The 1,121,807-nt window shown below is 42.6% G+C and overlaps 1 protein-coding gene across 1 annotated transcript; it reads right to left on the bottom strand.

Annotated features, from left to right (window-relative positions):
• Positions 1 to 93,541: 93,541 nt before the first annotated feature.
• On the bottom strand, positions 93,542 to 849,719 carry DSCAM (DS cell adhesion molecule). Its single transcript, XM_033942926.1, has 34 exons — positions 849,716 to 849,719; positions 849,296 to 849,613; positions 812,215 to 812,361; positions 528,051 to 528,197; positions 522,705 to 522,983; positions 519,001 to 519,276; positions 502,531 to 502,827; positions 458,117 to 458,392; positions 450,583 to 450,861; positions 437,756 to 437,875; positions 428,274 to 428,447; positions 415,287 to 415,486; positions 413,561 to 413,657; positions 409,584 to 409,712; positions 403,931 to 404,098; positions 387,974 to 388,044; positions 358,152 to 358,392; positions 343,821 to 343,967; positions 342,157 to 342,312; positions 284,804 to 284,937; positions 267,071 to 267,224; positions 264,451 to 264,568; positions 254,622 to 254,785; positions 206,581 to 206,679; positions 206,007 to 206,195; positions 200,228 to 200,518; positions 174,004 to 174,180; positions 164,522 to 164,552; positions 150,305 to 150,417; positions 150,193 to 150,195; positions 135,765 to 135,914; positions 125,669 to 125,866; positions 117,859 to 118,164; positions 93,542 to 94,238 (listed from the first exon to the last, which is right to left on the bottom strand). Exons 1-34 carry the CDS (start codon positions 849,717 to 849,719, stop codon positions 93,898 to 93,900), a joined length of 5,994 nt encoding a protein of 1,997 aa, XP_033798817.1. The 3' UTR covers positions 93,542 to 93,897.
• Between the last annotated feature and the right edge of the window lie 272,088 nt (positions 849,720 to 1,121,807).

Genomic DNA, 1,121,807 nt, shown 5'->3' on the forward strand with positions numbered 1-1,121,807 from the left:
CCCAATGCACACAGCTGGCCATAGATGTCCATTTCACCATATATTTTAGAAGGCTCTATGTCAGCAGATTTTGTTCTAACATACTAGCAGAACTTGGATGTCAGCTTTCTGATTTAAATGCAGTTTCCAAAATGCTGCTCCACATTGTCTGTGGACAATACTCCTATGCTAAAATGGGAAGGATGATTGAGACATTATAACATGTAAACTTAGGTGTAAACAACTGCATTTAATTTATAACTGAGCATTTATGTTGGAATCAGATTTTAGTTGGAGATTGTCACTTGATAGTTATCTTCGTCCTTGACTGGAACATCTTTTCAGCTAGTCTTTCAAAGTCTTGGATCAATATTCTCTTCTCCAGGAATCACTTACGAACATAGGAACATAAGAATAGCCTTACTGGGTCAGACCAATGTTTCCATCAAGTCCAGTAGCCCGTTCTCATGGTGGCCAATCCAGGTCACCAGTACCTGGCCAAAACCCACGGTGTAACAATATTCCATGCTACCAATACAGGGCAAGCAGTGGCTTACCCCCATGTCTTTCTCATTAACAGACTATGGGCTTTTCCTCCAGGAACTTGTCCAAACCTTTCTTAAAACCAGCTACACTATCCGCTCTTACCACATCCTCTGGCAATGTGTTCCAGAGCTTAACTATTCTCTGGAAAGGCTCAGATATAGTCCAGGAGTGGATTTACCAGAGGTTAGACAACACATCAGCATTCACTCCTCCAAGATTACCCATCTAGACGTTTTAAAGTTTTGATTATGAGTCCCATAGTATACAGTAATTTGCTATTGTTCTAGTGCAAGGTTCTTCAATACAAGTTTTATCTTACTTGACACATACTTGACCGAGATAGATTTGCATACTGTAGAGGCAGCACATGCAAAACTGTCTCATGTACGTTTATTATGCACATTCTGAAAAATCAAACTGGGTTTGTCCTGAGGACTATATTGAGAGCCACCAATGTAAGATTCTCTTCTCACCCCAGGTTCACTGAACAGATTGTCCTATTGCATGCATGAATTGGTAACTCTGGTCTTATCATTAACTTCCCCTAAAAATAAACAAACAAAAAATCTGAACTATAAATCCATGCATGCTATTAGGCAAAACTGGAGGCTCTTCAGTAAAACTGGGCTGAGGTAACAGGTCTATGTTCAGTCACCAACGGATTTTCCAAAATTGCCAAGGAGAGGCTGAGATAACTCCATTTTTTAAACTCTCCATCATGGGCTGGCCTGGTTGCTGCATGGCATGGGGAGGGAACTGGGTTCCAGTCATGGCCAGGTTTTCTGCCACCTAAATTCATTGATACTGGGATCTATTTTAAGATGACCTGGCATGGTCCAGGGCCACCAAAAATGACTGTGGATAATGCAGAGGTTGAATTCACAGCTACCCTGGAGAAAGGGAGTCCTGGGCATTGTGACATCTAGTGGTCGAATTTAGGACATATGATTGCAAGGACCAGGAAGAAGTCAGTGCATATGGCATCAAGACATGGTTCTCCTAGATCAGGGGTGTCCAATGTCGGTCCTCGAGGGCCGCAATCCAGTCGGGTTTTCAGGATTTCCCCAATGAATATGCATGAGATCTATTAGCATACAATGAAAGCAGTGCATGCAAATAGACCTCATGTATATTCATTGGGAAAATCCTGAAAATCCGACTGGACTGCGGCCCTCGAGGACCGACATTGGACACCCCTGTCCTAGTTGAATGACTGGGAGGGGAATGCAAAGAATATAAAATAAGAAAAACACTCCCAAGTAATTTGGGATGAAGTCTCATGGCTTTATAGTCCCATAAAGACCATCTTGACTGAGCTGAAAACCCAAAGAGGGGCATAATAAAAAAAAAGTCTAATTCCCCTTTTGGCATAGGCCCTAAATGCTGAAAATAGAAGCAGAGGAGAACATAGGAGCATTTCACTATAAGTTAAGTGAGGTTCCTTGTATTTTATATTAATAAGTAAAAGAAATAAGAAATAGTTACTCACAATGATTAAAATATGAATAAAGGTTGGACTGATACAGAGTTTAAGCAACTGGCTTGGTTTGCCTGATTGCTACTTGAAGGTCCATACAAAAATATTTGAAAAAAAGAAAAAAATGAAAAAGTTTCTGTAAATGCAAAACATCAATGATGAAGACACAGTAAGAAGTAGAAGAGACTTTATTGGTCAGCTCTTGACATGGTAGCATATATATCTAAACAACTGATTTATGATACATTCTCAAAAAAAACATCCAAAATGAGGTTTTTTTTGAGAATGGCCTACCTTTACATTCAGCAGTTTAAATGGCCATACCACCACTATGTCCACACTTACAACACATTATCGACCCCAAAACAGTCTAAGCCCCAAATGCCAAAAACCAGACCTTTTAGGCGAAGGAAGGGCCAGTCCTTCACCTAAAAGCTGGATTCTGTAACCAGTATCTGTCAAAAACAAGACCGGTTACAGAATCCCCACCTCCACCCCGTAAAGATCGACGCAGGAGAGAACATAAGAACATAAGAAATGCCGCTGCTAGGTCAGCCCAGTGGTCCATCCTGCCCAGCAGCCCTCTCACGCGGCGGCCCTCAGGTCAAAGACCAGTGCTCTAAATGAGTCCAGCCTCACCTGCATATGTTCCAGTTTAGCAGGAACTTGTCCAACTTTGTCTTGAAACCCTGGAGGGTGTTTTCCCCTATAACAGACTCCAGAAGAGCGTTCTAGCTTTCCACTACTTTCTGGGTGAAGAAGAATTTCCTTACGTTTGTACGGAATCTATCCCCTTTCAACTTTAGAGAGTGCCCTACCTCATCTCCCCTGCAGCAATCGCGATGGCAATTGGCCCACCTCTGAACTGTCCAATCTCTCCTGCCACGGTTCGTGGCAGTTCAGGTAGAGGGGTGATTACAATCGCTGCAGGAGAGATGCCCAATCTCTCCTGCCATGATCTGCTCCCCCCCACCAAACCAATATGGGCAGAAGGGAGCCTAACTCCCCCTGCCCTGCAACCCCCCACCCCCCCGATCTGATACTGGACCAACCCCTCCTGCCCCTGCGACCTCCCCATCCCCCGATCCGATATTGGCAGAAGAGAGCCCAAACCCTCCTGCCCCGGTGACCCCCCATCCACCTGATCCGATACAGGCAGGAAGGATCTCAGGCCCTCATGCCCATTACACATCCCACACGACTGCCCCTGAACCTTTGATTGGCCCCCCAAACCACAAATTGCCCCCTGTGACCCCATGACACCCCACCCCAAACACCCCCCTCTTACCTAAAATCAGTTGGCTGGACGGATGGGTCCCAAGCTGGACGGATGGGTCCCATCCACCGAATAGCGGGCCTTAGGGCCAGATTGGGCCAGGCACCTAAGGCCCCACCCATAGGAGGAGCCTTAGGTGCCTGGGGTAGCCGGAATTGGCCCAGTTGCCTTAAGCCCCCTCCTGTGGGCGGGGCCTTAGGAACATGGACTGGGGGGGCCCTGGGGCAGGAGGGGTTGTGCTCCCTCCTGCCCGTATCAGATCGGGGGGGGGGTGCGGGGTCACCGGGGCAGGAGGGGTTGGGTTTCCTCCTGCCCATATTGAATCGGTTGTGGGGGCAGGATTTACCACTTTTTAGACTTTTTTTTTTTATTATGAGCCCCAAAGGAAGAGGAGAAAACTGCCTAGCTAAAGAACAAAAAATAAAAATAGTCCTCATCCTGCTAATCTTAAGGAGATCAAAACAATAAGTTCCAGCATGCAATTGCGGAGGTCAGTGATTCCCAAATATGTGGTATTTAGCTAGCAGTGAAACAGAGCTACACAGGAATAGGGATTGCCATGGGATTCCAGCAAGGATGGAAGAAGTTGCCATAGGATTCTTGTGGGAGTGTAAGAATCTCTGGTGACTCCTAAATGAGGTTTGGAATACACTGAGGGGATGATTCTCAAATGTTTGAAGTACAATCTGATGGGCAGCTGTTCCAGATGCTACTGTAATGATTTTTAAAACCACACATGCAAGTGAGGTTCACAGAGGGTCACTAAATTTGCATGTACTGATTGCTGGTGATAGCAATTGGCACATGCGCAGAATAAACATGCAAAAAAAAAAAAAGACCTCCAAATTGAAGATCTGTAGGAGGGATGAATGCCCACTCCCTTCCACTGCTGATGTCAGGCAACTCCCCCCCCCCCCCGGCAGTGGGAGAGATGCCCCCCTCTCTCCCTCCACCATGCAGCAATCCCCAACACTCCCTCCAGCAGCAGGAGAAAAGGCCCACTCCCTTCTGCCACCATGGAACCCCCTCAGGCAGCAGGAGATATGTCCACTCCGTCCCGCTGCCATGCAACTCCCCCACTACCAGAATGAGGCTTGGAACTTAGGGAGAGAAGAAGATGGAGTGCCAGAATGAGACTTGGAATGCCTGGAGAAGCAGCCAGAACACCAGACTGAGGGTTGGAACTCCCATTGGTTGAATAATAAATACTATCCAAAAGACCGCAGGCCTTGGGTTGGGTTGGGAAGAAACAAGAGCTGCCAGCAAATAAATAATAGTTTTGACTCTTGCAACCGCAACAATCATAGTCTATTACTGATTATTTTATTATTGAATTTATGCCAGAAAGAAGGGAAGGTTTTCTGTGCTTGGCAAAGATGTCTCGAGATTAAAGTTCCTTTTCTTGACTTAAAGCTCTTCCTCTGCAGGCAGCAGGTTTCTGTGTATGTGTACTTTTCAGACCTGCATACAGTGCAGCCCAAAATAGTCACCAGTCTTAAAGGAGGAAAGCTTTGATGTAATAGTACAGTTTTGTTTTATATTGCAATCTTTTTCTTTAATATATATATATGTTCTAAATCAGACATGTGCAAACTACAGCCCATAGGCCATATCCGGCCCGTTAAGATTTTTAATCAGGCCCGCCGAATTTGGTGGCCAGGTTGAAGATCTCGATGGAACCGTCCAGGCGGGCCACGCCCAAGTGTTCTGAGCGGCCACAGCAATGCAGATAGTGGACCTCCAAGGGCACAAAGCGGAAGAAGCATACCTGGTGCATCTGGAACTCCCCCATGTTCAGCAACAACTCTGTGAGACATGCACATGCACATGTATGTGTCAGGCTGCTGGCCAGAAGTGGAAGTGATGCCCGGGAAGCGGAAGTGGCTCTTGGTCTGGCCCCATCAAATTTAAGAACTCATTGTGGCCCACGAGTCAAAAAGTTTGCCCACCCCTGTTCTAAATGGTTATTACCTTCTCTTTTATTTCTTGAATTCATTTTCTTTTGTGTCTTCTGTTATGTATCCTCCAAACCTCCTATACTTTGCTAGATTCTCTGACATTATTAGCATCCTCAGCGCTCCCTGTCCTATCTCTTCTCCCCTCCGTATCCATCTTTTCTCTTTCCTTGGCAGCCTGCCTGAGGATAATAAAGACATTTTTCTTGCTGCTTACAATTTTCATAAATACAGTACAGTAGAAAGTAGGATTGCAACCTCACTTAGATCAAGCCAAAAGAGGCTGCTCCAGTCCTGATTTTGCTCTATTGCATACGTGGAGATGTAGCCTTACTTTTTCTAGGAAAACCAGGATTACAGCTACATGCTCAACATTGGACAAAACCAGGACTAGTTTGACCTGTTTGAAATGATCTGGATAAATTAGGAACCCTAACTGAAAGGAGGTTCTAAGACCCTCCTTGAGGGCCGAATACAGTCAGGTTTTCAGGATTTCCCCAATGAATATGCATTGAAAGCAGTGCATGCACATAGATCTCATGCATATTCATTGGGGAAATCCTGAAAACCCGACTGGATTTGTCCCTCAAGGAGGGACTTTGGGAACCCCTGATTCTAGATCAACCATTATTCTCTGCTAAATGACTATAAGCAGGTGATGAGAGAAACTCCACATTCAATTGCATTCAGTACGTCCATTAGTGTGGACACTCCTTGCTTCAGCTTGAACATTTCCAGCTAACCTTGCTTCTGGCACCTTGCCCAAATCTCTGTGCACTAAATATGTGTGATCGTTGAGGATCGGGTCTCTGTGCAGCATCCTGTTCAAAAGATTTTTGTTAGAGATGCAGAACTGGAAAAAACAATGTGACAATGAATCCCTAATAAACTTTATTGCACTTCTGTAGAACTGAGATAACACATCTCAGTCAAAGAGCTGCTGCAAAATGTGAACGGAAATGATATGAACTTTCTTATTTCTGTCCCTAAAAACTATCACAACTGTTTGTTCATTAAGACAATTCCTGACAGTCTAAGGCAGGGTTGTCCTACGTCAGTCTTTGAGGGCCACAATCCAGTTGGGTTTCAGGATGTCCTCCATGAATTTATATGAGAACTATTTGCATACACTCAGTAGTGTAGTAAGGGGAGGTGGGGGGGAGGGCGCCTGCTCCTGTCCTCCTCTCCACCCCACCCCCACTACTTCACACACGCGTTCCTTCACTTCCTTCATACCTCTTTAGTTCACAGTGTGAGCAGCAACCCCAACCTGCTGCTCCCACCAGTGTTGGCTCTTCCTCTGATGTCACTTCCTGGACATCCGTTCTTTCGCTTGAGCTTTTGCCAGACGTATCTCTCTCTTGACTTCTTTCAGTTTCATCCAATATTCCTTTTTGTACTCCTCTTTCTGAGTTTTTAAATATTTCACGAATGGCAATTCTTTTGCCTTTATTTTTTCTGCCACTAGTTTGGAGAACCATATCGGTTTCCTTTTTCACTTATTTTTATTTATTTTCTTTATATAAAGATCAGTAGTTCTTTTCATTGTACCTTTCATCTTGGACCACTGTTTTTCCACTTCTCTTATGTCTTCCCATCCAATTAGCTCTTTCTTCATGTACTTTCCCATGCTACTAAAGTCCGTACGTTTGAAATCCAGGACATTGAGTTTTGTGTGGCCATCCTCTACATTGGCTGCTATATCGAACCAAATCATATGATGATCGCTACTTCCCAGGTGGGCCCCCACTCGGACATTAGAGACACTTTCTCCATTTTTGAACACCAGATCCAGTATTGCTTTTTCACTCGTGGGTCCGCCACCATTTGTCTGAGCAGAGCCCCTTGAAAGGCATCCACGATCTCCCTACTTCTTTCCGATTCCACAGACAGAACTTTCCAGTCCACATCCAGCATGTTGAAATCGACCAGGAACAGCACCTTCCCTTTCTTTCCCAACTTTTGTATATCCATAATCAGATCTTTGTCAATTTGCTGCAATTGAGTTGGGGGTCTGTAGACAAGACCCAAGTGGATAGAAGTTCCATCTTCTCTTTTCAAAACAATCCAAATTGCTTCTTCCTTTCCCCAGGCCCTCTGCATTTCATTCGCTTCCCAAAGAGAGCTACTCCTCCATTTTTTCGACCATCTCTGTCCTTCCTAAAAAGATTATAGCCCAGTATGTTGATGTCTCATCCATGGGAATCACTGACCATGTCTCTGTGATAGCAACAATATCCAAGTCTGTCTCTAACATCAAGGCTTGCAGATCCTGATTTTTGTTGCTTAGACTGTGGGTGTTTGTGGTCATTGCTTTCCTCAACAATCTCATTTTTTATATAGTTTTTAATTTCAGCTCATTTCTTATTGCATTGCTAGGAAATGAATTGCTAATATTGTTGTTTCCATACATACACCACCCCTACCTTCTAGTTTAAATGCCTAGAACCATATTGCCTGAATTTCCTGAATTTGTAAGGTGCAGCCCATCATTACAATACAATCTCTTGTTTTTTCATTTATTGCACCATCCTCCTATGTGCCTAAAGCCTTCTTGATGACACCAGACTTTGAGCCACCTATTGAAGTTTTCAGTATTTCCATAAGTAGACAGTACTTCTGAAAAGGCTACAGACTTTACAAAATGTTTTATCTCCTTCCCCAACTCCCCAAAAGCTTTTTGCACTGCAAGTCAATTATTGAAGGCTAGGTCCCAAGGTGGATAATAATATTAGGGTTTAAATTCTTTGCTTCTTCCCTAATTACAGTCAGCATTTGTCTGGCATTCATGGTAGCTGAGGATCCTAGAAGGCATTTCACTATTTTGAGTTCCTTGTCCTGTGTTCCAAGGTTAATCCCTCTGATGATGGAATCCCCAAGCAGCAATACTTTCCTGGTTTGAGCTTTTTTATAGGTGTTTTGGGGATGCTTTGGGGATAACTTCACAAGCTATCTTCACTGGTTCTAGTTTCTTCTCAGTTCTTTTATGCATCTCAAGGAGGCAGTGCATGCAAATCCATCTCATACATATTCATTGTGGATATCCTGAAAATCTGACCTGGCTCCAGCTCTCGAGGACTGGAATTGCCTACCCCTGTCCTAGTCCATTTATTAGTATTAAGTATTCTAGATTACTGTAACATCATTTATTTGGCAGGATTCCATAAACACCTCCAGAAACTGAGCATTGTCCAAAACACTGCTGTCTGGCTAATATTCAACTTGAAGAAATTTGAACACATAACACCCTATGCTTCACTGGCTGAAAATGGAGAATCGAGTTCTATTCAAACAGAACTCAGTCCTTTTTCACCTTCCCCTCAGCTAAGGGCTGCACCCACAAGATATTCAGCTCTAGGCTCTTCGCCTACCAGACAGGTTCTAAGGATCCAGAGAGGAGTCTTTTAATCTGGACTTCATCTTCTTATATGCACTTTAGAAAGCTCTTTAAAACACTCCTCAAATATGATGAATTAATTCAAATAACTCACACTCTCATCACTGAGATATCCCTTTTTCACTATTTCACCCTCATTCTTCCTCTGTCTTTATTCTTTAAATCCTTATTACCATAAGTTAATATGTTGTATTTGTTCTTTGTTTACTCTGTACACCTCTTAGAACTGTAAGGCTTGTGTGATATAAAAATAAAGATTTATGTTATTTTATATTATGCTATATTGGCTTTTCTGCATAATAGTGGGAGAAGATAGGAGACCCAATTATTAGTCTGTAAGGAAAATATACCGGTATGTTTGCTTTCCTAATAATCCTGAGCAATATTGGGTAATTTCATTCTTTATGCATTTTAGCCTATCTTACTAGACTGTCACATGCCTCATTATTATTTGCCACTTGCAATAAATTCTCTATTTTGCTAACACTGAGCCTGGTCTATTTGCTTGCCAGTAATCCAATTGGCACAGAGAGTTTGGACTTGGATTTCTTTGGGATTACATATAGACAGATATAGAGATATCACAGATCAGAGTGCTACCATAATATAAAGTCTGTATTTCAGTACTCTGGCTATAGCCATGCTATGTGACTGGACCAGTATGCTTATAGTCCTATTGGGTGCTGTACACCCTAGTTGATATCCGCTGATAGAGATGGAGGATGTGGGAAGGATTTATTTAGTTATTTGATTTATAATCTGCCCTACTAATAAAGATCAGGGCAGCTATGTGTAGCTAAAAGTCATTCCAAGTAGGCAAATGCACACAGTTCTAGTATTCAACAGTAAATGTCTTTATTGGGAAGATTTTCCTCAAAGCAAACCAGCTGAAAATTGTAGCAATCTCATTACAGTTTCAAAATGTGTGGGAGGTCCTTGTGTATGACCAAATACTATAAGGGGGACTGCTCACATAACAAAATGTGTTGGTTTGGGATGAGGGGCGGTGTGCAGGGTGGATGGTATACTAGGAGAGGAAGAGAGAAGGTCTAAGCTGAATGAGGAAAGATATAGACACAGAGAAGAAATGCTAGGTACTGAGGAAGAATAGAAACAAGAACACAGAGGTGTGATGCTGAACAGGAGAGGATAGGGACACAGAAGAGAAATGCTGAAAAAGGGAGGAGAGGGGGGGATGGAGATAAGCAATGCAGGACATGGAGGAAGATAGAAGGTTGATGCTGGACAAAGGGGGTAGGAGGATAGGGGCACAGAGGGGTTATGCTAGACAGGGAAGGAAAGGGACACAGATGAACAATGCTCAATATGGGGAGAGGAAAAGGGCAGGGATACAAAGAAAAGATGCTAGACAGGATGGATAAGGAGGCAAATGGAAGAAAGAAGAAATGACAAATGGACAGAAGACCCGAGAGAGAGAGAGAGTTAGGAAACATCAGAGAAAAGCAGAAAAGAAACACTAGGACCAAAGCAAAATGGAAAATAAAATCTGTAGACAACAAAGGTAGAAACAGTATTTTAATTAGAATTTATTAATTGAATGAAATATGTTAGATTTGGGAAAGGTGCATCTTTAATAGCTTGTGGGGAGTGTGTGGCACAGTGGTTAGAACCACAGCCTCAGCACCCTGAAGTTGTGGGTTCAAACCCCATGCTACTCCTTATGACTCTGGGCAAGTTACTCAATCCCCCATTGTTCCAGGTACATTAGATAGATTGTGAGCCCACCAGGACAGATAGGAAAAAATGCTTGAGTACCTGAATGTAAACCACTAAAAGTGGTATATAAATATTAAAAATAAATAAAAAATAAATTTTCATTTCTACTTCTCTAATTCTGCTGGACAGGTAGAGTCTGACATCTTGAGGTTTCCAGTTCAGTTTTGGTTAGTGTTAGTAAGTGCTTGAAATAATTGAGTTTAAAATATGTAGAGTGTTACTCATGATGCAGAAATCCATTTTTAGGTGCACATTTTAAGGTATTACTTGTCAATATGAGTAGCTAACAGTCCTTCTTTAGACCTCAGTTTCTCCGCCACCACACGAAATTTAAATCCCCAGTGCCCCACAAGAAAAAGTTCTTTGGGTCTTTGGGTCAAGCCACCCTTGGAACCTCTGCCTTGGTGAGTAGGTCAGGCTGATCCTATTCTTGTAGGCTCTGGAACTGAGGGATATGTAAGGGGAGGATTGCATATGTTGGGGTTCTGGGACTGGGGATTTGTATGAGAGGGGATCATGTTCATGATTGGGAGGCTCTTGGGCAAAAAAAGCAGGTGAATATAGGAGGGGACATTTATTTTGGAAGAAGGAAGGCAGTACTCAGGATTCTCTATATGGTGCAATCCTGAAATGCTCCTGCAACATAATTGGCTAATGAGCCATTAATGAGCAATATTCAGCCACTAACAACCAATTATTGATGTTACATAGCATGAATTAAGATTTGCTCATGTTTCTGGCTACATGTTATTCTGTAACACACAGTGCCCAAATCTGATCTCGAGCTATGGTAGGGGCATGGGCATGTCAGAGGCATTCCAAAAAGGTTGTGTGCACTGGTTTTTTGTTTTAAATGAAATGGATATGAAGCAGCTTCTCAAAGTAAACAATTTAGTCTCAATCAAAAGAGAAAGAAGAGGCATTAAACATATATATAAGAACATAAGAAATCAAAACCTAACAGCCTGGTTACATATAAAGCAATCTAATACAAATCCCTCCTAATATAACATTTCTTTTCGTATCTAAGAACAGATTTTTCAGCTGGTCCTGTTCAAAGAAAACATAACTTAACATTAGCACACGGAAAAGATGCTTTTGTTCCAGAGCTAATGTTAATTATACTATATATTTTTTGAACCAGACCAGCTGGAAAGACTGTTATTAGTTGCGTGCATTGTTACAGAATACCAAGGGCTAGATTCACTAAGCCCACTGATCAACTTCCAACCCCTTTACGACCCGATTTCCCTCTGACCTGATTCACTAACCTCTGTCCCGATTATCCTCCAATCCATGCATGCAAATGAGGGGGAACGACATTCAAATGTAGGCAGGAAGCAATTCACTAAAATAACAAAGCAACACCAACTGGGCTGGCCGATCCAAAAATAAGCAACTGCTGAGGACCAGTCACTGAGGTCCTTTCTGGCTGCCCTGCCTTCTGCCACCCTGCTCTCTGCCCTGCTTCTCTGCTCTCAGCCCCAATCTACTGCCTGCTCCGATCTCCTGCTTGTGCCCCGAATATCTCCTGCCGCCCCGACTCACCGCCCTGCTCTCGTCCTGAATCTCTTCTGCCGCCTCAATTGTCCTGCCCTTCCCCCGCAGTGCAAGCCTGTGGTTTTAACTCACGGGCTTAAAGCGGGTTAAAATCACGGGCTCGCAAAAAAGTATAAACCAGTTAAAAAAAGTAAAATTTAGCTCTGCTGGGCACGGAGGGCCAGCACATGCACAAACCATCTACAGATGGTCTGCGCATACATTGGGATCACTATAGAGCGATCAGGGCAGGCGGTTAAGGGCGTGATTCCGATTGCCCTCATTTGCATGAGAGCGATTCATGTATCAGCCCCCCGGATATGGATCGGATCGGATCCCTCACGGATCAGATCTGATCTGCACCCTTAGTGAATCTAGCCCCAAGTCTCCACACCCTGCTTGAGTGTCACCATTTACACCAGGTTTTCAGCAGGCATAAATCGGGCGCCCAAAGTTAAGGCACGGGAATTGGCACTAAGCATGATTCTATAAAGGCATGTGACCTTTAGAGAATTGCAATCAGCATCAATCTTTTCCAGTGCCTATTTCTGAGTGTTATTTATATAGTATATTTGTCCCATAGCAATTCTACCAGGGGTGTATGGAGAGGGGAGGGAGAAAATGTGGTTATGACTGTGATGTGTAGAAGGAACTTCTCTCGTATGAGGAACTCTTCTTGTATGAGAAAACTTTAGGGCTCTTCGTCTTGGAAAAGAGATGACTGAGGGGAGATATGATTGAAGTCTACAAAATCCTGAGTGGAATAGAACTGGTACAAATGGATCGATTTTTCACTCCGTCAAAAATTACAAAGACTAGGGGACACTCAATGAAGTTACAGGGAAATACTTTTAAAACCAATAGGAGGAAATATTTTTTCACTGTTTACCCTGGATCGGTAGCATGGAATGTTGCTACTGTTTGGGTTTTGACCAGGTACTAGTGACCTGGATTGGCCTCCATGAGAATGGACTACTGGGCTTGATAGACCATTGGTCTGACCCAGTAAGGCTATTATTATGTGCTTAAGGAAAAAAAGATGAGTATACCAAGTATAGAGAGACCATTGAGGAGAAAAAAACATCCACAATAAGAATGTAAGAAATATGGGAATAGCTTGCCAAAGGAAGAGGATGAGAAATTGAGATGGAGGTCCAGCTTTACCTATGGATCAAGTGAGGCTCTGGCCCAGGCCACCTGTGCTAAAGGGTGCTAAAAGCCCAGGGCCATGATATCACCGGCCCATAAGTTAAGCTTTAAGATGGCTTGAACATTCTCCAATTCCTCCCTCCTCCAATGTTGCTATCTAGCTCCAACAAGATGTGGCTTCAAAGGCCAGGTGCCACAAAGGGGGGAAGGGTCAGCAACAGCATCAGAGGAGGGAGGTCCTCCTCCCTTCTGATGCTTGATACTGGCACTGGCACTGACCCTCCCTCCTCTTGGCAGCTGGCCTAAGAAGTTACATCCCGTGGGACCAGGCAGTAGCATCAGAGGAGGGAGGGAAGAACTGGGCTGGGGGAGGGGCATGGGGTGCCATAAAAAAGGTGGGTCCAGGTCTGGGGCATGGTTCACCAAAACAGAAGTAGGTCTGGGGTGCCATATCCTTTTGAGCTGGCCGTGTTGAGCTGGGATGGGGGCAGAGCACACAGGATATACAGGAAAAAGAAAAAGAAGTAGAGATAATTAGGAGATTTAGAAGGAATAAAATGAAAGTACTGAAATATTTATTGGTATAAAAAAATAGAAAAGAAGGAAGAGACAGAGGTAAAGTAGAAAAGCGATAAAAAGGATGACATCAGAAATAGAGGACCAGAGAAAGAATAGAGGAAAGAGTGATGCTGCGATATTAAATTCAGCCATAGGCGACAAAGACTGAAAATCTGTATTGTCTGATAGAGTATGGTATAACTCATTAGAGTAAAATGACCATGACCCGAGTTCAAAGTCTTGGGATCTGAACTACATTCCACACAGTATTTACATGCTTGGGTAAGTTACATTTTGTTAGGTGATTTGTTTTTCACTGGTGCATAATTTACTTGTCTTTTATGTACTGGATCTTTAAATATTTTGTTTTAAGAAACTTAGGAGCCCTTTTATTAAGCTGCTTGCTTAACACAGCAAAAAAAATAAAAAAAAATAAGGACTTATCATCGGGCACACTCAGGTGTCCTGCGGTAAATTTAGCATGTGTGCATAGTAAAACTTTAAATTTATTTTTTAGCACTGGGGTGAGCCAGTGAGCAGAGTAGGCATGTTTTGTGCTAATTGGTTAGCGCAGCTATATTGCTGCATGCTACTAACTGATTAGCACGAGGTTAGCACGTGAGTCCTTATGGGGATATTCTAGAAATAGCGCCAAGTTTATTAACAAATGCTATTTAAAATGGCAAAAAAAGCCCACACTATTAAAGTGCTTACCGGCGTCTGATTAATATGTACCGAAATCACACCTATGTAGGTGCTTTAGGCTTCCTAACGCCACTATGGGTGTGGCTCATACCGGAAGTGGCATTAGGCAGCCTAAAACGCCTACATAGGTGTGATGCATGACAAAGATAGGGGCGCCTATCTTTCGCAAATGTGTGATTCTCTATAGCATGGGTGTCCAACCTTTTGGCTTCCCTGGGCCGCATTGGCCAAAAAAAATGTTTCTGGGGCAGCACAAACACGCAAATGCTGCAGCAAGACAGAGGAGGGAGCCGGCAAGATGGTAAACACCCAGGGGCAGCAGAGGAAAACACTGCATCACCCTCGACCAGGGCCGCACAAAATACTTCACGGGGCCGCAGGTTGGACACCCCTGCTCTATAGGGTGCCACATGTTATTGACACACAATCAGAGGCCACTTTTTAGGCTGCCACTGTTATTGGCATCCTATAGAGAATACAGGCTTTACTGCCTACAAAACTCGTAGGTATCAGTAAGTGTTCACACACTAAAAGGAAACTTAGCTTGTGGCCATTAATGCTCAAAAATAGAAAAATCAGCTATTTTAACCACATGGTAAAAAATGGCCTTAGAATACAGGAATGATGCACATAAGAATGTGCCAAAGCCACTTTTTACCGCAGCTTAGTAAAAGGGTTCCTTAAATAGTGTGCTATAAGATATGAGGAAATTTAGTATTTTGAGAATGTTACAGTTTTTATGGGAAAGTTCACTCAGAGAAAGGACCCTTGCCTGCTCCTTCTGCCCTGTCCTGGTTTTTCAATTTGCACAAGAAAAATCTGCAAACCTTTCAAAAACTGTATCTGCTCTGTGATGAGTCAGTATTTGGAAGCGGAGGGGGGAGAGACTTTGAACTTCTGCGGCTCCAGAGACTGTAATATACCTGATCTGCATAGCACAGTAAATTTGAGAACTTTGAAAGGATATAACAAAATCTTCAGAAAAGATAAAAAGTTCTATTATTTATTAATTGCTAGAAAAAAAATCAATAAATTGTTTTTCCTCCTTGCTAAATAGGATTTGTATATATGGCTTTTCTGATGGGACACAACAGAGTGCAAAGGGAGATGATACATGATACTAGAAACTAAGGTCTGCTCAGCTGTGATTTTCTACCTGAGGCCTGCTACTACATGTCAGCCTTCTCAAAAATTTAAGATTCTACCTAACTTCTGAAGCTGTTTTGGCTAGCACTTAACTCCATAATAATAGATTTTAAAAAGGTTTCATGGCACTTCCATGTTTGAAAAGATACTTTGTAAATTAGGTTTTGTGATTTCATCTCTTTACTGTTTGGCTCAGTTCTCTTCTAGTATTCATGAACTGTTCCTTTGCCTCCATTTATCATCTGTCAGGTACTACTACATTGCTGCTCCCTCATATTATTACTGCCGAAGAAATAAAATGGATGGATCTGTTCCTTTAAAAACCTTAGGCCATTGTAACATTTTAAAACCTATTAAAAACCAGTTTTCAGTTTTTCCCTATACATTAATTTTTCCCTTTTGAAATAAGAGCACTGCAGCCAAAGTATAGGCCTGTCTGCCTCAAAAGTTATTTGTGAGCGAAATAATAATACAGAAATAGAGAAATTTTTTTTTAGAAACTACACATTGGAATTTATAAGGGTTTCTGACAGGTGCTTATGACTTGGAATGACCATCGTTGGAAATAGGATACTGGGCTATAGCTAGGGTTACCAGACGCCCGGATTTACCCGGACACGTCCTCTTTTTAGAGGACATGTCCAGGAGTCCAGAAGGATTTTCAAAACCCAGCACTTTGTCCAGGTTTTGAAAAGTTTCCATCTCGGGACTGCATCGACAGGGCATCTTTGCATGCGTGGATACAACATGGTGCTGTCCCACGCATGCATGTGATGTCATTGGGTCACACTGGCGCATTTGCATAAGCCCTCCCGACATTTATCCGAACACAAGAACAGGTAGAGGAGGGCAGGGCTAGGGGAGTGAGGTTGGGGTGGAACGGGGCAGGGCTGGGTAGAACTTGGCAGGCTTGGGGGGCGGGGCCATCGGTATGGATTTTACAATAGTAAAATCTGGTAACCCTAAGAATAGCTATTCTCATGATCTTAATCACGTTAATTTTGGATAATCGTGCTTTGGAATTTGCGGTCTCATGTAGTAATTTTCTGCTGTATTACGACATGGCTGTCTACATTAGAAAGCAGAGAATTCAAGACTAACAAGTGCATATTTTTCATGTATGTTCTATTTTTAGCTAATTTTATAAAACCTTTCTCTGCCACTCAGAAAATTAAATCTCATCTAAAACTGTGCACAGTAGAAACCAGTGACTACTCATATGTTCTATTAGCTTTAAGATCATTACAAGATCACTGAATGGTCATGTTGACAGTTTCTAGTGCCCGGTGGGATTCAACTTGGGCAAATTTATTTGCCTGAATTGCTCCTACTCTGTGGAATTCACTGCCCAAGATAATCTGGGCTAAAATCATATTAAAAAAATGTAAGACATTGTTGAAAATGTACTATTTTGAGTCAGCCTTCAATATTTAGTCCAGTGTAGAGTGGAAGATTTATGAGTGCATTGTGAAACACATAGATGTTAATATAGTTTCTTTCTTTCTTTGGTTTGAGTGATTTAGGTCTATGCTGTTTCTTTTAATGACATTTTTTTCTGTTTTGGAATTATTTTTTTTATTATGTAAACCACATGTATCCTGGTGGGCTAGATGGTATTTCAATTTTTACACAAAATGTAAACTTGTATAGTAGGAGGGGCATAATCAAAAGATAAGTCTAAGTCCATTTTGGGCCTAAATCGCTAGTTGCCTAAATTCAGCAGTGTCTAAAGTCCATTACTGAAAAATATGTCCAAAATATTTCTTTTTTTGAAAATCGCCTAATTATACATCCAGCTGTTTGGTCATCCAGACCGCTAAGTTGTCTATCTTTATACCCCATTCTCGTCCAAAAATTCATCCAAGTCAAAAATGCCTAGAACAAGACCTTTTGGACATGGGAGGGGCCAGCAAAGTGATGGACTGGACGCCCAGACAAGGCAACATAGTAGTGAGGCACCTTGCAGGGCACTGCTGCGAACTTCACAAAAAGAGTGCCATATAAACATCTCACCAGAACTCCCTTATAGGTTTTGGTGAGCCCCCCAAAACCTACTAGAACAGGGATCTCAAAGTCCCTCCTTGAGGGCCGCAATCCAGTCGTGTTTTCAGGATTTCCCCAATGAATATGCATTGAAATCAGTGCGTGCACATAGATCTCATGCATATTCATTAGGGAAATCCTGAAAACCTGACTGGATTGCGGCCCTCAAGGAGGGACTTTGAGACCCCTGTACTAGACCTACCTGTGTACAACGCCAATAGCCCCAGACTACTTAAACCACCTCTTTGCTGCTCTACTAGGCTTTACTATGCCAGGTGCTGATGTTCTGGAGGCAGGCATGTACGTTTCTATAATGATTTTTATGGTGTTGTGGGGGGGGGGGTCGGTGATCACTGGGGGGAGTGTGTGAGGGTCTGTACTTTATGTCTGCAGTGGTTATCTGATCACTTTGGATACCTTCTGGGCACATAGACCTGCTTTTACATCACCTAAGCCACAACGTACAAGTTCTGTCCAGGCAGCCTCGTTACACTTTCAGTTATACTTGCAGTACGACTAAGGGCCTGTTTTACAAAGCCGCACGGCAACAGCCCCGAAGCCCTTTAAATCTCTATGGGCTTCGGAGCCGTTACCACGCAGCAGCTGTTAGCGCGGCTCTGTTAAACAGGCCCTAAATCTAGGTCAGCCCAAGTCCTACCCTGACCACTCCTCCTAAAACGCCCCTTTCAGCTCTGGGCGTACAGCAGCACTGAAGAGGCCTAAGCTGTTTTTAAATACGTCTAAAATCTGTTTTGGTTATTGGCACTTGGACGACTTGTTTTATTAGTCGTCCAAGAGCTGATTTAGACGGGATTTTAGATGTATTTCCGCTTCGATTATGAGTTCCTAGGTGTTCTTAGGGGAGAATTTTGGACAGAGCAGAGTCATAATTTATACATGTACTTTATGAATCAAGTTCAGGTTCAGTTTATTTAATATATCACAAATATAAAACCAAAGTAAATCTAAGTGGTTTACAATAAAATGTAAAATGAATAAAAATAAAATAGAGTAGGAGACAAAAATTAGACAAAACACGAAGTTCATAGAAACAGTCAAGCAACCATAGAAATATGAGGAGAGGAATGAATCGGTAGGTTACAATCAGGGCCAGATTAACGGTTAGGCCCACTAGGCACGTGTCTAGGGCCTGAACTTGTCAGGGGGGGCCCGCTGAAGAAACAAGTAACAGATGACTCCGAATTTTTTTGTTTTCAAATGGTGACAGGACCCCGGGAAAATCAGCAATGCAGGGCCCCCTGGCATCACCCCCCCCTGTCATCGGCAGCAACCATTCTGTTGCAAGTGGTGCTCAGCCAAAAGCTTCCCCTCTGATGCAGCTTCCTGTTTCTGCCTGGGCGGTTCACATCAGAGGGCAGCTTTGGCCGAGCAGCAGCACTACTTGGAACAGAACTGTTGCCGCCGAATCAGCAATCCCAGCAACGCTGTTCTCTCCTGACAGACACCCCCCCCAAAGAGCTCTTCACCAGCAGGAGGAATGCCCAGATCCTCCTGCTGGACACCCCCTACCCCCCCTGCTGGACAGCCCATCCCACCCTTCCCCCATACCCTCCCTCCACCACCACTCAGCCCCCTCCACCACCACCAGGATACCCCCTAACCCCACCCGAACCCCCTGGATCCCCCTCTAACCTTTTTTTGATTGCCAGCCAGCTGGGTCCTCCGTCCATCCGTCTGGCAGGCCTGCCTTCATCTGAATGGCAGGTCTGCCTCTTCCCGGTGCATTGTGAGATGCATTGGAGAGGGGCCTATGGCCTAAGGGTCCTCCTATGGGCGGCCCCTGACCTTTTTTCCATAGCCTCACAGTACTAGTGGAGCAGATCAGCATTATTCATGCCCTAATGAACCCAACTAGGTAGTTACAAGGGCAGTGGTGGTGTATGGGGAGGCACTTGGAGGTAGAGCCAAAAAACTATGGGTCATCTCCTTTAATAACACAAAGGAACAAAACAAAATTTTCCTAAATAACACAAGAAAAATGACATTTTTCTGGCTGCCTGTCCTGAATATATATATTTTTAAATATAAATAAGAGCCTGAGAGCTTGTCTCGACAGGTGACGATAATATGGGGCTTTAAGGCTCGCATTGTTGCATGTTGAGGCCTTCCAGGGAAAGATTGGTCACTTTGCGGAGGGGGGGGAAGGATGCCGATTGGCAGCAAGGTTTCCCATGGTGGGAATTTAAATTGATTAGCTGGGGGTGCAGGCGCTAAGGGTACCAGGAGGAGTATAAGAGCTAGGACCTCCGAGGATCAGGATCTTTTCCTGCTCTTCAGAGGCAACTTTTCCCTCCCACTTGTTCCTTCTTGAAGGGTTGTGGTTGTACTGGTGGGGGCTTGGGATGTCGTGGTGGCACTGATCTTGAGCTACCAAATACTGGGCTCATCCTGTAATAAGCAGCTGACTGGCAGGAAGCTCTGCGAGTGGATGTCATTGGGTAAGTACATGCCACCCCCCCCCCCCAGATCACAGCTGACATGGCGGGGTCAGGTGGGCTAGAAGGGTTACATGGCACATTTTTTGTAGCTCAGGAATTGTTATTTACTGTTATAGTTAGCATATGTTTGTGGTTGCCAATAAACAGAGCTGCACCAGAAAATCATGTGCCATTATCTTATGACACAGTTTTATTTGGTGTAGAAATGAGAGCGAAGAAACAAATATCATCTAATAATAACAAATTATTGTTAATTTTAACTGGGATTGCCATTCAACAGATTACTTATAATTGGAAAAATTGGAGTGGTCTTAATTATTGTTTCTGGTGGAATTCTGTTTGTCATATATATAAAATGGAAAGGGCGTTAGCTGTCCAAAAAGGGAATTATAACAAATTTAAGGATGTGTGGAGGCCATTGATGGATTTTTGTAAAGATTAAAAAATATTCTTCCCTGAATTAAAAGTTTAAGAAAATAGGGGACGGGGGGGGGGTATTTTTTGATTATAATGGAATGAATATATTTTTCATAATTATATAAGGAAGGGAGATATTATTATATTTTATAAGAGTTGTCTATAAGATGTCAAGTGTATTTGAAAGTGAAATTGATATTTGCATTGATTGTACTTGATTTAAGATATGAAATGAATAAAGTATTTAAAAAATAAATAAATAAATAAACAGAGCTGTAGCTATTTTTTCCCAAAGAGAGTGTTTACATTTGATTATGTTATGCTCATTGCATGGGGTGAGAATGTTAGGGTAGGGCAGGGGGGAGTTGGGAGGCTAATGGGCGGAGGCTAAAAGCATGGAGAAGGGGAGGGGGCAGTGGTGTAGCGAGGGTGACAGGCGCCCGGGGCGATGGCAACCCTCCTCTGCCCCCTTCTCCATTCCCCATCCCCATCTTCTTCTGGCTTCTCCTGCTGCACCATCAGCTCTTCCTCTGGCACAGGTCCAGGAAGTGGCTTTAGAGGAAGAGCTGATGCTGACACCAGCAGCAGATTGAGGTTGCTGCTTGCACCAGGAATGTTATAGAGGTTTGGGGGAAGGGAAGGAGTGCGCTCACGGTAGTAGAGTGGGTGGGAAATCAGCAGGGGGTGGGGCGGAGAGGAGGATGGGTGCTGGCACCCTGACCAAGATGGCACCCATGGCAGACTGCCCCAATCTGCCCCCCGCCTTTACTATGCCACTGGGTAGGGGTCAACCAGGCCTTTCCAGATCCCGCTATGGAAAGGCTCAATTAATCTGTAGGAGCTCTCTGAGGACATCAAAAAGAAAAAGTACAAAGGCGGTACAACTAATACAGCATAATCTCGTTATAACAGACTTCAAGGGACCTGGAAAAATGATCTGTTATATTCAGTATTGCGTTTTTTACAAACTTTATTTAGGTCAACTTGAAACAATGTACAATCAATGAACAACAGTCACTGCACAAGCATATCAGCAGCATCAATAACAAAACTCAGCAAAACATTGGAACGGCACAAAATGATTGCAAAACCAGAACTGTACTGTTCTGGAAAGAAAAATAATCTGTCATTTTCTTCTGGGCTGGATTTTGATACTATATTACTGGCACGCCACGCGCCTTGTAGGCGGAGCCTGCATGTCCGTTATAGCTGAACATAACTACAGCTAAAAGCAGCTCTGGGGACCAAATTGATTATCCATTATATCCGAAAGTCCGTTCTATGTGAGTACGCTATATGCGATGATTTTCTGCATGTTTATAAAGGCGCTCAGCCGGGACCAGCAGACCTCATCTGCTATAGACGAGGTTCCATTATAAGCGAGTCCATTATAATGAGGTTATACTGTATAATAAACCTGGCTTTTCCAAAAGCTTTTGACAAGACCTCTCATCAAAAGTTTTTAATGGAACTAACTTGCCGTGAGATAAGAGGAAAGCCTATTTATCAATCGAAAACTGGCTGAAGAACAGGAAATAAAGGAGAAAGTGGTTATTTGTCATAGTGAAGAAAGGTAGGCAGTAGATCTTTTGGGACCAGTGTTGTTCTGTACATTAATAAATGCCCTAGAAAACGAGGAGAAATGGCTGTGAAAAAAAGGCTGATGATAAAGACTAAGAAGAAATCTCAGAAAAATGACCGAGTGCACAATAAAGTGTCAAATATGTTTCCACCTTGACAAGGAGAAAAGATCTGAATTTCTTGAGGCTGATGTTTAAAAACACTTTTGAGATCAGTGGCAGCATCAACCCATTAAATGCTATTTGAAAACAATCTATGACACTAATAAGGATAAATTGCTAAAAAGCCAAACTTCTCTGTTTTAGAAAGGATCATTCCCGGGCTGGCCTACAGGATGAGCATTTAAGGGTGTAACTCAGGGGTCTCAAAATCCCTCCTTGTGGGCCACAATCCAGTCGGATTTTCAGGATTTCCCCAATGAATATACATGAGATCTATGTGCACGCACTGCTTTCAATGCATATTCATTGGGGAAATCCTGAAAACCCGACTGGATTGCGGCCCTCAAGGAGGGACTTTGAGATCCCTGGTTGTAACTGCTTTCATGTGTTTTTGGAAATACAGACTATTCGCCAATTAACTCACATTACGACTAAATGGCAAAATTGTAACCGTAATGCGTACTGGTTTACCACAATACATGCAAGTAAATAATGAGATGAAAATACATGTAAAGTTAGGGCTACCAGATTTTCCTTTGGAAAAATCCGGATCCATGGCCACGCCTCCTGGACCTCCCAGTGCCATCTCTGTCACGCCCTGTTCCGCCCCACCCCCAGATGGCATCTGTGAATGCGAGGACATGCCGCGATGATGTCGCCGCATTGCGTCCGCGCATGCGCGGATGCTCCTTCCCAACGTGATTTTGTCGGGAGGCTTTTCAAAACCCAGACAAAGTGCCGGGTTTTGAAAAGCTGTCCATACCCCTGGACATGTCCGGGAAAATCCGGACATCTGGTAACCCTATGTAAATTGCCTTGTTGTTATTCAAATTGAATAACAGTTTACCGTGAACTTCAGCTGCTCCAGCTTTGAGCTGCTATTTGCTTTCTACTGAGAAGACTGGGCTACTAATTTATGGCCCAGTAACTCCAGGGCACTATCGTAAAGGGGCCAGAGTTAAAACATCATGTGGATCACCTCCTGAAGACACCCCCAGAACCGAAGGCACTCCCCCTCATCACCCCCCAAGACATTAGGACCTATCGGTGGGGGGAGGAAGGGGAGTGTCCCTGACATCATTAGTTTGAGCAGGTTTTGGGTACAAAATGGTGTGTTGTTACATTACATTAGTATTAAAGGATCGTTAATATGCCCAGAAGAAGTTCAATGCGATTTACAATTTAAAAGAGCCTGGTCATATCCAGGGCATATAGGGCGCATGATGATGTTATGGTGCATGAAATGAGGAGGATATGCAGGGCAGGATTAATTTGTCGAGGGCCCTTAGGCATACAAGTACACTGGGCCCCCTGCCCTGCCCCACCCCACCATGTGCCCAGGCGGAAACAGGAAGTTGTGTCAGAGGGAAGCTTTGAGCAAGCAGCACCGCTTGCACAATTACAGTTCCCGTTGCCTTTCTTACCCGCGTTGCTTACTTTCCGTCGATAGGGGTGTGGGGCCTGCATTGCCGATGGATGCTGGAAGGGTCCATCGCCGTTTGGAGAAAACAATGTTGATGCCTTCCTTCATCGGGCCCTCCTTACCATTTCGGGCCCTAGGCACATGCCTACTTGGCCTATTGGTTAATCCTGCCCTGAGGATATGAGTGGGGAGTGGGCATGGTCCATCTAGCTTGCCCAGTATGGTAACTAGATTTGTACTTGCTGCTCTATGCAATCTGAACCCCTCTATGCCTGTTTTGAAGTGTGAAAGTCATTCGTGTTTCGCTATGACCCCCATTCTCTTGCTTGAATTGAGCTCCAGGCTGACAACTAGGGAAACCCTTTCAAATACTGCTGCTGTTCCTTATGATCTTGGCCAAGACACTTAACCCTCCCTTGCCTCAGTTTTGCACTTAGATTATAAGCCTTTGGAGACAGGGAAATACTTGTGTACTTGAATATTACTTCCCTATGAAAAAGGTGCGAGCTAAATCCAAATAAATAAATGTAGGCATTCACCCTAATCAATAATAAGCTGGCAACAGTCAGCATTAGGCCCTAATATTCAATGCCAGGCTATGCAGGCATGTACTGGCTGCCAGATCTTATGCGGGTCCCGGCCAATATTCAGCTGAGACCCACATAAGACACCTTTAAGGGAGAGCAGGTGCCCTTACCCCTTCTGAATCCTCTCTCACTCCCACCGATCCCTATCCCCCTCCCTCCCACATATGATGACTACAACCAGGGTGTTCTTCTTGTCTTGGGAGGGGGCATTGTCCAGATTTCCCTGGACATATCCTCCTTTTGAGGACATGTCCGGGAGTACAGATGACTTTTCAAAACCAGGCACTTTATTCAGATTTTGAAAAGCCTTTCTTCTTGAAGAAGGGCATCCGCGCATGCATGGATACGACGCAATGACATCATGCGCGCACACGGATGTCCTGCCCGATGAGATATGGCAGTGGGGGCTGCCGCGTGAGTGGACTGCTAGACATGATGGACCACTGGTCTGACCCAGCAGCGGCAATTCTTATGCTCTTATGTTCTTACTAGTCTAAGCCCGTTACATTAACGGGTGCTAGAATATATGTCTGTCTTTTTTTTTTTTTTCTTTCTGTCTCTCTCCCCCTCCATTTCCCTGTGTAGCGCTGTCTCTGCTTTCTTCCTCACTTTGCACTCTCCAGCTGTAACATTACTGCCTCGCTTTTTCTCCTGCAAGCATGTCTGCTCTCTTTCTCATCCCCAGTCTGTTTGCCTCTTCTTGCAGGGGTCTCTGCTCTACTTTCTCTATGTGTTCCTTATTCCTGCAAATCTCTATGCTGTATTTTTTTCTCTGTATGCTCCTGATCTTTGGTTTCCCTGTAGGTATTTATTCCTATTTTTTTTTCCTTCTTCAGTCTCAACTCTTCTTTCTCTGAACATTTCCTACCTCAGTCTCTCCATTTTTTTTTTCCTTCTTCAGTTTCAGCTCTTCTTTATCTGAACATTTCCTTCCTCAGTCTGTCCAATTGCAGCTCTCTTGCCCTCTAAGCCCCTGCCGCAAGTGGCTGTGCATGTCTTCTCTCCTGCTCTCTTTCCCGACAAACCTGCGACTCCAGCAGCGTGAGCAGCACTCTACACACGCTGCTTCGGGGCCTTCTACTGCCCTGATTTAGTTTGGCACGTCCATGATGACATCATCAGAGATGTGGCAGAGCAAATCAGGGCAGTAGAAGGCCCGAAGCAGCATGTGTAGAGTGCTGCACATGCTGCTTGAATCGGCGTTTGGAGTCGGGACCACGAAGAAAGTAGCGGCTGGATTCTTTTTTCGGCACTTCCCTTCCCGCCCCTTGAGGTGTCGCCATGGCTCCTCTTGGTCCCCGCCAGTGTCGGAAGCCTTCTCCGACACTGGTGCGGCTCGTGAGAGGAGCCGACAGGAGAGCAGGATGTCCAGCGCTGGGGTCCAGTCCTTCCGGCGAGTGTAGGTAGGTGCTGGGGATTCGCGCATGCGCACTCCTGCAGCCACAGACCTACTGATCACGGAACACGCAGATAGGAGTGCGCATGCGCAGCTAGCGTTTTATTATATAGGATGTTCTAGGATTGTAGGCGGGCTTGGGGGCATGACAGGGTGGAACCGGGGCATGATGGGGCAGGGATGGGTGGGACTGGGCAGGCCTGGGGGTGGGTCTAGGGCAGACATGGGCAACTCTAGTCCTTGAGGGATGGAATCCATTCAGGTTTTCAGGATTTCCCCAATGAATATGCATGAGATCTATTTGCATGCACTGCTTTCAATGCATATTTATTGGGGAAATCCTGAAAACCCGATTGGATTTCGGCCCTCGAGGACCAGAGTTGCCCACCCCTGGTCTAGGGGGTCTGGATTTTTCAGATGGAAAATCTGGTAACCCTAGGCATTGGGATTGCAGAGGGAGGAGGCCTGATATCTGGACATGGGCCGATATCCAGTACTGTGCCAAGATAGCTATCCTGGCCCAGATGGGAATGCTCTTTATGCAGTCATATCTAAGGGTTAGCTATAGAGGGACTGGCAGCAAACATCACCAACATTTACATAACTGCCAGTTCACCCTACTGGACTGAGAGAGACGGCAGAGATTGCTACTGCTGCCAGAATTGATGCAGGACTCATCACTCACTAGGACACCGCTTTGGTGGTTGATCACAACAAGGTGAAGAGGGCTGAAGTGAGAATCATGCAAAAATTGGATGTACAGTTTGAGGAGGAACTGTGGCAGAATGGCATGAATTGCATTTTCTCTGATGGCCATCGTGAAGATACCAGGGTCATGTTAAAGGCAGAAAAGAATAGCAAAATGTATCCATGTACAGTGAAAGTAGAACATTACATAGTTTATATGGAAAACTGTCTTCACTCTAAAGGTGGAAAAAGGCCTTATAATTGGAATGATCCCCCCCCCCCAAGCATCCCAGAGTTAAAACATCATATGGATCCTCTCTTGGGATCTTTCCAATTATAATCGAGCAGTGCCAATAAGAAATAAAAGAAAAAAGGAAAATATATAAAAATAGTTTATGCAGATAGAATATACAGTTAGGTAGGATGGTGGTTTTGACCAATGATTGAAAATATGGGTGACTGAAAAGCTGGATATTAACACCAGATAATATATATGCTCTATTTCTGAGGCCTTTTTACACCTTTAGAGTGAAGACAGTGTTTGAATCAGGGATTTATGGTACTTTATTCAATGGATTAAAATACTGATCAAGTTATATTGTTAGTTCCATTGCTTTGTGCATAGTTTGTATGGAGCTAAGAGGCATTTTGTTCCTGCAAAAGCAACTCAAGAGAAGACTCATGTAGAAATAAGTGCTGATAATTTGGTTGCATGACTAAGAGAAAAGAGGAGCAGACATAGTAACATAGTAAATGACGGCAGATAAAGACCTGAATGGTCCATCCAGTCTGCCCAAACATACACTCTCATGTGTGTGACATCATCGCGCCCATGCTCAGAAGCCCTCCAGATGTGGTCCAGACTCAGGGAAGAAAGAGATGAGGTTTGTGTGGGGTGGGGCTGGAGGCAGAATGGGGTGGGGGCCACATATCCTCTTTTTTTTTTGCATGTGCAAATCTGGTAACCCTATTCTCCAGTGTAGAGTTCAAATTCCCCCCCAGACCCTGCAGCTCAACCTTCTCTTCCTCTGTCTACAGGATGTTAGCATGTGTGTGGGTGTGGGTTCAGGTGTGGCAGCGGGAGGGAGTGTCTAAAGTCCATTCCTGAAAAATACATCCAAAATATTACTTTTTTTTTTTTCTGAAAATCGTCTAATTTTATGTCCAGCCGTTTGATTGGCCAGACCACTAAGTCGTCTATCTTATTCCCCATTCTCATCCAAAAATTCATCCAAGTCAAAAACGCCCAGAACAAGACCTTTTGGACATTGGAGGGGTCAGCAAAGTGATGGACTGGACACCCAGCCATGGCAACACAGTAGTGGGGCACCTTACAGGGCACTGCTGTGAACTTCACACAGAGGGTGCCATATAAACATCTCCACAGAGCTCCCAAAACCAACTAGACCCACCTGTCTACAACCCCCAATAGCCCCAGACTACTTAAGTCACCTCTGTGCTGCTCTACTAGGCTTTCCTATGCCAAGTGCTGATGTTCTGAAGGCAGGCATGTACATTTTTATTCTGAATTTTATGCTGTTGTGGGGGGGGGGGGGGTCAGTGATCACTGGGGGAGCGTGTGGGGGTCTGTACTTTATGTCTGCAGTGGTTATCTGGTCACTTTTGATACCTTCTGGGCACTTAGACCTGCTTTTACATCACCTAAGTCACAACGTACAAGTTCCGTCCAGGCAGCCTCGATACACTTTCAGTTGTACTTGCAGTACGACTAAGTCTAGGTCAGTCCACGTCCTGCCCAGATCCCGCCCTGACCGCTCCTCCTAAAATGCCCCTTTCAGCTCTGGGCATACAGCAGCACTGAAGAGGCCTAAGCTGTTTTCAAATACGTCTAAAACCCATTTCGGTTATTGGCACTTGGACTACTTGTTTTATTAATCATCTAAGTGCTGATTTAGACAGAATTTTGATGTATTTACATTTTGATTATGAGCCCTATGGTCTTTATCTGCCATTATGTTCTCTCTTTCTATGTTTCTGTAGGTTTTGTGGTGTCTATACAGCTGTATACTCACCATTAGACACACATGGATTCTGGGTTATTTAAATTTTCTTTTTGTTTTAAGGAGAAAGATTGCACTTTGTCGCCAAACACTTTTGTTTCCATTCACATCCCCCTTACGAAAAAATTCCTGTTACAAAACCAAGTTATTAAAAGAGGCTGGCAGAATGGAAAAGCCAGCTACATTAAAATAGTCCCCGAGGGCAGTGAACGTTATAGTGGTATATACCTTCAGACAGAGAAAATCTCTCTTAATAATAAAAAAAAGATTTTCTCTGTAATTCAAGGTTTGGTATGCATCGGGAACTGTGTTCTCACGCTGTGGTGGAAAAAAGTCATTGCTCATCTCATCATGGTGCTGAAAGCTTCCAGCTATGTTTAATTGGAGGGAGAGAGAGAGAGAGAGAGAGAAGGGGATGAATTTTAGAAGTTTGCAGAGTACATGGGGAAAAATTCTCACCAATACCTTCTGTATATTTTAAGAGAAATTATTTTAATAATAAAGCAGTAATCGGTCAATAGGTCATCACAGGTAGCATAGGCAGCGGAACACTTTTTTGTTTATGCGGGCCCACAAGCTTCACCCCAGACCCCGCTGAATCTCTGCCCTAGATCCCACCCCCATAATAGTACTAATTGTAATACAAATTTTCCATTAATTTTTCATATACAATATACACACAATATAATCTTATTAACAATACATAATGGTTAACCACAAAATTAAACTACACAAAGCACACTGTATGCTTCTCAACATTTATTCCTACCAGAACACAAATAACCCCTATGCAAATATGGGATCACAAACTAAAAGTACTAATATATATAAACTAAACCCCAAGATTCAAGACTCTGCATGCAGTACAACCCCAGAGAAAGCAAAACAAATGTGTTTCTTCATTAACAGTGCAAAATATAGACAGCAGATGTAATTTCTCAAAACTGACACAATTCAATCATTAAATTAAAATAAAATAATTTCCCCTACCTTTGTTGTCTGGTGATTTTGGTTTTCAAACCATCTTTCCCAATCTCTGGCTGCACTTCCTTCTGTCTGTGCTCTTATCCATTTACTGGTTTTCTCTCCTTCACTTTCTGCCATACATCCATGCTTTTACTGAATTACGTTCAGGGATATTGTTCGACAAACACTAGGTCAGAAAGAATCAAAATCCAAAAAAAATAACTGACCATATAAATATAAACAAGCCTTTGAAGGGTGATCAAGAAAAATGTTTGTAAAATTACTCAGAGACAGTGGCGTACCAAGGGGGGGGGGGGGCGGGGGGGGAGGTCCGCCCCGGGTACCAAGCCCTGAGGGGGTGCTCCCGGTCCGGTCCAGTTACCCCCCCCTGCGCCGGGTGTCGCGTCTGGAAACAGCCTGCAGCAAGATCGCGATGCCAGAGATCTTTGCCTGCTTCGACTGTTTCCTCCGCCACGGTCCTGCCCCTCCTCTGATGTCAGAGGAGGGGCGGGACCGCGGCGGAGGAAACAGCCGAAGCAGGCAAAGATCTCTGGCATCGCGCGATCTTGTTGCAGGCTGTTTCCCCAGGGCAGTAGCGTGCCAAGGGGGGCGAGGGGGAGGTCAATCCCGGGTGCCGCCTTAGGGGGGGGGGTGCACAGCTGGCCCGGTCCCTATCGCGCTCCTACCCTCCCAGCGAAAGCAGCATCGGCGCCATTATCGAAAAAGGTAATGGCGCCAGGCCTTGGAGCACCAAGGCAGACCGCTTCTCCCCCCTCCCAGCCGAAACCCCGCTGACCATCCTATCTCTCTCCCCCCCAAGTGAACCTTTCTGACCCTCCCAGCGAAAGCAGCAAACCTCCCTCCAGTAGCGTCGGCTTTATCCTCCCTCTGCCGCATCACTGATGACGTCATCAGTAACGCGGCAGAGGGAGGAGAAAGCCGCGAAGGAGGTTTGCTGCTCTCGCTGGGAAGGTCGGAAAGGTTCACGGGGGGGGGGGGGGAGATAGGAGGGTCAGCGGGGGTTCGGCTGGGAGGGGGGAGAAGCGGACTGCCTCGGTGCTCCATTACCTTCTTCGGGCAGCAGCAGCGTTTACAATTCGCTGCTGTTGCCGGCTTCAGGCCTTGTTCTCTGCCGGGTCCTGCCTACTTCCAGTTTTCATGAAGACAGGACCCGACAGAGAGGAAGGCCTGAAGCGGGCAACATCAGTGAATTGTGAATGCTGCTGCTGCCCGATGAAGTTCAGGACATCAGGACATCGGGGAAGGAGCAGGGAGAAATCGGCTGCTGGCTTGGGGGTGAGGGTAGGGAAAGAATCGTGGAAGTGGAGAAATCGGCACGATGGCTTTGTGCAGGCTAGGGGGAGAGAGAAAGAAAGGAAAAAATAAAGAGGGGGGGCCAGGGGGAGAGAGAAAGAAAGGCAGAAAGAAAGAGGGGGACCAAGGGGAGAGAAAGAAAGGCAGAAATAAAGAGGGGGACCAAGGGGAGAGAAAGAAAGGCAGAAATAAAGAGGGGGTCAAGGGGGAGAGAAAGAAAGGCAGAAAGAAAGAGGAGGGCCAGGGGGAGAGAGAAAGAAAGGCAGAAAGAAAGAGGGGGACCAAGGGGAGAGAAAGAAAGGCAGAAATAAAGAGGGGGGTCAAGGGGGAGAGAAAGAAAGGCAGAAAGAAAGAGGGGGGCCAGGAGGAGAGAGAAAGAAAGGCAGAAATAAAGAGGGGAGCCAGGGGGAGAGAGAAAGAAGAAGGATCAGAAGAAGGACCAGAGACTCATGAAATCACCAGACAAAAAAGTAGGAAAAATGATTTTATTTTCAACTTAGTGATCAAAATGTGCCCGTTTTGAAAATTTATATCTGCTGTCTATATTTTGCACTATGGCCCCCTTTTACTAAACCGCAATAGAGTTTTTTAGCGCAGGGAGCCTATGAGCGTCGAGAGCAGCGTGGGGCATTCAGCGCAGCTCCCTACGCTAAAAACCGCTATCGCAGTTTAGTAAAAAGGGAGGGGGAATATTTGTCTATTTTTGTATAGTTGTTACTGAGGTGACATTGCATAAAGTCATCTGCCTTGACCTCTTTGAAAACCCGCGGAATATAAATGATAATTAACATTTTCTCTGCGTACAGCGTGCTTTGTGTTTTTAAAATTTTATTGTTGGTAGATCATTTTGACTTGGCCACAAAGGTAAGGGGGAGGGAGGGAGGGGAACTGCTGAAAGACATCTAATAATCCTTGCAGGCTTGACTGCAGGGAATTATTTTTGTAAAATCATGTTTTGTTATGTGACTGGCATTATCTAGACTTTAATTTCTATGAATGAATAGAATGAAAATGATATAAAATTACTTGCTTGTTTTTATGTGCGTGCGCTGAAGGAAAGTGGAGAGAGAGTGGGCTGAGGATGCTGAAGGGAAATGGGGAAGAGAGTGGGGAGAAGACGCTGATTTATAAATTGACAATTGTACAGAATATTGTTTCTTTTTATACTTTAATATAAACAATTCAAGGCTTGTGTGGATGGAATCAGGTGGTTTGCGGGGATGGGGACCGAGCTTACGGGGATTAGTCCAATAAAATTGTATTTTTTTATATCTCATTATTTGTTTAATTTTTATTTGTTAATTTATAAAGTGGTGATTGTTATGTATCAGTTTTTTCAAATTTACATCTACTGTCTTTATATTTTGCACTGTATTAGAGGACATGTGTTACTGTTTTTTGTGGTGTTGCATTGTATCCAGGGTCTGGTTTCTTGGCGGATCAGTTTAACTTTTGTCTACATATTTCTATTTTTAGTTTGTGATTATTCCATTTTGGGCGAGGGTGTATCTCTGTTCTGTGTGTATGAAAAAGACATAGTTTTCAGTTGGCATTGACTACAGGACCAATTGACTGTGCGGGATCTGGCTTGTTTAGTTTTACAATGTATGTGTTGGTGCTCACTGCAGTGTTTAAGATGCAGCCTTTTCCTAGGTACACTCTTGTGGTGCGATATGTAGATTGGTACTAAAAATCATATTTTTCATATAGATGGGGGGAGTGTCAAAAAATGATGGGCCCTGGGTGCCACATACCCTAAGTACGCCACTGCCTGCAACTACTCCATATGTACTTCTAATGTCATGACAATTTAGACATAATTTATGTTTTGTTATGTTTGGAATAATGGTTACATATATGAGGTTCAATAAAAGAAAATTTTCACTGCCTGTTTCTATTCTGACCATTTATTCCATTTCATGGTTATTGCAAAAAAAAAAAAAAAAAAAAAAATTTTTACATGGGGGGGGGGGGGGGGTGTCAAAAAATGATGGGCCCCGGGTGCCACATACCCTAGGTACGCCACTGCTCAGAGATATGAAACTCTGAACGGAAGGCTACAAGACCTCCCTTGGGTAAAGAGTTTACCTTCCAGTCATTGTTATTCTATGAAAATGTTTTTTGATTACAACCTGGAAAGGCTAAAAGGTTCAACTATTTCAAAAGTTCAAAATAACTGGTTTGTTCTTGTTGTTAGTATCATGCAAACGTCACTGCATACTTGATGAAAAAGTCCACTTAGCTGTTAAACAGGAATGAGGGGGTCCCAACGTGGCCCCGTTTTGTTCCCTGCTTCAGGGGACCCGATGTAAGCTAGTTCAAATTGAATCCAAGTTAATACTAATGCTGAAATAGCATAACTGCGTGACTTGCAAACAAACACATCTGTTTAAAAAACACAGATAAAATTGTGTCAAGTGTGAGTAAATACCCTTAACATACCCACACAGACACATATGACTTAAAGTACTGCATAACGCCAAACCTACAGGCTGACTGCACACTAGTCACAAAATTCAAAGAAGGGCTTCAAACTTTTATATACCATAGCTGGGGAGTCAAAAAGATAACTTCTTGCGATTCGGACCGCCAGGCTGAAATGAATCACTGGCGTGCTTTTATGCAAAAACTTTCAAAAGAACGTCAAAAGACGTCGAAAGCGTCAAGACGTCAAATCGCTGTTATAACAAAATCCAGACAAAAGAGGTAGAGTACAGATTCTAGGATGACAGGGATTCAAAAAGCATGCAATCAGGAACTGAAAAAATCGCTGTTGTAATCAAACTCAGACAAGAGGGATGGAGTGCAGATAAAGATTCAGAGAGCATGGTTACAAAGGACACCTGTAACCTTAAATTGAAGTGTAGATACTCAAATGCATAAGAAGCTAAATCAAAGAAACGCCAGCCACTCTATCTCATTGTTAAGACCATGGGGATATAATGTGTGAAGGGTGTAAATCCATTTCTGTTCCTTCCTCCATAGGACCCGAGCAATATCTCCACCTCTAGTGACCCTGACGGTGTTTAAAACTGAAAATTTCAGATCTGACAGCTCATGTTGTAACTCTAACCAATGGGACACCAGGGGGGGCTTCTTTTACTTTAGATCTGATCCTACTTAAGTGTTCCCCTATTCTAACCCTAATACTGCGGCTGGTGCAGCCTACATAATGGAGATGACATGGGCATTGGATGATATACATGACCTGCTCGGTACTGCAATCAGTAGCTACACAGCGAAATTGAAACTGAGCCCTAAATGTCATATCTGTCAGGCTCACACAATGCTTGCACATCCTACAGTGTCCACACGGGCCATGAGTTCCCGGTGTGTTTCTGTGTGAATGTATAATGAACTGAGAATGTACTAAACATTGTTTAAGATTTTTAATTTTAAAATCTGGAGTGACTCAAATAGGGGGTAGTTTTTTCTTGAGATATCCATGTAAATGTGTAGTTAGATATTTATCATTGAAATATATATTTACAGAGCCATCTCAATTGATTAGTTTTCTCTCAATGAAACGTCTTGAAAAAGGAATAACAACGTAATAACGCCTATGAGAAATTAGTTCCCTGCACTTTAGTTAGACAAGGATTTTTCTTGCTTAATTAATTTGAAGTATATAAGTTCTGCTCTTAATAATGGATCCAATAATATTGAGGACTAGTGTGAGAACAGCTAGATTGGTATTTCCTTGTAGCAAATATTAATTTTGGAATTATAGTTTAATATGTAGTTTGATCTCACTTTTCTGTACAAGATGTATATGCTTGGTAATATTGTAAAATGTTATAAATAAAAAAATAAAAAAAAGATTCTGCTGTTTTGTGAATGCAAACCTGGGAAATTCTTGGAACTCTGGATGGTATTGCATCACATCCCAATGCTGCTTGATAATTCATTTTATATGAAATGCGTGGATAGAATGAGGGAGAACACATACCAAAGATGGAGAATCTCGAGTGCCTGAAGGGTGTAACAGCAGGGATCTATTAGCAAAAAGTGCTCGCTTGTAGGCTTTCTGAATAACTGTTGTTGGATATCCCTTTTCTAAAAACTGAGCTTTCATATTGCTGGCTGCATTAATATACTCCTGAGTGGTAGAACATAACCTCGGTTTTTAGAAAAGGGATATCCAACAACAGTTATTCAGTAAAGACCTTCCTCTTCTGCCAATCGGGCCATTAATGACTGCTTCCTCAATATACCTCTCCAAGTACTCTTCGCTATGACCAGTCTGGTCTCTAGAATAAGCTCTGTGATTGTCTACTGTAACCTATTTGTTGTCATGACTAGTCCATTTTCAAACAAACATGAATGTCAATTTGTAACCCATTCTGAGCTTCTGGAAGAACGGGATAAAAATCGAAATAAATAATAAAATAAATAAATACATCATAATGTCTCTTGAGATTTAATGCAAACCAAATATCAAAATCCCAGTGAATGTATTCAAATATATGTTAGGTGCTCCTTTAGAAATAGGTCCACTCAATAATAGGCAAACAGTCCATGTACCAACCCTGCTTGAAAAATGATGTTTGAAAGAAGTCAATTAAAAGTCAATTGGAATATATTTTTTAAAATTTTAGGTGGTATTAGACACCACTGCAGTCAGCACAATTACCCCACAGTCAATGTTGGAGAACAAGGTTCCAAGCAGGGGTAGTTGACACTTATGTTTGCCTCAGAGCAAAAATAAATGCTGCCGGGGAATTTGTTTTCTAAAATGAGAAACACAGACGAATGGGTTAATATTTAGCCCATGGCAGTCAGTACTATTTATCTGTATAGTATCACATGCTTCCTGGATAAATCGCTTTAAATATCAGGCCCATAATTTTTTTAACTACCTAAACTATGCTCAGGACATACATCCTTAAAATCTATGCATCCCAAACCTACACATGTAAACAGTAGCTCTATAAATCCCATTTGTAAATGCTTCTTTACAGTTCTGTACAATTGTTCTAAAATGACCTCCTATACCTATAGGGAAAAGTTTTACCTTAGTGACTTTTAAATTAGTCAAGTTTGAACCAGTTTGGATTCCATTTCCCTAAAAAATGTAAACAATCATATCCAGTGCTGCCTACTTTTCTGGCAAGCAGTTACTAATTTACTACCTCTCAGCATTAACAGAAAACGGTATTCATTGTGTATACCATGCAGTATTCCAAGTGGCAAGCAATTCAAAATGGTACTACTAAGTTAAAACAATAAGAATTGCCATACTGGAACAGACCGAATGTCTATCAATCCCAGAATCCTGTTTCCAACAGTGGTCCCAAGTACCTAGCAAGATCCCAAGTAGTAAGACAGATTTTATGCTGTTTATCCTAGGAATAAGCTGTGGATTTTCTCCATGCCATCTCAATAATGGCCTATATCCATTGTTTAAATCCTTTCTACTGATTCCTTGAGCTCCTATGATGTCACTGACATCATGGTCAATGGAAACCAATCAGATTTAGTGGGCGGGAGGTAATTTATAATAATCTGGCTGAGGTACAGGAGAATTAAGGGGGGGGGGGAGGAGGGAATGCTGGAAACAAAAACAGTAACACTGAATCATTATATGAGTAGATAAAGGTCATCAGGGTCACAGTTTTGTGCTATATTAAGTCTCTGGGGGAACATTCATGGAAGAAAGTTTATTTTGAGGCATTTGAACATAGAGATGATGCGGTATACAAACCTAAGGATTAGATTAGATTAGATTAGATTAGATTTTGTATTTTTGAACTGCTGAACTCAGCATGGGTTATGGTAGTTGTAAGGATGTGGATACAAGGCTGCTGGAAACTGAATGAAATCATCAACATAGGCAGCAGAATGGATTTTGACCAACCTGAGTTCAGTTTGAATTGGAAACCAAGAAATTAAAGTTTCTTTATAGTGTTCATACAGAATCCTTCTAAACCTTAACAACTTTACAAACTCTTCTTACATTGTCTTTTATTCTCCTCTTCATTTCTTTACATGCATCTGATGATCTGCTTCTCTCTATTGCAACAGATGACCGGAAGAAAGTTCCAGAAGATTTTGATATAGACATGGACGCACCAGAGACAGAGAAGGCAGCAGTGGCAATACAGTCCCAGTTTAGAAAGTTCCAGAAGAAAAAACAAGAGCACGAATAGTAATACATGTCTTATTTCATGATTTTACCATCCTGGAAAAAATTCTTGAGTGATTTTGACAAGAAACAAAGAGAAATTATGTTGCATGTACAGGAATTCTCACTATTTATGACTTGTGTCAGAGGAAAAACAAACTGTAACTATTTTCTTTGATGCTCTAATAAAAACATGGCTAATATGAGTAACTGTCTTTCTAAAGTATTTGATGTTTTCCCAGTAATACATCATGAATTGTTCATGCACACCTCATTTTTTTCTGTCCTGTAGCTGGGAGACAAGGTCTCATGATTATGGTGTTTTGCTCATGTAATTTGTGTTTGCAGCCAGAAAAAATCTCAGCCTGATTTCCAAAGCTGAAATTCATAATGTCTTCTGGAACATCACTAAAATTATTTGGGACCAATATTTAGCTGAAAGATAGCCATATATTTTTAATGGGTTAGTTCAAAAGATACCCGAGTAAGTCAGTGCCATTGAATATAGCTAGTAAATATATCCAGATATCTTAGGCCCTGTGGTCAATATGCCTCCATAACATTAAACAGATAGTAGCTGAATATTGCTGCCATTCAGCTAAAGTTTAAGGCCAACCCCACCAAACTTCTGACAGCTCCTCTCAATAAACAGATAACCTTTGAGCAAATATTAAATGTCCAGCCAAATGCTATGCATTTAGCGGTTTAGGAAATATAAAAATGAACCTTTATCTAGTTAACTCCTGAAGTTAACTGAATAAATGTTTATGAAGATCAACTCCTTTATTAATAGTGATGTCAAGATAAGGAGAGACCATCTGTGGACCCAAATGATAGGAAAAATAAGAAAACAAAACATTTAGGTTTATGCCCATGCCTTTTGCGCTAGGAATGATTTTTACTAAAGAAAAAGTTCCTTTACTAGGAAGCTACATAGCACCAGAGAAGATTACAGGTGACGATGGTGCCATTAAAATTCTCAAAAGGCTTTTGGTAATGCTTGGTTTTCTCTAGACATTTCAACTGATATACTCCCTTTCTTTCCAATAGATAAGGAAAAATCTCAGCTGCACGGTTTAATCGCTTTAGTTTATATTCATAAATCTTTGTATCAAAATAAGATGGGACATCAGACCCCTTGCATCCAAGTTAATAGCTACAAAATATCTACACCTATGCAAGGAACTAAGCAACGCTTCAGTACCTCACAGCTAATGCCCTTCTCTCATAGTTAATGAAAATAGACTCATAAGAACATAAGCGTTGCCTCTGCCGGGTCAGACCAGGGGTCCATCGTGCCCGGCAATCCGCTCCCGCGGCGGCCCCCCCAGGTCCATGACCTGAAAGTGTTCCCTACCTAACCTAAAATATCCATACCCTATTCGCTCAATGTCCTGTAAGGTAAACCTCTCTCTGTACCCTGTTATCCCCTTCGCTTCCAGGAAGTCATCCAGTCCCCTTTTGAACCCCAGAATTGTACTCTGTCTTATCACCTCTCCGGGAAGCGCGTTCCAGGTGTCCACCACCCTCTGAGTGAAGAAGAACCTCCTTGCATTCGTTATGAATCTGTTTCCTCTCGGTTTTTCTGAATGACCTCTTGTTTTAGTTGTCCCTGCTAGTCTAAAGAATCTGTCCCTCTCCACCTTCTCTATGCCTTTCATGGACAACTATTGTTCAGAATCACATAATTCTCAAATTTTCTTGACTATTTCCAATATTTAGATATTTGAAAAATAAAAGATGATGACATAGAAAGAAATTTTATATAGTATTCCTGCATGTAAAATAGTCTTTTGCATGTAAAAATGGCAACAACAACAACAAAAAACAAACCACTACCCTAGAGGTCCTCAAGAAGGAATATAAGAGATAAATATTTAGGGGCCCATCTTCTTTTTTTTTTTTAATCTTTATTGATTTTTAATCTAAAACAGTGTCATACAAATGAAAGAACAGAAGGTATTACATACATTACACTAATATCTGTACAGGTATCATATATATCATTCAAGATTTTCAGTTTTCCTACATATAATAGTAACATAATATATAGTATAAATGAAGAATAAAGTTACCCAAATGTCATCATCAATATTTATTCCCCTCACTCCCACCCACTCCCCCACCCCCATGGATGTGTAAAGCCCAAAAGCTCAAAATCTCACTACCGCTTGGCTGACAACTTTCAAGCTTCATACATTATTATATCGGAGCTTTTCAGTGGGCACATATACATTTTAAATTCTGCTCACCTCCAAGGGGTATTTTTTAATTTTAATTTTGTATCAAACTAGTTTTGTGTCCTTTTAATCTCGTTTTTTTAAGCATTTGTAACAATTGTATGCATGGAGCGTTGTGCACACGTTTTTATTAACCTTTTTTTTTTTTTAGAAAAGTTTTTATTAGAGCTCTCTGTAAGGTGTCATATTTGCCATTAATTTACATTTAGGGCTCCTTTTACAAAGGTGCAGGTGCAGAATCACGCGCGTTAAATTGCTGTGCACGCTAGACCTTAACGCCAACATTGAGCTGGCGTTAGTTCTAGAGGCGTAGCATGAGTTTAGCGCATGCTAAAATCCCGCATGCGCTAAAAACGCTAGCGTACTTTAGTAAAAGGAGCCCTTAATCTTTCCTTTTATGTTCAAGCATATTAATTTCCCATATGTTTCTAGTTTTCAGTTTGTAATCCACATGTCTTTATATTAGGATTCTTAGGGTATGTACATGTTAGTTTATCAAGCCTTACCTGTCACTGATCACCTATTAGTCTTCTTTTTTCTGATGGCCTCACTATAAAGTAGAGTTCTTCATTTGGAGATATATACATTTATATTGTTTTCATGGCACCTTGGTCGGTTCACTGTTCCTCTACATCCACTTAGTATTTCATCAAGGAGAGTCTTTTCTGCCTTTTGATTTTCACCTTAGGGCTCCTTTTACTAAGGTGTGCTAGCGGTTTTAGTGCATGCTCAGTGCACACTACAATGCCGCACACGCTAGACGCTAACGCATCCATTGAGCTGGTGTTAGTTTTTCCACGTAGCGCAGGGGTTAGCACGAGCTAAAAACGCTACCGCAGCTTAGTAAAAGGAGCCCTTGGAGTCCTTCAATTGGATATATTTTTTTTGGGGGGGAGAGGGCACTTTAGTCGGCTCACTATGTCTCCACATCTATTTGCTACATAGCACTTGTCAACACTAATATTTATTCATGTCTTGTCACTATCATACTTCTTTGCACCACATCCACTGTACTCGCAAATATAGGAATGCGCTTTTTAAATACTGTAAGATTACATTCATTAAATTGTCATTTATAGGATCCCTGAGGAAGACAGCATTGTCAAAACACGGACCATGTTGGGTCCACAGTTCCCAACGGTTTGGGTCCTAGATATATTTTATGTGGATTATCAAATTGTATAATTTTTAAATAAAGCCTGCATCTTGAACATCACCATCTCCACAGAGTTTTCGTTTTCGCTGGATTTGCATTTTCTGTGGGATTAAGGGTCAATCTTTTGCTTGTGTGTTAAGGACCAAAAATTGCACAGGGTTTATACATGTCATATTGATGCATACACACTGTATGTTCATGAGCCTATCTTTCATGATAGAAGTTCCTGAGTGCAAGATATACACCTATAAGTGTATTTTATTAAATAGGCACATAAACATTTAAAATAAAATAGAAAATGGTATAACCATGTATAGGAGTTTCAAGGGGGGGATAAGGATTATTTTTAAAGGTAGACATGTACATGAATTACTTTTATAAAATAGGTGTAACTTTTGTGCATATCTGTAATTTAAGTCAATAATCAGCCTTTTTTATAATTACCCACACAAAGGCAACCAAGGCATTCAGTCTACCCTCTTTCCATACTTTAGTCTCTGTTTGCTATTTTACCTTCACTCTGCAGAGATCACTATCTTGGATACAGCCACAATTCTGAATGGGAATATCTCAAAGATGGAGGGCAGCCCAAATCTGTAAGGGAATATGATTATCCTCAGGATAAGTCTACAACAAATCTCTACAGAGGTGTATAGTATCTAGTGAATTATCTGCATTGGTTCCTGGTCATGGATTCACTCTGTTCACTGGCAATAAGTAGGCTAGAAGCATTCCCATGTAAGTAAATATTTAATATATAAATGGCAAACATCAAATAAGCAGGGCAGGATTAATTTGTCGAGGGCCCCTAGGCACACAAATACACTGGGTCCCCTGTCTCGCCCCACCCCACCATGCATCCAGGCGGAAACAGGAAATTGCGCCAGAGGGAAGCTTTGGGCAAGCAGCACCGCTTGCACAATTACAGTTTCCGTTGCCTTTCTTACCCGCGTTGCTTGCTTGTCTTACTTTCCGTTGGGGGGGGGGGGGCCCGCATTGCCAATCAATGCTGGAGGGGCCCATCGCCGTTTGGAAAAAACAATGTTGATTCCTTCCTTCATCGGGCCCCCCTGACCATTAGGGCCCTAGGCACATGCCTACTTGGCCTATTGGTTAATCCTGCCCTGCAAATAAGCAAAGCTAGTAAGCTAGTAATATTTTTTTAGCAGTAATTTCATTCTTCTTAACAAACGCCCTATCTATAACAACTAATACGAGGGGCCGCTGAAAAGTTTTCAGTCAGACCATAAAGAGAATGAGGTGGAGCCATGAAACAAGTTATTCCACACTTTTCTTGACACTTTTCATTTCAATGATATGAAATGAAATAAAAAGTGCCAATAAAAGTGTGGAATAACTTGTAGGTTTCACATCATTCAATTTTCTTTTCAGCGGCCCCTCATAAATAAATTCCTAAAGAAGCAAAAACTAAAATATCAAAAGGTCAGGCTCGTACAAATCACAGGGAAATATTTCTAGGCGACCCCCTTGCCCTAGATAGAATAACAAAATAACAGCCATACATTTTTTTTTCAAAGATAGACAATGTATGGTCCATTTTTGGCAAGCAAGAGAGATCCTCCAAAAGGTTCCACAGTAGAAGGGAGCCAGCCAAGAAACAAAAGTAAAACTGTGGAAATTGTGAAAAGTCATCGCCACTATTTGCTGGACTCAGACCACGTTGGCAGCGCTCCAATTTTCATCACACAGTATTTTGGATGCGTTTCAAAGCATTTTCTTTTTTTGTAGTCACATCTGAATGGACCCCAGAAGAAGGTTGATTAATACTGAAACACGGACTGTGTCGGGTTCACATCACAGAATTGATACTGTGTACTATTCAGATTCATCAAGTAAATGCATTGCTTTTATGTGTGAAGACTTTTCATAATAAATTCCTCATCAAGATCATCGTTTCCACAGTTTTGCTTTTTTTTCTTGGTCTATTTCTGGAACATCTCTGCAACAAAGTAAATTAATCAATTCTTACAATGCAGGCTGCAGCCACCCATTCCTTCAGGGAGTGAACTGTGAACCTGACAAACAGAACAATAAATAACAAAGTCCCATTTCCAGTAAAGTCTGTGAATCTTGACTGCATTGCATCTTCCTCCCCTTGATGACTTGGCAAACCTGTGAGACACAGGTTTCAAGAAAGAATGCTGCAAAAGGCCAGTGGCAAATATATAAAAAAAGAAATATAGCCAAAATGCAAAGTGGTATGGAAGTAAAGCACAATATAACACAAAACAGCAAAATGGCAAAAAGCCCTGTCTATATCTCTGCTTGCAAATTAGTAGTTGATCTATTACTATATTATACTTTACTATGGGGCTCATAATAATAATTAAAAAAAAAAAAACAGTCTAAAAAGTGGCCTAAATGGGTACTTGGACGATCAAAAAGCATGATCGTCTAAGTACCCATAACTAAAGCTGGTTTTAGATGTATCTAAAACCAGCTTAGGTCTTTCCCCTGCCTCTAAACACATAGAGCGAAAAGAGGCATTTTTAGAGGAGGGGAAAGGGCGGGAGGTGGGCTGACTTAGACTTAGGCATACAGCAGATATAACCAAAGATTTTGACAGGTTGCCTAGTCGGCACTTATATGTTTTGACTTAAACCAAGTCAAAACAGGTATAAGTGCCGAAAAAGGGCCTGCTAAGCTGATGGCGGCTGCCGTGATCAGCTCAGCGGCCCTTCAACCTACCCCCCCCCACACAGCAACCATCACGGCAGGAGAGATGGCTCATCTCCCCTGCCGCGATGGCGATCACCCTTCCATCTGAACTGCTGCGACCTGCGGCAGGAGAGATGCCCAATCTCTCCTGCCACAGTTTGTGGCAGTTTGAGTAGAGGGGTGATCACATCGTGGCAGGAGAGATAGCCAATCTCTCCTGCCATGATGCATCACCCTCCCTCGACAAGATTGGGCAGGAGGGAGCCCAAGCTCTCCTGCCCAGGTGACCCCCACCCCGCCGAAAACGATCAGGCCAGGAGGGAGCCCAAGTTCTCCTGGCCCGGTGACCCCCACCTCGCTGAGAATGATTGGGCCAGGAGGGAGCCCAAGACCTCCACTAAGATATGGGCAGGAGAGATCCCAGGTTCTCCTGCACTTGCCACACCCCCCTCCCATGATCACCCCCCATGAACCCCCAATCAGCCCCCACCCACTGACCTGTGAGACAACCCCTAGACCCCCCCACCCCCAATACCCCTCCCTGTACCTGTAAAAATAGTTGGCCGGACAGACGGGTCCTAAGCCTGTCCATCCGGCAGGCCCGCCATCCCTCGAATGGCGGGCCTTAGGGCCTGATTGGCCCAAGCAGCTCAAACCCCGCCCACAGATGGGGCCTGAGGCACCTGGGCCAACTGGAATCAGCCCAGTAGCCTTAGGCCCCCTCCTGTGGGCGAGGCCTTAGGCACATGGGCCAAACCCGGCACCTGGCACCTGGGGTGGTCTGTGCCCAACTTTCTTACTATGCCACTGAGTCATTGGTAGATAGCCATCTATATCTCGCTGAATATCAGTATATAGCTTGCTTAGTGGTATTTAGTCAGCTGGGAGCCGATCCTGGCCAGCTAAATACTTATAAATATCGGGCAGATAGTATCTATGTTCTGTCAACCAGGGGCATAGTCAGTAGCCCATTTTTTTTGGGGGGGGAGGGGCATCCATTCCTTCCTCTTTACTATCTTCTTCCCCCTAACCACTGTTAACAATTTTACCTCTGGTGGCGGGGATGCCCAAACCTCACCAGCTGAAGAGCTTCACAGCTTATACTTCCCCAGTAAGAGGAAATTGGCAACATGTTTTCTAGCATGTGCAGAGTGCCAGCATCGGCGGCTAGAATGAAGGCCGCCAGCTTCCTCATACCATAAGAGATTTGTGCCATGGAGCTCTTCAGCTGGTGGGACTTGGGCATCCCCATCAATCATTCTGGGTAGTGCAATTTGGTAGGGGACCTGACATCTCCTTATGGTTACTCCACTGCTTTCGACAAATGGAAGGATCATATTTCTCCTTAAGACATTTTTCACAATTAACTTGTCCATTAAAAAAAATTAAATAATGTGATCATTGCTTTTAAAGCATGAGAATTATTTCTAAGTTAGATGTAATGACCATCAAGAAATTTCTATTCACAAAATTGTTGGCTCTGTGACAACAGTGAATTACTTTGTCCAGATTAAGTGGAAGCAAATGCTTGTTCATAAATCAGACATGCTGAGGTTGGATGTGTAGGAAAAATGATGGAGTGGAAATCCTAGAGGGGCTTTTCGTAATGTGGAGAAGATGGAACATTTCACTGCACTGTAAGAACAAGCTACAAAAATCCTCAGATTTTATGACTACTTAACTAACACAATTCAAATATAGGCAGGCAGTAAAGCATCACTGTTGTTCCTTCTTCATATGGGATGTGAATGTCAATTTGCATAAGAACATGCGACGTGCGAGGACAGGAGAAGTATTGCCTTCTGAATCTGAACAAGATCAGCTAAAGGGATTTTGGTGTCCTGAGCCAACTTTTGCATTAGCACCCCCATCTGGGGGCTAATTTCATGGTATGAGCCACGCAGATATCAGCAATTGGTGACAGCTTAGGGTGAGGGATGAGCTCACATGTTCTCCTGCCCCACCAAAGCATCCATAATTGGTAGTTTTCTTAGAGCTCGAGTTAAAGAACAGGGGGTCCCTCACTCAGCATGCCAGTCAGATGTTGTCCAAGGAAACAGAAAGCAACATATTCATTATATGTACAGGCTATACGTACAGAGGTCAATTTTCAAAAGGCACTTGGATGTTCGACATAGCACCAACCCCCAAATGGTGATAAAAATTGTGTGTGCATATTTGGGCATGCACCCAATTTACACACACAATTTAATTAAATAATAAACCAATTAGCACTAATAATAATGTTCCAAAAAGGGGGCATAGCCATGGGAAGGTCATGGGTGAATTAGGGGCATTCCTGTAATTGATGTGCGCTGTTATAAAATAAGAAACATCCTCACCTAGTTTAGGTGTGAGGATATACACCAGGGTTTAGTTGGTGTAAATGGTCATGCCTAAAGTTAGGTACGGTTCCCAGCACCAAGCACTATTCTGTAAATGGTGCCTAACTTTGAGCATCATTTATAGCGGGTATTTTTAGTACAGAAACAATCCTCTGTCGATTTATCAATGATATGTTAGAAATTTTGGATGATGGTAATTTTATCTTTGCAGTTTCCTTGGATCTTACATCAGCATTCGATCTAGTAAATCGTTGTCTGTTATTGAATAGGTTGATTCAACTGGATATAGGTTCTACAGCTTTAGCATTGTTTAAGTAATTTCTTTTTTTTTTTAAATAAAATCTTTATTCATTTTCAAACTTACAATAGGTGTGACAACAAGTTAAAACATTTTAACACTAAATATATCACTTAATATTCAGCAATAATACAGATCATATAACCTTATCTCCCTCCCTTCCCACCCTTTCATAACTATTCTGTTGTCAATGCTCATTTTTCAGTCTTCTGCCTTGTCATCTGTCTTATTCAATATTTTTCTTTCTCCATTGTTAACATTAGTAGAATTTGGTTTAATGAACTACAGTTATGCGGATGATATTTTTCTTGAATCAAGAATCGATCCTATCAACCAATCTCTTGATAAGTTTCAACGCTGTTTTTCAGTAATAGTTTGTTGGCTAAATAAGAAAAGCCATTTTTTGTTGGTTTACTGGGCATGCTCCTGCACCTGATTTAAAGTTAACCTTCAACAACTCCAAAATTTCTCTGGTTAAGTACTTTAAATATCTCAGAGTTGTTGATTCTCAATTAACTTTTTCAGACTAACAGGCTCATTTTCAAAAAAAGATAGATGCCCAAAAGACAGCATAAACCAGCACTTGGACATCTTACTAGTCAAAACGGCCAAGTGGGCATTCTCAAAACAGACTTTCTAGATGTCTTTCTGGTTGTTTTGTCTCCAGTGCATTCAAATCTTAAGGGAGTGTGTTAGAGGTTTGTTTTGGGTGAGCTTAGGGCTTAGGGTTTAGGCATTTGTCAGGCACAATCAAACGTTTAACAAAAGATTCTGGGCTTTTTCTAGACATTTGGAGCTGGACCTGTTTTAACAGCATCTAAATGTTAAAAAGTGCCCAAACTGACCAGATAACCACTGGAGGGACTTAGACATAACCTCCCCTTACTCTCCCAGTGGTCACCTATCCCGTTAAACCACCCAAAGATATTATAAAAAAAAAACAGTACATTTTAGCCTGTATTATTAAGGGGTGCAGAAAAGTTCTCAGGCCAAGCAGCTTCCGATGTTAAGCCATTTGAGCCAAGAACGAGCAGAGGTTACTGCAGTGAATTTCACATTAAAAGTTCCAGGTACAGATGTCACTTTAACTTGCTTCTATTGTATGGAGAGCCCTCCAAAACCTACTGTATCTACATTAAAATGACACCTGCAGGTATAAGGGCTATTGCTGTGATGTAGAGGTGGGTACCGTAAGTTTTGGGTGGTTCACCATACAATAGAATCGAGTCAAAGTGACATCTGTACCTGGGACTTTTAATAGGACATTCTCTGCAGTAATCCTTCTGCTGTGCTGAGGAATGCTCAGCTGTCTGTGACAGTTTGCTAAGAATGTTAGCTGCTGAAAAACTTGGAAGTCTTTATATTTGAGAATGGCCAAAAAAGACAGACGTACTAAGGACCAAAATGTCTACATATGTCATTCTAAAAAAAAAAAAGATAGACGTCTTGCTGTTTTGAGAATGGACATTTTCTCTATTGGATTTCTGGATGTCTTTCCCAAAACGTTCAAACTCAGACTTAGACATCCTATCTCCAAGTGCCCCTCCAAGTCTCAAAAGTCGTAAAGGAAGGATTTTTTACTCTCTCAGATTTTTTAAGAGCGGTAAGACATTTTTGGATAATTAAGAATTTCATACTTTGATTCATACTTTTTTAACTTCAGAAATTGATTATTGGAATATTGTCTAAGCTGGAATTTCATCTATGAGTTTTCAATGTCTACAAATATTACAAAATACTGCTATCAAATTGTTAGTTCACAAGAGCAAATTTGATCATGTAACACCACTTTTTCTATAATATCATTGCCAGTCTCATATGGTATTCAGTTTAAAATTTTGATATTAACTCATAAAGCATTTCACACTTTAGATCCTGGTTATTTGAATTCATTAGCTATCCCCTATACATCATCTTGAGTGCTTAGATCTCTTCAAGTCAATAGATTAGTTTTGCCGACAGTCAATAAAACACATTGGGAATCCAGTTGACGGAAATCTTTCTTTTATTTAGCATCTAGCCTTTGGAATGAACCTCCAAATTATAAACATCTTGAACTGAATTTTAAAACTTTTAAGACTCTTTTATAAACCTTCTTTTTTCAGCAAGCTTTCGGCTCTGACATTCCTCAAAATGATATTTACTAATAAGGTCTATAAATATCTTTGCATATATTTGGTCTGAATAGAGACATATGGATACATTTTTTTTTCTTTAGTAAGATTGCATAGGTCTTTCCTGTATATTATGGAGTTCCTTTCCTTTTTATGTATGTGATTTTAATTGTTAGCCACTGAGAACTTTTGTAAGCTTCAGCGGGTATCAAATTTTAATAAACATAAACATTCTTTTTAAATGGGAACTTCCCATACAGTATCCTTTTTCCTTTAGTTAAGCTCTGATTTGAGGCTGTCATTTTTCTTGTGCAATTGTTACAGCATAATACTGTAGTTATCACTCTATTTATCTCTTAAATAACAATATCTATCAGCTACCACATTAATGAACCGCCAAACCTGAAGAATAGCCAAGGTTGTTTACTTGCTTCCTGTTATTAGATGCCTGTTTGAAACTATTCACAGAAATATAACCTCTGCACAACCAACACAGGATGTAAAAATCAGCAAAGGTGGTCCAAGGAGTGAGGAACAACCAAAAATGCAAATGTATTATTTTATTGAAGCAGGACCCGTCTTGGCTAAGTTTTGGAATATGCCTTCATCAAGGGTTATCAAACTCTTCAATAGAAACAATATAAGCTCAAGTTTGTAACCGCAACTAGCACACCATGTCCAGAATGGTTAATCGTTGCAGTCGGCAGACTATTTAAGTGCAAACTTGAGCTTATATTGTCTCTATTGGAGAACTCGATGACCCTTGATGAAGGCTTATGCCAACACTTGGTCAAGTTGGGTCCTGCTTCAATAAAATACAGTATTATGTTTGCATTTTTGGATGTTTCCCACTCCTTGGACCGCCTTTGTTGTTTTTATATCCTGAAACAATTATACAACAGAGAATATACAGTACATCAGAAAATTTACTTTTCCATTTCAATAGGTAAATCTGTAGAATACACCTAAGGTCAGTACCTAAAGTTATATCTTTCCAATAGTGTTATTGTCATTGTCAGCTACTACTACAATACTATCATTTCTATAGCGCTGAAAAGCATGCACAGTGCTGTACAATCAACATGAAGAAGGAACAGAAGAACAAAACCTCTCTGTCAATGAGACACCTGCAACAGAAGCAATGGAGTGGACAGCTGAACAACAAAAACTTGGAAACAATCACCAGTCAGACTTTATTGGACAATGCTGTGATAAAAGCATAAATGACTCATTAATAAGCACATATAAAAACTACTAATAAATGCAGCCATAATATGTACATATATGATATTTTACTTTACCTATGCATTTTATTCGTTAAATATTGTTTTGAAGCATAAATGTTTATCTTACGTTGTTTATTAACAGTTTCTATATGTACATATTATGGATGTATTTATTAGTAGTTTTTATATGTGTTTATTCTGTTATTTTTATTTAGTTTGACTCCTGATGCAGGCCTGTTGGCCGAAACACGACTCATGTCGAGTCATTTATGCTTTTATCACAGTGTTGTCCAATAAAGTTTGACTGATGATTGTTTCCAAGTTTTGTGGGTCAGCTGTCCACTCTGTTTCTGATGTACATTCAACATGCAACAGACAGTCCCTGCTTAGAAGAACTTATAATCTCATTTGGATAGACATACAGGACATATTTGGGGAAGGGGGGTTGGGGAGTTTCTTGCAGAAAATGATAGGATGGGTATAGATAATTTATGGTGAGTGGGAGTTAGGAGTTGAAAGCAGTATCAAAAGAGTGGGCATTTAGCTTGGATTTGAATACTGCTAGAGATGGTACCTGACCTAAAGACTCAGGCAGTAGACTCAGGCAGACTGCTCCATGTGTACAGTGCAGCAAGATAGAAGGGATGAAGTCTGGAGCTGGGAGTGGAGGAGAAGGGTATGGATAGGAGGGGCTTACCTGATGAACAGAGTTTATCGGTAGGAGAGATATTGAGGGGCTACAGGGTGAGTGCACTTGTAGGTGTGTAAGAGGAGTTTGAATTGTATTCAGAAATGGATGGGGAGTCAGTGAAGTGACTTGAGGAGAGGGGGCAATGTGAGTGTGGTGGCTCTCACAAAATGTAAGTCATGCAGCAGAATTTTGCATGGATTGAAGGGGAGAAAGATAATTTAGCAGAAGACCTAAGAGAAGCAAGTTGCAATAATCAAGGGAGGGAAGTTTCGTGGAGACGCCAGGAAGTACTTCTTCACGGAGAGAGTGATTGAGCATTGGAACAAGCTTCCAGTGCAGGTGGTCGAGGCACGCAGCATCCCAGACTTCAAGAACAAATGGGATACCTATGTGGGATCCCTACGAGGTCATGCCAAGGGATAGGGTCACTAGGACTTGAATTGGCGGGTCAGTAGAATGACAGTACAATTATTGTACTTTAGGGGTCAGTAGACTTAAGAGGGTGGGTAAATGGTGTGGGCAGACTTGATGGGCTATGGCCCTTATCTGCCGTCATCTTTCTATGTTTCTATGTTCTATGAGAATGTGGATAAGTCTTTTGGTAGAGTGTTCAGAAAATAGAGGTCAGATTTTGCTAATATTATAGAGGAAGATGCAATAGGCTTTAGCAGTTTGTTGGATCTGAGCAAAGAAGAAAAGAAAGGAGTCAAAGATAACCCTAAGGTTACAAGTCTCAATTAAAGCCTACTATTTCAAAATGGCATTTGAAATGACCTCCTCATAGGATTATTTTTATTCCGGTTCATGGGGTTTTTTTAAATTATGTTATTATTATTATTAATATTCAATTTTATCTTAACCTTTACCATTTGTTGCTTTCCTTTATGTTCTTTCCTAAAACATTGTAAACCTTTCCTTCTCCTGTCAGCTTACTTGTGCTCAGTTTGTTCCCTTGTCTTGGTCTCCTTACCCTGTCTGTTTTATTGAATTTTAACTTTCACCCTTGATTTTTACTCCTGTAAACCGCTTTGGTTTAACTCTTTTTTGTTAGAAATTGCGGTATATCAAATCAAATAACTGTAACTGTAATAAGCTGATGAGACACGGAGATGGAGAGTGTTGTCCACAGAGATGGCGAATGGGGGAAAGGGGAACCGGGTTTAGGCGGGAAGATAAGGAACTCAGTCTTAGCCATATTCAAGGGTCCCGTGGCAACAAGGGGGCATCCGTGGAAAATCAGGGGCGGGAAACTGCACGGGGACACCAGGAAATTCTTTTTCACTGAAAGGGTGGTTGATCGCTGGAATAGTCTTCCACTTCAGGTTATTGAGGCCAGCAGCGTGCCTGATTTTAAGGCCAAATGGGATAGACACATGGGATCTATTCACAGAGAAAGGTAGGGGAGGGTCATTGGGGTGGGCAGACTAGATGGGCCGTGGTCCTTATCTGCCGTCTATTTCTATGTTTCTATATTCAGTTTTAGATGGCGGTGATACATGCGATACTTGCAGGTGGCAATGTCAGTCAGTCAGGCTGAGAATCGGGCCTAGATTCTTGTAGAGATATCTGGTGTGGAGAAGTAGATCTGGGCATCATCAGCATAAAGGTGATACTAAAAGCCACGGGAGAAGACCAGTGCTCCAAGGGGATGGGTATATATAGAGAAAAGGAGAGGTTCTAAGACAGAGCCTTGAGGTACACCGATTGAAAGCAGGATAGCAATGAAGGAGGATCCCCCATTACATACACTGAAAGTTCAATAGGAGATATAGAATGAAAACCAGGAGAGAACAGAACCTTGGAATCCCAGTGAGGATAGCGTTTTGAGGAGTGTGTGTTGATCAACACTATCGAAGGCAGCAAGATAGATCGAAAAGGATGAGGACAGAGATTGGGGCCATTGGATCTGGCCAGGAACAGCTCATTAGAGACTTTAGCAAGGGCAGTTTCCATGGAATTGAAGTGGGTCAAGAATAGCTTGAGATGAAAGGAAGTCTATTCAATGGCAGTGAACAGCCTTACTTTTCTTTTTGATGTAAAGAGTACAATTTAATTGCAAATTTAAAAAATATGACAACATTTAGGACTACTGAATGGTAGCATATATATTTGTGGGGTTAGATGCAGAAAATCCAGTTCCCCAGGTTCTCAGTCCACTGCACTAACCATTAAGCTACTCCCCCAAGGATAAAGGGGCAGAACTGATTATGTAAGAGCCCTTATTTATCTTTGGGGAAGAATCAGTTTTAAGAACATGGCACAGTGTAGCCCTTTGATTTTGCAGCTGAAGAATCATCCAGTAAATGACAAGAACATTCCAGAGATGGAACCCTCTTGTCAGCTTCTGTAGCTTCATCTCCGTTTTCCTTCTTCACTATTATGTCCATCCCGTATCTCTATCTAACAATGGAGGAAGAGCGAAATCAGTGAGGTCTTAAGCAGACTATCCCATCCAACAATCAGCTCAGGCAGCTGGGATCCCAGTGAGATCCATGGTCATGAATAATTTAAGCCTCTGAATTACTTGGTGTACAGTAAGTTATATCATTAGTGATAACCCAATGCAAACACAAATTAATCTACTTAGGTTTCAACAGTCAGAATAAAACATTTCTTTTCCAAACATACTCCAATTTCTTCTGAATTTTCCTCTCTGTGTCCTCTCGGATCCTTCAACTCACACTTTCCAGCAATGGGATGTTTTTTTAAAGGAAACATAGGGTCATTTACATTTTAAGGAAGGAAGAAAATAGGAAAACTTTAATCATCCACACACAGATCATTAAGACTAAACCAGCTAACAAGGGCAGTGCAATAGTTACCATGGATAAAGCATCCTACATAAAATGAGATAGAAAGACAGCCAAGTGACATTACATGCTATTTTCTCCAAAATCAGATCCCACACACAGGCTATAACTTAGGAATGCAACAAATCTTGGCATTCACAGAACAGACAGGGCTTTCTTACTCATCAAGAAGGTTTTGCTTGGGTTTTATTTAGATATTGTGCACACTGTGATTCCAACATTCAGGGCTGATTCAAGCTATGGACTAGGTGAGGCCCTGGCCCAGCGTGATAAAGGTCACTAAAATCCTGGTCTGGCATCTCTCCCTTTCTCTTCCCTCCCCTCTGCAGCTGGGGAGAGAGAGTGCTGGATTGGGATTCAGGATGTTGGTGCCCTTTATCACCGGCATTGTGGGGGAGACGTTATGGATGGATTGGGGGACACCAATGCAAACGCTGACACAGGGTGCCACAGTCCCTTCAGCCAGCCCTGCAACAATATATGCCCCTCAAAATGCACAAATCCTCGATTTTTATTCCAGGTAGATTCATAGAATGCAAATTTCAAAGATGCTTTCCTGCTTACATTGGGGATGAGGAAGAACTATATGGCAGATAAATGGACTACATGAGAATCATGTGGGGAAGGTGCTGGGGTGAAATGAATGATAAGACAGTCAGGTAGAGGTAAAGAGGTAGGAGAACAAAAGAAAGAAAATGCAAGAGAGCCATAGAAGGAATTGTGGTTTTTGAGATAAGATCAGAGAGAAAATGAAGAAAAAAGCCAATGCTGGTGATCTTACATGTATGTATGTGTAAGTTTGTGTTAGAGAGAAAGAGAGAGAGAATGTGTAAAGTGGGAGTGGGGCTAAGATAGTGATGGAAGGTATGTGTGACAGAAATCCAGAGGTAATAAGGGGGTGGTTGGAAGAGAACCAGAAATTACATTACATTTGTGATTTCTATTCCGCCTGTGCCTTGCGGTTCTAAGCGGATTACAGTTAAAAGAGATCAGGACATTCCCGAGAGAATTACATTACAACGATTTAAGTAAATTACATGTTGTGGTATAGAGATACAAATATAAGATATCTGGATTTATCGATAGAATAACTTGACAGGGTTCAAGTAGTTACAAGGTTTAGTGGGGAAAACAATATAGGCAACTGAAGAAAGATACCTAACTTTGAAGGAATCAGTTAAGTGGATACTAAGGGAGGTGCTTATTTAGGAGAAGGTTAAATGGATACCTAAGGGAGATGCTTATTTAGGAGTTTGGATATTTTTCGTAAATGAGGTTCAAGGGGATGACTAGTGTGTTATTTGCTGGGGAGAGTGCATGTGCGATTGGGGAGGGGAATATTAAGTAAGGACGTGTTTTTTGAAAAGAAATGTTTTGATTTCTTTCCGAAACACTTTGATGTCTGTTGTTTTGATCATCAGTTTGGTGATGGTGGGGTCAATTTTCGCTGCCTGAATTGCTAGAAGGCTGTCGTAAAGTTTCTTACGTCGGGTACCATTATGAGGGGGGAAGGTGAAAAGATTCTGAGTTCTTCTTGATCTGGGTAGTCGGTAGCGGCAAAGATGGTTGTTCAGGTAATTGGGGGCCATACCATGGGTTGCTTTGAAAAGTAAGCAGTAGAGTTTGAATTGAGTTCTTGCTTTTATCGTAAGCCAGTGAGAGTCTACATAGGCGGGTGTGACGTGGTCGAATTTGCTGAGCGAGTAGATGAGTCTGATAGCTGTGTTCTGAACGGTCTGTAGTTGTTTTATCATAGTATTTGGGCAAGGTAGGTAGAGGCTGTTGCAGTAATCTAAGGAGCTGAGTATGAGGGATTGTACAATGATCTTGAAGTGTTCTTTGGAAAATAATTTTCTTATTTTTCTTAGGTTTCGCATAGTGAAGAATGCTTTTTTTATGGTTTTGTGTATTTGTGTTTGCATTGTGCAGCCTCTGTCTAGGTGTGTTCCCAGAATTTTGAGAGTATTCTGTATTGGATATTTGATTGTGTTTACATCTAGTTCTGTTAGGAATGGTTTTTGTTCCTTCTCTAGTAGTAGGAATTTGGTTTTCTCTGCATTCAGTTTTAACTTGTGGTTCGTCATCCATTTTTCTACAGTTTCCAATGTTGTTTTCAGGCGTCCGTTGGAGGTGGGGTCTTGGATGTCGAAGGGGAAGAGGATGGTTATATCATCCGCGTAGCTGAAGGATGTAATGTTTAGGGCGTCTAGGGCCGTACCTAGGGATGCTATGAAGAGGTTGAAAAGTATGGGCGATAGAGGGGATCCTTGTGGAACTCCGCAGGGGTTTGACCATGAGTTGGATAGAAGATCATTTGACTTGACTCTGTATGATCTTGTTTTGAGGAATCCTTGGAACCAGTTGAGAACATTACCTGATATTCCTATGGCATCTAGTATCTGGAGTAGTATGGAATGGTCAACTAAGTCGAATGCTGCTGAAAGATCGAGTTGGATGATTAGTAACTTAATTCCTTTGCTGAGGTGCTGACGGGCTATGTCTAGTAGGGAAACCAGAAGTGTTTCAGTACTGTGATTGGTTCTGAATCCGGATTGAGTAGGGTGTAGGATGTGGTGGTCTTCTAGGTAATTGGTGAGATATTGTGCTACTAGACCATCTATGAGTTTGACGTATAGAGGTATAGAAGCTATTGGTCTATAATTTGTTGGGCTGTCTATTGGGCCTTTGGGGTCTTTTAGTATGGGAGTAATTATGATTTCGCCAAGTTCCGGGGGGAACTGACCTTCCCTTAGGGTGGTTTGCAGCCATAGCGTGAGACCAGCTGTGAATTTAGTGGACGCTGTAGCTAGTAGATAAGGAGGACAATTGTTCAAATCACATGAAGATTTGCTGTATTTTTTATACAGCCGGTCTAGGTCTGACCATTGTGTCGTTGGGAAGTCGGTCCAGATCCTATCTGCTGAGGTGGCTTCGTCTTTTGTGGGTTTTGTTAGTATCTCTTCTAAGATGTTTCGAGAGTTGTTGAATGTGGATCTGATTGTGATGATTTTGTGTTTGAAATGGTCCGCTAGTTGGGAGGCTGTTGGAGTTTGGTTTCCTAGGGTGGCGAGGTGGGGTTTGGTATCAGTGAGATTTCTGACAAGGTTGAAAAGTTTTTTTGTGTCCGGTTTATCAGTGCCAATGAGTTTGGAGTAGTAGTCTGTTCTTTTTTCCTTCAGTTTGATTTTGTATTGTTTGATTTGGTGTCTCCATTCTGTTTTGGTGTGGTCTTGTTTCTGTTTTTTCCATATCCTTTCTAATTGTCTGCATTGTCTTTTTAGGTGTAGGAGTTCGGCGTCAAACCATTTGTCTGATGGTCTGCATGTTTTATTTTTTTGTTTTTAGTGGTGCTAGTTTGTTTAAATCGGATTCACTTGTGGAGCGCCAGGTGTTTATGAATCCTTTGGGATTGTTTAGGTCTATTTCTGGGTCTACTGTGTCCCAGAATGTGGTAGGATCGATTTTCTTTCTGGACTTGAAGCTTGTTGTGTGTGGCGTGGGTTTGTTGTTATTCTGCACCCGTTAATTGTGAAGGTGTACTTGTAATGGTCAGACCATAAGGTGGGATGCCATGAGCCGTTGGTGATGTGGATGTTTTGTGTGTTAAGGTTGGGGGAAGTGTAAGCGGCTATATCAAGTTGATGGCCCTTTTCATGCGTGGGTTCGGAATTGAGTATCTGGTAAGATGGGGTGTTGAGGTATGAAAGAATGTCCGCTACTTGTTTGGAGGTGTGGTCTTCTAAGTGGAGATTGATGTCTCCTAGGATCAGGTTATGTGTGGAGGAGAGGGAATGCTGGAGGATAAATTCTTCGAGTTCTTGTTTAGAGGTGTTCCATTTTCCTGGTTTGACATAGCAGAGAAGGCAGTTCAGAGTTCCTGTGAGAGTGTTGCAGGAAAGTTGGCAGGCTAGAAGGTCTAGGTGGGGGGTGGAGTGCATGGCTAGGACTTTAATGTTGAAGTTGTTTTTTGCAATGATTGCTAGACCTCCTCCTCTTCGCTTTTCTCTACTTACTAGCTTTAGTTTGTATCCGTTTGGGCAGAATTCAGAAATGCTAGGGTCTGAGTCAGAAGTGAGCCAGGTTTCGGCTAGGAAGAGGCAACCTAGATTATCTTTGATCAGCCAGTCTTTGATTAGTTCTGTCTTTGGGTTGATAGATCGTATATTCATATATGCGCATGCTATTGATGTGAATTTTATGAGAGGGTGAGTAGTTAGTGTATTGATTAGTGTTCTGGAAGGTGTTTGAAGTTTTTGTGGTCTTGTCTTAGGTTTTGTTGGGGGTCTTTTTCCCCAGATTGTGAGAATGTTTTCGTGGTTGGATGATGGACAAGGTGTCAGGGTTCTGGGGGTTTGGACTTTCCTGTTGGGTTGAACCAGTCTGTGTGTTGTTGTGAGGATGGGTATAGAATGTGTGTGGTATCCTGCAGTTTTCCATTTCTCTATGAGTAGGGAGAGCAGTAGTAGGACTAGGATGAGTTTAAATGTGCGTGTTGCCATTTTTGTGTGTAAAAAGGGGTGTTGGTTATGGAGTTCTTTGCTCTATTGGTGTTATCTGTCTCTTTGGATTGCCTATGCCTGAGTGGTGAGAGTTGTTCTTAGTGCTCTTAGATGTTTAGACAGGATAGTGTGAAATGAATACAACAATTACAATATTACAAGGTACGACCAACAAAATTAAGTATAGCAATATTACAAGGTAATATTACAAGGTAATATACAATATTACAAGGTAAAACCAACCGATTAAGTATAGCAAGGTATACCAACTGTTAAATATAACTAGGTACAGCAGGTTAGTTGAGAATGAAGCTAACTGATAACCTGATCCTGGCGGGGGACAGGTATTACAAATTAAGTATAACAAGGTTTACCCACAAATTAAATTTAACAAGGTATTCCAACCTTTGCGTATGGTAAGGTATAGCAACAAGTTAGTTGTGCTTAAATCTAAGTGATTACCTGATTGGAGCCTTGTTATTTTGTTAGCTTCAGAATCCAACTGTCGTCACTGCAGGCGCTTCACAAAGGCGCGCACTACTAAGGCGCATGCGCCTTTGTCGGCGAGCCGAACGGCTGAGCGCCGTTGGTGCTATGCTCTTTTAAATGTTCCCTTTCGGTCAGGGAGAGGGGCGGAGCAGGGCTCCCACGCTGCCTCTCTTCGGGAACAATCTGGATACGCTGTCTCCCGCTGGTGGCCTGAAAGGGGGCCCGGCTGGCTGCTGTGCTCTTTTAAATGTTCCCTTTCGGTCAGGGAGAGGGGCGGAGCAGGGCTCCCACGCTGCCTCTCTTCGGGAACAATCTGGATACGCTGTCTCCCGCTGGTGGCCTGAAAGGGGGCCCGGCTGGCTGCTGTGCTCTTTTAAATGTTCCCTTTCGGTCAGGGAGAGGGGCGGAGCAGGGCTCCCACACTGCCTCTCTTCGGGAACAATCTGGATACGCTGTCTCCCGCTGGTGGCCTGAAAGGGGGCCCGGCTGGCTGCTGTGCTCTTTTAAATGTTCCCTTTCGGTCAGGGAGAGGGGCGGAGCAGGGCTCCCACGCTGCCTCTATTCGGGAACAATCTGGATACGCTGTCTCCCGCTGGTGATGAAGAGTGATGGGGATGAAATAAGAGCCAAAGAAGATGATCAGAAAAGGCTTAAGATGAGATACAGATGGTGATAGAGGGGGAAGGACATGAATGCAGGATGAGACAAAAAGGGGGGGAGGGGGGTAATGGGGCTTGATGTGAAAGAAAGCCAGAACAGGCATGGGGTGTGAAGGGAAGAATATGAATGAAGATTGAGGGTGAGAGAGAATCAGAGTGAGGAGGATGAATTGCACATGAGAGAAGATGAATGGATACTTGGAATGGGCAAGAAACAATCATTAAATGAGTAGTAGTAAGCAACCATGAGAAGTGATAACTGGGGATGAGAATGTCAGAGGAAATAACTGAGGGTCAGATGGACCAGATAATAAAGACAAATATCAACCCACACAGGCACCACACCAGATACCACAAAGCAAATTAAGGTGAGACCTCTCTGGTGAGCAATTTCCAGGAACAGAGTACTGCATCAATGACAAAAGTTAGAACGGGAAAATACTTTGGCAGGAAAAATCTGCCATGTACTTCTGACCTGGTTTGGCTACTATTAGAATCAGGATACCGGACTAGATGGATCATTGGTCTGACCCAGTTTGGGAATTCTTAAGTTTTTATGTAAGAAAGAACCTAACAATGATCTGGCTTTCCTATCACAGTATTAACCATGGGCCTGATATTCAAAAGGGTTTAACCAGCAGAACCAGTGCTTCTACAGTTAACAGTGATATTCAATCCACTTTCTAGGTAAGTAAGCAGATAAAGCTATGAGAGCAATAAGGATCACCTAACTTCAGTGGTGTAGTAAGGGTGTGAGGTGTCCAGGGCGGTGGCACCTTCCCTCATCCTCTTCTCTGACGCCCGCCCGCTCTGCACACACCTCTTCCCTTCTTCGGTACCCGTTTAGCTTCCCCGGCATGAGCAGCATCTCTAACTTGCTGCCCACACAATCGGCAGCTCTCCCTGTGATGTCACTTCCTAGTTGCAGGACCCTGAAGTAACATCAGAGGGGAGTGCCAAGGCCGATGCAATCAGCAGGTTGGAGGTGCTGTATATGCTGGCAAAGAGCTCGAAGGGGTGTGGAAATTGAAGGTGCTTGCGCAGCAGGGGAGGAGTGGGAAAGAGCAGGGATGGAGAGGAGGTGAGGTGCTGGTGCCCCCACCAAGATAGCTTCTGGGATATTCTTCCCCCCTACCCTTGCTCTCCCTTACTACTCCATTGCCTAACTTTATCTACTGAGCTACCTGGGCATTGGTCTGAATATTGGCTGGGACCCAAATAACTTCTGGCTTTGGCACTGACCTGGATATTCAATACCAGTGTGAGAACATGGTCTAGTATTGAATATCTGGGCTTAATTGTCAGCTTCGGAACTGTTGACCACAGCAAAATGAATATCCGCTGGCATAAAATTATATGGCTTTGTCACCTTCTGGTCACCCATCCAATTATCCCCGTTTCTCAATCCCCACCTCTGATCTTACCCTTGAGACTGTCTTTGTAAGGCTTTAATGTTTCGCATATATTCTGGGTAATATATAGAAATAAAACAAAAAAATTAAGGAAATAGGGTGATTCCTTTTTTATTGGACTAGCAATGCATTTTATAGTTAGCTTTCAAAGGTAACCCCTTCTTTCTTAGATGGTTTATAGTTCATGATTTATTAATCTTGTTATACCGCTCGTTCATTTTACTGGTCCAAGTGGTTTACATGATACTGTCCTAACCTGGGAAAGAAGGTTCTGGACTTTGAAAGCAAGTCAAAAATATATTAAGTTGGGGCAGTTCCAATGCTCCTCCCCCCTTGGTGAAGATTTGATGAGATGGATGGGTGATGAGGAGGAGAAGTGCTGGTCCCGCCAAGAGATATGTGTGTGGGGGGGAGGGAGGAGGGAGGGGAGTATGAGCAGGGCACACAGTGGGGAAGAGTGCAAAGGAGCACATGGTGCTGCAGTACCAGGTGCCACCACCCTGGGTGTCTCTGTCTCCTTCCATCGCTACGCTGACCACAGGATACTGACAGAGCTCCAAAATGAAATTGCAGGTCTCCTATTGCTAATCTCTAAGCTGTCATTAAAGTGGTCTACGGTACCTGAAGATTGGAAAGTAATTCTCACAATACCAATTTTTAAAAATAATTTCAGGGATGATCAGGACTGGAGTACTACAAACTAATAAATTTGATATTGATGCCAGGCAAAATGGTGGAAAATATAAAGAACAAAATTACCAAACACACAGACAAATTTGGTTTAATAGGATTGAGTCAAAGGTTTAATAGGATTGAGTCAAAATGGAGTCAGCCAAGGGAAGTCTTGTCTCACTGATTTGTTACATTTTTTTGAAGGCATGAATAAACATGTGGATAAAGGGGAGTCAGTTGATGTGCTATATCTAGATCTTCAGAAAGCTTTTGACAAAGCTCCTCCTGAGAGATTCCTCAGAAAATTAAAGCTATGGGATAGGAGTTAATGTTCTGGTGTGAATCAGGAACTGATTAAAAGATAGAAAACAGAGAGTAGAGTCAAATGGACAATTTTCTTAATGGAGGAAGGTGAATAGTGGAGTGCTGCAAAAATCTGTATTAGGACCGGTGCTTTTTAACATGCTTATAAATGATCTGGAAATAAGAACAATGAGTGAGATGATCAACATGGCAGATGACACAAAACTATTCAAAGTTGTGAAATCACATGCAGAGTATATGAAATTGCAGGAGGGCATAAATGGCAGCCAGGGGTGGTTCAAGGCAATCTGCTTCCTAAGGCGAGGGATGAGCTGGCACCCCCCCCTTCTCCCCCACCCCAAGCATCCAAAATGGGGGTGGGGTAAGGGTTGCCCCAACTATTAGGAAAGACTGGCCAGCTGCCTATGGCAGCATCTTCTTAGAGGGTAGTAGATTCAGTAGCACAGTAAAATGACAGCAAAGCCTCGCACACTGTTCCTTTTAGGCCCAAGTCACCCATGTTTAAAACAAAATAATAGATCCTGCCAGACAAACTCAAAGAACCAGTTTCTTGTCACACATACTTTAACCTGCTTTTCTGCGAAAACACAAAGGAGATATATGATGCTCAAACATCAAGGAGTAAAATGAGAAAGAAAGCAAAATAAAAGCTCAGTTTAACACACCATAATAAAATTAGATATATGGGAGCTGAAATTCTACCTCCCTACAATGTGCAGATCAGAACTAGAACATTTCTCAGTGGAAGTCACCATACAATAACAACAACAAAAATCCTAATTTTCATATTATCTGAGCAATAGCAATACAAAGCTCTCCACTACCAGGCACATTTTTTAACACAAAACCTGAAAAGGGGCTTCATATTTTATAGTAAATACAGTACAAAAACATCTGCAATTTATATTTCCCAAAGCGAACATATTTCAAATAATAAATTCCAAATAAAGCACTTTATTCTACCTTTGTTTTCTTGATGGTTTCATGTTCTATAATGCGGACAAATTCCTGAAAAAAAAAGCGCTTACACTGTTAATAGAGCAGACCTAGACAAAAGCCATTGTTTGACTAAGAAGCATAGAATCTTGCCACTTCTTGGGACTCTGCCAGGTATTTGTAATCTGGACTGGCCACTGCTGGAATCTGGATACTGGGCTAGATGGACCCTTAGTCTGACCCAGTGGGGTAACTCATGCTTTCATGTTCTTGTCATTCTTTGAGAGTGCTTTTGACTGCTAACTCCTCTCACCATAGGTTCTACATCCCCTACCCTCTATATCATATCTGTTTGTTCAAGTTAGATTGTAAGCTCTTCCAAGCAGGGACCGTCTCTAAATGTCAAAATGTACAGTGCTGTGTACGCCTTTCAGCTCTATATAAGTGAATAGTAGTAGTAGTTGTTCAAGTAGGCTGGAGACTCGATCATCGAGGCCAAAAGAATTGCCAGAATGGATTCTCTTTCCCACATCATTGGGCTAGAGACTCTGTTCTGTGAATTCAAATAACAGATGAGGAAAAGCCATGTATAAACAAATGGTTTATTGACAAAGCTCCCTTAGCCTGGGAAGAGCAGGCCCTTAGAATTTCAGTGCTCTTCAAAGAGAGAAAACAAGGCAAACAGATTTATACCCTAAGTGACATCATTTGTAATAATTATCATGCTTTAGAATACAATGGCACAGTTGATCACATGACTTCCTTTCCAAAAATGCCTTACGTCAATGTTAACATTAAAAGTCCATTCTGTTAAGTTTTTAAACCCAGCAGGTTTCACTTTTCTTCCTAAATCAGTTTTGATCTTTGACCTTTCCAAGTATCAATCATGTCAGTACAAAACCCTACTTCCTGCAGACACATCTTAACTTCTGTATGACCTTCAAAGTGTAGTATTGTATTTTCTAATCTATAAGAAACAGATTCTCTGTAAAATACCCAAATTTCCTGTTCCTCTGAGAACCTTATCCCCATGGATGTATGTGAAGAATAGTACATAAATCTGTCTCTTAAGAGTCACAAAATCAACCTTCTGAACTTCCTAGCATTAGCTGAAATGTAGAATCAGCAATTTAAACCTTTCAATCCTTAATTACAATTGCCTCAGACTGTATCACTATAGATCCATCTGAGTCCCAAATCTTTAATAGACACCTTATTTTAATTCATTCTCAACCTCAATTTTCTGTGACACCTTATCCATCGTATCTGTAAATTTCAGAAATTCCTCAACATAGTTATGACGTACATAATTCCTTGATATTTTAGAAAAGGATCCACTGACCCAGAGCTTTTTCTATCATACAAGCAGAATGCATTTCCAACCATGTGTAGCAGGAATAGCTATTTTTACTGTACAAAGATACACTTGTACTGAAAAAATGAACATCATGGACCTGGCAACTTCCATGTAGAGGTGTCGGCATTTTGCAACTTCCAAGGGCAGGTGCCAATATGTCCACATTTAGTTGCTTTAGTCTACATGCGAGGCTGCAATTTTAATATGGTGTAATGTTGGAGGGGAATAAAACTACATGGGATTAAAGAGAATGATTTTCTTAATCCCTATCTTAAGACCTTGGCTGTAATGAGCACTTTTTAAAAACCTACAGGTGCGATTGGACTTGTGTCTGCCTGGCCATACTATTGCAATTAATGTAAGTTAAAATGCATTTTACCTGGTGCTATTATCAACCTATTAGTTGCCCATTTTTGAGGGTTTCCAAGAGTAAAGGAGTGCCTCTGCCACCCTCTGAGCCAGCAAGTAGAGAATGACACGGTGACAAAATTCATCACCGTTCCCGTCCCTGCGGATAACCGTGGGAAATAATCCCATGTCATTTTTTAGTGTCTATTTCAACCTCAGTCCTTCTACACCAGCATTCTTTAAAGCAAAACTTACGGGACAGTGGTTGTGGCCATTTATACTGTGATTCTTCCCTCTCTCCTTAAAGAATGACATGAAGATGGTTCCCCGCGGTTATCCGCGGGGACGGGAACGGTGATGAATTTTGTCACCGTGTCATTCTCTACCAGCAAGTACTTCCATACCATAGATAAAATGCTCCACTTGCCTGTCTTCATAGGCTATCACTATGTAGAAGATTTATCTTCGTATATTTCCTTGCTGTCCTCAATATTTGGGTGAAGAGACAAAATGGCTATATTTCCTTGATTTATTATCTCCCCCTCATTTTACTAAACAGCGATAGCAGTTATTAGCGCAGGGAGCTGTGCTGAATGTTCCGTGCTGCTCCCGATGTTTATAGGAACTCTATGAGCGTCTGGAGCAGCACGGAGCATTCAGCGCAGCTCCCTGTGCTAATAATCACTATCGTGGTTTGGTTAAAAGTGGAGAGGGTATATTTCCTTCTATTCTTTTTTCTATGAACCTCTTATTTCTATATCAACATGTATTATCATAGGCTGTAATTGTACATAAAATCATTTAAAAAATGCTTTTACCTGCAAAAATCAATTCAAACATTATCCTCTATAATTATTACCTAAAGTATAATTAGGGCGACCAACTCTCCCTTATTTCCCAGGAATTCACTTACTAGAGCTAATGAGCTAAATTTGGGGGGATCCTCCTGGCTTACCCCTCCCCTATTGAAAAGCCGCATTAAGCTTTTTTATCACCAGCTACAGTGGTATTAGCTCCAACATTCATAGAATTGCTATGAGCATCAGAGCTAATACTGCCACGATTGGTGATAAAAATGCCTAAAGCAACTTTGTAAAAAAGGCAGGAGGAGGGGGTAGTCCTGCAGCATCAATGGACAAAAACATATAGGTTAGGACTAAGAAACAAGCAAATTTGTAAATTTATATTCTATATTATGACCTGTATATTATATACAATGTAAATGAAGTGTTTTGTTTAATATTATCCATTCCATGAACATTTGCTGGAGTGACGAGACTAAATCTTTCTTAAATTCAAAGCCAACAGTTGGTCACCCTAGGTATAATGGAGCCGTTTCCAGTGATAATTTGAAAATAATTCCTAATTTTATGCAGCAGTGGAACCAGAAAGTGAAACTTGGTCTAAATGGTAGCTCTGGTTCTTGAGTAAATAAGTTAGACACTGGTTCACAGAGACCAGTGGAATCTAGTAAGAACGAGACTGAGCTTCTGGTCAGTTTCACAGCACTTTAGGACAATAAGTCAAGGCATTTAAAAATAACAACTTGGCAATATTTCTGTTATGGTTGCATATAAATAATTGTCCTCATAGGAGTTCTCTTTTCTTGGGCTTCTCCTTTCAGCAGGAATGCTTAAGAACTTTAAGGGTTGCATTTTCCTTTGTGCACCGATTTAAGAGATGGTACAAAGGCAGACTAGTCAATAGTTTTGCACTTCTTTAATGAGCTTATCAGTCTAAATGTAAATGGAGGTTTGCAAAGAGATTTTGGAGCTATCGATCACGATGAAGCTGTCAGAGCAGCCAATAGGTTCATTAATTCAGCAGTCTGCCGACCTTGCTGTTTTCTAGGTAAAAGTTGACGCATAAAAATTGGACAGTTGGTTAAAAGTTGTACAGTTGTAGGTGACATTTTCAAATGAAAAGGATGTTGTTGGATCTTCTCCACTTTCTACAAAGAGTCACCATGGTGTTTTGGCAGTAAGAAGAAATTTCTTCACTTAAACTCTGCCCTCCCTCCTCATGACTTCCTCAAAAATATATCAGTCAAGTCTACAGAGATGTAAAGGAGAGCAGTACTACAAGAGACATATGAAATCCTCACAAAAACATATGAATAGTCCCCTACTAAGCATTGTACTAAATATAGAGGGAAAAGACCTCCTAACTCTCCATGCTCTCATCCTTCAGACCTTCTTACAGTAAGGCTCTATTTTATCATTCTTGCTCTTTAATCTGTACTTAAAACCAAGTTCAAGTTTCAAGTTGAAGTTTATTACAACTTGATGGAACGCTAATCATAAATTCTAACGCATTTAACTATTAAAAATTAAAATGGGGAACAATTAACATACTTGTTAATGACAAGAAGTAACATATATGAAAACAAGAGGAGAGTGGGGGAAATACAATTTAAAAGAAAAGAAATTTGACCATGTGTTTCCCTTCCTTAAGAAAGCATATTGGCTTCCAGTTGCTCATCGCATAACATATAAAATATGTTTGCTAACTCTCAAGTCCCTACTTTATAAAACCCTCACTTTCATTCATAGACTCTTGATTCCTTACACCCCAGCAAGAATACTTAGATCAAACAACTAACATTTATTAATTGTTCCCTCTCTCAAAAACATTAATACATGTCATTAATTGATCTTATCCGTCACAGCACTCCAAACATGGAATTCCCTCCCCATTTATTTAAGGGAAGAGTGCCTTCTTGACAGATTCAAGAGCAAGTTAAAATGCTTTCTTTTTAAAGCTAGATTAGGAGCCTTTAATTAATTTTATTTTCTGACTTATTTCAAGTCTTCCACTTTTACCCTCCCTGTTGTTTTTTTCCTTATTTGTCTTATTTACTATCAACAATTGTATTTCTTTCCCCATTTTTTCCCTTTTGTTATGTTCTGTCTGGTTAGTCTAAATTGTTTGTTCTGTCCCCCATGAAATTTCTAATTTTACTTTTTGTACATTGCTTAGAATTTTGAATAAGTGATTAATCACATTTTTAATAAACTGGAAACTTGAGTGAGAGAAATCACATATGATATAGCAGTTTGAAATTTTTTTCCATATATTAGCTGATGATATAAAGTTCTTTATTTTGATAAGAAAGATTGGTGGGGCTAAACTATCTGAAGTTAATTCCTGTTTTGGGCTATGGAAAATTGGCTGGTGGAAAACAAACTAATGTTAAATCTGCTCTAGAAAGCATAAATCTAGTTCTGTGGGTGCTATGGATACTTGAACACCCCTGCTACTGACCAAATTCATTTACTGGTTTATTTCTGTTGGGGTTTGCATCCCCAATCATTTATAAAAGTTGGTCCTATGCTAGGAAGAATCCACTCTGGTTAGGAAAAGATGCTGCATACAATTCAAGAATACTGATGTCACTTGAAAATGTTGTGCTAATAGGGGACAAAACCCTAGGAACATAAAAATAGCCATACTGGGTCATCTAGACCAGTATCCTGTTTCTAACAGTGGCCAATTCAGGTTACAAGTACCTGACAGAAACCAATCCTCCCTTTTACTAAGCTCCAGTAGAGGTTTCTACCATGGCCCAGAGCGCTAAATACTCTGACACTCATATAATTCCCATGAGTGTCAGGGCAGTGTTGGAGCATTTAGTGCTCTGGGCTGTAGTAGAAAGTTCTACCGTGTCTTAGTAAAAAAGGGGAGGGGCTAAATAGCAACATTCCATGATACCAATCTCAGGGCAAGCAGTGGCTTCCCTTATATCTATCTCCAGGGCAGGATTAACCAATAGGCCAAGTAGGCACGTACCTATGGCCCGATATGGTCAGGGGGGCCCGATGAAGGAGGTCATCAACATTGTTTTTTCCAAAAGGCGATGGGCCCCTCCAGCATCGATCGGCAACATGGGGCCCTCCCGATCAGCAACACAGGCCACATCCCGACTGGCAACGCAGCCCCCCCTCATCGACGGAAAGTAAGCAACGCGAGTAAGAAAGGCAACGGGAACTGTAATTGTGCAAGCGGTGCTGCTTGCCCAAAGCTTCACTCTGATGCAGCTTCATGTTTCTGCCTAGGCGCATGGTGGGGTGGGGCGGGGCAGGGGGCCCAGTGTACTTGTGTGCCTAGGGGCCCTTGATGAATTAATCCTGCCCTATCTATCTCAACTTCCTTCAGAAATCTCAGGGGTATTACTAGTTAGAAAACTAGTGGAAGTCAGAAAAATGTTTAGATCCAAAAATATATATAGACTGACCTCTCATTCTATCTATCTATCTTTCTATCTATCTCAACAGCAGACAGTGGACATTTCCTCCAGGAATTTCCAAACCTTTTTTAAACTCAGATATGCTAAACTGCTGTTACCACACCCTACTGCGATGAGTTCCAGAGCTTAATTATTCATTGAGTGGAAAAAAATATTTCCTCCTATTTTTTTAAAGGCATTTCCATGTAACTTTGAGTGTCTCCTAATCTATGTACTTTTTGAGAGAGTAGAATATTGTTTCTCATTTATCCATTCAACACCACTTAGGATTTTGTCGAACTCAATCAAATTCATTTTTCAAATTCCCCACCTTTGTTTCTTTCTTCCAACTGAGTCAATTGGGGTTTAACTGATTTTGCCAAATCTGCCACGAGATCCCATAAATAATCCAAAGTTACCTCTCTGGGTTTTTCAATATAAGAAACATTAGTAAGATTAGAAGCCTCACCAGCTGATGACCCTTCTTAAACAGGGCTACTCTGGTTCCGAATTACCCCTGCAGGTGTTGAACTCTCAGTTTCTTCCAAACTCTCCTGCAAACGGGAGTTTGTCTCCAATCTCCCCTCTCTGTTCTCTATGGCCTCCGAGGGAGAGCACTGCCCATGCTCCGACAGACCTCCTCTTGTGGGGAGCTGGTAATCTGAGGAGGAGGGGGAGGTGCTCTGGCGTCGGGGCTTAACGTTGTTTCTAAGCCCAAGGAGACTGTATCCGTTCCGCCTCTCCGGAGCATCTCCAGCGGGTCACCCGACGCCCGGGGTGTCTCCTGCATGCGCCGGTGAATCTCCTCTATGTTGCCGAAGCCGCTGGCCCGGACTGCCGCGAGGCTCCAGCAGCACTGCGTCCTCTTCTTTTAGGCATGAAGAGAAAACAAGTATCTCGGGCAGCGATTCAATAGTTGTTAGAGGTAAGACTCTGCGGCGTGTTACTCAGGCAGAAGGGTCAGCGGCCATCTTGGATCCCTGAAATCTTAATAATACATTTACATGGGAACTGAAGGAAAAAAGTTCCTTTGAGAGCCAACACTTGGGATTTAAAAGCTAAAAAGCCTTTCTCCTGAATTGTGTGGCTCTACAAAGGTCAGGAAAAATCCATTCTTCTTTTTCTTATATGTATATATTTTCCTTTCTATGCATATGAAACTCTTTCTCCCTTACATGATTTAATAAATTTGGATAGGTTGTATTATTATTTTTTGTTTTCTTTTCTTTATCGTGTATTTATTCTGTACAAGTGAATTACCTGATAGATTATACTTTATATAAATTTCAAAATAATAATTTTTTTAAAACCTAGATAAAAGCCTGCAGGTAATTTTGAACATCAAACTGTCTATGTACAAGAAGATATCAAACACTACAAAAATATTTAGAGGGGCATTTTCGATATGACATCTAAATCTGAGTTTAGACGTTTTGCGGAACATGCACAAAAATGCTGCACCAAACCAGCCCATTTTCAAAACATCTATCTTGGTGTTTGTTTGTTTTTTAATGGATGTGTTTGTGCGCTGTGTGTCTATCCTTTTGAGCCACAACCCCCCCCAAAAAAAAAAAAAAAAAAAAAAAATTGGCCAAAGCTGTAACATCAAAACAAAAATTGGCAAAACACTTCAAATCCCCTCACAGAACAAACACTGGTAGCTGACTGTCATAAATAATTGGACATATCAGTATGGGCCAAAAATTTAATTAATAAATAAATACTTTTAAGGCCCCAGGCAGGAAATTTTTGGGTGACCAGCACCAAATTAGTAAACTTAGGGCTCCTTTTATCAAGCCGCGCTAGCGGTTTAACGCGTTTAATAGCGCGCGTTAAACCACTGGCCGTGCTAGCCGCTAACACCTGCCTTGAGCAGGCGGTAGATTTTGGCCAGGTGGGGGATAGCGCGTGATTAAAAATCACGCAAGCTAACCCCGCTAGTGCGGCTTGATAAAAGGAGCCCTTAAATAAGTCCTGCCCTGTACATCATGTGGTCCATAAGAAAAATTAAATAATGAAATACCAATGAAACAAACATTCAATGTGTGTGCTGGGAGGGGAAAGAAGGGGGAAAAAGTATCAAAAAACCATCCCCTAAATGTTAAATTCACAAATTCAAATACTGAAAAATATATATGTAAATCTAAAAACTAAACGATAATGTCCAAAAAATAACTTATCTGAGTCAGAAAGGGTTCCTGTCACGGCTCAACAGAGCTCCGTTTCGATACTTCCTCAGGAGCTGAGACATTCAAATTAGATCCCATCTTTTGAACCATTTTTGAAAATAATACGTCTGAAAGAAAACCTCACAGAATAAGTCATTGGGATGTAGGAAGGGCCAGCATTCTTAGTAGACTGGCCACACAGACATCCCAGCAGAGCAGAGAGGCATCCTACGATGCACTGCACTGAACTTTACATAAAAAGTCCCAGCACACATCTCACCATAGCACCCTTAAATTGTATAGTGAGCCTTCCAAAACTGACCCCCAGAACCAACTGTACACCACACCAATAACCCTTATGCCTGAAGATGACACCTATATGCAGGTACAGTGGGAATAGAAGGGGTTTGGAAGGCTCACAAATTCCAGCATAAGTGTAGTAATTAGAGGTCAGTAAGGGCCTGAGTTCCCAAACTTCCCATCTCTATGGTTCACTATACCGCCCACGAGGCTACTCCAGAAACCTGCTTGCTGTTCTTCTAGGACTGGCCATAATATCTGAAGCTGTGATACAGGCAGGTATGTACTGTTTCATTTACATCTTTGGGGGGATAGGAGGGGGTCAGTTACCACTGGGGGACTTTGAGGGGGGCTTCATGCTTACATCCCTCCTGTGGTCATCTGGTCAGTTTGGATACCTTTTTGGCACTTATTCATTGTTAAAAAAAGTCTAGCCCCAGACATCTAAATTGTGCCCTGGGTGTATTCTTAAATGTTTGATTATGGCAGAAAAATGTCCCAGTCATAAGCCCACCCTAGTCCCGCCACACCATGTCTCTAACACCCCCCCCACCCCCACCCCCTTGAGATTTAGATGTTCTCCAGAGGAACAGCATAGATATCCATCTAGAAAATAGGTTTCAAAAATAGTGAACTGGAAAGTTTTGGACTCAGTATTTCCACTTTTCATAAGGTTGTTGCGTGCTTCAAGGATTTTAAGAAACAGCTACTGGCTCTACATTGCTGCTTTGTGGCTGTGGCATGTTTAGTTTGAAGCATCTGTACATCCGGTCTACTTATGATTTGCACAAATGTCACTTTGTGCTCCCATTACTAGTTTATCACCCCCCCCCCTTGTTGCCACCTACAATTTCTAATGAAAGCAATGACAATACTTAACTTAAAATATAGGTTCTTGATCTACCTAGGAAATTCAGTTGATCTATCGGCAAACATGTCTGTGTACTAATGATAATGTTTAGACTGCTGAGTATGTTTTGTTCCAAGAGAGTATCTCAAACAAGAATACACAAAAAAAGCACTCTGTTTTTTTATTAATGAGGTGAGAGGTACACTGTCTACCTTTTATGACATTACTGTTTGGAAGAATTGTTCATTGGGATACACGCCAGTATAAAATGCTGAAATAAGAAAATAATTGTTCAGTATGGTCGATGACTCAGTAGTGCTAATTTGCAGGCACTCGTGGTTTGATTTCTGAGCTCAGATTTAACTTCATGGACAGACTGGGGCTGGCTGCACAGGCTATGCTCACAACTCCGGGGAAAGGAGTACCACTCATACAGCTATAAGTTCTAGTTCAAGTTTGATGCATTCTGAAGGAAGCAGCTCATTTCTCTCAGGCAAAGGACTATCGCTGTGGAGGCTGGTTGGGAGAGGACAAAGTGAGAGAAAAAGCCCAAGACCACTACAGTTCTATAAGTGGGTTCCTCCTTTTAGGTATCCCAGTGCCATACGGTAAGAGCCTATTCTAGACTTTGGCACACCTTCTATTTACACACCTGCAGTTACACCAGCTGTACACCAGGCATGATTGCAGATGCCTAAATGCAGCAATGGCACTTATAAATGCACGATGAAAAAATCTTTCAAAATGAGAGGCTACAGAGAACTACGTAAATATAGTTCAAAATAATGTAACAACCCATCTTAAATGTGTATAGAAGGGTCCTCAGTCTTAACAACTCTGCCTGGAAGCCCCTGTTTAGGCAAGTTGTTGACTTTCATTTACCCAAATGAGTAATAAGTTGTAAATCATCCCAGGACCCTTCAGTGTATAATAAGGCCCTGATTCTATAAAGGGCGCCTAAGCCATGTCTAAAGTTAAGCGTGCTTTATGCGTTTCCATCCAAGTAGTTAATCAGCCAATTAAGAGTTAACAAGCGACAACTGGTACTTTGGCATCCAAAGGATATAGATGCCACTTTGTAGATGCACCCACAATTTCATGGACACCCATTTTAAAACTCGCACCTAACTCAATAGCCATGGGCGTGGTTTGGGCAATGACTCAATTTGGGCGTCCTTTGATTCATTTACATAACACTGAGTGACATAGGGCATCCATATGATGCCTATATTGTAGGCGAATGAAAACATGAGTTTTCAACATGGGCATCCATGAAATTGTGGCTGCGCCTACAAAGTGGTATCTAAGTCCTTTGGACGCCTAAGTACCAATTACCGCTTAAGACCCTTAATTGGCTCATTAACTACTTAGATTGGATGCCTAAAACACGGCTAACTTTAGGCATGACTTAGGCGCCCTTTATAGAATCAAGGCCAAAGCGTCTTTCACATATAAGAGCCCTGAAGAAATTATCCTTTGATCATTAATCATTGTCCACCGTCAGCAATAAATTAAGTGAACTGAAAAGTTTTACTCCGTTAAGGAAAAGATAAGTGCTGCTTGTTTTTGTTTATTTTTTGATTTGAATCACTCATTAAGTTGTACAGTGGGGTTGCTTTTGCCTATGATAGAAGTATGGAGAGGAGACAGTGAGCAGCCTAAGCTCCCCTTCATAGCTCCAGAGCAAAGTTTGCCCTGCAGCTTCTGAGGCATTTTCCCCATCATCTATGACTATGAGGAGTTCATTCAATGTATGTCTGTTGATATTAGGGGGTCACTCATTTGAGAGCAGAAGCTCCCAGCACAAATATTTAACTGGAATATTTGGAAAGTTGATGCATATATTTTTTCTCCAGTTCCTCTTTTGATTGTTTTGTCATACAATATATTAGTTCTTATGCACTCTCATTATCCTCATTCATACAGACCCTCAACGACACCACTTAAAGCTCAGGATCTTCATCACTTTAAGCTTTGTGGGGCTCATAATAAAAAAAAAATGTCCATAAAGTGGCCTAAAGGTACTTGGACGATCAAAAAGCCAGATCGTCCAAGTACCAATAACCAAACATGGTTTTAGAAGTATCTAAAACCAGCTTAGACCTTTCCCCTGCCTCTAAACGCATAGAGCGAAAAGAGGCATTTTTAGATGAGGGGAAATAGCGGGAGGTGGGTGGGAGTTGGGCCAACCTTGACTTAGTCGTGCAGCAAGTATAACCAAAACCTTTAACAGGTTGGAACTTGTATGTTTTGACTTAAACCAAGTAAAAACAGGTATAAGTGCTGAAAAGTTGCCACAATCAGCTCAGCGGCCCCGGAAACTTGCCCACCCCCCACTGCAACGATCACGGCAGGAGAGATGCCTCATCTCCCCTGCTGCGATTGCTATCCTCCCCCCGAACTGCCACAGTATGCGGCAATTTGGGGGATCGCGATTGCGGCAGGAGAGATAGCCAATCTCTCCTGTCGCGATCCACCTCCCCCACACAATACTGGGAGGAGGGAGCCCAACCCCTCCTGCCGAGATGCAACCCCCCACCCCCAAACCAATACCGGTAGGAGGGAGCCCAAACCCTCCTGCCAGGATGCGTCCCCCCTTCCCCCGAATCAATTCCAGCAGGAAGGAGCCCAACTCCTTCTGCTGAGGTGCGACACCCCCACCACCTAAAATACAGGCAGGAGGGATCCCAGGCCCTCCTGCCCATGGCACCCCCCCGTGAACGCCCCCCAAACCCACGATCGGCCCTCCAACCCACGATCACACCTCCCCAAACCCCACACCCCCCTCACCCCCGACAACCCCATCCTCTTCCGGTTAGTTGGCCGGGCAGACAGGTCCCAAGCCCATCTACCCGGCAAGCTCACCATCCTTCGAATGGCAGGGCATAGGGCCTGATTGGGCCAGGCGCCTAAGGTCCCACCCACAGGAGGGGCCTTAGGCACCTGGGCCAACTGGAATTGGCCCAGTTGCCTTAGGCCCCTTTTGTGGGTGGGACCAACCTAGCCCATGTGCCTAAGACCCCACCCACAGGAGAGGCCTAAGTCAACTGGGCCAATTTTGGTTGGCCCATGGGCCTAAGGTCCCTCCTGTGGGCGTGACCTTAGGTGCCTGGCCCAATCAGGCCCTAAGGCCTGCCATTTGGAGGATGACGGGCCTGCTGGGTGGAAGGGCTTGGGACCCATCCATCTGGCCAACTAACCATAAGTGGAGGAGGGTGAGGGGTGAGAGGAGTGTCGGGGTGGGGGATGGTCAGGAGGTCGAGGGGTGAGGGGAGGTGCGATTGGGGGTTGAGGGACCAATCGGGGGTTCAGGGAAGGTGTTCGCAAGGGGTGCGCCGTGGGTATGAGGGTCTGGGATTCTCTCCTGCCCATATTTTAGGGGGGTAATGCCACAGCAGGAGGGGTTGGGCTCCCTCCTGCTGATATTGGTTCGGGGTGGAGGGTTGCATCTCAGCAGGAGGGGTTGGGCTCCCTCTTGCCGGTATTGTTTGGGGGGGGGGGTCATAAAACTAAACTAAAACTTAACCTTATATACCACGTCTTCAACCAAAGGAAGCTCGACGCGGTTAACAATAAATTTTAAAAATAAAGTAAACTGAATTACAAGAGAGTTAGTTTTCAAAATGTTTAGTGAATAAAAAAGTTTTTAGAAGTTTACGGAAGAGTTGGAAGGAACTGGGACACCTCAAAATTAGAGGAAGTTCATTTCAGAATTGGGGACATTTAAATGCCAGAGAGCTGCTAAAATTCTTAACTCCTTGAATTCCTTTCCTAGAAGGAAGAAAAAGTTTAAATCGATGAATGCCTCTCGCATATGAAAATCTATAAACATTCCAAAGCAGAGGAAGAAGAGGAGCAAAGATACCGTGTAAAATCTTAAAAACAATACATAAACACTTAAACTGAATTCTAAAATAAACTGGGAGCCAATGGAGGGAGAAAAGCAAAGGAGTCAGATGGTCGAATTTGCTCTTTCCACTTCGCTGCGGTATTCTGAATCAATTGTAGTCTCTGAAGGCAGTTCTTATTGATGCCAAGATAAATGGCGCTTCAATAATCTAACCAGGATAATATAATAGATTGGACCAAAACAGAAAAATGACGTTGATGGAAAAGAGATCTGACCTTCTTCAACATTCGTAAGCTGAAAAAACATTTCATAACCAGAGAGTTTATTTGATCCTTAAAAGTAAGAGAAGAATCAAAAAATATTCCCAAAATCTTAGAAAAGAACTCAATTTGTAGGGAGGCTCCAGAATCCAAAAGTACAGTGGAAGGAAGATGATCTAATTTTGGGCCTTACCACAGAAGTTTAGTTTGAGCTGCATTTAGCTTCATCTGGACAGACATAGCCCAAGTTTGAAGTTTAGAGATACAGTGATTTATTTTAAAAGTTAAATTGGTAATATTTGGATCAATCTCAATCAGTATAAAAATGTCATTCGCATAAGTAAAAAGCATTTCCCATGCTGACAGCATATAAATATTCAAAATTGTCATATAAAGATTGAACAAAATTGGGGAAAGTGCTGAGCCCTGGGGAACTCTGCAAAGAGGTTGCCAGGAATTAGAAATATTACCGTCAATATTAATCGAATAAGATCGGGACAATAAAAATTTAGAAAACCAAACAAGAACAACCTGATTAGGATCGATATCCGAAAGTAATTGGAGCAAAATGTCATGATGTACTACATCAAACACCGCGGACAAATCAAACTGAAGCAAAATTGAACATTTATTTTGAAGTCGTAGTTGTTGGATTTTAGAAAGAAGAAAGATCAATAAAGATTTGGTACTAAAATTAGAACGATACCCATATTGAAAAGGTTGAAGTAATGAAAATTTCTCCAGATAACAACTTTGTCAGCAATGGTATATTAGCAATTGGTCGATAATGTGAGGGGATAATGGGGTCTAGATCTGATTTTTTCAGAAGGGGAAGGAGAGTTATTTGCCCCATAGATTGCGTAAAGTATCCATTTTCCAGTGAATAATTTAATAAAATGGTCAACCAAGTTATGACCTGAAAAGGAATATTGAAAAAAAGATATGATGGAAAAGGGTCCAATGAACATTTACACTTTCTCAACTTTTCACATAATTTGGATACTTGGTATTCAGAAACTGGGTCCAAAGAACACCAGTAATGATCTCTCCTGCCTTGATCGCAATCACCCCTCCCCTGAACTGCCACGATCCATGGCAGAAGAGATTGGGCATCTCTACTGCCATGGGTCGTAGCAGTTCGGGGGTGGGGCAATCGCAATTGTTGCGTGGGGGGGGGTGGATTCTGTAACCAGTGTTGTTTTTGACAGATGCCAGTTACAGAATCCAGCTTTTAGGCGAAGGACTGGCCCCCTCCTTCACCTAAAAGGTCTTGTTTTGGGCGTTTGGCACAGGCTATTTTTGGGTTGATAATGTATTGTAAGTTTAGACGTAGTGGTGAGCTGGGCTTTTAAACTGCTGAACGCAGAGGTAGGCCATTCTCAAAAAGAAATCTCATTTTGGACGTTTTTTTTGAGAATGGACATTTTCCCTGCTGCTACTTTCAGCGTTTAGGGCCTTAGGCCAAAAGGGGACTTAAACATTTTTTTTTTATTATGTCCTTCCACATGTCCACTCTTCATTGACTCTCAATTTATTTGCTTTTATTTATAACTTTAGTTTAAATTTTATTAGTAATTAAAATTTGCTTAGCTTGTGGTTTTATACGTGGGGGATTAATGCAGCCAAAATAGTTGTCAGTAGAAGCTTACATGCGCTAATGGGAAAATTTGTGTGCCACCATTAATAGAAAAAATTGGAAAATTGACCATTTTCCTCCAGCGGTAATAATGGCTTTTAGCAGGTGGGAATGATGCGTTCAAGGCTGCACTATGGCAACTTTTTACTGCTTTTTGGTAAAAGGGTCCATTCATTATTTTCTCATTTCATCACAATCTTCCTTGTTTTTTTAAGTTCAAGAATGTTTTATTGAAATTTATTAAGATGGTTACCATACTTGGCATGCATTGTTATGCATCTTATGTTTACAATCTTCCTTTTTAAATCAAGCATTATAGCAGTTGTGTGTGTGTGTGTGTGTGTCTTTTTTCCAGTGATGACAAATTTGTTTACACTGTAATCACTATTGCCTACTGGCCTCACCACCAAACTTTGTATCAAGTTCTCTACCAAGAAGAACTAGACCTAAAGTATTTTCTCCTCTGGTTGGTTTCTGGACCAACTTCTTCATGAAGCAATCATTTATGATATCTTTAAGCATTACTTCCTGATGAGGCATTTACTCAATCGATGCTGGGTTAACTGAAATTGCCTGTTATTATTGTGTCTTAATTTCTGTCAGCATTTCTTGGTTTGTCTTTATATCTTCTCCGGTTGAATTGTAGTATAACCCTACCAGTGCGAGGGGCCACTGAAAAATTCTCAGCCCAAACAACAAAGTTGGGGCAGTCTCCATCGAGGGCTATACACTCAGTCGAGTGATTTTCCACTTTTTTCGTTCTGTATTTTTCCGATGGAACGATAAAAGTGGAAAATCACTAGATTAAGGGGCTCATAATCGAAAGAGAAATACGTCCAAAAACTGGTCTAAGTCGGCACTTGGACAAACATTTCTCAAATACATCCAAGTGCCGATACTAAAAACGGATTTTGGACATATTTCTGAATGACCTAGGCCTTTATAGTGCTACTGAATGACCAAAGCTAAATGGGGCATTTTGGGAGGAGTGTCGAGGGTGAAAGTTGGGTGGATTGTGGGCCGGCTTAGACTTAGTCTATATCTCATGATCGACGGAACTTGGACGTTGTGACTTAGACCATGTAAAACATGATCTAAGTCAAAAAAATCCACCTAAACTCACCAGATAAGCACTGAAAACACATAACACAGACCCACACACACTACCCCAGTGATCACTGACCATCCCCCACCCCCATAAAAATATTAATCACATCTTTAAAATTCAGCCTTCAGACCATCATCACCTGGTCGCCTGGCATAGGAAAGTCTAGTCATCCAGCACAGAAGCAGCTTAAGTCATCTTGGGGGTGGCTTAGGGACTCATGGAGAGGAGGACCCATGCCCATAAGCCCCTGTAATCACTGCATTGATACTTAAACATGTGCAATCCCCTATATACCCCCAAAATCCTTTTGTACTGGCATATAAGTGGCTCCTGCAGCCATAAGGGCTATTAGGGTGGTAGATAAGTAGGTCTAGGGGATTCTGGAGGTGGTTTGGGGGGCTCACCATGACCTATAAGGGAGCTGTAGTGAGGAGAAGACATGGCACCCCTTTTGTGAAGTTCACAGCAGTGCCCTGTAAGGTACCCCACTATTTAGGTGCCATGTCTGGGTGTGCAGTCCATCACTTTGCAGACCCCTCCCACGTCCAACAGGGCTTGTTCTAGGCGTTTTGGACTTGGACGGAAAGTAGAATGAAAATGTGGTATAAAGATGGACGATTTAGCAGCTTGGATGATCAGATCGACAGGACGTATAATTAGATGATTTTTGAAACGAAAAAAAGTTGGACGTATTTTTCGAAAATGTGTCTTAAGCTGTTTTTTACTTTGGACGACTTGCGAGATGGGCGTAAACGGACTTAGACATCCCTTTCGATTATGCCCCTCCACGTGTATAGCCCTTGATGGACACAACCCCAGCTTTGTTGGTTGAGCTGAGAACTTTTCAGTGACCCCCTCATATGCTCCGCCTAAAGATTTCACCTTGCATTTAGTTTCCTGCTGAACTTTTATTCTGTTTGATTGTGCATCATCCTTAACATATGGCATAACCCCTCTCCCAGTTTCGTCCATCATGTCATTTTGATATAATTTGTACCCTGGTATCATAGTTCTTCTGGGGTTTTCCTCCTTCAACCAGATCTGTGACTGAATTCAAGAGGGCCTGGGATAGGCATGTGGGATTTCTCAGAGAGAGAAAGAGATTATGGTTACTGTGGATGGGCAGACTAGATGGGCCATTTGGCCTTTATCTGCATCTTATTTTCTAGGCTTCTGGCATTCACATACAGATAATTTAAAATATGTGTTCTATTTGTATTTTTAATCAGTATAGTAGTTGATGGATGTCATTTAGAATTATTTATCTCTTTCTGTTCTTCTTCTGTCCCCACAGTGTGTGAGAAGTGCATTGTGCATATTGTAGTTCAGCCTAAATTATAATTTGAATCCCATTGGTCATTCCCTTGTTCTTTCAAGCTATGCTCTGATGGGCCAGCCTACATTTGAGTCTCTATCCAGTCACTGAAGTCCTAGAAGATTCATGTGCTGCGTTCAGGGACCTTCACTGTGACATAGTCTTAGGCATTGATTCCTATTGGTCCTGCTATCTTTGTGTCCCTTACTTATTTAAGGCAAATCCTCTATCTAAATCCAGAGCATGTGGTTGCTCTTCCTTTTTCACTTTACATGCACTTCCTTTAAGCCCAAATAGCTTATGCACTTTCTTTTGCCCTACTTTTTAAAGCATCTTCCTTTCAAGCTTCATCTTCTGCAATAAATCAGCTCATTCTTTAGACTCTCCATGCCCGTCAATAGTAACAGTGAATATCCAATTCAAAGACTCTTGCCCTGGGGACACTAAAGACTTTTTATATCAGCTTTTATGTATTGTTAAGTTGCTTATATTTATCTTGCAATAAACAGCAGAAATTCAGAAAACAATCTTCTTTGGATGTTGGGCTAGTGTTGGTTTACCTGCCTGGAAATTAAAGCAGGTTTGCTCTTTAAGAGGTCAGACAGTTCTTTATTGAAATGCATGTGGTCTACTTCAGCCCCTGTATGGCTGGTTGCAAGTGTACTTTACTCCCTCTCTCCTCCCTATTTGCAGTCAGCCAAAGGAAGAGAGTGTTCACTTGCAGCTGTTCCCAGATCTACTGAAGTACACTCTTGCTCTATGGATTATTTCTAAAATTGCTGCTTGGGGGCACCTAATTTTCATAGTTTTGCCACTATGCACTAGAGCAGTGGTTCTCAACCCTGTCCTGGGGGTTTTCAGGATATTACTAATGAATATGCATGAGAGAGATTTGCATATAATGGAGGAGGCAGACATGCAAATATGTCTCATGCATATTCATTATATTCTATATCATCAATTCCAAAAAGCTAATTAATATATAGATAAAGAATATAATTGATTAAAGCTATTGAAAGATTAATGATAAGCCCTGAAAGGTTTGTTAATTGATTGTCAAGAATGCATATTCATTAGGGATATCCTGAAAACCTAACTGTCTGGGGGACCCCCAGGAGACGGGTTGAGAACCATTGCACTAGAGAATGATAGGAAACAAAAACAAAAAAAAATCATTCTTGTCTATTCTACTGGTAAGGTGAAGTTGAATCAATAAGAAATAAGATTGTAATTTCATTGCAAAGAAAAGATATTACTTTAAATGATATACATGATTAGAGCTTGAATAGAAGAAGGTGGTTCTGAACAATTGCAAGCATATTTCATAGTAACATTTAGTATTCATTTGTTCTTTTTACCAAATGTAGTCGTGAGAAGATGTTTTATGTTATTTCTTCGCTGTTTTGTATGGCACAATAAAGGGAAAGGGATTTGTATATCACCTTTTTGTAGTTATACAACCACACTCAAAGTGGTTTATATACAGATACTTTAAGCATTTTCACTATCTGTTCCAGTGGGCTCACAATCTATGTAATGCACCTGGGGCAGTGGAGGATTAAGTGACTTACCCAGGGTCAAAGGGAACAGCGCGGGATTTGAACCCATAACAGGGTGCTGAGGCTATAGCTCTAAACACTGTACCATTAGCTGGAAACATATTTCTTATGGCTCCATGTACGACAGCTAAGGACTACATAAACTCTGCCAACTGTCAACCAGCAGTACAATATTTGGCTTAAAGTATTAGAAGATCCTAGTATAATGGAGATAAAACTGACATATGTTGGATTAAGCAGAGTAAAACAAAAGAAAAAACTGCAGATACGATGCACAAGGTGACTGATCTTTATTAAAGAAGATTCAATGTAGCATTCAAAAATGAGTAAAAGTAAATAAAAATTATGGCTCTCAGGTGTGAGTCCACAGGACCCGACACGGTCCGTGTTCGGAAACACTCCTTCCTCAGGGGTCCCACAATTGCATGTGCCAAAACACATAGAACCTGACAATGCAAGTGAAGCCTTAAGAGTGTTTGGAATCTCCTATCCAGCAGCAGTGCAAAGTGCTGAACTGGGAACCCCAAGAAATTAAAATTGAAATGTCATGGTCTTATTCTTTATACTATTCCCTATGGCATAACCCTCAATTTCATATTGGCAATAAAGCAATTTCTTGGTCTAGCTGGCAGAAAAAAATTATAGGAATTCAAACTGTTTTAGCTTCTTGAAAAATTTGCATTTGGTATCTTATGCTAAGAGATGGAATGCTGTATGATTTTACATATAGAACAGAATTATATTTAGTGACGAGGAAAAAGTTATCATCTTTTTATGTTGTAAAATGGTCAGTATCTTAATATTTAGTGGGAGGTTTTAAATATCATTTTAAAATTATTTATTATTGTTAATATTTGTTATCTTATTCACCTTGATGACTTACTATTATATTTTATTACATCTTTGCTGATGGTTTTGTAAAGTTTATGTAACATTAAATTCTTAAAAAAAAATCAAGAAAAGGATGCCCAAAATAAATCACAAAAAATTGCACCCTCCAAAATACAGGACAGAAAAGTCACCTTTCTTTACAAAAAGGGAGAAAAGATCTCCTGAGGTCTTTTCTCCCTTTTTGTAAAGAAAGGTGACTTTTCTGTCCTGTATTTTGGAGGGTGCAATTTTTTGTGACGTTAAATTCTTTGACATATTAATAAAAAAACATTGACTCAAATAAGCCCCCCCAAACAAAAACTCAGCAAGAGAAATAAAAACAGATATGCACTTTTTGTACTGAACAAACAGGGGTCCTGGGCCCAGGATCTCCTAAAATTAGCCATCTCCCTTGCAGGTAGGAATCCTAAAGCCCTGCCAGTTGAAGGCCACCTCCTCTGCTCTGGCAGCCAGAAATCTCCAAGCTCTGCAGCTAGCAGAAATGTCCCTGAGTTGCCACCAGCTGCAGAGCTTGGAGAGTTCTAGCTAATGAACTTGAGGAAGAGGTCTTCAACTGACAGTGCTTTGGGATTATGCATCAGCTTAGGTATTTATATTTTGCATTTGGGCAGGGGGCATGGGGAAAATTTGGTACTTACCCATTTTGGACTCAGGCTAACTGCCCACCTTCCCTCCCTCCTCCTCCTACCCCCCCCCACCCCACACACACCTATACTTTGGCTGTCTGCTAAACCACTGAACACAATACAAAGATCGATGATAAACATATCACAAAGCTAACATATTCCAGTTAATAAATTTAAAACACTTTTTATACCTTTGTTGTCTGGACATTTTATTTTTCCATCATGTTGGTCCCATTTTGTCACTTTTGCTTTCTTGGGGCTTCTGATAATTCTCCTTCTAGTAGTTGCTGTCCATGTCTTTTCTCTTCTCTTCTGTCTTGTTTCATTCCCTCTCTACACCTGTCTTTGATATACTGATCTTTCCTTTTCAGCTGTTCCCATCCTTATTTTTTCTGCCTCTCCATTCACCAAATTTCACTCTTTTTACTTTTCAGCTACTTACCAACTTTTCATCTCACTCTCTCATGCTCTAGCTCTGGCACTTCTGTAAACCCCACCTCCATTCTACTTTAAAAAAAGTTAGCTGGTCAAGAGGACTGTAATATTTGTGTTTCTGTATAGTCTTGTCTATTTTTGAGTTCAGGTCTAAGAGAGACAGTGGGGTGTGGAATTATGAAACAACAGCCAGGAGGTGCATAAAAGGTATATTTTGTATAAAAATAAGCTTAATATTACAAAGACAAGTGTTTAAGCCTGTTACATTAACGGGTGTTAGAGTAGATGTGTCTGCCTGTCTTTCTTTCTCTCTCTCTTCTTTTCCACTCTCTGTCTGTCTTTCTTTCTTTCTGTCTCTCTCTCTCCTTGGCCACTTTCTACACTCAAGCCCAACAATTGTCCCTTTCTATTCCCTCCCTCCTTCCTTCCTTCCTATGTCCTTAGTGCCCCCAGTGCCTCCTTCCTATGTCCTTAGTACCCCTTCCCATTTACTTAGTGCCCCCAGTGCCTCCTTCCTATGTCCTTAGTGCCCCTTCCTATGTCCTTAGTGCCCACAGTACCTCTTTCCCATGTCCTTAGTGCCCCTTCTCATGTCCTTAGTGCCCCCAGTGCTCTTTCCTATGTCCCCCCTCACTGCCTTCCAGCCTTTGTCCCACCCCCCTCCCCCAAAGCTAGCCAGCCTACCTCCCTCTCTATCTGCCGCACTAAAGCCAGTCAGTCTGCCTCCCTCCAGTGCCGAAGCCGAAGTCTGCCCCACTCCCCATACCGGCCCCCGCTGCTGCTATCTACCGTCTGGCCTACCGCCGCTTCAAACATCCCCCTGGTCCGCCAACACTGCTGCCCGACGAAACTAAAACAAAAGGAAAAGGGTCCACCACACACAAACCGCAGAATGCTTCGAACACTTCAGAGCTACGGATCACAGAGGCAGGGATCACGGAGGTAGAAATGCTCATGCGCGCTTAGGGTTTTATTATTGATACAATGCTTAGAGCAATGTGCAATAGAACTGCTTCTTTGCTTTTGGAAAATGAGAGAGAAAAGACAGTTTATATGAATGGATGTCCTAGGTATCTGAATAGTACAAGAATGCGCGATTTGCATGTACACCCCACCCTGCCTCCTCCCCTTGTGTAGGCGCAAGCCAGACTTAAACCCAAACCCCATATCCCACCAAACCCCCTCTCCAAAGAAGAAACAAACAGACCTGAAGGACTGCTGAGCAAGCTGTGTTCTTATGCCGCTCAGCAAGCACCAAACAGAAAAGTCCCCAACCCCCAATCAGCCTCCCACAGAAACCACCCCCACCCTACTCAACTTAGGAACAGCATACAGCACAACATCCAAACCAGCCATCCACATACAACCAAACACCTTACCAAGCACCCCGGGGAAGCATCCAAGGACCTAGAATGAGTTTAAGACCAAACTTCTGAGCCTAGGGGAGAGTGATTGAATGTAGGATTCCCAGATCTGCAAAAAAACTTTTTTCCACTTCAAAGACATGCGGGCATGGTGTTGCGGGTCAGATTTGTTTAATATAATATCCCAGAATCCTTTGCTTGCACTCTGGATACAGTCAGCACACAATAATATAATGCTGACAAGGACTTCCTCGGGCCGACATGCCTTTCCCCTTCTTTCAGCATCAGTCCGATGTTGCCCTCACCTTCTCCATCCCACTGACAAACTGACCATGGCAGTGATTCTGAAGCGCTGCATGTAGCCTCCTCCACCTTCTACTGTGGTCTGCTCAAGAGAAAACAGGAAATTGTGTCACTGGGGGTGGAACGCAACAGAAGGAAAGCAGGAAGGAGGCCACAGGCAGTGCTTCAAAATTACTGACATGGTCAGTTTGTCAATGGGATGGTGAAGGTGAGGGTGATGTCAGACCAGCCCTGAAAGAAGGGGGAAGACATGCTCACCCACAGGGGCCCCCCCTAGTGAGTTGCCCTGTTTGCCCTCCCCTAATGCCAGCTCTGAACTAGATGTAATCCATATACTGTATATGATATATACAGTATACTGTATATGATATACATCATATACAGATGTAATCCATATACTGTATTTGATATACATTTCAGTAACTAGAAATAATAAGGAATTGAATTTGTGACCAGTCAGCCCATGAAGGGATACAGTCCCTTTAAGGCTCTGAAAGTTGTTTCTACCAGAGTATATAGAAACCATATTGTCAAGAGGTATCACACCCCCAACATGAGATGGATTTGCCATTAGAGCACACAAGAAAGGGCATATGAGAAATAAAAATTCCCTAAATCTCACTATGGCCATCAACTGGTCTGCATACACACCCTGCGGAGCGTTCTTCCTGTGTATGAATTCTTTTTTCTTAGCCCTGTTAGCCACTGTCTATTTATTATTGGGTAATTCAGCCTGGGACAACACTGTAGTTCTACATTAGCATTATGGGGTAAAGAAAAGTTCTCAGCCCAACCAACCAACTTCCTAAAGTCTAAACATTATTTTGCCACTGTAGCTAAAAAGAGTGCTATCTTATTTCCTTAAGTGCCAATTTGCAGAAATGAAATTCTATGTTTTGATATTGTTTTAGATCATTGATTAAACCATATCCACATCATTCTCTTCTTGATTGGGCTAAGAACTTTTCAGCACGCCCTAGTACAAGGCTCATATTTTCTCATATTGGAAATACATTGAATGCTTTATGTTAAGGTGTGCTTAATGTTTAATGTGATTATTTATTTTCCTGTAAATACTATAAACCCACTATAGTTTAACATCAGTGGGGTAGCTGGGACTGAATGGAATTGAAAAATTGAGAAGGGCCCCCTATAATATAAGGTAGTGGGGATAAGGGGATGGATGCAAGTTTCCGAAATCTGACATATTACAATAAATTCAGAACAAAATTACTTTTCTTCTATCTTTGTTGCCTGAGCTTTGCTTTGGTTCTAATGTCTCTCTTCTGCTTTTCTTTATTTTCTCCAGAGTCTCCTGTCCTTTTGATATTCTTCTCTATGTACAGCATTAATCTTTTTTGTGCGTCTCTAGCCATCCTGTCCAAGTATCCCCTCTGTGTTCCTTTCACTATTTTCCTCTGTGTCCTATCTCCCTATATCCAGTATTGCCTGTGTGTCTCTGCCCTGTGTCCCTGCTGGGCTAGCACCTCTTCCCTGTCCCTGTCCCTCCTCATATCCAGCTTCTCTCTTCCTTTATCCTGCACCCCCCCCCCTCTGTACTCTGGCATCTCTCCCTCCCTCTGTTGGTCCAGCAGGTGTCCCCCCTCTCTCCCTCCCTCTGTTGGTCCAGTATGTATTCCCCTCTCTCTTCTGCTCCAGTCTCTTTGTGAGCACCCCCCACCCAGCATCTACCCTACTTCCCTTTGCTTCAATTCTCTCTATCTCCTCTTCTGTCTACCATCTCTCTCCTCAATTTCCCCTCCCCTTTGATTCAGGAATTTCACTTTCCCTCTGCTCCCCTCCAAGTCCAGAATCTCTTCCCCTTTCCCCCCAAACCCACCAGTTCAGCATCTCCCCATCCCCTGCCGCAAATCCAGCATATCTCTCTTCCTGTCATCCTCCCTACTCCCCCATGACTATGTGGATCTGGCATCATTCCAGTTCCTCCACCCTTAGCTCTGGTATGGTTCCAGCCACAAGGGGCACAGAGAGCACTGAAGGCTGCCTACTCTGCCAGCAGAGCCTTTCCTGTGAGGAACTTCCTGTGGTTGGGATGCAGTAGAGGAAAGGCTCTACAGCTAGAGAGACAGATTTCAGTACTTTCTATGCCATTTTTGGATAACAGTTAGGAGAGGGGAGCCTAAGAAATGCCAGACCAGAGTTGTGTGGAAGAGAAAGAGCGGGAGGGAAGGTGCAACTTCATGTGGCCCTGGGTATTCTCCCGAGCTCACTCAATGGTAGCAACACTCCTGGATTACAACACAGTACAGTGTACAAGTTTATGCAAATAAAGTTGATTGTTGTTGACTACTCTCTGTTCTTTGGGAAGTTCTAGGTGTAAGGGGATTTATCATAGGGCACCTGTAGTATCTTTTTCTTTTGATATCAGCCAGCCACATTTTATCAGATACAAGCCTTAATTTCAGGTACAAATTCAAGAAACCTAAAGTTGTATGGGCAGTGGCATAACGAGGGTGAGAGGTGCCCGGGGCAGTGACGCCCCTTCCCACCCTCTTCTCTGCCCCAATCCACTTCTTATCCACCCCCTCATGCCGCGTGCGCATGTGCCCTTCCCTTCCCCCATACCTCATTAACATTCGTGGCATGAGCAGTAACCCTAACCTGCTGCTTGTGCGTTGGCTCTTCCTCTGACATCACTTCATTAGTCCAGGTCCAGGAAGTGACATCAGAGGAAGAGCTGACGCTGGTGCGAGCAGCAGTTTGGGGGTTGCTGCTCGATCCGTGAACGTTAACAAGGTATAGGGAAGGGAAGCAGTGTGCACATGCGGGGGGAGCAGGGAAGAAGCTGGTGGCAGAGAGGAGGACGGTGCTGGCACCCCCACGAAAATGGCACCTGGGGCGGACCACACTCCCACTCCCTTACACTGTGTATGGGATCTATCTTTTGAAGCAGATGCTGGGTGAATAGGGAGTGTCTGAGGTTACAGGAGAATATGGGATGAAACAGGAAGAAAAATCCTGGGATTGGGGAACTCTTTAGAGGGGATTAGGTGGATTTCCTACCCCAGCTCTGGCTTCACTCCACTCCTGCTTTGGAAGCAAAACCCAGATGTCTCAATCCATCCTCCTTTTTCTGGCGTCATATGGTAACCCTACCTGAAACTCACTGCTTAAGCATTCTGTAGCAAGTCAATAGGGTGCAAGAGGAAGCCTATATACAGGAGACAGAAATGTTTCCTTCCTGCATTCCCATGAGTCTCTGCAGCATAAAGCTCTCAGCTCCTGAGCGGAGGGAATGAAGAAAAGGAACATCCATTGCGTACTCAGAGTTATGTCTTTGGCAATCAATAAAAACCTTCTGAAATTGGAGTCAGTGGCCCAGTTTAAAGGAACCAAGGGAATTGGTTGGCTAAGTAAAGAAAGACAGAAGCCAAGATGCAGAAATGTTTTTACAGAAGGGAGGGGGGAATTCCTTCCAAAGAAATGAAAGGAAACAGGTTACTGAAAACCAGAAACTTGATCTTTTAAGTTGTTGTTGACTTAGCTTTGTGGAGTGGTTTACTGTCACACACACAATTTCATCTGATTTTATATGTTATTGTACAGCTTCTAGTGGCACAGGAATCTATATATATAAAATCGGAGGTATGTATGTGTGTATGTGCCGCGATCATGCAAAAACGGCTTGACCGATTTGAACGAAACTTGGTATGCAGCTCCCTCACTACCTGGGATGATATGTTCTGGGGGTCTCGCGGCCCACCTGCACACGTGGGCGGAGCTACAAACAGAAAATCAGATTTCACCCATTCATGTCAATGGAAAAAATGTAAAAAGCTGCCATTCTCACAGTAATTCAAAAACGGCTTGACCAATTTGAACGAAACTTGGTATGCAGATCCCTCACTACCTGGGGTGATATGTTCTGGGGGTCTCGCGGCCCACCTGCACACATGGGTGGAGCTACAAACAGAAAATCATATTTCACCCATTTATGTCAATGGAAAAAATGTAAAAAGCTGCCATTCTCACAGTAATTCAAAAACGGCTTGACCGATTTGAACGAAACTTGGTATGCAGATCCCTCACTACCTGGGGTGATATGTTCTGGGGGTCTCGCGGCCCACCTGCACACATGGGCGGAGCTACAAACAGAAAATCAGATTTCACCCATTCATGTTAATGGAAAAAATGTAAAACAGCTGCCAACGCAAAAACGGCTTGCCCGATTTGAACGAAACTTGGTATGCAGATCCCTCACTACCTGGGTGATATGTTCTGGGGGTCTCGTGGCCCACCTGCACACGTGGGTGGAGCTACAAACAGAAAATCAGATTTCACCCATTCAAGTCAATGGAAAAAATGTAAAAAGCTGTGTGTGAATAGGATACCAGCATGCAGATAACAAAAAACTGAAAAACATACCATGGTGGTTAAGGTATAAAGCAAACTGCATAAAAGATAACAAACTGATAAAAATAAAAATGAAAATGATAAAACATGGAGTCAATAAAAACATTGATCCTAAAACATTAAGAACAGAACTGAACATCTGAATATCTGATATATGCAATAACTGTCTTATACTAGAATTTGTGGAACATGGGATACAGAAGACAATATAGTATACATTTGCATAATGTGCACTTCTTAAAATGTTCTAATCAATGTTATGATTACAACTTTAAATAACATATAATCCAAATATAAAAAGTGAACTGATGAAAATGCATTTTACGCCTAACAGTTAATAAAACCCTAAGTTAGGTTCTGTTCTTAATGTTTTAGGATCAATGTTTTTATTGACTCCATGTTTTATCATTTTCATTTTTATTTTTATCAGTTTGTTATCTTTTATGCAGTTTGCTTTATACCTTAACCACCATGGTATGTTTTTCAGTTTTTTGTTATCTACATGCTGGTCTCCTATTCACACACTGACTGTCCCTTTCCCATTATGCAGTATCACTTCTGGCTATTAAGATTTGGACTATTATTGCTGTTGGTCTGCTCTATTTCTCATTTCATCACTACTTCTGGTTCCCTTTTTTTTCCTTTCCTTTTCTTATTTTTTTCTTCCGTCTGTCACGTATCCCAATTGTTTTTTGTTTGACACGTGTCACTTTATTTCTAGTTTTCATTCAGTGATATTTTAGTCATTACAAATTTTTGCATCCTTTTGCACTATATCACCTATATATTGTAATCACACTTAGAGACACCGGATATCATTTGCCCATTTTGCATCCTTTTGCACTATATAATTCAATCACATTTAGAGACACTGGATATTATTTGCACATTTTCACTATAATTCTCTTCAATATGTTTTGGTTTTGACACTATCACCTTTGTCATATCACCATTTGCTTGCTTCACCTTTTTATGTTTACACATTATCTTAGTATTCATGCTTAAATCCATTAGGACCCCTGAAGAAGGCGTGTTATCCGAAACACGGACCGTGTCGGGTCCCTTGGTTGGCTATAAGGTTGTATATGTTACTGCATTTATTAATAAACAATGCCTGCATCTTGTACATTATCTGCAGTCTGTTCGTTGTTTTCTGCCTTATAAGTATTAGAAATGTGAATAAGATCTGCAATTTACTATGATAACGAGCTGGAATGGGTTAAAGTAGATTCTATGGGCTAGATTCACTAAAGTCCACAAATCGATCCCATTCATGTCCTATCCATTTCTGATGAAAACAATACCAAAAACTGTGGATACAGATGTTCTGGAGATAATTTATTAAACACTGACATATAAAACCATGAAAATTCAATTAAAAAAGTACAATGGTAAAAAATACTGTGATGAAAATCCAACTAGACCCATTTCTGAGTCATTCCGGCCGATCGATTCAATAAAGCGTGTCCATGCAAATGATCAAATCGTAAACATGCCCCATTCGCGCACACGTCTCGCTGTAACATCGATCGACACGCATGCGCACTGTATCCTTGTTGGTTTTGAAGCACATAACACATGCACTAGATCTTTAGGACTTCACTGCGTAGAAATGGGGCGGGGTTTAATCACGGACGTCATTGGTGGGCTCCGAATGCACCTACCGCAAAGCATTGTTGTCGTAAAAAATGCAATATAAGAACTGTAGTTTTTACCAACCTCTCTTTTTTTTCTTAAGTGCTGTTGCAAGCTGTATAAGCTATGACTGTAGCTTTTTGAAAAATTTGTTGAAGAGGTTTAAGGAGAAATAGCATCAGAGGTTTGTGAGCGAGCTGTGTAATTCTTTGAGTTTGTTCTTTTTTTACAGATCAATCTCGAAGTTTATTGCGCGCTTCCAAATAGCTTAACATAACATAACATTATACTTATAGACCATGTTACCAAAAAGTTCTTCGTGGTTTACAAAAGATTATAAACATTAAACATATATAAATATTAAACGTATATTTGAATGAATCAGCTAGTCAGGTATTTGAAGAAAAAATAGGTTTTTAGCTGTTTTCTAAAATGTCTGTAAGAAATGTCTTTCTCTCAGGAAAAGAACTGTTAAGTTGCTAGAAGGCACTACAGTTAACAGCAGTTGAATGTGCTGGGATCATGCGCTGTTATATACAGCCTACAAATCCCAGGAGGCTGTGCGGCTCTTTCTGTCGTGAAGGACGAAGCAACCAAAGACGACCCCGTGACATCAGATGCACGCGACAATCTAGCTGGAAGGAAGGGGAGAAGGATAGCTGGCCCTTAAAAGTTATTTTTGATTTTTTAAAATTTGGCATTGATATATGAAATGTACAATGCAAGGAGAGCATGGGGTTAATCCATGATTTTCTCGCCATTCGCATTACAAATCCAAGATTCAGTCCCGCGCTCGCTATGCGCATTCAAAAAAAAAAAATCAAAAAATATTTCTAATGCTTATATACATGAAAGTTTGCATATATTTAAAGTTTAGATATATTTTGGATTTTTTGCGGGGTAGATATATATTTTTAATGGGGTTTTTAACATGCATGCAGCAGTTGCTAGGCAGGAATAGTCATCGAGGATGTAAAGCGGCTGGTCCTCAGCAGTCCAGATTTTTTGGATCGGTAAGGCCAGTCGGTTTGGACGAAATAGTTTCATGAATCGATGCCTTAAGAAATTTATATGCCTTTTTACTCATTTGCATGTGCAGATCGGATTGGGTACCGATGGGGTCTGGTGGAAGGTTATTGAATCGAGCCGTAGTCGGAACGTGAGCGCAAACTGATCAGTTTGCTTAGTGAATCTAGCCCTATATGACTCAAGAGACAGTTTGGTAAGCAAAATCTGATGCAACCTGTGAGAATTGAAGAATATTCCAGTCTTCTCATGCCTCTCTTCACTTTGCCTCCAACTCAATCTAACTAGACTAACAAATAGGTATCTATTTACTGTACAATTATAATAATAAAATTATAACGTACTTTATGGGATCTTTGCTACAAATTGTAAGGTGCTTTAGGCTATCCAGTCTTCAATTTTTATGAAGAACATCATAATAATGCTGAATTTCACCCAGAAATCCTCTAGAAATGAATTCCATTATTCAAGATAACATCCAAAAGGCAATTCTCATATTACTTGCATAGCTGCAAAATTCTCAGGTATTTTGTAGCCTTGGTTTTTAAATCTCCTAAGGAAAAAGCATCCACAGTTACTTGCACCTCCTTTTTCTGACTAAAACACATATTTTTTAAAGTTTATTTCTTTGAATTCACTCATAGAAACTTGGATCATTTGAGGACTTGAGAATGTGTGAATAGAGCGAAAATTATTGATAATGTATTTTTCTTATTTGTCCTTTAAAGGCGTTGTATTCATATAATCTTTCTGTACAAAATGTTTGATTTTGTTAAAATGTAAAATTGATAAATTTAAAAAACCACATATTTTTGAAAATACCGGAGTATATGCATTGTTTCAGTCCCTGCCCTAGAACCTCTGCTAAATGTGGCTACAAGTAACTTGTTGTGGAACAGAGTGAGAAACTTTCAAACTGTCCATTTCAGTGGAAAAAACAGTTTACCTGCAGGAATTGCTTTGAAAATATCAAATCTTCTGGACTTAAAAGAAGAAATTTGCAGGAAGAGCAAATGAACTTATTTGGCATTAGAAAAAGTTGGTTTTCCCCAATGTTCGAACATAGATTTCATTATAAATTCCAATGGATGAATATATATTGACCAACAGAGTGTGTGTACAGAGAGTCATTCAAAATGCCTAACATCTTTTGCTCTGGGCTCCCTTTGAGTGGTTTGCAGCTGCTGAGAGAGATTTTATTTTGCAGAGCTCCCAAGAACACTCCCAAGAACACAGGACATCACTGCTGATAAGCTGCTGATCTGATGGATTTCAAGTCTTGATTGTTTGCAATAGTGCCTAACAGTTCTGACCACTGACAACACGTCATAATGTGTGATATTATTGAGGATACATAGAGGATAATTTTAGAACAGAGCACCTAGATTCAGTGGCATAGTAAAGGTGGGGGGGGTGGGGTGAAGGTGCAGACTGCCCCCTTCATGAGGGGGCAGGTGCCATCTTCATAAGGGGAGCCAGCACCTCTCCTCACCTGCATACCTCTTTAAATGTTTGTTCCATTTGCTGCTTGCTCTGGCCTCGGCTTCCTTCTGACATCACTTCATGGTCACGGGACCAGAATATAACATCAGAAGGGAGCCAAGACCAATGCAAGCAGCAGGCGGAAGATGATGCTTGTGCCAGCAAACATTTCAAGAGGTATGCGGGGAGGGGGGAATGGATGCCCAAGAAGTGGAGAGGAGCTGGGGGAGGGGGGGCACATGGTGTGGCAATACTGGGCACCAATGCACTGGGGCCAACCTCCCTCGCTACACCACTGCCTAGGTTTAAGCACTTGGAGAGCGCCTATTTGAAGCTTAGTTTATAAATTAACATGAGTGCCTTCTTTTCTTTATTGAATACTAGTGCAAGTGGCCTGCCCGCTTTTAAAGTGCAATCAATTACACCACCCATAGAGCTTGTGTAAATGCTCACACCTAGATTGCAAAAGAACATGCAAAAATGTATAGTATTCTATAATCTATGTGTGTGTATGCTCCAACCAAGCTTGATTTAAACTCTCCATTTGAACACCTAACTGCAAAGTAAAGGCATGTACTTGCAGTTCCTTACAAAATTACACCCATTGCGCCACATGAAAATTGCAGTGCATCAAAGTACCATTAGACTTTTCATTCTTCCTAAAATATCAGAATTTAAAGTAAGCATGGGAGAAGATCTGTAGCAGTGAGTTTGAAGTTTGGTCTACCATATTGTTCCAGAAAGAAAGAACAGACAAGACAGACCGAGTGATAATTTGTTCTTTTGATAGTGCAAACTGAATTTTTACTTACCATGAATTTTCTTTAGGTAGTTCTGTTTTGCAAATAAAAATATAGCAAATACCTATTTCCCTGTAAAATTAGCTTTAAGAGTGAAAATGAATTCTTCTGCCCACTTTATGAAAGGATCAAAACCAACTCCAGTCAGCAAAGTTAAAGCGAGTGTCTCAGGGGGGACACAGGGTCCTTTTATTTCTTATAGACAAATTGTAAAGAGTGTTTTATCAAATTAAATAGAGTCTTGTTCCCCTGTATGGACAACACTCATTCTAAATAACAAAATAATTCATGAATATATTGAGAGTGTCATTTTCCAATTAAAATGTGCAAACTTCATTACAGAATTTTTTCTAAATCAATGTCCCTGATAAATCCACAGATAAGGTGACTTTCAACTTATTTTATACCCTTCCACCCCACCCCATACAGTGTGCTGAAGCTTTTCTTTGAGAATGCTTGGATTGGGTCTTTGCTTCCCCACCTACCCTTCCATGCACTTTGTAGAAAAGATATTTAAAATTGCCAGCAGGATCAGGAGGTCAAAGAAAAACAAAGGACTTCCTTCTACCCGTTTCTGCTTGCAAGAAACTCTTGGATCCCTGTCAGATGAAGCTGGGAACTCTTCGGAAAAATAAATAACCAGAAAAGTCTTTTCACTGTCTGTAAATTTAAATATTTTGGCAAGCTTCTTTTATTTTAATTATAAATAATGGAATTCAGTAAAAAAAGGTAGCTTTACTTTGAAGTTTTTTTTATCTGTTCTGTACAGTCAATGCCACGATTTTCGTTTTGTTATACCAGGGTGTATGACTTTGCGTAGGGGTTATTTCCTTTTAAATGGGCCCGGGAGTCCAGCAGGGATTCTTGGGAACTGCTTATTTTCACTGCCTGTCCTAGCTCCGTCCCTTCACGCTGAGGTAATGTTGCACCAGCTCCTGGCTGCCATGACTGGACTTCTCTGCTGGTGGGATTCTCCATAGGGATTGGCTCCATGACTGTGGGGCGCTTCAAGGTCCGACTTTTCTGAGGCTCCAAGCAGGCCTGTCCTAAACCCAGGTCTCTACTGGTACTTGCAGCACCTCGGTTTAATAAAAAGTCCATCCGAAGATAAGGTGGCAAATGCATAAGATCACCTGTGGAACAGAAACAAAGTTTTTATTTTGGGATAATTTTTGATTTTTGTAAACAGCATCAATAATGTGTTCTTGAGTATTAGATTTTAATATGATTAGAGATGGTAAAATACAATACAAAGGCTATTACTACTACAAAGAAAAAAACAAAACCATATGAAAGAAGCATCTCTACTCCTACATCCCAGTATACAAGATTCCCATCAGCTTGCCTTCAAACCTGTAAGTATCCCTAACGTTTTTTTTTTTTTAAATCAATAGGTCTTACACTTATTAAAAAAAAAAAAAAAAAGATAAGATCTTTACAATCCTGCACTTCTTCCAATAACTGATTCTACAGATCTGGGTCCACAGATGAGAAGGCCCACTTTTGAGTCTCATTTATCAAAATACTTCTTTCCCGGAACTCAGGCATCACTATGGTTTATATTCCTTAACACAATTCATAGATGCCAGTTCTGTGAGTGCTTGAGCACCCCCAATATTAATCAGATTTCTTAATTGTGGAAAGGGAGCATTCGCTTGTGTTAAGTTTAGCACCCCCAATCATTTTGAAACGTTGGCTCCTATGACACAATTCACTTTGGCCCTTATTTTAGCAGCTCTATTTGTCTTTTGGACATCTTAAAACCAAAATGTAGACATCATATTGCATGGTTATCCTAATCCCGAATTTATAAAGCCAGGATATGGACATCTAAAACTGCCCTATGTCTTTATGGTAAGGGTGAATGTTCTGGGTTTGTTTTGGGTGGGGTGAGGGAAGGACCAGGATACGGATATCCAATTTTAGAAGCCTCCAGTGCCACTGCAAATGTGGTGGCTGATGTCATCGTGATTCCAGCTTCTCCCGGAAGCTGACTGAACCTGCTGCTTCCCTCCTGTTAAGGTGCCAGTGCCACCACAACTGCGCGGCTAATGTCATTGCAACTCCACCCTCTCCCAGAAGTGACTGCGGCACACATATTGTTTAAAACCTCCTTGTGTAAGTAAGTGCTCCTCTAACTTACTCTGCTCCTCTTTCAGAGACCTGCTGTTTCTCTTGTTAAGATTCCAGTTCCACCGCAACTGTGACAACTGACATTATCACGCCTCTACCCTCTCCCGGAAGCTGACTGGTCAGCCCCTTTAAAACTCCTGCCTCTTAGTGGTGTAAGCTGCTTGCATACATAGGAAGCAAGTTGTGATCCTTTGTGCACACCCCTTTTTTCCTTTTCACCATGCCCTCTCAGTTCCTCCACTTTGTTTAGCTACTCTTTTTTTTCCTATTTATCTCTGAAATGTACCAGCCCATCCCAGTCATTTGGAACTATCATCCACCACCCAAACCTCATCTTCCATCACTGGTAAGATCACTACTTTCTATTTTCCCTTGCTTCCTTACTTCTGAGGTCTATCACCCTGTCACTTATGTTCCCTCTAAGCTGAGCATATGGGCAATTGCTCATACTTTTTAGGAGTGTCACTCACAGATTTTGCATGATCACTCACAAAATACTTGCAAATCTGGAAAATTGTTTTTTATAACTTGTTAACACGAAAATTTTTTTTTAGAACTTGTTGCATCTTATGAGAAAAATTTGCAAGCACCTGGCCAATCCTTAAGAGGAAATAGGGCCTGTCACCCCTGTTTGGGTTGTGCTTCTCAACTGCCACTCTCTTAAAACTAAGTATTATCTTTTTGCTGATATCATCGCTACTCACAAACTTGATCTACTGAAAATAGCTTACTCCCACTGACACAGCTTATCTTCACCAAGCCACATCTACTGGATTTCTCAATTACTGTTGCAATAGACCTGGATGTTGTGGTGGAGGCCTTACCATAATCTGCTCCTCTAGCCTTGTTCTCTCAGGTCTTTGCCCTTATTCTATCATACAGGGCCGCCATCAGAAATTTCTGGGCCCCTTACTGAGCAATCCTATTGGGCCCCCCACGTACCCCTTCCCCCCCCGACCCCCCCTTCTTCCATGGGCCGAATACACACATACTTTTCTGCTAATGTTCCACCTAAGCCAGTCCCTTAAAATCTTCTCACGTCCATTGGGTGATTTGGCATAGAGGAGATATTCATAAAAAGAACGTCCGTCAAGATCTTTACTCATAGACTGTACTATTTGCTTTAAATCATCTTCCATCATTAATCCAAATTGCACAATTCTTTCTCTGTCTTTGTCCTGAATGACATCTGGCCACATTGCTGGATCCTTCCAGTCAACAAATTTATGAGCAGGCGTGGAGAACGCATTTTTAAATAAATGTACTTTATCCTTGTACTCCTTATGTAATTTTAATCATCTATGGATATGTTTGTATGTTTATTGTTCAAATGGTTTTATTTATTTCCCCAAATTTATTTTTGTTATACGCATTGAAAATATTTGATATTGCGTTTAAATCAAAATCTCAATAAACTTGAAACTTGAAACGAGTGCCCGTGAGATTGCGGGAGGGTTAAATACTCAAAACTTAGAAGAATAACAATTTACTTAAAGTTTTTGCTACGCCAGCATTCTGGTATCTTTACATACAGTGGCGTACGTAGCATATGTAACACCCGGGACCCATCATTTTTTGGCACTCCCCCCATCTGTAAGAAAAACATGATTTTTAGTAACAAACCACACGTCACACATGAGTACCTAGGAAAAGGCAGCATCTTACATATTGCAGTGAGCAGTACATCAATACACCCATTGTAAAACTAAACAAGCCAGACCAGCACAGATCAATCCTACACCGTCAATCCTAACAGAAAACCATGTCTTTCGAACACACAGAACTCAGAAAACACCTTCGCCTAGTATGGAATATGTCATCACAAACTAACCCCTCACTCTTTTACAAAACTGTAGTGTGGATTTTAGCCACAGTGGTAACAGCCCTGATGCTCATAGAATTCTGAGCATCAGATTATCAAAACAGCTTACTGAGGTCTTTTCCACATTTTCTAGCAGTCTCTGATATTGCCATGCACATGTAGTACAACAAGGTCATTAATATTAAAATGAGCACTCCGAGTGATTCTCTATAATTGCTGAGTGATTCTGTAACCTTTTGTGCCACATTTGCAGCCAAAAGTTACCAACAAGTCTGAACTATATTTGCCTTACTTTCTGATCAGTTACTGAGCACTGATTGGCTCAGGCACTGACAGGAAAGTGAGGTTTAAGGAAAAAACTGCGGAGCGGAATGTACAAGGTGCAGGAATCTTTATTGAAAGTCTATACAAACGGCAGGGAGCGGCAAGGGACCAGGCAGGAAGCGAAAAACTCATGCTCCTGCCTTATGCGCTACTCTGCAGTATGAAAGGAGGCAGCCGTCCAGCAAAGGAGGGGAGACCACGCTTGACCACCGGCATTACAAAAAGGTACTGGGGGGCTGCAGGCTGCCTACCACCAGCCACCGGCATTTAAAAAAAGCTACTAGGGGGCTGCGGGCTGCCTACCACCAGACGCACCAGACGCACCTACGTGTAAAGGAGGAAAAACCAAGAAAAAAAAAATTCTGAACCAATTTTTTTTTCTTGGTTTTTCCTTCTCTAAATGTAGGTGCGTTTTACAGACTGAAAAATACGGTAATAATAATTTTTTTAAATGAAGTTCGTCAGGAGAGATGCCCACTCTCTCCTGCCACGTCGCACAATCATCTGACATTAATAACCTTCCTCCCTGCTCCCCTGCCTCCCACAGTGGGAGAGATGTCCACGCCCTCCCGCCACCAAGCAACGCTCCCCTGCCTCCCCCAACCACAGTGGGAGAGATGCCCACTCCCTCCTGCCACTGCAAACAAGTGACCCCCCCAGCTGACACCCCCAGCAGTAGGAGAGATACCCACTCCCTCCTGCCACCAAGCGACGCACCCCCAGCATCTCCCAGCAGCGGGAGAGATGCCCACTCACTCTCATTACCATGCAACCCACCCACACCCTGACACCACCAATGCCTCTGATGACCCCATCCCCCTTACCTTAATTATAATAGCTGGCCAGAGGGATGCTTACTCCTTCTGGCCAGCTGGCATGCCTTTTCAAAATGGGGGGCCCTCCCCTCCCTGGTGCATCTTGGGATACACCTAGGAGAGGCCTGAGGCTTTGATTGGTCCAGGTAGTTTAAGGCTTCTCCAATGGGAAGAGCCTTAGGTGTCTGGGCCAATCAGAGCCTCAGGCTCCTCCCAGGTGCATCCCAGCACGAGTTGGATGCCTTTTCTAAAATACCATTCCATTCAATATTTTAAAAATCAACATCAGTATTTTGAACTCTCATCTCTGTTCAAGATCAATGAAAATCACACAATAATGGACATATGTGATCTCTTAATTTAGGGCTCCTTTTAAGAAGGTGTGCTAGCATTTTTAGTGCACACACATGATTAGCGCATGCTATAGTGTGCGCTAGCCGAAAAACTACCGCCTGCTTACAAGGAAGCAGGAGCGGCTAGCGCGCATGCGCTAAAACCGCTAGCAACCTTTGTAAAAGGAGCCCTTAGTATCGGTACCCTTTGCTGCCATATTCTGTAAAAGCTGGAATTTCTTCAACTGATAGCAAACCCATACAAAACATTACAATCCAACCTAGAAATAGCCCATGCATGCACTAAAGTAATCATGCTTAGAAACATGCTAGAATATTTGTGTTTGGGTTTGATGAAGATGTTGTCAAGAACACATTTTTTGATGTTTGGATTTCTGTTGGTATGGCAATTCTAGGGTCTAATGTAATATACTGATTTGAATAAATAAAGCACTGTATATACTGTAAATAAAGCACTGTATGTACTACAAATTTATCTGTCATGGGCCCACAATGGTGGAATTCTCTCCCTCAATACATTACCATCGAAAGAGATTTACATTCTTTTAAAAAATCCTTGAAAATCATACCTTTTTAAAGATGCTTTTAATTCTTAATATTATTTAATCTATTCTTAGCATTTTAAATTTTAATCTAACCCTTTCCTTATGTTTTTCCCCCTATATGTTTTCTTAACTAAGACAGATGTAATCTTTTCCCTCTCTCTCCCTCCACCTCAAGTTTGTCCTGTCTCAAATTATGTTATTGAATTTTAATTTTACTCTTAATATTTTATGTTTTATTTTTGTACATCGCTTTGTAAACAGATTTAGTGATATATCAAATGTTAATAAACCTTGAACCTTGATCAGGGATTTGTGATTTTAGTTTGATTTCCCCAACAAATATTTTATGCAGGAGGCATAAAACAAAGGGTAAGCATTCTTCTGTGCCATAATTCTAGCAAATAGGCAAGCAGAAGAACACCTCACCTTGAGATATAAGCAGACAAACAAAAAGGCAAGGGCGATGTCTTTTCAACCAATGATTGAGTCTTTATTCAGAAACAAATAGTTCCAACAAGGATCCCTGTTTCGGCATGTGGATAACGCCTTCTTCAGGGGACACTTGGCTAATGGCAGAGTATAAAACACACTTAGTGGGAGAACAGGCTATTCTTATGTTCTAAATAAGTGCATCTCTTACAAAAAATAAGTTGAAATTCTAGCATGCCATTTTCAACTTATTTTTTTGTAAGAGAAGTACTTATTTAAGACATAAGAACAGCCTTACTGGGTCAGACTAATGGTCCATCTAGCCCAGTAGCCCATCCTCACAGCTGGCAAAAATAAACATTTCTGAGGGAGGCTTTTCCAGACAAATCAAATATCTTAAGTATCTGGACAATAATAGTGTATACAACGATTTGATGGATAAATAGTTCAAACCTTCCAAGACAACTTGTTGTCTTCCATGCACTAATTACTTATTTTCAGCGGGGTGCATGCACCTGAATAGCAGTGAAAGATCTTTTTAGTGGCATGAGCCCTACAAAAGGGCAATGCTCAATAATTTATGTGCTTAAATCTAATTAGTTTTTTAAGGCAGTTGCTATGCTCTTTTCTGATAGCACTGAACTGACAGGAGAAAAGGATGAGAAGGCAGCTATAGATGGGAAAATGAATTAATTAGACATGAATTAATTAGTCATAAATACCTCCCCTCAATGTTTTTCGATTTCCTATGTCAAAGAGTCTCAGATTAGAATTAGACCCAAATGCTTATTAAAGTAATAATTAGTCACCCCCCCATTTTTACAAAACCACGATAGAGGTTTTTAGCGCAGACTGGTGCACTGAATGTTCTGCGCTGCTCTCGACACTCTTAGAATTCCTATGAGCGTCGGGAGCAGCGCAGAGCATCCAGCATGCCGGCCTGCACTAAAAATTGTTATCGTGGTTTTGTATAAGTGTGTGTGTGTGGGGGGGGGGGGGCGGGAGGGGGAGGTAATATAGAGAGGCATTTTCAATATGATGTCTAAATCTGATTTTGGATGTTTTGGGAAACAGGTCTAGCCTCAAATATTCAAGTTGTGCTCTGAACATTCTCTGCAATGTTCCATTATTGCAGAAAAATGTCCAAATCATGTCTGACCTAATCCTCCCCAAAACATGCCCCCAATATAGCATAGAAAACCATCTAAAAATGTGATTTGGACAATGGCAATTTGGACATTTAAGCAAACAAAACATCCAAATGCCTCTTTATGCCATTTTTTCGGACAATTTTCTCTTTTGAAAATAAGCCCCATAGATCAAGTAAAAGAAGATGCGGATTCACAAAAAGCAACTTTCCTTGAATTACCCATGTTCACGTCATTATTGGAGATCTAAAGGTAGAAATCAAATTTTTGCAAGTGTGTGGGTAAAAAAAAAAGATATTTCCCAAACCCAAGTAGTTGATTAAATCAAACTGTGTAGTCTCTTCTTTTGGGATTTACCGTATTTTCGCGGATATAACGTGCACCCGTGTAAAACGCGCACACGGGTATAGCGCGCAGAAATCACGATGATATGTACAAAAACTTTTGTATACCGCGCTCACGGGTATACCGCGCATGATGCCCGACGCTCCTTTCGCCTGCCCTGACTTTCCGTGCGCTGTCCCGACTCTCCGTTCACCACCCCTGACTTCTGTGCACTGCCCTGACTTTCCGTGCGCTGTCCCGACTCTCCGTTCACCCCCCCTGACTTCTGTGCACTGCCCTGACTTTCTGTGCGCTGTCCCGACTCTCCGTTCACCCCCCCTGACTTTCCGTGCACTGTCCCCCCTTGAAGGTCTGTCCCCATCCTGAAAGCCTGATGCCCCCCCCCGACGTCCGATACATCCCCCCCCCGGCAGGACCACTCGCACCCTCACCCCGAAGGACCGCCGACTCCCCAACAATATCGGGCCAGGAGGGAGCCCAAACCCTCCTGGCCACGGCAACCCCCTAACCCCACCCCGCACTACATTACGGGCAGGAGGGATCCCAGGCCCTCCTGCCCTCGACGCAAACCCCCTCCCCCCAATGACCGCCCCCCCCCCCAAGAACCTCCGCCCGTCCCCCAGCCGACCCGCGACCCCCCTGGCCGACCCCCACGACACCCCCACCCGCCTTCCCCGTACCTTTGTGTAGTTGGGCCAGAAGGGAGCCCAAACCCTCCTGGCCACGGCGACCCCCTAACCCCACCCCGCACTACATTACGGGCAGGAGGGATCCCAGGCCCTCCTGCCCTCGACGCAAACCCCCCTCCCCCCCCAACGACCGCCCCCCCCAAGAACCTCCGACCGCCCCCCCAGCCGACCCGCGACCCCCCTGGCCGACCCCCACGACCCTCCCACCCCCCTTCCCCGTACCTTTGGTAGTTGGCCGGACAGACGGGAGCCAAACCCGCCTGTCCGGCAGGCAGCCAACGAAGGAATGAGGCCGGATTGGCCCATCCGTCCTAAAGCTCCGCCTACTGGTGGGGCCTAAGGCGCGTGGGCCAATCAGAATAGGCCCTGGAGCCTTAGGTCCCACCTGGGGGCGCGGCCTGAGGCACATGGGCCCAACCCGACCATGTGTCTCAGGCCGCGCCCCCAGGTGGGACCTAAGGCTCCAGGGCCTATTCTGATTGGCCCACGCGCCTTAGGCCCCACCAGTAGGCGGAGCTTTAGGACGGATGGGCCAATCCGGCCTCATTCCTTCGTTGGCTGCCTGCCGGACAGGCGGGTTTGGCTCCCGTCTGTCCGGCCAACTACCAAAGGTACGGGGAAGGGGGGTGGGGGGGTCGTGGGGGTCGGCCAGGGGGGTCGTGGGGGTCGGCCAGGGGGGTCGCGGGTCGGCTGGGGGGGCGGGCGGAGGTTCTTGGGGGGGGCGGTCGTTGGGGGGGGAGGGGGGTTTGCGTCGAGGGCAGGAGGGCCTGGGATCCCTCCTGCCCGTAATGTAGTGCGGTGTGGGGTTAGGGGGTCGCCGTGGCCAGGAGGGTTTGGGCTCCCTTCTGGCCCGATATTGTCGGGAAGTCGGCGGTCCTTCGGGGTGGGGGTGCGAGTGGTCCTGCCGGGGGGGGATGTATTGGACGTCGGGGAGTCGGCCGGGCAAGAGGGCTTGGGCTCCCTCTTGCTCCGATCGTGGATGCGGGTGCGGGTGGGAGCGCGTGCGAGCGGTCGTTCGGGGTGAGGGTGCGAGCGGTCCTGCTGGGGGGGGTGAATCGGGCGTCGGGCGGGGTGGGAACTATGTTTAAAAACTTTTGTATACCGCGCTCAGGCATATAACGCGCGAGGGGTATGCGCGGTAGGTAAAAACGCGTATAACGCGCGCGTTATATCCGCGAAAATACGGTAATGAGATTCCTCAATACTTATTCATACCATTAACCTAATTACAGTATCTGTGTTTACTGAAACAACTTGAACTGTGTGGGTCAGCAACACATTCAATAATTTGGCCACTCTCCAAACCAAGACTCATTTCTTTTCAATAAAACTGAAAATCTTTCCTCTTGACCTTAATAGATAATTCAAGATGGTATCAGAAAAGTGAAAACAAGCAAAGAATGTGAACACATTGGTGGCAATTCTATAAATCGGTGTCAAGATTTAAGCACTCCAATGTCATGGGCTTAACTCTATATCTGTGAGAGCTTCTCTGTTATAAAATACTGGCATAAGTCAGCATTGGTAAAGATAGGGTCCAAGGATTATGCCAAGAAAATGGCAGCCATAACTGCCAAAAAGAGGTCAGAAGTAGAGAATGACCCAGAGACAATTTTTTCCCCCGTCCCCGCAGGAACTTATTTTCCCGCCCCACCGAGTTCTTTTCATATCCCTGGCCCATTCCTGCAAACTCCGTCCTCATCTGCACAAGCGTCAAACACTTTAAAATCATAAGTGTTCGAGGCTTGTACAGTTAAGGCAGATCTTACAGGAATTGGGCAGGGACATGGACAACAACAAAACTTTGCGGGGATGGAGAAACTGAGTTCCTGCGGGGTTAGGGAAAAAATTGTCCCCTTGTCATTCTCTAGTCAGACGCTTGCAAATTATACAAAATATTGCAATAAAACTCATAGAAAATGCAAAAAAAATTTGATCGTGTCACACCTCTCCTAATAAAAGCACGCCGGCTTCCAATACTTCACAGAATAGCTTACAAAATCTTGCTCTTAACATTCAAAATACTCAACAACAAACTACTAGAATTCTTGAATAGCATCTTAATTCGCTATACCCCTACTAGAATACTGAGATCAAAGTCACAAAATCTTTTAACCATTAGTATTACATGAACAGCAAATTTTTCTGTCACAGCCCCTACCTCTCTGGAATGTAATTCCCCCAGGTCTATGGGACAAAACTGTATTAGAACGTTTCAAAGGAAAACTAAAAATGTTTCTATTTAAAGATGCCTTTAGCCTCTAATATACAGTGGTGCCTCACACAACGAACTTAATTTGTTCCAGGAGCAAGTTTGTTATGCGAAAAGTTCGTTATGTGAAACGCGTTTTCCCATAACAATACATGTTAAAAAAAATAATTCGTTCTGTAGCATAAAATATGCTAAGATGACATAAAAAAAGATAAATTTTTTGTTATTATTTTTATTTAGATACATCTAAAAACATAATTGTTTTTTAAAACAACACACATTTTTTAAATTTAAAGACAGACTAAGTAGAGTCTAATTTTACAGTGAGAGAGGGCAGAGTCTCAGCGGCAAAAACTGGGACTTAACTGTTCATTTTTTTTTTTTTTTTCCTAGCATCGGGGAAGCGGCGAGAGTAGCTCCGCCCCCCCAACGCATCAGCAGTAGGCGCCGGGCCCCTGCGAGCCGACGGTCCGCCACTGCACAGGGAGCCAGGCGGAGAGAGGGCAGTTAAGCGCAGTGCCTGCGCGGAAGGATGCAGCTCGGGCGACTTCGTTGTGTGAAACGAAGTTCGTTGTAGGAAGCAAGACATGAAGTTCGTTGTGCGCAGCGTTCGCTGTGCGAGGCGTTCGTTATGCGAGGCACCACTGTACTTTCCTTTCTAGAGCCTTGCTCTCGCTCTAGCTTCAGTTTACAGATGAGATCCCCTTCCTTTTTGTACTTCTCTTAAATGGCTCTTTCCTATTTTGAAATGTACTTCTTACCTCCATTCCCATCGTCACAGTATGTCTTTTTTGTCACAATATTCATTACCCAAATTTTACAGTTTTAAATATGTATAACCGCTTAGAAATTTGAATAGGCAGTATATCAAATTTTATTAAAACTTGGAACTTGAAACTTGTTGTCACTAAGTGCGTAGCTTTTAGTATTACATATATTATGGGGCTGATTCTATAAGCGGCACCTAAATTGGCTGATACCTGAAAAAAAAAAAAAAAAAGGCGCCGGTCACATACTAATCACACTTAGGCGCTGTTTACAGAATCGCAGCTAGCAGCGCCTATGTAAAAACTTAGGCGCCTGAAATGTAGGTGAGGGTTTTAAAGGCCTACATTTCAGGCACCTAACTCATGCTCCACCCATAGAAAATCCCACTTAGGCATTAGGCGCTGCTAAGCACTTTGGGATAGGGGCCTATCTTTTATAGAATCAGATAAGTGCCTATTGCCCAATTAAATTTTTTAAAACCTATTGTTGAGGCTGTTAAGGGTATTTTGCCAATTAACCTCCCCTTTTACAAAATCTCAATAGCGGTTTTTAGCACAGGCCAGTGCACTGAATGCTCTGCGCTGCTCCCAACACTCATAGAGCTCCTATGAGCATCGAGAGCAGCACAAAGCATTCAGCACAGCAGCGCAGCAGGGGGGGGGGGGGGGTAAGTTAGGCACCTAAGAGGCACCCTTTATAGCAGGGGTGCCCACACTTTTTGGGCTTGCGAGCTACTTTTAAAATGACCAAGTCAAAATGATCTACCAACAATAAAATTTTAAAAAAACACAACGCACACTGTACACATAGAAAATGTTAATTATCATTCCTATTCCAGGGTTTTTCAAAGAGGTCAAAGCAGACTATGCACTATCACCTCAGTAACAACCATACAAAAATAGACAAATATACCCCCTCCCTTTTTACTAAACCACGATAGCAGTTTTTAGAGCGCAGGGAGCTGCGCTGAATGCCCAGCGCTGCTCTCGACGCTCATAGGCTCCCTGCGCTAAAAAACTCTATTGCGGTTTAGTAAAAGGGGACCATATTGTAAAATATAGACAGCAGATATAAATTGAGACACATTTCGATCACTAAATTTAAAATAAAATCATTTTTCCTACCTTGTCTGGTGATTTCATGAGTCTCTGGTTGCACTTTCATCTTCTGACTGTGCATCCAGTCTTTCTTCCCTTCTTTCAGCCTGTATGCTTCCTCTCCTCCACACCTCATTCCCTCCCCCAACTTTTCCTTCCTCTCCCCTGCCCTTTCTTTCTCTCTGCCTTCCTTTCCTTTTTTTCTGTTTCTCTTCTTTCCTTCTGTCTCCTTGCCTGCCCTTTTTCTTTCTTTCTTTCTCCCTGCCCTCCCCCAAGACACTGCCACTGCCATCGGGGACCCAAACTGCCATCGGGGACCAGGACCCAAACCGCCACCAATAACAGGCCCGAAAGCCGACGCCAATAACACGCCCAAAAGCCGACGCCGCCCCAACCTCTCCCTGGTTCGGCCGACCAGCATCGCGAGGAACTGTTGGGGGAAATGCTGCCGGGTCCTGCCTTCGCGGAAACAGAAAGTAGGCAGGACCCGGCAGCAAGAAGAGGAAATGCTTCACTAACATGTCTCCCGCCTTAGCCCGTAGCGAACGCTTGCTTCAGGGCTCTCAACATGTGCGTGCAGGCTTCCTTTCTCCCCCCCCTCCCCCTCCCCGGGCATAACTTCCGGTTTCGAAGAGAAGAGAAGCCTGCACGCACACGTTAGAGCCCGGAGCATAAGTTCGCTAGGGGCTGAAATCTCCAAGCCGGTTTTTTTTTTAATGTTCAGCAGCGACAGATGACAGCTGGGCGGACCGCCCAGCTAAAAGGCCCTAGGGAGAACACTGGAGAAGAAGGCTGATCGGCCCGTAGATCAGGAAGGCAACACGAGTGCGATCGACTCGAGTTGCCTTCCTGAGCTACTGGTCGATCGCGATCGACGCGTTGGGCACCCCTGCTTTATAGAATCAGTTCCCATTTGCCTATCTCAGAGACTACTCATGACATGACCATATTCCGCCCACATTCATGCCCCCTTGCATTTACCCACTAACCAATGTCAGTGCTTATGTTCAGCACTTAGGCGCATAAATGCCAATTAGTGGCACCAATCTTGCACAAAAGTGCTATTATTCTGTAGATTACCCACAAAATTAGAACCTATTTTTAGGCGTCAATTTATAGAATTGCCCTTATAGCTTTTTCTTCCTTTCTTGCATCCTAACAGTTATGGTAGGTCATCCAGTGACCAGCATCCTCCTTTTCAGAATAGGCCCTTTGATGACATACTGTGACCAGTATAAGTTAGGAAATGTCATGCGGAAAAATTTGTCCCTGCCCCCACAGGAACTCAATTTCTCCATCCCGTCCCCATTAGTTTTGTTGCTATCCCTGCCCCCATTCCCGTAAGCTCTGCTTTAACCACACAAACCTCAAACACTTATGATTTTAAAGTGTTTGAGGCTTGTGCAGATGAGAATGGAGCTTGCAGGAATGGGGCAGGGACAGGAAAATAACTCACTAGAACAGTACGTGAAAATAAGTTCCCGTGGGGACGGGGAAAAATTTGCCCCTGTGTCATTCTCTAGTATAAGTACACAAATTGCTCAGAATTACTGGTCACTCTATAGCCAGTTATATATACTTTTATGGTGCTACATAGAATTATAGAAAAATGAAGGCAGATAAAGACCATATGGTCTATCCAGTCTGCCCTTTCATAACATCTATTATCCCTTCAGTATCTGAGAATCTCAGGCAATTAAACAATGTGACAAAACAGTGGCAAAAGCCAGAAGGATGCCAGGCTGTATAGAGAGGAGCATAATGGACAGGAGGAGGAAGTGATTATTCCTCTGTACAGGTCATTGATCAGGTCTCATTTGAAGCATGTGTTTCAGTTGACTTTCGCTCCTGCCAAGCAGCTGCTGAATGTTACGCTTTCAGAATCATTTGGAAAAGTATTTTTGGAGACATTTTTCTCATCCGTACTAGTGCTTACAATCTCCACACATGCAACGTCTAGAACCCCTGAGGAAGGCTATTACAGCCAAAACACAGACCGTGTTGGGTCTGCACTATTGCTTCCTCAAGTGGATGAGCTTGTATTCTACAAATATCCAATAAACGGTTTTGACATTACTTCTCCATGTGGTTGAGTGTGCATTTTATTTTATTTTTTTTATTATTTTACACAAAATTATCAAGTATAGTATCTTGTACATGTAATTAGGAACGAAAAAAAGAAAATAAAATAATTTTATAAAAGGGAGAAGTATAACATACTCCCCTTACAATATTAAGCAATCAATAGTCCACAATTATCTATCTGTGATCCAAGACTTTCAGAGAGTGATATTAATAATTAAGAAAGAAATCATTTAAGAAGTAAATAAAAAGTGACTGAAGTTACAGGGAGTATTAATCATGAGTCAGTTGCTACTTCAGTTGTTCCACCTTTCTCAAGATGTTTCAAAGCTACAAAATTTGTTAGGTGTATCGGATCAAAGAAAACATATTTATCTGAGCCATAAAGAACAATACATTTACAGGGAAACCTAAGAAAAAAACTCCCCCCCACACTGAAATTACACCTGGTTTCAATAACAAAAACTGCCTTCTCCGTTTTTGAGTCTCTTGGGTGACATCTAGAAAGATCTGTCCCAGAAACTCTTTGGTTCTATTTTTAAAGAACATCATCATAATCCAGTTCTTATCTGGTGCCAGTGCAACAGTCGCCAATAATGTTGCTGGTGTGGCCAGGTCTTTTGTAGAAGTTTCCAATAAAATGGAAATATCTAATTGTGGTTCCTGCTGTCCTTGGTTAACCAGTTGTTGCTCCGTATTTCTAATAGGCAAATAGTATGCTTGTGTGAAGGGTGGAATTAGTTCCTTGGAAACTGAGAAAACTTCTAGGAAATATTTCTTTGACATTTCCCTAGGGACATAGAAAAAACCCTTGGGAAGTTTAGGAACCTCAAATTATTGGCTCAGTGGCCATTTTCACTCATTTCCAGTTTCTGCCTAATATTAACACAGTCTTTAAACACAACTTCCTAAACCTGTTTGACCTCAATTATTTCAGCTTCATTTTTCCCCAACTTAGATTTGATTGAGGTCATTTCCAATTGTATTGCATTTAGTTCTTGTTCTTGTTTATGTATTTTCTTTTCCACCTCTCTAATTTGTGGATTCAAAGTGTTTCCTAATTTAATGACTAAGTCAGAGAGACTCCATAGTAATTTCAGTGAGTTTTTCAACCACAAAAGAACTAGTCTCACCTCCCAAAATTGTAGTTTGTTGGTCCTGTTTTTTGAGTGTGCATTTTATAAGAATTCAACTTCACATTTGCATCAAGAACATCAATTCCACAGTCTTTTTGTTCAGTTTTTGAGGCCATATTTCGCTAATCATATAAAAAGACTAGAAGCAGTTCAGAGGAAAGTGACTAAAATGGAATGTGGTCTGCTCCAGAAGACATATGAAAAGAGACTTGAAGATCTAAATATAATTTTAAGGGAAAGAGGGACAGGGGCGATATGATACAAACATTTAAAATGCTTGAAAAGCATTCTTGAAGAAACCAATAGAACCAGGGAACATGAAATAAAACTGAAAGGAGGACAATTTAAAAAGCAACATCAGGAAACATTTTTTTCACAGAAATGTTGCTGGATGCTTGGAATGCCTTCCTGGTGTAAGTGGTTGGGACATAAATAGAGATGGAATTCAAAAAAGCCTGGGATGAACATAACAGATATCTATATAACAAGCAGATGGAATCAAAGTATAAAGCATTTCAACTCAAAGCAAAACATAAATGACTTTCAGGCTACAGAAAAAAGCTGCAGTTACAACCCTAGTCAAATGAGGGGGCATGCTGTATGAAACAATAGTTATGAGGGGATGCTGAAAAGTTCTCAGTCCAACCAATCAACTTTCTAAAGTCTGAGCATTATTTTGCCACTGTATCTGGAAAGAGTGTTATCTTATTTCATTAAGTGCCAATTTGCTGAAACAAAATTCTATGTTTTGACATTGTTTCAGATCACTGATTGACACAATAATATCTCTGTCTACCGTGTGAACAAATGGAGGAAAAAAGCCTCAGAAGTCCAGAGGTGCACTGAGCCAAATGGCTGTTCCTTAGTAGTGGATCAATAATTTCTTGTTCCACTTTCTGTTCTCATTCAAATATTTTAAGTTTAATAGCATGGTTCTAATGACCCTCAGAAGCATCCCCTGAAACTCATAACATTCATTGTCTTAGGCTTTAAGTGCTGCCTCCTCATCGGGGTATATTATTAAAGCTTAGCCCTCTCCACAAGTGGTTTATAATATAACTTATTAAATAAATAGTTCAGTTTAAGGTTATATTAAAGTGACAAGTGACTTATCTTTTATGTGGTCATCATTTCAGGGATAGCTTGGCCAACATGTTTCACCAAACGGTCTTCTCAAGGCTATAACTCCCTTTATTAGGCTCCACGCTATTCTATTCGACCACGGGTTCTAATAATGGCAGCATATATAGTCACCTCTAATCGAACTGAATGTCTGTCATCAGCAAAAAAAAAAAAAAAATCTACATCATATTAAAATCTTATGAGAAATATACTTTCTGATAACTGAAATACAGTAAGCGTGTGAATTAATCATGTACAAAGGAGAGAAGGGGCATGGGATAGATAGTTTATGGAAGGAGCATAGAAAGAGGGAAGATGCCATATGGAAGAGAGAGAGAGAGAGAGAGAGAGAGGGTGCACACTGGATAGAAAGAGCACAGAGGGCAGTGAATGGAAGGTGCGAGATAGAGGGTGAACAGTAGATGGAAGGGGTAGAGAGAGGGAAACAGACACTGAATGGAAGTGTGGGGGAGAGGAAGGACAGCTGCTGAATAGAAGTGTGATGGGAAGGGGGAGCAGATGCTGGAAGGAAGTGGGGAGGAGAAAGAAAAAAAGGGCACGTGCAGGGTTGAGGGAAGATGATAGAGTTAGTTACTGGAAGGGGTGAGGGAAAGAGATGGCAAGCTATAGGTAGACACAGTGAAAGAGGGAAATTGAGGACTGAATAGTAAAAAAGAATTTAGACAGAGACAGAAAATAAATTGAGAAGGAAGACCAGGGAAGAATAGGAGGAAGGGAGCTGAGAGAGAGATGCCAGAGCAGGGGGGAAGGAGAGGAGACAGATACCAGACCAATCGGGGTGAAAGGAGAGATGGAAGGGGGAGGCATACAGTTTCTGGAAGGGGCATAGAAGGAGAGAAGATGCCATATAGGGGCAGAGAGATGGCAGACAGTGGATGGAAGGAAGAGAGTAACAAGAAGATGAGGAAAGCAGAAACCATAGAAGACAAAGGTAGAACAAACATTTTCTATTTATTTATTGCTTTAGGAGACATGTGTCACTGTTTCTGTGGTATTGCATTGTATGCAGAGTCCAGCTTCTTGCTGGTTCAATTTAACCTTTGTCTATGTATTTCTATTTTATCCCCCCTTTTACAAAACTGTGGAGCATTTTTTAGCGCCAGCCATGGTGGTAGCAGCTCTGATGCTCAGAATTCTATGAGCGTCAGAGCTGTTACCACCGTGGCTAAAATCCACACTACAGTTTTGTAAAAGGGGGAGGGGTAAGTTTGTGATGACATTCCATACTAGGCGAAGGTGTTTTCTGTGTTCTGTGTGTTTGAAAGACATGGTTTTCTGTTAGGATTGAAGGTGTAGGATTGATCTGTACTAGTCTGGCTTGTTTAGTTTTACAATGGGTGTATTGCTGTTGTACTTCTCACTGCTGCCTTTTCCTAGGTACTCATGTGTGACGTGTGGCTTGTTACTAAAAATCATGTTTTTCATACAGATGGGGGGGAGGAGGGGGGTGTGCCAAAAAATGATGGGCCCCGGATGTCACACATGCTAGGTACGCCACTGAGTCCTAGCGACTTAATGAAAATCATCAAGTTTTTGTGGCAGAATACAGAAGTAGATTGCTGGGCCTTTCTTCGGTACAGTATAAATTAAATATTGTTGCCCTTGTCACATCAATTGGAATCCTCCGCCTCCAATACTGCCCATCTGATGCTGCCCAGCATCGTTAGTCTGATATCTCCACTGAACCCTGTCCACCTTGGGAGGCCCTGCTGGAATTAAAGCTACAAACGGCATAGCTTTCAGTTTCACAGATGCGTGCAAGTCCCATTGGCACAAGCAGCCCATGTACAATGACTGGAGACAGAGGTACTAGTCTATTAAATTCTCACAGAGAGGAATTTACCAGGCTAGACAGTTTACTCCAGAGCAAGAGATAAAATATCACGAAAGCAAATGAAAGCCTGTTCAAATATTTGAAAACCAATCAACAGCAACAAATTACAATCTGCCTCTCTGACACTTCAAGCATCACAAGTATATAATAAAAAAAAACCAAAAACAATGCCTGCTCTGTTTAATTTTTCTCCAGTTTTTGGAGAACTATATGCAAATCTCTTCTAGGATTTAATTTACTTTTCTTTAAACAGAGAAAGACAAGATTCTGCTATCCTGACCCCTAGAAAAATGTACGCTTTCCTCATGCAAAAGGAGTGCATGTGCAGCCTAATAAGGCAACATTGGCAAGTCCTAAAAATCAAGCTCCTCTACCAGAGCTAAACATATGAGATACCAGAGAATTCAAAGGAAGCCACTGAGGTTTCACTTATAACACTGTTTGGAGTACTATACTAATATCAAAATGAGAAAATATCAAAGCCCTTTCTGTAGATAAAATGCTGATTTGCCCACAGAATTAGCTTTTTTAAAAAATTATTATTATTGTATTTTTGCCCATCTGCTCTAAGGATAAATGTACCCACATATAGGAGGCAAGATTAGGCTGGAGGAGAAAATTATGTGTGTAGTTTGTGCTTTAAAAACTACTCACACACAGGTATTTTCTCATGGGCAATTAACAAAGACAAATTACACATTCTCTTTTCCTTTTCTATCATTCAGTAAATTCCATAGGTAAAAGTACTGATGGGGTTTTCTGAAATGTTGATTATCTATTCCTTGAAATCCTTTAAGTTTTATTTTCAATGTGGGTAAAGTGAGTCTGACATATTCTAAAGTCAGGTCAAATGAGTCCTTTGAAGGGAGCTAAAGTAGGTAAAGAAGAGTTTATTGTCAGAGGGAATGAGATACTAAAAACAGCAGAATGTTCTGCCAGGCCCTGAGAAGTGCAAGGGGTAGAGGTGGGGATTCAGGCCAATCCAATTTCCTTTCCTTCCATTCCATCTTGAAACAACTCTTTGGTGGTGATGAGGCCTCCCTAACATTTACCAAACTTCAGTCTGAAAAGTTCTAGAAACATTAATAGTGCAATTCTGTAACTGGGTGCTGAATGTTAGGCACTAACCCCAAGTTTCTACATTTGGGGGCAAATTCTATAAACGATGTCCTGATTGTAGGTGGCCTACTGCTGCCTAACCAGCCAATTGGGACGCACATTTCTAAAAAACAAAGCCTGAGGCAGGCCGCCTACATTACATGCGCCTATGAGAGCCTAGAGAGGCGCGTAGGCCTACCTAAGCTCGTCTAAGGCAAGGTGTTTGCGTGGCTTTGCCTGGAAGTGGCCTTAGGCAACGTTAGGTGGGCCTAGGTGGCCCTATGTGCCTCCCTAGGCCCGCGGTATGCGATGCTGAGCTTATTGTGGCAAGGGATCTTCCTGCCGCGAAGGGTTTAGCAGTCACAGCAACCTGTCCTCTTCCTCCATGATGCCCAGTCCCTCGGAACCCAGGAACCCTCTCAACATCGCTGGCAGGAGGGATGATCAGTCCTGTCAGAACCTGGGAATCCTCCCCCCCCGAACATCGCCAGCAGGAGGGATGCCCAGTCCCTCCTGCCAGAAACCTTCCCATTCCATAAGGCAGCACCCATCCTCTACCCCCCCAGACTCCACCTCACCCACCTCCTTTGTACCCCCAGCCCACCCGGAACCCCCCTACTTTATGTTGATGGCTGGTCAGAGTCATGCTTCCTGCCTACAGCTAGCTGGCCCACTTTCACTCGAATGGCAGGCCTGCCCCTTCCCTGTGACCGGAGAGGGGCCTTAGGCACCTGGGCCAACTGGAATCTTAGACCCCTCTCACAGTGCATTCTGGGATGCACTGGGAGTGGCCTAAGATTCCAATTGTACAAATCAACTAAATGAGGAAACTAAGAGATGTCCAATAAATATGAATACCAAATGATGAGAACAAAACTATAAAAAGTGGATTTCTTGCTAGACCTCAAATACCCAAGGCACTTCTTTTGATTTTATTCGTGCCCTTACTAGGGTGGTATTTTCATCATTGGTCTTAGCAAATAGCATGTGCAATAAATATTTTTACTAATTTTCAACAGGCTCTGCATAAATTATAAAGTGCATAGAGTGCCATAAAAGTGGTATATAGTGCTCTAAAGGAAAGGCACCTAACTTTGCGCCCGACGGCTGCCCAACCGTTGGGCAATAGAGGCTGAGTGCAGTGCCACGAGTAGAGGTGGTTTCAGCTCAAAGAATGGGCTTTTCTAACTAAAAATGTTGGTGCTTGTAACCAAGGAGGCATAGCCCCTGATGGAACATAAAGTGAAACGGTTGGGTAGCCGTTGGGCGCAAAGATAAGTGCCTTTCCTTTAGAGCACTATATAGCACTTTTATGGCACTCTATGCACTTTATAATTTATGCAGAGTCTGTTGAAAATTAATAAAAATATTTATTGCACATGCTATTTGCTAAGACCAATGATGAAAATACCACCCCAGTAAGGGCACAAATAAAATCAAAAGTAGTGCCTTGGGTATTTGAGGTCTAGCAAGAAATCCACTTTTTATAGTTTTGTCCTAAGATTCCGATTGGCCAGATCCCTTAGACCCCTCTTACGGGAGGGGCCTTAAGTGCTTGGGCCATAATTCTGCACATCTTTAACTCAAAGCTGATGATCTTGTTTCCTATGGTCTGGCAGTCTTTAATGAGGTGCCAGGCAATTTCATTTGTTGCTCGGTTTGCAGATTAATGCACAAACGTTTGAATGTTCATTTCATGGCTTTGTAACTTCAGTTGTCTTGTAACAAAATATTTTGCCTGTGTTCAGAAAACATCATCAATAAGGCAAGACCTGTAACCCAGCAATGTTGGCAACCAGCTTAGAAAGCACCTGAAAGCAGGCCAGTGCATCAGAAAGCTAGTCATATGAAACTCAGCTGCCAGAAAGGAAAAAGGAATTTAAGATCTCCTTTGTTTCCCAGAAGATTAGATAGATTGAAATAGCTGAAACCTTTTCTGTATCAGATAACTAATCCTGTAATGAGTGTTCACTTAAAGTGTTGGTTACATAGCATTAACCATGTAGACTGAGGTTAGTGTTGCTTAGTGATTGTGGAGAAACTGGCACAAAGTGACCATGGTTACAAACTTGAGCGGTAAGGGCGTTTTAGCTTCTAAAGGGGCCGATGCTCAAGAGCTAACACCAGTACTAAAGGCAGGTAGCGCTAGACTAGGGCATGCATAATGTTCAATTTGTTAATGTCAATGAAGGCAGGCCCTGGATAAATTGGAGCCACGCAGCAGTCAAGGTCTGCAAAATAAAAATTCTTTATTAAAGGTGCTAGCTTCACAGCACGGGGAAAAATAAAACAAACTAGCCTGTAGGTGTAAGCAAAAATCCTCCCGTGGTCCTGCTTCTGTAGGACATGGCATGCACTGGTCTCCAGTCAATAACATTCATCAGCCGACCCCCGGCCCCGTGTCACTTCCTCCTTAGGTGGGACTATGGATCTTAAGATGCTTTTAACACTTTGACCCTTAGTCTATGGACGCGTTAGCGGTTAGCGTTTGCGTATATTTAGCGTGTGCTAAACGTGCACTAAAACGCTTAGCGCACCTTAGTAAAACAAGGCACCATGTACATATTTGGGGCTAGACCTGTTTTAAAAACAAATAAGGGACAAAAAGGTGCCCAAACTGACCAGATGGCCACTGGATGGATTAAGGCATGTCTCCCTTACTCCCCCAGTAATCACTGAAATCCTGCCACCACCCAAAGATGTGAAAGAAACAGTACATTCCAGCATGTATGATAGATGAGCACATAGATACATCTGAGCAGAGCATCCACTTCACCGCCCCCATCCGCACCGTCCCCAAAAAAGCTTCAAAAAAGACTGAGACTTATACAGAATATGGCAGTCCGTTTAATTTTTGGGCTGAAAAAACATGATCATGTTACTTCATCCTACAAACAGTTGCATTGGTTGCCTTTTGAGATTAGAGTACTGTTTAAGTTTGGTTGCACCAGTTTTAAAGTACTGTTTGGTATGGTTCCTAATTACTTGTCTTTGTGTTTCGAAAGATACAAACTTAAAAGAACTCGAGGGCAATACTTGTTTGTTTTTCCGAATATTAAGCCTTGTCACTACAAGAGATTCTTTGATAAATTACTTGGTTTTCAGGCAGGTAAAATAGATTCATGGCTAAGTTCTATTACTTCTCAGGCCCATTCATACATGTCCTATAGGAAACTATTGAAAACTGATTTATTCGAGAAGTTTGTATATTGATGTTTCAGAATATTGATTGGAAATTTGCACACTGATTTTATAGTTGTATTTTTTAAGGAATGTCTATCTATTTTTGCTAATGCATTTTATTCAATTATTGTATAATTTTAGTCATTTTTAGATTTCGTACTTTTATTTACTGTTTGTATATTTTTAGTACTGTATATGAACCGCCTAGAACTATATGGTATGGCGGTATATAAAAATAAAATTATTATTATTATCCTCCCAAGAAATGTAGTTTAAGATCACGAAAGTGTGGCAGAAAGATACAGAAATATTTCCCATTATATTGGGTGGCACAGACTGATAAAAAGCAACTTCCAAGCACACCTTGATAGGTTTTTATTGATACCTATAAAATCTAGAGGGAAGCTTTTTTTAGGCATGAAGCAAGTAATATGTTAAGCATTAGCAGTACGTTTGACAATGAGATCATATATTACATATTCTGTGCAAACCTAACTTAAATGAAGACATTCTTCCTAGAGATAAAGATATATCCTTTAATCTCTGTATGGAAAAAAAGGACTTAAGTACCCTGTACAACATCGCAAAGCAGGAACCACCAAATATATGCAATTCACTTTTCTGGAGCACTCAAACCTTAAGAGATACTTACCTCAAGTTTTTCCATCTGGACTTAAGCAGATAAAGTCAATAATGTTCTAGGACTGTATAACCTGCTTATCCTAGGAGAAACCTACTTTATCATTCATTAAATACTCCACCAACCTTACCAACTTCCACCACCCATCTAAAAAATCCCCCATCCTCCTAACTCTGCAATCTAGTCACCAACCAATGGCTCCTTGTACAAAACCATGGTAACGGCTACTGCTGCTGCGGTTACCGCTCTGACACATATAGGGATTTAATTGGCGACAGAGCATTTGCCTCATGGCAGCCTCTACTGTGGCTTTGTAAAAGGGGAGGGGAAAGTAAGCTAAGGAGCTGAGAAGGCATAGTGTTTGATGGGTTTAGAGTAGGATAGTGAATGTATAGGGGTAAATATGTGATGGGGTAGATAGTGGGAGGACTGGGTTAGTAGATGAATGAATGATTAGTAACTGGATCCTGGGCCAAAAAGCCTCTAACTTGAATGTCTTGGGCTCATCCAGAGAGACTCCAATTTCTTCAATTCAGTTATATCAGCCATGTATGGGTGCTCCTTCTGAATGGTGCTACTGCACCATGATTGAGGCTCTCTTCACTCAGGGTTGTGATTGTTTCATGCCACCATCAGATCTAGGGAGCAGACATTTAATGATTGAACACAGGTCCTTCTCCACAGCAGTGTACAGTATTGCCACTGAGCCATGAAGCCAGCCCACCTCTAAAACATTTTGTGCAGTCTCCAAAATTCTCAGAGGCTGATTTGATCACTTTCAGAAATTCCAGAGAACCACATGTGGCTCCCAAGTTTCACTGTGGCATTGCTGTACAAGCTACTTGGGATACTGTTTGCAAAATGAATACAGATTGGGATCAATCCTGGTGGAGGAAGGAGGATGCTCCATCTAAAAAAACATTTAATGAATTGCTTTGATTAAGCCCTTTCACTCACCTGCCCGGTGTGCCTTTGGAACTGCCATGTTCACAACTTTCCCACCTCCATCCTGAGGTTTTGGGGGGGAAGCAGTGAATCTGCAGATGCCAGACTCTGAGGGAGTGCTGGAGGTCAGGCTATCTGTGTATTCATTAGTCCCTGCTGTTAGTTGCTCTGAGGAAGTGTCGGATATGAAGCATTCTGTAATGGTGAACTTGGCATGCCGCAACTGCTCTTCCATCTTGGCATGCTCGTAAGCCCTTGCAAGCTCTTCATATGTGGACGAGGCACTTTCTGTGGAGACCATGCTGCTTCTTGCTCTGTCTGTTCAGGGAAAGAAACAAATGATACATTCACAAGCTGAGAATATACTATTAGTCACCCTTTGAGAATAGAGTTAAATGAGTTGCCTGACAGGACCATTAAGGAGTTAGAAGGCAGCTGGCTGTTTGGATAATATGCAGAAGGATATCACACATTTGTATACATATATGGCAATTCTTTTATGTGTTCCAATGTCACATAGTGAGAGCCTGAACATCTAGATTCTGTAACAGAATACTAGTGTAAACCGTTAGCGACATATCTTATTTTTAGGTGACTGCACGTACATTACTGCAGGTGCCCAAATGTGGCAAGGCTGTGCATAAGTTACTGTATTCTGTAAATTATGCATTTAAGTGGCAGCCCTGCCATGCTCTGCACATGTGAATGTCCCCTTGCATTTACATGCTATGCCATGTATGTATGTGCTCAGGGAAAGGAGTAGGGAAGGACCAATTAAATTCCAATGAACTAGAGAGGTACATAAACATAAAATAGTCAAGCACACAGCCTGGCTCTTAACTCTTGAAGCGATTGTAGATTGTTCTATTTTTTGCTCAACACATGCTGATTCCTTGACAATATTTGCCTATATACAAGGCAGTCACAGCATTGTCTAGATCAGGGCTGCCCAAGTCCGGTCCTCGAGATCTACTGGCAGGCCAGGTTTTCAGGAATTCCACAATGAATATGCATGAGAGAGATTTGCCTGCACTGCCTTCACTGCAAATCTTTCTCATTCATATTCATTGTGGATTTCTTCACAACCTGGCCTGCCAGTAGATCTCGAGGACTGGTCTTGGGCAGCCCTGATCTAGATCTTGTGACTCCTGAGGCAGGTATTTATCGCTGAAACACAAATCTGTCAAGTCTGGCAACATTTTGATGTGTATTGCACATTTTTTTCTATCATTTTATTGATTTTAGAACACTTTTTGACATTATTATTTTTGGTCTGTTAATAAATACTCTTTTATGTATGTTTATTCACCTCTATAGTTTGTTGGAATCCAATTGGTCCTCCCCTGCTCTTTTCCCTGAGACATGCCTTTACAGAGTAATGCTTAGATGTTTTGCTGCCACTTACACCTGCAGGAGTACTCTTACCCATGAAAGTGGTCCAATTCCCACAAGATCTCAATGAAATTATTATCACTCCTATTCTGAAAGACCCAAAGGGTGCGACAGATCAGCCATCCAACTACAGACCTATAGCCTCAATACCGCTATGTCAAGGTAATGGAAGGCCTTGTGGCAAAACTTCTCACCGACTACCTAGAAAACCATAACATACTCCATCCCTCACAATGAGGCTTGAGCACGGAGACACTACTAGGCTCTCTACTCGACACAGCCAGACAACATCTAAGTAAAGGCAAAAAAATGCTAGTCAAACAACTTGATCTCACTACAGCATTTGACCTGATAGAGCATGACATCCTACTACAAACAATGGAAGCAATAGGAATCACAGGTAGAGTTTACACATGGTTTCAAGGATTCCTTCAATCCAGGAAATATAGAGTTAAAACAAACAAAGAAAAAATGGATTCCTGAACCAACCCCTGTGGAGTCCCCCAAGGCTCTCCACTATCTCCAACACTCTTCAATCTTTACATAGCCACACTCAGTACTTACCTGTACAAACTAGGAATAACTTCATACAGCTATGCAGATGACATCACCATCCTCCTTCTTTTCGACCAATGTACCTCCAACACAACAAACATACTACACATAACACTAGAAATGGTGACAAAATGGATGAAAGACCACAAACTAAAGCTGAACCAAGACAAAACTAAATTCCTATTTCTCGAAAAAACCAAAACCCCAACCATAACAAACTTTGAAATAAACTCCATCACATACCCCTTGCAACCCAATTTAAAAATGAAGGGAATAGTGATATACAAAGGCTGCACCATGCAACTCCAAATCAACAAAACAGTCCAGAAAGCCTTCGCAGTCATGTGCAACTTAAAACAAATCCAAAAATACTTCAACAAAAAACAATTCAGACTCCTTGTCCTATCCCTAGTTCTAGGACTCCTAGACTACTGTAACATCCTATACCTGTCATGCCCTGCCAACATGATAAAACAATTTCAAACAGTGCAAAATACAGCCCTCAAACTGACATAGTCATTGAAAAAATACGACCACATTACCACTGCCTTCCAAGACTCACACTAGCTCCCTGTACAAGCAAGCATACTCTACAAACTCTACTGCTCGCTATTCAAAGCCCTGAATGGTAATGGGGAGCATCTGGTGACAGGAGTGAGTGAGCATCCCTTCTTCCTTTTTTGGGGGGGAAAGAAGGAGGATGGGGGGATGGTAGGGGTGGTTGAAGGGGTCAGTGGCATGGGGGTTCAGGACCAGGTGGGGACACGGCATGGGGGTATTTGGTCAGGCAGGAGGGAACAGGCATTTCTCCTGCCATTTACACTGCCATGGGGGTGAAGGGTTGTGATGTCAGTTCAAGGGGTGGTCGTTGAGGAGGACCATCAGTGTGGGGGGGGAGGGGATTTTTTTCTTTTTTTTATGAGGCAGATTGTGCGTGTGCAATACACGCACGTCTGTGCCATTATAAAAAAGAAGCCCTAACAGCAGTGACAGGAGGCTGCTTCCCCTGTCACTGCTGTTAGGGTTCTATGCATGTGGCAATCGCTCACTGAGTGACTGATCTGTCAGGTTTGCATGCAAATAATTTTCACCTCTATGCAAATAATTTCCATGTAAAATTGGTAGCACATTGATCGCTTTTCCACAATCGGTCAACAGCAATCCAGTCGGTATTACCGACTAACTTTAATGCATCTAGCCCTTAATTCTATAGTATGTACCTGTCAGAGGGGTGTGAATATGGGAGGGGTAAGGGCAGGGAAAGATGTTACATGCTAAGCTTTTAGAATACTGTCAGTTATATGTGCAACTGACACATTTAGGTGTGTGCATTTATTCCTAGTATAAAGCTAGCGTAAGTAATTGTGCCTAAAGTTACATGCAGAACTTCACTTGCACTAGTATTTTAAAGAGGCAAGTAAACCTTAATTGTCTTTACAGAATTTACAATAGCACGCATACTTTAGGCAACCTGTCAGGGGTGGACTGATAGTGATCTGGGCCCCTGGATAATAAGGGTCAGAGGTCCCTAACCACCTATCAAACATGATTAAATTTGATGTAGGTTAGAGGAGAGTGGCACCTTACTAGTGTGAGCATTGCCCTATTGTGTAGGCACTGCCCTATTGTCCCAATGATCAGTCCATAGACAGAGGAATGCTTTTTTGTTTGGAGGGGCCCAAAAGCTCTGCCCCAGACCTGCTCAAGCTCTGCCCCAAAATTGCCCAAGCTCTGCCCCGACTCCGCCCTAATAATAATAGTACTTGTAAATGACATTTCTTCCATTCATTTTTCATATACTATAATCTTATTAACAATGCATAATGGTAAACACATAATTAAACTACACAAAGCACACTCATTTTCCCCTTCCCACCCATGCCCAGCATTTCTTCCTCACTCCTCCAACCCCATATATATCTCCCTCTCTTTCGCTGTCAGCCATCTTTCTCTCTCTCATTCTCTCCTTTGCTACAAAGGGAGTAGGGAGAGAGAGGAAGGGATCCAGGGTGCATTTCTCCATCTCCCTTTACTGCAACATCCAACATTTCTCCTTCTCTTATCCCCCAAACTGTGTGCAACATCTTTTACCCCTGCCCACCAGCCCCATGCCCAACATTTCTCCTTCTATTACCCCTTTCCAGCACCAATCCACTTCTTTTCCTACATTCCCTCCACTACCATGTCCAACATTCCTCCCTTTTGCATCCCTTTCCTTCTGTCCCACTGTTCCCTCTCCACCACCACATCCAACATTTCTCTCCCTCCCTATGCCCAACATTTTTCTTCTTTCTTCCTTTCCTCATGTACACCATCTCTTTCCCTCTCACACCCATGTTCAACAATTCTCCCTTTCTATTCCCTCCCCCAGCTCAGAATCTCTTTCCCTCCCTCCCTCCTTCCATCCTATGTTTCAAGATCATGCCCCCTCCCTCCCTCATGTGTCCCAAGTTCTTGCTCCCTCTCTCCCTTCTGTGTCCCAACATGTTCCCTCTCTTCATTCTGTGTTCCAAGTTCATGCCCCCTCCCTCCTTCCTTTGTCCCAAGTTCACACTCCCCTCCTTGTCTCAATGCGCTGCTCCCCTCCCTTCTGTATCCCAATACACCCCTCTCCCTCCATTCCTCCCTTCTGTGACCCAACACACCTTTCTCCCTCCCTCCCTTGTCCCCAGTTCATGCCCCCTCCCAAGGATGTGTAGCTGTGCTCTGGCCAGCTCTAAGACATCCAAGTAGGCCTCCTCCTCCTCCCTTCCAGCCGCACTTCTTTCTTCAAAAAGCCACAGCAGCAGCAGAGTATGGCCAAAGGTCCTGGTGTGCTGGCTGCGTGGCCTACTACCAAAAGGTGTGTGACCACACAGCTTAGAGGAAACATTGCTTTATTCCTTCTCACTTTTTATCTAATCAAGTTTCTATCTCTTTCTCCCACCCCCTAGCTTTCACATTTCTCATCCTCCTATTCCCTTTTATCTGCTTCCCCGTACCACATTTCTATCCTTGTTCTATCCACATTTCTATCCTCATTCATCTCCTTGACAACTCTCTCATATGTATCCACCATTTCTAGCATCTCCTCTCCTTGTTGCTTACTCCACTCTTGTATCCCAGCATTTCCTTCCTTTCTTTCTCTCTCTCTCCCTCCCACAAGTCCAAAATCTCTCCTTTCTGCCCTTCCACTCCCTCCTCCCAAGTCTGACATCTCTCCTCCCAACCCCCTTCCAGTCCCTAGTCCATATCCCCTCCACCTTTCCCTGTCCATCTATCCTCTTTCTTCTCTGCTCTCCCTGAGTCCATCTTTCCTCCCCCTTCTGCTCCCTCCCTTGAATCTCCTTCCCTTTCCATATTGTACCCTCTCCACCAAATCCATCTCTCCCTCTCTCCATTTTGCCCCTCCATATCCATCTCTCCCTCCCTTTCACCCCTTCTACCATCTCTCCCTGAACCCCTCTGCCTTCCCCATGTCTTTCTCTCCCTCCCTTTGTCATCCTATAAATCCATATTGTATCCCTTCTAACCCCCTCTGCCACCTCTCCCTGTGATCCTTCTACCCCCTCTGTCATCCCTGTCCATCTCTCACTGTCCCTCACACATCTGACATCTTTCCCGCCTCCCCTTACCCTATTCCTGAGTGTCACATCTCTCCTTCCTTCCCTCATTTGAATCCAACATATCTCCCTCCCCACTCCTTCTCCCAAGTCCTTTGAATCCAACATTTCTCCCTCCGCCACTCCCTCTCCCAAGTCCTACATTGCTTCCTCTTTATCTTCTACCCCTCCACCAAATCTGGCAGCACCAGGCAGCATTCAGGTGGAAGTGGCATCTTGCTGCCAGCCAGCATACCTGCTGGTCAGCTCTCTCTGCCCAACATCTCTCTCTCCCCAACATCTTTTCCTTCTCCCTGTATGTATACTTTACATTTCTTGCAAATGTTGCTGGCAGAAGAAATGATTTTCAATGCCGCCCAGTGACTTTTCTCCACTATCCGCCCCAGCGGAAACATAAAGTTGTCAGAGAGGGCGGGGCGGGCAGTAGAGAGAAGATGCTGGTGGCAGGGTGGCGTTCAGAATTGGTTCCTCCTCCTGTAAAGAAATGCAAGAAATGTAAAATAGATATGGGGGGGGGGGAAAGAAGAGGAATAGGTGTTGAGGAATGGTTCACAGCAGAGACAGCCGACCAGAAGGTACACAGGCCAGCAGTAAGATGCCGCTCCCAGGAGAGTGCCACCTGTGTAGATAAACCATCGGCCCCATTGCCACTGGGGATTTTGGGGGAGGCCATGGCCCCTGTGGCACCCTCTTCTCCTGTTCCAACGCCTATAGATTAATCTGGCCATACATCCTGTACAGAACCACCCCATAATGTTTTCTTTTCTTCCATGAGTTCAGTGTTGTATTTTCCTCCTTTATTTGGCATTTGTTGCTCAGAAGCAACATATGTTTTCTGTGGCTCTTATGGGAGATCTGTGTCTCCAAATGCCTGTTACTTGGCACTGTTGCAATCATTCAACATCAAGTTACTTAAAGCAGTTATTTAACCATCTGACAGTTAAAGGGTTAAAAATGATTTTGCAACTTTTAGTTGCAGCTGGAAACCATAACCTCATTTTATTGACTCCTTTTCTTGATTGCTTACTGCATACCTAGTTCTGTTGCTAGCATCACACTGAGACCATCAAAGCAGTTTGTCAAAACTGAGCACAATAGAAAAAGATTAAGGGCTCCTTTTATCAAACTGCAGTAGAGCTTTTTACTAAGGGCTGGAGAGGTAAATGCTCCAATGCTCATGGGAATTGAATGAGCATTGGAGCATTTAGCTCACTGGCCTGTGGTAAAAAGCTCTACCGCGGTTTGATAAAAGGAGCCCATAATATGGAGAGGATAATTTTACAACAGTAAGTCTGGAAAAGGAAGGCACATTAAGTGCATATGTTGTACCTAATTTATAAAGACATAAAAAAAACAACCACCACCTAAGTGTCTTACATAATTATTATGCTATATAAAAAGAAATTAGGTTCTTACCTTGCTAATATATTTTCTAGTAGATAGGTGTGTTATTCTGGTCAAATGGGTAATATCCCCATGCCCGCGAGCCATATAGAAGGAATCCACTCCAACTATTGAATTCCTCCTTCTTCACTAGAGGAATCTGCTGCCCCCTTCAGTTTGTACCAAAGCAGGTGATAGCCCTATATAGAAACACACATGAAATAAGGGTATGGGGAAACTCGCCAAACTACATCTCTGTTCTGCTCTGAAATTATAACAACCAATATTTTTTTGTTATATTAAAAAGAGGCTATGGTAACTTTATTGTGCAATATTTATACCTTGCCAAAGGAAGATTAAAGAAATCAATCAGAACAAAAACAAAACCCCAAATATTGTGAAGTGTGAGTGAGAGCCTTCAATTCACAAAACTGGTTTCAACAACCTACCTGCTCAATGGGGGGAGGGAGGTTCTTTTATAGACCTCAACCCAATCAGGTAAGGTCTCTAGGAACAAAGACAATCATTTGGTAGATATCATCCTTTTACAAAATACTGTTTTTGGCTCTTCAGTAATGGCATAGGCCTTCTCATTGGCAAAGGGCAAAAGCAGACACTTCTAAGTCCCATCCTACCAATCAGTCAGCAATAGGGCTGAACTTTTTAATTTCATTATATCATTTCAGGACTCTGAAGGTCACATATATTGGCAACATTGGAGACATTGCACTCAATCGAGAATGAAGCAGAATGTAAACCAGAAAGTCTGTGGAATTCTGATGCCAGCGGAACCTATGGGGAGAGTACTGAATTTACAGGATTTTGGATTGGCTTATTCCTCTTTAGTTATAAAGGGCAGCACCACAGTCTTCAAAAAGAGCCCACTTTACCTGTATCTTGGGAAGGACTGACACTGTAGCTGTCGCTTTCCTTGTCCACCGAACCTGTGGCTCTGGGGGTAGGTAGCCTCCAGTCTGTTGTCAGAGTGTGAGTTGATATGGTGGGGTGGGGTCTGTTTAAAGTCCACTGACTAGCGTACCTGTTGCGAGCTGGTGGCCCAGTCTTTGCATTCTTCCTTGTGGTAGGGTCTATAATTAACAAAACACAGAGAAGTTTATCTTGGGGTTGCTTACAAGATGCTTAAAAATTTTAACAACCCCTCCCCCCAATGGCAATGAAATGCAATTACAATTTAATTATTACAATTAAATGTATGAGATATTATAATCACGGTCAAATGTTTCAAGAGGTTTCCCCTTCAATTCATACCAACACAAGAGGTTAAATATTTGTATTTATTTGTCATAACTAAAAAAAAAAAACCCCAGTAACAATTGAGGGTGAAATGAAACTAAATAGGTATGTCCAACAATTGTTATCAGATGTTATTTAAACAAGGTAAATCAAATATTAATATAAATGAATAGCAAAGCTAATGTACCATTCATGTGTAATCAAGTTTACATTGATGACACTAGTATAGTTAGTGATAATATTCAAATCTCAAACATGTCATGTCTTAATATCTAGAACCACAAGTAAGTATTTGACTAGGTGACTCTTTTTAAACCAAAGTGTTTCTGAGTCCCAAAGTTCAATAAAATATATAAAAAAATGTATATATGTGTGCACACTAAAATATATTTTTTTTAAACTTGTTTTTCACTGGTATCACCGCTTTATTTTTAGTACCATTTATAAAATTTGGGGCGTACTGGTGCTGAATATTATCACTCACTACCACTGTACCATCTGTTTAGTTCAGGGGCAGTCTGGGGGAGATTTGGGGCAACCCTGGATGTTGTCCAGGTATTGCAAATATTCATTGTGCGTGGCCTGTAGCAAACTGGACATTTTGGACTGCAAATAATGCTGTCCTAGCTAAGCCCAGTTAACTATCTGGGTATGGCACTGAATAATTTCCAGGTGCCACTAAAGATCCAGATATTCAGTACTAGAACTCAAATAGGTGCTGGCATTGGATATCCAGGCCTGTTTCTGCCCCTACTACAGGCTGAATATTGTCTCCTCAATGTTTAGTTAATGTTTTATGTACCGTATTTTCACGCATATAACGCGCGCGTTATACGCGTTTTTACCTACCGCGCATACCCCTCGCGCGTTATATGCGTGAGCGCGGTATACGAAAGTTTTCAAACATAGTTCCCACCCCGCCCGACGCCCGATTCACCCCCCCAGCAGGACCACTCGCACCCCCACCCCGAACGACCACTCGCACGCGCTCCCACCCGCACCCGCATCCACGATCGGAGCAAGAGGGAGCCCAAGCCCTCTTGCCCGGCCGACTCCCCGACGTCCGATACATCCCCCCCCCCCCCGGCAGGACCACTCGCACCCCCACCCCGAAGGACCGCCGACTTCCCGACAATATCGGGCCAGAAGGGAGCCCAAACCCTCCTGGCCACGGCGACCCCCTAACCCCACCCCGCACTACATTACGGGCAGGAGGGATCCCAGGCCCTCCTGCCCTCGACGCAAACCCCCCTCCCCCCCAACGACCGTCCCCCCCCAAGAACCTCCGACCGCCCCCCCAGCCGACCCGCGACCCCCCTGGCCGACCCCCACGACCCCCCCACCCCCCTTCCCCGTACCTTTGGAAGTTGGCCGGACAGACGGGAGCCAAACCCGCCTGTCCGGCAGGCAGCCAACGAAGGAATGAGGCCGGATTGGCCCATCCGTCCTAAAGCTCCGCCTACTGGTGGGGCCTAAGGCGCGTGGGCCAATCAGAATAGGCCCTGGAGCCTTAGGTCCCACCTGGGGGCGCGGCCTGAGGCACATGGTCGGGTTGGGCCCATGTGCCTCAGGCCGCGCCCCCAGGTGGGACCTAAGGCTCCAGGGCCTATTCTGATTGGCCCACGCGCCTTAGGCCCCACCAGTAGGCGGAGCTTTAGGACGGATGGGCCAATCCGGCCTCATTCCTTCGTTGGCTGCCTGCCGGACAGGCGGGTTTGGCTCCCGTCTGTCCGGCCAACTTCCAAAGGTACGGGGAAGGGGGGTGGGGGGGTCGTGGGGGTCGCCAGGGGGGTCGCGGGTCGGCTGGGGGAGCGGTCGGAGGTTCTTGGGGGGGGCGGTCGTTGGGGGGGAGGGGGGTTTGCGTCGAGGGCAGGAGGGCCTGGGATCCCTCCTGCCCTTAATGTAGTGCGGGGTGGGGTTAGGGGGTCGCCGTGGCCAGGAGGGTTTGGGCTCCCTTCTGGCCCAACTACCAAAGGTACGGGGAAGGGGGGTGGGGGGTCGTGGGGGTCGCCAGGGGGGGTCGCGGGTCGGCTGGGGGAGCGGTCGGAGGTTCTTGGGGGGGGCGGTCGTTGGGGGGGAGGGGGGTTTGCGTCGAGGGCAGGAGGGCCTGGGATCCCTCCTGCCCGTAATGTAGTGCGGGGTGGGGGTAGGGGGTCGCCGTGGCCAGGAGGGTTTGGGCTCCCTCCTGGCCCGATATTGTCGGGGAGTCGGCGGGCCTTCGGGGTGGGGGTGCGAATGGTCCTGCCGGGGGGGGGGGGGGTGAATCGGACGTCGGGGGGGGGGGGAACGGAGAGTCGGGACAGCGCACGGAGAGGCGGGGCAGTGCACGGAAGTCAGGGGGGTGAACGGAGAGTCGGGACAGCGCACGGAAAGTCAGGGCAGTGCACGGAAGTCAGGGGGGGTGAACGGAGAGTCGGGACAGCGCACGGAAAGTCAGGGCAGTGCATGGAAGTCAGGGGGGGGTGAACGGAGAGTCGGGACAGCGCACGGAGAGGCGGGGCAGTGCACGGAAGTCAGGGGGGGTGAACGGAGAGTCGGGACAGCGCACGGAGAGGCGGGGCAGTGCACGGAAGTCAGGGGGGTGAACGGAGAGTCGGGCAGCATGCGCGGTATAATCGTGAGCGCGTTATACCAAAGTTTTTGTGCTTATCATCGTGATTTCTGCGCGCTATACACGTGTGCGCGTTTTATACGGGTGCGTGTTATTTGCGTGAAAATACGGTAATGCTTTATGAATCATTTAAGTGTGGAGCTGTGAGCTGCTCTGGGCTTATATTATATAGGTTTAAATAAACACATAAACAAGTCTTGCTGACAGCAGTACCAGATTTTGTAATATTAGAGAGAAGTAGAAGTGTAAGCCAGTACTTCTAAACCCAGAGACATTCTGTCTAATTAAAGCCTAGCTGAAAGTGGAAATTATTTAGAAATTCCTAGGGAAAATTAATACATCAAACTGATCAGATTCAGAATATGCAGTAACTGATTGCTTAGGTACTATTCAAACTTCTAATACAACAATGTTCTTACAGTGACTGCTTCCAACTTACAGTAGAAGCTTGGGGTATTAATTTAATTTATTTATTTATTTAAAACTTTTTTATACCGTTTAAAAAAAAAAACCCTAAACGGTTTACATCAATAAAAACATACATAAAATAAAAACATACTGTGTCATAAAATCTACATAATTAAACAATTTCTTTTGTTCAAATGTCAATTAATAAATCACAAGATTACAATAGCTAACATGGTTAAGCAGATTGTTTTATTCAAATGCCGACTAATAAATCACAAAAATGCAGTAACAAACAGCTGAGTTTTTAACTGTTTCTTAAACTGAAGCCGGTTTACACACAGTCACAATTGGCCCACCAGAGCATTCCACATTTTAACACCAGCAATACAGAAAATCATCGCTATAGTGGCTGCATTATTTCCCTGTTCTATTGGAATTAATAGCTTGGGATTGTAAAGATTAGGCTTATAGAGTGCCACAACTTGCCGAAAGTATCATGGTGTTTGATGGTAAATAGTCTGGTGGGCCACAGAAACAACTTTGTTGCACCCAAAATACAACTGGTAGCCAATGTAATTGCTTCAAAATTGGTGTAATATGCCATTCTGTCAACTTCCTCTTGTTTTCGAAATTCCAAATAATCTAACCAAAACAGAGTCATCCCCTGCACAACAGTCTGAAAATCAGAAGGCAAAATCAACAATTTCAAATGATAGAGCATATTAAGTTGGTTAAAACATCCCTTAAGTCTTTACTGAAGATTCTGAAGTAACACATTTTATAGCAAAATTTCTCTGTTTTTTTTGTTTTTTGTTAGAAATCTTAGAGGTCGGTGCAAAGAAGGGAGGTAATCTTAGGGGAGAAGGAAATTGAAGTTCAGAATATGAGTGGAGAAGAAAAACTGAGCTCACTGAGCAAGTGATAAGTGGGAAAAGGTTGGTGGGGGTAGTCGCAGGCTTCCTGTAAATATGGCACATACTTTATTCACATTGTGATTTCAGTTTATATTTAGCTAAGACATAGTTGAATATTAAATAAGTTGAATACTGCCAGAAATACACCACATATCATCCCCATCATTGGCATGGTGGTAATTTCATACCAGCATTTCAACATGGGTAACCCAAATTTATATAAAGTGGTAGGCAAGGCTCTGGTTACCTTGGGCAGACTGGATCTAATCTAATCTAATCTAATCTAATTTCCATTTTATATACCGTATCATTCCAGCAAGGACTCGAGTTGGTTAACAAAGTTTAAAAGAATATAATATAAAACAATAATGAAGGTAATAGAAAAATTTTCAGTGAATTAGATCAGTCCTCAGTTAAGAATCTCTGAAAGAAATAAGTTTTCAGATTTTTCCTAAAAAGTGATAGAGATAATGACATTCTGATAATCGAGGGAAGATTGTTCCAAACTTTTACCAAGGAATAGGCTAAGGAATGTGAGAATTTACCTAGAGTTTTAATCCCTTTAACAGAAGGATGGACTATGAGGGTCTTTTTCTACTGTCATTTACTGTGCTACTGTGTGTTAGTGGTATTTTACAGACACACAAGATGTTTATTTTGGATTGTGCTTGGAACTGGATGCATCCTTGAAGATATAGTTAATGGAGTATCATGCCAGAGCTGTTAATTCAGCTTTTTAATTGATGACATATCTTGAAGACTGTGTATAATATTTTTAGCTCAACCACAATCTGAACAGCAAAGCCTTTTCTAATCATTTTATTACATTGATTTATTGTATGATTAAACTGTGAGAGGGTCTCATTATAAGGTCTATATACCATACAAATTTGTAGAAGTTTCATTTTGTTTTCTGGTTTAGTAAATTTCTTTTTCACTGGGTCAATCTGATTTACAGAGCATTTTATTAATGGCATAGTTATACTGATAAAGTTTTTTTAAAATTTTAAATGTGTTTATTAGCAAACAGGATGAGTTTTTTTCATTTGTTCATCTATCAGTTTGCATTTCCAATCTTTTTTGAACTGGTTAAATGGTCGATTCCTACTTAATATTTAAAGAGGGTTGCAAACAAATTTTGTTTTTAGATGTTTTAATTAATAACACCAATACCTTTATTAGGGTTGTCCAGAAAAACCTAAAGTCAGAGAAACTTTATCAATTGAATTTTTTTCTTATGAATGATCATAAAATATTTTTTGTAGTTTTTTAGGCTCATCCTGGGGTTGCTCAAAGCCAATGAATATAAGCACCACCAAAATCTGTTTTTCCCTTAAAATTGACTGATAATTTTGCACTAAACAGGTGATAATGTTATAATTATGCTATGGACATAGATTAAGGGGTCCTTATATCAAGCCGCGGTAGGGGCTTAACGCACGTAATACTGCGCATTAAACTGCCTGCCACACTAGCTGCTAATGCCTGCATTGAGCAGGCGTTAATTTTTTAGCCGGCTGCGGGGTTTAGCGTGTGATGAAATGTCTGACGCGCTAACCCTGCTAGCGCAGCTTGATATAAGGACCTCTAAATGTGTAAATATAAGTAAATCTAAGATTAGACATAGGTGAAAGAATTTCTGGGTTAAATATCATACAGAAATCAAACAGAAATTCATATTACTGTTAATGAACACAAATCCTATGTAACATGGGATTTCCTGGACATTAACAAGGTTGCATGAGTGGAAAAAGGAGTTCTGTGCCACGGAGAGAGGTTTCCCACAAAAGGAGAGAACAATGAGGACTCTCCCTGGGCCATGGAAAGAGAATCAAAGATAGAGCTAACATCAAAAATTCTGCAATAGTGAAACCTTTTTTAATTGGACCCTTTGTATAATTCTGGTTTGACAGCTAGCAAAGTCTAAGACAAAGAAAGGACTGCAGAGTAAACATTGGGTTAGTTAAGTAAATATATTTTATTGATTCTGTGTAGAAGCATTTTTAAGATAATATCTTACTGGGACACAGAAATTATAATTTTACATGTTTTTTTAATTAGGAACATAAGCTGTTACTTCACTGTATAATTCTAATTTGTAAGAAATAAAGAAAGATTTACAAACTCATTTTTGGTGTTTATGAGGTACCACATTTTGTCGACTTTATATTGCTCAATATTTCTATCCATGTGGTATTCATGATCCACATTAGAGAATGACACGGTGAAAAAATTGGTCCCCGTCACCGCCCCGTCCCCGTCTCACCATCCCCGTCACCGCCCCGTCCCCGTCTCACCATCCCCGTCACCGCCCCGTCCCCGTCTCACCATCCTCTTCACCGCCCCGTCACCGCCACTGCCACCCCATTCACCGCCCCGTCACCGCCACTGCAATCCCATTCACTTTTCTTTATTTACGTATAAAGGAAACATTCTTTAAAACTTTAAAACTTAGTTAAATATTAGTTAATAACTATACAAAAACAAAACACGCAGAGAAAAAATTAATTAATTAAAATTCTCAAAACTGACACATTTTGATCACTAAATTTAAAATAGTTATTTTTCACATAGTTTTTCAATCACTAATCTTCCACCACCCCTGGGGCTAGCAATGCAAAAACAAACACGACATGTACTTTAAATGCTGCCGTGATTAGCATAGTGACCGCGGCTACGGCTGCAAGTCTCCCCTCCCCCCAGCGATCACGGCAGGAGGGCACCCAACCCCTCCTGTAGACCCCCCCAATGGCCCTCCCGACAATCGCAGCAGAAGGGTACCCAACCCCTCCTGCCGGTCCTCCCAATGGCCTCCCCTAAGATCACCGGCAGGAGGGTACCCAACCCCTCCTGCTGGACCCCCCCCAACGAACCCTCCCACCCCGGAACCCCCTTAGTCTTACTTTCCAAGTTGGACCGGACGGCTCCTCACACGTATGGCCAGCAGGCTTGCCTCCGTCCAAATGAGGCGGGCCCGCCCCTACCCTGCCCAACCCACAGGATCCTAGGGCCTGATTGGTCTAGGCACCTAAAGCCACTCCCGCTATAGGAGGGGCCTTAGGTGCTTGGGCCAATCAGGCCCTAGGATCCTGTGGGTTAGGCAGGGGAGGGGAGGGGCGGGCCCGCCTCATTTGGACGGAGGCAGGCCTGCTGGCCAGACGAGCGAGGAGCTGTCCGGTCCAACTTGGAAAGTAAGACTAAGGGGGTTCCGGGGTGGGAGGGTTCGTTGGGGGGGGTCCAGCAGGAGGGGTTGGGTACCCTCCTGCCGGCGATCTTAGAGGAGGCCATTGGGAGGCAGGGGAGGGGAGGGGCGGGCCCGCCTCATTTGGACGGAGGCAGGCCTGCTGGCCAGACGAGCAAGGAGCTGTCCGGTCCAACTTGGAAAGTAAGACTAAGGGGGTTCCGGGGTGGGAGGGTTCGTTGGGGGGGGTCCAGCAGGAGGGGTTGGGTACCCTCCTGCCGGCGATCTTAGGGGAGGCCATTGGGAGGACCGGCAGGAGGGGTTGGGTACCCTTCTGCTGCGATTGGCAGGAAGGGTTGATCTGACAAATGAGGAGCACGGTGAAACACAGGTAAATAGCGGTTCCTAGAAGGGGGTACATTGGCCCACGGGGACAAACCTGTTCACCGTTTCCGCGGTCGGTGAATGGCCTTGTCCCCGTCACCGCAGCGACTGCTAGTTTTCTTCCCCGTTTTCGGCGGTGACCCGCGGCTTAAATGCGGTGGCCGCGGGTAAACCGTCACCGTGTCATTCTCTAATCCACATAGTGCTTTAGTAAAGTACAGTAATATGTTTAACAATTTCACACCAAGAGTTTTCATGTGTAATTTTGGTAAAGACGGGTTTTCCCCTCTGGAACTATAAAAATATGCTTCTGAAGTGTCTTTTAGTTGTGCACTATAATCAGGAATACTGCAGCAAAGCACTGGGTTTACAGACATGCCCTGTTGGTTCCCAAACTTGGGGGTTGGAAGCCCAAATGGATGTACAGCACTCCCCCAAAATTTGCAGGGGTTCCATTCCAGGAACCCCCTGTGAATTTCAAAAAAACATGAATGCGGTTTTTCGCCTATCAAAAGACAGGGGGGGCAGGAGAGGGCAGCTGGAGTGCCGGCGGGTGAAGAAAATCACTCATGATCTGCTCCGACCGCCTCTTCCTGTAGTAATGTTGGGCTACACCAACCAGGAGTTGCTTTGACATACAGCTCCTGATTGGTGTAACCCGACTTTACTACAGGAAGAGGCGGTCGGAGAAGACCGTGAATGAGCGAGTCTGTGATTCGCGAACCGCGAATTTGCAGGGGTACACTGTGCATCATTAGTGGATGTGTCACAGAAACAGATCTGCTCCTCCCCCCTCTGGACCACCATTGTTTCCTATGCAGAACAGCATGAGACTATAAATCAGTGAGCATTTACAAAACCTGGCCCCTTCTCCTGTGTGGGCTTCTTGTTAGACTGTAAATCCATGCAGAGTACTGAGTTCTTCGAGGAAATGTAATGCAGAAAAAACAAGGAAAAGAGCCCCATAGGAGAACAATCTAGAACAAATAAGTGGGCATAGGAAATGTACACATCAACCCGAGATAGGTCAAATGAGATAATATTTATTGAAATAACAATGTAATAGTGTTTATCATATATTCATTGTGTGTCATGGAACCGATATGGTTTGTGTTTTGGTGTGGAAGCCTGCCTTAGGGATACAATCAACATCCAACAGATGGCGTTCTCATATCGTCAAGGATAACTGTGACAATGAATTGGGATAAATTTGGTAGCTCAAAAGTAATTCCCTACATTGCGTCAGAAAGAAGGCTTCTGGTTTAGGTGCAGGACGCACGAGGAGCCGCTGCACATCACTGAATTGGCCATGATAAATCATCCCTGGCAGATCTTGACCTCTTGTGGAGGGGCTATGCCCCCCCCCACACCCCCCCTAAAGTAGGAGCACTCCCCACACCTCCCAAAATAAGAGTGCCCTCACATCCCCTCATCTTCCAAAGAAGAAACACGATCCCATCCCCGCCCCACATACCTCTTGAAAGGTTCACTTGTGTGAGCAGCATCTTCCATCTCCTGCTCATACTAGCCTCGGCTCCTCTCTGATATCATGTCCTGGTCTTGTGACTAGGAAGTGATGTCAGAAGGGAACGAAGGCCGACCGAGCAGGGGGTGAAAGAGGTATGTGGGTAGGGGGGAGCAGAGAGGGGGAGAAGCACCAGTGTGGGGGGGAGGAGGTGACGCACTGGTGAATAGGGCTGAGAGGCGGAGAGGCACCGGTGGGGGTGGGGGGATGGTGAGGAGGAGAGGCAAGGTGGATGGGTCAGAGAGGAGAAGCACTGGCGGGGGGAGGGGGAGGGGGAGGAGGAGAGGCACTGGTGGATGGGGCAGAGAAGAGGAGAGGCATCAGCATGGAGGAGGGGGAGAGGGGGGAGGAGTAGGAGATGCACCGGGGGGAAGGCAAAGAAGAGGAGATGTACCGGCACGAGGAGGAGAGGCACTGGTGAAGGGGGGGGGGGGAGAAGGAGAGGCACATTTCATTCCAGTTCATTATGGCCATCGTGGAAAGGATGATTCGTTGTGGCTGTTTCATTGCAGATGCGAAAATGGCTCGCGATGATACAGCCGCGATAAATTGTCCCATTCCACACCTATCAGATTGGCCTTTGTTAATTCTTCAGAAATTTTGTAAACACTCCCATTCTTCTGTCTACTTCTACCTTAGGGCACTTCTTATTGCAACGTTTACTGTACAAACATCAATGTCTAAGTCTCCTTCTGTACTTTTGACTTACTTGTCCCTGGGCGAGCATCAGAAACATCTACCAAAGGACCAGTAGCTTGTGAAACAGACTGGTAATGCACTGTGTGTGTGACAGTCAATGACTTTTGCTTTGAAGACTCTCCAAAATCAGCATCTGTCAACAGCACTGTGGATCTGTCATCTAGAAGAAACAGGAAAGCAAAGAAATGTGTGAACATTTCATGATGAATGGCTTCCTCCTTTGGGACAGAAATCTGCACATGGTTCTGGTAACATTTATTATATGAATTTCTGTGTAACTGTACTTCATGAAACACAAGAATCCATTTTTCCCTTTAGGAATGCAGACAAGAAATGGAGTCAGCTGATGACCACAGCACCTAATAGCAAGGAAGTTTTAGAGACACTCAATGATATCAAAGTGTTCTCCAAGTCTGGACATCCTGAAATGTCAACTGAATTGAACTGTCTTTCCTCATAGATAAAACAAGTTATTTTGTAGTCCACTTTTGTTTGTAGGCAGAATAAAATTTATTGTTTTGTTCATATTTTTATGTACTTTTGTTATTAACTTTTTAAATACAATACAATTTATTGAAAAAAAAATAATAAAATTTTTAAAATAAATAAATACAGTAAAACCTTGAATTGCAAGTAACTTGGTTTGCAAGTGTTTTGCAAGACAAGCAAAACATTTTGTTAAATTTTAACTTGATATTCAAGCAATGTCTTACAATACAAGTACATACAATATACACACATCACAACTGAGCCGATAGTTCTTCTCTCTCTGACGCTGCAAGAGTGTAGTGTATGTTCTAAATGAGTGAGGTCTTGCAATACAAGTACGTATAGTATTTTGTATTAAAGTTTTTGGGTTGTGGAACGAATCGCCGGGTTTCCATTATTTTCTATGGGGAAATTCGCTTTGATATACGAATGCTTTGGATTACGAGCATGCTTCTGGAAAGAATTATGCTCATAAACCAAGGTTCCACTGTATTTATATATTTAGGTTTACCTGATTTTTTTTCATTTTTGTTTTATTATTACTGGTTCACCTTATGATTGTTAACCGAGTCGAGCTTCATTTTTTTTGAAGATGACCCAGTCTATAAATTTAAGGTATAGTTTAGTTTAGTGCACAGTAATTTATTGATGGTGATTTGGCTATATAGCACTAGAACAACACTAGACTGCTATTGCAAGCAGCTAGTAAAGACTAAAAGGAGTTTATCCTATCCTGATGTAGCAGAACATCAAAAAACACCTGCGTTGGATATACAGGAGGAATATTCTGGGTCCCTCCTCCAGAACAGTGCATTCAAATGTAATAAGAGATGGACTTGTCTGTCAGATCTTACCAATAACAAATCTTTAGATTTTGAGGGAAATATAAAAAATAGGAGGGGCCTCTATCATTCACCATAAAAGACTGAGAGAAAGCAAGGGTACCTTGCAGTGATGTTTTCCCCTCTACTAGGAGGATTAAGGAATTAAAGTAACTAAATCATCAACAGCTTAACTAAACCCCAAGGGTCTCATAATAAAAAAAAAAAACATCTAAAAAGTGTCCTAAATTGGTACTTGGACGATCAAAAAAGCCAGATCGTCCAAGTACCAATAATCAAACCTGGTTTTAGATATATCTAAAACCAGCTTAGGCTTTTCCCCTGCCTCTAAGCGCCTAGAGCGAAAAGAAGCATTTTTACAAAAGGGGAAAGGGCGGGAGGTAGGCCGACCTAGACTTAGTCGTACAGCAGGTATAACCAAAAGTTTTAACAGGTTGCCTAGTCGGCAATTGTCATTTTTGACTTAGACCAAGTCAAAACAGGTATAAGTGCCGAAAAGGGGCTGCTGAGCTGATCGTGGCTGCTGCGATCAGCTAAGCGGCCCAGGCAATCTGCCCACCCTCATCACAACGATCGCAGCAGGAGAGATGCCTCATCTCTCCTGCTGCAATCCTCTCCCTGAAGTGCCGCAATTTGGAGGTGAGGGGGTGGGGGATCGCCATCGCAGCAGGAGAGATAGCCAATCTCTTCTGCCGAGACACGATCCCTCACCCCCCCCAATCCAATATGGGCAGGAGGGAGCCCAACTCCTCCTGCCCCTGCGACCCCCCCCAACCCCCCCATCCAATATGGGCAGGAGGGAGCCTATCCCCTCCTGCCCCTGCGACCCCCCAACCCCCCGATCTGATATGGGCAGGAGGGAGCCCAACCTCTCCTGCCTCTGCGACCCCCATCCCTCCGATCCAATCCGGACAGGAGGGAGCCCAGACCCTCCTGCCCATGACGCACCCCACCATGACGACCCCCGAACCCCCGATCGCTCTCCCCAACCAGCGACCCCACAACACCCCCACCCCCCTTACTTAAAATCAGTTGGCGGACAGACGGGTCCAAGCTCAAATGCCCGACAGGCCTGCCATCTGCCGAATGGCGGGCCTGATTGGGCCAGGTGCCTAAGGCCCCGTCCACAGGAGGGGCCTTAGGCGCCTGGGTCAACTGGAATTGGCCAACCCAGCCCATGTGCCTAAGGCCTTCCATTCGTTGGATGGCGGGCCTGCTGGGCGGATGGGCTTGGGACCCGTCCATCCATGCAACTGATTTTAAATAAGGGGGGTGTCGGGGGTGGGGGTGGGTATTGCGGGAATGCAGGTTGTGGGGGGTGCATCGTGGGCAGGAAGGCCTGGGCTCCCTCATGCCTGTATCGGATTGGGGTGGGGGGTCGCAGGGGCAGGAGGGGTTGGGCTCCCTCCTGCCCGTATCGGATGGGGGGTAGGGGGGTTGCTGGAGCAGGAGGAGTTGGGATCCCTCTTGCCCATATCTGTTCAGTGGGGGGGGGGAATCACGGCAGGAGAGATTGGACATCTCTCCTGCAGCGATTGCGATCACCCCTCTACCCGAACTGCCATGAACCATGGCAGGAGAGATTGGTCATCTCTCCTGCCGCGGGTTGCAGTAGTTCTGAGGTGGGCCGATTGCCATTGCGATCACGGCAGGGGAGATAAGCCATTTCTCCTGCTGCAATCGTTACAGGGGGAGGGGGGGTGAATTCTGTAACCAGTGTTGTTTTTGACAGACATCGGTTACAGAATCCAGCTTTTAGGCGAAGGACTGGCCCCTCCTTTGCCTAAAAGGTCTGGTTTTGGGCTTTGTGGCTTAGGCTGTTTTGGGGTTGATAATGTGTTGTAAGTGTAGATGTAGTGGTGGTATGGCCGTTTAAACTGCTGAACGTAGAGGTAGGCCATTCTCAAAATAAACCTCATTTTGGACTTTTTTTTTTGAGAATGGACATTTTCCCTGCTTCTACTTTCAGTGTATAGGGTCTAGGCCAGGGGTAGGGAACTCTGGTCCTCGAGAGCCGTAGTCCAGTCGGGTTTTCAGGATTTCCCCCATGAACATGCATTGAAAGCAGTGCCTGCAAATAGATCTCATGCACATTCATGGGGGAAATCCTGAAAACCCAACTGGACTATGGCGCTCGAGGACTGGAGCTCCCTACCCCTGGTCTAGGCCAAAAAGTGGCTTAGACTTTTTTTGCTTGGTTTTTTTTTTTTTTATTATTATGCCCCTCCAAGTATGTTGCTGAAATCTTTAAGAAAGATATTGGAAAAGGAAAGGAGCAAGTTGCAGAGTTCCAGTTCTACAAGGGAGGGGAGATGCAACTGAAGAGAGTCGGAGGCCAGGTATATGACCTAGTGGGGCTGTATTTTAAATTATCTTAATTTATGGGTTGAGATGATATAATCTTTTGTTGTGCAAGTCTTGAAATATGTATGTAATATTGTTAGCCGTCTTGGATAAAGGCAGATTAAAAATGTTTTTAAATAAAAATAAATAAATAAAAAGACATATGGTCAATATGAATCTCCACTACTAAACTGTACTGAGGAAGAGGTTCTGAGAGGTATCAGCAACTGTCCAAGGAGCTATAAATAGAGAAGGGGGAGAAGAGGGCTTTATTCCCTAAGAAAGTGCTGGAGGAGACATGTTGGGAAGTCTGAGTGAAAACATTTGAACAGTAAGCAATCTGGACACTTTTTGTCACTACCTTTTTGTCACTTTTTTCCTTGTGGACTATACAGTGACTGTTTTCATTTGCCACCTCTTATACATTTTTGTACTTCTGGGGAGTGCACAATAAATGGCCATTTTCATAAAAATTGTTCATGGACTCCAGAGTTTGTCATCATGAGAGGCCTGGCTAGGGTTACCAGATATCCAGGAAAACCAGAACATGTCCTCTTTTTTAGAGGAGTGTGTGGGTGCCCGGACGGACTTTCCAAAACCTAGTAGTTTGTCCAGGTTTGGGAAAGCCCCAACCTCCTGGCTGTGTCTGGAGGACCTCTGAGCATGTGCAGATGACATCACATGCATCCGTGCATGCTCAGAGGCCCTCCAGACACGGTCCAGAGGTCAGAAAAGAAAGATGTGGCTTTATGGGGGCAGGGCTGGGCTAGGGGCAGAACAAAGCAGGGCTGGGGGCAGAATGGGGTGGGGCCATGTGTCCAGGTTTCTACATGAAAAAAATCTAAGAACCCTAGGCTGGGCTAGGCCTAGGTGTGAGAGCATTGTTTGCATTCCTTTCACAGGCTCTTTACCTGTGTGCTATATGTAGTAGTAAACAAAGAATGGATCAGGGAAAACAAATCCAAAGACTCATAAAGTAAAGAGTGGAATTGTCCTAAATAAACTGGTGGATATAATCTATTGCATAAAATGTCCTTTTATTCATCCAATGACTTTTATTCAGTCAGTAACTCAATGGCTCGACATGTACATCTTCGAGCCAAAAAGGCCTGCTTCAGGAGTCTTGAAAGTCTTCTGGGCAATGTCAGATAATGTTTTGAGTGAACTTTCAAGTCGTTAATACGGTACCTGGCATCACATTTCTTGTGGCAGGACAATCGTCAAACTCTAAGAGGGGCATAATCGAAAGGGACGTCTAAGTCCGTTTACATTCATCTCGCAAGTGGTCCAAAGTAAAAAACAGCTTAAGATACATTTTCGAAAGATACCTCCAACTTTTTTTTCGTTTTGAAAATCATCAAATTATACGACCTGCCGATCTGATCGTCCAAGCCACTAAATCGTCTATCTTTATACTACATTTTCGTCCAACTTTCCGTCCAAGTCCAAACGCCTAGATCAAGCCCTATTGGATGTTGGAGGGGTCTGCAAAGTGATGGACTGCACACCCAGACATGCCACCTAAATAGTGGGCACTGCTGTGAACTTCAGAAAAAGGATGCCATGTCTTCTCCTCCCTACAAGCTTCCTTATAGGTCATGATAACCCCCCAAACCACCTCCAGAATCCCCTAGACCCACTTATCTACCACCCCAATAGCCCTTATGGCTGCAGGAGTCACTTATATGCCAGTACAAAAGGATTTTGGGGGTATATAGGGGAGTGCACATGTTTAAGGATCAATGCAGTGATTACAGGGGCTTATGGGCATGGGTCCTCCTCTTCATGAGTCCCTAACCCACCCCCAAGGTGACTTAAGCTGCCTCTGGGCTGGACGACTAGGCCTTCCTATGCCAGGCGGCCAGGTGATGATGGTCTGGAGGCTGAATTTTAAAGTTATGATTAAAATTTTTATGGGGTGGAGGGGGTTGATGATCACTGGGGTAGTGTGTGGGGGTCTGTTTTATGTGTTTGCAGTGCTTATCTGGTGACTTTAGGCGGGTTTTTGTGACTTAGACCATGTTTTACATGGTCTAAGTCACAACGTCCAAGTTCCGTCAAGGCTCTGTTGTAAAACTTTTGGTTATAAATGCTGTACGACTAAGTCTAAGCCGGCCCACATCCTGCCCTCGACATGCCTCCCGAAACGCCCCGTTTAGTTTTGGTGATTCAGCGGCACTATGAAGGCCTTGGTCGTTTAGAAATACGTCCTAAACCCGTTTTTATTATCGGTACTTGGACGTTTTTGAGAAATGTTCGTCCAAGTGCCGACTTAGGCCGGTTTTTGGACGTTTTTCTCTTTCAATTATGAGCCCCTATGTCTATAGATTTGGAGCATCAACTATTCTGCAGTTTGCCGATTGTCCTGCCACAAGAAATATGAAGCTAGAAGACTGTCAATACTCCCGAAGCAGGTCTTTTTGGCCGAAACATGTATATGTCGAGTCATTGAGTTACTGAATGAATAAAAGGCTCACCTGCAAAGTTAAGGCAAACAAGATAGGTGCCAAAGTTCAGTTGTGGATTAGGAATTGGTTATCGGATAGAAAACAGAGGGTAGGGTTAAATGGTCATTTTTCTCAGTGGAGGAGAGTAAACAGTGGAGTGCCACAGGGATCTGTATTGGGATCGGTGCTATTTAACTTATTTATAAATGATCTGGAAATTGGAACGACAAGTGAGGTGATTAAATTTGCAGTTGACACTAAACTGTTCAAAGTTGTTAAAACACATGCAGGCAGACCTTAGGAAATTGGAAGACTGGGCATCCAAGTGGCAGATGAAATACAATGTGGACAAATGCAAAGCGATGCACATTGGGAAGAATAACCCAAATCACAGTTACTGGATGCTATGGTCCACCTTGTGGGTTAGCACCCAAGAAAAGGATCTGGGTGTCATTATAGACAAAAAAAAGAAACCTTATGCACAATGTGTGGCGGGAGCCAAAAAAGCAAACAGGATGCTAGTAATTATTAAAAAAGGGATGGTTAATAAGACTAAGAATGCTATAATGCCCCTGTATTACTCCATGGTGCGACCTCCTCTGGAGTATTGTGTTCAGTTCTGGTTTATTTATCTCAAGAAAGATATAGCAGCGCTAGAAAAGGTTCAAAGAAGAGTGACTAAGATGATAAAGGGGATGGAACTACTCTTTTATGAGGAAAGACTAAAAAAGTTAGGGATCTTCAGCTTGGAAAAGAGACAGCTGAGGGGAGATTGATTGAAGTCTACAAAATCCTGAGTGGAGGAGAACGGGTACAAGTGGATCAATTTTTCACTCTATCAAAAATTGCTAGGACTAGACACTCGATGAAGTTACAGGGAAATATTTTTAACACCAATAGGAAGAAATTTTTTTCACTCAGAGAATAGTTAAGCTCTGGAATGCATTAAGAACATAAGAAGTTGCCTCTGCTGGGTCTGACCAGGGGTCCATTGCACCCAGCAGTCCGCTCACGCGGTGGCCCATCAGGTCCATGACCTGTAAGTGATCCTTTGTCTAAAAGCTTTCAGTACCCTTTCATCATCCTATCTCTGTCTCTGTCTATATCCCTCAATCCCCGTATCCTTCAGGAACTTGTCCAATCCCTCTTTGAATCCTCTTAATGTATTCTGTCCTATTACATCCTCCGGAAGCACATTACAGGTGTCCACCACCCTCTGAGTGAAGAAGAATTTGCTAGCATTGGTTCTAAACCTGTCCCCTTTCAATTTTTCCGAGTGCCCCCTTGTTCTTGTAGTTCCCAATAGGCTGAAGAATCTGTCCCTTTCCACCTTCTCTATGCCTTTCATGATCTTGTAAGTCTCTATCATGTCTCCTCTGAGTCTCCGCTTCTCTAGGGTGAAGAGCCCCAACCTTTCCAGATTGTCTGCATATGAAAGGTTTTCCAGACCTTTTATCATTCTTGTCGCTCTTCTCTGAACCCTCTCAATCATTTCCATGTCCTTCTTTAGGTACGGCGACCAATATTGGACACAGTATTCCAGATGCGGGCACACCATCGCGCGATACAGCAGCATGATGACTTCCTTCGTTCTGGTTGTAATACCCTTCTTAATAATACTCAACATTCTGTTTGCTCTCTTTGAGGCTGCCGTGCATTGTGCCGTTGACTTCATTGTGGTAAGAGCGGATAAAGTAGCTGGATTTAAGAAAGGTTTGGACAAGTTCCTGGAGGAAAGGTCCATAGTCTGTTATTGAGAAAGACATGGGGGAAGCCACTGCTTGTAATGTTGCTACTCCTTGGGTTTTGGCCAGGTACTAGGGACCTGGATTGGCCAGAGTGAGAACAGGCTACTTGGCTAGATGGACCATTGGTCTGACCCAGTAAGGCTATTCTTATGTTCTTTTCAAAGTGCATGAGAGAAACCCCCAGTTAGTGCTCAGACCCAGATTACCCAGTACCCACTATGTATCACAGAACAAATCACCGAACTGTCATGTATCCTACTGGAGCCAAACTAGAGAGAAATAACAGTAAAGCAGCATAAGTACTGCAAGGCTAGCATAGGATCTGAATAACATCACTGAATTTTTATTCTCAGACTTTCTTGTATTATTAATGAATTCTGCTGTGGGAAATTCTTACTGTGGCACACGACTTCTTAATGCATTGTTGAACAGATTCCAGCAGGAAAGCTTGATCTGCTCTCTTCTGAAACAATACATCTTCTTGTTGACAAAAATCTTTGCAATGACAGATCCTGTCCATTGCCATTCTTGGCATTTTTTAACCCAAAAAGGCTCTGTGCAGACACAATATGGATGCCAGATTGCTCAATTTGAGGTTGTGGCTCTAATCACCATGCCAAGACATCTTCCAAGTTAGGCATCAGGCACACTCCTGGCCGAGACCCACGGCTGCACAAGGTGCTATCACAAATCTTCAGTTTGACAGTCAGAAACACATTGCCAAAGTGATAACAGCCTAAAATTATGGCTTTAATATCCAGTATTCCCTTCTCTTACTATTATGCATTAATTCTCCTCTCTAATTTTTATTCAGTATTTCACTTCAGAACTATATATTTAATACACAATAATAGGAATATGTAGCCAGTATTTTATTCTTTCACTGACTGAGAATAAAGCAGATGTCTAGGAAAAGACCTGGAAGAGTTTAATAGTCTATTCTGCCCAGTACACTGTGCAGTAGCCCACTCTGGCAGCTTTTCATGGAGAACTGGTACAAGTAGGGAAAAAATAGGCATTTAGTATCAAACTCAACTAAATTATCTCACCAACTTTCTAAGATGACATTTCTACATTTACACTGATGATATGCCAAATCTAGCTTGGATATGTTTGGAAATTTGGATTTGAAACTAACTCAGTTATACACTTGAATGCCTCTGGGCTGTTTATCACACCATTAACAAAAAATTGAACGTTCAAGATATCAGGGCAGAGATTCTCACTAAACAACTGAATTGGTTCATGGTAGTATATCCCAGATTTCTCTGCATGTTTTGAGGGTGAAAGGACAGGATGCCATTGATAGACAACATCTGGCAGAACTAGAGCCCTGTTATGTACTTAGCTTAACTTAAAGGAAAAATATATTCATTAAAGCATCTATTATCTTGAAAATGAAGTTATGGTGCAGACAAAAACATCAATAGAGGTTTTCAAGAATAAGTGAAATACTTTGCTGCAAGGGGGTTAATAAGTGATGCCCTAATGAAGATCTAAAGGAGTGTTTTTCAAACTGGCCCTGGCATACACTTAGGCAGTCTAGTTATCAGAATATACACATAGCCTATCAATGTAATGGGTTTTCTGAGAAGTTGAGGGTGACAGATAAGGTTCTAGTAAACAAATAATTTTTTATATATGTTGTGACAGAAGAGAGCGAGTCAAGTTTTCCCCTTGGAGTCTGTTCGGCAATGCATCAAGAAATAGTGTGCCATAGTAAAGAGGTGATAAGCACTGGCTTAGCTACCCTTGAATGAGTCCAGGAAAAAGCCCAGGGCTGCCCAATGGTAAAGCGCCCTCTATCTGTTATCTCTCTCTTCCTTCTCCTGCCTGCCACCCCCAACAGACCTAGAAACTCATGATGGGTGGCTGGCAGAAGCAACACTGAAAACCAGGTATCTCTGATTGTCTAGTACCCACTATGTATCACAGAACAAATCACCGAACTGTCATGTATCCTACTGGAGCCAAACTATCACATCACACCACCTCCGAGGTAACTTCCTATGGTTGGGATAGAGCAGAGGAAGAGCCCTGGCAGGGCAGCCGGAGGTAGACATTTTTTGGCACTACCTCTGCTGGCACCCAGTTGCTTTTTTAGAGGGCCATGGGGGAAATATATATAGAGAGAGATTCTTACCAAAAAGGGTGAGAAGAGAGGGGAACAAGAGCTGGGGGGAACAGAGGGAAGACAGTGAGAGAGAGACTAGACTGGAAAGAAAGGGGGAGAGAGATACTGGACGAATACAGAGAGAGAGAGTCAGGATGAGAGAGAAAGAGAGAGAGAGAGAGAGAGAGAGATACTGGCCCTGGGGTGGGGGATGCATAAGGAATTGAAAAGAGTGTGGAGAAGTTTGACATGGGGAGGGACAGACACACAAAAGAGATGCTGGACATGAAGAAAACATAGGGATAAGGGCACAGAGGGGAGATACTGGACAGGATAGATAAAGGACGCAGAAGGAAGATGGACAGTGGACACAGAAAGAGAAGAAAATTTGAAAAGGACAGGAGATCCTGGAAAGAGAGTTAAGAAACAACAGAAAACGCAGAAAAGAGATACTGAAACCACAGCAATGCTCAGAAAACAAAAGTAGAATTTTTTTTTTTCTGAATTTATTAATTATGTTAGTTTTAGGAAATGTGCATCTCTGATATCTTCAGTTTCAGTTTCTATTATTATGACAAGCCGTTTATAAGGTCTCAAATGTGTTTGTTTTTTGCAGTTTGTTTACTGAATAGTAAACAGAGGGTAGGGTTAAATGGCCATTTTTCTCAATGAAGGAGGGCAAATAGTGGAGTGCCGCAGGTATCTGCACTGGAACTGGTGCCATTTAACTTATTAAGAAATGATCTGGAAATTGGAATGACAAGTGAGGTGATTAACTCCCTCTTTAACAAAACCTGGAAGTGGTTTTTATCACAGGCTGGCGCGCTGAATGCTCTTTGCTGCTCCCAACACTCAGAGTTTCAATGAGCATCAGGGGCAACACAGAGCATTCAGCACGCTGGCCTGTGTTAAAAACTGCTTTCACAGATTTGTAAAAGGGGGCAAGTTTGTAAATGGCACTAAACTGTTCAAAGTTGTTAAAACGCATGCAGATTGTGAAAAATTGCAGGAAGACCTTAGGAAATTGGAAGACTAACCCCCTCCTCTTTTACAAAACTGCGCTAGCAGTTTCTAGCACAGAGAGCTGCTCTTGACGCTCATAGGAATTCTATGAGCATCGAGAGCAGCGCAGCTCCCCGCGCTAGAAACTGCTAGCACAGTTTTGTAGAAGAGGGGGTAAGCATCCAAATGACAGATGAAATTTAATGTGGACAAATGCAAAGTGATGCACATAGGGAAGAATAACCTAAACTATAGTTACCAGATACTAGGGTCCACCTTGGGGGGTTAGCGTCCAAGAAAAAGGTCTGGGTGTCATTGTGGACAATATGATGAAACCTTCTGCCCAATATGTGACGGCGGCCAAAAAAGCAAATAAGATGCTAGGAATTATTACAAAAGAGATGGTTAACAAAACTAAGAAATTTATAATGCCTCTGTATCACTCCATGGTGTGATCTTATCTTGAGTATTGCATTCAATTCTGGTCACCTTATCTTAAGAAAGATATAACAAAACTAGAAAAGGTTTAAAGAAGAGCGACCAAGATGATAAAGGAAATGGAACTTCTTTCACATGAGGAAAGACTAAAGAAGTTAGGGCTCTTCAGCATGAAAAAGAGAAGGCTGAGGGGAGAAATGACTGAAGTCTAAAAAATCTGTCAAAAATTACAAACACTAGGGGATATCCAATGAAGTTACAGGGAAATAATTTTAAAACTACTAGGAGGAAATATTTTTTCACTTAGAGAATAATTAAGCTCTGGAACATGTTTCAAAAGGTAGTAAGAGCGGTTATGTAGCTGGCTTTAAGAAAGTTTTGGACAATTTCCTGGAGGAAAAGTCCACAGTCTGACATTGAGACAGACATGGGGGAAGCCACTGCTTGCCCTGGATCAGTAGCATGGAATGTTGCTACCATTTGGGCTTTTGTCTAGATTGGCCACCATGATGACGCCACTGGGCTTGATGGCCATTGGCCTGACCTAGTAAGGGCTATTCTTATGTTTTTGTGGAGTTCTGAAGGGTTTTTCCCTCCCCCCCCCACCCCGCAGGTCAGACAGATGTTGGATCACACGGTGGAGGGCAATCGAAGAGAGGCCAGGCCCGTGCAGGGGAAGGGGATTGTCAGGTCAGGAGCAGGAACAGAATGGAAGTTCTACAAAGTGTGTACTGAATTATGTGCGAATGAGGACTTCTGCGCAAATTCTGCACTGTGAAGATGTGCAGAATTCTGTCAGGAGTAAAGAATGTAACCTTTATGGAATTGTGGCTGCAGTCCTTACCACCTTGTTGGGCAGACTGGTCTATGAAAATCTTTATCTCTTGTCATTTGCTATGATACTATGTTACGATCAGTATGCATGCAGTAGCTTTGTTTGCAACAAATATCTCAGGAGTTCAGGCCTCAAGTGATATAAATATATGCATGAGATAAATCTGCATGATTCTACCTCCATTGTATGCAAATCTATCTCATGCATATTTATTAGGGATATCTTGAAAACCTAGCCTGTTTGTGGCACTATGAGTAAAGACCTAAACTCCTACAACCCTGAATTACAAAGTACCCTAAGAATGACTTAAGAAACATTGGCCTAGTGTACTCAGAATAAAGCTGAACACAACTAACAATTTTATTTATATAATTAGAGGGGCATAATCAAAAAAAGCGTCTAAGTCCCCTTTTGGCCTAAGTCCCTAAACGTTCAACCCAGAAGCAGGGAAAGTGTCCATAACCAAAACAAACGTCAATGTTTTAATTATGGCCTTTCTCTACCTAAACGTCCAATCACCATTACATCTAAAAGTACACCCACACCACGTCTACACTTTTCAACCATAATGAAACAAAAAAACGCCTAAGCCCCAAACGTCCATCAGAAGGGCTTTTAGGCGAAGGAGGAGCCAATCCTTTGCCTAAAAGCTGGATTCTGTAACCGGTGTCTGTCAAAAACAACACCGGTTACAGAATTCCCCCTCCACACACACACACACACAACCATCCAGGCAGGAGGGTGCCCAAGCCCTCCTGCCATGTCAAACCGCGACCCTCCCCCCCTCCCAACAACATCGGGGCAAGAGGGAGCTCAAGCCCTCTTGCCCCAGCCAACCGCGGCATATCGGGGCAAGAGGGAACTCAAGCCCTCTTGCCCCAGCCAACCGTGGCACCCCTGACATATTGAGGCAAGAGGGAGCTCAAGCCCTCTTGCCCCGGCTAACCGTGGCACTCCCGACTCATTCGGGCAAGGAGGGAGCCCTCCTGGCCCAGGCTACCCCCGAATCGAGTGGGCCAGGAGAGAGCCCAGGCTCTCCTGGCCCGCGGTGAACCCCCCCCCCCCGCCGCTACTTGAATGGGCCAGGAGGGAGCCTAAACCCTCCTGGCCACGGCGACCCCCCTACTCCCACCCCGCACCACATTACAGGCAGGAGGGATCCCAGGCCCTCCTGTCCTAGATGCAACCCCCCCTCCCCCCAATGACCGCCCCCCCAGAACCACCGACCACCCCCCCAGCCAACCCGCGACCCCCTGGCCGACCTCCACGACCCCCCCATCCCCACCCCCCTTCCCCGTACCTTCGTTTCAGTTGGCCGGACAGACGGGAGCCAAACCTTCCTGTCCAGCAGGCAGCCACCGGCAGAATGAGGCCGGATTGGCCCAGCCATCCCAAAGCCCCGCCCACAGGTAGGGCCTAAGGCGCCTGGGCCAATCAGAATATGCCCGGGAGCCTTAGGCCCCTCCTGGGTGCGGGGCCTGAGGCACATGGGCCGGGTTGGGGCCGATATGGGCACATGGGCTGATATGTTGGGGGTGCTACGGTTGGCTGGGGCAAGAGGGCTTGAGCTCCCTCTTGCCCCGATATGTCAGGGGTGCCGTGGTTGGCTGCGGCAAGAGGGCTTGAGCTCCCTCTTGCCCTGTTGTTAATTGCGAGGGGAGGTGTGATGGATCGCAGCAGGAGAGATGTCTCATCTCCCCTACCGCAAAGCCATCACTCTTCTACCGGAACTGCCGAGGGTCGCGGCAGTTTGGGTAGAAGAGTGATGGCATCGCGGTAGGGGAGATGAGGCATCTCTCCTGCCACGATGGTTAGGTTGCCGGGCCGCTGAACTGATGGCGCCAGCAGCCATCAGCTCAGCGGCCCCTTTTTCGGCACTTAGACCTGGTTTTATTTTGTCTAAGTCAAAAAGGTCTAAGTGCAGATTAAACTGTTTTGGTTATACCTGTTGTAGGTGACCTAGGTGTAGGTCAGCCCACCTTCCACCCACCGCCCGCCCTTTCCCCTCCTCTAAACACGCCTCTTTTCTCTCTGTGTGTTTAGAGGCAGGGGAAAGGCCTAAGCTGTTTTTAGATACGTCTAAAAACCAGCTTTGGTTATGGGTACTTAGACGATCAGGCTTTTTGATCATCCAAGTAGCCATTTAGGACACTTTTTAGACTTTTTTTTTTTTATTATTACCCCCTTAATATGCAGTTAAGATACTATTGACTACATGTAAGAATGACTTTCTCTCATTCTGTTTTTCAAGAAAACCTTGATAAAGCAGACCCTATATGCATTGCTTGCATACCTATAGTGTCCATTGTGTCCCTCTCTTCAATGAGAAGTTGCGCTCGAGGAATATCAATATGCATCCTTAGTGTCTGCTGTTTGTTCAGAGTGTCTGAAGTTCGGGTGTTCTTGCTGTAGATAGAACAAGGATAAAAATACATTCATTATCATCATTAATTTCTTCCATGTTTTTCCAACTAATGGAGCTCAGAACATGATAAAACAGTTTTGAATCTGAATTGAAATATACACATTAAGATACAAGGCTCTAAATCAAAGTATATAGAATATAATTCTATAAAAGGATGTTTATTTATAAAGAAAAGTTGGCACCTGCTTTCCTTTATAGAATATTAACATAGCAGGGCAAATACAGCTGGCATAAATGCTTGCACCTAGATAGCTAGAAAACACAGTAAAAAAATGCTTTTTTGTGTTATGGAAGCTTTGCACCATCAAAAAATATTTTGATTCAACATCCTTTAGATTATTGGTGCAGTCTCTGATATTAAGCATCCTTGATTACTGTATTATAATATACATGGGATCAAGAGAATCTTCAAAAGATTATTATTCAGAATTCAGCGGTCCGTTTCATTTTTGGCCTGATGAAAAATGACCATGTCAGCCCTTATTATAAACAATTACATCGGCTGCCAGTGGAGGCAAGAATTTTGTTCAAATTTGCCTGTATTTGTTTCAAAACCCTGACTGGCTTGGCTCCAATTTACCTTTCCTCTCACTTTGAGCTGTCTTATACCATCATGTCTATCCGCTGTTCTTGCTTATTTGTCTACCCAACATTAAAATCTTGCTGTTATAAGAGATTCTTGGATAGAACACTTTCATTTCTAGTAGGCAAAATGATTGCCTGGTTAAGTGATATATATGGGGAAAGGAAGAATTGTTGGACATGATAGTGGTGGAGAGGAGGAAGGGAGAAATGTTACACTGGGAGGGAGGAGAGATGACCTAAAGAAGGGAGAGATGTCAGACCACTGGAATGGGAAGGAGAGAGAGAGATGCCAGATCACAGAATGGAAGGGAAGGAGGGGAGAGAGAGATGCCAGATGACAGAAAGGAAAGGAGAGAGATGTTAGACCTCAGGAAGAGGGAGGGAAGGAGAGAGAGATGCCAGACCATGGGAGAGGAGAGAGATTCCAGGCTATGGGAAGGAGAGGAGAAAGATGCCAGACCATATGAGGGGGGAAGAGGGAAGACAGAGATGTCTGACCATGGGAGAAAGATGAGATGGTGCATAGGGATGGAGGGGAGACAGAGGGAGGAGATGGTGCACAGCAATGGGTGCGACAGGGAAGAGATAAGAAGAAATGCTTCTTATGAATAAATGGGAGTAGGGGAGTAGAAAGAGGAAAGAGATGGTACACATGGATAGATGGGAAGGAAAGTCATGAAAAATTTGACTTTGAGAAGAAAGCATGGAAAAGTAGATTTTGAGCAGAAAGCAGAAAAATGGAAGAACGTTGAATGTTAAAAGTTAATGCTAAAGATGGATGTATGGCAGAAAGTGAAGGAGAGAAAACCAGCAAATGGATAAGGTGGCCCTGGTTACACAATTAGACAGGCAGAAGGAAGTGCAGCCAGTGATTGGGAAAGATGGTTTGAAAACCAAAACCACCAGACAACAAAGGTAGGGGAAATGATTTTATATTCAATTTAGTGATAAGGTCTCTGCAAAGCATTTTGGAAGCCACGTCACTGAATATACTGATTCATTCCCTCGTGATCACAAAGATAGATTATTGTAACTCCCTTTATAAGGGTATCTTATTGAAAGAAATCAGATTTCTTCAGCTCATACAGAATACCACTATCAAGAAACACGACCATGTTACCCCGTTATTAAAGAATGCACATTGGCTACCCATTCAACATAGATTAACATATAAACATATATAAAGATGATGGTTTAAAATACTTAGGAATTATTATCAAAAATACTATTGAAGATATAGTCAAAGAAAATGAAAAACTTTTATTAAGAAAAATAACAGAAATGTGTGAGCAATGGAATCCTTTACATCTTTCTTGGTGGGGAAGAGTTCAAACAATTAAAATGATGATATTGCCTGTGGTTTGCTACCAAATGAGTATGATACCAATATTTTTTCAGGGGTCATTTTATAAAAAATTAAACAATCTTCTTACAAAATTTGTTTGGTTTGGGAAAAGACCCAGAATTGCTTTAGTATCATTACAAAGACCAATTGTGGAGGGAGGGGTAAATTTTCCAAATTTTTATAGGTACCATCAAGCCTATATTCTAAGACAGGGTATGTATTGGATCCTCCCAGATCTCATGGAGAATGTACCAGATTGGTTATATTTAGAATGGCGGCTCCTGTTCCCATTACATTTAGAACATTTAATTAGTATAACAATGCCTAGAAGATACAAAGATAACAGAATTTTATTAGATACTTGGAAAACATTAAGATATATCAGTAATCTATCACCAGAACCAATAGCTAAATCACTAAATCAATCTATTTGGGTAAACTCCAGGATCAAGATTGACGGATTTAAGATCGTCTGGAAACAATGGATAATTGCAGGTATACGGACATTGAATGATGTCATTTCAGAAGGATCAATGCTTAGTTTTTCACAATTGCAAAATAAATTCGGTTTAAATAAAACACAATATTTTAAATGGATGCAATTGAAGCAGGCCATTCAGGCAGGGTTCCCTGATTGGAAAGATCTTAATACTCAATATAGTCTGCAGGTTTTATGTTTCCAGGCGGACTACTTGGGTCACCAAGCCGCAAAATGGTATAAATTGTTATATGGATTTTTAAATAAAAAAAAGAAAACTGGACTTAGGGATATTTGGAGTATTGAAATTGGACAGACAATTTCTGCTTCTTAATGGCCACGATTTTGGTCCTGGAGATTAAGGTCTACAAGGTCAGCATCTATGAATCAAACATGGATGTTCTTGTTACATAGAGTATTATGGACCCCTACGCGCCTGCAAAAGATAGATAGTACTAGATCCAATAGATGCTGGCATTGTAGAATAGAAGTAGGGACGTTAGATCATTTAATTTTTTTCTGTCCCTGTGTAAATGCCTTTTGGAATTTAATTTGGCCCCAAATTAATAAGTTATTAGAAAATCATGTAGGACTCTCATATGACACCATACTATTTGGCACTGCAATGAGAACTCAGAGTCCGATCTCAGCAAATAATAATAAGCTGTTATTAATATTGACAGAAGTCGCCATGCAACAAATAACTCAAAATTGGAAGGACTATACCAAATTAAATTATACATTCTGGTGGAACTCTGTATGTCATATATACAAAATAGAAAAAGTAATAGCGTTACAACAAGGGAATCTTCATAATTTTAAGAAAATATGGCAACCATTGACTAATTATTCTACTGATCAGATTTCTTAGCACATTGGTAGTAGATATATAGGATTGGGGAGGGATTTGTATAATTTTTGGAAATAAGAATTGAAAAAAGGGGAGGGATTTATTATTTATGATATGATGTATTGATTGTAATTACAAATGTTATGTAATAATTAATTATATTATATGTGAATTAATTGCTGTAAGAATGGAAAATTAATTAAAAACAAAAAACAAAAAACATATAAACAAGCCATGATAATTTTCAAAATGCTGAAAAACAAGGAATCGGCATTTATCGATAAGTTAATAATTCCACATGACCCTCCAAGAGTATTAAGATCAAGAAATCAACATCTATTCTTTGTTCCCTCGCTGAAAATTATAGGGTCTTGACCCACAACATCATTTTCGGTGACTGGTCCCACAATCTGGAATTCTTTGCCACTCCACATAAGGTCTGAATCAAACTTAGAGAAATTCAAAGGTGCATTAAAGTGTTTCCTCTATAAAGATACCTTTGATCTTTAAGCTCCTTTTTCATTAATACTATTGCTTATCTGTCCCTTACTCTTCCGATTCTCTTCTCTAATTAACTAATGCAGCACAATATACGTACGTACCGTTCCCATTAATTCATTCCATTAATGTTTTCCTTTCTTGACTATATTGTAGTTCTTCCTTCTTCTCTCTTGTGGTCTTGTATAGTTAGTTCTGTTTTATGTAGTTAGTTGTATATGTATTTTGTGTCAATTTATGTATTTCCCCATTTTCTTTTATTACATTCTCACCTAGAATTTATGATAGGCGTGTAATCAAAATTTTTAATAAACTATGAAACTATAAACTATGATTGAATTGTGTCAGTTTTGAGAAATTACATCTGCTGTCTATATTTTGCACTGTTAAGGAAGAAATGCACTCGTTTCTTTTTCTTTGGGGTTGTACTGCATGCAGAGTCTTGAATCTTACTGCCTCTTTTACAAAGCCATGCGGCAACAGCCCCAAAGCCCTTTAAATCTCTATGGGCTTTGGGGCCGTTAGCGCAGGGCAGCCGCTAGCGCGGCTTTGTAAAAAAGGCCCTTAGGGTTTTGTTTATATATATTAGTATTTTCAGTTTGTGGTCCCGTATCTGTGTTCTGTTAGGAATGAAAGTTGAGAAGCATACGTACAGTGTGCTTTGTGTAGTTTAATTTTGTGGTTAACCATTATGTATTATTAATAAGATTATATTGTGTGTATATATGAAAAATGAATGGAAAAAATGGTATTACAATTAGTACTATTATGGGGGTGGGGTCTGGGGCAGAGCTTGTGGGCCCCACAAATAAAAAAGCGTTCTGCTGCCTATGAATCATAGCATGATGAATGTAAAATGCTGGTTCTCATGATTTATTGAGATTTCTAAAGTTTGGAATTATATTTCAAAGGAAAAACAAATGAGAAGAACTTTTAAAGTGCGTTTCAGAATTTAAACTGAATTTTGTGACTCCTGTTGCTAAAAAAAAAAAATTAAGTACTGGGAAATAGAGAATTTTAATCCCTTCACTGATTGCCTTATATTATTGGGGTTTAAAGGAAATGTTTTATATTAATTTAGTATTCAGCTGTTGTTTTCTGCAGCAGTGTTGCAGTGTATTCTTGCAGTCTATTCTGATACTAATCTGCTGAGACCTTAACCAATATACACAGTTGTGTGACACCTGGAGAACCTGAAACTATTTTTTGAAAGCTAAATGTTCTTTTGAGGACTACAGCAGGGGGTCTACAGCGGGGGTGTCAAATTCAGTCACATTAAGGGGCTGAAATCTAAAACACAAGCTAAGTCACAGGCCAGACCCCGCACCCAGAATAATTCTAATTGTACCACCATTTTTTCCATTCATTTTTCATATAAACACACACAATATACCGTATTTTCATGCATATAACGCGCGTGTTATACACGATTTTACAAACCATGCATAACCATGCGCGTTATATGCGTGAATGCGTTGTACAAGTTTTTTTTTACATAGTTCCCCCCCGATGTCCGATTCATCCCCCTGCCCCACCCCGAAGGACCGCTCACACCCCCACCCCGAAGGACCGCTTGCATCCTCCCGACGTCCGATTCATCCCCCAGCGCCCCCCCCCGCACGGAGAAGCTGCCTACCGTTGGTTCCCGATGCCAATGAGCCCTGCTGCTTCCTCTGCCGGTGGTCCCGCCCCTTCTCTGAGCCCTGCGCTGCTTCCTCTGCCGCGGTCCCGCCCCTTCAGGACCGCCGGCAGAGGAAGCAGCGCAGGGCTCAGAGAAGGGGCGCGACCGCCGGCAGAGGAAGCAGCAGGGCTCACTGGCATCATGAATCAATGGTAGGCAGCTTCTCCATGCGGGGTGGGGGGCGCTGGGGGTGCGAGCGGTCCTTCGGTGTGGGGGTGCGAGCGGTCCTTCGGTGTGAGGGTGCGAGCGGTCCTTCGGGGTGGGGGGGCCAGCGGTCCTTCGGGGTGGGGCATCAGGCTTTCAGGGTGGGGACAGGACTTCAAGGGGGGACAGGACTTCAAGCGGTGGGGGGGCCAGTGTGGTTAGAAAACTGAGCGGCAAGCATGCTCAGACCATCTTCTTTGTCTGTAGATGGTCTGCGCATGCTTACAGAGCTGGGAGCAGGTCAGGGCAGCAAAAGGAGAGTTGGGACGAGAGGAGACTCGGGGCAGGGCGGCGAAAGGAGAGTCGGGACGAGAGGAGACTCGGGGCAGAGGGCAGGGCGGCGAGAGGAGAGTCGGGACGGCAGAAGGAGATTTAAATTCATGGAGCAGCATGCGCAGTATATGCGTGTGCGCGGTATATAATAATTTATTTACATAAATTTAGGTTTCCCGCGCGCTATACCCTTGTGCGCGTTTTACACGGGTGCGCGGTATATGTGTGAAAATACGGTAATCTTATTAATAACACATAATGGTTAACCACAAAATTAAACTACACAAAGCACACTGTATGCTTCTCAACATTCATTCCTACCAGAACACAGATAACCCCTATGCAAATACAGGACCAAAAACTAAAAGTACTAATATATACAAAGGAAACCCTAAGATTCAAGACTCTCCATGCAGTACAACCCCAGAGAAAAAGAAACAAATGCATTTCTTCCTGAACAGTGCAAAATATAGACAGCAGATGTAAATTCCCAAAATTAGCACAATTCAATCACTAAATTGAAAATAAAATAATTCCCCCCTACCGGTGGGTGTCTTACCTGCTGGTCGGCTCCCACCTGGCCGTTTTATGTGGCCCGCGGTGCGATGCAGCGTTTTCATTGCCGCCCCTGGTGTTATCTTCTGGCCGGCTCCCTCCTCACAAAGCCACGGATGGTGGCTCCTTATGCGTCTCGTACCACATCTGGAAGCATTCCCTTTGACGTTGCGACATCAGAGAGAAGGCTTCCGGTTCAGGAGCAGGATGCACGTAGGAGATGTAGCCACCGCCCGAGGCTTTGTGCACACTGCGGCAGTGAGGAGGAGGGAGCCGGCGAGAAAATAAAACTGGGGGTGGCAATGAAAGCGCTGGAGTGCACCGTGGGCCGTATAAAACAGCCAGGTGGCCCGAATTTGTCCCACGAGCCTTGATTTTGACACCTATGGTCTACAGCCTTAAGAGGTTCTGTGGTGCAGAACCTATACTAACAGGCTCTATAGCTAAATGCTAACGCCCATTATATTCTATGGATGCATTAGCATTTAGCACGCCCTAAATCAGAGCCTTGATTGAGCTCACTATCAGCCATCCATGCTCTTGTGGTTCTAGACACTTCCTCTGAGATTCTCCTTTTTATTGCAAGTTGACAGGAGTTAAAACATTCTTGAGGTTACTATATCTTTTGAAAGCAACTGTTATAGGGGAAAATTCCCTCCAAGGATTCAAGACAAAGTTAGACAAATTCCTGCTGAACCAGATCGTACGCAGATAGGGCTGGTCTCAGTTAGGGCACTGGCATTTGACCTAGGGGCCGCCATGGGAGCGGACTGCTGGGCACGATGGACCACTGGTCTGACCCAGCAGTGACAATTCTTATGTTCTTATTACATGCTATTTGTCCATATTATAAATCTTTTAGATTTCTTTTATATTTTAAATAATATTTTTAACAATTTGCATGGAGAATAATTAAGAGATGGCTTTTGTTGTATTTTTTTTATTAGTTTTTTAAAAAATGTTTGACCTTTCACCTGTATAGATTAGCTACCGCTATATCTTGACTGCTATCAAGCTTGGTTTCTTCCATTATACTAAGGCCCTCTTTTACAAAGGTGTGCTAAGCGTTTTAGCGCACGCTAAATCAACACGTGCACTAATCACTAATGTGTCCATAGGATAACATATACGCATTAGCATTTAGCGTGTGATTAGCACACGCTAATATTTACCGCACGCTAAAAAGCATAGCGCACCTTAGTAAAAAAGGGGGTAAATGTACTACTGCTGAGACTGCTGTGCTTTAAGTACTTTGGGGGTTTTTTTTTTTTACTACATTTTTTGTCCTTTTTTCATAAATATGTACTGTTTCGATGGTGAATCCTTATGTTGCATGATTGAATTTTGCTGCTTTGTGTTTTTAGACTTGTTCAAGTGCTGATTAGGGGAAAGTGGTTTTAATTGTTCCCCTTTGGGTAAGTAGTATTCGTTTTTGAGACTAAACAGAATTCATTCATTCTTTTAATGGTGATTGAGATATCTCCCTCTCCCTCTCCCTTTTTATGGGGTTTTTATTGCAGGCCGTGGCAGTAGAAGCTCTGACGTTCATAGGAATTTTAGAAGCTTTGGAGCTTTTACCGCCGCAACCAGTGATAAAAGATCTTAACACAGTTTTATAAAAGGAGGGGCGATTGTGTTTATAGTCTTATCAAATTTTTAATAGTTATATTGTAAAAAATATTTAGTACTTGTTTAACAATGGTTTACTGCAACTGTTAAATTAAGATTTTAAGACGTATTTATGTTCTTTCACAGTTGTTAGCCCCTAATGCAACCTAATTTTAGGTGAAATATGGCCACGTCAGGAAGGTTTATTCCTCAATAAATCAATTTGGTACTTGTATCGCTTAGTTTCAAGTTTCAAGTTTATTGTATATTTGATTAATCGCTTACTCAAATTTCTAAGCGATGAACATATCATTAAAATTACATAAAATTAAGGGAACAACAAAACAGCAAAAACTAAACATACGTAACATGTTAAAGACTAACATTACAAACATGTAAAAATGAGAGGAAAGGATGGGTAGAGAAATACAAATTGCTGATAGAAAAGAAGACAATTATGGTAAAAACAATAGGAAGGGGATAAACAATGAACCTTAAAGAGCTTATGGAAATGAAATGAAAAACTCCTAGTCAAGCTTTTTAAATATCAAACGCATCCTTGAAAAGAAAGCTTTTTAGTTTGCTCTTAAATTTATCTAAATTGTTTTCTTCTCTTAAGTAAATGGGGAGGGAGTTCCATGTTTGAGACGCTATAACATCAAAGAAATGCATCAACAAATAATTGCATTTTCAGCAGTTTCCTAAATGAACTCCTAGCCCCACATTTCCAAATTCGACATTCTATTAATTGTTTATTCTTAGATGATCATCCCTAAAGGTAAATCAGTGTTTGTAATTATAGAATTCAGGTCTGTTTTTTATACTCCTAGTTCACATGCAAAGTGACATCAGATCTTGCTGCCTATTCTCTTAAATAAGAGTTGCCATACTGGGACAGACTGAAGGTCTATCAAGCCCAGTATCCTGTTTCCAGCAGTGGCCAATCCAGGTCATAATTATCTGGAAAGATCCCCCCCCCAAAAAAAAAAAACAACCACCAGATTTTATGCTGTTTAGCCTAGAAAAAGCAGTGGATATTCCCAAGTTTTAGTAGACTGGCTTACCAGGCTTACCTAAATTTCTAATCTTAGGGCTCCTTTTATCAAGGCACGCTACGGGGGTTAGCATATCGGACATTTCATCACGCGCTAACCCCCGCGGCAGCCTAAAATCCTAACACCTCATCAATGGAGGTGCTAGGTACTAGCGCGGCAGGCGGTTTAACGCACGGTATTCCGCGCGTTAAACCACTACCACGCCTTTGTAAAAGGACCCCTTAGTGTGTATTACAGAATGACACGGGGACACATTTTTCCCCGTCCCCGCGGGAACTCATTTTCCCGTCCCCGCAAGTTCTTTTCCTGTCCGTGCTCCATTCCTGCAAGCTCTGTCCTCATCTTCACAAACTTCAAACACTTTAAAATCATATGTGTTCGAGGCTGGTGCAGTTAAGGCAGAGATTACAGGAATGGGGCAGGGACAAAAATCATGGAGAAGGGATGGGGAAATTGAGTTCCTGTAGGGACAGGGAAAAATTTGTCCCCCTGTTATTTTCTAGTGGACATGGTCTGCTCCTTGTCTGGTTCAAATCTAACTGGATAGTTAGCTAGGATAAAATGTGTGTGCTATAAGCGTCCATGTACTTTGTACCTGTTATATGTTTAAGTAGCTGAGAAGGGATAAAATAGCTCACATGTTTTGAAAACAGCAAGTGTGTTTGCAGTTTGTTTTCCCCAATGATCCCATCACAAACGCTTCCTTTTAAACAAGCTAAACGTATGTGAAAGGGTGTACTTTTAAGCCTGACTGAACAAGGACAAATTTCATGCAGATCCATTTACCTTAATAAATTGCTGCTAATCCAAATAAGTGACTTTGAAAATTGTCCTCCCAATGTACTAAGAATAGAGGCTTTTAATAATAGCATGTGGAAAATACATCCAAAATTAATTTCCCTCCTTCTGAATGACGCAGAGAAGGCCTCAGTTACCAGTTTCCCTGCATTTACAGACTGAAGCTATTCCAGTATGCCACAAGGAATAAAGAAATAAATATATTAAATTGACTTTGTAATTTCCACAATAGAGAGGTCTCAGATTGGTGCTAGATTTGTAATTTTTTAACAGATTTCTCACAAATAGGCCATTCCGTATGGACAAAGGGGGAGACAATTGCCGCATCTGTCTGGGGAGAGGGAGGGAGAAGGAAGACCAGTGAAGGGAGAAAAGAGGAGAGGAAGGAAATGAGAAGAGAGAGATGCCAGAGCATAGGGGACGGGGTGGAGACAGAGAAAGCAAAATGGAGAAGGAGTGAAACTAAAATGAATCATGTATAAAAGAGAGAAGGGAGACAGGATAGACAGTTTATGGAAGGACCATTGAAAGAAGGAAGATGTCATATGGAAGGGGGAGAGGGTGGACAATGGATAGAAGGGGCAGAGAAAGAAGGCGAACAGTGGATAGAAAGGGCAGAGAAAGAGGCCAGAGAATGGATGAAAGGGGCAGATGCTGCATGGAAGGGAAAGAGAGGACAGATGTTGGATAGAAAGAAGGGAGTGAAGATAAGTTGATTAAAGCAGAAATGAGAAAAGGTAGAAAAAAAGATTTTTTGTTGCTTTCGAATAAAAAATAGCATTGTAGTTGTTTTGATAAATGTTTATAAACAGAAAATGGAAATAAGGCAATCTTTTTATTGGACTAATTTTAATATATTCTTTACTAGCTTTTGGAGCCCAAATCCCCTTCTTCAGGTCAGGACAGGATACCATAACAGCAGTATACTGTAGTGACCTGAAGAAAAAGGTTTTGGCCTCTGAAAGCTAATTGAAAAATGGATCAGTCCAATAAAATGGTATTTTCTTAATTTCCATTTTTGTTTTATTTCTATTTGTTAATTTTTAAAGTAATGATTGTTTATGTTTTGTCAAATTTACATCTACTATCTTTATATTTTGCAGAGTATTAGGGGCAATCTGTCACTGTGTTTCACTGTATGCAGAGTCTGGCTTCTTGGCAGTTCAGTTTAACTTTTGTCTACATATTTATATTTTTAGTTTCTGATTACTTATTCCATACTGGGCAAGGGTGTGTATCTGTGTTTGTGAATATATGAAAAGGACATTGTTTTCTGTTAGCATTGAGTGTCAGGATTGATCTGTATTAATCTGGCTTGTTTAGTTTTAAAGTGGGTATATTGATATTCTAGTGCTCACTGGTGTTTAAGATGCTGCCTTTTCCTAGGTGCACCCTTGTTGTGTGACTCAAGGATTATTACTAAAAAAAATATATAAATATATATCTATATATCTATCTATATCTATCTATCTATATCTATCTATATATTTATATTTATATAGAAGAGAGGAGTGCTAAAAAAATTATTGGCACTGTGTGCCAAATATACTAGGTACACCACTGCCTTCCGGTCTTCTTTCAAAATCAAAATTTTCTTTTCCAGAGGGCCCCAGCATGACAGCCATTCTCACAGTCTACCGGTGCTGCCGCAAAGCTTTCCATCTGCTGCAATCCACCTCTCTCTGCTGCAACTTCCTGTTTCCACCTGGGTGGATCGCAGCAGAGGGAAAGCTTTGGGGCAGTGCCAGCAGCCTGTGAGAATGGCTGCTGCACCAGGGCCCCTTTGACAGAAGATTTTGATTTGAAAGGAGACAGGAAAGGTGAAGGGAATGGAGAGAGAGAGATGGACAGAAGAGGAAGAGATGCCTGGACTGCGGTTAACCCTGGGGTGGGGAGCGATGAAAGCAGGGGAAAACGCAGACTGGGGGGTAGTGAAGATGTTGCACTGCAAGGTGCAGAAAGGAGGAAGGGAGACATGTTATACTGGAAGGGAGAAGAGATAACTCAAGGAAGGGAGAGATGTTGGATTCCAGAGAAGGGTGATGGAAGAAGGGAGAGAAATGCCAGACCAGGGAATGGAAGGGAAGGAGGGGAGAGAGATATGCCAGACTGCAGGGAGGAGAGGAGAGAGATGCCAGACTGTGGGAAGGGAAGGAGAGAAATTTTGGACCATGGGAAGGGGGAGGGAAGGAGAGAGAGATACCAGGCTGTGGTAAGAAGAGAAGAAAAATGCAAAACCATAGGAGGAGGGAAGATAGAAGACAGATGTCAGACCACAGGAAAAGGAGAGACAAGATGGTGCACAGAGATGGAGGGGAAGGGGAGAGAGAGGGAGGAGAGGCTTCTTATAGATGGGAATTAGTGAGAAGAAAGAGGGAGGAGATGGTACACATGAATAGATAGGAAGGAAAGGTAATACATGGAAAAGTAGATAGATTTTGAGAAGTAGAAAAATGTAAGAAAGTTGAATGTTAAAAGTTAATGCCAAAGATGGATGTAGTATTCACTGTAAAAGATCCCATCAAAAAATAATTCTGCAAGTTTTAAATATTATACTTCGTAAAGCTTGTAAATGGATGATGGGCAGAAAGTGAAGGAGAGAAAAACAGCAAATGGATAAGAAGGCCCTGGAAACACAGTTAAGGACACAGACAGAAGGAAGTGCAACCAGAGTCCGGGAAAAGATGATTAGAAAAATAAAATCACCAGACAACAAAGGTAAGGAAAATGGTTTTATTTCCAATTTATTGATTGAAATGTGTCAATTTTGAGAATTTAGATCTGTTGTCTTTAGTTTGCACTGTTTAGAAAGAAATTATTTTCTTTCTAGTTCTCTGGTGTTTTACTGCATCTTAGAGTTTTATTTGAGTATATTAGTACTTTTAATTTGTGGTCCTGTTTCTGCATAAGTATTCTGTGTGACCAAGGCCAGGTGTTCTGGTAGGAATGAATGTTGAGAAGCCTACAGTGTAGATTAATTTTGTGGTTAACCATTATGAATTGTTAATAAGATTATATTGTGTGTATATATGAAAAATGAATGGAAAAATGGCATTACAATTAGTACTATTATTATGGGGACGGGATCTGGGGGCAGAGCCTGGGGCAGAGCTTTTGAGCACCCTCAATAATTTTGAAAAGTTGACTCCTATGGCTGACATCAATAGTTCCATATTGGCTCTATTTTGAACACCCACACTTGAGAGATCCAAGGATCAAATTCTCAGTACAGAAAAGATTAGTTGTTAATTTGTCTGGTCAATATGCTTATAGCATATGATTCTAAGACAACCAAAGTTCATAATAAACAAATTATGAGGCATTTCATATAGAATGCTAGATATTTGGAAAACAATTCTTATTTCTGGAAATTGGGTCTACAGAGCAAGTGGCTCATTAGAAGAGAAGTGTTATGTTACCACAAACACTGATGATTTTTGGATATGAAACAAGGCTCTGAATCTGTCGCAATACAGCCATCTTGCTGTTTTGTAATGGGTATTGCTATTTTGTTTAGCCTCTTACATGATCTAATAAACACTGAAAGTCTCAAAAGGTCCTGCTGAACATGGAGTCTTCTGAAAGGCAAGCCAAAATGCGCAATGCAAATGCTGCCATTTCACTAAGAAACATTGAAAAAATTAGCAGCAGCATTCATGAAATTGCCAATTTTGCAACCTATGTGTGCAAATGTTGGCAAGTCACATGTAAGTTCCTTATTTTACAAAACTGAACTTCCAGGATCAGCCAATCAAAAGTGGAGAAAATGTTATAGGAGGAGGTGAGTCTAGTTGCCATTTCAGTCATTGGTGTAAACCCCAGGTCCAATCAAACAGATAACTGACAATCACTTGCCTGGTATTCATTTTTTTTGAAGTATATATGTATTGCTGTTTTAAATTGGAAACATACTTTTTTGGCTTGCCCAACACATGCTTACAACATGCCTCCTTCCAAATCATGTGTGCTATGGTTATTACAGATGTAAGTGCAACATTCTACAATTGCTGTTTAAATGTGTAAGGCTTATACATATGTAAACCCATTTATATGTGTATAAGGCTGCATAAGCCTTCTAAAATGTCTTCCTTAATGAACTGTAGAAGCTTATGTGAGCCCACTATTAGGTTCAGAAATAATAAAAATGTGTCTTACCTCATAAGCATTTCTGCTAAACTCTTTGCATCTGAAAGAAACAAAGAAAAAATAACTTTATCTAGCAGCCCAGATAAAGTAAATTGTAATCTTCAAAGTACGTATAATACACACCTCAATAGGGCCAACTTAATACCAGTGAAGCATTAGCTTGGGGTGCACTGCACAAAGGATGCCAAAATGACTTTCCACTGGAAACAACACTTCAGGAGCCCCTGTGTTCTCACCCCTGCAGCCCAGTGCTTCCCCCTGTCTATCCGCTCCATCCCCTGTAACCCAGTACACCCCCAAACACACACGTCCAGCAACTCTCTTCCACCTGGGTTTGGCATCCCTCCCTCTCTCCTCCGCCTATTAGTATTCTTTAAGGCAGGGGTGTCCAATGTCGGTCCTCGAGGGCTGCAGTCCAGTCGGGTTTTCAGGATTTCCCCAATGAATATGCATGAGATCTATTTGCATGCACTGCTTTCAATGCATATTCATTGGGGAAATCCTGAAAACCCGACTGGACTGCGGCCCTCGAGGACCGACATTGGACACCCCTGCCTTAAGGTATCTTTCCCTTTAAAGGGTGCTACCAACAACAGTGATTTAATATGCAGCCTGCAGCTAACTCTGACCTCTTTCCTCTGACACATCCAAATCCCATCTGATGTAACTTTCTGTTATATCTAGGAGAGAAAAGGCAGAGAAAAGAGACTGGAGTTAGCCATAGGTTGTATATGTAAATCATTGCTGCTGCCAGCAGGGAATGAGACAGATGAAGGAGAAGCCAAACTCAGGGAGGAAAAGGGTTTTTTTTTTTTTTTTTGGGGGGGGGGGAGTGGAAATGCTGGATAATAGAAGGGAGGGATATAGAGCTGATGCTGGTGAGGGTGGGGGGACAGATGTGGAGATGGGGGACCTAGAATAACAGTTGGCTCAAGGCGCTAGGAACACTTGCGCCAGTTATGAATCCCAATAGAAGCATGTAGCAATGTCAAAATAATCAATATGATATTTTTTATGTGATGACTCTCACAAATTTATAGTTCTCCTTGTTTCCAAGCTCACCTGAGTTTATTACAAGGACCTGAAAATTTACAGCAGGAAGGATGGAGGTTTCACCCACTGAAAATTCAGTGCCTCAGCTTCAGACAGAGAGAGGAGATTGGTCAGAGAGTAGCAGCCAGGACAGAGGCCTCACCAACTTGCCTCTTCAAAATGGCGGACCCTCCCTCCTAAAGGAGGGGCCTTAGGCTTCTGAAACAATCAGAAACAGGCCCCTCCTCCTAGGGAGGGGCCTTATACTACCTGGGCCAATAAGAGCCTCAAGCCCCTCTCCTGTGCATCTCAGGATGCACCTGGGAAGGTAAGGCCCGCCATTTTGAGGAAACAGGCCTGCTGGCTGGAGGGAGTAGGTATCTCTCCCACTGCCTGGTGGGATGTTAGGGGGGGCGTTTTTGGGGGCAGGAGGGAGTGCTACCGGGGGGGGGGGATCGAGTAGATGGTTGCTTGATGCAGCAGTGGTGGGAGGGAGTGGGCATCTCTCCTGCTGAGGGGAGGGGTAGCAGTATTGGGTGATTGTGCGATAGGGCATCTCTCCTGATGATCTTCGCTATGGGTTTTAAAAAATAATTATTTTAATTTGCATGGGAGGGTTAGCAATGTCTAGTGTTTGTGCGACCCGACAGGAGAGAGAGTGGGCATCTCTCCTGCCGATCTTCAATTTGGTGGGATTTTCGTTTTTATTTTAATTGGCGTTGGGGGGAGGGGGGATGTCTGAGCTGTCAAACCTTACTTTCTTGCCAGTGCCTGAGCCAATCAGTGTTCAGGCACTAATCAGAAAGTATGGTAAAGTATAGTAAAGCCTTAGATTTCAGCAAAGCCTTTGATATGGTTCCTCATAAGAGGCTCTTGAACAAACTTGAAGGGCTGAAGTTAGGACCCAAAGTGGTGAACTGGGTTAGAAACTGGCTGTCGGACAGACACCAGAGGGTGGTGGTTAAGGGAAGTCGCTCGGAGGAAGGAAAGGTAAGTAGTGGAGTCCCTCAGGGTTCGGTGCTGGGGCCGATCCTGTTCAATATGTTTGTGAGTGACATTGCTGAAGTGTTAGAAGAAAAAGTGTGCCTTTTTGCAGATGATACCAAGATTTGACAGAGTAACAGAGTAGACATTGAAGAGGGAGTGGAAAATATGAAAAAGGATCTGCAAAAGTTAGAGAAATGGTCTAATGCCTAGCAACTAAAATTCAATGAAAAGAAATGCATTTGGGGATTAATAATCGGTAGGAACCGTATATACTGGGAGGTGAGAAGCTGATATGCACGGACGGGGAGAGGGACCTTGGGGTAATAGTGTCTGAAGATCTAAAGGCGAAAAAACAGTGTGACAAGGCGGTGGCTGCTGCCAGAAGGATGCTGGGCTGTATAAAGAGAGGAGTAGCCAGTAGAAGGAAGAAGGTGTTGATGCCCCTGTACAGGTCATTGGTGAGGCCCTACTTGGAGTATTGTGTTCAGTTTTGGAGACCATATCTGGTGAAGAATGTAAGAAGACTTGAAGCGGTCCAGAGGAGGGCGACAAAAATGATAGGAGGCTTGCACCAGAAGACGTATGAGGAGAGACTGGGTGTATACCCTAGAGGAAAGGAGGGACAGGGGAGATATGATCCAGACATTCAAATACTTGAAGGGTATTAACGTAGAACAAAATCTTTTCCAGAGAAAGGAAAATGGTAAACCAGAGGACATAATTTGAGGTTGAGGGGTGGTAGATTCAAAAGCAATGTTAGGAAATTCTACTTTACAGAGAGGGTGGTGGATGCCTGGAATGTGCTCCCGAGAGAGGTAGTGGAGAAGAAAACGGTGACGGAGTTCAAAGGAGCGTGGGATGAACACAGAGGATCTAGAATCAGAAAATAATATTAAATATTGAACTAAGGCCAGTACTGGGCAGACTTGCATAGTCTGTGTCTGTATATGGCCGTTTGGGGGAGGATGGGCTGGAGAGGGCTTCAATTGTTGGGAGGGTGTAGATGGGCTGGGATAGGTTTTGACGGAGATTTCGGCAGTTGAAACCCAAGCACAGTACCGGGTAGAGCTTTGGATTCTTGCCCAGAAATAACTAAGAAGAAAAAATTTTAATTGAATCAAGTTGGGCAGACTGCATGGATCATTCGGGTCTTTATCTGCCGTCATCTACTATATTACTATGTTACTATGTAATGACAGTTCAGACCTGTCGGCGAATGTGACACAATGAGGCTAGAGAATTACTCATATATAACATAACATCGTATTTCTATAACCGCATAACCATAAATTCAATGCGGTTTACAAAAGTTACATAATTAACAAAAAAAAGGGCCTTAGAAGACTAGTCGGACAAATACTTTGGAAAAAGATAAGACTTCAACTGTTTTCTAAAATGTTCATAAGAATAAGATGTAAGTAATAATGAATGAAAGTCCTTATCATGAAAGCTGCTTGAAATGAAAGCAAACGATCATGGTATTTTTTTGCCTTTACAACCTTTAACAGAGGGAAATACAAAGAGAGCTTGTGATTTTCTGATATTATTGTGAAATGCAATTGAAAATCTGTCAGCTAAGTGAAGTGGGGCTTGGCCGTAAATAACTTTGTGACATATGCAGCCTAGTTTAACGCGCCTCCACGGGGAGCCAGTGTAACTCACGATAGAAAGAGGTCACACGATCATATTTCTTCAGACTGTAGATCAGTCTTACCCAGTATTCTGGTTCAATTGCAATCAAATGATATTTCGCTTAACCAAATAACCAATATTACAATAATCCAGAAGACTCAGTACTAATGATTGAACTAGGAGTCTGAATGCAGAAGATTCAAAGTATGGTTTAATAGTACAGAGCTTCCATAATGTGTAATATCCCTAGGAGTAGGTCAGTTCTATAATTGGTCACCCAAGTTATAATGCTATAATACAGGGGTAGGGAACTCCGGTCCTCGAGAGCCATATTCCAGTCGGGTTTTCAGGATTTCCCCAATGAATATGCATGAGATCTATTTGCATGCACTGCTTTCAATACATATTCATTGGGGATATTCTGAAAACCTGACTGGAATATGGCTCTCGAGGACCGGAGTTCCCTACCCCTGCTATAATAGCATCTGGGCACCCGGATTCTGTTATAGAATAGTACTGCAAATTATCCATCTATGTGCCTCCATTTAGTCACACCTATTTACACCATGTCAATAGCAAGTGTAAGCGCACATACCTAAATGCAGCACTTCAGTGTGTCACGTAGAGTACTCTATATGTTATATATATTGGTGGAAGCCCTGTCTGCATCACCCACATGTACACCCTCCTTGCATGTTTGCATGAGTTGTGCATGTCAGTCACACATGAGTGGCGTAGCCGTGGGTGAGTCCTGGCATATCCATGTCCAGGCCCACTCACTGAGGCCTCAGGCCCACCCAGTAGCAACACATCTACGATATAGCTGGTGGGGATCCTCAAGCGCCACCAGCTAAAAACTCCTGAAATCTCTCCTGCTGCATACTTTTAAAGAGCACCGAACATCATGACTGATGTACACTGCTTACATTGGCCCCACAGCTTTCCTTCGGATGTACTCCGCCTATGCAGAAACAGGAAGCTGCATCAGAGGAAAGGCTGTGGGGCTTGCGCAAGCAGAGTAAATCAGTCACACTGCTCGCTGCCGGCAAAGATCAGCTTTCTAAAAGGTATGCAGCAGAGGCAGACTTGAGACATGGATTGCCGGGGAAGAGGGACCAGATCGACTAGGCGAGAAAGAGACGGCTTGAAACACTGGAGTGCCGGGAGGGGGCTGAATTGCCTAGGTAGGAGAAGGAGAGATCTGCCCACCCAACTTGGGTCCAGACCCACCCAAAATTGTATGTCTGGCTATGCCCCTTACATATGCATAAATATGCATTCATGTGGGTGAAAATATTCTATAATTTTGGCATGCAAATGCAACATATATTTAGGCACTAAAGTTATACAGTACAACGAGAAGGAAAGAGACTTAAGAAAGCAACTAACTGTGGCCCCTGCCATTTTGGGATATTTGTTTTTTAGTATTTTACTCAAACTGCTTGTTTTGCTTCTTGCAAATCCTAGACATGGCCAGGGAACTCATTTTCCTTCTCACAGGTTGTCCTTCACTAGGTAGAGCAGTGGGTAGGCCCAGGGGAATCTTATGGTTTGTTAAATGGTACACTGCCATGTTACTTGTGAAATCTGTGTTTGATTTATTGTTCTCATATTCTGTGTGGAAAATAACCTATATAGCCCTGTGTATATTTTGCTTTTCCCATTTATTTATTTTCAGTTTACAAGTCTATACATCATGAAATTGTTTTTTCTATTGCTTTATACTTGGTGGTGAAGTAAAGGTAGAGGTTTACCGAATATTGTACTGTTTGTTTTGTTTACTTATATTGGGTAAAGAACTGCCACTATCCAGAGAAATAGCATTATTCCAGATTCATACACCCAAAGTTTACCAACCTCCTAAATTCCACCTGTCAGTTAGTCCCCAAATTCTAAATTTTTATTTTATTTATTTATTTGATTTTCTAGACTGTCCTTCTAGAAGAGTCCAGAATGGGTTACAAGTTTACATGCATAATAACAGCTAGCGATAAGAAAATTCAGGGAGTGATTACTAGTAGTGTTCAGTGAAAGAAAGTTAGTGTTGGGACATATAATAGCAAGAATAGAGTGAGTACAGAATTCTTGTAGTAGCAGGACAGATGAAGTTCAATGTAGAGAAATATAAAGTCTTGCACGTAGGAAACAGAAACCCGAGATACAGCTACTAGATGGGAGGGTTGTTATTGAGTGAGAGTACCCAAGAAAGGGACTTGGGGGTAATAGTCGACAAGACAATGAAGCTGTCGGCGCAGTGCACAGTGGCCACTAAGAAAGCGAACAGAATGCTAGGCATAATCAAGAACAAAAGAAGTTATCCTGACATTGTATCGGGTGATGGTGCGTCTGCATCTGGAGTACTGCATCCAATATTGGTCGCCATACCTAAAGAAGGATATGGCGATACTCGAGAGGGTTCAGAAGAGAGCGACACGTTTGATAAAAGGTATGGAAAACCTTTCATATGCCAAAAGATTGGAGAAACTGGGGCTCTTTTCCCTGGAGAAGCGGAGACTTAGAGGGGACATGATAGAGACTTACAAGATCTTGAAGGGCATAGAGAAAGTGGAGAGGGACAGATTCTTCAAACTTTCGAAAACTACAAAAATGAGAGGCCATTCGGAAAAATTAAGAGGGGACAGATTCAGAACCAATGCTAGGAAGTTCTTCTTCACCAAACGGGTGGTGGATACCTGGAATACGCTTCCAGAGGGTGTGATAGGACAAGGTACGGTATTGGAGTTCAAGAAGGGTTTGGACAATTTTCTGAAGGAAGAGGGGATAGAAAGGTATAGATGGAGGGTTACTAAACAGATCCTAGACCTGGTGGGCCCCCGCGTGAGCGGACTGCTGGGCATGATGGACCTCTGGTCTGACCCAGCAGAGGCACTTCTTATGTTCTTATGTTAGAAGGACAAATCTCACATAAGTGTTTGGATTATTTACAGTAGTATGACATCTTTAACAATTATTCACAAAACTAACATAGATATTGGGACAATTTTCAGTAGAGGACAGTTTTGACAATTTCTCACAATCCATAGGAAATAGTCCACAGGTTTGGATGTATGGAGTGTCTGGATTAACATTGGTTTAGGGATAGGCGTAGTCATGTGGATGGTTTTAGATAAAAAGATGGGTTATTGTCACCTTCCTGAAGTTGAGTATTCCTGCTAGTGATCTGATAGCAGGTGGGATTCCATTCCATAGTCTGGGCAAGAAATGAGAGTAAATGCGCTTGTGGGCATTTTCTAGTTAGAGAGTTCGTACTGGTGGAATAGAAAGTCTTCTTTCAGCTTGTGATCTTAGAGGCCTGTTAGGGGTATATGATGATAGCTTTCCTGACATGTAAGCTGGCACCATATTATCAAATAATTTGAAGGCCAGTGTCAAGGCCTTAAAGATACAGTGGTTTTGAATGGGTAGCCAGTGTATAGTGGTCAGTGCAGGAGTGATGGGTCATAGACTGCTATATTTTGAAAACATTGTAATCGTAGTAGATTATTTGAAGACAGCCCCACAAATAATGAGTTATAGTAGTCCATAGGATAGGACAAAAGTGTAAGCCAGGCGCCAGAAGATGTACCAAAATCCAGTTACTGGTAGTAGGTTAATGTTGTCAGGCAGACTGGGACTCTGGCAGTTACATTTAAAAAAAGAAAGCGTCCTTGCCTGTTGGCTTGATGATGTGCGCTGGGCATCGCCATGCAGATAATCCCAGTTTAATCCCAAATTCAGGTCTCTATTGGCTGTGAATGCCACAGAAAGAGCCTTATGGTTACTGTTTAAGAATGACACCTATTGGCTAGATTTAGACCCCTTGAGTGAATGTGAAAATCCCCAGGTAGTTGTGTATGAAGATTCATGTTGCCAGAAACCAGCCATGGTTCCAGTTGAGCTGGTAGTACATAGGAATATGATGAGACTGTCAGGTTATTAAAAAAAAAAAAAAAAAAAGGGGGGGGGGCGGGATTCACTACAGTGTCAACAGCCACTCTTAAATGGAGAATGTAAGAAATTAAAGGGGCATTAGTCTAAATGCCATACTGCTGCACACCCCATGGGTTTGCACTATACTAAGAGTAATTCTGCTTTAATTACTGCTCCTAAAATGTGCCAGTAGAGATTTTCTGCAGGTAACTGAAAAATAAAAAAACTACACATGTGGTTGCCTCTTGCAGCCGAACTCTGCCTAGGGAATCCTTCAGCAGTGTGAAGGTAAAATTATGTACATTGTTGAGCATGATTTAGCCCACATAGAGAGCACTTTTCAAAAAGCCAGTTTCCATCAGTAAAAACACTGAAAGAGCTTTGAAAACTACCCTCTGAATATAGCTTTTCATCAAATAAATGAGGAAATAGCTGCGGCAGCAATGTCAGGGTCCATCTTTTGATTATCCTTAGTCCTTAAAGTCACCTACTGGTTGGAAAGAGGATGCAGGTGTACTGGGTTCCAGCAGAAGATGCAGTCTGTAGTCTCTGGCCAGGGATTGTTACTGAAGTGATGGAGTGAAGGAAGGTTATACAAATACGGGAAATGCCTCAGGTGGTTACAAATTAAAGCTCAATAGAGACCAGTTCTGACTGAGCGATAAGAGCAAAGGAGGAAACTGCTAGGCCAGAAACAAAATTGAAATAAAGGATAGTGGATGTGTATAGTCTCCACTGAGGAGGAGGACAGTTTTAAACCAGCGATTTTACTCATGACTGTGCAGGTACTTTTTTACTCATGCCACAAAGGGTGAGGTCAGGGAAAAATGGACCTGGCACTGGCAGACAAGTTTGCATGGGTACAGAAGTTGCTGCAATGGCGAATGGCCCCAAATTTCTAAAGGAAAACTCCATGGGGAATTTCCATTTGAAGATTTTCTTGAAGGGCTTTAAGCAACATTCAGCTTTTTAAAACCTGCACCCTATAAGGCCAGCAGGATCTTAGTTACACAAGTGACCTGTATTCTTATAGGATCATTTTTGGTGGGGACAAAACTACATGTGACTGTCAAATTTAATCATCAAGTTCAGAAAGAGCAAACTATGGGCTGAAGTGCCATATCTCTTAGTAACTTTACAATGCCCTGACTGGAAGTCACCAGGTTACCTTCAGGGAAGCTTTATATTGTACCAGAACTGTTTCTCTAAATACCCCCCAAAAAACAAAAAATGGAAAAGTATATTTTATGTAGTTATGAAAGCTGTAGTTCCCTTTGAAACAGAGATTATGGTATCTAAACATACAGGGATATCAAAATTAAATTAATCTTAGTCAATTTCTAAGTTTTTTTCTATTCTTTTCTTCTTCTCAGGAATGTATAACCTTGTTAGATCACTGTGTACCATGAACAGACTTTTGGGGGTACAAGTCTGAATGCATTTAACAATTCATAACCATGCAGTTTTATTTTCTGTTTATTCAAACAAACAAGTGAGACTGGGAGAATTTTTTTTTTTATTATTCCAGGGGATCTTGACCGCTAGCTGTTTAGTATGAAAGAATATACAAACCTAATTTTCTGGTTCAAATGCAAAGCTTCAAACCTCCTTTAGCAGTATTAGTTTGTGAGTATTTTGAGGGCTGAATTTTCATGTGATGAAAGGGTTTATCAAAATTCAGTTAAATACAAGAAGCCACCTGTGCAAGTATATAAAATCCAGTGCCAGATCCAAAGGGTTCTGGACTATTTTGTAAAAACCAAATAACAAATACCTGGGCAACATCATGCAAAATCTATTTGCCTTTTTTGTTTTAAAAGATAAACTTCAGAAGAAATATGGGTAATGCCGAGATGCAGTTCAATTAATTTTTATGCATAGGAAAATAACCACCAGGCAGAGTCTCTTACCTCGGAGTCGCTTCAATCTCTGTTCTCGTCGTCGCCTCCGTACAATCAATAGAAGCACAAATAATAGCAGGACTCCAACCAGGATGCAGGAGATGGTCACCAACATCTTGAGCCCCTCATTGGTGGCCAACCCTTTCTCACTCTGGACCACTGACTTGATGAGTGGAGGGATTGTACCTGAAAAGAGGACCATGGAATTAGACTGCTATTAATGAAAACAAAAGTTGGGTTTTCAAGGACTATCACAACCACTCAATTGGAGAGATATCTAATAGTCCTCTGTGATAATTAAACACCAGTAATTTAACTTCTTTAATCATCGCTTTCACTGTCCCCTTCACCATCCGAAAATAGTTTCAAAATCAAAAAAATTAAATGAAGTAAAGAATAAAAAAATGTATAACTTATCTGAACAGGATGGTTTGATAGCTGTTACTCAACCTCAGCGGTGTTAAAGTGACTAGTGCCTGTGCGTTTCCAAACAAACATATTCTTTATTGCACCATTGCCGTTATCCCTTGGGGGGACAGGGATAACGGCAATGGTGCAATAAAGAATATGTTTGTTTGAAAACGCACAGGCACTAGTCACTTTAAACTAAACTAAAACTAAACCTTTGGTTTGTATACCGCGCCATCTCCACAAGCGTAGAGCTCGGCATGGTTTACAGGGTTAGATTGAAAAGGAGCTACAATGAAGGGTTATAGGAAAGGAGCTAGGAAGATAAAGAGGGACAGGGTACCAAAGAGCAGGAGGTATTAGATTTTTGAAAAGAGCCAAGTTTTCAGGTGTTTGCGGAAGGATTGAAGGGAGGTTGAGTAACAGCTATCAAACCATCCTGTTCAGATAAGTTATACATTTTTTTATTCTTTATTTCATTTAGTTTTTTTGATTTTGAAACTATTTTCGGATGGTGAAGGGGACAGTGAAAGCGATGATGGTCCCTTGATTAACCTCGGTTTGGTGTCAACACTAATTCATGGGTTAAAGGGTCTGAGCTATTCACAATTAATATTTATAATATTTTAACAAATTTTAGAGCTGTGATTATAGAAGTTAAATTTTCAAGGACTATGACATCTGAACACCAAGGGTATGCAACAGTTATAAGAGGGTTTTATCACCTCCAATTTTACACACAGGAAAAACATAATGCTTACACACCGATTGAAAGGCATAAATCTACTACTTTGAAAGGAATAAATCTACTACTATAAGATAAGATGAAGTCATTGATCTGTTTAATGATTTGCCAGCTTGGGCATGAGACCTTGAGATTTATGTAACAGAGACATATACTGCAACCAAAATTACTTGGCAATAGAATGTAAAATAGAGCAATTTCTTATTTTCAGAATTTATCAATGTTTTCTACTATTACAAAGTAAAAGGTGCAAATTAGATGGACAGTTGGCAAGGAGCTAAGGGCACTTGCTTTTTACTGTTACTAGTACACTACTTCAACAACTGCACAACCTGATATAACAGATGCACTACCTGGAAGAAGTCTACCCTTTAAAAAGCCTAAGTCCATTCACATCACTGCTGCCCAGATCGACAGTTGGTAAGGCTAACTTCCCTTCTGAGATGGGTGGAGCTAAAGGCTGTTGACATCAGCAGCATCTCCTCCTTGCTGCCATGAGTGGGGGACACTGGGGACTTTATATTCTCAGGACCGGTGAGTCTTCATGCTGTCACTTATTCCTTGTCTTTCTAGACAGGGCACAGTCGTACTTTGAAACAGCACACTAGATGTTTCCCAACTGCTCTTAAGTTTTACCGCTTGTATCAAAAATATCCTTGGGTGATAACTCACCACCCTCAGACTTCTGGTGAATATTCACCCTATGATGTAATATGATGTAACTGTAAAGTAATATGTTATTTGTATTCTGCCAATTCCCCGGAAAGATGAAAAGCGAATCACAAAAACCCCCAGTAACAATGATAAATCATAACAAATGAAGATAAGTATTATAAAAAAAGATGAGTCTTCAAAAATTTCCATAAGGAATAATATGAAGGTATGAATCTCAGTTCCTTTGGTAATGAGTTCTACTCTTGGCAGCTTTATAACAAACAGAATTCTCCAGAACCCTTTTATAACATATGCCTAACATTGAAGGAAAAAAGATAAGACATGAATCACATGCTCTAGAAAATCTAAGATTACTAGAAAAAGAAACGGCCTAATCATATACTCTGGTCTAGTGACATCAGAGCCTTTAAAAAAAAAAAAAAAATCAGACATGCCAACTTAAAACTAATTTGGGCCTATAAGGGCAACCAATGCAGATGAGATAAAATTGGTGTCTTATTGTACTGTATATTTTGTCAAATATTGTTTTGAAGTAGATGAACTTGGAATGGAGTTTGATAGAAATAGCAGAGTAAAAGATGTTATAGTAATCAAAATGGAACAGGATAAATGCTTGCACCAGAAGAGAATATTATGAAAACAATGCTGGCAATATGATTATCTTGCAGTTCAGAAGACAAAGTAATGTTTACCAGGAAACCCAAGTTCTTGGAAGTTTGTTTCACCAAGAGAAAGGTAGAGTGGGTATTGAGAGGTTGGCTGGGTGCCTGGATGGTGGGAAAAGGATTGCTTGCTTACTATAGGGAAATGTACATCGTCAATGTCTTTGTATTGTGTTCATTACAAGAGAAAATGCATTTCTGATTTTATTTCATCAGAGTTATGGTACATGCAAAGTTTGACTTCTCAAGGTTCTCAATTCAATTTTTGTTTTCATATTTTATTTTATATTTGTATGAGGGTCTATCTCTGCATAGGCACCAGCATTTCAAAATAATTGAGGGTGCCGCTTACAATACACTTTATTCTTCCCTGGACAATATGAAGGAGTTTGCTCAATATTGGGGGTAATCAGCCTTCAATGGATCCACAAAGCTGCCAACTATGTGACTGTGCATTGCCTATGGCTGAGGTACGGTATTCTGTACGCATATACGTTTGTGTAGGGATCTGTAACAGTCCTACCTGTTCAGTTTTATCTGTAGCAGGTATCTTGGTGTCCTTGGACCCAGTGTAATATTTAAAGTGCTGTCTATTCATAGGTAAGGGTTTTGCTGTTTGACTGATAGGAATTATTGCTACTGATGTAAGGCAGGTTTACTTACATGTACGCCGAGTTGTGATTTTTTTTCAGGTTTTGCATTTCACAGTATGCCTGGTAGTGGAGAGATTTATGCTACTGTTGCTCAAATGCCTTGAGAATCAGAATATTTTTGTATGAAGCCTTACAAAGAGATAAGAAAAGACCTGCTCTCTGTTCTTAAGAACATAAGAACTGCCATCTCCGGATCAGACTTTCGGTCCATCAAGTCCAGAGATCCGCGTACGCGGAGACCCAGCCAGGTGTACATCTGGTGTAATTTTAGTCACCCATATCCCTCTATGCCTCTCATAAGGAGCTGTGCATCTAGCTTGCTTTTAAATCCTAGAATGGTGGATTCTGCAATAACCTCCTCTGGGAGAGCATTCCAGGTGTCCACCACTCATTGCGTGAAGCAGAACTTCCTGATATTTGTCCTGGACTTGTCCCCCTTCAGCTTCAGTCCATGTCTTCTTGTCCGTGTCACATCCTGCTCTATTTTGTCGATTCCTTTCACTATTTTGAAAGTCTCGATCATATCCCCTCACAGTCTCCTCTTCCCAAGGGAGAACAATCCAAGTCTCCTAAGTCGTTCCTCATATTCCAAGTTCTCCATACCTTTTACTAGCTTCGTTGCTCATCTCTGCACCCTCTCCAGCAGTTTTATATCCTTCTTTAGGTTGGGAGACCAATGTTGGATACAGTATTCCAAGTGTGGTCTGACCATTGCTCTATAAAGCGGCATTATAACCCTCTCCGATCTACTCGTGATTCCCTTCTTTATCATGGCTTTCTTTGCCACCACCGCACATTGTGCTGAGAGTTTCAGGGTCCTATCTATCAGTACACCTAGGCCCTTTTCTTATTCGCTCTTACCCAGAGTTGCACCTGACATTCTATACTCGTGTTCCTTGTTCTTTCTGCCTAAATGCATTACTTTGCACTTTTCCACATTAAACTTCATCTGCCATTTCTCTGCCCATTTCTCTAACTGACACAAGTCACTCTGAAGTTCCTCGCTATCCTTCTGCGATCTGATTGCCCGGCATAGCTTTGTTTCGTCAACTCTGTAGGGATTGAGGGATTTTTGGGTTTTTTTTTGTTGATATCTTTTTCATTATTGTATACATTTATTTGCTTATTTGTTATGTAAATTCTCCCTTTTAAAAAAAAAAAAATTGTATTTATTGTATAAATTGTTAGTTTTTTTAATATCTTATACGTCATTTCCTATTTTAGTATTATGTTTAATTTATATGTTACTTTTATATATTGTAATTTGCTTAGAAACAATTTAATTAAGCGATTAATCAAATATAAATAAAACTTGAAACTAGGGCTCTTTGAACTGGTTTAAATAGTTATAATTCTAAAAGTCAATAAATAAAGGGTGTTAAGTCAGTTCATGGGAACTTTGTGTAAAGATTTATCAAAAGTTCACCAGGGTTTATCACCGCATTTAGAACCCAAGAGTGCCAAGCAGGAATCACCCACAAACATCATGTAAAATACCCTGTGACTAATGAAATTTATATTTTTAAAATTTTAAGTTATTGATTTAGGGCTCCTTTTACTAAGCTGGTTTTAGCACACGCTACAATGCCGCGTGCGCTAGACGCTAACGCCTCCATAAAGCTGGCGTTAGTTTTTCCATGTAGCATGGGGGTTAGCGCGCGCTAATCTTAAGCGCACACTAAAAATGCTACCGCAGCTTAGTAAAAGGAGCCCTTAATGTTTAAAACATGCAAAATAGCCCAAAATACCCAGTGCCACAATAATCTGGTTCAAGAAATCAAAAACACAAAAAAGTGTCGAATCATTTGAAGATCATTCCTACAGTGCCAGATAACAGTATATCAATCGTCCAACAATCAAAAATGGCTACTTAAAACAGGAACTTATCTCAATCAGAAAACCGCTGACGTCCATCAATCAAAAAGTCTATTTTCAAGGAGCGCCAGCTGATCACCCTACAGAGCCCCGTTTCGTGTCCTTTATCAGGGGCAAACTCAGGGGCATTTCCTGCTGCAAGTTGAATTGACTTTTAGAATTATAACTATTTAAACCAGTTCAAAGAGCCCTCAATCCCTACAGTGTTTCAAGAACAGAGAGCAGGTCTTTTCTTATCAACTTGAATATTGTGACCCCTCTCAATTACAGTAGGCTTGGTAATACTTTTGCCTTACAAAGAGAAACATCCTACCTGTTATTGTGGGAGTTTGGATTTCTCTAGATGCAGAGCTTGTTTACATTTAACTCATAAGAACTGCTATACAGTACTTCCCCCGATATTCGCTGGGGTTCCGTTCCAGGAACCCCTGCAAATTTTGAAAAACCACGAATTCGGTTTTTCATGGGGGAGTCTGAAGAGGGCAGCAGGAGAGCAGCCGGAGCGCTGCGAGTGCAGGAAATCACTCGCGGTATGCTCCAACCACCTCTTCCTGCACTAAGTCAGGCCTTATCCAATCAGGAGCTGCGTGTCAAAGCAGCTCCTGATTAGATAAGGCCCGACTTAGTGCAGCAAGAGGCGGTTGGAGCATACTGCGAGTGATTTTCTGCACTCGCGGCACTCCGGCTACTCTCTCCTGCCTCTCCTGCTGCCCTCTCCTTGTCGGCAGTTCGCTGACTGAAAATACCGTGAGTGACCGGGACCGAGAACTGCCGACCGTGAACGACTGGAGAAACACTGTACTATGTCAGCACAAAGATCCTTGAAACATATAAGTTATGTTTACAGAATTAACAGTATTATGCAGTGGTGTGCAGTGACATTTATAGCAGGGGATTCAGTAGATGAGCTAAACTAGGGGTAACCAACCTCAGCCAGCACCAAGTCAGGTTTTCAGGATTTCCATATTGAATATGCATGAGATCTATTTGCATACAATGCAAATAATCTCATGCATATTCATTGGAGGATTCTAAAAACCCCGACTGGATTGAGAAGCTCGAGTACTAAGGTTAGACACTCGTATGCCAAACATTAGTGCAATACGTACTCTTAACCAAGGTTAATGTGCTCACGTTCGTTTTGAATAATATCACAAAAAGAGACCAAGATGTTACCTATAACATTACTATGTCTCTTTTTGACTTCTGTTTTGATGTGAAGAAACTTAAGTTCTGTATCACTACTACTTTCCAAAATCTATCCTTCTATCAGAGTTACACACAGACTGACTTCATGTGGTATAGAACTGCAAATTCCATATAAAATACTTTGAGCAATACAGACTTTGGGATATTTTGAGACTGAAGCAGCAAGTTATTGTGGAGCCACAAACAACAGGCAAAAGCATGCAACAAAATAAAATAAGCTTTGCCTTGTCACTCATTCCTTCTTCAAGTCATTCTCAAATAGGAGAGACAGTAGACAATGCAAAGTCATTGTTACTATGAGCCAAACTAATGGTACAGTTGCCTGAAACAACCACAAAAATGTCAACACAGGAAAAAGAACAAGTTAATAAGATCACAAACCCTGTGGCTTTGGCCTGAACTGGTGGTATAGTTGTCGTCGACATCCATGAAAACTTTCTCAAAAAAATATGAAATGGAACCAGTTAACAAAATCTCAACATATAACACACCCAGAGAAGCAAAAAGAGGAGTTAAGTGGTCCCGGCATATCACCTCTCATCTCCAGAAAAAAAATAGCAAGAGAGGCCTAAATAAAAATATACCCCTCCCCCTTTTACTAAGCCGCAGTAGAGGTTTCTACTTTAGCCTGGAGTGCTAAATGCTCCAATGCTCATAGAATTCCTATGAGTGTCAGAACATTTAGCACTCCAGGTCATGGTAGAAACCTCTTCCGTGGTTTAGTAAAAGGGGGCCATAATGAAAAATTAAAGGTGAACGCTACAGGGCTTCAAAGAAGGTTTGGATAGGTACCTAGAGGACAAAGGGATTGAGGGGTACAGATAGGAGTAGAGGTAGGTTATAAGGATAGGATTAGAGGATTAGAGGTACGTTACAAAATTAGTCTGGGACCACTGTTCAGGCGATAGGCCTGGTGGGCCGCCGCGTGAGCAGATCGCTGGGCAGGATGGACCTCTGGTCTGTCCCAGCGGAGGCACCTTCTTATGTTCTTAAGGATGTGGGGAGAAATATAATATTTAAAAATGTTAAACTGAATAGCTTTTCGTTAAGCTGAAAATACATTACTGTTTAAAAGCCCACCTCTTTGAAAGTGCTTTCGACTCCTAACTCCTCTCAGCTTGGGTTCTGCATTCCCTACCCTATATGTCAGGTCTGTCTGTCCAAGTTAGATTGTAAGCTCTTCTGAGCAGGGACCATCTATAAATGTCAAAATGTACAGCGCTGCATATGCTTTCAGCGCTATATAAGTGATAAGTAATAGTAGCAATTATCAATTTTCCTAACTAATGTTATCTACCTTTCTTTGAATAAAAATATTGAAACAAAAATATAGTGAAAGATAAATAAAGGGGGAACCATGTGAAGACTGAGAGAAGCATGTAGGAGAGGAGAGAGGGGTGAGTATGGAATAGGATATGGAGTGGGTGAGTATAGGGCATGGAGAACAGAGGGGACTATTTGTGGGCAAAGGGATAAGTGTAGAATTAAGTGGGAGCATGTGGGTTGTAGAGTGAGTGTGAGCGGTGGGACGTGTGAAATAGGGTGCAACTGAAAGTGGAACTGAGAGGGTGGATGTAGGTTTGAGTGTGGGTGATGAGTTAAGTGTAAAGTGGAATGGGAATTAGGGTGAGTGTGGGGAATGGAGGTGAGTGTGGAACTGAATGGGTTGGGGTGGGATGAGTGTAGAAATGATTGTGGGGAATGGGGCTGAGGGTAGGCAATGGGAAGCGTATAAACGTTGGGAAGTACTATGAGAGGGAACTAAACTTTTTCCCTCTTCCTGGTAAATTACAGCTCATAGACTTTGGTACAATAAAGAAGACAGATCTTATGTTAGTTTCCTGGGCTTTCAGCATTTCATAACTCAGTAGAAGCTGATTAAACCATTGACAGCAGCTCTGAAAAGTCATTTTGACAATACTTAACTGTCACCTCTGAATCATACCTCCAGACTGCAACCCATTGTAACTATATGAGCTAACTTTTCAAAATGATCGAGGGTAGTAAATGCAACACAAACTACCCTACTCTGGACAAAGTGATGGAGCCACAATGCTACCCACAATGAATATGCACGAGTTAGATTTGCCTACAATAACGGTGGTACATGTAAATTTATTTAATGCACATACATTGTGGATATCCTGAAAACCTGACTGCCAGGGTGTGTCCTGATGAATGGATTGAGAGCTCCTAATCTTAAGCGTGCTCATCACCCACTACACCCAGAGAGCTGGCTCCTAATACTGTAATACCATGAGTTACTGAACTGACTGGGCTGGGGTAGTTTTAGTCTCATGCCAGGAATATCTTTTCTCCTGGCTATCTTGTTTCAATATGTAAGAGGAACCCGAAATAACATTTCAGCCTGTACTGACACCATATCATTCCAGTGCTGAGATTGTGATGTGAATCTAGGTCTGGTTTTAACCACTTCACAACAAGAAAAAATGAAGATCAGGTACATGATTAGGTTTCATTCATTGATGCTATGAAATGTGGGTCATTTATAAGTTGTCTGATCTGTGGACCATTGAAAATTCCTGCCTTCAGTTTTTCCATGGTAGGTCCAGGTAACATATGCGCTATGGGGCTCATAATCAAAACTTGAAACACATCTAAAAACCCACCTAAGTCGGCATTTGGATGACCTAAAGGACAGGTCGTCCAAGTGCCAATAATTAATTGATTTTCTGGACGTGTCAAGGGACTTTTTAGGCCTCTGAATCCCACTGTGCGCCGAGCTAAAAGGGTCATATCTGGAGGAGTGGTTAGGGCGGGATGTGGGTTGAGCTAGACTTAGTTGTCCTGCAGGGGTAATTGAATGTTTTGCTAAACATCCTGGATGGAACTTAAACATTGTGAGTTAGACGATATAAAAACAGGTATAAGTGCCAAAAAAGGTATCCAAAGTGACCAGAGACTACTGCAGAGACAAAGTAAAGATCCCCACACATTCCCCCCAGTATTCACTGACCCTCTCATACACCCACAAAGATTGGAATAAAAACGTGCATACCTGTCTCCAGAACATCAGCAACTGGTATAGGGAACTCTAGTAGAGCTGCATAGAGGTGTCTTAAATAGCCGTGGGGGGGAGGGGGGCTAGTGAACTATAGAGAGGAGGACCCAACCAAAACTCCCCCAAACCCTACTCTACTGCCATATAGGTGTCACCTGCAGCTTTTGGGGTTGTAGACAGGTGGGTATAGTGGGATTGGGGAGGCTCCCCATAATATATAAGGGAGTTCTGGTGAGATGTTTATGTGGCACCCTTTTTGGGAAGTTCACACCAGCACCTCACTGCTCTGTTGCCATGTCTGGGTGGCCAGTTCATTACAAGATTGGCCCTTCCCACACCCAAATGGTCTTGTTCTGGGCATTTGGGATTTGGACAAAATTTTGGTCGAAAATGTGATATAAAAATAGACGTACTGGCGGTCTGGACGAACAATAGCCTGGATGTACAGATAGACAATTTTCGAGAAAAAAATATTCTAGATGTATTTTTTGAGAATGGGCATTTTCCCACTGCCAACTTTGGACGTCTAGTGCCATGCGACCAAATTCAACTTACACATTTGTTTTGATTATGCCCCTCACGTATTCAATGCATGAATCATCTTTATTCAAAGCCTTTACATATTGTTTCATCATGCCTAGTTTTATGTGTAGTGGTGGCAGTATGATTATATCACATGCTACCAAAGGTTCATTGATTACATTTTGTCCTCCAACCACAATATATTCCCTCAGAAGCCAATCTTTTTTTCCCAATATTCATGTTTGGCTCTACTATCCGAAAGGCATAAAAAGGAAGGATACTTTGTGTAGCCACTTTATTGGCTAAGAAGAAAATTAATCATCTTCATATCTACACAAATCACCCATTGATGTTCTTGGTAATTTATCTTTTCCAAAATTAAAGAGATGGCTTGGTACTCTTCTTTCATCCTGGTGGAGTGACTGTTTGTAATAGACAAATATACATCAATGGGAAGATTTTATAAACACTTATAGCAATAGTTTCTCACATTATACTCGCAGACCTCAGTGATACCGTCTGTATGCCACTAAGCTTTAGATCATACAGACATAGTTGGTATCCCTAATCGCGATGAGCGGGACTATCAATATGATAGGGTATACTCATGGATGAAAAAGCCCATGACTACTAAGAATAGAAATATTTCAAGAACAGCTGGTAGTGTTAAAAAAGTTGCTTTTGAGGGGTCCTCTGCTACGACGGAAGGTAGCAGTGGTGATTTAACTGACTGCTCTAGTGTGCAATCGAGCACCGAAGAAAGCTCAACGGCATCTCTAAAGCAATATGGGACTCTCAAAGGAAGGGGGAAGCCTCCCCAAAAAACTCGAGACCAAATAGGTCCAAGCCTGCGATCGAAACAACAACAAAAGAACTGATTATAAATATTTCCTCCAGGTCTATCTCGGACATTCAGACTCAAGTACTTAAACTCGGTTTAGGTTTCGTCCCTACTGTCTCTTATGACCCGTTTAAAATGAGAGTAGCGTTCTTTCGCTTCTTTAGGAAACTTCAACTTAAAGTATTTTTTGCAGAAAATCCTCCTAATGTAGATATTTCCATTATGAAGAGGCCTTCGAGATGGTGTCCCTCTGGACCTTTAAAACCTTTTTTGTCTACTTTTAGAGACCTGGTGCTTACGGGCCTTATGGGTCTAGAAGAACAACATTGCACTCAAGAGAAGAGATATAATATGACTAAGAATGCTGCTCTAGCTCTTAAGGATCTTCAAGACAATACTGAGATCATGATTATGAGAGCGGACAAAGGGGGTGCTATTACCATCCAAGACAGAGAGGCCTATCATACTGAGGTCTGCCGTCAATTATCAGATTCAAAAGCATATGTGAAGCTTTCTAAAGATCCAACGGAAGAACTTAAAACAACTATTAAACAATTGATAGATGATGGTCGAAAAAGAAAATTTCTTACTGAGAAAGAAGCTTATTTTTTGCTGGAGACTTGCCTGGTCACCCCTAGAATTTACATGCTACCTAAAGTACATAAGAGACTTCAAGCCCCTCCAGGGCGCCCTATTGTTTCTACCAGACGCTCTGTGCTTGAACCTCTTTCTAAGTTTGTCGACTACTTTCTGAAAAAGGAAGTTCTGAAGAGTGTATCTTATATCAAAGACTCTGCTCACATATTAAGAACTTTGGATGATCAGAAGAATATTAAGAAAGTGACGTTTCTCGTAACTCTTGATAGTGTGTCTCTGTACACATGTATCCCTCAAGAGGCAGCAGTAAAAGTAGTTGAAGAGGTCCTTACGCGGAGTGAACTGGGAAGATTTAATGGAGAGTGGCTATTAGATCTTGCTCGCCTGGTTATCAATAAAAATTTCTTTTTGTATGACGGGGAGTTTTACAATCAAATTCAGGGGGTGGCAATGGGGGCGACTCTTGCTCCCTCTGTGGCAAGTCTCTATGTAACGAGTTTTGAAAAATCTTTGGTGTACCCACTTTTGGAGTTTCAGCATGCTTTGCTCTGGAAGAGGTATTTTGATGATATTCTACTGTTCTGGGACGGGACTGAAACTGAATTGGAAGCTTTTTTGATCCTGCTTAACTCTTTAAACCCTCATTTATCTTTTACAATGACATACCAAAGGAATTCCATATCATTTTTGGATGTTTTAATAGAACGAGATGAAAATCAACGACTAAGAACTACTCTTTATAGAAAAGAGGTGGATAGGAACCATTTTCTCCATTTTTTGAGTTTTCACCCCTATTTTCTGAAATTTAATATCCCAGTAAGCCAATTCTTGCGGCTTAGGAAATTATGTTCTTCCCAAGAAGACTTTGAATTGCAGGCTTAAATATTAAGCAGCCGCTTTTATGAGAGAGGTTATCCTATTAAATCGGTCCGAAGGGCATATATTCGAGCTAAATATGCTCAACGGGCCCTTTTGATAAAAGAAAAGAACAAAAAGAGCGAGGAAACTGAAGATGAATCTTTGATTTTAGTTCTCCCTTTTACCTCTCTAAGTGCTGCTTTTTTTGATATTATTAAACGCTACTGGCCAATATTGCAGTTAGATTCACAATTTAAAAATCTGCCAATTGCCTCCTATAGGAGAGGAAGAACTCAAGGTGAAATATTGGCATACCATCGGTTTGAGATTAAAAATAAAAATAAAAATAATGAACGAGAAGACTCTACTTCCTATGAGCATGTAGCCTGCAATCAATGTCAATGGTGCGAACATACAATGTTAGGTCCGACTTGGAAACATCTTCGGACTAATAAGATATATAGGACTAGATCTAATACTTCATGCCAAAGTTCTTTAGTGATCTATATGATCCGATGTCCCTGTCAGTTGTTATATATAGGCAGGACTAGTCGGAAGATTTATGTTCGTTTAACTGAACATAAATCTAGAATTAATACTGGGAATATGGAAGCCCCCCTTGTCCAACATTGGAGGGAGAAGAAGCATAAGATCACGGACCTTAAATGGCGTGTCATTGATCAGGTTCATGTAGGGTGGGAGGGCGGTGATCTTAAAGAAAAATTAAATTATATGGAACAAAAGTGGATTTTTCACTTGAACACAGTGAGTCCTATGGGCCTGAATGCCGATATAGAATGGATGACGATTATATAGGCCGGTAATATCTTAGGGGATTTTCTCACGTTTTTTGTGAGGTCATTACTTCTTAGTTAAATCAATGCCCCGGATGAAAGGGGTTGGGCTATTTAAATGCCAAAACGCCGCGGCCATGTTTCCCGATTTAAATTTCTAAACGCGGGGAGCATGAACTGCTAATTCTGAGGTATCTTTCTACTGTTTTTTGGAGTGAGTATTTAACTTAAACCTTAAATTTTAAATAGAATCTTATTAATCTTTTTGATATCTATTATATGTTGCAGGGGGATTTCCTTGATAAAGCCCGAACGGGCGAAACGTAGACTATGTCGGAGTGCGTACCCCCACCCGCGTAGCAGGAGATAAGATGAGTAATTTATTACTAAAATATATCTATTGAAAATAAATTAGAAAATACTATAAATTAATAATATGACCAATGACAATTAGGGATACCAACTATGTCTGTATGATCTAAAGCTTAGTGGCATACAGACGGTATCACTGAGGTCTGCGAGTATAATGTGAGAAACTATTGCTATAAGTGTTTATAAAATCTTCCCATTGATGCATATTTGTTGATTGAATTGAAGGAAGATTAGAAGATCTATAGGGTCAGTGGTTTAGTTGTTTGTAATAGAACCATAAATTCATCCATATCTAAGAAACTAGAACTGATGCGGTCTATCCAATGCAATTTTCTGAATCAACACCCCAAATAACCCCAGAAACATGTAAAGAAAAACCAAGGCACCAATAAATTTTATTTTTTGTTGTTGTCCTGTGTAATGCTTTCTGCATGGGACCCTGAGAACATCTTTAGCTAGAATTTCAACCATGATCAGCCCAAGGAGTACAAGGCTGAACAAGGACTAAGAACATGCAACCCCTAAATATAATATGTTTCAATTAGCTTCTCATGCCATTTATAGGAATTTTCATTTCCTTTCAGGGTATTTAATTTTTTTTTTTTGTTTGTTTCAAGAGCAATGTTGGAAAGACTGCACACGTATAACTTTTTCCTGATAGCACATGCATTTCCCATGTCATAAAACAAATGAATATTCCTAGCTAGGCATGGAAATGAGGTTTTCTTTCTATAGCGCACGATCGCTTGCAATCCATCTGGCCTTAGAGCTTCCACAATTGTAGGACGTATTTTCTTGAGTCTTTCATTTATACTGTAATCACATATTCATAAAGTCTGAATCAAAGAAAGAAATTTAAAACCCTAAATCCCAGAGTCCTATTTAAGAGGCATATAGATTACTTTATTTGGTAGAACATAAAGCACAATTTCAATTACCAGAGTGTTATGAGTGTCTTGGTAGGGAGAAATATAATTCTGTATATATACAGTATATCAGGAGAAGGCAATTAGTAAGGTCAGAAAGATAAAACAAATACTAAAGAGATGCACAGCCTTAAACCATGCTTGTTTTTACTCCAATTAGCGTGGACCAGTTCAGCCAGAACAGCAGGATTTATGACATAGATTAATCTGTTCCCTTCTCTTCTCCTGTTGATAGGGAGCTTTAGATAGAACACTTTGGGTAAAGGCAGTTGAAAGTTTTAGGCAGAATTAACACATACCTTTGGTCCTAAAGAAGTCAAAGGCCAAAAGCACTGCAATAACTTTTTCTACTTGAAAAATAGTGCCTGGGTGGTACATCCAAAGAAAGGAGGCTCCTAGACATGTCTCTCTCTCTACAACCCACATAGAAAGCTACTATAGGCTACATCATGTGGTTAACAAGCAGGATATATCATGAGTAGACATCAGCACACAGCATATTTAAATGTATGGTAAACAGGTTATTAGCTAATCCGCATCAGTACAGAAAAACTAATAGCCTATGTGCTGATGTCTGCAGTGCAAGTAGTTTATCCAGGGGTGGCTGAAAGTAATCTGATGGCTGAGGCGAGGGATGAGCTGGTGCCTCCCCCCCCCCAACTGCAGCCCACAATGGAGAAAAGCACTGGGGTCAGCAGGGCTGCTCTGTGAAATTACTGTTGCCACCGATAAATCCAAAGGTAGATGCGGGGGGGGGGGGGGGGATGGAAAATATGCCAATCGGGGGAAAGTTGGTGGAAGGATTAGATGTTGGGAAGGGAAGCGGCAGAGACAGCCAACCAGCAGGTAGGCTGGCTGGCATCAGAATACCACTTCCTCATGGGTGCCGCCTGAGGCCGCTGCCTCAGTTGGCCTCATTATAGGCCTGCCCCTGAGTTTACTACCAGGATGCGGCAAAGGAATGGGGATCTCCCAACCCAAACTTCCTTTTCCCAATATCTTTCTATTTTGTTCTCTGGCAGTCTAGTGCCCCTCTTCCAACCCCCAAACCAATCTGACCCCTCCTCCCCCCAATAATAACAAAAAAGCCCTGGTAGTCTAATATCCCTTCCACCCTTCATTCACCTCCCCCCCCCCACATTACATATCCTTGTTAGTATAGTGGCCCCCTTCCCTCCACCCAACCTGAACCCTGTCCCTGATTTAAGGAAAAGAAATCCCTGGTGTCTAGTGGTACCCAACCCTGCCAAGCCTCCCTTAAGGCCTCTTAGCCATCCATACAAAAGAGGCAGGGGTGATGCCCTCTTCAAAATAGCAGTGCAATGCACCAGTCGGGACCAGTGTACTATAAAAGTGAGTGGCCCTTGGTGATGGGTCAAAGAGTGGGGGGGACCCCACTAGATGAAGGAGCCGTGAGGGCAGGATGCCAAGAGATCAGCCAAGGGTGTATTGTTTTAAAAATTCACGTTATTAATGGATATGCCGCATATCCATTAATAATGTGATTTTTTTTTTAACAATACACCCTTGGCTGATCTCTTGACATCCTGCCCTCATGACTCTCTTGTTGTGTGCTCTCATTTCGACATTGAGGTCTATCCTTGGCTTTCGATTCAAAGACCCCACTAGACACCGGGGACTATTTTATTTATTTCAGGTCATATGGGGGTGGATGGGAAGGGTGCCACTAGAAAAGGGATACTTTTTTTAAGGGAGAGTGTACTAGCTTGAGTCATGCGAGGAAGGGGCTCATGTTGGGCTGGTTTATTGCTGATGGTTTGCTTTTTTTCAATTCTCACCCTATCTGTGAAGGGTTGATCCTGCCTGCAGCTAAGGAGATTTGCCGTGAACTTTTAGGAGAGGCTGCAGCTCAAAAGGTGGCCGGTGTTCCTCTTTCAGCTAGCACCATAACCAGACGGATTGATGAAATAGCAGAGAATATTGAGGCACAATTGTTAGAGAGGATTAATGAGACACCGTGATATGCAATCCAGGTTGATGAGTCTACTGATAACAAGACAACAATGCATGTTTTTGTGTGATATATTTTTCAGGAGGATGTGCATGAAGAAATGCTATGTGCACTTTTGTTGCCAACCAACACCACATTTGCAGAGCTATTCAAGTCTTTGAATGATTACATGTCAGGAAAACTGAATGAGTCACTTTGTGTTGGTATATAGTGCTGACCGATTAAGTGAAAAATATTTAGATTTGATTTGATTCACCCTGTTGAATCGATTTTTCGATTTGATTCGATTCATTTTCAATGACACAGCTTTTTAAGTTTAAATATTTTATTTAAATAAGGTAATATCAAGGAAATCGGGCGGCACTACCATATTCCCCCTTCCCAGCCCCCCTCCCCAATTCTCAGCTTCCCCAGGCCCAGAGCATCCCCAAAGAAATAGGCAACATATTCCTCCCCAGCCACCCTCCCCAATTCTCAGCTTCCCTAAAGAAAGGTCCTCAGCTTTCCCCTCCCCCCCAATTCCATGGCCTCAAGAAAAGAAGAGAGTACTGCAGCAGAGAGATCCTTTACTTACGCTGAAAGTTAGATGCAGGGACTTGAGAGGAGAAATGCTTTTGGGAATGAGGCAGCCAAGAGTCAACAACTAAAAAAAAATCAAACGTGCTTGAAAGTTGCCGTCGCTGCCACCGCCACTAATTGCACACTCGCTTTTCTTTCTCCTGCGCTCAATGGCTGGGAGCGCCTCCACCTCCCCCATCTATTTCCCCAGCCCGCCGCCTGGGGAGATGTGCTGCGGCTACTCCATGGCCGCCACCGGTGCCTACAGGGGAGTTAAGTCAAGGGATCACTCACTTCCTGAAGAGAACCCACTCCTTGCTTCTCCATCCCAGCCCTGATTGGCAGCTCCCGGGTTTGCCTTTCCTGTTGCCTCCGGCTCTGTCTGCATTAGATGAAGGACTCCGGCGGCCGTGGCACAGGGAAAGCCTGAATGTGAGCGGGTCTCAAGGGGGCCGACCTTTGAATTGGTGAGTTCGATTTTTTGTGCAAATGAATCGATTCGAACCGATTTACCCATAGTGAATCAGTGAATCGATTCGAATCACGAATCGGGCAGCACTAATATGCACAGATTGAGCGGCTGCCATGACTGGATGGCTTTCTGGTTTCACTACTATGAGTTAAGGAGGTTGCTTCTGATTGTGAGTCTACACATTGTGTCATTCATAGAGAAATGCTGGCTAGCCGAAAAATGTTACCTGAACATAACAATGTTTTGCAGGATGTGATTAAAATGATCAACCACATTAAAATATATGCTCTAAACTCACATCTGTTCATGAGATGGATGCACATGTCTTCTCTTATACACAGAAGTGAGATGACTTTCTAAAGGTAGATCACTGACCAGAGTTTTGAGTTACGAGAACCGCTCCAGAGATTTTTTTTCAGAAAAACACTCACCACTGGTAGCACATTTTAGTGATACAAAATGGGTCACAAAACTTGCTTACTTATGTGACATACTCAGCCTGCTCAACGAACTTAATCTGTCACTTCAGGGAAGAATGACTACTGTGTTCAAGTTGACAGATAAAGTGGCTGCATTCAAAGCCAAACTTGATTTATGGAGCCAATGAGTGGACATTGGGATTTTTGACATGTTTCAACAAATGTTAGGAGAAGTTGTTATAGATACCAAGCCAGGGACTTCTTTCTCCCAGCTGGTGTATGATCACCTATCAACGCTTTCAATAGAGTTTGAGCATTATTTCCCAACCACAAAAGACCCCCGAAATGGGAAGGAATGGATCTGTGACCCATTTGTGAATAAGCCAGGTGAATCAATTTTGTGCTTGAAGAGGATCAACTGCTTGAGGTTACAAATGATGGTGGCCTTAAAAGTATGTTTGAGACAACTTGAAATCTCCATACGTTTTGGATTAAAGTCAAGGCAGAATATCCTGAGGTTGCCACAAAAGCACTGAAAAGTCTGCTTCCATTTCCAACATCCTATCTTTGTGAGGCAGCGTTTTCTACAATGACAGCAACCAAAACGAGATTATGGAGTAGAATGAACATAAGCAACACACTTTGCGTGTCACTGTTTTCCATCGTACCCAGATGGGATCGTCTGGTTGCAGGAAAACAAGCTCAGGGCTCCTACTGATTCTGCATTATGTATAATTATGCATTATGCAATTGTGTAATTTCTATTACAATATTATAACTTAATAATAATAGAAATGTATTATATATTGTGTATAAAAATGCCGCAGAATCTCTCCCCCTCCCCCACCAGTCCCTGTAAAAATTTCCTTTTATAATAGCGGTCCTTGGTGTCAAAAAGGTTGGGGACCACTGCTCTATACCACAGGGAAGCCTCAAACCCAAAAATAAGAAAATTAAAAGCAGAGCAGATGAAGACACCTTCTCAACTCTCTTACAGAAGGAAAAAACTGAGGAGAGTGGGCAGTACCCGGTGATACAGGGAGAAAGAGCTGAAAAAGCAGATGATGCCTTCAGCATTCCTTGCGGGTGAAGATACATAAAACCACAGGTCAGGAATTATGTGCTGTTTGTACTGGAAAACTGTGTAACCCCTATTTACGCTACAGCTGCTTGTAGCCTGGAGGAGACTAGCCCATACACTTTCAGGTTTCTGGATTTTATTTTGGGACTAAGCAGTCCAGTACCTGATGACTTAATTCACAAATCTGCAATACATAAGAGAGACTTCCTAGGACTGAACTGTCATCTTGAAAACATGAAGTATGCTGACCATAGCCTAAATGAATAATTACAATTCATTACTCAGCCTTCTGTGCTTGAAATGCAAGTACAACAGCTGATTATTAGTATATTCAAGCTTAAAAACAGAGTTTGCTTTTTTTCTCACTTGTCCAATTCATCATTCTTACTTTGATGAGTTGTACATCACATTTGTTCATCTTGAGTCTGCTAAATTCAGGATCAATGAATTGATATCTGCTTGAAAGGGAATTTGGCTCTTTCAAAAAAATCATTTCTGTTTCAGTGGTAGATGTATTACTACAATACTTTCTCTTTTGCTACAGTGCTCTGCAGGAGCAAATAAACCTTGTGATGAAATCATTGTCATGGCAGATATTATGAACAAATATCTGGTCTCTGGGCACTTTTCTCAAGCAAACAATTGGTTCTCTAACTGGATCTTAGACAGCAAAACACTTTTTTGTTTGGGGGGGGGCCCAGAAGCTCCACCCCAGACCCCGCCCCATAATAATAGTACTAATTGTAAATGCCATTTCTTACATTCATTTTTCATATACATACAATATAATCTTATTAATAATTCACAACGGTAACCACAAAATTAAACTACATAAAGCACACTCTTTTTCCTCTCTGCACCACTACAAGCATTTCTTCCTCTCGCCTCCACTTAAGAGACTGGGATTGTTCTCTCTTGAGAAAAGGAGACTGCGAGGGGATATAATCGAGACTTTCAAAATACTGAAAGGAATCGACAAAATAGAGCAGGAAAAAAAATTATTTACAATGTCCAATGTGACACGGACATGAGGACATGGACTGAAGCTAAGGGGGGACAAGTCCAGGACAAATATCAGGAAGTTCTGCTTCATGCAACAAGTGATGGACACCTGGAATGCTCTCCCAGAAGAGGTTATTGCAGAATCCACAGTTCTAGGATTTAAAAGCAAACTAGATGCACATCTCCTTACGAGAGGCATAGAGGGATATTGATGACTAAAATTATGCCAGATGTACACCTGGCTGGGCCTCCGCGTGTGTGGATCGCCGGATTTGATGGACTGAAGGTCTGATCTGGAGATGGCAGTTCTTATGTTCATGTCCAACATCTCTCTCTTTCTCTCTCATTCCCTCCCTTGCAGTAAAGGGAATGGGAAAAGAGAGAGAGAAAGAGAGAGATCCAAGGTGCATCTCTCCCAGCCCCTCTACTGTCACATCCAATATTTTTCCCTCTCTTATCCCCCTTAATGTGTGCAGCATCTTTCGCCCCTGCCCACCAGCCCCATATCCAACATTTCTCCTTCTATCAACTCTCTCTAGCTTATGCCACATCTCTTCCTGCATTCCCTTCAGCACCATGTCAAACATTCCTCCCTTTTGCATTCATTTCCATCTGTACCACTGTTTCCTCTACACCACCACATCCACCATTTCTCCCTCTCATTTCTCTCTACCTCCCTCCTCTCCCATCACCATGTCCAAAAATTCTCTCCCTCCCTATGCCCAACAATTCTCCTCTTTCTTCCTATCCCCATGTATACTATCTTTTTCCCTCTCACTCATACCCATGCTTAATGATTCTCCCTTTCTTTTCCCTCCCCCACCTCAGCATCTCTTTCCCCATCCTTCCATCCTGGGTCCCCTCCCTCCTTCTTTCCAGCCTTTGTCCCAAGTTTGTGCCCCCTCTCTCGTTTTGTGTCCCAACAAATCCCCTCTCTCCATTCTATGTCCCAAATCATGCCCCTCCCTCATTTGTCCCAAGTTCACATTCCCTTCCTTCCTTCCATGACTCAATGTGCCCCTCTCCTTCCCTCCTGTAACCCAATATGCCTCTATCCCTCCCTTCTTTGTCCCAAGTTCATGCCCCCTCCCAAAAGTGTGTACCTGTATTCTGGCTGGCTCTAAAACATCCAAGTAGATCTCCTCGTCCTTCTTTCCAGCTGCACTTCTTTCTTCACAAAGCCACAGGCAGCAGCAGCAGAGTATGGCCAGAGATCCTGTGCTGGCTGTGCAGCCTGCTACCAAAAGGTGTGCAGCCAAGTAGTTTAGAGGGAACATTGCTTTATACCTTTTCACTTTTTATCTAAACAACTTTCTATCTCTACTACGAGTATTACAATTACTATTAATTATTTCTATAGCACTACCAGACATATGCAGTGCTGTACAAAAAAGAAAGTCCCTGCTCGAAAGAGCTTACACTCTAAACAGTCAAACAGGATCTCCTTCTCTCAATTTCCTAGCTTTCACATTTCTCATCCCCCTATTCTCTTTTATCTGCTTCCCATTACTACATTTCTACCTTTGTAGACTCATTATTCTGCTCACTCATCTCCTTGCTAACTCTCTCAGATGGATCCACCACGTCTAGCATCTCCCCTTTTTCTTGCTTACTCCACCCTTACTAACCCAGCATTTCCTTCTTCTCTTTCTTTCTTCCTCCAACAAGTCCAACATCTCTCCTTTCTGCCCTTCTCCTCCCTCCTCCCAAGTATGACCTCTCCCAGCCCCCAGTCCATATCCCCTCTGCCTTTCCCTAGCCATGTCTTCTCTTCCTTCTCTACTTTCCCTGAGTTGTCCATCTGTTCTTTCCCCATCTTGCTCTCTCCATCAAATCTATATCTCCCTCTCTCCAGTTTGCCCCCTCACATCCATTTCTCTCTTTACCCCCCTCTGCCTTCCCCCATGTCCATCTCTTGCTCCCTCTGTTCTTCTCCAAATCCATTTCTCATTGTCCCCCTTCTGCTCCCCTCTGCCACCTCTCTCTCTCCTCCTTCTACCGTCTGTCTCTCCCTGTCCCTTACACATCTGACATCTTTCCCTCCCTCCCTCACTCCATTTCTCCCTTACTCCCTCCTTCCCTCATCTGAATCCAACATCTCTCCCTTCCCCAAGTCCTATATGCTCCCTCTCTACCGATATTCTACTTCTCCCCAAATTTGAAATGTCTCGGGTGAGGCCTTATTTCTAGGGCACTTCGGTGGAAGAGGCACCTTGCTACCAGCCAGTATGCCTGGGGGTCAGCACTCTCTGCTGCATTCCTTCACCGGCATCTACTCTTCCCCCCTCCTCCCTGCCCGCCGAGTGTCTACCTTTAATTTCTTATAAAAGCGCTGCGCCACCCTACCATAAACCCCAACGTCTTCTCTCCACTGTGGCCAGCCCTAACAGAAACAGGAAGTTGTCAGAGAGGGCGAGCCTCAGTGTAGAGAAGACACCGGGGCTGGTGGCAGGGCGGAACAGCACTTTTATAAGAAATTAAAGGTAGACAGGTGGTGGGTGGGAGGGAGGAGGAGTAGATGACAGTGAAGGGACGTGGCAGAGAGTGCCAACCAGTGGGCACACTAGCTGGTAGCAAGATGCCACTCCCAGCCTCACAAGAAGTGGTTTTCCCCCCTACAGGATCCCCTGTTACAGAACCAAAACAATGGCCAATCATGGACTCCCCTAGACTCCTCCCTAAGGAAGTCCCTGATTGGCTGAGGTGTCCAGGCTTCTCGAAAGGGAGAAGCCTGAGGCGCCTCAGCCAATCAGTGCCTTAGGCCTCTCCCCATGCATCAGTTGATGTGCCGGGGTGGGGCCTAAGGCCATTATTGGGCAGCAGCGGAGCAGGAGAGTAGGAGCAGGAGGAGTTTGCTCCTGTTCCTGAAGATAATTGCCGATACGTAGCAGGAGGAGGGTCCAGGCACCCCTCCTGCTCCCGAAGATGTTGGGGGAGCCTTGCCCAAGGAGCAGGAGGGAACAGGCACTCCTCCTGCTCCCAACAATTTTACAGGTACCGGGGTGGGTGGGCCGGGCCCAACCAGGATCAGGCTGGGGATGGGAGGCCTAGGAGCAGGAGGGACCGAGCACCCCTTCTGCTCCCAACTTTGAGTTGGAGGGGCTGTGCCGGGTCGGGAGGGGGGGGGGGGGAGTGCCACGCTGCTTTTTAAAAAAAAATTTTAAATTCTGTTTTAACATGATGGCAGGAGGGAGTTGGTATCCTTCCTGCTTTTTTCTCCGGGGGGGGGGGAGCACAGCAGAGCAGTACAGGCAGGAGAGGTCATGCCCTTGCGGGGTGTCGGGCAGCTCTCTCCTGCTCTCTGCCGCTGTTTCCCACAGTGCAGCCCCACTTTAAACCCACGGGCTCACACTGCAGGGAAGGCGGCAGAGAGTAGGAGCTCAGGGCAGAAAGCAGGGCTGGAAGATCGGGGCGAGCAGGAAAGAGACAGGGCTTCTATGGAGCTGGAGAGTCGAAAAGACGTTTTCGACTGGTCTCCAGCAGTCGCTTCTTGGGTTGAGCAGCCAGTCCAGTCAGATCTGAAATTTTGGGTAGTGAATTGGGTCGCTGTCTAATTTGCATGCATTTCAGCTCATTTGCATGCATGGATTCCAAGTGGATCGCAGGGGAGGTAAGTGAACTAGGCCAGATGGAAATTTGATAGTAAAGTAGTTGCAAACCGATCGGTACACGATAGGTTTCCATAATGAATATAGCCCCAAGAGTCTCCATCGGTGCTGCCACTTCTTGTTAGACAACACCGAAGACTCGTCGACACCGATCGTCTTCCACAAAAATGTCACCTGAGACGATGTTGGTGTGGTCTGGGAAAGCACTGCGGAAGTCAAAGCATCTGGAGCCTTCAGTACTGTCTGTTCGACACCGAACTACTAGAGATTCAGATCTCTGGGGGGATTCTGATCAGGAACTTCTACTCTCTGAAGATGAGGGTTCTTTGATTCTACTCACCATTCCTTTACCATCTGAAAAATCTTCTTTTGCCAAGTTTCTCAGGGAGATGTCTTATACATTATCCATCCCCTTGGAGGCTGATTCTAAAAAAATCTAAACAATTCCTGGATGCCTTGGACTATGATCAGCCACCCAAGGAGTTCCTCAAACTTCTCCTCCATGATATCCTAAGGGAAACTTTATATAAAAACTTGGAAACCCCACTGACCATTCCGGTGGTTCCTCACAAGTTAGACTCACTTTATAGAGTGTTCCTATTCCCGGTTTTGATAAACCACAGCTCCCACATGAGTCTCTTCTGGTGGAGTCTACATTAAAGAAATCTTCATGGGTGAGTGTTTATGCCTCTGTACCCCCTGGCAGAGAGGGCAAGGCTATGGACCAGTTTGGCAAACATCTATATGAAAATGCCATGTTAGCCAACCGGTCTGGTAACTACACTTTCCATTTCTTCTTCTATATGAAGCATCTTGTGAAACAAGTGGCCACGTTCCAAAAATACCTTCCGGATCGTACCTTACCTGCTTTCCAACATTTCATTTCAGACTTGCGTAAGTATAGGGTTAGATCCACCTACGACACCTTCGAACTTACCTCTCATGCGGCAGCAATGTCAGTTGCTATGAGGCAGCTAGCCTGGCTTCAGGTGTCTGAGCTCGACATTAACTATCAGAACAGGCTAGCGAATGCACCTTGTTTAGGGGATGAACTTTTTGGTGCTTCCATGGACATGACTACCCAGAAGTTGTCTGCCCACAAGACCAGGTGGGACCCTCTGGTCAAGCCCAAAAAGAAACTTCCACCTTCTCGTCCTTTCAGACAATAATCTTCATATCAACTAAGATTTGCTGCAAAACTTATGGCTCCAACTCAGTCTTAACTCAGGAGACAGAGACAACAGCAACAACCACATCAGCAACAACAAAAACAATAGGCTGCTCCTCAGAAATCAACACAACCTTTTTGACATGTTCATTCAAAGCATAGCCAACGTCAACATTCTACAGCCTATGCCTCAACCCATCGGAGGCCGTCCTCAGTTATTCATAGCTCGCTGGGAGCTCATAACATCAGACCTCTGGGTCTTCAACATCATTTGTCAGGGTTACACTCTCAACTTTCACACCCTGCTACCAGACCATCCTCCAAAAGAGTCTGTTTTGGACTCTGCATAGTCCTCCATTTTTCTGCAGGAGGTTCAATCCCTTCTCCTGCTGAATGCCATCGAGGAAGTTCCCCTCAATCAGCAGAAGCAGGGATTCTACTCCTGTTACTTCTTAGTCCCCATGAAGACCGGAGGATTGAGACCCATCCTGGATCTCAGAGTTCTCAACAAATTTCTAATCAAGAGGTGATCCAGATGGCCGTGATCTTGTTTGGCTGAGCAAGACGCCCTGGGAATTTGTCCGGTTAGTCATCGGAATTTCTACCGGTAGTTTTGAATTCAGCATCTCCAATTATTTTCAAAAGTTGCCTTTTATGAATCTTGCTATGAGCACCTTATGAATTACCAAGTTTCCGAGAGCCAGAAAAAAGCACACGAGGGCTGGTTTTGACCCCAGGGCCATAGGTTAGACAAGCCTGCAGTACAAAAACTGAGATCTATGCTACCAGTGGCATACTAAGGGGGGGGGGGGAAGCTGTCTTGGTGAGGGCACAGGCACCCTTCCTCCTCTATACCTGCACTACTCCTACTCATTCCTCCCTCTGCCACACGCCTTCACTTCCCCTCCCCACCATACCCGGCGCAAGCAGCAACTCCAATCTGCTGTTCATGCCAGTGTCAGCTCTCCCTCTGTTTTCACTTCCGGGTCCTGCGCCTAGGAAGTGACCTCAGAGGGAGAGCCAATGCTGATAGTGATTTGGTGATGCTGCTCGTGCCAGAGAAGTAAAAGAGGTATGGGGTAGGGAAGGGGTGCGTGCACATGCAGCAAGGCAGGGGGGGAGGGGGCAGGGAAGGAGCAGAGGTGGAGAAGAGTGTGGGGGAGGAGTGCCACCGCCCCGGGCACCTCTCACCCTCGCTATGCCACTGTATGCCACAGAGGGTGCCCAAACTTGCCTGAAGCTAATGAAGGCTTAGCCTACAGTATATGTGGGCTTTGAGGTCTTCACCATTTTTCTGCCCTGGGCTCTAGCATATACCGTGCAGTATAACATTGGTTCTAGGATCCAGGAGGGATCAGAAAGGCCTGTACCAACAACTGAGATCTCTGGTGTGAAAATGAGATACTTCCTATTCCTAATTGTGCTTACCTGACTGGCCAAACAACTGGACAACTCAAAAGAATAGTCGGGAACTAACTTATTCTACTGCAACAAATACTGCGGCAAAGTTACTTAACACACACTCACAGCACATAATCAAAAAAGGTTTGGAAAAGCATGCAGCAGAGCTGTCACCAGCTGTAACCAGCCAGAGGCACTGTGCTACCCTTTTGAATAATTTTCTATGAGTTTGCAAGCAGACTAAGCCCTAAAGAGAAGGGGAATGCTGAAGGCCGTCTTTGCCTGGAAGATTTGCTGCTACTTACCTGTTTTAGGAGATAAATTAATCTTTAAATTAAAAAAAAGAAAATATTAGGTTATTCCTTACTCATAATTTTATATCCTGGAACTTACTTCCATCATAGTTGAGGGTTGCAAATTTGGCCTGCTTTTCAGCACAGCCTGCACTGTTGCATACTCTCATCTGCAGCTCATACCATAAGGCTTCCTGGAGGTCATACAAGATGTAGGACTTGGACAGGGATGTGCGCTGGGCAGTGGTCCACAAGTTGGTCCCAAAGGGCCTGTACTCCAGAGTAAACGAAGTGATTGGGCAGCCACCATCATTCCAGCCAATCAGGTTTAACCTCACTCGAGTGGTGTTAATACTGGCAAAGAGTTCATGTTCCTTTGAAAACTGGGGCTCTAAGAACAAAAGAAAAAAACATTATACCCCATGTGAAATATCAGTGATAGCTTTTGAATACAGAGACTGATTGATCTAGTAGACTTTTATAGATTTGTGTTTTTTTGTTTTAAATATGATTTGATTATTTTTATTTTTCCTGTTGCTTTTCTGTATTGTTTTTTCTAACCTTGCTGCTGTGGAAGGCTTGGGACAACCCACTTTGAAACAACTAACATCATCATTTTCCCCTTGCTCACCCACCCAACATCATCATGTTCCTCTCCCGCAATCATCTTCCCTTCCTTTTGCCTTTAACTTCCTGGCACTACCTTCTTTTCTTTCTTAAGAATAATAATAATTGCCATACTGGGACAGATTGAATGTCTATTTAGTCCTGTATCCTGTATCCAACAGTGGCCATCCTAGGTCACAAGTACCTGGCAAGATCCCCAAGAGTAAAACAAATTTTACACTCCTTATCCTAGGAATAGTTAGCAGTAGATTTTCCCAAGACCATCCTAATAATGACTTATGGACTTTTCTTTTAGGAAGTTATCCAAACCTTGCTAAGCTAACTGCTTTCACCACGTTCTCTGGCAATAAATTCCAGAGTTTAATTACACGTTGAGTGAAGAAAAATTTTCTCCAGTTTGTTTTAAATCTACTACGTGGTAGCTTCATTGCATGCCCCTAGTCCTAGTATTTTTGTTAAAAGTAAACAAGCGATTCACATCTACCCGTTCCACTCTACTCAGTATTTTATAGACCTCTCCTCCCCTAAACGATCATCATTTTGTCCTCAGGAGCAACTGATGAGCAGGAAAAATCAGCAAGCAGCACATTTTGCACTTGCTGATGCTGCTTCCTTCTCTGGTGGCTTCATTGTAAAGTCAGAACCATAAGGCTCTGTATTCTTGTGAGACCTGCTGACCCTACATGTTTCTGATCTCAGAGGGAAGCAAGGCAAAGGCAGTAAGAAGTGCTGCTCAATATCTCCTCTTTTAGCAGGAGGGGCTCATGCAGGAGGCAGAGAATAGAAAGAGAAGAGGGCTTTGTTATAAGCCATTTCAGCTATGCCCTTCCACATATACACACTTACACTTTCTTCGAGTGATTGACAAATTACCTAGCATTGGCAACACACAAGTTGAGAATCTCTGAGTTGGTGATTCACTGAATACTTAGAAGGCATTGACTGCATGTCATTGTAGCCAGGAAGGCAGTAAATACAGTACATTCTTCACATAATTCTTTCACAAAAAAAAAAAAAAAAAAAACATTCAAAGTTTTTACCCTTCCCATACCCTCTTGGATAAAACATACTGGTCTTCTTATAGTAGCCCCTACTACAACAGGTACTCTGTACTTGATTGTAGAGAGCTTAGGAATGAACAAAAAGCTTTTGTAACCTTATTTATTAGCAAAATAAGAAAGAAAAAAAGCTACAGAGGTTTCACAGCTTCTTCAAGCTGTTCTGTGACCTACAAGAGCAAGCTGAGTCAGCATGAGGAGTGGCGGCATTGCAAACTTTAACACATGACAGAAAAACCCTGGAATATGTGTACTAGGGGAATTCTGTTGTACTGCATAATGCAGAATTGATGCTTCCCGCAGAATTTTATGTGTCCATATAGAAGCTAACCCTTAGTAATAATCCAGTGCATAGAATAGTTCAAAACATCAATAAACAACCATCTGTAATATGGTGCCATACTATAAATGGTTGTTTATTGCTGTCTTGAGAACTGTGTTACTTGCTAAAGTGCTGCATTTAGTCATATACATTTACAGGGCACTCCAGATGACATTATAAAATTAGAGCTTAGTGTGCTGGATAAGGTTATAAGACATCCAGGGAAACCCAGACATGTCCTCTTTTTGGAGGACTGTTCCAGTGCCCAGATGTTTTTTTAAAGGGGGGTCTTTCCAGATTTTGCTGGCTCTCCTGACTCCCCCATCTACCTCCTCCCCAGCCGTTGCACTGAATCTTCATCCCAGAAAGGGAAGCCTGATGCCGTCGGCCTGCCCCGGAAGCCACTTCTCTGCAGTGACTTCCTGTTCCCAAATAGATGGGACTTGAAGAGAGGTGGCTTCTGGGGCAAGCTGATAGCAGCAGGCTTCCCTCTTTGCTGCTGCTGACCTGCCCAAAGAATCAATGCAGTAGCTGGGGAGGAGGTAGGTGGGAGAGTCGGGAGAGGTCTGCAGATCAATCTGGGGGGTGGTGTTTCAATTGGTGCAGGCTCTGGTGTTGAAGTGCGGGTGGGTGAAGAGGGAGAGAATGACAGATGCTGGAATGGAGAGGGGGAGATTTGTGGTACCACTGGGAGAGGTAGGGGAAAGAAGAGAGAAATATTGGTCCCAGGGTGGGGTACAGGAGAAAGTGTGAAGTAGGAAGAGCTGGGTGGGAGTGTAATATGGGGACAGGGATAGAAGAATGGACTTGGAAACAAGGGAAGGAAGGATAGATAGGGATGAAGCTGAGACTGAAAGGGAGAATGAGGGTGAAGAATGTCATCATATCTCCAGTAGATTTTAAATATCGCTGTCTTAGAGAATAAAGATTAGGTTCTTACCTTGCTATCTTTTCTAGTATAGAGGTGTGTCATTCTGGACAGTAGGGTATTCTCCCTATGCTTGTGAGCCATGCAGAAAGAATCCATTCCAGGTTTTCAACTCTCCTTCTCCAGAGGGCTCTGCTGCCCCCTTCAATCTGTACCAAAGCAGACGATAGTCCTATATAGGAACACATAAAAAGGAGGAGTATGGGGAGACTCCCCGAACTACAAATCTGTTCTGCTCTGAAAGTATAGCAAATATGTTAAACATTATAATTGAACAATCAAAACATTGAAATAACCATACCAATTAGAAACATTTATGGAGCTCAAATATTTCCCCAATGTGTTATAAAAATATATTATTCTCAGTTTTGAGTCAAACTTCCTCATTGAGACAATATGCAGGTGGAATAAATACAGGCAGGTAAGGGTTTCAGAATGACACACCTATCTACTAGAAAGGTATTAGCAAGGTAAGAACCTAATCTCTTTTTCTAGTGCAATAGGTTTCTGTTTTATTAATACTTGTTATACCGCTTGATCATACCGCTTGGTCTAAGCGGTTTACAGTAAAAATTTGATATGAAAAGAACTCCACCAATAGGAAAGATCTCAAAAATATAAACAACTAAGAGTTTCATCACATTTGTCTTAAAAAAGTCACCTCTATCCTATAAAAAAAAGAAAAAAGATCCAACAGAAAATGCTTTGAAACAGAGGCTTTCTGAATCTTAGTGCAATCCCAAATCCTATCTCAACTAGACTACTAGTTCTTTGTGCTAAAACATTGCTATCACATTTACAACTAGTTCAAAATGCAACAGTAAGACTCATATATGGACTATGGAAATCAGAACACCTATAGCCCTACTATATGAAACTACATTGGTTGCCCATAACTGCAAGGATTAAGTTTAAATTAGGCCTCACTGCCTTTAAGATCCCTTTAAGACAGGGAATGTCTGCAACTACCTATCAGAGTTTGCCACCCTGCTTCAGGATGCCTCCAACAGATATTCCACCAGAACTCTTTTCCACGTAAAATCTTATAATATAATTTTACTCACAGTGCTCTTTTTAGTGAAAGAAATTACAAATTGCTTACGGCAAGACCAAAATTGCTCTATGGAGAAATTAATATCTTGCAGTCATAAAAATAGAACAATTGAAAACATTATAGAAAACTTATCTGAATCCCCAAGAAATACTGTCACTGCAATTTTTAATTTCTTTCCATGAAAAAGAGCACTTTGAGTAAAATTATATTATAAGATTTTTCACAAGACGCTCAAAAAAAGCAAGTAAAATTCCTAGCAAGACTTAGTGATGTATGGGACAGACTCATTTAGGTATTCACCTGGTGCTTGTCATCTATGAGTTGTCAGCTCGGGAAAAAACTGTAAAGTACTTTCCAGTCTTCCCAGTACTGAGGTCTTGTTTAATCAATTAACTAATTTATATATTTTGATACACACAGATGATTGTTTTTCAGGGCAGAAATTGAAATTGTTGTTTTGCCAATTGTTTTGCTATATAAAATGTTCATTCTCCCGGGTCCAAGGTCTCTGCCTGATGAGGTAATCGGCCTAGATATTGTCCATTCCTGATACATGTGCCACACAGATCGCCTGTAGGTGTAGCTCTACCCACCAGATCAATAAGTGGGCTTCCAGACTCAGCTGCACACTCTTGGTACCTCTTTGGCAATTAACATAAGCCACCGCTGTAGCATTGTCCAAGAAGACTCATACCACTTGTCGTTCCAGACTCTTCTCCAGCTTCTATAATGCTAAACCAATGGACCAAAGCTCCAGTCGGTTGATGGATCATTTTCTCTGGGAGGTCTACCACCGCCCCTGGACTGGGTATTTGTTGCAATGGCCTCCCCAGCCAAACAGGTTGGCATCCATTGTGAGAATCACCCACGAAGTTATTCAGAGGGAATTGCCCTGTAGTAATTACAGTGGATGGAGCCACAGTGGGATTCTGGAGTCCCCTGGGGAGTCATTTCAAGGGAGTACTTTTGTGGTTACCATCAAGACAGTAGTACATTCTGGAGAAGACACATGTGAGTCTTCATCCAAGGGATCAGATCTATAATGGCAGCCACGGAGCCGAGTATTTAAAGATAATGCCATACAGACAGAGCTGGCTTAGCCATCATGTCCATTATCTGAGTGCAGAGCTTGTGTCTGCATGGCTCTGGAAGATAAGACCTGGCCTTCTGCTATATTGAATAGTATACTCTGGTATTCCAGGGATTGGGACAGAATCAGTTGGCTCTTTCAGAAATTCACTATCCAGCCCAGGCTCTGCAAGACCTGGACCACATAAGCCACTGCTTGTTCTCCTTCCAATAATGACAATTCTGATCAGCCAGTCATTCGGATATGGATGCACTCGATATCCTGCCCTACTACCACCACCATCACCTTGATCCTTTACAATTTCAAGATTCTGTAGAAAATAAGAAGAGATCTCCCTGTGTTAGAAAGACCAATATGGGTCAGGTGGAAAGTACTGTGGAGGAATTCTGGTTGTTAAGGTATAGCTCCGAATAGGTGTAATAGAGAACCAGACTTTTTCTATAGGTTTAGAGGTTTCCTCATTTTCTTTGTTTGTATCTCCTCATTTCTTTTTCTTGGATCCCCCTCTTTTTTCTTTCAGTACGGAAGGGAATTGTTTATCGTATGTTGTGTTATTATTTTTCCTTTTTAGTTCTTACTTGTTTCCTTTGCTATTCAAATTGTTTGTGATTTGATGTAATTTTGAAAATTAATTAAATAAATAAAAAGAGGTTTGCCCAAAGTCACAAGAAGCCTCCCAACTCACTGCTCTAATCACAAGGTTACGCCTCTGATCTGGATAATATAGATGGCAGCTGGATACATCTAGTTTCACTTTAGAAACATTAAGTAGTAGAAGCAGTAGAATAGTGCTATAATACCTTTGCCAAGGGTTTTGGCTTCTATGATCTCACTGATACGTCCTGGTCCCACTCCATTCTGAGCTGTCAATGTGAACTTATACCAAGTTCCACATTTCAAGCTTTCCAGGCGGTAGGAACGTTCACTGGGGCTGATGGAAAAGCTACCCCACTGCTCGCTATTATCCTCAGAGTACTGAAGGATGTATCCTGCAAGGAAAGCACAGATGGTTACCAGAAAGGAGTCCCTGACTCAAGTGGAGTAAGTTTTGCCTCCATTAAAGATCAACATTCTACAAGAATTAGCACATGCTCCATACATCAGATGAATACAATATGATTAATATGAAAACACAGCTGCTGTACAGTCTATATAAATATTGAAATCACCTTGGCTCAAATGTCAGCCAAGCAAGGATACATGTTTTGACATATGATATTGTTTCTATTACATTTTTTTTCTCTCAGGATCCCTGAAATCTTTCTCTAAAATCAAAGATAACTACTAAGTACCTTCAACATCCCTTGGTTGCCACAAGTGCACAACAGCACTCTAACCCCACAAGCACAAGCACAGTGTGGATCTTTTGGTTACCTCGAATTGAGCTTCCACCATTGTCTCCCGGTATCCAGGACAAAGTGATGGAGGATGATGTCGTTTTTGAGACAGTCAGTCGAGGCTGGTCTGGTGGAACTGAATTGAAAGAAATTAAAGCTATTAGATTGAAGGTCCAGCTAAAATCATATCTGAATTATACAGCAGCCTTTTCTTGTACAATCCTGCTGTATTCCTGAACAAGTGGGTCATGCATTTCACATCACAAGACTACTTGTAGGAAGCCTCATTTACATTATTTTTTTTCCAGACTCTCCCCTCTTACCTCAGGACTACCCTCAGGTTTCCATTTGCTTTCCTACAAGTGAGATGGTAGGAGCTTGTGTTTAGTTTTTCTTCTACTCGGTATTTTTATGTACTTTGCATCTTCATGCTGCAGAGGTTCCCAGCGGGGACAGCTCTGGCTGTGGGAGATCACAGATTTTGTGGATAAAGTTTGTTTCCAGGGGATTGGCTGCCTTGCAGTGCACCTCCTGGACAGTTTGCACCTTCAGGGAATGTTCCCTTGGGAGCTGGCTCACCCCAGGTTTGACCGCTAGTGGGTTTGAATATAGGCTCCATGGAGTAGAGCTGCCTGATTCTCGATTCAAATCAATTCAACAATTCACTCTGGCTGAATCAATTCAAATCGATTTGTTTAGAAAAAAAAAAATTGGCCTTACCAATTCAGTGGTCAGATCTCAGCTCCTTCTCTCCCATAGCAGCAACAGGACCGTGATCAGAGTGAGGGGGCAGAGGAGGCAGCAGTAAGAGCAGAGCTTCCTCCAGCTACAGATCCATGAGAGCAGGCTCCTGTAGCTAATCCCCCACCAATCTGAGGTGGGCGGCTATGAGCTGTACCACAAAGCACGGCTCTCTGGGCCAGGCAGAGCCACACACGCACAGCACCAGGGTCTGGCAGCAGTAGGCACAGTCATTGGAACAAGGGGACATGGGGACCATGGCTCCCCCCAAATTGTATCCTTTGGTTTCTCCTTATTCCCTCCCCTGTGGCCCCACAGCAAAAGAAGTCAACTCTGGCAGCTATATGAAGGCTTGGAGATGTTATCTAGTGTAGTGCATAGAGAATAACACGATGTCTCTGTCTCACAGGTAACTGCAGTAAATGGGTAAAGTCGATATTTGTTCAACGCCAGCATAGGAACAAAGCTTTTCATCGCTCCCCGGAGTGATAAAAAGCTTTGTTCCTGCGGAGATCCTGTCCCCCATCGTGTGTTCGGCGGGTCTGGCAGCTCCATGTCCTACCCCCCCCCCCCCCACCTTGCTCGTGGGTCTGGCAGCTGTAGCCTACCCCTCTCGCTCACAGGTCTGGTGGCTCCAGTTGGCTTCCCTCACTTCCTGCCGCTGGCACACACCTTGCATTGTGAGCCAAACTCTATACAAGGCTTGTTCGAAGTTGCTCGTGACCTTCCCTCTGCTGGGCTCCTCCTTATGACACAGAGTCCATGTAGACAGGGACAAATTTTTCCCCCACATCATTCTCTTTGCTGTCAGTTGCTCTGATTATCGCGTTCCTTTAGGACAGACTGAAAAAGGGCCTGGCCATCAGCTCTCTGAGGGTTTATATCACCAGTCTCTCTTGTTTGGGTCCTAAGCCTCTGAGAGACTTTTTGGCTGCTCATCCAGATGATGTCTGATTTCTTAGGGGTGCTTTAAGACTTTGGCCTCTACTGCAGTTTTCCATTCGCTGAATTGTCTGTCCTAAGAGCTTCTGGAGAAGGCATCCTTAATTTATCTGTCAAGACAGTTTTCCTGGTAGCCATAACTTCAACCCGCAGGGTTTCCAAGCTACAGGCTGTATCCTGCAGAGATCCTTTTCTTAGGATTACGGATTCCAGTATGTTTCGGCGCACTGTTCCCTCTTTTCTCCTGAAAGTAGTCTCTAGTTTCCACAACAGCCAGAAGGTCTGACTACCTACTTTTATTCTCTCCAGTTTGAGAGAGCGACTGAATATTGTGGTTGCTGGAAGTACACAGGCTCTTGTTGCAGTATTTGCAACTTGGAGGTCACAAACAAGTTTCGGGTTTCCGACCACCTTTTGGTGTGTGCTGTCAATAAGGGCAGGATGGCTTTGAAAGCTCCCATTTTAAGATGGATCCATATGGCTATTTCATCTGCCTACATCGCAGCCAGAAAGAATCCCCCTATTTTGGTGAGGGCTCATTCTACACAAAGCTCGATTTGCACAAAATGCATTGTTACCTATACGGACTATGAGTATCATACAGATGTTTTGATATTTATGTCTGAATTCCTATGTTAATAAATTTTCATCATTAAACAACTCCTGAGACATCCAGAGACTTGGTTCCATCTGTTTGTTAACATTTTTGAACATAGGTTCTCCTTGCTTCTGATCTAGTTGCTCATTCTACTAGAGCCATTTCCTATTCTTGGGCAGAGTCATCGGTGATCTCTTTGGAGGAGATTTGCAGGGCTGCTACCTGGTCCTCCTTGCATACTTTTACCATGTTTTACAGGATTGACGTAACAGTCAAGAAGGATGCTACTTTTGGTTCCTCCATTTTGGCAGCAGGCTCATCAGTCCAACCCTGACTCTACGGGATTGCTCTATTATGTCCTACTTGTCCAGGAGTAGAGCAGGATTGTACAAGAACAAAAGATTAGGTTCTTATTTTTGCTAATCTTCTTTCTTATAAATCCATGCTCTATTCCTAGAACCCGCCCTGGGATTCGTCGATTGCCTTAATAAATACTGGTAAGCTGAACTTATGGTTTCTTGACCAGCCTTTCTAAGAGTACCATCTGAATATGTTAAGCACTTTGCTTTGGGGGTCCCTAGTTGGGATGCCCTCCTCTGTTAGTGCCGGCTGGGTCTCCTTATAGTGCAGTTTCTTTCAGGTTTATATTGTTTAATAACCTGTTTCAATTGTTTGTGGTTGTTATGACTTTTCATGTTATGAGCAGATTAGCCTTATTTTCAGGGAGTGTCCCTGTACCCCTGTAGGTCCCCTACAGGTATCACTGTCTACTTTTGTACAAACTGGAAACCTGAAGACAGTCCTGAGATAAGATGGGAGGATCTGGAAAAAAATTATGTAAATGAAGCTTCCTACAAGCAGTCTCATGCCATGAGATGCATGACCCACTTGTCCAGGGATAGAGTGTGGATTTACAAGAAAGAAGATTAGCAAAGGTAAGACCCTAATCTTTCATTGTGCCTTTAAACAGCAGGGGGGGGAGGGGTTCACATTATTACTCCCACCTCCCTCCCTTGTAAAAATCCCCAACCCACAGTCTCTATAATTCCAATATTTATTTATAAATTCATTCAATTTTCTATACCGTTCTCTCAGGTCAGGTGAGCTCAAAAATGTTTACATGAATTTATTCAGGTACTCAAGCATTTATCCCTGTCTGTCCCAGCGGGCTCACAATCTACCTAAAGTATCTGAGGCACTGGGGGGATTAAGTGACTTGCCTAGCGTCACAAGGAACAGCGTGGGTTTGAACCCACAACCTCAGGATGCTGAGACTGTAGCTTTAACCACGGCTTCTGATAACCGAGTTTCCTATAAACAGGCAATATCTACTACTATTCATTATTTCTTAATATTATTAATTAATATCTACCTTGTATCTCTTTAAGAACTGCTAAGATTTTACTCCATTTTATCGGGGAGGTAAAATCCATCTTAAAGAACAAAATACCTCCCAAATATTTACCCCCAGGTTCCCATCCAAGGGCAATACCACTTTGGCCCAAACCTGCTTACCTCAAACTGCATAGCATCAATACAAGCAATAATATCAGTATGAGTAAAACAGTCCCATAAAAAAACAAGACCCCTCAGTAAATCAGTGAACACCATCCCCATACAGCAGCTCAACCCCCTCTACCGCCCTTTCTATCTAAATTTATTGAGTGGCGCTTATTCTCTGCAATAGTAACGCTGAACAATGAATCATCAATAGTTTGCATACCAAGTAAAGAATTTTTCAAGCTATTTATTCAGGTAAGCAGGCCTGCTTTGCTCAGCAAAAAGTACATGCAAACTTCAATAGTGCTCATACTTCCACAGAGGTTAGAAAAAACCACTCCCATTAAAATACACTGGTAAGTATGGGGCTCATAATCGAAAGAGAAAAACGTCCAAAAACCGACCTAAGTTGGCACTTGGACGAACATTTCCCAAATACGTCCAAGTGCCGATAATAAAAACAGGTTTTAGACATATTTCTAAATGACCTAGGCCTTCATAGTGCCGCTGAACGACCAAAGCTAAACAGGACGTTTCAGGAGGAGTGTCGAGGGTGGAAGTTGGGCAGGATGTGGGCCAGCTTAGACTTAGTCGTACAGCATGTATAACCGAAAGTTATACAGCCCAGGATTGACGGAACTTGGACGTTATGACTTAGACCATGTAAAACATGGTCTAAGTCACAAAACCCCACCTAAAGTCACCAGATAAGCACTGCGAACACATAAAACAGACCTCCACACACTACCCCAGTGATCACCGACCTCCCCCTATAAAAATATTAATCACACCTTTAAAATTCATCCTCCAGACCATCATCACCTGGCTGCCTGGCATAGGAAAGCCTAGTTGTCCAGCACAGAGGCGGCTTAAGCCATCTTGGGGGTGGGTTAAGGACCCATGGAGAGGAGGACCCATGCCCATAAGCCCCTGTAATCACTGCATTGATACTTAAACATGTGCACTCCCCTATACACCCCCAAACCCTTTTGTACTGGCATATAAGTGACTCCTGCAGCCATAAGGGCTATTGGGGTGGTAGATAAGTGGGTCTAGGGGATTCTGGAGGGGGGCTCACAATGACCTATAAGGGAGCTGTAGTGAGATGATGACATGGCACCCTTTTTGTGAAGTTGACAGCAGTTCCCTGTAAGGTACCCCACTATTTAGGTGGCATGTCTGGGTGTTCATTCGATCACTTTGCAGACCCCTCCCACGTCCAACAGGGCTTGTTCTAGGCGTTTTTGACTTGGACTAAAAGTTGGACAAAAATGTGGTATAAAGATGGATGATTTAGTGACTTGGATGATCAGATCGGCAGGATGTATAGTTAGACGATTTTCGAAACAAAAAAAAAATTTGGACGTATTTTTTGAAAATGTGTCCTAGGCTGTTTTTTACTTTGGACGACTTGCAACTTAGACGAAAACGGACTTAGACGTCCCTTTCGATTATACCCCTCCACGTGTCTTATTATTTTATTGTTAATTTAGTAGTTATTGCATTAAAAATATAAATAAAATATATATTTAAAAAGTGTTAGGGGGCATGTGTAATGTTCGGGAAGGAATAGCATGTCTATGCAGAACTGTATGAAATGTACCAGTGCTGTTTTGCATATGCTTGGGTCTTAAAGAAACATAGAAACATGATGGCAGATAAAGGCCAAATGGCCCATCTAGTCAGCCCATCCTCAGTAACCATTATATCTTTCTCTCTCAGGCATCCCAGGCATATTCTTGAAGCCTCTTCAGAGCCATTGGAGCACCAGTGTTGAGCACTATGTCTCTGATAGGTGCATCAATCTCCTCTTCCTACTTTGCCCTGGGCACAGGGCATTTCTGTGCTGCTGTCAGTACAGTCCTTCATACTGGCTGCTGTAAGGGGGAGGGAGGATCATGCCTAAGTAATTGGATCATGCCTATTTTCAGGCAGGTTTACATTTCAGTCATATTCGTGTCTCTGATTCCAGTCCTTATGCATTCAGCAGGCGTTTTGTAAACTACATAGGAAATTTTGAACATCTCAACTTGGATGCCACTTTAACTTATTTTTATTTATTTTAAAAATTTCTATACTGCCTAAGACCTATGCGGTTTACATAGTAAACATACATAATCACGTATACAAACATAATCAGTAAAACATTATCTACTCACTCCTCCAATGCTGTCTAACTTACTTAAACTAGCTAATAAGGCTTCAGATTATCAAAATCTGAAACATCACTACCTAGTAAAAGGCTTTCGCAAACAACTATGTTTTTAGTTGCTTCTTATAGCCTCAAATATCCTGGTAAAGCATTCCATTTTAGAGGACCCAGCACAGAAATGGCTGTTGCTTGCGTCTTTTGTAATGAGTTTCACCAAGCACCTCTATTGAACACCTTGTATGCAATAAGGAGCTTTAAATGTGTTAATTTATAACATGATGTCTTCAACTGTATTGTTAATTTGACCTTTATTTCATCATTTTAAAACTGGTGTTTTATGTTTATGAATGACAAATTTATAAATTACTTTGCTCATATTTTAGGAACTACTGTATTAGAATTGTTCTGTATATCTGCTCATTGTGAAACAGCAGATTTTGGCCAGTTCTCCACAGGTTCTAACAATGAAGCACATGATATAGGTCCCAGGGCCAGTGGCATTCCTAGCATATGTGACACCTGGGGCCCATCATTTTTTTACCCCCCCCCCCAAAAAAAAATATGATTTTTAGTAACAATCCACATATCGCACAACAAGAGTGTACCTAGGAAAAGGCAGCATCTTAAACACTGCAGTGAGCACTAGAACAGTGTTTTTCAACCTTTTTACACCCATGGACTGGCAGAAATAAAAGAATTATTTTGTGGACTGGCAAACTATTAGGACTAAAATTTAAAACCCCCGTTTACGCCCCATCTCCGCAAGCTGGGTCCCCGCAAACCATCTGATTCCATCTGCACAAGCCGCAGTTATGATTTTATATTGAACATATTTTGCTAAAGTATAAAAAGAAACAATATTCTGAACAATTGTGATTTTATAAATACAAATATACAGAGCACGGACCAACAAAACCCCTGTGTCCCCTCCCCTTCACATATATCCCCTCTACTATCAAGAAAACTGATCAAGCCAAGTTATTATAGAATGCTACATAGAAATATCATGCTAACAGAATACTGCAGTCCCCAGTTATGTCTCTAGCAGGATATATATTTCAAATCTGATATATTCTAATGACAAAATAGAAATAAAATTATTTTTTTCTACCTTTTGTTGTCTCTGGTTTCTGCTTTCATCTTCTTTTCACTCTTTTCCTTCCAGCGTCTGCCCTGTCTCTTCAATCCAGCATCTGCGCGTTCCATTCAATGTCTGCCCTCTCCCCCTTCCATATGTATCTGACTTCCTTCTATGCCCCTCTCCCCTGTCCATCCAACCTGTGCCTCCTTTCTTCTTTTGACATCAGTCATTCCAGCTTCACTGCCTTCTTCATTTTTATATCTCCTACACCAGATCTAGCATCTTTATCCCTCTCTCATTTCTCTGCTGACCCCCTTTCCAGCATCAATGTCTTTCTACTTTCTCATTCCTCTCTCTCCCTTTTCCCTCATCTGATCTCTCCATTCCACCCTGACCCCCTTCCCCTCCTGTAATCTCCCTGCCAGCTGTTTCCTTCCTTTTTTCTTTCTCCCTTCCCTCCTTCCTTTTTTTCTTTCCCCCTTTCCTCCTTCCTTTTTACCTTCTCCCTTCCCTCCTCCCTCTATCCAACATTAACTCTCTTCCCATCCCTTTCCCTCCTCCCCTCCCAGCAGCATCTATCCTTCTTCTCCCTTCCCTCCTCACTCTATCCAACATTAACTCTCTTCCCATCCCTTTCCCTCCTCCCCTCCCAGCAGCATCTCTCCTTCTTCTCCCTTCCCACCTCCCTCTATCCAACATTAACTCTCTTCCTATCCCTTTCCATCCTCCCCTCCCATCAGCATCTCTCCTTCTTCTCCCTTCCCTCCTCCCTCTATCCAACATTAACTCTCTTACCATCCCTTTCCCTCCTCCCCTCCAAGCAGCATCTCTCCTTCTAACTCCCTCCAAGTCCAGTAACAGCTTTCCCTTTATCCAGCAGCTTCCCAGCCTCCTACAGTGGCTTCCTCCTCTTCCAACAGCTCTCAGTACTTGCCTGCAGGAAGTTTCCCGTAAATCACTGCCCTGGCAAGTAGGAGAGCTGGTGGGAGAGGAGACAGCCACTGTGAAGGCTCCCCAGAATCTTGCTCGCACAGGCTGACCATCTCCCTCCCTCCACCTGCACCTGTATCTACAGCTCTCTCCGTTCCAGTTGCAACTTCCCCGTGGCCCTCTTCAGTAACTCGGCAGGGGCGGCGATCAAGACAGGCTGCCGATGTCGGGACCTTCACTCTCTGAGTCCCGCCTATTTTGTTTCAACTTCCTGTTTCCTAACAGGCGAGACTCACAGAGGGAAGGCGTCGGCAGCCTGTCTTGATCACCTGAGGCTGGGAGGAACTGCAGTCGGGAGGAACCGCAGTCAGCAGGAAATTTAACATAAGCACATAAGCATTGCCTCTGCCGAGTCAGACCATAGGTCCATCATGCCCAGCAGTCCGCTCTCGCGGCGGCCCCCCCAGGTCAATGACCTGTAGTGATCTATTACTCAAGAGCATTTTGTCTTGTATAGTAACCCTCTAATTGTACCCCTGGATTCCCTTACCCTTCAGGAATTTGTCCAATCCCTTTTTGAAACCCAAAATCGTACTCTGCTCAACCACCCCCTCTGGAAGCGCATTCCAGGTGTCCACCACCCTCTGGGTGAAGAAGAACTTCCTAGCACTTGTTCTGAACCTATCTCCCTTCAATTTTTTTGAGTGCCCTCTAGTTTTTGTTGTCCCCGCCATTCTGAAGAATCTGTCTCTCTCTACCTTCATTATACCCTTCATGATCTTATAAGTTTCTATCATATCCCCTCTAAGTCTCCGCTTTTCCAGGGAAAAGAGCCCCAGCTTCTCCAGCCTCTCAGCATACGAGAGGTTTTCCATGCCCTTTATCATTTTTGTTGCTCTTCTCTGGACCCTCTCGAGTATCGCCATATCTTTCTTTAGGTACGGCGACCAGTACTGGACGCAGTACTCCAGATGCGGTTGCACCATTGCCCTGTACAGCGGGAGGATAACTTCCTTGGTTCTGGTAGTGATACCTTTTTTGATAATGCCCAACATTCTGTTCGCCTTTTTTGAGGCCGCTGCACATTGTGCTGCCGGTTTCATTGTTTTATCCACCAAAACCCCCAAGTCCTTTTCTAGGTTGCCTTTTCCCAATGTCATCCCCCCCATCGTGTAGTTGAACATCAGGTTCCCTTTCCCTACGTGCATAACTTTACATTTCTCCACATTAAAGCTCATCTGCCATTTATCTGCCCACTCACTCAGTTTGTCCAGGTCCCTTTGGAGTTCTTTACATTCCTCTACAGATCTAACCTTACCGGAGAGTTTGGTGTCATCCGCAAATTTTATAACTTCACACTTTGTCCCTGTTTCCAAGTCATTAATAAATATATTGAATAGCAGTGGTCCCTCCCTCCCCCTTACCTTCGTGGTCAAGTCAAAATGATCTACCAACAATAAAATTTTACAAAGCACACTGTACGCAGAGAAAATGTTAATTATCATTTATATTCCGTGGGTTTTCAAAGAGGTCTTTATGCAATGTCACCTCAGTAACAACTATACAAAAATAGACAAATATACCCCCTCCCTTTTTACTAAACCGCAATAGCGTTTTTTAGCGCAACGAGCAGCGTTGAATGACCCACGCTGCTCTCGACGCTCATAGGCTCCCTGCGCTAAAAAACGCTATTGCGGTTTAGTAAAAGTGGACCATAGTGCAAAATATAGACAGCATATATATATTATCAAAACGGAAGGGGCCTTAGGAGCTTGGGCCAATCAGGCCCTAGGGTCCTGTGGGTTGTGCAGGGGAGGAGCGGGCCCGCCTTATTTGGACAGAGGTAGGCCTGCTGGCTGGACGGTGTGAAGACCCATCCTGCCAACTTGGCGGTAAGCTTGAGGGGGGTTCCGGGGTGGGGGATCCTTGGATGGGGGGGTCCGGCAGGAGGGGTTGGGCACCCTCCTGCTGGCGATCTTTGGGGGGCATTGAGGGGTCAAGCAGGAGGGGTTGGGCACCCTCCTGCTGGTGATCTTTGAAGTGGCCGTTGAGGGGGGGTCTGGGGAGGGCAGTTAGGGCATTTTGTTTGGGGGGTCGTTGGGGGGGACCGGTGGAAGGGGTTGGGCACGCTCCTGCCAGCGATCTTTGGGGGGGCGGGTTCTTTCGGCAGGAGAGGTTGGGCACCCTCCTGCCGTGAACGTCGGGGGGGGGGGGGTTGGGGAGACTGGCGGCTGTAGCTGCGGCTGCTATACTTACCATGTAGGCCAGCATTTTGCTAGCCTACATAGTAAGCGTCTCCTGCTCTGCTAGGGAGACGCGCAGGGCCGCCTAGGTTCGCCTTAGGCGAGCTTAGATGGGCTTGTGGGCCTCCCTAGGCTCCCGGAGGTGCCTTCAATATAGGTGGCCTGCCTGAGGAGCATTGTTTTTAGAAAATGTGCCTCCCGATTGGCTGATTAGACAGCTGTAGGACACCTACAGCTGCCTACAATCAGGACGCACTTTGCAGAATCAGGGCCTAAGAGTCCTGTATTCTGTGAAAGTGGCACCAGGCAAAGAAAAAGGCATCATATTCCCATGTAGATTAGCAGAAACAGTATTTCCTCCAAACTGCTTGGGATAGCCCTAGTTGAAACCCTCCACTTCCTGTAACCCAAGCTTGTACCCAATGGTGTAGTGAGGATGAGAGGCACCCGGGCAGTGGCGTACCTAGGGTATGTAGCACCTGGGGCCCATCATTTTTTGACACCCCCCCATCTATATGAAAAATATGATTTTTAGTAACAATCCACATATCGCACAACAAGAGTGTACCTAGGAAAAAGCAGCATCTTAAACACTGCAGTGAGCACTAGAACACCAACACATACATTGTAAAACTAAACAAGCCAGATCCCGCACAGTCAATTGATCTTGTAGTCAATGCCAACTGAAAACTATGTTCTTTTCATACACACAGAACAGAGATACACCCTCGCCCAAAATGGAATAATCACAAACTAAAAATAGAAATATGTAGACAAAAGTTAAACTGAACTGCCAAGAAACCTATGGGGCCGCCCAACTCTCGCCGCCTGACGTCAATTCTAACGTCGGGAAGGATGTTCTGGGCCAGCCAGGCAGCGATTGGCTGGCCCAGAATGTCCTCTCTGACGTCAGAATTGACGCGGGCGGCGAGAGTTGGTCGGCCCCCATAGGGAAAAGCAGGGAGAACTCAGCCCCGGCCTGTTCCCAATGGTGGTGGTGGCACTCAAGTGGCTAAAGAGGCGCAGTTTGCCGGCCTATGTAGAACACTGGAAGGTGGCCAGCTGTGCACCCCCTTGGGGTGTAAACCAGGGGTGGACCGCCCCCCCCCACCTTGGTATGCCACTGTCTGTACCTCACTCCCTCCCTATGACCAAAAATTTTCCTTTCTTCCATTCCTGTGTACACAACCTTCTCTTTCCCTCCCTTCCTCTCTCCCAAGTCCATGCCTTCTGTGTCCAAAAATGCATTCCCTCCTCCACCTCAGCATCTCTTTCCTTCCCTTCCTCTCTCCCAAGTTCATGCCTTGTGTCCAAAAATGCACTACCTTCACCTTTTTGTGTTCCGCGTTTGCCTCCTAGCCCTGTTCTTAGCAACTTCCTCAGCCAAATACAACTCGAACCGCGAGGCTCGTCTTCTGCTCCTACCTGCCCTGCCGCGCACACATAGCAGACCGGAAGTCTTCCCCGATGTCAGCACTGACGTCAGAGGGAGGGCTTAAGCAAAGCCTGCCCTCTGACATCAGTGCTGACATCGGGGAAGACTTCCGGTCAGCTATGTGTACACGGCAGGGCAGGTAGGAGCAGAAGATGAGCCTCGCGGCTCGAGTTATATTTAACCCCGCGGGTCCCCCGTCGTCCCCGTTCAGCTCTCTCCTGTGCACCCCCTTGGGGCGTGCACCCGGGGCAGAACACCCCCCTCCCCCTCCTAGGTACGCCACTGCACACGGGGCATTGGCACCTCACCCCTGCCCTCTTCTCTGCTCCCCCGCTCCTTTCCCGCATAGAATTTTACTTTTATTTTTAAAAATTTCCTTAAGTATACACTAGAATAGATGACAAGTATGTCGCATATGCAAGAGTCTGTCAATGTTATGAATGTCTGTGTGTGTAAGGATACAATTGCCCAGACAAGCATCATTCTTTGACGTGATTGGTCCTTGAAAACTTACGGCAAGTAATTTAAGTTTTATTTTTGTGTGCAGTAGTTGAGCAACAAAGCAATCAGAAGCTTTGTTACCGTTTGGATCTTCTTATCTCAGAACATGGATTTTCAGCTCTGACAGAAATTAAATTGGAAAAAAGAGAACGACTGCAGAAGGTGAATGATGCAATACATGTTTGCTTGTCAACTATCAAGCCGCATTTTGAGTTAATTTGCACTCAAAAACAAGCACATCTATTGCAATACGATTCTATCTACTTTAGTTTCACCATTGTTACAATTACCCACATATAGCTTAACTCTCAAATTACCCACCTCCCCTCCCTTTTATGAAGCCCCCTTAGGGTTTTTTTTATTGCCGGCCATGGCAATAAAAGTTCTGATACTCATAGGATGAGTGTTGGAACTTTTACCCCATGGCCGGCAATAAAAATCCCTAATGCGGCTTCATAAAATGGAGGGGTGGGTAATTTTTTATTGGTTTTACAATTTTATAATTTCAATGAAAATATGCTGCAAAAAACATTTGTTCCGCTTAGTGTGCCGGAGCTAAAAAAAGATTGAGAGATGCTGCTCTATGGTAAAATGAGCGCGGGCCGACCTGAAGGCCCAGGAACAATGATGTATGCAGAAGATACAGATTCATTTCTTGAGCCTGACCCCTACTGGTAGAAATCAGGGAGGCATTATTCAGACTCTAGGGAAAGGCAAGTCTTAGTCATTGTTCACTTATTGGATTTCAGAGAGAGCAATGGTCTGCAGCCTTTGCAAAGGCATGTCACTGTGACAGCTGGGCTAAATGGAAGAAGAAGAAGACTAAACATGGAGACTTGAATGAAGGCTCATGAAAATTATCCCTGCAGAGACTGAAACCCAATGAAGCAGGAATAAGAGAAAGCAGCCAGGACAAAACAAAAGTGGAACAACAGAAGAAACTGACTGGTGCTATTCAGGTATTGAAATTCACAACACACCATCAGTTCCCAGATGTATTGATCTTCTTGCACTTAGAGAGTTAAGTAATTACAGTGTAAGAGGAAAAATTGTAAGAAAACACTTTCTACATCTCTGGGGAAATAAGGTCCACATGCTTGTGGTAATAGTAATTTCTGTTTGCAGAGTGGGATTACCTTCCCTCCTTCTCCTGACGAGAAGGATGGAACAAATGAAGGTCAATATTTAGAAATACTTATGTGGTCAGCAGTGATGCTGGCTACATAAGTGCTTTTTTTCCTGTTTAAATTTATACCACTTTGGGGGAGGGTGTTATTTTATCATAGGTTGGGCTATTTTAGCACAGGATTCCATTGTATGCAATGAGACCCACTGTGGTAAAATAACACAATGTGGTAAAATAACCCGATTTAACAATAGCTCAAAAGGATAACAGCCCCCTCCCCCCATGGATAACCCTAATTCTTTACATTACTAAACAGCCAAAATTATCCATTCTAAAATTAATGTGGTTTGGAGCATGCTAGGGGTGTTATTCCAAGCTGTTTGTTTAGGGGAAAAATTATCTTGCTGAATAGATAAGTTATCCGTTTAAGTGCAAACATACAATTAGCAGGTATAACTTTGACTAGATAGGATTTTGAGTGGAATAACTTAGATAGAAGAAAAACACTACAAATATTCCTAATTTTTGAACTTACATTGAAGGAGCCATGTGGTGTGGACTGTGGACTTGCTTAATTGTGCTCCTCTACCCTAGGGTTACCAGATGTAAGTTCTTGTAAACCGTGCCGAGCGCCACGCGCCACATCCGTGGAGATGATGCAGTATATAAACTTAAGGTTTAGTTTAGTTTTCAAAACCCAGCACTTTGTCTGGGTTTTGAAAAGCTTCTATCAAATCTCAGTTGGGCACAAGGGCAATCCGTGCATGCCCTCCCGCCCAACAAGAGCAGGAAGCGGAGGGCAGGGCTAGAGCGGGTTTGGGGGCAGGGCTGGGGCATGACAGGGCAGGGAAGGGTGTAACCGGGCGGGACTGGGGGGGGGGCGGGTCTAGGGGTCCGGATTGTCCAAACGGAAAATCTGGTAACCCTACTTTAACCAGACCTATTTATCCTTAACTTGGAGCTAAAGAGTTGCATAGGGACAGTAATTTAACCCATCCCAGCCCATCCCCAGTGGAATCTAACCCATACACATCCGTACCCACTAAGATCCATTCAATCCCCCCAATTAATCTCTTCCATCCCTACCCATAGACGCAGGAGTTGACACTATATTATTTATTTGCTTGCAGCCCCTGTGTTTCCTCCCAAACAGCCTCCTGTGGTTTTTGGGTGGTAGTTAGTATTCAACCAATAAGTGTTCCAAGCCTCAATCTGGTGTTCCAGATGCCTCTCTGGGTATTCCAAGCCTCATTCTGATGCTTCAAGTCTCTCTCACAGTGCATAAGAACATAATAACCATATTGTCAGACCAATGGACTATCTAGCCCAGTATTCTATTTCTAAAGTAGCCAATCCAGGTCACAAATACCTGGCAGAAACCCAAATAGTAGCAATATTCCTTGCTAGCAATCCCAGGGCAAGCAGTGGCTTCCCCCATGTTTGTCTCAATAGTAGACTATAAACATTTCCTCCAGGAATTTGTCCAAACCTTTTTTAAACCCAGATAAGCTTGTCTAGTGTGGCATCATGGAGCTGAATTTAAAGGGAAATATGATGCCCTGTATACTACTGAAATGGTAGAGGAACAAAAACCCTGAAGGATGGAGAAGAATGGCACAACTCAGAGAAAGATAAAACCATGAATCAAAGCAGGACAGTAATTGGCCATCTCCAGAAATCATCTTGCCCACAATAGAGCTTTTAAGAGATTGTATAGGACAAAGCAGCTAGCTGTGACAGGAGTGGGTGGTCAGATATGTTCATGAGGATGAAAGTACAGGGAGGGAAAGGGTGTCAAAGTGAGATGGAGTATTTTGAATGGATTTTGGGGTTGTGGGCATAAGGGGTGAATGAAGTAGGAGTGAATATGAGTTGTTTTTAGAGGAACAGAAGGGGCGGAAGACTGCATGGGAGACACAATTGGGCTGAAGTGTGATGGGAAAGATTATGGAGAAGGATGGAGGGGAACAGTATGAGGAAGAACCAGAGACAGCTGGGAGATTATGGAGGAAAGCTATAGATGTGTGAGACAAACATCTGGGAAACATGATGCTTATGTAATGTTATGGCAAAAATAATACATAAAATAGTGACTTAGCATGTTTGGGGGCTGAATTAAATGTTAAAAAATAAAAATAAAAATCTCCTACATTTGAAAAAGGCAAAGATAGATATTGCCTTGTTACAAGAAACTAAACTATCCATTAGTAGATGTTCTGGTACTACAGAAGGGATGTTGGGAAAATTTGCCTAATTTTAAACAGTGCTGAAAATAATCTCATAGAGGGGGCAATTCTACAAAAGACATCTAGACTTAAAGCTCAAAATGGGTGTCTATGTGAAGGCCTATTTTAGGAAGGAAAGTAGAGGCCTATTTTATTTTATAGAATACTATCACAACTGGGAATATACAGTACATGCATATATACTGTGATGCAGCGCCTTCCACGGGGCAACTGTAATAGGCTCAGGAGGTTTAATTTATCTTTCCAGCAGTCCTTCTATTGCACCTGGGACCACAATCACTTAATAAAACTCACTCAGAAAGTCTTTAATTAGCAATATTGCAAGAACAAAACAAAACACATAAGTTAGTTTCGGCCTCTTATCATGTAGCATATATTTTTCCATCTGTACAACAACTTTATGTATAATTAACGTGACCATTTATTTTTTTCCTCAAAACGGGACAGGACCCCCGGATCCCGGATCCTTACCGGATCCCATTAAATGTAGTGCAAAATATAGACATCAGATATAAATTCTCAAAAGTGACACATTTTGATCACTAAATTTAAAGTAAAATCATTTTTCCTACCTTTATCTGGTGATTTCATGAATCTCTGGTTGCACTTCCTTCTGATTGTGCATCCTCTCTTTCATTTCTTTCTGTCTCCCTGCCCCTCCAAGCCACTCTGCTTCCCCTGCCCCCCACAAGCCAAGCCGCCCTGTTTCCCCTGCCCCCCGACAAGCCAAGCCAGCCTGCTTCCCCGATGCACCCTAGCCAAGCCACTCTGCTTCCCTTGCCCCCATGCCTACACTACTGGTTAAGAGGTGGATATCCAGTAGGAAAAAAGGACAGGAACTAGAAAGGATAAGAGTTATAGCCACCATTCATATCACACATAAGAACTGTCTGAAATACAAACAACAGTAGTTCTGATTCAGTCAATAAAATTATTTTAAATATTAAAAAAACAAAACACTAGTTCAGAAAACTGGTGAGTGTATTTGGGTCTCTCTGCAGTCCTTGCTGTGATCTTGACAGCCTTTCTTCATGTTCTTCTATTTGAACTCTTGATGTGCTGACCTCTCTTGGCTATTTATATGATATATCAATTGAGGTAACCAAATTCCCTACCTCCCTTACCTCCAAAACTAGTCAGGGAGACTCGGTAATAAATCTAAGGAGCCCTAAGTGTAGGTTACAGGCCTTTCTCAGCAGAGATCATTGAAGCTCCTTTTGATGGAGAATTAACTTGTCCAAAATCACTAGATGTCACATTCAGAGTAACATGTCAATCCATAGAGCCTTTCACAGATTATGCTGTCATTGAACCCTATCTGGGCTTAACATTCCTCTTATCCATACCTGTACTTTGCAATCCACAAGTGACGTCAGCGCTCGCGCCCCATGATGCTGCTGTTGCCACCAGCCACCGTGCAGGTCCGGGGCCTTGCCTCGCCCCCTAGTGTGGAAGGGGGCGATGTTTTAGCCAGTAGCTGATGTGCACCTGCTTTTCGTGTTGTGTCTCAGGTGCTTGTGCTTCCGGGTTGCGAGTGTGGGCGCTGGAGGGAGGGAGGCTGACCGGGGCTGAATCGGCGCTGGAGGGAGAGAAGAAGACTGGCTTTGGCGCAGGAGGTAGGGACAGGAAGCAATCACCTGTCCCGTTGTCCCTGCGCACAGCTTCAGGATGCTGTCCCTGAAAACGGGACATTTCGGTGTCCCAAAGCTGTGTGTGGGGACAACGGGACAGGGGATCCAAAAACGGGACTGTCCCATTCAAAATGGGACATATGGTCACCTTATGTATAATTCAGTCAGGCAGGTTTTCAATTCTCAGTTTATGCTTAAGAGTGGAGGAGTAGCTTGATGGCTAGTGCAGCGGGAAGAGGGTTTAAATCCTACAGTAGCTCCTTGTGACTCTGGGCAAGTCACTTAACCCTCCATTGTATATAATATGTATACTACTTCCTAACTGGAAGCCTATCTAAACTAAACTAAACTAAACTAAACTAAACTAAGCCTTAAGTTTATATACCGCATCATCTCCACGGAAGTGGAGCTCGACATGGTTTACAAAGCTTAAAAATATAAGAAGAGAGAGGAGAAAGATTTACAAGAGCATATGGACAGAGGGGATGTAAACAGGAGAAGAAATGTTATATGTTAGAAAAAAGCCAGGTTTTCAGTTGTTTTCGGAATAGTTGGGGGGGGTCCAGGTTACGCAGCGGGATAGTGAGATCGTTCCAAAGGCCCGTGATTTTGGAGAGGAGGGATTTTCCCAGTTTGCCTGCGTGGAGGATGCCGTGTAGAGAGGGGAAGGATAGTTTATGTCTGTGGGCGGATCTGGTGGTAGCAGGCATCGAGGCGATGAAGGATAGAGGGATTAGGGGCGGAAGGATGCCATGAATGATCTTGAAAGCCAGGCAGGAGCATTTGAAGTGAATTCTGGAAAGTACTGGGAGCCAGTGAAGATTGGTAAGTAGTGGGGAGACGTGATCAAATTTGCGTTTTGCAAAAATCAGCTTGGCAGCAGTATTTTGGATAAGCTGGAGTCTGCGAAGACTTTTTTTTGTTAGGCATAGATAAATGGCATTACAATAATCGAGTTTGGATAGGATGATGGATTGTACAAGGACGGTGAAATGTTTTTGGTGAAAGTAGGATCTTACTTTCCTCAGCATGTGGAGGCTGAAAAAACATGATTTTGCCAAGGAATTCCGGTGATCGTTGAGGGAGAGGGAAGAATCGATGATGATGCCGAGGACCTTGCTTGAGAACTCAAGGTGCAGAACAGGGCCTGTGGGTAGTGAGTACTATCTACCATGGACCGTTTCTGTCTGCTAAGCAGTAGCATTTATTTTCGCCTGATCTTCAAACTACACACCTCTCTTTTTGGTTGCTGGGGAACTCCAGGTTATCCCAATTGGAGAGAGAAAGTTATTCTCAGCCCTCCCCTGCCCCCAGAGGTACTAATTCTGGTGTGTTTTCTCATTTTGCAGTGTTTTACTACCCTAGCTTTTGCCTTCTTTTCTTGAAAGTGACACAGGGAACTTTTCCTTCTAGGCTTGTTTTACTCACTTGCTCACTGTCTTTTAAAAGGGTATGACCTCCTAAAAGGGTTTCCTGGCTCTTTGCCTCTTTGTCTCTGTTTCAGGGAGCTGACAGCTTCTGTGTCACAGTGCTTAGGCGTAAGCACTTACTCCAGCTCTAGAGATGTAAATGCTTGCGCCTAGATTCAGAAGACACACAGATAATTCTATAAATTATGGGGGGGGGGCATAATCAAAACTTTAAAACGTTCAAAAACCTGCCTAAGAGAGTCACGTGATGATATGAGCGAGTGAGGACGTCTCCTCGTTCACTCCGGGGCAGCCCTGTACAATCGTGCCTGACTTAATGCTCACCCGAATTTAAACGCAGCCTGTGCAGTATCCGACGCGAATCGCCGTTGCATGGACCGATATCTCGCCAGGTCGCCCGACTCTATGCCGCCGAAAATAGCGAAAAAGGATAAAGAACGTGCCAGACCTGTGGACCCTAAAATGGCGGCGAGCCCCGCGACGGCGGTCTCTGGCCTGACTGAATCGGCCCTGAGAGACATAAAAACTGCTTTGGAACAGGTCCTGGGGCCCCAAATGGAGACGCTTGCTGCCCAGATCACCAACATTGAAACCTTGCTTGCCACAGCTGCAGCCCGCACGACGGAGCTTGAAAAGAGGGTGTCAGACCTCGAAGACTCCACTACAGCACGGGACACTGATATTGGCACGCTGCAGGCGCAGGTTAGAGCTCAGGCAGACAAACTCGATGACCTGGAAAACAGGTCCCGTCGCTCTAACCTGCGTCTGATGGGCATCCCCGAGACGCTGCCGGACCGCTCACTGCCGGAACAATTGGAGAGCTGGTTTAAGGCGGAATTTGATCTGTGCCCTTCGATGGGTCCCCTGCACATTGAGCGGGCCCATCGTCTAGGCCTTAGACCTGGCCAGGAGGCGCGCCCGCGTGTGGTGATCTTAAAACTCCTGAATTACCAGCACAAGATTGAATTGCTGCGACAATACAGACTGATGAAAGATACTCTGAAATTTGATGGAAATCCGGTCCGCATTAGCCAGGATTTTTCTGTGGCCCTGCAGGAACGGCGGAGACCATATTATCCTCTGTGCTCCCGCCTGGTGGATTTGAAGCAGCGTTTCCAATTTACTTACCCGGCTCATCTGAAGATTCAATGTAATGGACTTTGGAAATCATTCCAGACCCCGGAGGCCGCAGACGACTACATTAAGCAGCTAGCGGTCCCGAACGAGTGACCTGCATGATGGATTTGGCTGCGAGTTGTGGCTGACATGGATACTTGGGCTACATTATATTTGAAGACTGCTCGCTTCAGGATGGTTATCTTTGGGGCTGACAATTTTTTGTCGGGGCTGTCCCGGGGAGGTCATTTTCTGTGACTCTAGATCTCCTAAATGGGAGATATTGGGTGTGTTAACAGGGATGTGGGGGTTGGGAATTGTTCTGGGGCAGCAGCGGTGTGGTATATTTTTACTTATAGTTCTATTTTTTCTGTTTGCAAGGTACAAATACTGATCAATAGAGGGACTGATTGGGGGTTGAGTGATGGTCCTCGGGGTGAGGCTGGGCGCCCTGGGACATATAGTTATAGTGGGCATAGATGTCTTTCCAGGCACCCTATCATATATTATGGGTGATCGGAAATTACGAATACTTTCTTGGAATGTGTCAGGGATATCTTCACCTGTTAAGCGTACTAAAATATTGAATCAACTGAAACATCACTCTGCAGATATAGCTTGCTTACAGGAGACCAGGCTGACTGATAGTGAACACTTGAAACTTCGGAGAGGCTGGGTTGGAGAGATATTCTTTGCCTCCTCCCCGGGGAAAAAAGCTGGGGTGGCAATATTATTTCGTAAGGGCTTTTTAGGGGTCATACGGGTCCTACGACGCGACCCCCTGGGCAGGTATTTGCTAGTGAAAGTGGAGGGGCCTAGTGGGACATTTCGAATATTGGTGGGCTATGGTCCGAATAACTATCAGCATGCATTTTTCCAGAATTTGGTGAATATTTGTGTGCAGGATCAGGATGGCCCTTTAATATTGGTGGGAGATATGAATCAAGTACATAATTCGGCTATGGATCGCTCAGGGTTAGCCGGTGGGAAGGGGGGGAGCCAGGCCAGGGGCATTCCATACCTGTGTCGAACTCTGGGGTTGGTGGATCCCTGGAGATTGCTCCATCCGACAGAACGGGATTATACACACCAATCCAGAGCACATGGCTCCTTTTCCAGAATTGACTACATATTACTTTCAGAGGCGTTGTTTCCTAAAGTCACTGAGGCCACAATAGGTCCCCTAGAAATATCTGATCATAATATGATTTGGCTTGACGTGACATTGGGGGGTCCTCCAGGTCCTGGGCCGGGTTGGCGTTTTCCCTCTTACTTACATACTGATACACACTTCACCTCATATTTGCTGGAAAAGTGGGAGACCTACTGCACACATAATGCCCAACACATAAACCAGCCAACCTTGTTTTGGGATGCGGCTAAGGCGGTATTGCGTGGCGATATTATTGCATATGTTGCGACTAGAACCCGTCGAATAGCATGTCGCATAGTACACCTAGAAAGACAGCTAACAGCGCTGAAACAAGCCTTATTGCAGGACCCCTCTGACGCCAATCATGAAGAATATAGGGCGGTGCTCACGACCTTAAATGCGTTAATTCATGAACGTACTAAAAAACTCTTGTTCTACCGTAAATTTCACTTTTACAAACATGGTAATAAAGCCGGGAGGTTATTGGCTTCCATAACTAAGAGTTGGAAGGGATCTCGTTATGTTCCCACAATACGAGATGGATCTGGAAAATTTTTAACTGCTCCAGGTGATATCTCGGAGGGTTTCCAGAAATATTTTGAACAATTCTATGCGTCCCCTGGCCCCTACGCAGGTCCTGATGTATATGACTATCTTGCGGATGCGGGGTTACCTCGCCTGACAGCAGCTCAGATATCTAGGTTAGATCGTCCGCTACATGCCCTTGAAGTGACCCAGGCCATAAACAATTTAAAATCTTGTACTGCACCAGGTCCAGATGGATACTCCCCTGAATTTTACAAAATTTTGTCCCCGGTTATAAGCACCTCTCTTTTAAATTATTATGTTTCTATTCAGGACAGTGGGGCTTTCCCTAGACACTGTAATGTAGCTCTGATTACATTAATCCCAAAGCCCTCTAAACCACCGGACAGTATGGATTCATATCGCCCCATCTCACTACTGAATGTGGATGTCAAAATACTGGCTCGAATATTGGCGGACCGACTAGCCCATATTTTGCCCTCCATTATTGTACCTGAACAAGTGGGTTTTGTTAGAGGCCGACAATCTACGGTTAATGTTCGCCGTATACTTTTAGCTTATTCTCGTGCGCAGCTGGAACAACGCCCGGGTTTGTTAGCTGGCCTTGATGCAGCTAAGGCCTTTGATAAAGTTCATTGGCATTATCTGTTCCAGGTCCTTCACTATGTAGGGCTCCCTCCTGGATTTATGTCCTGCCTCCAAGCTCTCTATACTAGTCCGACGGCCTCGGTGTTGGTTAACGGGATACGTTCCTCACCGTTTGAGATAGGTAGGGGGACCCGACAGGGATGCCCATTATCTCCCTTATTATTTTTGTTATACTTAGACCCATTGTTGCGTACCATTCTCAGAGATGATGTCCTCACAGGTCTTTCGGAAGGTGAGTCCCAATTGCGAGTGCTGGCCTTCGCGGATGACCTCTTACTTGCACTGGGGGACCCGCATACTTCCTTACCACGAGCGTTGGAACTCTTAGATGAATTTCACCTCTATTCGGGCCTGGAATTAAATAGGCAGAAATCTCTAGCTCTCCCTACACTATTGGAGGTACAACAGACTTGGCCGGGTGAATTTCCTTTGCAGTGGGCCTCCTCTTCCCTGACATACTTAGGTGTGATTATTCCCAGGAATCTAAATAAATTATACATTGCTAATGTCTTACCCTTACTTCGTAAATCCTCTCACACCTTGCTGGGTTGGCGGCAACTCCCCCTTTCACTGTCCGGCCGTATAGCCCTTTATAATATGATGGTGCTACCTCAATGGACATATATACTACAAATGTTACCAGTCATGCTGTCTACAAAACACTTAGCGCTCCATAGGTCTCATTTATCACAATTCTTGTGGCAGGGTAAACGAGCGAGGATAGCCTTGACCAAACTAACGCTGCCGCTCACTAAAGGGGGGTTAGGACTGTTATGTATAGCTAGACTAAATCTGGCTTGTCAGCTACGTCACATACATGATTGGTTTTGTAATACTACTGATTTCTCATTGCCTGTGATTGAATGTTTCTTTTTTCAGCCCTTCCATTTTAGCTATCTTCTCCATACATCTAGGTTGCCAGATATACCCCAGTTGCTGTCTCACCCACTTCTACCTGCAATGCGTAAAGCCTGGAAATTGTTCTGCAAGACACTTGGGACTACCTCGCACATTACACCTTACCTGCCCATAGTGGGTAATGGGGACTTTCTACCTGGTTTGGACTCTACAGTGATTCGACGTTGGTCCCGTGCCGGCCTTACCTATGTGTTTCAGACCATACAGTCTACTGGTTCTCCTTTATCCTTTGGCGACCTACAAGAGAAATATCACCTCTTATCCACGGATTGGTTGGCCTACCGGCAGCTTCAACATTACTTGCACGCTTTGACCCCAATGGGGCTCTGTGAGGAGATTCAGGACAACTTTCAAGAAGCACTTTCTCTTACAGCACAAGAGTCTGTGCCACTTCGTTTCTATCATAAGTGGTTACAGGGGCGTGCTGGTGAATTGGACTTTTCTTCTTTGGCACGGAAATGGACTGTGGATCTTCAACTACCTATATCGGCTGATGTACTCAGAAAGGGCTTGCGTGCTGGTAAGATTACTACCATCTCTGCTGTTGAGAGAGATCGGAATTATAAGTTCCTCCTACGAGCCTTCTATACACCGAAAAGGACACATACCATGGGACTTAGTGTGGGACATTGTTGTGGTAAATGCGCCTGTCCTATGGCCTCGTTTGGACACATGTTCTGGTCCTGCCCCATGATATCTTCTTTTTGGATACAAGTGGTGACTTGGGTGGCGCGGCTCTGGAATTGCTCTTGGAGACTACACCCCAGTTTTCTTTTTACTCTGCAGATTAGATTTCATCCGCCTATACCAGGCTGTGCAGCCTTTATCCGAAAAACGGTGCTTCTGGGACGGAAATGTATATTATTACAATGGCTCTCGCCTCAACCTCCTACTATCTCACAATGGAGAGCCTTAATGCTACAACAAATGCTGTTGGAACGCCGCGAGATACTGGACTTGTCGTCCAAGCCTGGACGTCTCTATTATCAATGCTGGTACCTATTTAGTTTGACTTTTACTGCTTATGTTCAATCCCAACTTTGGACTGTTTGACTTCCTTAGTTCCTTTTGATTTTGATTCCGCCGCTGCTGCCGGGGTGGGGGGGGGGGGGGGGGGGGGGGGGGGGGGGGGGTTTGGTTGGGTGGGTGGGGATTGGATTTCTGGTATGTTTTGAAAACCATTTTGCTGTGCCTGTTGTTCTGCAAATTCTGTTTAATAAAAATGATTCAAACACAAAAACCTGCCTAAGTCGGCATTTAGATGTCCTTATAGCAGGGTTGTCGAAGTGCCAAAAATCAAAACCAACTTTCTGGATGTTCAGCAGCACTTCTAAGGTACATCTACAAAACTTGCTTTTGTGCGTTTTTCATGTGGATGTTTATATTTTTGAAAATGGCAAAAAAAGGTAATCGTCCTAGGACCAAAACTTATACCTAGGTCATTTTCAAAAATAAAAGATAGATGTCTGGCAGTTTTGAAAATGGATATTTTTTTCTCCTGGGTTTGTGGACGACTTGCCCCAAAAGTCCAACCTTAGACTTATACATCCTATCAAAAATGCCCCCTCCGTGTGCATAAGTGTGTGTCCCATCCATGCTCCACCCAGACTACTAATATGAAGAATCACCTGTAAAATACATACTATGGAAAATATGAGCACATTTACAGGTAGTGCATACTGGATTTTTGGCATGTGTGTATGTGTGCACATATTCAGATATACAGTATATGCACACATACAGTATATGCCAACATTTACTATTTATGTGCATATTTACTGTGTAAACATTACAGCCTTTTTTAAAAAATTATTCCCTCCCTCCCCTCAAAAAGTTTAACCGATAACGCATTTTATTCTCAGTGGTCAAGAAACATGAAAAAGAGCTAGAATCTGCAAAATAATAGAAATACTGCCCCTTAAGCAACTGCAACAACTCATATTTGTGTTTCATATTGGGTTGTATTTATTCTGCTATGTCCACCCAGTGGTCTAATAAATTCTGTTTAACCAATAAATAATACACATAAGACTGACCAGACAACTTCCAGAATACCAGTGTGCATTATTCTAGCTCTGTTTTTATAATCTCCTTCCCAAAGCATGCTGTGATTTTTCGTTCTTCTGTCTTGTCTTTTTAATTAATTTTTAATAATAATTTTTTTTTTTTTTTAATTCTTATATACCGCCATACCCGGAGAGTTCTAGGTGGTTTACATCAGTTACAGAAGTATCTGCGTTGACACGCAGATTTACAAACAGTTTGAACAATTTTAAACAATTCATCAGCAAGAGGACTACAAGTGTCTAAAATGTTTTGCAATAACAGGAAAACCAGAACTGACCAGGAGGGGAAAGAACGTCCTTGGACACCGTCTAGCCCGCCTACTACACAGGGCTTTAAACTAGGTAAGTTGGGGGAGGGTACGGGCACAAACAACCCACCTGACGAACTAAGCTACCAATACTCTTTTGAGACTGAGCTAAGTAAACACTATATTTCTGGGACACACTACAATTCTGGGTCTAAGGGGAGTAAACATAGCAATTCTGGGTCTAGAGGGAGTACACACTGTAATTCTGGGTCCAGCGAGACCCACGTTGCAAATTGCACTAAAGGAGCTCAAGTAGCCCAAACGGGAATACCCCCAAAGGGTACACACATTACCGAGTCTGGGATAGGAGCACACTGTAGTCATGGGGAGTCAGGGACAGGTACACGCTGTAGCGCTCGGTCTAGGTAGTGTAAGAGACATGCGAATAATGCTAATGGTGTCCTAGCTGATAAAGAGGGATTGTCCCCACTGATACACAACAAAAACACAACATGGAGGGCTATGTACCTCAACGCCCACAGTCTGGGAAACAAGATCCTAGACTTGGAAACAGAAATGAGGAATGCTGACCTGGATGTGGTGGCGATATCTGAGACCTGGCTCACAGACTCACACTGACCATGGTTCTCAAATTCAAGGACACAAACTTCCAAGACATGGGAGACTTCGTTCACCAGGCACTACAAAGCCAAGCAGACACCGACAGCGTGGAAGAAATGTGGTCAACTTTGAAAGCCACCATACAGGAAGTAACAAACTGCTATGTTAAATCAGTAAGCAAACGGAGTAGGAACAACAAGCCACAGTGGTTCTCTACGGAGATCTCGGACCTCATCAAAGAGAAGAAAAAAGCATTCATCTCTTACAAACAATCAGGGACACAGGACTCTAGAGTAGAATATCTGGCCAAGTCAAGAGCCGTCAAAGCAGCAGTTAGGGAGGCCAAATTCCGCATGGAGGAGTCTCTAGCAAAGAACATCCAGAAAGGAGATAAATCTTTCTTCAGGTATATTAGTGACAGAAATAAGAACTCGGGCGGGATAGTATGTCTCATAAAACCAGACGGAGACTATGTGGAGACGGACTCGGATAAAGCCCAACTGTTAAATAAATACTTCTGCTCAGTCTTCACCCGCGAGGCGCTGGGAATCGGCCCTCAGCCACAGACAAGGGTTAAATTAGTTGACCCGTTTAGTAATTTCAAGTTTACACCCAGCAGCGTCTATTGCGAGCTGTCAAAAATCAAGGTCAACAAGGCAATGGGGCCTGACAACCTACACCCTAGGGTGCTCAGGGAGTTGGGTGATGTCTTGGCGGAACCGCTATCCGCGCTCTTCAATCTCTCCCTTAGTACAGGTAACGTCCTGATGGACTGGAAGACGGCTAACGTCATTCCACTCCACAAGAAAGGCTCCATGATTGAGATGGCAAATTACAGACCAGTGAGTCTCACATCAATAGTGAGCAAACTAATGGAAACCCTAATCAAACGCCAATTGGATAGGATCATGGATGAGGAGAATCTACAGGATCCCCGCCAACATGGATTTACTAAAGGGAGATCCTGCCAATCCAACCTGATCAGCTTCTTTGACTGGTGACGAGGAAGCTGGATGCTGGTGAGTCTCTGGACATCGTCTACCTGGATTTCAGCAAAGCATTTGATAGCGTACCACACCGCAGGTTGCTGAGCAAGATGAGTTCTTTAGGATTGGGCGACACATTGACCAAATGGGTTGGGAACTGGCTTGGAGGTAGGCTTCAGAGGGTAGTGGTGAATGGCACCCCCTCCGAAATGTCAGAGGTGATAAGTGGAGTGCCACAGGGCTCCGTCCTGGGCCCGATCTTGTTCAACATCTATATAAGAGACTTGACAGAAGGGCTCCAAGGTAGAATAACATTATTCGCCGATGATGCCAAACTAAGCAATGTAGTGAGCAAAAGCACAACAAACAAAAATTCAATGGCAGACAATATGATGCATGACCTACTTCTACTGGAGCACTGGTCTAGTTCCTGGCAACTCAGTTTCAATGCCAAAAAATGCTGCTTTGTCAATTCTTGCTGTGTCGGATGATTTGGATGGTCACAGCGCAGCCCAGCCGTTCCTGAAGAAGGGGGTGTGCACCCCCGAAACGGAGTCCCATTGGACGAAAAATATATTCGCTGGCTGTTTGTCTTCACGGAGAAGCTAAGTACTTCCTGTTGCTTTTTTGCTTGGCTGGACTTGGACGTTTTTGGCCCCCCTGGACAAGGGGCAGAGACAATTGTAGTGGATGGTATAGTGTGTTTTTTTGATTTATGTATATCTTTTTTCACACTGAGCACTGTTGGGTGCACTTTATAGTTAAAAACAAGGAGTAGAGCCTGGGGATGTTTCACAGTTAACACTCGTTTGGGTGTAAGCCAAGTGACAGCCTATTCCACTGGATTTCCAGTGGGTGGCTGTGTGACTGAGGGCTCTCCCGTTTAATATATTCTCACCTCAAGTATTGTTGAAAGGTTGGTGAATGTAGTTGAGCCATTCCTGCTTTTGTCTCTCTCCCTTGCCCAGTTACTATTCTTGGGGTTTGGGAGGTTTTTTGCTTTTGGACTTGTTTGTTTACCTTCCATTATTTTCGGGGTATTTTTGAGTGCTCTGGATCAGGAGCATAGACTGTTACTACTCTGGGTTTTTGCCAGGTAGTGGTGACCTGGATTGGCCACTATGAGGACGGGCTACTGGGCTATAAGGACCATTGTTCTGACCCAGTAAGGCTACTCTCTAAAGTTAAAAGGGGATAGATTCCATACAAATGTAAGGAAGTTCTTATTCACCCAGAGAGTGGTGGAAAACTGGAACACTCTTCTGGAGGCTGTCGTAGGGGAAAATACCTTCCAGGGATTCAAGACAAAGTTAGATGAGTTCCTGCTGAACTGGAACATACGCAGGTAGGGCTGGTCTCAGTTAGGACCTAGGGGCCACAGCGGGAGCAGACTGCTGGCCATGATGGACCACTGGTCTGACCCAGCAGCGGCAATTCTTATGTTCTTATAGGGAATTAATGGACGTTGGAGTGTTTGCCATGCGGCTTTATAAAAGAAGTCCTTAGTGATCTTCCTCATGAGTCCCTTCTTTTCTTGCACCCTTCACTTTAATTATTATTTCCTTTAATTGGGGTTTTAGATAGTACAGTAAAATCTTGGATTGCAAGTAACTTGGTTTGCAAGTGTTTTGCAAGACAAGCAAAGCATTTTATTAAATTTTTAATTTGATAAACAAGCAATGTCTTGCAATACAAGTACATGTAGTATACACACATCACATCATCACAATTGAGCTAATGGTTTTTCTCTCTCTGACACTGTGCGAGTATAGTGACTGTTCTAAACGAGTGAGATCTTGCAATACAGTATTTTGTATTAAAGATTTTGGGTTGTGAAACAAATCGTCTGAGTTTCCATTATTTTTTATGGGGAAATTTGCTTTGATATACTAAACTAAACTAAACCTTAGGTTTATATACCGCATCATCTCCACAATCGTAGAGCTCGGCACGGTTTACAAGAGTTGAGAGAGAAAGGAAACTCCAAAGAGGTTAAAGGGAATAGTGAGAGGGATATTTGGGGGGCTTAGGAGGCCAAAGAAGGGGTAAGTGTTACATTTTTGAAAAAAGCCAGATTTTCAGATGTTTGCGGAAGAGTTGGAGGGAGCTCAGGATCCGGAGGGGGGAGGTAAGGTTGTTCCAGAGCTCAGTGAATCTGAAGGGGAGGGAGGTCCCTAGTTTTCCTGCACGGGAAATGCCTTTTAATTTAAGTTTGTGAGTGGGTCTGGTGGTATTAAGATTTAAGGAGTTCCAGGAGAATGGGATGAAGGGAGGGAGGATGCCGTGAAGGATTTTGAAAGTTAGACAGGCGCATTTAAAGTGGACCCTGGCAATAATTGGGAGCCAGTGAAGCTTGGACAGGAGCGGTAATACATGGTTGAATTTACTTCTTGCGAAGATGAGCTTGGCCGCGGCATTCTGGATCCGCTGGAGTCTATGAAGGTTTTTCTTGGTAAGGCTTAGATAGATTGAGTTGCAGTTGTCCAGTTTGGACAGGATGATAGATTGGACAAGAACGGTAAAATGATTTTGATGGAAGTAGGATCTTACTTTCCTCAGCATGTGAAGGCTGAAAAAACATTTTTTTTGCCAAGGAATTGAGGTGATCGTTGAAGGACAAAGTGGAGTCGATGATGATGCCCAGAACACTGCTTGAGGACTCCAGCTGCAGAGTGGAGCCAGATGAAAGGAGGATGGAGGTGGGAAGTTGGTCTAGTTTAGGGCCGAGCCAGAGTAGTTTAGTTTTGGACTCGTTCAGTTTCATTTTGACAGTATGGGCCCAGGACTGGAGGTTCGATATACAGGAGGATATGTTCTCCGAGAGGTTAGTAAGGCTAGGGTCAGTCTCGAGGAGGACTAGGATGTCGTCAGCATAAGTGTAAATTGTTTCTAGGGGGGATAGATGGAGGAGTTTAAGGGAGAACATATAGATGTTAAACAGAATAGGAGAAAGAGGAAAGCCTTGTGGGACTCCACACGTTGGGTGCCAGGGGGGAGATGAGGTGCCATTCATGTTGACGGTGTAAGAGGGAGAACGTAAGAATTTTGAGAACCAGTCTAAGGCTGTGGAGTTGATGCCTATCTCGGAGAGTTGGTAGACTAGGATGTCATGGTGAACAATGTCAAAAGCAGCGGAAAGGTCGAATTGAAGGAGGACAGCAAACTTATTTCGAGAGTGGAGTAGTTGGACCTTTGAGATTAAGGAGGTCAGTAATGATTCAGTGCTGAAATTGGGACGAAATCCATATTGGTAAGGTAGGAGGATAGAGAATCTCTCTAAATATGATGCGAGTTGGGTGGCTATGATGGACTCGAGCAACTTGGTTAATAAAGGGATATTTGCTATTGGGCGATAGCTGGATGGAGTGGAGGGGTCTAGGTCAGATTTTTTCAGTAGAGGGGACAAGGCAATATGGCCCATTTCTGGGGAGAAAAGGCCCGAGAGTAAGGCGGAATTGATGAGTTCGGTAATAGAAGAGATGGCCTGTGCGGGAATTTCCTCATATAGGTAGGAGGGGAATGGGTCTAAGGAGCAGTTGCAGGATTTCAGTTTGAGGCAAAGTTTGAGGACCGTGGATTCGGATACGGGCTCAACGGTGAACCAGGATCTGTCGACTGGGATGGGGTAGGAGGACGTTAGGGTAGAATTGGAGTCGGTGGGCACCAAGGAGTTGTAGGAGGCTGTGGGTGGGAAGGAGGATCTCAAGGTGGTGATCTTATCGTTGAAGAATTTTGCCAGAACATCAGCTGAGGGGGAGGATGGGACCGAGGTGGAGCCTTTTTTGGAAGTTAAGGAATGCCAGATATTGAATAGAGTACTGCTCTTCTGTGTTTAGGACAAGCACCCCTCCGTCTAGGGGGGGCGCGGTGACAAAAGGGCCGAGGCAGTTGCCCGGGGAGGGGAAGAGGTGAGAGGGAGGGGCTGGGAGGGGTCAAGGGAGAAGAGGGGGAGGGGAACAGGCAGGGAGCCAATCAGGGGCAGGAATATAGGCACCGGGGTGGGGAAAGGGGGGGGGGGCAAGGTGACCAGAACTGAGGCAGAGGCTCCAGTTCGAACTTTGCCAAGGGAGTGTCACGGCGTTTTACCTTCCACCCACTCCAAGGGACACTTGTCGCAGCTATAGATGCAAACGGGAGATCATAGTGGGGTCATACGCACAGCATATGGCCAAGAAAGCACTCAGCGTTAGATTTTGGTGATAGCAAAGAAGTGGTAACGTATAGACCTGCAGAAGCAAGGAATGTAAACACGAGGCATGTCTCCCTGCTTGGACAGCGGGGAGGCCGTGTGGCATTGACTTTGACAACTGACAGGTGAAAGGCCCCTTCCTTGAACGGGATGGGGAGAAGGCGGGGACAGCTTGAACGGCTCTCCCAGATAGGCTGGACAATCCACGGATGAGTTGCTTATTGTAAGAATCGATATACATCAATATTATGTTGTACAATGGTATCAATGTTCATTGCTGTTGAATATAATGTTATGTGTTGGTATCAAAATGTACATCGTTAATGATTGTGGTATGTTGATATCTATTGTTTGAAGATGTTTAGCAGTTGGGCATTTATGGTTGCGGCCACTAATAAATCCACATTTGTTGATGAAAGGTGGGTCTGTGTGGTGCTTGGGGAGAGGACAATCAAGGCCGAGTGCCAATTTTGTGGATTACAAGCATGATTTCGGAACAAATTATGCTCGCAAACCAAGGTTTTACTGTATTTGCTTGTATAATTTTTTGTATTGTATATTTCCTTGGAATTATATTGTAAGTTCTTTTTTACTCAAATGTTAATGCTTGAATATTATATATATACTAGTATTTTAGCCCGTTACATTAACGGGTCCTAGAATATATGTCTGTTGTGTCTTTATTTCTGTCTCTCCCTCCCTCCCGCTGTCTGTTTCTCTCCCTTGCCCCCTTTGTCTGTCTGTCTTTTTGTGTCTCTCCCTGCTCCTGTCTTTCTTCTTTTCTTTCTATCTGTCTCTCTCTCTGCCTCCTATGCAGCAGCATTTGTCTCCCACCACTTCCCTGTGCAGCAGCCACAGCAGGATTCTCTCCCCCTCGATTTCCCTCTCCCCACACCACTTCCCTGTGCAGCAGCAGCATTTCCCCTACCCCCTTTCTCTTTCCACGGTCTGGCCGGCTCCCTTAGTCCCTTACCGCCCCCCCCCCCCCTTCCCTTCCCGCGGTCCTGACTAACCTTCCGATTCCAGCAGCGTCTGCATCACTCTACACACTGCTGCTTCGGGGCCTTCAGTAGAAGGCCCCGAAGCAGCATTGTGTAGAGTGCTGCAGACGCTGCTGGAATCGGAAGGTTTCAGGACCCGCAGCCCTTGCTGGACCCGAAGCGAGCTCTGGGTTTTTTGGGGTTTTTTTTACGCGGGCCCAGCTGGAGCAGGAGGAGAAGCCTGGGAGGCAGCAATTAAAGTCCGTTCCGGCCCCCGCTGATGTTGCCCTGGCCAGTTCACATCCTTAAGTTCAGACTGCAAAGCCGCTGCGTCCAATAGGCTCCGCGCCAGCACGCGCATGCGCACTCCTACCTGCGGGTCCCTACAGCTCACAGAAAACGGGAGCACGCAGATGGGAGTGCGCATGCACGCTTAGGGATTTATTATATTAGATAATAAAACCAAAATAATAAAAATAAAATATAAACCTAATATCGCCATACTAGAAAAACATTGGAATTATAACTGAGACAGAACTGTGGGGAATGAAGAGGCTGGGATCTAACCATTCCAACTGAAAAAAGCTTGATGCAAGAAAATCTAAAATACTTGTAATGAAGAAAAACATGAGAATGACTTTGATAGTACAAGTGGCAGTGCCAAGGGATTATTACAGTATATACATTGTATGGAAAGAGAGAAGATCCAAAAGTGCTTGGAAATGCAATCAGAGACCACGAAACTGTGGCAGAAAGATACAGAAATATTCCTCATTATGCTGGGTGCCAATGACCCAGTGGCATGGCCGACCCAGAAGCGGCAGTGCAGTGATATGGGCTGTTAAGGATCCCCAAGTGCCTCCAGCTGAAGACTCCTACCATCTCTCCCTCTAGGGAACTGGGCGGGGGAGAGGTGTTTCATAGAACTCCACTCCCTCGATGCCTCCTCCCCCTGGTACCTTGAAATCCTAGTTCTTTGCTGGTAGTGAGCAACAACATATTCCCCCTGCTCATGTTTACCCAAACCTTCCATGTGACATAATTTCCTGTTCATGGGGCCATGATGTGCATCAGAGGGAAGGCTCAGAGCCAGCACTGATGTGAATAATAATATTAAGCAGGATTTAGGGGGGCTATATGTGTGAGACATCCTTTACCTGAGATGTATTCTATATCTGAAGAAAAGGAAAAAGAGACAATGTAGATGGATGAAAGGTAGAGCTGAATTATAGTCAAAGGTTTATATTGTAGCTGGAATGATATAATTTGCTTGACATAGTACTGCCTGGAAAATTGTTGCGTAATAATAAAATGCGTGATAGGCGTAGCTCATCTGCTGTATCCTGTATTATGAGATAGTGAAAAGTCCCCTACCAGTAAAAGGGAAGTAGTGGACTGTTAGAACAAGGAGTTCAATATTAGAACAAGAGGCATAGGCAGAAGAATGCAGAAATGAGAGAAGGCATATGCTGTAATAAGGAATTTAGAAGCATAAAATAGCTGATCATTTCAGATGACCTAAATGTAATCTATAAAAGAAGCTGATAGAGTGAAATTAATTGTGCTTGCATAATTGAAATTCAAAGTTAATACTAACACTTGAGAAAATATATTGATGAAGTAATGGTGTCAACAAGAGGACATTTGACTAGGTGTTATCCAAATTGGATATGGCACAAGTGCTAGGGTAGGCAACTTATGATTGGTATGTGCTAAATTACATGTGAATAATTGTCAAGATGGAATGACGTCATTAAATCAATAAAATGGTCTGAGCTTACAGCTCGGGGAGAAACACTTAGATGAATTCTGCTGCTTTAAGTGATTTCACTAGTTGCTTTCCCATAAAGGCCTTTATGATTTGCTGCTAATTTGCGTCCAGCTGTTATTCCTTGGCCTCACTCAGAAATGGGAGAAAAGGGCCAAGCAAGTATTCTGAGAAAACAGCACAAATGAGTTGCTGCTCACTGCCAGTGAAGACCTAAAGAATTTAAAGCTACTGGGGCTACGGAGAGGGGGGGGAGGAAAAGGTTTGTCCAGCCCTCCCACTTTGAGTTCAGTCCACCCAAAATTAATGTTGTTACTATTTGTGTTTTTGCCAAGTACTTTTGACTGGATTGGCCACTGTGGAAACAGGATACTAGGCTAGAAGGACCAATGGTCTGATACAATATGGCTATTCTTATTTTCTTATGTCTATGCCCCTGCCCGGACCTCATTGAAAGCAATTTCCATGCAAATTTTGAAAAATTACCTATACATAATACTGTACATCATATGAACTCCAGAAGGAAGCTCTGTAACGCATGATGCAAATACTAGAGAGTGTTAGCAGTAAATCTGGGAGAATGAGATCATACTTTACTTAACTTGGTTTAACCCTTTCAGGACCATAAGGATCGTAGGCCAATTTTTGTGGTTTTGATGACATTTTTATGGTAAAAAGGGCTTGCAGATGCCAAAAAATTGATTTTTTTTGTGAAATATCATTATTTTAAAAAAAAAAAATCACACTTCTGGCTTATGGACAGTGTGGCAAGTGAATCTTCTCGTCAATCTGGCAACGACGCTAATGAATGAATGTCGGAACCAGTTTGTTTCCATAAAGGCAGTATCATATGGAATCCGTACATATCAAATTTAGAACTGTAGACTATCCCAATCAAAATTTATAGGATTTTAAAGTTATGGGACAAATATGTCCCTTGGTCCTGAAAGGGTTAAGAGTGAAGCTCATTGCTGTCATGGTATGTAACACGGTGAATGGCAGCAGAAAAAGACCTGAACGATCAATCCAATCTGCCCAACAGTTAGCCATTCATGATTAAATTGTCTTTCTTTGGCATTTCTGGGACATATGGAAACATAGAAAACATAGAAGATGACGGCAGAAAAGGGCCACAGCCCATCAAGTCTGCCCACTCCAACAACCCTACCCCCTTGAATTTACCCCCTTAGAGATACCACATGTGTATCCCATTTCCTTTTTACCCCCCTAGAGATCCCACATGTGTATCCCATTTCCTTTTAAAATCCGGCACGCTGCTGGCCTGAATCACCTGAAGTGGAAGTTCATTCCAACGATCGACCACCCTTTCGGTGAAGAAGAACTTCCTGGTGTCGCCATGAAATTTTCCACCCCTGATTTTCAGCGGATGTCCTCTTGTGGCCGAGGGACCTTTAAAAAAGAAGATATCATCCTCCACCTCAATACGGCCGGTGATATATTTAAACGTCTCTATCATGTCTCCTCTCTCTCTACGTTCTTCGAGTGAATATAGCTGCAATTTATTTAGCCTTACTTCATATGGGAGGTCTTTGAGCCTGGAGCCTGGAGCCTGGAGCCAGAATAAGAGATGTGACAGCCTGTCTTGATAGGCTACTCAGGCCCAAGGACCACTTCCCAATGCTGCTCATCCACGTCGGAACGAATGACACCGCCAAGAACACTCTGGAGGGCATAGCTAGAGACTTCGGAGCTCTGGGGGAGAGGCTGAAGCAGACAGGAGCACAGGTAGTATTCTCTTCAATTCTTCCTGTTAGGGGCAAGGGAAGAGACAGGGACGAACGTATTCTGAAGACAAATGAGTGGCTACAACGATGGTGCTGGGACATGAACTTCGGATTCCTGAATCACGGAGAGGCACTACAGGGACTCCAGGGATCAGACGGACTCCACCTGACCAACAGAGGTAAGAACGTCTTCGGACACCGAGTAGCCTGCCTGCTTCGAAGGGCTTTAAACTAGGTAAGTTGGGGGAGGGTACCCATTTATATACCGGAGCAGTAAGTAACAATCCTGATGAGGTAAACCAAAACTCCACTTCTAAGTCAGAGGTAAGCACCCTTGCTGAAAAAGATTCGCTAGGAGAAACTCTAACTCAGATGGGTAACTCTCTAAAGGAGTTTAGTAGACACAAAGAGTGGAGAGCTATGTATGTAAATGCACACAGCCTGGGGAATAAATTTCTAGAACTAGAAACAGAAATAGTAAATGCAGACCTAGATGTGGTAGCAATATCCGAAACATGGTTCACAGACTCTCATGGGTGGGATATAACTATACCAGGATACAACCTGCTTCGCCAAGATAGAGAGGGTAAGTTGGGAGGTGGGGTAGCACTTTAAGGATCACAGATGTCAAGTACACTGGGGAATCCATCTGGGTAAACCTGGCCAGAGGCGGAGAGAAATGCCTATACCTTGGTGTGGTATACAGACCTCCAAGACAATCGGAGGACAAGGACACAGAATTAATTGAAGACATTGAGAATATCACCTTGCGGGGGGACGTTGTCCTGCTAGGGGACTTCAACATGCCTGATGTAGACTGGAACACATTCTCAGCAACAACTTGTAGTAGCAGGAGGATATTAACATCCATGAAGGGAGTACAGCTCAAACAAATGGTGCTAGAGCCCACTAGGGCCCAGGCCATCCTGGACCTGGTACTTACGAACGGGGAAAGCGTCACGGAAGTCTCGGTGGGAGAAACGCTGGCAACCAGTGACCATAACATGGTATGGTTCAACCTTAGAAAGGGCTTCCCTAGATCACAAACAAAAACAAAGGTACTCAATTTCCGGGGCACTGACTTCGCAAGCATGGGTGATTTCGTCCATCAGACGCTACAGGCTCAAGAAATAACGGATAATGTGGAAGCTATGTGGTCAACACTGAAAAAGACACTACACGAAGCAACTAACCGCTACATAAAATCGGTAAACAAACAACAAAGAAAGAGAAAACCCCGTTGGTTCACTGATGAGGTCTCACACCTAGTCAAGGACAAGAAAAGAGCATTTCTTTCATACAAACGCACCGGGGAGAAAGAAGCTAACATTGAATACAAGACAAGGTCTGCAGCGGTCAAAACAGCAGTCAGGGAGGCCAAACTTCGAGTGGAAGAAACTCTAGCAAAGAACATTAAGAAAGGGGACAAATCCTTCTTCAGGTATATTAGTGACAGGCAGAAGAACACAAACGGGATAGTACGCCTCAGAACAGCAGATGGGAATTATGTGGAAACAGATTCCGAAAAAGCCAAACTACTGAACGATTACTTCTGCTCAGTCTTTACCTGCGAGGCACCTGGACACGGGCCACAGCTGGAAGCAAAGCCAAGCAAGGAAGACCCATTTCAGAATTTTGGGTTCTCACCAGCTGATGTTTACAGCGAACTGTCAAGACTCAAGGTGAGCAAAGCCATGGGACCAGACGAATTGCACCCACGAGTGCTCAGGGAGCTGTGCGATGTCCTGGCGGAACCGTTAACCATGCTCTTCAATCTCTCCCTAAGTATGGGAAGAGTCCCCCTGGACTGGAAGACAGCTAACGTCGTTCCTCTGCACAAAAAGGGTTGCAGAGAGGAGGCTGCGAATTACAGACCAGTGAGTCTCACATCAATAGTGTGTAAACTCATGGAAACATTACTTAAATGCAAATTAGATACAATTTTGGATGAGGGGAATCTAAGGGATCCTAGTCAACATGGATTCACTAAGGGTAGGTCATGCCAATCCAATCTTATCAGCTTCTTTGATTGGGTAACAGGAAAGCTAGACTCGGGAGAGTCTCTAGACATAGTGTACTTGGATTTCAGTAAGGCTTTCGACAGCGTCCCACACCGTAGACTATTAAACAAGATGAAATCGATGGGGTTAGGTGAGACACTAATTGCATGGGTCAATGATTGGCTAAGTGGAAGACGTCAGAGGGTGGTGGTCAACGGCACCCTCTCTGAGACATCGGAGGTGACCAGCGGAGTGCCACAGGGCTCGGTCCTGGGTCCACTCCTTTTTAACATATTCATAAGGGACTTGACCCAAGGGCTTCAGGGTAAAGTAACTCTATTCGCTGATGACGCCAAACTATGTAATATAGTAAGTGAAAGCAATTTGCAGGATAGTATGACGCAGGATCTGCTTACGTTGGAAAACTGGTCCTCGACATGGCAGCTGGGCTTCAACGCTAAGAAATGTAAGGTTATGCATCTCGGTAGCAGAAATCCATGCAAACCTTACACCTTAAATGGAGAAACACTAGCTAGGACTTCAGAAGAAAGGGACTTGGGAGTAATCATCAGTGCAGACATGAAGGCCGCCAAACAAGTAGAGAAGGCCTCATCCAAAGCAAGGCAACTTATGGGATGTATCAACAGAAGCTTCGTTAGCCGCAAATCTGAAGTCATAATGCCACTGTACAGAACCATGGTGAGACCTCATCTGGAGTACTGTGTACAATTCTGGAGGCCACATTACCGTAAAGACGTGCTTATAGTTGAGTCGGTTCAGCAGATGGCCACTAGGATGATCTCGGGGCTCAAGGGTCTCTCGTACGAAGAAAGACTAAACAAATTGCAGCTCTACACTCTAGAGGAGCGCAGGGAGAGGGGGGACATGATTGAGACATTTAAATACATCATGGGACGTGTCGAAGTGGAAGAAGACATCTTCTTTCTCAAGGGACCCTCGGTCACAAGGGGGCATCCGTTCAAACTCAGAGGAGGGAAATTCAATAGTGACATAAGGAAGTATTTCTTCACAGAAAGGGTTGTAGATCACTGGAACAAGCTTCCAGAGCAGGTGATCAAGGCCACCAGCGTTATTGACTTTAAGAATAAATGGGATGCCCTGTTACGAGAGTCGAGTTAAGGAACTAGGTCATTAGTACTCAGACTTAATGGGGTGGGTCAGTAGAGTGGGCAGACTTGATGGGCTATAGCCCTTTTCTGCCGTCATGTTTCTATGTTTCTATGTTTCTATCCTGGTGGCCATTCTTTGAACCGACTCAACTCTCAGCACATCTTTTTGGTAATGTGGCCTCCAGAATTGTACACAATATTCCAGATGAGGCCTCACCATGGATCTGTACAACGGCATTATAACTTCGGGCTTCCGGCTGATAAAGCTTCTTCGGATACAACCCATCATTTGTCTTGCCTTTGATGAAGCCTTCTCCACTTGATTGGCAGTCTTCATGTCTTCGCTAATGATCACCCCCAAATCACGTTCCGCCTTGGTCCTAACTAAGGTTTCACCATTTAGTGTGTAAGTTTTGCATGGATTCCTGCTGCCGAGGTGCATGACCTTATATTTTCTAGCATTGAAGTTTAGCTGCCAAGTCGAGGACCAGTGTTCCAATAGAAGTACCGGTAGGTCCTGCGTCATACTGTCTGTTAAAGTGTTCTCATTTACTATGTTGCATAGTTTGGCGTCATCGGCGAATAATGTGATTTTACCCTGAAGCCCCTGAGTCAGATCTCCCACAAATATGTTGAAGAGGATCGGGCTCAAGACCGAGCCCTGAGGCACTCCACTGATCACCTCTGACGTTTTTGAAGGGGCACCATTCACCACCACTCTCTGAAGTCTACCGTTTAGCCAATCACTGACCCATGTAGTTAATGTCTCTCCCAGTCCCATTGATTTCATCTTGTTCAATAGTCTGTGGTGCGGAACGCTATCAAAAGCTTTACTAAAGTCCAAGTAAACGACGTCTAGGGACTCACCCATATCCAGTTTCCTTGTTATCCAGTCAAAGAAATTAATTAGATTGGATTGGCAGGACCTGCCCTTGGTAAATCCATGTTGGCGGGGATCCCGTAGATTCTTCTCATCCAGGATCGTATCTAATTTATGCTTAATTAGTGTTTCCATGAGTTTACTCACTATGGATGTGAGACTCACTGGTCTGTAATTCTCAGCCTCTGTCCTGCAGCACTTTTTCTGGAGTGGGATTACATTGGCTATTTTCCAGTCCATGGGGACTCTTCCCGCCTTCAAGGAAAGATTGAAGAGCACAGACAATGGCTCCGCCAGGACATCACACAGCTCTCTAAGCACCCTGGGGTGTAGATTGTCCGGTCCCATGGCTTTGTTCACTTTGAGTCTTGATAGTTCGCAGTAGACGCTGCTGGGTGTAAACTCAAAATTCCAGAACGGGTCATCTGAGCTATGCCTTGCTTGCAACTGTGGACCGGACCCTGGCGCCTCGCAGGTAAAGACTGAGCAGAAGTATTCGTTTAGTAGTTCGGCTTTATCGGAATCTGATTCTGCATAAGTCCCGTCTGCTTTCCTAAGGCGTACTATCCCATTTGTATTTCTTTTCCTATCACTGATGTACCTGAAGAAGGATTTATCCCCTTTCTTAATGTCCTTTGCTAGATTCTCTTCTATTCAAAGCTTGGCCTCTCTGACTGCCGTTTTGACAGCTTTGGACTTGGCCAGATAGTCTTCTTTTACTGCTCCTCTTCCTGAGTGTTTGTAGGAAACAAATGCTTTTTTCTTTTTCTTAACGAGGTCCGAGATTTCTGTAGTGAACCACTGGGGTCTGTTATTCCTCCGTCATTTGCTTGTTGTTTTTATATAGCGATTCATTGCTTCATGTAGGGTAGATTTCAGGTTTGCCCACATAGCCTCTACATTATTGGTTTCGGCATGGTCTTGCAGTGCCCGATGGACGAAGTCTCCCATGCGTTTGAAGTCAGTGCCCCGAAAATTAAGGACCATAGAAGTCTGCCCAGTAGTATCCTTAAGTTCCCACTATAGCCGTTGTGGTTGAAGCCCACTCTGTCTTGTCATTTGCGGGACACAGACCGTAAAAGTCTGCCCAGCACTGTCTTCATGTTCCAAATTACTGGAGTTACTGTCGAAGCCCTCTCCAGCCCATCCTAAACTGAATTGTTATATATGGGACATAGACCGTACAAATCTGGCCTTAGCTGTTTACAACCGGAGTTGCCATCTAAGTACCACTCAATACATCAAACACACATGCAACCATTTAAGATTCTAATTAGATATCCTCTGATCCTCTGTTTTCATCCCATGCCTTTTTGAAATCCATCACCATTTTCATCTCCACCATCTCCCTGGGGAGGGCATTCCAAGCATCAACCATCTTCTCTGTGAAAAATAATTTTATGATGTTACTCCTCAGTCTACCGCCCTATAACCTCAATTCATGTCCTCTAGTTTCACAATTTTCCCTTCTCTGGAAAATATTTTTTCTATATTAATACTGTTCAAGTATTTAAAACATCTGTATTATATCTATCCTGTCCCTCTTGTCCTCTAGGGTATGCACATTCAGGTCTTATCTTGGACGTCTTTTGGCGCAAACCCCTTACCATTTTTGTCACTTTTCTCTAGACTGCTTTAATTTAAAGTCTTTTCACATCCTTAGCATGATACGGCCTCCAAAACTGAACACAATACTCCAAATGGGGCCTTACCAATGACTTGAACAGAGGCATCAGCACCTTCTTGTTTTCTACTGGTTATACCTCTCTCTATACAGCCTAGCATCCTTTTGGCTGTATAGAGAGAGGCTATACAAAATTATCCCATTTGATACACTGCCCTTGAGAGAAACCCAACACCCAATTTCTCACCTAACCTTTTAGGGTTGTAACTGCTACTCTGTACAAGTTATGCTCAATGATTTCTTGTAGATTTGATGGTTTTAGATGATTTATAAATAAACTAAGCAAACTCAGTATGGCCTCTAAAGTGACTGACTGGCTTAAAAATTGGTTGAATAGAAGGTAAAGTGGTAAATTGAGTTCACACTGAAGAAAGGGGGATAGGAATTAGTTTTAATTTAGAGTGATTGAGTGGGCTAATGTAATCATACAAATATTCAAATATCCAGGAGTAATAAAAATCTGTGACTTTTGTTAGAGCAAACAGTTTATAATACAACAGTCCCACCCTTTTATGTAAAAAAAATAAAAAATGTATAAAGCTCAAACTTGTAACTTTTGCAGATTGCTTATGGACCCATGATATGAAAAATCAGCCACTCTCAGCATTTTGGATCTGAAACTTTAGTAACTTTTTTCCAGAGATGGCCACAATTTGTCACCACTCTTTCCCATGAGCTATGTTAAGCTTTTGAAGAAAATCAAATCAGATTTGGAAATATATGGTATTTTCTTAGTTATAAAAAGTCCAAAAGCAAAAAGAAAACCCGACAGAGCCGCAGTAAATTTGGTGAAACCAAGCAAAACAAAGGAAGAAACTGCAGAAGTGATGTTTGTGATGCAGGCGTTTATTCAGTCATTAACATAATGCAGAGTCATTACAACAAAATCCACATGTGCTTTAAAAGATGGGGGACCCAACACGATCCGTGTTTCAACTGGACCGTCTTTCTTAGGGGTCCAGAAATGTTGTATTCAAAGAGGAAAAAATCAATGTGGATACAAAGCAAAATATATTGGAAATTCCTGGCTGTACTCCAGTATTCTTCCCAAAGGATTCTGTTTACTCTTCCCTCTCCCCCCCCCACCAAGTCAGGTCACATTAACTTTATCAAGATGTGGACACTACCTCAAATACTCTTCCTTACTATAAGAAAAGCATTTATGTATTCCATTTACAGTGGTGTAGCCAGACCTGCCATTTTGGATGGGCTCTTCAAACCAACCCTTCCCAGGTCCACCATCTCCCCTATCCTTCCCAACACCCCTCGTAGTTATGCAAAATAAATTTTGATTTTTTTTTTTAACCCAGGCACTAGTAAAGGGATCGAAGGAATTCTGTTTTGGTTCTGACTTACACACCTGCTGTTGGTGATCCTGTCACTAAAATTGTCTATAATACCTGAATATTGGAGGGTGGTCAATGTTATGCCGATTTTTAAAAAGGATTTCAGGGGATATCTGGGAAATTAGAGACCAGTAAGCCTGACTTCAGTGCTGGAGAAAATGGTAGAAATAATTATAAAAAATAAAATTGTGGAACACGTAGACAAACATGATTTAATGAGACAGAATCAACATAGGTTCAGCCAAGGGAGATCTAGCCTCACCAATTTGCTTGACTTCTTTGAAGGTTTAAACAAACATGTGGATACAGGTGAGCCAGTTGATGTAGTGTATCTAGGTTTTCAGAAAGTGTTTGACAAAGATCCTCATGAGAGGCTCATGAGAAAATAAAAGTGTCATAGGATAGGTGGCAAATTTCAGTTGTGGATTAGGAATTGGTTATCGGATAGAAAACAGAGGGTAGAGTTAAATGTTCATTTTTCTCAATGGAGGAGAGTAAACAGTGGAGTGCCGCAGGGATCGGTACTGGGACCGGTGCTATTTAACTTATTTATAAACGATCTGGAAATTGGAATGACAAGTGAGGTGATTAAATTTATAGATGACACTAATCTGTTCAAAGTTGTTAAACGCATGCAGATTGTGAAAAATTGCAGACAGACCTTAGGAAATTGGAAGACTGGGCATCCGAATAGCAAATTAAATTTAATGTGGACAAATTCAAAGTGATGTACATTGGGAAGAATAACCCAAATCACTTTTACCAGATGCTAGGGTCCACCTTGGGGATTAGCGCTGAAGAAAAGGATCTGGTTTGTCATTGTAGACAATACGATGAAACCTTTCACCCAATGTGTGGAGGTGGTCAAAAAAGCAAACGATGCTAGGAATTATTAAAAAGGGAATGGTTAACAAGACTAAGGAGTCCTTTTACTAAGGCGCGCTAGTGCGTCTTAGCGCATGCTAAAAATTAGTGTGTGCTAAAGGCTAATACATGCTAACGCGTCCATATGATATATTGGACGTGTTAGCACGCATTAGCATTTAGTGTGTGCTAATTTTTAGCATGCGTTAAGACCCACTAGCGCACCTTAGTAAAAGGACCCCTAAGAATGTTATAATGCCTCTATATCACTCCATGGTACGACCTCACCTGAAGTATTGTGGTCAGTTCTGGTCTCCTTATCTCAAGAAAGATATGGCGGCACTGGAAAAGGTTCAAAAAAGAGCAACCAAAATGATAAAGGAGATGGAACTCCTCTCGCATGAGGAAAAACTAAAAAGGTTAGGGCTCTTCAACTTGGAAAAGAGACGGCTGAGGGGAGTTATGACTGAAGTCTACAAAATCCTGAATGGAGTAGAATGGGTACAAGTGGATTGATTTTTCACTCCATCAAAAATTACAAAGACTAGGGGACACTGAATGAAGTTACAGGAAAATACACTTCTCCCTCCGTATTCACTGTGATAGGGGATTAACAGAACCACAAATACAGAAAAAACGTGAATAACTTTTCCATATGTTATTCGCTGTTTTCTATTTAAAACCATCGTGAATATAGTGAAACCACGAATAACATGGTGGGAGACCTGGTCTATTCCTGAAGGAGAGGCAAAACACAGTGAAGAAAGTGCTGGGAATCAGGGATTTTCTCTGTAAACGCTTGGAATAAGCGATTTCTCTATGAAAGCTGATGTAATTTTGGAGGGGGGGAGACAGCAAGCTGAAAACCGTAAATAATCGAAACCGCAAATGCTGAAACAGCGAATATGGAGGGAGAAGTGTAGTTTTAATACCAACAGGAGGAAATATTTTTTCACTCAGAGAATAGTTAAGCTCTGGTTGCATTGCCAGAGGTTGTGGTATGAGCAGATAGTGTAGCTGGTTTTAAGAAAGGTTTGGACAATTTCCTGTATGATAAGTCTATAGTCTTTCACTGAGAAAGACATGGGGAAGGCACTGCTTGCCCTGAATCGGTAGCATGGAATGTTGCTACTCTTTGGGTTTTAGTCACCATGAAAATGGGCTACTGTGCTTCATGGACCATTGGTTTGACCCAGTAAGGCTATTCTTATGTTCTTATTTGCTGTAGTCAGCACAAAGAAAAGCTTCCAATGAGGACCTGAATTTATTTCAGGCAGAGGCATAGCACCAAGCTACACTGCAGACTTTTGGCTATGCTCCTGGTTCCAGGATGGTCATAACACATAATGGAGTACAGCGCTGTGTACGCCTGTCAGCACTATAGAAATGATATGTAATAGTAGTAGTAGCTAAAGAAGGCCAGAGCTGAGACCAAGAGGGAAAACCATAGAGTTGCATTGCTGCTGCAGTGGCACCCAATTTGTCTAGGGCTGGGCAGATCAGGAAGGAGCAGTGCATACAAGACCCATAATCCTGAACAGTGATGGACTAGAGGCCCACCCAATGCCTTGAGCAGTGGTAGCAACCAAGTGTCCCGCCCATGTGCCCTACCCCCCTGCATCCTATCAAAGCACGGGGAATAGGGGGTGGTTCATCCTCATCACCACAATCAAGGCATGCTGGAATTCATATGAATTAAATGCAAACATTCTCTGTATCCACAAAAATCCAACCTCCAGCAAAACCAGGTGCAGTTCAGAATTAAGACATTTATTATTCAATTTTCTATACTGTTCTCCCATGGGAGCACAGAATGGTTTAACATGAATTTATTAAGGTACTCAAGCATTTTTCACTGTCTGTCCTGATGGGCTCATAAGAACATAAGAATTGCAGCTGCTGGGCCAGACCAGTGGTCCATCATGCCCAGAAGTCCGCTGACGCGGAGGCCCTTAGGACAAAGACCAGTGCCCTAACTGAGACTAGCCTTACCTGCATACGTTCTGGTTCAACAGAAACTTGTCTAACTTTGTCTTGAATCCTTGGAGGGTGTTTTCCCCTATAACAGCCTCCGGAAGAGCATTCCAGTTTTCTACCACTCTCTGGGTGAAGAAGAACTTCCTTACATTTGTACGGAATCTATCCCCTTTCAACTTTAGAGAGTACCCTCTCGTTCTCTTTACTTTTGAGAGGGTGAACAACCTGTCTTTATCTACTAAGTCTATTCACTTTAATATCTTGAATGTTTCAATCATGTCCCCTCTCAGTCTCCTCTTTTCAAGGGAGAAGAGGCCCAGTTTCTCTAATCTTTCACTGTACACCAACTCCTCCAGCCCCATAACCATTTTAGTCCTCTTCTCTGGACCCTTTCGAGTAGCACTATGTCCAGACGCGTTGACTGTTACGCGTTAACTGTCTCCATCTGTCTCTTCTCATCTGCCCTGGGTACTGACAGGATCTCTGAGAATGCAATCTTCTGCATTCTGGTCTTCAGGTTCCTTCCTAGCATCCTGAACTGGTCCTTCAGTACTTCTCTGTTGTAGCTGTTCATCCCCACATGGATCACTACTGCTGTATCTTCTTCTTCCACACTGTCGTTTATCCTGCTGATGCGGCTCACTATGTCTTCTACCTTGGCTCCCAGTAGGCAGGTCACCAGCCGATCCAGTCTTCCTCCCACTATGTGGCTGTCGACTTGTCTGATGATGGAGTCCCCCCATGATGATTGCTGTCCTCTCTATCTTCTCTTGATTCTCCAGTTGCAAGTCTGTGTCCCTGGTGTATGTCTATCTCTCCAGCCATAGGTCCTTCATTCCCATCCATTTCCTCTCATCCTGGCGTTCATCTTCTTGTGGGTTCCCTCCGCTGTTTCCAGATCTTGCTGCTGTGTCACCCATTTCCTCCTGGTGGCTGTCTGTCTGGTGGTCCACACTCTCTGTAGGTGTATCCCAGCAGTTCCACTGTTGCTGGTGGTTTTCTATGGCCTCCCTGTATGCCTCTTCTATGAAGTTCTCCAGCTCCCAGACTTCTTCCTTGATGGTGTCCTCCGTATTGATGTTCTCTGCATCTTTGTCTTCCTCCTCCACTGCTTGAAGTGCCTCAAGTTCCAGTATTCTGCCCTCCAGGAGTTGGACTTGCTTCTTCAGGCTCTCCAGTTCTCCACATCGAGCGCATACATAAGACTACCTCCCAGAGGGGAGGTAGTCATACATATGGCAGACGGTGCAGAAAACTGGGTAACTCAACATCCTGCTTCTGTCTGCTGCTTCCATTGCTGCCTGCTTGCCGGTCTGCTGTGGATGTCTTCTGTGGATGTCTTCTGTGTCTGCTGTGACTGTCCTCTGTGCCTGCTGTGCCCTGTGTCTGCCTGGTTGTGTGTCTTCTGTGCCTGTTGTGTCCTCTGTGCTCGCCTGGTTGTGTGTTCTCAGTGCCTGCTGTATCCTCTGTGCCTGCTGTGGGTGTCCTGTGTGCCTGTTGTGACTTGCCCAGGGTCACAAGGAGCAGCGTGGGTTTGAACCCACAACCTCAGGGTGCTGAGGTTTAACCACTGCGACACACTCTCCTCTACTGTAAATATTTAGATACTCAAGTCTCATCTAATATAACTTCTGATGTAGACTCTGCACCATTTTGATTGTCTTTTTCTGACCCACAAGGAATGAATCTACTCTAGGATATCTATTGGGTACTTCCTAGTAATCATTGTTACAGACAAGGTGTTGATTCTGATGGACTTTTGGTCTGACTCAGAATAGTATGTTTTATGGCCTTATGTCTCAGATGTGAATTTCTCCATCATTGGTACCTCTTCCTGTGGAACCCATAGTATTTTGATGTGGCAAAAGTCACAGTAGTGTTGGCCCATCAACTCTATCTTGTAAAAAATGCTGTTAACATCTAGAGAAGAGCAAAATAAGAATGATGTGTGGTTTTCTACAATGATGTTACTTGAGGGATAACTGTTCATGATTGTAAGTGAGGTGTACTGGGATACAGCTTTACTTTGGTTGCTAGGGGCCAAACTCACTCCAAGTTTCCAGTGGCCTAAAGTAATAAGAACGTTGGTAGCTTTGCCAAATTAGTTTTGACCTCAATATAATTTCCATTTGACAGAAGTTCTCATAATCAAACAATTATGACTATCACTCTTCAAAGTCTGTATTGATTGTATATATTTATGAGTACAGGTTTGTAAGTATTAATGCTTTTAACATGAATGCTGTAATATAAATAATGAACATTTTAGAAGTAAGGTCTGTAAATTCTCACTAAGTACATCATTAGAAAATGGAATTCAAAGAAATCTATACTTTAAGTGCTGACAGGACATCCAGTGGCTGACAATAACAAACAATTTGATTTAGTTCACACCTTTCTCAGCAGGTCAAGGTGAATTAAAGAATGAGCATGAAGAAAGTATTAGAGCTGCAGCAGAACATAGAGAGAGAGAGAGAGAGAGAGAGAGAGTGAAAAAATAAACAGGAAATACAAAAGAGTCCACAATTTCTCTAATTACTATGATAACCTAAAGTAACATGCACTTGATTGAATGTGTAAAGGAATTAATCTCTTTACTCTTTGTTGCTTGGACATACTGTAATCTTACACAAACAATAAATACTTCCATATCTTACCTTGAACCTGTAAATTTAGAATGATTTCTTCGAATCCCCAGCTATTAGTGGCAACACAGCTGTAGTACCCAGAATCTTCTGCTTTCACAGTGCGAATTATAAAGCTACCATTGCTATAGACGTTTCTTCTCCCATCAACCATTACTAGACTGGGTGTCCCGTTACTACCTCAGAGGAAACAAAAACATAAAGAAATTACAATCAAAATTAGATAGAACTGGGTAAAAATTACAGAACAGTCCCCCCCCCCCCTTTTTTTTTTTTTTTTACAGAAATCAGCGTAAACGTGTGTTATGTTATGTTAGGGGTGCTTTGTCTCAGAGTTTCCCATGAGGGATTTATATCACCGAAGGAAAATGGTTTTATAAATATAACAGGTTACGTTACCTTTCAAACAAATAAAGGAAAGAATTGATACAAGGTGAATTTATTCACACAGTCCAGGACTAACAATGAGATCAATTATTGGTCTTCCTCAATATGTCTTGTCAAGCATAACTCTGCAAATGGCCAATTGCTACATTCTTAACTACCAGGATTACTTTATTATTGGTTGCTAACCATCAGAGTAGTAATCATTTTAATTTACCCCTCATTTGATGTCATTTGTTCTGCATTTTAAGGTAGAACCTTTCGTGAAAATTTTAAACTATACAGTATACCAAAGATTAGAGGTTCTTTTGGAAGGCGATGAAAGGCAATAGGAAGGTCATTATTTAGAATCATCATATCTAGCACAAACAAAATTTTGTATGGTATCATGACTAAACATAAAAAATGTATTTGACTTAATAAATTGAGCAGAATAGCCTCACGTGAGGTATGTTGTAAAAGTCTTCATACATCTGTCATAAACTGCTGCCAAGAAAATACAATTCATTTTAGCATATAAATGTTGCCACTTTCTAGAATTGACTCCAAAGAGGGCAATTCTATAACTGGGCCCACACATTTACCTGCAGCGTGTACATATAAATGCATAGAATGCCAGCACTTACATGCGCAAGTTTACACCTACCCACGAAACTGACAGTAAGGCATTCTAGGCACTATTCTGTAATGATGGTGTGTGTAAGTGGCACAGTGTAAATGAGGCAGGGTATGGGCGGGGCTGAATATCAGCAGGGCAAGGCAGCCACTGGGGGGTTAAGAACTGGTCATGCCTTAATCCCTGCAGAGGTCAGCTGCTCAATCAGAGCATCTTTTTGTTACTTGGATGTGACAGGCAGGTCTAGATAAAAACATATTTTTTAAAGATGGACATAGGGACACTGGATCATCAGGGAGGTGAAGGTGGCCTTCTCTGAAATCCTCCCTGTACCAAGAGCAGATGGAAAGAGACAAGGGGAATTGCAAGCAATCAACGCCTGGATGAGACGATGGTGCGAAGACGAAGGCTTCGACTTCGTGCGAAACTGGACGGCGTTCTGGGGAAAAAGCAAGTACTACAGAAGGGATGGACTACACCTCAACAAGGAAGGAGCAAGAGTTTTGGCAGGCAACATGAAGAAAGCAATAGAGAAGGCTTTAAACTGAAGGACAGGGGAAAGCCGACAGTCGACCACCGGTCGATGGTATGGACAACAGGATGCCCCGACGTAGGAACAAAGGACTACTACTCATACATAAGAGAGGTCGACCTCACAGCCAACAAAGGAGAACAAGCAGGAAGGGACAACTCAGACACAGGAGGGGATGACCACACAGCAAACATGGAAGATAACACAGGAGCAGTAAAGGATACCGTAAATAAAACTGTAAGGACAGCCAAGAGTAGAAGGTCCAAAAAGGTAACACGAAGGGAACTTAGATGCATATATACAAATGCTAGAAGTATAGGAAACAAAATGGGAGAACTAGAGATGATAGCAAGACAGGAGAACATGGATATCATTGGCATAACAGAAACATGGTGGAATGAAGAAAACAAATGGGACACAGTACTACAGGGATACAAACTATATAGAAGGGATCGAGAAGGGCAGAAAGGTGGAGGTATTGCCCTATATGTTAAGGAAGAAATAGATTCTGTTGGAATGATTACAACAGACAGGAAAGAGAAGCTGGAGTCCCTCTGGATCAAAATTCCTGGTCAAAATGGCGCAGATACAAAAATTGGCCTTTACTATCGTCCCCCAGGACAGGCGGTAGACACTGACTCAGAAATGATGGAGGAAATTAAACAAGTATGCAGGACAGGCAATGTAGTTATATTGGGAGACTTCAATCTCCCAGGAATAGACTGGAAACTAGGAGCCTCCAACTGCGGCAAGGAGGCCAAGTTCCTGGAGGTGCTAGGGGATTGCTTCCTGGAGCAAATGGTAAAAGAGCCGACAAGAGGCGACGCCATCTTGGACTTAGTCCTAAATGGTCTCAAGGGACCGATAACAGAAGTAGAAGTCAGGGCTCCATTGGGAACGAGTGATCACAATGTAATCAACTTTAAACTGGACATCGGGAAAAGGAAACATGCCAAAACCTTAACCACCACCTTAAACTTTAAAAAGGGTAAATACGATTGCATGAGAGCCATGGTAACAAAACGACTCGAGAAGATGGTGGACAAACTTGAAACAGTAGATCAGGCATGGTGCCTATTGAAAAATACTATTGCAGAAGCACAAGATCTCTACATTCCGAGGATTTCTAAAAATCGGAGAACTAAAGGCAAAGGAGAACCGGCATGGCTTACCATACAGGTGAAGGAAGCCATAAAAGAAAAGAAGGACTCTTTCAAAATATGGAAATGCACGAAGACAACCGAAGCCTGGAACAAACATAAAGATGAACAGAAGAAATGTCACAAAGCGGTGAGGGATGCAAAACAGGACTATGAGGAAAAAATAGCCCGGGAGGCCAAAAACTTCAAGCCCTTTTTTAGATACGTGAAGGGGAAAAAACCTGCAAAAGAGGCAGTGGGACCCCTGGACGACAAGGGAGTAAAAGGGTACATCAAGGAAGATAAACAAATCGCAGACAAACTAAATTCCTTCTTTGCCTCCGTCTTTACGAAGGAGGACACCTCAACAATACCTGAAGCGGAGAAACTGTTTACAGGAGAAATAGAGGACAGCCTCACCACAGTTGAAGTGAACTTGGATCAGATATACTACCAGATCGACAAACTTAAAAGTGACAAATCCCCTGGACCGGATGAAATTCACCCGAGAGTCTTGAAGGAATTGAAGGTTGAAATCGGAGAGTTATTGCAAAAACTTGCAAACCTGTCAATCAGAACAGGTCAGATACCAGACGACTGGAAGAAAGCAAACGTCACACCAATTTTCAAAAAAGGATCGAGAGGAGAACCGGGCAACTATAGACCTGTGAGTCTTACGTCTGTCCCCGGCAAGATGATTGAATCACTGATCAAGGATAGCATTGTTCAGCACTTGGACACACACGACTTGATGAAACCCAGTCAACATGGATTCAGGAAAGGGAAATCGTGTTTGACGAATTTACTCCAATTCTTTGAGACCGTGAACGAGCAAATTGATAGTGGAAAGCCGGTGGACATAATATACTTGGATTTCCAGAAAGCGTTCGACAAAGTTCCACACGAAAGACTTCTCAGGAAACTACAAAGCCATGGCATAGAGGGAGATATACAAAGATGGATAGGCAAATGGCTGGAAAACCGAAAGCAGAGAGTGGGCATAAATGGGAAGTTCTCTGACTGGGAGAAAGTGACTAGTGGTGTACCCCAGGGCTCGGTACTTGGGCCGATCCTTTTTAATATTTATATCAATGACTTGGAAAACGGAACATCCAGTGAGATCATCAAGTTTGCAGACGACACAAAACTCTGCCGGGCAATCAGATCGCAGGAGGATAGTGAGGAACTCCAGAGCGATTTGTGTCGGTTAGAAAAATGGGCGGAGAAATGGCAAATGAGGTTCAACGTGGAGAAATGCAAGGTAATGCATTTAGGCAGTAAGAATAAGGAATACGAGTACAAAATGACAGGTGCAACTCTGGGAAAAAGTGAACAAGAAAGAGACCTGGGTGTACTGATAGATAGGACCCTGAAGCCGTCGGCACAATGCGCGGCAGCGGCAAAGAAGGCAAATAGAATGTTGGGCATGATAAAGAAAGGAATCTCGAGTAGATCGGAGAAAGTAATAATGCCGCTTTATAGGACAATGGTCAGACCTCACTTGGAATACTGCGTCCAACATTGGTCTCCCTACCTAAAGAAGGATATAAAACTGCTGGAGAGGGTGCAGAGACGAGCAACTAAACTAGTGAAGGGTATGGAGAAACTGGAATATGAGGATCGACTTAAAACACTGGGATTGTTCTCCCTTGAGAAAAGGAGACTGCGTGGGGATATGATCGAGACCTTCAAAATACTGAAAGGAATCGACAAAATAGAGCAGAGAAGATTATTTACATTGTCCAATTTGACACGGACAAGAGGACATGAAATGAAGCTAAGGGGGGACAAGTTCAGGACTAATGTCAGGAAGTTCTGCTTCACACAGAGAGTGGTGGACATCTGGAATACTCTCCCAGGGGAGATTATTGCGGAATCGACAGTCCTAGGCTTCAAAAGCAAACTAGATGCATATCTCCTTGAGAAAGGCATATAAAGATAGGGTGGCTATAAAATAAACCAGGTGTATACCTGGCGGGGCCTCCGCGTGTGCGGATCGCCGGACTTGATGGACCGAAGGTCTGATCCGGAGATGGCGCTTCTTATGTTCTTATGTTCTTATCTATTGCCCTTTGATACTCAGCTTCTGGAAGTCAATATGGGGACAGATTAACCTCATATTGGAATCAACTATCCCTTTGATGTATGAGACATTGCTGCACTTGAAGCCTCCTATGGATCGTTACAAAAACAGGCTTTTCCTTATTATGACAGGGATAGCGATGCAAATGATAACACACAATTGGAAAAATTGCGACCGCCTCAATTTTGCGTTTTAGTGGGCCAGTTTATGTTTAGGCTATAAATATGAAAAGATGAATGCGGATATGTTGGGCCATAACAAAGTATTTAAATTGGTATGGGGCCCGTTGACATCCTTTGTTAATTCAATATAATTTTCTTTATTTAATTTCTGTCTATTTTTATGCATATCCAGGATGGGGTGGGTGGGGGGATATTTTGTAGGTTTATTTTTTGATTGAACTGTTGAAAGGGTGGGGTGGGATATTTTTCTTTGTATTATTATTGATGGAATTTATGTGCTTATGTTGATTATTAATGTTTTAAAAATTCATGGCACTTTGTATTAGTTTTGAAAATTAATAAAGATTAAAAAAGATGGATGTTTCTTCCCATTTGAAAATCGCTATCGATTGTCCTACTTTTGGGCCCTTCCTAGTTCCGCCCAAAACATGCCCCCTTGCTAGCTGGACAAATTGAAGTGTGAAATGTCCAAATTCTGACTTTCCAAAATCAGGATTTGGATGTTTTTTGCAGATGGATGGTTTTTTTCCAGACATTTTTAAGACATCCATCTTCTTTGAAAATGGGCACCATAATTTCCTGCTCTACCCATGTCCCACCCTAGCACTTTCCTGATAGTACTGGAGGTATCTAATGATTTTTGGCAGCACTATCCTGATAGTTCTCCAGTTCTGCACATAAATGTACATGCTGTTCATCAATAACACATATCTTTGTGCATGAATATGCTGGACAATTTAGCATCACTGCATGGTTTAGTGCTGCTGAATATTGGAGGTTAGGCAGCAACAGACAGGAGCCTCTCCTGCCTGCTAAAATCGCTTTGAAAATCGGCTGGATAAATATTAGCCAATGTTAGATCCACAGTGCTTATCTGCGGGCTCGCACTGCAGGGAAGGCAGCAGAGAGTACGAGAGTCGGGGTGGGTTAAAAAGGCCTAGGATTTGTGTGTTCTGGCTGAGGCTTCTTTTCTGATTGCCCCCCCCCCCCCCCCCCCACACACACACACACAGCCCCTTCCTGCAAAACACCATGATGATGAATGCAGAGGTTGAACTCCCTGAAAGTCCAAAGCGTCTACAGTCTGGCAGAGTCCTTTCCACAAAGTACTTGCAGTTCCCAGACAGGCTCTCGCTTCATGCATGTTACTCGGAGTAACGTCTGGCTTTTTATATACTTATGGATATTTTTTTGCAGACAAGGGGGGGATGCAATAAACGCTGCCAAGTGCAGAGTGATTTCTTATAAAGCAGTTGCTGGTCATAAACTTTTTTTTTAATTCACCTCACCACTTGCAAATACGTTCCCTCCTGCAGTTGACTCTAGTTCATAAGTGTTTTTCTTGCACGGAGAGAGCATGCACAGACCTTTGACAGGCAAAGAAGATGGTCTGCGCAAGCATCAGGATCGCAATCCATTGATCCGTGTCATCGGTGGACCCGTAGTGAATTGGTCGGCCTGCCATGTATCGCACACAGATTGGACGCGATCGGGGAGGTTAGTGAATCGGGAGCCATGGTTCTCTGTTAGCATTGACTGTGCAAGATCAATCTGTACTAGTCTGGCTTGTTTAGTTTTACAATGGGTGTGTTGAAGTTCTACTGCTCAATGCAGTATGTAAGATGCTACCTTTTCCTAGGTACACTCTTGTGCGATATGTGGATTGTTACTAAAAATCATATTTTTCATATAGATGAGGGGGGTTTCAAAAAATGAAGGGCCCCGGGTGTCACATATGCTAGGTACTAGCTATAGAAACACAGATATATTGAAAGTGTTGGTTTACATATGCTAGGTACGCCACTGGTAGAGCCTACTCCAGAGAAGGCTCGCTGGTAGGTATCACACTATGGACTCCTTTTACTAAGCTGCGCTAGCGGTTTTAGCGCATGCTGCATTGCCATGCGTGCTAGACGCTAACGCCAGCATTGAGCTGGTGTTAGTTCTTGGTGCATAGTGCGTGGTTAGCGCACCTAAGTAAAAGGAGCCCTGTATAATGTCCTCTGAAGATGGTGTGGTTAGAGTTACTGCTTGAGAGGACCTTAGTGAACCTAAAGGCATGTAGAAGGAGATCCTATTCAAGTATACTGGCCCATTTCCTTTAGGGACCTTGAAGATCAGACATAGTTTTAAATTTAGCCCTGTATTGTGTTGATAGCCAGTGAAAGTTTTGCAAAAATGATGTGTTATGATTTTGTTGCTTACCAACTTCTATGCATCTGGCTGATGCTTTCTACAAAATAGCACCTGTCTAAAAAGTACATAAACTGCTTTGATTGTAACCACACAGAAAAAGCGGTATATCAAGTCCATTCCCCATCCTCATTCTGAATCAACTGGAGCTGCTGCAAACTCTTTGTTGGCAGATCAGTATAGAATAGATTATTGTATAGAATAGATTATTGTAACTCAGTTTATCTAGGCATTAAGCAGGGCAGTCTAAATTGACTTCAGTTAATACAGAATACTGCAGCTAAGCTCATTTTTGGGAAACGAAAGTATGATCATGTTTCCCCTTTGTTCATAAAGCTTCACTGGCTCCCAGTTCGCTTTAGGATCCAGTTTAAATGTGCATGCATAATCTTCAAGCTTCTCTATGGAATATTTGATCCTTTTGTCTCCTTATGTTGGAATACCCTTAGACTTTGCCATTTGAGAAATACACAAAGATATAAGTTAGCCTTCCCTTCCTTTAAGGGAATCTGCTGAGAAGTTTGTAGAGATCTGGAATAAACTTCCTGACTCCATTAGGCTTTTAGGCCAGCTGCAATATTTTTGTAAATTCCTGAAAACTTTGTTGTTCTCAAATTTTTAAATGGTTTAACTACAGTCTCAATGAAATGATAATATTATATTTATTTTTCTTATGCTTTTCTTATGTACTTTAGTTTTTAATTAGTTCTTCCTTCTACTATGTTTTCTACTATGTACTCTAGTCTTAATTATATGTAAACCAAGTCGAGCTCCACTGGGAGATGACCCGGTATATAAACCGAAGATTAGATTAGATTGGAATGCATTGCAGTAAGCCAGTCTTGATGTTATCATGGTATGCACACTTGCATGTTAACAAGACTTGCCTTCTCAGTGTAAGAAGAAATGCAGTTTAGTTGTCACAAATGATACAAGCAGTTCTTAAAGATTGCTAGGATTTGGAGGATCAGCTTAAGTGCTGAGTCTAGCTGTATTTCAAGATTCCTGACTTGTATTTTATTTCTCAGAAGAGATTTTGATAATGGGTATGTGCCCACTTGTGTTAGGGACCATTGGAAGCTCAGTTTTACTTGGATTCAGGTAAAGTTTGTTGTATATAACCCATTCTTGAATTGACGTTAAACAGGTTGTCAGTTTATTCAGAACTGTGGGTAAGTCAAGTTTAATGGGTTATGAATAGCTGCAAGTCATCCACTTAGATGTAGAATTGAGTATCCATTGGCCGAATCAGCTCAGCAAGTGTTTTGAGGTGGATATTGAACAGAATAGGAGACAGTATTGATCCTTGTGATACTCCACAGGTCAGTGTCCAGTGATGAGGAGCTGCCTAACAACATGGACTGCTGCCTGTCTGATAGGATCTGAACCAAGAAAAGTACTATTCTATTGATATATGTTTCTGCCAGTTGTGCTAGCATGATATTGAGAAATCTAGCAGTACTAGCACAGAGACAAATCCTCCGTTTCAGTTTCTGTGAAGATCATCTAGTAAAGGGATACTAGAACTGTTTCAGTTCTATAATTGGGTCTGAATCTAGATTGACATGGATCTAGCAAGTCTCTCTCTTCCAGCCAATCACTGAGTTAAACACGGATTGTTTGTTCTATAAATTTTCCTAGAAATGGGATGTTAGATATTGGCCGGTAACTTTTAAACTTGCCCTTGATACATTGCCTATATTACATTTTATGAACTCCAGAATGCAAATGTTCAGAAAAACACTGTTGTTGATAGGTGCCATTGACTCGTGCTCAAGTCCTAGCGACTTGATGAATTATGAATCTAAAAAGAAATTGGTTTTGTGCTAGTCTGGAAAGGTCCTCCAGCATCATCTCCATGGTCATTTTCAACATGTCCAGTCATCTGATTGCAAGTTGCCCTCTTCGCCTGGTTCCTTCAATCTTCCCAAAACATGATGTCCTTCTCCAGTGATCTCTCTCTTCTGATGGTGTGACCAAAATAAGACAGTCATAATTTCATCATTTGGGCTTCGAGTGACATAGCCAGTTTGATCTCTTCCAGAATCGATTTGTTAGTTCTTCTGGCAGTCCACAGCACACCTAAAATCCTTCTCCAGCACCAAAGCTTAAATGAGTCAATCTTCTTTCTGTCTTGTTTCTGTAGTGTCCAGCTTTTGCATCCTTAACTGACCACTGAGAAAATGAGTGCTTGGATAAGTCTGATCTTCATTTGGCGTGTTATCTCCTTGCCTTTGAATAATTTGTTGAGAAAAGCACTAGCACTAAATATGACATATTGAGGTTCCCTCCGTCATACCCTGGCATAGAAATGAGGTTTATTGCTGTCATGTAATACACAAAGCTAACATTTGGAGTAATTAATCCAAGTGCTCAACACTATCTCTGAGCCACTGGACAAATTCTTGTAAAGAATTGCTAGATTGTAAGTATAGTTCTGAGTGACAGCAAGTTTCTTGTTCAAAATCACTGATACTTTAAGTTACATGGGTATTGTTTTGCTCTGTAGTAGGTATCTGTTCTGGTTTTATGTACAGTATATCCCAATTTAGTAAAGAAACTACACAGTGGAACTGAAGTTTGTTGGAGAGTGAACATCACTGAATTCTAACATTAACACTGACTGTAATTCATGTATTCAGTGGACTATATTATACTGGTTAGCACAAGCATAACACTTCAGACCCATGTTGCACAATTATAGCTGGTTACCTATCCTTCATCCACTTGACAGTGGGAGCTGGATCACCAACAGCTTTACAAGGGAGTACGATGTCCTTCATCCATGGGGTTGTGACGGTACCACTGAAGGTCAGAATTCGGGCTGGAGCTGTAATGAAAAGGAGAAAGGCGGAATACTGTCTGCTTGGCTATGAAATAGTGAACAAGGGTACACTCTTAATGATTCCAACTGTCAGCAGAAAAGAACAAAAGTAAGTGGTATGATGGATATCACAAAATCTTGAGGAGCATGCAGCCAGTGGTCAGATGGAAGGTAGAGAAAGAGGGAAAGCACCTGCTTTTCGTATAATTAGAACTTTGACTGAAATATACGAACAAAGATTTGAAATTCAGATGTAGGTAAGGACCCTTCCTTCCCTCATCTAAACACACACCCGGGAATGCTTCCTCTCAATGTGGCTGAAAGTACATTCTGTTGTAGCAGTAAAGAAGGAAGGCTAATTTAAGACTGACCAGTAATGTGTATAAAATGCTTTTTATTTATGTACACGTAGATTATTTTGAAAATTGTGTTCCCCAAAGTTAATGAAGAACTGTTTAATGTGCACAGTTTGGACACCTGAACCCCACAGCTGCTTGTGATCCTTGAGAATCAGAATCTTAAATGTACTAATCTAGATTTTCTGTGTATACAGAAACAACCAACAAACCCCCCCCCCCCCCCCCCCGAAAAAAAAAAAAAGCTTAGTTCACAAATGTGGTAAAAAAGAGAGACAAGGACCTCTTTTAAAATAAAAACCATTTATGATGTGTCCAGCGAAAGTCTTTGGTGATGTATCCAACATATAGAATCCAAAGACTCGGAAAAATTCCTTTGTAATATATTGCTCTTGTGAATTTTCAGAGTATATAGTCCTTGCATTCAGTATGTTTATTGGTTTTTGATGAAACACCTTTTGTTGGGGGGATAAAAAAGTGATTTACAAATTAATTAAAATAAAATAGAGAAGGAACACCTTAATAACAGAAAAGAAGAAAGGAAAATGGAGTAATAAAACTGCATGGTCAGTAAGATCAATGTGCATTTTTATTCTAGAATGTGCATCAGTTCATATCTCAGAAGACATTTAAGTACATCTGCATTGACTTGGGAGCTTAAACGAGTCAGACTTGTTGAAAAGTACTTTTTAAAATGTTTCTTACAATTGTCAGCCTGTGCTTGCAGTAACTGGAGAGTAATATTCTGTGTGTTTAGCAGAGGTTCTGCTGACTCAAACCCTGACAATTCTCAGTGGGCCTCAATGGTTCACATTCACAAAACCAATCTTTAGTTTTCAGTTTTGGCCAAAACCAGGCGATAAGTTTCCTGCTCCAGTTCACAGCTGGAACAACAGAATGTGCAAGGTAGGCCTTTTCAAGTGCAGGAGGCAGGAGGGAGGTGGGGTGGTACGGAGCCAGACGGGACAAGACATGGGAGGGGTCACTCCTGCCCTTGATCACCACTGGCCCACCAGGGCTTAAGGCAGGGGAGGCCTACAATGGTTTGGGGAGCAGCAGGGGAGCAGAGCTGACTGGGACAGGACAGGAGGGGTTGCTCCTGTCCTGGCTCCCTGCTGGACCATTAGGACTCATGGCAGGCCAAAGGGAGGGTTGCAATGGGTTGAAGAAGGGACGGGGAGGGGGGACACAGAGATGGCGGGACAGGACAAAGAGAGATTGTTCCTGACCTGGCTCACCACTGGACCACCAATACCTATACTTGAATATAAACCCTCAGTTTATACTTGAGTCAACCTTTTCCCCCCTTTTTGGGGAGAAAAAAAGTTACCTCAGTTTACATTTGAATATATATGGCACATATGTCAAACACAAGGCCCGCATGGGAACAAACTTAAAGATCTCAATATGTATATTTTGGAGGAAAGGTGGGAGAGGGGAAATATGATAGAGATGACAATGTTTAAGTATCTACGTGGCATAAATGCGCAAGAGGCTAGACTCTTTCATTTGAAAGGAAGCTCCAAAATGAGAGGGCATAGGATGAAGTTTAGAGGTGATAGGCTCAGGAGTAAACTAAAGAAATACTTTTTTACAGAAAGGTTGATAAATGTGTGGAATAGACTCCTGGTAGAGGTGGTAGAGACAAAAATTGTCTGAATTCAAGAAAGCGTGGGACAGACACTTGTGATCTTTTAGGGAGAGGAGTAGATAGTGGATGCTGTAGATGGCAGGCTGGATGGGCCTTTTGTCCTTTATCCGTTTCTATGTTTTTTATGAGATATGACAGAGGGGTTTAAATTCCTCCGTGGCATAAATACACAAAAGCAAGTCTCTTTCAATTGAAAGGAAACTTTGGAATGAGGGAGCATAGGATGAAGGTGAAAGGGGGCAGTTTCAGGAGTAACCCAAGGGAATACTTCTTGTCAGAAGTGGTGGAGATAAATACTCCACCACTTCTGAAGAAGTCAAGAACAAATAGGACAAGTACAAAGGATCTCTAAGGGAGAGGAAGAGATAGTAGATAGTATGGATGGGCAAACTGTGTAGGTCATACATTCTTTAATCTGCCTTCATTTTCCTATAGTTCTATTTCTCTGTCATATGAAAAAAAAAACAAAGAACAAAATGTTCCTTTGAGAGATGCACATACCTTTAGCCAAGGGTTGAACTGTAATGATTTCACTGCTGTTTCCCCTTCCTGCAGCAGTTGCTGCCACTACCCAGACATTGTATTGGTTGTTGTGATTCAAGTTGTGGATCTTGTAGAAAAAGGAGTCAGGAGAGGCTTCAAACTCACTGATTACCTGCAAGGAGAAAGACAGGTGTTCTCAAATATGCACCCAGCCCAAAATGAGCAGAGATGACTAGAGTATTCAGGCTGGCAAAAACTTTAATAGGTAGCTCACATGGAACACACTTCAAACGAATCCGACACGGGCCGTATTTCAGCAAATGCCTGCTTCAGAGGTTCATAATCTCCTAGACGCCATCTTCGCAGGAGTGTAGGTACCTCACCCCCTCTCTGCCCCCCCCCCAGCGTACCTCTTGAAATGTTTTCCGGCATGAGTAGCATTTTCCGCCTGTTGCTCTCATCAGTCTCAGCTCCCTTCTGACATCACTTCCTGGCCAGAATTTTCTCAAGTTTAACCTAAATTTTATGAGCATTGAATCTTGCCTTGAAGCAGTGAGCAGTCTCATGAAACATGGTCTTTGTCGTCAACATGGAATCCTTGTGTTGAAGATGTCTTTTTCCAACAAATTTCATTGTGAATATTTAAAGATATTATGATAAGTAGAATGTGTGCAGCAAAAATTGTTTTTCAGGCTTATTTTGGACGAATAATGATGCAAGTGCGACATGAGAAAATTAGTCTCATGTGAAAAAAGTTGCTTTCGAGGTCCTTAGCCTTAAGTATAACAGCGTTGGATTTAAAAATTGATTCACAAGGGTGGAGCACTTACAAAATACTGTAAGTTACGCAAGCTCTTGCTGCGTTTAAGTGCCTGCATCAAGTCTATGACAGGTGCACTAGATTTTACACGGTGCCTAGATTTTACGCGGCTTGACACTAAGTTAAGCTATTATTTTGTAATGGAATCTGGGTGCCCAGATGCCTCTATAGGAAAGGCTCTCACTATGTTGAATCAGTATGCCTAAAAAGAGGTGCCCACTTAGAAATGACCCTCCTTAGGTTTTGAACAAAAATAATGCAAATTAAGAAAAATAAAAAGTGTATTCTATTGGTTTTACTTTATGCTATGTAAAGCTAATTGTTTGCATTTTGTAAGCTGAGGCTATGCACCATTTGGAGGCCACAATTTAAAATCATTTCTTTTTTTTATAATTCCAATTCTGTATCCTTATTACTCTTTTGTGAATCGCATAGAACTATTTGGTAATGCAGTCTAGGAATTGATTTATTGTATTGTATTGATCTGCCTAGTTGGTGCCTGCAAGCTTAATCTGGTGCTACCTTTGCAAGTTTGTGTAAGGTAGGTGATGGAGAAAATGAGGCACAGTTCTACAGTATATAGGAACATGACAAAATATACTGTGTTTGTATTCAGATCTCTCTTTCTCTCATGTATACTCATTAGGGATGTCCTGAAAACCAGATTCATTAGTGATCCTCAAAGACAACGGTCTAACTAGTGGGGGAATATTACACTACATTACATTAGTGACTTTTATTCCATCTTAACCTCGCAGTTCTAGGCAGATTACAAAAAAGGTAAGCTGGACATTTCCAGGAGAATTACAGGATCAGGTATTAATTACAAGACTATTTCTATGGCTGAAATAAGGGATATTTAAAGTACGGCATTAGTTTGTCTTGACAAAATCCCTTAGTATGTTATCAAGGTAGTAAAAATAGATATATTTTTATTTTATTTTCCCTTGAGGTATAGGAATATACCAGCTAAGGCTTGACACTTATTTACCAACTAAAGTGGATGGATGGCTGACTCAGAGGCTCATTTTCAAAAAATAAAGATGTCCATAAAACGGAATAAATTGGCACTTGAACATTTTTCTGGCCAAAATGTCCAAATGCTGATTTTTGAAGTCGACTTTCTAGATATCTAGCTAGGCTTCTTTGCTGCTATGCATCCACAGCTTGAGATGAGGTATTAGAAGTGTGATATGGGCAGGCTTAGCACTTGGACATCTTGCAGCGATAATCAAACATTTCCAAAGACATCCTAGATCAGGGGTGTCAAAGTCCCTCCTCGAGGGCCGCAATCCAGTCGGGTTTTCAGGATTTCCCCAATGAATATGCATGAGATCTATTAGCATACAATGAAAGCAGTATATGCAAATAGATCTCATGCATATTCATTGGGGAAATCCTGAAAACCTGACTGGATTGCGGCCCTCAAGGAGGGACTTTAACACCCGGTCCTAGATGGAACTTAAGACACCGAAGCAAGACATGCTTTAAAAGCGTCTAAGTGCCAAAAGGATACCCAAACTGACCAGCTAACCAATGGAGGGATTAAGTAGTGACCCCACACACACTCCTCCAGTGATCACTGACCTCCTCCCACCCCACAAAGATCTGAATGAAACAGTACATACTTGTCTCTAGGACAGCAGTGTTTGGTATGGTAAAGCCTAGTAGATCAGCAACCAGCAGTCTAGAGTAGGGAGGAAAGAGTGGCATAGTGGTTACAGCTACAGCCTCAGTATCCTGAGGTTATGGGTTAAAGCCCAGCACTGCTCCTTGCAACCCTGGGCAAGTCACTTAATCCTTCATTGTCCCAAGTACTGTAGGTAGATTGTGAGCCCACCGGAACAGATAGGGAAAATGTTTGAGTGCCTGAAAGTAAAGCCACTTAGAAAACCTCCATTGATAGGTGGTATATAAATAATTAATAAAAATTGGAAACCCGGGCTAGTGAAACATAGAGAGGGGGGGATCCAGGCCCATATCTCACCCTATCCACTACATTTAGGGTGTAATGTATGAGGTCACCAAAACTCACCTAAGACCTACTGTACAACCATATAGGTGACAACTACAGCCATAAGGACTATTGGGATGGTAGACAGGTGAGAATAGTAAGGTTGTTGGGTTTTTGGGGTTTTTTTTGGAGGGGGAAGGGGGTTGGAGGTTAACCATACACTTAAAAGGGGTTCTGGTGAAATTTGTATCTGGCACCCTTTATATGAAGTTCACAGCAGTGCCCCCTAAGGTGCCTCACTGCCTTGTTGCCATGTATGTGTGGCCAGTGCATTAGGATACCAGTTCCTCCCACATCCAAATGGGCTTGATATGAACTTGGATGCTTTTTTTCTGAAAATTGCCAAAAACGCTAGATGTCCTAAGGGCCAAGACATCCAAATAGGTCATTTAAAAAAAATTTGAATGTCTAGTGGTTTCGAAAATAGACGTTTCTCCACCTGACTTTTGAACGTCTTGTGAGAACAGTCTAAAATCGGACTTAGAATAGAGAATGACACGGTGACGGTTTACCCGCGGCCACCGGGTTTAGCCGTGGGTAACCCGCCAAAACTGGGAATGAAAACTAGCAGTCGCTGCGGGGACGGGGACAAGGCCATTCACCGCCCCGTGGAGCGGTGAATGGTCTTATCCCCGCAGTGAGGCATGAAGGATCGCGCGGTCCCCGCAGCCCACACCCGCCTGACCAATCGATCCTAGTGATTAGCCAGCTCTCTCCCTTCTCCTCACCTTAGTTTGTAGGTTTTCTTTTTCGGCGACCCGCACGCTATCAAAGAGCTGCGCACCCGCTGCTGCTTAGTTTCGATCTTCTGCTCTGACGCAACCGGAAACAGGAAGTTGCAGCAGAGCAGAAGATTGAACACTGACTTTGGGAAAGCGTGCAGGTCGCCGAAAAAGAAAGCCTGCAAACTAAGGTGAGGAGAAGGGAGAGAGCTGGCTAAACACTAGGATCGATTGGGCAGACGGGTGGGGGCTGCGGGGACCATGCGATCGCCCATGTTCCCGGCTCAAACTGGAAGGAGGGAGTGAAAGGGAAAAGGATTCTGGGCCAAGGGGATGAAGACGGAAAGAAAAACCCACAGCAGGAAAGAAAGGGATGGACAGGCAGGTGAGCCAGATGCTAGAAGCAGGGGGGGGGGGGGGGGAAGAAAGAGGGAAAAAAGCTAAATGGGGTTGAAAAGAAGAGACACACTGGTATGGAAGAGGAAGATAGGGGAAATCTGGACACAGGAAGGTAACAGAAAGAGGGGAAATTATGTGCATGGGGCATAGGGACAGAGACATGAAGGGGACATGCCATGGGGATGGTATATGGACACGGGGGGGGAGGCAATGGCAGATACATAGGGGAGATATTAGAAATGGGGAAAATAGGAGCACAGAAGCGAGATGGTTTGTGGGGATGGGACAGGGACCGAGCTCGCAGGCTCCAGTGGCTTGCACAAATTACATTGTAACGTGCCATGAAAATAAGAGGGAAGAAGGTAGATAGATAGGCCACGCGAGAGGAGCTGAAGGGTGGTAGAAAGGAACAGATGGTAAAGGAGGGAGGGAAGGGTGGTGGTGGAAAGGAATAGGACAGACATTGAAGGAGGGTGGAGAGGAACAGACCCTGAAGGGAAATGTGGAAGACAGAATGGGAAGAAGACAGATGCCAGACTATGGGGGAGCGGAGGGAAGAAGATGGGTGCTAGACCAATTGGGGGGGGGGGGTGAAGGTAGAGACACAGTAACAGCAAATGGAAGACGCAGAGAGAAGACACACAGTGGATGGAAGGAATTGAATGAGAAGATGTGGAAAGTAGAAACCAGACAACAAAGGTAGAAAAAAAATTCTATTTATTTATTTTTTGCTTTAGGATAAAGTAGTATATTAGTTGTGTTGATAAAAATTTATAAACAAAGCCCTGCCAGCTGAACATCTCTTTCTCTAGTTCAGCAGCAGGAACTTTGATTTATAAGAAAGCTAAATATTACAGTACTAAGGCTTATATGGATGCAGTGGGGACGGTGACGGGGCGGTGAATGGGATGGCAGTGGCGGTGACGGGGCGGTGAAAGGGATGGCGGTGACGGGGCGGTGAAGGGAACGGCGGTGACGGGGTGGTGCAGAGGATGGTGGGCCGGGGACGGGGCGGTGACGGGGACAGATTTTTTTCCCCGTGTCATTCTCTACTTAGACATCCTATTGAAAATGGCCCTCTCAGGGATAACTGTGGAAGAAGTGGCAAACTACCCAGTTAATAATCTGTCAAAAAACCATCACGCAAGTGGGGAACCCATAAGTCATTTGCAACCTACAATTTATATACACTTTACCTTTTATAAGAATTCACACTGGTCTGGGGAAAGGTTATCTCTTCATTCAATGATGCATTGTCCATACTGTCTTTCATAATTTAGAGAGTGAAGTCATATTTAAGCACATGGCCCATAGTATGCCTGCTGATGCATGTTCAGGTATATCCTTCCCATGTGGATTTAACTTATAGTTATATGTATTGTTTTTTGAGGTGACTGCTGTTCATCCCCTTTTATGCAGAGAATAGGGAAGACACATATTTTAATGTGGCCTACTGATGAATATGCAGCTGCCATAGTGGCCCATTATGAGTTTTGATATACCCCACATGGATAGACAGTAAGGCTCATTCCTCCCATGAACTTGTAAAGGAGTTATATGAACTCTAAATCAATATTTCTTATAGCATAAGCAATGTGGTGTTTCCTTTTCTGTGGTAGCAGTGAGGTGTCATGGAACCATCCACAATCAGTGCCTGAATAATGAGGAGAACTTTCTCCTAGCTATACTGAAAATTCAATTCACTTTAAGAGCAACTCTGTGAACCAGGTGCTCATATTTACTTATGCATTATGCATATAAAAGTTTAGAATCAAGGGTTATATTCATGTATAAGTGCACATACACATATAAATGTTGACATTCTACTGAAGTTCTATTCTACAAACACCTGCTTAACTTCCATAGTGCGTGTTTGAAAGGAGGATGTGCACGGGCAGGACTTCTATTTACATACCTAACTTACAAATATTGCACAATACATGCATCCACGTTGCCCTTAGGTGTTCGCATGTATGCCAGGTTTTATGCCTGACACAAATATGGGCACCTAAACATTAGGCGAGTTGATACCAGGTTATACTAGTATTCCTAAAATGGAATCTAGGCATCTTGGTACAGAATAGACTTTTTGGGGAATCTAAATGGAGGCACCCAGTTATTAAATTGCCTCTTTTACATACAAAGCTTCTCTTCTTAGAAGAACACCACCAATGGGCACTCAACAGGTCAACAAAGTTCTTTTACATGAAACCTACTCAAACCAGATGAACAGAATGCAAGAAGCCATTAACAATTATAGCCACTTCATTAAGTTTCATTTTGCAGAGTAGGCTCTTAGCTAAACACAATAGCAATTACAGGCAAGCAGCATGCTTATATTCTGATAAATGTGTAACCTCAACAGTCAGCCTCCTGACTCTTGGGCATCAGCCAGCAACATGAATTGATTTCAACTTCTAATGTACAGTTAGACTTTGCCTGATAAAACATTTTTATTTTTGTAAGCAAGATGTCAATCATGTATTATATAAACTGAATACATAATAAGCACCTTAGAGGTATGGTTACATTTCACTGCTGACTCATGAATCACAGAAACACTGCCCGTCACTCACAGTTGGTCCCAAGAAAATTAAGTCCCTCATGCTCTGCAACTATGGAATAAACTACACATTTCTGAAGCCTAGAGCACATTGCCATTTTGATAATGAAAAAAAATCTGTACCTATTTAGAAAGAAAATTCTTCCTTTACTATCTATGCCTTAGAAACTATGGGGCCAATATTCAGTTATCATGGGCATTGAATTAATTTCCCCCCTCCCCCCCTTTTACTAAGCCACAATAGAGGTCTCTACTGCGACCCGGAGCGCTAAATGATCCAATATTGTTCCAAAGCTCATAGAATTCCTATGAGCATTGGAGCAGCTTTGGAGCATTTAACGGTCTGGGCCGTGGCAGAAACCTTTACCGCAGCTTATTTAAAATGGGTGGGGGGGAGTTAAACACCATGGGGGGTCAATATTCAAAGCAATTAAAACAGCCTAAAATGGCTCCTGGTCATTTAAATCACTTGCTCGTGGCTAACCATTCATATTCAACAGCACTTAACTGGTTAGTGCAGCTGAAAATGTCCAGTTAGCGCCCAACTCAAAAACCAGCTATTTTGTGGGTGTTTCGGGGGCAAAGTCAGCACTTGGCAAGCCACAGTAAACACATAATAGAACTGACATTTATACGGTCTTATCTTTACCTGGTTCATCATAGCTGCTTAACTGCTGAATATAACACTTAACCAGCTATGGTTTTGTTAGCTCTGAAACCCCAAAATTCAATGCCAGAGCCCTGACATAGCCCAACATTGAATTTCCAAGTATAACTTCAGCAGTGGTCAGCAAAATGCCGATTGCTGTCTGCTGAATATCAACCTCCATATATTCAGCATCACTATCCATGCCGCCATAGTGACACTATCCATTTAGCAGCAAAATATTGCCATTAAATAGATAATTTGGGGGGGGGGGGGTTGCTTCTGCCCTACCCTGCCCCTAACCTGGCCCATATTTATACAGATAGTACAGGGCTATTTAGTGATTTAAGCAGCCTGATATTATCCATATAATCTTAGAAATATATGAATAAGCAAATTATGCATTTTCTGACAGCTGGTGACTACATGATTTGCTTTGAATATTGGCTCACATGCTATTAAAGATAATCTAACATCAGTGAAACTTCTTTAAATATTATTTTGTGATTTCAATATGTCAGATTTGAAATGTGTACCCTGTCAGAGCTGGCGTTAAGATAGCAAGTGTGAACTAGGACCTAAAAGAGGGGAAAAGTCTTTTTTATTTATTTTATTTACACCACAGAGCCAGCGTGGGGTTGGAGAGATAACCTAGAGTCAGGGCCAGATTAATAGGTAGGCACAGTTGGCACGTGGCTTGGGTTCTAAAACATGAGGGGGGGGGGCGACCAGCGTTAGGGGAAGGCAAACAGGGCAGCTGCCCTGGGCCCCTCTATCCGGGCATCTCTTTCCCTTCCCTTCACCTTCGTGGCAGTTTTCTCTCTCAGAGGGGTCTTGATGTGGCAGCCATTCTCACTAGTTGCACACACGCAGCTGCCGCAAAGCTTCTCTGATGCGATCCGGCAGAGACTGGAAGTTGCATCAGAGGAAAAGCTTCGGGGGGAGCTGCGCGTGTGCAACTTGTGAGAACATCTTCCCCGTCAGGGCCCGTCAGAGTGAGAACTTTGGTTTTTAGAAAGCATCTGTGAAGATGAGGGGAGGGAGATGGCCCTATAAGAGGAAAAGGTTGAGTGGCACTTTAGGTTTTAGGGGAACAGATGCTAAATGGAAGTGTGGGGGGGATGAAAGAGGGGAACAAGTGTGGTGAGGGAGACAGACACTGAATGTAAATGTGGGGGAGGGGGACAGACATTGAATGGAAGGGGGGTGAAAGAGGGGAGCAGATGCTGGAAGCTAGAAAGGAAGAGAAAGAAAATGGGGCACATGCCGGATTGGGGGAAGAGGATAGAGTTAGATACTGGAAGAGGAGAGGGAAAGAGGTGGCAAGCTATAGTTAAACAATGAAGGAAGGAAATTAGGGATTGAATAGTAAGAAATAATTTAGATCGAGGCAGAAAATAAATTGAGAAGGAAGACCAGGGAAGAAAATGAGGAAGGGAAAGGAGAGATAGATGTCAGAGCATGGGGGAAGGGGAGGAGACAGATACCAGACCTGGGAGGAGGAAAGGAGGAAGGAGACAGATACCATATCTGAGGGGAGGAAAGGAGGAGAGAGAGAGAGATAGATGCTAAAATCTGCTGGGAGGGAGAGATGGAAGAGAAGAAGATAGATGCCACACCATTGGGGGAGTGGAGAGAAGTACATGGATGCCATATCAATTGGGGAGGGGAAGGGAGAGATGGAATGGAGAGGCAGACAGTTTCTGGAAGAGGCACAGAAAGAGAGCAGATGCAATATGGAAGAGGAAGAGAGAGAGAGAGGGCAGACAGTGGATGGAAGGAAGAGAATGATGAGAAGATGAGGAAAGCAGAAACAAGACAACAAAGGTAGAAAAAAAATTATATTATTTCTTTTTGCTTTAGGATAAACTATTATTGTAGCTGTGTTGATAATCATTTATTCATAGAAAATGGAAATAAGGCGATCCTTTTTAATGTACTAATTTTAATACATTTTTTACTAATTCAGAGACCAAAACTCCCTTCCTCAGGTCAGGACAGGGATACTGTAACAGTATAGTTTACAGACCTGAAGAACGAGGTGTTAATCTCTGAAAGCTAATTGAGAAATGTATTAGTCGAATAAAATGGCAGGTACTAAATTTTCTTCCCGCCATGCCCCATACCACCTACCCAAATGCAAAATATAAATTGGTGGGTTTCCCAAAGCCCTGCCAGCTGAAGATCTCTTCCTCTAGGAAGGAAGGGGGGATTTGTTCAGAGATGTTTGGGGGTTACATAAAAGAAAAACTGTACACTGGCACTAGAATGGTAATCTTTGTTGTTGTTTTTTTGAAAGTTAAAATAAAATAAAAAAAAGAAATCAAGTGGAAGTAAAGAAGTAAATAAGAAAATGGATAAATAAATGGGAGCGGGGCAGAGGGTGGAACAGGGGGAGAGGCATAATGGGGTGTGGTAGGGGAACGGGGCAGGGGGGCCCAGTGGACTTATGTGCCTAGGGGCCCTCGACAAATTAATCCTGCCCTGCCTGGAGTTATATTGTTCTGGTACTTGCACTACTAATCAGAATGAGGCTTAGTCAATGTGTTTCTCAGTATCCTTTAGATGCAGTAATATTGAAATAATCTGAGTATCATAGAGAAGAAAGTTATAAATTTGTGTACTGACTAGTCCTCCACACAGCTCAAGGGAAATAGCCCTCAAATTTGCTAGAACCCTTTAGTCCATCTCTATACATCCTAGCGAGGATAACTCATCCTCTGTCTCTCTATGGGCTAGCTAACTTACAGTATATAGTGATATCTATACAGTGGCGTAGCAAAGGGGGGCGGCAGACCACCCCGGGTGCACGCCCTAGGGGGGTGCACAGCTGGCCAAGTCTGGGTCCTGTTCCGGAATGTCCTGCCCTACTGTGAAAGAGGACCTAGACCTCAGCGCGGCTGCTGGTGTACCACCTCCGACGTACTTGCTCTGGAGCACAGTCGGTAGCTGCGTTGAGGTGCAGAATGGTTTCACGATGACTGCGTCTGCCGGCTCTGCTCTGGAAGAAGTAAGTTACATCAGAGGGGGTGGACATGGCAGACGCAGTCATCGCGGGACCTTGCCGCAACTCCCTGCGTCTGCCGGGTCCACCCCCTCCAATGTAACTTACTTCTTCCGGAGCAGAGCCGGTAGACGCAGTCATCGCGGGACCTTCCTGCACCTCAGCACGGCTGCTGACTCTGCTCCAGAGCAAGTATGTCAGAGTGGGGTGCACCAGCAGCCGGCAGCTACAGTCATCGCAGGACCTTGTTGCATGAAGATAGAGAAGGGAGCAGGACTGCTGGTATGGAAGAGCGGTGGAGGGAAAAGTGGCAGGTGATATGGAAGGGTGGTACTGATGGAATTGGTGTGCAGGGAAAAGGGAGAGAGACATAAAGGGGAATGATACTGGATGGAATTGGATTGTAGGGAAAGAAAGGGGGCAGATGCTGATGGAAGTGGGGGGAAGGGAGAGACAAAGGGTAGATGTTAATTGAAGAGGGGAGATGGAGAGAGAAAGGGCAAACATTGGAGGTAGTGGGGAGGGTAGAGGGGGAACCTATGCTGGATCGAAGTGCAGATGGGAGAGATAAGGGAGCAGATGCAGCAAGGAAATGGGGAGGAGAGAAAGAGGGGAGCAGATGCTGGATAGAAGTGGAAAGAGAGAGGAGAAGGTACTATATGGAAGGGATAGAGAAAGAGGGCACATGATGGAAGGAGGGGATAAATAAAAGGAGGGCACATGGTGGGGGAAAAGGATTGAGTTAGTAAAATACTGGAGGGGGTGAGGGAAAGAGGTGGCAAACTGTAGGAAGACAGTAAAAAAAGAAATTGATGACAGGGTAGTAAGAACGTAATCTAGACAGATGCAGAAAATAAATTGAAAAGGAAAATGAGGGAGGAAATGGAAAGGGAGGAGAGGTGTGGGAGAGGGAAAGAGAGGAGAGAGATATCAGACCAATGGTGGTAAAAGGAGAGATGGAAGGGGGAGGCATACAGTTTCTGGAAGGGGCATAGAAGGAGAGAAGATGCCATATAGGGGTAGAGAGACAGCAGATAATGGATAGAAGGAAGATGATGAGGAAAGCAGAAACCAGAGAAGACAAAGGTAGAAAAAGAAATTTCCTATTTATTTATTGCTCTAGGAGACATGTGTCAATGTTTCTGTTGTGTTGCATTGTATGAAGAGTCCAGCTCTTGCTGGTTCAATTTAACTTTTGTCTATGTATTTCTATTTTATCCCCCCTTTTACAAAACTGTGGAGCGTTTCATAGCAGCAGCCATGGTGGTAGCAGCTCTGATGCTCAGAATTCTATGAGCGTCAGAGCTGTTACCACCATGGCTAAAAACCACACTATAGTTTTGTAAAAGGGGGAGGGGTTAGTTTGTGATTACATATTCCATACTAGGTGAAGGTGTGTTCTGTGTTTTCGAAAGACATGGTTTTCTGTTAGGATTGACTGCAGGATTGATCTGTACTAGTCTGGCTTGTTTAGTTTTACAATGGGTGTATTGTTCTTCTCACTGCAGTATGTAAGATGCTGCCTATTCCTAGATACTCATATGTGACGTGTGACTTGTTACAGATGGAGGGGGGGGGGGGGTGTCAAAAATGATGGGCCCTGGGTATCACATAGGCTAGGTACGCCACTATATCTATATAAATCCTTTTTTATAGAATTAAATCTTATTTTCTTATTCACTGTTGCTAGATGTTTGTTAAAGTTTTCAATTTATTAGCTCTTATATGAGACAGGTCAGTGAAGTGGTGTAGCAAGGGTAGGAGGCACCTAGGGTCCCCCCACCCCCTCCTCTTCACCCCCTCCTCACTCCTTCCATGCCCCCACACCACACTCGCTCCCTCCCTTCCCACCCCTGTACCTTTTAAAATCTTCACCAGTACGAGCAGCTCTTTGCTCTGACATCACTCCCTGGACCCGTGACCCAGAAGTGATATCAGAGGAAGCCAGGCCAGTGTGAGCAGCAGGCTAGAGTAGTTGCTCGCACTAGCAAAGATTTTAAAGATGTATGGAGGGTGGGGAAGGGAGGATGCGAGCGTGGTATTGGTGGGGGGGGGGGGCAGAGAGGTGCTGGTGCTCCTACCAAGGTGGCGCCCAGGGTGATCTGTTCTCCTACCCCACCCCCTTACTATGCCACTGGGTTAGTGATCCACAGTAACTTTCTGTATTTGGTTTATAGGTGAATTTCTTGAAACTGCATAACCCCTGAATATTTAGAAGGGCATTTTCGATAGTATGTCTTAAGTCCAACTTCAAACATTTCCTGCTAGACATCCAAAATTGGATTTCCGGAAGTGTCCATTTTCGATAATGCTGGATGTCCAAATTTGGGTTTTTTGAAAATCATTTAGATGGACTTCTTGTCCAACAGGATGTCTAACTTTATACCCCACTTTCAACCACAAAACCTAAGTTGAAAACATCCAAATGAAGCCCATATGGACATGGGAGGGGCCAGTATTCTAGTGGACTGGCCACACAGACATGCCAACAGAACATTGGACCACACTAGAAGGCACTACTGTGAACTTCACATAAACAGTGCCAGAAGGGCTCACCATAACTCTGTTCTAATGTATGGTGAGCCCTGCAAAACTTCCTTATACCCACCTATTCATCACCCCAATAGCCCTTATGGCTGTAGGTGGCAGTATTGTAGGGCTTTGGTAGACTTATATTGTCCACCATAAATGTAGTAGTTAAAGTTGATTATGGGTCTGGCTTCTCCTCTCTATGGTTCACTAGCCTACCTACCTGACTACTTAAGACACTTATGTGATGCTCTGCTAGGCTTTCCCATACCAAGTGCTGCTGTTCTAGATCCATGTATGTACTGTTTTATTCAAAGCTTTCTGGGGTGGGGGGAGGGTCAATGACCACTGGGGAAGTGTGTGTGGGTCATTATTTAATTCTTCCAATGGTCATCTTGTCAGTTCGGGTACCCTATTGGCACTTAGACAATTCTCAAATTGGTCTAGTTGAAAACATCTTAAATTCCATCCAGGACATGCAGGGAAAGATTTGATTATAGCTGCAGGATGTCCAAGTCTAAGCCCGCCCATATCCTGCCTCCCAACACATCCATTTTTACTCTGGACACACAGTGGGTTAGAAATCCTGCTAGACATCCGGAAAGTCAGCTTTGAGAATGCTCACTTGGATGTTTTGTCTAGTAAGATGTCCAAGTGCTGATTTATGCTGTCTTTTGGACGTCTATCCACTTTGAAAATGAGACCCTTGGGATCTGTGCTCCTAGATAGGATGCCTGACCTGAGAAATGAAGGAACTTGGTGGGCTTCAGGTTGCCAGTATAGGGAAACATGCCAGCAGGTAGGGCATCAACAGTGCTTGGCAGGGCCATGGGGTTAACTTTAAGTGGGTATTTGGATAATGAAGAAGTGTTACATGACAATACAATTACAATGCAAATTGTTATTATGAGATACAGGTTATGATTGGTTCACAGAGAATCACAGATGATGTAGATAGAGAAAGACCACTTGACCCACTCGTACTGTTCATTTGTGCTAGTTTACTGTGCTGTTGCACGTATAAGCCCACTTTTTAGATGGGTGTCTAGGTGGATGCCTGCACCCTGCCCGCATGATAGGAGAAGGGGTACATAAAGAATTTTATTTGTTGGAACCAGGACTGGGACCAAATATAAAGCTGATAGGCCAGGCAAGCTAGGCATCAGAGTGTCCACTTCACTCACACAATAACTTCAGACCATACCAAGTAGTAAACTCCAAACTTTTAACTGCAAGCATCTTGACGGCAGCCAAGAAGGCAAACAGGATGCTAGGAATTATTAGAAAAGGGATGGTTAACAAGGCTAAGAATGTTATAATGCCTCTGTATCGCTCAAATGTGTGACCTGACCTTGAGTATTGCATTCAGTTCTGGTCTCCTTATCTCAAAAAAGATATAGCAGCACTAGAAAAAGTTCAAAGAAGAGCGACCAAGATGATAAAGGGGATGGAACTCCTCTCATATGAGGAAAGACTAAAAAGGTTATGGCTCTTCTGCTTGGAAAAGAGACGGCTGAGGGGAGATATGATTGAAGTCTTCAAAATCCTGAGTGGTGGAGCATGGGTACGAGTGGATTGATTTTTTATGACATCAAGATTTACAAAGATTAGGGGACACTCGATGAAGTTACAGAATAATACTTTTAAAACCAATAGGAGGAAATATTTTTTCACTCAGAGAATAGTTAAGCCCTGGAACGCATTGCCCGAGGACGTGGTAAGGACAGTTAATGTAGCTGGTTTTAAAAAAGGGTTAGACAAATTCCTGGAGAAAAATCCATAGTAAGCTGTTGAGACAGACATGGGACAGTAGCATGGAATGCTGCTACTATTTGTGTTTTTGCCAGGTACTTGTGACTTGGATTGACTTTCGTGAAGACGGGATACTGAGCTAGATGTGACCCAGTAAGGCTATTCTTATGTTCTTAAGTAACTATGGGGTCCTTTTATCAAGCTGCGGTAGGGGTTTAACGCGTGTAATATCGCGAATTAAACCACCTGCTGCGCTAACCGCTAATGCCTGCATTGAGCAGGTGTTAGATTTTTAGCCGGCCGCGGGGGTTAGCACGTGATGAAATGTCCGACACGCTAACCCCGCTAACGTGGCTTGATAAAAGGACCCCTATGTAAAAGTAGTAAAAATTTGTGAAATTATTATTTTGCTCAAAGTAAAAGTAACAGATGTTTCCAGTACTTCTTTACAACTAAAAGTGACTAGTACAGGAACTAACTAATTATATATACGTAGTTACTATACAACACTGCTTACAAGTGCATTCATTCTGCAGCTCCTCAGTATTTCTCCTCTCTTATCTCTCCCTACCCCTCTCCAGGAACTTCATTCATTCTGCAGCTCCTCAGTATTTCTCCTCTCTTATCTCTCCCTACCCCTCTCCAGGAACTTCATTCATTCTGCAGCTCCTCAGTATTTCTCCTCTCTTATCTCTCCCTACCCCTCTCCAGGAACTTCATTCATTCTGCAGCTCCTCAGTATTTCTCCTCTCTTATCTCTCCCTACCCTTCTCCAGGAACTTCATTCATCAGTTAAGTCACTCTTCTCTGTACACTTCTTCACTGCTAACTCTATGCTCTGCTCCTTCCATTTGGAATAGACCTCCTGAGTCAGTATGTTATGCTCTGTCTCTGGCACTACTCAAATTCAGTCTAAAAGCCCATCTTTTTGAGGCTGCTTTTAGCTCTTAACAGTTTATAGTTTATTAGAGAATTTGATTTATACAGTAAAACCTTGGATTGCAAGTAACTTGGTTTGCAAGTGTTTTGCAAGACAAGCAAAACATTTGATTAAATTTTAACTTGATATGCAAGTAATGTCTTGCAATACAAGTACATACAGTATACAGACATCATAGCTGAGCTGATGGTTCTTCTCTCTCTGACGCTGCAAGAGTGTAGTGACTGTTCTAAACAAGCAAAGTCTTGCAATACAAGTACGTATAGTATTTTGTATTAAAGTTTTTGGGTTGTGGGATGAATCGTCTGAGTTTCCATTATTTCCTATGGGGAAATTCGCTTTGATATACGAGCGCTTTGGATTACAAGCATGCTTCTGGAACGAATTATGCTCGCAAACCAAGGTTTTACTGTACTACCAGTTGGAAATTCAGGCAAAGTGGTTCTCAGTAACTACAGTATATGTATCTTTTATAAAAAGATTATGTCCTTACCTTGATAACATCTTATCCAGCAGATAGGTGTGTCATTCTAGACAAGCTGTTGCTAGTTCATTACTTGCTACAGTGTTTTATGTTAAAGCAGAACAGTTCTATTGTTAGGGAGTTTCCCATCTGTATCCTTACTTCACATACTTGGTTTGAGCTCTAGCATGATTGGAGGTGGCAGTTGAGCTCACAGTGAAGTAGGAAGACCACAGAAAAAAAATCCATAGTGGATATCTTCTGAAGATGGCTTGTGGCCATGGGGAGATAACCCACTTGCCTAGAATGCAGAGATATGATCTTTTCTACAGAGATAACAAGAAAGGCTGTTGTCATTTGTTCCATGTTCACATCTGAACCTTCTGTTGTCATGCCATAATTAGGTCTTAAATGCACCTTTTCTGAACTGCTGCTAGGATTCCTTACATAAAAAATGTTGCAATAGTCAATATTGCTTATAACTGTAGAATGACTTATGGGGGAGTTCATCAAGCAGTGTTAGGTCTGTAAATCATGGTAATTGGCTCTTACCACAACTTAAATAGCCCTAAGGCTGCTTTTCTAAACATAGCACGGCGACAGTTAAGTCGACACGCGTTATTAAATAATGAGACACTAAATATGCAAATGAATGTTTTGCATCTAATTACCATGCAAATGGAAAAAATGAAAAATGAAAGCAGATAAAGATCATATGTCCTATCTAATCTGCCTAACCATGCCATCTACTATCCCCTCCTCTCCATAGAAACATAGAAAATTAAAGCATTGGTAGTCCAAGGGAAGAGGGAAGGAGGTCCACTGGGGTCCTATGGAGGTGGTCTGGGGTCCAGGGCTCTTCAGCCCAATTGGTCCTGGCCACTCAGGTGCCATCCTTAAAATAGCACCCCTAGTGATTAGGGGGGTCATATTTCCATAAAAAGAAGCATTTCCTTGTATGGAAACATGACCCCCTAGCACTTGTCATGCAAGACTGCTGCTAGGAGTGCTATTTTGAGGACAGCACTGGAAAGGCCAGGAGCAATTAGGCATTGCTCCTGGGTGAAGAGCCCCAGATCTTAGACCACCCCCACCAGAACCCAGAGGACCCCCTGAAGTCTCTGAACCCCCCTGGACTCCCCAGACCACCAATGATGAGATTCAGGTAGCTCCTGAAGGGGGAGGAGGACATCAGAGGGGGAACCCAGCATTGCAGCTCCAAAACATCAGGCCACGGCTTTGTGTGGCCTAATGCTCCTGGACTACAGAAATAATGCTACTTGTGAGGTGGCAAGATGACTGACAAAGCAGCATTATTCCTGTAAGATGGGATTCAGCAACTTACTGTACTGGGATACCATAGGTTGATGAATTCCATGGGCTATCAAGGTGCAGTAAAGGGTGAAACTTTACAGCATTTTGATGGATTCACTCTTTAGTGTTTTCAATGCTTTATCGGAAAATATATTTCACTGAATTAATTGTGTAGTTTAATGTAACATTTCTTGAACATATAAGATAAGAGTATATGCAATTTAAATTCTAATTCTTCATCCAAGATTATCCCTAGAGATGGTACCCATTTTATTTTGAAATCAGCCACAAACATGAATAAAATTAGAGTGCATAATTTTTGCCTATTAAATATCTTGCTTATAGGGTTTTTTAAAAAAATTTAATTTCATTTGGTGATTAGACAAGCAAGTTGCAATTATTCACACATTCACTATGCGTGTTCTTTTAATTACCATAATAAATGTAATTCTGTAATCTCTTATTTGTCCTGATGGTAAATTCTGCTGAGTAGGGGCTGTCTTTTACAGCACTGTGTATGTCTAGTTGTATTATAGAACTGATTAGTAGTAGTAGGGGAAAGTTTCCTCAAGTTCTGTTACTTACCGTAGGGTAAGGATGAGAGCAGAATATAGTGTACTTCCTTATGATACCATTCAACTTGAGAGGAGGAAGCCAAGACACATATACGATGGAAGCAGAAGCAGCGGCAGCCTTCACTCCACCAGTTGGGCCTGGAACTGAGACAAGAGTGTGTACAGTTATTAGAAAGCAGAACATGAATCAGAGCAAACCTCAGTTTTGAAGGCAGATTTTAGATAGGACATGGAGAAGGGCATTCATATGTCTAAGTCAGGAGGTATGGAACTTTCACATTAATTTACAAGATTTTCTAGAAAATGTAGAGGCCTTTTAGGTGAGAGAGGGGAGATATGATAGAGCCGTTTAAATACCTATGTAGCACAAATGCACATGAGGTGAGTTTCTTTCAACTGAGAAGAAACTCTGGAATGAGGGGGCATAGGATAAAGGTGAAAGGGGATAGATTCAGAAGCAATTTCAGAAAATACTTTTTCACAGAAAGGGTGGTGAATGCTTGGAAGACCTCTCAGTGTAGGTGGCGGAGACAAATAGTGTATCTGAATTCAAGACGGCTCGGGACAAGTATGTTAGATCTCTAAGGGAGAGGAGGGGGTAGTGGATGGCATGGTTAGCCAGACTAGATAGGTCATATGGTCTTTATCTGCCTTCATTTTTCTATGTTTCTTTGTCTATTTTACAATCTAAAGCATCAATTTACTAAGCTGCATTAATGAACATTAATTGGCAACAACACTGTGTAACACAGAAGGGAAAATATAATTTAAATGATGGAAAACTGCTAGAATGGCTATTTTGAAAACATTTGCAAACTAGTTAGGTGCCATTGACTCATGCTCGAGTCCTAGTGGCTTGATAAATTACAGATCTAAAAAGAGATTGGTTTTGTGCTAATCCAGTAAAGTCCTCCAGTGTCATCCACATAGTTGTTTTCAATATGTCCAGCCATCTGATTGCAGGTCACCTCTTTACCTAAACTCCTTCGATCTTCCCAAACATAATGTCCTTCTCAAATAATCTTTCTCTTATGTCAGTGTGCCCAAAATAAGTCAGTCATAACTTCATCATTTGGGCTTTGAGTGACTTAGCTGGTTTGATCTCTTCCAGAGTGATCTCTTCCATAGTGTCCAGTTTTCGCATCTATAATTGACCACTAAGAAAATGAGTGTGTGGACAAGTCTGATCTTTGTTTGGAGTATTATTTCCTTGCCTTTCAATACCTTGTCAAGTGCCTTCATTGAAGAGTGACCCAATGCTATTCTGTGGAGTATTTCTTCCGTATTAGTTGCTTCTTTGTTTATGAAAGAGCCCAGAAGTTTGAAATCCTTTACAACTTCTATTCTATCACTTTCCAGCTCAAAATCTTCTGTGTTCATGATCTTCGTCTTGTTGATGTTCAGTTCTAATCCCATGTTATGACTTTGCAAAATACTCGTAGTTTTTTAAAATGTCAAAACCCGTTAATAATGTTTTCAATGTATAATTCCAATGGTCTCGTGGGCTGCATAAATTTCAATGGCGGGCTGCAGATTGCCCACACCTGACCTATTAGTACCTTTCTTATTTCTAATCTTAATGTATATTTTCTGTAAACCGCTTAGAACCTAACGGATGTAGCGGTATATAAGAAATAAATTACATTACATTACATTACATTACCTAGACCCAAGAGAATTGGTCTTTACAGGTGGTTTTATTGGGGATTCTTCAGATCCAAAATGTGTGAAGATGTGAGTCCAAAAAATGCTGAAACAGTATTTGTAATCTCAACAGAGACAAAGAGGAGCAAACGAGACCCATCATCCCTGGATGACAGCTAAGAATGGTAGATCTGTCATCAAAGCCTTTATAGAATAGCCACATCTCTCAAAGTTATAGTATCAGCAAGCCACAAAATGGGGAAGGAAACAAAAGCTGAAGTGGCAAACATATGCATTATAATTATTGCATTTTACAAGTCAGATTGGAGCAAAATGAAAAATGTTTCTCCAAGGCATGCTGAAAATCATTATATAGGATATTAAATTGATTTCTGTCATTCGACATGACAGAGAGGACCTTTACAACTATAATTGGTATATAATAATGTGTGCATTTTGGATCTCCCAGGAGTCAAGGTGCCCTGCCCAGATATCACAGGAATAAACTTCCCAAGTCCATTGAATTATGGCATGCATACCAGATCCTATCATGCATTTTATCCTCATCTTCTCTTAATACTAATTCCTGCCAAGACTAAGCATTTGTTTTGTATGAGGGCAAGAAGATCTTGTTCATTGCAGACCTTGCTAAATCCACGGTACAACAATACAAGCTAATTTTGGTCAATTAACTACAATTTCAGCCCTGGTCTCCCAATTTGGACTGAATTACCATGTGAGGATGCAGGTAACTTGGGAATAACTTTACCATCTATTAAGATGAGCCTATGGATCTTATAAAGTTTCTTAACACACATCAACCTCAGGAGCCTGTCCTGCCTTGCTCCATACAAAGGATGTTGACTATTGCCTTATCTAAGTGTACTGGTTGAATATCTGCTTCGAAGGGGTATAGCCTCCTGCCAGATGTGTGGCTTGATATGACCATGCCTGAAACACAAGCTGAATCCATCAATGTGAACTCATCAGCTAGAAATGTAGACTGTGACCCTGAATCTAATAAAGTATGCAAGGTAAGTAAAGTATACCATGACTCAATCAACATGATAGAAAGGGGAATTACACTTCCGATTTCTGAGCCTGACAAACTATTGTTTGTGGTCATCACTGATTACAGAATGTCAAAGTCTCTCCTCGAGGGCCACAATCCAGTCGGGTTTTCAGGATTTCACCAATAATAAGCATGAGATCTATTTGCATGCACTGCTTTCATTGTATGCTAATAGATCTCATGCATATTCATTGGGGAAATCCTGAAAACCCTTTGACACCCCTGACATTCAAGGCCACGGAAAGGATCCATCAATGTGAACTTATCAGTTAGGAATATAGACTGTGATCCTGAACTTAATAAAGTATGCAAGGTAAACAGAGTATTCAAAAATTGAGGAATGGAGGGAACTTAGTGGCTTAAATTTAATGGAGTGATTTTTTTTCATTTGTCTTGTCTAAGAGCCTAATAGAATGTGTTAACGAGCAAAAGAAAAAGCCTCAGTTTATTGGAGAGGTGTACCCACACTCTTCCACCCTGACATCATTGGCAAAAAACTTTTGCAAGTGGTGCTAATAAAAAAAAAAAAGAAAAACCTGTAAGAATTTAAATAAAAAAATAGCCAATAGGTAAGGAAATTGTGCTGCAGGAATCACTATGTGCCAAATGATACACTACACACAATCAGGCCAATGATAGTTTAGTGGTCAAACGCCACTGCTTCAGGGCCTACACAAATTCTGAGCTATCCTGCAAATAAAAGATAGAAATACTAGCAAACTTCCCTTACAAAAAAAACCAACCAGGAACAAACATTCCATTACTCACTGTGCAAAGATCCAAACTTCTGCATATCACCACAAAAACAATCATGCTGATGAACGGCTTTTAACGACGCCCACCACCCAATCAGATGCAGCCAGCATGTGATAGGTGGAGAGTGCGTCATGCTAGCCAATCAGAGCACTCTCCACCTATCATGTGCTGGCTGCATATGATTGGGTGGTGGGTGTCATTAAAAGCCATGTGTCAGCATAAGTGCTTTTGTGGTGATATGCAGAAGCTTGGATCCTCGCACAGTGAGCAATGGAATGTTTGTTCCTGGTTGATTTTTTGTAAGGGAAGTATACTAGTGTGTTTCTATCTTTTATTTGCAGGTTAGCAAGGAATTTGTGTAGGCCCTGAAGCAGAGGCATTTGGTCAAGAAAAGATCGTTGGCATGATTGTGTGTAGTGATATCGTTTGGCACCCAGTGATTCCTGCAGCATGATTTCCTTCCCTATTGGCTATTTTTTTATTTAAATTCTTACAGTTTTGTTTGATTAGCACCACTTGCGAAAGTTTTTTGCCGATGATGTCAGGGTAGAAGAGTGTGAGTACACCTTTCCAATAAACTGAGGCTTTTTCTTTCGCTCGTCAACACATTCTACTAGGCTTTTGGAGACTTAGGTAAGTAGAGTATGCCATGACTCAATCAACATGATAGAAAGGGGAATCACACCTCCAATATTTGAGGCTGACAAACTATTGTTTCTGGTCATCGCTGAATACAGAATACATACAAAGCCATGGAAACGATACAGATCAGCTCTATCTCAATTTAGACCAGCTTTCATTGTGAAGACAGAGACTATAATGACATTAGCAGGGAAAATATTTTAATAGCTTTGGTCACTTGGGATATCTAGTTCATTTTGTCAAAATTTAAAGTATGTGTTTAAATCAAAGACATAAATTTCATATGAAATACATAGGTATAAATTTTGGGATCTGTATAGAAGCATTATAATCTATTTTTCTTTATACTATTATCCTGACTTGCTTTGTAAATAAATCTTTCTCTATTAGTCTTTTCTTGCTCAAGAGCTAGCTTATAGCTGTACTTTCCCTCTGTCTATATATGTATATATACAAAAATGACAAACAAGATTTGGCAGCAGCAGACAGTTGTAGCACTGCTAAAACCACCAAAGGATACTGCTATAGGATACAGCTACCAGCCAATATCCCTTCTCAGTGTGTGTCTCAAGTTGCTAATAAGATATCCTATAGATATCCTATCAATGGTCAAATCAATTCTACCAGTAGACCAAGCGGGATTTCATAAAGACCATGGTGATCCAGTGCTAGTCTTAATGACATTTCTGAAAATAGATTCCAGAAAAATCCCAAAACTGGCACAGTGTTTGTTAATGTATTCCACAAAAAGGAAAACGCAACCCCATGCGAGATCAACAAAACAAAAAACAAGTGGGGAATGGACTGTACACATCATCCTCTAGAACAAATGAAGTTTATTAAAAATAATCACCTATTAAAATATAATGCATATATAAATATAAGCCTATTATAGAGTCCTTTTTATATTAGCGTTGGACCCAACACAGTCCGTGTTACAGCTTCTGATGGAAAGCCTTCTTCAGTGGTTAACTGGTAATCCAGTAGATGGCGCCGAGTTAACATATCTCTAAAAGAACGGCTCCAAGCTTGTATGTTGAAAACACAGGTGTCAAACGCTACATAAAAGATGCCCACTCCTTCCTGCTGCCAAGTAATGCCTACTCCCTCCAGTCAGCAGGCCCACCTTCCTACGCATGGCACCTGGGAGTGACATCAGCGGGAGAGCCAACGGGGTCACAAAGAGCACGTTGTTGACCACCGTGAACAACAACTAGAGGTATGGGGGAAGGGGGGCACGTGCGAGGCAGGGAGGAATGGGAAGAGGCGGGAGGCCGGGGAAGGTCACTCCCCTTGCCCCCCCTTACTATGCCACTGGATATGGGGCTTTATAATATTCACTCTTTTTGTTTTTATTATTCATTTCTGAATAATTTCAAACATTCTGTTTAGTGGCTGCTGCACAATAACGTAACATAACATAAACTTTTATATATCTCAATACACCATAAAGTTCGATGCGGTTTACAAGGTTTATCCAAAGGCTGAAACCAAAACAAATACTGCAGGCTATGTACAAGATGCAGGCAATGGTGTACCAAGGGGGGGTGGTCCACCCCGCATGCACGGCCCAAGGGGGTGCACAGCTGGCCACTCACCGGGGAATAGGCTGCCGCCGGGGAAAGGCTGCCACTGCCATCATCAGGAACAAGCCAGCGCCGAGTTCTTCCTCCCTGCTTCTCTTCCCCGTGAGCCGACCAACTCTAGCCGTCTGACGTCAATTCTGACGTCGGAGAGGACGTTCTGGGCTAGCCAATCGCTGCCTGGCTGGCCCGGAACGTCCTCTCCAACGTTAGAATTGACGTCGGGAAGCGAGAGGTGGTCGGCCCGCGGGGAAGAGAAGCAGGATGAACTCGGCGCCGGCCTGTTTCCGATGGCCAGTGGCAGCCTTTCCCCGGTGGCGGTGGCAGCAGCATGTTTCCCAATGGCGGTGGCGTGGGGGAGGGCAGGGAGAAAGAAAGAAAGGGGGGGGGAAGACAGGGAGCCAGAAAGAAAGAAAGGGGGCAGGGTGAAACAAAGAAAGAAAGAAAAAAATGGGGCATGGGGAGAGAGAAAGACAGACATAGAGAAAGAAAGAGGACATGGATAGAGAAAGAAGAAGGGGGCAAGGTGAAAGAAAGAAAGAAAGGAATGGGGCACGGAGAGAGAGAGAGAGAGAGAGAGAAAGAGAGAAACAAACAGAAAGAAAGGGGACATGGAGAGAGAAAGAAAGAAGGGGGCAGGGTGAAAGAAAGAAAGAAATGGGGCACGGAGAGAGAGAGAAAGACAAACATACAGAAAGAAAGGGGGCATGGAGAGAGAAAGAAAGAAGGGATAAAACAAAGAAAAAGTTGGGGGAGGGAATGAGGTCTGGAGAAGAGGAAGCATACAGGAGGCTGAAAGAAGGGAAGAAATATTGTATGCACAGTCAGAAGAATAAAGTGCAACCAGAGACTGATGAAATTACCAAAGGTAGGAAAAATGATTTTATTTTCAATTTAGTGATCAAAATGTGTCCGTTTTAAGAATTTATATATGCTGTCTATATTTTGCACTATGGCCCCCTTTTACTAAACTGCAATAGCAGTTTTTAGCGCAGGGAGCCTATGATCGTCGAGAGCAGCGTGGGGTATTCACGCAGCTCCCTGCGCTAAAAAACACTATCGCGGTTTAGTAAAAAGGGAGGGAGTATATTTGTCTATTTTTGTATAGTTTTTACTGAGGTGACATTGCATAAAGTCATCTGCCTTGACCTCTTTGAAAACCTACGGAATAAAAATGATAATTAACATTTTCTCTGCGTATAGTGTGCTTTGAGTTTTTAAAATTTTATTGTTGGTAGATCATTTTGACTTGGCCACAAAGGTAAGGGGGAGGGGGGAGGGGAGCTGCTGAAGGACATCTAGTAATCCTTGCAGGTTTGACTGTGCAGGGAATTATTTTTGTAAAATCATGTTTTATTATGTGACTGGTATTATTTAGACTTTAATTTCTATGAATGAATAGAATGAAAATGATATAAAATTACTTGCTTGTTTTTATGTACATGCGCTGTAGGAAAGTGGAGAGAGAGTGGGCTGAGGACGCCGAAGGGAAATGGGGAAAAGAGAATGGGGAGAAGACGCTGATTTATAAATTGACAATTGTACAGAATATTGTTTCTTTTTATACTTTAATATAATAAGTTCAATATAAAACAATTCAAGGCTTTTGTGGATGGAATCAGGTGGTTTGTGGGGATGAGGACCGAGCTTACGGGGATTAGTCCAATAAAATGGTATTTTCTTATTTCTCATTATTTGTTTTATTTTTATTTGTTAATTTGTAAAATGGTGATTGTTATGTATCAGTTTTTTCAAATTTACATCTACTGTCTTTATATTTTGCACAGTATTAGAGGACAGGTATTACTGTTTTTGTGGTGTTGTGGTGTTGCATTGTATGCAGTCTGGTTTCTTGGCAGTTCAGTTTAACTTTTGTCTACATATTTCTATTTTTAGTTTGTGATTATTCCATATTGGGCGAGGGTGTATCTGTCTGTGTGTATGAAAGGGACATGGCTTTCTGATAGCATCGACTGTACAGGATCAATTGACTGTGCAGGATATGGCTTGTTTATTTTTACAATGTATGTGTTGGTGTTCTAGTGCTCACTGCAGTGTTTAAGATGCTGCCTTTTCCTAAGTACACTCTTGTGCGATATGTAGATTGTTACTAAAAATCATATTTTTCATATAGATGGGGGGGGGGGTGTCAAAAAATGATGGGCCCCGGGTGTCACATATGCTAGGTACGCCACTGGATGCAGGCACTATTTATTATTAGTATATAGGCTTATAACTAAAGTATAATTGTAGAAGAATGTGTACTATGACAACCTAAAGAGAGGGTTTCACTATAACCCTCCCCACGAAATCTTCTATATCCAAACTGCTCAATAAGCTTCCTTCAGGCCCTCAGAGGTGCCACCAGATGCTCAATAATATCTCATAGCAACTGGCTATACGCCCCCTATCGTCATCGGGTCATTAATTTTTAGAGATTTTTTTGTGCAATGCTATAGTTTGCTCGTGTGTTCATTCAATAAATAGTTTGTAAAATTTGTTACACTTATCTTGGGTGGTTCAGTACTCTGTCCCTCTTGGCTGAACCACCCAAGATAAGTGTAACAAAACTGTGAGGGTAAAAAAGGAAAAAGGCCATGCAAGCCATAATGTGATATGAAAAAAGTAAGAAATAAATAATAAAGAATGGTGATAAGACGATCAGGAAGAAAGTATGAGACATGCTAATTTATATCCAAAACTGGATTAAGGTGACCAGAAAGAAAGTATGGGCATGCTGTAATTTATGCAAAAACTAAAAATGTATGTATAAAATAAGAAGGCGACACAGTGACTGAAAGGTGGGAGAAAAGGAATGTGAAAAGTGGGTAAAAAGGTAACAAATGAAGAGAACGTACCATGGTGGATAAGGTCTAGACAAACAGCAATAAAAAGTGCGAACTAATATATAAAAACTAATATATAAAAACAAGACATGAAAACTGCCAATCAGGTGGAGAAGGCTTCATCCAAGGCTAGACAAATGATGGGTTGTATCCACAGAAGCTTTGTCAGCCGGAAGCCCGAAGTCATCATGCCGTTGTACAGATCCATGGTGAGACCTCACCTGGAATATTGTGTACAATTCTGGAGGCCACATTATCAAAAAGATGTGCTGAGAGTCGAGTCGGTTCAAAGAATGGCCACCAGGATTGTCTCGGGGCTTAGGGATCTCCCGTATGAGGAAAGGCTGAATAAATTGCAGCTGTACTCACTCGAGGAATGTAGAGAGAGAGGAGACATGATTGAGACATTTAAATATATCATAGGCTGTATCGAGGTGGAAGATGATATCTTCTTTCTTAAAGGACCCTCGGCCACAAGAGGGCATCCGCTAAAAATCAGAGGAGGGAAATTTAATGGCGACACCAGGAAATATTTCTTCACCGAAAGGGTGGTTGATCACTGGAATGAACTTCCACTGCAGGTGATTGTGGCCAGCAGCGTGTCAGATTTTAAAAGTAAATGGGATACGCATGTGGGATCTCTAGAGGGTTAAAGTCGAGGGAGTGGGTCATTAGAGTGGGCAGACTTGATGGGCTATGGCCCTTTTCTGCCGTCATTTTCTATGTTTCTATGATCACCTGAATGTAAATAAAACAATAAGAATGTACATAAAACAATAAGAATAATACATAATACAGCAAAATTAATAATTTATAAACATCTTATTCCAAAATATAAAAACATCTAAAATTACTTAGTGTTTTATTTCAAATAGGTATATAAAATGCAAAATTATAAAAATAATTAAAAAGTCCATGGCAATATGAATAGATAAAGATACACAAGAACCTCATACATAAAATGTCTGTGTCTTGATAAGACAATATTTTAAAAACTTGCACAAAAAACATATATTTAAAAACCTAAGGGAATCAGAATTAAAAAATATATATAGTGGTTTAAAATCAAATCTCCTCATAGTGGTTTTAAATTCGTGGTGAGCAATGTAACTGGAAAGTCGCACAGCGTTGGTAATAAATAAATAAACTGAGGTACAACTATGCAGGCTTCCTGGATTATACTAAAATAATGGGTTTAACGTCGCACTTATTCATAGAAACAGTGATGAAAACTAAAGGACTACATCTATACATCACTGGTAGAATAATTTACTGGCAAAATAATTAAATCCACCTGTGTTAAAACTTTTACAGCATGGGACTATGCTGCCGTGTCCAATCTATTAAAACTTTATCACTATACATAAAAGTATTGGAAAGTACAGCCTCAACCGATCGATTATGGCATATCACAATGTTTTAAAAAACAAACTTTGTGGACTTACCAATTGCTTGTACAAGTTCAATACTAGAGGTGAGTGTGCGATGCAATCACGATGAAAAAAATGCCAAGTATGCTCCAAGTGTAGAAAAAGATCCGGTATGAAACGTGGGCAAGCACAATTGGCTGATGGGCACATACCGAATGACGTCAACAAGGCTATCCTCAGTGGCCGATCTTGTTGCTACAATAAAGCTAGTGTGAGATGTAGGCATGTCTAAAACGGCTCAACATGTTTGCTCTGTATCAGTAGGTAGAAGGACGTATTCAGTATTCTTATCAATAGTACTAAAGTGCAGCCTATCGCTGACCAAGGCAAGTATGGAAAATGAAGCTAGTAGGCATGTACTAAAAGACCAGATAACTAAACTAATGGGCATGTAATAAAAACATTAAAAACGACATAAATGAATGAAAACAAGCCATAATAAGAATGAAGAAAATGAAAATAGATCAAAATAAACAATGTATGTAAATAAGATCATATGACAACTTAAAGACCCTAAACATTGTTACAAAACTGCTTAATTTGGCTGTTACTTATAATGAGCATCATTAGGATAAATTAATATAGCAGTGAATATCTAATACAACAAAGCTTACATGGCATATTAAAAAAACAAATAGGCAATATTAAAAAACAATATAAACAAAATGAATTTGCATAATAAAAATCTTAATATAAATATGGTAACCTAATGAGAGTTTTGATGCAACAACACAAGCCTGCAACCTTTGATGATGATTTATAAGAATGGACAGTAGTCAATCTCAAGATTCAATCCAGCAGGCGTGATTGTGTCTAACTCAAAAATCGCTCTCTGTTCCGCTTGTAATAAGACGTTATCAATGTCTCCCCCTTTCCAACTGGATTTGAAGGTCTTAAACACGACAAATCGGAGATTGTTGATAATGTGAGCAAGTTCTTTCCAATGAGGAACCAAAGGTGCTGTCATTACTTCTCTCATAATGCAACTTCTATGTTCAATAATTCTTGTTTTGATTTTCCTCTTAGTTTTGCCGATGTATAGAAGTTTGCATGGACAGATGATAATATAAATCACATGTTGAGTATCGCAGTTACTGCTAAAGTTTAAATGATACTTCTTGCCTGTCCGTGGATGTATGAAGGTAGTAATGTAGAGAGAATGTCGGCATACCGAACATGAGTTGCAGGGTGAATGTCCAAAGGCTGGACATGACCAGCATATATTATTAGTTGGAGGCACTAAGAGGAACAGGGGGCCAGGAACTGAGCATAGATGAACTGAGGATTTTAATATATTTTCTCTAATGACTACAAGATCTGTTTGCTGAGTGGTACAGTCTAGTTTGAATTATTTTCCTTTGTGCATCACTTTGAATTTGTCCATATTAGTTTGAATTCACAGTTAAGCTCTGATTTTATTTAAAAAAAAAAAAAATCACCTGTCAGTAGGCACCTAGATTGACACACCTAACCAATCTAGGCCCCTAACTTGATTTTTTAATTGGTGCTATTAATTGAACAGCACCATTAAAAAACAATTAAAAAAATAATTTTGGGGTAGGCACCTAACTCGGTAGCACTGTGTAGGCATCTACATTCAGGCACCTGCCTGCATATTCCCCAAAAGTAGGCATGGTTAAGGGCAGAGTTTGGGCGTGGAAAGAGTTAGGCGCCATTATTTTAGGCCACGAAAACCCTTGCATAATATTAGGGCTACCAGATGTCCGGGAAAACTCTGATATGTCTTCTTTTTAGAGAACTGTCCGAGCTTCCAGATGGACTTTCCAAAACCCAGCAGTGTGTCCAGGTTTTGGAAAGCCCCGAGCTCCAGCTGTGTCTGGAGGGCCTTCAATAAGCATGCATTGATGACATCACATGTATCCGCGCATGCTGCAGGCCCTCCAGATGCGGCCTGGAGGTCATCAAAAAACACGACTAGGCTTTTTGGAGGCGGGGCTGAGAGTGGAACAGGGCGGGGCCGTGTGTCTGGGTTTCTCCATCCTGAAATATGGTAACCCTACCTAATATATCGGTGCCTAATTTAGAGACGTTTTCTGGCACCTACCTCGAGTTAGGCGTCACTAAGTATGATTCTACTGATTTAGGCACTGCTTATAGATTCAGGTCCTTAATGCTCAGTTCACCAGTTTCACATATCCTCCTGGACTTCCTTGTAATAAGCTTACAATTTGATGACTATGAATAATTTTGTGACATTTGAAAATCTGAACATTTCACTTCATTGAAATACTGTATTTTCTTTTTTCTTTATTGATTGATTTTCAAACTTAATCTCCAAGTATAATTTGTACAGAAAGCAAATATTAGCCATTGCATATTCCACTGCATTAAAATATAAACTTTAACAATCATTAAGATGAAATAATAAACTTTAGCCAATTATGCTCAAGTCTTCTAATAAGATCCAAGATGATAAGATGTAATGAGATACAAAGAAAATATACTATATGTGCACATCAAGGCATGATAAAGACTATAGGGCTGAGTGCGGAGTTACATATTTAAATCAATAGGGCTTAAGATTTTTCTGCCTCCAGGCAGAAGAGCACCAAAAAAGTTGTCAACTGACTTGATTAAAAAAAAAACATATTTAACAGTACGGTAACACACAGTGCACTTACAAGGATGGCGTAGATAAAAAGTAGCACCCAAAGATATAAGTCCAGGTTTTATCAAAAGAAATTCACGGTGACGTTTCTGCGTCTCCTGTGAGAGATCAGGGAACATCTGTATTTTGAATCCCATATATTCTTTCTATTTTTAAAGAAAAGTTTCAACAACCACGCTTTTATCAATCGAAAGAAATACTGTATTTTCTTAACTAAAAAGAGCTTTACTTCTTCCAAGTGGTGCCGTAACAACCAGGAAGGCTCTATATGGCCTATAATATGCAAAAAGAGCTGAGAAACTTTTCCTAATTCCTCAATATACTCAGTACTGACAGCTTTAGAGTTACTAAGGATCAGTACTGGGGATTTCATTACTTGCCGAACTGGTGGCAACTCATTTTTTATAATGCCATCAAGTGCAACAATTGGCAAATTTCAGCCTATGGCCTTGGTCTTCTCATTGATAAATGTGCCTTTCATGAGTTCTGTTTCTTCAAGCAGCCCAGCCTGAGATGTCCTAAATATGTATCAGACTCCATGGATGATTCTTCATGCCCACTGCCTAGTGATAAATTCACCAAAAATTTCTACAGACGTAGCCGAATTTATGGGTTCAATTAACAGAGTCTGATGAAAGATTCAAAGAAGTCTGAAGACAAGGGTTTAATTTGAAATAGAAATAGTACTGCCATAGAATCATTTAGTGGGTGCTTCAAGCAGGTTGGGAACCTGCCAGATTTTATTTGCTTATAATCTTTCATGTTATTTCATTTTATGAGAATACTTTGGACATAGCTTCTCATCTAGTAAAGTGGCAAATCAGTTGAGCTCAGTTGATCAGTTGGCATCAATCTTCTTTTTCTTCTTACAGTAGCAGTTTTGATCATGCTGGCATTCACATTCAGAAATATATTGCTGTCAGCAGCAATATTCACAGCCAGCTAATTAAACTTGAAGTGAAGGCCTCTTTTCTACTGCACAGGCCTGTAATCGCTCTCCTAGTTACAGGGTAGGAAGTAGTGAGCAAGGCTAACATGCCACAGCCTTACATGTTACACAAGGTCCTATATCCTCATTTAGCACCAATACAGATCTTCCTACCATTCCTCTTTTGAATCTTGGGGAAATAAATGAGTGGGCTATCCATCTCCTTGCATTTTTTTAAACAGAACTGTTTATTAAGTTTTCAATCATTTGGTTACTCTTAAACATACTATTCATACAACTACATAATTAGAATCTCAAAGAAAATAACATTTCCAACTCTCCTCCTACAGGATACTCATACTTCAACCCCCACATTCCCTTGCCCCCCTTTATGCAGAAAGGAACACCAACCCTTACTCCCCCCTACCCTTACCCTATTTCCTAACAAATCCTGAGGAGGATCTGTAATGCACCCAGAGAATTGTTAGCTAACAATCAGTCTGAAAGTATTGTTCAGTAAGAATATTATTCCAATTTCTGGTAGAAAGAGTATTCTAGAACAGCTCCCAAACTCCTTGAACCTTTTTCCATTGAGAGTTTTTTTTGCAACGTTTATTCCCTGTTACTCCATAGAAAGCATATAAATCATTTATATCTTCCACTGAGACACCGAGGGTGCCTCTGGGTATTTCCAATTCATAAGGACACATTTCTGAGTTAAAATGAAAGGTTTTGTTTTAGGGTTTGTTTGTTTTTAATTAAACAATGAGGTTCTTTTCCCTAGAGACTAAAAGCAGCCCTCTGGTGAGACCTCAGTGGTACATCTGAGCATTTCTGAACAATGTCTACACAAGATCAAGAACTATCATTTGCCTCAAGGATGTCAGTGTTTATCAGAATACTGTGCACTCAGAAAAGAATTCTCAGATGATTCTCTTGTATGCCACCCTCATATCTGGTTGTGATTACTGCAATACTATCTATTCTAATAGTGTATAACACAAATGCCACTCTGCCATCTGGTATTTCTTGCATTTCAGTTTCTCTTTTTTATTTATTTAATTTGTTTCCTATCCCATCCTCCCCAAAGAGCTCAAGATGGGTTACAGGTTAACATAATATACACTTAATAGGTTACAATTTGCCACAGTTACAGTACAAGTTTTTTTTTTTCTGGTATAAGTTTTTATCCTAATTTGACACATACTAATATCCATAATATACAGTTTACAGGTTGTCTGCAATCAGTTAGAATACTGCTCACCAACAATAAAAAATTTGACCACATTAATCCCCTCTTGATTCATTTTCACTGGCTCCCAGTGTTTTATCATGTATGGCACAAAATCCTTATTTTCACTCATAAAACTTTGCATGTAGGCATCCCTTCTTGCTGTCGTCTGCTATAGTACAGTGTGCCTTGCCTAGATTCCTCCAGTTGCTGATTGACTGTCACTTGCAGATTCCATTGGTACGTTCCATAAGACTAGATCCCATGAGACAGTCTGCTTTTTACTGTACAGCACTCATCCTGTGGAATGCACTCCCAACAACTCTTTGCCTAGAGATTTCCTTCCTCAAATTCAAGGCAGCACTCAAAACTCATTTACCGTATTTTTCCGCTCCATAAGACGCACCTGACTATAAGACGCACCCTAGATTTAGAGGAGGAAAACAAGAACAAAACCACTCTGAACCAAATTCTCCCTGCCAGGCTCTGCACTCAACCCCACACTCCTTGCCAAGCTTTGCACCCTGTCAGCCCTCCCTGCAAGGCTCTGTACCCTGCCCCCCTCTGGTGGTCTAGTGGTAGGCCAGGACAGAAGGGATCTGTCCCTGCCGACTAACAATTTTTTACATACCCCCAGTACCTTTTTAAATTATTCCCCTGTAACCCCAGTACCTTTTTAAATCATCCCCTCGTACTCCCCAGTACTTTTAAATCATCCCCCAGTACCTTTTTAAATCATCTCCTCTTACCCCCCCCCCCCCCAGCACTTTTATGGTAAACAATTTTTGATTGATGATAAAGAAAACCAAACAGCATGATAAACAATAAAGCATACAACTGCCATAAACTGAAACAACTGGTAAATAAAGATATCATCATTAATGCAGAGAAACCTCCCTCCCCCCAATCTGTCAGCTCCCTCCCCCCATCCTCTTTGCAGCAACTCAGGCATTGCCCTCAAAGAAGATCCAACCCAGCGTCCCAGGGCCTTTGACTCTTATAGGCCCAAAATACAGGCACCCACCCAGCCCTGTAGGAATCCCCTCCCCCCCAGTACCTTTTTAAATCATCTCCTCTTACCCCCCAGTACTTTTAAAACACCCCAGTCACCACCGCCACCCCCTTTTAAAACATACCATGCCCCTTTTAAAACACCCTCCCGCCCATCGCCGCTGTAGTACCTGATGGTCCAGTGTGTTTCCCTCCCTCGCTAGCGGTGCACAGGTCAGGAGCGTGGAAGTCAGGAGCAAGCTTTCCGCGCTCCCGCTTGGGCCCACGCCATTATCTGAATGGCTGTAATCAGTTCTCATGGAACTCGCGAGAACTGATGGCATCCATTCAGATAGCGCCACGGGGAGGGGGTGTTTTAAAAGTACTGGGAGGTATGGGGGATGATTTAAAAGTACTGGGGGGATTCCTACAGGGCTGGGTGGGGTGCCCATATTTTGGGCACCAGGTATTACGGCAGCGGGTGGGAGGGTGTTTTAAAAAGTGTGGCAGTGGCGTGTTTTAAAAGTAGGGGGTGGAGGCTAAGAGGGGGTGTTTTAAAACGGTGTGAGGGGGTTTAAAAAATTGTATCTGCGCTCCATAAGACACACCGAGATTTCCACCCACTTTTGGGTGGAAAAAAAGTGCGCCTTATTGAGTGAAAAATACAGTATTTCAGAGTTCCTTTGAGGAGGCTTCAACATGTAATGTAAGCACTGGATGTCAATAACCTGCTCTGCACTGGTTGACTGACTGCCATCTTCTGGTTCTTGTGATTTTGATTTTATCCTGTTGTATGATTGATTATTGCTTTTTTTTTCCCCCCCCCATTTTTAAACAGCCTTGTTAACAGAGTTTTAAAAGGGTTTGGATAATTTCCTAAAAGAAAAGCCCCAAAGCCCCAAATCCACTGCTTTTTCCTAAGATAAGTAGCATAAATTTTGTTTCACTCTTTTGGTATATTGCCAGGTACTTATGATCTGGATTGGCCACAGTTAGGAAAATGATACTGGGCTTGATAGATCTTCAGTCTGTCCTAGTATGGCAAGGTTTATGTTCTTATGTTTTCAGGATAGGCGGTATATGAAATGCAAAAAATTATAAATTATCTAATAAACTATAAATTATCGCAGAAGGTTTTTATCAGTGCAGATTGCCAGAACACATGCTCAAGATGTGCATCACTCACTTGACACATGGGACACTTATCCCTCACAATATGTTTTGCCCTATAGGCTTAATGGGGGTGGGAGATATATGCTCTCATACAGATTCTATATTACACTGTGAGAGAAGTATATGAGAGGTTACCGGTTCCTCTTAACAACACTCCCTCACAAAGTTACTACATATACTCGAATATTAGATGATCTGAATATAAGCTGAAGTACCCTTCCCCCCAAAAAAAGGAGAAAAAAAGTTTGACTCTAATATAAGCCGGGGGTAGGGGGGATTCAATGAGCAGCTCAGTGCCAGGCAGAAGTGCAAAAAGCTCATTCCTGCCCCATACACCACTGGACCGCACAAACTCACAGCAGCCATTCAGAGGGGCTCAGCGTGGGGCAGGAGTGCAGAAAGCTCTCTCCTACCCAGTATACCGCTGGACCACCAGGGATTTAAAAAGGTACCCAGGGGGAGGGGGGAGGGAGGTAAAAAAAATTGTCAGTCGGTCAGGACAGGAGACAGGAGAGATCCCTCCTGTCCTGGCCCACCAGGTCAAACAGCAGGCCAGCAGAGGCCTGCAACAAGTCTGGGAGGGAGGCTGACCTGAATACAAGATGAGACCCTCATTCCTGTGCCATTGTTTTGGCCCCAAAATCTCATCTTATATTCAAGTATATATGGTACTTTAAAGGGTATGGTCTAAGCAAGGAAAAGTAGAGAGGGTATGGTGCCATCAATGAGATAAAAACTCTGGTCCGGATTCTGTAAACGGACTCTAAATCAGCAGCCACACACAGAAAAGGCGCTAGCCACGTGTCAATTACGCTTAGGCACCATTTAAAGAATCACAGCTAACAGCACCTATCACAAAACTTAAGCATCTGCAATGTGGGCTAGGGTTTTACTGGCCTACATTACAGACACCTATGTTCTTTTGAGAATCGCGCCTAGCGGCACCTATGGTCATCTCTGCCCGTAACCACACCTACTTTGACCTTAGGCACCATTAGGCACCTTGCTGTAGATGCAATTCCAATGCCTACATGGGTAGGTGCCTCCCAGCACCTACTTTTTTTTTACACAAGTTTTTAATTGCCAATTAAAGCAAGTTAGGTGGTGGTAGGGTGCTTACCGCTATCTAACTTACAGCACCATTTACAGAATAAGGCCCTTTCAGCCTAGACAGAACAGGGAGGCCCATGGAAGACAAAGAGATACCCTCCAGCATGTGCCTTCACCACATATGTCTAAGCAGCAGACGATTAATTCAGGTAAGCCAAGTTTACCTTGGTTGAGTTGGAAAACACTAATTCTTGCTTTTGGTTACTTGTAGAGACTAGTGCACACAAACTGTGGAGCCTGTCAGGACAGGTTGCAGGAAGATTATGTTTTGAATTTCCAAGAGACTTTAATCCTCAACTTATTTTTGCCTGTGAAGGGAACAGGGTTTACTCTACTCTTTGAATAAAGTGTTCTGTTTTACTTGCAACTCTCTGTGCGCCTGTGTTTGTTGAAGCTCCATGCTTGGCTGCCACCCACACTATCACACCCACTAAATCATAGTTAATAGAAAATACACTCTTAAGGCTAGCTTTCAGTCATTTTCCCATGATAGCCAGAGGTACTTCTCTATGGCAGGTGCTTGCCATTTTTGTGGGGTCCAATTCTGGAGTTTGGCCTTGAAGGCCTTTATTGAACTAGGACAGGGGTAGGCAATTCCAGTCCTCGAGAGCCGTAGCCAGGTCAGGTTTTCAGGATATCCACAATGAAAATGCATGAGAAAGACTTGCATCTCAAGGAGGCAGTGCATGCAAATCCATCTCATACATATTCATTGTGGATACAGTGGTGCCTCGCATAACGGACGCCTCGCACAGTGAACGCTGCGCACAACGAACTTTATGTCTTGATCCGTACAACGAACTTCGTTTCACACAACGAAGTCGCCCGAGCTGCATCCTTCCGCGCAGGCACTGCGCTTAACTGCCCTCTCTCCGCCTGGCTCCCTCTTGCCCCCCCGACTCCCCGACACGATCGGGGCAAAAAGGAGCCCAAGCCCTCTTGCCCCGCCGATTCCCCAACTCCCCACACAATATCGGGCCAGGAGGGAGCCCAAGTCCTCCTGGCCACGGCGACCCCCTAACCCCACCCTGCACTACATTACGGGCAGGAGGGATCCCAGGCCCTCCTGCCCTCGACGCAAACCCCCCCCCCCCCAACGACCGCCCCCCCCAAGAACCTCCGACCGCCCCCCCCAGCCGACCCGCGACCCCCCTGGCCGACCCCCACCCCCCTTCCCCGTACCTTTCTGTAGTTGGCCGGACAGACGGGAGCCAAACCCGCCTGTCCGGCAGGCAGCCAACGACGGAATGAAGCCGGATTGGCCCATCCGTCCCAAAGCTCCGCCTACTGGTGGGGCCTAAGGCGCCTGGGCCAATCAGAATAGGCCCGGGAGCCTTAGGTCCCTCCTGGGGGCGGGGCCTGAGGCACATGGGCCCAACCCGACCATGTGCAGTGAATGGACTTGTCTCCGCAGTTGAATGAGCGTGAACTAGCGGTAAACGAGCGTGCAGTTTGTTTTCTCTTCAGTTAGTGGATGCAAGTACAAAAAAAATTCATGAGCGACAACTTCTCTCCCGCCGGCTGTCTGGCAGTGCATCTCCCTCCCTCCCTTTCCCTTACCTTCTCTTTGTGGCGATTTCTATAAGGCTATCCGTTGTATTGCAGCCGGAGCCTAGAAGTCACGTTGCGTGTGGCTGCTGGAAAAGTCTCCTCTGATGCAACTTTTGTTTTCGGTTGCATCAGAGGAGACTTTTCCAGCAGCCAAAGCAACGTGACTTCAAGGCTCCGGCTGCAATACAACGGATAGCCTTATAGAAATCGCCACAAAGAGAAGGTAAGGGGAAGAGAGGGAGGGAGATGCATGGCTGGACAGCGGGAGGGAGCTGCTGCACCGCACGAAGGGTGCTGGGGATGGAGATGAGAAGACGCTGAAGCAGCCTGAAGGGAAATGGGGAAGAGAGAGAGTGGGGAGAAGACGCTGGGAAATGGGGAAGAGAGAGAGTGGGGAGAAGACGCTGGGAAATGGGGAAGAGAGAGAGTGGGGAGAAGACGCTGGGAAATGGAGAAGAGAGAGAGTGGGGAGAAGACACTGGGAAATGGGGAAGAGAGAGAGTGGGGAGAAGACGCTGGGAAATGGGGAAGAGAGAGAGTGGAGAGAAGATGCTGGGAAATGGGGAAGAGAGAGAGTGGGGAGAAGACGCTGGGAAATGGGTAAGAGAGAGTGGGGAGAAGACGCTGGGAAATGGGGAAGAGAGAGTAGGGAGAAGACGCTGGAAGGGAAATGGGGAAGACAGAGTGGGGAGAACATAGAGATAGCAGATTATGGGGGGAGCGGAGGGAAGAAGATGGGTGCCAGACCAATTTTGGGGAGGGTGAAGGGAGAGGCACAGTAACAGTGCAAATGGAAGACGCTGAGAGAAGACAGACAGTGGATGGAAGGAATTGAATGAGAAGATGAGGAAAGCAGAAACCAGACAACAAAGGTAGAAAAAAAAATTATATATTTTTTTTTTTTTGCTTTAGGATAAAGTAGTATATTAGTTGTGTTGATAAAAATTTATAAACAAAGCCCTACCAGCTGAACATTTCTTTCTGTAGTTCAGCAGCCAGAACTTTGATTTAAAAGGAAGGAATAAGCTAATTATTGCAGTACTGAGGCTTGTATGGGTGCAACGGGGACGGGTCGGTGAAGGGGACGGCAGAGACAGTGACATGAAGGGGACGGTGGTCCGGGGCAGTGACAGGGACAGAATATTTCCCCGTGTCATTCTCTACCTGGAGGAGCAGGTAACTTGGCCAGGGTTATAAAGAGCAGCATTGGGATTTGATCTCACAATCTTTGGGCACAGAGGCAGTAGCTCTACCAGTGAGCCACAGCCAGTTGCAGATAGCTAACTAAATTCTAATAGCTGACATCTAACAAGCCTTAATCCCTCTTTATTCCTGAGTTTCCTCCCAGGAAATTATTCCACTCTTAATTAGCAGGCAGGAAACTGATCAACAGCTTTGTGCATAGTAACATAGTAACATAGTAGATGATGGCAGATAAAGACCCGAATGGTCCATCCAGTCTGCCCAACCTGATTCAATTTAAATTTTTTTTTTTTTTCTTCTTAGCTATTTCTGGGCGAGAATCCAAAGCTTTACCCGGTACTGTGCTTGGGTTCCAACTGCCAAAATCTCTGTTAAGACTTACTCCAGCCCATCTACACCCTCCCAGCCATTGAAGCCCTCCCCTGCCCATCCTCCTCCAAATGGCCATACACAGACGCAGACCGTACAAGTCTGCCCAGTAACTGGCCTAGTTCAATCTTTAATATTATTTTCTGATTCTAAATCTTCTGTGTTCATCCCACGCTTCTTTGAACTCAGTCACAGTTTTACTCTCCACCACCTCTCTCGGGAGCACATTCCAGGCATCCACCACCCTCTCCGTAAAGTAGAATTTCCTAACATTGCCCCTGAATCTACCACCCCTCAACCTCAAATTATGTCCTCTGGTTTTACCATTTTCTTTTCTCTGGAAAAGATTTTGTTCTACGTTAATACCCTTTAAGTATTTGAACGTCTGAATCATATCTCCCCTGTCTCTCCTTTCCTCTAGGGTATACATATTCAGGGCTTCCAGTCTCTCCTCATACGTCTTCTGGCGCAAGCCTCCTATCATTTTCGACGCCCTCCTCTGGATCGCCTCAAGTCTTCTTACGTCTTTCGCCAGATACGGTCTCCAAAAATGAACACAATACTCCAAGTGGGGCCTCACCAATGACCTGTACAGGGGCATCAACACCTTCTTCCTTCTACTGACTACGCCTCTCTTTATACAGCCCAGAATCCTTCTGGCAGCAGCCACTGCCTTGTCACACTGTTTTTTCGCCTTTAGATCTTCGGACACTATCACCCCAAGGTCCCTCTTCCCGTCCGTGCATATCAGCTTCTCTCCTCCCAGCATATACGGTTCCTTCCTATTATTAATCCCCAAATGCATTACTCTGCATTTCTTTGCATTGAATTTTAGTTGCCAGGCATTAGACCATTCCTCTAACTTTTGCAGATCCTTTTTCATATTTTCCACTCCCTCTTCGGTGTCTACTCTGTTACAAATCTTGGTATCATCTGCAAAAAGGCACACTTTTCCTTCTAACCCTTCAGCAATGTCACTTACATACATATTGAACAGGATTGGCCCCAGCACCGAACCCTGAGGGACTCCACTAGTCACCTTTCCTTCCTTCGAGCGACTTCCATTAACCACCACCCTCTGGCGTCTGTCCGACAGCCAGTTTCTGACCCAGTTCACCACTTTGGGTCCTAACTTCAGCCCTTCAAGTTTGTTCAACAGCCTCCTATGAGGAACTGTATCAAAGGCTTTGCTGAAATCCAAGTAAATTACATCTAGCATATGTCCTCGATTCAGCTCTCTGGTCACCCAATCAAAAAATTCAATCAGGTTCGTTTGGCACGATTTACCTTTTGTAAAGCCATGTTGCCTCGGATCCTGTAACCCATTAGATTCAAGGAAATACACTATCCTTTCTTTCAGCAACACTTCCATTATTTTTCCAACAACTGAAGTGAGGCTCACCGGCCTGTAGTTTCCTGCTTCATCCCTGTGACCACTTTTATGAATAGGGACCACATCCGCTCTCCTCCAATCCCCAGGAATCACTCCCGTCTCCAGAGATTTGCAGTAGTGAGAGATTGTATATATTGGTAATCACTGTATTTGAGAGTTTCAGTTCTAATTTCAATTCCAGTATTCTGCCTACTGGTCAGTTCAGAGAACCCAAGAAGAAACATTTCTGCAATATTATTTGGGATGACTACAAAACAGAGCTTGAAAGTATTGTCTGATCAGTACTTTTTAATCATGGAGATTAAAAAAAACAAAACAAAAAATACCTTCCCTAAGCTCTTATAATTTTCTAAGCTGTTCTGTTGGCTTGACTTTCTTTACTATAACAAATATCATGATTGTTTGATTGCCCTTCAGGACTTGTTTTAATTGTACACACTTTTTTCTTAATTTTATGAATACGCATTTGTTAATTTTTTGGCTAACCTCCATGGTGTGTTTTCTTTGTTGGAGCTTTCATCCCTTCTATCCCTCACATTAATTATGATGCCTTTCAGTTCTCTTCAGTTACCCATTACTGAAATTGATTTAGTGCTATGAGGCAGGTCTAGGAAAGACAATGCAGCCTCTTTTTGAGGACAGTTGTCCCACAGGCCAAGAAGAAGCACAACACATTTTTTTATTTTTTTAAATGGCACCATGGCCAAAAGCATTTTAAATACAGAGGCATATCCAACATCATACAGGAAAGTATCCAGCATGTGCATGAGGAACAATGGAAGGCATTGTCTGTTGCCTGAAGAGACCCTACAGTCAATCCCGGAAGTAGATTACCTAATATTTGTGGCTCTTGATGCGAGGCATCAAAGGAGCATTGCAGGCAAGCATAGACTAAGAGAGCATGGATTGAGCTGAAAGAAGTGCCCTGTCTGACCTCTAGTGTCTAAAACCAGTAGTGTATTAATTTCCCTGTAAAATATGAAGACATATGCTACAGAAGATTTGTAGATACCAGAGAAGACAATTTACAGCTATGTCCTGATCCAGTATACAGTTCCAATTAAAGAAATTCACTGCATATTCAATAAGAAAAGTGCATGTCTAAAACTGGGACAGGATTTCCACAGGAAAAACCACGGATTCCACCCCTTTGTCCCTCCTTCAATAAAGCAGATGTTAGATTGTCGTGAGAAAGGTGTTATATCGCGGTTACATGGGTTTTAAAAAAAATTTTTATATTCTGCATATCCTACAATTCTATGCAGTATACAAATTATTCAGGTACTCAAGCATTTTTCCCTAACTGTCCTGGTGGGCTCCCACTCTATAGCACAGTTACTTACCGTAACAGGTGTTATCCAGGGACAGCAGGCAGATATTCTTAACGTATGGGTGACGTCACCGACGGAGCCCCGGTACGGACCTTTTTAACTAGAAAGTTCTAGTTGGCCGCACCGCGCATGCGCGGGTGCCTTCCCGCCCGACGGAGGAGTGCGTGGTCTCCAGTTAAGATAAGCCAGCTAAGAAGCCAACCCGGGGAGGTGGGTGGGTCGTAAGAATATCTGCCTGCTGTCCCTGGATAACACCTGTTACGGTAAGTAACTGTGCTTTATCCCAGGACAAGCAGGCAGCATATTCTTAACGTATGGGTGACCTCCAAGCTAACAGAGAGGGAGGAGGGATGGTTGGCCATTAGGAAAATAAATTTTGTAACACAGATTGGCCGAAGTGTCCATCCCGTCTGGAGAAGGTATCCAGGCAGTAGTGAGTAGTGAACGTGTGAACTGAAGACCAAGTGGCCGCCTTGCAGATTTCCTCAATAGGCGTGGAACGGAGGAAAGCCACAGAAGCAGCCATAGCTCTGACCCTGTGGGCCGTGACAGCTCCTTCCAGTGACAGGCCGGCCCGAGCATAACAGAACGCAATACAGGCAGCAAGCCAATTGGACAGCGTTCGTTTAGAGACAGGACGACCCAGACGGTTGGGATCGAAGGTCAGAAAAAGTTGAGGAGAGGATCGGTGAGCCCTGGTACGGTCAAGGTAGTATGCAAGGGCACGTTTACAATCCAGTGTGTGTAACGCCTGTTCCCCAGGATGAGAATGGGGTTTCGGGAAGAAGACAGGCAATACAATAGATTGGTTGAGGTGAAAAGCCGAAACCACCTTGGGAAGGAATTTAGGATGGGTACGCAGAACCACCTTGTCATGGTGAAAAACAGTGAACGGTGGATCGGCGACCAGTGCATGCAGCTCACTGACCCTCCTGGCAGAGGTGATGGCAATGAGGAAAAGCACCTTCCATGTGAGAAGTTTGAGCGAAGTAGTAGCAAGAGGCTCAAAAGGAGGTTTCATGAGGGCAGACAAAACCACATTTAGGTCCCAGACGACAGGAGGAGGCTGTAGAGGTGGTTTGATGTTGAAGAGGCCTCTCATGAAGCGGGAAACCAGAGGGTGAGCCGTGAGAGGTTTTCCGAGGATAGGCTCATGAAACGCAGTGATGGCACTGAGGTGGACTCTGATTGAGGTAGACTTGAGACCAGCCTCGGACAGAGAGAGCAGATAGTCCAGAATGGTCTCTACCGCCAATGAGGTGGGATTGTGATGATGCAGGAGGCACCAAGAGGAAAACCGGGTCCACTTCTGATGGTAACATTGGAGCGTGGAGGGTTTCCTGGAGGCATCCAGAATGCGACGGACAGGCTGAGACAGGGTATCTGGAGAGGTCAGCCCGAGAGAAACCAAGCAGTCAGGTGGAGGGAAGACAGATTGGGGTGCAGTAGAGACTGATGCTGCTGTGTAAGCAGAGTAGGAAACACAGGAAGAGGAATGGGCTCCCTGGAGCTGAGCTGGAGCAGGAGGGAGAACCAGTGCTGTCGGGGCCACCGGGGGGCGATGAGAATCATGGTGGCCCTGTCCTTGCGGAGCTTGAACAAGGTCCGCGACATCAGAGGGAGTGGAGGAAAGGCATAGAGGAACCGATCCGTCCAGTCGAGTAGGAATGCATCTGGGGTCAGACGATGCGGAGAGAAGAGTCTGGAACAGAACTGGGGCAGCTGATGGTTGTGAGGAGCTGCAAACAGGTCCACTTGCGGGGTGCCCCAGCGAGCAAAAATGGAGTGGAGAGTAGGAGGGTCCAGGGTCCACTCGTGAGGTTGCAGGATGCGGCTGAGCTGGTCGGCCAGGGAGTTCTGTTCGCCCTGGATATAGACAGCCCTGAGGGACAGATTGTGGGCTATGGCCCAGGTCCAGATTCGGAGGGCCTCCTGACAAAGGGGACGAGATCCGGTGCCGCCTTGCTTGTTGATGTAGTACATGGCGACTTGGTTGTCCGTGCACAGGAGAAGAACCTGAGGGTAGAGGAGATGCTGGAAAGCCTTGAGAGCATAAAACATGGCTCTGAGCTCCAGGAAGTTGATGTGATGTTGACGCTCCTGAGGGGTCCAAAGTCCCTGGGTGCGGAGATCGCCCAAGTGGGCCCCCCATGCATAGGGGGAAGCATCCGTGGTTATGACCATGGAATGAGGAGGCGGATGGAAGAGAAGTCCCCTGGAGAGATTTGAGGAGTTCAACCACCATTGAAGAGATTGCTGAAGAGACGATGTCACAGAGATGGGATGAGAAAGAAGATTCGTGGTCTGTGACCATTGGTTGGCAAGGGTCCATTGAGGTATCCTGAGGTGGAGTCGTGCCAGAGGAGTCACATGGACTGTTGAGGCCATGTGGCCTAGAAGGACCATCATCTGGCGAGCGGGGATGGATGGATGAAGGAGCACCTGCCGGCAAAGGTGAAGTAGCGTCCGGTGCCGGTCGGCAGGAAGGAACGCCCTCATCTGATTGGTTTCGAGAACTGCTCCGATGAACTGCAGGCGCTGCGTAGGAAGCAGATGTGACTTGGGATAATTGATCTCGAACCCCAAGAGATGGAGGAAAGAGATGGTTTGATGAGTGGCTTGCAGCACAAGCGGAGATGTAGGTGCTTTCACCAACCAATCGTCCAAGTATGGGAACACTTGTAGGTTGTGGGACCTGAGAAAAGCCGCTACCACAATCAGGCACTTGGTGAACACCCTGGGTGATGATGCGAGACCAAAGGGCAGCACCTTGTACTGATAGTGGTGATTTTGTATCTGGAATCGGAGGTAGCGACGCGAAGCCTGATGGATTGGGATGTGAGTGTAGGCCTCCTTGAGGTCCAGGGAACATAGCCAGTCGTGTTGAGATAGAAGAGGATAAAGCGTGGCCAGGGAGAGCATTCTGAACTTTTCTTTGACCAAACACTTGTTGAGGTTCCTGAGGTCTAAGATGGGACGAAGATCTCCCGTTTTCTTGGGTACCAGGAAGTAGCGGGAGTAAAATCCCTGACCCCTTTGGTCTGGAGGAACTTCTTCGATGGCATTGAGGAGGAGGAGGGATTGGACCTCCCTGAGGAGGAGAGGAGTTTGGGAGGAGTGAGAAGCAGACTCTACGGGAGGATGATCTATGGGAAGAGTCTGGAACCTTAGTGAGTATCCGTGGCGGATGATGTTGAGAACCCACAGGTCTGATGTGATGGCCTCCCAGCGTTGGAGAAAGATGGTGAGGCGGCCTCCGATAGGTTGAGGAAGAGGCATCGAAGGGTGGAGACTGGCTATGCCCTGGAGAAAGGAGTCAAAAGGGCTGAGGAGGTTTAGTCTGAGGGAGAGGCTTGGTCGCCTGGTGAGACTGAGAGCGAGCCTGAGTGTGCTGTTGTTGGCGAGGACGGCGAGATTGCTGCTGAGGAGGATTCAGCGGCCTGGCAGAGAATCGACGTTGATAAGAGGACTGAGGCCTGTATGGTCGTGCCGGTGGAATTTTCTTTTTGGGTTTAATGAGGGTGTCCCATCTGGTCTCATGAGCCGAAAGTTTTTGTGTTGTGGTATCAAGAGACTCCCCAAAAAGTTCGTCACCAAGACAGGGCGCGTTTGCGAGACGGTCCTGGTGGTTTACATCAAGGTCAGACACCCTCAGCCAGGCTAGGCGTCGCATGGCCACAGCCAGTGCGGAGGCTCGTGAAGTAAGCTCGAAGGAGTCGTAAATCGAGCGCACCATAAACTTTCTGAGCTGAAGGAGGTTGGAAATCTGCTGTTGGAAGAGTGGGACCTTACGCTCAGGTATATATTTTTCTAGAGCAGAAAGTTGTTGGACCAGGTGTTTCATATAAAATGAAAAATGAAAGGTGTAATTGTTGGCTCTGTTAGCCAGCATGGCATTCTGGTACAGGCGCTTTCCAAATTTGTCCATTGTCTTTCCCTCTCTGCCAGGAGGGGTGGAGGCATAAACGCTGGAGCCTTGAGATTTTTTGAGAGTGGACTCTACAAGGAGGCTCTCATGGGGCAATTGGGGTTTGTCAAATCCCGGAATAGGGATGACCCGGTATAAGCTGTCCAGTTTTTTAGGGGCACCTGGAACAGTCAATGGAGTCTCCAAATTTTTATAAAATGTTTCCCGGAGGATATCATGTACAGGAAGTTTAAGAAACTCCTTGGGAGGTTGGTCGAAGTCCAAAGCTTCTAAAAAGGCCTGGGACTTCTTAGAGTCGGACTCAAGGGGGATGGAGAGAGCCGCTGACATCTCCCGAAGGAACTTCGTGAAGGAGGATTGCTCAGGCTTAGAAGTGGTTTCAGCCATGGAGGGTTCCTCATCTGTAGAAGAGGCATCCTCCTCGGTACCGAGTGGGGATTGTTCCCATAGGTCTGGGTCCCTGATAGCCGGTTCAGTATGGCGGGTTTTAGAAAGGGACTTGCCAGATCGCATGGATACGGTGCCGGGGGATGAAGACCGGCGTCGATCTCTGTCCCTGGAGGAATGGTGCCGATCCCGATCCCGAGACGACCGGCGTCGATCTGGGGCCTGGGAAGGGTCCTCTGCCGAGCAAGTCTGAAGTGCAGGCTGAGCAGATAAGACCGGCATGGATGTGTTCAACGGTACCGAGGGGGTGGATACCGGTGGAGCGGTGCGAAGCTCGGGCTGGACCGGTACCGGAAGGAGCGGTGCCAGTAAGGTTGGAAGGAGCTGTTGGAGTTGCTTCTGTAGCTGCTCCTGAAGCTTGTCCTGGAGGATGGCCGAGATTCGGTCCTCCAATGGGGGCACCGGTACCGCTTTAGATTTCTTCGGTACCATAGGTGCTGCTCGACGCTCCGGCGATGAGGAGGCCGATGACGAGGCACTCACCGTGATCGGAGCGGAGCGTTTACGGGAGCGGCGGGACGTCGGAAGAACCGGGGTCACCGCTGTAGCTGGAGGTCGCTCAAGGGAAGTGGAAGGCTTCTTAGCCGGCTTACCTGGCGCTATCGACCCCGAAGGAGGATCAGGCGGTGTCGATGTGGTCGGTGCCGATTTAGGCGGTGCCGTCGACGTCGGGGCCTGATCCATGGTAGAACCGGTACCGAAAAGAATATTTTGCTGTATTTGCCGGTTCTTAAGAGTGCGTTTCTTGAGAGTAGCACAGCGGGTGCAGGTGTCAGCCCGATGCTCTGGACCCAAACACTGAAGGCACCAGTTGTGTGGGTCAGTTAAAGAGATCGGGCGTGCACACCGCTGGCACTTCTTGAAGCCCGGTTGAGGGGGCATGAAGGGAAACACGGCCTCCGCGAAATCAAACCCGGAGGCTTGGATGATTACAACAGGCCCCGCCGGGGCCGGCTGCAAAAATAAGGAAAAAGACACGAAAAGAATTTTTTTTTTTTTTTTTTTTTAGAAGAATGAAGTCGAAAGACAAAAATAGAACCAAAATTGGATCAAAAATCGCGAGCGGGAAGGCAAATTGAGAGTTTTCAACGGCCGTTGAAAAGCACATGCGTCTTCTTCGCTCCGCGGAAACGAAGAAACTGGAGACCACGCACTCCTCCGTCGGGCGGGAAGGCACCCGCGCATGCGCGGTGCGGCCAACTAGAACTTTCTAGTTAAAAAGGTCCGTACCGGGGCTCCGTCGGTGACGTCACCCATACGTTAAGAATATGCTGCCTGCTTGTCCTGGGATAACTAATGTAACTGGGGCAATGGGGATTAAGTGACTTTCCCAGGGTCACAAGGAGCAGGGTGGGATTTGAACCCACAACCTCAGAGTGCCAAAGCTGTAGCTCTAACCAGTTAACAATATGTTTTTCTGCAAATATGTTTATTAAAATTGGATAGCCCACAGTAGCTTGCAACAGTTCTCTGCGGAAGTAGGGTTACTAGATTTTACTATTGTAAAATCTAGACCCATGGCCCCCGCCCCTAGTCCTATCCAGTTACACCCAGCCCTATTCCGATATGTCCAAGTTACACCCCGTTCCACCCCAGCCTCGCCCTCTCAACCTGTTCTCATGCTTGTAGCTGCATCGGAAGGGCATCTGCACATGTGTAGGTATGACGCAATGACATCACATGCATGCATGCGTGTGTATGATGTCACCACATTGCAACCGCACTTGCACAGATGTCCTTCCGACATGGCCCTGAGTTGTAAGCTTGTCAAAACCCAGACAAAGTGCCGGTTTTTGAAAAGTTGTCCAGACGCCCGGACATATCCTCTAAAAAGGCTATGTCTGGGTAATAATAATAATAATAATAATTTATTTCTTATGTACCGCTATACCGTGAAGTTCAAAGCGGTTTACAATAAAGATACATTTAGTCAATACATGAGATACAAGGTGAGAGAGACATGCGATCAGTGCTTGAGATACAAGATACTAGAAACATACAGTCAGTGCTTAGGATACAAGGTGAAGAACATACAGTCCGTGCTTGAGACACAAGGTAGATCTGGTAATCTTATGCGGAAGGCTACTTTACATGCAAAAAAAGGCCTTTTATAAAATCACCATAAGGTAAATGCACCTGTAAGTACATGAGGTAAAGACTGGCTGGAGGAGACCAACCCAGACTTTGTCCTGTTAACCGAAACTTGGCTGGTTTCAGACAACGATATCATAATACGTGAATGCCTTCCGCCCGGGTTTAAAATCATATCTCTACCCAGAATCAGGGGAAGAGGGGGAGGACTAGCAATCATATTAAGAGACTCCTTCCACTCCTCCATCTTAGCATCGAATTCCACAGCGGATCTTGAAATTCTATCCTGTAAACTCTGGTCGAATCAGCTAGAAGATGACCTAATAATTACTCTATTCTACATACCCCTCAAGAAATGGTCCTCAGCCAAGGCCAACCTTTTCGAATTCCTCCTCACAAACTCAATAGCAGGCCCCTATAACCTACTGACCGACGATTTAAATATTCACCTAGAGCAGGCAGACCAGGGTGACTCCAAAGACTTACTCTCCTTTATTTCATCATTAGACTTCTTTGTGCCCGTCCCAGAAACGACACACCAAAAAGGCCACCAATTAGATCTAGTCACCTTCTCCTCTAAAGAACCAGTTAACCCCAAGATCACCTGGATGCAATTAACCTGGACTGACTCTTTATGGTCGGACCACCGATTATGTAACTTCCAACTCAATTGGCAAGCAAGACGCTCCCTAACTAAACCCAAAAAGGCAAAAAGGAACAAGGATAAGATAGCTAGCAGAGGTTTGGTGAATCCAGTGGAATTCTGGTCACATTTCGACTTAACTTACAACACAGATTTAGAGCCCTTTTCTGTAGATTCTTGGAACAACATGAGCACTCAGATACTAAACAAAATAGCCCCCATCAAACTAAGAAAAAAGAGAAACAATAATCTAGAAGGCTAGTTGACAACGAGTTAGGAACGCTGAAATGGGAACTACGAAAACTGGAAAGACAATGGCTGAAATCTGGAGACAGCAAAGGGAGGATGAACTGGAGACTAAAGCTAAAAGAGTACAAAAAACTCATCTTAATTAAATGCACAAATTTTTACGCCCTAAAAATTGGCTCGCCTAACATCAACACCAGAAACCTTTTCAACCTAGCTAACAATCTCTACGACACACAGGCCTTTTCCCACACTTCCTCAGACTCCTCCCCCATCGGCTGACGCGCTGGCAGATTATTTTAACAACAAAATCATTAACGTGAGATCCAAACTGCCAGTCCCCACTTCCAATCATTTGAAATACCTAGTGGCACAATGTAAAGACGAACCTAGGGTAGACATGTCCTGGAATAATTTCATCATTCCTACCTGGGACCAATTCTGCAAACTTCATACGAAATATGCCGATTCCTACTGCAAACTAGACTGCTCCCCTCCAAATATTATGAAAGTCGCAACTGTCACCTTCAAAGCCAAATTATATAACTGGACTTCCTCTCTATTACTGATCGGTACATTTCCCGAGAATTTAGGTCAGATCCTGATCACTCCGATCATAAAAAATCCAAAAGAATCCAACAAGCTGCCATCAAACTATAGATCTATAGCTAGCATCCCCCTATTTGTAAAGCTGATGGAAGGCCTAGTTAACTAGAACTTAGTAAAGCACTTGGATAATTTCAGCATACTACAAGAGAATCAGTCAGGGTTCCGCTCAGGTTTCAGCACTGAAACAGTCATAGCCTCTCTACTAGACCTCATTCACAATTTATTCAGCCAAGGCTCTAGTGCACTAGTTCTACAACTTGATCTAAGCAGTGCCTTTGACTTAGTCGACCACGACATTCTAATCGACTGTCAATCGGTCTTTCTGGCAATATGTTAAATTGGTTCCAAGGTTTCCTGAGTAAATGATCTTACCAAGTCCACAGTAACAACAAACAATCCTGCAGATGGACAAACACTTGTGGTGTCCCACAGGGCTCCTCTCTATCCTCTACCCTGTTTAACATCTACTATGCCCCATTGGGAAATCTACTGCAAAGCTTAAATGTCAAATTCTACATCTATGCAGATGACATCACCATAGTTCTTCCCCTCACAAACCTAACCTACGAGACAAAGAATCACCTGGCATTCGTCCTAAAACAAATCGAATTATGGACTACAGAATTCAAACTGAAACTGAACACAAACAAAACCAAGTTTTTTCTCGCGAGCCCAAATGATAAAATCAAAGACTCAAAAATTTCCTTGAACGGTCAGGACTTCCCTATTGTTGATTCCATAAAAATTCTAGGAGTGACTCTCGACCGCTACCTTACTTTAGACGCTCACACGGATCTACTGACCAGAAAATGCTTCTCAACATTATGGAAACTAAGAACCATCAAAAAATACTTTGATGCTGCATCATTCCATCTACTGGTACAATCTTCTATTCTAAGCATGCTGGACTATTGCAACATTATTTACTTGGGATCCTTCAAGAAAACCTTCAAAAACTCTGAATTATTCAAAATTCGGCAGTACGTCTGATTTTCAGTTTAAAAAAATGGGAACACATAAGTCCCTATTATCAAAAGCTTCACTGGCTGCCCCTCGAGGCTAGAGTAATATTTAAATTCTCTTGTCTCTGTTTCAAATCAATCTTTGGTCTGGCCCCTATGTATCTGGTCTCCCACTTCAATTTGGGTTGCACTATCAGGCCCACACGTAAAATCCACTTATTTACACACCTAACAATAAAAGTCTGCTGTTACAAAAGATTCCTGGACAGAACTCTAGCCTTCCAGGCAGGTAAACTGAACGACTGGCTGGGTAACATAGTAGATGATGGCAGATAAAGACCTGAATGGTCCATCCAGTCTGCCCAACCTGATTCAATTTAAATTTTTTTTTTTTTTCTTCTTAGCTATTTCTGGGCGAGAATCCAAAGCTTTACCCGGTACTGTGCTTGGGTTCCAACTGCCAAAATCTCTGTTAAGACTTACTCCAGCCCATCTACACCCTCCCAGCCATTGAAGCCCTCCCCTGCCCATCCTCCTCCAAACGGCCATACATAGATGCAGACCGAACAAGTCTGCCCAGTAACTGGCCTAGTTCAATCTTTAATATTATTTTCTGATTCTAAATCTTCTGTGTTCATCCCACGCTTCTTTGAACTCAGTCACAGTTTTACTCTCCACCACCTCTCTCGGGAGCGCATTCCAGGCATCCACCACCCTCTCCGTAAAGTAGAATTTCCTAACATTGCCCCTGAATCTACCACCCCTCAACCTCAAATTATGTCCTCTGGTTTTACCATTTTCCTTTCTCTGGAAAAGATTTTGTTCTACGTTAATACCCTTTAAGTATTTGAATGTCTGAATCATATCTCCCCTGTCTCTCCTTTCCTCTAGGGTATACATATTCAGGGCTTCCAGTCTCTCCTCATACGTATTCTGGTGCAAGCCTCCTATCATTTTCATCGCCCTCCTCTGGACCGCCTCAAGTCTTCTTATGTCTTTCGCCAGATACGGTCTCCAAAAATGAACACAATACTCCAAGTGGGGCCTCACCAATGACCTGTACAGGGGCATCAACACCTTCTTCCTTCTACTGACTACGCCTCTCTTTATACAGCCCAGAATCCTTCTGGCAGCAGCCACTGCCTTGTCACACTGTTTTTTCGCCTTTAGATCTTCGGACACTATCACCCCAAGGTCCCTCTCCCCGTCCATGCATATCAGCTTCTCTCCTCCCAGCATATACGGTTCCTTCCTATTATTAATCCCCAAATGCATTACTCTGCATTTCTTTGCATTGAATTTTAGTTGCCAGGCATTAGACCATTCCTCTAACTTTTGCAGATCCTTTTTCATATTTTCCACTCCCTCTTCGGTGTCTACTCTGTTACAAATCTTGGTATCATCTGCAAAAAGGCACATTTTTCCTTCTAACCCTTCAGCAATGTCACTTACATACATATTGAACAGGATTGGCCCCAGCACCGAACCCTGAGGGACTCCACTAGTCACCTTTCCTTCCTTCGAGCGACTTCCATTAACCACCACCCTCTGGCGTCTGTCCGACAGCCAGTTTCTGACCCAGTTCACCACTTTGGGTCCTAACTTCAGCCCTTCAAGTTTGTTCAACAGCCTCCTATGAGGAACTGTATCAAAGGCTTTGCTGAAATCCAAGTAAATTACATCTAGCATATGTCCTCGATCCAGCTCTCTGGTCACCCAATCAAAAAATTCAATCAGGTTCGTTTGGCACGATTTACCTTTTGTAAAGCCATGTTGCCTCGGATCCTGTAACCCATTAGATTCAAGGAAATACATTATCCTTTCTTTCAGCAACACTTCCATTATTTTTCCAACAACTGAAGTGAGGCTCACCGGCCTGTAGTTTCCTGCTTCATCCCTGTGACCACTTTTATGAATAGGGACCACATCCGCTCTCCTCCAATCCCCAGGAATCACTCCCGTCTCCAGAGATTTGTTGAACAAGTCTTTAATAGGACTCGCCAGAACCTCTCTGAGCTCCCTTAGTATCCTGGGATGGATCCCGTCTGGTCCCATCGCTTTGTCCACCTTCAGTTTTTCAAGTTGCTCATAAACACCCTCCTCCGTGAACGGCGCAGAATCTACTCCATTTTCTCATGTAACTTTGCCAGACAATCTCGGTCCTTCTCCAGGATTTTCTTCTGTGAACACAGAACAGAAGTATTTGTTTAGCACATTTGCTTTCTCCTCATCACTCTCCACATATTTGTTCCCAGCATCTTTTAGCCTAGCAATTCCATTTTTTATCTTCCTCCTTTCACTAATATATCTGAAAAAATTTTTATCTCCCTTTTTTACATTTTTAGCCATTTGTTCTTCCGCCTGTGCCTTCGCCAAACGTATCTCTCTCTTGGCTTCTTTCAGTTTCACCCTGTAGTCCTTTCTGCTCTCCTCTTCTTGGGTTTTTTTATATTTCATGAACGCCAACTCTTTCGCCTTTATTTTCTCAGCCACTAGGTTGGAGAACCATATCGGCTTCCTTTTTCTCTTGTTTTTATTGATTTTCTTCACATAAAGGTCCGTAGCCATTTTTATCGCTCCTTTCAGCTTAGACCACTGTCTTTCCATTTCTCTTATGTCCTCCCATCCTAACAGCTCTTTCTTCAGGTACTTTCCCATTGCATTAAAGTCCGTACGTTTGAAATCTAGGACTTTAAGTATCGTGCGGCCGCTCTCCACTTTAGCCGTTATATCAAACCAAACCGTTTGATGATCACTACTACCCAGTTGAGCACCCACTCGAACATTAGAGATACTCTCTCCATTTGTGAGGACCAGATCCAATATCGCTTTTTCCCTTGTGGGTTCCGTCACCATTTGTCTGAGCAGAGCCTCTTGAAAGGTAATATTATCATGCTCTCCTCTTCCTATCAAGGTTTTAGAAAATTAGTAAAAACGAAACTGTTCAACCGATTTGTCACCTAAGAATTTGTTGTTCATTATCTCTCGTATTCTGTATACCGAATTCATAGCTATGTCGCTGACTGTTCAGCTCTTCTTATTTGTACTTGCTTTCAGTGTACTTGTATTCATCGATTCTATATTGTAACTTATCGCTGACTGTCCAGCGCTTCTTATTAATTCTTGCTTTCAGTGTACTTGTATTCATTGATTCTATATTGTAACTTATCGCTGACTGTCCAGCGCTTCTTATTTGTACTTGCTTTCAGTGTACTTGTATTCTTTGATTCTATTTTGTAACTTATCGCCGACTGTCCAGCTCCTCTTATTGTAAACCACCTCGAACTACCATGGCTTTGGCGGTATATAAGAAAATAAATTATTATTATTACTTACATGCTAGCTGAGTGTAGGCATTCCCAGAGGCATAATTTTGGCAGAACAGAGGTGAGTTGCAGTATACCTTTGTATTTGCATAGGCATGTTCATGCTACAGGGGTTAGATCCGGGAATCTATTTTATAAAGGCACATAGGTGCCTCTCATGCCTTTATAAAATAGGCTTCACAGAGGTGCCTTTTTGGACTTCTCATATAGGCATTCTGATTCATGAAAATTACTGTAACTAGTCTGGAGTCATACTGTAAATCATGTAAGGCTGCCAACCAGTTGGTATTTTTATCTATTTTTCTTTTATAAAATGGCATAATATAGACACCTTTTTGAGATTTTCAACTAGGCATTCATTTATAAAATTACCTCCTTCCCTTACCCACCCATGGATCTATAAGTGGCACATTTTTTAAGTCTGAAAATAAAGAAGCAACTACTGTTTATGTTTACTGCAATTCTTTCTATATCACCCAGAAGAAGCTAAACTACAGTGGGCATAGATATATAGCATGAAGTCAAAAACAAGATTGAACAATTAAGATATCAGAAGCAATGAGTGAGGCATCTCCAGCTGCCAAGCCCCAGGTCAATCAAGGTCATAGGCATGCACGCAAGTAGAAGTAGACCTTGGGGGGTTGGGGGGGCTTAAGTATGAGGAGTTAGTTTTCAATATGAATACAGGAGAGAATTCCACATGAAGTGACCAAGGTATAAAAAGCCCTACTTCTGTGGAATCAAGGTGTGCTCAGAAGGTTGAAGGAATAAATAAGAGGTTATTACCTTTAAATCAGAGGACTTATGAAGAGGAAAAGAGAACTGAATTAGTGGAAAGATGTAAGGCAAGCCTGCCCGAAGCACCTTAAACATTAGGATTAGAACCTTGTGTTTGACCCCATAAGCTACATGGTCAAATTTCATCACATAGTGCAAGAGCTTAACAGCAGTACTCTGCACAGTTTGAAGCTATTTAAAGGCTTTTTGGTATATACCATTGTACAAAAAATTTCAGTGTTAAGATATGATCAAGTTATCAGTTTCTTTGTCAAGGAATGGGCGTAATGAACTAAATCAGGTAAGGTTGAGGAAACTAGGGTATCATATGTTAGCTCAGAGTTAAAGAGGATCCAGAGCACTTTCGGAGTGTGAGTGAGGGGGGACTGGGTTTCCAAGGAAGATAAGGAAAGGTTAAGCACAATATCCCACCCTATAATCTACTTTACTGAGGATTTTGAGGTGTTCAATTTCAAATACGAGTGACTTTGGAAACACTAGGCAATATCAGCCAAGTAATGGTTCACAGGGGTTAAATCAAGTCAGGCAGGTTCCACAAAATAGATGACTTGGATATTTATATAAGAACCAGTCACATACTCTTTTCTTGAACCAGGAATGCAGAGGGTGGGGGGGTCTAAGGAACAGATTAAAGAGTCAGGGTAACAATATTGACCCATTAAGAACTCCATATTCAGGAAGCCAAGTGGAAGTTACCAGGAATATTGTATGATCTATCAATGCGAAAAGAATAAAACCACTTCAGGAAAACACATTGTGGAGGCCAAGATCAGAGAGCCATATTAGCAGTGGTGTAGCGGGGGTGAGAGGCACCTGGAGCAGAGGCATCCCTCCCCCACTCTTGTCTCCACTCCACCCACGCCCGCTCTTTTTCTAATCCTTCCTGCCACACGCGTATCTACGCTTCCCTGCCCCCACCCCCGCACCGCCGCAAGTGACAACTTCAATGTGCTCCTCGTAACCTCAGCGGCTCTCCCTCTGATATCACTCCCTATGTGTGGCACCCAGAAATGACATCAGCAGAAGAGCTAACATGGTCACGAGGAACCCTTTGGAGTTGCTGCTCACGGCGGTGAAGAACTAGAGGTACGGGGTAAGGGAAGGGGCTGCACGTTTGGCGAGGGGAAGAGTGGGAAGAAGCAGAGGGGGCATAGAGGAGAAGGGGGGTGGGTGCCTCCACCAACATAGTGCCCGGGGTGGACCACTCCTCCTTGTCCCCTCCCTTACTACCACACTGCACATTAGTAACAGGTGATAGCTGATAAGGTCAAACGCTGATGATAAATTGAGAGAGAGCCCATAATAATGCATTTGCCTGAGTCTAGAAACTCAGATTTCACTCAGGTACTCTTATCAAATAAGCCTCCATGGTGTGGTGTTTGCAAAACCAATACTGGCATAGATTTAGGGTGTTGACTTTCAGAAGGGACTAAATTGAAGAATGACCTTCTTCAAAACACTGGAGATAAAATGTATGTTGGAGATCGGCCAGTTGACAGGTGTATTAGTGGAATAATAGGTCTTCTTTTAAGACAGAGTGAACTATTTTTATTTCCAGCAGGGAAGGACACGGCCTGAAGTCAAGCTAATATTAATCATATAAAAGTAAAAAGTTGAAAATTAAAAGTTTTCTTTACCTAGGAGAATTGTGATCACCTAGAGAGGCTGAGGAACAGCACATCAGTGACAGTGTTCCAGGGCCTTAAACTTGAAGGTGAGAGTCGACTACTGCAAAGATGGGAGAAAGGAGAGAGAAAAAATAGGAGGTAACAAAACAATCCAACAGCAAGAGACAGAGAGGGCCATTTTCGATTGTGCATTTAAGTCCGACTTTGGACATTTCCACCAAGATGTCCAAAAGCTGAGGCAGAGAAACGTCCATTTTTGAAACCCCTAGACCTCAAAAAAAAAAGTAAAATAATAATTTTATGACCTATATGGACATCTTGGCCCCTAGGATGTCTAACTGTTTGGGCTATTTTTGAAAACAAAAACATCCAAGTTCAAAACGGCCAAATCAAGCCCATTTGGATGTGGGAGGGATTATCTACATACACATGCCAACAGGGCAGGGAGGCACCTTAGGGGGCCAGGTACATATTTCACTCAAACCCCCTTTTAGTGTATGGTGGCTCTCCAACCCCTCCCCCACAAACTTACTATACCCATCTGTCTACCATCCCAATAGACCTTGTGGCTTCAGGTGTCACCTATATGGCACTACGGTAAGATTTGGGTGAGTTTTGGTGGCCTCATATATTCTACCATAAATGCAGTGGGTAGGGTGGAATATGGGCCTGGATTTCTCTTTCTATGGTTCAGTACACCATCTACAAAGCAACTCCAGACACTTGCTTGCTGCTCTACTAGGATGACCCATAACATCCGTAGCTGTCATAGAGGCTAGTATGTACTATTTCTTTCACATCTTTAGGGGGGTGGGAGGGGGGGGGTTAGTGACCACTGGGGGAATGCGTAGAAGCCATGCTTCCATCCCTTCAGTGGTCATCTGGTCGATTTGGCTACCTTTTAGGCAGTTGGACTGTTTGAAAACAGATCTAGCTAAAATAACTCCAAATGTCTAAATGATACCCTAGACTTCTTGGAAAAAGGGTTGATTAATCCTGCAAGATGTCCAAGTGCTAAGCCCACCAAGAGCCCACCCAAAACACACCTCTTAGATACTCCCTTAACTTTAGATGTCCTGGAGGGTGAATGCTCTGCAAGACATCTAAAATTTAGTTTTAAAAATCAGCACTTGGATGTTTGGGCAATTAAAATGTCCAAGTGCCATTTTTGGACATCTTTATTTTTTGAAAATGAGCCCCAGAGACCACTACAACTACTTATTATTTCTATAGCGCTGCCAGATGCAAACAGTGCTGTACATTAAGAGACAAATAGAGGAAGACTAGAAGTCTACTATTGAATAGAAAGGAAGGAAGGAAAAGCAGGAAATTTCAATAGGAGTAGAAAACTGAAGGAGAGCACAGAATGAGAAGAGTAAGCTTGAACAGGAAGTGAAAGAAAAACTCCAAGCTGTACAACAGTGCTTTCCAATCTTTTGGTGACTGTGACCCACTTGATTGCAGCCAGATTCAACTGAGTGACCCCCTGGAGTTGCAGAATGATGTACCTATGGAAAGTCTGCCTAGGTTGTGACCTCAAAGACAGGTTTTATGACCCTATCCCAACCCAGTGGAAAAAAAATAAACTGCAACCAGGGGCTGAACTCTGCAGAATAGAGGATAGAACTGCAACAAAGTAAGGGAAAAACAAACTTCAGAGCAAGCTTTATAACAAGATTACTGCAAGAGCTGCCCCCATGAATGACAGGGCCCGCCTGGAGGGCAGAAGAGGAGCCCGCCACCTGAAAATACAGGAAAGAGCAACTATGTCAGATCCATCAAGCTGTGGTGGACTAAAGAGACCCCAAGAGCTTCTGACCCTGAGAAGGACAGTGTTGCATGGTATGAAAATCTCATGCAAGTTCTGGTTTGTTTCTATTTTAGCCAAAGAGTGCATTTCAGAGACAGCTCACACATTCAGATCAGGCCTACCTTTTTTTACTAGGGCCTGAAGAGGCTTTTGATTAATTTTGTAGCCAGTTAGCTCTAGGGCCCTTACTTTAGAATTATTAACATCTACAAAAGGGCAGATACGCCTGATGGTGTGGATAACATGATGAAGGACCTTGCAAAGCTTGAAGAATGGTGCAGAATTTTATTTGATAGCTAAGATTAATGCTAAAAAATGCAGGGTCATGCATTTGGGTTGCAAAAACCTGAGGGAATGGTACAATTTAGGGGGGTGAAGAATTTATGTGGATGAAAGAGGAGCGGGACTTGGATGTGATCATATGTGATGATCCTTAAGGTGGTAAAACAGGTAGAAAAGGATGCTTGGGTGCATAAGGAGAGGAACTGCTAGTAGGAAAAAGAAGGTAATGATGCCTTTCTATAAGACTCTGGTGAAACTAGTTGGCATGACACACTAAATGTAATTAATGTTTTCAAAAGGTCAAAAATTGTTTAAAAACTGAACTTAGATAAAACAAAAGACCTTTGTTTAGATCTTTTTCCTGGGACTTCTCCAAGTGATAAGCTTATTACCGATCTTCCCTTTTGTTACTGATCCTCCCTTTTGAATTTTCACTGAATGTACCGTACTAGAGATAACAGACTAGGCACACACTATGAAGCCTCATGTCACCTTTTGGTGAAAAAGATTTTGTTGTCCCTTATCTCCTTTGCTTTTTGATATTGTTTTGGAACCCTTGTTATTAGCTATTCAGCAAGCGGAGGAGATTCAGGGTATTCCTCATAAGGATCGAGAATATAAGATCTCAGCTTATGCGGATGATATTTTGCTCTATTTAAGGAATCCTAAGACAACCATTCAGTGGCGTACCTAGGGTATGTGGCACCCGGGGCCCATCATTTTTTGACAACCCCCCCCCTATGTAAAAAAATATTTTTTGTAATGACCATGAAACAGAATAAATGGTCAGAATAGAAACAGGCAGTGAAAATTTTCTTATATTCCAAACATAACATAACATAAATTATGTCTGAATTGTCATGACATCAGAAGTACATATGGAGTAGTTGCAGGTGATGCTTGGAACAGTTCTGATTGTGTTAGTTCGGTTTTATGTGTTTTTTGAATAGAAGGGTTTTTATTTCTTTTTGAAGGTTTTGCAGTCTGTGGTCGATGTCAATTGGTTGTAGAGTTGGGGGTCGAGTGTTGCAGCTCGAATGGCTAGGAGGTTGTCGAACAGTTTTTTCTTTTGACGTTTTTGGTTGGAGGGTGTGTGAATGGTGCGTGAGTTCTCCTATGTCTGTTTGAAGTGGATTGAATTATTTAGCTGAAGAAATTAGTTACCCCCTTATCCCACACACATTAATTCTCTTCCATTTTTGTTCCCATTATAAAAAACACTGATAAGTTCCCAGAAAAAAAATACATTAAAATAAGAAGTGAAAACAAAGGCCCCTACAGATGAGAACATAACATAAGAATAGCCTAACTGGGTCAGACCAATGGTCCATCATGCCCAGTAGCCCATTCTCATGGTAGCCAATCCAGGACACTAATACCTGGTCAAAACCCAAAGAGTAGCAACATTCCATGCTACCAATCCAGGGCAAGCAGACACTTCCCCCATGTCTTAATAACAGATTATGGACTTTTCCTCCAGGAATTTGTCTAAATCTTTCTTAAAACCAGCTACACTATCTGCTTTTACCATAACTTCTGGCCACTTTATTTTTAAGTTTAGATCTTTCCTTTCAAACAGAGACCTTGCTAGATGTCAAATACAGCACAAGGTAACTTCACATGGACTTAGCTGTGCAGGAAATGTGAATCTCCTCATACACCCACCATATAGTGCAAAAATGTGCAAAGGTCTGTTTTTTTCTTTCGATCACTACATAGCCTAATGCCACACAAGCAGCGCTGTTATAAACATATTCTGTAGGTCAATGCTAAGGATAACAAAGTTTCCTTCCTTGGACCAGAAGGAGATACTGATAAACCACTGGAAGAGATCCCAAACAACACCCAAAGACCCACTCAGTGTGTGAACCAGTTGAGTGGAGTGGACTAACTGGGGGGTGGAAATGGGCCCGGAGTTTGCTCAGCAGAATTTCCCAGACCACCTCTTCCTCTCAACACATTGACACGCTGCCACCATCACCACTAGGAACACCTCACTGGGTAGGCCAGCTATGCTATAAACTTTATAAAACACATTATTATATTTTCTTATAAAGCACATATTTTAACTGAACTCTCTGACATCCTCAGCCTTTCCATTCACAAAAATGGAAGGAAGAAAAGTTCCCATTTCCTGCTGTCTCATGTCCCCGGCCTATACAATATTTTTTTTCTGCAGACCCTTCAAAAGTCTGACCAAATCCTCGTTTCACTTGCATTATAAAGTACTGAGGATGCCATCTCTCCCCAATCCCAGGTCCTAAAGTCTAAGACAGTAGCGCAAACTAATGCTGCCAGATTCAGGAAAAAAATTTTTGATTCGATTCAGCCTATTGCAGGGGTGTCCAATGTCGGTCCTCGAGGGCCGCAATCCAGTCGGGTTTTCAGGATTTCCCCAATGAATATGCATTGAAAGCAGTGCATGCACACAGATCTCATGCATATTCATTGGGGAAATCCTGAAAACCCGACTGGATTGCGGCCCTCGAGGACCGACATTGGACACCCCTGGCCTATTGAATTGGTTTTTCAATTCGATTTTCCTGCCCAGTTGGGTGATTTTTTTCAAAACTCCTGGTGGGTTTTATAGCTTTTTCACCCCCTTTGGCTTCTCCTAACCACACTGGCGCTGTGGTGTAAATAAAATAAAGAAACAAAAAGGACTTTTCCTCTCTCTGTTAAATCCTAGCTCACGTTTGCAGTCCAACACCAGCTCTGGCAGGATACACATTTCAAATCTGACATATTATAATCACAAAACAGAAAATAAAATTAATTTTTCTACCTTTTGTTGTCTGGTTATATTTCAAATCTTGTTGGTCCAAGGCTCTGGTTTTCTTCTGATAACTTGCTTGCCAGGGTCTCCTTCTTTCTGCATGCTAACCATCCATCTGCCAACTCTGTCCTCCCTGTCCATTTCCCTTCCCTTCCCAGGAAGTCTGGTATCTTTCCTTTTTTTCATCTCCCTCCACAGATCCACCTTTTCTTAAATACCCTTTCATCCGGCATCTCTCCTTCCTTCCCCACCACCCCAGAGTCCACCATCTCTCCCTTTCTTTTCCTAATTACCCTCCTATCCAGTATCTCTATCCCTCCTCCACACCATCCCTTGTGTCCAATTTCTCTCCCTTTCTGTTCCTTCCCTCCCTAAATCCCATGGTCCATCATCTCTCTCCCTCTCCTCTATTTTCAGACCCAAAGTTTGGCATATGCACGTCTCTTTGAACACCCCCTTCCCTCCATTTACTTCTAAATCATGGTCCCCCCCAAAGGCCTGTCCCCCCTTAAAGGTCTGCCTGTCCCCCCTTGAAGGCCTGCACCCCCCTTGAAGGCCTGTCCCATCCCCTTGTAGGCCTGTCCCCCCCTTGAAGGCCTGCCTGCCTGTCCCGCCCTTGAAGGTCTGCACCCCCCGAAGGCCTGTCCCCCACTTGAAGGCCTGTCCCACCCCCTTGTAGCTTCTCCCCCCTCTTGTAGGCCTGTCCCCCCTTGAAGGCCTGCCTGCCTGCCTTTCCCCCCCTTGAAGGCCTGTCCCACCCCCTTGTAGGCCTGTCCCCCCCTTTTAGGCCTGCCCCCCCTTGAAGGCCTGCCTGCCTGCCTTTCCCCCCCTTGAAGGCCTGTCTCCCCCTTGAAGGCCTGCACCCCCCCCTTGAAGGCCTGCACCCCCCCTTGAAGGCCTGCACTCCCTTGAAGGTCTGCATCCCCCCGAAGGCCTTTCCCCCCCTTGAAGGCCTGTCCCCCCGTTGAAGGCCTGCCTGCCTTTCCCCCCTTGAAGGCCTGTCCCCCCCCTTGAAGGCTGCACCCCCTTGAAGGTCTGTACCCCACCCAAAGGCCTACACCCCCCCGAAGGCCTGCCTGCCCCCCCTTGAAGGCCTGCACCCCTTGAAGGTCTGCACCCCCCCCGAAGGCCTGTCCCCCCTTGAAGACCTGCCTGCCTGCCTGTCACCCCTTCCCCCTTGAAAGCCTGACTGCCTGCCCGCACGCCCCACCCTGAAGGCCTGATGCCCCGACCCACCCCGAAGGACCGCTCGCCCCCCTGGCCTCCCCGCACCACCTATGAAGCAGCCGCAGCAGGATCGCGAAGTCAGCATCAGTGATCCCTGCGCTGCTTCCTGCGCCACGGTCCCACCCCTCCTCTGATGTCAGAGGAGGGGCGGGATCGCGGCGCAGGAAGCAGCGCCTAAGCAGCGCAGGGATCGCTGACGCTGACTTCGCGATCCTGCTGCGGGCTGCTTCACAGGTGGTGCAGGAAGGTCAGTGGGGCGAGCGGTCCTTCGGGGGTGGGGGGGGACTGAACGGCAAGGCCGGGAGCACCCCCTTAGGGCTGGCACCCGGGGCACACTGCCCCCCCGCTCCCCCCTTGGTACGCCACTGTAACCATTCCATGTTTACTTAAAATGATTGAGAATTTTGGGAAATTTTCAGGCTATAAGATAAATTGGTCTAAATCAGAAATTCTTCCACTTAATGTACACTGTACAAAAGGTTTATTTGATTCATTTCCTTTTCTTTGGAAGGAAGATGGAATAAAATATTTAGGCATTTGGATTAAAAATACATTGGATGAAACAATGAAAATAAATGAAAAATCGTTGTTGCAGAAGGTTACGGAAATGTGTGAGCAATGGAATCCTTTACACCTTTCTTGGTGGGGGAGAGTCCAAACTATTAAGATGATGATCTTGCCTGTGGTTTGTTATCAGATGGGTATGTTACCGGTATATTTTCAAGGGTCCTTTTATAAAAAATTAAATAGCATTCTGTTAAAATTTATTTGGCTGGGTAAAACTCCTAGAGTGGCTTTGGTATCCTTACAAAGATCAATTTCAGAGGGAGTGGTAAATTTTCCAAATTTTTATAGGTACCATCAAGCCTATATTTTGCGCCATGGTATGTATTGGATCTTCCCAGAACTCATAGGAAAACTCCCAGACTGGTTATGGATAGAATGGCAACTCATGTCTCCATTGCGTCTGTGCCATGTGCTCAGTATCAAAATGCCTAGTTACAGTAAGGACAACAGAATACTAGCCGATACATGGAAAACTTTACGGTATGTAAGCAATTTAACAACTATTCCAATTTACAAATCTACAAGTCAATCTATATGGGTAAACTCCAAGATTCAAATTAAGAACATAAGAACATAAGAAGTTGCCTCCGCTGAGGCAGACCAGAGGTCCATCTCGCCCAGCGGTCCGCTCCCGCGGCGGCCCATCAGGCCCATTGCCTGAGCAATGGTCCCAGACTATCCCTATAACCTACCGCTACTCTTATCTGTACCCTTCAATTCCTTTATCCTCTAGGAACCTATCCAAACCTTCTTTGAAGCCTTGTAACGTGCTCCGGCCTATCACAGCCTCCGGGAGCGCGTTCCATGTGTCCACCACCCTCTGGGTGAAAAAGAACTTTCTGGCATTTGTTTTAAACCTGTCTCCTTTTAATTTTTCCGAGTGCCCCCTTGTACTTGTGGTTCCCCGTAATCTGAAAAATCTGTCCCTGTCTACTTTTTCTATACCCTTCAGGATCTTGAAGGTTTCTATCATGTCTCCTCTAAGTCTCCGCTTTGGAGAAAGGCTTTGGCGGAGAAAGGCTAGTCTGGAAGCATTGGATGATAGCAGGAATACGTATATTGGATGATGTTATTTCTAATGGTGCTATGCTTGAATTTTCACAGTTGCAGCATAAGTTTGGACTTAATAAATCAGAAAATTTTAGATGGTTGCAACTGAAGCATGCCATTCAGGCGGGGTTCCCTGATTGGAAAAACCTTAATAATCATTATAGTATGGAGTTTCTTTGTTTTCAGACAGACTTCTTGGGTCACCAGGCCGCCCAGTGGTATAAAATATTAAGTGGATTTACTAAAAAGAAATTAAAAACTGGTTTAAGAGATATTTGGAGCATTGAGATTAAGCATGAAATTACTGCATGTCAATGGCCACGAATTTGGTCTTGGAGGATGAAATGTACGGTGTCTGCATCTATGAGACAAACTTGGTTTTTTCTGTTACATAGAGCGTTATGGACCCCTGTTAGGTTGCAAAAATTAGATAGTTCTTTGTCTAATAGATGCTGGCATTGTCATCTAGAAGTAGGAACTTTAGATCATTTATTGTTTCATTGCCCATATATTATGAATTTTTGGAAATCAATTTGGGACCAAATTAATAATTTATTAGAAAACCCAGTGGCATTATCTTATGATACTGTGATATTTGGTATGGAAATGAGAGCAAAAAGTCAGATTTCTGCTAACAACAATAAATTATTACTAATAATGACTGGGGTTGCCATTCAGCAAATTACATATAATTGGAAGGATTGGAAGAGATTAAATTATAACTTTTGGTGGAATTCTTTATGCCATATCTATAAAATGGAAAGATTTATTGCTTTACAAAGGGGATACTTTAAGAAATTTCAGGATGTGTGGAAACCATTAACAAAATATTGTAAGGATTAACTAAAATTATTTCCCTTTTAATTATCAGTTCAGGATATAGGGAGGGGGGTATTTTTCTTATTACATATATTATATAATAATGGAAGATATGGATGGGAGGGATGGGAAAGGGGAAGGGATAAAATTTATATAATGTACCAATGATTGTTTATAAGTGATATATTTATTGTTACTGTGAATGAATATATTTTACACTTAATGTAATTTTGAAAATGAATAAAGAATATTAAAAAAAAGAATGTGCTAAATTCGTTTTTTAAAAATCTGTATTGATTTTCAAACTACAAATGTGTAATAAATGATTCACATATTTGTACATTATATAATAAGCGCAACAAACCTTACAAATATTACTGCACAAAGAAATTTTCCTCCACCCTCCCAGTTAATAAACAAATAAATCAAAACCTTAAAAAAAAAAAAAAGATTTTGTTTTGTTTTTTAAATTGAGACACCTTAGATGCATCAGGAAATCTTTTTTTTTTTTTTTAATCAGTTTAAGTTAGTGGTTCGAGCTTCTATATTACCACACATAGAGAGTATTGTACTCTCCTGTATGCTGGCTGTCTCATTAAAGTGCTAGTAGTGAAGCAATTGTAAACCATGCAAAATATAGCAGCAAAATTATGGCATGTAGACGTATCAGCTTGTTAAATTACATTGGCTCCCAGTGGAAGCCCATACAGATTTCAAGCAGTGAATGCTAATTTTAAAAATTATTCATGTTCTTGCTCCAGATTATTTATATAACATTGTAACACCCTACACGGCTGATAGGTTATTATATAACCATCATCAATTGACTTTATACTTTATACTTTCCTTCAGCAAAATGTACAAAGTATAAAAAGATCTTTAATGCTTTGTTTATGTATCAAGCTGTGTTAATATGGAATTCATTACCATTGGTAATTAAACAGGAATCTATCTATTTGCAGTTTAGGAAGAATTTGAAAACTAATTTGTTTAAGGTATTATTAGATGTGACTTTTTTTTTTTAACCTCTTTTATGTAGCTCCTATTAACTAAGTAGCTTTATCTCTTATGTAATCCACATTGTACCATTTTATAATGAAAATTGCAGAATATAAGCATTGTTATTGTTGTTATTATTATTACTAATCTATGAGGCAATCTATGGGGCAAATAACACTCCTGCCCCCTGCAGAAAAAAAATCAGATCTAGATCCTATTATCCCCTCTCATTATCGACCAATTGCTAATATACCATTATTGACAAAGTTGTTAGAATCAATTGTAGCTGGTCAACTTACCAATTATCTGGAGAAATTTCTACTACTTCAACCTTTTCAATATAGATTTCGTTCCAATTTTAGTACTGAAACCTTATTGATCTCTCTTCTTTCTAAAATCCAACAACTACGGCTACAAAATAAATGTTCAATTTTGCTTCAGTTTGATTTGTCTGCGGCATTTGATGTAGTGCATCATGATATTCTGCTCCAATTACTTTCAGATATTGGACTTAATCAAGTTGTCCTTGTTTGGTTTTCTAAATTTTTATTGTCTCGATCTTACTCAGTTAATATTGATGGTAATATTTCTAATTCCTGACAGCCTCCTTGCGGGGTTCCCCAGGGCTCTCCACTTTCCCCAATCTTGTTCAATCTTTATATGACAACTTTGAACACTTACAAGTTGTCAGTTTGGGAAATGCTTTTTACCTATGCGGATGACATCTGTATATTGATCGAGATCGACTCAAATATTACCAATTTAACTTTTAAAATAAACCATTGTATTTCCAAACTTCAAACTTGGACTATGTCTGTCCAGATGAAGTTAAATGCAGCCAAAACTAAACTTCTGTAGTTAGGCCCAAAATTGGATTATCTTCCTTCCACTGTACTTTTGGATTCTGGAGCCTTCTTACAAATTGAGTTCTCCTCCAAGATTTTGGGAATACTTTCCCTTACCTTTAAGGATCAAATAAATTCTCTGGTTAAGAAATGTTTTTTTCAGTTTACAAATGCTGAGGAAGGTTAGACCTCTTTTCCATCAATGTCATTTTTCTGTCTTGGTCCAATCAATTATACTATCTCGACTAGATTATTGTAATGCCATTTATCTTGGCATCACAAAGATCTGCCTTCAAAGACTTCAATTGATTCAGAATACTGCTGCGAAGTTGATTTATGGAAAAAGCAAATTCAACCACGTGACTCCTTTGCTTTTGAGTCTCCATTGGCTCCCGATTAATCTCAGAATCCAGTTTAAATGTTTAGGTATTATTTTTAAATTTTTATATGGTATTTTTGTTCTTCTTGTTCCTTTTTTATAGAATGTTTATACATTTTCATATGCGAGAGGCACTCATCGATTTAAACTTTCCCTCCCTTCTAAGAAAGGAATTCAAGGAGTCAAAAATTTTAACCTTCTCTGGCTTTTAAATTTCCCCAATTATGGAATGAACTTCCTTTAATTTTGAGGTGTCCCAGCTCTTTTCAATCTTTCCATAAATCTTTAAAAACTTTTCTATTTGCTAAACATTTTGAAAACTAATCCTTTTGTATTTTAGCTTATCTTTTAACTTATTGTTAACTGCATCGAGCTTCCTCTGGTTGAAGACCCGATATATAAAGTTAAGTTTTAGTTTAGTTTAGTTTACCATTGCTTCTCTTAGGCTTCTACAGCTGGCATCACGATAGCTGTGGTTATCCTGGTCTTGCTGCATCTGAGTAAGTGAAACCGCCATTTTCGGTCCACTCATATGTGGGAAGATCCAGACCACTACTAAAACAATCATTATTACCAGTCTCAGGCTTGGCTGCACAAAACTTTGACCGTCTAACGATTGATTTGACTGATTTAGCGATAACCTAATTTGCAGATCTGATGTACAAAATGGCCAACTGCATGCTTTTCCATACATATGATCATTCTCTGACTGCCATGCAATGACCTCATTAGTATTAAAATAAGGCCATTAATATTAAAACAAGCCCTTCAATCAATGCACTAACATCGCTAAGGCATCTAGTGATGGCTACTAAGGGCCCAAAATTACCGACAGGTCTAGCTAGACCTGTCAGTAACTGTGTTACCATATGAAAAAATTGAGTGTCACACTTAGTGTCTTGAGTACCAGAGCCTAAAAAATAGTCAGTGTTTATCAAATGGATCTCAAAATCCACTGGATATTGCTCCCTGAAGTAACAAGACTTGGACAAGAGAGGCTTATGGATTATCACTGGTCCGGACCAGAGACACAAAAAAGAGGCCGAAGGGATGCCCCACTTCTTCCTACCTTGGCAACAACACGCTTTTGTACATCTGGGCCCCGGCCCACACCCCCACACTCCACCCCTGACATGAAATCCCCCCTTCTGACCCCCCAAAGCCCCTTAAAGTCCCCAAAAGTAGGTCCTGGTGGTCTAGTGACCTGAAGGTAGTTAGATCTGAACACCCCCAACCCACCATAACTTGTCGTGGGCATTGTCATAGAAATCCAGCAAGAAGGATGCACACTCCCTCTTGTTAGCAGGCCATGCCTCTGCAAAATGGTGGGCATTCCCATTCCTTGTGCATCCTGAGATGCACTGGGAGGGACCTAATACCCTGATTGTCCCAGATACATAAGGCCCTTCCCATAAGAAGGGCCTTAGGCACCCAGGCCAATCAGGGCCTTAGGCCCCCTTTCCAGTGCATCCTGGGATACATTGGGGGGGCCTAAGACTCTGATTGGCACGGATACCTAAGGCCTCTCCCATAAGAGGGACCTTATGTATCCCATTTCTCATGGGGAAAAATAGAGGTAGGAGAGGAGGGGAAGAAAAACAGGGAGAAATGGATGAGTGATCAGAGGGTGACAAAGTAGCATAATTTTATGGTATAATATGATAGGAAATCCTAATATTTCTCCTGGAAGGCAGAAGATTGGACATAATTTTCTTCAGTTCTACGCTAGAAAGCAAGCTCTGGAGATTGCTTTCTTCTTAAAATTTCCTGGAAACTGTTTTGTCAAGTTTAAAAGAAGAGATTAGGTGTTCTCAGATTCAGTTAATCTTAGAAAGCTCATCAATTGTCAAGAACAGGTCTTGAGCAGGAATATACAGTAGAAAGAGGATTAGCTGTGAATGGGTAAGATGGAATTTATTGTTAGAGGTTTTTGATAGAATTATTTACAATTTTTAAGGTATAATTCTATTATTTTCTTTCTTTCCCAAGTGGTGGTCTCTAATACATGTGGAGTGGCATTATCAATATGACATCTAAATACGAGTTTAGACGTTTTGCGGATCATGCACAAAAATCCAGTAATGAACATGACCATTTTCAAAACAAGAACATCTATCTTTTTGTTTCAAAAATGGCTATTTGTCAAATGTGTTTTTAGTGGCGTACCAAGGGGAAGGGGGGCAAGGGCTGCCCTAGGTACACACCTTAAGGGGGTGTACAGCCGGCACACCAGGTACAGAATCTCCTGTCCTACTCTGCCGCGAGACCTTGATCAACCATTCATTCAAATAGGAAAATATGTTGAACCCCTACCTTGGAGAGGGTGAACAATCTGTCCTTATCTACCAAGTCTATTCCCTTCAGTACCTTGAATGTTTCGATCATGTCCCCTCTCAATCTCCTCTGTTCGAGGGAGAAGAGGCCAAGTTTCTCTAATCTTTCACTGTACGGCAACTCCTCCAGTCACTTAACCATCTTAGTTGCTCTTCTCTGGACCCTTTCGAGTAGTAGTACCATCATTTATAGCTGTAAAACAGCAACTTACACATGCAAATGCTGCATAAACCTTCAAAAATCACTACCAAAATGTTGCTGTTGAAGTAATATTTGAAGAAGATTGTTTTTGAAATGGTACATTGCTGTGAGAAAATGAGAAAGTGACTCCTAAAGGGTAGTACATAAGAACATAAGAATAGCCTTACTGGATCAGACCAATGGTCCATCTAGCCCAGTAGCCGGTCCTCACGATGGTCAATCCAGGTCACTAGTACTTGATAAAAACCCAAAGAGTAGCAACATTCCATGCTACTGATCCAGGGCAAGCAGTGGCTTCCCCATATCTGTCTCAGTAACAAACAATGGACTTTTCCTCCAGGAAATTGTCCAAACCTTTCTTAAAACAAGCTATGCTATCCACTCTTACCATAACCTCTTGCAATGCGTTCCAGAGCTTAATTATTCTCTTAGTGAAAAAAATATTTCCTCCTATTGATTTTAAAAGTATTCCCTGTAACTTCATTGAGTGTCCTCTAGTCTGTAGTTTATGATGGAGTGAAAAATCGATTCACTTGTACCCGTTCTACTCCCCTCAGGATTTTTGTAAACTTCAATCATATCTCCCTTCAGCTGTCTCTTTTCCAAGCTGACGAGATCTAACCTTTTTAGTCTTTTCTCATACAAGAGGAGTTCCATCCCCTTTATCATCTTAGTCACTCTTCTTTTAACCTTTTCTAGTGCCGCTATATCTTTCTTGAGATAAGGAGACCAGAATTGAATGCAATACTCCAGGTGAGGTTTCACCATGGAGTAATACAGAGGCATTATAACATTCTTAGTCTTATTTAGCATCCCTTTTTAAATAATTCCTAGCATCTTGTTTGCTTTTTTTGGTTGCTACCACACATTGGGCGGAAGGTTTAATTGTATTGTCTACAATGACTCCCAGATCTTTTTCTTGGGCACTAACCCCCAAGGTGGACCCTTGCAATCTGGTAACTGTGATTTGGGTTATTCTTCTCAATGTGCATCGCTTTGCATTTGTCCACATTAAATTTCATCTGCCACTAGAATGCCTAGTCTTCCAGTTTCTTAAGGTCTGCCTGCAATTTTTCACAATCTACATGCGTTTTAACAACTTTGAACAATTTAGTGTCATCTGCAAATTTAATCACCTCACTCGTCGTTCCAATTTCCAGATATTTTATAAATAAGTTAAATAGCACCAGATTCAGTACAGATCCCTGCGGCACTCCACTGCTTACTCTCCTCCATTGAGAAATATGACCATTTAACCCTACCCTCTGTTTTCTATCCGATAACCAATTCCCAATCCACAACTGAACTTTGCCACCTATCACATGACTCTTTCATTTTCTCAAGAGCTTCTTAGTAGAAACACTTTTCAGAAAAAGAATCAATTACCGTATTTTCGCGGATATAACGCGCGCGTTATACGTGATTTTACGTACCGCGCATACCCCTCGCGCGCTATATGCCTGAGCGCGGTATACAAAAGTTTTTAAACATAGTTCCCACCCCGCCCGACGCCCGATTCACCCCCCCAGCAGGACCACTCGCACCCCCACCCCGAACGACCGCTCGCACGCGCTCCCACCCGCACCCGCATCCACGATCGGAGCAAGAGGGAGCCCAAGCCCTCTTGCCCGGCCGACTCCCCGACGTCCGATACATCCCCCCCCCCCGGCAGGACCACTCGCACCCTCACCCCGAAGGACCGCCGACTCCCCAACAATATCGGGCCAGGAGGGAGCCCAAATCCTCCTGGCCACGGCGACCCCCTAACCCCACCCCGCACTACATTACGGGCAGGAGGGATCCCAGGCCCTCCTGCCCTCGACGCAAACCCCCTCCCCCCAACGACCGCCCCCCCCCAAGAACCTCCGCCCGTCCCCCAGCCGACCCGCGACCCCCCTGGCCGACCCCCACGACACCCCCACCCGCCTTCCCCGTACTTTGTGTAGTTGGGCCAGAAGGGAGCCCAAACCCTCCTGGCCACGGCGACCCCCTAACCCCACCCCGCACTACATTACGGGCAGGAGGGACCCCAGGCCCTCCTGCCCTCGACGCAAACCCCCCTCCCTCCACCGACCGCCCCCCCCCAAGAACCTCCGACCGACCCGCGACCCCCCTGGCCGACACCCCCACCCCCCTTCCCCGTACCTTTGGAAGTTGGCCGGACAGACGGGAGCCAAACCCGCCTGTCCGGCAGGCAGCCAACGAAGGAATGAGGCCGGATTGGCCCATCCGTCCTAAAGCTCCGCCTACTGGTGGGGCCTAAGGCGCGTGGGCCAATCAGAATAGGCCCTGGAGCCTTAGGTCCCACCTGGGGGCGCGGCCTGAGGCACATGGGCCAAACCCGACCATGTGTCTCAGGCCGCGCCCCCAGGTGGGACCTAAGGCTCCAGGGCCTATTCTGATTGGCCCACGCGCCTTAGGCCCCACCAGTAGGCGGAGCTTTAGGACGGATGGGCCAATCCGGCCTCATTCCTTCGTTGGCTGCCTGCCGGACAGGCGGGTTTGGCTCCCGTCTGTCCGGCCAACTTCCAAAGGTACGGGGAAGGGGGGTGGGGGGGTCGGCCAGGGGGGTCGCGGGTCGGTCGGAGGTTCTTGGGGGGGGCGGTCGTTGGAGGGAGGGGGGTTTGCGTCGAGGGCAGGAGGGCCTGGGATCCCTCCTGCCCGTAATGTAGTGCGGGGTGGGGTTAGGGGGTCGCCGTGGCCAGGAGGGTTTGGGCTCCCTTCTGGCCCAACTACACAAAGTACGGGGAAGGCGGGTGGGGGTGTCGTGGGGGTCGGCCAGGGGGGTCGCGGGTCGGCTGGGGGACGGGCGGAGGTTCTTGGGGGGGGCGGTCGTTGGGGGGAGGGGGTTTGCGTCGAGGGCAGGAGGGCCTGGGATCCCTCCTGCCCGTAATGTAGTGCGGGGTGGGGTTAGGGGGTCGCCGTGGCCAGGAGGGTTTGGGCTCCCTCCTGGCCCGATATTGTTGGGGAGTCGGCGGTCCTTCGGGGTGGGGGTGCGAGTGGTCCTGCCGAGGGGGGAGAAGAATCGGACGTCGAGGGGGGGCATCAGGCTTTCAGGATGGGGACAGGACTTCAAGGGGGGACAGGCAGATCTTCAAGGGGGACAGGCAGACCTTCAAGGGGGACAGGACTTCAAGGGGGACAGGCACGGAGAGGCGGGGCAGTGCACCGAAAGTCAGGGCGGGTGAACGGTGAGTCGGGGCAACCAGAGGAGAGTCGGGGAGGGCGAAAGGAGAGTCGGGGTGGCCAGAGGAGAGTCGGGGAGAGCGAAAGGAGAGTCGGGGTGGCCAGAGGAGAGTCGGGCAGCATGCGCGTTATATGCCTGAGCGCGGTATAGAAAAGTTTTTGTACATATCATCGTGATTTCTGCGCGCTATACCCCTGTGCGCGTTTTACAATGGTGCGCGTTATATCCGCGAAAATACGGTAGTGATTTAATCCACAAGTAAGTAACCCTGACTCTAGCAATAGATTATCTGTATGCCTTTTACAAATCATTGACAATGGTAGCTAACATAAATCAAATAAAGTTAAGTGACTTTAAATTAGACTAAGCATCCCCAGTTCCAAATAACTTTAACAACTTAACAATATTAAGATGCAGACAGCAAGCCACAAGCAAGATCGCGGCTAGTCTTTCTTTTGTACCAGATGCTAGATCCACGAACACAAGTGTGGAAGGATAATATAATATTACATACAACTCCCTTCTACTCAAAAAACAGATGAGGATAGATTGGAAATATATGCCAAATTCCCTGTCAGTGCAAGAGCTGGGCTAAGATGTTTGTGAAGCTCTTGCACTGACAGAGAATTTGGCATTTATTTCCACTCTATCCTCTTCTCCTTTGGAGTGTGGTGGTTTTTTCTTTTTTTTTAGTAGAAGGGACTTGTATTTAATATTAATTTTGTACCAGATGCCGCATAATCTATAATTTACCGGATGGTGAGAAAGTTTATGCTCGGTACAAAGTGCTCCTGATCCCCAAAGAATGAATGTAATCTGTGGAGGCTAGAATGGAATACTTGGGAGGTAGAGCAGGATTAATTCTTTGGCAGGCCCTAGGCAAGCAAGCCCATTGGGCCCTTTATCATAATTTAAATGCATTTCAAAAGTTTCAGAATGGGGTCCCCTTGGTTCTCGCTGAAGGAAAACCAGCAAAGAATAGCAAAGCTGGGAAGAACTGCTGCTTGCTGATTACCCTGCTGCCTGGAGAATGACGTCAGAGGAAGGGAAGAGTACACACTGCTCTTGCCTCCCCCCAGCCAACCATTCTTTCTGCTTGCAACTCTCTTACCAGGACCTTGGCAAAAATTGAGAGGGCCCTTCTACACATTTGGGACCTAGGCACAGGCCTAGTTTGCCTATGCATTAATCTTGCCCTGTTGGGAGGAGCTGAGACAAAAATGTATATAGAGCAGATCTTCAGGAAATAGTTGAGCAGTCCTTTTTCTAGTATGACGATGCCTGTTTTGTCTTGGAAAAGTAAAGTCACCTGGAAGGACATCAATATCTTCTTGTGATAGGAAGTAATCTTTCTATCCAGATGATGCAGCATCCTCTTCCAATGAGGATGTGTCTCCAGGAATGTGCAGAGAAGAGTTAGAACTGCCAAAAGGTAGCAGACTTCAAGAATCCCTTAGATAAGATTTTAAAGAGTGCTGTGGAAGACTTGACTGCCATGCTACAACATAGGAAGGTGCAATATTGAGATTTTGGAAGTCAAATATAGAATTTGAAGTAGGAAGCTTAAATCCAGAACCTGCATGGTAGCATTTTGAGATATATGCTATGTTATATGTGGTCTTATATCCCGCCAAATCACCCTGTTTCAAATGCAGGGCTCCGAAGGCTCAAGAATCTCAATCATGGATAAGATGATGGTACAGGGAAGAGAGATTTTGATTTATTAAGATTTGAGCAAAAATTTGAAATATGGATAACCTATTCTGAATGAATGGGCTCCATCTTAACAAGGTAGAATAAAGCTGCTGCCACTAATATTTCTAAAGATGACAGAGCAGCTTTCAAACTGGTTTCGGGGGAAAGCTGACAGCTGTTCAGGAGTGCCTGGTTCAGACTAAAGTAACATCAAAGGATTCTGGAGAAAAAGGAAATATTAGAACATCTTGATAGAGACTTTCCTGTAAAAGCTGAAGAAGCTGAGGTGTATTTAATAAAGATGAGACAGATAAATCCATATTACCCTACCGACTGCTATGACAAATTTGAAATACAAATAACAGACAGACTTTGAATTGCCTGTAAGCATATACCAAAAGTCTACAAATTAGACTAAATAGTTACAGGTAGAATGTATAGCACTAATTCGCCCATTTCTAGGCATGGTACTGAATGTCAAGCATATCTAATTTTGAAACCTACCAAGATACTCTAAAATACAATGAGATGTATCACTATTTGCCAGTGTTCACAGCAGAAGATCTTAGAAAATTCACATGCTCTTCACACAAATCACAAACAAAGTGCCTGCATATATGCCAGGACTCTCACCATCCTCTTTGGTACGGGTGAAGATTTGTTCACTCCTGACGCCATCTCCTGCGCGGGTGAATGCCAGCACCTGGATGCTATAGTTGGTGTATTTCTCTAGCCCATCCAGCTCAAGTGATGGCTGCAAGGTGGTGATATTCTTAATGTCACCTAGTTCTGCAAGGTAATACATGCACAAACAGCAGTGTCACACTAAGCCAAGCAGTGGTGATCATAGTGTCAGCGTTATCATCTCATAGCTCAGAGAGCAGTCATGACATGCACTAAAGGCCTGGTCTATATTCAAGTTACGGCTTATATAGGTACCTTATGTACCTCTGTGTTTTATATCTCACTCACTGCTCAGATGCAGGGCCAGCTCAAGGGACAGCAGCGCCCTAAGCCAACTTTTGCATTGGCGCCCCTCCCCACCACTGCAATCTGGTATTTCTCTTCTTCTCTCTGCCACCTGTGATCTGGTATCTCCCCCTTTCTTTCACGTCTCCCCCCTTTTGCTGGACCAGGTGAGACACTAGATCAGGTTACTGTTGATAAAGGGCGCCAAAATCGCAGTCTGGCACCTATCCCTCTAGAAGTCTGAAGGTAGAACAGATTAGGATTTTGGCACCCTTTATCACCAGCACCCAGGGCCAGGGCCTCACCTGGTCCATAGGTTGAGCCGGCCCCAATAGACATATGTTACAATACAAGCTCATTCTATTTTCCACTCAGAGGATTTCAAACACAATATTCAATTAGAAACATTAATTAGTGTTCCATACAGTAATCAGTTGAGTTATAAGTCCTAAATGTACCTAGTGAGACATACATACTAGCAAACAGCACAAAAAATGAACACTTTCAAACATCTCTCTGGAAATTAACCACTCTCTCACTCTCTGGTGCATTTCTTCAGCATATAAGAACATAAGAATTGCCGCTGCTGGGTCAGACCAGTGGTCCATCGTGCCCAGCAGTCCGCTCCCGCAGTGGCCCCTAGGACAAAGACCAGTGCCCTACCTGCGTACGTTCCAGTTCAGCAGGAGCTTGAATCCCTGGAGGGTGTTTTCCCCTATAACAGCCTCCAGAAGAGCGTTCCAGTATTCCACCACTCTCTGGGTGAAGAAGAACTTCCTTACATTAGTACGGAATCTATTCCCTTTTAACTTTAGAGAGTGCTCTCTTGTTCTCTCATCACTGATTTAACATGCTGTTATGAAGTTTTGCTAGCTCCCCTCCCATTACTCACTTCACACGCTATACAGCACTCACTCCTCCTATCACCGACTTCACACAGTGCAGTGGTTTCACTCATTTTATTCATCATGACCTCGCGTGCCATAATGACGTCTCACTCTCTTCTGTCCTTATACACTGCAGTCAAGTTTAACTACGATAATTCTTTATTCCTTCCATCCCTGATTTCACACACATAAATAAAGTCTAACTCATTTCTCTCACTGCTTAACTTCACACACTGTGATGGAACCTTATACATTTCTGACCTTGATTACTGTGAAATCTAACTTATTCCTCCAACCTGATGCACTGCGATAGAGCCTCACCCATAGGCAGAGTGCAACATTTATAATTTCACACTTTGGTCAAACCTCCATAATCCTTTCCTCACTAATGTTCCTTATTCCTTCGTATTATAGATATCTAATACGGCATCATCTCTTTACCTCCATCAAGGAGATTTGCCCAGTAGATAACTCTGAATCCCAGGAGAATGCCATTGAGTGCTTCCTTGGAAGGAGTAGACCAGGAGATGGAGATGGTCTCAGGAGATGTGGCAGTTGCTTGTACATTTTCTGGCGCACGACTGGGTACTGAAATGAGATAAACATTTAGTGGGTATACTCTGCTTTGTAAGCTTGTGAATGGAGTAGTGGTGTTACAGTGGGATGGACTATTTTGCACATGTCATGTCTTAAAACTTTTCTACTTCCTACTGTGGAATACAGGATGCTAAGCCAGTTAACCCTCTATTTGTTTATAGCATCCGACTGTGAAATTAATAATGAACAGCAATACAAATAATACATTTCACAAGTTCTTTACCATTTGGTCAAGTCTTTGTTATAGTGCTAAGATCACTCTGTTTTGCTCTATTGTCTATTTATCTTTTCCAACTTATGGAATTTAAAAAAATGACCCATGTTTTTCCATCTGTGCACAAAATAACTCTTAAAATAAGGATTGAAAGTTACCAAATTCAGCATTGTAAGAAAAGAAGGATATCTTGAACAGCTTCAAAATTTAGAAATATCAGTCCAATATTTTTAGAGAATAAACCCTTTCAATTATTTTTTTATATATTTTTATTTATTCAATTTTCTATAACGTTCTCCCAGGAAAGCTCAGAATGGTTTACATCAGGGGTGTCCAACCTGCGGCCCAGTGAAGTATTTTGTGTGGCCCCGGTCGAAGGCGATGCAGTGTTTTCTTCTACTGCCCCCGGGTGTTTACCGTCTTGCCGGCTCCCTCCTCTGTCTTGCTGCAGCATTTGCGCGTTTGTGTGGTCCCAGAAACATTTTTTTCGGCCAATGCGGCCCAGGGAAGCCAAAAGGTTGGACACCCCTGGTTTACATGAATTTATTCAGGTACTCAAGCATTTTTCCCTGTCTGTCCCGGTGGGCTCACAATCTATCTAGTGTACCTGGGGCAATGGGGGGATTAAGTGACTTGCCCAGGGTCACAAGAATATAAGAATAGCCTTACTGGGTCAAACCAATGGTCCATCTAGCCCAATATCCCATCTTCGCGGAGGCCAATCCAAGTGACAAGTAACTGGCAAAAACACAAACAGTAGCACCATTCCATGCTACCATCCCATGTCTGTTTCAACAGCAAACTATGGACTTTTCCTCCAGGAACTTGTCCAAACCTTTTTTAAAACCAGCTATATTAACTGCTCTTACCACATCCTCTGGCATTGCATTCCGGAGCTTAACTATTCTCTGAGTGAAAAAAAAATATTTCCTCCTATTGGTTTTAAAAGTATAAACTTTGCAACTTCATGAAGTGTCCCCTAGTCTTTGTAAATCTTGATGCAGTAAAAAAATTGATCCACTTGTACCCATTCTACACCACTCAGGATTTTGTAGACTTCAATCATATTTCCCCTCAGCCATCTCTTTTCCAAACTGAAAAGCCCTAACCTCTTTAGTCTTTCCTCATACGAAAGGAGTTCCATCCCCTTTATCATCTTGGTTGCCCTTCTTTGAACCTTTTCTAGTGCCGCTATATTTTTTTTGAGATAAGGAGATCAGAACTGAACACAATACTCAAGGTGAGGTTGCACTATTGAGCGATACAGAGGCATTAACATTCTTAGTCTTGTTAACCATCCCTTTTCTAATGATTCCAAACATCCTATTTGCTTTCTTGGCCATCACTGCACATTTGGCGGAAGGTTTCAGTGTATTATCTATGATGACACCCAGATCCTTTTCTTGAGTGCTGACCCTCAAGGTGGTTCCTATCATCTGATAACTATGATTTGGATTATTCTTCCCAATGTGCATCACTTTGCATTTGTCCACATTAAATTTCATCTGCCATTTGGACGCCCAGTCTTCCAATTTTCGAAGGTCTTCCTGCAGTTTTCACATTTCGCATGCGTTGTAACAACTTTGAACTGTTTAGTATCATCTGCAAAGTTAATCACCTCACTCATTCCAATTTCTAGAACATTTATAAATAAGTTAAATAGAACCGTTCCTAGCACAGATACCTGTGGCACACCACTATTTGCCCTCCTCCCCTGAGAAAATTGGCCATTCAACCTGCTGGAGTGAAGGTGTAGGCTAATAGTGCAGTGACCTGAACACCTGGGTTACTGGATTTGATTGTTTGTTCTCAGAGAATAATATATTTTTCACAAAAACAAAGAAAGTGATGACCCCCCCCCAAAAAAAAAAAAAAAAAAAACTGGCCAGTAAAGAGGAGCTGGGTAGCAGTAAAATAGGACAGACCCACCCAGAACTTATTAGACACACCACTTCCTGGTCCATTGGCTCTTCTAGGAGGAGGGTATTTCTATTTCCTATTTCTTTTGTTTCCCTAAACTTGGGTTGCAGCTAAGTGGTCTCTGTGCCTCAGCTGAAAGTCTCCAATTTCTGATATACAACATCATGAGTATCAGCTACAGAAACCCTTTAGACACCTTTTTTTACCCTGCTGATCTCTCCTTTTAAATGTACCCAAGAATCCTTCTGACTTTTCTCATTGCCTTATCTACCAGTTTGGCCATCTTAAAATGATCAGACATGATCACTTCCAGGTCCTATATTCTTTCCTTCACAGATGAGCTTCAATCCCTATGTCAGATTGAATCACAGTATTCACTTAATATGCTTACAAAATATTTATATGTGTATGAAATACTCAGACCTGCAACCGTGACGGTTAAAAGATAAACCAAACTGGTATTGCCAATGGAACCATCATAGTACTTCCTGTCCCGACCACCTTGGTAAACTATAGCTACAAGTATACTTAATATTAACCCACTAACTAAACATAAATAAAAACAAAAACAAAAAATAAATAGAATTTGTCCGTGTGTCATTCGTGATTTTCACTCTATCTCAGGCGGTCATCAGGTCCCCCCCTGACCTCGGCAATAGCAAGTTTAGACTTAAAGCTATAGAACAATTTTATCAGGAGGGGAAACGTGTTACAGCAGCGACTGGCTGAAATGCTCACAAAGGATGACCAGGGAAGTGCTATGTTTAGTTAGTGGGTTAATATTAAGTACACTTGTAGCTATAGTTTAGCAAGGCGGTTGGGACAGTGAAGTACTATGATGGTTCCTGTATCATTTAGCTCAAGTTTTCAAGTTTTTATTAAAATTTGATTCTTTTGCTTATCCAATTTCTAAGCGAGGAATTGAAGAACTGAAGAATGAAGCTCACCAATGAAACCTTCATACTCCTTTCCTAAAACATGTGTTGACGAATGACTCCTGACAGCTACATATCTTGATGTTAGCAGATAACAATGTTGTTAATATATCACTAATATTACAGTAGTACACAGTTATACTACTAATAACTGCCTTCACTCTATCTATAAAGTTTCAATAAATTATTTTACGCTTCTTGCACTCCTTGAGGGTGCAGTCACCACATGCTAAAAAGTTCCGATCCAGACTATTTCTCAAGCTTCCCTACACAACTCTTTATGTTCTCTACACCTTCCAGGGTGTTACCCTGTTGAACATTTTGGCATCATCCACAAAAATGCAAAACTTTTCCAACAGCCCCTCTGCAATGCCACTTACAAAAACACTGGAATGAATTGGACAAAGGACTGATCCTTTTCTTGGAGATTTTTTTTTTTTATTTACCTCTATCTTTTGTCGCCTCACACTAACCCAGTCAGTCACTTAGAGCTCACACTACGGACACAGTTCATTTGTCATATATACATAACTGTGCCAAAGGCATTGCTAAAATCCAAGCACAGTATGTCTGGCATTCTTTACCAATTCAGCTTTTGGGCCACCCAGTCAAAGAAATTAGTCTTCTAGGACCACTGCAGACTCTAAGAACATAAAAAAGCTCAGACAGCAGAGCCACCAGAGCTTCCCTTAATACTCTTGGATATATCCCATCCAGCTCCATCACTTTGTCTACTTTTACTTCCTCAAAAACATAGTTTGAAATTAGCTTGATATCTACTTTAATTTCCATTCCTGTTTGAGTGTTTTCTGCATCCTACTCCCTGCTTAAGGTACAATGACAAAAAATACATAATTCCTCTTTTCCTCAACAATCTCTAATCCTCCACTTCTAATCCTCACAATGTATTTTAGCACTTCCTCCTGTTACTAACACACCTAAAACAAAAAGAGTCTTATTTTTTGTTTTAATTCCTTTGCCACTTGAGGGCGTTCCAGCTCTATTTAATAAGAACCAGGCTGTGCAGTGTTTATCAGCTAACTACAGCTTTTTTCCCCTCCAAACACAACTGTGGAAAGAAAAAGCTGGCAAGTATGTTGCAGATGATGTACTATGACTGCCTCACACGTTTTGGTCTATTCCGCTTGTAACCCCTCTTTTACCTGGTAGTTGGAAAGGGGTCTACAAAGAATTTATTTAGTTTGGGGCCATGGGCCGGGACCAACCTCCATGCTGGCAGGCCGCAGCAAGCATGTACCTGACAGTTCACTCGTATGTCCAAAAAACAAAAGGAGACCACACTAAAGTATTTTAACAGTCCGAACTCCAACTTTACTCTTCCAATAAGATGAAAGGGCATTTGCTTGAACAGTGAACAGAGACGTTGCAAGAACAGTCCTAACCATAAATTGTTTTTTCCTTACAGCTTTAGTTGTACAGTCCAAATGTTTAAGCTCTGTGATGGATAGATTTGATCAGATGGTTGGGGATCATCAAAAGACAAATTTGGCACCATCTAACAGACCTTAAATTTCTTATGGAGGGAGGGTTACTTTCAACTAGCCCTCCCCCATGAAGAGATCCAAGCACTGAAGCTGTCATCTCACTTGTCTAACTTTCAGAAACTGCTGGAACCCATGAGCTGGGTCTCTAATTGTCTCCTGGAGCCAGCAAGTCTACACACCCTCTCTGACTTCTGTTTACCTTCCTATCTCCATACAAGTACAGATAGGATTAACCAACTGTCACAGATTTAAACAATAAGCAGCCCTAATGCCTAGGGACTGCAACAACTTGTACAAAAAGCCACAGCACTTGATGATATTAAAACCACTTACAAGAAGTATGTGAATTGTATGCATCTTTATTTATAACTAGTTTTGTAGCCCATTATATTAATGGGTGCTAGAATAGATGTGTAGACTTAGGCATTTCTTTCTTTCTCTCTGCCCCCTGTCTGTCTTTCATTCTTTCTTTCTCTCTGTCCCCTGTCTGTTTTCCTTTCTCCCTTACTTTTACCTCCCCCATGTCCAGCAGCACCCCTTCCTTGCTTCCCCTGTCCAGCAGTAGCCCTTCTCCATTCCTTTTATCTCCCCCCTGTCCAGTAGTACCCTCTTCTCCCTTACCTGCTCACTGTCCAGCATCCGCTAGGCCGGGCAGCCTCAGAGCTTTTGCTAGGCCGGCCCACTTCACATTATCGAAGTGGGCTGGCCTAGCAAATGCCCCACGGCTGCTGCCGCTGCTGGTCCAGGGGTGAGAAGGAGAGGTGTCATCAGAATTCAGCCAGCATCAGAGATCGGGGCAGGAATGTTTCTGGAGAAACCGCCGCACGCATCGTAAACTGTCGAAGGCTCCTATTACGCATACGGTGACATGGAGCCATGGATCAGGGATCACGGCTGCACGAAATTTCAATTGTGCATATGTGCTAAGGGTTTTATTATAGCGGATGCCTAATACTTAGTATCCAGTCACTATTACTCTGTATGCTGGGAATCTCTCTCTTCAAAGTCCATTGTTTTAACATTAAATCACTGTGCACTTCTTTTTTACAACCATCAGTTTTATCCTACTCCTCTGTACTTCCAGCTCACTTGGAACCAGTGCTTGGATCTGCTGCCATAAACTTTTACACACAACTATCTGGGGATGTGTCTTACATGCTATACCAACTTACTTTAGTCCAGTCACTGCTGTGACCATAGGAACCAACTTTTCAAAATGATTGGGAGTCTTCAACTCAGCACAAATTACCAAGGAAATTAAAACATGGTAGGTTGTGAACAAACTGACCAGGCTGTTCTTAAGTGTAGAGAACGGTAGATGATACACACACAGGGAGGACTTGTGGGTAAAAGAAATGCTAAGAAGAAATCTGTTTTACTACTTGGGATCTAGCTAGGTACTTGGGACCTGGGTTGGCCATTGTTGGAACTAGGATAATGGGCTTTATGGACCTTCAGTCTGACCCAGTATGGCAATTCTTATGTTCTTAAGCACTGCAAATTTCACCAATCTCTCTTCCTCCCCAACTCATTACCACAATTTACCACCCTATTCCTAGCCCATCTACATAATTCTCATGCTATGCCTTCCAGTCTACCCTGGCTCATCTATACAACCCACATTGTCCCTCTCCCAGGCAGTCCTCAATAGTTCCTCTTCCCTATCTAGCCTGTGTATATCATACATTTTCTCTTCCCACAGACCATCCCTACTTCTTTCTCAACCCCTCCCTGCCTTAATGTCTTCTTCCTCCTCATCTTCTTTTTCCCAATGTACAATTTGATTTTTAATATCCTGTCTCTCCCCCTGCCTATACCTACACTTCTCTGCTCCCTACTTCCTCCTGACCTGTCCTGCCTTACTCCTACTAATTATTTCTCCCATTAAGTTTCTTCTCACTCCACTTTGCCAGTGCTTCTTCCCTGTAGGCTAGTCTCACCCATCCCAAATATCTCTTAGGCAGATTTATTTCACATTTCAAAATTTTTATCCTAAACTAAACTAAACTAAACTAAGCCTTAAGTTTATATACCGCATCATCTCCACGGAAGTGGAGCTCGGCACGGTTTACAAAGCTTAAAAATATAAGGAGAGAGAGGAGAAAGATTTACAAAAGCATATGAACAGAGGGAAAATAAACAGGAGAAGAAATGTTATATGTTAGAAAAAAGCCACCCTTCCCTACCCTTCCTGGCAAAAAAAATCATATTTCTATATTCCCCTTTCTCAGAGCCTCAGAGTATACTATTTCCTGACACCACTCATGTCATGGCCTAAGGGACCTGGCCAATCGGAGTCCTAGGCTACTCCCAGTGCATCCCAGAATGCACTGAGAGAGAGGCCTAAGATTCCAGTTAGCCCAGGTGCCTAAGGCCTCTCCTATGGGAGGGGACTTATGTGCTTGGGCCAATGAGGGTCTTAGGAACTGGTGGGGTTCAAATGTTCTCAGGAAAAAAAAAGACAGCTGAAAAAGGCAGGAGAACAGAAGTGACCACAAACAGCAAAGGAGAGCAAGGGACATTAGTACTCTGAGCAAGAATGATACTTTTTTTCCATCATTTTATTTTATTTTTGTGGCAGTTATGTTTTATAATGTTTGTCTTGCTTTTATACAATTTTATTTATCTTGGGAGGACCCAGTAAATGTATAATTTTAAACAAATCCTTACTAGCCCCTTAAGTGTTTTTCCAGATGTGTTTGAACAGAGAATGTTCAGAGGCTACTGATCTAGGTACTGAGGACCCCTTACTTTTTTCTGTATCATTGCATGCTATTTAACTCTTAATTATTCATTGTGGATATCCAGATATCTCAATGGGTGTCCCCTGAGGACCAAGTTTGGAATGGCTGTCTTAAAGAACAACACTATGGTGGTATTTGGACATATACCTGCATATATATGCACAAACACACATTAATGTCAGTATTCTATACATTTACACACCTAGAGCACACATAAATATAAGCATGCCATTAAACAGTAGAATTGTCCTTTTAATACCATAGAGCTATTCAAAAAGCTTGTCCAGTTAACTTTATAAGTTAGCCAGACAAGTCTTCATGGCTAAAATGTCCTCTCCCCCCAAACTAGCTACATTTTGTCTGAGCAAGCCATAGCGAGACTAAAACTGAAGCAAAAAGGCAATGCTGCAGGGCAGGGGGAGGGGAAGTGTCCCTGGGTATGATTTCACTTTGCACCCTCTGTACAGATATTTATCATTGGCTAACCAAATTTACTCATGTAACTCTGGTCAAAGAACATACTGTTACCCAGAAAATTATATTTAGGGAAAATTATATTTATCATTTAGGGTAATAGCTACAACCCAGGGAGAAATGTTACCTTAAAGGCAACATAAGAACATAAGAACATAAGAAGTTGCCTCCGCTGAGGCAGACCATAGGTCCATCCTGCCCAGCGGTCCGCTCCCGCGGCGGCCCATCAGGCCCATCGCCTGAGTAGTGGTCTATATCTATCTATACCCTTCAATCCCTTTTTCTTCTAGGAATCTATCCAAACTTTCTTTGAAACCATTTAATGTTTTCTTGTCTATAACAGCCTCTGGAAGCACGTTCCATGTATCCACCACCCTCTGAGTGAAAAAGAACTTCCTAGCGTTTGTTCTAAACCTGTCCCCTTTCAATTTCTCCGAGTGCCCCCTTGTACCTGTGGTGGTCCTTAATTTGAAAAATCTGTCCCTGTCTACTTTTTCTATGCCCTTCAGGATCTTGAAGGTTTCTATCATGTCTCCTCTAAGTCTCCGCTTTTCCAGTGAGAAAAGTCCCAACTGCTTCAACCTGTCGGTATATGGGAGATTTTCCATTCCCTTTATCAGTTTAGTTGCTCTTCTCTGTACTCCCTCAAGTACTGCCATGTCCTTCTTGAGGTACGGCGACCAGTACTGGACACAGTACTCCAGATGCGGCCGCACCATTGCACGATACAGCGGCATGATGACTTCCTTCGTCCTGGTCGTAATACCCTTCTTAATGATACCCAACATTCTGTTAGCTTTCTTTGAGGCTGTAGCGCACTGCGCCGATGTCTTCAGTGTTGCGTCTACCATCACTCCCAGGTCTCTCTCCAGGTTACTGACCCCTAGCGGTGTTCCCCCCATTCTGTATGTGAACATCGGGTTCTTTTTCCCCACGTGCATGACCTTGCATTTCCCTATGTTGAAGCTCATTTGCCATTTTTCGGCCCACTTTTCCAGCTGCGTTAGATCCTTTTGGAGATTTTCGCAGTCTCCCCTGGTTTGAGCCCTGCTGTATAGTTTGGTGTCATCTGCAAATTTAATAACCTCACACTTGGTTCCCGCCTCTAGGTCGTTTATGTAGATATTGAACAGGAGCGGTCCCAGCACCGACCCCTGCGGAACTCCGCTCGTGACCCCTTTCCAGTCTGAGTAATGGCCCTTTACGCCAACCCTCTGTTCCCTGTTCGCCAGCCAGTTTTTGATCCATCGGTGGATCACCCCTTGTACCCCGTGGTTCCATATCTTCTTAAGCAGCCTTTCGTGTGGTACCTTGTCGAAGGCTTTTTGGAAGTCAAGGTAAATGATATCTATAGATTCCCCTTTATCCACCTGGCTGTTTACCCCCTCGAAGAAGTGCAATAAGTTTGTGAGGCATGACCTACCCTTGCAGAAGCCATGCTGACTCGGTTTTAGCTGCTCATTGTTTTCGATGTGTTCACAGATGATGTCCTTAATCAGTGCCTCCATCATCTTTCCTGGGACTGAGGTCAGGCTCACTGGCCTGTAGTTTCCTGGGTCTCCCCTTGAGCCCTTCTTGAAGATGGGCGTGACATTTGCTATTTTCCAGTCCTTCGGGATCTCTCCGGTTTTTAAGGATAGGCTGTATATTTGTCGAAGTGGCTCCGCTATTTCGTTTTTTAGTTCCTTGAGTACCCTTGGGTGAATGCCGTCCGGACCTGGAGATTTGTCGCTCTTTAGTCTGTCTATCTGCTTGAGTACATCTTCTTGGCTTACCTCTAAATTGACCAGTTTTACATCTTGGTCTCCTTTTCCGCTCTCTTCAGGTTCTGGGATGTTAGTTATATCTTCCCTCGTGAAAACTGACGTGAAGAACTCATTTAACCTGTCAGCTATTTCTTTCTCTTCCTTTACCACTCCCTTCCTGTCTCCATCATCCAATGGTCCCACTTCTTCTCTTGCCGGTTGCTTCCCCTTGACGTATCTGAAGAAAGACTTGAAGTTTGTTGCTTCCTCTGCCAGTCTCTCTTCATATTCTCTTTTTGCTTTTCTAACCGCTCGGTGACACTCCTTCTGGTGTTCTTTGTGCACTTTTTGGTTCTCCTCTGTTTTGTCTTTTTTCCATTTTCTGAACGATGCTTTCTTGTCACTTATCGCCTTCTTCACTGCATTTGTTATCCACACTGGGTTTTTTTGTTCTGTTTTTTTTGCACCCTTTCCTGAACTTGGGGATGCACAGGTTTTGCGCTTCGTGCACAGTTCCCTTGAGTAAGGTCCAGGCTTTTTCTACGGAATCCATCTTCCCTATGTTACCTTTGAGTTTTTTTCCCACCATTTCCCTCATGGCATCATAATTTCCTTTTTTGAAGTTGAGTGCTGTCGTTGTGGTTCTTTTCCCCTTTGATGATCCAATTTCTAGCCTGCACTGGATCGTGTTGTGATCACTGTTACCTAGCGGGGCTAATACTGTCACCTCCTTTGCTGGCCCCTCTAGTCCGTTGAAGATTAGGTCAAGAGTGGCGTCACCCCGTGTTGGTTCCTTGACCAGTTGCTCCATGAAGCAGTCCCTCATGACCTCTAGGAATTTGGTCTCCCTTGCGCAGTTTGAGTGCCCAATACTCCAGTCTATCCCTGGATAGTTGAAGTCCCCCATCACCATCACCTTTCCGCTTCTGCATACCTGCCTCAGTTCTGCCTCCAGGTCCTGGTCGATTTCTTCAGGTTGTCCTGGTGGGCGGTAGTACAGACCCATTTTAATGTCTGCCCCAGTTCCTCCCTGTAGCTTAACCCATAGTGATTCCAAGCCATCCGCCTGAACTGTTGTTTCCATCCTGGTTGAGGGTATGGAGTCTTTTACGTACAGCGCTATTCCTCCACCCTTTTTATGTGCCCTGTCTCTCCTGTATAGTTTGTACCCTGGTATGGCCACATCCCATTGATTTTCCTCAGTCCACCATGTTTCTGTGACTCCAATTATGTCTAGGTCCTTTTTGCTAGCAGTGATTTCTAGTTCTCCCATTTTGGCCCTCAGGCTCCTAGCATTTGTGTACAGGCAGTTTAAGACCCAGTTTTTTGCCCTCTCTTTTCGTTCTCCTCGTGTTTTGGTACTCCTGCAGTCCTCCTCATGGTTTGCCAGCCCCCGAGTTTCATCCTCCTCCTGCTGCTGTGTGTCTGTGACGTCCTCAGCCTGTTTCCCTTGCACCACTTGTTCTTGTAATTTTCTCTCAGTTCTGGTCTCTATTTCACAAGGTCCTTGCTCCTCTGGCTCCTGTTGTTCCATGTTGGTGCCTCTTACGAGTTCCATTTGTGCCCTCGGTCCCTGCAATGCGTCCTTAGGTCCTTTTTCAAAACATACACACTCAGTCCCAAGTCCTCCCTTACAATATCCCGGGTCAGTATCCTTATCAGGTATTGATGTCCGATGTCCTTTTTCAAAACATACACACTCAGTCCCAAGCTTTCCTTCCCAATGTCCCAGGTCAGTATCCTTGTCAGGCAACAGAGAAGTGTTTCTAGTGCTACACACCTTCCTATCTTTTAACTGTTATAGAGTGTTCCCTGTAATGTCCAAGACTCCTTGCCTCTGCCTGCTACCCTCTTCTTCATTCCTGTGATGGACAGGTTAATACCACAGCTAGATTCCTTTAATTTAATTACAGAAAAATGTATATTCAAACCCCAGCCTCCAAATCATAGTAACATAAAGCAGATAAAGACTAGCATGTTCCATCTAGTCTGCCCAGCAAGGTGACTAGACTTGAACCTGCCACTTTGTGCAGTTCATAGAAACACTCCCAGTGATATGAAGTGTGAAGGCAGGAATGAGTATGAGAGGAACAGAGAGGGTAAACATATGAATTGCCATACGTGGACAAGCTGAAGTCCACCAAGCCCAGTATCCTGTTTCCAACAGTGGCCAATCCCTGTGCCAAGTACCTGGCAAGATCCCAGAAGAGTAAAACAAATTCTATACTGCATATCAACTTGTTTACTGTAACATCGCCTACTTGGCACTTTCCCAGAAGAATATGTGGCGATTACAAAATGCGACGGTTAAGCTACTTTGTGGGTTGAAGAAGTTCGATCATGTAACACCTTCCTATTGATTTCTACACTGGCTGTCGATGGAGGCAAATATGAAGTTCAAGTTTGGATGTTTTTGCTTTAAGGTACTATTCAGTTTAGCCCCTAAATATATAACCAACCTTTTCTCTTTCACAACCAACAGACATAAGAGAAGCTCACATCTGAACTATGTTTCTCCACCGGTTAGAGGATGTAAATTTAAAAGGCATCTTCAACATCTTTTCTCACAACAGGCAGCATTATGGGGTAAAGATCTGGAACAACTGCTTATGCCTACTACTTATGGGGAATTTAGGAAACACCTAAAAACATATCTGTTCCTGAAGTATTTAGGTAAATGACCTACACAATCTTAGTCCACAACTGATCTCTAGAGCTGTTAATCACTAACTCTTAACTTTGTTAATTCTACTCAATCTGTAGCATCTTTTAATCATTGTAAACCGCATTGAACTTCACGGTCAGTATATAAACTGTTATTATTATTATTATTATAAGCAGTGGATTTTCCCAACATTTAGTTGGTTTGAAGAGGACTATCAAAGCTAAAGAGACCCTGGGCCAGCACCATGGCAGGGATATATTCTTCAGTTTGAAAAGGCTGATTTTAATTTCTGGTCCATGCTTCTGTTTTCTGGACCTGGGATGCTGCAGATGCAAAGCTCACAGCCCATGGGGTGGAGTAAGGAGTAAAGTCTCAGCTATTAATCAACATCAACTAAATGCCAGACTCGGAATCCATGTTAGAGGGTGCTGCGGTTTGTAGCCCCTGGTGAAAGCCTGTGACCACAAAAGCTAGGCCAAGTAAGAGAAAAATCCAAAGATAGCTTATAATGCCAGTTTAGGGGTGTGCGGCTTCAAAAGTTTAATTTTTTTTTAGTTTCCCATGTCTTTCATGGGAATTCTTTTTGTTGAGTTTTTTTGATTTTGTCAGAAAATGTGTGTATTCTTTTGCATGCACTATTGGGAATGGATACACACTCTTTGTGCAGAGTGTGTATTCTTTCTGAAGAGTGCACACTGTTTGTGACACAGGAAGAAAAATTTGTGATTTTTTTTTCTTATCATTTCAGACTTAAATCATTTCAAATGAACATAAACCCCTGTGCTAAAGCCCCACATTGGTTCCAACTGATTTAAAAGCTCAAAGGAGTTGGAAAAAAAACTGCAAGGCTAATAAAAAGATGGTGGGCTCTTGCAAATTAACATGACCTTTAATACTTGTTTTCATACTTAGAAGCAGTCTTTCCCCTTCCTTGACACATAAACATGAAAATTAGAGTAATGACTTTATAACTAATGAGTATTACATAGCTGAATTTATGGGTTGTTGACTGTTTACAGGCAGTCCCTAGGTTACAGACATTTGACAAGTATGACTTGTACTTAAGAATGTGGTTGAGGTTTCATTTGATTTCACTGAACAGTATTTTCAGTGGCATAAACTCCTACACTTCTATAGCAGATTCAAGAATGATGCATGGCCATATTAAGAACATTGTGTGGTTGTGCATACTGTACCTTAGAGGGAACACTGTGGACAGTTGGCCCTTTTGTCAGCTGGGAGCAGAGGTTAAATAGTAAGAATCTTAAAATCTACAAGTTCTGAGTTACATACAAATATGACATAAGAAAAGCTTTAAAAACATAACTCGTTCTTAACCTGGGGACTGCCTGTATATATAATATTGTCAGTGCTACGTTTCTCCTCCCCCATATCAAGAAAGTTTGTTTATTACAATTTTATATAACGCCAAGCCAGTAAAGAGATCTAGGACGGTGGTTCCCAATCCTGTCCTGGAGGTCCACCAGGACAATCGGGTTTCCAGGATAGCCCTAATGAATATGCATGGAGCAGATTTGCATGCCTGTCACTTCTACTATAAGCAAATTTATCTCATGCATATTCATTAGGGCTAGCCTGAAAACCCAATTGGCCTGGTGGTTCTCCAGGACAGGGTTGGAAACCACTGATCTAAGAGATTCAGAAAGTCTAAATACATAATAATAAAAAATAGAAAAGAATTGCATGAAATAATAAGAAAGACCTATTATATTCAAACCAAGACTGTATTGTACACATGTGTATGTGAAACTCTTATGAGGTAGACTCAGTGGTGAAGTAAAAATGGTAAAAAATCAAGAGAGTCTGGATTGGCCATAACATTATATTCCAAGCTGATATTAGAAGAAGCACCACCCAGGAGATGGTCCAATCCACAGCTAATCACTGGGCTGTCAAGCTAGTCCAAAGAGAGTCAGTGCCAAAAGCAGGCAGTAAGATGTGATGAGTCTTACCATCCTCCAGGGTGGTGCAGATTAACTCCTGAGAAGAGGGCCCTGTCCCAGCTCGGTTGCACGCCTGCACCACTACCCCATACTGGGTGAACTTCTTCAGGTTATCCAGGGTGTAGAGTTCGCTGTCCCCAGTGCTGTCCAGGCTGATAATGTTGAACTGATAGTTACCCCCTGTGCTGTACTCCCGGTAACCAATCTGGTATCCCCTGATAACTCCATTCTGTAAGTGCTTTTTAGGAGCCTAAGAGAAGAAAAGCAGAAGTTTATGAATGAAATTTTGTTTGCAAGGATAAAAGCTACAGTTAAAAAATATCTTTATTTATATCTATATAGATTTAGATATATTTTCAATATTCAAAACTGCAGCAGTTGGATCATTGGACCCAATCAATAATCTTCAATAGCATTAGCAGCAGTATCCAGATAATGCCAATGAAAATCATGTCTGACCACCTCGGTACCATCCAGGTAGTGGTGGTGTAGTACAGTGCAGGGCTAAGGCAGAGCTGGAAGTTGTCCGTTTACTATCAATATTCAGCACTAGTACTCTGGTAACTATCCAGAAAAGTTAGGACAGTGCGGGTATTCAGCGCTGGTATCCAAGTATTGTCTGGCACTGAATTTCCATTTATAAAATTTAAATTCCACAGTCAGTGATTGAAGTCAACACTGACTACAGTGTTCATAGAATGAAAGATTAAGTTCTTACCTGGATAATCTTCTTTCTGTTAATATACACAGAAGTCTATACATTAGGTAATCAATCCATGTTCATGAACTGTTCTAGAAAGATGTCAATCACATCTTTCAGCTCCTCCTCCTTCACCAGTGGAGTATAGTAACCTCTTCAGTTTGTACCAAAGTAATCAATCTCTACTGTAATAGAAAAAAAAGAGCAGGAGGGACATGAATTTCCCTGGAGATATCATACATTTCTGTTCTGCTCTGTAACTCATGAAATAGATCAATAATTAACATGAATTTGCAACACTGCTGTGTGCAACTAGCACAAACACATAATGAGCTCCAAAGCACAACAAATTCATTACTTTATTAGCAATTTATTCATACAAGTTCATCCAACTGACAGGAGAAGAACTCCAGTTCTGGAACTATAGAATTATCCGAGGCAGAAAGCAGGTAAATTGCAAAACTCACAGGGCAGGCCTTATAGACTCCTGTGTATATTAACACAAAGAAGATTATCCAGGTAAGAACCTAATCTTTAATTCTGTTACATAAACACAAGAGTCTCTATATTAGGTGCCAGATATCTCAGGTAGGACATATAAGCCTGCCCATATAACCAAGGACCCAAATGCAATGTCCTCCAGAGCCGCCACATCCACTATATAGAATTTTGTAAAGGTATGGAGAGTAATTCAAGTAGCTGCTCTACAAATCTCTTTGGGTGGAACTGCCCGGATCTCCACCCATGAAAATGCCACACTTTTGGTCGAATGAGCTATGAGAGAAATATGGTATTTTTCGGTCTATAAGATGCTCCTGACCATAAGACGCACCTACATATAGAGAAGGAAAAACCAAGAAAAAAAAATTTGGCTCCGAAATTTTTTTTTCTTGGTTTTTCCTCCTCTACATGTAGGTACATCTGGTGTGTCTGGTGGTAGGCACTCTGCAGCCACTCGCCCCCATATCTTTTTTTAAATGCCAGTGGTCAAGCGCGGTCTCACCAGGAGTTATCCGCGCTCCTGCTGGACGGCTGCCTCCTTTGTTGCTGTAGAGTAGTGAATAAGGCAGGAGTGCAAGCTTTACGCTTCCTGCCTGGTCCCGTACTGCTCTGTGAATGGCTGCCGTCGGTTCTCACAGTGCAGGATGGCAGCCACTCATGGAGCGGCGCAGGACCAGGCAGGAAGTGAAAAGCTCATGCTCCTGCCTTATTCGCCACTCTGCAGCAACAAAGGAGACAGCCGTCCAGCAGGAGCACAGAAAGCTCCTGATGAGATCGCGTTAGACCACCGGTGTTAAAAAAATGGTACAGGGGCGGGGAGGTGTTTAAAAATTGTATTCGCTCTTTAAGACGCACCCACTTTTTGGGGTAGAAAAAGTACGTCTTATGGAGCAAAAAATACGGTACGTGGCTATAGCCATTGTACATCAACAAAATTGCCATGCTAATCCATCTGGTGATAGAAGCCTTAGAAGCTTGTCTGCCTTATCTTGATTGACTGGTCAGAACAGATGGTTGGAAAGTTGAGAATCATTGGTCCTTTTCAAATAGTGGAGTAAAACTCTTTACACATTCAGCCTCTACAATTTCCTATCTTGCTTAGCCGAACCTGTAGGATGAAAAACAGGCAAATAAATCTCTTGGTTGATGTGAAAGGCTGACACAAACTTCAGTAGAAAGGAAGATACCTGCAGTGAAATCCCAGCCTCTGTGATCTTGAAGAAGAGCTCTCATCAAAAATTATTATAATGTGTTGATCTAATTATATATTGTAAGGATTTTAAGTGATGTATAAAGTCTAAAATGAATTTTTCTTCTATTCATTTAATGAAAGTGTTAAAAATAAATAAAAATATATAAAAAAAAGAAGAGCTCTCTGAAGGAAAGGGCATGCAATTCCAAGATCCATCTCGCTGAGACTGTTGCCACCAGAAATACCATCTTTACCATGAGATCCAGAAGGCCTCACATGGAGGCTTAGGAAAGCTCTTCAAGATGATATTAAGATTCCAGGATGGAAAAGGCTGGCACAACAGAGGCTGCAATCTGAGCACCCCCTTCAAATCCGGGTTACATCTGGATGAGAAGCCAGTGATAGCTTTCCTCCAAGTTTCAAGTTTATTAAAAATTTGATTAATCGCTTATTCAAAATTCTAAGCAATGTACAAAAAGTAAAATTACAAATTTCAGAGGCGACAGAACAAACAATTTTGACTAACCAGACAGAACATACCAAACAAAAGGGAAAAAATGGGGAAAGAAATAAAATTGTTGATAGTAAATAAGACATATAAGGAAAAAACAACAGGGACGGTAAAAGCGGAAGACTTGAATAAGTCAGAAAATAAAATTCATTAAATGCTCCTAATCTAGCTTACTAACAGTCAAATGCATCTTTAAAAAGAAAGCATTTTAACTTGCTCTTGATTCTATCGAAAGCAGGAAAGACCTGCCACCTGGACTTTGAGAGATGCCACCGCTAGGCCTTGTTCTAGTCCAGCTTGTAGAAATGCCAGGATCACAGGAATTGGCATCTCGAAAGGCTCAACCTGATCTTCGGTGTACCACTGCTACTACTACGATATATTTTTTCTATAGAGCTGAAAAGGCACACGCAGTGCTGTACATTTTACATACTCAAGTTTTATTCAAGTTTATTCATGATATTTGATTGAACGCTTTTCCAAATTATACAAAAGGTAAAAATATGATTTTTAAAGAAATCACAATATACATAATATATTAATCAGACCTACAGGGTAATGGACTTTTAAAACCACGGGAAACAATAGGAAAGAGGGGTAGAAATACAATTTTTGAAGAAAAAGTACATAAAAGGGAAGTACAATAGGAGAGTAGGGGGAAGAGTATTAATGGCAGAAGAAGGATCAAAGGAAAAGGCTGTTAGTAATCTAGTTTTAGGGGAAGATAGTAATCTTAAGGTATTACAGCTGCAATGAACTTTATTGTTATTTTTTTTTCAGTTAAAGGCTTCTTTAAAAAGAAGGCACTTTAAGCTTCTTTTAAATTTCTGCAAGTCTTGTTCGAGTCTTAAGTATAATGGAAGAGAATTCCAAGTCATTGGAGCTGTTACAGAAAAAATAGTAGCACGGCGTGTTCCGATAATTTTTAAGGAGGGAACATTAAGGGTAAACTGGGAGGATGATCTAAGAACTCTTGATGAACTATATGGAATCAGAAGCCTGTCTATAAATGCTGGTGTGTTGGTCTTTATTGTCTTGAAGACTAAAAGGGCTATTTTATATGTAATCCTATATGTTATTGGCAACCAGTGAGCTTTTTGCAGCAAAGGTGTAACGTGGTCAAATTTTTTTGAACCTGAAATTATTTTTATTGCTGTGTTTTGTATAAGTTGAAGACGCCTTATGTCCTTAAGATATGCCCCTTTTAATAAGGAATTACAATAATCTAGTTTTGATATTACTAGGGAGTGAACTAGTATGTTAAGGGATAATTTATCGAGGAGGGGGGCAAGTGATCGAATCATCCTCAACCTATAGAAACAATTTTTGACCAATGCACTGATGTGTGAACGAAACGTGAGTTTATTATCTATTAGAACTCCCCAAATTTTTGTACTATTAGTTTGATTAAGTGGCTTGTTGTCGATTAAGACTGGGTTAATAAGTTGTGCCCCTTCTTTCCCTGAAAAGAGCACAGTAGTAGTTTTGTTGATGCTTAGGGATAGCTGATTGACATTTAGCCAGTCATGGATTTTGGATAGCTTTTGGTTAATGTTAGATATGTCCTGTGCACTTATGGGGTCGATTGTATGCAGAAGTTGGAAATCATCTGCATAAGCATATACTGTGAATCCGATGGATTGACAAAGGGTTAAGAAAGGGGCCAGGTAGATGTTAAACAGTAATGGGGACAATATAGAACCTTGCGGTAGTCCATAATTTGTTTGATAGGGTTCTGAGAAAGAATTTTTGAAATACACTGTAGAGGATCTATCTGTAAAATACGATCTGAACCATTCAAGTACTTGGTCATTTAGACCGATGGAAGAGAGTCGTTGGAGTAGTAAATGGTGGTCAATTGTGTCAAATGCTGCTGCTAAATCTAGGGAAATGAGAATGACAGATTTATGTTGGTCCAGGTAGTAGTGAATAGATGTGACAAGACCTACTAGGGAATGCTCGGTTGAGTGATTTTTACGAAATCCTGATTGGTTAGGATGCAAAACCTGAGTTTTATCAATGAAGTCTGACAGTTGCTAAAATACTACTTTTTCAGTAAGTTTTGATAAAAATGGAAGACTAGCTATTGGACGATAATTTGAACAGTCATAGAGACTGCTTTTAGGTTCCTTAATAATCGGAAGGAGAATAGAGTGTTTCCATTCAGTCGGGAGAGATGAAGTAGACAAACTTTTGTGAATAATTTGGAGAATAACTGGTCCAAATAATGAAAAATAGCGTTTAAGAAGGAAAGGTGGAAAAGATTCAATTTTGGAACCTTTGAGTTTTATAGTTTGAAATAAATGTTCTATTTCTTTTAAAGATGGAAGAATAAATTTAGAACATGAAGCTTTTAAGGACATATAACTTTTTTGTTCTTCATCTGAGGTATCGGAGATGGCACTGGATGAGGATATATTAAAACTATACTTGTCTGGACTAGTAGAAACTTTATTAGTTATACTTGCTCTAATTGATGTAATTTTAGTTTGAAAGAAACTTGCTAAACAGTTGGCAGAAGGAGTATCTTCTGTTGAAATTGCTGGTTTGTGTTTAAAGATTGTTAATTGCTTTAAAATTTTGAAAAGAGATGAGGAATTCTTGGTTATAGAAATTTTTTTACAAGCAGTCCCTGCTCAGAATAGCTTACAATCTAATTTAGACAGGACATTACAGGGTTGGGGAGATTATGGTAGAAGAAATGATACAATGGGTATAGGTATCTGACAGTAGTGAGTGGGAGTTAAGAGTTGAAAGCAGTTTCAAAAAAGTGAGCCTTTAGCTTAGATTTGAATACTGCCAGGGATGGAGCACGATGTATTGATTCAGGCAGCCTGTTCCAGGCATACGGTGCCAGAAGAAAGTCCTGAGTCAATTTTGAGCCAAATCAGAGGCAAATGGAGGCTTAAAAAAAAAAAAAAAAAGAGACCTATTAAAATCCAGGCCAGCGAAATTGTGCCACAAATGACACTGGGATCTCCCCAGAAGTTCAAAAAAATTCAGGGAAAGGGATTTTGGAGGTGGGAAACCCTAGCTCTGGCTCCAGAAACACTTAAAATTGACTTTTTCTGCCCCTTTCCCCCAAATTTTTCCCAATGGGCTGTATTCACTGTGCTGTGCTAGTGCCTGCCTGTGTCAGCTTTGTTTCAGCCTGACTGATTGGAGGAGACTTTTTGCTTCAAATCCTTGTTAAAATTATTCCTCAACTGGAGATCATCGGGCTGCCAGTCAGACAGACACTGACTGAGGACTCCACTCCCACAGATCCTCTTAGCACAATGGGTGATATTAATATGCATCTGACTCCTGAAACCCAACAGGATTTACACAGGGGGCTCCCCCAGCCTGTGCTCAAGTCTCTAATAAATTAAAAGGTGAGCTGGCTCCCAGGGGAACAGATCCTGAGCCTCGAAGAAGCACAAAGCAGGCTGGCTCAACAAATACACCTGGGGGTTGCATCATAGCCTCATGAAATGAGAGAAAAATGCCCCCAAATAATACAAACAAAGCAGAACAGATCAGAACATACCTTCTCAGTTTGCGTGCAGAAGAAAAAACAAGAAGGCACTGTACTCCACTGGTGAAGGAAGAGGAGCTGAAAAATGTGATTGACATCCTTCTGCAAGCATGGATTGATCATCTAACGTACAGACTGCTAAGTTTATGTAAAGCATAGTGCTTAGTCAAAATTTTGCAATTTACACACATGTGTAAATGCCATTATTCTAAACTTTTACCTCCTTAATTCTAGAAAGTTGTATTACCTGAATTTCTGATTAACACACTAATTTGCATACATATAATTATAGAATAAGGTCAGTTGTGTACATAACTTAATGAATGAATTACTTTATTGACCAATTATCTGCACTAATTGGTCCTAACATGCATAATTTCACTTAGCTGGTATTCCATAAGTGGTGTGCTCAAATTCTAGAATGTGCAAGTCCAAGGGGAGCGTGGACCTCAGAGGAGTATGGATAGGTTGGGGCATGTCAAGCAGTTACGTGCCTGGGTTACAGAATACTAACATTTACGTGCCTAACTACTGTTAAGTACAAACATTTAGTGCTAGCAAGTAAAGTTAGGTGCATAAATTCAGACTTATGCTAGCATTCTACAATGCCAGCTGTGCACACAACTACCATTAAGGAATTCACACTTGGCAAGTATCAACCCGGGGCCTAACTTTAGGCAATCTATAAGGAAATTACGCTCTATGTGGTTAATAGGCATGTAACTGTTAGTGCCTATTTTGAGGAACCGTACCCTCAATGGGGTTCTAAGTTTAATGGATAGCTTATCACTTTCAGTTAGAATTGCTATTTACGTAGCCCCTTAAATATAGATATATTTATCCAGATAGTAGCTAAATAAACTCATACTAATAGCAGGCCCAATTTTTTTTTATACGGAAAAAAGTACCAGTTCTGTTTACATCCAATGCTGATCACATAAATGCCTTTGAATATCCAACAAGGTCTTTCTCCCTCTTTCTCTTGTGTATGTGCATATAGATACATATGCACATTTATTTATTTATTCAATTTTGTATACTGTTCTCCCAAGGAAGCTCAGAATGGTTTACATGAATTTATTCAGTTATGCAAGCATTTTTCCTTGTCTGTCCTGATTGGCTCACAGTCTTTCTAATGTACCTGGGGCAATGGGGGGATTAAATGACTTGCTCAGGGTCACAAGGAGCAATGTGGGTTTGAACCCACAACCTCGGGTTGCTCAGGCTGTAGCTTTAACCACTGTGCCACACTCTCACATATACATACACATGGGTATGGCAGGGAATGGACAACCACACTGCATTGCCTTTGGAGCTAGTCTGAGTGTCTCTGAGAAAGGAAGCACAAAAGGAATGGAAGACACTAAACTCAATCCTTTTTGCTGTTTTATACACTGACTGACTACAGACCTATACACACAGGTGCTCACATGCATGGGTTTATGAGTTCAAATCCCAGCATTATCCTGACTCTTTTTAATTATAGGCAAACCATCAACCACTATGACTCTTGTGTTCCCCTCTAATCTGCACTCTATTAAATAGATAAAGTAGAAGAGCCAGTAGACATGTTTTCCACTTCAGCAAAGGCTGCATGATGATATTTATGAATATTACTCCACACTAACTGTTAAACAATAAACATCAGACGTTCTCAACATGTGGTACACGTACCCCAGGGGGTACGTGCATCAGTAGCAGGGTGGGGGGGGGGGGATCATGGCACCATTATCTCTTGCCCTTCTGCTGCTGCTGGTACTGTTACTGCTACATCCTCCTGCCCTTCTGCCGATGCTGCTGCGGCCGTCAATTTGGTTTCTATACCCCTAAAGGACTAGCATCTCCTTCTTCTTGTCCTCTATCCACAAGCACCCCTTCACAAAGCTGCATGTAGGTTCACAGGATGCCATCGAAGCTAATCCGGAAGCCTTCCCTCCGACATCAGAGCTGACATCAGAAGGAAGGCTTCTGGGTCAGCCATGTGCAGCGTACCAGAGCTGTGGTTCTGCGAAGAAGCAAGTGCAGCTGAAGGCAAGAAGAAGAAGGCCCACCTGGACTGAAGGGAGCGAGTATTGGGATAATTAAGGGAAACAGGGTACATGAATGTAGGATAAAAAGGAAGGAAGGAGAGAGGGGGAAGGAGTGCATTGGAACATGGGAGGGGTACAAACTTGGGACACAGAAGGGAGGGAGAGAGTGCATTGGACACAGAAGGAAGGAAGGGGGCTTGAACTTGAGACAGAAGGGAGGGAGGAAGGGGGCATAAACTTGGGACATAGGAGGGTGGGACAGAGATGCTGAGGTGGGGGAGAGAATGGAAAAGGAGAATTGGGCATGAGTGTGTGAGTGAGAGGGAAAGAGATGGTGCACATGAGTAAAGGAAGAAGAGAACTTTTGGGCATAGGGAGGGAGAGGAGTGAGGTAGACATGCATGGGGAAGAGAAGGATGAGATAGAGAAATATTGGATATGGTAGTGGAGAGGGAACAGTGGGACAGATTGAAAGGGATGCATGAGGGAAGAATGTTGGATATAGTAGTAGAGAGAATGGAGGGAGAGATGTGAGGTGGTGCTGGAGAGGAGTGATAGAAGGAGAAATGGTGGGCATGGGGCTAGTGAGCAGGGGTGAAAGATGCTGCACATGGTCCAGGGGATGATAGAGGGATAAATGTTTGATGTAGCAGTAGAGGGGGTGGGAGAGATACATCCTTCTCTCTCTCTTTCCCCACTCCCTTTGCAGCAAGGGAGGGAATGAGAGAAAGAGAGATGGTGGACAGAGAGAGAGAGAGAGGGAGACATGATGAACATGGGGATGGAGAAGAGAGGAAGAAATGCTGTCAGGAGTGAGACAGGGAAAAAGAGGGAAAATGATCCATGATAGAAGGGAGGAAGAATGCTGTATAATGGGAGGAAGGGAAGAGAGATATGCTGTACCATGGTAGGAGGAACCAATAGACAGCAACTGCTTAAATAAGACAGGAGACAGGAAAGCAGAAAAAAAGAGAAACCAGAACCAACTTAATGGAAAAATAAATCTCCATACAACAAATGTAAAAAAAAAAAAAATGAATTTAATGACTGAAATATGTTAGCTTTGGAAAATGTATATAGCAGATGTCTTTAAATTTTGTTCAACAGAAAAGGAAATGTATTTCTGGTTTTATTTCTCCAGTGTTGAAGTACTTGTTGACCCTTGCTGTAGCTAGTGGGGATCCCCAAGCACCACCAGCTGAGGACCTCCTCCAAAGGTGACTAGAACTTCCCTCCTCCAAGCGCAGCAGTCGCTGGCAACATCCCTGAGCTACTGAGGTGCCAGCATCTATGACTTAGGGATGCTGCTGCTGCTGCCTACCAAGCTTGGCAAAAGGGACCCCTGGACACCTTCAGAAGAATTCCTCAGCTGACATAGCTTGAGGGTCTTCATCAGCTGGAGTATTTATGTATTTTTAATAAGATTATGTTATGTGTATATGAAAAATGAATGGAATAAATTGCATTGCAATTAGTACTATGATTATGGGAACGGAGTCTAGGACAGAGCTTGGGTGGGTCAGGGGCGGATCTTGGTTGGGGTACTCGGTTGATATTTCTTAGACTTAGGGGGTACTTGGTTTGAAGAAGTTGAGAAACGCTGATCTACATCATCTTTGCTAAAGTATTTAGCTAAGACTTCAAAGAGGCTAAAGTGACTGAGCAAGCTGTAGCACAAAGGTTAAAATGCAAGTATTCCTGAAAATGAATTCTATGGATAGTCTTCCAGACTTTTACTGACACATAGTTACCATTTTCTCAAACTTCAGCAGCTGGCATCATAAAGCACTTCACCACAACTTACCAAAAAAGGAACGACTAGCACTACAATCCATATGAAAATTACAGGACCTAGTGATACTCCCTGCTGTCAAAGGGAACATGACTGTAATTATGGATGCCAAAGATTACCACCAAAAGATATCCAGCTTCCTAACAGAGGACAAATATGTATTGTTCCCCAACAACTCATTCTGGAAAATTCACAGAAAAGTAAAAAACTGGATAAACATTGAGCTGGAAAAAAAAAAAATCCAGTCTAATGTGAGTTAACCAACTGGCACCTAGATTCTTTTGGTCTACCCAAGATTCACAAACTATTGCAACCCAATGTAAGTGCAATCATCTCCCCAACCCAACCCTAAGCAAGCTATCTTTCCTGAAAATTATGAAACTTAACTGATGACATAGTCTCACACATTAGAGATTTTGCCCATCTCATAAAGATTATATATCCTGTGACTAAGCGACATAGACATTCTGGTCAGTTTTGATGCGGTTTCCCTCCACCAAGACTCAGTAGATGAAGCAGTCCAGGTCATAAAACAGAAACTAGAGACACATGGACTACCAATAGAATAGGCTAACGTAGCGGCATTCTATCTAAAAACAACATTCTTTCAGTAGTGGGAACAGTTCTTTGTCCAAACAGAAGGTACAGAGATGGGTTCCCCCCTCTCCTTGGTATTAACCAACATGTTCATGGGTTTTCTTGACTCCATCCTATTGAAGAGTGCCAAGCTTAAGCCCAAACTGTGGATTTGCTATATAGATAACAAATTCAACATCTGGCTCCATGAATGGGAAAAAAAAACCCTCTGAATTTCTAAACCATCTGAACAGCAGCCACTGCTATGTTCCCTCTAAGGTGAGCACGTGAGCAATTGCGTATACTTTTTGTAAGCATCACTCACAGATATTGCATGGTCGCTCACTTCCAGTGACAAGAAGAAGAAACACATGTGGGACTCCTCTGCTCAGACACCTAATGTCAGCTGTTCTGGTTCTCTGTCCCGTATGACAGCCCTCTGCCCCAGAATTCCTTTTCTCGGGCAGAGGGCCAGCACAGCCAACAGTGCTCACCTAAGCAGAGTGGCCCCGTGCGTGTTCCTTCTTCTTGTCACTTGAAGTGAGCAACCAGCGAACTTCTGCTGCCCCTCCTCCCTTTTTCTCTATTTGAAATGGTAAGTCCAAGAATTTTGTGGGTCTGTGATTTGGGAACACAAATGGGTGAGGTGCTGCATTATTCTTTATGAGACTTGTGTTTAAAGAGGGAACAAATGTCTCTTGCTTCATTAAAATAACATATAGGCAGAGCATCTAGAAGTAATTCATTTATAATGATCTAACCCAGTGGTCTCAAACTCAAACCCTTTGTGGGGCCACATTTTGGATTTGTAGGTACTTGGAGGGCCGCAGAAAAAATAGTTAATGCCTTATTAAAGAAATGACAATTTTGCATGAGGTAAAACTCTTTATAGTTTATAAAACTTTCCTTTAACAGTTAAAAGGAAAGATATATAAACTATAAAGAGTTTTACCTCATGCAAAATTGTCATTTCTTTAATAAGACATTAACTATTTTTTCTGCGGCCCTCCAAGTACTCTATTTTTTTCTGCAGCACTCACATTTAAAGTTCAATTTTCTTTCTCAAAACTGGCACATTTCAATCACTAAATTGAAAATAAAATCATTTTCCTACCTTTGTTTGGTAATTTCATCAGTCTCTGGTTGCACTTTATTCTTCTGACTGTGCATCCAATATTTCTTCCCTTCTTTCAGCCTCATGTATGCTTCCTCTCCTCCAGACCTCATTCCCTCCCCCAACTTTTTCTTTCTTTCTCTGTCTGTCTTTCTCTGATTCCGTGCCCCATTTTTTGCTTTGTTTCTGGTTCCCTGTCTCCCCTCCTTCTTTCTTCCTTCCTCCGTACCCCATTTTTTGCTTTTTTTTCTGGCTCCCTGTCCCCACCCCACCTTCTTTCTTTCTTTCTTCCTTCCTTCCTGCCCTCACCCATGCCACCGCCGCCGCGAAATAGGCTGCTGCTGCTGCCGCTATCGGGAACAGGCCATCTCCCTGCTTCTCTTCTGCACGGGGCCGACCAACTCTCGCTGCCCGATGTCAATTCTAACGTCGGAAAGGACGTTCCGGGCAGCCAGGCAGCGATTGGCTAGCCAGAACGTCCTCTCGACGTCAGAATTGACGTTGGGCCGCCAGAGTTGGTCGGCCCTGCAGGGAAAAGAACAGTGGACTGCCCCCCCCCTTGGTACGCCACTGGAGCAGCAGCGTGTCTGGCCGGCTCGTTCATTCAAAGCCGCGGGTGGCAGCTCCTTGCGAGATCCGCGCCTGCGTCTGAAGCCTCTCTGATGTTGTGAGTGGTTAGGGCAGGATAGGGAACAACCTAGACTTAGTTGTCCTGCAGAGATAATCAAATGTTGTGACATCAGAGAGGCTTCCGATGCAGGAGTGGATAGCGCAAGGAGCCGCCAACCCGTGGCTTTGAGTGAACGAGCCGGCTGCTGCTCCAAAAGGAAGAGAATGATGGCCTCCAGACCGCGGGCCACAAATAAAACCTGGAGAGCCACATGCGGCCCGCGGGCCACGTGTTTGAGACCGCTGATCTAACCTGACACTAAGGGGCTCATAATAAAAACTTAAACACAACTAAAAATCTGCCTAAAAGACAGGTTGTCCAAGTGCTGATAATCAAACTAACTTTCTGGACTTCTCGCTGGACTTTTTATGTCTCTGTGCAACCAGAGCTGAAAGGAGGGAGTGATTAGGGCAGGATCTGGAGGGAGTGGTTAGGGCAGGATAGGGAACAACCTAGACTTAGTTGTCCTGCAGAGATAATCAAATGTTTTACTAGACATCTTGGATGAAGCTTAAACGTTGTAAGTTAGATGATGTAAAAACAGGTACAAGTGCCCAAAAGGTATCCAAACTGACCAGATAACTACTGCAGAGACAAAGTAAAGACCTTCCTCTGTTCACTGACCCCATTGCACCCCCACAAAGATCAGAATAGAAAAGTACATACCTGTCTGCAGAACATCAGCACCTGGTAAAGGAAAGCCTAGTAGAGCTGCACACAGGTGTCTTAAATAGCCTGGGGGGGTGGGCTAGTAAACCATAGAGAGGAGGACCCAGGCCCATAAGCCACTCTAACCACTACATTTATGGTGGAACATGTGCGCCCACCAAAACCATCCCAAACCCTACTCTACTGCCATATAGGTGCCATCTGCAGCCATAAGGGCTATTAGAGTTGTAGACATGTGGATATAATGGGTTTTGGGGGGCTCACTATAACTTATAAGGGAGTTCTGGTGCCCTGCCCTGTTGCCATGCCACTCCACTTGTTTACTCTCTTTAGGGTGAAGTCCTGTGTCTGAATTCAAGAGGGCCTGGGATAGGCACATGGGATCTCTCAGAGAGAAAGAGATAATGGTTACTGTGGATGGGCAGACTGGATGGGCCATTTGACCTTTATCAACCGTCATGTTTCCATGTTTATCAGAATGTTGTGAGTACTTTTTTTTTTTTTTAATTTAGTACATTGATTTTTCCTGATTGCTGATTTTCTTAGGATCTGATTATTTATGTTTATTTGTTTTTTTTATATTGTCTTAAAACCACATATGTAAGATTCTGTATACCATTTAGGCTATAGATCAGTGGTTCCCAAACCTGTCCTGGGGGACCCCCAACCAGTCAGGTTTTCAAGATATTCCTAATAAATATGCATGATAGAGATTTGCATACCTGTCACTTCCATTATATGCAAATCTCTCTCATGCATATTCATTAGGGATATCTTGAAAACCTGACTGGTTGGGGGTCTCCCAGGACAGGTTTGGGAACTACTGCTATAGATGATATAGAAATTTTTTAAAATAAAAATAAATAAAAGATGTTTAGATTAAATGACTCTCGATCAAAGCATGTTCTTAGTATCTGGTGAATTGACAGGGAGAAAATTGATCATTAGTGATGTTCTACTCTGGCTGGTAGTGGTCCATCTGTATGCTTCTTTCCTGCTGTACAGCTTACTGATGGCATTGAGGGTGTAGGTAGGATTGCAGGGGTTCGATCTTGAAGGGGTGTTAAGTATGGGAGTCAGTTTTTGTGGGGGATTCAGGAGGAGGGAATATTCTTGGAGGGGCTTGGAAAGAGCATCACCTGACGGAAAACCTGATATCAGCTCACTGACTGAGTAGCTGGTTGAATATTGCAGTTGCTTGGTTGCAGACATAAGCCGGTCTGAGGTCAGATAGACATTACTAGCAAGAGAGACACTGGATGGAAGGATGGGGATGAGAGAGCAGGGGATATGCGAATATGCATATTTTACATTTGTACGAGCTAAGAGTTTGTGATCTGGACAATCTACAGAAAGAAAAGGGTACCCACTAGGACACAATCTTAGCTAATAGCTGTAGCAGAAGATCCATGTCTGAAGCTCTAAAACTTCTGGACAACACAACCCTAAAAATCAACACCACCTAATAATCATTTAATAAAAGACCCTGTGACAGAAAAAAAAATAAATCTCATAGTGCTCCCTATGTCCAAGGAGTGATGGATCACATAGAAAGACTGCTAAAGAAGATTAGCATCAAAATACCCTACAGTGCTCCACGCTCATACATGTGAAAGACCAACTACCTCTGCTCCAAACCCTTGGCGTACACAAAATACCACACAGTTGCAGCCAATCATATACTGGCAAAACTGGACTCACCACAGAGGAAAAGCTACAAGACCAAAGGAGGCATCCCTAGATCTGCAACATGGAAAAATCATCTTTAGCCCTTCATGCTAAGGCATAGAATTAGATTTGAAGACACAAAAATCTTGATGAAAGAAGATTGTTGGCAGCTGAGAAGTATTAAAGAGGCAATAGAGATAGCGTGACCCTAATAACTTCAAAGGAGACAAATAGCTCGTCCTAAACAGAGCATGGCAACTGCTTATTCAAAAGAAATTTAGCACAAAAAGGACTGGTAACAAGGGCAGACATTTTCTTCTCTCTGCTGTTTTAGACTATGGCCTACATAAATCCCTCTCCTCCTCCAGAGGGGGGAAAAAACTGCCCCAATGAATTTCCAGTCTCATTCATGTCATAATTTAAAATTGTAACCATGGAACTTTCCCACCAAAATTCAAATTTGTGGCTAATGGACTTTCTGCCTCAATATCCTGCCATTATCAGTTTCCTTCCTAAAAAACACAAACCACCCACCTCAAACCCCATCCAATCAGATCTGAGAACCCACTATATATAAAAATAAACTGCAGCATAGTCTGAATAGCTGAAATATCGGTTCCACGTACTCAGATGTGGCAAGACAGATAACTGCAACAATCATACATTTACCATTAAAGCAGCTAGAATGATCACTGGGGTATCATATGATGAATAGATATCTCTGTGCCTCTTCCTTTCCTTCAACCCCCATTGACGGCTCCGGACCCCATCTGGAGGGCCTTCGTGCATGCGCGGACATAGACATGATCGACATGATGATGTCATGTATGTGCATGATATAATCACATCGACATTCACGCACTTCCAGATGCCCTCAAGCTGCGGCTATGGTGTTTAGTGTGCTGTGGCTTAGCAAAGTTTGCGAGACACTGCCTTATACAATACTAACAGTCAAATATGCAGCTATATTTTGGTGCAAGCACCTATATCAGCCATAGAGATGGTATAAATGCTAGTGCTTAGATTGTGAAAGTATGTGCATAATTATAGTATTTTATCATCTGTGTGTATAAATGTATACCTTACCCATGCTCCATCCATGTAATGCTCACTTGCAAAGCATGTGTCATTGAATAATGGTGACTATTTATAGTTAGAAACTGCTCATTTACGCTCATATGCATTCAAATATGTACATAAATGATTAGAATACTGATATATATATATGGACATACTTGTTCTGCAAATTTAGGTGGCTCCTTACAGAATTACTTCCTCTGGTACTTCTTATACTGAGATTCTCTCATGTATATGTTGACATGCAATTCTTGTTTCCTGAGAAGTGTAGCCTCCAAAAGCTTGAACCCATAACACCATGGCAATTGCTCACAAAGTTTTAACTCACACAATACCATTTTTGTGGAAATGTCACTTTGGGAGGGCATATTGGAATCATCAACTGATAGTAAATTTAGCAATAATTGACAACATATTCATATTTAGCATGTAGATGTGAGATGGGGAGAGCTTTTCAGTTCATTTTTGTCTGTTATGTCGAACTTTATTTTAGTCTATAGGGCTCATAACAAAACAAAAAAGTTCAAAAGTGGCCTAAATCAGTACTTGGACGATCAAAAAGACAGATCGACCAAATACCGATAATCAAAGTTGGTTATAGACATATCTAAAACCAACTTAGGCCTTTATCCTGCCTCTGAATGCCTAGAGCGAAAAGAGGCGTTTTTAGAGGAGAGGAAAGGGTGGGAGGTGGGCCGACCCCGACTTAGTCGTATTGCAAGTGTAACCAAAAGTTTAACGAGATTGTCCAGTTGGAACTTATATGTTTTGACTTAGACCAAGTCAAAACAGGTATAAGTTCCAAATAGGGGCCCATGAGCTGATCGTGGCTGCCGCAATCAGCTCAGCCACCCCACTGAAACGATCGCGACAGGAGAGATGCCTAATATCTCCTGCCGCGATTGTAATGCCCCCCCCCGAACTGCCGTGAACCAGCAGGAGAGATGCCCAATCTCTCCTGCCGGCAACCCCCCCAACAAACCCGAATACCAACAGGAGGGAGCTCAGGCCCACCTGCCGGAAGGCGAACCCCCCCCTGAATACCAAAAGGAGTGAGACCAAGTCCTCCTGACGAAGATGGCCCCCAATCCCCGTGACCCCGCCCCCCCGAATGCCCTCCCATTAACCCAACCCCCCACTACCCCAGAAACCCCCCACACTAAGCTTTTTGTTACAGAATCATGCTTTTAGACGAAGGACTGGCCCCTCCTTTGCCTAAAAGGTCTGGGTTTGGGCATTTGGGACTTGGATGATTTTTGAGTCGGGTATGAGGTGTAGGGATAGACAGTGGCAGTCTGGGCTAGTAGATTGTTGAAAGTGCAGGTAGGTCATTCTAAAAAAATAAATAAACCACACCACAATTTAGATTTTTTTTTTTTGAGAACGGACATTTCCCTGCTGCCAACTTCAGCGTCTACTGACTTAGGCCAAAAGGGGACTTGGAAATTTTTTTTTTATTATTTCCCTCCACGTATATAGTTTTTATGGATGTTTTATTGTGATCTGAACATAAGAACATAAGAAATGCATGCACTGGATCAGACCTGGGGTCTATCCAGTCCGGTGATCCGCACACACGGAGGCTCAGCCAGGCGTACCCTGGTGAATACCTTAGTCACTCATACCCTCAATGTGTCCTGCAAGAAGATGTGTATCCAATTTTCCCTTAAATCCTAGAATGGTAGTTTCCTCCACCATCTCTTCCGGGAGAGAGTTCAAGGCGTTCACCACTCGCTGTGTGAAGCATAACTTTCTGACATTTGTCCTGGCCGTGTCCCCTCTCAGCTTCAGGCCATGACCTCTGGTCCGAGTCTGAGTCACATTTACCAATGTGAATAACGCTGTTTCTTGCTCACCATCCTTTTCCTCTGCTGGTGGTAAGCTTGCTCTATTTTGTCGATTCCTTTTAGCATTTTAAAAGTCTCTATCAGATCCCCTCTCAGTCTTCTCTTCTCAAGGGTGAATAATCCCCTGCTTAGTATGTAGGTGGAATATAAATAAATAAAATAAAATATTCAGTCATTAAACCCTTCTCCCCTTTTATCAAGCTACAGAATTTTTAGGGCAGGTTAGTGAGGTAAGTGCTCTGACACTCATAAGAATTCTATGAGCATTGGAGCATTTACCGTACCAGCTGATGCTAAAAACTTTAGTGCAACTTGACAAATGCTTTAACTACAGCCTCAACGAAATGGTAATATTATTGTTATTTTTCTTATGTACTTTAGTTTTTAATTAGTTCTTCCTTCTCATGTTTTCTGCTATGTACTCTAGTCTTAATTATATGTGAACCGAGTCGAGCTCCACTGGGAGATGACCCGGTATATAAACCAAATATTAGATTAGATTAGACAAAAGGGGCCCTAAAATGGCAGAGGATAGTGAACATTTGCAGAAGAATCCTGTGAGGCTAGGAGACTGTGTATTTAAATGGCAGATGAAATTAAACATGGACAAGTGCAAAGTGATGCACATAGGGAGAAATAATGCTAAATGTAAGTACAAAACGCTGGGTTCAGTTAGGAGTCACCACCCAAGCAAAATATTTTGAAGATGCTGTGGGAAATACTTTGAAATTTGCAGCCTAATATGCCATTGCTGACAAAAACCCCAATGATTTTTGACCTGGACTAGCCACAGTAGAAGACAGGATACTGGCTTGATGGAACTTGGTCTGACCCAATAAATTTTTATGTTAGTTCTGCTTTGGGTTCTTTTCAAAAGCTCTGGATTTTTATCAAAAATTTGATGGTAGGTTATCACAATTTACAAAAATTGAATATAGATAATTATTTTAGAGCAGTGTATCGCAAACTGTGTCCCACAGCGCACTAGTGTGTCGCGAGATGCCAGGGAGGAGGAGAGGCACCAGCACCGGCAGACTGCCTACACAGCGAGAGGCACATCCTGTAGGCAGTCAGCTGGCACCAGTGCCTCTCCTTCTCTCCACGCCTCTTCCCTTCCAGCACCTCCCCCCCCCCCTCCACATACACACACAGGCAGCTTACGGCCCCATCTGGAGGGCCATCGCGCATGCGCGAATGTCGATGTGATGATGTCACTCATGCACATGATGTCATCACATCAACAGCCACGCACTTCCGGAAGCCCTCGAGCAGCGGCCACCACGTTTAGCGTGCTGCAGCTTTGCAAAGATTGCAAGACACTGATCTAGGGAGTGTGAATCTTCCTGAGCTCCTAATCAAGATCAGGGACAGCCTGATGCTGTGATTACACCCTCAGAAATCGCTCTGGTAGTTGAGAACTTACCTTCAGGAAAAGGTGCCTGGTCTAGGCTGGTTTCCTAATAGTTTTTATAAGACTTATATTGAGTGCTTGTCGCCCATGATAGACAAACTTTTCAATTCCTTCCAGGAAGATACGAACATGCTCACTATTATGAACACTGCAGGGATTATTACAATGTTGTGCAAACGGGGGAGGGACAGCACATGCTTTGGCTCATATCTACTACTACTTATTTCTAGAGCACTACCAAACTTATGCCTCATTTCCCTACTTAACATTGGCAAATAGGCTAACACTTCACTCTGGACCATCCAGATCATGTGGACTTCGTCTCAGGTAATCATATGATAAATAATGTTAAAAATAGTGCTGAATTTAGTGTGGGTGGCAAGGAAAGAGCAGCCAGGTATGTAAGATAGAGAAGACCCCAAAATGTAGGTGCTATTATAAACAAATGATCACTGAAATATTAAGAACATAAGCAGTGCCTCCGCCGGGTCAGACCATAGGTCCATCCTGCCCGGCAGTCCGCTCCCGCGGCGGCCCAAACAGGTCACGACCTGTCTGAATCACCAGAAGGGGCTCCCTTGCCACCTTGGTTTCTCATTGAAGTCCTATCTTCCCATCGAAGTCCTAACCCTCCGGTCTTGCACATGCACGACCTGTTGGGTTTCTATACTTATTACCTGGTTAGCTTTCTATACTTGTGTTACATCCCAGCTCCTCCCTCAGTATCCCACGATCCCTTTATCCCTCAGGAATCCGTCCAATCCCTGTTTGAATCCCTGTACCGTACTCTGCCTGATCAGAGTATTATTCTGGACTCGTGGTGGCTACGGATATGAAAGCACCTCTTTTGTCCCTGATTCTACAAATTGCAGCTTTATAAAAGAATATTGCCAAATGTAATTATATATTATTCATTAGATAATAAAATACTTCGAATATGGCATGCAAGTTATAAAAATAGTTGTAAAAATATACTGATTACACAAAAATATGTAACTATATAACTAATAGTACTAAAAATATCTATATATACAGAAACACTACAAAATATCTTTGTTAATTTAAATAAATTTCCTGAGAAGATCACAAAGCACTATATATTAGACTAATTGCCACATGTCCCAGAGAACCAACCCTTAGCAAGCAAAAGACTGGTGTCTAAGTAATCCCCAGGAACTGTAAAAGGCATCACCTCTCACCCTTCAGATCAGCTGAGTCAGCATCCAGTAGTGATGAAAACGATTCCTCATCTGGCTTAAAGCAAACCCACTTAATTCCAGTAAGCAAAGTCCAAATACTTGATCTGCTCCTGCAGTTAGATTCTCAGTCCGGTAACTGCCAATGGATAATCAGCTGCAGAATTATTTCTGGTGCTGGGTTTACACATACAGACAAAACCCGTGAGCTTCAAAAGCAATTTAGTCCTTCTCTTTACAGAGATGTGTACGGCAGCCAGGAAAATTACATTACATTACATTAGTGATTTCTAAAAATCTTGTCTTCTTTTCTTTCTTCCTTCTTCTTCTCCAGCCACCAACCCCAAACTTGTAGAGTTTGGTTTCAATTCTCCTCCATCTTGCCCAGATGACAACCTGGATCAATCAGGACTTACCCAGATTAAGGCCGGGCACTCATAAGGAGGGTGAATATGTTTCTTCATGGACCCTCTTTATCAAAGCTGGTATATCATATGTCTTGCCAAGATGATAATAGGACAAGACAGACATCATTACCATGCCTGATGCAGGCTTTTTATCTGAAACACGGTCCATATCAAATCCATGATTTGCTACATGCTTTTATGATTAACAAGACTGCTTTATACATGGATTTTATTAATGATTGCTAATAAAGAGAGTTTTGAAGACTTGGCTGCTATTTGTGCAGAGGTGACTGTCTCCTTTGTGGTTGCTGTAAAGCTTGTTACTCCTTGCTTTCTCAAACTATTCTGTGTAGCTAGGCAAAACCTATGAGATCTTTGTTCAAAAATGATGGTTCAGCAAAGATGGTTCTTGAAAGATGGGTCAGGGTCCAGCAATGGCTTAAGCCTCCAAAATGTGAAGCAGAGATACCCTTACAGCTACCTACCATGCTCTTAGCAATTAATGCAGAGAGAGCTTTTGCATCAAGAAAAAAACAGGATTAGGGGAGAGGTTTCATGAATAGCTTTCAGCACTCTATATGATCCTTGTAAAATGTATAAAAGTAAATGAAGCCTATATAAAACAAATCATATTGGGTAGTGGAATACATCAGGGGTGTCCTTTATTCCATTACTGTTTACCTTACCCCCCCTTTACAAAACCGCACAAGCGTTTTTAGCGCCGGCCGCAATGGTAACAGCTCAGACGCTCATAGGAATTCTATGAGCATCGGAGCTGTTACCGAGGTGGCCGGCACTAAAAACACTTTGTAAAGGAGCAGCTTTGTTACGGAGCCCTTTGCTCAATTAATTAGAGATAGAGAAAATATAGCAGGATTGGAAGTGGGGAGAGTGCATGCACAAAATTTATATTGTAATTTTTCAAAATCCCACATCTTGCTATCAGCCCTGCTTAAGGAGATGGAGTACAGAGGAGTATCTGGCTTTAAGGTTAATATAGATAAAGCAGATACATTTAATATCACATTGGGAGATGAGGAATAGAAAACAGTGAAAAAATTTTCTCTTTAAATGAGTTTTTGGAGAACTGAAATATCTGAGGGTGAAAGTGAAAAGTGATCCTTCATGTTTATATTAGGCAAATTATAATCTTTTAATTAAGGGTATCCAAGATAGTCTTAGAGTTTGGGGGAAAACTGAACTTTTGTGGCTAGGTACCACCAACACTTCCATGGCTCTGATATTGTGATCCTTCATATGCCCTTCCAGGGTCAACCACTATTCAGCATAGATGCAGTCCACTAGCCATACACTTAGCAACAACAATCCCTGGTTTATTGGGACAAAAAAGAGCTGGATGAACTTTCTATGAGCTCCACTATGTCCAGGTAGATAATGAATACTTCTTTTTCAATCGAAGAGGTTGAAAACTTATTCAACATTGATAATATATGACTTAGGAAAAACATTGGAAGGATAATTGACTAGTTAAGTTGGACATTCCAATACCTCCTTAGATAGGATCTGAAGATGTGTGCATAGAGCCACCCTATAGTTAAAACCTTTGTGAGTCAGCATTGACTTTCCATGTCAAAGTGATTGTTACTAAAAAATCTAGATTAGGTACTTTAGCTCACAAGAGTTCACTGGCTCTAAGGGCACAGCCATCACCTAGATTAGTGCCATGTTCCTAAAGGCTATAGAGAGATCGATTTACCTTCGGTGATGGTAGCTGTAAGTACCAACTGCACTAAGAGAACCATAATAGAGATGATTTTTAGACCTAACTGAAGAATGTAAAAGAAATTCAAACAGTTTTATGTGTGGGACAGGAAAAGGGATCTAGAGACTTTCTATCAGAATAGATAGCAAATCTCTTCTTTTTAACTTCATATGTTTTTCTAGTGAGATCCCTTCTAGAAACCAAACGCTTTTGAGAAACATTCATCTTTATGTTTATTTAAAGTTATACTGCCCTTTCTAAGGTAACAGGTCAAGACAGTTTACATTTAAAAATTGCAATCTTGATAAAAGATAAGAAAGGAACTACAAAAATTCAACAGGACAGAAAACATCCAACAGAACCAAATATACAATTAAATAATAAATTCTTTACCAGTATCTATAGTCATTGAGAGGTTTCAATCTGAGCACATGATGGAAAAATGCAGCCAAAAAGATATTTTCAGTTGAGCTTTGAAATTTTTAAAATACTGTTTTACATAGTGAAATAGACAAGATGTTTCTGTCAGATGAAAAACAGGGTCTGAGATTGGTTAATTGAGAAGGAGTAGAGACTGTTGAGTGCAGGGTGCTGGTCACTGATTCTATGATTCTATTCTATGGTTTGTACTGTTTTATAGTGATAGTGATAGTGATGTTTGTCGTTGATGCGACTTGTATGTTATATTTCATTTTATATTTTGTTATTCGTTAGCACTGTTGATGCAACTGGTATGTTATAGTTCATTTTATATTATGTATGTAAGTATGTAACTTGTTTTATGGTCTGGATTGTTTCATGTTTAAAGTGATGTTTGTTGTGGATGCAACGTGTATGCTATATGTCATTTTATATTTTGTATGTAAGTGTGTACCTCGCCCTGGATAAGGGCAGGAGATAAACAAACAAAGTGAGGGGGCCAAGAAGAAGGAGGCAGAATGTTGAGTTGCTTCTAAGTGAGCTTTGTTCGCAGGAACGATAAGGTATTGTTTGTAGGTTGAGTATGTTGAGTACATTGATGAAACTGATGAGATAAGATTGGCCAAGTAAGCTGGGATTTTATCATAGACTAGTGTTTAAGCCCGTTACATTAACGGGTGCTAGAATATATGCCTGTCTGTCTTTGTTTATTTATGTCTCTCTCCTTGCTCCTGTCTCTTTCTTCCTTTCTTTCTATCTCTCTCCCTCCTGCTATTTTTTTCTCTCTCTCCCTGGCACCCTTTGTCTGTCTGTCTTTCTTTCTGTCTGTCTCTCTAGTCTCCTGTATGTCTTTATTTCTGTCTGTCTATCTCCCTGGCCTCCTTTGACTGTCTGTATTTCTTTCTGTCTCCCTCCTTCCCGCTGTCTGTCATTATTTCCCTCCTTTTCCCTGTGCAGCAGCATGTTCACCCCATTTCCCTGTGCAGCAGCAACAGCATTTCCCTCCTTCCCCCCCCCATTTTCCTTTGCAGAAGCATCAGCGGTATTTCCCTTCCCCTCCAGGTCCCTGTGAAGTAGTAGCAGCATTTCCCCCCCCATTCCCTTCTCTCCCCCCCCCCCCACTTTCCTTTGCAGAAGCAGCAGCGATATTTCCCTTCCCCTCCAGGTCCCTGTGAAGTAGTAGCAGCATTTTCCCTCACACCCCCATTCCCTTCTCTCCCCCCCTTTCCTTTGCAGAAGCAGCAGTGGTATTGCCCTTCCCCACCAGGTCCCTGTGAAGCAGTAGCAGCATTTCCCCCCACCCCCATTCCCTTCTCTTCCCGCGAGCTGTCCTGCTCCGTTCGGCCCCTCCCGTCTCTTAACGTAATCTGGCCTGCTCCGTTCGGCCCCTCCCCCTTCCCTTCCCATGGTCTAGCCTGCGTTCCAGTAGCTGGAGTCCTGTTCTTTTTCGGCCCCCCCTTCCCTTCCCGCGGGCTAGCCTGCTGCGGCCAAAGGTTTTTTTTAAAGTTTAAAAGTGCCAGCGGCGGCTCCTTTCACGATCCTCGCCAGCGTCGGAAGCCTTCTCCAATGCTGGTGCAGGCTCGTGAGAGGAGCCGACACCGCAGCTTGAGAGGTGGAGAGCAGGGAGTCCAGTGCTGCCGGCCAGTTTGACAAAGTGAGAATGGGAGGGGGGATTCGCTGCCGAGACCGCTATGTTAGATGGAGTGAGGGACCCTTGTATGCGCGCATGCGCACTCTGCTGACCACGGAACTACAGATCAGGCAACACGGTGGTAGAGTGCACATGCGCGCTTAGCGTTTTATTATATTAGATGACATGATATGTTAAAGTCAAAATCATGTGTGAAAACATAAAGGAAGGGGAGCCAATGAAGTTTTAATAAGAGCAGAGTGATATGATCAAATTTTCTTGATTAAATAGAAGTCTGGCAGTGGTGTTTTGCAAAAGCTGAAGATAATGGATTTGGTATTATGTGAGACTGCCATATACAACATTGCAATAGTCTAATCTGGAGAGAATCAGTGCAATGATGAGAGAGTGGTATGTAAACATTGAAGAACTTGAAAATCTTTCTGTACAACAGATAATATCTGATCTTTGAATGTTAATTGAGAATCAAAGATGACACCTAAGTATCTAAAACTCAGAGATGGTAAAATTGGAAAATCTCAGAGATAAATGAGAGCAGATGGTGGAAGAAGATAATCAGAAATCCAAGTAACAGTAGTTTCTGAATCATTAAGAACAAGTTTGTGATCTGTTAACCAATGTTGACATTATCTGTAAACCGGAGTGAAGAGGTTGTACTTTGATAAAATGTGGATACGTTGCGAACAATAATAGCATGTCATCTACATAAAGATAAGAGCTAGTGCCACATTGTTGAACCTCTAAGGCCAGAGGACCAAGGAATTTGTTGAAACAGAAGGTGAAAAAATGGAGCCTTGTGGGACTTCACAGGAATATTGATGTGTTTGAGACATGACTGAAGCAATCCACTTTAAAAGATCTGTTTGACAAAAATGAAGAAAACCATTGTAGTACTTGACCACCTATGCCAATATCTTGAAAGTATTGTAGAAGACCGTGAATGGTTGACCAAATCGAATGCTGTACTAAGGTCAAGTGATACTGCTAAGACAATAAGACCAGCATCTAAATAGAAATACACTTCACTTAACTTTGCTGTTTCTGTGCTATAACCTTTGCATAATCCTGATTGCCTGGGGTGTAGAATATTAGCAGAATTGACGAACATAGTAAGTTAATTGAAAATATGAAACACAGCTGTGAAACAGGATGGTAGTTACCTGGCAGAGTCATATCAAGATTTCCTTTCTTCAGAATTGGTTCCACTAATGCTGATTTCTAGGCAGAGGGAACAGTGGCTGTAGAGATTGAGGAGGAAATCATGGAGAGTGTGAGTGATAAAAGATCCATTGAGATGGGTAGGATCAAAAAGTGATGTTGTTTTTCTCATAGAATATAATGTCCTAGATAGGACTGTGAGAGATGGTATTGAGAATTTTTGCCATATATGTGTTGTTGGTAATATTTTAGGAGGTGGTGAGACACTCAGATTGCTAACAAGTTTTGAACCCTTTTGAGGACTAGTTAGCATAGAACATGAAGAACAAAGTGTTTTATGATGAGAATCAATTTTTATCATAAAGATGTTTGCAAGAGTATCTGGTGAAGAATATGATAAATGAGTTTTGAAGGATGCAAGTTCTGTTTCAGCTCTTAGAATAGAGAAAAGGCTTTTAGGAGGATTTGAAGAATTAGCCATTACCTTAAGATTTAATGAGTTCAGTGTTATCCTCTGAACATCTAGGCTGTGAGAGAAAAGAGCTCAATGTTGGGGTTTAACAAAGTTCTTGAATTCTGCATGATTAGGGCTGGGGAAAATCCCAACTTCACAGTTCCCTAATGAATAACTCTCAGAGGAGACAAAACTAGCTCTGTCTCAGCCAATAAGGACCACCGCAACAATAGAAGACAAATCCTCCATGGATCACAAACACAAAAACCAACAGCAGACAAAAAGTACACCCAGATGGTGTTCCAACAATCAACTTTTATTGAGCAGAAGTGTCTCAATATGAATTGTGTTCAGCCACAGAGGAGTTATAAATATCATGGTTCCACAAGTTCTGCTGAATTTAAGAACATCTTTGCTACTAGATGTATCGAAGGATATGCATATAGACACTTCTCTCCCCACTCTAAGAGGAAGGCAACTAGGTCTAGTTTGCTATGTTTTCCTATTCTCAAACAAAAACATAGGGATCTTCCTGTTCAATAACACAAACAAATCTACCATAGAGGCTCTCTATTCATGGAATATCATGTTTTACCCAGGACCACCCATAGGCCTTGTGTGTGGATTTCCATGTTGTGCACTCCCCAGCTCAGTTTGGCTATATCCTTGATCAGGATAATTTGAGTCTGAGGAATTCAGAAGGAGATGCTGTTGGTCAGATTCAACTGAAGCAACCAGCAGGAGAGGAATTCACTCAATGGTTGAGTGATTCAAATGGCATTTTACAAACTTTGAGAGGACAGAGACTACTAACAGCCTAAGGTGTATTAGGTTTGTTTCATTTTGAGATGTGACAAAGAAGTTACATGGATTTTTGAGGCCATGATGCCCAACAATCACAACATGTTTCATGCTTATGTCAACTGACTTTCTTACTTTTTGCAGTACGGATATCAATGTGTAATCATTTATTGTGGAATAAAGACTATTGATGCAGTCATGTTTGGCATAACTCTTAATAATTTCAATTGTGGTGATGGGCTCAAGTGTGATTTGGAGTAGTTGATGACAAACCCTAGTAATTCCAATATATAGATGGTATTGTTTATTGATTCTGTGGCATCTTTCTAAAATGAGCTCCAGACCAACCAATCATCCAAATTGGAAAATATTCCCAGTTTGCCAAAGTATACTACTAAGACCAGGAATTGTATGAAAACTTGTAGTGCTGAGGACAGGCCAAATGGCGGTATGCAATATTGCATGTGCAATTACATTCAAACCATGGGACGTATCTTAGATTAATAAAAAGGTATCTCTATGTACAGTATATATAAGATTCCTTTAGATCTAGGAAACACAAGCTAGTCTCCTTTTTGAAGAAAAAGGAATAAGGTGCCCAAGGAATCTATCATGAACTTTTATTTTATAAGAATCTTGTTCAAGGCTGTAAGCGTGTTTAGATTGGGTCACAGGGGTTGTCTAAAAGGCCTGGCTAGGCCAGGACACTAGAATACAGAATTTATGATATATTAGTACTCTGGTATATGAAATATCTTTATCTATATTTATCTGTATTCCCAAAGATCCAAATTCAAATCCTCCTGTGCAAATAGGATTTTTGACAAGCAAATAAACCAGGCTCTGTTAGCAAAATAGAATATTTATTTATATTGCAAGTGGCAAATAGTAATGATCAGAAAGTATAAATTAGGTCTAAGACTTTAGTCCTTAGACCAAATCGAATGCTAGGATGCATAATGAATACAATTATTCACTGTTGTATTGATTACTTGGGAAGCAACACACGTTCTCCCTATGGGCTACAAATCTGCCCCCTAATTCCCAGATTTCACAGAAAGGCTGATACAACATGTATGTGTAGGGGAGGTCTCTCTAGGTCATCTGGAATGATGCACAGCACCTGGATCACTGACCAACACTGTCTGTGTGGGAGAGACATCTCTCAGGCAGAAGGAAATCTCCAGGTGTTCTGAAGGAGGAGCAGTCTGGATCTGGCAATTCTCTTCAGGCCTCTGCCACATACACAAAGGAAGACAGCTCAGGCTGAGCATAGCCAGAAGGCCTCAGGATCAGGAACCAGCAGCATGCCCCCTCTTAGAGAATGTTAGCCAGGAATGATGAGCCTTCTTGGGGATCCAACTTTATACTATTTTGCACTCAGGTCTTATCTGGGAAGATGATGCTTTGCATGCCTCCTGTTCCAACCTCTTGACCTGAGCATCTCTAGAAATTTCCCCTCAACGTCACCTCCAGAAACCTCAACTCCTTGCTGGTAATTCCAGAATGTTTGGGCACCAAGCTGTCTAAAAGGACCAGCATACCCCAGATAAGGCTTCGAGCTGGAACATATGATGATAATAAGTCCCAGATATATCAGCTCAGTGAGTCACTGATAAGACCCCTAAGAAGCAAAACTAGGCCAGATGTTTTCCTTGCTTCAGGCATAGTCTCTGAATCTGACAAGAGAAATGTATTCAGCTCTATGTAAAAATCTATATGGCGGATGCCTTAATCCGTACAAGGCCCTCAGCTCTAATCTTGTTTTCTTTAGGACCAGGAAATACTTCACAGTAAAAATCATTTTCCCCTAACTGAATTGATTCAACTGATTCTTAATTTGGACCATAGTACTCTTGGTAGAGAATCTTTTTCAAATTATGCTGAGGACCCAAGTGTCTGCAATATTATTGAGCTAATGGTTTACAAGAAAACTTCAGTCTTTCCAGCACAAGAAAGTTCTACAGACTGGACACTGGCATACTGCCTTGATCCAGTCAAAACCCTGTCCCAGGCTTTACTGCATATGCTGTCTGTTGTTCTGTGTCCTCTAAATCGACTGCAAGATCCATACTGTTGATGACAGGATTTTTTCAGGTGGGAGGGAGGGGGCAAATTGATACTTCCTGGGTAGTTTTAAGCATGAGACAGAAATGGCAGTCTGAAATATGGCACAGAAGCCTTTCATTTGATACACTGCTTCCTTGACATTATCTCCATCCCATTTACTCTTGTTACTCCCTGCTTCTATTTATTCTGTTTTCCACATTTAGGATCAGAGTGGAAGAAAGAACTGTGAAAATATGCATCCTAAGTCAAACTACTAAATCAGGATAAACCCAGCCTGTCAGGTTTGCAGGATTCGCACAATGGATATGCATGAAAGTGCATGCAAATGTATCTCATATATATTCATTGCAGGTATGTTTAGGTGTGTCTGAGAATGGGTTGAGAACAACCATATTAAAACAAGAGGGAAACAACTTAGGCCAGGTAAGCTATTATTTAGAGATAAATGCAGCCTCCCCCTCTTCAAGAGCTTTGAATACAATTGGGGACACTGGAACACTCTATAATTATCCATATAATTCTAAATGATATAAGAAGTCTATTCATTAGAAATGGGTTGAACTGATAAAGTACATTTACAGCTATAAAGTTCTTTTACCGGGTAAGAATCCTTGGGATGGACAGAGAGACAGACAGGAGGAGCCCCTGTGGTCTATACTCTAAGTCTATATTGTACCTTCCAGGTCACGCGGATACTCTGCGAAGACACAGACTCAAGTTGAACTTCCTGAGGTGGGCCATCAGGAGCTGACAAAAAAACAAACACATACACATTATTATACATATTATATGTTTATGTTTATTATTCATTTGATACCCCGCTTAATGCAATAAGTCAAAGCGGCTTACATGTGTAATACGAGGGTCATTTCATAAATAATGCACACTATTTTTTAAAATTTACATATTTTATTTTTTTTCAAGTATTTCTTTACAATCCTTCAATATAGTCTCACCGGGATGCTTCGTTATTCCGGCGGAAGAAAGCTCTTCCATAGATGCAAAACAATGTCCACTCATAGGTTGTTTTAGCTTTGGAAAAAGGTTGAAGTTTGGTGGACTCATGTCTAAACTGTAGGGAGCATGAGGTAACATCTCCCAGCCGTATTCGCGTAGTTTTTCAATGACGAGTGGAGAGCTCCATCTTCCCCACGACCAAAAAAATTTTGACGAGCTCAATCAAAAGTCAAAAAAATGATGATTTTTGCTTATGATCATGAAGGCATCATCATCCATGTGGAAGAAGTGTCACAACAGTGTATTATTGTGATTTTTTGCACAAAATGCGCAGAGAAATGCACAAAACCTGACCTCAGTTGCTCTTGGCTGAGCCACTCATTCTTCACGACAACGCTCGCCTGCACATAGGAATGTCATTGAAAAACTACATGAATAAGGCTGGGAGGTGTTACCTCATGCTCCCTACAGTCCAGACATGAGACCACCAGACTTTGACCTTTTTCCAAAGTTGAAACAACCTATGCGTAGACATCATTTTGCAACTCTGGAAGAGCTTTCTTCTGCCAGTACCCAAGCAATTCAGCAACTGAACTAGAATGGTGTCTTGGATGGAATAATGAAGTTTCCTGGATGTTGAGACTCGTTCATTGCATAGCAGAGAGACTATATTGAAGGACTGTAAAGAAATACTTGGGAAAAAAAACAACAACCATGTAAAATTTTAAAAAAATAGTGTGCATTATTTATGAAATGACCCTTGTATATGGGTCACAGCAGATATTTTTAATCCTGTCCAGGCCAGAATCATCTCTGCAGCTTATTGCTTTCATTCTTCTCCCTCTCTACCATCATAACCCAAGCTCTGAGGTATCACACCCAGTCCAGGCAAAAAGGATTCTCAAAGTCATCCCCAATTGACCAAGCATGGAGAAAGACAGAGGATTTTTATAGCAATGAAACCTCAAGGGTACAGCATGAATTGAGGAGGGCATGCCATTGGGTCTTGAAGCAAAAATGGGCAAAATAAGTGGACCTAGAAGTCTTTATTTACAGGGAGTTACATCTGACTTGTCAATGTCCATCTGAATGTTGCAACAGAACGTTTATCTAGAACACTTAATTTTCTATTATGCTGGCTATCAGTATGGTAGACACTGGTTCTCAATCCATTGGAGCCAACTTTTCAAAACAACTGGGCACACTAGACATGGTTAAAAAGTTTGATAAACACTGGAGGTGCTGAGGCACTGACTGCACCTATAGGGCATGCATCTATGCTATCCTTCTATGCACTGTAATGCTTCCATTTTCCTAAGAAACTGTATACTATTTTGACCAGGCAATTTTAAAAGGCAATATAGCAAATATCAATAAACTAAATGAAACCAACTGAAAATCTTCCTATCCATGAAGATCTTACCAACATTCCTCATTAATGCTTAAAGTCACCTCATATATACTGGGTACATGCTTTCATCCTTAAGCATAATAGTTTTAATGTGTATGAAGTCTGAAGAATGAAAAGATTAAAAACTTTGTGTGAAAGATGCAATATGGATGATTCTGCTTTTGACCTTCCATATAGATTATAGATATCTCTAAACCTTATCAGTACAGGCCAGGGTAGTTATGGATAACTCACAAATAAATACAAATTCAGATCTTCATTATAGTATTAATGTAGTCATTGGGAACAAATCCACTGAGCATGTAATACTTCAATGCAAGGTTCATAAGAATAAAATAATCAATGGTCTGCTACCCAGACTACATCTAATGTACAATTATACAAATCAATATTCATGGTGCTTGGTTGGTGGATTTATTTATACATCCAATATATATTCAGGACTGCTAGAGATATAGGGATCAATAATCAGCATGGCTTAAAAACAGTCTCTCTCAAACTGTGTGCCATGGCACAGCTTTGTAAACTTGGATTTTCAGTTGTGACAGAAATTAAATAAAAAAAAAGAGAATGACTGCAGATGGTAGATGGTGAAATGAATGTTTGCTTGTCAACTATTGAGCCATGTATTGAGTCAATTTGCATTCAAAAACAAGCACATCCATTGCATTGATTAGAATTCTATCTACAGTACTTTAGTTTCACCGTTGTTACAATTACCCATACATAGCTCAAAGAACTTTAAATAAATAATTCTCAAATTTAATTTTTTGTTGGTTTTGCAATTTTATAATTTCAATTATAATGTGCCACGAAAAATATTTGCTCCATTTAGTGTGCTGGAGCTAAAAAAGTTTAAGAGACACTGGTTTAAATGGATAGCAAAGGCTTCTGACTACTTCAACCATGCTGAGCAGGCCAGCATGTAACTGGACAATGCTGCTGAATATCAGCTTTTATAGGATCAACACTGGAAAAATATCAGTGCACTCTCCCACCCCCCACTCTTCCCTACCGTGCCCACCACGCACACCACCCGTGTACCTCTTCAGATCTTCAATGGCAGCGAGCAGTATCTCATATCTGCTTCTTACGCTAGCCTCAGCTCTCCTAATGTCATCCATGATCTCAAACCAAGTGTAAGGTGGTCTCTCCTGCTGGAGATTCCTAGCATCATCTAGGCTAGCACACATCTGCTCCTATCTTTGGGCTTATTTACACTTTTAGATGACTTTGCCATGAAGGCAAGTACTAACCATGGGCTCCACTGAGCTGACCATGGCTGTGGCTGCACATAGGAAATTCCTGGGCAGATTAAGAGAACATTTGTGCCATCTGATTTAGTGAGTTCATTTACCTTAAACAGTCTTCACTTGTGGCAGCAGAAGTGAAAGCACATGAGGTGCCTGAACCAGTTCCCCTACCTTCCATGACCTCTGCACAAACCCATTAGAAGTCTCAGGTTGAGAGTTCCTTCCATTTTTTGGGCAACTCCCCAGAAACAATGCAATGATTTTCAGCCTTCAGGTCCCTCACTTTTGGATTCACAAATCCAACATTGCTCATATTTTCTCATTGCTAAATGAAGAAGCTATGGCATGGGCCTGTCTATTTGGGGATAAATATTGATGCTGTGGTCATCATTTAAGCAGATTATTGATTTCCAATTCTGATTTATTAATATGATATACTGCCATCAATCAAAGATATACAGCAGCTCACCTCATTAAAAATTATATTAAGATACACTATAAAGTAATAAAACCATCATCCTGACCCTCCACCCACCTTCCCCTATATAAATAAACAGATAACCTACCCCAATATTGTTTATCTCCTTAAAAGCAAATTCATGTAACCAAATCTTGAAAGATCCAAAGGTAGAGCATTCCACCAAGAAAGCCTCATACAAGTAAAGGAACTACCTCTAGTAGATGATAAATGCATTTCACCTAATGAAGTACGTTCCAGCAAGCTCCACTGAGAGAAAAGAAATAGCCTAGAGAGCGAGTAGGATGCGAGGCTGTTGGCCAGATATAGATGCTGACCATGATACAAAGCCTTGTAGATTGGGTACAACCTTTTAAACTGCACCCTATGAGGACAATTCTATAACTTGGTGCTTCCGATTAAGTGAGCTGATATTGTGAGTCACGGGTCAATTCTATAATGATGTCTGTGTGCCAAAAAGCCATTATAAAATACTAATATAAATCCAAATTGGCATGACTACATTTTGGTGTGACCATTTACAGCAGGTTTATGGTAAGCGTAAGTTGGCATATCTAAATGAACCATGCTACCACATGTAACTTATAGTAATCTCTAAATTATTGGATTGGATTGAATAGATTTCATTTGATATACTGCTTGAATATAGTATAATAAGTGGTTTACAATAACTAAGGGCTCCTTTTACGAAGCCGCGGTAGCGACTTCAGCGCGCGCAATGTTTCATCACGCGCTAACCCCCGCACTAGCCGAAAAACTACTGCCTGCTCAAGAGGAGGCGGTAGTGGCTATCGCGGCTGGCAGTTTATCGTGCGGTATTACGCGCGTTAAATCGCTACCGCGCCTTCGTAAAAGGAGCCCTAAGTTTGTCAGAATAATAATCTACAATCAGCAATAAAATAACATATATTTAACATTATGTTTTAGTATTTATATACCGCTCTTTGTTACAACATCAGTGCAGTGTACATCAATTTAAAAAAAAAGAATGGCAATATTTAAATACAAGTATAGAGATAGAGAGAGAAAAAAGTATCATTTGGTTGCCATATGATCCAATGCCAAAACAAAGTTAAAAACCATATAAATATATAAAAATCAGAACTAAGAAGAAAAGGCCAGTTCATAAAAATATGTTTTAAAGGTAGCTCGAAATTTGGCATAGGAAGGTTCACAGTGGGGTTTCTTTGGGCAGGGAGTTCCATAAATATGGAACTGATGCAAGAAGGCAGAGTTTTGGGTGGAATTTAGGGCTCCTTTTATCAAGCCGCGCTAGCGGTTTAACGCACATAATAGCATGCGTTAAACCGCCGGCTGCATTAGCTGCTACCACCTCCTCTTGAGCAGGCGGTAGTTTTTGGCCAGCGCGGGGGTTAGCACGTGATGAAACGTCGTGTGTGTTAACCACGCTAGTGCGGCTTGATAAAAGGAGCCCTTAATCTTACATAACTTAACATAACATAAAACTCACTTGTATACCGCAAATACCATTAAGTTCTATGCGGTTCACAAAAATTAGTAATACAAATGAATAAGAATCCAGATTCTAACTTCCAAAAGATTCCCTAAAAAGATACGTTTTTAAGGCACGATGAAATTGTTGGTATGAAATTGGAAATGTAAATATATGAGTTAAATCCCTAGTCCATGAGGCTGCCTGAAAAGACAGCAGTCGTTCCTGAAATTTCTTGTATTTACATCCCTTAACTGAGGGGAATGAAAACAGTGGATGTGATTTCTAAGATGTTTAGAACTTGTAATAATAAAAGATTCCATGAAATACTCAGAAATTGAGCCTGTTAGTGCCTTAAAGCAAATGCAGCCGAGCTTAAACTTAACCCGCGCCTCAACTGGAAGCCAATGCAGTTGACGATAAGAACCAGTAATGTGGTCAAACTTTCTCAACTTGAAAATCAGTCTGACTGCTGCATTCTGAATTATACGCAGTCTATGGAGGTTTTTATGGGTACGAACAAGATGAACAATATTGCAATAGTCTCACTGACTAAGGATAAATGATTGAACCACCAATCGAAAGGAATTAACATCAAAATATGCTCTAATAGTTCTTAGTTTCCACAAAGTATAAAAGCCCTTTCAAACCAACAAGTCAACCTGATTTTTCATTGCAAGAGGACGATCTAAAATTACGCCAAGTATCTTTATGATTGACTGGATGCTATAAGTTGTGTCATTTACAACAACTGATGTAACATCTTCATTTAAATTTGATGATGCAAAGAAAAACTTGGTTTTTTTCATATTAATTTTCAATTTAAATTCTGACATCCAAAATTCAATTATCTGTAAGATCTCTACTACAGTTTGATTTACTTGAGAAAGAGAAGTATAAACAGGGATTAAAATAGTAATATCGTTGGCATAACTAAATAGTTTAAACTGAGATAATCTGTTGCCCAAAGAGGCAAAATTAAAAAGCAATGGGGGCAGAGGAGACTCCTGGGGTACTCCACATGGATTATTCCAACTGTTTGAGAGCTCATTATTAAGTTTTACTTGATAAGTTCTAAATTTAAGAAAACCCTCGAACCATTTCAAAACTTGGCCGTGTATACCTATAGCATCCAGACATTCCAACAATTTATCATGATACAAAGAACAAACACACTACTCAAATCCAGTTGCAAAATCAAAGCACTGGCACCTTTACTAAAAAGACTACATACATTATATTTACTAAACCTTCCATAATTTTTATAAAAAATGGGATTGACGAGATAGGCCTATAATTAGTCACTAGGGATACAGAACCCTTAGGATCCTTGGGAATTGGAGTTACAATAATATGACCTCCTGATGGGGGAAAGATCCCACTATTGAGCAGATAAGGTATCCAGTGAAATAGATGTAATTGGAACTGTATAGGCACTAGTTTCATCACATCCGGCGAACACAGATCTAATGAACAATAAGATATTACATATTTACTATAAAGTTTCCTAAAATCATCCCAACCTGGATCAGCAAAAGTACCCCATTCTAGATTAACATAGTAGGAATCCTATATAATAAAAGACTAAGCGCACATGCGCACTTAGGATTTCGTGTTCCCTGCCGCTGTAGTGTGTGATCCATGGCAGCCAACCCAGCGGCAGGGAACATTCTGGCCACTCCCCTCCTCCCACCCTCACTCACCATGGAAGCCAGGCAAGCTCTCTCCCTGCCCATGTCCTCAGCAGGGAACACACCTCGGTCCTCACTCGCCGCCGCCGCTACTGCTGCTGTTGCTGCTGATCCTCCTGTAAAGAGCAGCCTGTGATGGTGGCTGGCTTTAGCGAACCTCGCAGGCCGCTCTCCAACCTCGGTAGCACGTTCCCTCTGACGCATGGGATTGCGTCAGAGGGAACATGCTACCGAGTAGGAGAGCGGCCTGCGAGGTTCGCTAAAGCCGGCCACCATCGCAGGCTGCTCTTTACAGGAGGATCAGCCACCACAGGGATTGTGAGAAGAGCCGCCGGTACTTTGAAATTTAAAAAAAAAAACTTCAGCCGCAGCAGGCCAGCCCGCGGGAAGGGAAGGGAAGGGAAGGGGGAGAGGCCGAACGGAGCAGTTCAGCTCACAGTAAGAGAAGGGAATGGGGGGGGAGGAAATGCTGCTATTGCTTCAGCAGGGACCTGGAGGGAAAGGGAAATATCACTGCTGCTTCTGCAAAGGAAAGTGGGGGGGTCAGGAGAGAAGGGAATGGGGGGTGGGGGAAAATGCTGCTACTACTTCACAGGGATCTGGAGGGGAAGGCAAATATCACTGCTGCTTCTGCAAAGGAAAGTGGGGGGGGGGAGAGAAGGGAATGGGGGGTGGGGGAAAATGCTGCTACTACTTCACAGGGACCTGGAGAGGAAGGGAAATACTGCTGCTGCTTCTGCAAAGGAAAGTGGGGGGGGGGGGGGGGGGGAGAGACAGAAAGAAATACAGACAGACAAAGGAGGCCAGGGAGAGAGACAGACAGAAAGAAAGACAGACAGACAAAGGGTGCCAGGGATAGAGAGAGAAAAATAGCAGGAGGGAGAGAGACAGAAAGAAAGGAAGAAAGAGACAGGAGCAGGGAGAGAGACATAAATAAAGAAAGACAGACAGGCATATATTCTAGCACCCGTTAATGTAACGGGCTTAAACACTAGTCAGTTAATAAAGGTAAAAAATCCTGTTTCCTACTTACAACCAATGAGCAAGATGATCATAAATTATCAACTTTCTTACTAAAATAGCTTGCTAGCTCTTCCAAATTTGGGGGACTTACTTGAACTGGTTGTGAAAGAGGGTTAATTTCAAAAATGTTAGTAACAATTTTAAAAACTTCTTTGGTATTAGTACCATTTATGCTGATTTTTGAAGAATAAAATGCCATACATTTTAATTTAATTAATTGTTTATAGGAGTAGACCTCTTTCCTCCAAGAGACTCGGTCATTTTGATTCCCTGATTTTAACCAAACTCATTCCAATTTCCTTACTTTACATTTTAAGGCCAAAAGGTCATCATCAAACTATTGTTTAGGTTTGCAAAAATGTTTCTTAAGGAGACATTGGGGTCCTTTTATCAAGCCACGCTAGCGAGGTTAGCACGTCGGACATTTCATCACATGCTAACCTCTGCAGCTGGCTAAAAAAACTAATGCTTGCTCAATGCAGATGTTAGCAGCTAGCGCAGAAGGCGGTTTAACACGCGGTATTATGCACGTTAAACCCCTACCGCGGCTTGATAAAAGGACCCCATTGTTTTTGTTTAGGAGCTAGTTTGTCTAAAATAGTTAGACTAGTATTTTCCCAATGTGATTCAAACTCTTTAGGAGAGAGTCTGGACCTTGGTTTTGTTCATAAGTTATCCAAAAGGAAGACAGATCAAAATGTCTCCTTAAGATTATTTCCCTTTTTTTTGAGGTAATGATCACTTGATTGCTTTCTGACCCCATTTAAGATTAAAATAATAAATAAAATGATCTGACCATATATTTGGGCTCCATAAACCATTGGTTAGTGAGATAGATGGCTCAAAGATTTCTTTAGTAGAGAAGGTTACTAAATCCAAATGGTGACCCTTCTCATGAGATTGAGAAAATTCAAGAATAGTGTAATCTAATGAAGATAGGAAAGTAATAAGATCCATTCTGTCTGGGGAATCTTCCTCTACAGATGGTCTGCGCATGTGTGGGGATCACAGAAAAGTGATCCGAGCCAGCAGATGGGGGGACTTTCCTCCGATCGCCCCCATCTGCATATTTTACTTTGCTGAATTCATCGGACCTGCCCGGTTTGGGCCCAGTCGGGCAGGTTGGTGAATCTAGCCCTAAATTAGGGGCCGTGGCTTGAGGAAGTGTATGGATGTCAATGTGATGACATAATGCAGGGCCCTGAGACGCCGGGGTGGGGGGGTGGGGTGTGCTGAAAAAGAAAAGGTGCGGAGAGGAGGAGAGATATCAATTTGCTTCCACACAAACCTGTGATCTGCTCATTATCTGGCAGCCTCCCTCCTTCCAGCCCTAATTCAACCATTTAAAGTCCTTAAAAATTTATAACTGGACTTCATTCATTCTCTTTTTGTGAGGATTATCTATTACTTCTTAGACTAATGTACTCATCTCTCTCTATCTGGTAATTATGCTTTCTGTACTATGAAAATGTATCTGAAAATCTTATCCATGCTTTCTCTGTAACCTCTAAAAGCAATCCTAGTTTGTCTGCTACCGGTAATTGTTATAATTCCATTACTCTGTCTTCACAGATTGATAACAATATTTCCTCTAAGTTTGTTTCCACCCAAACTTGTGATCTGCTCATTGTCTGGCAGTGCACCTCCTTCTAGCACTGATTCAACCATTTAAAAGGTCCTTAAAAGTTTATGACTGACTTCATTCCTTCTTTTTCAGTTTTATTTTACCCATTTTTTTACCCTACCTTCTTACTCCTGACTCTCATATAACTATGCTTCTCGTGCATAAACTCCCTGTTAAGTCAACACTACCAAGCTAGTTTTACCTTCATCTTAAAACTAGCTTCCAGAAAATCTTGACCTATCTTAACAAGCCTCATAAATCTGACTTGTATCATCAATCTAGGCCTTGGAAACTCTCCCATATCGAGGATAAATCTCATTGTCCACTACGGAGATGACTAGTGCCCATTCCTTCCCCTTCCCTCCATGACTCCTGTGCACCATTTCCTCCTATTACTGACCTTTCCCAAACTCTCTCTTCATCCCAATCCACTTAAACTCCCACCACCAAGCCAATCACTTTTTGATGTCACCACCTCACCCTCTTCTCAGCCCTAAATCTTCAATACTTTCTCCGTCTCATCCAGTCATCCCCACTCCACCTATATGCATCTCAATTGCGATATAGCCACCCCCATGCCTCTCCCACACTCATACATATTCTCTTACTTCTTCTCTTGCTCTGTGCTGGGGATCAATCCCAAAATCGGTCATCCCAGTCAGCCTTCACCCTACTCATGCAGGCAACACCACAATATAACCAATCTTATTTCTGTTCCTCTCCTCCCTCACTCCTCTCTGCCTTTCTCATGCACCCATAAGAACATAAGAATTGCCGCTACTAGGTCAGAGAAGTGGTCCATCATGCCCAGCAGTCCGCTCACGCGCGGCCCTCTGGTCAAAGCCAGCGCCCTAACTGAAACTAGCCCTATCAGCGTACATCCTTGTTCAGCAGGAACTTGTCTAACTTTGTCTTGAATCCCTGGAGGGTGTTTTCCCCTATGACAGACTCCAGAAGAGCGTTTCAGTTTTCTACCACTCTCTGGGTGAAGAAGAACTTCCTTACGTTTGTATGGAATCTATCCCCTTTCAACTTTTAGAGAGTGCCCTCTCATTCTCCCTATCTTGGAGAGGGTGAACAATCTGTCCTTATCTACTAAGTCTATCCCCTTCAGTACCTTGTATGTTTCGATCATGTCCCCTCTCAATCTCCTCTGTTTGAGGGAGAAGAGGCCCAGTTTCTCTAATCTTTTGCTGTACAGCAGCTCCTCCAATCCCTTAACCATCTTAGTCACTTTTCTCTGGACCATTTCGAGTAGTACTGTGTCCTTCTTCATGTACGGCGACCAGTGATGTATGCAGTACTCCAGGTAAGGACGCACCATGGCCCAGTACAGCGGCTTGATAACCTTCTCCGATCTGTTCATGATCCCCTTTTTTATCATTCCTAGCATTCTGTTCGCCCTTTTCACCGCCGCTGCACATTGCATGGATGGCTTCATCAATTTGTCGATCAGAACTCCTAAGTCCCTTTCCTGCGAGGCCTCTCCAAGTATGCCCAGGACATCCTGTATTCGCGCATGAGATTTTTGTTACAGACATGCATCACTTTACACTTGTCCACGTTGAACCTCATCTGCCATGACGATGCCCATTCCTCAAGCCTGATTATGTCATGATGCAGATCTTCGCAGTCCCCCTGCGTCTTCACTATTCTGAATAACTTCGTATCATCCGCAAATGTTTGCTGTGTCTCCAACAAATCTGCCTTCATCCATGATCTCTATCTCCCAAACTCTCCAACTGCTAGTACTGAGTTGGTCCAGAGGAAGGCTACTAAAATGGAATGTGGTCTTCATCATAAGGCGTATGGAGACAGACTTAAAGATCTCAATCTATATACTATGGAGGAAAGGCGGGTCAGGGGAGATACGATAGAGACGTTCAAATACCTACGTAATGTAAATGCGCACTAGTCAAGTATCTTTCATTTGAAAGGAAACTGCAATGAGAGGGCATAGGATGAAGTTAAGAGGTTAATCTAAGGAGGAGTAATCTAAGGAAATACTTTTTTACAGAAAGGGTGGTAGATGCATGGAACAGTCTCCAGGAAAAGGTGGTGGAGACAGAGACTGTGTCTGAATTCAAAAGGGCCTGGGATAGGCACGTGGGATCTCTCAGAGAGAGAAAGAGATAATGGTTACTGCGGATGGATAGACTAGATGGGCCATTTGGCCTTTATCTGCCATCATGTTTCTATATTTCTGAATCTGCCCCAAAGACTGTGCTTCAGCTGTCGCTCTGTGTCATGGAGGCTACCTTTTCTCATAATATACCTCGTCCTGTTGGTTGTGGAAGTAGAGTTGGGCTATTACTCTCATCATCTTGTAGATATCAACCCCTTCTTCTGCCTCAATCTCTCTGAGTAGCATTTAATGACATTACATTACATTAGTGATTTTTATTCTGCCATTACCTTGCGGTTCAAGGTGGATTACACAAGAGGTTATCTGTACATTTCCAGGAGAATTACAAAGTAGAGCATGCTACTTCGGGGGAGATCTTGACATTGTATCAGAGTCATTACAAGATAGATAATTTAGTTAGAAGGTTGTGGGATCTGGGGGAGATTGAAATGCTTCCTCATGATGGATTTTTTGAATAGCAGGGTTTTCATTACTCTTCTGAAAGTTTTGTAGTCTGGTGTTATGATCTATAGATTGGAGAGTTGATAGTCTAGTTTTGCTGCCTGGGTGGTCAGTAGGCCGTCATACTTTTTTTTGCGTTTGATGCCTCTAATTGAATGGTGTCTGAGTTCTTCTTTGTCTGGTTGTGGTAGTTCGGATAAGGCAGTTGTTCAAATAGGCTGGGCTGTCTCCATTCATGGCTTTAAATAGTAGACATTAAAATTTGAATAGAATAGGAATTCTATGAGCATTGGAGCATTTACTTTGCCGGCCCATGGTAAAAAAAAAACCTCTACCATGGCTTTATAAAAGCAGGATTTGGGGATTAAAATTTCAACAAATTCATCAGATTTTTTCGACTTAATTATCCTCTGCTCCAGTAGCAGTCAAGAGAGCTAGGAAACCTGGGATGGAATGCATAGCAATGATTAAGATGATAATCCAACCCAAATTCCTGTACTTGTTTTAGGTACTTCTCATTGACATTGTCAATGACTTTTGCAAGATTCTTAACAAAATGAGAAGGTTCGTTTGGAATAGGTGACCCCCAAGAGTAACATGGAGGACTTTAGTTCAGCCAAAAAAGAAAAGAGGATGACAATCCTGAACTTGAAACTTTATTATTTGGACATAAGAACATAAGAATAGCCTTAATGAGTCAGACCAATGGTCCATCAAGCATAGTAGCCCGTTCTCACGGTGGCCAATCTAGGTCACCAGTACCTGGCCAAAACCCAAGGTGTAGCAATATTCCATGCTACCAATATAGGGCAAGCAGTGGCTTCCCCCATGTCTTTCTCAATAACAGACTATGTACTTTTCCTCCAGGAACTTGTCCAATCCTTTTTTAAAACCAGCTACGCTATCCGCTCTTACCACATCCTCTGGCTGCACATAGACTAGATGACGGTAAAAGCTAAGCAATAGGTATTATGGAAACAGAGTCTCCATATAAAAGACCCTCCTTAATGTATCTCCCTTGGCACGTTTAAAGAATCTCAGTAAATTGATCATCCCTTATGTTCTTCACCGGACCCTTTGCTCTGCTGAGAACAACTTCTTTTCTCTCCCACTACTATCCAAGATTCAATTTTCCTTCTCCCACCTCTCCATGTTCCACTAAATAGGCTCTGGAAAGACCTCCTATTAAACATTAGAAACATCCTCACCCACTCCAAATTCAAGAACATAAAAACTGCCGCTGCTGGGTCAGACCAGTGGTCCATCATGCTCTGAAGTCCGCTCACGCGGCGGCCCCTAGGTCAAAGATCAGTGCTCTAAATGAGCCCAGCCTCACCTGCGTACTTTCCAGTTGAGCAGGAAGTTGTCCAACTTTGTCTTGAATCCCTGGATGGTGTTTTCCCCTATGACAGCCTCTGGAAGAGCATTCCAGTTTCCACTCTCTGGCTGAAAAAGAACTTCCTTATGTTTGTACAGAATCTATCCCCTTTCAACTCTGGTCAAAGCCAGCGCCCTAACTGAGACTAGCCCTATCAGCGTACATCCTTGTTCAGCAGGAACTTGTCTAACTTTGTCTTGAATCCCTGGATAGTGTTTTCCCCTATGACAGACTCCAGAAGAGCGTTTCAGTTTTCTACCACTCTCTGGGTGAAGAAGAACTTCCTTACGTTTGTATGGAATCTATCCCCTTTCAACTTTTAGAGAGTGCCCTCTCATTCTCCCTACCTTGGAGAGGGTGAACAACCTGTCTTTATCTACTAAGTCTATTCCCTTCATTATCTTGAAAGCCCTCAAGACCCATCTGTTTTTACAGTCTTTCAGTAGCCAACAAGATCATACTTAAATGTTTAACATAAGCTTTCCCTGTTTGTATTACCTGACTGTCTGTTGGTTACTCCATTGTACAACTGACATGTACTTTTTTATTTTGTTTGTTTGGTGTTTAACTATGGGCTCCTTTTACTAAGCTGAGATAGCGTTTTTAGCGCACGCAGAATTTTAGCGTGCACTAAACCTGCGCTACACAGCTAGAACTAACACCAGCTCAATGCTGGCATTAGTGTCTAGCGTTTGCAGCAATTCTGCACGCACTAAGCGTGCGCTAAAACCACTATAGCAGCTTAGTAAAAGGAGCCCTATGTAACTGATATTTGCTTTCTTTTTTATTGTTAACCACTGTGATGCCTTTTAGGCCACTTTGGTGGTATATCCATTTCCAATAAAACTTTAAAAAAAAACAAAACCAACAAACCCTAATCTGTTGATAACCCTTTTACGAAGAACAATTCTGTGTCATAACACAAACGAGAGAGATACAAAATATACTCCTATTTGCTATAATCTAGAGCGGTTTGAGGGGAGGGGAGGAGTCAGGGAGAAACTAGTATCCATGTGAACATGGGCCGTGTTCAATGTCTGTGCCTGCATAGCTAAGCAGTCAGCTAGGACCATGGAACAGGCTGTCCTAACTTTGGCTGCTCTACTATATGGGTGCCTACACAGTTTATGGGTAATGGCCTGAATATTTTTTTATGCCATTGACACACCTAGATATTTCTAAAATGATCTTTTAAGTGTAAACATAAACTAAAAAAAAAAAAAAAATCAGTGATGGGTACCAAAGGGTTGGCCATCACCAACCAAAAAGGTGTTCCAATGCTCCTGCCTGTCTGGGAAATCCAATCCAGGTACTCTGCCACTGGATCCAATTAACAGATCGTTTTTATTTTAATTTTGTGGAGGAAGGAGAGGACAACCATATCCTTCCTAATCTATCAACCACATGTTAGTGTGCTACGGTTCAACCTCACTATTTATCTCTTCTTGAGTAGAATGGGAAATTAATTTGTTCTGTTGCTGGTATCTTTAAGGTGGTATTGTAAATGTAATATCCCATCCTCTAATTGGAGATATTAGTGATGGTCCTACGGTTTGTTCTGTCCTGTTGACAAATGAGAGCTGAGGACAATGTACACATATTTATAATCCAACCTGTCATGTATAAACCCATACGAATGCCATGCGATTAACTAGCAGCATATACCAACATGCTTTGAAAATCTTTATCAAATCGCACCTCTATAGTAGAAGAAGTTTCCAATGTGATCCACATAAAAATGTTGGAGGACTTCAATAGAAAGACAGAAATCAGTTTTGTTTTTACCCCACCACCTCACAGGGACTTAAAAAAATAGAGCACCCTAACTCCATGCATGTAGTGAGATAAAATTCAGAGTCAAGATCATTGAGGTAACTAACACAGCCTCAAGCTAGTCATACAAACCAACTAGGCACAGAAACTGGCCTCTTAGAATCTTTATCCCCCTCCCCAAATTGGAAGACATATCTTCTACATGAGGCATCACCCTTACAGATTGTTATTGTTTCTTCATTGCAGCTTCACTAAAGGGTGATACATGGCACTGAGACACAATATAAGGTAAGATCTGAAGAAAAGATTAGAGAAACATCACTTCCTACCAGTGGCGTAACGAGGATGAGAGGCACCTGGGGTAGTGGCGCCCCTCCCACGCTCCTTCCCTGCTCCCTCACTGTCATGCACGAACGCCTCATCCCTTCCCCTGTACCTCTGTAATGTTCCTGGAGCGAGCAGCAACCCCCAAATCTGCAGTCATGTCTGCGTGGACTCGCCCTCTGACATCACTTCCTAGGCACGGGTTCAGGAAATGATATCAGAAGAAGAGTCGACGCAGGCCCGGCAGCAGGTTGGGGGTTGCTGCTCACGCCAGGAACGCTACAAAGGTACGGGGGAAGGTAAGTGGCACATGTGCGTGGCAGTGGGGAAGGAGTGGGGGTGGAGAGGAGGGGCCCTACCATCACCGTCCCCCCCTTACTATGCCAAGTGCTTCTCCCTGTGTTCTGCAATCAGTAGCCTTACTGCTCAGTCATAGACTGTAAATATGCAGCCCAAGTTTGATCTGATGTACAAAATGATGCACTGGAGCTGGGGAAGCAGGGGCATTAAAAACTGCAGGTGTGACCCCTGCTGACCCAGGAGCAGCTAAAAAAAGAAGAGGGTCCAACCAACTCTTTAATCAGCAAAGGCACCTGAACCACCTTAGGGGGAGGAAAGGGTAATGAACAAAACACTATTCCCTGCTAGCCAACAGAGGAGGGCAGTAGTGTGTGGCATTACCTGCTTCATCCGTGGTGATGGTGAGCTCATTGCTGGTCTCGCTCTTGCCGATGCGGTTCTTGGCATACATGCGGATATTATAGGTGGAGGATGGATGCAGGTCAATGATGGTAGCCTGATTGAGCTGAGGGGACACATCTTTGGTTCTCTGAACTGAATCCCACGAGTCTTAAAACAAAGAGGAAAAGGAATAAGAAACAAAACATCCTTGGGTTATTTTACAGATCTTTGCCCATCTGTATAAAGGTCAGTTCAGTGTTCATTGTACGCAGCGAGCCCTTCAAGGCCTGATGCATGGAGATGGGGGCAGCAGCGTTACAAAGCAATTGCTAATTCTCCTTCAGGTTATTGCTTTAGGCCTCAGAAGTCGATCATTTTCTCAGCCATTTCTGGATTCTCTGTAGCCTGTGATACCTTTCACTGGAAAGAAAATGAAATGGCTATGTACACAAATTTTCAAGTCCACATAGGTATATTGTTTAGATGATAACAGGATGTTTGCATGGTCTGGAAACTTCTTGTATATTTCTGGGCAATGCTCAAGAAGGGTGCTTATACAATTGCCCGGGGTATATGCACGTAAAAATAGGCACTCAGAAAACACAGAACCAGCTCTTACAGAAATGTAAATTTGTGTATGGGCACCTACACTTTATCAGAGCTTTTAAAAGACATCTTTTTTTGGATTACTCCTCCCATGAAGGACATTAGTATAACAGGACACCCATACTTAAGCACCAATTGAGCGGGTAAGTATACATTTACACTCTTACGTGGTACCACACCACCTATGCACTATTCTTTAAGGGTATGAATAAGTGGCACAGCATGTAAATCAAAGGGGGGGCATTCACATGAGAAAAGCATGGGAGAAATATGGGCAAAGCTGTCACACACTCAACTTATAGGTGCTCTTGCTGCATTTGTGTGCCCACAATTACACTAGGTCTGAAGCTGGTGTAGCTTAGGTATACCAGATTTTCTGGAACAAAAATTCAGACCCATAGCCCCGCCCCCAGGCCCACCCAGTTCCACCCATCTCCGCCCCATTCAGCCTAAGTCACACCCCATTCCGCCGCCCCCAGCCTATCCTCCTCAACCTGTTCGCTTGTCAGGAGGGTATCTGCGCATGTGCTGGTGTAATGCAATGACATCACACGCATGTGCGTGGTGTCACCGCGTGGCATCCTGGCATGCACAGATGCCATCCTGACGTTGCTGTTAGCTGGAAGCTTTTCAAAATCCGGACAAAGTGCTGGGCTTTGAAAAGCTGTCCAGACCTCGAATAGGAGACATGTCCGGGGAAATACGGCCTTCTGGTAATCCTAGTGTAGCCGCAAGAACTTAAATGTAAGGCACACCAATACCAATTACATTAGAATGGAATCTGGAGTAGGTTCCCACTGCATGGCATTGAAAAACCTAAATGTAAGTGTCCACTTAAGGAATTGCCTCCTTACTAACAGATGAAATCACTGAAGCTTAGGAGATCCTAGGCCAGGTCTAATTTTTTGCTCTCATCCTAATACATTCTGGGCCTTGCAACTCTCCTTTCCATGACTGCAAACAGGATACAGGAATCAGAAGGTACTGGGACAGGAAATATCAGAAATGGACTCCAGTTTCCCTTAAGAAACTACATCAGCTTGTCAGCTTGCAGAGGACAACAGGTAAAGAGGCCATCCTGGTACCCTATAAAGTTGGCAGGAGGGGGCACTGAAGAACATTAAAGATGGAAAGAAAAAAATCCTTATATAGAGCAAGTCATCTAGTGCCCTCCTGTGGTCAAAAAATAAAATGCAGATATATTGCAGTATTTTTGTTTGACATGCAGAAAAAGACTCCTATATGGCTCCAGAAAAAGGAGGACAGATTAAGGCATCCGAGTTTTACTTCCATTGAAAGCAATGTGACTAAATAGGACATTACGGGGAACCACAAGTACAAGGGGGCACTCAGAGAAATTGAAAGGGGAAAGGTTTAGAACAAACGCCAGGAAGTTCTTTTTCACTCAGAGGGTGGTGGATACATGGAACGCGTTACCGCAGGATGTGATAAGCAGGAGCATGCTACAGGGCTTCAAAGAGGGTCTGGACAGGTACCTGGAGGACAAAGGGATTGAGGGGTACAGATAGGAGTAGAGGTAGGTATTAGGGATAGGATTAGAGGCAGTTACAAAATTAGTCAGGGACACTGTTCAGGCAATTAGGCCTGATGGGCCACCGCGAGAGCGGACCGCTGGGCAGGATGGACCTCTGGTCTGCCCCAGCGGAGGCAACTTCTTATGTTCTTAGACTGAGACATCTGGGTTTTACTTCCAATGAAAGCAATGAAAGTTAAACTCAGATGTTTGAATTCAACCTCCTTTTTCTGGAGCCATATGGTAACCTTATAAATTAAGCCCACATATAATAAGTCCAAATTAAATAGCACACAACAAAGGCTTCTTCATAAAGTTACAACCCATCCATTCCTTAGTGCTTCCTGCTCTCTCTACACAAAGTCCCTACTAGACTTAGAATTATCATATGGCTCCATTGCTTTCAGTGGAAGTAAAACCCGGATGTCTCAATCCATCCTCCTTTTTCTGGAACCACATGGTAATCCTATATAAAACTGCACAGCAGAATACACACATAAGCATGCATGTTAATGAGATCATGTTTACTTATACACATATTTTATGTAGGGTTACCAGATTTTCCCAAAGGAAAATCCAAACCCATGGCCACGCCCTCATATCCGCCCAGTTCCACCTATACCCCGCCCCCAGCCGACATCTGCGCATGTGCGGACGCGATGCAATGATGTCACCATGTTGTGTCCGCACATGCATGGATGCCCCTTCCCAACACAATTTTTACAGGAAGCTTTTCAAACCCCCGACAAAGTGCTAGGTTTTGAAAGACCTTCCGGACCCCCGGACATGCTTTCAAAAAGGATAACATGTCCAGGGAAATCCGGACATCTGGAAGCAGGGACATAGTTGTGATATACTAAAGTTCACACATGTGAGTATTTTATAACAGGCTATCCCAAAAGGTGCCTGTTTGATAAAGAAAACACAGATGCTTGTGTGTATCCTAGTTTATAAAACTAGGGGACCTATTTATTAAAGCGTAGTGTGCCAACAGAATTAGCACACACTAAATGCTAATACACTGTGAACCAAAAAAAACCCACACCAATGTTTTTTGTTGTACCTTTCACAGAACTCAGCCGATTCTTATGATTTAGTGTGTCGTGTCCTGAATGAAGTTGATGTAAAATGTTGTAAATATTTCCCACCACACCACAGCACTACCTTGTGAAAATGAATTGTGAACTGAATAAAAACACATCAAAAAGTTTTATGACATATCTTGCAGAAAAATATAAAGTCAAAAAGCAATGTTTCAATTAAGCATATGTGCGCTCCTTTTACACGAAGGCACACCCTCAGCCTTGGTTGCCACTGATCTATGGACTTGTCAACGATGCTCTGCTTCAGCTCAGCTCAAACAGAGATGAGGCACTGCTTAAAGTCTTCAATGTAAGATATCACTGTCTGGTAGACACGTTCCTGTTTCAGCCCCCAGAATCTAGTAGCCAACTGGATTTAGTTCTGGTGAATTTTTAGGCCAGAGGCCTGGACCAATGAAGTATGGGGACTCTCAATGTAGCAGTTCCACAGTGTCCTTTGCCCAATATGCTGGGGCTTTTTCTTGCTGGAAGATAAAGTAGTCGCCCGACATGTGACAGATTGCTGGAAACAGCTTCTGTGTCAAGAGGATGTCCTGGCAGTATGTGCCATTGATCTTAACCCCAAGATCGATGAAGAACAAATCTGTGAAACTGAATTTCGAGATTGTGACTGAGACCATGACTGATTGGCTGAAGGTCGGGCGGGTCATTAATAGGCGTTTGGCATTAACCTCACGCTTCAGTGTTGTTGAAGGCACGTACAGGTGATCATCCTGTGTGTTAATTGGTGGAGTTACTGTAAATATCTTTTCATCTGAAAACCAGATGAAGCTGACACTGTGCCCCAGGTACTTAGTCAAAATCTTCTTGCACCGCTTCAGGCATGTGTCTTTGTTGTGTAAAGTTAACTATTGGGCACGACACTTAAGACACTTTTAATTTCAGATTGTCATGAATCATCCTACCTACAGTTGTCTGGTTTATTCCTGCTGCTCTTGCTATTTGACAAGTTCTTTGGTATGTTTGTGGCGCATCCTCCTGGCTCAGTACAAGATCACATACAATGTCAATGTGCTCTTGTGTGTGAATCAAGCGTGGTTGTCCTCTGCCTGGCTTACAATCCATAATGCCTTTTGCTCAGATCTTGCATAGCAGCACATCAAGGCCGTTTTTGTTTGAATCCTTCAGTGGGAACTCTTTCAACAATCGTTGACTACTGTAACCTTTTTAGCAGTATCAAGCTCTTTTCAGAATTTAGTTTTCGGCAGTGAAAACCATTTTGATAGAGACTATTTACAAACTATCATCCCTTAACAATTCATTTTCACAAGGTAGTGTTGGGGTGTGGTGAGAAATATTCACAACATTTTACATCAACTTCATTCAGGACATGACACACTAAATTTTATAAGAATCGGCTGAGTTCTGTGGAAGATATGACAAAAACATTTTGCTGTGTTTTTTTCGGTTCACAGTGTAAGTCCATTTTATAGCTATAGGTATCTTCCATTAGCACACTCTAAGCTGTAGTAACAGTGGCCCTATATTTGTTATACTGTAAATAAAATAGGATACCCATACATCCATCAAGACCTGCTCTGAAAAAGGTGTAAATATGTGTATGTACTCAATGCATGTACCCATTTATTTTATAAACTACCTGAGTGCATCACAGTTCTACCACCACTTCACCCACACTATACCTCCAGCAACAACTAGGCACAGATTCCATAAAAGTAGATTCACGCTTTCTGTGTTTCTGCTTTTCACATGCATATGCACAGAAGTTGTACAATTTCTACATATAAAGTAAGCTTTACACACAGATAAAACTTTATAAAACTACTATTGAGTGTGCATGCATACATTTACACCCTTTTCAAAGTGAATATAAATTTGTGCATGAAGACTTGTGCATTGTCATGGCAGTTCTGGATGCCTACTTTATAAAGGCTGATAGGTACCAATATGGCCACAATGGAGCCTAACCATGCTAGACCGATGTAAAAAAAATGTCAGAGGCAGGTGGCACTATACAGACTAATTAATTTATGGAAGCATGAGCATTCCACAATTAGACTCCAGTTTGTCAATTGAACTTATGTTGCCTTTATAAAAAGATGCCTTTTCCCCAACTTTAGCACAGGGGCTCTATAATACTATATTATATATAGCAAACTCTCAGTTATCCAGTGACGTCAGAGGGAGAGCCAACAGGGTCGCGAGGAGCACGTTGTTGACTGCAGTGAGCAAAATATTCAACTAGAGGTATAGGGGAAGGGAAGTGTGTGTGTGTGTGTGGGGGGGCGTGTGTCAGATGCGATAGGGGAAGGAGCGGGAGGCAGAGACGATGGTGGGAGAAGGGCGCCACCGCCCTGGGTGCCTTTCACCCTCGCCATGCCACTGACTGGACTTTAGACTGAACTTTGATTGCAATATTCTGTGACTATAATTAGATGTCTTTACTCACCTGATTTGTTCTTGCATTCAATATCATAGCCTGTGATTGGGCTATTTCCATCAAAGCCCATGGTCCACCTGAGAGCTATGCTACGAGCTCTTACCTCTCGAATTTCTATTTCAGGAGGGTCTGGGGGTTCTGGGAAGCAAACACACACATTCTGCATAAGACAGGAGCATGCAATGCCTTTGTAGGAAAATGTTATTCTAGCAAAGGTCCCGGTAGAGGTCTTATCTGTATGAGCAATATGTTCCCATCTGTTTAATGAACTGAGGGCAGGATGCCCAAAGCGGCAACACTGCAGTAAAAAATACCGTAGTGGGAGCAATTTTTTGAGATCAGGTGATGCTCAATATGAATAGCACGCAAATCACGTGCATGCTATTCATCCGGGGCAGCACCAGTAAAAAGTGGAGGAACTGTGTCTGGTGCTTGCTGCAATCACTGGGCTTAGTTCCTTCCCCCCACCCCCCATTGCCTCAAAAAATAAAAACAATTTTAAAGTGCTCCTGGTGTTTTCTCCTGCCACTGCTGCTGCCAGTTCAGCTGATTGTGGCAGGGGAATCCCCGATCAGCTGAGCCAGCAAGACTCCCCAAAGCCGCCAATTGGAGGATTCCCCTGCTGCTCACCTATTTGGGGCTTCCCCTGCCTGCAGGGTTGCCATTTTCAAGAGGTGGGCCTTGAGTGGGCATCCCTCCTGCCGATCTTTCAATATAAGGTACGGGGATGTCAAGGAGGATATTGACGGTGTGGGAGGTTCTGGCCCAATTGGGGAGGGGGGGCTCAGGGGAGGGGAACAAGGAGCTTGGTGGGAGGGTGACTTAAAATAAAAATTCCTCCACCGCTGCTGCTGCCGGTTCAGCTGAGCTGGTGCGGGAAGTCCCAAACAGCTGAGTGGCTTCAGGAAGTAATGCCAGCTTAGCTGATCGGGGATTCCCTAGATGTAATCAGCTGAACTGGCAGCAGCAGCATTTTTTTTTTTTTTTTAAAGTCACCCTCCTGCCAAACACTTCCCCCCCACCACCGGACTAAGATCTCCACCCCCCTCCCCGGTCTCCCTCCGACACCTCTGTACCTTATACTGAAAGATCAGCAGGAAAGATGCCCACTCCCTCCTGACTCATGGCCCACCTCTTCAAAATGGATGCCCTGGGATGCATTGGGAGGGGCCTAAATACCATATAAGGAGAAAACTCAGCTGTAAAGGACTATTTTCATTTTATTCAAGTGGGATCAGCTGTTATGTGTGTGTTGTGTGTTCTTACAACACCTGCACGGCAGCTACTGGCAGCTCCAGAGCTGCCGGAAAATTTCAGCATCAATTATTTAACTCAGGAGAAGGCAGTAGAATACGTATCAACTATTGGAATGTAACAATAAAGGCAAGTACAGTTTTCCATTGAATACATGCAAAGTCCTGACTTCTTCATATAACTACTGTACCAAAGTATTTTAATTGAGCTCAATAGAATAAAACATTCTCCTCAAATGTGTATCTTCCAATGGAGAGATCTCATTGGTAGACACCTTGAAGATGATTAGCATCTGAAAAACAAATTAACATTCCACAATGTTGGGCTCTGCTCCTGCTTAGCTCTCACACTGTGGACTACAATGTCCTCTTGTCCCTCAACGCACTTAACTTTAACTAGGAAAAAGGTTTTGTAGTCAATTAACAGGCACTCCCTTCAGCATCTGAGCTCAAATTCTTACTTCTTTGTCTCACTCATTAAGCATGGCATGGAGAAATATATGTGTGTTCCATCACCCTCAGCTTTCTGTTGACAAAAAAGGGTGATTGATGCTCACTTTAGGCACAGTATAAAAAAACTCAGATCACAAGGACAGTTGAAGGCTAAGGGGCTGTCCTCTGACAGCAGAAGCTGAGAGAATAATATGCATAACCCTTATTTAGATAATTCATAAAATATCGTTTTCAGTACTGAGCTCTGTTCTGGTGATTATATTTTACAAAACTATTGAGAGGATGGAAGCAGGTCAGGGAGGGCTACTTAAGAGTGCAAGGCCTATACAAGAAACTCTACATTGAGAGACTTAAGAAATATAAAATGTACTCTCTAGAGGAAAGAAGGAAAAGGGAGATATGACAAAAATATTCAAATATTTAGGCCCTCTTTTACTAAACCGAAGTAGAGATGTCTATCCTGACCCAGAGTGCTAAATGCTCCATTGCTCATAGGAATTTTATAAGTGTCAGAGCGTATCTCTCTCTTGGCTTCTTTCAGTTTCACCTGGTAGTCCTTTCTATACTCCTCTTCTTGGGTTTTTTTATATTTCAGGAAATGGTACAAGTGAGGTGATTAAATTTGCATACGATACAAAGTTATTCAGAGTAGTGAAGACGCAGGAGGATTGCGAAGACCTGCAACGTGACCTAAACACGCTCGAGAAATGGGCTTCGACATGGCAAATGAGGTTTAACGTGGATAAGTGTAAGGTGATGCATGTCGGTAACAAAAATCTTATACATGAATACAGGATGTCCGGTGCAGTACTTGGAGAGACCCCCCAGGAAAGAGACTTGGGAGTACTGGTCGACAAGTCAATGAAGCCGTCCATGCAATGCGTGGCAGCGGCGAAAAGGGCTAACAGAATGCTGGGAATGATTAAGAAGGGGATCACAAATAGATCAGATAAGGTTATCATGCTGCTGTACCAGGCCATGGTACGCCCTCACCTGGAATACTGTGTCCAGTACTGGTTGTTGTACATGAAGAAGGACACAGTACTACTCGAAAGGGTCCAGAGAAGAGCGACTAAAATGGTTAAGGGGCTGGAGGAGTTGCCGTACAGTGAGAGATTGGAGAAACTGGGCCTCTTCTCCCTTGAAAAGAGGAGACGGAGAGGGGACATGATCAAAACATTCAAGATAATGAAGGGAATAGACTTAATAGATAAAGACAAGTTGTTCATCCTCTCCAAGGTACAGAGAACGAGAGGGCACTCTCTAAAGTTAAAATGGGATAGATTCCGTACAAACGTAAGAAAGTTCTTCTTCACCCAGAGAGTGAAAAACTGGAACGCTCTTCCGGAGGCTGTTATAGGGGAAAACACCCTCCAGGGATTCAAGATAAAGTTAGACAAGTTCCTGCTGAAACAGAACGTACGCAGGTAAGGCTAGTCTCAGTTAGGGCACTGGTCTTTGACCTAAGGGCCGCCGCGTGAGCAGACTGCTGGGCACGATGGACCACTGGTCTGACCCAGCAGTGGCAATTCTTATGTTCTTACGTTACCAACTCTTTTGCCATTATTTTTTCTGCCACTAGTTTGGATAACCATATCAGTTTCCTTTTTCTCTTGTTTTTATTTATTTTCTTCACATAAAGGTCCGTAGCCATTTTTATTGCTCCTTTCAGCTTAGACCACTGTTTTTCCACTTATCTTATGTCCTCCCATCCTAACAGCTCTTTCTTCAGGTACTCAACCATTTTATTAAAGTCTGTAAGTTTGAAATCTAGGACTTTAAGTATTAAGCGGCTGCTCTCCACTTTAGCCGTTATTTCAAACCAGACTGGATGATGATCGCTACTTCTCAGCTAAGCACCCACTCGAACATTAGAGATACTCTCCCCATTTGTGAGGACCAGGTCTCAATAGATACAGATGACTGGGTAAACTGGATGGGCCAGGAAGATCTTTTCTACTGATGGTTACTATATGACTATGTATAAGTTTCAAGGGCTCTAGTAGCCCTCAAGCTGGTGGTCTGTCTTTTTGTTTATGGATCACTTTGACTCTTAAGTTATATTTCAATACAGATCGGTCTTTTCTTAAACTTAATATGCAATCATGCTCTTAGCATCACTGTAAAATGCTGGTGTACAATCATGCAACCATGCTCTTAGCATCACTGTAAAATGCTGGTGTACAATTCAGGAGCACGGAATGCCTTACAGAACCAGGCAGTTCTGTCAAGCTGCACTACTAAATTGGGATTCACAGGAGTGCTCGCCTCCTTTCCTACCTTGTACAGTGAGTTGTATTATTCCCCGGTCCTCTCCAAAAGAATTAATAGCATGACATGAGAAAAAGCCCGAGTCCTCACGAACAGTTGGCAAAATCTGCACAGGAGAAATTGGAGCATAAAGATCAGCAGTTTTCATTACTGGGATGTAAGGGTAAGTCACTTTTATTGCTGGTAGGGAGAAGATAATCTACAACTGATAACAACAGTTGTAGACCTCCTCTTCTTTAAATCAAGAGTAGAGCCCTAATTTGCTGTTGAATTTGGTAGGAAATGGGCTGGTCCACGTACTGTGGACAATCGATGAACTTCAAGAAAGCACACAGGATGCTTGTAATACCATGTTTCCCCGAAAATAAGACCTACCCCAAAAATAAGCCATAGCATGATTTTTAAAGATGCTCCTAATATAAGCCCTACTCCAAAAATAAGCCCTGGTTAAGATCGACCTCCAAAGTCCCTCCTAAATGTCCTCAACACTCCCTGAATCCATCCCTGTCACTAGTGCTGCCTGATTCACCGGCAGCAGTGCTTTCTCCCCCCTCCCCCCCCAGGTACAGCATCTTTCCTCCCCTCTTACCCATCTCCTTGTGCAGCATCTTTCTATCCCTACCTCCCATCCCGCTGTACAGCAGAATCCCGCCAACCCTCCCACCTTGAGACTGACATACCATACTGAATGAGCTGTTTCATGGCCTTCCCCACTGGGGCATTCCCTCTGCTGCATCACTGATGACATCATCAATAATGAAGCAGAAGGAAAGCCCCAGCGGGGAAGTCCGCAAAGCAGCCCGTTCAGAGTGCTGCCGCCATGCTGTTTTTGGAGGCCTCGGAGTGTAGGTTTGTCAGTCTCACATTGGGAGGGTCGGTGGGGTTCTGCTGCACAGGGGGATGGGAGGGAGGGATAGAAAGATGCTGCACAATGTGATGGGTGAGAGAGGAGGAATCCAAGCATTGGGAGAAAGGAAAGAGGAAGAATTGGGGTGGAGGAGAGAAAGGGAGAGATCAATGTTGTACATGAATAAAATAAGACATTCCTGAAAATAAGCCCTAGTGCGTTTTTTGGACCCAAGATTAATATAGCATTGACTTATTTGGGGGGAAACATGGTACTATAAAAGGTTATCTTCAGAGAGAAACAACTTTCTGCTGAGGGACATTTGTACCATTAGAACTCAAGAAGGCAACAATCAAATTAGGTTAAGAGCCCTGCGATTTGAAGATATGCTGCTTGTGGTGGAGGGGTGGAAGGAGAAATTAAGTTTCAGCAGCATTTCAAGTTAATATACACTCTATGCCAGGGGTGTCCAACCTGCGGCCACATGAAGTATTTTGTGCGGCCCCGGTCAAGGGCGATGCAGTGTTTTCCTCTGCTGCCCCTGGTTGTTTACTGTCTTGCCGGCTCCCTCCTCTGTCTTACTGCAGCATTTGCGCGGCCCCAGAAACATTTTTTTCGGCCAATATGGCCCAGGGAAGCCAAAAGGTTGGACACCCCTGCTCTATGCTTTCTAAACAGAAAGAAATTCCCTATTAGGAAATAGTGGCTTTCCACAAAAGTTAAGATCTGCCATGATAGTGCTTACTCTTCCAAATTCTGCAATTCTCGAGTTCCAGTTCCTTTAATCCACCGCTGTAGCAAATAGGTTTGTATTCACAGCTTCTGCTTGGGAATCAATCATCACATAATCAGAATCTTTGCCCTCCAGAATACTCATCCATCTCTTACCTGCAAGGTAGAGATCACCTCATCCCCCATCTCTTTCGTGGACACCTGGTAGCGGGACATTTCAGGAAAATTAATCATGCGTTCCTCCTTCTCCCAGCGCACTATAATGGGTTTCTCCCCATGGGCAGTGCAGCTCATCTCCTTCTTCTGACCTTGGGTTGCCAAAGTGGTGTTGGGATAGGAGGTAATCATAGCAGGAACTAAAATAATAATAATAATAAAACTCAGCAACCATAAGTGATAAATGAAGCAGAGACTGGGCACTTCCATTGGGTGCATCACTTAAGAGCAATACCATCAACACTTTTACATCCTCTTTACACAAACATTGAAATCTGAAGGTATTTAAATATTTACAAGAGAATCTCCTGTTTCAAGAGTGGGCAAATTATAGCCTGCAAACCAGACCAGACCCAAGGGTGCCAAAAGTTTGGCCACAAAGAGATCTAATTGATCTAGGCATTATGGAAGTAATTCCATAAAGAAAACACCAAAGAATTACCAGAATATTGTCATATATGTATAATATATACAAATTCTCCGCAAGTCAAATTCAAAAAAGAAATAAAAAACTGAACTAAAATATACTAAAAAAAAATACACTTATAGTGTAGATAAAGTGCAAATAAAGGTCCTGATTCTGCAAAAAGTTAGGCGTCCTTTAGAGAATCAGGTTTTAGGTGAGATTTAGACATCCAAACAATGTCCTTAACGTTATAATATTTTATTGTTATGTTATTAGAATGGTGATTTTTTTTCTGTTTTTCATTATAATTATAATACTGGGAGTTGGATCTGTTTAATGCTTTTATTTATTTCTCTTCCATCATACAGAGTGACTGGGATTCGAACCATTGTGCTATAGAATGAGCTAGCAAGTTGCATAACAATTGAAAAACTAGGCCTTATAGGCATTGTAAGGAAGTCTACTTTTGAGCATAGTTTAGGCTTCAGACCCGAGTTCTAATGACAGAACTTAGGCACAGTTTGGACGTGCTTATGCAATCTGCTAAATAGCTCTCTGAGTTTTTATTTTAGTTTTATTAAGCTCAAAATACATTTAATAAGCCACCACATAAACAGGGCTTATCAATATAAAGATATTGCATGCAAAACCTTCTATTTTTCTGGGCAAATAGTAATGGTATTTGCTTATTAGAGGAAAAGATCCATTAACTGAAGCACAGCACATGAAAAAAAACAACAGCTTTATATTTCTTGCTAAAAAGCTACCCTTTTTTCTCACTAAAGATTGCTCCAATGAGCTCATTCTTGAAACAGGTTGATACAGCAAATAAAGCACATGACAAAAATATCTAGATTGCATACATAATTTCATTTGCAAAAGGTTAAAACAGAAAAAAACAGATACAGACCTTAACATGGCTTCTACTTCATTGCAAATGGAGGTTTGCAGCTGCACAATGGTGACCTCATTGTGAGATCATCAAGGTGCACCTGCATGGTAGAATGCCACAATTGAAATATGTGCTGGGGGAGCTGGATGGGATTTGAACTTATGACCTCTGGAAGAAGAGCACAGGGATTTTACTTATTGAGCTATAGCAGCTTCCAGGCAGGTGTCTCTGACTGCCCTGTGATATGATAGCTTAGCAGATCCCTAAGCTATCATATCACAGGGCAGTCAGAGACACCTGAGAGAATAGTTAAGCTCTGGATCTCATTGCTAGAGGTTGTGGTAAGAGTGGATAGCATAGCTGGTTTTAAGAAAGGTTTGGACAATTTCCTGGAGGAAAAGTCTATAGTCCGTTATTGAGACAGACATGAGGGAAGCCACTGCTTGCCCTAGATCGGAAGCATGGAATATTGCTACTCTTTGGTTTTTTGCCAGGTACTAGTGACCTGGATTGGCCACTGTGAGGACGAGCTACTGGGCTAGATGGAACATTCGTTTGACCCAGTAAGACTATTCTTATGTTTTTAATTGAAGGGCTTATTGCCAAAATCTGCAAAGTCCATATTACTTGCATTGGACTTTGCAGGTTTTAGAAATACCGTATTTTTCACTCCATAAGATGCACCTGACCATAAGATGCACCCTAGATTTAGAGGAGGAAAACAAGAAAAAAAACATTCTGAACCAAATTCTCCCTGCCAGGCTCTGCATCCAACCCCACACTCCTTGCCAAACTCTGCACCCTGTCCCCCCTCCCTGACAAACTAAACTAAACTAAACCTTAAGTTTGTATAATACATCATCTCCATAAAGATAGAGCTTGACACGGTTTACAGGTAATTCAATAAATGAGGGAAGGACATAATAAGAAATTAGAGGTTATGAAGAGGATAGCTAGCTTTATATTTTAAATAGATAGCTTTACATTTTGGAAAAAAGCCAGGTTTTAAGATGCTTTCAGAATAATTGGAATAATTGCCAGGCTGTATATCCTGTCCCCCCTCTGGTAGTATACTTGTAGGCCGAGACAGGGCACAGGACAGGCAGGGGCAGGGCTAGATCCATCTATCTGCTCATTTCTCTACCTAGAGCAGTACCTGTTTAATTATATTTTCCTGTGCTGTTATCCATTTTGGATATTTTACAGAGAAATGGCCTATACTAAATCTATAGCGATTTTTTGCTACTTCAGCTTGTCTGCGGTGTTCTTTGCTCACATGTTTAAAGACAATAGACTGTTTTCAGTCCAATTGTTTATATGTGAGTTTGCAAACCATTGGACCCCTGAGGAAGGCGTATTCACCAAAACATGGACCGCATGTAGGGTTCGGTTGGATTTTTACCGCTGCATTTTTTATTATTGTACTATTTTCATTGAATTTTCATGTTTTTATATGTCAGTGTATAATAAATTATCTCCAGAACATCTGTATCCACAGTTTTTTGCTTTCATCGCTATATTAAATCATCTCAGATTTTACACTTTTTTTATGACCAAGGGGTCCTCTATGCCTAGTCCATCCATGATTAAATTTAATTTTTTGCCTCACTGCCACCTCTATTGTACACCAAAGGATCCCAAGAAGAGATTGGGGCCTGTGGTCACCATTTCTGGCCAAAACCACACACTCTACCTTTTTTGTATATTTATATCCATCAAACATAGAAAGCATTTATGCCAATGTTATATACAGTACATTTAGTTCCTTAAGAGACTATATATCATCCCAAATATCTATTAGATTTCATAAAGCCATATGTCTCCAGGCAGGCCCTGAGATCCCAAGATAATCTACAGCTGCTGCTAATTAATTTAAAAATATCATTCCACTCAAGGATGTGTTCCACTGATTTAAAACCCTTTCCTTTCTGAGCTAGACTGAATTCTCATGTTCAGAATTAAACCTGAAAACAAGATTTTTAAAAATCAATTACTAAATTTATCGTATTTGGACGGCTGCAGCAGCGAGAGGCAGAGCGGCAAGCAAGGCAGGCGCGAGCTTTTCGTGCACTTGCCTAGTTCTGCATCGCTGCCTGAATGGCTGCGTCAGTTCTTGCGAGTCCTTCTCAAGCAGCGGGTGGAAAGGAAAGGCAGGCGGCAGCCTTTTGGGCGGGCTCAGCAGGTGTGATCGGGCAATGTGTGTGGCTGGGAACTCCTGGGCCTGCTGGATCTGGCGCGTTGTTTCCCCATCAGTGGCAGATCACTTCTGCTGGTCCAACATGTCGCCGAGAGATGCCGCTGTTGTGGAGCAGCGGGAGAAAGGGTCCACCGTGTACCAGTAAGTGTCAGTTGGGCAGGCCTGTCCAGTGAAAGAGTGAGGCAGGCGATGGTCCCCCTTTTTGAGTGGGCTTGGCGAGCCCAAGGCAGGCAGCAGCCTCAGCTAGTGAATGGCCAGCACATTGTGTGTGTTGAACGGCCAGGAACCCCGATAGAAACATAGAAATATAGAAAAAAGCAGCAGAAAAGGGCTATAGCCCACCAAGTCTGCCCATTCCAAGTATCCCCTCCCCTGAATTTACTCCCTTAAAGATCACACGTGAGTATCCCATTTTCTCTTAAAATCCGTCACGCTGCTGGCCTTTATCACCTGGAGTGGGAGTCTGTTCCAATGATCCACTACTCTTTCGGTGAAGAAGTACTTCCTGGAGTCGCCATGAAACTTCCCTCCCCTGATTTTCAGCAGATGCCCTCTGGTGGTCAAGGGTCCCATGAGCCAGAAGATATCATCTTCTGACTCGATGCGTCCCGTGATGTACTTATATGTTTCAATCATATCTCCCCGTTCTCTTCTTTCCTCAAGTGAGTACAGCCGCAATTTTTTAAATCTTTCTTCATACGTGAGATCCTTGAGCCCCAAGACCATCCTGGTGGCCGTTCGCTGAACCGACTCGATCCTCAGCACATCCTTTCAGTAGTGTGGTCTCCAAAACTGAACACAGTACTCCAAGTGAGGCCTCACCATGGCTATGTACAACGGTATCATAACTTCAGGTCTCCTGCTGACGAAACCTCTGCGGATACACCCCATCATTTGTCTTGCCCTGGAGGAAGCCTTCTCCACTTGATTGGCAACCTTCATGTCCTCACTAATGATCACCCCTAGGTCGCGTTCCGCCGTGGTCCTAACCAAGGTCTCACCATTTAGTACATAAGTTCTACGCGGATTTCTCTTACCCAGGTGCATTATCTTGCATTTTTTAGCATTGAAGCCTAGCTGCCAAGTAGTTGACCATTGTTCCAGCAACAGTAGGTCGTGTGTCATATTATCAGGTAATAAGCTTTTGCCTACTATGTTGCAAAGTTTAGCATCGTCGGCGAACAGTGATACCCTTCCTCTAAGTCCTTGCGTCATATCTCTTATGAATAAGTTAAATAGAATCGGGCCCAAGACCGAGCCCTGCGGTACTCCACTGATCAAGTCCGATGCTTCGGATGGGGTACCGTTCACCACCACCTTCTGAAGTCTACCGCTCAGCCAATCCCCAACCCATGTAGTTAGAGTGTCTCCTAATCCTATCGATTTCAGCTTGTTCAGTAATCTTCGATGAGGGACGCTATCAAATGCTTTACTGAAGTCCAAATATACCACGTCCAGTGACTCTCCGGCGTCCAGTTGTCTAGTAACCCAGTCAAAAAAGCTAATCAGATTAGATTGGCAGGATCTACCCTGGGTGAACCCCTGTTGGTGTGGATCACACAGTTTTTCTTCGTCTAGGATTGTGTCAAGATTCTGTTTGATCAGTGTTTCCATGAGTTTACACACTATAGATGTGAGACTCACTGGTCTGTAGTTTGCTGTCTCTGTCCTGCAGCCCTTTTTGTGGAGTGAGATTACGTTGGCGGTTTTCCAGTCCAAGGGGACCCTTCCTGTGCTTAGGGAAAGATTGAAAAGAACAGATAATGGTTCTGCCAGGACTTCCCTTAACTCCCTGAGCATTCTGGGTGTAGGTTATCCAGTCCCATGGCTTTGTTTACTTTGAGTCTTGATAGTTCGTCATAGACGCTACTGGGCGTAAATTCGAAATCTTGAAACGGGTCTTTCTGGTTATCTCCCGTCTGCAGCTGTGGACCAGCTCCCGGCGCTTCGCGGGTGAACACTGAACAGAAGTATTTGTTTAGCAGTTCTGCCTTCTCAGAATCTGATTCCGCAATGTTACCGTCCGATTGCTTCAGGCGTACTATCCCATCTTTGTTTCTTTTCCTGTCACTAATATAGCTGAAGAAAGATTTATCCCCTTTCTTAATTTTCCGTGCTAGCTCTTCCTCCATTCGGAGTTTGGCTTCTCTGACTGCTGTTTTGACAGCTTTAGATCTGTCTAGATAGTCCTCTTTCGCCCCCTCTCTGCCTAAATGTTTGTAGGTGATAAATGCGTCTTTTTTCTGTTTAACTAGGTCTGAAATTTCTTTACTGAACCGTTGGGGTCTTTTGTTTCTCTTGCGTTTACTTACTGTCTTTATGTATCGGTCTGTTGCATCGTGTAGGATGGACTTCAGAGACGACCACATATCCTCCACATTATCAGATGTGCAGTAAAAATTTCTATCTTCGCTGCATAAGACGCACCAACATTTCCACCCACTTTTGGGTAGAAAAAAAAGTGTGTTTTAAGGAGCAAAAATTACGGTAAGTCCTTCAATTGTTACTCTATGGTACAATCATTTTTTAAAATTTTAATAAAGCAATCTTTCTAAAGTTTCACTTTTTAAACAATAACTGTTTATTTATAATCAGCAGTGTACACCAAGCACTTTGCAATACAGTTTCACCTTTATCAGTGCAGCAATATAAACTAATTTGCTTTAAATCATTGATCAGGAAGCAAGGAGATTTTGATTTAAACCATGATTTAAACTGATTTGATTTAAATCGAAATCTACCGTGTTCAATAATGAAATCTTTACTAAATTAACTTAAGCAGATAAACGAGCAATCTGAAATATGTTGGAGGAATAACACCAAGCAGATTTCCTTTAAGTCAATTCCCTTAACTGTCAGGCTTGAAAAGCTAACCTTTACCAGTTGGATGTTTCCACGTCACAGCTGGGGATACTTAGAGGTGACACCACCTCAGCATCCAGCCCAATGCAATGCATCTCAAGGACAGGCACCTGATAATTAACAGTAGGTTTTTTTTTCATTTAAAGGTGAGCACTGGGTTAGATGATCTAATCAGGATGAAGCACAAGTGTTCCTATTTCATTTAATAAGCACTTAGCAATCGGTTCTGCTTGGCTGCTCTGTTTGCTTATCAGAAATGCACTGTCATTCCAGAGGTGGCTCAACATATATTTGTAAAATTCTGTTACTGTGTTCCCACCCTGTTTGATATGCATTGCAAATTATAAATCCTAATGGTTATTAATTCTGTGCTGCAGGAGTTCCTTAAAGAGACTAAAGTTAACAGGTTTATCCTCTTTGCTTGAGTAGTGCATTATTAAACATCTTTTTCTATTATTATCAAATAGGATTCCTCTTTACCCCCAAAACTAGAAGGCTTAGGGCTCCTTTTACTAAGGTGGGCAAGTGGTTTTAGCACGCGCTTAGCGCACGCTAGATGCTAACACTTCCATAGAGCTTGCATTAGTATTTTCCAAGTAGCGCGGGGTTTGCATGCGCTAATCTTCAGCACGCGCTAAAAACACCAGCGTACCTTTATCAAAGGAGCCCTTAGTATGCAATATATATATATATATATATATATTTTTTTTTTTTTTTTTTTTTTGCATGTGCTTTGCTTAAGTAATACATTATTAAACATCTTTTGACCTTAATATCAAACTGGAGTCCTCTTTACCCCCAAAATTAAAGCCCTATTCCCCTATATGTGGACACCTCCAGCATGCCTGACGCCTAAGTCACATCCAGCTAACTCACGTCCATCTAGGCTTTTAGTCATAGGGCGTGCAAAGATCTCTTTATAGATAATGCTGTGTATTATGCAGGCGCCAATAAAGCTGGGAGAATACTGGCAAATCACCTTAAAACAAAAGGAAACAGGGAAAGGATATCATCTATTAAGGATAATGAAAGTACAATACTTGTTTATCAGAAAGATATTTGGAGGTCAATTTTCATAGTTTTATCAAAAGTTATATTTTTCAGAATATGACCCTACACTTTCTGAACAGGAGGGATTTTTGGCTAAGTTAAAGGGACCAAAGTTAACTGAGCAACAGGCACAACTTCTAGAAGCTCCCATTATGTTAATGAAACTCAGGACAGCATTGGGGTCTTTGCAAAATGAGAAGTCACCAGGGAATGATGGGTACACGGTTGGATTTTTTAAATGTTTCTAAGATAGTTTGCTGCCAGAATTTTTATATCTTTATCAGACTGTTTTATCAGTGGGGTGTATTTCAGGGACAATGGCTGAGACACTTATAGTGGTTCACCCTAAACCAGGGAAGGACCCGATGTTAATGGCCAACTACAGACCTATTTCTTTATTAAACTTAGATGGTAAACTCTTGGCCAGAGTTCTGGCCCTCTATCTGGCTAAGGTATTACCTTAAATATAATAGGTATGCATCAAATGGGTTTTGTGTCTGGTAGGCATTCTTCTCACAATACCCATCTGGCACTACAACTTATGTCTTTAGCTAATACAATGGGAAAATCATCCTTCTCTGTGTCCTTGGACGCAGAGAAGGTGTTTGACAGGGTAGAATGGTCCTTTATGTACAAAGTGATGCAAAGGTTTGGTATGGGCTCAGGTTTTATACATATGATTAATACATTATATACCATCCCAATACTAAAATATGTATTAATAATGTTTTTACTGAAAGGTTTTATCTCTATCTGGGTGGCAGACAATGTTGTCCGCTCTCCCTACTACTATTTGACCTAGTATTGGAACCTCTTCTTCTGGCTATTGAGCAATCAAGTAGCATTACGGGAATATCTTATGGAAATGGTATGTATAAGATCTCAGCTTATGCTGATGATTTTTTATTATGTTTTACGGAACCAGAAATATCTGTACCAGCTTTATTACAATTGATTGGTGCCTTTGGAACCTTTTCCAGGTATAAAATCAATTGGAGTAAATCTGAAGTTTTACCTTTACATGTTCATTGTGTGAAATCTCTATTAGATCCATATCCATTCATATGAGTATGTTATCCATCTTTTTTTCTGAAGAATTTTATAAACAGGTTAACAGAATGCTTACTAAATTTATATGGTTAGGCAAAACACCTAGAATTGCAATTGCAATATTACAGAAAGTTAAAGAGCTAGGGGGCGTCAACTTTCCCAATTTCAAATTATACCATCGTGCTTATATATTGAGACAAGTAATGTAACAAGTGGCTGAATGGTTACATTTAGAATCTGCTTTGATGTCACCACTCCCAACTGTGCCATATATATATATAATAATAATAATAACTTTATTTTTATATACCGCCACTAATCTTGCGACTTCTAGGTGGTTCACAATGAAGAAAAGCTGTACAGACAGCAAATTACAGAGTATAGGTTGATTAGAGAACATTGAACATCCAGTGATAGTACAAGGAGAGTTGCAGGGTCAGTGAATTACAAGAGAAAGAGAGAAAGAAAGAGAGAAAGAAAGAGAGAAAGAGAGAGAGAGAGAGAGAGAGATAGATTTTTATATCTACGTGGCAAGTTTTAACTTTTTTGGATGATTTGCTTCTTACTCCAACTAAAGGATCTACACATTACTATCAATGGCTCCATGATTCTTTGGAAAACTTGGGATACAAGCAGGTATTAGAACCTTGCAAGATGCGATGTGACAAGGACTTTTGGTGACCTTTCAGACTTTAAAACAGAAATTTGAACTGCCATTCTCTCAATGCTTTAAAGGGCTGCAACTCCAGCATGCTACTACAGTCGGCTTCTCATTGCTTACTGCTCTGAAAGAGCAACCGAGTTTACCTGTTATATGCTTTACTGTGGGGTTTCAAGGTCATGAAGCTTCTAGTTGGTATAAGCTTTTATGCTTATATTTACTTAAGAAGCCTCTTTCTGGCCTTCAATTTGTTTTGGTCTAGAGAATTGCAATGTGCTGCTTCATCTGAGAATTGGAAGAAGATATGGTCTCAAAGGATACGATGTACGGCTTCAGCATCTTTGTTACAAAGTCTTTATTTTGTGCTTCACAGAACATTGTGGACACCAGTTAAATTACAGAAATTGGATGCTAATGCATGTTGGAGTTGTAAGAAGGAGGTGGGTACACTGGAGCATCTTTTGTTTTATTGCCTGCTGGTTCAAACATTTTGGCAAGAAGTCTGGAATAAAATACAATGTATATTAGAAGTTCATATACCTTTCTTATATGGCATGGTGATATGTAGAACGTGTGATGCTTCAGTAACCTTATTGAGGGTAAACAAAAATAAATTATTTCTGATATTAATAGGCGTTGTGTTACAGTTAAAAGTCATAAACTGGAAAAACTTCACTCTTTTGAACTTTCATTTTTAGTGGGAAACAGTATGCCTTTATTATCGAAATGAAGCTAATTTAGCTGAAAGATCTGGGAATATGGCCTCCTTTGTAGATGTGTAGGGCCCTTTAGAGGATTTTGTTAAGCAGTATGTGTGATTGTATGAATGACCTGCCAGACAAATGGGAGGGTGGAAGGGTGGGGGGTTTGGGTAAGGGAGGGCTGGAACTCCTCTTGTATGAGGAAAGACTAAAACGGTTAGGATTCTTCAGCTTGGAAAAGAGACAGCTGAGGGGAGATATGATTGAAGTCTACAAACTCCTGAGTGGAATAGAACAGGTACAAGTGGATTGATTTTTCACTCCGTCAAAAATTACAAAGACTAGGAGACACTCAATGAAGTTATAGGGAAATACTTTTAAAACCAATAGGAGGAAATTTTTCTTCACTCAGAGAATAGTTAAGCTCTGGAACGCATTGCCAGAGGTTGTGGTAAGTGCGGATAGCGTGGCTGGTTTTAAGAAATGTTTGGACAAGTTTCTGGAGGAAAAGTCCATAGTTTGTTATTGAGAAAGACATGGGGGAAGCCACTGTTTGCCCTGGATCGGTAGCATGGAATATTGCTACCCTTTTGGTTTTAGCCAGGGTTTGATGGACCATTGGTCTGACCCAGTAAGGCTATTCTTATGTTCTGAAAGGATTTTCTTAATGTATGTATAGTAAAACCTTGGTTTGCGAGCATAATTTGTTCCAGAAGCATGCTTGTAATCCAAAGTGCTCGTTTTACAAAGCAAATTTCCCCATAGGAAATAATGTAAACTCAGATGATTCGTTCTACAACCCCAAAACTTTAATACAAAATACTATACGTACTTGTATTGCAAGAACTCGGCTCATTTAGAACAGTCACTATACTCCTGGAGCGTCAGAGAAAGAAGAACCATCAGCTCACTTGTAATGATGTGTCGCATTTATACTGTATGTACTCATATTGCAAGGCCTTGCTTGTTTAGAACAGTCACAACACTCTTGCAGTGTCAGAGAGCAAAGAACCATCGGCTCAATTGTGATGTTTATATACTGTAAGTACTTGTATTGCAAGACATTGCTTGTATATCAAGTTAAAATTTAATTAAATGTTTTGCTTGTCTTGCAAAACACTTGCAAACCAAGTTACTTTGCAATCCAAGGTTTTACTGTATACATAAGTTATGATCTATTTGTGAATTGCATTATTCTGTAAGATGTAAAAAATTTTTTTTAAGTTCAATCTTTATTAAAAGTCCCAGATACAGATGTCACCATATCTTGTTTATATTGTGAAATTCACTACAGTACTTCTTAGAAAAGCCCCTCTGCTTTGCTCAGATGTCTGAACATTTTGCTAAGAATGTGCGTTTGATGTGGACATATTTATATTTGAGAATGGCCAAAAAAGATAGATGCACTAAGGACCAAAACATCTACATAGGTCATTAAAAAAAAAAAAAAGATAGACATCTTGCTGTTTTGAGAATGGATATTTTCTTTACTGGATTTCTGGACGTCTTTCCCAAAATGTCCAAACTCAGACTTAGATGTCCTATCGAAAATGACCCTCTATGGATCTAACTGACCTTCAGGAGGAATTATGGATTGTGTCTGATTGGCTTCAAGAGCATAAATTAATCCTGAATGTTTCTAAAACAGCAGTCTGTTGGTTCACAGGAAACAATGAATGCCCTTTGCTAGTCCCTACACTTTTTTGGTGACCCTATTCTGCCAGTTTTTACATTTAAATACATCGGTGTGATCCTGGATTCATCCCTTGTGCTTGGTGAACAGGTGTCCACAGGTGTTAAGAAGGGCATTTTCATCCTTTACTCAGTAAAAAGTACTTTAAAGAGTCAGCTTTATGAACATTTTTGCATGCCTTGTTTTCAATTCCAGTTAGACTATGGAAACATTGCCTACCTGGGTCTGCCACAAGCTCTTGTTAAAAAAATTTGGACCTTACAAAACACAAGAATCAAACTCTTGAAAAATTCTCAACTCTAAAACCATGTTACCTCATTGTTTATAAAATTTAATTGGCTACTCTTTGTATTTAGAAGCTTATCACATAAGGCCCTATGGACCTGGAGCCTCTCTAGCTTAACAGATGGACATCACTGTAGCCACCAGCTAGGTGTCTTAGGTCCTTGCTGGATTTTAGAATGACACCTTCTCATTTCACAATGGCACATTGGGTTACTACCATGGAAAAAGCTTTTCTTTCTGGCTTCAAACCTGTGGAACAACTTGCCAAAAGATATTTGGGCTGAGGATAGCTACATAAAATTCAAATGCATGTTAAAGATCCATTTTTTAGAAAGCGTTTGGATTGTCAGCTTCACAGTAGAGAGGGAGATTGACCTGTGCTCCTGGAAGACCTCTGTCTGTTTATTTATCATGTGCTGATAATATTTGGTTTTATTAATTAGGATTATAGGTATGCATTTGTTAAGTCTATCCTGTCATTAATGGAGTTCTTTTCCTCCTCAAGTCTATACAGTAGTTTACTTTGTATACTGCCCTGATCCTGGAAGGCTGGGCGGTATATCAAGCCTGTTAAAGGCAAGGCTATTTGAGTTGGCTTTACTTAAGAGGGCTATTGAGATGAAATTACTGTTGTTGAAGAGTTTAGAGCATAGGTTGCTGGACTTAGGATATCAGTGCGAAGGGTTTATGCTTTATTGATTTGTTCTCTATTCATTTGTATTTTTTATTGTCTGTACTCCACTTTGAAGTTTTCATTGTGATAGCTGGGCTAGCAGCACTCTTAAGTAAACAAATACACACTAATTCATGCAGCTTGAGAGAATAGGGCAGAAAATTAACAATTCAGCACATACTTACGGACACTAGTAATTCTTACTTTCCCGTCTGTCAGCTTAAAACAGCACTGTCAAATTAACTTACGTCATCATGAGATTATGATTTAGTCTTATCTTTCTTTATCCCATCCCAAAGGGCTAGGGATATATTGGGATGACAGTTAGAAAATCTGGACTGCCTAACCTCTGAGGATGGTACGGCATTAGGCTGTCAACCCCGATCTAAGCCGTAACAGCAGTGTAATCTAGATGAGCAGCAGGACAGGAAGAAATAGGGGTGTTTTGAGTTCTTACTTTTAACCGTGAGGTACATGGATTTGCTGACATCCGCTCCCACATCATTGCTGACCTTGCAGAGGTAATAACCGCTGTCCTCCTCCAGGACATGCTTAATCAACAGGGAGCCATTAGTGAGCACCTGGAGCCGGCCATTCAAGGCAATGGGTTGGAACTGTGGTACCCCAGCACCTATGACAGAACCCAAAAAACAATGAACACGGAAATAAAGAAAAGCCATGCACACACAGGAACATATGAATTGCAAATTGGACTGAACACTATACCAAAACTAATCACTTTGAAGTACATGGCAGCTCATAATAAGGAGATCCATTCTCTTTTGCTCATTAAGTCCCACATTTGCTTGGATAATAACTGGTATGGACTTCTCCGCCAGAAATGGATTCAAACCTTTCATAACCCATTTATTATACAAGCTTTGACTAAATTCACCAGTAAAAGACAAATAAAAATTTCACAGCTGTTTTTTTTTTTTTTTACAAGAAAAAAATACTTTCCTAAATTTGTTTTAAATTTGCAGCTAGTTAACTTCTTACTGCTAGTCCTATTTGAACGAGTAAAGAAAAATTCATTGTTAACTTGTTCCACTCCATTAATGATTTTATAAACTTCCTTTAGATTCTCAAGATGTTTAGCCTTTCTTTGTTCCATCCACTTGAATCATTTTTATTGCCATTTTTGTACGTTTCCAGTTTTGTTAAATCTGTTTTGAGACAGAGCTGACAAACACTATAAACAGTACACAGAGGGCTCCTTTTACTACGCTCCGCTAGCGTTTTTAGTGTGCTCTGCGTTGCCACGCGCGCTACGCGTCAAGAACTAACGCCAGCTCAATGGTGGCATTAGCGTCTAGCGTACGGCAATGCAGCTTAGTTAAAGGAGCCCAGAGTGTGATCTCACTTCTTTGGCAGGAGGGACATAAGGCTCCCGGGCCTATTCTGATTGGCCCAGGCGCCTTAGGCCCCACCAGTAGGCTTTGGTTAGGCTGGGCCAATCCAGCCCCATTCTTCTGAGGGCTGCCGGACGGACGGACGGATTTGGCACCCGTCTCTCCGGCCAACTGAACTAAAGGTCAGGGGAAGGGGGGTGGGGGTGGGGGGGTCGTGGGGTTGTCCGGGGGGTCGCGGGTCAGCTGGGGGGGGGCGATCGGGGGTTCTGGCCCATTCATTTAGCAGCGGGGGGGGGGGGGGGTTGCCAGGGCCAGGAGGGCTTGGGCTCCCTCCTGGCCCAAATGAGTCGGGGGTGCCACGGTTGGCTGGGGCAAGAGGGCTTGAGCTCCCTCTTGACCCGATGTTGTCGGGGGGGTTGCTTTTTGATCGTCCAATAGCCACTTAGGACACTTTTTAGACGTGTTTTTTTAATTATTATTATTACCCCCTTAGTTCTTATTTATTGTACATTGTTTAGAATTGTACTTTCCTTTTAAATTGTACTCTTCACTGTATAACTAATGCTTATTTGTTGTAAACCGTCTAGAACCATTTTTGGTTAGGCGGTATATAAAAAAAAGAAATAAATTAAATAAAATTATTAAACCAGCTAAGTTAGAGGTAGTCCAGGAACAGAGTTTGGGTGGAGCTGCTACTTAGATGGAGAGCAGTTATATGTAGGTTTTAAAAAAGTTTTGGATAATTTCCTAAAAGTCCATAAGCCATTAATAAAGATGGCGTAGGGAAATCCCAGGATAAGCAGCATAAAATCTGTTTTACTCCTTCGAATCTTGCCAGGTATTTGCTACCTGGGTTTGCCACAGGATACTGGGCTTGATGTCTCGGTACTGGCTAATCAGCTAAATAAGTGAATAAAGTTAGGACAGCAAATAGGCTGTTCTAACTGTATCTGCTGAGTTAACTGGGAACCAGTCTGAAAATCAGCTGGTGCTTGATTAAGTTCCAGGTGCCCCAATAACTCAGATATTCAATTCCTCAGGCCAAAAATGCCAAGCACTGAATATCCAGGGTTAAATTCAGCCCGCAGCTTACAATTACCACCATGGGCTTAATATTGATCCCTTAGATTTTACCAAAGCCTTTGACAGGGTTCCACCTATGTGACTCAAACTGAGTATCCTTGATATGGGTTCTAAAGTGGCTGGTTTGGTCAGAAACTGACTGAGTGGCAGGTAACAAACAGTAGTCAAAAATGGAGTTTACTCTGAGGATAGAGATTTTACCAATGGGATCAGTCCATGGTGCAGATCTTTTCAACATTGCTATAAGCAATATTGCAGAAGGGCTGTAAAGACAGGTCTGTCTCTTTGTGAATGATACAAAAATCTGCACTAGGCCTTCCACCCTGGAAGGTATGGACAACATGAGAAAGGTTCTAGCAAAGCTTGTGAAATGATTTAAAATATAGTTCTAAATCTGGGAGCCTGGAAATAAAAAAACAAAAACAGGCCCTGCAGGTATGGAGTTGGATTCTAGAAAGGCCACAAAAATTCTGAAGAACCATCTGACTAAACCTTCTGTAACATCAGGAGTCTCCTTCTATGAAATAGAAAGATGTGAATATATGGACTGATATCCATATTGCAGCTTTGCAAATTTTCTTCATTGAGGCTGACATCAAGTGTGCTGTCAATACAGCCATAATTCAGATATGCGCTTTGACATGTTTGGTAACAGAAGTTCCAGCTATATCGGAGTCAAAAGAAACAAAAAGCTGAGTAGAATTTCCAAGTACTTTAGTCTGCTCCATGTTCAATGGGATAGAGTCAGCATGGGTTCAGCCAAAGGAAGTCTTGCCTCATCAATCTGCTTCATTTCTTTAAAAAGTTGAATAAACATGTGGATAAAGGTAAACTGGTTGACATAGTGTATCTAGGTCAGTGTGTCACAATCTTTCCAAGCTTCAACACACTAATCTCTGGGCTGCAGCTGGAGGGCACCCGGAAATGTGCGGACGTTGACGCAATGACATTATGCACATACATGACATCATCACGTCAATGCCTACACATGTGCGGATATCCTCCAGCTGTGTCCCTGAGCCTCCTATTACTGCGGGGGAAGCGGGTGCTGCTGCAGAAGGACAGGTGAGGAGAAGGAGCAGAGGTGTTGGCGAGGAGGAGAGGCACAGGCTGACTGACTACAGGACATGCCTCTTACTGCGAGAGATATGTCCTGTAAGTAGTCAGCACTTCTCCTCCTCGCCGGCACTTCACAGCACACCTGGAATCTGCCACAGCACACAGTTTGCGATACACCAATCTAGGTTTACAGAAAGCTTTTCACAAAGTTCCTCATGAGAGATTTCTGGGATAGAAGACAATGTTCTCTTGTGAATTAGGAATTGGTTATTGGACAGAAAACAGAGGATAGAGTTAAATGTCCATTTTTCTCAGTGGAGGAGGGTAAATAGTGGAGTGCTTCCGGGTTCTGTATTGTTACCAGTGCTATTTAACATATTTAGAAATGATCTGGAAATCAGAACAACAACTGAGGTGATTACATATGTAGATAACTTGAAAAGTTGTTAAAATACATGCAGACTGTGAAAAACTGCAGGAAGAGCTTAGGAAATTGGAAGACTGGTCATCCAAATGTCAGATGAAATTTACTGTAGACAAATTCAAGGTGATGCACATTGGGAAGAATAATTCAAATCATAGTTACCTGATGCCACTTTAAGCCTCAGCACCCATGAAAAAGATCTAGTTATCATTGTAGACAATATGCTGAAATCTTCTGCCCAGTGAGTGGGAACAGCCCCAAAACGCAAATTGGATGCTAGGAATTACTGCATATACTCAAATATAAACCTAGATTTGGGGCAAAAAAATAGCCCATAAATGGGGGTCTTGGTTTATATTTGAGTCCTCCCCCTCTCAGGCCTCTCCCTGGGCCTACCTAAGCCCTACTAGTTCAGTGGTGAGCCAGGGCAAGAGCAATCTTCCTATGTTCCTGCCCTGTGAAATCTCACTACTCAAAATGGCTGATACAAGTTTATTTGAATTTATTAACTGTCTTTTTATGAAGAGATTCGCCCAAAGTGGTTTACAATATATTGAATAGTAGTACTCAGGTACTCTTAAGTATTCTCCCTATCTGTCCAGGCAGGCTCACAATAGGACAAAGAAGTGTTAAGTTACTTGTCCAGAGTCACAGTGAGCACGCTGGGATTGAACACACAACTGCAGGGTGCTGAGGCCACCCCTCCACTCCACAATAACCTCATGAGACTGCCATGAGTTCTGTTTGCATTCCAATCAACCTTTTTTGGATGGCTGGCCTGCCGGACAGGTGGGCTCGGCACCTGTCCGTCTGGACAACGATTTCAAGGTACGGGGGGATTAGGGGTAGGGGGAAATTGAGGGGTTGGCAGTGGGTCTCGCAGGTCGGCGGGAGGGCGATCGGGGGTTTGGGGGGATGAGCGTGGAAGGGGGGGTGTCTCAAGGGCAGGAGGACCTGTTTTTGGTGGAAGTAGGGGGTTCGCCTGGGCAGGAGGGGTTGGGCTCCCTCCTTCCCAATCTTCTAGGGGGGTTGCGTGGCCAGGAGAACTTGGGCTCCCTCCTGGCCCGATTGTTATCGGCGGGGGAGGGTTCCAGGATCGCCGGGGCAAAAGGGCTTGGGCTCCCTCTTGCCCCGATCGTAGTCAGGGAAGGTCGGGATGCCGCGGGGCAAGAGGACGTGGGCTCCCTCTTGCCCCATCGAGTCGGGGAAGGTCGGGGTGCCGTAAGGCAAGAGGGCTTAGGTGCAAGGACATGTGACACCTTATAACATACAGTATATTGTACATCCAAATTTAAAGATCACTCTTGCTTCAACATGAAGCACCTTTGGTAATAAGGTGTCTGTCATCTTCAAATTAAATATTAAATGAACAGTGTTTTGTTATTATGCATAATTTGCAGAGATTTTATTTGATAACCCACAAAATGGATTATATTACAATAATCAAAAATACTCAAAACTAAGGATTGCACCAATAATTTAAATGGAATAATATCAAAATAAGATCTTCCTTGGCCTCTCCTGCAATATAGGATCGTCTTGAATTGAATTTATATCACTGTAGAGATGTGGACTTTAGCAAGTTATTACTAATTTTTGCTCACTCTGCTAGTGCTACTGTCACATTTTTGCTGGCAGTTCTGATTAAAAATCTGAGGAAGATTTCACAATTTGTGGAAGATATTAATAGACCTGCAGAAAACTTCATAAAGCCCACAAGAAAATCACTGTAGGCTCAAAGGGCCTGATTCTATAAATGGTGCCTAGGGAACCGGCATTCAAAGTTAGTTGCCGTTTATGGAATCGCCCCTAGCAACGCCTAACTGAAGTTAGGCGCCAGTATATTAGACCAGGGTTTTCTTGGCCTAAAATACCAGGGCCTAACTCAATTCACGCCCAAACTCCACCCCTAACTATGCCTACTTTTTGGGTAAGCAGTGCTAGGTGCAGATGCCTATATTGCATCTGTCAAGTTAGGCACCTACTGGCAAATTAATTTTTTAAATTTGTTTTCTAATTATTTTTTAATGGTGCTTGCAATTATCAGAGACAATTAACTAATTAAAAACAAAAATTTAGGCGCCTATCTCAGTGGGCACCCCAATCTAGGCAACTACAGGTAGATGCCATTTAAATAATCAGGACCAAAGTACCACTAAAATCCTTGTCAGAAGTTCTTTCTGGCTAGTTTCACACAACCGTCTTTATTTATTTATTTTTTTTAAAGTTTCTATACCGTCTAATTCCTAGGTGGTTTACAAATGTGCACATACATAATGGCTAAAACAGCACCAAAATTTAAATGTACAATTTAAATGCAAAAATTTAAATGCACAGTAATTTCTTAAACTGGACAAATCAGACCCTATAAAAAAGCATTGGCATACAATTGTGTTTTGAGGAGCTTCCTAAATATTCCTTTATCAGCACATTTTCTAAACTGCCCTACCAGTGAATTCCATAATGTCACTCCTGCACAACAGAAGGTCATTGCACAAGTTTCAACAGATTTTGGATTAACATTAGCCTTTAACAAAGCAGAATTTTCAGAACGTAGCAATCATTTAGGCTGATAAGTAATCATCTTATTCTTAAAATACTCTGGGATTGTACCATACAAAAATTAATGACAAATTATTGTAGCCTTGTACTGTACTCTAAATGCTATTAGCCACCAGTGCAATTTCTGAAGCCAAGATGTAATGTGTGCCTATTTTGCTGTTCCTGTAATCAATCTAGCAGCTGCATTTTGCACTATTTGCAGTGCTCTATACCTTGTCTTAGTCATTCCTAGGTATAGGGCACGGGTAGGCAATTCTGTTCCTTGAGAGCCGGAGCCAGGTCAGGTTTTCAGGATATCCACAATGAATACGTCTACAGTGAGCTGACAAGGCTCAAGGAGAACAAGGTCATGGGACCGGACAATTTACACCCAAGAGTGCTTAGAGAATTGAGAGATGTTCTGGCGGAACCGTTGGCCGTACTCTTCAATCTCTCACTAAGCACGGGGAAAGTTCCGTTGGACTGGAAAACAGCCAACGTCATTCCTCTGCATAAAAAGGGTTGCAAGGCTGAGGCTGCGAACTATAGACCGGTGAGTCTCACTTCAATAGCGTGTAAACTCATGGAAACACTAATTAAGCATAAATTAGATACGGTCTTGAATGAGGGGAATCTCCGGGACCCCAGTCAACATGGATTCACCAAGGGTAGGTCCTGCCAGTCCAATCTTATCAGCTTCTTTGACTGGGTAACAAGAAGGCTGGACTCGGGAGAGTCCTTAGACGTCGTATACCTTGACTTCAGCAAGGCTTTTGACAGTGTCCCACACCGCAGACTGCTGAACAAGATGGAATCAATGGGGTTAGGAGTAACACTAACTGCATGGGTTAAAGATTGGTTAAGTGGCAGACTTCAGAGGGTGATGGTTAACGGCACCCTCTCCAAAACGTCGGAAGTGACCAGCGGAGTGCCGCAGGGCTCAGTCCTGGGTCCACTCCTCTTCAACATATTCATTAGGGATTTGACTCAAGGGCTTCAAGGTAAGGTAACCTTATTCTCTGATGATGCCAAACTATGCAATATCATAAACGGCTACAATCTGCAGAATACTATGGAACAGGACCTCCGTACTTTAGAAAGCTGGTCCTCTGTCTGGCAGCTGGGCTTCAACGCCAAGAAATGTAAAGTCATGCATCTCGGAAATGGAAATCCATGCAGAACTTACACCTTGAATGGAGAAACTTTGACCAAGACTACAGCAGAACGAGACCTGGGAGTGATCATCAGTGCAGACATGAAGACTGCTACTCAAGTGGAGAAGGCTTCATCTAAGGCACGGCAGATGATGGGTTGTATCAAGAGAAGTTTCGTCAACAGGAAGCCTGAGGTCATGATGCCATTGTACAGAGCCATGATGAGACCTCATCTGGAATACTGTGTGCAATTTTGGAGGCCACATTACCGTAAAGATGTGCTCAGAATTAAGTCGGTTCAGCGGATGGCCACCAGGATGGTCTCGGGGCTAAAAGGTCTCTCGTACGAAGAGAGACTGAACAAATTGCAGCTCTATACTCTCGAGGAGCGTAGGGAGAGGGGAGACATGATTGAGACATTTAAGTACATCACGGGACGGGTCGAGGTGGAAGATGATATCTTTCTTCTCAAAGGACCCTCGAACACAAGAGGACATCCGCTCAAACTCAGGGGAGGGAAGTTTCGTGGAGACGTCAGGAAGTACTTCTTCACGGAACGAGTGATAGAGCATTGGAACAAGCTTCCAGTACAGGTAATCGAGGCCTGCAGTATCCCAGACTTCAAGAATAAATGGGATACCTATGTGGGATCACTGCGAGAGTCATACCAATGAATAGGGTCGCTAGGATATAGACTTAATAGAGCAGGTCAGTAGAGTTAAGGGGGCCAGTAGACTTAAAAGGGGGTCAATGTTATGGGTAGACTTGATGGGCTTTAGCCCTTATCTGCCGTCATCTTTCTATGTTTCATCTTTCTAATATATATGAGATGGATTTGTATGCACTGCCTCCTTGAGATGCAAATCGATCTCATGCATATTTATTGTGGATATCCTGAAAACCTGACCTGGTTTCAGCTCTCGAGAACCAGAATTGCCTACCCCTGGTATAGGGTATTGCAATAATCAAGCCTCGACAAAACCATAGCCTGCACTACAGTGCAAAAATCAAAAGGATGACAACATCGGCTTCACTCGATACAATAAGTGTATTTGTGCAAAACATATTTGCACAGACTTAACCACTTGACAATGCATTTTAAAACTTGAGTCAAGTCTAACTCCTAAGATTGTTATTGATTATTTCACAGCATGAACTGCATCCATAACATTTAATTCCTTTGGGCACTTACTCAGATTTGCTTTCCCTACCATAAAATCTAGTTAATTTCTCCTACTGTAGTACTTTAGATAATATTTCTAAAGTTTTATAGTTCCATTATATTGTTTCACATGAAAATAATTCCCACTAGGTTGAATGGTTTGGTCACCAATAAATTAAAAAGAAGTCGCAGTAAAGAAACTACCCCCCTCCCTTTTACAAAAGCACATTAGAGTTTTTAGCGCTGGCTGGCGCTAAAAACCTCTTCCATGCTTTTATAAAGGGGGGGGAGTGCGGTCCACTTGCTCTGCACTGATGTTTCGCACTGAAGGTACAAGATGGATTTAAATCCTGATGGCCTTCCTTGTTTGCATATGCAGAAGGCCAGAATAACCAATTTAATCTGCCAAAACAGATTTAAAATAAAAACTTTTAGAAAGGTTGATGTTCGCTACTAGCAAGTGCTAACAGGTTTAAAATGCAGATAAAAATTTGCAGAGTCCAACACTTCTGGGGGGGGGGGGAAGGAAATAATCTTGAGAAATTTTGAGAAATGGCCTCAAAATTTTGAGAAATGGCCTCATAGACAGCTCCTCTCTTAGAGTACCAATATTTATTTTATTATATACTGATAATTTTGCAATTACAGTATACCTAAAAGCATGGGTGTTGGAATGGGGGAGGCCACAGGGGCCATGGCCTCCCCAAAGATTTTCAGTCACAGGTTAATTATGGCTCCTACCCACCCATCCCCTCCCATTGCTGTATTTTTAAATCTTCAGGTAGCCGCTGCACAGCGTCAACAAGCAGGCCTGCCCCAAAACCCTTCATTCTACCTCCAGGGGCAGGCCTGCTTGTTGACACTGCGTTGCAGCTGCCTGAAGATTTAAAAGCACAGCGCTGGGAGGAGGTGGGTGGGGGAGTCAGAAGCTAATGAGAGGCTGTGCCACAGGATTCTGCTGGCTTGGATGTAGTCTTTGCCCCCCCTAAAAAAACAAAAACAAACCAAAACAGCATTCAGTTGCCTATGTCTAAAAGTAAATTACTTAAAAACCAAAACAAAAACATGTTCTACAATGCAGGACAGTTAAATTTACTGTAGCAACTCAATGAAATATATTGTGTGATATGCTTCTGTGTTTTAGTATCATAATCCATCACTGACCTTTTGAATACTTCCAGACAATGGTGGGCACTGGGTAACCTTCCGCAGAGCAGTTAAGGATCACAGCTTTCCCATAAATTCCATCCTGATCACTGGGTTGAACCACAAACCTAGGGGGAACTAAATTAATTAACAGAATAAGAAATGTTAATTACCCTACTAATTGGAAAAATACTCCTACAAAACATTAAGAACATAAGAATTGCCATACTGAGACAGACCAAAGGTCCATCAAGTCCAGTATCCTATTACCACTAGTGGCCAACCCAGGTCCCAAGTACTTGCCAGATCCCAAGTCGTAAAACAGATTTTATGCTGCTTATGCTGTTGAGTCTAAACTAGAATTAGGAACAGATTTTCAGTTTGGGAGCATATTGATTTTAAAATCATTTATCCTCTGTAGTATTGGCTTGAAAATTAACTGACAAGTATGGGTGGCAAAAATATCTGATCCTTTACAGCTATACAGAACATTGAAATTACCTGCTAGATAGGATATATATCCTAGGCCAAAATCCAAAAAACTGAGTTTTGGATGTGCTACAGTCATAGTAAAACTAAGACAGAGCACAGAGTATTTTAGGCCTGATTCACTAAGCTTTAATTCCATAAACTCGTCAAAATCTCCCAAGCAGCAAACAGCTGGGAAAATACAGCACAAAGTTAATGCTGGAGTTGGTGACAGCACAGCCTTTGTGCTCTATTGGTATGTCTGATTTTGAATGTTACAAATGAGCGTTTTGGTCCCATTCAACTGTGGTTGTATGTTGTGATATTTTCACTAGTTGTGTTTGTACTGGTTTTAAGTGACTTGACCCCAGATGCAGACATCTTTATGCCAAAACACAGCTGTGTTGGGTACTATTGTTTGTGCCACTAGAAGCTAGGCATAATAAACATTGTCTTCAGTTCCATGATTGCTGTGTCCATCACCTTACTTGTTTGTTTGTTGTTCCTGTGGCCTAAATATACAGTAGGTGCCAATAACATGCCAAATTTATAGAATACTAGCACTTAAGTGTGTGAGTGATACCAATGTGAGAAGGGGGATTCCCTTGTTCATTGCATCTTTCAAAGTGCAGTGAGGAGGGGGATTACTTTTTTCCCTCAATGTAAGTGCAGAGATTCAGCAGACAGGCCTCTGATGTCATGACAACAGTGAAGCTATCGTGTACACTGTGTGGACTTCTCCCACTGCCAGGGGCAGAGACCTACTATTGGCTCTTTTGAAAGAGTCAGAATATTTTCTGCCTGCTAAACAGTGTAGAGAAAAGCACAGAGAGGCAGTTGGAGTAGGGAGAAACAGTTTGTCTCTCTCTGGTTAATAGTTTTGTGGAAGCTGGCAGAGAATTTCTCTAAGCAGGCTACTCTGAATATACTGGTAAAGGGGGAATTTCTATTTGTTCTATTTTACTCTCCTTTTACCCGATAGTGTCCTTCTTTCCTGCCTTCTGAGCACTTTGGACACTTTTTATGGATGTGAAAACACCCTAGAACAGTGGGTTTCAACCTTTTTACACCTATGGACCGGCAGAAATAAAAGGGTGTCAGGTCAAAAGTGCGCCGGGACAAAGGCGCACCCAGACAATTGAGCGCAGCGCGGAGGTGCGCGCCGCTCAAAATTAATGTTTTTAGGGCTCCGATGGGGGTGTGTGTGGGGGGAAACCCCCACTTTACTTAATAGAGATCGCGCTGCGTTGTGGGGGCATTGTGGGGGGTGTGGGGGGTTGTAACCCCCCACATTTTACTGAAAACTTTACTTTTTCCCTGTTTTCCCTGTTCTATTAAGTAAAGTGGAAGGGTTCCCCAACAAAACCCCCTGTCGGAGCCCCTAAAAACAATAATTTTGAGCGGCGCGCGCCTCCACACTGCGCTCAATTGTCTGGGCGCGCCGTTGTCTTTCGCGCCGTTGTCTATGAACCAATAAAATAATTATTCTGTGGACCGGCATCGGTCTGTGGACCGGCGGTTGACGAACACTGGACTAAGTCATGGGCCAGACCCTGCCCATCTCTACCCAATCTCCACTCCAGACCCCGTCCCCATAATAGTACTAATTGTAACACAATTTTTTCCATTCATTTTTCATAGATACACACAATATAATCTTATTATCAACACATAATGGTTAACTACAAAATTAAACTACACAAAGTACACTGACAGCAGATGTAAATTCTCAAAATTCACATAATTCAATCACAAAATTCAAAAATAAAATCATTCCCCGTACCTTTGTCTCACTCCCTCCATGCTATGCCTTACCTTCTGGCCTGCTCTGACCTGGCCATTTTATGCCGCCCCTGGTATTAAATTCAGGCCAGCTCCCTCTTCCTCACTAATGCAGGTCAATTATGTTGCAACATCAGAGAGAAGGCTTCCGGTTCAGGCGCAGGACGCGCGTAGGAGCCACTGCCCGTGGCTTTGTGCACTGAATCAGTGAGGAAGAGGGAGCTGGCTCGAAGATAACGCCACATCGTTCGCACCGTGGACCGGCGGTTGAAAAACACTGTTTTGGGCCTGATGCACGTGCCAGCCCTGTGGACCGGCAGGAAATTTCTGTGGACTGGCACCCGTCCACGGACCGGTGGTTGAAGAACACTGCCCTAGAATATCTATAAGAACATTAATATTACCTCGCGATAAGGGTGGAGAGAGTATTAGACCTCAAAATATATAACTTAGTGTGTGGTCTTCAGGTAGTCAGGGACTGGTACTGTGGCACATCTCGCTTTGTACCTTTTGGATTGGAGGCCCTTATATTGCACCTGATAACTGGTACATTTGCTTTGCATGCTAAGTCCATGCAGTCTTCAGATTACTTTCCTAAACATGCTATTTTGTCATACATGTGGAGCAGTTGGAGGCAATTATGTGTTAAGTTGAGTACTAGCTCTTGTACTACTCCTCTGCTTGGCAATGAGGACTTTAGACCTAGCATGGACTCCATGTCTTTCCAGAGATGGCACTAGCAAGGGTTGAAGTGGGTGGAAGATATACTTAATAGAGAAGGAAAAATTTACACTTTGTGAACTGCAGTCACGGTTCGGCCTTCCCTCTATTTCATTATTTTCCTACCTTCAGGCACAACATTATGTCACTAGTATAGAAGACTACTTTTGTATGGTTAATAAATCGGGTATTTATAGAATAAGGAAGGCTAATGTTTTACAAGACAGCTAAAATGCTTTTCTTTTGGTTTTTGTTTTTAGGGAGACCACTGATAAAGCACAGGTGTGCGAAACATGTCGGGTCGTCTCTCCCGAGTCATGTTAGCCTAAAGATAAGTGGCTTAAGCTTTTATATATTAATTATATGAGTTGAGAATAAAGATAACTATCTAATAACTCAAGATTAGAATTACGGGTGTGAAAGCCGGTGATGAGAGCCATGTAAGTCTTCCTGCTGCCAAAACTTTTTCACAGCGGTGGAGCGGTGGGGCTGAGGATTTCTCGTAAACCTAAAAGAAAGCTGGACACTGGATTTTGAATTCAGGACCCAAATATTTAAATGGATACTAGTATAGAAGAGCCAGGATTGAGTGTACACATCCCTCAAATTTTAGATAAATGCTTTCAAATCCATGATACTGAAAAATTATCCCTGACCGATTTCTATACATTCTTGCTGGATTTGCATCTTGAATACAATATGGGGAGTACAGTGGGGGCCTAGATTGTCATATTAGACTGTATTACTGTAAAAACCTTGAAAAATAGTCTAATTAATATTCCTAGACTAATTATGCAGATGCTGCTTACAGAATTTGAATATAATATTTTTAATTGAGAACTCATATTTCACCTTGGAGAGACTTCAGAGCACATCTGGCCACAGACAGAATGTGTCCCAAGTGTAAGGCAGAGAGGGTCACTTTGGGATATAATTTTTGGCATTGTAATTTAGTAGCTTGGATCTATTGCCAATCACTATTTCTGTGAGTTGTTGCTTTCTTGCCTCCCAATATACTTTTTCAGGGAGAACTGGACTTTATTTTGCTCTCTCTGAGGCTCATCCATTTCTTCTGAGAAAGGATTTTTATATTAGGGAAGAAGATCTTTTTGGAGGAATGAATGTCCTCTGAATTTCACTCTTTGGAAACACTTCCTATTTGGCATGGCCCTCATGGAGCACAGAGAAGCTGAAAATACTGACAGTAGGAGGTGAACTCAATTTCAGACCATTTGGGATGTCTTCTGCATGTCACTTTCACACAGGGATCATAGTCTCCCTAAACAGTTAATCTTGTATACTGTTATTTTTGTGTTCCCCTCACTCCTATTTTCCTTTATTTATTAAACTATTTATTTGTACATTCCTCTTTTTTTCTCTCATTATATTGTAGGTACCCTGTTTTTTACTACTACTTTCATTTACTCAAATTCTAGATCATAAGGGTTGGGGGAATGGGAGGGAGAGAATGTAGGAAATTTTTTTCTAGTTTGGAATTTCATATTTATTTTATTTATTTATTCCATTTTCTGTACCGTTCTCCCAGGAAAGCTCAAAATGGTTTGTATGAATTCATTCAGGTACTCAAGTATTTTTCCCCATCTGTCCCAGCAGGCTCACAATCTATCTAATGTATCTGAGGCAATGGGGGGGGGGGGGGATTAAGTGACTTGCCCAGGGTCACAAGGAACAGTGTGGATTTGAACCCACAATTTCAGGATACTGAGGCTGTAGCTTTAACCACTGTGCCACACTCTCCCCCCTGGGGGAGCTTTTATAATGTGAAATTTTTTTCATGTTATAGTATGTTCTCTGCAATATTATACGTATATTTCCACTTGCTCTTCGATTTTATGTTATTTGTCTAGTACTCGTGAATAAGAGTACACAACTTCTGCAGTTCCTATTTTATTATTATTACAGCATGTATTTCATGGGACTATTCTATACATCTGTTTATTTTGGATTGTTTTCTCAATACCATGATCCAGAGGGAATGGTACAGTTTAGGGAGTGAAGAGCTTATGCGCACGACAGAAGAGCAGGACTTGGGTGTGATTGTATGTGATGATTTTAAGGTGGCCAAACAGGTTGAAAAGGTGGCGGCAAAAGCTAGAAGGATGCTAGGTTGCGTAGGGAGAGGTATGGCTATTAGGAAAAAGGAAGTATTGATGCCCCTGTATAAGACTTTGGTCAGACCTCATTTAGAATATTGTGTACAATTCTGGAGACCGCACCTTCAAAAAGATATAAAAAGGATGGAGTCAGTCCAGAGGATGGCTAATAAAATGGTATGTGGTCTTCATCATAAGGCATATGAGGATAGACTTAAAGATCTCAATCTGTATACTTTGGAGGAAAGGCGGGAGAGGGGAGAAATTATAGACCTGTTTAAATACCTACGTAATGTGAATGCGAATAAGTCTCTTTAATTTGAAAGGAAACTCTGCAATGAGAGGGCATAGGATGAAGTTAAGATTTGATAGGCTCCACAGTAATCTAAGGAAATACTTTTTTACAGAAAGGGTGGTAGATGCATGGAGCAGTCTCCCAGAAGAGGTGGTGGAAACAGAGACTGTGTCTGAATTCAAAAGGGCCTGGGATAGGCACATGGGATCTCTCAGAGAGAGAAAGATATAATGGTTACTGTGGATGGGCAGACTAGATGGGCCATTTGGCCTTTATTTGCCATCATGTTTCCATGTTTAGAGGTCATACTTTGTATATTTGTTACTTTTGAAGTTTACTAATAAAAAAGATGTGGGGAAAAAAAGAAACTGTGAAAGAATTGGGAATATTCTGCCTGTTCCAGGACTCTAGACAGGAAAAGGAAAAAAAAAGATGGGAAATACTCAGAGGATTCACTAACAGCTGCAAAAATGTGGACATGTACTTTGCTGAACAATGCACATCTGTGTACCTACAGACTCAGAAGGTTCCCCTGGAGGCAGAAAGACAAAAAAATAGACATAAGCAAGATTATTCAAACTTATTTCTATTGTTTTGATCATATAATTACCCAAAGAGAAAGCAGGAACAACCTTTGTAAGCAATTCTTTGGTAAGCAATAATCAAACTTGGGCACCTCTGATTGCCTCATACATGTTTCCAGGTGCTATAATTGCAAATATTTTCTATTACCGTTGAGTAAAATATGCTAGCACGGTGGAACATTCTCCCAAACAAGAATGTTATGCTCACTAAATGGAAACTTAATTTTAAAAATTCTTGCAAGTTCAGATAAAACATATGAGCTACAAACAGTAACTGCTACCTCTCAACCAATCATAGAAAGGCAGAGTCATACATATGTGGTAATATTGTCCAATCCTCCAATCCTCTGCCTCCGTACTTTAGATTAACCCTCCCAAGATTTCTCTAAGCTGCTCTTCAGTCCCCTTTTACAAAGCCAAGGTAGCGATGCTGCCATGGTAAATCTACCAAAGCCCATAGGAATTGAATGGGCTTCTGTGCATTTACCACGGCAGCATCGCTACTGTGGCTTTGTAAAAGGGGGCCTTAAATTGCTACAGATCAATATTCAAATGCCATAATTAGCAGTTTTTATAAGCCTGCTGCAGTGTTTTAATTGTCCACATATAATTAACACCACTACCTGCAGAGGCACTGATCCTGAATATGTATACCATATTTTTCAGACCATAAGATGCACCGGACCATAAGACGCACCAGACCATAAGACGCACCCACATGTAGAGGAGGAAAAATCAAGAAAAAAAAATTTGGTTCAGAATTTTTTTCTTCTTCGTTTTTCCTCCTCTACACGTAGGTCTGGTGCGTCTGGTGCTGGGAAGCCCAAAGCCGCCCGCAGCCTGAAGTCGCCTGCAGCGCCCCCCTCCAGGTACCTTTTCTAGTGGTGGTGGTCCAGCGCGGTCTCCTGGATGGTTGCCTTTGTTTTAAAAGAGCGACGCACAACACAGAAGCGCGACCTTTATGCTTCCTGTCTGGTCCCGCACCGCTCTGTGATTGGCTGCAGTCAGTGTTTTCGGTCCATAAGATGCACCCCCTTTTCCACCCCCTTTTTGGGGATGGAAAAGTGTGTCTTATGGTTCGAAAAATATGGTATATATTCAGCAGTGACTGGTACTATCGCCTTTTTGCTATCCTAATTTTATCTAACTAGCTATGTGGATAGTGATTGAATATCACAGCCTATCTGTAGAATACTAATACTATTTATTATTTCTATAGTGCTATGAGACGCACGCAGCGCTGTACGTCAAGCACACAAGACATGGTCCTTGTTCAAAAGAATTAGACTGAACACACACATTCTGCCCTTGCTCTTTCCGGAACTATCCAGATAGTTCTGGACATGTCATAATTTTTGGTGGTCCTATCCGCATAGTGCTGGACATTATTCATGGATAATGCCTCGATAGGGCACTTATCTGGATAGCAACTGCTTTTGAATATGGGGCACTAGTGCATCCTTCCATATTATGAAGAAGTTACCTTAGGGACTACCTTAGGGCTCTGCACCAATGAAAAGAATATAGGTGACAATACCCTGAAACCCACTGCCCAATGGGTGGCGGCAGCCAAAAGGCAAATAGGATACTAAAGCAATGGAAATACTCTTATTCCTCGTAGCATCCTCTTCCTTTTGTTTGTGCAATCACTCCTTGAGCATCACATACAATCCTGGGCACCATAACTAAAAAAAAAAATAAGGAAATATGTTATGACAAGTTTCTGGAGAAAAAGTCCCTCGTCTGCTAATGAGACAGGCATGAGATGAGGGAAGACTCTGGTTGCCCTGGGATCAGAAGCATGGAAACTTGCTTCTATTAGGATTCACACTAGCCCTTGTGACCTAAAGTGGCCACATGGAAAAAAGACTTGGGGGAAGCCCCTGCCTGACCTGGGATTGGAAGCATAGAATGCAACCCCTCAAGGAACCTGTGATCTGGATTGGCCAGAGCAGAAACCGGAAACTATGCCTAGATGACCCAACAGTCTGACCAGAATGGGGAGTCGGGAGGGTATAAGGTCCTATGCAGATCATTCCCATGCACAAGTCTAGCAGATCTAGAAAACCCAACCATCTTAAGAGAGACTCAAGTTCTGAGGTTGAAATCTCCTGCTCTACACTAAATCCAGGTCCAAAGGATTGTCTCATAAGAACATAAGAATTGTCGTTGCTGGATCAGATCAGTGGTCCATCATGTCCAGCAGTCCGCTCAAGCGGTGGCCCTCTGGTCAAAGACCAACACCCTATCTGAGACTAGTCCTACCAGCGTACATCCTTGTTCATCATGAACTTGTCTAACTTTGTCTTGAATCCCTGGAGGGTGTTTTCCCCTATGACAGACTATGGAAGAGCGTTCCAGTTTTCTACCACTCTCTGGGTGAAGAAGAACTTCCTTACATTCGTATGGAATCTATCCCCTTTCAATTTTAGAGAGTGCTTTCTCGTTCTCCCAAACTTGGAGAGGGTTAACAACCTGCCCTTATCTACTAAGTCTATTCCCTTCAGTACCTTGAATGTTTCGATCATGTCCCCTTTCAATCTCCTCTGTTCGAGGGAGAAAAGGCCCAGTTTCTCTAATCTTTCACTGTACGGCAACTCCTCCAGCCCCTTAACCATCTTAGTCGCTCTTCTCTGGAACCTCTCGAGTAGTACTGTGTCCTTCTTCATGTATGGTGACCAATGCTGGACACAGTATTCCAGGTGAGGGAGTACCATGGCCCAGTACAACGGCATGATAACCTTCTCTGATCTGTTTGTGAAGCCCTTCTATATCATTTCTAGCATTCTGTTTGCCCTTTTTGCCCCTGCGGAACATTACGTGGATGGCTTCATCGACTTGTCAATCATAACTCCCAAGTCTCTTTCCTGAGAGGTCTCTCCAAGTACCGCCCCATACATCCTGTATTCGTGCATGAGATTTTTGTTACCGACATGCATCACTTTACATTTATCCACGTTAAACCTCATCTGCCATGTCGATGCCCATTCCTCGAGCCTGATTATGTCACGTTGCAGATCTTCGCAATCCTCCTGTGTCTTCACTACTCTGAATAACTTCGTATCATCCGCAAATTTAATCACCTCACTCATCGTACCAATGTCCAGATCATTTATAAAGATGTTGAAGAGCACGGGTCCAAGTACCGAGCCCTACGGCACCCCACTGGTGAAGCTCTTCCAGTCTGAGTATTGTCCATTTACCCCCACTCTCTGTTTCCTATGCTCCAGCCAGTTTTTAATCCACATGAGTATTTCACCCTCTATTCCATGGCTCACAATTTTCCGAAGTAGTCATTCATGTGGAACCTTGTCAAACGCCTTCTGAAAATCCAGATATACAACGTTGACCGGGTCACCCTTGTATATCTGTCTCTTTACTCCCTCAAAGAAGTGCAGCAAGTTTGTCAAACATGATCTGCCTTTGCTAAAACTGTGCTGACTGGTCCTCATCAGTCCGTGTCCATCAAGGTGATAAATGATGCGGTCCTTTATCAGCGACTCTACCATCTTTCCCGGTACCGAGGTCAGACTCACCGGTTTGTAGTTTCCCGGATCTCCCCTCAAACCTTTCTTGAAGATCGGCATAACATTCGCCACCGGAATCTTTCCCGATTTGATTGACAGATTGGCTATTAGTTGAAGCAGTTTAGCTATGGTCCCTTTTAGTTCCTTGATGACCCTCTGATGGATGCCATCCAGTCCCGGGGATTTATCGCTTTTAAGCCTATCAATCTGCCTACATACTTCCTCTAGACTGACCATCAATCCTGTCAGCTTTCTGTCTTCATTTCCAGCATATAGCCTGATTGGTTCCGGTATGCTGTGTAAATCTTCTTTGGTAAATACAGATGCAAAAAAATGTGTTCAGTTTGTCGGCGATTGCTATGTCCTCCTTTAGTGCTCCCTTTATTCCATGGTCATCCAACGGTCTCACCGCTTCCTTCACGGGTCGTTTACCCCTAATATATCAAAAGAACGGCTTGAAGTTCTTCACCTCCTTGGCTATTTTTTCCTCATAGGCTATTTTTTCCTCATAGTCTCTTTTGGGCCCTTTTACCACCTTATGGCACCTGCATTGATGTTGTTTGTGCTTGGTCCAGTTTTCATCCGATTTTGACCTTTTCCATTTCTTAAACAAAGTTTTCTTGTCTCGTATCGCTTCCTTCACCTCTACAGTGAGCCACGCCGGTTCTTTGTTCTTTTTCTTCTTTGATCCCTTGCTGATACGCAGTATATATAGATTTTGTGCCTCGGTGACTATGTCCTTAAAAAGGGACCAAGCTTGCTCTAGCGTTTTTACTGTTCTTATCCTCTTCTTAATCTTCTTCCCTACCATGAGTCTCATCCCTTCGTAATTCCCTTTTTGGAAGTTCAGTGCCGTGGCTGTCATTTTGGACCGATGTTTCTCCTGCTTCCAGATCGCAGCGGATCATATTGTGATCACTGTTTCCCAGTGTCCCTTCTACTTCTACATCTTGTGCCGGTCCTCGTAGGCCATTTAGAATTAAGTCCAGAATTACATTTCCTCTAGTATTTTCCTCGACAAAAGTTGTTCCAAGAAGCAATCGCCTACAGGTTCCAAGAACTTGGTCTCTCTAATGTAGCCGGAGGTGCCTAGGTTCCAGTCTATTCCCGGATAGTTGAAGTCACCCATGATAACTACGTTGCCTCCCTTGCAGTTGCGTTTAATCTCGTCCGTCATTTCTCTGTCTATTTCTTCGGATTGTCCTGAATGGGGAGACCAAAAGCAGGGCCCATGTAGTTTCCAGCAGCAGAGTCTCAAGAAGCCCAGAGATTGAAGACTGACAGAAATTCCATCAGCCAGGCCTCTGGTATCCATCTACTAAGGAAGCTGATAAAGCAAGGACCAGTGGGACTGGAAATGTGGACACAGAGAAAGCAGGGTATAGTCTCCCTGCTTCCCCAAGCCAGACACAGGACAATCAAACCATACCATCTCATGCAGCCAGAGGATTGGACTTAAACCATTCTGAGTAGAAGCAATAAGGTGTCCATAAAAGTATGGGCAACCTCCATAATAAGAGGGAATGTAATTATCTAAAAATCGAAGGTAATTCCCAAAAATCTAGCAAAATTAACATTTTTATTTTCAACTTATAAACCCTTCAGGTTCCTTAATAAAGGCTAGAGGGGACAGCTGTAGCTGGGGGGTGGGGGGTGGGGGTTAACATACTTTTACCGAGAAACGAAAAGGGGAAACAAAATTATTTGAAGCAGGCTCTTGACTGAAGGCAAAGCTTTGTACACTGAACAATGGCATGCGAAGAGAGCCATCTTCAAAACATGGAATGGCCTGCATCTGCAGAAGCCACCAAACACTGGAATAAACTCAGTTAAGGAGCTCCTATGCCAAAAACACATAACTGTCAGTTGAAAGGAAGCAACCCTAGATCCGGGTCACCTGACCAAGAGTGATCAATCTGGACACCATTCTGGATTTGGCGCAAGGACTGTTTCTTTTATTTGTTTCTCCTTTTTTTGCAGGGAAAGGCACCAGGGGGCTGAAGAAGAAACCTCCCCAGGTCCTAGAAAGAGAGGAAGGGATAAAACCCGGGGAGAAGGTCCAAAACCCCACAGGAACACGTGAGGAAACATTGCGGGCTGTGTTGGAGTTCTGTCAGAAACAGCCAGAACTGGAGCCTCCCATGCAGGAGGCACACCAAGTATTCAAAACAATCTGGTGGGAAGTGGCCCTAGGGACCAGAGGGAGCTCCAATGCCGAAAGACAGTACCCTCTGCCAATCCAGTTTCCACTAAAGGCTCTCGTGCAGGATCATCCCCCCTAACTGTATCCTTCACCCTGGCATCCTGTTTGCTGTCTTGTCTGTTTAAATTGTAAGTTCTTTCTAGCAGGGACAGTTTCCATCATGACTGTACAGCGTAGCAAACATCTGGTAGCACTCTAGAAATAATAGTAGTATTAGTAAAACCCTGTGCCCAACTGAACCACCGCAACCGCTGCCTCAATGTAGCTGCCAAAAAGGTGCTCACCAGCCCATCCACTCACTGCTCCATACCACAGGAGTGGGGCTGTATGAGGCTACTGTACCAGAGTAAACCTGGACCCCCAGAGTCCCAGCACTGACCAACAGTATTCACCACGGCACAGCCAATGTCCACACTGGTGCAGCCCAAACACTGTCTCAGTACTGCAGAATGGTATACACCATGAGAGGACAATCAACTGTTAACTCTTGTGAGATCAAAGAAACAGTTTTCTTTCCTGTTGTAACTGCCATCTTGGACAAGCTTTCTTTCTTTTCTTTTTTTTAATAGTTTGGCAAAGACTGCTTTCGATATGTTTTAGGTTTTTTGTTTTTTTTAAATCCTCCTAAAAAATTCAATCTTCTTTCTTTCTTTGTTTTTTTTTTTAATGAGGAGGGAGAGTAGGAGGATGGCAGCTGCAGAAAGGGCAGAGGGGCAGATAGTGACCTGGCACCACCAGGTGTAACCCAAATAAGAACCCACAACCAATCTACATTCCAAAGCTCCACTGAATTAGAAAACAAAAATAGGAGCTGAGCAGAAAACGAAGCCAGGAGCATCCATCTGCCTGTTGAAGATAGAGAATACTGATTTTCCAAGGAGCTCAGTTTTGTGTTCTCCATCTCCACCTGCTGGTGAATGGACATACCCCACTCATCTCTGGATTTATCTGCTGCAGATAATAGGAAATAAAAAGATTTTCAGAAAATATTGTCTGGGTGCTGATACATTGATGACTGAGCTTAGTTTCTGGATGTCCATTGTTTCATTATTCTTCAAGACTTCTGCTGCAGGGTTTGAAATAAACAAATTATTTGCCATACCTTAAGACAGGAAAACACCAATCAACTCCAAGCTGTTTCTGGCTGCTTACCTCTCACAATCAGTTGACTCTGGTGCTCCACGGCAGCAGCCTCATTCCTGGCAATGCAGGTGTAGTTTCCATTGTGCATCAGGGACAGATTAAAGATTCTTAAAGAGCTCGTGAAGTCAATGTTGTCAATTGTTACCCCCAAACTAGCTGGAATAGGTTGGCCATCCTTCTGCCAAGTGATTGTGATTGGCAAATCCCCTGAGACCACCACACACGGGATGAAGACTCGCTGACCAATGGAGAACCTCTGAGATTCAAATGGCTGGATGAAAGGTGGAACTAGAATAGAGAAGAATGAGACAATCACCACACTGAAAGCACTCTAACTCTCCCTAAAAATCATGAACAAAGGCCTTAGGAGAATGTTATAATTTTATTTATAAACAGTTGATTACATAGTTTACCATGAAGCTCTGATTAAGTTGCAGGATGAATAATACCGTGTTTCCCTGAAAAAAAGTTCAAAGACCCTGAAAATAAGCCCTAGCATGATTTTCGGGGTAGGTCCTAATATAAGTCTTATCCCAAAAATAAGCCCTAGTTGGATCGACCCCCGAATCCCCTCTTGAATGTCCCCAACACTCCCCGATTCACTGACATCAGCGCTTTCTCCCCCCCCATGTGCAGCACCTTTCCTCCCCTCTCACCCATTCCCCTGCGCAGCATCTTTCCATCCCTACTTCCTATCCCATGCAGCAGAACCCCGCTGACCCTTCCACCATAAGGCCGACATACCTCCATTCTAAACAGTAACGGTGGCAGCACTGAACAGGTTGCTTTGCGGCCTTCCCTGCCAGGGCCTCCTCTCTGCTGCATCACTGATAATGTCATCAGTGACACAGCACAGGGAAGGCCCCAGCTTGATGGACCATTGGTTTGACCCAGTAAGGCCATTCTTATGTACACGAACAACGCTTAGATTAGATTAGATCTAATGCAACACAATGAAATTGCTTTCGGGGTTCTGCTGCACAGGGGGTGGGGATGGGAGAGAGGGATAGAAAAATGCTGCAGAAGGGGATGGGTGAGAGATGATCGTTGCACACACAAAAACATATGACATCCCCGAAAATAAGACCTAGTACAGTATGTTTTTTGGGCACAAAATTAATGACAGTGTCTTATTTTTGGGGAAACATGGTAATACACTATAACACTAATCAATATAAAACTATTTGCCATAAATTCAAACCCCAATTATTTCCACAACTTAAACCCTCTTCCTTCTCTTTCCTCAGGACAAACTCAATCTCTAAACAAACAAAATACTTATATAATCTATCTCCTTCCCTTCCAACCTCTTATGGCCAAAGGCTATTAGCCCAGGAAGGAGACAACAGCTAAAATAAGCAAAAGCCTTCTATTACCTGTTCTCTATGAAGTAAAACTTTGCTCCCTAAACATATGGTAATTACCCTCCTATCTCAATTCCTCTACTGAAGTATTTCAGAGCTTTGATGCTAAATAATTGAAGGTCATCCTACTAGAGCATGATAATTTGATAACCTGAGGTCCTGCTATATTTAATAACCCCTGCTGAGATAAACTCAGTTCTTTTGATGGAGTGCCACTTAGATGACTGCAGTATAAGGCAGGTCTATAATAGAGCTCACCAGAGCTTCACTGAGACAGGAGAAAATGCACATACATTGCCAGAGCAACCTACAGGAAGTGGCAGATTGCTGGTCACTGAAGCTGCAGTGCTAGAAAATGTTTTGTGTTTTTCACATTATTTAGTCAGCAATTATAACAAATGGTGTAATTAAAGTTTACCATTTCTATGCATGCCAGTCTGATGGAAGCTGGGAAGAATTATATATAAAATGTTGAGACTATCTGTCTGCATGACATGGGGGAGGAGGAGTGGTATGTACTAGCCCTGCAGTTATCTCTATGATACTCTGGAGAGGTAAAGTTGGGGGTTGGGGGGGAAGAATCCATGAAAAAAGACATCCCTCCCCGCTGTCTGCCAAGTCAAAGATACTCACAGAGCCAACACAGCTCCAAGCTCCACACACAAGCCATACAGAGGGGTGATAAGGTCCATAAACTATGTTTCTGCATTTGTTTCCCTTTTATTAATTCTGATGTTTATTTCATTTTCTTATTTGGTTGTTAATCCCTGCCCAGTGCATCCCAGGATGTCTATTCCTTCCTCCCTTCCTTCCTACCAGCAAAGGTAGATCATGCTGCATGAGGGTTGGGCCAGGACTATCTTAGGCCATCAGTGAATATTCCAGATTTAGTATGGATTCACGCCTGGCCTGGAGTCACACTGGACCATCAGGGTTTTGTCTAGGTTTACGGAGGAGAGAGGGTCAGGTCTACTGGACCACCAGGACTTTCTCATAGGTTTTGGTTCGGGGTCACTGGACCACTAGGACTTTTGGGTAGAGGGACAGGGTTTACCGGATCCCCAGGGAATTTTTGTTTAAGGATGGTGGGGGAGAGGGGGGAAGGGGGGCATGGGAAGCCCATTCGGGGCAAGGTGGTCAGTTTAGTGGGAGAAAAGATGTGTCTAATGACAACCAATTCTTCTAACGCTGCCCTGGACCTGGTGGTGTTTTTTCTGGTGCTAAACACAACCGACAGTTCTTTTTTTTTTTTTTTTTTTTTGTAAATGCCAAGGGGGTTTGAAGTACCTCATTTAAATGTGGCTTGTGCTAATGATTTCAGCACCCATGCTGAAACCATTAGCGTTTCGGGTGGCACACTAATGTCAGCACTAAATCACCTTTGTCACTGGTGTTAGATTTTGCATATTGGCCCAATGGAAAAGGGAATTCAGATGTCCAGGATGAGATCTGGAGCATTCCCACTGTATATTACAAGAGGCTCAGCCAAACATGGAACCTCTTGTAAAATAGGTACAGAGATGCAGATTTAGGGTTCCCCATGTCTAGCAGAAACAGCAATTTTAAAATGCTGCATGTGCAGAAATGAACAAGCAGAACCAGACTCTCCCCCTACAAATACAGCTTTTTAAAAATTGCTGCTTCCACTTATCAGGCTGTTCATGATTCTAAAGCACTATGCCTCTCTTCTCCCCCTTGCCCACTACAGAATATATCTGATCCCCCTAAAGCATCTGTTGATCACAAAGACACACACACACAGAGCCTTTCCTGTAAAGTAGACCCCAATCCCTGAGGCCTCTGACAGGAATCCATCCCTCCACTCCCCACCCCTGAACCCTACCCCCAATCTTACTGGGGTCCTTAGTGTTCAGTGAGAGCTGAAACAAGTGGGCTTCCAGGTTCCAAAATGGCTGCCTCAACGCCTAGCAGTAATATCACAATATTACCACTAGGAATCAGACTTCCAAAATGGTTCTTTGTTGCTTGGGGTTGCCCGAGATGAGATGTATTTGGAGGGGGATGGAATGGAAAGCTGACAGAAGTGATAGGGGAAATTAATGTCAGAGGGATGTGTATGAGGTTAGGCGTAAATGTTGATGTTTAATTTTTGGGAGCTACATGGATTGCTCTTGAAGGATTCAAATCCATGTAGATGTATTAGGCCCAACAAAATCACTCCCTCTTTTCACTCATTCCATGCCTGCTAGCAGTGTAAACACAGTGATCATCATCACATGTAAATAGCCCCCTTTGTAAAATGGCTTTTTTTCTTTATATATTTCTTTATAAAATTTTGTTCTATCGCAATATCACCAGGTATCAAAGCAGTTTCATTACCCATAAGTAAAACAGCAGTACATATATCATACAATCACAACTAATCAAAACATATGATGTGGGGAACAGCTGCCTAGCACAACAATTATAAGATAGAGTCAATAAATGTGCAAAACATAAAACAGAGATAGAAAAGGAAATGGTATGAGCAATAGATAGTTGTTTCCATAAACTTGGACCCACACAACCAAAAGCTGATGTACAAGAATCAAAAACTATTTTCTGAAAAAAAGGAACAAGAAAGTTAGAGTCAACCAAATGCAAATCTCTTGTTGGATGATATGGTACAGCAGGTTAGACAGGTATAATGGATGACCACTGCAAAAAGACTTATGTAGCAATCTATACATGTACAAGCTGCTATTTAGACGTTTGGAAGTTTCTAAAATAAGGGCCACAGTAATATAGAAGATAACTGTAGATCAGTGTCTCTCAAACTGTTTCGAGCCGCGGCACACTAAAGGTAGTGGCCACGACTCGAGGCACCCAGAAGTGCGCAGACATCGCCGTGATGACATCCACGCATGCACAGAGGCCCTCCAGACAGGTCCTGAAATGCCAGTAGGGCATGCCAGCACGGAAGTCTAACAAATATCAACTGAGTACCCCAACCACAGACCTCCCAAGCTCCACCCTACACCCACCCAAGCTCTTCCCCAGATCCCACCCCCTTTACTAAGTGTAATGCAATTTTTTCCATTCATTCTTCATATACACACAATATACACAGCAGATATAAATTCTCAAAACTGACACATTTCAATCACTATATTGAAAATAAAATCATTTTCCCTACCTTTGTTATCTGGTGACTATTTTTCTGTGCTTTTAACTATGTTTCCAGGGCCTTCTTTCCCATTGACTGTTTTTCTCTCCGTCTTCACTTTCTGCCTTGCATCCATCTTTGGCATTAACTTAACATTCAGTATTTCCATTTTTCTGCTTTCTTCTCAAAATCTACTTTTCCATGTCTTCCCTTCCTATCTCTCTCTCCTTCCCTCCCTATTTCCATGGTCTGACATCTCTCTCCTTCCCTCCTTCCCCCCCACCTAGTGGTCCGATGACAACTCTCTCCTTCCTTTCCCTCGTTCCCAGCTTGGCATCTCTCTCCTCTCCTTCCCATAATCTGGCATCTCTTTTTACTACTAATATTATTATGTCTATAGCACTACTAGACTCCCCTCCTTCCCTTCTATTCCCTGCTCTGATATATCTCCCTTCCTTTAGTCATCTCTCCCCCCCACCCCACCCCCAGTGTAACATTTATTTTTTCTCTTCCTCCTTTTTGGCCCCCCTGTCAGTCCAACATTTCTCCCTCCTTTCTACCAATCCAACATTGTTTCTCTCTTCCTCCTTCTTGCTTCTCCTCTGGTACTCCTTCCCTCCCCCAACCAACATCTCTCTCTCTCTCCCTCCATGAGTCCAACTTTTTTTGCCCTTCCCCAGAATGTAACATTTCTTCTTCCCTCCTTTCTGTCTTCCCTATCCATCTCTTCACGAGTCCAACACTTTCTCCCTCCTGCATGCTTACTCTCTCTGTCCTTACCTCTTCCCTCGAGTAGCATCCCTCCTTCCCATCCCCCAACCCAACATGCTCTCTCTCCATGCACCATCTCACCCTCACCTTTCCTTTCCTTTCCCTTCCTTTCTGTCAGGTCCAGTAGCAGGACCTTCTCCCTTCTCCCTTCCTTTTACCTCCCCCTTGTCCAGCAGTACCCCTTCCCTCCTCCCCCTGTCCAGCAGTACCCCTTCTCTCTTCCCTCCTCCCCCTGTCCAGCAGTACCCCTTCTCCCCTGTCCAGCATACCTCTACTCTATCTAGGCTAGCAGCAGCTCACTGTGTGGTTTTAACTTCAACACACACTGCCTCTAGCAGTAGTTTAGCTGCGGTTTCATCAGGCAGCCTCGGGCCCTTTGCTAGGCCGGTCCGATTCGGGCCTAGCAAAGGCCCCGAGGCTGCCTGATGAAACCGCGGTAAACTACTGCTAGCAGCAGCTGTGTGCCAAAGTTAAAACCACACAGAGCAGCCGCTGCTGGTCCGGGGGTGCGGAGAGAAGTAGAAGGCAGGAGATATATGGATAAGTTCTGTATATCTTTATATAGGTTTTCAGATCTACCCATTTGTCTTGTCACAGAAGAAAATACAAAGTTTAAATTTTGTGGAGAACTTATCCATATTACCTTACCTTTACTACTTCTGTGGGCAAGATATATGAGTATGGTGTAATTTATCCATGTGAAGAGCAATTTTATAATAGGGCAGCCACATCTGCCACATTCGGGCATTGGAAGTTTCACCAAGTCTATGACTGATGTAACTATAGGCAAGGTGCTCCAATACCAGTTTACATTAAGATTCTTTAGCAGAATCTGGTCTTATTGCATGGCATTGAGGCATTCATTTATAGAATTACCCCCTAAAAATGAAAAACATCTCTACAGAGATAAACTGAGATTCTGTCGTCAGAATGCAAGGGCCCCTTTTCAAAATCTGTGGTTAAATTCTGTACTTATATCAATTTATACACATAGAACTTAACTGCATATTGGTGTGAAATTAGGGAAAAACACATTTGCAATCAGCAGCCACATTTTCAACATTGACCTCACAATTAGATACGTGGAGAGGCATAATCGAAAGAGACGTCTAAGTCCGTTTTCGTCCAAGTCATAAGTCGTCCAAAGTAAAAAACAGCTTAGGACACATTTTTGAAAAACACATCCAAATATTTTTTCTTTTCTAAAATCATCCAAGTATACGTCCTGCCGATCTGATCGTCCAAGTTGCTTAATCGTCCATCTTTATACCACATTTTCGTCCATCTTTTCGTCCAAGTTAAAAATGCCTAGAACAAGCCCTGTTGGGCATGGGAGGGGTCTGCAAAATGATGGACTGAACATCCAGACATGACACCTAAATAGTTGGGTACCTTGGCTTATAGGGCACTGCTGTGAACTTCACAAATAGGGTGCCATGTTTTCTCCTCACTACAGCTCCCTTATAGGTCATGGTGAGCCCCCCAAACCACCTCCAGAATCCCCTAGACCCACTTATCTACCACCCCAATAGCCCTTATGACTGTAGGAGCCACTTATATGCTAGTATAGGAGTGTATAGGGGAGTGCACATGTTTAACTTATGGGGCTTATGGGCATCGGTCCGCCTCTCTATGGGTCCCTAACCCACCCCCAAGACAGCATAAGATGCCTCTGTGCAGCACGACTAGGCTTTCCTATGCCAGGTGGCCAGGTGATGATATTCTGGAGGCACAATTTTCAAGATGTGATTAATATTTTTATGGGGGTGGAGTGGGGGGTCAGTGATCACTGGGGTAGTGTGTGGGGGGTCTGTATTATGTGTTTGCAGTGCTTATCTGATCACTTTAGGTGGGTTTTTGTGACTTAGACCATGTTTTAAATGATCTAAGTCACAACATCCAAGTTCCGTTGATCCTGTGCTGTATAACTTTTGGTTATACATGTAGTACGATTAAGTCTAAGCCTGCCCTTGTCCTGCCCAAATCCCGCCCTCAACACTCCCCCTGACACGCCCCGTTTAGCTATGGTTGTTCAGCGACAATATGAAGGCCTAGGTTGTCTATAATATACGTCCAAAACCCGGTTTTATTATCGGCACTTGGACGTTTTTGACTGATGATCTTCCAAGTGCCGACTTAGGCCGGTTTTTGGATGTTTTTCTCTTTTGATTATGAGCCCCATAACATCTATTTGCACACAGTAGAAGCAATGCACGCAAACATATTTATTGTGGATATGCTGAAAACCTTATTATACTGAGGACACATTTGGGAACCATTTCATAAAGCATGCAGTTCTCACCTTTAACAGTCACATGTACACTCTGGCTGGTGGACAACTGTGGCTGTACCAGGACATTACAAGTGTATTCACCCTCATCCACATTCTTCTGCACATCTGAGAGTTTTAGTGTCCCATTGTTTTCAAATGCCACTTGCCGATGGTTGAAAGGAAGGAGGTTAGAGTTCTTGTACCACTTGATGGAGTAATATGGATAGCCAATCACTCGGCAGTGAATGTAAGTGTCCCGGCCTGCTATTGCTGTGATGTTTTTCATTGGTCGAATGCTTGCTGGACCTGGAATGGTACAGACACACAGACTCTTGAAAATGATTTAAGGGGATAACTGTTACCCTAAAACACATCATTTCCATGAACTCTGCTGGAAATATTTGGAAAGCTTAGTTTGTCCTGTTGAGATAAACTTCCCAAGATCAGCAACTGTGTGAAAAAAAAAAATGGATTTTACTACTTCTAATACTAATCATTTCTGTAGTGCTACTAGACTTATGTAGCGCTATACATCAAAACATTGAAGAGACAGAGATTTTAAGTTAAGTAAGTATGGCCTAGATCAGGGGTGGGCAACGAGGGTCACAATCCAGTCAGGTTTTTAGGATTTCCCCAATAAATATGCATGAGATCCATTTGCATACAATAGAGGCAGTACATGCAAATAGATCTCATGCATATTCATTGGGAAAATCGTGAAAACCCGACTGGATTGCGGCCCTCATTGCCCATCCCTGGCCTAGATTCACTAACCTTCCCTATCCTATCTGATCTGTGGGCAATCCATGGCAGGCGGACTGATCCACAACGCGTCCTCATGCAAATGGGGGCGATCAGAGGCACGCCCCCCCACTGACCGCACGGATCGCTGGAGAGCTATCCTGATGCATGCACAGACCATCTTCTTTGCCTGTAGATGGTCTGCGCATGCTCTCTGCACAAGGAAGAGCTGGAAACTTTACTTTTTCGCGAGCCCGTGGTTTTAACCTGCGGATTTAAAGCAGGGCTACACTGTGGTGTGTTCTGGAACTTAACAGAACATGCTGTAGTGCAGCTCCACTTTAAACCCGCAGGTTAAAACCACGGAGTTGGGGCAGAACAGGAGAGTCGGGGCAGAGAGCAGGGTTTTTGCACAAGTGATTGGTCCTCAGCAGTTGCTTGTTTTTGGATCAGCCAGCCCAGTCGGTGTGCCTGCATTTCTTTAGTGAATCGAAGCCCTTCCTACTTTGCATGCCGTTTCCCCTCATTTGCATGTGCGGATCAGATCCGAGGATGATCGTCCATGAGGTTAGTGAATCGGGTCGGAGGAAAATCAGGTCGGTACAATATCGCAAACATGATCGGTGGGCTTAGTGAATCTAGCCCTATGTACACAGAAAATGGGACCAATCTTCAATCAATATTAGACATGTAGAAATAGACTTGATCAGTTGCCTTTCCTGACACCCCCCCCTCCCCCGCCCTGTACTTCTTTTAAATGTTTGCCAGTGTGAGAAACTACTCTAGCCTGCTGTTTGCGCCAACCTGGCTCCCTCTGTAATCACTTCTGGGTCATGAGGCCAGGAAGTGATGTCCAGTGGCATACCTAACATATGTTTTGAAAACACAGATGCCTTTTCTGAGGCTTTTTTCCTTCTTTTTGAGTGAAATGTGAGGTGACACTTGCTTCACTATGTTCTAGCAAAACGATATTTTCTTATGTCCTATTATTATAGCAGTCGCCAATTGAAAGTGTTGGTTTATATACCTAACATATGTGACACCTGGGACCCATCATTTTTTCACACCCTCATCTAAATGAAAAACATTATTTTTAGTAACAATCCACATATCGCACAACAAGAGTGTACCTAGGAAAAGGCAGCATCTTACATACTAGAATGAGCAGTAGAACATCAATACACCCATTGTAAAACTAAACAAGCCAGACTAGTACAGATTGATCATGCACAGTCAATGCTAACAGCAAACCATGTCTTTCGTACACACAGAACACAGAAAACACCTTTGCCCAGTATGGAATATGTCATCACAAACTAACCCCCCACCCCTTTTACAAAACTGTAGTGCGGCAGTAGCAGCTCCGACGCTCATAGAATTCCTATGAGTGTCGGGGCTGTTACGGCCACAGCTGGCACTAAAAAAATGCTCTACGGTTTTGTAAAAAGGGAGGAGGGGGAGTAAAATAGAAATATGTAAACAAAAGTTAAACTGAACTCTGCATACAATGCAACACCACAGACACAGAAACAGTAATGCATGTCTCCTAATATTGTTAAAAATATAAAGATAGCAGATGTAAAACTGAAAAAACAGAGAAATAGCAATCGTCACTTTACAAATTAAATAATATAACCTCCCTTTTATGAAGCTGCATTAGGATTTTTTTATTGCAGGCTGCAGCGGTAAAAGCTCCGACGCTCATATGAATTCTATGAGCATCAGAACTTTTAGCACTAACCTAACTTTTACCACTAACCTGGCTTCATAAACCTGCCTTTTCATGAAGCTGCATTAGGCTTTTTTATTGCTGGCCGTGGCATAGAATTCCTATGAGCGTTGGAGCTAATATCGATGCGGCTGGTAATAAAAAAGCCTAATGCAGCTTCATAAAAGGGGGCTAAAAAGGGGTGGGGTGGAAATAAAACAAATGGAAAATAAGATAATACCATTTTATTGGACTAATATATTTTTCAATTAGCTTTCAGAGGCCAAAACCTCTTTCAGGTCAGTAAAGTATATCGTTATGCTGACTTTAGGAATGGGGTTTTGTCTCTGAATTAGTCAAAAATGTATTACAGTTAGTCCAATAAAATTGATCACCTTATTTCCATTTTCTGTTTATAAATATTTATCATCACAGCTATAATACTACTTTATCCTAAAGCAAAAAAAAAAAAAATATTTTTTCTACCTTTGTCCTCTCTGGTTTCTGCTTTCATCACTCTCTTCCTTCCATCCACTGTCTGCCCTCTCTGTGCCCCTTCTATATGGTATCTTCTCTTCTTCTGTGCTCCTTCTAGAACTGTCTGCCTCCCTCTTCCATCTCTCCCTCCGCCCCCATTGGTCTAGCATCCATGTTCTTCCCTTCCCTCCCCCAATGATCTAGCATTTCTCTCCTCTCCTTCCCTTCCATCTTCCACACACCCATGGTCTAGCATTTCACTCTCTTTTCCTTCCCTTCCTTCTCCACACCACAGCCCCATCGTCTAGTGTTTCAGTCTCTCCTCTCCCTTTCCTTTTCTTCCCTTGTTTTGCTTCTCATCTTATTTTCTACATCTGTCTAGATTAAACTCCTACTATCCAATCCTCAATTTCCCTTTTCACTGTGTCTACCTACAGCTTGCCTACTCTTTCCCTCACCCCTCCAGTATTTTACTAATTCTATCCTCTTCCCCCATCTAGCATGTGCCCTTTTTTATTTATCCCCTCCTTCCATCATGTGCCCTTTTTTTCTACCCCTTTCATCCAGCATCTTCTCCTCTTTCTCTCCACTTCCATTCAGTGTCTGATCCCCTTTCTCTCCTTACCATTTCCTTCCAGCATCTGCTCCCCTTTTTCTATTTCTCCTTCCCACTTCCATGCAGCATCTGCTCCCTTCTCTCTCCCATCCCCACTTCCATCCAGCACAGGCTCCCCTTCTCCCCTTCCCACTAGCATCCAATGTATGCCCTTTCTCTCTCTCTATCCACACCTCTTCCATCAGCATCTGCCCCTTCTCTCTCCCTTCACCCCACTTCCATCAGCATCTACCTCCTTTCCCTCCACCACCCTTCCATACCAGTCTCCTGCTTACTTCTCTCTCTCTCTCCACCCCAATGCCATCCAGTATCTTGCCCCCTGACCTCCTCACCGCTGACGTATGCTTCTCAATCCAGCAGCAGTAGCTGTAAATTTAAATGCAGTCATTGTGAGATCTTTCTGCTCTAGAACAAAGAAGTGACTTTGGAGAGGATGGACTGGCAGTCACGGGGAGGTGCAGGAAGGTCCCACGATGACTCAATTTAAAGTTTACTGCTGCTGCTGCTGGTTCAGGAAAGCAGCAGCTACAGAGTAGGACAGGAGGTTCCAGACACGGTATGCCGGCTGTGCGCCCCCTTAGAGTGTGAACCCGGGGCAGACCACCCTTCCACTCACCCCTGATATCCCACTGGTAGCATCAGAAGGAAAGCCAGCATGAGCAGCAGGCCAGAGAAGCTGCTCATGCAGGTAAAGATTTAAAGAGGTATGGGTGGGTGGGGTTGGCGGGAAGAGAGGGCGCGAGTGTACTGCAGAAGTAGCGGGTGGGGAAGTACAGAAGGAGCAGGGGTTTGGCATGGAAAAAGTGGAAAGGGAGGGTGCAAATATGTTGCAGAAGGAGCAGGAGCGTGGAAGAGGGGTGGAGGTGGAGAGGGAAGGGGTGGAGAGGAGAGTACGGGGGGATCACCACCACCCTGAGCGCCTCCTACCCTCACTATGCCACAGATTGCATGGCATGCCCTAAAACCAATTGTGTATGTGAAGCCAAGAAGATCCATCACCCGACCCTATTTTCCAACAACCTATGTCTTGCAGGCACTTCAAGGTGGACCATGACCTCAAGTCACTGAGGTTTGCTGCTACAGGCGAGTGTGCATGGTGGATCCGAACCTCATCTGGCACATGAGACTGTACCTCAGGGCTGAACTTTAGTACCCCTGCAAACTCCCTGTCCCCAACACATATTCAGTGCATCTCCTTTCAATGTGCCCATAATCCCCAGAACCCTAAATGATAAATCACATGGTACTGCTCAGGGAAGGTGGGGTGCCATTTGCCCACCAACAGCCAGCAATAAAAAAAGGCCACACACTTATAGGCATTTAACAAAGTACCTCATGCAGCAGCTGGGAGAAAAAATGAAAGCAGTTCTGACAGACCCCAAAAGTGGGTCTCAAACCCCTCACCATTGTATTTCTATACCTCAGCCCTAACCTTTACATCATACACACATCTAACAAACAGGAGAATGATTAAGGACAGAACAGTGGTCATAGAGGGCCTTATAATATCCCTGGCCCCTCCAACAGGTACCTGCTCATATCCCCTAACCCACACCAAAGGAGCTGATTTTTCATAGTGATTGAAGGGCTCAAAAGCCCCATTCCAGACCCCACTCCCATTACTAATTGTAGTGTCATTTTTTCCATTCATTTTTTATATATACACACAATAAAATCTTATTAACAATACATAATAGTTATCCACAAAATTAAACTATACTGTATGCTTCTCAACATTCATTCCTACAAAACGCCTGGCCTTGGTCACACATGCAGAACACATATAATAACCCCTATGTAAACACAGGACCACAAACTAAAAGTATTAATACACACAAACGAAACCCTAAGATGCTAGATTCTACATGCATTATAACATCTGAGATTTAGAAAGAAATTAATTTCTTCCTGAACAGTGTAAAATATAGACAGCAGATATAAATTCTCAAAACTGATACATTTCAATCACTAAATTGAAAATAAAATCATATTTCCTACCTTTGTTTGGTGATTTTCTATCATCTTTTCTCAGTCTCTGGTTGAACTTCCTTCTGTCTATGCCCTTAACAATGTTTCTAGGGCCTTCTTATTAATTTGCTGTTTTCTCTGCTTCATTTTCTGCCCTACATCCATCTTTAATTAGAGCAACCAGGGTACATCCATCTTTGGCATTAACATTTAACATTCAACTTTCTTCCATTTTTCTCAAAATCTATCTCCTCCCTCTCCCTTTTCCCCTATTCCCCTCCATCCCTGTGTACCATCTCTTCTCTCTCTCTCTCCCCTTCCCCTCCATCCCTATGCACCATCTCCTCCCTCTCCCATGGTCTGACATCTTTTTCCTCGCCTTCCCATAGCCTCTCTTCTCTACCATGGTCTATCTCCTTCCATCCCCATCTGTGCTTCCCCCTGCTCTCATCCCTCCCTGCCCCCACCCCTCAGCTAACTTAAAATAGCTCCAGGGAACTTTGTGGTTTGGGCATCTATTCACCTTCTGCTCTTCTTCCTTCCTAACCCTCAACTTCACGGTCTCCTTTCAATCTTCTTGTTCAGAGGGGCCCCTGTGCGGCAGCCATTCTCCCAAGCTGCTGGCACTGACTCAAAGCTTTCTCTCTGTCATGATCTGCCCAGGCAGAAATAGGAAGTTGCAATGGGGGAAGGGATGGATCGCTGCAGAGGGAAAGCTTCAGGGCAGTGCTGGCAGCTTGTGAGAATGGCTGCTGTGCTGGGGCCCCTCTGAACAAGAAGTCTGAAAGGAGACCAGGAAGGTGAGTGGAAGAGAGGTAAAGGAACAGAAGAGAAAGAGATTCCCGGACCACACATCAGTCCAGGTAATGTGAGGTCCCAAAATACTGGGGGTGCTTGAGCACCCACAATTAGCCTACTGTCAGCTTCACAGACCAGGATGCTGCTATGGAAGACATGCCTAAGAGGCACAAACTGGGACCCCTTAAAAGTCCACAGCACATGGCCTCCGAAAATTCACCTACCCCTCTCTCTGTCCCTATCCTGGAACCCCCACCTATGTCTATGCATCCTCTCCCCCATCAGTTAGGGTCTCATGTGTAACCACCCACATCACTCTGCTCCCCATCAGCATGAGTTTCCCACACATCCATCTTCCCACACCTAATAATCCCACCCTAAAATCCCAACCATGTTATTCTCCAGGGTTCCCTGCCATGTTACTTCATTGATACCACATCTCAGACCTATCTCCTGGTCCCAGAAAAAGGTTGTACACCTGTCCCAATTCCTGCCTCCTGACCCTTAGCTGCACCACAATGCAACCCATGCTGTGACCTCAACTGAGGAGGGACAGAACCCCAAATAATGGGAGCTCAGGAGAGGAGCAGGAGGATGACCCCTGGAGTGACATGTCTGCCATGGAAGGTGATGAAGGAGGAAGAGGGCCATCAGGGCCCCCCAATATTGGCCCATGCACCCACTGCTGTGGCAGCCCCAACTGCTAGGCCCAGCCACCTTGAACTCTTTCTGCAGCAAGTCTCTCTCTGTATTGAGACTTGCTGCAGGAGTTCAGTGCACAGAGGAAGATCATGGCCCAGATGGTGGGCCTGCTACAGAGGCTGCTTAAGCAGTGCTGGCCCCCAAACTGAGAGCCATGGACACAGGGATAGAGGAATGGCCAGACTGGGACAGCCCAAAGGTCCATCCAGCCCAGTATCCTGTTCCCAAGCTAGGTCATAGGTACCTGCCAAAACCCAAATGAGCACAACAGTGATGTTTAATGTACTAGGTCAAAGTACTTACGCAAAAGTAAATGTAAATGCATATTTTGATACTTATGTAAAAAAAATATAATAAAAAACAAACTAAAAATTTACTCAAGTAAAAGTAAAAAAGTAAGTGCTTAAAATAATACTTTTTGAGCAAAAAGTAAAAGTACCACAATTACAATGTCTGTTTATCAAGAATTGCTACCAGCTTAATCTCTGCTTTAAAGTGACCCAACTTATCTAACCAGTCCAAACACAGGCAACTTCACTGTTCTTATAGGCTATATTCACAGAACAACAAATGTAAGATGAAATGATCCCATTTGCATGACAAGGTTTACAATAGCAAAATCCTGTTCCCAGTTTTACTGTTTCATTTGATTTACTGAGGAATTGTCATTTACATCTCCCTTCCACTTATACTTTTAAATGTATCAAATGTAACAATGTAAAAATAATACTAAATTTGCAAAATTATTGTTATCCTGTACTTCTTTACAAGTAAAAGCATTGAAGATTTAATTAAGTACAGTAATCAAGGTGGGAAACCAGTGAGAGAGGCTTGTCTGGCTAGAAGGGACCCCAGTGACACAAGTGGCAGCTTATCCACCTGGCACAGAAGCTCCTAGGTCACAACCTGTCCCTGGCTGACTACAGGCAGAAGAAGCTGGAGCTCCTGTGCCAGGTGGTAGATGCCCGGGGACAACAAACTGAACTGCAGTGGAAGATCCTCCAGGTAACTGAGCAGATGAAGGAGTTGCATGAATCATGTGATCTGGTGCCAGTTGCTGTGACTATACACAAATGTGCAGTACCTTATTGCAGCTGTGGAGGACACCCAGCCCCCTATTGAGCACCCACCCAACCCTCCACCTGTATCGCCTGCTAAGGGTTATCCCCTAGCCAAATTGGGCTGAGACCAATTCTGGAACCAATACCACATCAGCCATCAGCTGGTGCCATTAGATGGTCTGATTTCAGCAGGGTAGCCCACTCTGCAGCTGCATATGACCCCCAAGGGACCAATGATAGCAGCACAGAAGATAATGTGGACTCAAGAGAGTGGTTCTAAAGCTAGAGAGGCAGCTTCCTCAACTTCTGCAGTGACCGGGGGGGAGAGGGAGGTTGGTAAGAGAGATCACAGAGGGGATGTGGGAGAGAGAGGAGCCAAGGCAAAGGCAGGGGGTGGGGGAAAGTAGGCAGGGGGCCCCCAGATATGGGTCTCTGTATCCTGGACAGATGGAAGATGAGTACCTAGAGGTGGGGATGTATGTGTTGGAGGAAGGAGGGTGTATGTGATAGAGTGAGGATAGGTGAGTATGTTGGGTATGTCCCATTGAGGGGATGGGGGAGTGGTGAGAGATGTAATGCACAAATAAATCTGTTCATTGACATTTACATGAACTGGTATGGAAGACACCCTGGTCAGCTCTGTGGGCAGGGGGGTTGGGGAGCTCCTAATCTTCTGGGTCTGTTGACTGTTGCTGTTATTGCTGGGGGGGGGGGGTCTGGCAGGGGCTGTATTCTTTGAATGGCCATGTTGTGCAGCATGCAGCAGGCCATAAGCATTTGCACCACCTTCTCAGATCTCTAGAAGAGCTTCCCTCGTAATGGTCCAGACATCAAAATCTGTTCTTCAGTTGACCAAAGGTACGCTCTATGATGGCTCTGGTGCTCCTTTGTCACTGATTGTACTCCTTCTCTGCCACATTTTGAGGGTTTATGATGGGGGGCATGAGCCAGGCTTGCTGGGGATAGCCTCTGCACTATCTATGGGGGAAACAGAGAGAGACAGAGGGGTATTGTCAGTTCTGAGTGATCTGGGGAAGGCGAGGTTTAGTCTGCCTGGCAGGGAGGAAGTGTGTTGGCAGAAATTAGGGAGGTTAGGAGTCTGGGGTTGGTTTGTCCCTGTGGTGCTTACCTAGCAACCAGCCACCAGTGGTCTCTCCTCAATTCAAAATTCTGTAGATTCCAGAGTGCTGGAAGATGTAGGCATCATGGGTGGAGGCTGGGTATCAGGCACCCACATCCACTATCTCCCCCAGGGTGTCACACATAACCTGCATATTCAGAGGGTGGAATGCTAGCAGGTAGACTGTTGCAGTGGATGGTCTCAGTCACCTGGGAAGGAATCTGAGTGTAGTCTGGGGTATGGGTGAGGAACGCTCGGGGGACCTGGGTAAGGCAGATGGAGATGGCAGGCCTGTGTTAGCTGCTAGGACAGAGTGGAGGTATGGGGTTGTTCCTGCAGATACAGGCCTGGAGGAGGGGTTTGAGCTGCTCACAGAGACCTGTATGGCTGCACTGTCAAAGCGGTATCTGTATATGCAATCCTTGTCTGTGAGGTCCAGGAAGCAGAAGTGGGGCCTGTAGGCTGTTATGCATGGGTATCTCCTACAAGGCCCTCTCTAACCATTCTCGTTCATCTACAGCAGTGGTTCCCAAACCTGTCCTGGGGGACCCCCAGCCAATCAGATTTTCAAGATATCCCTAATGAATATGCATGAGAGAGATTTGCATACCTGTCACTTCCATTATATGCAAATCTCTCTCATGCATATTCATTAGGGATATCTTGAAAACCTGACTGGCTGGGGGTCCCCCATGACAGGTTTGGGAACCACTGATCTACAGCATAGTCTCCACCACCACTAGTGCACTGAGTGCATCCATCACCCACTCTTAGCCGACATGGTTAATGAGTGAGGTGAAGGAAGCTATTGGATCCAAAGAGAATCCTCCAGAAAGTGGAATAATAATCCAACTGAAAACAATTGTAAACACAAGAATGGCAAGTCAAATGCAAAACTCTAATAAGGAAGGCAAAGAGAGACGTTGAAAAGAAGATTGCGTTGGAAGCAAAAACACAGAGTAAAAACTTTTTTAAGTTTATTAAAAGCAAAAAGCCAGGAAGAGAATCGGTTGGACTGCTAGATGACCGAGAAATAAAAGGGGCACTAAGGGAAAGCAAAGCCATAGGGGAGAGATTAATGAATTATTTGCTTTGGTCTTCACCGAGAAAGATGTGGGGGTGTTACCGGTGACAGAAATTGTATTCAATTCTGATGAATTAGAGAAACTCAAATAAATTTCTGTATCACTGGAAAATGTAATGGGTCAGTTTCACAAAATTAAAAATAGCAAATCACCTGGACTGGATGGTATACATCCCAGAGCGATGATAGAATTGAAAAATGAACTTTCAGAGCTATTGTTAGTAATTTGTAATTTTTCTCTAAAATCTAGCTTAGTACAGGAAGACTGGAGGATGGACAACATGATGCCAATTTTTAAAAAGGGTTCAAGAGGTGATATGGTAAATTATAGACCGGTGAGTCTGATGTCAGTGCCGGGCAAAATAGTAGAGATTATTATAAAGAGCAAAATAACAAAACATATACATAAGCCAACATGGATTTTAGTCAAGGGAAATCCTGTCTCTCCAATCTACTGTATTTGGTTTGGTTTATTTATTTATATCCCGCCCTTACTTTGAAGGGGTGAATGAACATGTGGATAAAGGTGAGCTGGTTGATATTGTGTATTTGGATTTTCAAAAGGCATTTGACAAAATATCTCATGAAAGACTTCTGAGGAAATCAGAGAGTCATGAGGACGGGAGGTAATGTCCTATTATGGACTAAGAACTGGTTGAAAGACAGAAAACAGAGAGTAGGTTCAAATGGTCAAAATTCTCAATAAAGAAGGATAGTGGGGTTCCCCAGGGGTCTGTGTTGGGATTACTGCTTTTTAACATATTTATCAGTGATCTAGAGATGGGAATAACTAGTGAGATAATTGAATTTGCTGATGACACAAAGTTGTTAAATCACAAGAGGATTGTTAAAAATTGCAAGAGGACTTGACTTTGGGAGATTGGGCATCAAAATGGCAGATGATGTTTAATGTGAGCAAGTGCAAAGTGATGCATGTGACAAAGAGAAACCCAAACTATAAACTATGCGATGCAGGTTTCTATGTTAGAAGTTACTGCCTAGGAAAATGATCTAGGTGTCATTATTGAGGATATGTTGAATCCCTTAACTCAATGTGTGGTGGTAGCTAAGAAAACAAATAGAATGTTAGGAATTATCAGGAAAGGAATGGAAAACAAAGATGAAAATGTTATAGTGCCCTTGTATCACTCTTTGGTAGGGCCACACATCAAATACTTTGTGCAATTCTGTTTGCCACATCTCAAAAAAGAAATAGCAGAATAAAAGTAGTGACAAGGGTGACGAAAATGATAAAAGAGATGGGGCTAGGGTTCTTCAGCTTGGAGAAGAGATGGTTCAGGGGTGATAAAATACTGAGTGGAGTGGAAAGGGTAGATGTGAATTGTTTGTTTACCCTTTCCAAAAATATTAGGATTAGGGGGCATGTGATGAAGCTACTAAGTAGTAGATTTAAAACAAACCGGAGAAAATATTTCTTCACACAACGTGCAATTAAACTCTGGAATTCATTGCAGGGTTTAAAAATGGTTTGGATAATTTTGTAAAAGAGAAGTCCATAGGCCATTATTGAGATGGTTTGGGGAATTCCACAGCTTATTCAATGGACTTGTCTAAGATTTCAAGAAGCAGCTAATACAGATAGCACATATTATCTATATTAGCTGTACCTAATTTTTGATAACTCGGCCCTTTACTAAAGGCTAACAAAGCTGAAGCCTGGTGGTCATTTGGTAAGCTACAAAAAACACTAAGGGCTCCGTTTACTATGCGCGCTAGACGCTAACATCTCCATAGAGCTGGTGTTAGTTTTTCCACGTAGCACGGGGGTTAGCACGTGCTAATCTTCAGTGCACGCTAAAAACGCTACCGCAGCTTAGTAAAAGGAGCTCTAAGGTTTATGGTTGCTATTAGCCTCAGAATTTTTGGTTAGTGCCGCTGAAATATCACTGTTTACATGGCCAACAGAAAGATACTGGACTGGCAAACATTAAAAATGCAAATATTATTCTGTTCAATATGTTTCTCTGTACATTGTTTTGATTTTTTGGGGGGGATCCTTAATTCCCTGGAGTGCATTCAGTGTGCATTAAACAGTCAGTAACAGAAGTGAGTGATGCTCATACATTTTATTCAGAATAGCTATAAACTATATGCCAATAAGTGGGGAAAACATGCAGAGTATGGCATTCTTTTCAACTTCCCTTTGAGAGTTTATAGCCATAAAATGTTTATTTGTAATGTCCCTGGCTCATAAAATTGCATAAAATCATCTTTCTGCTTTGAAAAGGGAGATGCCAGAAAGAAAATTAAGACTGCGAGGACAGGGAGGGTACAGGGATGAAAACTGTGGGGATGGGGAGGAGTTGGGGAAGGAAAGGGGATGAAAAATGCACTTCACTGCGGGGATGGGGATAAAAATGCAGGGATGTTGAGGGGATGGGATGAATTTTTGTTCCCGTGTCACCCTCTACTGGCAAGTATGGATGAGGTATATAAGGTGTCAGGCAGAGGAACAGGGCGGGATAGGTCAAGGTTCAGACAAGAACACAGACAGACAGGCAATACAGCATTCAGCAACTCTCCAGTAGTCCAAATGCTTGCTTCTTGCTCTTCAATATCCAATACAATCAAATCGTTAATGGGTCAAAAGACAATATGTTGCTCACCTTATTTACATTTAAAGCAGGTCTAAATCTGGGTGTGTTTTGGGAAGCCCAAATGAATCCTTTTGCTATCCGTTATCACTCCAACATGTACATCCCTTGACACCATCCATGTTATGCTTACTGACTATTCACGGAAAGCCGCTTTGATTTCAGCGACTAGCATTCTGCAATGCTTTTTTTGGTTGTTGTTTTTTATTTTATGATTTGGACGTTGTGTGGACAGGTGGCCGTCCATCTCCATGTTATGTTGTGTTTTGGAAAAGATTTTTTTATATGAGTCCCAATCTTGGAAAGGGTAGTTTTTTGTACAATCCCATGCTATTCCTGAACAAGTGGGTAGACAATCCCTTCTTGCGAGATCTCTTGCAGGAAGCTTCATTTACATATTTTTGATCCTCCCCTCTACCTCAGTACTGCCCTCTGATTTCCAGTTGTCTTCCTACAGGCAAGATAGTAGGAGCTAGTCTTTTTTGTTCATGTTTATTTTTTCCTTTAACTTCAGTAGTTTCCAGGGTTCGTATTTTTCTTGCTGCAAAGGTTCCCTGCAGGGACAGATTTGGCTGCGGGAGATCGCAAGCTTTACTGGAAAAGTCTGTTTCCATAGGGTTGCCTGCTTTGCAGTGCACCTTCCTGGACAGCCTACATTCACAGATTGGGACTCAGGGACCGTTCCCTTGGGAGCGTTGTTCACCCCATGTTCATTCGCTAGTGGGTTGGAGCGCAGACTGTGAGGTTCTATGGCGGTGTATACAGGATCAGAGTCGACTGCGTTCCTCCACCCGTTCGTGTGCCTGACATTTCCTGGTGAGGTGGAGGTCTCCAGCTGAGACAGGCTTGAGAGGCAGTCAGAAGACCAGCAGTCTAGGTTCCAAGGCTTGTTAAGGCAGAGGATCTCTCTGTAAGCTCTTCAGCTTCCATCTTGTAGCTCACAGCACACAGTATTACACAGTGAGTAACAGGCTGACAGCCTGTGAGATTGATTTTGTATATCGTTTTGAATTTTTGTTATAAAAACTTGGGGTCACACCACTCTGACTGGCATACGCCAAAACTAGTATGCTTTCTTTATCTTTATCCCTATTTTGATGGATCACCAAACTTCGACACAGCCAAATCTTGTCAATTCACACCCCTAGCCTGAGAGCTAGAAAACATATCCAGTTACAATTTTTGAAAGCAATCTGTTCAGAAGTCTTTTGCAGTTACTCTGCTCCTTTTTCTTCTTTTTCACTTAAAGTTCATTTTCTCAGTTGTTTCAATGCCTTGAGACCCTCTTCTGGAGGTCCCCTGTCAGATGATATGACTTAGTCCCACGGTGCTGGACTGCTGTTTCACAGAGAAACTCTTGTGGATCCGTAGAGCCAGCCTGCTGTGTGCCACCATTTCTAACTCGGGGTCGCTTCCCCTTGAGGTTTCAAGTGCAGGCTGTATGTGTCTGAAGTGAAATCCACCCAGGTTTCATGGCCCAGGTTGCCTTTCCTGCCCCTGACCGCATGACAAAGATCCATGGGGTAGAGGTTGTAGGCGGTGTCTTGCGGGCTGACAGTCTGAAGAGCTTCCACTCTGGTTATTTGGAGAAGTTTCTGAGGCAGAAAAATCATTTTCCTCCACTTAGTTGCTGTTTAAACTACTGACAGGTTTGGCACTGCAGAACTGTGAGTACCCCTCCATTATTTCCTATGGGAACTTTGGTGGTGGCTTCCTAAATGCTTAAAAACTCATTTTTCACAGTTTCTGATGGTAGGGTTCAAGTCCCCCACCTCCCCAGACCCAAATCCCTGTTTTTTATTTTCAGGTTTGTGTTATTTTTGCTGTTTTTGACGCAAATTTGCTGATGGCGACCATCTTGGATTTTAAACAATCTTTTTTACTAAGTTTGATTTCTGCCTTAAAACCCCTCAATATAATTAAAAATCATTTGGGATAGACTCCCCAGCCCCTAATCTGTTGAAAGTGGTCATTGATTGTGCCAGATCATCACTGGATCAGCAACCGTGTACTGCGTGCAATAGTGCGCTAGGGGAGTGGGCGGGAACCTCACCTCCTCTGAGTTCTCTTGGGCTGGAGAGCCGGCCTGGGTCTGTGCCTTCAGAAAAAAATCTCACCCAAAGGCTGGCCTGAAGTCTGGCACAAAACGCCTGTGTTCCGAGTCTGGGGACTCTTGGTGCAGTGTATGTACCTCAAAAGAGTCCTGCCACAGTTGCAGGGCGAGCCTTTTCACCAAATTTTATTCAGCTCCTCTGAAAGGTGTATTCTTCAGACCCCACTCATTTGACACAATCAGTGGGTGCATTGGGTCTTTTTCGGTCTTTTGCACCTGTGGTGGAGTATCCTGTTTGGGAGCCCCCTAAAAAAATAACTGTTCAACAAATGACATATACGAACATCAAATAACTAACATGCAAAGAACTGAAATACCAGTGGGCATGACTTGGAGTTCCTTTCAAGATTTAGAATGGAATAATGATATCAAATTATATAACAAGTACTCTAAATCGTACTGTGTTTTGGACCCATGCCCCCCAGACATTATGAAAGCAGCTCCATTAGACTTTAAACTATATTTGCTGAATTATTTAACTGATAACTTAAAAAATAGAAAATTCCTCACCAATAGCGGTCATATCATAATAACCCCAATTCCAAAGAATCGTAAAGAATCATCAGCATTAGTAACCAACTACAGACCAATAGCATCCATCCCTTTTATTGTAAAAATCATGGAAGGATTAGTACATGCCCAATTGATGGAATACCTTGATCAGTTCTCCCTTCTACATGAAACTCAATCTGGCTTCAGACCTTTGTTCAGCACTGAGACAGTAATTGCAGCTATCTTGGATAATTTACGGTTCCTGTTTAGTAAGGGCCTTAATGCCCTGGTCATGCAATTTGATATGAGCTCTGCCTTTGACTTAGTGGACCATGGGAAACTGTTACAATGCTTAGATGCAATTGGTATCAGAGAAGAAGTGTTAGACTGGTTTCGAGGTTTCCTTATGTCCCGCACATATCAAGTATGTTTTAATTGCGATCTCTCTGATACCTGGAGCAATCCATCTGGTGTCTTGCAAGGGTCACCATTATCCCCACTGCTTTTCAATGTCTACATGTCGTCATTAGGTGCACAACTAACCCAGCTGGTGATAAAATTATTTAGTTACGCAGATGACTTTACAATATTATCCCATTCGCTACCTCTCTCTCAGAAGTCACTCCTAAGGCAACAGAAGTACTAAACTCGATGGAGCAATGGATGACTGAATTCAAACTGAAGCTTAATTTAGAAAAAACAAATTTTTTTGTAGCTTCACCACATCCACTTGACATTAAAACATCACTGTGCATCAGTAAATGTAGTTATCCCATCCAACCCACTATGAAGATATTGGGTGTAACATTGGACCAGAGTCTAACCATGAAAGACCAGGTGGACTCCTTAGTTAGAAAGGTTTTTTTTACTCTTTGGAAGCTTCGGTCCATTAGAGCATATTTCGATATTTCATCATTTAGAATCCTAGTACAATCCCTTATACTGAGTCAACTAGATTATTGCAATATCACCTACCTGACAATTTCCCAGAAGAATATGCGGCGATTACAATTGGTACAAAACGCGGCAGTCAAGCTAATTTTTGGGTTGAAGAAGTTTGATCATATAACACCTTCCTACCGACTTCTACATTGGCTACCGATGGAGGCACTCGTGAAGTTTAAGTTCGGATGCTTTTGCTTTAAGGCACTATTCGGTTTAGCCCCTAAATATATAACTGACTTCTTCTCTTTCTCAAACAACAGGCATAAGAGAAGCTCACACTCGAATTTTGTTTCCCCATCAGTTAAAGGATGTAAATTTTAAAAAACACCATCAACATCTTCTCTCACATCAAGTGGCATTATGGGACAAAGATCTGGAACAATTGCTCATGCCTACTACTTATGGGGAATTTAGGAAACACCTAAAAACATACCTGTTCCTGAAGTATTTAGGCAACTAACCTGTACAATCCTACTCCACAATAACTGATCTCTAGCGATGTTAATATCTAACTTCTAACCTTGTTAATTCTAATTAATTTGTAACATCTTTTAACCATTGTAAACAGCATAGAACTTCACGGTCCTGTGGTATATAAACTATTATTATTATTATTGTCTGGTTGTGGCAGACCTCGATTGCAGTAGTTGTCATGCAGATATTCTGACTCTTCTGTCTCCTGCCACTGCTTCTATTTTGGATCCAGCTAATACCTTTGCAGAGACTGATCACCTCAGCCACCCGGAGCGTCCAGATTTGGGTGATGACCCTTCGCATATTTTTAAGCAGACTGCTGTCTGTCTTTTTACTGCTGATGTTCTTAAAGAGCTCTGTTTGGATTTTCCACCTTCCACTTCTCAGGCTTTGGTCATGAACGGTTCTCCTGTGCCTTTTTTTCGTCCACAACTCCTTGGTCTAGTTTCAGAACAATGTGATACCCCAAAATGTTCTTTCCGACCTTCTAATGCTATGTATAAGCTGTATCTTCTGGATCCTGATTTTCAGCAGGTTTTTGAACAGCCTGAGGTAGATTCCACTGTGGCATAGGTTATCCAGTGTGCAGCCCTCCCTAGTAATGGGAGAGTGAGGTTTACAAACTCTCAGGATTGCAGAGTGGATATTATGTTTAAAAAGAGTGGCATCTTTAGGTATCCAAGCGTCTGCAGCCGTTTCCTTTCTGGTGCATGCCTGTCTTTCCAGCATATGCGGTGCGTCCTCTATGGAGGGAATGCCTCTCCACTGCTGGTGATGGTTAGTGTGGATTATATGCTGGATGCCCTTTATGATCTCATTCGAGTTCTTAGTGCATTCTCTGCTTGTGAAGTCTGTGCACTGGACTCTTTGGATTCGTCTTTGGGCTTGGGATGCTGCCTCAAGGACCTCCTTAAGTGGACATATTTTCAAGGGCCAACTTCTTGTTCGTAGAGGTCTGGATGACCTCTACACAGGTGTTGCTGAGCGCTGCCCTAAGTCTCTACTTGTGAACAAGTTTCGCTGGATGTCATGAGGAGATCGTAGTGCTCTTCATTCTTCCCACAGGTATCGTCAGGGATCCACAGGTTCTTCCTCCCAAAGACATTCCTAGGGCTATGCCCCCGTTACAACAGTTCCACTTCCAGACATTTTCAGGCCTCAGGTTCCTGTGCAGTGGCTGTGCCTAAAAAGCCCTGATGAAGCCAGAGGCTGGAGGCCGACTTCTCAGTTTTATCATTTTGATGGGTGCTGGCCATCATTTGGGAGGGACACAAGTTAGACCTCCTTTGCCTGCCTCTGGATTTGTTTCTGATCTGTGGTAAGTTGACCAGAATGGAGTCCAGGGTTCGCGATACTCTTAGACATCAGGGTGCTGTTACAGATCCTTATTTTTCATTGTTCCACAGAAAGACTTGGAGGATTGGAGACCCTTTCTGGATCTAAAGTCAGTCAACCCCTTCCTGCAGATCCCTCTTTTCTGCATGTAAACAGACATACTGGCTACTGTCTCTTCCGGAGAGTTTCTGGCATCCATGAATCTCACAGAGCTTACCTCCATATTTTGATCTATACAGAGCATTGCCAGTTTCTGCGTTTCCATATTCTGCAACAGCATTTCTAGTTCTCAGCTCTGCCCTTTGGCCTTGCGATGGCAGCCTGCACTTTTACCAAGGTGATAGTAATTGTGGTGGCTTTCTGCCAGCAGGGGGTCCAAGTCCATCCTGCCTCAGACATCCTGGCTCTATCTCGTCAGGAGTGCAAAAGTTGCAGGCATTGGAAAGTTCAGGAAGAGCCGCTTAATGTCCTCACAGTCCCTGAAGCGTATTTCTTCCTGAGGTATGCAGACCGAAACTTCAACAGATCAGAATTCTCCTGGACTGTTTGATTCCCTTGGCCTAGCATTCTCTGCAGATTCTGGGGTCTCTGGCAGCCTCCTTGGAGGCTGTCCCCTGGACCAGATTGCCCATGCAACCTTTATAGCAGTCCCTCCTCTCTTGGTTGTCTCTGCAGCATTTTCCCCTTCAGATGCTGCTCCCCTGAACAGTGCCAGCTAGCGTGAGGCTCTCTGTCAGGGCTGGCTTCATCGGAGTGGATGACTCTTGTGATTGATGCCAGCCTGTTGGATTTGGGGCTCATTGCGGGGACTGCTCCATTCAGGGGCAGTGGATTCCTTGTCTGAAACAATGGTTGATCAATCATTTGGAGTCACAGGCAATTTGGCTGGTGTTATTTGCTCTCCAGCCCCTTCTGAAAGGAACAGTGTAAGTTTCTCGAATGACACCACAGTGGTGGTATATTTACATAAGAACATAAGCAATGCCTCCGCTGGGTCAGACCTGAGGTCCATCATGCCCAGCAGTCCGCTCACGCGGCGGCCCGACAGGTCCAGGACCTGTGCAGTAATCCTCAATCTATACCCCTCTATCCCCTTTTCCAGCAGGAAATTGACCAATCCTTTCTTGAACCCAAGTACTGTACTCTGCCCTATAACGTCCTCTAGAAGTGCATTCCAGGTGTCCACCACATCATCAAGGGGGCACAAAAAGCTCTCTCTTGAGCCAGGAGGTTCACATGTGGTTCCGCTGGGCAAAAGCTCAACTACTGTCATCCTCGGCAGCATATGTGGCCAGAGTCGCTAATGTTCAGGCAGACTTCCTCAGCCGACATATCTTGGACCCAGGAGCATGGTCCCTCTTGCAGGAGGCATTACATCTGATCGTACAGCACTGGGGTCAGCCCCACATGGACTTGTTGGCTTTGGCAGAGATCTCGTAGGCCAGGCGCTTTTTCAGTCGATGAACAGTGAGGAAGCTAGGGCCGGATGCCTTGGTTCGGCCATGGCCAGCTCACAAGCTCCTATATGCATTCCATCTGTGGTCTCTAGTCAGTCAGGTCCTTTGTCAGATAACAACGCATCCCAGCCTGGAGATTCTAGAAGCTTCAGACTGGCCTTATTGCCCATGGCATGTGGATCTCATCCATTTTTAGAGAAACTCCGGCTCCCTCTTCATCAATATCTTCTCAGTCAGGGGCCAGTGTTCATGGAGACCCAGGGGGCTTTGGTCTTACGGCATGGCTCTGGAGTGCTCAGCTTTGATGAAGTGTGGTTTTTTGGATGTAGTCATCTCAAGTCTTTTGCGCTCAATGGCACCCTCTACTATAGTGTCTTATGCCACAGCCTGGAAGGCTTTCCAACAGGATCATGTGGAGCCTGAGAGAGCTCCTATTTCAGTGGCCCTGGTTTTTCTTCAGACGGGCCTAGAAGATTTAGCAGTGGCTTCCCTTAAAGCTCTGGTTGCAGGTCTTTCATGTTCACTTACTGCTCATACAGGTGTGTCCAGGTTTATGAGAGGGAAACTTCATTTGCGACCTCCCTTATGTCTTCCTTTCCCTTTATGGAATCTTAACATCATTCTGCCGGGTCTTGGAGAGGCCCTATTAGAACCATTGAAGGATGCTTCTCTTCTGGATCTGACAGTAAAGACTGTCTTTCTGGTCGCCATTGTCTCAGCACAACGTATTTCAATGTTCAGGCTCTTTCATGCAGGGAGTCCTTTATCTGTTTTTCGGATGTGGAAGTTATTTTCCATCCTGTACCTTCCTTCGTTTCCACCGAAGGTGTTTGCTGCCTTCCATGCCAACCAGGAAGTTCGCTTGCATTTCTTTCCACAGGCCCAGAGCGAAAGCATTGGATTTTGCACAAGTCTTACTCCACTGTTTAGAGAGGACTCACGATTTCAGGCTGTCTGATCACCTTTTTGTCCTGACTGCTGGTCCTCACCGTGGTCAGCCGACGTCCAAGTCTTCGATTGCTCGATGGATTTAAATGGCCATTTCCATGACTTACATAGCCCGCAGCAAGCAGCCGCCAATTTTGCTTACAGCACACTCGACTAGAGGTATGGCTGCATTGTGGGCGGAGTTTTGCGTGATTCATCCTGATAAAGTTGGTCCTCTCTTCATACCTTTGATTGGTTTTGCTGAGTAGATGTTGGGGCCTTGGTGTTGAGGGAAGGCTTTTCTGTCCCTCTCTAGCTGCTACCATTGCTTTGGTACGTCACCTAGCATATGGAATCCAGAAGGGATGTAACAGAATGTAAGATTAGGTTTATACCTTCAATAATCTTCTGTTTTTCCCTGTAGGATTCCATACAACCCACCCTCTCTGTATGCACTCAGTTGTTGAATAGCCTGCTTCTTTCTGCCTCAATTGTTCTCCTTGCAGGCTTGACGTCTTTCCAGCCAGATGACGGATCATGGGTGCAGTTTTCCATTTCTGTGAGTATGCTTTACTGACGGCATAGTGAGTATGCTTTCTGACGGCATAGTGCCCGCAAACTGGAAGTCGGCAATCAACAGACCAATCCTGAAGAAACCCACGCTTGACCCTAATGTGCCCAACAATTTTAGACTTGTGGATGGGCAGACTGGATGGGCCGTTTGGCCTTTATCTGCCGTCATGTTTCTATGCAACCTACCCTTTGTTTCCAAGATCCTGGAAAAAAACAGTATTAAACCAATTGCATTCCTTTTTCGACAAACAAGGAGCCCTATATGCCTTCCAATCTGGATTCAGGAAATTCTATAGTACTGAGACCGTCCTTCTTAACATCATTGATGACTGCTAGAAACTCATGGATAAGGGAAACGATGTCCTTCTGGTGCTGCTGGATCTCAGTGCAGCGTTCAACACTAAAGATCATTCTCAACTCATTGAACGGCTCTCTGAAATTGGAATCCAAGATACTGCACTACAATGGTTCACCTTTCTGAAAAACAAATCTCAAAGCGTTCTGCTCAATGACTTACTATCAAAAGTTTCAAGTTTATTAGGATTTTATATACCGCCTATCAAGGTTATCTAAGCGGTTTTTACAATCAGGTACTCAAGCATTTTCCCTCTCTGTCCCGGTGGGCTCACAATCTATCTAACGTACCTGGAGCTATGGAGGATTAAGTGACTTGCCCAGGGTCACAAGGAGCAGTGCGGGGTTTGAACCCACAACCCCAGGGTGCTGAGGCTGTAGATCCACACAACCCACAGGGGGCTCTACTATCCCCCCTACTATTCAATTTCTATGTTAGACCTGTCAGACATAGCCCGCAAATATCAAATACAGAGTCACTCCTTCGCGGGTAACATCCAACTTTACCTACCGCTAAGAAAAGCCCATGACGCCCAGATTGCAAAACTCCTAAACTGCCTCTCAGAAATCAAAAACTGGATGTCCGTAAACAAACTGCAACTACATACCTCCAAGACGTAACTCCTTTGGATTCGCAAGAACGATGCGACCGTGCCTGTCCCTCACTATGCTGGGACTCAACTACTATAACTGCGAAAGACCAAGTGTGCAGCATAGGAATTCTTCTTGACAGCATTCTGTCATTTTCCAACCATGTCTCCCAGGTGGTATCTTCCTCATATTACTACCTAAGACAACTCCATAAAATAAGGAACTACTTTTCAGAGTCTGACTCTACCTAACTACTCTGTGCCTTAGTACTGTCCTGCATGGATTACTGCAATGCGCTATTCAATGGACTAATGGCAAAGAACATACATTGACTTAAGTGTGTTCAAAATGCGGCGATCAAACTTCTTTAAAAAAATCTCCATGCCCGCAGCCCTGTCTCCCAAGCTCTGGAGTCTGCTCACTGGCTACCCGTAGCTAAACGCTGTGTCTTCAAGGGCCTGATTCTAGCATTCAAATCCTTGCACAACATGGCACCGGGTTATGTGATGACTAAGCTTCCTCTGAATGCACCAAACTGGTCTCTCCACTCCCAGGCTGAAATACATATCAAAATGCCCCCTGGTCGGCCCTGCAACTGCAAACCGCCAAACAACGTTTCCACTCCCGCTACATACCGAGCCACTGGAATTGACTGCCCCTGCAGATCAGATCCCTTGAAGGACTCTTCAACTTTAGGAAAGCAATAAAAACATACCTCTTCACCTAACCCTTGCCCTTGACTGATGGACTACAAAGAAAAGTACATTGGTAACAGAACCTTTTATGTGTCATCTAAGAAAAGCTTATAAAATAAAATCTGATATTATAACTATGGCAAATCCAACCTACAAACTGTCTGTTTGTCAATTAGAATACTATAGAATACGAGGGTCAATTATAATCAGTAAACTGCATATTAGTATTAGACCCTAAATATGTGTCTAGTTAGAAAAAATTTGTATCGGAAACATGTACTGAAATTATGGCTAATCTAGTGTAAATTGTAACTTGTTAACTATATACTATGTATGTTAAACCTGTAACCCGTTCTGGGCTCTTTGGGGACAATGGGATAGACATCGAAATAAATAAATGCAGCAGGTTATTTCTTCAATTTTTTGATGGATTGCCTTTTAGCCTGTTTATTGCTTGTTTCATGTTTTGCAGAGCAGACCAGTTCAGACTGTTTGTGTTGCTGGGGATTTTCCCCATTCCTCCTTGTCATGGATTTGTTCAGATATGTTACTTGGCTTTGGGACTTAAGTGGATATGTTTGCTAGCTCTCAGGTTAAGAGGGTGGAGCATGTGCTCAGAAAAGTGTTGGATTTCTGCAACTCCCAGATTGTGGGTTGGGACTTAACACCTAGTTTATGGAATCCTACAGGGACTAACAGAAAGAAGATTATCAAAGGTATAAACCTAATCTTCCAGTACTTAACATAACATAAATCTTTATTTATATACTGCAAAAGGCCTTTTGGTTCTAGTTAGGTTACAAAAGAAGCAAGGCTGAGTAGAGACAGTGAACTACAACATAAGTATGCAGGCCGATAGCAGGAGAGTTCACAATCTGGTGGGAAACAGATTTTTACATAGAAGAAGGCTTACAATGAGGTAAGGATGACCATTGTCTGTGAACTGCAACATAGAATTGAGGGAGCGATGGTGACAGAAGGAGTTCTAGGCAGTAGTCTCTAACACAAGGCCCCCAATCCTCCATTGCAACCCTCATACAGTTGGCTGAAATGCTCTTCAAATCCTGCAAATGTGTTAATTTCAACCTTGCCCACTTGATATAGTAACTGCATGCAATCTCTTAAGTGTGTTACTCAAGCATCTCATTTATGGAATTTGCTACTGTTGACAATTCAAAATAAAGTGAAATTTTAAAATATATTCTTGAAGTGTTGTAGAATCAATATTAGTATTAATTTTTAATGTTTAATATCCTGTCTGAACAAGCAGGTCAAGGCAATTTACAAAATTAGTAGTATGTGTAAGCTGAAATCTTTTGGTGGTCTCAGAGCTTTCTTGTCTTCACACCGTGGCCTTTTATATAGAAAAAAAAAATGGATACCACTGATTTAATGTATTCCATGATGGGAAATGTATATGAATTTGCTAAGACAGCACTGGATTTCTTGAATCAGCTTTTGGGTGCTCCTACTCTAACTACCAGAAATCATGGGGAGCTCTTATAGTCCTCAATTGGAATAGATCTTTTACTTTTCAATATCTAACATGAGAACGAGTGAGTCATCTAACCTATACACTCCGCACATAGTAATGAATACCAATTGCTTTTAAGAAGTGTCATCCCCCTCCTTTGTTTTCTCCTTGCCCTCTTGCATGGGGAGAGAGAGGGAGAAATGGGCATGGGGGGAAGAGATGGAGAGAAGGTGCACAGGGAGAGAGGGAGAAATGTTGGACAAAGCAGAGAAAGGGAGAGAATGTTGAATGGAGGAGGAAAATATCTTGGACCTAGGGAACAAGACAGGGGGAGAAAGATGTTGGACATTGGAGTATATAAGAGGGAGGAAAAGATACACAGCAGGTGGAGAGGGAAGAAAGAGGAAGATGAATCCCAGAGCAGAAGGGAGTGATGGATAGATGCTAGACAATGGAAGTGAGGGATGGGAGAGGGCAGGAGAGAAGAGAGAAGGGACAGGGAGATGCCAGGTTAGGAGGACAAAGAGGGGAGGAAGAGAGACCAGATGCTGGGCTAGAAAGGTGGAGGAAGACGCTGAGAATGGTTGAACCCTATTGGAGAGGCCAGGAGGGGGAGGAGAGGGATGACAAGGAAATGAATGAGAAGATAGTGATTACAGAGAGTAGAAATATGGTAATGGGAGTACATTAAAGAAGAAAGGGAACAGAGGGTTGAGGAAGGTGTGATATAGTGAATGGGAGAGCTAATGGGTGAAAGAATATGGAAATATAATCGTTGAAAAGTATAGAGGAGAATGGTGAGAAAGAGGCAGAAAAGAGCTAAAAGAAATGAGGCAGGTGTAGTGAGGAAATAGATAGGAGAGAGGAGAAAAGACAAATGGATGGCAGCCACTTGAAGAGTAATTAGCAGATGACAGGATAGCAGAAAAGAAAAACTAGAACCAACATGATGGAAAAATAAAATGGCCAGACACCAAAAGTAGAAAAAAAATCCCATTTTATTTTGCATGTTTTAAATGGAATGAATTCCAGAGGATTTGTAACAGTAGTTAACATAGCTGGGTTTAAAAAATATTTTGACAAGTTCCTGGAGGAAAAGTTCATAGTCTGCTACACAGACAACAGAGGTAGAAAAAAGTATTAATTCTGAATGTATTAATTGGAATATGCTAGTCATTGGAAAAGCACATCTCTGATATATTGTATTCTAGTCTCTGTTTTTCTAGTATTATATATGCTGAGTCTAACTTCTTGAGGTTTCCAGTTAATATTTTTGCCTTCATATCTCTATTACTGATCTGTGGTCCCTAGTTTCATGTTTGTTGAAGGTCTGTCTGTACTTTGCATATGTGACTAGGGTGTAGTATTCTTCTGGTATATAGTTTCTGTGCAGAAATCTTGCAGCAATCCCATTGTTCTGTTTTCTCACTAGGTGCTGTGTTAGTATTTTAGGATCTGGTGTAATATTTACAGTGCATAAGATTGTTGCTGTTTGAGTTCTGGAATTTAGTGCCATTATGATATGGTAAGGTCCAAGGTTTGTGTATTGGCCTTACAGAGATGACATCAAAACTTTATAATATAGTTTTAGTTTTCCATAACATCAAACAGGACTTTAGACATTTTGCAGTAACTGATGTGTTGAGGTGGAAGAAGAGCCTGTTGATCTTATAATTCCCAATCTCATGAGATAGCAAAATCAACAAACTCTCTGAGAGAGAAAAGGGCAGAGTGATTGAGGGCACATGATGTATGTGTCTATGTGTGTGTTTAAGAGAGAGAAGGGCAAAGTAGCTGAGTGCATGGGGTGTGTGTGTGTGTTTGAAATAGAAAAGGGCAGGTGAGATGTATGTGAGAAGGGCAGAGGGCACATGGGGGGGGGGGGGAATAGAAGAGTGGCTGAGGGCAGTTGGGATATGTGTGTGAGAACTTGCCCATAATAATCAATCAGATTTCATATTTAATTTTCCCAGAGAAAAGATAAAACTGTTTTTATAAATAGGTCCTTTCTAAGTGTCATTGTTCATTTTCACTCGGGGCCCGCTACACAAAAGGTTTCCCATGACAGTAAGACTCCTTAAAGCAGTCTTATTGGCAGAAAATCTCTCCTCCCAATGCATAAAAGGGTTCTCCGTGGCTGCTACCGATCTTCGTAGCAGCCACTGAGAATCCTATGCTAATACATTACAAGGAGCTCATTAGTTTAATGCACAACAGAAAACGTGTTGTTTCCTGTTCAAACTTTAACGGCAGGGTCTAAGCTGTTGTAGCCTTACTTTCCTGTCAGTGCCTGAGCGTTGATTGGCTCAGGCACTGACAGGAAAGTAAGGATTGACAGCTCAGGCTCCCTCCCCAGCAAATTAAAAAAATAAATAAATAAATAAGACTCCCGATCCATTCTTCCCTCCAAACCACCCTAGTTATCCGTACCCCCCTCTGATGTTGGGATTCCCCCTTTCACCAAGCCCCCCTCCATGAAACTCTGCCACAGGGCCAGGACCCCCCCTAATTCCAGCAGGAAGGATGCCCACTCTCTCCTGCTGGCAGGCCTGTCTCTTCATAATAGTGGGCCTTCTCCTTCCCAGTGCATCCTAAGGCTCCTTCCAGTGCATTCCAGGAAGCCTTAGGCATCTGAGCCAATCAGGGTCTTAGGCCCCTCCCAGGATGCACCAGGAAGGGGAAGGCCTGACATTTTGAAGAGGCAGGTATGCCGGTAGGTGAGAGTGGGCATTCCTCCTGCCAAACTTTTTTTTAAAAAAGGTATAGGGGTGGGGGATGTCCTGACACTATGGAAGGAGGGAGTGGGCATCTCTCCTGCTAATTTTTTTTTTTTTTTAAGTATGGAGGTCGGAGGGTCCCAACTCAACTTTTTTTTTAAATGGACACAGATGTTATGCGAGTGTAACACACATACAACAGCTGAACCCACTAAAAAAAGTTGCTTTCCATGCCTGCTCAAATGAGCCATAGGATTCCCCGAGGCTAGGGTTGGCTTCAGGGCTTCCCCTGTCATTCAGCTGTTTGGAGCTTCCCCTGACGACTTAGCTGATAGAGGCTGAGCCAGTAGGAGAAGCCCCAAACAGCTGAGAAGCAGGGGAAGCCCTGCGGCTAAGTTGATCAGGGCAGTGAGAGCAGCCTGACAGGAGGGAGGAACTATGCCTAGCAACTGCTGTTCTGAGCATGCACCAGGCACAATTCTTTTCCCTTTTACCGGTGATTCTCTGCATGAATAACATGCATAGAATTTGCATGCTATTGTGCTGAGCATCACCAGTATAAAAAATATATATATATTGCTTCATCACTGTATTTTTTACTGTGGTTTGGAGCTTTGTCCTTTTGGGCCTCAGTTTCTAAGAATGACACACCGCCTGTCAAGGGGCCAGTTTATACTGTATGAGACTGAAATATAACAGATTATGCCAAGTATGCCTTAGTCTGCATGTTTCAGTGACCTGTATTTGTTATCTATGTTGCCTAGTTGGTTACTACTCTATTTAACAATAAAATGTCCATTTCAAAATATCTGCTGCTCAGAGCTCGGGGTACCCAATTGAATATTTTTCGATCTAGGGTGTACCTGGACTTCAGTAAAGCTTTTGACAGTGTCCCACACCGCAGACTGCTAAGCAAGATGGAATCGATGGGGTTAGGAGAGACACTAACTACATGGGTCAATGATTGGCTGAGTGGCAGACTTCAGAGGGTGGTGGTTAATGGTACCCTCTCTAAAACATCGGAGGTGACCAGTGGAGTGCCGCAGGGCTCGGTCCTGAGTCCACTCCTTTTCAACATATTCATAGGGGATCTGACTCAAGGGCTTCAAGGTAAAATAACACTATTCGCCGATGACGCCAAACTATGTAATATAGTAAGTGAATGCAGTTTACAGAATTATATGGCGCAGGACCTGCTTACATTGGAAAGTTGGTCCTCAACCTGGCAGCTAGGCTTCAATGCTAAGAAATGTAAGGTCATGCACCTCGGAAGCGGAAATCCATGCAGGACGTACTTCTTGAACGGAGAAACTTTAACTAGGACTTCAGCAGAACGAGATTTAGGAGTAATCATCAGTGCAGACATGAAAACTGCCAATCAAGTGGAGAAGGCTTCATCTAAGGCAAGGCAGATATTGGGTTGTATCAATAGAAGTTTCGTCAGCCGAAAGCCTGAAGTCATAATGCCATTGTACAGGGCCATGGTGAGACCTCATCTGGAGTACTGTGTGCAATTCTGGAGGCCACATTACAGTAAAGATGTGCGCAGAATTGAATCGGTTCAACGGACAGCCACCAGGATGATCTCGGGGCTCAAGGGTCTCTCGTACGAAGAGAGACTGAACAAATTGCAGCTCTACACTCTTGAGGAACGTAGGGAGAGGGGAGACATGATCGAAACATTTAAGTACCTCACGGGATGTGTTGAAGTGGAAGATGATATTTTCTTTCTCAAGGGACCCTCGGCCACAAGAGGGCACCCGCTCAAACTCAGGGGTGGAAAATTTCATGGCGACACCAGAAAGTATTTCTTCACAGAGAGAGTGGTTGATCATTGGAACAAGCTTCCAGTGCAGGTGATCGAGGCAGACAGCGTGCCAGACTTTAAGAATAAATGGGATACCCATGTGGGATCCCTACAAGGGTCAAGATAAGGAAATTGGGTCATTAGGGCATAGACGGGGTGGGTAAACAGAGTGGGCAGACTTGATGGGCTGTAGCCCTTTTCTGCCGTCATCTTCTATGTTTCTATATTTCTAAGAAGTTGTTGAGAAATAGTGAGAGATTCCTGATGTCTGTTTCATCCAGAAGAACAAGACCCTTATATAATATGTGAACTGCTTTAAGTATACCACAGAAAGGTGATATATCAAACATATTATCCATTACCCATCTGTCACATCCACACGGTTATTCTCTAGTACTGATTATATATTTGCTGCAAAATATCCATTGATAATGTGGACCCCCTGGTGTTGGAGTGGTGCAATTACATCTAAGTATAAATTTGATGGAAATGTCATGGTATCTAGTGGGGTTCCCAAATAACTCTACACAACTAAGGGATTCAAAAAGAAAAGAATTATAAAGTTTATTAAATAGAAATAGATAAAGAGCACTAGGTAAGCTCTTCAGGTGGTTACCACTTTGTATGGCTAGATGGTATCTAGCAGGTGGTAAATTTACAAAGGTAACATACATTAAAGTTACCACTTAAAGTTGGTAGAAGTTCAAGTTAAATGCTATAAAATCAAAACCATTTCACATGTTTACACACAAACTTAATTATTTCTTCATTCCCCTCAGAGGTTTGACTATTGGAACTTAATTCTGCAATCCTCAGCCTTTAAGGACTATAGCATCAGATAAGTACACCATTATTCTTCTTCACTTATACCGTTAGGACCATGATTCTTTGTCCTCAAATTTCTTTTTTTCTCTTCTTCTCCTACAGGTATCAACAGGTTCACATTCAGGTAAGTATCATACAATAAATATCTACAGGTAACTTGAGTGCTCAGATCTGAGTGTGTTGTGTTGGAATGAACCTGGCATAGTACCCTAAGAAAAGCCTAAGAAAGTCTAAGAAAAGTCTAAGAAAGCCTCTGGAAATGTTGCAGCTGTCACACGTTGGGTACCATGATCATTTGGGGTCCATGTCTCTGCAGACAGTTGAGATCAGCTCGCCGACTCAGGAACTCCAGGGTACCTACTGACCTAACTTAAACAAATCAATAAAGCAAATCCTAACCCCCAGTCCTCAGTCAGTGAAGGGGGTTTCTAGCAAAGGGACCATGTAGACTGAATAAATACAAAATAAAAGATAAGAACAAAGGGAGTTCCTAACTAGCCCTCCCCAACATCAATTGTTTCTGTACTCCTTTCAGTTTGGCATCTTCTTGCCATCTAGACAGAATTAAATGAGCTTTCACACCAATGGGCCCAGAAGTCAATTAAATGTTTTCAATATCAGCTATATGTTGGGAAGTGGGGAAACTTCTAACCAAGATGGTTTATAAATTGAAAGGTCCTCATAGAATGTTCCAACTTAAGAACCACCAAGGCAGATGGAGATTCTGATATCTATAATATATTTCAGACATTATATGCTGCTCTTTATTCTAGTGTGGATACTCAGGATCTGACAAGTGATACATATCTTTCTAGTATAGACTTGCCCGTGTTAAGTGATGTGGATCATCAGTAACCTAATGCCCCTCTTCGAGGGGAAGAATTAATGTTGGCTATTCAACAAAGCTTCAAGGCTCTGGGAAGTGACAGCTATCATGCAGAATTTTATAAAATCTTGGCAGCATAAATCACACCCCTTTAATGGCAATGTTTGACCACTCAATAGAGACAAGCTCCCTGCTGGATTCTTTGAGACAGGCCCAGATACTGGAATTCCCAAGCTGGATAAGGATCCCAAACTTGCTGAATCATATAAAATCTTGCTGAATCTTTACTATGCTCGACTCATGCGCATTTATGCCACATAGTTATTTAAACATCTCTATCATATCTTCCCTTTCCCACCTTTCCTCCAAAGTATATATATTGAGATCTTTAAGTATGTCCCCATACACCTTATGATGAAGACCATGCACCATTTTAGTAGCCTTCCTCTGGATCGATTCCATCCTTTTTATATCTTTTTGAAGATGTGACCTTCAGAATTGTACACAATATTCTAAATGAGGTCTCACCAAAGTCTTATACAGGAGCATCAATACCTCCTTTTTCCTACTGTCCATATCTCTTCCTATGTACCCTAGCATCCTTCTAGCTTTTGCCATCACCTTTTCAATTTGTTTGCCACCTTAAGATCATCACATACAATCATACCCAAGACCCGCTCTTCTGTTGTGCACATAAGTTCTTCACCCAATAAATTGTACCGTTCCTTTGAGTTTTTGCAGCCCAAGTGCATGGCCTTGCATTTCTTAGCATTAAATTTTAGCTGCCACATTTCAGACCATTCTTCAAGCTTTGCTAGATCTTTATTCATGTTATTCACATCATCTGGGATGTCTACTCTATTTCAGATTTTGGTATCATCCGCAAAGAGGCAAATCTTACCTGACAGCCCTTCAGAAATATCTCTTATAGAAATGTTAAAAAGAACAGTCCCAAGAATAGAACCTTGAGGCACACCACTGGTAACACCCCTTTCCTCAGCGCGATCTCCATTGACCACTACCCTCTGTCGTCTTCCACTCAACCAGTTTCTGACCCAGCCCATCACTTTGTGGTCTCTCCCAAGGGCACTCAGTTGATTTATTAGATGTCTGTGTGGAACACTGTCAAAGGCTTTGCTAAAATCTAAATACACCACATTTAGTGCACTCCCTCTATCCAATTCTCTGGTCACCCAGGCAAAGAAATTGATTAGATTTGTCTGACAAGATCTACCTTTAGTGAATCCATGTTGCCTTCGGTCCTGTAATCCACTGGATTTCAGAAACTTCACCATTCTCTGTTTTAAAAGCGTTTTCATTAATTTGCTTACCACAGAAGTCAGACTTACTGACCTGTAATTCCCTACTTCTTCCTTACTTCCGCTTTTGTATAGAGGGACCACATCCACCCTTCTCTTGTCCTCCAGTACCACTCCCGACTCTAGAGAAGCATTGAAAAGGTCAGTCAGCAGAGCCACTAAAACTTCCCTTGTAAGTTTCATGGCTCCACATCCTTTTCTTTTTGGTTGGGCTGCGAACTTCTCAGCAGCCCCTCGTAGAAATGTTTATGAAGAAGCTACCGTGTTTCCCCAAAATTAAGACCTACCCCAAAAATAAGCCCTAGTCGCCAGCAGCAGCGCTTCCCCCTCCCCTACCGCCGCCCCATCTCTCCCTCCCATCTGAACCATGAGACAGAAATAAATACCTTATAACAAACCAGCAACGTCAGCAGCAATCTAGACAGGTTGCTTTGCGTCCTGGGCCGTTCCTCTGCCGCATTGCTGATGACATCATCAGTGATGCGGCAGAGGAATGGCCCAGGACGCGAAGCAGCCTGTCTAGATTGCTGCCAACGCTGCCAGTTTATTATAAAGTACATTTATTTCTGTCTCGCGGTTTGGTCGTGGGCGTGTCTTAGATTTTAGCTGAGTCCAGAATAGATTGAAATAATAAGTGAAATGGTCAGACCAGATATTGTGACACCAAGTACCGTCCGAAAGAGAGATGGGAGGATTTATGATCTCCTTTATGGACATCGCTACCACATCTAAATGATGGCCTTTTTCATGTGTTTGAGTGGGTAAAGGGAAATTGTAATTGAGTAAAGAAAGAAAGTTTTTAAAGTCTTTCACTTCTAGATCGTCTATTTCATCTAGATGTAAGTTTATGTCTTCCGCAATTAGATTATGCGATGAAGTGCTTGAGTTATGTAGGACAAATTCGCAGAAGTCATCTCTAGCTTTTGGCCAGCTTTTTGGTGGAACATAGAATAATATACAAGAAAGGGAATCTTCTAGTTCCTTATTGCTAATTTTACAGGCTAATATTTCTAATTGGTTGGTCATTTTGGAATCCAATATTTCAACTACAAATCCTTCCTTGGCGATGATTGCTAGTCCTCCCCTCTTCTTCCATCACGATTTAGCATGTGAATTTTAAGATTATCTGGTAGAAGATAATTTATTATTGAGTCATCTTCAGACAGTAGCCACGTTTCCGTTAGGGAAAGACAGGCTATTTGCTTGTTGATGATCCAATCTTTAATTTAAAATGCTTTGTTCCTAACAGATCTGGTGTTAAAATATGCACAGGGAACTGAAGTAGATGTGATAGGTTTGGTGGACGTAGTGGTTCTGATAGGTTTTACTTCCCTTATCCTTTTATTTTTTTTTTTTTTGGGGGGTAACGTTGATGTCTTCCGTTGCTTGAGATTACCTTGATATGGTTTGCTCTGTTTTCCTGTTGGTTAATTATAAGCCTGATGGGTAGATTAGGATAATAGGCTGAGTGTAGCTTTGGATAGAGTGACTTAACATCCTTAATGTTATTGCATATTAGATAAATTAGTAAAATCTGTAGGAGATGCATGCTTGCAGATTAAACTGACTCCTACTTGTCCTAATGGTTATTTGGTGTTTCTGTTACTTCCAGTTTCTAGGAAAATTAATTAGCAGTGAATCAGAAGGCACTAGATCAGATTCAGTAACAACAGTTAAATTAAGTTAAATTAGTTAAATAGCAGTAAATCGGATATCCCTAAGTCAGATTCGCTAGCCAAAGTTAAATTAGCAATTAAATTAATAGTTAAATTAGCAATAAGTCAGGTAGTACTGAATCCGATTCAGTAGCAACAGTTGTAAAGTTATGTGCACCATAGGTTGTCTTGTACTGTGAGTGCAGGCTGGAATAAAAGAACCAAAGTCGGCAAACTGAGGTGATTCAGCCATGTGCTCAAGCAGTAGCAGCGGGTGCAGGCTGGAATAGATAATAGATAATACAGACTTAGGTTATCTAGGCATGCAAATAATTAGGTATATCAGTCATGCAAATACTTATCAGTTTGACCAGTGGAAGGAGGCTTCTTTTGCTCCACTCAGACGCTTCGCAAAGGTGTGTGCTAAGGCGCAGGCGCCTTTGCTGTGCACCTTCGCTGGCGCACCGAATGGCAGTGCGCCATTGACGGTGTTGGTTTTAAAAGAGGCCCCCGCTGGTTCGGGGGAGGGGAGGATCGACTCCCATGCCTGCAGAATCAGGCTCCTGCTCTCCTTGCCTGCCTGCCCGCTGGTTTCTGTGAGGGAAAAAGGCAGTTCCCGCTGGCGGTATTGATTTAAAAGAGGCCCCCGCTGGTTCGGGGGAAGAGCGGATCGATTCCCACGCCTGCAGGATCGGACTCCTGCTCTCCTTGCCTGCCTGCCCGTCAGTTTCTGTGCGGGAAAAAGGCAGTTCCCGCTGACGGTATTGATTTTAAAGAGGCCCCCATTGGTTCGGGGGAGGGGCGGATCTACTCCCACGCCTGCAGGATCGGGCTCCTGCTCTCCTTGCCTGCCTGCCCACCGGTTTCTGTGCGGGAAAAAGGCAATTCCCGCTGGCGGTATTGATTTTAAAGAGGCCCTCGCTGGTTCGGGGGAGGGGAGGATCGACTCCCACGCCTGCAGGATCGGGCTCCTGCTCTCCTTGCCTGCCTGCCCACCGGTTTCTGTGCGGGAAAAAGCGTAGTGCCCCCCTGGGCCGTTTTTGGCTCTAAAATCACTGCAGTGGTGGCCATCTTGGATTTACAGATTTGAAAATAAAAACCTCTACTGTATCTACTTCAAAACACCTCAAGTTCACTTAAAATCATGTGGGATGGACTTCTGAGGCTAGGATAGATAGGATTCAAGTCAGATTTATGCTGGATGGTGGGCCAAGGACTGTCCATGTTCCATGTGCTACATGACACATGAGGCTTAGCCCCTTCTAATTCCCCTGGGGATATAGGATCCCAGATGGTTCGAGTTCCAGGACAAAAGTCTTGGTTAGAGCTGGGAAAAATCATAAGTGTACCCCGGCAAAGTGCAGCTGTGCACCTGTCGCATAACCGCCGAAAAGGACAGAAAAGCAACTACAAGGGATCTCAGGTTGTCCTGAGTTTGGTTTTGCTCCAGAATTCATCAATATGCTTTGTGATGCATGTTTGTTTAACAGCAGCCGCATGGAACCCTTGGGGATTGCGGTGATGCCGGTACCAGGAGTCTCTCCCTGCAAAGATGTACCTCCTCCTCAGTGGAGCCTTGCACAAGAGATGAAGCTTCAGTTGGAGGAGGACTGGGATGATATAGATTCAGTTTCCATGCCTGTTCTTTCCTAGTCTGGGTTTTCAGTAGCAGGGGATTCTGCTTCATGTCTGGGAGAGCTGGATCCTGAACAGGTGGAGGCTCTGGATCTTGGAAAGGACCTGACTGTGTGCAGGTTATTTAAGCCCTTAGTGTTTGCGGAGATAATTAAAGAGTCTGTCCAAGAATTAAACATAGAAACTCCACAATCCTCAGCTATATAGTGCTTACTTATGAGCAGCACTAAGACTCAGACTACATGCTTTCCCTCATATCAGAACATTACTAAGATGTTAACAGTCCATGGTAAAGCATTATCTAATGGATGCTGATTTTAGCCAGCTATTAGTCCCACCAAAGGTGGATTCCCTGGTGGTGCAGGTAATCTAGGGTTACCAGATTTTACTAAAAAGAGGACAGGACTGAGAATATCCAAACATCTGATAATCCTAAGGTAACCAAGCATACCTCTTTCCCCAGAGAAGATGTTGAAAGATACCCAGGAACTCAGGCTGGAATTTGTTCTCAAGAAACAATTTGAGGTCACAGCTGCGGCAGCATCATTTTACGTAGCACGCACATGCCACTTCAAGTTGCGCTTTGATCCAGCGGCAGATGCTGGGAGGGATCAGCAGTTTCTCATGTCAAGAATGAATTAAGCAGCAGATGCTCTATATGATATCTTCAGGACAGTAAGCAAAGTTTCTGCCTATGCCATTTCTGCCCAAAGAATGCTGTGGATCAGACAGTGGGCGGGGGACTCATCCTTCAAGGCGACACTGAGCAAGGTACCATATAAAGGACATTTGTTCTTTGGGAAAGATCTGGATGACCTCATGGCTGGTATGCAGGATCACAAACCAAAGTCTTTACCTGAAAGCAGACTGAGAACCCCTAAGGGGTCAGGTCGAGATAATTTTCACAGCTCTAGGCATTTTTGTCAAATTTCAGGAAGTTCTTCGTTTCAGAAATCATCTCAAGGTGCGAGGCAGAAATTTGGGGGTGCCAGATGTCCCCAGTCTTCAAAATTCAGCCGCACGTCTGCTCCCAAGAAGCAGTTATGATGCCAGGGCAACAGACGGACCTCCAAGAATCGGTGGGAGGTTAAAAGCCTATTGGGAGACAAGGGCAGGGATCACTTCAGACCGATGGATACTGGAGATTATTTAGGAGGGGTACAAGCTTGCGTTCTTTAGTCCCCTTCCGGATCTTTTTGTGAGCTCTCCAACAGGGAGACCAGAAAAAGCGGTCAGAGTTTGAGTAACAGTGCAGAGGCTGTTGGATGTCATGGCCATAGAACCCAAGAATCGGGTTTAGGCAGATACTTCATATTAATTTTATAGTGCCCAAAAGAGACTCAGAAGACTGGAAACCAATTCTGGATCTCAAGTCGGTCAATGTAGCCCTCAAGATACCCCGTTTCAGTATGGACGGTGAGGTCGGTTTTTGCTTTGTTGGCGCTGGAGAGAATTTCTCACTTCTCTGGATTTTTCAGAGGCTTATCTGAATGTTCCCATTTTTCTAGAGCACAAAAGGTTCTTAGGATTCCATGTTCTGAAGCAGCACTTCTAGTTCTCAACCCTGCCATTTGGACTGGCCATGGCATCATGCACTTTCACCAAGGTGATGGAAGTAGAAGCAGCACACCTCCACAAGTCAAGGATACATGTGCATCCATATCTGTATGATTAGCTGATAAGAGCAAAACAACAAAAAGATTGTGGAACAGAAGATAAGATGTACCAATTTGTAGTTTAATAAGCATCCAAATAATTTAAAAACAGTAATCATAAAAATAATCCACAAAGGGTGAATACAGTCACAAATGACCCACAGGTTAGAAACCAAATAATGTATACCAGGCATGTCTAACAGGTAGATTGCAATCTGGAGGGGTCAAAGGTAGATTGCCAGCCCCACTTGGCTCCATCTCTCCAGCAGCTCGCCCCATCGCTTGAAGAGAGCTCGTGCCGGTAGGTCATCTGCTGAGGGCTTGTCACTGATGCTGATCCTTTGACTGTCTTTATTCCCTGCCTGCGGGTGTATTGGGGGGCGTTTGTTGTTTTTGTGCCAATAGTTTGTGAATACCATGATACGCTACAGGCCTGGCGTCATACCTGGTCTCCTGTCTCTCAGAATCACCCATTACTGCCCCCGCCCCAACACCCCTTAGAAGTGTGTTATATACCGGGCAATATCCATTCACCCGGGCTTTACCTGAATACACTTACTGTATTAGTTGTGTCGTGTGCTGGTTATTGGTCGCTTTATAGTTCACTTTCATTAAACATTTTTGGGCAGACACAACATAGTGTCAAGAATTTGGTGATTTTGGCGGGCTTTTCCAATTTTGTTCTAACTTATCTATAACTTGCCTTCGAATTGGTTCAAACCACTATGACTTTTTCTTGCCTCTGCAATTTTATTTTGCCTAGCCTTTGCGTTGATTCTACAGTACAGTGCAATTTTATTTCGCCTTGCCTTTGCGTTGATTCTACACTGTGTGCAGAATTTATTAAATCATGTGTGGTGGTATTTGATTTTATCTGGTTTGCTCAATAGGTGTTTGAGGGTTTTTGATGATTGTTTGGTGGTATTTGATTATTAGTGCCAGTATGATGAATTCTTATTTTTACTTTTAGAACTGCATGTGTGGTTTTGGCATCTTCAGTCCTTGTATTGCACATCATCTAGAGGATTTCAGTTCCTGTTGATCTTTAATACTTTGGGACAGTAACATTTTTGGACCAGATTCAGCCAGTGTTTATACTAACTTAGCAGATTTGGACTTCTTACATCCAGCCACCCCAGTATAATGAAGATGAGTGTTCAAAAGAAGAGCAAAACCTACCAATTTAATGATGAATGGGAAATGGACTAATTCTTCATCATGGTGAAAGGCAAGTAGTGTTGTCTAATTTGTAATGTCCCAATATCTTACCCAAAAAGGGTAATCTGCATAACAATAAGGCTCTGCATAACAATAAGTTTGATGCTGATTTTCCACCCAAAAGTGAAATTTGTAAACTGAAGCTCAAAGAACTTAAATCGAAATTGGATACTCAGCAACAGTTGATGGCGAAGCCAAGGTCACATTCAGTTAATGCAACCATAGCATCCTTCAAGGTCAGCAACCTGATCGCAAAGAAATGCAAACCTTTCACTGAAGAGGAATATGTAAAAAGATTGTTTTCTTGAAGCAGCTGACAATCTTTTTGAAGGATTTAAAAATAAGAAAGAGATCATAGCTGCTATTCAAGAAGTACAACTGTCAAGAAACGCTGTCGTTGGCGAATAGAAAAGATGTGTGGAGACACAACTGGACAATTTTTCAAGGATGTTTCAAATTGTGTTGCTTTCTCACTCCAACTGGATGAATCTAAAGACATATGAGACATGTGTTAGATTCACTAACCTCCTTTCCGTGTCCGATCTGTGCCTGATTGCATGCAGGTCGACAAATTCACTAAAGGCCTGCATGCAAATGGGGGTGATTGTTGGCACGCCCCCCACCAACTGCACGGATCACTGGAGAGCGATCCTTGAGCATGTGTAGACCATCTTCCTAGACTGTAAATGGTCTGCACATGCGCTGGTGGTCCTTCGGGCCTGTTTTTTTTCACTATTTTTTTCACTTTGTGAGCCCGTGGTTTTAACCTGCTTTAAACCTGTGAGTTAAAACCATGGGCTCGCACTGTGGGGAAGGGCAGGCGAGTTGGGGCTGAGCAGGGCTGGAGAGTCAGGGCAGAGAGCAGAGCAGGGTGGCCAGAGCAGGAGAATCGGGCAGAGAGCAGGGTGGCTAGAGCAGGAGAATCGGTGCAGAGAGCAGGGTTTTAGCACAAGCGACTGGTCCTCACCAATCGCTAGTTTTTTAATCGGCCAGCCAGTCGGTAAGTTTACTGAATTGCGTCCCTCTTGCTTTGCATGTCAATTCCCCTCATTTGCATGCATGGATCATGATTAGATCAAAGGAGAGGTTAGTGAATCAGGTCGGAGGGAAATCAGGTCGCTAAGGACTCGCACACTGAACGGTACATGATCGGTTTGCTTAGTGAATCTAGCCCATAGCCCAGTTACTAGTCTTTATCCTTTTGGTTTTTGAAGACTTCAGTGTTTAAGAAGAAATACTTGGAATGATTTCTTTAAAAGGGAGAACTACCAATCAGGAAATATTCAGTTCTTTCCATTCTTTTGTGGCACAGTGTAATCTTCCATTGCATAGACTTGTTTTCATCATTACTGATGGAGCAAGAGCAATGACTGGTGAGGTTAAGGGTTTCATAGCCCTCTGTAGGCAGCATGATGACTTCCCAGATTTCCTTTCTTACCACTGCATTATTCACCAGCAGGTTTTGGCAAGCAAGAGACTCAATACAAAGACTGTCATGGGTGAATGACATCACCCATGGACATCACTTTCAAAATTGTAAATTCAGCTTGTGGAAGATCACTTCAAAGACAGCTTTTCAATCTTACTCTTGATGAAGGGAAAGTGGAAATAATTTTGCACACAGATGTAAGGTAGCTAAGTAGGCACAAATTTCTGTCAAGATTTTGTGATCTGCTGAATGAAATAAGAAGTTTTTTGAAGGAGAGGAGAGCTGACCAAGCAGAGTTGGAAGATGAGGAGTGGTTTTGTGATCTGGCATTTCTCGTTGACTGTATAGGCGAACTAAGTGATATGAACCTTGAACTACAAGGTAAAAACAAATGCACTGGTGAGATGTTGAGTACAGTTTCATCCTACAAGTGCAAATTTGAGCTAATATTGACTGATCTTGCAAACAACACTTTTGATTATTTTCCTAATACACAGGACCATCTGAGACAATATCCAAATTTTGTTTTTCAGAATGAGAAGTATGTGACAGAAATCTGTTCTGTTATCCAGGAATTCAAAAATAGATTCTGTGATGTCCCAAAAATTGGAACAGTTGTGGAGTACTTGTCATACCCATTCAGAGTAGATGTGTACATTAAAGAAACTGTCACTGCTATCAGTAAAAATTACTCATTTGAACAAGCCATCTCTTGAAAACAAAATATTAACCCTTAAAAATGACATTTTTCTCAAGACCTGTGCTGAGCAAGAATCATTTTGAAAGCTAGTGGCTAGAGACAAATTTCCCAACTTGAGAAGATGCAGTGAAGCTGTACACTCCTGTTTCAGTTCAACTTATTTGTGTGAATCTGCGTTTTCCCATCTGAAAATGACAAAGAGTACACAATGTTCCAACATGACAGATGAACATCCAGGATTCCCTGAGACTGGCCCTCACACAATATTCACCCAACTTCAAAAAGCTGATGGATGAAATGCAGGCTCAGATGTCTCACTAATGAGCAAGAGTGAAATATTAAAGATTGTACAAGATCAGCCTGGATCAATACTCAACCTAAATTTAACACAAATTACTCAATAAAAGTTAAAGAAAGTAATTAAGACAGTTAAAGAAAGTTATTACTCAATAAAACTTTAAGAAAAAATGTACTTTCCATTTCCCCTCGTAGTTCTTACTGAATCTTCATCTCTCTGTATTATTTTTGCTTAATTTGCTTAAGAGCTGATCACATCCAAGTAAATGAGAGAGGGTTCATTAAAAATGGGGGGGGGGGGAAAATTCCTCCAACTTTATTGGGTTAAAATTTAATTTGAAACTTAATTTTCATGGTGGTAGATCACTGGCACTTTTGGCTGGAAAAAGTAGATCACGACCTGTACAAAGTTGGACATGCCTAATGTATACAATAAAAATGATCCAACATGGGCGGTGTTTCGGCAAAATAAAAATGCCTTCCTCAGGGGTCTTATAGGGTCCTTGGCTATCTTAAATATAAAAACATAAAAGTTAAAAAAAAAAATCCAAGTAGCAAAGAGGCTACAAACAAGCAACACAGCTCACAAGTGTAGGCTGGTGTCATGTGATTATTGTTTTTAAGTTATTTGGATTCTAATTAAACTACAATCTGGTACATCTGATCTTCTGTTCCACAATCTTTTTGTTATTTTGCTGCTTCATTTCCTTTGTGGAACCTTATGGTACTATTTGGATTTTGTTGTTTTGAATGATAAGAGCTCCATCCGAATCCAAAGGGAGGACAGTAGTGCAGAGTGTGGGTCAGCTCCTGCAAAATCTGGGCTGGGTGATCAGCTTTCAAAAAATCCACCTGGAGCCTACACCATTCCTGGAGTATCTGGAGACTCTGTTCAACACAAAGGAAAACAACTTTTTCTGCCAGAAGCCCACAGAGCGAAACTCACTCGACAGATCAGGGAGTTTTGGGATAGACCAGCAACCACAGCTTGCCATTATCAGCAGGTGCTGGGGTCTATGATAGTGACTATATATGTAGTTCCCTGGGCAAGGGCATACCTGCATCCTCTCCAGAATGTGCTTCTGTCCCATTGGTGCCTGCAAAGAGATGCATTACAGATGCATGTACCTTGGACAGCTGAGTTGTGGCTTAGTCTTAACTGGTGGCTGGAGACTCAGTCCCTGACCCAAGGAGTTCCACTCCACATTTCCTCATGGGTGATCCTGACTACAGATGCCAGCCTCTATGGTTGATGAGTGCATTGCAAAGGGTATTCAATTCAGGGACGCTTCTCTCCTTCCACGAAGTAGTGGTTGATTAATTGTTAGAGCTGAAAGCCATCTGACTGGTGCTGCAGGTGTTCAGAAGCAAACTGCGAAACAAAGCTGTGCAAATTTTCTCAGACAATGCAATGGTGGCAGCTTGTGTCAATCGCACCAGACTGGCTGAAACATCCGCCTGTCATCAGAGGGATCAGAATCTCAGACTACTGTACCATCTTCCTAGCATTCGTTTTGAATCTGTCCCCTTCAGAAAAGTTGAAAGGGGACAGATTCAAAACGAATGCTAGGAAGTTCTTCTTTACCCAACGTGTGGTGGACACCTGGAATGCGCTTCCAGAGGGCATAATAGGGCAGAGTATGGTACTGGGATTCAAGAAAGGATTGGACAATTTCCTACTGGAAAAGGGGATAGAGGGGTATAGATAGAGGATTACTGCACAGGTTCTGGACCTGTTGAGCCGCCACGTGAGCAGACTGCTGGGCACGATGGACCTCAGGTCTGACCCAACGGAGGCATTGCTTATGTTCTTATCTGGGGTTGTTCACACAGGACCCAGTCACCCTGGAGGATCCAGGGCACTTTGGTCTTATGGCATGGCTCTTGAGTGCACAGCCTTAGCACAAAAAGGCCACTCGGATGTGGTGATTGCCACCCTCCTACAATCCAAGAAACAGTCAACATTAGCCACCTATATAAAAGCTTAGACATGTTTCCAGGTCTGGTGTGCACTGAAGAATAAGGACCCGGTTTCAGCTCCAATTTCTTTGGTCGTAGCATTCCTGCAGGAGGGACTTGATAAAGGTCTGGTGATGGGGTCCCTCAAATTTCATGTCTCAGACCTCAAGGGAACAAGTCATCCTTGGCTTTGTACCCCAGATGTGGCCTGATTTCGGAAGGGGTCTTTGCATCTGTGTCCTCCAGTATGTTACCCTTTTCCATCGTAAAGTTAATTTTGTCCTGTGGACACCCTCTAGAGCTCTGTATGAGCTCCGGAGCAAACATCATATTGGACCATATATTTTTATTTTTAGTGGTGGTCACATCAGCTCGATGGGTATCAGGCCCTTTCATATAGAGAATCCTTTCTCAGAATTTCAGAGTTTGGAGTGATTCTGTATACTGTACCTTCTTTCTAGATGAAAGTGGTTTCACATTTTCATATCAACCAGGAAGTTTGACTGCCTGACCTTCATGCCTTCGGGATCCAAGAAGGGAGACAAAAACCTGCTGCTACGTTACCTGGAAATGATTAATGAATTTCAACTGTCGGATCATCTTCTTTTTGCTGACAGTTGTGGTCTATAAGGGTCAACCAAATTCTAAAGCAACTATTTCAAGGTGAATTTGTATGGCCATTTTGTCTGTTTATATCAGGTGTGGAAAGCAACCTCTTTATCCTTAAAAGCACATTCCGCTAGGGGAGTAGCATCCTTCTGGGAAGTGGCTACAGCAGTTTCTCCTGAAGAGATTTGCAGAGCAGCCACATTGTCCTTCCTCCATACTTTCTCAAATTTTACAGGGTGGATGTGGAACAAAAATTGGACTCTGTCTTCGGATCGTCCATACTTTCACAGCAGGTTCATCTGTTCCATCCTAGATTCTGGAGACTGCTTTGATGTGCCCCAAAAGTTTAGGAATGATGTGTCTACTGTACTAGAAGGGAAAATTAGATACTTACCTCAGTAATCTTCTTTCTAGTAAATAGGCACATCATTCTTGAAGCCTGCTCTGTCAGATGTTAATTAGCCTGCTTACTACCTCATACAAGCCGGGAAGTCCATTTTTTTGTTTCTTTCCTTTTACCAGTGAGAAAAAGGATAGAGGATGACACAGCTATCTCAGGGCATTCTGAGTGCATCTTTCAGAAGCCTAGTGCAGGTGGCTAGCTTGTTCTACCTCATTATATGCTTAAATGTTTATATGTTTCAATGTTCATGTTCTAAGCATTATGTGTTACATGACATGAGCAGAACAGACTTTTTGTGGGAGGGACTATCGCCGTACCCCTCCCTCTTATGTTTCTTCTCTACAGCTGACTATCTGCTTTGATATGAACTGAGGAGTTACAGGACAGCCTAGAGTGATGGGAGGCAGAGCAAAGAAAATGCTAATGAGGCTCTCTACACAGAATTTTGCAGGAAGAGACTGGATACCTCAAAAGTCCAGAAATTATATGCCTATTTGCTAGAAAGAAGATTACCGAGATAAGTACCTAATCTTCCCTTATTCTGCTAAGTGACGATGCCCTATGTACATCCAGTGCCTACATACTGAGCTCTCAGCATATTACCCTGATGCTACAGGAGCCTCCCAGATAAATCAGATATCTCCCACAAAATTCCTGAACCATCTCCTGCAGAATTCTGCAAACCATTGGAAGTTGCCAATAATTTTCCCTTTGGGCTTGCTGACCTGAGGATCATGGCTCATGGATCAGATGTTCTTCATTAACCCTGTACCAACAGGTCATGCAGTAAATGACAGAAGAAAAGGACAGAAATGCCAACATGCTTTGCAAGAAACAATATTTAGAAACACCAGAATGAAAGGAGAAAGGAAAGAATGAGAGGAGTGATACAGGCCACAAATCCAACATCAATCAACAGATGCAATTTAGCATGATGTTGGTTGGGAGGGAAAACAGGGGTAATGCTAAGTTAGTCTGTAGCATTCCAAACTTGGCTTGATGTATACAGTAAAACCAAGTTGACTATGATGAGTTACGTGTGTTGTTTGAAGAGCTGATTTGACAAGCACCTCTTACGTTTATTCGAGCCTGGTAGAAGATGACTCCTGCAGAGTTGTTGGCAGTGCAGCGATAGACTCCACCATCCCGGACCTGAGTGTTGGTGATATTTAGGTAGCTCACTATATTGCCCTCTGAAGTGATAATTTGGCTGATCCGGTGATTGCCGTTTTTAATGATAGGCTCATCATCCAATGTCCATGTGATGGTTGGCAGAGGTGTACCCTTTACGTTGCACATAAGAGAAACAGGCTCTCCAGGACTCACCACTTTTTCACTGAAGGCACAAATGATTTTGGGCGTCCCATCTGCAGATAATTAAAGAAATATTTAAGAAAACAACACAGCACAGGTGGGGCAGATTAAGGTATTAGCAATCTAAGCATGCCTAGGGCCAAATGTTTAGGGAGGATGGCCCTGTCAGATATACACAGGAGGTTAAGATTAGCAATGTCTGACTCTTTCATGATTCTACAATTTTTGTGTTTTGTTTTGTTTTGCAATAATGTCCAAAGGTAGAAGGCTATCTAATGCATTTGGACATTTTACACAGTTTAAAAAAAACGATCTACAACTCTCCAAACTTCCCTCATTTGTGAGTGAACCTACTCTACCTCCTTCCAAAATGGCTAGCAGCAGAAACTGTGGATAGGATCCAGCCAATGGTAAGTCTGTAGACAAGGGGAGTACTGGAAGGCAGCTCCAATCACAAGAAGGGAGGGAAAATTCTCTGATATGAACATGAAAATTCTGCATGAGGTGGTGGACTAAACTCTGGAAGAGGCACAAACAGTGTCATGGGGGAGTAGATGCTGAAGAGTAAGAAAAGGAGAAGGATGAGGAGAAGGAGGCAGCTGCAGGCTGAGGAGAAGAGCTGTCAACAACTGCATGAATTTTACAAGATTATGGACACAACTGGCAGGGAGAGTGAACATATGAACAGCAGGCATCAGCACAACATAAGTGTGTATGTGTTTGGTTTTCTCAGGTGGGCCCAGTGTAATAAAGAGTTTGCCTTTCGAAATTTGAACTAAAGAAGTTTGCTGCTACAAATGTACCGATGTGCATAATCCCCCTCATTCTATAAAGGTTGCCTACAGTTAGACACCAATTTGTGCACATATTACACATATGATTGTCACAGTTACACACTTAAGTGCTAGCCATGCACTCAGTGGTAGGGTTACCATATTTTCAGAAGCAAAAACCCAGACACATGACCCTGCCCCAGTTTGCCCCAGCCTCACCCTTTTATGCTTCCAGCCCCACCCAGTTCCACCCCATCTCCTCCTCACAGAGCCTCATCTTTTTTTTCCCAACCAGCTCTGGCTGCATCTGGAGGTCCTCGGGCATGCGCGGATGTGTGTGATGTCATCCATGCATACTCAGAGGCCCTCCAGACGTGGATGGAGATGGTTGAGACTTTCCAAAATCCAGACAAACTGCTGGGTTATGGAAAGTCCGTCCAGATACCTGGACAGTCATAGAAACATAGAAGCATGATGGCAGATAAAGGCCAAATGGCCCAACTAGTCTGCCCAACCATTATCTCGCTTTCTGAGAGATCTCATGCACCTATCCCAGGCCCTTCTGTATTCAGAAACAGTCTCTGTCTCCACCACCTCTTCTGGGAGATTGTTCTATGCATCTACCACCCTTTCTGTAAAAAAGTATTTCCTTAAATTACTCCAGAGCCTATCACCTCTTAACTTCATCCTATGCCCTCTGATTGCAAAGTTTCCTTTCAAATGAAAGAGATTCGACTTATGCGCATTTACATTACATAGGTATTTAAACGTCTCTATCATATCTCCCCTCTTTCCACCACAGTATACAGATTGAGATCTTTAAGTCTGTCCCCATAAGCTTATGATGAAGATCACATCCCATTTTAGTAGCTTTCCTCTGGACTGACTCCATCCTTTTTATATCTTTTTGAAGGTACGGACTCCAGAATTGTACACAATATTCTAAATGAGGTCTCACCAGTCTTATAAAAGGTCATCAATACCTCCTTTTTCCTGCTGGCCATACCTTTCCCTATGCAACCTAGCATCCTGCTAGTTTTCGCCATCACTTTTTCAACCTTTTTGGCCACCTTAAGATCATCATATACAATCACACCCAAGTCCTGCTCTTCTGTCATGCACATAAGTTCTTCACCCCCTAAACTGTACCGTTCCCTAAAAAGAGGATATGTCTGGGTTTTCCTGGACGTCTGGTAACCCTACTCAGTGGTATTATATAAGATAGACCTACAACTGTGCTTAAATAGAAGGAGGTATATGTGTTCCACATTTATGCACATAACTTACCAAAGGGCTGTAAGTTTCATGCTAAGCTGCCACATATAAGCACATGCATATACACCTACTTTTTGACATGGTGTGAGTTTGCCTGTTTAATAAATGCTTATTTACACTAATATTCTATAAAAGATTCTGGGCATCCAGATGCCATTATAAAATTAGCACTTAATATGATGCATCTTGGCCTCTGACATTTGGCAACCTTTATAGAATTGTCCCCAGTAAATGGAAGGAAGATTTCAGTCTGGGGAATTTACCCAGGTAACTAATTACATGGGCAAATTCATTTCAAAACTGACCTAATACTGCCTCCACTTTGCCCATATCCTTTCAAAGGCAGCAAAGAAAGCTAACTATCCCAGAAACAACTGACCAATAAAGCAGAAAAAAGGTTGTTTCTGGGATAAAAAATTAGAGTATTTCCTGATTTATCTAAATAACTCAGAAATGACATCAGAAACTTTTGGCTTTGCATATAAGAACTCAGGCACTAGCCCCCTCTTTTACGAAACTGCGGGCCATTCAGCGCGGCTTCCCGTGCTAGAAACTGCTACCACAATTTCATAAAAGGAGGCCTAGGTCTTATGTTTTACTTTCAAAAGTTACAACACAAGTACAAGGAACACATAAAAATCAAACTAATTTTCTTTTTTCCCTTAGACAGATTTTATATGAAAGAAATTTAATAGCTCTCACTTTGAAGGCTTTGGCTTTGAAGTAATGATCTAAGGTTGCTGTCTGATTCTTCTTTTTTCTTTTATTTCTTCTTTGGTTCCAGTATTTTCTTATGATGCTGGATGAAGTTTAAATAATTTATTTCCTACATTTTTTCTAAATTTTAATTGATATTGCTAAATATTACTTTTGTCACAATTTTGATTGTGATTGTATTAACAGAAATTGAGTTTTAAAAAAAGAAAACTATGTATCAATATCTGTTGTTTCTTTGATTTATGAAGCCTTTTTGACACCTATATCTTTTTTGATTTATACCTTAGATACATTGCCTGTAAATCATATTCTCCAAAGATAAGCAGTTATTATAATCTCACATGTGGGGTGATATCCATGGAATCTGGTATGGACACTGCAAAATGCACTGTCACTTTAAATCTTTAGGCAGTGCCCATACCACATACATGCCGGTGTCTTCCTGCTAAACATTGGCTTGTGAGACCATCAATTCATTGTTTTCCATGGAGATAAGTAGCTGTGTCTTCCATGTTATCTTCAGCACATCAAACATTTGATTTATGGGTGCCTTCCCATAATTTTCTTACTTTTTGTTATAATTCTTTATTTTCTTTGTGTTCCTTTATTTCTACTAAGTTTAGTTCATTTTCATCAACTCTTCTGTTTTTGGTCTTCAAACCACATCAAACCCTTTTTTTTCCCCCTAGAAGCATCTTTCATTTTCGGGTTTATTTTTACTCAAGCTACCTGGGCCATTGAACTCTTTGACTTTGAATCAGCCATTTTCCTCTCCATGTCAAAAGCGGTACTGAGCAGCTTAAAAAATGCTCTTGATGCAATAGAACCATTTCAGGCTCTGATCTGCATAACTGGTGTGTCTAGTACCTAGGTCTTGAGCATTGGGATATTTCCTGTGTCCTCTTTTGCCGCATACAAAAGAGGTCACTTCAAGCCCACAAACTTAAATTTAAGAAACCTTTTGGTACCACATCGGCATCGATGTTGGGTATGGCTGGGGTGTCCAATCCCAATGCTCAAACACCTGTTACACCAGCATTGACATCACATCAGGAGGGTTCACAGTTATTCAAGCGTGAGACAAAGCCGTGCCAACATTTGAGCCCAGACAATTGGGCGCAAGACTCCAGCACACTGCTGGAAAAGTTCTTTTTTTTAAACTCAATTTCTGTTAATACAATCACAATCACAGTGTTTGCGCTGCCGTTGGGAGGGTTTGGGGGTTGGAACTCCCTATTATAGAGGAAACGTAACTTTTTCCCCTCCCCACAGTCCCCCCAATGGCATTAAGTAACGGTATTAAATAAACTGGGGGGGGGGGGGGAACACTGGAATCTTGCGCGCAATTGTCTGGGCCGAAATGTTGGCGTAGCTTTGTCTGGCGTGCTTTTGCCTTGTCACTCATCAGAAGTGTTGAGCGTCGAGTTCCACTTAGCATCACGACTCTACTTCCTTTTCATCGTTGCCTCAAACACTGGGGGACATAGCTAAGAAGCAGAAAATTTCTTCCTCTTCTAGACATACCACTGTGTCTCCCAAGCATCAACTTCAGTAAGCATCAATGCCCAAATGACCATTTTCCATCCCTTTAGATGATATCTCCACAGAGACGTATCTCAACATTGAGGTCTCCCATGCTAAGCCAACTAGTACTGCAGACTGTTCCCATGCAAAAGTTTCTTTCAATACCAGCACTGACTCTCCAGGAAGGGGGAGAGGATGATGGGGTCAGCGGCAGGAGGTAGTGGGCATCCCTTCTGCCTGGTAGTATCTCTGGGGGGGTGGCAGCAGGATTGAGTGGACATCCCTCCTGGCTAGGAATATCTTGAGGGGTAGTGGCAGAAGGGAGTGAGCATCCTTCCTGCTTGGGGATATCTTGGGGGGGGGGGCAGGAGGGAGTGGAATTCTTCCTGCCAAGGGATGTCTCTGTGGCAGAAGGAATTGGGCACTCCTCCTGCTGTGGACCTATGCGGGTGGGACTTCAGGGGTTCCGGCAGGAGGGAGTAGGCATCCCTTCTGCTGGCCAACTTTGCGGGAGGAGCCTGGTTCTGTGCTACGGCCACTAAACTGATCACCGCAGGGAGATTCCATTGCAGTGATCAGCTCAACAGCAACACAATTCTCTACCTGGTGCCTGTGACATGGACGCCGGTTAGAGAATTGGGGTGGTTAGGTGTCTGTCTGTCAGGACAGATGCGATTCTATATAGGACGCCCGTGTGCAATTCTCAAAAGCCGCTTAGGCAGCTGCTGAGACTGGGCATCCTCTACAGAATCCGGCCCAGGGTATCTTTCTTTTAAAAATGGGAGCTTTTGTGCCCTATTAACCCTAGATGCCCTTTTATAAAATTATATTCTGTGCATTTAATTAAGGTATGTATAGTTTAAATATAGGTAGGGAAAAATATCAGAGAGTTAAAAGATCACATCCAATTTGGGCAGTAGTGTCTAGAAAGTCCTCGATTGTTATAGCATGTTAAATATTTTTTGTCTGGCCATATGTTGGTGATGTGTATTTTTCCATTTTACTAATGCACAATAGGTTGGTTTTTTTTAAAAATACAAATATTTTGAAGGCCCATAAGATATGAATAATTTTATGGCTCATATCTTGCCAAGGGATTTCAGTTGAAAGGTATATGTGAATTTATTAGAGTTTGTCTATGGTGTGTCATCATGTGTGAGATTATTCCCCTTGTTATTAATGAGATTTATATAGAAAACTGCTAGCATTTTGTTTGCCCCTATAAAATGTCTTTCTATGATTTGTTAGATGATTTAGGCCTCTTTTCATCAAGCTGTATTAGGGTTTATTAACAGCCTCTGTGATAAAATCTCCAATGCTCATAGGAATTCTATGAGTGTCAGAGCTTTTACTGAAGGGGCCAGCGATAAAAAACCCTAACGCGGCCTTAATGAATTATAAATGAGATTGTTGTAGTTGATGTACTTGGTAAAGAGCCCTGCTCATTTAGAATCCTTAGTAATGTTACCAAGTGGCTTCAAATTTGCCCAATAGGTTTATCCAGGATCAAGCTTACCACATTGCATATAACGACTTTTGGTCTTTTCTTAGGAAATGCATGAAGGTCATTGAAATTACAAGTTCCTGTATGCACAGGGGTAAGACCCGGGGTCAGATCAATTTCTCAGGCAAATCTGTATCTACCACACACACTTCCATTGTCCCTTGGTCTCTTCTAATTCCCCTCTCTTCTCCTAACATGTGGAGTTTTTTTAAGGAGGAATATCAGCTCCTGCCATAAGAAGTCTAAACCTCACCTCCATGTTTGCATATCAGAGGACTACCATGTGCATGCCTAAACACACTAAATTGGATTCATGCTTACCCCTAGGCATGTACACCTCCCTTTAAGTCTTTTTCTGATGGTTTATTGGGATTCAGAGCCATACAAAATCCAAGGTTCATACAAATTCAAGAAAAATAATCCAGGGATCACTGACCAGTCATAGACACAGGGCTAACAAGCCAAAATGTAAAGCAGGTGTTCTTAGAGGATAGCAGAATACATATTACACACATGTGGGTGACATCATCCAACAGAGCCTGGAACAAATGCTACTTAGTATTCTAGCTACTAAATGCTTTTGGCACCTCCAATCATACATACATATCTACATTCCCACCTGCCTCAATCACATAGGACCAGCCAACTGGATACTAAAGTTTAGAGTAACATAGTAACATAGTAGATGATGGCAGATAAAGACCCAAATGGCCCATCTAGTCTGCCCAACCTGATTTAATTTTTTAAAAAATTTTCTACCCAGTACTGCGCTTGGGTTCCAACTACTGAAGTCTTTATCAAAGCTCACTCCAGCCCATCTACACTGTCCCAGCTTTTGAAGCCCTCCCTAGCCCATCCTCAACCAAAAAGCCATATACAGATACAGACCGTGCAAGTCTGCCCAGTACTGATCTTAGTCCTTCAATATTTACTATTATTTTATGATTCTAGATCCTCTGTGTTCATCCCACACTTTTTTGAACTCTGTCACCGTTTTCCTCTCCATCACCACTCTCGGGAGCGTATTCCAGCCATCCAACACCTTCTCCATAAAGTAGAATATCCTTACATTGCTCTTGAGTCTACCACCCTTCAACCTCAAATTATGTCCTCTGGTTTTACCATTTTCCTTTCTCTAGAAAAGATTTTGTTCTACATTAATACCTTTCAACATCTGAATCATATCTCCCCTGTCCCTCCTTACCTCTAGGGCAGTGTCTCTCAATCTATCTCGAGCCAGGGCACACTAAAGGTAGTGGTCACAGCTTCAGGCACCCAGAAGTGCGCGGATGTCATCATGATGACATCACACATATGTATGACATCATCACATCGATGTCTGCGCATGTGCAGAGGCCCTCCATATGGGTCCTGAGACACCAATAGCCAGCAGGGAAGAGGGCCGCAGAGAAGGAGAGGCACTGTGCCAGCTGATTGCCTACAACTACTTCAAGCTAAGTACCCCCTAAGTCTAACAAATATCAACTGAGTACCCCAACCACAGATCTCCCTAGGCCTACCCAAGCTCTGCCCCAGATTCCATCCCATCCAGCACTAAGACTAATATACTTGCTGAAAAAATATGACCACATTACCTCAGCTTTCCAAGACTCACACTGGCTCCCAGTACAAGCACGCATACAACACATATTCTACTGCACCCTATTCAAAGACCTAAATGGAAAGGAACCAACCTATCTGCCTAATCTGGAAAAACACATCCAGACCAAGGAGAACTCAATCACACTTTACCCATCCCCCAATCAAAGGCATGCAAACAAAAAAATATATGACAGTCTACTAGCCACCAGAGCAGCAAAAATAGACCACCACCTCTCAAATCTGCTGACCACGACGCCCAACTACAAAACATTCAGGAAAGAACTGAAAACCATACTGTTCAAGAAATTTGTCAAATGATCTAACCAAACCATATTGACCATTCCCAGATCCCGATGCATACTATAGCTATCAACCTTGTAATCTCCCTGGGGATGCCCAGGCTAATTTCTTGTTGTAAACTGCCTAGAACTGAAAGGTATTGGCGGGATAGAAGACATCAATGTAATGTAATGCAATTTTTTCCATTCATTTTTCATAGACACACAATATACACAGCAGATATAAATTCTCAAAATTGACACATTTCAATAACTATATTGAAAATAAAATTATTTTACCTACAGGCGATCCTCTGTAGGCTGCTGTAATTAGCTTTAAAGGTGAGACCGGGAGGCCAGGGGCAAGCCAGAGGACGCTAGAGAGAAGGGGAGTAACATGCAGGCCTTGGGTGAATCTGCCAGTGCTGGAGCTATATTGCGTAGGGAAGTCAGCTGGCAGGCGCCTCTCTTTCTCCTCAGTGTGCCACGGCACACTTGGAAACTCAGGAAGCACACTAGTGTGCCTCGGAACACAGTTTGAAATACACTACTCCAGGGTATACATATTCAGGGCTTCCAGTCTCTCCTCATACATCTTTTGGCACAAACCTCCTATCATTTTTGTCGCTCTCCTCTGGACCGCTTCAAGTCTTCTTATATCCTTCGCCAGATACGGTCTCCAAAACTGGACACAATACTCCAAGTGGGGCCTCACCAACGACCTGTACAGGGGCATCAACACCTTCTTTCTTCTACTGGTTATGCCTCTCTTTATACAGCCCAGCATCCTTCTGGCAGAAACCACCGCCTTATCACACTGTTTTTTCACCTTTAGATCTTTGGACACTATCAACTCAAGGTCCCTCTCCCCGTCCGTGCATATCCGCCTCTCACCTCCCAGCATATACAGTTCCTTCAGATTAATAATACCCAAATGCATTACTCTGCATTTCTTTGCATTGAATTTTAGTTGCCAGATATTAGACCATTCCTCTAACTTTCGCAGATCCTTTTTCATGTTTTCCACTTCCTCATCGGTGTCTACTCTGTTACAAATCTTGGTATCATCTGCAAAAAGGCAAACTTTTCCTTCTAACTCTTCAGCAATGTCACTCACAAACATATTGAACAGGATCGGCCCCAGAACCGAACCCTGAGGGATTCCACTACTCACCTTTCCTTCCTCCAAGCAACTTCCATTAACCACCACCCTCTGGCATCTATATGACAGCCAGTTTCTAATCCAGTTCACTACTTTGGGTCCTAACTTCAGCCCTTCAAGTTTGTTCAAGAGCCTCCTATGAGGAACCTTATCAAAGGCTTTGCTGAAATCTAAGTAAATTACATCTAGCATATGTCTCGATCCAATTCTCTGGTCACCCAATCAAAAAAATGCAATCAGGCTCATTTGGCACGATTTACCTTTTGTAAAGCCATGTTGCCTCGGATCCTGTAACCCATTAGATTCTAGGAAGTTCACTATCCTTTCTTTCAGCAAAACTTCCATTATTTTTCCAACAACCGAAGTGAGGCTTATCAGCCTGTAGTTTCCCGCTTTATCTCTGTGACCACTTTTGTGAATAGGGACCACATGCACTCTCCTCCAGTCCCCAGGAGCCACTCCCATCTCCAGAGATTTGAACAAGTCTTTGATAGGATCCGCCAGAACCTCTCTGAGCTCCCTCAATATCCTGGGATGGATCCAATCCAGTCCCATCACTTTGTCCACCTTCAGTTTTTCAAGTTGTTCATAAATACTTTCCTCCGTGAACGGCACAAAATCTACTCCATTTTCTTGTGTTACTTTGCCAGACAATCTCGGTCCTTCTCCAGGTTTTTCTTCCGTAAACACAGAACGGAAGTAATTGTTTGGCACATTTGCTTTTTCCTCCTAAATACAACTCCTAGGTTAGGAGGGAGAGTATATGGTAATGTATGTCCTACTCTCCTCAAAGACCACTTGCTACAGATAACTTCTTGACAAGAAGGACAACAGTTACCATATGTGGGAATCTCTAGCTACCAGTCTCACTGAAAACAAAAAAACAGACAATAGGAATTTGCAACAGGCAAGGCCATTCACAAAACAATTAAACTAAAACTCTTAAGAGCAATCCTGTTGTGAAGTTGCAACCTAGAACAGAATAAAAACAGTTGGATTCTAGACCATGAACAAATTTTACAGAATTGTCTGACTGAACCAACTGTTCTATAATAAATCCTGCCCTAGACAGTAGTGAGATGTGAATGAGTGGATTGAAGACCACATTGCAACTTTGCAAATCTCCTTAATGGAGACCAACCTCAAATGACTTATAATAATAATTAGTGTGACCATATGGCTCCAGAAAAAAGGGGACAGATTGAGACATCCAGGTTTTACTTCCATTGAAAGCAATGGAAGTAAGGAGAACAGATTGAAATATCTTGGTTACTTTCAATGGAAATAAAACCCCGATGTCTCAATCCGTCCCCTTTTTTCTGGAGCCATATGGTCACACTAAAATAATAATAACTTTATTTTTCTATATCGCCAACACCCAAAAAGTTCTAGGCGATTCACAAAATAAAAAGGACTGAACATTCTAGTGATAATACAAAGCACACAAAAAGACAGTACAATATTTCAATAATGAAAAATACAGTATGAAAACTGACATCAATCAATCAATCAAGTAACAAATTTTTTGAACAAATAGGTCTTAACCAGTTTTCTAAAGGTGCATAAGAACATAAGAATTGCCGCTGCTGGGTCAGACCAATAGTCCATCGTACCCAGCAGTCCGCTCACGCGGCGGCCCTCTGGTCAAAGATCAGCACCCTAACTGAGACTAGCTCTACCTGTGTACATTCTGGTTCAGCAGGAACTTGTCTAACTTTGTCTTGAATTCCTGGAGGGTGTTTTCCCCTATGACAGACTACGGAAGAGCGTTCCAGTTTTCTACCACTCTCTGGGTGAAGAAGAACTTCCTTACGTTCATACACAATCTATCCCCTTTCAATTTTAGAGAGTGCCCTCTCGTCTCCCTACCTTGGAGAGGGTGAACAACCTGTCCTTATCTACTAAGTCTATTCCCTTCAATACCTTGAATGTTTCAATCATGTCCCCTCTCAATCTCCTCTGTTCGAGGGAGAAAAGGCACAGTTTCTCTAATTTTTCACTGTACGGTAACTCCTCCAGCCCCTTAACCATTTTAGTCGCTCTTCTCTGGACCCTTTTGAGTAGCACCGTATCCTTCTTCATGTACAGAGACCAGTGCTGGATGCAGTACTCCAGGTGAGGACGCACCATGGCCCGGTACAGTGGCAAGATAACCGTCTCTGATCTGTTCGTGAACCCCTTATTTATCATTCCTAGCATTCTGTTCGCCCTTTTCACCGCCGCCGTGCATTGCACGGACGACTTCATTGACTTGTCGATCAGAACTCCTAAATCTCTTTCCTGGGAGGTCTCTCCGGACATCCTGTATTCGTGCATTAGATTTTTGTTACCTACATGCATCACTTTACACTTATCAACATTGAACCTCATTTACGTTGTTGATGCCCATTTCTCCAGCTGGATTATGTCATGTTGCAGATCTTCGCAATCCCCCTGTGTCTTCACTACTCTGAATAACTTTGTATCATCCACAAATTTAATCACCTCACTCATCGTACCAATGTCCAGATCATGTATACAGATGTTGAAGAGCACGGGTCCAAGCACCGAGCTCTGCGGCACCCCACTGGTGACGCTCTTCCAGTCTGAGTATTGTCCATTTACCCCCACTCTCTGTTTCCTATGCTCCAGCCAGTTTTTAATCCACGTGAGTATTTCATCCTCGATTCCATGGCTCACAATTTTCTGAAGTAGTCGTTCATGCGAAACCTTGTCAAATGCCTCTGAAAATCCCCACATACAATGTTGACCGGGTCGCCCTTGTCTATCTGCCTGTTTACTCCCCTAAAGAAGTGCAGAAAGTTCATCAAACAAGATCTGCCTTTGCTGAAACTGTGCTGGCTGGTCCTCATCAGACCGTGTCCGTCAAGGTGATCAGCGCCTCTACCATCTTTCCCAGTACCGAGGTCAGACTCACCCGTCTGTAGTTTCCCGGATCTCCCCTCAAACCTTTTTTGAAGATCGGCGTAACATTCACCACCTTCCAGTTCTCCGGAATCTTTCTCGATTTGATCGACAGATTAGCTATTAGTTGAAGCAGTTCAGCTATGGTCCCTTTCAGTTCCTTGATGATCCTCAGATGGATGCCAAAGGTCCCAGGGATTTATCGCTCTTGAGCCTATCGATCTGCCTGCATACCTCTTCTAGACTGACTGTCAACCTTGTCAGTTTCCCATCTTCGTTTCCAGCATATGCTGTGTATATCCTCTTCGGTAAATACAGACGCAAAAAATGTGTTCAGCTTGTCGGCGATTGCTTTGTCCAACTTTAGCACTCCCTTTATTCCATGGTCATCCAACGGTCCCACCGCTTCCTTCGCGGGCTACCCATCTCACATCGCACCACATATAAAATTCTACTGCTGGCTTTTAAAATCAAACTTGGGCGCTTACCAGCTTTTCTTGATAAACTTATCATTGCCTACTCTTCTCCACGGACCCTCAGATCAGCTGACCAGAACTTATTGACTGACCCCCCAATCAATGAATTTCATTACACTAGAAACACTAATTTCTCTGTTACAGCTCCAACCCTTGGCGGAGTTGAGATGGCATGGAATTCCATGTCATCTCAACTCCGCCAAGAAAATTCACTTGAAAAATTCAAAACTAAACTAAAAACTTTTTTATTCCAAGACGCATACCATAGCATTTAACATTACCCCTTTCTAACAGCACAGCAGTATACAAAATGAACCGCTTTCAAGAAGCGATCCCCTTTCCTGGTGTTTTTTCCTCCCCCCTCTTTCCCTCCTTTATTTTTTATTTTTAACAATGTAATTACAAATTTTCCCTACCCCCTCCCTCTAATTTGCGTAAGTCATTGTATTTGTCAATCTAATGTTCAACCTTTTCTTTTTACCCCATTCTTAAATTTATTTTAATGTTTTTAGCTTTGTAAACTGGCCAGATACATGATGATGGTTGGTATATTAAAATGTAAATAAACGATCCAAGATGGCCGCATGAGCAGTCGCATGAGTCTCACGCTCCCGTCTATTCCTTGATATAATTTGTCCGCTCAAACCTTTACCTGTTTCACGATGCCGAAGAGGAGGGGACGTAGCGCTGCTGGAGCCTCGCAGCGCTCCCGAACAGCCGTCTTCGGGAACATCGAGGACTTGATGAGGAGAATGCAGGGCACGCCGATAGCTTCGGGGAGTTCCCCGCAGGAGACACACGGCGGAGGCGCGTCAGTGGCGTTCACCATGGAGCTGGAAACATCATTGAGCCCCGAAGTGAGAGCACCACCCCCACGCCCTCAGTCGACCAGTTCCCCGCGAGAGGAGGAACTTCCTGAGGTTGGAGTTCACTTCCTCTCGGAGGCTAAGGAAGAGAACACGGGGACTGTGCCACGGGACTCCCTGCTGGAGCAGAGGAGTCTTAATGAGGAGACTGTGGAAGAAGCAGTGGGGGATAAGAAAATCCAACAGAAAATCCAACAGATTGCAGGAGGAGACATGTTGCCAGAGGGTGAGCTAATTAACTTAAAATTACAACCATTGCAAATTTTGAAGCCCCGAGAGGTTACATTAGACTCTCTGTGGGACCTGGTAGCCAATTTGGCAAAATCTATTAATCCACAATTACAAGAAGTAGAAAAGAAATTAGAAAATCATGGAACTGAGATTAAAAATTTAAAGACTGGACTTGAGGACTCAAAAATTTCAATACAAAATATTCATCAAGAATTTAAAGTATCACAACAAATTACTGAGGTATTAATTAAAGATAATACCAATTTAAGAAGGAAAATGGAAGCAATGGAAAACTTTTCTCGTAACAATAATCTCAGATTGATAAATTTCCCTAGGGTCTCTGTGATAGCCCCAAGGGAAATGTTGAAACGTTATATGACGGAAATATTGGAACTCTCTGATGAATCATTACCACCATTTACGCAGGTTTATTATCTTCCAAGTAAGCCTCAAGACCAACAACAACAGCAATTACAACAGAAGTCGGGACCTGATTTAATGAATATATCCAATATATTGGAAACGTCTGACAGAGAATTAGTGACCTCTGCAACCTTATTATTGACAGTAGCTTTCGCACCAGATAAAAACTGGTTGCTGAGACTTTTCTTTAAAAATAAGCAAAAAGAGTTTTTAGGTTGTAAAATTCAGATGTTCCCAGATTTGGCCAAGGAGACGCAGAGAAGGAGAAAAGAATTTCTGTTAAGGAAACCTGGTGTTTTATCTCTGGGGGCGACTTTTTACTTGCGACACCCATGTAAATGTGTTGTTAATTACCATTCTCATAAATATGTTTTCTTTGAGCCATCTCAACTGACAACTTTTCTCACAACTGCATCTTTGGAGAAAGAAAGTGCTTAGTTTAAGAAAGGGTGCCTCAATCTCATTCGACTAGCTATTATTTTGTTTTATAATAATTTCTTTCTATCGCCTATTTTCCTTCTTGGATCTTATTGAGGACTTGAGTAGAAATTTATGCTTATATGTTCTTTGATATATGCTTTTATTTGTATTAATTTCTTGCTAAATTTCCTTTCTGTACAAGTTATAATATGCTTGAATATATTGAAAATTTCAATAAATATTAAATTAAAAAAAAAAAAAAAAAAAATGTAAATAAACTTGGTACTATAAAGAAAGCACATGGAAAGATTTCTATTAGCCAGTCATAGACTTCATAATGTATATTCTAGTGTTATAGAGGTTATGGAACAGTAGAGGTGCAGTAAGGGTACTTGTAACAGTGTAAAAAAATAACACTGATAAGAAGAGCTATTGCTCCTGAGCAAACATGCCAGTGAAACAGCTGGGTAGCTGTCGGGCCACAAGCTAAGTGCTCTTCTAAATCATTTATTATTATGTACAGCACATAAAGATACATTAAGGTATCATTGTCTGCATTAAAAAAATCAAACAAGACCAATGATGAACATGTCACCCCAGTATGGGCACAAAATCAGTTCAAGTAGTGTCTTGGGTGTTTGAGGTCTTGGTAAACACATTTAGTAGCTGCTAACAGTTTGTTCATATCAAGTTACATGTACTCTTACTCTCAGACATGTTACATCTTAATAACAATGAGTACACCCCAGTCTACATTTTTGTTTATTAGTTGAATCTATCTTGATATGCCCCCTCATAACCTGACACTACTGAAGGACTGACTTCACTATCTAATCTATCAGCTTCTGACATCTGTATAACCAGAGATTTAGAGATGGTTCAACTAGCAATCAGATACAAGTACAATCCTTCTTTAGTAGGAACAATTATAATAGAGCAACAACAACTATTTAAAATCTCTTTTAGGTTCAAACAATTTTTATTGATGCAAACACAGCAAATACAACACCAGCGCACCCCAAAGGTGCACAGTACAAATAATAATGCATCATATACAATAATAGAACAAGCATATACAATAAAAGAGTAACATCAACCAAACTCCCTCCCCTTCCTTCTCTACATAGGGCAAGTGAGATTAATGAGGGTGGAAAGGTATTCCAAAGTCCTGTACTCTTATGTACCCCAAAAATGTCACACCACCCCTTCCCCCCACCTTCCCCTTCCCCCCCACTTATCCTATCTTTGACTAATTGCCAGAACCTTCAATACACCCCATTTCCCCTCCTCAACCCCCCTCTCCTCCCCCCCAATGATACTCTCCACCAGTGTCCCCTCTAAGCGGGCGGGTGGTGTGAGCAAAATTTTTTCCCCGTGCGCTAAAAATATCGGGCGCCAGCGCCAACTCGCCCGATTCTCCTCTCGCCGCGGCCTGCCATCTCCGTACGCCGTGCGCTGTGACGTGACATTGTGCGCTGCGAGGCAATATTTTGTGCGCCAGCGCACGCCAGCGCAGCTTAGAGGGAACACTGCTCTCCACCCCGCCCCACCATTACTCACCATTACTCTCCCAACCCAACTAACTAACAAATTAGGACACCCATCTTAAAACCACACTGCGACCCTTAGGATGTAAGTCTTGCAGATAAGGCTCCCATATATTAAAAAACAACATCTTTCGTTTCCTAGACCCTCCGGCATTTCGCGCCTCCCAAATGACCAACTGATGCAATTGGTTCTGCCAATGCTAATATGCCGGAGAGTCCGGAACCGTCCAGCACTGAAGAATACATTTCCTGGCCAATAAACTCATCTTCCTACACAAAGCTCGATGCCCCCTAGGTAATGGCCAAAAGCCTCTGGCAAATCCAAGACAAAGTGATCCGGGGTAGTGCATAAGACTCTCCCAATTATCCCTGACATATAAGAGATTAGACACCTCCAGAAGTGCTGAATAATGGGGCAGAACCAAAAGGCATGTCCCAAAGTATGACCCTCCATCCCACATTTATGACATAGTGGTGTAGGAAGACCTCCACTATAAAACATCTGTGTACAATATAAGACTAACCTTCTAGCACCACTTGAACGTAGTCTTGAGCTGACATCTTGTCTTTGCGTATAAAGCACTGATATGCTCCATTGTCACTTTTGGCCATGCCATCCATTACAAGGTTTTCATGGGCAACACCGGTGATCCTAATATTGTTCCCAGGGATGATAATTTCACCATTGTGGTACCAGGATACTTCAGGATCATCTGCTCCTGTCACACTGCAGGCCAAAGACACCTGGCTGCCCACACTACTTTTCACTTTCCGTGGGCTGATTGTAGCCTTCAGAGGCTCTGTGGGTTTATGTAAGCAAATTAAAAAAAAAATCAAAGCATTATAGGGCATGAGTGTGAAAATACTGTACCCTCTTTACTATACTTTATTGTTGGTCTTTTCAAAGATATTATAACTTATAAAAAGTATAACTTTTCTCTGCTCGGGATCCACTAACAAGCTATAAGAACCGTGCAACCCACTACAAAATCCAATTAAATATCAAACAAATTTTAACACTTCTTTCTCTCCTGTGGCCAGATTTGTATCTCACATCTCCCTCTCTAAGCAAAGATTTTCAACATTTCCCACCCTTGCTGATGAGGAGAAGGAGGAGAGGATCATATCAGGGGAGAGAATTCAGAACAACCTTGCCCAGAAGCAACCTCAGGCTTGACTCTTTCCACAGATTAAATACAATAAATCCTGGAAGAGAAATACTTCAGTGACATTTCATTCAAAGACATACAGAGCTCTGCATGCAATCTACTAACTATATGGGTTGGTTTCTCAAGCACTGAAAATGCTAAAAAGTCTGGATGGTAATGATCAGCATTTTAGAGAAATGATGCCAAGTCAAAACATGGACGTCCAAGTTGGTATACCACATATGGACATCCATTTCTCATGTAGTTTAGAACAGGATCTGCCAAAATACAGTCTGTTCTAAACTACATGAGAAATGAAATGTCTGTGTGATGGTGACATCCAGCATGAGCATCCATTTTACAAGCAGATAAATCCAAATTATGAATGAGGTAAAATAAGGGATATGGCCATCTTTGTGGCAGCACAGGAACACCCATGTTATAAAATGGCCACAGATGTCCATGCAGAGCAGAGGGATAGCCTAATGATTAAAGCAGTGGCCTGAGAACTAGGGGGACAAACAGTAGAAAGAAGTAACATGCTTTGCAATTCATGAAGAAACACATGCAGCAGAGTTTGCCAAAGAAGATTATACAGACTGGTATCCCTTGCTAGTTTCATATTCAGGAAGGAGAAGGGGACAGCAACCACTTGGGGATTAAGGAGGTGACTTTCCATAATCTCTCCTGTGGACAGCTGCTCAATCATAGCACTTTTCTACAATCTTGACATGCCAAGCCCAGGTCTAAATAACACCCATCTTTTTGGACACAGATGTTCCTTCTCCTTCTGAAACTAGAGTTGGATATCTATATTTTGGCCCTTTCCTAGCCTCACCCGAAGCACACCCTCATAAGGACATACTGCAGTTTTAGATGTCCATATACTGCATTCACTTCATAAAATCAGGATTTAGACATTCATGCAATATGGATGTCTAAATGCTTGCTTTCAGGCATCCAAAATATGAAGAGCTTCTAAAATAAAGGCCCTAATCACATAATTTCATTCGAGTCTTAATGAGCTGCATCCAAATATTATCTTCATTTTCTTACATATCAACATCAGTATAGAGTTTAGTGTGGCAGCTCACTTTACACACCCTCACAAATTATTACTTTCTAAAGTTTTCAATTTTATTTCCTCTTACCCCCATTCTGCCTCTTTCATGCTCCTTATTCAACAATTATGCTAATACAACTAATCTCTTTAGTTTCTCTCATCTGTCCCCCCTCCCCCTCCAGTTTTTTCTTCTGTGAACCAGTCTTAACCAATCACAAAAGAACCAAATGCCAAGTCCCTCTTCCCCCTTTTGTTGTTGGGGACGTGTCTCGATTTTTCCTCTAGATATTTCAACAAAATAGTTCAATTACATTCAAACTTCTCATGGGTTTTATATCTGATTTCCTCAGTCTAATGCACAAATAATTGATTTCCAGGGCACTCTGCTGCTTAAGCTCACATTGAGCTGCTATTGAAGATATCTCTATGACTTTCCTGTATCTCTTTTGGCCTTCAAATTAGAGTCTGTGATGCTTTAACAGCTTCAAGTAAAAGAGCCCACACAGATCATAGAAGAGGCATTTGAGCCTCAATTGAATATCACTACACTGGAGTGTGAGAGGGTTTGATTATTTGATAATATTTTTTGAAGAATCTGCACTCTCATTTTCTGAAAGCCAACTTCAATAATCATAGCAAAGAAGAGGTAATGTTCAGATTCCTTGTCAGCCAAAGGCTGAAAGAGAAGCCCTCTTATAACCCATTAATGCTATTTGTGTTTTATTATTACACCAGAATCTATTATCCTTCTGTACCTTTCCCCTTCCCATCTGATGTATACCACCTTTACAATATACCAATGGATTAGGAGTCACAACCTGGTCTCCTGCAGTGCACTTACACAACATTATGACATGGTCACATTCCCATAGCAGATTTTTATAGATCAGTGAACATATCTCAAACAATCTCTCCATATAAATAAATTCATTCTAATGAACATTTCCCTCTTTATTTTCGTCAGGCTTCAGAAGCAGTATTCACAACGCTAACAATGCATCTTGAATTTCCACTGCAAGCTTCTTCACAAGCCAAGATTTGAGTATACAAATTCTATTTGTTCTTATGTCTTTAATTTATATCCACAGTTATTTAAGACCACTTATCTTTTTCTCAAGTTATATAATTCACTCTTTAGCTCAGAGCTTGACCTGAAGCCGCTTAAAGTTTTGACCAAAGCCCACTTATTCTAAACCTACATAGGTCTTACAGCATCTAAACGTCCACAATTAAAACTTCGCATTAATATTCATGTCATCTGTCCCCCCCCCCCCCCAGTTTTTTCTTCTGTGAACCAGTCATAAACAATCACAAAAGAACCAAATGTTAACCAATAGTAAGCAGTTTTGTGAAAAATAACCAATAGAGAGCAGCTATGTTGATGATGTCAGCATATATTGTTAACAGCATTTGAAATGCCGGAGAACCATGATGAATTAGTTTAGCGGCATAAAAGAAGCTTTTGGGGAGAAAGAATATAAGTACTTTAGTTCTCCTCAGTGCATAATAAAACAAATAAATATTAATGCAATGTTTTAATTTTGGCTGCTTAGAAGCTGAAAACCTATGTAGGATTAGAATGTAGGCTTTGGTCAAAACTCTAAGTGGCTTCAAGTCAAACTGAGCTGAGGAGTGAATAATATAACATCAGAATAAAATACCATATGTGATCTTAAATAACTGTGGATATAAATTAAAGACATAAGAACAAGTAGAATTTGTATACTCAAATCTTAGCTTGTGAAGATGCTTGCGGTGGAAATTCAAGATGCATTGCTAGCATTGTGAACGCTGCTTCTAAAGCCTGAAGAAAATAAAGAGGGAAATATTTATTGGAATGAAATTATTTATAAGGAGAGATTGTTTGAGATATGTTCACTAGTCTGTTGATTATGATAAATGTGTGCAATTGGACTCGTTGAAGTGGTCATTGACCAGAGTTACGAGATTTTTTATAGATAGCACACTGGAATAAATAGAAGGCACATGTTTAGACACAAGCCTCTTTCCCACTTACGCTTAACATGCAGTGTTCCAAGGACTTCAGCATTCCCATAGTTGTTCCATACTTCACAGGCATAGGTGCCAGAGTCTGAAGGCCGAGTGTTCTCAATTAGCAGCCCAATGACAGTCTGACGGAACCTGCTGTCTAGCTCCAGTAGGACACTGTCCTTCAGCCAGCGGTACTTTGGTATTGGATGCCCAGAAGCTTTGCAGGGCAGCTCCACTCGCTGACCTGCCATGGCTTTGCGGTGCTCAAATCCATCAAGAATGGATGGAGCAGAGTTTGCTGGATCTGCAAAGCAAGTAAGTAACACGGCTTTTCAGCTTTTCAAATTAAGTCATGATACAGGACAACTGAAGGCCCATCATTAAGTAATGTAACTCCCTCAGCTGGAAATCCAATTCAGAAGCAAGACTGCATATTTCGTGAACATGGGCTGGATGAGGTTCAAGGCATGCTCTAACCAAACTACTTGAAGATTTGTACAGTATTATTAAGCAGCACTGCAAGATACACATATAGCCTTGTTCTTCATTCCCAGTCCTTGAGGGCCCCCAACAGGTCAGGTTTTCAGGATATCCCTCATGAACATCCATGAGAGAGAGATTTGCTTGCCTACTATCTCCATTGTATGCAAATATCTCTCAAAGATATTCATGAGCGATATACTGAAAACCTGACCTACTGATCTCGAGGATTAGGAGTGAAGACCAAATACATAAATGTAATTTTATAAACTTTTAATGCATTTAAAACATTTCTTATAAAAGTATGATCAGTGTTAAGCCAGTCTGTACTTTATAAAATAAGCATGTCCAGGGAAGGAGTTCAGACTAAAGCATAGTAATATAGTAACATAGTAGATGATGGCAGATAAAGACCTGAATGGTCCATCCAGTCTGCCCAACCTGATTCAATTTAAATTTTTTTTATTTTTTCTTCTTAGCTATTTTTGGGCAAGAATCCAAAGCTCTACCTGGTACTGTGCTTGGGTTCCAACTGCCAAAATCTCTGTCAAAACCTACTCCAGCCCATCTACACCCTCCAAACCATTGAAGCCCTCTCCAGTCCATCCTCTCCCAAACGGCCACATACAGACACAGACTGTGCAAATCTGCCCAGTACTGGCCTTAGTTCAATATTTAATATTATTTTCTGATTCTAGATCCTCTGTGTTCACATACAGTATTTTATAAAATATGGGTTCAATATTGAAAGAAATTTAACCAAACAGAAAATGTTCCTGGCTAGTTAAATCACTTGTGCAGGACTAACCACTGATATTCAGCATCACTTAACCAGTTAGGACTGCTGAATTTTCACCACAGACCGCTAAAGTGAAAGCTGGATATTTTATAGGCAGTCTGCGGGATGGAGTTGACAATCAAGCAGCCATATCAGACTGCATATAAGTCCTATCTTTATGCAGTGTTGCTTAGGCGGTTAAGTGCAGAATGAAAATTTTCTTTGTAGTAGAAAGGCAAAAGATTCTGGACAATAAGTTTTACTTTGAGACAATTTTTATTGAACAAACCAGAAAAACAGATAATGAACACTGTCCAGAAAATAACAGTCGTTCAAGAACTATATAGCATGTATCTCCTGATCCCAATATCCCAGCCCCACCCCCTCCCACCACCCCACCTTCCTACACCCCACCCTTCATAACAAGATAAACCAGAATATACCAATGAATATCGAACTGTCAAAAGAAGCAAGCACAAGAAATGACAGAAGAAAAATGCTGCAGGCAGGAGGATAGAGGCCTGAACAAGACCAAAGCGAAAACTGGACACCCAGGGCTCTGGACTCTGATGAGCCCCAAGAGACAATGCATAGGGCCTCCCCCCCCCCCCCCCCCCCCCACAAGACAGTTTAAAAAACAAAAAACACAAAATAAGGACAGCCCAGGCCGGGGAAAGGTGGACAATAAGTTTTAAACCCCTGGTCGCAAATTGACTACAAAGGATGTCATCTACATCTATCAACTCCGCTTCCTACCCCAGTGGGCTATACTGCCACCTTAAGTTTGTACCAAAATACTCGATCACCACAATAAGACAAGAAATCGGAAGGAGGGGAAAAATGAAGCCTCCTGTTCTGCTCTGTAACAAATAAAGTGAACAATGTTAACCCAAACAGTCTAACTCTAGGTGGAACCAACAATCCACCTCTCTGTGTGTAACCAACACTAACCACTCAAGCTCTTAAAAGACTTATCAATTTTTTTTTCAAGTACATTCTTATCTAAGTGGCTGGAAAATATCCCTATTTCCGAACCCGCAAGATCAGTCTGAGACAGTAAACAGGCAAAGTAACTGACAGGGCGGGGGCATCCAGAATCCTTTGCCCTTCTTCCCCAAAGAATATTATCAAGTTAGGAACCTAATTTTCCCTTGTAGTGCAAAGGGCAAAGGATTCTGGACGATATCTTATGTCTAGGTTGGGACAGATGAGCCTGTCCGTAAAACCTGAGGACCCAAATGCAGCGTCCTCACATCCACTCTGTAGAATTTCATAATGGTATGGAGAGTAGACCATGTTGCTGCCCTACCACCCAAGATTCTGCCCATGAAGAGGCCACACCTCTGGTAGAGTGTGTTCTCAGCGAGACTGGAAGCTGTTTGTCACAGCCAATGTATGCCCACAAAATCGCCATACTGATCCATCTATAAATAGATGCCTTGGAAGTTGATCTGCCTTCTCTAGCCTGACTAGTTAGAACAAAAAATGGTCTGAGAGACAAACATCATGGAGCAAAGTTCTTCTGACTTCTAGCACCTGCAATAGCTTATCTTGCTTCATTAAATCTCTAGACTGAAGCACTGGCAAACAGACCTAGTCGACACAGAAGGCTAAAACAACCTTCAGTAAGAAAGAAGGGACTATGTACAAGGAAATCCCCATTTCTGTGATCCTGAGGAATAGATTTCTGCATGAGAGTGCTTGCAACTCTGAGATCCTTCTCGCAGAAATGATCGCCACTAGAAACAGTCTTTACTGTGAGATCCATCAGTGATGCCTGTTGAAGAGACTCATACGGAACTTTACTAAGTCCCTTCAGAATAGGGTTACCAGATTTTAGGCTTGTAAAATCCAGACATATGGCCCTGTCCCCAGGCCCAGCCAGTTTCACCCAGCCCCGCCCTGTTTCACCAAAGTCATGCCCCCAAGCATCTTCTCAAGTTTGGAGCTGCGGTTTGGAGTGCCTCCAAGCATGCACAGATATGACATGATGATGTCACACGCATGAACACATGCGTGTGATGTCACTGATTTGCAGCCATGCAGGTGCAGATGCCCTCCCGATGTGGCTCCAACCTCAAAGCTTTTCAAAACCCAAAGTGCCAGGTTTTGAAAAGTCGTCTGTATGCCTGGACAGTCCTCTAAAAAGAGGACATATCCGGGGAAATCCGGACATCTCGTAACTTTACTTCAGAACAATGTTACAGTTCCATGACCATTTAGGTTGTCATACAAGTGGTCAAAACCTGAGGGCTTCCTTCAAAAATCTGGACATGTCTGGGTGCAAAGCCAAATAATTATTTTCTACTTGGGCTCAAAAGAATGAGAGACCTGCCACTTGTACTTTAGGTGATCACACCACCAGACCCTTTTCTATTCCAGCATGTAAGAATGACAGGACAACTGAAATTGGAGCTTTAAAGGGCACCCCAATGCTGAAAAATATTCCAGGCCTTCACGTAGGCCTCGACTGTTCTCGACTGTTGTAGGCTTCTTAGCTCTGAGTAGAGATGACTACTTCCAAGTATTTCTTATGTGCTAAGGCTGTGTGCTCATGAGTCATGCCTGTAAGCCCAAAGCGTTCCAGATTCTCCATGAGAACTAGTCCCTGAGGAAACAATAAAGCAGTCCTTTCTCCAGCCATGGTTAACTAACACCTGGCCACTTCTGGGTTCAAATCTTTGGCTGTAGAAGTGATCTACTTTCTTGCTCCGGGCTTATGCCATCATGTCCATCATCAGTAGACCCCAACATTGAACAATAAGGTTGAACGCCCTTCTGTATAATGCCTATTCTCCCAGGTCTAATATCTTCCGGCTGAGATAGTTGGCCTTTACATTCTCTACTCCCACTACATGGACTGCGGAGAGAGCTTGCAGATGAATCTCTGCCCACTGGAACAACAACTGAGCCTCCAGTCACAGTTGAGGACTTCTATTGCCCCCTTTTTGGTTGACATAAGCTACCACAGTGGCATTGTCTGAGAAAACTCTGAGTACCTTGCCTTTCAGGAATTTCTCCATCATTTGTAATGCTAGTTGGATGGCTCATAACTATAATCAATTTATGGACCATTTTCTCTGTGAGAGAGTCCAGTGGCCCTACACCAGATGTCTGTCACAACAGGCTCCCAGCCTATAGACTCGCATCAGTCATCAATATCACCCATGAAGGGATGCGAAGGGGCATGCCCTTGGACAACAAGACCCTCTGAAGCTACCAGTACAGACTGTTCTGCACTTCTGCCATCCAGGGAAGCATTAGCTGGAAGGAATCCTTTTGAGGAGACCAATGGTACAAGAGACAGTCTTGGAATGGATGCCTATAAGCCATTGCCCAGGGAACCACTTCTATGGTCACAGCCATTTACCTCTAGTACATGGAGGTATTGCCAAATCGTGGGGCTTAGCTTCACTAAGAGGTCTGTAATCTACTTTGTGAGCATATGATTGCATGGCTCTGGAACAAAGACATGGCCTTGAGCTGTGTTGAAACAGACTTTCAGGTTTCCATGCATTGGACCAGTTCCAGGTCAGCATCTCTGTGTTTATGTATTCTTTTGCTGCTTTTGTTCCAGCTGTTCCTCCAGCACCTCTCCCCTCACTATGTTACCTCTTCTGTTTCCTGCCTGCTCAGAAGAAGAAAATAGCCTTATCTTGACTATCAGTCAAGTGAAGCTGCCACCATAGGGGTGTTTTGAGAGCACTTACTGCCACTTCCAAAAATTTGTCACCTGAAGCATCCACCTCACTTTATCTAATGATAAAACTGCCCCGACTTATACCATATTAATGAAGCAGAGTTCAAATAGGTTAATTCTGAAATATAAAAGGGGTTCTGCCACTGAAATCTCAAACTGAATGCCATCACTGGCAGAGTAAATGCTTTCCCAAAAGAATGCTGTACAGATATGATCCTGTCCCCTAACTCTGCCACATCATAGGCCCAAGAGAACTCAGCTCTAGACTTTGTAATTCTTCAGTTTTTCATAATGAAGAACTCTTGTGGTGCCCTGAAATCAGAGCTGAGGAAACAGAAATGGTTCACCTGTCCTTTTAGACCTGCGGATAAGCAGACTCCCTAGATGTACTATGAAATAAAGGGGTACTGTACCTGATACAAAAAGTCTTGCACTGTTGCTCTGCCGTGTTTCTCCAGTGTATCTATGTCGTGTGATACATCGGTAATTATTCAATCCATCCTCATTCTGGACATCTATAATATACAAGGCTCCCGTGGATGTAATGAGAAATCTAGATCCTGAAAAGAAAACACAGATTTACTAGATATGTAATAAAGCCTTCACATTTTTAATACAAATTACTTTAAGGAATTCAAATTGTATTATAACAAGTATACACATGGCTAAGCAATACACCACTTCTAGAACACTTCTAGAACACAATTCTGTCTTTTTAACCTGCCACATTTTTAACCAAAATGTTTTCTTTTCATTATATTTGTTTAGTTTTAATGTTGGATTGCCTTTCTTTGGTTACAAAGTTATACAGGTACTTATTTTTTACCTGGGGCAATTGAAGGTTAAGTAACTTGCCCCGAGTCACTCAGAGCTGTAATGGGAATTGAACCAGCTTCCCTGGTTTTCAGACTGTTGCACTAACCACTAGGCTACTCTTCCATTCTATTGGTTCAAGTGGACCTTAAAATTATGAGGGTAATTCTATAAAAGGGTATTTCTTTGGAGCCTATTCTATAAAGACAAGTAGACACTTATGTTCCTTTACAGAATGCTAGTATAGCATGTCAAATATATGCCTATAGTTTACATATGTTCAAGCATCAAACTATGGCAAATATTAATACCTTGGAACTTCAATCCAAATCTTCCAAGCTAATTCCAAGGTGTTTAGTATTAATCTTCTTTCACCATCATCCACTTTTCCAATATTTACATGAGTAATGCCAAAGACCTCAGAAACACCTCTCCTCCGTCCCGTTATAGGTAAAATTTTTTGGGGAGGATCATGTGTTACATCCTCACTGGTCCAGGCTCAATTTTCTTTGTTACTAATTTCAAACACTTTTTATTTTTATTTAACTTTTTATCATTTAATGTGTTGTACCTATCTTAATTGGTGACTAAGCGGTTGGACCCGACATGTTTTGCTTCCGCTTCGTCAGGGATCCCATGTGAGTATTTATGCATAATTCAAGGGCATAACTAGAAAATATGTTCGTCCAGCTATCACACAGACATATTTCAAAACAATATCTTGAGAGTATATTAGTACTCTTGGGGAAAGAGAATTGACATCTCATAACAGCTGAGGTCCCCAAAATAGCATCTTTAAAATAACCAAATTGGCTTTAAATTTTATTTGACAAGTAATGGGAAGTCATTGCAGTACATCCAAAACAGAAAAGACAATCCAATGATTTGAGACCCAACAAAATTCTTGTCATGGTATTCTAAACACATATACTACTGAAAATTCTTACAAACACCCCAACACTATCAGATAGTTTCTGGGTAGAGCATGAGCATTCTGCCCTCTGAACATTGGTGGAGACATCATCACTCTACATCCACTCTCCATTACTATAAACAAGCTACTTTCTATAAACTCGCGATTCAAACATCAAAGAAGGATTATTATTCCAAACACATAACCAATGCACATAACTCCTCCCCCCTTAATGCAATCATTTGCTCCCTCTCATCATATGCCAAGAAGACAACTGCTTCTTTCAACAGGCCTTCAGCACAAGATTTAGCAACTTAATTCGACAACAACATTAAAATTGTACAAAACAACTTTAAAAACTCCCCACTTTCTGGGCTTCCTGACTCCCCTAACAAAGAAAAACATCTTTCATTTAGTTTTTTGTCAGAATTTCACCCATCCATGCTAGACAACAACTACAAAATAATACAGACTATGAACATGCCAAACAATTCTGTCGAAATGATACCTCCAATTATGCTCAAAACACACTTCTCTATATTTGGACCGTATCTCCTTGAGATGACAAACAAAAGCCTCTCCACAGGCATCCTGCTAAAGCCATAGAAATCAGCTGTTGTATTCCCCAAACTCAAACTAGCAAATGCTTCAGAAGATCAATGCTCTAACTATCAACCTATAGTAAACCTCCCCTTCGCAACCAAACTTACAGAAAAGGTTGTATTCAATCAACTCTCACACTTTCTTGAAAAGAACCAATGCCCTTTATCCTAATCAAACTGGCTTCCGTGCTCATTATTCTACTGAACTGTCTTTAATTGGCCTAACTACAACTATCCACTACTATAGAGACCATCGTAAACTGGTTCTTCTGATATCATTGGATCTTTACTTCTCAATTGACTTCAATCTATTGGTATCTCTGGTATGGTATACACTGGTTCTTCTCCTACTTTCAAGACCAAACTTACAAAGTGAGCTTTAAGAACACAATGTCAACTACAGTCCCTCAAACCTACGGAGTCCCTCAGGGATCTATTTTTTCGCCACTGCTCTTTAACATCTTCCTAGCCCCTCTGCTGATCCTTGCCCAATCTATTGGATTCATGATCTTCGCCTACGCAAACGACATCTAATTACTTCACCCTTTAAATCCCAATACCACTGAAAAGATTCTGGAAATAAAATAAAATCAGTTCCTGGCTTTCTCTTAATAAACTTGCACTGATCATACAAAAAACCAAAGGCATATTATTTCCAACTTCAGATAAGGATGAGATATGTACGCCAATCTGTATAGATTTCAGACCCATCCAAATTGATATGAAGATCAAACTTTTGGGGATTATCCTAGACAAAAATCTCAACTTTCAAGAGCAAATCAGTGCAATTATCCAGAAGTGTTTTTACAAACTGAGACTTATACGATCGATAACCTCACTTCTTTTTTTTTTTTTTGAGTTCAATAGTTTTTTATTGAGTATTTTTAGAAAATACAGGAAGCAGTTCAAATACATGAAGTCAAAATAAAGCTTTCTGTATAAAGAGCATATAAATCTATATTTAACTATAGAGGAACATAACAGTGAGAAAGGTTCCTACTATTAGAACTGCATGTGAAGAGAATATAAGAAGAAAGTGAGGGAGAACAACAGAAAAAAGGGAGAAAGATGAAAGAAAAATAAAGAAAAGGAAATTAAAGAAAAGGAAGACAGGAGTGTCTACGAAGCAGAACGTACATAGGTATCTAGGAATGACCAAGGTGATTTGTTAAACTTCAAGTTCGTGAGGGTTCTGGATGTAATTTTTTTCTCATATGCATATGATTCAAATCTATGGTACATGCACAGAGAGTTCCACCAAAAAGTATAGTCTAATAACGAAGATGATTTCCAGTTTTTCAGAATGTGCATGAGAGCAGTCACAAACATGGTATCAATGAGTTTAGGAGGACAATTTGATTGTGCAAAGCAGGGATGTTGAGAGCGAAGGATTACAATGTCCATAGAGATCTCTTCCGAGCAGTTAGTAATAGATTGTATGGTGCTCCAAATGCGAGTCCAAAAGGATCGGACCTGTGTACAGTGAAAAAGCATGTGGTCAAGAGTTCCTACATCTTTTAAACAGTTCCAGCAAAAAGAGTCTTGTTTTAAATTGGCTTTCCACATGCGAAATGGAGTCAATACTGCATGCCACATAATAAAGAACATTGATTGTGAGACTCTAGAAGGGCGATTTGTTGAAGACCAGAAAAGTTCCCAATCAATGTCAGAAAGCGGAATAGTGAGTATAGTTTCCCAGTGTTTCATAGATTGGGGTGTAAAAGTGAAGGAATGATCTCTTAAAATACTGTAGAAAAGAGATATCGCCTTGCCTTTAAGTAGAGACAGTATAGACCAATGACGAATAGTATGAGTGGAAGTCATGAAGTCAAAACGTATATGCATAGAAGACAGTGCTTCAGTGAGTGAGAGCCATTGTGAATAAACAGAAGGAGGCAGCGAATATGTAGAGCAAATAATATCAAAAGGAACAGACAGATTTGGAGTAGACAATTGATGGGCAAAACATAGACCCGCCCGCTGCCATCTTTTCCATGAAAGGGATTTGCCATGGTTTTGAATTTTTAAGTTATTCCAAAGGGACATGAGTGGACTATCATAAACTGAGATCTCAGCCAATTTATCTAGAAGATGAAGAGCATGTTGCGTTGAACTCAGCAAAGAGTACCTTCTCAAGTGTATGGGTATTGACACTGTTAGTAGGCAGGAGGTGTGTAAAGGCATGCATAAAAAGCTCTCCATTTCAAACCAGGCAGGAGGATCTTGGAATAGGGAGTCAGTGAGCCAGTAAGCACCATATTTAGCTAGTGAAGCAATATAATAATGATAAAAATCCGGAAAATTAAGACCACCATTAATCTTAGAGGCTTTCAGCTTGGCGAGAGCAATTCAAGGTTTTTTCTTGTTCCAAATGAATTCAGATAGCTTCCTATTTAGCCATTGAAAAAATGACTTCCGGCATAGAAGAGGAAGCATAGAGAGAATGTAATTGATTTGAGGGGCCAAAGTCATTTTGACGGCTGTTATTCTACCCCACCAGGATAGAAAAAGTGGAGACCATCGAGATGTAGTATTTAGTACTATATTTTTGACTTTGGATATATTAAGATCTTGAGCATATACCGGATCTTTATGAATTAAGATCCCCAAGTATTTCACAGCTTCATGCGACCATGAGAAGGAAAAGTGAGCTAGATCTGAGGGAAGAATATTATCGTTCAGAGGGAAGATCTCTGATTTCTCCCAATTAACAGAATAACCAGAGAGGAGAGAATATTGAGTGACAATTTGAATAAGGTGAGGAAGAGAGACTAGAGGATTCCTAAGAAAGAGTAAAACATCATCAGCATAAGCTGCTAATTTGAAGTCTCTATTAGAGGAGGGAATGCCTTTGATTAAGGGGCATTGTCGGATAGCTGAAAGGAAGGGCTCCAACACTAAATTAAATAACAATGGTGAGAGAGGGCAGCCTTGTCATGTACCTCTGTGAAGGGAAAATTTATTGGATAGAGAGTTATTAATTAGAATACGAGCTGTGGGTTGGCGATATAGCGTTTCTATCCAATCCGTGAAAAATGAGCCAAAGTTATACCACTTCAGGACACGAAAAAGAAAAGACCACTCCACCCGGTCAAATGCTTTTTCGGCATCAATAGCTAGACCAATTACGGGGGTCTGACATTGTTTTAGCATAAGCATTAATATGATGAAAGAGACGCAGGTTATCTCCTATATATCTTTGTTTAATGAACCCTGTTTGATCTTTATGTATGAGAGACGGGATTACTTTGGTAAGTCTTAATGCAAGTAGTTTTGCCATTATCTTATAATCTAAGTTAAGGAGAGAAATAGGGCGGAAGTTTTTAACCAAGGTGGCATCTCTATCAGGTTTGGGGATTACTACAATTGTGGCCTCAGTGAAATTGAATTGTTTGTTCGGAGTGGAGTGGAGGAAATCATAATATGTAAGAAGGTAAGGAGCTAGGAGGGTTCGGAATTGTTTAAAGAATTCATTAGTAAAACCGTCTGGGCCAGGGGCTTTCCCAGCTGGTAAAGAAGATATGGCAGTTTCAATTTCTGATATAGTTATAGGGGAATCTAGTTCCAATTTAACAGAGTCTGATATGATCGGATGAGTTAAGGAGGTAAGAAAGGAATCTATATCTGATTCAGAAGCAGCTAATTCGGATTGGTATAGAGAAGCATAAAAGTTTTCAAATTGAGAGGAAATTAAGGATCTGTTTTTGACTAAATGACCTGATGGATCTTGAATAGTTGTGATATGTAGTCTTTTAGATTTGGTTTTAAGGTATCTAGCTAAAGGCCGACCCATAAGGTTATCTCCCATGTAGTGACCAGAAGTGGAGATGAAGATATCACGTCGGGCTGTACATGAAACCAAAGTGTTGTATTCATATTTAAGATTTTGGATACGTTGGAAAGTAGCTGGGTCGTGTAAATGATTAGACATATGTTGTAATTCTAAGGCTTTAATAGAATTTTCTAAGTCTTTTTCCTTTCTTATAGACTGTTTCTTTTTCCAAGAAGCTATTTTAATCAATTCGCCTCTGAGGGTTGCTTTGTATGCTTCCCAGATAATTGAAGGACAGATTTCAGGATCTTTAGAGTTATTTTCAAAAAACTCCACAGTAAAAGAATTGATTCTTTCAACAATTTCCTCATCTAAGAGTAAGGTGTTATTCAGTCGCCAAGAAGGGGATTCTTTACGTGGGGCTGATATGGATATATATAAAGAAATGGCAGCGTGATCTGTAAGAGAAATTGGATGTATAATAGAATTGGTAAGATCTTGAATAAGAGAAGAGGACAAGAGAAAAAAATCAATTCTTGAGTACGTGTTATGTGGTGGTGAAAAATGTGTGTATTCTCTGCCTTTTGGGTAAAGCAAGCGCCAAGGATCCACAAGGGAGAAGGCATCATTTAAAGCATGAAGAGCTGTGAAAGACCTGGATTTGGAGGGTTTGCAAGAAGATGATCTATCAATATATAAGTCTTGAATTTGATTAAAATCACCTCCTAATATCATAGGGCAAGAATCAAATTCAATCAACGCCAGCTGTAGCTCTTTGAAGAAATCTGGGTGGTCTTGGGCCGGGGCATATATATTAAGAAAAACAAAATTTACTGAGTGCACCGCAGCATACACTAGACACCATCTTCCATCCGTGTCTGTTTTAAAAGATTGAATTACCGGAGATAGTTTATCATTGAGAAATATTGAAACCCCATTTTTCTTTCGGTGAGTTGCAGGGGAGTATAAATGAGTGGAGAATCCCTTTAATTGGAATTTTGAGGCATCAGCGGGCGGGAGGTGGGTTTCTTGCAAATAAGTTACATCAGGGTGTTTATTTGACACATAGTTAGCTATCTTTTTTCTTTTAATGGGATGGTTCAAACCATTCACATTAAAGGAAAGAACATGTAAATCAGCCATAGTCTATGATATACAGTAATAAAGCAAAATATATATCCCTACTGTCTAGAAAAAATAACTGATGTAGCCGTGAGGCCAGGTAGACACTCTTGTCTAAAAAGAGAAATAAAGAAAATCTGAGAATAAGAGAAGAGGAAACATTAATGTCAGCATAATGTATGGTCAGAAAGGAAATGGACCATATTATCATGCAAATTTTAAAACAATTTAAGGGTGCTCTTGTGAGCACGGAGAAATTACATATATGTAACAACTAGCAAAATCCACACCCACTTAATAACAGAAAACATGAGATTAGTGTGCTTGACCTAGTAGAGCATACAACATAATATATGTATTTCATTGCATAGTCTCATAAGAGAAATAGACAAAGCAAACAGTGCATATCAGTATATTTGTAAGAAACCTAGGAATGTTGCCAGGATCTCAAGCTCAGTGAAGGGAATAGTGTGGTTATTGTATGTTGCTTTCATCTTCGTCGGGTACATCTTAATGAATACTGAAACATTAAAGAAATTTCTGCAGACTGGATTTAAAATTAGCTGATGCGAGAATTAACAGCATGTGGTGGAGTCTGAGCCATGGATTCTCCAGTCTCTATCACAGATAAAGAGTCTATAAATTGTTGTGCGGACGTTTTATCTGTGAAAGTATTCGGTTTCCCATCTCGCCAAATACGCAGAGATGCCGGATATATGAGTGCAAACCGTATTCCCCTGCGATGAAGTGTGGAGCAGAGCGGTGCCATCACCTTACGGAGGGAGGATACATGTAAGGAGTAGTCATTGAATAATAATAATTTTTGACCTTCATATTCCAGCCGTCTAGATTTCCGAAAAGCCTGCATGATGAGATCCTTTTCTTTCCAATTAATGTATCTAGCTATCGCTGCTCGCGAGCGGTTGCTATCTTCCATACGCTGGCCCATGCGATGTGCTCGCTCACATATAAAACCATCCATTGGTGTCGTCAGGCCAAGTTGTTTTGGGAGCCAAACCTGAAAAAATTGGTAGAGGTCTTGGTCAGCCCGAAGCTCAGGCAGCCCCACAACTCTTAAATTATTACGACGCTGACGGTTCTCCTGTTTATACAGCCGCCCAGTCAATGTTGCCACTTGAGCTTGTAAAGTAGTCACATTCTCTCGGTCTTGTAATACTGCGTCCTCACCATCTGACACCCTCTGTTCCAATGTTGTTATATGGCCAGCCTGTGTCTCAAAACGCTCATTAATACAGTCCATAGCCAGCTGTAATTTGTGAAGCCTATCTTCTAAGGCTGCAGTGACTGTTCGTGAAATTTCTTGGGCCCATTCACCCCAGTGTGTCAGGACAGGAGCAGGAGTCGGCGACACCACCATTTTGAGAGCAGCGCAGGTAGTCTTGTGTTTCGGCGTTTTCGCCGATTTAACCGGCATGCCAGGCACTATCCGGAGGCTTCACACACACACACCAATCAGCGGAAGCACCAGAGGGAGCAGAAATGGTTTGAGAAGAGTTTGTATGTTTTAGCTAGGTAGGCGTGTGGAAACTGTGGGTTAGAAAGCTCAGAAACGTTCATTTTTGGTTTTTTAAATCAGCTGCATCACATGACCGGGCTACTTGTTGCTAAGCAGCATGAGTGAATGCGGGCCGCTCCTTCCCTCCAGATCCTATCAGTCTCAGAGATCATAAGACTAATCCGGCAGCGAAATACATCCGCCGAAACAGAAATTATAAGATATAAAAGCGCGATTTCGCTTGGCTTTAGGTGCGGGTGTAAGGGGCTGTCTCCACTCTTATGCGGTCTCCGTGACGATTAGGCCACGGGTCGCTCCTTTCCTTTCAGTCTCTGTCAGTTTCAGAGGTTGTAAGATGACTCTGGCAGCGAAATACATCCGACGAAGCAGAAACTACAAATATAAAAGCACGATTCTGCTTGGATTTAGGTGCGGGTGCGAGGAGCAGTCACTACATGCGTGTGGTCTCCACGGCGATCAGGCCACGCCCCCCCTGCTGGAAACTAGTGAAGCTGGCAGTTGGTACCGAACACCATCAGCGCTGCTCCTCATGTAGTTCTCTCCCCTGCTGGAACGGGGAAGGGGTGTAGATGATGTTAGGTACCCTGCTGGAAAGGGCTCCCGATCTGGCCACTAGTGAAACCTTTAAGTCTAATAATTGATGTTCAAAGGAAGGAGCTCAACTGCTAGGCAGCCATCCTCCAAGTTCCGGAATGTAGTATAACCTCACTTCTTGATCCGCCCTCCATCAACATTCTCATTCATTCTCTAGTTATTTCCCATATCAACTATTGTAATTCCTTATACCAGGGCATAACACAGAAAGAAATACATCGACTTCAAATCTTTCAAAATACAGCAATTAAACTCATTTATAGAGCAAAAAAATTTGATCAAGTCACCCTTCTCCTCTGCGAAGCCCATTGGTTGCCTGTCACACATTGTATAACATACAAACTACTTCTGCTTACTTTCAAAACTAAACACACTAATATCCCAGCTTTCATCGACAGACATCTAATTCCCTATATTTCCTCCCGGGCACTCTGATCCAATAATCAAAATTTACTAGCAATTCCATCCATATGGAAGATATTGTATGACACAACCCGTAAAGCCATTTTCTCAGTCACTGCCCCCTCTTTATGAAATGCTCAATATTAGACATCCGATCAGAGCCTTCCCTAGACAAATTTAAATCCAAAATTAAAACCTTCCTCTTTAAGGATGCTTACAACACTTGAGAAGAGACCTATCCTGTAGAGAAAGCAAAAACACCCTAGCAAAGAATGACAAATGCTTCTTTGAAGCGATCCCCATCCTACTGGACTCTCCTTCCCCTTTTTCCTTCCCTTCTTTTTTTTTTTTTCAATCTCGATGTATTTTTCACTCCCCAGTCCTCCCTTTTCCTATTGTCTCAGTTAGTACTTCTTGATTTGTCAACCCCAATAACTTTAAATTTCAATTTCTTTTATATTTCTTTTAAACATATTTACTTTATAAATATACTGTAAACCGTCTAGGTATTCCTTGATAGGCGGTATATCAAGTGACAAATAAACTTGGAAAGTTAGATATAGCTAGTGAAGTTCAGCTGCTATCTATAACTGAACATAAAAATTGTCATATTGGGTTCAGCATTCTGCTTCCAACAATGGCCAAGCCAGATCACAAGTACTTGGCAGAATCCAAAGTATCTGTCAGATTCCATGCTTCCGATCCCAGGGATAAGCCATAGCTTCCTGCAGATCTACCTTAACATTTTATGGACTTAACTTCCAGGAACTTGTCCAAACCTTGGCCATTCAGTGAGCATCGCGGGACCGGGCAGGCAGCGAAAAGCTCACACCTGCATTGTGCTTCACACAGCTGCTGCAGCAAGACATGGAGGCAGCTGTCCAGTGAGGGAGGGGCAGGTCATACAGCGCTGGACCACCGGAATTTAGAAGAAAGGTACTGGGGTGGGTGGGTTATATTCACTCCATAAGAAGCACCTTCATTTCCGCCCACTTTTATGGGGAAAAAAGTGCGTCTTATGGAACAAAAAATACGGTACTTCTCTGAGTAGTTATCTATGGCCCTTTTTTGTAGATTATGTAATTTTTGTAAACCACATTGATCTTATGGTTATGCGGTATAAAAATATAATGTTATGTTATGTTGTTTGTACACTTTCGTTCGGGGAGGGGGGGGGGGTCTCTTGTCCAGCATGTTTCACCAGACGCTATCCCAGGAGCATCCCTTGTGGCAAGTGGAGAGCCATCAGTGTATGAATTTGCCCCTACACGCTATTCCACTTAGTCAATAATGTGTTTAATGTGAGTAAAAAGACACAATCCTTATGGTTGCCTCTCCCATACTCAAATGACTTAGCAAATTTCTTCAGCTCCAAGGTTTTATGTTTAAAATCTTCTTGTCCACCTTGTTCAGAAAACACTGATTATCATTTTAGTATGATGGAAGAAGAAGTTTGCGCAGATCTACATTGGTCTACATTTGAAAATCCAGAATGGGATGACTTTTCCAAACTATTTTGTAGATATGCTAAATCATACTGTCTCTTGGATCCCTGCTCTCCTAATCTTATAGCAGCTGCCCCTTTAAGTTTCAAATTGAAATTATTTGAATGGCTATCTGACTTTCTAGAAGTGGAAATATTTCCACAAGAGGAAGGTAATATATTTATCACTCCAATAACTAAAAATATTAAAGAATATATTTCATTACCATCTAACTATAGACTTATTGCATTTTTTGTAAAAATCATGGAGGGTCAAGTTCAAATCAAGCTAACAAAATATCTTGAATAACGTGCTCTGGTAGGGTGCTGGTCTTTGACCAGAGGGCCACCGCGTGAGCGGACTGCTGGGCATGATGGACCACTGGTCTGACCCAGCAGTGGAAATTCTTATGTTCTTATGTACTCCTTACTACATGATTCTCAATTAGGTTTTAGAACCCATTTCAGCACTGAAACAGTGTTAGCTACACTGTTGGACCATCTAAATAGCTTACTGAGTAAAGGTAGTAGTGCATTGGTACTATAGTTTGATTTAAGTAGTGCCTTTGATTTTGTAGAACATACCAAATTATTAGCTTGTTTGGATGCTTTAGATCTACAAGGCAATGTTCTCCTGTGGTTTAAAGAGTTTTTGGAATCCAGACTCTACCAGGTTAGGTTTAATAATCAGCTTTCTTTTAATTGGAAAAATCCGAGTGGTGTACCTCAGGGCTTGAGTAATCTGGGCATAGAACTATTCAGCTACGCCAACGACATTATGAATGTTATACCTTGTAACACTGCTCTGTCCCATATCACTCATAAAATTGAGTCTGTACTGAAACTGATGAACTCTTGGATGCAGGAATTTAAACTCAAACTCAACCCTGATAAGACGAAGTTTTTTGTTGTGTCACTGCACAAGATCTCTCATGAACCTTCGATCAGTATAAACTCAACATTGTATATAATTCAGCCAACAATTAAAATATTGGGAGTCGTTCTGGATCAGCATCTGACCATGAAAAAACAGATAGACGCTGTGGTACATAAAGGTTATTACACGTTATGGAAGTTACATACCATTAAATCGTATTTTGCTAAGTCTTCTAGAGTATTGCAACATTGTCTATCTGACAATTTCTAAGAAAGACATGGCCAGACTTATATTGATTCAGAACACAGCGGTCAGATTGATCTATGGTCTTAAGAAGTATGTCCATGTAACTCCGTTTTATTGTAAGTTGTACTGGCTTCCAATGGAGGCTTGTGTCCTGTTTAAGTTGGGCTGGTTTTGCTATAAGGTTATGTATGGTACCGCTCTGTTTTACATGGCCAATAGATTTTCTTTAGCATCATACAAATATAGTAGAAGAACTCATGCCCTGTTTATTTTTCCACCAGTACAGGGATGCAAAAGAAAGAAATTTCTTGACCACACTTTAGCATGTCAAGCAGCTTCCCACAATAGAGAATTTCGATCACTATTGCTCGGAGCTTGTTCTTATAAACATTTTAGAACTCAGTTGAAAACATCTTTTTTCAAAACACTTGGTCAAATAATCTTTTCTGCCATCATTAAATTGTCTGTTGTTTATAATCTTTTGTAAACCACATTGAACTTATGATTATGCGGTTAAGAAGTACAATGCTATGTTATGTTATGGGCTTGCTATAGAGATATCTTAGGTTTGCCTTTGTGGCTGTAGCAGTTTCAAAAAGCCGAGCAGCAAACATTTATGAGCCAAAGAACCTGAGACCCTTGAGGCTGACAGCTTCCAGACTGCTAGAGCAAACCTGATTTCAAAAAATTCTTAAAGGAACAGGTCAGGTCTCCCTCCATCTTCACAGTATGGCTACAAAGTGTAAGACTCTTAGTGCTACTGAAAGTGCTCCCATGATTTAATAGGATTACAGTACAGTATATGCATGTATGTACATGGTCAGTTCTATAATATAGTACTTGAATTGCACTGCTAAAGTATACAGTACAATGCAAGAACTGAATAAACATTTCTTTTAAAACAATCTATGCTCACGAATACTAAGGAGATGTTTTATTCACAAATTCATGGTACTCACAAGGGCTATAACCCCAAACCCCACAAATATGAAAGCGAAAAGTTATTTGCAATTTTTTTTGTATTTGTGGACCATCTTTACCCCTAACTCTCACTAATATAGAGGGAGAAGTGTACTAACCTCTCTTCTCAAGTCACTTATTAGCTCCCTATTTCTTCCAAAGTTCTTCATCACCTCTCCTCTTCTTCCACCTAGAGAATATCCCTGCCCCCAGTGGCATACCTAGCATATGTGACACCCAAGGTCCATCATTTTTGGCACCCCACCCTCCCATCTGTACGAAAAACATGATTTTTAGTAACAATCCACACGTCACACATGAGTACCTAGGATGAGGCAGCACCTTACATATGCAGTGAGCAGTACAACATCAATACACCCATTGTAAAACTAAACAAGCCAGACTAGTACAGATCAATCCTACACCGTCAATCCTAACAGAAAACCATGTCTTTCTAACACACAGAACACAGAAAACACCTTTGCCTAGTATGGAATATGTCATCACAAACTAACCCCTCCCCCTTTTACAAAACTGTAGTGTGGATTTTAGCCACGGTGGTAACAGCTCTGACGCTCATAGAATTCTGAGCATCAGAGTTGCTACCACCACGGCTGGCGCTAAAAAACGCTCCACAGTTTTGTAAAAGGGGGGATAAAATAGAAATACATAGACAAAGGTTAAATTGAACCAGCAAGAAACTGGACTCTGCATACAATGCAACACCATAGAAACAGTGACACATGTCTCCTAAAGCAATAAATAAATAGAAAAATTTTTTCTACCTTTGTCTTCTCTGGTTTCTGCTTTCCTCATATTCTTGTTACTCTCTTCCTTCCATCCACTGTCTGCCATCTCTCTGCCCCTATATGGCATCTTCTCTCCTTCGATGCCCCTTCCAGAAACTGTATGCCTCCCCCTTCCATCTCTCCTTTCACCCCCATTGGTCTGGCATCTCTCTCCTCTCCTTCTCTCTCCCACACCTCTCTTCTGCAATCCCTTTCTTTCCTCATTTTCCTTTTCAATTTATTTTCTGCATCCATCTAGATTACTTTCTTAATACCCTCTCATCAATTTCCTTTTTTACTGTCTACCTACAGCTTGCCACCTCTTTCCCTCACCCCCTCCAGTATTTCCCTCCTTTTATTTATCCCCTCCTTCCATCATCTGCCCTCTTCTCTCTCCCCACTTCCATCATCTGCCCCTTTTCTCTCTTTCCCCCCACTTCCATTATCTGCCCTCTTCTCTCTCCTTCTCTCCACTTCCATCATAGAAACATAGAAGATGACGGCAGATAAGGGCCTTAGCCCATCAGGTCTGCCCACTCTACTGACCCACCCCCAAGTCTGCTATCCTAGGGATCCCACTCCTGGTGACAGGTTCCCTTGGCTTAACCCTCTAAGGGATCCCACATGGGCATCCCATTTGCTCTTAAATTATTGCACGCTGTTTGCCTCGATCACCTGCCCCTTCTCTCTCTTTCCCCCCACTTCCATCAGCATCTGCCCCCTTTCGCTCCCTACAACCCAATTCCATGCAGTATCATGCCCCCTTATATCTCTTTCCCTGCAATTCCATCAGCATCTGCCCCTTTCTCTCCCTCCACCACGCATCCATACCACCCTGACCCCCTTTCTCATCCTTTACCATGATTCCATACCATCCTTACCTCCTTTGTCACCCTTCACCATGATTCCATAACACCCTGACCCCCTTTGTCACCCTTCAGCGTGATTCCATACCACCCTGACACCCTTTGTCACCCTTCAGCGTGATTCCATACCACCCTGACCCCCCTTTGTCACCCTTCAGCGTGATTCCATACCACCCTGACCCCCCTTTGTCACCCTTCAGCGTGATTCCATACCACTCTGACCCCTTTTTGTCACCCTTTAGTATGATTCCCTACCACCCTGATCCCCCTTTGTCACCCTTCAGCGTGATTCCATACCACTCTGACCTCCTTTCTTTCTCAAAGGTCCCGCGATGACTGCTTCTGCTCGGATGGAAGAGGTAAGTGATGTCGGAGGGGGCTGGACCAGCAGACGCAGTTAGTTGCAGCAAGATCCCGCGATGACTGCAGCTGCTGGTCTCGCCCCCCCTCCCCCGACATCACTTACCTCTTTCCAGTCATCGCGGGACCTTCTTCACTTCAGCGCTGCTGCCAACTCTGCTCTAAGTACGGCAGCCGCGCTGAAGTGCCGTTTGAAGCAGCGCGGGAGATTCCGGATCCAGCCGGCTGTGCACCCCCCCTTGGTACGCCACTGCCTGTCCCATCCCATAAGTGTTTGAGGCTTGTACAGATGAGGACAGAGCTTGTAGGGACAGGGACAGAGCTTGCAGGGACAGAACAAGGATGGAGATAGATCCCACGGAGATGGGAATAAATTTATCCCCATGTAATTCTCTATTACACTCTTCAAGAATTCTGCTCATCAAGTAAGTTGCTCTTATCTGCGCCCTTCTCTTCCACTGTCATTTCCAGACTCCAATCCTATCACCTTGCTGAACCATATTCCTGAAACAGAGTGCCTGAATTGGTAAATCATGCTCAATCTCTGGCCCTGTTCAAATCCAGGTTAATAGCTCTCCTTTTAGAAGACGCTTATAACTCTTATCCCTTTATTCTCTTGTTATACATGTTGCTTTTAAGGAGTGGCCTAGTGGTTAGAGCTACAGCCTCAGCATCCTGAGGTTGTGTTCAAATCCCATGCTACTCCTTGTGACCCTCCTCCATTGCCCCAGGTACGTTAGATAAATTGTGAGTCCACCAGGACAAATAGGGAAAATGCTTGAATACCTGATTGTAACCACTTGATAGGCGGTATAAAAAATAATAAAACACCCTAATCTCTTATTCCAGTTTTCAAGCAGGAATTATTTCTTACATGTGCTGCATATGTCTACTAGTACTACTGCCAGAATTCTGTGCTACTGCACCGTGCAAATTTGCGCAGTACCCCCATCTGCGCACAATTCTGCATGAGCTGTCGTCTCACACACTCCTGCTCCCATATCATGGAAATCCTGCAGACTGGCCAGTCCACTCAGAAGTAGCAGTCCAAATATATTTTTATAGCAACAAGAGAAACAGACATTTCCTAATATATTTTACATCCATTTACAGGAAAAAAAAAAAAAAAAAGTCAACTGTATTTTTAAATGCAGCTGTAGTGGAGTACAAGCACCCAAGGCTTAAGAACTAATCCATCTGTATGTATATTTCTTTAAAGCTCAGGTGATGACAGCCGTGAAATCTTACTCTTTCAAATCAAAATAACTTGAAATGTATTTTTCTAATGAAGAGGTCTAGGAAAATAATCTGATCTGTATCTCCATGAAGGACAAATTTTAAGACTGGAGTCACATGTGTTTAACCATGAACAAAAATCATTATCTTTTCAGTTCTTTTTCCAGAGACTCAGGATGTCATTAACATATCATTTCCACAGATATATTTAGTCCTAAAATAGGCTGCTCATTAGCCACTGACATTCAAATTTTCATACAAAACAAAGCATTGTGCTCTTGTCAGAAGTAACCCTAAATTTATTTAGCACAATTTAGTAATCACATCTGCTAAAAATTCCAAGTTTTATATAATTTAAAATTACAGTAGCAAAACAAAAAGAATAAAAGAATAAGCTTTTAACATTTCCAGAAAAACAAAAAACAACCCACAGCTCAATTTAACAAAAAATTATCTTGACAAGTTTCACTCAAATTGCTGTAGACAACAGCAGAACAGGAACATATGTGATCCTCTTTGCTTCACAGAGGACGGACCTACTGAGATTCTTCAATCTTTCCATCTGGAGATACAGGCCTGCCGAGACAGCAAAGAGAGCCTTGAAAATATTATCATCTTATTGAAGCATCAGACTAAGCAATTGCACCACTTTTTAGTTCAAAAAGTGTCATTGCATGTATTCTTGCAGATCCCAGAGTCTTGGGCTCTGCCTCTTACTCACTTAAGGTCCAGAAGTTCTCCTGTGTCCTCTCAACCTGAGATACACATATCTAGTAGAATAACCCCAATTTGTGTGTGTAGTCCCATAAACATGGCAGCATCTCTCCCCTCCCCTTTAGTGTTTTTGCTTGCAAAACACAGCAATGTCTGTTTCAGTCGGATAAGAGAGTTGTACCTCATATATGCAAACATTGAAAACCCAACTTCTAGTCAAGGAGGCAGCCTAGGAACTCTCATGCCCCAAACTACCCTAAGACTTCCCCATCTTATCCAGGAAAGTTATACTGTAGGCCATAGGAACCAAAAACCAACAGAAATCAAATTGCAGGGCTTGCCTTAATCTATAAGTGGTCAAGTATTAAGGCAAACTCTATCAAAGGGCCTATTCATATGCATAATTCACCTTGTAAAAAAGGAACTTTCTTTTGAGAAGCAGGGAGTGTTAAGAAGTAAAATGTATTGCTCATAAACTTATGAGCCTTAAAAGAATTTCATCCACATAAGGCAGGATCTGCAAGTCAAGAACATATTTTTTAAATTATTGATTTCAGCCCTGCCATTGCATGCTACTGAAATGATGCAATGAGAAGGGGGAGAGTGAAGGTAGGTTCTGCTCCTGTAGAGGCCTTTGCCAGTCAACAAGTGGTGCAAAGGATGTACCAGACAAGAGACATCTTTTCAGCCTGGAGTCTCCCAGGTGCACATCCTGTGGTGGAGGATTAAGGTGTTGGAATAAAAGGAAAAGAAACAAAAACAAAAATTGAAAGCCTGTACTGATAGTTTTACAGTTTAAAGACTTACAGTAGCTGCCAATGCCATATAGTTTTCCTGGACCCCTACCACATAATCCACCTCTAGAAATTTCAGCCATAGGAAGCCTTTGTGCAAGGCATCTTTTTTTATCACTAGATGTAACAAAGCCATGCCACAACTGAATTTCAGTTCTGATTAACTTCAGACCGCAGAAGCTTTGTGGGAGCTTTATTTGCTAGTGCCCTTCACCAACAAAGATCAACTGAAAATTGGACAGGAAGAATAATTATGAAAATGTATAAATCAACTTCTATGGTCAAGTTTTTAGGATCAATTACACTTTTCTAGCTATAGTGCTCTCAGGGCCTGATTGCTGTGGACTGTAACAGAAGGAACATGAGATTACTCCACAGAATGTACATTAGAAAAGAACGTTATACTGGTAAAAAGGTGAACACTGGAATGGGTTACTTAGTGGGAGAATGTCCATCACTAGAGATTTTAAGGGTACTTTAGACAAACATCTCTCTGCATCAACAGGAATTAACATCAAAGGGGACAGGATGTGGTACAGCAGAAGGAAGACTCCCACACACTACTTCTACTGGTGCTGGGAAGAAGAAACAAGCATTAAGAGGTACACCAGGGGAGTTGGAGGGTAAGAACATAAGATGTGCCACTGCTGGGTCAGACCAGTGGTCCATCGTGCCCAGCAGTCCGCTCATGCGGCGGCCCTTAGGTCAAAGACCAGTGCCCTACTAGAGTCTAGCCCAGGGGTAGGCAACTCCGGCCCCCCAGGATTTCACCAAAGAATATGCATGAGATTTATTTGCATTCACTGCTTTCAATGCATATTCATTGGGGAAATCCCGAAAACCCGACAGGACTCTGGCCTCCAAGGGCTGGAGCCGCCCAGCCCTGATCTAGTCTTATCTGCATATGTTCTGGTCCAGCAGGAACTTATCTAACCTTTTCTTGAATCCCTGGAGGGTATTTTCCCCTATAATAGCCTCCAGAAGATCGTTCCAGTTTTCTGCCACTCTCTTGGTGAAGAAGAACTTCCTTACGTTTGTACGGAATCTATCCTCTTTGAACTTTAGAGTGTGCCCTCTCATTCTCTCTACCTTGGAGAGGGTGAACAATCTCTCTTTCTCTGTTGTCAACCTAGCTGCTGGGACTTTAAGTAGCAGTCTCATGTGACATTCACCAGAAATCATAGCAGTCAGGTTGAGATTGAAGTCGACATGGGTAGGCAGTACCCTGGCTGTAGTCAAAAGTTGGAGATAAAGGAATGATCAATTAATTAAAATTTTCTTATATATCACCTGCAAGTCCAAAAGCTATCAAAGCAGTGTACAATAAAACTTGAATTGAAGTACATGCAGATACAGTAGGTATTTTTTTCTGTCCCTGAAAAATTTACAATCTGAGTTTGTACCTAAGCCAATGGAAGATGAAATGACTTGATCAAGATCCCAAGGAGTTGCAATGGGATTTGAACTGGGTTCTCTCAGCCTGCTCAGCTGCTCCTAAGACCGGAGATGCTATTTAAAATATCCAAGGGTCTAGTAGAACAAAGTTTGTATAAATATTTATTTTCTTGTTTGTTGCCAGTCTGGGGACCTCCTCAGTTGTAAAAAGTACAACATATGCATATGCAGACACAACAGTCTTTACAGAGTTCAATCAAACTTTATCCTTAATCCCATCTTCCCAAATAATCTAATTTATATGCCTCTATATATTATAAGGCTCTAGTTTATATGCCTCTATACATTATAAGGCTTTAACATCAGAGGGAAGGCTTCTGGGTCAGTTGTAGGCCATGTGTAGGAGCTGGAAGGCAGCAGGAGGAGGGAGCTGGCCAGAACACAGATACACTCCCATGGGAGGGGGCACGAACTTGGGAGACAGAATGAAGGGAGGAAAGGAGAGGGGCATGTTGGGACATGGAAGGGAAGAAGAGAGATGTGTTGGGACAAGCTATGAGTTTGACATAAGTCAGACATTTGTAATCCAGGGACTGCCTGTATATTGCTTTGTGCTCTGTTTAAAAAAATACATAAATAAACAGACTACATAGATTGGCAGATTACATTTCAAATCATGCACTGCTAAATTCATCCCTTAGGAGCAAAATTCTCACAGCATAAGACTGGCAGATTCCAACTCTGCCATCCCCTTTTCTTCCACATTCCACTTTTGTTCATTTGCCAAGAGACTGTAACAGGAGAAGCCATGTTGCCATAACAACAGCATAAACACAGTGCTATAGGCAACCAAAAGGTATGCAGATGCAAAGGGTTTTCCCAGTGACTCCTTTGGTTTCAACTAACTGTTCTTTTCTTATATCTAATATATACTATTTGTGAAAAGTGCACATTACTGAAAATAGTGTATATATGCTTGCACTATTTTTCAATAGTGTGCACTCTTTGCAAGCAGTGCACATTATTTGTGAAGAGTGTGTACATGCAACAAACTTTGACTGCACATCCTTAAGAAATTATCAGCAACAAACTTTGACTACAAATCCTTAAGAGATTATCATGCTACCAGGTGTCAACTCTGAAGTTCCATATCCTACATAACCTGCGCTCCTTAGCAAACAGTTTGTTCAGGAGCAATTTCTTCTTCTGTCTATAAAAAATAGCTCTCTCTTCACCATCATTCTCTATTCTAGTTAAATAAAGCCATTACTCTTTACAATTAAATAAAATAACCTATCACCAAAGGTTGCAGAAGGCAATAACCCCTACACCTTGCCATAAGGTGTAGGCAGTGAGTGCAAGGCACGGTGTTTTAATTAGGTCAGTTCTTGGTAATTACAGTAGCACAATTTGATCAGCCAAAGCTAAGTATCTTCATCAGAACAGGATCTGCTGAAATTAGTGCTGATGTAATAAATACCATTTGTCACTATTACAGAGCAAGGTGTTGACAGGCCCTTGCTATCACCATGGAAACAGTGCCACTAGACTTTTCTGCTTGTGTGTAAGAGTGTATGTGTGTGTGTGGCCTGCTCCAAACCAAGGAGGCCATCTGTTCCATCTCTGATGTCAGTTATTCTGCCCTCACTTTTTGTGGGCTTTTTCTCAGTTTCTGAACAAGTTTAAGTGTTTATGCTAAGATGTATTAGTAAAGTGTGCTCTATGGACTTAAATCCCCAGAAAGCTTTGCTTTTCCCAGAGAGCTAGGTTGCAACCACAGAGCTTAAGCCTGCCCTTCTTCAGTTTGGGAGACAACAGTTGCCATATTTGTGAGATCGCATGGCTGTATGAGAACCTGAGTAACATTCTCCCACCAGATTTTCACCATTTGTGTCTAACAGTCTAACAAAAGCTTAGGTTCTATCTAAGTCTGGAGCACAGTGTTATTCTCCACAAGATGTGTGGACACACTCCCAGCTTCCCTTTGAAAATAATATGCTGGTACAGTGAGAAGATTCTGTGAAAGTTGAACTGCCTTGAAATCATCAATTGTAAGTGTTTATTATATTACATTGTACTTGTTAACCGCATAGCTGTAAGTTCAATGCGGTGTACAAAAAATTATTAACAGTAAACATAATCCAGGGAATAGAATAAGTTAGTTAGTCAAGTGCTTGGGAAAAAAGATAGGTCTTCAGCCGTGTTCTGTTTATAAGAGCACACTGTGAGCAACAATGTTCAAAGTTCTTTATTGTAAAGAGCCGCCTGAAACGCTAAGGTACGATTATGAAATTTCTTACTTCTGCAGCCCTGTACAGAAGGAAAGTTAAACAGGACATGAGTTTTCTACTGTGTTTGTATGAAGCTATAGAGAGTCTATTTACCAAATAAAGGGGGGCTGTACTATATAAAGCCTTATAACAAAAACAACCCAGTTTAAACAACACCCGGGCCTCCATAGGCAGCCAGTGCAGCTCACAATAGAACGATGTGACTTGGTCATATTTCTTCAAACCATAGATCAGGCTAACTGCTGTGTTCTGTATTAATACAAGTCTCGCTAGTTCTTTCTTGGTGATTGTCAAATAGACAGTGTTACAATAGTCAAGAAGACTCAGTAATAAGTAAGTAAGATCTAATAGTTCATAGTAATAAGTAAGTAAGATCTGATAGTTCGTAGTCCACACAAAGTAAAATAACTTTTACGTACTACTGCATCTATCTGAATTTTCATAGTAAAATGCTGATCTAAAACGACTTCTAATATTTTAATCATTGGATGGATTGTATACGATGTCGAATTTATACTAATGGAAGGTTCAGGAGGAATTTTACTAGGGGACGCCACGAAAAACTTTGTTTTATCAGAGTTGAGTTTAAGTTTGAATTGCTGCATCCAGAAATTCATCTGTTTCATTACGGTCTCAATTTTGGTGGTGGCCTGGGACAAGACTGAGTTATAGGGTATGACAATTAATTGTAATGTCGTCAGCGTAACTAAACAGTCCTATGTCCAGATTACTCAGACACAAGCCTAGGGATGAAAGGTAGACATTAAACAATGTAGGTAAAAGTGGAGATCCCTGAGGGACACCACATGGATTTTTCCAGGTAGAAGAAAGCTGAGTTCTAAACCTTACTTGATAAAGTCTGGTTTCCAAAAATCCTTTGAACCATGAATAAACATTTCCTTGAAGACCCAGAGCATCCAAGCATGTTAATAGATTGGTGTGGTCTACAAGATCAAAGGCACTACTAAGATCAAATTGAAGTATCAATGTACTACTGCCCTTGCTTAATAGACTGTTTAAATAATCCAACAATGCAGCTGCTACTGTTTCAGTACTGAAATGGGATCTAAATCCTGATTGTGATTCGTGAAGTAATGAGTGTTGATCAAGATACTTAGTCAATTGAATATGGATCAAACCCTCCATGATTTTTACAAAGAAGGGAATCGATGCTATTGGTCTATAATTAAAGAAAGTTGTTCACGAACTACAGAGTCTGGCTGATAACACTAAAATTACAGAAGTAAGGATTAACTGAATAGGAGCCTCATACAATTGCCAATATAACTCACAGTGAGTTCAACTGTGCTTGGCTCTTCAGAGGAGTCCTTGATTTCAGTACAAAATCTAAGGAAATCTATGGTAAACACTGTTCAGTGAAGCTGTAAACTGTCTAGTAAAAGCTGTAGTCAGCACATCACTCATATCTGTATCAGTCCCAAAGAGCAGTAGGCAGTATATATGATGGATGCTAGAAAGTTATACATCCATTCATATCAAAGTCCAGTACTATAGGCGTTGCAAGGATGCCACAGGGATCAGTGTTGTCGGGTTCACTTTTTAATGTGTACCTGGCACTGGTGTGTAAGGTGTTAAAATATTTTGGCTAATATTCTATTTATGCTGATGACATACAAGTTCTGATGATTGTGTCTGTTTCTGTTTCTGAGACTTTAGTACAGTTGTAGCATTTGTTTGATGAGCTTTATTCCTGGATGTTTGAAAACCATCTGACATTGAATGTTGGGAAAACAGAACTGATGTATGAATCCTGGGATACTTCAAGTACATTTCATTAAGAAGTAAAATTGTCACAAGGGATATTGTCTATTTCATCTCAAGTGAGATATTTGGAGGTGATCTTAGACTCTGAACTTTCCTTTCAGAAAAAGGTATGTTCAGTTGTTAAAAACCTGTTTTTCAAGTTGCGCCTTTAGAATAAGCTTAAACCACCACTTTTGCAGTCTGAATTTTGTAAAGTTCTTCAGAGTTAGATCTTCAGTGAGATTGATTACACAGGCCAACAAAGAACTTTGTTTTTTCTTGGCGCCTTGGTTTTTTTGACCTGTTCCTAGGGTTATGTGTAGCGCTGATTCAGAAAATTGCATTGGACAGACTGCATCAGCTCTAGTTTCTTAGATATGGTGGCTACACAAAGTACAAACAAGCAAACAGTGGAGATGACCAAAGACACAAGTGTGCCGATCTATTTCAAAACTCTGCTGCTTTAGAGGCAGCCATACTATCACAAAAAAATACTGGTTATTGTGTGTCTCTTCGCAAAGGCAGCGGAACACTTTTTTGTTTGGAGGGCCCCCAAAAGCTCTGCCTAAACTCCGCCCCAGACCCACCCAAACTCTGCCCCTGACTCCACCCCCATCCATTTTTCATACACACACAATATAATCTTATTAATACATAATGGTAACTACAAAATTTAAAAAACACAAAGCACACTGTACGCAGAGAAAATGTTAATTATCATTTATATTCAGGCTTTTTTCAAAGATGCCAATGCAGATGACTTTAAAATATGCAATGTCACCTCAGTAACAACTATAGAAAAATAGACAAATATAGTGCAAAATATAGACAGCAGATATAAATTCTCAAAACTGACACATTTTGATCATTAACTTGAAAATAAAATCATTTTTCCTACCTTTGTTGTCTGGTGATTTCATGAGTCTCTGCACTTCCTTCTGACTGTGCATCCAATATTTCTTTCTTTCTTTCTTTCGCATCCAACATTTATTTCACAATACAGCCTCATCCCCTTTGGGTCCAGGTATCTATCTCTTTTCCCTCTGCTTACCCTCCCCAGATCCAGTGTCAGTTCTCCTTTGTACCTACCACCACCTTTGTTCCAGGTCTCCCTCTCCTCTGTTATGATCTTCCATCTCTCTGTTCTTCCTCAGGGTCTCTCCCTCTCTGTCTGCACCTCCCATAGTCCAGCATCTTTCTCCTGTCTTTCCTCTATGGTCCAGGATTTCTCTCTCTGTCTTTCTTCTACTTACAACCCCCTTCTCTTCCTCTCTTTCTCTCTCTCTTTCCTTCCTTCCTCCTTCCTATGTCCCCCCTCACTGCCTTCCAGTCTTTGTCCCCCCTGAAGCCAGCCTGCCTGTCTGCCTCCCTCCCTGCCAAGCTGAAGCCTGCCTGCCTCCCTCCCTCCCTCCCATGCCGAAGCCTGGCCGACCCTGCCGATGATTCTTCCTTCCCCCCTGATCTGCCACTGAAGCCAGCCTGCCTCCCTCCCTCCCACTCCAAAGCCTGGCCTATCCACCGCTGATTCTTCATCCCCCCCAGTCCACCGCTGCTCGCTGCCCACTGCTGCAGCAAATCCAAAAAGGGAAGGGCCAGGCGTGTGCAATGACTCTGACCCACAAGCCTTCCCCCAATATCAATTCTGATGTCGGAGAGAAGGTCCGAGCCAGCAAAGCAGCGATTGGGTGGCCCGGGCCTTCTCTTCAACGTCAGAATTTATATTGGGGGAAGGTTTGTGGGCCAGCAGTGTGCATTCATTGCACACGTCTGGCCCTTCTCTTCCCTTCCTGGAGTTGCGGCGGAGGACAGGGGGAAGCAGCAACAGAAGGCGGCGGTCAGCCCATGTACCTCTTGACCTACAGGACGGGTAATTTTTGGAGAGGCCATGTCCCCTATGCCCCCCCCCCCCGTTCTGACACCTATGTTTCTTCGCATTATGTGTTATAACTGCGGTCCTCTATTGCAGTTATTAGATTTCTTGGTTATTATGTGTTGATTTGATACAATTCTGGAATGAGGTTTGGAGCGTATTAAAACAACTTCTGCCTATCATGGAGGGGATATCAGTGCACAGAATCTTGTTTGGCTCTGCAACATTTCAAGGATTATTTACATCACTTCAAGCTAGATTGTATGATATTCTTGTCACAACTGCAATAAAATGTATTCTTTTAAATTGGAAAAATAATTCCTTCCTTAATATTCACTTTTGGTGGCAGTATGTTCTACAAACATAAATTTGAACTCTCTATGGCAGAAAAATTGGGTATTTCTGTGTATGAGAAGATTTGGGTTCCTTTAGATACCTATTTGATACGGTGTGCATAGGCATTATTGTGTCTCTTTATACATTTCCTGTTATTTCTTGTAGTCTATTGTTGATAACTTTTTGTAATAAGAAAATTTCAGTAAATATACTTGGACTGATGCACACACTTTAAGCACTCTTTTGTCCACAATTCTATATGTATTCAACTTTAAATTTCCTTAGTTTTCAACCTAATACAGTGTCAATGACGATGACGCATTTGCCAATTACGTCAAACGTACCATCCCATAAGTACATTAGAATGTCAGTAGTCATGTTTTCACTTCTTGGCAAATGCGGAGTTTGCAAGTTCTCGTGATTTTGAAAGAGGTAAATTCCTGAAGGATAAGGGGATTGAAGGCTACAGATAAAGGATGACACAGGAGGAAAAAAAAAAAAGGGGTATAGATAAAAGGGAAAAAGGTGTTTTTTAAGATATAAAGGAGTATGAATCAACGGGTTAGTCAAAAGATCACTCTACAGGTCATGGACCAGATGGGCCACTGCGGGAGCAGACCGCTGGGCTCGATGGACCCTTAGTCTGACCCAGCGGAGGCAAATTCTTATGTTCTTATCTTTGTCCACAAAAGAAAAGGAAAAACCAACCCTATGTAGGAAGTGTAATATCAATAGAAGGAGTGGGGAAGGGACACAATCAATCAACTATGAGAATAAACAATTTATTAAAAATATAACACATATAGCATATACAAAAAATTTATATGTAGCAAGACCTAAAAGAGTCTTTATATTTTCTACTTCCTGGACCCCAACACGATCCGTGTATCAGCTGAAACAGCCTTCCTCAGGGGTATGTTAGAAAGAGCCAATCAAGGATTCGCTGCAAAGAAACACTGCTGAAGTCAAATAGCGCTGCTGCTAGATCAGAGCCCGCTTGAAACCAAAACCAATAAAGGTTTCATTTTGGCACAAAAAGTGATGTCATCAATAAAGAGCCTATTTCCATGGTGCTACAAAGGGCTCCTTTTACAAAGGTGCGCTAGCGTTTTTAGCGCACGCACCAGATTAGTGCTAAACTAAACTAAATTAAACCTTAAGTTTATGTACCGCATCATATCCACAGATGTTGTCGGAGCTCGGCACGGTTTACAAGAATTTAAAATATAGGAAGAGAAGGAAAAAAAAGGTTTACATGAACTTATATATGGAAGAGAAGAGTAAGGGGGGATAGAATTACATTTTAGTGAAAAGCCAGGTTTTCAGTTGCTTGCGGAATAATTGGAGGGAGCCCAGGCTCCGCAGTGGGGTAGTAAGGTCATTCCAAAGACCTGTGATTCTGAAGAGAAGGGATTTTCCCAAGAGGAGGCGGTAGCCGCTAGCGCGTGCTATTCTGCATGTTAAGGCCCTAATGAGCCTTCATAAAAGGAGCCCAAAATGTTTCCATGCTCTATCTGTAAGCTGTGCTGCCTCTGAGTCTGTATTATCTCTGAACATTGAGGAACATGATCAGTACTGCTCTTTAAACGGCCTTCATGCTCACCTTGTATAAAAGAATACAGTTGCTGTGTGCCTCTTAGTATTATGTACATGGTCTTAGATGTCTATTTTTAAACTTACTTGTTTATATGTTTAAGCTGCAGTGGACAGAGTTTTAAGTTTGCATTTTGTAACATTTTTAATGCATATCCTAGTACAAAGAAATGAAGGTGATTATGCGTCCCTCATGTTATATGTTTGAAATGCGGAGCTTGCTGGCATTTGCAATTTTTACTTCTTTAATCATGATTTGCTTTAGAGGTTTGTGGGAGAAATATATTTTCATATGATTTTTTATTTTATTATGGTAACTGTTACACCTGTACTTTTTGAATATGGGCTGCATTTCCACATTATTCGCCGCTTTTCAACACTTTTACGTTCATCGCTAACAGCTTCACTTTTTGTTTGTTTCCCACTTTATGGTGTTTTTTCTATAATCTCAGTATCTCTATGACTGGCAGCACTTCTTTTAGAAATTTTCCAAATTACATATTTGTTACGTATCATCTTTTGTATTGATTCATGGCTAGACCATAGTCTTATACCATATCTGTTCTAAGTGATTCGGCAGGTGTTATCACTATAATGCTCTAGGCAGAATCAGCATTATGGTAGATCAATTATTTGGAGGCATCTATATATTTGATATATAAATATTATATTTATTTTCCTTGATGTCCACAGTGCCTGTTATGTTGATATCTTTTACTATGTAAAACCTGTTGTGTTGATGCTCCAATAAATACCATATTTCACTCTGCAAAGTAGGATGCATTAATAAAAAGGTACGTCAGCACCATTAAACAATTAATCACCCATTTTTTATTCTTTGTTTTAATGGCTCATATTTCTATCAATGTGAAGTGTACATATATGCATATGTTTTTCACCAAAGTCATCAGATTCTCTGGCTCCATACCACAATGAAGACCCTCAAATGCCTCTTCTGTTTCTCCTCCCCTGCTCCTCTCATCATTTACTTCCTCTGACATCAGGTGACTCTTTGAATATATTAACGTATCAGCTGTTTTCATGCTTATGTGTAGAATCTTCTTCTGTTTGAAATGGTGACTATAAAGTTCTGGGGGCCAGTGGAACGATATTGTAAGGAGTAAACATCATTTTCCTTGGATGAATATATGTACACATTGGGGGGTGGGAGGGAGTTTTTCTGGAAATTTCACTATATTATGTGTTTATATTATATTTATGATATAATTGATTATAATATTTGAAAGAAGGTGGGTGGGACAGGATATAATTTTTATGTTTGTAGAATTATATGAGAATTACAAGTGTTATTGTTGTTACTAATGATATATTCCTGTACGCTTGCTGTAAGTTTTCAAAATGAATAAAGAATATTAAAAAAAAAAGAAAAAGAAATGGTGACTATTCCAATGGTTCCAATATAGTTAAAAATCAGTTGCAGTATCCATTTTTAATATCAAAGAAAGTCAATAACAAAAATATTAAGTTATTTCTGTATTTCTCCAAACTTTCCAAATCGAGGTAAATAAAAAAAACAACAAAGTCACAGTTTCCATCAGTATAATAATTAGTTCATAGGTGCTTCTTGAGATGACAAAAACTCTTTAAGTCTTTCTGGATCCTCAAATTGATGAAATTTATCTTTATATGTAACTCTCATCAGTGCTGGATAATATAACCCATATTTAGCTCCAATATCCCTTAATGGTTGTCTTAATTGCAGGAATTGCTTTCTCAGCTGAACAGTCTCTTTGGAAAAATCTGGGACAAAGAGTAATTTGGAATCTTTATAAGCCAGATTTTTTGTTTCTTTTGCAACTTTTAAAATTTCAAGTACATGTTGAAATCTCATTAGTCTTAATATTACTGGCCTGGGTTTTTCTTGGTTTTGAGATTTTTTCACTCCAATCCTGTGTGCTCTCTCTATTTCAATTGGCACTTTTAATTTGATAGGAATAATTTTTGGCATTGTTTCTTCTAAAAAGGATAACATATTTTTTCCTTCAGCCCCTTCCTTTAATCCAAGGATCCTTATATTCTATCTTCTTGATCTGTTCTCAAGATTTGTCATTTTTTTTACTCATTTCTTTTAGGATCTTCTTTATGGTCCTGTTGCACATGTTCAATCTTTTTCTATTCTGTTTTCCATCTTATCCATTCTGTTATTTAATATGTCCAACTTACTATTCATGATGTTCATCTCTTTCCTCATTTCAATTAACGTTAAATTGATGTTTCCGAGTTGCTCCATTACTTCTATTACATCTAAGGCATCCAATAGCAGAGGAATCCCACTAGGAGCCTGTGGATCTTCTTTTAATCTTTTTATCTTTCCTGTAGATTTTGCGGGAGTTTCCTGCATCTTCTGCTTGTTAGATGCCATTATTAGAGGATTTTATAGCAAAATAGAAGAAAAATTATAACTTTGGAGTCTAATAAATGATGCTCAGAGGAGAGAGCTTAACTGCTAACCAGCCATCCACCAAGTCTCCAAGTTCTGGAATTCTGTACAAGCTCATTGTTAATAAGAAGGTTACATATATATATGATTCTTTTTTTTTTTTGGTTGGTCCAGGTTTTTAATTTATTTTTTTTTTTACTTTTTAATCTTTAATTTAAAATGGAGAACAGCGGATGTGGTCCCTCTTCACAAAAGTGGTTGCAGAGATGAAGTAGGAAATTACAGACCAGTAAGCTTCACTTCGGTTATTGGAAAATAATGAAAATGTTGCTGAAAACCCAACTGGGCAAAGGCCAATGGATACTCCAACCAATAGCAAACATGTCTATCTTATTCAGAAGGTGTGTTTTGCTCTGCTGTTTTTCTTGTATTTTGGGGTCTTTTTTTTCCATTGGATATTTGAAATTCTTTGTGACTTTGGTGCTCAGAGGTCCCCTGCTTGTGTATATTCCTTCATGGAAAGGACACAGTCCCATGTGCGAGGACTGCTGCCTCCAGGTCAATCTCATAAGAGTACCTGCAGAGCTAGCCTGCAGGTCCTTTGAGGAGGTCAGAGTCCACCCCCGTAGGAGCAGCTTGCCTGCTGATTTGGTCAGAGGCTTGAGCGCAAGCTGTATGGTCCCTGAGTAAGAATCCTAGAGAGCTGGCTGGCCATCTTCCCAAGTTGGAGGGGGGATCCGGGGGTGGGGGATGAGGGGGCTGGGTGCACGGTTCAGCAGGGATTTGGGGGAAGGGGTTTCAGGGGTAGGGGGTTGTGTCTGGCAGGAGGGATTGGGCACTCTCCTGCTTGTGATCACACGGGGTGTCCGGCAGGAGGGATTGGACACCCTCCTGTCGGTAATTGCGCAGGGGTGGGGATTTGTGTCCGGCAGGAGGGATTGAGCACCCTCCTGCTGGAGATCATGTGGGTGTTCAGGGTTGGGGGGTGGGGGGGAGGTTGTGTCCAGCAGGAGATATTGGGCATCTGTCCTGCCTCAATCATTACTGAAGCAAAGGAATGGGTTGCCTGGGCTGCTGAGCTGATCGTGGCAACCGCGATCAGCTCAGCAGTCCGATTCAGAATTTAGACCTGTTTTGACTTGGTCTAAATCAAAATGTATAAGTTCTGTCTGGCAACCTGTCAAACTTTTTTGATTATCTCTGCCAGATGACTAAGTCTAGGTCAGCCCACCTCCCGCCCTATCCAGTCCTCCAAAAGCACCCCTTTTCACTCTGGGCGTAAGAGGCAGTGAAAAGGCCTAAGCTGGTTTTAGATATGTCTAAAACCAGTTTTGATTGGTACTTGGATGATCTGTCTTTTTGATCATCCAAGTACCGACTTAGGCTGCCTTTGGGACTTTTAAAAATATTATTATTATTATGAGCCCCATAGTGTCCAAAAAGGCACAGAAGATTGGCGGCCCATTCTGGGTTTGAAATCTGTAAATGATGCCCTGAAATTCTCCCACTTTCGCATGGAAATGGTCAACTTTGTCACACTGGCTGTGACTTCAGGAAAGTTCCTTGTCTCTTTGGATGTGATGGAGGCGTATCATCACATCCCCATCTTTCTGACTCATAGGAGATATTTGAGATTTCATGTGCTTCAGTGCCACTTACAGTTTGTGGTGCTCCACTTTGGTTTGGTCATGGCCCCCAGTATCTTTACCAAGGTGATGGTGGTTGTAGCTGCCCACTTTTGCTGGATGGGTGTCCAGGTGCATTTTTACCTGCACGATTGGCTGATCAGAGCCTCCTCATTAGTGGATTGCAATCGTTCGGTCCAGCAAGTATGGGTCTGTTACAGGACCTGGGCTGGATAGTCAACTTCCAAAAGAGTCATCTTCAGCTGACTCAGTGCTTGTGGTATCTGGGAGTCCGTTTTGACACAGGGCCATGTTTTTCTTCCAGTTCCTCAGGATGCAGATCCTTGTGATTTTGGCCATTCGGAGTCCCATGATCTGGCAGGTGCTAGACTTGATGGTTGCCTCTTTGGATCTGGTGGCCTGGGCAAGAACACATATGTGCTCTTTGTCCAGATGGTCTCTGCAACATCACTTCCTGCAAATGAGGATCTCCTGGATAGAAGAGGTGAAGCGCAGCCTTCATTGGTGGTTCCAAGGGAAGAACTTGGCGAGAGGCATGCTTCTCAGAATCGACTCATGGATAACCCTCATGACTGATACCAGCCTCAGCAGCTTGGAGGCCCTCAGCTGTGGTCACCCTCAACAGGGCAAGTGATCCTCATCAGAGTGCAAGTGGCCCATCAATCATCTGGAACCAAGAGTCATTTGGTTGGCCTTGCTAAAGTTGCAGTCTTTCCTGACAGGGAAAGCAATCATGGTGTTTTCAGACAATGCCACAGCGGTGACTTACATAAACAGACAGGGTGGCACCAGGAGTTCTTACCTTCATTTGGAAGCTCGAATATTATTCCAATGGGTGGAACTTCATTTACAAGCTCTCTCTGCAGTCCACATGGTGGAAGTAGAGAACATCCAAGCTGACTTTCTCAGCCAGCAGACTCTGGATCCCGGAGAGTGGTCTCTGTCTCAAAAGGTGTTTTCCCTCATATTTCAGACTTGGGGCAAGCCAGGTGTGGATCTCATGGCCACGGCCAAGAATGCAAAAGTAGCCCACTTCTACAATTGCAGAGTTGAGTGGGGAAACACAGGGCTAGACACCATAATCCAGTCATGGCCCACAGATCTGTTTCTCTATGCATTTCCACCATTGGCCATTGTGAGTCGGATCATCCACAGGATAGTGTCCCTTTGGGGTCTGGTGATTGTGGTGGCTTCAGACTGACCCTGAAGACTTTGGTATGTGGGCTTGGCGCATCCACAGAGAGACAGACTCCTAAAGCTGTCGGTTCAACTGGGGCTTCTTAGTCAAGGCCTGGTTCCGATGGAGAAGCTGGAACACTTTGGTCTTATGGCATGGCTCATGAGCACATGGCCTTGATTTGGAGAGGCCATTTGGAGGTTGTTGTTATGATTCTCCTTAAGGCTAAGAAGCCTGTGACGGTTGTGGCTTACGCTAAGATCTGGAAGACCTTTCATTTATGGTGTACCATGGAGTAGGTAGAGGGCTCCCGTGCAGGTTATCCTTGCCATCCTGCAAGCCGGTCTCAAAAATGGTCTTACAATTTCATCCCTCAAAGTACAGCTAGCCGATATCTTGTGCTTTTGGACCCGGAGCAGCCTTCGGTCTCTGGCTTCTCACCTGGATGTCTCGGTTTTTCAGTGGGGGCTCTCAGGCTTAGACCCCTGTTTGGCAGACCATTCCTATCTTGAGAGCTCCGTGTGGTCTTGATGGTCTTGGCCCGTGCTCCTTATGAGCCTCTTTCGGAGGCTACTCTGCTAGATCTTAAGGTAAAGATATTGTTTTTGGTTGCCATAGTCTCAGAAAGAAGGATTTCAGAATTGCAGGCCCTCTTCTGCAGGGAACCATTTCTGTGTTTCATGGAATCGGGTATTTCGTTGCACACAAAGGTGGTCTCTGCCTTCCATGTTAATCAGGAACTTCATCTGCCCACCTTTCAGCCTACAGGTTCAGCCAAACAGGATCAACTTCTGTGCAAGCTAAATGTGCACAGGGCCCTGCTCATCTATCTGGATAGGACTAATCGCTTGATGCTTTCTGATCATCTTTTCATACTGACCAGTCACTCAAGGAAGGGCAGTTCAGTTTCCAAAGCTTCCATTGCCGAATGAATCCATGATGGCATATTCCATGAGAGGCGTCGCAACCTCCTGGGCAGAATCTCAGGCTGGTAGGTAGATTATCAGGCTGTTTTGTCTGATGAAATCTGCAGAGCTGCTACTTGAGCTACTCTGCACACCTTTACAATGTTCTACAGAGTGGATGTGGTGGCTCGAGAGGATGCTGTCTTTGGGTCCTCTGTTCTGTGGGCAGGCTCATCTGTCCCTCCCTAGCTGTATGGTAGGGAGCTACAGTACGAATGACAGATTAGATTCTTACCTCGTTAATCTGGGTTCTGTTAGGATAAACAGGAGTTTGTAATAATAATAATAATAATTTATTCTTATACACCGCCAAAGCCATAGTAGTTCATTCGTGGCGGTTTACAGTAAGAAGTACTAGACAATCAGTGAAAAAAAATATAAATCATCAGAAATACATACAAGATAAAAAAGGTAAAAAATTAAAAACAATGAACCCTTAGGTTACAAATTGATCAAACAACTGCGTTTTTACTAATTTTCTAAACATAAAGTAAGATGAAGCATGCATGATAATATTGCCCAGCCAATCATTCATTTTACCTGCCTGAAAAGCAAGAGTTCTATCCAGAAATCTTTTAAAACGACAAGCTTTTACTGTTGGGTAAGCAAACATATAGATTCTGTGTGTGGGCCTGTTAAAACGGCCAAGAAAAAATGAGAAACCAGGTACACAGGAGCCATACCGAATATTGATTTAAAACAGATACAGGTAAATTTAAACAGAATTCTTGCCTCCATCGGTAGCCAGTGTAATTTTTGAAAATAGGGACTAATATGCTCCCATTTTTTCAAACTAAAAATTAACTGAACTGCTAAATTTTTAATAATTCGAAATCTTTTAAGGTTTTTTTTAAATAAGTTCCCAAGTAAATTATATTGAAGTAGTCAAGCATACTTAAGATGGAAGACTGAACTAGCAGACAAAATGATACTGCATCAAAATATTTTTAATGGTTTGGAGTTTCCATAAGACCGAGAAACATTTTCTATCAGAACCGTATGTTCTTCTAAAGTGAGATGCTGTTCCAATGTCACTCCCAAAATTTTTATGGAATAGTCTATAGGAAAATCCTGACCATTCAAAAGTATCGACATATCTTTAATTTTGTCATTAGGGCTCACCAGGAAGAATTTGGTTTTGAGTTAAGTTTCAATTTAAAATCAATCATCCACAATTCAATCTGGTTTAAAATAAAAGATAAATGATTTTTTTTTATCTCAGGTGTCAGGTTAGTAAGGGGAACAACTATAGTGATGTCCACGTAGATATAGAATTTCACTTTTAAGCTTTGCAATAGGTTCCCCAGTGATGCAAGATAAATGTTGAAAAAAGTGGGAGATAGAGGGGAACCCTCCCTGTGTGGATTTGCTCTGATTCATTTGATTTCTGCCTTGAACCTCTGTCTCTGGACCTCTTCTACTCATGTGTTTCAGGCACTGGGGGTTTCCCTTTCTCTTTCCTCTTGGGAGGGTCCTGCTTGCTATCCTTAGCAGATTGGCTCTGAATTACTCATGTGAGTGATTTATTGTTCTCTTTTTAGTCGTTAAATGTTTATTAATTATTGTTCTATTTACAAGTTGCAGAGCAGAGCAGAATATGTTTATTGCCGAGGGAGCTCCCCATGCCTGTCTTTCTCTTTTCTTATGTTTCACTGGAGTTTGACTACTTTGGTACCAAGGAGGATGCTGTGCTCCACTGCAGAAGGGGAGAAGTTTCAAGTTCTTAAAGAGATATCCTTCTGCAATTTGTGGGAAATGGGACTCATCAGCTTCAGTACGGACAACTGTGTATCCTAACAGAACCCAGATTAATGAGATAAGATCCGCTTGGAATCCATGCATGCAAATGAGGTGAAATGCATGCAAATTGGACAGCGACCCAATTCAATACCCAAAATTTCAGATCTGACTCAGCTGGCCGCTTAACACAAGAAGCGACTGCTGGAGACTAGTCGAAAACGTCTTTTTGACTCTTCAGCTCCATAGAAGCCCTGCTGCCTCCCCATGCCTCCTGCCTGCTCGCCCCAGCCCTGTTTTCTGTCCTGAGCTCCTACTCTCTGCTGCCTTCCCTGCAGTGCGAGCCCGTGTGTTTAAAGCGGGGCTGCACTGTGGGGAACGGTGGCAGAGAGCAGGAGAGATCTGCCCGACACCTCCCCAGGCCACGATCTCTCCTGCCTGCCCTGCTCTGCTGCGCTACCCCCCCCCCCGGTGAAAAAAGCAGGAGGGATACCAACTCCCTCCTGCCATCATGTTAAAACAGAATTTAAAATTTTTTTTAAAAGCAGTGCGGCACTCCCCCCCCAACCGGCACGTTCCCCCCCGACCCGGCACAGCCCCCCCGACCCGGCACAGCCCATCCCGACATCAAAGTTGGGAACAGGAAGTGTGCTCGGTCGCTCCTGCTTCTTGGGCAAGGCTCCCCCAACATCTTCGGGAGCAGCCTGGACCCTCCTCCTGTTCCTATGCACTGGCAATTATCTTCGGGAGCAGGAGCAAAATCCTCCTGCTCCTACTTTCCTGCCCCGCCGTCGCCCAATTGTGGCCTTAGGCCCCATCCTGGCGCATCAACTGATTTACGGTGAGAGGCCTAAGGCACTGATTGGCTGAGGTGCCTCAGGCTCCTCCCTATGGAGAGGCCGGGGCACCTCAGCCAATCAGGGACTTCCTTAGGGAGGAGTCTAAGGAAGTGCTAATCAGGGAAGATGGGAGACTGCCTCAAGGAGCAAGATGGACCGGGCACCCCTCCCCCCGACCAGCACGGTCCCCCCCCCCGACCTGGCACAGCCCCACCGACCCAGCACAGCCCACCCTGACACCAAAGTTGGAAGCAGGAGGGGTGCTTGGTCCCTCCTGCTCCTTGGGCAAGGCTCCCCCAACATCTTCGGGAGCAGCCCGGACCCTCCTCCTGCTCCTACGCCGTGCAAATTTTTGGGAGCAGCTGCTCCTGCTGCTCCGGCCACCCGTCACCCAATAGCAGCCTTAAGCCCCACCCCAGTGCATCATATGATTCACGGGGAGAGGCCTAAGGCACTGATTGGCTGAGGCGCCTCAGGCTCCTCCCTATGGAGGGACCGGGGCACCTCAGGACTTCCTTAGGGAGGAGTCTAAGGAAGTGCAAATTAGGGAAGATGGGAGCCTGCCTCAAGGAGCAAGAGGGACCGGGCACCCCTCCTGCTCCCAGCAATTGAAAAGGTACCGGGGTGGTTGGCCGGGCCCGACCGCCAGGGCTGACCAGGGGTGGGCTGGGGGGGTGTGAGGCCTAGGAGCAGAAGGGAACGAGAACCCCTCCTGCTCCCAACTTTGGGGTTAGGTCGGGCATTCCATGTTGGGGGGGCCGTGCCACGCTGCTTTTTTTTCTGTTTTAACATTTTTGATGGCAGGAGGGAGTTGGCATCCCTCCTGCTTTTTTCTCTTGGGGGGGGAGGCGCGGCAGAGCAGAGCAGGGCAGGCAGGAGAGATTGCAGCCGTGGGGGTGTCAGGCAGATCTCTCTTGCCCGCTTTAAAACTATGGGCTTGCACTGCAGGGAACGGCACTGCAGAGAGCAGGAGAGTCCGGGAGCAGGCAAGAGAGATCTGTGCTGGGCTTAGCCCTGACAGCAGTGACAGGAGGCTGCTTCTCCTGTCACTACTGTCAGGGTGTGTGCATGAGCGGGGATCGCTCTGGCCGTGGGTAGGGGGCGTGCTAACGATCATCTCCATTTGCATGCAGGCCTTTACTGAATCAGTTGGCCAGCATGCAATAGGAAACGGATCGTGCACAGTTTGGAGGTTTAGTGAATCCTGCCCTATGGCCATATCCCTTTTGGAGTTTCACGCTATTAAATTTAGGCGTGCATGTTATAGAATAATACATAGGGAAGATCCCCATATAAATTACTGCTAATTAAGTATTTGTAACAGCAGCAATTGATTATCACCTAATTAGCTAATTAGTTTGCATTCAGATCTGTTATCCACACCCAACTTTGTGTGAATCCAGTGGTAAATGTGTATCAATATGGTTTTGCTCCTAGGGACAACCACCAGTTATGTTTGCAGTTCAGATTTTAAAAAAGCAGTACAATGAATGAAGAACCAACAAGATTTTAATGCTAAAAAGAAGAACTAAGATTTCTAAATGGACATGGTGAAACAGCATGCTATTTTCCCTTTCTGCACCTGTATTTCCACATTTCCTATAAAACAATGTACAAGTGGAGAAGGATAAAACCAGTCTCCCAATTTGTTTAAATGACATGGAATTAGTAATTAGTAATCCTAGCAGGGACAGTGCAATGAGAGTGACCGTATAAATTAAAGCTGATGATTTTGCTTCTAGCTCCGATATATCAGAGAGGGAGGTATACAAATAAGGCATTCTAGCAAACTCCAATAATAAACCATTTTAGAAACAACCGCATTAGTGAAAGCAAGGAATTAAGCTTCAGCCACAGTTAAGCGTGGTATCTAATTGTTCACATAACCGCCTAAAGGCAGAAAGATGCAAGAAAGAACAGCACCAAGTGAAGCATCAAAGTGCTTTCCTTGGACAGATGTGTGCTGGGAAATGAGGCGATAATGGGTAAAACGAAATTAAGGAGACTAATGATGTACAAAAAACAAGCCAGTCTGACTCTGAAGATGTAGTTAAAGAAAAGCTGCCATGTCACTGATGTAATTATTACAACACACTACAGCTGCTTTCCTTTGTCAGCTCACAGGTTAAATGCAACAATTATCCAGATTAAAGTCAAAGAGACTTTGGGCTAGATTCAGAAAGCAAACCGATCATGGTCCGATCGGTTTTTGACCCCTTTGTGACCAGATTTCCCATCAGCCCTATTCATTAACCTCTCCTGCAATCCACTTTGAATCCATGCATGCAAATGAGGAGAACCGCATGCAAAGTAGGCAGGGACGTGATTCACAACACAAATGTCACGATCCGACTGGGCTGGCCAATCAACGCAAGAAGCGACTGCTGGGGACCAGTCGAAAACGTCTTTCCAACTCTCCTGCTCTGCCCCGATCTGTCTCCTGCATGCTCGCCCCGAATGCCGCCCTTCTCTTCCCCGTGTCTCCTGTCTGCTCGCCACGAATGCTGCCCTGCTCTGCCCTGATCTTCAAGCTGTTCTTTTGATATATTAAGGGGAAATGACCCGCGAAAGAAGCGGTGGAACCATTGAATGACCATGGAATAAAGGGAGCGCTAAAGGAAGACAAAGCAATCGCCGACAAACTGAACACATTTTTTTGCGTCTGTATTTACCGAAGAAGATGTAAACAGCATATGCTGGAAATGAAGACGAAAAGCTGACAGGATTGACGGTAAGCATACTGATAGACTTAAGAGCGATAAATCCCTGGGACCGGATGGCATCCATCCGAGGGTCATCAAGGAACTGAAAGGGTCCATAGCTGAACTGCTTCAGCTAATAGCCAATCTGTCAATCAAATTGGGAAAGATTCCAGAAGACTGAAAGGTGGCAAATGTTACGCCGATCTTCAAGAAAGGTTCAAGGAGAGATCTGGGAAACTACAAACCGGTGAGTCTGACCCCGGTACTGGAATAGATGGTAAAGTCGCTGATAAAGAAACGCACCATTGATCACCTTGACGGACACAGGCTGATGGGGACCAGTCAGCACGGTTTTAGCAAAGCAGGTCGTGTTTGATTAACTTACTGCACTTCTTTGAGGGAGTAAACAGACATAGACAAGGGTGACCTAGTTGACATTGTATATCTGGATTTTCAGAAGGCTTTTGACAAAGTTCCACATGAACAACTACTACGGAAAATTGCGAGCCATGGAATAGAGGGTGAAATACTCACATGGATTAAAAACTGGCTGGCGGATAAGAAACAGAGAGTTGGGGTAAATGGACAATACTCAGACTGGAAGAACGTTACCAGCGGGATGACACAGGCTCAGTGCTTGGCCCCATGCTCTTCAACATCTTTATAAATGATCTAGACATTGGTACGACAAGTGAGGTGATTAAATTTGTGGATGATACAAAGTTATTCAGAGTAGTGAAGACACAGGGGGATTGTGAAGATCTGCAACGTGACATAATCAGGCTCAAAGAATGGGCATCAACATGGCAGATGAGGTTCAACGTGGATAAGTGTAAAGTGATGCATGTAGGTAACAAAAATCTCATGCATGAATACAGGATGTCCGGGGTGATACTTGGAGAGACCTCCCAGGAAAGAAACTTGGGAGTTATGATCGACAAGTCGATGAAGCTGTCCACACAATGTGTGGCGGTGACGAAAAGGGCAAACAGAATGCTAGGAATGATAAAGAAGGGGATCACGAACAGATCGGAGAACGTTATCATGCCGCTGTATTGGGCCATGGTGCGCCCTCACCTGGAGTACTGCGTCCAGCACTGGTCGCCGTACATGAAGAAGGACACGGTACTACTCGAAAGGGTCCAGAGAAGAGCGACTAAGATGGTTAAAGGGCTGGAGGAGTTGCCGTACAGTGAAAGATTAGAGAAACTGGGCCTTTTCTCCCTCAAACAGAAGAGATTGAGAGGGGACATGATCGAAACATTCAAGGTACTGAAGGGAATAGACTAAGTAGATAAGGACAGGTTGTTCACCCTCTCCAATGTAGGAAGAACGAGAGGGCACTCTCCAGAATTGAAAAGGGATAGATTCCGTACGAACGTAAGGAAGTTTTTCTTCACTCAGAGAGTGGTAGAAAACTGGAACGCTCTTCCGGAGTCTTGTAGCGGAAAATACCCTCCAGGGATTCAAGACAAAGTTAGACAAGTTCCTGCTGAACCAGAACGTACACAGGTAGGGCTAGTCTCAGTTAGGGTGCTGGTCTTTGACCAAGGGCCGCCGCATGAGCGGACTGCTGGGCATGATGGACCACTGGTCTGACCCAACAGCGGCAATTCTTATGTTCTTATGTTCAAAAAAGGTTTGAGGGGAGATCCGGGAAACTACAGACCGGTAAGTCTGACCTCGGTAACAGGAAAGATGGTAGAGGTGCTGATGAAGGACTGCATCATTGATCACCTTGATGGACACAATCTGATGAGGACCAGCCAGCACGGCTTCAGCAAAGGACGATCTTGCTTGACGAACTTACTGTACTTCGAGGGAGTAAACAGGCAGATAGACAAGGGTGACCTAGTTGACATTGTATATCTGGATTTTCAGAAGGCGTTTGACAAGGTTCCACATGAACGACTACTTCGGAAAATTGCGAGCCATGGAATAGAGGGTGAAATACTCACGTGGATTAAAAACTGGCTAAGAAACAGAGAGTGGGGGGTAAATGGACAATACTCAGACTGGAAGAACATCATCAGCGGGGTGCCATAGGGCTCGATGCTTGGCCCCGTGCTTTTCAACATATTCATAAATGATCTGGAAATTGGTACGACGAATGAGGTGATTAAATTTGCAGACGATATGAAGTTCTTCAAAGTAGTGAATACGCAAGGGGATTGTGAAGATCTGCAACACGACATAACCACACTTGAGAAATGGGCAGTGACATTGCAAATGAAGTTCAACGTGGATAAGTATAAGGTGATGCATGTCGGTAACAAAAATCTCACACACAAAAACAAGATGTCCAGGGCGGTACTTGGAGAGACCTCCCAGGAAAGAGACTTGGGAGTACTAGTCGACAAGTCAATGAAGCCGTCTGCGCAATGCGCAGCGACGGTGAAAAGGGCAAATAGAATGCTAGGAATGATTAAGAAGGGGATCACGAACAGATTGGAGAAGGTTATCATGCCGCTGCACTGGGCCCTGGTACGCCCTCACCTGGAATACTGCAGGCACAGAAGCAGCAGGCACAGAAGATAAAGAGGAGGCAGGCACAGAAGGAACACACTCACACAAGCAAAGGCAAGGCAAGGTAAAGTAAAGACAGCACGCACAAGCAAAAGACATCAAGGTTTTAAACAAAGAAGAAGGGGAAAGCCAACAGTCGGCCAGGTGTTGATGATTCGGAAGAAGGTATCCCGAGAAGATACTGAGTGGGAAAAATGCTGAAAAGACACAACGGGCAAACAACAAGTGTTGACGGAACAAGAGGGCAATAAGAAGAACGTAGAACAGGGGGAAGACAAAATGGACAACAAAAAAGAGTTGGCACGATGAGAAAAGGATGATAAGAAGAACGTAGCACAGGAAAAGGAAAAGAAGACAAAAAAATACCAGGACTTAAACTGCAGGTATACTAATGCAAGGAGCCTAAGGAACAAAATGGGAAAATTAGAAGTCATGGCTATAAAAGAGAACCTAGACATCATTGGGTTCTCTGAAACATGGTGGAATGAAGAAAATAAATGGGACATAGTACTGCCGGGGTACAAGCTCTATCGCAAAGATAGGTAGGACCAGAAAGGAGGAGGAATAGCCCTATACATAAAGGATAACATACACTCGACCAGAGTGGACACAGCAGCGACGACTGACAAACTGGGATCGGTATGAGTAAAATACCAAGGAAAGGGCCTAAGATAAAGATGGGCCTGTACTATCGTCCACCTTGGCAAACCAAAGAAAACGATGAAGAAATGGAAGCTGAAATGAGGCGGAAATGCAAAAACGGTAACACCATTGTTATGGGAGACTTCAACTATCCCAGGATAGACTGGAGTCTTGGAAACTCAAAATGCGCTTGGGAAACCGGATTCCTGGAGGCAATACAGGACTGCTTCATTGAGCAGCTTGTCAGAGAACCAATGAGAGGGAATGCCTCTCTGGACCTAATCCTCAATGGGCTAAGAGGACCTGCAAAGAAGTGGAAGTAGTGGGACCATTAGGAAACAGTGATCACAATATGATCCAGTTCAAAATCGAATTAGGAACATCGAAGGGAAAGAGAACCACAGCGACAACTTTTAACTTCAAGAAAGGAAACTACGAAGTGATGAGAGTAATGGTAAGAAAGAAACTAAGGAACAGCTCAAAGAAATCACAGACTGTGGAGCAAGCCTGGTCTTTATTTAAGGACACGGTGAGCATGGTGCAAAATCTGTATATCCCCATATTTAGAAAAGGATGCAAAAAGGACCGAAGAAAAGACCCGACGTGGATAACTAAAGAAGTGAAGAAAGTGATAGGGGACAAGAAACAATTATTCCGGTTATGGAAAAAGGACAAAACTGGGGAAAACTGGAAAGAGCACAGGAAGCATCAAAAAGAATGTCACCGCATGGTTAGAAGAGCAAAAAGAGAATACGAAGAGAGTCTAGCGAGGGAAGCAAGAAATTTCAAACCGTTCTTCAGATATGTTAAAGGTAAGCAGATGGCAAGGGAGGAGGTAGGACCACTGGATGAAGGAGATAGGAAGGGAGTGCTGAAGGAGGAAAATGAAGTGGCAGATAGACTAAACATGTTCTTTTCTTCAGTATTTACAAGGACAGTGTGCCGGACCCTGAAAAAATCTTTAAAGGAGATCAAGCAGAAAAGTTAACATCCATGGAGGTAAGCCTCGAAGACATGCTCAAGCAGATAGATAGATTAAAAACTGACATATCTCCGGGCCCGGACGGAATCCACCCTAGGGTATTGAAAGAGCTAAAAGAGGGAATAGCGGAATTACTACAGCAGGTTTGTAATCTATCCCTGAAAACAGGGGTGATCCCGGAGGATTGGAAGTTAGCAAATATTACACAATCTTTAAGAAAGGATCGAGGGGAGACCCGCGGAACTACAAACCGGTAAGTCTGACTTCGGTTCCGGGGAAGATGGCGGAAGCGCTGATAAAAGACAGCATTGATGAGCATCTAGAAAGGAATAAACTGATGAAAACAAGCCAACATGGCTTCTGCAAGGGAAGATCATGCCTAATGAACTTATTGCACTTCTTCGAGGGAATAAACAAGCAAGGGGCCCCCATAGAATTGTATACTTGGATTTCCAAAAAGCCTTCGACAAGGTACCCCATGAACGCCTACTTAGGAAACTAAGGAACCATGGAGTGGAAGGGGATGTACATAGATGGATCAAAAATTGGTTGGCAGTTAGGAAGCAAAGGGTAGGAGTGAAGGGCCACTACTCAGACTGGAGAAGGGTCACGAGTGGTATTCCGCAGGGGTTGGTACTCGGACTGCTGCTATTCAATGTATTCATAAATGGCCTAGAAACAGGGCTGAAGTGCAAAGTTATAAAATTCGCAGACGACACAAAACTTTTTAGTGGGGTTAGGAATAAAGAGGACTGTGAAGATTTGCAAAGGGACCTGAACAAACTGGGAGAATGGGCAAACAAATGGCAGATGAAGTTTAATGTAGAGAAATGTAAAGTCTTGCATGTAAGAAACAGAAACCCGATGTACAGCTATACGATGGGAGGGCTGGAAATGGGAGAAAGTAGCCTAGAGAAGGATTTAGAGGTACTGGTGGACAAAACAATGAAGCCGTCGGCACAGTGGGCAGCGGCCTCTAAGGTGGCAAATAAAATGCTAGGTATTATCAAGAAAGCTATTACAACCAGAACGAAAGACGTTATCCTGCCGTTGTATCGGGCGATGGTGCGCCCGCATCTGGAGTACTGTGTCCAATATTGGTCGCCGTACCTTAAGAAGGATATGGCGATACTCGAGAGGGTTCAGAGGAGGGCGACGCGACTGATAAAGGGTATGGAAAACCTTTCATATGCTGAAAGATTAGAGAAACTGGGCCTCTTTTCCCTGGAGAAGCGGAGGCTTAGAGGGGACATGATAGAGACTTACAAGATCATGAAGGGCATAGACAAAGTGGAGAGGGAAAGGTTCTTCAAACTTTCGAAAACTACAAAAACAAATGAGCATTTGGAAAAGCTGAAAGGGGACAGATTCAGAACCAATGCTAGGAAGTTCTTCACTTAAAGGGTGGTGGACATCTGGAATGCGCTTCCAAAGGGTGTGATATGACAGAGAACGGTATTGGGTTTCAAGAGGGGCTTGGAAGATTTCCTAAAGGAAAAGGGGATTGAAGGATATAGATAGAGGATTGGATGATTTCCTGAAGGAAAAAGGGATTGAGGGATGTAGATAGAGGACCTGATGGGCCGCTGTGTGAGCGGACTGCTGGGCTTGATGGACCTCTGGTCTGACCCAGCAGAGGCACTGCTTATGTTCTTATGGTAGATGGATAAGCAGCCCATTTTTATTATGTCAATAATGAGAGAATGCATCTAACAGGAAGAAGCCATGCTTATCTCAGACATTGCTCGAACACAGTTGGGTAAACTAACATAAGTGAATATGATTGTCTAAGGTTACAAGAGTCAGTGGAAGAACTGGGATTAGACATAAGGGTCAGAAAATCTATAAGTCCAATCATCACACAGACTTAGTGACAAAGCAGATCAAACATGGTCCAGGATTTCTACCTGACTTGCAGTCCCACACTTTAACCACTAGGCTGCACCTGCTCTCTGTCCAATATGCTACAGGATAACTGAAAATGAATAAGACGGAGAATTGCTAATATAATCATTCCATTATTTAGAAGAAAAAACAAGTGAACACAGCGCTTTACATTACTTTCACATCTCACACACTAATACACAAGTGAGTGATGTAACCTCATCCATCCAAAAATTGTGATAATTATTAAGCACAGCAAAATATATAAGGTGTGATATGAACTAGCACTAAAACCAAGCATGAGAGGGGATGTGGCAGTGAAAGGAAATGCAGGCAGGCTGACATTCTTTGTCAGCCTCATAGGTTTGTATAAAGCGTGGCAGGCAGAGTTCTCAGGTTACTGAGAGCAGCTGATGTAGATTGTGCATACAACGGGCAGCTGATTCATGACAATGCAGTCCTCAGTGACTCAGTGGCAGTGCAGCATGCTCTCATGTAAAACGATTTGGATTTGATTCTCAACTCAGATTTTCTATCTCACAGTTTGGATAGAGCTTGGAATCAATGGTGTACCAAGGGAGTGCATACGATCCACTCTGGGGTGCAAGAAGAAGCCACAGAGCCGTAGTCCACATGCATGCAGCCATTTGCTCTGCCGGCACTCACTCCCTGTCCCCTCTGTCAACTTTCTGTTCCGGGGCAGGAGTCTTGCAGAGCTGACAGCTGCCCACACCAGATGGTGGCCCCATAACCGCTCCTTGCCCCCCCTCCCCACGGAATGAAGGAGGGGAAAGTGATGCACCTGGAAGACGGAGATGCCACTGCTTGGGATGCTGAGGACGAAGTGGTAACAAACAGAGGATAGTGGCATAGCCACTACTGAATGAGCCAGGGAAAAAGCAAGGGGATACCCGTTGGTGTGGCTGCCTACAATTAGGAGGACTGCCCAATAAACACCAAAGAGCATCATAACAGCAACTGAAATGGTAATGGTATACTGGGAGGTTAGCACATCAACACTGTACTTATCCCCAGCAGCATATACCACTAAGCTTGGCCTGACAACAACAATACATTGGAGATTGAAGGACTGAATTGGAAGCACTGTGGCTTCACTTCTGGGTTTAAGTACAATGTGTCACACAAAAAAATTATAGAGTAATAGAATAAACTCAAAAATCAATATTTACAAAAATATTACTCACCAGAGATGGGCTATACACCCCGATAAACATTTCATTAACAAAGTGGAGAAAAAGTCTCAAAATTTCATAAGCATAAGCAGTCAACTATCAATAATGAATCTTAAAACGTCTTGCAGTATGGCCAATATAGGATAACCCACAAGGGCATGTCATCCCATACACCATTTTTGTAAGTATTGATTTTTGAGTTTAAGTACAATGTACCATGCTCATCTCACTCTAGGGCTCCAGAATAAATGCTTAATCTGGCAATAGAATATGGGAAAGGGCACAGATGAAACAAAGAGAACATAAGAATTGCCATAGTGGCACAGACCTAAGGTTCATCAAGTCCAGTATCTTGTTTCTAACAGTGGCCAACCCGGGTCCCAAGTACCCAGCTAGTCCCAAGTAGTAAAACAGATTTTATCCTGCACTGCTTATTTTAGGAATAAGCAGTGGATTCTAGAGTTTAATTACATATTGTGTGAAGAAATATTTTCTCTGATTTGTTTTAAATCTACTACTTAGTAGCTTCTTCACATGCCCCATAGTCCTAGTATTTTTGGAAAGAGTAAACAAGCGATTCACATCTACCCTTTCTACTCCACTCAGTATTTTATAGACCTCTATCATATATGTGTGCTCGCTGCAAAAAGCTCCTAGCTCTCAGAGAACAAGTACATTTCCTTGAGGCAAGATTAGCAGACTTGGAGGAGCTGAGGGATACAGAGAAGTACATAGAGGAGACTTACAGGGATGTTGTAGAGAAGCCCCACCTCCAATCTGGTAGCCCCTGTGCTGCCTTGGAGAAGAGAGGTCTCCTAGAAGGAGAGCATCACCCTGGTGAAGTAGGAAATAATCCTGTAGCTAGGACCTGCCCACCAGGGGATGCAATATCTTCTTGCACCGAGGATGTGTCTCCAGGGGCTTCTGCCCAGGAGGGAAGTTAGGACAGTGGTTATAATTGGTGATTTAATTATTAGGCATATAGATAGCTGGGTGGCTGGTGGGCATTAGGATCGCCTGGTCACTTGCCTGCCTGGTGCAAAGGTAGCAGGCCTCACATGTCACATAGATAGGATTTTAGATAGTGCTGAGGAGGAGCCAGCTGTCCTGGTACATGTAGACACCAATGACACAGGAAAATGTGGGAGGGAGGTTCTGTAAGTCCAAATTTAGGCTCTTAGGTAGAAAGCTCAAATCCAGATCTTCCAGATTGCATTTTCAGAAATGCTCCTAGTTCCATGCGCAGGACCCAGGCAGGTAGAGCTCTAAAGTCTCAATACGTGGTTGAGACGGTGCAGGTATGAGGGATTTAGATTTGTTAGGAACTGGGCAACCTTCTGGGAAAGGGGAGGCTTGTTCTGAAAGGACGAACTCCACCTTAACTGGGATGGAACTAGGCTGCTGGCGCTAACGTTTAAAAAGCAGCTTTTAGTTCAATCATTTTTATTGACATTTTAAAAACATACAACAATCTAGGTCGGTGGCATCAGCAATAGTTCATTCTGTCAATCCTGTCTCAAAAAACAGAACAGTAGCTTTTAAACTGAGATGTGGGGGAAAGCTGACAGTCGCCCAGGAGCGGATGGTTCGGTGTGAGGTATCCTTGGAGGATACTATTGAAATAGGATATTAAGGGAGTTCCGGTAGAGAGGTTCCAATAATGGTGAAAGAAAGCCAGGAGGGTTTAAGAGGAAGGCAGACCTTGTTGTTTGTATTTGACTGCTTTCTCAATAAAAATTATTACCAAAAACAAACAAACAAAAAAAGACTCAAATTTTCCCTGTCTTCTCAGCAGCCTGTAGTTGCAAGGAAAAAACACAATTTGAAGTGTCTATATACAAATGCTAGAAGCCTAAAAAATAAAATAGGAAAGTTAGAGTACATAGCACTGAATGATGAAGTAGCTATAATAGGCATCTCAGAGACCTGGTGGAAGGAGGACAATCAATGGGACACTGTGTTACCTGGATAAAAATTATATTGCAAGGATAGAGTAAATCAAATTGGAGAGGGGGGGGGTTGCGCTATATGTTAAAGAGAGAATTGAATCAAATAAAATAAACATTCTGCATGACATAGATAGCAGTATGGAACCCTTATGGATAGAAATTCCATGTGTGAAGAAATATAAAGGTAGGGTTATACTACTGTCCCCCGGGACAAAATGAGCAGACAGATGAAAAATTTTTTCAGAGATTAGGAAAGCTGGAGAACTGGGCAACACTATAATAATGGGTGATTTCAATTAGAATATCCAAAAGCATATGCTAGACCAGTGTTCTTCAACCGCCGGTCCGTGGACTGGTGGCAGTCCACAGAAATGTCCTGCTGGTCCACAGGGCCGGCACGTGCATCAGGCCTGAGATAGTGTTCTTCAATCGCCGGTCCACGGTGTGATCGAAGCAGTGTAATCTTCGGGCCGGCTCCCTCTTCCACAGTGCTGCAGTGCACAAAGCCACGGGCAGTGGCTCCTACGTGCATCCTGCACCTGAACTGGAAGCCTTCTCTCTGACATCTCTTAACTTTTACAGATACTCTTTTTACTTTTTTATCCATTTTCCTCATTTTATCAGAATTGCCATTTTGATTTATTTAGAGTCTGCTACTTAAAATTAGCATACATAATTTGCTTTTTGAAGATATTGCCTGTCCTGTCCTCTTTTTCAGAACCCATATGAAGATATCTAAGGCCAAGGTATATACAAAACCACATCTAAGATGGCCTGGTCCTTTTAGGATAGAGCAGTGTTTATTTATGTTGTTTTAAAACTTAATATACTACCAATTTGTACTACAGTTCTAAGCGGTTAACAATAAAAACATAATTAAATTAAATAGAAAAGAACTCCATTAGTTATAGGACAGACCTAGTCATACACTCCTCTAAGTATTCATTCATTAGAAAAATAATAAATTAATGTGTTGTATTAAGAAACGGAGCCCTTTGGAGTCACGATTTGATTAATGTGATCTGTCTGGTGAATTTTTTCTCCAAATGCAAGATGAAAAATATGGTGTTTTAGTCGAATTTTAAAAGCTTTCAAATTAGGTTCCTAGGGCTCCTTTTATCAAGCTGTGTAGGCGGTTATTGCACGGAATACTGCGCGTTCAACTGCCTGCCGCACCAGTCGCTAATGCCTCCATTGATGAGACATTAGTTTTTTGGTGTGCTGCGGGGGTTAGCGCGTGATGAAATATCTGATGTGCTAACCCCCGTAGCGCACCTTGATAAAGGGAGCCCCTAGTCTTATGTGATTTTGAAGTTGATTCCAAAGACTTGGAGCTAAGTAACAAAAAAAAACCCCACTTTGGAGCAAGTTGACTCAAATTTAGTCCTCCTAACAGAAGGGATAATTAATCTGTTATCTTGCAGGGACCTTAGGATATCGTCATGGAGTATATGGGATGGTTAAAGAATTGAAGTAGATAGGTTGTAGAGCATGTATTGATTATGAGTCAGCATCAAAATTTTGAACTGAATTCTAAATGACACAGGTAACCAATGATAAAGAATAAAAAGTGGCATCACATGGTCACATTTTCTTGTGTGTCCCAATAATTAAAGTGCAGTAGTTTGCAATATCTAAAGGCATCTAGAAATTCCAGCATAGCTGATGTTGCAATAATCAGTTTTGGAAATGAGAAATGCATGTATCATCATATGAAATATTTTTTTTTCCAGCAAAAAATATGTCTGATAGCATACAGAAACATCTTTTCACTAATGTAGAAATTTGGTCGTGGAATGTTAATTGTTAGTCTATAATGATACTGAGGTATCTAAATTGTGTCACCTACGGAATTGTTTTATCAAGAAATGATAGTGAGGAAACCGTAGCTGTCCTATGTCCTGTGATCCAACAAGAAAAACTTTTATGTTCAAGATTAATTTATTTGAGTTAATCCACACATTTATTGCAATTAAATATTTTGAATATTATCTAAATTTAATTGGATCAATTTTTGCTATCAAAAGGATATTGTCAGAGTAATAATAAGTTTGAATGCCAAATTCCTCTATGATGGTTCAAAGTGGGGGTGAGAAAAATATTAAATAAAACTGGCGAAAGTGCAGAGCCCTGAGTTACTCCACAAGGTATTGTAAAGATACAGGATGTTGTATGGGAAGTAACAGCTGAATAGTTCCTATCTTGGAGGAATGATGTAAACCAGGCTAATGCAGTAGCACCTACATAGAAAATAGCTAGACTATTGAGTAAAGGCCAATGGTTGACTAAATTGAATGCTAAGGCTAGGTCTAAGGAAACAGATAGAATGTGAGCTCACCGGGACAGATAAGGAAAAATGCACGAGTACCTGAATGTAAACCACTTAGGCTATAAGTGATATAAAAATACTTAAAATAAATATAATAAAGCTGCCAAGACTAGATGTCCACTATCTAGAATTTCTAAGGCTTCACTAATGAATTGATATACTGTGGTTTCTGGGTTTTGATTAACACGGAAACCTGCTTGTTTTGGATGTACTACGTTAGTTTTGACCATGAACATTGAAAATTAAGAACAACCTGTTCAATTATCTTATTTAGAAGACAAAGGTTAGATATTGGCCTATAATTTTGGGGATTATTAACTTCTAATTTAGATGATTTGAGAATTGAAGTGACATAAACATGTTTCCAAATATTAGGGAATGACCCTAGGTCAAGACTATGATCAATCATTTCTAACAAAAATGGTTAAGAAGCAATGTTTTGTTCATACTTATCCAATCTTTGGGAATGGGATCATGTAATTTACATATGTTATTTATGTTGTGTATAATTTTGGAAAGATGGATCATGGAACAAGATTCAAAGCTGTCAAGCTTTGAAAAAGGTAATGAAGAATCTGGTAAAACTGAAATATCATGTGTAGTAGTAGTCTTGGGAAAAGAATCTCTAAACATGATTTTATTCTTAAAAGATTCTCCTAATGAATTGGCTGAAGGCATTTTAGATAAGGAATAATACAAGTTGAATAAATATTTAGGTTTGTTTTCATAGTTGTCTAGTTCCTTATTGGGGAAAAAAAAATCTCTTTTGCCTTTTTTGTTTGTTATAGTAGATCTGGTAACTTGGATTTGTGCCAATGGTGCTCTAGATGATTGAATTGTCTTTTTAGAAGGGTAAGACCCAAGTGGAACCAACTACCACTTTTTAGCTTCATCTGATTAAGCTTAATAGGTGGAGCAATGTTATAAATTTCTTTTTGTAATATGTTGACTGAAGTACCTGCTCCTCTAATGTTAGTGAGGGAGAAATCCTTTGGAAGTTTTTCATATAATGGAGATAATGTTTGTGGATTTATTTGCTTTAATTTTCGAATAGTAATCTGTTCTTACATTTTTAATTGAGAAGAAGAAAGGAGAGGACTAACTAATGAAAATAAAACAAGTTAATGATCCATCCATGAAAGACTATGGGCTCCTTTTACTAAGCTGCACTAGCGTTTTTAGCGCATGCTAAACATTAACACACGCTACCTCCCAAGCAATGTGGAAAATACTAATGCCAGCTCTATGGAGGCATTAACGTGTAGTGCGCATGGTAATGCAGCGTGTGCTAAAACCGCTAGCACAGCTTAGTAAAAGGAGCCCTATATCCTGAATAATTGAGTAGTTATAAATCAGCAGAAAATTTTGTAATTATCTGATCAATGTTGTGAGCTGGGAAAGAAATCCACTGCTTCATATCTAAATCTGACAAAAATTGATTAAAATATATGGTATGGGAGTGACCTAGATTATCAAAATGAATATTAAAATCTCTTATAATAATCAGATCAGGATATCTAAGCAACAGCTAAGTAATAATCAAGAAAATTTTATCCCAGACTTCGAGTGGCAAATTTAGTGGGCAGTATATAATACCCAGTTAAATGGGAACCTTGGAATTAAGTTTGGCCAATAAAAGTTCCTTATAAGGCAGTGTGGTAATTGGTGAATCTATTCTCAAAGAATGGGAATCTACTCTCAAAGATCAAAACCAAATCACCTCCTCTTTTAATAAGACATCATCTGATTCGTATTCCAACGAATACAGTATACCCCAAGGATCTATTCTATTACTTCTTCTATTCAACATCTTTCTAGCATCACTTCTGACTCTTGGATAATCAACTGGACTCTCTATGTATGCGTATGCTGACGATATCCAACTACTCCACCTGATAGATCCAGATAATCCAAGTGGCATACATGATAGCAATCAAAAGGTAAAAAAAAAAATGCAGTTGGTTGAGTGACAACATGCTGGCACCGAATATTGCCAAAATGAAAACTATGCTTTTTCCCTCCAAAGAAGGACTCTCCCTTTCAACTCCCATCTATCTTAAATCAACCCTATTGCAAATAGTAACATAAATTAAAACTCTTGGCGTGATCTTCAATAATAAACTAAATTACCATCGCCAGATCAGTGCCGTTATACAAAAGTATTTTTATAGGCTACGCAAGGTACATTCTCTTTCAAACTTTCTTGAACCACCTTTTGTAAACATTTTAATACATTCTTTTGTCATCTCAAGGCTTGACTACTGAGCCAGCAGGACTACCCGAAATCACAGCTTTGGGGAGGCCTGCCAGCTCATTTGTTTGGGGATTCCTGCTGCAATTAGCTGAGCCATCAGGGAGATCCCCGATTCCTCTCTCTCTGTCTCCATCTCCCCTACCCACTAATCCCCCCCAGCACCCCTCCAAAGACAGCCTCCTCCAGCTGAGCTAATGACAAAACTTGACTGCAAAAAACTGCAGGAGGACCTTGGAAAACTAAACAAACAGCATTCAAAACGCTGTACCTTGGATCCTTTCCCCTCCTACTTATTGATTGATTTAAGATAGATGGGAGTTGAAAGGGAGAGTCCTTCTTTGGAGGGAAAAAGCATAGTTTTCATTTTGGCAATATTCGGTGCCAGCATGTTGTCACTCAACCAACTGCATTTTTTTTTTGACCTTTTGATTGCTATCATGTATGCCATTTGGATTATCTGGATCTATCAGGTGGAGTAGTTGGATATCATCAGCATACGCATACATAGAGAGTCCAGTTGATCATCCAAGAGTCAGAAGTGATGCTAGAAAGATGTTGAATAGAAGAAGTAATAGAATATTCCAGCACAAGCCATCTCATCTCTCACCAAACTTATAAATTCCGCCCTGCTCTCAAGCCTATTTTCTACAGAAATAGGACACATTGCCTTATCCCCTCTATTGAAAAAATCTGATCTAAACCCCTCCACTCCTTCCAGCTATCGCCCAATAGCAAACATTCCTCTCCTGACCAAAATGCTGGAGTCCATCATAGCCACCCAACTCTCGTCCTATCTTGAGAGATTCTCCATTCTCCTACCCTACCAAAATGGATTCAGACCCAACTTCAGCACTGAATCCCTTTTAGCCTCTTTAATTTCAAAGGTCCAACAACTTCACTCCTGCAACAAGTTCGCTGTCCTTCTTCAATTTGACCTTTCTGCAGCTTTCGACATTGTCCATCATGACATACTAATCCTCCAACTTTCTGAAATTGGCATAAACTCCAAAGTCTTAGATTGGTTCTCAAAATTCTTACGTTCCTGCTCCTACTTCGTTAACATGAATGGAACCTCATCCTCCCCTTGGAAACCGATCTGCGGAGTCCCCCAGGGTTCACCCCTATCCCCGATTCTGTTCAATGTTTATATGTCGTCCCTGAAACTCCTCCAACTATCCACCTCGGAGACACTTTACACCTATGCCGACGACATCCTTGTCCTTCTCGAGACCGACTCTAACCTCACCAACCTCTCTGACATCATCTCATCTTGTATAACAAATCTCCAATCCTGGGCTCTCACCGTTCAAATGAAACTAAATGAGACCAAAATAAAACTACTTTGGCTCGGCCCAAAATTAGATCAGCTACCCACCCTCATCCCACTATCCTCTGGCACCAATCTGCAGCTTGAGCACTCTAGCAAAGTTCTGGAAATCATCATTGACTCCTCATTGTCCTTCAACGACCACATCAACTCCCTAGTAAAAAAAATGCTTTTACAACCTTCACATGCTAAGAAAAGTCAGATCCTGCTTTCACCAACAACATTTCGCTGTCCTTGTTCAATCCATTATTCTATCCAGACTAGATTATTGCAACTCCATCTACCTAAGCCTAACAAAGAAAAGTCTTCTCAGACTTCAGCGGATTCAGAACACCGCAGCTAAACTAATCTTCGCAAAAAGCAAATTCGACCATGTCTCCCCGCTTCTGTCTAAGCTTCATTGGCTCCCCGCTTCTGTCTAAGCTTCATTGGCTCCGGGTTCACTACAAATGCGCCTGTCTAGCCTTCAAATCTCTCCATGGCATCCTTCCTCCCCTCTTTCCACTATCTTGGCTCTCCTCGAGTTCTGACTCCTCCAGATCCACTCAAAATTTCAAACTATCCTTCCCCTCTTTAAAAGGCATATCCCAAACAGGAAAGATTTGGAACATCCCTCCTCTTCAGGATCACCAAGCTGTGGAACAGCTTTACTGCCCATCTTCGGAGTTCAACCTCCCTCCAACACTTCAGAAAACATTTGAAAACTTGGCTTTTCTCCAAAATGTAACTCCCTCCCTCTCCATTATTCTAAGTCCCCCATTTCCTCTCTGTTTACCAATTCCCTTCCTCTTTCCATTATAGTTCCCTTCTTTTTTTTAATTGCTGTAAACCGTGTCGAGCTCCACTTCTGTGGAGATGATGCGTTATATAAACTTAAGGTTTAGTTTAGTTTAGATGAAATGTAGGGCCCCTTTTACAAACCAGTGGTAGTGATTTTCCCACAGCAAATGCATCAAACTCATCATTTCCCAAAGGCTTTGACACATTTGCCGCATGAGAATTACTACTGCAGCCTTATTAAAGGGGTTCTTAATGTGGACAGGTTTAAGGTGATGCACATTTGAAACAATAACCCAGATTATAGGTTCCACATTTGGAGTCACCACCTAAGGAAAAAAAAAAAATCTATCTATATCTATATATATCTTTCATTCGTTTCACCTTCCCACCCCCAAGCTACTTTCCCTAGATCACAGGTGGCAGCAGCACTAAAAATAGGCTGCTTCTGGCCAGTCTGAGAATCTTCTCTCTTCTAGTCCTATGATTCCAGGGCCTTTTTCTGAAGGAGCAGGACTGGCAGAAAGAAGATCCCGTGGGCTGGCCAGAGGCAGTTTATTTCTTGTGCTGCTACCAGGATACTAGAATAAAAAGATTAAAGGTGCCCATACTGGTAGGGAAAAGTGTGTGTGAGATGCAAACTGCTGGGGGCAGGGGGGAGGCAAGGAAAGAGAGAGAGCTGTCTTACTACGAGGGCAAGGAGTAAGGTGCTGATGTTGGAGTGAAGGGCACTTTGGCATATAATCTAGAGGAGGGGGCCAAATGCATGCAATTTTGCATGCTTTCAATAGAAGAGAAAGATGGTATACCATGCTAGGGATGGCTCAAGTCAATCTTCTGTCTGAAGCGAGAGATGAGATGCCCCCCCCCCCTTTCCTGGTACATTTCTCTCACTTTTTGCCTACCCCATCCCTCCCAGGACAGCAACTTTATCACTTTCAAACTCTTTGCCCTCCCTCCCGGTACAGTGTCTGCCTTTAACTTGTTTTAAAACTTGCTGGGCACAGCAATTCACACAGCCATCTTTTCGTCGGCCCCAGTGCCTTTTTCTTCACTGCGACCTGCCCCAGCAAAAAGTTTCAAGTTTCAAGTTTATTAAAAATATGAGATATCACTTTATCATTTATTTCAAGGTGGTTATACATTTTAAAATAGGGTAAAAACAAATAATACAATTATACATAACTTTAACAAAATAAAATACAAGATTAGACAAAACAATGACATACACGATTAGACAAACGGGTACGAGTGGAAAAAAGGGGAGAACTACAATGATTAAAGAAAAGTAAGATATAAAGGTATCAACAAAAGGGCGGGATTAAAAACAAGTAAGCCCAATACTAGTGGACTTATAAAAGATAAAATTTTTAGAATCCTTAAAAGGACATTTACATTTGAAAGACATCTTTGAAAAGGAATGTTTTTAGTAATGATTTAAATTCCTCAAGATTGGTTATCTCTCTTAGAGCATTTGGTGCCAAATTCCAGAGGGTTGGGGCAACTACTGAAAAGGTGGAGGGGCATAATCAAAAGGGACATCTAAGTCCGTTTACGTCCATCTCGCAAGTTGTCCATAGTTAAAAAGAGCTTAAGACACATTTTCAAAAGGGACGTCCAACTTTTTTTACTTTCGAAAATCGTCTAATTATATGTCCTGCCGATCTGATCGTACAAGCCACTAAATCATCCATCTTTATACCACATTTGCGTCCAACTTTCCGTCCAAGTCCAAAACACCTAGAACAAGCCCTGTTGGAGTGGGAGAGGTCTGCAAAGTGATGGACTGAACACCCAGACATGGCACCTAAATAGTGGGATACCTTACAGGGCACTGCTGTGAACTTCACAAAAAGGGTGCCATAGCTTCTCCTCACTACAGCTACCTTATGGGTCTTGGTGAACCCCCCCCAAATCACCTCCAGAATCCCTTAGACACACTTATCTACCACCCCAATAGCCCTTATGGCTGCAGGAGCCACTTATATGCCAGTAAAAAAGGGTTTTTGGGGTGTATAGGGCAGTGCACATGTTTAAGTATCAATGCAGTGATTACAGGGGCTTATGGGCATGGGTCCTCCTCTCTATGGGTTGTTAACCCACCCCCAAGACGACTTAAGCTGCCTCTGTGCTGGATGACTAGGCTTTCCTATGCCCGGCTGCCAGGTGATGATGGTCTAGAGGCTGAAATTTAAAGTTGTGAATAAAATTTTTATGGGGGTGGGGGGGGAGTTGGTGATCACTTGGGTAGTGTGTGGGGGGGTCTGTGTTATGTGTTTGCAGTGCTTATCTGGTGAGTTTAGGTGGGTTTTTGTGACTTAGACCATGTTTTACATGGTCTAAGTCACAATGTCCAAGTTCCGTCTAGGCTCTGTTGTTAAACTTTCGGTTATACATGCTGTACGACTAAGTCTAAGCCTACCCATATCCGGCCCAACTCCCACCCTCGACACGTCTCCCGAAATGCCACGTTTAGCTTTGGATGTTGAGCGGCATTATGAAGGCCTAGGTCGTTTAGAAATATGTCCAAAACCCATTTTTATTTTTGGCGCTTGGACGATTTTGAGAAATGTTTGTCCAAGTGCCGACTTAGGCTGGTTTTTGGATGTTTTTCTCTTTTGATTATGAGCCCCATAGTGTTTCTACTAGTGTTAATACGGTTCAAGGTTGGGATTGCTAATAAATTTTGCTCCGAGGAACGAAGAAAATGTGATGTAGCGTATGGTTTCAAAAATGTATTAATGAATTCTGGCTGTCCAGTGTTTCTTGTTTTAAAAGTCAATAATAGAGTTTTATAGATGATACGGTGATGGTCCAATGGGCTTTTATCAGAAAAGGAGTTATGTGGTCAAATTTTTTGGCCTTATAGATGACTTGTACTGCTGTGTTCTGGATTATTTGTAGACGTTTTAACTCTTTTTTGGTAATTCCATGGTATAAGGCATTGCCATAATCCAGACAAGAAATAACTAATGAATGGATTAAAGTATTTAAAGCCGATATATCAAGAAATTTAGTTAGAGAGCGTATCATTCATAAACGATAAAAACGCTAAGAACAGGAAGTTATGTCAGAGAGGGTGGGCCAAGTAAGTTGCAGGATCTGGTTATTTCCTATCTTCTCTTAACGGTTTCTAGGGTCTCATATCTATTTTTTTCTCTTCTTGGATCTTCTACACCTCTTACATTACATCCATCTTCAACACTGAATGGGAAATAATAGCTTTCTTTTATTCTACTGACTTTGTCCACTCAGATCTCATTTATTCTTGGGATCCAGTCTTCAGTCTCTTCTCTTTTTTTCTGCTTTTTATCTCTATCAATTAGGCCCCTCCTCCTGCTTCTCTGATTTCTAAGTCTTTCTCTAACTCTTCCCTCTGCCATGCAGCATCTCCTATCTCATTCTCTTCCCTCTCATCTATTCAAAGTATCCACTTTTCCCTCTCCCCATTCATGCACAATCTCCTCTGTACTGCCCTCTCATCCAAAATTCCTCTCTCTCTCTCGTTCTCTTTCTCTGTCTCCCTGCCATGCAGGTTACCTTTCTGTCTTCCCCTTTCCCCTCTATTCCACCCGAGTCATGTAGGATCTCTTCACCTCCCTTCATATTCATCCAATCTCCTCTCCCTAGCCATTCAGAATCTCCTGTCCCTCTGTCTCTCTTACACCCCTCCCTCCCTCAACATTGCCCATTTGTTCTCTTTTCTCCCACCATCAGTACATTCTTTTTTTTTCTCCCATCCAATTGCCTCTGTCTCTCTCACCTTCTCTGCTTCTTCCCCATCTAACATCAAGGATCTCTTCAACATCTCTCTCTCTCCATTCAACCATGCACCTCTATCTCTCCAACCATCCAACATTGCCCCTCCTTCTCTCACTCTACCATCACTTCTCATCACATCTCTCGTCAACCATTCAGCATTGCCTGTTTCTTCCTCCACTATCCAGCTTTGCTGTCTCTCTTCCCCCAATATTCAGCTTTGTCCCTCTGTCTCTTCTCTCCCCCATCATCCTCCCATTTTCTACCTTCATCATTATCCTCTCTTTCTCTTTTTCCTACCCCATACCACACAAAAACCCCAAAACAAACAGGGAGTGCCTCCTCCCCACCCTGTCCATCTGACTTGCTGCCTCCCTGATTCAGCAGCCGCCGCCACCTCCACTGCCGCTTTCACATTAATTTGTATTAAAATCTGCCAGGTGTAGCAATTCACACAGCCGATGGCCCTGGCACCTCTCTTTTTACTGTGGCTACCCCAGCAGAAACAGAAAGGTAAGTCAGAAAGGGCTGCATCCCTTCCTGGCATTTAACCCTTTCACCCGTCTCACACCAAATGGCATTTTCCCATCTCCCACTCCACCCTGCATCTACCTTTAATTTGTAGTAAAAATTCCAGGCTGCAGCAGCAATTCACAAAGCTACTCCATGTGCCGCTGGTCCCTGCGTCTTCTCTCCACAGCGGCCCACCCACTCTAACAAACTTTATGTTTCCACTGGGGTAGGACATAACATAACATAAACATAAAACTCACTTGTATACAGCAAATACCATTAAGTTCAATGCGATTCACAAAGACTAGCAATACACATGAATAAACATCCAATATCTAACTTCCGAAAGATTCCCTAAAAAGAAACATTTTTAAGACACGTCAAAATTGTTGATACAAATTTGGGAATATGAATATATGAGTTTAATTCCTAGTCCATAAGGCTACCTGAAAAGATAGCAATTGTTCCTGAAATTTCTTATATTTACATCCATTTACCAATAATATAGCTTCAAAATGACTGTGAGTCTTCACATTTTTGAAACTGTATTATTGATGAGTGTAGTGGTAGCAGTGGGCAGAAAAGACTGAGGATCTTTCCTGCCCACAAAGTGGCTACTAGACCACCAGGAGTTTTAAGGTAGGTCTGGGGAGGACCGGGAGACAGAAGTACCAGGGGAAGGGGGTAGAGAGAGGAAGAGAGATTCCAGTCAAGGGAAGGGGCAGGGGAGAGATGCCAGATGAGGAGAGGTGAGGGGAGTGGAGAGAGATGCCAGTCCGAAGAAGGGCAGAGGAGAGGAGAATGATTAGACCATAGGAGGGACAAAGGGGAAGACAGAGGTATCAGAATATGGCAAAGAGAGGGAAGAGAAAAGGGGAGAGAGGGAGGAGATAGTGCACAGGGATGGGTGGGGAAATGCAGAGAGATAGCAGAAATGCTGTTTATGAATAGATAGGAATATAAAGAGAAAGGAGATGGTACAAATGGATGGAAGGAAAGAAAGGGAAGCGTAAAAGAGGAGATGGTTCACATAGAAAGATGGGAAGGGAAGACATGGGTAGATTTGAAAAGAAAGAAGAAAAAAATGGAAGAAAGTTGAATGCTAAAAGTCAATGCCAAAGATGGATGTAGGACAGAAAGTAAAGAAGGTTCTGGAAATAGAGTTAAGAGCACAGATAGAAGGAAGTGGTCTGTGCTAAAAAAAAACCAAAAAAACGCTTTTGCAGTTTTGTAAAAGGGGGGTTAAGTTATTTACATTTGATATTCTGAGGGTTGGCTGGCTTTTCACATGTTAAATTTAACAAAAGTCATGGATGATCCAGCCTTCTCTGTATCCTTGGATGTCGGGTCAGGCTCCCAGATGTTGGCCAATGCAGAGATAAGTGCACATTATATATGATAAAATAGCTGAAGAAAAATAGAAAATGAATATTTAAATATATATAAAAAAAACTAGAGATATTAGTATTGGACTATTGGTAAATGCACAAGAGCCAATGATGAAAGTCACCACGTAATTTCTTCCCGCGGTTCAGAATCCTAATAGCGGTGGAGTGGTGGGACTGAGGCTTTTGCATTTAATCAACTATTACTCTATGGAAAAAATTTTGGTATCTAGTCCCATTTCTTACCATTAAATCCATTGAGATTGTGTCATGTTTTGAGTATCAAGATGCCTAGGCTATATAAGGACAATAGAATTTTAATGGACACTTGGAAGACATTAAAATTTATTAATAATTTAACAGATATTTCAATTCATAAATCCACTTGTCAGTTCCTTTGGTTGAACACAAAGATTCAAATTGGTGGGTTTAAGGTCATCTGGAAGTACTGGATGAAGGCGGACATACATACTTTAGATGATATAGTATCAGATGGAAAGCTGCTTGAGTTTTCACGACTGCAACAAAAATTTGGTATTGCTAAATCTCACAGTTGTAGGTGGCTGCAGTTGAAGCAGGCCATTTAGGAGGGGTTCCCTGACTGGAAAAATCTTAAAAATCAGTATAGTTTGCCATTCCTGTGCTTCCAGGTGGATTTCCTGGGGTACTAGGCCACTCAGTGGTATAAATTAATATCTGGATTTTTGAATAAGAAACCAAAAACTGGTCTTCGTGACATTTGGAGCATTGAGATAAAGCATCAAATTACTGTGTCTCAATGGCCACTAATCTGGACTTGGAGGATGAGATGTACTGTGTCTGCATCTATGAGACAAACGTGGTTTTTCTTGTTACACAGAGCATGTTGGACTCCGGTTAGATTACAGAAAATAGATAATTCCAAGTCTAATAGATGCTGGCACTGCCATCTTGAACCTGGGACATTGGATCATTTATTATATTTATTATACTATTGTCCCTTGATACTTCAATTTTGGAGATCCATTTGGGATCAGGTAGATAAAGTAATGGAAAATCCAGTGGCACTAGCATATGACACTGTGCTATTTGGCATTTTGATGAGAGCTAAAAGCCAAATATCAGCTCATAATAATAAACTTCTCTTTATTATGACAGGGGTTGTCATACAGCTTATTTTAAGGAATTGGAAAAAATGGGATAGATTGAACTATACCTTTTGGTGGCAGTCTCTCTGCCACGTTTTTTAAATGGAGCGTATTATGGCTTTACCACAGATACATTACAAAAAGTTTCTGAAGATTTGGGAACCATTGACAAAAGTTTGCAAAGAATGATGGTTGATTTTGCCCTTTGGTCATGCACATCCAGGGTGGGTGAAAGGGGGGGTTGGAAAAATTTTTTAATTCTTTAATTTGAGTGCAATTTTTGAATATGAGTATGGGGGTGATATATCTTTTTGTCATATATTACAATTTGATTGATTTTAAGTGCTTATATAGTATAATATAATTGTATAATATGTTTTACTTATGTATCGCTTAAAAATTAATAAAGATATATAAATGAAAAAAAAAATGATATTCTGAGGGTTGTACTTGAATGAATTATTTTTTATTTGCTGAGTTTGTTTTGTTGCTTGGAAATGGTTATTGTCTGTTTGTGCTGTTTGATTTGCCTTCACAGAGAAGGCAATGCCATATGAAAAATGCCATGCCATATGCTATCGGTTTGCTTTTACACTAGAAAAAAAAAGCATCATGTTATTTGTGTGTAATATTCTGAGGGCTGTTCTTGATATGTTTTGTGGATGAATAATTAGAACTAATATTATAATCTGAACTAAAATATCACTGATGTTGAGCTAATGTTTGGCTTTCTGTGCACAATGCAGAACCCAGCATGTCTCACAAGTTGTACTTTTATTGCTGTTCTTTCAATGAAAAAAAATACTATAAGCTTAAAATCTTTATTAGCAATGCCTTAGGCCCATAAAATTGCATAAAATAATCTTTCTGCTTTGAGCGGGGAGATGCAGAGACAAAAATAAAGATTGCGGGGACAGGGTGGGAAAATGTGAGGACAGTGAGGGATCGGGAATGAATCTTTGTCCCTGCATCACTCTCTTAATTTAGAATCCTATTCTGCACGTGAATGCTGTGAAGGTGCAACTGAGCCTTTTACCTGTCACTGTTTTAGATTAAATATTTTCAGTGTAAACTTATTTTGGAACACCAATGTTTTATCTGAAATAATCAAATTAATAGTAGGCACTGGCATTTAGATTTCCTTTTTCCCCAGAAAGATTCCATGCCGGGGCTTGCAGACAGCCCCTACCCAAGCCTTGATCTATAACAGATATCTTTGTAAAAGGAATTAAAGAAATATGAGTACATATTCAAATAGGATTTAACCAGATAGGAAGGCTCCTAATTTGGCTAAATCCTGATAGCTAGTTCTCAAGCAGATATTCAGCAGTGCTTAACCAGACAGTGTCGATGAATATCAGCTGTGAACTGCCATGGTACTATTTAGTTAGTTCTGAAACAGTTTAGGGGAGGATCCAGGGCAGCCCTAGGACTGAACCAGTTAACAGCGATATTCAGTCTACTAACAGAAAAAGTACCTAGATAAAATTAGGCCAGGAAAAAGGCTATCCAGGAACTTACCCAGCTATCAGACTGAATATTGGCCAGTCTTGGAGACTGGACATCCCCAGATATTTATCACCAGAATCTAGGTATGGTCCACACTAAATAACCAGGTATAAAAAGCCCCTGGTGGCAGGAGAATTTGTAGATGGTGCACTAGAAAACCAACTGTGTGCCAGATGTTTAAGAGTTAAATAGTTTGGTGTTTTTTTTTTCAAAAAGTTCATAGTAGCCAGCATTTAAAAAAATGCTTTCACCTGTAGCCTAAATATTGACCCAATAATTTTAATAACAAAAATAGGTGATTAAATCAAATTCATAATTGAGGAAATCTGAAACCCTGAAAAACATGAAAAAAAATATTTTGATCAGGAAAACAAATGCAGCCCAGCCATTCATCAAGACAATAATTTTAATGATATGTTCATCACTTAGAAATTTGAGTAAGCGATTAATCAAATATACAATAAACTTGAAACTTGAACAACCTGAATGCACTACAGATAAAGTATGTATGTTTATCTAATGGCCCCTCTAACCTGGAATGCCTTGTCTTTATATATAAGAGAAGTTAAAGATCTCAGCAGATTCAAAAATAATTTAAAAACTTTTCTCTTTAGAGACGCATTTAATGTTTAAATAATTCATTTTTAACAATCTTAATCCCACTCCATATGTTCTTCCCTTATTTGGTTTTTCTTTTCTTCTCAATTATGAAAATATTAATATTGTAACTGTCTTCCCTTCCTTTTCATTTCCCTTATGTACCCGAGTCTGTCTGTTCCGTCAGTTTGTTTTTAACCCCTTTTAAAGCTGTATAATGAACTCTAGAACTATCTTATATTTTACTGTTATTCGCTTAGTATGTAATAAGCGATTCATCAAATTTAAATAAACTTGAAACTTGAACTTGAAACTTTATTAAAAAGTAATATTCTACTCAAGCTAGCAATAGATCCAGGTGGGTACAGAAAAGTCAAAATTCAAAAGAAAAGAACTCCATAAAATAATAAGACAATGCTACTAGCGTTCATGCAGTTCACCCATACAAGACACATAACTCAACTATCACATTGCATTGATTACACGATGGCTTATAGATTCTCCAATTATAGAACTGATTTTATCAAAAGTAAGCAGGAAGAAATTCATATCCTTCAAGGGCTAATGTTTACTCATGGTTTACTCATGGTTAGAGGAATGATCTAATCTACGAGACCAGTAAGGATGAAAGTAATTTCACTGAGGTATCCTCTCTCTCACCTTGTTTAGATTTGAAGAATTCAGCAACCAAACATAAAATCCATGCAAGCAGAAGTCTTGTCAATCATAAAAACATGTAGCAAATCATGAGTCCATGATTTACCACATGATTTGCTACATGTTTTTAAGATAGACAAGACTACCGCTTGCATGGATTTTATTTTGGGTTGCTAATAAAGTGGAGTTTGATGACCAGGCGCGCTCTGCTCTCTTCTATTGACCCTTGTGTTTAGTCGTGCAGAGGTGATCATCTCCTTTCTGGTTGTAGATTTGAAGAATTCACATAAACAGGTATCCCTAAATCCTTAACTTAGGTACTAACAGGTAATAGCAATTGCTCACCCCAGTTACTTTTCAGGTATCAGTGTGAGGCCTGCATGGTGTTCTGATCAGCACTATGGTGCCCGATTTGCTTAGATTCATAATGACAAGCTGAAGTAGCTAAATAGATGCTTTTAGAAACTTTAAACACTAATAGCTCCTCAGGAATCAGATAAAAATCAGCATGAAAAGAGGGAACTTAATTAGTTTGTCCGTTTGGACTATCAGCTGAATTATTTAAAGGTTATTTTTTTCTGTTTGTTCTGCTGCATTCAAACCATGAGAGGGGGCAAGTGGCCATCAGAAGGAGGAGACAGGCAAAGGAGTTCTCCTTTAAATTGACAAACCAAGTTATAGTTTGCCAAATACCTTCTTTGGCCTTCAGCTCAGCTAGATACTCCTCCAAATGGGCTGTCACCGCAATCTTTTAGGGCTCCTTTTATCAAGGTGCGCTACGGGGGTTAGCGCGTCGGACATTTCATAACGTGCTAACCCCCGAGGCACACCAAAAAACTAACGCCTTGTCAATGGAGGCATTGGCGACTAGCGCGGCAGGCGGTTGAACGTGCGGTATTCCGCACGTTAACCGCCTACCGCAGCTTGATAAAAGGAGCCCTTAGTTAGAGCTCCCTTGATGTTTTCCAGTAATTGAAAAGGCCTATTTAGTATGCCATAGCAGAAAAGCACTAGAAGCACTGTTTTACCACAGGGGAAAATGTTGCTTAATTTATTGAATTGCAGTACCACAATCCCATGATAATTTTCTCTGTACTATTAAAGCTGTGAGAAAATGAAATGTTCCCAACTGTGGCAATGTGCAATATGGCCTGACCCATAAAACTTAGAGGCATGTATCCTAGTAGCTCCGCATCTGTGACCAAATGTTATAAATGCTAAGAAATACGGCTACTTCACTTCAATTATGCATATATTAGTTCTTATATAGGCACTCTCATTATCCTCATTCACACAGAGTCTCAACAACACCACTTAAAGCTCAGGATCTTCATCACTTTAAGTTTTATGTGTCCACTCATCATCAACTCTCAATTTATTTGCTTTAATTTATAACTTTAGTTTAAATTTGATTTAATAATTAAGTTTTAGTTAGCTTGTGCTTTTATACGTGGGGGATTAATGCAGCCAATATGTTTCGCCTGATGCTTTGTCGAGGCTTCCCCTGTATTCGTAACCATCGCTCATATGTTGCCTAGTTTTAGCTTTGAAATATGGCTAGTCACCCATTTCTCCCCAATTAATAGCCTTCAAGTCCTCAATGTCAATGAAGGAGTAAGAAAGGAAGGAGGTATGAATGTGTGTGGGTAGGCGGAGAGGGAGGTTCTTGTCTCATCAGGGGTAGGTTGAGAGGTGGGTTTTGGATCAGGGGTAGGTTGAGAGGTGGGCTTTGGATCTCATTGGGAAGGTACAAGGAGGGAAAATATATATATAGTTTTTTAATGCAGGTCTGGTGATACTCAGGGTCCTCATAATTGTCTTATATGGACCCTGACTAAATACCAACCAGGATCTGTATAAGCTCTGACAGACACCACTATGTCAATTAAGGACTAGATTCACAAAGCAAACCGATCGGTTTGCGACCCCTTTGCGACCAGATCCCTCCGGCCCGATTCACTAACCTCTCCTGCGATCCACTTCCAATCCGTGCATGCAAATGAGGGGAAACGCATGTAAAGTAGACAGGGACGCGATTCATCAATGAAATTTTTTAAACCGACTGGGCTGGCCGATCAACCCAAGAAGCGACTGCTGGGGACCAGTCGCAAACAGCTTTCCGAATCTCCAGCTCCATTGAAGCCCTGCTCTCTGCTCTGCTCTCTGCACGCCCTGCTCTCTGTTGCCCAGAATCTCTCCTGCCTGCCACCCCAATGCTCTTCCCAAGATCTCTCCTGCCTGCTCTGCCCCGAATCACCGCCCTGCTTGTCCCTGGATTTCTCCTGCCTGCTGCCACGAATCTCTCCTGCCCTTCCCTGCACTGCGAGCCCAAGGTTTTAACCCGCGGGTTTAAAGTGGGTTAAAATCACGGGCTCGCTGGGCTACAAAAAAGTTAAAATATTTTTTTAAAGTCGTGGCTCAGAGGGGTCTTGATGCATGCGCAATCCATCTACAGATGATTTGCGCAAGCGAGGGATTGCACACTAGTGATCCATGTTGGCCAGATGAGGACATTCCTCTGATCGCCCTCATTTGAATTTTTTACATTTGTGAATTCGTCGGGCCTGCTTGGATCAGCCACAGATCCCAGGAAAAATGGGTTAGTGAATCTAGCCCTTTGTCCAGATATTCAGTGTTAGTGCCCAGACATGGTCCAACATTGAATATTTGTGGTTAATTCTGCCTACAGCTGTCAGTGTTTAAAAAAAACCATGCTGACCAACATGGGCTGAATATTACGACCTTAATTCTTAATTTTCATTATTTATATTTAATATCATCAAAATTACCAAAAAGAGAAGAAAAAGCTTTAGAAAATAGCTTGCCTGTAGGTGAAAATTGGACAATGAAAGGCTTGCACAAACTTTTTAACTACAAAGTCTCCCTATTGTATAGTTAAACACTTTGCTGTCTCCTAGTATGGACCCAAATTCCTCACTCTTCAAGGAGATTATCCAAACTGTGTAGTGCTATGTTCCCCCCCAAAATAGCCTCAAATAAGGCCTCTTTTACAAAGCCACATTAGCGGCTGCTATGCGGCAACAGCCCCGAAGCCCTTTAAATCTCTATGGGCTTCGGGGCCGTTAGTGAAGCACAGCTGCTAGTGTGGCTTTGTAAAAGAGGCCGATAGTCTTCAGCAATTACATAGCCAGACAGCCAATATTGGGAGGGTCTTTTTCTTCCTAGGGTTACCAGATGTCTGTGAAAACTCAGGTATGTCCTCTACAGTTTAGCTTTTATCCCCCAAATTAGCAAAGCTCAGAGCAAATAATGTATACTTACCTAGAGAAATATCCTGTCTTCTCTCCTCTCTGAAAGATATGTCTTCTCCTTTCTTCTCAGAGAGAAGTATGCTCCTCTCCACTCAGAAAGACTTACCTTGGACTATGGGCTAGATTCATTAACCCCTGAGTCTGTCTCCGATCAATTCCCGATTGCATGCAGGCCGCAAAATGTCAGGCCTATTAAACAAAATGAAAAAGAGCCTCCTGACAGGCACGGCACCCCTCTCCCCCGACATGGCTCCCCCCCCCCCCCCCGACCGGCACGGCCCGAACCAACACCCCTGAACTAAAAAAGTTGGAAGCAGGAGGGGTGCTCAGTCCCTCCTGCTCTGTAGGCCACCCTCCCTACGACCGGCATAGCCCTTGCCCCCCCCCCACTCCACCCCCGACCGGCATGGCCCAAACTCGGCACCAAAATGTTGGGAGCAGGAGGGATGCTCAGTCCCTCCTGCTCTTTAGGCCTCACACCCCCATCCCGGAACCCCAGTACCTCTATGTATGGCCGTTTGGAGGAGGATTGGCAGGGGAGGGCTTCAATGGCTGGGAGGGTGTAGATGGGCTGGAGTAAGTCTTAACAGAGATTTCGGCAGTTGGAACCCAAGCACAGTACCGGGTAAAGCTTTGGATTCTCGCCCAGAAATAGCTAAGAAGAAAAAAAAAAAAAAAAATTTAAATTGAATCAGGTTGGGCAGACTGGATGGACCATTCGGGTCTTTATCTGCCATCATCTACTATGTTACTAAGTTACTATGTTGGGAGCAGGAGGGGTGCTCAGTCCCTCCTGCTCCTCCGACTCCAGCAATGTGTCTGGCTGGGCCTTAGGCATCTCCTCAGTGCATCAGATGCGTCGCTGGAGTCAGAGAAGCAGGAGGGACTGAGCACCCCTCCTGCTCCCAACTTTTTGGTGCTGGAGGTGGGCCATGCCAGTTGGGGGGGGGGGGGGGTGAGGGCGAAGGCCGTGCCGGTCACGGGGGGGGGGGAGGGGGGGAGTGCCATGCTGGTCGGGGGTGTTGGTTGGTGGCAGGAGGGAGAGTTGTAACACACGTAAAATATCTGTGCCATGGAAAATAAATGAATAAAAAAGACAGGCAGGCCTGTCAAAAAACCTGCAGCAGTCGGGTTTGCCAATAGTAAAACCCAATTTAAAATATCCAAACAATTGTTAGTGAATCAATCACTTGACTATTTTGCATGGGGTTTTACTAATTTGAATGGAAGGATCGGGATCGGATCTTTGCAGGCATTAGTGAATGGGGTTGGAGGGAAATCTGGTCGTAAAGGGCTCACAAACCGATCAGTACACAATTGATTTGCTTTGTGAATCTAGCCCTATTTCTTTCTATATATAGGTGTAAATTATAAGGAACTGCAACAGGCCCTTTGAAGCTAACACAGTAATCATAAGAACATAAGCAGTGCCTCTGCTGGGTCAGACAAGAGGTCCATCACGCCCAGCAGTCCGCTCACGCGGCGGCCCATCAGGTTCAGGACCTGCATAGTAATCCTCTATCTATACCCTTCAGTCCCCTTTTCCTTCAGGAAATCATCCAATCCTCTATCTGAAACTCAATACAGAAAAAACCAAATTCTTCCTGGCAACCCCCAAAGAAAAGATAAAAGAAAATACAATTCACTTACAGAGTCGAGAATACAAAATTGACCAAACCATAAAGATATTGGGGGTAACCCTTGACAAGCACCTAACCTTGGAAAATCACACAAACCTATTGTTTAAAAAAAAAAAATATCAGTGCTATGGAAACTTCGCATTATTAAAAAATTCTTTGACGAAAAGTCCTTCCATTTACTAGTACAATCATCCATCTTAAGCAATCTAGATTACTGTAATATCATATACCTAAGAGCGGATGTTGTCCCTATTCATAAAAGTGGTCACAGGGATGAAGCAGGAAACTACAGGCCGGTGAGCCTCACTTCAGTTGTTGGAAAAATAATGGAAGTGTTGCTGAAAGAAAGGATAGTGTATTTCCTTGAATCTAATGGGTTACAGGATCCGAGGCAACATGGCTTTACAAAAGGTAAATCGTGCCAAACGAACCTGATTGAATTTTTTGATTGGGTGACCAGAGAGCTGGATCGAGGACATATGCTAGATGTAATTTACTTGGATTTCAGCAAAGCCTTTGATACAGTTCCTCATAGGAGGCTGTTGAACAAACTTGAAAGGCTGAAGTTAGGACCCAAAGTGGTGAACTGGGTCAGAAACTGGCTGTCGGACAGACGCCAGAGGGTGGTGGTTAATGGAAGTCGCTCGAAGGAAGGAAAGGTGACTAGTGGAGTCCCTCAGGGTTCGGTGCTGGGGCCAATCCTGTTCAATATGTATGTAAGTGACATTGCTGAAGGGTTAGAAGGAAAAGTGTGCCTTTTTGCAGATGATACCAAGATTTGTAACAGAGTAGACACCGAAGAGGGAGTGGAAAATATGAAAAAGGATCTGCAAAAGTTAGAGGAATGGTCTAATGCCTGGCAACTAAAATTCAATGCAAAGAAATGCAGAGTAATGCATTTGGGGATTAATAATAGGAAGGAACCGTATATGCTGGGAGGAGAGAAGCTGATATGCACGGACTGGGAGAGGGACCTTGGGGTGATAGTGTCCGAAGATCTAAAGGCGAAAAAACAGTGTGACAAGGCAGTGGCTGCTGCCAGAAGGATTCTGGGCTGTATAAAGAGAGGCGTAGTCAGTAGAAGGAAGAAGGTGTTGATGCCCCTGTACAGGTCATTGGTGAGGCCCCACTTGGAGTATTGTGTTCAGTTTTGGAGACCGTATCTGGCGAAAGACGTAAGAAGACTTGAGGCGGTCCAGAGGAGGGCGACGAAAATGATAGGAGGCTTGCGCCAGAAGACGTATGAGGAGAGACTGGAAGCCCTGAATATGTATACCCTAGAGGAAAGGAGAGACAGGGGAGATATGATTCAGACGTTCAAATACTTAAAGGGTATTAACGTAGAACAAAATCTTTTCCAGAGAAAGGAAAATGGTAAAACCAGAGGACATAATTTGAGGTTGAGGGGTGGTAGATTCAGGGGCAATGTTAGGAAATTCTACTTTACGGAGAGGGTGGTGTATGCCTGGAATGCGCTCCCAAGAGAGGTGGTGGAGAGTAAAACTGTGACTGAGTTCAAAGAAGCGTGGGATGAACACAGAAGATTTAGAATCAGAAAATAATATTAAAGATTGAACTAGGCCAGTTACTGGGCAGACTTGTACGGTCTGTGTCTGTGTATGGACGTTTGGAGGAGGATGGGCAGGGGAGGGCTTCAATGGCTGGGAGGGTGTAGATGGACTGGAGTAAGTCTTAACAGAGATTTCGGCAGTTGGAACCCAAGCACAGTACCGGGTAAAGCTTTGGATTCTCGCCCAGAAATAGCTAAGAAGAAAAAAAAAAAAAAAAATTTAAATTGAATCAGGTTGGGCAGACTGGATGGACCATTCGGGTCTTTATCTGCCGTCATCTACTATGTTACTATGTAAAAAGATTAATTCAGAACACCGCGATCCGACTAATCTACGGTTTAAAAAAATGGGAACACATCACCCCTTACTATCAGAAACTCCACTGGTTACCCGTAGAATCCAGAATCCTCTTCAAGTTTGCTTGTATTTTTTTACAACGCTCTCTTTGGTATTCTTCTAGCTTACCTAGACTCCCAGTTCTCTCTCAACGGTTCCAACAAGAGCACTCGCAGAACAAACCTATTCAATTACCCCTCCCTGAAATCTTACCAATACAAAAAGTTTCTAGATAGAATGTTATCATTCCAGGCAGCTAGACTGAACACATGGCTTGGAAAACCCATATTTAAGGCCACTACATACGCTGACTTTAGAAAATCCCTGAAAACTCGATTGTTTAACAAATTCTAAATTCCCAACCCACCTCATCCTCTCTACGGCCCTCTTCTCTACCTCGCCACCATCCCAATTCAAGATTTGAGACTAACTTATACTCTCTCTCCACCATGTATCCCATGTACTGACAAAATGTATCTCTATTGTAAACCGCTTTGAACTTCACAGTATAGCGGTATATAAGAAATAAAATTATTATTATTATTATTACCTATACCCTTCAATCCCCTTTTCCTTCAGGAAATCATCCAATCCCTTCTTGAAACCCAGTAGCGTACTCTGTCGTATCACACCCTCTGGAAGCGCATTCCAGGTATCCACCACCCTTTGGGTGAAGAAGAACTTCCTAGCATTGGTTCTGAATCTGTCCCCTCTCAATTTTTCCGAATGCCCTCTCATTCTTGTAGTTTTCGAAAGTTTTAAAAATCTGTCCCATCTAAGCCTCCACTTTTCCAGGGAAAAGAGGCCCAGTTTCTCTAATCTTTCAGCATATGAAAGGTTTTCCATACCCTTTATCGCTCTCCTCTGAACCCTCTCGAGTATTGCCATATCCTTCTTTAGGTACAGTGACCAATATTGGATGCAGTACTCCAGATGCAGGCGCACAACTGCCTGATACAATGGCAGGATAACGTTCTTCGTTCTGGTTGTAATACCTTTCTTGATAATACCTAGCATTCTGTTCGCCTTTTTAGAGGCCTCTGCCCACTGTGCCGACGGCTTCATTGTTTTGTCCACCAGTACCTCTAAGTAGGCTACTTTCTCCCATTACCAGCCCTCCTATCGGGTTTCTGTTTCCTTCATGCAAGATTTTACATTTCTCTACATTAAACTTCATCTGCCATTTATTTGCCCACTCTCCCAGTTTGTTCAGGTCCCTTTGTAACTCTTCACAGTCCTCTTTATTCCTAACCCCACTAAAAAGTTTTGTGTCATCTGCAAATTTTATAACTTCGCACATCAGCCCTGTTTCTAGGTCATTTATGAATACATTGAACAGCAGCGTTCCGAGTACCGACCCCTTCGGAACACCACTTGTGACCCTTCTCAAGTCCGAGTAGTGGCCCTTTACTCCTACCCTTTGCTTCCTACCCGCCAACCAATTTTTGATCCAACTATGTACATCCCCTTCCACCCCATAGTTCTTTAGTTTCCTAAGTAGGCGTTCATGGGTACCTTGTCGAAGGCTTTTTGGAAATCCAAGTATACAATGTCTACGGGGGTCCCTTCATCCATTTGCTTGTTTATTCCTTCGAAGAAGTGCATTAAGTTCATTAGGCATGATCTTCCCTTGCAGAAGTCATGTTGGCTTGTTTTCATCAGTTTATTCCTTTCTAGATGCTCATCGATGCTGTCTTTTATCAGCGCTTCCGCCATCTTCCTCGGAACCAAAGTCAGACTTACTGGTCTGTAGTTCCCCGGGTTGCCTCTCGATCCTTTTTTAAAGATGGGTGTAACATTTGCCATCTTCCAATCCTCTGGGATCATCCCTGTTTTCAGGGATAGATTACAAACCTGCTGATTCGCATTAGGATAAAAATTTGTTTTGAAAAATCTTGCATTGTAACTATGACAAATGTAACCTGTAAACTGTATATTATGTTAGTTTGTGTCGAGTTAGGATAAACACTTGTATTGAAAAATCTTGCACTATAACTATGGCAAATTGCAACGTGTAAACCAAGCATGTCACACTCAAAGGTTGACACAGGCCAAATAAACAAGGTTTAAGTTTATGTGGGCCACAAAAAAAGGCATTTTTCAAAGAAACTTAGGTTTATTTAGAAAAGTACAGTATAAAAAAAGAACAAGAGCAATGATAAAATTAATGTTTTCTCCTGACACTTGGCATTTCTTCTCTGCTATTATTTTTCCTATTTCGGGGGAAATCTTGTCTCAGTGATTATTTTTAAAACTGACCCAAGGTGAATGTCAGTAATTTTGGATCTGATAGGAGACTTATTTCCTTTCATAAGTGTAAATAATTTCTCGCACTGATAAGTACTTCCAAACATGGAAATAATATTTCATATGCAAAGTTACGAGTATTTTTAAATCTGGCTGGCAAAAATTTGTAAAATTCAAGCAATCCAACTTCACTGTATTTTGTCTTCAAATCTGAATCACACTAGATCTCAATTACTTCCATTTGCATATGATTAGGTACTGATTCTATATTTATTGAGAAAATCAAAGAAAGCATTTGTCTTCCAAAAATTTAAAATCTGCAAATCTTGTTTCAAACTCACCCCCTCTTCTATTAAACTGTGCTAGCAGTTTTTAGCGCAGAGAGCCATGCTGAATGGCCTGCGCTGTTCCCGACGCTCACAGGAAGAGACTGATGGAGAAATGACAGACGAGATTAAACACGAATGCAAGGGAGGCAATACAGTTATCATAGGCGACTTCAATTATCCGGGGATAGATTGGAACCTAGGCAACTCCAGCTGCAGTAGGGAGAACAAGTTTCTGGGTGCTGTAGGCAATTACTTCCTGGAACAACTTGGCAAGAAAAATACGAGAGGAAATGCAATTCTGGACTTAATTCTAAATGGACTACGAGGACTGGCACAAGATATAGAAGTAGAAGGGATGCTTGGAAACAGTGATCACAATATGATGCACTTCAACCTAGACACAGGAACAAAAAAATCGATCCAGAACGACTGCCACAGCACTGAACTTCCAAAAAGGGAACTACCAAGGTATGAGAGTCATGGTGAGGAAGAAAATTAGGAAGAGGATAAGCACTGTAAATATGCTAGAGCAAGATGCACTGGAAAGGGGCAGGCCCGCCATTCCAGTGAAGGCGGGCCTGCCAGCCGGATGCAGGAAGGACCCATCCATCTGGTCATCTAAAAAATGATAGGATGGGGTCCGTGTGCACTTGGGGGGTCTGGTGGGGGTGGACTTAGGATGTCTGGGTGGGCTACCTTGGGGGGGGGGGGTTGGTGAGATGGGGGTGTCCGGAAGGAGGGACTGGACTTACCTCTTGCCAACGATCATTGCGGGGGAGGGGGGGTCCATGGCAGGTGCAGGCAGGAGGGACTGGACATCCTTCCTGCTGCGATCGTTGCGAGGGAGGGGACAGTTCTATGATTTTCTAACCGTCATATATGACAGATGCCGGTTAGAGAATCATGGTTTTAGGCGAAGGGCTGGTCCCTCTCATGCCTGAAAGGTCTTGTTTTGGGCGTTTGGGACTTGGGCAAAATTTTGTTTGGGATTAGGGCTTAAAGATAGACGTAGTAGCAGTCTGGGCGATTAAACACCTGAACATACAGGTAGGCCATTCTCAGAAAAAAAGCATACATTTGGACTTTTTTTTTTTTTTTTTCAAGAATGGATATTTCCCTGCTGCCTACTTTGGGTGCCTAACGCCTTAGGCTAAAAAGGGACTTGGACATTTTTTTTCGATTATGCCCCTCCATGTATATTGGTATTAGATCCCTAATAAGCATCAAGTTAGGATAAAAACTTGTACCGGAAAAACTTGTACTGTAACTTTGGCACCTGTTAACTGTATGTTATGTAACTCGTTCTGAGCTCTTTTGTTGGACGGAATAAAAACTAAATAAAATTGATCCTTGCTTTGAGTTCTAGCATACAGAATAAGCCATAGTCAACCAGTGCAGTGAAACAAGGCTGACAGACCTTAGAGAACATGAAAGTGCCTCTGCTGCCACAGGAGGGTTAGACAACACACTGCCCTATTTATCAAAGGACAGAGTCAAAGCTTTATACTAAATATTGTTCATGAATAAACAGGGCTGTAAAAAAGTAAAACGAAATCACACTAGAACAGGGGCATATTTTAAAAAAGAGAAACTACAGCCCCTTCAACTGAATACTAGAAAGCACACAAGTAACTTGATTTCTGCTATTATTGTTCTATGACAAAGGATGAAAGTCTGTAGCAGAAACGACAGAGGTTTGTTCTTTCCAAAATGTAAGGAAACACAAGGCAGACAGAATGAAAGCTCTCATCAGAGGTACAGCAGACTCTGAAGCAGGTGAAGAACTGATTGCTCCCTTGAGATGCACAGCTGATATCTTGTAAATTGAAAACTATTAGAGATTGAAGGAAAAATATTCATCTCTAGTATAAAATGATACCATTTAATCACAATTTGAATTGTTAGACATTTTGACACATGGAAGCAAGGCAAAAAAATACAACACCCAAACAAATATGTTATATACTTTAGATAAGATAAGAAGTAGATAAGAAAAACAACTCCTTACTATACTGTTTATTGGGAGATAGGAAGGGTGATGAATTCTGATTTCATAGGGAGCAATTTTTAAGTGACCTGAATATGTACAGTATACCAGGGTTTTACATGCTCAAGTAGGTGCGTATAAAATTGTCAAGGAGTGCATACCTACATTTTATTTATTTAAGCATTTATATACCACTTATAACCTAAGTGGTGTACATTCAGGTACTCAAGCATTTTCCCTATCTGTCTTGGCAGGCTCACACTCTATCTAATGTACCTGGGGCAATGGGGGATTAAGTGACTTGCCCAGGGCCTAGAGCTATCCCCAGTCATGAAGGATATGCAAAGCATTGGTAAAATACAGGGTGGGCCACAGAAAAGTAGCCCGCCTCTGGCGATAGTATGACAAGATGAATGATCAAGTGGATTGTTTTTATTCACTTACCCACAAGTTACAACAGATAGTAAACGTGGTCCCCGTTCACATCTAAGCACCTTTGGGCACGTCAGATCATGTTGGCTGATACTTCTTGCACATCTTCAACAGTGATGCTGCGGATAGTGTTCATGATGTTTTTCTTGAATTAATCCAGGGTAAGTGGACTGTTGGCGTACACTTTATGCTCTAAATTTCCCCACAGTTAAAAATCGCATGTGGATAAGTCCCGGGAAAGTGGTGGCAATAACCCCTTGCTCAAAGTACGTTCCACTGTATGCAGTTCATGAATCCATGCCAGTTAGTCACTGAGGTGTGGCATGTTGCCCCATTTTGTTGGAAAAAGCAGTACAATTTTTCTTCTTGTGTTAGTTGGTCGTAAAATTGTTCAAAGATGTCCAAGTAAACCGTGGTATTCACAGTTGATTCGAAGAATACCGGGCTCACTATTTGTGTTCCTAACACCAATTTTCTAGTCGTGATGTGGTATTTCATGATTTAAGTGGGGATTTTCAGTGGACCAAAACCTCATATTCTGGGAATTTAAGTGGCCTGATAAATGAAACTAAGCTTCATCCATCATGAAGTACAGTCCAAATGTCCATCAGCAATCATAGTTAGCAACCATGTACAGTAATTTACGTGTTTAGCTTTGTCAAGTTCTTTCAGTTCCTGCACATGTTATTTAGTTCGGTTTGAGATTCCGAGATTTCAGCACTTGCCGACACGTCGTTCGTGATACGATTTTGGGGGCTAATTGCAATCCACTGCTGAATGTCATGGAGACCTTGATTTCTTCATGTTTGCAACAGAGCCAGTTTGATGCCACTTCACACATAGCCTTCCACAATCACTATTCACTGTTCCAGGGAGAACACCATCTTTCTGACGTGATGGGCACAGAAGGACTGAATAGGAAGGCAAAAAAAAAAAAAAAGCCGTAACACTGTACATGGGGCAACAGCACATCACCAGACAGAGTGCAAGGGGCTACACACTGGTATTAGAGGCGGGCTACTTTTCCGTGGCCCACCTTGTATACTGTATACATTTGCTGTTTTCCCACCAGCACTTACTCCTGCCTTGGAGCAGGTACAATTTGTATAGAAACTTTTGAGTAGGCTATTTTATAAAGGCATATAAGTCCATATGTTATGCTCTTTGAAATCAGTAGGAGTCGGATGAAAAAATTGGCTGCGGGAGACCTTTGAAACAGCATTCTGATGCGAAACATGTTGGGTCTGTCTCTCCCAAGTCTGAATATAAAAAGCAACTAAAAAGATAAGTTATGAAATAATAAAGCACTTTGCACTTTATATTTATGAAAGAATGTTAAAGTATTACTAATAGTGAAAATATTTAAATGAATATGGGCCAGTGAGGATCTCTCACGTAATTCTTCCCGCTAAAGAAATTTTGACAGCAGTGGAGTGGTGGTACTGAGGTCCAATAAAAAAGCTCTGACAAAGTTGTGTTGAAGGGGTTATACTTGGGAAGTGGTGAGGATGTGTTAGATTATTATTCCTGAGTAGAGGATTGTTTAAAATTACATCATTTATATCTGAACCTATAAAACAGAATAGGCACAGTTACACATGCTACTAGCTTTGTAAGTGCCGAGCACCCTTAACATTTAATTTCTATACTGTATCCAGCCAGGTATAATTTGTGCTGTGTTCAATCTTTTTGAAAAGCTGGAGCCTATGGGCAAGTGCAGCCCTTAATATTAAAGGACTGAACTTGTTATAGCTCAGTTTTAGCCAGAAACCTTAAGAGATGTAACTTAATTCACAAACTTATCTTCTGGGGTTTCTGAAAAAAAAAGAATATTATAGATGTTAATTTGTGCTTATGCCATCTAGTGGCTCATTGTTATATTGCTCTATTTTCCTACTTTGTTGTTACTTTTAACCTGTCGCACAACTACATTTAGTACAGGCTTGTCCAACCTTTTTCTGTCAGGGGTCACATTTTATATTTTGTAATATTTGGAATGCCAAAACACATACCATTGTATTTTCCCATGTGCTTCATCAAATAGTGGCAAAATATCACAGTGTCAGAGACAAGATGGTGATCAATCTTTTTATTTTAAAACAGAAGGTGGCGCTCCTAGGGTGAGGCTCAGCCATTGCACTCAGGGCAGGATTAACCAATAGGCCATGTAGGCATGTGCCTAGGGCCGAAATGGTCAGGGGGGGCCCAAAGAAGGAGGGCATCAACATTGTTTTTTCCAAATGGCAATGGGCCACTCCAGCATCATAGAAACATAGAAATAGACGGCAGATAAGGGCCACAGCCCATCTAGTCTGCCCACCCTAATGACCCTCCCCTACCTTTCTCTGTGAATAGATCCCACGTGTCTATCCCATTTGGCCTTAAAATCAGGCACGCTGCTGGCCTCAATCACCTGTAGTGGAAGACTGTTCCAGCGATCAACCACTCTTTCAGTGAAAAAGAATTTCCTGGTGTCACCACGTAGTTTCCCGCCCCTGATTTTCCACGGATGCCCTCTTGTTGTCGTGGGACCCTTGAAAAAGAAGATATCTTCCTCCGCCTCGATGCGGCCTGTAAGATACTTGAACGTCTCGATCATGTCTCCCCTCTCTCTGCGCTCCTCGAGCGAGTATAGCTGTAATTTGTCAAGCCGTTCTTCATATGGAAGATCCTTGAGTCAATCGGCAACGCGGGCCCCCCCCCCCGATCTGCAACACGGGCCCCACCCAGATCGGCAACGCAGCCCCCCCACCCACATCGATGGAAAGTAAGACAAGCAAGCAACGCGGGTAAGAAAGGCAACGGGAACTGTAATTGTGCAAGTGGTGCTGCTTGCCCAAAGCTTCCCTCTGACACAGCTTCCTGTTTCTGCCTGGGCGCATGGTGGGGTGGGGCGGTGCAGGGGGCCCAGTGTGTGCCTAGGGGCCCTCGATGAATTAATCCTGCCCTGATTGCACTCAGGCTGTGCTGACCCCTACGATTTACCCACATGCGTGAAAGTCAACTGCATAATTTCTGGTCGTGGTGGACTGCGCGTGGGTTTTCCCCTAAAATCACCATCTGGTCTTCTTCGTTGTTGTTTTTGTGCCCCTCACTGCTGTGAAGGTAGTTTCTCCTGCTTGTCTTCTGAAAATATCACAGTATATCATCCCCTCCCAACCAGCCGCTCTCTATGTCTCATCTACTTGCAGCCTTCATCCAGTCTACATGCTCTATTTCACATACCCCCTCCCAGGATTTACCCAGTCATTCCGCTCACCTGGCTTCAGTTGCAAAACAATGGACTTCATGTTTCCCCTATAAGTCTGCATAATGCTGGAAGTTCAGGCTGATTTCATGGTTTCAAGTAGCTTAGGACACAGTTCTTTAACCGCCGGTCCACGGACCGGTGTCGGTCCGCAAAAAAATCTTGCCGGTCTGTGAAGGATTCGGGTCCCCGCTGCAGCAAAAGGTGCCGGCATCAGCTGACATGCAACTTCCTGTTGTCGTCGCTATGCCGACACTCCTGCCTTCCATCACCAACTCCTGCCGTGTATCTCCTGCTCCAGCCTTTGTCTCCAGACCCCCAGACAAGCAGCGGCAGCTCTGTGTGCTTTTAACTTCGGCACACAGCTACCCCTAAGCAGTATTTTAGCGTGGTTTCATGAGGCAGCCTCGGGGCCTTTGGTAGGCCGGCCCACATCGCATCATCAAAGCGGGCCGGCCTACCAAAGGCCCTGAGGCTGCCTCATGAAACCACGCTAAAATACTGGTTAGGGGTAGCTGTACAAGGAGGACAAGGGAGGGGAAGGGGGTACTGCTGACAGGGGAGAAGGGGAAGGGAAGAGAGTTACTGTTGGATAAGGGGAGGAAGAAAGGGAGAAGTGTGTGGCGCAGTGGTTGGATCTACAGCCTCAGCACCCTGGGGTTGTGGGTTCAAACTCCGCGCTGCTCCTTGTGACCCTGGGCAAGTCACTTAATCCTCCATAGCCCCAGGTACATTAGATAGATTGTGAGCCCACCGGGACAGAGAGGGAAAATGCTTGAGTACCAGATTGTAAAAACCTCTTAGATAACCTTGATAGGCGGTATATAAAATCCTAAGAAACTTGAAACTTGAGAAGGTACTGCTGGACAGGGGAGGAGGAACATTGGAAGGAAGCAGCTGGCAGGGAGATTAGAGGAGGGGAAGGAGTCAGGATGGAATGGAGAGATCAGATGAGGGAAAGGGGAGAGACAGAGGAATAACAAAGTAGAGAGAGATTGATGCTGGGAAGGGGGGGTCAGATGAGAAATAAGGAAAGAGGGACAAAGATGCTAGATCTGGTGTAGGAGAAAGGGGCATAGAAAGAACGCAGATACCATATGGGAGGGGGAGAGGGCAGACAGTGGATGGAAGGGGCAGATGCTGGATTGAAGAGAGTGAAAAGATGATGAAAGCAGAAACCAGAGACGACAAAAGGTAGAAAAAAAAATAATTTTATTTCTATCTTGTGATTAGAATATATCAGATTTAAAATATGTATCCTGCTAGAGCTGATGTTAGGCATAACTGGGGAGTGCAAAGCCCAGGCAGTGTGTCTTTAGCTGCCAGCTGGCTTAGGGCTCTCTCTGACCAGGAGGCAGTTGCCCTAGTTGCACTCCCCCTAACACCATTCCTGCCATGTGTGACTGTGGTATTCTGTTAGCATGATATTTGTGTAGCATTCTTTAATAATTTGGCTTATTCAGTTTTCTTGATAGTAGAGAGGATATATTTGAAGGGGAGGGGAGATGGGGATTTTGTTGACCCTTGCCCAGCATTATTTATATTTATAAAATGACAATTGTACAGAATATTGTTTCTTTTTATACTTTAATAAAATATGTTCAATATAAAATCATAACTATTTGAGGCTTGTGCGGATGGGATCAAATGGTTAACAGGACCGAGCTCGCAGGGACGGGGCAGCAATAGGGTTTTTAAAAATTTCAGTCTTATTAGTTTGCCGGTCCACAAAATAATTATTTTATTTCCGCCGGTCCATAGGTGTAAAAAGGTTGAAGAACGCTGGCTTAGGAGATACCATTAGTCAGACATTTCTTAGTGAGTCAATTGGCCACAGGGAAAAGCAGAATGGAAGGTTGGTATTTCCTAAGCTATTGGTCCTGCCTTTTCCTGAAGCCTATTGGCTGGCTAAGGAATATCTGACCAATAGGCTAATAGCAGTAAACAGAAAAAAGCTGTGGTGGAGGTCAATCAGGCTTCCTGCCTTAGGTCTACCATAGAAAAGAGAAGTGCTGAGGGAGGCTTTGAGAGAGGTGAGTGAGAAGTAGTAAGCAGTGAAGGGATGGGTAAGCTAAACCTTTATCAAACACCAACTGGTTAGGGAAAAGTACTTGCTGGGGACTGTAGGGAAATAGAAGTCTGGGTCAAGGGGAAATGAGAAGCAGAACAGGTTAAAAAGATTTTGGGAGTGGAGCAGGAAGAGAGCTATTAAATGCCCTGCTTCTAAATATAAAGCATCAAATTATGCCTGTGCAAAAGGAGAAAAAAATTAAAAAGTATAGAGGGAGCAGGGAGGGAGGGAAATAGGACAAACTGGAGCAAGGAAAAAAAAAAGAAATTTGGGGAAGTGGAAAAAAAAATTGAAGGAAACAAGTATGGTGTAGATTGGCTTAGGGACTAGCTGGAGAAAAGTGCTGTAGATGGCCTGAATGGAGATAGAGAGATTATGATGCTGACAAATTGTGAGGGGGAGGAGAGAGTGGTAGGATCTTAGCTTTTGATTTGTCCATATTACATGCCCTGCTCTTGACATTTAGATACAGTCTAGTCATTCATTTTGCTGAGTGAGGGGAAATTTGTTGTGAGTTTTGAGTTCAGCACTTCCAATCATTTTCAAAAGTTGGCTCCTCTGAATCTTGCTAAAAGCATCACATAAATCAAAAGGTTCTGGCCTCAGGGTCATAGGTTGGACAAGCCTGATTTAGCATATTGTAGACCCCTTGATGGTGGAGTGGTATAACTACCTCTAAATTTAAATTGATGCAAGTGTCCCAAATAACTCCACACAAGCAAGGGATTTGACATGAAAAGGAATTGCAAGATTTATTAGACAGCAATAGGAGAAGAGCGGGTAAGCTCTTCAAATAGATACCAATTGGTATAATTAGATAATGCAAGACGTTAATACTATAGGGTAAATTACAGAGGCAAAAGGATGTTACAGGTTATCCCTCCGGATTGGCAACAGTTCAATGGTCTGATTAACTTCTGTAATCTGCAATCAGTTTGACATGCTTACCACTACTTCGAATACTCAAGTTTGAGGAATGTCATTTGCATAAATGAGGCCTAATGTAGTAAATTGGTGTGCACACAATGTTACCAGTCTAAGAAAGTTTCTGGAAACATTGCAACTGTCTTGCGTTGGGTACCATGATCCTTGGTGTCCATGTCTTCACCAGTCCTGGAGTCAGCTCGTCAGCTCAGGAACTCTGGATCACTTTCTAGCAGGTTCTCTGAAACCGGTCTCTCAGCCATTCCCCTCCTGCAGCCAGCAGCTCTGCTCTGGCCCAGGCTTGTCTGTGTTTTCACTTCCTTGGTTCAGCCTACTTCTTCACTTCTGCAGCATGGCTCCACTCTCTTCCACCCCTTGCCTTCTTCATCTTCTTCCCAGTCTCTCTTGGGGGTTCTTCTTCTCTCTGGTGTCCAATTGGTGCAAGCTTGTTGCTGGGCAGTGACCAGTGTTCCCTCTAAGCGGGCGGGTGTTGTGAGCAAACTTTTTTCACCGTGAGCCAAAAATATCGGGCGCCAGCAAGTTATGAGCCAACTCGCCCGATTCTCCTCTCGCCGCCCTGCCATCTGCCGTACGCCTCTTCCGATCGTGCGCTGTGACGAGAAACGTGTGCGCTGCGATGTAATATTTTGTGCGCCAGCGCACGCCAGCGCAGCTTAGCGGGAACACTGGTTCAAATGGTTTTATTTATTTCCCCAAATTTATTTTTGTTATACGCATTGAAAATATTTGATATTGCGTTTAAATCAAAATCTCAATAAACTTGAAACGAGTGCCCGTGAGATTGTGGGAGGGTTAAATACTCAAAACTTAGAAGTTTTTGCTACGCCAGCTTTCTGGTATCTTTACATACAGTGGCGTACCTAGCATATGTAACATCCGGGGCCCATCATTTTTTGGCACCCCCCCCCCATCTGTAAGAAAAACATGATTTTTAGTAACAAACCACACGTCACACATGAGTACCTAGGAAAAGGCAGCATCTTACATATTGCAGTGAGCAGTACATCAATACACCCATTGTAAAACTAAACAAGCCAGACCAGCACAGATCAATCCTACACCGTCAATCCTAACAGAAAACCATGTCTTTCGAACACACAGAACACAGAAAACACCTTCGCCTAGTAAGGAATATGTAATCACAAACTAACCCCTCCCTCTTTTACAAAACTGTAGTGTGGATTTTAGCTACGGAGGTAACAGCTCTGATGCTCATAAAATTCTGAGCATCAGAGCTGCTACCACCAAGGCTGGTGCTAAAAACGCTTCACAGTTTTGTAAAAGGGGGGATAAAATAAAAATACATAGACAAAGGTTAAATTGAACCAGCAAGAAGCTGGACTCTGCATACAATGCTTCACAGAAACAGTGACACATGTCTCCTAAAGCAATAAATAAATAGAAATTTTTTTCTACCTTTGTCTTCTGTGGTTTCTCCTTTCCTCATCTTCTTGTAACTCTCTTCCTTCCATTCACTGTCTGCCGTCTCTCTTCCCCTATATGGCATCTTCTCTCCTTCTATGCCCCTTCCAGAAACTGTATGCCTCCCCCTTCCATCTCTCCTTTCACCCCATTGGTCTGGCATCTCTCTCCTCGCCTTCCCTCTCCCACACCTCTCCTCATAGTCTGGTATCTCCCCTTCCCTGATTCTCTGGCATCTCTCTCCTTTCCTTTTCTTCCATCTTTCGTTCCCCCTCCATGCTCTCACATCTCCCCCTTCCTTTTCCCTTAGACTGGCATACCTTCCTCCTACGCTCCAAGCCCTGGCATCTCCTTTAATTCCCTCCCTCATCTTCCTTCTCCCTCCAGCTGGGTACCGCAACACTCTTCCCTGCAGCTCTGCACTTCCCCACAATTGCCATGCTTCGGTTCCTCTTCTTCCTTCCTTCCTCCCCCCCCCCCCCCGCGGGACCCTGCGGCACCATCAACTCTTACTCCCTCTAATGTCGGCCCTGCAGCTCCAGACTTCCTCGCACCTTCTCCCCTCCCCCTTTGGATCGCTATTATTTTAAATGTTATAGCCGCGGAGCTGTATCCATCAGTGGAGATGTCTAACCTCGGCCTGCCCCGGAACTCTTACTGCAGCAGCCGCCCGTCTAGGCAGGAACAGGAAGTCACTGTTGCAGTAAGAGTTCCGGGGCAGGCCGAGGTTAGACATCTCCACTGTTGGATACAGCTCCGCGGCTATAACATTTAAAATAATAGCGATCCAAAGGGGGAGGGGAGAAGGTGCGAGGAAGTCTGGAGCTGCAGGGCCGACATTAGAGGGAGTAAGAGTTGATGGTGCCGCAGGGTCCCGCGGGGGGGGGGGGGGGGGAGGAAGGAAGGAAGAAGAGGAACCGAAGCATGGCAATTGTGGGGAAGTGCAATCCCCCCAATGCGTCCCCTTACCTTACCTCCCCTTACCTTTGCGACGCGTGTGTGCGCTGTGAAGAGAAACTTTGCGCTGCGATGTAATATTTTGTGCGCGCGCGCAGGCCAACGCACCTTAGCGGGAACACTGGCAGTGACCCTCCTTTTTTCTTCAGTTTGCTCAAATTTTGCACTGGTCTGAATGGTTGGCTGTCTGTTGTCTCCTCTTCCATTAGCCCCCTCTTCTGGCAGGCCCGTCTTGTCCCCTGATTGACCAGCTTCACCTTCAGCACTGCATCTTTCTTCTGTTGGGCCTCGGATTGGCCCAGCACTCTCAGCCCTCCTCTGCAGCTCCTATGTGCCCTTATTTACAATATCTTTATTTTTAACTCTGAAACATGACACCAGGAGTTTCTGAACCTGTGCTGTTTTCCTGTTTGTAACAGAAAGTTTCCAGAGTGTGGTGGACTGTAGAACTGTAAAAGCACAACAAGGCTTGCATTTATTGATCAGTCTAAGACTTCACACACACTTTTTTTTTTTGATCCAGAAACACAAGAAGCATTACAGCATCATGGCAGCTGCTAACAGCATTCCATCCCCGGAGAGTGTGAAGGTCAGTGGTGACTTAAGTGACAACTGGGAAATTTTCAGAGCAGAGTTTGAAGACTACTCTCTAGCAATAGGCTTACATGAGAAGCCAGCTGAAGTGCAGGCAGCTAGATTAGGTTAAGAGGGTGATGGGTGCTATAATATAAGCACAATTTGAGTTTCAGAGTTGAAGGATACCAAAGTTATCTTGGATTCATTAGAAACCTATTTCAACTTCACAAAATGTGATATATATATATATAAGCAAACAAAGGAAGGGTAAATCCATTGACAACTTTGCTACGCGTTTGAGAGAGAAGGCAACAGCATAAGTATATGACCCATTGAAAGGTAAACATATTCGGGATAAAATAGTGCTTGGCATTTCCATTACTGTTTCTTAAGACAACATGACGACTGAATACAGTCATTGAAATATGCTGTACTGTAGAAATCAATGGCTTGCAGCTGAAAACTATAGTACAGGGCTGAGAAGCTGACAGTGCTAATATAATGTAATAGAAAAATACCGGTAAGTGTGGATAGTTACTACAAAGAGCAACAGCAGAGCAATTCACTTGCAACCAAATCTGCAGCAAGCAAGTACTGTGACAACAAACATTAGCAAGTGTCCAACATTTGGAAAAACATGTCATCTCTGCCATGGCCTAAACCATGTATCTCAAAACTGTGTGCCGAGGCATACTAGTGTGCCTCCTGAGATTCCAAGTGTGCCGCGGCACACTGAGGAGGAAGAGAGGCGCCTGCCAGCTGACTTCCCTGTGCAGTACAGCACCAGCGCTGCCCAATTCGCCGAAGGCCTGCATGTTTCCCCCTTATCTCTAGTGTCTTCCGGCTTCCCCCATGGCCTCCCGGCCTCACCTTTAGAGCTAATTACAGCAGCCTGCAGAGGATCGCCGGAAGGTAAAATGATTTTATTTTCAATATAGTTATTGAAATGTGTCAGTTTTGAGAATTTATATCTGCTGTGTATATTGTGTGTATATGAAAAATGAATGGAAAAAAATTGCATTACAATTAGTAAAGGGGTTGGGATCTGGGGCAGAGCTTGGGTGGGCCTAGGGAGGTCTGCGGTTGGGGTACTCCGTTGATATTTGTTAGACTTAGGGGGTACTTAGCTTGAAGTAGTTGAGAAACATTGCTGTAGGCAATCAGCTGGCGCCAGTGCCTCTCCTCTCCAGCCCTCTTCCCTGCTGGCACCCCCTACTGGCGTCTCAGGGCCTATCTGGAGGGCCTCTGCACATGCGCGGATGTCAACTTGATGATGTCATGCATATGCATGATGTCATCGAGGCGATGTCTGCGCACTTCTGGGTGCCTCAAGCAGTGGCCAATACCTGTAGTGTGCCCCAGCTTGAGAAAGTTTGAGAGACACTGGCCTAAACTATATTGCAAGAATGTGTCTATCATGCAGGAAACAAAGCAAGTAAGCAACACAATTTGGAAGAAATAGAGTCAAATAATGGAGACTTGCTCAGTTCTGATGCAATTTTTTCAAAAGAGTACCCTGGCACTATGCAAACAAAAGGATGAATATGGTACAGTCTTGTCAGCTGGAGTCTGGGGCAACATGTAATACCATGTGTCTGAAAGAAAAGGAAGAATTAGGTAAGAGACTTACCTCGAAAATCCTCTTTCCTGTAGAACAGCATACAATTCCTTTACGGATGGGTTCTATACCCCAACTCGCGAGTTGAATTGCAGAAGATGTCAATAATTTTTCTCAGCTCCACTTCCTTCTTCCTGGACAGTGTCTTCTCTCTTCAGTCTGTACCAAAGCAACTGATAACCCTTAAAAGGGAGAAATTACAACAAGGAGGGGTTCGGAAATTCCCCAGTAATATTAATTGCAATCTGTTCTGCACATGAAAACAAAAAGGCAGTAAACATTCAATAAGAACTGGCAATGTAAAGGTTGAACCAACCTCTCTACCTATCTGTGTGCAACAAGCACTAACACTTTTATAGCTCTTCACAAATAGCATACTTTACAATTGGAGTGACTCAGATATTCTGCCATCCAAAAAATTCTCATCTTATCTTTTTGGCTGCCACGAGGCACGCCACTGGAAATTCAAACTCAGAGTGTACTCCAATGCAGGGCAGGGTGTAAGGAATCATATGCTGTTCTACAGGAAACAGGATTATTGAGGTAAGTACCTAATCCTTGCTGTGCAAACAGCATATGATTCCTTACAGATGGGACGTACCAGAGCAGACCCTTGAGTCTAAGGGGGGACAGATGAGTCTGTGACTAGCATCAAAGACCCAAAATCTGCGTCTATTTGTGCTGTCACGTGCACTCTGTAAAATTTTGTAAAGGTATGGAGAGTGAACCAAGTGTCCGCCCTACAAATTTCATCAGGAGGCACAGCCCTGGATTTGGCTCAAGACAAAGCAACATTTCTGGTGGAGTAAGCCTTCAAGGCTATAGTGTCATTAGAATTTCTTAGAATTGGTTGCTGAGTGAGAGCTGGATGCTGGAGAGCTCCAGGGACACAGGGACCTTTGGGACACAGGCCCCGCAGATCCCTAACTCAGCCTCCTGTAGCCGTGAAAGGAACTACGGCTGGAACTCCCCAAGCCTTGTGGTTTACTGTTCGGCAAGGACAATGATCCATCATACTAGTCATCAGGTCATCCAAGCCCTTTTGAAAGAGTATCTGACCCTTAAAAAGAAGTCTGCTCAAAGTAGCTTTCAATGCTGAATCTCTCACCCACTGATAAATAGCATTCTGCGGGCTGAAATAGAAACTATATTCATGATTCTGAGCATGTTGTAAATAGAGTCAGTCACATAATCCACCCCAGCAGGCATCACCGGGTGGGGGTGGGAGGGAGGGGGGAGATGTGCAAACAGTCACTGTCACAACCAGAGTCCATTTTATAGCAGGTTTGCACCATAAAGGATGCCAAAGCTGCCTCTTTAAGGCCCAACACCTCAAATTGTCTTTTGAGGACCAGGTCCACCGTGCAATCCTGCATATCCTTCAGGATCACTCCCCCTTCGCTGGGCAGAGAAGTTCTCTTTGTAACCTATGCCACCAGAGAATTCACCTTAGGAGGTGTGAATAGCTGTTGAAACTCAGCAACCATGGTATATAGTAACATAGTAAATGATGGCAGACAAAGACCCAAATGGTCCATCCACTCTGCCCAACCTTACACACTCTATAAATTAATGATTTAATTTAAATTGTTATTTTTCTTAGATATTTCTGGGCCAGAAACCCATAGCCCAGTACTATGCTTAGGTTCCATCTAAATCATCCCAGCTATCGAAGTCCTCCCTAGCCCATCCTCAAATGAATGGCCATATATGGGACACAGACCGTGCAAGTCTGCCCAATACTGGCTTTAGTAATATATACCATTATTTTCTGATTAGAGATCCTCTGTGTTTATCCCATGCTTTTTTGAACACTGTCAACTTTTTCCTCTCCACATCATCCCTTGGGAGTGCATTCCAGGCATCAACCATCCTCTCTGTAAAGAAGAATTTCCTAACATTACTCTTGAGTCTACCATCTCTCAACTTCAAATTATGTCCTCTGGTTTTACCATTTCCTTTCTCTGGAAAAGATTTTGTTCTACATTACAGTGGAACCTTGGTTTATGAGCATAATTCATTCCAGAAGCATGCTCGTAAACCAAAATACTCGTATATCAAAGTGAGTTTCCCCATAGGAAGTAAGGGAAATTCGCTTGATTGGTTCTACCTCCCCTCCCCCCCCCGGTCACCGGCGCTGCTCCACCCTACCACATCCCCAGAAGACCCCTCCACCCCTGAGGCCACTGGTGCACTTCCACATCCTCCCTCGTGTACCAGCATCGCCCCCTCAGCCTGCAAATGCTGCCCCACCCACGAACCAACATCGCCCCCCCTCGTGAACGCTTGCCCCCCATGTGAACCAGCATCCCCCGCCTGCCCAAACTGAATTCTTACCCCCAATGTGGCACCGGCACGCAGCACCAACCCACAGGAGGTGCCGTTGCCCGAAGATCATGCCTCTCCCCCAACTGAGCCTTGAGCATCTGCGCATGCTCAAGGCCTTCTGGCTCTTGTTCTCTCCAAGAATCTCAGAGAGAGGCTGGAGCCAGAAGGCCTTGAGCATGCGCAGATGCTCAAGGCCTAGTTGGAGCAGAGGCACGATCTTCGGGCACCTGCAACGGCACCTCCTGTAGGTTGGTGCTGTGTGCCGGTGCCACATTGGGGGTAAACATTCAGTTTGGGTGGGGGATGCCGGTTTGCAATGGGGGGGGGGGGGGAGCTTTTGCGAGGGGGGGGGCGATGCTGGTTCACAGGAAGGGGGACTCGCAAATCGAGTCAATGCTCAGTTTGCGAGTCACAATTTGCGAGAATGTTTTGCTTGTCTTGCAAAACACTCACAAACTGCGGCACTTATAAACCGAGGTGTGACTGTAATACCTTCAAGTATTTGAACGTCTGAATCATATCTCCTCTGTCTCTTCTTTTCTCTAGGGTACACATATTCAGGGCTTCCAGTCTCTCCTTGTACATCGTTTGGGCAAACCCTACCATTTTCATCACCTTTCTCTGGACCGCTTCAAGTTTTCTTATGTCCTTTGCCAAATACAGTCTCCAAAATTGAATACAATACTCCAAGTGGGGCCTCATCAATGACCTGTACAGGAGCATCAATACCTTCTTTCTTCTACTGGTTACACCTCTCTCTACACAGCCTAGCATCCTTCTGGCAACAGCCACTGCCTTGTCACATTGTTTCTTGGCCTTTAGATCTTCGGACACTATTACCCCAAAGTCCTTCTCCCCATCCGCGCATTTCAGCCTCTCACCTCCCAGCACATACGGCTCCTTCCAATTTCTGAATTGCATTGAATTTTAGTTATGTTCCAATCACTACACTTTTGGAGTATTAGAATTAAACTTTCCTGTAATTTTAAATAAACTCTATTCTTGAACAACACACAGGCTTTATATATTCATCACCAATGTCCTTACAAATGTGCACCACCTTTTTCCACAATAAATTTTTTGTGTTATGTGTAATGTGCTCAGATCCGCAAACCTCAGTGCTATAATAATATCATAAGCAGAGATCGCTGTCTGGGACCATCATTGCATCGTTACAGTCCCAGTGTGCCAATGTCAAACACCAGTAACAATTATAAATAAATTTTCAACTTATCTGATGGTTGAGGCAGTTCTTCACATACAGCTTCCTGCTGCTTAGTGTGAACAAACTACTATGTGATTCTGAATGTGAACCAAGCTCCCAAACTCTCGACTTGAGTTTTGCATAGCGTGTCATCAGAAGGCTATAAACTCATGGGAAACTGGACTACTGCATCAGGGGTTCACTAAAGGCAGATGAGCACAGAGCTTTTACCCGCTGAGCCACAGCTGCTTCCTTTGAGTCAGGTAGTTCTTACCATGAGAGCTTAGGATATCCTAGCCATGTGAAGATCTGAACAAGTTTGCATGCAAACGGCACAGTGCTGTTGAAAATGCCAAAGTCCAACATCCATATACTTTCTTATGAGAGCAAATAGGAAGCTGTTAAAATTACTGGAGATGAGGTGGAATTTGAACCCATGACTTGTGGGACAATGAAAGCAGTGCTTTAAGCCATTGAACCAGAGCTGCTTTGTTTCAGGTGACTGTCATATCATAACTAAGCAGATGATACCTAAGTAGATCACTAAGCTATAATATCACAGGGTAGTCAGAGACACCTGACTGGAAGCTGCTGTGGCTCAATGGGTAAAAGCCCTGTGCTCATCTTCCAGAGATTATGGGTTTGAATCCTAAACTCCTCCCCCAGCACATATTTTAATTGTGGCATTCTACCTTGCAGGTGCACCTTGATAATCTCACAATGAGGTCAGCATTGTGCAGCTGCACACCTCCATTTGCAATGAACTAGAAGCCATGCTAAGGTCTGTATCTGGTTTTTCTGTTTTTACCCTTTTGTAAATGAAGTGCAAGCTATATATTTGTGCAAGCTATATATCTGTGCAAGCTATATATTTATGTCATGTGGTTGCATCTCTGAAGAATGAGCTCAATGGAGCATTGTTAAGTAAGAAAAAAGGGTTGTTTTTGAGCAAGAAACCTAAAGCTGTGTTTTTTCATGTGCTGTAATTAGGAAACAACATTGCAGTTTGGCCAGAAAACTAGTAGGTTTGGCATGAAATATGTTTGTATTGATGTGCCCTGTTTATGTGGTGGCTTATTAAATGTATATTGAGCTTAAAGCAAAAATAAATCCCTAAATCCTATTTACAAGATCGCATTGAGAACGTCCAAAGCCTGCCTAAATTCCGTTCATAGAACTCATGTCTATCTACTGAAAAGTAGACCTGGTTTTCATTCGTCCACAATTTCCGCGCTAGATGGACGCACTATGGCGCCCAAATATATGTTAATGAATGAAGAGACGTCTATATCGAAGCCTCTCCCAGACCACGTCCACACCTATATAGTTAGGTGCAGTTTTTCCCAAAGGGCGCCTACTAAATTGTGGACATGCCTCAAAACTCATGTTCACATCCTGAGGACAGCCACCTGCCAATTATTGCTTGTTAAGACCCTTAAATTGCTCATTAACCACCTAACTCCCGCTTAATTTTGGGCAGAACTTAGGCACCGTTAGGCACCCTTTATAGAATCAGGGCCTAGATGTGGATCAGCAGAAGCAGCATGAACTTCTAAATGGGTTCAGTGGCATTTGGCCAACAGCAAATTTACATTCTCATTATTTTCTGTGGTAACTAATGATAAAGCAGAACTTGACCATGATAACAAGCTTTTAGCCCTCATGAATCACTGCAAGCAAGTAAAGCTAGTTCAGTATGAAGAAATTACAATCCAAGGTAAAGGAAGTCTGCTTCCATGGATATGTCCTGTCTTCACAGTGCTTGAAAGACAACCTGGAGAAGATTAAAACCAGACAGAACATGACACTGCCTGCAGATGTAAAATCAGTGTGGATCTTCACTGGATTTGTAATTTACTTAGCAAAATTTGTGCCATGTCTGATTGAAGTATGCAAGCCCTTAAAAAGGCTTTTGGCTAAAGATGCAGTTTGATACTGGCTTCTAAAGCATGACTAGGCACTGGAGGCAGTAGTGCAGCTAGAGTGGATTTGGTTGGGCCTAAGGGGGAAATGGGTAGGAACTAGATGCCCTCCCCAAGTTCAGCTTTTAAAAGAAATGATAAATACCTGAGCTGGCCATGCCACTGAATGCAGGCAATAAAGTGCTTGGCCACCAGTGTCCCTGTGTTGATGTTAACCCATTGTGCTACAGCAATGTATCGCAAACTATGTGTTGTGGCACAGTAGTGTGCCATGGTGAGATTCCGGGTGTGCTGCGAGAGGCATGTCATGTGCCTCTCCTGCTCTCTTCATCTCCCCACTGGCATAGTCATTTTAGGGTTAACAAGCTCAGGGCCTCCACACATGTGTGGACGTTGACGTGATGATGTCACACATGTGCGTGACATCAGGTCAACGTCTGGATGTGTGGAAACCCTCCAGTCATGGCCCTGAGTTTAGTGTGCTGTGGCTTGGAAAAGTTTGCAAGACACTGTGCTAGAGTTAATGTAGAAAAATGGGTGTGATTGTTGCTTAATGCAAGGGGTTTAACCATGTTTTTTGATTAGGCATGAATTGAAAAAAAAACATCTCAGCACTGAGTATTCCTGCCAGTGTTTTCATCATTATCTTTATAGCCCAGATATAATTACAGCAGAATTTCACCAGAAGCCCCCAACAGCAATCTTCAAAAAGCCCTTATTGTAGGTACCAAAGTGACTTCAGAGTATGTCGCTAGCTTTACAACATTGCATGCTCTATGCTGTTTATAAGTTGGATCTTGAGATGTTTATTAGTGACACATTCATTAGAGCTACTGAAAGCAACCATCAGCAGTTCAGGTCTGATACTGATGCTTGGGGTTTTATGGGTGCAACAAGAACAAACTGTTATTGCCCAAATCAAACAGGCAGATTATCTGAATGTCACAGACTGAATCAGATCATACAGCTTACCACCAGAGATGAGACATTGTGAGTACCAGCTGAAATTAGGAAATACTAATCTTTCTAGGATGAAATCAGCATATAGAAGCACATATTATACAAATGGTCCAGAGTTATTATACTCAAACCACTGTGATCAGAGATGCCAAAAAGAATACATTAAAGCCGCATTGGTGATGAAGTGCATTACTGACTAGGCCAATGATTGGTAAGATTAAAGAGTTTGTGCTCGAGCACTTTTTCTACCTGCAGTAAATATGCACATGAGCAACAGAATGAAACAGTGATATCAAATAACATGCCAGTACAGATGGTCAGCTTGGAGTTATTTAACATTGCTGGGAAAGAGTTCCTGTTGATAGTGGATCACTATTCAAACTTCTGGGAAACATAACTGCTCTCAGACTTGTCTACTGAAGCACACTTTACGCTTATGGCCAGCCTGATCGAGCTTATCTCAGATAATGGCCCACAGTTTACTTGTGTAGGATCCCTGGAATCTTGTAGTGTGTGTGCTTGCACAGATTTCCAGAGCCTCTCTGCTTGAAGAAAAATATGATTTCAGTTACTAGTCAGAGCACTATGCAACACTTAAAGGGCAATTCTATAATTACAAGTTATGCTCACCTTATGCTGAAAGGATTTGTACCATGTGCTATTCTATAAAATAATGCAAAAATGCAATGGTGCGTAACTACAAGGGGGCATATATGTGTGCATGGCATGTCTCCTACATAGGGTTACCATACGTCTGGGAAAACTCGGACATGTCCACTTTTTAGAGGACTGTTCAGGCACCTGGAGGGATTTCCGATACCCAGCAGTTTGTCTGGGTTTTGGAAATCATGAGCTCGACCGTGTCTGGAAGCCTTTGCGCATTACCCTAATGACATCACATGCACACATGCATGTGTGTGACATCATTGCATCAACATCCGTGCATGCGGCCTTCAAGCTCGGGAGGTTTGTGTGGGGGCGAGAATGGGGGTGGAATTGGGCAGGGCCAGGCATCCTCTTTTTTCGAAGAGGAAATCTGGCAATCCTACTCCTACATATGTGAATAACTTACTGAAAACTGTAAGTTGCGCATATGATCTGTAGCACTTAGGCACACTTATTTATGCCTGCCATTACCTGATATGCACGAGTACACCTAACACTGCACACATCATAGGGCTTAAATCAGTATTCTATAATGGCATCTTTCATCTTTGGGCACAGAGGCCATTAGAGAATTTGGCCTGGATTCTGTAACCAATACCATTGTTTCTGGCTGCCTTAAAAGCAGCTGCCGATCTTGTGTCAATCAGTTGAGGACACGAGGTACAGAATCATGCTTCCAGCAAAGGTAGGCACCAGAAAAGTAGGCCAGGGTTTTCCAGGCCTACATTTCCGGTGCCTACCTTTGATGTGAATCGCTCCTCCATAGGCGCTTTAGGCCACCTAACGCCATACCCACAGTGGTATTAGGAATCCTAAAGTGCCTATGGAGGTGCGATTCTGGCACCAATTTTTAAAAACGGCATTTTTTAAACTGAACTTGGGCACCTGCTACAGGTTATAGAATCAGGGCCTTAGTTCTCCCCATACCTTGGAATCCGAACTTAATCTGTTCCAGAACCCCGTCCGAGTTCCAAATCATTTGAGTTCCAAGACAATTTTTCCCATTTAAAATAATAGAAACTGGATTAATCCATTCCTGGGTCCCCCAAACTCAAATTTTAACAGTAAATACACTGGATTTTAAGGTAAAATATTAACAAATAATAATACAGTACAGTGTTTTCCTCACTACACTACACAAAAGTGAAAATCACACGAGATGCTTTCACTACAGCTTCTGACAATGAACTGAACAGCATATGGCGGCCAAAGCGCTGGAGAAGCATATGCACAAACACATACAAATAACATGCAGGGCGTTCAGATTCCAAAGCAGCATTCAGATTCTTGGGCACAAACACACACGAACAATATGCAGGGTGTTTGGATTCCAAAGCAGCGTTTGTAAAATTTGCTCGAATTTTCTGTTCGGATTCCAAGTTGTTCAAGTACTGGGGCGTTCAGATTCCAAGGTATCACTGTATTTATATAGGGGATTTACAGTATACAGACTTCAGGTATGTACTATGGGCAACTGCCTCACCACCACCCTCGTTACACTTACATGAGGTTTATAAAGTATTCTGCTGAATGGAGGTTTGAATATGCTACTAAATTACCAAGATACACACAAGCTAATGACTAAGCTGAATCTGCGGGGTCAATAATGAAGAACATATGCAAGAAAGAAAAAATGGATAGTGAAAACCCATGGAAAGCTATAATAAAGTTTAAAAACACACCAACAGAGGGCATGGACAGCAGCCAAGCGCAGCACTTGACATCAAAGAGACTGAAGAGTAAGATCTCAGAATATGATGGAAGACAAAGACTGACTCATCTTGTGTATTTCATTTACTTTTCGGAATATGATAGTGCTTATCCAAGACTTTCTTAAATTCTACTGATATTTTTGTCTCTGTTACTTCCATTGAGAGATGGGTCCATGTACCCATCACTCTTTGAATGAAGAAATGTACCATGTTCTCTCTAATACCGTGTTTCCCCCAAAATAAAACAGTGTCTTATATTCATCTGGGGCCCAAAAAAGGCACTAGGTCTTATTTTCGGATAGGGCTTACTTTTTTTTTCATGTACATGATCATCTCTCCCTTCCTCTCCTTCACCCCAAGTCTTCCTCTTTCCTTTCCCCCACATGTGAAATATCTTTCCTTCCCTCTCACCCATCCCCTTGTGCCTTCCCTCTGCAGCATCTTTCTATCCCTCCATCCCCCTGTGAAGCAGAACCTTTGCCCAGCTTCCAGCCTTCCCTCCCTCCCTCCCATTTCTCATGCAGCAGAACCCTTGCCCAGCTTCCATCCTTCCCTCCCTCCCATCCCTTGTGCAGCAGAACCCTTGAGCCCCGCCACCGCCTCTACCGCGCAGCCGAACCACTGAACCCCCGCTGACCTTCTGTCCTTCCCTCCCATCCAATCCCTGCCGACCGCAACCATAAATACCTTCCGGCAGAGGAGCATCGGGTCAGCAGCACTCACAGGCTGCTTCACGGCCTTCTCGCTGGGGCCTTCTGTGTACTGATGACATCATCTGTAATGCGGCCCAGTGAGAAGGCTGCGAAGCAGCCTGTGAATGCTGCTAACCCAACGCTCCTCTGCTGGAAGGTATTTATGGTTGCGGTCGGCGGGGATCGGTTGGGAGGGAAGGATGAAGGGTCAGCGGGGGTTTGGCTGCGTGTCGGGGGGAAGCAAGGCTGCCTACGACTAGGACTTATTTTCAGGGGTAGGGCTTATATTAAGACCTACCCCGAAAATCATGCTAGGGCTTATTTTCGGGGTAGATGTTATTTTCGGGGAAACACGGTATCAGCCCCCCTTCCCTGGTTTCAGGACACAACCCCCCCCCCAGAAAATTTGATTTTAAAATTAAATCAAGATTCTACTACTGCTACTACAACTGCTAAAGAAAGCTAAGAAAGAATAAGAAGGGAAACTTACCAAAGAGGCAAAAACTCATAGTAACAATTTTTATAGGTACATCAGAAGCAGAAAACTGAGAAGGAATCCATGGGACTGTTGAATGATCAAGGAGCTAAAGGGGCGCTCAGGGAGGATAAAGTCATAGTGGAGAAACTGAATGAATGCTTTCTTAGAAAATAATCCCCCAAATCTATGATTTCATTCTGAATTCAATGGCCTAAGTAATGTTTATGAGCAGACTACTCTTTAGCCCCCCTTTTAATAAGCCGTAGTAGAGGTTTCTACCATGACCCGGAGCGCTAAATGCTCTGACGCTCATAGAATTCCTATGAGGATCGGAGCAGTTCAGAGCATTTAGCACCCCAGGCCGCAGTAGTAACCTCAACTGTGGCTTAGTAAAAGGGGGCCTAAATTTGTTAACATGGTTCAGCATCGCAAATCAAAATATGCCAAACTTTCTTCCAGAATGACAATTTTCATTGCTTGGAACTTACAATGTATCACTACAGCCATTAAAAGTACTTTTTCCAGAAGCCAGATGGCAAGTGATAGCAAACATATGCTTAAGAACATTCTACCATATTTGTTTTGCACTGTTAATAGCAGATTGAATAGCTATATTTCTAGTTCAGTCCACTGTTGCAGACAGTCAATATACGTTACAGCACACTCATGTTGCTTCAATAACGAACTTAAACAGGTCCAATCAAAAAATCCACCACTCGTGAGCTGTATGGGATTAGAAGCATTGAATCCAAATGCTATACAGCTGAAGCAAACCATCAAAATGAGTGGAACACTTGCTTAAGTAACACTTCTCAGGTGTGACTGAAGTGCTAAGCTTGGCCCCGATGCTCTAAACTCACCGTGCCTTTAACGAATCGATGCTAAACCAGATCTTACTGGTATTTTAGATATCAATGCACATAATGGTTCACCACGGTCTTTTCTGTGCTTCGTAGCAGCTTCCGACTCTGCTATGCAAATGTAGTAGAATGAGGTCATTAATATTAAAATAATCACTCCAGACGATGCCCAGACATTGCCAGTCATGCACAAACTGAAATACTGGCCTTTAATGGCAGATCAGGAAGTGCCGGTAGTGTAAGAATATAAGAATAGCCTTATAGGGTCAGACCAATGGTCCACCTAGATCAATATCCCGTTTTCACGGAGGCCAATCCAAATCACAAGTACCTGGCAAAAAACCAAATAGTAACAACATTCCATGCTACCGATCCAGGACAAGCAGTGGTTTCCCTTATGTCTGTCTCAATAACAGATCATGGATTTTTCCTCCAGGAAATTGTCCAAACCTTTCTTAAAACCAGCTATATTAACCCCTCTTACAATAACCTCTATCCATGTGTACCATCTCTGCCCTCTCTCTTCCCTTGCATCCAGCATCACTCCTCTTTATCTCTAACTGTCCAACATGTTCAGCAATACCCTCTGTGTCTCTGGCCCTATGCTCAGTCCCCATCTCCAGGTTTTCACTTTTCTCATTTGTATACTGTGGCAAGCACCTCATCCCCCATCATCTCCATGTCCAGGATCTCTCCCTTTCTTTTCCCGCATCCCATAGTAAGCAGTTCCTGCCTCTTTGCCATGATTCAGCATCACTCATTTTGGCCTGCCTTCTCTCCTTCCCTCTCTGGCATCTCATCCCCTCCCCTACTTCTGCCCAGTCTGATCTGATTTGATCTCTCTTTCCCTGCCCTCCAATACCTCCTTGTCTGTCTGCTCATCCAACAGTTTTACAATCCTGATCCACATTCCACTAACGATTCAGCCAGGTACTCTTTGACCAGGCCCAGGGGCCTTCCCTCTTCAGCAACTTCTTGTTTCAAGTTATTTTTTTTTTATAAGATATACGGCTTATCTAGTATTTAAGCGGTTTACATAAAAAATATAAATACAAATTAAAATTAAAAATACTAAACAAAGAAAAGCAAACAATTAAAAAAAGAAAGAATGCAGAATTAAAACTAATTAATATTTGATTAAGAGAGAAAAATCTTAGTCTTACATTGATAGAAATATTTTAAAATGAACAATTGGAGGAACATGTAGAGGGAAGGCTCCTGGCTAGAGGGTACCTGGCTGAATTGTTACTGGCAAAAGGATCTAGTTTGTAAGACTATTGGGTGGGCGGGAGGTAAGCAAGAAGGCAGCCAGAGAAGAAGATGCCGAACTCAGGAGGGAAAGCCATAATAAGTGATGCTGGGCTGTAAGGGGTAGGGGAGGCAGGAGAGAGATGCCCAACATTGGCAGCAGAAAAACATTTTTTAGAAAAACTGCACAAGCCACCAAAGAGGTCTCCAAGGGCCTTCATTGATTCATGGATCATGCATTCAAAAATAGTGTTTTAAAAAGTTCCTTTCCTTACTGAACTCTAAGATTTTCGTGACAAATGTTCTATCAGTGAAATATTTTTCCCATTCACAAGCTGCAGGAAACCAAAGAATCGGCAAAAAGATATACTAGTTTATTTTGTGCAGGAAAGCTAATATGTGGGCTTTTTGTTCCGCTTCTGCTCTGTTCTTAAACTTGATCATTAATTTTCAACTAAAAGCAACAATCCATTAAGAGCAGCTTTTCCCACATGTGGTTCACACCCATCATTGATGGTACCCTTCTTACCTTTCGGGGCCCCATTGATAACCTTCTCTTTTTCTGCTTTGTAATAGCTTCTGTTTTCATACCTGTTTACTACAGCAGACATGCAGGTTGCTAAGAGATCATCTAGTTGCTAAGGCGTGGACTGCTGTAATCAGGATAGTACCCAACTACTCCTGATTCTCCAATTAAACTGATCTTCTGGGACTCTGGCTCATAACAGAAGGTCATCAGGGGACCTTTTGAATGATGGTGATATACAACACTCCTAATTAAAAACTGCACAGTTATTCCTGCTCACAGTTCCTCCGTGCTTGATGATAATGGCGTTCTTAACTTTTAACATTTTACCAATAACTCTGTTAATCAAAGTGTGTTCAATTAATGAATGCGGAACAGTTTTAAATATTTGTCCAGCTCTGTTCGCATTCAGTGGCTGTTTCTTGATGACGTAATCCCCTATAAATATGAGAGCGACATGCAGCATGCACAGTAAATTCTGTGGAATAATGCTGAGCTGACTGAGCTGCTATTAAATATCTTTATGGCCTGCCGGAGAAGCATTTATTACAATGCAGCACATTCACAATTCATTAATATGATACCAAGATCGAAGACTATGCAGTTAATCTTAAAGACTAACAGCACCCCGTTATAGCACTGTACTGTTATAATGCTGCAAAACCCCCATTCAGAGTGCCTGCTAACATACCCTGCATTCTGGTTCTGATGCAGGTAACAAAGAACATGCATTCCAGCTAATTAAAATGCAGATTTCTGGGGCTGACCTAGTTTTCTAGTGCCCACTGTCTTGCTTCATTGCGGAATATACAGCTCTCGCAGCATTCAAATGCTAGAGCAAATTCTTGTTTTCGTACGACACTGTAGCCTGATGCCCACAGATGCAGTAGGAAGCTGAAATCTGAGCTCATAATGCCCAAAGTCTGACATATCAAAAACCATTTGATAAGACACATGCTGGACAACTTCTCGCTACTGGAAATATTATTTATATGCTACTTGAGCACATACATTTGTCCTTCCAATTGTTTGCACATACTTAGGATTTTTTTTTGTGTGTGTGGCTTTTCTATCATGATATTAAATATATACTTCTAGTGGCACTGAATGACTGGTTTAACATAAGAACATAAGCAATGCCTCCGCTGGGTCAGACCTGAGGTCCATCGTGCCCAGCAGTCCGCTCACGTGGCGGCCCAACAGGTTCAGGACCTGTGCAGTAATCCTCTATCTATACCCCTCTATCCCCTTTTCCAGCCGGAAATTGTCCAATCCTTTCTTAAACCCCAGTACTGTACTCTGCCCTATTACGTCCTCTGGAAGCGCATTCTAGGTGTCCACCACACGTTGGGTAAAGAAGAACTTCCTAGCATTCATTTTGAATCTGTCCCCTTTCAACTTTTCCGAATGCCCTCTTATTCTTTTATTTTTTGAAAGTTTGAAGAATCTGTCCCTCTCAACTCTCTCTATGCCCTTCATGATCTTGTAAGTCTCTATCATATCCCCTCTGTCTCCTCTTCTCCAGGGAAAAGAGACCCAGTTTCTCCAATCTCTACTGTGAAGACAACAAGATTCTTTGAGATACATGAGTTCTAAACTTTGCTCTGCCTCTGTGTGCAACTTTGGAAAAGTGGTGCAGTGGTTAGGGCTACAGTTTCAGCACACTGATTTTTGTGATCCTGGGCAAGCCACTTAATCCTCCACAGGGACAGATAGGGGAAAATGCTTGAGTACCTGTGTGTAAACTGCTTTGAATGTGGCTGTATAACTACAAAAATGCTGCATACAAGTCTCTATCCCTTTATTGTAATCCTGATTCTACCCCTAACAGGGCAATTCTATACCTGGGCACCTGGAGTTACACACACCTTGCATGCAGTACGTGCTGAGAAAGCTGGCACTGTGCTCTGTTCTATATGGTTGAGTGCTTAGCTCATAACTGCAAGGGAGGCATGCACATGGGTAAAGCATGGGCTTGTCTCCAATTTACACATGCAAGTTTAGAATATTATAAATAACGCTCATTGCATGACACAGTTGGGTGTGTCCATATATACCTGTCACTGACATGGTGTAAACTGTCACTTCAAAATGAAAGTGCAGCAATTCAGATTTATGTGTTTTATAATGGCATCCTGGTGCACAGCAATGGTGTTCAGTGAACATCAACAGGTCACTTCCAAGATGATTTTACAAAGGCTAGGTGCAATTTATACTTGTGTCCCGCACACTTTTTGGCGCCGTGGCTGGAAGGCATCTAGAAATGTGCGGATGTTGATGCGATGACATCACACCCATGCCTGATGTCATCATGTCAATGTCTGCGCATGCGCAGGCTCTCTGGCCTGAACTTATCACTTCGCTGGTGGGGGATCCTTTAGGGGGGAGGTGTAGGGCGAGGAGGAGAGAGTCATCGGCACTGGCTGACTGCCTACAGGATATGCCTTTCAAGTTCAAGTTTCAAGTTTACTTGTAGCTTGATATACTGACCATCACAAGTGTCTTGCGGCACACCTGGAATCTGGCACAATAGCAATTTTCAAAAAGCTGCCACTTGTACGTATTTGCTGGCAGCATGCACAGATTTAAAAAAGGCATTTCCTGGTGGTTTTGTACTTGTGTATTCTGCATTTTTCAAAGCCAATACACTTGTACCTGGGGAAATTTCTTTTACCTGGTTTCAGTGATGTATGACTATCCACTACCATTACCTCTTGTTTGAACCTGGGCTTTGGAAGAGAGTTAGAGGGGAAATTTCTTCTCTCCGAGGTTAAAAATCACATTGAAATGCAAGATAATTTAAGTTTGGAACTCACTTTCTTAATTGGTTCCCCTTGTACATGCAGTTTTGGAAAATACACCACCTACACATGTTAGTAGCAAAATCACTGCTTCTATTTGTAAACTATACACTGCTACTACTGTATATACTGTATACACACACACACACACACAATACAATATAGACACTTAAGGGGAAATTCTATAACTGGCACCAAAATGTAGGTGTTGGTAGCTGCCCTACCCAGTGCCTAAGTTAATTGGCAAAGGCCATTAGAAACAGTGAAAAACTCTGATGTTCAAATGCCTTCTGGCATCTAAATAAAAGGTGCTGTAATTGCACCTACATAGGCATTTCTGATGTCTAATGCCACTATGGGCGTGGCTAATGCTGCAGGTGGCATTAGGCCCTGGAAAGCACCTATGTAAGTGCTATTCACAGCATAGATAGGCACCAGAAATGTTTGTACATGCCCAGAGGCACAATTTTCCATATGACACCGTCACATGATTGAAACACAATCGATGGCCACTTTTTAGGCGGCCGCCAACAGCAGAATCCAGCCGTTATTTTCTGCATCTTACCAAAAGGTTTAAAGCAGAATGCAAAAGAATATAGCGGAAAGAAAACCAGAAACAAAAAGATCAGCAAAATGAAAATTACAAGCCTTTAAGTAATGCTATACGAGGGCGAATCAAAAATTAAAGGCAATTGTTAAATTACAAGATAACTGGAACAAAACTAGTGAAATGCAACATATGTACTCGTACGTTGCCTGTTGGATAGTTTGTCCACGCATGGTGCAGCACTCTGTGGCAGCCATGAGATCAGAAACATGGACACTCCATTGCAAGATTGCACCATCGAAGAACAAGGTGCAATACTGCTCTTTCTTTGGGCAGAGGGAGTGAAACCTGTGGAAATTCACCATTAGATATTGACTCCTTATGGACATAACATCATAAATCAACAAAGGTTTGTGAGTGGGCACAAAAGTTTAAAGCAGGAAGAACAGGTGTAACCGACAAAAGTCGTTCTGGTCGCTCATTAACATCATGCACAGAAGAGCACATTTACAGGATGGATGGCTTGATTAGAGAAGAACAATGGTTCCACCCAAGCTGAATATCAGAAAATATCATAAAGCCACTAAAAAGATATTCATATACTATATCCCCTTACCAGAGACTTCAATTAGGCAGGTATCTGAAATATACGGAGAAAAGACCTCAGTGTTCCAGGAGAAAAACTCAGGGAACTTCTATGGCAATTATAAAGTTGTCATAGGAAACACATCCTTGGTCTAAGAAAAACTTCGTTCTGAATTATTCTCACCAGAACCTATTTCCAGCAGTTTTTAACAAAGATAAGTACAGGTTCTTTATGTTAAAAACTGCCCCACATCCTAATTAGATCATCTCCCAAGCACCACACTGCTCAGTGAGACAGGACTTCCCAATCAGAACCTCTATCCTCTCAACCAAATCCCCTGGATCTACTGGTGTTATCCCTGGTGTCTGTTGGTGCATAGAACAATTCCAATTGCTCCTACTCTACAGGCTGTTAGAATTAAAATGGTGTTGGTTGACACCTAGAGACAGACAGTCTCATTACGCTACCACTAGGGCTCAAGCAGCAAAATAAAACCACACACTCCTTATCTGATAGTTTAAGCCCTGGTGGTAGTGCCAAGAAGCTATGGCTAGGATTCCACCAGCATGATTTTCATGCCAGCAACCTACAGGGGAAGAGAAACTAGGGAACTGTCCTGCTCCTACTCCAGGATAGCTGGATTGGTGGGTTTTTGACAGGTACTTGTGACCTGGATTGATTTCCATGAAGACAGGATACTGGGCTAGATGGACCATTGGTCTGATCCAGTAAGGCTATTCTTATGTTCTTACTAGTTCCAGAGGAGTTTGTCTCAGAAGGATCTGCTTGAGAGAAAGAGTTTGGGGTATGCCATGAAGGGTGGTGAATGTCACCTCAGATTGGCATCAGTAAGAAACAGTGAGTCTAACTTGGGGCCCAATCACTCTGGACAGAAATGCGAGATATTCCTGGTTACAGCACAGATATCACAGATAAATGGCTTCTGTAGTAAATATCTGTCTCTGAGGACCAGGTGGGAGCGCTGCTTTAAGATTGTAAGGGAAAAAGTACGCTGGACAGCATTTCTGCTCCAGGCTACATGGATGACATCACCCACATGTGGAAATAATTGGCCTGCTGTCCTTGGAGAATATCTGATACAGGTAACTTCACACTGCAGTAAAATGTACTTTGTAGCGAGATTTGATAAATACCCATCCTAATTGGGAATTTAAAACCTCATTATACCCTCTTTTTAAAAGATGCCATGTGGAATCAAATGCTAGCCAAATTTTACATTTCGCAGATTGTTTTCTGGCATGCAACTGCAACTGTAAAGGGATCTCTTTGGCTGAATCTAGATATTTTGTTCATTCACACACTATCCCCCGGATTCTAAATACGTTGCCCAGAGTTGGGTTTGCAATTTTAGCTGTGGATCATAGATCTGCATGCAAACTAATTAGCTACTTACAGTAGCACTTAATTGGCACCGATAAGAAGTTACATGCAGATCTGACCTAAGCCTTATTCTATAACATATGCACCTAAATTTTATAGTGCGCAATTCCAAAGGGGGCGTAGCTGTGGGAAGGGCATGGGTAGGTCAGGAGCATGCTCAGAGATTAGGCACACAGAATACCTGTATTTATATGCTTAACTGCAATCAGTTTTGCATAAACATTTACAACAGCTTTAGGTAAGCATAAATACTCGTACTCACAATTAGGCGTGAAATGCATGCTAGGCTAGTACACTGTAAAGTTGTTCCATGCTGAACGCCTTTACAGAATACCAGTTTAGCACAGATCATCCTGGGTAACTGACCCAACCTCTTGTAATGCAATCCGACCTTGAACTGAATAGGTGCCACTGAAAAAGCTTCCAAATACCATAACAGACTGCTTAATGGAGCAACTGGCTCATGAACCAACAAAAGAGGGGCTACTTTACATCTAATTCTCACTGGAATAACAAATCTTGAACAGGGAGTAATAGAGGCAGAGGCTTGGAAATAGTGATTGTAATACGATCACATTTGAGATAATCACTTAAGGGATAGTAAAATAAAACTACTGCTGAAATCTATAATTTTAAAAGGGAAGACTATGATAAAATGAGGAAATTAGTTAAGAGTGGCTGAAAGGAGCAGTTGCAAAAATTATCAATCTGCATGAGTCTGAATTAAATAAATACTTTTCCTAATTTGCATGTTTTATTTTAAAACCTTATAACCCTTTAAACCACAAGATTGGAGAATGAAATGTACAGTGTCTGCATCTATGAGACAAACTTGGTTTTTTTTGTTATATAGAGCAGTTTGGACCCCAGTTCGGTTACAGAAATTAGATAGTTCCAAGTCTATTAGGTGTTGGCACTGTCATCTTGAACCTGGGACATTAGATCATTTATTATTTTATTGTCCCTTTATACTTCAATTTTGGAGATCCATTTGGGATCAGGTAAACAAAGTAATGGAAAATCCACTGGCACTTACATATGACACTGTGCTATTTGGCAATATGATGAGAGCTAAAAGCCAAATATCATCTCACAATAATAAACTTCTATTTATTATGACAGGGGTTGCCATACAGCTTATTTTGAGAAATTGGAAAAACTGGGATAGACTAAACTATACCTTTTGGTGGGAGTCTCTATATCACGTATTTAAGATGGAACAAAATATGGATATACATCAGGGACTTTATAAGAAGTTTCTGAAGATTTGGGAGCCATTAACAAAATTTTGCAAAGAGTGATTGGTGATTAAGCCCTTTGGTCATACACGTCCAGGGTGGGTTGGAATGTATTTTTAAATTTTTTGAGTGTATTTTTTGAATATAATTATGTATGTATCTATTTGTCATAAATTATAACTGTAAATATATTTAAGTGCTTTTACAGAGTTATATGATTGTATTATATTTTGCACTTACTCATAGCTTTAAAATTAATAAAGAAATTTTTTTAAAAACAAAAAACGTATAGCCCATTTAAATCTAAGTGGGTTCCAAAGTACAGTACATACAAATTTTAAACAAAGTAAAATAAAGATCAAATATCTTGTAAATACCATACCATACATTTCTTATACCCCACAAAATTTCAACTAATATTCTATGTAGCTTACAATAAGATATCAGAAGTTTACATTACAGTTAGGTATTTGGAGTAAGTTAAGAGACAGTTCTGGGTGTTAGAGAGAAGTTATATGTTTTTAGCATTTTCCTGAACTGGTAGTATGAGGGAATGTGATGTTTACTGTCTGTTGAAGTGGAGTTTGATGTTCCGAGGCAGGAGATAACTCCTTCATCAATGGCAATGCATGCATCAGTGGGTCTGCGCCAACTCCGAGACTCAATGTCAAGCAGGGATGCGTGACGTCATCCTTGATCAACACTCTGATGTATCCTTGGACTGGGCTGAGGCAGGCATCAGAGCCTTTAATGCCTGTGAAGTCTGCAACTGCAGTAGCCCAAAAAGCTCTTGTCTGAGTATAGCCCAGATGTCTCCCTGGAGAGATGGTGCTAGTACTTGAAGAGACATTGGGATGGAAGCAATCTGCTATACCAGTTAGCATGGCATTGGAGACCTCAATGTCAAGGCATACTTACAAGGAAACATCATCTGGATGAAAGGAAAATAGTCATCACTGCTTTGACGTTTACTGTGCATCAAGGAAGTTGATGCCTGGGAGGATATAGTTTCAACCCTAGAAAAGGAAGAATGTTTGTGCTTCTTAGCTTTCTTAGATGCATCTTTCGATACTTGAGGCATCGATGAAGAAGATGTAGAGTCTTGCCTCTGCAAGGAGAAAGACAATATGGATGCGGTGTCAATACACTGAACGCCAATGCTGATGCCGGGGTTATAGGAGGCTGAGTGTTAGGTTCCGAGATCCCCACCAATGCTGGATATCAATCCAACACAATACCAAAGAAGGCTTTTGAATTGAATTTTGTGGACTATGAGTGACCTCTTTTATATACAAAGACAGAGGGCACAGTTAATGTCTCGATGTTCAGGACCCATATAGTGGACACAGCAATTATGTGGGTCAGAGGCTGAGATGATATGTGGTTTGTTGGAATACATGCTATCGGTAATCATTACTAAGTGATTCTCATATGGCTTGCAGGGATGTTATCATTGTAACTCTTGTTGATGTATTGAAACAGTTATTTCTTCCCAATTCCACAATCTACCTGATACAATATGTACCCCTGAGGTAGGCTCTTAAGAGCCACAACACAAACCATGTTGGGTCAAGTTATTTATATCAAAATATCAATAAAGTTTTTTGAAAGTACTTCTCATTATTGAGATTTGGTTTTGTTAACATATCCCCAGTGGTTGTGTGCTATTCCATCCCCACCTTTTGAACTTTCCAGTTACATTGAGAGCATTTCCTTAAGCCACTCAGTACCAACTTTGACATGGAGGGGAAGATGGCTGGCGCTAAATCAAAGGGCTCAATGGTGGGATGTGAAGGTATGAATTGAGGACCAGGTGGGTGCTTTACAGATGTCCTCAATGAGAATGGAACGTAGGTGAGCTACTGAAGTAGCCATTGCTCAAACTTTATGTGCAGTGACATGGCCTTCAAACATCAGCCCAGCCCAGCCCAACCCAGCCCAGGCATAGCAAAAGGAGATACAGTGTATTAGCCATGTGGAAATGGCTTTCTTGGTGAAAGGAGCTCCAAGTCTGTTAGGATTAAATGAAAGTAACATCTGAGTGGAAGTTCTTTACTATTGAGTTTGGGGGGGGGGGGAAGCAAATAGGTCTACTTTTGGGTTTCCCCAGTCCAAGAATATCCGCAGTAAGATGGTCAAGTTGAGTGCCCACTTGTGAGGTTGTAGGAGTCTGCTCAACTTGTCTACTAAGATAAGATGTTCTGCTGTCCTACTAGATAAATTGCTTTGAGGAATATGTTGCAAAGAATTGCCCAGGACCAGATTTGGATTACTTCCTGGCAAAGTGAGTGAGAGCCTGTGCCTTGTTTGTTCACGTAGTGCATGGCTACCTGGTTGTCTGTTCAAATGAATACTACTTGATTTGAGGAGGCAATATTGGAATGTGCGGAGAGCATTGTGGATTGCTCAAAGTTACAGGAGATTGATATGGAAAGTTTTCTTGTGAGGAGTCCAGCTGCCTTGAATATGGAGGCCATTGAGGTATGCTCCCCAACTAAGCATAGAAGGATCAGTTGTTAATATCTTTTGATGTGGTGGAATGTGGAAAAGAAGGCCCCTGGAAAGGCTGGCTGGGAAAAGCCATGACTAAAGGGACTGACAAAGGTCTGAGGTCACTTATATCTGATGGGAAAGTACTCTGGTGACTTGAGACCATTGGGTTGAGAGAGTTCACTGAGGTTCCCCCGAGATGTAGATGGGCAAATGGAGTCAAGTGAACTGTACAAGCTATATGGCCCAGGAGCCACAGCATTTGTTGTGCAGTGATGTATTGAAGAAAGGAGACCTTTTGAGAGATGTGAATCAGTGTCAAGCCTCTATTACAGTAGAAAGGCTTGAGCTTGAATTGTGTCCAGGAGGGTTCTAATGAATTCTAAGGTTTGAGTGGGTTGAAAATGAGATTTCTAGTAGCTAACTGCAAAATCCAGAAGATTCAATAGACAAATTGTGAAATTGATGGCCTGATGAGCTTGCTATGATGATGAGGCCTTATAGGTAAGGGGACACATGAAAGCCGCATGAGCAGACAGTTGCAGCTACTACCACTAAGCATTTTGTGAATGCTCTCTTAGTGCTGACACCACTCCAAATGGTAGTGCTTTGTATTGGAAGTGGCATGTCCCCACTCAAAAGTGAAGATATTTCCTGTGGGCAGGTAGGATGGAAATATGGATGTATGCTTCCTTTAGATCTAGAGAGCAAAGCAAAGTTCATCTCTAACAGTGGTAACGGGGTTCCTGGACAGACCATGCAAAACTTTTCCTTCAACTATTTATTTATTCAATTTTCTATACCATTCTCCCAAGGAAGCTCAGAACGGTTTACATGAATTTATTCAGGTACTCAAGCATTTTTCCCTGTCTGTCCTGGCGGGCTCATAATCTATCTAATGTACCTGGGGTAATGGAGGGATTAAGTGACTTGCCCAGAGTCACAAGGAGCAGCGTGGGTTTGAACCCATAACCTCAGGGTGCTGAGGCTGTAGCTTTAACCACTGCACCACACTCTTCCAGTATTTGTTGAGAGCACAGAAGTCCAGAATTTGATGGAGACCTCTGGGCTTTTTGGTATCAGGAAGAATTTAGAGTAGAACCCTTAGCCCCTCTCCTGCAAGGGAACTTGTTTTATGACATTAGCTGGAGGAGAGCTGAGAGCTCTTGGCGAAGGAAGGTCTTCTGAAGGGAGTTGTAAAGAGACTCTTTTGGAGGATGTTTCAGAGGTTTTCACTGTAAACAAAGGGCATAGCCCTGACTCACCACTTGAAGGAGATCTGTTGTTATGATGGTCCATAAATAGTAAAAGTGATAGAGACAACCTCCTATGGATAGAGTCTAAGCTAGAGTTAGAAATGTATTTATTTCGATTTATATCCCATTCTCCCAAAAGCTTAGAATGGATTACAAATTGATATTCACAAACGTTTGAAGACAGACTAGTCATGACAACAGATAAGTTACAGAAGGCAATCACAGAGCTTATTCTAGAGACCAGACTGGTCACAGCGAAGAATATTAGTCGTGATATCAAATAGATTACAGTGGATAATCATAGATCTTATTCTAGAGACCAGACTGGTCATAGCGATTGGCAGAAGAGGAAGGTCTTTACTGCTCTATAGAAGGTCATTAGTGAATCTAGTGACCTGATCTGTGTGGGTAATTGGTTCCATAGCTGAGGTAGGAAATGGCAGGAGGATCGTTTATTCTCCGTACTCATTCGGAGGGATCTCCCTGTGGGAATGATGACTCTTTGTTCTGCTTTGGAGCAGAGGGGGTGGTTAGAGGTGTATAGGTGTAGCTTGGATGCTATGAAGGCTGAGGGTTTTTGGTGGAATCTCTAGTGAGTCATGACCAGGGCTTTGAAAATGCATAATTTTTTGACTGGTAACCAATGGGCTGCACAGAGCGCTGGAGTAATGGGGGCATGGTAGCTGAGGTTGTATAGGAATCGAATTGCTGAGTTCTGGACTTTTTGGAGGTATTTTAGATCTCTTGCAGTGATGCCATTGAATAAGGAGTTGCAGAAGTCTAGTCTAGAGAGTATATAGGTATATAGCAGTTGGGCTAAGTCTCTTTCTGGGAGGTATGGTTTGATCCTTCGCAGTTGGCATAGGTAGTAAAAAGATGTGGAAACTACCTGAGAGACATGGGCGGAGAGGGCAGATGGCCATCCAGTATTATTCCAAGACTTTGTACCTGGTCTTTTGTTATTAGGGGGCTGGATTCCCAGGATAGTGTCGGATGGGTGAAAGTAGTGTTTTTTTTTTTTCCTGATCCAGAGTAGTTCAGTTTTTGAGGCATTCAGTTGGAGTTTATTGGCTGTCATCCAGTTTTTCATGTCAGAGAGGCAGTGTAGGAGGTTAGTGAGTTGGGTTGGCCGATCGTCACCTAGAGGGAGCAATAGTTGAAGGTCATCGACATAGGAGTGAATCTTATGTTGTATTTGTGTGCAATGTCGATGACTGGCCTGATATACAGATTGAAGAGGAGAGGGGACAGCAAGCCACCTTGGGAATCTCCGTATTTAATTGATTTGGGGTTTGATTTAGCTGTCCCTAGTAGCACGGATTGTGTTCTATGATCCAGGAAGGAGATAAACCATTGCAGTGCTGAGTTCTTGATTCCTATGTCAGCGAGTCGGTCTAGTAGAAGTTAATGATCTGTAGTGTCGAAGGCGGCACTAAGGTCAAGCAGGACCAGTAAGGCATCATTTCCTTTATCCAGCATTGACCAGCTGTCATCAGTGATGTCAAGGAGTACAGATTCTGTACTATGGCCTGTTCGGAAGCCTGACTGGAGTGGAGATAGGACTTCTTGATGTTCAATGAAAGGTTGCAGTTGGTGGAGCACTATCTTCTCCAGTAGTTTAGAGATGAAGGGGAGATTGGAAACAGGGTGGTAGTTGCTTGGATCATTTGGGCCAAGGGAGGGTTTCTTGAGGGTGGGTTTGATGATAGCTGATTTCCAGTTGAGAGGAATTTTTCCAGTTGACAGTGAGGTGTTGATGGGGAAGATTGATTCTGCAAAGGCATCTTTGGAGGACAGAAGGAGGTTAGATGGGCATGGATCAAGGATGGAATTGGAGGGTTGAAACTCTTGTAACATTTCTAGGAGCTTGGCATTTGTGACCGGGTGTAGTTGGGAAAGAGTTCTACAGGGTGGGGTCTTGGGCATGTAAGGAGGATGAGCCTGGGAGGGATCTTGCTGGGAGCAGAGTCGAGATTGCTTTGGATGTTATCAATTTTTGTTTGGAAGAAGTTGGAGAGAGTTTCACTGTCCAGGTTGGAGTAATATGCTAGCAGTGCTCTCTATTAGGATTGAGGCTGAGATTGAGTCTTCTTCTGCCTTTGGTATCTAGGATGCCTCTGATTTTTTTAGCATTTGCATGTATAAGGTTGGTTATTCTTTTGTTTAGAATAGTAAGTTGAACGTTTAGAGGTATTGGGATATCTCCTTTAGGTTTATGATTGCATCGATTTGGAAGATGACAACGTTTACATGCAATCAGTGTGTTTTGAATTTCTGTGTTGCCTCTTCTATACAGTCTCCAAAGATCTCATCTCCTATACAAGGAATGTTGGAGAGTCTGTCCTGAACGTTAGCATTTCGGTCCAAAATGTGAAGCCAAGCCTTTCTGTGCATGGCGCAATGGAGACTGCTGAAGTACAAGAGGTGATATCAAAGGCATCAAATGAAGAATGCAACATGTATTTTCTGGTTTCTAGGAGATCGTTTGTCAACTGTTAGTAAGACTTAAGGTGCTCTGATGGTATATAACATTCAAAAGAGGACATTTTTTGAATAAGTGATTTCATATAAAATGTTATTTAAAAACTTTAGTTTAATATTTCATTAGCAAGCATGTAACATTGGAATATTCCTCTTCTAAATTTATCCAGGGTTCTGTCTTCTCTGCCCAATGAAGTACTGGCATAAGTCCTGGTACTGTTCGCTCACTTCAACGTAGACGTCACTCTACCACCAAAGACTGCTATTGTAATTGTGGTCTGTCAAACCAAGGACAAGACTGAATTCTGTAAAGTGTGTCCAATTTGCGTGGAACTACTGGGACAGAGAATTGAGACTCCCAATTTTTAAATAAAGCTTCCTTTAAAAAATTATGCAGTAGAATCTTTATGCGTGTGGCGAGGAGCATGTGGCACAGTGGTTGGAGCTACAACCTCAGCACCCTGGGGTTGTGTGTTCATACCCCAACTGCTCCTTGTGACCCTGGGCAAATCACTCAGTCCTCCATAGCCCCAGGTACATTAGATAGATTGTGAGCCCACTGGGATAAATAGGGAAAATGCTTTGAGTACCTGATTGTAAAACCACTTAGATAACCTTGATAGGCAGTATATAAACACCTAATAAAACTTGAAACTTGATGCAATTCTTAGGTCACTTTTCATAGTCTAGGGCATCAAAGAGTTCTGCTCAAGGCTCTGCCTCAGACTCCATGTTGATTGGAAGAACCTTTCCCATTTGTCTAATAAATTAGTAAATTACAAACTTTCAGGAAGTGACCTTCAACGAGGAGGTTGAGATGGATCAGAAGGAATTCTGTAAGATTCATTTGCAGACAAGTCAGGATAATACCTGGAAGAGCATGATGACAGGTCTGAGTTATACTTCTCAAAGTCAATCCGGGCAGATGTAGATCGTCGAGGAAAATGATGAAGAGAATGTTGAGGTGAGCATAGAGAATTTATTTATTTATTTTGATTTTTATCCCATCTTCCCCAAAAGCTCAGAATGGGTTATAAGAAGTCAGTCACAAAATAAGTGCACAGACATGACAGATACATTCAGGAAGTACATAGAAAGAGGCATGAACTCTGTTCTCTAGAAGAGGATGCATGGGACCTGCATCTCAATTTGGATGTTCAACATCGTAGTGTTCGAGAACGATGCTTCAATGGAGTTTGAGGGCGGTCTTAGACCAAACTGAGACTGAGTGTATTGATACAGAAATTTGCATAGGATACTTCTGAAGCATCCCAGCCAGTTCTACCTGCAAAAGCATGTGAAGCTCTTCTTGCAGAGATGGCACCAGTACCAGTATTGGTAAGGGTACATTAGGCGCTGACTGTATTGGGTGTTGAGACGTTGGGGACCTTGATGTTCAGGGATGCCTCAGAGGAAACATCAACTGTAGAGATGACAATCAGGTATCAGTGCATCAATGATGATGACACTTGAGACAATGCCAATGCATGCTTTGAGGGGGAGACATGTTTATGCTTCTTAGCTTACTTACAAGTTTCTCCCAACAATGGTAGCACTGACATTGAAGAGATGGAATGGATCATCGATGCTGTCGGTGCCAGTGCTGATGCTGGTGTAGCACAGGGTTATGTATCGGTGTTTCCAACCATAGTCGATGCACCTGAAGTTGAATCAAAAAGTTTCTCAAATTGCAACTTCCTGATTTAAACCAAACTCTTCTGCAGATAAGAGCAGAACATGCAGGAAATGTCTCGATTACCAGGACCTAGACACTGGAAAAACTAATTATGCAGGTCTGTACCTGAAATGGTCCTGTGGCATTGAGTGCACTGTTTGAAGTCACTAGGAACCTTGAAAATCAATGGAAAAACAACCAATGTGTGGTCAAAGTCCTCTATGGTCCAGGGAGGCCAAGTAATTGGAATACCAAAAAATGTCAATGCCCGAGGGCCCAAAAAAGAAGTCCATGAAAAAAAAAAATCAAAATTTTTAAACTGAACAGAAGGGAAAGAAAAAATGTAAAAATATAACTAAAATGAAAAGAACAAAACAAACAGGAAAACATAAAAAGATGTATTTATTTATAAAAAATGTATATACCGCATACATAAGATCTCATTTCCCTACGATTGTTGCATATAACATAGACATGTCTAAACAACATCATTAATTGTCCCTGTTATAAACAGGAATAGAGCGCAAATTCAATCAATTCAGAAATACAAGCAAGCTTTAAATCACGCATTGCTGTCAAAAAAAATTCTACAAGGCAATTATCAACTGAAATATACCTTAGCATAAGAAGGCATTGGCAAACAATTGAATGTGCTTAAGAGACTCTAAATCACAGTTTCTCAGCTCCACAGAAAACTGAAAACTGATGGTCCCGGGAGCTGATGTTGGGCAGAAAAACACCAGCATAGGTACGGTATGGAAGGTCTTAAAGTTTTAAAGTAACAATATACTGTTTGACTGTCTTTGCCGGGTTCCATGAATGACAATGCACAAATGTGAGAATATAATGCCTGCTTGTCTTCGGAGGATATTTACATATGCATTCCTATACACATATATACAAACATACACATAAAATCAAAACCAATGTTTTCAAGAGACATTTATCTGAGTAAAATGTTAGATGATGGCAGACAAAAGCCAAATTGGCCCATCCAATCTAGACTATTGAAAAGCTGCCCTCTTCTACCCCCAGCTTCAATGGTTCTTTCATTTTGTGAGGCTGTCAGCACCTATTGATTTGTTTCAATACATCTACTTTTTGCCGACCCCAAAAGTTGCCACCCAAGGTGAATATCTGTTCTGCCTAATGATTACACCATCCCTGCTCTTCTATATCTTCTGCTCCTAGGGGGAAATTCTAGAAACGACACCTAAATTTAGATACCAGTAGGTGCTCTACCAGCGCCTAAGTAACAAACGCCATTTAAAATGGTGAAAAACAGTACCATTAAAGCACTTACTGGTGTATACATGCCAGAATCGCACCTAAGTAGGAGCTTTAGGATGCCAAATGCAACAATGGGCATGGCTAATGCTGGAAGTGGCATTAGATAGCCCAAAGCACCTATATAGGTACAAGTCATGACAAAGATAGGCGCCAGAAATATAGGCCAGAATAATCCTGGCCTACTTTTACAGCGCCTATTTTTCATGAAGGCGCGATTCTTTATAGGGCACAGTCACGTGATCGGTGACCACTTTTTAGGAGGCTGCCGATATCGAGAATCCGGGCCCTAGTGCCTACTGGCACTTCAGTTCGCTACTAGAGCTGAATGTCTCTTTCCTCCTACTTTCCCTAGAAAAGAACCTCTCTCATTCAAAAAGGACTGATACAGAAAAATGACTCACTGTTTCCAAATTTCTAGAGAAAAACAAGTCTTACATTAAAAAAGGAAGTTTTTGTAAATGGAAGGCTTTTAGGAAGCATTTGTCAGAGGAATACATGGCTGTAATTTGCTTCAGGATGACAAGATAAGCCTGTCTAGTTCAACTTACTCTTGTATTTACTGAAGTCATAAAAGGCAGCCAGCTTGCACTGATGCACCTTTTAATGCTTAGTGGTAATATCTAATGGTGTGAACAAGATGGAAACCGCTGGCTAGCCCCTTCAATGGCACAACTGTTGTGTTTTATAGGCCATGGAAATAATGGACATTATTACTCGTCATGGTAAACAGCTTTCCCTTGCTTGTGCTCCTGGCCATTCAAACAACAGTGGTTTTTAATCTGCTTTTCATCTCAATCCCATAGAGGACCTCCAGCAGGGATCATAGAACCCAGGACAAAATAAGGACCCTTGCCACAAAATCTCATTCATTCACCTGACCCATTTAATTTCTTCTTACACTTGTTAAAAACATTGTCTGTTTTCAAACTAACACATCAGTTACAACTGACAATTTCTTGTCAGCTTCAAAATGCATTAACATATTTCGGCCTGGTTATTCTGCATTTTCCCCTTTTTTTTTCTACCATAGTCCTTTAGCCTCTCAATCACCTGCTAGCCCTCTGAGCAGGAGATGCTTTGAGACTCTCATTGCTTCGCAGTGTGAGTCGTTCTAGCTTTTACTCAGTGCTTAATTACATATATCTGAGTATTTTAACCTAGGAAGATGATATTTTAACCTAGGAAGGTAACAAACTATTTTCCCTCTAAGCTGAGCATGTAAGTAATTGCTCATAAATTCTAGGAGTGCTGTTCATAGATCTTACATGGTCACTCACAAAAAAATACTTGCAAATCTGGAAAATTGTTGGTTTTTAGAATTTGTTACTCACATGAAAATTTTTTTTTAGTACATGTCACTCACATGAGAAAAAAAATTTCAACACACCTAGCCAATCCTTAGAGGGAGTACTGACAAAGTGAGTTCTTAGTGGGGGGAAAAAACCTGGATGGTTCCCATTGCTCTACTACAGGGGTGTCAAAGTCCCTCCTCGAGGGCCGCAATCCAGTCAGGTTTTCAGGATTTTCCCAAGAAATATGCATGAGAGCTATTAGCATACAATGAAAGCAGTGCGTGCAAATAGATCTCATGCATATTCATTGGGGAAATCCTAAAAACCTGACTGGATTGCGGCCCTCGAGAAGGGACTTCTCTACAAGGGACATCCTGCTCTACAATGTAAATCTCACAATATTCCCCATATTTAGTCCTGGTCCCTAATACTGAAGGTCTGAAAGTTTCAGCCTCCTACTTTCTACAACCTTAACCAAAATACTCAGTGAAATCATTGCCTCCCTATGCCATCTATACCAGGGAAAGCTAGAATTTATGAAACTAAAAGTAAACATTTCCAAGAAATTAAAATGGAAAATATATATTCATTTAACTTTCAGGAACAAGTGTATTACAGATTTGTATCTCAGTGCTGTCCACCTCAGCCACTGTTATGACTTCAAGGTGCTTTAATATTATAGGTGGGGTTTTATGCAGAATGACATTACTTCAGACAAGCAGGTATCCTTTTTATTGTGTTTGCTGCACTGAAATTGATCCAAAATCTAAAACAGTCCCTCTAACTGAACACCATTAATGGCAGACTGTGTGAAGAAGTATTAGGGAACACTCTTCCCACTGTGCTACTGATAACCCAATGATTTGTGGTATTAGGGGACACTCCTCTACAGCAGAGGTTCTTGTGGTACACATACCCCTGGGGGTACACAGCACTGTGTGGGTCTCCTACCTTACTTCCTCATCAATCCCTTGGTGGAGCCACCATCATCACTGCCACCCCTGCAATTAATTTTGCAGTCTTGGTCCTGCAGTCCCTTCTTCTCTCGCACTACTCTGTTGCTTCAACGGCTTAGCAGCGCAAATTCCTACACGCTGCCTGCCATTAACCACTTCTCCACTGCCAGGTCCTGGTCTCTGTCAGAACTTCCTGTTTCTGCCCGGTAGGGATGCAACAGAAGAAAGGCTTCTGGATTAGTGGCAGGTAGCATGTAGTAATCACTGCTGCTAACTGTTGAAGCAAGAGAAAGTACAGGTAACGTCCCGATGGACTGGAAGACGGCTAACGTCATTCCACTCCACAAGAAAGGTTCCAGGATGGAGATGGCAAATTACAGACCAGTGAGCCTCACATCAATAGTGAGCAAACTAATGGAAACCCTAATCAAACGCCAATTGGATAGGATCATGGACGAGGAGAATCTACAGGATCCCCGCCAAAATGGATTTACTAAAGGTAGATCCTGCCAATCCAACCTGATCAGCTTCTTTGACTGGGTGTCGAGGAAGCTGGATGCTGGCGAGTCCCTGGACATCGTCTACCTGGATTTCAGCAAAGCATTTGACTGCGTACCACACCGTAGGTTGCTGAGCAAGATGAGTTCTTTAGGATTGGGCGACACATTGACCAAATGGGTTGGGAACTGGCGTGGAGGTAGGCTTCAGAGGGTAGTGGTGAATGGCACCCCCTCCGAAATGTCAGAGGTGATAAGTGGAGTGCCACAGGGCTCCGTCCTGGGCCCGATCTTGTTCAACATCTATATAAGAGACTTGACAGAAGGGCTCCGAGGTAAAATAACATTATTCACCGATGATGCCAAACTAAGCAATGTAGTGAGCAAAAGCACAACAGACAAAAATTCAATGGCAGACGATATGATGCATGACCTTCTTCTACTGGAGCGCTGGTCTAGGTCCTGGCAACTCAGTTTCAATGCCAAAAAATGCAAAGTCATGCACCTGGGGAGCCGAAATCCATGCAAGGTTTACACCCTAAATGGCGAGATCCTGACAAGAACTGAAGCAGAAAGAGACTTAGGAGTGATTGTCAGGGAAGACATGAAATCTGCAAACCAAGTGGAGCAAGCTTCATCCAAAGCAAGGCAAATCATAGGTTGCATACGCAGGAGTTTCGTCAGCCGTAAACCGGAAGTCATTATGCCACTGTATAGATCCATTGTGAGACCGCACCTGGAGTACTGTGTGCAATTCTGGAGGCCGCATTACCGCAAGGATGTGCTGAGACTGGAATCGGTCCAGAGAATGGCCACCAGGATGGTCTCGGGACTCAAGGAGCTCCCATACGAGGAGCGGTTAGGGAAGTTGCAGCTCTACTCACTTGAGGAACGTAGAGAGAGGGGAGATATGATCGAGACATTCAAGTATCTCACGGGCCGCATCGAGGTGGAGGAAGATATCTTCTTTTTCAAGGGTCCCGTGGCAACAAGGGGGCATCCGTGGAAAATCAGGGGCGGGAAACTGCACGGTGACACTAGGAAGTTCTTCTTCACTGAAAGGGTGGTTGATCACTGGAAAAGTCTTCCACTCCAGGTTATTGAGGCCAGCAGCGTGCCAGATTTTAAGGCCAGATGGGATAGACATGTGTGATCTATCCGCAAAGATAAATAGGGTGGGTCATTAGAGTGGGCAGACTTGATGGGCCATGGCCCTTATCTGCTGTCTATTTCTATGTTTCTATGTTTCTATGTTAATTGTGAGCGGGGCTGGGGTTGGGGGAGGGAACGAAGGAAGGAAGGAAAATGTTGCAGGAGGGATGAGAGTGGAGAGAGAGAGAGGGAGAAATGGACCTGGGGTGGAGGGGAGGGCGAGATGGTGCATTGAGAGAGAGCATGTTAGTTGTGAGTGGGGTTGGGAAGAGATAGAATGAGAGGGCAGGAAGGAGGGATGACACACTCGATGGAAAAGGCGAGGAGAGAGAGAAAGCATGCAGGAAGCATAAAGTGTTGGACTCATGGAGAGCGAGAGGAAGAGATATTGGATGGGGAGGGCAGAAAGGAGGGTAGGACTCAGGGAAGGGAGAGATGTCAGATCCATAGAAGGGTGATGGAGGGAGGGAAGGAGATAGATGTCAGACTACGGAAAGGGAGAGGGAGAGAAGGAGAGAGATGGACCACAGAAAGGGGGAGGGAGAGAAAGAAAGAGATGTAAAACCATGAAAAAGGGAAGGGAGAGAAGGAGAGAGATGTTGGACCATGGAAATGGGGAGGAAGGGAAGGAGAGAGATGTCGGACCACACAAAGGGGGAGGGAAGGAGAAAGAGATGCCGGACTATGAGAAAGGAGAGAAATAGGAAGGGAAGACATGTTTTGAGAAGAAAGCAAAAAAATGGAAAAAAGCTGAATGTTAAAAATTAATGCCAAAGATGGATGTAGACACAAAAAGCAGAGTCAACAACCCCATGGTAAAAGCCCTCCCAAAATAAAGAAAGTGGGGAGGTAACTGTACATATCAACCTATGACTGTGTTGAGTTTCAAATCATTTATCTAATACAACACATATATAAATAAATATCACTCCATATAACATATCCTGTTGTGGGTCCTTTCAGACTCTTTTGTACCTGACATGGTCCATGTTTCAGTTATAACACTTGATGATGTTTGCGAGAGGTAAGGTTTCCAGACATCCGGATTTCCCTTTTGAGGACATATCCAGGGGTCTGGATGGCTTTTCAAAACCTAGCACTTTGTCTATATTTTGCACTATATTTGTTCATTTTTCTGTAGCAGTTACTTAGGTAACATTGCATTTTTTAAAGTCATCTGCCTTTACCTCTTTGAAAAAAAACCCAGAATATTAATGATAATTAAAATGCTTCTGTATACAGTGTGTTTGTGTTTACCATTATGCATTGTTAATAAGATTATATTGTGGGAAAAAAAAAGATTATATTGTGCGTGCATATGAAAATGAATGAAATAAAATACATTACAATTAATACTATTATTATGGGGGCTGGGTCTAGGGGCAGAACTTGGGCAGGTCTGGGTCAGAGCTTGGGTGACCAGGGGTACTCAGTTGATATTTGTCAGACTTAGAGTGTGGTGCAGTGGTTGGAGGAGTGTGTGGTGCAGTGGTTGGATCTACAGCCTCAGCACCCTGGGGTTGTGGGTTCAAACCCCGCGCTGCTCCTTGTGACCCTGGGCAAGTCACTTAATCCTCCATAGCCCCAGGTACGTTAGAGAGATTGTGAGCCCACCGGGACAGAGAGGGAAAAATGCTTGAGTACCTGATTGTAAAAACCGCTTAGATAACCTTGATAGGCGGTATATAAAATCCTAATAAAACTTGAAAAAACTTAGGGGCTACAAGAAGCTGAAAAACACTGTACCACCAGCGCAGTGTTAGTTAGGTGTCTGGACTCGGCCTGGCCCAGCCAGGGGAAAATTGGGAGAGGGTTGGGAGTCCACTAGACCACTAGGGCTAGTGGCAGTTAGGGGATTTGGGCCCAGCCCAGCATGGGGAATGGTTGGTTTGGGTTGGGTTTTGTCAAGTTGGGTCAGAGGGTTCAGGAGTCCACTAGACCACCAGCGCCAGTGATAGTTAGGGAGTTGGGCCTGGCCATGGTGGGTCTGCTTGGACCCAGGGAAGGGTCTGGCATGCAGTGTCATGCTTTATTTTGTTTTTGACTTGATTTTCATGTCAGTATCTGAACCAATCAGCCCTCAGACACTGACAGGAACGTTAGCTCAAATTACTGTTGCAATTTTAATGCACCATGAATTTGCATGCTCTTTAATTTGATCATGCTGCGCTGGTTCTCAGCACACTGCACTAACCATTAGGCTATTCATCTGCTTCTCTTATTCCTTTGTGTAAAGCTTGTATTATGTAAAATTTCAGTCCACCCAGAACATGTCTAAGTAGTCACGCTCTCTGATCTCTAGTCTGCATCTCAGGGATTTCCATGTCTAAATAGTGGCTGAGATTGTCATTTACATGTGTATGCAATCTACCCATGTAAATATTGCTATTTAATAAATAAATCTCCTAAATGAACTAGGAGCTTTTCTCCAAGTACATAAAATATGGCTGCCACTTTTTTCTGGGTGATATTTGAGGACTTTGTTTTTGTCTTCTGATGGCAGCAGTTCACTGCAAGTGAGTCCATGTACCGTAATTCCTCTCTCCTTCTCTGAGAAAATGTAGCAGGCTAAGCTTTTTTTTTTTTTTTTTTTGGGTTGAGCACTGCAGTACAAAAAGCCTCCAGGAACCTCACTTAGTCTGTGACCTAACTGACAGCAGATGTACCTGCAGAATATGAATCAACGTTGCCATAGAAATAGAATATCTATTTTTTTCATTCTGTCACAAAATATCTGGATCTACTCCCAAGCAGAGGTCACTACAACAAGAAACCAAAGGAGAAGAAGAAAACAGAATGGCAGAGAGAAAAGGTTCACACAAGCCTTTGCTTTCTCTTCATATGCTAAATAGGGTTTTGATCGATGACTATAATGAAATACTGACTAAAATATGAGTATAAGCCCCACCCCATCTCAGCAGATTGATTTGCTCATTATTTAAATGCCAGACCCATGTTACCAGTTTATTACTATAATGCATGCAAGGAAGTGGGGGTAGCAGACCACCTTTCTTGTTTAGGATGGAGAGGAAGGGGGTGCAAATAAACCAGTCTCTAGCCCTACCCCAGTGTTTCCCAGTTACTGAGGCTATGTTTGACAATATACAAGGGTAGTTTGAAAAGTTCAGTTAAAAAAAAAAAAAATCAAGGCCCCCTTTTATCAAGCTGCGTTAGGGGTTTTTTATCGCAGGCTGCTGCAGTATAAGCTCCGATGCTCACAGAATACCTATGAGCGTCGGAGCTTTTACTGCAGCAACTGGCGATAAAAAAACCTAACACTGCTTGAAAAAAGGGGGCCCAAGTTAAACAAATATTTTTTAAAATTTGACAAAACCATATTTTTCCGATGGGATAGAAAATCTGGAAACTCGCTGGACTAGATGTATAGCCCTCGATGGAGACTATGTTTAGAAAGGACAAGCGCCCCACCCTATAGGAAGCAGCGACGACAAAAGGGCCGAGGCCGTTGCCTGGGGGGGAGGTGAACGGGAAGGGAGGTAAGGAGGGGGAGGGGAAACCCGGGGTAGAGAGAAATAGGATCAGGAGGGGGGCTAATGAGGGTCAGGGATGTAGGCAAGGGGGGCGGGGTGAACAAGGGTGAGGCAATCCGAACTATAGCGGAAGCTGCAGTTCAGCCCTCGCCATGGGAGAGTCACGGCGTTCCCTCCCTCTCGCCCCAAAAGAAACAAGTCGCAGCCATAGATGCAACAATGGGCGGAAATAATCATAGTGGGGTCATAGGTGCAGCATACAGATAAGAAAGAACACTGCGTTACAGTTGTTGATAGCATAAGATGTGGTGACATATAACCTTGCAGAAGCAAGTGAGGTAAGCACTCAGAGGCTTGCTTGTCTCCTGGCTTGGACGGCGGGGAGGCTATGTGACATGACTTCAACAATTGACAGGTGGATGACACCTCTTTGAACGGGATGGGAAGATGGCGGGGCAGCTTGAACGGCTCTCCCACGAGAATAACGGTAGCCCAGCCAGAGATGCTGGGCAGGACACGTATCAGTTGATGGGTGTAAGAACTGAAATGCAGCAATATGATGTCATGCCTATGGTACATATAAAATGTTTAGGCAAATGAATATGATGATGTACATTGGCATCCAAACTGTGCATGGTTAAAGTTGGTATGTTGGTATTTGCTGTTTGTAGATGATGTTGTACTAGGGCATTTACAGCTGCGTCTGAAACCCTGCCCACAGGTGGGGTCTAAGGCACCTGGGCCAACCAGAATAGGCCCAGGCGCCTTAGGCCCCACCTGTGGGTGGGGTTTCAGATGCCTGGGCCAATCCGGCCCCATTCTGCAGCCGGCTGGCCTGCCGGACCGGCGGGTTTGGCACCCATTCATCCGGCCAACATTTTACAGGTATGGGGGGTGGGTTTGGGGGTGGGGGGGTCGTGGGGTCGGTGGGGGTCACAGGTTGGTGGGGGGGCTGATTGGGGGTTTGGGAGGCGGTCATTGGGGGGGTTGTGTCGAGGACAGGAGGACCTGGGATCCCTCCTGCCCGTAATGTAGTGGGGGGTGGGGGCTAGGGGGTCCGCCTGGGCAGGAGAGGTTGGACTCCCTCCTGCACGATCGTGTATGGGGTGGGATGCGAGAGGCCAGGAGAGCTTGTGCTCCCTTCTGGCCTGATCGTATTCGGGGGGTGCCGTGGGTTCCCGGGGAAGGAGGGCTTGGACTCCCTCTTGCACCGATGTTGTCAGGGAACGTCAGGGTGCCGCGTGGCAAGAGGGCTTGGGCTCCCTCTTGTCCCGAACGTTATCGGGGGGGGGGGGGGGGGGGTCGGTGCCGCAGAGCAAGAGGGCTTGGGCTCCCTCTTGCCCCGATGTTGTGTGTGGGTGGGGTGATGTATCGCGGCAGGAGAGATGCCTCATCTCCCCTACCGTGATGCCATCACTCCTCTACCCGAACTGCTGCGACCCACAGCAGGAGAGATAGGGCATCTCTCCTGCCGCGGGTCACAGCAGTTCGGGTAGAGGAGTTATGGCATCACGGTAGGGGAGATGAGGCATCTCTCCTGCCGCGATGGGCACATGCAAATTTAGCGAATCTTCGCTACTGTCTACCACCGACCTCATTTGCATGCGTGATTTATAAGAATGTCTCGGGTTTTTAGATTACCGAATCCATCGCTTTTTAACACGGGTTTATGAGAATCCTGGCTCAGTTTCCCACTAAACCACAATGGAAGAGTGGATTTTTTAGACAAGGGAACCACTTCTCCTTTGCCCCAATAAAAAGGAATTCCTCTTCAAGGTTAGTAATATGAAGGGCACTAGATAGTCTGCCCTTTTATAAGTGGGGTTGAAGGTGTGACCAAAACTTATACTCTTCTCCATCATTCTTCCTATGCATAAAGAACACAAGTAAAGGGTCCCTGATAGATGGCTAAGGATTCTCTCAACAGCCCTGGGGCAAGGTCAAACTACACAAACTAGAAATAGCACAGTTACTTACCGTAACAGGTGTTATCCAGGGACAGCAGGCATATATTCTCACATGTGGGTGACGTCATCTACGGAGCCCCGGCGCGGACAGCTTTTCAAGCAAACTTGATTAAAGTTTCAAGCTTGCACACTGCACCACGCATGTGCGTGCCCTCTCGCCCCCTAGAGGGCGCATCCCACCTCGTGGTCCTCAGTTCCATAACTAGCAAGGAAGCCATCCCCGGGGAGGCGGGCGGGTTGTGAGAATATATGCCTGCTGTCCCTGGATAACACCTGTTACGGTAAGTAACTGTGCTTTATCCCAGGACAAGCAGGCATGATATTCTCACATGTGGGTGACCTCCAAGCTAACCAAAAAAGGGCAGGTGGGAGGATGGCAATTTAGGAAAACAGATTTTGCAAAACTGACTGGCCAAACCGGCCGTCACTCCTGGATAAAGTGTCCAGGCAGTAATGAGAGGTGAATGTATGAACCGAAGACCAAGTGGCAGCCTTGCATATGTCCTCCATCGGAGTGGATCGGAGGAAAGCTATCGAAGCTGCCATCGCTCGGACCTTGTGCCCCGTGACTCGACCCGGGGGAGGAAGGCCGGCCTGAGCGTAGCAAAAGGAAATGCAAGCGGCCAACCAGTTAGACAGAGTGCGCTTGGAAACTGGATGCCCTAATCGATTGGGATCGAAGGACAAAAACAATTGAGGAACCTTCCGATGAGGCCTGGTGCGTTGAAGATAAAATGCCAACGCCCTCTTACAGTCAAGCGTGTGAAGCGCCGTCTCGCCCGGATGGGAGTGGGGCTTCGGGAAGAACACAGGAAGGACAATGGACTGATTGAGGTGGAAGTCAGAAACAACTTTAGGTAAAAACTTAGGATGGGTGCGGAGGACCACCTTGTCGTGATGAAAGACAGTGAAAGGAGGGTCCGCAACCAAGGCTTGCAACTCCCCAATCCGCCTGGCGGAGGTGAGGGCAATCAGAAACACCGCCTTCCAAGTCAGAAATTTCAAGAGGGACTTGTTGAGTGGCTCAAAAGGGGGTTTCATCAGTTGAGCCAGAACTACATTCAAATTCCACACGACAGACGGAGGCTTAAGAGGGGGGCAAACCCTGAGTAACCCTTTCATGAAGCGTGTCACCAAGGGATGGAGTGACAGAGGGCGTCCCTCCAGAGGTTGGTGGAAAGCGGAAATCGCACTGAGATGAACCCGCACCGAAGTGGTTTTCAAGCCGGAGCGCGACAAATGAAATAAATATTCTAAGACCGAGGATACCGGAACTGATACCGGATCCAGGTGAAAAGACGAGCACCAGGTGGAAAACCTGGTCCATTTCTGCGCATAGCAAAGCCTCGTCGAGATCTTGCGGGAGGCTTCCAACACCTCCTTCACCGATTGAGACAGGTCCGGAGGAGTCAGGGAACAAGAAACCAGGCTGTCAGGTGCAATGACTGCAGATTGGGATGTAACATGGATCCTTGACTCTGAGACAGCAGAGAAGGAGAGACAGGCAGGGGAAGAGGCTCTCTGGCACTGAGCTGGAGCAGCAGGGAGAACCAGTGCTGACGCGTCCATCGAGGTGCTATGAGAATCATCGTGGCCGTGGACGATTTTAGGTGTACCAACGTTCGCATGATCAGAGGGAACGGAGGGAATGCATACAGGAACCTCCCTTCCCAGTCGAGTAGGAAGGCATCCGCTTCCAGACGGTCCTGCGAGTACATCCGAGAACAATATAGTGGTAGTTTGTGTGTCTCCGGAGAGGCAAACAGATCCACCTGTGGCGTTCCCCAGCGAGCGAAAACCTCGCGTAGAACTGCTGAGTGTAGAGTCCACTCGTGCGGTTGCAGAAGTCGACTCAGTTTGTCCGCCAGGCAATTCCGTTCTCCTTGGATGTAGACCGCCCGGAGGAAGATGTTCCGGGAGGCCGCCCACTCCCAGAGGCGAAGAGCTTCGGAGCAGAGGGGCCATGACCCCGTTCCTCCCTGCTTGTTCACATAATACATTGCCACCTGATTGTCCGTGCGGACGAGGACCACCTGGTCCTGCAATATGTGAACGAAGGCTCGAAGTGCTAGGAAGATGGCTCGCAGCTCTAGCACGTTGATGTGACACTGACGGTCTTCTGTCGACCACAGGCCCTGCGTGCGAAGACCGTCGAGATGGGCTCCCCACGCGTACTCCGAGGAGTCCGTGGTCAGGACCTTGCGAAAGGGCGGAGTGCGAAACAATAGCCCCATGGACAGATTTGAAGAGTCTGTCCACCAACGCAGCGATTTCCGCAAGGGCGGAGTTACCGAAATGAGGCGAGACACCGGGTCGCACTCCTGACGCCACTGGGACGCGAGGGTCCACTGAGGGATCCTCAGATGTAGCCTCGCAAACGGTGTGACATGTACCGTCGAGGCCATATGGCCCAGCAGCATCATCATGCGCTTGGCCGACACCTTCGACAGTTGAGAGACCTGGTGGCTCATCCGTACCAGGGCTTCCAACCGCTGGGTCGGCAGGTAGGAGCGTAGGCGCACCGTGTCCAGCACCGCACCTATGAATTGAAGAGACTGCGACGGCCTCAACTGAGACTTTGGAAAGTTTATCTCGAACCCGAGAGTTTGCAGGAAGGCAATAGACTGTCGGGTCGCTGCGATAACCCCCTCCCTGGTCGGGGCTTTGATGAGCCAATCGTCCAGGTAAGGGAACACGTGAAGTCCACGCGACCTGAGGGCTGCTGCAACCACCACCATGCACTTCGTGAACACTCGTGGGGACGCGGCCAGGCCGAAGGGCAGTACCCTGTACTGGAGGTGGAGGTCCCCCACCTGGAATCGTAAGAATCTTCGACAGGCGGGGTGCACCGGAACATGGGTGTATGCTTCCTTCAGGTCGAGGGAGCACATCCAGTCCCCTTCCTCCAAGAGGGGATACAGAACCGGGAGAGACAGCATTCGAAACTTCTCCCGGGCCAGGAATTTGTTGAGCTTCCTGAGGTCCAGTATGGGGCGCAGGTCCCCGGTCTTTTTTGGGACCAAGAAGTAGCGGGAGTAAAACCCCGTGCCCCACTGGTCCTTGGGGACCGGCTCGACCGCCCGAAGCTTCAAGAGGGCTTTGGCTTCGGTTATAAGGGTCGGTAGCTGCGAACGGTTGCAGGGGACTAAACTTGGGGGACTGTCCGGCGGCGAGGACACAAAGTTGAGCGAGTAGCCCTCGGAGACGATCCGGAGCACCCAAGCGTCTGAGGTAATCCCGGTCCATGCCTCCCGGAAGGACCGAAGACGGCCCCCGATAGGAAGGGGTTCTTGTGAAAGTGCGGAGGGGAACCCGCCCCGTCCGCTCAGCCCGTCAAAAGGAAGGCGCTGGCTTAGAAGGGCCCTGCGCCGGGGCTTGGGGTTGTCCCCCTCTGCCTCGCTGAGACGGACGTCTCGGAGGCGGTCTCGAGAAAGCCGGGGTCGACTTCTGAGGGTATCGGCGCGGCGGAGGCCGAAAGGGTTTCTGCGGCGGGGGCCTAGGTTTGGGGCGGACCAGGGATGCTAGAGAGCGCTCCTGTTCCGACAAGCGCTTGGTCGCCGCGTCCAATGACTCGTCGAATAACTCGGACCCCACACAAGGCAAGTCTGCCAGGCGTTCCTGCAGGTTTGGGTCCATGTCGAGGGTGCGAAGCCAGGCCAAGCGGCGCATGGCCACCGCGAGGGCCGACACCCTCGAAACCAGCTCAAAGGCGTCGTACACTGCATGGAATAGGTACAACCGCAATTGAGACAGGTTGGACATAAACTTGTCGAATCCTGCTCTTTGGGAGTCCGGTAACGAGTTTCGATATTGAGGAAGGTCCTTCACCATACCACGCAAAAAGGAGGAAAAGGTGAAGGCGTAATTTAGAACCCTGGTGGCCATCAGGGAATTTGAATAGAGGCGACGGCCAAACTTGTCCAGGGTCCGCCCCTCCCTGCCTGGTGGAACCGCCGCAGAAACCCGTGAGGGCTGTGATTTTTTAAGAGCAGACTCCACCAGAAGGGACTGGTGTGAGAGCTGCGCCTTATCGAACCCTTTAGGGGGAATCGTCCTATACTTCGATTCCATTTTTGAAGGCACAGACGTGACTGTAAGAGGGTTTGACAAGTTCTTCAGCCAGGTTTGCAGAAGGACACTGTTGAGAGGGAGTCTAGGCACCTCCCTAGGAAGAGTGGGGAGGTCCTGTTCCTCCAAAAATTCTTTGGAATACCGAGAGCCTACCATCAGGTCAATCCCCAGGGCTTGGGCCATGTCCTGAACGAAGGATGAAAATGAGGACGGCCTAGCCTGGGGAGAGGGGGTTCTCGACCGCCCCACCGAGGAGAGGGGGGAGGCCTCATGGGAATAATGAGGGTCCCTAACCGATCCCGAATCCCAGGATCCCCTCTCGAGGGCCCTCGAGGGGGAAGGGGAAGTTATCCTCCTCGCAGAACCCTTGGGTGGGGACCCCGGGGTTCGTGGGACACTCTCCCGTTTCCTCGGCGAGGTGGCCCGGGAAGACTTCCCATGGGGTGAGCGGAGGAGCCTCGGGTTGTCGAGGCGCAGCTCCGACACCTGCAGCGCCTCGCCCCCGAACGACGAGGAACGGTCGCGCCGAGGCGAGCCTCGGGGCCGCTTGGACTTCCTCGATCGACGCCCCGTCCGAGGTCGCGTCGAGGGCGAGGCGTGTCTGGAAGACCCGGAGGAAGAGGAGGAAAGGCGGCGCACTCTGCGCAACTTTTCTTTGGGCCTTACACTGCGCTCAGGGGGTTCCCCCGAGGTCGAGGTCCGGGGCGGGGCCGAGACCGAGGTGAACGGGGCCACAGTACCCGAGACCAAGGTCGCCGAGGCCGGGGCTCCCGAGGGAGCCGAGGCCGGGGCCTCCGAGACCGAAGGCGCCCAGGCCGAGGTCGAGGCCGCCGGAACCGCAGCACGCTGCAACACTTCCAGGGCTCCCGACAGCTCCGATGAGATCAGAGCTCGGAGGAGATCCTGGAAGGCCGGAATCCCCACGAAGGTGGGGAGTTCCGAGTCCGGGGCACACTCCCTGGAGGGCGACCTCGGTCTCGAGTATTCCCTCGGGGTGTGCGAAGTCGAGGTCCGATGCGGGGCCGGGGTCGACCCACCCGCCTTGGCCTGACTCGAGGATGGCTTCTTTGCTGAAGGGGATGGAACAGAGGACTTACCCGAAGCTTGCTTCACTGACGACGCCTTCGAGGAAGAGGGCCGAGGCGAGGCCGAGGCCCCCGAGGACGCCGAGGCCGAGGTCAAGGCCGGGGCCGAAGCCGAGGCCGACGTCGAGGCCTTAGGCGGCGCGTCGACGGCGAACAATTCGGCCATTCTTGCCTTACGGCGACGGAGGGCCCTGTTTTGGAAGGTAGCACAGCGATCACACGAGTCTGTCGGATGTTCGGGCCCAAGACAGACAATGCACCACCGGTGAGGGTCAGTGATGGAAAGCAACCTCTCACACCGGCTGCACTTTTTGAATCCCGTAACAGGACGGGACATCCACGAAGAAAAAGAAGAAGGCCGGGAACGTACCGACGTCCCGCGGCCACGGCTTCCGGGAGCCCCCGGAGGCCGACGAAAAAACGAAAGACTTTTTTTTTTTTTTTTTTTTTGAAAAGAAACGAAAGGAAAACAGCACCGCGAACTAATTCGAAGGGAAAAACAAACTAAACGCGGCAGCTAGAAGGCAAAAACACTGGAGCTCAGATCCACAGGGCTTTCTTGCTCCGCGGAAAAATTTGAACTGAGGACCACGAGGTGGGATGCGCCCTCTAGGGGGCGAGAGGGCACGCACATGCGTGGTGCAGTGTGCAAGCTTGAAACTTTAATCAAGTTTGCTTGAAAAGCTGTCCGCGCCGGGGCTCCGTAGATGACGTCACCCACATGTGAGAATATCATGCCTGCTTGTCCTGGGATAAAACAAAGAAGGCTGAGGGTAATTTATATACATTCATCCATTTAATGGGCACTTCCCAGGTAAATAAAAATGTATATTCTATTTTATTCTATACAATTTATAAACCTCTAAATCCCAATTGGTCCAAATCAGTGTACAATAAATTCACATATATAAAAATAATATTGCATTAAAGATTACATATAGTATTGTTGTCCAGATAAAAAAAACTAAATTTGGAAAAGCTGTGTGAATTGAAGTTTTTCTCATGAATTTGATTGTGCATGATCAGAAAATAATTTGTTTAAATTTTTATAAAGCCCATCCTGGGGTCCCTTATAGCCACTGATTACATAAAGCTCTGTTTTTCTTAATTTACTATTATTTTTGTTTAATGGAACAAATTTGTTGGTATTATAATTATAACTTATGTTTTCATACTCAGCAATGATACACTGATAAAAGACATTTTATGTCAAGTCTGTTTTATTGAACAGAAAAATGAAGAGGGGAACAGAGCACAAAGCAAAATAACAAAGAAAACAGCACAAAGGGCCTTCAGGTGTGTTTTATTGGAAGATCCGACACAGACCATGTTTCGGCATACCTGCCTCCGTCAGGGGCCGATACGTACATGTGTTTTATTGGAAGACCCAGCATGTGCCATGTTTCTGCAAAGCTGCCTGGTTAGGGGGTCACATGTACATATCAACCCCTGACGCAGGCAGATATGCTGAAACACAGCCTGTGTCATGTCTTCCATTAAAACATATGTTGCCATCACCTGAAGGCCCTTTGTGCTGTTTTCTTTATTAAGTATGTTTTGTTGAAAAGAAATAATAAATCGGTCCTGAAATAACACTACAGAGTCTCCAATATGCTTATTATAACAAGTGGGGGTCAGATTCCTTAGAACTCCATTAATTTAGGTCTCCTTTTACGAAGGTGCGCTAAGCGTTTTAGCGCACGCAACATATTAGCACGTGCTAGCTGAAAATCTACCACCTGCTCAAAAGGAGGCCGTAGCGGCTAGCTCCTTCGTAAAAGGAGCCCGTAGTGTTACAACCACAAAAGAATAGGAAAACATTCTCGTGTCATCAAATAATGATAAAAATCAAGATGGTGTTCTAGATGTACAGGCTGAAATGGGATCCGGAAATAAAGGTTACCAGCCACAAAACGATCGTTGGCCTGGCCTGTTTCTGTTCAGTGATTTTTACCATTAATCATTCTCGGCTCTTTTTTGCTCCCACCTGCTAACTTTAAACTTGTGTGAAAGTTTTTTGCCTATGATGCTTTGGTAGAAGAGTGTGGGTACACTCTTCTACCAAAGCATCTTAGGCAAAGCATCTGAGGCTTTTCTTTCGCTTAAGTAATAAGCTAGCTTTCTTGGCTTGTGTGGTGCTTTCATTTTAGAGTGATATTTTTTAATTTTTGGACTATACTGTACTTCCCTCCATTCCTCCCTGTTTTTTGTGGCCATTAGTACCTGGGACCTTACCAGCACCCATTTTATAAGTGATAAAGGCTCACACACTAATTACAATAATGTGGCTGTGCTGATTAGTGCAGACACACCTGCTCTCCATCCCCTCAAACATACCCTCTTGGCCAGAAACTAAAATTATTTTCTATTCTGAGCTCCCAGGGTAGCTCAGAATGGTTTACATGAATTTATTCAGGTACTCTAAAAATTTGTTTTATGGCAAGAGAATATGGGCATACTTAGACATAACAAAGGTGACCCAAGAAAGAAGGAAACAGTTTCTTTCTTTAAGACATGAAGTAATATCCCTGGGTGCATCTTTTTTTATTAGCATACCCTTGCAAATGTATAGTGAAATATGCCCAAACTAAGTATGTATTCTTTCTCCCTGATCATTTAAAATCTTTTCTGGAGCTGAAAAAGATAGCCTGAAGTTGACTAAGTGAATTATAAGAAAGCAAGCCAGTGTTAAGCCTTTCTTTTAATTTTTTGCCTTAATGATTAAATTTATTCTCGTATATTCTGGCCGTAACTCCCCCTTGTTATTTGTGGTCTAAGGAAGGACATACAAAATTATTCTACTTTGTTTAAAATAATATTTTGCAAATGTTATTATTGCTGTGTTTCTCTACAAGAAGTTTTATTTTCTTATATTTGTTGTTGAAAATTATAAATAAATAAAAAAATACATGAATTTTTCCCTGTTTGTCTGGGTGGGCTCACAATCTATCTCATGTACCTGGGGCATTGGGGGGATTAAGTGACTTGCCCAGGGTCATAAGGAACAGTGTGGGTTTGAACCCACAACTTCAGGGTATTGAGGCTGTAGCTTTAACCACTGTGCCATACTCTCCCCTTGCAGGTAGCCCACATGCATCAGATTTTATCATGGAACATCTCAGCACACCCCATGTTAAGCCCTTAAACTGCAGTAAGGATGCTTTAGAACATATTGTAGCTTGGTAAAAGGGTCCCTAAAAGAACTAACCAAGAAAGGACCTTTTTGTCAGAAATGCAAAAAAGGTCCTGTATATATTCCAGTTAATGTCTTGGATTCCTGATTAAGCCAGATTGTGCATTTTTCAGTTCACATTATGATCAAATCCTTCAAGGCCCATTGTTTAATCTTGGCTTGCTCCTGCCTGTTTGTGTTCTGCTGGCAACAGCAAGATGAGGGGTAAAATTTATGAGTCTTTGCTTAGATCTGACTAGTGTGCAGAAATCATGTTTATTATGTATACAAAATGATGTTTGTATTAAAGGACAAGTACATTTTTCAACAAAACAACCAATCTACGGTCAGGGCCAGGGGACTTTGAACATGAGTTTTGTAAATAGATTCCCAAAGATTTGTTTCCTCACTCAATTACTGCAGAATTTCAATGATTATCACAAAAGAACCGACTGAAAATACCAGATGTGTTGGAAAGCTGTCCTAATTCATATATAATGCCAAAATACACTTGTAAGGGAAGATTAGGTACTTACCTTGATAATCTTCTTTCTAGTAGATAGGAACTTTAGTCTTGAATTTGTGGGTTATGTATCTTTGATCGTGAGATCTGGTGTAGAAAACCTTATTTAGATTTTTCTGCTGCTCCTCCTCTCATCACTCTGGCCTGTCATGTAATTCCTCAGTTCGTATCAAAGCAGATAGTCATCCCTAGAGGAGAAAAATAACAGAGAGGGGAATGGGGACTCTTCCTGAGAAACAAGTTTGTTCTCATATCACAGACATTTAACACAAAATAAGCATGAACCATTTATAACTTATAATGAGGTAGAACTAACAAACCATTTACCTGGGTGCAAACCTGCACTAACAGTCTTGGAATTCTGAAAAGATTTCCCTGGTCTCTTCAAAATTGGTCCTCCTTATCCTTGACCATACAGGACAGAGGATCGAAAACAAGATATCTGATAATACTGATATGACTGAGACAGCAAGCAGGCTAATAAACATCTGATAGGGTGGGCTTCAAGACTGATGCTCCAATCTACTAGAAAGAAGATTATCAAGATAAGTGCCTAATCTTCCCTCCTAGTGCAATAGGAACATCAGCCTTGAATTTGTGAGGCATACCAAAGCAGTTCCCAGAAGATAGGGAGGGTCTGATGAGCCTGCAGAAAATACTTAAGATCCAAATGTGGTATCCAATTTGGCCACTTCATCCACCCTATAAAATATTGTGACTGCTCTACAAATTTATTCAGGGGAAACTGCCCCCACTCTGCCCAGGAGGATGCTACGCTTCTAGTGGAATGAGCCTTTAATGATACCAGCGGTCGCTTTCTGCTCCCAATGTGAGCCAAAGAAATGGTCATACGAATCCATCTAGAAATGGCCACTTTTGAAGCTGGCCGGCTCTGGTGGCTAGTACCTGCCAACACAAATAGATGATCCGACAGACAGAACTCATTCATCACTTCCAAATAATGAAACAGCACTCTGTGAATGCTAAACAATTGCATAACTTGGTCTCTTTTCTTGGCCTCCGAGGGCATGAAAGCAGGCAATCGTACTTCCTGACTGATATGAAAGCTTGAAATCACTTTCATCACGAAAGAGGGGACTGTATGCAGAATTATTTCAGTGTCTGAAATTCTGAGAAAGGATTCTCTGCAGGATAAAGCCTGCAGCTCGGACACCCAATATGCAGAGGTGAACACCACTAAAAATGCTGTTTTAACTGTCAGGTCCATCATTAATACCATCTTCAAAGGCTCATATGAAGTTCTGAGAGCCCTCAGAACAAGATTAAAAATCCACATTGGAAAAAGGTTGATGTACTGGAGGATGCAGATGTAATGCTCCCCTCAAAAATCAAGACACATATAGGTTGAGAGTCCAATGTCTTTTTACTAGACTGAGTCCTGAAGCATGACAAACCCATTATCTATACTTTGAAGGAGCCAACCGCTAGGCCTTTTTAAAGCCCTTCTTGAAGGAATGCCAGAACCAAAGAAATTGGAGCCATGACCGCATAAGTAGCAAACGTCTGCTTTTTGGACTTCAGGAGAATGTTAATAACCACTTCTGAATAGTATTTGTGCTTTAAGACTCAAGAGCTATGCCATAAAACCAAAGATCTCTGGATCCTCTAGAGCAATTGGGTCCTATGTGAGCAACCCCAGATGACATGGTAGTCTGAGACCATGGCCCCTCTTTGGACAAACCAGATCTACATATCATGGATGCCTCAGCCAGTTTGGAGTGACAAAAACTACCATCCTAGTGTGCAACATTATTCTCTGCAGGAATCTGCCTATAATGGGCCATGGAGGGAACATATACAGAAACCCTGTTTGTGGCCACGGCTGCACCAGGGCATCCAAGCTTGCGCTTCCTGGCTAGTATCTATGACCAAAGAACTGAGCCATTTTCTTGTTGGCTGCTGACGCCATCAGATCAAACATTGGACGCATCTAATGATGCACAATGCTATTAAATGCCTCCTAGGATAGAGATCATTCTCCGGGATCTAGAGTCTGATGGCTGAGAAAATCCACTTGCACATTGTCTTCTCCCGCTACATGTGCCACCAAGAGAACCAACAGATGGATTTCTGCCTACTGGAATAATATCTGTATCTCCACACATAGTGGAACATTCTTGGTGCTTCCCTGCCGATTGACTTAGGCTTCTGCTGTCGCACTATGAAGATACAAAGTGGCATTCCCCTGGATAAAGACTGTGGTTCTAGTCACCAATTGAAACTATGATGTGCTTCTGCTGTCTAAGGCAGGGGCATCTGCAATGCATCCATTTGCGGGTACCAATGGGATAATAGTGCATCCTGGAGAGGGTGTAAATGTGTCCTTGCCCAGGGAACCACATCTATAGTTGCTACTATTGACCCCAGCACCTGCAAGTAATGCCAAGCTGTTGATGTTGGCCTGAAACTCCCTAATCTGACACATGAGATTCATTCTGCGGGCTTCCAGGAGAAATACTTTGATTTCTTTCATGTTGAAAAAGATTCCCAGATACTTCAGGAACTGTGTCAGTTCCAGGTGGGTTTATTCAAAATTTATAACCCAGCCCAGACTCTGCAAAAGCTGGATCACACGCTCCACTGCTGTCCTTCACTCAGATTCAGATGGAGACCGTATCAGCCAGTTATCCAGGTATGAATGTACTTGTATCCCCTTCTTGCAGAGGTGCACTGCTACTACAATTATCACCTTGGTGAAGGTGCATGGCACCATGGCCAGCTCAAATGGAAGGGCCAAGAACTGGAAGTACTGCTCCAGAATGTGGAACCTCAAGAACTTCCTGTGATCCAGAAAAATGGGGATATGCAGATAGGCCTCTGACAGATTCAGAGAGGTGACAAATTCCCCTGGAGCCCAGAAACACAATGACCAACCTTACCATTTCCAAGCGGAAGCACGGCATCTTGAGGGCAGCATTGACCGACCTTAGATCTAGAATCAGCCTGCAGTCTTCTGAGTCTTTTCTGGGCTTCTCTGGCTGCTAAATATAATAACTCTTTACAGTCACTCAGACTCTGACCATTTTCTCTGGTTTTCTCACTGGAGAATCCTGAAAGAGGTCCAGAAGAAAGAACTCAAGCTATACCCCTCCTGAACAATTTCCAATACTCAGCGGTCTGAGGTGATCCTAACCCACTTCTCTCAATAACCTGACAACCTCCCTCCTATCCATGGAGGTACAGCTCCTGACCTGGCATCATAACTGCTTTTTGGGGGCTGCTATGGGGCAAGATCCTGATGACTTGGGGCATTTGGCACTGTCAAATCTCTTTCTTAAGCCTTGAAATGATCTCTGGACTGAAGGTCCTCCCGAGTACTTGTGAAAGCACCTAGAGACCTGAAAATTACCTTAACCTGACCCCCTAAGAGCTGTTTGGCTTATGATCCTGCATGCTGGCCATTATATTGTCAAGGCCCTTACAAAAGATCAATTGACCTTTAAAAGAATATTTGCTCAGAGTGGCCTGAGCAGAAAAATCTCCCATCCACTGTTGATCAAAAGCATCCTAAGGGCAGAGATAGCATATGCAGAGACCTTGCTCAGGACCCTAGACAGACCATACAGAGCATCTGCCACATAATCCACTCCTGATTTAAGGAACTGTGGCTCCATGTTGGCATCCACTCCTGGAGCATGACATAATCTCGAGTGACAGGCCTGGGCAATACAACGCCACTGCCGCAACCTTTAAACCCAACACTGCAGCCTCAAAATACTTCTTATGGACAAAATCCAGCCTGCAGTCCTGTGCATCTTTCAACACCACTCCCCCTTCACTGGGGAGGGAGGTACGCTTGGTAACCTGCACCACTAGGGAATCCACCTTTGGCGGAAGAAACAGCAGATGAAAATCAGCATCCATTGAGTAAAGTTTTGTCATGGCCTTAGCCACCCAAAGCGGCCCCTCCAGGACCTCTCAATGGTTTATTAACATCTTAGTAATGTACAGACAGGAGGGAAAGCATGTGGTATGAGCTTTAGAGCAGCTTATAAGCAAGCACTGAGAAGTGGGAGTATGTGGAGGTTCTATCTTTAATTCATGCAGAGCCTCAGTAGTTATCTCCAAAAGTGCTGAGGGCTTAAACAGTCTGCGCAAAGTTGGGTCCTCCCTGAGATCCAGGGCTGCCATCTAGTTGGGACTTGGTCTTCCCAGGCACGATACAGAATCTCCTGCTACTGAGAACTCTGACTGGGAACTTAAAAACATAGATACAAACACCATATCATCTCAGTCCTCCTCTGACTAGACCCAATATTTTACGCATGGTCACCATCGCGACCCCAGAGGAGTCACTGCAACCACTGTAATTCATGCCTTGTACATAATGCTGATGAATTCTGGAGTAAAACCCTGGCCAGAATGCCCAGAGGGCCCTGGCTGGCTCTTCTTTAATCCCTTCTGGGGTTTGATGGCAGATGAGCCACTGAGCTTCGCTGGGGATGCACTTTCCTCATTTCCCAACTCCAACCAGGATTTTTGACCTGGAGCTCATCATCTGGGACACTATACCCCCAGAGGGAGCAGAGGAGGCTAAGCCATTGGTCCCCACCTCTTCACATGTTGCACGGCACGTGGAACATGGATGGTCCTCAGTTAGCCATCCTGCTCAAATCTGGCCTGAATCCTTGGTATCCTGGCCTGAGGAGTCCATCTAAACTGATTTGGAACCAAATCAAGGTGTTTTGAGGCAGATATAGGCTTTTATTATAAAATCAGGAAATCCAAGATAGCCACTCCAGCAGCAATTTTGGTACCAAGAATGGCCCGTGGGAGCTAAATCAAAGGTCAAAAAATTCAGGGAAGGATTTTAGAGGTGAGGACCTTGTCCCTAGTCCTATAAACCTTTAGAAACCACTTTTGGAGACACCCCACCCCTGATTTTTTTCACAGGTTATGACAGCCTGTACTCATCGTACCATGCAGGTGCTGGAAGTTGCTGGGGTTGAAACTAGAACCAGAGAACTTCTGCCTCAGACAAGCCTGGAAAATTGGACAATTTGTTTCTTCAGACTGATTCTCAGTCCAAACAGTTGGACTGACACATCAAAACCCCACCAGAACCCATACGCGAAGTCAGGGGAAGGAAATGCAGTCAGCATCCGATCCTGGTGAACAACTGCCACTGGGCTATTCAGCCTGTGCTCAAGCTCTCTGTGGACAAAACGCTCTGTTCCCAAGGGAATGGTCCTTGAGCTCCCGAACTGTTAGTACAGTCTGGCCAAGCAGGTGCCCTGCAAAGTAGGCTGCTCTTGGCTACAGACTTCTGCTTTCAAAGTTTGTGTTCTCTTGCAGCCAGAGATGCCCCTAAACCAGGATCCTTTGCAACACCATAAAGCTTCAAGATTAAAAAAACCCAAAAAACAAAATTAAGAAAAATATAAACATAAGCAGTACAGACAGGCACCTAACATCTCACGTGTAGAGAAGAAAACTGAGGAATTACAGGACAGCCCAGAGTAATGGGAGGCAGAACAGAAAAATGTAAATGAGGTTCTCTATACCAGATCTCACGATCTACAATGCACAACCCACAAATTCAAGACAGATGTTCCTATTGCACTACAAATAGGCCTTCAAAGAAATAGAATTTCTTTAAAAAGCCATGCAGATAACTGGCCTAAGTACTGCAAGAGGAAAATAAGGACTGGATTACCATCTTTGGATTGATCTGCAACTACAATTTTCCTATAGTCAATACTATGCGAGAGCTTAAATTAGAGGTGGATGAGAAACAGCAACAGGGAAGAAGAAGAAAAGAAAGTAAAGGTAAAAGAAAGAGGATAGAAAAGGTAAAGAGGATAGCAACATTTTTTAAATTGACGTTATCATATTTGTCCTAAAGAGAACCGTGAATAATCAAATCAACCTCATTCAAAATTAAGTACACAAATAATCAAGCCCTATAAACCATTTATCCATGATCTCCAAAATTTAAATCCCACTACTACTCCTGCCCCCTTAGCAATAACCCTTCTGGTAAATATAAATATGCATCTAAAGCTTTTATCCTTCAAGAATGATTCCAATTATGGAGAATCTACAGATATGAAACTATTTCTCAAAAAAGTGATCAGACATTTGTATGGAATTTTAAGTAGCACACTCCTGCAGACAAGACATGATGCCTGATCTGTACAAAAACCTTGCACTTCATATGAGTAATATGAGCAAAATCAGGGAATAAAGTCACTAACCACAAAACAGGCACGCTTTCTTTCTAAAATAAGTTTAAGAATCAAAATCGTATCTGCCTCCTTCAGGACTGTAACTAAGAGGAATCTTGAATTTTCCTAAAACTCACTTGTCTGCCTTGAAACGTATGAAAAAGTACTGTAGTTACGCGCACATAGATTGCTCTCATGTATATAAGTCACATTCCTAACTTTCTTCCTAAGTACTGTGAAAATATGATGACACATATGGTGGAGGAGTGGTCAAGTGGTTAGACCTTCTGCCTCAGCACCCTGAGGTTATGGGTTCAATCCCAGACCCTGGGTAAATTACTTAACCCTCCATTGCCTCAGGTACCATAGTTAGATTGTGAGCCTGCCAGAACAGATTGGGAAAAATGCTTAGAGTACCTGATTAGAAAAATAAAGTTGTAAACCACAAAGATGCTGAGAGATTCAAGATGGCGATGAGAGCGGACGCCTGAGAGTGAGGCTCCCTCTCTTGTTCTCGGCCGGCATTGCTATTTTCGTTGAATTAGCAGTTCTCTTACCTCAACATGGGTAAGAGAAAAGGAGCCCTCCGCGGCAACCCTCCAGCGGCGGTAGCAGCACCGCGTCTGGTGCAGAGCACAATCGAGGAGGCTTTGGCCCGATCGGGCGAATCAGCGGTGGCTACTTCAGGGGTGAGCCCGAATTCGTCGGGCGAACTCAGCCAGCAGCTTCGGGCGATGTTAAGCCCGGAACAGAGGCATCCACCCCCACAACCTGGAAGCAGAGCAGTACTGGGAGTTCCTGATGCATCATGGACCCGGGAGGAGTCTTTGATCCTCAGTGAAGGAGGGCTGGTAACTCCAAGTTCACCTGGAGCCGAAGAAGAAGCTGCAGTACACCGACAGCATACCCACACTGCAGGAGAGGAGAGAGGAGCTTCGGGAGGAAGTAAGATCACTTTTGGGGTGTTGGAGAAGCCTAAGGTAATTGATATGGAGGCTTTATGGCAGGCTATTTCAGTTATGGACGCTAACCTCAAAATGTCTTTTTCCACTTTAAATACTGATTATGGGACTATCCATTCTAAAGTGGAGCAACAGGGTTTGGTCCTTAAAGATTTAAGTGAGAAAGTGGAAAAACAGGAGTCAAGAATTTGTGGAATGGAAACATTGGACTTGGAATTGGTAAAAGAAAGAACATTTATTGCTAGAAAAATGGAAAGTTTCGAGAACCAATTAAGGAAAAATAATTTGAGACTCCTAAATTTTCCAAAATGCCCCTTAATTTCACCAATGGAGATGGCAAGAAAGTATTTCAAGGAAATTTTGCTTATTCCTATTGAAAGTTTGCCACCTATTGTTAGAGCTAATTATTTTCAAATCAAGAGACCTGTGGAAGTTTCCACTCCTAATGAGATTCAAGGGACCAACAATGAAAATATGAACTTAACAACATTTCTGGAAAACTCCTTGGAGGTTATAACGGAAAGGAAAACCCTGTTAATAACTCTCGCTTTGGAAAGTGATAGAGAATATATATTGCGTTTGTATTTTCGTCATATCAATGATCAGTTTTTAGGTTCTAATGTTCGAATATTTCCTGATATGTCTTTAAGATCCCAGAGGCGTAGGAAAGAATTCTTGGCATTAAGGCCAAGAGTCCTTGCCTTGGGGGCAAATTTTCTATTGAAATTTCCTGTAAAATGTTTTGTCTCCTATCAGAATAAGAATTACTTGTTTTTTGAACCTAAACAACTAGTAGGATTTATAGAATCCAAAGAGCAAGTAGTGCCTATGACTGAGAATGTATAACCTGCCATGAATGCCTGTAGCACCGCAGATAATTGCCGCTTTCTAGGTTGGATAAAGACTGTTTCTATTGTTATTTTTTTTTTTTTTTTTTGCTAAGAATCTCTTTTAAAAGATTGTGGACTAAATATATTGGAAGTATAAATGAATAACCAAAGCACTGATTTAAGTGGAATTGGTTTATAAGTTTTCTTTTTAATAACTTATGTTAATCTGAATACAAGTAATGTATTGCTTGTTTGTATTGATAAAATTGAATAAACAAATAAAAAAAAAAAAAAGATGTTAATTTTGGATATATTGCAGTATATCAAGAGTTGAAAAATAAAATTCAGGAAGCATCTGATCCTGTGGCCAGCATCTTCCCTTTCTCTCTCTGTCTTCCCACCCCAGCCTACAGAGTTTCATGACAAATAATAATAATAATAACTTTATTTTTATATACCGCCAGCTATCTTGCGACTTCTAGGCGGTTTACAGTAAAAGAATACAATAAAAGAAATACAATAAAAGAATACAATAAAAGAATACAATAAAAGAAAATGTAAATACAATAAAGAGAGGCTTTGCGTACAATGAATTAAGGAGTTTAGCAGTGTACATCTCAATACAATAAAGAGAAACTTTATGTACAATGAATTAAAGAGTATAGCAGTAAACTTCTTGTACTATGACTTACAGAGTAAAGCAGGTTACATCTGTTAATATTAATAATGTTAACAACAGTTTGTGTGTTGCAAGGCCCGGAAGTGCCAAGCTGTTTGCTCAGAAGTAGAAATATTCCGTAAATTGAATAGAGTGTTCATAGTTAGTGATTAGGGGTTGGGGTTAACAGTTTGCAAGTTTAGTTATGTGATGATGTTGCGAGGGGGTTGATGTTCCGGTTCGTTGCCTAGGTGTTTCAAGAATAGGTAAGTTTTTAGGTGTTTCCTGAATTCTTCGTAATTGGGAATGGGACTTGATATGCCTTTCTGCGGTTATAATCAAAGCAGCTTACATATTATATACAGGTACCTGGTGTAATGGAGTGTGAAGTGACTTACCCAAAGTCATAAGGAGCTACAGCAGGAATCAGAACCAGTTCCCCAGGTTCTCAGGCTGCTATACTAACTACTAGACTGTTCCCCTTCCCTTCCCTATGCCCTCCAGGGTCCAGCATCTCCCCTCCCCCTCCTAGCCTAATGGTTAGTGCAGGGACCTGAGAACATGGCTCAGTTCCTTCTCTGGACAAGTCACTTAATCCTCTATTGCCCCAGGTACAAAATAAGTACCTGTATAAAAGAGGTAAACCGCTTTGATAGTAACCACAGAAAAGCGGTATATCACATCCCATACACTTTCCCATGCAATTGTTGAGTCTTACTGAATTTCCCAAAATCCATATTTGGTCTTGTTTGATTTTGATTTCAAACAAAAATGCTGGGAAGGCTGTGTCTCTTCCTGTCTCTCTGGAGGAGTCAAGTCCATCCCTCCCTCTCTCCCTCCCTTTCTGATTTGATTGCACCAAGAAAGGCTTTTGTGCCTGGGTGTTCTGAAGCTTTTCCTCCATTTTGGATTGTTTGTGAAGTTGTTGGGGGGGGGTTGTTTGTTTATTTTTTAAATTAAATTACCGTATTTTTCGCTTCATAAGACACAATTTCCCCCCCCCAAAAGTGGGTGGAAATGTCTGTGCGTCTTACGGAACGAATGTAACCTACCCACTCTTTTCAAACTATAAGGAGAGAACGAGTCTACCTTTTCGGTGGGGCGTGCACGCAGAAGCAGCATACTGACCTCCCTCGTGGGCCAAGGCTCAGTTGTGGTGTTAAAGGGCGCATGGAGACAGGCAGCTACGAACCGACTGGGAGAAGCACGAGACTTGGGAGTGAAGTCAGGGCGGGGCGTGCACACAATAGCAGCATGCTGACCTCCCTCGTGGGCCGAGGCTCCATTGCTGTGTGGAGCACACTGCGGGCCAGACTATGGGTGGGCCGAGTAGTAGAGAGTGCGGCTCAATGTCCAGAGCAACAGTAACGGCAGTAGCCAGTGTGGATGTGGACCCCAGCGGGGTTCTCATTTTATCTTGACATGGTTTCCTGCATTGTCGCCACTATCGCCAGCCCTCCCGCAGCTAGCACCACCATCGGGTGCGGTTAACAGGAACCAGACAGTACCGGGGAAAGGGGAAGAGGCCGTAGAACCGTCCAATAGCCCAGCCGCCGCTCTCTCCCCCACCCCAACCCCAATCCCCAACTTAACCGAGTAAGCCCCAAATTGCTGTCCGGCATGAGATAGTCGGGAACGAACGGAAGGGAATACATTTCCACTCATATGTTGTTATAGTAGTCGGTATGAGAGGATTGGATCTTTGAACGATTCCAGCTGTCTGAGTTGCGGCGGGGTAACCCCGACTCTAGTAAAGTCAGCTGTTCCTGCTCTCTCTGTCCTTCTGCTGTCGCCTGATATCGCTCGAGGGCTGCTTTTCAGTGCGAGGAGATCAGAAACACAAAAGTAACGCAGGGATTTAATCAAAGATCGATCAAAACCGAAAGTAGAAAGTGTCATGAGAGGCCTCAGTTTTGACAGCTCCATGTCTGTCTCTCTCTCCTAGCCCCCCTCCCCGCCTCTATCATGGTGTTCAATCAGGCCCTACTGAAATTAAAAATGACTCCGCTCTTTTTCTTCTTTGCTCCTTGCTCCGCTGCCATGGGCAGGAAAACTTCCTGGTCTCTCTCAGGAGGACTCGCACTACTCGCTTTGAGCTCTGTTTGCGAAGTAGTGTAAAAAGACGAGCATAAAAAAATCAGTGGGAAAATCAGGAGTAGGGTTGAAATAATCATGAATCTGTCAGGATAAAAATGATCTATTTAAGTTTGTTTTTGTTCCTTTGTGAGAGAGGGGTAAAAATGGATTCAAAAGATTAGGATAATTTAGCCTGTTACCTTCTATTGAACATATAAATTGCATTTAACTCCTCCATCCTGGTTCCCTTACCTTTTATCTAGCATTTCTCTCAGCTCCTACCCCACCCCCATGAGTTCAGCACCACTATCTCAGATCCCCCACTTCTTTGAGTTCAGTACCCCTTATTATCCCTTAGGTCCACCCTGCCCCTGTCCTTCAGACTTCTCTATTTTTCCAGCAACAGTAAGTCACTGTTTCAGCTGACCCCGATCCAACTACACTGCATCCTATCTGGCTGACACAATTTGGTTCAAAATGTTTTTTTTCCTCCTCTAAATCTAGGGTGCGTCTTATGGTCAGGCACGTTTTATGGTGTGAAAAATACAGTAGTTTGTAGAAATTTTTATACCTATAGAGAACAGCTGGCTAAACATTCACTCCTGGTTTCCATTCTACAAAATTTGAACATGTCCAAAAAATTGCATATAGGACCAAAATTTCCTTGGGATATGTCCAAATATATTCCTCCTCTTCACATCTCCTAGCTAAATATATTTTCTTTAGCATGAAATAGAGCAGCCATAGGGCAAATACCTTTGAATATTTTCACAATTAAGCCCAAGGAGGATGTTAATAAAATGAAAGTAAAACTATGAATGACTTATAAACCAACTGCAGCTGACCTAGAGCAGGGTAATTTTGATTAAACCAGCCTTCTGATTTATTTTCTTATTCCAACATTTCTTTTGTGCCATTTCCCCCCCCCCCCCCCCCCTTTTTACAGCTTTTTCAAAAGCCCAGAAAAATATTAGCTTCTTAGAAAGTGATCAGAGGACTGAGTGGGGCTATTGTGTATAATTATAGGCAATTATGCATACTCAAAAGGCACGTGCAAGGCAAAAATAGAAAGTGGTTCTTGTGGAAAGAACGTCTCTTAGCATATCAGTGGAAGAGGCTGCTATCCTGTGAGTAAGAGGGAGACAACAGGAAAACTAACAGGAAAAGTTAGACTGTGGACTTAGATGTACAAGTTCAGTGTACTCAGTTTAATTGGGCAGGTGCACCTGTATGGATCAGAGAAGGTCTAGCAAATTTTTGAGGAATGAATTTAGGATTAATAGGCTCTTTATGGAAGTGCTGTAAGGTTTTGTACTATGCTTCAACAGCAACAATTAACATGAAGTTAGTGCAGAGGCTGTGTACTAATTATGGAGGGCATGGTCGGCATGTCCCCTGTAGTTATACTGTAGATAAGTCATTTGCGATTAGCACAGGTGCCCTCTTAAGGAGGAGGGAAGGGCATCCAAACTAATTTCACAAATGACAATAGCACACAATAAGTACAGTGTACTAACTGCAATGGGAAGTCCATGGCTATTATCCACCCATAACCCACCCAGTACCTACCTCATCCCACGTTAAGCAGTTCATGGAGGGTTTTTTGCAGACTGGCTTTTCTTTAGCAAGTTGCAGCCATTAGTGCAGGTCTGTGCTAACAGTTAATGTGTGCCAAAACACCTTAAGGACTGAATTATAGAATCTCATCATAGCTCATGTATTGTAACACCATTACTGAAGCTCATGCATCTTAACACTATTATAGAAGCTCATGTAAACTGCTCTGAATTGACTTCCCAGTTTTTAGTAGCAGTACAGAAGCTTTCAATAAACAATAATTCTATGTATTGTGCCTATAAAAATGATACCAAAACCCCCTAAGTGTTATTCTATAAACCAGTGCCCCAGCCGGAAGGCACCCAGATGTGCGCAGAGGCCCATTTGGCCATGACCCGCTTCATTGTAGGTATCCGAGAGGTGCGGGGAGAGGAGGAGGAGACATTGGCCAGGAGGAGAGTCATCTGCGCTGGTTGACTTCCTATAGGATGTGCCTCTTGCCACGAGAAGCACGTCCTGTAGGCAGTCAGCCAGCGTGGATGACTCTTTTCCTCGCCAGTGTGTCACAGCACAACTGAAATCTCAGGAGGCACACAGTTTGCAATACACTGTCATAAATGGTGCCTAGTTAGGCACTGTTTATAGAACAGTCCTTACACCCGGGAACCATACCTATCTTTAGATACAACCATTTGCACCAATGAAAACTTGGTGCATAACGTCATGCCTACAGCTAGGCATAAAGGATCCTCCTCCGCTGCCATCCTGCTATCTATTGGCGTCCTCAAGGCTCTATCCTGGGCCCTCTCCTCTTTTCCCTATATACTCTCTCTCTTGGTACGCTGATCTCCTCTCATGGTTTTCAATATCACCTCTATGCTGATGACTCCCAGATCTACCTCTCCATGCTGGATATCTCTGCAGGAGTTCAGGCCCGAATTTCAGCCTGCCTGTCCGACATTGCCGCTTGGATGTCTTGCCGCCATCTCAAACTGAATATGGCTAAAACTGAATTCCTTATCTTTCCTCCTAAACCCGCCTTCCCCCTCTCGCTGTTCTCTATCTCTATGGATAACACTATCCTCCTCCCTGTCTCGCCAGCTCACAACCTTGGGGTGATCTTTGACTCCTCTCTCTCCTTCTCTGCTCAGATCCAACAGACCGCCAAATCCTGTCACTTCCTCCTCTATAACATTACTAAAATACATCTTCTTCTCTCTGAAAACACAACCATAACCCTTGTCCACGCTCTCATTATCTCGTGCTTAGACTACTGCAACATACTTCTCTCGGGCCTCCCAAGCCCTGTCTCTCGCCTCTTCAATCCAATCAAAATACTACTGTGTGACTCATATTCCATGAGAGCCGCTATTCTCACATTACCTCTCTCCTCAAGTTGCTTTATTGGCTCCCCGTCCATTTCTGAATACAGTTTAAACTCCTTTTGATGACTTACAATTGCATTTGCTCTGAAGCCCCCCCCCCCCGATATCTCTCCTCACTCATCTCCCCCTATGCTCCCCCTGTGATGCTTGTTTAAAAGTTCCCCTTTCCTTGGCACTGCCATTTTGCTCTTCCCGGAGCAACTGAGGATCCCCTCAGGTGTGGGACAGCACTCCGCCCCTCACTGATGCACCAGCCACTGAGCCAGTTGGAGGTCTCAGTGGGAAACCTTGCTTGTTTAAAAATTCCCCTTTCCTTAGCACTGCCATTTTGTTCTTCCCGGAGCAACTGAGGATCCCCTTGGGCATGGGAGAGCACTCCGCCCCTCACTGATGATCCAGCCACTGAGCCAGTTAAAAAGCTCAACACCTAATGGCGCACAGCTATTCAATGCACCGTCTAAGGTACACAGTCTAAGGCGCAAGTCCCAATCACTTGCCACCAACAAACACCTAGAGAAACATCAACTATCTAACCCCCAGGAAATCACCTACAACCTCACTCCCACCAACCCCTACCTCCTATCTTTCACAATGAAAGCTATACCACAAACACAAACTATCCTACTGATCATCTTGCTCCTAATCAACTGGAAGGCTGCAGCAAACAACAGCTCCCCAATACCAATTATTTCAACTACAAATAGAATTCACCACCTAGCCAGGAGAACCATTACAGACAGAAACATAAACTCCCAGACCTGCATACATCACATCATCACACCAACATGGAGAAGACCAACAAACCCTTCCAGGACTAAACCACACCCCCAACCAAGAGCACTTGTCTACCTAAAAGCAACAAAAAGTGCGCAAACAGAATACACCACATTAACATGTACCTACATAAACATCAGAGCTCTAGGCCCAAAGACAGAATACATAAAAGACCGGATAAATACCGAAAATCTAGACTGCCTCTTCCTCACTGAAACCTGGCTAACCTCAGACTCGGACCCCAGGATAATGGAAGTTTGCCTGAAGGGAAACAAGATAACAGTGGTCTGCAGGGGAGAAAAAAAAAGAGGAGGAGGTCTAGCCATCTTAGTCAGAAACTTCCTAAGCTTAAACATACTAGACAAAACGTCCACCCCATACATGGATCTACTAGCCTGCCAACTTTCATGCACCACACTAAAAGGATCCATAACCTGCATGCTCTGCTACATAACACCAGGGAATTGGAACACAGCAAGACCAGAATTCGAAGATTTTATATATTGAAACTCACTAACGGCAACTTACAACCTAATCCTAGGAGATCTAAACCTCCATCTCGAAGACCATACCTCTAAGCAAGTAGAAAACCTACTATCTTACCTCGAAGCCTTAACCTACAAGATCTTAGACCCACAAACCACACACGAGAAAGGTCACCAACTAGACATTGCAGCCTTCATGACCCAACAGCCCATTCTTCCAAACCTCAAATGGAAAATGGTCTAGATCCATCTGTTCAAACCATTACACATACACCTTCAATATCAACTGGGCCAAAGGCATAACCAAACCAAATGCTTAACCTACAAATCACGTACATATATCGATCCCTCCAAATTCTGGAATAAAACAGACGCTACAATCCAAGAATGTGACCCCAAAGACTTCATCTCACAATGGTGCAATATAAGTACAACTAACCTAGATGAGCTAGCCCCAATACAAACAAAAAAACAGAATCAGCAGATGATCAGACAAATGGTTCGACAATTAACTACTACTCAAAAGACTATTCAGACGACTAGAAAGAAAATGGAGAAAAAGTAACCAAGAACACAAAAGAGCAGCATGGAAAAAACTGAACCAACAATACAAACTAAAACTACAAGAAAAAAGAAATACATACTATACAAACCAAATAGGCATAGAAGCCCAAGACACAAAAAACTATTCCAATTACTAAAAGAACTCACAGACACCAAACCCTAACTAGCCAAAAATGACAACTCTCCCCTTTCAGCTACCCTTTTAGATGAATACTTTAAAAATAAAGCAAAAGAATTTATGGGACTCAAAATACAAATGTTCCCAGATTTAGCCAGGGATACACAACGGCGAAGAAAAGAGTTTCTTATGTTAAAACCGGGAATTATAGCTCTTGGAGCAACTTTTTTCCTGCGATATCCATGTAAATGCGTTATACAATATAATTCCCAAAAATATGTTTTCTTTGAGCCTTACCAGTTGACAACTTTCCTTTCTCTTTCTCGGCTAGAGAAGGAAAAGAATGGAGGAGTATAGAATATTTAAGATGTCCTTACCAGCTGACTTGCATTATTTTCTTTAATAATATTTCTTTGCTTTTTTCCGTTTATAATTACATTTTGGATCTTTTGTGGACTTGAGCTGATTTAAGTTAATTGGTATTCCTGAATTTATAAAATTGTTGTGGTTTTATTTTCTTGACTTAAAGCTTTCTGTACAAGTAAATCTTGAATTGTATTTTTGAAAATTGAATAAATAAATAATTAAAAAAAAAACAAACAAACAAAATTACAACTGCCAGGACAAACTTTGCAGGAACCCCAACCCACCTAGAAGAGATAAACAATGCCCCCACAGAAAAAGAATCAGCTGCAGCAGATAGAACCTGGTCCCACTTCTCCACAATACAATGGTCCGACCTTAACAAACTCTATAAAAAATACAGCCACGCAGCTTGCGACCTCAACCAATGCCCTCAATACCGATTAAAAACCTCCAGCCTAAAATTCCACACTCTCCTCATGCAATGGATACAAACCATGCTCACAGATGGCCTTTTCCCACAAGACCTCTCCGAAATCATCGTCACCCCAATCTTAAAAGACCCAAAAGGAGCAACAGATCAACCATCCAACTACAGACCCATAGCCTCAATTCAACTATATGTCAAGCTAATGGAAGGCCTCGTAGCTAAACTCCTCACCAACTACCTAGAAAACCACAATTTGCTCTACCCTACACAGTCTAGATTCAGAACCAACTTCAGCACTGAGACACTACTAGGCTCTCTTCTGGACACAGCTAGACAACACTTTAGCACAGGCAAAAATATGCTGATTATTCAACTAGATCTCACCACAGCATTTGACCTGGTAGACCACGACATCCTGCTACAAATACTAGATACAATAGGAATCACAGGCAAAGTACACACATGGTTTCAAGGATTCCTACAATCCAGGACCTACAGAATAAAGACAAACAAAGAAAAATCAAAACCATGGTCCAACCCCTGTGGCGTACCCCAAGGATTGCCATTATCCCTAACACTCTTCAATCTCTACATTGCATCTCTCGGCACCTGCCTAAACAAAATAGGCTTAACCTCCTATAGCTATGCAGGCGACATCACCATTCTCCTTCCTTTTGATCAGCAAATGCCCACCATGACAGACACACTACACAGAACTCTAGAAACAGTGGCAACATGGATGAAAGACCACAAACTAAAACTGAACCCAGACAAAACAAAATTCATACTTCTCGAATAAAATAAAACCCCAACCATAACAAATCTACCCCATTCAACCCACTCTAAAACTTCTGAGAATGACGATAGACAGATGCTGCATCATGCAACCACAAATCAACAAAACAATATAGAAATCATTTGCGGTCATGAGAAACCTAAGGCAAGTTTGAAAATTCTTCGACAGAAAACAATTACAGCTCATGATCCAGTCCCTAGTCCTAGGTCTCCTTGACTACTGCAATATCCTATATCTCCCCTGTCCCGCAACAATAATAAAACAACTACAAACAGTACAAAACACAGCCCTGAGACTAATCTATTCACTATAAAACATGACCACATCACCGAGGCATACCTCGACTCACACTGGCTCCAATTCAAGCACGAATACTATTTAAATTCTACTGTCTATTATTTCAATCCATAAATGGTGACAGCCCAGCCTACTTGAACAACCGCCTAATCCAAACTACCACAACCAGACACAGGAGAACTCAGACACCATTCACATACCATCCAATCAGAGATTACATTACATTACATTACATTACATTACATTAGGGATTTCTATTCCGCCATTACCTTGCGGTTCAAGGCGGATTACAAAAGGTTAATTTAGAAATACAGAGTTACATTGATTGTAGATTTTATAAACATAAACGGGTTGTTGAGGGTGAGGTGGTTTGAAGAGAATTAATAGTTGGTCATAGTGGAGGTTCTTTTGTTGTTGTTAGTGCAGTAATGGGTAGATCAGATGTCGGTTTTAGAGTTACTAAGAGGTCGTGATGTTAATGCTGTTTCAGGAATTTCTTGAAAAGTGTGGTTTTTATTTCTTTTCTGAACGTCCTATATTCTGGAGTGGTCATCAGAAGGTTGGAGATCTGGTTATCCAGCCTTGCGGCTTGGGTGGCTAGGAGGCCGTCGTGTAGTTTTTTTCTTTTTACTTCTTTGATTGGGGGGGGTATGAATGGGGAGTGTGTTTTTCTGTGTCTGGTAGTGGGTGCTTGGATGAGGCGATTATTCAAGTATGATGGGCTGTCTCCGTGTAGGGTTTTAAATAGTATGCAGTAGAATTTGAATTGGATTCTTTCTTGGATTGGAAGCCAATGTGAGTTGATGAAGGCTTCAGTGATGTGGTCGTGTTTTCTCAATGAGTAGATGAGTCTCAAAGCTGTATTTTGGATTGTTTGGAGTTGTTTAATCGTGGTTACAGGGCAAGGAAGGAAGAGGATGTTGCAGTAGTCCAATATACCTAGTATTAGTGATTGTACTATAAGTTGGAATTGTGTTCTTTCAAAGAATTTTCGGACTTGTCTCAGATTTCTCATGACAGCGAATGATTTCTGAATTGTTTTATTTATTTGCGGTTGCATAGTGCAGCATCTGTCTATGGTCATGCCAAGTAGTTTGATGGTGGTTTGGATTGGGTATTTGATTGCGTTTATTTCTAAGTTGGTTGTGGTTTGGACCTTGTCATTTTCGAGAAGGATGAATTTGGTTTTGTCTTGGTTGAGTTTAAGTTTGTGTTTTTTCATCCAGGTTGTGACTGTTTCAAGTGTTTGGTGAAGTTTGTCTGTCATGGTCGGTTTAGAGTGGTCAAATGGGATGAGGATAGTGATGTCATCAGCATAACTATAGGTGGTTATGCCCAGATTGTCCAGATGCGTTCCTAGAGAAGCGGTGTAGAGATTGAAGAGGGTAGGGGATAGTGGAGATCCTTGTGGTACGCCGCAGGGGTTTGACCAGGATTCTGACTTTTCTTTGTTTGATTTTACTCTGTAAGTTCTGAGTTTTAGGAATCCTTCAAACCATGAGTATACTTTATCTGAGATGCCTATTGCGTCTAAGATCTGTAGAAGGATGTTGTGATCCACTAAGTCGAATGCTGCAGTTAGGTCCAGTTGTATGAGAAGCATTTTTTTCCCTGTACTAAGGTGTTGTCTGACGGTATCCATAAGGGAGCCTAGTAGTGTCTCTGTACTGAAGTTTGTTCTGAAGCCAGATTGCGTGGGGTGGAGTAGGTTGTGGTCATCTATGTAATTGGAGAGGAGTTTGGCTACTAGGCCTTCTATAATTTTGACATATAGCGGAATTGAGGCTATAGGTCTAAAGTTAGATGGGTGGTTTTGTGGTGCTTTTGGGTCTTTTTGGATTGGGGTGATGACGATTTCGCTGAGGTCAGCAGGGAATGTGCCTTCTGTGAGCGTGAATTGAATCCATTGTAGAATTATGGTGCGGAATTTTACACTAGAGGTGGTAAGGAGATATGAGGGGCAATGGTTGAGGTCACAGGAGGCATGGCTGTATTTTTTGTAGAATTTGTTGAATTCTGACCATTGTATGTTGGGGAATTGAGTCCAAATTCTGTCTGCTGCGGTTGCCTCTTTTCCTGTAGAGTGGATTGTGATTGAGTTTTGATGGGATGGGTTGAGGATGAGAGTGGCTCTGGTGTTGATAATTTTGTTCTTGAAGTGTTCTGCTAAGAGGGTGGGTGATGGTGGAGGGGTGTTCGTGGTGGTAGTATATGGTTTGGTGTCCGTTAATTCTTTCAGGATTTGGAATATTTTTTTGGAGTCTTGGGTTTCCGTGCCTATGAGATTAGTATAGTAGCTTTTCCTCTTATCCCTTAGTAGATTTTTGTATTGTTTGTTGATTTTTTTCCAGTCGGTTTTTGTTTGATCTTGGTTCTTTTTCCTCCATTTTCTTTCTAATCTTCTACATTGTCTTTTGAGTTGGAGTAGTTCATTATCGAACCATTGGTCTGATTTCCTGCTGGTTCTGGTTTTGGTTTGTAGGGGGGCCAGATCATCTAGGATGTTAGTGGATATCTTTTTCCAGTGGGAGATGAAGTTTTTTGGGTCGCAGTTTTGGATGGTTTCATCTACATTTGACCAAAAAATGGTTGGATCGATATGTTTGCGTGTGGTATATGTGGTTTTTTTTGATTGAGGTGTGTGTTCGGTCTTAGACCAACTGATGTTGAAGTTGTATGTGTAGTGGTCTGACCATAGGGATGGGGACCATGTTCCGTTAGTAGTTTGGATTGCTGGATTAGATGGTTGGAGAGACATGAATGCAGCAATGTCCAGTTGATGACCTTTTTCATGGGTGGTTTGTGGGTTTAGGATCTGGAAGGATAAGGCTTTGAGGAAGGATAGGCAGTTATTTGTTGGTGTGGAGGTTGTGTCTTCTAGGTGTAGGTTTAGGTCTCCTAGGATGAGGTTATATTCTGCTGTTAATGAGTTTTGGTAGATGAAGTTTTCAAATTCAGGTCTCACTGTGGTCCAGTTTCCTGGTGTTATGTAGCAGAGTAAGCAGTTTAGTGAGTTTTGTAGTGTTGGGTTTGTGAGTTGACACGCTAGGAAATCCATTTGCGGAGTGGATGTTTTTTCAAGTACGTTTAGAGTTAGGGAGTTCTTGATTATTATTGCTAGTCCTCCTCCTCTTTTTTTTTCTCTGCAGGTTACTGTTATTTTGTATCCTGGCGGACATACTTCTTTTATTCTAGGGTCTGTGTCTGAGGTTAACCAGGTTTCAGTGAGGAATAGGCAGTCAAGATTTTCTGTTTTTATCCAATTTTTTATGTTTTCTGTTTTGGGTCCTAGTGCTCTGATGTTAACATAGGCACATGTAAGGGAGGTTGTGTCGGTCTGGGGAATGTAAGTTGTTTCCGGGTATATGAGTGTTGAGGGAGTTGGATGGGATTTTGTTTTCGGGAGAGTTGATCTTCTTCTCCAGGTAACAGTGATGGATTGTTGAGTGCTGGTGTGGTGGTTCGAGTTTCTTGATGTGATTATTCTTCTGTTGGGAAGTTGGAAGTTGGTTGTACTGGAGGATGTGGTTGTGGTGGGTAAGTTGTTTGCTGCTGCTTTCCAACTAGAAATGAGGAGGATTATCAGAAGGGTGGCTAGTGTGTGTGTATGCAGGGAGAGCTTCATTTTTGATGTCTGGTTCGGAGTGTTTGAATTAGTAGAGGTGTCGCTGTGGTTACGGGGGGCGGAGCAGGGCTCCCACGCGGCCCGAGGTCGCCTGTGTTGCTGAAGCAGCTCCCGGTGGCAGAGGAGCTGCTTTTGAATTAGAAGAGGTGTCGCTGTGGTTTCGGGGGGCGGAGCAGGGCTCCCACGCGGCCCGAGGTCGCCTGTGTGGCTGAAGCAGCTCCCGGTGGCAGAGGAGCTGCTTTTGAATTAGAGGAGGTGTCGCTGTGGTTTCGGGGGGCGGAGCAGGGCTCCCACGCGGCCCGAGGTCGCCTGTGTTGCTGAAGCAGCTCCCGGTGGCAGAGGAGCTGCTTTTGAATTAGAAGAGGTGTCGCTGTGGTTTCGGGGGGCGGAGCAGGGCTCCCACGCGGCCCGAGGTCGCCTGTGTGTCTGAAGCAGCTCCCGGTGGCAGAGGAGCTGCTTTTGAATTAGAGGAGGTGTCGCTGTGGTTTCGGGGGGCGGAGCAGGGCTCCCACGCGGCCCGAGGTCGCCTGTGTTGCTGAAGCAGCTCCCGGTGGCAGAGGAGCTGCTTTTGAATTAGAAGAGGTGTCGCTGTGGTTTCGGGGGGCGGAGCAGGGCTCCCACGCGGCCCGAGGTCGCCTGTGTTGCTGAAGCAGCTCCCGGTGGCAGAGGAGCTGCTTTTGAATTAGAAGAGGTGTCGCTGTGGTTTCGGGGGGCGGAGCAGGGCTCCCACGCGGCCCGAGGTCGCCTGTGTTGCTGAAGCAGCTCCCGGTGGCAGAGGAGCTGCTTTTGAATTAGAAGAGGTGTCGCTGTGGTTTCGGGGGGCGGAGCAGGGCTCCCACGCGGCCCGAGGTCGCCTGTGTTGCTGAAGCAGCTCCCGGTGGCAGAGGAGCTGCTTTTGAATTAGAAGAGGAGTCGCTGTGGTTTCGGGGGGCGGAGCAGGGCTCCCACGCGGCCCGAGGTCGCCTGTGTGTCTGAAGCAGCTCCCGGTGGCAGAGGAGCTGCTTTTGAATTAGAGGAGGTGTCGCTGTGGTTTCGGGGGGCGGAGCAGGGCTCCCACGCGGCCCGAGGTCGCCTGTGTTGCTGAAGCAGCTCCCGGTGGCAGAGGAGATATCAAATGGAAAAAACTGTATGATGGCCTTCTAGCCACACAGGCAGCAAAACTAGATCACCAACTCTCCAATCTACTAATTGCGACCCCAGACTACAAAACTTTCAGAAAAGAAATAAAAACCCTGCTATTCAAGAAATCCATGAAGACTAACTAACACCGTATGAAACAATTAAATCCTTTGAAGCAACCCGCTCTACTCTGTAACACCTCTGGACATGTCCAGAAATCCTCCTCTGTAATCCGCCTTGAACCACAAGGTAATGGCGGAATAAAAATCACTAATGTAATGTAATCTCCGCTCATTGGGCAAGCCCCTCTTATCTGTACCCCTCTCTTCCACTGCCAATTCCGGACTCCATCCCTTCTTTTTTGTGGCGCCGTATGCCTGGAACAGGTTGCTCAAATCAATACATCGTGCTCCGTCCCTGGCACTGTTCAAATCCAAGCTAAAGGCCCACTTTTTTGAAACTGCTTTCAACTCTTAATTCACCCTCACTGCTGTCAGATACCTATACCTACTATAATCTCCCCAACCCTGAAATGTCTTTTCTATATTATATTGTAAGCTCTTCTGAGCAGGGACTGTCTATTGTATTTTAAAATATACAGTGCTGCGTATGCCTTTCAGCGTTATAGAAATAATAAATAGTAGTAGTTTAAACAATGTATGCCAATTTCATCAGGCCACTTGGTGAAAAAGTTATCCAGATTAAGTTATCTAGGTGAGAGCTAACAGGATACTCAGTAACAGTTATCCAGTTATGGGTTCCTTTTACTAAAAGGTGCTAGAGGTTTTTAGCACAGGCTGGTGAGGTAAATGATCCAGTGCTCATAGAATTCCTATGAGTGTTGGAACATTTACCTCGCTGGCCCAAGCTAAAAATCTCTAGCACTGTTTAGTAGAACTCTGTGTAAGTTTGCTGTTGAACATAACAGCTTAAAATTCTTCAATAAAATAACTTTAGGCCTGTTAGTTTAGCAGTCTGACCTAAGGTGGTTAAGATAAACCGCAAAACCAGAGCTTTCAAGTCGGTACAAAAAACCTTCAACTCCAACTCTTTTATTTATGGTATCTCCACTTTGACTCCGACTCCTTTATTTATATATATCTATATCTATAGAGGATGGGGCTGGGATGAGGACAGATCTCACGGGGACATAATTTGTTTCTGTGTCATTCTCTAGGTGCCATTTTCACTTTCCTACATGCTGCCAGTAGCTGACCTGAAAGACCTTCCCTCTGACATATTTGCATTTTGTGTCAGTCAGAGGGAAGGCTTCTAGGTCAGCTAACTATAGCATGTAGGAACTGCTGTTGGCGGCCTGTGACTGCTGGGTGGATGGACTATGCCCCTGACATACACAGCTCTCCTGTTTCCAAACCAATTGTCACCAAGGAACCATCATAAACAGCCTCTCTCCTTCCTGCTCTCAAACAGAAAGCCATTATGGGGGTAATTCTATAACATACGCATATACCAGCATATACATATGTACATATACGCTACTGTAACATACTGCCTAAGAACTATCCTACAAATACCCAATTAACCTCCATAGTGCTTATCTGCAAAGAGGGGGGGGGGGGAGGTGTACATAAACATGAAACATGGGGGGCAAGATGGCGACTGAGTAAGACGTGTGAGTCCAGGCTCCAGCTCCTGTGATATAATTTTCCTTACAAACTTTTCCTACCTATTTTCCTGATGCCTAAAAGAAGAGGGAGATCAAGGAGTAACCTTCCACTCCTTCCTGCCATATCAACACCGTGTCAAACTTCAATAACATCTTTTACAGTACCTTCAACGATGTCGGGCGTATCCGCTACTGTGCCGCAGGGAAGACACAGCTCGGAAAGCTATTTTTCGCTTAGCCCATTGGGACCTAAGCCTCCCCCAGCTCCCGGAGAGGCGGCGGAGGTATACCTTCGAATGGAAGACTCTCGTAATCTCACAAGAGGGAAGGGAACGCTCCCAGCGGCAAACCTGGAAGGAGAGATGTCGATGCTCGTAAAAGCGAGGAGAAGTGGTGGTGAGTTCAGCAGAGATAAGAGCCTAGGAAGTTTCCTATGGCTCGAACAAGAGCAATCTTGAATGCCTGACCTCAAGCCACTTTCGAAGCCCTCGGTGATTACACTTGATTCCTTGTGGGCTGCCAATGAAAATCTCCATATGGTATGTACCAACTTTATTTCAGTAACTTTGAACATTCCAACAAAAATTGCACAACTTGAAATGAGAGCTAAGAAACAGAATGAGAAGATTGGAGAAGTTGAGAAAACTACCAATGAAATAAAAACTGTGATTAAACAACAGACTATGGATAAGGTTTTACTTCTAAGGAAAATTGAGAACTTAGAAAATCAAAATAGGAATTTGAATTTGAGATTTTTGAATTTTCCGTTTCCTAAATTTATGTCTCCAAGGGAAATTTTCAAGAATTTCCTGATTACTATATTGAAAGGTTCTGAGTCCAATTTTCCTCCAGGACAAAAATTATACTTTTTGAAAAGGACTTTTAAAGATAAGAATGAAGTTGGAGAAGAGCAAGATGTAACAGCTTTACTGGAATCATCAAGTATTGAGTTCACTGGTCATGCAACATTGTTGGTTACCTTTGTTTTTTACCAAGATAGAGAGATGGTTCTAAAATTGTACTATAGCTTGAAGCAAATTTCCTATTTAGGTGAACAAATATATATTTTTCAGGACGTTTCTAAGTGGACTCAAGCTAGGAGAGAGGAATTTCTAGCCTTAGGTGCTTTCTTCCAATTAAGATTTCCATGTAAATGTTTTATTTCATATCAGGATATTAGATATATATTTTATGATCCAGTTCAGCTTCGTTTCTTTCTAGAGGGGAAGGGGATTTCATTTGCAGCCTAGGGGAAAAGTGTAAAGATCAATTCAGTTAGAAAGTTGAAAGGATTTGCTCAATTTCTATGGTTTAGTATTTCTCTGTCTTAATTTCCTTTCCCTGGAGGATTAATATCACTGCCCCCCAGTCATTTTGAGGACTATATTCTGTATTATATTTTCTTATTCTTATTGTATAACTTCAATTCCCAATGGGGAAATTGGAAGTATCTTATTCTGTTTTGTTTCTTTCAAAGTTTATGCTTTGTATTTAATTTGAAAATTATTTAAAAAAAAACCAAAACCATGAAACATGGGCAGGATATAGTCAGGCTCCTACTTATGTGCATAATTTACAGAATACGGTAAGTTATTTGCATCCCTGCCACACTTAAGCTCTATGGTTGGCATACGTATGAGTACCTAAATGCCAGTCGCTTATACACCAGGTGACACTAGTATTCTATAATGGAACCTATGCATTTAGATTCCTTTATAACACGGGTCAGGAACCTATGGCTTGCGAGCCAGATGTGGCTCTTTTGATGGCTGCATCTGGCTCACTGTCAACGTGACACTCTGACTTCTGGAGGCGAAGCCAAGGAGAGCGGCCACACACACTATAAGCTCCTCTGCTGCAGCAGAGAAAAATCTTCTCCAAGACGTGCACTGCAGCAGGGGACACCCGAGCAGACCTACCCAGACCATCGGGGACATTCTGCCGGTCACCCAGAAGTGGGAGCCACCGACACAGAGCCCGATCAGATCTGAGCCAGGACGGGGACAGCAGCGGCCATCTTCCGACGTTCTGCACAGTGTGGCACCTCCCCAAGTAGCAGATTCTAGCCTGGACCACAGCAAGCTATACCAGTGAAGTGGACAAGTTGTGAGTGTGCCTACTTCATTTGTTATTGCTCCAGAACCCCCCCTAATCTCCCCAGTGTCCCTCTGTGACTATATGAATGCATGGGAAAGATCCTTGGCTGGGGCTTGATTGATAAATGCTGGGAAAGAAGAACACGTCTTCTTTCCGCTGAGCGCAGGCCACACCCTCCTGTGCATCGCATACGCATCCGGCATTCTTGGGACCCACCCTATCTTGCACCCAGAATCTGCAGCCGAACAAGCCTGAAGCCGCATCGTCCTTCACAGGCAGCCCCCAATTGAGGCCCCGGCTTCCCATCCCACCAGCTACACCCGCAATTGGCTACCCTGCCTTCATTACCTATGCCCTGCCCCACAGACCACTACCTGGGGTGGTATCCTCCTCACCTCAGTCAGCTAGCTAATTTCAGAAACCCTTTTACTGAAGAAGATGGCTAAAAGTAAAAAAGATGAGGAGTATCGTACTTTTCAGCAGGAATGGACAGAGGAATTTTAGAACAGGTTCTGCAGTGTGTCTAATATGCAATGATAAAATTGCTTTGATAAAACGATCAAATATAAAGCAGCACTTCGACACACGCTATACTACATTTGCATCGAAATATCCTGCGGGGGACAGCAGGAAGAAAGCATGTCAAGAGCTACTGTGCAGAGTGCAAGCTAGTCAGCAGCAACTCCGTGTTTGGACCCAACAAGGTGACTGGAATTCGGCTAGCTTTGCTGGTGCTTTAGCAATTGTGAGAAACGGAAAGCCGTTCACAAATGGGGAGTATGCCAAAACATTCATGCTTGATGTTGCCAATGAACTTTTTGACAACTTTTTGGATAAAGACAAGATAATCAAATGAATAAAAGACATGCCTCTGTCGGCAAGAACTGTTCATGATTGTACCATCATGATGGCAAATCAAATTGAGGCAACACAAGTGAAGGACATAAATGCAGCACCATTCTTTTCTCTCGCTTTGGATGAGTCAACAGACGTAAGCCATTTATCCCAGTTTAGCGTGATTGCAAGATATGCTGTCGGTGACACACTACGTGAGGAAAGTCTTGCTGTTTTGCCTATGAAAGGGACAACAAAAGGGGAGGATTTATTCAAGTCTTTCACTGAGCTCGCTAAAGAACAAAATCTACCGATGGATAAACTTATTTTCGTGTGTACTGATGGTGCTCCGTGCATGGTGGAGAAAAACAGAGGATTCGTAGCGCTACTTTGTGAACTTGAAAAGAGACCCATCCTAAGTTTTCACTGCATCCTACATCAGGAGGCGCTTTAGAAACATAGAAACATAGAAGATGACGGCAGAAAAGGGCTACAGCCCATCAAGTCTGCCCACTCTGCTTACCCACCCCCTGTCTATGCCCTAATGACCCAATTTCCTTATCTTGACTCTCGTAGGGATCCCATATGGGTATCCCATTTATTCTTAAAGTCTGGCACGCTGTCTGCCTCGATCACCTGCACTGGAAGCTTGTTCCAATGATCAACCACTCTCTCTGTGAAGAAATACTTTCTGGTGTTGCCATGAAATTTTCCGCCCCTGAGTTTGAGCGGGTGCCCTCTTGTGGCCAAGGGTTCCTTGAGAAAGAAAATATCATCTTCCACTTCGACACGTCCCGTGAGGTACTTAAATGTTTCGATCATGTCTCCCCTCTCCCTACGTTCCTCGAGAGTGTAGAGCTGCAATTTGTTCAGTCTCTCTTCGTACGAGAGACCCTTGAGCCCCGAGATCATCCTGGTGGCTGTCCGCTGAACCGATTCAATTCTGCGCACATCTTTACTGTAATGTGGCCTCCAGAATTACACACAATACTCCAGATGAGGTCTCACCATGGCCCTGTACAACGGCATTATGACTTCAGGCTTTCGGCTGACGAAACTTCTATTGATACAAGCCAATATCTACCTTGCCTTAGATCAGTGGCGTACCAAGGGGGGGGCGGGAGGGGCGGTCCGCCCCGGGTGCCAGCCCTGAGGGGGTGCTCCCGGCCTTGCCGTTCAGTCCCCCCCACCCCCGAAGGACCGCTCGCCCCACTGACCTTCCTGCACCACCTGTAAAGCAGCCGGCAGCAGGATCGCGACGTCAGCAATCCCTGAGCTGCTTGGGCGCTGCTTCCTGCGCCATGGTCCCGCCCCTCCTCTGACGTCAGAGGAGGGGCAGGACTGCAGCGCAGGAAGCAGCGCAGGGATCGCTGACGTCGCGATCCTGCTGCGGCTGCTTCATAGGTGGTGCAGGAAGGTCAGTGGGGCGAGCGGTCCTTCGGGGGTAGTGGGGGGGGGACTGAACGGCAAGGCCGGGCATAGGTAGTGCTGCTTCATAGGTGGTGCGGGGAGGCCAGGGGGGCGAGCGGTCCTTCGGGGTGGGGCAGGCGGGCAGGCAGGCAGGCTTTCAAGGGGGAGGGGGGTGACAGGCAGGCAGGCAGGCCTTCAAGAGGGGACAGGCCTTCAAGGGGGGGGCAGGCAGGCCTTCAAGGGGGGAGGCAGGCCTTCAAGGGGGGGGACAGGCCTTCGGGGGGGTGCAGACCTTCAAGGGGGGGGCAGGCAGGCCTTCAAGGGGGGCAGACAGGCCTTCAAGGGGGGGGGACAGGTCTACAAGGGGGTGGGACAGGCCTACAAGGGGGTGGGACAGGCCTTCAAGGGGGGGACAGGCCTTCGGGGAGTGCAGGCCTTCAGGGGGGGTGCAGGTTTTCGGGGGGGGTGCAGGACTTTGGGGGGGTGCAGACCTTCAAGGGGGGACAGGCCTACAAGGGGGGGACAGGCCTTCAAGGGGGGGACAGGCCTACAAGGGGGTGGGACAGGCCTTCAAGGGGGGTGCAGACCTTCAAGGGGGGACAGACAGACCTTTAAGGGGGGGACAGGCCTTTGGGGGGGACCCGTACACAGAGGGAAGGGGGTGTTCAAAGAGACGTGCATATGCCAAACTTTGGGGGGGGAGGAAGAAATAATGGGTCTGAAAATAGAGGAGAGGGAGAGAGATGATGGACCATGGGATTTAGGGAGGGAAGGAACAGAAAGGGAGAGAAATTGGACACAAGGGATGGTGTGGAGGAGGGATAGAGATACTGGATAGGAGGGTAATTGGGAAAAGAAAGGGAGAGATGGTGGACTCTGGGGTGGTGACGAAGGAGGGAGAGATGCCGGATGAAAGAGTAGTTAAGAAAAGGTGGATCTGTGGAGGGAGATGAAAAAAAGGAAAGATACCAGACTTCCTGGGGAGGGAAGGGAAATGGAAAGGGAGGACAGAGTTGGCAGATGGATGGTTAGCATGCAGAAAGAAGAAAGAAGGAGACCTTGGCAAGCAAGTTATCAGAAGAAAACCAGAGCCTTGGACCAACAAGATTTGAAATATAACCAGACAACAAAAGGTAGAAAAATTAATTTTATTTTCTATTTTGTGATTATAATATGTCAGATTTGAAATGTGTATCCTGCCAGAGCTGGTGTTGGACTGCAAACGTGAGCTAGGATTTAACAGAGAGGAAAAGTCCTTTTTGTTTCTTTATTTTATTTACACCACAGCGCCAGTGTGGTTAGGAGAAGCAAAAGGGGGTGAAAAATCTATAAAACCCACCAGGAGTTTTGAAAAAAATCACCCAACTGGGAAAACCAATTCAATAGGCTGAATCGAATTGAAATTTTTTTTCCTGAATCTGGCAGCATTAGTTTGCGCTACTGTCTTAGACTTTAGGACCTGGGATTGGGGAGAGATGGCATCCTCAGTACTTTATAATGCAAGTGAAATGAGGATTTGGTCAGACTTTTGAAGGGTCTGCAGAAAAAAAATATTGTATAGACCGGGGACATGAGACAGCAGGAAATGGGAACTTTTCTTCCTTCTATTTTTGTGAATGGAAAGGCTGAGGATGTCAGAGAGTTCAGTTAAAATATGTGCTTTATAAGAAAATATAATAATGTGTTTTATAAAGTTTATAACATAGCTGGCCTACCCAGTGAGGTGTTCCTAGTGGTGGTGGTGGCAGCGTGTCAATGTGTTGAGAGGAAGAGGTGGTCTGGGAAATTCTGCTGAGCAAACTCCGGGCCCATTTCCACCCCCCATTTAGTCCACTCCACTCAACTGGTTCACACACTGAGTGAGTCTTTGGGTGTTGTTTTGGGATCTCTTCCAGTGGTTTATCAGTATCTCCTTCTGGTCCAAGGAAGGAAACTTTGTTATCCTTAGCATTGACCTACAGAATATGTTTGTAACAGCGCTGCTTGTGTGGCATTAGGCTATGTAGTGATCGAAAGAAAAAAACAGACCTTTGCACATTTTTGCACTATATGGTGGGTGTATGAGGAGATTCACATTTCCTGCACAGCTAAGTCCATGTGAAGTTACCTTGTGCTGTATTTGACATCTAGCAAGGTCTCTGTTTGAAAGGAAAGATCTAAACTTAAAAATGAAGTGGCCAGAAGTTATGGTAAAAGCAGATAGTGTAGCTGGTTTTAAGAAAGATTTGGACAAATTCCTGGAGGAAAAGTCCATAATCTGTTATTAAGACATGGGGGAAGTGTCTGCTTGCCCTGGATCGGTAGCATGGAATGTTGCTACTCTTTGGGTTTTGACCAGGTATTAGTGTCCTGGATTGGCTACCATGAGAATGGGCTACTGGGCATGATGGACCATTGGTCTGACCCAGTTAGGCTATTTTTATGTTATGTTCTCATCTGTAGAGGCCTTTGTTTTCACTTCTTATTTTAATGTATTTTTTTTCTGGGAACTTATCAGTGTTTTTTATAATGGGAACAAAAATGGAAGAGAATTAATGTGTGTGGGATGAGGGGGTAACTAATTTCTTCAGTAAATAATTCAATCCACTTCAAACAGACATAGGAGAACTCACGCACCATTCACACACCCTCCAACCAAAAACGTCAAAAGAAAAAAACTGTTCGACAACCTCCTAGCCATTCGAGCTGCAACACTGGACCCCCAACTCTACAACCAATTGACATCGACCACAGACTGCAAAACCTTCAAAAAGAAATAAAAACCCTTCTATTCAAAAAACACATAAAACCGAACTAACACAATCAGAACTGTCCCAAGAATCACCTGCAACTACTCCATATGTACTTCTGATGTCATGACAATTCAGACATAATTTATGTTATGTTATGTTTGGAATATAAGAAAATTTTCATTGCCTGTTTCTATTCTGACCATTTATTCCGTTTCATGGTCATTACAAAAAATATTTTTTTACATGGGGGGGTGTCAAAAAATGATGGGCCCTGGATGCCACATACCCTAGGTACGCCACTGCCTTAGATGAAGCCTTCTCCACTTGATTGGCAGTTTTCATGTCTGCACTGATGATTACTCCTAAATCTCGTTCTGCTGAAGTCCTAGTTAAAGTTTCTCCGTTCAAGAAGTACGTCCTGCATGGATTTCCGCTTCCGAGGTGCATGACCTTACATTTCTTAGCACTGAAGCCTAGCTGCCAGGTTGAGGACCAACTTTCCAATGTAAGCAGGTCCTGCGCCATATAATTCTGTAAACTGCATTCACTTACTATATTACATAGTTTGGCGTCATGGGCGAATAGTGTTATTTTACCTTGAAGCCCTTGAGTCAGATCCCCTATGAATATGTTGAAAAGGAGTGGACCCAGGACCGAGCCCTGCGGCACTCCACTGGTCATCTCCGATGTTGTAGAGAGGGTACCATTAACCACTACCCTCTGAAGTCTGCCACTCAGCCAATCATTGACCCATGCAGTTAGTGTCTCTCCTAACCCCATCGATTCCATCTTGCTTAGCAGCCTGTGGTGTGGGACACTGTCAAAAGCTTTACTGAAGTCCAGGTACACGACGTCCAAAGACTCTCCCAAGTCCAACTTTCTTGTTACCCAGTCAAAGAAGCTGATGAGATTGGATTGGCAGGACCTACCCTTGGTGAATCCATGCTGACTGGGATCCCGAAGATTCCCTTCATTCAAGATCGTGTCCAATTTGCTTTTAATTAGTGTTTCCATGAGTTTGCACACTATTGATGCAAGACTCACCAGTCTATAATTCGCAGCCTCTGCTCTGCAACCCTTTTTATGCAGAGGAACGACATTAGCTAATTTCCAGTCCAGGGGAACTTTCCCCTTACTTAGGGAGAGATTGAATAGCTCAGCCAACGGTTTTGCCAGAACATCGCTCAATTCTCTGAGCACTCTTGGGTGCAAATTGTCTGGTCTCATGGCTTTGTTCACCTTGAGTCTTGCCAGTTCACTGTAAACTTCACCTGGTGTGAACTCAAAATTCTGAAACGGGTCTTCTGTGCTTTGTGTTGCCTTCAACTGCGGACCGTGTCCCGGTGCCTCACAGGTGAAGACTGAGCAGAAGTATTCATTCAGTAGTTCGGCTTTATCGGATTCTGCTTCCACGTAACTTCCGTCCGGTCTTCTAAGACGTACTATCCCGCCTGTGTTCCTTTTTCTGTCACTAATATACCTGAAGAAGGATTTGTCCCCCTTTTTAATGTTTTTTTGCCAGAATTTCTTCCACTCGAAGTTTTGCCTCCCTAACTGCCATTTTGACCGCTGTAGACCTGGTCCTATATTCTATCTTTGCCTCTCTTTTCTCCGTGCGCTTGTAGGAGAGAAACGCTTTTTTCTTCTCCTTAATGAGGTGCAAGATCTCCGCGGTGAACCATTGGGGTTTATTGTTTCTTTGTCATTTATTTACTAATTTTATGAAGCAGCTAGTTGCTTCATGTATGGTTGATTTCAGTGTTAACCACTTAGCTTCTACATCATCGGTCTCCGCTTGGTACTGCAGCGTCCGATGGACGAAATCTGCCATGCGTGCGAAATCTGTGCCCCTGAAATTGAGTACCTTTGTTTTCGTGTTTGATCTAGGGAAGCCTTTCCTAAGGTTGAACCATACTATGTTGTGGTCGCTGGAGGCTAGCATATCTCCTACTGAGACCTCTGAGACGCTTTCCCCGTTGGTGAGTACCAGGTCGAGAATCGCCTGGGCCCTAGTGGGCTCCGTTACCATTTGTTTGAGACGTGCTCCCTTTATGGAGGTTAAGAGCCTCCTGCTACCGCTGGTTGTCGCTGAAAATGAGTTCCAGTCTGCATCAGGTATATTGAAGTCCCCTAGCAGTACAGCTTCTCCTCGTAGAGTGATATTCTCTATGTCTTCAATTAATTCTGCGTCCATGTCTTCCAGTTGTCTTGGGGGTTTGTATACCACACCTAGATGCAGGCATTTTTCTCTGCCTCTTGCCAGGTTTACCCAGAGGGACTCCCCAGTGTACTTGACATCTGTGATCCTGGTGGTTTTGATGTCCTCTTTAATGTATAGAGCTACTCCCCCCTCCTAACCTGCCCTCTCTGTCCTGACGAAGTAGATTGTAGCCCGGTATAGCCATATCCCACCTATGTGAGTCCGTGAACCAAGTTTCAGATATTGCCACCACATCTAGGTCGGCATTCCTTATTTCAGCCTCTAATTCTAGAATTTTGTTACCTAAACTGTGTGCATTGACATACATGGCCCTCCATATCTTGTGTTTGCTAAGTCCCTGTGAGGCGTATCCTACCCGAGACGGTGTGACTCCTAAAGAACTGTTTGCAATGTGGGTACTTACCTTGGACATGGAAGCGGAGTTTTGACTCACCTCATCAGGATAATTCCTTTCTGCACTAATATGTGAATGGGTACCCTCCCCCGACTTACCTAGTTTAAAGCCCTGTGAAGCAGGCGGGCTAGTCGGTGTCCGAAGACGTTCTTACCCCTATTGGTCAGATGGAGTCCATCTGGTCCCTGAAATCCTTGTAGCGCTTCCCTATGGTTTAGGAATCCGAAGTTCATATCCCGGCACCATCCCTGTAGCCGCTCGTTCGTCCTCAGGATACGTTCATCTCTGGCTCTTCCCTTGCCTCTAACTGGGAGGATTGATGAGAAAACCACCTGCGCTCCTGTCCGCTTCAGCCTCTCACCCAGTGCTCCAAAGTCTCTGGTGATGGTCTCCGGTGTGTTCCTGGCAGTGTCGTTGGTTCCTATGTGGACAAGAAGCATAGGAAAATGGTCTCGGGGCGTGAGTAATCTATCCAGACTGGCGGTGACATCTCGTATCCTGGTTCCAGGCAGACAGCAGACCTCCCTAGATTGCATATCTGGTCTGCAAATTGGTCCCTTGGTGCCCCTCAGCATGGAATCCCCGATGACTATTACTCTGCGCTTCTTTGGGGGGGAGCCGGTCAGTTGTCCCTGGAGATGGAGCTGTATGTTGGGCCTGCTCCTGTTCCTGCTCCTGTTCCTCATCGGCAGTTCCTTCCTGAAGAATCTGGAATCTGTTCCGCAGGGTGAGTTGAGGGGTTGATGTATAGCTGCCCTGTTTGTAAGAAGAAAGAGAAGATGAAGAGATTGAAAAAGGGGGGGGGTCTCCTATGTTTGCCCGTGGAGGAGGTCACCAGCTGCCAGGAGTCAGTGCCGCTAGCCATTTCCTGTATCCCAATTGTTGGTTTCAAAGCTGATGATTTGGGCATCTCGAGGATGGACTTGTCATGGGCCTGCTTGGTGATTTGGGACAGCTCCTGGACGACTCCGTCGATGTAAGCCTCATCCTCTCGGATGCTTCTCAGGCGTATCACCTACTCCCTGAGGCTCCTTAGTTCCTGCATGAGATCTCCATCCAGCTGCGGACCTCCTCTGTCTGTGTAGAGACTGTAGTGTAGCGCTGGGGGATGGTCTCGGTCTGCACAGAGACCTCTGCCCACTGTCCTGGGTCCTCCTCCTTCTGCACGCAGTCCGTGGTCGCTTCCTGGATCGCCATAGCGACTGGAATACTAGTCTTGATTGTAGACTTCGCGCTTCTTGTCCTCCCTGCCATTGCTGAGTTGTAATTGAGGTCTGCCTGTCAGTAAGATAGAGAATTAGGAAAATTAGAAAAATCTGTTTTTTAGCAGGTGTGAGATTTTGAAAGATTAGGGTGTCTGAGAGTTGGAAGATTGGGGTATCTAGTGCTTGAAAGATAAGGGTATCTGAGAGACTGAGAATTTGAGATGTCTGAGAGGGTTGCTGACTGAGAGTTTGAGATGTCTGAGAGGGTTGCTGTCTGTGAGTTAGTATGAGAGCCTGTACGATTAGGGTGAAGGGATAGTGTGTTTGAGAGGTCCGCTTGTTGCCCTAAGGTATCGTTGTCTTGTGTAGTTTGGCTCTTCGCAAAGGCTCTTTGCAAAGGCGCTCTCGCTAAGGCGAGCGCCGAACGGCTGCGCACTGTTGGCTCGTCCCCTTTTATGGGGGGAGTTTGGCTGGTGACGTCAGGGGTGGGCGGAGTTAGCTCTCGCCTCTTCCCCTGCTAGCACCACCTTCTCTGCTCCTCTCTCTGTTTCTTCCTGCTAGCACACTCTCCGCTCACTGTTCTGCCATGTGCTCAGGACTTTTCTACCATGTGCTCAGGACTAGGCACAGCTCCTACAGTCTCCCTTCGGCTGACCTTGCACTGTGGACTCTCTGCCGTTGGCTCGTCTCCTTTTATGGGGGGAGTTTGGCTGGTGACGTCAGGGGTGGGCAGAGTTAGCTCTCGCCTCTTCCCCTGCTAGCACCGCCTTCTCTGCTTCTCTCTCTGCTTCTTCCTGCTACCACACTCTCCGCTCACTGTTCTGCCATGTGCTCAGGACTTTTCTACCATGTGCTCAGGACTAGGCACAGCTCCTACAGTCTCCCTTCGGCTGGCCTTGCACTGTGGACTCTCTGCCGTTGGCTCGTCCCCTTTTATGGGGGGAGTTTGGCTGGTGACGCCAGGAGTGGGCAGAGTTAGCTCTCGCCTCTTCCCCTGCTACCACCGCCTTCTCTGCTCCTCTCTCTGCTTCTTCCTGCTAGCACACTCTCCGCTCACTGTTCTGCCATGTGCTCAGGACTCTTCTACCATGTGCTCAGGACTAGGCACAGCTCCTACAGTCTCCCTTCGGCTGGCCTTGCTTTGTGCTCAGATGTGTGGCGAGCAGCTTGGTGAGGTGATGTCACTGGTCATTCAGATGGTCAACTTTATTGTTGCCCAAGCTTTAAATGATCGCCAGTTTAAAACACTGCTGGATGAAGTTGGGAATAATTATTCTGGTCTGCTTCTGCACAGCAATGTGCGTTGGTTGTCAAGAGGGAAGGTGCTCAGCCGTTTCGCGGCTTGTCTGAGCGAAATCCAGACTTTTCTTGAAATGAAAAATGTCGAGCATCCTGAGTTAGCTAACACTGAGTGGCTCCTGAAATTCTACTATCTCGTGGACATGACTGATCATCTGAACCAGTTCAATGTGAAAATGCAAGGCGTTGGAAAAACAGCCTTATCTCTTCAATAAGCAGTGTTTGCATTTGAAAACAAACTAGAACTCTTTATCGCCGACATTGAAACAGGTCGTTTACTACACTTTGAAAAACTGGGGGAGTTTAAAGATGCATGCACAGCAAGTGTCCCTGCTCAACATTTTGATCTTCTGCAGCTATCGGGCTTCATATCTAATCTCCTGCAGTCATGCAATGCTTTGTTCATGGGCATATCCCAAAAAGAAATCAGACGCCTCCAAATCATACAGAACGCTTCCATAAAAATAATTCATAAAGCAAAGAAATTCGACCACGTCACTCCTTTACTTAAAGAATTCCACTGGCTTCCCGTTGTACATCGTATTTTATATAAAATATGTTTGCTTACGTTCAAATCAATAATGTCTCAAACCCCAGCTTTTATTTTTAGAGTTCTAATTCCTTATATAACTACAAGAACACTTAGATCTCAGGATCAACATCTATTGGTTATTCCTTCATTGAAAGTTATCAACACTAGAAGGCTTACTATTTTTTTAGTGACCGCCCCACAATCCTGGAATAATCTTCCTATTTATATAAGAGAAGAAAAGAACTTAGTTGATTTTAAGACTAAGCTTAAAAGTTTCTTTTTCAATGATGCTTTTAGTTAATAAATAACTTTATATTCCTTCTTAACTTTTCATTTTCTTATTTGTGCTTTTATCCCCTCCCTATTGTTGTAATCCTGAAATATAAAATTTGATACAGAATGTAACCCGTTAAATATAGTTTTCCTAATGTTTTATGATTGTAAGTTTTTGTAATTATGTAAGTTTATTTGTCTATGTAATACCTACCCCAAGTTTTTTTATTCACTTGTTATTGTTTGTATATCGCCTAGAATGTAGATTAGGCGATTAATCAAATTACATAATAAACTTGATAAACTTGATAAACTTGATTCAAAGCGCGCTTTGGAGAATTTTGTGAGCACGCTCGTCTTTTTAAGTTCATTACTCATCCACACGAGTGTGCAGTGGACAGCTCCGACCTGAGTTACATCCCCGGTGTTTCCGTCAGAGATTTTGAGCTCCAAACTGCTGACCTGAAAGCCTCAGACATGTGGGTGAATAAGTTCAAGTCACTGAATGAAGATTTGGAAAACTTGCACGACAGCAAGCAGAGTTGGCGAACAAACACAAGTGGGGAGAAATGAAAAAACTTCAACCCGCAGACCAGCTGATTGTCAAAACTTGGAACGCGCTTCCCGTCACATACCACACACTGCAGCGTGTGAGTATTGCAGTACTGACAATGTTTGGCTCTACGTATGCATGTGAGTAGTCTTTCTCACATCTAAAGAACATAAAGACTAACCTACGATCACGTTTAACGGATGGAAGACTCAACGCTTGCATGAAACTTAACCTCACCACGTATCAACCAGACTACAAAGCCATCAGCAAAACCATGCAGCACCAGAAGTCGCATTAATGGTAAGAACTACTTTATTCATCATTGCTTAGCAACAGCATAACAACGTTATTAAAAAGAATTCAGAGACTTATTGTACTTTAAAAGTGTTGGTCTTACATAAAATGCACACATTTACTTGTATTTAGTTTTATACATATTGAATGGCTCTCACGAAATTACATTTTAAAATATGTCGTGTTTATGGCTCTCTCAGCCAAAAAGGTTCCTGACCCCTGCTTTATAGAATACACTCCTACTGCATAAACTTGAGGCACCTAAACAGAGGTGCCCAGTATAGACTTGTCTCTATATAGGGGAACCTTCTTTTGTTTCATCCAGACAACTTTTATCAAGGAGACATCATGAACATACTTTTATAAAGGGGCACCAGCATTTAGGCACCTATAAGACTATTACTTGGAGCCTAGTCTATAAGAAAAGTTGACACCTACTCTTCTTTATAAAATAGCAGAGTAACATGCTAAGAACACACCAAGGTAAAAGCACTCACAACAGCCCTATTGCTGAAGTAAGTGTTCAAATCTAGATTGGTAAAGTATAAGGGGCATGCTGAAAAGTTCTCAGCCCAACCAACCAACTTTCTAAATTCTGGGTGTCATTTTGCCACTGTAGCTGAAAAGAGTGTTATCTTATTTCATTAAGAACCAATTTGCAGAAACGAATTTCTATGTTTTGACATTGTTTCAGATTATTGATTGAACTACATCCGCGTCATTCTCTTCTTGGTTGGGCTGAGAACTTTTCAGCACACCATCGTACAGTACATGTGCAGATGGGCAATTTGATCTTTATCTTCTGTCATGTTTCTACATTTCTATGATCATGCTTCACTGAAATTCACCTATTTGAACACCCACCCATAAACTTCGTATTAAGGCACATACGCATGTTTACAGAATAGCCAGTATACTAGTCATTTATACTCATATGTGTCAACATACATGCATAACATACCATTATTTACATGAGTTCTTGTCTCCTAACTTTAAGTGGCTCCTTACAGAATTAGCCCTCACATGCCAGACCAGTGTTTCCCAAGACTGAGCTAAAAAAAAAAAGTTCACAATTTTAGTTTTTTATGATCTATGGGACTAATAGAATAGACTCCTAACTAACCTTTATTGCCAGATAACCAGGTGATTCCTGAAATTTCAGCAGCACATAACCAGACACTACTACTGAAAATCCAGATTGCCTGATGCCATGACACTATCTGAGTGGTGCAAGGCTGGTCCGGAGGTATAGACAGTGAGGAGTTACCTGATTGGCAGCAAATGTCAGTCTGCTAACTAGGTAACTCCCTAGATAAAAGTTAGGACAGCAAGAAGAAATTTGACCACATCACAGAGGCATACCACGACTCACATTGGCTCCCAATACAAGCGAGAATACACTTCAAATTTTACTGCCTACTATTTAAAGCCTACTATTTAAAGCTTATTGGAACAATTGACTAGCTCAATCCACCTCAACCAGACATAGGAGAACCCACGCACCAATCAAACACCCTCCAACCAAAAACGTCAAAAGAAAAAAACTGTACGACAACCTCCTAGCCACTCGAGCAGCTACACTTGATCCACAAACTCTACAATCTATTGACCATAACCACAGACTACAAAACCTTCAAGAAAGAAATAAAAACCCTTCTATTCAAAAAACACATTAAACTCAACTAACATAATCAGGAATTTCCCAAGCATCACCTGCATCACCTGCAACTACTACATATGTACCTCCAATATCTTGACAACTCAGATGTCATCCTTAGCAACTCAAAGAAATGTACAAACTACTCCCTAAATACTTCTAATCTCCGGACAATCCATTGTAATCTGCCTTGAACCGCAAGGTAATGGCGGAATAGAAATCCCTAATGTAATGTAATAATCATATTTTTGTCCATGATACAAGAGTTCTGTGATTTGTTTTGGGTTAGTTGTAGATGCTTCAGCATTGAGACTTTAAGCCCCATGTGAACAGAGTTGCAGTTCAGCAAAGAGAGTGGACCAGGGTATCCATGTCCTCCTTCTCAAGGAAGGAACAAATAGATTTAATTTTGCCCAGAGCATGAAAGGAGACCCATGCAATGTTCTAAATTCTGGTATGAAGAGATAGGTGAGAATACAGGCAAACACTCATTAAGAGGACAGTATTTTGGAGCAGAGTTTTAGTATCTGTGATAGATAGGTTATGAAATTAAACCATCTCCTTCTTAGATAGAACCAGATGACTTCTGGTTTCAGTTGATTTATGATGAACAAGACAGGAGATCATTGAAGTCAGGAAGGCATTCAGACTGTTTGGTGGTATTAGGCAAGGGCCAAGCAAAACATGATCCATTTGTTGTCAGCATAAAAAAATTTCATTCGCTCATGGATCTGAATGACTATAGTTGGAAGAATATGACATATATTGGACTTAGTCCATCCAAAAGGTATGCTCTTGAAAAGAGGTCTAGAATTAGTAATACTGTACAGTAATATATCCCAGTGCTAAGGAGCTAAGGAAATTAACAGTTAGAGGTCAATTAAATTAAATTTAGAAGTCATATCTAGGAGCACAACAAGTTTGTCCCTCTCCTGGTTGAAATCTATCTATCTTTTTCATCATCACCACTGTTACAGATTTTATGGTGTGACCTAGATGGAACCCCAATTGTTTTGGGTTGGTTTTGCCTAGAAGTTTCTAAGTTGGAAGAAACTGCTTTCTCAACAGTATTAGAAACAAATGGCAAACCTTTATTAGTATCTTAATTTGGCTAGTGGCAGGATTCAAGTGTGACCTGGATAGGTCAGAAAAGTGATTGCCAATTCAGTAGAAGGCACTAAGTACAATGGATGTATCAGCAGTCCTGTAGCATGGCTACAGGTAGGCTGATGCATGTCTTCCCCCTCCCACCTCCACATGGTAATCCAATCTCCTCACAATCTCTTCCACCAACCTCCTCAACATCCCTATCTTTTTCTCAACACTCCTATCAATTTCCTGAACCTTGCCCAATCCCCTGTCTCTAATACTTCTTCCCCAATTTAAAACCCTACTTAACCTGGCATGTAAATCCTCCCCTCACCTTCACCACTCCTGGTGATCCCCTGTAGTCTAGCAGCCTGGAAAAGGAGTAGTTCTGCAGTCCTGCCTGTCCAGCTCTGGGAATCAAAATGGCCACCAAGCAGGTAATATGTTCCAATTGTGAACAGTAAAAAAAAGGGAATAACAGGAGTTTGCTGAAGAATCCGCCATGCCTGGGGCAAGAGTGAAAAATCTGCAGGAGGACCTTCTGGAAAAGGGGGAAATGAGAATCATAGGACCTATGAGGGCATCTATGGCTAAATATCACTGTTATGGAAACAGGTAAGGACATGTCAAACAAGAGATAAGGGGCAGAGGAAATATCCAGAGAAAGGGCTTGAAATGAGGTGCAAACTGAGGTGCAATGCCCTTTGGAGGTGAATAAAGGAACAGACCCCATAAACATGTGCCAAAGGTGAAATGCCACAATGAACAGAAAATTTTAGACTCAAGTTGATATAATCTCCTTGGGCCGGGAGCAAAGATAAGTCTGTGGAGGTTGAGCAGTTAGCCAAAGAGGGAGGTAGATTTGGGAGGGACAGACTGCACTAAGGCTGGAGCTATATTTTCTGAGTTTACTACACTTGTATTGCTGTTAAAAGCAAGGGTAGTACTATACAGATCCTACTGCATCCCAGAAAGGACACATGGAAGAGTTCCCCTATGTCAGTGGATTTGTCAACAATTGTGAGGTGGGTCTGAAGCCCAAGCAATCAATGCTCTCATTCATCCTCAGAGCAGTGCCTCTTATCAGACTGCTGCAGGCAATGAGCCTCACAGGCTGCCATTGTGACACAGGTCAGTGAAGCCATGAGACATCAGCTGGGACAATGGACAGACCCTATCAGCTTCCAGAGAAAAGCAGCTTTGATAAAACTGGATGCAGGATTTAAACACAGGGGCAGGGGGATAAGGAGCTAAATCTTGAACTGTAGCTGGCAGCTTTTCTCTGAACTCTGTACAAAAAACAGAGGAAGGGATAGGAATAAATGACTGCCTCTGGTTCTTTATATACTTAGGTACTAGGATTTGTTTGTTAAGTACATCAGTACCATCTTTAGGCTACATATTCAAGATATGGTCCAGGTACATACATATAGATCAATATTTGATTGCTATGGTCAATAACATCCAGAAATTCAGCACCACTATCTGGATAGCAGCCAGAATTGAATATCTAGAAGGTGGTCAGAACTGGAATTATTCTGAATAGTGGGCCAAATTGTCTGCTATGCCAATAACAGACTGAAAATTGTCACTATCTGGATAAGATCTGGGATTGCCATGGCTCCATCCACACTCTATCCTGGCACTATCTGCATAGTGCGGAGATGATCCATAAGGATATTCAGAGGCGCTATCTGAATAGTGTCAGCAGCAATTAAGTGAATAGGAGAGGCTGTTACCTGGATAACTGTCTTTGAAAGTTGACTCAGTAGAATCTCTTTTTTTGGTTTTGTTCATTTCCCTGGTGGATTTACAAGTCAGTATATGCATATGTTAAGCAGTTCGCTAAGGGGCTGATTCTAGTATTGGCATTGCAAGTTAAGCGGCAGTATGCTGCCTACCGTCACCTAATTTAATTGGTTTAATTGGTTTTAAACGGCATGACAATTGACCACACCATTTAAAACCAATTAAAACCTCATGTAAAAATGTAGGCGCCCTTAGGCACCTACAAAAATAGTACTGGAATCGCATCCACAGAAGCACCTAGCAGAGCCTAAGGTCAAAGTAGGCATGGTTTAAGCCGGAAATCACCTTAGACGCCACTAGACACCACTGTAGATGCGATTCATTTCAAACCTAGGCATCGTTAATGTAAGCCCTCAAAACCCTGACCTACATTACCGGTGCATATATCTAATGGTAGTTGCTATTCTCGAAGTGGCAGTTTTTGTAGGCGGCTGCCAATGTAGGTGCCATTTCCAGAATTGACCCTAAAATGTGTAAGTGACCTATTGGTGAATTTTCAGTGGCATTATATGGATAATGCTCCTGATTCTGCCACTATAAGTGCAGCAAAAACATTTTTATTCCTTGATGCTTATGACTCATAATGGCTCTTGTAAGGGCTAAGTTACACTGTTTATTTGTAGTCTTACCCTACCCTTTTGTACCTCCCATACTTGTTTTCTTTTCTTTGCACTTTGTAGTTTCTCCCCTTCTTCCTCTTGTTTTCAATGTGTCTGTTTTGTAAGTCTTCATCTTTACTAATTTTCCCCAGATGATGTTATGTAAAATATTGTATTGTTTTTAACCTTGCTCTGTTTTATTGAATGTTATACAAATTTTATTATTATTGTACACCACTTAGAAATATGATTAAGCGGTATAAGAAATTCTAAATAAACTTGGTAACTTGGATGTTCTAAATGAAGCCATTTAGCTAGACAAATAGAGGGGCATTTTCGATAAGACGTCTAAAACTGAGTTTGGACATTTTGGAAAAGACGTTCAGAAATCCAGAGAAAATGTGCATTCTCAAAACAGCAAGATGGCTATCTTTTTCTTTTGAGAATGACCTATGTATTCATTTTGGTCCTTAATACATCTTTTTTGGCCATTCTCAAATATGAAGACATCCACATGAAAAATGCACAAACACAATCTTTTCAGACGTTCAATCAGCATTCTTAGCAAACTGTTCACAGACAGCTGAGCATTCCTGAGCACAGCACAAATATTACTGCAGATAATGTCATATTAAACATTCCATAAGAACATAAGAATTGCCGCTGCTGGGTCAGACCAGTGGTCCATCATGCCCAGCAGTCCACTCACGGCGTGGCCCTCTGGTCAAAGACCAGCACCCTAACTGAGACCAGCCCTACCTAAGTACATTCTGGTTCAGCAGGAACTTGTCTAACTTTGTCTTGAATCCCTGGAGGGTGATTTCCCCTATGACAGACTACAGAAGAGTGTTCCAGTTTTCTACCACTCTCTGGATGAAGAAGAACTTCCTTATGTTCGTATGGAATCTATCCCCTTTTAATTTTAGAGAGTGCCCTCTTGTTCTCCCTACTTTGGAGAGGGTGAACAACCTGTTCTTATCAACTGAGTCTATTCCCTTCAGTACCTTGAATGTTTCAATCATGTCTCCTCTCAATCTCCTCTGTTTGAGGGAGAAGAGGCCCCAGTTTCTCTAATCTTTCGCTGTAAGGTAACTCCTCCAGCCCTTTAACCAACTTAGTCGCTCTTCTCTGGACCCTTTCGAGTAGTACCGTGTCCTTCTTCATGTACGGCGACCAGTGCTGGACACAGTACTCCAGGTACAGTGGCATGATAACCTTCTCTGATCTGTTCGTGATCGCCTTCTTTATCATTCCTAGTATTCTGTTCGCCCTTTTCACCGCCACCGCACATTGCGCGGATGGCTTCATCTACTTGTCGATTATAACTCCCAAGTCTCTTCCCTGGGAGGTCTCTCCAAGTACCGCCCTGGACATCCTGTATTTGTGCATGAGATTTTTGTTACCGACATGCATCACTTTACACTTACAGATGTCACTATAACTTGCTTATATTGTATGGCGAGTCCTCCAAAACTCACCCAAAACTTACTGTACCCCTCAACAATAGCCCTTATGCGTGCAGTCATCTTTATGCAGGTACAGTAGGTTTTGGAGGGCTCACCTTACAATATAAGCAAGTTATCGTGACATCTGCCTGGGACTTTTAATGTAACGTATCTCTACAGAAAACCTTAGAGAGCCCTTCTGCACTGCTGTGGAGATGTAGGAGGAGATGATGAAAAGTTCTCAGCCCAACCAACTTCCTAAATCTGACCTTATTTTGCCAGTGTAGCTAAAAAGAGTGTTAGTTTAGTTTTGCAAAGTGTCAATTTGCAAACTCTAATGAATTAACTAAAATAACACTCTTTTTAGCTAAAATGGCAAAATAACATCAGATTTAGGAAGTTGGTTGGGCTGAGAACTTTTCAAAACCCCTGGAATGTGAGCCATATGAATCTGTCATATAGTCCGGGAAATACTGGTGTTTTATTCACATCTTTGGGTGGTGGGAAGCAGTAGTGTACCAAGGAGGGAGCGGTCTGCCCCGGATGCAGCCTTAAGAGGAGGTGCACATTCAGCCCAGTCCCTATTGCGCTCCCACCCTCCCAGCGAGAACAGCAAACCTCCCTACAGTAGCGTTGGCTGCTTCGCGGCTTTCTCCTCCCTCTGCTGTGTCACTGATGATGTCATCAGCGACGCTGCACCGGCACGAGAAAGCCACGAAGCAGCCGACGCTACTGTAGGGAGGTTTGCTGCTCTCGCTGGGAGGGTGGTAAAGGTTCACTTGAGGGGGAGGAGAGATAGGAGGGTCAGCAGGGGTTCGGCTGGGAGGGGAGAGAAGCGGTCTGCCTCGGGTGCTCCAAGGCCTGGTGTCATTATCTTCTTCGGGCAGCAGCAGCGTTTACAATTCGCTGCTGTTGCCGGCTTTAGGCCTTCCTCTCTGCCGGGTCTTGCCTATTTCCTGTTTTCATGAAGACAGGACCCGACAGAGAGGAAGGCCTGAAGCCAGCAACAGCAGTGAATTGTGAATGCTGCTGCTGCCCGAAGAAGTTCAGGACACCAGGCCTTGGGTGACAGAAGGAGGAAAGGGAGCAGAGGGGGAGAGTGTTGCTCTACCCAACTGGAGGGAATGAAAGGAGATGCCAAGTCTTGGAGGGAAGAAGAGACCCAGGGCATGGAGGGAAGGAGGAAGGTATGCCAGATCAAGGGAAAAGGAAGGAGGAGATGTCAGAGCATGGAGGGGGAGGGAGAGATGGAAGAAAAGGAAAGGAGAGAGATGGCAGGAATCAGGGAAGGGATGATGCCAGACCATGAGGTGGGAAGGAAAGAAAGGAGAAGAGAGAGATGCCAGAGCATAGGCGGAGGGGGGTGGTGACAAAGAGAGAAAAATAGAGAGGTGACAGAGTTGAAATCAATCATGTACAAAGGAGAGAAGGGGCACGGGATAGATAGTTTATGAAAGGAGCATAGAAAGAGGGAAGATGCCATAGGAAGAGAGAGAGAGGGTGCACACTGGATAGAAAGAGCACAGAGGGCAATGAATGGAAGGGGCGAGATAGAGGATGAACAATAGATGGAAGGGGTAGAGAGAGGGAAACAGACACTGAATGGAAGTGTGGGGGAGAGGAAGGACAGCTGCTGAATGGAAGTGTGAGGGAAAGGGGGAGCAGATGCTGGAAGGAAGTGGGGAAGAGAAAGAAAAAAAGGGCACATGCAGGATTGAAGAAAGAGGATAGAGTTAGTTACTGGAAGGGGTGAGGGAAAGAGGTCGCAAGCTATAGGTAGACACAGTGAAAGAAGGAAATTGAGGACTGAATAGTAAAAAAGAATTTAGACAAAGGCAGAAAATAAATTGAGAAGGAGGACCAGGGAAGAACAGGAGGAAGGGAGCGGAGAGAGAGAGATGCCAGAGCAGGGGGGAAGGAGAGGAGACATATACCAGACCAATGGGGGTGAAAGGAGAGATGGAAGGGGGAGGCATACAGTTTCTGGAAGGGGCATAGAAGGAGAGAAGATGCCATATAGGGGCAAAGAGATGGCAGACAGTGGATGGCAGGAAGAGAGTAACAAGAAGATGAGGAAAGCAGAAACCAGAGAAGACAAAGGTAGAACAAAAATTTTCTATTTATTTATTGCTTTAGGAGATGTGTCACTGTTTCTGTGGTATTGCATTGTATGCAGAGTCCAGCTTCTTGCTGGTTCAATTTAACCTTTGTCTATGTATTTCTATTTTATCCCCCCTTTTACAAAACTGTGGAGCGTTTTTTAGCGCCAGCCATGGTGGTAGCAGCTCTGATGCTCAGAATTCTATGAGTCAGAGCTGTTACCACCATGGCTAAAATCCACGCTACAGTTTTGTAAAAGGGGGAGGGGTAAGTTTGTGATGACATTCCATACTAGGCGAAGGTATTTTCTGTGTTCTGTGTGTTCAAAAGACATGGTTTTCTGTTAGGATTGACTGCAGGATTGATCTGTACTAGTCTGGCTTGTTTAGTTTTACAATGGGTGTATTGCTGTTGTACTTCTCACTGCAGTATATAAGATGCTGCCTTTTCCTAGGTACTCATGTGTGACATGTGGCTTGTTACTAAAAATCATGTTTTTCATACAGATGGGGGGGGGTGTGCCAAAAAATGATGAGCCCTGGGTGTCACACATGCTAGGTACGCCACTGGTGGGAAGGGGTCGGTGACCACTGGGGGAATAAAGGGGGTTCATGCCTTAACCCCTCCAGTGGTCATATGGTCAGTTTAGGCACCTTTTTAGCATATAGATGCTTTTAAAACAGGTCTAGCTCCAAACGTCTAATAAAACCCTGCTGAGCATCCAAGTCCTAAGACCGCCCAAAACACATCTCTAACACACATCCCTTAAAATTTGGATGCACTGGAGACAAAACAATCAGAAAGACATCTAGAAAACATGTTTTGAGAATGACCACTTGGATGTTTTTACTAGTAAGATGTTCAAGTGCTGGTTTGTGCTGCCTTTTGGACATCTATCTTTTTTGAAAATGAGCCCCATAGTGACTAAATATTGCTGTTATACGTATAGCTCAGCAGTCACACATATATCCAATGCAACACACATACCAATGCTGAATATTTGTAAATGTTTTTTAATGCCACATTGCATTTTTAAAAATGCCAGCCACTGGGTCAAAATATTGACACATTAATTTCCTTTTTACTTTCTCCATTTGTATTCTTGGATCCCTACTAGTGGGTGGTAGTAGGCTATAATAATAATAATAATATGGATATTATGTTAATATATGAATGCTTAATAGAGTGATAATTTTCCTAGGTTATGCCTGCTTTTCTGTACAAGTTTAGGTGGGGGGGAGGGAGAAGCATTTGAACCGCTACTCCCTGCTTCTGTGATATCTGATTTGTATACAGTTGTAGCTTATATTGCTTCTGTGTGTGCTGTACATATGTATTCAAAACAATAAATAAATTGGAGAAAAATTATATTCATAAATTCACCTAACTTATAATATATCAAAATAAAGTTGTAAATAAAAATCAATGTATTGAGACAACGGTTCTAATAAAGATCCACAACAAGAAACTATGGGTCTGCCCGGGGGGTTATTGCGAGATTTGTGTATCTTAGGAAGAAATTGAATTATTGGCACCAAAGGATACTTATAGTATAAGTATTTGAATTCTTTAGAGCAGTGATTCCCAACCCTGTCCTGGAGGAACACCAGGCCAATCGGGTTTTCAGGCTAGCCCTAATGAATATGCATGAGAGAGATTTGCATATGATGGAAGTGATAGGCATGCAAATTTGCTTCATGCATATTCATTAGGGCTAGCCTGAAAACCCAATTGGCCTGGTGTTCCTCCAGGACAGGGTTGGGAACCACTGCTTTAGAGGATATAATACCATCAGTATTTGCTTGACAGAGTTTAGTATAGATGGTTCGTTGAAATTCACTAGTGGGGTCAGTTTCTAATAATTGATACACTGACGTGTCTGAAAGTTGACGCATAGCTTCAGTGTGATAGGCTACCGTGTCCATAATTACAACTCCTCCCCCTTTGTCAGCTCTTAAAATTTTTATGGTACTGTCCTGGGTTAAAGTATTCAAAGCTAGTCTCTGTGCTCTTGTCAAGTTGTAATAGTGTTTATGATTAACCGTTTCCATTAATTCAACATCTCGCAAGACTAATTTTTCAAATGCCCCTATCATATTGTCAATAGGACCGGGCGGAAGCCACGAAGAAGGAACATGATGAGAGTCAGTGAAGGAAGGTTCCTCTTGAGATTGAGTTAAAGCTTGACCAAAAAACAATCTTAATTTCAATGATCTAAAGAATTTGTGTAACCAGGCACGTGTATCATATGAATCATAATAGGTGAATGGAACAAATGATAAACCTAACTGTAATAATGATATTTCTGAAGATGTTAACAATCTGGAAGAAATGTTAAATACCAATGTTAACGCTTGTTCGGTTTCCGTGGTTTGAGTTTGTTTTGTGTGCCGGAATCTGCCTGTTTTTCTGTTGTAGTTGTTAAACGTAAAAAAGAATCGGGAATAGATGGTGTTGAGACATTATTAGTAAATTCTGAACTTGAGATAGTAGATTTGGTCCCCTCATTAGATGATTCACTAGAGGAATTAATAAAAGTAATGTGTTTCCTATTTGGACGATTACGTCTTGATTTTCTATTTTTGTCCATCCATGGGTATATGTACCCTTTCGTGTAATCAAATTCATCCCTTTTAAACTTGGCTATTTTCTGTTTACAAATGTCCGTTTGATATAACTCCATGGATTTGAAATGTTCTTGATAATGTGATTCAAAATCTTCTGGGCTTCGTTTCCCATCCAATAGAGGTCATTATTCTCCTTAATAAATTTGAAATTCAAAACAATAAATAAATTGGAGAAAAATTATATTCATAAATTCACCTAACTTATAATATATCAAAATAAAGTGAATGTAATTATAAATTATTCATCAAAAAATAAAAAATATATATAATAAAATATGAATTAGAGTGCTCAGTGTGAAATCTTATTCAAAACCAACAGGTTTAAGGAATAAAGATGTATTGTAACTACATCATTGCACTCACCTGTATTTATCGATGATATCATTTTTATTTGGAACGGTTCTATAATGGAATTAAATCAGTTTATAAGTCAACTCAATGTAAATGATCATAACATTCAATTCAGTGCTAATATGGACAGATCTAATATTAGTTTTTTAGATATTCAGATCTCTTTAACATCGGGCCATTTCCATTCAACTATTCATAGGAAAAGCACTGATAGGAATTCCATACTCCACTATAGGAGTTTCCATCTGAAACAACTCAAAGATAGTATCCCGAATAGTCAATTTCTTAGACTAAAACGTTTATGTTCATCATCTGCTGAGTACAAATCTCAAGCAGTGGTCATGAGCCAGCGGTTCCACAACAGGGGTTACCCTGATCATTGTATCAAAATTGCACATAAGAGAGCCAATAATGCTAATCGTGATTGGTTATTGCTACCTAGGAATAAATCTAATCAAACTAACTCAAGAATAACTTGTGTTTTACCATTTTCTAACAAAACCTCTCATATTCAAAAGATTATTTATAAACATTGGAACATATTAAGTTTTCACTCGGTGTTTTCTGAGGTTCCCATGTTTGCACACAAAAGAAATAAAAATCTAGGAGAATATTTCAATGTTAATTCCATCGATCAAGATGATAATATTCCAAGAAGTCACACAAGTTGTGGCAGATGCAAATATTGTTGTTATTCTTTAACTATTGACCAAATAGTGGTTCCTAGAATGGATAAACCATATTATTTACGAGGTTATTCTGATTGTAATACTGCTCAAGTGGTCTATGGAATTTTTTGTCCATGCAACAAGATATATATTGGTCAAACTAAGAGGGCCATTAAATAAAGAATAGCAGAACACTTGAGCAGTATCCGTACCAACAAATCAGAAGCCCCTTTAACTGATCATTGGCAATCTGTGGGTCATTCATTAAATGACCCAAGGTTTTGTGTAATCAGGCAATTCAAGTTTAACATACAAGGTGATATCTCTCATACCCTAATATATCATGAACAACGTTTAATTTATTCTTGGAAAACAGTAACACCTAATGGTCTTAACAAAGAAATAGAATGGACCATTAGATAATTATCCAGTTTTTGTTCTCTTTTACATATAGTGATTTACCAATTTCACGTCGTTTATCACGTGATCATTTGACGTTCCTATAAACGTCTTTACGTTTTACGTTGTTTCAGTCATCTTTGCTGAGATTCTCTGGCAACGTGCTTCCTCCATTAGGAGGTCTGAGGGTAATTTTTATTTTTATTTTTGAGTTTACACGTTCTTTTTGATATATGTTATTTGTTTGTTAACTGCATTTTTTCATATGTTTTGTTTAGTTTACATTGTTTCCTCCTGATGAAGCAATTCATAGTGAAACACAATCGGTGTTGAGGAGATTTTGGACATTTCAACTTTTCACGTAGTGGAGTTTTGGAGTTTTTGGATGCATGGTGATTTTTGTAGAAGCAGTTAAAACAACTTTTTTGTTTTGGGGACTCACTTTTATAATACTTTTTTCAAAGCCAGCGTTACCAATATGGATTAGTTCATTGCATGATTGTTAGCACCTGCAACAACCTACAAGTACACATACTTACATTTCCATCTTGTGAAGATGAGTGTAATAACATTGGACTTTGTATTTATCATCTGATCCCATCTTCTTCAGGATCCAGCTAAGTACTTTTTACACTGCTTGATATCTTTTGAGTCAGATTTGATTTAACCAGTATTGAAGGGTAGGTAGGCAGGTGAGTGCAATGATGTAGTTACAGCACATCTTTATTCCTTAAACCTGTTGGTTTTGAATAAGATTTCACACTGAGCACTCTAATTCATATTTTATTATATATATTTTTTATTTTTTGATGAATAATTTATTATTACATTCACTTTATTTTGATATACTGTACATATGTATAACAGGACACTAGGAACTGCCTCTCTACTAGAGAGTTGTGTGGGAACAGAAATCCTACCCATACCCGCCCGTCCCCGCCAGGATCCTTTCCGTCCCCACCCATCCCCACCAGGATCCTCTCAGTCCCCACCCATCCCCGCAAGAAATTACCTCCATCCCCGTCCGTCCCCATAAAAAGCAGCAATTACTTCTGACAGGATCATCAATTCCGCAGTTTCTTTTGTGTTTGCACTGCTGTTTTCCTTGTGGAATCTCTTTGGTGGAACCCTTTTTTTGTTTTCTGTTTAGGTAATTAACTTATAAACCCCCTCTTTTACTAAGGCTGACGTGTCCATTATATTATATGGACGAACCCTGCTTCCAAAGCCTTCCATCCCCGTGGGAGTCCCGTGAGCCAGAGGGGGGTCCTCGGGGAGTCCCATGGGTTAGGGGGGATTCCCACGAGAACCCCGCAGGATCCGCGGGATTCCCGCAATCCCCATTCCCATGCAGACCTCTACTCTCTACATTTAAAATTCTGGAACCTTTAGCCTTATGTGACCAGCGAGTACGGTAATGTAATGAAGGATGGACCTGCATGTCCATCACTAGACATTTATTAAGTGTTTACTTGTAAGATTTGGTGGTAATTATATAAGGCCCTAATATTCAGGCAAGGTGCTCAGATGCAGAAGCAAGAAAGCTGCCTATTCCCATACTTCTTTGGCCTTTGTGAGGAGCTTCCTTAGCTGGACTGGCCTAACCAAAGGAGAGCTGAAGAAATCTAGGAATTTGTATTTTTAGTATGTATTTGGTTTGTTAGCATACCTTAATGTAGTGCTTATTAAACTAATTTTATAAATATTAATCTATGTCTGAACATGGGTTAAATCAATTAGCATATGATATGGGCATAATGGGCCTGATTCTGTATAAGACACCGGTATCGACAGATGCCTATGCAGAATCGTGCCTACACTCCTGGACAGACACCTGAAATGTAGGCCAGCATTTTGCAGGCCTACACTTTAGGTGACTGCCTCCCATTTACAGAGATGCATACCAATGCTTAAGCTCTCCCAAGGCCACTTCTGGGCAAAGCCACGCCCATGACCTGCCCTGGACGTGCTTAAGCATCACTACACATCTCCGTAGATGTACTCCGGAGGCCTATAATGTGGGAATCCTGCCTCAGGGAGGTTGTTTTTAAAACGTTCATCCCAATTGGCTGCCTGATGGCGGTAAGATGTCTACTGCTGCTTACCATTGGGTAGCACATTTTCAAGAATCAGGGCCAAAGGGATGTACAGGTATGAAAAAGGATCCAGTTAGACATGGGTTTCTCCACCTCTTACATGTGATGGACTTTCTTACTAGAATCTATTAGTTACTCTCAATTGAGCTGAACTGGCTACTGTTGGAGACTGGATGCTGGATTTGATGGATCATTGGTCTGATCCATCATTGCACTTCTCATGCTTTTAATAATTATTTTAGGGCTAGATTTTGTTAAAGTGTGCTACTTTGCTAAGGCACAAACACAGTAATGCAATTTAGCAAAATGTAGCCCTTCCTTTCTTTATTCTTTGCTAACATTAGACTGATATGGGTATCTTCGTCCCTGTCTACATGTCACCCTTTACTCTTCTCCCCTTTCTTTCCCTTCCCCTCATCCCTTAACTGCAGAAAGAGACCCTGGAATAGCAAAACATCAAAGCTGCTTCTGTCAATAGCACATCACAGGATATGCAAAAGTTTGATACTTATAGAAAAGTTTTACTGATCCCACAACACTACGTAGACCCAGCCTGCACACCATTCAAATATTAAACACCATAAAATGTTTCAAGGCTAAACTTTTTAATTTATTTATTCAATTACAGTCTGTTAATTTCCCAGGTCCATATGCTACTAAGATTAGTAGTGTGCAGTAAATCTGTCTGGCCTAGACAGTGTGGTAATTACTTAAATCACTGTCATTCTGTGGTTTGAGATTAAATCCTGGAAATCGATTCCTGACAGTGCAGTAGAAGAGTATACCAGGCTCGAGCTGCTTTCTGATGTTAAGAACGAACAGTGTAAATAAAGCACAGATGGAAGAGTAGGAGACAAGGAACAGAGTAAACCAACCTACCCAAGGAATTCAGTAATATATTTACATTAAATATACTTTAATAATGATCTTTAATATCTGCTAATTTAATCTTGTTTTTGATCAGTAGCCGAATATTAATCAAGATTAAATTAGCAGATATTAAAGAAATATTAGTTTCTGACCATGCAGCAATATCAATATCTATGCAATGTGAAAATTCAACCAACCCTCCTCCCAATTGGAGATTTAATTCATCCCTTATTTCAGATCCTGAATTCATCAAATATATGGAAAAGGCAATATTGGAGTATTTATAATTTAATAGTCCTACTGACACTACATGGCACTGCTTTTGGGATGCATTTAAAGCCTATTCCCGAGGAATGATTATTTCTTTCACTCACACCAAACACAAAACGGCTAAAATGAAATTAGTAGAACTGGAACTGCAAATTAAAAATTTGGAAGAAGAACATCAAGCAAATACCACTAAAATAACTAAGATAGTGGAATTACAAAAAATAAGATTGCAATATAATTTGATTTTAAGTACAACAGCTGCTAATTCTGTTTTTATGAGGTCCTCCACATACTATGCAGAAAGTAATAAAAGTGGTCATCTCTTAGCATCATATCTGAAAACAAAAACGGACAGGAAACTGATTTTTTCCATTCAGAATGCCAATGGAGACATCCTCACAAAAAATGAAGATATATTATCAGTCTTCAAAACATATTATGAATTCTTATATGCCTCTGAGGATAATGGGAACAACGAGCAATACTACTTCTTGGATAAACTACCGCATACTATTTTAAATAAGGAAGATAATGATATGTTAGAAGGTGATTTCACTTTAGAGGAAATTGCCACCACTTTAAAATGTATGTCACCTAACAAAGCGCCTGGACCAGATGGGATCACAATAGAATTTTACAAAACTTTTCAAAATTTACTTGCTCCAATCTTACTTCAATTTTAATCATTTGTATAGCATGTTAGATGTTAAAGGCACTTTCACTGAAGCTTCCATCATAGTGATTGTCAAGCCAGGAAAGGAACCCCAAATAATACAAAATTATAGACCTCTTTCCTTAATAAATGCTGATGCCAAACTTTACGTTAAAGTCATTGTGAGTAGACTATAAAAGACTCTTCCCAGAATAATTAATCCTGATCAAAGTGCAGGGCAGATACTCATACAATAACACCAGAACTTATGCAGATATCAGGGGAGGGAAATTTCATGGTGACTCCAGAAAGTATTTCTTCACTGAGAGGGTGGTCGATCATTGGAATGAACTCCCACAGCAGGTGATTGAGGCCAACAGCGTGTCAGATTTCAAAAATAAATGGGATATTCATGTGGGATCTCTAATGAGGTAAGGGCAGGGGGTGGTGAGCAAAATCAAGGAGAAGGGTCAATAGAGTGGGCAGACTTGATGGGCTTTGGCCCTTTTCTGCCGTCATTTTTCTATGTTTCTATGTTTCTATATTATTGCTTTGGCCTCGACCACCTCACAACAACTTCTGGCTATAGGCTTAAATGCTGAAAAAGCCTTTGACAGGATGGAATGGCCCTATCTATTTGGTACCCTCCAATGGTATGGATTTTCTGAGAGTGTGATAAATAAGATCAAAGTGCTTTACAAACTTCCCTCCACTAGATTCTATATCAATGGACATTATTCGCAAACATTCTTCCCAACTAGAGGCACTAGACAAGGATGCCCGTTATTCCCCACTTCTCTTCAATATCGCTCTAGAACCACTGTTAATTGCAATCAGAAACAATTCATTAATTAAAGGTATTGAATATAGTGATCACACAATCAAACTATCAGCTTATGCTTTACACTACCCCAGATTCTATACCTCATCTACTGGAAACTATAGATGAATATTTACAGATTTCTGGTTATAAACTAAACCAAAACAAAACAGAACTCATGGCTTTGAACTGTGCAGCTATATTACCTGTCTTACAAAGAACTATACAGATTTATCTTCCAGGAATGTTCAACCAGATGTTCTAATGTATTGTAAAAAAATTCTATAATGGGAAAGGAATTGCTTCCAACTGGTATAAGTTAATACAAGTACATTTTTTTGGGCAATCCTGAACTGACTGAGTCAGCTTGGAATGCAAATTTCGGCACGACTATTGATTCTGACAGTTGGAAAATGGTTTGGATACAAGCATTTAAAACCTTACAATCTGCCTCGCTCCTACAATCCATCTACTTTGTTTTGCACCACGCTCACTGGACCCCACATAAGTTAGCCAAACTAAATGTAGATCAATCTGATATATGTTAGTCCTGCAATAAAGCTCCAGGCTCACTGCCACATATGCTCTATGATTGTGAACTACTTCAAACATACTGGACATTGGTATGGAAAACAATATGCTCTATACTAGACATTAATGATAAACTGACTTTGAAAATTTTAATAACAGGGTTATGTGAATCTGAGTCGTCACTATCAATGGATGACCATAAAACTAAATTACTCCGTATCCATTTATACCTTGCTATTAAGAATGTATTATCATCATGGAAAGACCTATGGTTGATTCAAACATGTGGTGGAATTCAGTGTGCATGTCTTTTAAATACGAAAGGGTATTTACGGAAAAATTCATGTCCACTAAGAATTTTAATAAGCTATGGGAACCTGTAAGAAATTATTGTAACTATTAGTTTCCTGTGTACTCTCTCATGACATTTATATGATACAAAGCTGATTACTACTTTCAGATTACCCTATTCTCCTGCTTGAAGCTATGTTTATGGTATAGCTCTGTTGAGTTCAGAAACCTGCTTTTTCCTTATTGATGCTTTATGCTAGCTATGCTGTATTTGATCATTGCTGACACAGAGTTCAACATGTATGTATAAGCATTGTTTTCTTTTTCTGTATTGTTGCCTATAATTCCAATAAAAAGATTTGAACTAGAAAAAAAAATAATAATGATCTTAATTGTTTTGATGAAAGGCCCTTGTGCCAGGAGTTTAGAATACTACTATTAATTATTTCTAGGGCACTACCAGATGTACGCAGCACTATACAAAGTCTTGCGAGCTACTTTTAAAATGACCAAGTCAAAATGATCTACCAACAATAAAAAATTTTTTAAAACACAAAGCACACTGTACGCAGAGAAAATGTTAATTATCATTTATATTCCGGGGGGTTTTCAAAGAGGTCAATTGGACAATTTCCTGCTGGAAAAGGGGATAGAGGTGTATAGATAGAGGATTACTGCATAGATCCTGGACCTGTTGGGCCGCCGCGTGAATGGACTGCTGGGCATGATGGACCTCAGGTCTGACCCAGCAGAGGCATTGATGATGTTCTTATGTTCTTAACTAAGGAAGATAGAAAGTCAAGGCAACATAGGTGAACAGTATGTTCAAGTAGCTTGGATAAGAAGGGGAGAAAGGAGATGGGACAATAGTTGGAAGGGTAGGTAGGGTCCAGTGAAGGTTTTTGAGGAGTGGTGTAATGACATAAGGTCGTGTCTTTAAGAGGGAGGAGTGTCCAGTACTTATGATGTCAATGTGTGTGGGGCTTAATAATGTACATCCAACTTCCTGGGACTAGATCACCCAGGTGGTGTTTCGGGAATGAGACTGTATGATGCAGGTAGTGAGGAGGATAAAACTTTGCAGTGGGTCAGGTGTTGAAGTGATCTGTCCCAAGTTACCTTTCTCAGTCCTGTTGCACCTTTGAGAGGAAGGAGCATCCGGTACTTGGGTGCCGACACTCCTGCCAGCTCTATGGCTTCATATTTTTACACTTGCAATTAGTATTCTATAAAAGTAAGAATTGCCTATATTCCTTTACTGGATAGGTTCCTACCAGGCACTCAGTTATAGAATTGACCCTGGAATACTATTTTCATAGGGCCCACTCAAACAAGCTAATCAAAAATGCTTTAAGAAGTTGTATCACCAATTGAACAACCACTTATTAATACTAGCTCATTCATTTAACTTCTTTAGATATATTCCTGTCAGCTCCACATTTCATTGCTAGTAGGGATTTAAACTTTAGATCATGACTGCTCTCACAAATAAATTTCAAATTTTAAAGATTTCCTCAATTGATTACATTTCATTATATAGAAAAATCATAACACACTTATCTTCAATTTATCTTCAATTCATACTGTAGAGAACTTCAATGAATCATATTCAGGTAGGAGTCATGTCGGTTGCTGAATCCCCTACCCAAATATGATTCATTGAAGTTCTTTTCAGCAGTGATTCCCAACCCTGTCCTGGAGGAACACCAGGCCAATTGGGTTTTCAGGCTAGCCCTAATGAATATGCATGAGAGAGATTTGCATATGATGGAAGTGATAGGCATGCAAATTTGCTTCATGCATATTCATTAGGGCTAGCCTGAAAACCCAATTGGCCTGGTGTTCCTCCAGGACAGGGTTGGGAACCACTGCTTTTCAGTATGAATTGAAGATAAGTGTGTTATGATTTTTCTATATAAAGAAATGTTATCAATTGAAGAAATCTTTAAAATTTGAAATTTAAATTTAATTGTAAGACCGGTGATGATCTGATGTTTAAATTCCTACCAGCAATGAAATGTAGAGCTGATAAAGGTGGCATCACTGAGGTCTCCAAAGTAAACTGTGTGGTCTTTATAAAATATCCCCTACAAATAAGCCCTAATATGGATTTTTTTTAAAAAAAATTCTTTATTGATTTTTAAATAATAACAGTGCACTACAATGAATTATCAAGAGCAAATCAGAAAAAGCACTTTACACATACAAACATTTTAAAAAGAAATCATTTTCTCCCCCTTCCTTAAATAGCAATAATTAGAAATATATACTTATAACTATACTTTTCATAAACTATATACTATACATAATATTACTATCTTCCCTCCCTCCCACCCACCCAGGATGTGCAAGGAAGTAATCTAATAAGAAAAAGTACGTCAGCTAATGTGACCCTATATATGTAGTCAATGGACTTCACACCTTATTGAATGCATTACTATGTCCTAAACATTCAGCGTTCATTCTCTCATACTTATAAGTTGAACATAAGTTTGCACACCAAAATGTGTCATTATGTCTATCGCAATTCATCCAGTTACGTGTAACCATCTGAATAGCTATTCCTGTCATTATTAAGAAAAGCCGGCTTTTATACCGATCCAAAGACAGTTTTAAGATGGAATATAGTACCACAAATTATGGCTTCATAAATTAGCGAAATTGATGCCTCAAGTACAAGATTAATTTGTCCCCAAATTGACTTCCAAAAATTAAATATCAATGGACTTTTTACCAAGGTGCTTTGTTATAAAAACACATCTAGAGGGACTTATAGTGCCAAACATTATTTGTTATCCAGGGCATAAAGCTGAAACCAAGGAGTTATGTGGTCAGCACATGCATACTGCTTTTAGTCCCATTATGTATTTATGATGATGCTGATTGCACACCACATTAGGCAATTTGTGAAACTGGAATGGCAATATACAGTACAGATTATTAAAGTACATTGAAAACTAACCACATTGAGCAGTTTGTGTAAACCAGAACGCATCATACAATTTAAAAACTTACCACAGATTTAACAGTGGCAGTTATCATTTCGGCAAAATGCCAGCTGATGAGTTAAAACAAAACCATATATTCAGTGCCAGCATCTGGATAGCTGCCAGTGCTGAATATCTGGAAGAACTATCCAGTTAGTAGCCTTATTCAGACTGCCAACCAGATAAAATAGGGCAGCTTTTTTTTCACTGTCCTAACTTTATCTGGTTAACATTCAAGTTAACGGACCGAATAGGGCTACTAGCCAGCTAACCTCCAACTCTTCCCAAGCTCTGCCCAAGAATCACTCCAGTGGCTACATCCAGTATGAAGGATATAAAATTTTATCTACAGCATTTTCAATTTTAACCCCAAACAGGTCTCCCTTGCAAGGAACATTTGAAAGGCGTTTTTGTAATGAAGTTTCCAGATCAGATACTCTAGTCTAAGCCAAGCCAAACCGTGCATTGCAATTGCCACCATAGATGTTCTGGAAGAAACATCAAATGTGTTGAAAGATCCTGTAACTCAATGTATCGCAAACTGTGTGCTGCGGCACACCCGTGTGCCTCCTGAGATTTCAGGTGTGCCGCAACACACTGGCGAGTCCACTTCCGGCTGCTTACAGAACGTGCCTCTTACAGCAAGAGGCATGTCCTGTAGGAAGTCAGCCGGCACAGATGACTCTCCTCCTGGCCAGCGTCTCTCTTTCTCTCCCTGCACCTCCTGGATCCCTCCACCAGTGGGTTACAGCCAGATGGGCCTCCACACCTTCCGGGTGCCTTCTGGCCGGGGCACTGAATTTAGGGATCCTTTTACTAAGCCGCGCGTGCTAAACCGCCAGCCGCGCTAGCCGCTACCGCCTTCTCTTGAGCAGATGGTAGTTTTTGGCCAGCGCCAGAGTTAGCGCGTGATGAAATGTTGTGCTCGTTAACCCTGCTAGCGCGGTTTAGTAAAAGGAGCCCTTAGTGTGCTGCCAGCCGGAAAGTTTACGAGACACTGCTCTATTTTGTTTTTTGTTTTGTTTATGAGCAGCAATAGTGTCAAAAGATCTATATTGAATTAAACAAACTTCCCTAAAAGCACAGTTACTTCCCATAACAGGTGTTCTCCAGCGACAGCAGGCAGATATTCTCACACATGGGGTGACATCACCGACGGAGCCCCGGTACGGACACTTGAAAAGTGAATTGCAACTTTAAGTTTAGAAAGTTCGCGATCAGCCTGCACCACGAGTGCCTTCCTGCCCGACGTAGGCACGTGGCCCCTTCAGTTAAGATAAGCCAGCTAAGAAGCCAACCAGAGGAAGTGGGAGGGTTGTGAGAATATCTACCTGTTGTCCCTGGATAACACCTGTTACGGTAAGTAACTGTGCTTTATCCCAGGACAAGCAGGCAGCATATTCTCACACATGGGTGACCTCCAAGCTAACTAGAATGGGATGGAAGGAGAGTTGGCCTTTAAGAAAATAAATTTTGTAATACTGACTGTGGATCTAAGGAAAGTAACAGAAGCTGCCATAGCTCGTACTTTGTGAGCTGTGACATGACTCTCTAGAGGCAATCCGGTCTGAGTGTAGCAGAATGAAATACAAGCAGCTAACCAGTTGGAAAGAGTTCTTTTGGAAACAGGATGCCCCAACTTGTTTGGATCAAATGAGAGGAACAGCTAGGGAGATGTTCTATGTGGCTTTGTCCTGTCAATATAAAAGGCCAAAGCACATTTACAGTCCAGAGTGTATAATGTCATTTTCCCTGCATGAGAATGAGTCTTAGGGAAAAAAAACTGGGAGAACAATCGATTGATTGAGATGAAATTTTGTAACAACTTTCGGTAGAAACTTAGGATGTATGCATAGAACCACCTTGTCATTGTGAAATACTGTGAAGGGTGGATCTTCCACCAACACCTGTAACTCACTGACCCTCTTGGCAGAAGTGAGCGAGATCAGAAAAACAACTTTCCAGGTGAGAAACTTGAGATGAGATGTAGCCATTGGTTCAAATGGTGGCTTCCTCAACATGGAAAGAACTACATTAAGGTGCCATTGCGGCACTGAAAAGCTGCTTTTGTTGAAGTAAACTGTTCTTTAGGTTGCGCTTTTGGAGGGAAGAGCAGTGAGAGCAGGATTCAGGATGGTGCTCAGGCCCCAGACACTGGAGACACCAGTGGTGAGGATCGGTGACGGATATGGCCCGAGCATAGCAACCGCACTTTTTGAAACCCATCAACGGACGGGACATGGACGGAAAGACTGCCATTGAAAAATCGAATTTGATGGTGAAAGGAGTTCAGAAGGCCCTGCCAGGCCGAAAGCCCCACGATGGTAAAAGAAAAAGAAAAAAAGGAATTTTTTCACTTTTTGTTTAAAGGAAAATGAAAAGAAAAACTGTGACAAAAAGTCACAATCCGCGAGAGCAGGAAGGCAAGAGAGAGAAAAAATTTCAACAGCTGTTGAAAAAACGCATCTTTCTAGCTCTGCGGAAACTAGAAATCTGAAGGGACCGCATGCCTACGTCGGGCGGGAAGGCACTCGCACATGCGCGGTGCGGGCTGATTGTGAACTTTCTAAACTTAAAGTTGCGATTCACTGTGCTAGTGTCCGTACCGGGGCTCAGTCGGTGACGTCACCCCATGTGTGAGAATATGCTGCCTGCCTGTCTGTCCTGGGATAATCCTGTTAACTCACAGGATCAGACATACAGGAACAGTCTCTTGGTTTTACAAACCAAACTTCAGAGCTGAGCCTGGAGTTTGGATTGCCATGCTCCAAACACAGACTGCAAGAAAGTCTTCCTCAAAATAGGTAATGAGGTCTGGTTTTAAGCCAGACCTCAAAACAAAGCCCATAGGCAGTCAGCGGAAGAAAGTTGACTTACCTCAGCCAAGTAGCATGTAAGGAGTATGCTGGGGCTACTTCTTTGGTAAGCCTCTTGCTGTGGAACCTTTTTCCCTGGGACCCAGTGGCGTAGTAAAGGGGGATGTGGTCCACCCCAGGCATGGTCTTCCTAAGGGGACAGCACCCCTCCTCCTCTCTGCCCCCTCCCCCCCACTTCTCTCCCCGCCATGTGCACATGCCACTTGGCTTCCCCCATACCTTTTTTACTTCCCCAGCGCAAGGTTGCTGCCCGCTTTGACATCGATGCACTCTCTGATATCACTTCCAGGACCCGCACCTAGAAAGTGACATCAAAGGGAGAGCGGACACAGACGTGGGCATGTTGCTCATACCAGAGAAGTTAAAAAGGTACGCGGAAAGGAAAAGGAGTGCTTGCACAGCAGGGGGGTGGGGAAGAGGACAGGGAGGGGCGCCACTGCCCAAAGGTGCCACTCACCTTTACTATGCCACTGCTGGGACCTCTCTTGAATGATTCAAGTCTGGGGCAGAAGTACTCCTACCCTGTCTAAGTCCTGCTTCTCGGGCTCAGCACTGAGCTGCAAAGCTTAGGGCATTCTGGAATATGTAGATTCCACAGATTTGTCCTGCCCCAGTTTTATGACTGCAGTCTTATGAGGGAAAACCCTTGAATCGTGCTGGAACACCATAAAAACAAAGAATTGTGACTGAAAAATAAAGATGAGAAGGCACACAATAAAGGTAAAAGTTTGACAAGCTGAAGAGAGGACTAAAGACACAACTTCTCAGCCCCACAGAAAATGAAGAACTGATGGTCCCATGAGCTGTCGTCAGGCGGGAAGACACCAGAACACATGTGGTATTGGTACTGTCAAAAATTTACAATGAATGTGCACTTGATAGTGTCCATATCGGGTTCCCTGGATGATATCAACCACATATGAGAATATTCATAAGAACATAAGAATTGCCTCTGCTGAGTCAGACCAGTGGTCCATCCTGCCCAGCAGTCCGCTCAAGCGGCGGCCCTCTGGTCTAAGACCAGCACCCTAACTGAGACTAGCCCTACCAGCGCACGTTCTTGTTCAACAGAAACTTATCTAACTTTGTCTTGAATCCTTGGAGGGTGTTTTCCTCTATAACAACCTCTGGAAGGGTGTTCCAGCTTTCTACCACTCTCTGGGTGAAAAAGAACTTCCTTACGTTTGTACAGAATCTATCCCCTTTCAACTTTAGAGAGTGCCCTCTTGTTCTCCCTACCTTGGAGAGGGTGAACAACCTGTTCTTAACTAATAAGTCTATCCCCTTCAGTACCTTGAATGTTTCGATCATGTCCCCTCTCAATCTCCTCTGTTCGAGAGAGAAGAGGCCCAGTTTCTCTAATCTTTCGCTGTATGGCAGCTCCTCCAGCCCCTTAACCATCTTGGTACCCGCCGTCAGGATATGTTCTCAGTATCAGCGCCTCAACTTTGGAATTCTTTACCTTTACATTTAAGAGAAATAAATAACTTAAACGATTTCAAAAAGAACTTAAAATGCTTTTTATTCAAGGATGCTTTTAACGTTTAGCTTTAAAATTAATTACGAGCTCCTCTTACATCTAAATATTTTTTACATCATTTATAAACTTTTAGCTTATTATATAATAGTTAAGAAAAATTTTCAATTTAACTTTTATTTTATAACTTTATAATATCTCATATGTTATTTCCTATTTTTTTTTTTAATATTATTACTTAATGTATAAATTGTTAACTTTTATAATATTTCATGTTATTTACTATTTTAGTAAATTTTAGTATAAATTGTTAATTTTATAATATTTCATGTTACATACTACTTTAGTATCATGTTTATTCATACACTGTACTTCGCTTAGATATAATTTTAATTAAGCGATTAATCAAATATAAATAAAACTTGAAACTTGAAACTTCTCTGGACCCTTTCGAGTAGTACCGTGTCCTTCTTCAGGTACGGCGTCCAGTGATGGACGCAGTACTCCAGGTGAGGGCGTACCATGGCCCGGTACAGCGGCATGATAACCTTCTCTGATCTGTTCATGATCCCCTTCTTTATCATTCCTAGCATTCTGTTTGCCCTTTTTGCTGCCGCCGCACATTGTGTGGACGGCTTCATCGACTTGTCGATCAGAACTCCCAAGTCCCTTTCCTGGGAGGTCTCTCCAAGTACCGCCCCGGACATCCTGTATTCGTGCATGAGATTTTTGTTACCGACATGCATCACTTTACACTTATCCAAGTTGAACCTCATCTGCCATGTTGATGCCCATTCCTCGAGCTTGATTATGTCACGTTGCAGATCTTCGCAATCCCCCTGTGTCTTTACTACTCAGAATAACTTTGTATCATCCGCAAATTTAATCACCTCGCTCGTCGTACCTATGTCTAGATCATTTATAAAGATGTTAAAGAGCACGGGTCCAAGCACCGAGCCCTGCGGCACCCCACTGGTGATGCTCTTCCAGTCCGAGTATTGTCCATTTACCCCCACTCTCTGTTTCCTATGCTCCAGCCAGTTTTTAATCCACGTGAGTATTTCACCCTCAATTCCATGGCTTGCAATTTTCCGAAGTAGTCGTTCATGCGGAACCTTGTCAAACGCCTTCTGAAAATCCAGATATACAATGTCGACTGGATTGCCCTTGTCTATCTGTCTGTTTACTCCCTCAAAGAAATGCAGCAAGTTCGTCAAACACGATCTGCCTTTGCTAAAACCGTGCTGACTGGTCCTCATCAGCCTGTTTCTGTCAAGGTAATCAATGATGCTGTACTTTATCAGTGACTCTACAATTCTTTCCCGGTACAGAGGTCAGACTCACCGGTCTGTAGTTCCCCGGATCTCCCCTCGAACCTTTCTTGAAGATCAGTGTAACATTCGCTACCTTCCAGTCTTCCGGAATCTTTCCCGATTTGATCGACAGATTGGCTATTAGTTGAAGCAGTTCAGCTATGGTCCCTTTTAGTTCCTTGATGACCCTCGGATGGATGCCATCTGGTCCCGGGGATTTATCGCTCTTAAGCCTATCAATCTGCCTACATACCTCTTCTAGACTGACCGTCAATCCTGTCAGCTTTCCGCCTTCATTTCCAGCATATAGCCTGATGGGTTCTGGTATGCTGTGTACATCTTCTTCGGTAAATACAGATGCAAAAAAATGTGTTCAGTTTGTCAGCAATTGTTTTGTCCTCCTTTAGTGCTCCCTTTATTCCATGGTTATCCAAAGGTCCCACCGCTTCCTTCACGGGTCGTTTCCCCTTAATATATTAAAAGAACAGCTTGAAGTTCTTCGCCTCCTTAGCTATTTTTTCCTCGTAGTCACTTTTGGCCCCTTTTACCGCCTTATGGCACCTGCGTTGATGTTGTTTGTGCTTGTTCCAGTTTTCATCCGTTTTTGACCTTTTCCATTCCTTAAATGAAGTTTTCTTGTCTCTGATCGCTTCCTTCACCTCTACAGTGAGCCACGCCGGTTCTTTGTTCTTTTTCCTCTTGGATCCCTTGTTGATACGCGGTATATATATATATATTGCGCCTCGGTGACTGTGTCCTTAAAAAGGGACCAAGCTTGCTCTAGTGTTTTTACAGTGCTTATCCTCTTCTTAATCTTCTTCCCTACCATGAGTCTCATCACTTCGTAATTCCCTTTTCGGAAGTTCAGTGCCGTGCTGTCATTTTGGACCGATGTTTCTCTTCCTCTAGTCTGTTTCCTTGTACTCCAGTAATCCAGGGGTAAACAATCCCAGACTTCAAGTGCCACAAGTTGGTAGGATTTTCAATATATCCACACTGAATATACACAAAATGTATTTGTATTCACTATCTATATTGTATTAAATGCATGCATATACAATATGGATATCCTGAAACCCAGCTGATTTCTGGCATTTGAGGAGTGGGATTCCCTATTCCTGCATCAATTGAGAGTAACAGCACAGATAAGGTGATGTAAATTATATACCACATTCCCCTTCCTTCTTTCATCTAATCTTTGACCTGACCACTTCCCACTACTGCTCTCTATATCCATCCCAAGCATGACACTCCTGATGCCTTAAGAGTGCTGTTTCATTTGTGGTAAATACCTTCTTGCAAGTTCATAATTGCAAAAAAACATGCATAGCATGGCTTATGGAATTGTGTATGTGTATGTTTATATGTGTATGCTCATATGATTTTGTGTGTGTGTTGTGTGCTTGACATGGAGGATAGCAAAGATGAAAAATTTGAATGAAAAAATTCCTAAACATTCAGTTGCCATGGAAACAATAATAAAATGAGCCCAGGTGCGACAATACATCTAATCATTCAATGTCACTGTCAACAAATTTCCAACGATACTGTTTACCCACAGGATGCAATGTTCCAAGGCAACAAATAGTGTTGCAATTTTCCTCCATTAAGAGGCTGCACATACTGCAACTAGTAAAATGACATAGTTCAATAGGTGGGTATCACCTTTAGATGTCACTGTCAACAGATTTCACAAGGCAAATTTTTACACAGTTTAACCATAGGGTGTCACTGTTCTGAAGCAAGAGAAATGGCTGTGCTTCTCCACCACTAGGTGGTAGTTTATGTGGAGAACAGTTCTTTGACCAGGTGCCCACACTTACAAGTGTAAGCATACATAACACAAACACTTACTTACCCGCAAGATTGCTAGCAGGGCACTTATGCATTATTCTATAACAGTGTATATGAAGTGGTATAGCATGTAAACGGAAGGGGGAATATACACAGGAGCAGCACAGGCGGGAAATGAGTGGAGCTCACACATATACAATAACTTACAGAATATCACTACATTTATACAACTGCAGTTATGCTACATCTATTGCTGGTGTGATTATAGGCACATAAATGTAAGGCACACCAATACTAGGTTAATGGAATTTGCACATCCAGATGCTGTTATAAAATATGGTATCACTGCACATCATTGGGGTGCCTAAATAGCTATACATAGCTATAGATTTTCCCCCATAACAACCAGTCGCTGTTATAGGGGAAAGTACTCTTCAGGGATTCAAGACAAGGTTGGATAAGTTCCTACTGGAACAAAACATACGCAAGTAAGGCTAGACTCAATTAGGGCGCTGGTCTTTGACCTAAGGGCCGGCGCGTGAACGGACTGCTGGGCACGATGGACCACTGGTCTGACCCAGCAGCGGCAAATCTTATGTTCTTATGTATCATCACTCTACAAAGAAAATATTATGTGATGTTTATGGTTCAATCACTAGCTGTGACCATACTTAACAACTATTAAGAAAACTATAAGGTTCAGTCAACAGATTTAACCGAGAAGGAATAAAGGCATAACTGCAGGTGCAGGGTTTGTGGGGAACGGATGTGGAGCTGCCTCATGAAAATATCTGTGTATGTGTATGATGGCAGTGTATGCCTGTGTTTGCATGTTTGTATGTAGCATGAATGAATGTTTGCACCTATGTGCTTATCTATATTGCATGTCCCTGCCCCATTCCTATAAGCTCCATCTTCATCTGCACAAGCCTCAAACACTTTAAAAATTATTAGTGTTCGAGGCTTGTGCGGTTAATGGGGGCAGGGACAGTGATAGCGACAAAACTCATGGAAACGGGATGGGGAAATTGAGTTCCTGCGGGGACAGGGACAAATTTGTCTTTGTGTCATTCTCTAACACCTAGATAAGGCTCTGGTAGGAAGATCTAATTTATGAAAACCATATGTAGCAGATTCAGATCTGATTTTTCCCCTTTGCTGATTTTCAAAAGCACTTACCAATATAAGGTCAGACATATTCAGTGCTTTTAAACTGAGACATTTCTAACTATAAATTCTGCAGTCTTATTGAAGCAAGGTGGGCAAAAACTATATATGTTTAATATCAATATTCAACCACTGAATAAATAAGCTATTATATCGATGATGGAAAGAGTGTACTAACAGATGGACCTGGGCCCATCTGCTTTTGCCTCAGGCCCGCCCAGCAACTGGCTGTACCTATGCTATAGCTGGAGGGAATCCCTAAGCTCTGCCAGATGAAAAAATCCAGAGCAGTCTTGATCACCTAACCAAGGTTGACAATGGTTCAAAATGTAGCCACTGACTCTGGCACTGCAAGCATTCTAAATTGTCAGAAAAGCTTAGAAGTCAGTCCCAGAATTGAAAAATTGGCTCAGTCGATATTTCTGACCATGCTGTTTTGAGTTTCTATTTGCAAAATCTGGAACAAAGTACATTTGATCAATGTTAACTGAATAATTCTTTTTTGTTTAAAAACTAAAGGAGGCTTGGAAAGAATGTAGCCACTTTAATTATGAAGCAGATACATATTCTTTTACAGTATGGGACACTGCAAAAGCAGTACTCCAAGGACAAGCAACATGTTCAGCTGCCAGTATTAGATCAAATAAAGTGTTAAGAGATTCAATGTTTGCTTCAAAGACCAATGCAGACTTCAGGTCTGCTGAAATATTAAAACTATTATTGCACATGTAGCACGAGTTAACGATCCTAGGAATAGCCTAGGCAGAATAGTATCTGAACTTATCTATGCAATCTTAATATGAAGATACTAGCTGATGCCCCGGCGTTGCACGGGTATTTAATTATAGCAATAACACTGTAAATGGAATCAAATAAAGATACTTTATAGTGGTGAATGAAATTATTTTTTAACAGCTTTATAAAAAGTACAATATTCAAATTATAATGTGAAATATTTGACAAAATGAATACAATACAACTAACACAAAACTTGATTATAAACAACATTTTTAATTTCACCTCCAGGAGCAAGAACATATAAATTCTTGGGTGAACCCACCCTTGAGCAAGCAACATAGAGTTGTCCATGGGAAAAACAGGGGGATCTTAAATCCACTCCACAGTATGTAATAGTCTGTCCCTGTGATTTGTTGATTGTGATAGAGAAAGCAAGTCTCACTGGAATTTGCAATCTCTTAAACTGAAAAGGAAGATCTGTTGGAATAAGTGGCATCCAAAAGTTCCAGTATTGATTAAAACAACTCAATATGTGGAAACTCAGGTTGAAAAGAATCTCCATGCAGTTGTTTCCCGGTTCAGAATGGAACCTGTGTTCCTAGTTCAGCATATGTGAGTACTCATGTAATGTAATAACATTATGAACTGGGGTGCATGAAGGAAACAGTTACAAACACAGTTAGAACATACAAACTCTATATGTATGGTGTCCGTGGTAGAATAGAAACGATGTCCCTAGTGGTTATAGTGTCATAGAAAGTGTTTTATAGTTGGAATTACGGTGAGAATGGCAGCTTTTTACATCCTTTCCATTGACATGAATGGGTGAAATCTGATTTTCTGTTTGTAGCTCCGCCCACGTGTGCAGGTGGGCAGCGAGACCCCCAGAACATATCACCCCAGGTAGTGAGGGATCTGCATACCAAGTTGCGTTCAAATCGGTCAAGCCGTTTTTGAATTACTGAGAGAATGGCAGCTTTTTACATTTTTTCCATTGACATGAATGGGTGAAATCTGATGTTCTGTTTGTAGCTCCGCCCACGTGTGCAGGTGGGCCGCGAGACCCCCAGAACATATCACCCCAGGTAGTTGGAATTACTGTGAGAATGGCAGCTTTTTACATTTTTTCCATTGACATGAATGGGAGAAATCTGATGTTCTGTTTGTAGCTCCGCCCACGTGTGCAGGTGGGCCGCGAGACTCCCAGAACATATCACCCCAGGTAGTGAGGGATCTGCATACCAAGTTTCATTCAAATCGGTCAAGCCGTTTTTGCGTGATCGCGGCACATACACACACACACACATACATACATACATACCTCCGGTTTTATATACAGTATATAGATGGATAAAGTCTAATAAAATGATTCTGTGACAACTGAAATGTAAGAGTACAAAAAAGGTATTAAAATTCAATATACTATGGCGATATACCGGTCAATATTCATGCATTATTTATCAGCATTTATTTTCTCTCTCATTAAATATTATACACACATTAATGTAGCAAAAGGAAAATAACTGCAGTCCACATTATCCAAGAAAGGACAATACTACAATTCTGCAAAAGTGCCTTATTTATTTATTTATTTCTAAAAATTTTTAACTGCCTTAACTAAGCGGTTTACAGCCTAAAACATTCACAATGATTCAAAGAGCAACATATAACAATACTTTCAGTACACATATTTAACCCACTAAAAATAGTAGGATTACATCGTTAATGAATCAAGAGCATTATTCATAGTTCAGGATCCTCTTTAAACATCTCCCTTCCACATAGCATCAGAGGAAGGCATCTGCATACAATTGAGTTTTTACTATGTCCTTCACTTAGGCTGACAACCCAAACATTAACAAGAAATTCATTTAACTACATTATTTATATAACAATAAACGCTCCAGCTGAGCTGAATCAAACAAAACATTTCTTAAGTCAGTAAACTTAAGGACCCTTTTACTAAGCTGTGTTAAAAACTAATGTGCCCTTAAAGGCAGAAAAACAATGGTCAAACACAGGGCATGCTAAAGCGTTATGCATTTGTTTTGCCATCTACACATTAATCATGTGATTATTATCTCAGTTTTTTTTTTTTTTTTTTTGAGGGAGCATGTTAGGGGTGAATAATGGGCATGAAAGCACTATTCAGGTAGCATGCTGATAACGCCAGCATGCTAACTGGTTAATGCACCCATCAACTGGAGAAAGCTCTTATTAGATGAATTTGCTCCTACATTGAACAGTACTACATAATTTAATGAAACCCCAAACTAGAGCCCAATCAAAGCCAGGATCTTTACCTTCTGCTAAAACCGAATCTGTGACCAAAATTGACCACTCAGTTTCAGCAGAAACCAAAACCGTAATCAAAATTGCCCTCACTCCCTCTTCCACACCTAACTAAAAAAGCCCCCCTCCTGAGTTCCCTCTACATCTACTCCTCTCCCCCCTCCCCCCCCCCCCCCCCACCCTATCCTACCTGACCACCTGCAGGCCCTCCCTGGGCCTACTATAGGAAAGCTTGAGTGTCTAATAATCTCTTGTGGGACTGGAATGAATCCCATTTGTTCCTGTCTTGTGCTGCTGTTCCAACACAATGGCTGCCAAGACTTCCTGTGGCAGTCTCACGAGATGTCATAGGAGTCCTGGCAGCCATTTTGCGATTGGAACCAGCATGGGCAAGAGACACGCTTATCAGTCTCATGAGAAATCTGCAGGAAGTCCAAGTAGCCATTTTGCAATTGAAACCAGCACAGACAGGAGCGAGTCTCCTGCCCATGCTGGTTCCAATGATAAAACGGCTGCCAGGACCTCCTGAGGCAGTCTTTCAATACCGCTGCAGGAAGTCTCAGCAGCCATTGTCTCAGGAACATATAGGTACATGGTTATACATTTTCATGTACATGGACTACTACATAAAAGGACTTTGGAATCTGTATCTGTAATGTGATAAGAGTTTGAAGTCTCTATGGCAGATTACCTGGGGCCATTCCATACAAGAAATCACATATTAAGATGTTTTAGCCTCTTAGTGAAGATGATGAATACAGACAGAGCAAAGGGCTTTTACAATTACAATTACTGGATACTATCGGCAGTGATGTACCTAGCATATGTGACACCCGGGGCCCATCATTTTTTGACACCCCCCCATCTGTATGAAAAACATGATTTAGTAACAATCCAAATGTGTGATTTTAGTCACACATGAATACCTAGGAAAAGGCAGCATCTTACATACTGCAATGAGCAGTACATCAATAAACCCATTGTAAAACTAAACAAGCCAGACTAGTACAGATCAATCCTACACAGTCAATCCTAACAGAAAACCATTTCTTTTCGAACACACAGAACACAGAAAAACACCTTTGCCTAGTAAGTAATCACAAACTAACCCCTCCCCCTTTTACAAAACTGTAGTGCACCTAGGCAACCATAATCCATACAAGATTTATACCCTTAATGGTGAGATCCTAACAAGAACGGTAGCAGAACGGGACTTGGGGGTGCTCGTCAGTGAGGACATGAAGGCTGCCAGTCAGGTAGAGCAGGCCTCATCCAAGGCAAGACAGATCCTAGGTTGCATATGCAGGGGTTTCGTCAGCCGTAAGCCGGAAGTCATTATGCCATTGTATAGATCCATGGTGAGGCCCCACCTGGAATACTGTATGCAATTCTGGAGGCCACATTATCACAAAGATGTGCTGAGATTGGAGTCGGTTCAGAGAATGGCCACCCGGATGGTCTCGGGACTCAAAGATCTCCTGTACGAAGAACGGTTAGACAAACTGCAGCTATACTCGCTGGAGGAGCGCAGAGAGAGGGGGGACATGATCGAGACGTTCAAGTATCTCATGGGCCGCATCGAAGCGGAAGAAGATATCTTCTTTTTCAAGGGTCCCACGGCAACAAGAGGGCATCCGTGGAAAATCAGAGGCGGGAAACTACGAGGTGACACCAGGAAATTCTTTTTCACTGAAAGGGTGGTTGATCGTTGGAATAGTCTTCCACTGCAGGTGATTGAGGCCAACAGCATGCCTGATTTTAAGGCCAAATGGGATCGACACGTGGGTTCTATTCACTAGGCAAAGGTAGGGGAGGGTCATTAGGGTGGGCAGACTAGAAGGGCCGTGGCCCTTATCTGCCGTCTATTTCTATATTTCTATGTTTTTAGCCACGGTGGTAACAGCTCAGATGCCAACGCTAAAAAACGCTCTACAGTTTTGTAAATGGGGAGATAGATTAAAAATACATAGACAAAGGTTAAACTGAAGCACCAAGAAGCTGGACTCTGCATATAATGCAACACCACAGAAACAGCGATGCATCTCATCTAAAGCAAAAAATAAATAAATAATTAGAATTTTTTTCTACCTTGTCTTCTCTGGTTTCTGCTTTCCTCATCTTTTTGTCACTTTCTTCCTTTCATCCACTGTCTATTCTTTCTCTGCCCCTTCTATATGGCATCTTCTCTCTTTCTATTCCCATTCTAGAAACTTTATGCATCCCCCTTCCATTTCTCCCTTCACCCCCATTAGTCTGGCATCCATCTTCTTCCCTTCCCTCCTCCAGTGGTCTGGCATCTCTCCTCTCCTCTTCTTCCCTTCCCTCTCCCACATGCACATGGTCTGGCATTTCACTCTCTCCTCTACCTTCTCCTCACTTCCATCAGCTTCTGCCCCCTTTCTCTCCCTCCAACTCAATTCCATGCAGTATCCTTCCCCCTTATGTCTCTTTCCCCAAAATTCCATCAACAATTGCCCCTTTCTCTCCCTCCACCACGCTTCCATACCACCCTGACCCCCGTTCTCACCCTTCACCATGATTCCATACCACCCTGACTCCCTTTCTCACCCTCCACACCCTTCCATACCACCCTGACCTCCTTTCTCTTCCTTTACCACCTTATTAAGCTCCTTTTCTTTCTCCATCCCAAATCAGCAAGGTCCCGCAATGACTGCTTCTGCTCCAGATGGAAGAGGTAAGTGACATCGGAGGGGGCTGGGCTGGCAGACGCAGGAAGTTGCGGCAAGATCCCGCAATGACTGTGGCTGCCGGGCTGCCGGGCTGCCGGGCCTCCGGCCCTCCCACCCTCCCGACATCACTTACCTCTTCCGGAACAGAGGCGGTAGATGGCGCAGTCATTGCGGGACCTTCGTTCACTTCAGCGCGGCTGCCGACTCTGCTCTGTTATAAGTACAGCAGCCACACTGAGGTGCCGTTTGGAGCAGGGCGGGAGGTTCCGGATCCGGCCGGCTGTGCACCCCTATGTTTCCCTTCTCATTCTATAGTACAGTGTTTGCTCACAACAGACTGCACAGAATGATTGCAGCTGCCCAGGTATTTACATTTTCTGGCATGTAGCATAACTAGAAATGCAATTTAGAAACCACTGGAGCTTTCCAGATTTGTTTTTGTAAAGTTAAATGTTGGTTAGAGGCTGACTGAATTTTGGTTTTGAATTCAGCACCAACATCCAGGTTCAGATTTCAGCTGAAAATTTTTGTGGCTGAAATCTGAAAATCCCACCAAACCAGTCAAAGGCCCACACTGGGCTGACCAAGATCCAAAAATTGGCCCACATAATGACATCCCAGAGAAGCCCACCGGGAAAAAGAGGGGCTCTCCCACCCCACCGGGAAGTTTGGATTTCCGGCAAACTCCAAGAAAGGAGAGGGGTCATGCACCCCACCCAAAGATCTACACCATCACTGCCAAGCCTGTTGTAATGGGCACAACAGCAGTGAGGTCACCAGGCTCCTCCCCCCTCCCCGTAGCACCCCCAGAGGCAAAACAGAGAGCTAATGGCTTCCCCAAAACTCCCAGGAGCAAATCGATAGCAAGACATATGCATTTCATGAATTCAGCGTAGTAGGGCTGCAACATTATATCCCCACTGCAAGTTGGACAGGTTGATCCCACCCTTATTCCTATCCTTAACTAGCTTAGTGTATCCAATACGAGCCTGTTTGGATCTCCAAATGAAAGAAGATACCGTGCTGCGATAAAATAACTTATCTGCATTTTTAACCCACAGAGATAACATTTGCAAAGAGAACAATATTTTCAGGAGCATTACCTTCTAACCATGGCAATCCGCCCCAGGAAGGACATCAGGAGTTCCTTCTACTTACCACATAAGGCTTTAACAGATTCAAGCTTGCCATGAATGTTCTTTCGATATATCACTGCCAAATCCGTGCGCAAGTAAACCCCCAAATATTTCAAGGGGCCCTTAGACCAAGTCAAAGGGAAGGTGGGATCTCTCCTAGTTATGCATTCAGAGGAGACTTTCATGGCCTTAGATTTGTCAAAATTAATTTTCTGGCCAGAGAAAGAGGCAAACTGCTGGAGAAAGGCAACCAAGAGTAGAGTTCCCTATCATGCTCCTCCCAGTAAGATCAGCATGTCACCCACAAACAGGTTGTTCTTGTATTCCTCAGTTCCCATTAAAATCCCCCTTAAACTATCCAACTGTCAGATTTTAGCTGCCAGTGATTCCAAGGATAGAACGAACAGCATGGGCAAGAGAGGACAGCCCTGTCTAGTACCCCTTTCAAGGCTGAATGGCTCCGTGAGAACCCCATTAATTAGAGAGTTAGAAGTGGAGCCAAGAAAATGTTGAAAAGAAGTGGGGACAGTATAGAACCTTGAGGGATACCATATTTTGGTTGTGGGTTTCTGATTCGATATTGTCACAATGTCCCCTGAAAGATCTATCATTGAAATAAGATCTAAACCACTCTAGTACCTGATCTGAAATTCCAATGGATTCTAAACAATTCAGTAACAAGGTATAATCAACTGTGTCAAAAGCAGCCGATAGGTCTAGAGAAATAAGTAAAGCAGATTTGTGATGATCTATGTAATATAATATTTTTGTTATGAGACCTAGTAATGAATGTTCAGTGGAATAATGCTGCCTAAAGCCGGTATGATTGAGGTGTAGGACTCTTGTTTTTACATTGGAATGAGTGTGCACATGAAGCTATTGATTTAAATTTTGCGGTATTGGAAGCACCCACTCTAGTCGGGGGGGGGGGGGGGAGGGAGAAGGTATATGCAAGATCTTTTGTGGAAAAGCGAATAACAGTGGATTTTCAGTTGGCAGACAGTAACCCTTTTGGGCCTCAATTGGTTTGTTTTTTGTTTTTTTTAAATCTTTATAAAATTTCCAAAATACCATTGTGCAAACAATTTCAAAATGCATAATATTACACGAAATGCACATTAAACTTATAGACATTAATGCACAACTATTTCCCCCCACCCCCCGAATAATCAGAAAAAGTACATACCTACAGGAAACCTTCCATATATTCCCCGAATAAAATTCCTATGCAAAACCCTCCCCCATCCCACCCACCCTGGATGTGTATGCTTAAGGTTTAATAAAATAAAATCAGTTATCATTCCTTACAGAATTTAGTCAATAGTTCCCAAACATTCATAAATTTCTTGTACGGTCCCTGTTGTATGGCTATTGAACGTTCCATTTTAAATGTAATACAGTACTTCATTTAATATTTGTTACATGCAAAATAACAAAATACAGGAAAATCTACAGCAAAATAAAACAATAAAGGGATACAAGAAAATAAATCTTTTCTTTTCTTTCAAAGATATAGTCCACATTATTGGAGTTGCTTGGTATGTCAGCAGAAAGCAAATATATTAATTAAATCAATTCTCCATCAGGAACAGGCTTAAATTGGCCATTTTCTTTTCTATTTGTCACAAATTATCCTCAACCAAATAAATTTTTATGAAACTTTAAATAAAGGCATCTTTAAGGAAATCCTCTATCTGAATAGGATCCATAAACTCATATTTATCATTTGCATAAGCAATCGGGGCCTCAATTGTGAGTGGTAAGCGTTTTTACATTAAGATGCCAATTTTTTGAAAACTGATATTTTCCTTTTACCATTCTTTTGTTATTATGGTACTGTTTCATGTTCAGTTTAAGAATGTGATGATATCACTTCCGGGTTTTTGGAATACACATCGGCGGTCTTTTGGTAGTGCAAGTAGTATGAAGTTACTGATAAGGTTTTTACATATGTATGTAAGTGACATTGCTGAAGGGCTAGAAGGAAAAGTGTGCCTTTTTGCAGATGATACCAAGATTTGTAACAGAGTAGACACCGAAGAGGGAGTGGAAAATATGAAAAAGGATCTGCAAAAGTTAGAGGAATGGTCTAATGCCTGGCAACTAAAATTCAATGCAAAGAAATGCAGAGTAATGCATTTGGGGATTAATAATAGGAAGGAACCGTATATGCTGGGAGGAGAGAAGCTGATATGCACGGACGGAGAGAGGGACCTTGGGGTGATAGTGTCCGAAGATCTAAAGGTGAAAAAACAGTGTGATAAGGCAGTGGCTGCTGCCAGAAGGATTCTGGGCTGTATAAAGAGAGGCGTAGTCAGTAGAAGGAAGAAGGTGTTGATGCCCCTGTACAGGTCATTGGTGAGGCCCCACTTGGAGTATTGTGTTCAGTTTTGGAGACCGTATCTGGCGAAAGACGTAAGAAGACTTGAGGCGATCCAGAGGAGGGCGACGAAAATGATAGGAGGCTTGCGCCAGAAGACGTATGAGGAGAGACTGGAAGACCTGAATATGTATACCCTAGAGGAAAGGAGAGACAGGGGAGATATGATTCAGACGTTCAAATACTTAAAGGGTATTAACGTAGAACAAAATCTTTTCCAGAGAAAGGAAAATGGTAAAACCAGAGGACATAATTTGAGGTTGAGGGGTGGTAGATTCAGGGGCAATGTTAGGAAATTCTACTTTACGGAGAGGGTGGTGGATGCCTGGAATGCGCTCCCGAGAGAGGTGGTGGAGAGTAAAACTGTGACTGAGTTCAAAGAAGCGTGGGATGAACACAGAGGATTTAGAATCAGAAAATAATATTAAATATTGAACTAGGCCAGTAACTGGGCAGACTTGCACGGTCTGTGTCTGTGTATGGCCGTTTGGTGGAGGATGGGCTGGGGAGGGCTTCAATGGCTGGGAGGGTGTAGATGGGCTGGAGTGGGTCTTGACGGAGATTTTGGCAGTTGGAACTCAGGCACAGTACCGGGTAGAGCTTTGGATTCTCGCCCAGAAATAGCTAAGAAGGAAAAAAAAAAAAAAATTTAAATTGAATCAGGTTGGGCAGACTGGATGGACCATTCGGGTCTTTATCTGCCGTCATCTACTATGTTACTATGTTACTATGTTACACCAGCATTGTAACAAAACTTTTAAGCACTTTGAAATCTGGGTTTTCTGAACCAACCTATGGCGAAACGTGTCAGAGCCCAGTGATGAAATGGAAGATAAATGATTAAACTCAAAAAATTATTTTCAATGAATTGGACATTTTTGGACTATGTGCTATGATTGAGGAGTAGTTCAGACAAACGTTTTGGGCTTGTCCTGTCTCTACATTTTCTGAGCACATTTCAGGACCGGGCAAGATAAGTTTGAATGTATACTTCCCCCTCCCTATTCGTGGTTTTGACGTTTGCGGTTTCGAATATTCATAATTTTTTTTTCCCCAGCCCCCCCCCCCACTGAGAATCACTTGTTGGCAGCCTGCATATAAAATAAAAAACGGCCCCGGGACTTGGATCGGGGCGAGGAGGGAGATGATTGGAGGAGAAGAGAGATGATCGGAGGAGGAGGAAGGCGATCAGAAGAGGAGGGGGGGCGATAGAAAGAGGAGGAGGAGGAGGCGGAGGGGGGTGATTAGAGGCAGAGGAAGCGAGCAGCCACCCCAGGAGCACGGACCTAACCTGGAGGTGACGCGGGGCAGGAGCGATCTTCCTACACTTCTGCCCCATGCAGAGCTGTGCTATGAGTTCCTGTGGTCTCACAAGACTACAACAGGAAATATAGAGGAGTTTTGGATTATACGGGAAGGTATGTACTGTTTCATTAATATCTTTGGGGAGTTGGAGGGGGTCATTGACTACTAACAGAGTGTGTGTGGGGGGGGTCATGCTCACAGTAATCATCTGGTCAGTTTGGACACCTTTTTGGCACTTATTCATTGTTAAAACAGGTCTAGCCCCAAATGTCCAAATAGTGCCCTGGGCATATTCTAAAATGTTTGATTATAGCAGAAAAATGTCCAGGTCAAAAGCCCACCCTAGTCCCGCCCACACAACACCTCTAACAGGCTCCCTTGAAATTTAGACACACTGCAGATGAACTGCGTAGATATCCATCTAGAAAACAGATTTTGAAAATAGCAAATTGGAAGGGTTTGGTGACAAATTGCCCACCTGTCCCTTTATGCCACGTTTTGGACATTTTTCTTTTTTGATAATGAACCCCATATTGTTATGTACTTAAACTGATGACTTTTTATTATGATATGTTAGTAGCAGGAGGAAATGTGAAAGCAGAATTGCTTAACCAATATGTCTATTTAGTTATCATTGAAAGCACGACTACAGATAACAGACACAAACAGGTATGGAGGTGAGGCAGACTTTAAATTTAACATCACAATTCTCTGCTCATAAAAAGCTAGCTAAACTAAAAGTTGACAAAGTAATGGGGTCAGACAGAATACATCTAGGTGTACTAAGGGAACTTTAGAAAGTTCTGGCTGCTCCATTATTTGTCCTTTTCAATGATTCTTTATAGTCCAGAGTAGTTCCAAATGACTGTAGTTTCAACTTTAATAAAAATGTGTATACTGCCTATCAGTCTTATAAGCGGTTTGTACATAATAAAATAGGGTAACATACATTAAAACATACAGGATCTATTGGAACGATAGGATTAAGGTAAAGAATTATATTATAAAATAGGAAAGAGAGCCATATAGGGGAAATACAAAAGGAAGGGAGATCTCATCTGATAATCTGATGACAGATGTGGCTAGAAAATATAGGTCGGTTAGTCAGTAGTGAGTAAACTGATGAACTCCTAAAACCTAGAAAAAACTCTGGGATCCAATTGATTGCAGGATCTGAGACAGCATAGCTTTACCAGTTTTCTCTGATGAATTTGGCCATTTCTTTCAATGGGTTACTAACCAGCTGAATCAGAAGAGTGCACTCTGTATGAAGTACCTGGATTTTAGCAAGGCCTGTTATATGGTTTGATATAGGTGACTCAAACAAACTGAGCATCTATATTGATCGACAGAGTTAGAAACTAGTTGAGTGAGAGACAGATGAATAGTCTAATCTGAGGCAATATGCTTCCAGTGCTATGCCACAGGAATGGCTCCTTGATACAGGCTTTTGTCAGTATCTTTGTGAGATAGTGGAAGGGCAGTCAGAAAAGGTTTGCCTTTCAATGCTTGATACAGAAATCTGCATCAGGGTAGACATCAAAGCAAGTGTGGAGAACATGAGAGGGGATGTAAAGAAGCTTGAGGAATGGTCTAAACAAGTTTAAACCCACAAAAACTCGGATATTATAAAAACCAACAATAATTAAATAAGATACTTCCACAATAGTAAAATGCATTCTCTCAGATGGTATGTTGATAACCCAGTAGTCATTTTCAAATGGAGGAAAAAGCTGCAGACAGGGGCCCTCCCACCTCCACAATAGTGGAATAACGGTGGTGGGGCGTTCACTTCAATGACTAAAAAACCTCCTTTAAATGAACCAAGTTTAAAGATAGGTTATTTCAAGTTTCAAGTTTAATAAAATTTGATAAAATCACTTATCTAGGTTTACTAAGCGAATAACAATCCAATAATGCTACAGTTAAACACAAGATAGTTACTAACTAAAGTGTCTTTGGGAATTGTCTGCTATGTGAAGTGTCTATGCGAATTGTCTGAATTAATTGATGTTCCCTGTGACTATAGGCTCTACCCCCTAGGACCACTCAAGAGGATATTTTCAACACTTCTACTGAGAATTCAATTCCTGTGTTGTGGTGTAGAAGACCAGACAATTAAGACATATCTCTTTTCCTTATATGATAAGATAACTCTAGCCATCATATCTATCACTACTGATCTCTCACGCTTCATTCAACATTCCTATTGTAATGCTGTACTAAGCCTTTTGTTAGCTGCATTGAATCCTTGTTGAAAAATTGTGGGATATAAGACCTGTAAAGTATAGTATAGTATCTCATGATTCTCTTGTACTAGTGCTGTGAAATCTGGCCTCTATATCGAGTATTAGATTTTAAAGGAGGATTGTTGAATTGTCCTTTGACAATTAAGATGAGTTTTATTCATGATTTGAGTATAGCCTTTATTTGGTGTTTGTTACAGTAACGTGGTTCTAGAATTTGAAAGCCTTTTATTTGCACCTGGCTTATTCTTTGAATTTAATTTTTTTCATACAGATAGAGTTGGTAGGCTTGGGAAGAAGTGGCTATTTTGCTTAGTTGCTATGCAGTTTGTGAATTGCCAACTAATCAGGGTTTCCTTTTCCAAGGTTTTACTGTTGTAGGTTGGCTACAATGATAAAGATCACCCCACATTTTATTTTCTTCCTGTCCATCATCCCCTCCAATGACTTCGGTCTTCTTAAAGGAACTTTGTATGATAATTCTTGATGTTTCTTTGGTATATTTCACTGTATTCATTCTGGCGATTTTAACATTCAAGCCAAAGGTCCTCCTCTTTATTTGGAACTGGAGTTTTTAAAATTTATGTCTGATCTAGGCTTGTTTCAGCATATTTTATTCATATTTATATAGCAGAACATGTTCTAGATTTACAGTAGTATTTTCTTCTCCTTTGGCTCTGTTGGCCGTTCATATTTTTGTGCTTCCTTGGTCTGATCATTTTCTTCTTTGTGGCACTAACCCCCTCTTCTACAGTGTGCCCCAAAGCCCATAGAGATTTAAAGGGCTTCGGGGCTGTTGCTGCGTGGCTTTGTAGAAGAGGGGGTTAGTGTGCCTACTGCACATTTTTTGGTAGAAAAAAGGTTTTATACAAAATTCTAAACTTTAAGAATATGAACCTAAGACCCTCTTCTATCAAACTGTGATAGCAGTTTTTAGCGTGAGGAGCCGCGCTGAATGGCATAAGCTGCTTCTGACGTTCATTGAGCTCCTATGAGCATCAGGAGCAGTGCGGGCCATTCAGCGCAGCTTCTCACACTAAAAACTGTTATCGCAGTTTGATAGAAGAGGGTGTAAATTTGGTAAAAACAAGTGTTATGACTCATCTTTAGCTACATTTTTCTTCACTTACTCTTGCTAACTACGCTGTTACCTGGGATAAAATATTAATAAATGCTTTGAATATGGTGGCCATGAGAGAGATTTATCTATTTATTTTAATTATTTATATACCACTTATATCCTAAGTGGTTTACATTCATGTACTTTATCATATTTCCTTATCTGTCCCGGTGGGCTCAAAACATTTATCTAGTGTACCTGGGGCAATGAAGGGATTAAGTGACTTGTCCAGATCAGGATCCCAAGGAGCAGTGAGGGATTTGAACCCACAACCTCAGGGTGCTAAGGCTATAAATTTAACCACTGCACCACACACAACTTGAAACTGTTTTACCTAAAGTATCCCCATTTGTGGTTTCACCTTGTTTAGGGCTGTTGCAAAAGAAGGCACATCAAACTAAGCAAAGTTGGCAGAGGAATAAGACTGACTCTGTTTTAAAATTATGTAAGGGTCATTTGCATAATTACTGGTTGGCAGTTTGGCAGGAAAAGATATCCTATTTCTCCTTGCAGATTCACATCAATGAGAACCATTCTAGAAAGATTTTTAATGTTCTAAGTTTTTGAAGCTTCCTCAAGAGGTGTTTAACTGTCATGTTTCATCAGTTTCATCAGATGAATTTAGAAACACTTTCTGTGCTAAGATTCATTTATTGAAACAACAACTACCTTTGAGTGTAGCTCTGGAGCAAACAAGCCTCCAGGAAGAATTTTTAGATTTGTTACGGATGTGCTTTAATCTTCTATCTGATATTGCTTTGGGTAAAATCATTTCTTCTATGAATACAGCTTCATCTAATCTTGGTCCACTTCAATCTTATCTAGCAAAAAAAAAAAATAAATCTTGAATTTGGGTCTAAAAAATAAAACCTACTTTGGACCCATCTAATTATAGACTAGTGTCCAATTTGTCCTTCCCCTGAAATATAGCTAAAAAAGTAATGTTTAACTGATTTTTTTAGATGACAATCAGTATGGCATCTGACTGGATATAATACAGAGATCTTTATAGGATTAGAACAGATCTGGCTGCTAGTCATGATTCCATTATGGACCTTTTAGACCAGTGGTCTTCACTCATTTTTAAGTGGAGGCCACTCTGGATTCAAATGATCTGAAGGAAAGCCCCCAAATATCTTCTAATGTGAGGCCATAAAACTATTGGCCAATGTATGTCAATGACATCCACCCCACCAGCCTGCCTGAGCTTTACCTGAGCATATTGTCAAGGTAGTGGGCATTTCCAAATGCATTCTCTTCATCTATTGAGAAATGCCTTATCCTACAAGCATGTGGTTCTTCCCTTCATCCACTTCCTCCTTTCTGTTATGAACTTAAATAGAGAGTCAGAAAGCAACAACAACAAAAAAAAAGCCAGAATAATACCAGAGATCTCTAGGAGTTACCACTGGCCCCCGGGCCTTGAATTGAAGAACACTGTTCTAGACCTTCTTGTAGCCTTTGATCTTGTAGACCACAATTTGTTACTGTCCCAGTTAAGGATCTTGGGAGGTCATCAATGGTTTCAAACACTAAGGGCTCCTTTTACTAAGCTGTGATAGCGGTTTCAGCGTGCGCTTAGCACACGCAGAATTGCTGTGCACGCTAGATGCTAACGCCAGCATTGAGCTGGCGTTAGTTCTAGCCGTGTAGTGCGGGTTTAGTGCACGCTAAAATTCTGCGCGCTTTAAAAATGCTATCGCAGCTTAGTAAAAGGAGCCCTAAGAGAATAGCCTCCAATATATGTAAATCACGCTAAATGAAAAGAGAAGAGATGCTGAGCAAAAAAAAATCACTGAATAAATATTTTATCAATAAATATATATATATATTTTTATTTATTTATCAAATTTTTCATATAATTCTTAAAGAACAGTAAAGGATAAAGATATACATCAAAGAAAAGGAAAAATATCATAAATATCTAATACAAATCTTTCTAGCTCACATTAATTTGGGGGAGCCACCTTAAGTTCAAGTACAATTAAAGAAAATAAGATATTAATCTTGAGAAAAGATACAGGTATAATTGAGAAATAAATAAATCAGTCATGAGAAAATAGAAGTCTTCCCCCAAGTTACATCATTCTAGTGCTTCACTTCTTATTCTCGGACTCCTTTTAAAGATCAGTTAACTATTTTACTTTCTCTTTCTCTTGTTCATGAAAACTTAAAAATTGCTGAAGCTGTGTGGGATCCCAAAAAATAAATTCCTTGTCTTGTAGTTTAATTATACATTTACAAGGGAATTTTAGAAAAAAATAGCGGCTAGAGCTTAAACCCCAGGTTACCTTCGCATTTGGGTAGCTCTAGCCACATCAGGGAATATCAATACAGTATCACCGCAGAATTTTGTTGTTTTGTTTTTAAAATACATTACATTACATTGTACTTGTTAACTGTGTAACCACAAGTTGAACGCGGTTTACAAAAGACTATTAACAGTAAACATAATGCAGAAAATGGAGTAAGTTAGTTAATCAAATACTTGGAGAAAAGGTAGGTCTTCAGCTGTGTTTTAAAATGTTTATAGGAATAGGCTGTGAGCAATAATGCTCGGAATTCTTTATCAAGGGAGGCAGCTTAGAATGCTAGAATGTGATTAAGACATTTCTTACTTCTGCAACCCTTAACAGAAGGAAAATTAAACAAGGGGTGGGTTTTTCTACTATAATTATATGAAGCTAACCAAGTAAAGAGGAGCTGTTCCATATAAGTACAGAGGAGTAGGGTATTAAAAGAAGTGCTAGATTGGGTGTGGGGGGAGAGCTTATGGGGCCAGAAACAGAGACAGAGAGAGAGATAGTGGGCAATGGTCTGAAGGGAAAGAAGTTGGACCTGGGATGGTATGGAGGAAGAGGGAACGAGAGACTTGAAGGGAGAACTGTTGGGAAGAGAAAGGGAGAAATGGTAGACCTGGGGGAGGAAGGCATGTAGGGGTAGAGATGAGGTGGGGGGGGGGGGCAGTTGGGAAGAGAAAGGGAGAGAAGTTGGATCTGGGGATGGAAGGGAGGTAGGGAGAAATTTTAGGCCTATGGATTGAAGGCAGAGAGATGCAGTATTTCTCTTTTTTTCCCCTCCACTCCATTGTTCAACATCAAGGGGGAAGGGAAGAGAAAGAGAGGGAGCAAAATGTTGGACCATGGGGTAGAGGAGGAAAGATGGACCCATGAGAGGGCAGGAGGGAAGAGAACTGGGATAAGAAAGGGGATGGAAAGAAAGGGACAGAGAGTTATAGCCTGACTAGTGGAGAGAGGGAGGGGGGATTCTGAAAGTGGTGAGCCATGTGAATGAGGTCAAAAGGGAGATGACAAGATGAGTGAGAGAGCAGTGAGTACAGTGGTAGAAATGTGGTAATGGGGAAAAGATAACAGGAAATAGGAGGCTGGGAAAGGAGTGAGATGGGAAATGGGAGAGCTAGGGACTGAGAGAAGATGGAGAATTGAGAGGTAGCTGAACATTTAAAAAGAAGGGTGAGAAAGAAGGCAAGATTTGAGTGGACAGAGGCAAAAAAAGAAAAGAAAAAGTTAAGAAAGCTGAAAGGGAAAAATCAATTTTTGGAGACAAGCATAAGGAGGAAATGGAACAAGAGAGGAGAAAAAAAATGAACAGCAGACACTGAAAAGAGAATTAGTTGAATATGGACAAAAAGCAGAAAGAGAAACTGGGACCAAGATGATGGAAAAACAAAAGGTAGAAAAAATTGTTTTATTTTGAATTTATTAACTGGAATATGTTAGCTTTGGGATATGTGCATCACAATTATTTTTGTATTCAGTGGGTTAGTCATATATAGCTGATTTAGGGGAGGGACTGGAGCCCAAAATTAGTGGATGGGCACCAAAGTTTCTCCCCGCCTGAGTGCAATTTACAAATACTTGAGCCATTGGAGATTCCCAAGCCCTGCCACCTGAAGACATCTTCCTCCGATCTGGCAACCGAAAATCTCCAAGCTTTGCAGCCAATGGCAATATCCTCAAGCTGCCACTGCTTTCATGCAGTTCTGCAATATTGCTGCCAGCTGCAGAACTTGGGAAGTTGGAGGGGAGGAGGTGGCCGTCAGTTGGTGAGGCTTGGGGATCCCTATTAGCTACAGCAGGGGAGATGTTCATTTTGAGGGAGCCTAAGCTCAAAGTGGGAGGCCCAAAATAGCAGTAATATTTATCCTGACTGAACGATCCTCTACGTGCGCTGCTGACAGCTGATGCAGCATCCCCGCTCTAATGAGGCTCACCTCTGAAAAGGCTCACCGTAGCTGTAATAGAAGTGAATGAGAGAACCAGGAGTGCGCATCCCTGCTCATCAGAGTGGGGATGCAGAAGCCTGTGGCTGCACCCACTGTCAGCAGTACACATGGATGATCACTAAGTCAGGGTAAGCATTACTGATTTTTTGGGTTCCTTTCCACAGTGTCCCTTTAATGAAGGTTTATTATTAGATACATACATCTTCTATATTAGTGATCGCAAATTAGGGACCTGCTCAGCCTTTTTTTTTGCTCATCAGCTAGTATTAGTGTTTGTGCGGCCCAAGAAAATTTTTATTTTTTTCGGCCAATGCGGGCCAGGGAAGCCAAAATATTGGACACCCCTGCTCTACACCCAGCCCCCTCCCTCCCCTGCCCTACCAAACTCTGCACCCTATCCCCCCCTCCCTTCATAGTAACATAGTAGTTGACGGCAGATAAAGACCCAAATGGTCCATCTAGTCTGCCCAACCTGATTCAATTTTAATTTTTTTATTTTTTTCTTCTTAGCTATTTCTAGGCAAGAATCCAAAGCTCTACCCGGTACTGTGCTTGGGTTTCCACTTCCAAAATCTCTGTCAAACCTACTCCAGCACATCTACACCCTCCCAGCCATTGTAGCCCTCTCCAGCTCATCCTCCCCCAAACGGCCATATACAGACCGTGCAAGTCTGCCCAGTACTGGCCTTAGTTCAATATTTAATATTATTTTCTGATTCTAGATCCTCTGTGTTCATCCCATGCTTTTTTGAACTCCGTCACTGCTTTCTTCTCCACCATCTCTCTTGGGAGCGCATTCCAGGCATCAATCACACTCTCCATAAAGTAGATTTAGTTCTACGTTAATACCCTTCAAGTATTTGAATGCCTGAATCATATCCCCCCTGTCCCTCCTTTCCTCTAGGGTATACATATTCATGGCTTCCAGTCTCTCCTCATACGTCTTCTGGCGCAAGCCTCCTATCATTTTCATCGCCCTCCTCTGGACCGCTTCAAGTCTTCTTACGTCCTTCACCAGATATGAACTCCAAAACTGAACACAATAATCCAAGTGGAGTCTCACCAATGATCTGTACAGGGGCATCAACACCATTTTCCTTCTACTGGCTACGGCTCTCTTTATACAGCCCAGCATCCTCCTGGCAGCAGCCACCACCTTGTCACACTGTTTTTTTGCCTTTAGATCTTCGGACACTATCACCCCAAGGTCCCTCTCCCTGTCCGTGCATATCAGCTTCTCACCTCCCAGCATATACGGTTCCTTCCGATTATTAATCCCCAAATGCATTACTCTGCATTTCTTTCCATTGAATTTTAGTTGCCAGGTATTAGACCATTCCTCTAATTTTTGCAGATCCTTTTTCATATTTTCCACTCCCTCTTCGGTGTCTACTCTGTTACAAATCTTGGTATCATCTGCAAAAAGGCACACTTTTCCTTCTAACCCTTCAGCAATGTCACTCACAAACATATTGAACAAGATCGGCCCCAGCACCGAACCGTGAGGGACTCCACTTCTCACCTTTTCTTCCTCCGAGCGACTTCCATTAACCATCACCCTCTGGTGTCTGTCCGACAACCAGTTTCTAACCCAGTTCACCACTTTGGGTCCTAACTTCAGCCCTTCAAGTTTGTTCAACAGCCTCCTATGAGGAACTGTATCAAAGGCTTTGTTGAAATCTAATTAAATTACATCTAGCATATGTCCTCGATCTAGCTCTCCAGTCACCCAATCAAAAAATTCAATCAGGTTCGTTTGGCACGATTTACTTTTTGTAATGCCATGTTGCCTCGGATCCTGTAACCCATTTGATTCAAGGAAGTACACTATCCTTTCTTTCAGCAACACTTTCATTATTTTTCCAACAACTGAAGTGAGGCTTACCGGCCTGTAGTTTTCCGCTTTATCCCTGTGACCACTTTTGTGAATAGGGACCACATCCGCTCTCCTCCAATCCCTGGGAACCACTCCCATCTCCAGAGATTTGTTGAACAAGTCTTTAATTGGACCCGCCAAAACCTCTCTGAGCTCCCTCAGTATCTTGGGATGGAAACCATCGCTTTGTCCAGCTTCAGTTTTTCAAGTTGCTCATAAACACTCTCCTCTGTGAAAGGCACAGAATCTACTCCATTTTCTCATGTAACTTTGCAAGACAATCTTGGTCCTTCTCCAGGATTTTCTTCTGTGAACACAGAACAGAAGTATTTGTTTAGCACATTTGCTTTTTCCTCATCACTCTCCACATATCGGTTCCCAGCATCTTTTAGTTTAGCAATTCCATTTTTCATCTTCCTCCTTTTACTAATATATCTGAAAAAAATTTTGTCTCCCTTTTTTACATTTTTAGCCATTTGTTCTTCCGCCTGTGCTTTCACCAGATGTATTTCTCTCTTGGCTTCTTTCAGTTTCACCCTGTAGTCCTTTCTGCACTCCTCTTCATGGTTTTTTTTTATATTTCACAAACGCCAGCTCTTTCGCCTTTATTTTCTCCGCCACTAGTTTGGCTTCCTTTTTCTCTTGTTTTTATTTATTTTCTTCATATAAAGGTTCGTAGACATTTTTATCGCTCCTTTCAGCTTAGACCTTTCTGCCCTGCCAGGCTCCCTCCCGATGCCGTGCAGGCTTCCACTGGGCTTGCCATAAACCTGGTGGGCCAGAACAGGAGGGATCCCTCCCACTTCCTGCCCCAGCCAACTCTATCAATTCTCACCTCCCTCCCGCCTCCCAAATTAGTAAAAATTGTACCTTTAAAATCCATGGTGGTCCAGCAGTAAACCGGGGCAGGAGCAAACTTCCTTTGCTCCCAACTGGTACAGAGCCACTATCTGAATGGCTGCCATGAATTGTCTCAGCAACCATGAGACCTGGAGAACAAGCGAGGTTGCCGCGATAACTCACGGAAGCCATTCAGATAGTGGCTCTGCACAGGACAGGAGTGTTGGAAGATCACTCCTGGTTAGGGTTACCAGAAGTCTGGGAAACCCCAGACATGTCCTCTTTTTAGAGGACTGTCCGGGCTCTCAGGCAAACTTTCCAAAACCCAGCATTTGTCCATGTTTTGGAAAGCCCCTACAAACTTCGGCCGCATCTGGAGGGTCTCTGAGCATGCGCGGATGATGTCACATGCATCTGCAAATATTCCAGGCCCTCCAGACACGGTCGGAGCTTGTCGCAAAGAGAAAAGGCTTGCTGGGGCTGGGGCTGGAAGGCAGAATGGGATGGGGCTAGAGGCGGAATGGGGCGGGGTTATGTGTCCAGGGTTTTCTTTTTTAAAATATGGTAACCCTACTCCTGGCGCAGTTCACCTCTGAACCATAAGGGAGTTTAAAGGTACTATTTGCATTAATTGGGGAAGCGGGAGGGAGGTGAGAATTGTTTGAGTCAGCCAGGTGGACCATCAGGCTTACAGCAGGCCCAGTGTAGGCCTGCAACAGGTTTGAGGAGGAGGGTGGCACTGTTACTGAGACCACCGGGGCCAAAAATCTTGGTTTATATTCAAGTATATACAGTATGTTTTTTAAATTCAACAGCAGGAGGCCAAGGAGCTGTTGGTCTCATGCAATCGATCTGGTTCCTACTGCGATCTAATATAAGTCGCCTCTCTGCAGTATCCTGCTTACACAGAAACAGGAAGTCACTGCAGAAAGTGGCTTCCAGGGCAGGCCAGTGGCAGCAGGATCGCCTTGTTGCCGCTACAGGTTGCCCGAAGATTCAATTGCCATGGCAGGGAGTTGGGGTTGGGAGAGGCAGGGGCATAAGCTGGTCAGTTAGTACACCGGTGGCCAGTGAGATCCCCTGAAGTCTTCAGGCCCGAGGCATGTGTCTACTAGGCCTACCCTTTAATCTATCCCTGAATGTAAGTTTTGGTTGAAACTCTGGCATATTGTATTGGTGGGTAAGAAATGAGGGCTCATTATTTTTCCAAAGTAGGTGCTCTGCAGTACACACAAACCTGCCACTGCTGTCAATGTATATAATTCCCCCCTCCCCATACACACACACTCTTCAAGGTGTGAAAGCAACATCCCTTCAATCCACAGCCTTTCTGCTTAATTAGGACAGCAGTTAGTGCAATATATGATGCTGACTGCGGCAATGTCTACAGAGGATGAGCTTCACCACCTTCAAATCACAGCACATACAATTCAGTAGCCCATCTGAAAGACCATCAAGAAATGATTTCAGGGCATCAGCCGCTGACCATTATCCTGGGCTTTAGCTGAATTAGCAACCTCATGCAGTCCTGATCCACTGAGCGATTCCACCCCAAGTGACCCAAAGCTGCACTCTTCTGTCAATCACAGGGTTATCCAGTCACCTAGCAACCTCAGAAAGCCCAAATCATCTCCATTCACAGAGTAATTCAGCTTTCCCACTGTCTGCTAATTCTATTCCATTGCCATGATAAGGAAATAAAACTGATAACATTCAAAGTAGACAGCAAGAGGAAGAAAAAACAGGAACAGTTTGCACATTGCTTAAGTTTATTCTAAGCAGATTTCAAGACATCTTGGAGACTCAGGCAAGATTATGGAAAGTAGGATTTAATTTCTGGTGAAGGTTCCACACACTGACTCTGTATTCGTTTTCTCTGTCACTGTTCATGTGGATAATTAAGGGCCCCTTTTACAAAGCCGCGGTAGTAATTCCTGTGTTTCTATATGAGACACAGCCCATTAAATACTTATGGACTGTGTCATATTTGCTGCACTGGGACTTACTATCACTACTTTTTAAAGGGAATTATGCATTAAATTGAGCCCGAGAAGAAAAAAACATTGATACACAAAATAAATTTTTTTTTAAAACCTCTTGAATTGCAAGGTCTTCAACAGACAGAAGAAAGACTCTTTAGCCTTATATTTTATGAGATTAAAAGTTAGCCATCATAGATTGATGTCAGTGCTGCACAATACTGGGCCCCTAAAATGATCCCCAGTTGGTTGGAACTGGGGATGTTTTGGAAGAAATGGTCATTGTGTAAGAGTGACACCTAGTATGTGGAATCAGAACCCATGACTAAAGGGGCCTGGAAGGACTCTTGGTACAGATTTAAAGATCTCAATATGTATACATATTGTATGTAAAGATGTATACATATTGTTTACATACAAATGTTACATACAATTGTTTACATACAATATGTATACATATTGTATGTATACATATTGTATGTAAAGATCTCAATATGTATACATATTTGGGCAGGGGTGCCCAAAATATTTATTGCGATCGACCGGTCGATCACAAAGGCAATGCCAGTAGATCACAAAGCCAGCGTTCTCCATAGTGTCTTTAGCATGGTCATTGTCTCACCTTTAAAGTAATTACAGCAGCCTGCAGAGTGAACCTAGCAGGCTGCCATCAGCCTCCATGGCACATTCCCTCTGCCGTGGTTCTGCCCCTGACATCAGAGGAAGAGCGGGACCGCGGCAGAGAGAACGTACTACAGAGGCCGATGGCAGCCTGTTAGGTTCGCTCTGTAGGCTGCCATAATTAACTTTAAACTGTGGTAGTTAGGCCCAGAGGGAAGAACTGAGGCGAGAACTGACAGTTGCAATCCTGCTGGATGATCCAATCTGAGGTCCTGACAGTCGCTGTGTGCGGGAAGCAGCAGAGGTAAGGCCCCGCACATCGGGGTAAGGCTGTGCCCATCATGAGGGCCCCAGAGGGATGGAAATTGCCTTAGATACGTTGGATCGGGGGGGAGAGAGACAAAAGGACCATGAGAAGGGGCAGGAAAGCAGACTTGAATCAACAGGAGGGGGAGACAGGGCAGATGCTGGACTAGAGAGGGTAGATAGGGGAAACACCTTGAACCGAGGAGAAAGAGATGCCAGGCCCTGGGGAGGGGGAGACCAGGTTGCCTGTACTGAATGTGGCAACATGTGACAATATTAATACATTTACTTGTTATAGTTATGGCAAAAGAGAGACAATATTCAAGTACTTAAGGTTCTTAATCAGACATTCCAAAAAGATATGTTTTTGTGTGCCGCATATAACTATTATGGCAATTCAGAGAGACCATAATTCTGTACTGAATGTATTAAAAAAAAATTATGTCAGAAATGTGTACTGAATATAACCCCTAACTAAGCTACATTTAGCATATGCAAATTATAGGGAAAAAGAACATTGCGCATTTGGGCTAGTAAAAAGTGGGAAAAGAGCTAGCTCTAGAAATGGCCAATATTATATATTCTGGGGTACCCCTCAAACCAAAACAAGTAGACAAAACACAGACCACATGGCACAGACAAGACACAAAACACATAGCTCTAGGCTTCAAACTATTCTTCCATCGGTCAAGTGTTCAGCTCTGAAGTGGTATGAGCATTTGTGCCTTCCCTGACCATGCAAAGAAAGGTGTATGGCTGCTGGGGCTCCAACTTCAACTCCCTGAGCGCATCCGTAATAACATGTGGGATGGTAACTGACTTGAAAAGCTACTGCACCAATGGATCTTCCTCTTGGCTCACAGTCCCTGTCAGAGATCTCGAATCCTCCTGGAAAGCAGCTAAGCCCTGGGACAATAAATGTATGGAGTCTGACCTCCAATTCTTCTAGTCCTGTTCCACTTGGTCACTTAGACTGGTAGCCAGCTTTCTCCACAGTGGGGAGACCTCCAGAAGAGCGATTTCTTCCTGGTCCAATGCCAGTATGCCGGTATGACCTGTCAAATAAGCTTTCCACAGGAGATTCAAACTCTATGGGGTACATCCTTGAACTGGTGACCCCATTTACCCCACAGGACCTCAGATTGGATTCTCTTAGGCTCCGCAGCATCCATGCACTTGTGTTTTGTGCCTTCGCTGTTTGTGGTCTCTGGAAGGGATTTTCTCTCTACCATTCAGGCCCCCTGCAGTTCCCCATCCATAAAGGATGCAAAGGAGGCTAAGCCCTAAACTCCCAACACCTCCCTTGCATGTCCTGCTCCATTACCTTCCTTCTTGATACTCCTTCTGTCAATATACTGATTCACTCCCTTATCATGTTCAACTCCTACAAAATACTGCTGTTAAACTTATTTACCATACAAAAATTGTTGATCACGTCACTCCGCTCCTTCACAAAGCAACTGTCTCACCTACAAATTATTGCTTCTTACTTTCAAAACAATAAACTCCCATTGATAAACTCCTCATTCCATATGCATCTTGTAGGGCCCTCTGATCCAGCCACCAAAACCTGCTCACCATTCCTCCGATACGAGCGCTTTTCTATGACACTACCCGCAAATCCATTTTCTCGGTCACTGCTCCCACTTTATGGAACGCCCTTCCTACTGATCTCCGACTAGAAAACTCATTGGACAAATTTAAAATTAAACTAAAAACCCCACGCCAACACTCTTTAATCCCTGTCCTCTTTGACAACTCTTCTCTTCTTCATCGCAGAACTTTTAGAAATCAAAACACTTCTCTGGAAGTGATCCCTCCCCAAATGTATTTCCCTCTCCCACTTACCTCCTTTTAGTTTTATTTTCATTTCAATATATTTATTTCCTTCTCCCCATTTCCCTTATGTTTCATGTACGTCAGTGCGTAAACGCCTCCCTCTTTATAACCCAATTATGATTTCTATTTTTTAATTATATTTTAAGGTTAACCATTTATGTTCATAGAAACATGAAGGCAGAACAGCATCCGCAAATAAAACCTAAGACAACTTGGGGCCATGGGGCCAGTTCACACAGTGATTTTCCCCATTCGGGAAATATTTAATAGACACTTGTATGATAAACGATATATCAAAACTAAAGAAACTTGGAAACTTGAAATTTGGATGCTCCTCTGTCAACTATCCAGCACAAAACTGGCATGATATAAGGGCAGAACAGCCTGTGGGGGTCCCCTGAAGTTCAATAAATCCGGTGAAAGGTGTTTTGGAGGAGAGGGACCCTAGTTCTGGACCCAGGAACTCTTAACATTTTTTTGTGAAACTCCCTCCCCCCCAATATTTCTCATTTGTAATAATTGGTTATACTCAGTGTGCTTTCCTGGTGCCTGCCTGTGTCAGCTTTGCTTCAGCCTGACTGAGTGGAGAAAACTTTCTGCCTCAAATCCTTGTTGGAATCATTCCACAACTGGAGATCTTCGAGCTTCCAGTTGGACAGACAGTGACTGAAAATTCCTCCCCCACAGATCCTCATGGCGCAATTGGGGGAGATTGAAAAGCAGCTGCTCCCTGAATCACAATGGGATTCACACAAGGGCCCAACAGCCTGCTCTGAAGCCTCTAATAAATCTGAAGGCAAGCTGGCTCTCAGGGGAATAGTCCCCCAGCCTTGAAAAAGTACAAATCAGGCTGGTTCATCAGGTACACCTGGGAGTTGCCCTGCAAAATGCAGGTCGCCTTTTAGGAGTCTATGTCCTCACTCAGGCAGAGTAGTCCCAAATATGGGGTCCTCTTGGCACCGAAGCCTCAAGAAACGGGAGAAAAATATCCGAAAATAATAGAATTATAGAGCAGATTAGAACTCACCTTCTCAGTTTACTTTAAGAAGGAAAACCTGAAAAGGGCACTGTACTCCACTGGGGAAGGAGAAGGAGCTGAAAAATGTGACTGACATCCTTCTGCAATAGTTCACGAGCATGGATTGATCACCTAACGTACAGACTCCTGTGTTTATGTGTTTATGTAACAGAAGTACTAGATTTAAAACAAACCAGCGAAAATATTTCTTCACTCAATGGGTAATTAAACTCTAGAATTCATTGTTGGACAATGTACTGAAAGCAGTTAACTTAGCAGGTTTTAAAAAGGTATGGATAATTTCCTAAAAAATAAGTCCTTAAGCCATTATTAAGATGGCTTGGGAAAATCTACTGCTTATTCCTACGAAAAAGCAGCATAAAAACTGTTTTACCCCTTAGGATCTTGTCAGGTACTTGTGACCTGGGCTGGCCACAATTGGAAACAGGATACTGGGCTTGATGATGAGATTAAACGCAACTGCAAGGGAGGCAACACAGTTATCATGGGCGACTTCAATTATCCGGGGATAGACTGGAACCTAGGCACCTCCAGCTGTGCTAGAGAGACCAAGTTCCTGGAAACTGTAGACAATTGCTTCCTGGAACAACTATTCAAGGAAAATACGAGAGGAAACGCAATTCTGGACCTAATTCTAAATGGACTGCGAGGGCCAGCACAAGATGTAGAAGTAGAAGGGCTGCTGGGAAACAGCGATCACAATACGATTTGCTTCAACCTGGAAATAGGGGCGACACATCGGTTCAGAACAACGGCCACGAAGCTGAACTTCCGAAAATGGAATTAAGAAGGGATGAGACGCATGGTAGGGAAGAGGATAAAGAAAGGAATAAACACTGTAAAGACGCTAGAGCAAGTTGGTCTCTTTTTAAGGATACAGTCACCGAGGTGCAAAATCTATATATACCGCGTATCAACAAGGGATCAAAGAGGAAAAAGAATAAAGAACCAGCATGGCTCACTGTAGAGGTAAAGGAAGCAGAGACAAAAAAACTTGTTTAAGGAATGGAAAAGATCAAACATGGATGAAAACTGGAATAAGCACAGATAACATCAACCCAAGTGCATTAAGGCAGAAAAAGGGGCCAAAAGAGACTATGAGGAAAATATAGCCAAGGAGGCAAAAATCTTCAAGCCGTTCTTTCGATATATTAAATGGAAATGACCCGCGAAGGAACTGGTGGGACTGTTGGATGACCAAGGAATAAAGGGAGCATTAAAGGAAGACAAAGCAATCGCCGACAGACTGAACACGTTTTTTACGTCTGTATTTACCAAAGAGGATAAACACAGCATACCGGAACCCATCAGGCTATATGCTGTGAGTGAAAACAGAAAACTGACAGGGTTAACGGTCAGTCTAGAAGAGGTATGCAGGCAGATTGATAGGCTTAAGAGTGATAAATCCCCGGGACCAGATTGCATCCATCTGAGGGTCATCAAGGAACTGAAAGGGACCATACTTGAACTGCTTCAACTAATAGCCCATCTGTCGATCAAATCGAGAAAGATTCCGGAGGACTGGAAGGTGGCGAATGTTATGCCGATCTTCAAAAAAGGTTCGAAGGTAGACCCAGGAAACTACAGACCAGTAAGTCTGACCTCAGTACAGGGAAAGATGGTAGAGGCGCTGATAAAGGACCGCATCATTGATCACCTTGATGGACACGGTCTGATGAGGACCAGCCAGTACGGTTTCAGCAAAGGCAGATCTTGTTTGACAAACTTGCTGCACTTCTTCGAAGGAGTAGACAGGCAGATAGACAAGGGCGACCCGGTCGACATTGTATATCTGGACTTTCAGAAGGCGTTTGACAAGGTTCTGCATGAATGACTACTTCAGAAAATTGCAAGCCATGGAACTGAGGGTGAAATACTCACCTGGATTAAAAACTGGCTGGAGCATAGGAAGCAGAGAGTGGGGGTAAACGGACAATACTTGGACTGGAAGAGCGTCACCAGTGGGGTGCCGCAGGGCTCGGTGCTTGGACCCGTGCTCTTCAACATCTTTATAAATGATCTGGACATAGGTACGACAAGCGAGGTGATTAAATTTGCGGACGATACGAAGTTATTCAGAGTAGTGAAGACGTAGGAGGATTGCGAAGATCTGCAACGTGACATAATCAGGCTCGAGAAATGGGCATCAATATGGCAGATGAGGTTCAATGTGGATAAGTGTAAAGTGATGCATGTCGGTAACAAAAATCTAATGCATGAATACAGAATGTCCGGGGCGGTACTTGGAGAGACCTCCCAGGAAAGGGACTTAGGAGTTCTGATTGACAAGTTGATGAAGCCATCCACGCAATGTGCGGCGGCAGCAAAAAGGGCAAACAGAATACTAGGTATGATAAAGAAGGTGATAACGAACAGATCGGAAAAGGTTATCATGCCGCTGTACAGGCCATGGTGCGCCCTCACCTGGAGTACTGCGTCTAGCACTGGTCGCCATACATGAATAAGGACACGGTACTACTCAAAATGGTTCAGAGAAGAGCGACTAAGTTGGTTAAGGGGTTGGAGGAGCTACCGTACAGCGAAAGATTAGAGAAACTGGGCCTCTTCTCCCTCGAACAGAGGAGATTGAGAGGGGACATGATCAATACATTCAAGGTACTGAAGGGGATAGACTTAGTAGATAAGGACAGGTTATTCACCCTCTCCAAGGTAGGGAGAACGAGAGGGCACTCTCTAAAGTCGAAAGGGGATAGATTCCGTACAAACGTGAAGAAGTTCTTCTTCACCCGGAGAGTGGTAGAAAACTGGAACGCTCTTCTGGAATCTGTCATAGGGGAAAACACCCTCCAGGGATTCAAGACAAAGTTATCCAAGTTCCTGCTGAACAAGAACGTTTGCAGGTAGGACTAGTCTCAGTTGGGGTGCTGATCTTTGACCAGAGGGCGGCTGTGTGAGTGGACTGCTGGGCATGATGGACCACTGGTCTGACCCAGCAGCGTCAATTCTTATGATGGACCTTCAGTCTGCCCAGTATGGCAACTCTCTAAACTAAACTAAACTAAACCTTAGGTTAGTATACCGCGCCATCTTATACTTTAATAAAAAGATTTAAATATAAAATCACTAGCTGATGCCCCGGCGTTGCAAGGGTATTTAATTATAGCAATAACACTGTAAATGGATTCAAATAAAGATACTTTATAGTGGTGAATGAAATTATTTTTTTACAGCTTTATAAAAAGTACAATATTCAAATTATAATGTGAAATATTTGACAAAATGAATACAATACAACTAACACAAAACTTGATTATAAACAACATTTTTAGTTTCACCTCCAGGAGCAAGAACATATAAATGCTTGGGTGAACCCACCCTTGAGCAAGCAACATAGAGTTGTCCATGGGAAAAACAGGGGGATGTTAAATCCACTCCACAGTATGTAATAGTCTGTCCCTGTGATTTGTTGATTGCGATAGAGAATGCAAGTCTCACTGGAATTTGCAATCTCTTAAACTGAAAAGGAAGCGGTGTTGCAAGTTTCGTTCAAATCGGGCAAGCCGTTTTTGCGTTGGCAGCTTTTTACATTTTTTCCATTGACATGAATGGGTGAAATCAGATTTTCTGTTTGTAGCTCCGCCCACGTGTGCAGGTGGGCCGCGAGACCCCCAGAACATATCACCCCAGGTAGTGAGGGATCTGCATACCAAGTTTTGTTCAAATCGGGCAAGCCGTTTTTGCGTTGGCAGCTTTTTATATTTTTTCCATTGACATGAATGGGTGAAATCAGATTTTCTGTTTGTAGCTCCGCCCACGTGTGCAGGTGGGCCGCGAGACCCCCAGAACATATCACCCCAGGTAGTGAGGGATCTGCATACCAAGTTTCGTTCAAATCGGGCAAGCCGTTTTTGCGTTGGCAGCTTTTTACATTTTTTCCATTGACATGAATGGGTGAAATCAGATTTTCTGTTTGTAGCTCTGCCCACATGTGGAGGTGGGCTGCGAGACCCCCAGAACATATCACCCCAGGTAGTGAGGGATCTGCATACCAAGTTTCGTTCAAATCGGGCAAGCCGTTTTTGCGTTGGCAGCTTTTTACATTTTTTCCATTGACATGAATGGGTGAAATCTGATTTTCTGTTTGTAGCTCCGCCCACGTGTGCAGGTGGGCCGCAAGACCTCCAGAACATATCACCCCAGGTAGTGAGGGATCTGCATACCAAGTTTCGTTCAAATCGGGCAAGCCGTTTTTGCGTTGGCAGCTTTTTACATTTTTTCCATTGACATGAATGGGTGAAATCTGATTTTCTGTTTGTAGCTCCGCCCACGTGTGCAGGTGGGCCGCGAGACCCCCAGAACATATCACCCCAGGTAGTGAGGGATCTGCATACCAAGTTTCGTTCAAATCGGTCAAGCCGTTTTTGCGTGATCGCAGCACATACACACACACATACATACACACATACATACCTCCGATTTTATATATATAGATAAGTGTTTGAGGCTTGTGCAAATGAGGACAGAGTTCACAGGGACAGAGCTCATGGGGATAGGGAAAAACTTTGTTCCCCGTGTCATTCTCTAAATTAAAACTGAGCTACTGCTGAAAAGGTGCCCGCTAAATCCAAAATAAAATAAATAGAATACAGCACAAGGAGCAGCAGTACAAGCTTCCTTCATGCATGCACATACAGTGCCTCTGCAGGGCCAGCCGTGCTTTCTCCATTTTCTTCGGTGCATTTACTTCACAGCCAGAGCTAACAGGTTGATGTATGTATGGTCTCCTTTTCTCAGATCCTCTAGATTTGCACATAGAAGGGCACAGAGATATGGAGGAATAATTAGAGATTGGTGAGTAGGCGCCATTTTTCCCTGAGCTTTAAACTAATGCAACAATTAGGAGAACAATGAGCAAGAATTACAGCCCTGCATCTCAGTGCTAGACAGATGGAACTGTTTCCGCTCACCATTGGCAAACTGTCACCACAGTTATTTCAATTTTAGTGTTTACTGTTTGTTGTAGTTTGATTAAGGGTAATTATAGACTAGGAAAAATATGAAACAAATATGAAGCCATTTGTTTTTAAAGGAGAAGAGCCTCTCTTTTTAAGAAGATGAAATTAGCCTCATTCCACCAGCATTAAACCATATTGACTGAGGATATAACACTAGACTTGTATCCATAGTAACTACCTCAGAGCAAACCAAAGAGCCCTCTACTCAGGAAGAATTTCTCTTTTCAGCCAAGCAATTTCCTCCTGTTCCTTCTAGCTCTCAGCTAAACTGAAAACAGTCTCTGCTGGGACTAAGGCAGCCATTAAACGTACAAAACATTTATCCTTGAATTTTCAGCAGTGCTGCACAGATGATGCAACTGAAAAGTCATTCTAACTGCCTTAGCACTATACAGATAGGGCCAGGTTCAGTAAACGACACTGAAATTTAGGCACCAGGAAAAATCCACCCTAAGTACTATTCCGTAAAGGATGCTTCAGGCTGAGCACCTTTTATAGAACAGCACTTAGGCCCTGATTCTCTAAAAGTGCGTCCCGATTTTAGGCAGCTGTAGGCGTCCTACAGCTGTCTAATCAGCCAATCGGGATGCACGTTTTAAAAAAAAAAATGCTCCCCAGGCAGGCCGCCTATATTGAAGGCGAGGCCTGCAAGACACCTAGGCCCTGATTCTGTATAGGACGCCCGGGAGAGGCGTCCTATTCAGAATCGGCCTAAACTAAACACCGATTCTGTAACCGGCGTCCATGTTACAAAAGCGGGTTAGAGAATCGGGTTAGATTAGACACGGCCCGCTACACTTATCGCGGCAAGGGATCTCTCTGCCGCTATAAGTATAGCGGGCCGTGGCCCCCTGACCGATCACTGGCAGGAGGGTGCCCAAATCCTCCTGCCCGAAGACGCACCCCCCTCCCCGACACTACCGACCGCCCCCCCCGACACTACCGATCCCCCCCCCGACAATATCAATCGCTGGCAGGAGGGTGCCCAATCCCTCCTGCCCGAAGACGCACCCCCCCGGCGCTAACAACCCCCACTCCACCAAACCTGTTCTTACAGATGGGTCTTGCACGTCGAGCAAGCAGGCACGCCTCGTCGAAATGAGGCGGGCCCGCCCCTTCCCGGCCCATCCCGCCGAAGCCTAAGGCCTGATTGGCCCAGGCTCTAGAAGCCTGGACCAATCAGGCCTTAAGTATAGCGGGTCCGCCCATCCCTACTAAGTCTAAGGTCCTTCAGGCAGGAGGGTTTGGGCACCCTCCTGCCAGTGATCGGTCAGGGGCCACGGCCCGCTATACTTATAGCGGCAGAGAGATCCCTTGCCGCGATAAGTATAGCGGCCGCGTCTACTTACAATGGAGACCAGCATTTTGCTGGCCTACATTTTTAAGCTTCTCATCTACTAGGGAGATGCGTAGGGCCGCCTAGGTTCAGCCTAAGGCCCGCCTAAGGCCCTTAGACGAGCTTAGGCATCTTGCGGGTCTCCCTAGGCTCCTGGAGGTGCCTTCAGGCCTGCCTGGGGAGCATTTTTTTTTTTAAAAACGTGCATCCCGATTGGCTGATTAGACAGCTGTAGGACGTCTACAGCTGCCTAAAATCGGGACGCACTTTTAGAGAATCAGGGCCTTAGTGCAGATTTAAGGGTAAATTCTAGTGTACATGTTGGATGCATTATCCTGGCATTTTATAATTCTGCACCTAAATTTTGGGACTGTCCCTGACCCGCCCATGCCCCTCCCATGGCCACACCCCCTTTGGGGTTGCATGTGAGACAATTTAGGCACACAGTATTATAGAATAGCACACAGGCAGATATGTGCACATAAAAAACCCATAGAAAACATATAAACACGGCAGCAGATCAAGGCCAAATGGCCCATCCAGTCTGCCCATCCGCAGTATCCACTATCTCATTTTCTCCCGACTCCTCTTCTCCCTCCTGCTTACTGTCTCCTTACTCATTAATTCTTCTATCTTTTTGCCTATCACTTGAATTGTACAATGCTTTGAACCTAATTAGGCACAGAGCGACTCACAAATTGTAGATTAGATTAGATCCCATGTGACTGTCCCATGCTTTCTTGTATTCAGGCACCTCTACTGGGAGACTATTCCATGCATCTACCACACTTTCTGTAAAGAAGCATTTCCTTATATTACTCCTGAGCCTATCACCTCTTAACTTCATCATTTGCCCTCTCCTTCCAGAGTTTTCCTTCATGCTACACTAGTGGTCAAATTTGTGGAAACACAGAGTTTTTTGAGATTACAGAACTTTATTCAACTGCTGCTCCAGTTACTTATTTAATCCTGCAACATAAACATTCTTTGATTGTTTATAAACATTACTAGTAATCTTTGTGTAGTAATTTTGTTTTGTTTTTTTGTGATTAGGAATTACTTTTAATGATTTGACATCAAAAAAGTATGCAATCAGTTGTGTTTCTTTTGATATCTATTGCTTAGATTATGAGTGTATACAGTACAGTAGGTTGTTTTTGTGTTTGGTTTTGATTCTGTGATGTTGTTGTCACAGCTTGTGGGTGTTGGCTAAAGGCCCGTTGTGCAATATGACAAGATTTGAATTGATATTTAATCGATTTAAATTAATATTAATTGTCTAAATACACTAAAATTACAGCTGTATGCTAAATTTTGCAGAAGAGACTTGACTGGTCGCCTAAAAGGAGAGCAACAATCATAACCTTATGAAAAGAATTCTATAGTTACCAAGAGATTGCAGCCAAAATTGGTAAAGGTGTGTCACCGGCCAGGATACTGAAACTCTGCAAACACTCTGAAGAGACTAGAAGCATTAAAAATATGGCTGGAAGGGGATGGAAAAAGATTAGATCACCACAGACTGATAGAAGGATAGTTTTTTTCCTTGGTATCATCCCTGCCAAGGCACGGGGCGGGGTCTGAGCGGATCCAGGCAGTAGCGATCGGGGCAGGATGGAGTGGGCATCTTCCTGCCAATCTTGTACACAGTGTCATGGGGGCTTTGAGAAGTTTGTGAGGGGGGTGTTGGCGGGAGTGGGGACTTTTCTTTCTGCTGCTCTCTCTGCAGGTCAATCAGCTGAGAAAGCAGGACTCTGGGAGACCTGTAGTTCAGTTGATTGAGGCAGGGAGAGCAACTTTGACAGAAGGGAGGAGCTGTGCTTAGCAATTGCTCTTCTGAGAAAGTGCCAGGCACAGTGACTCCCTCCCTTTACCGGTGATTCTCTGCACAAATAGTGTGCATATAATTTACATGTTATTATGCTGAGAATCACCCGTAAAAGAAAAATCACTCCCAATTTGGCCACTGCATTGACTCGCTGGATTTTACTGGTGAGTTTTGAGAATCCGTCCCTCAGTTTACTCGTCCAGAAAATATTTGCAATGCTGATATTTATGTACAGAATAGCATTCAAGTACATGCACAGATGCACAGAGGGTGCAGAGATGAGCAACTAAACTAGTGAAGGGTATGGAGAAACTGGAATATGAGGATCGACTTAAAACACTGGGATTGTTCTCCCTTGAGAAAAGGAGACTGCGTGGGGATATGATCGAGACCTTCAAAATACTGAAAGGAATCGATAAAATAGAGCAGAGAAGATTATTTACATTGTCCAATTTGACAACGGACAAGAGGACATGAAATGAAGCTAAGGGGGGGCAAGTTCAGGACTAATATCAGGAAGTTCTGCTTCACACAGAGAGTGGTTGACATCTGGAATACTCTCCCAGGGGAGATTATTGCGGAATCGACAGTCCTAGGCTTCAAAAGCAAACTAGATGCATATTTCCTTGAGAGAGGCATATAAAGATATGGTTGGATATAAAATAAGCCAGGTGTATACCTAGCAGGGCCTCCGCGTGTGCGGATCGCCGGACTTGATGGACCGAAGGTCTGATCCGGAGATGGTGCTTCTTATGTTCTTATGTATACTGATTCAATTTTTTTCAAGTCACACTTGTGTGCAGTTGTAGCTGCTTTTAACACAGATCCATGACTTCACCTGTTCCGATTTTACTCCTGTGTTTCACGGAGGCCATGAAAAAGTTGGTAGATCTCTTGAAGGGGAAAGAACCCAGCAGGCATTACATCCTCACAGATGCTACTGGTAAAGAATGAGCTAACCTTTCTAAGCTTGCTCAGATCTGGTGCAACAGACTAAGCACAATGCAAGAGATTAAAGTCTTCTGCGCACTTATCTACATCGATACGGATTAGCTAATTCGCCTCATTAGTGTGATTTTAAACATGTTGGGGTCAGCATGCAGCTGTTGGTGGTGAGCATTTTTCTTACCACCAACGGTGTTATTCCCAGATATTCAAAGCCAAGACCTGTACAAGCTCTGGCTTTGAATATCTGGTTCTTTTTAAGCTGGCTAACACATAGCCACTTAAGTCAATATTCAGCACTTAAATGGCCATGGTTTACTGCATAACCTTGGGACTAAGTAGTAAAGGACAAATTTGGCTCAGTTGTGTATTTCCAGCAAAGTACAGTCAGTTTGGGATTGGAATCTACTTTTCAGATATATATCTTATCGAATATAAAAATAATCCTTCACCCACTCTACTGGTTAGCTGCTTTCTTAAATTAGGGCTCCTTTTACAAAGGTGTGCTAGCGTTTTTACCGCACACACCGGATTAGTGCGCACTACCTGAAAAACCACCACCTGCTCAAGAGGAGGCGGTAGGGGCTAGCGCACGCTATTCCACGCGTTAAGGCCCTAATGCACCGTTGTAAAAGGAGCTCTTAATTCCTAAGATACTCCAATTCTTACAGCTTTACCTTGCTTTGTTTTTTTGTTGCATGTCCTGTCTATCTGAGTTAGAATGTTAGCTACAAGGAGCAGAAATAATCTTTTATGTGTTTCTGTAACACACTAGGTATATCTTGTAAAGATATACAAATGATGATGATTATATATGCAGCAAATAGATGCAATATATAGTAACATGGTTGTGACTCCACTCAGTACAGACAAGTTACAAAGTAGGACATCAGATCTGGGGTAACATGGAAATTGAACACTTAAATGTTTTGTTTTGTTAGTCAAGTTTCAAGTTTCAAGTTTTTTATTTATTCTTGATTAATCGCTTTCTCTAATTCAAAGCGATGTACAAATCAAATTTAGTTAAAAGAGAGCAGACAAACAGACAAACCAAACTTTGGGATTTACAATGCTTACAAAGGTTAAAACTTATTAAACTACATTGGGTAAAAATAGAGATATGAAATACATTCGTTATATAAAAGATTAAACATAGGAAAACACATTAGGAAAAATAATAAATAAAAAATCAGGAATTAAAAGCATCATTAAAAAGAAATGTTTTTAATAGTGATTTAAATTTTACCAAATCTTGATCGTTCCGTATAAAAATTGGAAGAGCATTCCAGGTTTGAGGGGCTGTTACTGAAAATATAAATTGTCGTCTTGTATTAATCAATTTCAATGAAGGTACTGTTAATAGATTTTGATCAGTAGATCTTAATGTTCTAGTTGGATGGTAAGGTATTAAAAGTTTATGAATAAAAGCAGGAGTCTTATATAATAGTGTTTTAAATGTAAGTAAGCAGATTTTATAAGTTATTCTATGGATGACAGGTAGCCAATGTGCCTTTTCAAGTAGGGGAGTAACATGATCAAATTTTTTAGATTTTGTAATAGTTTGAAGTACAGAGTTCTGATATATTGTACAGTCCTCTTTTTCTACCCCACCTCCAAAAAATAAAAAAGATACTATAATTTGCACTCTTTCATTAAACATAACCATATCAGTTGAAACACATGCAAATGGAAGGATGCCCAAATTAACTCTATCTCAATTTTATTCCCAGGCCTAGAATCATATCAGCCTGTTTGCCTTTTGCTGAAAAATATATGGCAATCAGTGCAGGCCCAGATCATGTGGTGAGAAGACACAGGAATGGAATGATAACGAGACTGGAGTTGCACTCCCTTGAGACAAAGATTAATGTGATGCAAAGATGCTCCCTTGGCTATCTGGTAAATGATGATCTGGACTTAGCAATAATGTAGAGCTCTCATTTTTGTAGATCTGAAACTCAGTCTTCACCAAGATGTGAATTCTGTTTCCACCTCTTTGTGAGCTGGGAAATGATAATTCCCAAATGCAGGTGCTCAAGTCTGTGCCATCCAAGGTAGCAAATTATACTCTCATTTAGATAATCATATAAGCATAAAAATAAGACAATTAAAAGAGTGTGACATCCATGAATGTTCTGCATTTTTGACCTTTAAAGATTCAATAACCATTCTATGAACCTCTTTATTTCAGCAGCTGTTAAACGTATCTCCAAGGAGCTTGAAATAAGCCTCCAGAAACCCAGTACAGAAGTGTCTATGTATGTTCTTTGAATTTAATTTTTGCCTTGGATTGGAAACACAGTGAATCAACAGACAAAATAAGACTAACCATATATAATTAACATCAGAGGTAGCTGATGTCACATAAAGATCCTCCAACATGGCAAGCCTGAAATAGCCTATAGGAAAAGATGATGTATTTTTTCTAGAGATCAAGGTTCTGTTCCCTTAAGGACTTGCAAAGACTTCTACTGGCTCTACCAGGATAATGGAGGCTGACCTTTTCTTACAATATCCTCCAAATCCAAAACAACACTGTGGGGTTGGTCTACGTCACAAAGATGGACCTAACTACCCACAGGAATGGACCTTGGTACCACAAAAAACCAGGTAACACAGAAGAAAAGAAATGTGGAACCAGTCCCTGGACTTCCAAGAGTTTAAAATCCCAAAATTTATTAGTGTGTAAAACAAAACAATAATAAAATGATATTGCATGGACAATGACCAGACCCTACAAGGGCCGTGTTTCAGCTTTACATAGCCTTCCTCAGGGGTCCTTGAAATGCAGTAGCAAAAGAATCAAAAGACAGTAGATCAGTGATACAGGCCTTTGCTGATAGAATCCTTCAGTTGCAGATGAGAGCTCCTGGCAGAGCTGGGCACATAAACATATTGATTGTCCAGGAGCTCTCATCTGCATCTCATATGCGGCTAGAACTAATGCCAGCTCAAATCTGGCATTAGCATCTAGCGCGCGCGACATTGTAGCACACGCTATTCTGCGCGTTAAAGCCCTAACACAGCTTTGTAAAAGGAGCCCTCAGAGTAAATGTGATTTTTTTTATGATTTATGTAAGTATTGTTTTTTTATTTTTATGTATGTTATTATGTAAACTACCTATAAAACATTTTAAATAAAATAAATAATAAATGAGTGGATCTGCAATTTTTGCTTATAGGATTTTGAACATTATACATGATAGTTTGAAGGTGATACGAGTTTTGATGGGTAGGCAGTGTAAATTCTTATAAAAAGATGAGACGGAGTCAAATTTTTTTAGTTTCAATATTAGTCTGATCACCATGTTTTGTATCAACTGTAGTTTGTTCAGAACAGTAGAATATAGACCCACATAGAGGCAGTTGCAGTAATCCAGCTAGGACAGTATAAGCATTTGCATTAGTACAGCAAAGTGGTACTCTTGAAAAAAAGAATCTGATAAGTCTTAGGGCCTCTTTTATCAAACTGCGCTAGTAGTTTGTAGCGTGGAGAGTTCCTATGAGCGTCGGGAGCACCATGGGCCATTCAGCGTGGCTCTCTGCGTTAAAAACTGCTAGTGCAGTTTGATAGAAGAGGCCTTTAGTCTTCCCATATTGAAGAAAGTTTTCATCCTTAAGTTGGATACTTGAGATTTGTACAATGGATGTAGTTGGTATGCAAATTTTTCTCATATGTATCCATTAGGGATATCCTGAAAAATCTTACCTGTTTGCAATCCTCAAGAACTGAACTTAGACAAGCCTGGTTTAAAATATCAAAGGGTTTGATCAGGCTCAAACATTTGATAGATACTTTTGATACAAACATTTTTCCTTAAGCTATTAGAGAGGCCAATATCCCATGCCAGTTTGGCTTTTAGGCAGGACATTAAGCACTGGATGATTAAGGGAGTGACTTTCCCTAATCCTTATTGTAAAGTGTGGCTTAATAGAAGCATTTTTCTGAAAACTAAACATTCTAGATAGCAGGTATAAATCCCAACATCAATCTATTGTGAATAGATATTCAATCCCCTTTCTTAAATGAGGAATAAACATTGCTTTTTCAGCCCATCCTAGTCCCATTCAAAGCACAGCCAGACCACACTCCATTGTTATTTGAACATTTTTCAGTTTTAGACATTTATAATCTGGCTTTGTAAAATCAGAACCTATGACATTTTATGCAAGATACACATTGTCATAGTCAGGAGTGGTCCCATGTCCCAGCCCATAAATCTGACCCAAAATTCCTTTACCCATGTAAAGCAGAGGTTTTGGGAACACCAGTAGCTAGGGAGTTCCTAGGCTGAGGAAGAGGGGAGGAAGGGTCATGGATGCCCAGGAAGCTTTGCAAGGTAGAGGTTAGGGAAGAGAGTGGTCAGGAAGAAGATATGTCTCCCTGAATTTGCAGCTATTATGGTATGGATACCAGTGGGTCCAGAGAAGGTGAGTTCCCATTGAGACCAGACTGATAGGAAGCACACACTCCTATGGAAGTGGAGAGGTATTGAGACAACAGAAGATGATGAAGTATTGGAGGTTGAGTTTATGGACTGTTGTGATGCAGCCCATTGAATAGCACTCCAAGATAAGGACTATGTATGAGGACTTCCTGGAGATTTACTGGAAGTTACAACTTCTTTAATTGACAGTATGGGTCAGGGGATTGTGTCATTTGAAAAGTTAACTGTCTCAAGGGGAGTGCTGTCAGGGCCCCCAGAATTTGCAAAGCTGGGGAGAAGCCCAAAACCAGAGGAGCCTAATTTGCATATACTTTATGGGTGATTTAAATCCTTAGATTATAGGTCCCTGAGGAAGGACTCCAAGGGTTAAAGGCTTATTTGATGAACTTTTACAGTATAATTTTCATGGGTTTCTGATTTTGCTGAAATTGGAATTATGAACTTGTTTGTTCACCCAAAGTGTGAAGGCAATCCAAAATCAGGAGCTTGGGAGCAGTCTGCTGGTCAAGTCAAGCACTGGTCCTTTGGGGCCATCCAGGTTTATGGACCTGTCTAGAAGGGAGAAAGACTCTTTGTCTTGATGAATTATGATGACCTAACTGGACTTCTGTATGAACCAGATAATTACGTGGACCTGAGTACCAAAGAAGACCTTACCTGTGACAACATATAAATGTCAGTTTATACACTCTAAAATGCAAATGGTGCTAATAAAATAAGTACCATATTTAGTAGCAGTATCCATAAAGTGCTATCATTGAATACAGATCTCATTAGTGTACAGTTATACCTGTCAAATATGCAATCATTTACTAATAGTTAGCAGGGCTGCCAAGGGAGCCCTGTTTTTTGGAGGGCGATTTTAGTATATGCCCCTAGCCCCGCCAACTCAACTTGGTTGTCCCAACTAGCATCGTCCCTTCTTTGTAGCCCTCTTTTTCCTTCCAGCCTCACCCTACTCTCTCTCTGTCTCTCTCCCCATCCTCAATCCAGTACTCATATCTATCTCTCTCATCTCTCCCCATCCAGCATTGCACCATCTCTGTCCATCTCTTCCCCACTCTCCTAATCCAGCATTACCCCTTTGTTTCTCCTCCCTCCCACTTACATTCTTTCTGCTCACCTCAACTGGCTTCAGAAAAAGCAGATGAAAAGATGAAAGCGAGGGATCATTTCCTGCAACCCTTGCTGCTAGTTTTGTCATTCCCACCCCTTCTCTAATGTAAAACTTATTGTCTGGGAGAGGGGATGGGACTAGGGTTACCATATGGCTCCAGAAAAAAGAGGATGGATTGAGATATCCAGGTTTTACTTACATTGAAAGCAATGGAAAGAAGGAGGACAGATTGAGACATCTGGGTTTTACTTCTATTGAAAGCAATGGAAGTAAACCCCAGATATCTCAATCCATTCTCCTTTTTCTGGAGCCATATGATTACCCTAGGTGGAACCATAGATCTAGGAGTAGTGCATGCAGGAAAATGGTCCGATGCCTGCGTCTTTCTGTTGTTATTACCATTGCCACTGCAGCAGTGGTGAGAAGGGAATGGTGACAACAGAAGTGAGTAGAAGTTTGGGCAGGGGAGGCTCAGTGGGAGACTTATCCCCTTTGGCAGGAATTCAGTAGACAGCCCACCACAGTGGGAGTTTCTTGCTGAATGTGGAAGATCTGATGAATAGTGCACACTAACACTATTATTGTACCATGGGGCCCACTTCAGAAAATGTGTAATAATGGCTTTAGTTAACAGTTAGTAAATGAGCCCAACAGTATCTGAATATTGGCATTCTGTCTGTATGTTTTTGGCTTGCTCCTGGCTCACTTCAATTTATATTCCATATTATAAACTGGCTAATTTTTACCATATAGTATTTATATCAACAAATGCTAGCTATCCCTTGGGGGGAGACATAAAAGATTGGCACCCACTGCTGGCCACCTAAGTGTTTTGAATATAATACCTCAAGTTTTCACTTAAATATGCTGTATGACATTCTTTGAAAATAAATAACACAATGATATTTATAAAATAAAAACAATCCTGGAAGGCCAAAGAATAAGGAAGGCTTTCCTACTCCTCATGTGGACAAAATATCAGATGAAAACAGAATTCTAAGCTTGGGTGGGGAAGAAGCAGGCAGGTCATCTGTGCCTCCCTGGCACAGAGTAGGTAGAGCAGTAGATCTTCATGCAGCTCTTGGGAGCTGGACAGGGAGGGAGCAGGCTGGCTATCTATGGCTCCTCTGGGCCAGAAAGGGAGGAAAATGGGCTTTCTGCAGCTCCTCAGGAAGAGAATATGTACTTCCCTAGCCCCTAATTTTGTACACCAAGAGACTTCAATCACATAAACAAAACCAGACCGTTATTTTCCTGAATATAATGAGTAGGTGTATAAAACTAATTGTAAGCTATCTCTAATCATTTGCATTATTTACACATAGAATGATTTAAACCTTTGGGCCTCATGGTGTGTCCTGTAACATGAATGAAAAAGGGATATTTCTGCTAGTTATTTTACAAATGTTTTCTCTCAGGAAAATGCTTGAAGTACCTGTATGTCAACCACTGATGGTTTATGGTTTTTTATTTTATTTATATCCTACTTTATACAAAGCAGGTTTCAACAACACATACACACATTACAACACAAAAAACACACATTACAATAACACATACATGCAAGCACAGACTTGTCTTAACTGCCTTGTCCTACATAAAATACACATCAAAAACAATCCACCCCACTCTCATATACAATACTCACCCACATGCTACAAATACCCACCCCTGTTTCTTTGTATAGTTTATACATTCAAATTTCTTTTAGCATCCATATTTTATCTGACAAAACAGATGATGTTTCAACAAACGTTTAAATGAAGTAAGATCCCCTTGCTGACATATGTAATCCGGGAGTTTATTCCACTCCTTTGGGCCTGCACATGAAAATGTTGCAGCCGTCATAGTTTGCAACTGCAACTCCTTTCTAGATGGAATCTCTCAAGGTTCACCACTCTCGCCTACACTGTTCAATGTGTACCTTTCTTCTCTGGGTTTCAAACTGAACAATTTAGGAATAAAATTATTCAGCTATGCTGATGATATTACAGTCATCATCCCTTACAATACTACACTGGTTTAAAATCACTCACACCATTGAACTTGTCTTGAATCTGATGGACTCATGGATGTCCGAATTTAAATTTAAAGTAAATAATGAAAAGACCAATTTTTTTCTTGCTTCCTCCCAAAAGAAACCCCACGAATAAAATATTGGGAGTCATTTTTGATCAAAATTTAACTATGAAAAATCAGATTGACATCATAGTCCAAAAGGGGTATTACACATTATGGAAGCTCCGTACTATTAAATCATACTTTGAAATTTCTGCATTTAGACTTCTGGTCCAATCAATAGCACTGAGTCTTCTGGACTATTGTAATATTGCTTATTTAACTATGACTAAGCAAAATATTACCAGATTGCAATTGATCCAGAATACTGCCTTAAGACTAATCTACGGTCTGAAGAAATACGATCATGTAACCTCTTTCTATCGTGAGTTACACTGGCTCCCCATGGAGGCAGTATTATCTTTAAACTGGGTTGCATATGTTACAAAGTCAAATATGGCCAAGCCTCACTTTATTTAGCTGACAGATTTTCAATTGCATCCCATAAGAATATTAGAAAATCATATGTTAAAGGTTGCAAAGGCAAGAAATACCAAGATCATTTATTTGCTTTCATTTCAAGCAGCTTTTCATGATAAGGACTTTCAATCACTATTACTTGCATCTTTTTCTTATGAACACTTTAGAAAACAATTGAAGTCTTATCTTTTCCCTAAGTTCTTGTCTGAGTAGTTATCTATGGCCCTCTTTTTGTTGATTATGTAATTTTTGTAAATCACATTGAACTTATGGTTAGGAGGTATAGAAATATGATGTTATGTTATGTATGTTATGTTATCACCAAATCACTGTTACCAGCAGAACATAACTTTAAGAGTGAAGTCTGATATGCAATTACCTCTGACAGGTACCGCAGTGGACAATCTATGTATTGCCAAATGGGTTAGCAACAATAATTTATACCTCACTCTGTACTCTACCTTAAGCCAGTACAGCTTAATGTAAAACTCTAGATACATGATCGCACCTTGATAGCCTAAATAATGTGCGGATAACAGAATTCTGTGCTATTAATACAGTGGATGGAACACCCAGTAACGCTACATTGCAGTAGTCTAGACTTGAGAGCATAAATGACTGAAGGAACCTTTTAAAGTCGTCGCCCAACAGATTACTTCCATTTGCAGCTTGAAGTACATTTTCCTTATCAACGTTTGCACATGTGATCGAAACTTTAATTGTGAATTAAGGATCACTGCAAGATAATGTATCTTCACAGAAAATTGCAAAACATTGTCCAGAATTTGAACAGGGGCCAATGACAAATCATTTGGATTTTTGAATAACAATATAACTTTCTTTTTTGTTTTGTTGTGCCTCAATCTGCTCATGTCCATCCAATCACTTATTCTGATTTTATATGTGAGAGGAGAACTCTTCTGGCTTAAAAAACCCTAGCCTTACAGTAATAGTACAGAAGCGAGTTCTGGATGCCCTAGCCAGAATGCACAATTAAGAGAAACTTAGGAGCCTTTTACAGTGACATCAGTCTCTTAAGCTCTGTGCTGTGACTGAGATAGCGGGAACCTGCTGTACCAACCTCCCTCCTGAGACCAAGAAGTAAAAAGGTTTGACGGAGTTGTATATTTCCAGTAGGACAAACGGGATTACCTATCATCTATACTGGATCCTAGAATAGCTCCAGAGGCTGAAATAATAATCACCACTTTCAGCCACATATCTCCTGGGAAGCAATATACATCCAAGTTGATCTTCAGCAGTATGTGTATTGATCTGTGAATCTCTCTAAATAATGACATATCTGTATGCAAGATGAATGATTGTGTTTTTGTTTGGGTGGGTAGGTTTTTCCTATATTTTATTGGCGTTCCTTTTTTTTTTAACTTTTGTAAACTGCTTGGATCAGGTCATGCTAACAACATAAGAATTGCCATACTGGGATAGGCCAAAGATCCATCAAGCCCAATATCCTGTTTTCAACTGTGGCCAACCCAGGTCCGAAATACCTAGCTAGATCCCAAGTAGTAAAACAGATTTTATGCTGCTTATCCTAGGAATAAGCAGTGGATTTCCCCAAACCATCTCTAAACTAAACTAAATCTTGGGTTTATATACCGCGCCATCTCCACATTTGTGGAGCTCTGCACGGTTTACAAGAATTGTAATGAGAAAGGAACTCCAAGGGAGGGATGGGTGAAGGTCAGAGAGGGGAGAATGTTAGCGGGCTGGGATGTCAGAAGAGGAGGGAGTGTTAGGTTTTTGAGAAAAGCCAGGTTTTCAGATGTTTACGGAAGGGTTCGAGGGCACTCAGGTTCCTAAGAGGGGAGGCAAGGCTGTTCCAGAGCTCAACGAATCTGAAGAGGAGGGAGGTCCCCAGTTTTCCTGGGTGGGAGATGTCTTTTAGTGAGGGGAAGGATAATTTTAGTTTTTGGGTAGGTCTGGTAGTATTAAGATTTGAGGAATTCCAGGAGAGTGGAATTAATGGAGGAAGGATGCCGTGGAGGATCTTGAAAGTTAGGCAGATGCATTTGAAGTGAACTCTGGAAATTATCGGGAGCCAATGAAGCTTGGAAAGAAGCGGTGAGACGTGAGCGAATTTACTTTTTGCAAAGATAAGCTTGGCCGCGGCATTTTGAATCCATTGGAGTTTGTGAAGGTTTTTCTTCGTTAGGCTTATGAAAATAGAATTGCAGTAGTCCAGTCTGGAGAGGATGATGGATTGGACAAGAACAGCGAAATGATTTTGGTGGAAACAGGAACTTACTTTCCTCAACATGTGTAGGCTGAAGTAGCATTTTTTTACCAGGGAGTTGAGGTGGTCATTGAAAGACAATGTGGAGTCAATGGTGACGCCTAGGACCTTGCTGGAGAATTCTAGCTGCAGAGTGGAGCCAGAGGACAGTGGGATTGAGGTGGGTAGGTGAGCTAATTTTGGGCCGAGCCAAAGGAGTTTTGTCTTGGTTTCATTCAATTTCATTTGGACGGTGTGGGCCCAAGATTGGAGGTTCGAGATACAAGAAGATATGTTCTCTGAGAGATTGGTGAGATTCGAGTCGGCCTCGAGAAGGACAAGGATGTCATCAGTGTAGGTGTAAATTGTTTCAAGGGGGGATAGATGGAGGAGTTTTAGAGAGGTCATGTAAATGTTGAAAAGGATAGGAGATAAAGGTGAACCTTGCGGGACTCCACAGATTGGTGTCCAGGGGGGGGATGAGGTGCCATTCCTATTGATAATGTAGGATCAGGAACGGAGGAATTTTGAGAACCATTCAAGGACTGTGGAGATGATGCCGATCTCGGAGAGTTGGTAGATCAGGATATCGTGGTGGACAACGTCAAAAGCGGCGGAGAGATTGAATTGTAGGAAGACAGCGAACTTGTTACGGGAGTGGAGTTGTTGAACCTTGGAGATTAGGGAGGTCAATAGGGATTCAGTGCTGAAATTGGGGCAAAAGCCATATTGGTAAGGTAGGAGAATGGAAAATTTCTCTAGATAGGATGAGAGTTGGGTCGATATGATGGTCTCGAGCATCTTGGTTAAAAGAGGAATATTTGCTATTGGGCGATAGCTGGATGGTGAGGAAGGGTCGAGGTCAGGTTTTTTCAATAGAGGGGTTAAGGCGATATGGCCCATTTCTGGGGAGAAAAGGCCCGAATGTAGGGCGGAGTTTAGGAGTATGGTAATGGAGGAGATGGCTTGAGTGGGTATTTCCTCATAGAGGTAGGAGGGGAAAGGATCTAAAGAACAATTGCATGATTTCAGTTTGAGACAGAGTTTGAGGATTAGGGATTCAGATATGTGTTCAAAGGCTGCCCAGAGTCTGTCGGCTGGGATATTGTTAGAGGCCGTTGGAGTAGAGTTGGAGTCAGTGCGAACTAGGGAGTTGTAGGAGATTGCAGGTGGGAAGGAGCAGCGAAGGGTGGTGACCTTTTCATTGAAGAATTTTGCTAGGACTTCGGATAAAGGAGAGGAGGGGAGAGAGGTGGAGTCTTTTTTGGAGGTTAGAGAGCGCCAGATTTTGAAAAGTGTATTGCTCTGGTTGTTGGATCTGGATATGTTCTCGCCGTAGAAGTTTTTCCTAGCCTTTTTTAGTGCTGAATTGTAGAGCTTAATGTTGGCTCTCCAGGACTGTCTGTCTATAGGGGAGTTAGATTTTTTTCCATATGCGCTCTAGGGCACGGCATTTCTGGCACGGCATTAATGGCCTATGGACTTCTCTTTTAGGAAATTATACAAACCTTTTTTAAACACTGCTAAGCTAATTGATGTCACCATATTCTGTAACAACAAATTCCAGAGTTTAATTACATGCTGTGTGAAGAAATATTTTCTCTTGTTTGTTTTAAATCTACTACTTAGTAGCTTCATCGCATGCCCCCTAACCCTAGTATTTCTGGAAAGAGTAAACAAGTGATTCATATCTACCCTTTCCACTCCACTCAGTATTTTATATACCTCTTATCATATTACCCTTGAGCTGTCTCTTCTCCAAGCTGACGAGCACTAGCTACTTTAGCAGTTCCTCAAAGGGAAGTTGTCCCATCCCTTTTATCATTTTTGTCACTCTGTACCTTTTCTAATTCCGCCTTGTTGTAATACCCTTCTTGATTATGCCTAGCTTTCTATTTGCTTTCTTAGCGGCTGTTGCGCACTGTGCCGTCGGCTTCATTGTCATGTCCACCATTACCCCCAAGTCCCTTTCTTGGTTGCTCTCATTCAATAATATCCCTCCCATCGTATAGTTGTACCTCGGGTTTCTGTTTCCAACATGCAATACTTTACATTTCTCAACGTTGAACTTCATCTGCCATCTCGCCGCCCATTCCCCCAATTTGTTCAAGTCCCTTTGCAATTCTTCGCATTCCTCTTTAGTCCCAGCTCCACTAAATAGTTTTGTATCGTCCGCAAATTTTATTATCTCACACTTCGTGCCTGTTTCTAGATCATTTATGAATATATTAAATAGCAGCGGCCCGAGCACTGAGCCCTGCGGAACACCACTCGTGACCCCCATCCAGTCCGAGTAGTGGCCCTTCACCCCTACCCTCTGTTTCCTACCCGCCAACCAGTTTCTGATCCATCTATGTACGTCTCCGTCCACTCCATGGTTCTTCAGTTTCCGGAGTAGACGTTCGTGAGGCACCTTGTCAAAGGCTTTTTGGAAATCAAGGTATATAATGTAGGAAAACCTGAGGAAGGTACCCTGAGTACTGAAACGCATGCAGCGTTGAGTCGCTGAATGCTTTTATGTTACTGGAACATCTTGACCTTCCCACATTGTTTTGCTGAGTCAATTAAATTGCACACACAATTTTTGGTGCTTTTTATAGAATTAGGGTAGTGTCTCGGAAATCTTCTGGAAGCCACGGCACACTAAACCCTATGCTGCAGCTGGAGTGCATCCAGAAATGCGTGGATGTCATCACGTTGACGTCTACGCACGTCCGAAGGCCTTCCACCAGATGGGACCCTCAGCCCCTAGTGGGGGGGGGGGGGTGCTGCAAGAGGAGAGGTGCCGGGGTGGAGGAGAGATGCCGGCGCTGGCTGACTGCCTACAGAATGTGCATCATTTTATCATTTGCAAATTTAATCATCTCACTTATCATTCCCAGTGCATTATTTATTTATTTTACAAATTTCTATCCCGCTTATCTGCAGTATTGGTGCTGCAGAATCAAATAGTGGATTCTATCTCAGGCATTTACCAAAGTACAGTATAACTATTAGTCAAGGATTTCATATCAGACTGTTGGCAACTGAAGATAGCCAAGACAATTTGAAGGAATCGCTACACAAGATACTAAAAGTTATGGAGAGGGACTGAGATTCAAAGCTGCCCACAATGCATTTGGCTCTTGGATCCTCTGTGAAACCTACAAGATTCATCCCTTTCCAGATGTTATGGGGAGAAAAATAAGGGCTCCAAAGACATGGTGGGGCCTTCTACAGTTGTTACTTTGTGGAAGGGTAATTGCACAGGATAGCCATATTGCCTTCCTTGAGATAAACTAGTGTGTACCTCACTGCTCTGGCGCATATCAGAAAAAGCATTTCCAGATGCACATTTTCACTCACAATTTGGTGTTAAACAGCCAGCCTAGAAGTGGGACACCTGTTGAAATAAACACATACTCCTATATAAAAGGAAAGCTTGCTACACAGGGATCCTAAACCTAAACAATGGGAACATCTGGTTTTCAAATGTCCACCTGCTACTGCTGCTTTGGTCTGACTCTGTAGTTCAGATTCAGAAGGGAGGGCTCAGCAAATACATGAGGTAAGCTTGTTGATGTGTATGTAGCTGGCTATGGAAGATTGTGAGGGGAAAGGTACTTAGCAGGGACATTTTGAGCAGGCTTTAATGCACCAAGTTTTATTCTGTGGGTCTAGGGCCAGAGGAGGGGGGGGTTTACTGTTCATGGTTCACTGCATCACTACAGGAGTGCTTGGTTAAATAAAAGGACAGGAATTCACTTGAGACACCAGTAATGCAGGCGTAAATTTTAACTTCTCTGTGCAGTGAAGCGGCTGCTGACTCAGTCTAATTCACTGCACAGGATGTGTAATATGAGTTCTATGCAGAAATAAGAAATGTCTTCATAACAAACATGGACCAGGTAGCATAAAACCATAAAACTAAGGGGACTGTCCTTAGATCTTACTACTTTTGATTTTTTTTTTTTTTTCATAACAGTTGTGACCTCAGTAATCAGATGCATGCATACTAGTCATGAATGACAGATAAGGAAACAGCATATCCAGAGCAAGACTTATTAGGTTTTATGATTCTGCTCCAGAGGACATCTTGGCAGCATTGCTCTCAGCTGCCTGCTGGGATCCCTGAATCAAAATCCTATTCTTGGTTTGTCCATGGCCAGAGATGTTAAGGAGTCAGTAATCACAGCCTTAGAAAAACTGTTTCCTAGCCATCACAAAACATCAACTACTGCATAAATGACTAGGGATGATTATCCTAAGAGTGAGATTTACCAACAGAAAAAAAAAAAGACTAGATGTCGCAGAGAGAGATTTTTCAGGTAATGTTGTTCAGGACATACATCTAAGATCTAAGTATTGTATTATTTAAAAATGAAAAAGCTAAACAAAATTTTATTTAGCCTTTCTTGATGCCTCTGGAAAGATATAGGCAGTATGAAGACAATTTTCAAAAGGAATTTGCCAGGTAGGAAAGGATTTAATTCTCTGGGTTGGAAATTTAACTTCTACTCAGTAACTAAAAACTTGTGCCTTAGTCATAGAGATGTCCAAGAACACAAAGGTGCTTTTTGTTTCAAAATTCTGCTTTATTGGTACAGTGACTCGACAGGTGTTTGGGCCAAACCGGTCTGCCTCAGGAGTCCTGATATTAACAGAATGTATTTTGCAGAGTGAAATGTATCATAATTTAAAAATCATATCAAAAAAGGCACTCTTTGCAATAAACTTGGTGATACCTGAAAAGAACAACTGCTAGCGATGTTTTTTTCAGAGAGCACCCAGTTGAAGTATAGCACTGAGTGGAACTGACGTCATCTGTACCAGATACACAGATTTTGAAAGTTTGCTAGACAGCTAGTGGTTGTTCTTTCACTTTTTAGGTACTGCAGTTTATTGCAAAAAGTGCCTTTTTGATATAAGAACATAAGCAGTGCCTCTGCCGGGTCAGACCAGAGGTCCATCCCGCCCAGCAGTCCGCCCCCGCGGCAGCCCAACAGGTCATGACCTGCCTTAATCACCAGAAGGGGCCCCCTTGCCCCCTAGGTTTCTCATCGAAGTCCTATCTTCCCATCAATGTCCTAACCCTCCGGCCTTGCACCTGCACGACCTGGTGAGCTGTCTATACTTATGCAACACCCCAGCACCTCCCTCAGTACCCCACGATCCCCTTTTCCCTCAGGAATCTGTCCAATCCCTGTTTGAATCCCTGTACTGTACTCTGCCGGATCACTTCCTCCGGGAGCGCATTCCATTTGTCCATGATTTTAAACTGTGAAATATGTCACTCTGCAAAATACATTCTATTAATATCAAGACTCCTGAGGCAGGCCAGTACCAATAAAGTGTTTTGAAACAAAAAGCACCTTTGTGTTCTTAGACATCTCCACTGTTTTCCTGTTTGCTATCAAGTTGGGACAAAGAAGCCAGGATTTCCTGGTATTCAAAATGTGCTCGAGAATCCAAGTAGGGCATGAACTTGGGAAGGACAGACAGGAAAAATTCAAAATAGGTAATAAAAAGAAAATTGTAATTGAGAACTCTGGACGTCATCATAGAGTTCTCAATATCCACCTTAAAAAACCCACACTACACAATCGGAATGTAATGACTCAGCATAAGCAGAGCAGGAAGACCAAGGTCTAGGCAGGATAAAAACCCTCAGCTCAGCTCAGTCAGGGACACTAAGAAGATATACCTTTAACATATGCTTTTACTGTGCATAAGTTATAGAAGCTCTACTCAGGTAAGCCAAGTTCATCCTGTAACCCTGTTGAAACTAAGGGGGTCTTTTACTAAGGCGTGCTAGCCGATTTAGTGTGTGCTAAATGCTAACGTGACCATTATATTCTATGGACACGTTAGCATTTAGCACGCACTAATATTTAGCGCACGCTAAATCGGCTAGCGTGCCTTAGTAAAAGACCCCCCTAAGTTTGCAATTCATGGCCCAACTTGACCCAATTGTGCTGTTTGTGCTGCCTTTTGAGGGACACTAGTGCATTCTTTGGTCCTGCAGGAGCAGGCCACAGCAGACGACTGTTGAGTCCAAGAAATGGTTTTGTGTTTTATTTCCTCCCACCTGTGAAATAAACAGGTTATCCTTTCTCTGAACAATTAATAAATTGTTTTGTCTTCACTTTTACATAGTAACATAGTAACATAGTAGATGACGGCAGATAAAGACCCGAATGGTCCATCCAGTCTGCCCAACCTGATTCAATTTAAATTTTTTTTTTTTTCTTCTTAGCTATTTCTGGGCAAGAATCCAAAGCTTTACCCGGTACTATGCTTGGGTTCCAACTGCCGAAATCTCTGTTAAGACTTACTCCAGCCCATCTACACCCTCCCAGCCATTGAAGCCCTCCCCTTCCCATCCTCCACCAAACGGCCATACACAGACACAGACCGTACAAGTCTGCCCAGTAACTGGCCTTAGTTCAATATTTAATATTATTTTCTGATTCTAAATCTTCTGTGTTCATCCCACGCTTCTTTGAACTCAGTCACAGTTTTACTCTCCACCACCTCTCTCGGGAGCGCATTCCAGGCATCCACCACCCTTTCCGTAAAGTAGAATTTCCTAACATTGCCCCTGAATCTACCACCCCTCAACCTCAAATTATGTCCTCTGGTTTTACCATTTTCCTTTTTCTGGAAAAGATTTTGTTCTACGTTAATACCCTTTAAGTATTTGAACGTCTGAATCATATCTCCCCTGTCTCTCCTTTCCTCTAGGGTATACATATTCAGGGCTTCCAGTCTCTCCTCATACGTCTTCTGGCGCAAGCCTCCTATCATTTTCGTCGCCCTCCTCTGGACCGCCTCAAGTCTTCTTACATCTTTCGCCAGATACGGTCTCCAAAACTGAACACAATACTCCAAGTGGGGCCTCACCAATGACCTGTACAGGGGCATCAACACCTTCTTCCTTCTACTGACTACGCCTCTCTTTATACAGCCCAGAATCCTTCTGGCAGCAGCCACTGCCTTGTCACACTGTTTTTTCGCCTTTAGATCTTCGGACACTATCACCCCAAGGTCCCTCTCCCCGTCCGTGCATATCAGCTTCTCTCCTCCCAGCATATACGGTTCCTTCCTATTATTAATCCCCAAATGCATTACTCTGCATTTCTTTGCATTGAATTTTAGTTGCCAGGCATTAGACCATTCCTCTAACTTTTGCAGATCCTTTTTCATATTTTCCACTCCCTCTACGGTGTCTACTCTGTTACAAATTTTGGTATCATCTGCAAAAAGGCACACTTTTCCTTCTAACCCTTCAGCAATGTCACTTACATACATATTGAACAGGATTGGCCCCAGCACCGAACCCTGAGGGACTCCACTAGTCACCTTTCCTTTCTTCGAGCGACTTCCATTAACCACCACCCTCTGGCGTCTGTCCGACAGCCAGTTTCTGACCCAGTTCACCACTTTGGGTCCTAACTTCAGCCCTTCAAGTTTGTTCAACAGCCTCCTATGAGGAACTGTATCAAAGGCTTTGCTGAAATCCAAGTAAATTTCATCTAGCATATGTCCTCGATCCAGCTCTCTGGTCACCCAATCAAAAAATTCAATCAGGTTCGTTTGGCACGATTTACCTTTTGTAAAGCCATGTTGCCTCGGATCCTGTAACCCATTAGATTCAAGAAAATATACTATCCTTTCTTTCAGCAACACTTCCATTATTTTTCCAACAACTGAAGTGAGGCTCACCGGCCTGTAGTTTCCTGCTTCATCCTTGTGACCACTTTTATGAATAGGGACCACATCCGCTCTCCTCCAATCCCCAGGAATCACTCCCGTCTCCAGAGATTTGTTGAACAAGTCTTTAATAGGACTCGCCAGAACCTCTCTGAGTTCCCTTAGTATCCTGGGATGGATCCCGTCTGGTCCCATCGCTTTGTCCACCTTCAGTTTTTCAAGTTGCTCATAAACACCCTCCTCCGTGAACGGTGCAGAATCTACTCCATTTTCTCGTGTAACTTTGCCGGACAATCTCGGTCCTTCTCCAGGATTTTCTTCTGTGAACACAGAACAGAAGTATTTGTTTAGCACATTTGCTTTCTCCTCATCACTCTCCACATATTTGTTCCCAGCATCTTTTAGCCTAGCAATTCCATTTTTTATCTTCCTCCTTTCACTAATATATCTGAAAAAATTTTTATCTCCCTTTTTTACATTTTTTAGCCATTTGTTCTTCCGCCTGTGCCTTCGCCAAACGTATTTCTCTCTTGGCTTCTTTCAATTTCACCCTGTAGTCCTTTCTGCTCTCCTCTTCTTGGGTGTTTTTATATTTCATGAACGCCAACTCTTTCGCCTTTATTTTCTCAGCCACTAGGTTGGAGAACCATATCGGCTTCCTTTTTCTCTTGTTTTTATTGATTTTCTTCACATAAAGGTCCGTAGCCATTTTTATCGCTCCTTTCAGCTTAGACCACTGTCTTTCCACTTCTCTTATGTCCTCCCATCCTAACAGCTCTTTCTTCAGGTACTTTCCCATTGCATTAAAGTCCGTACGTTTGAAATCTAGGACTTTAAGTATCGTGCGGCCGCTCTCCACTTTAGCCGTTATATCAAACCAAACCGTTTGATGATCGCTACTACCCAGGTGAGCACCCACTCGAACATTAGAGATACTCTCTCCATTTGTGAGGACCAGATCCAATATCGCTTTTTCCCTTGTGGGTTCCGTCACCATTTGTCTGAGCAGAGCCTCTTGAAAGGCATCCACAATCTCCCTACTTCTTTCCGATTCCGCAGACGGAACATTCCAGTCCGCATCCGGCAGGTTGAAATCTCCCAACAGCAGAATCTCCTCTTTCCTTCCAAACTTTTGGATATCCACAATCAGATCCTTATCAATTTGCTGCGATTGAGTCGGAGGTCTGTAGACTACACCCACGTAGATAGAAGTTCCATCTTCTCTTTTCAGAGCAATCCATATCGCTTCTTCCTCTCCCCAGGTCCCTTGCATTTCGGTCGCTTGGATATTGATCTTTACATAGAGAGCTACTCCTCCACCTTTATGACCATCTCTGTCCTTCCTAAAAAGATTATATCCCGGTATGTTTGCATCCCATCCATGTGATTCACTGAACCATGTCTCTGTGATAGCAACAATATCTAGATCTGCCTCTAATATCAGGGCTTGCAGATCATGAACTTTGTTGCTTAGACTGCGAGCATTTGTGGTCATCGCTTTCCAGCTATTTTTCAGCGATAATCTCCTTTTTCGTACGGATTTTTGTGTCGTTTCACTTTCCGTTGCAATACTAAGAAATGAGTTGCTGATATTGCTTATGTTGCAGCCTTTACTACTATCACATCTTTTCTTTTGCCGGGGGTGGTCTCTATAATTGTCCTTCGTACATACACCACCCCCACCTTCTAGTTTAAATGCCTAGAAAAATATTGTCTAAATTTCTCTGCAAGGTTTCTTTTTCCTGCTGTAGTAATATGTAGCCCATCAGTGCAATATAGCTTCTTGTCCTTCCATGTATTTCCCCATCCTCCTATGTACCTGAAGCCTTCTTGATGACACCAGGCTCTGAGCCATCTATTAAAGTCCTCTGTGTTTTTCATTCTTTGCTCTCCTTTTCCATATGCAGGCAGTATTTCAGAAAAAGCTAAAGTCTTTACAAAAGGTTTCACGCCCTCACCAAGCTCCCGAAAAGCTTTCTGTGCTGCAAGTGTGGAGTTGTTGGCCAGGTCATTTGTTCCCAGATTTGTCATTTGTTACCACTGTCTGGCTGTGGCTTGTGAAGGCTCTGGACCTGTCCTCATCCACATTACGGTACTCGTGGATGGAGAAACACACGAGCAGAGACAGACATAGGAGAAAGTTCTATGAGTGACTGTGTCCAGGGAGATGTTTTCTATTGGATTTAGTACCCCTAATAATTTTGGAAAAGTTGGCTCCTACAGAGACAGAGACACACAAATAGAGTGAGGGTTAGGCCGGACACACTTTCTAGCATGTGCGCGCACACATAAGAACATAAGCATTGCCTCCGCTGGGTCAGACCCGAGGTCCATCGCGCCCAGCAGTCCGCTCACGCGGTGGCCCAACAGGTCCAGGACCTGCACAGTAATCTTCTATCTATACCCTTCTATCCCCTTTTCCAGCAGGAAATTGTCCAATCCTTTCTTGAACCCTTGTACCGTACTCTGCCCTATTACATCCTCTGGAAGTGCATTCCAGGTGTCTACCACACGTTGGGTAAAGAAGAACTTCCTAGCATTTGTTTTGAATCTGTCCCCTTTCAGTTTCTTTTTCTCATAAGTGCACACACACATTCTGATGAAATGTCACTGTTCTAGTGCTCACTCAGTTAGTGCCTCTATGCCAGCACGTAAAATTCTTGCACTTACAGACAGCAGCTTTCCTCAGCCCGCAGTACAGTAGCCTCCTCACGCTTTCCTCTCTCCCCCTCCCATTCAAGCATTGTCACAAATAGCACTTTTCTATTGGTTGCATCCTACCCCAGTCTGACTCCTCTTCTCTGCAACTACATAAGGACTAGTAGCTCACACCGCCATTCTTGTGTCTGTAGCTTGCGTTCAAGCATTACGACATCCAGAACTTTCACAATGGCTGCATCCTACCCACATTCTGACTGCTGAGCACTTATTGCATTGGCCTGGTCATGGAAATGGAAATTTGAATGTCATCAGGAAGCTGAAAGGTGCTAGCTGTTGCTTAGCAACATAACTCTCCACATGGCTCTGATGTTTGAGCAGAGAGGCTCACAGAATGAGAGTCTCCAGTTGTGTGTATGGCATGCATACATTTTTTATATTACTATTATTAATTTGGCTTTTGCTTACACCTTTTTTCAGTTACATTCAGATACACTAGTTATTTCCCTATCGCTGGAAGGCTCACAATCTAATTTTGTACCTGAGGCAAGATCACAAGGAGCAGCAACGGGATTTAAACAGAGTACTTCTTGATGTCAAGCCCACTGCTCAGATCTGCAATGTTATTAAAAAAACTCTTTAAGCTACAGATGTTGAATAAGGTAAAAGGTTGCACTGTGGCTGATGATTTTACATCAGTTGTTCACAGCCTTGTTATTAATGGCTTAGATTATTGTACAGTAATGCCCTATATTTGGGAATACCAACTATAAGATTGAAAGCACTGCATGTTATACAAAGTACTGCAGCTAGGCTGCTATCCAGTTGTCCCCAATTTCAATCCATTACTCCAGTTTTAAAACAGTTACATTGGATGCCAGTGCAAGAGCATGTCATGTTTAAAATATTGTTTATCATACATAAGGCTTTAAAACAGGAAGATCATTATTTTATCTATCCAGTTAGATATGCATGCACTGGCATATCTTCCAGCAACACCCTGACTTCCTCTGCCCCCACCCCCACCCCATGCAGTAACTGGACTGTGCTATTAAATGATGCTGAAAATCTGGACACGGCTTGCTAAGTATAGTTTAGGCAGGCAGGAGCATCTTCTGCCCGGTGAGAAGGAATTTTTTTTTTTTTTTAAACAAATAGAAATAAATATTTTTTTTCATTCAGTGAATAATTAAGCTTGGGAACTTATTGCCAGAGGATATGGTTGCAGCAGTTAACATATCTGCATTTAGAAAAGGTTTGGACAAGTTCCTAAAAGAAAAGTCCATAGTCTTCTATTGATATAGACATGGAAAGCCACAGCTTGCCCTAGGATTGTTAGCATGGAATCTTGCTACTACCCTCTCTAACTGCATTCATATGTATTTTTCATACAGTTCTTCACTGTCAGTTTAATTTCCATCCTATAAGTTCACATAGAATTTTTCTTTTTTCAACCATCTTTATTTTCTCTTCTTTATTAATTTCCAGGTACTTTAGTTAGATTGTGAGCCTTCGGGACAGTAAGGGAATTTTTTAAGTACCTTCTTACTTCTCATTTATAATCTTAATGTATATTTTCTTCAAACCGCTTAGAACCTAACGGATGTAGCGGTATATAAGAAATAAATTACATTACATTACTTGGGATTGTGTCAGGTATATGTGACCGGTACTCCCTCTAAGGATTGGCTGGGTATGTGCAAATTTTTCTCATGTGCGTGACAAGTTCTAAATTTTTTTTATGTGTGTGAACAACAAGTTTTAAGAAAAAACACTTTTCTAGATTTGCAAGTATTTTTGTGAGCAACCATGTAAAATCTATGAATGATGCTCCTAGAATGTATGTGCGATTGCTCATGTGCTCATCTTAGAAGGAAAAAATAACCACAAAAAGCGACACAAAATCTCCATGCTAAAATCAATCTAAAGGCAAACTAGTGGGAATAATGAGATTAGAGAATGACACAGGGACAAATTTGTCCCTGTCCCTGCAGGAACTCAATTTCCCTGTCCCGTCCCCGTGAGTTTTGTCACTGTCCCTGCCCCATTCCTGTAAGCTCTGCCTTAACCGCACAAACCTCGACCACTTATGATTTTAAAGTGTTTGAGACTTGTGCTGATGAGGACAGAGCTTGCAGGAATGGGGCAGGGACAGGAAAAGAACTTTCTGGGATGGAACAGGAAAATGAGTTCCTGCAAGGACAGGGAAAAATTTGTCCCTGTGTCATTCTCTAAATGAGATGTTTTCCAAACCATATATTTATTATAAACAAGATTGCAATAAAGGACTCAACACTGCAGGTGTTTCAGTATATAGCAGTACCTTCTTCAGGAGTCTCTAAACAAAAAATATTCACAAATTAAAACTCATAACAAACTGTACATAAACATGAATTTAAAACACCCCCTGTATAGTCATACTAAAAACCAATACATTATCATACAAAAACACCAAGTACATGGTGAACTGATTGATGTAAAGGGGCATTTTTGATATGACACCTAAATCCAAGTTTAGACATTTTACCAAAAAATGTCTAAAAATCCAGTAGCGAACATGACCAGTTCCAAAACAGGAAAACATCTTTTTGTTTCAAAAATGACCATTTCCTAGATGTGCTTTAGAGAATGACACGGTGAAAAAATTGGTCCCCGTCACCGCCCCGTCCCCGTCTCACCATCCCCGTCACCGCCCCGTCCCCGTCTCACCATCCCCGTCACCGCCCCGTCCCCGTCTCACCATCCTCTTCACCGCCCCGTCACCGCCACTGCCACCCCATTCACCGCCCCGTCACCGCCACTGCAATCCCATTCACTTTTCTTTATTTACGTATAAAGGAAACATTCTTTAAAACTTTAAAACTTTAAAACTTAGTTAAATATTAGTTAATAACTATACAAAAACAAAACACGCAGAGAAAAAATTAATTAATATAAATTCTCAAAACTGACACATTTTGATAACTAAATTTAAAATAGTTATTTTTCATACAGTTTTTCAATCACTAATCTTCCACCACCCCTGGGGCTAGCAATGCAAAAACAAACACGACATGTACTTTAAATGCTTACAATGTTAGCCTATATGGTAATTAGACGCGGCCGCTGTACCTAATCGCGGCAAAGATCTCCCTGCCGTGATTAGCATAGTGACCGCGGCTACGGCTGCAAGTCTCCCCTCCCCCCAGCGATCACGGCAGGAGGGCACCCAACCCCTCCTGTAGACCCCCCCAACGGCCCTCCCGACAATCGCAGCAGAAGGGTACCCAACCCCTCCTGCCGGTCCTCCCAATGGCCTCCCCTAAGATCGCCGGCAGGAGGGTACCCAACCCCTCCTGCTGGACCCCCCCCCAACGAACCCTCCCACCCCAGAACCCCCTTAGTCTTACTTTCCAAGTTGGACCGGACGGCTCCTCACACGTATGGCCAGCAGGCTTGCCTCCGTCCAAATGAGGCGGGCCCGCCCCTACCCTGCCCAACCCACAGGATCCTAGGGCCTGATTGGTCTAGGCACCTAAAGCCACTCCCGCTATAGGAGGGGCCTTAGGTGCTTGGGCCAATCAGGCCCTAGGATCCTGTGGGTTAGGCAGGGGAGGGGAGGGGCGGGCCCGCCTCATTTGGACGGAGGCAGGCCTGCTGGCCAGACGAGCGAGGAGCTGTCCGGTCCAACTTGGAAAGTAAGACTAAGGGGGTTCCGGGGTGGGAGGGTTCGTTGGGGGGGGGTCCAGCAGGAGGGGTTGGGTACCCTCCTGCCGGCGATCTTAGGGGAGGCCATTGGGAGGACCGGCAGGAGGGGTTGGGTACCCTTCTGCTGCGATTGGCAGGAAGGGTTGATCTGACAAATGAGGAGCACGGTGAAACACAGGTAAATAGCGGTTCCTAGAAGGGGGTACATTGGCCCGCGGGGACAAACCTGTTCACCGTTTCCGCGGTCGGTGAATGGCCTTGTCCCCGTCACCGCAGCGACTGCTAGTTTTCTTCCCCGTTTTCGGCGGTGACCCGCGGCTTAAATGCGGTGGCCGCGGGTAAACCGTCACCGTGTCATTCTCTAATGTGCTTGTCTTCAGTGCATCTATCTTTTTGAACCATTTTCAGAAAATAAGAGTCCAAATGAAAAACCCACAAAAAACAGCCATTGGAATAAAGGAAGGGCCAGAATTCTTAGCAGACTGGCCACACAGACATTCAAGCAGGGCAGTGAGGCCCCTAGGGGGCACTGCAATCAACTTCGCATAAAAGGTCTCAGGTACACATCCTACCATAATCCCTTTGCATTGTATGCAGAGACCTCCCAAACTCACCCAAAACATACTGTATTCAACTATATACCGCTCCAATAACCCATTATGTGTACAGGTATCACCTATATGTCAGTACAGGAGGGCTCACACTTTCCACCACAATGTTCTGCAATATTCCATTATTGCAGAAAAACATCTGAATCCTAAATCTGCTCTATCCCCATCCAAAATACTTCCCCTTGAGATTTAGAAGCACTGCAAACAGCATAGAAAACTGTCTAAAAAAGGTGTTTAAAAATGACAATATGAATGTTTTTAGCAAACAAAACATTCAAATGCTACTTTATGGGGCTCATTTTCAAAAGAGAAAAACATCCAAAAAATGGCATAAGTTGTTTAGATTTTCAAAAGGTGTTTGACAAAGTGCCTCATGACACTCTGGGAAATTAAAGTGTTATGAGATAGGAGGCAAGCTAGCTAAAATTAGAAAACAAAGAGAAAGATTGGATGGTCAATTTGGAAAAGAATAACTTCAAAGGCCTATATTGGGTCCGGTACTGCTTAAGAACCTTTTCTATAACTGGCATTAAATTATGGAACTCTTTGGTAGGCCAGCTGCAGTTATGTGCAGATAGGTTAACATTTAAAAAACTATTGAAGACCCAATTGTTTGTTTCAGCTTTCTTGTAAGGTAATTGCCTGTTTAGTGAAATAGCTGGTTATTGTTAAGAAGAAAACCTGGCATGATATTGTTATTTGGCTTTGTTTTTAAGTATTATGTATGTGATGATGGAAACTTGGTACCATATGCTCATACCTTGTAGCAAATGCCATGTGAAATTTTGATACAAGGCCCATGGGTACAACCACTGAATTCAGAGCACACAAGTAATGTTTTTACAGAACCTAATTTACTACTATTGAATTTTCAGTTTGCTACAGTATTATGGGGAAAGAGTAAACCTGTCATTATCTCTTTCCCAGACAGGCTTATGTCCCTATCCATCCATGTACTTTTGCTACTAAGGTAAGTGAATTATGAGGTAGGGAAAGATCACAGGATGATGGGAGGCCTTAGAATATATTAATGTATGGGTTAGTGCTTAGCAAGGTTTGTGAACAGGTCAGGCACCTTGCAAATTGCAGCCAGCAGGACTGGAAGAGCCTGCAGAACAGTCTTTTACATGTGTCTGAGCCATGTGGGAGTGACTCATGTAGAAAAGAGTTGCTTGCTGTAGGATCCAAATGGTATGAAATGGACAAAGGGACTAACTTGGGGCAAACAAAAGCAAGCTGGAGAGTATTTTGAGTCTGGGTAGGGTTGTAACCTTGAATCTTGGAAGAAGAAAGGACTTGAGTTGGGGGGGAGAGTTGGCTAGAGTGATTTGAGGGGGTACTAAGCCTGGGGTGGGGACAACATAGGGATACTAAGCCTTGGGAGGGGCAATAATAAACTCAAAGGGGGGTATTAAGCTGTAAGGGAGTTGAGGGGAATAAGTAAAAGCCATGAAATCCAGAGGATCTGGCTTTTAACTAGTTAGCCATGTCCTAGCATCCTCTCCTTTGCTGCCTTGGTTAGACTCTGCTCTGCCCTGGCCAGATCTTCTGCTCTTTTGCTTGCCTCAGAAGGTAGGGATTTTATTTTTTCATCACAGTAAAGTTGGATCTGGAGTTCTCTGGATCCAACTTTGTTAAGAATTAATCTGCCTGGGACGGTTGAGAGACAGGCCAAGACAGTATCAGGTGGACAGTATCCAGATCTAACATATGAAAAAAAAAATCCCAACATTTTAAAATAAAGAGAAAAAAAAGAGAAATCAAGTGGAAATAAAGAATAAATACGCAAGCAAGCAGGTAAATAAATAAATGGAGGCATGGGCGGGGGCAGGGACATGGGCAGGGGGTGGATCCAGAGGGTCCAGTATACTTGGTAACTAAGTTCCACTGAATAATTAATCCTGCCCTTGGAATACTCATTGTATATAATAATAATAATTATTATTATTTTATTTCTTATATACCGCTAAACCATAAGTTCAAAGCGGTTTACAAGATTCATGCAATGAGAGTATGCGATGATTACAACAAGAAACATATGTTTACAACAAGATACATAAGTTTAGAGCAGTTTCCAACAAGGTACATAAGTTCAGAGCGGTTTGCAAGAAGATACATGCAATGAGAATAAGAGAGGTTTACAACAATATACATGCAATGGGGGTAAGGGGGGTAATGGGAAGAGAAAGAACTTTCAGGGATACAGAAATTGTCAATGGAAGAGAACTCAAATTGTGTTAAAGAGACGAGTCTTCAGCAATTTTCTGAAGTCAGCGTATGATGCGGCCTCGAGTATGGGTTTTACGAGCCATGTGTTCAGTTTGGCTGCCTGGAATGATAGCATTCTGTCAAGGAACTTCTTGTAGTGACATGATTTCAGAGATGGGTAATTAAAGAGATTTATTCTGTGAGAGCTCTTATTAGGGCAGTTGAGGAAGAATTGGAAGGTGAGGTAAGTGACCGCTATGTAGCTGATGCAGGCAAGCTTGAAGAGTATTCTGGATTCCACCGGCAACCAGTGGAGTATTTGGAAGTATGGGGTGATATGTTCCCATTTTTTTAATCCAAAGATGAGTCAGACTGCAGTGTTTTGGATTAATCTTAGCTTGTGAAGCTAAGCTCCCAGATATATAATGTTGCAGTAGTCCAGTGTGCTCAAGATGGATGATTGTACAAGTAATCGAAAGGATGATTCATCGAAGAATTTTTTGATGGTGCGGAGCTTCCATAGGGCTGAAATACTTTTTTTGAACATTAGATCTGTATGCTTTTCCAGTGTTAGGTGTCTGTCAAGGGTAACTCCTAGTATTTTTATAGTTTGGTCAATTCGGCCATTCACGTGAATCGAGTTGTCTTTTATTTTTTTATTGGGAGATGCCAAGAAAAATTTAGTTTTTTCTGTGTTCAGACATTAAAGCATAAGAACTGCCATATTGAGACAGACCAAATGTCCAACAAGCCCAGTATCACAAGTACCTGGCAACATCCCAAGGAGTAAAACAGATTTTATGCTGCTTATCCTAGGAATAAGCAATGGATTTCTATTTATAAATCTTTATTCATTTTTTATCTTTCAACAAGTGTAGAAATATTAAACAATTGACACTGAATACATCATTTGAAATTCTATCATTCTATAGGATGCTGTAGTAAGTTAGAAGACCTAATTTTGCAGCAGAGTTTCCTGAAACTTCCTGCATTGCCCCTTCTAACTTCTACTCTTCAATCCTCCCTCCTACTTGAGTAAGCCTGCTATGCCAGTGTCACTAGCAGCAGAGACTCTGGGTAGAATTCAGCCAATGGGAAAGCACTGGGGATGGGAGCACTAGAAGGCAGCTCTAGTCAGAGGAAGGGATCGACTGAGGCAGGTAATTCTTTTGTTATGCTTGGAGAGAGGGGTAGTAAGCTCTACAAGGGGAAATGAGCTAACCTTGGAGTCAGCTATGCTATGAAGGGGAAGAAATGTAAGAGGGATGGGAGGTAAAGTATGTTGGGGCTGCTAGAGGATGAGAGCAACTGCAGAAACTTTATATAACAAAGGGCAGAACTGATTATTGGAAAGGAGTAATTAAGTGATTAAGGGACCTATTCAAAAAAGAAAAATGTCCAAAACATGGCAAAAAAGGGTAGATGGATATTTTTCTTGCCAAACCCTTCCAATTTGCTATTTTCAAAGAGTAGATTAGGCTTTTACCTCAATAATCTTCATTCTAGTACAAAGGAACTGGAATCTTGAGACCAGTGGGTTATTTACCTCTATCCACAAGTTTTTTTTACAGAAGAAACCATCTACAGCAGGGGTCTCAAAGTCCCTCCTTGAGGGCCGCAATCCAGTTGGGTTTTCAGGATTTCCCCAATGAATATGCATGAGATCTATGTTCATGCACTGCTTTCAATGCATATTCATTGGGGAAATCTGAAAACCTGACTGGATTGTGGCCCTCATGAAGGGACTTTGAGATCCCTGATCTACAGCTATTCAGCTCCACCTCATGTCAGTGGGCAGGCCCCATCTCCTCAGTCTGTACCCAAGCAGTTGATCATCCCTAAAAGAGAAGAAATAATAAGAAGGGCATGGGGAACTTCACAAGTCAAGTCTTTTCTGCTCTGCAACAAAGACAATTTATTAAACACCATGAAATCTAATACAAGCAAGGTGGACCCAAAGAAGTCACCTACCTCAGTGCAACCAGCAATCACATTTATACAGCTATTATAGGCTATCCCATGGATTTTTATAAACATAGAAACATGATGGCTGATAAAGGCCATACAGCACATCCAGTCTGCCCATCCGCAGTAGCCATTATTTCTTGCATGTCCTCTCTCTAAAAGATCCCACGTGCCTACCCCACGCTGTCTCTACCACATCCTCCGGGAGACTGTTCTATGCTGTTCTGTAAAAAAGTATTTCCTTAGAATACTCCTGAGCCTACCACCTCTCAACTTCATCCTATGCCCTCTCATTCCAGAGCTTCCTTTGAAATGAAAGAGACTCGACTCATGCACATTTACCTTACATAGGTATTTAAACGTCTCTATCATCCTGTCTTTCCTCCAAAGTATACATATTGAGTTCTTTAAGTCTGTCCCCATACGCTTTATAATGAAGACCACACACCATTTTAGTAGCCTTTCTCTGAACCAACTCCATCCTTTTCATATCTTTATGAAGGTGCGGTCTCCAGAATTGTACATAATATTCTAAATGAGGTCTCACCAGAGTCTTATACAGGGGCATCGATACTTCCTTTTTCCTACTGGCCATCAACTTTTCAACCTGTTTGGTCACCATAAGATCATCAAATACAATCACATCCAAGTCCCGCTCTTCTGTCATCCACATATGTTCTTCATCCCCTAAACTGTACTGTTTCTATGGGTTTTTGCAGTCCAAATGCATGACCATGTATTTCTTAGCATTAAATTTTAGCTACAAATTTTAGACTATTCTTCAAGCTTCACTAGGTCTTTCTTTATGTTATTCACAACATCCGGGATGTTTGTTGCAGATTTTGGTATCATCCACAAAGAAACTAATCTTACCTGACAGCCCTTATCAATATCACTTATAAAAATGTTAAAAAGAACAGGCCCAAGAACAGAACCTTGAGGCACACCACTGAGAGCATCCCTTTCCTCAGAGCGATCTCTACTGACCACTATCCTCTGTCATTTTCCACTCAATCAGTTTCTGACCCAGCTAGTCACTATAGGGTCCATCCTGAGGGCACTCAGTTTATTTATTAGATGTCTGTGTGGAACACTGTCAAAAGCTTTGCTAAAATCTAAATGCACCACATCTAGTGCACTCACTTTATTCAATTTTCTGGTCACCCAGTCAAATATTTGTTTGACAAGACCTACCTCTAGTAAATCCATATTGCCTTCAGTTCTGTAATCCACTGGATTCCAGAAACTTTAGCATTCCATTAATTTGCTTACCACAGATGTCAGACTTACTGGCCTGTAATTCCCTATTGCTTCTTTACTTACACTTTTGTGTAGAGGGACCACATCCGCCCTTATCCAGTGTCCTCCGGTACAACTCCTGACTCTAGGTTAGTCATCAGAGCCACCAGAATTTCCCTAAGTTCCTTCTGCATCTTCAGATATACACCATCTGGCCCCTTCGCTTTGTCTACCTTTAATTTAGCTAACTCCTCACAAACACAATCCTCTGAAAATTTTTCAGGATCTACCACTTCTCCATTCCTATTCGTGTTTGTCTTCTGTGGTATATCCAGTCAAAAGCGTGTGAGACAATCGCGTATGGCCTGCCCAGACAATCGCACGCAGGACGTCAATGCGCTGGATTTCAACACTATTTTAAAGTGCTCGGAGGGTGTGTGTGTGTGTGGGAAACCCCCACTTTAGTTAGAAATGTTGCCATTCCTGTTTGGGGGGGGTAGTGGGGTGGTGAAACAGTAATTTTACCCTGAAAGACAGGGAAAAGGGCTGATTCCTCTGTAATGGGGGGGGGTTCCCCAACCTGAGCGCCAACATTTCTAAGCCACACACCCTTCCAAGTGCTTTAAAATAGTGTTGAAATCCAGCGCACTGACATCCTTCACGTGATTGCCTGGGTGGGCTTGTCCGCACGCAATTGTCTCGCGTGGTTTCGTCTATGTATCCTTCTGTGGTCCCACTCCTAGCACTTCAGCCGTGAACACAAAACAGAAATATTTGTTAAACAATTCAGCCTTTTCTCTATCAGCTTCTACATATTTCTCCCCTTTACTTTTGAGTCTCACAATGACACTTTTGCACTTCTTCTTATCACTGATCTATGTAAAAAATGTTTCATCTCCCCATTTTACCGTATCGGCTATTTTTCTTCCATTTGTATCTTTGCTTTCCTGACTACTCAACCAGCCTCTCTTAACTTTTCTAGATATTTTGCCTATCTTCCTCTTTCTTGATCTTTTGTAGTTTATGAAAGCTAAGCTCTTATTCCTTACCCTTCTCAGCTACTACTTTTGAGAACCAAAGCTGCCTTCTTTTCCTCTTTTACTTACTTGCCTCACAAAAAGGTCTGTCACCCTTACAATAACTCCTTTCAGTTTTACTCACTGCATTTCTACTCCTTCCAGATGTTCCCATCCAGACAATTCCTTGACATAATCCCCCATCTGAACAAAGTTCTTTATTTTAAAGTCTAGAAACTTTACTTTTGAATAAGCCCTCTTTATACCATCTCAATATTAAACAATACCATGCCATGCAGTGATCACTGGATGCCAGATGATCACCCACTGTAACATCAGAAACACTTTCAGATGATCACCCACTGTAACATCAGAAACACTTTCAGATGATCACCCACTGTAACATCAGAAACACTTTCAGATGATCACCCACTGTAACATCAGAAACACTTTCCCCATTTGTAAGCACTAAGTCCAGTATGACCCTATCCCATGTGGATTCCATTACCAACTGCTAGAATAGTTATCCTTGTGGAGAATCCAAAATCTCCCTACTTCTAGAAGACCCCACAATATGGATACCCCAATTAACATCCGGTATGTTAAAATCACCTATTAGTAAAACTTATTTTTTAGATATATTCTGAATGTCTACTATTAAATCTCTGTCCACTTCTTCGGTCTGTGAAGAAGGTCTGTATATCACACCAATGTAAATATATTTACCATTCCCTCTTTCCAAATTGATCCACAGTGCCTCTTCCTTTCCTTGCAGATCCTGCAATTGTGTGGCTTTAATATGATCGTTAACATATAATGAACGGTACTCCCCCCTCCTTTTCTTTCTACCCTGTCTTTCCTGAACAGATTGTAGCCCGGTATAACTACATCCCAGTCATGGTTCTCTGTGAACCATGTCACCGTGATCACCATTATATCCTCGGGTAGAACTACCTGGGATTCTGCCCTGAAGAAGTCACACTTTTGGTGGAATGTGCCTTCAAGGAGACTGGTGGCTGTTTACCACAGTCAATGTAGTCAGACAAAATAGTTATGTGAATTCATCTGGAAATTGAAGCCTTAGATGCTAAGACTGTAAAAACGTGAAAGAAGTCTACAATGAGGTAAATTTGCATGGTGTGACACTAGCTCTGGAAAGGAACAGATTTAAGGAATATACCCCAGAAGCAAAATGTAAACCCTTGGTTGGAGATAGTCACATTTACGGAGTTTAAAAATAAAGAAATAGTTCTAACAGTTAGAAAAGTAGAGAATGACACAGGGATAATTTTTTCCCCATCCATGTTGGAACTCATTTCCTATCCCATCCCGGCACGTTCTTTTCCTGTCCCTACCCCATTCCTGCAAGCTCTGTCCTCATCTGCACAAGCCTCAAACAATTTAAAATCATAAGTGTTTGAGGCTTGTGCGGTTAAGGCAGAGCTTAAAGGAATGGGGCAGGCACCAGGACAGTGACAAAACTCATGGGGACGGGATGGGGAAATTCAGTTCCTTCGGGGATGGGGAAAAATCTGTCCTCTTGTCATTCTCTAATAGAAAGGAGACTGTTTCTAACTAGACAATATATTGTGCATGAAAGATAGCGAATGAAGAAAACAGGGCATTAAATGGTTAAATCTAGCCCTTCTAATACATCTGAAGGGGAAATGATGGAAGATGAAAGAGGGCATGGAAAGAAAGACACTATCTTGCTCTTTCATTTCATGCACCCATAATTCTCTGTGGCAGTTGCATGATTAATTCAGAATCATATTGATTTTTTTTTCTCATTCAGTCCAGATGACCTGCTTTCATTGACAAAGCCTGCATGGATCATCCTCTTCCATCAGCTGGAAGTACAGCAATGGTGCTCAATAACAAAGTGCTGGAGTGCTTGATAAAAATAAATGCACCTGGTTTCAAACTGGGAAAAAAGAAATCTGAGATCTAGGATAATTTATGACTTTAGTTACTGATGACTAATGCCAGTTCCCTTCCAAAATTATCTATTCTATTAAACCAAAAGTTTCAAGAATATAAGACTGATGATACAACTGATTATGGAGGCCCGATTATGGAGGCTATGAAGAACTAAGTTAACAAGTATTGCTATTGAAATGATATTGCCTGCCTGAGGTGTTTTGATACTATCTATCTACAGTTTGTCACAGTTATCACAGATTTCCATCTTTGGTGATTTTCATGGATCTGATTACAATTTTTCTGTGGATGGCTATGGCAAACAAGTAGGCTACATCAAGTTTATGCTGTTAATGGAGAGCAGTGAAGGAAACTAGTGGGGCTTAAAAGGTGGTTTGATTGAGCCCTGCATTAGAGGTGAATAGAGGAGCATCTGCCTCTATGGAGCATGAGGTATCTCTCCCTTCCCCTCTCTGATGGCTAGTCCTCCACCGTTCCCGGCTCATGTGAGGGAATTGGTAGTAAGCTTGGTGGGACCTGAAGTGACCCCATTTGGACCTGGCAATGGCGGTGCTGTCTCCCCACGTGATATGGGCAAGAGTGTTAAAAATCTAGAAGGGAGTGAAATCCCTCCTAACTCAGCGGGGACTTTGACTATGCTTCTGGAGGCCATAAAGAAACTCAATGGCATGGTTGGGAAACCAGCTCAAGATATGGAAATGCTTTTGAGTAAAGTGGATAAAATATCCCAAGATATGAATGTAGTTCATCAATATTGTTTGGATAAAGTTCTTCATGTTCAGACTGAAACTGATCAACTTAAAGGTACTGTTGCAATGGTTTTTAAAGATCAAAAGTTTCTTGCTAGAAAAATTGAATTTGAAAATTATAACAGACGTTTGAACTTGAGAGTCCTGAATTGTCCTAAAGTGTTTGGTACATCTCTGATTGAAAATCACATGCATTGTTGAATTTTCCGTCTGCTCAAGGTTGTAAGAGCAAGAAATCCTTGGAACATACACTAGCATTTCAGGCTGCTTTCTATGACAGGGAATTTAGGCCACTGTTGTGTGGTGCTTGTTCTTACAAGCACTTTAGAACTCAATTAAAAACTCATCTTTTTTCAAAATATTTTGTGAACTAGTTTAATTCATCCTTAAGTTATGTTATTTTAAATCTTTTGTTCACCGCATTAAACTTACAGTTATGTGGTTTATAAGTACGATGTTATGTTATGTTAAAAAATTTCTTCTTGAAAATTTGAATTTTCCCTCTGAAGCTATACCTCCAATTAATAAAGCTTATTACTTGCCTATAAGTAATAAAAACAAAATTCATACTGGGGTTGACCTTTTAGAACAACCAGGCCCCTCAAGATCAATTACAATCATAAGATAATGGTTTATAACAGGGGTGCCCAAAAGGTCGATTGCGATCGACCAGTAGATCGTAAGAGCAATGCAAATCGATCGCGGAGCCCATCTCGGGCTCCGCAATCGACTCGCATTGCCTTTGCATTCTCCCTGCTTCCTCTACACTGCAAAAGCCAGGCGAGTACATCCATTGCACAAGCGCTGGGCCCACAAGCCTTAGACACACACATACCCCCTCCCCCCCCTCTCTCCGACATCAGAATTGACATGGTGGGGGAGGCTTGTGGGCACGGCGCACGGTTGGGAGTGAAGTCATGGGAAGGAATAGAGGGGACTATGAAGGGATGAAGTGAATTAAAAGGGTTAATAGCTGGGACAGAGAATGGTGCTATGAAGAGCTAGAAGTGTCTGAAAGTTCTAAAGGGAAGAGTGACAGACTGATGGAGGCAGAAACTTGGGAGTGGAGCTGTGTCAGTGGAGAAGAAATAGGAGTTGCCATACAGTGAGAGATTAGAAAAACTGGGCCTCTTCTCCCTTGAAAAGAGAAGACTGAGAGGGGACATGATCGAAACATTCAAGATAATGAAGGGAATAGACTTAGTAGATAAAGACAGGTTGTTTACCCTCTCCAAGGTAGAGAGAACGAGAGGGCACTCTCTAAAGTTAAAAGGGATGGATTCCGTACAAACGTAAGGAAGTTCTTCTTCACCCGGAGAGTGGTAGAAATCTGGAACGCTCTTCACCAGGTTATAGGGGAAAACACCCTCCAGGGATTCAAGATAAAGTTAGATAAGTTCCTGCTGAACCAGGACGTAAGCAGGTATGGCTAGACTCAATTAGGGCACTGGTCTTTGACCTAAGAGCCACCGTGGGGGCGGACTGCTGGGCATGATGGACCACTGGTCTGACCCAGCATCAGTAATTCATATGTTCTCTGCATACAGTGTGCTTTGTGTTTTTTTAGATTTTATTGTTGATAGATCATTTTGACTTGGTCACTTTAAAAGTAGCTTGCAAGCCAAAAAATTGTAGGCACCCCTGGTTTAAAAGATATTTCAGCTGAATTGGAAATATATTTTTCTGAGATGTCTGATCGAGCAACCTTGATTGTTAATTTTGTATTTGAACAGAATTTAAATGCAATCATGAGATTATATTTTAAAAATAATAATTCAATTTCTGGATGTCAGCACATATGGTTGTTCCCAGACTTGTGATAGGAAAAGAAACTAAGAAATTGGGAGCTACATTCATGTTGGCGTATCCGTGTAGATGCATGATTTAATATTTGGGATTGAAATATGTTTTCTTTCAGCCTGACCATCTGAGGACCTTTTTGGATATCAAGAAGCTAACCTGAGGGAACACAATCAAAGACCAGCATGAAGATTTATTTTACTGAGATATTAATCCAATTAAGCCTTTATTACGTAGAAAGATTTTCTTCATTGATCTCCTTTATCTTTTACTTTTCTCGCCTCTTTTTCGATATGGTGGTCTAATTTGGAGATAGAGGTCTTTAAAACTTTTTTTTCTTTTTTGAACTTTTCTTTTCCTTTTTCCTGGGTAGAACTCTCCTTCTGTGTTTCTTGTGCAAGTAGTTTAACTTGTAATAATGTAAATGATAATTTAAAAAAAAAAAAAAAGATGGCTTGATTAATGGAACCGTTGCCTTTTCCTTCCTGGTGAAAGTGAGATTTAATACCAGATTTAAAATGTATTATGGCATTTGTAGTTTTGTTCTGATGTTTTATATATTGAATTATGAATTTATTTTATTATTTATAGCATTTATGATGACATAGCATGCATTAATTACTATAGTTTCTTGAAGTATTATTTTGTTATACATTCTATTTTATTGATACATTTAATGCACACTGAAAATGAGTTTTACTCATAGAAAGGCTAAACTCAACCAAAATCAGGATTACGGTAAAATTAAAGTAGATGGGATATAGAATATCAATGAAGTAATATAGAATATTCAAGACAAGACCAGACCTATCTGTGCACAAGTACTAGACAACTTTTTATATGAGTAGTAAAATGTACAAATTAACCAGATCAAATTGGTGACACTGTAATATAAAAATTCCAGATTCAGAAGTCTTACTATATTTGATTTTTAGATGCATAACACTGCTCAAGAGCTGCACTCTTAATACTCACAAAGAATTATATCCTATAAACTCTAGAAGGAAGCTCTCTCTGGTACAATACAAGTACTATAGTGAACATTATCTGTGACTTTCAGAGAATGAGATCATACTCCCCATACCATGGACTAGAAGTGAGGTTCATTACAATCATAGAATGCACATAACTAGCCCATTTAGAGATGCTCTCAAGAAAGAGACCATTTTCATGCATGATTACAGCACGAAGAACCAAAGACCTCAAAAGAGGAGACAACAGCTTTCTGAGACATCCATAGCATGAAGTCAGCAATATCTAAAGTGTTAACTGTGGATTAAATCATTAACAAGAAGAATCTGACCAACACACCCCCTGGGCAATCCATACTGAGTAATAATTAGCAAATATTGACCATTTTTTAGAATGAATATGAAGCTTTATTGACCTGAGGTGTAAATATCGACTAAGGGGAAACTGAAGGCAGCACTTCCATCAAGAAACAGTAAATCAGACTGTTTAATGGAACAGAAGTCAATATTTTTATCCTGCTTATTGTTCCTGTTATAGGTTCTTCTAATAAGCAGAGAGCTTTTCTCTGGGGACAGAAGTTTAAAATGGAGTAATTTAATGGAGGCAGCTTATAATATCAGAAGGTCTCATGAATCTAGTGCTGACACCCTAGGAGTCTGTTTAAACAACTGGACTACTGCATTCCCATAGGCTAAAATGTTTTAAGACTTTACTATTATTGACTTTAATTAAAGTCAACAATAGAAACTTCACTCATTATATAACTTATCAATCTATCAGGAAATGTTTTGCACAGCTGAAACATGAACACTTGTATGTTAGCTAAGAAATAATAATAATAAAGTGTAAGAAAAGACTGCAAATTTGTGATGTCAATTTCACCACTCGCTGGACCTTTGTTTTTCGATGAACAAAATCACTATTTAACATAGAAACATAAAAACATAGAAACCTGTTGGATGTGACAGCTTAGAAGACTGAACTCCTGAGGAAGGCATTATATGCCGAAACACTGATCGTGTTGGTTCCTCTTCACGTCAAACAATGTCATTGGCTTGTACATGTATTGATAGCTACAATCAAGTTTTTTGGCAATAAGTGTTATATGGTTCATCCAGATATTGTGTTCTGTTTATATAACATAACATAACTTTTTTTTTCTTTACCGCCTTAATCAAAAGAATTCTAGGCAGTTTCCACAGAAGAGAAAATAGTAATGATAAGAATACAGCCTATTATTTAAAAAGACATTAAATATTTAAATTAAAACAGTAAAATTGTTGTGTTAAGAATAAAAGCACAATTAAGAGATAAATTTATCAAATAATACTGTCTTAATTTTGTTTCTGAAAGCGCCACAGATCAGCATGGCTCCTCTGATATAGTTACCCAACCAGGACTGTTGTTTGCTTGCTTGAAATGCAAGCATCCTGTCTAAATAAGACCTAAGTTTATAGCCTAAAATCTTCGGGTATTGCAAATAGGCTACAATTCCTGGTTATCCTCATGGAGTTATATAGCACAAAATGAGATAGCAGGTAAGTAGGTGCCAATCCTCAAACTTACTAAAAACAGAGGCATGGAAATTTAAACATTACTCGTGCCTTCACTGGCAACCAATGCAATAATCAGTAATAAGGATTGATATGATCGCTTTTCTTCAGTATAAATATCAGGTGAACTGCTCATTCAGTTGAAAGGACCATATATTCAAAGCCCTCAGAGCTACAGGTATTATGAATCTCCAACTTTGTGGCTAATCAAAAGCAATCCATGCCAACATTGGTCCTCTCTAAAAATGCTTAAGTGAAAATTAACACAACATAATAATCTGTAATAAATTAATTCTCATATATAAGAACATAAGCAGTGCCTCTGCTGGGTCAGACCAGGGGTCCATCATGTCCAGCAGTCCGCTCACACTTCAGCCCATCAGGTCCAGGACCTGTATAGTAATCCTCTATCTATACCCTTCTATCCCCTTTTCCTTCAGGAAAATATCTAATCCCTTCTTGAACCCCAATACCGTACTCTGTCCTATCACACCCTCCGGAAGTGCATTCCAGATGTCCACCACTCTTTGGGTGAAGAAGATCTTCCTAGCATTGGTTCTGAATCAGTGGGAGCCCTGAGCTTGTTCTCCTGCAACCAGACGATCCCATCTGGGGATGCTGGAAGACAGTGACACGCGAAGTGTGTTGCAATGTTCATTCAATTAAAAAAAACCTGACTTCAAATCAAAAAGTGAAATGATCATATATTCCAATGTCATTAGATAAGACAGGTAGAGCCAGCTAAAAACTCAGACATTCCAATTACTTATCTTGAGTGCTTGAAGCATTGATAACTGCACACAGAGCTGATGCCACGACTCTGTTTGAATCACCCCAGTAGTATTTTTTTTAAAGAACAGACTGTCCTAAAAATCACTAACTGGTGATGCAATTACTAAGAGGTTCCTACCTGGTTAAATCACACCAAGCACTTACTGTGTTTGTTTAATGATGTGCAATCACAAGCTTAAACAATTATTTCACCTGTGTGTCAGTAAAAGTGGTCTAGAAAATCCAATTATTATTTTTATTATTATTACCTCAGAACTGTGCCATTTTACCCTTAAATTCAGTAGAAGAATAGAGCATCTAATAGTTACCTCTGAGTTATTTTTGGTGGAGCTTCTTTGCCAGGACTTTGAAGAGAAATCCCTTCCCCCACCCCACCCCCAAGAGAATTTGCTTCCTTGAATAAGTGTATGCATGCTGAGTGTAAAGTGGGGAGAAGTGTTCTATGGAGATTCACAGTACATGTCCAGCTAAGGGACACCCCCTTTACACAATTATAAACAGATGCAATTCTTAGTAACTGGTCTCTCCAGTCAATACCAGGTAGTACTTGACCCAAGAACAAAGCATACACAGCTACCTTCACTGGCTTCTTATGCAAGCAGAATTTTTCTTGAAAATTTATAGATTTGAACAGTCTATGTGCATACTTTTCTTCTCTCAGCTTACATGCCCCCACAAATACCTCCTCTCCATGTGCCTAAAAGCAAGTTTGTCATGGAATCCATGTGTACTTCGGCGAACAGTCGATTTACATGGCTCAAATGTTTTTTTTTACCACAAACAAAATATTCAAAATTGTTATAGTGTCCACTGGAGGTACAACACCAAAAACTTTACAGATTTAGTATATTGTTATTCTCAAATTTGTTTTTGCGATTCAAATGGCTTTTAACCACAGAAATCACTTTGAAAATTGGCCTTTCTATTCAGACACAGGCATTGTAAAATGCATTTTCTTTGATAAATAAAATAAACACATAACACATATATGAACATACACTGTAGTGAGAGAAAACCTGTGACTGACTAACATAGTACTTGAAGGCAGATAAAGACCTGAATGGTCCATCCAGTCTGCCCAACATTCACTATTATCAATTCAGGGTTAAACCAACAATGAATGTGGTACAGTACTTCCCCGATATTCACGGGGGTTCTATTCCAGGAACCCCCGCAGATGTTGGAAAAACCGCGAATATGTTTTTTAGCAGGGGAGACAGGAGAGGGCAGCAGGAGTGCTTGCGAGTGAAGGAAATCACTCGCGGTATGCTCCAACCGCCTCTTCCTGTACTAAAGTTGGGCCTCACCAATCAGGAGCTCCAGCTGCCCTCTCCTGCCTGGTCATTCACGGTCAGAAAATATCGCAAATGACCGGGACCACAAATCGCGGACCGCAAATTCAAGGGGACCACAATATACAATACTTAGAAACATAGAAACATGACGGAAGATAAAGGCCAAATGGCCCATCCAGTCTGTCCATCCGCAGTAACCATTAACTCTGCTTCTCTCTAAGAGGTCCCACATGCCTATCCCATGCTTTCTTGAATTCAGACACAGTCTCTGTCTCAACCACCTCTTCTGGGAGACCGTTCCACACATCTACCACCCTATCTGTAAAAAAGTATTTCCTTAGATTACTCCTGAGCTTATCACCTCTTAACTTCATCCTATGCCCTCTCATTCCAGAGCTTCCTTTCACATGAAAGAGACTTGATTCATGCACATTTATGCCATGCAGATATTTAAATGTCTCTATCATATCTCCCCTTTCCCACCTTTCTTTAAGTCTGTCGCATATGCCTTATGTTGAAGACCATGCACCATTTTAGTAGCCTTCCTCTAGACTGACTTTTTTAGAAGGTGAAGTCTCTAGAATTGTACACAATATTCTAAATGAGGTCTCACCAGAGTCTTATACAGGGGCATCATTACTTCCTTTTTCCTACTGGCCATACCACTTCCTATGCAACCTAGCATCTTTCTAGCTTTCGCCATCACCTTTTCAACCTGTTTGATCACCTTAAGATCATCACATACAATCACATCCAAGTCCCACTCTACTGTTATGCACATAAGTTCTTCACCCCTAAACTGTACTGTCCCTTCGGGGTTTTGCAGCTCAAATGTATGACCTTGCATTTCTTAGCATTAAATAGTGAATCCATGTTGCCTTGCATCCTGCAATCCACCAGATTCCAGAAACTTCACCATTCTCTGTTTTAAAAGCATTTCCATTAATTTGCTTACCCCAGAAGTCAGATTTACTGGCCTGTAATTCCCTACTCCTTCCTTCCTTCCACTTTTGTGTAGAGAGACCACATCCACCCTTATTCAGTGTCCTCCGGTACCACTCCCGACTCTAGAGAAGCATTGAAAAGGTCAGTCAGCAGAGCCCCCAGAACTTCCTTAAGTTCCTTCAGTGCCCTCAGATGTATGCCATCTGGCCTCATCATTTTGGCCAGCTAGTTAGTTCAGCTAACTCCTTATGAATACAATACTGTGAAAATCATTCAGTTATCTGCCACACCTCCATTCCTATTCATATTCATCTTCTGTGGTCCTACTACTGGCTATTTTTCTGTGAACACAGCCAGTAATATCTGGTTAATTAATGTATTTTCGGGGGAATCACGTTAGTTAAGTAATTTTTCTCCATTAAGATAAAAGGAAAGAATATTCTGCTTATTTTACCCTGCGATTCAAGTCATTGTTTATTGTGAGCTTCTATACCACTACTAATGCCTGGGGAGTCAATTCAGAGTGGTTTGCATGAGCTTCTGTAAAGGTGTTACAATACATGAGCTTCTCTAGAGGTGTTACAATACTGCGTTATAAAGAGCTTCTGCAAGATGTTACAATACATGGACTTTATACAGAGTTACAAGGGCTTCTGTAGCAGTGTTACAATACAGAGTTATTAATACCAGCATAATCAATCATCCTGCTTATATGCATATGTTTATACCAAATCAATCGTCCCACGTATATTCATATATGATACTAGGTTTAGTATTGCAGCTAAGTATACAATATTTACACACTTCCTAAGGAGGTTGGCCAATTCAATTAAATATAATCTATATACACATATCTGTATCGTGTTTTATGTTTATCTTTGAAATATCTTCCTCAGAGTTTAGTTTTCTGGGCTTCTGGGCTTTGTCTATTTATATCCCTATCATATGAAATCCATGTCTGTACCCACATCCCAAATCATGGATGCCATATCTATCCAATCTTAGTACAAAACTGCACCATTTGAATTCTACACCATTGTGCAGAATTATCCAGTCAGTATACAATGTACTTAAAAACAGAGCACATCTGAGCAACAGACTCACAATGTGTACAATTGTTTCTATGGATCATCAGTAGAAGAATTCTATACATTTGCTTTGCTTCCACAATACATTTTGGATTTGTCTGTTACTGAGATTTACCTATGCATAGGTCAGTTCTAACACAACAGAATCATACTTTGTTCAGCAAGAAATATTTTAACCTCAGTTCAGTCAGAAAAAAATCAACCTTGCACCTGCTAGAGACTAGAGATTATTCTTTGCATAAACAATCTTTACTCCTTCCAGCATGCATAGAGCCACAGCCATATCCTCATACCTAGTTAAAAAAAAGTCTGCAAAAGAACGGGCACTAGACTTCAAACCAATGGAGCCAAACTCCTATTTGGGAGATATAGGGCCTCATCTGCTCTGCCTATAACCCCACCCCATCCCACCTAAAAATCTGCCCACAACTCCACCCAGCCCTGCGCACAGCAGCACTAACAGCAGCCTTCCCTTCCAGTGGCAACAGGAGAGGCCTTCCTAAAACTATCATCTTCTGCTCCCACAGGACTAACAGCAACAGAAGATGATGTTTAAGGAAAGCCTACTGTCGCTGGAAGGGGAAACCACTCAGCAGGAGATCCCAGCTGCTTGCAGGGGTATCGGAGATGACCAGCAGAAGGGGGAGATTTGGCAGGTCTATCCAACATATAGTCAACTCTTGACCAAATAATACAAAACTAAATATTTAACTAATATAATTTTTTTTTTTTTTGAAACAAATAATGCATATAAATTCTCTTAACAGCAGCATAGAAAAATTCAGCTCTTCACATCAAGCCCCGGTTTTGGCCAGGCTTCCAGATGGACTTTCCAAAACCCGGCATTTGTCTGGGTATTGGGAAGCCCTGATGAGCTTCAGCTGCAACTGGAGGGCATCTGCTTAGATTGGAGCAGACAGATGTGGGACTCTGAGGTGAAGTTGTGCAAACAAAGTGACGTGTACTGTTGACACCATATGATCAAGAAAGCATATCTGATGAATGAAATTGCATTGAAGTGTGGAAACTGTTTGACATAGGTGAATGGGATTATAGACTGCTTTGGAAGAAAAACCTGACCCTGTGTAGTATCCAAGAGAGCTCCTATGAACTCCAGTGCCTGAGAAGGGTATAGATGTGACTTTTAGTAGTTGAAGACAAACCTGAGCAACTCCAGGAAACAAACTGTTGAGTTGATGGCCTGCTGAGGTATTTACGAAGATGAAGTTTTGATTAACCAGTCATCTAAGTAGGGAAATATATGAAATCTCCATTGGTGAAGGGCTGCCAGTCTGAAGGGCAAGACTTTGTACTGGAAGTGTCAAGATCCAATAGGAAAGAGAAGATACTTTCTGTGAGCAGGTAGGATAGATATGTGAGTAAACACATCTTTGAGATCTACTGGAAAAAAGGTGAATGGCATTGCTCTCTAGAGATAGAAGGGTTCCCAGAGAGACCATAAAAAACTTCTTCAGCAAATATTTGTTTAGGCCCTGGAGGTCTAGAACCCCCAGCCTCTCTCCTGCAGAGGAACAGGATCTTTAAAAAAAAAAAAAAAATCTTTATTCATTTCATATCTTAAAATCAAGTACAGTAAATGATGTTTAACAATTGAACATTTAAAAACACTTGAATTGATTGTATCATCCTAAAATATTGTACCCCCCCTCATTTTATATATATATATATATATATATATATATATATATATATATATATATATATATATATAAAATAAATAAAATAAATCTATTTCGTTAATAATCAAATTTTCCCTCCCCCCACCCTCCCTCATATGTCATATATTATAGTCAGGGAAGAATATTTTTAATCTTTGCAATAATCTATCAATGGCCTCCACACATCCTGAAATTTGCTATAATTTCCTTTTTGGGCAGCTATTGTCCTTTCCATTTTATATATGTGGCACACAGAGTTCCAACAGAAACAGGTTCTATTGAGTTTAGCTGGAGAAGAGCTGAGAGTTTCTGGTTAAGAAAGCTCTTCTGGAGGGAAAAGAGACTTTTGTGGTGGGTAGTTTGGAGGCTTTTTGATCAGATGTGGGGCACAGCGCTGAGTAAGCTTGCAATGATCTGTTGTGATAAGAGTCCAATGTTGGAGAAAATAAAGCAATCTGCCTCCAATAGGGAGAGGAGGGGGTAGAATGAGGAGAACATTAGGAATGCTCTTAGGATGTCTACATAGAGCAGAGTACCTTGTAGAAGACGACTGAGAGGTATGAGGTTTATACAAAGTTGACATAGTGTCTGTGTGATTTTTAATTTTATCAGCCACATCTTTAATCTTATCTCCAAACAGATCATCGTCCTTGCAAGGAACATCTGAAAGACACTCATGGACTTAAGTTTCCAGATCCAAGACTCTGAGCCAAGACAAATGGTAAATAGCAATTGCTACTGCTGATATTCTAGAAAAAACATCAAATGCATCAAATATGCCTCTAGCTTGTAACTTTCTCGTAGTGAACTTAAAACAAATCATAGAAAATATTTATTCACATGATGTGTAATTAAACTCTAGAATTCGTTGCCAGAGAATGTGGTGAAATCAGTTAGCTTTGCAGGGTTTAAAAAAGATTTGGATAATTTCCTAAAAGAGAAATCCATAGGCCATTATTAAGATGACTTGGGAAAATCTGTTTTACTACTTGGGAACTAGCTAGGTCAGGGGTAGGCAATTCCGGTCCTCGAAAGCCAGAGCCAGGTCAGGTTTTCAGGATATCCACAATAAATATAGATGAGATAGATTTGCATCTATAGGAGCCAGTGCATGCAAATCCATCTCATACATATTCATTGTGGATATCCTGAAAACCTGACCTGGCTCCGACTATCGAGGACCGGAATTGCATACCCCTGAGCTAGGTACTTGGGACCTGGGTTGGTCACTGTTGGAAACAGAATACTGGGGTTGATGGACCTTTGGTCTGTCCCAGTATGGCAATTTTTATGTTCTTAACTGTTGGAATTTTTTAACACCCCCTTTACAAACCATAGTGCAGTTTTTAGTTCCAGCCGTGGCATTAACAGCTCAGATGCTCATAGAATTCCTATGAGCATCGGAGCAGTTACTGACACGGCCAGTGCTAAAAAATGCATTATGGTTTTGTAAAAGGGGGGTTACATTTGTCCTGAGGGAGAAAATTCTCATATTATGAAAGTTGTTTAAGCAAGGATTTTAAATAAATGGAAAAATAGAATTGGTAGTCCATGCTTCTGTTTATGAGCATGGATAATTGAAAATTGTGTTTACCAAAAGAGTCTAATGTTCTGGCTTTCCTTCCTTGAGAAGCAGAAACATAAGACTACACAAACCTTTTAGAGCAGATTCCATAACTAGAGAGTGATGTTCAAGTTTTGTTCTCTCAAATCCTAGGCGCTTTTGTATTCTATATATTGTGTCAATACCTAGACTGTTAGAGGAGTCTCACAGTTCTTAAATATGATATATTTCATGACCCTAGGTAAAGGTACCTCGATACAGTCATTTGGTGGTGATTCATAGTGAAGAAGCTCAAAAAACTCTGAATGAGGTTCTTCCTCTGCCTCCATTTTAATGGGAAGAGCTTGGCCCATTTGCCTTATAAAGCCAGTAAAGCATATACTCTCTGGTGGAGACATGCCTTTAAGGTAGAGGAGAAGGATCAGAAGGTATATTATAGGATTCTTCTGCTTACAAATTTGGCAGATCCTCATCAGAATGGTGTGAGATATCAGAATCAGACTCCTCAAAATATTCTTTCCTAGGTGAACCTGGGCATTGAAGAGTGCTGAGGCAGGATTTGATGCTCTGACCCAGCAGATAACTCCTTTGACAACAATAAATGCATAGAATGGGTATGTGCCAACCCCGATGCTTGATATCAAGCAGGGTTGCATGATCTTGTCCTTGATCGATGCCTCAGTGTACTCTCGGGCTGGGCTGATCAAGTATAGATGCCTTTAAAGCCTGTGTAGATTGCATCTGCAGTATCCCTGAAAGCTTTTGTTTGAGCACAGCCTGGATCTCCTCCTAGAGAGTCAGTGTCTGCACCTGAAGAGTCATCAGCAGGGAAGCAGTCTGCAGCGCATGCTGTCTGTGCATGGGAGACCTTGATGTCGAGGCAAGCATGGGAGAAGACATGATCTGCAACAATATATGATGCATTGATGCTTACTATGTGTTGAGGAGGTGGATGTCTGGGACTAAGTGCCATGTCTAGAAAGAGAAGATTGTTAATGCTTCTTAGTTTTTTTATGTGTTACCTCCCCCAATGGGTGAGGCATGGAGGAAGACAACGTTGAATCTTGCCTTTGAAGAGAACCCGATGCCTGATGATCTCTATGCAGCATTGGTTGATACTGATGCTGGAATCAATGCAGACTGTTTTGGGTCCCAAATCTCCCACCAAATTCAATGTCAATTCCGAACCAAAAAATCTTTCACATTGTAGTTGTTAGGCTTTAAGTATCCTCCTTTACACAAGCAGAGGTCACTGCAAATGTCCTGATAGGACCTAGACACTGAACACACCAAACATAGGGGATAGAGTCTGAACTGATCTGATTACATCAAGTACATTTCTTGAAGCCATTCAGCACCTCTTTGACATGGATGGAAAAATCGCCGACATGAAGTCAAAAGGCTCGATGGTCTGGGGAACTTGAGTGAAAAGTATACCGAAAAACGTCAATGCTCTCTGGAGTGAAAAAGGTCTTTTAGTGGGCCAAAAACAAACAAACAAACAAAAAATCAAAAATAAAGAAAAGTTAACAAAATTTGAGAGTATGACTAAAAAAAAAAGAGAAAAATGAATAATTATGAAGAAACATACAGTATAATAAAATTAAACTGGGAAGGCACAAAAAGTTGTAAGTTTGATGCGTTGAAGAGAAACCGAAGACACAACTTCTTGGCTCCATGGAAAACTAAGACCTGATGGTTTTGCGAGCCAACATCAGGCACTTAGGCACCATCACATGCCCGGTATAGACACTGCCTAAAGATTTAAAGTGACAGTGCACTTGGTAGTGTCCATAACGGGTTCCATGGATGACATCAACCACATATGAGAATATTATGCCTGCTTGTTCTCGGAGAATTAATTTTCACTCAACTGTGATGAAATATTGCTATAGAATCTAGGATCCACTCAGCACACCCAGTTCGCATTCTGGGCCTAACCAATGCCTTATAAAAGTGCAGCAGCTCTTTCTAAGGAAAAATAAACTTCACAAGAGTGTGAAAGCAGCGAACAGAAAGATAGTAACCAAGATGGGCTTACCTGAGACGAGTGAGACTGTGTCCTTCTCCCATGAGACAACAGTGATGTATGCCTCCACAGAGGAGGGAATAATGCACTTGAACACTGCTGCACCGCCTCTCATGGCTTTCTGGTCCTCCACACGAACCGTGTAGGGCTCCCGGAGAACTAAAAAAGAAAAGACAAAAGTTTTGCATGTATTCTTCTGTTGGATGAATGCTTATGCAAAGCTCTATAGCCCAATGGTAAAGATAATGGCAACAGGAAGTTCTGTGCTGGAATGCTGACTTTCTTTCTGGCTCTGGCTCCGTTCTTGCATCTGAGTTCAAAACCTACTCTGCCACATGCTCTCTCTGTTAGCTTGAACAAGTCAACTTATCTTTACCCAATAACAGCTAGATAAAGTGAGGCAAAGGGGGAGACAGTACAGTGGCTTCCAAACTTACATATACAATAAAAAATGATACTGATTTTACAGCTTTGACAATGGTTATAACATGATTATGTCCCCAGTGGGGGGTCATTTGCCAGGTGTTAACATCTCATATTGTATATTTATTAGAATGTACTTATCTCCATTTTGAAGAAATTAACCCAAGACAGTTTCCAACAAGAACAATCTGGGCATAGGCAATATACAATTACAGCAGTAAAAAATATGTAAACAACTGTACACAGATTGGTATAGTGTGCTGCTTACAATGTCAACACAATACACAATAAAACATCTTAATAGACAGTATAAGTTGAGGAGGAATACAAGATGGCGGACGCTATGTAGCTGTGCTCAGCAGGCTTAGTGTTTTTTCTTCATATTAATACTTCAACCAGATACTTACTTGTCGGAATGCCTCATGCGAAGAGGAAGGGGAGTGTGAGAGCGGGTCATTTGCCGCTGCTCACATCGTCTCCAGCCCAGCAGTCAATTCAGCGGTTTTTGCAGCCGCTGAGCCCAGCCGACGCCCAGATGTCCCCGCAGCGGGAGAGTTCCGCGTCGGACCTGAGTGAGGGAGCACTCGGGTCTTTGGACCTGCTGACATCGTTGTCTCCACCGCATCTCTCTGTGCCCCATGTCCAGCAGAGGCGCAGAGTGTCGAGCTTGGCCCCGAGGGAGAGGAGTTGGAGACCCCGGAACAGGCAATGGAAGGAGCTACAGCCCTAGCTGGAACGCTGGGAGGAAAGGTTGCTGAAGGAGAAGGAGCACTAACAAGCACCCCAGCAGTGACACTGGAAATACTTTTGGAGGCTATCAAGAGAATGGATGTGAAGGTGGAGAAGACTGCCTCAGATGTTGAGGTAATGGTTAAGAAAATGGATAACTTTTCTGAAAGTTTGCTAAAAGTTAAGCAAGAATGCATGGATAAAATACAAATTGAGTCAGCTTCACTGAAAAATTCAATTACCACCATTGTTAAAGAACAAAATTCTACAGCCCGTAAAATAGAAATGATTGAGAACTTTAACAGAAGATTGAACTTGAGAATTCTAAATTGCCCAAGGATTTCGGCAATATCACCCATTGAGATTTTTAAAAAATTTTTGGTAGAATGTTTGAACTATCCGCAAGATCAGATTCCGCCTTTAAACAAAGTATACTTCTTACCTACTTCAAAAAGAAATTTAGATATACCTAAGGGTGAGAATTTGGTTACTGATAAAGATCTGCAAAATCTTACGGCAATATTAGAGGAATCATCTATGGAAGTTAAAGAAAGAGGAACTTTAATTGTTAACTTCATCTTTGAACAAGATCTTAACGCAGTTATGAGGCTATTCTTTAAAAAGTCTGGATCACTTTTTTGTGGTCAACGTTTATGGTTATATCATGATGTAACTAGAATAACCCAGGAAAGACGGAAAATGTTTTTGGGCATGAGAGAAGAGACAAGGAAGCTAGGTGCTACTTTTTTGCTAGCTTATCCATGCAAATGTGTCATTAAGTTTAAGGGCCTGAAATATGTGTATTTTACACCAGATCATCTACGTTCCTTTTTAGATCTCAAAGGTTTATCTAGTGGAGGGAATGTAGCTTAAAGGAAATGCTGGGTTCTAGCGTTTAAGTCTTTACTTTTATTTTTTTGTTGTATCATTGTAATATTACTCCTATAATATCTTTGTTTTCTTTTCCTCCTTCTAATTGAGGTCTAAGGAAGAGTTAAGTTTCATATATATTTATTTTAAAGATTGTAATGTTTAATGATGTTTTTCTTTTGGAACATGATTCTGTATTTCTAAATCAAGTAGTTATACTTGTAAAGTATGTTAAATTCAATAAAAATAAAGTAAAAAAAAAAAAAAAAAGACAGTATAAGTTTAAGCAGAGGTGGACCATATTTTAGGAACCAGGTGAAAGCTTGGCTCTTTTTTCATCTTTAATGGAAAAAGCAACTAACTTGCTAGTCATACACACACACAAAAGCTAAAACTGGCTGCACATAACACCTTTCTGACGTCACATGAAATTTTCTTTGCTAATCCCCTTTCTCTTTCTATCTAACCCCTATTGATCCTTGTGGTACCTTGCAGGTCAGTGCCCATGGTGGTAATGAGATGCTTTTAAACAGGATAGACTGCTACCTATATGATAGTCAGAATTAGAGAATGACATGGGCTCAAATTTGTCCACGTCCCTGTATGAACTCAATTTCCCCGTCCCGTCCTCATGAGTTTTGGCATTGTCGCTGTCCCTGCCCCATTCCTGTAAGCTCTGCCTTAACCGCATAATCTAATCTATTCAGGTCTAGGCGACTTACAGAGAGGGTTAAAGGGGCAGGGGGGAGCTTGGAAAGGAGGCCTTGTTTGAGGGGATGGAAAGGAGGGGAGTGGGAAAGGATCTGTTGACAGGTAGTAATAATAGTCTGATGTAGAGAATGACACGGTGACAAAATTCATTACCATTCCCGTCCCCACGGATAACCGCGGAAAACCATCTTCATGTCATTCTTTAAGGAGAGAGGGAAGAATAATAGAAACATAGAAAGAAGACGGCAGAAAAGGACTACAGCCCATCAAGTCTGCCCACTCTATTGACCCATTCCATTAAGTCTGAATGCTAATAACCTAGTTTCTTAACTCGACCCTCGTAGGGATCCCACGTGGATGTCCCATTTATTCTTAAAGTCGAGCACGCTGGTATAATTGGGCACAACCACTGACCCGCAAGCTTTGCTTTGAAGAATGCTGATGTAGAAGGACTAAGGTTGAAATAGATACTAGAAAATGACATGGGATTATTTCCCGCGGTTATCCGCGGTGATGGGAACGGTGATTAATTTTGTCACCGTGTCATTCTCTAGTCTGATGCCTCCAGAATATGATGAGGGTAGATTCAGTTCAAGTTTAATTCAATTTAAAGTGTTTGAGGCTTGTGCAGATGAGGATGGAGCTTGCAGGAATGTGGCAGGGACAAGAAAAGAACTCACGGGGATGGAACAGGAATATGAGTTCCCACAGGGATAGGGAAAAATTTGTTCCTGTGTCATTCTCTAGTCATAATCTGAATCAAGCAAATACTATGCCACTGACACCTATTTTTGCCAGTTGTGTTATGTGCTAGCCATAGGGGTAGGCAATTCCGGTCCTCAAGAGCCAGTGCCAGGTCAGGTTTTCAGGATATCCACAATAAATATGCATGGATAGAGTTGCATCTCAAGGAGGCAGTGCATGCAAATCCATCTCATACATATTCATTGTGGATATCCTGAAAACCTGATCTGGCTCCGGCTCTCGGGGACTAGAATTGCCTACCCCTGTGTTAGCACAATATTGTGATCCACAGTGTCAAAAGCTGTCATCTCCCTTCCACTACCAGGTCTGAATCTAGATTGATATGTATCTATCTAGCCAGTCACTGAGCTCTATATGTTTTCTAGAAATGGAATATTAGATACCGGACAGTAACTTTCAAGCTTATCCTGGTCAAGATTGTTCTTTAGCAAAGGATTCAGAATTGCCCTTTTTAATCAAATCCATCCCCTTTTTATGGCCCCTTCTATTTGGTCCCTGCTTAGCTATTGCACTATTTTTGTTAATCAAAGCATTTTGTCAAGGCCCTCCCCTATTATTGGGTTAAAAGAGTCCCATATGGCTTTGCACAGAGAGATGCCTTAAGTTCTGGCAGACACTTAATTTTGTTGGCAAAGTGTACAGCAAAATCATGATTTAGTTTTGACTTGAGCAGGCTGGTTCTCTTGTAGGGGTTGCAGAAAGGAAGTTTACTATGTTAAATAGGTGCCTGTTTAATGCATTGAGACCAGGGCAGGATTAATTTGTCGAGGGCCCCTAGGCACACAAATTCACTGGGCCTCCAGCCCCACCCACACCCAACACCCCACCATTTCTTTCATTTTAAAATTCAAAACAAAAGTAAAGATAACCATACCAATGCCAGTGTAGTTTTTCTTCTATCCAACCTCCAAACATCTCTGAACAAATCCCCCTTCCTTACTAGAGGAAGAGATCTTCAGCTGGCAGGGCTTTGGGAAGCCAACCAATTTATATTCTGCATTTGAGTAGGAGGCATGGGGAAGGCAAGAAGAAAATTTAGTGACTGCCATTTTATTGGACTAAAACATTTCTCAATTAGCTTTCAGAGGTTGAAACCTCTTTCTTCAGGTCAGTAAACTATACTGCTGTTACAGTATCCCTGTCCAGACCTGAGCAAAGGAGTTATGGTCTCTGAAATAGTAAAAAATGTATAAAAATTAGTCCAATAAACAGGATCATTTTATTTCCATTTTCTATTAATAAACGACACAGTTACAATAATACTTTATCCTAAAGCAAAAATAAATAAATAAAACAAATAGAAGTTTTTTTCTACCTTTCTTGACTGGTTTCTGCTTTCCTCTTCTTCTCATCATGTTCTTCCTTCCATCCACTGGCTGCCATCCCTCTGCCTCTTCCATATGGCATCTGCTCTCTTTCTATTCCTTTTCCAGAAACTGTCTGCCTCTCCCTTCCATCTCTCTACCCCTCCCCCTCAATTGGTGTGGCATCCATCTACTTCTCTCCGCTCCCCCCATGGTGTGGTATTTGTCTTCTTCCCTTCCATCTCTCCCTCCCTCCTAGCAGATTTTAGCATCTCTCTCTCTCCTCCTTTCCTCCCCACAGATCTGGTATCTGTTTCCTTTCTCCTTTCCTCCTCCCAGGTCTGGTATCTGTCTCCTCCTCTTCCCTTGCTCTGGCATCTCTCTCTCCGCTCCCTTCTTCCTGTTCTTCCCTGGTCATTTATGAGTGGGGCATAAGACTTTTTTTAGTAGTACAGTCATGCCTATGGCCTTAGCTATGTGTATATTCCAAATGTCAATCTGCTCCAACACTGTAATTGTCTATTCATCCATTTGTAGATAGTCCAAGTCTTCTAGAAAATTTTCAAGTTAGCTTTCTGTTCTCGTATCTCCTTCTAAACTCTGGGAGAGGTCATTATTTTTCAGATGGCCATTTACAGAAAATTTGATTACTAAACTAAATCTTAGTTTTATAGACTGAGTCCTTACCAAGAGGAGATCGACTAGGTTAACAATAATGTAATACATAATACATAAACTTGACAATGGAAAGTAGACTGAAATAGATAATTTCCAAAATGTTTAGCAAACAAAAAATTTTTCATTGCTTTCTGGAATAAAGCTAAAGAACCTAAACTTCTTAATGCAGGCGGTAAAGAATGACTAAATCTCTTAAAGGTTCTGTTTTTACCACTGAGAGAGGGAAATGTAAGTTTTAATTTTTGAGAACTTCTAGCAAGATGAAATCTATGAACATTCCATTCTAAAGGAATCAAAGTAGCAAAAATGCCAAATAGAATCTTAAATGCAATACAAATGCACTTAAATTCAATTCTGAGATATACTGGAAGCCAATGTAATTCCTTGAGCAGAGGGGTTATGTGATCGAATTTATTCTTACCAAAAATAAGTTTAGTTGCAGTGTTCTGTATTAATTGTAGTCTCTGCAGACTGACCTTTGAAAGACCCAAATACACTGAATTGCAGTAATCCAACCTTGACAAAATGATTGATTGAATCAATACAAAAATGTGTTGTTGGTGAAAGAGTGCTCTCACTCTTCTCAGAGCATTGAGGCTGAAAAAACACTTTTTAATAAGTGAGTTTAGTTGGTCCTTAAATGTAAGTGAAGGATCGCTAACAATACCCAGTATTAACGAGAAAAACTCAATTTTCAAAGATTCTCCTGAGTCTAAGATTACAGCAGAAGGGAGAGAATCTAACTTTGAACATAAGAACATAAGAGCTGCCATCTCCGGATCAGACCTTCGGTCCATCAAGTCAAGCGATCTGTACACGCGGAGGCCTAGCCAGGTGTATACCTGGCGTAATTTTAGTCACCCATATCCCTCTATGCCTCTCGTAAGGAGATGTGCATCTAGTTTGCTTTTAAATCCTAGAACTTTGTGTGCTCCTCTCTCCACATATCAGTTTTTCCATGTATCTACCACCATAGGACTTTTAGGGACCCCAGAAGAAGACATCTTCTCAAAACGCGGACCGTGTTGGGTCCTACGCTACCAGCGGACTAGGTCCTATAGGTCTTTATGTGGATTATTTTAATTTCATGTTGATTGTTTTATTGTATATTTGGAACTTTGATTCTTTCATTAAAGTCCATCTCAGGATCATCGTCATTCCACAGTGTTTTCTTGGTTTCTCTTGGACTTTCTTCTCTGTGGATTCTCTGGGGTCTTTTCTCTCTGGTTTGGCATCAATTAATTCCATAAATTTAGTTAAGAGAAGTATGTTAGCAATCGGTCTATAGTGGGAGGTAACAGTTGGATCGAGATCTGATTTTTTCAGAAGGGGAGTAAGACTTATTATACCCATATCATGCAAGAAAAATCATGTTTCCAAACTGTAATATAATAATATAGTCAGCCAATTGATTGCCTGAGGAGGAATATTGGCAAAAAGATAAGAGGGAAAAGGATCAAGAATACATTTACATCTCATCAATTTTGCACAAAGTTTTGAGACTTGAGACTCAGATACTGAGTCAAATGAATACCAAAAGCGATCGGCTGGCGTCAACACAGAATTTATATCTTGATGATAGCAATGACAAGGATACTCTTGTTTTTATCTCCATGCTTCACTCTCTGGAGCTATCCTTGCCCCAAATAACACCTACTCATGAGAAAGGTCATTCTCTTGATATTATTGATAACAGAGCTCTGAGGGGTAAGATCCATAAAGGTGATAATATCAAGAGAATGATCTTTCTCATGAGTAGGTGTTATTTGGGGCAAGGATAGCTCCAGAGAGTGAAGCATGGAGATAAAAACAAGAGTATCCTTGTCATTGCTATCATCAAGATATAAATTTATGTCACCTATTACAAGTAATCTCTGAAATTTTACTGAAGAATTTGCAATAATTCCAGTAACAAGAGGGCTAGATTTATTCCATGGAATTGGAGGACGATATAAAAGGAGGATACCCAAAAGATAATGAGACCATTCATCCTTAACAGATACCAAGAGATATTCCAGTTCTGGGAGGCTGGCCTTGTCCACTAATTGCACATTGAAAAAAGATTTATAAATCAATGCTAGTCCACCTCCTCTTTTATTGCTTCTAAAGGACATGTGGTTACTAAAGCCAAGTCTCAGTGATACACATTAAACCAGGGTCTAAATCATCTAGTAGGTCTCTAATAATCTGTTGTTTATTGCAAACAGACCTCGCATTGCAATAGGGAACCGGAAAAGGAGTAAGAGATTATAAACTCTGTCCATATAGAGGTATTATTTCTCTCTCCTTCAATCTGTTCAGAATGCTGCTACATGCCTTGTATTCTGCCAGGCTCTTTATTTATTTATTAAATTTTCTATACCGTTCACCCAGGGGAGCTCAGAACAGTTTACATGACTTTATTCAGGTACTTAAGCATTTTTCCCTGTCTGTCCCGGTGGGCTCACAATCCATCTAATGTACCTGGGGCTATGGGGGGATTAAGAGACTTGCCCAGGGTCACAAGGAGCAACATGGGTTTGAACCCACAACCTCAGGGTACTGAGGCTGTAGCTTTAACCACTGCACCAAACTCTCCCCTTATGCTCATGTTACCTCTCTCCTCAAGTCACTTCACTGGCTCCCTATCTGTTTCCGCATTCAGTTCAAATTCCTCTTACTGACCTACAATAATAATAATAATAATTTATTTTCTTATATACTGCTTCACCAACAGTTCTAGGCTTTTCTTGTAATATTATATGTACATGAATTATTTGCATGCATAATTGTAGTTTGAAAATTTAATAAAGATTAAAAAAAAAAAAACAGTTCTAGGCGGTTCACAACAGAAAAAAATTGAAACATTTCAACGAATAAATACAATTTCATAAAAAACAGTACTTCATACAGCAGACAGATACAGCATTAATAAAATACAGTTCCCAATGTATTCACTCTGCAGTTCCTCAGTTCTGTTATCTCTCCTTATATTCCACCCCAAGAACTCTATTCGTTGGGTAAGTCTTATCTTGTTTGTACCTTTCTCCTCTAATGCCAACTCCCAACTCTGTCCTTTCTATCTTGCTGCGCTGTATGCCTGGAACAACCTGCCATACGTGGTATGTCAGAATCCCTCTCTGGTCGTATTCAAATCCAAGCTGAAAGCTTACTTTTTTAAAGCTGCATTTAAGCCCTAACCATACCAACTTGTAAAGCACCAAAACCTGATGTCATCCCCTATCATCATGTCTAGGAAGACACGTGGTAATATCTGGGATTTCAATATGTAGATTAAAGTCTCCCATGATCAACAGCCTAGGGAAACTTAAGATCACCTCTGTAATCATAAAGGACAGATGTTGTTGCGAGGTGCTCAATATACCATGAGATCCAAGACTGGTTTCTGCTCCTCCAGATGGATTAAAAGGGATTCTGATTCATTTAACTGGGGGAAGGAGAGATTCTGCACAGCCTGATTATATTACAATTACAACCACATTTATTTTCCAGGTTTACTAACAGAGTTACAGTAAGAGTAACCAGTAAAAATTAAAGACCTGGGAATTAACAAAATTAAAAAATAAAGATAAATAGTAATAATTTAATCTCCTAAATATTCATGAAATAAGTATGTTTTTTAATTTCTTTCTGAATTGCCCATAATTTGTTTCAGACTCGATCATCATTGCCAAAGAATTCCTGATCTTTGCAGACTGGTAGGAGATTAAAAACTATAAGCATATCTATATTTCACATGATCAGCAGAGGGGAAATTAAGCTTTAACTGATTAGTAGAATGAAGGCTTTTATTAGACAAAGAGAAAGACAATACAGGCATAAATGGCAAAGGCACAAAACCATGAATAACATTAAATATTAACACATATAGGGTCCTTTTTACAAAGCTGTGGTAGTGATGCTGCCATTGTAAATGCACCAAAGCCCATCGCTACTGCAGCTTTGTAAAAGAGGCTCATATGGAGACAATGTTTATGTTTCTAATAGTAACCAAGGTAGATGTTTTAGCAAGGAAGTTGCTTTTTCCCATTTGTTAACCTGAAAAATCAGCCTAGGTATTTTGCAGGGTCTAAAGGTTTATACAGGTTTTCAGAGTAGCCCACATAAAGCAAGTTGTAATAATCTGACTGATTATAAGATCATGAACAGTTAAACTAAATTGGTTGATAGATATCCGTCGTGAGGACTGCTACCCCCTTCATTCCTCTTCCCTGGACTTGATTGGTGTCGCATATTGCAACTTCAGACAGTGGCAAACCCGTGGTTTCATTTAACCAGACTTATTCTTAAGAGAGGTCAATATTCAAATCAATTTAACTGGCCAGAAACATCTTATGGTCAGTTAAATTGCTTGTTTGGGGCTTTTCGCTGATATTCAGCAGGACTTAATTGGTTACCACCTTGAATATCACCACAGACCATTAAACTCAAAACTAGTTATTTTGTGGGTGGTACAGGTCGGTGTCAGCAATTAATCACCCTAAGTTTAGCCGTTAAATCAAACTACATAAAAGTCAGTCTTATCTTTATGCAGTGTTGCTGGTGCTCATTTTCTAAGCATATGGGCATCTAAAAAAGCCAAAATGGATGTCCATGTGATTGAAATGTCCAAACTATGATTTTGTGAAGGCAGAATAGAGACGTCCAAAACTGCAATAGGAAGGGGGTATTCTGGGCATGTTCCAGGCAGGACTAAAGAAGGCCTGAAATCTAGACGTCCTACAGTGATTACTGAAGAGGAAAAAATGACCAAGTCTAAAAAAGGCACCTTTATGTAGACCTGTTTAAGGAATGTCCATAACATAACATAACATAATATTGTGCTTATTAACCGCGTAACCAGAAGTTCAACATGGTTTACAAAGATTATAAAAGTAAGCATATTACATAAAATAAGATGGTTAGTTAGTCAGTCAAACATTTAGAAAAATGATAGGTCTTCAATTGTTTTCTAAAATGTCTGTAAGAACGGGTTGTGAGCAATAATATTCAAAATTTATTGTCATGAAGAGCTGCCTGAGATACCAAAGTATGATTAAGAAGTTTCTTACTCCTACAACCCTACAACTCCTACAACAAAGGATGAGCTCTTCTACTGTCTAGGTTATAGAAAGGAGCTCTGATTGAGGACTGGAGGGATTAAGGCATGTTACCTCCTTTAATCCCCCAGTGGTTGCTGTCCCCCTCCTTCTACCCTGAAAGTGAAACCGGAAGGGGATACAAGATATAGAATTTCATGGGGATGAGTCCCTGCGGTTAACCATGGGGCAGGGACATAGCCCACAGTGTGGGGTTGGAGACAGAGCCTGCAAGGATGGGGACAGAGCCCATGGGGATGAGGATAGAACCTGAAGGGACAAGGCAGACTAGTATCAATATATAAAAGCTTGACACATCTTAAACAATTGGCAACTGAATTCAATGATTAAAAAATCTGCAGAAACTGCTTTTGGAGTTAAATGAACTACTGTTAAATGACATCATTTGTGTCTTGTCAGACTTTGATGTGGCAACAAGAACTTTGCTGCTGATCGGATTCCTATCATCTGCAATTATGTGCCCAGCTGCTCAAGCATCTTACTGTTACTGCAACAGATTTAATAGACACTTATTTTCCTGTTCATCCACTATACAATTTAGATTCTCTTCTACACCCTTGTCTGAAAACAATCCAACTACCTTCCCAAATGATGTAAAAACATTGGAAACCGAATCTTTGAGAAAGTTGTACAAAAACCAGATCGAGGGAGACCAAGATGGCTGCCAGTGAGGGAGGATGCAATTGATCTCTCCTTACTCAAGTAATTTCCTTTTAACATAATGCCTAAACAATGTGGGAGGGCTCCCTCACAGCCATATTAGCAAGTGTTGTTTCCCCCGTTGCAACAGATGGAGATTATGCCATTTGTTCATACTTCTTCGTGTGAACTGGCTGCTTGTGGTGTGGAGAAGAACCCAAGCTTCAGGAGTGATGTAATGCTTAGCCCAAGAGGACCTACTCCTCCTCACTTCGTTATTGTACCTCTGTCGGAACCTTAAGGGACAGGGACAAGCAAGCTGTTGCTCCCAGTGGGGTTGAATGGGGAGAATTTGGAGTGATACTTTTGCTCCGTTATCATCTTCATGGTCGGTTTTGGTGAGAGAATTTTCTGGAACATTGGTGGCGACTGTTACCATCACTTTACCACTGCTTACGTGATCATCAGAAATTTCACTCAATGTGATCTGGCAAGCCCTGGAAGCTATTTACAATGGGAACCATAATCAAAAAACAAACATCCAAAAAGCATCTTAAATCAGCACTTTGGACGTCCTAACTGCCAGGATGTCCAAGAGCCGATAATCAAAATGATCTTTTTGTACATCTAGCAAGGTATTCCAGCCTTTATACTTTCAGAGCACAAAAGGCATGTTATGTGCATGCTTTGGGCAGCGTCAAGGGTGGGTTAGACATGGATGTCTTACAGCAATAATCAAACATTTTGTAAGACATCCTGGATGGAACTTATATGTTTTGAACTAGACCTGATTTAGAAGGGTCTAAGTGCCACGCATCACCCACACTCTCCCAGTGCTCACTGACCCCCTTCCACCAAGCAAAAATGAGAACAAAAAGATACATACTTGTCTCTTGTATGGGGCATCCTAGTAGAGCTGCACACAGGCATCTTAACTAGCCTAGTGTGTAGGCTAGTGAACTATAGAGAGGAGGACCTAGGCCCATAAGCCACTCTAACCTAACCACTACATTTATGGTGGAAAATGTGCACCCACCAAAACCCTACTCTACTGCCATATAGATACCACCTGCAGCCATAAGAGCTATTGGGATTGTAGACAGGTGGATATAGTGGGTTTTGGGGGTTTCACCATAACCTATAAGGGAGTTCTAGTGAGATGTTTATCTGGCACACTTTTTCTGAAATTCACAGCAGTGCCCTCTAAAGTGCCCCATTGCTCTATTGCCATGTCTGGGTGACCAGTCCATTACAGGACTGGCACCTCCCACGTTTAAATGGTCTTATTCTGGCCATTTGGGACTTGGACGAAATTTTGTTCAAAAATGTTGTATAAAGATAGACATCCTGATGGTCTAGGCGTCCCAATGGCCTGGATGTCCAGATAGACGATTTTCAAATATATATATATTTCTTGACGTAAGGTGGTGTGCCTTTCGAAAATGGGCATTTTTTTACTGATGACTTTGGATGTCCACGCCATATGTCCAAATTGTTTTGAAAGTGCCCTTCTATGTAGTTGAATGGAGTACTGGATGGATTCAGAAATTAGAGAGTATTGAAACTCTTAAAGTGAAGGTGGAGGCTTCAGATCTCCAGTTATAGTAGGTGAAAATTAATCAAATTTCTCTTATGTAGGATAAGATGGTGTTATATCAGATTTTGAGAACTATATTAAAAGCATTGAATTTAAGAGTGCTAAATTTTTCTTGTATGATAACAACTACATCTAAGGATTTATTCTATAAATTTCTGAGAGAGGTCTTTAAATATGAAGAGAAATCATTACCACCTTTGAGTAAAGTTTACTTTATTCCTTTACAGTGGCATACCTAGGGTATGTAGTCACTAATGACCCAGATATTATGAAAACTTAATGTATGATAAGATAAACACTTTCAATAATGAGTATGGTACTGTCCAGTGATATAAAAATAGTGCAGCATAGGCTAGCTCAAAACTAAGATCTAATAAAACGATACGTATCTGAAGAGCAGACAAAGGCGGGGCAGTGGTAGTTTTAGATATGGACAAATATGTAGCAGAGACACTCAGGTTACTAAATGAGCCAACTGATTATTGTATACTGGAAGAAGATCCGACTTCTTCATTGGCAATAGAGATCAGAGATCTAACCCTACCTGCATATGAGAGTGGTATTCTCACCAAAAAAGAATTTAAATATCTCAATACCCCTGACCCTAGGATTCCTACGTTTTATACATTGCCTAAAATTCACAAAGATGATAAAAATCCCCCCCGGACGCCCGATTGTATCCAGCAAGGGCTCTATACTCGAACCCCTATCAACTTTTGTGGATGTCTTTTTGCGCTCTCTGGTATCCAGTGGTTTTTCATATTTACATGACTTCACATTTTTCAGTAAAACTTTCTAACATCACTTCTCTAGACAATATAACTTTTTTTGTAACGTTTGATGTCAAATTTTTATACACAATTATCCCACAGGCAGAGGCCATCACTATCATCAGAGAGTTCCTCCAAAACAACATGGTTAATCCTAGAATTCCCATTGATTTTATAATTGAATTGTTATCTTTGGCAATGCAGAAGAACTACTTCAGATTCTTGCACCAATTTTTTCAACAGATTTCGGGAGTAGCAATGGGGGCCACTATGGCCCCCTCAATAGCGAACTTATTCATGCAAAAATTTGAAGATGAATGGATCATTAATAACCCTTTTTCAGACCGGGTTTTAACCTGGCTGCGCTTCATTGATGACATATTTGTCATTTGTACAGGTACAAGAGAAGATCTTGAGTCTTTTTATACTTGGTTAAATTCTAGACATCCGAAGGTCATATTTAGTATGACCTGTCATCCAGACCAGATATTTTTTGGGATGTTTTAGTCATCAAGAAGAATGGGATGATTGAAACCAGTGTGTTCAGAAAGACGACAGACAGAAACACCTTACTGGACTTTTCTAGCAACCATCCTTTGCCTTTGAAACGCAGACTTTCAACCTCCCAGTTTTTCAGATATAATAATAATAATAATAATTTATTTCTTATCGTCTGTGTTCTGATTTCACGAATTACAAACTCAAGAGCAAGCATTTATATGCAAGATTAAAGACGAGAGGGTACCCGGGTCTGGTGCTTAAGAAGTTTCAAGTTTATTATTTTTCTTAATTAATCGCTTAATCAAATTCAAAGCGATGTACATATTAAAACGAAGGCATACAAAAGGGTGAAGTCTCTCAACAGGGATCTTTTATTCACTTTAAAGGACAAGGACACTGATGACAATGTGGTCACATGCATTCTACAATACTCTCCTAGAATGAATGCTATCACAAAAATTCTACGTAAACATTAGGAAGTCATTGAATTAAATCCGCTTTTCACTGAAACACACTTAAGGATTGCATATACACGCCCAAAAAAATTTTAAGGAGCTACTAAGCCCCTCTGATGTCAGCTTCGCACAGGTATGCTCTTCGGAGATTGTTAATTCATCTACTGGACATTTGAAATGTAGAGCATGTATGACCTGTGAAGTAACCTTGGAGTTAACCAATCATTTCATACATCCTGGTACGGGTCAGACTTTTGATCTTAAACATCAGACGTCCTGCTCCACCATTTTTGTTGTTTATGTTGTCATTTGCCCATGTTTAAAGATTTATGTTGGACAGACCACACGTCCCTTTAGAAGGCGCATGACGGAACATAAGAGTTGTTTACATCACAACAAAATCCAAGCTCCATTGTCTACAATATAACCATACTTTCTGTGAGCTACGTTGCTGTGTTATTGACCATATCAGAGAAGATGTTAATAACAGATCCCTTCATTTGTTACGAGCTGAACAGTTTTGGATTCATCTTCTAAACAGTGAGGAGCCTCTGGGCTTAAATCAAAGATTGGACTGGAGTGCTTTTTATTGACACTGACATTCACATTAGAGTTTTGTTTGTGTTTGTTTTTGTTATTGCTCTGCTTTTTACTGACTCCATCATTGGAGTTTTGTTTCACTGTAACACAATACACATAAAAATTTCTTTGAATCATGAATTATGTTTTGTTCACAGTATGGCACATTTTAATTTCAAAAATTTTTTCAAGTATATTTGCACCGCTCATTGAGCGGAGTTTCGCTTGGCACTGCATTTCTTTAGTACTTTTGTCCCTCCTCTTTAGTGCTTTAATGATATATTGACAGCATTATCATTTCGTCTCAGCGAATAGCGTCTTTGATGACGCATTTCCGGTGCTCATGTTTTACCACCAGGATTATTTAAATCCGGAGTCATCTTGCGGGAGCCATTTCAGAAGTTGGAGACATTTCAGCGTCCATTTTGAAAGGTATGTCCTGTGTACTTTATGATTTTCTGAACTGCCTAAGAACACATCTGAAAGAAAGAGATTTTTTATTTATGTATACTGTTTTCTTTTGTGTTCATTGAAGTCTGATTGGTCGGGATACACCCTGAGGCAGCATGTATTTGTGAAACGCTGGCCACCATTGGTGTACCGATCAGTGAAGATAAGTGGAAATATTTCTTCTATCGTTTAAACTTTCATCTGGCATAATATAGTACAGCTAAAGGCTTTAACATATAATAAGGTTTTTTGCCAATGAAGTAATTGCTCGACCTCCTCTTTTGAGCAGTTTTGGTGAGGTGGGAGGGCCCGTTCTGAGGCTTTTTCCTTCATCATTTTTTTGATTGAGCTAGCCTATGCTGCACTATTTTTATATCACTGGACAGTACCATACTCATTATACTTAGGGTATGTGACACCCAGGGCCAATAATTTTTTATCACCCCCTCCATATAACAAAATATTTTTAGTAATGTTATTTATTTAGGGGTCCTTTTATTAAGGCGCGTTAGTACGTCTTATCATGCGTTACATGTTAATGTGTGCTAATGCGTCCATTATATCATAGCACGCCTTAGTAAAAGGACCCTTAGTTAGTTTTATATGCTGTCCTCCCCAAAGAGCTCAGAACAGGTTACAGTCTGGGCAAGGGGCATGGAGAAGGGCAGGGAGAAAATTTGGTGGTCATCCATTTTGGGCTCAGGGCCACTGCCCACCCTCCCTCCTCCTCCCTTCAGCTGTCTACTAAACCACTGAACACAAAACAAAGATCTGTGATAAATATATTCCAACTTAGCCAACATATTCCAGTTAATAAATTTAAAATGAAGCACTTTTTCTACCTTTGTTGTCTGGACATTTTATTTTTCCATCATGTTGGTCCCATTTTGTTACTTCTGCTTTCCTTTGTCATCTGATAATTCTCTTTTTAGTGGTTGTTGTCCATATGCCTTTTTTCCTCTCTTGTTTCATTCCCTCTCTACACCTGTCTAATATATTTACTTTTCTTTTTTAGCTCTTCCCATCCTTTTTTCTTTTCTGCCTCTCCATCCACTCAAATCTCACCCTTCTTTTTTACTTTTTAGCTACCTAACAACTTTCCATCTCCATTTCTCATGGTCTAGTTCTCCCATTTCCCATCTCACTCCTTTCCCAGCCTCCTGTTTCCTTCTATCCACTCCCCATTACCACATTTCTACCACCGTACTCACTTCTCTCTCACTGTTGTCTCGTTCATCTTCTTGTCATCCCCCTATTGGCCTCTTCTACATGGCTCCATCATTTCCATTCTTGTCAGGCTATATATTTCTGTCCCTTTCTCCCCATCCCCTAGCATCTTCTTATCCCACCTCTCTTCCTTCTTGCCCTCCCATTGGTCAATCTCCTTTCTCTCTCTCTCTCTCTCTTCACCCCCCCCCCATGGTTTAACATTTCTCCCTCTCTTTTCTGTTCTTCTACCCTCCCCCCTTGATGCTGAATAAGATGGAAGAAATAAAAGAGATGCTGCATCTCTCTCTCTCCCTTCCACCCTCAGACCTAACATTTCTCCCTCCTCCCAATTTCTCTCCCTTTCTTTTCCCCAACTGCCCTCCCATCTCTCTCCCTCCTTCCCTGGTCCACCATCTTCTCCTTTCTCTTCCCAACTACCCTACCCCTCATCCTATATCTTTCCCTCCCTCCCCCAAGTCCACCATTTCTCCTTTCTCTTCCCAATTGTCAACTTCAAGTGGCTCTTTCTCCCTCCCTCCACACCACCCCACATCCGTCTCTCCTTTTCTCTTGTTTCCCTCCAGACCTTTGCCCACCATCTTTTAAAATCTCCTGTTTCTGGGCCCCACAAGTTCTTTCCCTTCATGTCTGCTCCCCCACCCCCAGTCTGGAACTTCTTTAAGCCCCTCCCCTGTTTTACTTTAAAAAAAAAAAAAAAAAGCTAGCTGGTCCAGAGGACTTCCTTGGCGGCAAGCTTTGGCCTTTCCCCTTTTGACACTGGTCTGACATTGCCCTGTCTTCCCCATTCCACTGATAAACTGACCAAAGGGCTGCCCACATCCTCCTCCATGCATTCCTTCCCCTGTGCTCCGCCCCCAAATGATGCAACTTCCTAGTTCCTCTTAGGCTCGGACTGTGGCAGAAAGAAAGCACAGAGGAGTCTGTGGGCAGCTGTTTGGTCAGTTTATCAGCGGAATAGAGAAGATAGGGCGATGGTGGGCTGACACCGAAAAAAGGGAAAGGCATGCTGATCCACAGAAGCTCCCCCCCCCCCCAAGAGCCATGGGGCCCTAATGCCAGCCTTGCTCCCATCCCCCTGTGCAGCACGTCTGGGCCCGACCAATCCTCCCCTACTCTGCCAGGGTTTTTCTCTGCCACATCATCAGTGACTCGGCAGAGGGAAGGTCCCAGCGATCATTCTTTCATTGTTAGCAGCCTTAACTCACTGCTCGTCCAGCATCGAGCCTTCCTCCTGCTTCTGTGAGGGCAGGACCCAACAGAGAAGAAGGCCTAATGCCGGCAGAGCAGTGAAGTTCACAGACCATGACACCAACCCCAGGAGCACCCCTTATGGTCTGCACCCAGGGTGGAATATCCCCCCCTCCCCTTGGTATGCCACTGTTACTTTATAATCTAAAAAACAGTAGTTCTCAGGCTCAGACTAAATAAGAACATAGAACATAATTGCCACTGCTGGGTCAGACCAGTGGTCCATCGTGTCCAGCAGTCCGCTTACGTGGCGGCCCCAGGTCAAAGACCAATGCTTTAAATGAGTCGAGCCTCACCTGTGTACGTTCCAGTTTAGCAGGAACTTGTCCAACTCTGTCTTGAATCCCTGGAGGGTGTTTTCCCCTATAACAAGACTCCGAAAGAGCGTTCTAGTTTTCTACCACTCTCTGGATGAAGAAGAACTTCCTTACGTTTGTACGGAATGTATTCCCTCTCAACTTTAGAGAGTGCCCTCTCGTTCCCCCTACCTTGGAGAGGGTGAACAATCTGTCTTTATCTGCTAAGTCTATTCCCTTCAATATTTTGAATGTTTTGATCATGTCTCATCTCAGTCTCCTCTTTGCAATAAGGTGATATTCCATCAGATAGTTTGACCTAACCAATATTCTGGAAACTTCTATAGAAGAAGTTATATCATGAAATACTCTGCTGGTTTCTTTTGTATTCCAGCAAGACAAAAGAGGCATTGCTAAGACTTTTCTTCAAAACTCAGGACTGTAGTTTTTTTTGGGAGGGAAGGTGAATATTTTCCCTAATGTATCTAAATGGATCCAATCTCATTCGAAAAAATTTTTTTCCCTTAGGCAACAAGTTTTAGCTTTGGGTGCCACTTTTCAATTATGATCCATGTAAATGTCTTGTTTCCTTGAATGATGTTAAATATGTTTGTTTTTTAACATTCTCAACAATTTTTTCTTGAAGATAAACGGTCTGTTTCAGGTTAGTATTTAGTGCTTGTGGTTTGTATAGGTCTTAATATTGTATATGCAATGTACAATACTTCACTGTTATTGTTTATATTTAATTTGGATTTTTGAATATATTTCTTCTATTACTACTATTAATACTAATATTAATTATTTTTGTTACCAGACGCACGCAGCACTGCACAGAGTCACAAAGAATAAGAAAACGGTCCAATTAGTGGTCTGGAAGCATGCAGGATATTTTTTTTTTCTTTATTCATTTTTAAAACTACAGTTGTGCACAAGAGATGATACATTTACATAAAATATAAACATTATAGCACAATAAACTTAATAGAAATAATGATAAGACATATTTTCCCCCACCCATTTTCCAATTGACCAAAAACTCATACAATTACCTGTAAACAACCTATCTATACTGCTTAAACAGTGCCAAAACATACCCCCTTCCCCAGGATGTGTATGTTTTCCTCATTTATATAAATAAATCAATCTTCACAATATTTAGTTAATGGTTCCCAAACTTTCATAAATTTTTTATAATATCCCTGCTGAATGGCCATAAACTTTTCCATTTTAAAGACATAACATAGGGATTCCCACCAGAATGAATAATTTAATCTATCCCAATTTTTCCAATTCCTTAAGATAAGCTGCATGGCAACCCCCGTCATTATAAAGAAAAGTTTGTTATTTTTTGCCGAAATTTGACTTTTTGCCCTCATAGATGTTCCAAATAAAATGGTATCCAATATATACAACTGGGGAAAAATTTCAAAAAAAGATTTGTTCCCAAAATATCTGAATAGGCAAACAACTAGTAAAGGAACAGGCTACTTTAAATACCTTTTTAAACGAGTAAAGGTGCACAGAATCCAAGATGGAAAAAAACTTCAATTTGGGGTACAAACCCCTAAAAAGCGTTTTTTGTAGAATCAATCATTGCACCATTTTGAGTAAAAAGGTAATAGAGAGTGCTTGTTGAGAAACACTCGAGTTAAATGTCCTTAAATGTCCAATAAAGTGAATATTCTCCAACTACTATATGAATTCTATGAGTTTGAGTTCAAAAAATATATAATAATGAGAACTTATCTAAGTGGGTTCAGATAGCGTTGACCCGGCGAGGTTCTGACGCGTTTCGCCAATCCTGGCTGCTTCAGAGAACCTGCTACGCTGCTAGTGAACTGTTGCTTAAATAGTCCAAAGTTAAAGGTGCTTCTTATATCTAAACAAAGTAACAAAACACAAAAAATGATGCTAGTTTGTAACAAACACTTGTGAAAATCCATGTAACAGCTACTAAACAATTGTCATAGCACTGGCAGCAGGGTACCTGGTTCAGAAGAACTTTTTTACGTTTCCTGTGACGTGGGAGCTCAGCTGAGCTTCCTGTATTTGTACAATGACGATGTGTCAATCACCTAATGAAGAAACGCCCACCACTCTACTTCCTTGTTTAACCCTTTAGGAGACACAGTTTGCCAGTGAAATATCCACCTTTGTTCTTGTTTCCATAACCACACTTGCTCATTGCCTCCCCTATTCAGGTGAGCCACTTCCAAAACCACAAACCGGAGATCTTGCAATTGATGTGAGGTGTCTTGCCAATGTTGTACCAGGGGGGCCCCCAAATCACCCCTCCTAATTTTGCTCAAATGTTCAGTGATGCGCGTTTTTATTTTTCTTGTGGTGTGGCCAATATAAACCATATTGCAGGGACACATGATCATATAGACCAGTGTTTTTCAACCGCTGTTCCGCGGCACACTAGTGTGCCGCGAGATGTTGCCTGGTGTGCCGTACGGTCAGGGCCGCCATCAGGGCAGTACCACCAGTCTAGGGAGAGGGGCGGTCCGCCCCACGTGGACAGGAGAGAGCTGGACGGGGGACCCGCGGAGTTCAATACATCTTGAGCCGCGAGGCTCGTCTTCTGTTCCTGCCTGCCCTGCAGCTAACATATAGCCGATCGCAAGCGTTCCCCGATGTCAGCGCTGACGTCGGAGGGAGGGCTTAAGCAAAGCCTGCCCTCCGACGTCAGCGCTGACGTCGGAGAATACTTCCGTTCGGCTATTTGTGTGCGGCAGGGCAGGCAGGAAGCAGAAGACAAGCCTCGCGGCTTGAGCTTCGTTTTGCTGAGAAAGTTGCAAAGATGGGCTGGGAGGCAAACACGGAACACAAAAGGGGGGAGGGAGTGCGTTTTGGACACAAGGCATGAACTTGGGAGAGAGGAAGGGAGGGAAAGAGATGCTGAGGTGGGGGAGGGAATGGGTTTTTGGACACAGAAGAAATGGACTTGGGAGAGAGGAAGGGAGGGAAAGAGATGCTGAGGTGGGGGAGGGAATGCGTTTTTGGACACAGAAGAAATGGACTTGGGAGAGAGGAAGGGAGGGAAAGAGATGCTGAGGTGGGGGAGGGAATGCTTTTTTGGACACAGAAGAAATGGACTTGGGAGAGAGGAAGGGAGGGAAAGAGATGCTGAGGTGGGGGAGGGAATGAGTGTTTGGACACAGAAGGCATGGACTTTGGAGAGAGGAAGGGAGGGAAAGAGATGGTTGTGTACACGGGGAATAGAAGAAAGGAGAATTTTTGGTCATAGGGAGGGAGTGAGGTACAGATAGTGGCATACCAGGGTGGGGGGGGGCGGACTGCCCCACCCCGGGTTTACGTCCCAAGGGGGTGCACAGCTGGCCACCCTCCAGTGTTGTCCCTAGGCTGGCAAACTGCGGCTCTTTAGCCACTTGAGTGCCACCGCCGCCAACGGTGTTGTTGGCGGTGGCAGCATTATAAAATACTTTCTTTGTGTTTATTTGATTCCTATTCAAGAGAATTACTTTATATATAGTCAATATAGGCACAGAGTTAAATTTTTTAACATTTTCTAATGGTGGTTTGCCTCGTGATTTTTTTCATGAAACAAGTGTGCCTTTGCCCAAAAAAGGTTGAAAAACACTGATATAGACTACCCCTTGAGTGTCACAATCTGAGTGCTGCTGGAACATGTGTGTTTTAGATAAAGTGGGATGTTTGATACTTGTAGTTTCCAAAACATAAGGGCATGTGCTACAATGCCCAAACTTGAAATGTCCAATAGGGTGCATAAGCTCTCTGGCTGAAACGCTAACAAACTGGGAGGAGGTCATACGATCATGCAGATTTCTACCTCTGGAATACGCGAACAATGGAGGTTGTTCAAGGCTGTTATGGACCTGTAAAATATGCCAATGCGTGTTAATGATTTTTTTAATGGCAAATGCTTTATAAGAATAAGGAAGAGTGCATACCATCCGGGGCTCTACATGGTCAGATTTTGACTGCAACAGATAGGTACGATGGGCATATAAAGCCCTTTTGTATGCCTTTTTGATGATACTGTGGGGGTATCCCCGTTCTGCAAATCGTTGCCGCATGTCACGAGCACGGGTCTTGTACTCGACTTTATTACTGCATAAGCGTCTTAGCCTCAAAAATTGGCCCACAGGTAAATTGTCTCTAAGGTGATGAGGGTGGTAACTGGTATAGTGAAGCAAATTGTTCCTGTCAGTATTCTTCCGATGAATGGTGGTTTCAAAAGAACCATTCATCGGAAGAATACTGACAGGAACAATTTGCTTCACTATACCAGTTACCACCCTCGTCACCTTAGAGACAATTTACCTGTGGGCCAATTTTTGAGGCTAAGACGCTTATGCAGTAATAAAGTCGAGTACAAGACCCGTGCTCTTGACATGCGGCAATGATTTGCAGAACGGGGATACCCCCACAGTATCATCAAAAAGGCATACAAAAGGGCTTTATATGCCCATCGTACCTATCTGTTGCAGTCAAAATCTGACCATGTAGAGCCCCGGATGGTATGCACTCTTCCTTATTCTTATAAAGCATTTGCCATTAAAAAAATCATTAACACGCATTGGCATATTTTACAGGTCCATAACAGCCTTGAACAACCTCCATTGTTCGCGTATTCCAGAGGTAGAAATCTGCATGATCGTATGACCTCCTCCCAGTTTGTTAGCGTTTCAGCCAGAGAGCTTATGCACCCTATTGGACATTTCAAGTGTGGGCATTGTAGCACATGCCCTTATGTTTTGGAAACTACAAGTATCAAACATCCCACTTTATCTAAAACACACATGTTCCAGCAGCACTCAGATTGTGACACTCAAGGGGTAGTCTATATGATCATGTGTCCCTGCAATATGGTTTATATTGGCCACACCACAAGAAAAATAAAAACGCGCATCACTGAACATTTGAGCAAAATTAGGAGGGGTGATTTGGGGGCCCCCCTGGTACAACATTGGCAAGACACCTCACATCAATTGCAAGATCTCCGGTTTGTGGTTTTGGAAGTGGCTCACCTGAATAGGGGAGGCAATGAGCAAGTGTGGTTATGGAAACAAGAACAAAGGTGGATATTTCACTGGCAAACTGTGTCTCCTAAAGGGTTAAACAAGGAAGTAGAGTGGTGGGCGTTTCTTCATTAGGTGATTGACACATCGTCATTGTACAAATACAGGAAGCTCAGCTGAGCTCCCACGTCACAGGAAACGTAAAAAAGTTCTTCTGAACCAGGTACCCTGCTGTCAGTGCTATGACAATTGTTTAGTAGCTGTTACATGGATTTTCACAAGTGTTTGTTACAAACTAGCATCATTTTTTGTGTTTTGTTACTTTGTTTAGATATAAGAAGCACCTTTAACTTTGGACTATTTAAGCAACAGTTCACTAGCAGCGTAGCAGGTTCTCTGAAGCAGCCAGGATTGGCGAAACGCGTCAGAACCTCGCCGGGTCAACGCTATCTGAACCCACTTAAATAAGTTCTCATTATTATATATTTTTTGAACTCAAACTCATAGAATTCATATAGTAGTTGGAGAATATTCACTTTATTGGACATTTAAGGACATTTAACTCGAGTGTTTCTCAACAAGCACTCTCTATTACCTTTTTACTCAAAATGGTGCAATGATTGATTCTACAAAAAACGCTTTTTAGGGGTTTGTACCCCAAATTGAAGTTTTTTTCCATCTTGGATTCTGAGCACCTTTACTCGTTTAAAAAGGTATTTAAAGTAGCCTGTTCCTTTACTAGTTGTTTGCCAAATAAAATGGTATCATATGATAGTGCCACTGGATTTTCTAATAAATTATTAACTTGATCCCAAATAGATCTCCAGAATTTTAGTAGCAAGGGACAATAGTATAGTAAATGATCCAATGTCCCAACTTCCAGAAATGGCTTCTAAAATGGTGATAACATGCTGAAGCATGGTTAAAATCAATTTTCTCCAGGAATCGTGGGGGTAATACTAGTTAAAAAACTAGTGGAAGTCAGTAAAAATGCTTGGATCAAAAAATATGTAAACTGACCTCACATTCAACAAAGCAACCTAAATATGGATTGTGATCAACAAATTTTAAGTCACTCAGAGACATGAAACTCTTCAAGGGAGGAACGCTCCCCCCTAGTGATGAACCAGAGTTTGCCTTCCAGTCATTGCAACTGTATCAATGCTGGTCACTCTCCATATAAGGTTGCAAAAAATAAATAAATAAATGTTACAGTCTTGCAATTTCTTGTGTGAAAGTTATTTTCTTTTTTTACGTTTTCAACAAACAAACATCCTAACCCCTAACCCGCTATGAAGCTAAGTTACCACATTACTTACAGTTCATAGAGTGATGTTTGTTTGTTGAAAATGTAAAAAAAGAAAAAAGAAAATAACTTTCACACAAGAAATTGCAAGACTGTAACATTTATTTATTTATTTTTTGCAACCCTATATGGAGCGTGACCAGCATTGATACAGTTGCAATGACTGGAAGGCGAACTCTGGTTCATCACTAGGGGGGAGCGTTCCTCCCTTGAAGAGTTTCACGTCTCTGAGTGACTTAAAATTTGTTGATCACAATCCATATTTAGGTTGCTTTGTTGAATGTGAAGCATGGTTAAAGGCAGCACTTACAACTGTAAAGCACTAATGTCCTGAAGAAGCTCTAGTTAATGCAAGTAGAACGAAACGGAGATCATCCATCGTAATACTATCTCCGGATGGCTGGGTAGAGATTTTACACCCAAGCTAAGTACCACCCAGTGCTTTGAATTGAATGAAAATTAGTCTATTCAGAAATACGGTGTATTTAAAATTATCTTAACTGATGCAGAGCAACAACTACACTGGATGTTTTTTTATATATTTATTAAAAAAAACAAAAAACCCCTAAAAATAGAGGATTAGAATGTCATAATTAACTCATTGGATATCACTACTATATTAATTTGAGACAAATAGGACCAATGATAGTCTGCATGTTGGTTATACTCTAAGATTAGTTCTAAGGTAATAACTGAGACACTTGAGATCCTCTATCTCTGTATTAGGAATATTCTTAATACTCTCGCTTTTTGGCAACAGCCTGTTAGGTATAAGTGTTTTAGTGTGCAACACTGATAGTATTGAAGCTATAATGTCTGTGTCCATTTGTAGCAAGACGGAACCGGAGCAAGTATGCTTATCTTATAACTCATTCATTCTGTCTGAGTACAGATCTTGCATAACTTGGGGGTGGGGGGAGGGGAAGATATCTAATAGGGGATCTTAGCAAGTAAAATGAATAATTACTAGATTGTTGGTACAACATTGATAAAAAATGTGACTTTTAGGCTGACTGGATCAGCTGTCATTTACTATATTACTATCTAATGCTTAAAGCAACAGTTTGAGAACCAGGAAAACAGGATTCAAGTCCTACTGCTACTTCTCAAGATCTTGGACAAGTCATTTAACTTTCCATGGCCTCAGATGCAAACTGATTGTAAGCCTTCCAGCAACAAGAAAATATCTACTGTACTTGATTGTAACTTACAATAAGCTATAACTAAAAGAAGCGTGAGTTAAATCCAAATCCAAAATCTAGTGGCAGGCGTTCCGTGAAGTAATTTACAAAGCTCTACAAAATCACTCAGGACCTATAAAAAAATTATACCATTATTTCTGGGTTCTTAAAGCGTAATGTCCTTAAAGCAGACATGTGCTATAATCCCCAGACAGTATAACCTCTTGCATATTAGCATACAAGATAAATCTCTGTTCTTTTCTGAAATTTACTTTATTGAATAAATGTAGGTAATTTACTCACAGTTTGTAGATTCTCAGAAGCTTGTTGCCCTACGGCAAGAAACTTTGTAGTTCTGAATGTTGCAGCAGTAGGTGGTGGTGGGATTTTTAAAGAGAAAGAGGATTTATGGCAGAGATGGGAGAGTCATCAGGTAGATAAAGGTAGTTCCAGAAGTGAGATGCTGAGTTGGCAATATTGTGTGTGTATGGTAAAAAGACAGGTTCACTCAAGGAGAGCAGAGAAGCATGCATTTCTGAGACAAGGTGGAAAAGTCTGACCTCAGAGGGAATGAGAAGAACGCCCACAATGCCAGAGGGCAAGGTGAGGGGACCAATAGGTATAGATCCTAAGACTAGGTTACAGAGCAGGTCAAGGAGAGTGTTCTTTGATTGGAGAGAGAGGTCATACCCTAGCAGACCCATCAGAGCATAGACAGTAGAAATAACCTGGAAATAACAGCAGGTAGACAAAAGAATCAAGCTTAGCTGAGAGAAAAGGGGAGGTCTTTGCAGGAAATAAAAGCTTATACAGATAAGCAAGGGTGGCTACTGTATGTATGATACTACATTACATACAATGCATTGCTCGCATAACATGGCAGGAAGTGAATACAGCACTAAGATTCTAGGAAGTAAACACATTTTTGAGCTATGCTATAAAAACTAGTGTAAGACTGCTGGGGGCAGAATAACCATACCGTAGCAAAACTATCTTCCAGGGCTCAAACAACAAGGGCCTTCCCAGAAAAAAAGCAGCACCATAAACACTGCAGTAGGCAGTAGAACATCAATATACCTATTGGAAAATTAAACAGGTTGGATTAGTACAGATCAATCCTACACAGATATTCAATGGGAACAAAATGATCTTGCCTTTTTCATACACAAACACAGGTAGACCATTACCACAAACTAAAAATAGAAATATTTAGACAAAAATTAAACTAAATGCCCAAAAATCCAGGCTCTTTATACAGGGCAACACCAGAGAAATAGAAACAGTGATGCATGTCCCTTTGTATTATGCAAAACAAAAACTGACACTAACATTTTCCTCTATCCCCTGTGCCATCCAATATTTGTCTCAGGCAAGAAAGATCATGGTTAGGACTGGGGAGGCTTAGCCTCTCTAAGCCTGGTATATGGAGTGCCTATGCCCTCTGGGAGATCTGAGAGGGACACCCCAACCTCCTCTTCTCCTCTATTGGAGTGCCAAAGGGAAGCCCCATAGCTCTCTCTGTTGGTCAGCGAGCAACTGATGGAATGAAGGATCTGGAGGTCTGGCTAGCCAATGAGAACAATGGAAAGAGGAGAAAACAAAAGGAGGAAAAGAAGGATAAAATAAGGGTAGGGATGAATAAAAGAAAACAAAACAAAAGACTTGAAACCTGAGGACAGGGTAATATAAAGTGAAGGAGTCAGGTAAGGAATATGAGAAAACATGGGGGCTGGAGGCAGACGGTAGAAAGAACAAAACAAGGAGCTAGGACTAGTGAAGAGAGGCAGAAGAAAGCAAGTATAGAGTGAGCAGGAATAACAAAGGGAATAGTTAAAATATATAACAGTAAATGGTTTACAAAGAGTATATCAACATGGAGATGATGGGTGGAGAGAGACTCAAAGAGGCAGCTGTGGAGGTTGGTTAAGAAAGTAAACAAGTAAGGGGGAAATGGCTGAAAGTGGTCAATGAAGTTGGGGAGGGGGAAGGATTGGGTGAGGGGGAGAAGGAGGGGTGTAATTTAGGTACCAGTGGACAGAGAGACAGAGAACAGAGATAGAAAAAAAAGATGAAAGAAGAAAATCAATGTCAGAAACAAATGTAGAAAGGGAAGTGAAGAAGAAATGGCAAATGGAGACCATCCTGAAAAACTGAGTTAGAAGATCAAAAGAAGGAAAGTAGCAAAAAGGTCTGGAATAATACAATCAGAAAATAAAATAGCCAGACAAAATTAAGCAAAAGCATTTTATTTTCAGGTTACTAATTAGACTATTAGGGGCATAATCAAAACTTTAAAACATCCAAAAAAGCTTTTAAGTTGGTACTTGGATTTCCAAGTGCTGATTTTCAAAATTGTTTTTCTGGACGTCTAGTAGGACTTCTTAGCCACTGTGCATCTAGAGTTTAAAGAGGTATGTAGGAGGTGTGCTATGGGCGGGCTTAGGAGCAGCTTAAACTTGGACGTTTTGCGGTGATAATCGATGGAAATACTTTTTTTACAGAAAGGGTGGTAAATGCATGGAACAATCTCCAAGAAGAGGTGGTGGAAACAGAGGCTGTCTGAATTCAAGAGGGCCTGGGATAGGCATGTGAGATCTCTCAGAGAAAGAACGAAATAATGGTTACTGCAGATGGGAAGACTAGATGGGCCATTTGGCCTTTATCTGCCGTCATGTTTCCATGTTTCCTCTAGGACATCCTAGACAGATGTTTTCACCTAGACTTGCTTTATAAGCATCTAAGTGCCACAAAGGTCCCCAAACTGACCTGATGACTACTGGAGGTCAGTAAGCATGACTTTCCAACACTCCCCCAGTACTCAATAACCCCCCTCTTACCTCCCCCCCCCCCCAATTTATTTAAAAAAGCAGTAAATACCTGTCTCTAGAACAGTAGCATCTTCTGTGGGAAAGCCTAATAGAGTAGCACACAGGTGTCTCAAGTAGTCTAGTGGGTGGGCTAGTGGACCATAGAGAGGAGGACACAGGCCCATAAGCCCGTCTAACCATTACATTTATGGTTGGAAAGTGTGAGACTACCAAAATCCTACTATACTACCATATAGGTGCCACCTGCAGCCATAAGGGCTATTGAAGTGGTAGACAGGTAGGTATTATAGGTATTAATGGAGTTTGGGAGTTTGGGAGGACTCACCCTAAATTATAAGGGAGTTATGGTAAGATGTACTTATAACACCCTTTTTGTGACATTCACAGCATCTAAGGTGCCCCACTGCTCTGTTGGGATGTCTATGTGGCCTATCCATTAGAATGCTGGCCTCTCCCATGTCTAAGTGGTGTCCATTTGTATTTTTCTAACTTGGATGATTTTTTGGCCAAAAATGGAGTATAAAGTTAGGTATCCTGGTGGCCTAGATGTCCAAGTAGATTATTTAAAAAAAAAATCTTTATTAATTTTCAAAACTTATACAAAATGCAACAAATATACAATCAACAATATCAAGTAACAGCACTTATATTCTTGCAAACACATTAACCCAATCCATCCCCCCCCTTTCCATCCATCCCTACCTACCTAGATGTGTGTAGAAATCTAAGAAAATCCAGAAATTAAGGATTCAATCATTCTGTTGCCTGACAAATGCCTCCAATGGACTCCAAATCTCTTTAAACCTCTTACTATTTCCAGATTGTTTTGCAATCATCCTTTCATATCTATAGTACAAAGGGGCTCATAATCGAAAGAGAAAAACGTCCAAAAACCAGCCTAAGTCGGCACTTGGATGAACATTTCTCAAAAAAGTCCAAGTGCCAATAATAAAAATGGGTTTTGGACTTATTTCTAAACGACCCAGGTCTTCATAGTGCTGCTGAACGACCAAAGTAAATGGGGCATTTCGGGAGGTGTGTCGAGGGCGGGAGTTGGGTGGGACTTGGGCCGGCTTAGACTTAGTCGTACAGCATGTATAACCAAGGGCTTCTTTTACTAAGCTGCGATAGCAGTTTTAGCGCGTGTGCTAGACGCTAACACCAGCATTGTGCTAGTCACGTAGCACGGGTTTAGCGTGCACTAAAATTCTGTGAACGCTAAAAATGCTATTGCAGCTTAGTAAAAGGAGCCCCAAGTTTGTCTCATAGATGCTGATGCTGTACATCTCATTCTCCAAATCAGTGGCCATTGCGTAGCAGAAATATGCTGCTTTGTTTCTATACTCCAAATGTCTCTTAAGCTTGTTTTTTGTTTTTTCTCCAAATATTCAGATATTAATTTGTACCACTTAGCGGCTTGATGTTCTTGAAAATCTATCTGGAAACAGACCTGGCAAGCTGTACTGATTTTTTAAGTTGCGCCAGTCAGGAAACCCTTTTTGAATGGCCTGCTTCAACTGCAACCATTAATAACCTTGAGATTTTGATATACCAAATGATTGTTGTAATTATAATAAATTTAGCATTTTCCCATTCAGAATTATATCATTTAGGGCTCCTTTTACGAAGGCGCGTTAGAGCCTTAATGCACAGAATAGCGCACGTTAAAATGCCATGCACGCTAGACGCTACCTTCTCTTCTTGAGCAGGCAGTAGTTTTTCAGCTAGTGTGTGCTAATCCGGTGCGTGCGCTAAAAACGCTAGTGCACCTTTGTAAAAGGAGCCCTTAGAGTACGAATGCCTGCCTGCCACCAATGTTTCCAGAGGATTTTAGACTCGCCGATTTGTATCTTGGAGTTCAACCATAGGGATTGACATTTGGTTTGCTGTATAAGAATAGGAGTTAAAGCATCACCCACGTTGAATGAAAAATAATGTTGTCTTTATATATTCTAGGTAATTTGATACTCAATACATGGCTGAGATGAAGTGGGGCCATAAGATGACTTTCCAGGATTAACCAATCCGACAGATTCTCCATGAGTTCAGGAAGGATCCAATACATACCCTGACGCAAAATAAAGGCTTGATGATACCTGTAAAAAATTGGAAAATTTACCCCTCCCATCGACTGAGATTTTTGCAAAGATAATAAGGCAATTCTAGAAGTTTTACCAATCCAAAGAAATTTTGTAAGAATCCCATTTAGTTTTTTATAAAAAGAACTCTGAAAATAAACTGGAAACATATTCATTTGGTAACAAACTATAGGCGAGATTATCATTTTGATGGTTTGGACTCTCCCCCACCAAGAAAGATGTAATGGATTCCAATGCTCACACATTTCTTTGACTTTCATCAATAAAGATTTTTCATTTATTGTCATTGTATCTTCCAATGTTTCTTGAATCATTTTTTCCCAAATATTTTATTCCCTCTTCCTTCCAAAGGAATAGGAATGGATCAAATAAACCTTTTACACAATGTACATTCAATGGAAGAACCTCTGATTTGCTCCAATTTATCTTATAACCAGAAAATTTACCAAAATGATCAATCAATTCCAGTAAATGAGAGATGCTTGATTCAGGATTTTTCAAATGAAGCAAAATATCATCTGCATAAGCTGAAACTTTATAATCTCGACCTGCATAGATGATGTTTAAAGATATATATTTTTGGATGTCTAGCGGTTCAGCTTTGGAAAATGGACATTTTTGTGCTTCCAACTTTGGATGTTTTGTGGGAAACGCTCAAATTGGACTTAGACATCCTTTTCAAAAATGGCCCTCTATATCAATTTTTAGTGTGCATATCTTTGTATTTTACTTGCCATAAAAGGCAATGTGTTTGTTTCTCCAGGTTTGCACAAATCCATTTAAATAGCTGTGAACTTCAAACAAATTCAGCAAAAACTAAAACAGAATCTAAAAAGATGCAGTCTTATGTCAAAGCAGTACAAAGGATATCAATCTACTGATGCTCTGGAGGATTTAAATTGTTCAAGGTGACCCCCTTACTCAAAGCAGAAGAAACTGAAAAATTACACACAAGTTCTCCCTACACTTGGGAATCTGGCTGAGCACACCAGACTTAATTTCAGCCTCCTAGCAAAGAAATATAGGTCAGTATATCTCTATTTATTATTCTGATTTGTTATTTATCTGCTGGATGAGGATGAATTTATTTGGTACAATATCTAAGAAACAGTTTATAGATGTTACACAAAAAAAAGATTAGAGATTAAAATTTAGTACCAACACAGGACATCAGTGATGTAAAGATATCTTAGACTATTTGGCTCAGAGGAAGGATAGAATTTTATACCAATTCCAGTTTCTCTTCAAAAGAGGTTTCTTCTCATCATTATCTCAGTAGTCAGGAAAGCCTTCTCTTTGTTCTGGAAACTGTGGGAGTATTCAAAAGTCAAAGTCTGATACTTAATACAGCCACTAGAAATATCTAGAACACAAGAATTACCATACTGGATCAGCCCAAAGGACCAACTAACTCAGCTTCTAGTTTAAAACCATGGTCAACCCAGGTCACAAGTACCCGGCAAGATCCCATAATGTAGCCAGATTCAATGCTACTTACCACCAGAGATAACAAGTGACTTTCACAAGGTCTACTTTGTTTATAGACTTTACTTCTAAGAATTTGTCCAAAGCTTTTTAAATCCATCTATGTTAAATGCTTTTACCACATCCTCCAGCAATTACTACTACCATCCATTCAGTCATGTACAACCCTTGGATACTCTGTAGGCCAGTCCTTGCCATGCTTCCCTGTTTTTCACGGCTTCTTTCAATTGTTTGATGTTCATTCCCATGTTATTCTTCATGGTATCCAGCCAACCGGTCTTTGGTCTCCCCTGCATCCTTTTACCTCTGACCATTCCAAGTAGCACCTCTTTTTCTAGTGAATTTGCCTTCATCACATGTCCAAAATAGGTCAATTTCTGTCTGGTAATCTTGACTTCCAGGGACAACTTTGGGTTTATATAATTAAGAACATCTTTGTTGGTGATCCTAGCTGTCCATGAGATTCAGAGAAGTCTTCTCCAGTACCATAGCTCAAAGGCATTGATTTTTCTTCTATCTGCTTTTGTGAGTGTCCCTGTCTCACAGCCATATGTTGTGATTGGGAACACAATGGTAGTGATCAGCCTTTGTTTGATGGTGATTGAGACGTCCTTGCATTTCCATATTTGGTCCATGTGTACCATGGCTGCACATGCCAGTGCTAATCGAACGGCCACTGCAATCAGTAAAGAACAAAAGGAAAACAAAGCTGTCAACCACTTCTATTTCTTCATTGTTGATCTTTATGTGGACTTCTTGTTGGCAGTAGTCATGATTTTGGTCTTCTTGATGTTCAGGTAAAGTCCCATCTTCTTGCTAGATAGAATGGATAAGGGATGCATAGAAAAGATAAATGGTGGAACATGGAGTTAAGAAAAAATTGAAAAACAGAAGAGAGTTGTGTTTATGGTGAAATTTTTTTTTTTCTTGAGAACTTCTTCTTTGTGGGTTTTGGGAAGCTGTGTTTATTTTTTTGTGCTTGTATGGCTGCATATTTATTGTATTTCTCCTAATTTTTGCATTGTACATTGTTGCTGTGTTCTTTTCTGCATAATAAAATTACTTTTCTCAGTTAAAAAAAAAAAAAAAAGAAAAACTGAAGAGGGACACTTGGACCAAAACAATGCTGAGACAAGATAGAAAATGAAAATTTTTTCAAAATGTATTTATTGTAATGTAAATTAACAAATACATTTTTTATTTTTCTAAATTTATTAATAGTAATATAAACTACCAAATTGATTCTGCAAGAGATCAAACCAGTTATGCAACTCAAAGCTCAAATGATAAAATTACAACTGTGTTATTTTGGTCATACTATTAGAAGAGGCAGATCATTGGAAAAGGACATTATGTTTGGGAAGATCGAAGGAACCAAGCAAAGAAGACAACCTGAAATCAGATGGTTGGACACGTTTGAAAACAACCATGTAGTTCTTCAAGTTGCTAGTTCTCAGACATGAGTCAATGGCACCTAACTAATGCACATTTCCCAAAGCCACCCATATCTACTACTACTAATTTCTATAGCACTTTTTGACATACACAGTACTGTACACATTATAGAAACATAGAAACATGATGGCAGATAAAGGCCAACTGGCCTATCTAGTTTGCCCATTCGCAGTAACCATTATCTCTTTCTCTCTCTATCTAAGAGATCCCATGTGACTATCCCATGCCTTCTTAAATTCAGACGCAGTCTATGTCTCCACCACTTCTTCCGGGAGACTGTTCCATGCATCTACCACCCTTTCTGTAAAAAAGTATTTCCTTAGATTACTCTGGAGCCTATCACCTCTTAACTTCATCCTATGCCCTGTCCAGGTACATTCTCAGTTATTAATGGACTCACAATCTTATGTGTTTTTTGTACCTGAGGCAATGGAGGATGAGGTAACTTGCCAGGGTCAGAAGGAACTGCAGTGGGAATTAAACCCAGGTCCCCAGGTTATCTCACTACACTAACCATTAGGCTACTCTTTTGCTACATTCTGTATAGATCTGGAATGTGTTTACTTTTGTAACTCTGAGAGGGTTTCCCCTCCCTCCATCCCCAGCCTTAGAAGAAATGAAGTTAAAGTGGGCCCATCTTAATATTTTCTCCCAGGATACCACTGCACTAAGCAGCCTCCACTTCCATCAACAGCAGAAGATGGCATTAATAAGACATCATCCTCTGCTGCCTCAGAACCAGTCTCATGATAAGGGCTGCAAAATCAAATAGCCCTTATCGCAAGCCTGGTCTTAATAAAACATCATCTCCTGCATAGCTACAATGGGCAGTACCATCTCTCAGCATAGCAGCACACGCTATCTGATTCTGTAAAGGCCTCTGTCCAGGTGCGACACACTGAAACACAGTTTCTTTTTCAGTTTCCATGGTTCCAGCACACTTTCTCCCTTTGATACTGACTTTTCCCAATCTTTTTCTCTATCTCAAACACCTGCATTCTTCAAGGCCAAATTGCACATTTTTTTAATTCATCACCTCACCTTTCCTTTTGTCTTGTACCTTCTTCTCAGCTCTGAAGCTTCAACATTTAAAATGTGTTCAAAACTTCAAATCACTTGGTCACAATTATTGTTATCACCTATATGGCTTAATGATTCATACAGAATACAGGGCTTCAGTATTAATTGGAAGAAATGGCAAAATCTAGGAATCTGGACTATATGGCAGCTGTTTAATGGATTTTCTTTAATATTTTATGTAACAATTATAATCTAACAAAGGAACAATACTTTCAGTGGGTGCAATTAAAACATTCTATACACGCTGTTTTATTTAAAGATATCCCATAAGATAAAATTCCACATATTTTAACATTTTCACATAAATTAGCCTATATGTAAGGTGAAGCATCTCAATGGTATAAAATTATACAGCTCATTTTTCAGACGGAGCTAAATAATAATAATACAGTTAAAAAAAAATAATCTATTAATTCATCAGGATCAGAGTCTGCTTGGGAAATAGATTTTAACTCTAACAAGAGATCAATGGAAAGATATTTGGTAATCAACAACTAAAACATTATCATCCACTTCAATGTTTCAAACTATATATTTCCTATACCACAGGGCATTCTGGACACCCTATTAATTATCTAAAATAAAATCAATGTATAATTATAAATGCTGGACTTGCAACAAAGATATTGGAACATTACAAAATGTATTATATATTCATGCTCTTCTCTTCGTAACTTTTGGAATGAAGTTTGGACCACAATACAAAAGATTCTACAAATAACTGATTCCTTATCATTGAAGATAATAATAACTGGTCATAATGATTGGAATCTGATCTATCCAATGGAAGAGTCAAAATGTTAAAAATTATTTTGCTCTTTGCAATCAGGACAATTCTCAATGATTGGAAGGACTTATCCTCAGTAGAATATATGTGCTGGTGGAATTCAGTTTGCCAAAATGCCAAAGCGAGTAAATTAATGGAAAGGCTTCTTAAGTGAAGGATAGTGAGATTTCTAGAATTGAACAGATTGCAGGACTGTATTTGAAGGAAGTTATACATTCACCAGAATTAGGTCACCATAGATTTCCTTTTCTGTGGATTTTTGCTAGTATAGGACTGGGCTAAAAATCTGTCTAACCAACTTCATACTATTGGTACAGTAAGGAGTTGGGTTTAAGTGGCTGAGAAAATTATCTATATAGTTTACCTTTTACAATGGCTGAAAATTGCCATCATTTTAGTTTAGGTTTACCGAGATGCTGGACTAGATTAAAAATAAAGCAGGTGGAAGAAATCACCACATTCCATGTATATTCAGAGCCTTTGACTATATGTAGAAGTGCTGAATATACCTATTAATTTAAAAGTCTGTGCTGACATTTATGCAATGGCTGCCACCACAGAAAATTGGTCCAATAGTATTATGAAAGCTTAAAGGGGCATACAGCAGAATAGCAAATTCTCCATGCTCAATTTGGCCCTTTCTGTGGGGAAATATCAGCAGATGCCAGTTTGCACAAAGCTTTGCTAGAATTTTGCCTATTCTTATGAATAGGCCTACTATACAAAAGATTTACAATACAAGAGACTTTAATGTACAATCTTAGTCCACAATATCTGATCTCTAGAGCTGTTTATCACTAGCTCTTAACTTTGTTAATTCTACTCAATCTGTAGCATCTTTTAATCATTGTAAACCGCATAGAACTTCACAGTCCTGCAGTATATAAACTGTTATTATTATTATTATTATTATTAATGTCTCATCTGGAATTTGCAGGTACAAGATCCTTTATCTGAAAGGACCCAGAAATTCTGAAAACTGAAATTTGATGCAAACTGGGAAGTAGTCAATTTCTCTGATGTGGCACACATGCTGAAACCATGCAGGCGCATGTATTTCTCCTGTTCTCTGAATAATTCAAGTCATAGGACTGGAAAAATGGCAAAGATTCCACTCAGGATGGCAGTGCAAAGCAGAAAAGGAAGCGTTTATCTCTGTCAATAGCACAGAAAGTTGAGGTATTGAAGAAGCTTGAAGCTTGATCATGATGTATCAGTACAACGGCTGGCTAAAGAATATGGTGGCGGTCTTATGGCCTGTCTTTTCCTGACTTAACATTACCATTCCAATGAAATATGCCTGGTCACAAGGATTTCAGATAAAGGACCTTGTACCTGCATTTCCCTAGGAAAGAAAGTTGTTTTGGGTTGTAGTACTATTTAGGACTTGACATGGTATCAATTAGATCAAACTGCAGCAAAAGTTGTTAAAAATAATTAAAAAGTGTAAATCAGAAGGAAGTCATCAATTGGTACCAAACCTGTTTGAGTTTTGGAAGTTAAGAAAATCTATACTCACCAGCTTTAATGTGGACATCCTGACTCCTGATTTTCCCTGAAGGGTTTTCGGCTGTGCAATAGTAAATGTTATCATGGATTAAGTTATTAAAGCTTGAAGGAGGGAAGGGGAAGATTTGGAGAGTGCCATTGGGGTGGACATGACGGATCCCTGGGACATCGTAGATCTCCTCTCCTGTCGCCAGGTACCATCTGAGTGTCACTGGAGGTACTCCTGCTGCAGGGCAGGGTACCAATGTCCCCGAAGTGCTAGCAAACACTACCTCCTGCAGAGATGCATTGACAAAGTACAGGTTGGCGTGTAGCTCCTCACTGAACACTGCCAAAAAGAGGAGAAAAAAAAGGCAGATGTGAGCTGGGCAAACATTTTCCAAGCTCTCCTACTGCATTAAGCTCACTTCAGTAACAAGCAGCATGTTACTCATACTGTTAGTTCTACATGTTAGAACAAGAATCAAAAACATTTGAGTCACCATTCAGCCTCAGCAGTCAGCATTTTTTTTTTTTAAATGTTGGCCATCATGGTGGAAACAAATCTGGATTTTCTTCATCAGTATCCAGCCAGTGGCCAGTATTCGTACATAATATCTAGATCAGGAGTATCAAAGTCCCTCCTTGAGGGCCACAATCCAGTCGGGTTTTCAGGATTTCCCCAATGAATAATCATGAGATCTATTAGCATACAATGAAAGCAATGCATGCAAATAGATTTCATGCATATTCACTGTGGAAATCCTGAAAACCAAACTGGATTGCCGCCCTCGAGGAGGGACTTTGACACCCCTGATCTAGATAGAGTAGTTAGTGCTGGCAGTATCCCAGGGGTAGGCAATCTCAGTCCTTGAGGACCACAACCCAGTCAGATTTTCAGGATCTCTCCAATCAATATGCATGATATCTATTTGCATACAATGGAAGCAATACATATTTTGGGGAGAAATGCTGTAAATCTGACTGGGTTGCAGCCCTTGAGGATCAAGGTTGCCTACCTCTGTAATCCAGATAGCAATGAGATTCAATTTGCTGGCCTAATTTTATCCAAATAGTTATACAGAATATTGCCTCTAACCAGATAGCTTCAGAGACCATCCTCATTCCACTCACAGATTTTCCCAGTGTTATCCAGATATCACCAAGCAGTCTGCAATGATTTTCAGTGGTAGTGTCTGGATACTGCCCCTGACAAATCAATGACTAGTCCAAGTAGGCAACTTTTATCTAGATAAGCACTTTTGAATATCAGCCCAACTAATTGAACACCACTAGTACCATTCCACACCACTGTAGAAGGTGGAAACATACCAATCTCCATCCATGCAGTCACTAAGCTAAGGATTCCCAACCTAGTTAGGTTTTCAGGATAACCCCAATGAAAATATATGAGATAGAGATTTGCATATAATAGAGGCAGTGCATCCAATTGTATCTCAGGCATTTTCATTCAGGGATATCTTGAGAACCAGACTAGTTGGCTATGTCCCAAGTACTAGATTGAGAATCACTGGACTAAGCAATTCCACTAAAGCAGTAGTCCCCCAACCCTATCCTGAAGGACCACCAGCCAGTCAGGTTTTCAGGATAGCCCTAAGGAATATGCATGAGAGAGATTTGCATATAATGGAGGAGACAGGCATATTCCTTAGGGCTATCCTGAAAACCTGGCTGGCTGGTGGTCCTCCAGGACAAGGTTGGGGTACACTGCACTAAAGATGTCTAGTACTCAGGAACCTTGGGACATTCAGAAGGTCCTAACATCCAAAAGAAATTGTATATTTGCAAAGTATATGCATTCACACTCTTCTGTAACAGAACAAGATGTAAGAGATCTACCTAAGGTAGAAATGGTTTTCAAGGGTAATGATGCTGAGGAAATCTCGGTGAATCTGGAAGATGTACTAAGCCAAGCCAACAAGTTAAAAAGTGATAAATCACCTGGACCGGATGCTATATATTTTGGACATATAGTGATTTGCCTTTCAAGAATGGACATTTTCCCAGTGCCAACTTCGGGCATTTAGCGCCATATGTCCGAATCAGATTTAGGCGTGTGTTTTGATTATGCCCCTCCATGCCCCTAACTCTATAAAAAGCACTGGGAATATTGTGTGCAAATTTACGTGGGCACCCAATTTGCGCATGCAATTTAATTGAAAAGCTAATTAGCACCAGTAATTGGCGTTTGAACAAGTAATTACTGGCACTAATTAGAATTACAAGTTATGTGCGTTAATTTAGGCATGGGATCTGTGACTAAATTTTAAGCACATCCAAAAAGGGAGTGCAGAAATGGCATATTGAGAGTGTTCATTTAAGTTATGCACGTAGTTATAGAATAAGGGTGCCCATGTCCAAATTTAGGCCCTGGCATTTGCACCATGTTTTTGTTGCTGCAAATGGCCACACCTTAAGTTATACACTTTTGGTTTGGTGGTTACTTTAGACCAGTGGTCTCAAACTCAAACCCTTTGCAGGGCCACATTTTGGATTTGTAGGTACTTGGAGGGCCGCAGAAAAAAATAGTTAATATCTTATTTAAAAAATGAAAACTTTGCATAAGGTAAGCACCTACAAATCCAAAATGTGGATTATCTGAAATCTGAAATTATCATAAGGAAATATTTATAAACTATGGTTTATAAATCTTTTGTTAACTGCTTATGATAATTTCAACTATACACAGCTGAAAGCAGTGCAACTTGCAGAAAGTGAAAGACTATCAAAGTATCAACTGCAAGAGACAAGATTTTGGACCAACTATTTTGGATCAACTATTTTGAGGCCATCGGTATTATAAAGAATGATTCTTTATAGAAAACTTGTGCCTTAAGTATCCCGTGGTCACATCCGCAACCGCCTTCAGCTCTCACCTCCTCCAGCACAGGACACATGCACAAGCTGCACTGCCTCCAATGCTTATCTGACGTTCTGGAATTTTGCCCGCCTCACTGCTGTAACTTCACGCAAGCACTTTCCTATGTCTGTACATGATAGTGATGTAGAGTGGAGAGGACAATCGCGTACAGATGCAGGAAAGTGTTTGTGTGACGTTACAGCAGTGAGATGGGCAACGTTCCAGATCGCAACCACTGGACACTTAAGGCACAAATTTTCCATAAAGAATCATTCTTTATAATACCGATTGCCTCAAAATAGTACATGGCAGGCCGCAGCGGCCCCCGAGCTGCGAGTTTGAGACCACTGCTTTAGACTATTAACTTCACAATGCAATCAGTCTGTTTCAAGTGATTAATGAACCACCATATGTTTACTTTGATTTGAACATTTTCATTATAAGAGAACAATTATGTTATGGTGTTCTGCATTGGGAATCATACCCCTGAGGCAGGCTTCACGGCCGAAACACATGTTGGGTCTTGACTGTGAATAATGATATTGAGCACCATAGGTTGCCTCTTTTGTTTTGCTTTGTTTCACACCTAAAGTTAGGCACAATTCCCAGACATTAGGTGTGGTTTATAGAACAACACTTTTTTGTTGCTTATTTTTTTTGCGCATGCGACGGATTTGTTCTTCAATAGGTGATTTTAAAAAACAAGCTGATGGTCTAAAAAAGAAATTCCTGGCTCGGGGTTATCCCCCTAAGGTTGTTTCTGCAGCCTACAAAAGAGCACGCTATAGCCATAGGGATACTTTGTTGGCCTCGAAAAAATCTGAGTCCCAGAGATTAGGTGAACAATGCATTACATGTATTGTGACATATTCTAGCCAATGTCATCAGGTGGTTCGTTCCTTGAGGAGACATTGGGGGATTTTACAAACCTCAGGTATCTTCAAGGAATGTCAGCTGAGAATAGCTTTTCGGCGTACTCGTAATTTGAAAGAGATTTTGTGCCCTTCTCAGCTACCTAGTGACAAATCTAGTGGTGATGGTATCCAGCTAGGCCATAGAGTATGCGGGGCCTGTCAAATGTGTAAATTGATGGTATGTACCGACAGGTTTTGCAATCCTAAGGATAACCGTGTATATATACTGAATCATGTCTCTGATTGCAAAACCTGTGGGGTTGAATATATTATACAATGTCCCTGCGATTTAGTCTATGTAGGGCAGACTTCCAGGAAGCTCAATATAAGACTCAATGAACATAAAAGTAACATTAAAAATAAAGTAATTGGGGCACCCTTGGCTAAACATTGTATAGAGCATGTTCATGAGTTCTGGTCTCTAAAAATTTTAGTTTTAGAAGTGGTTACTCCGGGGAATAGAGGAGGGGACTTTAGGCGGTACCTTGCTCAAAAAGAACAGCGCTGGATTAATAGATTAGATACTTTGTGGCCTAAGGGCCTTAATAGGTCATTGGAATGGCAACATTTTTATTAGTAGCCATTCTTTCAAATGTGGAACGTGCATTTGTCACGATCCGATGATGTCAGCACGTTGTGACGGTAACTAGACTATATAAAGTTGTTGCTGCCATTTTGGCACTGTTTGAAAAGCTGTGACCGAATGCACTGATGTGAGTGTTGTACTATTTAAATTTTTAAAAAAACAACGTTTCCTTTTGGGTTTTTGAATGTGAATATATTAATGTTTGTATTTATTTGTAGTGAGGATGTGTGTGGTAATGTCCAGGTGGCCCTGATGCAGCGGATGTATGCAATTCCCGTGAAACGCTGGCCGCGTTGGCGAACGGACATGAATTGAGATTTTACTATTAAGACTCCGACAGTGAAGACTACTAAACTAATGAGATAAGTTTTTGTGGTCGAGTTTTTCAAATTTTGATATTACACACAGTATTTGATGCAGATTTTTTGAATAAGCATTACGTATTTAAAACCACATCTTAAATATTGAGTGGTGTAGGGTTTATATTACAAAATAGCGACTAAAAAATAGCACCTAAAAAATAGTTTTAAAGGCCAATGATTGGAGCAGGAGTATTTTTACTACGCGGATTGTCTCAGTTTGTGACTGCATTGCTGTGCGTAGGCTCCATTTCTGAGGCCGTATAGGATGCCTTGATAGATGAAGGCTTGATAATACTGATGTGTATTGTCTGATATAGTGGTATTTTGCTATTATTTTTGTATTTATTTTTTTAGGTGCCATATGTAAAACTTACCCCTAACTGTATGCCCACCTATGAAAGTGCAAGCAGGCACCCTAAGCAATATAACATCTTGCATAAATGGCATAGTGAGTAAATGCAAAGGGGACATTTACATGGGCAGGGCTCTATGTTCAAGCTCCTATTGCTGACCTACAAGTGTGTTCATTCTGCTGCCCCTCAATATCTTTCTTTTCTTCTCTCTCCTTATACACCTCCCAGAGAACTCCATTCCTCAGATCAGCTGCTCTTAGCTGTACCATTTGCCTCCACTGCCAATTCCAGACTTCGTTCTTTTCATCTAGCTACCCCCTATGCCTGGAATAAATTAGCTGAGTTTGTCTGCCAAGCCCCTTCCATTACCTTGTTTAAAAGCAGACTGAAAACCCACCTTTTTGATATAGCCTTCAATCCATAACTCTGCTCCCCACTGCCCACCAACCTAGCCAACAGATTAACCATTCCCTTTAACTATATCCATGACCTCCTGTTTGTTTGTCTGTCTTGTCTGTTTAGATTGTAAGCTCTTTCGAGCAGGGATTGTCTTCTTTGTAACTCTGTACAGCGCTGCGTACATCTGGTAGTGTTATAGAAATAATTAATAGTAGTAGTAGTAGTAGTAGTTGTTGTTGTAATTAAAGCATGTCTTGGCCTCTTAAAGCAGACATGATGTATTCTCCAAAAAGCATAACCTTAGTACAGCAGCACACACAAGGAGCCTGTTCTTTTCTGAATGTACTTTATCAAATAAATGTAGCTGATTTACTCACCGTTCGTAGATTCTCACAATCTTGTTGCCCTAAGGCAAGAGACTCTAGTTCTGAATATTACAGTAATAGGATTTATGGCAGAGGTGGTAGCATCATCAGGTAGGTTAAGGTAATTCCAGAGATGAGACTCTGTACAGTGCGCTATAGAAATAATTAATAATAGTAGTAGTATGTTCCCTCTAAGCCAGTGGTCTCAAACTCGCGGCTCGCCAGATACTATTTTGAGACCCCCAGTATGTTTATCATAATCACAAAAGTAAAATAAAACAGTTTCTTGATCATATGTCTCTTTAGCTATAAATTACAATATTATTAAGACTTACCTAAAAGGAAAGATTTATAAACTATAAAGAGTTTTACCTCATGCAAAATTGTCATTTCTTTAATAAGACATTAACCATTTTTTTTCTGAGGCTCTCCAAGTACCTACAAATCCAAATGAGTTTGAGACCACTGCTCTAAGCTGAGCAGGTGAGCAATCTCTCATACATTTTTTGAGCGTCGCTCACAGATTTTACATGGTTGCTCTTTATAATATAATGGAAATTTTGTTGCTCAAGTCAAGTTAGCCCTTAGAGGGAGGCTGGCAGGGCTATCACTTATGCACATAATTTACAGATTACGTAACACTCATCCCTGCCACATTTACATGGCTGCAGTTATGCAAGATCTCTGGCCGGAACTACCGTACTACTACTTATCATTTCTATAGTGCTGCCAGACATACGCAATGCTGTACGTTAAACAGGTAAGAGACAACGGTTTACAATAAAGGGTAACTGTAAATACAATAAAGAGAGACTGTACATACGACGAATTAAAGAGTATAGCAGTGTACATCTGATAATACCGGCATTAATAATAGTAACAACAGTTTGTATGCTGCAAGACCAAGAAGTGCCGTGCTGCTTACAAAGAATTAGAAATGTTCCATGAATTGAATGGAGTATTCATAGTTAGTGATTAGGAGTTAGGTTAACAGTTTACAAGTTCGGGTATGTGATGGAGTTACGGGAGGGGCTGATGTCCTGGTTCGTTTCCTAGGTATTTCGAGAACAGGTAAGTTTTTAGGTGTTTCCTTAATTCTTCATAGTTGTTTGTGTGTGCAATTAGTTTTTCTAAGTCTTTACCCCGCTTGATAGAGCTTACAATCTAATAAAAAATGATAAAGCAGACATTAGTACTTGACAAGAGTTAGGAGTTAAAAACAGCCTCGAAAAATCTTGCTATCGGGATACCCAACCTTCCCTAATATGGGGATATCTTTTAAAGATACCTTATTCCGAACCATGCTCTTTTGAGCGACTGTTGGCCTTTCCTAGCTTCTAATTTAAAAGATTCTCTATCTCCTTTTTAAATGTTGATGCTGACTGTGGGCATGTAAATGTTAGGCATGCCAATATTGAGCTATGCTAATATTCTATAACAGAATCTGGGGGCCCAGGTGCCATTATAAAATAGGATCCAACCATGTGTTCTCGGAGCACCTAAATGAAGGTGCCCAATTGTAGAATTACCCCTATATATACACACACTTCCTTATATTTAATCCAATATAATTTCTCTAAAATCAAAAGAAAGGAGGATTGGGGAAAGACAGCTTTCAGATATAAGCAGAGAATAGTCAGAGACATGGGAGGGTTTGACATATGCTGCTGTCAGGATCAACTACTCAGTATTCACAGAGAGGAGATAAGAGCTGCTCTTAGAATGCAAATGATAATGGAGAATCCCAAGATGTGTGAGGTAAATGCTGAACAGTGTGATTAATTGAGAGTCTGAGCTTCTCTGTCATCATCCAGTCAGAGGTCAGTCCTGGGGTCCTAACATGTTCTGATATTAATCCTAACCACTGTCATTATCATCCAATCATAGATCAAGACAAGGCCTTCAACGCACTGTGGCATCATTCCTGGCTGCTGCTGTCATTAACTCAATCACAGTTCCCTGCTACAGTCTTACGTGTTTCGAGATCACTTCTGACCACCACTGCCATCAGTCAATCATAGGTCAGTGCTGGGACCCCAGGGCAGGGAGGCATCCAGTCCCCATGCCTCTCTATCTCCACTCAGATAACATATGTTTCCTATTTGGTCAAAGCTAGTTGCTCCCAGGGCTTAAACAAACACTGTTTGACAGTAGGTCATAACCTTCACAACTTAAAACTAGTTAAGAAATAACAATATAATTGTATACAGATGAATATTACTGTTTTGTCATGTGCACTGCTGACATATTCCCTAGAATACAGTGAACAGAGCTGTCCTTAATAATGCAGCAATATTACAGCACTGGACATGGAGATGGAAAACCTCAGAAATGCCTCTTCAGGGGGGGGCGCTGTGGAGCCCGATTAGTATGGCTGCTTGAGACCTGTGCTCCTGCTCATCATCAAGAATTTAGCAACTAACAAACTTGAATTCTGTGCACACAACCTTTCAACGGACAAATTCTGATTTCGGAAAATCTGCTTTATTGTCTGCTGATTTCATAGCTTTACTATGGCTGCTAGTAAAGTTGGAAAAAGACACAAACCGGAGCCTACCTCTCCTTCTAAAACTCCACTTCCAACCTCTGATGAAACCGATTCCAGCTCTAAGGCTATAATGGATGAATTGAAATCTTTAAAAGAGTTGCTACTCGATACCAAGACTGAAATCAAAGAAGATATAGAAGCTCTTTCGTCTGAATTTATCTCTTTCAAAACACGAGTCCTTGTACTTGAAACAAAGATGGACGTCGCTACCAACAACATGGCAGAGCTGCAGAAGCATGTGAAACGCATTACTGAACTTGAAAAAGAAATGGAAGATGCAAACAACAGATCTCGTCGCTGTAATTTACGTATTCTTGGTCTTCAGGAAGGGAACAATGATAAGGATCTACTATCTTACCTCACTGTCCTTATTCCGAAGGTATTGGATATAACTTTTGATAAAGATTTCGAAATTGAGAGAGCTCACCGCGTGCCCTCCCATCGGCATGGCGGCAACAAGTTCCCCAGACCAGTAGTTATCAAGCTCTTACGATACCAGCAAGCCCTTGAGGTGCTGCAAAAAGCTAAACTCAAAGCTCCGTTAATGCACGAGGGCCAGTCACTACTTTTTGTTCCTGATCTTAGTAAGACCACAGCACGTCGGCGCAAACAACTACTGGCTTACCGACCTCAACTAAAGGCAATGAATGCTAGATTCGGCTTGCTCTTCCCTGCAAAAATGAGAGTAACCTACAACAACCAAACGAAAGATTTTCTGGAACCGGATGATCTTGCTGCCTTTATAGAACAAGCCTGTCCTACTCCCATTAATAAGGTGTAATTCCTGAACCGTGCCTTGCTTCTTGACCCGCATGATTGCATTGGCGTGTGGAGCCTTTCTGCTACTTTCCGCTTGATTTCAGACACCATCGGACATTGTGTATTGGACTTTGCTGTAATGTCTCTCAGTACTCTATTTATTGTTTACTTACTCTGCTAAGCGCTGTCCCAGTATTTTCTCTGGACGAGCAAGATGAAGATCAAAGTATCAAACCTACTTTCACGTTGCCCTCATCTACACTAACTGTTTTCTGCCATCGGATTGTCTTTCCCCGCTCACTGAGCCGAATCCCTCAACTGGTGATCTCAACCTGCCTGGACAATTAGTTTGATTCGTCTGTTTATTAGCCGGGTGGTTTTTCTCCTGCTGTCTTTTGTGTATATGTTGTCTGTCTACTTCCCCCCTTATGTGTCTGCAAAAGCAGATTTGCCTTGCTGTTACACAAAACCCGATGTGTGCTGTAGGCTTATATTTATAGGGTTATTGTTTATTAGTAATATGGTGTTCATGTGCTTGAGTCCCAGTCTCCTTAGATCTGTATCTTTGTGTTATTTATGCTTTTCTTTCTTTACTGTCTACTCAGTATACTTTTGCTGTTTTCTCACTATTTCACTCTCAATGACTTTTTCCCTTCTGCATAATCAAGCTTTCTATTACTTCTGCGCTATTGGCTGGCTCCTGTTGTCTCTCTAGTGTTTCCACGCCCACTTGCTAATGTTCTCCCCGCCTCTCTGCTTTCCTTTTGCTAGCTGCATTTCGTCATCTCCTGCCTTATCACGTTTCTAGTGTTTATCTTCTAGCTGCGTACTCTCTCTCCCAACTTGGAGTGCAGGTAAATATGCTTGCAAGGGTCCTTTTCTTATGTAGACTGTGTTCTTTCCACTCTTACTTTGGGTTATTGTGATTTTAGAATTTCTGTACTGTTGCTTTTCATGCTGCTATGCCAGGCTTATAAATGCTGAGTGATCTTATGTAGTTAATCTCCATGAGCACCTACAGTATTGGGTTTTGGTTCTGTTTTATTGCTTATTTCTCCTCCCTGTGTGACCTATCTTACACTCTGTTTCCCACCTTATTCTTAACTCTACTGAAGGTTAATATCATGACTTCTCTCCAGATGTCTTAAAATATTCATGTATTCTGGTACAATTTTTTACACTTACAATTTCTTGCTCACACACCACATAATTTCTACTTGCTTGCAGTTTCTGAATTGTCTGTGTTCCCAGTTCTTACCTCATAGGAAGGTTTATGTGATCACCTTCTTCTTCATTTCATACATTGGCCCCGGCTGATAGTTTTATATATTATAATTTATTTATACTTTACCCCTTTAGATTCACTGCTGCTATAATGTACTTCATCTTGGGTGTTATTTTAACCCCCCCTTACTTTGTCGTCCAAGGTACAATTTACTAGGTCTTGTTTTATGTTACATCATATGTGTAAAAATTTCTCCAGTCTGGCATGATTTCAATATTTAAAAAAAAAAAAAAAAAACTTCATCAACATGATATTTGAAAATGAACCCTAATACCTATTGGCTTTCATAGTATGGGATATATTGAGGGAAACTGGAATTGACACATGTAGGTGCTTTTGCTATAATTGCTTACTCCTTATGGGCTCCACTATTACACCCTTGTTCTACCCTGGTTTGTAGACAACCTGGGACACTCTCCTGTTGTTACTCATTGGCTCTTTAATACAGCCCATCAAATCTTCACAATGAGGATTCCATATAGTAGTGGTTAGGTTTTGGGTATACCATAACGTATTCCTCATACAATTCCTAATTACTCTATAATCACGCAGTTCCGTGGTATAATTCCCCATACAGGAGATTGACTATGGTTATCTTCACGATATGTTTCTAAATTTCGCTGTACAGCTTTTGTCACAAATATACCATTGGCACCTCTCTTGATGACGTTGTACGAATGTATTCATATCTTAGTAGGTGCTGCCTTGACGTGGGACCATGTGCTGTTTACACCTTTCACATTATTATTATGTGCCGTTGGTTCTCCTCTTTTTGTCATTACAGGTATGTAAATGTTATGTTTCAACACAGCGGAGTTTTGCTATACAAGCATAGGCTCAGATACACGTCTGTGTATCATAGCGGTATCATGGATCATGTATCACATGTCCTCATATGCTTCTTATTCTTGTTATACATAATCCCAATTGTTAGTTCATCCTCATTACATATGGAAATATTTTGAGCGCTTGTCTCTTTGCTGCCCTACTGGTCTCGCAGTTTGTCTTTTCTTCCCCTCATTTAGCACTGTTTTTGCTATGATGACTCTTGTTATTAGTCATCATGTTTTTGTCACACAGAGCTCTGATGATACCTGTTTCTTGATGTATTGTGTTTCTGACACTACCCTATTGGTTTGCAGCTCCAGATCACTTGTAACTTGCTGTAATATAAAATCATTCTGTGATACTTGATGTCACTGTCAATAATATCTTTGAACACCAAGGGTCTTAACAATCGTATTAAGGCAAGGAAAATAATGACATACTTGGAACAAGATTCTCCTGATATTATCCTCCTTCAGGAGACACACCTCAATTTTTCTGATGCCTTAAAATTACATAGAACTTGGGCCCACCCTGTGTTTTTCTCTCCTGCTATAGATAATCGCGGGGGTGTGGTTACTATCATTAGGAAAAATGTAAACCTTGCTATAATTTCTTCCTCCTCTGACCTGAATGGCAGGTGGGTTAAAACGGTCATTCGTTTCCACCAACAAGTATATACCATTTTGAATATTTATGGCCCTAATGTGGACTCACCCTCATTTTTCTCTGAGATTTCTTCCACCTTGTTGTCAGATGTTGGTTCCGCATACATTATAGGTGGGGACTTTAATTTAGTAGTTGACCCAACCTTAGACAGGAAATCACAGACTCATTACAAGAAGCCTAAAGCTTGGTTTTATTTGCAGAACCTGATTTCTGATCTTCATCTGATGGATATTTGGAGAACAATGCATCCTAAAGATCAAAACTATACATTTTTCTCACATCCACATCTCTCTTACTCTAGAATAGACTTTTTTCTTACCAGCTGCTCTATTAGCCCTAATGTCACCCACTCTGATATTCTGCCAATATTAGTGTCCGATCATGCGGCCATCTCAATGAAAATTGATTGCGGCCCGCCCACTACAATTAACAAACAATGGCGTTTTAATGCATCCCTATTACATGAGAAGGGATTTAAGGAGATAATCACCAAGGAAATCAATGAATTTTTTCAGCTAAATCTACCTGATCACACTACTTGGACTTGCCTCTGGGACACTTTTAAAGCGGTCATCAGAGGAGCCATTATATCCTTTAATGCTAAAATTCGCAAAAAACAGAGAAATGATATTACGTCCCTGGAAAATTCTATAAAACAACTAGAGGTATCCCATCAACAAAACCCCTTGGACATCCCGTTATTACAGAAGCTTCACAAAACACGCATGCGCTTAAACACGATTTTATGCTCTAACTCTGCTACTGCGTTAATGCTACAATCCGCATCGTATTATTCGGATAACAACAAATGTGGCCACCTTCTGGCCTCATATCTCAAGAAAAAGGAAGAACGGAGCCATATTTCTTCTATAAAAACACGTACCAATGAGCTCACTGTGGATCCTGTTAAAATTGCTAATGAGTTTCAGACCTTTTATCAAAATTTATACACTACGGAACTTGTCAACGATAACTCTGTTTTTTCATTTACGGACGATCTTGCTCATCCCACTCTTTCTGACTCAGACTGCTCTAACTTGGCTGACCCTATTTCTCAGGAGGAGCTCTTAACCGCTATAAATGACATGGCTTTGAAAAAGGCTCCCGGTCCTGATGGTCTCACAATTGAATTTTACAAGGCATTTCATCCTGTCATTTTACCCCATTTTTTAAAATTTCTCAATCATGCCATAGAAGATGGTTCAATATCAGGAACTTTCACCGAGGCCACTATAATTGTATTGCCTAAACCGGGTAAGGATCCACAGTGTGTACAGAACTACAGACCCCTATCTCTAATTAATACGGATGCGAAAATATACGCCAAACTTCTGGCCTCCCGTATGCAATCTGTCATCAAGCATTTAATTGCATCTGATCAATCGGGCTTTATTCATGACAGACAGTCATACAATAATACAAGATTATTCTCTAACATTATTAATTATCTCCACACTTCTGATCAAAAACTCGCTGTCCTAGGCTTGGACGCCGAAAAAGCCTTTGATCGTGTAGAATGGCCCTTTCTGTTTTACGTTCTGAAATGGTTTGGCTTTCCATACGAATTCATTCGCATGATACGTGTCCTTTATACTTCTCCTTCCACCAAAATCATCATCAACGGGGTTTTATCGCATACCTTCCATCCCACTAGGGGTACTAGACAGGGTTGCCCTCTTTCTCCACTATTATTTGACCTCGCCTTGGAACCTCTTCTTCTAGCAATACGACACAATCCCTTGATTTCTGGTTTCAAAATGGGAGATATAGAAACTAAACTCACGGCATATGCTGATGATATTCTCCTATTTGTTTCTCCTGATTCCATACCGCCTTTACTATCCACTATATCACGTTACTCACAGTATTCAGGTTACAAATTGAACAACAATAAAACTGAAATTATGGCCATAAATTGCCCTGAGTTACGCTGTGAAGCTACAGATTTCGGGTTCCACTGGTCAGACAATCGTATTAAATATCTCGGTGTATATTTTGGTCCCACTATGGAAGAAACTTCTGCTTATAATGTTGAATATATTACATCCATGGTGCGGGATCTTGTTAACCGCTGGTCTCCCCTTAACCTGACTTGGTGGGGTCGGTTAGAATCCATAAAAATGATGATCTCCCCTAAAGTTAACTATGTTCTTAATATGCTTCCTTTTCTGCTACCAAAATCTTTTTATACCTCTTTGGATACCATTCTCTCGAAGTTCCTATGGAATATGAAACAGCCACGTATTGGACTACAGAAACTTAAGGCTGGTAAAGCTAATGGTGGGGTTGGTTTCCCTTGCTTCTATCAATATCACATCTCCTTTCTGATCCGCCAATGTTCATCATGGTCAATGAATTTCAACGATAAAGAATCACCATGTTGGCTCTTGCTTGAACAAGCTAAATACGGTGTACAACCCTTGAATCTCATTGTTGATATGGAAGTCCCTTCCACTTTCAAGTCAGACGCCATCTTCACTTCAGCTAAATCAGCTCTCTCATTTCTGGATAGCCTTATGGATGTTAAATGGTCTTCCTCACTACATACCCCCATTTGGAATAATCCACTGATTAAAATACAAAACTCCACTGTTTCTTGGCACATTTGGCAAAAATGTGGGATTTGGTCGATTAAACATATATGTCATCATCACACCTGGTTGAGCTTCACAGAGTTGGTCACATTATATAATCTTCCTATTAGCCAACAATTTAGGTGGTTACAACTTACTCATTGTCTGAGGAAGGCTTTCCCTAAATTAGAGACTCTTCAGGAATCACCAGATTTGCTGACTTTTATGACTAAACTCTCAACACTACGCTCTAAAGGCGTAGCCTCTTTATGGTACAAACTAATACAATTGAAAAAATTTGAGTTTCACCCCATTAACTTCTCTAAGTGGTTTGATGATCTACATTTTATAGCAGATGACGATTCCTGGACAAAAATATGGTCTCACTGCTTTAAATCTCTTAAATCCTCCTCTCTGCTCCAATCGATGTATTTTCTGATACATAGGGCCACATGGACGCCTGTTCTCTCCAACAAGATTAATGCTAATCTACCTTCTACATGCTGGTCCTGTGGTACTTCTACTGGTACTTTAGTTCATTTGCTTTTTTATTGCCCCTTACTCCAAAGTTACTGGGCTAGTGTTTGGCGAACTATCTCAGATATTTTCTCTATACAAACAGACATTAACTATTCTCTTATCTTGTTTGGTAATTTTGAAGGCATTCATATGCATGACTATTCTGAAGCCCAGCTCTTCCGCATTTTAACGGCGATGGCTCTCCAGAACATCCTATATAACTGGAAAAATCTGGCTAATGTCGAATATAACGTGTGGTGGAACTCTGTATGTTTAATAGTTAAATATGAAAAAATCAATGCTGAACGACGCAATGCTTACAAATCCTATTGTAATATTTGGTCACCTATAGTATCTTACTGTAATATGGACCTTAATGCATAAACTTGGCCTGCTTGGTTTGTTCATTCTCATAATGTATGTATATTTTCCCATACTTCTAAATGTACTGACAGTATCATTATTTCTCGCTGATAGCTTACAGCTTGTTTATGACATATTGATGCATAATCCTTTAAGCTGCTCTGTATACAATCCCTACTATTGTTATTTTACTGCTCTGTTGTGACATGACCATTACTCGTTGTTTATTCTAAGCTTGAAAATAAATAAAACTTTTTTGAACTTAAAAAAAAAAGAAATGCCTCTTCAGCTCTCTGCATTCCAGTAGTAGAAGCCTACCCAATGTTAGAGAAAGACACAGGAAGACTATAATGCAAGAAGCTTCCCAAGGCAGCCCTATAGTAGTGGTTTTCATAAATTTTTAAGTTGGGGCCATTCTGAATTCTAATTTGGAGAGCTGCCAAATATTTTCCCATGTGGGAACATGTTACTACTGATCAGTGTGTCAGTGCCATCCATCTCCACCAGCCCTACCTTCAAACTTCACTTGGTGGGAAGGTATCCTCAAGATTGTGTGCATTTCTAAATGCATTATCGTTTGTCTATTGTGAAATGCTTTGTCATTCAAGAATACAGCTTTTCCCCCATCCACTATCCCTTTTCTGTCCTGAGATAGGTACAGGCCGAGTAAGAGGGGGGAGGGGGAGGGAGGAGAACAAACAGAAAGACAATAAGTTTCAAGTATAGTATCATTACATCTAGGCGGTTTACAATAATTTTTTTTTAAAAAAAGCATATATGTTAAAACAGGGAATTTAAAAAAATCTCATCAATACAAGGAACGTAAAAAACAATGACAGGAAACAAAACGGGGGTGGGGAAAAATACAATTTCTAAAACAATTTTTTTTAAAAAAAAGGTCACACAAATGGGGAGGGAGTAAAACAAATGTTCTGGGCTGATGATAGTTAGATCCTCTTAGACAGTATGGGGCTCATAATCGAAACTTAAATATGTTTTTTAAAAAAACCCAAGTCGGCAATTGGACTACCTAAAAGACAGGTCATCCAAGTCCTGATAATCGAAACAGTTTTTAGATGTGTCCAGGGACTTTTTAGGCCCCTGAATGCCGCTGTGCGCCCAGAGCTACAAGGGGTGTATCTGGAGGAATGGTTAGGGCAGGATGTGGGCCGACCTAGACTTACTCATCCTGCAGGGATAATCAAAGGTTTTACGAGACTTCCTGGATGGAACTTATACGTTGTGACTTAGATGATGTAAAAACAGGTATAAGTGTCCTAAAGTTACCCAGAGTGATCCACTAACCACTGCAGAGACAAAATAAAGACCCACCCACATTCCCCCAGTGTTCACTGACCCCCTCACCCCCCTGCAAAGATTAGAATAAAAACGTACATACCTGTCTCCAGAACATCAGCACCTAGTATAGGAAAGCCTAGTAGAGCTGCACACAGGTCTCTTAAATAGCCTGGGGAGTGAACCATAGAGAGGAGGACCCAGGCCCATAAGCCACTCCAACCACTACATTTATGGTGGAACATGTGTGCCCACCAAAACCCTCTAAAATCCTACTGTACTGCCATGTAGGTGCCACCTACAGCCATAAGGGCTATCGGGGTTGTAGACAAGTGGGTATAGTGGGTTTTGGGGGGCTCACCATAACCTCTAAGGGAGTTCTGGTGAGATGTTTATGTGGCACCCTTTTTGTGACATTCACAGCAGTGCCCTATAAGGTGCCTCACTGCTCTGTTGATATGTCTAGGTGGCCAGTCCATCACAATACTGGCCCCTTCTACATCCAAAATGTCTTGTTCTGGGCATTTGGGACTTGGACATATTTTTAGTCGAGAATCTGATATAAAGATAGACATACTGGCAGTCTGGGCGATCATATGCCTGGACGTACAGATAGAAAATTTTCAAAAAACAGAATAGTTTAGACATACTTTTCGAGAATGGACATTTTACCGGTGCCAACTTTGGGTGATTAGCGCCCTATGTCGAAATCGGACATTATGGCCCTCCACGGGTCTAACAGAGGCTAAGGAATTCTTCTAACAGCCATTATTAAACTAGGTAATCAATTCTCTGAGATCCTTCCTCAGACTGAAGTAGCACTAAACATTTACATTGATTCTGGACACTCTCAAGATGAACTGCGGAGGACCCCAGCAATCTAGAATGAGCTGAAAGGCCCCAAACACCAGCTCTTACTCTCCTGGATCCAGGAGAGAGCAACTGCGAATTCTGCCTTGTCCATTGTCCTTACCTGTAATGTTGACTGCCAAAGGACTTGCATTCATCTCCAACCATCGATGAAGACACACTGCTTCCAGAGCCACCATCTCAATCTGGGAACTGCCCTGTTTAAGCATGCCCCCATCCTGGCACTGTCTGACATCACATTCACTGCCTTCCCCTCAAGGAATGCCAAAATTCCTGCAGCACTAAGTGAACCAGGGTCTTCAGGCAATTAATGGACCATGACACCACCTGTCTTGCCTAGGCTCCCTATGTCAATTGACTCAAGCAGTGAGCTCCCCAACTCAGAAGACTTGCCTCCATGCAAACCAGAACCCATTGTGGGAGATCCAGAGGTACCCCTCTCAGCAGGTGAACCAGAATGAGTCTTGCCCTGGATGGATGAGGAAGAGAACAAGGGAAGTTTCATGAGGCTGGTTCCCAGTGGGATAACAGGACTTGCAGCAAAGGGCTCACAGGTCCCTTGCCCAAGACACCATCTTAAGTGATACAGCCATGTAGCCCAGGAGTTACAAGAAAGCTCAACTGTGAGCTCCAGGAGAGCACATAACTGGCACAACTGCATTCAAAGCTTTTCTACCTACTCCCCCAGAATTTTTTAAAAAACAAACAAACACATCATTCTGGCTATGCCAAAGCATGCCCTGCAATACCCAGGGACTAAGACAGTTCCAGATGGCTCTTGGGCCAGTTCACTACCCAGTCCAGGGATTCAAGAAGAGAGCAGACCAGCCTGGGTATCAAGTCAGCTCAAATCAGTCAGCTGAACAGGTTGGAATGAACCCAAATACTGTACTCTTACTCCAAAGGAGTGCAGCCACCACCACCTACAGCCCTGTGGAAAGTGTGTGGGGTGCTGTAGCCAGGCCATAGGGCAAGGACTAAAGTGCTGCCTCAACACCTAGAAGCGCAGATAACTCTTGTGAGGAGCTGCAACAGGGAAATGGCAGTAGGCCTCCATGAGGTCCATGAACATCATAAACTGCCTCTGGACTGACTGAAACGAAGACCACATGCAGAGTTGCCACCTAACAATGTTGGACTTGCAGACAAACATTCCTCTCTTGAAGTCCAGGACAGGTAGGAAAAAAAAATCCTCCTTTTGGACTGGGAAAAAAAAGAAAAAAAAAAAGGATTAGCTGCCTAGACCATGCTCCACTGGTGAAAGCTGGTTCCACCACTCCTGGATCACAGAGACACAGGGGGTAAGAGTAACAGCCTGTCACTTAAAATTTGAGCCACCAAGGAAAGCCAAGAAGGCATCTGAAACCAGATGTGCAAACTCAAGCTAGTACCCTCCTCTTGACACCCCAGGACCTACTGGTCTGAGTTGATATGAGCCCATTCAGAAGACATAGATCCAACCATCTATCAGAAGCAAGGGTCCAACACACCCTCAATGAGCAGACCGAGCAGCTGTGCTCTCGCCTGAGGAATCTGAGGGCATAGCATGCTTGGGGCCTCAAAAGTACCGTAGCTTGAAAGATTTATTCTGAACACCTACCTAGGCCAAAGGGCACTGAGCAGACCAAAAGTAGCCTGCCCCCTTGAAACATCTCCTGGGGGCTCAGCCCCCTTCTCCTCAGCTCAAGGAGACAAAGCCATACATCCCCCACACCAAGTTCTCCAAGTCCTCACCAAAGAGTGAGCACCCAAAGGATATAAGAACTTAAGAACATAAGAATAGCCTGTTCTCATGGTGGCCAATCCAGGTCATATACATATATAGTAGAAAAACAATCCAAATACTGCTATTACCCAGCAATACACTTCTAAATATAAGCCCAGACAACTGGAAGGGCTCGGGTCTCAGAAACGGAGCCTACGCACAGCAGTGGCAATCACATACTGAGGAAAATCGGCGTAGTACAATCGCTCCAACTCCAATCATTGACCCACATATATATTTTTTAAGGCATTTTCAAAAAGCAATTAGAACAGCTAACCCACAGCCGGGTTGCATAAAAGAAGTGCAAGCCAGAAACTGAAAAAAAACAGCAACCAAACTACTTAGCTTTTATGGCTGACTTTGCTGACTTTGCTGATTTATCTTTATAGAAGAGTGCAGTCACTAGGCATATCTACACTAGTGACTGCACTCTTCTATAAAGATAAATCAGCAAAGTCAGCAAAGTCAGCCATAAAAGCTAAGTACGGTAGTTTGGTTGCTGTTTTTTCAGTTTCTGGCTTGCACTTCTTTTATGCAACCCGGCTGTGGGTTAGCTGTTCTAATTGCTTTTTGAAAATGCCTTAAAAAATATATATGTGGGTCAATGATTGGAGTTGGAGCGATTGTACTACGCCGATTTTCCTCAGTATGTGATTGCCACTGCTGTGCGTAGGCTCCGTTTCTGAGACCCGAGCCCTTCCAGTTGTCTGGGCTTATATTTAGAAGTGTATTGCTGGGTAATAGCGGCCAATCAGGTCACCAGTACCTGGCAAAAACCCAAAGAGTAGCAACATTCCATGCTACTGATCCAAGGCAAGCAGTGACTTCCCCTATGTCTTTCTCAATAATAGTCTATGGACTTTTCCTCCAGGAAAATGTCCAAATGTTTCTTAAAACCAGCTACGCTATCCGCTCTTACCACAACCTCTGGCAATGCGTTCCAGAGCTTAATTATTTTTTGAGTGAAAAAATATTTCCACCTATTGGTTTTAAAAGTATTTCCCTATAACTTCATTGAGTGTCCCCTAGTCTTTGTAATTTTTGACAGAGTGAAAAATTGATCCACTTGTACCCGTTCTACTCCACTCAAGATTTTGTAGACTTCAATCATATCTCCCCTAAGCCATCTCATTTCCAAGCTGAAGAGCCCTAACCTTTCCTCATACGAGAGGAGTTCTATCCCCTTTAACATCTTGGTCACTCTTTGAATCTTTTCTAGTGCTGCTAAATCTTTCTTGAGATAAGGAGACCAGAATAGAATACAATACTCCAGGTGAGGCTGCACCATGGAACGATACAGAGGCATTATAACATTCTTAATCTTGTTAACCATCCCTTTTTTAATAAATTTAGTTTGCCACTTGGACGCCCAGTCTTCCAATTTCCTAAGGTCTGCCTGCAATGTTTCACAATTTGTATGCATTTTAACAACTTTGAACAGTTAGAATGACAAATGAGGTAATTAAATTTGCAGATGACACTAAACTTTAGTGTCATCTGCAAATTTAATTATCTCACTTGTCATTCCAATTTCCAGATGATTTATAAATAAGTTTAATAGCACTGGTCCCAGTACAGATCCCTGCGGCACTCCACTGTTTACTCTCCTCTACTGAGAAAAATTACCATTTAATCCTACCCTCTGTTTTCAACCTGATAACCAATTCCTAATCCACAACTGAACTTTGCCATCTATCCCATGACTTTTTAATTTTCTGAAGAGCCTCTCATGAGGAACTTTGTCACAAGCTTTCTGAAAATCAAGATAGACTTAGTAGATAAGGATAGGTTGTTCACCCTCTCCAAGGTAGGGAGAATGAGAGGGCACTCTCTAAAATTAAAAGGGGATAGATTCCGTATGAATGTATGGAAGTTCTTCTTCACCCAGAGAGTGGTAGAAAACTGGAATGCTCTTCCGGAGTCTTTCATAGGGGAAAACACCCTACAGGGATTCAAGTCAAAGTTAGACAAGTTCCTGCTGAACCAGAACGTACACAGGTAGGGCTAGTCTCAATTAGGGCGCTGGTCTTTGACCAGAGGGCCGCCGCATGAGCGGACTGCTGGGCATGATGGACCACTGGTCTGACCCAGCAGCAGCAATTTTTATGTTCTTATGTACACTACATCAACTGGCTCACCTTTAACCACAGCTCACTCAAAGCTTCTGAGATGCCACCTCCATGATCTAGACCAGGGGTGTCCAACCTGCGGCCCAGTGAAGAATTTTGTGCGGCCCCGGTCGAGGGCGATGCAGTGTTTTCCTCTGCTGCCCCCGGGTGTTTACCGTCTTGCCGGCTCCCTCCTCTGTCTTGCTGCAGTATTTGCACATTTGTGCAGCCCCAGAAACATTTTTTTAGACCAAGGCGGCCCAGGGAAGCCAAAAGGTTGGACACCCTTGATCTAGACCAAATTGAAAATTTTTTTCCCTTATTAAAAAGTGCAACGGGGGCTGTGGAGGAAAACTCCAAGCTTGACCAGGAATGGAGCCGAGCTGTGAACTTGGGAGGGCCCATTAGGCTCAAATATACTATGTGGCGACAGTAAAGCCCAGCAGAGCAGGGATCTGGGTCAGGGACCAGGAGCACCATCAACACAACCTACCACTTACTAGAGGTAGAGAAAATACTGGATTGTTCCAGAGAGCACCACATTTTACTGGTAGAATTTAGTTTTTTTCTACTTCTACCTGCTGGTAGGAAGGGACAACACACAATCATGCAGAACCCCTCCACGCAAAATATACGTTCCATTTAATACACACAAAATATCAGTGCCATTTTTTTTAAAAAAATGAAGAAAAACCCCCCAGCAGAAGCCCCGACAGCCAGGGCCAGATTAAAGAGTAGGCCCAGTAGGCACCTGCCTAAGGCCCAAAAATATCAGGGGGGACACAGGGCCAACTTTAGGGGAGAGCAAACAGGCAGGTGGCCTCCGACTGCCTGGTGAGGTCAGCTTCCCTCCCTCCCCTTACAAGCGAACTGAACTGAGGCCGCGGGGCTCTAACGCTGCGCGCGCCAGCTTCCCTTCACCGAAACAGGAAGTGATGTCATTCCTGTTTCGACAACAAAGGAAAGCCAGCACATGCAACATTAGAGCCCCGCGGCCTCAGTTCAGTTCGCTCCGGCCCCCGAATGCGAGACACTTTTGGCAGCATCAGACGCATCCTGTGTATCTCCCTCGTGCGGCCACAGAGGCATGTATCCGGACAATTGAAGGAGCCTCGCTCTGAGCCGTCGCCTTTCCTCATCGTGTCTGTCCCCGAGGAGAGTGCCACTCTCCCCATCCCCTTCTCCTCTCCTTCCTCTCTCGCTTTGCTCCCCAGAGCCGGAGAAGGCTCAAGTTGCTTGTGGAGCGCAGCGCTGAATGCCTTGTGCTACATTGCAAGACTTGCGCTTGGAGAACGTTTGGCCTTGTGTTTCTGTCCAAGATTACAGTTGAAGCTATTCATTGTGTAGCACAAGGACTATAAAAGATTTGGGTGGGGGGGAGTGGAGGGGAGAGAGAGGGAAGGAGAGAGAAGGAAGAAAGATTCCAAGATCATGGGAGGGAAAGGAAGGAAAAGAGATACCAGACCATGGAGTGAGAGAGAAGGGAAGGAAGGAGAGAAAATGCCAGCTAATGGAGGGTGGAGGGAGAGATAAAAGAGAAAGAAAGGAGAGAGATCCCAGGCCATGGAATTGAGTAGGAAGGAAAGGAGAAGAGAGATGCCAGAGCATAGGGGAAGGGGTGGAGACAGAAAAATGGAGAGGGGTGAAGCTGAAATGAATCATTTATAAAGGAGAGAAGGGGCACAGGACAGACAGTTTATTGAAGGGACATAGAAAGACAGAAGATGCCATATGAAAGAGAGAGAGGGCGAACACTGGATAGAAAGGGCAGAGAGGGCAGTGGATGGAAGGGGTGATACAGAGGGTGAACAGTAAATAGAACTGTGGGGAAGAGAGGGGAGCAGATGCTGGAAGGAAGTGCAGAGGAGAAAGAAAAAAGGGCACATGCTGGATTGGGGGAGAGGACAGAGTTAGAACCTGGAAGGGGAGATTTGATCTTCTGAGACATAGATCAAGATGGCGTCGGGAGCGGACGCCTGAGCGAGCTCTCCGCTCGTTTGTACTTTGAATCTGTGTCGGAGCCTCTTACCCGGTGGTGTTATGGGGAAGAGGAAGGGAGTCGCCCCCGCAGTTCCTCCGGCGGCTGAACCCCTTCAACGGCTGATTCAATCCACTATAACGAGCGCTTTTGCTCGCATGGGTGAGGCGATCCCAGTTACTACGGGAGGGAACCTGGATCTCTCGGCGAACCTCAGCGCAGAGAGTCAGACGAGTTTGAGTCCGGACCAGAGGCTGGTTCCTCCCCAGCCCAGAAGTGCACAAGTGCAGGGACTGCTTGGAGCCCGACAGCCCCGAGAGGGAGAAAGTGACTCCAGCATTGGAGGGACATCCCTATCAGACCTTTCATTGGAAGGAGAAGATGGGAGCCATCAAGAAATTTCCTGCACTTTGGAAGAAGAGGTGAGAGGTACCTCGGGAGGGAATGCTATCAGTTTTGGGGAGATGAAGAAACCAGATAAGATAGATATGGAGGCGCTATGGCAGGCCATATCAGTCATGGACTCCAATCTCAAATTGACTTTGTCTACAATTAAAACAGATTATGGAACTATTTTCTCCAAAGTGGAGCAACAAGGGGTGCTTCTTACTAAGGTTAATGAAAGGTTGGAGAAACAGGAAAATAATTTGAATGAAGTAAAGAAGGTTCAGGTGGATTTGGTTAAAGAGAGATCTTATGTTTCCCGTAAGATGGAAAATTTCAAAAACCAACTGAGGAAAAATAATTTAAGATTTTTGAATTTTCCTAAGTGTCCTGTTATCTCACCAGTTGAGATGGCTAGGAAATATTTTCGAGAGATTTTAGCCATTCCACCAGAAAATTTGTCTCCAATTGTTAGAGCTTACTACTTGAATTTAAAAACAACACAAGGGGAATCTACACCTATAGAAACCCCAGTGGATAAAGTAGTGGACTTGAATTTGTTTTCATTTCTGGAAAATTTCCTTGAGGTTGTCACTCAAAGAACTACCATGTTGTTGACTTTAGCCTTGGAGAGTGACAGGGAATTTATTCTTCGTATGTATTTTCGACATATAAATGATAAGTTTTTGGGTTCTAATGTTCGAGTTTTTCCTGATTTAGCTCAGATAACCCAGAGACGTAGGAAGGAGTTCTTGTCCTTGAGGTCAAGGACCCTGGCTCTGGGGGCTACTTTTCTTGTTAAATTTCCTGCAAAATGTTATATATCTTTTCAAAATAAGAATTTTCTTTTTTTCGAGCCCAAACAACTTTTGGAATTTATTGGATCAAAGGAGAAAATGGTAACCATGACTAGTAATGTATGACTTGCCAGCTGGTTGTAACTTGGGATTCTAATGCCGTGACCTTGTTTAGTTGATTTGTTACTAATGTTTCGGAAGTTTATTTCCTTTCTTGATCTTTAAATTGTGGTTTAAATTGTGGACTAAATAAGACATAATGTTTTTCCTAAATAAGTTTTGTTGAAATATTTTTTCTGGATCTTTTGTTTTGCATTGTATAATGTAATGCTTGTATTAAAATGGAAAATCTTATAAATAAAAAAAATAAAATAAAAAAAGAACCTGGAAGGGGTGAGGGAAAGAGGTGGCAAGCTATAGGTAGACACAATGAAAAAGGGAGATGTCTAAATTCTCTCTTACTATTCAGTCCTCAGAGGCAGAAAATAAATTGAGAAGGAAGAACAGAAGGAAGGGATTGGAGAGAGAGATGCCAGAGCAGGGGGAAGGGGAGGAGACAGATACCAGTTCTGAGGGGAGGAAAGGAGGAGAGAGAGATGCTAAAATCTGCTGGGAGGGAGGGAGAGATGGAAGGGAAGAAGACAGATGCCACACCATGAAGGTGTGGGAGGGGGGGAAGAAGTAGATGGATGCCACACAGATGTGGGGGGGAGGGAGAGATGAAAGGAAATGCATAGTTTCTGGAAGAGGCATAGAAAGAGAGAGCAGACAGTGGATGGAAAGAAGAGAATGATGCGAAGATGAGGAAAGCAGAAACCAGACGACAAAGGAAGAAAAAAATTTCTATTTATTTTATTTATTTATTTTTGCTTTCGGATAAAGTATTATTGTAACAGTGTTGATAATCATAAGAACATAAGCAATGCCTCTGCTGGGTCAGACCTGAGGTCCATCATGCCCAGCAGTCCGCTCACGCGGCGGCCCAACAGGTCCAGGACCTGTGCAGAAATCCTCTATTTATACCCTTCTATCCTCTTTTCCAGCAGGAATTTGTCCAATCCTTTCTTAAATCCCAGTACCATACTCTGCCCTATTACATTCTCTGGAAGTGCATTCCAGGTGTCCACCACATGTTAGGTAAAGAAGAACTTCCTAGCATTTGTTTTGAATCTGTCCCCTTTCAACTTTTCCAGATGCCCTCTTGTTCTTTTATTATTTGACAGTTTGAAGAACCTTTCCTTCTCTACTCTCTCTATGCCCTTCATGATCTTATAAGTCTCTATCATATCCCCTCTAAGTCTCCTCTTCTCCAGGGAAAAGAGACCCAGTTTCTCCAATCTCTCAGTGTATGGAAGGTTTTCCATCCCTTTTATCAGACGTGTCGCTCTCCTCTGAACCCTCTCGAGTATCGCCATATCCTTCTTAAGGTACGGCGACCAATATTGGACGCAGTATTCCAGATGCAGGTGCACCATCGCCCGATACAACAGCAGGATAACTTCTTTCGTCCTGGTTGTGATACCCTTCTTGATTATACCTAGCATTCTATTTGCTTTCTTAGCGGCCGCTGCACACTGTGCCGTCGGCTTCATTGTCATGTCCACCATTACCCCTAAGTCCCTTTCCTGGGTACTCTCATTCAATAACATCCCTCCCATCGTATAGTTGTACCTCAGGTTTCTGCTTCCCACATGCAGTACTTTACATTTCTCAACGTTGAACTTCATCTGACATCTCGTCGCCCATTCCCCTAGTTTGTTCAGGTCCCTTTGCCATTCTTCGCAGTCCTCTTTAGTCCGAGCTCCACTGAATAGTTTGGTGTCATCTGCAAATTTTATTATCTCACACGTCGTCCCTATTTCTAGATCATTTATGAATATATTAAATAGTAGTGGCCCGAGCACCGAGCCCTGCGGAACACCACTTATGACCCTCTTCCAGTCCGAGTAGTGGCCCTTCACCCCTACCCTCTGTTTCCTACCCGCCAACCAGTTTCTGTTCCATCTATGCACATCTCCGTCCACCCCATGGTTCTTCAGTTTCCGGAGTAGACGCTCGTGAGGCACCTTGTCAAAGACTTTTTGGAAATCTAGGTATACGATGTCTATGGGGTCTCCTTTGTCCATCCGTTTGTTGATTCCTTCGAAGAAGTGCAATAGTTAGTTAAGCACGATCTCCCCCTGCAGAAACCATGTTGGCTTGGTATCAGAAGTTCGTTTCTTTCCAAATGTTCATCGATGTTTTCTTTTATCAGCGCTTCTGCCATTTTCCCCGGAACCGAGGTCAGACTCACTGGTCTGTAGTTTCCCGGGTCACCTCTTGAGCCCTTTTTGAAGATGGGCGTGACGTTGGCTATCTTCCAATCCTCTGGTATCACACCTGTTTTCAGGGATAGGTTGCAAACTTGCTTCAGTAGTTCCGCTATCTCCTCCTTTAATTCCTTCAGAACCCTTGGATGGATTCCGTCCGGACCCGGGGATTTGTCAGTTTTTAGTTTTTCTATCTGCCTGCGCACATCTTCAAGGCTCACTTCCATGGATGTTAATTTTTCTGCTTGATTTCCATTGAAGAATTGCTCAGGTTCCGGTATGTTGGTTGTGTCTTCGTTCGTAAATACAGACGAAAAGAACATGTTAAGTCTTTCTGTGACTTCTTTCTCCTCCTTCACTACCCCCTTCCTGTCTCCATCATCCAGCGGTCCCACCTCCTCCCTAGCTGGCTGTTTCCCTTTAACATATCTGAAGAATGGTTTGAAATTTCGTGCCTCCCTGGCTAGCCTCTCTTCATACTCTCTTTTGGCTTTTCGAACCACTCGGTGACAATTTTTTTGATACTTCCTGTGCTCCTTCCAGTTCCCCTCAGTTTTGTCCTTTTTCCATTTCCTGAATGAATTTTTCTTATTGCCTATCGCTTCCTTCACTATTTTAGTCAGCCATACCGGGTCTTTTGTTCGACTCTTTTTGCTCCCCTTTCTGAATCTGAATCAAATTTTGTGCCTCGCTCACCGTGCCCTTGAAAAAAAGCCAGGCATGTTCTACCGTTTGCCATTTCTTGGAAGTGTTCCTAAGTTTCTTCCTTACCATTTCCCTCATTGCTTCATAGTTTCCTTTCCTGAAGTTGAAAGTTGTTGCTATGGTTCTCTTTCCTTTCGGTATTCCTACTTCAACTTTGAACTTGATCATATTATGATCGCTGTTTCCCAACGGTCCCACTACTTCCACTTCCTTTGCAGGGCCCATTAACCCATTTAGGATTAGATCCAGAGTGGCATTTCCTCTCGTCGGTTCTCTAACAAGCTGCTCCATGAAGCAATCTTGTGTAGCCTCCAGAAATTCTGTCTCTCTAGCGCATCTGGAGCTTCCAAGTTTCCAGTCTATCCCGGGGTAGTTGAAGTCTCCCATAATAACTGTGTAACCACTTTTGCATTCTCGCTTCATCTCGGTTTCCATTTCTCTGTCGATATCTCCGGTTTGCCCGGGTGGACGATAGTATTGGCCCATCTTTATTTCATGTCCTTTCCTATCCGATATTTTAACCCATAGCGATTCCAGCTTGTTGGTCATCTCCACTGTGCCCATTCTTGTCGATTGTATGATTTCTTTTATGTATAGGGCTATTCCACCTCCTTTCTGTCCTGACCTGTCCTGGCGATAGAGCTTGTACCCCGGCAGTGCTGTATCCCATTTGCTTTCCTCATTCCACCATGTTTCAGAGATTCCAATGATGTCTATGTCCTCTGCATTGGCCACAGCCTCTAGTTCCCCCATTTTGTTGCTTAGGCTTCTTGCATTAGTATATATGCAATTTAGGTCCTGGCATCTTGTTGTTTTCACTACCTTTCCCTGTGCTTCGGTCTTTGGTGTCTTCTCTTTTACTACAATCTTTCTAACCTCCTCTTCTGGGTTAGTCGACTCCTGTAATTTGTCCCTTGTTTCTTCCCAGCCTTTTTTCCCCTTAGTATCTTCACGGGATACCTTCTTCCGAATCGTCGACGCTAGGTCGACTGTCGGCTTTCCCCTTCCTTTTAGTTTAAAGCCTGTTCTATTCCCCTCCTGACGTTATTTGCTAGAAGTCTTGTTCCCGCTGTGCTCAGGTGCAGTCCATCTCTCCTGTAGAGCTTGCTCTTGCCCCAGAACGTTGTCCAGTTCCTCACGAAGTGGAATCCTTCTTCCTCACACCATTTCCTCATCCACGCATTTATTGATTGTAGTTCCTCTTGCCTTTTCACATCTGCCCTCGGTACCGGTAGGATCTCTGAGAATGCTATCTTCTGGGTCCTCATCCTCAGCTTCCTTCCCAGAATCTTGAACTGTTCTACGAGTGTGCTTCTTCTGTAGTCTCTCCTGCTGACATCATTCGTCCCGATGTGGATCATTACTGCGGTATCTTCCTTCTCCTCTCCTTCCAGGATCTTCCCAATTTTGTCCATGATGTCCTTGGTTCTCGCTCCTGGGAGGCAGGTCACCAGTCGATCCTCTCTCCCTCCTGCAATGTGGCTGTCCACATGCCTCAGGATCGAGTCTCCCACTAGGATCGCAGCTTTTCGTGCTGCTGGCCAGCCTTGCACCGCTCCTTGATAGGCTGCCGCAAGTTCTCACGGGACTTGCAGTTCTCGCAGGAGTCTATCAAGGAGCGATGCAGGCCTGGCCGGCAGCATGAAAATCTCGCTCCTGCATGCTGGCCTGGATGCGCCGCTGGGTATTACGTTTACAAAGGATTTCAGCGCGGGATACATGCTGGACCACCAGAGAACAAACAGGTACACGAGGGAGGGAAGGAGGGAGGGTAGTAATTGTTAGTGTTGGCCGGGGTGTGGTATCTGCCGGTGCCGGGTTTTGCAAATGGCCACCGGTCAGGGCTCAGTAAAGACCAACCTTGACGTGCCTTCAAAGGAAGTTGAAGGTCCTGCTGGTTCTTAATAGTATAAAGAAAAACAAATGTCAGGAACAATAAAGTGTTTCAAAAAGAACTTGAGCCAACTTTATTTCTCCGGTAGCAAACAGCTACAGTTTAGGCTTTGCACTCAAACATAAACATAAAATTTGGGCTTACAAAAATACTGCCCACACCTTTCTTGCAGGTAAGTCCAAAATGGTTCTATTGTAGCCTTGCCCTGTCAGTCCCACAGTCAAAAAGGGCAAAATACGGCTACCGGAACACCCAGCCTTTACACTGGTCATTCACAATGGTTTTTAAACACTGTTAGAATGTGCTGCCTAGGCCTGGTCTTTAACAGGCCTTCCCCAGCCAACTTAACAAACAGCTGGTGGGGGAGGGGAGTAGCAGAATCCACTTATTTAAAGCTTGTCAAAAATTGGCCCCATAATCCCACCCTGAGGATCTTACGTGGATTCTCCCCACTACTACCCCTTTTCCCCGGTCAGCCACAAAGTCCCATCCAAACAAAGAAAAAGGCAAAAGTAAAAATGTTCAACAAAAACACTTTCTTCACTGTCTCAGGCAATAAGGCACACCTGCAGCCGTGAACCTAGCACTGCTCACGCTGCTTGCATTCGCCTTGTGCTTCCAGACAGCCCCAAAAGAAAACCAGATTCAAAAGCAAACAAAACAGCAAAGAAATCCAACTTAGCTTTGATCTGGTTCCAGGGTAGTATCCATAAGTTCTATGGTGTCCTGGCTGGCTGGCTGGTTTGCCTCAGGGACAGTGGTAACATCTGCCATCTCGGTGTCCTGATTCTGTGATGATTCAGGAGCCCAATCCCTCGAGTCCCCTTCCTGGGCTGACCCAGGGCAGACTGAATTGTTTCTTCTCAGCTCAGCCTCTAAAGCCCTGAGCTGGCCACGCCCTAACCTGTAAGGGGGAAGGACAACCTTTTTGCTGCTGCTGAGTTTTCTGTTTAACTTTAATTGGACCCAGCAGTTGTGCCTTAGCTGAGCTGTGAGTCTGCCTCTTAGGCTGTTCTTTTTTGTAAGGCACCTCCTGCTGCTCCAGGCTGTTCTCACCATCATCTTCCCCTCCCCAGGGTTCTGTAACCTGGTGGTTCAATGGGAACTCAGACCCTATCTGTTTGTCTGAGTTTAGCCTGTCACTCTGGTTAGCCTTTTTCAGGGTAAGGCTTGGATTTGGAGAAGATAGACCTAGCACAACCCTAGTCTTAAGGCTGGGGTTGTGACAGGGGCAGGAGGCAGGAGGGATTCCTCCTGTCCCAGCCTACCACAAGGTATTTTAAGATAAAGGGAAGGGTTAATCTGCTGGCTGGGTTAGAGGACAGAGGGGAATATGGGACAATCAAGCCATTGTGACATCACTGATAAGGTTGGCTCTTTTTAGGGGGAAGAGGGTACAGGGAGGGAAGGAAGGTGGGACAGTGTTCAGAGCCTAGCAGGGAAGGAGGCTTGGTTCATAGCCTGATAGGGAATGGGACTGAGTGCAGGGCAGGGAGGAAAGGGGGCTGAGTGCAGAACCTGGCAGGGCAGGCACTTGAATATTAAGTCACCCAATATATTCGAGTCAACAATTTTTCCTCTTTTTTGGGGGGAAAAATGGGGATCTCGGCTTATATTCGGATCAACTTATATTCAAGTATATATGTGTTGTTGTTTTTTGCCACAAATGGGCTATTGTTGGCTAGGTCATTTGTTCACAAGTGGATTACATTAGCTTTAGAATTCTTAGTTTCTTCCCTAATTATAGATCTTATTTATTTGGTACTCCAGGTAGCCAAGGATTCTGGGAAACACTTCACTATGTTAAGTTCCTGACTTGTGTTCCAAAGTTAATGCCTCTGATGATGGAATCCTCTAAGAACAATAATTTTCAAGTTTCAAGTTTCAAGTTTAATAATGATTTGATTAATCGCTTAATCTAAATTCTAAGCGATGTACATATTGATAAAATTACAATGTAAGGGGGATGATACAATAAATAAGACTAACAAGACTATTGACAAGATTTGACAAAAACTAGAAACATAGGGAAAAAATGGGAAAGAATTACAATGTAAATAAAAGTTGAAGAAACATGTAGGGAAAACACATAGGGAGAGGGTAAAAGAGAGAAAAAAAAATTATTATTTTATTTAGATTAAATTGTAAAAATAAAAGTAAAGTTAGTTCTAAGATTGAAGGATTAATTAAGAAAGGCCACTTATAATTAGTTTATGAAGGCATCTTTAAAGAGAAAAGTCTTCAGTTTACATTTAAATTTTTCCCAAGTTAGTTTCTTCCCTTAAATGGCTATGGAGAGAATTCCAGGTTTGGGGAGCCGTAACTGAAAAAATGAACTGTCGTCGAGTATTTATGATTTTAAGGGAAGGAATCGTTAACAAATGCTGTTCGACGGATCTTAATGTTCTATTGGAGGTGTAAGGGATTAATAATTTCTAGATGAAAGCTGGTGTTTTGAAAAAAAGAGATTTAAAAGTGAGCAAGCAAAGTTTATATATTATCCGGTGTGCAACAGGAAGCCAGTGGGCTTCCTTAAGAAGGGGTGTTACATGATCGAATTTCTTAGCTTTAAAAATAAGCTTAATGGACGTGTTTTGAATGATCTGTAAGCGTCTGATTTCTTTTTGAGCTATTCCGTTGAACAAAGCATTACAATAGTCTATCTTGGAAATAACGAGAGAATGGATTAGGATATTGAGAGAATTAGCACAAAGAAATTGAGAAACAGAACGGATTTGTCGGAGCCTAAAAAAAGAAGATTTAATAATGCTACTGATGTGGTCATGAAAAGAGAGTTTATGATCAAAGATAATTCCTAAAATTTTAATGTTATGAACTTCTTGCAAAGGAAGACCCTTGATAGTAATTTTCTTGTTTGAGCTTTATTATTTGTCCTTTGGAGGGTGCTTTTCTTCTTAAGTTTCCTTCACTGGCTCCAGTTCCATCACAATTCTTTTTTTCATGAGTATTGTATTGCTCTAATGGAGCAAAATAATTCTGTAGGTGTAGCAATTGTGAGGGTGGATGTTTCTGTGTCACATGTCACAGGCTACCTGACTCTACTATGACCCATTTATTCCTGGATTGTTTTATTCTTTGAGGTGGTAAATTAGTATGATTTTGTGGAGTGATGGAAGCTGTTTTGATCACATCCAATTCTTTCTTAAGCTTACAGAGTTCCTTTCCTCCTAATAGAAAGCTGAAGACAGATGGGACAGGCCATAAATCTACTATAACTTCATGGAGTATCCTCTAGTCATCATACTTTTTGAAATAATAGTAATCAATTCATGCTTATCCATTCAGCTCTACTCAGGATTCTGTAGACATCTATTATATCTCTGCTCAGCCTTCTCCTTTTCAGGAGGACATGATAGATGACTTTCCTGATATGAAAGGAGTTCCACAGATGGAAGCAGCACACAAATCCTGATACTTGGAACATGGAGGGGTGGGATAATCTTCAGGTAGATGAATATTAATGGGGACAGGATTTAAACACTGAAGTACACAATAATTAAGGAAGGAAAGAGTAAAAAGGGGTAATAATCTGAAGAAATAAGAGGGCATATCGATTATAATTACGTCAGAGAACAAGACACTTAGTAAAATCTGTAAACAACTCGAGGAAAAGTTGGATGACTTAGAAAACAGGAGCAGAAGGAGAAATTTGAGATTGATAGGTTTATCAGAATCTATTTTAGACAAAGACCTGCGGGGATTCTTGGAAACCTTGCTTAATACTCAACTAGAATTACCTCAAGTTGAGAATGGAAAGGGCCCACAGATTGGAGGCATGTAGAAAGGTAAATCAATGGCCTCGAGTGGTAATTTTTTGCTTACTTAATTATTTCAACAAAGAGCTGATCATGAGAGCTTTGCAGTCCAGAAAGAAATTAGAATACCAGACACAATGTATTTTATGCTTTCAAGACTATTTAAATGTTATGGCATCTCAAAAGAAAGCTTTTTCATCAATTTGCACAAGTGTAGCTCAGGCTAAAGTTCAATTTGCATTATTGTTTCCTGCAAAATTGAGATTAAATTATATGGGCAAGCAACATTTTTTTACAATCTCGTCAGAAGCACTCAATTTCATTATTCACATCACATTTTAAAGGAAGAGGATCCGAAGAATAAGGATGGCTGTTAAATTCATTTTTATGAACTAATATTTTATTTTGATTAATTTTGTGAAGATATTTATTTTAGAAAGGTGCTAAAGACAGTTGGAATATATTAATTCAAAACAAAAAGACTGTTACATTTTTAGAATGCTGGGACAGTTGATGACGCTGAAAAGGACTGTACATTGTGGAGAATGGTCTTTAGTGTAACGGCTAAGAATCAGAAAGAAATTATTTTTACTTTTATTCTGGTATGGTATGCTTCAAGGGAATATGTAGCAGTTTGGACTCATGATGGCTTTTAGGAGTCCGGAATACTAACTTGGGGTGATTAGCTGTGCTTGGGACAGAATGTGATCTATTGCTCTTTGATGTGCAGTAGCTGTCATTGGCTAGGAAGGTTCTTCATTTCACTGATTTCCTGATGAACCCTTTCTTGGTGGAGCGAATTTTTGACATACAGAAGTTTTGTGACAATGGGTCTTTTTGAGCCTGTAATTTCTTATTACATCTTATAGGTTTGAATTTTTATTCATGCTGTAATAGATTGAACTTACATGCAGCATATAATAGTTTTACTAGTTAAATCTTAAGATAAGAAATTGACAATAACTTTTTTAGCAAGATTAATTATTTTATGGAATATCTCTGATTGCTTTTAGTTTATCATAGTAACATAGTAACATAGTAGATGACGGCAGATAAAGACCCGAATGGTCCATCCAGTCTGCCCAATCTGATTCAATTTAAATTTTTTTTTATTTTTTTATTTTTTTTTTATTTTTTCTTCTTAGCTATTTCTGGGCAAGAATCCAAAGCTTTACCCGGTACTGTGCTTGGGTTCCAACTGCCAAAATCTCTGTTAAGACTTATTCCAGCCCATCTACACCCTTCCAGCCATTGAAGCCCTCCCCTGCCCATCATCCACCAAACGGCCATACACAGACACAGACCGTGCAAGTCTGCCCAGTAACTGGCCTAGTTCAATATTTAATATTATTTTCTGATTCTAAATCTTCTGTGTTCATCCCACGCTTCTTTGAACTCAGTCACAGTTTTACTCTCCACCACCTCTCTCGGGAGCGCATTCCAGGCATCCACTACCCTCTCCATAAAGTAGAATTTCCTAACATTGCCCCTGAATCTACCACCCCTCAACCTCAAATTATGTCCTCTGGTTTTACCATTTTCCTTTCTCTGGAAAAGATTTTGTTCTACGTTAATACCCTTCAAGTATTTGAACGTCTAAATCATATCTCCCCTGTCTCTCCTTTCCTCTAGGGAATACATATTCAGGGCTTCCAGTCTCTCCTCATACGTCTTCTGGCACAAGCCTCCTATCATTTTCGTCGCCCTCCTCTGGACCGCCTCAAGTCTTCTTACGTCTTTCGCCATATACGGTCTCCAAAACTGAACACAATACTCCAAGTGGGGCCTCACCAATGACCTGTACAGGGGCATCAACACCTTCTTCCTTCTACTGACCACGCCTCTCTTTATACAGCCCAGCATCCTTCTGGCAGCAGCCACTGCCTTGTCACACTGTTTTTTCGCCTTTAGATCTTCGGACACTATCACCCCAAGGTCCCTCTCCCCGTCCGTGCATATCAGCTTCTCTCCTTCCCAGTATATATGGTTCCTTCCTATTATTAATCCCCAAATGCATTACTCTGCATTTCTTTTCATTGAATTTTAGTTGCCAGGCATTAGACCATTCCTCTAACTTTTGCAGCTCCTTTTTCATATTTTCCACTCCCTCTTCAGTGTCTACTCTGTTACAAATCTTGGTATCATTTGCAAAAAAGGCACATTTTTCCTTCTAACCCTTCAGCAATGTCACTCACATACATATTGAACAGGATTGGCCCCAGCACCGAACCCTGAGGGACTCCACTAGTCACCTTTCCTTCCTTCGAGCGACTTCCATTAACCACCACCCTCTGGCGTCTGTTTGACAGCCAGTTTCTGACCCAGTTCACCACTTTGGGTCCTAACTTCAGCCCTTCAAGTTTGTTCAACAGCCTCCTATGAGGAACTGTATCAAAGGCTTTGCTGAAATCCAAGTAAATTACATCTAGCATATGTCCTCGATCCAGCTCTCTGGTCACCCAATCAAAAAATTCAATCAGGTTCGTTTGGCACGATTTACCTTTTGTAAAAGCCATGTTGCCTCGGATCCTGTAACCCATTAGATTCAAGGAAGTACACTATCCTTTCTTTCAGCAACACTTCCATTATTTTTCCAACAACTGAAGTGAGGCTCACCGGCCTGTAGTTTCCTGCTTCATCCCTATGACCACTTTTATGAATAGGGACCACATCCACTCTCCTCCAATCCCAGGAATCACTCCCGTCTCCAGAGATTTGTTGAACAAGTCTTTAATAGGACTCGCCAGAACCTCTCTGAGCTCCCTTAGTATCCTGGGATGGTATGCTATCAAATATCTTATGATGAAGGAATTCATAATGCTTAAGTTATACAGAAATTTTAAGGTAGAATTTTAAAAATGGGAAAACACTTTATTGAATTCTGATTTACGAAACATGAACATAAGAACATAACATAAGAAATGCCTCCGCTGGGTCAGACCTGAGGTCCATCGCGCCCAACAGTCTGCTCACGCGGCGGCCCAACAGGTCCTGGACCTATGCAGTAACCTCTATCTATACCCCTCTATCCCCTTTTCCAGCAGGAATTTGTCCAATCCTTTCTTAAACCCCAGTACCGTATTCTGCCCTATAATGTCCTCTAGAAGTGCAATCCAGGTGTCCACCACATGTTGTGTACAGAAGAACTTCCTAGCATTTGTTTTGAATCTGTCCCCTTTCAACTTTTCCGAATGCCCTCTTGTTTTTTTATTTTCTGAAAGTTTGAAGAATCTGTCCCTCTCTACTCTCTCTATGCCCTTCATGATCTTGTAAGTCTCTATCATATCCCCTCTAAGTCTTCTCTTCTCCAGGGAAAAGAGTCCCAGTTTTTCCAATCTCTCAGCATATGAAAGGCTTTCCATCCCCTTAATCAGTCGTGTCGCTCTCCTCTGAACTCTCTTGAGTAACGCCATATCCTTCTTAAGGTACGGTGACCAATACTGGACGCAGTACTCAAGATGCGGACGTACCATTGCCCAGTACAGCGGCAGGATAACTTCTTTCGTTCTGGTTGTAATACCCTTCTTAATCATACCTAGCATTCTATTCGCTCTCTTAGTGGCCGCTGCGCACTGTGCCGTCGGCTTCATTGTCATGTCCACCATTACCCCCAAGTCACTTTCTTGGGTACTCTCAGTCAATAACATCCCTCCCATTGTATAATTGTACCTCGGGTTTCTGCTTCCCACATGCAATACTTTACACTTCTCAACATTGAACTTTATCTGCCATCTCTCTGCCCATTCCCCTAGTTTGTCCAAGTCCCTTTGCAATTCTTCGCAGTCCTCCTTTGTCCGAGCTCCACTAAATAGTTTGGTGTCGTCCGCAAATTTTATTATCTCACACTTCGTCCCTGTTTCATGATCATTTATGAATATGTTAAAAAGCACCGGCTTTACTCTGATATAATAAGGAGTTTTTATTGGTAAGATTGAATTTGATTGCTTGAAAATGAATGGGTGTTTGTGTTTCTTACTTGTTTTATATTATTGTATGTTTTGGGATATAAGGATGAATTCTATGCATGATTTAATTTAGATGAATTGTTTATTAGGGTTCTTTGATGGATTGGGTTAGGGATTAATCAAAATTTTTTTATATTTTAATATTTCCTTTAGGACCATGTATTAATGATTTAATGTTGGTTGTTTATGCTAATTATTAAGTGATGGTTCACTATTAATGTATGGTTTAGCTATTTTTATAATTCCTTTCAATTAATTATTTTTAATAATTTTTTTCTCTAATGCTAGGATGAAATAATATAGAAAACACTTAAAATAATTAATTTTTAATCTTCTTTATGATAATTTTCAGTAGGTTTGGTTATCAAATATATATTATATTTATGATTTATAGTTGATTGTTTGATAATAATTATATTCTTTTGGAGGTTGGGTTTGGGGAGAAGTGGGGGGACATAGGGAGGACTCTAGACTTTAGGTTTATTCAAAGTCAAGATATGGGTTTAGATTTTGGGTATAATTATATGGGGGCAGGGTTAGGAAGTTGGGTTGGATTAGGGGGGGAGGGGATGGGATAGATAGTGGTGGAGAATTTTGAAATTGTGGTAGAAGGGTATGGTTTGAGGGGGGTTGAGAAAGAGGTTTTGGATAGAAGTTGACAAAAATCTTTCTTTTTCTATTTGACATGGGGTTTGGAATGCTATGGAGCATTTTTTTATTTGGTCTGGATGGGGACTGGTGGCTGGGACAGTTCCTATCTTTTGACTGGATTTTCATTTAAAATTTTTGTAGTATCTTTTTTGTTCAAACATTCCTATGGTTTTAAATTTATTACTTGGAATGTGGGGGGTATTTCCTCTCCATTAAAAAGAAAAAAAATATTGCAAAGCTTAAATAGACATAATGCATCTATTGTTTTTTTACAAGAGACTCATTTGACATCACAAGAGCATTCTAAACTTCTAACTTGGTGGGTGGGTGATTATATTGAGGCCCCAGCCCTTCATAGAAAAGCTGGGGTAATTATCCTTTTTCATAAAAAATTAGTGGTTGAAAAGATACATGTTAATATTGATCCGGGAGGTCGTTATGTTATAGCAAAGGTTTTGCTTTGTAATTTATATGCTCCAAATTCTTATGATGAAAAGTTCTTTACTACAAGTTTTTAATTATTTTTTGCAACAGGATTCTTGTCCTATTGTGATAGGGGGAGATTTTAATAGGGTGACAGATCCAATGATTGATAAATTGGTTCTTCGGGCAGCGGATAGGCTGGATGTAATTAAGGGGATTCCTTTATTTTGTGATTCTTTAAATTTATTAGATATATGGAGGGTGATGCATTCATTAGATAGAGATTATACTCATTGTTCCAGGGCTCATAATACTCATTCCAGGATTGATGATCTCCTTTGCTCTGATATTTTGTTTCCCAAATTCAAGAGTCTGGTATAGGACCTACAGAGATTTCAGATCATGCCTTTGTTTGGGTTACATTGTCTTTGGTTTCTGAATCTTTGAGTTTTCCTCAATGGAGATTTCCATTAGATCTATTCCATGATGTTAAATTTCAAAAACATATTCTTGATTGCTGGAATTCTTATCCGATTAATAATGAACAATACAAAGATTCTCCTACTTTATTTTGGGAAATGGCTAAGGCGGTACTGAGGGGGAAATAATTGCTTATTCTAGTCAAAAAAAGAAATCTCGTGATAGGGCTATATTACGTTTAGAAAAACAGTTAATTAAAATTAGATGTATTCAAGCTAGATGTCCGTCAGATGATAATTCGGCTCAATTATTAGCTACACAGATTCAATTGAATGAACTCCTTCATCAGAGGGCTGTTAAATCTATGAAATATTATCAATATCAATTGTATAAACATGGTAATAAATCAGGGAAATTATTGGCTTGTTTGGTGAAAAGAAAATGTTTATCATCTAGAGTTTTGCAAATTCAATTGGTTCAGGGTCAATTTTTTATTAAAAAAGATAATGATATTGATAAAGTATTTCTGAGTTATTATTCTTCTTTGTTTGCTAATAGTCAAGATACAGGCTTATCAATTGATACTTATTTGTCCAGTTTAGAATTACCTTGTATTGGACAGGTGGAGCAGGCACATTTGAATTGTCCTATAGGGGAAGAAGAGTTATTACTGGCTTTACAACAAAGCCCGTTATGTAAAGCACCTGGTATTGATGGTTATAGAGCAGAATTTTATAACATAGCGACTCCTTTAGTGTTGATGTTTAATAATCAGATTGAGAAACAAATTATACCTAAAACTCTTCATCAGGCTCAAATAATTGTATTTCTGAAGCAGGTAAAGATCCTACTAAGGTAGAATCATATAGGCCGATTTCTTTGATTTGCTATGAAGCAAAATTATTAGCTAAGATTTTGGCTAATAGACTGGCAAAGTTGTTACCTAATCTGATTGCTGAACCTCAAGTAGGATTTGTAAAAGGACATACAGCTGTTAAGAATATTAGATCTATATTATATTCTTTAGAGTGGGTACATTATAAGAATATACCATCTTTGTTGATTAGTTTTGATGCTGAGAAAGCCTTTGATAGGGTTAGATGGGAATTTTTGTTTTTGTTTGCAGTTTTAACTAAATATGGTATCACGGGTTATTTTCAGGATGCTATTAAAACCCTTTATTCAGATATTCAGGCTTGAGTATTGGTTAATGGTTGCCTTTCGGAATTTTTTGCAGTGGGACAAGGTACGAGGCAAGGATGTCTCGCTAATCCAGATATTTGTGGAGTGGATATCAGGTCTTCTACCTTTAAAATTGCTGCTTTTGCAGATGATATTTTAGTACATTTAACAAATCCTAGGATTTCATTACAATCTTTATTGGAAAGTTTTGTTGAGTTTGGTGATTTTTCATGATTCAAATTAAATATGGATAAATCTGAAGCATTAGCTACTAATGATAGTTTAAGATTGCAGTGGGGTCCTGATTTTCCACTTAGATAGATGGAAGATAAATTTAACTATTTGGGAATTTATATTCCAATAGATTCTAGATTTTTATATAGATCTAATATTCCAGATTTGATGAGTCACACAAAGCAAAAATTGTTAAAATAGCAGTCTTTGCCTTTATCCTTAGGTGGGCGTATTTCTCTTTTTAAAATGGTTCTTTTTCCTAAATGGTTATATACATTTCAAATGCTTGCCCTAGAATTAACAAATAGAGATTGGCGGAAATTAAGAACTGCTATCACTAAATTTTGTTGGGCCGGGAAAAAGCCAAAATTATCTTTTGATTTTTTACTAGGATCAGGGACAAGGGGTGGCATGGGTCTTCCTGATCTTCGTATTTATGGGAAGACTTGCTTGCTATAACATATTAGGGATTGGGTGCTGGATGATGTTTTATTTTCTCCTATAGTATATGAAAAAGCCTTTTATCACCCTTTTCATTTATTACAGTAGTAGGGAACTCTGGTCCTTGAGAGTCGTATTCCAGTCAGGTTTTCAGGATTTCCCCAATGAATATGCATGACAGTGGTTCCCAAACCTGTCCTGGGGGACCCCCAGCCAGTCAGGTTTTCAAGATATCCCTAATGAATATGCATGAGAGAGATTTGCATATAATGGAAGTGACAGGTATGCAAATCTCTCTCATGCATATTCATTAGGGATATCTTGAAAACCTGACTGGCTGGGGGTCCCCCAGGACAGGTTTGGGAACCACTGATGCATGAGATCTATTTACATGTACTGTTTTCAATGCATATTCATTAGGGAAATCCTGAAAACCCGACTGGAAAACGGCTCTCGAGGACCGGAGTTCCATACCCCTGATTTATTATATCTCATTCAGATACATCCGTATAAATTACTGGTTCATTTTAGAGGTAATTCTATTTTATCTTCAATGAGGTCAGTCTGGGGTAATTTAATTAAATTATGGAGATATAACCCACATATAACAGATATGTTACCTTTTCAGGGTAATGGAGATTTTCAACCTGGTATGGCATCTAGGATTTTTAGAAATTGGGGGTTTAAAGGTATTTATTATTTAGCACAAATAATGGATGAGACTGGGAAGATTAAGAGTTTTCCTGACCTTTCTGTTACAGTGGGAGGGGGTCCTGGGTCTTATATGCGTATATGCAATTGGCGAATTATATTAATAAATTGAGGAGATTGAATTTTTCTTCTGGAGTTCATGATAGAATTTTTTCTTTTTTTAATCAATGTGAAGATGTGCCTATTTCAGTTTCTTTATTACACAAGTGGTGGAATTTATCACCTACTCGTACGTATGAAAATTTTTTACAAAATTGGAATGAGTTGGGAATTCAGATTTCACTTCTTGATTTTACTCAATCTATTAATAGATTGCCAAAAGTTATTACGGGGTTTGTTTGAAGAGAATGTACCTATAGAGTTTTACATAGGGCTTATTTTTCCCAAATTTAAGCTGTTCATCCGGGTTTAATTGATACCCCAATTTGTATTAAATGTGATAAGGATCCTGGCACATTATCTCATGCTTTTTGGTTATGTCCTTTAATCAAATCATTCTGGTCTTCCATCCTATTATTTTTGGGTTCTTTAAGTGGGAAATCCTGTGGTGGGTTCTCCAAGGGGAATAATTTTTAGAAAAGCAGCAGGTTGTGGGGTTTTTGGCCAAAGGAAATGTCTTTTATTTCAGAAAGCGTGTATGATTGGGTAAAAATGTATTATACAATTTTGGCTACAGAAAGAATCTCCAAGTTTCTGGCATTGGAGGAATCAATTGCATCATTTATTTTTATTTGAGTTGGGAGGTTCGACGATCGCCTAGAAAAACTCATCTTTTATGGAGGTTTGGGATCCTTTATTCAAAATCTTTCACCAAGAACAAGAAGTTTAATTCTCAATGATTTACGATGAAGCTAAGGTTATCTAATTACATTCCAGATATTTATTTTATTTTTTTATTTTTGCCAACTTTCATCCGGGAAGGGTGATTTCATTTGGAGGGAAGGGTAGGGGGAAGGGGATGGAATCAAGGGGGGGGGGGGGGGTGTAGAAAGGAATGTATTAGTTCATATGGAAATTTATTTTGGAGGAATGATAGAAATATGTATGGAATATTATTATTGTGAATCTAATTGTAATGAATGTCTCTTTGTATTATATTATTGTATATTTATTTGATTCCTTCAATAAAATGTTATAAACTAAGAGGGCATATTCATCCTAATAAATGAATGTGGACATCTATGATGTTGACACCTATAACTCAGCCCATGAGTACAGTTGGGTAGGGTTACCATGTGGCTCCAGAAAAATAGGACAGATCAAGTCATCCAGGTTTTACTTCCTTTGAAAGCAAAGGAAATAAGCAGAACAGATTGAGACATCTGAGTTTTGCTTCCATTGAAAACAATAGAAGTAAAACCCGCATGTCTCAATCCATCCTCCTTTTTCTGGAGCCATATGGTAACCCTAGTGTTAAGTTTTGGAGGGAGTAGAAGTCCATTTTGCCAGGGGTAAACTGTTGAAACTGGTGATTTGGATCTACCCAGGCTGACAGTTCTGGATTTTTTTTATTTTATTTTTTTTTGGGGGGGAGGAGAGGGATTGTCTCTTTAACCTATTATACCAGGAGTAGGTAATCATAGTTAAGAGCCACAACCTAGTCAGGTTATCAAGATTTCCACAATGAATATGCATGAGATTTGTTTTATAGTACTGTTTCCTTTGTATGCAAATAGATCTCATGCATATTCATTGTGAAGATCTTGAAAATTGACTGGGTTGTAGCCCTCAAGAACCATAGTTGCACCCAGCCAACCAGGCCAAAAATAAAAAAAAGAAACCTGGAAATTCTGTTTGCCTCACAAAAGCCTTTCTCGAAAACCTCAGAATACAACAGAAGGGAGAGGGAAAAGAAAATAATCCTGTCTCACTCCACTTCCTGCTAATTACCGAGCACATAATTTGCCAAACGATGCACATTTTCTTGTCAATGGCATCCCCTCGCTATCACAGCCACACTCAGTCAGAGGCAAGGCAGTGATCGCTTTCCAGTGACAGCTGGGCCAGGTTCCCTCTGGGAATAAAACATTTTAGTACTTCATACATTTCTAACAAGGTTTCAGTTTGCTGCTATATCTCTCCTTCCAAGCCCCCTCAGCCTTGTATGCCTTGCAAACACACACAGAAAATGCAAGCTAATTAAATCTACAGTGGGAAAAGCATCATGGCTAGATAGATACTTCATTATTTTAATAAGTAGTAATTAGGCCACAAGGCCAGGGAAAGTTGTGAGGATATATTTTGGTTTTTCAAACCCTTGACTGGGCCATATGGAGATACTAACTCAAGCTCTGCTCCTTCTATCTTTGGTAACAGTTAACCCATTATAGAGGAAATCTGATTGTTCACATGAGAGCTGCTGTTACAATGTTAAACCTAATGGAATGTGGCGATCATACGGCAGAGCAGCATAAAGGGAATACAGAGCAGTGCTGGGATGGAAGAAGTTCAAAGAGACCTGGGCCTTCTCTACATGTATTACATTTCAAAACTACACACAGTCAGTGGTAAGGCTCATTCAGTATCAATTAAAAATGTTACTGCTGAGTTGTGTTGTTTTTATGTTTAATTAAGTGGTTCTCGCAGGGTTGCCAGCTGGCTCAGTCACCCCTGGCAATAGTTTGATCCAGTCCTGGATTTACCTTGTGGTCTGCATGGACCCTTAGTTCTGATTTCTGAGAGCAGAAGGATAATTGCATGCAAGTAAGAAAGAGGGGGAGGTAGAACCAACCTTAATTGTGACTCTGTACAAGCGCTGCGTACGTCTGGTAGCACTATAGAAATAATTAATAGTAGAAGTAGTTAATTGGGTGTTAAAGAAGAGGAATGGAACCAGTCATTTCAATCCAAGCAAACTCAGACAGGCTCATCCAGTTCCAATTCTGTACACATTGCCATCTAAAGACTTTTACTTCTTGCCTATCTAATAAAGTCTTTGAGCCTGATACTAGCATACTTCCTGACCAGTCTGGGATAGAGTTGGTAGGCAGTTGCCTAGTATGTGGCCAGAATTTGAGTAACCCCTCTAACAGTATTCATTTTTTGGGAATGGGAATACTCTCCACACTGTCCACTCAAGGCTGTTCTAAAGGCAACACCAATTATTTACAACGGGGTGAATTTTCAGACCACAGGAGTTAGCTAAGCTGAATCTCACACTGGGCTCTCAGCCTGGATAGTCAAGGCTGGGTCATTTCCTGTGACTGGCACTGAATATCCAGTTTATTTTTGGCCACTGAAGACTTAAGCTGGCCATGTCAATATTTAGCTCTGGCTGACTTAGGTTTAAAGCAACAAAAGATAGACCAGCTATTTAAGCCGTGTGATTGGGCTGCTCAACTTAGCTGGCCAGAAGACTCAATTTCACAGATAGCCAGCTATCCACTAGACATAGGGTTACCATATGGCTCCAGAAAAAGAAGCCCCAACTTCCCAAAAGCTTGGAAAGTAGTAAACAAACAGAGAAGGAGACTCTGGTGCCCAATCACTTTTATTATATATCAAGACTCAACATGTTTCGCCCCCAATGGGCCTGCCTCAGGAGTCTGAAATCTGATTGAGGGTATGTACATCATCCTTCTAAAGATCTTATGCGCCCTAGGAGAAAGTTGTGCACAAGGATTGCAGCCAAGCTTTGGTTAGGACCACAAGATCGGCTTTAAGAGCCACTTTTAACACTTTATTATAGTAATCTTTAACTCCTTTAGAAGAATAGTGTACCTATCCTCAGATTTCAGACTCCTGAGGCAGGCCCATTGGGGCCGAAACATGATCGTGTCAAGTCTTGATATATAATAAAAGTGATTGGGTACCAGAGTCTCCTTCGCTGTTTGTTTACTACTTACAGAAAAAGAAGAACAGATGGAAGTAAAACCTAGATGTCTCAATCCGTCCTCTTTTTTCTGGAGCCATATGGTAACCCTAACTGGCCACTAAATGCTACTATTCAGTGGCGGGCTAAATAGTGCTAAATATTGGGCAGACTGAGTTCATACCCAACTTCCATCCCAGAGAAAGTATAAACTCTTCTATCAGCTAACGCCTACCAAACTTCCTTCAGACTAGACCACCAGTGTATGGAAATGGTTCAGATCACTTGAGAATACACACGTAGCCCAGTCTCTTCTTTCTCCTTAGTATCTCTGAAGCAATAAGGAAGGTTCCACATTCCCTCAAACACCCAACAGTGCAGATACTTAAATGACTTCTGTCACATGTGTGCACCAGGATCACTTTTTGACCATGTTATAAGAGCCAGAACAGGGGGGAGCAATCACAGACTTTGAAGGCCACAACCCAATAGGACTTTCAAGATTTCTGCAATAAAAATGAATGAGAGATCTATTTACAAATAATGGAAGCAGCACATGCAAATGAATATCATGAATATTCACTATTGAAATCTTGAATACCTGACTGGTTTGCAGCCTTGAAGGACCGTGATGGCTCACTCCTGAACTAAGGTAATATAGTATAAAGTCTGTAGATTTCTAGATTTATATGGCTAAAGCATAATCTTCAAGGGCTCCTCTCTAGTATGTGTGGTTAAAGGCCGGGAAGATAGAAAAGCCCAAAGTCAGTTATGCAACATATAGCGTAGGCTTTTATACTCGTGGAGAGTTTCCTACCTGACTATTACAATCAGTGGGTGGAAACAAAGTATTACTAGCTACTGCTTCTTTCTGGAAGAAGCTAGAGAAAAAGGTGGTAACCATAGTCCAATGGCCAGAAGCCGGTCAGGTTTTTGAGATTTCCACAATGAAATATACATGAGATCTATTCATATATAATGGAAGTAGGATATACAAATCAATCTCAGGCATATTCATTGTGGAAGTCTTGAAAATCTGATTAGGTTGTGGCCCTCACTAACGATGGTTGTTCAATTCTGGGCTAGAGTGTCCAAGAGCCATGTAGTGTTTTGCATTGCAACTACTGATGTCAGACAAAAGACAAAATTAGTAGAGGCACTGAATCTATACAGACAATACTGCAAAACTTCAGCTGACCTGCACAGGCAAGCACTTTTCCTAATGATGGAAAAATTAGGTTCTTACCTCAATAATCTTTCCAGTATAAAGAGACATTAGTCTTGACAAGTGGGTTTCTTCCCTTTACCCATGAAGTTTGCAGAAGTCATCATCTACATTTTTCAACTCTGCCTCCTTGTATCACTGGGCAGTGCCTTGGCTCCTTAGTTCATACCAAAGCAATGGATAAACCATAAGAAGGAGAAATAATAAGGAGGGCACAGGGAACTCCCCAACAAATCATCTTTTCTGCTCTACAACAGTGACATTTAATTGAACAATTAAACATGTAAACCAGGTAGACCTAAGCAAGCCACCTACCTAAGTGCAACCAGCACTAACATTTATGCAACTCTTATAGTCTCCCCTAAAGGTTTGGCTAAAGAGCTAACTGCTAGTTCTTCATACTTATTGAACTGAAGATGATCAACCATCTTCACATTCTCTTGGTAGCCCACAGACCAACATTTGCAGACATACATAAATATCTGAGACAAAAAGCAGGCTAAGTAACAACTTACAAGGCGGGCCATCAAGACTCATGTCTCTTTATACTGGAAAGAAGATTATTGAGGTAAGAACCTAATCTTTTCTTCCAGTGCAAAAGAGACATGAGTCTTGAAAAATGGGATGTATCAAAGCAATCCACTGAGTCTAAGGAAGGGCAGAGGAGCCTGCTGCAAGCAATGAGGACCTTTGTTCCTTTGTGCTGCCATGTCCACTCTGTAAAACTTTGTAAAAGTGTGAAGGGTGGACCATATAGCTGCTTTACAAATCTCATTGGGCAGAACTGCCCAGGATTCTACCCATGAAAAGGCTATAAGCCTCTGGAGGAATGAGCTTCAAAGAAAATGTTGGCTATTTACCACAGCCAATGCACACAGATGAAATAGCTATGTAAATCCATCTGGAAATGAACACCTTCAAGGCAGGCTTTCCCTATCTGCTAAGGTCAGTTAACCCAAAAAGATGATCTGAAAGAAGAAATTTTTCACCTCAAAATAACAGAGAAATCTCCTCGTATCCAATAATGTCAAAACTTTGTCCTTTTTCTTTATGCCTGTGGCATGGAATGCTGGAAGCCGGACTTCCAGATTTATATGGAAGACTGAGACCACTTTTGGTAGAAAGGAAGGCACAGTGCATAGAAACATGCCCACCTCCGTAAATCTGAGGAAATGCTTTCTGCATAGTAGCGCCTGAAGCTCCAAAACCCTTTTCCTGAGACGATAGACACTAGGAATACCATCTTAACTGTAAGATCCATCAGTGATGAATTCTGTAAGGATTCATACAGGGCCTTACAGAGAGCCCTTAGAACAATATTAAGATTCCATGTAGGGAATGGTTGTCTCACAGGAAGATGCAACACTCCCTTCATTAATCTAGTTATGTCACGATGGGAAAATAAAGACCCTTTATAAACTCGAGTTAAGCACAAGAGACCTGCCACCTACATCCTGAGATAACCAACTGCCAGGCCCTTTTTAAGACCATCCCGAATAAACGACAGGTTTATGGATATGGGAGCCATATACGACTCCATCTTCTGATCAACATACCAGCACTGAAAAGTCTTCCAGTACTTAGCATAAGCCATGACAGTTACTAGCTTTTTGGATCATGAAAGGGTAATTATGACTACCTCTGAAAATCCTTTCTGTGCTAAGGTTGTGTGCTCAAGAGCCATGCCATAAGACCAAAGCATTCTGGATACTCCAGGTCAAATGGTCACAGTGACAGAAGTGTTGGAAGTAATGGCAGCCTGAGACATCTGTCCCGTTGTAGCCACACTAGATCTGTGTAGCATGGACAATGCAGCCAATTCAGTGTCACTAGAATTACCAACCTGTGATTATTTATTTATTCATTTATTTAGCCCATCCTCCCAAAGGAGCCCAGAACGGGTTACAACGGTACATTCACTGTATAGAAGGACAAAATTATTGAAAGACATTTTTGCAGACATAGCTTAGAAGAATTTGTGGCATTTGTAGAAGATATTACGATGATGGCCTCCTAGCCACGCAAGCAGCAAAACACGACAACCAAATCTCCAATCTATTAATTATGACTCCAGACTACAAAACATTCAGAAAATAAATAAAGACTCTACTCTTCAAGAAATTCCTGCAAACGAGTTAATACTGCTAGCTCCTTACCAATTCTCAATACCACTCCCCAATACCTTCCCGATTCCCCAAAGCAACCTCATCTACTCTTCATCTCCTCTATAAATTACCAGATATCTTCTTCAGGTAATACCTTTTTTGTAACTCTTTTGTAATCCGCCTTGAACCGCAAGGCATTGGCGGAATAGAAATCTCTAATGTAATATAATATTACATGGCATAGTATAGATTTAGGATAGCATTCACTGTACTAACAGAACATAATATAATTGTACTAAAGTTTTAATGTTGTAAGCGAGTACCATGATTGATGGTCAACAGTTTAGGTCCTGTGAGTCGCATTGGTCATTAAGGAGCTCGTGAATAACGTTGGTCATTAAAGAGCTGGATTTGTGAAGAGGAAGGTTTTCATGGCCTTCCTGAAGTTCCATAGATTGTCTAGTGATCTAATGGATGTGGGGATGATGTGCCCGAATCTGGGTATAAACTGTGAATAAGAGCATTTGCGAGCTGTTTCAGTTTTGAGTGAATGACCAGGTGGTAGTGTGAGCCGTCTCTCTGTTTGAGATCTCAGTGATCTGTTTGGGACCTAAATTTGTAGTTTTGATGTCATATAGTTCAGTGTCAGCTTATGGAAGATCTTGAAGGCTAGGACCAAGGCTTTTAAAGGTGCAGCGTTTTTGGATAGGTAACCAATCCATTGATGTAAGTGCTGGGGTGACATGGTCTCAGAAGCCTAGGTTTTTCAGGAGACGAATGGCTGCATTTTGTACACCTTGGAGGCAGGAGAGGTTTTTTGTGGGTAAGCCCACTAGTAGTGTGTTACAATAGTCTATGCAGGATAATACAAATGCATGTAGTAGTTGGGCAAAATCAGTTTCTGAAAAGTAAGGACGGATGCATTTCAGTTGATTGAGGTAGTAGAAGGATGAAGGCACTACGTTTGATATGTGATTTGAGAGTGATAGATTTGAGTCCAGGATCACTCCTAGGCTGCGGACGTTATCTTTAGCTGTAAGTGTGTCATTTCCCAAGGAAAAGGATAGGCGGGGGTATGTGCAGGTGTCTTTGTGTATCCAGAGGAGTTCAGTCTTTGAGGCATTAGTTGTAGTTTATTTGCAGTCATCCAGTTCTTTATTTCAGTTAGGCAGCTATGGAGTTTGATAATTTGTGCGTCTCGGTGTTGGCCTAAGGCAGGGGTAGGGAACTCCGGTCCTCGAGAGCCGTATTCCAGTCGGGTTTTCAGGATTTCCCCATGAGATCTATGTGCATGCACTGCTTTCAATGCATATTCATTGGGGAAATCCTGAAAACCCGACTGGAATACGGCTCTCGAGGACCAGAGTTCCCTACCCCTGGCCTAAGGGAAGGTAGAGCTGTATATCGTCTGTGAATGAATGGATTTTGATTTGGTATTTTGCTGCGATTTCGAGTACTGTTCTGATATAGAGGTTGAAGAGGAGTGGGGATAACAATGCACCTTAGGGCACTCCGTAGCGGAGTAGTTTTGGCTCAGATAGGGAGTGTCCTAATAGCACTTTCTGTGATATTTCATTAAGGAAGGAGGAGAGCCAAGCTAGTGCGATATCGTTGATTCCAATAGATTGTAGTCTGGATAGAAGAAGTGAGTGGTCAATAGTGTCAAAGGCGGCACTTAGGTCTAATAGTACCAATAATGTGTCTTTCCCTTCATCTAGAATTTTCCAGCAGTCATCTACTATATCTAGTAGTACTGTTTCTGTGCTGTGGTATTTCCTAAATCCTGATTGAAAGATGGAGAGACTGGCATTTGTTTCTATGAAGTCTCTTAGCTGTGTGAGTACTATCTTTTCAAGTATTTTTGAGATAAAAGGAAGGTTTGAGAATGGTCTATAGTTGCTTGGATTTTCTAGGTTCATGGTGGATTTTTTTTAGAACTGGTCTCACTACAGCAGATTTCCAACTTTGTGGTATTATGCCTGATTTTAGGGACTCGTTTAGTAAGGGAGGAAAATAAGATGTCGTTGGTAGCTAGAAGTGTTGTGGATGGGCATGGGTCTAAGATCGAGGTTGTGGGACTTAGGGAATACAGTCAAACCTCAGTTTGCGAGTAACCCAGTTTGTAAGTGTTTTGCAAGATGTGCAAAACATTCTTGCAAAACTTGTCTCGCAAACCGAGTGTTGACTCGATTTGCGAGCACCCACCCCGAGAACCGGCATCGCTCCCCTCCCCGCTCGAATCGGCATCCCCTGCCCGATCAACTTTAACTCACACACCCCCATCTGGCACCGGCACGCAGCCCACAGGATGTGCCGGTGCCGCTTGAAGATCTTCTTCCTGCCTCTGCCAGCTTTGAGCATGCATCTGCGCATGCTCAAGCCCTTCTAATTCTCCTTCCCGCCGAGATTCTCAGAGATCTCCAAGAATCTCGGCGAGAGGGAGAATTAGAAGGGCTTGAGCATGTGCAGATGCATGCTTAAAGCCGGCAGAGGCAGGAAGAAGATCTTCAAGCGGCATCGGCACGTCCTGTGGGCTGCGTGCCGATGCCAGATGGGAGTTAAAGTTGGTCGGGCAGGGGGTGCCTGTTCTCACAGGGGGGTGCCGATTCGAACAGGGGGGGCCTTAGCGAGCGGGGGGGAGCGATGCCAGTTCTCGTGCCAGTGCCAGATGGGGAGGTGAGTTCAAGTTGGTCGGGCGGGGGTGCCGGTTCACACGGGGGGGGGGGCCTTTGTGAGCAGGGGGTAGCAGTACCACTGGCCTCGGGAAGGGGGGGAGTGGGAGCGTATCAAAGCGAGTTTCCATTATTTCCTATGGGGAAACTCGCTTTGATATACGAGTATTTTGGTTTACGAGCATGCTTCTGGAACGAATTATGCTCGTAAACCAAGGTTCCACTGTATATTGAATTTTTCAGATCATCTATGAAAACTGGTTTGAAGTTGTTAAGGGTTTCTCTCTTTGTTAGGTTATCCTGTTGTGAAAATGTTGGGCTGTTTGGATTTTTTTATATCTTATTGCGGAAGAAATTAGAGAGGAATTCACTTGTTTGTTTGTTTGTTGGTCCTGAGGTGGTCCTTGAGAGGAGAAGAACAAGTTTTTCGACAACGAGAAGATGGGAACTTAGATATTAGGTTAGTGAAATGTTCCTTTTTTCTTTCGAGTATCGCTAGTTTGTATTCTTTCAGAAGGCTTTTCAAGGTGGATTTATCCTCAGTGCTGTGTGTGTTCTGCACCAAATTCTTTCTGCTTTCCTAACTTTCCTTTTTAGTCCTCTCAGACTTTGTGTGAACCAGGGTGATGTGAAAGATCTTGCATTTGTTTTGGCATCTTTGGCTTTTGCAAATTTCACAAAGAGTGATTTTACGCCAGTGCCATATCTGTGCCTTTTTGTCTAATGAATTGACTGTGGGACCTGTTTTTAGGTCTAGCTTGGAAATGCCAAGGGACAAAGCATGAAGGTTTACTGACTTTGGGTCAAGTGTGGTTGCTTTTTGTGATGAAGGATTTTCTGCAGTTTTTTATCTCTTAATTTGTAGTTTGAAGGTGATTATGTAGTGGTCAGTCCAAGGGACCAGAATGATGGTTAATGGGGTAGATTTATTATCATTTTGTGGGTCTTTTAAGATGAAGATCAAATCTAAAGTGTTTCCAGAAGAGTGAGTGGGGGAGTGGACTTGTTGGATGAATCCCAGATTGACAGTGATTTGGCAAATTCTCTTTGCGCCCCTGTGAGTTTTGGATAATCTGCAAAGTTAAAGTCTCCTAAGATAATGATTTGCTTGTGGTTTACTGACAGGTTGCTTATTATAGCTAGTAGATCATCCAGAGTAGACATTGGGAGGAGGGGGCTCTGTAGATTAGGATAAATACGGTTTTTCTGTCATGACCTGTTGAGAAGATGAGACCATCTAGGTCTTTTAATGAGATGGAATTTATATGGCGTGGGTTTAATTTGGATTTAGTTGCTATTCTTCAAATGACCCAGCCTACCATTGGCTATGGGGGAAACATTCAACAGCTCTTTTGTTGGTCAAGCCTGGACTAAGGTGTCTCTGCCAGCACTTCCCAGCTCCAATCATCAGCTAAAGTAAATGGGACTTTCTTGTTTGCTGAGACTATCAGGGCAATTGGCTTCTAGGTGGGCTTCTACCCAATTAAATAATTAGGCCTCCAGTTGTAATGAAGCATTCTTGGTGCCTCTGTCTGTTGAAGTATGCCACTGCTGTAGTATTGTCCAAGAAAATCCTGAACCCTTTGCCTTCCAGGGGCTTTTCAAAGGCCTGCAATACTAGCCAAATGGCTCTCAGTTTTGATCTGTTTGGAGGACCGTTTTTTCTGAGAGGGTAACCAGTATCTCTGAACAGGGCGACCTTCGCAATTACCTCCCTAGCCATGCAGACTGACATCCATCATATCACCCAAGAGGAAATGCAGACAGGTAAGCCCTTGGACAGTGCCTCTGCCCAGAGCTACCAGCGCAGACTTTGACGCGCTTCTGCCGTCCAGTGTAACTGCCTCTGAAGCAGATCCATTTGCGAAGACCAGTGGGATAGTAGTGTACTCTGAAGAGGATGTAAATGAAGTTTTTCCCAAGGCACAACATCTATGGTCATTACCATGGACCCCAGCAACTGCAGGTAGTGCCAAGCAGTAGGAGCTGGCATTGCCAGGATCTACAGAATCTAGCATCTTAGGTTCAGTTGTGTGCTTCTGGAAGGAAAACACTGCCTTCTGACATGATTAAAAAAATCCCCAGATACTCCACTGGGTCCAGGTGACTCTTCAAGATTCTGCACGAGTTGGACAACTTGTGCCACTGCCTGGTGACCTGATCTGCCAATCGTCCAAGTATGGACAAACTTAAATTCCTGCTTTGCACAGGTGTGCTGTAGCTACCACCATCACCTTTGCAAAGGTGTCAGGCACTGTTACTAACATGAAAGGGAGCACTGCAAATTGGAAATGCCTCTCCAGTACATAACTTTTATAAGACTGAATTTATCACTCTTATAAACACTAAACTAGTTTTTGTAGAATCACAAAGTAGTCAAGTATCAATTATTTAAAAATCTTATAACTGAGGTAAATGATCTGAAAGCTGATACCAGAGTCTAGATATGTTCACCTAACAAATAATATTAGGGTGAGTCCTTTGCAATTTATCACCAGAATGTTGATATTTCAGTTATTCAATAAATATGAATGTATTTTAATATACGTACTTATTATATGCACCATAAACATTAATATTGAATGATTGTGGTACCAGTTGTAATTGGTCTATGTTCAAGTGATGCTTATCTATGGGATAAATATTTGCTTCCATGTGATTTGTACACAAAAGTAGCAGAAGTAGTATATTTTCACTTTAATGACTAGAGAATGTCTGCTTTGGGAATAAGCATCTCCTGTCTCTGTATTTTGTTCAGTACAGAAGGAAATTAATTTGTTTCTCTTTTCTCCAGTGTTGAATTGCAAGCAACATCTAGTTCCATGGAATTTCTAATTTCCAGGCATGTATTTACACTTTGGAGAGAGTTTGACCATAGTCGGCTTCTATGATTGTGGCAAGGGACTCTGCTAGCAGATATTTTTTGTATATGGATCTGGACTGGGAGGCGCGTGCAGCATAAAGACAATGATACTAGGCAAAAGAAAAAAATTTTAAAAATTTAAATTGAATCAGGTTGGGCAGACGGGATGGACCATTTGGGTCTTTATCTGCTGTCATCTACTATGTTACTATGTTAACCTGACAGAAATGTAGGTATATGAGGCTCTGAGCAGAGCAGAGGGTGGATTGGGGTACTGTTGCTATAAACAAAGCTTGGAGTATTATAACCAAGCCATCAGAACATGTGTGGAGGGATGTAACAGTGAAAGCAATGGTCCAAACATTGAAGATTTGTGATATGCACAGCAGGTCAGTAGAAATATAAGGGCAGATATTCAAAAGGGTTTAAGTGGACAAGAGAGGCTAAAGATGGCCCGGGCCATCTGGTGGCAGAGTCACAGAGAAATCAGCAGTTATATGGGCATCAGTGATATTCAGTAGCAGTATCTGCATAGCTAACCAGGCAAGCAGGACCATACGAAAGGCAGTTTTAACTTTGCCTGATTAGCTATGCAGGTGCTAGCTCTGGATATATCAGCTCCTACATATTTCCAGGTCAGTGGCTGATCCAGATATCCAATACCAGTGTCTGTCAGGCAGACATTGAATACCTGGGTTAGAATTGGTCTGTAGCACTTGGTAGGCAGATAAAGAAAACCCATGCTAATAATTTATTTTATGGGATTTTCCTCCAGGAACTTATCCAAACCTTTTTTTTATACACCACTTAATTGTCTTCACTACACCCTCCAGCAATAGCTTAAATTATTCACTACATGAGAAAAAAGAAAATCTTTATATTGTCTTCAATCTGCTGGTCAATTAATCTTATTCAGTGTTCTGTTTTTGTGTCTGAATGGTTTAACAATTCCACTTCACTCATATCCCCTTCTCTGTCATGTTTTTTCCAAGTTGAAGATCATTAACTTGTTTAGCCTTTCTTCATAAGAAGTGGCTCAATCCTTGATCAGCTTTCTCACCATTCTCTGAACCCTGTCTGGTTCTACTACATTCTTTCTGAGATGGGATGACCAAAACTGCATACAATACGCAAAGGTATAGTTGCCCCAAGGACCTACACAGAGACATAATTTATGCTAATTTTAATTTTCCATTCCTTTTTGAGTATTCCTTTTTTAATGTTTTGCCTTTTTAACAGCCATGGCATACAGAGCTACACTTCAACATGGGAGGGGCACTTCAATAAACTAGGCGCTAACATTTGCACATTCATTGTATGTACACTTCTCCCTCCGTATTTGCAGTTTCAGCATTCGCGGTTTCGATTATTCACATTTTTTAGCTTGCTGGCTCCTCCCCCCCCACCCCCCCCAATTATGCCAGCTTGCATAGAGAAATCACTGATTCCAAGCATTTACAGAGAAAATTGCTGATTCCCAGCACTTTCTTCACATGTTTTTGCCTCTCCTTCAGGAACAGGCCAGGTTTCCAACCATGTTATTTGCGGTTTCACCATATTCACGATGGTTTTTAATAGAAAACAGCAAATAACATATGAAAAAGTTATTTGTGGTTTTTCTGTATTTGTGGTTCTGTTAATCCCCTATCACAGCGAATACGGAGGGAGAAGTGTATATGTTTAGAAAACTAGCATATAGATACGTATGTGCACACTTAGGGGCTGATTCTGTATAGGATGCCAGTCTCAGTGGCTACCTAAGAAATGGCTGAGAATCGCACACCAGCATCCTATACAGAATCGTGACTGTCTTAAAAACAGATGCTCTACCCCCGATTCTCTAACCGGCATCCATGTCACCGGTGCCAGTTACAGAATTGCACCTGCCTGATTGAGGGATCACAGCAAGGAAATCCCCAATCAACTGAGTCACACACAGCTTTGGAGAGGCCTGCTGACTCAGCTGATCCGGGGGGAATGGGGGGGGGGGGGTGAATACACCTGACATGATCAGCTGAGCTAGCTGTGGCAGGGGACCTCCCTGAAAGTACCCCCAAAATTGGCAGGAGGGATGCCACAGACCCTCCTGAACCACTAATACCCTACCAAATCTGAAAGGCCTAAGGCCCTGATTGGCTCAGATGCCTAAGGCCCCTCCCATAGGATTAGGCCAATTGGGGTCTTAGGCCATGCCCATTCCATCCCAGGATGCACCGGAAAGGAGGCCTAAGGCCCTGATTGGCCCAGATACTTAAGACCCCTCCTATGAAATCTCAGGATGCACTGGGAAGGAGGCCTAAGGCCCTGATTGGCCCAGATACCTAAGACCCCTCCTATGAAATCTCAGGATGCACTGGGAAGGGAAAGGCCTACCATTTTGAAGAGCTGGGCCTGCCAGCCAGAGGTAATAACAATCTCTTCAGCCAGCCTTTCTTCTACAAAAGGTACTGGGGAGGCTCAACTGATTGTGAATTCCCTTGCCACGATCAGCCCAACTGGCCATGTCTAAAATTTTAATATTTGAAATGTAGGCCAGCCTGCCCCCCACCTCCACCTCCACCTCCACCTCCACCCCATATCTCTCCCTGCCTGCACGCCTCCCTCCCTCCCTCCTCCAGGTCCACCATCTCTCCCTTTCTCTTCCCAACAGTGCTCCCTTCAAGTATCTCTTTTCTCTGGTCCAACTTCTCTCTCTTCAGACCATTGCCCACCAACTCTCTCTCCTGTTTCTGGCCCCATAAGCTCTCCTCCAATGCCCAGTCTGGCACTTTTTTTAATACTCTCCCCCTTTAAAAAAAAAAAAAAAAGTTTGTCCAGGGGGCTTCCTCGGCCCAGCATGTTCTTCTCCCTCTTTTCTCCGTGCCTGTCCAATGTCATCCTTACCTTCTTTCTAGCTGAAAAATCCTCCAGTCTCGGCAACGATTCAGAAATGTTGCCCACATCTCTCCTCCCTGCTTTCAGCCTGCCACGGTCTGTTCACAATGACGTAACTTTCTGTTTCCGCTCAGATGGACAGCGGTAGATGGAAAGCAGGAAGAGAGCCATGGGCAACATTTCTTAATCACTGATGAGGCTGGTGGATTTTTCAGCCAGACAGAAGGTGAGGGCAATATCGGTCCAGCGAGGAGAGAAGGGGAAAGACATGCTGGTCCACAGGGGCCTCCCAGAGCCTTGGGGCCCAGTGTTTGCACCCCCCCTAATGCTGGCCCTGCCCATCATGCATGCGCCCCTTCCTTTCCCCCGAACCTCTTTAACTTAATGGACACAAGCAGCAACTCCAACATGCTGCTCATGCCAGCCTTGGCTCTCCCTCTGACATCAGTTCCTAGTCCCATGACCAGGAAGTGATGTCAGAGGGAGAACTAAGGCTGGCACAAGCAGCAGGTTAGAGCTGCTGCTCGCATCAGTGAAGAGCTAGAGGTATGGGGGGAGGGGAAGGCACACACGCAGCAGGGGAGGGATGGGAAGGAGCAGAGGTTCCGGCACCCCTCACCAAGACAGTGCCTGGGGTGGTCTCTACACACACACACGGGCACTACACCACTAATTGTTTGCACTTGAAACTGACAGGAATATTGAGTTTCAAATCCTTTTTCTTCTAATTCTGAAAAGTATCTCAGGGAAAGGATTAGCTAGTTTGTCTAGGCAAAAGGCTACAACGGAATTATGTGTTTTGCTAAAATGGAATTGAAATTGAGCAAGGTAGGGATGCTCAGAGGCTGAACTCTGTTCAGTTGTGCCGATAGATAGATAGATATTGATATAGATTTAACACATATGGCTCATAATTCCCACTGTTTTCAGACTCCCTGTTGGAAAGCCATATGTGCGTGTGTTATCTTCAGGCACAGCAGGGATAAATCAAAGACGCCTAATGTCAACCACAGCCTGCCTTTAGCATGACAATCACTTTTTCTGGATGATTTTAATAACGGGGTATAAATGATTAATACAACACGAACTCAAACCAGGCAGAGAAGAATGTTTTAGTCACATTAAGGAGTATGTATTTATTAACTGTTCAGTCAGCAAAAAGAAAAGAAAATTAAGATTAAGGATAGGCCAAACAATTTGGATCTGTAAACCTAGTTCTACTTATATATGTATTCAGGGGTAGAAAAATGTTTAAAAATCTTACCTGTCGATCCAAATTTATCAAGAACAATTTTAACATATTTTGGCTCTAATTTTTATGCATCTTTAACTTGAGGTAGCACCTACTGGGAAGTGTACCTTCACCTGTCTGTTTGTTCATCCTTTGGCTCACACTGGTAACAAGAGGTATGGTGCGTAATCTGGACAAACTGGTGGTTCATGAACTTAATCTCCCATGGCACAAGAAAAGTCCCATTGTGGCACTATCTTAAATGTACTGACAGAGAACCCAGCTCTTACCGGCAGAAAGACTGAAATGCTACAGTGTCTGTCAGTGGGGACCACAACCCTTGCCAGCAGTTAAAAAGAGTTACAGTCATAGAGTGCTGTAGCATCTGCTGGAGAGTACACCAAAGCCTGCCAGCAGAAGAAAATGGAAAAAAAAAAACAGCTATGGCAAAATGCTGCAGTGTCTGTTCCCAGGACCGAAGCTGCCCACAAGATTGAAGGGGGTGAAGAACTGAAGCACACAAAAAAAGTTAGAAGCTGCAGCTGGGGGAGGGGTGGCAGAGGGAGCGCTGGTAGAGATACTGAGTGCTGGGAGGGTAGAGGACACATATATTTCATGCATATGCATTACCCCCTTGTCAGTCAGGTTTTCAGGGTATCTATAATATGCACAAAAGATACTTGCATACAGTGTAGGTAGTGTATGCATATCAATCTCATACATATTCATTGTGAATATCCTGAAAACTGACTGGCAAGGGGGTATATCAGATCTGACAGCCCACCCCCTCAAACACCCACTTGGAACAGTTCCTGAGGCTGAAAAAGAAACAAGGGCCACTTACAGCAACAAGTTTCATGGGCAACACCATACTCTTTCACCAGGACCAAGCCACCTAAACACTGTTTTGGAGCCTCGACATACATAAAGCAGAGACTAACCCCCTCTTCTATTAAACTGCACTAGCAGTTTTTAGCACAGAGAGCCACGCTGAATGGCCCACGCTGCTCCCGACGCTCATATACTCTATGAGCATCGGGAGCAGCATGGCACCCTGCGCTAGAAACTGCTAGCGCAGTTTCATAGACGAGGAGGTAAGTGACAATCTTCTTTAAAACATACTTACACTATATGCTACATTGCTACAAAGGAATGCTCACAGGGAGGAATGAAGAAAAAACAGACTCTTCAAGGAATTGGATCAGCAGGGAAGAAACAAGTAACAAATGCATAAGTACAGCAGGAAATAAAAAATATTATTCCAGGAACCATTTATGGATCAACATTAAACACATGAATGGTTAAGGATTGGTGAACTGAAAGCTAAGGATAAGCAACTGATAATTGTGATCCGCTGTCGTGGGCTGTAAATGAGATGGTTTTCATCAAGCATTGAAAAAAAATGGTGCAACGGACACCTATAGAAAGAGCTAGAAACAGTTATTCATCTCATAGCTGACTGAAGTGCTGATGGTGGACATTTTTTATACAAAAAGGCACAACAAAATGTGGCACATCTGATTCACTGGAGAAGTAGCCTAATGGTTAGTGCAGTGAACTGTGATCCTAGGAAACTGGGTTCAAGTCCTACTACAGCTCCTTGTGACTCTGGGCAACACACCCCCCCCTCCCCCGTCTCAGGTACAACAAAAAAATCTTAGATTGTGAGCCCTACTACTACATCAGTTGGAATCATGACCCTAAGAGAACTGTGGAAAATAAAGAGGTTATGCCAGAAAATCAGATTTCCTTTAGAAATCACAGGGATGATACTAGTTGAAAACTAGAAGAAGTCAGAAATTGCTTAAATCAAAATCAAAAAACATGAACTGACCTCACTTCAAAGTAGTAACCTGTCTATGGAGTGTGATCAGAAATTTTTAAGTTACTCAGAGACGTGAAACTCTACAAGGAAGGTATACACCCTCCTAGAGATTATACAGAGTTTACCTTCCAGTCATTGCAACTGTTTCAATACTGATCACACTCCAAGGCAGGATACAAAAATAAATAAATAAAGGTTGTCACAATCTTTCAAATGCTTCAAAACATGCAGGAGTTCTTTCTTCATATATTTTGTCAAACAAACATCACTTGAAATTAGTAAGTTATAATATGATGATTTAGCTTTATGAAGGGTTAGGGGTCCCAACGTGGCCCCGTTTCGTTTGCTTCTTCAGGAGACTCAATCATAAATATAGTACAGGTCCTTTTAAGCTTTCAATAATTGTTTTGAACTTCGTGATGTGTGAACATCTACAAAACAGAAAATATCATAAAGCCGAGTGTGAGAGAAATATCACTGCCCACACTGCGACGAAACTTAAATTGACTTATGAGGCTATACTATGGGAGAAAAGCTCTGCAAAATACATACCGCTGAAGAACGCTGTCGGTACAAAAAATTTCAACTGCCAAAAGAAACACAGCGGCGCCTTCCCGGTTTAAATACAAAAAAGGGGGAGGGGCTCACTGAACGTAAAAATGTGGCTGACGTCATGATAACAGGTGACTAGTTCAACTGTCCAAAATAAAAATCAGAATATGTATGCAGGTCCCTAGGAGTACTTGTGTCATCTAAAAGTGACAAATAAACTAGGCTTCCAAAAACACAGTTATAGAAATTGTGATATTGCAATGTGATCACAATATTTTAAGAGCTATGTTAATAAAGTTACAAAAAGGCTGCCCACTCCATTTGGGTGCAACATATTGAGAACGAAAATCCATTTTTGCTCTTGTTTCCAAAGCATATGGGCAACGTCTCCTCCTCTGGTTGGATTAATGACATTAAGGTCCCTAACTGCATGCTGATGTTCTAGCCAGTGTTGAACTAGAGGGGCCTCTTTAACTCCAGTGCGGATCCTGCTAATATGTTCTCCTATGCGGGTCTTGATGCATCGAATGGTACACCCCACATACAGTAAATGGCACGGGCATTGAATTATATAAACTACTTGTCGGGAATCACAGTCAGTAGCGTTACATTGATGATATTTTCGCAGTATGGATATGACCACCTACAGATCTTCCTATATTTTTGGAGTGGTTAAATTCATGTGACAGTCATTTACAGTTTACTATATGCACAGATTTGAGACAGGTGTCATTTCTAAACATCCAAATTTGTTTGCGTCAAGGCCGGTTTTCCACTACCATCTTTCGAAAGTCCACTGACAGAAACAACCTATTGGAATACAGCAGTTTTCATCCTAGACACCTAAGGAATAACATCCCTGTAGAGCAATTTTTACGCCTCCGGAGACTCTGCACCACGGTCCAAGACTATATTTACAAAGCCAGTGAAATGAAAATACGATTCAAACAGCGAGGGTATCCACCCTCGGTGATTCACAAGGCATATAAGAGAGGGTTATACGCCAACAGATCCTTATTATTGAATTCATCCCCTAAACAAGATGAGGACACTTTAGTATGTGTCCTCCCTTATTCAGTCCGGGCATTTGACATCAAACGAATCATTAAGAAACACTGGGGGATCATGCAATATCATGAGGCATTGCAATGCACTGTTCCCTCTAAGCTGAGCAGGAGTCCTCCACCCATAGTCTCACCAATAGAGGGTGCTGTTTTACTGTCACATTTTTCAATTGTGAGGGACAGGCAAGTTCTGCAGGACTCCAGGGAACATACCTGTCCTTAGCGACTGAAAATATTCCACCCCCTAGTGGTAGCAATGCAGCTGGAGGACACCTGCTCAGCTTAGAGGGAACAATTGCAACATGTACTTAGATTTGCGTTTTCTAAACAACGCAATCTTAAACAACAGTTGGTACATTCTCAGTTTGTCAAACAACCCCCTGTAAGGATATTGGGGCAACACACACCTTGTGGATATTGCAAGATGTGTAAACATAGTGTCACTTTACAGCAGATATGTTCTCTGTTTTAGCCCCCCCAACTCTGGAACACTCTGCCTCTATTTATTAGAAAGGACAAAGATCTTATCTCTTTTAAAAAACAATTAAAGACTTTTTTATTCAACGACGCATTTTCCGACTAATTAATTCGTCTCTTGATTTTTCTTTCTTCTTTTCCCCATCCTTTTGTTTTTTTCCATTACATGTTTTTCACTTCTATTTGAGTAAAAATTTGTAACTTTTCCCTCCTTTCCTCTCAGTCATGTCTGTCATAAAACTAAATGTACAGTGTTATCCCTAAATTGCAGGTTACTATTGTTTTATTTGCTTTTAATGAGATATATGTTTTTTATTTAAACTTGTTTCTTTTTTATATAAGCTGTTAACAATTTTGTTCTACGCTTTTTAACTTCTTAATAATTAGACAATTAGTCTTCCCTTAATTTGTTTTAACTGTACATCGCTTAGAATTTCTTATATAGGCGATTAATCAAATAAACGTGAACTTGAACTTGAACTCAAATGTCCATACATTGCAACTGTCTGAGTACAATTAAATGCCCCGCTACTGACTGTGATTCCCGACAAGTAGTTTATATAATTCAATGCCCGTGCCATTTACTCTATGTGGGGTGTACCATTCGAAGCATCAAGACCCGCATAGGAGAACATATTAGCAGGATCCGCACTGGAGTTAAAGAGGCCCCTCTAGTTCAACACTGGCTAGAACATCAGCATGCAGTTATGGGTCCAAATTTTACATACACCAAATCAAAGTTGAACACAGTGTCTCCGTCTGTAGTCCTAGGTAGCTAATCTGCCTGTGAGCATGAAATGCAGCACAAGAACAGTGATTTGCCAGCCAGAGCAGAACTGAACTGGGGTTCAATACAATTCTCTAATCAATCAAGAGGTCGAGTGGTGAGCGTTTCTACATTAGGTTTAGGGATTTAACTGGCTAAGGAGAGAGTGGTGTAGCAGAACAGGAAATACAGCACTGAAGGTACTCTCCAGCAGTGTCATGGAAGTTTGTGAATACCGAACAGCAAGTAGTATTATATTTTAAAACATTCTATTTCTTTGTTTGTTATAGGAGAAGCAGTAGTCCTCTTGGTTGTCACAAGAAGTGGTGGGTTCTCTGAAGCAGCCCGCGAGGGCGAAACGCATCAGAACCTGATAGCACCATCACAATCAGCTTCATTGACTTCATCAGGCTATGGACTTTTATAGCATTCATATGAAATGATTGAAATCTCAAGCATGAATTTCAAGCGCTAAGTACTTTATATAAAGAAGAAAATCACAATAAAATAATACAATAAGATTATTTAAACAGACTTTCAGTGTAGGAGGAAGTGCAGTGATAGACCAAGTGTGTGTGTGTGTGTGTGGGGGGGTGCATTTTAGGTCGTATTCCCGTTTGCGGCTTCCCTACCTGTGGGTTCTGAGCACTTCCGAAGTTAGTTCACATATAATATATTAAGTTTAAAAAGATATAGGGAGGGGATCAGTTATTTATATACTGTACTTCATTTGTTAAAACCACCATTAGAAAGTAGGCCTCTTAAAGAGAATACTGTTGGTACTGTGAATGGATGAATTTCTGCCTGTTATCATGCTGTCAGTACTTCAGAGGGAAGGTGTGATCAGGTCATCTCCATTCTGTAGCTCTCTTCTGCCTCCCATTTTTCAAGTTCCAGCAGATCTGGGGCCCAAAAATCAGGAGGAACAGAGAGCCTAGGATTTTCACAGAAGATGTAGAAAATTTCAGCTGTTCAAGAATACAAGTTTTCCTACTCATTTCCTAAGCACTTTAAAATATTCAACATTTGGCAATTATTTGACTGCTTAATATGCCATGCACTGTATATTACTAACATTTTTAAAAGAGAGAAAATGCTAATGGAACAATTCTAATGCAGTAAAAGGTCCACAGCCACAGACTGTTATTCTCACAGCTCAGACTGACATGCAGTTTCTAATTGAGGTGATTTTTCATGAGCAGAACCATAAAGGGGAAATAAGCAATATCTTTAAATAATTGATGCTATGTATTTATAATTAAGTGTGCTTTCTTCTCTTCTCACAGCCAAGCTACACTGGGGTGTTTGATTTTCTCAGTGTCTGGGAGAGCAGGCAGTCAGGGATAGCAGAATTTACTGTCCCACAAACTTCCTTTCCCCCTCTTCTCTGCCACTCCCCCCCCCCCCCCCCCGCCTACATACACACACACTCACAACAAACCCTCTGTGTTGCATCATAATCTATCAAAGCATTATTGCTTTAACTATTAAAATATAACAGGAGCTACATTACATGTACCAATTTACAAAGGAGTCCAGAGAATGATCTTCCAAGGAGCATCATAAAAATGCCCTCAATTCTCCTAATTCTTTTTGCAGTGCTCTGTAAAAAGCAGTAGAATAGGGAATAATTTCTTTTCTGACTGTTACTCTGTAAAGCACTGCGTGCATCTGGTAGTGCTATAGAAATAATTATTAGTAGTAGTAGTTAAATATAAATCACTATGTTTTCTTCCTCCCGATTTTTATTTCATTCCTGAGGCAATATTAGGGTAATGTTTGTGAAAGCTCCTCCATCTTAGCTGCCCTTAACAATGAATTTAAACATCAGGAAGCATTGCCGTACTGCTCAGAGCCCCAGGCAGGTGTCACATTGATTCATAGAGAGGGAAATTTTCAGAGCTATTTACGTGGCCAAATAGCGATTAACATATATAAATTGGCCATTTGAAAACCGTCCTCCTTCAATGTGGCTAAAAATAGGAATGTTCCTCAGCATGAGCACATTTAGAGGAGGCATTCCTGGGGCAAATACATAACTCCCTTATCCTACTCAATCTCAGTATAGGGTCACATTTGGATGCCATATTGTATCAGAGTTCTTAAGTGGAGAGAAGCATTAAACAATAAAATAATAGGGGCTGTTCCAAAAGTAAATCAGTTTTATTAAAGAGCATGGCCAAAGAGAGAGGGGCCTTGGGGTGGCCCATCTACTTCTGACTTAGTCCCTCCTCACCCCTCCCAGACATCATTGTAGCTGGCATAGCAAGGGAAGTGCTAGGGTTGCAGACCACCCCAGGCGCCGCCGTTGGGGGCACTGGCACCTCTCCGTCCTGCCTTGCTATCCCAAGCCACCCTCGTGTCATCTCTCCCCACCCCACCCCGAACGTCTGTATCATCTTTGCTAGCGCGAGCAATTTCTGCCTGTTGCTTGTGCCAACCTGGTTCCCCTCTGGATCACTTCCGGGTCACAGGGCCAGGAAGTGATGCCAGAGGAAAATACAAAGCTGGCGTGAGGAGCATGCTGCAGAAGCCACTGGCGCTGTCAAATATTAAGAGGTAAGGGGGGAGGGAGAGCGCAAGTGTATAATGGGGGGATGTGAAAGAAGTAGGAGTGCAGAGAGGAGAGCGCGGGGGCTAATCAGAACACCACACATGCCTACCTCACCTTGATAGCACACTTGAGAAAGATGAATAAAGCAGGGGTAGGTTTTAGGTATGTAGGGGTGTAGCAGGAGAATGCAGCATGCCCAAATGATTGCTAAGATAGAAGCCCATGTATAACTATTATTTAACATAAGGAGAATAATAGGGGTCTGGCAGCTAGCCAAAAGGAGAGAACTGTGTTTCTTGGCTATTTTCAAACAGATGGCAGGAGGAGCATAATTAAGGCAGTGAAGGAGAAAGAGTCTTTAACTCTGATTATGTGTGTTCCTGATAGCTAAGCTCCTTAGGAAGGGAAGGGGGAAAACAGCAGTCATGTCCTAAAGCCACTGAAAAATAATAGGTTGGAGAGAGATCCTAGGGTTCTACTTTAAGAATGCTCTCACCTACATTAGAAACTACTAAAAAATATACCTTCATTGGTTGCTAAGAGAAGAGTTTTCCCAAATCCAGTATTATAATCAGGGGATAATAATTTGCCAGGAGTATAAAAACCTGTCCTCGTTTCAAATTCTTGTCTTTGGCTCCCATGCTGCCTCTCTGGACAATACCCTGCATGTTAGGGCCTTCCCACCCAGCCCTAAGGCCCTTGAGATCTAAGCCCAAGAAGATAGAGATAGCTGGCTGCTCTAGTCAGTATGATCTATAAGAAGAAAGTAGAAGCACTAGCACTTAGCAATGACAGCAACCATTTAAACTCTGCACTGTGACAGGGACAGTGGGAACAGGGAACATGCAGTATTCACTCCTGAGACCAAGAAGTGAAGGAGAGGTAGGGCACAGTTATGTTATTTCCTATGGAGTGACCAAGACCACCTATTTACACAGGTTCCTGAACAGTTCCAGAGGCTGAAAACGAGAACTACTTACAGCTAAAGGTCCTTGGGAACCATCATATATCCAGGACTGAGCTGCATAAAGAACCTGAAATACTAGAGTCTCTCAGGACATCTAAGAACTACGACTAAGCGATAAGGAGAAATTGTGTCTTACCGGATAATTATTTTTAGTCAGCGATACCATCTGCACACATGGGTGTTAACCCTTCCTATCAGGAGATGGAGGCAGAGAAAACTGAATTCTGCCAGTGACATCACCAGCATAAGCAGAGGTGCTCCCTGAAACAGTTCAATATGAATTTGCTCAAACAACACAAGGTCCCTTTGTAATGCACCTATGGCCCATCAATCTCTTCAGCTGCAGTGATAATCATGTGAGCAAAACATGAAAGTGGCACTTGCTAACCTTGCAAATTTCTGGATATAGCCATAATCACGAGAACCCTTATAGCTGCCAAATCATAAAATTAGGGGGGGGGGGGGGGAGTTAAGCACTGAAAAGGAAAAAGGGAACACAAAGCACGCCCAGAACCCCAGGCTGTGGTCTTCTAAGAGCAGGATTGCAGAATGGTGTCTGACTAAAGAAAATAAAAATTATCCCGCAAGACAATTTCTCCTTTCTTGGTGTCAGCTGCATTGTTCTGCAAAATGGGATATACCAAATTAATCTATTGAGTGGGAAAAGACAAGGCCAATTTGTGGAGATCAGCAAAGGAATGGAGCAATGACTAAAGTTGTGAACCTGCAAAAGTCTTTAGGGAACACTGCTGAGCCTCCATCCAGGCAATTGTCTGAGTCCTAGTAGAGTGGGCCATCAGCCCTTGAAGAACTAGTTGATTCTTGCCAATATTAGTAGACTCAATAGCCACCTTGATCCACCTCGCACTAGAGACCTAGAGACCGACTGGCCTATGCAAGGGCCATGGAAAACACATAGATGTGGACAGAGACAAAATTTATTTGTCTCCTTCAGGCCTTTCAGGGTCTGCTGTCTGGCAATGCCTTAGGGGGATAGTCCATAACACTGGCCATTGGGTCATCCAGATCTTTGCCAAACATCATCTACCCCTGAAAGGGAAGCCTGCTCAGGGTGGCTTTAGAGACTGAATGTCCTGCCCACTGTCTGATCCAGAGCATTTGCCAGGTGGAGATACCATAGGCCAACCTTGCTCATGACTCTATGTCATACAAAGCATCTGCTATATAATTCATCCCAGATAGGAGCATTTAGGGTTCCTCTGAGGCCAGAACTTGAGATAGTTGGGTGTGGCAAGCACGTATCACAAAGGAAGCCACAATTGCCACCTTAATCCCTAGGGCCATAACTTCAAATTATGTCTTGAAGACCACGTCCACTTTATGGTCCTGAGTATCCTTTTAACATCACACCTCATTTGGAAATTCATTTGGTAACTTGTGCCACTAGCAAATCTACCTTCAGATGAACAAACAGCAGCTGGAAATATGGAGCCTTAGGGTAAAGCTTGGTCATAGTCTTAGTCACTCGCAGTAATCCCTCTGGCGACTTTCAGTGATGTCCAGATGCAAGGGAAGGAACATTGTGGGAGTAACTTAGTTGCTCATAATTCAGCACTGTGACAAGGAGGCTGAAGGAACTTCCAACTTCAATTCTCTCAGTGAGGTAGGTATGATGCCCAGGAGTGTGGAAGCTTTGAACAGCTGGCGCACCATGGGGTATTCCCCATGGTGTAGGGCCACTATCTCTTCTTGACTGCTATTCTTGTACAGGGAATCAGACTCATAAAGAGAAACTGCATTTTGAGACAATAAAGGTATGAGAACAGATTTTAGGTCGTCCAAGTTTATGTCAGACCGAACCTCCTGGTCTAGCTCTGTGTCCTCTTTTGACCGAAGCACAAGTTGAATGTTCCCCTGGGCCACCACCTCTGTCACACCTAACAAAGATGTTGAGGACCCCCAGCAGTTCAAATAGGCATTCCACATCATCTGGGGTGAAGCTTTGTACTGGGGTTTTCAAGGACCCCATCAGGGACCCAATGCCGATCATCTTAGGCTCCATAGTGACCACACATCTACTCTTTACCAATGCACTTTCAGAGGGCTCAGGAAAGAGTCTTTCCCCCTAAGATCGAGCCTCCTGCAGATCCCATGCTCTGCAGGACTTAGAGGAGGCTGATCCCAAGGCTCCTGTCCCTTCCCAATGCGTTCCACTGCATGCGGGACATAGACACTCCTTGGCCAGCCATCTAGCGCAAACCTGGCAGAGGGATACAGGGGTAGAAAGGCCTGAGGAGTCCAACCCTATCAATTTTAAGCAAAATTGAGGGATTTTAAGGCAGATGGAGACTTTAGAAAAAAAATTGTTTAAAATTCAAGATGGCCACTACGCATCAACAGCAGCTCACGGGGTATAAAAAATGCAGAGAAAGGATTTTAGAGGTGGAGGACCTTAGCAATGGCTGCAGAAACCTTTAAATCTTACTTTTAGATGCCCCCCTGATTTTCCCCATAGGTTATAATAGCCTTACAGCCTGTTAGCAGTGCAGCTGGGACAAATGGAGAAGACTCTGGCTCATAGGTTCACATGACAAACTTGGTCTTTAGGCTGCCAGTTGAACTAATGTCAGACTGAGGCTCAACCCCTTCCCCCCCAGAAAACCTCACATCGCAGCAGGGGGAAGATCATGGAGCCAGCCAACTATTAAGCCTAGCCAAGCCGGAACGGAGCCAAACAGCCCGTACTCAAGATCCTGATAAATCAGGGATGTGAGCAACTACACAGGGTGTGGCTCCTGAGCTTTAAAATTCAAAAGCAGGCTAGCAGCAGACTTCTACCGCGTGAATCTGTGCTTTCTCCCAGGCAGAGGACCCCACAAGTGGGAACCTCTGGGCACTGAGCCTCCAACCGAACACTTAAAAAATACCTGGAAATAACAAAACTGCAGAGCATAAATGCTTCTAAGTAAATTGCTTGCAGAAAAAAACTGAGGGGGCAGGAGCAGCTCCTTGAGAAGGAAGATGAGTTGAAAATAATTGACTGTATTTTGAAATCAACTTGTGGGTTCAGATGTTTAAGCCTAGTGTTCAGGACTACTAGACCATTGCACTAGAATTTGGACTTGCAACCATACTGTAGAAGTGTGTGTAGCCGGATCTATCTATGCCCAAATCCTCTCATGCAACCCAAAAGGGGGTGTGGCTACAAGTAGGTCAGAAGTATTCCAATGAAATATATGCAGTGCTACAGAATTTCAGTGATGCATGCCAGGATTTACACCAGGTTTCAGCTGGCATAAGTCCATGCATCCAGGATCCCTGCTAGGTGCTATTCTGTAGAAAGATGCTCTTAGCTCTTCCTAGAGCACCTTTTATAGAATAGCAATGAGTGCTGATTTTTTGGCATCATTTGCTAAATCTGGCCCAAAAAGTGTTCCCAATGTCCTTTTACTGCTGACACAGGCATTGCTACCCACCCTAAAGTTCTTCAGATTGCTCTGTCACACCCCACCTTAGCGTTTCCAGACTCAGGCACTGACCACCTATAGGAGCAAAAGGTATTAGGAACTCACTTAGGAGTGCCAAAGAATGCATTGCAGGTTAAAACAAGGTGCATTCGACCTAGAGTCCATAAATTATGTTTGAATCCATCCAAAACTCAGGTTTTATTGCTCTCTGGGAGATCAAATCTTCAATTTCCTGCAGCTTTTTTCTTATGAGAATACTGAAATTCCCATTTTAGGAGAAATGAAATATTTGGGAATACTTCTTGGTTTTTCACTGTCAATGAAATCACATCTCAAATTGGTTATCCGGAAGATATCTGTCAAGTTGAAATTGCTTTGACCTTTGAAAGTATTGATGAGTCTGCCTAATTTTTGTACAGTTGCACAAGCATATTGTACAACTACTGTAACTCATTGTTGGTTTGGCTAAAAAGAGCTATACAAATAGCTCAAAATGCTGCTGTTCCTTTAATCTCAGAAAGTCCTTTGTATAGTCACATTACGCCAATTCTTAAGCAATTTCATTGGTTGCCTATTCAATGGCGTATTCATTTTAAAATTAAGATCAGAGCATGCTTTGCTGTTATCTCAGGAGAAAATGATGAAAACACATTATGCAAGTCCATGGGCATCTACAATTGCTGTAACTGGAGTGCAGTTATGTTATAAAGCTCTTCAGGGACAAATTCCAGGATACTTAATGGCCCAATTTAGTTCCTTTATTACAAATCGCCCTTAACGGATTACTTCTATTCTCACTTTTCCATCGGTAAGAGGATGTATTTATAAGAAGTTTTTAAACTGACTGATCTCTTTTCAGGCTGCCAGATGGGACGTTGAATTTTGTAAGTTGCTATCTTTTTTTATTCTTTATTTTAATAATTTTAACAAAAGTATAACACATTTGAAAAAGTGATTTTTGGCTTGTTTGACAACTGTTTTTGAAGAGACTAGTGGACTGCCCCTCGCAGATATGGCACAGACCACTCTTTGAGAGCAAAACAATCTGTAGATTCAGCTCTGTGGTTTATTTGTGCTGAGGAAGGCGACTTCTGTCGCCGAAACTTGGATCCTAGTCAGGACTTTGTTTGCTTGATTCTTTGGATGTTTTAATCTTTGATAACAGTTTTGCAACCATACATTGGTTTTGACATCTCCAGTGCCTCTTCCTGTTTTTTGTTGGATAAATGTTTGAGGAAATACTCCTAAAAGTAGATTATATAAAGATTACTGTGCTTTTACTTGATGATATCAATAAAGAGAACCTTGATGATATCAATAAAAAGAACCTTCAAGGTGCTTTAAGGCAGTGGTTCCCAACCCTGTTCTGGAAGACCACCAGCCAGTCGGGTTTTCAGGATAGCCTTAATGAATATGCATGAAAGAGATTTGTATGTAATGAAGATAATAGGAATGCAGATGTGCCCCATGCATATTCATTAGGGCTATCCCAAAAACCCGACTGGTTAGTGGTCCTCCAGGACACGGTTGGGGACCACTGCTCTAAAATCTAAAACATCTATTAAAATGCTTCATGGTAAAGAAACAAGTCATGAAGGTAGAGATATTTATAACAAAAAGCAATCACTGAGTGGAAACACTGGTTGTCTGGTTCTATGGAATCTGAGAGTCAAGAATGTACTGTACAAGGAAAATGAGTCATAGGAGCAAGGCCAAGCTTTAAGAATTCTCATCTGCAATTATCAATAGATAAAGTTATTCGAAGGAACAGCTCATCCTGCTTTGAATTAGACCACATTAAGGGTGAAATAGAAGCAGCAAAACCACTATTAAAGCATGGTGTATTGCATGATAAAATGTACCACCAACTTGAACAGGTGTATTTCAAAATTCTTGTTTTTCAGGTAAATAGCAGAACTTTTTTGGGGAGTACCACCAACTTCAGCAGTCACCTTATGCCTCTTCTCTAGCAGAAGCCTTAGACTCCAGAAGAAAAATTAAAAGCCAGTTGTCTTATCTGTGGCCATCAAACTAGAAAAATAAAAACCCTAACAATTCCCCCTCTTTTACTAACACATAGCACAGGTTTTAGTGCCGGCAGCAGCGGTAACTGCTCCGATGCTCATAGGAATTTTATGAGCATCGGAGCAATTGCCGCTGCTGCCGGCGTAAAACCCATGCTACGCGTTAGTAAAGGAGGAGGAGAATTCCTATGAGCGTCAGAGCAGTTACTGTCACTGCCTGCGCTAAAACCCAAGCTAAGCTTTAGTAAAGGAGGGAGAAAGCGTGCCACTCCTAAAGTGATCAGCCTCCTCAAGTTCCCCCCTTTAAACGTGTCATCAAAGAGACATTATGGCAAGGCAATACATTATTTTTGGAGTTTATACAAAATGTAGTCATCAGTACGCAGCAGTGCAATTCTTTGTAAGGTGTATAATGTTCAATGGCTCAGTGTGATTGCTATTTCTAAAGTTAAACACAGAACCGTATCTTTATATCATCCAAGATGGTAAGCGATAAGAAGCTACAAAAAAAGAAATCCAACCGAATCTGCAGAAAAACCACCAAAACAAGAAAACCAAACAAAAACTGCAGACAATGTACACGATGCAGGCAAGAATTTATTGTACCAAAGTTAAAATGCAGTAATAAAAAACCTTTTTACCAACCAAGAGACCCAACACGGTCCGTGTTTCGGACAGCACGCCTTTATCAGGGGTCCATGGTAAAAAAGGTATACAATGTACCGCAAAAAATGAAGGTAACATGGTTTTTGGCAGCAGCTCTTGGTGTAATACACAGGCATTTGTTGTTACCTTCATTTTTTGCGGTACATTGTATACCTTATTTACCATGGACCCCTGATGAAGGCGTGTTGTCCAAAACACGGACCGTGTTGGGTCTCTTGGTTGGTAAAAAGGTTTTTTATTACTGCATTTTAACTTTGGTACAATAAATTCTTGCCTGCATCGTGTACATTGTCTGCAGTTTAAGCGATAAGAAGCTGCAATATTTCCTTTTGGGCAAAGGAACAGTGGGGGTGGAATTAAATCTCTAAGAGTTCTAAACTAAAACAAGCACTGAAACTGATTTGGATGTCATTTAAATTTATTTTTTCTTAATAATATTTGTTTATTAATGAAGTAGCTTTCATTCAAACAGGATCCCAAGACACTATGGGGCTCATAATTAAAAAAAAAAACTAAAACATCTAAAAAGTAGCCTAAATGGGTACTTGGACGATCAAAAAGCCTGATCATCCAAGTACCCATAACCAAAGCTGGTTTTAGACGTATTTAAAACCAGCTTAGGCCTTTCCCCTGCCTCTAAACGCATAGAGCGAAAAGGGGCGTTTTTACAGGAGGGGAAAGGGCAGGAGGTGGGCCGACTTAGATATGGGCGTACAGCAGGTATAACCAAAACTTTAGGCAGGTTGCCTAGTCAGCACTTATACGTTTTGACTTAGACCAAGTCAAAACAGGTATAAGTGCCAAAAATGGGACCACTGAGCTGATGGCGGCTGCTGCAATCAGCTCAGCGGCCCGGCAACCTACCCACCCCCCACCGCAACCATTGTAGCAGGAGAGATGGCTCATCTCCCCTGCCACGATGGCTATCACCCCTCTACCTGAACTGGCGCGACCTGCGGCAGGAGAGATGCCCAATCTCTCCTGCCACGGTTTGTGGCAGTTTGGTAGATGGATGATCGCCATCACAGCAGGAGAAATAGCCAATCTCTCCTGCCGCGATCTATCACCCCCCCAAAAAAAAAAAGATTGGGCAGGAGGGAGCCCAAGCCCTCCTGCCCCAGCGACCCCCCCACCCAACAATGATCCAGGCAGGAGGGAGCCCAAACCCTCCTAACCTGGCAACCCCCCTGACTCGATCTGTAAGGGTGTAGGGGGGTGGGGGGTGGTATCACGGGGTCGGCGGGGTCTTGCAGGTCGGCGGGTGGGGGGGTGTTCAGCGGGCTGATCGGGTGTTCAAGGCAGTCTGGGGGGCTGCGTCAGGGCAGTAGGGCCTGGGATCCCTCCTGCCCGTATCTTAGTGGGGGTAAGGGGTAGGAGGGTCTCCAGGGCAGGAGGGCTTGGGCTCCCTCCTGCCCGATTGTGTCGGAGGGAAGGGGTAGATCACGGCAGGAGAGATGGCTCGTCTCTCCTGCCATGATAGCGATCCCAAGTGCTGTGTTTGATGGCACTTGGTGGTATCGCTATCGCGGCAGGGGAGATGAGGCATCTCTCCTGCCGTGATCATTGCTGGAAGGGGAGGGGTGGATTCTGTAACCGGTGTTGTTTTTGAATGACACCGGTTACAGAATCTAGCGTTTAGGAGGACTGGCTCCTCCTTCGCCTAAAAGCTCTTGTGTTGGGCGTTTGGAACTTAGGCTTTTTTGGGGGTTCATTATATGTGGTAAGTGTAGATGAAGTGGTGGTCTGGGTGTTTAAACAGCTGAACGTAGAGGCAGGCCATTATAAAATAAAAAAACAACCTCCTTTTGAACTTTTGTTTGAGAATGGACATTTTCTCTGCTTCTACTTTCAACGTTTAGTGCCTTAGGCCAAAAAGGGACTTAGATTTTTTTTTTATTATGCCCCTCCATGATTTTTTTTAAACATATAAAGCTGTCTTCAGAATAGAAAACCTGGCAGCACATAAGAACACAAAAATAGCCTTACTGGGTCATGCCAATGGTCCATCTAGCCCGTTCTCACGGTGGCCAATCCAAGTCACAAGTACCTGGTCAAAACCCAAGGAATGTCCCCTAGTCTTTGTAATATTTCAGGCCATGACACTAACTATTATGATACTCTTCCACATAAATTCAGGTGACTACATAAGAACATAAGAATAGCCTTAGTGGACCAGACCAATGGTCCATCTAGCCCAGTATCCCGTCTTCACAGAGGCCAATCCAAGTCGCAAATACCTGGCCAAAACTCAAATAGTTACAGCATTCCATGCCACCGATCCAGGGCAAGTGGTAGTTTCCCCCAAGTCTGTCTCAATAGCAAACTGTGGACTTTTCCTCAAGGAACGTGTCCAAATCTTTTTCAAAACCAGCTACATTAACTGCTCTTACTACATCCTTTGGCAATGCATTCCAGAGCTTGACTATTCTCTGTGTGATAAAAATATTTCCTCCTATTGGTTTTAAAAAATATTACTCCGTAACTTATTTGAGTGTCCTCTAGTCTTTGTAAATATTGATGCCTAGGTTGCATGTGACCTTCTATAGATGAGAAAGTTAAAGGAATAATGTTACTGTTATTATCCAGTTACAGCTAAGTGAACTGAGCCACTCGGAGAGAAGAGACCTGTCCAGGGTTACACAGAGCAGAGTCTTGATCTCACTGAGATCCTCTTAAAGCTCCAATCACTAGATATGACCTTCCTCTTAGAATGGTACTGTAAATGAATGATCTGGAACATCTGTCTGTCTTCTAAGAAGCACTCATTCAATATTACCCTTCAATCAATTTTCATGCATGCAGTAAGTTAAAAAAATAGATAGGTATCTTAGATAGACACAAAAATTTATAAAACTTGGGTACAACCAAGATGTTTTATAAATTAGGCAAAATTAATTTTCCCATGCATTATTTTTTTTTTTTCTTTTTTGTGCATTGTTTCTTCAAATCTCTCACCTCCCTCCAGTCTTTCCTCTTTGATGCAAAGCAACATTCTTTTAAAGCCAGGATGCACCACAAGAGCAGTGGCTCTTCACTACAGCAACTATCTTCACATCTGGGCTCACCAACTTGGGCCTCCCTTTTCCCAACTTAGATTAATTAACTACACAAAATTGGCCTTTAATTATTAACCAAATTAAAATAGATCCCACTAGATTATTAAATAAAACAATACATCTTGCGTATCAGCAATGTGAAGAAAGAAAATCGAGAGCTAATGAAAAGAAAAGGACTCAATATTCAAAGGGATTCATGGTGCAGGCATGTGGAAGGTAAAATTATCAAAGGGTGCCAATGAGAAGAAGATAAGCAGGTGCCTATTTCAAACCTATTCTATAAAGAAAAACTAAGGAGGTAATAATAATAATTAAAAAAAAAAACGTCTAAAAAGTGTCCTAAATGGCTACTTGGACGATCAAAAAGCCTGATCGTCCAAGTCCCCTTAACCAAAGCTGGTTTTTAGACGTATCTAAAAACAGCTTAGGCCTTTCCCCTGCCACTAAATGCACAGAGAGAAAAGAGGTGTGTTTAGAGGAGGGGAAAGGGCGGGCAGTGGGTGGGAGGTGGGCTGACCTAGGCGTACAATAGGTATAACCAAAACATTAACGGGTTACCTAGTCGGCACTTAGACCTTTTTGACTTAGACGTAGTCAAACCAGGTCTAAGTGCCGAAAAACGCTTCTGAGCTGAGCTGATGGACGCTGGTGCCATCAGTTCAGCGGCCCAGCAATCTACCCACCGCAAGCATCGCGGCAGGAGAGATGCCTCATCTCCCCTACCGCGATGCCATCACTCCTCTACCCGAACTGCCGTGACCCGCGGCAGGAGAGATGCCCTATCTCTCATGCCGCGGGTCGCGGCAGTTACGGTAGAGGAGTGATGGCATCGTGGTAGGGGAGATGAGGCATCTCTCCTGCCGAGATCCATCACCACCCCTCGCGATTAACATCAGGCCAGGAGAGAGCCCAAGCTCTCCTGGCCTCAGCAACACCCCCCCCCCCCCCCGTGACTGGCTTGGGCCAGGAGGAAGCCCAAGCCCTCCTGGCCCCAGTGACCCCCCCCCCCCCCCCGCAGCTTCATGAATGGGCCAAGAGGGAGCCCAAACCCTCCTGGCTCCGGCGACCCCCCTACCCCCACCCCCCCACTACAATAAGGGTAGGAGGGATCCCAGGCCCTCCTGCCCTTGACGGAACCCCCTTCCCCCCAACGATCACCCCCCCAGGGCCCCCCCCCGCGACCCCCCAGTTGATCCCATGACCACCCAACCCCCTTCCACGTACCTTTTTTTAAGTTGGCCGGACAGACGGGAGCCAAACCTGCCTGTCCGGCAGGCAGCCACCGGCAGAATGGGGCCGAATTGACCCAGCCGTTCCAAAGGCCCGCCCACAGATGGGGTCTAAGGCGCCTGGGCCGATCAGAATATGCCCGGGAGCCTTAGGTCCCTCCTGGGGGCGGGGCCTGAGGCACATGAGCCCAACCTGGTTTGTACACCTGTCCTTCCCTGCCTCCCTAGCCGTGCAGCATCTGTCCTTCCCAAACCCCTCCTAGTTTGAGCAACATCTGTTCTTCCCTGCCTCCCCCCAGCCCAGCCCAGCCCTTGCAGTATCTGTCCTCCCCATCTTCTCAATCCCCTACCCCCAGCCCATGGTGTGCACGCATAGTGCTAGAAAGAATATTGGCACCAGGGCTAGCTCAAAGGGTTATGGTGCACCCCCCGGCCTTGGTCCAATATGTCTCCCCTTCTGTCTCTAGCCCCTGGTCTAGCATTGCTCTCTCTCCTCTCCCTCCCTCCTCCTTCCCCCACTGTGTCTGAATTCTAAGTATTACCTTGCGCGCTAATAGGAACAGCATATAGAGAAGGCTGCTTTCGGCCAGCCCTGGATCTTCCTCTGATGCAATTTCCTATCAGCAGGACACAGCAAACAGAAGATCCAAGGCTGACCAAAAGCAGTCTGCTCTACATGCCGTTCCTGCTGGAAATGCTTAGAGGGCTGTGAGGAAAGAAGGAGAGAGGAGAGGGAGCAATGACGAACTAGGAGCTGGAGAGAGAAGGAAAGAAATGTTAGATAGAGAGGAAGGCAAGACAGCTTTAGACCAGGAGAAGTATTGGCAGTGAACTCAGAGACTGGGGATTTTAGTGTCCTGTATCTCTAGTGCCTTGGGCCAGAGCTTCACTTGGTCCAGTGGTTGAGCTGGCCCTGTCTAAGCCTACTCTTCCATTTGACACTGATCCTTCCCTTCTGCCCATATCTCACTCTTTCCCTAGCCCTCCAATTTTCCTTATCTATGTCGTTCACCGACCTCTTATTCCCTTCCATCTTTTATCCACTCTCTACCTTCTTCCACTTCTGACTGTACTCATTCCATTTCAACCCATCATCTATTTTTTTTTCTCTCTCATTCCATTACTAACCCCAGCTCCTTTCATGTTAGTTATTCTCTGTAGTCCTTTTCTTCTCATCTCCACAGTTTTATTTTATCCTTGCCAACCCACCCTCAGGCCCTCCCCCATTATTCCACAATGCACAGGTTCTCCTCTCTCCGCCTTGTCCTGTCCCTATTCTCCCCAATCCAACAATTCCCTTGTCACAGTCTAGCATCTCTCCTCTTCTACTTCCCCAACTTGAGCATCTGTCAGGGACTGGGTGAATTTGATTAAATCACTAGTCAGAAAGACTTAATTTAAATCATGCATGTGACATTATGAATGGATTAATGGAATTTATTTACCCAAAAATGTAAACATTGCATGAATATACAGCCCCATGCTACATAATTTTGTAAACTGCTTAGGATTAAGCGGGTTAGAATTTTTTTAATACGCCCCTGCTTTTAAAAAAACCATAGTGCTGGTTGCGGCGGTAACAGCTCCAACACTCAGGAATTCTATGAGCGTCTGAGCTGTTACCGTCGCAAGCAGCGCTAAAAACTGTACTATAGTTTTGTAAAGGGGGAGAGTAAATAATTAAAAACTAATCTTTATTTCATGATGAATCATTTGGGGCTATAAAGTAACTTAAATAGTAAACTAGCTTTAGATAGATTTTTTTCCTTAAAAAAGCATTTTTATTTCCATGAAATTTTATTGAGTTTTCAAAAAGTTACATGTATTGAAAACAATAACAAAACATCAATGAGCGTCACAATACAACATCACAAATATCAGATTAGAATCTATAAATACTTTATCCATTTGTGTGCTTACATTTGATGACTGAGAGACAGAAAGATTACTAAAAAAAAAAAAAAAAACCTGAAAAATACCTTTAAACACTGTTTGGTAGCGATTGTAGATACACTTGTAAGGGGACCCATTGGCTATTGAAGGAAATCGTGTTTGTAAATTTTGTTGCAAGAGTCAATTCATATTTATAATATTGTAGTACCAATTGCCACCAATGACGTGAGGAGAGAGAGTTGGCCGATTTCCAATTAGAAAGAATATGTTTGAGTGTTATGGAGAGAAAAGCATTTAAGAGTTTGTAATATCTCTCGTCAACAACTTCGTGTAAAGCATGAGATTTAAATATTACTATGGAGAGAGAAATATCACTTTGGAAATCAAAAATTTTTAAGATGATTTCCCATATGTCTCTCCAGAATCGTAGTACATGAGGACATTCATAAATCATATGAAGTAGAGAACCTACAGCTTGTCCGCAATTCCAGTAATTATTGGTCTGAAGGAGGCCTGCCAATGAGAGCTTGTGGGGAGTCCACAAGGCTTTATGATAAATGAAGAACAAGGATTGAGAAATATTGGCAGAGGCTAGAGGGCGTGCAAATTTCTTCCAAAATAAAGACCAGTCTTTGTTGCTTAAGGAAAAATCACAATCTTTTTCCCAAATGTGTTGAAGACTCTCCACAGATGAGGTGTCTGTAAGTATTAGTATTTTGTATAAATTTGAGGCCTTATAACAATTATGTAATAGAATGGCTGCCTAAGATAAAATAGAGGGGGAGTGGTTGTGAAAAGTCTGTAATAGGTTTTTGTGATGTAAACAGTGAGAAAGTTGTAGCCATTTATATTGTTCTTTAACAGTAAATAAAAACTTGTCTCTTAATTCAGAAAAGGGAATCAGGGTGTTCTCAGGGGTTAGGACATCTCGTAATCAAAAAATACCTTTATCAATCCATTCTTTCCATAGGAATGGAGTTCTGTCTAAGCATTTTAGAATTAAACCAAAGATAGACATGTATAGATGAATGAAAAGGGAATTCAGACAGTTTGTCAAATTCCTGCAAACATTGGTATGTAGAGAGCAGGAGTGGGTATTTAATGAATGATTTTGGAGCTGATAATAATGTTGCTAAGGGAATAGGTTGAGATAATCGTTCTTCGAGCGAGAACCAAGAAGGGGTGTAAATAAGGTGATCTGTAAACCAATGGAGACCCTTCTGAATAATATAGGCTTTATGATAATTAAGAAAGTCGGGAAAAACACACCACCTTGTTCTCTTTTTAGTTTAAGCTTTCTCAATGCCAATCTGGGTTGTTTGTGTTTCAAAAGGAAAGCGGAGAGGATACGATCTATGTTTTTATAGAAGGAGATCTGAAATAGCACAGGGATCATTTGTAAAATATAATTTATCTTTGGCGCGATCATCATTTTGATCATTTCTAATCGACCCCACCATGTGAGATTGAGGGGATGCCAAGAGTGGATTATTGTTTTTATTGATGATATCAGTTGATCACTATTAATAGTAATGGTATCTGCTAAGGAGTGAGAGAGTTCTATACCAAGGTACTTCAGTTTGGATGGCACCCATACCAGACCACGAGAAGTAACTGAATCAGAGTGTGTAATTGAATTCAGTGGTAAGGATTCTGGTTTTCGTTGATTTATTTTGTATCCAGAAAAGATAGAGAATTCTGTTCAGGATTGCAGGGATCGATATGGTCGGTTCAGAAACATATAAAAGGACATCGTCTGTGTATGTGGATACCTTGATATCCATAGAGTCCATTGAGAGCCCTTTAAAAACTGTATTCATTCGTAATGCAATAAGGAGTGTTTCCAGAGCAAGGTTAAATAAATATGGAGAAAGGGGACAACCCTGACGAGTTCCTCTTTGTAAATGAAAAGGAGGAGATAAGGAATTATTCACTATGATCTTAGCAGATGGGGTAGTGTAGAGGGTTTGTATCATTTTGATAAGTCTTATCGGGGCACCAAACCATTTAAGAACTAGAAAAAGATATTTCCATTCTACTCTATCAAATGCCTTCTCAGCATCGATCGAAAGAGAATGCGCGATGTGAGAAGCATGAAAGAAGAAACGAGTGTTATCAGAAATTAATCTACCTGGCATGAATCCAGTTTGATTAGGATAGATAACCTTATTGATAATAAATTTAAGCTGATTAGAGAGAACTTTTGCATAAATCTTGTAATCAACATTGAGGAGGGAAATGGGTCTAAAATGTTGTACAAGAAGAGGGTCTCTATTAGGTTTAACAGTGATGATCGCTTCCGTGAATCTGGTAAATCGAACCGACTCAGGGGAAAGATGATGGTAAAAATTAAGAAGCCAGTACAATATATCAGATTTAAAGAGTCTGTAGAACTCTATCGGTATTCCATCTGGGCCTGGCATTTTTCCGATAGGTATTTGTTTAATAGCGGTAAGAATCTCTTCTTCAGTGATCTCTTTTTCTAAGAAATCAACATCAGAAGGACTCCATTTGGGTCCTGATAACTTTTTAAGAAAGGTATGAATGTGGGAGTCCTCTGAGTTTGATTCAGATTGGTATAATGTAGCATAAAATTCAGAAAAAACTTTGAGGATATCTGGAAGATCAGTAATAGTTATATCATTTTTATTTTTGATAGCTGTAACTTGTAATTTTTCCGTTCTTTGTTTAAGATAATTGGCCAACATTTTACTTGCGTTATTGCTTTCAGCATAGTATCGGGCTTTAGTAACATATATTTCCTGTCCTGCTTGGATTGAAAGTTTTTTATTATATTCGTATTTCAATTGGCAGAGTTTGTTGTATATAAGAGGATCGTTGGAAGCGATATATTTGGATTCTTCCAATTTAATTGAAGATTGTAAGAACGATAAATGGCTTTATCCAATTTGGCTTTAAATGCTGCTATGGAAAAAAGTTCACCCCATAAAGTTGTTTTGAAAGATTCCCAAAGGGTAGAAGGAGCTACATCTGAGCTATTGTTGATGGAAAAAAATCTTGAACAAATTTTTTGATGCGAGGAATATTATCCTCTACCAGAAGTGAGGATTGCAGTCTCCATAACGGAGATCGGGGAAGATCTGTCCCATGCAATGCAAGTGAGACAGAGATGGTTGCATGATCTGATATGAGGATTGGGGAAATATTCAACAAAGTTATCGATTGTAGGAGGGAATGGGAAACTAATATATAATCTATGCGAGAAAAGCAATGCTGAGGAATAGAATGGTGTGTATATTCTCTGGAGTCCGGATGTTGAAGTCTCTAAAGGTCTATTAGGAGTAACTGAGGTACCATGGAATGAAATGCAGAAGTAGATTTTTGTTGAGAAAGCTTGTGTTTGGATTGTCTGTCCAGAACGTGATCCGCTAACGTGTTAAAGTCTCCGGCTACTATCAGTGGGTATGGTTCTAGCTCTTCTATTTTATTGATGAGATTGAGAAAAAACTCTGGAGAATCTGAATTGGGATCATATATATTTACCAACAATAAAATGACATTATTCAGTTTAACTTGAGCTATTATCTATCTGCCTTCTGAGTCTATGTATTGTTTGTAGAATTTGGACATTATGGGCCCAACCTGGCCCATATGCCTAAGCCTACAGGGCCTATTCCGGTTGGTCCAGGCGTCTCAGGCCCCACTTGTGGGTGGGTTTTGAGGCCAATCAGGCACTAAGGCCAGCCATTCAACGATAGCTAGCCTGTCGGACAGACGGGCTTGGCACCTGTCCGTCCGACCAACGATTTAGAAGGTATGGGGAGGGGGTCATGGGGTCGGCGGAGGGTTTGCAGGTCAGCAGGGGGGACGATCGGGGATTCGGGGGGGGTCCTTGCATCGAGGGCAGGAGGGCTTGGGCTCCCTCCTGACTGATCGTGTCAGGAGGTTCAGGGGTGCTGGGGCAGGAGGGCTTGGGCTCCCTCCTGCCCGATCGTTGTAGGGGAGGGCTGATCGCTGCAGGAGAGATGGCTCATCTCTCCTGCCGCGATGGTGATCGCCCACCCCCCTCTGAACTGCGGCAATTTGGGGGAGGATCGCCGGCAAGGGAGATACCCTTCTGCGATGCTTACCCTGAAGTGCCGCGGTTCAGAAGGGGGTGGGCGATCACCATTGTGGCAGGAGAGATGAGCCAGCTCTCCTGCAGCGATAGGCAGGTTGCTGGGGCCGCTGAGCTGCAGCGATCAGCTCAGCAGCCTCTTTTTCAGCACTTATACCTGTATAAGTGCCGACTAGGCAACCTGCCTAAAGTTTTGGTTATACCTGCTGTAGGCCTAGGTCTAGGTGGGCCCACCGCCCACCTTTTCCCCTCCTCTAAAACCGCCTCTTTTGGCTCTATGTGTTTAGAGGCAGGGGAAAGGCCTAAGCTGGTTTTAGATACGTCTAAAACCAGCTTTGATTATGGGTACTTGGACGATCAGGCTTTTTGATCATTCAAGTACCCATTTAGGCCACTTTTTAGACTTTTTAAAAAAAATTATTATGAACCCCATACTGTATGTGTGCAAAATACCACTCATATAATTACCCCCCACCCCCCCATTCATGAATGTATGGTGACAAGTACATGCATAATTTTAACCCTGGCTCCAGAGTATATGTGCTTGGGGGAAGAGTTCAGGCAGAGTCACAACCTACATGCAAACATTTACATTTGTTCTCAAACATGTATAAATGTCCACAGATTCATGATTACTGCACCTCTTCAGAGACAATTTGATAAAAACATTTTGGACCAGAATAGGTGTCCAATTGCTCTCCCAATCTAGGTGACCTTTTACAAAATCATTATATCTGCGATGCATTCATACACATGCAATGCACACACCTACACAGAATGCTGCGTCACTGCACAGGGTTTACTTGATGCGCTTACTGCTTACTGGGTCTCCTAGCACAGAAGCAGATGGCACACAGGGGATTTTTTTTTATTTTTTTTTACCATAAGGCAGCCAGGCAATGCATATGGCATTTAGTGCACAGGATTAATCGGATTATAATTTAATCATCTGATCAAATGCTGATTAGCATATTCACTTGAGGTTAGACTTAGAAACTGTCGCCTTAGCACCTTGAACAATGGCAACTAGAAATCTTGGCAAGATCCTGTTGAGGCAGAGAGATTGTCAGGGTGAATTTTCCTTTCTGAGTAGGTAGTACGAGGCAATGTTGTCATTACAGATTTCTGACCTTTCCTAAAACTGTGCTCATATTTGCTTCATCATAAATCAAATCTACATATTCCTTCTACCAATCCACACCATTGTAATTATTTCTGGAAGACTCAGCATTGCATCTTCTAATTTATGCCATGATTTCTACAAAGCAATCAATTTAGGAATATTTATTGTCAATAATATTCTCTGAAGCAAGGAGAAACCCAGAGGGCTTGAAGAGCAATGCTGAAATCAGCGACTGCTGTAACACACATACAAGAGAGCAAGAAAAAAGAATATATTGGTAAAGGAGGAAAAGATGAGTCATTGATAGAGGTATCAGCTGGTGTCAAATGCTTATTCCGTGAATGGTTTGGAGAGGAAGAAGCTAGCAGTCAGAGACCAAGAAAATATGACAGAAAGCAGGGCCGGATTAATCAATAGGCCCAGTAGGCACGTGCCAGAGCCCAAAACTGTGAGGGGGTCCGCTGAAGGAGGAGACTAATCTTGCTATTTTTTGCAATGGCAACAGGCCCCCCCCCCCTTGCGGCAAGGGCCCCCCCACCCCCCCGCAGCAACGGCAACGGACCCCCCCATCACCCGCAGCAACAGCAACGAGGCCGGATCTGTTACTGGAAGGTCCAGTGATGACTGATTCTGTTGGTCCATCCCCCTCCGATGTCACTTACTTGCTCTGGAAGAAGTGACGTCAGAGGAGGATGGACTGGCAGAATCAGTCATCACGGGAATTTCCTGTAACAGATTCGGCCGCGTTGCCGTTGCTGTGGGGGGGGGGGGGCGTTGCCGTTGCTGCAGGGGAGGGACGTTGCATTAGGGGAGTAACCAGTTGCTAGCAGCTGGCAGAGCCGACAGCTGCAATGTTTGGAGGGGGGAGAGAGAAAGAAGCATGGAAGGGTGCTGGAGGGAGAGAAAGGGGGCAGAATGGTATGGAAGGGTTGTGGGCAGGGTGGTATGGAAGGGTGGTGGAGGAAGAGAAAGGGGGCAGAGTGGTATGGAAGGGTGGTGGAAGGAGAGAAAGGGGCTAATTGAATTAGTGTGCAGGGGAAGGGGAGAGATATAAGGGGAAGGATACTGGATGGAATTGGATTGGAGGGAGAGAAAGGGGGCAGATGCTGATAGAAGTAGGAGGAAGGGAGAGGAGAGAGTGAAATGCCCGACAATGGGGGTGTGGGAGAGGGAAGGACAGGAGAGAGATGCCAGACCATTTGAGAAGGGAAGAAAAGTTGATGGATGCCATACAAATGGGGGGGAAGAAGAGATGGAAGGGAGAAGCAGTCAATTTCTGGAAGAAGCACAGATGGACAGAAGATGAAAGGAAGAGGGTGACAAGAAGATGAGGAGAGCAGAAACCATTGAAGACAAAGGTAGAAAAAAAATTTCTATTTATTTATTTTTTTTTGCTTTAGGGGACATGCATCGCTGTTTCTGTGGTGTTGCATTGTAAGTAGAGTCCAGCTTCTTGGTGGTTTTATTTAACCTTTGTCTACGTATTTCTATTTTATCCCCCCTTTTACAAAACTGTAGAGCATTTTTTAGATCTGACCGTGGCTAAAAACCATACTACAGTTTTGTAAAAGGGGGAGAGGTTAGTTTGTGATTACATATTCCATACTAGGTGAAGGTGTTTTCTGTGTTCTGTTTGTATGAAAGACATGGTTTTTTTGTTAGTGTTGACTAGCCTTGTTTGGCGAAATGCATCAGGCATGGTTCTTGGAAGCACCTTGAATTAACCTGATTTGAATCTCCTTATTTTTCTGCCAATCTTCTTTTGTTTCATGTTGGATTCTTTGGTGGACTGCTTGACTTGTTATTTCATTGCAAGTTAACATACATGGAGTAGAACGTACTAGAGGAGTTACAGATTTGGTAACATAGTAGACGATGGCAGATAAATACCCGAATGATCCATCCAGTCTGCCCAACCTGATTCAATTTAGATTCAAACAGTTTTTATTGATACAAATATTATCAAATACAATAATACAGCATCAAAAAAAACCCCATCAATATGCATCAATTATTAATAAACATTCAATTTAATTTTTTTCTTCTTAGCGATTTCTGGGCAAGAATCCAAAGCTCTACTGTGCTTGGGTTCCAACTGCCGAAATCTCTGTCAAAACCTACTCCAGCCCATCTACATCCTCCCAGCCATTGAAGCCCTCTCTAGCCCATCCTCCCCCAAACGGCCATATACAGACCATGCAAGTCTGCCCAGAACTGGCCCTTAGTTCAATATTTAATATTATTTTCTGATTCTAGATCCTCTGTGTTCATCTCACGCTTCTTTGAACATATGGGTTACAGTTGGTAGATGTAGAGTGAGGCAGTTGAGAGGCATTGTAAACTTGGTTATTAATATAGACATATTTCAGATAGTATTACTGCTTTACAACTATTTGAACACTTTTATATATGCACTAGTCTTTAAGCCCGTTACATTAACGGGTGCTAGAATATATGTCTGTCTGTCTTTATTTCTGTCTCTCTCCCTAACCCTGTCTTTTTATTTTTGTTTCTCTCCCTCCCGCTGTCTTTCTTTCTGTCTCTCTCTCTCCCTGCCCCTGTGTATTTCTTCCTTTCTTTCTGTCTCCCTCTCACTGTCTATCCTTCTTTCTGTCTCCCTCCCTCCCGCTGTCTGTCTTTCTTTATATCTGTTTCTCTCCCTGCCCCCTATGCAGCAGCAGCAGCAGCAGCATTCCCTCCCCCCCATTTCCCTGTGCAGTTTGGAAGTTGTTTTTTTTTTTTCAAGATGATGCCTGGTTAGGTTTTAGGTTGTGGTGCCTCCCACCCTATTTTTTTTTTTTTCGTTTCCTGTTCTTGCATCCTTTTGATCTTTTTTTGCTATCTTGGTTTGTTTTGTTCTCTTTTTGACTTGGTCCAATTGAGTAATCAATCATTTTTTTTCATTTCTGGCTGGATCGCCTTTGCCTTGCTATTAACAGTCAAGTTATTCCATCTTACTCGCCTTCTGTGGTGGTTTCTGTCTCTGTCCAATTTAAATGCCAAACTAGTAATCAGTTTATAGATATAGAAACATAGAAATATAGAAATAGACGGCAGATAAGGGCCACGGCCCATCCAGTCTGCCCACCCCAAAGACTCTCCCCTACCTTTCTTTGTGAATAGATCCCACGTGTCTGTCCCATTTGGCCTTAAAATCAGGCACGCTGCTGGCCTCAATAACCTGAAGTGGAAGACTATTCCAGCGATCAACTACTCTTTCAGTGAAAAAGAATTTCCTGGTGTCCCCATGCAGTTTTCCGCCCCTAATTTTCCACGGATGCCCCCTTGTTGCCGCTGGACCCTTGAAGAAGAAGATATCTGCTTCCATCTCGATGCGGCCCGTGAGATACTTGAATGTCTCGATCATGTCACCCCTCTCTCTGCGCATATACACATAAATAATATAAACAAGCATAAAACTGAATATTATAAAAGCTTTAAAATGTTTTAAAACAATCAAATTATGCATATATGTAGGAATGTTAATACCATAATACAAAAATATGCTCAAAATATTTTATTTAACATATCTAACATATGTACAATACAATTACCTGTGTTAAATCTCTAGTTTTGACCACCTCCATATTTTTGGTTGTCATATGTAAAATTAATCCATTTGAAGACCGTACCCCTAAGAAGGCACAGGACAGTCTTGACTTAGGCAAGTCAGTCATAGACATAGGCATCAGCTCTGTGAGTGCTGTGGGTGCCCAAGCACCCCCAATATTTTTGGGACCTCATATAACCTGGGCCAGTGTGCAGTCTAGGCATCTCCCTCCTTCCTTCCCTCCCTCCATTCCCCTCACCTTCCTGGTCTCTTTTCAAAAAGAAATTTTATTTTTCAGGGGGGTTTCGGTGTGGCAGTCATTCTCACAGGCTGCCGGCGCTGCCTTAAAACTTTCCTTCTGCCGCAATCCACCTCCCTCTGACACAACTTCCTGTTTCCACCTGAGCAGATCACGGCTGAAGGAAAGCTTTGAGGCAGTATGTGAGAAAGGCTGCTGCGCCAGTCCTCCCTGGTAAAGAAGGTTTCTTTCTGAAAAAAGGCTGGGAAGGGAGGGAGGGAGGGAGAGAGATGGACAGAAGGGGAAGAGATGCCTGGACCAAAGGGCCCCCTGGAGCTGTTTTATGTTAGCCCAGGGGTGGGGAGAGATGAGAGCAGGGGGAAAAGCATACCAGGGGTGTGCGGAGGGAAGGAAGGAGAGGAGAGAGTTGCCACTCTAGCTATCAGGGTCAGATATTTTAAGTGGTAATGTATATAACAACTTTGGTAGTGTCATAGTCATTTCCATACAGATGTGATATGATATAGTATTTAAATTCTGGCAACTCCCAAATAAAGGCTCAAAGCAGATTACAAGAAATTGATATATATCAGACGACGATCAGAACAGTTAGTAACAGAAAATGTTTGTATTTGATATTTTCTAAATAAAGATGTTTTCTTTTTTTTATTTATGCATTTTCAAAACATATTCACAAGCAGCAACTCGTTTTAGAAATATAGAGTAATCAAGAAACAAAAAAACAAAACTGCTTACAAACATAGGCTCAGAAATTTAAACTCTTCCTTAAACCATAAAAATTAGTTAAGGAGAGACAAGAAAAGGAGGTCTCATTATAAACAAAGCAACAATATAAAATGAACATATGGCTTAATGTGTTTCAATTACCATCCAACTTTAAAATACCATAAACATTATGGGGCTCATAATCGAAAGAGAAAAACGTCCAAAAACCAGCCTAAGTCGGCACTTGGACGAACATTTCCCAAATACGTCCAAGTGCCGATAGTAAAAACGGGTTTTGGATGTATTTCTAAACGACCTAGGCCTTCATAGTGCCGCTGAACGACCAAAGCTAAATGGGGCGTTTCGGGAGGAGTGTCGAGGGCGGGAGTTGGGCAGGACGTGGGCCAGCTTAGACATAGTCATACAGCATGTATAACCAAAAGTTATACATCCCACTAGTCTTATAGCCCGTTACATTAACGGGTGCTAGAATATATAAGTGTGTGTCTGTCTTTATTTTTTTTTCTCTCTTCTTAGTCGCTTTCTGTATTTCTGTCTGTCTGTCTTTTTTTTTTTTTTTTTTCCTTGGCTGTCCACTACCACTCCTTGCCTGCTCCCCCTGTCCATTCTCCCTTCCTTTTACCTCCCCTGTGTCTTCCACCACCCCATCACTGCTCACCTTATCCAGCAGAAGCCCTTCTCCCTTTGTTTTACCTCCCCCTGTCCATCATCACCTCCTTCCTGCTCCCCCTGTCCAGCAGTAGGCCTGTCTTCATTTTTCTGCCCCCCCTCCCTGTTAATCAGCACCTCTTCCCCTGTCCATCAACCCCTTTTCTGCCCTCCATTTCCGTGTGTTGCAGCATTTCCCTCCCACCCCACTTCCCTGTGCAGTATTTTCCTCCTGAACTGCATGCCCTACTTATGTTATTTTTTTTCGGGTTTGGCTGCCGCGGCCTGCAGCCAGCGACAGCTGCTACGGCCGACATCTGACTCGGGCCACCGCGGCCAAAATCCTACTCGAGCCACCACGGTCGACATCCGTCTCTTGGGGGGGGGGTAGGAAGAGAGAGAGCGGAGAGGTAGTGGTGCGCGAGGAAGAGAGAGAGCGGAGAGGCGGCGACGGCAAAGTTAGTGTAAGGGAGACGCTGCGTCTTTCAACAGGGAGCAGGACAGAGTGTAAGCCACGCATGCGCACTTCCTATGTGTCGCTACAGCTCATGGAAAACCGGCGCACACATAGGAAGTGCGCATGCGCGGCCTAGCGTTTTATTATATTAGATGATCGACGGAACTTGGATGTTGTGACTTAGACCATGTAAAACATGGTCTAAGTCACAAAAACCCACCTAAAGTCACCAGTTAAGCACTGAAAACACATAACGCAGACCCCCCACACACTACCCTAGTGATCACCGACACCCCCCCACCCCCATAAAAATATTAATCACATCTTTAAAATTCAGTCTCCAGACCATCATCACCTGGCCGCCTGGCATAGGAAAGCCTAGTCGTCCAGCACAGAGGCAGCTTAAGTCATCTTGGAGGTGGGTTAGGAACCCATAGAGAGGAGGACCCATGCCCATAAGCCCCTGAAATCACTGCATTGATATTGAAACCAGTGCACTGCCCTATACACCCCCACAACCCTTTTTTACAGGCATATAAGTGGTTCCTGCAGCCATAAGGGCTATTGGGGTGGTGATAAGTGGGTCTAGGGGATTCTGGAGGTGGTTTGGGGGGCTCACCGTGACCTATAAGGGAGCTGTAGTGAGGAGAAACCATGGCACTCTTTTTGTGAAGTTCACAGCAGTGCCCTGTAAGGTACCCCACCATTTAGGTGGCATGTCTGGGTATTCAGTCCATCACTTTGCAGACCCTTCCCACGTCCACCAGATAAGCACTGAAAACACATAACGCAGACCCCTCACACGTCCAATAGGGCTTGTTCTAGGCATTTTTGACTTAGATGAAAATTTGGACGAAAATGTTTTATAAAGATGGACAATTTAGCGGCTTGGACGATCAGATCGGCAGGGCGTATACTTAGACGATTTTTGAAATGAAAAAAAATTTGGACGTATTTTTTGAAAATGTGTCCTAAGCTCTTTTTTACTTTGGATGACTTGCGACTTGGACAAAAACGGACTTAGACGTTCCTTTCGATTATGCCCCTCTTACTGTACACAATAATCTATTAGTTAATGAGTTCCTATGTTTAAGTTGTTATTGTTTTGTATTTATATTTGTCAAAACTCTATAAATAAAAGTTTAAAAAAGGGGCTGAAAACAGCTTTGTTTGAACGCACTTTTCTCAGCTGAGAGGAGATGGTGGTGATGAGTTTGACTCTTGATCTGTAGAGGCGACGGCTGTTTTTTATTTTATAGAGAAGTTTTAAAGTTATTTTTTTGTAATTATAATATTTATTATTCTGTTTTTAATTGCAGTAGGGTATGTGGGTATAGTATTAATAGCCCTTTTATATTGTTAATAGTATGTAATTTGTTGTTGTTGTTTTTATTATTACATTTTATAATTACATCCAAAATTAACCTTGAAGGAAATTCAGGATTTATGTAAAGAAGAAAAAGTAAAATTATTTACATTTACATTACTAATACAGTCCATATAAGAAGGAGAAAGAAACAACACTTTCCATGGAAAGGTGGATTCAGATAGGTAACAAATAAAAGAAAAGAAAAAATTGGAGAAAACTGTTAATCTAATTCAAATGACCAGTAAGTTATTATTAAGCTTAGTTAAAGACAATATTAACCTAAGGAAGAAGATTGAAATGCTTGAGAATAATTCACGTAGCAACAATTTAAGGTTAATCAATTTTCCAAGACTTGATTTGGTAACACCTAGAGATATGCTTAAGAGATATCTAGTGGAAAATTTGGAGATACCTGAAGAATCATTACCACCATTTTCACGGGTTTATTATTTGCCTGATAAAGAACAAAATCAACAACAAAAAGTAAAATCTTCAGATCAAGAACCCTTAAACATCTCACAAATTTTAGAGACATCTGAGAAGGATTTAGCATCATCAGCCACTATGATTATTACCTTAGCTCTGCCAATTGATAAAACATGGTTGTTAAAACTTTACTTTAAAAATAGACAAAAAAGTTTTTTTGGTCACAAAATACAAATGTTTCCAGATTTGGCACGGGAGACACAAAGGCGCCGCCGTGAATTTCTTCTTTTGAAACCTGGGGTTTTATCTTTGGGGGCAACTTTTTATTTGAGACATCCGTGTAAATATATTGTGTGTTACCGTACTCTCAAATATGTGTTTTTTGAACTATCCCAATTGACAAATTTCGTGGCAATGTCTCGTCTGAATGCAAATAATCTTTGAGCCCTATAACTTGGTTATTGATGACCTCACTTCACTGCTATAGCTCTCAGTTTCTTATGTATTACTATTATTTTTCTTTATTATTTCGCCAATTTTTCTTTAATTTGAGGACTTGAGCATAAATAGTATATTTGTTAATTTATGAGCTATATTTGTATTGTATCTGATATCTATCCTATTATTGCTTTCTGTACAAGTAATACTTGGAATTTAAATTGAAAATTAATAAAAGATTTAAGCATAAAAAAAAGTTATTATTAAGCATTAACATCAGCGTCTGGGGTTCTGGAGATAGCTTTCCCTTCAAAGAAAAATTGTAGTTTTTCCGGTTCATAGAACACATATATATTATTCCGATAAAATATACAATATTTGCAGGGAAAACGCAATTGAAAGGTAGCTCCTAAATTTAATACAGATTGACGGTAAGACAGAAACTTCTTTCATCTAGACTGCATCCATTTAGACACATCAGGAAATATGGCAATTTTAAAGCCAAAAAATTCAACTTTTTCTGATCTATAGAACAAACGAAGGATGGCTTCCTTATCCTGTATAATGACAAATGTCACAAGTAGCATAGCCCTAGTTACAATTTCTGTTTAAGATGATTCTAGAAGCCCCGTAAGGTCTGGTCCATCAGCTTCCTCAGCCACACTTCCTTCAGGTTTAACCAAATTAACATAGTACAATTTTTGTACAGGGGGAATATTCGTCTCTTGAGTATTTCAAAACCGTCATCAAAAATTTTTGGAACAAACATTTTGGGGAAAAAAATCTGGAAACTGGAAATTTTAACAAGCATGAAAAGGTTTGTCCCCCACGGGGAACCCCACCAATCGTAGCTCCCCATTGTCCCTGCAAGGGGATATGATCAAAACATTCAAAATACTGAAGGGCATAGACTTAGTAGAAAAATACAGACTGTTCACCCTCTCCAAGGTAGGGAGAACGAGAGGACACTCTCTAAAGTTGACAGGGGATAGATTCCGTACAAACATAAGGAAATTCTTCTTCACTCCGAGAGTGGTAGAAAACTGGAATGCTCTTTCGGAGTCTGTTATAGAGGAAAACACCCTCCAGGGTTTCAAGACAAAGTTGGATAAGTTCATGCTAAACTGGTGAGACTGGACTCATTTGGAGCACTGGTCCTGACCTAGAGGCTGCCGCCGCGTGAGCGGACTGCTGGGCAGGATGGACCACTAGTTTGACCCAGCAGCGGCAATTCTTATGTTCTTATGCTCTTATGTAATTTGTTTTTTGATGTTATGGGTTGCTGATTGTATATTATTTGATTTTACTTTATTATATATGTTATTTTGTTACCCGCATATAATTAGTGGATATGCGGGCTATAAATAAATCGTTGCAATTGCCTATATTGCCAATTGCCAACTTTGGCATTATAATTTTATGATTGATGTTTATAATAAACCTGGTAGCATCTAGCTCATCATCTCCATTTATTCTTGAACTTGTGTGTTCGAGAGGTTTGTTGGTTCTTCCTTTTTCAACTGGAGAATTGAGGGGGGGGGTTTTCTTCTTTGTTGTGACCATCACTTTGGGTGCCACAGGTTTGATCAAAAACAACTTCCTAATGTACCTGGATAAGTTGCCTATATAGTAAAACCTTGGTTTGCGAACATAATTTGTTCCGGAAATATACTTGTAATCCAAAGCACTCTTATATCAAAGCAAATTTCCCCATAGGAAATAATGGAATTCAGATGATTTGTTCCACAATTCAAAAACTTTAATACAAAATATAATATTGTATGTACTTGTATTGCAAGACCTCACTCGTTTCGAACAGTCACTACACTGTGGGTGAACGGGGCATGATGCTTTTATTACGTTCATCTGCACTCAGAGTGAGATGTGCATATGTTGTGCGCCCTTGAACCGCGGGTGCTTGTATTATGCTCAGCCGTGTTCAGCTGCGCTCAGCAATGCGATGCGCATATATTGTGCGTACTTGACGTGATACGCATATACGTGCTCGTACTGCAAGAGAACGCTTGTTTATCAAGTTAAAATTTAATAAAATGTTTTTCTCATCTTGCAAAAATCTCACACACCACGTTACTCGCTATCCAAGGTTTGACTGTACATGTTATATCTTATGAATTCCAGAAAGCACAATGGAAGTACTATGGCAAGCATTAGCAGTAAATTTGAGATATTTTTGAGGCTCCTTTTATAAAGCTGCGCTAGCGGGGTTAACGCGCGTGACTTTTCATCACACGCTAACCCCCGCGCTGGCCAAAAACTACCACCTACTCAAGAGGAGGCGGTAGCGGCTAGCGTGGCGCAGCTTGATAAAAGGAGCCCTAAGATCATATTACATATGCCCTGGCTTAGGAATGCTTTGATTTCCCCTGATGCAGCAGAAACGAAATAGGGATTTTCTGGACAGTTTCTTCAGATATTTGGATTTTTTTCAGACATTCAACTGGGGCTGATGGACTGTAACTTACATAGAGATAAATAAATCCAAAATTTTTCTTTTCTTTTCATGTGAACTGATATTTCCTGTTTCTATGTGCAGATTTTTCCTGGTCTGGTAGGTGAATTGTGAATTATGTTTTATGTGGAAGGTTGTTTTTTGTTTTTTTAAACCTATGATGGAGGTAATTTTATTTTATCTTCAATAAGGTCAGTATGGGGTATTTTAATTAAACTATGGGGATATAATCCGCCTATAACAGATATGTTACCTATTCAGGGTAATGGAGATTTTTAGACATCTAGGATTTTTAGAAATTGGGGGTTTAAAGGTATTTATTATTTAGCACAGGTATTAGATGAAACTGGGAAGATAAAGAGATTTCCTGACCTTTCTGTCCTGGATTTTTATTTGCTTATATGCAATTGACAAATTATGTGAATAAATTGAGGAGATTGGATTTTTCTTGTGGAGTTCATGAAAGAATTATTTCTTTTTTTAATCAATATGATGATGTGCCTATTTCAGTTTCTTTATTACACAAATGGTGGTGGAATTTAATACCTACTCGTACGTATGAAAAAATTTTACAAAATTGGAATGAGGAGTTGGGAATTCAGATTTCACTTCTTGATTTTGCTCAATCTAATCTAATCTAATCTAATCTAAATCTTGGGTTTATATACCGCATCATCTCCGCAGATGGAGCTCGACACGGTTTACATGGTTAGGGAAGGAACGGAACTCCAGTGGAATTATATAAGTATGAGAGAAGAGAGTTGGTGTGAGAGTGCCAGGAGCGGGACGGGGTTACGTTCTGGAGAAGAGCCAGGTCTTCAGATGCTTACGGAATGGTAGAAGGGGGCTCAAATTGCGGAGAGGGGAAGGGAGACTGTTCCAGAGCTGAGTGATTCTGAAAGGGAGGGAAGAGCCAAGTTTACCAACAAGGGAGATGCCTTTTAAGGAGGGGTAGGATAGTTTTAATTTTTGAGTGGATCTTGTGGAGGTTGGATTTGAGGAATTCCAGGATAGAGGGATAAAAGGAGGAAGGATACCGTGGAGGATCTTGAAGGTTAGGCAGGCACATTTAAAGTAGACCCTGGAAATAACGGGAAGCCAGTGGAGTTTGGATAGGAGCGGTGTGACATGGTCAAATTTACTTTTTGAGAAGATAAGTTTGGCCGCGGTGTTCTGGATTAGTTGGAGTCTGTGGAGGCTTTTCTTTGTTAAGCTTAGGTAAAAGCTTAATCCTGTGGTGGGTTCTCCAAAGGGAGTAATTTTTGGTAAAGCAGCAGCTTGTTGGGTTTTTGGTCAAAGGAAATGTCTTTTATTTCAAAAAGCGTGTATAATTGGGCATAAATGTGTTATGCAATTTTGGTTACAGAAAGAATCTCCAAGTTTTTGGCATTGGAGGAACCAGTTGCATCGTTTATTTTTATTTGAGAGTTGGGAGGTTAGGCGTTCGTCTAGGAAAACTCATCTTTTTATGGAAGTTTGGGATCCTTATATTCAAAATCTTTCACCAAGAGCAAGAAGTTATATTCTCAGTGATTTACTATGAAACTAAGGTTTTCTAAATTACATTCCAGATCTTTATATTATTTCTTTATTTTTGTCAGCTTTCATCCGGGGAGGGGGATTTCATTTGGAGGGAAGGGTCGGGGGGAAGGGGATGGAATCAAGGGAGGGTAGAAAGGAATGGATTAGTTCATATGGGAATTTAATTTGAAGGAATGATATAAATATGTATGGAAATATTATTATTGTGAATCTTATCGTAATGAATATCTCTTTGTATTATCTTATTGTATTTTTACTTGATTCCTTCAATAAAATTGTTATAAATTAAACCTATGATGGCATTTTTTTTTATAGTCCCAATTTGTTACAAGTTGTTTGCTATATGGGGTGTCAGGTGTCTAAGATCTTTTTTCTCCACTTTTTGACATTCTCTCTACCAGGCTAGGCATCTCTGCATTTATGCTTAGAGGTTAGTTTGGTGTATCTTGATGAATTAAACCTAGGGTTGTGAGATTTTCCAATCGGACCCCTAGATCTGCCCAGTTCCACCCATCCCCACTCTATAACACCCTAATCCAGCCCTGCACCCCGCTGACTGTTCTTGTCGAGTAGGGAGGAAATCTGCGCATGCGTGGATTTCCTCCCTGTCCGGCACGATTTGAGGAGGCTTTTCAAAACCCAAAGTGCCTCAAAAGGAAGACATGTCCAGGGAAATCCAGACATCTGGTAACCCTAATTAAACCCTCCTTTTACAAAACCGTAGTGTGGATTTTAGTGCCAGGGGTGGCGGTATATTACATTACATTACATTAGTGACTTCTATTCTGCCTGTACCTTGCAGTTCTAGGCGGATTACATCAGAAGACAACTGGACATTTCCAGGAGATTTACAATTTAGGGGGCTTGTTACATAATTGAGTCTTTGAGGAGAAATTGTAAGAAAGGTAGAAGTTTGAAGATTACGTCAGAGGAAAACTGGACATTTTCAGGGGATTTACAATTTAATGGGCTGGTTAAAAAGTTGAATCGTTAGGAGAAATTACAAGAGGAGAAGGAATTTAAGGGGGAAATTTTCTAGAGAGGGGGAAGGACGAGGGGGAGAGTTATGATATCTGGATAAATTTTTTAAATAGCAAGGTTTTGATTTCTTTTCGAAATGATTTATAGTCGCTTGTTGCTGTCAGCAGGTTAGAGATAGAGGGGTCTAGTATATGAATTCTTTGAGTGTCAGACCTGTTACCGCAGCGGCTGGTGCTAGAAACGCTAGCGCAGTTTTGTAAAGGAGGGGGTATGTTTCTAACTTGAGGTGTATTTTAGAATGTATTCCAAGCCAGGTCCACCTCTACACTGCAGGAACACTTGTAGGAGCCCTTGTTTCCTTTAAATTTCTATTTTTCTTATAATAAAAGCTATTTGCCTCGGAATGCTAGTGGTCAGAATCCCTAGGATTTATTCAGCCTGTCCCTGCATATGGTTAATGTATGTGCATAGTTGTGTATTCATAAACTACACATGTACTTCACGACTGCACTTAGATTATACCCTGGAGCACACATACATGTGGATCACTTAATAGCATGTGCCCTTTTGTCTTTACCTCTGAAAGCTTTATAAAATTTCTCCATCCAACTTGGAGCAAAGGAACCCCAACTCAGAGCTAATATAGGCCATTAGAGATCCATACAGATTTCATCAAAATAGATTATGTTGTCCTTCTAATTTTAAGAAACCCACCATCACCTTGTGTGCATGAATGTACAACTAAACAATATGATTTATTAATAATGCAGTAATCGTACTCCTACAAAAAGCTTTGAGGTGTATTTTGAAAAGGTATTTTCCTCTTTCTGTCAAGCTGCCCCTCCCCCCCCCACCAATTCTTTTTGTCTATTTCCTAATCCTACCGTGGGATAGGAGAGTGTGACTACTTCTGCATTTCTAGAACATTCATCAGAAAGTATGCTCAGACACACTGTCACGGAGCTGTTCCCTGTATTACTGGAAGGCCCTAGGGAGGCAGGCAGGCTCTTAGCATGGAGGTGACTTGCTCATTGTCTCTCTGAAAGTCAGTGCATTAAAAATGACTTTCTATAAATAGGATCTGCTGTTTCACTTTTAATCTTATTCATTGCCTTTGGAGTAAAAATAACTTAAGTGGAGGTGCAGGCAGGGTTCATTAATCTCCCTGTCACTCTATCAGAGTACTCCCCTTCTTTTTTATCACTGGGAAAACACATTTGCATCTCCCATACTTAGTCTTAAAGGAGCCGGTTGCATTAGAAAAGCCTGCAGTTGTGGCACAGCTCAAGGCCATAAAGAATTATTTTTTTCAGGTGCCTTTGTACAGAATATGTGAATGAAATTAGCCATGTACATGTGCACAGCATCACAGACCTGACTATAAAAGGGTAGAGAATCTTCTGGTAACAGAAGGTGAAGTAAAGGAATGAAGGAATTTAAGTCTCTCTGAAATCAATGACAGTACATGTGATCAAGCAGAGGGAAATAATCCACCTGGACGCTCCATCTTTTGTGGAGTTGTTATAGAATGTTTTTCCTCAGAAGCAGTGGTTTAGTAAGGAGGGTACGGGGAGGGGGGTTGTGGACCGCCCTGGGTGCTATCTTGGTGGGGATGCTGGCACCTCTCTACCTCCCATGCAAGCTCACACCCTCCCCCGTACCTCTTTAAATCTTTGCCAGCACGAGCAACTTCTCCGACCTGCTGCTTGCACAATGTCTAGCTTCCTTCTGAAATCACTTCAGGCTCGGGGGCAGGCAGTGACATCAGAGGAACATAAGAATGCTGCTGCTGGGTAAGACCAGTGGTCCATCCTGCCCGGCAGCACGCTCACGCGGCGGCCCCCAGGTCAAAGACCAGTGCTCTAAATGAGTCCAGCCTCACCTGCGTATGTCCCAGTTTAGCAGGAACTTGTCCAGCTTAGTCTTGAAACCCTGGAGGGTGTTTTCCCCTACAACAGACTCCAGAAGAGCGTTTCAGATCTCCACCACTCTCTGGGTGAAGAAGAACTTCCTTACGTTTGTACGGAATCTATCCCCTTTCAACTTTAGAGAGTGAGGTACTTAAATGTTTCGATCATGTCTCCCCTCTCCCTACGTTCCTCGAGAGTGTAGAGCTGCAATTTGTTCAGTCTCTCTTCGTACGAGAGACCCTTGAGCCCCGAGATCATACTGGTGGCCGTCCGCTGAACCGATTCAATTCTGCGCACATCTTTACTGTAATGTGGCCTCCAGAATTGCACACAGTACTCCAGATGAGGTCTCACCATGGCCTTGTACAACGGCATTATGACTTCAGGCTTTCGGCTGACGAAACGTCTATTGATACAACCCAATATCTGCCTTGCCTTAGATGAAGCCTTCTCCACTTGATTGGCAGTTTTCATGTCTGCACTGATGATTACTCCTAAATCTCGTTCTGCTGAAGTCCTAGTTAAAATTTCTCCGTTCAAGAAATACTTCCTGCATGGATTTCCGCTTCCGAGGTGCATGACCTTACATTTCTTAGCATTGAAGCCTAGCTGCCAGGTTGAGGACCAACTTTCCAATGTAAGCAGGTCCTGCGCCATATAATTCTGTAAACTGCATTCACTTACTATATTACATAGTTTGGCGTCATCGGCGAATAGTCTTATTTTACCTTGAAGCCCTTGAGTCAGATCCCCTATGAATATGTTGAAAAGGAGTGGACCCAGGACCGAGCCCTGAGGCACTCCACTGGTCACCTCCGATGTTTTAGAGAGGGTACCATTAACCACCACCCTCTGAAGTCTGCCACTCAGCCAATCATTGACCCATGCAGTTAGTGTCTCTCCTAACCCCATCGATTCCATCTTGCTTAGCAGCCTGCGGTGTGGGACACTGTCAAAAGCTTTACTGAAGTCTAGGACACGATGTCCAAAGACTCTCCCAAGTCCAACTTTCTTGTTACCCAGTCAAAGAAGCTGATGAGATTGGATTGGCAGGACCTACCCTTGGTGAATCCATGCTGACTGGGATCCCGAAGATTCCCTTCATTCAAGATCGTGTCCAATTTGCTTTTAATTAGTGTTTCCATGAGTTTGCACACTATTGATGTGAGACTCACTGGTCTATAATTCTCAGCCTCTGCATAGGAACGACATTAGCTAATTTCCAGTCCAGGGGAACTTTCCCCTTACTTAGGGAGAGATTGAATAGCTCAGCCAACGGTTTCGCCAGGACATCGCTCAATTCTCTGAGCACTCTTGGGTGCAAATTGTCTGGTCCCATGGCTTTGTTCACCTTGAGTCTTGCCAGTTCACTGTAAACTTCACCTGGTGTGAACTCAAAATTCTGAAACGGGTCTTCTGTGCTTTGTGTTGCCTTCAACTGCGGACTGTGTCCCGGTGCCTCACAGGTAAAAACTGAGCAGAAGTATTCATTCAGTAGTTCGGCTTTATCGGAATCTGCTTCCACGTAACTTCCGTCTGGTAGTACGCCTTGTACTATCCCGCCTGTGTTCCTTTTTCTGTCACTAATATACCTGAAGAAAGATTTGTCCCCCTTTTTAATGTTTTTTGCCAGAATTTCTTCCACTCGAAGTTTTGCCTCCCTAACTGCCATTTTGACCGCTGTAGACCTGGTCCTATATTCTACCTTTGCCTCTCTTTTCTCCGTGCGCTTGTAGGAGAGAAACACTTTTTTCTTCTCTTTAATGAGGTGCGAGATCTCCGCGGTGAACCATTGGGGTTTATTGTTTCTTTGCGTTTATTTACTGATTTTATGAAGCGGCTAGTTGCTTCATATATGGTTGATTTCAGTGTTAACCACTTAGCTTCTACATCATCGATCTCCGCTTTGTCCTGCAGCGTCCGATGGACGAAATGTCCCATGCGTGCGAAGTCTGTGCCCCGGAAATTGAGTACCTTTGTTTTTGTGTTTTATCTAGGGAAGCCTTTCCTAAGGTTGAACCATACTATGTTGTGGTCGCTGGAGGCTACAGTTCAGGAAGAGAACAGAACACAGATGTATTCACCAGCAGGAGGTGCTCTCTCTTTGGGCTGATAAGTAGTACTGCTACTTCTAGAACAGTTTCTCAACTTGGTCCTGGAGTACCCCCTTGCCAGTCAGGTTTTCAGGATATCCACAATGAATATGCATAAACTTGATTTGCATACACTACCTCCATTATATGCTAATTTATTTCATGCATATTCATTGTGGATATCATGATTTGAAGTTTCTGAGGCATAAAGTCCTTTCCATCTCTTCCAGCTGCAGGAACAGGTCACAGGCAGGCACTTTCACAGAACTATAAGTGCAGCCCCATTGTTTCCTATGGGGGGTGGGGTCATAAAACCTTGTTTTTGAGGATATCTGGGGTCAAGATTCAAGTCCTCTACCTCCAAAACCCCTATTTCAGTGTTTTTTCAATTTTTCTAAATAATTCTCCATGGGCTGTTTTTGGAGCAATTTTTTTTTTTCTGGCAATGACCATCTTGGATTTTAAACTTTTTTTTTTCTGAAGCCTCTATATGCCTCAAAACCCCTCGATTTTTATAAAAATTGATAGAGATGGATTCCTCAGGGTATGTTAACACCATGTCATATGAAGTTTGCGCTGGATGGCCAGCGGAGGAACATCCACGCACATGCCACAGCGCATGTGAGGGGCAGTAGGTTTACCATAGTTTGAACCTTACAAACCCGGACACATGGCCCCACCTTGTTCTGCCCCATTCCCCCCAATTCTACCTCCATTCCCGCCCCATTCCTCCCCTAGCCTCACCCCCTCAAAGCTTCGTCTTCTTCCCTGATGAGCTGCAGCCACATCTGGAGAGCTTTGACATGCACAGATGTGTGTGACATCATTTGCATATACTTAGAGGCCCTCTAGATATGGCCAAAGCTCATCATGGCTTTCAAAAACCCGGTTTTCCTGGACATCTGTTAACCCTAAGGGGCAGGAGCCTTGAGCATAGCTCTATCCGTGTCCTTCAGGGCTGGGAAACCGCTGTGGGTCCAGAAAATGAATAAAAAGTCCCATCCGGAGCCCAAATTTCGAAAAGATTTGAAGTGCAGGTGCTTGGAATCCATGGAACCCATGAAAGCCCAGTTGGAGATTCTGCAGGGTTCATTTATCTCCCTTGTGCATTTATCTCCTCGGAATTTGTAAATCTCATGTGGAAAGCAATTTAACGGAGCCAGGACATGCAGCGGAGCCTGCAAATGCACTGCCATTAGTTCAGGGAGTGTCTTCACATCCTGAGATTTCTCCTCAGATAAACAAGCTGGTCCCCAGCTCCAGAGACCACTTGGAGCCAGACTGGTAGGACTGGAGATCAGATTCCATGCCCTTTTATCTCAGTGCTCGGAGGCAATCCTGAAAGAATATGGTTCCCTGTTTGGTATCCACCATTTTATTTATTATTATTATTATTTATTTATTAATTTCACCATATAACACAAGAATCCTCTTGCTACAGAAAATCAGAGAGATAAATAAACATGAATCAAAATATTGTACATATTGCATAATACATAAAGAATAATAAAACATAAAACAATAAGTGAAAAAAATTTAAGTTATGCAATATCATCCAGTAATTATATATACTCTTCTTTAGACCATTAAAGTCACTCTTAAGAAGACAAGATGATAATAAAGATAAGGAGATCTCATAACAATGTTAATCAACTATAGGTAAAAGGCTTAACATGATTAATCCTGGAATAGTCTATCTAGCTGCTCTTTATTAATTGGTCAAATTTTTTTTTCTGTCCAGAAAACTACGAAGCTGTTCCGGTACAAAAATACATATTTGGTTCCTGAAAACTTTATCACACATTTACAAGGATAGCTTAATAAGAAAGTTACTCCCATTTTTGTTGTCTCTTCCCTCATGCTCAGGAATAATTTCCTCCACTCTTGAATGGATTTAGTAACATCGGGGGAAATCCAAATTTTAAAACGTAAATAAGTTTTCATTATCATGTTTAAATCCTGCTCAAACACCAATGAAACAATCATAGTGCTTCGATATTGAATTTCTTCCTGAGAAGTCTCAAGAATCTAATTCCTGAGGGTTTGTTATCCACCATTTTATAGCAGATGCTATTAAGGAATTGAAAGTGGAGGCTCAGCCCTCCAAGTCCCAGTGCCCGGTCATGAGTGATTCCAATGCTCAGAACTTATTTTTTCCAACACATCTGGACATTACTACCCTAGTTACAGAGCAGTGAGAGACTTAATGATTGAAAGAGCCATGTCCAGACTCTACCCACTGCCATCTGAGTTCCAGCAGCTGATTAAACAGCAGTGGCTCAAGTCACCAAATGCACAGTTTTATCAAGCAAGGGAGGAGTTTTGCTGAAAGATATGCAAGATCACAAGGAAGACATGGTTTTGAAGAGACAATTTGAAGCTTTAGCTCTGGAAATCAAAGCAGCGGCATCAGCTTCATTTGCTGCATGGTCCTGTCACACCAGATTGAGACAGGAACCTTCTGCGGAGGAGGAGGTCTGCCCCCAGCTGGTGCTAGAAGAGGTGGATTATGTGGCAGATGCCCTATTTATCAGGATCATGAGCAAGGTATCTGAATATTTATTTATTTAAAAAATTTATGTGGTCTTTGCTCGCAGAATTTTCTGGTTCAGACAGAGGGTGGGTGACTCCATATCCAAGGCAATCTTAAATAGACTGCTCTTTAAGGGGCAGATGCTTTTCATTAAGGACCTAGATGATCTCATCGTTAGTGCGACAGATTGCCTCCCTATGTGTCCACCAACTGCACCAACCCCCAGGAGAACAAGCTGCACCAATTCCTCCCGCTATTCTTGCCAGTACAACCCAAGTTCCTCTACCCAGAGATCCTTCCAAGGTTACAGACAGAGATTTAGCAACCTGGTCTCTTTCACACCACTATTCAAAAGATTTCCAAGTTTTGGCATAGGCAGCCATAGCAGAAGGCTTTTTAGCCCAGAGTAGAGTGGCAATAACCATGTCTGACTATCCCTGTGGATTCTCCATAGAGACTGGCCCCTGACTGAGAAGTCCATGATGAAGAGGGAGCTTGAGGATCCTGTCCTGTTGATAGGTCTGTATACCATGGTCTGCGAGGCCTGGATGAGTCGCAATCCTGAGGATGACCAAGGAGTCCTTGGCTGGGACAGGGCTGAAGCAACGTCTTCAATCCTAAGCTTCCTGGTTTGTCTCTTCAATTGAAGTGGTTCACTTTTGAGTTTTTGCAAAAGCCATCAAATCCATTACCAGACTGCCCCAGCGATACACAATGAGATTGAATACCCTTTGGGATAGAGACCTGAGTCCAGGAATAGTCAACTGAGAAAGTCAGCCTAAACATTTTCCACCCACCAGAGGTAAGGGTTAGGGCCCACTGGAAGTGCATCTGAGCTTCTGGTGCCTCCTGGGAACACTTCTGGTGCCTCCTTGTCTGTTCACATATGCTACTTCTGTGTCTTTGTTGGGGAACACTCTTACTGCCTTTCCCTCTAGGATCTTTTCTACAGCTCTCAACACTAGCTGAATGGCTCGAAACTTCAGATAGTATATGGACCATCCCTTCTGATGGCGAGTCCACTGGCCCTGAATTGAGTGATCCCCGCAGTGGGCTCCCCAGCTGAATATGCTAGCATTGGTCATGAGAGTCACCCACTCCATGATTCAGAGAGGCATGCCCTTCAACAAGGAGTCTCCTTGAAGTCACCAATGTAAGCTGTTCCTCGCAGTTTTTGTCCATGGGAGTTACATCTGATGAGAATGATGCTATGGGGACCATCAAGACTGAAGAGTATCCTGGGAAGGCTACATGTATGCCCTGGCCCTGGGAACAACCTCCTAGGAGGTTGTCATGAAACCCAACACCTGAAGGTAATGCCAAACAGTAGGAATCAGCATTGCTAAGAGATAAAAGATTTGTTACTTGAGTTTCTGTTTTCATGGCTTGGGAACAAAAACACGTCCCTGAGCTATGTGGAAGTGAATGCCCAGATACTCTAAATTCTGAGATGGTTCCAGATGGCTCTTCTTGAAGTTGACTTTCTAGCCTAACCATTGGATAGATCTAATACCTGTCAGAAAAAGGTCTTGCAGTGGCTTCCCTCAAGATGCAAATGGCAGACCTTTTATGTTTCCAGGCACAAAGTGGTGAAGTTTTACTTTCAGCTCATCCAAATGTGACCAGATTCCTAAGAGGGGCCTCTGATTAAGGCCTCCACTAAGGCATCCCTTCTTGTCGTGGAATCTTAACACTGTTCAAAAGGGCCTCGCTAAAGTCACATATGAGCCACTCAAAAGACGCATCCTTTGTAGGACTTCACAGTCAAAGCAGTGGTCATCTCAGCAAGATGTATCTCGGAATTGCAAGTTCTCTCTTGTAGAAAGCCCTTTCTCAGGATCATGGAGGCGGTAGTAGCTCTCCGGGCATACCCTTCCTTCTTTGTATTCTATTCCAGTGGAGTTTGATTGCTTTGGAATCTAACTGAAGAGCCACTTCACTCCACTGGCAATGTGGGAGGTCCTGAAAGTTGCGAGTAACTCACTTCTGCAAAACCCGGTTCGCAGGAATGGATTCATCAGCTAATGTACAGACTCCTAAGAAGATTAACAGAAAGAAGTTTATCTAGGTAAGAACCTAATTTTTCAGTGTTTGTATGGAAATGAGAAAATAAAGCAAATCTGGAAAGCTGTATATTCCAATGTTCATAGTATTGGGGGATGGGGGGGTGTCTACATGAAGTAATGGAAGAGGTTGACTTGGATGTACTGGTGTCCGAGAGATATGATACTTAGAAAACCATGACTGGGATATTGTTATACTGGGTTACAGTCTGTTCAGGAAGGACAGGATAGAAAGGGAGGAAGGGTGGCATTTACTCCCCCCCCCCTTTGTGTTTAACCTTTTTATTCTTTCCTATTAATATATTGTATTTCTTTCCCTTATTCCTTATGTATCTTGTTGATCATCCATGTGGATATCCTTGTATTTGAATTTTTAATCTATTTATTTATTTTTATGTAAACCGCTCAGATATTTGTTGAGCGGTATATCAAAATTTACATAGACTTGAAACTTGAAACATTATATATAAAAAAATTAAATCAAAGCCACAAAACTACAAGGCTTATGAGATAAAAAGAAAACACTTTGGGTTAATCTAGAAAGGGAGTAGAATATTTATATTGGTGTGATATGCAGATCTCCTTTGAATCCTGGACAAAAAAAAAAAAGGATGTACAGTAACTGAAGGTATTCACAAAATTGCCATGAAAGGTGAAGTGTTATCACTAGATGATTTTAGTCTACTGCATATTGATAAGGACATGCCAGCTATTTTGTCATCTATGTAGAAGGGAAAGGATTTTGAATTTAGCTTATGCCTTTTTCAGTAGGTCAAGGTGAGTTTTATATTCAGCTACAATAGGTATTTTCTTCTCCCTGGAGGGCTTACAATCTAAGGGGCATGTTTACTAAGCTGCATTAAGCAGTTAGCATGGTTTTACTGAGCATTATAAACACAGTCATAAATCTGATCTAATGGCTAATGTACGTTACAACATCCAGTGTGGTAAAAATCCTGTGCTAGCTGTTCAGTGCTGAAAGGAGGAGAGAAAAGGAATGACAGTGAGGGAGCGGAAGAGTGGCCATTGAAGTTAGCTAGTGTATGGGTCATCATTGCATGTCAGCTCTCAAGACTGTCCATTGCATTGTTTCAAATACTGCCATCACAAGAGGAAGTGGCACATGCAGTAGTGCTGCACTTCTACAACGACACAGAAGTAGCATATGTGAACAGACAAGGAGGCACCAGAAGTGCTCCCTTATGTCTGATCCTGTGGCTGCCTATGGATGCTCCTCAGACCAGCATCACCCGTCCATAACCCCCCCTTCCCCATAGGCCCCCTTACAAGCATGTATCCACTACCTAATCCCCCTTCCCCCAACATCAAAGTTTCTACCTCTCAGTCTCCCCCCAATATCCAAGATTCTGGACAGTATTTATGATGGCCCCATCCAGGCAGGCCCATGCTAATGAGGATCCCTCCACCCATCATCCTGATCCCCCAAACAATGATTCCACCCCCCACCTGGGCAGTCCTTCCCCCAATGAGGAACACTAAACCCAATCTCTACTTGACCTTCACCCCATCCCCGGACTCCCTTGAGAACTAATTCGGGTATATCCATGGTGGGCTAGTGGGTTAGGTGGGAACAGCCCCCCTCCACTTCCATCCAATCTGTCTGCAGCTCCAGATTGGTACCCATTAATCCTTAGTAGTAGCCTCATGGTTCCACCTTCCATATAAGGGAGATTCATGGGAAGGGTGAACAATTGTTAATACTTTGAACACTGTTTTGAGGAATACAGGAAAAGATGAAAGGTAGCAGGTAAGAAAGAATTACATTACATTACATTAGTGACTTCTATTCCGCCTATACCTTGCAGTTCAAGGCGGATTACAAAAGAGCTAACTGGACATTTCCAGTAACGTTACAATTGGTTTTTTGGTTACAAAAGAGGTAAGATAGCTGGATATTTCTAGGAGAACTTACAAATTAGATAGTAAAATGACTGGACATTTCTAGGTGATATAACAAATAAGGTTACATATACGATTACAATTAAGAATGCTGGACATTTCGAGGGAGCATTACATTTTAGGGATCTTTATGAAGGTTCTGGAGGGATGAGGAAGATGTTGAGAGGCAGGGTCAAGACAGGACTCGAGAAGATATGAAAAAGAAGTGGAATGGGGAGAAGATGAAAGAGGAGAAATAGGAAAGTGGGTGGGAGAAACAGAAAGAAAGGGCTTAGATGGCAGGGAAGGCCTTGAGTTAGGGAGGGAAAGTGTCAGAGAAAGGTAGATGAGAGTTTGGAAGCTGATGAGTTCATAGGAAGGACATGAGGGACTATAAAGTGAATGAAATATAGGGAAAATAGCCTGGGATAGGAGAGAGAGAGAACAATGGGATGGTTGGAGAGGGGATGAGAGTAGGAGATGGAAAGCTGGTGAGGTGAAAAGAAGGACTGGAGGGTGAAAAAAGGAGGAAATGAGTGATATCAGCTGTGCCATAAGCCCTCTATTCACCCCTTCCAGCCAAATATAGCCATGAGCCCCCCATTCATACCCTCTATGCTCAGCTGCAGCTCTGAGACCCCCCCCCCCCCCCAGACACCAATTGTAGGACAGCCTGAGCTCAAAATGGGTAAGCAAAATTTTCTCTCTCCTCTCCCCTCTCTCCCTGCCCTTGGCACTCCCACTCAAAATACAACTACTTAAGCTAGTGGGTATCCCCAAGCCCCTCCATCTAAAGACCTCCTCCAAAGTCTGGCAATTGGTTGCAGCATTAGCACAAACTAACTCCGCAAGACTCATCCCAATTCTCTGTAGAAAATCTCTCTACTCTTCTATTCCTCTGGAAATGGCCAGATAACTTCTTTTGTAATCCGCCTTGAACCGCAAGGTATTGGCGGAATAGAAATCACTAATGTAATGTAATGTAATAAAGCCAAATTCTGAGTGGAGAAGTAGAGAAGAAATAGAAAAGAAAAAGAAAAGGAAAGATCAGTGTCAGAAAGATGTAGAGAAGGAAGGGAAGAAGACTGGAGTCAAGAGAAGAAATGGTATAGAGACCCAGAAAAGTAATTTAGAAAAGAATGACACAAGAAAAAAAATAGACTAAAATCAACACAATAGAAAAAGAGACAACAAATGTAATGTAGCCAATCCTCCAGTTAGGTGGAGCTGAGGGTGAGCCCCTGAGGTTTCAAGTTTTTATTCATTTACTATCCTGCCTATTAGAAATCCTTCTAGATGAGAAGGAAGTAAGTAGGAGAGTTGGGAGAGCCACAACTGACTCTTCTGTCCTCTAACCGCCAATTTTTTTGGGGGGGTCTATGGCCCCTGTGATGCAGAGGTTAGAGCTACAGCCTCAGCACCCTGAGGTTGTGGGTTCAAACCCTGTCTGCTCCTTGTGACCTTGGGTAAGTCCCTTAATCCTCCACTGCCCCAGGTGCATTAGAGAGATTGTGAGCCCACTGGGAAAATGCTTGAAGCACCTGTATATAAACTGGTTTGAGTGTGGTTGTAAAATTACAAAAAGGCAGTAATCAAGTCCCAATCCCAGTCCAGTTCTGATGCCCATGCTTCCTACAACCCACAACCTCCCCCCCCCCCCTAGCCTGTTCAGCATCTTTTTCCCTTCCTTCCCACATGGTGTACTATCTTCCTTCAGATCCAGCCGCACTCGCTCTTGTCAGGCAGCCAGCAGCATTCCTTCCTACACACTGCCAGTGACTAACCTGGAAGCCTTCCTTCTGATGTGTTTTGCATCAGAGGGAAGCCTTCCTTCTGATTTAAAACACTTCAGAGGGAAGGATTCTGGGTTATCCACCGGCATCAAGAAGGAACACTGCCAGCAGGCCTGAAGAGAACAAATGCGGCTGGACCTGGATGAAGGGAGCCCCAAACTAACCCCTTCCATCCCCGCAAGTCTGGAGGGGATCTCGCGGGATCCTTGAGGACCTAGAGGGGTCCCTGTGAGATACCCGTTGCCCCCATTCCCGTACAGCTCTCTAGTCCATCCTTAGGATGCCTAACTTTGTCATTTTTTGACCACAGAAACATCCAAGTGCAAAACATCCAAATCTAGAACATTTGGACATGGGAAGGGCCAGCATGGTAATGGATTGGCCACACATATTTAAAAGAGTAGTGGGGCATCTTAGATGTCACAGCTGTGAGCTTCAAATAAATGGTGCCAGGTATACATCTCATCAAAACCCTCTTACAATGTACAGTGAGCCCTCCCAAACTCCCCCCAAACCTACTAGTACAGTATACTTACCTGTCTACCACTTCAATAGCCTTTATGGCTACAGGTAGCTCCTATAAGGCAGTATAGGAGGATTTTTGTGGGTTTCGATGGCCTCACACTTTCCACTATAAATGTAGTGGGTCCTCCTCTCTATGGCTCACTAGCCCACCAACCAGGCTACTTAAGACACTTGTGTGATGCTCTACTAGGCTTTCCCATACTAGCTTGTGCTGTTCTAGAGACAGGTATGTACTGTTTCATTCAGATTTTTGAGGGGTGGGAGGGGGGTCAGTATCCACTGAGACAGCATCGGGGTCATTTCCTAATCCCTCCAATGGTCATCTGGTCAGTTTGGGTACCTATTTGACACTTTGAAAACAGGTCTAGCTCAGAACATCTAAGTTCCATCCACGACGTCCTAAGAAAAGTTTATTGCCGCAAGACGTCCAAGTCTAAACATGCCCAAAGTCCACCCAGAACAATCTCCAATACCACCACTCCCCCCCCCTTTTAGTCTTTGATGCACAGTGGGTCAGATGCCTTGCCAGACGTCCAGAAAGATAATTTTGAAAATTGGCACTTGGACGTTCAAGTGCTGATTTATGCTGTTCTTTGAAAATGAAGGTTATTATGGTACTTTTTGTGTCTAAGTGCTTTGAAAATGAATCCCACCTTTTCAGCTATCATAAAAATTAGAAAAAAAATTAAATTTAGGGGATTAGACTATATCAGCTTTGCGAAATGTGCATTTTTTTTCCTATTTTGCACGGTGGAGGAGGAAATGCACTTCTGTTTTCTATTATTGCTTTGCTCATCATTTAACTTCCTTGGTTGTTTCCATTTTAATGTTTGTCTGCATGTTTTTGTTTTGTGATCCCCTATTCTGTATGTTTGTGTTCTGCATGTGTTACTAAGGTGAAGGATTCTACTTGTGTGTCATTTCTATGTAGGAATCTGAAGCAATCCAGGTTGTCCTAATGTCCCAACAGTAGGACTATTAGTGCTTTATAGCCTAGTATAATATTTTACAGTGCTGTTTTTTCATAGGTACATTACTTCACTCACACAGATATTCAATTTAATCCACTGGACCATCAAAAACTGGGAAAGAAATCAAAAGTATGCACAACCTTCGGTCTATTTTATATCAGTTTAGATATTGTCATAAGTCCAGCGTTTTCTGTTAAAACATTTGTTGATATTACTTTATAATATGTTTCCACTATAATATAATAAACTCATCTTAAATCATTTTTCTTTCTGTGTTGTGATGAAAACATCTGCATCGGGGATTCTCCTTCATCAGCTAACACCTAATATATTCAATATATCATAGTCCAGCAACTTCTTTGTGGAACTGAAACTCCACTGCAGTGTTCATTCTGAATGAATAATGGCAGTGACCACATAAACACACAAAATGTACACCCATTTCCTGGGGTAATAATTTGGGGTGGAGTAGAGGTTGAATTGCAATGTACAAGTATGCATGTATTTTATAAAACAGACCTATAAGGCCTGATTCTCTTAACTGTGTGTCCTGATTTCAGGTGACGGTAGGTGTCCTACTGCCATCTGGTAGCCAATCAGGGCACTTGTTTACTAAAAAAAACCCATGCAAAAGGACGTCTACATCATGTGTCTATGGAGATGCATTAGGGCACTTATGGATGCCCAAGGTGTGGCATGGGTGGTTTATCCCTGGAAGTGGCCTTTGGCATTGGTAAGCATCCTTACACGTCTCCATAGGTATGGGGCAAATGCCTTAAATGTAGCCCTGTAAAATGCTGGCCTACATTTAAGACGTCTATCAGGAAAACTAGACGTAATTCTCCAAAGGATGCCGATGTATGATTGACATGTAATTGGCTGCTGAGATTGGTGTCCTATAGAGAATTAGGCCCATAGGTGCTGTAGGAGGGACCTTAGGCACTTGGGCCAATCAGGCCCTAGGATCCTGTGAGTTGGGCAGGGAAGGGGCAGACCCGCCTCATTTGGACGGAGGCGGGCCTGCTGGATGGAGGTGCGAGGAGACGTCTGGTCCAACTTGAAAGTAAGACCAAGGAGGGGGTTGTGAGGTGGGGGGTTCATTGGGGGTGGTCCGGCAGAGAGGTTGGGCACCTTCTTGCTGGCGATCTTAGAGGGGGCCGTTGGGGGAGCCAGCGATCATAGGGGGGCTGTTGGGGGGGCCGGCAGGAGGGTTTGGGTACCCTCCTGCCGCAATTATTGGGAGGGCCGTTGGGGTGGGCTGGCAGGAGGGGTTGGGCATTCTCCTGCTGACGATCTTCGGGGGGGCCATTAGGGGAGTCTGGGGAAGAGGGTTGGGCATGTTAAACCCAATTCTGTAACCGGCGTCTGCAACATGGACGTCGGTTACAGAATCGGGTTAACTTTGGGCGGGTGTAGGCCCGATTCTGGCGTCCTATACAGAATCCGAGCCTAACTGTTTGGCCCCTTGGAAAATAGACAGTCATTCCAACACCTTCCTGATCCCAAAGCACTGGGGCCATGACCTTTCCTGCTGACATTTGGGTCTTGAATTTCCTTGGCCAAGGACAGGGGTAGGCAATTCCGGTCCTCGAGAACCGGAGCCAGGTCAGGTTTTCAGGATATCCACAATGAATATGTATGAGACGGATTTGCATGCACTGCCTCCTTGAGATGCAACTCTATCTCATGCATATTTATTGTGGATATCCTGAAAACCTGACCTGGCTCCGGCTCTCGAGGACCGGAATTGCCTAACCCTGGCATACGAGAACCTGAGTACCGCCATTGCATGTACTGCTGCTTTGTCTCAGGATCATAGTTCTTGTATTATGTGCTACATCTGTTCACCCTTTAGTTAACTCTGTTAACCGCATCCAATTTTCAGGTATATAGTGATATATAAATACAATTTTATGTTATGTTTTGTTATAATGGTGTAGCCATGTTTCATCAACAGTAACTAGCTGTTCCAAAACATTGGCACCAGCTTGCTGATAATGCTTCAAAATCAACTTGGAAGTGTCCATTCAATGTCGTTTCTCATCAGCATTCAAACATAAGAACATAAGAATAGCCTTACTGGGCCAGACCAAAGGTCCATCAAGCCCAGTAGCCCATTCTCACAGTGGCCAATCCAAGTCACTATTACCAGGCCAAAACCCAAGGTGTAGCAATATTCCATGCTACCGATACAGGGCAAGCAGTGGCTTCCCCCATGTCTTTCTCAATTACAGACTATGGACTTTTTCCTCCAGGAACTTGTCCAAACCTTTCTTAAAACCAGCTACGCTATCCGCTCTTACCACATCCTCTGGCAACGCGTTCCAAAGCTTAACTACTCTCTGGGTGAACAAAAATTTCCTCCTGTTGGTTTCCCTGTAACTTTGAGTGTCCCCTAGTCTTTGTAATTTTTGACAGAGTGAAAAATCATTCCACTTGTATCCATTCTATTCCACTCAGGATTTTGTAGACTTCAATCATATCTCCCCCTCAGCCGTCTCTTTTCCAAGCTGAAGAGTCCTAACCGTTTTAGTCTTTCCTCATACGAGAGGAGTTCCATCCCCTTTACCATCTTGGTCGATCTTCTTTGAACCTTTTCTAGCGCCACTAAATCTTTCTTGAGATAAGGAGATCAGAATTGACCATTATCCTAGTTATGTATCCAGCTCATGAAGTAAGTTGTCTGTCCCTTGCTGCATTTGGGGGTGCTTATTTATACCAGCTCTGCTATAATAGTGAGTGACTAAATTTAAGGTGCACCGGTACTGGCTTTATTCTATAACAGAATCTAGGCACCCAGCTTCTCATGTAGCATCAGGTACCCACTTGTATAATTGCCAGCATAGAATGAGATCCAAAGTTACACCTTGGAACAGGTGTCAATTTGTGAATTGGCTTTTGTGTGCTATTGGATCTGAAACTGAGAGCCTATATTTCTTGCCTACAATAGGCAAAAAGGCATTTAGCTCATGCTTTTTTCAGTAAGTAGCTCAAGGTGAGTTACATTCAGGTGCAATTGATATTTCCCTGTCCCCTCAAGGCTTACAGAATTAAGTATGTACCAGAGGTAATGGAGGGTTAATTGGCTTGCCCAAGATCACAAGATGCAGCAATGGGACTGGAATCTGGCTTCTTTGATTCTTAATCTGCTGCTCAAACCATATGTTACTCTACCATTCCTAGGTGCTTTTTGAACTTCTCATATAGAAAGCTTAATTTTATAACAGAACATCTATCTGTATGACTCACCAAAAAGAGCACCCAAATTTGTTAATAAATGTTTGAAAGTTGCAATCAATACATTTCATTAAACAAAAACAATATATAATAAAGCATATATAATCTGTATTTCACATTACACGGCAGCCCTGCTGCATTGAGAAAACTGTCACTGAGTTATTGGACAAAAGTAGTTCAATACAAGACTCTGATTGGCCCACACACCTAAAGCCCTGCCTATGGGAGGGGCCATAGGTACCTGGGCCAATCAGAGTCTTAGACCTCTCCCAATGCATCCCAGGGTGCATCCCAGGGCACTTGGAAGGGGAAGACCTGCCATTTTGATGAGGGGGGGCATGCTGGCAGGAGGGAGTAGGCATTCCTCCTGCCAATGTCCCATCAAAGGTACAAGGGGTGTAAGGGGATGTTGGGCTTGGGGAGTGGTCTCTCCTTGGAGGTATACTGTGGGGGTTCGGTCGGTGGGTGGGAGTGAGTGAAGAAGGGAGGGAAAGAGAGAAGAATTGGAGATCTCCCTGTTGGTTCAGCTAAACCCAGAAGGGGAATTCCCGATTAGCTGAGCCGGCAGGACTCCCTGAAGCTACAGTTTTGAGAAGTTCTGTCAGCTCAGCTGATTGGGGATTCTTCTGCCACAATCAGCTGATGGCAAGCTGTGGACAATTGGCAGGATCCCCCAGCAAAGAAAGGTGCCAGAAATGTAGGCCAGGATTTTCCGGTCTACATAGGTGCTTGAGGCACTACTTTCTAACTAGCATTGTTGCATGATTGACATACGATCAGTGACTGCTTTTAAAGTGGCCGCCGACATGGGCACCAGATAGAGAATCCAAGGGTAAGTGCATACACAGTAAATTTTTTTATGGTCACATAATAATAGCAGCATTAGCACATGGCCATAAATACAAAATCCACTTTTATCTTTGTGGTAAAAATGGCCTTAGCATACCTGTGCAAGGGTCCACTATGGCTATTTTTTGCCACATCTTAGTAAAAGGACCCACAGTTCTTGCACTGACCTGGCAGAGGCTTCGAAGAAGCAGCTTAATAAAAGTATATTTAACAGGATTGAAATCAGTTGTTTAAGATATTTGGCCACTTGGGGATTTTCCACTCCTTCAGATAAAACCAGAATATAGATATTATTTGTCTGGTTCCTGCTGGAAAGATCCTCCACACCCCACTGGACAAGATTATTCATCATCACTTTAATCTTCAGAATTGCCATGAAAGTAGTTTCCTGCATATTAGTTTAAAGATTCTCAGGTCTTTTCAGGATGAGCGGGTATCATTCCTTAATGCTCCCCAGATAATTTATGATAGATCCAGGTTGTGAATCAAAATATTTGGGGAACCATTTTATCTGACTGAAATTCATGTTTACTCCTTTTGGTGCCTTGTGCTTTTTATACACAGTCGAGTCACATTATTATGATCACCTGCTAATATCGAGAATAACTGCCTCTGGCAGCATGGACAGCAGCCAGATGCCATGGGAGTGACTCAGTAAGATACTGTGTAGTTGCTAGAGGTATCTGGAGCCATGCAGACTGCAGTTGCTGACAGGTGCGTGGTGGTGGATCCAGTCGTTGAACATGTTGATCAAGGTGATCCCAAATGTGCTCAATTGGGTTAAGGTCTAGGGAATTTGGAGGCCAGGGAAGTAGCTGGAAAGCTTTGGTCATGCTTTGCAAACCACTCACAAACGATTCTGGCGGTATGACATGTCGCATTGTCCTGTTGAAAGATCCCGTCAGCTATAGGGAAGACTGTCAACTTGTACGTGTGTACTTGATCAGCAACGATGTAGAGGTATCGGTTGAGAGTGTCTTCCAGAGGTATCATGGGACACAGACCATAATGTTGCCACCACCAGCTTGTGTACATCCAACAATGGTTTCTGAGTGTTTGTTCTCAGCGGTTTCACGTCTGACGTGTGAACATCCATCCATTCGATGGAGCTCAAAACATGATTCATTGGAGAAGGCAGCCCTCTGCCAGTCAATGCAAGTCCAATGTTGGCAGTCCTGTGCAAATTGCAACCGTTTTTTGTTTTTTTCCCGCAATGAACTCTTATGAGCATGGGTGTAGTCACCATCCATTTGCTCTGGAGCCCCATTCGTAACATGGTCCACTGCACAGTTGTTTTGGACACACATCTGGAAGCCCCCTGGTTCATGTGGATGGTAAGTTGCTCCATGGTAGTGTGCTGATTGGCCTGCACCATGGCTGGTGCCACAGCCAATGTTCACCTCTCACATCGATGGCTCGTACTGCCTCACGTTACCATATTGGGTCGTTGAAAAGGCTCCATGCATCCATTCACGGTACACTTTAACCACAGCAGCCCATGAACAGTTCGCAAACGTCACCATTTCTGAAATGCTGCCACTCTTGGCCCAGTAGCCGATGATTATACCTTTTTTAATGTCTGATAAATCATGTTTTTTCCCCCATGACAGCCACCGTTGCTATATTAGCAACTTGCTGACATCCCACCTTATATATCCTCAAAGTTTGCATATGGCACATGCATTCATTCATTGGCTATGCAGCCCTGACATCAGAGGCAAGTGGTGGTCATAATAATGTGACTCGACTATGTAAATGATGGGTCAATTATTGTTGATTTTGGTGTCTAACACATACACAGATTTTGAGTAGAGAGCTCTGGTGATTAAATAATGCTTTAAAGGTGCTATCCTTAATCAATATCTGGATTCAATGTACCTCTCTCTTGCAAGACAGTGCAGTTCCCTTCTTTGTTGCTTTTGCTATTTATAAAATCAAACCTACGTATTATTTCACAACTGTTTGGGAATAAGTTAGTATTATAATTAAAATCAAGTCTTCATTGTTAAGGTAGCACTGTGAATATGAAACCATCCCAAAATAACTTTCTGTGCAAATTCAGCCATAATCATAAAACTTAGCAAGCTGTGAAAAACAGATGCAGAATGTGCTGATGCTACCGCCAACAAAGCTAGATTACAAAAAAAGAAGGCAATTCTACAAATAATAGTGGGATAAGCTGAAAACAAAAATTATAGATGATGAAATTCAGCTAAAAATCACTCATTAATAGTGGAACAACACGAGGGGGGTGCTGAAAAGTTCTCAGTCCAATCAAGAAGAGAATAATATGGATATGGTTCAATCAATGATCTGAAACAATGTCAAAAAACATATAATTTTGTTTCTGTAAATTGGCGCCTAATGAAAAAACACTCTTTTCAGCTACAGTGGCAAAATAACACTCAGAATTTTAGGAAGTTGATAGATTGGGAAGAGAACTTTTCAATACCCCCTCATATCTACTAAGTTTATTTGAGAAACTGCATATTAGTCAATATCTAAGCAGTTTACAAAGGGAGAGACCAAAAATTAATAATAGGGAAACACATTATTCCCTTCAACCCTTTCAACCCTATCTCCCCTCTCTCTTTATCTTTCCCTCTGTCTACATGATGTGGAAGGCTATAAAAGGCCATAGAAGGCCAGCATGATACTGTCTCCTTGTTCATGGTATTCTTTGTGAAAAACACAGACTGCGCAACCTCCAAAGCCAACTTTGGCCCAAAGAAGCCTACTTGCTCTTCCCGACGCTCGATTGCTCTTCAGATCTCATTTTTCTGTTCTTCCGTTGAGTTCAGTCATTCTTTTTCAGGCAATCTTGATCCAAAGCTGACACCTCTTTTCTTATTGACTTCTTATACCTCACGTCTTTTCTCTTGTTTCTTAACCACAGTTATGTTCTACTTTCTCTCTTCCTTCAGCATTTCTCTCTCTTGGATATGCAGGGTGGGCCAAAAGTACGTATATTTATTATTTCTTTTTATTTTACAGGTATTAAGGAATGATTGAATGATAATCAAGTAAAAGTGAAATGATGTTAACTGATGCACAAACTTCACACGGAAGTTATTCCTGACATGTGTAATAAAAATAAGCATAGAAATAGAAATATGATGGCAGATAAAGGCCAAATGGCCCATCCAGTCTGCCCATCACATCATCCACTATCTCCTCCTCTCCCTAAGAGATCCCACATGCCTGCCCCATGCTTTCTTGAATTCAGACACAGTTTTTACCTCCACCACTTCTACCAGGAGCTTATTCCACACAACTACCACCCTTTCTGTAAAAAAAATATTTTCTTAGATTACTCCTGAGCCTCTCACCTCTTAACTTCATCCTATGCACTCTCATTCTGGAGTTTCCTTTTAAATGAAAGAGACTCGTCTCATGCACATTTATGCCATGTAGGTATTCAAATGTCTCTATCATATCTCGCTTTTCCCACCTTTCCACCAAAGTATACATATTGAGATATTTAAGTCTGTCCCCATACGCCTAATGAAGAAGACCACTGACCATTTTAGGAGCCTTCCTCTGGACCAACTCCATCCATTTTATATCTTTTGAAGGTGCAATCTCCAGAATTATACACAGTACAGTATTCTAAATGAGGTCTCACCAGAGTCTTATACAGGGGCATCAATACTTCCTTTTTCCTACTGGCCATTCCTCTCCCTATGCACCCTAACATCCTTTTAGCTTTTACCATCACCTTTTCAATTTGTTGGGCATCTTAAGATTGTCACATACTCCCAAGTCTTGCTCCTCTTTCGTGCACAAAAGTTCTTCACCCCCTAAACTGTGCCATTCCCTTGGGTTTTTGCAGCCCAAATGCATGACCTTACGTCTTAGGATTAAATCTTAGCTGCCAAATTTTAGACCATTCTGTATAAATAACAGTTCTGGCTGCCTTTTTCTATCTTACAAACCCACATGCACGTATATACACAGAAAAGATGCCCATACCTCTCCCTCTACTCTCCTCTACTGTGGGCTTTTTGAGGAAAGTTTGTATATATTTTCTTATTTATTCTATTTGACCCTCTGTCCTATTCCCTGGTTTCTCTGGTGCTAGAATAAATTATGCTTTCCAAGGCCAGAACATCACATTACATTACATAAATTCTTATATACCTTAGCTACCTTGTGGTTCAGTGTGCTTAATGGCTAAGAGATACTGACCATATGTAGTATGATCATAATAATAAATTAATCTAAATATTTACCAAACAAGTGGGTTTTCAGAGATTTTCTAAAGACTAGGTAAGAGGTTGAGATTGATATATAAGTATAACTTGTTTGTCCCACATAGCTATCAAATATGCCAAAGTTTTACAAAGAAATCATTTGTAAACACATCTCTTTACTGATGGAAAATCAAAAAGTTGTATCACATGCAACCTCTTACAGTTAGTTATTTTATTTGATATACCGCAATATTAACAAACAAAAGTCAAATCAAGGAGGTTAACAATATATAAAATCGAAGGGAAATAATTTTTTAAAAACCAATAAAATGAACACACTCCTACCAATTTTGGCACAGCAGATAAAATGGAGGCTATTGCTAAATAAAACGATATAAATAGCTATGATTCTGTCTGTGCAACAGTACCATAACCCTAAGCACTCTTACCAGAATGAAAGCGCTGACTTTTCGCTAACCTCAACATGCCATTGTCTTTGGCTTAGCTCCCATTCCAGGGTCCCATCTATGCAAGTAGACCAGAATTTGACAGTCCCTGACCAATCCCTTAATATTAATGCACACAGACTTGTGGCATCTTCAGCTCAAATACAAAGAGGTCTTTGACTAACACAGTCACTGATTCTGAAAAGCCAGGAGTGGAAACAGCTTCAGAATCTGTTAAGTTGATGGACTGATTCAGGAAATATAAAAAGAAGGAATCTGTTTTCCAGCACTTCCTGAGGAGCAAGATGGGAGAAGTGCTAAGAACATAAGAATTGCCGCTGCTGGGTCAGACCAATGGTCCATCCTGCCCAGCAGTCCACTCATGCGGCGGCCCCAAGTTCAAGACCAGTGCTCCAAATGAGTCCAGTATCACCAGTTTAGCACAAACTTGTCCAACTTTGTCTTGAAACCCTGAAAGGTGTTTTCCCCTACAATAGACTCCTGAAGAGCATTCCAGTTTTCTACCACTCTCTGGGTGAAGAAGAATTTCCTTAAGTTTGTACGGAATCTATCCCCTTTCAACTTTAGAGAGTGTCCTCTCGTTCTCCCTACCTTGGAGAGGGTGAACAGTCTGTCTTTCTCTACTTAGTCTATTCCCTTCAGTATTTTGAATGTTTCGATCATGTTCCCTCGCAGTCTCCTCTTTTCAAGGGAGAAGAGGCCCAGTTTCTCTAATCTCTCGCTATATAGCAACTCCTCCAGCCCTTTAACCATTTTAGTCACCCTTCTATTTAAACCAGCTGGAGCAGAAGAATATCCAAGGTATGAGAACATAAGAATAGCCTTCCTGGGTCAGACCAATGGTCCATCTAGCCCAGTATCCTATCTTCATGGAGGCCAATCCAAGTCATAAGTACCTGCCAAAAACCCAAATAGTCTTTTACATGCCTATCAATTAATAGATCAATTTAATTATTCCATTTCTAATCCTATCTTACCCCTATTATAGAAAAAATATAACATAATGTCTTAGGTGATATACTAGGAGGAAGGTATATCATACATTATTGATGGTTCTCAGTGCATAGGACCTCACATAACATACGTTATCCCAAGTCCACATTCTGTTCTCAATGTATAATCATCTATACCGTATCCTCCATCCCTTCCCTTAATCCTATTGGGCTCACTATTTGTTATTATTAATAGTTTTTACAAAATTTTATTTTTATTGATTTTTCTTGTTATATCTCTAAATTATTAAGAATATATAAAATTAGTCTAGATTAATGTATACCACTTTTTTAAGAATAAACAATTTCTTTAGTAAGCTGCCTTATGGTTCAGACACAATAGAACAGAAAAGAATGTGGACGTGGGATAACGTATGTTATGTGAGGTCCTATGCACTGAGAACCATCAATAATGTATGATATACCTTCCTCCTAGTATATCACCTAAGACATTATGCTATATTTTTTTCTATAATAAGGGTAAGATAGGATTAGAAATGGAATAATTAAATTGATCTATTAATTGATAGGCATGTAAAAGCCAATTTTGATCATATAAATAGATTGTTTAACATCCGGTAACCCTATTAGTTGTTAATGTTTATTGATTGGGTTGGATTTTGTATAGAAAGATCCATTTACTATATATTAAAAACCCAACTAGTAGCAGCATTCCATGCCACTGATCCGGGGCAAGAAGTGGCTTCCCCCAGGTCTGTCTCAACAACAGACTATGGGCTTTTCCTCCAGGAACTTGTCCAAACCTTTTTTTTAAACTAGCTACATTAACCACTCTTACCATATTCTTGGGCAACACATTCCAGAGTTTAACTACTCTCTGATTGAAAAAATATTTCCTCCTATTAGTTTTAAAAGTATTAGCTGTAACTTCGAATGTCCCCTAGTCTTTGTAATTCTTGATGCAATAAAAAAATTGATCCTCTGTAGACTTCAATCATATCTTCCCTCAGCCATCTCCTTTCCAAGCTGAAGAGCCCTAACCTCTTTAGTCATTCCTCATATGAGCCTCTATACCTTAGACATCCCTCAAGGGAAGATCCTTCTTTATCTTAAGGACTATAATTGATTTAATGGATAACTAAATAGAAGAACTTCAAGGATTGCAAATGTTATTCTCTAAACTACTCCTGCTTTCTAATGGGGTGTATTAGATATATTTTAAGCCCACTGGGACAGACAGGGAAAATGCTTGAGTACCTGAAAAAAATTCATGTAAACCATTCTGAGCTCCCTTGGGAGAACAGTATGTATATGTGTATGTGTTTATGTATATATGTATGTTCCAGTAAAACTCTGAAATGCATGGACAGATTTCAAGCAAACTTGGTATAAAGTACTCCCCCGATATTCGCGGGGGTTCCATTCCAGGAACCCCCGCGAATCTCAAAAAACCGCAAATACGGTTTTTCATGGGGAGCCTGAAGAGGCTGTGGGAGAGGGCAGCAGGAGAGTAGCCGGAGCGCCGCGAGTGAAGGAAATCACTCGCGGTACACTCCGACCGCCTCTTCCTGCACTAAGTCGGGCCTTATCCAATCAGGAGCTGCATGTCAAAGCAGCTCCTGATTGGATAAGGCCCGACTTAGTGCAGGAAGAGGCAATTGGAGCATACCGCGAGTGATTTCTTGCACTCACAGCACTCCTGCTGCTCTCTCCTGCTGCCCTTTCCTTGTTGGCGGTTCGCGGTCAGAAAATACCGTGAATGACCGGGACCGCGAATGACCGGGACCGCGAACCATCGACCGTGAACGACCGGGGGAACACTGTACATATCACTTACTATTTTGGGGAAAATACTGTGGGGATGGGAAGGGGGTGACATGTAACAATTATTGAAAACAACAGATTTTACTGGGATCGCTGAGATGATTACTCAGCATAACTCTGAAACACATAGAGAGATTTCAACCAAACTTGGTATACATATGACTTACTACAGTGTCTCTCAACCTTTTTTGAGCCAGGGCACACTAAAGGTAGTGGCCATGGCTCGAGGCACACAGAAGTGTGTGGATGTCACTGTGATGACATCACGCACATGCATGACATCATCACGTTGACATCTATGCATGCGCAGAGGCCCTCCAGACAGGCCCTAAAATGCCAGTAGGGTGTGCCCGCAGGGAAGTCTAACAAATATCAATTGAGTACCCCCAACCACAGACCTCCCAAACTCCACTCTAGACCCATCTAAGCTCTTCCCCAAATCTCACCCCCTTTACTAATTGTAATGTAATTTTTTTCCATTCATTTTTCATATGCACACTATATATACAGCAGATATAAATTCTCAAAACTGACACATTTCAATCACTATATATAAAATCATTTTCCATACCTTTGTTGTCTGGTGACTTTATTTTTCTGTGCTTTAACTATGTTTCCAGGGCCGCCTTATCCATTGACTGTTTTTCTCTCTGTCTTCACTTTCTGCCTTGCATCCATCTTTGGCATTAACTTAACATTCAATATTTCCATTTTTTTTTTGCTTTCTTATCAAAATCTGCTTGCTCTCTCTCTTTCCCCCCCCCCCCAAGTGGTCCGACGACATCTCTCCTTCCTTTCCCCCCTTCATAGTCTGGCATCTCTCTCCTCTCCTTCCCATAATCTGGCATCTTTCTTTACTACTACTATTATTATTTCTATAGTGCTACCAGACTCCCCTCCTTCCCTTCTATTCCCTGGTCTGATATCTCTCCCTTCCTTTAGTCATCTCTCCTCCCAACCCCCAGTGTAACATTTCTCTTTCCCTGCCTCCTTTCTGCCCCCTGCAGTCAATCTCCCTTCCCTTCCTCCTTTCTGGCCCCCTCCCATTCCAACATTTCTCCCTCCTTTCTACCAGTCCAACATTTTTTCTCTCTTCATCCTGCATGCTTCTCCTCTGGTCCTCCTTCCCTCCCCCAAACAACATCTCTCTCTCGCTCTCCCTCCATGAGTCCAACTTTTTACTCTCTGCCCTCTCCCCCTTCCCCAGAGTATAATATTTCTCCTTCCCTCCTTTCTGTCCTTTCCATCTATCTCGCCCTCTCCATGAGTCCAACGCTTTCTGCCTCCTACACGCTTTCTCTCTCTGTCCTTGCCTCTTCCCTCAAGTGTCAACCCTCGTTCCCACCTCCAATCCAACATGCTCTCTCCCCATGCACCATCTCACCCTCCCTCTCCAGTGTGTAGCACCTTTCCATTCCCTCCCTTACTGCCAGGTCCAGCAGCACCTCTTCTCCCTTCCTTTTACCTCCCCCCATGTCCAGCAGTACCCCTTCTCCCTTCCCTGTCCAGCAATACCTCTCCTGTCACTGATAGTGGCAGCTCACTGTGTGCTTTTAACTTCGGCACACAGCTGCTGCTAGCAGTAGTTTAGCCCGGTTTCATCAGGCAGCCTCAAATCCTTTGCTAGGCTGGCCCACTTCGATGATGTGATGCAGGCCGGCCTAACAAAGGCCCTAAGGCTGCCTGATGAAATCGGGCTAAACTACTGCTAGCGGCAGCTGTGTGCTGAAGTTAAAAGCATACAGAGCTGCCGCTGTTGGTTCGGGGGTGCGGAGATGAGGAAGGCAGGAGTCCCGGGGACCTGGAAAAGAGGAAGGCAGGAGTCCCGGCAGATACGAGCAACGTGACAATAGAAGTCAGCTGACATAGGCACCAGCGCCTCTCATCCTGCCCTGTGAGCCACAGCACGCTTAAAATCTCAAAAGGCACACTAGTGTGCCGCGGCACATAGTTTGCGATACACTGATTTACTATCTGGGAAAAAATACTGTGGGGTTGGGAAGGGGGGTGACATTGCTGTAACAATGCCTTACAGATATTGCTTTAACAATGCCTCCAAGGAAATGTAAGACAATTGGCCCAGTGCTGCTAAAAATGAAGATGTCCACGATTCCTTTTCCTAATATCCAAATTACAGTAAACCTTCCACAGGTTTGAGAATGTTTACAATGTGTGGACTGATTCATTGATTGAGAGAGGAGTATGGAGTGAGTGCATTCAGTGCTAGCCAGCCTTCTAGTTCTGCTAGTCCCAGCTTTGCTCTCAACCAGTCAGAATTAAAAAAAATAATAATAATTGTGTACCCATCTGATGCTCAATCTTCAGCTTCTGATCTTTTAAAACGGATCTTAAAACCATTCTATTCTTGGATGCCTATGGATTCCTGCACTGTAAATTTCATTGGCTGTCCATTGTCTATTGTCTCTTATTAATGCTGTGTGTCCATTGTAATTTGCCTAGAACTTTGGACAGTGCAGAATAGAAATGTAAAAAATAAATAAACAACCAACCAACCCAGGGTTACAAATCCATTAAAAACAAAACCTGCAGTCTGTAACTAAGACCAGGGTATCATTTAACCCCAATCTGTAAAATACATTTAGATTTTACCTACACAGCATTATAAATTTTAGGGTGATCAAAATCAGAGTTACCGCCTGAGATGCCAAGCTTAGGGGCACTCCACTGCCCCTCTAAGTCTGTGACTTTGCAAACATGCAAGCCTCTGATTGGAAAAGGACACTGAAAGCCATCCTTGTCCAAGATGTCATTTTGATCAGCAGTTGTCCTGACACACTGATACCTATTCTGATTACAGACACAGAGGCAAAATTATGCAAAGAAACAGTTATCATATCTTTAACCAAGTGCCCCTTTAAATGCATGTAACACTCAGACAGCTTTACGTTGGAAAATGAAATGAAATGGTGACTATTAGAGACTGGTCCATGTACAGGTCTACAATAAACCTGTTCCAGATTCTTCAAAACATTTGAACAACTTGACAAAAGTCTGAAGCTTTATGGGAATGGTTTCCTGAATCCTAACTTTGCTACACAAGTGCTGCATCTTTGGATTAAGAAATCCACATCCTTGGTTGATTATATACAGTATACTAATCCATAAATCTGCACCAAATTCCAACTTATATGGTTATCGTGTATGGCCAAAAAAAAGAATTGCTTTATAAGAAATAGACCTCCAAAAAGATACATATAGTAGAGAGAATTTGTAAGATGAATACCAAAACAGTACACATATAAGATGAGGTGCGAAGATCTATAATGGCTATGGACCTTTTCTTACCTTACAGCCTAGACACCATACAGGCGACCTGGTAATGAGAAAGCAATGAGGGAACAAAGAAGGTGGGGGTCCTACCTATAGACCCACTATTTCATCTACAAAATCCTTTAGGGTTGTATACCCTCAGAATATTTTATATAGTAAATGTTTGCTTCTGCATATAGCCCTCTTCCCCCTTTTTATGAAGCTGCGTTAGGCTTTATATCGCCAGCCAATGTGGTATTAGCTCTGTTGCTCATAGGAATTCTTTGAGCGATGGTGATTTAAAAAAAAAAAAAAAAAAGCCTATCGTAGCTTTGCAAAAGGGGGATTAATTGCTGTTTTACAGGCAACAAGACCTTTAAAATAACCCCTAAAGAAGCAGAACCAAATATTAAAATTCCCCAAAATATAGTTTAGGATACATGGCAGATGACAGCTGAGTTTTTACCGCATAATTCTCCCATATGTCTCCTATTACTTATTTCAATAGAACTACTATTTATTTATTTATTTAGCCCGTCCTCCCAAAAGAGCCCAGAATGGTTTACAGGAGTACATACACAATATAGTCAAGACAAATATGGACAAGACATATATGGAAAGCTAGTGGTACAATGATGGAGTTAAGGAAGAGAACATCAGAGATACACTAAGTAACTATACATGCTATAGTAGATATAAACATCTGAGATTCTCTAATTACTGTAACCATATATGCCTTGGTGAGGATTGGGAACTTAGCATTATGGCCTAGACAGGTGCAATATGGTATACAAATATGTAATCAATAAATCTTGCTTGATAGAGTATATAATCTGTTCAAGACAGATAAACAGGACAAATACAAGATTAGGAAGTTTCATATATGGATGACCCTGTATAAGACTATAGTGAGGCCTCATTGTATACTATTCTGGAGGCCGCACTTTCAAAAAGATATAAAAAGGATGGCGTTGGTCCAGAGGAAGGCTACTAAAATGGTATTTGGTCTTCATCATAAGGCATATGGGGACAGACTTAAAGATCTCAATCTGCATACTTTGGAGGAAAGGCAGGAGAGGGGAGATATGATAGAGACATTTAAATACCTATGTAATGTAAATGCACATGAGTTGAGTCTCTTTCATTTGAAAGAAAACTCTGCAATGAGAGGGCATAGGTTGAAGTTAAGAGGTGATGGGCTCCGGAGTAATCTAAGAAAATACTTTTTTACATAAAGGGTGGTAGATGCATGGAACAATTTCCCAGAAGAGGTAGTGGAGACAGAGACTGTGTCTGAATTCAAAAGGGCCTGGGATAGGCGCTTGGGATCTTTCGGAGAGAGAAAGAGATAATGGTTACTACGGATGGGCAGACTAGATGGGCCATTTGGCCTTTATCTGCCATCATGTTTCTATGAGTGTTTAAAACATGGGTATTAAACAGGTGAATAAGAGGTTTAGATTTAAAAACAGCCAGTGCTCTGACAGGGAGTCTGCAGTTTGTTTATGTTTATGATCTTGGTGCAGGTGTTCATCTTAGGGATTGTAGATGTTTAGCTTTGCATTGTTCTGATAAGAGAGAACAACTGAGATTTTGGAACTTGGAGGCAGAGAGAATGGCTGGCTGAAGACTGAGCTCCCTCCTCTGAACATCTAATTCAAGAGTTTAATATATAACAAATAATAATTTTTGCCTTGTTTAGGACAAAATCTTCAAAGATGACATCCACAAAACAGAAGATACAAGAAATCTCAATAAAATCTTTGGGGAAAAGCAAAAGACTAAAGGAAGACCCACAGACATCAAGTGGAAGTTTAACATCTATGGATGCATTGGATGTAATAGATGTTATAGACAAATTGGAAAACATAAGTTTAACTCTGGTGGAGATAAGAAAGGAAATGAATCATATGAACAGCAAACTGGACCTAATTACCAACAGAATTGACAAAATGGAAAATAGAGTAGATAAATTAGAACAAACTCAACAAGAAAATAAAGAGGATCATAAAATGTTAAAAGAAATGCAAAAGAAGATGATTGATCTTGAAAATCATTTCAGGAAACATAATTTGAGAATTATAGGATTAAAAGAAGGACGTGAAGGGAAAAATATGATCTCTTTCCTAGAAGAAATTCTACCAAAGATTCTTCCACTAAAGATTAAAACACCAATAGAAACAGAAAAAGCACATAGAATTGGAGGAAAAAATCCCAAATTCAAGGTAAGCCAAGAATGGTTATATTCAAAGTAATGAGGTTCCAACATATCTTGGATATTTTAAAAGCGGCTAAAGAAGCACAAAATATTTTGTATAAAGATTCTAAATTGATCTTCATTCCAGATTTGGCCAAGGAAACTGTTCAAATTAGACAAAAGTTTTTACAGCTAAGAGAACCATTAAAAGAAATAGGTGCAAATTATGGACTTTTCTATCCAGCTCAAATGAAAATCACCTATAAAGATAAAATTCATTTATTTGAAGACCCAGAGAAACTTAAGGAGTTCATATCTTCTCAAGAAGTACCCATGAATTAAGAATTAAAAGGCTGGTAGGAAAAAAAAAATTTAGGTTGAAATTACTAAAATTCAGAATTATAGAAATAAATGAATATATATATTAAGATTTATTTTTAACTTCAAATATGGCCGCTATAACTGTTTTTAACTGATGGAATTGGTAACATTTTTAAAACAAGAGAAGATTCTGAGTTTAAACATAAATACTTGGTGATGTAATTAAAATATTCAAGAATTTGCTGACATCTGAAGAATCTATGAATGGAAACGTAAGACCTTCTGATTCTGATGCCTTCACTTGATCTTTGCTGGTATTTGGAGGCAGGGGAGACATGTTGAATGGAAGGAGGATGTTCTTTTTGTATAAACATACATAAGAAACAGGTTGGAGGAAAGATCGCTGCAGCTGCCCTATTGGCTTGGTTTGAGAGACGATGCATCTGAAAGGACTGTGTTCCCCTTTTGCTTGGCTGAGCAGTTTGGAATAAATCCACCACTGCGGCATGCTCAATTGTCGGCAAGCAGAATAGAAATGGGGCAGAGGCAGCTGAGAGATTCGACCAACGAGACTGGAAAGATGAATAGCTGATTTGAAGCGCTTGATTTCCAGCTTTGTACTCCTTCTGGTGAGGCCTGTGGAGGGACTGAGAGAACACTCGTTGATATCCTTTCAGCGCGTTGATACTGATCACTGTTAGAGACTTCCAGTTCCGGGTTGAAGCGGAGGAAATGTTAAGGTAATCTCCAAACTCCGATGAATAGGATTATCATGTCGTGCTACTTTTGCCCTTGGCCTTGAAAAGTGAGAATGGCGGGTGAAGTGTTCGTATGGTTCTTGATTCGGGAAGTTTAAGGTGGACCCAGTGTTGACATACAGCTGCTGTTCTGAGAGTAGATATTGCCTCAGAAGTCATCACTCTGTAGTCGCATTGGCAGGGAGATTTGATTCGGTGGCATGCAGCTCTGCTTTTGCACATATCCTCTTTCCAGAGGTAGAATTGAAGTGTCAACTTGATTTAATAGCATATTCTTGTTTTTAGTAATAAGAAATATATTAACAGAAGTAAATTTATTACATTGGATGGATTCTAAGTTATACTTTATTACATATATAATATATTTATATTTGTAATTTGTTTCCTTAAATGAAAAGATATCTTGAGATAAATGAATGATTGAGTTTGAAGTTATATAGATTACACAATATATTGTGTGAAGGAACAATGAAATATTGTATTGCATTCATATTTTACTTTTATAATATACTTTATTATATATATATATTTTTTTTCTAAAATAAATAGATAAAATGAAAAGAAAGATTAGACAAAATTAATTGTATATGAATTATTGAATTGATTGAATGAATGATTACATGAATTTTTATAAATTAATAAAATGGAACTCCTAATTCAATGAGATTTAAAGCATTGTAATATTGTAATACACTTATGGTTTTAAATTAATTTAAATTATTAAGGGGAAATTTAAATGTATTTTTGTTATTTAGTTTGATATTGATAACAAAAGAAGTTTACTTTATACATTTATTTCTGGAGTTGAATTAATGTAGTTTTTATTCATTGGGATAGGGATATAATTAAAGGAATAATTAAATGGAGCGGTGAATGGTAGCACGGGGTGGTGAACAAGTAGTGAACACGCGGTGAACGAGCGTTCGATCCGGCAGCCCACTCTCTCCCGCCGGCCATCCATGCATCTCCCTCCCTCCTTTTCCCTTATCTTTTCTTCTTGAAGCTGGCGATTTCTATAAGGCTACGAGCAGTATTACAGCTGGAGCCTTAAAGTCACGTCGCTTTGCCTGCTGGAAAAAATCTCCTCTGACGCAACTTCCTGTTTCCGGTTGCATCGGAGAAGACTTTTCTAGCAGGCAACCCGACGCGAGTGTGAACTCTTCCCCCCCTGCAATCCGCTACGAAGATCGACTGTCGGCTCCGGGCGGCTTTCCCGCAGAAGAGAGAATCCTGCATTCACCGTGGACCTCATCTGGGGCAGCCTCCTTGGAGCGGCTGGGGCACGGGCAGTGTGTCTGGGAGGGAATGCATGGATGGGAGAACATCGCAGGGGAGGAGACATAGGCATCCTGGGACTGTCGGCCAAGTCTCTTCCCTGAAGAAGCCCTTTCTGGAAACGTCAATCGCCCATTCTGCTTCTATTCCTTTCTCTCCTCTCTTCTACCTTCCAAAGTATTTAGATCAATGCTGTCTTGTTAAAATGTTTATTTTATTTTTATTTTTCCTCTAACTCTACTTTTCACTTCTCTATTACCCTCCAGGTACTTTAGTTAGATTGTGAGCCTTCGGGACAGTAAGGGAATTTTTCAAGTACCTTTCTTATTTCTAATCTTAATGTATATTTTCTGTAAACCGCTTAGAACCTAACGGATGTAGCGGTATATAAGAAATAAATTACATTACATTACAAATTACATTACATTACATATAATGTATTTGATTATATAATAAGAAGGGATGGGAAGGGTGGGGGTTAACAGCATTTTATGCATACTATTGATGAATGTTAAGTGATGCATTTATGATCTATTTGTTTTAACATATTGACACACTTATTGTATGTTTGAAAATGAATAAAGTATTTTTTAAAAAAGAGAGACATTTCCACAATATAGTATAGAATACTCTAGTACCAACTCTGAAATAAGTAATTAAAGGATCAAACACAGCAATGTCCAATTCAGCAATACATATAGAATCAAGCAGTGCAATATTTAACAACAGGTGACCATACCCTTTTATAAACTAACACTGTGTTCTTTTTGATGCCCTCTGTATGATGTGCGTTCGCATTGTTGTTTTCTATTTTTGTATTTTATTGTTTTGAGCAAAACAATAAAAAAAGATTGAACTTAAAAAAAAAGAGAGAACAACTGTACAATGCTTTGTGTCTTTGAAAAATCCAATAAAATTTTAAAGAAGCAAAAAGATTTAAAGGCAGCCTCAAGAAGGTGGGCTTTTAGCCTGGATTTGAACAGGGCCAGAGACAGAACATAATATACAGGCAATCCCTGAGTTACAGTCGATCGATTTAAGCATGACTCGTACTTATGAATGTGGTTGCAGCTTCATTTGATTTCACTGAGCAGCATTTCCAGTGGCTTAGACTCCTACACTTCTCCTGCAGCAGATTCAGGTATGATGCATGCTCACATTAAGAACAGTGTGTGGTTGTACATGATGAGCATTAGAGGAACACTGGTAGGGACAGTTAGCCCTTTTGTCAGCTAGAAGCAGAGGTAAGCAGCAAGAATCTTAAAATCTGCAAGTTCTAAGTTAACATACAAATCTGACTTGAGAACAGCTTCAAAAACAACTCAATCTTAATTCGGGGACTGCCTGTACTCGCTCAGGAAGTCTATTCCAGGAGTACAACGCAGCAATTTGGAAGGAAAAGAGTATGGAGTTGGAAGTGGCGAAAAAGGGCATAGTTAAGGGTGAGTTATTCAATTAACAGAGTTCCCAGATAGATGTAGAGAGAAATAAGAGAGGAGAGATATTGAGAAGCTGCAGAATCCATGCACTTGTAGGTCAGTAAAAGAAGTTTGAACTGTATGCAGAAATGCATAGGGATCCTGGAAATATGGTTTTTGTGAGTGTACTGACTTAAGCAAAAGACAAGTCATGTAGCAGAATTTTGAATAGATTGAAAGGAAGAGAGAGAGAGAACCCAGTAGGAGATCTGTGAAGAGCTAGTTGCAGTAGTCTAAGTGGAAATGATGAAAGTGTGGTTATGGTAGTATGTAGGAAAGGAAGGGATTAATTTTTGTGATGTTATAGAGAAAGAAAGAACAGGTTTTAGTAGTTGTTGGATGTGTGAAGAGAAAAAGAGAGAAATAAAAAATGACACCAAGATTATTAGCTGAGGAGACAGGGAGGATGACTGTGTTATCCAAAGAATTAGAGAATAGGGGTCGAGCAGAGATAAGTTTAGAAGAAAAGATAAGAAGATCCATGTTGGTCTGTCAAACAAGCAGACTAAAATTTGGTATGGTGATATTTCAGGTGTAGAGAAGTGGATCTGAGAGTCATTAGCATAAAGATGGTCCTGAAAACCATGGGAAGAAATCAGAGCACCATGGAAATAAAAGAAGAGGAGGTCTCAAGATAGAGCTCTGAGGTACATTGATAGATAGTAGGATAGCAGTGGAAGAGAATCGATCAGAACAGACACTAAAAGAGCAGTGGGAGAGATAAGAAGGAAACTAAGGGCTCCTTTTACTAAGCTGCGTTAGGGCTTTAACGCATGGAATAGCGCACGCTACAATGCCGTGCACGATAGATGCTAACACCAACATTGAGCTGGCGTTAGTTCTAGCCGCGTAGCGCGGGGTTAGCGCATGCTAATCTGCTGCGTGCGCTAAAAACGCTAGCGCACCTTAGTAAAAGGAGCCCTAAGATACAGCAAAGCCCCGAAATCCAAGCAAGGATAGCATATCAAGGAGTAGGTAGTGATCCACAGTACCAAAAGCTCAAGAAAGAAGAGGACTGAATAAAGTCCCTTGAGTTTTGCCTTTAATAGGTCAGCAGAAAAGCAAAATAGTTTGACCAAAGAAATAATATAAAATTTAAAGTAAAATTATTTGACTACTGTTGTAGGTCATATATAGTATGATGGCTCTTTTGTATATATGATAGTTACTGTTTGAGGTATACATTTTTTATACCGTATACTGGTGCAGTAATCAGCATTTTTATATATTTTGGGCTCCTTTTACGAAGGTGCGTTAGGGCCTTAACACGCAGAATAGCATGCGCTCAAATGTCATACATGCTAGTCGCTACGGCCTCCACTTGAGCAGGCAATAGTTTTTCGGCTAGCGCGCGCTAAAAACGCTAGCGCACCTTCGTAAAAGGAGCCCTTTATCTTCTTTTAAGAATTGTGAACACTGTTTAAGTGAACTAATGCAAAAGACCACCTCTGATGAGTCATATGTAAGTAATATCACGAAGCAACAGCTTTCACAGTGGCCAGCAACATCACAAAGGCACTGTGAAAATTGTTGCCAAATTTCAATAGCCAGAAATAGCCATCGTGGGAGTTAATTAAACATCCTTTTATATAAAATCCCTCTCACAGATAGTATGGAGTCTCTCTACAAAATGGTCATCTGTTAGATACTCAAGAATGGAAGTGTTCCAGCATCAAATTCCTGGCTTTTGCCATTTCAGAATTATTGACATCTGTGCTCACTCATGAAACAGTGAGAATAAAAGCTTGATTTAATGTGTTAACTCTTGCTCAAATTATGTGGAAAGTGGCCACACACAAGAAAGCTGCCAACCATACCAACAGGACGATCAGTGCTATTCAGAATTCCAAAATTATCACATCATCAGTTAGAGAGCTTGAGATTGACTTGAACTAAGGTAAAAATAGAGACAAAGATTGATCACAAGTAACTGGAAAAACCATGACAGATTAAATTATACTTTTTGGTGGGTGAATTTGTGTACAAAGAATTAATGCAGAATGTAGGGGGCTTATTAGTGCATTTAATAAAGTATGGAGCCCATTGACTAAATTTGAGAAATCATAATAATGTTTATTTATCTTTTCTTCTGCTCATTTACCTATACACGTCCAGGGTGGGGGGATTGGAGGGAGGTATTAATTTTGATGGTTAGATATGGGTAATTTATTTTTATCATTACATATTATGTCATAAGTTATGTTTTTAATAAAAGTAAGAAAAAGGGGAGAATTTAATAATATATAAATTACCTGTACAGTTAATAGTTCAATGTATGTAGTAATTATTGTTCTTTTATTTGTATTGCACTGTTTTAGTTTAAAAATCAATAAAAATTTACAAAAAAGAAATAGAGACAAAGTCAATAGGAAGCAGGAGGTAGCAATGTCTTGTTTTTTCCTGTTGATACCAAACCATTGGATACTAAGGGCTAGATTCACAAAGCAAACCGATCGGTTTGCGACCCTGGCCCGATTCACTTACCGCTCTGCCGACCATCCTCCGATCCACGCATGCAAATGAGGGCAACGGCATGCAAAGTAGGCAGGGACCCAATTCACAAAGCAAAACCCTGCAACAACGACTGGGCTGGCCGATCACAAACAAGCGACTGCTGAGGACCAGTGGCTGAAGCCCTTTCCGTCTGCCCTGTCTTTTGCCGCCCTGCTCTCAGCCCCAGTTCAGCGCCATGACTTGATCAGTTAGTAGAGGGATGAAACGCTCTATTTTCAACAGCATTTGTGCAGTTTCATGTGCAGCTACTTTCTCCCTGTTTGGCGGAACTGAAACTCATAGCTGTAACCCACCTGCCTGTTGGATAAACCGGCTGCATGCCTGCCTGCCCCAACTCTCCCAACCTTCCTCTGGTCCAGCGCATGCAATAGTAGTTAATGGAGCTCAGCCTAAGAACCTGCTCGCCCTGATCTTCCAGCCCTGCTTTCTGCCCCGAGCTCCTACTCTCTGCCGCCTTCCCTGCAGTGCAAGCCCGCGGGTTTAAAGTGGGGCTGCACGCCACAGTGAAGCCCCGCTTTAAACCCGCGGGCTCGCACTGCATGGAAGGCAGCAGAGAGTAGGAGAGTCTGGGCGGCAAGTTTACCTGGAAGGGGGGAACAGGAAAGCCAGCCCACAGGAAGGAAAAAGTTTTAAAAACCCCAAAAGTTGCAGCTAGATGGGCATGCGCGAGGTTCGCTTAACCACGATCCGTGCCTGCAGATGGGGGAGTTCCTTCGATCGCCCCATATGCATATTTTGGCATGAAGAATTTGTCGGACCTGCCCGAATCAGGCCCGATCGGGCAGGTTAGTGAATCCAGCCCTTAGAGATCACTTTTTCACACTTCTCTCCCGTTTTCCTTGCCATCTTTCCCTATCTCTCCTCCTCCTTTCCACTCTTTGCTTCATTTCTATATCTTTTCTGCACTTTGTTTCCTTTCATTTTCTCCCCCTCCTTTAATATTCCTTCTATGAAGGGGTATAAGGGATAATAGATAGCACAGGCCAACAGAAAAAATTGTTTTCTTGGTGCCTTGGGTTTTTTTAACTGTTCCTGGGGTTAGTGTCTAAAATGTTATGTAACTCCAGGAACTCCAACAATTGATCACAGACCACTTTCTCTCCAGCAATGTATTGCACCATATGCAGTGGCTATCTCCCACTTCAGGCACTTCTTATTTGGTACTTGTGGTAGGGGTAAGATCAAGAAATACAGCATACTCCAAAATCGGGAGGTGCTGAGAAGCTGCCCCCTGCCGAGCCTGCTCACTAGCTGTCAACGCTTTGTACCTGTGGATAAGCGTTTAATCAAAAATTTAAATAAACTATGAAACTATGAAACTATCACATGACTCCTTGGGCCCAAGATGTTTTGAACCAATATATAGCTGGCCATTAAATAAGGCTTTTAGTGCATTATTCTGTTTTTATATAATGTTTTTGCATTACTAATTTGAATGGTTTTCAGTTGCTAGGTCTCATTTTTGGAATATAGTGCCACAGATTTTTAACACAACTTAAAAACTCATTTGTTTGAGAAATTTTTTGGTTAGTTTTCTATTAGCATTTTACTTGTAAGTAGTTGAGTAGGACTGAGAATATTGAGGAGAGATAGTAAAGCTTTCCTAGTTTTCATAGGGTGAAGTGTGAAAAATCTCACCGACACTACCGGCCAAGTGCTGACTCCACTCCCAGAATGTCTCCAAAGTTGCCAGTATTCACGTGGAGGGGAATTTATGATAGGACATCTAATCTAAGTTTGGACATTTTAGGAAAGAAATCCAGTACAGAAAATGTTAATGTTCAAAACTGCAAGACATCTATCTTTTTGTTTTGAAAATTACCTATCTTGATGTTTTTTGCCCATTTTTGAATACAAACACATCCAAATGAAAAAGGCACAAAAGATGGATATTTGGATGTCCACGCAACCAACATTCTTAGCAAACTGGCCACAGATAACTGAGCACAGCAAGCAGAGCAGAGGGGCACTGTAGTGAATGTACATACTGTAGTGAATGTCATGTACAAAGTCCCAGGTACCCATGTTACTATAACCTGCTTCTATTGTATGGTGAGCCCTCCAAAAGCTTACCCAAAACGTACTGTACCCACCTATACACCACAACAATGCCCTTATGCCTGCAGGTGTCATCTTTATGTAAGAACTGTAGGTTTTGAAGGCTCACAATACAATATAAGGAAGTTGTAGTGATATCTGTACTTGGGACTTTTAATGTGATATTCACTGCAGTAACCCTTAGAATGCTCTTCTGCTCTGCTTAGCTGTCTGTGTGGCTATCCGAAGCTGTAATACAGACTGGAATGTACTGTTTTTTTCCACATCTCTAGGTGGTGGGAGGGGATCAGTGACCATTGGGGTAGTAATGGGGGGGATCATGCCTTAATCCCTCCAGTTGTCATCTAGTCAGTTAGGGCATCTTTGGACCCTTATTTGTTTTTTAAACAGGTCTAGCTCCAGACGCCTAAATGATGCCCTGGACGTTTTGGGCCTCTTTTACAAAGGCATGCTAAGCGTTTTAGCGCAGATTTAGTGCACACTGAATCAACGTTTACGCTAATCGCTAATGCGTCCATAGGATAACAAACACGCGTTAGCATTTAGCGTGCGATAATATTTATCAAGCGCAAAAAAGCATAGTGCACCTTTGTAAAAGAGGGGGTTTGTTAAAAGTTTGATTATCCCTGCAGAATGTCTAAATTCTAAGCCTACCTCTAATACACCCCCTTAAGATTTAGATGGATTGGAGACATCTAGAAAGTCAGTTTTGAAAATGGCCACTTAGACGTTTTGACTAGTAAGATGTCCAAGTGCCAGTTTATGCTGTCTTTTGGATGTCTATCTTTTTTGAAAATTAGCCCCTTAAGCGCTAACTGCTAATTTTCAGCAACAATAACTGGTTTAATGCTGCTGAAAATTAGTGGCTAGCCCTAATCAAGTGATTTAACCTTTCAGTGCAAAACAAAAAACAAATGGGGAAGGGACTAAACACATCAACCTTTAGGGCAATAACAATTTATTGAAAATAATCTTTAAAACATATCACATATATAGAACACCAAGGGCCTGTTTTACAAAGCCGCGCAGCAACAGCCCCGAAGCCCTTTAAATCTCTATGGGTTTCGGGACTGTTGCCATGTGGCTTTGTAAAACAGGCCCCAAGCCTTATTTAGAGTCCTTTCATTTATATCTTTGGACCCAACAGGGTCCGTGTTTCGGCTTCCACTAGAAAGCATTCCTCAGGGGTAGATGTGATCTCAGGCTTGTAATAATGCACTAAATGACAGTCCTAACGCTGCATGAAAAGACTGGAATTCTATGAGCGTCAGAGTTTAAACCACAGCGGCCGGTGATAAAACATGTTAACGTGGCTTGATAAAAGGGAGTTAAAGTAATTAGAAAGCACAATTGAGCACATTAAAAAGAAAGAAAAAAAACTAAACAGAGGTACAGTCACCCAGATACTTTTCAAATAACCAGGCCTTCAGCAGCTTTTGGAAATCTAAGATAATGTTTCTCACATCTAATCACAGCAGGCAAAGAATTCCACATAGAGGGAGTAGCCAAAGTGAAAAGTTGCTTTTTAAAGGACAATTTGACCTTAATGATACAAATGAAGGTAACTCTAGTTTGTTCAACTTAACTTGTTGGGTAGAAATTAAACTTGAGCAAATTGAGAGTAATTTTGAAATATAAATAGGACATTCCCCATGTAAAAATGTGAATGCCAAACGTAAAATCTTAAAATTTATTCTAGCGACAATCAGCAGTCAATACAATTCATACAAAATGGCAAAACCCTATCATATTTAGTCTTATCAAAAATAATCTTCACAGCCGTGTTTTGCAGTAATTGTAGACATGACAAAAGTGATTTTGCAATGCCAAAATTTAAAAAAAAAATTGCAATAATACAATCTAGCATGAATAAACACTAAAATAAATTTCTGTAAATTATGTAGTGAAAGAAAAGGGTGAATCAGATGTAAAAAAAAAAAAAAAGTCACTGTACAAACACCAAACTCAAATGCTTCACCTGAGAAAGACTTTCTAAAGCTGAATCTAACCAGACCTAAACTGCGAACTGTGAATTGCAAAGGAATAGTATTACCCTCTAAAAGCGAGTTGGTGGCTGCACATGAAAACTTCTTTCGTGCAACTCCACAGTAAAGGTGTCTTTTTGGTATTTAATTTTAAATTTATGAGCAAAAATTCATTGTGATATTTTAGCAAATATACACCCCTCCCCCCCCCCCTTTTAACAAATCTGTATTTCCGAGCAGTACAAGATAAATGCTAAGCCGCCCATTCTATTCCTATGGATGGCTTGGCATTTAGCGTGTGCTACTTGACAGCATAGCTTTGTAAAAGGGGGATAGTAATCATGGATTGATATGTTTCATTTAAAGAGTTCAGTACTGGAAAAATAATTTGCAAATCACCTACATAAATAAAAAAATCGCAATCGCAATTGTCTCAGCTGAAGACCAAGAGCTCTAAAGAAAATATTAAACAATGTCTAAGAGAGTGGAAATCCCTGCAGGTTCCCACAGTTAGTGAACCAACCATTTGAGATAACTCCTGATTTTATCACTACATAATTGTGATGTTTCGAGAAGAAAAAAAAACACAAACCCCCAAACCATGAAAGTATAATTTGGTCATTCCAATAGATTCCAGCTTTAACAGCAACAAATCATGATCAATTACGGTAGATCAAAAGCTGCTGAAAGATCTAGTTGCATCAAAATAAAAGGAGTATTCTTATCCAACAATGCCTTCAAGTCCATAACTAATGCTAATAAGCATGTTTCCATGTTGAAAATCTTCTGATTATTCTCTCTTTCCATGGATAGGCTGACTGAACTTACTTGGCTAAACCTCTCTCTCGACAAATTGGCTAGAATTTTTCTCTTTCTTCTCACCTCAAACTCCTACCAAGTTCTCTCCCTTGTCAACCCTACAAGTTTTTTCATCCTAAAACATTGCTGCTGCATTCATTTTATCTCTTGGTGTGTGAATTTCAGAAAGGCCTTCTCGATCTACTATCTCTTCCTGGGAGCAAGTTCTCCAAATGGGTTTTGCACACACCATTACAGGAATGAACCTCACTCTTAAGCAAGGACATGTGGCGTGTGATTGTAATCTCAAATTTACTGTTAATACTCACCATAAAATGTGCATTTTGCGAAAGAGCTTCCCTCTGAAGATGTAACATAAGAACATAAGAACATAAGCAATGCCTCTCCTGGGTCAGACCTGAGGTCCATCATGCCCAGAAGTCTGCTCACGCGGTGGCCCAACAGGTCCAGGACCTGTGCAGTAATCCTCTATTTATACCCTTCTATCCCCTTTTCCAGCAGGAAATTGTCCAATCCTTTCTTAAACCCCAGTACTGTACTCTGCCCTATTACGCCCTCTGGAAGCGCATTCCAGTTGTCCACCACTCGTTGGGTAAAGAAGAACTTCCTAGCATTCGTTTTGAATCTGTCCCCTTTCAACTTTTCCGAGTGCCCTCTTGTTCTTTTATTTTTAGAAAGTTTGAAGAATCTGTCCCTCTCTACTCTCTCTATGCCCTTCATGATCTTATAAGTCTCTATCATATCCCCTCTAAGTCTCCTCTTCTCTAGGGAAAAGAGACCCAGTTTCTCCAATCTCTCAGCATATGAAAGGTTTTCCATCCCTTTTATCAGACGTGTCGCTCTCCTCTGAACCCTCTCGAGTAACGCCATATCCTTCTTAAGGTACGGCGACCAATATTGGACGCAGTATTCCAGATGCGGGCGCACCATCGCCCGATACAACGGCAGGATAACTTCTTTTGTCCTGGTTGTAATACCCTTCTTGATTATACCTAGCATTCTATTTACTTTCTTAGCGGCCGCTGCGCACTGTGCCGTCGGCTTCATTGTCATGTCCACCATTACCCCCAAGTCCCTTTCTTGGGTACTCTCATTCAATAACATCACTCCCATCGTCCAGTTTTCTTGTATCCTACTAACCTTTTCCTATGTTTGGATATTCTTTTAGATCCCCCATCTTGATATTTGGACATTCGCACTGTCTCTTCATTGCTTGATTATTGTAACGCTGTGAACTGTGAGATTAGGGCATCTGATCTACAACGTCTAATCAGTTCAAGACTCAGGAACAATGTTAGGAAATTCTTTTTCACAGAGAGGGTGGTAGATGCCTTGGATGCCCTCCCAAGGGAAGTTGTGGAGAGGAAAACAGTGATGGAATTCAAAAAAGCGTGGGATAAACATAAAGGATCTCTAATTAGAAAACGAAGGATGTAAATTAAAGAACTAAGGCCGGTACTGGATAGACTTGAATGGTTTGTGTCCCATATGTATTGATTTGGTGTAAAATGGGCAGGGGAGGGCATCAATGGGAACTCCACTAACTTAGAACATGAGGATGTTACTGGCCAGGCTTATAGTAGATATCTTGCAAACAGGATAGTTGGATAGGCTGGAGAGAGCAAGGACTGCAACTTCAGCATTTGGAATCTAGACCAATACCAGATGGACTTTAGAGGGTTTTTTTTCAGAAATATCAAAGAAGAGACAAGTTAATTTAATCATTAATTTTTAATGGGTATAACTAACGGGCAGACTGGATGGACCGTTCAGGTCTTTATCTGCTATCATTTACTATGTTATGTTACTATGTTACAGCCATTAGACTCCAATGCAATGCTGCTAGGTTTATCCATGTTTTACCACTCCTGTACCAGAATCTTTGACTTTCTGTAGCATATATGAGTCATCTTAAGATCTATTGCATGCCCATAAAGCATTTTATATTGGGCTCCCACTTTACTTCTTCTCTCTACTGACCTCTTATATGTGTTCCAGGGTGCTTCACACTCAGAAAGATAATCTTTAGAATTTTTCACTAGTTTCCTAAGCACGACTAGATTCAACTTGCTCCTCTGAATTTTTTCCACTTGGCCTCATCTTAATGGAATTCCCTTCCATCTTACATATGCAGCAAATCTTCTTATAAGAAATTCAAACTGGCACTGAAAATGTATTATTTGAGGCCACATTCTGGTGGGATTGGGTGGTCAACTCGGTCGGGTTGGAGGGGCTGGGTAGTGCCTTTGTTGTTCTATTGTTCTCTTCTATCCCTATTCTATCAATGATTGGAGTTCCTTTCCTGTTTTCCAGATTACAATTTTGTAAATCATGTTGATGCCTATCACAAAAGGTGGTAATAAAAATAAACATAACAGAGGTGTCCTGTAATTGAATTGCTCAGTGGGATTGGAATATACTGAACTTCTGAAATCATGTTACCAGTATGGGCTATTTATATTTTAGTTCCGATAAGTGAATACATACCCTGAGGCATCAGAAAATTGCAAGGCCATTGTCGGTAAAATGAACCTTTATCGGGAGATAAGTATTTCTGACCTATCTGTCTTTAACCCCCCAATTGCATTATTTAATCTGTATCTTACGCCACTTTGTAAGCTGCTGTTGGGTCTTGGAGTCTCTTATAGACTTTACGCCAATGACATTCAATTTTTCTTCTCTGTTGATGGTGATTTTGATACAGCAATATCACAGATGCAAATGGTTGTTGCAGAGATAAAGAGCTGGATGGACTGCAATAGACTAAAGCTGAGCATTCAGAAGACAAAAGTGATGTGTATTGGGAGGTCACTGGACTCTGACATCCCACTTGCTCTTGAGTCATTGGGTGAAACTATACTGATAGTGCAGTAAGTAAAGTATTTGGAAGTCCTTATGGACTCAGGGCTTACTTTTAGGAGGCAAGTGCAAGCAATGGTACGGAATGTGTTTTTTAAACTCCGCATGATGTATGGTCTTAGACTTTGTCTAATTGTATGTTTAAAACCATTTTGCTGACAATTGTTCTCTCTGGCCTTGATTACTGTAATTTGGTGCTTCTGGGTGTGCCACCTTTGGCTCTCCAGGTTGCATAAAATTCAGTAATTAGAACATTGTTTAGGTTGGAGAGACGGCAACCTGTGTCCAAATGCTACGTGAGTCTATATTGGTTAAAACTGACCTATAGGATACGTTATAAGCTGTTATTAAACACTTTATATGTGTTTGCATAATCTGGCCCCAAAATGTTTGCTCAAGAGCATTCTGCCATATGTTCCGTCTCGTTAACTTCGGTCTGCAGGACTTGTAGAATTGCAAATTCCATCTGTTAAAGACCTTAGATTGAAAGTGTCTAGGGATAGTATATTCTGTTGTGTGGGTCCAGGAGAATGGAATAGGCTCCCTTTATATATACGCCAACAACAGAATTTGCAGAATTTTAAGCAATTTACTTAAACATCATCTTTTCTGTCAGATGAAATATGGAGCCTGCTTTCGGAGTTTAGGATGAAAGTGGGGTGCTGTTCGCCTATTTAATTTTTATTTGTAACTTGTGTTGTATTGTTTATTTGTTGTTGATGTATATGTATGTAATTTTGTAACCCACTTTGGGCAAAGGCAGGATATAAATAAATAAACCAAAAAACCATTGCACAGAACATAAGAACATAAGAAGTTGCTCCGCTGAGGCAGACCAGAGGTCCATCTCGCCCAGCAGTCCACTCCCGCGGCGGCCCATCAGGCCCATTGCCTGAGCAGTGGTCCCTGACTAGCTCTATAACCTATCTCTACTCCTATCCCTATACTTACCTCTACTCCTATCCCTATAACCTACCTCAACACCTATCCCTATAACCTACCTCTATACCTAACCCTATAACCTACCTCTACACCTAACCCTATAACCTACCTCTACACCTATCTATACCCCTCAATCCCTTTGTCTTCTAAGAACCTATCCAAACCTTCTTTGAAGCCCTGTAATGTGCTCCTGCCTACCACAGCCTCTGGAAGCGCGTTCCATGTATCCACCACCCTCTGGGTGAAAAAGAACTTCCTAGCGTTAAATAATCACAACACTGTTTCTGAGAGAGGTTTTTTATGCCGATGAGGTTTCTTCACCCTATCAAGCCTCCCATCCAAATTTATTAAGGTGGAGGTGGGGTTCTGAGGCTTTTTCCTGCCAACAGGCTGGTCTTTCCTGATGCACCTCTACAACCCCCCCTCCCCCCCCCCCCCCCCCCATTGCTTCCTCTCTGTTTATGCTGGCCTTACAAGCTAGTTCAGCAAGATCAGCCCACTGAAAGTGCTGCCTGCAAGTTTTGAATCAGTTCATGCGGATGAAACAGACTGCAGTGAGGACAATGAATAACTCCTCTCTTTCTAGCTTCAGCTCCTGCGCAGTTGAAGGTAGAGTGTATATAGCTGCTGAAGGAATCCTTTGTAGATCTGCACATGTGTTTTAGTGGGAATAGAATTTGGAAAGCCCATTTCCAAGGTGCTGAATGCTCAAGATGAATGAATGTAGGGTTTGCTTTGTGCATTCTTATGAACTTTGGCTCCTTATAATTTTTTATTCTGTTGGCTGTACTGTTTTTTTAGTTCCTTGTAAATCTTCTCTTTTTGGAATAAAACCTGGATTATGCATGCTTTGGAGTAGAGCAAGAAGAGTGAGTGATCTCTTTAGACTAAGTCCTCCCAGCTATTGCAGGTCCTATTCCACGTCACAGCTGATATTCCCAGATGCTACAGAGGTGATGACACACATACACAAAAGTCATTAACTTATATATTATTTAATATTTAATTATTGTGATTGTGTGTTTATGGGTTCAGTTTCTTCTTAAATACCATGAGGATCATAATTGAAATGGAAATATGTCTAAAAACCCGCCTAAATCGGCACTTGGATGGTCTAAAAGACAGGTCGTCCATGTACCAATAATCAAAACGGGTTTTTAGACATATCTAAAAACAGCTTAGGCTTTTTCAGTGCTGCTGTATGCCCAGAGTGATAAGGAGTGATTAGGGCAGGATGTAGGCGGGATGTGAGTTGACCTAGACTTAGTCATCCTGCAGTGATAATCAAAAGTTCAACGAGACTTCCTAGATGGAACTCATACTTTGTGACTTAGGTGATTTAAAAACAGGTATAAGTGCCCCGAAGATATCCAAAGTGACCAGATAACCACTGCAGGGACAAAGTAAAGACACACACACATTCCCCCAGTGATCACTGACCCCCCACCCCCCTATAAAAATCAGAATAAAAAAGTACAGACCTGCTTCCAGAACATCAGTACCTGGCATAGGAAAGCCTAGTAGAACTGCACAGAGGTGTCTTATGTAGTTGGAGGGGGGGGGGGGGGCTAGTGAACCATAGAGAGGAGAACCCAGGCCCATAAACCACTCTAACCACTGCATTCATGGTGAAACATGTGCACCCATCAAAATCCTCCCAAGCCCTATGTACTGCCATATAGGTGGCACCTGCAGCCATAAAAGGTATTGGGGTGGTGAGATGTTTATGTGAAGTTCACAGCAGTGCCCTGTAAGGTACCCCACTACTCTGTTGCTATGTCTGGATGGCCAGTCACTTTGCTGGTCCCTTCCACGTCTAAAAGGTCTTTTTCTAGGCATTTGGGACTTGGATGATTTTTTGGACAAGAATGCGGTATAAAGATAGACGACTTAGCGGTCTAGATGATCAAACGGCTAGATGTAGAAGTAGGCGAGTGTTGAAAAAAAATATTTTGGAGGTATTTTTCAAGAATGGTCTTTAGATGCTGCCTACTTTGGGTGACTAGCGCCTTAGGCCCTAAACAGACTTAGACTTTTTTTTTTTTTTTTAAATTATGCCGTTCCATGCTTTCTTTTTCAAAATCACTCTATTTATATTCTTGTATTTTACACATTCCTTGAATATCTGTGGACAACATATCTACAAAAAACGCACATACAATCAGTATGTCTCACATCATGCATAATGTAGCATAATCATATGAACAAAGGTGTCCTTCCCACACAGATGAGCTGTCACTGTAGTCCACATGGCCCTGACACTAAGAATAGCTACCATTATTCTCTTAGTTCTGGCATCCTTCCATATTGTTTTTGGTATTTAAAAATATTAATTAGAACAGAACTGCATTTGGTATCAATTTGGGCAGTCCTTAGTGCACATATTACAGAATGTATTATGTAGTGTATGATATACTGTAATATACCTATATACCTTATAATATATATCATTACCTCAACATACTGTAGCTATGATATATATTATATATAGCTGTATAATATATTCTGTAATATGCACACTAAGGTCTGCCTAAATTGATGCCAAATGCAGTTCTGTTCTAATAAATATTAATATATTATAACTACAGTATGTTGAGGGTACTCATCTTATAACATGCCCTCACTAAAGATACCGTAGAAACAAAATACTGCCATGAGCCTTAATTGTAAAATAATAAATTAATAATAATAAATTCTGAATATGTTGCATATTCTGCTAAGTATGCGAGCACAATAATAATTACATTTTCGCAGAGCACCTTTCTAAAGTCGGGGCTGTGTGTTCAGATTATTAAGAGCAGGATGTTCCCTAGGGAATATTCCTGCAGAGGATCTGGAAAAGGCAGGGTGGTTATTTGTGGAAAAGAAAAAAGCACTTTAATGCGAAAACTTGTTGTAGTAAGATAAGGATGATTTCTACATTGAACACTTTTTAAATCTGGAAGGTCTGTAGGGTTTGAAACCCCATTCACGTCTTAAAATCTTTTGTGCTCTGCTTCTGGTCTTGCTGAGGTTGTGCCCTCGTCCCTTTAATTTCATCATTTGTTTTCTCTGTGCTTGCGTTGCCCCTGCCAGTCTCTTGCCTCTGCTGGAGAGCAAATCAAACATCATGTTCCCCACCTTTCAGCATCTCTGTCTCTCCTGCTGCTTCCAGTGCTGCTTCTTCCCCGGCAGAAAATCCTCCTTATTCTCCCCCACCACTAGCTAGGTTTTTTTTTATTTCTACAAAACAGAAACATTTCTCTTTCCTGTCAGCTTGCTCATATTTTAAAAGCTGCACTCTTCCATCTTTTAGTTTAAATTGTCAGGCCAGGATGCATCGAGCTGAATACAGAGCAAGAGACTCAGCTTTGAAAAAAAAATGTAAAGAGAAGATTTAGAAATGCAGCTCCCCTCCCACCTCCTCCTCAATTGCCTCCTTTCCTGCTCCCATGCATGTGCTTATTCATACAATACACCAAATCTAAAAACTGTACACATATGTAAATGATCAAAAGCAAAACACTGAATAGAACCTATGAATTGCACACAACAGCACTGATGACCTGAGGCATGTTAGAGCATGTTTTCCATATTTTATCATATGTGGGTGAGGTGAAAGCAAAGCAGAACCTATCAATTAGTGCCTCTGTTAAGCCCATCCTTCATTTAATCACTGTTGATCACTTCCATAACTTTGCCGTGGTCTGAACAATCCTTGGCATAATGTCACTATTTTGTCACCCATGCTTGCTCATGTGAAAATCATATTCATGTACAGTGGCACAAAAATGGGAAGGAAAGCCAAACTAAGGACGGAGTCGAAGGGAGAGGAAGACATATTTCACAAGCCAACATCTTTTTTAAAAAATACCTGGGCCCCCTTCCCCAATTGATAAAAATGGTTTAATGTGTTGGTTATGTAATAAGATGACACACGGTTACTTGCTAAAGATAATCTTAGGCATGGAGCCAAACCTGCTTACATGTGTGCTGGAGAAGTACGCCCCCTTGAGATCCATTCCCCCCCTCCACCTCCCAATAAATCATATTCAATAACATAGTAACAATAAATGGCAAAATTTGAACAGAATTTTTGGGGTGATAGATATAGAGATTAGCTTTTAGGCTGACACTATGCTAGGTAAGCTACTTTAATGTAGCCACAAAAAAATATCTTTTCCCTACAGCTACAACAATGCTATTGTGATGTTTCCACAAAAATGTAGACACAAATACACATATGCATACACTTTGTGACTGCCAATTAGCCATAAGACACTTGTCACTTAACAGGAATGACATGAATCAGACTAAATGATTAGAGACTGCTCACCATTGAAGATGCTGTGAAACAAGAAGACAGCCAGAATCCACATGCCCTGATCCTTTATAACCTGCTCACTATGCGCCAGGCTCTCTGCTCTTGTTCTTCTTGTTTTTCCTATTTTGTGAACTGCAAGGTTAAAGCTTCGAGCTTAGCCCAGCCTCTGGAGCTGGTGGCTGTATGTGTGGCTGATTGTCCTCTGAACCGGGGAGCTGCCAGCCCTGTGGCTCCTCTCCTCCCCTGCAGCTAGCAGAAACAGGGAGGCGGGTGCATGAAGCCCAGGTGTGCTGTCAGCTCAAGGAGACACCAGCAGGTTTGCAAAGGTAGGTCTGCAGGTAAAGAAGACCTCAGATGCAGACATAGGCTCATCCCTGGTACCATCCAGCAGCCTTTCTCTGGTTTGCAGGAAATTCAGCTCTGAACCTAGCACCTCACCCACCACAGGCAGGCAGCAAGCAGGCAGGCAGGCACATCTTTCCTCAGCCAGCGCTGTAATCACATTGATCTCTCAGCTAACCTTCTCTGCCTCCGAGCAGAGCAAAGAAAAACATTAACCCTATCACAGGCCTCTGGCAGAGGGAGTGCTCTGCAGTCTTAAAGCAGCAGCACAGATACAGGGGTCAGCACTGGCATGCGACTTGGTACCTTTTTGCCACCGACAGGCAAGAGCAGTCTGATGGTGTGAGCTGGATTCATGCTGATGGAGTGAGAACAGAACTTGTTCCTGGGAGGACAAAGCATGCTTCAGAGATTCCTTAAGGCAACAAACCGTTTATTTTTTTTTTCTTCTTCTTCTTTTTTTGAAAGAGCGCTGCCTGTGGTTCTCTCCCATATCCCTGGAGAGAAAAAATATATGATGCAAGCAATAAAAGCAACTTCAGTTTGAGAAGAATCATGGTGTGACGCAGGGATGATAATTAGGACCGGGTGAGATAGCCTTTGATAGAACCACATTCCCCATTAAGGGCTAGGATTGAGGTTAGTGATAACAGTTCTTAGAATATTTAAGCTATTAGAAATATTTGAAAAACAAGTCTATTCCAAAACACTTTTTCTTTTATTTTTTTTTTTTGCATCATCTCCTGGCAAAACTGGGCTATAATAGTGATGGGAAGGCAATTGTTTGGCAGGCTGAGATCCCTAAATAGCTGCTATAGGTGAGTGATGGAATGTCTGATTATGAGTTCAAAGCAGGAAATGTAGGATACAGCACCTGGGACAGTAGAAGGGGAGACACTGCAGTGAATGTGACATCCTAACATTAAACCATTTTAAAGAAGAAGGGGTAGTGGCTTCATTTCCCATTTCAGTACATATGAATGCTGAAGTAGCATGTGGGAAAACTTGTCTGGGTCTTTTGGAAGACAATTGCCCTGATATTCCCCCCAAAAGCTGAGCTTCTAACTCCTAAATCTGTCCCCTATTTTCAGCCAAATCTAGAAGACTAAGGCGCTCATTTTCAAAAACAAAAAAAACACATCTCTAAAGCAGTAAAGTGGCATATGGATGTTTTCCATGCCAAAACATTTAAGTTGTGATTTTCAAAATTTAGAATTGGGACATTTAACTCTGCAATTCATCAAAATTATAAGGGAGGCATATTTTGGGTGGAATTATTTTGGGTAAGGTCTAAATCTGGTATTTTTCTGTATTAATGGAAAAGAAAAAAAGGTCTAGGGCAGAAAAGAAGTATACTTTTTAATCTAGAACAATGAAACCAGCGGCACAATGCGCTGCGGCCTCGAAAAAGGCGAATAGAATGTTGGGCATTATCAAAAAGGGTATCACTACCAGAAGCAAGGAAGTTATCCTCCTGCTGTATAGGGCGATGGTGAGACCGCATCTGGAGTACTGCATTCAATACTGGTCGCCGTATCTTAAGAAAGATATGGTGGTACTTGAGAGGGTCCAGAGAAGAGCAACAAAAATGATAAAGGGCATGGAGAACCTTTTGTATGCTGAGAGATTAGAGAAGCTGGGGCTCTTCTCCCTAGAAAAGCGGAGACTTAGAGAGGATATGATAGAAACTTACAAGATCATGAAGAGTATAGAGAAAGTAGAGAGGGACAGATTCTTCAGATTGGCCAGGGAAACAAAAACTAGAGGGCACTCAGAAAAGTTGAAGGGAGACAGATTCAGAACAAATGCCAGGAAGTTCTTCTTCACTCGGAGGGTGGTGGACACCTGGAATGCGCTTCCAGAGGAAGTGGTAGAACAAAGGGGGATTGTGGGATTCAAAATGGGAATGGACAGGTTCCTGAAGGAAAAGGGGATTGAGGGGTACAAATAGAGGGGTACTATGCAATACGGAATGCTTTAGAGTAATAGATGACTTACAGGTCATTTGACCTGGGGGGCCGCCGCGGGAGCGGACTGCTGGGCATGATGGACCTATGGTCTGACTCAGTAGAGGTGATGCTTATGTTCTTATGTTCTTATCTGTTTTCAGTCACTATTAAATTAGAAAAGGTGCCCTAACTGACCAGCTGACCACTGGAATGATTAAGGCATGTCCCCCCTTAATCCCCCCAGTGGTTACTGACCCCCCCCTCCCACTGCCTAAAGATGTGACACTGACAGTAGATACCAGACTCTATGACGGCTCCAGATATTGTGGTCATTCCTAAGAAAGCAGCGAGCAAGTTGATGAAGTAGCCTAGTGGTCAGTGCAGTAAATAGTGAATGAGATCCAGGTTCAATTCCCACTTTATATCTTTCAATTCAATACAAATATGTGAGCCCTTCTGGCACATAGAAATATTTCCTGTACCTAAATATATATGTGACCTGTAAGCCTGATTCCAGCCCAGGTTGGGCTGCCCCCCACCCCCATTATTATGCCAGTGCCTTTATATTGTATGGTGAGCCCTCTAGGAACAGAGATAACCTATTGCTATAGATACAGTAGGTTATCTCTGTTCCTAGAGGGCTCACCATACAATATGAAGGTAGTGGCGTAATAAGGAGTGTGGAGGGAAGATCACCCTGAGTGCCATCTTTGCAGTGGGTGGGATGCCGGTGCCTCTCCTCCTCTCTGCCCCCCCTCTCATACCTCTTTAAAAGTTCGCCAGTGCGAGCAGCATCTTCCACTTGCCTTGGCTTCCTTCTGACATCACTTCCTGGTCACAGGACCAGGACATATCGTCAGAAGAGCATCAAGGGCGGTTCAAGCAGCAGGTGAACATTTCAAAAGGTACACTGGGGATGTGGGGACACACGGTGCAGCAGGGCGGAAGAGCGGGAGCACATGGCATGGCAATGTTGGGTGCTACTGCCCCAAGTGCCACCTTCCATAGAAACATAGAAACTGATGGCAGAAAAGGGCCACGGCCCATCTAGTCTGCCCACACTAAAGACCCACACCCTAACTTCCTCCGTGAAGAGATCCCACGTGCCAATCCCATTTTTTCTTAAAATCTGGCACGCTGCTGGCCTCAATTACCTGTAGTGGAAGACTATACCATCAATCAACCACCCTTTCAGTGAAGAAATATTTTCTGGTGTCACCATGGAATTTCCCACCCCTGAGTTTCAACGGATGCCCTCTTGTAGCCATGGGACCTTTAAGAAAAAAGATATCTTCTTCCACCTCGATACGGCCCGTGACATATTTGAACGTCTCGATCATGTCTCCCCTCTCTCTGCTTTCTTCCAGTGAGCATAGCTGCAACTTATCCAGCCGTTCCTCATACGGGAGATCCTTGAGTCCTGAGACCATCCAGGTGGCCATTCGCTGAACTAACTCAACTCTCAGCACATCCGGTGGTAATGTGGCCTCCAGAATTGTACACAGTATTCCAGATGGGGTCTCACCATGGATCTGTACAATGTCATTATGACCTCGGGCTTACGGCTGACGAAACTTCTACGGATACAACCTATGATTTGTCTAGCCTTGGATGAAGCTTTCACCACTTACGGATGTGGTCCCTATTCATAAAAGTGGTCACAGGGATGAAGCAGGAAACTACAGGCCGGTGAGCCTCACTTCAGTTGTTGGAAAAATAATGGAAGTGTTGCTGAAAGAAAGGATAGTGTACTTCCTTGAATCTAATGGGTTACAGGATCCAAGGCAATATGGCTTTACAAAAGGTAAATCATGCCAAAAGAACCTGATTGAATTTTTTGATTGGGTGACCAGAGAGCTGGATCGAGGACATATGCTAGATGTAATTTACTTGGATTTCAGCAAAGCCTTTGATATAGTTCTTCATAGGAGGCTGTTGAACAAACTTGAAGGGCTGAAGTTAGGACCCAAAGTGGTGAACTAGGTCAGAAACTGGCTGTCGGACAGACGCCAGAGGGTGGTGGTTAATGGAAGTCGCTTGAAGGAAGAAAAGGTGACTAGTGGAGTCCCTCAGGGTTCGGTGCTGGGGCCAATCCTGTTCAATATGTTTGTGAGTGACATTGCTGAAGGGTTAGAAGGAAAAGTGTGCCTTTTTGCAGATGATACCAAGATTTGTAACAGAGTAGACACCGAAGAGGGAGTGGAAAATATGAAAAAGGATCTGCAAAAGTTAGAGGAATGGTCTAATGCCTGGCAACTAAAATTCAATGCAAAGAAATGCAGAGTAATGCATTTGGGGATTAATAATAGGAAGGAACCGTATATGCTGGGAGGAGAGAAGCTGATATGCGCGGACGGGGAGAGGGACCTTGGGGTTATAGTATCCGAAGATCTAAAGGCGAAAAAACAGTGTGACAAGGCAGTGGCTGCTGCCAGAAGGATGCTGGGCTGTATAAAGAGAGGCGTAGTCAGTAGAAGGAAGAAGGTGTTGATGCCCCTGTACAGGTCATTGGTGAGGCCCCACTTGGAGTATTGTGTTCAGTTTTGGAGACCCTATCTGGCGAAAGACATAAGAAGACTTGAGGCGGTCCAGAGGAGGGCGACGAAAATGATAGGAGGTTTGCGCCAGAAGACGTATGAGGAGAGACTGGAAGCCCTGAATATGTATACCCTAGGCCTAGAGGAAAGGAGAGACAGGGGAGATATGATTCAGACGTTCAAATACTTGAAGGGTATTAACGTAGAACAAAATCTTTTCCAGAGAAAGAAAAATGGTAAAACCAGAGGACATAATTTGAGGTTGAGGGGTGGTAGATTCAGGGGCAATGTTAGGAAATTCTACTTTACGGAGAGGGTAGTGGATGCCTGGAATGCACTCCCGAGAGAGGTGGTGGAGAGTAAAACTGTGACTGAGTTCAAAGAAGCGTGGGATAAACACAGAAGATTTAGAATCAGAAAATAATATTAAATATTGAACTAGGCCAGTTACTGGGCAGACTTGCACGGTCTGTGTCTGTGTATGGCCGTTTGGTGGAGGATGGGCAGGGGAGGGCTTCAATGGCTGGGAGGGTGTAGATGGGCTGGAGTAAGTCTTAACAGAGATTTCGGCAGTTGGAACCCAAGCACAGTACCGGGTAAAGCTTTGGATTCTTGCCCAGAAATAGCTAAGAAGAAAAAAAAAAAAAAAAATTTAAATTGAATCAGGTTGGGCAGACTGGATGGACCATTCGGGTCTTTATCTGCCATCATCTACTATGTTACTATGTCACTTGATTGGCAGTCTTCATGTCTTCGCTAATGATCACCCCCAAGTCTCATTCTGCTACAGTCCTTGCTAGTATCTCACCATTTAGGTGTAAGTCCTGCATGGATTTTTGCTGCCAAGGTGCATGACCTTGCATTTTTTGGCATTGAAACTTAGTTGCCAGGTCCTGGACCAATGCTCCAGTAGGAGTAGGTCATGCGTCATACTGTCGGGCATTGAGCTTTTGTTAGGCACTGTGCTTTTGTCTGTTGTGCTCCTGTCAACTATATTTCATAGTTTGGCGTCATCGGCGAATAACGTAATTTTACCTCGAAGCCCCTTAGCCAAGTCTCTTACGAAGATGTTGAATAGGATCGGGCCCAGGACTGAGCCCTTTGGCACTCCGCTGATCACCTCCATCGTTTCGGAGGGGGTGTCGTTTACCACCATCCTTTGAAGTCTACCACTAAGCCAGTCCTTAACCCATGCAGTTAATGTGTCGCCTCACTATGCCACTGTATAAAGGGGTTTAGGTGGGATTTGTACCTGGGTCTCTTTTATATGAAGTACACTGCACCATTAGACTTCCCCCTCTACACTGCTGGGATGTCTATGTGGCAAGTTCTCTATGAATACTGCCAGACCATAGGCAGTGGAACACTTTTTTGGGGGGAGGGACCCAAAAGCTCCATCCAAGACCCAACCCCATAATAGTACTAATTGTTATGCCATTTTTCCCATTCATTCTTCATACATACACAATATAATCTTATTAACAATATATAATAGTAACTACAGAATTAAACTACAAAAAGCACACGGTTTGCAGAGAAAATTTTAATTAATATTTATATTCTTCTTTTTTCAGAGAGGTCAAGGCAGATGACTTTAAAATATGCAATGCCACCTCATTTACTGCAACAGAAAACTCCCTTTGGTGCCAAATAAGTACATCAAGATACATCAAGAAGTAATACAAAGCCCTGCAAAGAGTCAGACCAATGGTCCATCTAGCACAGTATTCTGTTTCCTTTTATTTTATTTTTTGTAACTATTTAATTTTAATAAACATCATACCTTGCACAAACTGCAAAGCATTGTAAGTTCAACACACACTCTCAACCCAAATCACCACAAAAATACAATATGGGGCTCATAATAAAAAAAAAAAAAAAAAAAACCCGTCTAAAAAGTGGCCTAAATGGGTACTTGGACGATCAAAAAGCCTGATCGCCCAAGTACCCATAACCAAAGCTGGTTTTAGACGTATCTAAAACCAGCTTAGGCCTCTCCCCTGCCTCTAAACGCATAGAACGAAAAGAGGCGTTTTAGAGGAGAAGAAAAGGCGGGAGGTGGGCCGACCTAGACCTAGGCATTCAGCCCATGTGCCTAAGGCCCTGCCCACAGGAGGGGCCTAAGGCTACTGGGCCGATTCCAGTTGGCCCAGGCACCTCAGGCCCCACCTGTGAGTGGGATTTGAGGCACCTGGGCTAATCTGGCCCTAAGGCCCACCATTCGATGGATGGCAGGCCTGCCGGACAGAGGGCTTGGGACCCCACTCGGATCGTGGTGGGGTGGGGGGGGTCGCCTGGGCAGGAGGGGTTGGGCTCCCTCCTGCCCAGATTGTTGGGGGGGTATCGCTGGGGCAGGAGGGCTTATGCTCCAATCCGATCGGGGTGTGTGTGTGGATTCTGTAACCGGTGTTGTTTTTGACAGGCACTGGTTACAGAATCCAGCTTTTAGGTGTTGTGTTGGGCATTTGGGACTTAGGCTTTTTTTTTATTGATTATATGTTGTTAGTGTAGACGTAGTGGTGGTCTGGGCGTTTAAACTGCTGAACTTAGAGGCAGGCCATTATTTTTAAAAAACCTCCTTTTGGACGTTTTTTTTTATAATGGACATTTTCCCTGCTTCTGCTTTCAACATTTAGGACCGTAGGCCAAAAGGGGACTTAGACGGTTTTTTTTTTTTTATTATTATGCCCTTCCACATGTATGGTTATACTTCCTCCCCCAGCAGCAGTACATGAACAGACACTGCACAGAAGGTTGTAGGAAGTTATATGTCATAACTTCCTTCTAGAGAATGACACAGGGAAAAGATTTGCCCCATCCCGGTGAACTCTACCTCTGCCTGTCCCCACAAGTAATCTCTTCTGTCCCCGCCCATTCCCATAAGTAGTTATTTAATTTAATTATGCCACTGAATTAGAGGCTCTGGTAGAGAACCCATTTACAAATAAGCAAAGACGCTTTATTAATTTGAAAATATTAATTGGGAAGAATATATATTTTGTAAATGAGTCTCTGTACTTGGTATACATATGACTTACTATCTGGAAAAAAATTATGTGGGGTAGGAAGGGGTTGACATGTAAAAATTATTGAAAATGACAGATGATTGGGATAAATAAATATCTGGGAAACGCTGGGTAATCAGCTAGTGTAAATATAAAATACAAATACTCCAACTGATGAGGATGTTCAAGCTATGTCAGCTGAAGACTTCCTTTGAAGGTGGTCAAAATCCCTTTTACCAAGATTGACAGGCAACAGCAGTGTCCCTAATCATAGATGCTGGCATCTGAGTGGCTCAACGATGCTGCCAGCAACTGCTATGCTTGGTAAAAGGAGTTCTGACCACCTTTGGAGGAGGACCTGAGCTGGTGGTGCTTGGGTATCCCCACCAGCTACAGAATGAATCAGTAAGTACTTCAGCACTGGAGAAATAAAACCAGAAATGTATTTCCTTTACTGTTGAACAGAATGCAAAGATGTCTACTATACAGTATACATTTCCCAAAGTCAACATATTTCAGTCAATAAATTCCTTTTTTACCTTTGTTGTCTGGAGATTTATCCATCAAGTTGGTTCCCGTTTCTTTTCTTTTTTTTCTGCTTTCCTTTCTTTTGCATTTTCTCCTCTCTCTCCTCAATCCCCATGTGCAACATCTCTTTCTCATTCCCTCCCTTGCTGCAAAGGGAGTGGGAAAGGAGAAGGGGGGAGGACATCCAGGACACATCTGTCCCACCCCCTTTAATGCCAAGTGCAAAATTTCTCGTTCTTTCATCCCCTGGCTCCTGTACAGTATCTTTTGTCCCTCCCCACCAGCCCCATGCTCAACATTTCTCCCTCCAACACAATGCTGTATATCTTCCTCCCTTCCCTCCACCACTATGTTCAACATTCTTCTTGCATCCCTTTCTACCTATCTCACCCTTCCCTCTCAACATTTAATATTTATCCCTTCCTCCCTCCTCTCCATCACTATCATGTCCAACAATTCTCCCTCTTTCTTCCTTCACCATATACACCATCATTTTCTTTCCCACTCCACACACCTGTGTCCAACAATTTTCCATTCCTTTTCCCTTCCCTACCAGCAGCATCACTTTCCCTCCCTTCCTAACCCCCCAGCCTGTACAGCATTTGTCCTTCCCAACCCCCTCTCAGCCTGTGCAACATCTGTCCTCCCTGTCTTCCCAACCCCGTACCTCTAGCCCGTGGCATGGTACATGTTTGTCTTCTCCTCCCTCCACTCCCCCCCCCAAGTGGGACCCTGCATTATGACCTCTCTCTTCAGCTCCCAACTCCCCCACCTAACTCCTCCATGGCCACTGTTAAATCTTCGGGTAGCTGCCACACAGCATCAACGAGATGAGCCTGCTGCCATCAGCCTGTCTTGGATGTCTTCATTCTGCGGTGACTTCAAGTTCCTGCTTAGGCAGGATGCTGTAGAATGAGGACTTTCAGGGCAGGCTGACAGCAGCATGGTCATCTCGTTGATGCTGTGCATTGGCTGTCCGAAGATTTAACAGCAACTGGAGAGGAGGTTGGTGGAGGAGTTGGGAGCTGAAGAGAGATGTCATAACACAGGGTCCCACTGGGGGAGGGGAAGGAAAGAAGATGCCAAAGATTTAAAATTACAGCAGCCAGAAGAGGTAGGGAAGCAGAGCCAATGCCACTTTGGGGGGAGGCCAGGGCCCCTGTGCCCCCCCCCCCCCACCGCCAATCCCAACACCTATGTGCCAGACAGACCTCCTTATGGCTTTTCCCTGGGATTTTTTTTTAATGGACATATTGAACCCGAAACCATCTAGCTCAAAGCCATAATGGAACCAGAAATGTAGATGTCTCAATTCAGACTTAGATGCCATGTTGAAAATGCCACGATTTCATCTCAAAATTTATCTTAATTTAGGAACTTAAAAGTTAGCATTATAAATTTATGGCTGTCATTCATTTACCAAGATTTATTAGCCTAGTGATAAAGATTGGTGCTAAGCTCTTAAAATCTCCTACCCCTAAATCTACCCTATTGCCACCCAATTTTTAAGCTCCTTAAAATTCTATAAACAGCATTCCGAATTTAGGCAGAGGTAGGTACCACTGTCTAACCAGCCAATAGGGACACGTTTTCTTTTATACAAACCCCGAAGCAGGCCGCCCACACTATAGATGTTTGTCAAGGGTGCAGGGAGGTGCCTAGGGATGCTTAAGCTTGCCCAAGGCTGGGCTTGGTTTTGCCTGGAAGGTGGCATTGGGCGAGCTTAAGCAGCCCAAGGCATCTCCCTAGGGCCAAAATAGGTGCCTGAAATGTAGGCCAACAAAAACTGGTCTACATTTCAAATAGATGTGGACACTGAGCTGATCACCGAATGGATATCTCCCTGCGGCGATCAGCTGAGCAGCCATGGCAGGGAACCTGCCCCCCCCCCCATGAAGTTGGCTGGCAGGAGGGATGTCCACTCCCTCCCACCACCACCCCTGAACCCCCACCCAACACTGTCCATGGCATGAATGATGCCCACATCCTCCTATCGCTGACTCCCCGAACCCCGACATTCCCTCCATATCCATTGTCCATGTCAGGCGGGATGCCCACTCCCTCCTGCTGCCAGCCCTGTTGATCCCTTGAATCTCTGGTGGAGGGGGGTCAGTGGCAGGAGGGAGTGGGCATCCTTCCTGTCATAGACAGTATTGGGTGGAGGTTCAAGGGTGGTGGTGGGAGGGATTGGACATTCTCCCTGCCACAGAAAGTGTCAGGTGGGGGTTTGGGAGTGGGTGGGAAGAATTGGGCATCCCTCCTGCCGGCCAAGTTTGCAGAGGGGTGCGGGTTGAATCCCTTAGCCATTCTGCTTATCGCATCAGGGGGATTCTCTTGCTGCGAACAGCTGATGGGAATGGATCAGGCTGGTTAGTCAAAGTTGGGCATCTGTCCCTTAGATCAGACATGATTCTCTATAGGATACCGGTGTGCGATACTCAGTCACTTTTTAGGTGGCTGCAGAAACTGGCATCCTATACAGAATTTCCCCCAAATGCATAAATGTAGGCACTCTACCCTATTAAATGCCAATTTAGGAGTATAATTCTTAATATTAGAAGCATAAATCCTTTGACTATCAGGTCTTATATTTTTAATATATACCTGTAGACTTAGTACTGACTAACTTACTCTGCATTCTGGTTTTAAGACTTGTTTCTCATTTTTACTAGTGATTCATCAATTTTTTTTTTTTTTTACCACTATTGTAGGTGATTTTTAAGCTTTATTTTACATGAATATGAATATACTCAAAAGAGTACAGCAGAATCCATTATAGTAAAGCAGTGCCCCCTGCCCCACTTACAATAGTAGCACAATCAAACTGGAGTAGACCACTTGTTTCACTCTGAAAGGGAACAGAAAGATGAATTTGGGTATACTCTCAATTTCAATTCAACATATGTACAGCATGAATATCTGTTACTTGTGCAGCCCTAATCCAATAGACTACAAACATATGTTTACTACGGTCTAGTGATTATGTCTTTTCCTTTCACTAATTTTCTATTATAGAATTGTTTGATCATGCAAACCATTTCTTAATGTATTTTAACAATATAATACTTGAAAACAACTATTGTTGTATCTCAGCTTGAGCGCTTGTTTCTTTGGTGAGTGACAAATATCTAATATAATAAAGAGATAGCCGCGCATGCGCACTTCTATTTGCATGTTACGTGCGCTGTAGGTCTGTGGCCGAAGGAGTGCACATGCGCGAGTCCCTGTATGCGCAAGTTAGCTGCATCGGGCGACAGGAGCGGCTCTGGCAGCGGATGCCTGGAGGAGGACTCATGGACCTGCCGCCGCTGACGCTCCTGTTCTTCCCCTCCCTCCAGTCACCGCTGCCATTCCTATTTAAAACGGCCTGCTGAGGTTCGCGGCCGGCTGTAGCGAACCTCGGAGGCCGCTCTCCACATGGTAGCACGTTCCCTCTAACGCGATCGCGTCAGAGGGAACATGCTACTGAGGTGAACAGGGCCTGCGAGGTTCGCTACAGCCGGCCGCGAACCTCAGCAGGCCGTTTTAAATAGGAATGGCAGGCAAGACCACCCCCCCCCTTCCCCGCCGCACCAAGACCCCGGCGGTCGCTGGCTGTGCGGACGTGTTTCCTGAGTTTTCGCCTCCCTGGTATAAGATTAAATCCCGATCGCGCGGCTCCAACCCAGACAGAAAAACAGGCACTGGCAGTCCCGGTCCCAGGCAGTAATGCAGTTTCTCCGTCTCCTCCCTGCTCCTCCTCACACACAACCACAGTCAGTCACAGCGTTCCGTCCGAACAAACAAGCGGTCGGCTGTGCGCCGGCCTGCCAGCGTGCACCTGCGCAAGAGTGAGAACCAACGAGCACGTGCTCCCTTGCCCTCTGCACGAGATGGTGAGCCCACAAGCACATGCCAGCCCGCCAACAGAGGCCACTTAGTTGGCTCTCAAACTGGTCAGGCGCTGAAGAAAGCCGGCAAAGAAGTGACCCTGGAAGGTAGGACTGTCTATTGGCTCTGCAAAATAAGATTTTGCAAGGGAAGGGGGTATAATGATGGACAGGGAAAAGCCAAGCCTGCAAATGAAAAATGGGCAAGAACTATATGTATAGAGAGAGAGAGAGAGAAAGAGAGAGAAAAAAAAAAGTTGACAGGTAGCAGGATACAGATGTTTCAGGCTTGGTAAATAAGGGGAGCAGTGAAGGGGTGGTGGTGGACACAGGGGAGGTAAAAGGAAGGGAGAATGGACAGGGGGAGCAGCCAAGGGGTGGTGGTGGACAGCCGAGGAAAAAGAAAGACAGAAATACAGAAACAGGCTAAGGAGAGAGAGAGAGATAGAAATAAAGACAGACACACACACATATATTCTAGCACCTGTTAATGTAACGGGCTATAAGGCTAGTAAATAAATAAAACAAAAATGAAACTGCACATGCATCCATTTTGGGGGTGAATAACCCTAAAATCCATTTTCTGGTAGATTATGGTCATTGCTCTTTATTTTCTGATGTTAGATTAAATGCTCACTGGGTAAATCTGTAATTGAGGAGGAAGTCATCCTAGTTCTAGCTCTCAATGGGATAAAATGGGCAAACGAAACAGTTTATTGGCCATTATTCTCTAATAATGACAAGACAGCTATTGAGAAAAAAAAAATCATTTATGGGGGCTTCAACATTTTAAATTTTGAGATTTGTGTCTGTAAAAGGTTAAGATTCACATTTTCTATTGATTTATAGAACAATTACAGCAAGCTTCACACACATGTGGACACTGCCATATCACAGAATAGGTAAAGCATGAGAAATAGCAGGATAATCTTCTCTCACACACTGTCCTTGCTAGTGTGACTCACCCCTGTGAAGGGAAGAATTCTGAGGGAGCTGGAGGAGGAAGAGATGGTAATCCAGTCTCATTTTCTGTGCAGTCTTTGCTTACTGCTAAAAATGTCAGCAATAGTGCCAGCCAGTGAAAGCTTTAAGTAATATGGACACAAACCCATTAGGAGGTATATAAGAAATATAAATCAATCAGTCAGTCCTTTGTTAAAAACGTGAAGAAATATTTTCACTACCACTGCTCAAAGAGGAGATGTCTAGATATCAGGATCAGGTGGAAAGGAAAGGGATGTGTGATGGAGTGGAATGGGTTGGGATGATATAGTGGAGGAGGGGGGAGGAGAGGATAAGGTGAAGGGGTGGGTTTTGGCACAGTCTCCTCCTTCTGTATAGCAGAGAAAGATATATTATGGCCACAAGAAAGAGACAAGGGGAAGAGTGTTACACAACTCCCCTCCCTCCTCCTCTCCCACACGCTGAATAAATTGCCCTAGCAATCTGATGGTATCTATGAACTTGTTTCATATTTAAATAAATTTGTATTAATAATCCATGCAGACAGCTGGGTAAAACAAGGGCTAGATCTCTGTCCAGCTAATAGCTATAATGCTTAGGAATGCAAGTGATACGAAGAACAGCCATTTTGCTCAGACTTACACATGAGCCTGCACCTAAAGGTCCAAGTGCTAAGAGTGCCATCATTGAAGAACCTGGGGATTCTGTATTCTCTGTACAAATGATTGTTTCAGATGTAAGACAACAAAACTTTATCTGCTGATAAAATCTTTTTTCTGGTAGATGGAACCTCACTGCCTCCTCCTGACACCAAAATTTAATGACCAGTAATCCTAAAGGTTTTCTTCAAATGCATTTCACTACAGTTCAGCACCATGATCTCTGAACAGCTCCCATGACAGCGCCTGTCACAGGTTTGCCTACGTTGCTAGGAGAAAGTTCGTTTGTAAGCAGCGTCACTGTATTGCTCACTGGCAACGGTTTCCCAGAGCAAAGTAATCCAGTTCTGATTTTACATCGCTGCAAACCTGAAAATTATACAGTACTTCTTGCTTTCTTCAGGGAAATCGTGGTAAAATCTATATTATTTTGGCTTGTCCAAAGACCTAGGATTGAGCAAGTAACTTCAACCAGTTTGAAAAAAAATGTTTGATTATCCAGGAAAATTTGGAAGAGTATGTTATCCTCTTTTTGTCCATGTGTTTCTCAGTATTGTTCTAGCTACCAGATAGTTGAATTAAGACCATTCAATTAAAATAATAAGGGCTCCTTTTATCAAGGTGCGGTAGCGGGGTTAGCGCGTCGGACATTTAATCACGCGCTAACCCCCGCAGCAAGTCAAAAAACTAACGCCTCGTCAGTGGCTATTCTGTAGGTGGGGCTTTGGGACGGCTGGGCCAATCCGGCCCATTCTGCTGTGGGCTGCCTGCCGGCCGGACGGGTTTGGCTCCCGTCTGTCCGGCCAACGTTAAAGAGGTACGGGGAAGGAGGGTGGGGTGGGGGGGTCGGGGGGTCAGCCGGGGGGTCACGGGTCATCTGGGGGGGCCGATCGGAGGTTCAGGGGGCGGATGTTGGAGGGGGGGTTCATCGAGGGCAGGAGGGCCTGGGATCTGCCTGGCATCTCTCCTGCCGTGGGTCATGGCAGTTCGGGTAGAGGAGTGATGGCATCGCGGTTGGGGAGATGAGGCATCTCTCCTGCCGCGATGGTTGCGGTATGTCAGTTGCCAGGCCGCTGAACTGATCGCGCCAGCGGCCATCAGTTCAGCGGCCCCTTTTTCGGCACTACGTCTAAATCAAAAAGGTCTAAGTGCTAACTAGGCAACCTGTAACTGTTTTGGTTATATCTGTTGTACGCCTAGGTGTAGGTCGGCCCACCTCCCACCCACTGCCCGCTCTTTCCCCTCCTCTAAACACACCTCTTTTCTCTATGTGTGTCTAGAGGCAGGGGAAAGGCCTAAGCTGCTTTTAGATACATCTAAAAACCAGCTTTGGTTATGGGTACTTGGACGATCAGGCTTTTTGATCGTCCAAGTAGCCATTTAGGACACTTTTTAGACGTTTTATTTTTTTTATTATTACCCCATATTGTTTTCAATTATTGTCTTATTTTTATATTTATTACATACATATTTTTTTATGATAAGAATTGTATTAAAGTGTAAGGAGGGAGGAATTTTATTATTATATGTTTTATATGATAATGGAGTATATGGGTGGGAGGGATGGGAAAGGGGAAGGGATAAGAATTTATGAAATGTACCAATGATTGTTCGTAAGTGATGTATTTATTGTTAATGTGAATGAATATTTTTAACACTTAATGTAATTATGAAAATGAATAAAGAATATTAAAAAAAAAAGAAGTGTATTCTCACAGGCTTTAGGATATGCAATAATGCTTGTTCTAATTAATTCAAATGATTGGGTATATGTTATTGTTTAAGTTTTCCACTTGTATCATCAATCCTGTTTCTTCTCTCCCCTATCATAATCCATATATCTTTATCAAGTTTTATTATTGTTTTCATATGCCATGCAGTCACATAATCAACCTTTTTAGGTTCATTTATACTTTTCATCTGCTTTTTTTACTTTTATATTGTTCCTTCCACACACACTACATACCTTTTTATGTTACTGCCTCTTTTTGACACTCCCAATATGGCGGTCTCGCCCCTCCCTTTGTGACCATTACGTTTTTCACATGTTCCTGCGTCCCCACGTAACCATTTCAGTGCATGTTCCCTCCTAGTTTGACCTTAGGCCTTATAAGCTTCCGGTTTTCGCGACGGCCTTTCTTTGCTAAGGCTGAGTTTCAAGAGATTTCTCTCACTGTTCGTTGCTACGATCAAATCAGGCTAAGATAAGACTTGCATTCTATTGCCTCCTTTACTATTTTATGTTTAATTTCATTTCATGGCTCTGCTCAGTTCTATTTTTAAACTCCCCGGGATTACCACTCATATTTATAGTCCGCGTTTTTACACCATTAGCCCTCTCTACTTATGAGAATCTCTCGTGCCTATGATGTTAGTATTTATAGCAGCCCCGTTTTACTTTTAATTTTTTAAAAAAATTTTATTTTCTTTTGGTCCTTATTCAACATTTATTTTTACTTCAGTTGCATTAGCCCCTGTTGCCCTCAGTATTATTCACTTTATGCTTGTCCTCCTCCGTTTTATTTCGTTGTTTTTCTCCTTCCTTTTTACCTAAGTCATTAATCCTATTTTGATATTTCCTTTTTTACTGAAGTCATTAATTCCATTTTGATCTTACATTTCACCACACATTTTATTATTCATCAAACATCACATGCCCTAATGCTTTCCTTTTTTGTTTATACACCTTTATTACTACTGCGGACCTTTGTGCTCCCTATATAGATAGATAGATAGATAGATAGATAGATAGATATAGATAGATATATATACATATACACCATTTATATAATTATGTTTTAGTGTTACAGTTCATAAAAATTCTTTGATATTCTTAACTTCATCATTGACAAATATATTTTCATTTCTGTTAGTATTTTGTAGTTCTTAATTTAGCTTTATTTTACAGTGTTTGTTTTGCGGTTTCATTTGAAACCTTATCCACCTGGGTATGTCAATCTTTATATGATTCTTTTATTATTCATATACTATTATTCATTTTCATTTTTCATATCCTTTTCACACTTTCCATTCTTTTTTTTCTTTTCTTTTGATTTGCATATCTACGTAATCTGGCATGCTACACAATCATTTCTTTATTTTTTCATTCTTTCTTTCACTTTGCACACACAAGCACTTTGGCATATTTCCCTTCCAGCACTTCACCCACAGTTTTTTTAAATCAAATTTATGGTTACCATAGAATTCATCTGCATGTCACCACATATTATTTTTGAATCATTTATACAAATCACTCACGTCATACTTTACTTTTATAAACTTTATATATATATATTTTTTTAATATTTATATATTTATTTTAAGTTATGTTATTTTAATTTATTAGGACCCCTGATGAAGGCGTGTTTACCGAAACACGGACCATGTCGGGTCCCTTAGTATGGTACAAGGTGGTAACATTAACCGCATTTATAATCTTGGTTTAAATAAATTTAGCATGCATCTTTGTACATTGATCTGCAGTTCGAAATTAACCCGGACTTTGTTCTACTCACAGAAACCTGGCTGCTATCAGATAACGACATCATTATCAAAGACTGTCTTCCCCCAGGCTTCAAGATTCTATCGCTAGCCAGAACCTGGGGAAGGGGAGGAGGATTAGCAATAATCTTCAGAGACCACTTAAATTGCGCTTTTCTTAACTCCGAATCCTCACCCAACTTAGAGATATTATCAATATCGCTAACTTCAAAATCCCTAACAGCCTCTCTAACAACTATTCTGTTTTACGTCCCACCAAAAAAATGGTACCTAGCCAAGGAGGACTTCGCTGAATTTTTATTAACCAACTCATTAGCAAGCCCATACAACTTACTATGTGGAGATATCAACATTCACCTAGAGCAAACAGACCAACCAGAAATATCAGATTTTTGGTTGCTTATCTCTCAATTAGGCTACTTCATACCTCCTCCAATCAAAACCCATCAAAAAAGTCATCAGTTAGACCTGGTGACTTTCTCCTCCAAAGAACCAACCAACCCCAAATTCTACTGGAAAGAAGATAACTGGTCAGATTCTCTATGGTCTGACCATAGACTATGTAACTTCTATTGACTGCCAGCAAAAAACTAGCAAAAACAATAAAACAAGAAATAATAAAACTCACACTTCCAGAGGTAAGATTGACCCGACAGAATTCTGGTCCCACTTTGAGAATATCACAAAACAGAACGCAAAAACGGATCAATTCATGCCCTCCTGGACTAAAGACAGCACTAACATTCTAAACAAAATTGTCCCCTTAAAAATCCACAGAATTAGAACTACAAACCTAGAGGGATGGTTTGATTCTGAGCTACTACTGCTAAAGAGGGACCTAAGAAAGTCAGAAAGATTATGGACTAAATCTGGTACTCAGGAGCACAGGGTTGCTTGGAGATCAAAATTAAAAAACTACAAAAACCTCACCAAGGAAAAACGAAAAAATTTCTACACCCAAAAAATTTGAAACGTTACAATTAACAACAGAAACCTTTTCAATCTGGTCAACGACCTCTACAACCTCGAGACACTCACTGACATCCAGGAGGAATTCACATTAACAGCTAGCACCCTAGCAGACTTCTTCAATTCCAAGATACAAAAACTAAGATCATCAATAACTGACCCTGCCAATCCCCACGGGTACTTTCCAATCCTCCATGACACTAACATATCCAATTCTGAACTAGGGTCCAGAACTGACCTAAGCTGGAACCATTTCACAACCATAGATTGGCAAACCTTTAACAAATACTACAACAAATATAATAACTCCTATTGCAGACTGGACACTTTCCCCCCAAATGTCATGAAAACTGCCCCAATCCACTTCAAAGCCAATATGTTGGCATGGGTCAACTCTCTACTATCCGCAGGAAATTTCCCAGCAGAGCAAGGCCACATCTTGATAACTCCAATTATAAAAAACACAAAAGAACCACCCAACATCCCGTCTAATTACAGACCTATCGCCAGCATCACGCTAGTCACCAAAATAACAGAAGGGGCGGTAAATGTCGAACTCACCACATATCTGGACAAATTCAACATCTTAAACGACAACCAATCGGGCTTTCGTTCTGGCCATAGCACCAAAACCATCATAGCCTCTCTACTTGATCACCTGCACTCACTCTTCGGCCAGGGTTCCAGCGCCCTGATCTTTCAACTTGACCTAAGCAGTGCTTTCGACCTAGTCAACCACACCATTCTCCTAAACTGCCTTGCACACATCGGCATCGCCGGCCAGGTTCTCAACTGGTTCCTATGAAATAGATCTTACAGGGTGATCAAGAACGACTCCTTCTCCCACAGCTGGGACAATTCCTGTGGGGTTCCCCAGGGCTCACCCCTATCCCCCACCCTGTTCAACGTCTATCTCGTCTCCCTGGCAAACCTCCTGCAGAGCTTCAAGCTCAAATTCTTCATTTACGCAGATGACATCATAATAGTCATCCCGCTAACCAGTTTCATTCTAGAGCTGTTTAACTCTCTATCACAATTGCTCAGGCAGATAGAACTCTGGATGTTATCCTATAGATTAAAACTAAACTCTGACAAAACTAAATTCTTCCTGGCCACCCCCAACGACAAAATCAAAGATACCTCAATTCATGTGAATGGATCGGACTTCCCCCTAGAACAAACCCTAAAAATACTGGGAGTCACCTTAGACAAACACCTATCCCTTGAGAAACACACTGATCTTACTGTCAGGAAAAGCTTCTCGGTGCTCTGGAAACTCCGCACCATAAAAAAATACTTCGATGACAACTGATTCCGCCTGTTAGTACAATCCTCCATTCTCAGCATCCTGGATTACTGCAACATCATTTATCTAGGCTCCATGAAGAAAACCACCAGGAGACTAAAACTGATTCAGAACACCGCCATCTGCCTTATATTTGGCATAAACAAATGGGAACACATCACCCCTTTCTACCATAAACTGCACTGGCTACCATTTGAATCCAGAGTCCTTTTCAAGTTCGCATGCCTCTGCTACAAAATTGTATTTGGTCTATCCTCAACCCTCACTTCAATCTAAATCACAACAATAAGAACTCTCGCAGAATTCATCTGTTCGCCTTCCCCTCCCTAAAATTATGTCACCTCAAAAGGTTCCTTGACAAAACCTTCTCCTTCCAGGCAGCTAAACTTAACTCATGACTAGCCCAAATTGTACTCGATGCCCCACCTACCTTGACTTCAGAAAAAAACTCAAAATTCACTTATTCCACGGACAGAACCCTTAATTTAATTTTAATTGAATTTAATTCTTATATACCGTTAATAACCGTGAGGTTTCTAAGCGGTTTACAAAAATGATGCATTAAAAGATACAATAAATAAAAATAAATAAGATAGACATTCCCTCTCACTACTTCAACCCCCATCAATACACGTGATCCTCCCCCTTCCCCTCTTATTGTACCCACCAAACCTATTAACTTCATTAACCGGTATCTTCCTGTAAATAAAATATTCCTTCCATTGTACACTCTTGTATATTCCTGTCAACTTCAATGACCTGAACATTCCTAAAATGTTAATTCCAATGATTTCATCGTTTGTAATCTTAATTAATTGTTGTGAACTGCCTAGAACTCTCTGGGTATGGCGGTATACAAAATAAAGTTATTATTATTATTATTTTGTTTTTGGATTGTTCTCCCTTCACTGCAGATTTTGTTGGACTTCTTTCCTTTGTTGTTTGAGATGTACTTCTGGCACACTTTATCTGATGCCCTCTAAGGTCCATCACAATGCTGGCTCCTTCCATGTCCAAATGGTCTAGATTTGGGTGCATTTCTTTGGTTGAAAATGGGGTATAAAGTTAGGCATCCAAAGGGCTGGACATCCTGTCGGCTTAGATGTCCAAGTACATGATTTACAAAATGATGTCTAGCAGTTTGACTTTTGAAAATGGGTGTTTTTGTGCTTCCAACTTTGGATGTTTAACGGGAAACATCCAAATCAGACTTAGAATTCCTTTTTGAAAATGGCCCTCCACATCTCTTCTTGCAGCCTCTCTTCCCCTCACAACCCATGTCTTCCAGCTCAGTGCCTGTGTCTCTCGTCTCTCTCTCCTTAAGCACTACTAACAAACTCTTCTCTATCATCTTCTCATCAGCTCTTTCCCTCCTTCCCCAGCCAGACCTCCCTCCCTAGTGTGATATGGTTGCATCAAAATCTAGTGTTGTGGCACAATTCCATATTGTCTAGAAGAAACAGGTCACATCTCACTGATAAAGAGAGTTGTCCTTGCAATTTCTTTAAATAATAAAAAATGTCTAGTTTTATTATTTTAATTGCATGGTCTTAATTCCCTTGGTATGGTACAAGGTGGTAACATTAACTGCATTTATGATCTTGGTTTAAATAAATTTAGCCTGCACCTTTGTACATTGGTCTGAGTTTTTTTTTTTTTTGGGGTTCCACTATATACCCTTATAATTTATGCTGAGCCTCCAAAACTCCCCCAAAACCTATTAGACCCACCTGTCTACCACCCCAATAGTCCACATGGTTACAGGTGGCACATAAATGGCAGTAGAATAGGATTTTGGTGGGTTTTAGTGGGCTCACAGTTTTCACCATAAATGTAGTGGTTAGAGTGGCTTATGGGCCTGGGTCCTCCTCTCTATAGTTCACTAGTCCATCTACCAGGTTACTTAAGACACTTGTGTAATGCTCTACCAGGCTTTCCCATACCAAGTGCTGCTGTTCTAGAGACGGGTATGTATTCTTTTATTCAGATCTTTGGGGATGGGAAAGGACAGTGAGCAGTAGGGGAGCGTGTGTGTGTGTGTGGGGAGGGTGTCATTCATTAATATATCCAGTGGTCATCTGTTCAGTTTGGGTACCTTTGTGACACTTAGATGCTTATAAAATAGGTCTAGCTGCATATATCTAAGTTCGCCCAGGAATTCTTGGAAAAGGTTCAATTATCACTGCAAGATGTCTAAGTTAAGCACATCCAAAACACACCTCCCAGCATGCCCCATGGAATTCTGGATGCACAATGGGAAAATCCTCTCGCTAGTTGTCCAGGAAAAGGGTTTTGATTATTGGCACTTGGACAAACCAGCGATTAGGACATCCACATGCCAACATTGATAATTATTTGGACTTTTAGTTTTATGATTATGATCCCCATAGGTTGTAAAAAAGAGAACAGTGAATGCAAGCTAAGGGAAGGGTGCCATGACATATGATAAAAAGAGTAGGGGAGAGGTTAGCTAGAAAAATAGAAGCAGAGAGATGACAGGACTGGAAGAAAAATTATATTGGACTTAGGGAAGAGGAGCTGATAGGGAGAGAGGATAAAAATAGGGTTCTGAGAAGACAGGATTAGGGTGGAGGAAGGAAGCACTAAGGCATGAAGAGAGGGATAAGAGAGGCAGAGGGGGCAAGACTAGGGAGAGAAATTAAGAACAAATGGAGAAAGAAGATAGCAATATGCACACATTTGAAAATTATCAACCACTCCCCCAACTGAGTAAGCCCAAGTAGCAATGAGTGGGAGATCTAGAGTAGTGCTTCTCAAATCGATCCTGGAGTACCCCCTTGCCAGTCAAGTTTTCAAGATATCCACAATGAATATGCGTGAAAGAAATTTGCATATAGTGAAGGCAGTGTATGCAAATCAAGTTTATGCACATTCAATGTGAATATCCTGAAAACCTGACTGGCAAGGGGGTACTCCAGGACCGAGTTGAGAAACACTGATCTAGAGGAACATTTTCAATATGACGTCTAAATCTGATTTCGAATGTTAAAAAAAAAAAAATCCAAAAATCTGATAGAGAAAATGATCATTTTCAAACCAGAGAAATTGGCCATTTTCTAGATTTTTTTTTTTTTTTAATAGATGCGCTGAGGATAAAAAAGAAAATTGCACAAAAAACAGTCATTGATATATAGGAGAGGACAGCTTTCTTAGTAGACTGGCCACGCAGACATCCCAGCAGAGCAGTGGGGCACCCTAGCGGGTATTTAACAGATGATATTGAGAGGCTATGATCAAGATTTGAATTGAGGGAGAATAGATAGTAACACTGCTCCTGTTCTCCATAAAAGGTAAAATTACTCTTCTTCCATTATAACCCACAGGAGGTAGAAATTGTGGGCTTAGCAGAATCACTGGGGTATGAAAGCCTAAAAAAGTAGCATTAGGGCCTTAACGCGCAGAATAGCGTGCGCTAGCCGCTTCCACCTCCTCTTGAGCAGGCAGTAGTTTTTTGGATAGCGCGCGCTAAAAACGCTAGCGCACCTTTGAAACAGGAGCCCTAGATGTTTTCAGAAGTGCTTCCAAAAATTAGGAAGAGAAAACGACCATTTCTAGAAGTGTTCACTCTTAGGGCTCCTTTTACAAAGGTGCACTAGTGTTTTTAGTGCGCGCTACAATGCCACGCACGCTAACCCCACGTTACATGGAAAATACTAATGCTAGCTTCATGGAGGCATTAAAGTCTAGCGTGTGCTAAAAATGCTAGCGCACCTTCGTAAAAGGAGCCAGCACTTTTAATAGACTAGCCACACAGACATCCCAGCAGAGCAGTGGGGCACCCTACAGTGAACTTCATATAAAAGGGCCCAGGTACACATCTCGCCATAACCTCTTGTTAGTATATGGTAAGTTCTCCAAAACCCACACAAAACCTACTGAGTAGAATGAGTACAAGTGGATTGATTTTTCACTCTGAGTGTCCCCCAGTCCTTGCAATTTCTGACAAAGTTACTGGGAAATACTTTTGGAGCCAATGAGAGGAAATATTTTTTCACTCGGAGAATAGTTAAGCTCTGGAATGCATTATCAGAGCGGATAGCGTGGCTGGTTTTGGGAAAGGTATGGACATATTCCTGGAGGAAAAGTCCATGGTCTGTTATTAAGACATGGGGGAAGCCTCTGCTTGCCCTGGATCGGTTAGCATGCAATGTTGCTACTCTGGGGATTCCAGATTGAATATTGTTTCTCAACCAGTTAGAGGATGTAAATTTAAAAGACATCAAAGAAACATAGAATACGATGGCAGTAAAGGGCCGACGGCCCAACAAGTCTGCCCAATCATGATCCCTTCCACCCTGGAGAAACTAACCCCTATCATATCTCTGTAGTGACCCCACATGTTTGTCCCATTGTCTCTTGAAGTCGAGCGTGCTACTAGCCTTGACTACCTGATGTGGAAGACCATTCCATCTATCAATCACCCTCTCGGTAAAGAAGTATTTCCTGGTGTCCCCATGAAATCTTCCTCCCCTAAATTTTAGCGGATGTCCTCTTGTCACTGTGGGACCTGTAAGAGTGAAGATTTCCTCCTCCTCCTCGATGCGGCCCGTTATGTACTTAAAAGTTTCTATCGTGTCCCCCCTTTCTCTGCGCTCCTCGAGCGAGTATAAGCGCAGACTGCTCAGACGATCTTCATATGAAAGATCTTTAAGTCCTGAGACCATCCTTGTGGCCATTCTCTGAACTGACTCAGTTTTCTTCACATCCTTTTGGTAATGTGGCCTCCAAATGTGGACATCTTTTCTCATATCAGTCAGCATTATGGTGTAAAGATCTGGAACAATTACTTATGCTTACTAATACTTATGGTGAATTTAGGAAACACCTAAAAACATATCTGTTCCTGAAGTATTTAGGTAGCTGATCTGTACAATCTTTCCCACAATAACTGATCTCTCGAGCTATTAGTCATTAGTTTTCAACTTTGTTAGTTCTACTCAATTTGTAGCATTTTTAGTCATTGTAAACCGCATAGAACTTCATGGTCCTGCGGTATATAAACTGTTATTATTTTTGTTACTCTTTGGGATTACAGAATCTTGCTATTCTTTGGTATTCTGTTTGGAATGTTGCTACTCTTTGGGTTTTTTTTTAATTTATGCAATTTTAAATAAACATACAACATAAAAATGCATTAAGAAATAGAAAGCATATTGCTAATTACAAAAACAAACCACTAAATAATATTTCCCATTTGAAATTCAAAAAGCAAATATATTCATAGCAACTTTCACTGTAAGTCCTCAATTAAAGATAGGGAGAGGATAAGGAAAAAGAGGCACATCTCAGAAAAAAGAAAATAACTTAATTAAATCAATAATGACAACAATGACAATGTCTCACCGCCTAAACTACTACAATCTTCCACTTACTAATAATTATTATAATAATTATACTCTTTCCCCCTGACCCGATACCTGAACCTGTATTTTACGCTTGTTCTCAAGAAAAGCCTCCAATTAAGAACATAAGAACATAAGAAGTTGCCTCCGCTGAGGCAGACCCTAGGTCCATCCTGCTCAGCGGTCCGCTCCCGCGGCGGCCCATCAGGCCCATTTCCTGAGCAATGGTCTATACCTATCTATACCCCTCAATCCCTTTTTCTTCTAGGAATCTATCCAAACCTTCTTTGAAACCATTTAATGTTTTCTTGTCTACAACAGCCTCTGGAAGCGCGTTCCACGTATCCACCACCCTCTGAGTGAAAAAGAACTTCCTAGCGTTTGTTCTAAACCTGTCCCCTTTCAATTTCTCCGAGTGCCCCCTTGTACTTGTGGCGCCCCTTAATTTGAAAAATCTGTCCCTGTCTACTTTTTCTATGCCCTTCAGGATCTTGAAGGTTTCTATCATGTCTCCTCTAAGTCTTCGCTTCTCCAGGGAGAAAAGTCCCAACTGCTTCAATCTTTCGGTATATGGAAGTTTTTCCATTCCCTTTATCAGTCTAGTTGCTCTTCTTTGTACTCCCTCAAGTACCGCCATGTCTTTCTTGAGGTACGGCGACCAGTACTGGACGCAGTACTCCAGGTGCGGCCGCACCATTGCACGATATAGCGGCATGATGACTTCTTTCGTCCTGGTTGTAATACCCTTCTTAATGATACCCAACATTCTGTTTGCTTTCTTTGAGGCCGTGGCGCATTGTGCTGATGCCTTCAGTGTTTCATCTACCATCACTCCCAGGTCTCTCTCCAGGTTGCTGACCCCTAGTGATGTTCCCCCCATTTTGTATGTGAACATCGGGTTCTTTTTCCCCACGTGCATGACCTTGCATTTCCCCACGTTGAAGCTCATCTGCCATTTTTCGGCCCACTTTTCCAGCTGTGTTAGATCCTTTTGAAGATCTTCGCAGTCTTCCCTGGTTTGAGCCCTGCTGCATAGTTTGGTGTCATCTGCAAATTTAGTGACCTCACACTTGATTCCCGCCTCTAGGTCGTTTATGTAGATATTGAACAGGAGCGGTCCCAGCACCGACCCCTGCGGAACTCCGCTCGTGACCCCTTTCCAGTCTGAGTAGTGGCCCTTTACGCCAACCCTCTGCTTCCTGTTTGCCAGCCAGACCTTGATCCATCGGTGGACCTCCCCTTGTACCCCGTGGTTCCATATCTTTTTAAGCAGTCTCTCGTGTGGCACCTTGTCGAAGGCTTTTTGGAAGTCAAGGTAAATGATGTCTATAGATTCCCCTTTATCCACCTGACTGCTCACCCCCTCAAAGAAGTACAATAAGTTAGTGAGGCATGACCTACCCTTGCAGAAGCCGTGTTGACTCGGTTTTAGCTGCCCATTTTTTTCGATGTGCTCACAGATGCTGTCTTTGATCAGTGCCTCCATCATCTTTCCCGGGACTGAGGTCAGGCTTACCGGCCTGTAGTTTCCCGGGTCTCCTCTTGCGCCCTTCTTGAAGATGTTTGGGATCAAAGAAAAGATATCTATTTGACTCATAATATTAAACATTTATAAGGAAAACGCAAAAAGAAATGAGCACCCAGGGCTATCACCTGAGGTCGTAGAGCCAAAAATTGCTTCCTTTTCTCCTGAGTGTCTACACAGACATCAGGGAAAACCCAAATTTTACCTCCCCAAAACAATTTATCAGAGTTACGAAAAAACATTCTCATCACCCAGTCCTTGTCAGATTCAAAAACAAATGTAACTAGGAGTGTGGCTCTTATACACTCTTCTTCCAAAGATGTTTCTAATAGTTGTGCTACATTTAAACTGTCCATCGATAGTTCTCCTTGGGAAGAAGATTGTCGTTTCTTCCCCGGCATAGAATAGACTCGAGAAAATGGAGGCACAGTTTCCTTTGGAACCCCCAGAACTTCCATCAGATATTTCTTAAGCAGTTCAATGGGGGCTACAGTCCTGGATTGAGGAAAATTGATAAAACGCAGATTCAACCTACGGATATAATTCTCCATTTTCTCCATTTTATTCCTCAGTCCAGTCATACTTTGTCCATAAATCAAGGTATTAGATTTTAAATCCTTAAGACTTTGTTGAACTTCCTCTACTTTTTTCTCAAGCTCAAAATTCTTTGCCTCCTGGATGACAATACGTGTTTTATAGTCTTGCAAGGAATTGTCCACCAAAACCTTATTTCCAATGAAAATCTTCTCTAAGCGAGCTACAGCGTCCCAGATAAAGTCTAAAGTAACATGGGGAGGTTTAACCAGAGGTGTAATTTGCTGCTCACCAATATCCTGCCGCTGATCAAATTTCTCAGACCTGGAACTCTCTCCGTGCCTCTCCTCTGCACCTCCTACAGCACCTTCAATAACCAGGTGGAGCTCAGAACTCGCTCCCATATTGTTTCCCAGCAGACTGGTTTCTCCTCTCATGCTCCGGATAGCACCCTCCTCCGCTGAAAGATCCGCAGCACCAATCATAGCCTGCGTGCTCAACGCTTGTTCCGGCAGAGTCACTATGCCTGGGTCAGAGGGTGGAAGTCTCTCCTCCAGGCTCAGCATGACATTGAGCTCGGGTAAGGCCGCCCCTTCACCAGCACCCGCTCCGGGGATATTTGCTGTTCGGACTACGAATCTCTCCATGGTGGAAAGGGGAAGGGGAGAGGACTCGGAGGGGTAAGTCCTTACTTTCCCCTTTCTCTTACCCATGTTAATGTAATTCAGAACGCTAAACAGCGGAAGTCAAATAAATTCCAACAGTAGCCTTCCTCAGCGTGGTTGCCAGCGAGACGCCATCTACTGTTTGGGTTTTGACCAGGTACTAATGACCTGAATTGGCCACTGTGAGAAAGGGCTATTGGGCTTGATGGACCATTGGTATGACCCAGTAAGGCTATTATTAAGTTCTTAAAAAAGTACTGATGGGGAGCAGAGGGAAATACTGTGTAGAACAATAAGAACATAAGAATTGTCACTGCTTGGTCAGACCGGTGGTCCATCGTGCCCAGCTCACGCAACTGCCTTTAGGTCAAAGATCAGTGCCCTGAGTCTCAACCCTGTCCTGGAGGACCACCAGCCAGTCAGGTTTTTGGGATAGCCCTAATAAATATGCATGAGACAGATTTGCATATAACGGAGGTGACAGGCATGCAAATCTGCCCCATGCAAATTCATTAGGGCTATCTCGACAACCTGACTGGCTTGTGGTCCTCCAGGACAGGGTTGGGAACCACTGCTGTAGAAGGCTGGATGTGACAGGGTAGAGTAACTGTCACTGGCCAGCGGAGGGAGTCCGAGCAGTGGAGCTCATTGAGAGAGCCAGGCAGGATTTGCAGCTCTTATGCAAAACAGCTCTACTCTCAGGCATTGTTTTGCATAGGAGCTGCAAATCGTGCTGAGAGCTGTCCACTCAGCCTGAGTGGCTTGCGGTGCTGAAAAGAACAGCACAGAGAGCACAGAAGGCAAGGAGCTCCTTCAAGTGCTAGGCAATCCTCGGGAGGAGGAATGCTGGCCTCTGTTCTAACTGCTGGTAAATCTTGAAGGCCACTGCTGACCGATGCTGACAGGGGGCTGAAAGGAAAGGATAGGTTTTCTGTCTCTGTCTATGAAAGGACACATTTTAATGGATAAGTTTTCTGTCTCTGTCCATGCTGGAAGTAATCAAATGTAGAATGTTGGGTGTTTACTCTCTTAATGGTTTGGGAAGAGGTCATTTAATTTATGTTAACGAAGTTAACTCTCAGACAATGAAGACTCGACCCCCCACTACTATGTACCGGTTGAGATAGATAAAGGAAGCTTTTTACACCTTTTAGCTTTAAACAATGAAGTACATATCCTGCTCCTTTTTGATTACTTCTTTGAAGCCTATTTATCCTGTCACTAGATATGGTCTGTACTTACGTCATCTGCTAATACCACTGAAGATATATAATGAATGCAGACTAATAAAAAAACAGGCTATCCCTTTAGAACTCTGTCTGTGTATCTTTCTTTCTAAGGGGAATTGCCTCCGGACGTCTGAAATAGATGACAGAATGTTTTGCAGGACGATTTCGGGACCAAGAAACGGATCCTGTTCGTTTCAGGGGCAATGGTGCAGCACAGAGATCTGGCCCTGTAGGAAGGAAGTCCGGTGGTGGGAGGGTCCATGGGGATCTATACACTGGCAGGGAGGGGACTGGAAGACAAAGTAGCCGGAGGCATGACTTCAGGCTTGATGGCCACAGGTGGGACTAATGAAGAACCTATGACCCATGGGAGCCCAAAAGACCATGGAGTAGGGACCTGACAGTGGCCCCAGATGCAGCTAGAAGAGCTGTAGAGAAGGAGATGGAGTCCTAGGCTGAGGGGTCTGGCGGGCAACAAGTGGAAGAAAGAGCAGGACCAGTGGTGAAAGGCAGAGAGACCAGTAATGTCATCAGGAGCTAACAGAGAGAACCCTAGGTGAAGTAGCCAGAGAAAACCTGCAGATCATTGGTCAAAGGTCTGGGAGCAACTGGCAGAGGAACTGGTTGGGACAATGATGACTGGCGAAGAGACCGGTAATGGCACTAGGAGCTGCCTGATAACCATAGAGCCAGTGAGGGTCAGGAGGGATTCAGATGCAGATCTAGAGGGCCAATGAAGCATGAGGAGTCCAACGAGGACCTTGGGATGACCAGGAGGTGTCAGGAGGGCCCTGGTCAGATGTTTTAAGAGTCTGTTGGAATGTTTAACCCCATTATGTTTGTTTTGATAGAAAATCTGGAGACTAGAAGACCAGACAGTACCTGGGAGTGTGCTTATGTGATGGGTAATACCTCTCAGCCCGCTCACATGGTCACACTGGGTCTAGACTCTAGAGGAAATGGTAAACACAGGAGGCACTCCCTGCTTCCAAATATAAAACATGAAAATTATACCTGTTCAGGAAGAGAAATGTTTAAAAAAGTGCAGAGGGAGTACAAAGGGGTAAAAGGACAAGGAGAGAGGAGGAACTTTTAATGTGAAATTCATTGCAGTAACTTCTGCTCTCTGGGCTCAAATGTCTCTGTTAACATCCGAAGCTGCTTGGACTGAGAACTTTTCAGCACTCCCTGGTAATACAGGCTAGAATGTACTTTTTTAAAATCTTTGGGTAGTGGTAAGCGATTGGTGACCACTGGGGCAGTAAAGGGGAATCATGCCTTAAACCCTCCAGTGGTCATCTGGTAGGTTTGGGGACCTTTTAAAACAGGTCTAGCTCCAACTGTTTAAGAAAAAGCCCAGGACCTTTTGTTAAAGGTTTGATTATGCCTGTCAAGCATCCAAGTCCTAAGCCCTCCCTATGCCCACCCAAAACATGTCTCTAACACACCCTCTTAAGATTTGGCATACTGGAGACAAACAATCAGAAAGACGTCTAGAAAGTCTGTTTTGAGAATGCCCACTTGGACGTTTTGACAAGACGTCTAAGTGCTGTCTTTTGAACACCTATCTTTTTTGAAAATGAACCCCATGTTATCTACTCTGCTCTTGACATTTACATACAGACTAGTCACTCATTACCAAATGTACTTTTCTTTCTCTTTTTCTTTGCTGAGTGAAGGAAAATTTGTTGAGAGTTACAAGTTCAGCATCCCCAATCATTTTCATAAGTTGACTCCTATGATGCCTATAATTTAGGCATTATTTATGCTACCATGGAGCTTGTATAAGTGCTCAAGTGTAAATGCAGGAGATAAGTTAGTAACTTACATTATTCCAGCAGCTTCTTTGGCAGTCTTGTCCCTTTATATTTTGTTATGACCTCTTTTTACTGTTGGTGATGGACACCAGCCCTTTCTTTCTCTCACCGTACATTTATTCTGGGAACTAGCCTTACAGACACAAATCTCCTTATACAATATACCTGCTCATAACACCATTGAATCATAAATTCCATATAAGCGTGGACTGTAAAAGCCCTAGTACCCTCTTCTTGCTTTTCACTGGAGTTGCCATCAAATTTGCCACTCTCACACTTTTAACTGTCATAGTTTGACCCACTCCATCAAATTCTGAGGATACAACTCATCCTGAAATCCTTTTTGTAGCAAGTTCTTGGTTCCAATCCATATAAGATGAGGATACTCTTTTTGACATAACTATGGCTATTTGAATGCAGATAGCCTTAATGTTCTTCCTCACTTGCATTACTTATACAGAACAACTGAGGTATGCTCTCTTCATGGATAGACCTATCAGCGACCACAGCAATGACACATCACTTGCTACAGTACCCCCCCCCCCCCTCACAAAACCTTATATCTAGCAGTGGTCATCCTTCAGAACCAATACCTCGATGATGTTCTGTAACATGCTATGTGCTATTAAAAATATCTGAATCTATATACAACAGACAAGATAGTGTCTGGGCAATATGGGCCTGGGCAGCATTCTAAAATTAGGTCATATGTAATAGTGAAACTGTGGTTAGAACCTTAGGTTCATGGCCTCCCCAAAATTTGGCAATCAGACGTATGGCTCTCCCGACTCCCCCCACCTACTACCTCCCTGCTGCTGTAATTTACAATCTTTGGGCAGCTGGCGGCATAATAAAGCTAGCTTCCTGCCGTTTGCCTGTCCTGAAGTGTTCTTTCTGCAGTACTTCTTCTTCCCTCATAGGCAGGACATTGCAGAAATAACACTTTGTGTATATTAGTACTTTTAGTTTGTGGTCCTGTATTTGCATAGGGGTTATCTGTGTTCTGCATGTGTGACCAATGCCAGGTGTTCTGGTATGAATGAATATTGAGAAGTATACAGTGTGCTTTGTGTAGTTTAATTTTGTAGTTAACCATTCTGTGTTGTTAATAAGATTATATTGTATGCATATATGAAAAATAAATGGAAAAAATGGTATTATAATTAGTACTATTATGGGGTCTGGGGCAGAGCTTTCAGGCCCGCCAAACAAAAAAGCTTCCACTGCCAATGGTTAGAACCATAGGCGTCGGAATGGGGGTGGCCATAGGGGTTGTGACCTCCCCAAAAATTTAGCCCTGGTGGTCAATCACCATTCAAAAAATGGCTCAGCACTGAGCAGGAGCGCCAAAGCATATTTGTGCTCATTGCTGCTGAGCAGCAGAAGAAAACACATCCCGTGGCTGCCGCCACCCACCGGGTTAGCAGCAAAGTAGGGTGGTAGTGAGGGAAGGGGGCTGGGTACAGAGCCTGACAGAAGGGGGAGGGAAGGGGACTGGGTGTAGAGCCTGACAGAGAGGGGAGGGAAGGGGGCTGGGTGCAGAGCCTGGCAGGGAGAGGCTGGTTGCAGGGGGTAGGGAGTTGGGAAGGCAGGAAGGACAGATGCTCAGGGGGTTGGGAAGACAGATACGGCACATACTGGGAGAGGGTTTGGAAGGACAAATACATGGGCAGGGGGTTTATGAAAGGAGGAAAAGAAAGATGCTGCACAGGTGGAGTAGTGGGAAGGGAGAGAAAGAAATCCTGCCAGTGGGGAAGGGAAAAGGAACCGAGAATTGTTGGACATAGGTGTGTGGCATGAGAGGGAAAGAGAGATGATGTATATTTGGAAAGAAAAACAGAGGAAGAATTGTTGGACATGATAGTGTTGGAGAAGAGGAAAGGAGATGATTCGGAAGACTATCCTGAAAGGACACTGAACGGGGACAGTGCTGGGAAGACAACAAAGACACAAAACAGGTGATGAAATACCAACGGAGTCAGAGAAATCAAGAGGAGGATAGGAGGAGTCTACTACAAGGGGAGGACAAAAGGGAACTAGAGGAAAGGAAGGAACAAAAGGAGGAAAATAAGATTGTACCACAAGGGGATGACAAGAGAAAAAATAAACAGGAATCTGCAGGACAGGAAGAGAACGGAAAGAATAATGAACCGCAGGGGAGAATAACAAGAAAACAAAAATATCGAGACTTAAATTGTATGTACACTAACACAAGAAGCCTGAAGAACAAAATGGGGGAACTAGAAATCCTGGCCAAAGATGAGAACCTAGACATCATAGCGATCACAGAAACATGCAGATATTTGGTAGAACGAGGAAAACAAATGGGACATAGTAATTCCAGGGTACAAGCTCTACCGAAGAGACAGGACACATCAGAAAGGAGGAGGAGTAGCACTTTACATAAAGGATACCATTCACTCGACCGGAGTGGACGCAACAGCAACAAATCAATATGGATTAAAATACCAGGAAGAAAGGGAACCGAGACAAAGATGGGACTGTACTATAAGCAAAGGATGAAGAACTGAGAGCCGAATTGAGACAAGAATGTAAAAACGCAAACACATAGTTATGGGAGATTTCAACTATCCCGGGATAGACTGGAGCCATGGAGCTTCAAAATGTTCAAAGGAAACGGAGTTCCTGGAGGCTGTACGGGACTGCTTCTTGGAGCAGTTTGTCAGGGAACCAACGAGAGGGACAGCTATTCTGGATTTAATCCTCAGTGGGCAGGAAGGACTTGCCCAAGAAGTGGAAGTAGTGGATCACAACATGAAGTAGGAAACAATGATCACAACATGATCAAATTCAAAGTGAAATTGGAAATGCCAAAGGGAAAGAGAACCATAGCAACAACGTTCAACTTCAAGAAAGGGAACTATGATGCCATGAGACAAATGGTAAAGAGAAAACTCAGGAATTGCTCCAGGAAAACACAGATGGTAGAGCAAGCCTGGACCTTATTCAAGGACACGGTAAACGAAGCGCAAAACCTGTATTTACCCAGATTTAGAAAGGGGGCCAAATAAGAATCAAACAAAAGACCCAGCATGGATATCCAATGAAATTAGGAAGGTGATAGGTGACAAGAAAAAATCATTCAGAAAGTGGAAAAAGGATAAAACCGAGGAAAATTGGAAAGAGCACAGGAAGCATCAAAAAGAATGTCACCTTGTGGTCAGAACAGCAAAAAAATAGTATGAAGAGAGACTTGCCAAGGAGGCACGGAATTTTAAACCATTCTTTTGATATGTGAAAGGAAAACAATCGGCGAGGGAGGAGGTGGGACCCCTAGATGAGGGAGACAGAAAGGGAGTGGTAAAGGAGGAAAAGCAGTTGGCAGACAGATTAAACACGTTCTTCTTGTCGGTCTTCACAAAAGAGGACACATCCAACATGCCAGAACCGGAAAAAATCTTCAAGGGGGATAAAGAGGAAAAGTTATCGTCAGTCGAGGTAAGCCTCGGAGACATACTCAAACAGATAGATTAAAATCTGACAAGTCTCCGAGCCCAGACGGAATCCACCCGAGAATACTGAAAGAGCTCAGAGACGAAATAGCAGAGATCCTACAGTAGATATGCAACCTATCCTTGCAAACAGGGGTAGTCCTGGAGGACTGGAGGATAGCGAATGTTATACCCATCTTCAAAAAAGGATCCAGAGGCGACCCGGGGAACTACAGATCAGTCAGCTTAACCTCAGTACCAGGGAAGATGGCCGAATCATTAATCAAGAATAGTATCAATGAGCATATAGAAAGAAATAATCTGATGAGAACCAGCCAGCATGGTTTCTGTAAAGGAAGATCATGCCAAACGAACCTACTGCACTTCTTTGAAGGGCTAAATGAACAATTGGACAAAGGTGACCCCATAGACATCATATATCTGGACTTCCAAAAAGCCTTTGACAAGGTACCCCATGAGCGCCTACTAAGGAAACTGTGGAACCACGGGGTGGAAGGGGACGTGCACAGATGGATCAGAAATTGGCTGGTGGACAGGAAGCAGAGAGTAGGAGTAAAAGGACACTACTCTGACTGGAAAGGGGTCACGAGTGGCATCCCGCAGGGGTCAGTGCTGGGACCGCTGCTGTTCAATATATTTATTAATGACCTGGAATCAGGGACGAAGTGCGAAGTTATAAAATTTGTGGACGACACAAAACTCTCCAGTAGGGTTAGAACTTTTGAGGAATGTAAAGAACTACAAAGGGACCTGAACAAGCTGAGTGATTAGGCAAATAAATGGCAGATGAGCTTCAATGTAGAGAAATGTAAAGTCGTGCACATAGGGAAAGGAAACCTGATGTACAACTACACGATGGGGGGAATGGTATTGGGGGAAGGCAACCTAGAAAAGGACTTGGGGGTCTTGGTGAATAAAACAATGAAGCCGGTGGCACAATGCGCAGCGGCATCCAAGAAGGCAAACAGAATGTTGGGCATCATCAAAAAAGGTATCACTACCAGAACCAAGGAGGTTATCCTGTTGCTGTATCGGGCGATGGTGTGCCCGCATCTGGAGGACTGCGTTCAATACTGGTCGCCGTACCTTAAGAAGGATATGGTGATACTCGAGAGGGTTCAGAGAAGAGCAACAAAAATGATAAAGGGCATGGAAAACCTTTCATATGCTGAGAGGCTGGAGAGGCTGGAGCTCCTTTCCCTGGAAAAGCGGAGACTTAGAGGGGATATGATAGAAATGTACAAGATCATGAAGGGTATAGAGAAGGTAGAGAGGGACAGATTCTTCAGACTGGTGGGGGCAACAGTAACAAGAGGGTACTCAAAGAAATTGAAGGGAGACAGATTCAGAACAAATACTAGGAAGTTCTTCTTCACTCAGAGGGTGGTGGACACCTGGAACACGCTTCCAGAGGAGATGGTTGAGCAGAGTACGATTTTGGGTTTCAAAATGGGATTGGACGAGTTCCTGAAGGAAAGGGGGATTGAGGGGTATAGTTAGAGGGATACTATACAAGGCCAAATGTTTTAAGAAAAAGATCACTAACAGGTCTTTGACCTGGGGGGCCGCCTGCTGGGCACGGACTGCTGGGCACGATGGACCTATGGTCTGAATCGTCAGAGACGATGCTTATGTTCTTATGTTAAAGTAGGAGGGAGGAGAGATGACGCAAAGAAGGGAGAGATATAAGACCACTGGAAAGGAAAAGAGAGAGATGCCAGATCAATGAATGAAAGGGAAGGAGGGGAGAGAGAGATGCCAGATGGCAGAAAGTAGAGGAGAGAGATGTTAGACCTTGGAAAGAGGGAGGGCAGGAGAGAGAGATGCCAGACTGTGGGAGAGGAGAGAGATTCCAGGCAATGGAGAGGAGAAAGATGCCAGACTATATGAGGGGGGAAGGTGGAAGACAGAAATGTCTGACCATGGGAGAGGGATGAGATGGTGCATAGGGATGGAGGGAAAGGGGAGACAGAGGAAGGAGAAGGTGAACAGCAATGGGTACAGCAGGGAAGAGATAATAAGAAATGCTTCTTATGAATAGATGGGAGTAGGGGAGGAGATCAACACATGGTTACTTGGGAAAGGAAGGCATGAAAAAGTAGATTTTGAGAAGCAGAAAAATGGAAGAACATTGAATGTTAAAAGTTAATGCTAAACATGGATGTATGGTACAAAATGAAGGAGAGAAAACCAGCAAATGGATAAGGTGGCCCTGGATAAACAGTTAAGAGCACAGACAGAAGGAAGTGCAGCCAGAGATTGGGAAAGATTGTTTGAAAACCAAAATCACCAGACAACAAAGGTACGGGAAATTATTTTATTTTTAATTTAGTGATTGAATTGTGTCAGTTTTGAGAAATTACATCTGCTGTCTATATTTTGCACTGTTAAGGAAGAAATATATTTGCTTCTATTTTTCTGGGGTTGTACTGCCTGCAGAGTCTTGAATCTTAGGGTTTCGTTTATATATATTAGTACTTTTAGTTTGTGGTCATGTATTTGCATAGGGGTTATCTGTGTTCTGGTAGAAATGTTGAGAAGCATACGTACAGTGTGCTTTGTGTAGTTTAATTTTGTGGTTAACAATTATGTATTGTTAATAAGATTATATTGTGTGTATATATGAAAAATGAATGGAAAAAATGGTGTTATGGGGCGGAGTTTGCGGGCCCCCCCAAACAAAAAAACGTTCCGCTGCCTATGGTTAGAGCACAAACTTGAACATATATTTATTAATTTTTTTTCTGGTGTTCTCAACTGAATGATGCGATCTTCAGCTCTCTATACCTGCTTTGGGATGGATATGAGATCAAACTAAATATGTTTTAGGGAATAACCCTGAAATCGCCACTAAATCCCTTTGATGCTCATTTTTTAAAAAAAAAAAAGATTGACATCCAAAAGATGGTATAAACTGGCACTTAGATGTCTTACTAGTCAAAACATCCAAGTGGGCATTTTCAAAACTGATTTTCTAGATGTCTTTCTGGTCACTTTGTCTCCATTGTGTCAATCTTAAGAGAGCATGTTGGAGGTGTATTTTGGGCGGGCTTAGGGCAGGCTTAACACTTGACCATTTTACAACAATAAACATTTGGATTAGACATGTTTATAAAATGCATAAGGGCCAAAAAGGTACCCAAACACCAGATGACCACTGGAGGGATGAAAATATGTCCCCACATACTCCCCCAGTGGTCACTGACCCCCCCTCCCATTTCCCAAACATCTGCATAAAACACTACATATGTCTTTATGATAGCTGCAGATACTATGGCCTGTTCTAGTAGAGATGCAAGCAGGTCTTTGGAGTAGCCTGATGGGCAGTGCAGTGGACTGCAAAGAAGAGGACCCAGGCCCATATGCCACACTAGTACACTTATGGTGGAAAGTGTGAACCCACCAAAAACCCAGTGCACTGCCATATAGGTGACATCTGCAGACATAAGGGCTATTGGGATAGTAAAAAGGTGGGTACAATAAGTTTTGAAGGAGTTTTGGAGGGATCACCTATCCTTAATCAGAAAGGGATTTTTCACTCTCTGGAAACTCAGATCCCTTAAAGCTTATTTTGTTACATCGGTTTTTAGAATCCTAGTCCAATCCCTCGTACTAAGCCTACTTGACTACTGTAACATCGCCTATTTGGCAATTTCCCAAAAAAATATGCGACGCCTACAACTGTTGCAGAATACAGCAGTCAGACTAATCTTTGGACTAAAAAAATTTGACCACGTGACACCCTACTACCGGCAGCTACATTGGCTGCCGATGAAGGCACGCGTAAAGTTCAAATTTGCCTGTTTCTGCTTTAAAGCATTACACGGACTTGCCCCCAAATACATTACTGACCTTTTCTCCTTCTCAACCAACAGACACAAGAGAAGTTCACATTCCAACTTTGTTTCCCCCCCAGTGAGAGGTTGCAAACTGAAAAAACACCATGAATACCTTTTCTCACACCAAGCAGCATCATGGGGTAAAGACCTAGAACAATTACTTTCGCCCTCTACTTATGAGGAATTTAGGAAACGTCTTAAAAAAAACCTGTTCCTAAAACATCTTGACAACTGATCCACTTATCTCTTTCCTCTCAATAGCGACCTACTGTCCTTTTGATCATTTTTCTCCTCAACAATGAATTTCCTGTCTAATTACTTCTCTTTCTTCTTCCCCTCTTGAAGTCAGTCAATTTGTACCTTTGCTTAATCTTTTGTAAACCGCATAGAACTTCACGGTATTGCGGAATATAAGCTGTTATTATTATTATTATTATTATTATCACCATATAATGTATAGTGAGATGTGTACCTGGCACCCTTAATGTGAAGGTCATAGCATGGCCCCCTAGAGTGCCTCACTGCTCTGCTGGCATGTCTGTGTGGCAAGTCCATTAAAAAATGCTGGCCCTTCCTAAATGCAAATGGCTTGTTTTGGATGTTTTTAATTTGGGCTTTTTGAAATATATATACTGTAATGGCAAATAAAATTAGATGTCTAGTTGGACAAAACATCTAGCTGGGCAATTTTCAAAATAAAAAGATAGATGTGTAGCTGGGCCATTTAAAAATTAAAAAAATAAACATCTTGCAAGTTTGAAAAATGGATATTTTATTCCCCCCTGCCATGCACACGTGCACGCATCCCCTTCCCTTTCCCTGTACCTTTCTAACTTCTCCAGCATGAGCTGAATGCCCACATCAGTGTCGGCTCACCCTTTGATGTCCCGGAAGTGACATCAGAAAGTGCTGAGGAAATAACAGGGAAAGGCAAGGGGCGTGCGCGCATAGCAAGGAGAGCAATGGAGGGGTGGAGAGGAGGAGGGGTGCCACACCCTTAGGAAGACTGCGCCTGGGGTGGACCGCCTTCCACCCCCCACACCCCTAACTACATCGCTGCCTGAAGGTGAGAAAACATTGAGGCTGCCACATTAACTGTGGAGGAGTGGTTTGCAGCACAACTGAAAGAATGTTTCTTTGATGGATCAAAGAAGTTAGAACAATGAAGTCATAAGTGTGTGTGAAGCTCAGTAGTGCAGATGTAGATTAAATAAGTTTTTTTAATCATGTAGCTTGTTGTTTTCTTTACAGAAAGGGTGGTAGATGCGTTGAATAGTCTCCCGGTAGAGATGATGGAGACAAAGACCAGGATTCACTAAACCTCCAAACTGTGCACAATCCATTTCCGTTTGCATGCCGGCTGACAAATTCAGTAAAGGCCGTTAACACGCCTCCTACTCACAGCCAGAGCGACGCCCACTCTTGCGCACACCCTTACAGTAGTGACAGGAGAAGCAGCCTCCTGTCATTGCTGTCAGGGCTCAGCCCAGATCTCTCTTGCCTACTCCCTGACTCTCCTGCTCTCTGCCGCCTTTCCCTGCAGTGCAAGCCCATGGTTTTAAAGCAGGCCTGCACTGTGGGGAACTGCGGCAGAGAGCAGGAGAATCCTTCGAGCAGGGAAGAGATATCGGGCACCAGCCCAACACACCGGCGCTGCCTGACACCCCCCCAGGCCCCAATCACCAAAAAGTTGGGAGCAGGAGGGGTGCTCAGTCTCTCCTGTTCCAAGGCCTTCCAACCCCCTGGCCCACCCCTGGTCAGCCCAGGCGGTCGGGCCCTGTCCACCCTCCCTGGTACCTTTAAAATAGTTGGGAGCAAGAAGGGTGCCTGGTCCCTCCTGCTCCTTCCGCCAAGGAGCTCCATCTTCGGGAGCAGGAGGGGTGCCTTGCTCCTTCGCCGTGCAAATCTTCGGGAGCAGGAGGAAAGTCTTCCTGCTCCTACTGCTCCGGCCGCCTGCCGTCCAATAGCAGCCTTAAGCCCCGCCCCGGTGCATCATCTGATGCATGGGGAGAAGCCTAAGGCACTAATTGGCTGAGGCCCCTCAGGATCCTCCCTTTGGAGGGGCCGGGGCACCTCAGCCAATCAGGGACTTCCTTAGGGAGGAGTCTAGGGAAATCCCTGATTGGCCAAAACAAATCCATAGACTGAGCACCCCTCCTGCTCCCAACATTTTGTTGCCGGGAGTGGGTGGGCGGTGCCGGGAGGGGGGCGAGGGTCGGGCCAGGAGGGGGGCAAGGACCGTGCGGGTTGCGGAGAGAAAGGGCGAGGGTCATGCCGGTTGGGGGTGGGGGGCGGCCGCGCTTTGGGAGCATGTTTGTGTGGGGGGGTATTTTTGACAGGCCTGCCTGCCTTTTTTATTCATTTTTTTAGGGGGCAGATATTTTGTGTGTGTAACACACGCAAAATATCTGTGCCATGGAAAAAAATGAATAAAAAAAGACAGGCAGGCCTGTCAAAAATCTGCAGACCTGTCGATAACTCAGTTACCGACAGGTCTGCAGCAGTCGAGTTTGTCAGTAGTAAAATCCAACTCAAAATAGCCAAACAATTGTTAATGAATCAATCGCTTGGCTATTTTGCTAATTTGCATGGGAGGATTGTGATCGGATCACTATAGGCCTTAGTGAATAGTGCAGGAGAGAAATTTGGTCGCAAAGGGCTCGCAAACCAATCGGTTTGCTTAGTGAATCTAGCCCAAAGACTATCTGAATTCAAGAAAGCATGGGATAGGCATGCGAAATCTCTTAGGGAGAGGAGGAGATAGTGAATGCTGTAGGCAGACTGGATGGGTCATTTGGCATTTATCTGCCATCATTTTCTATGTTACAAAGTATCACCTTTTGGATGTGGGAGTGGCCAGCAAAGTGATGGACTGGCCACCCAGACATGGCAACAGAGTAGTGAGACACCTTACAGGGCACTGCTGTGAACTATAGATTTGCACGGGGACATAAATCAAACCCGTCCCCATCCATCCTGGTAGAATCAAACTCGTTCCCGCTCGTCCTTATAAACTTCAGAAATAGTTATTTCATTTAATTATGCTACTGAATTAAAGGCTCTGGTAGAGACCCATTTACAAATAAGCAAAGACACTTTATTATTTTGGAAATATTAATTGGGAAGAACATATACTTTGTAAAGGGGTTTCTACCAGAGCCTTTAATATAAATATAAAATATAAATACTCAGCAGATGAGAACCCTCAACCTGTCAGCTGAGGACTTCCTCTGCAGTTGGCCGGGGGTCCTTTTTGCCAAGCTTGGCAGGCAGCAGTAGCATCCCTGAGTCACAGATGCTGGCATCTCAGTAGCTCATGGATGCTGCCATCGACTGCTGCGCTTGGTGGAGGGAAGTTCTGGCAGTCTCTAGAGAAGGTCTTCTGCTGGTGGTGCTTGGGGATCCCCACCAGCCACAGCAAGAGTCAGCAAGTACTTCAACACTGTAGAAATAAAACCATAAATGCATTTTCTTTTCTTTTGAACACAATACAAAGACACCTGCTATATATATTTCCAAAAGCTAACATTAGTCAATACATTTTGTTTTTTACTTTTGTTGTCTGGAGACTTATTTTTTCTACATCCCTCCCATCCAGCTTCACCCCTCTATGTTTCTACCACCCCAATCAGGTGTCTACCATCACCCCCACCCAATAGAGGTGATAGATAGGAGGACTATATCTGAATTTAATGAAGCATATGACAAGCAGAGAATCTCTGATGAAAAAAAGGGGTTGTGACAAGTCCATTTTATCATGAGAGCCCACCAACCGAGGGGAAGATGGGGAATATTTCAAAATGACTGGGGTGTGTCAAACAACTGGGATGCTTACTCGCTCTTATGGGTGCTCAACACTTACTTACACCCATAGAGCTGGCAGTCATGGAGCTCCACGTGCAACTGCAGCGGCTACTTCCCCCAAACCTGCAATCCCCTTCCCTCCAGCAGTACTCCCGACAATACTTCCTCCTTCACCGCACCTACCCTGCACTGACACCCTAGGAACAGTGATTTCCTGCCTGCTTAGCCGAGTCCTACTGTTTCTCCAACACCCTTTGGAATAGAGTCCTTTCATGCGCTCACGAGTCTCTCCTCTTCCGCATCACAGCCGCCGTAACTCCTCCTCCTACACCACATGGCTCACACTGAATCTGAGCTCTTGTGAGCAATGGACCAGTGTAATCAGATTGACTATTAAATGAATCCATTCTGCCATCAAATCTTAAAGCTGGCTGGCTGGCTTTTTTTTTTTTTTTCGCTATTTGTTTTGTATCCGATATACCACTCATCAGTACAGCCACAATCAGATCAGGTACTCAAGTATTTTTTCCGTCCTAGCAGGCTCACAATCATAGTAAATGACGGTAGATAAAGACCTGAATGGTCCATCCAGTCTGCCCTGGGTGCATCCTTTATATTGAAATTTCCAGCTAAATGCTGTGTTTCACTTCAAGGAAAAAATTTTCTATTTTTCAAGCCAAAGCAATTGTTGGAATTTATTTTGGCCAAGGAAGGGCAGGGGGGGGGGGGGGAGTGGTGATTGGTCTGATAGTTCTTCCTGCAGTTTAAAGTACAGGCTGTTGGGGCTTTTACATCAATGTCTCCCGAGCAGTTCTTATAATTGATATGTATTCTAATACTTGGATCCCTATTTCTTAATTTTGTGGACTAAATAAAGAAGAACACCAGATTCATCTGGTGTGATATAACATTAGCTGAGCTGATGTCACCGGCTGGTAATATTTATTGAATGATGGTGTGGGTAAAATGGGAGGGGGGGCAGAGGGTGAGGGGAATATATGAGGTGTTGTCAAGGGTCTATAGAATAAGGATTGACAAGCATATAAGAGGAGGTAAGAAAGGGTTAATAGAGCTTGAAAGAGAGAAAAATGATTAGGGAGGTTTCTAAGGTGATGGGGTGGAGCAGTCACGCGATTGGTTGGATGTTGTGGCAGTGGCAGTCTGGAGTGAATTCTGTGAGGAAAGGGGAACAGTAGAGAAGTCTCCCTCCCATTTGTGCTGGTGTTATGTTTTGTGTCAGTGTTGTGGGGTGGGGTGGGGGGTGTACATGTTATATGTCAACTTGGGTGGGTTTGGTGGAGCTTAAGGGGTTGGGGGGAGGTGGTCGCAGCTTTGGGTGGGGTGGAAAATGGGGGTTTGGCCCAGTTGGATCTGGGAGATGAGCAGTTAATAAATGAATAAATAAATGTAACACTCATATGTGATGTAACACTCGTATGCGATACCACTGCGAGGGGAAGCATGGCCTTGTGTCACCATGGATCATATTTGGGGGGAGGGGAAGCATGGCCTTGCGTCACCGTGGGTCATGTTTGGGGGAATGTTATAAATGTAAAGACTTAACGTGAGCTAGTTTCGACACTGAATAGCTCCCTGGGGGTGTGTGAAATATGCATTGGGGGTTTGTTGGTTTTTGGACACAGATTGTATTGTAAGTGGAGATAATATTCAGACACATAATAAAGCTGCGGCCAAATATTTATTCCAATAAAACTGAGTTGTGTGATTATTGATTGATGGTGATTAGCTTTCAGTTGCAGGTGATGGGAATGCGAATGCTAATGTTATGCATTATTATTTCTTCTCCTTACATTACTGCTGTAAGTGGTATTAGGTTTATTAATTTCTTTATTTTTATTGCAAATCTGTATTCAAGTATTAATGTGCTTATTTAAAAATTTTGAAAAATCAAATACATAAATACAAAAATACATGAGTAGATTAACTTCTCTCTTCTTTGATATTTCTGGGCTGTAGACTGTAAATTCTGGTATTGTAATTTGTAAAGTATACTAACAAATACACATCCCTAGTGAAACCCTAGGCTATTCTGCACTGTTGCCTCTGCTACACTATCTGCACCCAGAGAAGTTGGCCATTTCTCTGGAATTCAGGCAATTTAGATCAAATTCCAGCATCTGTGGGTAAAACCTCCATCCTCCCACTCCCTGTAACCTCCTTTCCCTTATGTTTGTGCCTCTGTCTTAATCCCTCTATTCTTCCCCCTCCTACCCCCCCCCCAAAAAAAAAATGCAAGAAGCTTGTGAAAACTTTGCAGAAGACTTTTCTTTCTGCTGTACAGGCAACTGCAGCATCTCTAATACCGGGAGCAAAAGGGGAGGAACCCTATAGAGACAAAAAGCCAAATCGCAAAGACATCCAAAAACTGGAGCATTCTCCCACATCACCACCCTGCCCTGTCCTCCGAGAGCAGAGAGTTTCCAATTCCACCCTTGTGCTAATGGACCCTATAGTCTTAAATCCAGCTCCAATGTGTGGCTCAGACTTTCAGCAACAGTCTTTCACACAAACACAGCAATTGGAGTTTAAGGCCTGCACCCTGCCCAAACTGGCTGCTACCCAATTCCAGGTTTTAGCCACAGCAAGTCCTCTCCCCCGATTCATGTATCCAATAAATCAGAGCCAGAGCTGCTCACACCCTCCCTCCTTTTCTACCCTTCTTCGGCAAGACTGTACCTCTCCCGAGTCCCGACGGCAGGGTCAGAGCTGCAAGTCTTCTTCGCAGGGCAGCGGGCACTGCATGCTGCACATGGCTGATGCAAAGCTTTCCCTCCGACATCAACTCTGATGTCGGGGAAAGACTTCCGGGTTGGCTACGTGTGGTGTGCTGGGAAAGCTGCATGCTGCAGGAGGGCAGGAAAAGAAGATAGCTACTCGGCTCGAGATGCCTCCAACCCCGTGTGATTACTGAGACCATGAGGGGAGTCCCCACAAGATACCCACAACCCGAGGGGGCATCTCCACGGGATACCCGCAACCCGAAGGGGGAACCCATGGGATCCCCGTCGTCCCCATTCCGCTCTCTACTGTGAGCTTCACAAAAATGGTGCCACAAACATCTCACCACAACTCCCTTCTAGGTCATGGGGAGCCCCCCAAAGCATCCCTAAAACCTACTAAACCCATCTGTCTACCACCCGAATAGCCGTTATGGCTGCAGGTATCACCTATATGGCACTACAATAGGGTTTTGGAAGGTTTTGTTTATGTGGGGGGTGCATGTTTCACCATGAATGTAGTGATTAGAGTGGCTTATGGGCCTAGGTCTTCCTCTCTATGGTTCACTTTCCCATCCCCCAGACTACTTAAGTCACCTCTGTGCAGCTCTACTCGGCTTTCCTATGCCAGGTGCTGATGTTCTGGAGGCAAGTATGCACATTTTTATTCTGATTTTTATGGTATTGGGGGAGGGGTCAGTGATCAATGGGGGAGTCTGTACTGTGTGTCTGCAGTGGTTATCTGGCCACTTAGACCTGTTTTTAGATCACCTAAGTCACTACGTACAAGTTCCGTCTAGGAAGTCTTATTAAACTTTAGGTTATACTTGCAGTACGACTAAGTCTAGGTCAGCCCATGTCCCGCCCAAATCCCGCCCTCACTCCTCCTAAAACACCCCTTTCAGCTCTGGGCGTACAGCGGCACTGAATAGGCCTAAGCTGTTTTTAGATACGTCTAAAACCCGTTTCGATTATTGGCACTTGGACAACCTGTTTTTATGATCGACCAAGTGCTGATTTAGGTGGGATTTTAGACATATTCCTTGTTTCGATTATGAGCCCCTTAATCCAGCAAGTTTTCAGTATTTTTTTAAGCTATTTTTCCTATGATACAAAAAAAAACTGGAAACTTGTTGGACTAACTGCATAGCCCTCAATGGAGACTATGGGCTCTTTTTACAAAGTCACAGTAACAGCTGCTGCTGCGGTAATTGCTCTGACACCAATAGAATTTCTATGAGTGTCACTGCTAATACCGACATGGCCGGTGATAAAAAAAAAAAAAAGCCTAATGCGGCTTCGTAAAAGTAAGGGGATTAATAATAAAATCCTATGTTCTATCACAATGCTAGAAAGATTACATGAAAAGACTTAGAGCATCTATAGTCTAAATCAGGGCTCTCCATTATAGGTCTTCCAGGGCCGCAATGCAGTCAGATTTTCAGGATTTCCCCAGTGAATTTGCATGCACTGCTTCCATTCTATGCAAATAGATCTTGTGCATATTCATTTGGGAAAGCCTGAAAACCTGACCTGGCAAGGGCCAAGGTTGTATGCCCCTGGTCTAAATCTTTATCTATATTGTTACGAAGGAGATACTACTGACCAGTCACAAATCCCTTTTGCTTCTGGGACAATAGGATTCTATCTGCATCATTTGGGGTATTGAAAGGAAATCCTTTAATGCGGAGTATCATTGCCTACTGTAAGGATTCTTGGCTAAAACACACTAGTTATTGTACTTATATTCTTAAAGTAATCCAGAATATTTTGCAGTATATGTGTGTTTTCTGCTCTGCCTATTAAAATGCTCTCATTGTGACATGTGACATTGCAGGGCAGCTACTTCTGGCAACAAAACAGAATGTCAGACTTTATCTGTGGGTGTGAAAGTCACTCCATTACTAAGAGTCATTATGTGTGTGCCCTCTGCCCTGCCTAGCAAGGATACCATCACTTTGACATTGCAGTAGAGCCAGTCACTTCTCTGCAGCTATATAGCATGCCAGTCTTTAGTAAGCGGAGCGACTCATATGTATGTGCGTGTGTACCCACACATTGCCTTGCCCTGTCTCTTCCAGTACTCTCTTCTTTCACAGTCAAATATTTTACTATGGAGTCTGTCTGCTGCTCTTCGGTCTGCTGGTACAGAACAAACAGCCCATGTTTTTTTTTTTCTGACACACGATCCCAGAATTCTAAAGCACTTCTAAATTATTTGTCCTGCTTTACCAAAAACAACTATTTTTGCTATAGTGAAAACAATGAATACCATATGAACTGTCAGTAATCTAGTAGACAGCTTTCTGCTTAGACTTAGACTAATTAAAAAAAATAAAAATCAGTTCTGTATCTTCCTGCACAATGATTAATGCCAGTTTTTTCACAAGGAAGCAGGCAGTAATGTGTCCTCTAGCCAACGAGTACAGCCTTGAGATTTTCAAACTACTTCCCAATCTTGAATGTACCTTTTGTCTCAAATTAGTAAACTTGTTGAAAACAAATGCCATCTTTGGTGGTCTGGTGTACAGCCCTCTAGTGGTGATGTGATGCAATTATATTACAATTTAATTACACAGGCCAACCCATTGTCATCAGAGTTAATGTTGGGTGGGTTCTGTAGAATTTTTCATGCTGATTTCAAATCTGTGTTTAGTTTTTCACTAGCACGTCACACTTTTTTAAATGAGGCTCATTATATATAATTATAAACGTTAACGTTATCATGCGTTTATAGGATAAACATATAAGGAGGGTTAACAACAATTATCTTTGTTTTTTTATGCTACAGACATTATTTGCAGTGATTAATATCAGTCTTTATCATGCCAAGACATTGTACTAATCATCCAGATAGTTTCTGTTAAGTCGGTGGTTCATTCACGATGCAAGCATGTCACCCAATTACTGTAGATCTGAAGAAGGTATACAAATTGTACTTTGGCTGTCCACTGGGTGACCAGGATAAGTCTTGGGCTCCACATATCATCTGTACCAGTTTTTCCAACTGACTTCGTGACTGGCTCAATCAACAAAAGGCAGTGATGTCATTTGCAATCCCAATGATATGGAGGAAACCGCAAGAACATATTGCTACTTTTGCCTTGTGAACACAAGTGGATTCTCAGCTAAAACTAAGCACAAAATTATATATCCTACTCTGGATTCTGCTATTAGGCCTGTTCCTCATGACGACTCGTTGCCTGTTCCTGTACCTCCACAAGATGGACTTGCTTCTGTGGAACATGATGAGGAATGTGATAATGATGCAACAGCTGGTCACAATCCAGAATTATCTGATCCTAATGATGTGAATCTCCTTGACTCATATCAGAAACTTGGCTGTCGCATGTCATTAAAAATACACTTTTTGCACTCACATCTTAACTTTTTTCCAGAAAATCTTGGTATGGTGAGTGACAAGCAAGGAGAATGTTTTCACCAGGACATTCAGTTAATGGAGCGTTGCTACCAAGGTTTCTGGAATGAGAGTATGATGGCCGACTACTGCTGGATGTTGTGCCATGACAATCCAGACACAACTCACAAAAAGAAATCATACTCTAAGCATTTTTGAAGAAATATTGGTTGCTAAGTGACAAAGTCCAGTATAATTATGCTATGCTGTGTGCTTATTTGACTTTGGACTGAAAATACTGAACATTTCTTTAAGTTGATGCTGCAATTATTAAAACCTTAAATGCTAAAACGTTATAAACTTAGTCATAACTTTAAAAGTTTACATGACAGAAAAAAAACTAATAATAATGATATGTTAGAAATCACAGTTAGAGGTTTCAATTCACATGAACACAGAGGTTAAAGATTTAAATATTTGTATTTATTTGTTGCAGCTAAAAAACAACAATTGAGGGTGCAAGGATACTAAATAACCATGTCCAACAATTGTTATAAGATGATGTTTAAACAAGTTAAATTAAATTTAAATATAAATGAATAGCAATCACATGTGATCAAATTTACATTGATTACACCATTATAGTTAGTGATAATATTCAATGAGCGATTGGCTGGCCCAGAACTTCCTCTCAAATGTCAAAATTGACATCGGGAAGAAGGCAAGAAGCAGCGACGGCGGACCAGGGTTTGAATTGGCGCGGCAGGGAGGCAGGCTGTGGCAGTACACGTGGGGGGTTTGAATCCACGGGGGGGGGGGTGTTTGAATCAGGCACTAGAGAGAGGGAAGGAGGCAGGCAGGCTTCGGGGGAGGGACAAAGGCAAGGGAAGACATAGGAAGAAGCAGTGGCGGTGGACCAGGGTTTGAATTGGTGCGGCAGGGAGGGAAAGTGATCTCCCATCCTGGTGTCCCCGCACACAGCTTCAGGACGCTGTCCTTGAAAACTGGACATTTCGGTGTCCCGAAGTGGTGGGTCAGGACAACAGGACAGTTGGTCCGATAATGGGACTGTCCCATTGAAAACGGGACGTATGGTCACCTTAGCTATACACCAAACAGCTCGATGTGGTTAACAATTCATATAAACTGAACATACTCAGCACAAATACTAAAAGGCAAATACAGTATTCAATGCTCATTCACAAAAGTAAAGATCCGTATAATTGGAAACAAATCGGGGTCTAAATGGGCTGCCTGAAAAGATAACTTGTCAACATTTCTCCTCCACTCTTCACCTCTCAAAGAGGGAAAAGAGAAAATAGAATTGATATGCAAAACACAAGTTGAGGAAGCAAATTCATACGATTCCATCATATCATTTGGTAGCAGATCATGTAATGCGTTATACACAAGATAGACAAATTTAAACAATGAACACAAACAAATGGTAACGGAGCCCACTAGGGCCCAGGCGATCCTCGACCTGGTACTCACCAACGGGGAAAGCGTTTCAGAGGTCTCAGTAGGAGATAAGCTAGCCTCCAGCGACTACAATATAGTATGGTTCAACCTTAGGAAAGGCTTCCCTAGATCAAACACGAAAACAAAGGTACTCAATTTCCGGGGCACAGACTTCGCACGCATGGGAGATTTCGTCCATCAGACGCTGCAGGACCAAGCGGAGACCGATGATGTAGAAGCTAAGTGGTTAACACTGAAATCAACCATACATGAAGCAACTAGCCGCTTCATAAAATCAGTAAATAAACGACAAAGAAACAATAAACCCCAATGGTTCACCGCGGAGATCTCGCACCTCATTAAGGAGAAGAAAAAAGCGTTTCTCTCCTATAAGCGCACGGAGAAAAGAGAGGCAAAAGTAGAATATAGGACCAGGTCTACAGCGGTCAAAATGGCAGTTAGGGAGGCAAAACTTCGAGTGGAAGAAATTCTGGCAAAAAACATTAAAAAGGGGGACAAATCCTTCTTCAGGTATATTAGTGACAGAAAAAGGAACACAGGCAGGATAGTACGCCTTAGAAGACCGGAAGTTACGTGGAAGCAGATTCCGATAAAGCCGAACTACTGAATGAATACTTCTGCTCAGTCTTCACCTGTGAGGCACCGGGACACGGTCCCCAGTTGAAGGCAACACAAAGCACAGAAGACCCGTTTCAGAATTTTGAGTTCACACCAGGTGAAGTTTACAGTGAACTGGCAAGACTCAAGGTGTACAAAGCCATGGGACCAGACAATTTGCACCCAAGAATGCTCAGAGAATTGAGCGATGTCCTGGCGAAACCGTTGGCTGAGCTATTCATTCTCTCCCTAAGTAAGGGGAAAGTTCCCCTGGACTGGAAATTAGCTAATGTCGTTCCTCTGCATAAAAAGGGTTGCAGGGCAGAGGCTGCGAATTATAGACCGGTGAGTCTCACATCAATAGTGTGCAAACTCATGGAAACATTAATTAAAAGCAAATTGGACACGATCTTGAATGAAGGGAATCTTCGGGATCCCAGTCAGCATGGATTCACCAAGGGTAGGTCCTGCCAATCCAATCTCATCAGCTTCTTTGACTGGGTAACAAGAAAGTTGGACTTGGGAGAGTCTTTGGACGTCGTGTACCTGGACTTCAGGAAAGCTTTTGACAGTGTCCCACACCGCAGGCTGCTAAGCAAGATGGAATCGATGGGGTTAGGAGAGACACTAACTGCATGGGTCAATGATTGGCTGAGTGGCAGACTTCAGAGGGTGGTGGTTAATGGTACCCTCTCTAAAACATCGGAGGTGACCAGTGGAGTGCCGCAGGGCTCGGTCCTGGGTCCACTCCTTTTCAACATATTCATAGGGGATCTGACTCAAGGGCTTCAAGGTAAAATAACACTATTTGCCGATGACGCCAAACTATGTAATATAGTAAGTGAATGCAGTTTACAGAATTATATGGCGCAGGACCTGCTTACATTGGAAAGTTGGTCCTCAACCTGGCAGCTAGGCTTCAATGCTAAGAAATGTAAGGTCATGCACCTCGGAAGCGGAAATCCATGCAGGACGTACTTCTTGAACGGAGAAACTTTAACTAGGACTTCAGCAGAATGAGATTTAGGAGTAATCATCAGTGCAGACATGAAAACTGCCAATCAAGTGGAGAAGGCTTCATCTAAGGCAAGGTAGATATTGGGTTGTATCAATAGAAGTTTCGTCAGCCGAAAGCCTGACGTCATAATGCCGTTGTACAGGGCCATGGTGAGACCTCATCTGGAGTACTGTGTGCAATTCTGGAGGCCACATTACAGTAAAGATGTGCGCAGAATTGAATCGGTTCAACGGATGGCCACCAGGATGATCTCGGGGCTCAAGGGTCTCTCGTACGAAGAGAGACTGAACAAATTGCAGCTCTACACTCTCGAGGAACGTAGGAAGAGTGGAGACATGATCGAAACATTTAAGTACCTCACGGGACGTGTCGAAGTGGAAGATGATATTTTCTTTCTCAAGGGACCCTCGGCCACAAGAGGGCATCCGCTCAAACTCAGGGGCGGAAAATTTCATGGCGACACCAGAAAGTATTTCTTCACAGAGAGAGTGGTTGATCATTGGAACAAGCTTCCAGTGCAGGTGATCGAGGCAGACAGCGTGCCAGACTTTAAGAATAAATGGGATACCCATGTGGGATCCCTACGAGGGTCAAGATAAGGAAATTGGGTCATTAGGGCATAGACAGGGGGTGGGTAAGCAGAGTGGGCAGACTTGATGGGCTGTAGCCCTTTTCTGCCGTCATCTTCTATGTTTCTATGTTTTTATGTTTCTATGTTTCTATGACCCTAGGTCCATCAAGTCCGGCGATACGCACACACGGTGGCCCCGCCAGGTGTACCCTGGCATAGTTTTAGTCCCCAAATATTCTAATATCTTTGTATTGCACCATTGTGCGACCGCACCACAAATACTTTGTGCAATTCTGATCACTGCGTCTCCAAAAAGATATAGCAGAATTAGAAAAAGTACAAAGAAGGGTGATGAAAATGATAAAAGTGGGTGGGCTATCTTCCCTATGAGAAAAAGCTAAAAGGGTTAGGGCTTTTCAGCTTGGAGAAGAGATAGCTGAGGAAAGATAGGTCTATAAAATTCTGAGTGGAGTGGAATGGGTGACATGAATCGCTTGTTCACTGTTTCCAAAAATATTATAACTAGGGGGCAACAATGAAGCTCCGCTCCGCTCCCAGGATGAAATACGCCTCAAAAGGCTCACTGATCTTGCCCTTCAACTGCAAACTGCCAAATGACGTTTTTACTCCCACTTCATACCAAGCCACTGGAATCAACTACCCCCGCAGACCTCAAGGCTTTCCGCAAAGAAATCAAGACCCTACTATTCAAGAAATTCACCCAAACGTCCTAATCCCTCCCTTTTCCCCTCTTACCCCCTCTTAGAATCATCTCATCAAAATTGCTTTAGACCTTACGCCTTCAATTGTATTCCTTTTACTGTAAAAGTCCAGCTAGCTTTTTTGTTGTACTAGGTCCAACTTCTTTAATTGTATTTCTCTTCCTGGAAATGTACAGATATCTTTCTGATGTAATCCGCTTAGAACAGGCGGAATATAAGCCAGTAATGTAATGTAATGTAATTAGATCTTTTGAAGGACTCTTCAACTTTAGGAAAGCAATAAAAACATACCTGTTCACCTAATCACCCAGCCCACGACCGATAGATTACAAAGAAACGTAAATTGGTACCAGATCTTTGAATGTGTCACATTAGGATAAAACTTGTATTACAACATCTTCTTTTTTTTTTTTTTTTTTTTAATAATAATTTAAATTTAATATGTAAAGCAAAATCTTTGACAAGCAATAACAAATAGTTACCGCCAATTATCATTTGAAATTGGAAGAGAAATAATATAACAAAAAATATTTATCCTTATATAGTCCTCAAATCATAGAGTGCATGAAATAGAAAACTCCTAGGGAAAGGAGATTACATATGTAAAAGAAACAAAGAAATAGAGCCTGATGCAAACTGGAACAAACTTTCCGCTATGACCAGCGGCAGCAGAAGGCTGTTAACCTCCATACGGGGAGCACAACTCAAACAGATGGTATTGGAGCCCACCAGGGATCAGGCGATTCTGGATCTGATACTCACCAATGGAGATAGTGTCACAGAGGTTTCAGTAGATGATGCGTTGGCCTCCAGTGACCACAACATGGTGTGGTTTCACCTCATGAAGGGTTTCACTAGGTCAAACACATCAACAAAGGTCCTCAACTTTAAGGGCACTAACTTCAAGAGCATGGGAGATTTTGTCTATGAGGTGCTGCAAAACCAGGATACAACAGATAGTTTGGAGGTACTGTGGTCAGCTCTGAAATCTACCTTACAGGAAGCAACCAACCTCTATATAAAAACTGTGAGTAAATGACGGAGAAATAACAAACCCTAGTAGTTCTCCGGAGATCTCGGAACTCGTAAAACAGAAGAAAAGAGCATTTGTATCCTACAAACAATCACAACGACTGGAAGCTAAAGAAGCCTATCTGGTGAAATCTAGAACTGTTAAAACAGCAGTCAGAGATGCCAAACTCCAGATGAAGAAAATTTAGCTAAGAATATTAAAAAGGGGGATAAATCATTTTTCAGGTACACAGACGGGATAGTGCACCTAAGGAAATCTGACGATAACTATGTAGAATCGGATTTCGTTAAAGCCGAACTACTAAATGAATATTTCTGCTCAGTCTTTACCTGTGAGGTGCTGGGATCCGGTCCACAGCTGCAAACATGGGAGAGCTCAGAAGACCCGTTCCGGAATTTTGAATTTATCACCAGCAGCGTCTACCAAGAACTATAAAGGCTCAAAGTGAACAAAGCCATGGGACTGGATAAACTGCACCCCAGAGTGCTTAGGGAATTTGAGAGATGTCCTGGCTGAGACGTTAGCTGCGCTCTTCAATCTTTCCCTAAGCACTGAATCAAACTGTTCCTCCAGCTTGGGGAAGAAGAAAGGCTTACAGGTATGCTTTTTCCCAGGGCAGGATTAATTCTTCGAGGGCCCCTAGGCACACAAGTACACTGGGCCCCCTGCCCCACCCCACCATGCACCCAGGCGGAAACAGGAAGCTGCGTCAGAGGGAAGCTTTGGGCAAGCAGCACCGCTTGCACAATTACAGTTCCTGTTGCCTTTCTTACTCACGTTGCTTGCTTGTCTTACTTTCTGTCGATGATGTGTGTGTGTGTGGGGGGGGGGGGGGGCGCATTGCCAATCGATGCTGGAGGGGCCCATCGCCATTTGAAAAAAACAATGTTGATGCCCTCCTTCATCGGGCCCCCTTGACCATTTCAGGCCCTAGGCACGTGCCTACTTGACCTATTGGTAAATCCTGTGCTGCTCTTTCCTTCAACAACAGTCTCCTCTCCTGGCTATCTTTGTATTCCATGGTATTTCCATGCTTCTGTCACTTTGCACACAAGGGTTTGATTCTCATGCATTATTTAATGGACCCATTTTAAGCCAAATAGCTGCACGCAGCATGCTTTTGGTCCCATGATGATCTGAGAAGACTGAGCTAGTCTTCCACAGTGAAGGGGTATGCATTATTTACACCTCTTTTTCCATGTGATAAATGAACCTTCAGGAAAGGCAGAATTCTAGGCTATGGTTTTATTTTCACAAAATGAAGGGAACAGTCAGTACAATCAGTGGCATAGGGAGGATAGGGGGTGCCAAGGTGGAGGCGTACTTCCCTGCCATGCGTGTGCCCCCTCCCCTGCCACCAAAACCTTGCCACGCCCCTCCCCATGCCCTCTGTTTTACGATCACCCCTCCCCCTCCCACAAAGTCCAAAATCTGGTAGAACAGCAATGAAAAAGAGATGTGTCGTCGCTAGAATATGATACTCATAGAAGTCAGCTCTGTGGGTGCTGAGCACCCCAAATATTAAGCAAACTTCTTCACTGTGTCTGGAAAGAATGATTTGTATTTTGTTTCACATTGTCAATCATTTTGAAATGTTGATACTCGTGCCTTGCAAACTTGTTTAAATGCAAGGTATAACCCATGCATTGCAGATCCTGAAAAACTGCAGATTGCTCCAGATATGCCAGCTTCCTAGTAGGCTTCAGTGTTCCTGCAGGGACTCTGTAAAAGCGTCGAGTGCTTGTGTTTACAGCACAATTGTATGGCTTTACATATTTATTTATATATTTATGCTGAGGAATGGAAATGACTCTGTAGGAGGGCTGTGCCTGGAAAAGCAGTTCCACTAAAGGAAGGAGGTTGCCCACAGCAGCAGGATAATAGCAAAGGGAAGACCTTGTTGAACTGGTCATGTGATGCATTGAGCCTATCTCTAGGCCTCAGGGAGTCTGCCTTAATGTTAAGAAATGAAGCATCCTGCCTACAAGGAGCAATTTATATCCATATAAGCAGGCGAGTAGATTGTAATTTCTTCCACATTTCCATTTCAGATTCAATTATACTTAATGGATGTATAATTTGACATGTTAAAATCACTTAAGTACTTCTCAGAGTATAAAAAAGGAAATCCACTTATTAGTCTGACTTTTACTTTGGTTTTAATTTGGTTTAACATTTTACCTGTTTCCAGGCCACCTGCTTCTCTTACCCATTGTGAAACCAGAAGTCAAATGTTAACATTCTTAAAAGATCCTTGGTAGTGTGCCAGCCAGGAGGAGCTAGACTTAATATCTCAAGAAAACCGTGACTTGTTCTTCTCTGTTGACCTAGTAGAGATTGGTGTAGGAGTACCAAAAGTTAAGGTTAGATAGATACAATCAATGGTGTAGCAAGTGTAGAGGGTGCCAGGGCGGAGGCATATTTCTGCGCCCCCCCCCCCTGCCATGTGCATGTCCCCTCCCCTACCACCAAAACCAGGACCCTCTGACATACCCCCTCTGACACCAAGTGCCTTCCAATCACACGTCCCCCTTCCACAAAATTCTGGTGGTCTAGTGGGCTGGTGGGGGGGGGGTTCATATCAATCCGCCCCCGCTCATGAACTCTCCACCCCCGGCACTGCCCCTCTCCCCGTACCTTTTGTTGAAAATCAGGCAGGAGGGATGCCCACTCACTCCTGCCTTGAAGGGCCACCTCTTCAAAATGGTGGCCCTTACTCCTCCTGGTGCATCCTGGATGCACAGGAAGGGGCCTAAGGTCCCGATTAGCTCAGGCATCTAAGGCCCCCTCCCCTGGGGGAGGGGCCTTAAGTGCCTTTGCCATCGAAGTCTTAGGTTCCTCTTAGTGCATCACCGGCATGCACTTAGGGGGGGGGGAGCCCTCAGGTCCTAACTGACTCAGGACTGAGCCAATCAGGACCCTAGGCCCCTTGGGCCGTAATTATGAAGAGGTGGCCTTTCAAGGCAGGAGGGAATCGGCATCCCTCCTGCCTGATTTTTGATGAAAGGTACAGGAGGGATGGAGGATTCTTGATCTGAGGGGAGGTCTGATCCGAATCCCCTCCCAGCCCACTAGACCACCAGGATTTTGTAGGAGGGGTCGAGGAGGTTGGAAGGTGTGTGTGTGTGGGGGGGTGCTTAGTGTCTGGGGTGTTGAAGGGAAGGGAAGGCGCACATGCAGCAAAGGGTCAGAAAGGAGGAGAGGTACCAGTGCCCCCCCAAGACATCACCCAGGTCAGATCGCCCCCTCCCCTTACTATGCCACTGGGTACAATCAGGCCAGTATTCAGCACTATTTAGGCAGCCAGGAACGGCACTGACTACTTAAATAGTGCTTAGTCAGTTAAATCCAAATATTCAGCATGAGATAACCAGGACTTTTTATTGTAAACCACTAAGACATTTTATGATAAGCAGGATATCAATCCCTATTAAAAAACTTGGAACTTGGAGTCATCTCCACTGACTATATTAGACATGATTCACATTGCGCCTAGCAGCAACTAATACCAAAGTAGGTATGTTTAGGGGTGAAGAGTGACTTAGGCGCCGCTAGGCACGATTATCTAAGTCTTAGGCACCTATAATGTAGGCGTGTAAAACCCTGGCCTACATTACAAGCGCCTAAGTTTTAAGTTAGGCGCTGCTAAGTGTGATTCTTTAATTGGCACTTAAGGCCCATAGTCCATAAATGGTGCTGGTTTTTAGGCGCTGATAGGCACCCAAGCTAAGTGAAAAACACCATTTAAATGACGTATTAAACTGATTTTCAAGGTACCTACCAGCACCTAAAAATCCAGCGCCAGAACCACACCACCTTAGGTGATTTAAGGTACCTACCACCACTGTAGGCCTAGGTAGCACCAGAAGTGACGTTAGGTGCTGTCAAGTGCCTATGGAGGCCCAATTCATGTCAAACGTAGGTGCCAGAAATATAGGCCTTGAAAACCCTGGCCTACATTTCCAGTGCCTACCTTTGCCAGAGACGCCATTCTCCTTTGGCACCGTTGTATGATTGATATGTGATTGGCGGCTGCTTTTAAAGTGGCCCCTTTTAAGGCGGCTGCTGATTATGGCACTGTTTAGAGAATCTGGGCTTATCTTGCTAAGTCTATCTATTGTTTCATTTAATAAACGTTTGATAGATTTTTTTTTTTTAACATAAGTGGTATTATTGACACAAACATGAATCTCTTAAAATATATTCACAATTTTGGAGCATTGAACAGATGCCATGGCTGGATTTTGGGCTAGCTGCTTTGAATTTTCTGACATTCAAAATTCAGAGATTTTGCAGGCCCCTGCTCTAACCACTGAGAGTAAACTTCAGGGTATTGATTTAATATGGGTGGGATTGGACAAATTAATGACAAAGATTGTTCAAATGGAATTGCACAGCGCTAGTTTAGTGGAATATTGTAAATGTGAAATCATTCCTATAGGTTTATGGATGACAAAGACTTTGTGACAATTTGGAACAATATTTTGAATTGTTCATTGGACTTGATGCTGTTGATTAAGACATTACAAGTTAAAATTAGAGAAGAGAGGGGGCCCTCCAAAATTATTGAGAGGGTTATTAACCTTGAACAAGCCCCCACCCCCCAACCAAGTGGTTGGAAGGAAAAGGGGTGGGGAAAGGGCATTCAGGGGACCAGTAATTTTTTGGGGGGAGGGGAAGAGAGCAGTTCTCAAGAGATAGATGATTTGGCAGAAAAGGGTTAAGGAATGTGAGAAGTAAGTCTATCCGGGCTAGACAGAAGGAGGGGTAATAGAGAGGGGAAGTAGGAAGTAATTAGTTAGGGGGAAGGGTAGAGGCAGGGAGAGAATGCAGAGGAAAGGCAGTTTGGCAGTCAAGAGACATTTTGAAGTGGGTGCTGTGGAAGGAGGGTGATAGGTTAGAGGGAGAGTGACTGAGCGATCCCTGCCTGCACAGCCCACAGCGAGGATCCAGGTGAGAGGGTTCATGTGGGATTGCAGCTGAGTGGAGATAGGGGGCTATAAGCCAGGCAGCTGTTAATAAGAAATAAAGAAGTGAAATTAAGAGGGCAGTTGGGTTTAAGGGGGAAGGGCTCGGTGGTGACACCACTTTGAGCCAAGGCTAGTGTCTTGGTGTCACTGTAAAACTCACCTAAGTTGAGTAAATTAAGTTATTTGAGTAATGATGACGTTTTATGTTTGGGGAAGTATGAAGGCTAGGTTGTCACCGTCTAGCTTCCTGATTTTGGGGTAAAGAGAGGGGAAGGCTGTCTGGTAGAAGATAGGAAGGAAAGTTAATTATACTGGTGATTGACGTTAATAGAGAAGCTGCAGACAATTTTTACCAACAAGCAGGTGTTGTTTATTTAATGGAATGTAGTTAATGCTCAGGTGCAGTGTGAGTGCTGAAGTTAGCAGAATTATGAAGTCCAATGATTAAAAGTTAAAAAGCATGTTAATTTTGACATTAAATTACAAGAATTTAATGAAGAGAGAAAAATTTAGACGTGATTTAAGAACTTCTACTGTCAATTTAAAACATTTCAGAGAGATGAGATGGATTATCAAATGAGATATGTACAGATGGATGTGTTCTACATGAGAGTAGATCTAATCAGATCTCTATGGCATTATCATCTAATGATTCCTCCAATGGAGACGATTTGGATAACCCTTTAATACAAGGTTTGCAAGGAGATGTGAAAGACCGAGGAAGAGGATCTTGGTGGCGAAAAGATGGCTGGAACAGAAATACATTTCAAAAAAATAGAAAAAAAATCAAAGGTGGTGAATTTAACATCTCAGTCTCTGACAGATATATAATAAATTTCAAATCTGTGTGGATTTGGAGAAATTCATGAGAAGACTGCATTTGTGCTGGGAGAGTTTAGATGGGATGGAGTAGGTTTTAACGGAGATTTTGGCAGTTGAAACCCAAGCACAGTACCGGGTAGAGCTTTGGATTCTTCCCCAGAAATAGCTAAGAAGAAAAAAATTTAAAAATTTAAATTGAATCAGGTGGGCAGACTGGATGGACCATTAAGGTCTTTATCTGCCGTCATCTACTATGTTACTATGTTTTTTGCAGATCATCCAGGAGATCAGATTGATACATCTTTAATTAAACACCTTTCTGCATGGATCTGTTATTGACTGCTTTTAAGTAATTGTATTGAAGGACATTGAACATCTAGAATCAAGTCATAGTAGAAGTTCCTTTAATTTATCTAAGTTGGAGAGACAGGCTTTGGTTGGTTTGAAACAGAATTCTACTATTGTCATACAAAGGGCGGACAAAGGAAGGACCATTGTGTGATGGGGTCATGAAGCATATCTGCAAGAAATGTATAGACAACTAGGGATGACTGCAGCTTATTTAAAAATGACAAAAGACCCTTCTGAAGAAATTTTTGAGTAGGTGTCAGATTTATGTCTTAAAGCATTACAATCAAGTCATCTTACTCACAAAGAAATTGAGTATGTGACTCCAACGTTTTTCAAAAATTTTTTTTATATGTTACCATAAGGATGCGATTAACCCACCCGTTCGCCCCATTGTAACAACATGAGATTCTTTATTTGAGCATTCCAGTAAATAAATAAATATATATAAATAAAATAAAATAAAAAAAGCTGACCAGCGGGTAGACTGACTGGCAACAACATGCTGCTCCCTCAACAATGCCCCTTGAGGTCGCTGCCTCAGTTGGCCTCATTATAGGGCCGCCCCTGGCTTAGGATATCAAATACCCAGGTTAAAGAGAAACCTGCTTCTGTTTACTTTAGGACCATATGCATGTGCTGCTTCAAAGATGTGCCACTGTGGTACTATGGCCTTTCTCTGCTCCTCTTCTGGATCACCAGTCTTTGGGATCTCTGACACCCTCCCCATCCCCTGACATCAGTGATCTACTAACTGGTCTTTTCTGTAAGCATCAGAATCTTAAATCTGGCCCTCCTTGCCTCTTATTTCCATAGGCTGACTCTAGTACAACTACCCTACCTAGCCTTTCAACCCTCTTTCAGTCTGACTCAGTACTCTCCCCTCCTCTCCTGTCTCCTCAACTTAATCTAAGCACTTTCGTTCCCCACTTTCTCCATTTTGACCTTACCATTGTCCCCCTTTCCTTTTCCTACTTCTGCCACTATGTCTATCTTCTGACCATCAAGGGCTGATACAGCCACATTTGTTTGCTCCATCTGCCAGGCTATGTGAGCTACTAGTTTCTGTTCATGTTAGGGCTGCCATTGGTCTCCCCATATCTTGCAGGCCACATGGTGGCACTCTCTGTTTTCTTCTGGCTATGCAACAGGGAGGCAAATGAAAGTTCCTTCTTCCAGACCAAATAACAGGCCCCTTCTTAATCTTTCAATTTCTGGGCTTCCTTCCAGCCTGTGCTGCTGCTGCTACTACTACATACAATATGCTTGGGCATGTTTTCCAGAAGACATACACACTAGCTGAAACAGTATGATCCCCAAAAGACAGACATCACCTTCAAGCTTATTATACAGCAGTGATACTGTATATTAGTTTCAGAAATAATATATATATATATATATATATATTTGATCATACAATTTCAGTGTAGTTTAAATTTTGTAAATTAGTTTCAGTTTTTATTTCTAGAAAGTCAATTTTACTTTTTAATACTGCTACAAAATTAGTTTTTATTTCTTCTCAAAGAATTTAGTTTCTATTTCACTTTAAGTTTTTCAACATTATCCAATAAATTTCTGTTGTGCAACTAAATACACATTTCTAAAGATTTATCCATTCAACTTCTGCATCCAGTAGTTAAGACACCACAAGACGAAAATATACTTTAAACATACGAAGGGGTACTGAAAAGTTCGGTGTCAGATCAAAAGTGCACCGGGACAAAGGCGCGCGCAGACAATTGAGCGCAGCGCAGAGGCGCACACCGCAGAAAATTATTGTTTTTCTGGCTCCGACGGGGGGGGTGTGGGGGGGAACTCCCCTACTTTACTTAATAGAGATCTTGTTGCGTTGTGGGGGCATTGTGGGGGGTGTGGGGGGTTGTAACCCCCCACATTTTACTGAAAACTTCACTTTTTCCCTGTTTTTAGGGAAAAAGTTAAGTTTACAGTAAAATGTGGAGGGTTACAACCCCCCAAACCCCCCACAATGCCGGCGCGATCTCTATTAAGTAAACTGGGGGGAACTCCCCAACAAAACCCCCCCGTTGGAGCCCCTAAAAACTGTAATTTTCTTCGGCACGCGCCTCCGTCTTGCGCTCAGTTGTCGGCGCGCATCTTTGTCTTTCGCCGAGTTGTCTATGAACCGAAAAGTTCTCAACCAACCAAGAAGAGAACGACATGGATATGGTTCAATCAATTAGTTGAAATATTGTCAAAATATATAACTTTGTTTCTGCAAATTGGCACTTAAAATAAGATAACACTCTTTTCAGTTACAGTGGCAAAATAGCGTTCAGAATTTAGGAAGCTAGTTGGTTGGGCTGAGAACTTTTCAGCACCCTTTCGTATGCCTGTGAGGCAGAAGCTGAAAGCAGGTCCTCTGCCTCATTCACAAGGAAAGGAGAAATTGTTTTTCTGTGGTTCCAGAATTTAAAGAGATCTTCTTTCTGTGAATATTCCAGCATCATTCTAACATGTGTTGCATGTAAGTTAATTTGATGGATAACAGCATCAGTGTTTAAGCAAAGAACTGATGTACGTCTGGTGTTTTTGAATGACTCCACTTTTCTGAAGAAAAATTTTTTGAAATTCTTTAGTGGAGGGGATGCATTGAATTGTGGTTCCTACACTGTATTTTGTTGATGAGGTTTCCAATGCTAAGGTGTCTTCTGAGGTTCAGGTTAGAGAATGACACGGGGAAAAAATCTGTCCCCGTCACCGCCCCGTCACCGGCCCACCATCCTCTGCACCGCCCCGTCACCGCCGTTCCCTTCACCGCCCCGTCACCGTCACCGCCATCCCTTTCACCGCCCCGTCACCGCCACTGCCATCCCATTCACCGCCCCGTCACCGTCACCGCTGCATCCATATAAGCCTTAGTACTGTAATATTTAGCTTATTCCTTTCTTATAAATCAAAGTTCCTGCTGCTGAACTAGAGAAAGAGATGTTCAGCTGGCAGGGCTTTGTTTATAAATTTTTATCAACACAACTAATATACTATTTTATCCTAAAGCAAAAAATAAATAAATAAATATAATTTTTTTTTCTACCTTTGTTGTCTGGTTTCTGCTTTCCACATCTTCTCATTGAATTCCTTCCATCCACTGTGTGTCTTCTCTCTGCGTCTTCCATTTGCTGTTACTGTGCCTCTCCCTTAACCCCCCCCCCCAATTGGTCTAGCACCCATCTTCTTCCCTCCGCTCCCGCATAGTCTGGCATCTGTCTTCTTCCCACTCTGTCTTCCACATTTCCTTTGGGGGTCTGTTCCTCTCCACCCTCCTTCAATGTCTGTTCTATTCCTTTCCACCACCACCCTTCCCTCCCTCCTTTACCATCTGTTCCTTTCTACTACCCTTCAGCTCCTCTCGCGTGGCCTATCTACCTTCCTTCCTCTTATTTTCATGGCACGTTACAATGTAATTTGTGCAAGCCACTGGAGCCTGCAAGCTCGGTCCCTGTCCCATCCCCACAAACCATCTCGCTTCTGTGCTCCTATTTTCTCCATTTCTAATATCTCCCCTATGTATCTGTCATTGCCCCCCCCTGTGTCCATATACCATCCCCATGGCATGTCCCCTTTATGTCTCTGTCCCTATGCCCCATGCACATAATTTCCCCTCTTTCTGTTACCTTCCTGTGTCCAGATTTCCCCTATCTTCCTCTTCCATACCAGTGTGTCTCTTCTTTTCAACCCCATCTAGCTTTTTTCCCTCTTTCTTCCCCCCCCCCCCTGCTTCTAGCATCTGGCTCACCTGCCAGTCCTTCCCTTTCTTTCCTGCTGTGGGTTTTTCTTTCCGACTTCATCCCCTTGGCCCAGAATCATTTTCCCTTTCACTCCCTCCTTACAATTTGAGCCCGGAACACTAGCGATCGCACGGTCCCCACAGCCACTACCTGCCTGCCCAATCGATCCTAGTGTTTAGCCAGCTCTCTCCCTTCTCCTCACCTTAGTTTATAGGTTTTCTTTTTCGGCGACCTGCACGCTTTCCCAAAGAGCCGCGCACGCGGGGCTGCTCAGTGTTTAATCTTCTGCTCTGCTGCAACTTCCTGTTTCCGGTTGCGTCAGAGCAGAAGATCGAAACTGAGCAGCATCGAGTGCGCGGCTCTCTGATAGCGTGCGGGTCGCCGAAAAAGAAAATCTACAAACTAAGGTGAGGAGAAGGGAGAGAGCTGGCTAAACACTAGAATCGATAGGGCAGGCGGGTGTGAGCTGCGGGGACCGCGCGATCCTTCATGCCTCACTGCGGGGACAAGACCCATTCACCGTCCCGCGGGCGGTGAATGGCCTTGTCCCCGTCGCCGCAGCGACTGCTAGTTTTCTTCCCCGTTTTCGGCGGGTGACCCGCGGCTAAAATGCGGTGGCCGCGGGTAAACCGCCACCGCGTCATTCTCTAGTTCAGGTCATCAGAGATCAAGTGGCCTATCAATATTCAACATGAGAAGCATTGGTATTAAAAAGATCACAATTAAAATTTCACTAATAACAAAGTACTCAGATTAATTTTACAACAGTTTCTAATCTGCTGAATAATGTAGTTCTTTGCTGCATCCAGAAGAGGATTAGTGCAAACATGGATGCAGAAAATAAGGGGCTGCTGGTAATGGAAAGAAACCTTCAGCTCTTGGATTTAACAGCACAGTATCAAACCTTCTTTGAAGCTGCTCAGAGGCAGACCAGACTTGGCAAGTGGGTAGTTTTGTAGATGGCATTCCAAATCCAGCAGTGAAGGCAAAACAGCATGAAGAGATAATATATCCGTCTGTAAGGAGTCCATTAGTTTGAAAAGGTTTCAGAAGCATAGTGATCTCTTCTAACTTTGACCACTCACTGGTTAGAAGTGTACCAATTCCAGTTTCATTTCAAGTACATCATTTTTCAGCAATAATAATTGCTTAATCATGTTGAATATGCTATTCCATCTGGTCATGCAATCCATAATTAAAATGCTACCACATTTTTGTTTAAGTTTCTGGCTCACTATAATGATTTCCTTAACAGGCAGCAACTCACCGCACCCTCAATACTACCAATTTCTAAAGACATCCCTGGCAACTAACTAAAATGAAAGAGCCAAAAATGCCTTCAATTTGCCATGTTGTAGCGTGGCCATCCCTGAGACTACAGCAGGGACCAGCACACACCACTGATCATAGGCCCCGGCATGTTTCCCCACTACGAAGACCTTACACTGGTCAGCTTATCAAAAGAAAACAGTTATTATACAGTCATGCTCTCACAGGTAAGTTTATGGGGTTACTTATATTCAGTAACTGTACTCCAATCAGGCCAAAAATCATCACTTGCCAAAATCAACATAAAGTGTTCAGAATGGCTTCATAAAGTTCAAATCCCACAAAGCTCAGGTACTTATCAGTTCACAGATGAGCACAATTCCACTATTGGTGAGACTTCCTTATCTACAGTCTATAGCACATTTCTCCCTACTAAACTGTGGCAAAAATCAAAGTTTTTTCAGATTCCAACAGTTCAAACACATCTCAAACACTGTAATAAGTCTTACAATTGCTTCTTCTGCTGTGCCAAAGGACATCACACAGTAAGGCTCAGCTCCTTACAGCTACAGAAGGAAGATTCGGCGGATTTGCCAAAGTATGCATTAATACACAAATGCACTCCACAAGTCCACACTAAAATATGATAGGGCAAGTCCTCCCCCCAGAATCTTCTTCAAGAATGTTAAACAGCTCAAGAAAATCTTGTCCCAAACAGTGTGACTAAAAAACATGGAAGGCAAGTCAACTTTCTACTTTCCTCAGGTGGCAGTCATTTTGTGCATGGCTCAGCCACCCTGGCAAAAAGGAAAAAACCAAAAAAAGAAAGACATTACATTCTCAGTGCAAGCTTCAAACCCCAAAACTAAAATGCTGTTTTTATAGTGTCCACAAGCCCTTACTTATTAGACAGTTTCTCTGGCTTGTTAAATGTCCCAAAATTCAGCTTTCACCAAAACAGTTTCAAAACAGCCCAAACAAACAAAAAACCTCCTGGTTAAAGAAATGTTTCCCCAGCTCTGGAAACAGTACTGTATTAACCTACTTCCATGCACTCTAAGTAAGTTAAGGTAAATCAATCACTTCTATGGGTTCTGGACAAATGTTCTCTGCTAGCTGGCCATCTTCCTCAGGACTTTGCATCTCTACATCCGCCGATTGCTGTGGACTCAGAGCTTCTCCTTCTAGGTCTGCTCACCTTGGTTGCCTCTAACTCTGGCTTCCATGTTTCAAGAGCTCTGAGAGTTGCTGAGCCACACCCAGCCCTGCGCCTGGAAGGGCTGCTGTTCAGCTTTGCCTGCCTTTCAACCTGCTTAGCCAGCAACTTCAGCACAGCTGTACTTAAAGGAGCCATGCCCTGATTTTCCTGGCTGTGTTTAAGCCTGTATCTAGGTACCTCCCCAAGAGCAGTACTGTGGCTAGAGTCAGGAAAGGAATTAACTGCAGTGCTATGAATGTTTGCTGGGTATTTACTGCTTCTACTTGGAACGAGGCTGACACTGATGGAGGAAAATTAAGCGAAATTCCATCATTATCTTTGTCATCTTCAAATGTCTGTTCTACTTTGCACAGCTAAGTCATCATATGTTTCATTGTTTTCATCATCTAAAGTTTTAGCAGATTCTCTTTCTTGCAGAGTTTTGATTACTCAAACCCTATTGGATCAGATATGACTTGTGGGAGGGGATTGAACACCTGGCGTGCTGAATCCTCCAGGGACTAACAGAAAGAAGATTATCAAAGGTGGAAACATGATCTTCCATTCTGAGTTAGACTTCACCCAGCTACTCTATCTTAATCCTTTCCCACATGGACTACTGCAATGCGCTATTCAACGGTCTCACGGCGAAGAACATATGTCTCCAGCATGTACAAAACATGACAATCAGACTTCTAAAAAACCTCCATCCCCACGACCCTGTCTCCCAGGCTCTATCATTGACTCACTGGCAGCCAGTAGCCAAACATTGTGTGTTCAAGGGCCTGAGGCTAGCGTTCAAATCCTTGTATGACATTGCGCCAGGCTGAATGACAACCAAGCTTCCTCTGTATGTCCCAAACAGGTCCCTTTGCTTCCAGGATGAAATATGTCTCAAAATGCCCCCTGGCTGTGCCTTTCAACTACAAATTGCCAAACACCATTCTTACTCCCACTTCATACCTAGCCACTGGAATCGACTTCCCCCACAAATTAGATCCCTTGAAGGACTCTTCAACTTTAGGAAAGCAATAAAAACATACCTGTTCACCTAGCTCCTTCACCTACAACTGAGAGATTACAAAGAAATGTACGTTAGATAGATTGTGAGCCCACCGGGACAGATAGGGAAAATACTTGAGTACCTGATTGTAAAACCGCTTAGATAACCTTGATAGGCAGTATATAAAAACCTAATAAACTTGAAACTTACAATGATACAAAATCCTTGGTATGTCATGTTAGGATAAAAATTTGTATTGAAAAATCCTGCACTGTAACTATGACAAATTTAACCTATAAACTGTATATTATGGATATTGGTATTACATCTAGTATGTGACGAGTTAGGATAAAAATTGTACCTGAAAAACTTGTACTATATTTATGGCAAATATTAACTGTATATTATGTATGTTAACCTGTAACCCATCCTGGGCTCTTTGGGGAGAATGTGATAGAAAACTAATTAAATAATAGCATTACTCTGTTAGTATCTATGCCCCATTCTTGCAAACTGCTCTGAAGGCAATCAGCCGTAGCTTCACCCATGTGTGTATAAAGAAGAGATTTAAGATTTAACAGTGCATGGACACAAAAGACAACTTTAAGCACTGCACTTCAGTTCCTAAAGATTAAATTAGCTAAACATACGAGTATTAAATTACCATTGAGAGTCATGGGATGGGGTAATCATGCGTGTGATATAAATCATAAATCCCTAGGATCATAAAATTCACTATTGAATCTTTCACATCTGTTATGTCAACATTTACAAGGGGGGTGTTGAAAAGTTCTCAGCCAACCAATAAGAGAATAAGGTGGATATGGTTCAATCAATGATCTGAATCAATGTCAAAACATTGAATTTGTTTCTGCAGATTGGCCCTTAATGAAATAAGATAACACTCTTTTCAGATAAAGTGGCATAATAAAGCTCTGAATTTTGGAAGTTGGTTGATTGGGCTGAGGACTTTTCAGTACCCCCTCGCATTCTAGTTTTATTTTTTATTTAGGGCTCCTTTTACAAAGGCACGCTAGCGGTTTTAGCGCACGTGCTAGCCGCTACTGCCTCCTTTTAAGCAGGTAGTAATTTTTCAGCTAGCGCATGCTAAAAACGCTAGCGCACCTTAGTAAAAGGAGCCCTTAGTTTCTTATGGTTAATTTTAGTTTTTATTCAGTTTTCATTCAGACAATATTTTTAGTTTTTGTTTAATTAAAATAATATTTGGATTTATTTAGTCTCAATTAATTAATATATCACTGTTATAAAGGGAGAGAGCTTGTGGCAAACAGTACAAAAGTATATAATAATCTCTTAACTAATACCCTCCGTTTTATTTATGGAATTCACCAATCCAATATTGTCACCGGCAGCCTCAGGGCAATGGGTCCTAGGGTACCAGTGGCAAGAAAAAACTATTGAGAGCCGCTGCGGGCAGCACAAGGAAGGAAGAAAAAAAAAAGTGAACAGAAGTGAACACCACCACACCAGGTAGGTATTGTATCAAGAAATAACTGGGTTTATTCTTCAAACAAAACATTCAACCTGCTTGCTCGTTTCAAGTTCAATCAGTTTCATATCAAAAAGAAAACAATCTTGTCAGGATGTTTCAGATATCAAATATAGTCCCAAAACAAACAAAATACACTGCTAAACAGTCTCTGGGTTAATGTCAGTCAATAAAGTTCAAAACATAATTCAAGCTTTTCCATATAGGGGAAGAGAGACGGCAGACAGTGGATGGAAGGAAGAGAGTTACAAGATGAGGAAAGCAGAAACTACAGAAGACAAAGGTAGAAAAAAATTTTCTATTTATTTATTGCTTTAGGAGACATGTGTCACTGTTTCATTGTATGCATGTGTCACATGTGTCATTGTATGCATAGTCCAGCTTCTTGCTGCTTCAATTTAACCTTTGTCTATGTATTTCTATTTTATCCCCCCCCCCCCCCTTTTACAAAACTGTGGAGCGTTTTTTAGCGCCAGCCGTGGTGGTAGCAGCTCTGATGCTGAGAATTCTATGAGCGTCAGAGCTGTTACTTCTGTGGCTAAAATCCATACTACAGTTTTGTAAGAGGGAGGGGTTAGTTTGTGATTACATATTCCATACTAGGCGAAGGTGTTTTGTGGGTTCGAAAGACATGTTTTTTTGTTAGGATTGACTGCAGCATTGATCTGTACTAGTCTGGCTTGTTTAGTTTTACAATGGGTGTATTGATGTTGTACTGCGCATTGCAGTATGTAAGATGCTGCCTTTTCCTAGGTACTCATGTGTGACGTGTGGATTGTTACTAAAAATCATGTTTTCATACAGATGGGGGGGGGGATGTTAAAAATGATGGGCCCCGGGTGTCACATATGCTAGGTACGCCACTGCCCATAGTGTTGCCTGATATGAGAAAAGGTGTTGATTATGTCTTTTGAGTTTATATCCTCTAACTGGAGAGGAAACAAAGTTCAAATGTGAGCTTCTCTTATGTCTGTTGGCTGAGAAAGAGTAAAGGTCAGTTATATATTTAGGTGCTAGACCGAATAGTACCTTAAAGCAAAAACAACCAAACTTAAACTTCACACATGCTTCTATCGGCAGCCAATGTAGCTGTCTGTAGTAAGGTGTCACATGCTCGAACTTCTTCAGCTCGAAAATCAGTTTGACCACTGCATTTTGCACTAGTTGGCAGATGGTAGAGGAGACAACATGTTAGTGCAACTGCCAGACATAGGAGCCAACTTTTGAAATGATTGAGGGTGCTAAACCCAATGGAAATTACTCCTCCCTGGAGAAAGTTTGTTTATTTTGAGCTTCTATACCGCTACTAATGCCTCGGGAGTCAATTCAGAGCATTTTGCATGAGCTTCTGTATAAGGTGTTACAATACATGAGCTTCTGTTAGGTGTTACAATACATGGGCTCTATACAGAATTACAGGGGCTTCTGTAGCGGTGTTACAATACAAAGTTATTAATACCAGCATAATTATGGCATAATCAGTCATCTTACTTATGCTACCAGCATATCGATTGTCCTACTTATATGCATATCTTCATACCAGATCAATAGTCCTACCTATCGTCACATCTATGCGAGTGTATGTCCCATACCTATGGGCAGAACGCAACTTTTAGGCACAGGACATACACTTCTCCCACCATATTCGCAGGGGTTAGATGCAGAGCTGGCCCACGAATAGGGAAAAATCGCAAATAATTTTTTGGGTCAGCTCTGACCCACCCCCGCCTCCCTTCTGCATCCCCAACCTTACCTGATGGTCTAGCGGTGACGCGGTGCAGGAGCGATCTTCCTATGCTCCTGCCCTATGCAAAGCCGTCATCAAAATGGCTGCTGTGAGTTCTTGTTGTAGTCTCAAGATTTATTCTGGTTGATTTAGACATCCCGTCTTCTTTTTGTTATTGCATTTTTATCCTAAGACAAGGAGATCTTCGTTTTTTGCCTCCTTGTCCTTCCTATAGCACAGCAGAGGTTCAAGCCTCATGGTGCATTATGGCATCAGTGAGGCGCATACTGTATATACTCGAACATAGGTTGAGATTTTTGGGCCAAAAATGGAAGTCTCATCCTATATTCAGGTCATCACTAGACCACCTCCCTGACTTGATGCAGGCCTCTGATAGGCACTGGACAGGAGCAATCCCTCCTGTCTCCTGTCCTGGCTACTACAAATAATTTTTTTACCCCCCTCCCCCCCTGTGTACCTTTTCTGTTACTTCCCCCCCCCCCCCCCGGCATACCTTTTCAGTTATCCCTGGTGGTCCAGTGGTGTATGGGCAGGACCGCGTTCCTGCCCTGCGCACCTCCTTCTGGGCTTGGGGTGCACATGTACGCAGGAGTAAGCTTCTGGAGCTCCTGCTCAGCCCTGCGCCTTTCATTGAATGGTTGCAGCCTGTTAAATTACATTACATTAGTGATTTCTATTCTGCCAATACCTTGCAGTTTAAGGCGGATTATATAAGAGTTGTCAGGAGGTTACAAGAATTGTTCTCACGAGACCTGGCCACAACCATTCAGCAAAAGATGCAGGGCCGCACAGGAGTTCCAGAAGCTCGCTCATGCATGCCTGTACGCCGCAAGCCCGAAAGGAGGTGTGCAGGGCAGGAACGCGGTCCTGCCCATACATCACTGGACCACCAGGGATAACTGAAAAGGTAAGAGGGGGAGGGGGTAACTGAAAAGGTATGTGGGGAGGGGGGAATTATTTGTAACAGGCGGGACGGGAGACGGGAAGGATCTCTCCTGTCCCAGCCTACCACTGGCAGGGGGCGGGGAGGCTGGCTGCATAGCCTGGTAGGGGAGGGAAGGGGGCTGGATGCAGAGCTTTACAGGGCAGGGAGGGAAGGGAGCTGGGTGCAGAATCTGGTAGGGGGGGGTTAAGTGTAGAGCCTGGCAGGGGAGGGCATGAGGGAGATGACACTGGGTGCAGATCCTGGCAGGGCATGGCACTTGAATATTAAGCCCCCATCTTATATTCAAATCAACCATTTTTCTTCTTTATGGGGTAAAAAATGGGGTTATCAACTTATATTCAGATCGACTTATATTCAAGTATATACAGTAACTGCTTCCACAGTCATTCCTGTAGACACCAACCTGTTAATGCTGACACTCAGAATCTGCACCTTGTGCATTTATTATATGCTTCATTAGATTTAATATACTGCACTGCCCTCCTGAAGTTATAACAGAGCAGTTTACAGTTAAGAAACATTAGAGGGAAAAAAATGTAATTTCAATTAAAAGGACAGATGAATAAAACAGACATAGTAGACAGTATGAAGCTGGTCTCTAGCTGTTCACTGAAGCTTTACTGACTATTATTGGCCTGACAAAATAAATAGCTTTTAAGGCAACTTTAAATTTAGTAAATGATGGTTCTGTGCTTAAGGACAAGGGCAAAGAATTTCAAAGTAATAGAGCAGCACAGAACAACACATACTCATATTCAGACCATGGAAGATCTCAGGCAATCTCCAATGGTCTTTGGCAATACCAGAAATTCAGTGCCGGTGCCGTATCTGGCCACAAGCATTGAATTTCCAGTCTATTTTTGGTTGGCTGGGACATAGCCGGCTATGCTAATATTCAGCGACTAGCCAATTAGGTCTCAACAACCAAAGATACATCACCCTTTTAGGCGGTTGCCTTTGGCTGCCAAACTTAGCTGATGAACCACTGAATATTGGTGGTGACCAGCTATATTAAACATAAAGGAAGATTACAGGTTGTCTGGGGTAAAATAGATTATTATAGTCCATTAGTATGAACATAAGAGCATAAAGAGTTGCCATACTGGATCAGACTAAAGATCCATCAAGTCCAGTATCCTGTTGCCAACAGTGGCCAACCCAAGTCAGAAGTACCTGGCAGGATACCAAGGAGAAAAACAGATTTTATGCTGCTTATCTTAAGATTAAGCAATGGATTTCCCTAAACCATCTTAATAATGGTTTTTAGACTTCTCTTTTAAGAAATAATTGTAACTGTTTAAAACCCTGCTAAGCTAATCTCTTTCACTATATTCTCTAGCAATGAATTCCAGAATTTAACTACACATTGCGTGAAGAAATATTTTCTCTGGTTTGTTTTAAATCTACTACTTAGTAGCTTCCTCACATGCCTCCTAGTCCTAGTATTTTTTGGTAAGAATAAACAAGTGATTCACATCTTCTTGTTCGACTCTGCTCAGTAGTTTATAGACCTTTATCATAACTCCTCCAAAGAAGGGCTATGGCTAACTGGCATGACTTCTTTGAAGGTGTGAATAAACATGGGGATAATGGTGAGCTGGTTGATATAGTGTATCTAGATTTTCAGAAAGCTTAAAGTTCCTCATGAGAGGCTCCTGAGAAAATTAAAGTGTCATGGGATAGGTGGCAAAGTTCAGTTGTGGATTAGGAATTGGTTATCGGATAGAAAACAGAGGGTAGGGTTAAATGGTCATTTTTCTCAATGGAGGAGAGGAAACAGTGGAGTGCCGCAGGGGTCTGTACTGGGACAGGTGCTATTTAACTTATTTATAAATGATCTGGAAATTGGAACGACGAGTGAGGTGATAAAATTGCAGATGACACTAAACTGTTCAAAGTTGTTAAAACGCATGCAGATTATGAAAAATTGCAGTAGGACCTTAGGAAATAGGAAGACTGGGTGTCCAAATGGCAGATGAAATTTAATGTGAACAAATGCAAAGTGATGCACATTGGGAAGAATAACCTGAATCATAGTTAATGGATGCTAGGGTCTACCTTGGGGGTTAGCGCCCAAGAAAAGGATCTGGGTATCATCATAGACAATACAATGAAACCATCTACCCAATGTGCGGCAGTGGCCAAAAAAGCAAACAGGATGCTAGGAATTATTTAAAAAGGAATGGTTAACAAGACTAAGGGGTCCTTTTATCAAGCCGCGCTAGCGGGGTTAGCACGTTGGACATTTCATCATGCGCTAACCCCCGCGGCCGGCAAAAAACTAACGCCTACTCAATGCAGGTGTTAGCGGCTAGCGCGGCAGGCAGTTTAACGCAAGGTATTACACGCGTTAAACCCCTATCGCAGCTTGATAAAAGGACCCCTAAGAATGTTATAATGCCCCTGTATCACTCCATGGTGCAACCTCATCTGGAGTATTGCGTTCAATTCTGGTCTCTTTATCTCAAGATATAGTGGTGCTAGAAAAGGTTTAACGAAGAGCGGCCAAAATGATAAAGGGGATGGAACTCCTCTCGTATGAGGAAAGACTAGAATGATTAGGACTCTTCAGCTTGATAAAGAGACGGCTAAGGGGAGATATGATTGAAGTCTACAAAATCCTGAGTGGAGTAGAATGGGTACAAGTGGATCGATTTTTCACTCTGTCAAAAATTACAAAGACTAGGGGACATTCGATGAAGTTGCAGGGAAATACTTTTAAAACCAATAGAAGGAAATCTTTTTTTCACTCAGAGAATAGTTAAGCTCTGGAATGCATTGCCAGAGGTTGTGGTAAGAACGGATAGTGTAGCTGGTTTTAAGAAAAGTTTGGACAAGTTCCTGGAGGAAAAGTCAATAGTCTGTTATTGACAAATACAGGGGGGAAGCTACTGCTTGCCCTGGATTGGTAGTATGGAATATTGTTACTCCTTGGGTTTGGCCAGGTACTAGGGACCTGAATTGGCCACCGTGAGAACAGGCTACTGGGCTTGATGGACCATTGGTCTGATCCAGTAAGGCTATTCTTATGTTCTTATGGTAGAACTGCTGCCTCTGCACCCAGAAGTTGCGAGATCAAATCCTGGTGCTGCTCCTTGTGACCCTGGGCAATTCATTTAATCCTCCAGTGCCCACCACTTTGAATGCCAAAGCCACAAAAGGCAGTATATAAGTCCCTTTTCTCTAGGCTGAAGAGCCAAAGCTGCTTTAGCCTTTCCTCATAGGGAAGTCATCCCATCCCTTTTATCATTTTCATTACCCTTTTCTAATTCCATTATATCTTTTTTGAGATGCGGCTGCAGCATAGAGGTATTTAATGGCATAATAACATTTTCATCTTTGTTTTCCATTCCTTTCATAATTCCTAACATTGTATTTGTTTTCTTAACTGTCGCTGCCCATTGAGCCGAGGGCTTCAACGCATCTTCAATGATACCTAGATCCTTTTCCTGAGCAGCGACTCCTAACATGGAACCATGCATGATGTAGCTATAGTTTGATTTTCTCTTTCCCACATGCATCACTTTACACTTGCTCACATTACCATTTTGATGCCCAGTTTCCCAGTCTCACAAGGTCCTCTTGCAATTTTTCACAGTCCTCTTATGATTTAACTTTGAACAACTTTGTGTCATCAGCATATTTAAATTACCTCACTAGTTATTCCCATCTCTAGATCATTGATAAATATGTTAAAAAGCAGCGGTCCTAGCACAGACCCCTGGAGAACCCCACTATTTACCCTTCTCCATTGAGAATACTGACCATTTAACTTGACTCTCACCCCCCTTTTATGAAGCCTTGTTAGCATTTTTTATCATTGACCATGGCAGTAAAAGTTCAGACACTCATAGGAATTCTGAGCATCAGCACTTTTACTGCCGCGGCCAGTGATAAAAAAACGCTAACGTGGCTTCATGAAGGGAGGGTCTGTTTTCTATCAACCAGTTCTTAATCCATAATTTCAGAAGTCTTTCATTAGGTACTTTGTCAAATGCTAAGCTCAAATGCCTAGGTGTATGGAATTCAATTCCCTTTTGCCAACATATTAGAATACTATTACCATTCTTTTGAAATATACTTAAGAGTACATGAATGTAAAAGCTGCCTTAATAGTATTGTGAAGAGTAGTATATAAGTACCTTACCCCCCCTTAACAAAACCACAAAAGTGTTTTTTATCACCAGCTGGTGCATTGAATGTTTTGCGCTATTCCCAACGCTCATAGAGTTAATTTATTTCATATATACAGTAGAATTCATTTTCATATTTATGATATTTACCCCACCCCCTTTTTTACAAAACCGTAGCGCAGTTTTTAGCACCAGCCATGGCAGTAGCAGCTCTGACGCTTATAGAATTCCTATCAGCATTGGAGCTGTTGCCACCATGGCTGGCACTAAAAACCATGCTACAGTTTTGTAAAAAAGGGGGGGGGTAATGTTCATTTTTTTATTGATAACTATTTTTTATGCTTCTGTTAAAATTTTGATTGTTTGCTGAACAGGATATAGTTTGGTTTGTCTGAACAAGAATTTTCTTAAAATAGTGGTCTATAATTTTTTTTTTTTTAATTCTTTATTCATTTTCAAACTTACAATAAATGTGACAATATGTCCAAACAAATTAACAATAAATATATCACTTAATAATCATCAATGGTATAAATGATATGCTCTTATCTCCCACCCTTACCACCCTTTCCTATCATATAATCAATACCTTATACAATAAGTAACAATAAAATTACCCCCTCCCCCTCTCACAATTGAACTTGTAAATTTAAGGGAAAAAAATGTCATCTAATCAGTACAATACTTTGTTAATGGCTCCCACACATCTTGAAATTTCCTGAAACATCCCCGCTGTATTGCAATAAACCTGACATAAGGAATTCCCCTAAAAATTATATTTTAATCTACTCCAATTTTTCCAATTATACGTAATTTGTTGAATGACAACCCCAGTCATTATAAGTAATAATTTGTTATTATTTGTAGAAATGTTTTTGCTCTCATTGCTATACCAAACAGCACAGTATCATATGATAAGAACTGATACTAGGGGTACAGATGAGACTGCAAAGGTTTGACACACCGATTTCTTTACGACAGATCTAGCTGTTTGATCAAAACATGGAATCTTTTATCATCCTTTTCCATCTCAGTAACATCCTTCAGACAACTATTTTCCTACCTTGACATGCGCATGTGTTTTCCAAATTTGCTTTTACCTAAATCTATGTGTATAATTTTTCAATTTGTTAGCAATTTTCCTCCAGCTCTGGCCAATATAATGTGATTAGGTATTAATGATATAGAACAGTGTTCTTCAATGCAAGGCCTGGGGGCCAATGGTGGCCCCTGAAGACCTCTAGCTTTTTCTGCCTCTCTACCCAAAGTCATGATAGAACGGAGGAAGTGGATGAGAAGAGCCGCCACATGCTTATAGAACAAGGCATTTCTGATTAGATAAAGTAATATGTAGAAATAAAACAAAACATAAAGGACAAAAATAATACCTTTTTTAACTGGGTTAACTTACCCCCCCTCCTTTACAAAGCCTTGTGTTTTTAGCACCAGCCGTGGCGGTAACAGCTCGGACGCTCATAGGAATTCTATGAGCAATGAAGCTGTTACCACGGCGGTTGACGCTAAAAATGTAGTTTATGATTAGCTAGTCCAATAAAAGTTAATGTAGTTTAGGATGTTAGTCCAATAAAAAAAGGTATTTTTTCCATTATGTTTATTTCTAAATATTACCTTGAAGAGTGGACTAACGGCCACCGTACATTTCCTCTCAATAGACAAACTAAACTAAACTAAACCTTAGGTTTATATACTGCATCATCTCCACGATCGTAGAGCTTGGCACGATCTCCTTGAAGATATACACAAGAAAAAATGTGGTCAGGCTGGTGGGGTGGATGTCATTGACAACCACTGATTTGCAATGTTGAAGTTTCTCATATTTGGTGGCTCTTCTTCAGCTCATTTGGATTCATTGTGGCCCTGACTTACCACATAGCCACTATGCCTTTTCATCCAAATAACATTACCCCTCTCATTATATCTTGCACCCCAAGAAACTCATCAAACATCCCAACACATTTGCACCTCTCTCTACTCCTAATCTTAAATATCAAGTCACCTGTTTCCAAAACTCCCTAATAGCCTCACATTCCCAAAATATCCCAATGGGTCAGTCTTCTTCCCACATTTCACACACACACACAGTCCTTCTTTAGGACTTGGAGGAGAGTGTGGCATAGTGGTTAGAGCTGCAACCTCAGCACTCTGAGGTTATGGGTCCAAACCTGTGCTGCCCCCTGTGACCCTGGGCAAGTCACTTAATCCTCCACTGCACCAAGTACATTTGATAGATAGGGAAAATGCTTGAAGTATCTGTATGTAAACCACTTTGAGTGTGGTTGTATAACTACAAAAAGGCAGTATACAAATCCCTTTCCCCTTAGCAACTTTCATTTTCACCATTTACTTCAGCAATATGAACCTCTTATGCAGTAATTTAAATTATATAATAGACTCTAATCTTTACAGGCTTACTGCCTCTAGCAACATGGAGGGCCATTTTCAATATGACATCCAACACAGACTTTGAATGTTTCCCACAAGACATCCAGTCAGAGGTGGAGAAAAAGCCATTTTTAAAACTGGCAACATCGCAAGATGTCCAATATTTTTTTTTAAGTCTACTTAGACTTCATGACTGCCAGGACATCCAATCCCACAAAACTGTCCAAGTTCAAAACATCTAATGTAGATCATTTGAAAGTGGGAGGGACCAGCATTGAAATGGACTGACCACAATAGGGAACCTTAGCTGGTACTGCTGTGAACTTCAAATAAAGGGTACCAGATGTACAACTCATCATAATTCCCTTATAAATTTATGGTGAGCCCTCCAAAACTCCCTCAAAACCTACTAACTCACCTGTCTCCCACCCCAATAGCCCTTATGGCTGCAGGTGGCACCTATATGGCAGTATAGTAGGGTTTTGGTGTGTTCACATTTTCTACCATAAATGTAGTGGTTAGAGTGGTTTACTAGCCCACTTAAGACACCTGTATGATGCTCTACTAGGATTTCCCATACCAGGTGCTCCTGTTCTAGAGACAGGAGGTCAGGTAAAATATATTCATTATTTCAAGTGGGTATATCTTGCAAATACTGCCTGTTATGCTCACCAGGATATGTCAGTCTTGTAGGTGAGTAAATTCTTCAGTCAAGGGAAGAAGCTGAGAGTAATCTTGCATACCTTGATGTATCCCAGGGATGTGGGAAGTTACCTGACCTCCTAAAATAAAATTGTATTTTTTTAATAGCTGGGAAATAATCTTATGAGAAGAGAATTTTCAAATACTAGGCATAACCATGACTGCTTTTATTCCAAAGCATGCAATACAAGAAAATAAAGGGCTTCTTCTATTAAACTACGCTAGAAGTTTTTAGCACTGCTCTTGATGCTCATAGAGTTCCTATGAGTGTTGGGAGCAGCGCAGCTCTCTGCGCTAAAAACTGCTAGCGCAGTTTAATAGAAGGGGGGGGGGGGAATATCTCTGGAAACCAATACAAAGAAACCTTATGAATAAGATAGAGGGATAGAAAAAATCACATTTTGAGGGCAGTAGACGCTCTTCTGCTTGAATAAATTACAATAAAGTAGAGATAATATCCATATATTCTTGTGTCAAAAAAAAAAGAAGTGTTCCCAGATCTGAATAAGGATTGACAAATAAACAGCAGAATTATAGAGAATAAGCAATGTCTCAATGTATCACAGGGTGCATTTCTGTCCCTTTGTTTCACATGGTTACTATATAGTAATGATTTCTTATGTTTCCTGGGACTAATGCTGTAAGTCCACTTTGGATCTGATAGTAAAGGTTTTGTTAATGCATTCCCCACCTCTGGCCACTGCCTACACAAACTCATCTGCTGGTATTATTTCTCTCCTGGGTGGTTGGTTTTTTTTTAAGGCTGAATACATGAAGCACTGGAGGGTTCATCTTATTGTGGTTGCTCGAGCCTAGAATACCAGCCCCAAAACACAGTCCTGATTCTCCCTCCCTCCCCCCCAAGGGTTTTCCCTCTCACTCTCCCTTTAACTTTCCCCTCCCAGTAGCTCTGGGTTGGCATTCAGATAGCACATGACTAATGGTTACCATAAAAACATCAGTCACGTTTAAAGTTTATTATAAATTTGATTAATTGCTTATTCAAAATTCTAAGCGATGAACATATCAGTAAAATTACAAAATTGAGGGGGCAGCAAAACAAAGAACTAAACCTTACAAAACATATTAAAGACTAACTTTACAACTATAATAAAACATGAGGAAAGGATGTGCCATTATGGCCTACATAATGACATTAAAATGAGTACCACCAAAGGCAGTGAGGGCTGCCTCTCACTGGAGATTACTAGGCACTCTTTTCTTGTTGTTGTTTTTCTTTTTTATTAAGCTTTTGGTGTAATCATGGGCTCTGCTGTAATCTAAGGATTGCAGCTGCAATAAAAAATTATACTACCAACTTAGCTTTTTTGAAATGAAAACATAATAGGTCAAAATTAACCCTTTCATATTAATATGCCATGCAATTAGCAATTGTGATAAATGCTCTACTCCTCTGCCAGTGCTGATAATAGCTGAACCCTTTTTACAAACTTGACTACACAATAAATGTATTGCTAAAAATGTCTTTCCAACCCCCAACCCTTCACAGAAGCAGCCTTCTGCCAGTTCTTTCCTCTGAACTTTGCTTTTATTTTCAGTTTTGTTATACTCAGGTCCTAGTTAACATGGCTGGAAGAAGCCTGCAACCATCTTGCTTCTCTGTAATCGATCCCACTCGTAGAACTTCCACTTGGCTTTGAGCTAATAAGAACTTGCATTCTGGAAAACAAAGAAAGTCTTGACTATATATTTTAAAAATAAACACAAAATCAGGACCAGCCTAACCATTAGGCAGTCACCTAGGGCGACAGCTTCAGAGAGAGGGCAAAGATCAGCAGAAGTAGACAAAGCAAAACAAAAGATCCTCCTGATAGCCACTGTAACTCTAACAACCATGAGCACATTCTTTTTCCTTGCAGGGAGAGTGCATATTAAACAAAGATTACTCAATAACAGTATGAAGTTTTACAAGAATTGTTGCAAGAGGGTTGGTGTTTGGAGGATCATGATTCTTGAGCAGGATTATCAAAATCTTAGGGGTGGAGGGAACTAGGAATTCAAAGATAATTGAAGGGGGTGGAGGTGTAAGTCCGAGGATTTGTCTAGGACCCTAGGGAATCCAGTATCAGTGCACTGGTGTGACTAGTAGCCACATTTAAATCAGATGCAGAAAAATTATTTTGCAAGAGCTTTTCTTGGAATTTTAATAAAGCTATAGAATGAAAGAATGTAGAATATTATCTAACCAAGAGGGGAAGATTAGTTTTCTGCAATTAGGTATAGTTGTTTTACATAATTAATCCCACATGCTCTAGTTTGAATTTTTCAATCCTTATGTATCTAATCTTTTTACTTACTGCCCCTCCTGCCAGAAGAAAGCGCACCATAATAGAAAACTTTGGGCTAGATTCACTAACACTCAATTCCGTGTCCGATCCGTGCCCGATTGCATGCGGGCTGACAAATTCACAAAATGCCTGCATGCAAATGGGGACGATCATTGACAAGCCCCCCACCCATCGCACGGATCGCTAGAGAGAGATCCCAACGCATGCGCAGGCCATCTGTAGATGGTCTGTGCATGCGCTGGCCCTCCGAGCCTGGCAGAGAATTTTTTTTTGTAACCGTTTTAAACTTTTTTTTAACTTGCTTTAAAACCACAGGCTTTCACTGCGGGGAAGGGCAAGAGAGTTGGGGTGGCAGGAGAGATTCAGGGCAGGCAAGAGAGAAAAGGAGATTCGGGGAACGCAGGAGAGAGGAGATTCAGAGCAGGCAGGAGATCAGAGCTGAGAGCAGAGAAGCAGGGCAGAGAGCAGGGTGGCAGAAGGCAGGGCAGTCAAAAAGGACCTGAGCGACTAGTCCTCAGCAGTTGCTTCTTTTTGGATCGGTCAGCCCAGTCGCTATTCCCTGAAAAGTTTTGTGAACCACTTCCCTGCCTACTTTGCATGCCATTTCCCCTCATTTGCATGCACCGATCGGAATCGGATTGGAGGGGAAGTTAGTGAATCGGATCGGAGGGAAATCAGGTCGCAAACCGATCAGTACACGATCGGTTTTGCTTAGTGAATATAGCCCTTTGTGACTCTTTATTCAATTTTTCAAATTATCAAACAAGCATTACAATTCTTGAATACAGATTAACACCATAAATCAAAACAAATTGATATACCTGACAACACTCAATATATGTGACTCCTTTTCTAAGCTACAGTAAGCCACCAATGTGTGCTTACCGCAAGTTAAAATCCACTACTGTGAGGAACACTCAGACATCCTGCAGCAGTTTACGTGCTACCTAGGCGCTAAAAAATAGAAAATATATTTTAGTTCTGGGGGAGGGCAGAAAGTAGGCATGCCCAGTGCTAATTGGTTAGTGCATTTGCATCACCATGTGTTAACTGATTAGTGTATGGTTAATGCAAGCGCCCTTTCCACCTAGTATATACTTTAAGTGGCGGTAAGGGCTTCTGTTCTAATGGCCACAGCTAACTGAGAAATTAGCATGTGGCCATTAATGGGGGAAATAAGAACTTTTTACCACAGCTTAGTAAAAGGGCCCCTTTATTTTTTTTTTCTGTATTGAGCAGTATGCAGCCTGCACCAATTTGATAGGTGTGTTGTATTGTTTCTCTTTTAATTCTTTGAAAGCTGCTTCCCTGGAATTCCCCTGAATCCATAGGAGCAGTTTTATACTAACACTAGTCTTTAAGCCCGTTACATTAACGGGTGCTAGAATAGATGTGTCTTTCTCTCTCTCTCTCTCCTTGGCTGCTTTCTGTCTGTCTTTCTTTCTTTCTCTTTTTCCTCCGCTGTCCACCACCACCCCTTGCCAGCTCCCCCTGTCCAGCTTTAGCCCTTCTCCCTTTCTTTTATGTCCCCTGTGTCCAGCAGCACCCCTTCTGTGCTCCCCCTGTCCCTCTTCCCTGCTCCCCAGTCCATCAGCACCTCTTCTGTGCTCCCCCTGTCCCTCTTCCCTTCCCCCCGGTCCATCAGCACTCCTTCCGTGCTCCCCATGTCCCTCTTCACTGCTCCCTGGTCCATCAGCGCCCCTTACCTGCTCCCCCTGTCCAGCATGTTCGTTTGCAGCCTCTTTCCTGTTCCCCCGTCCATCAGCACCTCTTCCGTGCTCTCCCTGTCCCTCTTCCCTGCTCTCCGGCCCATCAGCACCTCTTCCGTGCTCCCCCGTCCCTCTTCCCTGCTCCCCAGTCCATCAGCACCTCTTTTGTGCTCCCCCTGTCCCTCTTCCCTTCCCCCTGGTCCAACAGCACTCCTTCCGTGCTCCCCCTGTCCCTCTTCCCTGCTCCCCGGCCCATTAGCACCTCTTTCATGCTCCCCCTGTCCCTCTTTTCTGTTCCCCCGTCCATCAGCACCTCTTCCGTGCTCCCCCTGTCCCTCTTCCCTGCTCCCCGGCCCATCAGCGCCCCTTACCTGCTCCCCCTGTCCAGCATGTTTGTTTGCAGCCTGGTGAGGATAGCACCTCAGTAGCAAGTTCCTCCTGACGCGATCGCGTACGTCAGAGGAAATGTGCTACTGAGGTGCTGAGCGGCCTGCGAAGTTTGTTACAGGCGGCCGCTATTCTCACCAGGCTGCAAACGAACATGCTGGACAGGGGGAGCAGGTAAGGAGCGATGATGGGCCGGGGAGCAGGGAAGAGGGACAGGGGGAGCACAGAAGAGGTGCTGATGGATGGGGGAATAGGAAAGAGGGACAGGGGGAGCACAAAAGAGGTGCTGATGGACTGGGGAGAGCGGCGTCGGCAGCGGTACTGGGTGGCGATGATGCGGCTCTGGCGCCGCTGGGAGAGAGCTTGCCTGCAGCTTCCTCCAGCAGCAGCAATTGGTGAGTGAGGGCAGGAGGAGGGGAATGGCCAGAGTGTTCCCTGCCACCGGGTTCTAAAATGGAACACAGCCACGAATCACACACCATGGCGGCAGGGAACATGAAACCCTTAGGGTTTTATTATATAGGAAGTGTCACACGTAATTGCATATGTGCGTGCACACACAAAGCTGTAACATTAACAAATGATCATCTCAGTGGTAAATGAAAATATATATTTCTGGTAGGAATGGTCTCTAGTGGTTGGAGCTGCTGCCTCAGCACCCTGTGGTTGCGAGTTCAATTTCAGCCTATGACTCTGACCCAGGTTCCACAGTTAGGGCTTCTTTTACGAAGGTGCTAGTGTTTTTGCGCATGCTACAATGCCGCACATGCTAACCCCGCGCTACATGGAAAATACTAACATCAGCTCTATGGAGGCGTTAGCATCTAGCGCGTGCAGCATTGTAGCGTGCGCTAAAACTGCTAGCGCTCCTTCATAAAAGGAGTCCTTAAGACTGTGAGCCTGCTGAGATAAATAGGGAAAATACTTAAATTTTCCCTATTTATACCAGCAGGCTCACAATCTAAGTACCTGATTACTATTCAATATATTGTAAACTTCTTCATGAAAGACAGTTAATAGACCCCAATAAATATTTATTTGTTTATTTTAAAAATTTATATACCGTTTAAAACTAAGCAATTTACATTATATAAAAACAAACACATGATAAACAAATACATGATAAAATAGAGAATTTGTATTAAAATTGTACACTGCTTTGACAGCTAAAAGCGGTATAGTAAGTCTTTGATAAATAAGAACAGAAGAATATTATTGCGTGCTGTGATGATGATACCTGCTGTGAGGGCAGTGACAGCACGCTATCTTCTCCTTCACCTGACTCCACAGGATTGTAGATGAGAAAAGAATGGGCCAGATTCACTAAAGATAGCGATTCAATCACTGTTAGCCGATTCCTGGCCGATTTTGAAACAGCGATTGATTCACTATCTTTTTTGCCGACTCCCTCCTGCCACCAGAAGTAGATGCCCCCCTCTCTGTTCCCATCCCCCTCCCCGTAAAAAAGTTGTGAGCAGGAGGGGTGCTCAGTCCCTCCTGCTCCAGAGGCCTCCGATCTGTGGGCCTTAGGCCCCGCTCCGGTGCATCATATGATGCACGGGGAGGGGCCTAAGGCCCCCGATTGGCTCAGGCACCTCGGGCTCGTCCCTTGAGAGGGACCTGAGGCACCTGAGCCAATCAGGTACTTCATTATAGAGTAGCCTAAGGACATCCCTCCTGCCATTTGGTTTTTCCTGGAGGGGGGGGAAATCAGGAGTCTGGATCGTGTGGGGGGAGCGCCGATGGCAGGAGGAAACATGGTGGACTGAGGAAAACGTCTGGGACACTGTGCTACCGGGATACAAACTATACCGCGGAGTCAGAGTGGCTCAAAAAGGTGGGGGCGTTGCCATATACGTCAAAGAGGAAATTGAATCTACTGGAAAGAACGCACCACAACTGATGGATAAATTAGAGTCTCTATGGGTCAAAATTCCAGGAACAAATGGCCTGGAAACGAAGATCGGCATCTACTATCGACCCCCAGGGCAGTCCGAAGAAATTGACGGAGAAATGACAGACTAGGTTAAATGCAACTGCAAGGGAGTCAACACAGTTATCATGGGTACAGTAACGTACAGTCAATTTAATATCCAATTTGAAAGTTCTTCCAGAATTAATCCAGGTACCTCTCCTCCCTTGTAACCAAAAAAACCCCCAAAACCCCCAAAACTGTTGTAACTTCGCTGGAAATGTCCAGTTAGCTCTTTTGTAATCCGCCTTGAACTGCAAGGTATAGGCAGAATAGAAGTCCCTAATGTAATGTAATGTAATGGGTGACTTCAACTAGAACCTAGACACCTCCAACTGCATTAGAGAGACCAAGTTCTTGGATGCTGTGGGTGATTGCTTCCTGGAATAACTTGTCCAGGAAAATACTAGAGGAAATGCAATTCTGGACTTAATTCTAAATGGCCTGCAAGGACCAGCACAAGATGTAAAAGTAGAAGGGCGGTGGGAAGCAGCAATCACAATATGATCTGCTTTGATCTGGACACAGGTGAGAAAAATCGGTCCAAAATGACAGCCACGCACTGAACTTCCAAAAAGGGAATTACAAAGGGATGAGACTCATGATAGGGAAGAAGATTAAGAAGAGGATAAGCACTGTAAAAATGCTAGAGCAAGCTTGGTCCCTTTTTAAAGATATAGTCACCGAGGTGCAAAATCTATATATACCGCATATCAACAAGGTATCCAAGAGGAAAAAGAACAAAGAACCGGCGTGGCTCACTGTAGAGGTGAAGGAAGCGATCAAAGACAAGAAAGCTTCATTTAAGGAATGGAAAGGTCAAAAACGGATGAAAACTGGAACAAGCACAAACAACATCAACACAGGTGCCATAAGGCGGTAAAAGGGGCCAAAAGTGACTACGAGGAAAAAATAGCTAAGGAGGCGAAGAACTTCAAGCTGTTCTTTTAATATATTAAGGGGAAACGACCCGTGAAGGAAGCGGTGGGACCATTGGATGACCATGGAATAAAGGGAGCGGTAAAAGAGGACAAAGCAATTGCCGACAAACTAAACACATTTTTTGTGTCTGTATTTACCGAAGAAGATATACACAGCATACCCATCAGGCTATATGCTGGAAATGAAGACGGAAAGCTGACAGGATTGACGGTCATTCTAGAGGACGTGTGTAGGCAGATTGATAGGCTTAAGAGCGATAAATCCCCGGGACCAGATGGCATTCATCTGAGGGTCATCATGGAACTGAAAGGGACTATAGCTGAACTGCTTCAACTAATAGCCAATCTGTCAATCAAATTGGGAAAGATTCTGGAAGACTGGAAGGTGGCGAATGTTACGCCGATCTTCAAGAAAGGTTTGAGGGGAGATCTGGGAAACTACAGACTTGTGAGTCTGACCTCGGTACCGGGAAAGATGGTAGAGTCACTGATAAAGGACAGCATCATGATCACCTTGACAGACACAGGCTGATGAGGACCAGTCAGCACGGTTTTAGCAAAGGCAGATCGTGCTTGATAAACTTGCTGCACTTCTTTGAGGGAGTAAACAGACAGATAGACAAGGGCAATCCGGTTGACATTGTATATCTGGATTTTCAGAAGGTGTTCAACAAGGTTCCGCATGAACGACTACTTTGGAAAATTGCGAGCCATGGAATCGAGGGTGAAATACTTACGTGTATTAAAAACTGGCTGGAGCATAGGAAACAGAGAGTGGGGGGTAAATGGACAATACTCAGACTGGAAGAGTGTCACCAGTGGGGTGCCGCAGGGCTCTGTGCTTGGGCCCGTGCTCTTTAACATCTTTATAAACAATCTGGACATAGGTACAAGGAGCGAGGTGATTAAATTTGTGGACGATATGAAGTTATTCAGAGTAGTGAAGATGCAGGGGGATTGCGAACATAATCAGGCTCAACATAATCAGGCTCGAGGAATGGGCATCAACATGGCAGATGAGGATCAATGTGGATAAGTGTAAAGTGATGCATGTAAGTAACAAAAATCTCATGCACGAATACAGGATGTCCAGGGCGGCACTTGGGAGTTCTGATCAACAAGTCAATGAAGGCGTCCATGCAATGTGCGGCGGCGGCAAAAAGGGCAAACAGAATGCTAGGAATGATAAAGAAGGGGATCACGAACACATCAGAGAAGGTTATCATGCTGCTGTACCGGGCCATGGTGCGCCCTTACCTGGAGTACTGCGTCCAGCACTGGTCGCCGTACATGAAGAAGGACACGGTACTACTCGAAAGGGTCCAGAGAAGAGCGACTAAGATGGTTAAGGGGTTGGAGGAGCTTCCATACAGCGAAAGATTAGAGAAACTGGACCTCTTCTCCCTCGAACAGAGGAGATTGAGAGGGGACATGATCGAAGCATTCAAGGTACTGAAGGGGATAGACTTAGTAGATAAGGACAGGTTGTTCACCCTCTCCAAGGTAGGGAGAACGAGAGGGCACTCTCTAAAGTTGAAAGGGGATAGATTGCGTACAAATGTAAGGAAGTTCTTCTTCACCCAGAGAGTGGTAGAAAGCTGGAACGCTCTTCCCGAGGCTGTTATAGGGGAAAACACCCTCCAGGGATTCAAGACAAAGTTAGACAAGTTCCTGTTGAACAAGAACGTGCGCTGGTAGGGCTAATCTCGGTTAGGGTGCTGGTCTTTGACCAGAGGGCCGCCGCATAAGCGGACTGCTGGGCATGATGGACCACTTATCTGACCTAGCAGCGGCAATTCTTATGTTCTTAAGATCCCTCCTGCCCTTTATTTGTGGTAGCGGGGGGCAATTTATTTTGTGAGGTGAGGGGGTGTGGGAGGGGGCTTTTTCCATTTTTTTAAAAGTTGGCCAGATATTTTGCGTGTGTAATACACACAAAATATCTGGCACATTAAAAAAAGAAAAAAAAAACCCAAAACCATGCAGATCTGTTGGTAAAAGAGTTACCTACAGGTCTACAGCAGTCGGCATGGGTGGATCGGATCATTAAGTGGGTGGTGGACCATTTAGTGAATTGGGTCGGGAATCAGAACGATTGCAAAACCAGCAAAACTGGTTCTGCGAACATCTTTACAGGATCGGAAGGTTTAGTGAATCTAGGCCAATGTTCTAATTTCTTTCTTTCCTGTGTTGAGGGTGAGATGGCAAAGCAGTGACCACCAGCAGCCCGACAACTGAATCTATTTTGGTGGAAACTTCTATTTTGTTTGGAGTGAGATTTGATTTCATCCTAAATTTGAACATAAAATAGGGATCTAGAATAAGAGATTTAACCAAGGGGTCCTTTTATTAATGCACTAACTGATTTAGAGCGCTAAATGCTAAGGCACCCATAGAATATAATGGATGCCTTAGCATTTAGCGTGCACTAATCTTTAGCACGCCTTAATAAAAGAAACTTCAAGACAGCAAAGAAAACAGTGAGAGAACCCCTTTCTAGCTACAGCAGCAATAATAATTAAACAACAACAACAAACCCTGGAAATTTAACCAAGGAATAGAAACAAGCTGGTATAATGTTTGCCCAAAGGGGTTAGGAGGCTTCTACCCAAAGCACAGTTTCTGGCTTTTCTTTATGTATTTTTAATCAGTCCTAAGCTGCTTACAAATATATGCAATTACATCCTGTGCTTAGCTTTGCAATAAGATTTAATAACTCTGCTGTAATTTCCTCTGGCACACAGAGAATGTAGGTCTGATGCTGCCTCTGCCTGAATTTTTTCTATTTCTGCACAATGCTAAACAAGTGGTACTCACTACAGAAAATCAAATGCGGGGCATACACAAAAGTACAGTCTTCTTTTTATCAACACTCAAACTGATATAGTATATGCAGGCCTTGAGAAAGAAAAAAAAAGTTCAGATAAATAATTACAAAGCAAAATGGGTTAAAAAAAAAAAAAAGAAAGAAAGAAACTGCAGTATTACATTAGGATATTGAACCGGAAAACATTTTATTTTATTTTTTTCCCTTAAATTTACAATTTTGATTGTGAGGGGGGAGGGGAGGGTAAATTTATTGTTACATATTGTATAAGGTATTGATTATATGATAAGGAAGGGTGGGAGATAATAATCATCAATGGTACAAATAATATGCTCTTAAGTGTTATATTTATTGTTAATTTGGATATATTGTTACACTTATTGTAAATTTGAAAATGAATAAAGAATAAAAAAAAAAAAAAAGGATATTGAACCGGGTCCTAATACTTTAACAATTTTAGAAAGACGAGAGAGAAACTTTTTTTAAAAAAAAAAGGTTAGGTAATTAAAGGGTCAATATTCAGCCATTGTCAGTTCCATCAACGGCATTATTCCCGAATATTCGAAGCTGAGACCTGTGTGGGCTTTGGCTTTGAATATCTGGGTTTTATTTTTTTAAGCTGGCTAATACAGTACATAACCACTTAAGTTGATAATCATCACTTAAGTGGCCAAGGGTTACCACAGTGTGTCACAAACTTTTTGAACAAGAGGGGGTAAGAAGAATTTTGCCTCAAAAATAGCACAGAAGTACAATGGAAAGAGGCAAATGAGATGTCTAATATTCAACCAACCAGTTACTTTATTGTACAAAAAGTCAAAATCTATATCCTAATGACCATCTTGTATAGAAAGTCACGTGTTGAGATCCAAAACCTGTGATGTGAAAGTAGGCTAAGTCTAGGAATACCTGGAATGTCCCAACTAGGATCCCAGTTTCGGCATCCATAGATGCCTTCATCAGGGGATGAATGGACACTAAATAGAAATAAAAACATAACTTAAACAACAATCATATTCAAAAAGCATGTAAATAAAAGCATCTAAATACTGAAAACGTGTAAAAATGGACAAATCATCAAACGTGCATAATTAAAAATACAGAAAAAGATGAAACATATAAACTGACCACGTTTTAATATATGGATACAAATATTAAAAACATGTATGTATGTTAAAATCATTACAATTATAGGAGAAATCAAAGACATGAAGAGCAATAGACAGCTGTGAACAAATAAATGCAAGCTATAATTTTTATAATACCAGTGTAGGCACAAGGCAAACAAATCAAAATGTCACAAATAAAAAACAGCCAAGCAAAAGAAAGATGCAGCAAAATAAGCCAGTAATTTTAGCATTTAAAATATCAATATGGGCACTAGGTAAACAGATAAAATTAAACAAATAAAATAGTACTAAGCAGAAGGAAGATATGGCTAGGCAGTTTCGTATCAAGGGGGGGGGCAGTCCGCCCCGGGTGCTGCCTTAGGGGGGGTGCACAGCTGGACAGGTCCAGAAAATTCCTGGGCTGCAACGGCGATGGCACTCAGCGCCATCGGTGCCCCCCCCCCCGCAACAGCACTCAAGTTCAGCCTCCTGCTCCCAGCATCAACAGAACTTCAGATCAGCAACAGGTGCTCAGACAAAAGCTTCCCCTGACTCACCTTCCTGTTTCCGCCCAGGCAGTTCAATTTGACTGAGCACCTGTTGCCGATCTGAAGTTCTGTTGATGCCGGGAGAAGGAGGCCGAACTTGAGTGCCGTCGCAGAGGGGGGGGGAGCTTTGCCGATCTTGTTGCCAAAATCGGAAAGGTGAGGAAGGGAAAAAGATGGGCCTGAGGTGGATGGAGAGATTGAGAGAAGGGGACAGATGATGGAAGTGGGGAGAGAGAAGAGGGCAGATGATGGAAGTGGAGAGAAGGGGGAGAGAGAAGAGGGCAGATGATGGAAGTGGGGGGAAGAGAGAGAAGGGGCAGATGATGGAAGTGGAGAGAAGGGGGAGAGAGAAGAGGGCAGATGATGGAAGCGGGGGGAAAGAGAGAAGGGATAGATGATAGAAGTGGAGAAAAGGGGGAGAGAAGAGGGCAGATGATGGAAGTGGAGAGAAGGGGGAGAGAGAAGAGGACAGATGATGGAAGTGGGGGGAGAGAGAAGGGGAAGATGATGGAAGTGGAGAGAAGAGGGCAGATGATAGAAGTGGGGGGGGGAAGAGAGAGAAGGGGAAGATGATGGAAGTGGGGAGAAGGGGCAGATGATGGAAGTGGGGAGAGAGAAGAGGGCAGATGATGGAAGTGGGGAGAAGGGAAAGCAAATGTTGAATGAAAGAGGAGAAAGAACACATACTGGATGGAAGAAGGGATAAAGAAAAAGGACATATGCTGGATGGGGGAAGAAGATAGAGTTAGTGAGATAGTGGAGGGGTGAAGGAAAGGGGTGGCATGATGTGGGTAGACATAGTGAAAAGAGGGAATTTGAGGACTGCATAGTAAGAACGAATTTAATTTAGACGGACGCAGAAAATAAATAAGGAAGACCAGAGAAGGAAAGGGAAGAGAGAGAGGAGAGAGAGATGCCAGAGAACGGGGAAGGAGACAGAGATATCAGATCTGAGCAGAGAAAATGAGAAGAGTGAGAGATGCTAAAAACCACAGGGGGGAGGGAAAGAGATGAAAGGAGAAAGATGCCAGACCATGAGGGAACATGATAGATGCCAGACCAAAAGGGGGGGGGGTCTAGAGGAGAGATAGCAGGGGGAGACAGACAGTTTCTGGAAGGGGCAGACAGTGGAAGGAACAGGCAGATGCTGGATTGAAGACACAGGGCAGATGTTGGAAGGAAAAGAGTGAAAAGAAGATAAAAGCAGAAACCAGAGAGAACAAAAGGTAGAAAAAAAATCATATTATTTCTATTTTGTCATTAGAATATATCAGATTTGAAATATGTATCCTGCTAGAGACATAACTGGGGACTGCAAAGCCCAGGCAGTGCATCTTTAGCTTCCAGCTGGCTTAGGGTTCTCGCGTACCAGGGGGCATTCCCCTAACACTATTCCTGTCATGTGTGACTGCAGCATTCTGTTAGCATATTTCTGTGTAGCATTCTATAATAATTTGGCTTGTTGAGTTTTCTTGATAGTAGAGGGGATATATGTGAAGGGGAGGGGAGACGGGTTTTGTTGGTCCTTGCTCTGTATATTTATATTTATAAAATGACAATTGTATAGAATATTGTTTCTTTTTATACTTTAATAAAATATGTTCAATATAAAATCATAACTGAGACTTATGCGGATGGGATCAGATGGTTTGCGGGGACTAAGATTGCGGAGACGGGGCGGAAATGTGTTTTTTAAATTTCAGTCTTAGTAGTTTGCCGGTCCACAAAATAATTCTTTTATTTCTGCCGGTCCACGGGTGTAAAAAGGTTGAAAAACACTGCTCTAGAGCAGAGTCAGCAGCTGCGCTGAGGTGCAGGAAGGTCCCCCGATGACTCGTCTGCCGGCTTTGCTCCGGAAGAAGTAAGTTATGTCGGAGGGGGTGGACCCGGCAGACGCAGTCATCACGGGTCCTTGCCGCAACTCCCTGCGTCTGCCGGGTCAACCCCCTCTGACGTAACTTACTTCTTCCGGAGCAAAGCCTGGAGTCATCGCAAGACCTTCTAGCACGCGGCTGCCGACTCTGCTCCAGAGCTAGTACGTCAGAGTGGGGTGGACCGGCAGCCGGCAGCTACAGTCATCATGAGAAAGGAGCAGGGCTGCTGGAATGAAAGAGTGGTGCAGGGAGAGAAAGGGGGCAGGGTGGAATGGAAGGGTGGTGCTGATGGAATTGATGTACAGGGAAAGGGGAGAGAGACATAAGGGGGAAGGATACTGGATGGAATTGGATTGGAGGGAAAGAAAGGGGGCAGATGCTGATTGAAGAGGGGTGGATGGAGAAAGAAAGGGCAGACATTGGATGGTAGTGTGGCGGGTAGAGGGGGAGCCTATGCTGGATGGAAATGCAGATGGGAGAGATGAGGGAGCAAATGCAGGAAGGAAATGGGAGGAGAGAAAGAGGAGAACAGAAGATGGAAGTGGACAGACAGAGGAGAAGATACTAGATGGAAGGGGTAGAGAAAGAGGGCACATGATGGAAGGAGGGGATAAATAAAAGGAGGGCACATGATGGGGGAAAAGGATTGAGTTAGGAAAATACTGGAGGGGGTGAGGGAAAGAGGTGGCGAGCTGTAGGTAGACAGTAAAGCACAGTTACTTACCGTAACAGGTGTTATCCAGGAACAGCAGGCAGCTATTCTCACATATGGGTGACGTCACCGACGGAGCCCCGATGCAGACACCTCACAAGCAGACTTGCTTGAAGAAACTCAAAGTTTCGAGTCGTCCGCACCGCGCATGCGCGAGTGCCTTCCCGCCCAGCGTAGGGCGCATCTCCTCAGTTCAGATAGCTAGCAGAGAAGCCAACCAGGGGAGGTGGGTGGGTTGTGAGAATAGCTGCCTGCTGTCCCTGGATAACACCTTTTAGGGTAAGTAACTGTGCTTTATCCCAGGACAAGCAGGCAGGTATTCTCACTTATGGGTGACCTCCAAGCTAACCAAAATGGGATGGTGGGAGTGTTGGCAATTTAGGAGAATAAATTTTGTAATACTGTTTGGCCAAACTGTCTATCCCATCTGGAAAAAGAATCCAGACAAAAATGAGAGGTGAAGGTATGAACCGAGGACCAAGTAGCAGCTCTACAAATTTCCTCAATAGGTGTAGATCTGAGGCAAACTATGGAAGCTGCCATAGCTCGAACCATAATGGCTGGGACTTTACTGTGTAGGGGTAAGCCAGCCTGGGCAGAGCAGAATGAGATACAAGCAGCCATCCCGTTGGAGATGGTACGCTTAGAAAATAGGATGTCCCAACTTGTTTGGATCAAAGGAGACAAAAGTTGAGGAGCAGTTCTGTGTGGTTTGGTGCGTTCCAAATAGAAAGCCAAAGCACGTTACAGACCAGAATATGAAGAGCAACTTCTCCAGGATGAGAACGAGGCTTTGGAAAAAACACTGGAAGAACAATGGAGTGGTTGAGATGAAATTCTGAGACCACTTTAGGGAGGAAATTAGGATGAGTACGAAGGACCACCTCATCATGATGGAAGACAGTGAAAAGTGGAGCAGCAACTAAAGCTTGGAGCTCACTGACTCGTCGAGCCGAAGTGAGGGCAATGAGAAACACCACTTTCCAAGAGAGATACTGCATTCATGAATCAGGAAACCACTGGACGAGCAGAGAGGGGTTTCTGGTCAACAGGTTGATGGAAAGCCGCAATTGCACTGAGATGAACTCGGATCGATGTAGACTTGAGGCCAGAATCAGTTAAGTGCAAAAGGTAATCAAAAACTGAAGATAAGGAGGAATGCTGAGGCTCCTTATGATGAAAGAAAACCATGTAGAAAAGCTAGTCCATTTCTGGTGATAGCATTGGCTAGTAGTAGGCTTCCGTGAAGCTTCCAAAACATCTCAAACAGATTGAAAAAAACTGAAGAGGAGTTATGGTGAAAGGTACCAAGCTGTCAGGTGTAGAGACTGCAGGTTTGGATGAAGCAGAGATCTTTGACTCTGTATAAGCAGAGAAGGAAAAACTGGTAGAAAGTAAGGCTCCCTGCTGCTGAGTTGAAGTAGAAGGGAGAACCAAGGTTGTCTGAGCCACCGAGGAGCAATCAGAATCATGGTGGCATAGTCGGTCTTCCATTGGACCAGAATCTTTAGAATGAGAGGGAATGGAGGAAACGCATATAGGAAGAGATTCGTCCAGTCCAGAAGAAAAGCATCTGCCTCGAGACGAAGAGGAGTGTAAATCCTGGAGCAGAACTGAGGCAGGTTGAAGTTTTGGGGAGCTGCAATAAGGTCTATCTGAGATGTTCCCCACTGAGAAAAAATGTGATGAAGGGGCAAGGAATAGAGAGTCTAGTCGTGAGGCTACAGAAGACGACTAAGTTGTCCGCTAAGGGATTGTCTGCCCCTTGAATATAAACAGCTTTGAGGAAGGTGTTGTGGCGGATTGCCCACTACCAAACATTCAGAGCTTCTTGACAGAGGGAGGCAGATCCCATGCCCCCCTGCTTGTTGACATAAAACATTGCGACCTGATTGACCATCTGAAGGAGGACTACTTGGTCATGAAGAAGATGCTGAAAAGTGTTGAGAGCTGTGAGGATCGCTCTGAGGTCCAGCAGATTGATATGACACCGACGATCCGTTCTGGTCCAGTAGCCTTGAGTACGGAGACTAGAGAAGCAAAAGAAACTGAGTAAAACATTAAGTGGGCTTACCGAAGCTTCGTCTTTGAACGAAAATGTGCGCCAAAAGACTGAGAAGTGTGTATGTGTACAAACGTTTAATAACTAGGCAGGAGGACGTAACTCAAAAGGGGTGGAGCAACAAACGTGCCAGGCAGGGGAAGAAAAAGACGGAGAATCAGACACGACGTGGCTTAAAAAGGGGCGGAGCTAAAACATACCGAAGCAGAGACGACGTTACTAAAAAGAAGCGGAGCTAAAAGCGTACCGGGACGTGTGTATACAAAAAAGAACCGCGTTGTTAGTGTGCATTAACCCCCTTTTTTTGGTTTTCAGTTCACTTTTTCGGCTTTTTACCATATTGTCTCCTGATACAGACCTGCATGCATACTCTTGTTAGCTCTCTTTTGACATGCTCCCACATATTTTTAATTTTCAACTGCTGACTGTCTGACCTAACCATATCTTCCTTCTGCTTAGTAGTATTTTATTTGTTTAATTTTATCTGTTTTCTTAGTGCCCATATTGATTTTTTAAATGCTAAAATTACTGGCTTATTTTGCTGCATCTTTCTTTTGCTTGGTTGTTTTTTATTTGTGACAGTTTGATTTGTTTGCCTTGTGCCTACATTGGTATTATAAACATTATACTGTAGCTTGCATTTATTTGTTTACAGTTGTCCATTGCTTTTCATGTCTTTGATTTCTCCTATAATTGTAATGATTTTAACATACATATATGTTTTTAATATATTTAATATTTGCATCCATTGTTTAAAATGAGGTCAGTTTATATGTTTCATCTTTTTCTGTATTTTAAATTATGCATTATGCATGATGTTCTGTCCATTTTTACACTTATTTGCTTTTATTCACATGCTTTTTAAATATGATTGTTGCCCATAGAATGTGTGTACGATTGTATTTATCTACTGTTGTGAACCGCCTAAAACTAATGGCAGGGTGGTATACAAGAAATAAAATTATTATTATTATGTTTTTATTTCTGTTTAGTGTCCATTCATCCCTTGATGAAGGCATCTACAGATGCCGAAACTGGGATCCTAGTTTGGACATTCTAGGTATTCCTAGACTTAGCCTACTTTCACATCACAGGTTTTGGATCTCATTACGTGACTTTATATCCAAGATGGACATAGGATATAGATTTTGACTTTTTGTATAATAAAGTAACTGGTTGGTTGAATATTCAACATATCATTTGCCTCTTTCCACTGTACTTCTTTGCAAGCTTTCTGAAGCGGGGCCGCAGCTGGAGGGCATCCGGACATCGAGGTAACGATGTCACATGCATGTGTGATGTCATCACGTCGACATGCGCAAAGGCCCTCCAGATGGTGCCCTGAATTTGCTTACCCTGGGAGGAGAGGGGCAGAGAGGAGGAGAGATGTCAGTGTCGGCTGACGTGCCTCTCCTCCTGTAGGAAGTCAGCCAGCACCGGTGCCTCTCCTTCTCGTGTCTCGTAGCACACCCTGAATCTCGCTGCGGCACACAGTTTGCGATATACTGGGTTATCGTATAAAGAGAGGACAGACATTTATGTGGCCCATTTATGTACTTATCCTAGCCACTTAGGTGCTGAATATCAGTATTTAAGTGGTCAAGCTCTGATTCTGGAATGCCCTCAGGATATGTTAGAGTACCAGATTAGATTGTGAACCCTTCTGAACTGCTCAGATAGCTGTGTCGATGGGTGGGTATATCAAATAAGACATAAACTTGGAAACTTGGCTTTGTGTTGCTAACCAGAATATTCAAAGACACTTAGCTGGATAAGTTTCACTGAATATTAGCGATTAGCCCCAACTAGTGATTTAACTGGTCAGAAGCCGGTTAAATTGTTTTGAATATCGGGCAGTAAGACCTTATCCAGCTAAATTTGAAACCTGATAGCCATATAAATATAGATTCACTATGTGAGTATATCTACCTTTTAAGGAAAAACAGTATTCCAGAAGACAGAGAGGGAAAGGAGGCAATTCTAGAAGCATCTACAGTACACAAGGAAATAGCGGCATTTCCATGTGCAGATTGCTTACACCTGTAAATGACTATTTCAGAAAGCTAATTTAGGCGGCTTGGATGCAGGGATTTGAAGAGAGTATGGTTAGAGCATGCTGGGAAAATATACATGACGTTCTCATTTTACACTAGGAGCCCTTTAAACAAACTACTGCAAAAGTGGCCTTACAGAGTGTTCTTTTTACTGCTGAGGTAAAATGGCCGATTTTTCAATTTTTCCTGTTATGTAGGCAGTATGGGCCAGATTCTATAAACGGCGCATAAGCGTGCTTACTTTGAAGGCGCCTCTCTGTGGAGTTGTCAATCAATTGCTAGGTGTCCTTTATAGAATCCTGTCTGGCGGCATCTAGGCATACTTAGGTGTTGCTAGGTGTCCTAGAAGTATGTACCAGTACATTAGGCCAGATTTTACTTGGATACTCAGGGAAGATTTTACCAAGATACTGAGGGAGGAGCCTAAGACCCTGATTGGCTTGACCAATCAAGGCTTTAGGCTCCTTGCTTAGTATCCTGGATACAGAGGGAGGTGCCTATGGCCTGATTGACTCAGACACCTAAGGCCCCCATCCCTTTGCAGTGCATCACATCATGCATCGGGGAGGGGAAGGCTCATCATGTAAAAGGAGCCAGAGAGTGGGCTTCTTGCTTCCAACATATTAAAAAGGTATGGGGAAGTTTGGAGGAAGGTTTGGGGTGGGTTAGGGTGGGGGGGTCATCCAGTGGCAGGAGGGAGTAGGCCTCCATCCTGCTATTTTTGTGGGGTTCAGAGGGGGCAGTAGCTCCAGGGTGCCTGGCGCAGGGGGAGGGGCCATGGTGCGGGGGTATTCTGCATGGCAGGAGGGTTTGGGCATTCCTCCTGCCATTTGGGGAGGGTTCATGGGGGATGCGGTGGCTTGGGGTGCCTAGCGCAGGACAGGGCTTTTTCTTTTTAATGGGACAGATTGGGTGTGCGTAACACACACGCAACATCTGTTTTATTTTAAAAAAAGAAGTCAACAGCAGTGACAGGAGGCTGCTTCCCCTGTCACTGCTGTTAGGGCTCTGTGCATGTGTCAATCGCTCACTGAGTGATTGATCGATTGTGTTTGCATGCAAATCATTTGCATGCAAACTTGATAGTGCATTGATCCCTGCTGGAAAATTGGCCAGAAAATCAGCCAATAGCAATCGAGTCAGTATCTTTAGTGCATCTAGCCCTTTGTCTTTTGCTCTCCGGATCTTAGTGATGTACCTTTACCTTGTCACCGGTGATAATTCTTTCCAGAATACTCAGATCTTCATACCATCTCAGGAACTAGGTCGCAACTCCACACACTGTTGCTTCTGCAGATCAGTAAGCTGTTTGGGAACCCATTATGCACAGACTTTCCTGTATCCTAAGTCATCATGCACTAAGGCAAATGCAGATTCATAGTCAATATCCAAATTTGCACTCAATTGAGACACTGTTAGTCGTCAGTCTTCTCTAATCGAGCATTCACTCTGTCAATGTGCTCTTGTGTGTGTTATGTTGATGGGTAACCAGTAATGGCTTTCATCGGTTGCACCTGTTCTTCCCGCTTTAAACCTTTTTACCCACACATAAACTTTCATTGATTCATGGTGCTATGTCCATACTAATGCTGCCCGATTCACTGATTCGAATCAATTCACCAATTCACTTCAGTGAATAGATCTGAATCGATTCCTTTCCTAAAAAAATCAGATTCACCGATTCAGTGAGTCCTGACATGCTTCTTAAAGCAGCAACAGCAATGGCTGCTTCTGGCCTGCCCCGTTTCCATCTGCCGTATCACTGATGACATCACTAATGATGTGGCAAAGGGGAGCCCTGAGTAGGCCGTGTGCAGTCTGTTCACCATGTTTCTTCTGCCAGCCAGCCACCACCACAGCTGCTGCTACTTTAGGAGACCCGATGAGGGCTAGGGGGAGTTAGTCAGGAGGTGCTGCACAGGGGAATAAGAGGGATGGAAAACTGCTGCACAGAGGGGAATGGGAGAGGGATGATAAGTTGCTGCACATGGGGATAGGAAGGAGGAAAGCTGCGACACAGTGGGATAGGAGGGATTGAAAGCTGCTGCACATGGGGAGAGAGGAGAGAGAAAGAATTGTTGGACATGGGGTGGAGGAGAGAAAGGGAGAAATTCAACAGAGGTAGAAAGGGGTGAGAGGGATAAATCCTGCATATGGAGGGGAGGGAGACATGCATGGGAGAAGAGAGAGGGAGAAATGTTGGGCATGGGGTGGAGGGCAGGGAGAGATGTTGCATAGGAAGAGAGAAAGAAATGTTGCATATGATAATAGGAGGGAAGGAAGGGAGAGATGTTGCATGAATGGGACAAGGCAGGGTGAGAGAGATAGTAGACAGTGGGAAGAAAAAGAAATGCTGGATATGACAGTGGAAGGGAAGGTACAGAGATGGAATTGTAATGGTTAGAGGACATTCAGGTTTATTTTAGGTTATATGATGTGTTTTTATGTATGAATGTGATTTATTTATTGTTTATGTGTTTTGAGGTTTGTCCTATTACAATTGGAGTTCTTTTCTCAATGTTGTATATTTATTGTAAACTGTTTGGACCTGTTGTATGAACGAGCGATATAACAAGTTTTAATAAAACATAAACATAAAGATGGATGGTGAGCACAGAGAAAGAAGAAAATGTCAAATGGGCAGGAGACCCTGGTGAGTGAATTAACAGAAGACAAACAGAAACCAGAGCTTGGGACCAACATGATTTGAATAATGGTGCAATCTTGCAATGAAGTGTCCATGTTTCTGACATTGTGGCTGCTACACAACTAAAGGCCGAGCACTGCACTGTGCTTGGACAAACTATCCAACAGGTAATGTACGAATACATTTGTTACATCTCACTAACTCTGTTTTTACATTACATTACATTAGTGATTTCTATTACGCCATTACCTTGCGGTTCAAGGCGGATTACATCCAAACTAAAACAAGAATTACATTTCAACTTGAAGTAATAGATTAAACGATGAGATAAAATTTTAAGGGAGAATTATGGGTTTTAGATAATGTTTGGTAACTAGAAAAATTAGAGAGTACTAAGGGTTTATAGAATGTTGGATTAGAATTGTTGTGCTGGATAGGTTTAACGTGTTTTTTGAAGAGTATGGTTTTAATTTCTTTCTTGAAGGTTTTGTAACCTGTGGATGAAGATAACAGAGTGGTGAGTTGTTTGTCCAACTTAGCTGCTTTGGAGGCTATTAGGTTGTCATAAAGTTTTTTCGTTTGACATTTTTGGATGGTGGGTAATAGAATAGTGAATGTGTTCTTCTGTGTCTGATTGAGGAGGAATGATTTAGTCTGTTATTCCAGTAAGTTGGGCTTTTTCCGTTGATAGCCTTGTAAAGTAAGCAGTAGAATTTAAGTTCACTCTCGCTTCTATTGGAAGCCAATGTGAGTCATGGTATGCCTCTGTGATATGGTCATATTTTTTTAGTGAATAGACAAGTCTCAGGGCTGTATTCTGCATCGTCTGCAATTGCTTCATCATGGTCGTGGGACATGGTAGGTATAGTATGTTGCAGTAGTCCAGCATCCCAAGGATTAGAGATTGTACCAGTAGTAGGAATTGCTTTTTTTCGAAGAATGATCGGATTTTTCTCAGATTTCTCATGGTCATGAATGATGTCTTTATTATTTTGTTAATTTGAGGTTGCATGTTACAGCTTCTGTCAATCGTGATTCCAAGCAATTTTAAAGTAGGTTGAATTGGATATGAAAATGAATTTATTACAAGATTAGTTAACGTTGGAGTTTTGTCATTTTCAAGTAGAATGAAATTTGTTTTGTCAGGATTAAGTTTTAATTTGTGCTCTGTCATCCATATAGCCACTAATTCGAGGGTTCTGTGTATTGTGTTTGCTACGAAGGATTCTGGTTGGTTGAAGGGTAGAAGAATAGTGATGTCATCTGCGCAGCTGTATGAAATTATGCCAAGATTATCCAGGTAGTAGCTGAGGGAAGCTATATATATATTAAATAGAGTAGGTGATAGGGGTGATCCTTGGGGAACTCCGCAGCGATTGGACCAAGGTTCTGATTTTTCTTGTATTGTTTTGACTCTGTAAGTTCTTGATTGTAGGAATCCTTTAAACCATGCAAGTACTTTGCCAGAGATTCCTATTGAGTCGAGAGTTTGTAGAAGCATGTCGTGGTCGACCAAGTCAAAGACTGCAGAAAGGTCTAATTGTATCAGCAGTATTTTTTTGCCTGTACTGAGGTGTTGTCTTGCAGTGTCCATTAGTGTTCCTAGAAGTGTTTCCGTGCTATATTTGGCTCAGAATCCTGATTGTGTGGGGTGGAGTATGTTGTGATTCTCTAGGAAAGAGGCTAGAGTTTTGGCTACGAGACCTTCCATCAGTTTAATGTACAATGGGATTGAGGCAATGGGTCTGTAATTGGATGGTTGGTCTGTTGCTCCTTTAGGGTCCTTTAATATCGGAGTTATTATGATTTCGCTGAGTTCTGGTGGGAAATAGCCCTCTAGTAGTGAAGAGTATATCCATTGTAGAAGCAGGGAGCGGAATAATGTGCTTGATGTTTTCAGTAGGTATGTGGGGCAATGGTTGAGGTCACAGGCTGCATGGCTATATTTATTATAAAGATTGTTGAATTCTGTCCAATCTATAGGTGAGAAATGGGACCAGGTTCTATCTGCTACGACTGATTCTTTATCTATTGGTGGAAATGATGACTCTATGTGTGATGGTTTTCCTTTGAAAGAAGCTCTGATAATTGCAATTTTGTTTTTGAAGTAGGAAGCTAGGAGGGTGGCTGTAGGTGGGGGTGAATTGTTGTTCTCTATGTAAGGTGTTGTGTTTGTGTCTTTTAGTCTTTTAGTAGCTGGAATAATTTTTTTGAGTCTTGAGGTCCATCTCCAATTTGTTTCGAGTAGTATGTCCTTTTTTCTTTCAGTTTTTGTTTGTACTTTTGTTTTGTTGTTATCCATGCTGTTTTTATGGAATCTTGGTCTCTTTTTCTCCATTTTCTTTCCAGTTGTCTACATTGTCTTTTGAGTTGGAGTAGTTCATTGTCAAACCACTTGTCTGATTTTCGGAGGATTTTGGTTTTAAGTTTTTCTGGGGCTAGTTCATTGAGGGTAGTCTTACTTAGCAGGTTCCATTTAGAAATGAAGTCTTTAGGTGTGTAGTGTTGTATTATGGAATCTGTTTTTGACCAGAATACTGTGGGATTTATATGTCTACGTGAAAGGAAGGTAGTCTGTTGAGTAGTCGGAGTGTATTTGTTGCTGGACCAATGTTTTGGCTATCACATAATTCAACAATGGCCTTTAATTTTTGATTCACCCTCATAACATAACCAATAGTGGGTATTAATACTTTTAAAAATAATACACGAGTATGTTCATATTATTAGTGATATTTTGCCAGTAATATATTACTGCTACTATTATTTTTCTTACCCTTTCCTTTAATTTATTTCCTTTCAGTTGACAACTGACATTTTTTCTTCTCAGATCTAATTAGATTTATTGTCTATTGGTCACTGCTTTGTTAACTCCTTAGGAAAGACAGTATAAATTATAATAAATGATATGATGTCACTTAGTAATATAATACTTGCCCAATACTGTCTGAAAGTAAGGAGTGAGTGGGGGGGGGGTAGAGGGGGTGGGAGTTGTTTCAGGGAGTGGGGGCGAGAGTGGTGGTGAGATGGAGGGATGAGAGAGAGATTTCAAGGAAAGAGTGGTAATGGAGGAAGGGGGGGTTAAGTTTCAGGGAAGGACATAGGTGCCAGTAGGAGTAGCAGGGGGCAGAAAAGTGAGATCCCATCCCTTGTTTCTTGCCATCCTTGATTCCGGTAATGTCTCCAAACAACACAATCAAATGTAGTATGAGTAAGTATACGCGGGGGTGCTGAAATGTTCTCAGCCCTCCCAAGAAGGGAATGACATGGATCAATGAAACTTACAAGTTATTCCATATTTTCACAACTAAGTTCAACACACTTGGCACATCATTTCTGAAGTTTCTGTACTCCTAAAAAATACTTTGATGTTTGGTCACTGAAATACTGTTCTGCTGCTGCAATCACCTCTGAATCACTTGAAAATGGTCACCCTTTCAAGCACTTTTTAAGGTTTGGGAACATAAAATAGTCAGACGAAGCAAGATCTGGTGAGTAGGGTAGATGTTCTATGCACTAAAACCCCAACTGCATCAAAGCATCCATCATTTTGTCAGCATTGTGAGCAGGTGCATTGTCTTGCAAAAAGAGAACTCCTTTCCACAGCTTCCCTCTCTCTCTTTCTTTCATCCCCCTTTAATTGGCACAGCAAGTTATAGTAGTATTCTGCATTAACTGTTTTGCCCCTTGGAAGATAGTCATTATAACACCTTCCTGATCTCAAAACACTGTGCCATGACTTTCCCTGCTAACTTTTGGGTCTTGAATTTTCTTAGCCTTAGAGAGTGCCACCATTGCATAGACTGTTGTTTTGTGTCAGGATCATAGTGGTGTAGCAATGTTTCATCAACAATAACTAGTTGTTCCAAAAAGTTGACGCCAACTCACTGAAAATGCTGCAAAATCAACTTGGAAGTGTCCACTCACATAGTTTTTCATCAACTTTCTACCATTTGGGCACCCACTTAGGTGACAGCTTCTGTATACCCAGATGCTCGTGGATTATATACCCAACATGTTCCCTGGATATCTGTAGTGTCTCAGCAATTGATCTGCCAAAATCAGGTCATGCACATGGTCAACAATTTCAGGAGATGACACCATTTGAGGCTTCCTAGATTGTGCTGCATCTTCAATACCAAAATCTCCATGCTGAAAGTTTGCATACCACTTCTTCGCTGTGGAGTAGAGAATGACACGGGGACAAATTTTTTCCCTTCCATGTGGGAACTCATTTTCTCGTCCCATCCAGGTGAGTTCTTTTCCTGTCCCTGTCCCTGTCCCATTCCTTCAAGCTGTGTTCTCACCTGCACAAGCCTCAAACACTTTAAAATCATGTGTTCAAGGCTTGTGTGGTTAAGGCAGAACTTACAGGAATGGGGCAGGGACAGCGACAGGAAAAGAACTCACCTGGATGGGACGAGAAAATGAGTTCCCACATTGAAGGGAAAAAATTTGTCCCCCTGTCATTCTCTACTCCACAGCGAAGAAGTGGTATGCAAACTTTCAGCATGGAGATTTTGGTATTGAAGATGCAGCACAATCTAGGAAGCCTCAAATGGTGTCATCTCTTGAAATTGTTGACCATGTGCATGACCTGATTTTGGCAGATCAATGTTGTGGTTAAGGCAGAACTTACAGGAATGGGGCAGGGACAGCGACAAAACTTGCTGGGACAGGATGGGGAAATTGAGTTCCTGCTCGGACAGGGACAAATTTGTCCACATGTCATTCTCTACTGTGGAGTATGATGGACATTTGTCACTCAATGTTTGCATCATACATTCATGGATATCCTTTGGAGTTTTCTTCTGCAGGATTAGGAACTTCATGATGACTCAGAATTCCACACTTTTCATTGACATGGTTCAATCAATGATCTGGAACAATGTCATTACAATTCTGCAAATCAGCAACATTTGAACAGTAGAAAAAGGGAAGGAGCTTAACACTGGCTATCCTTGAAGCCGCTCCAGCAACAACACCATCTGACCTGCCCTACGTAAAGGAAAAAGCCTATGAACACCACCCACAACACTTTGAAAAGGTCAAAGTGAGTAAAGTATGCTTGAGTGGGTTACCTCGTCGGCATAAAAAACCTTCACACTTGGCACATGTCAGAGCAATGGATTTTAGAATGGGGAGGGGCCAGGGGAGGGCTTCACGGAAACTCCTGTGGGACGGATCCTGAGCACAGCAGTTAGCGGGCCTCTGGCTTTTTGGGCCACCAAAAACAGGGGGACATAGACATTTTCAAGTGTCTCATCTTTTCCTGCAGCATGTGTGGTTGGGAAGACTATATGGACAAGTCAAAGCAAAGTTCATGTCACTGAGTGAACACAATTGTAGTATAGCAACAGGAAAACCTGAATTTCAATATCAAACTCTAAAGTTCCAGATTATGTGCTATATCTCTGAGATATTGAAAAAGAAGTCTTTGTCCGTATGTTGGCAGCAGCGTTGTCAGTCTTTGAGTCACTCTCACGTACATGCTCTTACTGCTGGCTGCTGCGTGGTTACCAGCATGGAATCGAGCAAGCAGCTGTTCTGTGTGATCTTGCTCACGCTGTAAATGCTCAAGGAGTTTAAAGATGGTTGGATGATGGCATGAAACCGAAGATTGAAATGCATGGTGCCAACCTTCCACTGAATTGTTGGTCCGAGGCAGTCCATCTTCAACACGGGAGCGCATATTCCACAGAGGAATAGGAAAAGGTGGGACACGTCTCCCATTTTGCTGCAATCTACCGAAGTAATTGTCTTCCCAATAGTCATACACTGGGATCAGTTCATCTGGTCGAGTCTCCTCCAACGTCTCAAAACACTCAGTAACATCTTCAACAGGAACAAAACTTAATGCTAACAGCATTTTGGTGAACAATCTTATTCTCTCATCATCCCTATAGTTGGCGGTCAATCCCTCATGTTGAATTTTGCACCACAATGATTGCCCCAGATGGAACAGGCAGCCAGAAACTGCAGCATTTGGAAATACTCTGCTGGCAGCTTGCAGGCTTGCTCTCTCGAATTCCACCAGAATAGTCAATGGTGCCAAAGTGTTTCTGGTTTCCTTAACACACGTTCATAGTCCTCCTCCCTTTTACTATTCAACAACACATACACCATGGGATTGTCTACAAATGCATGGATGGTAAACACTTGTACAAACAAATGGGGGCAACTTTAAATGTCCCATCCATGAACCAATGGCCATGTTGCTCCAACACCTCAAGATTTGCTTGGGTTGTGAAAATGAAAATGCGTCTTTCATCATTTTCACCAGAATCCCACAAAAGTAATTGTTCACCATGCGTGGTTCTTTGCAGCTGCTCAGGAACTTGGATCTTTCTTATTGACCTGGGATTACCCATTGCTTAATGCCCTGCTTTTCTTTTTCGATTGATTGTTCTCTGCATGGAGGAGTATGCAGGCAATAATGTAGCTGCTTCAAACGTTGAACCCGCTGTTGTCCCCAGAATGATCTGTCGGGGCTTTTCAACTGTGGTCACAGCTCTTTTACGTATGTCTCCCATCATTCTTTCAGCAGCTATTTTTGCATTGTTGGGTGCATGCACATGCGCCGTTATCTCGACAGAAGATCCATCGACATGCCTTTTTCTTCTGCCTACACAGTCACAGCGCACACACCTCCAGGACTTGGAACCGTCTGCCATGACTCGGTCACGACGATAACGATGTCCTTCATGAACCCAGTGCTCTTTCCCACGCTGTGAAGTTATTACTTCCATCTCTATGGCAGTTCACTCAGAATGAACAACCCCTGAAACCATACAATTTATAATATTATCCTATTTTGACTTACAATTGATATACAATTCCCTATATCAGTGCACTACTCAAAAGAACATCATACCTGTAAGACTGGAAGTATATAAATGAAACCCTCAAGACTTGTAGTCGACCTTTCACCCTGACCCAGTACCTGCAAGAGTTATAACATGCATGTAAACTTCATGTTAGGCCCCCTCCCCCAACCTCTAGCACACAAAAAACCTGCAAGGGTAAAATAGGTGAGGTTAGGCCATACATATGTAGAGTTTAGTGCTATGGCACAAGACATTATCCCTGCAAGGGTGCGATCCCCAGCAGGAAAAAACTGAAGATGTCTGTTGTCTCTTGCTTGTCGTCTCTTGCTTGTAGTTTGCTTCAATAGTAGATTATATGAAGTTATTACATACATTTGAAATACAAATCCCTATACCTCTGTACTTACCTTGAATATAATACCTCCAAGATTGAACTGCTTCACAACACTCAGGTTTCAGCAAATTCATATCCTTCAGCACATCCCTGCAAGACTAGAATTTATAAAGTTAGCACATAGATATGACAAACAGGACCCAATATGTCTGTATTTACCTTTCAAATCATACCTCCAATAGTAGAATTATGGCTTGACAACCATCATGGATTAACAATATCATTATACCTAAGCACAGACAGAAGGAAGGGAGAGATAGAGAATGACACGGTGACGGTTTACCCGCGGCCACCGCATTTAAGCCGCGGGTCACCGCCGAAAACGGGGAAGAAAACTAGCAGTCGCTGCGGTAACGGGGACAAGGCCATTCACCGACCGTGGAAACGGTGAACAGGTTTGTCCCCGCGGGCCAATGTACCCCCTTCTAGGAACCGCTATTTACCTGTGTTTCACCGTGCTCCTCATTTGTCAGATCAACCCTTCCTGCCAATCGCAGCAGAAGGGTACCCAACCCCTCCTGCCAGTCCTCCCAATGGCCTCCCCTAAGATCGCCGGCAGGAGGGTACCCAACCCCTCCTGCTGGACCCCCCCCAATGAACCCTCCCACCCCGGAACCCCCTTAGTCTTACTTTCCAAGTTGGACCGGACAGCTCCTCGCTCGTCTGGCCAGCAGGCCTGCCTCCGTCCAAATGAGGCGGGCCCGCCCCTCCCCTCCCCTGCCTAACCCACAGGATCCTAGGGCCTGATTGGCCCAAGCACCTAAGGCCCCTCCTATAGCGGGAGTGGCTTTAGGTGCCTAGACCAATCAGGCCCTAGGATCCTGTGGGTGGGGCAGGGTAGGGGCGGGCCCGCCTCATTTGGACGGAGGCAAGCCTGCTGGCCATACGTGTGAGGAGCCGTCCGGTCCAACTTGGAAAGTAAGACTAAGGGGGTTCCGGGGTGGGAGGGTTCGTTGGGGGGGGGTCCAGCAGGAGGGGTTGGGTACCCTCCTGCCGGCGATCTTAGGGGAGGCCATTGGGAGGACCGGCAGGAGGGGTTGGGTACCCTTCTGCTGCGATTGTCGGGAGGGCCGTTGGGGGGGTCTACAGGAGGGGTTGGGTGCCCTCCTGCCGTGATCGCTGGGGGGAGGGGAGACTTGCAGCACTGCTTATACAGCGACTCTGGCTGTGAGGAACTACAGTAAGGCCAGTGTTGAACAGACTTCTATGGTCTTTGTTCCATGTGTGGTAAGACAGATTAGGATGTGTTAGATAGGGCTTCAACAGCAATTTCAGTAGTTGGAACATTAGAACAAAGTCAGGCAGATTTCTACAGTGTGTGTCTCATGTATGGCAAGACAGATTAGAATATGCTTCAATGGCAACTCCAGTAGTTGAGACTTAAAGAGAACACCAAGCAGACTTCTACGCTCTGTGTCCCTTCATGGGTTCTAATTTTGGCCATTGGGGTTCCTTGGAATAATTGTACCTAAAGGGAGGCCCTACATTCTTTGGGCTAAAGTACTTTCGGAAACCCTTTTGGCCCAAATGAGGTGTATGGGATGGGAGCTTGGGGGTTTGAAGGAGCTCAGTAAGATCTCTAGTAAAGAGGTGGGACTTTATAAGCATTTAAAGTACATGTCGTGTTTGTTTTTGCATTGCTAGCCCCAGGGGTGGTGGAAGATTAGTGATTGAAAAACTGTATGAAAAATAACTATTTTAAATTTAGTGATCAAAATGTGTCAGTTTTGAGAATTTATATTAATTAATTTTTTCTCTGCGTGTTTTGTTTTTGTATAGTTATTAACTAATATTTAACTAAGTTTTAAAGTTTTAAAGTTTTAAAGAATGTTTCCTTTATACGTAAATAAAGAAAAGTGAATGGGATTGCAGTGGCGGTGACGGGGCGGTGAATGGGGTGGCAGTGGCGGTGACGGGGCGGTGAAGAGGATGGTGAGACGGGGACGGGGCGGTGACGGGGTTGGTGAGACGGGGACGGGGCGGTGACGGGGATGGTGAGACGGGGACGGGGCGGTGACGGGGACCAATTTTTTCACCGTGTCATTCTCTAGGGAGAGAGGCTCAAAAAAAAGGACCCACTACAATGGTAGACAATCACCCTCACTACACACCCAAGCCAAGAAGTTTAAACTAGAGAATGACACGGGGAAAAATTCTGTCCCCGTCACCGTCCCGTCCCCGGACCACCATCTGCACCGCCTCGTCCCCGTTGGTCCTTTCACCGTCCCGTCCCCGTCTCTGCTGTCCCCTTCAGCGCCCCATCACCGTCCCCGCTGTCTCTTTCACCGCCCTGGCCCCATCTTCAGCATCTTCTCCTCTCTATCCTCCCACCCCCAGCACCCTTCACACGGTCCAGCAGCTCCCTCTCGCCGGCCAGCCATGCATTTCCCTCCCTCCCTCCTTTTCCCTTACCTTTTCTTCTTGAAACTGGCAAGTTCTATATGGCTACGAGCTGTATTATAGCCGGAGCCTTGAAGTCGCGTCGGGTTGCCTGCTAGAAAAGTCTCCTCCGATGTAACCGGAAACAGGAAGTTGCATCAGAGGAGACTTTTTCCAGCAGGCAACGCGACGCGACTTCAAGGCTCCGGCTGTAATACAGCTCGTAGCCTTATAAAAATCGCCAGTTTCAAGAAGAAAAGGTAAGGGAAAAAGACGGAGGGAGATGCATGGACGGCCGGCGGGAGAGAGTGGGCTGCCGGATCGAACGCTCGTTCACTGCGCATTCCCTACTTGTTCACCGCCCCATGCTACCATTCACCGCTCCACGGGGCGGTGAATGGCCTTGTCCCCGAACTCGCGGCAACCTTTTTTTTTTGGGTCACTGTTTTGGCAGGTTACCCGCGGCTAGCCGCGGGTAACAGCCACCGTGTCATTCTCTAGTTTAAACCAATAAGCCCCACCATCAGCATAATGATCCTATCCTACTGTTCTAATTTAGCAAAATGAAGGATATTATGAGATGAAATGAAGCTATGCATATACCTGTAAATGTGAATATCCTCTTATGAACGATACCTGCAACAGACAATGGTACCTATTTGTCTTTATGGAATACTGATATGAAATGCCTTTATAAAACTATAAACCATAAGCACACTCAAATTAAAAATATTCAGATACTAGTCTTGCTGGCATAAGAGTTTTTACCTCATGCAAAAATGTTTCTTTACATCTTTATTACTTTTCAATTTTATAACTGCTTTAAATTATACATTCAATTAATATTTCAGACATCACATGATATATAATAATATAAATCACCCTTCTCGCGCTTTTATTATGCGGAACAACTGAGCGCAAGACAGGTGCAAGAATGACAAAACTTTGATCCGCGCATGTGCGCTAAGCGTTCCATTATAAACAACAAAACTTTAATCTGAACAAGCACACTCAGAGTTTTATTATTATACCCTCGGTTTTCTTGCGATTGTGTAGCACACATCTTATATAGCTTTCAAAAGTAATGACATGAAAATATACTGTCCGTGTGCGCATGAACCAAAAATATAAACATACCACCGAAAATATAAATAAACCTGCAAATGAAGAAATTTGGAAGTAGTGTTGCTCTCACCAAAGGCGAGTAAAATCCACGCAAGACAAATATCCGTTATAGACCAAGTTCTAGCAAAACCAGAGCTTTATGTATAACGGACACGATCAGGCAGCGAAAGGAAGGCGGGCTGTTCTGAGCACATATATAAAGAGGAAACGTAACCATAGTAACGAAAATGCATTCACATAACATATTCAAAGCACAAAGAGGCAAGGGAACCATACTGATAACGTGGTGACGTGATCACGTGTTGACGTGCTGAACATGCGCGTGCCCTTCGCAATGCACCATTTTTAATTTTTTTTTTTTAATATATTTTATTGAGCAAATCAAGAAAAAACACAAAACACAACAAAAGGCAGCCGTGCCAAAAGAGCAATAATACACCAAGGCAAACCCTAAGTACAAGGCATCAACAAAGAATACAACAGTCACACAGTGCCATAAAGAATCAAGTGCTCAGAAATGATTTTAAAAATATCACCCCAAAGATACCCAACCTCCCCACCCAGCCCCCCCTCCCACGTGGATGGCACAACAAGAAGAAAGATGTCAGAGAAACACAGGTATGGAAAACACAGGTATGTATATGAATGAGTGAGTGAGGAAACAAGCAACAAGCGCCAGAGAGCAGAAAAGAAAGAGGTGCAGTTCCCCATATCCTATGAGTTAAGCAGTAAACTCCTAGAACGATGCGGTAAAGCCGTCCAATAAGCCTCCCAAATCTCCTGAAAACGATCCCAACTACGGGGAACTCTACCGGATACAGCCCTGCGCTCCAGCAAGGCCAATTCAAAGAGTGAACGTTGTCATTGTACCACCGTTGGGATAGCCTGCTCCCGCCAGCACACCAAAATCGCCCATTTGGCCAGTAAGAAGGCTTTCTGCACAAACAAACGGTGCCCTCCGGACATAGATCCCATCCCATCCAGAACATAAAAAAGAACAATCAAAGGAGAACAAGCTGGCAAATTCGGCACGAAAGAGCGAAGATAAGACCAAACCCGAGACCAGAACCGCTGTATACGGGAGCAGATCCAAAACATATGCCCCAACATGGCTCCAGGAGAGGCACATTTAGGGCAAGTATCCCTGTCAGTGAAACCCGCTCGAAAGGCTCGGACTGGTGAAATGAAAGTTCTATGCAAAAACTTATATTCCTGCTCCCGATGAATCATACTCCAAGAAACAGCCGCAATGCTGCCAAAACCATGGGAAAGCACATCCGGCGAGAGGTCACTCTGCAAGTCCTGGCTCCAGGCGCGTGCCAAGTGACCAGTCTGAGTATCAGGACACAAGGTCAATAAGATCGAGATATAATAGCTCAGCTTAGGGGCCACCGGTTCCCATAAAGCTAGACACCTACCCAAGTGATCAGCACTGTGAGCTGACACCCCCGATGCGTCTAGGCCAGAGATATAATGACGCACCTGAAAGTACCCGAACATATCAACAATGTCGAGGTCGTATAAGGACTGAAGTTCCGAGGGGGTAAGCAGGCGCCCCTGCTCATGTAGAAGGTCCCCCACTCTTTTAATGCCCCGGGAATGCCAAATACTAAAAGTGCGAGTCTCCGAACCCGGAGTAAAGTCCAGATTTCCTACCAAGGGAAGAAACGGTGTCTCACTAAAGTTCAAAGAAAACTTCCTACACAAGAGTTTCCAGCCCTAGCGCATATAGGCCCAGACAACATGAGTCCGTATAGGCAGGGGCAAGCGGATAGAAGGAGCATGAAGAACATACGACCCCGCCACTGGTCCCAACAAATCCTTTTCTAGTGGATAATTTAGGGAAACCGAACTTTCAAGACACCAATCACGGAGAACCCTCAGCCCACAGGCCAAATTATAGAGCTGAAGGTCAAGCAGACCAAATCCACCCATAGAGAGAGGTAACATTAACACATGAAGTGGTAGGCGAGGCCTTCTGCCACCCCACAGAAAGGTCCGCAACGCTTTATATAAAACATCCAAATCCCTACGTTTCAGCCATAAGGGTAAGGTCTGTAGAAGATACAACCATCGAGGCACCAGCATCATATTATACAAATAGATACGCCCGGACAAAGAGAGAGGGAGTGCACCCCAGAGACGTAGGAGCTCAACCGTTTTTTTTAATTAAGGGCCCCACATTAGCCTCATACAACTGATTCAGAGCGGAAGGTAAATAGACCCCTAAATATTTAACCTGGAGAGGTGTCGCTCTCAATGGTTAAAGAGGCCACACCACATCAATATCAAGATGTACGTTAGATAGATTGTGAGCCCACCGGGACAGATAGGGAAAATGCTTGAGTACCTGATTGTAAAACCGCTTAGATAACCTTGATAGGCGGTATATAAAATCCTAATAAAACTTGAAACTTGAATGTAAAGCCATAGCCTCCGATTTAGAGACATTAAGCTTCAATCCAGAGAGCTCCCCAAAACTATGAAAGAGATCCAATAAAGGACCTAGAGCCTTCTTCGGGCCCGTAAGAATAACCATAATGTCGTCAGCAAAAGCCATGCAGCGGATCGACGAGCCGCCCACCTCCACCCCTGAGAGATCCGGATGATGCCGAAGCCGGATCAATAAAGGCTCCAAAAACAAGATGTATAAAAGTGGGGACAACAGGCAACCCTGCCTAATCCCCCTCTCCAGTCGAAATACTGAGGAGGGACAGCCATTAACTAGCACCGCTGCCGCCGGGTTGGAATACAAGGTTCGTAAGGCCTGCAGGAAGAACCCCGAGATCCCATATCTAGCTAATAACAGAAAAAGAAAGGCCCATTCGACCCGATCAAATGCCTTCTCCGAGTCAAAACTAATGACCAGAGAAGGAATTCGATGGTAGTCACAATGTGCCATAGCCAACAAAAGTTTGCGTACATTATGACCCGCCTGCCTGCCTGGCACAAAACCGACCTGATCCTCCTGTATCAAGGTGGGCAAATAAGGAGCCAGGCGGTCCGCTAACAATTTGGCCAATATTTTTAAGTCCACATTAATAAGGGAAATAGGGCGGTAGGATTCGACCAGGCTATGGTCCTTTCCCGGCTTAGGCAGAACTGTAATAAGAGCCTGATTTGCCAGCTCGGGAAAGGAGCCATGTTCAATGGCCTGATTAAAATAGCGACAAAGTGGGTCCACAATGTAGCCACTAAGAAACCTGAAAAATTCACCACTGAACCCATCAGATCCCGGAGATTTACCCAGGGGAAGCCTCTTCACAACACCTAGAACCTCTTCCCGAGAAATAGGGAGGTTCAAAACCTCACTAGCGGCATCTGGCAAGATGGGTAATGCCAGAGAGACAAGGAAGTCCTCAATCAACTGAGCCTTATCTACGACCTCTGCCGTGTAAAGTGTTTGGTAATATTGAACAAAAAGGGCCTCCAGCTGCGATTGCTGAGTCACAAGCTGTCCCGGAGCAGTGCGCAGTGAAGAGATCAAAGTAGGACCTTTCCACCCCTTAGTCAAATTGGCAAGCATTCGACCAGGCCTGTTACCAAACCTATGAAATTTATATTTGGAATAAAATAAAGAATTACGCGCCCGCTCATGCAATAAGGTATTGAAAGCCGTCTGGGCAGTATAGAAGTCATGCCGATGTTGTGTGGTGGGAGAACGAATAAACAATTGATGGCTGAGTTTAACCCTCTTTTCCAAATCCAAAATCTTAGAAGCTAAAATCTTACGCTTACGGGAGCTATATTCTATAATGGCCCTCCGCAACACCACCTTAGCTGTACTCCAAAAAAGGTCCCCATCCTCCACATGCTCCCCATTGAATTAAACAAAATCTCTCCAGGACTTGATCAGAAAGGAGGAAAAATCGGGGTCATGATAAAGAGCTGCAGGAAATCTCCATCTATATCCACCACCCCGATTTCCCCCCTCCCCCCCCAGCAGCAAGTCAAGCCATATCGGAGCATGGTCCGAAATAGCCAATGCCCCAATAGACACCCCAGAGACACAGTGAAAAGAAGAACGGGAAAGGAGAGTATAGTCAATCCTAGCAGATGTGTGATGTACCTTAGAAATATGAGTGTAATCATGGTCCCCAGGATGCAGAGTACGCCACACATCCACCAGATCCAGGGTCTGTATAAAAGACTGCAGTCCATTATCAGATCTAGGGGAAGTGCGTGTAGACCCCCCAGAACAATCCAGACTGGAGTCAAGTACAGAGTTAAAGTCCCCCAAAAGAACCAGGGGAGCAGAGAACTGAGATTGTAAAGGGAGAAGAGTACCCAAAAGCCTTTTGAAATAGGAATGCCACATTAGGAGCATAGACAGAGGCTAGGAGTACCCGCTGTTGATGGAGCATACCCTGAACCAGCACATAGCGTCCCTCTGGGTCAGAAATGACCTTAGTCATAATAAAAGTTACAGACTTATGAATAAGAAGAGCCACCCTTGCCTTAGCTTTGGATGAGGAGGCATGATAACACTGACCAACCCATGAACGCTTCAGTTTAGCATACTCAAGCGCAGAGAGTTTCGTCTCCTGTAAACCAGCAATGTCTGCCTGATGACGGGCCAGACACTGAAGGATTTTTGCTCGTTTAACCAGGGAATTTATCCCGGAAACATTCCATGAGACACAGCGAAGTCCCCTCTTAGCTCTCACGGGCCCCTACGGAAAGGATTAGCAAGCAGAATAAACAAAAACTGCTGCCAGGGCACCCAGCCCTCACCCCAGCAGACACACCACAAACACTCACTCACCCAAGAATCAAACACATCCACATCCCCCCCCCCCACAGACCCCCCACCCCCAACCTTCCCAACCTCCCCCCTCCCCCCACCCATCCTGCCCCCTGAGTCAAATCACCATCCACTATACCAAACAGATAGAGGGTGCCCCCATGCCAATAGCACCCCCTCCCCCCCACATATGCAAACCCGGCATACCAGGAACCAAATAAAACAGAACAGTGAAAAAACCAGAAACAGAACAGCAAATGTACAGGGTAACAGTGGGCAGACCTATGTTCCATGTCCAGGAATGCCCAGGCTAGGAAGGTGCCAGCCTCATGTCCCCTACAAGTCTCCAGTCCCCCCTATGCCACCTGTGGAACAGAAACTTCCAGGCAGTAGGAGGGCAAGATCCGGGAAAATGAAGAACACATAGGCACAGTCCGCCGGGCAATTCAGGCCACGCCATCCGGGGATGGGAACCACTGCAGCAATTGTGCCTGAGCCGCTTCACACGTGTCGAACACATGCGGCTGTCCCTGGTAAAGCACACGAAGCCTGGCCGGGAACTGTAGAGTAAAATGAACATCCCTGTCCATCAGCTTCTTACAAACAGGAGAGAACCCTCTCCTGAGGGAAACCACCTTGACGGAGTAATCTTGGAAAACAAGGATCCTCTGATTCTGGAACGTAAGATCTTTCTTCTTGCGGTAGGATTTCATAATCTGGTCTTTGATGGCAAAGTTAAGCAGGCGCAGGATGACAATGCACGGTCTGGCAGCACCATCTACCTTCCTACCCAGCCAGTGGGCCCGCTCAATCCGCACAGGGCCCAAAGCAGCTGTATCCAAGAGCGCAGACAAGAGCCACTTCTCCAGGACAGTAGCCAGAGTAGCATCAGGCACCACTTCAGGTATGCCCACGAGGCGCAAGTTGTTCCGACGTGAACGGTTCTCCAGATCATCAATCTTGTCCGTGCAAGCGGACACCTGGGCGCACAGCATAGCTAGCTCACATTGCACTGCGTTCAGAGAGTCCTCCGCTGAGCTCACCCGCTGTTCCACCTCCGTCACTCTGCTGTTAAACGCATGCACTGCCGTGGACAAAGTCGCTAAAGTCTCTGTAACCGTGTCCAATCTCGTGCCCAATGCTGAGACCACTGCCGCTGTGATTTTGGACACCAGCGGTTCAGTAACAGGGTCTGAGTCCTCGGCCCCGCCCGCCATTTTTTCCTCTGCTGATGCCTGGGCCTTCCCACGTCCTTCTTAGCACTTTTGGTGGACATAACGGCTCCGTTTTTTCAGACAAACTTGTCCATAAAGTGAAGCAAGGTCACTCGCTCCAAATCGGGTCGCGAATCAAAGCTGGAAATAGTTCAAAATAAGCAGAGGGAAGGGAGAGCTACAGAGCTCAGGAAAAACACAGCTTCCCTGCTCACAGCATGGCCACGCCCCCCGCCATGCACCATTTTAAGGCGCGCTGAATTGTCGTTGCGCTGAGTTATCCCTGCGCTCAATTGTCTTGCGCTGAGTTATCCTTGCGCTCAATTGTTTTGCGTGCTGTTATCGTTGCGCTCAATTGTCTTGTGCGCTGTTATCCTTACATGCTGTTATCTTTGCGCTGACTTGTCTTGGCGGTTTTGTCAGCGCGCTGTTGTCTTGCGCAAATTTGACCTGTCACCCAAACCATGTGGTCCTCCAGGAGTAGCCAGTAAAACTACAACAAGTCTACTCTATATTTGCCTAATGAATGGTCAGGAATGTGGCTGAGGCATGTCCTAGATTTGGAATTAGAACCCAAAACAGTGTGGTATTTGTAGTTCCTGATTCTACTCAATGCAATCAGTGTGCCAGCTTCCATAATGTGTCAGATTAGGGTTGTCAGAAATCCAGTCCTGGCTAAAAATCTCACTCCTGTAACTGGGTCACTCTGTGCCTCTGTTTTGCATTGGCCAAGGAAACATACAAAACTCATAAATTATGTGGGATGAGAGTTTAAATCCGTGAGTGACTCAACTGTAATGGCTTGTAATGGCTGGAGGTTATTTGGCAGTTCTCTAAACTTTGCATTGTTGGCATTTCAATGTTTTTCCACTGTTTTCCCACAAGAGGTCAATGTGTTGCTATCCAAGAAGGTAGTTACCTCAGCTGGGGAATTTTCCTTTACACTGAACTTTCAGTTATGAATATTGAATTCCATGTACAGTGGAATTCCATGTACAGTGGAATCCGAACTTAATCCGTTCCAGAACCCCGTTTGAGTTCCAAGACAATTTTTCCCATTGAAAATAATAGAAACTGGATTAATCCATTCCCGGGTCCCACAAACTCAAATTTTAACAGGAAATACATTAGATTTTGAGGTAAAATATTAACAAATATTCCAAAGCAGCATTCAGATTCTGGGGCACAAACACACACATACAGTGTGCAGGGTGTTCGGATTCCAAAGCAGAGTTCAGATTCTGGGGCACAAACACACATATACAATGTGCAGGGCGTTCGGATTCCAAGACAACATTTACTTCAAAAAAAAGTTTGGATTCCAAGTCGTTCGAGTTCTGGGGCGTTCGGATTCCAAGGTACCACTGTATTATTTTTTATGCAGTTCTTTACTACTAATCAAAGAGCAGAATTAGTATATTACATTCAGTTCTCTCTTCAGCGCATTGAGCATTAACCCTTATGTTGTGCCTTTCCGTACTTATTTTTCAATATTTTTCTCTTAGGTCATTGTTTTTCTCACGTTCCAGTATTTTACCCAACTTTGGTTAATTTTCATCAACTTTTCATTTTTGGCCTTCGGGCCACTCTGTGCCTTTTTTTCCCCTGAGAGAATCGATTGTTTTCAGCATCCTAGTTACTCGAGCTCCCTGAGCCTTTTGGTTTTGTGTCAACTGTTTTCCGCTCCATGTCAAAGAGGGTACCGAGTGGCTTCACAAAATGTTCTTGATGTAATCGGACCATTTCAGGCTCTGACCCACATAATTGGTGTGTTCAGTGTCTGGATTCTGAACACAGTCTTACCCTTCGGACTGGCTTTGGCCCCACAAGTCTTCATAAAATTCATTGTGGTAGTGGCAGCAGTCCTTCACACTTGGGAGTTTCATGTATTTCCCTGATTAGACAACTGGCTGATCAATGCTTTGTCATCACAAACAGCTCAGCATGCCATCAACTCAACAATTTGTCTTCTGGAGTTCATCAGGTTTGCCATCAACTACCAAAAGTCATATCTGCACCCGTATCAGGAACTTAAGTTTATCAGGGCTCTCCTAAATACTACTCAGGGTGGAGCTTTTCTACCGAAACAGAGAGTAGACATTCTCATTCATCTGTGCCAAGCGTCTCAACCCTAAAATGTACTTCTGCTCATCAACTGTTTTGCCATTTAGGTCATATGATACTGACAGTGCACATCTTCACCTCAGAGTCCCACAATGGACCTTATCAATCCAATAGGATCTGACACAAGAGATTGAAATTCCCTCACACGCAGGGCCGGTTGTAGACATGCTGGGGCCCAAGACAGAAATGAAGGAGGGTGCTCCTCTTCTACCTTTCCCTCTCCCAATTTCCTCATCCACCATTACTACCACATATAAAACAAATTTAAATGACTTCTTCACAAACAAAACACACACAGACTTTCACCAAATACAGAACAATGGATCTCAAATTAGAAATAGAACTTTGAATACTAAAACTGAACTGGAAACACCAAAAAGAAACTCGGCAAGTACTTGATTTTGTACTGAACACAGTCAGTGGCATAAACCATGAGAGGGGGCTCAGCCTCCCACTTTGAGCTTTGGCCCTCTCAAAATGAACATCTCCTTTGCTGTAGCCGGTGGGGATCCCCAGGCCTCACCAGCTGATGACCACCTCCTCTCCTTCCTCAGGTCCAGTGACCAGAACTTTCCAAGTTCTGTAGCTGGCAGCAGTATTTTAGAGCTGCTACTGCCTCTCTCCCACCCACCCCCACCCCCTCCCCCGGCTTGGCTTTCATGCATGTTCTCAAAAGTTGTGAGCCATGTTAACCCAAAAAGGGTTTAATAAGCATGTAACAACCCTGGATCTGGTGTGCTCAGTGTAATAAATTATACATAGTGAAAATCACACTCTAAAATCAATCGTGTGTAAAGTGAAATACTTCCCAGTATACTCTGACTGCAATGAGTACACTAATGTTCATAGTCAAACTAGAGGTTCAACTGTCCAACCAACTGTCTCCCCATGATGGTAGTTTTCAGCTCAGTAAATGAAAAGAAGTAAACCCAATAATCAGCCAAAAAAGGAGGGTTACTTATCTCCAAGCAGGTGTCAAAAAATTCATCTGTCATTCATCAATGCTCTACCTCCTTCCTCGGGAGCAAAACTCTGAAATAATAAGGCCAGGTAAACGAGAGGAACACAGGATCAAGAGAATCAGGCTGAATCTCGAGTTGAAAATGGTACTTCGGCAGTGGAGACGCCCATTGAAATCTCTGCAGATCAAGAAAAAACGTGATGACGCTCTGAGACGTAATGACGACTTTCAGAAACAATTCAAATACAGAAATCTAACTAGATCATAGTAGTAACACTTAAACCAGAAATGCACTGCACATGATCATATTATAGAATGCTATTCAATGGAATCATTCAGTCCATGGGGTTGAACTGCTCTTAACTGAAAAATTCATAATTGTTCTCGAAGGGTAAGTTGTTGCATTTTGTTTCTGTGATATGCTTCCGGAATTTGCTCAATAATGAGCCACTTTAAGTCAGTAAAATGATGATTATATTGTTGACAATAAGGGACCATAAGAGACATGGTGGACCCCGTATTAATCCGACTCTTGTGTTCAATGAGCCTAGTCCGCAAGGGCAGATGATTACATATACCACCCAGCTTGATTTACAATTTGTGATGGAACGAAGAGTATACGTCTTCTTGGTACTCGGACTCGTCCAATCGGAACATGTCCGGGTATTATGGCACATCTCACAACTGCCATAGGGAGAATGTTGTCCTTTGCAGCTATTCTGCCTTTCCCTGGTAGAGAAAGTTGAGTGAACCAGATGATCCACAATATTTTTAGGTCTGGTGTATGCTATACATGAATAGTCTATGAACTCTGGAGACAGTTGCATGACATGCCAGTGTTTCCTGATACTGTTTGCTATTGTATGGGCTTGTTCAGAAAATGTTAAGCAAAGAGTATCAGGAAACACTTGCACGTCACAATTTTTGAGAACAGGCTTGACTGTCCGGCAAGTTGTATATACTGAGGACCTAGTTCACACAATACACAAATATTTGTTTTAAATATATAGGTTATTATTGTGGTTTAAGGGTGATAATTCCCAGTATGCTCTTAAATACAAGGAAGAATACTTGCCTAAACTACCTTTTGATTTTTCTTTCCTAATTGGGTCTCTTAGTTTTTTGAATGCATAAAAACAGTGACATCTTGAGTATAGTACGACTAGCTGCAAAGCTTGGAGATTTTTGGATGCTGGACCAGAGGAGGAAGTCTTAATTAGTCCCAGTTTCTCTTTCTGCTTTTTGTCTATTTTCTACTAATTCTCTTTCCAGTGTCTGCTGTTCATTTTTTCTTCTCTTCTCTCTTGCTCCATTCCCTCACTACGTCCGTCTCCAAAATATTGATTTTCCTTTCAATTTTCCTCCTCTGTCCACTCAAATCTTTGCTTCTTTCTCACTCTTATTCTTTTAAAATTTACAACTACCTATCAATTTTCCATCTCTTCTCAGTCCCTAGCTCTCTCTCCATCTCTCTCCTTTTCCTGTTTCCTTCTATCTACTCCCCACCACTGTACTCACTGTTCTCTCACTCATCTTCTTGTCATTCCCCATTTGACCTCTTTTATGTGGCTCACCACTTCCAGAATCCCCTCTCCATTTTTGCATAGATATATCTTCTCATCCCCTAATGAGGGTCAGGGGACCTTCTTTCGTGAGTTGGTCCCTCGGATCCTCAAGTTTAAGGGGGGAGCCCTGGTTTTTGGTGGGGATTTCAATCTTACAGTGACCCCTCATCTGGATAACTCAGGGAGGGTGGATCATTATGGGAGAAGGGATCGTAAACTGTTGCGGGAGGCATTGGCCAATCTGAATGTGGTGGACTGCTGGAGGTGGCTACATCCTTCGGTTAAGGACTATACTTACTTTTCGGGAATACACTCCTCATATTCTAGAATTGATTATGTTTTTGTGGAGCGGGGACTACTCCGGAGGGTGGAGTCCGCGGGGATTGAGTCCCTCACGTGGTCGGACCATGCCCCGGTGTGGTTGCGATTCCAGGGGGTGGGTGGAGGCTCGGGACAGAAATTTTGGCATTTTAATGATAGTCTTTTAGATGACCCAGAGGTGGGAACACAGATCGAAGGGTGGATACAAGAATATCTAGATGTAAATGTGGAGTGTGGAGCTTCGTTGGAAGCGGTTTTGGGAGGGGTTAAAGGCTACCCTTAGGGGCAGATTAATAGCCCTGTCGTCGGCCCGACAGCGTAAGCGGCGGGAGGATGCAGCGGGCCTGTTGATTGTGATTGGTAGGTTGGAGAGTTTGCATAAGCGTTCTCCTTGGGATGTGAAACTGCGGGAGCGTTTGTTTCAGGCCCGTCGGGATCTCCAGGCTTTAGACTTGGACAGATTGCACCATAACTTACAGCTCCTCCAACAGAGATATTTTGAGTTTTCTAATAAAGCTAGTCGACTGGTTGCACATCGTCTTAAGGTGCGACAGACGCGCAACCAGATCTTTTCACTGCGGGCGGCTTCTGGGGAGGTGTTACAGACTGAGGATGCTATCCGTGCCCGTTTTGTGGAATATTATTCCCAGCTCTATACTCCGGAAGATCCAGGGCCCTCGCGGGACCAGGATGCTTATTTAACTTCAGCAGAGTTGCCCCGGATTGCACAGGCTGATGTGGCGTGGTTGGACCGCCCTCTTACATTGCTTGAGGCTCGTAGCGCGCTGCGCTCTATGAAGCTTGGTAAGTCGCCTGGGTTGGACGGTTTTACCGTTCGGTACTACAAACGTTTTCAAGATCTGCTACTGCCTCCTTTGTTGCGTTTTCTTAACTCTTTACAAGGGAATAGTACCCTCCCCTACTTCATGCGCTTGGCGGGAGTGACGGTGTTGGCTAAGGAGGGGAAGGATCCCCTCCAATGTGCTTCCTACAGGCCGATATCCTTGCTGGGGGTTGATACTAAGATCTTCACGCGAATTTTGGCGGACCGATTGATGAGTTGGATCCCTCGGCTGATCCATCCAGATCAGTCGGGCTTTGTGGTAGGCGGACAGGTGGGTGATAATTCTCGTAGGGTCTATAACTTGTATGATCGGGCCAGGGGGAGGGGGGCGAGAAACGGTGTTTTTGTCTATCGATGCTGAGAAGGCATTTGATAGGGTAGCTTGGCCTTTTTTATTTCAGGTCCTGGAGTCTGTGGGTTTGGGTCCACGAATGCGGGACTGGATTCGGGTCCTATATAGTGGACCTTTGAGTTGCATCAAGGTGAATGGTGGTTATTCGGAGACTTTCTCTCTGGCAAGGGGAACACGTCAGGGGTGTCCGCTTTCCCCGCTCCTTTTCGCTTTGACGGTGGAACCCCTGGCGCAGCGAGTGTGGATGAATCAGGATATTAAGGGGGTTACGGTGCCGGGAGGGGATTTTAAGTTGGCCTTGTTTGCGGATGATATTTTGTTCACGGTGGAAGAACCTGCGACCTCCTTGCCGGCTATATTGCGGGAGTTGGATACTTATGGTGAGGTGTCGGGATTTCGGGTCAATGTTGGCAAATCGGAGCTCCTCAACATTAACTTGCCTGCTGACCGGGTGTCCTATCTCCGAGACCGGTATCCGTTTCGGTGGGTTCAGCGTTCTTTGCGATATCTCGGAGTTTATTTTGGACCGCCGGGAGTGGATTTATATGACCTTAACTTTCCTCCGCTCTTTCGTCGTATTCGCCAAGATTTGCTTAATTGGAAAGATCTGTATTTCTCTTGGTTGGGCCGGGTGGCCATCGTGAAGATGATGATTCTGCCTCGTTTGTTGTTCTTATTCCAAGTATTGCCTCTATGGGTGGGTAGAAAAACGTTAGAGGGGGTTCAAAGGCATATCTTTAATTTTATTTGGGCTGGTCGGCGGCCAAGGGTGAGTAGGAAGGTCTTATGTATGGGGAGAGGGGATGGGGGGTTGGGGGTCCCAGATGTGGTGAAATATTATCAGGCTGCTCAGCTGCGCGCCCTTTTAGAATGGCAGACGCAGACGCCGAAACCATGGGTGGAAATTGAGCAAAATTTAAGTGATGGGGTGCCTTTGTTACATAGGCCATGGGTGCCTGGTAGGGCACGACTGGTAGGGGGGGTATCCTCAGTAGTGACTTCCTTGAGGGTATGGAATCAGACCCGAGCTTGTTTATTGGGGAGTAGGCGACATTCCTGGTATACTCCGTTGAGACACAACCCTGACTTTCCACCGGGAAGGGATGGAGGAGTGTTTGCAGACTGGGAGTCACGGGGTTTAGTTTGTGTGGGACAGTTGACCCGGTCCAGGGCGGTGTTAGACCCTTTACAGAACTCAGGGGTAAGTTTGGGTTTGGGATAAGGGATTTGTTCCCCTACCTACAGGTTTTCCATTATATTATACAAGTCTTCTGGGAGACTTGAGGGGTGGTAAGATGCCCTTTGAGCTGCTATTGGGTCCAGTGCTTCGGAAGGGAGCTCTCTCTGCGGTATATAGGTGCCTTAACTGTCGGGGGGCTCCCCTTCCCTACATGAGGGCCTGGGAAGATGATTGTGGTTCGGCTATTTCCTGGGACACTTGGGGTGACATATGGTCGGAGATCTCCTTGGCGGGTATTGCTGCTTTGCTGATTGAGAATGGTTACAAGGTCCTCTTTCGGTGGTACTATACCCCTCAGGTTGTGGCTCGTTGGCGGGGAGGTGCGAGTGTTCTATGTTGGAGGGGCTGTAGGGAAGTGGGTACCTACTTTCATATGTGGTGGCAGTGTGGGCAGGTGTGTGGATTCTGGACTGAGGTCTTTGTTCGGGTGTCCCGGATCCTAGATGTCCAGATACTGGCCGATTGGCGACACGCCTTGTTGTTTTGGCATCAATTGGATCTGGCTGGGGGTGACTCTTTGTTTTGTAAGTTGGCATTCACTGCTGCTCGATTGGCCATTGCCTCTTTGTGGAATCAAGCGCTCCCTCCCACGTGGGCCCTGGTGGAGCAACGTTTGCTTAATTGGCAGAACCTTTATCACTTAACAGCCTTGCGGCATGGTAAACTACATAGCTATGCTCATGTGTGGCGCAATTTTCGGGCTTCTGTGGGGGTTTGTGGTAGGGGTGGTCAGGGGCTTTGAGTTGGCCTTGGAGTCGGAATGGGGGGCGATGCTTGGGGGATCCCATAACCATATTCCTTTCCAATATTTGGGTTATGTTTGGCATTGACTGTTCTCAACCATATTGAGAGCTGTGGGTATTGTGCTTTGTCCCTGGGGGGTGGGAGGGGGGGTATTGGCTGTGCTTGGGTGGGTATTATAGAGTGTTCTTATTAGTTTGTAGGACTTGTACATGTCTATGTTGTTGATTTTAATTATGTGTGCTATTTTAGAGTGTGGTACTCGGCTCCATGTATTTTTGTTCTTGCATTTCATGTGCAATTGTTATGTACTGTTTGGAGTGTTTTTCAATAAAAGCTTTTCAATTAAAAAAAAAAAAGATATATCTTCTCATCACTTTCTCTCCAACTCCTAGCACAGTGGTTTTCACTAATTTTTAAGTGACAACTGTTTTAGGTCCAAATGGGCAGAAAGAGAACCAACAAATATCTTCCTACTTGAGGTCATGATGCCAATAGCGCTTCTCGATGAGCTAGGGGGGGAGTGGAAGGGAGGGGGAGGAGGATAAAATTCTGGATAGGCTCACGAGCCTTGCAATGAAGACCACTGTCCTAGTATCATCTTATCCCACCTCTCTTCCCTCCTGCCCCCCATGGGTCCATCTATCATCCTCGCTCCCCATGGTTCAACATCTCTCCCTCTCTTTTCTGTTGTTTTTATTCCCTTTCCCCTTGATGCTGAACAATGAAAGGGAGGAAGGGAGGGGGAAAAAAGAGATGCTGCATCTTTCTCTCCCTTCCACTCCCAGACTTAACATTTCTTCCTCCCTCCTAACTTCCCTCCCTCCCCCCAGGTCCACCATCTTTCTCTTTTCAACGACTCTACCCTCTCATCCTTTATATCTCACTCCCTCTGTACTACTCCCAGGTCCACCATATCTTCTTTTCTCTTTGCAACTGTCTTCCCTTCATGCATCTCTTTCCCCCATAGCTTGAGCCCAAGACAGTGCCTGGGGCACTACACCACTAGCTGGTGGACTGTATCTCCTTCACACATACTCAGGCTGGACTAACGCTGCAGGGCTATGTTAACAGCCCATAGTGTCTGAGCTGTGGCTGCTTTGGTAACTCATTTCTGCTCTGTATCCATTGAAGACATTTGCAAAGTGGCCACTTGGTCCTCAGTCCATACCTTTAATTTTCACCATTGTTTGGAACAAAACTCCCAAAGAGACAGTAAGTTTGGCCAAGTAGTTCTACAGAATCTTTTTACTTCCCGAGTGCTAACTTTTCCTCCAACCCACTTGGGGTTTGTCAGGCTCATGTTTATATATCCATTATCCTCATCCAGAGCCATGATCCTGGCAGCCTGGGAGCCCCACGTGTGAGAATATAAAGCTTGCTTGTCCTCAGAGAAAGCAAAGATTATCTGTAGCAGATGTTCTCTGAGGACAGCAGACATATATTCTTATAACCTTCCCACCTCCTCTAGTTAGCTTTTTTACTGAACTTATGGTCCTGCAAGCTGAGGTTGCATGGTATAGGCACTGCCAAAAAAATTTAAAGTGACAATGCACTTCATTGTGCCCATACCTGGTTTCCGTGGGTGACCACCCACATGTGAGAATATATGCCTGCTGT

The sequence above is a fragment of the Geotrypetes seraphini genome, chromosome 4, assembly GCF_902459505.1.
Source record: "Geotrypetes seraphini chromosome 4, aGeoSer1.1, whole genome shotgun sequence".
Taxonomy (NCBI): Eukaryota; Metazoa; Chordata; class Amphibia; order Gymnophiona; family Dermophiidae; genus Geotrypetes; species Geotrypetes seraphini.

Excerpts from the sequence above, each read along its gene's own strand:
- DSCAM (XM_033942926.1), bottom strand. Across the intron at positions 428,448-437,755 it reads TGTCTGGAAGTATTCAAAAG|GTGCTGGGGTACCACAGTTC; the intron begins GTCAGTGATGGA and ends GTTCTGTCATAG. Across the intron at positions 284,938-342,156 it reads CACCCGTACCAAAGAGGATG|TTCCAGGCCCAACTGGTGGA; the intron begins GTGAGAGTCCTG and ends CTCTTGTCTCAG.